Here is a 1,153,433-nt window from a genome sequence, read left to right on the forward strand (position 1 = left end):
GTTAAGTTCCATATCTTTAATAAGTTGAGCCTGATTAACCTTTGTATTCTTGATTACTTGAGCTTGATTTAACTGTATGTCTTTAACCATCTGAATCAATTCCTTAACAAGATGCTTATCATTGTCAACAATGATTTGACAACTTGTTTCTGCTTCTCCACTATCATGGATTTGTCTTGCAATGGTACAAGTGGATTCATTATGAGAATTGTCTTGAAATCTTTTGTTGATAGTTGAGTTCTTTACAAGATCACTTTCACTCTTTTTCATAGTACTAGGGGCACAAGGTGAGTCACCTTGTTTCATATATATATATATATATATATATATATATATATATATATATATATATATATATATATATATATATATATATATATATAGATTGTAAAGCATCTAAAAGAGATCCTTAAAAGCATCTATGATGTATTGTAAAGAAGCGAAAGAATCCTTAGGACAATTACGAAACCAATCCATAGCATCACCTTCTAAGGAAAAGTAAAAGAGACATATCTTGACATCTTCATGATTATATTGTGAAGGAAGACAATATCTGGTTATTATATCAGTAACCCTGAAGAGATCTTTCCAGTAGTGGTTGAATCACCACTTGAGAGCAAAGGCAATTTATGAATGGCCTCTTCTGGTATATCATGAAGAGTATCCATGATGACTTGCTTAAAGGGGGAAAGGGAACATCCAAATAGATGCTAGAGAGATAGATCTTTGCTTAAGAAAAAAAATCCACAAGAAGTGAGATTCTAGTAGAAATTCTTGTAAGAAATTAAAGAACTGGATTTGCCACTTGAGCATGAATTTAACGTTAAGATTCCAAAGGTAGAAACTGAAAGGTTAGTCGAGAGAAACAGATGGATATCAAGGAGGGTTTCTTGTCTGGGAGTAAATGGATGAATAAGTGGAGTTGACACCCAAACAAGAAATCAATCGAAATGTCCAAGTGCTAAAGGTGCAGATGAAAGGATTAGTGAGATGACAAAAGATATGGTGATGAAAATATGAAGAGATGAAATGGCGCTAGAAAATGTGGTGTTGATGGGACAAAAAATGATAAGAGATTGAAAAAATGAATGAGATGAATGTCGTAAAGCCAAGGTCCAATAAGTTGGTCCCCAGAAATGACGCTAAAAAATGTTGTTGCATAGAATGTCTAGGCACTAGGACAACCGCTTAGATTGGGGGCTGTCACCCTGATCCCTAATCTCTCTATTTACGTTGTCTTCCAACAATAGGCTAAGGGGGGTAGACCCTACGGAAATGGAATGAAGGAGAATTGGTTGGGAACCAACTAGTTCAGGAGACACAGTTAAGAAACCAAGTACTTGATTTAGATATAGCAGGACTTATAGGATTCGATTAGATTTATATGATTGATACCAGTGCCTTGTGGAGTCAACTATCTTGCTAAGAAATTTAGGATCAAGTACAGGATGAACAACTGTCGCCAAGGAAAATGTTATTATGATGAAAAGAGATGTAATACGTGATTAGAAAAGGGATGAGTGAGTAGTCTTCATGATCCAGGTGGATATTGGTGGACACCCGCCTATTCCATTTGGACCCCCATCATTGTTTCTTTAAATTTTTCAGTTTCCTTAATTGTAGCATAGTTTACTATTTTTGGCAGTTTTTTAGGTCGTGAACTTTTGGAGCCATTTTGAGGCCCTAAACGACTTTTTTTGGGAAAACCACTGGTGGCGAATACAAGTTTTTCGCTCAATATTCATTGTTAGCAGTTGTAATCCTAGGATAGATCTTTCTAACGAGGCACTGTTTGCGTCAAATGAATATCATATGCCAAAGTTACGACCCCGGGAAGTTGATGTACCACCTTACCCTAACAGGGCCCATAGTTTGGTGTTTCATCTCCTAGGGTTAGGTTTTTGGATGTTTAGGGTTTTCTATTCTTTCTCAATAATTAATAGGCCTTCAAGCCTCATTGTAACACAATTCAAAGGCATGTAGCCACCACATCTCTTCTCAGAGATAAGCTACCATCACTTGAGCTAGTATAATTTCCATTATGTTTGTAAGCATATTTTAGTATTTGATATTAATGAAATGAAGTTTTAGTTATGCTGCATCTATGTATTTATGGTTATATTTGTAATTTGTTGCATTCCTATTTAAATTTGGATCAGTGGTATCAGAGCGGTATGCTCTTTCTTTGTTTTTCTTTGCATGTCCCCAACGAGGTTTGGGTATAAGGAGATAGGGCTCGATCTGGTTGAACCTTTGCAAGATCAACCTCGCAAACCTTGACGGTCGCCCATGGGGGAAGAAAAGAAAGACAAGGGAGCATGACATCCTATCAAAATTTTGCTCGAGGAGGCCCTCGAGAAACAAAGGAATGTGATGATGGATAAATTTGCTCAGATCCTTCAACGGTTGCCCACCGACGATGCATCCACATCCAAAAACCACTCTAGAGGTGCCACTCCTTTTAAGGTACAAGTAAAATTTGACATTCCCATATTTGAGTGCCAAATATATGCAGACATCGTAGATAAATGGTTAAATCTGCTAGAAGGATATTTTTTTGTTCATGATTTTTCTAGTAGGGAAAATATTACTTTTTCTCTTCTTAAAGTTGCCCCAAACGTTAAGGACTGGTGGGAAATCTAGCATGAGCAGAAGCATGAAAGTGCACCCTCACTATTTTCAGCCGCACCCACTTGGAATTCGTTCTGAGATTCCATTAAGGAGTAGTATTACCATGTCGGGAGCCATGAGGATAAATACATAAAGTGAACCACGCTGCGGTAGGCAAGGGACCAAGACGTGCCAAAGTTTACCTATGTTTTTCATACCCTTCGCACGAAGTTAAGTATCAATGATTTTGAGAAACATTTTGTATTCAAGTACCGTGACTACCTACGTAGGTACATCCAGGATGAGATGGAGTTCCTTGACATCTCCTCACTCGGCACGATGTACCGATACACTGTCAAAATCAAGCAGAAGTTTAAATAGAAAAAGCGAAACTTTGGATCTGCAAATCCGAAGCAAGGGAAAGGTGCCCCTAAATCGTAGAACAAAGGACAAAGCTAAGGCAGGTCAGCCCAGGATAACCTGCCAAAGTCGCAAGAAAAGAACAACACTGCGAAGCTAAAGAAGGACACGAGAAAGTGGTGTGAGTTCCATAAGAGATCCACTTACAACACAAGTGAGTGTCGGGCCAAGCAGTCACTGGTGGCCGAGCTGAAGGCTTCTGAATTAGATGCATGTTTTGACTCTGAGTCAGAACCTGACAAGGGGAATGACAAAGGGAAGCAGATTATCGATGCGGAGCCCAACGCCACTGTTGCCACCATGAAGATCTAGAAGGAGGACCCTGAAGATCCAGAGGAGGAGGAGCGCCTCTTCCACTCCCACATGTGGGTAAAGGGTTTCCCTCTACAGTTCATTTTCGACAGCGGGAGCCAAAAGAACCTCATTTTAATAGAGGTCGCGAAGCGGTTGGGCTTACCAACCACAACACACCCACAACCATACACCATCGGTTGGATTCACTAGTGATGGGATCTTCGCGTCAGCCAATAGTGTCGCCTTCCATACAACATCAAGCCCTTCACGAATGAGGTATTATATGACGTTGATCCTCTTGATGTCTGTAATGTATTATTAGGCCAACCATACTTGTGGAAGCGACATGTTGTGTATGATTCAAGGCCTCACACTATTATTGTTACCTTGGGAAATAAGTTGTACAGGATCCCAGAGGTAGCACCGCCTACCACCATCTCTTTGTTTACTATAAAACAATGCAGTAAGCTCATTTCCAAAACCGGGAAATTTGTTTTCCTGATGATACGCCCTTAGGGAAAGAAGAATACAATGGCCACAACCTCCAAACAGGGCCCCCTTCGTACACCAACAACAGATGGACAAGGTCCTGGAGGAGTACGAGGACATCTTCACCTCCCCCGCAGGGGTGCCTCTGCACTGTCAGGTCAAGCACTCCATCGATCTGATCCCAGGTGCGTTGTTGCCCAATGGACCCATCTACTGGCGCTCTATTATGGAGAACGACGAAATCAAGAGGCAGATTCAGGAGCTGCTGCAGAAAGGTCACATCCGGCCGAGTTCATCACCCTGTGGGAGCCCGATCATGTTGGTATAGAAGAAGGATGGGACTTGGAGACTCTGTATTGACTATCAGGCATTGAACAAGATCACTGTCCAAAATACGTACCCGATCCCATGGATTGATGACCTTCTGGACCAACTCAAGGGGGAAAAATATTTCAACAAGATCAACTTGAAGTCTAGATATCACCAGGTACTGATCGAACCCTACGATGTGTGGAAGATTACCTTCAAAGCCAAGGAGGGCATTTTTGGGTGGCTAGTTATGCCTTTCGGGTTGATGAATGCTTCTGCAATCTTCATGAGGCTGATGGACGAAATCTTGAAGCCATTCACCAACTCATTTGTAGTGCTATACTTGGATGACATTGTGATCTTCATCAAGAGTTGGGAAGAGCACCTCCACCACATTCGAAATGTTCTCCAAAAACTATGGCAACACAAGCTGTGTGCCAATTTGGAGAAATGCACTTTTGGCATGACCCAGGTTCAGTATCTAGGATACATTATTGATGAACAGGGGATTCATGTGGATCTAGCCAAGATCCAAGTCATTCAAGATTAGCCAACTCCAACCACTCTAACAGAGCTCCGCAACTTTCCGGGTCTTGCCAATTTTTACCACAGGTTCATGTTGGGGTTCTCTCATATCACTTGGCCCTTGAGTCAAGTCACCAAGGGAGGAGTGAAAGAAAAATTATTTTGGTCTGAATCTCATCAGAAGGCGTTCATAGAGTTGAAACATCGCATATTCTCTGCACCAGTGCTCACATTACAAGACTTGCAACAATTATTTGAGATCGAGATAGATGCCTATGACTATGCTATTGGGGTAGTCCTTACTCAACAGGGGCATCTAGTGGCATTTCATAGTGAGACACTTTTAGACACAGTCTGGAAGTATCCCACTTATGATAAAGAGATGTATTCTATTGTGTAGGCCTGTTGATAATGGAAGAATTACATTTTGGGGAAGGAAACAGTCATCCACACAAACCACCGACCCCTGTAGTTCATACAGATGCAAGGGAAGTTGTAGAATGATTGCCATCAGAAGTGGTCCACATGCCTGTAAAAGTTCTATTTGAATATCAAGTACAAGAAGGGAAGCACCAACAATGTTGCAGACTTCGTCAGCCGACCCCCGATCATGGCGTTAACTGCCGTGCTCAAATCTTGCGGGCACTAGAATTTTGATTGGCCACTTCTCTACAAAAGTGACCCAGAATTCAGCCACACATAACAGACACTCTTGGAGGTTTAGCAAGTGCCATATTTTCACCTCCAGGATGCACTGTTATGCCACCTGGGACACCTTTGTGTTCCTTCAAGGGAGTGTGCTAAGATGATTTGGGAAGCGCACTATAGTCGGGTCATTGGACATTTTGGGGTTGAGAAAAGATTGGCTGTATTGCAGAAGTATTTCTACTGGCCGAATCTTCGACAAGATGTCGGGAAGTACATCAAATCCTGAATTGTCGATGCCATTTCCAAACTGACCATCAAGAAGCAAAGCCTCTATACTCCACTGCCTACCCCTAGTCGACCTTGGGAATCCATCTTCATGGATTACATGTCAGGCCTTCCTTCCACTAAGCATGGCAACGACTGTGTTTTTGTGGTCGTCGACAGATTCTCGAAGATGGCCATTATGGCAGCCTGCAAGAAGAATATCACGGCAGAAGCCACTACTAAACTCTTCTTTGAATGGATGTGGGTACACTTTGGGATCCCACAGTCTATCATCTTAGTTTGGGACAACAGGTTCCTCAGTACATTTTGGTCCAGTCTCTGGTCGATGCTGGATACCAAGCTCACTAAGTCCACAACTTTCCATCCCCAAACTGATGGCTAGACAGAGGTTGTCAACACGATGATCGTACACATTCTGCGCATATACAACTCAAAAAATCCACGCACATGGGATGAGAGCCTCCCTATGTCCAACATAGCTATAACTGGGCTCTCCACAACTCGACTGGCCAAAACCCTTTTCAAGTGGGCTTGGTATTCCAGCCACTATGTCCCATTGATGTGGCCATACCATTTGCAGCTACTCAGGTAGATTCGGCTCATGTCCAGCCTAAAGCCGACAAGACAAACAACTTCATTGAGTACATCCGCCAATAGGTCCATGACATCTTGGACAGAGCCAATTCTAAGTAAAATCAATGACATGATCAACATCGGATGCCACACAAGTTCCAGGTGGGCGTTAAAGTTTGGCTACATTTGCAAAAGGAGTGCCTCGCTGGGCCCCACCGCAAGCTTCACCTGCTCTGATATGGGCCATACAGCATCACCAAGGCAGTAGGGGACAATGCCTTCGAGCTCAGTATTCCACCATTCCTTGGTCTGCACTCTGTGTTCGATGTGGACTGCCTTCGGCTTTGGTTTCCACCATTGTTGGACACATCTGACATTGTAGAACAACTCACACCAACAAAGTTAAACCCAAACTACATGGAACAAGCCACGACTGATCAGATCATGGACACACAAATTAAGAACACCTGACAACAAAGAATCCAACTATATCAATTTGTTAAAGTAGGCCAACTCCTTCACTAGGGCAAGTGGCTCACCAGGGACCAAGTTTAGCAAAAGTTTCCTCATCTCATGGAGGAACTCAATGCAATGGGGACCATTGCTTCCTAAGGGGGAAGGGATAATCCAGGTGGATATTAGTGTCCACCCACCTATTCCACTTGGACCCCCACCATTGTTTCTTTCAGTTTTTTTGTTTCCTTAATTATATCACAATTTACTATTTTTGGCAGTTTTTCGGGTCCTGAACTTGAGGAGCCATTTTGAGGCCCTAAACGACATTTTTTGGGAAAATATCTAGCGGCTAATATAAGTTTTTAAGTTGGTATTCATTGTCAATAGTTGCAATCGTTGAATAGATCTTTCTAACGAGGTACCGTGTGCATCAAACATAGATCATATGCTAAAGTTACGACACCAGGAAGTTGATATACCACCTTACCCCCACCGGGCCCATAGTTTAGCGTTTCATCTCCTAGGGTTAGGTTTTTGGATGTTTAGTGTTTTCCATTGTTTTTCAATAATAAACAGGCCTTCAAGCCTCATTGTAACACATTTCAGAAGCATGTAGCCACCACATCTCTTCTCAGAGATAAGCTACCATCGCCCGAGCTAGTCTTATTTCCATTCTGTTTATAAGCATATTTCAGTATTTGATATTAATGAAATGAAGTGTTATTTCTGTTGTATACCTGTATTTATGGTTATATCTGTAATTTTTTGCGTTCCTGTTTAATCTGGATCACTTCAGGTAAGATCGTTTAAGACTCAAGTACTTAGTATTGATTAATTTTATGACAAGAGTACTGAAGGGAATAAAGAGACAATCTTATACAAGACACAGGTAAATATAATTACAAGGATAACGATGTAATATTGCAAGGAAATTGTAATGCCCACAAGGATTAATATGCCATAAGAAGTAGCAAATTAGAAAGAATAGGTGCAAATATTAATGCAATGCTTCAAATGACATGCAATCCTATCAAGATGCTTCAAAGAATATGAAACCACCTATGGACACCTAATCCTCAATGGATTGGTGTGGAATGTGAATAGCCACCAGAGTCCAAGAGACCACTTGGAATATGAATCCAAGGGTCACACCATGTACTATAAATGTATATCATGTCAATAATATATGGAATCTAAGGCTATAATTTCATATAGTTGTTTGCATTCCATGTGAGTTTAACATGGTATCAGAGCTGCAGGAGAATTCTGGCCCTGCTCTAATTTGCACCACTTGTTTTGTGGACTCTCTAAAAGTCAGTTTTGCCATCTTGCATGTCATAACTGCCACTACTATTCTTGCTGCACGCTGTCACCACTGCCCCTTGAAGGAACCGTTACAACCTTTCTGCGTATTGTTGTCACTGGTATATTCCTAACTATAACATTCAATTTTTTTCAGTTATGGCAGGCTAGTGTTGTAGTGTAAGGCACAAGGAAATCGCATTATTAATGGTTGTGGGAGACCGAACGTTACTTCTTTTGCTGCGACTGGACTGCTTTGGCACGTTCAGCTGCTCGTTCCGCATATCAACTTGATATTTGAAGATGTGAGGGCATAAGATACATTTGTACTGATCCAATCTGAATGGGCATAGAAAAAGCGAGCGCCCGAATAATATAATAGATTTCTGCTTGATTTGGTACAAAGAAATTCAAAACTCGAGGGATCTATTATCACGTTTAATATTCAATATAATTCTTGGTTCCCATATTTAGAGATACATCAACCGTTCATGGGATTGTAGTCAATTCACATTTACAAGTAACAGTGATCCTGGCACCTAGAAAAGTAATTCTCCTACTTGATAAGATCTGTGGGTGTTGCAATGACTTGATAATTTCATAATTATCTGTAAACAAATTAATCAAAAATAGGATTTTGGGAAAAGTGAAATTCCCAATGTCTAATGCTGATGTTGTCAAAGATCATAAAGTGGAGAAATATTTCGCAGATGAATTTGTCATCGTCCTTGCGGCAGAAGATCTTCCATTGAGTAGGCACTACTCTCGTGGGTGAGCACACCACAGGGAGCTCAATGCTCGAAGTTGATTAAAGTATTCCCCAGTGGCGAGAAAGCATCTTGCAGCTTGGCGAATGGTGAGTATTCAGTGAAGTTGGTGCAGTGTCTGTTGTCTCAAATTGTCTGCCTAGCGCACAAATCCCTCTAGGTTGGCGAGTTTTCCCATGGGGATGGCCATTTATTCCATGTAATTCCCGAGGTTTGAAGTTGAGGTTAGAGATCCAGATATTATGGTTTCTGATAGAGATTGTTGGAGAGTCTCCATTCCTTGTAGAAGAGCCTCTTTAGCTTGTTATGAAGACTGTTGTAAGTTACAAATGCCCACAAACTGCAGCTTTGTCAAGGGCTCCAGCTGAGGAACCAGGATCTTGAGAAATTTCGATGGATGGAATCTTCCCATCCACATGAAACACCACACTATAGGCATTTCCCACATCCCTCAAACCAGGTGGAACAAATCTGTCTTGGCTGCAATGTTCTTCAACTAGAATATTTCGTCATAGTGGTGTAGGCAGTTGTCTAGCAGCAGGTGTAGATCGTTGTCTCATATGTGGGCCTGCAATGTTGCTCTCAGCTCACACATTCGGCCATGATGTTCCTCTAGCCACCGTGAATATTCCATGTCATAAATAGCAGCACCTGGACTCAAGCTTGGGTGACCTTGATCAACAATGAATCCCGCCCCAAGGAAAACACCCTGTGTTCTTGCTCATTGAAGATCTTGCTCAAGCTGACTGAGCTTCATGCGGCTAGACTCTAACTGCTGGACATAAGCCTTCTTTCTCAGTATACTTTTCTTTGCTACTTCTCTATTTTGGGCAAGATGCCTCAATGTATTAGCATCGAGTGTCTTGGATGCAACCTCATGTTCAGAGCTGGATGTTGGGGCTCTGTGATATCAAACTGATGTTTTTTCCCTCATATCCAGGTTAGCTTGTCTCATGATTTGCATCATTTTTAATGTTGTTTCTTGAAAGCGGGATGTTGGATATCCATGATTATGGTTTGAGTAAAATGAGTTATGCTTGTCATCCCTTTATATAATGGAAAATGGTGTGATATTGTAGCTTATGGACTCAAAGCATCGATGATCCACAAGAGATATAATGTCATCAAAACCCTTAGTTTCCTTGTTTTGATGGGTTGATTTTGTATATATGAATTCTCTGCTTCTGAGTTGTTGCCATAGAAAAGTTAATCCTAATCGTTGCTCCAAAGCCTACCATCAAGGCTTCATATTGTGTGTAGAAGAAGATAGTGCATAATTGTTAGAGAAGACTTTGGTATATAGTGATACAATTGAAGCTCACAATCTTTATTTGCCACCTGTTAAGAAAAATGGCTAAGCTTGAAAGAATATTAGAGTTATTGAAAACTCTAATCAGGTCCACTGCTAATAGCACAGTCAAAATTAGTAAAGGGTCTCTTTTCGACATTCAAACCTGTATGCAAAATGCACATGAAAAGATAGAATTTCTGTAGCTTGAATCACAACAGTAGCAGGAAGAATTAAAGTAATGGAGTCATCATTCTGAACCTGTTTCTGTTCAGAACATTGAAATAAACTCCCATAAATAACAAGTCAATCATGTTAGAGTTGATTCAGATCCAGTGCAAAATGAAGCAACAATTGTACATGCAGATGCAGAAATTCAGCCTGCACTTTCCAAGTCGGTCATCAAACCTTGGGAAGAGATTGTCCATAATAAGCGCAGAACATGTCTTGGATATGATAAGGAGGTTTCCTTTCATATTCTGGATTACTCAAAGCCCATTCAGTTTTAGAGTGCTGGATGCCTTCATGACAATTCATCTTCAGCTGTTCCAAATTCCGCTCCTCTTCCATAGCAACAACAACAAATTGTTAAATGCCAACATTGTGACCGAGTTGGCCATGTGAAAGATCACTATTTTGATCTTCATCCGTGCAAGCATTGTGATCATCATACCCATTCTTCACACAGATGCTTCAAAAACAAACATCCTGCAAGAACAAATATTCATCTTGGATGGATCGCTTCTTGGCAATGGGCTTCAATGACCAAGAAGATATTTCTCTCATATAACAAGGTTTGTTCTCGAATATTAAAAAGTCTTGCAGCTGATATCTCTTCATCTTCTCACCTTTTATCTGACAAGGGGGGAAGAGATGGTCATCTACAAGCTTCAAAGCCACATCAAGCGAGCTTGAGCCCAACTCGCCATACCAGATTCAGAGTTGTTGCCAGAGACAAAGATGCCACTAACCATTCCTTCGGTTGATGATTAGCCTTAAACCATCTATGCGGGGTTGAGACATATCTTCAAAGAATTGGGGACACTTCCTCTAGCAGAAGACTTCAACTTCTTGCCAGTTTTGGAAGAGTTCCAGGAATTGCATTAAGCATTCTTGAGTTGGTGGTCATCCTTAAACCATCACAGGTTGAGACCTCCCTTTTCAGGTTGGGGTTCTTCCTTTTTTATGCAGGGTGAGACCTCCCATTCAAGGCTGAAGGTTTCCCTCTTCAAAACATCAGGAGCACTTCCTCTAGCAGAAGACCTCAACTTCATGCCAGATTTGGAAGAATTCCGGAAACTGCACCAAGTGTTCCAGTGTTGGTAGTCATCCTTAAACGACCCCCCTTATACCAACATTTCAGAGAGCACATTCAACCTAGTGCTACCATGCATTTTTGCACATTTTGTATTACAACTCTCTTCTTGGACTCATACATACCCCTTCGGTTTAGGGGGGGAATGTTGGACACCTAATCCTCTATGGGTTGGTGTGGAATGTTGGACACTTAATCCTCTATGGGTTGGTGTGGAATGTGAACAGCCATCGGAGTCCAAGAGACCACTTGAATATGAATCCAAGGGTCACACCACGTACTATAAATGTATATCATGTCGATAATATATGGAATCTAAAGCTTATCTTACATATAGTTGTTTGAATTCCATGTGAGTTTAAAACTTAGGCACATAGTTATATTGATTCAATGAAACATGTAAAGAATATTCATTTGAAACAAAGCGCTAGAGAGAATTTCCAATACAAATGTCTATAGAAATTGCTCTTTAAATCATTCCACTTATGATATATCTTTAGGAGGTCAATAGAGAAAATATGAATATGCACAAGAAAGATGGCAGTTGAGATTGCTAATTGGTGCTTAAGAGTTTCACTAGGAAAGAAAATTTGGTCAAGATGATTTATGTTAGATCAGATTTCTAGTGATTAATAGCAATAGACCAATAGAAAGGGTTTTTTAGAGAAACCCTTCTAGTGGAGTTTACAAATAAAAATTAAATACCCCTAAGTTAACAATGAGGGTAAAAATTCATAATAATTTTACAAATATTCTAGCATGAAAAATGTTCTCCAAAAAGTAAATTTCACTTTCCTCAAACCTCAAAATATCAATGGGAGAAAACTTTATAATGATTTTATAATAATTAAAATAATATTTTTTCTCCTAAAATGAAATTTGACTTTTCCAAAAAATTTAAGTCCAAAGTATATATGGAAGCATGCAAAAACATGTGGAGCTTAGAAAATAAAAAATTGAACTTGAACGTTGAAATCCCACTTATTAATTCTTCAAGGGTCAACTTTAGAAAACTTGGCTTAGTTATGGAGATCTCTCGCTTCACGAAATTTCTTGCAATCGAAGACGAAATCCAAAAAATCTCATGGTTTATGAGAAAATGGATTCAAAGGTTCACGACTGCCTCCAAAAACTCTCAGAAGATTTTATAAGCCATGGAAATGATAGATCTACTCATGGAATTACTTGCGGTTGAGAAGAAAATGCTCGGAAAAATTCAACAACCTTCAAAGAGAAATTGATCCTCCCTAAAAACAATTTGAAGAACGACCTCCAACAAAAAAAAGACAAGATTGATCTGCAGGTTTAATAACTCATGGATTTGCTTGCGTCAAAGAAAAAAGGGCTCATAAATGTTTGCAGCTAGCTCAAAGAAAAAATCGATTTCTCCTTGGAAATTTTATGAATGAAAGGCCCTTAGAAGGAAATAAATTTAAATCAAGGAGAAACCCTCAATTTATTACGACACTAGAAAGAGAAGCTTCCTACGACCCTCTTAATTTTTTTGTAAATAAATTTTAGACCTTAAAGGGTTTGCAGATTAGAGAAAGGAAACTCTAGGCTCTTGTACCAGAGGAAAATTCTTTTATAATAGCCCCTTTGGCCCTGGAGAAGAATAACACTCTAGAAACTTGCGGTTTTGAGGGAAGAAAACCTCAAACCTTTGCATTTACTTTCCAAAATTTGTGTGAGTTAGGACCTTAATCCCAAGTTCTGAAGTATCTTTCGATTTGATTGATTTCCTGTAATAAATGTCAGGGTATCATATGAAAGCTTCAGCCCAAGACAGAGAGGGCCCAAAAACCCTTATGACCCACCAAATAACCTCAACAATCTCCTGTGGTAAAGACCTGAATGTTGGGAAATTTAACACAATTTTCAAAGATTTAAACGATTCGATTTGGAACATTTGAATTTTTGTAGAACACTTCAAATCTCCTTGAGTTTCACTTCATCAACAAAACAAAAACTAACACCCTTTTATTTATGGAGATCACAAAGTTATTTACTAATATATACAAAAAAGTTATAAACATAAAAGATTAAATAATTATATATACAAAGTTTAACAAATATTTTCAAAATAATCTACAAATCTAAACTATGGGTATGAGGACACCTCCGCCCATAAATCAGATCGAGTAGCTCTAGAGATAGAAAACAGATCAATTAAAGCTCTATAGTTTATAATTTTTTTTTGGAGATAAATAATTTAAAAGAGGTAGTAGCTTAGAAACACTCGGTAGAAAAATATATCGTTAGATAAATCCTGAGGCTTCAATCAAGTAGGCTCTTCAAAAATTATTCTTTGAGAGTCGGTTGGTCCAATCGAGGAATATCCCCAAATTCTCAATTAAAATCTTAGAGATCTTCTCCAAACATAGATCAACCATCAAACCAAGTAGAGAAATAGAATAACAATAAAATTATGAAGAAATAGAGATACCTACTAATTCAATCAAAATTAAAAATGTTACCCTAGATCCAACAAACTGAATAAGATACTTGCATTCAGATTATTATAGAGAGCTATTGATTTGAGATTTTCAAATAATATTTGCAGAAATTAAAATGATGTTACCATGGATTCATGAAGAGGAACACCACCGCAAGTTGAAACCTCAAAGACTTTTTCATTTATTCTAGAAAATATACAAGAGAGCTTGAGAGCTTAGTACACGATTGAAAGATTGGATGAAGAATATACTGACACCGACCTCTAATTTATAGATAAATTCTCCAACGGCTAGTTCGTTTGATCCTCGTCAAAGTAATCTCGACCATTGAAAAAGATTTGATTATCTTTTAATTTTGTCCATCGAAATTATTTATTTTTTGAGGAATTTCGATTTTTTCATTTAATTCCTTTTTAATTAACTCAAAAATAATAATCTTGAGTTAATTACCTCAAAAAATTGACTTTGACTTAACTACCAAGGTCTGAGATTTCTTAAAATTTTCAATATTCCCTTGGCCGAGGACTTTTAAAAATTTAATTTTTTAAGACCCACGAATTTTGCCTTTGGAGAATTTAAATTTTTCTAGGACATAAAATTAATTAAATATCAAGCTTAGGATTTTTAATTTAATTTGGCGAGAAAAATTAATTAATTGACTTATGAGGGGATTAATTATTTTTCCAACCCTCTAATACTTAGCCATGGTGTCTAATTATGAGGGACCATGCACTAAATATTTTTTACATCAAGATTTTACATTTTAATACATGAAGGGGGAAAACCTGTTCATTATAGACCCTAAAAAAATATCCATTTCTGCGACACAAAATATAATCCAATAGACCAAGTGACTTGTAAAATAATCTAGCCAATTAGCTAGGATTATTCTCAAATCACTTTTACATAAACTCGATCTAAAACACTAGGACTTGCCTAAGATCTTAGCGACAAAATCCACTCTAGATTTGGGGTGAGAGTGGAGGGAAAAACTTTTCCAATCATTTGTTTCTAGAGACAGATGGATTAGTGAAAAAAAAACCCGCCTAGAATGGAGATCATCACCAAAACCATAGGTTTACCTAAGCTGTTACATATAGACGTGGACATACTGAGATTATTTACATTTTACATATGTAGAATGGGCTGACATATTCATAAAAATGTCGGCTGATGATGAATTCTAAATGGCACAGACACTCGAACATGATGAATCCCTTTTGCGAAAAAGGGGTGTACTGCTATATGGTCATTGACACAGTGTGGTTAACATCTGGCTCTACTTTGGGACACGTTGCTTCATTGGAGGAACGTGAGAATCCAGAATTTGCATCCAAGCAACACATAAGATTAAATAAGTAGCGTGCACCCAAAATTCATCATATAACATTAAACACATGAAAATAGAAGCTCTTTATTTATTAGTTATTCTACTAACATGAAAATATAAACTTAATCTAATTACAAAGTGAAAATACTGAAATAATAGGGTATAAGGTTAAAGATACAATACAAAGGATGCCTTGTGGCATTAGATGTGTTCAATATAGTGCATACTAAGAATTTTCTTGCTTTTAGGCAAATTTGTGGGTTGTTTTTCAGGTGTGCCATGTCCAACATTGCATACGGTAGGACTTTTTCTTATTCGAAAATCAAGCTTCTCACGACCATCAGATGCATCAAACTACTTCCATATTCTTCTTTTTCACTTCAGGCTTTTCTTTGTGGCAGGCTGTATCGCCGATGATGTGGAACATTTTTCTTAAGAACTTTTGGACGAAGTATTTAAGATATTTGTGACATGCCTCTCTTCATTCTGCATCTGTTCTGTGATAAATGATGGATCAATTTCACAAGTGTTATGAGTTATAACTTGATCCTTTTCAATTTCTTCTTTGATCATGTCATCCTCAGCTAAATCTTCATTAATGGGGTCAACCACTTTCTCAGGATATTCACAACAAGACAAGACCTACTTTAATGGATTGGGAGAGTTATGATCTGTTGAAAGCTCCTTGATTTTCTGCCATCTATCATCTGGATCAGATTGAAACTTCTATACTTGTGATTTCCTTTCTTCCAACCTCTTATGTATGGAACTCATTTCTCTGACATGCCTTACTATTAATTTTGCTTGATTAAGTTGAGTTTTCACGAATCTGTCTTGCAGAGTGATATGATTGGCTTCCATAGTTTTGATTTCCCAAGTGTGCTTTGCTTCCATTGCAATCATATGATTCTTAATAATGGACATCTGATTAGAATGATTAACTTCCATTATCTTTAATCTGTTTTCGATGGTATCCATTTCTTCCATATTTATAACACATGGTGCTTGTTTTTTTCTCTATAGCCAATAGTCTATTCTGAAGAGATATTTGACCAACTTCCATGTCCTTCATAATTTTATCATTCTCCGCTTTCATGCCCATGAAGCAATTTTTCATATAGTTTACCTATTTCTTATGATTTTGTTGCATGGTAGCTAACTGATTGTTGTGATCAAATCCCATGATGTCCATTTATTCATCATGTCTTTCTTCCATGGTAGTCATTTGATTGGAGTGGTTGAATTCCATGATCGTTATCTTTTCCTCTAAGGCTAATAACTTGTTCAGTATAGAATCAATTTTCTTGGCATGATCAGTAGTTAATTTAACTGTATGTCTTTAACAATTTGAATCAATTCCTTAACAAGATGCTTATCGTTGTCAACACTGATTTGACAACTTGTTTATGCTTCTTCACTATCATGGATTTGTCTTGCAATGGTACTAGTGGATTCATAATGAGAATTGTCTTGAAATATTCTGTTGATAGTTGAGTTCTTTACAAGATCACTTTCACTCTTTTGCATAGTACTAGGGGCACAAGGCGAGCCACCTTGTTTCATATATCTATCCTTAAAAGCATCGATGATATATTATAAAGAAGTGAAAGAATCCTTAGGACAATTACGAAACCAATTCATAGCATTACCTTCTAAAGAAAAGGCGAAGAGACGTATCTTGACATCTTCATGATTATATTATGAAGGAAGACAATATCTCGTTATTATATGAGTAACCTTGAAGAGATGCTTTCCAACAATGGCTGAATCACCACCCGAGAACAAATGCAATTTATGAATGGCGTCTTCCGCCATATCATGAAGAGTATCCATGATGACTTACTTAAAGGGGGGAAAGGGAACATCCAAATGGATGCTAGAGAGATAGATCTTTGATCAAGAAAATAAAAAAGCCCCACAAGAAGTGAGCTTCTAACAAAAATTCTTGTAAGAAATAAAAGAAATGGAGTTGCCACTTGAGAATGAATCTAGCATTAAGATGCCAAAGGCAGAAACTGAAAGGTCAGTCAAGGGAAACAAATCGATATAAGGGAGGGATTCTTGTCTAGGAGTACATGGATGAATAAGTGGAGTCGCCACCGAAACAAGAAATCAACCGAAATGTTTAGGTGCTAAAGCTACAGATGAAAGGATTAGTGAGATGACGAAAGATACGATAATGAAAAGATGAAGAGATGAAAATGTGGCGGTGATGGGACAAAAAATGATGAGAGATTGAAAAAATGAATGAGATGAATGTCGTAAATACCGCAACAATGTCTCAGATTGGGGTCTGTCACCCTAATCCCCAATCTCTCCATTTAATTTGTCTCCCAACAATATGCTAAGGTGGGTAGACCCTACGAAAATGGAATGAAGGAGACTAGTTGGGAACCAACCAGTTTGAGATACACAGTTAAACAACCAAGTACTTGATTAAGATTTAGCAAGACTTATAGGATTCAATTAGATTTATATGATTGATACTAGTGCCTTATGGAGTCAACTATCTTGCTAAGAAATTTAGGACCAAGTATATGATGAACAACTGTTGTTAAGGAAAATGTTTTTATGATGAAAAGAGATGCAAAATGTGACTAGCAAAGGGATGAGTGAGTAGTCTTGAGGTAAGATCGTTTAAGACTCAAGTACTTAGTATTGATTAATTTTATGACAAGAGTACTTAAGGGAATAAAGAGACAATCTTATACAAGACACAGGTAAATATAATTACGAGAATAACGATGTAATATTGCAAGGAAAATGTAATGCCCACAAGGATTAATATGCCACAAGAAGTAGAAAGTTAGAAAGATGAGGTGCAAATATTAATGCAATTCTTCAAATGACATACAATCCTACCAAGATGCTTCAAAGGATATCAAACCACCTATGATCACTATTACTTAGGCACAAGGTTATAATGATTCAATGAAACATGTAAAGAATATTCATTTGAAACAAAGCACTATAGAGAATTAACAATACAAATGTCTATAGAAAATTCTCTTTAAATCATTCCACTTATGATATATCATTAGGAGGTCAATAGAGAAAATATGAATAAGCACAAGAAAGATGGCAATTGAGATTGCTAATTGGTGCTTAAGAGTTTGACTAGGAAAGAAAATTCAGTCAAGATGATTTATGTTAGATTAGATTTCTAGTGATTAATAACAATAGACCAAGAGAAAGGGTTTAAAAAAAAAACTTCTAATGGGGTTTACAAATAAAAATTGAATACCCCTAAGTTAACAATGGGGGAAAAATTCATAATAATTTTACAAATATTCTAACATGAAAGATGTTCTCCAAAAAGTAAATTTCACTTTACTCAAACCTCAAAATATCAATGGGAGAAAACTTTATAATGATTTTACAATAATTAAATTAATAAAACTTTCTCCTAAAATGAAATTTGACTTTTCCAAGAAATTTAAGTCCAAAGCCTATGTGGAAGCATGCAAAAATAAATGTGGAGCTTAAAAAACAAAGATTAAACTTAAAAACTGAAATCCCACTTATTAATTCTTCAAGGGCCACATTATTAATTCTTCAAGGGTCAACTTTAGAAAATTTGGCTTAGTTATGGAGATCTCCCACTTCACGAAATTGCTTGCAATCAAAGACGAAATCCAAAAAATCTCACGGTTTATGAGAAAATGGCTTCAAAGGTTCACGACTGCCTCCAAAAACCCTTGGAAGATTTTAGAAGACACGAAAATGCCAGATCTACTCATATAATTACTCGTGGCAAAGAAGAAATGACCGGAAAAGGTCAACAACCTTCCAAGAAAAATCTATCCTACCTAAAAAAAATTGAAGAAGGACCTCGAGCAAAAAAAGACAAAGTCGATCTGCAGGTTTAGCAACTCATGGATTTTCTTACATCCAAGAAAAAAATGGCTCATAAATGTCTGTGACTAACTTAAAGAAAAAATCGATTTCTCCTTGGAAATTTTATGAATGAAAGGCTCTCAAATGGAAATAAGATTTAAATCGAGGAGAAACCCTCAATTTATTACGACACTGGAAAGAGAAGCTTCCTACGACCCTCTTAAATTTTGAATAAATAAATTTTAGACCTCAAAGGGTTTGCGGGTCAGAGAAAGGAAACTTGAGGCTCTCGGACTAGAGGAAAATTATTTATAATAGCCCCTTTGGCCCTGGGGAAGAATAACACTATAGGAACTTGCGTTTTGAGGGAAGAAAACCTCAAACCCTTGTGTTTACTTTCCAAAATTTGTGTGAGTTATGACCTTAATCCCAAGCTCTAAAGTATCTTTCAATTTGATTGATTTCCTGTAATAAATGCAAAGGTATCATAGGAGAGCTTCAGCCCAAGGAAGAAATAGCCCCAAAACCCTTATGACCCACAAAATAACCTCAAGCAACTCCCGCAATCAAGACCAGAATGCTGGGAAATTTAACACAATTTTCAAAGATTTAAAAGATCAGATTTGGAACATTTGAATTTTCGTAGAACACTTCAGATCTCCCCGAGTTTCACTTCATCAACAAAACAAAAACTAACACCCTTTTATTTATGGAGATCACAAAGGTATTCACTAATATATACAAAAAAGTTATAAACATAAAAGATTAAATATATATGTTTACAAAGTTTAACAAATATTTTCAAAATAATCTACAAATCTAATTTATAGATATGAGGACACCTCTACCCGTATATCGGATCGAGTAGCTCTAGAGATAGCAAATAGATCATTTAAATCTCTAAAAGTAAATTTATTATTATTATTATTATTTTTATTATTTTTTTGAGATAAATAATTTAGATGAGGTATTAGTGGAGAAACATCCCGCATAAAAATAGATCGTTAGATAAATCCTAAGGCTTCAATCAAGTAGGCTCTTCAAAAATTATGCTTTGAGAGTTGACTAGTCCTACTAAGGACTATCCTGAAACGCTCAATTAAAACCTTAGAGATCTTCTGCAAACACTAGATCAACCATCAAACCAAGTAGACAAATATAATAACAATAAAATTTTGAAGAAATATAGATACCTACTAATTCAATCAAAATTAAAAATGTTACGCTAGATCCAACAAACTGAATAAGATACTTGTATTTAGATTATTCTAAGAGAGCTATTGATTTGAGATTTTCAAATAATATTTGCAGAAAATAAAATGATTTTACCATAGATTCATGAAGAGGAACACCACCGCAAGTTGAAACCCCAAAGACTTTTGCATTTATTCCAGAAAATATACAAGAGGGCTTGAGAGCTTAGTACACGATTCAAAGATCAGATGAAAAATAGGCTGATACAGAGCTCTAATTTATAGATAAATTATCCAATGGCTAGTTCGCTTGATACCCCTCAAAGTAATCTCGACCGTTGAAAAAGATTTGATTATCTTTTAATCTCGTCTGTCGAAATTATTTATTCTTTGAGGAATTTTGATTTTTTCATTTAATTCCTTTTTAATTAACTCAAAAATAATAATTTTGAGTTAATTACCTCAAAAAATTGAGTTTGACTTAACTACCAAGGTCCAAGGGCCCAAGATTTCTTAAAATTTTCAATATTCCCTTGCCCCGAGACCTTTAAAATTTTATTTTTTTTAAGACCCATAAATTTTGCCTTTGGAGAATTTAAATTTACCTAGGACATAAAATAAATTAAATATATGGTTTAAGATTTTTAATCTAATTTGGCTAGAAAATTTAATTAATTGAGTTATGAGGGGATTGATTATTTTTCAAACCCTCTAATACTTAGCCATGGTGTCTAATTATGAGGGACCATGCACTAAATATTTTTTACATCAATATTTTACATTTTAATACATGAAGGGGAAACCCATTCGTTATAGACCCTAAAAAATACCTGTTTTTGTGACACAAAATAAAATCTAGTAGATCAAATGACTTGTAAAATAATCTAGCCAATTATCTAGGATAATTCTCAAATCACTTTTACATAGACTCGATCTAAAACACTAGGACTCGCCTAAGATCTTAGCGACAAAATCCACTCTAGCTTTGGGGTAAGAGTGGAGGGAAAAACTCCGTCTATCATTTATGTCTAGAGACACAGATGAATCAGTGAGACAAAAAACCTCCTAGAATGGAAATCGTCACCAAAACCACAGGTTTACCTAGGTTGTTACATACAGATGCGGTCATACTAAGATTATTTACATTTTATATATGCAGAATGGGTTGGAATGGGATGACATATTCATAAAATTGCCAGCTGATGATGAAGTTTGAAAGGCACGGACACTCGAACACGATGGATCCTTTTTGCGAAGAAAGGGGTGTACTGCTATGGGTTCATTGACACAAAGTGGTCAACATATTTTATTTGTTGTAATGCTTCTCCAATTTCATTTGACAGTTTAAATTTATGATATTCACTTAATTCCATGATTTCAGGACTTAAACTTGATGGTAGATTGTGTAGCGGATAACGTCAAAGGGCTCAAATGGATCCAATTTCACTGAAGCGACAAAACATGTAGCTTGTTGTGCTTTTAAAATGTAAAATGCACAAATGTATTGTAAGTAATATTTTTATTAATAATATGATAGTACAAGGATGATTGAATGTTACAATGGGGGCCCAGTTATATACCTAGGCAGGTGGCCCTTCATGACTGGACATGTCTTTTTAAAATATAACTATGATTATTTATTATTATTATTATTATTTTTTTGCATGATTTAATTTTATTTAAATTATATTCATAACATGCACTAGTATTGCATGACCCCCTTTATTTAGGTAGGCAGTCACCTCCTTAGATCATTTACATTATTAGTGAGGTTAAATATAACTACAAAGAGTACAAGACATGTCCAACAATCACCTCTTTCTTTCTCTAGCCTTATCCTAACATTGTTTCTTCTCACATTTTGACGTCACTAGTTTTACCTTAGCATTTTACGTCTCGTCTCTCACCTTTTCTAGTTCTCCTCTAGCATTTCCCCCTTCCATTGTTGATAGTATTGTCCTAACTTTGTTACCTCTCACCTCCTTCCTTCACTAGTTCTACCCTAGCATTGTGTCCTCTCACCTCTTTCTTTTGTTAAATCTTCTCTATCATTGCTAGCTCTATCTTTCTCTATATAAAACCCTAATATAAATCATATCCATATAAAAACCTCTTGCAATTTTATTTGTTAACAATAACTAGTAAATTTGTATTGATAAAATCTATGCAAATTCATGTAACAAAGATACAAGGAATGTTTGATTTATAGATTCAAAATAGAAATAGACAACAAAACAAAAAAGTCGCCCTCCCATCAAAATGATAAAAGGGAGAGATTGAATTCCAAGCTTTCCAAAACTAGATCTTCCTAAATCTTGAGTACAATAGTGGATTCTTATAAATTGCTTGCACAAAATGATACAAAATAGAGCATTATCAAGGACTGATCAAGATGCACTCCCCATTAAAACCAAGGGAGTCAAGAGTTTGTTGGGAACCAAATTTTCTCTCTTTGTGGTATTTTCTACCTTTTGTTAGTGGAGGGAAGTAGCATGAATTTTTCTTTAACATTTCTATAAAGGAAGGAGAGAAGGGGGCATTTTCATCCTCCTCTTTCTCCTTTTATTCCTCTAAATCTTCTTTTTCTAAAATTAGGACCTTATATTGCAAAATTTCTGGAGTTGCATTAATGGGGATAAAATCCTCTTTTGAAGGAGTTTGTGCTCTCTAAATGCATTTGCACTAATGTTGGCCTATCACAATTGAGCTTTACATGATATCCAAATTGATCCAAGCTTTTCTTATGAAAGTATTTTTTGACATGTTCCTATTTTTCTTCCATATGTGATTGCAGGGTTCCAAATCTATAATTGGAGGTGGTAGTGGGTCAATATTTGGAATTATTTTTAGATTTAGGCTTGATGGTAGGCCGAGACCCCCTTGGGGGATGTCTCTTTTTCTTTCTTGCAACTTGTTTGATTGAGCCTTGTTCATCATTTTTATGATAAGTTGGATTCAACTTAGAAAATGTCAAAGATTCTTTAACGTTTGGACTTTTTTTTTCAAAGTCCCCATACTCATGGAAAGAGTTACATTTGGAAGGAACCTACTTATAATTAGGAGATTGAAGGTGACTTTAGCCCTCCAACTTAAGATGAATCACCTTAGGTAGTCCCTCATCAAAATCCATTTCCACACATAATCACCCTTAGGCTTTTCATGGGTTATATAATTACCTAGGTTGTCTCTAATAACTTTAAAAGTGCCAACACCCTTGAAGAAAATGGGAGAGTGTGATAAACAATGGCAGCAGAGATCTCCATGTTAGGGTTAAATTTAAGGGTCTAATGGGAAAGGAAAATTGCCCAAGAATCCATGAAATAGGGACCAAATCTGACATGAGGTCCCTAGCTTCAGTGATTTTAAAAATAAATATATAAAAACCTTTTCCATAATAAGACATAGCAATGGAATCATGATCACCCTTATAGGTTTTATCCCCATACAATTAATTGCTGCAAATTTTCTCTCTTTGTGGTATTTTCTACCTCTTGTTAGTGGAGGGGAGTAGTGTGAATTTTTCTTCAAGATTTATACAAAGGAAGGTGAGAAGGGGACATTTTCACACTCCTTTTGCTCCTTTATGCCTCTAAATCTTCGTTCTCTAAAACTAGGACCTTATCTTGTAAAGTTTCCATAATTACATTTGTAGGGATTACATCCTCTTTTGAAGGAGGTATGTTGCCTAATTTCATTTGCATTGATGTTAGCCTTGTTGGGCCACTAATTTATCATTATTATTATCACTTCTTAACATCAACTTCATCAACTTCATCCATTTCTATTGTTCTATTTATCACAATTCTTCATATAATTCCATTTCATAATTATTTATGCTCTTGTAGATAAGTAATACTTGTCCTCCTTTAATTTTAATAAATTGATGATTAGTATGCATGATTTTACTAATGATGGTTTATTAATGAATTTGTTATAACATCACTCACGATTTTAGCCTCCAATATCTTTTTCAGATTGCAAATTCGATCTTCAACTCATAATCAAATATTCCAACTCAAAAATTCTTTGGGATAAAAAGTGACGGTTTTGCGTTGGACATTTTGGGCAAATGAATATGAATCTTGAAAATTCAAGACACAGGTTTTGTGTAGAACAAATCAAATTAGATTTCTAATCAGTAGTTTTCCAAAATTCATTCTGGATTGAGATAAAAGCAAGGTTCTTCGGAGGACATTTTCGCAGATTTTCTATTGTGACCATTTTCCAAATTGCTCCAACTGCAATACCAGATTTGACTTGTTCTAGCTAAATCATGATGGAAGGATCTCTCAGATCTCATCTTTCTTATTGAGATTTTGTAGTCAATCTAAATTGTAAGGGAAATAATTTTGTAATCGGTTTGCTCTAAATTTCCCTATGTTGTTTGTGTATTTAAAAGACGCGAACCAGAGAGAAAAAGGAGATAACACATATGGAGAAGATTAGATATTGAAGGATCTTCCTTTCGTGTGTAACAACAGAACTTCAGTTTGTAATATTTTTATGAATCAATAAGAGTAGAAACATATCGTTAAATCGGTGAAGTCTATAAATCTCAACCACGACCTTGATTAGAGTGGGCCCACTCTTCCAATCAGGTGTTGTTGGATATAATTCGTCTGGATATGTATGATTTTCAATTGTATCGTTAATGATTTATGATTGTTGTTTCATTTCTTTACTGCTTTAATATCTTGTTGTTATTTCAGAATTGTTGTTACTTTAGATTGCTGTTACTTAGAGTTGGTGTTATTTAATTTAGTGTTACTCAAATTTTAAAACCCTTGGGCCTTTTATTTCGTAATTTCTCAATACTGGGTAAGGGAACATGTGGCTTGCATAGACCTTGCACGATAAGTTTGAAATAACTAGACGAACCCCGAATTGAAAAATAAATGTAAGAGGGATTGAATCTATAAACCTATATTAAGGCCCCAACATTTTGGCGCTGAAGCGGGGAGGCTATCAAGGCGCAAAAGTACAACCAATATTGACCATAGGAACCACTCTCTTGTCTTGGTCAGGTGAGGCTTTGCACCAAACCTTTTCTAGGGCCTGAGCATTAGATTGCTTTGTTTGTTTTTCTTTGTCTTTTGTAGGAGCCACTCTCTCATCCAAGCATTAGATTGCTTTGATTATTTTAATTTTCTGCCTTTTAATTGATTGTAGGAACCACTCTCTCTCCTGGTTAGGTGAGGCTTTGCACCAAAATTTTTCTAGGACCCGAGCATTAGAATACTTTGATTGTTTTAATTTTCTACCTTTTAATTGATCGTAGGAACCACTCCCTTGTCCTGGTCAGGCGAGGCTTTGCACCAAACCTTTTCCAAGATCCGAGCATTAGATTGTTTCGATTGTTTTAATTCTCTGCCTTTTTTACTGTAAAAACCCACTCTCTTGTCTTGGTCAGGCGAGGTTTGAACCAACCCTTTCACTAGGACCTGAGCATTAGATTCGTTTTGGTCGTTTTGATTTAATTCCACGTCTCTTAGATTGTATGAATAGGGAAACAAAACCAAGGGGTAGAGGAAGGTACCCTCAAAACTCACAGGTAGAGGTCAAGGAAGGAAGGATCAACACAATCTGGGACCCAGTCGAGATCAATAAGAACTTCATGATATGAAAAACTATGGGAAATCAAGACTGTGTTGAAGATTGGTTTTGCTTTGTCATTTGCTTGCAACATCACTCTATGCTTCAACAATTCTTGGCACCATCCTTAACGAGGAAGTTGGTCTCTCATATCATAATATTTATTAACAAGCATTTTTCAAATTTGGGTACGTGCATACTTGAGTTCTTATTTCGAAAATGGATCCACTATAAATACTCTTGTATGTAAGCATATTTTATTTTTCAAGGTAGAGTATGTTGGTGTATAAAATAAAATAAATAAGGAGATAAATAAATAAATTTTTGTATATGTAAAAATAATTGTTTTTGTTGCAACACGTTGCGAAAATTAACATCGGTGATAATATATATATATATATATATATATATTTTTTTTTTTCGAGGAAAAGAATCCGTAATTTCCATTAATTTCAGAAAATTACATGTTGTAGATGCTAAGCGCATATGCAGAAGTGTGGGCAATGCCACTTACAATAACTATACTTCAAGAGAAGTATATAGAAAAGCCCTCAGATAGGGCAACAAGAAAAAAGGTTATGAAAACCCCAATCTAGTCTGCGGACAGACCAGGAGGATAGCCATACCCATTTACAAACAAAAACAACATAAAAGTAGAACAGCTCCAGAGGAATGTGAAGAAGATTCAAATGGCCGCCAAGACAAGGAGGAGAGGCACGAAATGAGGTAGAGAGCAACAAGATAGCCACTCCTCCCCCACCCCCTCAAAACTCTCCTCCTAATACCGAAGAAACCATAGGAAGATGCCACCCATATATCTCAGCAGCCCGCAGAAAAAAAAACCAGAGACAACCATATGAAGCGGCACGAAACGATGCAGAGATAGACTCCACAGCCCAGTTCCCTCAACACTCCAGATAACTGTAGAGGTAAGCTTGCATTCGACCAAAAAAAGGACCAAAAGCCTCAGCAGGGGAAACTATCAGGTCCCAGCTAGAATAGAGGCGATCCGGGGGCAGAGGCGGCTAGGGCAGCCACCTCGCCCCCAAGAAGAGAAAAACTAGAGATCAGAAGCACTCCACACCCGCGCCGCGGCTCAGTTCCAAGAACGCCAAAGACCAAAAACCTTGGTATAGTCCGCCAAAACAGAGTAGCGCGGAGAGGCGAGCAGTATCCGCCGAGAACCAGGAAGTAAAAACCCACGCCGCCGCCTCCCGACTTAATGCACGAAGAAAGTCCCCGGGAACTCTTCAGATGATCTCAGAAAGCAGGAAGTGCGGACCTCCAAACCTGGAACGTCAAAGCCGAAGTCGAGAAAAAGGAATAGAGCCGCGCTATGGAACAACGGTTCGGTTCAGCAGGAAGGAGAGAAGGCCGAAGATGGCCCCGCCCAAGGCAGAGCAGGAACCGCAGAGCAGAGGCGGCCCTGCCGCCGCAGGCGCAACAACGGCAGTAGGTCAAAAAACCCTATCTCCTCCGCAGGCAGAGCGCAAGCCGACCTTCATCATCTTTAAGATTTGTAAATACTAATATATATATATATATATATTTAATGTATGTAGATGTATTATTTTGAAAATAACATTTCTACAACACTCATATTCATTTTGATCAGCGTTTTGGAAAAACTGCTTGATTATCATATCTTATGGCTTATGGGCTTGATGAATTTTCTGGAAAAACAATTGGGACAATCACGTTTCGAGGGACCAAATGAGAATATTTTAAAAAATTGTTTCTATCCTAAGTATCTCTTTATTTATACTTTGTAATACAATTTGAATCACTCAATTTGGATTTGAAACGAAAACATTATGACCAAAACATTGATATGATGTCTAATAGGAAACTTAGGAATAAAGTTGGGAAAATCAGTTTTTGGAGGCCTAAATGACTATATTTTGCAAATCTATTTCTATGGTATATTCTCCTATGAATCTAGTTTACAATGAAATTTGAATCACTCGATTTCAATACCGTATGAGAAATTTATGACCAAAATACCGACTGCTTGTTGTAAATCAACATTCTTAAAACTTTGTTTTTTCCGGTTGTTCATTAGCGTATTTGACTCATCAATTATTCTTGTATTCAAAAAATGTTTCTATTGGAGATATATAAATGAATATAATTTAATCTAAAATTTGAATAAGTTCAATACGTCATAAAATGAAAAATTTATGCTTAAAATATCAACTGTTGGTCTAAGTTGGGAAATCGAAAATGACTCTATTATGCAGGTTGTTATAAGTAAATATGACATATCATATCATGGAATTTTTAAAACTTGTTCCCATTGGTTATATCTATTTGAATTAACTTTCATTTTTCTTTGGAATCATTCAAATCAGATGAAAAACAAAGGAGTTATGATTAAAACATTGTTGGTTAATATGTCAACCATTGCTCTCCAACAGGTGATAAATGATTTTTGCTTTATTTATCCTTGTGTGGATTTGTTTTATAGAGTAACTACTTGTTATATTTTTCATATGTTTTGGATTAGAGAGTCTGATCACCTCCCTTCTTCCATGATTTCATGTTTTATTGCAGGTAGATGCTTGTTTTTGCAGGTCTGACAAGAATAAAGGAGGTCAATTTATGGACAAGTGTTTCTTGAAGGAAATGATAATGAAATAAGAGAATTTCATCCAAGCATCTATTAATAAATCTGATATCATATGATTTTGAGTCTTTCTAGGTGCCATGATCTATAAAAAATTGGATCGTAAGAGCTTGTTGAAAAAATGTTCTCGCTATTGTCCACCAACACGAAGTAAACAACATGAAGACTTTTCATCACTTAACTGATTGTTGTTACTTAGAGTTGGTGTTATTTAATTTTTTTTAATTGATTTGTAGAACTCTTGGACCTTGCATTTTGTAATTGCCCAATACTGGGTAGGGAGCCTGTGGCCTGCATATACCTTGCACGATAACCTTGAAGTAAATAGACAGGCCCTGGATTGACAAATAAATGTAAGAGGGATTGAATCTATAAACCTATATTAAGACCCCAACATTTCCTTTTCCCTTTTCCTGCTGTTACTCTAGTCACAACGCCCTTTTTCCCTTTCCCCGCTGCTACTCCAGTCGCAATGCCCTTTTTTCTCTTTCCTTGCTGCTTCTCTAGTCGCAACGTCATTTTTCTCTTTCCCTGCTGCTACTCTACTCGCAACGCCTTTTTTTCCCTTTCCTTGCTGCTAATCCAGTCACAACACCCTTTTTTCCCTTTCCCTGCTGCTACTCGAGTCGCAACACCCTTTTTATCTTTCCCTGTTGCTACTCCAATTCCACCACCATTTTTTCCCTTTCCCTGTTGCTACTCTAGTCGGAGCGCCCCTTTTTCTCTTTCCCTTCTGCTACTCCAGTCACAATGCCCCTTTTCCCTTTCCTTGCTGCGACTCCAGTCGCAATGCCCTTGTTCCCTTTCCCCGCTACTACTCTAGCCACAACACCCTTTTTTTCCTTTCATTGTTGTTACTCTATTCACAATTCCCTTTTTTCCTTTCCTTGTTGCTACTCCAGTCGCAACACCCTTTTTCCCTTTCCTTGCTGCTACTCCAGTCACAACACCCTTTTTCCCTTTCCCTGTTGCTACTCTAGTCACAACGCCCTTTTTTCCCTTTCCTTGTTGTTACCTCTGTCACAGTTGTTGTTACCTCTATCACAACTACTATTACCTAAGTCACAGTTGTTGTTACCTCAGTCACAACTATTTTTATTGGCCAATTTTCACATTTGATTCAACACATGTAGGTCTTTCCGATTTTTTCCCCTCCTTGGTGAATGGGAAATACTTTTAATGTTCTAGGTCCTCTTTGACATAATGATTGGGTAGTCAATTTATCTTTGTTTATCTATAAACATAATCTTATTTTTAAGGAATAATTATGCAAAGATGATTTCATCATGCCAACTTTCAACTTTCCTAATTTGTCAAGTCCCCGATCTTATAAAATTTATGATGATGACCAAAAAATTGTACTTAAATATTTCTATCGCTATCTAATGAACTGTTTCTAAACACCAATCTTAACAAAGCAAAATATATTTATCAACAGTCATTTGAAGGTTATTAGTTTTTTAGAAGAAAAATTACCCAAGTTGAAAATAGTTACTACAAAACTTTTTACGCCATCCCTAGCTCTTAAGGAGTTGACCTGCCACCCCATCTATTAAGTAATCTTTTGTTCATTAACAATAACCATAGTTGAATTTTAAACATAAATAGTCAACTAGAGGATATGAGGTCTCATCATGAGTTGACCTACCATGATCATAGCTCCTAATAAAGTGACATTACCACTACTAGTCACCAAGTTAGGGTAATGGCCTTCGGTCGTAAAATTGAGGGACAAGAGGTCTCATCACGATCCGACTTGTTCACTTTTGTTAGCTCCCGTGAATGGCATTGTTATTATCTGGTTACCAATACAGAATAATGATCTTCAGTATACATCTAAGTAAATTGAAACGATTTTGTAACTATGAACTTATTTCTAATAGATGGGACACTTGCATCTCATTGGGTTAAAAAGGCATCCCTGTCGAGGCTATGGATGCCTACTGGAAACAGTGGCCATGCCTATGGTATAGAAGTTAATTCAATATTATGATCTAGTTGGTTACCATGTTTTCTCAAAACTAGTTATTGATAAAGCCTACTGTTGCATAAATAAGGTTTGCTAGAACTCATGGTTCATGGGGTAATATTTAATCATTTCTTAGATGATGATGGTTATGGTTTATATCTATTATTGAGTTATAAATATTCACTTTACATGTCAGGGATGAAACTTTTAGGATATTTGATATTTGACATTTTGTATAATCTAATCTATCATTCCTTTATTCTACAAGTTTTATATCTTTAATCAAAGATAATTGCCTTGCCCAATCAGCCTTCATTTATTCGTAGCTTAACAACACTACTATTATTTTTGGGTAGGATAAAGAGGCCTAATTTTTATTTTTAATCCTAGGTAATTGGTCAGACCTTGAGAAGCAAAGACTGAGATAACTAATTCTCACAATTTTTGTGCTCATAAAAACCAAAGCTTATGGGTCTAGGGAATGCATCTTTTTCTCATCATTTTACCCTATTTTATATTCCCTTTTTATCCATTATTATCTCATGACATTCATAACATGATTATGTCACTTTTATATATAATGAGGTAATTGAGGTGATGAATTACTGATTGAGGCTACTCATGAGATGTGTTATAGAAATCTTGATGATAGGGAAACTAATCAGTTTGGGGGAAGGAAACCCTGCTACACTTTCTGATTACTTTCTTTCAGCTTGCATGGCTTCCACCTTTCGCATCACTTTCAACATCAACTCAACCTACATCAGCTTCAACAAATATTAGTCCATACATGCCATTCCACATTTTTACGGAGGTAAAACTTGAGGTAAAATAACATAAGTTTTTGATTTATTAAAAGTTTAGGAGAATGTCATGAAAAACCACTAAGCGTTATTCACTCATATTTTTCAACCATTATTTTCCCTTCTTTACCACTTCCCATTTTTTTTCTTCAGAGACACAAAAGCTTTCAGTTTGGGTTAGTGTTACTTTCATTAATTTATCTTGACCATTCCATTAATATTCTTTATCATCCTTCAATCTCCTTATTCATTCTCAAAATCTCCCTTATTCCATGTTGTTATACACCAAGCGATAATTTAAAACAACGATTGTAGCAACCACCTCAATTTGTTTTCTAGTGTATTGCATGAGGACATGCAACATGTTGAGTTTGGGGGAGGAGTTTCTATGCATGATGGATGTTTTCTCATTTATTCCTCATTTAAGGCATACAATTTCACTTTTATACAGTGCATAAATTGATTTGCGTATATCTTTAAAACTATCAACTAGATTCTTGTGATTTTTGGACAACAAGAAGGTATCATTAAAATGAACAAACCCAAAAAATTTCAAGCTAAACTAGTTTGTAAGACTCTAGAAATCATGCACTGTCACCTACATCCATTCTTCTTATATCTCGAGATATGTGGATCATATAGCTTTGATTTTTGGAGTGGAGAGGTATTAATATAGTAGAAATCTTCCTGCAAAATTTCAGCAAGATCTGATTTGTAGTTTTTGAGAAAATGGTTAATGAAGTTTGTTGTTACTTGTATCATATTTTGCTACAACTTCATATACATATGGTTGAAAGTCAATGTGCAAATTGTTACAACTTCACCAACATTGCTAGAATTGAATAACTATTGTTTTAAAGAAGAATTTGGGGAAGAAACCTTTTGTTCCATCAATATCATGAGTTGGGGTGAGAATTTTGATTAATGTATTATAACTTGGTTGGTACAGAGGCATTGGGTTGCATGAGGACATGCAACATGTTCAGTTTGGGGGAGATGTTGGGCCACTAATTTATCATTATTTTTTTTTTTTTTTTACAATGTCGGATACTCATATATTAGAAAAACTTTCTGAAAAGAGAACTAGTACATAGTGAGGGAGAGTATGAGAACTGAGGCACAAAATCGGGTACGCAGACCCATTATCCTCGTAGCTTCTCTTAGTTGAACGCAATACAGAAAACAAGTGGCTATACTGCCTTACATAGGATCCTCCTAACCAAGCAAATTTGCAATGCATGAAATCAAGGGAAGTGTTGTGTGGCCGAGTCTTCCTTCCGGGCGCTGGCTCTGGTCGAAGTTTCTGCCTGTTGGCTCTCAGTGAGGGTGCGCAGATGATCTATAACCGCCTCCATGTGGATACAGCAGTCCTCTAAGTCTTCAATCTCCCTTTTTCTTATTTCCAGCTTCTTTCGTTTGGAATTCCTAACCGCATGGTAGTCCTCTGTTAATTCTTTCACCTGAGCTTTCAGACTGTTGATCATAATGGTATGTGCCATGCACATATTACATTCTTTGTTATTGAAGATGTTCCCCAACGGGTCTTTGTTCTTGGCCTGGTTGGAGGGCTGACCTTGCTGTCCCGCCATTGGAATGAGCTGAGGAATGAGAGCAGAGAGCGTGCTATTGAAGAGGGAACCTGAGACAGCTTTGGAGGGAGCGAGACCGCTGAGGAGCTGTGGCTTTAGGAGGAGACGAGAGGGCCTCGCAAACTTCGGGAGGGCACTGCTGTAGGAACAAAAACCACTGTTAATTAAAAACAGACTCGCATGAAACTGAAACTGTCTTACCCCGGGATCAAGACGGAAGAATAGAATCCTTGAAGAAGAGAGAGCTTCCGAACTGCACCACGAATTTGATAGGGCTGTTAAGGCTCGATCAATGACTGAAGAAGAGTTGTGGAGCTGTCCGCTATTTGTAGATGGAGGGAGGTCCCTAGCTCGGGTGGAGCGGGACTGAGAAAGCCCGAGGATAGGGAGAACACGGTCAAGGGCCATGATTACCCTTTTGTCCATCTGCGTACGAGAAGTATGGGCTTTACTGAGGATGCAGAGAGAGCCTGCCTTGGAGGGACGAGGGATCACGCGTGCTCTGAGGGCGATGATTGATTTTGAGGCCCGAGATCGAGAAGATCTGTCATTGAACCAGTTGATGCCGCTTTGAGATATTGAGGAAGATACGAAAAGATGGCCTGGGTGCCTGAAGTGACTTCTCCCTTGAGAAGGGACGGCGGGGGGCTTATGCTTACGGGATATCCCTGACATAGGTTGAATTATTCTCCCTAACCTGACCGAGACTCCTTCTGACCGCTTGATTTGCTTGCTGGTCTGCATCCTTATTGAAATTCCTGAGGATGTGTTTGAAAGTCACTTCTCCTATCGCTCTAACATTCTCCATGATTCGATTCTTGATGTTGTTGAGGGCCAATTGATTGAATTCTCTCCCTGTGTTCATGGCAGCGATTATTATAGCTGAATCTCCTAGGATGAGGAGGTTCTGAAGGCCGAGATTCTTTGAGATAAGAGTGCCCAAAAGGAGGCCATAGGCCTCTGCTTTGTTGTTGGACATTTGGCCTAATCCCCATTCAAAGGATACCATGGTGTTCCCCTGCGAGTCCTTTATGATCCCACCAGCCCCAGCTTGACCCGGGTTCTTTTTTGAGGCCCCATCGAAAAACAGGATAGGCCTTTTTTGGTTTCTTAACCAATTACTAATTTCCTCCTCGGTGCCACGAAGCTTCCAATTCTGGCTGCCCTTCCTTTCTCTGATACAAGCGCATGGGCTTGGATTAAGGTTGAATTTTCCCAGCCATTCCTTGAGCCTCTCATCCTCGACCTCCATGTCTTTCTGAGAAACCCCTATTGCTTCGAAAGACTCAGCAATGAGGGCAATTGATTTAGCCAAAATGCCTGTAATGGTAGGCTTTTCATTATTGAAAATGCACTTATTTCGAGCAATCCAGATTTGCCAACTCAGATTAGCAGGGATGCTGTTCCAAATCCTGTGCACTATGGGATTGCCTTTTTTGGGTTGATGGAGTCTTTTGTCCCAATTTTTATGGAAGGTCGAAATCTGAGGGGGAATGGCTTCTGAAGAGATTGTACCAGAGAGGAGATGCCAACAAGCTTTAGAAATCGGGCACTCAACGAAGAGATGAGTGATGGTTTCTTCTGCTAGCCTACACAAGCAACACATAGAGGGTCCCTGGATACCTCGCTTTCTGAGGTTCTCAGCAGTTAGGATTTTGCCATGGAGGAGAGTCCAATTGAATATTTTGACCTTGGGGAGGCATTCAGGGCACCAAGCAGCTTTGTACAGGGGCCAATTGTTTACCACTGAGATGTCCTGGAGGGCTTTGTAACCTTCTTTGACTGAGTAATTGCCTCCATTAGGGTCCCAAACGAACTTGTCTTCTTTCCCTCTGTTGGTGGGGGCTGAGCCACTGAGGGAGCTTTTGAGCTCGTCCCAATGCTTGGCTAAGTCCATGGGGAGATTGGGAAGGGTCCAACCAGCCCAGCAGTCGTGATCCCATAAAGAGATGTCGGAGAGAGAATTATAATTCGATTCAGCCATCCACCGTTGGAGGGGATACAGATGTCGAAGTGAATCTCTGGCTTTTGACCCCATAATTCTGTCTTTCCAGATGCTTATCTCACTGCCATTCCCAGGAGCTCTAGAGATGAAGGGTTTGCAAAGGGGTAGCGATTTCTTGATAAGATTCCAGGTTGGAGTGCCTTGTCTCTCTATAATGTTTTCTGATAGGATGTTGCTGTTTGGACCATTCAGGTATTTCTTCTTTATTATGGTAGTCCACCATGCTTCTTTTTCGTTTAGAATCCGCCAGATAAGTTTGAAGCCCAAAGCTAGATTTGCTAGCCTAGGAACCCTTATTCCTAGCCCTCCTTTTTCCACTGGAAGGATCACTTTATCCCACTTGACCAAACTGAACTTCTTAGTATTTTGCTTGCCTCCTTGCCACAGGAAGCTTCGGATTATTAACTCCAAGTGTTTATGGATGCTTGCCGGAGCTAGGGCAATAGCGAACTGATAGATGGGGAGAGAGGCGAGGATGGACTTGATTAGTATCGATCTACCTGCTAAGTTTAACCAGTGCACTCCCCAACTTTGCAATTTGCCTCTGAGTTTTTCGATGATCTTGATCCAGATCCCTGATTTGATTGTCTCTTTTGCCAGGGGGAGCCCCAGATACATGAAATGGGACCAATTTAACTGAGCTGGAATTTCCATGATGAGGGATATGCGCTGTATGATATGATTTGAGACGTTCCAGGCGTATAACATGCATTTATTATTGTTGAGTTTGCCACCAGAGGCAAGAAGGAAGAGATCCAAGACTTTTTTGAATCTCCTCGCCATTATGCAAGAGGCACCTCCTATGAGGAGGGTATCATCCGCAAACAGAGAATGGTTAATTCCTTTAGACCCTCTGACAATTTCAATCCCTGTAATTTCTTTTTTCCTCCTCAAATTTTCCAGCTTCGAGCTTAGAGCTTCCGCCATGAGAATGTAAAGAAAGGGAGAGAGCGGGCACCCTTGTCTCAGGCCCCTTGAGCTTTTGAAAGCTTTGCTGGGTCTTCCATTGATGAGGGGGGCTGTCCAATTGCCCGATATGCACTCCCGCACCCTGCTTATAAAGAGCTCGGATATGCCCATCTTTTTAAGGACGGCCTGAAGAAAGGAGTGGTTTACTCGATCGAAAGCATTGGCCATGTCCAACTTCATTATCATACCCTTTTCTTTCCTGGTGATACTGCTTTGGATAGCCTCTTGAATGAGAATTACATTGTCGGCAATTTGCCTCCTCGGGACAAAACCCCCTTGATTCTCAGAGATGAGAGAAGGGAGAATGGATTTGAGCCTGTTGGCAAGGATCTTAGTTATGATTTTGTAGGAGACATTACAGAGGGAGATAGGGCGAAAACGGTTAAAGGAGAGAGGGTTGGGTTCTTTGGGGATTAGAGCTAGGAAGGAGGATTTCATTCCACCGCCCATCTTGCCCTTTAGGAAGAAGTTTCTTACTGCTCTGATATAATCCTTTTTGATGATGTCCCAATGTGTCTTGTAGAAGTCCACAGTAAAACCATCAGGTCCCGGGGCCTTGTCTGAGGCCATGTTGCGGATTGTTTGCTCTATCTCTTCTACAGTAATCTCTTTGTCAAGCTCAGAGTTTTGATCATCTGAGATTTTGCGTTCCATCGTGTCAAGGATTTCCATGCCATCACTGCCTTGCTGGTCCGCGGTGAGGAGATCTTGGAAATGAGAGGACGCAGCCTCCATAATTTCCTTTTGCTCTTTTAATTCAACGCCATCCACTGTTATTTTGTCGATATTGTTACCAGCTCTCCTCATTTTCAGATTGTTATGAAAAAAGGAGGTGTTCCTATCTCCCGACTTGAGCCATAGACACCTTGACTTTTGCCTTTGTTCCTCTTCCTCTTTTCTGTTCAGCTTATACAGTTCCTTTTGGATTTCCATCTCTTTGATCTGCTCCTCTTCCGTGTCTTGTCTGCTATCTTTCTCTTGGTCCCACTGTGTGAGCTTAACTTGGAGTGCTGATTTAATTCTATTCTCTTCTATGGCCTTGGATTTGGCCCATTGTTTTATGGCCCCACGCAGGATCTTTATTTTGGATTCCCAGACGTAGTGCGGGGATCCTCTGATCTCTGTTGACCACTGCTTTTTTATCAGAGCTCGAAAATCTTCCTGGTTATCCCAAGCTCTGTTGTATCTGAATGGAAGCGGGCCCAAGTTTGCTCCTTTGTCCAATTTTAGTGCTACAGGCTTATGGTCTGAGAAGTATCCTTGGATGATGAGGCTTTTGATGCATGCAAATTTGGCCACTATTCTATCTTGGACCAAGATACGATCCAATCTTTCCTTGATGTTGTTTCGGCCTGCTCTCTTGTTGGACCAGGTAAAGCGCCCATTCTGAGGAGGGAAGTCCACTAGATTGTGATTTAGAATGATTTCTTCAAGGGCTTCCCTTGAGGAATCTGCCAAGAAGTTTCCCCCCATCTTTTCTTCAGCATTTCTTATTAGGTTCAGGTCCCCCCTAGGAAAATGCTTCGGCCTTGCGTCTCCTGGAGGTCTGCCGCAATTGACTTCCAGCAAGCATCCTTGTCCCGGAAGTGAGGAGGGGCGTAGACATTATAGATAGTGTAGTCTTCTGTCCTTGCTGTATTTTGGATATCTGAACGGATCCACCAGCTGCTTTGCCTTTGATTTATAAGGTTCCATTTTTGTTTGTCCCAGATGGTCCCTATACCACCTGAGGCGCCAGATGCGGTTACTGCAATTCCTTCATAGGTTCTGCTATTCTTTAGGAAGTTCTTAAAATCCTGCTCATTGATTTTGGTCTCCTGGAGGAGGAGGATGTCTGGGTGTTCTGAATTAAGAAGATCGCGGACTGCATTAACCTTGAGGGAGGAGCCCATCCCCCTACAGTTCCAAGAGACCAGATTCATCACTTATTTGTCTTGGTGTGGGAACCTCCTTTCTCTTTCCCTTTCTCTCCATTTCCTTTCGTCTTGTCCAGATAGGTGTCCATTGGTTGTTGAATCCCTGTGGTCATTTCTTTTGCTGCAGTCTCATCCCTTATCTCCTTATTTGATTTCCTTTCGACTTTTCTTGGGGGTTCTACAGATGTGTTGCTTTCCTTGGACTTGTTCCTGGTTAATATTCTCTCTACTGTGTGGGGGGGGGAGGTAGGCGAGGGGGAGGAAGGCGGGGGGGAGGCGGGGATAACAGGGGGGGCTCTCGGGGATGGGGGGGGGGAAGGAGGATCAACCTCGGATAGGGTTTCAAATTGGTTGGAGGATGAAGGAATAGTCGGGCCTGATTGAGAAGGGGGGAGGGGGGAGACTATAAGGTTTTTGTTGTTTCCGTGTGGGGGGTTGGGCCTCTTCTTTTTGACAGTTTCCCAGACTTCCTCTGCTGCTTCAGGGTTAGATTCAGAAACATTTGCATTTGCTTTACTACATCTATTGGCGAAATGTCCATACTCATGACATACCTTGCACTTGAAGGGAAGTTGTTCGTAATCAACTTGCTGAAGGTGCGTCCATTGGTCGACTCTGATCTTGATGGCTTCTGGTAGTCCCTTTCCTAGATTCACTTCTACACAAATTCTTGCGCATGCGTGCATGTTCTCCTTAGGCTCCGATCTGTCAATATACTTCCCTATTCCATTTCCAATTGCTTTCACTGACTCATCTCCCCAACAATGAAGGGGCAGGTGCGGGAGCCGGACCCAAACGGGAACAGCGTTGGGGACGTCCATCTCCGGGTCGAAGTCAGGGGTCCACCTGTTAAGGTAGAGGCCTCTTGTGTCCATAAAGTATGGACCATTCCTGAAGATTAGGTTTCGATCTTCCACTGATTCGAAGAGGAAAGTGAAGAACCCTCTTCCACAAAAGCGAATCGCAATCTTGCCTTGAACGATCGAGTTCCAGTTTCTTTCCACCCATCGCTGAACGGTGCGAGGGGAGGGCCATAAACCCGTGAACTGCCCGACTAAGCCTCTGTCGGCTAGAGCCACCGCCGCTCTCCTAGGAAGGGCAGGGGGGAGCGGGATTTCTGGGATCTCATCCATTTTTTTTACGAAGCGAGAAGTAACGGGCCTGATCCTTTCCGAAGAGTTCTCCTGGGTGAGGGAAGCGAAGGATTTCATTAGGTCATCCGGATCCGGTCCTGATGGGCCCGAGGCCGCCATGATCGGGGATCTTTAAAGGGCCAGAGCGACCTAGCAGCAGCGCTGCTAGGCGCAGAAGCGCAGTGGGACGAGGGCGGGATCAGGAGAGGCAGGGGGGGGGAAGAGAAGGGCAGAAAACACGGGGGAGAAGGGAAAAAGGGGAGAGCGAGCACGGAGGGCAGGAGGCCCGGCAGCAGAGAGCGCAGAGCCTCGCAGCGAGGCTTCCAGGCGCGGGGCAGCGGGATGGTCAGGAAACTGCCATGGCCAGCGCGCAGACCTCTCAGAGCTCGTGTATCAACCTTCTCCAGATCCACTAATTTATCATTATTATTATCACTTCTTAACATCCATTTAATCCATTTCTATTGTTCTATTTATCATAATTCATCATATAATTCCATTTCATAATTATTTATGCTCTTGTGGATAAGTAGTATTGTTCTCCTTTATTTTTAATAAATTGATGATTAATATGCATGATTTTACAAATGATGGTTTATTAGTGAATTTGTTATAACGCCACTCACGATTTTAGCCTCCAAGATCTCTTCGAGATTACAAATTTGTGTTGGAAATAATACTGAGAGGAGGGGGGGGGGGTGAATCAGTATTATCAAATCAATAACTTTTTCATTTCCATAATCAGATTCATATACGCTACTTCAGAAGGGAACTCGCGTGTACACGCAACTGTGTTTAATGCAACTAGCGTATATCCAACAAACTTATGATTCAGTTAATTCATCATATGTTGATCTTTAATCAGTGCATTAGAACTTCATTAACCATACAAACAGTACCCAGATGCAGTAAAAACATAATAGATCATCACACATAAGAAACACACATGAACGCCATGATATAAGGTGGAAATCCAATGTGGGACAAAAACCACCTGCTGCCGTCCTCCTTTAATATAAGAAAAACCTGTTTACAATCTTGTACTGGCGTAAACTCACACCAGTATGTAGGCACCCACCTGCAGAAGGCTACAACCTTCTCTCATTCTCCAGCTACTATTGGAAGGGAGCTACAACCCCTTGGCTCTTATACTAGCCGATATATTTACTAGTACGTAGGCGCCGACCTACAAAAGACTACCACCCTTTCTCTTTTTCCAGCTGCTACTGGAAGGGAGCTACAACCCCCTAGCTTTTGTACTGGCCGATATGTTTACCAGTATGTGGGCGCCAGCCTACTGAAGGTCCCAACCTTCACTCTTCCTCCAGGGACCACGTTTCATAAATTTTCACACTGGATACTCCTGGAACACAACACCATAATCTGAAGGCCACATTTCATCCAATTTTCATACTGGACCCATCAACAACATTGAAGCTCATAATCAATCACCACTGCAACACAACTATTGCATTAACCAATCAATCTCTGAATCACCCACAACTGAATCACTGAAGACCTGTCATCAAAACATAGTTACCAGAACACAGAGTAGAACCCAGAACTCTGCAACAACCACCAGAACCATCTGCAAATTCAGATATTATATTTCATAATGTATACGCTACTCTGATGAACCGAACCAGCGTGTATACGTGCTTTTACCAAAGCAAACCCGCATACAGATCTACAAATATTAACTCATAACTTTGCAGCTATTCCAGACATCAATCATACCCAGATCATAACATTTATAGAACAAACATGCGTCAGTAATTCAGATCTAGTCTATCAATGATCAAACCACATAATGATAATACATTCCAACCCTTAAGATCCCGATCCATCATTCATCATCATCCACATAGGTGCATCCTTAGTTCAGATCAAGCAAAGCATCACAAACCCATAACCTGCATACTGGATCTCTCACTTCATCAGATATTCAATACTTGCACACCTTGGCCTAATGATCTTCTCCTCCTTTTATAGTTTTAGGCCTTTCTCAATACCATGGTCCAAAACCACTTAGGACCAATACCTTGGACCAAATACCTGGGGTCAATACCTCAGACCAGATACCTTGGACCAATACCATGGACCAAATACCTCGGACCAAAACTTAGTTTTCCAACATGTACATGCCTTTCCTTCTGTGAAACTGCGTGTGTATGTTATACACTCCTTTTGGTCTGTTAACCCACGTGTATACGTTGCTTTTTCAAGGTGAACCTGCGTATACCTCTCTTTGATCATTAATTCTTTGCTATTGACCTACTGCACTATGATCTGTCATTTGAGTGAGTTGCCATCAAGGACAACACCTGTATCATAATGCAAACAATTTGATCTTCAGCTCATAATCAAATATTCCAACTCAAAAATTCATTGGGATAAAAAATTAACAGTTTTGCGTTGGACATTTCGGGTAAATGAAGATGAATCTTGAAAATTCGAGACACGGGTTTTGTGCAGAATGGACCAAATTAGTTTTCTAATGGATACTTTTCCAAAATTCGGTCTAGAATGAGATAAAATCAAGGTTCTTCGAAGGACATTTTCGTAGATTTTCTGTTTTGGCTGTTTTCCAAATTGCTCCAATTGCAATACCAGATTCGACTTGTTCTAGCTAAATCGTGATGGAAAGATATATCATATCTCATCTTTCTTATTGAGATTTTGTAATCAATCTAAATTGTAAGGGAAAACATTTTGTAATCAGTTCGTTGGAAATTTCCCTTTGTTGTGTGTGTATTTAAAAGACACATATTAGAGAGAAAAAGGAGATAACACATATAGAGCAGATCACATATTGAAGGATCTTTCTTTCATGTGTAACATCAAAACTTCAGATTGTAATATTTTTATGAATTAATATGAGTAACAACGTATCGTTAACTCGGTGTAGTCTATAACTCTCAGCGACAACCCTAATCGGAGAGTTGGGCCCACTCTTTCGATTAGGCATTGTTGGAAACAGTTCGTGTGGATAGATATGATTTTCAATTGTATCATTAATGCTTTATGATTGTTGTTTCATTTCTTTGTTGCTTTATTATCTTGCTATTATTTTAGAATTGTTGTTACTTCGGATTGCTGTTACTTAGAGTTGGTGTTATTTAATTTGTTGTTACTCGATTTGTAGAACTCTTGGACCCTGTATTTCGTAATTGCTCAATATTGGGTAGGGAACCTATGGCTTGCATAAACCTTGCACGATAACCTTGAAATAACTAGACAGACCTAGATTGACAAATAAATGTAAGAGGGACTGGATCTCTAAATCTGTATTAAGACCCCAACAAGCCTATCATTATTGAGATTTACATGAAACCTAGATAGATCCAAGCTTTTATTATGAAAGTCCTTTTGACATGTTCCTATTCTTCTTCCTTATGTGATTGCAGGGTTCCATATCTGTTATTGGAGGTGGTAGTGGGTCAATATTTGGGCTTCCTTTTAGATTGAGGCTTGATGGTAGGTCGAGACCCCCTTGGGGGATGTTTCTTTTTCTTTCATGCAACGTTTTTGACTGAGTCTCGTTCATCATTGATTTGAGAAGTTGCATTCAACTTAGAAAATGCCAAAGATTCTTTAACATTTGGACAATTTTTTGCAAAGTTCCCATACTCATGGAAAGAGTTACATTTAAAAAATACCTACTCACAATCAAGAGATTGAAGGTGACTTCAACCCTCCAAGTCAAGATGAATCACCTTAGGCAGTTCCCTCATCAAAACCCATTTCCACACATAATCAACCTTAGTCTTTGCATGAGTTATATAACAACCTAGATTGTCTCTAATAGTTTTAAAAGTGCCAATACACCAAAAGAAAATGGGAGGGTGTGATAGTTTGATCCAAACAAGGGAAAACAATATCTACATGTTAGGGTTAAATTTAAGGGTCCACAGGGAAAGAAACATTCCCCAAGGACCCATGAAATAGGGACAAAATCTGAAGATGAGTTCCCTAACTTCTTTGGTTTTAAAAATAAATATATAAAAACCATTTCCACAATAAAGCATAACAATATAATCATGATCACTCCTATAGGTTATATCTCTATACAACTCATTGTTGCAAATAGATTCTTAATAACACAAAAAATATGTAACGACACACACACATACACATTGATATAGATATTTTACCTTGGAAACCCAAATTGGGAAAACCAGAAATAATTTTCTTTTTTTAATTTTTTTTTTATGATACATACAAATATACATACAGACATATAGACATATGTATGTATGTATGTATGTATCATAAAGATTTAAAGAAAATGAAAATTATTTCTTGTTTTCCTGATTTGATAGATAAATCGAATTTCCATTTACCTTGGATTAGAATACCATATATGTGTGTGTGTGTGTGGGATTGATAAATCGACAATCCATTTACCCTGGATTAGAATACAACCATAGCTCCTTAACCCAAACTCCAAAACCATGGGAAAAATTGCCATGTGACACAAATCACTAAAAGTGAAAATCGTGTGCTGAAAACCACCAAAAACAAACAAAACCACTTCTTCTTTTTATTTTTTATTTATTTATTTTGTTTATTTATTTATTTATTTTTATTTTTATTTTTATTTTTATTTATTTATTTAGTTTTTATGGATGCTTCCCCTAAACCCTTACATATGAGGGCTTGCACTCCATTGTGAACTCCTTGAGAAGGGGGGGATTTTCCACCCTTGCGATCCCCACCAAACATGGGGGGTTAATGTTGTGATGCAGGCAAGTTACCTCTATAGACAAAGGCAAGCCCTCTAGCCCTAGAGTGGGTCTAGTCACATCAAAGACAATACCAAAGCAAATTTCCTTAGATAGTTGATGTCATGAAGGCCTACCTTCAAATCCTCGTTTGATAAAGTTCTCGTTATGTTGCTCCAACTCTCGTTCTTCTAATCACTTATGTACTTGAAAACAACATACAGAGAACAACAACAAACATAATAGAATACGACAAAAACAATCTACTTAAGGGTCAAGGAACTTCAAGCTATCAATATGCAATTTGACATAAGATATGGGAAATAAACCATTGATTTGTATTAATATGAACTGAAGTAAAACTTACAACCATGCCTTGATGTTGTAGGTCTCCTTGAAGGGTCTTGTCAACATGTCTCCGGAAGCATTCACTTATGAAGTGTCTCCCAAGAGGATGAATAACTCTCTCTCCTACCCAAAAGGAAAAATTATGATGCTAGGACACTCATACAATCAAGCCAACTCCACTCAAAACCATCCCAGGCTAAGTTACATAAGAGGCTACTTCCAAACTCTAAAAGCTACCAACTTCAAATTCCACTTGCCACTAATTCTTCACCACTAGCTTTAACTTAGCCATGAAGGAGATATTTATAAGAAGAGGAGCCTCCATAAGAGATGGGAGAAAGAGATTATCCCTTTGGGAGGTTGCACAAATGGCGGAACAACCATCCCAAAGGAGGGAGCTGAGCTCATCTGATCCAACAACCAACCCCAGGACCGCTCATTGATAATTTGTTAAAACAAACTCGCCAAAAGTAGATCGTCGTGAGTGAAACGTAGAGACATAGCGACGACGTCGCTAGGCTTAGTTCAATCTTGGCCATCTTCGCGGGTGGTATAATTGATCACCCGCGACGACCCAAAAACATAAGTAAAAAGGGTCTTCTCCAGGAGTAATGAACTGAGGTATTCTTCCTAAGATGACAAGGAAGACACTGACACATATTTTACGACATGACACAAAGAAAATGTCAATAACACGGACCGATAGTGTCTGGGATCAGGGAATGCAAGGTCGGTGACAAAATACTGTGTAACAAACGTCCCCCCTATGACTCCACTAGTGTGCCCAACACAACTTACAATGCGTGGAGGTACTTGTGCAAAGAATGTAACACATACCCAATAACCCCAATTCTTAGCAACCCATTTAGAGATAGAGTTGGTATTAGGCCAAAGGACCATAGAATTACATACTTATCCTTTATCCTTCAAAATACTGATATTTTGAGTTGACAAAGAGGAACCCAAGTCAAATTTGGGGATGATATCCATGCATTTGGAAACTCTACATTTTTCAAAGTTGATCTTGACACTTGAAGAAGATTTGGAGAACATATGAACCAAAAATGGGAGGGTCACCCTTTGAGAGGCTGATAAGAGGAATTCTCCAATAAAGGACAAAACCAAGTTGTGGGCACATGCAGAGTCAACCACGATAAGAAACCAATATTTTCTAAGGAAGAGAGCATGTAAGGACAAGGCTTAGACTAGATTTACGCTTATCTTGGATACAAGGATGAGGGAAGTGGAAAGGGAAAAACCCTAGCTATGGAGAACTATGCCCATTCTCTAAAACATATTTTATAAATCGAGTTTTGCAAAATGGTAGTAAGAGACCCACCTCTCGTAATTTTTTTTTTTTTTTTTTTTTTAACTGAAATGGTTGTGTTTTATTGAATATTCCAGGTTGGGCAAAGCCTAATCAACCAAATTACAATTCATGGGTTTTACATGAGCTCCTCTCCCGGTTAAGGGATGATTACCGTTTTCAAAGCACCTGCGTTTATGCTGATCATTCCACTTTGGTGAGTGCATCCTATGTTTGCCAATCTGTCCGCTTCCTTGTTTAGATCTCGTAAATTTTTCAATAAGCATGTAATTGTCATTTTTTTTCATTTTGTGTCCTAGACAAGCTCCATGTTACCCTAAAACCCCTTATTAACCCACAATTATTGGTTCACTACATTTCTATTGTTATATTGTTATGTAGGCTAGAACTTTTTATGTTACCCCTTCATTATAATTGTACCCTTTGTCTTGTATGTATATGTGTGTGTGTGTGTGTGTGTGTGTGTGTGTGTGTGTGTGTATATATAAGATCATCATATCTTCAATTGTATTGTATTCATTGTAAAAGGAGGTTCCACCCTTGAATTGGATTGCATTTCATCAAATTATTATCATTTTAAAGGTGTTGGTTCATAACATTTGGTTTTAGAGAATACAAACCTAGAGTGTTTCTTCAAATGAGTCATTATGGAATTTTTTCTATAATTTTTTTGTCTTTTTTTGTTTTTTGTTTTTTTTTTTTTTTTTTTTGTGGGAAGATTTAGATAGTGAAATCTTGAGATGATTAAGGAGATATATCGAAGTACATTTGATAAAAAATTTAGATTATGCTTTGCTACACTTTCAGAGATATACCCTATGGAAGTTAGGATTTCTGAATGGTACTAAAATCAATTTCAAATGAGTGATCTTGGAATTTTCACTATAATTTTGTTTTTGGGATACTTCAAATCATGAATTTTGAAGATATTGAAAATTTTGAAATACATATGGTTTTAGATTTTGGATCACTAAAACTTTGGAGATATACCTTGTGGAAGTTAGTGTTTGTGAATAGTCTAGAAAATAGTTTCAAATGAGTGATCTCAAAGTTTTGTTAGAATTTTCTCCCAAAGAAGTTTCAAATTATGAAATTTTTAGGGATCTAAGGAGACATACAAAGGTACAAATTGGATTTATCTCCATCTTAAAGAAGGTATCAGTGACAAGGTGCCAGACCAGACTGTTTTACCAGAGATAATAAAGAAGGTAAAATCATACTATAACTGGAAATAATCCTTGAAACAAGGATTAAACACGTGAAAAATCAAGCAATTACTAAGTACCTCATTAAATGGAAGATCTACTAGTGGATGAAGCCACATGCGAAGATGAGTGATTCATACAAGAATAATTGAAATTAGTCAAGTGTTGAGAACAAGATGTGTTTGAAGGGGAAGGGTATGCTAATCCCTAGATAAGCCCCATGCTAACCATAATACCCCTTATTAAGCCATATTATTAATCTCAAAGAGGGAAACCTACTTGAATAGATTAATGATGGAGTTAAGGAGCATATCCATAGTGAGTGAAGGTCCCCATAAGCCATGGTTGTTTACAATTTTTCATTCTTAGTGTGTAAAAATACAAAAAATATATGTATAGCTCAACCCCCTATATATTTGTATCCAGAGATTAATTAAAATTCCCATTAAATGTTGAAATTTGTGTAATTATTTCAATTTTGTGGCTTTGGTGTGGGCTCATTATTTTTTGATGTGCTCGAAAACTTTGTGCTATGGAAGAGGTTTTTCTTAACGTGTTGGGTATGATTATTAATTGTTGGATCATTGCATGATACGAACAACAATATTAGTTTGTAACACAATGTATGAGTGCTTGTTGGGAATTTTTCCTTTTCCCATGGGTCGTCCAAAACCATCTATTGTTTGTTGGGAAATTTTCCTTTACCCACATGGTGTCCACAACCATTTATTGCTTGTTGGTATTTTTTTCTTTCCAATAGGTCATCTACAAGATTTGGTAGATGGTTTCAGTGTCTAGGACAATGCCTTTCACTCCCATTTCATTCCCCTTAACCAGTGGGACATTTTTATATTAATACATGGGCACAAAATCTATTTTTACACTCACAACAACATTTTTTCAAACACAGTCCAAAAATATATTTTTGCACATAGCCAAATGGTTATTCCCTGTTTTATTGATTGTATTGTTACCTTTATATGATCAACAATCTATGAGTGAATAATTTTGAGGCGTATCGACATTTCTATAGCAAAGTATCGTTTTTTCTAACTTGGATTTGGACTATAGAGTGGAATATTTTTCTATTCAAAGTATTTTATACCATGATAGTTAATTTCCCCGTGAGATGGAACTCATAGCAGTTGTAGTAGAACATAGGAAAATGGGTTTCAAATAATGTCTCAATGTGTGTGATTTAATTTGATGGAACATATTCTAATATAACATTAAATGAAAAGGATATATTAATTTTTATTGTGCATTAAGAATCCATTTGGTGAATTGTGTATCTTAGTCACTTAATTATGGATGATCTAGTATTAGAGAATATTCGTTCGAGACCTTGAAGCAATTACCATGGGAAAGGGTTTGAAGAAGTAGAAGTTGGAAGAGTTGATATACTTCACAAATGGACCTAGGGATAAAGTTAGTCATGGAAAAATAGGGAAGATGAGCTGGAAAAAAAGTTTTCGAAGCATAGAGACTCCTTTACCATCACGATGAAAGAATTAGATAGGAGAAAATTATAGCTCTTATAGCTGGGGAAGACATTCATTGAGTTGGATAATTGGAAAGAGGATAGGTTTGCCAAAGTCAATGCTTAGCTATACTAGGATTTAGAAATGAATAGTCCTTGAAGAGGCTACAAGAAGTAGTCCAAGAAAGCAAGCAATACCCTTCCATTACCACTGGAAAGGCTAGTACCATGATGGAGACATGCCTGATAAATAACCTTCCAAGATCCTTCATTAATGGAACTTTTGTGACTTTGAAAAGAACACTAGAGTCTTTGAAAAGGAAAATAAACAAATGATTTCAACATTTAGATTTTTTCAAAATCTCATGGGACCAAGCAATCAAGATGGTAAGCATAATAACAAATTTAAAATCTATGACATAGTAGGGTCATAAGTTTAGCGATTATTGCCACTCTAGAAGTTTAAGCAACCCATGTAGGAACTATTACCAATACTACAAATTGCATGGACATTGGGAGGCCAAATTTTGGAGGCTTCACCTAAACGCCATCCCAAGAACCAAAGAAACAAAATGAAAGTTTGGAGAGTCAAGGTCAAGGGTAAAGAAGAGTTGCTTGCACTTGCATCCCAAGGAGCAATATTTGTCCAACATATGTCATCTCTATCCATTGTTGGAATTCCCAATATACTGGGTGGGGGGTGAATAAGTATAATGAAAATTATTACTTATTTAAATCCGGTCAAATATGATAAGACATAAAACTTAAAAATTTAATAGGTAACATAAGATATATGTGGAAACCCTTGTGGGAGAAAACTAGAAAAATTATTTATTGGAAAGCTCTTGGAGGCATCAACCTAATATTACATCAATTTATAGGCACCAACCTACTATCACGTAAATTTCTTCTACTACTTTATAGGTACCAACCTACTATCACATCAATTTGTTCTGCTATTTTGTAGGCCCCAACCTATAGGAGATGCCAATTTGATTTGCTACTTTATAAGAAACAACCTACATGAGACACCAATTCTCTCTGTTTCTTTATATCCACCAACCTACAAGAGACACTAATCCCCTTTGCTACTTTGTAGGCACCAACCTATAGGAGAAACATATCCCCTCTGTTTCTTTGTAGGAACCGACCTACACGAGACACCAATCCCCTTTGCTTCTTTGTAGACACCATCCTATAGGAGACACCAATCCCCTCCGATGTAAATATTTGTAGGCACCAACCTACTTACTTATTCACAATGTTCGCTAGTTGCTTTTTCTTTCAACATGTATTCTTACTTCTTATATCTTCACCAACTTCATTAGTTCCTTCTGCCTTTAGCGAGTCTATTCGTTGCTTCTTCATTCCCCAAGCATACTTCTCCCAAAACTTATTGCTTTTGGTTTCTTCTCAAGATTGAATTTGCACAACATGCCACATATCTAATTTTGGAAATATGGTTTTGAAATTTCTACCACAAATACCTAGTGATATCTTATCTATCTCATCCAAATTTCACAATATGAAACATCTCAGAAAGAAATGTATAGAAAACCTTTTGAAGTATGTTTCATGAGCATTAAGGAACATTGAATTAGTCAAATCATATATCTGAAATTATAGTGAACCAAGGTATATAATATAAACCATAAGTACATGAAGATATTCTATCTATATCCTCCAAGTTTCATGGTATGAAACATCTTGGAAAAAAAGTAGTAGCGAAAATTGGCAACTAACCTATTTGAACAAGATTTGAGGACCATTCAAGAAGCCTAACTTCCTTCGACTATATATCTAAAATTATAGTGAATCAAGGACCACAATTTGAAACAAACGTACATGAAGTTGTTCTATCTATATCCTCATAGTTTCACTGTCTAAAAAATCCTTTAAAAAAATAATAGTGAAAATTCCCAGCTGACCTATTTGAAGAATATTTCAGGAGCATTTAGGAAGCCTAACTTCTATAATGCTCCCTCCCACCCCCTTAGACTAATCTTAGTTGAATGGGAGGTGCTACCTTCAATTAACACAACTTCCATGATTTCATCATGGAAATGGGGATAAAAAATTTATCCTTCGCCAAAGTTAACATAATTCACTTTGCATTGGACCATCATGTTCAACTCATTGAAAGAATTTTGATGATATAAAATTTTCCTCATTCTGAATCTTGGTTTGAAAATTACGCTGGTTTAAATTTTGGGTCCTTTAGCCCTTATTGCATCTAGAAGGATCACTACATGTCAAGCAAGTGCCTATGTTGCCTACCACATCTCCCATGGAAACATGGTTCCTCCCATGTCATCACGCCTAACACTTTCATGCCACCACACTTTATCTCTTAGTTGTGTTATATTCTAGATTCCCGCAATGTGACACCAATATTTATGTTAAGTGATGGGGATTTTCCCATCCCATGCCTTCCATTAGTTCGTGGCTCTTCCACCTCGATGCACATCACTCTGACCATATGCGAAGTGATGAAAATATCTAGGTGAAGTAACAAAGGAAATCTTTGTTACACACCTTCTATTTACTTCTTAGGACTCACTATGAAATGGCACTAAACTTTCCTCTGTGGTCCTACGGTCCATGGTGACATGGCCCACTTCAACGTGATCCACCATGCCGTGATATATGGTAGCTCCATTCCATGTGGCACCACCATTCCCTGCCATGTGTCATCTAGGTGACACATCAGTTGACCCCCACATCATTCACCCTTATGACCTCTTGCTGATGTCATGCTGATTCCATGGTGACATCAGCAGATCATGTGGCACTTCTTGAGGGTGCCACCTCAAATTAGATTTGGGATCTCGCCAGGGTGCCTCATCTTTGTGCAAGGTATGACATTCCCATTTATGTGAAAAGAGGGATCTCTATCGCACCCTCTGTCACCAACGTCTGCGTCCCTAACGTGAGAGGAGATTCATTACAACTCTATAGCGCGATGACAATATTGGCGATGGGTGATAAGAATTTTCCTATTCTGTGACATTTCTCATCCATGCCCTTCCTCACTAAACAACCACTAGCATACTCGATGCAGCGCGACTGGAATATTTATGTTGAGTAACAAAAGCTTTCCCATTACGAGCTCCATTTGACGTAGTGCCTCCTTAGATCTTAACTCCTCCTTTCGGACTTGTCAAGATTTTCCAAGTTCGGATATAGGTCCCTTCCAAGTGAGCTCAGACATGAGGCCTTGAGGCCTTCAAGATCTGCATAGCCATTCTTGAAACACACAATGTAGCACCACAATATTAGATTGAGACTAGAAGCAAAACAATAGCCACTAGACATACAAAAATCTTCATGGTCTCTCTCATGCTATAGAGAACATCTTAACATCAAAGCTCGTTGGCTCTAAGGCATGGAGACCACTGCTCCATTATACACACAACTCATGATATTTACAACCATAAAGATAGTCCCATGGGAGGAATTAAAAAAAATTCACAACGTTATTCACTGGCCTTAACAACATTTAAACCACAACTGTTCAATTATTCATAAAACACTTATAATGGAAACACTCACACAACTGGTCCACTAGTCATATCATAATTGTGACATCTCCTAGTTAATAATTTTCCCATTGTAAATGAATTGTAATTAATTAAAGGGTTGAGAGAAAGGGGCACAAATTCCATATTGCTCGAGGAAGGAGATTGCTTGAGGAATGGGTTGTTTTAAATATTAGTCCTTGCTGGATGAGTGGTTTTAAATGGATGATTGAGCAATGAATTTATTTGGAAAAAATATGGACAGGCCCAAGTGTCCTTTAGCTCTAACAGTAAGTAAGAAGAGGACAAAATATTAAAGGAATTATGGGCTATGTTGTCCTAGGCAGTTGACTTGCGTGGAGGTGGGAAAAAGACATACAATTAGTATGTTTTGGGATTTCAATGCATACACAACAGGAAAAAAGAAAACACACTCTCTCTCAGGCTCTTGCATAGAGACTATGGAAGAAAGCACACTGGAAGTGGAGAAGACATTGGAAGACGCAGGGAAGTGTTGAGGGTGTTGGAAATCCGTCAACCAAGGGGGTTCCCTTCACATGAAGTCCCAACTAGACCTCACACCATTTGGAGTAGGAGGCCAAACTAGAAACATGGTAGGCTGTCATTTCCCGTAGGGATTCGCCTTGGCTACAATTATCAACATAAGAGGTTATACAACATTCTTTGGAACAGACAAGTAAGTTGACACTATGAGTCATAAGATTGTGATGTATACAAAGTACTTTCATGGTAGGGGGAGAGAGAGTTAACCTCTAGAAGAAAAGTAACAACACTATCCTAAAAGAGACACACAAGAGCATAAGAGGATCACAAGTTCATTTGCAAAGTAGTTCACAAGGCAACTGTGATCATAAAACCAAATACAACACACCTTCAACAAGATAAATACCAAATCTATCGAAATAGTTCAATTTTCGTAATACATGTGAGCAAAACATATACCACAAACATATAAAGAATAATATTACTACATTTACGATACATGCATGAAAATGTGCTGGCTCATCAAGCTTCATATATTAAGTGTAAATGCCAATATATACAAGTAAAATTCTGCCACACTAGCCCCAATAGTGGAAAAGAAAGTTACCACTTGCTTCTCCATAGAAAGATCTTCTCTCTTATGCCATTGCTAGATAAACCAAGGTTAATGTTCAAGTCCCCAAAGTTTTTTTTCTTGAGTTATGAGGGTGTTTTTATAACAAATGAGGTGACCCTTCACCTCCCATGTGACTCTTAACCTCCCTCATGACTCTTGAGTTTCTATAATGACTTTTTGAATTCTTACATGACCTTTGAGCTTCTACACGACTTTAGAATTCAATAGTGACTCTTCATATTCCATGTTGGACACTTGGTCTTCCACCCATTTTACATTACATAATTACATTTCAAAAATGACGTGGCAAGAAATTATGACACATGTGACTCTTGACAATGATGACATGGAAATTCATGATGATGCGACATTGCAAAGTTGCTCCTTTTGTTGTTTTATTTGCAGCTTCATGATGGGTCTTGCATGTTATTTGTATTCATCCTCCAAGGGGTTGATTGATATAGAGTCTTCATGCAATCATGATCTTTGATATTTTATTAGAAACTAGTGTCTCTTCATCTTCTCTTCAATGATTAGCGTTGTCTTTGCGGCTGCAAAGGTTTCTTCTTGCAGGGTCTCCTTCTTTATCTCCTTCATCATCATCTTGTCATAACATGTATGATACCTACAACTAAAGTCCACTCATGACAAGATGACATCAGTCTAATAAACCCCTAGTCTAACACGCTTCATGAAAACCATTAACTGAGATGGAACTGGGTGATAGGTTGAGATACAGGCTCAAGGATTACATAGTTGCATGGCTCAGGAGGTCAGGGGCTAGGACCGAGCCTTGAGAATGTGCAATGTGCAGTTATGGAGGGAGACTGATGAGTGGACTTTGAAGTTGTGCAACTCAAGTACTCATGGATACCACTTGATGAATGAGACCACAATGCGCAACAAGAGACTGGCTAAGAGGTAGGGTTGCGCAGTTTCGAAGCTTAAGGGGTTAGGGTTGAGCACTGAGACTATGCAGTGCACATTTTTGGAAGGCAAGAACTGCACATTGTGCAGTGCCAAGAGGAAAGGTTGAAGCTTGAGGACTGAGACTGCGCTGTATGTACTTCAGGTCGACTGACTGAGGCCAAGTTGCTCAGACGGTAACTTTTCCGAATTTGGCTAAGTGTGGGATCAATGAAGCCAAATTGAACAAGGAGAAGACTTGAGCATGATCACACACTTAGAAAAATTTATGATGCAACATTGATCACTTATGACACATGAGAAACATACTTCCCTCAATGCGACAACTTACCCAAGTGCGACACAGAAGGTACACTTTGCGACGACGGTGACAACACTTGTGTGACAATGCTTAAAACTTTGGGAATTAGTGTCATACATGTCTTTATGATAAGAATAAATCATTGACAGTAAGGTTACTCTTGAAACAAACCAAAACTACATTTATGCGATGTGTGATACTTTTCATGCCAAAATACGACATTTGTGATGACGCTTGCAAAACGCGAATGACATTGAAAGTGACACATGGTAGAGTGAAGATAACATGAAAGCGACACTTATTGAAGTGAAAAAAAGTGAAAGTGACAGTCATAAACATGAAAGCGACACTTGCAAAATTGAAGGTGCACAAAAGCGTAGTTGGAAAAAGTCACCGAAATAGAAGTACAATCACAACCAAAAGTGAGAGGCTGTCAATTGAAAGTGCACACTGATTGTCATCATGAGTTGAACATCACACAAACACGTCTTGATGGACTGTGATATGCCTATTCAAGATTTTGTATAGGAATGCACTCACGAACTTGTTACAGACTGAAAATGTGTATGCAAGTGACTTCGACACTCAAAAATCAAGAAAAAGACTTAAACACTTAGCATAACATTCATTAATCATGAAGTGAATAGATCATTAGATCCTTAGTAGGCTCCAAAATTCACTTGTAGGCAAAGTTTTGGAGGGTTTTGATTGCAGCATCAACAGGAAGGTTGTGATTAGAATTCCTAATCAATCAAGCTTTAGAGAGATAAAACCATCTAAATAACCCTCATATAGGCTTGCTGGGTGAATGCATTATAGAGAGCAGTGACTTGCCTGTAAAGTTGAGGAACCCACTGGAAGCTTATGGATTGATGAACCTACTATATTAGGAAGAGACACTTAGGTTCTTGTGAAGGTTGATGAACCACCTAGAGATGTGATCTCTTTACCCAAAAATAAATTATCCACCGATGAACCTTCCTTGATGTGTATTCTCTTCTCCTGAATGAGAGCTAAAAACTCTCTGTACTGTGGTATCCTAGCATGGATGTGATTGTTCCTAAAAAGATTGAATGAAAACATGTGTAACTGGTGGATGAAGGTAGTGTGGCCTTGTGGCATCCTGTTTCAGTTGTTCTGTTAGTTGAAATTCCTCATAAGCACTCCACCTCAAGCACTTGAATCTAGCTTGGGTATGACAACTACAAGTAACCATCACTGTAGCTTATCTTTGGTTGGGTGGAGAGTTAGAGTCCCACTCTCAGTTTCCAAATCTCTTACAAGATAAGTACACTCTTATGTTTTTCACTTGTGGTTATTGTTATGTCTCTAATATTTGGATCAAAGTAATGTTATGATGATGCAGAGGAGTATTGTGTATTGCATGAATGAAGAATTTTAATGTTTGTGTAAATATATTATGAAATAGTTTAGTCTTCGTGGATATTATGAGCTTGAAATGACTTAAGAATGTTAGAGCACGAAGAGATAGAAATATCTATTAATGAACAATTACTTACATTGACATGTTGGTATGTGTGTACACACACACACACACACATATGGTTAATGTGTTAATATTTGGCTCATGTTAATACTACGGAATGTGGATTCTTGTGCATAAATGCTCTTACATGTTTTCTTCTTGAAATGGTTTATTCCTCTAATTGTCTCGGGTCTGTGGAATTAGTCTATATGACCTATGTGTAAGACGTAGATAACCTCTGTTAAGTAAATAATTGATCACATGGAAATGATGAGGCAAGTGGGTCTTCGCTTATAAGTTGTAGTCTCAGGAGGATGGTATGTATACTTATGTATGCAAGTACACTCATATATGTTTTGCAGGCCAGAAGATGCCAATTTATTGCAATCTTAGGAGGGATAAAAATGGTTATGTATATGCATGCATATAATGGACATTGAGGAAGGCATCCCTTGAAAATCACTAGTTTCAAGTCCTTGCATATTTATGCGCATGGGCACCAAGCGGGGCTAGAGTCTTAGTGACATACAGGTTTGGGCACTAAGCCATGATAGGCCCTCGTGTAATTGAACCACCGTGACCGAGTTGTAAGGGTTGGAAGGGTTGCAATCATTCATATATTATTTAAGATATCAACCAGAAGATTAGGGCTTGGAAGAGCCAAGGAACTCATGCCTGATAGGCCAAGTGACCACACACGTCATCCTGTGAGATTTAGGTTGTCGATGATGAGAGTCCATGGCCGTTGGATGACCTTAGAGGTTCATCCCTAGAGGTTTCGAATGGAGCATAAAGCAGGAACTACCGAAATCAAGTTCTTGGGATGATGTAGTGAGGTGGGCCATTGCATGGACACATATGTCGACAAAGCAAAAGGCAAAATTCCTATATAATGAAAAAGACATGAACTAAAAGGCTTCAATGATCACGTGGGACCCAATCCACTTAGAGGGAATGATGTAGAATGATGTCATCTTAGTGTTTAGGATAGGTGACGTCACCCTATACCCCATTACCTAGAGATTATGAGTAGAACACAAGGTAGGACCCGCTAGGATCGATTTCCCGGGATGGCATGGTGTGTGGAGCCTATTTCCACTTAAATATACACCTAAGGTTAGCATGGAGAAAATACCTAGCTCCAATTGGTGTGCCTTGGGGGCAAGCTGTGATTTGGGGTTGTCACCCAATTTCTAACTCCTTTGTCTAGGTTCTCTCCTAGTTGAAGCCAATAGGGGTGGACCCTAAAAAAAACTAAGGCTTGATTAGTCTAAGATAAACAAGTTCTAGGAGTTAAATTGAATTACAAGGAACAATCCACCATTGACAAGATAAATCATATCATGAACTTCAAAGCATATAGATGATAACCATAAGCATTAATCATTAAACATCATACTCATTCATAAACCGTAGTAAAATGATGATAAGAAAATGAATAAGATACTTGACAAATAAAAGATATGGATAATGAGATTAGTGCCAAGAGTGTGCTTGATAGATGCTCAAAAGTAAAGTGTAAAATGATTTGAAGACAAAATGTACTTGAAATTGAAATAACAATTTCCCACAAGTTAACAATGCTTTGAAAAGTAAAGTGGAAATAAGTAGATAGATCAAGTACAAAATGCTAGAAAATAAATGTAATGGAGTGCTTCTTGGTTGATTTTAAAGTTATTAGGTTACCTCGTGAGTTAATGTTAATTTGAGAGGGTGTACCTAATCTAATGCGAAAATCATCCTCCAAAACCTTATCCAAGGTAATATAAGTATGGTGGCAAGGAAATCAAAGTGGAGAAGCTTAGCTTCATTGATTAGTATCCACCCAATTTCTCAAGTCAACAGACTCACAAGTAGATCCAACATTGGGCATGCCCAACATGACTTTGCAAGTCAAGTGTTTACCTTCTCATATCTTGGAAAAAAAGGAATGGATGAAGAGGGGCCCCATTAAACTATACAACCAACTATTCTAGAGGTAAGTTTTCCACTACTTCAAAATTGCATAAAGGTAAAAAGTGCTCAAAAAAAGTAAATGAGAGACTAAACTAAATTGCAATGGAAATGATATAGAACATGCAATGGATTAGTAAGCTAATGAATCAAATGAGAGAAATAATTAGCAATGAATCATGCAAATAGAAATTAGAACATTTGCAAGTGAATGAAATGAACTAGCATGAAAGTAAATACTTGCATGTAATGGAAATAAGATAAAAAAATATGAGAGCATTAACATGAAATAGGATTGCATGAAATGGAAATAAGAAAGATTATAATTACTTCCATCTTGCAAAATGGAAATGAAAGAAATGACCAAATCAAGCAAGCAAGAGAGATCCTTCTCTCAAAAGATAGGAGTGGGATACCATGGTGAAAATCCCCAAGCTCCTAAAGAAAATAATATTTTTATTATTCGTTTGAGTGTGCCCTCTTATAGAATGATGGACTAATTTTTGTGTTCGGAAGAGTTCACAATACTTCCTTGAAGGAAAACTACTCCTTCCCAAATTACAATGGAATGCTCAAGAGAAACTATTATATTGAAAAGTTACAAACAAGTTCTCTTTTGAGAGAGACTTGTATTCTTGAAGGAAATAAAATTTACAAGTTACAAATTCTCACAAAACTCGTGAGATATTTGAGGAAAGAAAGGTGAGAGAAAGGAGTTTGTTGCCTTGGAGATATTAAATATGAGAAGGCTCATCAATGTTGAACTTGGTTTCTTCTTCTCCTTCTCCAAAATGTCTCCAAAATTTCCAATCCGAGCTTTCCTTCAAGCTGTCCTATATGACAAAAAAAGAAAATGAGCAAGTTAAAGACTATAAATTGATAGAAATATTGAGCACATGCAATAGAAAGTATTGATCTAAATTCACTTAAACTACACTACTTTTCCCAAGGTAACTCACATAAGCTCCTCTTGGACAAAAATGGGACTATTGTACCCAAAACTTAGCCTTATTCACTAGATTTAACAATATAGCACAAGAGATAAATAAAAGATGTGATATTGGAAAGATGGAAGGGATAAAAAAGGGTTGAGAAAACCCCTTTGTGTTTTCTTCTTATAATTTGTCTTTGGAAAGTCCCAAAGTGCTGGATAGGAGTCCTTGAATCCTTGAGCTTGGACTTGGGTCCTTCAATCGAAAAGTTACCCAACTTCAAGCTTCCCAAAACCTGTGTCAAGAAAATGGCTACACACTTACAAGAGATTGTTAGCTGTTGATTTTCCATGACCTTGGGTCTATGATAGAATCTTAAAATCTCTGATGCTACCAAACCAAGAATCTCAACAATACTACTTTGCACAATGGAATATAAACATCAATAAATCACACATGCACAAAATATAGACAACTTTTTACATTTTTAAACCCAACTTCATTATATTAAACAACATATAATACGATAGTATAGGGCTCCTGTACCAGGGATAATGGCCCTCATACATCCACTAGTACAAGATACAAACTCGGGCTTGGTGTTAGTACATTGACAACCAATCTGCCCTCAAAAAGATACTTTGACCATCTGGCCGATGCAGTTGACACTCTCAGCTCCTCTCGGTCGTACCCTGTACCTGCCCGGTCGTTCGGATCCTGATCTGCAACTCCTGCCTCTATCAATGCTCCAAGTCCATATGAACACTGAATCTCGACTATCAATCTGCTCACTAGCTGTGCCTTAGTCCATTAAGGGAACAACACATCAAGACTCCTGTTGAGTTGTTCACAACAGAAATTGTGAACAACTGTCAACTGCCCATTGCTGCTCCTCAACTACTTAGGGACTTTAGCCCACTATGGTCTTCCTATGCTGCACCGATGAAGACCAACATAGGGCATGGAGGGCTACCATCTATCACTACAAGATGTCCATCTGCCACAATGAACAAGGGCTAGGAGGAATGCATATCATCTGATGTAGAAGTCCTTTTCCACACACACGTCCAGGGCTCCACAAATTGCTCCTGGTTGATCAGAACCTTGAGCTTAATAACTACCTCTCTTGCAACTACCTTTTTCCATCAAGGTGTTGCACACTGGGCTCCATCTTGGACACTATCACACTATCCTCTAGTAGACCATAAATGCCCAATCCACGTTCACACTTGGTCCACTCTCACACTGCCCTCCAACAGTCCACGAGTGACCAAGTCCATGCTGTAGCATATGCACCTAGTTAAGGCATCCCCACACCTAGGAGACCCTTACACATGGCTACCAAAAGAATTCTCCGCATAAGCCCTTTTCTCTGCAATAGAGGAGATAATGCACGAATCTAGGCTCCAAACTTCACTGTGAAACTTCCCATTGGTTAGGGCTTCTAACATGCCACGCTAGCCCTACCTCCATGGCTTCCACAGGCTGTAATAAGACAATCCAAATTTGGTCAAAGCAATGACCCAACATAAGGAAAAATCAACTCCAAGTCTGATGTACAACTGTTGTTCATGGACTAAGTTTTGGATCATTAGTTAGGGCTTCTCTTGTAGCCCACAACTGCCCACTAAACCAACCAAACTTGATTGTGACCTGAAACGTAGATTAAAAATGCATACTATGGATTCATCTCCGACTCTTAACTCCTCAAAAATCATCCACAAAAACCTCCAAACAAAACTCACCTTGTTTGCTACAGCTTCTCTCCCTTCATAATGCTAGACACTTGTTTCTTGAGAAGACTCATGTAGCTCCCTGTTTAGGGTTGTTTGTCCCTCACACAAGCCACTAAAGGCCTGTGGTCTAATCAATACAACATGGTTATCATTTCAGCCTGCTTTGGGGAGGAATCTCCTTGTTTTACTAGCCCAAGACAACCTTTTACTATGTGGCCTTCTTTAATCAACCCCTATGTTGTGATCTAGGCACTTATTTCCCTCAAACAAACCCATGCAGCCCTGCAACTAAGTGTGTAAGGCATACGACCTACCCACACCCCTCTCTGTGATTACGACCTGCCTGAACTAGAGGTTATCACTCTTTAATTATGCCACAATTAGCTCAGAACTTGGCTCTCCTTGCTTGGACCTCCTACAAGATAGATTAGGTCCCCAAATAGTCATGAAAAGAGCCTCTCCAAACCTTTCTCCCTTCACTGGTTCTCTTCCTAACAATGACCAAACAAAAGTATACTCCTCTCCCTTGAACGAGCTACTCCACTCTTTCTATGTTGCCTTTATTGCACCAATGGATGCCCTTTAAGGCTCTACATCACTCTCTATTTATACTAAAGAGAGGGGCTCCAAAACGTCATGATATAGGGGCTTCCACAACTTGTCACATGCCTAAAAATCCTTAGGCTGACCTTGACATACAAGTGCAAACCCATCATTAACCTTCAAAAATTCATATCTCCTTAATGAAAACTCGGAATCAGATGATTTTCATTGTGTTAGAATCGTCTCGCCGAGAGCTATCATCCTCATCCATCACATGTCGAAAACTCACCACGGTTTTGGTGATATGAAAATGGGGCACTTAGGCTTCTTGTCTATCTTACAAGAACCTCTCCCACTTCCAAAGCTTGAATATTCCCAAGTCTATTTGATTAACCAATACGGAATTAAGAAATGTTTGAAAATATGGGTGTATGCTTGTATTTGTTTTCAACTGATTACTTGCTTTAATTTCTGTTGTTATGCTGTAAATTAGTGTGCTGATATTGATGTATAAATACATATAACAGTAGAAAAAAATTGTAGAGATAATGCAGCAATAAAACACACACAGAGACAACGATTTAATTTGGAGTTCACCCACAACTCTTGGGCTACGTCTTCGTGAGCTCTAGTCAACTCAACTAGACTCTCTGGGATTATGGTATTAGTCTTTTTTACGAGCTCTCGGCCCAACTCCGACTGTTCTACACAAAAATAGTGGGTTCAGACACCATTTAATCCCCTGGCTCTTGAAGCTCTGGCTCTTGGAACTCGCTCTTTGGCTCTTGGTTCTGGCTCTTGGCTCTGACTCTGGCTCTTTGGCTCTGGTTTGGGCTCTTGGCTCTGACACTGGCTCTTGACTCTAGCTCTTTGGCTCTTGGTTCTGGCTCTTGGCTCTAACTCTGGTTCTTTGGCTTTGGTTCGGGCTATTGGCTTTGACTCTGGCTCTTTTGGCTTCTATCAAGTTACAGCTCTCTCTGGGCTTTTCACTTGAACTCCAAGTGACTCCCTTGGCTGTCTTTTGCTTCTGCGCTGCTATCTCAGCGCCGCCTGCTTGTGCTCAGCTTCAGTAACAGCTCCAACAGCACCCTCAGCAACCAACAATAACTCGACCACAGTCAAAAACTCAATAGCCCCTGTTATCTGTCATTCTGTGGCTTTTAAGCCAAATCGGCGTTGCCTATTCATTGTCCCTCTTGGGCTCCTTGTCTTCCTACCACAGTCCGTTCAAATCCCGTCTCTGAGCGTTAGCAATCATTGCTAAATGCCCTTAGGGATGAATGCCACCTATTTGGTAACAGAAGGGGCAATCAGTGCTTTGAATCCTTCAGAAACAACAAGTCCCCCCGCACCCCCCCACACGGAGGGGTGTACAATCTTCCTGGGGTATACATCTGGCTGAAACAAAGACCCCTAAATTAGGATGATAATCATGCTCCACACCCAACACCGACTACCTTCGCCGATTGCAATTGCTGATTGGATCTGGACCGTTAATCAGCCAGATCCGACAACCCCTGTTCAACCATTGTTTAAGCCTCCGATATCTCGATTTCATGGTTTTTCTTCATGTTTTCAACCTCCGATAGTGTTATCCGCCTTCTCCATAACTTCTCCTTTTTCAATGGTCTTTCCCTTTTGGGAGATTTGGAAGACTTAGAGGGTTTTTAGACCCATTATTCAAGGGATTTTGCCTCTTTTTCCTTTGAAAAAGGGCAGCTTCATTTTATGATAGCTTTCCCATCTAAAGTCCGTTTTTACCCATTTAAGTTGCGTTGGATTCAGAATGGAGGGATCCCTGCAATGAGACTATTTCTGAGAGCAGCCTGCGATTTTCATTTTCCTCTGATTTACAAAGGATTTGTGCCATTTGGCACCTTTTACCTCTTGCATGAAGTATTTTAGACTTAGAGGTTTATCCAGGATCCATTTTTGGATCATGCCTTCCCACTAAAAGAACTTTTGGTCTCCAAAAGACTGATATACTAATATGAACAGTAAATGAGAGTGACTCACCCTCTTCTTTCAGCCTCCCTACACTTGCCTTTGCATAGTGCCTCTGAACCAAAGTTTCTGACCACTTCCCTTCTCTGGATGGGCTGGTCTTCTTGGGAAGAACTGTCTTCCTCCTTGCCTTCCTGCAGAACTTCTACTAAAATGGTCATAGAAGGTAGTTTGAACTTCTTTTCCTTGATCATTGATCCAATGTGGCTCAACAAATGTGAAGTACATCTACTCCACAAAACTTTCATTTGTACCTGTTTGACAAGCTGCCAACAACAACTGTTAACAACAACAGGCATACATACAACAACTGGATGGACTAACTCATGCTTCAACAAAAGAAACAGATTTCACATCTTGTGAACACCTCCATGTCTTACATCTGCATACAAATGGTGGACTAGATAACAAGCCCAGAAAACATGCCTTTAAACAGATGACCCTTAACTCAAGCATGTAGAAAAAGACCATTAGGACTCTTTTTCAAAAGATGAAACACTTCATCATTATCTCCATTTGGAGACCAAGTTAACTTCTTTCAAGTCAACATGGAATCACATGCATATCAAAGCAATCAACCCTGCAAGCTAATTACACATACATGTTCAAAAAAAAGGAAATCATCAACATCACTGTGCTCATGCATCTCATGCTCATGCATGTATTTCATCCTTCAACTTTCACTTAAGAACACTGTACTTTCAAAGTTGTAATGAAATATAATGTAGATGCATCAATAGACATGCAATCTTAATCGGATAAGAACTCTAATTGTTCCTTACTAATCCCTTTCAAAGGTACTACCCTTGCTTGCACATCAGCATCAACATGTGAATCATTTTGAGACACATCATTCATGGAATCTTCACTTCCATTTATGCCATCTTCTCTTTCCACTTTCTTCAACTTTGGTGGAAGTATTGTTGGATTTAGTGTCCAACACTTTGCAGCAAGATGTCCTTGCTTATGGTAGTAAGTGCACTGCATGTGCATCCTATTGATAGCATGATTTGCCTTGTCTAATGGAACTTTGGCTGCTTGCTTCTTTTCCTTCTTCTGCTTCCTGTATGTGGTCATTCTCTTCCAACATCTAGAAACATCATGGTTATCCAAACCACAAAAGGAACATGCAACTCTTTCCCCATACTTATGTTGAAATTTATCATGCTTTACAAAATCAAAAGGAATATAATTAGAACCAGGTTTATACCTGCCTCTTTCACCTTTATTGCCTTCATGAGGAGGTGAAGCAAATGAAGAAGTGGCTCCCTTTGGAACACCATCAAACTCTTCAACGCTGTTAGAGTCTCCCCAACTCTCTGGTTCAAGTTTGTGCTTTTGAACACTTGCATCCTGCAATTGATGTTTCAAGCTATTGTATTCCTCTTGGATACAACCTTCACACTTCTGAGGTAGAGGACATGAAATGAAACTCCTTCTTGGGACTGTTTCAATGGCTTTCATGGCAGCTTTGGAATTCTCCCCATAAGGCTGTCCATAACCAAGACCCAAATATTTAGGCCTTTCCTCAACCATTATTGGTTCAAAAATACGTTGTGCATGCTTTCCCAAGCCCTTTCCTTCATAGCCCATCTTGGAAATTAGCTTGGAACCTATGCCTTTAGTATGTTTCTCAAAAGAACCAATACAAGCATTCTTAGAAGAATTTGAAGAAAAACTGGATGGCTTACCTCTTCTTCAAGCTGGTACTTGAGTAAGGCTTCTTAGGCAACAAAGAGTTGTGTTTCCAACTCATGCATCCTTTTCAGGTTCATATTTGCAATATGAAGTTGCCTCTCCATTTCCTGCAATTTGTCAACAAGCAACTACTTCTCTTCCTTCATGGAATTCAGTTGCTTTCTAAGCATGCTGCTTTTCCTTCCATCCTCATACATTTCTCTCACCATATCCATCATGGTGGACAATTCTTGCTTCATGTCTTCATCAAAGAGTCTCGTGAAGAGAGAAGAATTTGAGGACCCACTTGTAGAAGTTGTCATTATGCCAATGAACAAAAAAACTTCAACAAGATAAATAAAGAGCTTATTTAAGCAACCTCTTGCAACAAACCTCTTGTGCTTTGGATTGCCTTGAGGTCCTTGGGATAGAAGAATGCCTTCAACCCTTTTTCCTTCTTGTCCTTCCTGGACTGAGGTATCAACAACTTTCCCTTTACCTCTGCAAACTCAGAAAATAGTCAGTTTGCAAAACAAGCATACAATCAACCTCTTGTTGTTCAAACACCTTTCAGACAAGCAGTCTTTGCTTTGTCAATCAAGCATTCTGATATAACCTTCCTTGAAGGTGGGGTTAATCAATCTTAAGCTCCGATACCACCTGATCTAAAAATGGGGCACTTAGGATTCTTGTCTTACTTACAAGAACCTCTCCCACTTCCAAAGCTTGAATATTCCCAAGTCTATTTGATTAACCAATGCGGAATTAAGAAATGCTTGAAAATATGGGTGTATGCTTGTATTTGTTTTCAACTGATTACTTGCTTTAATTTCTGTTGTTATGCTGTAAATTAGTGCACTGATACTGATGTATAAATACATATAACAGTAAAAAAAATAGCAGAGATAATGCAACAATAAAACACACACAGAAACAACAATTTAATTTGGAGTTCACCCACAACTCTTGGGCTATGTCTCCGTGAGCTCTAGTCAACTCAACTAGACTCTCTGGGATTATGGTATTAGTCTTTTTTACAAGCTCTTGGCCGAACTCTTGCTGTTATACACAAAAACAGTGCATTCAGACACCTTTAATCCCCTGGCTCTTGGTTCTGGCTCTTGGCTCTGACTCTAGCTCTTTGGCTCTGGTTCAAGCTCTTGGCTCTGACTCTGGCTCTTGGCTTTGGCTCTTTGGCTCTTGGTTCTGGCTCTTGGCTCTGGCTCTTTGGCTCTCGGTTCTGGCTCTTGGCTCTAACTATGGCTCTTTGGCTCTTGGCTCTGACTCTGGCTCTTTGGCTTCTATCAAGTTACAACTCTCTCTGGGCTTTTCACTTGAACTCCAAGTGACTCCCTTGGCTATCTTTTGCTTCTGCGCTGCTGTCTCAGCGTTGCCTACTTGTGCTCAGCTTCAGTAACAACTCCAACAACACCCTCAACAACCAACAGCAACTCGGCCACCATTAACAACTTAGCGACCCCTGTTATCTTTCGTTTTGTGGCTTTTAAGCCAAATCGGCACTGCCTGTTCATCATCCCTCTCGGGCTCCCTGTCTTCCTGCCACAGTCTGTTCAAATCCCGTCTCTAAGCATTAAAAATCATTGCTAAATTCCCTCAGGGATGAATGCCACCTATTTGGTAACGGAAGGGGCAATCGGCGCTTTGAATCCTTCAGAAAAATTCGCTTTGTGTTAACACAGGAAACACTGCAAAACACGAGAAAATCCGTAGAAACACTGTTCCCCGGACTTGAAACATTCATAATCCCACTTTATAGCGCCATCGGTTCCGCTTGGGGATTGCTATCACATATCGCAATTGGCTTGCCCCTTTGTATTTTGTAATACATTAAAATTGTGAAAATACATATAAAACATGGAAAAACCCCACTTGTTGGACTTTTTCGGAACCCTTTCAGGTCCATAATATCGCATCGGGCTTAATTCCTTTGTATTTCGTTTAATCAACGAAAAATGAAAATATAAAGAAAATCATCGTTGACAGATCTCAAAATGTATTGAATCCGGTTTATATTGCCGTCGGGTCCGGCCAGTCGCATCGCATATTATATATATATATATATAACATATCCCTGCTCCATTGTGTTTGTCGATCGCGATCTGCTGATATCGGTGATTGCGGTGTCGCATCGGCCCGGTCCCATCGTGCTATGCTCCGACTGTCCCCCGATTGCCTTCGCCGATTGCGATTGCCGATCGGATCTGGACCGTTGATCAGCCACATCCGACGACCCCTGTTCAACCATTGTTTAAGCCTTTGACAGCTCGATTTCATGGTTTTTCTTCATGTTTTCAGCCTCCGATAGTGTTCTCCTTTTTCAGTGGTCTTGCCCTTTTGGGAGATTTGGAAGACTTAGAGGGTTTTTAGACCCATTATTTAAGGGATTTTGCCTCTTTTTCCTTTGAAAAAGAGCAACTTCATTTTATGATAGCTTTCCCATCTGAAGTCCATTTTCGCCCATTTAAGTTGCGTTGGATTCAGAATGGAGAGATCCCTGCAATGAGACTATTTCTGAGAGCAGCCTGCAATTTTCATTTTCCTCTGATATACAAAGGATTTGTGCCATTTGGCACCTTTCAACTCTTGCATGAAGTCTTTTAGACTTAGAGGTTTATCTAGGATCCATTTTTGGATCATTTGGCCCAAACATATATGGGTGAAAAACCCCAGGCTTGGGTTCTAAACCCAACAGCCTACTTGTGGTGGTTTGAACTCCAACCCTCGAACACTAGGGCTTGGAGTACCTCCCAAGCTACACAAAATTCAACATTAGAACCAAAGTACTAGCTTGTGCAATGGTATGAATGACCTAGTTGTTCAACCAAAAACAACTATACCTCTCCTATCAAGAGCACTTCACTAGCCAAAGATAATTGTAAACTACTTCACAAATATCTATCCAATAAACCGACAAATGATGATCAACAAATTACAAGCAAGATGTATAACTGAAAGCACAATAACCAATGGGAACAATTATACCTCAAGGAAACAAGGAGAACATCCACACTGAAGTTTTGAACCCCCAAATAATTTTTATTTATTGATAACAATAGATGGTACATAAAATTTGGTAGCATTTCACGAAGCCCAAAGCTTCCAACCATATCAAATGGGAGCCTAAAGGGTTACATATATAGGCATTTTGGAGCAAATCCCAGTGAATATATCGTAAAACAAATGGCAAGGAAGTGATGAGCCTAATGAGATCGAATTCTTCCAAGTGTAATCAAGCTGGTCCAAGTGTAAAATTCAAACAAGTCGAGGTACCCAAATATCCTTGCACTGCTGTAAGTGTCTCTGTTGGCTGGTGTGCATCATATCCTATTTTCCATGTGTGAAGGTAGTGGAGTGGAGGGTAGGAAATCTCCCACTCATCTCTCAATAAAAAACTCAAATGTGACACCTTGCAACAAGTGCCAACCAATGCTACGTATTATCTCTACTAGCTGGACCTATGCACTAGCTGTATCAATCTGTTGTGTGGACATGTGTAGAATGGAGAGGAGTGGGTGGATATAAATTCCACTAATTTCTCTTTTAACTTCTCTCAAGCTGCCCCTCAAATCTGCATTGATTTTTTGAAGAGATTTTGACTTGCTAGCAAGGCAAATCGACCCCTTGATTAGAAGTTAAATCATGGAACATGGACTGCTAATTCGACTTGCCTTAGGTGTCTACTCAATAATCATAAAACTACAATTTGAATGATATTTACTTTGAATTTCATTTTCCACCTTGTTTCCACTCTTTTTGACTCATGGAAATATTTAATTTTTCACCACTTATTTAATTTCTTCAAAATTTTAACCACTTTTTTCCAATAAGATAGGGAAAGTGGGTTATGAGGGTGTAGAAATGATTTTTTGACCCCCAAAATGTGTCCTAGAAAAATTTTTAGGTGGAGAGGATTAGTTTTCAGTACTCATACACCCCCAACATCTTTTGAAATCACTTATTTACATTTTACATAAGAATTAATTAAAAATCTCATCATGCAGGAAATTTTTAATTATTAAAAAATCCTACCTAGACCTAGTAAAATTCCACAACACTTTATAGGTGACCTATTATGGTAATATACATCGAATATAGATAATAGGATGGGCCCAAAGCCCCACCATCAAGCCACACTTCAATTTTAGGGGTATTTATGAGTGAAAAAACTTAGCTAGTTATTCGTTGTTAAAAACATGAATAATTAGATAAGTGAAAAAACACTCTAGAGTGGACTCACTTGATGAAAAGGTCTCAAGTTTCCTAGGCTTGTTACATATATTTTTTTAATCATGCTAGCAACCTTTTTACAATTCCCCACAGGGTTACAAAATCTGAGATATAGAATGTAGGGAGAGGAGAGAGAAAAGGTTAACATATCCCTATTTACTTCTGGAATTCTGAAAAAATTTGATGTGTACTTCATGTCTTGGGCTACGGAGTCTTCATAACATTTGATAAGTGCAATTTAGCTGTCAACAAAGCCCATTTGGTGGGGACAAACATCATGGGGCGAAAATGTGTTGCGCTTAAGTCAAGGAAGGGGCTGGATCATAATGCGAAGGTGGCACAACCATGTAGCCTTGAGGGAATGACCCCCCAAAATATCGATGAGGAGCATTTTTGGAACCTATTGGGGTTCTGAGCGGTGGGGTGACACGGCCACGAAGGGTGCACACCAACATACAATATATATATATATATATATATATATATATATGTTAAGTTATTGCTTGGGATTTTTAGGCCATCGAGTAGGGTCAATTCGTGAATTGGGTGTTAGTGGGTCAACAACTAAGGTATCATTGCCATGTGGCGGTGAGAGGTTGAGTAAGATAGCCATGTGAGCGCCACATGGTAGGTTGGTGAAGTGACACTAATCGAATGACTAGTCTTCGGATGGTCATATTTTTTGATCCGGTAATTGGATTGGAGTAAATTTTATATCATTGGAAAGGTATTGACGAGCAGAACACAAGGATGTTAACCAATTTAAGTTTTGAGATGGTGGAAAAAGGTAAAAAAAATTTAGACCCCATTTCCATGATGTGACTATAGGAGTTGGGAAAGTCTAATAACCACCTCCTTCTACCCTTGGTTATGGCCAAGGCCAGGGTCAGTAGGGGGTGTGTTACAATAATCAACATGAGCATATAAGTGAATAACCATTTAGGAGCACATCAACATTATAGGGATCATCAAGCCCCTCACAATTAGGATAATTATTCACAAGCCATTGCATTGCAATTTGGAACACACATAGATACAGATTCATCTTTACAATGTTGATACCAATTGCTACCAAATAAAAACAATCATTATTATCATTACATAAACATACACAAGTTACAAGTAAGAATATTATCTTAGTAACTAGATGTCTGGAAATTGATAGAAGGACTTCAATTCTCTTCCCAACCATAGGCCAATTGCACTATAGTCTTTCTTGCAGCTAATTACACTCGAGCCGGATTCAAAGCCTAAGGAGTAAAGTGCTCACGGAAAACTTCACCAGTCATTCACAACACATCAAAATCCAGAGTACAATGTGCCTCCACTTGATAATCATGATTCCAGCGAACATGATGTCTCCACCTAAACCACACTTTAGGGAGTCCAGAGCATGTGGTTCTCCACCAAATGAACCATCACAGGAGTCCATAGCTGAAAATACCTCCACCCACTTCACACTTTAGGATTCCAGAGTCCACAATGCCTCCACCTATCTCCTGCAGGAATCCAAAGCATACTATGTCTCCACCCGATAAGCTCCATGGGAGTCTAGAGATCGAAGTCTCCACACACTCAATCAACATGTTTAGGTATCTAGAGACGAATATCCACATGTTTGACAACAACTAGAAGTGTAGAGAACTAGTCTCCACCTAATCATACACCACACTCAGGAATCTAGATCACACCCCATCCTCCACATGAAAATTCAAACAAGAGTTTAGGGAGTTCAATCTCCACTTGCATTCCCCTTTTCATTCAAATGATTATGTTAGTTCTGTAATCTATACATGCTTAATGCATCATTCGTCTTCACACTCCATCCTAGAATGCTTGCCACTGAATGTTCTTCCTCTTGCATGTGTGGACCATCCTTAATGCGACTTCCTATGTGCTTGAGTGCCTAAGCACTTCCTCTTCTTCACCACTCACATTGTGGGTAGACAAATGCAACCATGCACGTTCTTGCTACCCAATCACTATCTGACTATGACGTCACTCTCCCAATTCATTTGTTATGCAACCACCCTGCTTTCTCCACCAATTCCCTCTATTTTTCCTTCTGCTCCTTCTCTTGTGTGTGGGATTCCTTAGCATGTTCCACATGACAGGGACAACATGGGCCTATCCTTTTCTCAGGTAGCCCATAAACCCTTCAATACCTGGGCCATCATATTTTCAAGGAGATAGGTGGGAAATTAAATGAGGTGGTCTTGGTTTTGGTTCAAAGCACCACACAAACAACTCCTCCTCCCAAGCTTTGAATCTTTGTCCTCTCTCTCTTTGTCTAGTTATCCTCATATTATCATAATTAATTACAATTACATGGAAATATTTACATGAGGGGGAAATAAAAAAAGGTTGTCACAAACCCCACCCCCTTCGAGGAACATCGTACTCTATGTTCTACAACCTAACACACACCATTTACATTGAGCTTTATATACACAAATCTGTTCATAATTACAATTATATTTACAACTACTTACTGAATAAACAAAAATGGGTAAGATACCCTCATCTAATTATCCATTTCCCAAATGGATTCATCTGGAACAAAGTGCTTCCACTAGTCTTGACTTACTTGATTACTCGATTTTAGAGTGAGATATGTCTATGATCCAAGATGCACATTGGATCTGGTTGGAATTATCCCTCCGATTCCACCTGTATCACATACCAATCAAAAACATGGTTAGCATCATGAACACACTTTTTAAGCAAAGGAATGTGGAAAACATCACGTGCCTTCACTTTGGGAGGTAAGGCCAATATGTAGCCTACTTACCCCACTCTTTTAATAATATGATATGGTCTACAAAATCTCGTTGCTAGCATTTCATAAGACCAATTCTTAGTGAACTCTTCCTTGGCTTGATGTTGATAAACATGTTCCCCCACTTGGAACTCCTTATACATCCTTTGCTTGTATGCATAACTCTTTTGTATATCCTAAGCTATCTTCAACCTTTGCCTAATAACAATTACTTCTTGCTCCTTTTTTTTCAACATATCAAGCCCAACATGTACCCTGTTCACTGGGTCATTCCAACTAATATGGGTATTGCACTTTTTAAAATACAGAACATAAAATGGACTCATCTTTACCGATTCCTTGTACCCATTATTATAAGAAAACTCCACCAAGGGTAGAAACCCTTCCCACGTCCTTGGATGATGCATGAAATACATTCTCTGCATGTCTTCCAACACTTTATTGATCCTTTCAGTCTATCCATCTATTTGAGGATGGCACGCTGTGCTGAAGTATAAATCTGTCTCAGGGCCAACAAATAGTGTCCTCCAAAACTTAGAGATGAATTTAGCATCCTTATCCGAGATGATATTCTTGGGTACACCATGCAATCTCACTAATTCTCTCAAGAAAATCTAAGCAATATCGCTTATCATATTAGTGGATCTAACAACTACAAAGTGATCCATCTTAATCAATTTGTCTAGCACCATCATGATGACATTATGTTGTCTATCTTCCCTTGATAGTCCAGTAATGAAGTCCATTGAAGTGACTTCACACTTCCATTCAGGAACGAGGATTGGCTATAGTAATCCCTGCTAGATGTCTACATTCCAATTTTACTTGTTATAACTCCAATCATTTAGCAATATACTCATCCATGTCCCTTTTCATACTTGGCTAATAATATAACTTATTCATAGATGTTATCATCTTTTGATAACCCGGATGACCATAAATAGTCTTTTATGAAACTCATCAGAAATGAGCTTCTTTAAGTCTCCCATATAAGGTATATACCACCTTCTTTGAACTTTAATAGTCCATCCTTCGTAAGGGAGTAGTTCTTGATCAATGCCCCTTCAGGGTCTTGCTACAAGCATTATTTGATTAAGTAATAATGCTCTTCTCACTATACCAACTCCTTAAAATTATCTTGGATGTTAACTTCACAAGATCTTACAATTGCCACATGAGCTACCAGTAGCCTCCTGTTGAGTGCATCGACTACTTTTTTCTCCTTGCCTTTGATGTACTTAATTTCAAAATTAAACTCACTAATCAAGGCTAACCATATTACTTTCCTAGAATTTAGCTTGGGCTAATCTAATAGGTACTCGAATCCTCCATGATCTGACATCAATACAAATTTTATTTTGAGGACTAATTCCTGCACATCTTCGGTGTATTGACTAATACTGCCAACTATAAATCATGGGTAAAATAATTATCCTCATGCTCATTCAACTTTCTAGACTCATAACAAATCACATTTCCTTCTTGCATGAGGATTCCATCGTGCCCTTCCTTGTAGGAATGTGTGCACACCACAAAGTCCTTCTTTGAATATGCTATCCTCAATATCAATGCATGTGTGAGAAAATATTTTAGTTGCTCAAAGATGGCTTCACATTCTGATGTCGACTGAAATTTAAATCCTTTTCGTTACAATGTTGTGAATGGATGCCTAATCTTTGATAAGTTGCAGATGAATCTCTGGTAATAAATTTCCAATCCCATGAAGGATGTAACTTTGGACACGTTTTGAGGAGTAGGCCATTCGATAATGGCTTTAATATTTTTTGGATCTACTACTACTCCTTCCATTGAGGCAATGTGTCCCAAATATTGCACTTAATATTGGAAGAATTTGCACTTGTTGAGTTTAGTGTAGAGCAGGTGTTCTGTCAGCAATTGCAAAAATACCACCCGGAGTTGCTCATGCCCCTCATTAGTTCTGCAATAGAGCAATATATCATCCACAAAGACTAACACAATTTTTTTCAAGTATGGGCTGAGGACATTGTTCATTAGACACATAAATGTCACTGGGGCATTGGTGAGCCCCAATGGTGCCACCATGAACTCATAATAACTGTATCTAGTCCTGAAGGCCATCTTATGGATGTCCTATTCTTTAATACACACTTGATGGTATCCATATCTTAGATCTGTCTTTAAGAAGACCATTGCTCATCTCAGCTGGTCAAATGGATTGTCAATCTGTGATAAGGGATACCTATTCTTATTGTAGCTTTGTTTAATTGCTTGTAGTTGATACATGAACTTAATTTTCCATCCTTCTTATTGAAAAATAACATCGGGGGTCCCCAAGGGTGATACATTGGGTATAATATCAATTATGGGAGTTCTGAGGTCTAAAATGGGCTTCCTAAGGAAATTATAAAATAATAGTGGAAATAATAAAATAAGATTAGATTACATCATCAAATTTTAGAGGGAAAAAAGAAAAAACTACTTTTTAAACTTATCTCTCGATGGGTTTACTCAAATTTCGAGCGACAACACTCTTTGGATGCATAATTTGATTCCTCATCCAAGGAGTACCCATGTTTCATACTTTTGATGGACCTTTCTACACGAAGAATGAGAAATACATGAAAAACGTGATTGTATTCATGTTTTTCATGTATTTCTCATTTTTCGTGTAGGAGGGTCCATAAAAAATATGCAACATGGGTACTACTTGGATGATGAACCAAATTTTGCATCCAGTGAGTACTCCCACTCAAAAAGTGACCAAAACGTTAGGGAGATAAGTTGAAAATAAGAGTTGAAAATGTAGTTTTATTATTTTTACTTTTTTACTCCAAAAATGGTGAATCGTCCCCCATGGTTGACATCATCATCTTGAATCCTATTGGTTCTTATAAAGTTTATTTTGGTTGTACATTTTTCTTAGGAGGCCCATTTTAGACTTCAAAATTCCCCTAATGAATCTTGGTCCAATAATTCTTGTAATTGTAGTTTGAGTTCTACCAACTCTGACATACTCATTCAATATGGAGCCTTGGATACTGGTGCTATTCTTGGTAGTAATTCAATCGAGAAGTCAATTTCTCTTCTCAGTAGCAGTCTTGGGATTTACTCAGGAAACACATCTACAAACTATTTCAACATTGGATGCTCTTCCCAGCTATTGTTGTTATTTTCAGAGTCACTGGTCACCTAGAGAATCAATAACTTACATCCCTTCCTACTACACCTCTTTAGATGTAGCGTAATTAATTGCTTAACTGTTACAAATTTTCTCTTTCCCTACAATGTCACCCTTTCTTCGCTATCATTGAGGCACTCAATCGACTTGCTATAGTAGTTAATCTTAGTTCTATGGGTCACTAACCAGTTCATCCCACATAGGACATCATACAAACCTATTGGCAATAGATTTAGATATGTAAAAGTGTGCATGACATCTATGATGATTGGGAATCACTTCACCACTTTCTCCACTCGTTTCTTAGTCCTGGTGGCTAGTTGAACCAACCAAGAAGTTTTGATGGTTGTGCTTTGAAACTCACATTTTTATGCAACTGATGGACTTGTGTAACTGAAATTTGATTCAGGGTCAATTAAAATCAATTTTTTTTGTTATTATTAACTGTACCTTCCATTTCGATCACAAAGGCTTGGCGATCGGCTTATCTATTGTCCAACGCAACATAGATCCATGACACACTTTGTGCCACACCCTTCATGGTCTCTGCCTCTTAGACATTGTATACTCTTGAAACATTCTTCTACTGTTGAGGACAATCTCTTTGTCGATGGTTCTCTCCACACATCCAACACTACATGGACCCTCCTTTGAACTCTTGGCTTCTTCACTTGCATGTTTGGTGAATCGATCCTTATCAACAATAACATTCTTCTACCAATGTCCATCCTTGACAGAAGTGGTAAACTTCACATTTCCTTTCACCGAATTTGGTCATTTCCCTTTAAAATTAGTTTTGCACTTTGTTTTCAAATCAAACCCGAACTCAGTTCTATGCTTTGATTGTTCATAGCAATACTTCAATTTCTTGATAGAATCCTCCAATGTTTTAGGATCATTGAAGTATATCCTATCCGTAAATTCCTAAGGCAGTCCACTAAGATATGTTTTAATCTTTTTCTTTTCATTCTTAATGTAAAGTAAGTATCTTCGGAGCTCCAAAAATATGGTTATATATTCATCAATTGATAGATTCTCGAGTTTTTGCTCGTAAAATTCTTTGGCCTTGTGGTTAGAATTTTGTTCAAATAGATACTTCTCCCTAAAGTACCTCTCAAATCTCCTCTAGGAAAACTCATCCTCTCTAATGCTTTTTATGTTCCTCAAATCTTCCCACTAGATATAGGATTTTACCTTTAGGCTAAAGATCACTACCCTTGCCTTCATGTTATCAAAGAAATCATGTACCTTAAATTACTTCTTCATCCCAAGTAGTCATGCCTATGCTTCCTCCGCCTTCTTCACCTATCCATCAAATGTAGGAGGCTTTTCCTTCTTAAATTCTTCTAGCATGAAGTCCCTTCCATTTCTTATTTGTTGGTTATAGATTTTAGCTGCAGTGCTAGACTATTGTTCATGTCTTCCTGACCTCCTTTCTGGAGTATTTAGTAGGGTTCCACCTCTCAATGTATCCTCACTTTCTTGCCTATGTCTCTTCCTATACTTACTGCCCTATGCACCATCATACCTCAACTCGTGCCTTTCAAGTTCTGATGGACTTTGCTTGCCTTTATCCTTTCCTAGGTTGTTTGCACCTAGATCATTCTACCTTTGCCTTTGCAAATTTGACAAAATCTACAATATGATGGAATTCACTTTGGCTTCCTTCTCTTGATCCACTAGAAGACTCTCATTGTCAACCCTGTAACTCAACTCACCTCTGACGCTTCTAATAGTGTCCATCCAGTTGGGGGAGTCTTCCTCTATTCTCTTTCCAACTGAAACTCTTCTTGACATTGGTGGCATTTATTAGGGTCGTGCCACACCATTCTGTCACTCGTTCCCCGTCTTTGTTTATGTGCTGCCATACATAGATAACTGTTATCCAATCCACAATACAAATAAAACACGTTCATTACTACTTTGGAAAATCTATCATAAGCATATGGATGTGAGGCTATCTGCAACATCGATTTCCAAATTAGTATGGTTGTCAAGAAACAATAATTGTATCAAAATCAATTACTTGCATACAACATGCAGTCCATCGTTAGATGATACAAGTAGCACACAATAAAAAAGAAACATAATTTCTATGCTCTGTAACAAAGTTCCCAATTTATCTCTAAAAGTCTAGTATTGAACATTTAGCTTTGATACCACTTTTTAATGCACCCTCCAACCCCCTTAGACTATTCATGGCTAAATGGGAGGTGTTACCTTCAATTAACCCAACTTACATTGTCTCATCATGGAAATGGGATTACAAAATTTCTCCTTCACGTTAACATAATTCAATTTGGTCTAGACCATCTTTAGCTCGTCGAGAGCTTTACGGTGATGCAAAAATTCCCAGAATTCGACTTCGGGATTGAACATTATGCCCATTTATAGTTTAGGTCCCTTAGCCCTTACTGCATCAACATGGATCATCACGTGGAAAGTAAGTGCCTACATGTTTTACTACATCTTGTGTGGCTAAAGTGGTTCCTCCCATATCATCACGTCTAGTGTTTTTATGCCACCACATTTTATCTCTTAGCTGTGTGCTCTGACACCAATGTTAAGGTCAAATGATGGGGACTTTTCATGTCCTGTGCCTTCCATCAGTCCATGACTCTACCACCTTGGCACACATCGTTCAGACCATCCACGATGCAATGATAATATCTTCATGAAGTAATGGAGAAAATCTCCATATGCACCTTTTGTTTACTTTGTGGAACCCACTATGAAATGGAACTACAACTTTCCTTTGTAGTTTGCGGTGACGTGGCCCACTTCCACGTGATCCACCATGTTGTGCTACATGGTAGCTCCATGTCATGTGGCACCACCATTCACTACCATGTGTCATCTAGGTGACATGTCAGTTGACCCCCATGTCATCCACCCTTACGAACTCTTACTGACATCATGCATATTCCATGGTGATGTCATTCGATCATGTGGCACTTCCTAAGGGTACAACCTCAACTTAGATTTTGGATTTCGCCATGGTCCTCGATCTCCATGCGAGGTAGTAAATTCTAGTTTATGGAGACAGAAGGATGTTTGTCACACCCTCCATATACATTGCCCTCGTCCTAACATGAGAGGAAATTCATTGCAACTGCGTGGTGCTACGACAATGTTGGAAACGAGTGATGGGAATTTTCTCGTTCCACAACCTCTATCATCCATGCCCTTCCCTGCCAACCAACCACTGGCATACTCGGTGCAACATGAAAAAAGTATTTATGGCAAGTAAAAAAGGCTTTCCCATTATGAGCTTCGTTTGACGTAGCACCTCTATAAATCTTTACTCTTCCTTTGGCACTTATGAAGATTTTCCCAACCCCAGATACAAGCCCATTCTAAGTGAGCCCAAACATGAGGTCTCGAGGCCTTCAAGGCCTACGTTTTCATTCTCGGCACACACAATGAAACACCACAATATTAGACTAAGACTAGAAGTAAAACAACAACCACCATCCATACCAAAATAGTGTCCTCCAAAACTTAGAGATGTATTTAGCATCCTTATCTGAGATGATATTCTTGGGTACACCATGCAATCTCACTATTCTAGAGCCCAAAAGACCTCCACTAGCTTCACACTTCAAGATTCTAGAGTCCACAGTTCCTCCACTTGTATCCCATAGAAAATTAGAGCACACTATGTCTCCACCTGATAGGCTCCATGGGAGTCCAATGATCTTGGTCTCCACTTGGTCAATCAACATGTTCAAGAATCCAGAGGCTGATCTCCACCTAGTTGAAAAAATCCATGAGTCCAGAGAACTAGTCTCCACTTGATCATACACCACACTTAGGAATCCAAAGTACACCCCATGCTCCACTTGTCAATTCACACAAGAGTCTAAAGAGCTTAGTCTCCTCTCGCGTTCCCTTTTTCCTTCGGATGCTTCAATTGGTTCTATAGTCTATACCTACTCAATGCATCATTCGTCTACACACTCCCTCCTATAATTCCCGCCACCGAATATTCTTCCTCTTTCTTGCATCAATCATCCTCAATGCCTTTTCCTCTATACTTGAGTTCTTGAGAACTTTCTCTTTTATCGACTCACATTGTAGGAAGATGAATGCAATCATGCATGTTCTTTCTACCCAACTACTATATGGCCATGCTATCACACTCCCAACACATTTATTACACAATCATCATGCCTTATCCACCACTCCCATCTATTCTTCCTTTCTCCCCTTCTCCTACATGTGGGCTTCCTCAACACGCCCCACAAGATAGGGACAACATGGGCCTGCCCTTTTCTTAGGAAACCTATACACCCTTCAATGCCTAGATCAAGAAGGGCATCATTTTTCAGGGAGATAGGTGGGAAATTAAATGAGGTGGCTTGAGTTTGGGTTCAAAGCACTGCACAAACAACTCCTCCCAAGATTTTAATTCATGTCCTCTTTATCTGTCCAGTCATATTCATATTATCACATTTAATTACAATTACATGGAAATATTTACATGAGGGGAAAATAAAAAAGGGTTGTCACAAGCACCACCCCCTTAGAGGAACACCCTCCTTGGTGTTCTACATCCGTACACACACCATTTATAATGTGCTTTATATACACAAATTTGTTCATAATTACAATTATATTTACAACTGCTCACTCAACAAATAAAAATGGGTATGAAACTGTCACCTAATTAGCCATTTCCCAAGTAGTTTCATCTGGTCCAAAGTGCTTCCCATTGCACCTTGACCTACTCAATTGCTCGATTTTGGAGCATGATCTGCCTTCAATCTAGGATGAAGATTGGCTCTGGTTGGAATTATCTGCTGTATTCCACCTGTATCACAAACTAATCAACAACATGATTAACACTATGAACACAATTTTTAAGAAAAGGAATGTGGAAACCATCACATGCCTTCACTATGGGAGGTAAGGCCAATATATAGGTTATTGGCTCCACTCTTTCAATAATCTAAAATGGTCCACAAAACTTGGGTGCTATCTTTGCACAAGATCCAGTTCTTAGAGAACTCTTCCTTGGTTTGATGCAGAGGTAAACATGTTCCCCCACTTGGAACTCCTTGTGCATCCTCTACTAGTCTGCATAGCTATTTTGTCTATCCTGAGCTATTTTCAACTATTGCCAAATAACAATTACTTCTTGCTCCATTTCATTCAACATATCAAGTCCAACATGTACCATGTTTACTAGATCATTCCAGATGATAGGGGTATTGCACTTTATACCATACAAAGCCTCAAACAGAGTCATCTTCAGTGATTCTTGGTACCCAATGTTATAGGAAAACTCCACCAAGGGTAGAAGTGGTTCCCGCCTCCTTGGTTAATACATGGCATACATTCTTAGAATGTCTTCCAACACTCTATTGATACTTTCAGCCTATCCATATGTCTGAAGATGGTATGCTGTTCTGAAGGCTAACTCTTTCCCAATATCAACAAACAATGCCCTCCAAAAATTAGAGGTGAATTTTGGGTCCCTATCTGAGATGATATTCTTGGGTACATCATGCAGTCTTACTATTTCTCTCATGAAAATATGAGCAATATCGCTTGCCTTATTAGTGTATTTAACAACTATAAAGTGAGCCACTTTGCTCATCTTTTCTACCAACACCATGATGGCATCATCCTGTCTAGTTGTCCACGGAAATCCAGTAATGAAGTCCACTGAAATGAATTGTCACTTCCATTCAGGAACAAGGATTGGTTGTAGCAATCCCGCTGGATGTCTACATTCCACTTTTACATATTGGCACTTCTAGCATTTAGCAATATACTCAGCCACTTCCTTTTTCATACTTGGCCAATAATATAACTTTTTCATATTTTTTTATCATTTTCTGATAACATGGATCAATAGAATATGTTATTTTATGAAACTCATCAGAAATGAGCTTCTTCAAGTCACCCATTCAAGGTATATACCACATTCCTTTGAACTTTAACATGCCATCCTCTATAAGGGATAAGTTATTTCTGAATTCCCATTCAGGCTGTTATTGCAAGTGTTATTTGATTGTTGATATCACTGATCTTGTTATCCACCTCCCTAATCTTCTCTTAGATGTTAGCTTCATAAGCGATTACAACTGCTACATGAGCTACCTATAGCCTCCTGCTGAGTGCATCAACTGCTTTGTTCTCCTTGCCTTTGATATACTTAATTTCAAAATTGAACTCATTGATCAAGGCTAACCATCTTTCCTACCGAAATTCAACTTGGGTTGATCAAACAAGTACCTCAATCTTCCATGATCTGACATCAATATAAATTTTCTGCCGGGGAGATAATTCCTCCACATATTTAGTGCATGGAATATTTTTGAACTCTAAATCATGAGTAACATAATTATGCTCATGCTCGTTCAACTTCCTGGATTCATAACAAACCACCTATCCTTATTGCATGAGGAATCCACCAAGCCCTTCCTTGCAGGAATCCATGCAAACCACAAAGTCCTTCACTGGATATGTTATCCTTAATATTGGCGCATGTGTGATCAAATATTTCAGTTGCTCAATGTTGGCTTCACATTTTGATGTCCACTAAAATTTAAATCCTTTTCTTTACAACACTGTGATTAGATGCCCAACTTGAAGCATCTAACTTGGGACACGCTTTGAGGAGTAGGCCACTCCATAATGGCTTTAATATTTTTTGGATCTACAACTACTCCTTCCCTTGAGACAACGTGTCCCAAATATTTCACTTGAGATTGGAAGAATTCACAATTGTTGAGTTTATCATAGAGCTTGTGCTCTCTCAACAATTAAAACACCACTACCAAGTGTTCCTCATGCTCCTCCTTGGTTTTCCTCATCCTCTGGGGGAGGAGGTTGGCGATCTGGAAGAGTCTTTCCAGATCTAAGATTGATCTCCTGGATCTCCACAGCATAGGTAGGGCATGAGGTCTCCCCAGTATATACCTGCTGAGCCTGTCTATTGTTGGGGTTCGGGTTCGGTTGAGCAGGCATCTGAGGTTGCCTAGGAGGAGCAAGAGGTAAAGGCTGAGGTTGAACTGGTGGTGGAGGCAAAATGGCAGGAGGAGTGTTGTATTGGGGCCTCCACCCCGACTGAGGAGCACTCCATTGAGGCTGCGACTGGGGATGTGAGTGATATGGATGAGAGGGAGGTTGAGTAGGATACTGAGGTGGATAAGACCATGGAGGAGGCATGGACCAAGAAGGATGAGCAGGGGGACCCCAGGAAGGCATAGGAGTCGATTGGTTGGGGTTGTAATAAGCTTGAGATGCCCCTTGCATCCCCTGCTGATAAGGTCTAGATCATTGAGGCCTCCATTGGTTGATGAAGTAGAGAGGTTCAGTGGGGGCTTCAGTCCCTTGGTACATGGCTTTAAATCCAGGTAAGGTTGGACACTGATTTGTTGGGTGGTCCTCCTCACAAACGAAACACACTTCAACCGAATGCAATGGACATTCGTTCTTAGGGTGTCTTCTGGTGCACCTAGGACAGAAGATAGCCAAGGCTCTCTCAGCTTCTTCTTTCTTCTGCTGGATCCTGAATGTGTCCAGCTGCATGGCAATGGTCTGTCTCACCTCACTCTTAAGATCTTCTAATTGGTTTGTAAACTCATGTTTGGAGAAAGGGACACCAGTGGAGAGGAGATTTCCTCTACCTCTTTTCCTAGCTGCCCTAGAATGATTTCGGAACACAGTCTTGATGTCCTCATAAGGCACTTGGTAAATGTCCCCCCCAGCTAACATGTGAAGGGTGTCTAAGAGATCTTCAGGGACTCCTCGGAGTAGAACCAACTTGAGGGATTCAGGGTCAAGTGTGCACCTGGCCCGTTTATAGCTAAGTTGGAACCTCTCCTCATAATCCTCTAAAGACTCATCATTCCCCATGGTCATTCGAAAGATCTCTCCCTTAGTTTCCTTGGACCTACAATAATCCCTATACTTGGTATTGAAGGCTTGCTGCATCTGAGCCCAAGTAGCTATGCTATTCCCAGGTAATCCCATGAACCAGCGTAGGGCTGCATCCTTAAGGGTGGAAGGGAAAAGCTTCAGCTTTTGCTCATCTTCAGTATAGTAATAGGTTCTACAAAGGACAGCAAACTCAAACAAGAAGGTATCAGGATCCTCAGTGGTCAGTCCATGGAAGTGAGGCAAAGCAGAGGGGCTAATGTTTTTCATTTTCATTTCCCCATTGGTCTCTCGGATGGGGAAAGCTCCTTCTATTCTCTCATCTTCTCTATTGTCAGCCATAGCTACAGATGGAGTGGTCTCTAACTCTTCTTCTTCTATAGGGTCTTGGTATATCTCAGGATGTTCACCTATAGGTTCCTCTGGGTCACTGTCACCAAAGAAGAGAGAAGGGTGACTCAGTGATGTGGTGGGGGTGTTTGGTAGGAATTTTCCTGATCTATCACGGTTCCTACGAGGCATGAAATGGAAAGGACTTTTCTTTCTTTTGTTTTGAGTGCTTTTGTTTTTTTTCTTTGGTACCTGCAAAACTGAAACAAAGTGATCTACAACTAACTATATTGCTCAAATGAAATTGCAAAATTGGAAAGCTAATCTAGGAAAGCAAGAAATATTAATCTAGGAAAGCAAGAAATATTAATCTAGGAAAGCAGGAAATGCTAATCTAGGAAAGCAAGAAATGCTAAGCTACTTTTGCAAAAAGGGAAATGAAGTAAACTACTGAGCAGAAGTAAGAGTATGGAAGTAGAAGAAAAGCAGCAATTACTAATACTCTGACGCTTCCCCGGCAACGGCTCCAAAAAGATGGTGAGCTCCAGTATTGTAGCAATAATGCTACAACTCCTGGGGCTTCCTGTCTCTCATTTTATCAACCCGGTAGTTCGTACAAACTTGGAAGCGACGGTGCTATATGCACAAGTACTAGCTCTTGTCGCAGCTGTCACTTGGTCAGCTGGCACAAGTCCGCTAGGGCTCAAGCCAACTTCTATAGGCTCTCAGAAGAAGCTTGCTAATTGATGGACGAAAGCTAATCTCAAAGGAAAGCTACTTTACTTGACAAAAATGAACTGAAAGCAAATCAAAGCATGTAAACCTAGGAAACCCTAATTTAACTAGTCTAACCTCTACAATGCAAGAAAGGTGAATGAAACTTCTACCACTGCTGCTGTTACCTCTAATAAGTGCAAATGCATGGATCTAAACTATTTGCATCATGGAAGATATGTTTTTGTATTTTTCCTTTAAGTGTGTGGAATGATTGTGATCTTGTGCTAACTAGGGTTTGGTTGTGCAGATGGGATGGAGAAGGAAGGAAAGCGTGGGATAGGTTGGGGAGGCTAAGAGAGGTCCCTAGGGATCCTTAGCATCCATCCACAGAGGTTCCTCGCATTCAGATGCTCAGCAACCGAGAGAGTGGCCTCCTACAGGATGGCTGTGGAGGATCCTACAGGATACTCTGTTTTCTACAGGATGTCTACAAATGGCTACAGGATGACCTACCGTGAGTGTTTGGAGTGATGGAGGAGTAATGGAATGGTAGGGGGAGATGTGTAAGGTAGGAATGAGGCTGGTGATGGCTGTAGAAGTGGAGGAATAGGATAGGGAGTGAATGTAATGAGTAGGTTGGAAGATAGAGGGCTAGGTCAATGAAAGGGCTAGAGAATGGAAGTACGTGAGGAGTGAAAGACTTTGGGAGATAACAGAGCGGAGCAGGGGTCGAAGATGTGGTTGCATGCGTGATCAAGATGGAGAATGAAGTAATGGAACGAGAGAGAGCAGTGTAAATGGAACAAATGCTTATGACTGTCACCTAACCAAAAATGCATCAACCTAAACTACTTGTGCTTGTAAATTCGATGAGCAGCAATCTAAACGTGAAAGAGAACGTGCATGAAGCTGTGGTAAGGAAGTGTGGTGCAGGTGTGAATCATGTAGAAGCAGCTAACTTAACGTGACTGTGTTGGCAGCAATCATGGAATAAAGAAATGCGTATTTTTGGTGGTTAATCATGGACTTCACTCCAATCCCAGATGAGACGGCAGTGAGCCTTAACAACCTTTTTGTTGGAGCTCCAGTGGACTATATCTATCCTCTGCTACACTAACCAACTGTAAACAAACTCACCATAAGCAAATCCTATCTAACTCATGAGAAAGACCAACTTAACAACCTGTAATTCGAATTGCATGTGCAAATGAAAACTCAAAGTGCTGAAAACGAAATGGAAACAACACTACAGCAGAGGGGACCTATGGCTCTCAGGTTGGGCCCTAACCTGAGAGCTATAGTCTCCTTAAGAAACTCAGAACTAGATCACAAACTGCCTTCTTTATTCATAACTGATATCATGCCAAATTGGCTTACAAAAAGGAACGAAAACTGAACTGTGCTCCCAAAATTACAATAGCAATACGAGAGTTTCAACAACCTATCTAAGGCTAAAGCCTTCATACTTATACAAAAACGATGATCCAACAAGTGTCCTACATTTTAGGAGCTCGGCTGTCCAACTAGAGTTTAACTGCTGATCCTGTAGGATGGTCATAATTGCTGTTCCTGTAGAGCAGTTTATAACTGTTGTTCCTGTAGAACAGCTGGCCGTTTTTTAAGCTCGGAGGGGAGATGGATTAGAGCTCGGAGTTCTTGATGGGAATCACGAGGGATGTCCCTAGAACCGTGGACATCCTCTCCCAAAACCCGCAGTGCCACCTCGTTGTCTCCTTAACTCCTTTTTCGTTGTCTTTTGCTCCCTTTTAATGCCAAAACCTGGAATCAAAATGCATTAGTCACGTAGAGAGAGTGCCTACCCTTCTTCCTACAAACAACATGAATAAACTAAGAAATGCATGCATAAGCAATAAAAAATGAATGGTTTGAGCAAGTAGAATAGGCCAAAATGAGCCCAAATTGTACCAAAATTGGGGCTCATCATCACCCCCCAGCTGAACCATTTGCTCATCCTTGAGCAACTTAGTCAAGATCCTCATCCTTCATGGCTTGCACTGCTCCCCTTACATCCCAAGCTTCTGTGGTGATGTCTTCTTGGTCGGTATGAAACCCTGCTGTGTTTTCTACTTTTTCCCATTGTGCCTGGTCATCCTTTTCTGTACTTCCTTCGACCAATCCTAGCAGCAATGGAGGGCTGAGTTTGAGGCCAATCCAGCTGGCCTGAAGTCTTTGCATGGATCTCTTGTAGAGGTCTACTCTTGCCGATGCTTCCCTCATTCTGGTCGGGGTATGGTACTCCCGGATCTTCAAACTATGTGCCAAGGCATGCCACCTACGTGCACAAGCCTGGGCAGCAGTTTCCCCCAATAATCTGTCCATGTCCTCAAAGTGGGCTATTGCTTGAGCTTGCTGGTCCATAAATTTCAAGGAAGCTGTAGGATCATTGGATAATTGCTGGCGGGCTGAGATGAGGGCAACCGGATCCTCAGGTTCTGCCCGAATGTACAGTGGCTCCCTCACTTCTCGGCTCATGACCGATTTTTCTTCAGCGGCCCTCTGATCCTCATGATTCAGCCACGAAGCAAACGCCATCAACTGTAGATCGCCCAAGGCGATATTGGGATCCCAAGAGACTTCGTTGGGCAAAACCAGATTGTGGATGTAGAATTCTGCTAGCTTGGCTTTGTCCTCTGCTGAGCTAGTACTGCATATTTCAGCGAATTGCTGTGGGTTATGGATCTGCTCAATACCTCTTTGTGCTAGTGTGTTTATCTGGAACTGTAGCCACTGATCCTTCAAGTATAACCCATAAGACTTTGCAGGATGTCTGCACTGCAGGGCCTCCATGGCCCAACTGGCCATGCAAGCCAATTGTGTTTCCTTTTGTTGCAGCTGTTCCTTTAAGGCCTGCACTTCAATTCTTATCTGCTGTTCTTCTTCCTGTAGAAGTGTCTTTGGCTCTTCAAGATTGGTGGTCAGCTCCTTCTTGCCTTCTTGTTAATTTGTGATGCCCTTGGAGGACGTTTCTGCCCCTGCCTTGAGTTCTTGTAGCTGCAACCTTAACTTCTGGTTTTCTTCCTGTAGAAGTGCCTGCTGGCAACTAGCCACATGTTTGGCCATGGTGAACTCGCTTCTGACTTCCCTGAGCTGATCTTGTAGAGGGCCTATGTCCCCCACCCCCTTTGATTTGGCAATTTGCATCCATGTATGGGAGCGAACTCTTTCTTTCTCTAATTCAAAGAATAGGGGTACAGTAAATTTTTGTGGGATGATCTTGCCCGCCTCCAAGAAGGTATAATATGAATTCAGATTGGGCAAAGGGCTAGGTTCGGGTATATGTTCTCTTGCTGTTTCTTCAGGTAGTTCTGCCTCATCTGCCCCTGGTGATGAGGGTCCTCTTTCTTCTCTTTGTTCGGTTTCCTGTAGTCGAGCCAAGGTATCCTGTAGGACGTTTTCAGCTTCCTGTAGCCTGGTTTTCTCGTCCAACAGGTCCACTCGGTCTTGCCATGTGCTCTTCTTCGGACTTCCCTTTTCGTAGGTAACTGTGACCTTTGAGGGGGATTTTTCTTTGGGAGAATCAGGGGTATCCTTAATGACAATTGGGCTGCTGGACTGCTTCTGTGGCTTCCCTGTTTTTATCTGAACACTTCTCCGTGCTTTGAAGTAGAGAGGGGGGTCCCTCTTCCTTTTTCCTTTTGGCTTAGGTGGCGTACTGAGGCTGGCTAATACAACCACTGCCTCTCGGGCTAAAACATCCACCTTCTGCTTCTCAGATTTTGGTTTTGCATGGCTTCCTGTAGAAGCCTGTTTTTGTACTTTTGTGCTTCCTGTAGAAGCTGTTATCGGGCTTCCTGTAGAAGCCTTGGTCTTTGCTTTTGGGCTTCCTGTAGAAGCCTTGGTCTCCTTTCCTGTCGTGGCAGACGTCTTTACATCTACTTGCTTTGCTGTAGGGGTTTGATCCTTTTGTTTGCTTGTGGGTGCTGAAGTGGTAATTGGGCTGACATGGCCTGCCCCAACTTTGTCTCTTCTGCTTTTTGACCGTATCTCTCTTGCTGACGGGATGGGGGAGTCAGCTTTTTCTTCAGCCTCCTTTTCTTCAGCCACCGCTTCCTTGTCTTCACTGCTGGAGGAGCCACTATCTTCGATCAACATTTTAATGTCCCCATCTCGTGTTAAATTCCTAAATGACTCCCAGGAGAGGGGAACTTTATACGAGTGTAGTGCATCCTCCACAAGCAATTTTATTAACCCATGATGGGCTATCTGATCAGGGATGCCCTGTCTTAGCTTTGTAGCACACTCCATTAGGGACTGCAGGAGATAATAAGGGATGCTTAGTTTTTGCTCTGCAGGAAGGTCAATTCCGTGCCTTAACTCAGTGAGGAGCCGGAAGTGATATGCATACACGATACTGAACCGGCCTTCACAAGTAATATATTTCATGATTTGCAAACTGACTTCGTTCCATGGTGGTGACAGGCTGGTCCTCCTCACCCCGTTTTTATCCTCAGAGAATTCTTCCTCAGGTGTGAAAAACTCCTTTTTTGCTTGCTGGCTCTGCTTCCGCTCTTCTTTATCCCACGACAGACCCATGGGAAGTTCCGTGACTCGACTTATGTGCTCTGGGGTGAGTTGGAGGCTGAGGCCTCGGAAGCTTACCGTGGCCAGTGTCAGGGATTTAGGCTTCAAGGCCTGCAAGAATTCCTCGGCTACTTCATCATCGTAGCCTTGTAGCTTATCACAAAAAGGCATCCATTGTGCTCTAGTGAAGAGCTCAACCACTGCCGGGTTTCTCCTTAATGTATTTGAATCAGTGGGCTCTCGCCTGATAAACCCACCAGGCATGACGAACACAGTGGTTTTGACCAAAGGCGGTAAATACAAAAGGAATTCGGTCTTATAGACAGAGCATGCAATGAATTCACAAAACCACAGTCTAATTATACTGCTATCCTGTAGAAGCGATAGTATGGGCACGACAATCCAATGTTTTTTTATGACCAGACTGTGAATAATGACCTTGCCACCTTTGAAAACCAATTGCGGAGGGAGTTTCAGGGTTACCTCTTTTCCACCACCTTTTTTTACGTGAAGACTTCACCTTCCTGTAGAGACTGCTTTCCTGTAGATACTGCTTCCTGTAGGACTGCGTTCCTGTAGAAACTATTCCTGTAGGAGCAGTGCGCAGACTTCGGGGGGAGCTATAGTTGAACAACGGTCGAGAGGTGCCTTACCAACGTTCAGGTAGCCGAGAGCTTGGCGTATCAACATGCAGAGGTAATCAGAGGAGCTACTCGAGTCTTGAAGTGAGGTTGATGGATATACACGCTTAATCGAGCCGATTAGATTTTGAATCGGCGCAGCTCGTGGCGCGGGGGGTGAGCTGTCCCCGCCGGACCGTTGGGTGACGTCACCCATCATCCGCCTGCACATTCGCTTGCTGCTGCATTCATTCCCACAGATCTGCCGCCGCCCTTTTCGGTTAAACTCGTTTCACGGTTGACCGGACTGATCTTCACGTGCGTGCTGCGTGTGTCCTTTGTTGTGGCTGCCACCTCATCATCCTACTATCCCTTCACTAGCCGATGTGGCCAGTCAACTGGCCTTACGGCCGCTCAACCATTCACCTTTATGCCATGCAAGACAAATCAAAGTAATATCCATGCGATTTGATGGAGAGAAGGATTAGAACACTTACCTGCGCGCGTCTGCATATGATTTTCAGGTTTTTGGACGACGGATCTACCTGCTGCATGTGGCTTACACAGTCCGGAGGCTCGTGGTCACGGGATGCTGGCGCTGTGGTGGACGTTCTGGTTGCATGCGCCCGCGTTTTGCTTGCAGATGGCTGGCCGATGAATGGCATCCACTCCTGCAGGTTTGACTGCTACAGGATTCCCGCGGGAGCCTTGCAACAGTCTCACCTCCTTGGGTGCATGCTGCATGCTGGCGGTGCTGGCTTCTCGATCACGATCCCAGCGCTTCTGATGCATAACGTGGATGTGGTATGGCTCTCGGTGCTTGGTTTTTCTTTGAAAGATGTTTTTTCACGAGAACTCATTGCTTTGTTGTGCTGCTGCAGGGATCTTGGTTGCATGGCGACGAGGATGGTGGAGCAAGATAATAGCAATGTTCAGGGGTACCATCAGTGGCATGCATGCATTCAATCCACTCCTCAGTCGCTAGATCTTCATTTGAAACACATTTCGGCCGTCGCAACCTTCTACAGGAAGTTTCCTGTAGAACACAGAGCTTCCTGTAGAAATTTTGCACTTTCCTGTAGAAGATCCGCGTCTTCCTGTAGGAAGACTGTCTGTTCCTGTAGAAAACTGTATCTTCCTGTAGAAGATCCAAATCATGATGAAAATTGCACATACCTTGAAAAACATTGTTATTCTTGGAGGAGGTGTTGATGACATCCTTTGATAGCATGATGAAGGCCCCTGGCTTGGAGTGGAGAGGCTTCTTCTCCTCCATAGAACATCTGCATGCAAAACTTTTATTGTGCTTATTGATTTTTCGTTTTTTTCTCTTTTTTTTTTTTTTTGAAAAGATAGCAGGGGCGCCCCAAAGAGGTTTTCACCCTTGCTACCTGCCCTGAGCGCCTCAAAGAGGTTTTCACTCAAGGATCTTTTTTAAACTTTCTTCTTTTTTTTTTGAAAGACAATAGGAGCGCCTCAATGAGGTTTTCACCCCTACTGCCTGCCTTGGGCGCCTCAGAGAGGTTTTCACCCAAGGATCTTTATTTTTTCTCTCTTTTTTTTTTTTTTTTTTTTTTTTTTTTTTTTTTTCTCTTCAGGGTATGCCCAAAGTGGAGGCATAACCCTTCTCTATGACCAAAACAGATTTTTCCATAGTGCTGATAAACTCTTGCCTTGAGGGAGGCTTCCTGTAGATCTTCAATCGGTGCCCATTGACAAGCATGGGAATGGCTTCCTCATCAATGGTTCGAATGAGGACAGATCCATTGTCATGGCACTGCTCCACTACATATGGTCCTAGCCATCTGGTTCTCAACTTCCCCTTGAAATCTTTGAATCTGGAGTCATACAACAAAGCCCAATCTCCCGGCTGAAATTGCTTGTCATGGAGATGTTGGTCATGCCACACCTTCCTCTGAAGTTGAACCACTTCTGAGTGAAGGAGGGCCTGCATGCGGTGCTCATCCAGCCCATTCAGCTGCAACAACCTTTCTTGCTGTGCATGGCTGAGATCTAAGTCCAGCTGAGCTACCATCCTCAAAGTGTTATACTCAAACTCAATGGACAGCAAAGCCTTCTTCCCATAGACCAGCTCATAAGGTGTGAAGCCGGTGGTGGTCTTCCAAGTGGTGTTGTAAGCCCAGGTGGCTTCAACCAGGCGATCTGCCCAGTCCTTTTTGCTGCTGCTCACCACTTTGGTCAAGATCCCCTCTAATGCTCTATTGGTGACCTCCACCTGCCCATTTGCTTGAGGATGATAGGGAGTGGAGGTTCTATGCTTGATCTTGTGATGAGCTAGAAGATCTTCAATCAAGTTGGATGTGAACTGGCTCCCCTGATCGGTCACCAGCTCTCTTGGGTAGCCAAACTTGTAGAAGATGTTCTCTCTCAAGAACTCGACCACCTTCTCTTCTGTTGCTGCTTTGATTGCTTTAGTCTCTGCCCACTTTGTCAAGTAGTCAGTACACACAATGATGTAGGATCTCTGCCTCGAAGAGGGATTGATTGGACCCACAAAGTCCATGCCCCACTTCTCAAATGGCTCAAGAGTCACTTGAGGTTGGAGAGGCATCTCATCCCTTTGGGTCGGTTTCCCCATTCTTTGGCATTGGTCACACTGGCTGACATATCTTCTGACATCTTGATGAAGTGTGGGCCAATAGAAGCCTGCCTGCAGAATCTTGAAGGCAGTTCTCTTTGCTGCAAAATGTCCTCCACAAGGCCCATCGTGACAGGTGAGGAGGATGTCAAAGACTTCCTCTTCCCTTACACAACGCCTTAAGATCTGATCAGGGCCAAGCTTGAACAGGTTGCCCCCGATCCAAGTGAATGAGACACTTTTTCTGATGATTTTGCTCTTCTCTTTTGAAGAGAGGTGCGGAGGGAACTGAGCTGAAACAAGGTAGTTTGCTATATCAGCAAACCATGGAGAGAGTACTGAGATAGCAAACAGATGCTCATCAGGCATCTGGTCATCCACCGTCCCATCTTCACTTGCAGACAAATCCAATCTAGATAAAAAGTCAGCAACAACATTCTCTCTACCTGGTTTATCAACAATGGTTAGATCAAACTGCTGCAATAAAAGTAACCATCTAATAATACGAGCATTCACATCTGGCTTATTCATCAAATATCTAATAGCAGCATGGTCAGTATGTACAAAAGTCTGGTAACCAGTAATGTAATGACGGAACTTGTTCAGTGCATGGACCACAGCTAAGAATTCCTTCTCGGTTACAGTGTAGTTCAGCTCGGCTTTGGACAAGTTTTTGCTAACGAAGTAAATGGCATATGGAAGTTTTTCCTCAACTTGTCCTAAGGCTGCACCTATGGTTTTGTTTGAGGCATCAGTGTGGATGTGGAAAGGTAGGGCCCAGTTTGGACCTCTCAGGATTGGTGCTGACACCAACTTGTCCTTTATCTCATTCAAACTCCTCTGACAATCGTCAGTCCACTTAAACTCCACATCTTTTGCCAACAGACCAAACAATGGTGAGGCTAACTTGCTGAAGTCCTTAATGAATCTCCGGTAGTATCCTGCTAATCCCAAGAAAATCCGGACATCCCTTACTTTTTGAGGAGGTGGAACCCTCTTGATGAGAGCAATTTTGTTGGGATCCACCTGCAATCCTTGGGAAGAAATAGTATGGCCTAGCACGGTCCCCTCAGTCATTAGGAATTCACATTTTTCAGGACTAAGGGACAAGTTCATCTCAGTGCACTTGGTTAGGACCTTTCCCAAGTTGGACAATGCTTCCTGGAAGTTGGCCCCATAAGGGGTAAAGTCATCCATGTATACTTCCACTGCATCATGGACCAACTCCGAGAAGATGCTCAAGACAGCTCTTTGAAAAGTAGCAGGAGCATTGCATAGCCCAAAGGGAAGGACTCGATAGGCAAAGGTACCCCAAGGACAGGTGAAGGTGGTCTTATCTTGGTCTTTCGGGCTGATTTAGATTTGATTGTACCCGCTAAACCCATCCAGGAAAGAGAAGAACTTCTTTCCTGCCAGTCCATCCAACACTTGATCTATGAAGGGTAGGGGGAAATGGTCTTTCTTGGTAGCTTTGTTCAGCTCACGGTAATCTACACAGATCCTCCACTTCCCATTCTTCTTGGGAACCAACACTAGAGGGGACACCCATTCACTATCTGAGATGGGGTAGATGAATCCGGCATCCAACATTTTTTGCAGCTCTTCCTTGACAATGTCCTTAAGGGCTGGATTCATTCTCCTCTGGGGTTGCCTAACTGGTTTGCAATCCTCTTTGATGTATATATGATGGGTACAGACCGAGGGATGGACTCCTTTCATCTCCTTATAGCTCCAAGCAAAAGCATCTAGGTGGCTGGCCAATAGGCTACACAACTCCTTCTCCTGGGAAGGAGATAGGGAGGAGCTGATCTTTAATGCTCTCTCAGGGCCAAACTCCACACTTTTGACTCTGGGAGTGACAGGGCCGGTTGTACAAAGGTCCACTGAGGTGCTAGCTTGGGCATCCTCCACCAATTTTTCTAAAGGTAGTGCACTGGTAGGTGGATTCTGGATCAAGTTCTCGATCAAATCATCCTCGGTTGGGGGATTTCTTCTATTGGTTTCTATGGTACATAGAGGTGCTGAATACACCTCGTCTTCTTCTCCTTCTTCCAACCAGAGTGGTAAATCATGCTCTAAAGAAGGTTGGGCAGGAGGGTATAGGACTAGCTGCTTGGACATGGGACCATTCTTGATGGTCATGTTTCCTGCCCGACAACTTATGTAAGCATCTGCAGTAGCTAACCAAGGCCTTCCCAAGATGAGAGGATATCCAGTAAGCTTGGCCTTTGGTTGCAGAACCAGGAAGTCTACAGGGTATTCCCAAGAATCAATAGAGACCAAGACATCCTCCACAATCCCTTCGGGAGTCACGGTGGAGCGGTCTGCTAATTGCAGTACTGTCGAGATCTTCCTCAAGGAACCCTGAAGATTGAGTTTAAGCATGGTATCTCTGGTCATCACATTGATGGCTGCCCCCAGATCAATTAAGGTGTGGGGGATAATGGTGCCATTGATGTGAACATCTACTACATGGCTTCCAGGATCTAGGTACTTTGGGCAGATGACTTGTCCTAGCATAAGGTCAGACAGTTGTCCTATGACATTGATAGTTGAGGCATCTTTCTTCCGTCTGCCTGGGTGTTTGAAACACTTCTCCTTAACCAGCTTGTTATATATAGGCACATCCTTGATGGCTTGGAGAAGTGGGATTTTTACACACAACTGCTTGAGCTCACCCAAAAGCTCATCTTCTTCGGGGTTAGGTTGTGTGGTGGCTGTTAGTCTCTCAGGAAAGGGTGGAATAGGCTTTGGTTCACTCTCTTGATGGTTTTCCTCATCCTCTGGGGGAGGAGGTTGGCGATCTGGAAGAGTCTTTCCAGATCTAAGATTGATCTCCTGGATCTCCACAGCATAGGTAGGGCATGAGGTCTCCCCAGTATATACCTGCTGAGCCTGTCTATTGTTGGGGTTCGGGTTCGGTTGAGCAGGCATCTGAGGTTGCCTAGGAGGAGCAGGAGGTAAAGGCTGAGGTTGAACTGGTGGTGGAGGCAAAATGGCAGGAGGAGTGTTGTATTGGGGCCTCCACCCCGACTGAGGAGCACTCCATTGAGGCTGCGACTGGGGATGTGAGTGATATGGATGAGAGGGAGGTTGAGTAGGATACTGAGGTGGATAAGACCATGGAGGAGGCATGGACCAAGAAGGATGAGCAGGGGGACCCCAGGAAGGCATAGGAGTCGATTGGTTGGGGTTGTAATAAGCTTGAGATGCCCCTTGCATCCCCTGCTGATAAGGTCTAGATCATTGAGGCCTCCGTTGGTTGATGAAGTAGAGAGGTTCAGTGGGGGCTTCAGTCCCTTGGTACATGGCTTTAAATCCAGGTAAGGTTGGACACTGATTTGTTGGGTGGTCCTCCTCACAAACGAAACACACTTCAACCGAATGCAATGGACATTCGTTCTTAGGGTGTCTTCTGGTGCACCTAGGACAGAAGATAGCCAAGGCTCTCTCAGCTTCTTCTTTCTTCTGCTGGATCCTGAATGTGTCCAGCTGCATGGCAATGGTCTGTCTCACCTCACTCTTAAGATCTTCTAATTGGTTTGTAAACTCATGTTTAGAGAAAGGGACACCAGTGGAGAGGAGATTTCCTCTACCTCTTTTCCTAGCTACCCTAGAATGATTTCGGAACACAGTCTTGATGTCCTCATAAGGCAGTTGGTAAATGTCCCCCCCAGCTAACATGTGAAGGGTGTCTAAGAGATCTTCAGGGACTCCTCGGAGTAGAACCAACTTGAGGGATTCAGGGTCAAGTGTGCACCTGGCCCGTTTATAGCTAAGTTGGAACCTCTCCTCATAATCCTCTAAAGACTCATCATTCCCCATGGTCATTCGAAAGATCTCTCCCTTAGTTTCCTTGGACCTACAATAATCCCTATACTTGGTATTGAAGGTTTGCTGCATCTGAGCCCAAGTAGCTATGCTATTCCCAGGTAATCCCATGAACCAGCGTAGGGCTGCATCCTTAAGGGTGGAAGGGAAAAGCTTCAGCTTTTGCTCATCTTCAGTATAGTCATAGGTTCTACAAAGGACAACAAACTCAAACAAGAAGGTATCAGGATCCTCAGTGGTCAGTCCATGGAAGTGAGGCAAAGCAGAGGGGCTAATGTTTTTCATTTTCATTTCCCCATTGGTCTCTCGGATTGGGAAAGCTCCTTCTATTCTCTCATCTTCTCTATTGTCAGCCATAGCTACAGATGGAGTGGTCTCTAACTCTTCTTCTTCTATAGGGTCTTGGTATATCTCAGGATGTTCACCTATAGGTTCCTCTGGGTCACTGTCACCAAAGAAGAGAGAAGGGTGACTCAGTGATGTGGTGGGGGTGTTTGGTAGGAATTTTCCTGATCTATCACGGTTCCTACGAGGCATGAAATGGAAAGGACTTTTCTTTCTTTTGTTTTGAGTGCTTTTGTTTTTTTTCTTTGGTACCTGCAAAACTGAAACAAAGTGATCTACAACTAACTATATTGCTCAAATGAAATTGCAAAATTGGAAAGCTAATCTAGGAAAGCAAGAAATATTAATCTAGGAAAGCAAGAAATATTAATCTAGGAAAGCAGGAAATGCTAATCTAGGAAAACAAGAAATGCTAAGCTACTTTTGCAAAAAGGGAAATGAAGTAAACTACTGAGCAGAAGTAAGAGTATGGAAGTAGAAGAAAAGCAACAATTACTAATACTCTGACGCTTCCCCGGCAACGGCGCCAAAAAGATGGTGAGCTCCAGTATTGTAGCAATAATGCTACAACTCCTGGGGCTTCCTGTCTCTCATTTTATCAACCCAGTAGTTCGTACAAACTTGGAAGCGACGGTGCTATATGCACAAGTACTAGCTCTTGTCGCAGCTGTCACTTGGTCAGCTGGCACAAGTCCGCTAGGGCTCAAGCCAACTTCTATAGGTTCTCAGAAGAAGCTTGCTAATTGATGGACGAAAGCTAATCTCAAAGGAAAGCTACTTTACTTGACAAAAATGAACTGAAAGCAAATCAAAGCATGTAAACCTAGGAAACCCTAATTTAACTAGTCTAACCTCTACAATGCAAGAAAGGTGAATGAAACTTCTACCAATGCTGCTGTTACCTCTAATAAGTGCAAATGCATGGATCTAAACTATTTGCATCATGGAAGATATGTTTTTGTATTTTTCCTTTAAGTGTGTGGAATGATTGTGATCTTGTGCTAACTAGGGTTTGGTTGTGCAGATGGGATGGAGAAGGAAGGAAAGCGTGGGATAGGTTGGGGAGGCTAAGAGAGGTCCCTAGGGATCCTTAGCATCCATCCACAGAGGTTCTTCGCATTCAGATGCTCAGCAACCGAGAGAGTGGCCTCCTACAGGATGGCTGTGGAGGATCCTACAAGATACTCTGTTTTCTACAGGATGTCTACAAATGGCTACAGGATGACCTACCGTGAGTGTTTGGAGTGATGGAGGAGTAATGGAATGGTAGGGGGAGATGTGTAAGGTAGGAATGAGGCTGGTGATGGCTGTAGAAGTGGAGGAATAGGATAGGGAGTGAATGTAAGGAGTAGGTTGGAAGATAGAGGGCTAGGTCAATGAAAGGGCTAGAGAATGGAAGTACGTGAGGAGTGAAAGACTTTGGGAGATAACAGAGCGGAGCAGGGGTCGAAGATGTGGTTGCATGCGTGATCAAGATGGAGAATGAAGTAATGGAATGAGAGAGAGCAGTGTAAATGGAACAAATGCTTATGACTGTCACTTAACCAAAAATGCATCAACCTAAACTACTTGTGTTTGTAAATTCGATGAGCAGCAATCTAAACGTGAAAGAGAACGTGCATGAAGCTGTGGTGCAGGTGTGAATCATGTAGAAGCAACTAACTTAACGTGACTGTGTTGGCAGCAATCATGGAATAAAGAAATGCGTATTTTTGGTGGTTAATCATGGACTTCACTCCAATCCCAGATGAGACGGCAGTGAGCCTTAACAACCTTTTTGTTGGAGCTCCAGTGGACTATATCTATCCTCTGCTACACTAACCAACTGTAAACAAACTCACCATAAGCAAATCCTATCTAACTCATGAGAAAGACCAACTTAACAACCTGTAATTCGAATTGCATGTGCAAATGAAAACTCAAAGTGCTGAAAACGAAATGGAAACAACACTACAGCAGAGGGGACCTATGGCTCTCAGGTTGGGCCCTAACCTGAGAGCTATAGTCTCCTTAAGAAACTCAGAACTAGATCACAAACTGCCTTCTTTATTCATAACTGATATCATGCCAAATTGGCTTACAAAAAGGAACGAAAACTGAACTGTGCTCCCAAAATTACAATAGCAATACGAGAGTTTCAACAACCTATCTAAGGCTAAAGCCTTCATACTTATACAAAAACGATGATCCAACAAGTGTCCTACATTTTAGGAGCTCGGCTGTCCAACTAGAGTTTAACTGCTGATCCTGTAGGATGGTCATAATTGCTGTTCCTGTAGAGCAGTTTATAACTGCTGTTCCTGTAGAACAGCTGGCCGTTTTTTAAGCTCGGAGGGGAGATGGATTAGAGCTCGGAGTTCTTGATGGGAATCACGAGGGATGTCCCTAGAACCGTGGACATCCTCTCCCAAAACCCGCAGTGCCACCTCGTTGTCTCCTTAACTCCTTTTTCGTTGTCTTTTGCTCCCTTTTAATGCCAAAACCTGGAATCAAAATGCATTAGTCACGTAGAGAGAGTGCCTACCCTTCTTCCTACAAACAACATGAATAAACTAAGAAATGCATGCATAAGCAATAAAAAATGAATGGTTTGAGCAAGTAGAATAGGCCAAAATGAGCCCAAATTGTACCAAAATTGGGGCTCATCATATATCACACACAAAGACCAACAAAAACTTGTCCAAGTTTGGGCTGAGAAAGTTGTTCATTAGGCACATGAATATCGTTGGGGAATTGGTGAGCCAAAATGGCACCACCACGAGCTCATAATGCCCATATCTAGTCCTGAAGGCCATCTTATGAATATCCTCTTCTTTAATATGCACATGATGGTATCTATATCTCGAGATATATATTTGAGAAAATTGTTTCTCCTCTCAGCTAATCAAATAGATCATTAATTCCATGGGGGCTTCACTCAATGAACCTCTGACATATCATGTGCGTTCATGGAAAACTAAACAATCCCCTTAATTTGACTACATAATGGAAAATACCTATAAAAATAATATTATTTAACCCCCTACCAATACAAACCCAATACACCTTCCCAATTTAAAAAACCCCTACTTTCACTAGATATTGTAGGTATCCATTTTTTCATTAACATTTTTTATACCCATTTATAGTTTTTCATTAGCTTTGAGCTGAATTTTTTTATACCTATCAATACAAAAACACTTTACCCCCTATTATATGCTCAATATATTATGATATTATTTCCTCAATATATATCCCCCAATATGAATGCACGTGGTATGGTATTACTCCCCTAGTGAAGCCCCCGTGATTCATTTATGGAAGGGGATACCTGTTCTTTATCATGGCCTTGTTTAACTTCCTGTATTTGATATAGTGCCTTAATATGCCATCCTTCTTCTTGATGAATAACACTGGGCCCCCCTGGGGTGATACGATGGGTCTATTATAATCTTAGTCAATAATTCTTTTAATTGTAGTTTGAGTTCTACTAGCTCCGACATACTCATTCAGTATGAAGCCTTGGATGTTGGTGCTAATCCTGGTAGTAATTGGATCTAGAAGTAAATTTCTATTCTTGGTGGCAGTCCTTGGATTTCCTCATGAAACACATTCACAAATTGTTTCAAGATAAGATGTTGTTCACAACTGTTGCTGCTATTTTTAGAGTTGTTTGTCACATGGATAATAAACTTACATCCCTTCTTGATGCACCTCTTTAGCTGTAGTGCAGTTACTTGCCTTACTGTTATAGGTTTTCTCTTTCCCTGCAACGTCACCCTTTCTCCTCTGTCATTGAGGCACTCTTAACTTACTGTAGTAGTCAATCTTGGTTCTCTGGGCCGCTAACCAATCCATCCCAACTAGGATGTCATACAAACCTAGTGGAAACATATTTAGATTTACAAAAGAGGGCATTCCATCTATGATGACTGGGCATGACTTCATCACATTATCCACTCATTTTTTAGTCTTGGTGGCTAGCTAAAACAACCAAGAACTTTTGTGGGTTGTGATATGAAACTCACATTTTTCTGCAACTAGTGGACTTATGTAACTGAAATTTGAGCTATGATAAATTAAAATAAAAAAAATTAATTATTGACCATACTTTCCATTTTGATCGCAAAGGATTGCTGATCGACCTATCTATGGTCCAACATGACATAGATCCGTGGCACACTTAGAACACATCCTTCATGATCTATTCCTCCTGCACATTGTATACTCTTGTACCATTCCGCTGTTGCTGAGGACAATCTCTCAGTGGATGGTTCTCTCCATGTGTCTAACAGTGCATGGGCCCTCCTTTGAACCTCATGGCTTCTTCTCTTGTAGGTTTGGTGAATTGGTACTTATCAACTGTAAAATTATTTTGTTGACATTTAACCTTGTAAAAAATGGAAAACTTCACATTTCCTTTCGTTGACTTTGGTCCTTTCCCTTTAAAATTAGGTTTTCCCTTTGTTTTCCAATCAGTCCTAAACTCAGGTTTGTGCTTTGATTGTTCATAACAATACCTCATTTTTTTTTATGGAATCTTCCAATTTTTTAGGCTCATTTAGATACCCTCGAAATTGTGGACCCCGTAGGTTAGTTCCGAACCTCAAGAATTGTTTGGGCGCTCTCCTTTGTTTGGGCCCGAAGTCATGAAATACCCCCAAACTCTAGCATGGACCCCAATCTTGTTTTAGCCTCTAGTCATGTTCGAGCCTTTGGCATATTCAACTTATTCAGTGTTTGAGACTTTAAGCGTATAAAGGACCTCTTAACTTATTAGATCCCAAATGCCCGAATAAACATGGAATCCATGTATTTATATAAAGCTTTATCCTTATCAACTTTGTAGTGCCTCTAGAAGAAATTTCTGACACAAAGAGTGAAGAGATAGATCTTAGTGTTTATGATGAAGATGATAGGTCTCAAATTTCCTTGTTTTGTCGATTAAAAATAAATGTGTTCTTTTGTGACACTAATGAAGATTGTATATATGTTGAATTTATTTTTTTGGGCTTAGGGGACAAGTGTCATGCTTGACTACACTCTTGATATGGTTCTTGACAATAATGTTTAGAGTAGGGATATAGATAATGAAGAGTAGAATGAAATGGTAGAGTCTACAACAAAATTAGTGTATGGGATGATACATTTTCTCTATATCTTGACAAGTAAAGGGCTGAATGAAATTTTTGAAAAATACAAGAGAGTCTTAAGAAGTTGATTCCAGAGTACACAAGGAGGAAATATTCAGATATCAACTTTTAGATATTGTTTCATATTGGTTATAGTGATATATTGATATCATTTTTGTCCTAAGCTTAAGGAGCTTAAGAATTTTTTATGGCTAGCAAGTGGTGTTCATAGATTGGGGTTCAGAAAGGAATTGGGCATTTTAATTTAATAAAATTTTGTATTACTTAGCTAATGTTTAAATTATTAATTAGTTAGGAGTCAGTTACAGACCTGTTACTAAATAATTATTCAAAGAAATGTGTAAAACAATGTTGAACCAAAGAGGAGGTTCAGAAGTTTTGGCTTGTCAACATTATTTTGTATCAGATAATCTATGAAATCTTTAAGAAATTTTCATTAAACAAGAAAGATTCTAGTTCTTGATATATTTGAAGATGTTTCTTTCTTCTATGGTTTGTGTTTTTTTTTGCATCACTGTGTTTGTTCTTAATAATACTTATAACTTGAGTGAGTTTTGTGCCTAGAAAAATGTATAAATCCATCTCTAGGCAAAGTTTCATTTGTGTAACTAATCACACCTGCTGTCTTATACCAATAAACTCAACACGTTCGTGGTTTTGATCATAAGTACAATTACATCCCTTTAAGCATAATTGTTTAAAGTGGTTATGCTCAAGTTCTAACTTCTTGAATTTAGAAATTTTCATGAAGTTGGTTCTCCCTCTAGTTTCATCTATCACTCCTTGAGTTTCAAGTTTATATATATTCAAGGAATAGCCTACTGGTTTTATAAAATAATTATTGATTTCAAGATTCATTGAACGAAAATCCTACTTTGTAGCAAATTCTATTAAAATAAAACTTAGATTCCTAGGCACTAATCTCCTCAACCAGGATTTGTCTCTAGGAGCTACATCAAATTGGCGTCGTTACAAGGGAACATAGTAAAAATATTATTCCCTGTGATAACTATCCATTATTCTTATTGGTAAACAAAGGAAGAAGTTAGTTGAATATCATTCACCTGGAGAACTCCACTAAGGAAAGCTGGCAGCACAAAGGAAAAATACTCGAAGTAACCTTGATACGTGGCAGATTCTAGTGTTGCAAAACCTTGAGAAGTTGTTTCACAAAAGGGTTTGGTGATAAAAGCAAAGTCCAAGTCCTAGTAACCCTAACAAGGATACTTTTGGTCAAGAAGTTGAAATTTCAATCAATCCTATAGAAGATCTAGAAGTCACTCTCAGAACTCCCCATTTTTTTGAAAAAAGGTATTCCCTTTGAGAAAGCTAATTTTTTGGAAAAACATGAGACCTTAGAAGATCCTTCCTTTAACTTTCCTCATTTTAATATTGAGTTTCAGGAAGACAAAGATACTTAAGTTGTCAAACCTTTGGTGACCCTTGTTATACCTACACAACTAGTTGTCACAGTAGTTGTAGATCCTCAAGTGATAAATACACAAAGACCTATTCATTCCCAACATAATCCAATGGTTGTCAATGCTACTATAGCATCTAGGTATGCACCCTTCCATTTACCTAAAATTTTGCATGATATGCCTTAGGGGTATCTTTAACACCTCCCTAGATTCAATGGAGAAGGAGAGATTACTGCAAAGCAACATCTTACAACATTCTTGGAATTCCTTGACAATATAAATGTGGAGGAGGAAGATGTTTACATGAGGTTGTTTATACAATCAATGGAAGGATAGGTAAAGCAATGGTTAAGGAAGCTTACTGTTGATTCAATTAATTCATGGGCTACTTTAGAGGATATTTTTCTTAAACAATGAGGGGAGAAGAAAGACTATTTATATTACTTGCTAGAATTTAATACTATTAAAAAGAAGAGCAGTGAAACAATTGCTGACTTTATCAAAATATTTAACAAAGAATACAATAAAATGCCAACTAAGATAAGACCTACGCAAATTGTATCCAAGGTTGCTTTTGCAGCAACATGTGAGCTTGATTTTTCACTAATGGTCAAAGAAAGAAATTCTGATACTTTAGCAAGGATGCAAAAAGATGTTATTGAAGTTGAATCAAATTTGGTAGCAATAGGTAAGTTGAAGACTGAAGCAGAATCAATAGAGGAAAATAAAATTAAAAAGGAGGCTAACACTTCAGGAGTAGTGATGGATTCTCAAGAGCAGAAGATGAAACAAATGGCTAGGATGATAAGTAATTTGACAAATAAGATGACTAGGATGGAATTGTATAATTCACCAAGACAAAATCAAGAACAAGGAAATATAAATCAAAATCAACCTAGGAGGCCTTTTAATCCCCAAATCATGTGGAGAGAAAGAAGAAATGCAAATGAACCAATTTAACTCCCTCTTATGATTGATGACGAGGATGAAGAAGATATAGAAGAGACTCAAAATTTTATGGAGGAGTTTGATTCATGTGAAGAAAATAACGCAGAGGAGTTCGAAGAGTTACAAACTCAAGAGTTCAATGTAAATTTTCAAAATATGAAGGATGATCTAACTTCATGCTGCCAAAGTATTTTCTGATTTTATAGAGGCTCAATTATAGACTAGATATAACCTCGGATCTAAGGACAAGCCAAATAAATGATATGATCATGGGGAAAATAAAAAAAGGTCATACTAAAGGTAAAGAGTCAGAAAGTGTAGTTGCATCCACTCCACAAAAGGCAAGTCCAATGCAACAAAATCAGTCCAACCAGTAGAATAAAGAATAGTAAGAACAAATAAAGGATGAGAGGGAATCCAACACTTTTAACTTGGACAAAGAGTTAGAAAAAGTGAAGATTCCTATCTCACTTAGCGAATTAGCTAAAAACCCAATTGACTAAAAACACATAGCTAAAGTGTTGCAATCTTTACAGATAAATATGCAACAAGATACTTTAAATTTGAATGGTGAAAAACATGTAGTGATGTTTAGACCACATATTTAAGATAAAAGTGTTGCAATGCCACCTTTCTATGTGAATCTTAACGTACATGCGTTTATGTTGCATAACTGTATGCCAGATTCTGGGGCCTCACATAATTTAGTGTTGAAAGCTGTAATAGAAGAGTTAGGTTTGCATATCACTTGACCTTATCAATACCTATACTCAGTTGGTTCAAAGAGAGTTAAGATATTTGAAAGAGGTCCAATTTGAAGAGGCTGCAAAGCCTAGACATCTAGCAATGGAGTTTGAGGAAGATGGAGAAATATTCCAACAATTAATATGACATTTCCCATTATTTAATTTGTTGCTCGAGACTTCACAGAAATCGTCCAACACTTCCTTAAATCTGGCAGTTGAAAATGAAGTTGCAGCCCCCAGCAACAAGGCGTCATCAGTGAAGAGGGCGTGGTTGATGTTTTTACCCCTCTTGCTATGATAAGCCCAACTATCTCTTGGTCTTATTGTTTCTTGTCTAAATAAAAGCTGAGGACAGAAGCCTGCAGCACAAAGAGGAGGGGTGAAAGGGGGCACCCCTGCCTTAGCCCTCTAGAGGCTTTGAAGAAATCTGTAGCCCTACCATTTACTAGGGGAGAAATCTAGGACTCCAAAATACAGGCCCGAATCCAGTTTATAAATTTTAGTCCAAAACCCATCTTGTGCAGAACATCCATCAAAAAACTATGTCTAACTTGATCAAATGCATTTGCTAGGTCGAGCTTGATGACCATACCTTTTTCTTTTCGATGCAGGCTGGAGTGGATCACCTCTTGGACCAAAATGAAGTTGTCCACTATCTGTCTGCCATGAATGAATCCTCCTTGGTTCTCTGGGATGATTTTGGGGAGAATGTTCCTCAATCTGTTCGCTATAACTTTGGTTATCACTTTGTATCCAATGTTGCATAAGGAGATCGGGAGGAATCCGTTGAAGGAGTTTGCTCCTTTTTCCTTGGGGATAAGAGCGAGGAATGCTAAATTTGTGCAGCCTCCAATTTTATGGCAATCTTGGGATTTTAGAATCATTTTAAGGAAATCCTTCTCCACAATCTGCCAACAGGTCTGGAGAAATCTGGCTATGAAACCGTCCGGTCCCGGGGCTTTGTCGGGGTCCATATCAAAGAGGGCGTCCCTGACTTCATTTTTGTTGATTTTAGCTTCTAACAGTTGATTCATTCTAGCAGTGATAAGGTGAGGAACTACATCTAGGAGTTTAGAACTATGACCAGTCTCCATTCCCTCACTATACAGATTTTTAAAATGATCAGAAGCTGCCTTTTTGATGTTGGTAAAATCCTTTAGGATGTAGTTCTCTTCTTTAATTTCAGAGATGGAGTTAGAGCATTTCCTGGCTTGAGCTTGCTTATGAAAAAAGGAGGAGTTTCTATCCCCAGCTTTGAGCCAAAGGCTCCTGGATTTAAGCCTCCAGAATTCTTCCTTGGCCAAGCAAGCCTTGTGTAATTTCTGCTGAAGCTGCATCTCCTTGTCCAGATCTTGTTTTGTGATTTCAGTTTCTTCTAGGTGAAGATGGTGCAGTTCTAAGGAGCTTTGGATTTTTTTCCTTTCAGTTGTAGGATTGGGCAAGGTCTTGGCCCAGATTTTCAGCATTTCTTTTACTCTTCTGAGTTTTTCTTCCCAAACAAAAAAGGGGGAACCCTTGACTGGGTCCTTCCAACAATCCCTAATCTTTTGCATGAAATCTGCCTCTTTGGTCAATAGGCGACTGAATCTGAAAGGGATAGGGCCCAGGTCCTTAGGAGCCAGCAGCTCAAGTTTGATGGGCTTGTGATCTGAAACACTATTGTGGAGGACGTGCATTCTAGTCTCTAGACCGAGAAGAAGAAAGGAGCTTTGAACAAGAAACCTATCTAGTCTTGCAGCTATATGACTAGGACCGACTCTCTTATTTGGCCAAGTGTACTTACCAGTAGAAGGCTTGATGTCTAGTAGGTCTCAGTCCTGCATGAGATCCTGCACCCATTCCCTTGCCGGATCCCTTACAATGCTGCCTCCTCTTTTTTCTGACGAGAGAAGGGTGAGATTAAGGTCTCCAGGGATGATGATATTTTCCAAATTCTCTAGGTCTACCAGCTTTTTTGTGGAGTCCCAACAAATATTTTTCTCCCCTGCATTATTAGGAACATACACATTGAATAGACAAATGATCTCCTTGGTAACTAGATGCTGCATATTTAAGAAAATCCAGTGGGTGTTCAAAGTCTCAAAGATTATTGAGAACTTGTTGGCATTCCAGAGTGATCCAAGCCCTCCCGAGGCTCCACAAGCAGAGATAGCTTGCGGTTCGCTTTGATTCCAAAATTTTTTACTTACTTGGAGGAAAGTTGTATCCTCCATTTTGGTCTCCTGGATGAGGAGGATATCCAGGGCTTCCAATCTTGTTAAGATTTTCATTTCTTCTTCCTTGGCTCTAGTGCCCATACCCCTACAATTCTAGGAGACGATCTTCATCATTTATTTTTGTTATGGTGAGCTCCCTTGGAGCCCTGAGGTTGATTCCTCGTCGTCTTCGGGGTTTTTGCCAATAGCTTCTCTAGAGTTGGTTGGCTGCCTTGAAGCTTGTCTTTGTAGGTTTCTTGCTCTCTTTTTTCCCTGGCAGACTTGCGTCCTCTTGTGGATCTTCTGGGAGAGGATTGAGAGTCTCCTATTTCTCCTTATTCTTCTGATTCCTCAGATTCTTGGACTTCCTCCCCCTCTTCTGAGATCTTCCCTTTGGATCTCTCTACTGCACTTCCATCTTTGATCGAGACGGAGGGGGAAGCTTTGGCGGGGGAAATTTCCTTTGGGATCTCAACCTCTTGGGAGGTCATGGTTTCAGATCTTAGGAGTTCGAATTTGTTCCCTTGTCCTTCCATGGTTGGTTGCTGAACTGGAGCCGTCTGAGGGGCTTTAACATTTGCATTTGTAGTCTTCTTGTGAGAAGTCTTGGTGCGCTTGACCTGGTTCCAACCTTCTTCTTTCCCTTTTTCTTCCGCCCCATTGGACGGACAACCTCTGGCAAAATGGCCGTAGACGTGGCATTTCCGACATTTGAAGGGTAGCTGCTCATAGTCGAGTTTTTGCACATGAGTCCAGGGACCTATGATGATTTTGATGGCTTCCGAAAGCCCCACCTCTAGATCTACCTCCACGCAGATTCTGGCGCAGTCGTACTGGTCTTTGTTGTTAGCTCGATCTATGAATTTGCCTAGATTGTTGCCTATGTGCTTCAGTGAATCCCAATTCCAACAGTGCACTGGGAGGTTGGGGAGTCTCACCCACACCGGGACCGTTGTGGGAACATCCACTGCTAGATCGAAGTCTGGCGTCCATTTATTCAGATACAATCCCCGAGGGCCCATGAAGTAAGGTCCATTTCGGAAAATCAGATCCTTGTCCTCTTTTGCAGTGAACTCAAATAGAAAGTAGCCTCTCCAGAGAAAGTATGAGGCTTCTCGTCATATTGTTCTGCCTTCTCTCTCTCTCTCTATTTTTTTTTTCCCATCAAGAGAGGTTTATATTTTGGTCAAGTTTATATATATATATATATATATATATATATATATATATATATAGAGAGAGAGAGAGAGAGAGAGAGAGAGATTTGTACTAAAAAAAGGGCAGAAATAGATGGTTTTTGTAGAAGTAATTAGGAGACCATTAAAAAAAAGTTTGTATTTGTGATTCGATTTTTTTTATTTATTAGAAGCACATTGTAATATTTCATTGTATGAAGGTTTATAAAATTATTATTTATGATATTTATGAGTGTGGAATTTGATTTAATGAGAAATTTGAGTGTAAATTAATAATTGATAAAGACTTAATTTGAATATTAAATTAAAAGAAAAAAAGATTGAGATCATATTTGATTACTTACATTGGAGGAGAAGTGAATAAACAAAAAACTAGTAATAATGATGTGGATTAGTTGGTTAAGTAAGATGGAGTGATTGAAATTTTGGATTCATGGTGAATATTGGTAGTTTGTTGGTTGACTTTTCTCTAAGGATGTAGCCTCTTGAAGAAGGAAATAATGGTAATGAAATCCTAACTATGAACATTAGGAAGAGGTCATACAATATGAAGTAACATTCGAGACTAATAATAGGCTAAATTTTCCAAGTTACATGTGCAAACTAGGTGTGGAAAATCATATTTGAGTGAATTAAGGTGGATTATGTACAAATTGATTGTTTTGAAATTAATGTAAGTCATGTGTATCTTAAAGAGGTTGTATTAAAAAATAACTATAGGAATTTCATTGTCACTAAGATCTTTATGTTTTCACTTCTTAAGAGGCACACCTTTTAGAGTGATGCATTATGGAAACTTAATGAAATATTGGAAGGTTGAAGTGTTTTTAGGTTTTTTTATATCCCAATGAGATGAGGACCAATCCACAACAAACTTTTCAAACTTATTTATGATGAAACTATGATAACCTACTAGGAATGATGTAATTTGGAAGTGAGAATTTAGTGATATAAATGAAAGGAGGTAATGTTTATCAATTATCATGTTTTCTTATCAAAGGGAAAATATTAGTACGATATACAATCCATAAAGAATTGAGAGTTTCATGTGGAAAATATTTAAAGTGGACGTGGAATGTATTTAAAGTGCCTATAGAATAAAATTCAAGATGTTATGACTTTGTTTCGAGGATATCTCCTCTTGAAAAGGGGAAAGAACATGATACAACATTGAAATAATAGTGCTTAGCATGGTGGAAAAATAAGTATAAGGAGATAAGGGTATTAAAAATTATTACAAGGAAGAAAAAGGAGGGGTTCTAAGATTGCTCCTTAATCTAAACAATATATGTTTAATAAAGTTATATAAGAAGGAATGACAATGGAGGAACTTACAAATTTATTATTAATGATAATGAGTGGTAGTCGCAGTGACCATGACCAAATTGGAATAATGAGATAAATAGATAATAGTACTGGATAGATACTTATGGGAATGAGTGGAAGTTTCACAAACAAGAGTAAGAAATCAACAATAAGTAATAAATTATCCTAGAATATGATGTAAGATTTTGCAATAGGCATTGATAACAGTTAATGAAGTTTAATGATCATGATAATTATGAAGTTCATTAGAGTTGTAGGAATTATGGTAACCTATGATTACATAATCCATGAATGTCTGCAAGACGGGAATAAAGAAGCTAAAAATAGAAATTGGGAAGATTTTGTGAGCATAAATTGGGAAAATGCCCTAACATTAAGGTATTGTTTTCATGGTAAGTCCAACATTAGTGATATTTTAGCATGGTGCTAATGTGAATAAAAACAATATGAAATTTTAAGATTGGAGTAGCTAATTAAAGTTCATATAGTTCTTAAGGTGCATAACATTAAAGTGTGAAGGGAACTGTGAAAATGTAATAATGTCTAGGGATAAATTATGGGGTCTATCTCAAGTGGAAAGTTCTCTTAAGGATATTGATGAGTGGATTGAACAACATGATTGGTAAGGGTCATAGTGATGACCTACAAAATTTAAAAGTGTCAAGATTGGAATTTGTGAATACTTGTAATTGGTGAGAAATGACAAGCGATAAACTAGGAAAATGTTTCAAGGATAACGATTGTTTAACTTATGGAAAAGGAAGTAAACTAGGTGGATTAATGAGAAAACATTGAGCATGAAGCATAAGAACATATGTTGTTGGAAATTCTATAATGATACTTCAAGAAGAATATGCACAAATTGACAAAAGAAGTGAGGTCAAGTGGTATTGAGATGAGAACTTGATGAGATAAGTAGGTCTTTTGAGGATGTATAATGATAATTACACAATGATGGATAAATTACTAGGGATCAACAAACCCTCATGCAAGTTGATTAAGCAAGATAACAAACTTAAACAAAGATGACCTAGTGTATGTGTGTCATTAAAAGGAACGGTACTAGAATGGAGAAGCAAAATATATATAGTGATCATGGAATTTTAACTTGATATTGATGATTTAAATGATTGTACTAACAGTAATATATTAACAATGAATTTCACTAAAATTTCCTTGGGGAAGGAAGAATATCTAACGAGAGATTAAGGCTCAAAATGATGAGGCTCATTTGGAAGTTCATGATGTACTTAAATGAGTATACCTACGGTGTAAATGGTAAACTTCCTAATAGAAAGAACAAGAAATGGTTATGACACAATACTAATAGTACTAATGAAATAACATAGATCCTAAAGGGTTGTTGAATAATCTTGATTCATAGTTAGTATTCATTGTTTATATAAGTAAATGAAATTAATTCATGACAAGAATGTTTAAAGCGTATTGTTGTTCTATATTGAGATGATTCTTATATTAATGAGGTTTCTTGATGTGATGGTATTTGGTAAATGGATATAGTTCTGATGAGAGGTTAATGATGTATATGTGGTGCTTATTTATTTATTTGTTATGATAATGATGTTGAATGCTCATGATGGATATGATATGCATAGAGATCATGATGTTATGATATGATGTATATTGACATGTGGTTCATTTATTATGTGATGTCATGATATATATTTGATGCAAATATGTTGATGTTATAACTTATGAGGGTATTTTATGATGTGAAGCATGTGGTAATCGCATGTAGATTTTACGACATGCAAGAGCATGTAGTTCTTTACTATTTAGAATGTTGTGATAACAATGATGTTATGTTATCAGGATGACATGCAAGAGTGGGCATATGGATTATTTTCTTTGATACTATGATTATAACTAATGCATTGGTTGCATGTTGAGGTGTGGTGATTGACAGGAACTCCACAAATGGGCCGAGAGGGCTGGTTTATTTGATGATCTCGTGGGAGCCCATACTTGCGAGGGAGAATATGTAACACCATATGGGTTGGGGATAAACTCAATCAACACTACATATGCCAGTGATTCCTTTGTTTTGTATAACTCTTGATGGATAGCTCTTGAGGGGCTATGGGACCATCTTGAGGTGGCCAAGTGCCTGATATTGGATTGGGATGCCGAAGTCTGGTGGGGGTGTAAGGAATTTGATGCCTGGGGCTGTGCACCTTAGTGAGTGTGGAGGGAGTGGGCTAGCCTTGTGAGATGCCTGAAGTCATTGAGTACTAGGACCAGATGCCTGCCTTGGGGTAGATGAGGTCTGAGCCGGGCATGAGCCTTGGGGCCAACCTTGGGCTATGGTACAAAGTGATGAGGCTTATGCTTGGTTCCGAAAGTGTGAAAAAGGATAAATATTCCTTGATATTTCCCAGGTGTTGTGGAAACGTTCTATGCTTGCTAGTTATACTAGTTCGACAGAGGGTGTAGGACAAACATGAAGTAATAAACAACTAAATAAAGTAAAATGTTAAATGGTTCAACTTAACTTTAGGACGAATTTTCTTAAATAGGGAGAGTATGTAATGTCCTCTAATAATAATAATAATAATAAAAGAAGAAATAAAGAAAATAAAATAAAATAAAAATACAAGTAAATAAATAATAAACAATAAATACAAGATAATAATGGTAAATAAATAATACACAATAAAGAAAATATAATAATAGTAAATAAATAATAAAGAAAATATAACAATAGTGAATAAATAATAAATAATAAATAATAAATAATAAATAATAAATAATAAATAATAAATAATGAAGAGAATATAATAATAATAAAGAAATAAATTAGTAAATAATAAATTAGAGTTCTAAATAAATATATATAAAAGTAAACTATAAAAATAGTAAAAATAAGTAAAGTTACAAAAAGTAAAAAGAAATAAAAAAGAAAGAGTTAAATTAAGAGAAATATTAAATTAAGTAAAACTTAAAATAAAGAAATAAAAGTTTCATGTTGACACATGGAATGTGTGCATGTGGACCCCTTTCCATTTTTTGGTCTATTTAATGGACGATGAGGAGGATGAGATTCATCCATTCCTTCATCTAGTCTCTAAGATGAGATTCATCAATTCCTTCATCTAGGAAGTAGTACTTTGATTGAGGGCTCAAGGGTGGCCAACTATAGAAAGTTTACGAGTAGCTGAGCCTACGGTTGGGTGGAGAGTTATCCCCAAAATTTTGTTGCAGTTAGCAGAATTCAAAGAGTATTCAACTCCAAAAGCATAAGTAAGGAATATCGTCAATACATGTAAGTCGTCTCTACTCGTGGTTTTTTTTGAAAATTCTATGTTAAATAGTTGAATAGTTGTGTGTTGATTATTAATCATATAATTTGATGTTATTTTTTGTATATTTTAAATCAAGGTTGTTACATCAACTACCAAATTTTAGCTCAGAAGCCCAACTGCACAAAGGCGCTGTGCATGCGAGTGAGACCTTCCAACCGCTCCCTTGAGCCTACTAGCCAGCGGTTGTGACTGAAAATTTCTTTTGGCGAGCTTGCAGTTGTGACCCAGAAACCCTATAACACGTGCGAGCCCTAAACCCTATATTTTCGGACCTGTGAAAACCTCTTTCATCAACCCAGCCTCAGACCTGTGCGAATCGAATGAAGAAGAGAAGAAGATGATGCTTGGTGATCTCCAAATGAGCTTGAGGTCACTTGTATTTATAGGCTTCCAAGGGGGACCAATTTCCTGTTAGGACCAACTTGTCCAAATGTGCACATGTGGATTTTTCTTTATAAGTACACTTTCCCTTGTCCAAATTGAGCTCTTCATTAGTCAAAATTAGTCCTCTCGAAAAGAGGAACCTAGTCCCATGGTTGGAATTGTCACTGAGCTGCCAAAAATTAATAAAGGGTAGGGTTTTATTGGCCCAAGCTGTTTGCAGAAGTGAATGCCAAAGTGAGAGCTTGCATAAAGTGTCATATGTTTATGGGAAAGAAAAAGTTCCTTCCGCTTCCTCTTATCATTGTGTTGATTGAAGCACCATTCATGCAATGGGGTTTAGACTTCATTGGCCAGGAGATCCATCCACCATCCAATGGGAAACATAGATGGATATTAACAACCCCCCACCAGTCAGTGTCTCTTTCTCTTAAGCGGGTGAGGGTGGTTCTTAGAGGGGGAGAGAAACTCCGGAAATAATCACCCCCACCCGGGCTAACAGCCAGCATTTGACCAGATCCTTCAATCCAACCAACCAATCTGGGCGGGTAAGGTCCTCTATAAGTAAGTGGGCTACTTACCAAGTGGGTGGAAGTAGTCCCGATCAGAGCAACCATAGAAGCTATTGTTATAACATTTGTTGGAGAAAACATATTATCAAGGTTTGGTTTTCCTAGAAAGTTGATCATTGATAATGCCCAAGCATTTAAATCCATAAATATTATAAAGTTTTATGAAAAATACAATATCGTATGAAGTCATTCCACATCATATTACCCCAAGTGGAATTGGCTTGTTGAATCCTCAAATACAAGCCTAGTGAGGATTATTAAAAAGGCGTTGGTAGAAAGTAAGAGGAATTGGGATTCCAAGTTGAAGTATGCACTATGGGCCAATAGAATTTCTACCAAAAAGTCCACTCGGAAATCTTCATTTAATTTGGTCTATGGCTCTAAGGTTGTTTATCTTAGTCAATTAGCATTGTCCATGGCTAAATTATTTCATGATTCATATGAGGCGCCTAATGAAATGATTCTAAGAATTAATTATTAAGTAGAATTGCAAGACGGAAGGCAAGCAATCAAAGAGAAGCTACAAAATTACCAAGAGAATATGAAACCAATTTTTGGTAGAAGGGCCAACCATAGGGATTTTTCTCCAAATGATTTGGTGTTGAGATGGGACAGTTGAAGAGTAGTCAAAGACAAACATGACAAGTTTGACAACTTTTGGTTTGGTCCATTCAAGGTTGTTGCAATCAAAGGGTACAATACTTTCCTTGTGAAAACTTTGGAGGGAGAACTTTTATAGTTTCCTGTAAATGGGAAATATGTAAAGAATTTCATTTAATATTGAAGAACATGATCACTCCATTATAAATATTGGTGTGATTTACATTTCTAGATGTTAGAGTTTTCTTATTTGCAAGTTGTTGTTGAGACTCCATAACCTGAGGTGAAGGTACATGTCTGCAATTCTTAGTGTCATGCAGAGAGACACTACCCCCAGTTGGAGCTGATGTTGTAATCTACAAATCATTTCCTTTATTGTTTCTTCTCTTTCTTTGTATACATAGTTTTGGCTTTAAAACTAATAAAGAAAATCATAAAACAAAAAAATATCAAAACTTTCAACTTTTGATTTTGTTTTTCATAAGGCGGTTGTGCGTTAAATCGGACCATTGTACACTTAGATAAGGACTGGGTAAGATTCATCAACAGATTGATAGGTTGCCTCTCGATGCAATGAGGTTTAATGTTAACATAGTTGGAAGTTCATAAAAAAGGTTAAGTCTGAATGAAGGCTGAAAGGCGCAAAGTTGTTATTTCCTTAAACCAACGTGAAATCAAAATTTTAAGTTAATTCGAAGTGGGCCCTGTTTGGGCATTTAGGTTGTTAGGGAGCACATGTTGAAAATTTTCCCGAACTCTCGAATACCTCTGAAGTTGTAGACCCTACAGGTGATTTTGGGACATTAAGAACTATTCATATCCTCTCCTTTGTTTGGGCTTTGATTAGTGAAATACCCCTAAACTTCGGCATGGACCCTAGTGTTGTTCAAGCCTCCAGTCATGTTTAGGCCTTCGGCGTATTCAACTTATTCGATGTTCAAAAATCTAACCATATAAAGGGCCTCTCAAATTATTAGATCTCGAGCACTCAAATAAATGTGGATTCCATGTATTTATATAAATCTTTATACTTGTCAACTTTGCAGAACCTCCAAAAGAAATTTCAGACATAAAGAGAGAATAGATAGATCTTAGTGTTTTTGAGGGAGATGACACATCTTAGATTTCCTGGTTTTGTTGATTAAAAGGAAATGAGGTCTTTTGTGAAACTGATGAAGATTATATATATGATGAATTTAATTTATGCCGGCTTATGGGATAAGTGCCGTGTTATGATTATGATCTCGATATGATTCTTGAAAATAATGCTTTAAGGATATAGATAGTGGAGTAGAATGAAATGGTAGTCTGCAACAAAATTATTGTATGGGTCGATACATCTTCACTATATATTGACAAGTAAAGGGTTGAATGCAATGCTCGAAAAATACAAGTCTTCTAAATTTGATTCTAGAGTACAAGAGGAAATATTATGATCTCAGTCTTTATATATTGTTGCATACTAGTTATAGTGATATATTGATATCCTTTTAATCCTAAGCTTGAGCCCGAGAATTTTTTAGGGCTCGTAAGTGGTGTTCATAGATTGGGGTTAGGAAAGGAAATGGGGCATTTTAATTTAATAAATTTTGTATTATTTAACTAATGTTTTAATGTTTTAGTTATTAATTAGTTAAGAGTCAATTGTAACTGAATCAATTTTTCAAATAAATGTATAAAACAATGCTAAACCAAAGAGAAGAGGTAAGAAGTTTTGGCTTGTCAACACTATTTTTGTTTCAACAAATCTATGACATTTTCATTAACCAAGAAAGATTATAGTTCTTGATATATTTGCAATGTTCCTTTCTTCTTTGGTTTATGTTTTTTGCATCACTTTGTTTGTTCTTAATAGTACTTAGAACTTGAGTGAGTTTTGTGCCTATAAAAACGTATAAAGTTGTCTTTGGACAAAGTTTCATTTGTGTAAGTAGTTAGAATTGTGCAATTAATCACACTTGCTTTCTTATACCTATAAACTCATTAAATTCATGGTTTTTATCATAAGTAATGTTATATCCCTTTAATCATAATTGTTTAAAGCGATTATGCTCAAGTTCTAACTTCTTGAATTCAAAAATACGTCGAAAGTTGGTTCCCCCTCTACTTTTGTCTATCACCCTTCAAGTTTTGAGTGTGTAGGTATTCAAGGAATAGCCTACTGGTTATAGAAAATAATTCTTGACTTCAAGATTCATTGAATGAAAAGCCCACTTCCTACCAAAATCTATTAAAATAAAACTTAGATGCTTGGGCACTAATCTCCTCAACCAGGAGTTGTCTCCAGGAGCTACACCACCTTCCAAGTTCCGTTGGACTATGCCTACCTTTATCCTTTCCTAGGTGGTTGGCACCTAGATTGTGTTGCTTTTGCCTTTGCAAATCTCGCAAGCTTTGCAATATGATTGTATTGACTTCTGCTTGCTTCTCTTGAGACGTCACAAGCCTCTTATTGCCAACCTTGTAACTTCTTAGCTCAACTCTGATGCTTCTAATGGTGTCCATCTAGTCAGGGGAGTCTTCCTTTATTCTCTTTTCAACTGATTCTTCTTCCTGACATTGGTGGAATTTATCGAGGCCATGCCACACCATTTTGCTGCCCATTCTCGGTGTCTTCTTATGTGCTATCTTACACACATAATTGTTAGCCAATCCATAATACAAGTAAAACATGTACATCACTAATTTGGAAAATCTATCATAAGCATATGTCTATGATGCTATTTGTAACACCAATTTCCAAATTACTATGGTTGTTAGGAAAAAATAATCGTATCAAATTCAATTACTTGCATATAACATGAAATCCATAGTAAGATGCTACAAGCAACACACAATAAACAAGCAACATAATTACTACGCTTTGTAATAGAGTTCCAACTTTATCTTCAGAAGTCTTGTATTGAACCTTCAACATTGATACCACTATGTAACTCTCCCTGCCACCCCCTTGGACGAATCCCGACAAGATGGGAGGTATTACCTTCAATTAACCCAACTTCCATTTTCTTATCATGGAAATGGCATTACAAAATTTTTCCTTCACCAAAGTTAACGAAATTCACTTTGGTCTGGACCATCATGTTCAACTCATCGAGAGCTTTCCAGTGATATAAATTTCCCTCAATCTTTCTCCTGGATTGAAAATTACGCTCGTTTAAAGTTTGGACCCCTTATCCCTTGTTGCATCAACAAGGATCACCACGTGGCAAGCAAGAGCCTACATGGCCTACCACATATCTCGTGGCCAACATGGTTCCTCCCACGTCATCACACCTAACACTTCCATGCCACCACACTTTATCCCTTAGTTGTGTTATGTTCCAGATCCCTGCGGTGTAATGCCAATGTTTATGTCAAGTGACAAGGACTTTCCCTGTCTCGTGCCTTTCATTAGTTTGCAAATATACCACCTCATCGCACATCTCTCTGACCATCCATGACGTGACAACAATATCTGCATGGAGTAATAGAGGAAATCTTCGTTATGCACCTTCTATTTACTCCACAAAACCTTCTATGAAATGACTACAACTTTTCTCCACAGTCCTACAGTTTGCGGTGATGTGGCCTGCTTCCACATGATCCCCTGTGCCATGTGGCACAATCATTCACTACCATCTAGGTGACACGTCAGTTGAACCCCACATCATCCACCCTTATGACCCCATGCTAACATCATGTTGATGCCATGGTGACATCATCTAATCACGTGGCACTTCCCGAGGGCGTGAGCTTAGATTATGGAACCTCCTAATGTCCCCGATCTCTGTGCAAGGGAGGAAATTCCCGGTTATGGACAAAGAATGATTTGTCGCACCCTCTATCTATAGTGCTCGCATCCCTAACATGAGAGGATATTCGTTACAACTTCGTGATGCAATGACAATATTGGCAACAAGTGACGGGAGTTTCCCGTTTCACGGCCTCTGTCAATTGCACTCTTCACTGCTAACCATCCATTGGCATATTCAGTGCAGTGTGACCATAATATTTATAACAAGTAATGGATACCATTTCCTACTGCTGGAGGATAATATGTAGAATTCACAAAGTGAAACTTTGGTTAGTATGAATCTTATTTGAAAAATTGATTTCATATGTTGATTTCATTTCAAATATGGTTTATATTTTCAAAATGGAGATTTTGAACAGATAATATCATAAAGAAAGGGAAGAGTAAACAAGTTTGGGGAAGTCAAAGACAAAAAAACCAACCTGGCCTTTTTCTCAAATACTTTGCATAGCATTAGGGTCAAGGATTGTCTAGAATGGATTGGAATTTACAAATATATGTTTAAATTCAATTTTGAAGATGAATCTAATGAGGATTTTGAAAATTTTGAAGATGTTCAGTAAGTTAGGCCTACACAAAATCATGGCCCATCCAAACATTCTTCCCTATTATGGTATGGTGCCACAAAATCTCTAAAATCAATGTGAGATATGTATTGCGAATTTGAAGTAAAAGAAGTACAACACATAGAAGATTAACCATCTTAATGATTGGGATAATGATAAATCCCACTTCACAAGCAAAATAATCCTTCTTCTCATGGAGTAAAATAAACTATAGAATATCCATTTAGAGACTTTGTTAAAGAAAAATAGGAAAAAAAATTCTTTTAGAAATCAATTATGAATGTCATAAAATGATTTTCTTTGATGAAGTAAAGGGTTTGGAAACCTAATCAAGACTTCACATTTTTATCAGTTTGAGTATAATTTTGAAGACCCGTGACTTTGAAATGTATAATTGAAACTTGTAAATTTCCATCAAGGTTTAAAGAAGGATCAAAGACTTGATGGTTGGAAAATGTATAATTCACCCTTGTATATTTTTATCAAGCGAATATTGGATTAAAGGTTGATCGCTTTTGCTTGGATCTCACACTGAAGAACTATTTCTTAAAATTATATACTAGTAAAAGCTAATTCATGATCAATTTTTCTTATGGTACATTCTTGTCAATTATTTTATCAACTTCTATTCATTTTGATATTGCTTGATAAAATATGATAATCTAGTTGTGAATTCGGTTGCAAGGATATGTTAGAATATCATTTTACGTGGAATTTCTTCTCATTCATGTTATTTGAACATCATTGTGATTTATGCTGAAAGATTAATGAATTTGTTCTTATTTTATAATAAAAAATTACATGTTAGATTAAGTTTAGATATAGGATTGCATTTGCATAAATTAAATAGTATGCATTTAGGATTGAGAAGAATTTCAATGAGAAAGTCTCATTTCCAGGAGCAATTTATTTGGTGGAAACCAAGTCCACACAACGATAGAAATTACTACACCAAACAAGAGCAAGTCTAATTGAGACTTTGCCACTAGGCGATTCTCCCTCTGTTCGCAGAGTAATTTTTTTTACTATTGACAAACTGTGATGCAAACTTGCTTAATGCTTGCATTATATACAACTATATTATGTAGAATATATTATATAATATAATGTTTTAATATAAAAATATGTAATTAGTATTGAATAAAATGTAAATCCATGCATATATTTCAACAATCATGTTTGAACATTTAATCCCTTGAACTATAATTCATCAATTTGAAAAGGTCCATCGATATTTTTCTTTATATAGGTTTGCAACAATTGTGGATCAATGACCACCAATATATTTATTTGTTATTTCCACTATATTTCCCCATGTCTTATCATGTTCAATAGTTATTTTCTAGGTTCAATTCCAAAATCCTACAATAATAATGTAATTTTTTTATAAGAGATGGGGATTAAAAAACATTGGAATAACACAATTGCTATATATCTAAGGTGGGGAAATGTCCATGCCCATGTGTTTCTATTTTATGCTAATAAGATAAAATGGAAGAGAAGGAGAATTCAATTTGGCGAGTGGCTAACCCTAGCTGCTCTGCCCCTACATCTTGCCTCTCCTCCCTTCCTGCTGTGACTTCCATCCTTTGCAGGCTCTGTTGCAAGTTTTGGCTACTGCTATGTTGATGCTTGGTTTGGTTTTGGTGGAGTTTTGAGGGGATGGAGCGTCTTGGCCTCTATCTTGTGCCTTTACCTGTTGGATTAGATGCCTTTTCATGGAATAGGTTTTCATGTGGTGGTTTTGTCTGTTTTGCGCCACACACAACTTATTCACATTGCCATTCCTTATGCTAAGGGCAACTACATAGTTCTCGCAGGGTTTCACGAGGGCTCTCACTGGGCATTGTGGCCTGGTTTTCTCCATTTTCTTTTGTTGCTGCAAAGTTTTTTCTTGTAGGGATCCCTAGTTCGTTGTTGCAGATTTATGAAGCCGAGCCGTTTTTTTGTGGCATCATCCACCTCTGTGAGGAGTTGAGGGGATGGGGTTTTCTCCCCATTTCGTGCCTTCTTTCACTAGATTTTCCACTACAAGGCCTCTGTGGGCTCTTACTGGGTTCGTGGCTTGTTTCATGGGGCAAGATTTGAATGCCCATTCTTCGTGGCCTCTCAGTGTGGGTCTCAGGCCCAACTCTGTTTACTTGTAGTCTTGCTATTTGTTGGCGGATTACAACACAATTTTATCTTTCTTTTTCACTCCATAGTTGGGACCTCGGAGGGCTTGCGCACCTCTTTTTTAGATTTGGTTTTTTTTTTTTTTTGTGGACTATGTGCTAGACTACTTGTCGACCCTGCGTGCCTTGAATTTTTATGAATTTCTTTGCTTGTGGCCAAGGGTTTTTTGATAAAATAGGGTTTATTTATGTGCACTTTCAATGCTAGGTGTTTTGGCTATGTAACAAACATGTAATAACTCAGATCGCATACACACTCAGTGTGTCTACAAAATGTAATTTTTATTTCTCGTTTAGATAATAAAATTATGGTTTTTTTTTTGGAAAAAAATAAAATAAAATGGAAAAAATTACAATAAGCTTAATTATTATTTATTTTACTTAATATATTGGTGTGGTCCAGTGGAGATGATTGACTAGTGACAACTAGAATATTCAATGAAAACTCTCCCAATGGATGCTAGGAAGCCATGTGCAAATCCACCATGAAAGTATATATAAATCCAAAGCAACATGACACATCATAATTAAACTTTGTGTATATGTAGGTTCAAAACTCTCTCGATGGATAAGATGCAGTGATGTACAAATATAGAGAAGCATGGCACTTCAAAATTAAAAGGTGTATTTCACATGTTTGATTTGATTGCCAAAATATATATCAGAAGGAAGGTCTGTTTTAAGGATGGAAAAATCTAAACAATGTTTGAAAACTCCAATATATGAGTTATTGCAAACAAGGACTACAAGAGTAACTCCTTTCAAAATGTCAACATTAAAATAAGTAAACTGATTGAATTTAAGTCTGTAAAATGACATTGAAATTTTAAGTACATGGACCAAAGAGTAGTGAAGAGCACAAAAATTAAGGGACCTTAGTATAGAATACCTAGTCGACAAATGTACTCTAGACTTAATACTCCTAAAATTCACCATTTACCAAAAATAGAAGTTGAACTAACAAAATTGCCTTATGGTAACAAAAAATGAATCTTGAGATCAAGCTTGAAACACCATTTTTCTCTATGACATCACAACAACCTAGAACATTATGGGACTAGTACTCTTTCCCTCTTAATTAGGAAACAAAATTGAAAAGAGGAAGGAAAATACCTCTTTTCTCCAACACACACTATGGGCTTTCTACAAACTGATTTCTTAACTTGAATAACAATGTTGTTTAACGATAGAAAATCTAATTGGTTTATTTATGAGCCAAATAAATCATAAAAGACTTCAAAAAATGGAAAAATGTGTCTATGCTGGATGTTTATGCTAGTGGTCATGGTTAATTGCTTGTGTCAAGTGTCAACAACTTTCCATACAAATCTTCAATCTTCAAAGCCTATCCCTTCTTAATAGTAGCAATGATAACCTTTCAATAGTTTTCATTTTATAGTCAAAAAGTTAACTACAGTCTAAAAACCTAGGATTTGTGAACTAGCAATCTTCAAGGATTTTTCTATGTCCAATGGTTTAGACGCAAGATGGGGGAATCTATTCCATGACATTTTTATTTTTCATTTTTCCTAAAAATGGTTTAGAATGCAACCAACCTCTTCATGTGGAAAGAAACCAGACAAAATGAGAAATTCCTTACCATATTTTGTGAAGAAAACTTCAATAAGGAAATGTATGTTTGAAACATTGCTCTCCCAAAATCTTTTCAATTTCAACTTTGCAATTCGCTAAATACATTTTTACACTCATTTTTTGCTATATAAATGTAAAATTGCTAAGAAGATAATATCTAACAAGATTTTTGTAACACATTTTTGATCCAACACCAAAACAACTACATAAACACTAGAGCATTGGCATTTTTGCAACATGAACACTAAATCATTGACATTTTTGCAACATGAATTCTAAAGCATTGGCATTTTTGCAATATATTTTTTCTTCAACATCAAAACTAGTTTAATCCTTTTCAAATTTCTAAAATTAGTGAAAAAAATAGACCTACATATTTTGTTTTGATTTAGCTTTATTGCTAATTGTAATAGCCAACTATCTAATATGAAAGTAACTACATTTAGAGTAATACTCATTCATTGCATTGATGAATTTTGTCATTTTCTCTTCATTTCACTCCACTAATTATTAATGTGTTGAGTGACATTCCAAGTGTAAATTTTTTGAATTTATATATACCTTTTCTAAGATCTTATATCAGCGCTATATGAATGTATGAGGCTATGCATGTATCTTGTTGCATTCACTCATAATTAATGGTGGACTTTATTTATACAAAAAATTAACAATGAAGTTAATAAGAAACGGAATAGAGTACAAAATTGCTCAGCGTTCCAACCAAACATCACAAAGAATAGCTTTGAAGTATCCAACCATATCAAACAGTTACTTCCTTCCTTCCACATACCCAATTCAGCAATATTAGTGATGTTATTGATTATTAAACAAACATCACAAATAATAACTTCCAAGTATCCAACCATATCAAATAGTTACTTTCTTTTTTCCTTCCACATACCCAATTCAACAATATTAATGACGATATTGATTATGTGAAGATAATAGTATATTATTATTTACTTTATCATTATGCATACTATTTAATGTGGACATTATATTTGAAAAGAATGCATAATTACAAATTGGCTACAATACATGATTGTTGCAAGTTAGAGGAAATACAATATTGCCAATATTTAAAAGTAATTGATATGGAACAACTCTCAAAATTAACATGTTGAACCATCTTAAAATTCTACATGTCAATTAGTGGCTGACTTTGTTCTTACATTGCACGCTTTCACTGTTATGAATAGGCCAAATACCTCGTGTTCATCCAATATATTGTTCATAGTTATAATTTTCATCTAACTAGTTCTCTTATTAAACTTTCCTTGGGAGCCAAGTATTATGTAGTTTTGTTGCTCATTCTAATAGTAAAATCCCATTGTTATATAAATGATTTTTCCATCCAAAATTGGGGTTACCCCTAGCCTAGGCAAAGCCTAGTTGTAGTGAGTTTGTCCATATTAATATTACTAGGCTTCTTACATGTATCTCACAACTTCTAAAGAAATAAAAACACACACTCACTAAAAAGATATGCAAGTAATAAAAAAACCTTGTTAAAATGTAGCATGTGGATTACATCAAACAATAATTTATAAGTCTTGTTTGAAGGATGTTTATGTCGATTGACTATCTGTTTTGGAATAGGGTTTCAAGAATATTAATTTAATTATCAATAATTATTAGGTGCATGGAAGGAATTTAACCTCCACATACTATCCATGGAATATTTTTAATATTTAGGAAGAGAGAATTAAGATGTATCTCGAAAGCAGTTATGTCCTTTTTGCTTTTCAATTAAAAAAAATGCTATGTCAATAGGTCTCAAATTCAGTTTCTATTAGACTTTTTTTTATGACATTGAACTCTTATTATGTTTTTCTTCTCACGAGGTTTTTTTCATATATATATATATATATATATTATTTCTTTTTATAATAGTAATAATAATTAATCATTATTATTATTTTTAATCTAATAATATAAAATAAATACCTACTATGAATTTATGAATTATGCCTATTGACATTTACCGGCCATTTAATTTATATGCCTATATTAATAAATAGACTCATCATAACTCAAACCCCAGAAAATTTTTGAACATTTTTGAATTCAACATATATTAACCTAACATTTAATGTGACCCTTCTAACATTTATTTGATTTTTTGTTTTAATTACTTAAACAAAATTTAGCAAATTAGCAATGCATTCTGATCCTCAATCTTCCTAGCAAGCTGGTTTCTTTTGTGCTTTTTCAAGCCACGCTTCTCCCACCACTATTTTTCCTTGGGGAGTCACCCACATCAAAATCCTTGAATTATATGATTTGTATTTTCAATTGTTTTAATCGCTTTGGGGGAAGAGATGAAGCCATAATTTAACCTTCCCACTTCTCATTCAGTATCTGATTTAGATATAAATGTCAATGTGATGCATTCAAAGACATCAGAGAAAGTTATGAGAACATGTAAGCATCAGTTTTTTGGCATTGTCTTTTCAGCGAGGGGATTGTTGGAAGGTTGGGTCAGCTTATCATCAATTTGAATAGGAAAAGGACTGAATTGCAAAGAGCGAAAAACAGGGAACTAATGGTCTCATAGACTATTTTTAGTCTCGTGGACCTTAAAATATCATTTCATTTCATAATTAAAAAACACTCGTTTTATGTAGATATTTAAGTACAACAAAAAGTTCGTTGAGGCCATGAGAACATATGGCTGTAAATTCTCGTATAATGATGAATGTTACATTTATGAACCTTTGGGGGCATGCATAAAGCACATCCCCTTACATTTGGTTCAGTTTTCTTTACACAGTCACTTTAGATCTTCCAGAGCTTCTTCTCTGCTTTACATTGGTGACATTACTTTACATATACTTGAGCAAATATTACATTTAATCGAAAGGGCTGAAGCCGAAAGAACAACTTGCATACGCAAAGGTAAATATAATATAAATTAATAAATCATTTCTGGAAGGGATCACGGGCAAAAACAACCTAGCAGTAAGGTGCTTGAGCTGGACTGAGGCATTTTCATATTCTGTATAACTATGCAGTGCTAGCAATCTACAAGACTAGCCAAATTGCAGTATGGAATCATAGGTTGGCAAACCTCAGGTCCCCAAGTGGAACTGTGTGGAGGGATTTGCTTACAACTGGGCTCCTGTATTGCAATTGCTAATATATTATTGGGGATAGTTACACAGTGGAGCTAAGTTGTCTTCTTGTCAATTTTGCATACTCCCCATCTTTTTGAAGAAGCTCATCATGGCTGCCCATCTGTACATGATACAACATCATTTTAGAACCAGTTCTCTCTCTTTTTCCATTGTCCATGTCAGTTTACTTAAAAATGTATACCACTGAAACGATAGACAAAGACAGTTTTATTATATTAAGCTATACAGTGTGGATCAGCGTGAGCAAAGCATCTTTACTCAATATTGACAAGGCATACTTCGAACAGTTTTATTATATTAAGCTATACAGTGTGGATCAGCTTGAGCAAAGCATCTTTACTCAATATTGACAAGGCATACTTCGAATGGTAATGATTTTGAGGCACGGAATATTTTGGATTATTCTTATAGCAATACCAGAACATGGACATGCGTTGTCAGAGGTTGCAAAAAATATAGAAAAGCATTCGCACTTCCTATTTGACAAACTCTAATATGATACTGCACAAGTTATATAACTATTTACTCCATATTGACAAGGCATATTTCGTATGAGAATGATTTGAGGCCTGAGGAGTATTTTAGACCATGCTCGTATCAGTCCCAGACAATACATGAATAAAAGTTAACTTAGAAAGAAATTAAATTCCAAGATCATCAATTATTGCTTTAATAAAGATCATTGGATGTACACATATTACAAGTATAATAAACACACAATTCGATATTGGGAAGTCCCAGCTTAGATGAAGAAAGCACATTATTCACTGGACAATGATATATTGTCTATGTTGCATGAGTTTCTGGAACGTGGGAATGTTGGGAACTTGGGTAAGGGTGTTGGGAACGGCTAGAGGTTTCCCCAAATTTTATAGGAAATGGCTAATCAGGGACGGCTAGAGGTTTCCCCAAATTTAATAGGAAACAGCTAATCGGGAACGGTAATATTATATAATAAAAAAAATAAAAAATATATAATAATCAAAATTAATATTAAATCAAAATATTCAAATATTAAAATCAATTTAAATATATAATATCTCTTATATATAAATATATTCTTGGGTGTCTCTCTTCCTAAGTCTCCCTTTTATATATATAAAATATTAAAATGTCAAGTTCATTATCAGTTCTCTCACACATGACCAATATTTGAAACAATCTCCCTTAAAAATACAAAGGAACAATTTTACCTATGTTTCTCTAGTTATTCTTATGAGAAAAAGTAAAGCGACTCTAATGGTTAAGCATTGATTGACACATACAATATGCACACAATCTTCTGCGATACATATACCTAAACAAAAAATAAATACTCATCAGCATGACCTCCTAGATATCGCCCTTACATTGAGGTATCACACGCTTCCTTAACCCATCAGGGGATTGCTCCAGTTTCTCAATTAAGGATATTGGTGTTAAGGATGTCTTTGGCCTTTCTTCCTGCGAAGGTTTCAACAAAGCCTCATGTTTTGTGGGCAGTTCAACATATTTGTCTACATGCTTTGTATTCCCCAACCCCAAGGAACGCGGGAACTCCAAAAAAAACAGTGTTCAAAGCTCCTGAAACTTTCCCAAGCTCCCATTGCAGCTCCCACAGAAAATGGAATGTTCCCATACAGTTCCAAAGCTTTCGAGAGTGCGGGAACCACTGAAACGGGTTTCCCACCTCTAGGGAGCGGTTCCTATGTAACATAGTATATTGTATACCCATTTATTATGAAGATATCAAGTATATATTTAAAAAAAACAATTTACAAAATAATTAAGAGAATTTAATAATTTATAATAAGAAATCAGAGCATTTTAATCATTTCGAAGTGCTACAAAAATGTATGATTTTTTTTATTCCAAAGAAACAAAGCATCCCACACTCCACACTCCAACTTGTAGGTAAGAGTAAGAAATTGTTCAAAGCTCAAGGCCATACAACAAGGCTTGAAGCCATTACAATAGTATATTGTATATGAGCTAGACATGTTACTAGCAGGAATTGAAATTGGGTGGGGAGAATAACAATCATTCCTCCCAACCATCCAAGATAAACTCAACTGAGACAAATGAATGAATTTGTGTCACAAATTAAAAAATTAGTGGAGGGCTAAAGAAATCAATAAAAACAACTTGCAAATGACAATGAGAAATGTTTATAGCTAAAAAAGATAATTCTTAGCTAAAAAATTGTACTTAGGAGTTCTTTGCACAAATCAAGGTATTAAAATATGAGAAACAATGCATTCAACGATAAGTTCAAAATCTCAAAAAAGAAAAGAAAAAAGACTTAAAAACTCTCACCTAAAAGATTTGGAAACAAATACTTGCACAAATCAAGAAGTTAAAAGATACAAAGAAGTAAGATTATAAATTAGAACAAGAGAATCAAGATATTAAAAATAAATTATTAGAAGAAGATGAAGAAGCTTTATGCCCAAGGAATTGTTACCACAAAATTTAGCAGCGTAGTGCAAAGCCTCACTAAGTACTCTAGGTCTAGGGAAACAATGAGTTCAGCAAACATTGTCACCTCAGTGGCCTTTATCCTATTGTTTCGTAGTTAAATACTATCCCCACAAGAAAGGCTGCCCCAACAAGACTTAGAGGTTAGATGACTAGGGATCTTAAGCCAAATAACTCTCCAATGAGCTTGCAAACTATACACCCTAGAATGGTTTTCAATTAAGAAGGGGTGAGAAAGAGACGATGAATTGGGGGAGACTACTGCAAAGACTTGAGAGGTCAAGAGGTCTATAGATATTCAAGTCAGTTTTCCCAACCACCACCATCAATATATGGATTATTGTTATAAGATAGGATTTCAAAAGACTGAAGATTCACAACATGCAAAACTTTACAACAACAATGGAAATAGTCTATGTAGGATATTATCAACAAAGGATCAAGGCTATTGAAATAGGGTAAATAAGGGATAGGTCAACACTATGTTTTTGATGGCTGAAAATGCACAAAACAACAAATAAGACTTAGACATCAGCCCTAAAATTGGGGGTGAGAAATGCATGAAATGATAGCTTTTGCTTTTTTATAAGTAATGAATGCAATACCAAACTTTAGGACAATAACAAGTACAATTTAGCTATAAAATGCAGATTTAACCAAACCTCAACACTAATTTACCATAAAATAGAGAAAAATGGAAAATTGAGTTGATAGACACACAATGATTAATGCCTTCAATCAATTGGTCAATGGGGTTAATAGGATGAAGATCAAAAGACTAAGGACTCTGCGTAGAGAGGGAGGAGAGAGAGTTCGCTTCATCTCCAAACCCTTGCGATTTTCTATTTTAAGAGATTTAAGATCAAATGATGCAATCTAGTTCTTTTGATGGGTACTTGATGACAAGTTTTGCATAATAAGAAACAAGAATTCATAAATAATATTGCAATTTTTAATATGGCACAAGATAAACCCTAATTTCCATTGAGAAATCTATAGGGCAATAGTTAGGATAATTTTTCTTTACTTGATAACTGCTTGTGATATCTTTTTACCTTTTCATACTTGTTAGCTTCTTCTCTTATTATTATGTTTGTTCTTATCATCAAATAGCTACCAAAACAAGAAGAACAATAGTACACAAGAACATAAGATATAGGCTGCAAGCCAGGGCCGAAACCTCTCCACCTGAGAGGAAAACCGTAAATATATTCTCTTCTTACAGATTCTTCAATTGACGAATTTCAATACCTCTAGGCCAAGACTAATACCCTTCCAAGACCAAGTCCAACCTCCTTGATGATGTGCTTCATTTTGTCCAAGTCAAACCCAGTCAACTCTCTTCCAACAGTGCAACTTTGACCCCAGCAACAGAATTTCGGCCTCTACTGCAGATCTGAAATTTTCGGCCCTTCCAGTAGCGACAACTTCCACACGTGAGCTTATTTAGGGCTTCCAAGGCTTCTTCAGACCTTCACTTGGCTTTTTCCTTCTTCTAGGGCTTGAGGATGACCTAATTCGACCTTCTTTCTGCTTCCTTTCCAAGATCGACCCTCCAGTAGAAAAACCCTAACCCAACAACATAAACCCTAGCTTCCTTTCTTCGCACGTGTGAAGAGAGAGAGAGAGAGAAAATAGCCCAAACACTTGATACTTGTCTTTCTCCTTCTTCATTAGCCTCTTTCTTCTTCTCCTTTGCTTGCTTGATGAGAGAATGAATTGTGTCTTTAGGAGGTTGAGTTTCCTCCTATATATAGGCTTTCAAGGTGGACGAAGATCCTCAAAATAAGCCGACTTCTTAGCTGGCAGGCTGACTTGGCCTTAAAGGGTATTTTGACACTTTTAATTACAAAAATAATTTTCTTTACAAGTTACAATGTGCCCAATGGGGTCTTCAACTTATGATAATGACTCTTTTGACTTCTTGACCTAGGAAAAACCCTAGAAGCACTCAATGGGTGCTTGACCTCTAAAATAAAAGACCTTGAGCATGAAACCCATGCTCCAAAAATAACAATAATAATTTTTCTTTCATTTTACAAAATACATGAATCAAAAGTACATTTCATATTTATGAAGATTGAACCTAGTTACACATTTTTCAACACTCCCTCTTGACTAGTGAGGTATTCATAAATGGTACATGGCCATTCTCAATTTGAAGAGATCTCATAAGAAGAGTTAGATTGGTAACCAATCTGTTTAGAATCATAACAACCAACATTGTCACATAGCAAGGCCTTGAATAACAACTCTATCTCGCCACAAGATCAGAGCACAATGTTAGCGAGACCAATGATTTATAGACACCATCATCATTGTCTTTCAAGGCACATACCCCACCCAGGTGTTCATAGAGTATGCCCTTCTTGGACTATTCTTTATTTAGATAACTAGTCCTCAAAGAATATCGGTCCTCGACTACTCTTATCTTGGATGCCCTACCTCATCCTCAAAGAGTATCAGATGCCAGATGTTTACCCAATCCTCCATTTTTCCTTCCCAAGTGAAGACAAGAATGATGTGTCTATCTCTCCCTCTCAACTAGGGAGGATATATCAACCAGACCAAGCTTGTCTCTCAAATATACAAGCACTTTATTATGAAGAGATTTTGTCAATATGTCAGCTACCTGCTCATTAGTGGAGATATACTATAGCTGCAACACACCATCTTGTACTGGCTTTCAAATGTAGTGATACTTGTTGTTTATATGATTCGTCTTTCCATGAAACACTGGGTCTTCACACAACCTTATACAACTGGTGTTGTCACAATGTATCACTGTATTGTCCATTGGTCCTTCAAATAAGTCGGATAGCAACTTCCTCAACCAGGCAACTTCTCTACTTACTTCAAAGGCTGCAATATATTCATCCTTAGCACTACTCAAAGCAACCGATTCTTGCTTCCTGATCATCTATGAGACCATGGAGGATCCCAAACTAAAACATCCTCTTGTAGTGCTTCTTCCATCCTGTTCATTTTCTCCCCAGTCAAAATCTGTATATTCAATCAAGTGGACATCATTCCTCCTTTCATATTTAAGGCAGTAGTGGATTGTACCTTGCAAGAATATCAAAATGTGCTTTGATGCTATCCAATGATCATGCTTTGGCTCAACTTGGAACTGTCTAAGAACATTTACCGCAAAACATATGTTTGGTCAAGTATTCACCAAGTACATTAGTGAGCCAATCAATTGTCTATACCTGGTCGGATCCACTGGGCTTGATTCAGAACTCCTTAGTCTTTTCAAGTTTGTGATCATCAGGGTTGTCATTGGTTTGCAATCCATCATGTCAAACCTCTTCAACATCTCGATCACATACTTCCCTTGACCTAGATAGATCTCATCATGTCCCTGCCAGACTTCTAGTCCCAAATAGTAGTGCATCAGCCCAAGATCCTTCATATCGAATTCTGTTGCTAGCTGCTTCTTGCATTCTTGGATTCAACCTTCTACACCTGTCAAGAGAAGATCATCCACATACAAAAGAATAATCACAGGCTCATCTTTCACAACCTTGATGTAGAGATTCAGATCAACAAAAAACTTTGTGAAGCCCAATCTTTGTAGGTATGCATCCATCCTAGCATACCATGCCCTTGGTGCTTGCTTAAGACCATATAATGCCTTCTTCAACCTGCAAACATATGCCTCTCTATCTTTGACTTCAAATCCCAAGGGTTGCTCTATATAGACTTCTTCATCAATTGTGCCATTCAGGAATGCAATCTTGACATCCATTTGATGTATATTCCATCCCATCGATGCTGCCAAAGAGACCAGTGAGCGTATAGTTGTATACCTTGCTGTTGGAGCAAATGTCTCTTCATAATTGATGCCTTCTTGTTGAGAGAAGCCCCTAGCCACAAATCTTGCCTTATACTTGTCAATACTTCCATCTGCTGCATGTTTTATCTTGTAAAGCCACTTGGAAGTTACCACAGACTTGTCTTCAGGCCTAGGTACGATCTCCCATACCCCATTCTTCATTATCGATTAATATTCTTCATTCATGGCATCTTTCCATTCTTAATGATTGAAAACTTCTTCAAAGGTGGATGGCTCTGCTTCTATTAACTTTGTCATATATGCTGCATACCCTGAATATCTTTTGGGCTTCTTGCTTTCTCTAAATGTGCCTTTAGCTGCTCCATGACCCTCTGCATCTAATAGAGTAGATTTCAACTAGTTAGGTCTCTTTCTAGTCTTAGGGATTACCACAGGTTGTATAGGTTCACTGGGACCTTCATCTTCATGATTTGATTCTTCTTCCTCCCTAGTAACTTCCTCTTCAAATACCGGAAGTTCTTCATCATCAAAGTCCATAGGGAGATCCTTTGATTTCTTGAATGCAATACTTTCATCAAATATCACATCTCGACTGACTTCTATTCGGTGTCCTTCTTTTATGTAGATCCTATAGGCCTTAGAAGAATTATTATAGGCAACAAATGTTCCATTCATGCCCGATGGATCCAACTTCTTTCTCTTGTCCTTTGGTATATGAATATAGATAGGACAATAAAAAATTCGGAGATGATCCATGCTTGGTTTCTTCCCAGTGAATGCGTCTTCAAGAATCATGTTATCCAGTGACCTGTGGGGACTTTGATTTTGTATGTATACAACTGTCTTCGTTGCTTCACCCCATAGAAATTTCGACAAATCTTGATCATGTAGCATCACTTTTACACTTTCTTCAATGGACCGATTCTTTTGTTCTACAACTCCATTTTGGTCGGGATTATATGGGAATATCAACTCCCTCTTAATCCTAGACTCCTTACAGAAGGCTATAATTTATTTTGATGTGTATTCTCCTCCATTATCAGACCTTAATATCTTGATTCTCCTTTCTATAAGGTTCTCTACTTCAACTTTTGATTCTTGAAATTTGATAAATACTTCATCCTTGGAGCCCGTTAAGTAAACCCAAGTTTCCCTTGAATGGTCATCTATGAATGTGACATAATATAGATGACCTCCAAGTGACGTTGGGGTCATAAGACCACAAACATCAGAATGAATAAGATCCAATATTTCTTTTGACCTTGAAGCACTCCTTCCAAATGGTCCCTTGGTGTTCTTAGCCAATGCATATCCCTTGCATACTCCTTCATGATCTTCTTTTAGTTTAGGGATGCCATTCACTATTGAATTTAGGGTCGGTAAGGTTTTGTAGTGAAGATGACCAAATCTTTTATGCCAAAGTTCACATGGGCTAACTTCAATGTGAACCAAAGATTGAGTGAGGGGAGTTATCAATTTGTAAAGTCTTCCTTCACGGATCCCACTCATTCTTGCATCTTCTATGCTTGAGTTTTTGCCCCATACTACAACCTTTCCATGAATGAAAGCAACTCTATCACCTTTGTCTTCTAGACATGAAATGGAAAGTAAATTCTTATGCCAGCCTGGAACAAATAAGATATTGTTGAGATGAATGTTTCCTCCATTCTCCAGCTCAAGTGAAGTTGATCCAATTCCTTTCACAGGTTAGCTTTTATTGTCACCAAGCTCTACGAAGTAAGAGGACTTTCCTTTTGATAATGTCTTTAATTGCTTGTGTTCACCAGTCATATGTCTTGATGCTCCACTATTGATCACCCAAATATTCTCATCTTGAAATGTGCCAGTGACTGCTGAGAATAGTCCTTCATTCTTTGTAGATGTCTTGGTCACTTCCTTAGAAGAAAATAGGAGATCCCTACTTCTTTGATGCCCTTCTTGAGTTGACTTGCCACCTTTGTACACTTCTTTAGGAACTTCTTTAGTGTGGTAGAGATCTTCATTATGCCCTTAGCCAACCTTAGCTATGATACCATGTTGAGAAATCTATAGGGCAATAGTTAGGAAAATTTCTCTTTACTTGATAACTGCTTGTGATATCTTTTTACCTTTTCTTACTTGTTAACATCTTCTTTTATTATTATGTTTGTTCTTATCATCAAACAGCTACCAAAACAAGAAGAACAATAGTACACAAGAACATAGGATATAGGCTACAAGCCAAAGCCAAAACTTCTCCACCTGAGAGGAAAACCCAGAAATCTCTTTTCTTATAGATTCTCCAATTGACGAATTCCAAGACCTCTATACCAAGACCAATACCCTCCCAAGACCAAGTCCAGCGTCCTTGATGATGTGCTTCCTTTTTTCCAAGTCAAACCTAGTCAATTCTCTCCAACAACACAACTTCGACCCCAACAACAAAATTTTGGCCTCTATTGCAGATCTGAAATTTTCGGCCCTTCCAGCAACAACTTCTACATGTGTGAACTTATTTAGGGCTTCCAAGGCTTCTTCAGACCTTCGCTTGACTTTTTCCTTCTTCTATGGATTGAGGATGACCTAATTTGACCTTCTTTCTACTTTCTTTCCAGGCTCTATCTTGCAGTAGCAAAACCCTAGCCCAACAACATAAACCCTAGCTTCCTTTCTTCATACGTGTGAAGAGAGAGAGAGAAAATAGCCCAAACACTTGATCCTTGTCATTCTTCACTAGCCTCTTTCTTCTTCTCCTTTGCTTGCGTGATGAGAGAATGAATTGTGTCTTTAGGAGGCCAAGTTTCCTCCTATATATAAGCTTCCAAGGTGGACGAAGATCCTCAAAATAGGCGGACTTGGTCTTGAAGGGTATTTTGACACTTTTAATTATAAAAATAATTTTTTTTACAAGTTACAATGTGCTCAAGGGGTCTTCAACTTATAACAATGGCTCTTTTGACTTCTTGACCTAGGACAAACCCTAGAAGCACTCAATGGGTGCTTGACCTCTAAAATAAAAGACCTTGAGCATGAAACCCATGCTCCAAAAATAACAATAATAATTTTTCTTTCATTTTACAATATACAAGAATCAAAAGTACATTTCATATTTATGAAGACCGAACCTAGTTAGATATTTTTCAACAATTTCAACAATTAATGCAAAATTGTTGAAATTAGGGTTGATCTTGTGCCATATTAAAAATTGCAATATGATTTATGAATTCATTCTTGTTTCTTAATATGCAAAACTTGTCATCAAATATCCATCTAAAGAACTCATGCAAAATAAATCCTAATCTCTCCATATTAGGGTATGTTTTGCATGAGTATCCTAATCTCTCCATGGATATGTCATCAAGTATCCATCTCTCCACGCAAAACATATCCTCCTCGAGAAAATTTGCTACCCTACTTTGCCATTGCGTCCTAGTGAAAGAGAGAGAACTAATGCACCCTCTTTGCAAGAGAAAGAATTGAGTGTGTGTAACAATGAATCCTCTAATTTGACTTCCCTCTACTTATATGAAGGTAACCAAGTCAAATTTGGAATGATTTACAAGTGAAATCCCTAAAACATGACTTCAAGTGTTCAATAAGGCTAACAAGTCACAAACCGACCTAGAGATAGCTTTTCATAATGCTAAAACATAATAAATGACTCTTTTATTTACACGTGGGAAAATTAGCTCTTCGACATGATGTCATCCTCCTAAAGTGAGCATTTCCATCAAGCAAAGTGCTAAAAAAGGTCCAAGAGTGCTCCTCACTCCAAGATCTCTCATCAATGTGAAAGGGTGCATCTCCAAGCAACAACTCCTCAACCAATATGTCATCATCACAAGGGCATACATCATAACCCTAGAGCTCGCATGGGTGATCTCGCAAGCCTAGGGCACGACATCATCATCAAGAATGTGTAGAAAATTTGGTGTAAGCTCAACTTGGTTTCAAGTTTTATGAAATCTCATCAAGTTTAATGCCCAATCCACATGCTTTATGCTGCAGCCATAAACATGAATATTTTTCAAACAAAAAACACGAGCCTACTCTACTTTTTCACTGAGAAAAATACAAGCAACCCACAAATTTGGCACAAGGAATTTATTGGTCAAATGACCCTAGAAAAACCCTGAAGGGAAAACTAGTGTGAGAGAGATTTTTATTTCTTATCAGAGAAATTTACAACATTAAATAACAACAATAATTTCTATTTATCTCCCTTGAAATTCGTGCATTGAATTTCCTTGGAGAATGTGCTAAGATGCTCCTTGAATTCCCTGGTTGATTGCCTCAGTTTTTGTGCTATCCACGCTTAGAAAATCATGCCAATTAATTCTCTGTCAATCCCTCGAATTTTGTGCACAAATCCATCGGAAATCACACTCAGAGTGCGTCGAAAATCATGCCCAACTCGCTTGAAAATTCGTGTAGCACTATACCTCGAATTCTATGTTGATTTTTTTGTGTAACAACGAGAGGTATTCCTGCATGCCAAAAGGCCTCCCAAGTAGGCAAAGGAAAAATATAAAAAGAAAAACTAAAATTATGTATTTTTGGGCTTCATGTAGGCCCCAAATGGTAAAGTTGGCCCCACCATGAATGGGTGTGACTTTTGGTCAAAAAGTCACCCATTTGACAAATATAAAAACACAAGTTGACATTCTCATTTGGACCAAATCGAATCACACACATTCTTCTATTTTCTGATGCACACGTGCGAAGTCAAGAGGAGGAGATTTGAAGTTTGACCAAGATAAAGAAGCTACCATTTGATTGAGTTTGACTTGCTCAGTTTGATCGAGAATCTGTTGTGCTTGACTGAATTTGACCGCAGAGAAAGGGGCAAATTTGACCATAGAAGAAGACTTTGACCCATAGATTTGGGCTGTCGTCAATCACAATTGACTGCAAACCCTTTGACCATAGGACTGAGCTGACCTCAGGCCAAAATTTTATATTGTTGACCAGAATTAATCAACACTAATTTCTTTTATTTTTGAAGGTTTGACCAACACTGAATAACTAGTATTTGACCAGGTTTGACTGGTAACTTGGATTTGTGGCATAGATTTCTAGAATTCTCTCGAAATTGTAAATATTGCTGAAGAACAATTTCTTCTTAGAAGAAAAGTTGTTGGGTTTTCCCAACGTAAATTTGTTGCCTTGATTGTGCTTGGCTGTTTCTTTATGATCCTATTGTTTTCATTGCATTACTGTTGATATTTTTTGTGTGAAATTGCTTAATGATATATGTGAGATAAAGCTAATTTGATTGGAAATCTTTGCAAGTAATTATCTGATCAGAAGATTAGTTTCTACAGTGCATTATTGAAGAAAATTCAACATAATATAAGAGCTTTGAGCAACCATTGAAGTCAACCTTAGAGACAAGAGTTCAAGCAACTTAATTGTTTTTTTGGGTTTCTTGCCTAAAATGACACCAAATCTGAGAGTTGAAGACAAGTTGGATGGTGCCATTAATTTTGGATCTTCGAATACTAGAATACTACTTATTTTGGAAGAGAATGAACTTTAGGATCATGTGGAGAAAGTCATTCCAAAGCCAAGGGAGTTGAAGACAAAGCCAAATATAAGAAGAATGAAGCTAAGGCCAAGAGAATTTTGGTAGATTCCATAAAAGATCACTTGATTCCTCATGTAGTTGGATTAAAGACTGCCAAGGCAATATATGATGCTTTGGTGAAATTGTATGCAAGCAACAATACCAACAAGAAGTTAGCCTTGAAAAATTGTCTCCATAATATCACAATGACTAAATCAGATTTTGTTGTGTCGTATCTTATGAATATCTCACAAATTAGAGATGAGCTTGTAGACATTCGAGACATGATTGTATTGTTTTTTCCACAACACTGTAGAATCTAGGTTAGGGTCTTAAAATCTTTGACACTACAATCCAAATGCCACAACAAACTTCTTTACATAGCAAAATATAAACAATGGTAAATCAATACGTGCACAAATATACAACTTTTTACAATTTTTCAATAACCCAACTTCATTATATTAACAAACTGTAATACAACTGTCTAGGGCTCCCATACCAGGGATCATGGCCCTCATACAATCACTGATACAAGGAATACAACTAGGGTTTGGTGTCAGTCCTTTGAAAACCAATCTACTCTGATCAATATACAATCTGACCTACTAGCTAATCTAGTGCACTTCAGAACTCCACTGGTCATACCTTGAACACATCTGCTCAATCCTTTGGCTCCCGATCTGCAGCAACACCACTCTGCCTTTATCAATAATCCTAATCCTTTAGGTCACTGAACACGGCTCCAATTTTCCCTCTAGCTGATCATTAGTCCATCAACAACCAACACATAGGGTCTTCTTGCGAGTTGTTCACAACTTTGTTTGTGAACAACACTAGACTGCCCACTGTTGCTCCTTAACTCCTTTGAGACTTCTTGCCCACTCGTTGCTTCATAGTCCTTCAACAACACAACTCTCAAGGACTTCTTCCCTCTATTTCCTTCCCATGCTACCTAATGAAGACAAACCTGGGGCATGGAGGGCTGCCACCTATCATTATCAAAAATCCTTCTTCAACAATAAACTTGGGCTAGTCAAACTGCTCCCTTGACCTCCGTTTGTCCTTCAAAGATCAATCCTGAGCATCCCTTCTTTTGCCCTTCTAATAATCCTCAAATTCCTTCTCAAGTGATTGTACTTGGTGCTTGGAGCAAGGCACTACCATCCACTAGCAAACAACATCAAACAAGGAGGGAAATTACCATATCTTGAGAATGAACATCTGTCCCAAAATCACTGGACTTGTGTATGTATTTGGCTAGCAACTTCTAACCTGGTTAGGGTTGCCTGTAGCCGCTGCTACAACCCACACATCTCGGCCTATGTTGCTCAGAAATCTTCGCTCTTCTATTGAAAATTCATAGCTAAGGGATTAATTTTCTCGAATAAAATCTCATTTCTAACTATTCTAGAGTGACTTTCTAAAAATAGAAATTCAAGTCTATCATTTCAAGCATGCCTTTCCAAAAATTGTAAATCACCTTGCTTCAATTGGTAATCAAGTATAGATGATGGAAAATCACTAAACTTATCCTTAATCATTCTTAATGGTTCAATTTTTACATAATCATCAATATTATTATTATTATCTTTATGTTACTATAATATTATTATCAAAATAGAAACACATGTCATCTTTCCTACTTGGCACTCAATCATGCCACTTTGCACCTCTCTCTCTTGATGGCACTCGTACCTCTCTCTCTCACTCAATGATTCGTTACTCTCTATTAATGGATTTGTTGCACTCCTCTTACACTCTTACATTAAAGACTCGTCATAAAATATTCCTCTTATGCACTCTTCAATGCATATGATACACTCTCTCCTTCAAAGCATGCGTACCTCTCTCTTTATGGAATGAGTTACAAGGCATGCATACTCCTCTCTTTATGGCATGAGTTACAAGATATTCGTACCCCTCTCTTTCTTTATGGCATGAGTTACAAGGCATTAGTACCTCTCTCCCTAAATTGGCATATGTTACTCTCCCTCAAGGCATGCAAGCTACTCCTCCTTTATGACTCAAACTCCTTGCTCCTATATATATGTGCCTCATATCTTCACTCTCACTTGTGCATTGTGAAAGGAGAATTCAAACTTGTAAAAAAGAGAGTTGGAGATACTAGAGAAGGATTGAGAGAGAAAAAGAGAGACTTGGAGAGTAAGAGAAGAAAGTGGGGAGCCAAAGTGATTCAGTGTTTGCATCAATTGTTGCTATCAGAGATCTTCTTGCCACAACTAGTTCAAATTTGGGTGAATTTCTTCATTCTCTTGAGTCTTGATCTCTCATTGTACTGTTTCCCTGCTGAACAATTGATTTCTAATAGAATAAGAATTTGGTTGGGTTTTTCCCTTGTGGATTTTGCCCTAGTCAATGAACCTAAATTCTCTGTGTCTCAACGAGTTCTTGGTTGTCTTCTATTTTGCATATGGTATATATGGTGTATGTTCTATCTACAATTGCTTAACTGATATTGCAACTGGAAGAAGTTTCATTTTAAGTAATTGTTTCAGCATAGAACATTAATTTTCAACATCTTCCACTCCTAGAAGACCCCTGCTCTTGCATTGTTCTTTAGCCTAACTCGGCCCCTGTTAGTAGCCCTCTTTTAGCCCTGCGACCTTCCTAAAACAGAGTTGCAATATCATAGAACCATGCAGACTTGTTTTGAGAGAGTATCCACCAAAACATACACCAAACTGTGCACATTTCCCTTCCTGACCCTCGACCTTCTTTCCTTCAGACTCGACCCTCAAAACAGTCACAAGAAGACGTCATCTTATGCTCCTCCACTTCGCTAGGGCTTCTTTTGACCTATGACCACTTCAAAGGTATCTCTTATGATGCTGTGCTCTTAGGATGTGAGGAATGAGGTCTCTCCTCACTCCTATTTATACTTTTTCTTAGCATGACGTCTAACCCTTCAAGAAGGGTCACTTTTACTAAGGCCAACATGGACTTGTAGACAGATTCACCCACACAAACATTCAAAAAGTAATATCTCAATTTCTACATGTCCTTTCTTGGTGCTTGAAGCTGCCCCTTGTTCCTCTAAGGGTGCTCTTTGTTGAAGAATCTAGGGCAATTAGTGATAATAGGATTCTTCTAGACTTGATAACAATTTGTGAAGCACTTTTTTTTTGTTTTTTTCAATTCTTCTTGTGAGCTTGATATTCTTCTTATTATTAGTGTATGTGTGTTTACTTCATCAAACTGCTACCAAAACACAAGAAACAAGAACACAAGATATTGGCTCTTTGCTAGGGAAAAACCTTTCTCTCTTAGAGAGGAAAACCCTTTCATAAATTTCTCTTATTGAAGCTTCTATTGATCAATGTCAAACTCTAGACCCTTGACAAGAATATCCTCCAAGCACAAGTCAAGCCCTTTGTTCTCATGTTTCCAGCACTTCGTCTTCCGGCACTTCGTTCTTCTTCCGGCAACTGATGATAATCCTTGTTATGCTAGCTCTAGAAGAGATACTTCTCCTTGGACCTTAGTGGAATCTTTCACATATGAGGAAACCTTACCTCTTGCCCAACCGAGCTCCTTCTTGAGATATAGTTGCAAACTTGATATGACAGCAGTGCAGCCCTATTTCTTCGCACGTGTGAGAGGATTCCTTATGTGATTGTCCTCTTCCTTCTTCGCTTGAGTGAGAGGCCTTATAGGCCTAGTTATCTAGCCCAAACAATGAGATATGGATGACTGCAGTAGAGGGCTGCTATGACAACAAAGAGATTCTCTATATCTTTGCACGTGTGGCTGTAGTAGGCCTTAGGACAATCCTCTAAGGCTCGGTATATTTGCTTCTTCCTTCGTTGCACTAGAGGCTCCTTTCAATGCTTCTTTTCCACCCTTAACTCGTCCTCTTATCTTGCTGATTTCAGAGGTGATTCCACTTGTCATTGGAGGAGTGGACAACCTCTATATATAGAGGTTTGTCCCTCCTTTAGGCCAACTTATCATTTTTTCACTTCGGATTTGCTTCTTTGGTGATGTCGTTTCTTGGAGGAGATTGTGACTTTGCTTGGAGGAATATCTTAGACTCTAATACATACTTATACATGGTGTAACATGCCCTTAAGGGTCTTCAACATTTCTTTTGACTCTTTGACTTTCCTATAGCACTTTGACATGTGCTAGACCTATCCAATGAGCAAGGAACTCATTGATATAAATCACAAAAATAATATTTCTTTTCTTTTATAAATACAAATATCAAAATTACATTTATGAAGACCAAGCCTAGTTACACTTTCTTCAACACTCTTCCATCCCCAAGTGTCATGTCATCAATTATCTTCTTGGTTTTGGCCCAACTCCTTGGGGTGCAAAACCCCCACGCTTGGGTTCTTAGCCCACAAGTCACTTTGTGATGCCAATTCCTCCACAACCCTGTCCCCTAGGGTATGGAGTACCTCCCAAACTACAAATCTCAACACATTGAAGATACAAAGCTTGTTTCAATTACTCTCAATGGATTTCCTCGCTCATGGGAGAGATTCATTAAGGAATCTGTGCATGATCAAAACTACTCACATTTGATGAGCTATGGACTGATTGTGTTAAAGAAGAGTCAATATTATCATCTAGAAACAACTCATAAACTCCACAGGAATGAAGAAACACAAGCCCTTGTAGCTCATACTAGAAAAGGAAAGGGAAGAAGGAACTTTGGAATTTGACAGAAAGAATTCAAGTAGAAGACATGCTCACACTAAAGATAATAAGAATGACATGTAAAAAATGAAGTGTTTCACTTGTCAAAATTTTGGATAGTATGCATCCAATTGGCCTGGAAGAAAAAGGATGGAAAAGGAGCATGCATCAACAACCAAAGTTGGAAATGATGATGATGAGCAGCCACTTCAGAAGAAGTCAAAAGAATTTTTCCTTTAGATTTGTCAAGAAATTGACAAATCCCTTCAATTCTCAATTGTTTCTTTTTTTTAATAAAATATAAGTACTTTTTCTCTCCCTTGATTATTATTTAGTCAACCTCTTGTCTTTTCATTTTTGTATGGCCTTGATATTTCTTTCTTACTTCCATTATGAATTTTCTTTTCCATGATCCCTCGAGTGAAGTTCACAGATTATCAACTCTATTGCAAAGACCGCCTATTGAAAATTGTGCAACTATGGTTGAAATTTCATCATCAAAATAATGAAGAAAAGTCGTATTTTTCACTTTGACCAAGTGATCCCAGTGAAGGACAAGTCGGCCTCAAGTGGAAAATGACCCCTCCTCAACCACATAAATAAGGCATTTGTTGACCCTAATTTGGTATCCAACACATCACACAATCGATCTAAAATTGCAGGACATCCACACATGTGAAGGAGCAGAGAGAGTTTTGTTATGATCAGTGTTGACTTTCTATTTTGGTCTGTGTTGACCAATGTTGACTTTCTTTAACTTGGGTTGTTCTTCTGCTGCTTCACTGGACTATTTTGGAGGCCAAATATTGTGTGCCATCTTTGACTATGGCTGACTGCATTATCATCTTTGTTTTTGGTCCATTGACTGAGGTTGACAACACTGTTTGATTAGTGTTTTACTATGGTATTTGACAAAAAATTGTAGGACTATTTTTGACCAAGTTTTGATTATTGAAGGAGACCGAAATTGCAAATTGACTTTGACTTGTTTGACGAAAGTTCTGTCCTCATTTCTAGCTTGTTGACCTACACGTTGAAAGCAGGGTTTGACTGTGATAGTTGACCGAGTTGCAGGAGCTTCCATAGGCCAAAATTCGACCTCTATCGCACATTGTAGGCCGCCTTGACTCAAAATTTACCTTTTTGACTCAAATTATTCTTTTTACATGATACAAAAAACCCGAGAAGGGTCTAATAAAAATGACAATGACTCTAATGACTCAAGGCAAAACCTAGAAGCCTTCAATGGAGACTTTGACCTAAGCATGAAACCCATGTTTTAATAAGTCATTTTCTTTAATAATAAATTTTCTTTTTGACAAGTACAATTATGAAGACCGAAGCTAGTTACATTCTTCAACACTCCCTCTTAACTAGGGAGGTATTCATAATTACATTTAAAAGAGTACATGGAAGATTTCAAAATGAAATGAACTACAAAGAGTTCTAGCACACTCAGTGCTATGGACTAGATTCTTGACCAGGGTAATCTATCCGAGTGGAACTAAGATGGAATAAAACTTTCAGCCAATGTAAGTACCATAAGGCTTACTTGCTAACCATCAACCCAGGGATCTACGTAAATATCCAAGACCAGAGCTCCAATACCAATGCGACCCTTCCTCTTCAGGATCTAAACATCAACACATAGGCTGGTCAGATGTCCTCACAAGCATCCACAAGTAGATGCTTCATCTCTCCCTATCAATCAAATCTGTAATATCAACTAACCCAAGCATGCTTCTTGTTGACCACTGGAGTGGCACCTGACGATTATATGAAGACTCCATGCCCAAGGATGATCCAAAGGACACTTGTACCATCAAATATCGTCACTCAACAAATTTTTTTAACTCTACTTCTATCTTCTCAACATCTTTCTTGTACCCAGATTCCACACCCTATAGGGAATTGTAATAAGTGATACTAGTAATGATGAGTTTTAAATTTGTAACAAGCCTAGGATGTTGGGACTCGATCAGAAAACGAGTACACCTTGGAGTGTTTTTTTATCTGGTTAATTATCCCTTTTTTTCAGAGGCGGATAATTTTCTGGGTTTTTTCACTCACTTTTTACCCCAAAGCCGGGTCATGGTTTGAAGGTTGAGCTCCTAACACATCTTAGTGTTTAGAGTCGATGTATATTACCATACTAGATCACACACAAAATTTCATGGAATTTGGTTCGGTCTAGGTAGTTATTTTTTAATTTTTTAGATTTCCCGCAAGTAAAAAATTGCAAATAAAATTGTATTTAAATTGTAATAAGTGTAGCCTAGAGAATTTGTATGGGGTATGGATAATCAAAATTACACCTCTCACCCTCAACTTTCTACTATGACACACTTTGAGGGGTTAATAATGTGTTTTGGACCCTCAAAACCCACTTTTCCTAAGTTTAGTGGGAAATCTGGCAATTAATTAAGTCAGAAATTAAATAAATGGAGAAAAATAAATATATACACATGCTAAATGTTGTGGAAATGAGGTGGAAAATTATGGGGGAGTTAAAGTGAAGTCTCAAGGTGATGTGGACTCCTAAAATCAAGGAAAGGATATGTGCTCAAATAAAATCGAATTTCTGGCATTAAATGAAAAAGCTGCTTGGAAATTCGAATTTGTGAAGTTAATGCACATTTGGGAGGATTTGGGAGAATATTTGGTGGAGATTTTTGTGGGAAATTGTCCCCACATAGGTTACCACCCATATACACTTGTCATTCCACCATAAAATTCGAATTTGGCACATAAGAGAAGAAAAAAATCATGTCCACTTGCTAGAATTTGATTTTTACACTTGGCATTGGAGCTCCATTCAACAAATTCGAATTTCTCTTTGGGATTGTCACCTCATGCCGCTTGTTTAATCACTTCTACATTAGGATTGGCTCCAATGCCATTTGTCATTGTCATTCTTCATTGGGATGTGCTCCCAACTCTCTATATAATAGAGTCATGGGCTCTCACATTGTATAAGATTGTTACTAGCTATTGTGCTTGCGGAAGCATTGCTACTTTGTACACTTTCGGAAATATCAATAAAGACTTTGGGGTTTCATTCATGAGATGTTCCTGCTTTTCGAGTGTGATGAATTCTGGAGCATTGGTATAATCCCTTTTACTCATGCTTTGATCTAATTTGCTTCCATATGCTCTTGTAGATTTGTTAATGTAGAGTTATTTTGCATTGACATTTGATTTAGAAGTATGCTCTAGGTATAGAATGCTCTAGTTGGTTTTAAATAAATCTCCAGAGTTTCTTATCATTGTTTATTGCTAAATCTATATGGAATTAATTCTTGATTGAAGTTTTGTAGAGGGAATATCTTGTTGGGATTACAAAATCAAGCGTGAGGGGAAGTCTTTGGAGAGACCAACCCACTCTTGATACATTCTTAAAGGAGCTCTCATTTGTTCTTTGAACCTTCATAGTCTTATCTTACAAAGTGGTTTTGCAGGGATTTTGGCACATAGCTTGTGCACAAGCCAAGAACTTCTAAATTTAAATCTCTTTTAAAAAAAACATTGTACTTCATTTCTTTCATTTGCTATCTAAGAGCTCGAAGATGGCTAACAAAGACGAGAGTTTACTCTCACTCTTTAGCTTAGCCTTTTGTAAATTATAATTGTACATATACATTTTATCTTGCTGATTTTTCCATTAATACTTAACTTATTTTGCAGCCATTGTTTGGATTGTTTGCTAACTCTTGTGTGGCAAATTTTGAAGAGCAACTTCCTACAACATCTAACAAGTGTTTGCAAGACCTTTGGCAAGTGTTGGGGGTTCAATTTCCAAGGATATAGTGAGCCAGGCTTATTTTGGCCAAGTCGAGTTCACTAGAGGTCTGCCCATTTTCCTCTCTAAGCCGTGAGCATTCGGAAGAAACTCACACCTTGTTTCCCTTGCATAAGTTTTGTGAGATCTTGTCACTACTTTTTCAAGAAAAGAGGTCTAGTGTCTAAGTTTCAAGCAATTATTGTGAGGACTCTCCTTGAAATATAGTTGAGAACTTTGAAGGGCCCTCTTCTCATTGTAATATTAATAAAAGATCTAACTTGCTTGTGGGAGCTTGGGATTTCTCCCATGGTATCCTATCTCCCCATTTAGAGGGAGGATTCTCTTGGGTAGATTGACATTTGCATGGTTTAAGGTTATGAGAGATTTTTCGGCGTAAATCTCTGTTTGTTAGGGGACCACTGATAGAATTGCGAGGATTCTTAAGAAGCATAATATCCCCTCGACCTTGAGATCCATTAACACCATTCATAAGTCCCTCAGATCAGTGTAGGATCCTATCGACCCTAAGGATATGAAAGGGGTATATATTATTCCTTGTTCCTGTGGGACCCCCTATATTGGTGAGACTGGTCGCTCCATTAATCAAAGGATTAGTGAGCATGTAGCTGACCTTAAGCATAGGAGAACCAAGTCTTCTGCTTTAGCAGAGCATGTGGAGAAAACCAATCATCATGTCTGTATCGAGGAGGCTAGTGTTATTGCTAGAGTTTTGTAATTCCATCACCGGAAATTTAGGGAAGCCCTTGAGATTGAAAGAAGGCCGAACAATCTCAATAGAGAGGATGGCTGGAAGATCAGTAGTTGCTGGGTCCCAGCCATCTCTTCCTAGTCGTTTTCTTCCTTTCTTCCCCGCCCTAGGTTTAGCTTGATTTCCCCTCATTTCCCATATCCTGTGGCCTTTATTCTTTGAGGTGTGGTAGTTTGAGGTATTTTAATAGCATGTTATGCTATTAATTTTAATAATTTTTAAAAAGAAAAATAATCTTGTAATTAATCTATGATAACATACTAATCTTAACCTGTAAATAAACATTAAAATATTAGTTCTAACCCTTAAATTGCTCTAATATTTATATATTTAATAACTAACTATTAGTTTTAATATATATTTATAAATATAAGTTTATAAGATAGTCCTTTTAACTTATATTTTAATAAGAATATAACTAACTAGTTATATATTACTCTAATATTTATATAATTAATAACTTTTATAACTAACTATTAATTACTCTATTATTTATATATGTGGTAACTTTTATAACTAACTATTAATTTAAATTAATTAATTAATTTATAATTATGAGTTTATAAAATAGTGCTTTTACTAAGAATATAACTAACTATCAATTTAATAATCAATTGAATTTATTTAATTAAATAGAGGTTATGCCCCTAATCCTGTCCAACTAGCCGTTTTCCTGGTCAAATTTAGCTGTTAGTCAATATAGCCGTTACCTGGTCAAGAAATATAACCGTTGGTTGTTCTGCTCTGACTATTTAATATGCATAGCTAGATCTGATTCTTCAACTTGTCCTGACGATGAACCACACTGGTTGGTTCGAAATGCGTCGACAAATGAAATATCATGTGATTTACACCGAAAAATCTCTCATAAACTTGATATGGATCACAAAAGCCTCAATTCAACTATGATTTAAGCTTTCATACCTCATTCACTTACATGCATGCTTTAATTGGGAATTAACACAACCTCACTATCACATTTCATTAAGTTAAAGTTTGTTACAATTTCATTTGAGCTTTGCATTTTCTTTCTCATTGTTGTTTGGAGCTACAAGCTTACACTTTACTTTGGGCAATTCATCCCTTACATGCAAGCATTTTATATTCTTAACAAACTTTGATTCGTTTCCATTTACCTTGGTAAATTGTTTCATGAGCACTTGAATACATGCTTCAATTTTATGGTACATTGTTATCTTGAATATTGGACCAAATTATTGTCATTGTCTATTTGAAACAAATTTCACTTTCAAGCAAATTACTTGTATCATTTTAATTCATTGATGAAACACATGCAACACTTGTAAGCTAATTTTATTCCTCCAATTGAAGTTATAATTGCAACTTATGTTGAACACTATTTCATTTTCAAGCATTGCAAATCAATCTCTTTGAAGCATTTGCATGTATCATTATTTTAATTTGGGGAATTAACACAATTTGCATTTCATCTAAGCATTTTAGTGTAGGAAGGCCCCAAGCCTCATTAAAATTTTACCTCCAACATAAGTTGGTTGAAGTAGACATCTTAGGGATCCTCTACTCCTCTATTGACTCCTCACTGTAAGATCCATATCATTGGATGAGGATGAAGTCGGAGGATTGAAGAGTTAAATTGTAATCTTGTTGTAGAGCTAATTAATAAAATTAACCAAGAGCACTTTCCATTACATTTACTTTACTTGTCTCTTGATGGTTTGAGTTTTCATATGCAAAGTTTATTCCAAAAGCAAATATCGTAATCATTTCAAACAAGCGTTTTCTTTTCCTGTTTCAAGTTTAATTGCATATTGATGTCTTGGTTTAGCACTTCCTTTCTTTTACATTTCCAAGTTAATTACTAATTTTTGGGCTTTGGTAAGATATGTTTCACATGTTTTGATTTATAAAGTTGATTATCTCAAAAGCATTTTGTATCTTACATATCTTGTGCTAAGAATTCTTATGTACATTTCAAGGTTACTTTGTTTTATCTTTTGAGAGCATTGCATTTTACTTTGAGCAAATATATCTTTAAATTGTTGAGAAAATTCCTTATAAGGCACTGGTTTTATGGTTTTTAATCATAGTAATGATTGGCATTGTTATTTCAAATTGCTCACTTCATATTTGCCCATAAATCCTTAAAAGTAATCCATTTTCACTATAACACTCTCCTAGAAACTCACATCTTTTAACTTTTCATTAGGGACCACCCCCCTTAGCTAACCTAGGAGATAGCTCAAATGGAGAGAGTCGGGATTAGTGTGATAGCCCCTTCTCTAAGTTCCCTGCCACCAACCACACCTTGTGGGGTTGAAGGCTTTTCTCATTGACTTGTAGGTAGGTGTAGGTAAAAGAATGTTCAATGAATTAATTTGGAATGAGCAAACAGCTCAATCATAATACAGAGATATTTACAATAATAGAAACATCAGGTTTCTATGTAGAATATAGAAACACTCAGTTTCATCAAAGAAACTGCTAAAAGAATATAAATAGCAACAGCTAAAAGGAATGAGCATTAAATGCTAAATAGGAATATTCTAATATATTCTAATACCCTCCCTTAATGCTCAATCTATTTACAACACCAATGGACCCTCTGAATTTTACAAATTTATCAGGACCAAGAGGCTTGGTGAAGATGTCGGCGGGCTGCTCTGTTGTGGGAACATATTGCAACTGAACTGAGCCATTTTCAACAAGCTGGCGAATGTAGTGACAATGAGTTTCCACATGCTTTGTTCGTTCATGAAAGATAGGATTCTTGGCAAGTTTGAGCACTCCCTGATTATCACAAAACAAAGAAGTAGGCCCTGTCTGAGAAACATGCATATCTGCCAGCATACGTCGAAGCCAAACTGCCTCACAGGATGCCTTAACTGCTCCCCGATACTCAGCTTCTGTTGAGGAGAGAGCCACTGCCTGTTGCTTCTTACTAGTCCAAGTAACAGCACCGGATCCTAGATTAAACACATACCTAGCTGTAGATTTACGGTCATCAACCGAACCGGCCCAGTCAGAATCAGTGTAACCACTGAGAATAGGATTGGAACTTCGAGTGTATAGGAGGCCATAATCAGAAGTGCCACGCACATATCGTAGCACACGCTTTGCTGCTTGCCAATGATCAGCTTTAGGAGCGGACATGAAGCGAGAAATGTAGCTTACTGCAAAACTGATGTCAGGTCTGGTAGCAGTAAGATAGATGAGACTGCCCACTAATTGTCTGAATAAAGTTTCATCCACAAGGGGAGAGGATGACTGAGCTGAAAGTTTGAGCCCTGGTTCCATAGGAGTCGTGGCCGGTTTGCAATCCTGCATTCTGAATCTGTCCACAAGATTTTTGGCATACTTGGACTGAGAGATAAAGATCTGATTTTCAGTCTGCCAAACTTCAACCCCCAGACAATAATGAAGAAGCCCCAAGTCTGTCATCTCAAAAGTTCTGCATAAATCTTGTATGATCCCATGGATCAAATGTGCAGAGCTGCCAGTAATGATAAGATCATCCACATAGACAACCACAAACAAGATATCATCACCAGTATGCTTGATGTACAGGTTTGCATCAGAAGGGCTCCGCTGAAAACCCTGATCTGTCAGGTACTGATCAATTTTCATGTACCAAGCCCGAGGAGCTTGTTTCAATCCATAGATTGCTTTAGCTAACCGACACACTTTCTGTTCTTGACCAGCAACCTTAAATCCTGGAGGCTGCGTCATGTAGACTTCTTCTTGGAGATCACCATTTAGGAAAGCACTTTTTACATCCATCTGATGAACTTTCCAATTGAACTGAGCTGCTAAGGCAAGAACAAGCCTTATGGTACTCATCTTGGCTGTAGGAGCAAAAGTCTCCTCATAGTCGATGCCTTCCTTCTGTGAAAATCCTCGAGCCACAAGCCGAGCTTTATACTTGTCTATGGTTCCATCAGCTTTGTATTTCACTTTATACACCCATTTGCAACCTATGGGCTTTTTGTCTGCAGGAAGATCAGAAAGTGTCCATGTGTGATTCTTCTGAAGACTCTGGAATTCGGCTTCCATAGCCTGTTCCCACTCAGATGTACCCTTAGCCTCTGAATAGGTTTGAGGCTCAAAAGTACTGTGCAGGTTAGCCATAAGAGCAAAATTGACTGTAGACTGTTGTCTGCTCTTATGTCTAGAAGTTCTGCCTTCAAGGAGCTCATCATCCCGGAGATCACCAATGGTTTTAGCCCACCATTTTGGTCGAAGAGTAGAAGAAGTAATAGCAGAAGTAGAGGAACCAATATCAGGAGGAGGTGGAGGAGACTCAAGAACAATAGGGGCCGCAAGAGGAGGGTTATTTTCTGGAGGAAGCTCAGATAGAGTATGATCAAATACTGATGCTACATCATCCCTCCCATCAGGTGGACCGACCGGAAGAAGAACACTGTGAGACTGATCCTCAGAACACTGCTTAGAAGAAGAAGACTGAAAAAATCCTCTGTCTTCATCAAATACTACATCCCGACTGAAGCTAAGACGACCAGTGGCTATATCTATCAGCCTATAGGCCTTGTGATGATCACTGTACCCTGTCATCATGAGTTTCTGGCTTTTGGAATCCAACTTAGATCGCTTAGCAGCTGGAATCCAAACATATGCAACTGAGCCAAAAACTTTGAGGTGACTGATCTTAGGCTTTCGGCCAGACCAAACCTCTTCAGGAGTCTTCCCTGTAACAGCCTGAGTGGGTGATCTGTTAAGAAGATAAACAACAGTAAATACAGCTTCAGCCCAGAATTTGTTTGGAACACTCCTGTGTTGTAGCATGGAACGAGCCATTTCAACAACCGTGCGATTGCGACGCTCGACAACACTGTTTTGCTGAGGAGTGTAAGGAGTGGTTAATTGACGTTTGATGCCATGGATATCACAGAGGTTGGCAAACGCTGAAGAACAAAATTCCCCCCCATTATCTGTCCTAAGGGTCATTATGTTACAACCAGATTCTTTCTCCACTAAAGTTTTAAACTTCTGAAAGGTACTAAGAACATCAGATTTATTTTTTAAAAAATATACCCACATCTTTCTACTGAAATCATCTACAATAAGTAAAAAATATTTGCAAGCAGTGATAGAAGCTGTATTCATAGGTCCGCAAATATCAGCATGAAGTAACTGAAGTACCTTAGATGCGCGCCAAGATTCTCCATTTTTGAATGAAGACCGATGTTGCTTTCCCGCTTGACAGGCGCTGCATACCCCCAACTGCTGAGTCTGAATATCAGGTAATCCAGACACAAGTCCCTCCCTAGAGAGCTGAGAGAGATACTGCATATTGAGATGCCCATATCGCTGATGCCATAGAGTGCTGATAAGAGAAATACGTGCTGCTAGAGCCACTTCTGAAGAGTCACCGGTGTCAAGTAGCCTATATAAACCATGATCTTCTAGGCCAACAGCAACTGTTAAACTAGACTCCCTGTCAATAATGGAGCACTTGTGGGTACTGAACACTACATCAAGTTGAGGCGAATTTCTCATAATCTGGCTGACAGATAGCAGATTAATTTCCATACCAGGAACATAGTATACATTCAGAAATATAAGTGTGCGCCCACCAGACTGAATTTGAACTGTACCTCTGCCAGCTACTGTGTACTTTTCACCTCCGCCAAATACCACGGAATCACTGAAAGGTGAGAAGTCAATAAACCAGTCACGCCTGTGAGAAAAATGACGTGATGCGCCAGAATCAATGTACCATGCAGAGGAAGGAACATGATCTGAAGACCTTTTAGCCATAAAGGCGTAAAAGGCAGACTCTGTCTGCTCGGAATGTTCTGCAACATTTGCTGTCTGATGTGGCCCGCCCTGTTTCCTCTGTTCAGAAGCAATCCTCTGCCGGCAATCTTTCTTCGTGTGACCGAACTTGTGACAGTAATTACACTGCACACTTTTCTTCCTAGCAGGATCAAAAGGCTGAGAGGAGCCTTTCTGCTGAAAGGACTGAGAGGACTGATATTTTGCAGAAAATGCATTTTCTGAGGACACTGATGAAGCACTACTACCAAACTGTTGTTTCCACCGATCCTGCTGCAGAAGTTTGGTACATAAATCTGGAAACTTCAGATCAACATTTGTGGTGGTAATGTTGAGCGTTTCAATGAAGTGTTCATAAGATTTCGGTAGACTCTTCAGAGTAATGACTACCATATCTTCTTCCTCCATGGTCCGACCAATGGCTTCGAGCTGATCTCGAATGTCTTTAATTTTGTTGAGATGTTCTTGTAAAGACATATGTTCATCCATCAAGATGGAGAACAACTGATTTTTGAGAAAAAAAGCTCTGCTTTTATCAGATGTCTCATGCAATTCTTTCAACTGTTGCCAGATTTCAGCAGCTGTCTTTCCAGAAGGGATCTGTGGTAACTGATCATCAGCGACAGAGAGCTTGAGAAGCATAACAGCCTCTCGATTTCGATCATCAAATTTATCTTGATCGGTCCCGGCTGTACCTGGACGAAGCTCTTTGCCCAAAATGAGTTGATCAAGACGCCTGTACTCAAAAATGGTCAACATTCTTTGTTTCCAAATGTTATAGTTGCTGCCATTAAAGCGTTGATTTCCTTCTAACATCAGATTGGTAAGTGTGGCCATTTTCACAAAGAGAATACAAAAGTATGACACACAAGAACAATGTAGCTGACTGCTTATGCTGGTGAAAAGAACAGACTTTCAGCTGTCTAAAACAATAGTAATACTGCTAATTCAGTTCTGAGAATACAGTTTTCCACAAGAGAATGCCGGTCTACCATAAGAGTATACTGATGCAATAAACAGATGTCACAGGTCTGAGTTTGTAATGAAGACTGTCAGGATCACAAGAAAAAAATTCCGCTGATTGGTAACACACTGCCGGCAACCAGAACCACAAATACAGCAAATACAAATGTTGAAAAATGGACCCACATGTGCTGTCTCAGTTTCACGCTTCTGCTGAATGGTAACCCACTGTCAGCAAACACCACGGATATATATATACGTCTCAGGTATCAAAATGGCCCACAGAAAAACGTCTCAGCTACCGGTCATATGCTTTGAAAATGGACCACGTGAGTTATCAAAACTGCACGTTCCGTCTCAGCTATTTTATATACGAATATATAAAAGCCACAGGTGAATATAACCACGCGTATGACAGAGAATATATCACGCGTATGAGTTTTATAAACACGGGTTACGTAAATCCTCGGACTCACGTTCCGTCTCAGCTATTACAATGAACCACGGGTTTTATAACACGCGTATGACAGAGAATATATCACGCGTATGAGTTTTATAATCACGGGTTACGTAAATCCTTGGACTCACGTTCCGTCTCAGCTATTACAATGAACCACGGGTTTCAGATCCACGGGTTTGACTTATAAATCCACGGTTTGACAGTGACAATATAACGGCGTTTGCAAAATACACAGGTTACAATGAACCACGGGTTTCAGATCTAGAGCCACGGGTTTCAAATGAATATCACGGGATTCAAAATGTATATCCACGGATACATAATCCACAAGTTGACAGCGTTTAACAGCAGTTAAAAAAAAAATTGACAGATGCTCGCAGATCGACTTTTCAAACCACAACTCCTATTTTCAAACAAACAAATGAGTTTTGAAAGGAGAACACCTGGATCACTAATGCTGAGAAATTCCACGGTGTGGTCGAGTAGCCGCCAGGTGAAGAGGAAGATAGCCGGATCCGCGATTCCAAGCAAAACTGACCAGCAAAAAAAATCCCGCTCCCATAAAAAACAGTCACCGCCACAAAGTTATTTCTTTAATAAAATGATCATGCAAGAGAAGAATCCATTTCTGTATCGAGATGGACGACTGTAAGCTTTTATCACAGCGAGCAAAGCCGAGGCTAAGACTCAGTGAAGGCTGCCTGGCTTACAGAGGGCTCGACCTTAGAAAGGACTCAAGAGATTACGATGCAAAGAGAATTACTGTTTCAAGAAGAATCTCTTAACCTTGCTCTGATACCATAAAAGAATGTTCAATGAATTAATTTGGAATGAGCAAACAGCTCAATCATAATACAGAGATATTTACAATAATAGAAACATCAGGTTTCTATGTAGAATATAGAAACACTCAGTTTCATCAAAGAAACTGCTAAAAGAATATAAATAGCAACAGCTAAAAGGAATGAGCATTAAATGCTAAATAGGAATATTCTAATATATTCTAATAGTAGGCGGCAGGGTCAACACTTCTAAAATACTCAAACTTCTTATTCGGAAGAGACTTTGTCAGCACATCAACTAACTATTCATCTGTCGGAATATACTGTAGCTTCACGACCCCGTCTTGTACCAAGCTCTTAATGTATTGGTACTTATTATTGATACGTTTTGTCCTTGCATGAAATACAGGGCCTTCAAACATCTTGATGCTGCTTTGATTATCACAACTTATCACTATAGGATCTAGAGGCTTTCCAAACAAATATGACAAGAGTTTTCTTAACCAAACAACTTCTTTTCCCATTTCACACGCAACAACATATTTTGCTTCAACACTACTTAACACAACATGATCTTGTTTTCTACTCATCCATGAAATCATTGCACATCCCAAACTAAAACATCCACCTGTAGTGCTTCTTCCATCAATCTCACTGGCACCCCAATCTGAATCTGTAAACCTATTAACTTCCTTACTATCGTACTTTAGGCAGTGATGTATTGTGCCACGTATATATCTCAAGATATGCTTGGCAGCTATCCAATGGTCATGACGAGGCTCCAACCGAAATTGACTGAGAACATTTACAACAAAACATATATCAGGGCTTGGATTTACTAGGTACATCAGAGAACCCACCAAGTTACGATAGCTAGTAGGATAGACGAGACTAGAGTAAGAGCTTTTTAACTTCTTGAGATTAGTGATCATGGGAGTAGTCATAGGCTTGGAATCCATCATACCGAATCTTTGCAATATCTCGATTATGTATTTACCTTGACCCAGATATATCTCTCTAGGTTTTTGCCAGACTTCCAAACCCAAGTAATAGTGCATGAGTCCCAAATATTTCATTTCGAATTCAACTTCTAACATTTTCTTACATTCTAGTATTATGTGCTCCACATTTGTAATAAACAAATCATCCACATATAGTAGTATAATGACTGGTTCATTGTTCACCACCTTGATGTAAAGGTTTGGACCTGCAGAACTTTTGATGAACCCAATTCTTAAGAGATATGCATCCATCCTTGCATACCATGCCCTAGGGGCTCGCTTCAAGCCATATAGGACTTTCTTAAGTCTGCAAACATGTGTGTCGTTGCTATTTATTTCAAAGCCTTCCGGCTATTCAATGTATTCTTCTTCATTGATGGTTCCAGTCATAAATGTTGTTTTCATGTCCATTTGATGGATATTCCATCCCATTGTAGTAGCGAGTGAAACCAAAGATCTTATAGTAGTATATTTTGTAGTAGGTGTGGGCAATATTGGCATTGATGTCAAGATTAAGCTAATTGATTAATGTCAGTGAGCACATTGGTGATAGTTTATGTTGAATGGAAAGTGTACATAAATGTTGAATGTTGAATATAAAACGCTCAAAGTGATGTGAAGTGCAAAGGCTATGCTACTTGATGAGAATGCTAAACATTGAGACACAAGCTGAAATACATATATTTGTTTGAACAGAAAATGTAGATAATCCAAATGTGATTTGTCACTTGTACTGAATGAACTGTTAGTTCAACTCTATTTTATATTACAAATAATTTTCAGAACTGAAAATGAAAAGACAAGCTTGTGAGCAGTTTTGGAAGTCCAAGAGACTATGCTTCATTTCATATTCCTCCAAAGAATACAAACAGCTAAGAGGGCTTGCTTATAAAACATACAATGTGGAATGAAATTGATAATCCTTTTTTTGAGTGGAAGTGGTCTGCATAGAGAAAGAATGAACAGTAGCAGAAGAGAAGAAGAGTGAAAAGAAGAAGTAGTTCAGCAAAAAACTTGACAATAGAATTGGATATGAGGTAACCAACATTTGTGACTTGAGAAATTTCTGTTCTTTTCTATGTTGCAGCTTGAAAAAGAACATGTTGTAGCATGTTGAGGTAGGAGCCTCCTGTGGGTTGTAGCTTGCAGAAAACTTGTGGGAGTTGGAGCTTCTTTTGAGGTAGGAGCCTCTTGTAGGTTGGAGCCTACAAAATCTGATGTAAAAAAGAGTAGCAGCTTGCCTTCACATCACTTTCAGCCTAAAGTTCGTGGTTTTCTCCCTTCGAGGTTTACACTTATATTTGGTGTCTTCATGTGTTTAATTCTTGCATGTTGTGTGAATGCTTTGAATTTTTGGTAAACAAATCTAAAAACCTCTCTCCTTGAAATCTGCAAAAGGAATTCAATAACTATTGAGCACAAACATAAATCATTACCTTCATAAGAAGAAGATTAAATTCAACAAAAATAAAGAGTTAAATAACTGGTTCAGCCCCCCCCCCCCCCCCCCCCCCTTCTCAGTGATTTCCCATATTAAATATCAATTGGTATCAGAGCTAATTCCTTTAGTAGCGATCTAACAACTGGAGGGAGGTCCTAAGTAAGTAAAATGACTAGTCAAGAAGGATTCTCAACAAATAAGGCTCCTCTATTTACTGGTATAAACTATGCCTTTTGGAAAGTAAGAATGAAAACATATTTAATGTCTCCACGAATAGAAGTCTGGTCTGTTGTGTTGATGGGGTATGAAAAACCAAAGGAAACAACTAGTGACAAAGATGCCAAACTGAACTTTATAGCTAATGCAAAAGCTATGAATGCACCTCTGAGTAGTCTATATGAGTCTGAATTTATCGAAGTAATGCATTGTGAGACAGCTAAAGATATTTGAGATAAATTAGAAAATATTCATGAAGGAGATAAAAAGGTGAAGATGGCCAAATTACGTGTATAGAACTCAATTTAAGACGCTAAAAATGAATGAAGATGAAGATATAGCTAAATTCTTTTTAAGAGTTGATGAAGTTGTAAATATCATGCTGGGTCTAGGTGAAACAATCAACAAAAGTGTAATAGTTCAAAAATTTTTGAGGTCATTACCTTCTAAATTCAATCCTAAGGTTTCAGCTATAGAAGAAACAACAAACTTTGATACCTTAAACAGAGATCAACTACGTGGCTCTTTGACAACATATGAGATGGTAATTCCAAAAGCGATGGCAACCAATAGGGCAGCAACTTTCAAGGCATATAAGCCCATAGAAGAGAAGGAGCAATCATGCTCAGATTCTGATGAAGAAGAAGAAGCAAAATTCGTCAGAAGGTTGAAGAAAGGCACAAGTATAAACTAAAAATTCCATTTAAGTGTTTTAATTGTGGAAGAGTGGGGCACTATGCATTAAAATACGCTTTTAAGAAAGAGGAAAATCAATTTAAAGGGAAAGAGAAGAACAAGTCTAACAAAATGCAGAAAGAGAAACAATTTAAAAAGAAAAATTTCTATGCTCAAGAAGATAGCAGTGGATCTGAAAGTTCTAATGAATCCTCTAGTGAAGATGGAACAAGTGAATTTATACTAATGGCCTTAGAAGAACTTAAAAATGATTGTCAGGAATATGGAAAAGAAGAGGAAGAACTCGAGGGGGAGTTAATCAATGCCCTAGATGAAATAGAAAGGCTTAAACTAAATAATAGAAAGCAAAAAGAGATCCTATTAAATATGTAAAGGAAGAATCAAATTCAGAAGACATTATCAAGTTGAAATTTGAACTTGAAAAAGTAAAGAAGGTGGAAGACATTTTATTGCAGCAGATAAAAGAGACAAACCAAGAGTGTGAAAGATTGGAGGAAGAGGTGGTATGTCTAAAGAAAAATCTAGAGAAAGCTCAAACTGAACTAAACATAAATATTCAACAGATAAAAAGATATGAAAAAACTAAAGAATAAAAAGTAGAAAGAGATCCTATTAAAATATGTAAAGGAAGAATCAAATTTAGAAGACATTATCAAGTTGAAAGTTGAACTTGAAGAAGCAAAGAAGGTGGAAGACATTTTATTGCAACAGATAAAAGAGAAAAACCAAGAGTGTGAAAGACTAGAGGAAGAGGTGGTATGTCTAAAGAAAAAGCTAGAGAAAGCTCAAACTGAACTAAACATAAATATTTAGTAGATAAAAGGATATGAAAAACTGGATGCGATATTGAATTCTCAGAGGTCTCTAGTCATAAAGATAGGGTTAGTTTATGAAGGAGAATCCAGTAAATCTAAGGCAGAGGATAAAAAGACAATCACCTTTGTAAAAGCTATTAGGAGAGAGGATGGCAACTCACATCAATCTAAGAATAAAAATTTGAGCAACACTTTAACATCAAGTGAACAACTGCAAAGGAACACTGTCGGTGTAGTACAAAAGGCAAAAGAAATGGACAATCAATACACAACCTATCAGAAACAACAATTCTTCAGAGTACAAGGTTATCAAATGTCAAGTTGGTTAGATTCGAAAACAACATCCACTACCAGGTACAAATATTTGTTTTATGGATATTGTTATTGTTGTAAAAATTTTGGACATAAAGCCATAAATTGTAGAGCTTATGTCAAAAGAATTGATTTTGGAAATTTTAAGATGAGAAAGAATGTATTCACAAACGTTAAAACAAATATGAATCTAAACAAAAATGCATTTGCTCCACTCCTTGATATCATTGAATGTTTCTATTGTCACAACTTTCGGCACAAGTCATATGAATGTAAGCTTAAAGACAATAGATTAACATCTTAGAATATGTATAAAACAATTGGATGTATGCAATGGAGAAAGAAGGCAGAAGAAAAGAAACATGACAAGTGTGACTTAGTTCTGTACGCTCAAGATCAAAATAATAAATGGTATGTGGATAGTGGTTTCTCTAGACATATGACAAGAGATCAAAACAAGTTTGCTTCCCTGAATGAAAATAAAACAGGAAATGTCACATTCACTAATGATGAAGCAGGAAGAATTAGAGGAAAGGGTACAGTCAATGTGAACAACAGAAGAGGAAAGGCTCAAGATGTTACTGTTTGTAGATGGTCTAAAACATAACTTGTTGAGTGTAAGTCAGATGTCTGACAAAGGATGTGATGTTCTTTTTAGAGCTTAAGACTGTGAAATCAGGGCAACATCTACAAAGAAGATTCTGGCTAAAAGAGTTTGAATTGAGAATAATATATATGTTGACAGAAGAGAATGAGGAATGCTACATCAACAAACAAGATGAATCCTAACTATGACATAGGAGATTGGGGCATCTCAACTTTGATCACATCATCAAACTTAGAAAGAAGAAAGCAGTTAGAGATCTACCAACAATAAAAAGGCCTCGAAACACTATCTGCAAGTCATTTCAAATGGGCAAACAAACATGAACATCATTCAAAGTCAAAGATAAACTATCAAGCAATAAGCCCTTGCAGCTAGTTCATATGGATCTATGCAAGCCTTCCAGAACAGAAGCACCAGGAGGAGAACAATATTTCATGCTGGTAATTGATGACTATTCAAGATTAACATGGGTGGCATTTCTCATAAATAAGTCAGAATCATTTGAGAAATTTAAAACATTTAAGGCATTGGCAGAAAATCAAACAAGGTGCAAGATAAAGTGCATAAGGTCAGACAAAGGAGGTGAATTTACATCAGATGAGTTTGCAGACCTATGTAATGAATTTGGGATAAAACAAAAATATACTATTGCAGACACACCACAACAGAATGGAGTCGCAGAGAGACAAAATAGGTATGTTCAGCAAATAGCCAGAGCCATGATGCAAGAAAGAAACATTGCTCAAACCTATTGGGAAGAAGCGGTGCATACAACAATACATATTCTCAATAAGGCACATCTTAGACCAAATTGTGATAAGACACCTTATGAACTGTGGCACGAGAAACCAATAACAATCAAACATTTTAAAGTATTTGGAAGTAAATATTATGTAAAAGATAATGATGAAAAGCTCGAAAAGTTTGATGTTTGATCTGATGAAGGAATATTTTTGGGATATTTGTCAAAACGTAAGGGATATAGGTGTTATAATAAAAGACTACATAAGATTGTGGAATGCATAGATGTAAAGGTTGATGAAGAGCTACCCAATAAGAACAAGAACACAAGTTTTATCAATCCTCCAAACCATCATCATCATATCAGTAAGGAGAATGAAGTACAAGATGAAGAATTAGACGATACTGAGACTCACCCAAAATGACCTTCAAGATACACTCAAAAGAATCACCCTGAAAATCAAATTATTGGAGATAAAATTGAAGGAGTACAAACAAGGAGGCAACTAGTAGAAAAATCTGAGCAAGTTCATATAGCCATGTTGTCACAAATAGAGCCAAAGAACTTTGAGGAGGCAAGTAAAGACAAAAGTTGGATAGATGCTATGAACGAGGAATTAGACCAAATTGAGAAGAACAAGACTTGGGAACTAACACCAAGACCTGTCGGAAAGAATATCATTGGCACAAAATGTGTATTCAAAAATAAGATGAATGAACAAGGTCAAGTTGTTAGAAACAAAGCCAAACTCATATGTAAGGGTTACTCACAAATAGAAGGACTTGATTATGAAGAGACCTTTGCACCAGTCACGAGATTGGAGGCAATTAGGATGTTTTTGGCCTTTGCATGCTACAATGATTTCAAGGTGTATCAAATGGACGTGAAATCTGCTTTCCTAAATGGTGATATTGAGAAAGAAGTCTATATGGAACAACCTGAAGTTTTTTCATTGATAGATAAGCCTAATTATGTCTGTAGGTTAAAAAAAGCACTGTATGGTCTTAAACAAGCACCATGGGCGTGGTACTCTAGACTGGACAAGTACCTTCAAAAACATGGGTTCAAGGGAGGAGGGGTTGATAGTAATCTATACATAAGGCTGATGGCTAAGTCACCTAACACGGGGATTCGAGATTCATAGGATATGGGGATTCGAGTGTCGGATTCGGACACGTTGACCCCCCGGAACATGACACATAGGATTCGTTGTATATTATTTTATGAATATATATATATTAAAAATTAGATATTTCTTACACAAATTCTCATTAATTATACAAATTCATTGATTTCAAACATAGATCTTCATCTAGATGTTAGTTTTACTGTTTACAAAGTAAGTTAGTAACATTATAGCATGCATAGTACATACAAAATTCAAATACATGTCACTGTCACATAAATCATAAATGATAAATCAATAAATCATAAATTCTAAATTCATAGCTGATAAATCATAATACCTATTCAATTCATCAATGATCCAATAAGAGAAAGACAAGATAGTAAGATAAAGTCACTGACAGCTGTAGTTTTCTCATTAAGTCATCAAATCAAAATGTGTTACATAGGTAGTGCAATGCCAATGGCAAATATAAATAGAACATATAAAACAACTACAGATATACAAGCCTCAAGGTAGTAGGTAGCCCATGACTCCTAAGTCATCAATCCTCATAGTCATCATCAGAATTAGCACCAATGTCCTCATCATCATAGTCACCATTGATCTCCTCTGCATCCTCCTCTTCCCTTGTATCTAGTCGCCTCTGCATCTGCTGGTGTGGAGGATGACCCCTCTACAATATCACCATCATCAAATCTAATAGGCTCTAGCACCAGATCATTGAGATCCATGTTGGCCAATGCCAACTCAACACTGCTGTCAGACCCATATCATAAGGAATGACATCCCACATCTTTGTCTTTCCCTTCAACCACTCTTCCCTCTGCCTGTAAATAAGACGAAGGTTGGTGTGCACATACACCATTGTCTCTGCCCTAGACTGCTCAAGCCTGCTCTTCTTCACACTATACAAATTCCCATATGTGCTCCAATTCCTCTCGCAACAAGAGGATGCAGTCACTTGAGAGAGGAGCCTCATGGCTAACTGCTGAAGAGGAGGGCTTGTTGCCCCATGATTTGCCCACCAAGAATAGGGCTTCTTATCCCCCTGTCTCTAATCACATCATATCTTCCAAATCGACCAGTGCCAGTGGAAAACTCTGCAAAGGCATCCTCCACCTCATCAAGCAATGCTCTATCCTGAAAAACCCGTCTGAATGCATCTTTCCTCCCTTGTGAGATTTCACCATCCATGTGAGGAGGGAATCTGCGGGAAGGTCCACCATTCAGCGACTTATGGCTATAGTATTTTGGGTTCAATGAGTGAGCCAAACAATGTAAAGGTGTGCAATTCTTGTCCTATCTACTCACAAGAATATCCTGTATAGTACCATAGAAGGCCTTTGGTGATGTCTCGTACTCGGGGCACTCACTCTGTAGAATAATGCTCCTCACAGACTCAATCATGGAATCCCATCCCTCATAAACCTCTCCTAGGATGGGCTTGTCTGTATCTACAAATCAAAGCAAAGAAATGATAGGGTCCATGATCTGAATAATTAGATCGACCCTCTCCCACCAAGCATCATCTAGCACTGCGTCCTTCACTCTTTTAGAGGCTACTTTATCTGTCTTTCTCCAAAAAGACCAAAACTCAGAAATAACCATGGCCCCAAGAACAGTCTTGACCTCCCTCAACCTCTTCAACATGATGAATGACGAGGCAAACCATGTATCAACAATCTTCAACAATGATAGATTGCTATACTCCTTGTAGATAGTGAGGGCATTTATATGATTTTGCACAAAGTTACGGATATGTCGTGCATCCTCGATAATGTTACCAATTCAAAGCACATCAGAAGCAATGGATTTCAGTGTTAAGTTCAATGAATGGACAATGTAAGGTGTCCAAAACACTTGTGGATATTTAGCTTCCACAATCATGCCAACAGCCTTGCAAACAAGTGCATTATTTGTAATGATTTGCACATAAGAATCAACACCTACATCTTCAATAACTTTAATAAATAACTCACCCATAAATTGTGCATCCTTGTATTTTCCAAGTGTATCCATTGCTTTCAAGAAAACTGGACCATTCAAGGAAGACACCATGAAGTTGATGAGTGGGTTTCATGCTGGATCTGTCTATCCATTAGAAACAATGCTAACCCTAGATGTTGGCCATGATGCTTTAATAGGCTCAAGCATTTTTTGGACCTCCTTTTTTGCCTTCGTCAACAATGTGGTTCTAAGCTTCTCTGAACCAGAAGGCACATATCATGATGGAGACCCGTGAGTTAGAGGTCGGCACATCTCAATAAACAGAGGTGAGCGTACAACATTAAAAGATATGAAGTTTTGATAGAAAAAGAAGGCAGTGGTGAGATCAAGCTCTCCCCGTTTCTCTTTTTGAGAAATTTTGTCCATTGGACCAAGTGATAATGCCTTTCTTTTTGCTGCTTGTCCCCCAATAGAACTCTTAAAGGGAAATTTGGTGGTGCCTTTTCTCAAAAATGGAAGGGGGTTATCATTCTTGGTTTTTCTTTATTTTGCAGCGACATTTGCCATACCAACAGTGAACTCTTTTTCCATTTCTTTCCTTTTTTGTAAAGGAACAAATTTACAAGCTCCAACTCCACAACCTGGTAAAGCCAACAAATGGCCTTTCACACGTTAATATGTGCTTGTGAAAAAACTGTGGCAAAAGTTGCATCTCCAATGCACATTGCCTCTTCCCTTCCCCTTGGTGCTTGGCCCATCCTCTCTTGTGACATATTTCCACAAGGGATATTTCTCAATGTTGTCTTTAGGAGGAAGTCTTCCCTCAACATTATTTGCAACAGACTCTGATGATATTGGGGGAGGAGGGGCATCTCCAATGGGGACATTCTTCCCCTTCCTTTGCCCCTACTTGTTGCCCTTGATTGAGCCATGAATTCTGTAAAAAATAAACAAAACATGCACAAATTTGTAAAATAAATGCATATACAAATTGCTATAATAGAAATGCAAAAAATAGAGATGAAATGCACTTACTTGATGCTTGAATCTCCTTGCCGAATGCTCCAAACCCTTAGCTCCTTGCCCACACCTCACTGTTTGCAAAGATGAATGAGAGAAATGGTAAACAATTAAAAGAACAACGTTGTTTTAAAGCCGCGGGTTTCACTTTTATGGGATTCGAATCCCAAAATTGGGACACGATGTGTCCTAACGAGACACAACCGGGATTCGATCGTGTCTCGTTAGGATACGTCGTGTTTCGTTTTTAGGATTCGAATCCCAACGAATCGTGTCTGATTCGTAGGATTCAGACACTTCATTTTTGGACGAATCCAGTTTCAAAGGCTGATGGAAATGAGTTACTAATTATAGTTGTGTACGTGGATGATATTATGTTTGGTAGCAATAAACATCATCTAGTAGAATGGTTTGTTGAAGAGATGAAGACCGAGTTCAAAATGTCTATGATTGGAGAACTTACCTTCTACCTAGGGCTCCAAATCCTACAAAACCCTGGAGGCATATTCATTTCTCAAGAGAAATATCTAAGAGATATGTTGAAAAGATTCCAAATGGAAGATTGTAAACCTGTTTCAACCCCCATGACTACGGGATGTAAACTATGTGCAGATGATGAATCACCTAATGTGGATCAAAAGCAATATAGATCTATTATAGGAAGTTTGTTATACCTAACAGCTTCTCGACCAGATATAATGTTGGTAGTCGGATTAGTAGCAAGGTATCAATCAACACCCAAACAAAGCCATTTGTTATTAACAAAAAGAATATTCAAGTACTTGAAGGGGACTACAGGCTATGGTCTATGGTATCCAAAAGGTAAGGATTTTACTTTGACAACATACACAAATGTAGATTGGGCGAGTTGTGTGGATGATAGAAAAAGTACAAGTGGTGGTGCATTCTACCTAGGAGAATCATTGGTGGCATGGAAAAGCAAAAAAAAACATTAGTTTCTCTATCTACTGCGGACGCTGAATACGTAGCAACTGCAGCCTGTTGCACAAAAGTATTGTGGATGAAACAAACACTACAAGACATAAAGGTAATTTTTAATTCACCTATATCTATCAAGTGCGGAAATACAAGTGCAATAAGCATTTCAAAAAATCCTGTGCTCCATTCAAACACTAAACATATTCCTATAAAGTACCACTTTCTTAGAGAACAAGTGGCTCAACAAATAGTGAAGATGGAGTACATACCCACAGGGAACAAATAGAAGACATATTTACAAAACCCCTTGCTAAAGAACCATTTGAATATCTGAGAAACAAGCTAGGGATAGTACCTATAAACTCTCTTCACTAATGTGACTTCAAAAGGAGAACCTAAAAGACTGCAAAGTCTATGAAATTGAGCATGATCTAAGGGGGGGATTATAGGAGCAAGAAGGAGTAATGAAGAGGAACACAAAGCTTATGGTCATGTCAAGAATTTGAAGCAGTTAAAGAAGCAAAAAGAACAAAATCATCATCAAAGTGGGAAATCTAGTCACGTTCTCTAGGAGCTATCAACATCAATCAGGTTCACCATTCAAAAGTCCATTCATCAATGATTTTCCCTTCATATGTATATATATCAGATGCATAAACATGTAAATAAATTTCTGTAAGTAGACACAGTACTAGTACTGCTAAGACAATTGGATATCTATTCAAATCATGTTGGAGGTTAAGCATAACTTATTGTATAATTGCGTCATCAATGTTCTCAAAATTATTCATTTTTCTGAATGCATCAATGTACATTTTAATGATCCTCGTTAAAAATCTGATGTATGAAAACTTGAGAGCCATCCAAATACAAACATAGAATCAAGAGCAAAGACATTTCCATCAAGTAGAGGAAGAAACTCTATATATTTGTATATTTGGTTTATATCTGCATTCATCATGAAGCATCATGAGATCTACATCCAAACCTTATTATTTGCAATCTCAAAGTGAAAAACTGCTATCTCAGCAACTAATCAAATATTGTACCAATTTCACTGCATCACTAGGATTTATCAAAATCCTTTCAGCACTATCATTATGAACACAAAGATTTGAATGCAAATGGTGAATGCCTGAGAAGGTAAGATGGATCTACTATCAAAAGAAGAAATCTCTCGAAGTGCTTCGACAACATTAAACTAAATATTTTTTTTGATGGAAATCCACATGCTCATAGGAACAATGCATCAAGATCTCATCTCTATGTCCAATAAAATCAGCAATATCAGCAGGTTCTCAACATCAGAATAACAAATTTCTTCCAGAAAAGGGAATATCATCAGGCAAAGGCTATTCTCAAAATTCTGATTTTTTTTTTTGGCACAATACTATGTGCATATCCTTGAAGCATATGAACAAGTCAATAAAAGCCACAGTTAATGAACCCATTTCAGAAAATACAGACTCTGAAAGAAAACCATTAAGCGTTTTCCAATAGAAATAAAGATCCAAATGCATTACTCTCTAGTTGCATTGAATACACAAAAGGACTTGGTGAAATTTGATAACCTTGAGTAATGCCATCTCTAATGGGTTCCGAAAAGCAATAATGTTGACATACATCTCAATGTCAATACAATTGGACAACCTGAAAAATATGAAAAAGACAAAGCAAGAAGAGACTTAATCAATCTAAAGAATGCATACTTGTATGCTCAGTGGAATTGGACAAGTTGAAATGGTAATAAATAAAACAAGTTGAGGACAGTGGAATGTAACGCATGAATAGGAGCAAGAGCATGAAGGATATGCGTTGAACAGTGTTGGTTTTACTCCACGATTAAATGTAGTAGCATGGATAGGGTGGATTCATCAGTTGGCAATAATAGTGAATGAATAGCTGGTTGAAGAGCATTACAAATTGTATGCAACACTGAGGTACATCCGCTGGGGTTAGCAGTGATAAGGAATAAGAATTTAATGTGCAACGACCATTAGCAGAATCAATTATACTCAAGCATTCTATTATTGGCTTGGAAATAGTGTTGGACGTTACAATCTCTGCGATTGAGAATAGTTGAAATAGTAAGACATCGACAACATATATTGATGCTACAGACAGACGTTACAAGTCTATGTTAAGACAAAGGGGCATTAGACCTACCAAATCAACTATTACATGGTATGCAAACTTTACATGTCAAGGAACGTTATATTCCAACCAAAAGATACGACAAGATTACCCAGAAAATGATGATAGACATTAAGTGTTGAAATTATGGTTCTGTGCCCTAATTTCATATTCATGCAAAAATGGCAGTGGTGGCAAATAACAATGCCATATCATTGAAGATTCGGTGTTGTGCGTTTTCAACCAAAAACGACATGCCCATCACCCCAGGGTTGCAGATGGCGAAGAAGATATGTTGATAAACAATGCATGTGCAATGGTTCGAAAAGAGCATTGGAATGATTTATGGGCCTCCACGCTGCTGAAATCCACTTTGGCCCCTCTTCATGTATCTCAAGTTCTTGTGAAACTAAGAGAAGAAGCCTCATTGGCTCTTAAGTTCTTCCTGTTGACCCTGCCTCCTACACCTACCTACAAGTCAGTGAGAAAAGCCTTCAACCCCACAAGGTGTGGTTGGTGGCAGGGAACTCAGAGAAGGGGCTGTCACACTAATCCCGACTCTCTCCATTTGAGCTATCTAGGTTAGCTAAGGGGGGTGGTCCCTAATGAATGGTTAAGTTAAAAGATGTGAGTTTCTAGGAGAGTGTTATAGTGAAAATGGATTACTTTTAAGGATTTATGGGCAAATATGAAGTGAGCAACTTGAAATAACAATGCCAATAATTAATATGATTAAAAACCATAAAACTAGTGCCTTATAAGGAATTTGCTCAACAATTTAAAGATATATTTGCTCAGAGTAAAATGCAGTGCTCTCAAAAGAGAAAACAAAGTAACCCTGAAATGTAAATAAGAATTGTTAGCACACGATATATAAAATACAAAATGCTTTTGAGATAATCAACTTTATAAATCAAAACATGTGAAACATATCTTGCCAAAACCCAAAAATTAGTAAGTAACTTGGAAATGTAAAAGAAAAGAAGTTTACACCAAGACATCAATAAGCAATTAGACTTGAAACATGAAAAGAAAACACTTGTTTGAAATGATTACAATACTTGCTTTTCGAATAGACTTTGAATATGAAAACTCAAACTATCAAGAGACAAGTAAAGTAAATGTAATGGAAAGTGCTCTTGGTTAATTTTATTAATTAGCTCTACAACAAGATTACAATTTAAGTCTTCAATCCTCAGATCGCACCCTCGCCCAATGATATGGATCTCACAGTGAGGAGTCAATAGAGGAGTAGAGGATCCCTAAGATGTCTACTTCAACCAACTTATGTTGGAGATAAGATATTAATGAGGCTTGGGGCCTTCCTACACTAAAATGCCTATATAAAATGCAAATTGTGCTAATTCCCCAAATTAAAATAATGATACATGCAAATGCTTCAAAGAGATTGATTTGCAATGCTTGAAAATGAAATAGTGTTCAACATAAGTTGCAATTATAACTTCAATTGGAGGAATAAAATTAGCTTACAAGTGTTGCATGTGTTTCATCAATGAATTAAAATGATACAAGTAATTTTCTTGAAAGTAAAATTTGTTTCAAATAGACAATGACAATAAATTGCTCCAATATTCAAGATAACAATGTACCATAAAATTGAAGCATGTATTCAAGTGCTCATGAAACAATTTACCAAGGTAAATGGAAACGAATCAAAGTTTGTTAAGAATATAAAATGCTTGCATGTAAAGGATGAATTGCCCAAAGTGAAGTGTAAGCTTGTAGCTCCAAGCAACAATGATGCAAAGTTCAAATGAAAATGTAACAAAATTTAACTTAATGAAATGTGATAGTGAGGTTGTGTTAATTCCCAATTAAAGCATGTATGCAAGTGAATGAAGTATTAAAGCTTAAACCATGCAAATGTCAATCCACGCAAGAGAAGCCTCCCTCTAAATGGGGAGATAAGTTACCATGGGAGAAATCCCAAGCTCTCACAAGCAAGTTAGATTTTTTATTAATATTACAATGAGAAGAGGGCCCTTCAAAGTTCTCAACTATATTTCAAGGACAGTCTTCACAATAATTGCTTGAAACATGGACATTAGACCTCTTTTCTTGAGAAAGTAGTGACAAGATCTCACAAAACTTATGCAAGGGAAACAAGGTGTGAGTTTCCTCCAAATGCCCATGGCTTAAAGAGGAAAATGGGCAGCCCTCTAGTGAACTCGACTTGGCCAAAAAAAGCCTCAAAAGGGCTCACGACATCCTTGGAAATCAAACCCCCAACACTTGCCAAAGGTCCTGCAAACACTTGTTGAATGTTGGGGGAAGTTGATCTTCAAAATATGCCCCACAAGAGTTAGCAAACAATAGTTGCAAAATAAGTTAAGTATTAATGGAAAAATCAGCAAGATAAAATGTATATGTACAATTATAATTTACAAAAGGCTAAGCTAAGCTAAAGAGAGAGAGAGAGAGTAAACTCTCGTCTTTGCTTAGTCATCTTCAAGCTCTTAGATAGGAAATGAAAGAAATGAAGTACAGTGTTTTTTTAATAGAGATTTAAATTTAGAAGTTCTTGGCTTGTGTACAAGCTATGTGTTGAAATCCCTGCAAAACCACTTTGTAAGATAAGACTATGAAGGTTCAAAGAACAAATGAGAGCTCTTTCATGAATGTACTAAGAGTGGGTTGGTCTCTCCAAAGACTTTCCCTCATGCTTGATTCTGTAATCCCAACAAGATGTTCCCTCTACAAAACTTCAATCAAGAATTAGTTCCATATAGATTTAGCAATAAACAATGATAAGAAACTCTAGAGATTTATTTAAAACCAACTAGACCATTCCATACCTAGAGCATACTTCTAAATCAAATGTCAATGCAAGATAGCTTTACATTAACAAATCTACAAGAGCATATGGAAGCAAATTAGATCAAAGCATTAGTAAAATGAATTATACCAATGCTCAACAATTCACCACACTCGAAAAGGAGGAACACCTCATGAATGAAACCCCAAAGTCTTTATTGATATTTTTGAAATTGTACAAGGTAGCAGTGCTTTCGCAAGCACAATAGCTAATAACAATATTATACAATGTGAGAGTCCATGGCTTTATTATATAGAGAGTTGGAAACAAATCCCAATGAAGAATGACAATGACAAATAGCATTGGAGCCAATCCCAATGTGGAAGTGATTAAACAAGTGGCATGAGGTGACAATCCCGAAGATAAATTCGAATTTGTTGAATGGAGCTCCAATGCTAAGTGTAAAAATCGAATTCTAGCAAGTGGACATCATTTTCTTCTTCCCTTATGTGCCAAATTCAAATTTTCTGGTGGAATGACAAGCGTATATGGGTGGTAACCCATGTGGGGACAATTTCCCACAAAATCTCCACCAAATATTCTCCCAAATGTGTGTTAACTTCACAAATTCGAATTTCCAAGCAGCTTTTCATTTAATGCCAGAAATTCGATTTTATTTGAGCACGTCCTTTTCTTGATTTTAGGAGTCCACATCACCTTGGGACTTCACTTGAACTCCCCCATAATTTTCCATCTCATTTCGACAACATTTAGCATGTGGATATTTATTTTTCTCCACTAGCTTAATTAATTGTTAGATTTCCCACTAAACTTAGGAAAAGTGGGTTTTGAGGATCCAAAACACATTATTAACCCCTCAAAGTGTGTTATAGTAGAAAGTTGAGGGTGAGAGGTGTAATTTTGATTACTCATACTCCATACAACTTCTTTAGATTACACTTATTACAATTTAAATACAATTTTATTTGCAATTTTTGACCTACGGGAAATCTAAAAAATTAAAAAATGACTACTTAGACCTAACCAAATTCCACGAAATTTTGTGTGATCTTGTATGGTAATATACATCGACTCTAGACACAAAGATGTGTCAGGGGCTCAACTTTCAAACTGTCACCCCGGCTTTGGGGTAAAATGTGAGTGAAAAAATTTAACAAATTATCCGCCTCTGAAAAGGAAGGGATAATTAACCAGATAAAAAAAACATTCCAAGGTGTACTTGTTTGCTGATTGAGTCCCAACATCCTAGGACTGTTACAGACTCAAAACTCATCATTACTAGTATCACTTATTACAATTCCCCGTAAGGTGTGGAATCTGGATACAAGAAAGATGATGAGAAGATAGAAGTAGAGTTAAAAAACTCTGTTGACTGACGATCTCTGATGGTACAAGTGTCCTCTGGATCATCTTTGGGCATGGAGTCTTCATGTAATCATCAGGTGCCACTCCAGTGGTCAGCACTTTCGATGGGCAAGCCAACAACAAGGTTTTTATCATACTACAGAGTCGCATTGCATGAATGCCCACATACTCTACAAGGGAAGAATGTATCATCATGCCCAAGAGATCCTCAAGAGTCTTGTGAGGGCACAAAAACGTGAACACTAGAGTCAAAATCTGTTTGACATGGTTAGGGAAACACAGAGGGCATGCAATTCGCCTTCCAAAGTGTTCGTTGCCCTTTCGAGAACTTACACCAAAGCTACGATGCTAGAAGAGGCCTCTGAGGTTTTTTTTTTTTTTTTTTTAATAGAATGAAGAAGTTTAGGATTGTTCCCATTGTTTATGCCTGTAAAATGCTTCTGCATAGTTCTTGGAAATCCAATCGTGGGGACTTAGCGAGGAAGTTCTCCGCAGACATGGCGGGCAAAGGGGTTCTTCCCAATTCTTTTACATACAATATTATGATTAATTTCACATGCAAAGAGAGGCATTTGCACTGTGCATGGAGCCTTTTCAATCAAATGAAAGAAATGGGCTGCCAACCAAACATTAAAATTAGGGTTCTATGCCCTAATTTCATATTCATGCAGAAATGACAGCGGTGGCAACGTTGAGTACAACGATAATGGATTATGTTTATGCAGAGAAGTTATGCCGTTGAAAGAGAAGCATGCCTGCTGTTGTGGAAATATAAATGGTTTACACAATGATTTGTGAAATTGTCTAAGCATTGGCACATACTATTTCGGTGGAGTAGCATTATCATTTTTTTTGCAGCGTTTTATTTTCGGTGGACCAACGTTATTTCAGAGCAGCGTTATCATTGGTATCAATGATATGATATCTTGGAGCAACCTTATTATTTCGTTGGAGATGTTATTTTGGAGACCAACATTACATATATATTTCGTTGGAGACCAACGCTATTTTGGAGCAGCCTTATTATTACATGCCAGTAAAGGAAATAGCACGTTGATATAGCTCCTTCTGATGCTTACAATCGAACCTGAGAACTACCTGTATTCTTCGACCTTGTGAACTGCCTTTGGTACTTCTACTTATTTTCCAATTGGTCCCTGCCAACGGCACTGTTTCCAGCACCAAGGGTTTTTTTCTCTAGACAACAAAGAGAAGACTACATTCTTTTTGTTCTCTTGACACGAACTTCAATGATTCACATAGAATTTAAATGTCATTTTTTTCCGCTTGGTTATATTTTCTTTGGTTTCAATTGCTCATCCAAAAGGTAAACATGGCACACTGTTTGCATTTATTTATGAGGTAATAGACTTATGCCACCATTGGACCGAGTTCAAGTCACCAATGTTCTTTAATAAATACCGCCACATAATTGTATGCCATGATTTCGATTGGTTATATTCTCTTTGAAAAGGTATGGAAACCCGAGTTCAAGTCACCAACGTTCTTTAATAAAATCCATGATTTCGTTGGTTATATTCACTTTGGAAAAGGTATGGAAACCAAAGTTCAAGTCACCAATGTTCTTTAATAAAAGCCACCACATATTGTATGCCATGGGGTTATATTCGCTTTGAAAGGTATGGAAACCTGAGTTCAAGTCACCAATGTTCTTTAATAAATGCCACCACATATTGTATATCATGATTTCATTGGTTAGATTCAATTTGGAAAAAGTATGGTTTCCAGCATTGTCGGCATACAACTCAAAACCATTTGTTGAGTAGATAAAGCATTTGGTGGATGATTTCTTGAAGAAATTTGCTGCAAAAGAAACTCGACCAGGTAAAAAGTGAGGAGAGGTTTCACACCTCCTGAAGCTGTCATTTGAGGAATTTGTTTGGCTTTCTTACAACACTTTTGAGATAGCTTGTTGCCTGCTTTTGTGGCTATCCAAAGTTGCACTAAAACCAAATTTCAAGTCTGATCAGAGAACGTTTCGGGCTTATTTTGCATATTGTTTTGAAGTAGGATTCCTTCATGACCTATCGGAGCAAAGCTGAAGGCTCAATTGTAGACCTGACTGGAAATTATAATAGGAGCAGACTAGTTGTGGAGATTTAAAGTTTCATTGGCGCTGCCCTTTGAACACTTCTGCAGACTTAAATATTTGTTAGAGTTTCTTTTTGAACACCTTTTAGACTCAAAACATTGTTGAAGACATCTCTGAATACACTTTTTAGAGCATTCCCTGAAGACATCTCTGGAGCCTTGAAATAAGATTGGAAACCACTGAAGCAGCCTCGTGAGACCAACCTGAAGCATATGTTAATTTTTTTTTTTGATTTTGTTTTTGTAGTCATTGGAGATCTTGGAGCAAGCCTTTAGCAAATACTTGTTGAAACTGATTGGAAAAACATGCTCTTAAAGACCCTTAAAGACTTATAAAAGCAACATTGTTGAAATCCTTATGATGTAGCCTTATAGAAGTTTACTTGAAGCTAAATTCGTTGAACCTGCTCATGGCAAAAACGTCTTTGAAAGGACTACTGTGTTACTCAGGCTTGAGACTCATTTGAAACAAATGACAATAGAATATTGGAATCTACATTATGATCTTTCTATGCTTGCAAAATATATAATTGAGGATGGTTACACAAAGTGTTCTCTCAATAGTGTTTGCAATATTTTACAGAGTGTTCTCACAAAAATATTTTGCACCACTGTTATAATGTTTATATGTCATATAGAGTAACATTCATTCAATATGGGGCTCTAATAAGCCATTTGCAGTGGCATTCATTCAATGATAGTGCCAACATTGTTTATGCAGAACAAGACATTGCAGGTTATAGATCATTAATGAAATGATGACAACTACACTTTGGACGCTTTTACAGGCTACAAGACATCTATAACCCCTTGCCATTGATGTCAAAGGGGGAGGTAAGCAAAGGTCATGGCCAGCGATGAGAAATAAGCAGAGGTTATGGCCAGCAAGGAGAAATATCTTTCAAGACAAAAGGAGGAGGACGAATGAGTTGCCATCAATGCCAAAGGGGGAGATTGTTAGCAATATTGGCATTGATGTCAGGATTAAGCTGATTGATTAATGTCGATAAATGTTATTGATGCCAGTAAGCACGTTGGTGATAATTTATGTTGAATGGAAAGTGTACATAAATGCTGAATGTTGAATATAAAAAGCTGAAAGTGATGTGAAGTGCAAAGGCTATGCTAATCAATGTGAAGGATAAACATTGAGACACAAGTTGAAATACATATTTTTGTTTCAACAGAAAATGTAGATAATCCAAATCTGATTTGTCTATTTGAATGAGTTGTTAGTTCAAATCTATATTACAAATAATTTTCAGAATTGAAAATGAAAAGACAAGCATGTGAAAAGTTTTGGAAGTCCAAAAGACTATGCTTCATTTCATATTCCTCCAAAGAATACAAACAACTAACAGGGTTTGCTTATAAAGCATACAATGTGGAATGAAATTGATGATCTTCTTTTTGATTGGAAGTGGTTTGCATCAGAGAAAGAATGAGAAGTAGTAAAAGAGAAGAAGAGTGAAAAGAAAAGCAGTTGAACAGAAAACTTGACAGCCGAATTGGATATGAGGTAACCAACATTTGTGACTTGAGAAATTTCTGTTATTTTCTATGTTGTAGCTTGAAAAAGAACATGTTGTAGCATGTTGAGGTAGGAGCCTCTTGTGGGTTGTAGCCTGCAGAAAACTTGTGGGAGTTGGAGCTTCTTTTGAGGTAAGAGCCTCTTGTAGGTTGGAGCCTACAAAAATTTGATGTAAAAAGGAGTAGCAGCTTGCCTTCACATCACTTTCAGCGTAAAGTTCGTGATTTTCTCCCTTCGGGGTTTCCACTTATATCTGGTGTCTTCATGTGTTTAATTCTTGCATGTTGTGTGAATGCTTTGAATTCTTGGTAAACAAATCTGCAAACCTCTCTCCTTGAAATCTGCAAAAGGAATTCAATAATTATTGAGCACAAACATAAATCATTAACTGCATAAGAAGAAGATTAAGTTGAGCAAAAATAAAGAATTAAATAGTGATTCACCCCGCCCCCCACCCCCTCTCAGTCATTTCCCATCTTAAATATCAGTAGGTGCAAAGGTTTCTTAATAGCCTATACCTTACTTTTGAGAGAAACCCCTTGCAAGGAATCTAGCTTTGTATTTGTCTATGCTTCCATCAACAACATGTTTGATTTTGTAAATCCATTTTGAGGTGACAACTGATTTGTCACTTGGCCTAGGAACGATTTCCCAAACTCCATTCTTCATGATGGATTGATATTCTTCTTGGATTGCCTTCTTCCATTCTTCTTGATGAGCAACTTCTTCAAATGTAGTTGGTTTAGATCTATCAATTTTGTCATATATGCTGCATATCCTGAATATCTCCTTGGTCTTTTTCTTTCTCTAAAAGTTCCTTTAGTAGCTCCATGTCCTTCAGCATCTTCAAGAGTAGATTTTAACCAATTTGGCCTCTTCTTGGTTTCAGGTATGATTGTAGGTTGAATATGCTCACTTGGTCCTTCTTCTTCTTCTTGGTTTGTAGTTGTATTGTCATGATGCTCTTCTTCTTCAGATAGTGGTATATCTTCGTCATCAAAATCAATTGGAATATCCTTGGATCTTTAGTAGGCATGATTATCATCGAATATACCATCCCTGCTCACTTCAATTTGTCTTCGTTTCTTGATGTAGATTCTATATGCTTTTGAAGAAACACTGTAGCCAACGAAGATCCCTTTAATACTTGTCGAATCTAATTTCTTTTGCTTGTCCTTTGGAACATGGATGTATGCGGGACACCCAAAGATTTAGAAATGGTCCACACATGGCTTCTTCCCTGTGAATGCTTCTTCAAGTGTCATATTCTCAAGGATTTTATGAGGACTTCTATTTTGTATATATACTACTGTCATTGCTGCTTCGCCCCATATAAACTTTGGTAGATCTTGATCAAATAGCATAGTTTGTATACATTCTTCAATTGCTTTATTTTTCCTTTCCGCAACTCCATTCTGCTCGAGATTGTAGGGAACAATGAGCTCCCTCTTAATTCTTGCTTCTTTACAATATGCAATTAGTTCTTTTGAAGTGTATTCCCCACCATTGTTAGATCTCAAGGTCTTTATCTTTCTTTTGGTTAAGGTCTCCACTTCATATCTAAACTCCTTAAACTTTTCAAATACTTCGTCCTTTGTGTTGAGAAGGTAGAGCCATGTCTTTCTAGAGTGATCATCAATGAAGGTCACATAATAAAGATGGCCTCCAAGAGATTTGTTAGACATAGGCCCACACACATCGAAATGAATGAGGTCTAATATTTCCTTAGACCTTGTATCACTGCTTGTAAAAGGCTTCCTTGTATTCTTTCCCAAAGCACATCCCTTACATACTCCTTCACGATCTTCCTTGATGTTGGGGATGCCATTTACCATTTGATTAAGAGAGGGAATGATCTTGTAATGTATATGCCCATATATTCTATGCCATAGTTTGATAGGATTGATCTCCATGTGAACTAGGGCTTGAGGAGATGGTGTTATAACTCTATATAGCCTTCCTTCACGTACTCCAATAACTTTTTCCTTGTCAATGCTTGAATCTTTTCCCCAAACCAAAACTTTACCATCTACAAAGGCAACCCTATCTCCTTTATCTTCTAAACAAGAAATTGAAAGTAAATTATTTTTCAAACCTAGAACATAGAGTATATTGTTGAGGTGTAGCTTTGCTCCATTTTCCAACTTCAGTGATGTAGATCCAAGGCCCTTGACTACATAACTGTTGTTGTCTCCTAGCTCCACTGCATGAGATGATGGTTCCTTTGATAGAGTATGAAGTTGTCCACTTTCTCCCATCATATGTCTTGATGCTCCACTATCAATGATCCATGCATTGTCATCATCAAGAGTACCTATAAGTGCAACCAAGAACCCTTCACTTTTGACTTTCTTAGATAAGTTGTAGATGATCCTTCCAATCCAGCTTCCTGCAATTCTTATAATATTGAATCCCATCTTCAAGTATCTTGTCATAGAGAAAGTAACCATTTCTTTCAAGCCAACAAAGTGATCTCCAACCTGTTTCGACCTTATCTCTTTTACCATTGTTGAGAAATCAATACTAGTAGGATTTAGGGTTTGATTCCTCTTTCTTGATAATTACTTGTGAATTATGTTGGCCTCTTTTACTTCTTAATTAGTTTATCTTTCATCAAGCAATTACCAAATTATATGTGTATGAAGATCACAAGAACAAGAGACATGAGACGTAGGCGCACAACTAGGGCAAAAACCAATCAAGAAGTCTTTCTTCAGTAGATTCAGTTCAAGATGAGACACTTCCAAACTTCTTAGACATAAACATAGACCTCCTCCAACCACCAAGTCAACCCTTCCCAACAATAAATGATCTTCACAAAATACTCCAAGTGACAACTCCCCATCAACAACTTCAGTTCAGAATTTCGGCCCCCCAGCAGTAGAACTTTGACCCCAACAACAAAATTTCAAACATGTAGTAAACACAGATTTTTGGCCCTAGCAACTGCCCAGAAACTTTGCACGTGTGAGATAGATAGCCCAAAAACTTCGATTTAGGTCTTCCCAAAAACTTTGACCTCTTCCAGCTACTTCGCACTTTTTTTTTGCTTCTCTTGCTTGAAGACGGAACTTGTTGAGTGAATGTTACAAATAGGTCGATTTGCCTCTCCTTATATAGTCTTTCTACTGGGTCGAATTGCCCTTATGTAGGCCGACTTGGGGTGGAGGTGACAAATTACTTTTTTGAATACAAAATTATTCTTTTTACATGATGCATGTTGTCATTCACTGCTTTATAAAGTTATCAGTTGCCCAAAGTGCAGAAAAAAATGAAGATTGAAGCCATTTCCCGAGACACAAGAGCTATCAAAGCTTAATCGGACCCTCTCCATTGCATAGTGCTTAGAAAGAGCTTTCCAACGATATATGGAAGTATGAAAATGGACCTCTGGATCATAAGATATGGCATGTTGAAGTTACCCATGAAAAGCCAGAAGACAAGGAGGAAAGGACCAAATACAAAGGCAAATTGCATATCGCAGGACCATGAGCCAATCGCAATCGCAAATAAGCGATCGATGAGTCCAAGCGACGTTGTTTATCGCATATCGGAGGTTAAGGGTAGTCCCGCATCCCGCAATATCGCTATATCGCAGTCCCGTGATCCCACAACATCACAACCCCACACACTCCAAAACCTTGCGTTATTGTCGATTTACGATATAATGTTAAATCATCGGGGATCGCTGAAAGGGCTTAACAAAGGAAATGCATGCAAAAACAGGGACAGGTGGGCCCTTTCTCTCTCCTCCATGTGGTGGTACGGTTTATTAGAGGTTGGGGGCCCTGGGCATAGTGAATCCTGCAATCCCACGATATCAACAATCGGCAGAGTAAAGGGGCTACCACTTTAAAAACCTTGCGATCTTGCCAATTTACGATACAATGTTAAATCGCTAGGGAGGGGCCGATTCTATTTAACAAAGGAATTCACGAAAAAACCAAGGCCGGGTGGGCCATTTTCTCTCTCCTCCAAGGGGCCACGTGGCGCAATCCAATTGGCCCGTATGTATGACATGGCAACTGACGTCATCAATGACATGGCAGTACAGAGGACACGTGGCATTCAAATTCAACATTTTCAGGGGTCCTATAGGGGCATTTCCAGGTGACGTGTCACCACTCACAGGGTGACACGTGGTAGTGATGACGTCACCCCCGGCAGATCGGTAATCGACGATTGCACACAACAAAGTCTCTCTTAAGTTATTGCGATATGCGGGGATCCTCCCGGACGCAATATATTACGTGATCTAGCCTATAAAGGCCCCGTGTACGAACAATCGGCCAGCGTGCGATTGCGGTATTCTCGGCAGGTCAACCCCGCTGATCGGTGATCGCGGGGTTCATGGGGAAATAACAATGGAAACCCTCTGAAAACACCAAAGTGCAGGATTTCATATAACAAAGTAAATAAGCCCCTGGACAGGAGCCTGAAGGCCTCAGCACTCGAGGACTCAGCACTTGGTTGTAGCCCTTGGTCATATGAAGGAAATAACAGAAAGGGGCTATACTAAAAGGGGCCTAAGAGGAAATCAAAACGCACCTGTTTCGTAATATTTAAGTGATAAAGGCCCACACCGAAGGACTTCTTGTTACATCATAAACGCATCCCCAGGTAGACCAAGAGCATGATATAGAGCTTTTAAAGACGGATGGGTCAGTAGCTCCAACATTGAATAAGAGTATGGTGTGATGGTGTACCAGTATGGGGGGCTCGAGAGCGCTTAATGATTTAGCATGGGGCTCCACTCGACTTCAGAGAAAGAACTAATCAGGTAATTAAGGCAGAATGGACGTGTTGACCACTCGAGTGGCACCTGATGATTATATGAAGACTCCACGCCCAAGGATGATCCAGAGGACAATTGTACCATCATATATCATCAGTCAACAAAGTTTTTTAACTCTACTTCTATCTTCTCATCATCTTTCCTGTACGCAGATTCCACACCCTGTGGGGAATTGTAATAAGTGATACTAGTAATGATGAGTTTTTGAGTCTGTAACCGGCCTAGGATGTTGGGATTCGATTAGCGAACAATTACACCTTGGAGTGTTTTTTTTATCTAGTTAATTATCCCTTCTTTTTCAGAGGCAGATAATTTTTTGGGTTTTTCACTCATGTTTTACCCCAAAGCCGAGGTGACGGTTGAGCCCCTAACACATCTTAGTGTCTAGAGAAAATGTATATTACCATACTAGATCACACAAAATTTTTTGTGGAATTTGGTTAGGTCTAGGTAGTCATTTTTTAATTTTTTAGATTTTCCACACTACAGAAATTGCTAATAAAATTGTATTTAAATTGTAATAGTTGTAGTCTAGAGAAGTTGTACGGGGTATGAGTAATCAAAATTACACCTCTCACCCTCAACTTTCTACTATGACACACTATGAAGAGTTAATAATGTGTTTTGGATCCTCAAAACCCATTTTTTCTAAGTTTAGTGAGAAATTTGACAATTAATTAAGCCAAAAATTAAATAAATGGAGAAAAATATATATCCACACATGCTAAATGTTGTGGAAAATTATGGGGGAGTTAAAGTGAAGTCCCAAAGTGATGTGGAATCCTAAAATCAAGGAAAAGACATGTGCTCAAAGAAAATCGAATTTCTGGCATTAAATGAGAACGCTGCTTACTTGGAAATTCGAATTTGTGAAGTTAATGCACATTTGGGAGGATTTGGGAGAATATTTGGTGGAGATTTTTGTGGGAAATTGTCCCCACATTGGTTACCACCCATATACACTTGTGATTCCATCGAATTTGGCACATAAGGGAAGAAGAAAATGATTTCCACTTGCCAGAATTCGATTTTTACACTTGACATTGGAGTTTCATTCAACAAATTCAAATTTCTCTTTGGGATTGTCACCTCATGCCACTTGTTTAATCACTTCTACATTGGGATTGGCTCCATTGTCGTTATTCATTGGGATTTGCTCCCAACTCTCTATATAATAGAGCCATGGGATCTCATATTGTATCTTTAATACGAGCTATTGTGCCTGAGGAGGTTCTGCGGGATTTTATTCACTACTTGCAATATAATACAACAGTCTTTGGGGTAAAGTGTGACAGTGTTCTCCTTGCATGTGTGGTAAATTCTTGACTTCTTGTTATGCTTTTATTTATTTCCTCATGTCATTATTTCTTTCATGCTAATTTTAAGTTATGTTAGTATGTAGCTATCTCATATTAGCATAAGAATTAATTATTTGCTTTAGGAAAAGAAATCTTCTAGTGTATAACAGATATATCTCAAGGAATTTTTTCCATTGCACTTATTTAAGTTCATGTCGATTTAATGATTTGTGGTGAAGTTTTGTAGATGAATCATTATTTGCTCAAGCTTTTCAAGCGTGAGGTGAAATTCTCGGATGAATCAACCCATTCTTGAAAAATATTCAAGGAGAACCCACATGTTTTGAATTCCAAAGTCTCATCTATATCTTATTTGTGTCTTGCAGGGATTCTTTCAAGTTTCTTAAAGCTTTTATTTCTTGCATCAAAATATCAAACTTGGAATTTTTATTTTTTACGAATTGTACAAGAGCTAAGTCATGACTAGTCAAAGAGGAAAGCTTGCTCATACTCTTTGGCCTGGCCTCTTGTAGATTATTTTTTCAACACACTTTATAGTTATCTTGAGCTAACATTTGTTGTTGTAAATTTTTTTCACCTGTTCTCTTGGAGCTACTTGTGGGATTCATCATCGGAAAATTACTTACAAGTTTGCATGTAGGACCTTGGCTCTTAGATTTAGTGATTACTTCCACCTTTAGGCCAGATTCATCTTGGATATGGCTGAGTTGTTCTTGAGGAAGGCCGAGTTCATTATGGCCATCTCTTGCTCTCTCTTGGCCGTAGCCGTAGATGAGGCTTATCTTCTCTTCTTCTTCTTCGGAAAATCTGCATTTTGTTGAGCCTTTGTGGGCCTCAAATTACATAAATTTTCAGCGAGGAAATGGTTTGATTTCAATTTGTTAAGATTTTCCTTGGATTTAAGAGAAGACTTCATTATCTTTTCCTTCTTGTAACAACTAATAAAATTTCCTATTTTGCGAGCGTGGGTTTTACCCATTGGTATCCCTATCTCTCCACCTTTTGGAGAGACTTGGCGGTCTGACTTTGTTGGTTTATTTCATTTTGCATGTATGCCATCTAATTGAGAAATTAACACAACATGCATCACACTTATTTTGCATGCACTTTAATTTTATTTATTACATGTTTTAAATCCATAACAAGTTCAGATTTTTTGCATGCAAGCACTTTTTACTTTATTTTATTTGGTTTGAACGTAGTTCCAAGTTTACTTATGCTTCACCATTAAGCACATTTTACATGCATCAAGTATTTGGACAAATTTTCTCCATAAAGTAATATTTTATTTCATGTCAAGCAAGTACATTTCAAGTAGAAGTTAATTCTCATTGTTTGGTTAATTTATTTACATGCCCCAAGCATCACTAAAACTTACCTCTAACTTAAGTTGGTTGAATAGACTTTTAGGGACCCTCTACCTCTATTGACTCCTCATTGTGAGATCTAAATATTTGGGCAAACATGAGGTATGAGGACTAAATTTCAATTGTAACTTTGCCTTAGCACTAATCAAATAAAATGAACCAAGAAAAACATCCCATCACATTTGCTTTGGTTTAAAGTCTCACATGCAAATCTTATTTCAAGAGGCACTTTGGATGCAATCATTGTAGTTTTTTTAAATTTTGCAACAAGTTTAATTTTCTTGTACTTGGAAATTGGCTCATATTTTGGTTTAATTGCATATTGTCATGAATGGTTGATTTCACTTTTAAGTACTATTATTTTGGGTTGCAAACTTAATTGCATCTTGGTCTAACAATTGAGTTCTTGTTATCATTTCATTCTCACAAGTAGATTTCTAATTGTATCTTTTTGAGCAAGATAGTTTCCATGCTTTGATTTGTAGACTTATTCATCTTGAAAGCATTTATAATATCTTGTGCTAAAAATTTAGTGTTTCACTTTTTAGGGTTATTTTGGCTTCCCATTTGAAAGCATTTTACTTCATTTTAAGCAAAATACAATTTCATTTTTTAAAGAGTAAATACTTGGAAGGCACTGGTTGTTTATATATTTCATGCTTATCTTATGATGGTTATTGCTCATATCAATTTTTGCTTATAAATCTTAGTGAAATAATCTGTTTAACTCTAACAATTCTCCTAGAAACTCACATCTTTTTAACTTAACTCTTCATTAGGGACCACCCCCCTTAGCTAACCTAGGAGATAGCTTAAACAGAGAGTCAGGATTAGTTTGACAGCCCCTTCTCTGAGTTCCCTGCAACCAACCACACCTTGTGGGGTTGAAGGCTTTTCTCACTGACTTGTAGGTAGGTGTAGGCGACAGGGTCAACAAGACAGAAACCGGCTGAGCAACAGAGGGATGCATACGACAGAGACATGGCTTGACCAAAGGCCACTAACATGAATAGCAGAAGGGACACTTCCTCTATCATCCTCCAGTTTTTTTTTAGTTCTGCAATTTCCGTTTATTTCCAGGAAGGGATCGAGTTCCAATTGTAATCATTTTGGGCAACATCGCCTTACATGGGCTCAGACAGCTAGTCTATTAGGACAGTTGGAGCTTTGGCTAAGACATTTTGTAACTGTAACCCAAGCTCCCCCTCTTCTTATAAATAGGGGAAAGAAACACTTATTCAATGTTTTGGAATTTCGCACCTGCAAGGTCTGAATTTTGAGATGCCACTTTTGGTTCTATTTGCTTATTCATGGGGGACTTGACTGATGTTGTGCTGAATGTTATGGACTGGTTATTTGGACCCTCTAAGTATTAATGAAACTTCCTTGGTGATTCCAAGCATGATCAATGTGCAACATGTTTCCTCTTGGTAAATCTCATTTCATTTGTGTTTTCCCATTTCTGAAATAGTGTAATGAAGTTGTTGGCTTCTCCCTGATTTATGGATTTATCTAGGCTACTAAATAGAGAACAGTACTTGAGTTATATTACAGATTTACTTGTGTTATTCAATAACCTACAATACCTGTAGTAATTGCAGATTTATTTGTGTTATTGGATTAACCTACAGTACTTGTGTGAGCCCAGATTTACTCATGCTATTTGGTGCTAATGATACCCATGTTATATCTGGCATGAAACCTTAATTAGAATACCGCTGTTTCTACCATTTCACCTCCTTCCTCTTACATATTTATGCTAGAACATGGCTGTTGAGGATTTTGTTTGTTTACAGCCCTATGCATCTATTTCCCTCCTTCCTCTCCTCCTTTCCACCATCACTACAACTTCAGTATTACGCTGTCTCATTGTTGCGTGTCGGCCACCAGAATAAGACATTTCTCTTTGAGATTGACCCGATATACCCCCTGCATTTGGATCCATGTGTTGGCTTGAGTCTACCTTAATGAAGGCCTATTGAACCAAGCCCCTTTTATTATCTTTTTATTACGTGACAATTGGAGTGCTGCAAAAACCCCCTCACAGATAATCTTCCATGCACTCATCTATTTAAGATGTCTTAGGCACTGATCTACAATCAACCCAAACGCTGTCCCTAGGAAGCATTCTTTGTCTCCCGACGTAGTTGTGCTCCGGCTGCCATTTGAAGCCACAACATCTTTCTGGTGCCGTTGCCAGGGAACGGATTAGAATATTTTTCCCTGGGTACGGCAAAATTTTACATTTCCTTTGCTAGGTGAGCAATGGAAGTGTGGGTTGAAGATCTCTCACCTTGACAACTCCACTGTCTCAGTTTTATGGTAAACATTCTAGTGACTCCACTGTCCATTTCTCCATTTGATCATCCTGGCTTTCAAGTAGCCTCATACTCGCTCTGATGCTAGAGCAACCAAAAACTTTCCCCACCTGTGAAACTGAGATCACTCATCTAGGAAGGTTTTCGAAATGGCCATTCCTGAATTCCTGGCCAACAAATTTGCCCCACTGAATTTTTCTTCTATTGCTGGTTATCCCAATCATGTCCCTTCGTTTCATGAATGGTATACCTATTTGCCTAGATTCAGTGGGAGCACAGATAGAAGGTCTGACCAACACCTCAAAGAATTTCATGAATGCATGGAACAACATGGTATTTTTCTTGAAGATGTACAAATGAAGTTGTTCATGTATTCTTTAGAGGAGGATGCTAGAGTCTGGTACAAAACAATACCTCATGGCAGCATATCTTCCTTAAGAAGTTTTCATACAACATTCATTCACTGTTACAAAGGACTATATCCACCGAATGCTCATTTTGAAGATTGCTGCACATATTTTAATGATGAAGACATTCCCGGGTTGATGACCCTGCTAAAGATGTTTGTGGAGCTCCACTCCAAGGAAACATCTACTTGCATCAAGAAGCATCACCCAATGATTAAGAGAGAAAAGAAGGAAACGTTATCGAGCTACAAATAAACCCTTAGAGGTTTGATTCGATCGATACTTCTTACGATGTATGACTCTGATGGAGAGTCAAGTGATGCAGAGCCACAACAATTCCAGTCATGGGAAGAGCCACAAGAAGAGGAGGCCTTCCAGGAGGTTAGTAAAGAAGCTCCAGTCTACAATGCACACCCTTCAGCTGGAGAACGAGATCAAGATCCTCCTCCAATTTACGGTTCCTATTCTTTAGAGGACGATGAGATGGCTGTGGATGTTCAGAAGGAGCTGTTTACCAGCAAGTGGGGAGCCTGCTCACAGTAGCAAATTTTTTAAGAAGGGCCCAAAGTTGAAGGACCAAGTAGTATCTACGATTATTTATCACAAAAAGATTCCTACTGGGAATTCTCAGGGGGCCCTCCAGTCTATGACTCTTACAACTCAGAAGCTGAAGACTCCACTGCAGATTTCCAAGAGGGTTAGCCCTTTGAAGAATGGGTAGCGAAAGATCAACAACAAGGTTTTCTTGAAAAATCTGAGGCTGAGGAGCTAAATAGTGTGTGTGGTTGCCCTGACCAAGAAGACATTGGTCAGCAGACTGTGTGAAAACCAGGCAACTGCAAGTTTTCCTTGTAAATTCCATGACATTGGTCAGCAGACTTTGTGTGAAAAAGAGGCAGCTGCAAGCTTTCCTTGTAAATTCCATGACCCTGTGGCTGAGTGCATGAGCCTATTCTTAAGCCAACAACAAAGGTTGCATCAACAACATGTATCAGGTTCTTTATTTGAAGACGTCTCATCATGCATGCTTGCTTTAATTAATTAATTTATTTCTTTTTTTTTAGCAATGTGAAGGCATAAGGCCCAGTACTCTAATGCTGGCCTGGCTCCATTGGAGGGTTGAACTCACTTAGGTGAATTGAGCACTGTGCATAAGTAGGAATGTATATGTTGTATTCACAGCTCACTCAGTGTCTTGAGGAGGGTCAGAGGTCCGGGATGCAGGATAGCAAGGAAGAAAATGCCATTTTCTAAGTCATGGAAGTCACCTGAGCTTGATGGAACCTTCCCCATTGTAGGGTGCTCGGAAAGAGCTTTCTGATGGTATCAAGAAATCCAGAAAAGGGTCCCTGGATCAAAAGTTACACTTAGTTGAACTATCCCTTTGAAAAAGGCCCTGAAAGCATGGAAAGGGTAAAAATGGCTAAGTGTTCAAATAAAATCGCAATTGGGCCTGGAGGAATTATCACATCACATGAAGACAAAGATATCAGCCTATCGGCAGGCCCGGGGGACATAGATCAATATCAGCATTGGCAGATCGTAGCACACATCCATATCACAATCCATGAAGTCCATGGGGTCCTGCCGTAAGGATTATGGCCGGAGGCGAAGGTCGATTGCGATATATCGCCCAAACTTGCCGAGGGAGGTGGATTTCTGAAATACAAAGAAAAGCACTGAAAAACAAGGCCTGGGCCGCTCCTTCTCTTTGTTCACGTGGCGCTCCATTAGTGATATCACAATCTTGGCCATCAACGAAACAAAGGGCTTCGGTTTAAAACTTATCGACGGTACCAGGGGTCAATTACGATATCGCATATCGCAATTGGCGATCGCAATATACCAAATACTAAAATAGGCGAGACAACAGAGAAGCGATGATTGCGATATGAGGGCACGAATGTGATAAATTATAAACTACAACCTATAAAAATTGCGGGTCCAGGAAATCAGCGGATAGGAGGATTTATTGCGATGTAAAGAAAAGCCCCTTGCACGTTTATTTGAAACCTCAAGAACTTTATAGATGGGTCATTGGTCTCCACCTGTGCTCCTATGCAGAAATTCATGAAAGGGGGCCTAAGACTTAAATAAGAAATCCTCGCCGATCTACCTGTTTTAAATGAATTAATCCCGCACCATAATGTGCTGATAAACGTTGAACAGAGCTTTGACAGATTGATGGGTTGGCAGCTGGGTGTTTTATGAGGAATAAGGGCGCTTTCAAAGAAAGATGGCTTGCAACACAATTGGTGCCGAAGTTAGCTTAAACTTGAAGTGACTATGTCGGCCCGTTTTCACATCAACCGCCTTAAATCACCCATTGCAGCACGACGTGGCCTACAAGAGTCTTTCGTAATAAAGGAATGTTTGATACCTCCTTCTCACTGGGATCCTTCTCTCTTCTCATTTACTCCAAAATTTTCAGATCGCGTTTAAGAGTTCGAAGAGGCAGCAAAGTTTGAGATGACACCCTTCCTCGGCTGACAGGGCAATCTGATCTGACAACAGAAGCCCTCGACCCATGAATGCTCCTGTAATAATCATTAATGCCTTTGATCCTCCCTTCCCTTATAAATAGGGGCTCTTGATACTGTAAAAGGGTTCGAAAATCTAGAGAGAAAAGGGAAAATTCTATAACTCTTGTGATAGCTTATGGATCTTTAGAATACCATAGATTGGTGGTGATTCCTCCTTTTGAACTTTGCAACTTGTTTGTCCTGTAAAGCTATTTGTCTGTTTGTTCCTCAATCCTCCTATTCATGCATTAGTAAACACTGTAATGTCTTTAAATTCTCCTGCAGATTCATTTGCATTTCTTTAAATGCACATGCCTGTGTGAGGGTTCGAAATTACATTTGCAACACTATATGATGCGAAGTCATCTTTCTTCTATTGTTTGTTCAACACTCCTTTTTTAACTCAGAAAGTAGATCAGCTTTATGGTTCCAGGCTCATGTTGTGTATGAATTTCTTGGTGTTGTAAGCTCTGTGATTCTGAGTTGCTTTCCTCGCTTTGTTTGTTGTCATTTACTTTAAAACAATTTGATATAACTATGAAGTTGTGAAGGGCAAGGCCTCCACTGTCTTATTTTATTTCTGAAATCTACTTCTGTGTATCAAAGCTTATATCATTGGCTTACATCTTTGGGAAGAAGAACCACTCTCTCGTGTTCATGTTTGAAGCAATAGGTGATGTCTCTTGTTATTCAAAAAGTCATTTGAGACACATTGATTTGGATGACCCTAGGCACTGGTCTTGTCAGCAATCCAAGGCTGTCTCTAGGGGGCTTTCTCTGTATTATGCTGCATATGCAGGTTTTAGCCACAACAACTTCTGGTGTCGTTGCCAGGGAACTTATTGAAGGATTTTTACCCTGCAACACGATAAGCTAAACACTCTCTAGGCAGGTGAATAGAGATGTTTTGATTGCATTCACTTCACCTTGGCGACTCCACTACAATCTACTCATTATTCATCATCCAAAGGCCTCACACTCGGTCAGGCACTTCTCAGAAGAAGGCCCCATTTGTATCTGACCCTGAGAAGCTAATTTCCAAGAGAAATTGGAAAGAGAAACCCCACTTGCCTGTGCTACAATCTCACCAGCCTTTGTAATTGCCCCTTCCATTTCTCAGTCTACTATTGTTCATCGCTCAGGGTTGGCTCCTAAGATCTTGACATACCCAATTTTCGGCCCATCTACTCAAAACCCTGTGGCCTTGACCCAAGTCCCTCAAGCAAATCCCCATCCTCCTCCCTTATTTCAGATGGTTGTCCCAGGCTTTTTGTTGAATAAGTATGCTCCTCTTGACTTACCATAGCCCCTGAATCCTTTGCCACAAGACTATTTGAAGTTGTTGCCAAGGTTCAATGGAGAAGATGAGAATACTGCTCAGAAACACCTTGAAGCTTTTTGTGCCTTTGTTGAGAATTTCAATGTTGAACAGCTGGATGTAGTACTCAGACTTTTTGTACAGTCTCTTGATGGAGAGGCCAGAAAGTGGTTTAAAACCTTACTAGATGCCTCCATCACTACTTGGGAGGAGCTTGAAACCTCATTTACACAAAAGTGGGGTGAAAAGAGAAATCACGAGTACCTCCTTACAAAGTTCAATGCTATCAGAAAGAAGCCAAAAGAAGACATATCTGAATTCAATAAGAGGTTCAACAAGCAATACAATAACTTGCCTGCTGAAATAAAGCCCCCTCCAGTTGCTGCTCGTGTGACTTACTTGGGAGCTCTCGAGCCTGACTTTGGATTTGTTTTGAGAGAAAGGAAGTCTCTTACTTTAGATCGACTTCAAGTCGATGCTCTCGAAGTGGAAGCCAATTTTGCCTCAGCTGGAAAGATGGGTGGAAAGCAGGAAATCACTATGAGCAGAAGAGGTAAAGAAGAAGCTTCTTCCTCAGGACAAGAAAGACAAGTATCAGGTTCAAAGCTGGAAGAGATGGATAAACTCATCAGGAGTTTGTCATAGAAGGTTGGAAAACTAGAAATCGAGAACAAAAATCTCTCCAAGTAGAACCCTCAAGGAAATAATCGGGGGTATAACCCACAATATAGGAGGCCTCCTTTACAGATGCTGCAAAGGGAGAGAAAAGAACATCCAGATCAAATCCCGCATCCTCTATATATAGAAGAGGATCCAGATGAACAATGGCCAGATACACAAGATATACAAGGGAACTTATATTCTGTTTTCCCTGAGGAGGAACAAGAAGATGTGGCTCACCAGGAGGCCGACCATAATGGAGAAACAAAAATAGAGGATGAAGACATGGATTATTATTACAAAAAGTTTGCCAACTTTATGCAAGCACAACTGCATCACAAGTATGATCTAAGGTCTTCCAAAAAGAGGTCCAGGGAAATAGAACAACAAGAAGCAAATGTTCCTCAGATTATTCCCTCATTGCCAGACAAAGGAAAGGGTAAATTGAACCTTGACCATGCCAGGATAAAAGTCCCTTTAAACAAGGAAAGAAATAGAGAAGAGGGACATGCAGCAAAGGGCATAAAAGTGTTGACGGTAATGAAGTTGAAGCAGCATCAAGGGGTATGGAAAGGACCCCATCTACATTTCATCTTCAAAGGGAGCTTGAAAAGGTGAAGATTGTTGTCCCACTCATTGAGCTTCTAAGACAGCCTACCTATAAAGCTTAGATTATCTGAATTCATGCATCCATCAGTCTCCTCACCCACTCATGATTCTTTAAATCTTCAGGAGGAGAGGCCAATGGTAGTTTTTGGGCCACATGTGGAAGAGCTTGATCCTTCTACAACGCCTTTCTATGTGACTGTTGGGGTCCATGATCTTCTTTTGCACTAGAAACAACTCATAAACTCCACATGTGGAAGAGCTTGATCCTTCTACAACGCCTTTCTATGTGACTGTTGGAGTTTATGAGTTGTTTTCCAACTCCACCATTGATCAAGAAGAAGAAGAAGAAGAACAAGGAGGTCAAGAAGCGACTCCATGGAAAGATGCAGTGGCTAGGCACAAATTCTTGCAGCTGAAAGGGAACACTATTACCCGTGGACTAGTTCCACTAGAAAGGCTCTTTACTAAGGACGACATAGCTGCTACACAAATGGTTTCTGAAACTGATGATCAAGTGTAGGATCATAACATTGGTTCAGAAGAGGAGCCCCAGATGATTAAGCTATCAAAAGGAATCCCGTTGCAGTACCAACAAAGGTATTTAGATCTCTTTAAAGCTTATAAAGATGTTTTTGCTTGGTCGTACGATGATTTGAAAGTTTTTGATACTAACATCATACATCATAAGATTCCTTTGAAAAGTGGGATGAAGCCCTGTAAGCAGAAGCTTAGACAAATAAATCCTCTCTTACTCCCCTCCATTGAAAGGGAGATAAAAAAGTTGTTGCAGGCAAAGATTATTATTCCTTTAAGATATTCACAGTGGGTAGCAAATCTAGTCCCTGTTCGAAAGAAGAATGGGGAGATACGGCTGTGTGTGGACTTCCGCAACCTGAACAGGGCATCTTTAAAAGACAATTACCCCTTGCCCAAGATGGACATCATACTGCAGAAAGTGGTCGGTTCAGCCCGAATGTCAATGATGGACGGGTTCTCCGGGTATAATCAAGTCGCAGTCCACCCCGAAGATCAGGAAAAGACGACTTTTACTACCCCATGGGGAACATTTATGTATGCGCGTATGCCATTTGGATTGATAAATGCAGGTGCCACGTTCCAGAGAGCCATGGACATTGCTTTTGTAGGGGAGAAGGACAAATTTGTGGTGGTATACCTTGACGATATTACAGTCTTCTCGAAAAATGAAGAGGATCACCTTTTACATTTAAAACTGACTTTCGAGAAGTGCAAAAGGTACGACCTCTCTCTAAATCCCAAGAAATCTCAATTCGCGCTAAGTGAAGGGAGGCTGCTAGGACATATCGTATCACGTGAGAGCGTGAAGATAAGCCCAAAAAGAGTTGAAGCCATAAGCCGCATTCCACTTCCCAGAAATAAAAAGGAAGTCCATGCTTTCTTAGGAAGAATATTTTTTTTGAGAAGATTCATCCCAAATTACGCAAAGATAGTCAAAGGCATCACAGATATGCTCAAGAAGGACAATGAGGTAAAGTGGAGTCCCATTCCCTGTGATTCGTTCAACAGGATTAATGTTAGGGTCCAACCCTAACCCCCTTGTTTATGTAATAAGGTCGAGTCATAGTTATAGTTAGTTAAAGAGTCAATAAAGCCCATATTAATAATTGTAAGTGGTTGACCCACATTTAAAGAAGGGACCACAATTAGTTGCAAATGGGCCATGGTATTAGATAGATGGTATTAATAAGAACCATGGTACTGACCCATGGTATTGCATGTATGAATCCTATATAAAGGATAGAGACTCTCCTTGAGGAGCGTCATGTCTTATTTTGTAATCAAGCCCAGCTCTATTGGAGGTTGCCCCCTCAAAGAGGCAAGTGAACATTGCTTTCCTTTCTGAATAATAAAACACATGCTGTTATTTCTTATTGTTCTGTGTTTTGGGTATATTTCTTCGCATATTTGGTATTTTGGTATCTTCTCGCAGGTCAAGAGCATAACAAGTGGTATCAGAGCACTTTCCAGGGCCGGTGGGATCTCCATTTTTAGTAGAATTTCTTTTTGGCTAGAGACGTGTTCCGACGTCTTTAAACCACGGGATCTGTCGTTGAGCGCATAAACCTGCAGATTTGGGGAGGCATGCACGCAGGAAATACAAGAGGTAGTCACGCTTGTTGGGCTCTCTTGTAACCTTTGTGGGTACCTCTTCGAGTAGTAGCCCATTAGACAAAACCGCGCACGGACTGTCTTCCAAGTACCCTCTGGGTATATCGGAAGCCCCCTAGACTCTCTTGAAACCTCGCCATAGATAAACCGTCGGCTGTCTTGCTGCTACAGTACACCGAGAACATCACTCGGGGAGATTATTTGCGTGTACGATAGGGTAGTCAAGTTGTACGGCTAAGGGTACTGTTGATCCTCCTCGGTTAGTGCCTTGAAAGATTGGGCCGAGTACTACTGTCGGACCCTTATGTATATTGCGATCTGCAACACCTGACACTCTTTGAGACCATAGTTCCCTTGTCTCTCTCTAGATCACGCATCATCAAATCTAGCAGATTGGGTTCTATCGCAACCGCAACAATCAGTTCTGCCATTCAGATCTATCAGATTTGCCATTCAGATCTATCAGATCCGCCAATTAGATCTATTAGATCCGCCATTCAGATCCAGCAGTTTGGGTTCTGTAGCAGTCGCAACAATCAGATCCGCCATTCAGATCTAGCAGCAGGGGTTCGATCACTGCCACATTCCTACTCATACTCTGCAGTTGAGGGTTTCACCAACAAATCTGACTATTTGTGTGGCTCTTATACCTGGGCGTGATTCTCGCAGGACATTGCGCAGAATTAAATTTTTCAGGAATCGGCTACTGCAGTATTCTTAAGCGAGGAGTAAAACTCCCAAGTCTGAGACCCTCCCGGGACGCTTATAGGAGACTTAGCCCATAAGAATCAGGTTGACAGGCTGAGCAAGGTGGTACCATTCACTTGTCAGCGTCAAAATTTCGGGTGGTCCCAATTTTTTTTTCACAGTAACGACAAGTGCATCGGATCTGTGCATGGTACAAACCAGAGCTCAAGCTATGGCCAATGAGAAGATAGACATCCTTGAACAAAAGTTGGAGTCATTCACGAAGCAGATCCAGACCTTAAATGACACAATCACAAAGGGCAAGTCAGGGGAACAATCGGAGGCATATGATTTTAATGAAAACCTTGAGGGCGAGTCTAGCCATTCTCTTCACTTCTATGGAAACCACCAACAGTCCCAGCCTCGACCACCCAAGCTGGACATGTATAAATTTGATGGCTCTCATCCGGCCATATGGCTAGCACAAATGGAACAATATTTCACATTGAATCACATCAGAGATGATGCGACTAAGCTAAGTGTGGGAAGCCTGTACTTGGACCAAGAAAGATGGCAATGGTGGCAGTGGCATAAACACTGCTATGCAATGCCAATGACTTGGCAGATATTCTCAAAAGCCCTTTCTAATCACTTTGACCATGAATCTAACTTTTTGGGTCATCTTACTAAGCTCCGACTGACAGGCACAGTGGAAGAATATATTAAAGCCTTTGAAGCATTAGCCTTCCGCACAGGAGGTCTAGCAGATGAATTCTACTTGGAATGTTTTGTCAGTGGTCTCAAAGACGCCATACAAGCCCATGTCCGACTGCAACACCCAGTCTCATGGCTGGCAGCTTGCAAGATAGCTCGTGAAGTAGAACGCACGTTAGCGACCTAGTCGACTCGTCCAAATTTCATAGCCAAGAGACGCCCCACCCAAGCTCTGAGCACTACCCAAATACTTAGGTTCAAAAGGTGTCACCAACAGAAATGGTGGAAAGAAGAAAGCAAGGATTGTGTTATTACTGTGATGAGAAACACTCCTCGGGGCATAAATGCAAGGAACCCAAATTCTTTCAAATTGATGCTATTGATCACAGTTCATCTGAGGAAGCCGGACCATTTGAGGGACCAGAGGAGAAAGATGAGGACAACCAACCAGACAATGAGCTCCCAGCTACACTTGAAGAACCAGTTATATCGCTTCATGCTTTGGCAGGAATTTCGTCTCCCCAAACTCTCAAAATCAGAGGTTTTATTAAGCATCGCCATGTAGTAGTCTTGATTGATAGTGGCAGTACGCATAACTTTATCCATCAAAGAGTTGTTGAAGCAGTGCATTGTTTTGTCAGAGCAGTCTCTAATTTCCAGGTCCAGATTACTAATGGGGGGACAATGAAATGTGAAGGCCGCTGTGAAAATGTCAAACCTCAAATGGGGGATTATCACCTGAAGACCCACATGTTTGCCATCAACATGGGTGGGTGTGACATTGTCTTGGGTGCTGAATGGCTCCGCACACTTGGCCCAATCACAATGGATTTCCAAGAGTTATATATGAGCTTTAAGCAGAATAACTACACACATACCCTTTGTGGACTCCAGGCAGGTGCTCCTTTTATCATCAACTCGCATAGGATGGAAAAATTGTTAAAAAAGGGCCACCATGGAGTTATAGCCCAATTTAATGCCATCCAGGCCTTCGAACCCACTTCCCTTCATATTCATCCTGAGATGCAATAGGTCTTAAACAACCATTTGCAGGTCTTTGACAAGCCTCATGAGCTTCCACCCTTGAGAGGGGAACATGATCATAGCATTACTTTGGTCCCAGGGGCACAACCACCAAATGTGCGCCCATATAGATATCCTTTCGCCCAAAAGAATGAAATTGAAAAAATCATCAAGGAACTCCTGGAAGCCGGTGTCATTTGTCCTAGCATTAGTCCTTATTCATCGCCTGTGGTCATGGTGCTCAAAAAAGATGGGGAATGGCGTATGTGTCCAGACTTCAGGGCCCTCAACAAGATGACGGTCAAAGATAAATTTCCCATCTCGGTTGTTGATGATTTGTTGGATGAACTAAATGGGGCTCAATTCTTTACTAAGCTCGACCTTCGCTCGGGCTATCATCAAATTTGCATGAAAGAAGTAGACATTCCAAAGACTGCTTCCCGAACTCATGAAGGCCATTATGAATTTATGGTCATGCCATTTGGTCTCTGTAATGCCCCATCCACTTTTCAGAGCCTCATGAATCCCCTGCTTAGAAAATTTGTCCTTGTTTTCTTTGATGACATCCTCATCTACAGCCTCACTTGAGAAAAACATCTTCTCCATGTAGATCTGCTCTTGCAACTGCTCCGGAAGCATAAATTATTTGTCAAATTGTCCAAGTGCTCTTTTGGCATGGAAGAAGTTGAGCATTTGGGCCACATTGCGGGGCGTGAAGGTGTCAGGGTGGATCCCAAAAAGATACAGGCAATGCAGGAATGGCCTCAACCAAAGACCTTGAAGAGCTTGAGAGGATTTTTGGGTCTCACCGGCTACTATCGCAAATTTGTCCGCAACTATGGTCGCATTGCTAGACCCCTCACTCACCTTTTCAAGAAAAATTCATTCCTCTGGAATGATGAAGCGCAACAGGCATTTATAGCTCTCAAACATGCCATGTATTCCACCCTCGTATTGGCACTACTCGACTTCACCAAATCTTTTGTGATTGAATGTGATGCTTCAGGTACGGGTATTGGCGCTGTCTTAATGCAGGAAGGTCAACCCTTGGCCTTCACTAGCTAACAACTAAGTGGGACAAATCTGGGACAATCTACATATGAGAAGGAGATGATGGCCATCTTACATGCAGTGGATGCCTGGCGACCATACTTATTGGGGCGGCGTTTCCAAATCTGCACAGACCATCAAAGCCTTAAATATTTTTTGGAGCAACGCCTATCCTCGCCACAACAAAATAAATGGTTAGCATATGATTATGAGATAATTTACAAAAAAGGGCGTGAAAATGTCGTAGCGATGCTTTATCACGCCAATTTGAGGAGGAAAGCACCCTACTAGCAATCTCTCTTCCCATTCCAGAGTGGATTGAAGAGGCTCGCAAGGAATGGTTTTCACATCCTTTGCTCTCCCAACTCATTAATAAATTGCAGGCAGATCCAAATTCCACAGCGGGCTACTCTTGGCAGGATGAGATTCTTCGCTACAAGGACAAAGTAGTGATATCACCAACATCCACCCTCAAAAGTCGCATTTTGGCAGAGTTGCACTCATCTCCCACTGCAGGCCATTCAGGCTTTCAGAAGACTTATGCTCGCACTTGACGTTCATTCTTTTGGACAGGCATGAAAAAGGACATTCTTACTTTTGTAGCTGAGTGTGATGTGTGTCAGCGCCACAAAGGAGAAACAGTCAAATCCCTAGGCACATTACAACCATTGCCCATCCCTACCTCAATCTGGACGGAGGTTTCTATGGATTTCATTACGGGTCTTTCGAAGTCAGGCAACAAGTCAGTCATCATGGTGGTTATGGACATACTTTCTAAGTATGCTCATTTTTGCGCCCTACCCCACCCTTTTACACGAGCTTTGGTGGCTCAATCTTTCATGGACCAGATCTTCAAATTGCATGGCATGCCCACTTCAATTGTGTCTGATCGTGACCCGATCTTCACCAGTAACTTTTGGCAGGAACTCTTCAAGCTACAAGGTACATTACAGCCATTGCCCATCCCTACCTCAATCTGGACGGAGGTTTCTATGGATTTCATTACGGGTCTTCCGAAGTCAGGCAACAAGTCAGTCATCATGGTGGTTGTGGACAGACTTTCTAAGTATGCTCATTTTTGCGCCCTACCCCACCCTTTTACACCAGCTTTGGTGGCTCAATCTTTCATGGACCAGATCTTCAAATTGCATGGCATGCCCACTTCCATTGTGTCTGATCGTGACTCGATCTTCACCAGTAACTTTTGGCAGGAACTCTTCAAGCTACAAGGTACCCAACTACAACTCAGTACTTCCTATCATCCCCAAACTGATGGTCAAACTGAAGCAATCAACAAATGTCTGGAGACCTACCTCAGGTGTTTCACTTTAGAAAAGCAACATCTATGGGTATAGTGGTTACCTCTAGCTGAATGGTGGTATAATACTAACTATCATGCCACCACCAAAATGACTCCATATGAAGCAGTTTATGGTCAACTCCCTCCTTCACCTACTTCTTATATCTAGGGATGCTCGAAGGTACAAGCAGTGGATCAACTCCTACAGAACCGTGCAACCATGCTGGCCCACCTCAAAGAGAATCTCCATTAAGCACAAAATTGCATGAAGCAACAGGCAGACCAACATCGTTTAGAGCGCAAATTTCAAGAAGGGGATCAAGTATTCTTGAGGCTGCAACCATATAAGCAAACATCACTCAAAGAAAAGGGTCGTCAGAAATTATCTCCAAAATTCTATGGACTGTATCAAATACTTTAGCGCAGCGGAGAAGCAGCCTACAAGCTAGCCTTGCCACCCACTGCAAAAATCCATCTCGTCTTCCATGTCTCATGCCAAGAAAGTGGTTGGGAACCATTGCAGAATTCAAACCAGTCTACTGGAATTGGATGAAGAAGGTTCAATCTGGCTCCAACCTGAACAGGTTTTTGACACGCGAGAACGGCACATGCGCGGCCGCACGATCAAGGAAGTCCTCGTCAAGTGGAAAGACACCTCTCCAGAAGATGCGACCTGGGAACCATCCACTGTTCTTCAGCAGTTTCTGCAGCTTTAGCCTTGAGAACAAGGCTACTTTTAAGGGGGAGGGCATGTTAGGGTCCAACCCTAACCCCCTTATTTATGTAATAAGGTTGAGTCATAGTTATAGTTAGTTAAAGACTCAATAAAGCCCATATTAATAATTGTAAGTGGTTGACCCGCATTTAAAGAAGGGACCACAGTTAGTTGCAAATGGGCCATGGTATTAGATAGATGGTATTAATAAGAACCATGGTACTGACCCATGGTATTGCATGTATGAATCCTATATAAAGGATAGAGACTCCCCTTGAAGAGCGTCATATCTTATTTTGTAATCGAGCCCAGCTCTATTGGAGGTTGCCCCCTCGAAGAGGCAAGTAAACATTGCTTTCCTTTCTGAATAATAAAACACATGCTGTTATTCCTTATTGTTCTGTGTTTTGGGTATATTTCTTCGCATATTTGGTATTCTGGTATCTTCTCGCAGGTCAAGAGCATAACAATTAAGGAAGCTCTAGCCAAAGCCCCAATGTTAGCTAGCCCAGATTATTCAACTCCTTTTTACATTTTCTCTTTTGCCTCTCCACTCACAATTGCAGCAGTACTATTACAGAAAATAAAACAGGTCATGAACAACTTGTTGCCTTTTTCAGCCAAGTACTGAGGGATGCCCAATTGAAATATAATATACAAGAGAAACAGGCTTATGCTTTGGTTAAAGTTTTAAAGGCCTTTCGCACTTATGTACTGCAGTCCAAGGTTACAACATTTGTTCCCACGACAACAATCAAAGACATTCTGGTGCAGGGGGACAATGAAGGGAAGAGGGGCAGATGGATAGCGAAAATACAGGAGTATGAGCTAGAAATAAAGCCCACCAAGCTCATTAAAGGACAAGGTCTGGCTCAAATCCTGTCTGAATCTAATTGCCAAGCACTTGGGATAAATTTAATTACAGAAAATAGCAAATCTAAAGAGCGCCAGAGAAACATTAGAACATCTGAACAAAAAATTTATGCCAAGTATGAGGGGTCTCAGTGATATAAAAATGTTGTCCACTACCTCTTGTTCTATGCCCATTGGGGCAGGATTCCTCTAAATATCGAAGCTTGAAATTACATGCTCAAAAATACATTATATCAAATGGCTTACTATATTGGAAGGACCCAGTGGGTGTATTGCTACTGGGTTTAGTGGAAACAAAGAGCAATAGGGTGATGGAGGAATTTCATAAAGTAGCCTGTGGGGGTACTATAGTTGGAAAACCACCGCACACAAAATCCTCAAGGTTGGATTTTACTGGCCTACATTGTTCAAGGATGTTTATAACAGAGTCAGGCGCTTCTAGAAATGCCAGATGTTTCCTGAAAAACATAAGTTTGCTCCTCTCCCCTTGATTCCTGTGCAGGTGGAGGAGCCCTTCAGACAGTGGGGCTTGGATTTTATAGGAGAGATCAACCCACCATCTAGTGGCCAACACAGGTGGATATTGACAGCCACTGATTACTTCACCAAGTGGGTTGAGGCCATTCCAGCTAGGAATGCTACAGATGCAGTGGTTATGAAGTTCATGGAAGAGAACATATTGTCCCGCTTTGGCTGCCCTTCCAAAATCATCACTGATAATGCCCAAGTCTTTAAGTCTGCCAAGTTCATTGCTTTCTGCAACAAATACAGTATCACTATCGGGCATTCCACCACATATTACCCTCAGGGTAATGGCTTGGCTGAATCCTCCAATAAAACAGTGGTGAGAATATTGAAGAAAATCATTGCTGAAAACAAAAGGAACTGGGATTCTCAGTTGAAATTTGCTTTATGGGCCAACAGGGTAACACCCAAGAGATCCACTGGGGTATCACCTTTTGAGTTGGTGTATGGTAAGGTCGCTGTTTTCCCTATACAATTAGCAATCCCTGTAGCAAAGCTGCTACAAGAAGTTAAGGAGGATCCAAGTGCACTAACAAGGAGAATAAATCAACTAGTGGAACTTTAGGAGAGCAGAGAGCAGGTGGAGGCCAGATTATCTGATTATCAAGAAAAGATGAAGTTGCTATTTGACAAGAAAGCTAAGGACAGATCTCTGCAACCAGGAGATTTAGTTCTCAAGTGCGATGTTAGGCGAGAAGACAAGGGCAAGCATGGGAAATTTGATCCATTATGGTTTGGTCCCTTCAGGATTGCGGAAGAAAGAGGGAACAATACCTTTCTACTGGAAAATTTAGATGGTGAATTGCTGAACTACCAGTAAAAGCTCAGTTCCTCAAGTTTTATTTTCAAAATTAAAATTATCTGCTCCACACTCATTGTAAATATCCAGTATGTTTACTACAAACTGTTGGGTTAAGTTTTTATTTAATTTGTAAAGAATTTTTGGCTTTTTGGAAGTATCTTTTGTTCTAGAAATGACTCCATGCCCAGAGGAGTAGTTCGTAGTGTGCAGGTTCTCAGCACCTTGCTGGCAAGGCACTGTCCCCAGATGGAGCCAATGTTGTATTCACAACTCACTTAGTGTCTTGATGAGGGTCAGAGATTCAGGATGCAGGATATCAGGGAAGAAAAGGCCATTTTCTGAGTCATGGAAGTCAGCTGAGCTTGATGGAACCTTCCCCATTGCAGGGTGCTTGGAAAGAGCTTTCCGGTGGTATCAAGACATCCAAAAAGGGTCCTTGGATCAAAAGTTACACTCAGTTGAACTATCCCTTTGAAAAAGGTCCTGAAAGCATGAAAAGGTTAAAAATAGCTAAGTGTTCAAATTAAATCGCAATCGGGCCTGCAGGAATTATTGCATCGCATGAAGACAAAGATATTGGCCTATCGGTAGGCCCAGGGGACATAGATCAATATCGGCATCGACGGATCGCAACACACCTCCATATCGCAATCGGCAAAGTCCAAGGGGTCCTCCCTTAAGGATTATCGACGGAGGCGAAGGCCGATTGCGATATATAGCCCAAACTTTCCCGGGGAGGGGGATTTCCGAAATACAAAGAAAAGCATTGCAAAACAAGGCCCGAGCCGCTTCTTCTCTCTCTTCACATGGCGCTTCATCAGGGATATCGCAATCTCGGCCATCAGTGAAACAAAGGGCTTTGGTTTAAGACTTATCGGCAATACCAGGGGCCGATTGTGATTTGCGATATCGCATATCGCAATTGGTGATCGCAATATACCAAAGATTAAAAGAGGCGAGACAACAGAGTAGCGCCAATTGCGATATGAGGGACATGATGCAATAAATTATAAACTACAACCTATAAAAATTTTGGGTCCGAGAAATTGGCCAATAGGAGGATTTATTGCGATGTAAAGAAAAGCCCCTCGCACATTTAATTGAAACCTCAAGCACTTTATAGATGGGTCCTTGGTCTCTGCCTGTGGTCCTATGCAGAAATTCATAAAAGGGGTTATCAAAGGGGGGCCTAAGACTTAAATAAGAAATCCTCGCCAATCTGCCTATTTTAAATGAATTAGTAGCGCGCCATAATGCGCTGATAAATGCTGAACAAAGCTTTGATAGATTGATGGGTCGGCAGCTAGGTGTTTTATGAGGAATAGGGGCGCTTTTAAAGAAAGACAACTTGCAACACAGTCGGCACCGAAGTTAGCTTAAACCTGAAGTGACTATGTCGGCACGTTTTCACATCAACCACCTTAAATCACCCATTTCAGCACGACGTGGCCTTCACAAGAGTCTTTCGCAATAAAGGAATGTTTGACGCCTCGTCCTTCTCATTGGGATCCTTCTCTCCGCTTATTTACTCCAAAATTTTCAGATTGTGCTTAAGAGTTCGAAGAGGCAACAAAGCTTGAGACGACACCTGTTAAAGTTTCTAAATTTACTTAGTTTAGAAACCCTTCATGCACTTTTACGATTTATTCCTACCTACTTGTTATTTTTCTTTAACAAGTTATTTAGAAATTAAATACTGAAAATAAACACCAGTGCATGCTCAACATATTACAGATCAACAACTAAAAGAAACAAGAACAAGCACACCACAGGACACCATTATTTTTGGACCAATGTCCCCAGAAAAACCCAATGCGGGAAAACCAGTGCAACTATCTTAGGGTTTTCTTATTAAGCAATATCAGAGTACAATCTAGGTGCCGAAACTGGCCTACCCAACAGAGAATTCCTTTAGCAGCTATACCTCACAGTTTGAGGTAAATCCCCTAGTTGAAACCTCGAACAATCCTTCCGGTAGCTCCTCAGCACAAAATTGCTCTTGCAACCCCAGTGTCTGCCCAATCTGGACTGCATCAACCCCTCTATCTCATGCTGGCCCTGTGTCAGCCTTTATAGTCCTGCGTCAGCTGCGCTGGCCCCTCTGGTGCTTTGCGCAACACTTGGCTGCCTCTATGTGGCCCTACGTGAGCCCTTGCTGGCTCTGCGTCACTCTCCTTGGTTGCTGCGTTGCTCTCTTGGCACACTCTCTGCCTTCTCTGTTTCTCTGTACTCAATACCCCTCAGCTACTCTCCCGATCATTGATTCTATCTCTCTTAGCAAACCCCGCTCTAGAGAATAAAATGACTGATCATCTGGTGTGTTCTCCAAGTGACCCTCAAGCCTCCTCTTATACTTTTCCTATTGACATTTCAATGACCGAGATTAAGTACCTAATCCATGGCTAAGATTAGATCTGGCTTGATCCATGTCTTTTGGACCATTCTAACATAGATTCATATTAATATTTTATTTTCCCTAAGTTTAGACTTGGGGACTCCATTAAAAATATTAATTATTTTAATATCTCCTAATCTGTTTAGAATTTGCCCAAACCCTTTCTGGGTATTAGAGATCTCATGTGCCCCAACCTCTCCACCAAATTTCGTGGCTAGAGCACATCCGATGCTGAAAGGGAAATCTAATCTGTCAACAAAAGCCCTTGGCCCATGGATGCTCCTGTAATAGTCATTAATGCTTTGATCCTGCCTTGCTTACAAATAGGCGGTCTTGATATTGTAAAAGGGTTCGAAAATCTAAAGAGAAAAGGGCCAATTCTATAACTCCTGTGATAGCTTATAGCTCTTCATAATACCATAGATTGGTGGTGATTCCTCCTTCTGAACTTTGCAACTTGATTGTCCTGTAAAATTATTTGTCTGTTTGTTCCTAAATCCTCCTATTCATGCATTAGTAAGCATTGTAATGTCTTTAAATTCTCCTGCAGATTCATTGCATTTCTTTAAATGCACATGCCTATGTGAGGGCTCGAAATTACATTCGCAACACTGTATGATGCGAAGTCATCTTTCTTCTATTGTCTGTTCAACACTCCTCTTTTAATTCAGAAAGTAGATCAGCTTTATGGTTCCAGGGTCATGCTATGTGTATGAATTTCTTGGTGTTGTAAGCTCTGTAATTCTGACTTGCTTTCCTCACTTTGTCCGTTGTCATTTACTTTAAAACAATTTGATTAAACTGTAGTTTTGAAGGGAAAGGCCTCCACTGCCTTGTTTTATTTCTGAAATCTACTTCTGTGTATCAAAGCTTATATCATTGGCTTAAATCTTTGGGAAGAGGAACTAGTCTCTCATGTTCATGTTTGAAACAATAGGTGATGTCTCTTGTTATTCAAAAAGTCATTTGAGACACATTGATCTGGATGACCCTAGGCACTGTTCTTGTCAGCAATCCAAGGCTGTCTCTAGGGGGCTTTCTTTGTATTATGCTGCATTTGTGCTGCATATGTAGGTTTTAGACACAACATTATATAAATAAGCTCACTAGCTGAGCATTAACTTTCCAGTTGGTAGGATTTATTTTTCTACATTGTAGATGGATGAGGAAAGCCCCATGGAGATTTTCTGGTTGCAAAGTTCCATTATATTTCTGACTCCATGCCAATGGTGAAGGATACTGGTCTGTAGGTTCTCAGCACCTTGCCAGCAAGGCACTCTCCCCAATTGGAGCCAATGTTGTCACTCATTGCTTTATAAAGTTATTAGTTGCCAGAGTGCGAAAAAGCAATGAAGGTTGAAGCCATTTCCCAAGCCACAAGAGTTATCAGAGCTTAATCAAACCCTCTCCATTGTGTAGTGCTCAGAAAGAGATTTCCAACGGTATATGGAAGTCCGAAAATGGACCTCTGGATCATAAGATATGGCATGTTGAAGTTACCCATGGAAAGCCAGAAGACAAGGAGGAAAGGACCAAATACAAAGGAAAATCGCATATCGCAGGACCATGAGCCAATCGCAATCGCAAATCGGCTGTCGACGGAGTTGTTCATCGCATATCTTAGGTCAGGGGCAGTCCCACATCCCGCAGGTCCTGCATACCACATCCTGCAATATCGCTATATCGCAATCTTGCAATCCCGCATCCGCAACATCGCAATCCCGCACACTCCAAAACCTTGTGTTATTGCCAATTTGTGATATGTTAAATCGCTGAGGATCGCCAAAAAGACTTAACAAAGGAAATGCATGCAAAAACAGGGACAAGCGGGCCCTTTCTCTCCCCTCCACGTGGCAGTACGATTTATCGGAGGTTGGGGGTCTCGAGCACAGTGAATCTCGCAATCTCGCGATATTGGCAATCAACGGAGTAAATGGGCTACCACTTTAAAAACCTTGCGATCTGCCGATTTGTGATACAGTGTTAAATCGCCGGGGAGGGGCTGATTCTATTTAACAAAGGAATTCACGAAAAAACCAAGGCCGGGTGGGCCATTGTCTCTCTCCTCCAAGGGGCCACATGGCACAATCCCATTGGCCCGTATGTATGACATGGCAACTGACGTCAACAATGACGTGGCAGTACAGAGGACATGTGGCATTCAAATTCAGCTTTTCAAGGGTCCTATAGGGGCATTTTCGGGTGACACGTGTCACCACTCACAAGATAACACTTGGCAGTGATGACATCACCCCCCACAAATTGGCAATCAGTGATCGCACACAACAAAGTCTTTTTTCCGCCCAAGTTCCCTTCAGGCTTGTGATTGCGATAAGCGGGGATTTTCCCGGACGCGATATATTATGCGATCTGTAAAGCCCTCGCGTCCGAACAGTCGGCCAACGCTGAGAAAGAAAGTAAAAGGGCCTTCCCCTCCTGCAGTGCGATTGCGATACTCCCGTGGGCCTGACACCGCGGGTCGGCGCTCGTGGGGTTCATGGGTAAATAACAGTGGCAACCCTCTGAAAACGTCGAAGTGCAGAATTTCATATAATAAAGGAAAGAAGCCCTTGAATAGGAGCCTGAAGGCCTTAGCGCTCGAGGACTCAACACTTGGTCATAGCGCTTGGTCATATGAAGGAAAGAGCAATGTTGTTAAAAGCGCGAGCGAGATTAAATCGGCACCGGGAATGAAGCGGAAAAAAGCGGAAAAAGCGGGAAAAAAGCGTTTGGTACAAAAATATTCATTTTTTTTCAATTTTTTTAATATCTAAACCATCTACAACATAAAATAAATACATTGACACATAAATATGATAAGAAAACTAATATATAAGATGTTTAATATCATTTCTAGCGCTAAAATCACACATAACATTGAATCATGTCGTGAATAGTAAGTCCTGAGTCCTGAGTCCTGAGTCCCAGCTCAACCTCAAAATATCAACAAAAAATATGATAATGTATCTCATCATGTCATAATGTCATAGACTCATATACAATAAAATGAAAGTCTAATCCTATTGATTTCCTCTGCCCCTCTTGTGAGAAAATGTCACAGCTTTCTCTTTCCCTCTAGATGTAGATGTTGGTGCCTGTGCTGGTGGAAATGGCAATGGAGTCTGACGTGCTCTAGAAGCTGAAGAACTAGAAGTATGAGCTACAGGAGGTAGACCACGTCCTCTACTGGTCCTAGTGGTAGCCCGGGTAGGCGGTGTCACCTCCTCCTCCTGCTCCTCCTCCTCCTCCACCTGCTCCTCCTCCTGCTCCTCCTCCTCCTCCACCTGCTCCTCCTCCTGCTCCTCCTCCCCCTCATCCTGCACTAACCAATCATCAGTAGAATCCATGAGAGGCCTCTCGGCCTCAACCCTCCATGCAGCAGTGGTGTCAATCCCATCCAATGAGATGGCATCCACATCAGGTGTCCTCTCAAGTTGCCTCACCCACAATCGAAGATTGTAGTAGACGTAGACCATGTCATTAAGTCGCTGGGACTCCAACCTGTACAAAGATCATGAAATAATAATTAATAAATCCAAATTTTCATTATAAATCGTGCTGCCACGGACCCCCGAGCTTTTTTACGAAAAAAGCGCGCTTTTTTCAAAAAAAGCGGCAAAAAAAATTTTAGGCGCTTTTTTCCCATAAAAAGCGCGATTAAATCGGCTTAGGGAAAAAAGCGCGCTTTTTTGAAAAAAGCGCGATTTAATCGCGCTTTTAACAACACCAAAAGGGGCCTAAGAGGAAATTAGAATGCACCTGTTTCGTAATATTTTAGTGATAAAGGCCTGCACCTAAAGGACTTCTTGTTATATCGTGAGCGCATCCCCAAGCAGACTAGGAGCATTATACAGAGCTTTTAAAGATGGATGGGTCGGCAACTCCAGCGTTGAATAAGAGTATGGTGCAGTGGTGTACCGGTATGGGGGGCTCGGGGGAGCTTAATAATTCAGCATGGGGCTCCACTCGACTTCAGAGAAAGAACAAATCAGGCAGTTAAGGCAGAATGGACAGAAACCGGCTGAGCAACAGAGGGATGCACACGATAGAGACGTGGCTTGACCAGAGGCCACTCACAGGGATAGCAAAAGGGACACTTCCTCCATCATCCTCTAATTTTCTTTTTAGTTTTGCAATTTCCATTTATTTCCAAGAAGGGATCGAATCCCAATTGTAATAGTTTTGGGCAACAACGCCTTACATAGGCCGAGACAACTAGTCTAGTAGGACAATTGGAGCTCTAGCTAAGACATTTTTGTAACTGTAACCCAAGCTCCCCCTCTTCTTATAAATAGGGGAAAGAAACACTTATTCAAGGTTCCGGAATTTCGCACCCGTAGGGTTTGAATTCTGAGATGCCACTTTTGGTTCTATTTGCTTATTCATGGGGGACTTGACTGATGTTGTGCTGAATGTTATGGACTAGTTATTTGGACCCTCTAAGTATTAATGAAACTTCCCTGGTGATTCCAAGTATGATCAATGTGCAACATGTTTCCTCTTGGTAAATCTCATTTCATTTGTGTTTTCCCATTTCTGAAATAGTGTAATGAAGCTGTTGGTTTCTCCCTGATTTATGGATTTATCTAGGCTGCTAAATAGAGAACAGTACCAGAGTTACATTACAAATTTACTTGTGTTATTCAATAGCCTACAATACTCATAGTAATTGCAGATTTATTTGTGTTTTGGGTTAACCTATGGTACCTGTGTGAGCCCAGATTTACTCATGCTATTTGGTGCTAATGATACCCATGTTATATCTAGCATGAAACCTTAATTAACATACTGTTGTTTCTACCATTTCACCTCCTTCCCTTTACACATTTCTGTTGGAACATGGTTGTTGAGGATTCTGTTTGTTTACAGCCCTATGCATCTATTTCCCTCCTTCCTCTCCTCCTTTCCACCATCATTGCAACTTCAGCATTAAGTTGTCCCATTGTTGTGTGTCGGCCACCAGAAGAAGACATTTCTCTTTGAGATTGCCCCGATATACCCCCTGCATTTGGATCCATGTGTTGGCTTGAGTCTACCTTAATGAAGGCCTATTGAACCAAGCCCCTTTTTTAATCTTTTTATTACGTGACAATTGGAGTGCTGCAAAAACCCCCTCACAGATAATCTTCCATGCACTCCTCTATTTAAGATGTCCTAGGCACTGGTCTACAATCAACCCATAGGCTGTCTCTAGGAAGCTTTCTCTGTCTCCCGAAGCACTTGTGCTTCAAGTGCCATTTGAAGCCACAACAATGCAAAAGCCCAAGAAGGGTATAATAAAAATGAAAATGAATCTAATGACTCAAGACAAAACCTAGAAGCCTTCAATGGAGGCTTTGACCTAGAAAAATTTGACCCAAGCATGAAACCCATACTTTAAAAAGTCATTTTCTTTAATAATAAATTTTCTTTTTGACAAGTACAATTATGAAAACTGAAGCTAGTTACATTCTTCAACACCATCTTGGAAGCAACCAAAGCCATGATTCATGATAGAAAACTTCCTATGTTTCTGTGGGAAGAAGCGACAAATACTACTATATATGTCCAAAATAGAAGTCCTCATCAAGCCTTGGGAGACAAGACTCCTAAAGAAGTATTTACAGGTGTGAAACCAGAAGTTGGAAATTTGAGAATCTTTTGCTACCTTGTCTACTTTCATGTACCAAAGGAGAAGAGGTCAAAGTTGGAAGCTTCAAGAAAGAAAGGTATGTTTGTTGGTTATTGTGAAAATTCTAAAGCTACAGGATATATGTGCTAGGTCAGAGGAAGATTGAGTTCCTCTTGGATGTGACCTTTGAAGATGTTGCCCTTTGAAAAGCAAGGGACTCTCCTATCCTTGCGAACACTGAGAGAAGGGATGATACTATGCATGTAGATATAGAGCCATCCATGCTCGAGCTTGACCTTCCAAATGAGCCTATGGCACCTTCAAATCCTTTGGATCCTCTTCCTTGTGACCCTCCCACGTGGAAGACCCTTGTGGCTTCGTGATACTTTACAGGATGTAGAGAGACATTTAGCCCCTAGAGGCACCTTCAGAGACAACAAACAACCTCACAAATATTAGGGACATACTGCATTAATGAGCGACATCATACAATATGAACCTTGCAACTTTGAAGAAGCAGCGAAGGAACAAGTTTGGAGAGATGCCATGGCCGAAGAATATCAGCCTATCATGAAAAATGATGTATGGGAGGTTGTTCCAAGACTTGAGGGGAAGTCTGTTGTAACTTCCAAGTAGATATAAAAAATCAAACATGCAACTAATGGTAGTGTTGTGAAGTTTTAAGCAAGGTTCATGGCTAGAGGATTCTCCCAGAAAGAGGGACAAGATTACGATGAGATATTTGCACCTATTGCTTGATACACTACCATCTGGTCCATTATTTCTCTTGCTGCTAATCAAGGTTGGAGTCTTCATTAGATGGATGTGAGATAACCTTTCTTCATGGCATACTCAAGCAAGAAGTGTACCTGGAGCAACCACAGGGCTTGAGCAACATGATAAGGAAACTCATGTTTGCAGATTGAAGAAAGCCCTCTATGGATTGAAGCAAGCCCCTAGGGCTTGGTATGCTTAGATCGATGGATACCTGATGAAGTTGGGATTCAATAGAAACAATGTCGATCCAAACCTCTACTTCAAGGTTGTCGAAGGTATGCCTTTGATTTTGGTTTTATATGTTGATGATTTGTTCATGACAGGAGCAGAGCCTTTGATCATCCATTGTAAGAGGGAGTTTGCCTCAGAATTTGAGATGAAAGATCTTGGTTTGATGCACTATTTCTTGGGCTTAGAGGTGTGGTAGAGACCTGGAGAGGATTTGCTTAGCCAAGGAAAAGATGTTGTCAAATTCTTGGACAGATTTGGAATGGTGGATTGCAAATCCCTGGCCATACCAATGAAGGCAAACTTCAGGAAATTATGTGGTGAAGCTATTGGACTAGATCCAGCAGATCCTTCTTTGTATCGACAATTGATTGGGGTTCTGATGTTTTTGGTCAACACAAGGACGGATATATGTTTTGCTATTAACACCTTGAGCTAGTTCATGGTGGAACCTTTGCATGCTCAGTGGGTGGCCACAAAGCATGTGTTGAGATATCTACATGGGAAGATCAATTATGGACTAGTATATGCCTCCGGTGATGATTTGAGATTGCATGGATATACAAATGCAGAATGGGTTGGGAGTATCACTGATATGAACAACACATCAAGGTGTTGTTTTAGTTTGGGATCTGCCATGATTTCCTTGATGAGCAGCAAGCATAAATTTGTTGCTCTCAATACGATTGAGGCAGATTATATTGCAACTAATATGGTTAGTTGTAAGGCAGTGTGGTTGCGGAAGCTCTTTGCAGAGTTGTTTGATAATGTGGCAGACACCACTGTCATATATAGTGACAATCAAAGCAAGATCAAACTTTTCGAGAATACAATATTCCATGACAAGTCGAAGCACATCAAGATCAAGTACCACTATCTCAGAGATATGGTACAAAGAGGAGTAGTGAGGCTCCAACACATCTCAATTAATGAGTAGGTTGCAAACATTCTCACCAAGCCTTTGCCAAAAGTGAAGTTCTTATTTTTCAGAGATCAGCTTGGAGTGCAGGAGAATGTATCTCTCCTTGAGAAAGAACATTGTTGAACAAGAACACTGAGCATATGCTCTTCCCCCAGTCTTTTGACTAGCCATGGACTTGGTGGGTGGGGGAGGCGAGGGGGGTGAATGAGCAACGAGGCTCTTGGGTGCGAGGGTACTCCTAGAAGCCATGGACTTGGCTAAGCACATACCCCGGTATGCATCCTACTCGCGAGTCGCAAGTCACCTTCGTGTCTTTATTGACCAAGGGCCATATTGAGATGGGGTTAAGTTTGCCGGGACTGCCACATATCTGGTTAGTGAGTGAGGAGATGTAGGTGCATGTGATCTTTACCAAAGTCGGACATGACTTCCATGGACTTGGTTAAGGTAAATTGATCTCCCTAAGTATTGGATGTAGGTGTTCTACTACTTGATCAATAAGGATCAAGCTGGGTGAGGGCCAGTCAGTGAACATAGGGTGTGTGTGATCTTTACCAAGGTCATTTATGAATGCTCTAGGCTTGGTTGTGGTAAATCGATCTTCCCTATTGATGTGGATCATTCTTCTTCTTCTATGGATTGTGTCATCATTGTTTAATTGAGATGAGATGAGACATTAGAGAAATTTTGAGGTAAAAAATGGGCCTCAAAACAGAAATGTACAACCAAAATTAACTTTATATGAACCAATAGGATTTAAGATGATGATGTCAACCATGGAGGATAATTCTCCGTTTTGGATTAAAAAATTAAAAATACTATTTTTTCCACTTGTATTTTCAACTTATCTCCCTAAAAATACTATTTTGGAAAGGAGCAGTTCGACAGTTGGCAGGAGGATTTTCAGGAGGGAAACTGAAACTCAGAGGGAGTCTAGAAGAGAACTTCCAAGAGGGAAGTCGAGACTCAGAGGGAGTATAGGAGAAGAGCAAAGATGGCAATGAACAGACTGAGGGATCAGGACAGGTTGGACGAGGCCTCCAACTTTGTCATCTGGAAGGCCAAGATCCTGTATGTTCTGGATAGGCATCACATCAAGGGCTTCACCTTGAGAACTGTGGCTATCCTAGTCGACCCAGTCAATAGTGAAAGGTATGAGGATGCAATGGCCAAAGCAAAGTGCATAATCCTTGATGGGGTCAAGGATCATGTAGTATAACATATTGCCGATAAGAACACGACAAAGGAGATGTGGGATACCTTGACAACATTGTATCAAGGCATTTTTGTGTAGAGGAAGATGCTACTGGAGAATCAGTTGCGGTCATATCAGATGCAGAAGGGGAAGCAGATAGATTTATACCTCAGTAGGTTGCAAGAGATTAGAGACCAACTTACTTCCATAGGGGCCACGCCGTATCAGGAGTTCATGGTGAGGACGGCCCTGAATGTAGTCTCCAAGGATTGGGAGACATTTGTCCAAAGCATTTTGGGCAGAGCTACTCTTCCAGGATGGGAAGAGATGTGGGCAGCTCTTCGCCAAGAAGAGATCAGACGACTGACCAAGGCAGGAAGTAGCAGCAAAGGAGGTCGAATCAAGAAAGAGGAGGAAGAGGATGCGGCTTTGGCATCTGCGTGACAACAGGGGAAGAGGAAGAAGGACATCTCCAAGGTGAAGTGCTTCCATTGTGGGGAGCTGGGTCATTATGCAACCCAGTGTCCCAGGAAGAAGAATAAGGGAGAGGCTTATGACTCCAAGGCAGCTCCAGCTAAGGCAGAGAAAGAAGTCGAGATAGATGACAACTGTGCCATGAGGGCTCATGCACCTCTAGAGAAGAGGTGGGGTGACATCGAGCTGTAGTCAGGAGGACTACAAAAGATGTGGGGTAGGATCCTTGAGGTACCCAAACTCTTGGATCATATTCGGCTATGGGAGCCCCAATAGATTGTAGCAGGATGACGAATGTTGGTAAAAGCAAGATGCGGATGGCACGATAGGGCAGTGCAAGAGTGCAGGTGTCTGTGGCAGCGCAGTGGGGGTTGCAGCAGTGTAAGAGGCACAAAGATGGTTACAACAGTGTAGAGAGGCACAAAGGTGGTTGCTACAGTGCGAGAGGCACAAAGGTGTTGCAGCAGCGCAAAGGCAGCAGAGGGAGCACATGATAGCAACAGGTGGAGCTTCAACATCAGGGGGGCTTCTAGCCTGACAAGGATGTCAGTAGTTGGGTAGATCAGTTACTGACATCTCAGTAACTGAGTTGCAGTGCAGCAGTAGCAGTGGTAGTGCTATGGGCAGCACGATGCAACATGATGAGAGAGAACTACAGTGCAGATGCAGTGTTGGGAGGAAGGACCAGCAACAACACAGATGCAGACGGAGTTGCAGTACAAATGTAGCAGTCGCCGTGGTAGAGCCATGGGCAGCAGTACAGGAGGCAACAATGCAGAGGATGTTGGGTAGCAGGCCAAGCATCAACACAGGTACCGGTGCCAGATGACCAGGGTGATGTTCAGTGGTGGAGCATTACTAGAGCACATTCCTCACTAAGAGGGAGTGTTGATTTGGGGTAGAATCAGATGTGCTTTAGCCATGAAATTTGGTGGAGAGGCTAAAGCACATGAGATCTCCAAGACCTAGAAATGGTTTGGGGAAATTCCACCAGGTTAGTGAGATATTAAAATAATTAATATTTTTTTATGGGTTCCTAAGTCTAAACTTAGGAAAATAAAAATATTAATGGGTATTAATATAAAACTGGGTGAGAATGTTCTAAAAGACATGGATCAAGCCAAATCTAATCTTAACGGTTGATTAGAGATTTAGTCTCGATCGTTGAAGACTCGACAAAAAAAAGTATAAGAGGAGGCTTGAGGGTCAGTTGGAGATACACCAAGATTGATCAGTCAGTTCGATTTTCTGGAGCGGGGTTTGCTGAGAGAAATCAAACAAGTGATTTGAGTTGCAGCGAGGGGTAGTAAGTACATAGCAAAGAGGCGGAGATAGTGCCAAAGGGCCAACGTAGTGATTGAGGAGGCTACGCAGAGCAAGCAAGAGCCAAATAGAAGGCCAGGGAGATTGCATAAAGGCTAGCAAGGCTTGCGTGGGTGACAAAAAAGGCTAGAGAGCTAACACAGAGAGGCAGAGGGCTCACGTAGGGGGTTCTAGAGCTACGCAAAGGCTAGCAGGGCTGACGCAGAGCCTTGGAGAAGTGCTGGAAGGATTTTCGTGGGGCAGACTTGCTGAATATCTGCTTCCAAAGAGAGTTATTATTGCCAAATAAAAATCTCTGTTGGGTGAGCAAGTTTGGCACCCTAGTTGTACTCAAGAAAACTGCTTAATAATAAAACCCTCAAAACTCCTGCACCGGTTTTCCCACATTGGGTTTTTCCGGGGATGATTGTCCAAAAATAATGGTGTCCGTTGTGTGTTTGTCTATTCTTTCAGTTGATGATCTGTAGATGGTTAAGATTGCATTTGTGTTTATTTTTAGTATTTATATGGTTAAATAACTTGTTAAGGAATAAACAAGTAGGTGAAATAAACCAGCTAACGCAGGAAGAATTCTAACGAGTTAGCCTTAGAAATTTCAACACTTGCAGATTCAGAGGGAGACTCTGCAACGGAAGAAGAGTGCATGGTTAGTGGTGAGCAAGGGTGCTCCTACAACTGCCAAGAAGGAATCGTGAAAAGAGTGGAAGGTGTTAAAGGATAAGAAGAAGAAGCAGGTTGCTTCTGGAAGTGACAGCGACACTTCTGAGAAGGGCGTAGGTCACCGCATAGGGATTGTTGCGATTGTGAGTGCCAAGAGTTGGGCAAGTGTTGCGAGCAATGATGATGAGGACAAGATACTTCCTAGCCTTCGAAGTACCTTCTTCGATAAGAGGGAGTGTTGATTTTTGTAGCTTGGGAGGTACTCCAAGCCCTAGGGTTCAGGGTTTGGAGGACAAAGCGCCACAAGGGTAGCTTGTGGGCTTGGAACCCAAGTGTGGGGTTTTGGCACCCATCGTGTCTTTGGGGAAAAACCATGATGGATTCATGACATGTGATGGATGAGGATGATAGTGCTTGTAAAGATGATTCCAATCCATCGAAAATCAACCAAATCCGAGTTATCGTTAGAGAGGTATGAATTTTTGAAGTTGACAAATTAATTTGGATGTCAAGTAGGCCGACTTGATATGTGTCACTTCAAGTGAGACATTGAGCCATTGTATGTGTATAAATACAAGGCGTATTGAGGTCATTTAGAGCATCCATTTTTGGGCAATACATCTCATAGAGAGCTCTGAAATTTCATGGAGGAAGCCACAACTAGATTAAGGAGGCCGAGGAGATTTTGGGACAGTGTGGTAAATCTGCCTAGACAACGTGGGAGAAGCCTGTGGTTGAAGGCCAAGTTGTTGTAGGTGCAGTGGATGTGTTTTGGGTTAAAACAAGGTTGTTTGGGCCGAGGAGATAAGGAGCAAGTCATTGTTGTTTTGGGGTTGTTTGGTGGAGTTTTGGAGGGGGCCGAAGGCCTACAACAGTTGTTGTGCTAGGCCGCAGGCCATAGCCAACAACTGGGCCGTCTCTAGGGCTGTGTTTGGGGTTAAACAAGGCAGACAAGGGCAACGTAGGAGTGGAGGCACCTTCCCTTGGTGAACCGCAACCTTAGAAGGCTTGCATTGTTGACTGTGTGTTGGGTGGAGGGCAGTGTGGTGTGCCCTAACCAGTGATGCAGTGACAGCAAGAGGACAACAACATTTTGGAGAGGTGTATTGGGTCAAGTGTGTGACCGGATTGGATTGTGATTGCGACAACTTGTTGGTGCCATGTGGATGACATTCCATGGTGGTGAAATGTCATCCTAGGAGCAAAATCAACAGTGATTGGATTGGGTGTCAAAGAGTTGATTGGAGGGCAGCGTGTTGATAGCCCAAAGTAGCACTAGATGAGCTATCTTGAAGGATGAAGAGCAGCTGAAGGTTGGGTGAAGGATGGTACTGAAGTGCAACACTTTGATGGACGAAAGTTGTTGATGGCATGGCAGATTGGAGCTCAAGAATTAGGCCTACCCAGAGAGCAGTTGATGAGCCCGTGTTCATTGTAGCAGACGTGACTTGCAACAGTGATAAGAGGCAGCCCTTTTGGAGTCTCAAAGTGTAGATGCCTTGATGGACTAAGGCACTACTAGTGAGCAGTACAGAAGCGAAGGAACGACAGGACGAGATACGACATAGAAGCTGCAACGAAGATTGTCATTGTATCTTGTAAACCATAGACTGTTGTATTACTCAGTTTGTTTAATATAACGAAGATTGGGATTGTACATATTGTACAATTTTGTTTAAAACTGTGTATATTGTGCATATGTGATTCACTGCTTTATATTTCCGCTGTGAAAAGTAGTTTATGGTTGAGATTCTTGGTTTGGTAGCGTCTGTGATTTTAAGACTCTAACCTAGTCCCAAGGTAATTGAAATTCAATATTCTTCACTAGAATGAGAGATGAGTGAATGTGTCTCAAGGAGGACGAGTTCCCTCCTATATTAGGCTCTTAAAGGTGGGTGTTGCTCTTCCTTTTACGCTGAGTTGCCAACTGCTAGGTCGACTTGGTCTTTGAGGGTATCTGGACACTTTTTAAGACAAAAATATTTTTCTTTACAAGTTACAATGTGCCCAATGGGGTCTTCAACTTATGACAATGACTCTTTTGACTTCTTGACCTAGGAAAAACCCTAGAAGCACTCAATGAGTGCTTGAATAAAAGACCTTGAGCATGAAACCCTTGCTCCAAAAATAATAATAACAATTTTTCTTTCATTTCACACTTTACAAGAATCAAAAGTATATTTCATCTATATGAAGACCGAACCTAGTTACACATTTTCCAACAATCCTTAACTATAGAGGTATTCATATATGGTACATGGACATTCTCAATCTGAAGGGGTCTCATAAGAAGAGTCGGATTGGTAACTCATCTGTAATAGCATCATACCAACCAACATTGTCACATAGCAAGGCTTTGACTAACAACTCTATCTCTCCACGAGATTAGAGCACAATGCTAGTGAGACCAATGATTTATAGACACCATCATCGTTATCTCTCAAAGTACATACTCCACTTAAGTGTTCACAGAGTATGAACTTCTTTGGACTATTCTTATCTTGGATAGCCAATCCTCAAAGAATATCGGTCCATGACTACACTCATCTTCGATGCCCTACCACATCCTCAGAGAGTATCGGATCTCAGATGTTTACCCAATCCTCCATTCTGTCTTCCCAAGTGAAGACAAGAATGATGTGCCTATCTGTCCCTCTCAACTAGAGAGGATATATCAACCAAACCAAGCTTGTCTCTCAAATACACAAGCTTCTTACTAGGAAGAGATTTTTTTCAATATGTCAGCGACGTGTTCATCAGTGGAGATACGTTGTAGTTGCAATACACCATCTTGCACTGGTTTCCAAATATAGTGATACTTGTTGTTGATATGCTTTGTCTTTCCATGAAATACTGGGTCTTCAGACAATCGTATACAATTGGTGTTATCACAATGTATCACTGTAGGGTCCATAGGTCCCGCAAATAGGCCGGATAACAACTTCCTTAACTAGATCGGTTCTCTTCTTACTTCATAGGTTGTAATATACTCAGCGTCAACACTACTCAAAGCAACTACATCTTGCTTTCTACTCATCCATGAGACCATGGAGGATCCCAAACTGAAACATCCTCCTATAGTGCTCCTCCCATCTTGCTCACTGCCTCCCCAGTCAGAATCTGTATATCCAATTAGTTGGATATCATTCCTTCTATCATACTTGAGGCAGTAGTGGATGGTTCCTCGTAGATATCTCAAAATATGTTTTGCTATAATCCAATGATCATGCTTTGGCTCCACTTGGAATTGACTGAGAACATTTATTGCAAAGCAAATGTCTGGTCGAATATTCACCAAGTACATCAATGAGCCAATCAATTGTCTATACTTGGAAGGATCTACCGGGCTCGATTCATAACTCCTTAGTCTTTTCAAGTTTGTGATTATCGGAGTTGTCATTGGTTTGCAATCCATCATGTTAAACCTCTTCAACATCTTGATCATATACTTTCCTTGACCCAGATAAATCTCATTACGTCCTTGCAAGACTTCTAGTCCCAAATAGTAACGCATCAGCCCTAAATCCTTCATGTCAAATTCTATTGCTAATTGCTTCTTACATTCTTCAATTTGACCTTCTACACCTTGTTGACCCTGCTGCCTACACCTACCTACAAGTCAGTGAGAAAAGCCATCAACCCCACAAGGTGTGGTTGGTAGCAGGGAAGTCAGAGAAGGGGCTGTCACACTAATCTTGACTCTCTCCATTTGAGCTATCTCCTAGGTTAGCTAAGGGGGGTGGTCCCTAATGAAAAGTTAAGTTAAAAGATGTGAGTTTTTAGAGAGAGGTTGAATAGACTTTCTCGTTGTGGAGCTCTTGCTAGTCTTGGGCAAGAGGCTATTTTTGATATTCATTTGCTTTTTCAAGAACAAGTAGAGCCTAGCATCATGAATGATCTTTTTGCTCCTTGTGACTTCACTAACATAAATGGCTATCCTCACAATATCCCTGACAAGGCTATTAAAAAGTTGCCTTCCTTTTAAGGTAACAATGCCATTAGTACTACATCAAATGTGAAAAACTTTAATGTTTGTACCTTTAAATGGTGTAACACTGCTAATTATGAGGATGTGAAGATGAGGCTTTTTGTTTTATCTTTAGAAGAGGATGCTCTTGATTGGCTCACTGAGCAACCTGCTAACTCATATAACTCTTTACAAGCCATTCTGACTACATTTTTAGATAAGTTTGGAGAGAAGAAGAAAAACAAGCATTTGATCAATGCCATTAGCAACATGAAGAAAAATGAGAATGAGACCATGGAGGAGTTTAACAAAAGATTCAATGAATTAGTAAAAAGCATGCCTGCTACTGTTAAACCTCCTGATGAATTTCTTTTATGTTCATATCTAGATGCTTTTGGGGTTGACACTGCCTATGAGTTGAGGAGGAAGGAGCCTACGAATCTAAGTGTAGCTCAATCTGAAGCCTTGAAGATAGAAAGGGCTAGAAAGCAATCAGGAAAATTTGAAATTCCTGGTTTCAATAAAGGGCCATCAAAATCAAATGATTCCAAAGGCAAGGCCAAGGAAGAGACTACACATGATCCTATTAAAGAATTAACTCAACTCATCAAGAGCATGGAAGCAAATCACATTAAATAAATGCAAACCATGCAAAATAGGTTGATGGCCATGGAGAGATCACAAGTGCAAAGATTCCAACCTAGGCCAAATGATAGATGGCAAAAGAATAAAGGCCCTCAACAGGAGCATAGGCCTCCAAATCCATTGGAATCCACCAACATGGTAGATCAGGTTCCCCCTTTTTGTAGGCCATGTAATCAGTGCCATGAAGAAGCCACATGCCCATATGTGAAGAGAATCATGGAAAGTGGCATGTTAGGAGATGAACATGTAGGGACAACTGGTCAAATCAATATATTCTCCATGGAGGATCAGATATACACCATTAAGAGAAATCAAGAGATTGACCATATGCCTAATAATCTTGGGGTTTACAATATGATTGCAAATTTTGACGAGGTCACTAAGATTTTTTGGGGAAAACCTACATCGTTGTAGAGACTCTTGCAAAATCTGAATTGAGTAGAGCCGCCACTTGAGCAAGAATCTAAAAGGAGGAACACCTCATCACACTCGAAAAGGAGGAACGCCTCATCACACTCGAAAAGGAGGAACACCTCATGAATGAAACCCCAAAGTCTTTATTGATATTTCTGAAAGTGTACAAGGCAACAGCGCTTCCGCAAGTACAATAGTTAGTAACAATCTTATACAATGTGAGAGCCCATGGCTCTATTATATAGAGAGTTGGGAGCAAATCCCAATGAAGAATGACAATGACAAATGGCATTGGAGCCAATCCCAATGTAGAAGTGATTAAACAAGTGGCATGAGGTGACAATCCCAAAGAGAAATTCGAATTTGTTGAATGGAGCTCCAATGCCAAGTGCAAAATCGAATTTTTGGCAAGTGGACATCATTTTCTTCTTCCCTTATGTGCCAAATTCGAATTTTATTGTGGAATGACAAGTGTATATGGGTGGTAACCCATGTGGGGACAATTTCCCACAAAAATCTCCACCAAATATTCTCCCAAATCCTCCCAAATGTGCATTAACTTCACAAATTCGAATTTCCAAGCAATTTTTTCATTTAATGCCAGAAATTCGATTTTATTTGAGCACATGTCCTTTCCTTGATTTTAGGAGTCCACATCACCTTGGGACTTCATTTTAACTCCCCCATAATTTTCCACCTCATTTCCACAACACTTAGCATGTGTGGATATTTATTTTTCTCCATTTATTTAATTTATGGCTTAAATAATTGCCAGATTTTCCACTAAACTTAGGAAAAGTGGGTTTTGAGGGTCCAAAACACATTATTAACCCCTCAAAGTGTGTCATAGTAGAAAGTTGAGGGTAAGAGGTGTAATTTTGATTACTCATACCCCATACAACTTCTCTAGACTACACTTATTACAATTTAAATACAATTTTATTTGCAATTTTAGATCTGCGGGAAATCTAAAAAATTAAAAAATGACTACCTAGACATAACCAAATTCCATGAAATTTTTTGTGTGATCTAGTATGGTAATATACATCAACTCTAGACACTAACATGTGTTAGGGGCTCAACCTTCAAACCGTCACCTTGGCTTTGGGGTAAAACGTGAGTGAAAAAACCCAGAAAATTATCTGCCTCTCAAAAAGAAGGGATACTTAACTAGATAAAAAAACACTCCAAGGTGTACCTATTTGCTGATCGAGTCCCAACATCTTAGGCCTGTTACAGACTCAAAACTCATCATTACTAGTATCACTTATTACAATTCCCTGTACGGTGTGGAATCTGAGTACAAGAAAGATGATGAGAAGATAGAAGTAGAGTTAAAAAACTCTGTTGACTGACGATATTTGATGGTACAAGTGTCCTCTGGATCATCCCTGGGCATGGAGTCTTCATGTAATCATTAGGTGCCACTCTAGTGGTCAACACACCTATCAAGAGAAGCTAATCTACATACAGAAGAATGATTACTGGTTCACCCTTCACAACCTTAACATAAAGGTTCAGATGATTACTGGTTCACCCTTCACAACCTTAACATAAAGGTTCAGATCAGTAGAACTCTTGTGAAGCCTAACCTCTAAAGGTATGCATCCATTCTAGCATACCATGCCCTTGGTGCTTGTTTGAGACCATATAATGCCTTCTTCAATCTGCAAACATACTCCTTTCTATCTTTAACTTTAAACCCCAAGGGTTGCTCTTATTGAAGGAAATGTAATTAGGTTAAGCCTTCATAAATGTAATTTTGATATTTGTACGTATTCAAGAAAAGAGAAATTATTTTTGTATTATTTGTCAATGACTTTCTTGCTCATTGAAAATAGGTCAAGCACATTTTGAAGTGCTTCTAGAGAGTCAAGTCAAAATGTAATTATGATAAGACCCTTTGAGAGCATACATCATGTATGACATCATACAAGGTCAAGGGAACACCTCGCATGGTCAAATCCTCTCCTAGTATCAACGTGGTCTCCAAGTAGCAAAGTGATGGGTTAAAAATGAAATATAATATAACTGTCAAGTCAGCCTAGAGGACAATCATGTCGGCCTAAAAAGGAGGGACAAAACTCGATTTATAGAGGTTATCCACTCATTTCAACGTGGAACATAAGCTCTAAAATCAGCAAGCAAGAGGAGATAAGAAGGACGAAGAAAAGCCAAGGTGAAGGGTCTGTTAAGGTAGCGAAGTAAGGAGGAAGGATAGCGAAGGTCAAGGGGACTGTCTAGAGGGTACAAATAGTCACACATGCAGAGGATGATCCTAAAGATGCTCTGCACAGATCCCCAGGAATTGCGTGATTTCGTCAAGTGAAACTCATAATCCTCCATGTGAAGTGCTAAGTGTAGAAGCAATTCGAGCTAATAGTGAGAGAAGGCCCCACGGACCTTAGTCTAAATATTTCATAGAATATCCCTTCAGTACATGAGTTCCTCTAATAAATTCGATTTTCCACATGTGCAATTGCTGCTTTATCTCTGGCAAATTAGATTTTATGAAATAATGGTATATTTATGGTGAGTTTGCTCAGTCATCTTCCACATGTCTATTGACTCAACTCTTTGACTTAGGATAATTTCCAAGCCATTTCCAAGTCATTCTGTCACATGGAATAATTTATTTCTCTCTATTATATTTAATTCTAGCCTAATTAAATGCCACAATTTCCACTAAACTTAGGAAATGTGGGTTTTGAGGGTCCAAAACACATTATGAACCCCTCAACGTGTGTCTTTGAGGGTGAGAGGTGTAATTTTTATCACTCATAACCCATACAACTTCTCTAGACTACAATTATTACAATTTAAATGCAATTTTATTTGCAATTTTTAACTTGCGGAAAATCTAAAAAATGAAAAAATGACCGCCTAAACCTAACCAAATTCCACGACTTTTTTTTTGTGTGATCTAGTATGTTAATATACATCGACTCTAGACACTAAAATGTGTTAGGGGCTCAACTTTCAAACTGTCACCCCGACTTTGGGGTAAAAAGCAAGTGAAAAAACCCAAAAAATTATCTACCTTTGAAAAAGAAGGGATAATTAACCAGATAAAAAACACTCCAAGGTGTATTCGTTTGTTGATCGCGTCCCAACATCCTAGGCTTGTTACAGACTTAAAACTCATAATTACTAGTATCACTTATTACAATTTCTCGCAAGGTGTGGAATCTGGGTACAAGAAAAATGAGGAGAAGATAGAAGTACAGTTAAAAAACTCTGTTGACTGATGATATCTGATGGTACAAGTGTCCTTTGGATCAACCTTGGGCATGGAGTCTTTCATATAATTATCAGGTGCCATCCCAGTGGTCAACATTTGGCTCCATATGGGGATGCATGCTAGATATGAAGTGATAGTGTGCAAGAACCTAGAATCTGCATCCACCGACAAAAGACATATATCAACAATATCCGTTCAAAATATCATCAAATGAAATAACGTACAGAAATGAAGAAATGGAAATTTATTCTACGAGCATAAATGACAATTTATTCATGAAATAAAACAAAAATGACAAGGAATAAGGTTAGAAATATGATACAAAAAGATGCTCTGTGGCATTAGATGTTTTCTTTGTAGAACAATTTGAGCAGTTGGTCGTTCACAGGTAACTCGAGTGGTTCTCCATCCAAAGTACTCAAATGGTAGGAATTCTGTCCAGCTGCTTCACTGATAATGTATGGTCCAAGCCACAAACTATCCAACATACCATGATTACCTGGCTTTTCATTCCCGCGATCCCATAGAAAAACCATATCATTGTTAGAAAACATTCTATTCCTATATGATTTGTCAAAATTTCTTTTTACCTTAGATTGATTTTTACAACAATGCTCAAAGGCTCTTCTTCTGGTTTCATCCAATTCTATAATTTGGTAAATCCTACATTGCACAACATCCTTGTTATATGTCAAACTTTGTAGCAATTGGTAAGTTGGTAGGCCTCAAATGCACAGGAAGGGTAACATCCAAGCCATAAACTAACTCAAAAGGACTCTTCCCAGTAGAACTTTTCTTTGTAATCCTATCATCCCACAAAGCATATTTAATTTTATCATCCCATGCCCGCTTGTTATCCCCTACTATCTTCTTGATTATGGTTATCAAATTCTTATTACTAGACTCTACTTAGCCATTATCCTGAGGATAGTAGTTTGATGAATGGGATAACACAATGCCATACTTAAAGCAATATGATGAGAATGCAACAGAGCTAAAAGCCTTGGCATTGTCGGTAGTAATCTTAGCAGAGACACCAAAACGAGTGATAATCTTATCTTCAAGAAAATCTATCACTACTTTGTCGGTGGCATGTTTGTAGGCATGATCTCTACGCATTTAGTAAAATAATCAATGGCAGTTATAATCCATGAGTAGCCATTACTCGAATTTTCATTAAATTTCCCTATAAAATCTAGCCCACATTGTTGAAAGGGAGCCTCCACAACCACACGCTGAAGATGCAAAGAAGCTAACTTCTGCTTTCCAGTGAATAGTTGACAAGCATGGCAACCTCTAACATACTTGTGCACATCAACAAAACTAGAAAGCCAAAAATAACCAGCTCTCAAGATTTTGTGGGTAGTAGTCTTCGCAACATAATGCCCTCCACAAAATCCTGAATGAAACTCAAATAGAAGCTTTTTGGTTTCAACTTCATCAACACACCTAAGTATTACCCCCTCCATATTTCTCCAACCCAGACCATCCTTCATAATGCAATACTTAGTTGCTCTAAGCCTTAATTCTCTTCTCTTATGGCCAACTATATGGTTAGGACATGAGAAATTTTGCAAATAATAAATAATGTCTTTATACCATTCAAGTTGAATCAATCTTTGAAATTCTGATGAAGCTAACTCCAAATCATTTTGACAAATCATTCCTATCGCTTTCTCATTCCCTTCAGTCAAGATTTTGGCCAATCCCTAGCCGTTCACAGGCTTGGTAGGTCTAATACCCAAATCATACTCTTGAATCTTCCAGACCTGCCTAGCTCAAGCTCCTAAGCAATCAACCTAGACTAAAATATCCTTTACAATAGAGTGGGGAACAAATACAATTATCCTAGAATACCCCACATAAAATCTGAATTGCTTAAGAGACTTGACTAAAGCATAAGCTTGCTTCTCCATTGTTCTATACTTCAACACAGACCCTTGAAGGGACCTACTCATAAAAGCAATAGGTTGCTCATTCCCTTCATTATTCTTTTGAGGCAACAACCCAACAATATTATCTTGAAATGCAAAAGAGAAAATCAAAAACTCCTTTGAACAATCAGGGCTTACTAGAACAAGTGCTTTGACAATAGAATCCTTTATTTCCTAAAAACCTTTTCTACCCTCATTTCCCCAAACAAACTTAACATCTTTCTTTAAGAGGGTTTGGATGGGCTTAACAATCTCAGCATAATTTGGAATGAACCTTCTAAGAAAATTAATCTTTCCTAAGAAGGATTGAAGGGTTTCAATATTATAAGGCAAAGGAATCTTTTGAATAGCCTCAATTCTTTTAGGGTCAATCTTGATCCCATCCTTTGAAATGATGTGACCAAGCAACTTCCCTTCAGTCACTCCAAAAATAGATTCAGCAGGCTTTAAGGATATTCCATACTCTCTACACCTATAAAAAATTTGCCTTTGGTGGCCTATATGGGAATTCCATTCTTAGAAAAAATAGTTAAATAATCTTGATAATCTCAACCAATTTCCCAATTAGACCCTCAAAAGCATAGTCCATAGCCCTTTGAAAAGTTGCTCTAGAATTTGTTCATCCAAAATGCATCCTCAAATATTCAAAAGTACCCCATGGTGTGGTGAATGTTGTCTTATGTCTATCCTCCTTCTTCACCAAGACGTGGTTGTATCCTGAAAATCCATCTAATACATCATTCTAGATCCTGTTACCTAGTGCAATAATGTTTCTATATTAGGTAAAGGGTAATTATCTTTTTTACAAGCTAAATTAAGATTTCGAAAATCTACACATAGCCTGATTGATCCATTCTTCTTCCTTACAATAACCAAGTTTGAACACCATGTGGAATGCCTAGTGTGAGCAATAATACTAGCTTGAAGCATCTTTTGCAATGCATTTTGCACCAAGGAGGCTAACTTAGGATTGAGCTGCCTAAGTTTCTGCCTAAAGGGTTTGGCATTTTCATCCTTAAGAAAGATAGTATGTTCCATAACATCTTCCCTATAACCTTTCAACTCATCAAATGAAAATGTTGGACACCTAATCCTAAAGGGTTAGTGTGGAATTCGAATGGACAAAAGCAGTCCAAGAGACCTTGGGATCTGAGTCCCAAGAGTCACGTATTGTACTATAAATGTGTATCTTATGTTAATAAAAAATGAACTCACATGCTTTATCTTTCCATTCTTTGCTGTCCATGTGTGTTTAACATGGTATCAGAGCCACTTGTTTTTCTGTGGCCTGTTATGTGCACGTCAGTCCTGCACCTCTGCTCATAATTCTGTGTCTGAGCTGCTCATACCTGAGCGTTGCCTCTGTCATGCGTTTCATTCTCTGCCCTGACACTGCGCCCTCTGCCCTGCTGAATGAGCGATTCTCTGAGCATATAGCGCTGCCACTGCTGTAGTCTATCGCCCTCTGTCCTGAGCGCCTCTGACATTATCTGCGCATCAGTTTTTCCTGAGCGTTCTCCTACTGTCCCTCTGAGCATGAATCTGAGAATTTTCGCTGGAAACGCTGCTTGAATAATAGTTTTCCCCATCGCACCTTCTTTCATTGTGGCCCAGCTGGAGAAGCCTGAAGCGTTGATGAATTCCTCTGAAGCCTGAAGCGTTAAAGTCTGGCACGCCCGGTGGGACACGAACCCACAATGGAGGCCCGTCTGCGTTCCTGTGGTATACAGTGGTCAACATTGGCGTTATCCTCTAATCGCCAGATTTGCAAACGTCTCAAAGCTAGGTAACATAAGGCCGTGTCTTAAGGAAGCGAATCTTGCGGCAGAATTTTATTGGAAAGCTCCCGTCAATCTGTGCAGGGGAGGTCTCCAGTCCGAATCAATTCGGTAGTCGATCCACTTTCAACGGCCTATTTACAGTGCTGCTAAATTGATTTCACCGGTAAATTTCTTCCTTCAATTGTATTAATTTTCCTAGCCATTGAAAATCCGTTAGGTTTTGAGCTCCGCATCCTGTTTGCTCTGGAGAAACGTTTTTCTTTAATTTCTGGCATCCAAACGATGTCTGGAATTCTTTGGATTTGAGTTACCTGGCGGGGAATGAGAACTTTCAAGGTATTGGCGTATTAAAGATCTTAAATTTCGGTTTCTTTGAAGTTTCATAACGAATTTAGCGGCGAGAAAGCGTGAATTTCAAAATTCCTTCAGAAAACTTCTACCGGTTGGAAACTATATACAGAAATTCGAGCAAGATCAAATTGAAATTCAGTTCATCGGCGGATTTGCCATCGGATGTTGAATCTTGAATTTATTTTATTTTCAATCACGTAACACTGCTAGATTTATCCTGACAAAGAATTCGGAACCAGCGGCGGAGGAGTCGACGTCGCCGGCACGGCCTTGACACTGTCGTACTGTTCAGCTCTTCCCGGAAAAGGGAGACAAAATAATAAAAGAAATTGCAGCCAGAACCCGTGAAGAGAGCATGGAAATCCAGTAACATGGTTGGTAAAGCTGAGATTTTGTGGAAATGGGTAGATAGATAAGGGTTCTGCAGATGGGTTCTCACCCTCACCGCTAAAGGTTTTGACCCACGACAGTACGCCGGTGAAAGCTAAATTTTTGTGTGCGTGTTTTGTTTCTGGGTCGAGGGGGAAGTCTGTCCAAGAATGGTTAATGAGCTGTAAGTATCTGGGCAAAACTCTTTTCCAAAACGACAAAATTCATGGAGAGTGGAGGAGAAGTGGAAGCGGTAGATCCATGTCCGTAGCCACTTTTTATATAAATTCTTTTTAATGTGGTGCGCTGTTGCAGAGAGGATGAGGGGGCATCATGTCCCATCGAGATAACAGGCGGGCCCTGTTTGAACCTGTTGGTGTTACACAATTTTTAATGCGTTTCTCTGCACTGCAATTGGCATTGAATGTGTGGGATGAGTTTGGGATTCTTTTAAGAAGGCAATTGATATGCGCGGTAAGCTCATTCATGTTGTTTGGCAAAACATAAAATGAAATGTTTGATATAGAAAGCATGGTGAACGAATTGAGATAGAGATTCAGAACAGTTTGAGTGAATGAATGCCCACACTTTTAAAACTTCAATCCTGCTGTTGTATTATTTTCTTTTCAGATCCATCTCTATTTCCACTCCACTCATTGCTGCGCAATCTTATCTTTATCTCTAGTGACCCATTCGTGTATTGTTCGGTAGAGTGGTTTGGGTTAAAATTTGGCTGCCATGTGAAGAGTTTTGTTGTTGACAGAGAAAACCTATTGATTTTGTAAATTTGAAGGGAAGGAAGAAGCTTTTGTTCTGCTTGGGCTAATTCTCAGAGAGAGATTTGCTGAACTTTTGCATCTAGATATATTTTTTCTGTTTAGTAAAGATATCAAGAAATGACTCAAATTACTGAAATATTAGAGTTCTTAAAAACTCTCATACATTCCTCAGATCATGATACAGTGAGAATAAGCAAAGTTTCTCTGGTTGATATTAGAACCTGTTTGTATAAAGTACAAGAAAAGATAGAGTTTTTGCAGCTTGAGACAAAACTACAGCAAGAAGAATTAAAACAAAGGAGTCATCATTCTGAACCTGGTTCTGTTCAGAACAATGAAGCAGACACCCATCAACAGTAAGTCAATAATGTTACTGTTCATTCAAATAAAGCAACAGTTGCACATGCACATGCAGAAGTTCAGTCTGCACTTCCCAAGCCCATCATCAGACCTTGGAAACAACTTGTCCACAACAAGCACAGAACTGGTCTTGGATATGACAAGGACTTGTCCTTTCATATTCCAGACTATGCCAAGCCCATTCAGTTTCAGAGTGCTGGTTTCATTTATGACAGTTCACCTGCTCCTCATGACAGCTCACCTCCAGCTGTTCCAGATTCTGCCCCTCTTCCACAGCAACAACAACAACAAAAACAACAGATCGTGAAATGCCAACACTGTGATCGAGTTGGCCATTTGAAAGATCACTGTTTTGATCTTCATCCATGTAAGCACTGTCATAAAACCACTCATTCTTCAAACAGATGCTTCAAAAACAAACAGCCTGCAAGAACAAAGATTCATCTTGGATGGATCGCTTCTTGGCAATGGGCATCAACAGCCAAGAAGATATTCCAAACACATATCAGAACTTGTTCCAAAATATTGAACATTCTTGCAGTTGAGTTTTCTCCATCTTCTCACCTTGTATCTGATAGGGGGGGAAATGATGGTCATCTACAAGCTTCAAAGTCACATCAAGCGAGCCTGAGCCACAACCTGCCACACCAGTTTCAGAGTTGTAGCCAGAGACAAAGATGCCTGAACATGCCTTCAGTTGGCAATCTGGGACACTTCCTCTAGCAGAAGACTCCAGCTTCTTGCCAGTTTTGGAAGAGTTCCAGGAATTACAGAGTTGTTGGTCATCCTTAAACCATCACAGATTAAGAACACTTCCTCTAGCAGAAGACTCCAGCTTCTTGCCAGTTTTGGAAGAGTTCCAGAGTTGTTGGTTATCCTTAAACCATCACAGGTTGAGACTTCCCTTTCAGGTTGAAGTTTTACCTTTTATGCGGGGTGAGACCTCCCTTTTATGGTTGAAGGTTTCCCTCTTTAAAACAATAGGATCACTTCCTCTAGCAGAAAACTTCAGTTTCTTGCCATTTTTGGAAGAGTTCCGGGAACTGCACTAAGCGTTCCAGTGTTGGTGGTCATCCTTAAACCACCGCCCTTTTTACCAACATTTCATAGAGCACATTCAGCCTAGTGCTGCCATGCATTCTTGCACATTTTGTATTACAGCTCTCTTCTTGGACTCATACATAACCCTTCGGATTAAGGGGGGGAATGTTGGACACCTAATCCTAAAGGGTTAGTGTGGAATTCGAATGGACAAAAGCAGTCCAAGAGACCTTGGGATCTGAATCCCAAGAGTCACGTATTGTACTATAAATGTGTATCTTATGTTAATAAAAAATGAACTCACATGCTTTATCTTTCCATTCTTTGCTGTCCATGTGTGTTTAACAGAAAACGCCAAAACATATCTATATTCATGAAGTAAATTTATCAAATTCTTCCTTTCTTACTCATTGGTACCCTTGCCTATTTTAATAATCTTTAGGTCATGAGGGTTACCAATATTCACTTCAAGTAATTCCCCTGGGTCAATTTTTTTATCATCTTTTCTCTTTGAAGCATCATGTCTGTCAAACACTTGCTCCAAGGCTACACGTTCTCTAGGAGTGGGATCCACCACATTACACTCCTCATAATCACATCCTTCCTCTTTGTAGCCAGCGTTAAATTCAAAAAATTCCTCCATGTTATTTAAAAAACAAATCACTTGGATTTCATCATTAAAGATTTGCCAATGCTCAAGATTATCAGGAATTGATGGCTTGAAGAGGCTGAAAGCTTGAGTCCATCTTATTCCCACCCGAATAGAATGCCCTAGTCAGGACTCTAGTTTGTGGCATTGTGGTGCCTAAATTGTTGAGAGACCAATGGATAGATTGCCCTGGTCAGGAATCTAGTCCATGGCATTGTGGTGCCTAAACTTCTTCATAGATGATGTGTTGAGATCTTCCATGTACCTCTTTGGTTATACGAAAATATGAATACCTCCCTACTTAAGAGGGAGTGTTGGAAAATGTAACTAAGTTTGGTCTTCATTATTGTACTTGAATCAAATGTAATATATTTGTCAAAAGAAAGTGAAAAAATAATTTTATTATTATTTTGTTTGACTTGTTAAAGCATGTGTTTCATGCTTGGGTCAAATGTATAGGTCAAGCCTCCATTGAAGGCTCTAGGTTATTGTCAAAGTCAAAATGAGAAGACTCCTCCATCCATCGAAGTCTCCTTGCTGTCCAAAGAACCCTCATCATGTTGGCTAACCTCAAAATAACTCATGTCGGCTCATAACAATGACACTGCTCTTCAAGATATCATGTTGGCGCCTTTATGGATAAACAACTATATATATAAGGGTGAGGATTTCCCACTACAACAACACAAAAGCTCACATAGAATCACAGAAGGACAAGTTCAGATGTCTTTGGAAAGAAGTTTAGTTATATCTAAAATGTAGCTTGGTCTATCTTTGAAATAAAAGTGCGGATATCTCTGAAAGTGAAGGTCGAATTGCCACAGGTACAATGCTATTACAATAAATCTATGCCACAACAGTGAAGAAGGATCATGGTTCAGTCTAAGTTTAAGGAATTTAGATAGGGTACGAGAATCACAGTTCAGTGCCTCAACAATTCAGAGATACCACAGTTCGGCACTTTAACATTTCGGTGATGTATCTCGGTGCTATCACATTGCTACCACAATACATGACACGATGTTATCTCAGTGATGAATTCACGGTCTGCTAATTTTTGGTATGTTCTATGCTTAAGAGCAATTTACTTCAATTTTCTTGTTAGCCCAATATCAATATCTAGTTTAGCAATTACATCAACATGATAATAAAATGCAGATAGAACATAAACATAAACAATAGAAGACAAGCCAAGACAAGAGGACACAAGATGTGGCACCAGCCAGGGACAAACCCCAATTTGGGGAAACCCTTGATCAATTCTTCTTATATTCTTCAATAGTTCAGCAGAGAGAGAGATAGTACAAATATACAAAACTGATATTTTATGACAACAACAGTAAGGCCTTGACCAGAGAAGTCAATGTTGGTCAAACAGGATAGAAATCTTCCTCTAAGTGGCTTGGTCAAACCCAACCAACATCGGTCTTCAACAATAAGCTCAATGCACCCAAAAACTACACAGCTGGTTCTGCTCCTAGGAAGATCCTTCAACTCCTCGAAAGATCATCCATATGGCACCAATAGGATGCTGAACCAAACATGGTCAAACCTTGACCCAATACATCTCCCAAAACGCCGTTGACATCTTACTGCACTTGCTATCACAACTCCATGAGTTTGGGCATCAACCTTCAACCCTCATTCTCCACACAGTGAACAATGTAGGCCTTCTAAGGCTGCGGTGTACCAAGGTGAGACTCCACCACTGCCACACTGCCCAAATCTGGGTTGTTTACCTTTAATGCAAACCTTAGAACAACCTTTGCTGCTGGCTATGGCCTACAGCCTAGCCCAACAGCAAGTTAGGCCTACGGTCCTCCACCAAACAGTACCCAATAACATCAACGAAACAATATTAGTCCTACAAGAACTCATCTTTGTTGTTAGCACTTTCTAGCACCCAAATGTATACATACTCTGCTCTGATCTTAGCCTATAGGGCATATCTCTTCAACGCATTACTTTACTTTATGACTGTGGCTTACCAACCTTGAAAACAGTCCTTAAGGCATGCCCTAGATAGCTTCTTTCAAGACATTGTCACCTATAGTAAACCGAATTTCTATGCTGTCCTTCCAGGCTTCTTTATGCTTATATTAAGGTTCCTTCTTTGTTGCGCATTAGGGCCTCTCTTCACTGCAGCTAGGGCTCTCCTTGACTGTGGCTTAGGGTCTATTCTTGACTGCAGCTAGATCTCTCTTTGACTGCGGCTAGGGTTCCTCTTCATGATTGCAGCCAGGGCTTCTCTGATCTTCCTTTCCACCACGTCCTCATTGTGAGAAGACAAACCCAAACCTGTCAAGAGAGAGATCATGAGATAATGTGCTCCTCAAATGACTTGAGGTCTCCTCTAAATGCAACGTTGAGGTTGAGCAGGGGGTAAAAGTGGTTGATTAGCTTGTTGGCCGACCTTGACAAATTGTCAATAATATGAATAAATTCATATCTCCATAAATACATGTCGGAATCGGATGATCTTTAGATCAATCCTACACCTCTCGAAGAGAGGAATCCAAGAAAAATATCAGTTTCTATAAACAAGGTGACCAACATGGAGTTTGGCCGTAGTTGCCAATTTTAACACTCCCTCACAACTAGGGAGCACTCCATCTGCTAATCCTTCTGTCAATCGGTACTATCTTTGCCATCAATGCACTGCTCTGCTGAACTATGAAGAAGAAGAAGTGATCGAGAATGTATCATACCATTCTATATTGACCCGAAGTCAGTTCCAGATAAGATAGAGTGTCTCATACCACTCTTACTGACCCGAAGTCAGTTCCAGATAAGATAGAGTGTGTCATACCACTCTTATTGACCCGAAGTCAGTTCCGATTTATCCCAGATCAATATCATCCTAGCATAGGGAGTACAGTAGTACACGATGTGTCCATCGGTAGTACTATGGTCCCTATCCTCATTTCCCTACTCATTGGTCATATGAGAGATACTTCCCATGAGTTCCTGACTGTATGGGTAGGATGTCTTAGTAGGAGAAGGACAAACCACTCATCCTGCCTACACGTCGCCATGGAGTATCATAGGGGAAGGCTGAACCACTCACCTTGAACACAACAAATCACTAGGGGAAGGCTGAACCACTCACCCTATGATTGTGTCTCAGCAAGAGAAGGATGAACCACTCATCTTGCCTAAATAGAAAACCATTAGGGGAAGGCTGAACCACTCACCCTATGGTTTCTCATTGCTCCAAGAAGTACCCCAAGCCCCTCGAAGCTTCTAGGGCTCAATATCCATATCATACAGGACCCTCAAAAGAGGGTCTCTCCACGACTCCAAGTCGTTCTTGGAAAGTCAAGAATTTGACCTTTCCCAAGGGCTTTGTCAGAATATGGGCGACCAGCTCATTAGTCCCAATGTGTTGGAGCCTTATTGCTCCTCGTTGTACCATATCTCGTATAAAGTGGTACCTGATGTCTATGTGCTTGGAGTGATCATGAAATACGAGATTCTTTGATAATCAGATCCCACTCTGGTTGTCACAGATGTAGGAATTTACAGGGTAAGTTCCTCAGAAAGAACACCAAAAGGACACCGCTCACAACCAGATCTCAAATCAATACACCAGTATTTTTGACGTGGTTAAAACCCTCAAAGTGCAAGGAGGGAAACAGTCCACGGCCTGTCCCAACGTGGGTACTACAGGCAATTTATTAATCAAAGAATGAAAATTTACATAAGCTTCTCTCATGCACGGATTACCCGAACAATGACCCTCCATGCGCTTTAAATAGAACTCATGGACCAATCGGGTGTCAAGCCACGGATCAAGTGTCGGTAATACCGAGGTGAGAGTGATCCGTCGGATCACTACATATCGTGACCGTCGGATTGTAAGTTACAAAATGTACAACGGTAAAGAAACACACTTTACCTAACTCTAACCTAACTCTATACTAGACCAAGTTGAACTTAACTATATCCTATGTGTCGGAATATCCTAACATCCCCCCTTAAGAACAACTTGGGATAGGATTGAAGGATTTACAAATATGACACAATAGGAGAAGGAAGGAGGCACTAGAGCCTATCCCCCCTTAGTGACAACTTCCTGAACTCCAAGCATATATCGAAGTTTAGTGAACTTCGCCTCTGTGAGAGCCTTTGTGAAGATGTCTGCAACCTGATCATCTGTTGGACAATATTGCACTTCAAGAACATGGTCATGAATGAGCTTTCTGATGAAGTGCATGTGTAGTTCAATGTGTTTGCTGCGCTGATGCTGGACTGGATCTTTGCATAGCTGAATGGCACTTTGATTATCACACCAAAGTGTGGTTGGATGCTGTTGCTCAAAGCCAAACTCTGATAGGATCTGACGAAGCCACAAGGCTTCCTTACAAGCTTCCACGGCACCACGATACTCTGCTTCTGCTGACGAAAGAGAAATGGCAGCCTGTTTCTTACAAGCCCATGTGATAGGTCCTGAACCAAGAGTGAAGACATAACCGGCAGTAGACTTCCGATCATCAGGGTCACCAGCCCAATCAGAATCAGTGAAACCAACTAACAGAGGAGCTGCTTTGGCACTGTAATGAATCCCAAACTGTACTGTACCTCGAACATAACGAAGTATTCTTTTAGCTGCTTTCCAATGACTTTCACGGGGGTTTTGCATAAAACGAGCAACAAGGCCAACAGCAAAGGAAAGATCAGGACGAGTATGGGTTAAATACAAGAGTTTTCCGACAAGTTGACGGTATAAGGTAGCATCAACTTCAGGAGAAGTACAAGAGACTGAAAGTTTGACTCCAGACTGAAAGGGAGAAGGGGCTGGCTTACAGTCTTCCATGTGAAAATGACGAAGAATATCACAAGCATACTTGGACTGGGAAAGGAAAATACCCTCCTGGGATTGCAAGACTTGAAGACCGAGAAAATAGTGTAAGTGTCCTAAGTCTGTCATTTCAAATTTCTTTTTAAGGCTGGACTTCACATGGTTTATAAGGTTGGGATCACTACCAGTAAGAATAAGATCATCAACATAAAGAACAAGGATGATAAGAGAGTTGCCCACTTTCTTGGTGTAGACAGTATTGTCAGAATGACACCTAGAAAAGCCAGATTCTAAAAGAAAGCTATCCATTTTGGCATACCAAGCCCGAGGAGCTTGCTTGAGGCCATAAAGGGATTTCTTAAGTCGACAAACAAGGCTGGAGTCTGTTTGTATGAAGCCAATGGGTTGTTCCATATAGATTTCTTCCTGCAAGTCCCCATGCAAGAAGGCAGATTTAACATCCATCTGATGGACTTCCCATTTTAAAGAGGCAGCAAGGGAAAGAACAAGGCGGATAGAGTTCATTTTGGCAACAGGGGAGAAGGTTTCAGTGTAGTCAATGCCTTCAACCTGTGAAAAGCCCTTAGCAACGAGACGAGCTTTATGTTTATCAACTTTCCCATCTGGTCCATACTTGGTTCTGTAAACCCATTTACATCTAACAAGTTTGCGTCCCTTTGGTAGAGGAACAAGATCCCATGTATCATTTGTCATCAATGAATGATATTCTTCATTCATAGCTGCTTCCCAATGTGGATGGCCTGAAGCTTCTGCAAAAGTGTCAGGATCATGATTTACTGGAGCTTGAGCCAGTAAAGAAGAGGCTCTTTCAAACTGAGAACGTGTACGTCGCTGATCTGTAGGATCACCGGCAAGATCACCTGCTGCATCCCGAGTAGCACGGACCCATCGTGGAAGTTGAGGATCCTGAGAAGGTGGGGGAGGATTGTCATCCTCGCTTTCATCATCTGAAGAAGAAATGTTTTCAAAAGTAGAAGAGATAGGAAGAGGTGGCACATCCGCCGGACTAGGCTCGCAGGCCGATTTATTTTCATCAAACTTTACATCTCTTCTAATGATAACATTTTTGGACTTAAATGGAATAAGTCTATAACCTTTTACATCTTCAGAATATCCAACAAAAGTACATTTCTCACTCTTAGGTTCTAAAGCTTTATGCTTTTCATCTGGAATATGGGCCCATGCTTCACTTCCAAACACACGAAAGTGACTTACATCTGGTTTAATGGAACTCCAAGCTTCTTCTGGAGTGATATTCTCTAGAACCTTAGTAGGAGTGCGATTGATTATATAATTTGCACAATTAATTGCTTCGGCCCAAAAACTAAGACTGAGTCCTTTAGATTGCAGCATACAATTAGCCATTTCCTTTAAGGTGCGATTTTTCCTTTCAGCTACACCATTTTGTTGTGGAGTGTATGGAACAGTATGTTGCATTTGAATTCCATTTTCGGTGCAAAAGTTGATGAATGTGTTTTTAACATATTCTCCACCATTATCAGTTCTTAGCTTAAGAATTTGATGTCCAGATTGTTTTTCAACAAAGGTTTTGAAGGCCAAAAAGGTGTTAAATACTTCGCTCTTGAGTTTTAAGAAGTATACCCAAGTGCGTCTGGAGAAATCATCAATGAAAGTTAAGAAGTACTTGCAGCCAGAGAATGAAGCAACAGGAAGAGGACCACATAAATCACTGTGCACAAGCTGTAAAGGGGCTGAGGCGTGCCAAGAGGCACGTTTGTCAAAACTGTCCCGATGATGTTTTCCGAGTACACATCCGGAACAAACACCATCTCTGCAAGATACCATAGGAAGACCTGTCACCATATTTTCTTTACATAGATGCTGAAGGGAGCGATAGTTTAAGTGACCAAATCGCTCATGCCAAAGTTTGCTCACTTCATCATTATGAGCAATAAATACTGAGGGAAGATTTGATGACCCAAAGTTGTGAAACTTATACAACCTTTTGGAATCATCAGCAAGACCAGTAGCTAGAATCTGTTTAGGATCTTTTAGATCCTTGATTACAACATCATGAGGTGAAAATTCAACAATTTTACCTTCACCTGAATGAGTTATCTGATAGACAGATAGAAGGTTGCAGGATAAGGTTGGAACACATAATACATCATTAAACTGACCATTGTCTAGATGAACAGTTCCAGTCCCTACAACATTAAGAGATCTATCATCACCAACATATATATTTTTGGTGTTACAATCATTTAAAGAAGAAAACATGGCTTGGTTTTTGGCCATGTGACAAGAGGCTCCAGAATCAATGAGCCACTCATGAGAATGAGAAGAAGAAGAAGATACATTTAATGCATAACCAGACTGAGATGATTGACAATGACATGCAGAAAGTGCCATTCCGGAAGTTGAAGTTGAAGTGGGCTCCACATGGATGTTATGTTTCTTCATTGCGGCTTCCAAGGCTTCCATCTTCTTAAAGCATTTAGATTCTAAGTGGCCATCTCGATTACAAAAGTTACAATGTCTATCAGTCTTCTTCCATTTGTTTTTATTGGTCTTATCATTTTGCTGAAATGATCTTTCATTTTGAGGCTGAGATGGTTTAGGACCATTCTTTTGAGGATATGACTTCTTAGGATTCTTTGAATTTGGTTGCTGCTGGGCGGCTAACGCTTTCGTGGAAGAGTTTCCAAGATTAAGAAGACCAAGGTGTAAGAGTTTTTCTTGTTCTCTTATTAAGGAATCACAAAAGGAGTCAAAGGAAGGGGCCTTGTAGTCTTTTCCTTGACAAATGAAAGCTTCTCTTGTAGAATGGAAAGTGGAAACAAATACAGAGTAGGCTGGTCCCAACTTAGTAAGGATGGAATAAATAAGGTTACCATCTTCTTTCTTAACTTTAACACCTTCCAAGAGATATCTAAGGGTCTTGAATTTGGACAAGAAATCTTCAATGCAAGAAAAATTATTAGGATCCAAAGTAAGCAGCTCATTTTCAAGTTGATGGGCTCTAATTTCATTTTTAATCCCAAAAACTTTAGCGAGTTTTTCTAATGCTTCATGAGGAGTCTCAAGGTTTGCAATGTGGAATCTAAGATCAGGAGAAATAGACATCCCTATCAAACCACGTGCTTGATCTTGTCTATTTTCCCATTTTGCAACCTTGTCTTCATCTTTTGGTTTCTTCTCTTGGTCTGTGGCTATTTTGAAGAGACCTTTACTTCTAAGTAAATCTTCCATGTAGGCTACCCATTGGAAGTAGTTAGTGCTGTCAAGAATGACTTGGCATGGACTTTCCATTTTAAAAAAAACTGAAGCTGAAGATGCTGAAAGTAAGTGTTCCAATGGATAGATCTCGAAAAAATAGGCGGTTTTAAAAAAAACGGCTCTGAAAAAGGCTTCCGGATGAAGAAGTTATGGCTTTTTGAAAAAAAATTGTTGACGTTGCCGGCAAAGTGCGCGAATGTGCGGGAATGAAAAAAAAATCCGCCCCCACAAAATGGAGACTTGAACCCAAGACCTCTGCTCTCTTAAAATAGCTTTGAACCAATTGATCTATACAAAAAATTTGAGAGAGAGAGAGAGAGAGAGAGAGGGGGGGGGGCCTTGGTTTGCGTGCTTGCCTTGAGAAAGCTCTTTTTCCCTACAAAACACAAAACACAAAACCCAACACGATATGCAAAGAAAAACGAACCTTGCGGCTCGAAGTTAGCTTTAGCCAAAAAACTAAAAATTTTAAAAAAAATCTCAAAGTTAGCTTTAGCCGAAAAACTAAATATTTTTTTCAATGTTTCTGATTTTCCGAGATCACACTAAGGTGCAAGGAAAAGAGCATACGCATGAGAAAAATCCTTCCTCTCTGTTTCTGATTTGCCCAGATCGCACAGAGTCGCAGGGCAAAGAGCATACGCAGAAATGAAAGGTATAGATCCGGTTAAAAAAAAGGCTAAATAAACTGAGACCGAAATAAGCAGAGAGAAAATAACAGTAAACTGCAAAAAAAAACTGTATACCTCCCGATCTGAAAAATGACGCAGCTAGGGCTATAGGAAACCTTTTCGCATGAAACGAAAGGGGTTCCTCACTGGAACAGATGCTCCGAACGCAACAGAGCAGTCCTCTCGGCCCGAAAGCAGTCAGAAACAATAGATCTAGGAAACGACAGCTGCATGCAGTTCTACCGGCTTCAGATTTGGATCACCAACGGACGCGGCCCTCAAATAGCTCTGATACCATGTAGGAATTTACAGGGTAAGTTCCTCAGAAAGAACACCAAAAGGACACCGCTCACAACCAGATCTCAAATCAATACACCAGTATTTTTGACGTGGTTAAAACCCTCAAAGTGCAAGGAGGGAAACAGTCCACGGCCTGTCCCAACGTGGGTACTACAGGCAATTTATTAATCAAAGAATGAAAATTTACATAAGCTTCTCTCATGCACGGATTACCCGAACAATGACCCTCCATGCGCTTTAAATAGAACTCATGGACCAATCGGGTGTCAAGCCACGGATCAAGTGTCGGTAATACCGAGGTGAGAGTGAACCGTCGGATCACTACATATCATGACCGTCGGATTGTAAGTTACAAAATGTACAACGGTAAAGAAACACACTTTACCTAACTCTAACCTAACTCTATACTAGACCAAGTTGAACTTAACTATATCCTATGTGTCGGAATATCCTAACAACAGAGGATCACAGTGGTATCCAGCACGTCTCCAAACAGCTCACTGAAGAGCTTCCTCAACCAGACAGCTTCACAGGAGGCTATACTCGCAGCTATGTATTCTGCCTCAGCAGTGCTCAGAGCAACCGACTTCTGCTTCCTGCTCATCCAGGGTATCAAAGCAGAACCCAAAGAGAAATAGCACCCAGAAGTGCTCTTGCGATCCACCACATTGCCTGCCTAATCAACATCAGAATAACCATGCAGCCTTACATGTCCGACAATGTATCTCAGTCCATGAGTGATTGTGCCCCGAAGATATCTCAGAAGATTCTTGGCACCAATCCAATGTGAGTGATGAGGCTCAACCATATATTGGCTCAACGTATTAACTGCAAAGCAAATATCTGGACGGGAGTTCACCAAGAACATCAGTACTCCTATGAGTTGACGATACTTAGAAGCATTTCGCAATTCGGGTCTGGCAGCATTATCGCATAACTTCTTGAAGTTAAGCTCCATCAGGGTAGTCACAGGCTTACAGTCCACCATTCCAGATCTTTCCAATATCTTCACAACATATTTTCCTTGAGATAGGAAAATTTCTCTTGGCTTTTGCCAGATCTCCAACCCTAGGAAGTAGTGCATCAGTCCTAGGTCCTTCATATGAAATTTGGAAGCCAACTCCCTCTTACATTTGTAAATGAGAGGGTTTGCACCTGTCAGAAAGAGGTCATGCACATAAAGCACCAGTATGAGAGGTCTATCATCTTCAACCTTAAAGTAAAGGTTCGGATCGACTTCACTTCTAGTGAATCCCAGCTTCATCAGATAGCTATCGACCCTCTCATACCAAGCTTGGGGTGCTTGCTTCAACCCATAGAGTGCTCTCTTTAACCTGCATATATGAGATTCCTAGTCATGAACTTCAAACCCTTGTCTATCAAATTAGAGAGAGCTTCCTTGTATCCAGTGAAGTGCCTTGTAGCACCACTATCAATAAGCCAATTCCCCAAAGTGTCCGGAGGAGAGGTAGAGTAGAGGGCCGATATAAGATAATACTCCTTTTGCTTACTGTTAACAACATTTGTTTCTTCATACCTGGAATTCCTTTCTTTTTTGGAGGGTCAACCATTTCCTTGATGTCTCGCATTCCTTTTTCCTTCTGGCATGAGCAGAGAAAGCAGTGGGGTTACCTCTATTAGAAGGCATTTCTTGCTCCATCATCTTGTCTCTTCTTGAATGCATCTCGACATCAATTCTTCAAATCCCGAAATTCGATCATTATTGAGAATAGTGGTTCTGCATATATACCACTCGGGTGGGAGTCCTCCAAGGGTAGTGATAGTAAGTTCCCTGTTAGGAATGACCTCTCCAATTGATAGAAGATCATTCTTGATCTCAACAATAGTTAAGAAGTAGGATTGAATATCCTCATCCTTGCCCTTCTTAATATCCTTCAACTTCTTTTTTGAGAAATAAAATTTGATTTACATCACTAACCTTGAACATACTGACCAACCTGTCGTAGATTTCCTTGGAGGTAGGCCACCAGACGCTTGTCAATGAAGCTTGTCAATGGAATCTCCGATAATCTTCTTCGCTTTGACTTCAGCCTTCTGGTACTTGTTCTTTGTAGTAGCCAGTGCATTTGAAGGAGGCTCAAGGATTTTACCCCTCACATAGTCCAACACTTCTTGTTTTTCCAATGTTAGATTAAGAGACATCTTCCATCCGTGATAATCAAACTTTTCACGGAGCTTGTCTTCAGCCGGGAAGTGGGATGAGGAACCCATTGAGCCTTTGTCCTTGTCCAACTGTCTTCGATGATTGCTCTTTCACTCTTGCTTGGGCTTTGTATTCACCTTAGCTATGAAACCATGTTAATTTTTGGTATGCTCTATGCTTAAGAGCAATTTACTTCAATTTTCTTGTTAGCCCAATATCAATATCTAGTTTAGCAATTACATCAACATGATAGTAAAATGCAGATAGAAAATAAACATAAACAGTAGAAGAAAAACCAAGACAAGAGGACATAAGATGTGGCACCAGTCAAGGACAAACCCCAATGTGGGGAAACCCTTGATCAATTCTTCTTATATTCTTCAATAGTTCAGCAGACAGAGAGATAGTACAAATATACAAAACTGATATTTTATGACAACAACAGTAAGGTCTTGACCAGAGAAGTCAATGCTGGTCAAACAAGATAGAAATCTTCCTCTAAGTGGCTTGGTCAAAAGCCAGCCAACATCAGTCTTCAACAGTAAGCTCAATGCACCCAAAAACTACACAGCTGGTTTTGCTCTTAGGAAGATCCTTCAACTCCTCGGACGATCATCCATATGGCACCAATAGGATGCTAAACCAACATGGTCAAACCTTGACCCAATACATCTTCCAAAACGTTGTTGAACTCTTTCTGCACTTGTTGTCACTGCCCCATGAATTTGGGCGTCAACCTTCAGCCCTCATTCTCCACAAAGTCAACAATGCAAGCCTTCTAAGCCTGCGGCGTACCAAGGTGAGACTCCACCACTGCCACGCTATCCAAATCTTGCTTCTTTACCCTTCAAGAAACCCTTAGAACAACCTTTGCTACTGGCAATGGCCTGCGGCCTAGCCCAGCAACAAGTTAGGCCTGCGGTCCTCCATCAAACAACACCCAACAACATCAACGCAACAATATTAGTCCTACAAGAACTCGTCTTTACTGTCAGCACTTTCTAGCACCCAACTGTATACATACATTGATCTGATCTTAGCCTACAGGGAAGATCTCTTCAATGCATTATTTTACTTTATGACTGTGGCTTACCAACCTTGCAAACAGTCCTTAAGGCATGCCCTAGATAGCTTCTTTCAACATGTTGTCACCTATAGCAAATCGAAATTCTACGTTGTCCTTCCAGGCTTCTTTATGCTTATATTAAGGTTCCTTCTTTGCTGTGGATTAGGGCCTCTCTTGACTGCGGCTAGGGCTCTTCTTGATTGCGGCTTAGGGGGTCTTCTTGACTGTGGATAAGAGCCTCTCTTGACTACAGCTAGATCTCTCTTTGACTGCGACTAGATCTCTCTTTTACTATGGCTAGGGCTCCTCTTCATGACTGTGGCTAGGGCTTTTCTGATCTTTCTTTCCACCACATCCTCCTTGTCAGAAGACAAACCCAAACATATGGAGAGAGAGATCACGAGATAATGTGCTCCTCAAATGACTTGATTAGCTCGCTGGCCGACCTTGAAAAATTGTCAATAATATGAATAAATTCATATCTCCATAAATACATGTTGGAATCGGATGATCTTTAGATCAATCCTACACCTCTCAAAGAAAGGAATCCAAGAAAAATATCAGTTGCCAAAAATAAGGTGACCCACATGGAGTTTGGCCATAGTTGTCAATTTTAACACGGTCTTCCATTGTTTTAGTGATATAATAGTGATAATAGTTCGGTGCCATTGCAAGGATCGAAGTGTGAAGAAGAATGACTGCTACTGGAACTATTGACTTGATGGATGGAGGAAGTCTTGAATCTATGTTGTAAGGGTCTTGGTCCTCTCATCTTGAATCTACTGAAGGAAGAATTTGTGACTGGGTTTTACCCTCGAGGGTTTTTTTCCTAGCAGCGTGCCTATATCTTGTATTCTCTTCTTTTGTTGTTTGGCATTAATCTTGATGATAAGAAAAGATAATTAAGAATTCTAATACTAATAATGAATACATCACAAGTTAATGTCATAGTAAGGGAAATCATTCCAACTCCCAACTCCTTGGATTTCCCAATAGTAACTGAGGACAAAAAGCCCATATTGAAGGTTGCATATGAACCCCTCACATTTGATTAAGGAAGATAAACTCTCAAGAAGAAATCTATAAATAAAGAAGAGTTGGAATCACTTTTTGATCATCAAATTGAATTATCTTTGTTTTCTTGAGCTGAGGTTCTGAGGGTTTTAATGTCCCTTCTTGATTTGTTTCGATGAGGTAATCCCAACCTAACTAGTCACCTGTTTTCCTTTGTTCTGGCACAACAAATTAGCTTGAAGCACTTTGTATCTATCCTGGAAGTAGCTCTCTAACTTATTAATCTAGTCAACAAGTTCTCTCTGAAAAACAATGAAGAGTTGGGGTCATCAGAGGTTCAATAAGGGAGAAATTGGGTTGCAATAGGCCCTTCCTAAGGCACCAAAGCCAAAGAGAAAAGGCCATTGACCAATTAAGTGTTTTTTCAAGAAGTGTTTGAGTTGCACTGAGGCACCAAAGTCAACTAGGGCCAACAAGCAACCCTTCTACAGTATGTCGGGTATGGTTTAAGGGCAGATGAAGGTTTATTGAGGAAAGCGAAGGCACCAAAAGAAGACAACAAGAGGTTAGCTTAAGTCTGAGGTTATTTATGGAGGTCGTGGCCTTGAACTCAACCCTCCTAGGGCTGCAGGTAACAACAACAGGGCAACCAAACCCTACAACAGTCATCTGCTCCATTTCAACACTCATTCTATAACTATTTCGTGGACAAGGAGTTGATCAGGCTACACTTCTAAGCTGTGGGTACCCTTAGGAAAGGAAGCCAGGCTCCTATTCTCTAAACTTGCAAATTATCTTCGGGACAATTGGACTCCTGTGCAGTAAGCCAAAATAACACACTGGACATTTGATTAATATAACTCACCCCTAACTTCTGCGATTTTGTTGAATAATCATAATTATTGTCAACAATATAGAACAATAATAGTTGTAGTGTGGTCAAAACTATATTGTGCATAATTGGTTCAATGTATTGATTGTTGAGAGCCCTAGTTTACTGAAGCATGATTGAAGAATTATATTACTCTTGAAGATCATTATATTTGTGCATTGCATAGAAGGCTGACCACTGTTATATGAATGAATACATGTGTTCTGTTGTTGAATTATTGGAAACCCTAGGGAAAAAAATCGCCTTGGGACATTTGTTATGCAACCAGCTCACAAAAAGATAAAAAAGATAAACCAACGACTTCAAAATTAGCCTCTTCAAGGGGGAAACCTCCTTTACATTACACAAATGAACAATTCTTGGATGATTCAAATGACAAAATCTCCCTTCTATATATAGGAGTCTAAGGAGTCACAATATAATCAAAGCCGACCTAACAATAATAATTTAAAGGCACAACAATAACAATAGTGGGCTTCTATGGGGCACAATAATAACAATATGGGGACAACATGAGTACAACAATAACAATAAGGGCTACAATGACAATAATAATGGGGGAATACACTAATATTATAGGGACCTAACATGCCCCTCTCCTTCAAAAAAGTGTTGTCCTCAACGCTTGAGTAGTTTTGGATGCTTCTGTATAAAATTCTCATCCTCCCATGTGGAATCTTCAGCGGGTAAGTTCTTCCACTTGATGAGATACTCTGAAATTGATCGATTTCGTAGTTGTCGAGTTCTTGTTTCTGTGACTGCTTCAGGTTCCAATATGATTTTTCCTTCCTTGTCAAGTTCTGGCAATATTGTTTGAACTGGGAGCTTGTCACCTATAACTTTCTTTAAGCATGAAACATGGAAAATTGAGTGCACTCAGAAAGATGCAGGAAGCTTCAATTTGTATGTCATAGTACCAATGATCCAAATGGATCCTAGAACACTCTCTAAGTTTTCATGAACTCTTAAAAAATCATGCCAAAGATTCAAAGTCTTATAAAGATCAAGCTATCGGAGGGAATCCTCAGACAGTTGCAATGGCGATCAGCGCGGATCAACGAGGGCCGTCGATCTAACGCGCAGAGCGGTGAACCATGGTAACACGCACTGACACCAACCAACAAATGCAGGGACAAGTTTAAAGAGCGGAGGTGGTTTCTGATATGCGATATGCGATTAGTCGCTGATCGCATATCGCAGGGCAAACCTCTCAGTGAAGAGAAGCCCCGAGCACCCGGACCCGAAATAATTATAAAACGCGGAAAATATTGTTTTGATTTTGTCGGAGCGGGATTCCACAAAACTGGCAGGTTATCGAATGGGCTTCGAGCGGTAAGCAGTTTCAACCGAGTTCTGCCCGATGCCATACATCAATTGCCACGCATCCCGAGGAAGAGAGAGAGAACCGCTCACATTGGACGGGTAAACATCATGCTACTTAGCCGCCCGATATGAATGATGATTGTAGGATCTGGGGCCTCCAGATCAACGACGGAGACGTGTTCCGATGGATGACTGGATTTGACAAGGTTATGAAGCGAGTTCACATAGGATTTGAAGTCCGACATGGATGATAAGTTGGCAAAAGGTCGTGTTTTGCAGGCATTCTTGGAGTTAACGGAAAAAACGGTCATTTCAAATATGTCCAAGAGAACTGACACTCATCCGTTATGAAATAGGTGGCCACCTCCCTGTGAAGTGTTATACAGTGACTGATTACAGAGGACAGAGGGATTCAAACAGACAGAGGCAGGGGAACCAGAAATGAACAGTCAGGAAGTAGATTGGCTTAAAAGCCACAAACTGACAGAGAGAGAAAAGGGGAGTTAAGAGCAATAAGCAGTAGGCAGTAAGCCGAAAGTAGAGAGAAGAAGCCGAGTTGACCTACAGAATCGAAGGCAGCATCGAGCCAAAGACAGAGAGTCTGTGTACTCCAGAGAAGGCTTGAGAGGTTCAAGCGCACTTCTCTGTAATGCCTATCATGTATGAGTCTCAGATTGGGCTCATACTACTGTGACCAATAGAGGTCAAGAGTCAGTAAGGAGAGTCTGTGTACTCCAGAGACTTGGGGAATCCAAGTACAGTCTTACTAATTTGTATCTGTTGTGTGAGACTCAAATTGAACTCACTGTTGTAAAAACTCTGCTTTGAAAACATAATAGAGAGGCCACAACTGAAGGCTGGACCAGGAGACGTAGCCCAGGAGTATTGGGTGAAATCCTTATTAAACTTATTATGTTTATATGTTTGCGTGTTATGTTTTCTTTAACTACTTCATTGCCTGTGTATTTCACAATCTTATTGATCCGTTGCATAAAATAACATAGGCACATCTATGCACATGAGTCTGTAATACCTTATTAATTGTCTTAGATCAAATTTCAAATCAAGTGGTATCAGAGCTTTAGGTTGCTAAGGTTAGACAAACTTGTGCTGGACTGTTTGTGAATGATAACTAGATCAAAGATTAAACTAGGAGGAGGAGAATTGGCTGAATTTAACTCAGAAATTGGTAGAGTCTATAGTAGGAGGAAAATGTCGGAAGAAATTCCCTTGGAATCAGACCCTCAGTTCATAGACAATTTCCTGAGTATGAGAGCCATGGTAGAGGAAATGTATAGAGAATCTAAGAATGGTCGAGGTGAAGATTCTTCAACTTCCCAGCATAACAAAGGAGCAAAAGAATCTCTCCTCAATGACCATTCTAAGGCAAAGGGAAAGAAGAAAAGCTTCCCACACCTCCTAATAGCCTGAAAATAAAAAGAAACCATCTTTGATCAAATTAGATGTTAAATTTGATTTGCCAATATATGATGGAGAGTTGAATGCAGAGAAGCTGGATAATTGGATTAGACAGATTGATGTGTATTGCAGGGTGCAGAGCATTGATTCAAACAGAAGTAAGATTCAGTTGGCCAGCCTCCGCCTTGGAGGAACTGCGTTGGTATGGTGGGAAGGTAGAACACAGGCTGACATGAAGAAGCATGGTAAAATCCTTTCTGTCTGGAGTGAATTTGTTTCTGCAATTAAAAAGCAATTCTATCCACTAGCTTATATGCAGCAAGCTATGATGAGTTGTCAAACTCTTCGCCAATTGAAGGGGAAAAGTGTACAAAGTTACACCCAAGAATTTAGAAAAAGAGCTTTGATTCTAGGAATTTCTTTAGACTTACCTAAAACTCTACTGAAGTATATAGGTGGTCTACACAGTTATTTAAAGCACACCATTCTCATGTTTAATCCTACTAGCATAGATGAGGTATTTGTTCAGGCTACACATTTAGAGGCTCGAGACAAGAATGTGAACCCAAAAGTTGGGGGATCATCAAAACCCACTGCAAGCAAGAACAAGGAAAAGAGAAAGCGGAAATGGAAAGAGAGGAAAACAAATGTTGTACAAAAGACCAAACCTTCATGCACTCACTGCAAGAAGGATGGGCATGATGATGAACACTGCTGGATTTTGCATCCGGCGCTGAAACCCAATAAATTCGATGGCAAAAATAAGAAAATTGTTGCAGCTATTCAGAAGGATTTGGGGTCAAACTCAGGGGATGAAACAACAATCACAACCATAGGTATAAAAGGTAAAAATTCTGAAGCATCTACTAGTAATTCTGCACAAACTATTGATAGTGAAGAAAATGAGAAAAGAAGACATGAGCTTTTTCATATTAGAGTTATTTCCAAGCATCAAAAGATTGATACTTTGTTTGATAGTGGCTCACAAGTAAACTTAATTTCTGAAGCAATTGTAAAGAAGCTGGGATTATTAACCACACTTCACAAGAAGCCCTATCCATTGGGTTGGGTATGTGATAAAGCAAAGCTACAAGTGACTAGACAATGTAAACTTAGGTTTTCTTTTGTGTCAGCATTTGTAGATGAGGTTGAGTTAGATATCATTCCCTTGGATATATGTGGAATTGTTTTAGGAAGTCCTTACTTGTATGATAGAAAAGCAATTTTCTATAGAGCTGAAAATAAGCATCAACTCGTTAAAGATGGAATTGAATACATTGTAAGAGCCCATAAACTCAAGAATAATTATACTTTCATAAACTTAGGGCAGATGAAAAGAATTGTAAATTCATGCAAACAATTTTTACTGATGGTTGTAAAGGAAAAGAAACCTGATAAAACCAATGTATTTGAAGGTTGTGATGCTAAACAACAAGATGATTTAGAAAAAGTTGTTTCAGAATATGGTATGCTATTTCAAAAACCTAAAGGTCTGCCACCCAAAAAGGAAATAGTACATGATATTAATTTGCAGCAAGATGCTCTATTGCCTAACATCGGAATGTACAGGTTTTCCGCTTTAAAGAATGCAGAAATCAAGAAGCAGATGTAGGCGCTGCTTGAGAAAAGGTTCGTAAGACCTAGCACATCACCATGTGGATCTCCAATTGTCTTAGTGAGAAAGAAAGATGGCTCATGGAGAATGTGCATTGATTACCAAGCACTGAATAAGATAACGATCAAAAATCGTTATCCCCTTCCTCGTATAGATGATCTATTAGATCATTTGAAAGAAGTTGTTTACTTTTCCAAGTTGGACTTGCATAGTGGCTACCATCAGGTCAGAGTTGCAGAGCAAGATGCATGGAAGACTGCTTTCAAAACAAAGCAGGGATTGTATGAGTGGTTGGTTATGCCTTTTGGCTTAACTAATGCTCTTGCTACTTTCATGAGAGTAATGAATGATGTACTCAGGCCTTTTATTGATGATTTTGTCATTGTATATCTAAATGACATTCATATATTTAGTAAAACATGGGAAGAGCATTTGAAGCATGTTAAGCAGACTCTAGATGTTTTGAAAAGAGAAAATATTTATGTTAAGCTATCAAAATGTCAATTTGGCAAAATATCTTTGAATTATTTGGGTCATATTGTAGGGCGTGGTGAATTGAAGATAGATCCCTCTAAGGTTGCAGTCATTGTAAACTGGCCTAAACCCAAATCAGCGACAGAGGTTAGAAGCTTCATAGGAGCAGCACAGTATTGGAGGAAGTTTTATTGCTAACTTTTTCTTGACTACAGCTCCCTTACATGCTTTAACAGGATTGAACAGGGTGTTTCAGTGGGGAGGCAAACAACAGAAAGCCTTCGACACCTTGAAAAAAAATATTAGTATAGCACCAATACTAGCACTGTTCGATCTTCAAAGACCATTTGAGATTGAAACAAATGCCAGTGACTATGCCATGGGAGCAGTGTTGATGCAGCACGGTAAACCCATATGTTATAATTCTGAGACATTTAATTCTGCAGTAGTTAATTATCCCACATATGATAAAGAATTGTATGCATTAGTACAAAGTGTGAAAAAGTGGAAACATTATCTAATGGGAAAAGAGACAGTTATACATACTGTCATCAACCACTTCAATATTTACACTCACAAACTAAGTTGCAGCAATCAAGACACTATAGGTGGATGGGTTTTCTACAACAGTTTCATCTTATTATCAGATATAAAAAGGGCATACACAATAAAGTTGTAGATATGTTGTCCAGACCAATCATAAATGCATCTACTATACTTAAGCATAACTCAGTATTGCATGAAAGCTACATTGAACAATATGCTCAAGATATAGATTTTAAAGATGTATATGCAACTTTAAGTCATGGCAAGCAAGTAGAAGAATTGGATTATCATGTTAAGGACTAACTCTTGTATCATTTTGGAAAGTTATGCATTCCTCAAACCGAAAGAGTAAAGATAATTCGAGAAGCACACACTTATCTAATATTAGGTCATTTTGGTGTAAGTAAAACAGTTGCACAGCTGCAAAGATTTTGTTATTGGCCAAAAATGAATGAAAGAGTTTCTAGATATGTAAGAGGGTGTACCTTGTGTGCTAAAAGCAAGCCCAACGATAGAAAACTAGGCTTGTACACTCCATTACTAATTCCTTCTCATCCTTGGGAAAGTGTTTCCATGGACTTTGTTGGGGCACTGCCTAAACCTAGAAAAGGTCATGACTATTTATATGTTATTGTAGATAGGTTAAGCAAAATGTGTATTTTAATACCCTGTAACAAACAGATTATAGCTGAACAAACAGCAAAGTTGTTCTTTTAGCATGTATGGGTTCATTTTGGATTACCCACTTCCATTGTATCTGATCGAGATTCCCGATTTGTTGGGAATGTTTGGTCAAGTCTGTGGGAATTGATGAACACCAGACTGAAGAAGAGCACAGCCTTTCATCCACAAACAGATGGCCAAACAGAGGTGTCAACATGATAGTGATCCAGTTGCTCAGAGGCTATTGCAACAAGCATCCCAAGCTTTGGGATGAACATTTGTGTTATGTGAAACATGCTTACAATCGGGCTAAATATTCTTCTACACAGAGATCTCCTTTTGAGACCTGTTTTGGTAACTTTCATACCAAGGTCTCCTTTGGATTTTGTCTTTGGTAAAGACATAGCGGTTGATGGGCACAGTGATGTGGACAAGACAACCAAGTTCATTGAACAAATCCAAGAGATTCATCAAGCAGTACAGGAACAACTGGAAAAGAGCCAAGCCAAGTACAAGGCAAGGCATGATAAGCATCGGACTGAGCATAGTTTCCAAGTTGGTGATCAAGTCTGGTTGTATATCAACAAAGACAGAATGCAAGGTGAAGGTAAGAAGCTGAAGCCAATAAGGTATGGGCCTTTCAGGATACTTGAGAAAATCGGTGAGAATGTTTTTCGCCTTGATTTTCCAGCTTACATGCACATCTATTCAGTAGTTAATGCAGAAAGTTTGAGACTGTTTGAACCTTCATTGATTGAAGACCCCGAAGAGCAGAGCCAGTTGCCTTCTATTGATGATTTGTTGCCTGAATATCTCAATGAATTGCAGGAAGATACAATTCTGGACAAGAAGGTGAGAACTACGCGCAGAGGGGATGTTGAGTACCTCAGGATTGGACTCAAGGGTTCAAAACCAAGCAGTGCAAGATGGATAGTAATTGGGCAAGCGAAAAATCTATATCCTCACTTGATTGATGCTTAAAGCCCAACTTTTGGTGGACCAAAAGATTTTTCAGTGGGAAGGCGTGATCCAAATGGATCCTCGAACACTCTCTAAGTTTTCATGAACTCTTAAAAAATCATGCCAACGATTCAAAGTCTTATAAAGATCAAGCTATCAGAGGGAATCCTCAAACAGTTGCAATGGCGATCAACACGGATCAACGAGGGTCGTCGATCTAACACGCAGAGCAGCGGACCATGGTAACACGCCGTGACACCAACCAGCAAATGCAGGGACAAATTTAAGCAGCGGAGGTAGTTTCCGATATGCAATATGCGATTAGTCGCTAATCGCATATCGCAGGGCAAACCTCTCAGTGAAGAGAATCCCCGAGCACCCGGACCTGAAATAATTATAAAATGCGGAAAATATTGTTTCAGTTCCATCGGAGCGGGATTCCACAAAACCGGCAGGATATCGGACAGGCTTCGAGCGGTAAGCGGTTTCAACTGAGTTCCGCCTGATGCCATACAACGATTGCCATGCATCCCGAGGAAGAGAGAGAGAACCGCTCACATCAGACGGGTAAACATCATGCTACTTAGCCGTCCAATATGAACGATGACTGTAGGGTCTGGGGCCTCCAAATCAACGACGGAGACGCGTTCCGATAGATGACCGGATTTGACAAGGTTATGAAGCGAGGTCACATAGGATTTGAAGTCCGACATGGACGATGCGTTGGCAGAAGGGTTGTGTTTTGCGGGCATTCTTGGAGTTAACAGAAAAACGATCGTTTCAAATATGTCCAACAGAACTAACACTCATCCGTTATGAAATAGGTGGCCACCTCCCTGTGAGGCGTTGTACAGTCACTGATTACGCAGGACAGAGGGATTCAAACAGACAAAGGCAGGGGAACCAGAAAGCTGGGAAGCGGAAACGAATAGTTAGGACGCAGATTGGCTTAAAAGCCACAAACTGATAGAGAGAGAAAAGGGGAGTTAAGAGTAGTAAGCAGTAGGCAGTAAGCCGAAAGCAGAGAGAAGACGCCAAGCTAACCTACAGAAGTGAAGGCAGCATCGAGCCAGAGATAGAGAGTCTGTGCACTCCAGAGAAGGCTTGAGAGGTTCAAGCACACTCCTCTGTAATGCCTCTCATGTATGAGTCTCAGATTGGGCTCATACTACTGTGACCAATAGAGGTCAAGAGTCAGTAAGGAGAGTTTGTGTACTCCAGAGACTTGGGGAATCCAAGTACAGTCTTACTGATTTGTGTCTGTTGTGTGAGACTCAAATTGAGCTCACTGTTGTAACAACTTTGCTTTGAAAACATAATTGAGAGAACATCACTGAAGGCTGGACCAGGAGATGTAGCCCAGGAGTATTGGGTGAACTCTTTATTAAACTTATTGTGTTTATATGTTTGCCTGTTATGTTTTCTTTAACTGCTTCATTGCCTGTGTATTTTGCAATCTTAACAAAGACACATCCATGCACATGAGTTTGTAATACCTTATTAATTGTCTTAGATCAAATTTTAGATCAACCAATCTTTTGCAATACCTTGTACGGACCATAATACGTTGGTGATAATTTATTATCCTTCTTAGCTTGCTTGAGGGACATTTGTTTGTATGGTTGTAGTTGTAGAAATACCCAATCACCTATACCAAAACTTATTTCGCTGCGACATTGATCTTCATGTTGTTTCATTCTATTTTGTGCCAAAGTGAGGTTATCCTTTAAGAGTTGAAGAACTTGTTGTTGATGCTCGATGTGATCTTCCACTGCTTGAACCTTAGAATTTTCCCTTAAAGATGATGCGATGGACGGTGGATGATATCTATAAAGTGCCATAAATGGGGTCATTTTTGCTGCAGTATGGAAGGAAGTGTTATACCACCATTCAACCAAAGGCAACCACTTGACCCATTGTGTTTGTTTATCAGTTACAAAGCAACGAAGATATCCTTCCAAACATTTGTTCACTATCTCAGTTTGCCCATCAAATTGAGGATGATAAGATGAGCTATGAGCTAACTGAGTACCCAAACAAGAAAATAATTCCGTCCAAAAATTTCCAGTGAAAATGGGATCTCTGTCGCTTACAATAATCTTTGGGTTTCCATGTAGCTTTTGTATTATTTCCATAAATGCAATAGCAATTGTAATGGCTTTAAATGGATGAGACAATGCACAAAAGTGTGCATACTTGGTAAGTCTATCAACCACCACCATGATGACACTCTTTCCTTTAGACTTGGGTAGACTTGTGATAAAATCTATTGAAACCTCCTCCCAACGTTGACTTGGAATGGATAAAGGTTGTAACAGACCCGGGGTCTTAATTGTTTCAACTTTATTTTGTTGGCAAACCAAACATTTTGCCACAAACTTTTAAATATCAGATTTAAGGCCATCCCAAAAAAATTCCTTCTTAACCTTGTGATAAGTTTTTAAAAATCCTGAGTGCCCTCCTAACGGAGGGAAGTGGAATTCGAGAAAAATCTTTTGTTTGAGTTGGGAATTCTTACATAGGTATAAGTGATCTTTGTACCATAACGAATAATTTTTCCAACTAAATGTGTCAGATGTACTGGGATCTTGCTGTAACTTTTGAATGAGTGCTCACACTTCTTCGTCATTCCTCCATTCATCCCTTGCTTCGTTTATCCAATCTGGTTGGATAATAGAAATGGCACAAAACAATGCTTCCACATCCTCATCCTTCCTTGAGAGTGCATCTGCGACAACATTTTGCTTCCCTTTTTTGTAGATAATTTTAAAGTCATAACCGAACATCTTTATGACCCATTTTTGTTGCTCTTCTGAAAATAATATTTGTTCTGAAAAGTATTTAGGATTATCATGATCCGTTTTTACCTTGAAGTCTCTTCCCATTAGGTAAGGTCGTCATTTCTTAAGTGCATGTAGTATTGCCAACATTTCCTTTTCATAAATATCTTTGTGTAAATAATTTCTTTTGATTGACGACTTTCAAAAGCAATGGGTCTTCCTTCTTGCATTAAAACAACACCAATTCCATTTCCCGAGGCATCACATTCCACAATAAAGGTTTTTGTGAAGCTTGGCGTAGCTAATACCAGTGCTTGACACATTGCTTCTTTAAGATGTTCAAAGGCCCTCGTTGCTTCTAGATTCCAAGAAAATGCATCTTTCTTTAGTAATGTTGTTCGAGGTGTTGTTCTTCTCCCATAATTCTTAACAAACTTGCGATGATACCCTTTCAACTTGAGAAATCCTCGCAGATGCTTTATGGATGTGGGAATTTTCCATTCCTTAATGGCTTTAATTTTTCTAGGGTCTACCTTAACACCTTCATGAGATACAATATGACCCAGATATTCCACCTCCTGTACTCCAAAGAAATATTTGGAGGTTTTTGCATATAATTGTTTCTCCTCCAATAGTTTCAGCACCCTGTCAACACGTTGAACATGATCCTTCCAAGACTTCTTGTAGATTACTATATCATCAAAAAATACTAACACAAATTTTCTAAGGGTTTGAAACTGGAATTTATCAAACCTTGAAATGTAGAAGGTGCATTGGTAAGGCCAAAAGGCATGACCAAGAATTCATAATGACCCCCATGAGTTCTAAATGTTGTTTTCGGAATGTCTTCAGTCTTCATCCTGATTTGATGATACCCTGAACGAAGATCCAACTCGGTGAAGTAAATTGCTCCATGTAATTCATCTATTAATTCATCAATGACTGGTGTTATAGCTCCAAATCTCACTCTTATGGTTTGTGATGCTGCACTTATGGCCTAGGGCAACCCCTCCTTCCAGACCTGGTCCAAAAATTTAAAAAACAGTGTTTTATTCCCTATACGCGACTTTGCCCTGTGTTAAACGCGTGTACACGCGGGTATGTCATACCCAACCCGCGTGTATCTATTAAAACACTTAAAAAAATATAATTTCCTCTTTTTCGGGCGGTGATCGCGGGTTTACCTGCTGGATCACCTGTTAGTGCCCGTGGCCCAACTGTTCCCAACCAACTCCTAACTAAAAAACTACTTTGGAGAGGGTATAAAAAGACATCAAAGGGAAGGCCAAGGGGAGAGAAAGGAGAGAAAGGAGAGCAAGATTATTATGCTGAGATTTTTCCCTTAGACCAGGTCTGAAGTCCTTGGTGCATTCTGCACTTCCCCCATTTTGCATAGGAAACCCTTGTTTCCATGTGTATTGGTGATCATTCATCCTTGACATCATCATTGAGTAAGACTTGGAAGGAGCTCTTGTTGGAGGCTGGAGGCTGGAACGAATCCGGGAGGAAGCTTGCTTGGAGCCTGCTGAAGGTGTTCAGGTGATATCTTTCCGATATATGTACTTTATTTGCCTTTATATATAAAGAAACACGTCTTTGTTCCCGAATAATCTTTCTTTATGCTTATGAGATTCTTGTGTTGAATTCTTATGAAAGTGGTTACTTAAAGATTTTTTATAACTAACTTTATAGCATAAAGATGATTTATACATAAACTTCTATACATGTACTGTTGTGTTCTTTGATTTGTTTGTCTTGCAGGTCAAAGAAAGAAGAAGGGAACTCCAAGAAGGGTTTGCACCCTAACGGTCTTCTCGAACGTAGGACCTTAGGTATGTACCCTAAACATTAGCATTTGCTTAAAAGTAAAATGATGGCTGTGTGTGTGTGTTTCTTTGAATAAGCAATTTTCAGTCTGGTAGAGTCTTAGCCCAAAGGACCCTAGGGGTACTTTCCCTTCAACCAGAATTGGCGACTCCGCTGGGGACAACACTCTTGTTGTTCCTAGTTTGGGTAGTCCTCAAGCCAATCAAGGCTCAGTCCCTCTGTTTGTTGGTTCTGACTGTCTGATATTTTCTTGAACTCCAAGCTTTTCCAGTTTTTCAGTTTGTGTTTTTTATTTTTCTTGAAAGACTTCATATACGCACTTTTTCTGGATTACAGAAGCGTATATACGCAAGTTGCACTAAGTAAACCTGCGTATACGCAGGTTTCCTTAGTTACAGTCGCGTATACACGCATTCTGCAAATAATTGCAGGCGCGTATATCACATAATTTTCAAGATTTATAATTTTTCTTTTGCTGAATGTCTGTCTGGTGGTTTGGGTCAGTTTAAAACAGTCAATTTCCAGTGACAGTTCTCTGTTTAACAGGGGGCATCTTGTTTCGAACTCTCTCTAGTTATAAGGAGTGCTAGTCTTGTTTTTCGTTGATTGCAAGCGTCATTGATTTTTGACACTCAAGATTTCTGTTTAAGAATCTTGATTGCTCTGTTTCGGCAGAGTGGGAAGATTGTCTTCAAATCTTTGTGTCCATTTTGTTTTCATGACATTTGTGTTTGCTTAACGAAATCATTTTTATGACCATTTACTCCTTTGTTTCAGGAAATTTGTTTGTTACCAGTTTCTTGAAACTTGTCTTTTGATATGTTGGACTTTCATTGCTGCTTTTGATTGTCAAAAGCGTTTTCGAACACATTTTATTTTTGTTGAGTTTTCATCATTTGAAAGGTGTCAATTCACAAAAGTGTTTGGTGGCTTGTTTATCAATCATTAGTGTCAGTATTTTTGAGAGTTTTCCTTTGAAAAAGACTTTTTGGTTTGATTGAAAGAAAATCTTTTGAAAGTTTTTGAGTTTCGCTTTCTTAAACTTGCTTCTCATTTGATTTCCTTTTTTGCGAAGTGAAAGTGCTTTGTTTTTTTTATCTTAGAACTTGTTTTTATTGTTTGGATGAAATGATTGGTAACACATCATCTTCTATCTAAGCATTTTAGTGGCAAGACAAAATTTGGTAAAGCAGCAACTTTCCTTCTTTGTTTGTTGAGTAGTCTTTAAATCTTGCATTCACATATAGTTGTTGCATTAGGATAGATTTGTATCCCTTTTTATGCATACATAGCTTTGTTAGCTTTTGTGAGTGTGGAGTCTGAAAAGAAAGCAAAAAACTTTGTTTTATTTTTCCTCTGAACCCTGTAGAGATTACTTTTCATCGAAAAACAAAAAGTGCATATGCAAGTAGTTAAGTTTTGTTTAACTTCTTTTGCGTCCTAAAAACACCACAAGTTTCACTTTCGTTACCTTTGACTTAAAGAACAGCCTAATAAAATCAAGCGCTTAATTAAAATCCACTAGAACTTTTTGTTTTAGTTATTACACCAACAAGTTTAGGATTTTAGGGCCTTGGATTAGGCGAGTGGAGAGTTAACTCTCCAAGGCCACACAAAACGTCAAACATAAGAGTCTGATTAAAGAGAGTAAATCCAATAGCGTTAGGAAGACCAGGAAAGCTCCGGATCTGGGAGTTAAGCACGAGGGTCTGTGAAGACAGGGAAGAGAGATACCCCCTCTCCTACTTGTCCGAACTTACCTCACGACTGTTCCGCCTGGCTTCTGCGACGAGTTGGTACCCATAGTTGCCTCTCCTAGGGATCTGCATAGGTGGCTGCGGAGGGGAATCCCGTGGCACCTGAGGTCGACGTTGTATCACTCTCGACAGTACTTCTGGAGGGCACCCTTGCGAAGCTTGGGGGCTTGCACCGGCGCAGGCTGTTGTTAGGAGGTCAGCGTAACTTCCTCTATTACCTTCGCTGATAGGACTGGGCCGTCATTATCCCAGACTATCTTCGGAAGGCCCCTGACTCTACTTTCTTGTATTTTGGTGTCCGGTCCTCACCACCCGGAGCGGAAATACTTGGAAGTTGTTTGACTGGCTGTTTCTTTAGGGACTTTATAGTGAGTGCTCTTTGCTCCTTGTATATAGTTGGCTTTAGGTATTTTTGTCTAGTCACGTTTGGACTTTGTGTTCTGAGTGACTGGCTTGCCACTCTACCGATCTTGAAAGGCTTTTGGTTGTTCTTTCAGAAGTTGTGGAGTTGCCTCCTCAAGGGCAAAGGTTTTGATTGCTTATCCATATTCTTTGAAGAGTTATTTCTATATTCCCGCAAGGGAAAGGGTCTTTGGATTACTTAGATATGGCTAATATTCCTGTGGAAACCAACCAAGGTACCCTTCCAAAAGGGGATCCTTGTGCTTTTCCTTTCTTTGGAAACGTTGGTACTCCCTTGATGGCCACTTTGAATATTCCTGGGTTGAATGTTGGACTACCCGTTTGGTTGTGGTCCACTCCAAATATTCCGAATGCTCTTGAAGCTCCTCAGTTGAATGCTTTATTTCAGGGGCATCACATGGGTGCTAATTGTTCATCTTCTTTCAAAGAGAAATCTGAGATTCCTTCTTCTCCTCCTTCTTGTCACAAGAAATCTAAAAAGAGGAGAAAAAGGAAGTCAAAGAAGAAGAATAATTCTATCCCTTCATCCTCAACCTCTGCGAGTCATGTTGGAGATGAGCCTTCAGCCACTGCAAGTCATGCTGGGGGCACAAGTCTAGTCACTGCAAGTCATACTAGCACTTCATCTTCAACCTCTGCGAGTCATGTTGGAGATGAGTCTTCAACCTCTGCGAGTCATGTTGGAGATGAGTCTTCAGCCGCTGCAAGTCATGCTGGGGACATGAGTCTAGTCACTGCGAGTCATACTAGCAAAGAGTCACCGACCTCTGCAAGTCATGTTCAGGACTCTCCGCAAACCACTGCTAGTTATGTTGGTGGGATGGAGGTTGATAAGAAACCTGGACGTAGAAGTTTTAAACCTAAGTTCCCTTGTAAGATATGCAAGGGAGACCATCTTACTCATTTATGCCCTGGAATTCCAGAGGTTCAAAGGATTTGGTCCGAGTCTGAAAGTACTTCTACTCCTAGATCTGATATGGTTTCTCATCAATCCCATCAACCATCGGTTGAAAATGTGGTAGAGTCAGTGCAATCGCTGGCCGATTACACTCCTCTTTTGGGGGGTGAAGTGCCTAACAAAAGAGTCTGTTTGATCTCTAGTACAGAGTCTTCTGGTTTAGGGGGCATTCCGGTTTCTTCGAATGTTCCCCCTCCAAGTTCTAAGAGTGTTTCCTTTGATTGGGATAGTCTTGTTGAGCCTCGTCTTCCTTCCGCTGTACCTTTTCAAATAAAGGTCAGAGTTAATTCCACAAATGTCTATCGATGTATGGTGGATGAAGGATCCTCTACAAGTATTATATCCTCTTTGACTTGGAAAGCTTTGGGTTCCCCAAAGTTGTTGACAGCTCAGAGTCAGTTGTTAGCCTATGATAGAAGGCCTGGTGAATCTATGGGTGTTCTTCCTCAATTGCCTATCACTTTAGGTGGGAAGACTGTCTTAATCGATATGATGGTGGTTGATAGCCCTTTAGACTTTAATATGCTACTTGGGCGTGATTATGTCTATGCTATGAATGCTGTGGTGTCTTCACTCTTTCGAGTAATGTGCTTTCCTCATAATGGGAATATTGTCACTGTTGATCAGCTTGCATCTGACAATCACCACCCCAATTCGACTTTACTGCAGAATGCCCCTTGGTTTGTTCCAAGTGTTCAAGTAGACTCTACCCCGCCACAGGTGAATTATGTGGCATTGAGTCCTCAATGTTCAATCGCTTCTAAGAAGGATCCTTTGACTTATTATTTTCCTTCTTGGGACTTGGTCCCGGCAGTTGACCGAGAGATTCTTCCTATAAGGACATGGGACCCTTTAATTCCCTCTTTTGATCCTTGTAGTTCTCATGATTTCTTAGAACTTGTTTTGCCTTCACAGGAGGAACTCTTTGAAGCCATGAGTTATGACTACCAAAGGAGCCCTTGGCCTGATCCCTGCAAAGGGGTTGTTCAGAAGAACTATTATGCGTAAGCCGCAAGGCTGCGTTGTTCCCTGTACCATATTGTATATATGAGGTACGCATTTTCAAGTTTTGTATCTTATAACACAAAGATTTTATATGGAGTTTATATGTGGGATGTATTAACTTCGTGTCTAGTGTTCCTATTTATGTTTACAGAACTTGGAAGATTTCTCCTTTGGAAGTTTATGGTTGGTCCGTTTTGACAGGTATTGGTTCTCAAAACTGGCATATAGGTTAGGTTTTTCCGCCTGCATTGTGCACTTATCAGTTTCCTTTACCATTTTGCCTTAAGATCGACCCCACCAAGTTATGGTGCGGAACCTTCTCATTGCGTAGAAGTATCATGACTTGTGTGGTAGAACCTACCTTATCATGGGTGCCCTAGTTAGTACCTTTTTGTCACTTGGCACTCATGCTGATTTTTCATCCCTAGGCTCGGGAGTCCTCTGTAGTCCCGCCATGACTTATGCGTTGAAGACTCATTCTTCTTTGCTTCTTCGCTTCGTTCTGGCCTTATACCCTAGAGGCTCCTATGTGTGTTGAGTTGTACTTCTGCATTGCATGTTGACCATTTGCACCTTTTGGCCTATAGCCGGCTTCACTTGGACTCGTGTTTAAGCCCACTTTTGACCATGACGTCTGCAAAAATCAACCTTGCATACCCTTGACCTCTGCAGCTTGACATACCCAGATCCGTGGAAGGGACATACCTCTGAGTGTCACTGACCAGTTTTTCACCTCCCTGCATTGAGCATAGGAACGTTCCTTTCCCAGGAACTAGATCATCTGTTTCACCGACACTCGTTCTTTCCACTGTACCATAGCATTCTTTTATTCTTTTTCCGGCTTATCAGAAAAAGACAAAAAAAATTACATATTCCAAAAAGAGCGGGAACAGGGACATTATTTCCATTTATTGTTGGCAGCTGGAGTCAGTCGTGTCGCCCTTGAACAAAGCACTCAAAACAAAGTCTCCTCCGCATGGGTGGGATTTAGTTTGACTTAGGCAAGCCATAACCTTGTTATCGAGTCAGTTCTCCCCCGATTGGTTATCTCTTCCAATCATATGGAGGGTTCGTTCGTGCCTCCTGCATGACGAACTTATACAGATTCATTATATGCTGCCACATAGTCACATTGAGTCGTGCTTTTGTTCAAGGGAAGTTAGCCTGAGTCGGCCTTTCTGCGGTGTCTCTTGACTCATTTTTCAGTCGTCCATCCCTGGTTGTCAGTGTCATGTCTATCATCACATCAGTTATATTGGTCCTTCACTCGTGCCGGTTTGAGAAGGTCCCCATTGACTTCTTGCTGGCGGGTCTTGTCCTTATCGACGACGACACATTGCTCTGAGGGCAGACCTAGAGACCGCACCCTGGCCCTATTTTCATTATTGATAGGTCACCTTGTGCTCAGCATCGATCAGTATCATGGGTCTTTGACTGAGTGGTTTCCCTTGTGTTCGACATCAGCATACATTATCACACATTGGGATTCGTGCAGTACCTTGGTTTCCATTTGACCCTATTGGTGGATACCTCGCCTCTGTGTCAGCTTTCATTATTGGTTGGTTCAGAGGGTTTCTGCCGTGCGCTAGCCACATCTTGTGTACGCCGGAAACGTACTTCGGTTGGGTTACTACATCTTTTTCGTCCGATTCCTTCCACATTATTGGCCTACGGGTTACACTCGCGCTAGATTGATGGAGGATGCCTTAATGCCTTCCTTCTAGCGGATCTTTCCCTATCGACTCCGACTCATTGCTCTGGGGCAAAGATCTAGAGTCCATTTGGCAGTACCTTGGGGTTTGCAGTCATTAGTGGCAGATTCCTCGCTATCGACAGTGGGAAACCATCATTGTCTCCTGATTGATAGATTCTTACAGGTGTTCGACTTCAGCTCATCTATTCACACTTGTTAGATTGTACTGGGTACCTTGACGCTCATTATCATTATCGGTGAGTAGTCTCGCGTTTGTTAACGGTATACATCAATGACCGGTAATCAAACGATTTCTCACATGGTCGACTTCAGATCATTTATTCCCATGGTGTAGAAATGTACCACGGCGGTCGGTGAAGACCTCAGGTTGTATCAGCATTCATTGGTTCACTTGACAGTTGCTCCTGCTGCTGCTAGTTGATACCACTCCACCTTATATGTTGCAGTCAGTCATGGCGACATTCTATATGCTGGCACCTGAGTTTGCAGTGTAGTACCATCCTATTCCATCATGTTCAGTTGGTACCTTATGGGATCAGTCTTTGATTTCAGTGATCCGTTGCATCTTTCAGCATCATTGACAGTTTTATATGTGATATTCAGACATGTACTTACTCATTATGATCAGATGATCCATTATGTATTTTACAGTCATTTATACTTGTATACTTAGTGGATCCGCTTGTACTTGATATGCGGACATGCTTTACTTTTCCTGAGCATGGGTATGCCCGCCTCAGACAGTGTTTCTTTCTGATCTCCTTTCGGTGGCTTGGCAGGCTGAATTCTGGTGAAGTCCTCCTCGGTTTTTCGGCAGAGTTCCTTTCCTTGTACTTACTTAATATATTTCGGCCATCATGTTCCCCTTCTGACCTCATACATTAGGGGGCATCTGTTATAGCTCCAAATCTCACTCTTATGGTTTGTGATGCTGCACTTATGGCCTAGGGCAACCCCTCCTTCCAGACCTGGTCCAAAAATTTAAAAAACGGTGTTTTATTCCCTATACGCGACTTTGCCCTGTGTTAAACGCGTGTACACGCGGGTATGTCATACCCAACCCGCGTGTATCTATTAAAACACTTAAAAAAATATAATTTCCTCTTTTTCGGGCGGTGATCGCGGGTTTACCTGCTGGATCACCTGTTAGTGCCCGTGGCCCAACTGTTCCCAACCAACTCCTAACTAAAAAACTACTTTGGAGAGGGTATAAAAAGACATCAAAGGGAAGGCCAAGGGGAGAGAAAGGAGAGAAAGGAGAGCAAGATTATTATGCTGAGATTTTTCCCTTAGACCAGGTCTGAAGTCCTTGGTGCATTCTGCACTTCCCCCATTTTGCATAGGAAACCCTTGTTTCCATGTGTATTGGTGATCATTCATCCTTGACATCATCATTGAGTAAGACTTGGAAGGAGCTCTTGTTGGAGGCTGGAGGCTGGAACGAATCCGGGAGGAAGCTTGCTTGGAGCCTGCTGAAGGTGTTCAGGTGATATCTTTCCGATATATGTACTTTATTTGCCTTTATATATAAAGAAACACGTCTTTGTTCCCGAATAATCTTTCTTTATGCTTATGAGATTCTTGTGTTGAATTCTTATGAAAGTGGTTACTTAAAGATTTTTTATAACTAACTTTATAGCATAAAGATGATTTATACATAAACTTCTATACATGTACTGTTGTGTTCTTTGATTTGTTTGTCTTGCAGGTCAAAGAAAGAAGAAGGGAACTCCAAGAAGGGTTTGCACCCTAACGGTCTTCTCGAACGTAGGACCTTAGGTATGTACCCTAAACATTAGCATTTGCTTAAAAGTAAAATGATGGCTGTGTGTGTGTGTTTCTTTGAATAAGCAATTTTCAGTCTGGTAGAGTCTTAGCCCAAAGGACCCTAGGGGTACTTTCCCTTCAACCAACTGGAATGGGAAATTTATCTTTAATAGTGAGCTTGTTGAGCTCCCTATAATCCAGACACATGCGCCATGATCCATCATTCTTGTGCAACAATACCACTGGAGCAGAGAAAGAACTTTGACTAGGTTGAATTATACTAGCCTCTAGCATTTTTGCAACCATACGTTCAATTTCACTCTTTTGGGCATATGGATATCTGTAAGGCTTGATGTTTGGAGGATCACTTCCTGGAATCAAATGAATAGCATGGCCATGATCACGAATAGGTGGGAGGCCTTTGGGAGTCTCAAATACCTTGGAATGATTGTCCAAGACTTTTTGGAAATCTCGAGAAATAGATGATTTCGATGTGGGAACCTCTAGTGAACATAATTGTGCAATTATGCCCTGTTGTTCTTTCTTTAGAAGCTTTGTCATGCCGTTAGAGTTGATTATCTTTCCCTCTTTCCCCGTGATCCCCTTAATTCAACTTCCTTTCCTTCCCAAAAAAAAAAATTCAAAAAAAGTTCTTGAAAAGTAAAATCTATTGTACCCAAAGATTGTAGCCATTCAACTCCTAGTACAACATCAATGCCACCCATTGGAATGGAAAGCATTGGACTATTCAATACATATTCTCCAATGGATAACTTGATATTATGGCACTTTCCAGAACAATTTATGGTTCTTCCATTTGCAACCATCACTTGACACTCTGGTGCTAGATATAGGAAGCAATTCAATCCCTTGGCTATCTTACAATGAATAAAATTATGGGTACTACTTGAAACAATCAACACTATTACCTTTTTCTTCTTTGATATGTCCTTCTATCTTGAGATTTTGAGGAGTCGTAATTCCTGCCAATGCATTACAACATATGGTTGGATTCATTTCTTCTTTCTCTTGGGTTGGTTCGTGGTGTATATCCTCTTCTTTTGACATCTCTTGTTCCTTTTCTTCCTCCTCTTCACAATCTATGTAAAATAATTTCTTCTCAGCACACTTATGACCATTAGTGTACTTGCTATCACAACTATAACAAAGCCCGTTTGCTCTTTTTCCTTCCAATTTTTGCGGTGTCAACCTTGTAGGTTGTGGAAGACTAGGGGCAACAACATTTCCATCTTTATAGTTGTGAGTGGTACGCTTGCTTGTTGCCATAATTTTGTTTTCAATTTTTCTTGCCAACCTGAATGTCTTTTCCAATGAATCAGGTTCCCAAAGGCGAACATCATGTTGGATGTTATCCTATAAGGTCCCTATGAACACATCAATCCTATGCTCTTTTGGAATATCATTTACCCTTATATTCAATTTTTGGAAGTCCTCAATTTGCTCCACCATTGAACCCTTTTGTTTGAAATTTATCAATTGACTAAAGAAGGTGTTGCTCTTTGTATCCTCATAATGTGCCATCATTTCCTTCGTAAAAATTGACCAAGTGTTAATTTTTTTATGAGAGCAAAGCCATCGATACCATACAAACTGATTGTGTTCCAAATACAAAGTTGCAATGTGTACCTTTTGTGTATTTTGCACATTATGGAAATCGAAATATTTCTCCATCTATAGTATCCATGTTATGGGATCCTTGCCATCAAACTTCCTCATATCGATCTTTGGAACATGGTGGGTGTTCGATCAAATGTTAGAGTCTATGAAATCATGATTAACATTTCTTTTATTCTCATCATGAGTTTCATCTAATACGTTTTCGCCATTATGAAGCATTTCTTGTAGCAACCTTTTCAAACCTCCCTTGAAACCTTCCATGTCTGGTTTTAAACCATTCTTAAAATCTTCCATATTATCTTTCATGTCAACCATATTAGCTTTCATGTCATCCATATTAGTTTTCATGCCATTCTTCAATCCTTCCATGTCTGATTTTAAGTTATTCTTCAAACCATCCATCTTAGCTTCCATTTCATTTTTGGTTACTCTTTGTGAGAGTGAAAATTGTTGCACTTGGTCTCGTAATTTTGATATATCATGTTGCATTTCTTCTTCTTCTTCACGCGTCATAGTAGAATTTTCGGGTTGCTTACTAGGTGTTTCCATTTTCTTTTTTCGGAGCATCAATTAATGAGTATTATGAATATGCCCTTTGAATCACTTCAAATTATTTTTTCAAACAAAATTTATGCAAATTTAAAAAAAATACACACATTTTTTTCTTTGTAGGATCTCGATATTGAATCTGTTGTATCTCTATAATGGCGGATCACCAAGGTTTGAAATTTTGTCATGTGGTAGCGCTCTAAGTCCTCTTTCCAACCCCACAATTCTGATCGAGATTGGATTCTCCAAGAAAGCGTTATGTCTAATCTCCCACAATGACCTGATTATAGACTGGTTCAGTAGAGCGAACTTGTACGAAGTGCCACGTGTCACTGTTTTGACCTTCAGACCTGAAACCTATATCCAACAAACTACAATTCGTCCGCTTTCTTTCACTTTTTACAAAATTTGAATCTAATGCTCAGAGAGAAAGTTATGACGCTTTTCCCAAGGTCACCTATTTGAGATGAAATCTGGGAGCCTGCAAAAACCCTAAAGTCTTTGGATCATATCTCCAAAAATATAGCAAGAAAAGCTCTGAAATTCGGACACCACATTCATCAAGATTTCGTCTCAAATGGGTTGTTTTTAACTTCTGAAGCTTCGTAGAAAAAACGTTATAGCGAAAATGCCACGAGGACCCGTTTGAAGGAGCGAAACCCTAGAATCCAAAGCTCTGATACCAAATGTTATGCAACCAATTCACAAAAAGATAGAAAATATAGATCAACGCCTTCAAAATCAGTCTCTTCGAGGAGGCAACCTCCTTTACATTACACAAATGAACAATTCTTGGATGATTCAAATGACAAAACCTCATCTCTATATATAGGAGTCTAAGCAGTCACAATATAATCAAAGCCGACATAACAATAATAATGTAAAGGCACAACAATAACAATAAGGGATACAATGACAATAATAATGGGTGAATACATTAGTATTATAGGGACCCAACAACATTACACCCTAACAACCATTGAGCAAAATTGGTTCAAATAATTCAAAAAAAAATGAACCACAAAGCAAAACCTAAGTGTTGTACCAAAAATAATTGAGGTTTAAAAATTCTAGTCTTGGTTGAAAGAAAGCCCGAGGAAAAGGACTTAGAGATCAAATTATCATAAATAAGTAAAATCAAATAATGACTACTAGTAAAAATATTTGTAGTAGCCTTTACAAACCTACAAGGTTTACTTGAAGTCCTTATAAATAGAATATGATAAGAGGCATCAATGATGCCGGAACTAGATGGTTGATGCTTTTGCCTAACCTCCTAATGTTGATTTATTTCATTTATATTTGTTCATTTTTCTTTTTCTTTTTCCTTTCAAGGAGATATTGTTGAAGGAAAGGTAACTAGGTTCGGTTTTCATTATGACGTTGAACGATAATTTTATGAAGAAAATTGTTATTCCTTGCATCATGGGTTTCATGAGCAAGATGTGTTTACCATAGATAAAATACTTCTTCTTGATGTCTTTAGGATTCTTATGTTTCATCATAAATATTATAAGAGTCATAAGGTCAAATATCAAAGAGAACGCTCCAAGATAAGTGTCACTATCTTCATGCAGAAACTCACTCTACAAACTACAGTATATCTCCTTGGAATGTCAGCTCAGATTTGAAAACTCTCCTGTCGGCTTGAAGCATTATCAATGACCTATATATATACATGGGTAATGAAGAATCAAGAGAGTGAAGTATTCAGATCACAAGTTTTTGAAGATACAAAGAAACATCTCGACATATATCTCAAATACACAGTGAAGGATAGAGCTTCGACATTTATCTCAGAAGCTCATAGCTCGAAGGACGAAGTCTCGACATACGCCACAAGAATGGAGTCTCGGTATGTATATAGTCTCGGCATATATATCTCAGGAATCTTGGTGTATATAGTCTCGGCATATATATCTCAGAAATCTCGGTGTATATAGTCTTGGAATATATATCTCAGAAGTCTTGCCTCGGCATATGTCTCAAAAGTCTTGGTGAAGCATCGAAGTATATCTCAGAGCCTCAGTATTTATCTCAGAGCATCGAAGAAGTTTCAGAACTACTCTCGATAGATATATTTCAGGGTCTCGGTTCAACTATATGTGAAAGGCTTTTCGAAAGCCTGTAAGAATACGAAGATACATAACGAGAGTATTCTCAGGGCACCCTTCGAAAGGACACTCACTGTAATGCATACACTATATGACTTATAGGACTGCGCATTGGTATACACAGTAACAAGCAGTGACATATCTAATCTCTGGTGTAATCAACAAAGGACTGTGACAAGTCGAGAAGAGAAAGTATCAAAGATAGTGACAAGACTGTAAAAGGCATAAGGAGAAGGAGAAAAGTGACGACAGTGAATCAAGCAATGCAAAAGTGTTAAAATTGGCAACTAGGGCCAAACTCCATGTGGGTCACCTTATTTATGGCAGTTGATATTTTTCTTGGATTCCTCTCATCGAGAGGTGTAGGATTGATCTAACGATAATCTGATTTCGACATGTATTCATGGAGATACGAATTTATTTGTATTCTTGACAATTTGTGAAGGTCGACCAACAAGCAAAACAATTTTGAGAAGATTCTTTGGCGAAAATCACATAGAGATATTTTTTTTGCCGAAGAATCTTCTCAAAATTGATATGGATCACATAAGCCTAAATTCAATAAGCAAAACAATGTTGTACACTCCCAGCTTATCCTCAACGTGGCATATAAAAGGAAGATAACTTGTGGCATAAACTCACTCATCTCAACACTCATAATTGATATGGATCACAGAAGCCTAAATTCAATAAGCAAAACAATGTTGTACACTCCCAGCTTATCCTCAACGTGGCATATAAAAGGAAGATAACTTGTGGCATAAACTCACTCATCTCAACACTCATTCTTCTCTCTCTCTCCTACGCATTAGAGGAGCCTCTCTCTCTCTCACACGTGTGGCTGAAAGGAGGACGTAGATCTAAATTAGGGCAGTGTTGACTTGGGTTGACCGTGGAGCATAAAGGCTAATTCTTGGCAGCGTTGACCAACGTAGGGTCTCCTTGACTGTGCTTTGAGTTGGGTAGGCTCTCCTAGGCAAGCCACATTTTTGGGTAGCTTCGTTGGCCTATTTTGACCACAGATTTGACCAACATTGATTGTTGAGGGTTGACCGCAGACCTGTACCTGCGTTGACTGTTGTTTGATAACTTTGACCTGTTAGGATTCCAAGAAACTCTCCTAGGTTGTAGCTCGGAGATGCCTGGTAACATATAAATTCAACTTATTGTTGCAAATGGATGAATGGAAGGAATGATGCTTGTCCAAGCCAGATAACCACTTCTACTTTGTTTCACTCCAGACATGCGTGAACACCCTCAGACTACAAGGCTTTAGACCACCAACTACTCACAGTTTAAGATTGGGTGAATATGGAGAATACTGACCACACCAGCAGATGCACAAGACCATGTGATGGCCGGCTGCAACCAGTAAAGAAGTCTGCAAATCTAATCTACTAATGCATAGACAGGATGACAGCTCTCTGGCACCAGATGAAGAGAAACCTGAATAACTCATTCAATGATACATACAAGATTTTAACACAGAGATAGGATGACAGCTACTCTAATGCTAAACATCAAGAGTTCAAGCATACAGCATATCAGGCACAACTTGGAAGAGAAGATAAATGGAAAGTGAGCAATTAACAGCAAAAGAAGCTTGTATTAGCTGAAAATGAAGACGAGACGCTGCAAGTGTCAAAATAGTTACAGTCTCCAGAAGTTGAACCTTACATTAAAGCATCAACCATCAACCTTGATTACATCTTGTTTCTGGGTATTTATAGATTTTACATTACAAAGGCACTTGGCTGTTTAGGTATGGAGGGGTCATAATTGACCACCAACTGCATTTAACTGCCTGATGGAGTCTCTGAACATGCTTGCTTGCTTCAGTGAGTGAATCTAATCCTTTCAGGTGCTGTGCTGTCCTCTTAGGTAGTTGGAGTGTTCGTATCAGCGTAGCTCCATAACTGGTAAATGCAGTTACAAGATCATGCTTGTACTTTCTCTCCCTTAGCCATACTGCCTGTTAAACATGGTTGTTGAGGCTTTACTGTGACTGGTACAGGCATGCTGGTCACCTCCCTTCGTCGGGCAAACAGACTAGTGGGGGACGTGGTGCATGGGCAAACAGACAGTCGGGATGATAAGGAAGGATGACTATCGGATCAGGAGAATAGACAACCGAGATGGCTTGACGGAGTCTGTCGGACAATGTGGGAGCGGGTTGATTTTGGGCCGTTAGATCTTAGGCGACCAGATCTAACGGTGATCAGGTGGTGAAGTTGCATGGGAGTTTAATGGGCGGGTGGTTAGGTTAGGCGGTAAACGGTATTGATCGCACCGCCTTCGGGCATAAAGTGGTAAAAGGACAGGGGCGTGTGATCCCACTTAGCGATCGACACATAGCGGCGGATGAGAGAGAGAAACCGCTCTCATCGCGCACTAACGTTTGATCAGGTTACGGGCGCGGGGAGAGCGAATGCCGTCGGATCGGGCGGAGATGGATCAGACGGTTGGGAAATGAGCGCGCAGGTTGCTTTATCGGGCACGATGGGAGCCGTTAGATTTGGCGGGGAAGATTAAAGGCGATGAGTTTATGAAGGCACAAAGTCGTATGGGTGCGGTTTTATGGGGGTTTGGGCTTTTGCGCTCAGGGCTTAAGATAAAAAGGATTTTGTAGTTTTTTAGAAGAAAAACAGAGGAAACGGAGATGAAGGGGGAATGAGCGGGGTAAAGGAAAAAGGCAAAAACGATCATTATGAGCTTCTTTTGAGCATAACCAAGCGGACCAAGCTTGTTTCCGACCTTAGAGAATCATCATTATATAGCAGAGCTAAGTTCTAACATGACCTTCATTTCAGACTATTTTGGGTTGCTTGTACTTGATGTTGGACGCAGAGTTGACTGAGGTTGACTTGAGGTTAATTCGAACCTATTTGACCAGCATTGACTTTGTTGGTTAGGGTTTTGTTGCAACTGTCATAAAATAACATATTTGTGTAACTGTACTATCTCTCTCTCTTTGCTAAATTATTGAAGAATATAAGAAGAATTGATCAAGGATTTCCCTGCATTGGGGTTTGTCCCTGGCGGGTGCCACATCTTGTGGATCTTGTCTTCTACTATTTACATTTATGTTATATCTGCATTTTACTATCATGATGATGTGATTGTTATTTTGGAAATTGATATTGGGCTAATAAGAAAATTTGAAGTAAATTGCTCTTAAGCATAGAACATATCATAATTTAACATGGAATTAGAGCTGAGGTGAAGACAAAGCCTAAGCAAGAGTGAAAGAGCAATCACCGAAGACAGTTGGAAAGGTCAAAAGGCTTCATGGGTTCCTCATCCCACTTCGCGGCCGAAGACAAGCTCCATGAAAAGTCCGACTATCACGGATGGAAGATGTCTCTTAATCTGACATTGGAAGAGCAAGAAGTGCTAGACTATCTGAGGGGTGAAATTCTGGAGCCTCCATCAAATGCACAGGTTGCTACAAAGAACAAGTACACAAAGGGTGAAGTCAAAGCGAAGAAGATTATCCGAGACTCAATTGACAAACGTCTGGTGGCAAGTTTTGTTCCTCAAAAATCAGTTGAAGGATATTAACAAGGGCAAGGACGAGGATATTCAATCCTACTTCTTAAGGAACACTGAGATCAAGAATGATCTTCTATCGATTGGAGAAGTCATTCCTTACAGGGATCTCACTATCACTACCCTTGGAGGGCTCCCATGAACGGTATATACTTAGAACCACTCTTCTCAACAATGATCGAATTCTGGGATTTCAAGAATTGATGTCGAGATGCATTCAAGAAGATACAAGGATGGTGGAGCAAGAAACGCCTTCAAGTAAAGGCAACCGCACTGCTTTCTCCTCTCATGCCAAAAGGAGAAATAATTATGGGTCTAAAGGTCATTTCAAAGGAAAGCCCAAATCGAAGGGTGGAAGGAAGGGAAGATGCTTCGTTTGCAATAAATTTAGCCACTATGCGAGGGAGTGTCCAAATAGAAAGGACACATCACATGATGATGATCAAAATAACTCCAGGGGAAACTCCAACAACAATCAAAGGAATGGTAGGTTAAGTGGCAAAGGAAAGAGGAATGCGGGAAATCAAGGAAATGGTGAATCCTCCAAGAAAGCAAGGAACTCCAGGTATGAATCAAATGTTGTTAACATTAAGCAAGATGAGTATTATCCGATATCGACCCTCTCCACTACCTCTCCTCTGGACTCATTGGGCAATTGGCTTATTGATAGTGGTGCTTCAAGGCACTTCACTAGTTACAAGGAAGGTCTTTCTAATCTGATAGAGGAGGAGACAAACTTGGAGATTATTCTTGGAGACAATTCCACCTATCTCGTAAAGGGAGTAGGGAATGTTACTCTTCAATTAAATCAGTGTAACATGATCCATTTGCAAGAAGTCTTATATGTACTTGATCTCAAGAAGAACCTGGTGTCCATTTCGGCAATGGAAGGCAAAGGCTACAAGGTAGCATTCATCGATGGCAAGGTACGTGTTTGGAAAGGGAATTTTAAAGAGGCTTTCACTCTTGGGTTCCGGGTTGACTCTTTATATCAAGTTGGAGGAAGTCTGTTGGGAGTCATGTCTTGCGATGCATCTCTACACTCTTAACTATGGCACTAGAGGTTTGTCCACCTTCATTATAAGGCTCTACCCAATGTGAGACAGATGGTGACAGGGATGCCCAAGTTCAAAGTAGAGCATGAAGGCGTATGTCCGGGATGTGCCACAGGAAAGCTCAAAAGGGGACCATTCCCCTCAACCCATAGCAAGACCTCCGACATTTTGCAGTTGGTTCACTCCGACATATCTAGTATGATGCCCATGAACTCTTTGGCAGGATATCTATGTTTACTATTATCTCACTTTTACAAATGATTATTCTCGCAAGACTGGGATATACTTCTTGAAAAAGAAGGATGAAGTATTCACCTGGTTCCATCACTTCAAAGCTTTGATCGAAAATCAAACCGAGAAGAGAATCAAGATTTTAAGGACTGATAATGGGACTGAGTATGAATCCAACGAGTTCCATGATTTTTGCAAAGAAGCTAGCATTAAGAGGGAGACCACACCACCATACACTCCTGAGCAGAATGGTGTGGCTGAAAGAAAGAATCGTACAATTGTGGAAGTTGTTCGTGCCATGCTCCATGATCAAAGGCTTCCAAAGTTTCTATGGGCCAAAGTTGTGAATACCGTCGTATATGTTCAAAACTGATGCCCTCATCAAGCATTGGATTCCAAGACTCCCGAAGAAATGTTCACTGGTAAGAAACCTGATGTATCTCATTTTAGAATTTTTGGAAGTACCGTATACTTTCATGCGCCGAAAGAGAAAAGAAGCAAATTGGGCGCATCTGGAAAGAAGGGAATCTTTGTGGGCTATAGCGAAAATTCTAAGGGCTATAGAATTTGTGGCTGGTCAAAGAGAAGTCAAAATAAGTCATGATGTCACCTTTGACGAAGATATGGCTCTTAGCAAGGTTGACAATCTTCCTATTCCAAGGAAAGATAAAGAAGCTGAGACCAGGAAGTTGGATGAAAAGGAAGATGAAATGATGCCGAATGTTGAAGAACCTATGGATCCTATTGATCCTCCTCACGAGCCCCCCTCTAGGAAGAGGCCCTCATGGCTTAGGGGGACTCTTAAAGATGCCGAGAGACATATTGCACCAAGAGGGACTTTTCGTGAAAGCAAGAAGCCGACTAGGTATCAAGGATACTTGACCATTATGAACACCATCATTCAAAACAAGCCTACATCGTTTGAAGCAGTCGTGAAGCATCAAGTATGGAAGGATGCTATGAATGAAGAATACGAGTCCATGATGAAGAATGATGTCTGGGATGTGGTTCCCAAACCCCAGGACAAAACAATTGTCACCTCAAAATGGCTTTACAAAATCAAGCATGGAGCTGATGGGAGTGCTGAAAAGTACAAGGCTCGCTTTGTTGCTTGAGGCTTCTCTCAAAAGTAAGGTGTGGATTATGATGAGATATTTGCACTTGTAGCCCGATACACCACCATCCGCTCGATCATAGCCCTTTTTGCTTCGCAAAGATGGAACCTACATTAGATGGATGTCAAGACTACATTCTTGCATGGTTCAATTAAAGAGGAAGTCTATGTGGAACAACCCGAGGGGTTTGAGATTCATAATCGGGAATATCATGTATGCAGGTTGAAGAAAGCTCTCTATGGGCTAAAGCAAGCACCCCGAGCTTGCTATGAGAGGATCGATAGCTATTTGATGAAGCTGGGATTCACTAGAAGTGAAGCCCATCCGAACCTTTACTTTAAGGTTGAAGATGATAAGCCTCTCATACTGGTGTTGTATGTTGATGACCTCTTTCTGATAGGTGCAGACTCTCTCATTCACAAATGTAAGAGGGAGTTGGCCTCTGAATTTGAGATGAAGGACCTAGGACTGATGCACTATTTCCTAGCGCTGGAGGTCTGGCAAAAGCTAGGAGAAATTTTCCTATCTCAAGGAAAATACATGGTGAAGATTTTGTCGAGATTTGGAATGGTATACTGCAAGCCCGTGACTACCCTGATGGAGCTTAACTTCAAGAAGTTATGCGGTAGTGCTGCCGGACCTGTATTGGGAAATGCTTCTGAGTATCGTCAACTCATAGGAGCATTGATGTTCTTGGTGAACTCCCGACTGGATATATGTTTTGCAGTAAACACATTGAGCCAATATATGGTTGAGCCTCATCACTCACATTGGATTGGTGCCAACAATCTTCTGAGATATCTTTAGGGCACAATCACTCATGGACTGAGATACACTGCCGGAGATGTGAGGCTGCATGGTTATTCCGACGCTGATTGGGCAGGCAGTGTGGTGGATCGAAAGAGCACTTTCGGGTGTTGTTTCTTTTTGGGTTCTTCTTTGATATCCTAGATGAGTAGGAAGCAGAAGTCGGTGGCGTTGAGCACCACTGAGGCCGAATACATTGCTGCGAGTATGGCCTCCTGTGAGGCTATCTGGTTGCGGAAGCTCTTTAGTGAGTTGTTTGGACATACGCTGGATACTACCGTGATCCTCTGCGACAATCGGAGTGGGATTTGTTTATCAGAGAATCCCGTATTTCATGATTGCTCCAAGCACATCGATATCAAGTACCACTTTATCTGGGATATGGTACAACGAGGAGCAATAAGGCTCCATCATATTGGGACTGATGAGTAAGTCGCCGACATTTTGACGAAGCCCTTGGGAAAGGTCAAATTATTGACTTTTCGAGAACGACTAGGAGTCGTGGAGAGACCCTCTTATGAGGGCCCTGTATCATATATACATTGAGCTCTGGGAGCTCCAGGGGGCTTGGGGTACTTCTTGGAGCGATGAGCAACCATAAGGTGAGTGGTTCAACCTTCCCTTTGTGGTTTGTTGTGTACAGGATGAGTGGTTCAGCCTTCCCCTGCGATACCCCGTGGCGACATGTAGGCAGGATGAGTGGTTCATCCTTCTCCTGCCAAGGCATCCTACCCATGCAGTCTGGGACTCATGGGAAGTACCTCTCGTCTGGCCAATGAGTAGGGAAATGAGGATAGGGACCATAGTAGTACTGATGGATGCATCGTGTAACTACTGTACTCCCTATGCTAGGATGATATTGATTTGGGATCAATTGGAACTGACTTCGGGTCAGTAAGAGTGGTATGAGACACTCTCTTTATTTGGAACTGATTTCGGATCAGTAAGAGTGGTATGACACACTCTCTTCATTGGGACTGACTTCAGGTCAGTAAGAGTGCTATTAGACACTCTCTTTTATCTGGGACTGACTTCAGGTTAGTAGAAGATGGTATGATACATTCTCGATCACTTCTTCTTCTTCATAGTTCAGCAGAGCAGAGCAAAGCAGTGCAAAGCAATGCATTGATGGCAGAGATAGTACCGACAGACAGATGGATTAGCAAATGGAGTTCTCCCTAGTTGAGAGGGAGTGTTAAAATTGGCAACTAGGGCCAAACTCCATGTGGGTCACCTTATTTATGGCAGCTGATATTTTTCTTGGATTCATCTCATCGAGAGGTGTAGGATTGATCTAACGATCATCCGATTCCGACATGTATTCATGGAGATATGAATTTATTTGTATTCTTGACAATTTGTCAAGGTCAGCGAACAAGCAAAACAATGTTTTACACCCCTAGCTTATCCTCAATGTGGCATATAAAAGGAAGAGACCTCGTGGCATAAACTCACTGATCTCAACACTCATTCTTCTCTCTCTCGCCTACACATTAGAGGAGCATCTTTCTCTCACATGTGTGGCTGAAAGGAGGACACAGATCTGAACTAGGGCAGCATTGACTTGGGTTGACCGTGGAGCAGAAAGGCTGATTCTTGGCAGCATTGACCAGCGTAGGGTCTCCTTGATTGCGGTTTGAGTTTGGCAGCGTCTCCTAGGCAAGCTGCATTTCTAGGCAGCTTCGTTGACCTGTTTTGACCACACATTTGACCAACGTTGACTGTTGAGGGTTGACCGTAGATCTATACCTGCATTGACTTCTGTTTGACCTTCATTTCAGACTGTTTTGGGTTGCCTGTACTTGTTGTTGGATGCCGAGTTGACTGAGGTTGACTTGAGGTAAATTCTGTCTTGTTTGACCAGCTTTGACTTTGCCAGTTATGGTTTTGTTGCAGCTGCCATAAAATTACAGATTTGTGTAATTGTACTCTCCCTTTCTCTCTCTGTTGAATTAGTGAAGAATATAAGAAGAATTGATCAAGGGTTTCCCTGCATTGGGGTTTGTCCCTAGCTGGTGCCACATTTTGTTTCTCTTGTCTTGGCTTGTCTTCCACTGTTTACATTTATGTTCTATCTGCATTTTACTATCATGCTGATGTGATTGCTATTCTAGAAATTGATATTGGGGTATTAAGAAAATTTGAAGTAAATTGCTCTTAAGCATAGAACATACCATAATTTAACAAGAAGTTAGTGACAAATATCTTGAAGGTAACTTTGAACCTACTTTATTAAGAGTCCTGGCATTCAACATCTAAATATCTATAAGAAGAGATTCAAGGGTTTTCCTCTCTAAGAGAGAGGTTTTGGCCCTGGCAGCGAGCCAACCTTTTGTGTTCTTGTTCCTTGTTTTTGGTAGCAATTTGATGAAGTAAACACACACTAATTATAAGAAGAAGAAGATCAATCTAATAAAGGGAAATTGCAAAAGCACTTCACAAGTTGTTATCAAGACTAGAAGAATCACTCTACACCTAGTTTGCTTTAGATTCTTCGACATGGGAATCCATCCTATACACATCCAAAATCAAACCATATAGATTCATGCTATGTCCATTACAAAAATGAATCCTTTAAGAACCAACAAATATCTTAGAAGTGTTGAGAAATCAAGGGCAGCTAGGTTAGGGTGATTTCTCTTTGATAATTGCTTGTGATGTTGTTTCTTTTACTTAACTTGATCTAATTGTAATAAGCTTCTTCTTTCACTTGATTATTATTGTGTTCTTATCATCAAACAACTACCAAACTATGAAGATCAATGAGACAAGAGGACACAAAATGTAGGCTGCTAGCCAGGGCCAAAACCTCTCCTCTCTTGAGAGGAAAACCCACAAGAATTCCTCTCTTCTTGTAAAATCTTCAAATGACAAATTCCAAGACCTAAAAAGTTAAGAACCTTGTCAAAGACCCCTCCAAGACTAAGTCAAACCTCTTCTTGATGAAGTTGCTTTTCACAAAGTCAACCCAAGTCAAACAGCTGCAACTTCTTCTTCGACCACAATTTTGGACCTACAATTTCTGACTGTGATTCTTGGCCTTCCTGCAGAAACCCAAGCTCACACGTGTGATTGGAATATGTTAAAATAGGTCTCTTTTCTCCTTCACTTAGGGTCTTCTTTTCTCCTTCGTAACTCAACCTTCAAACTCGCTCCTTATGATCCCAAATCTCGACTTCTTAAGATGACTACAATATTCTTTTATCTGCAACAGAATTTGCCCTAGTTCCTTCACACTTATGGGAGATTCAGCCCTAAAAAAGTCCTTTAATACTTCACTCTTTCTTCCTTAGTTTCTCCTCTTTCTCGCTGGCTATTAGGCTTCTTCTCTTGGTAATTGAACTTGCTTCCTGCTTCAATGTATGCATATCTCAAATGAGGTGATGGCACACTTATATATAGGCTTTCATGAGATTCAAACAGCCCTAAAGAGGCTGACTTGTCTTGGAGGGAGTCTTTTGACACCTTTTGACTTACATTAAAATTTCTTATAAGATACAAAGTGCTCAATGGGTCTTTTATATATGACAATCACTCAATTGATTTTGTTATGTAAAAAATTAGTTTATTTTAGGTTATTGTTTAATTTTAGGTTTAGTTAGATGAAAGGGCACGATCATAAGATCATGCCCTTTCCCAAAGGGTGCCCATGGCGGTATATAAGCCAGGCAACCCATTGTAAATCATCATCATCTGTCTATTCATTTATTAATAAAATATTTCTATATATATATTTCTGTTATCCAGAAGTTTTTACACTTCATCTGGTATCAGAGCTTGTTCGCTCCTCGGACTGGGTTGTTGTTCAACCCCGCTGCTGTACGTAATTCCGTAGTTGCTCCACCGTTTGGGAGCAGCCGCCCTCTTCTCCATCGTCGAACCCTTTCTCCATTCCCTCTTATCCACACCATCTGCAACTGCTCCAACAAGCCTTCCACGGCACGTCCCACCAATCCACTACCGTCAACCATCATTCGACCGACTGGTAACCCCTGTCGCAGCTGCCATAAACTCTGAACCATCTAATTTGTTCACCGCTCCAGCCAAACCCGTCGTTCCTATTCTCCACTTTCCGTCGTCCGTTCAATTGCCATCGTATCTTTCCGTCGTCCGTTCATCTGGTATCATTTTTCGCGCTTGTCCCGGTCTCCCTACCTCCTATCCCGCTAACCGCTGCCTCCAGTTCTCCGCTGTCGTGCCCCACCTCCATAAAACTGTCGGCCTTGCGATTTTCCAAAGCCGACCATCGCTTCTCTCTGCTGCTGTTCGATTATTGCCTGCGGTGATATATGCTTGGTCCAAGTAGAACGTGACGGTTCATCAACCAAACGTGACTAGACGTGACGGTTCTGTAATATATATATAATATAATTTACAATATAAATATATATATATATATATATATATATATATATTATAATATATATATAAAAGTTATATAACAATAATTTTAACGTAATCGTAAATTATATATATATATATTATATAATATAAATATATATAAGTTATATAATATATATTATAAATTTTATAACATATAACTTTAATTTTAATTTAGTTATAAGTTTTATATATATATATAAAAAGTTAATTTAATTAATTAAAAAGTTATATATATATATATATATATAGATATATATATATATAAGTTAATTTAATTATTAAAAGTTATATGTATAAAATTTATTTTAGATAATAAAAAAAAAATTATTATTAATTAAATTAAATTATTAAATTAATTTAATTTAATTATTTAAAAAAAAAAAAAGGGAAGGAAAAATATTTTAGCTGGCAAATAAATACACGCCTCCGCAAACCCGCTCAATGTCGACAATGACAATGGCGGATTTTCAAAAAAGGTTGTTGGATGCAGAGCAAAAGATAAATAACAACCACGACGAGGTCAGTAAAAGATTAAATGAAGTCGAGAGCAAGCTGGGGGAGCAAGCGGACAAAATCAAAAATCTTGAAGATACGACAAATCGAATAGAGATAAAAATGGAAAGTCAACATGTCCAAACAGAAGTAAACTTCAAAGAGGTCTTAACAATGCTAAAAGTTCTGTGTAAAAGGTCGAATTGTACGCCCGAACAACTACTGAAAGAAGGTGAAGAGAATCAAGAACACGTCTCGTCGGATTCAACTAAGTCCACAGACTCTCATGACAAGGTTGAATCCCCAAAAAAATCAGCGACACCCCACCAAGAAGCAAGTAACACAGTCTTTACAAACAAGCAACTATGGGATAACTTTACCAATCAACACCCTTTTTTCGCTCAACCAGTGGCAACATACCAGCGAAGGGCAAAAGTCGAGATGCCTAAATTCGATGGAAACGAAAAAAACAATGTTGCATGGATAAATAAAGCAGAAGAATACCTTGAGATATATGACATCACTGACGATGACGAAAAGCTCAGGCATGCATCCATGAAAATGGAGGGAGAAGCATATAACTGGTATATGGGGTGGAAAAAGACAACACATGTCATTAGCTGGAGGAAATTTAAAGATGCATTCTTCAAAAGATTCCAAGGTGTATAGGAAGAAGAGTTCTTTTCAAAACTCATCAAACTACGACAAAAAGGAAGTGTCAATGAATACACTCAAGGATGGGAGACCTTAGTAACACAAGTACCTGGGTTATCAGAATCTCGTCTAATTCAGTCATACATATCGGGACTCAAAACCCATTTACAAGCAGAACTTGAGATGCATGATATTACATCTATAGAAGAAGCAAGACGAAAAGCAAAAACAGCCGAAAAGAAATCCGAACCAATATTTTGGTCAACAGCGGAAAAAGCTTATGCAAGACGAAGGATACCCCAGTATGTGGACTCAAATAATACAAGATATGTTCCACCACATCGTCGTGAAGATGAAAAATTTAATGTGGAAATGCAAAGGATAAAAGAGGGTAAATGTAAACGTTGTGGTGAGAAGTGGGACCCTAAACATAGATGTGCTAAAGGAAAAGAACTAAAGAACCTATATAATTGTGAAGCAACCAATGATTCAAACAGTGAAGATTATGACATAGAAGAAACAGAAGACGCCCTAGAATTCTCACCAGAATTAGATGACGGAAGTACTACGCAAGTGTCATTATCAGCCATGACAGGTATATCACAACCTCAGACTTTAAAGTTAAAAGGACACATAAAGAAGAACAACATAGTGGTTCTCATCGACTCTGGAAGCACACACAATTTTCTAGATACGACTGTGGCCAAGAAACTCAATATCTTTTCATTTCCCTTACCAAACATGAAAGTGATGATAGCTAACGGTAAGAAGATTGAAAAGGTGGGAAAATGCCATAAGGTTAAATTGCATATTCAAGACTTCAGTTTAGAGTCTCCGTTTTTCACAGTACCGTTAGGAGGAGTAGATGTAGTCTTAGGTATCCAATGGCTACGAACTTTAGGTACTTATGCCGCCAACCATCAATTACAATTTATAAAATTCAAATGGGGAGGTCAGAAGTACAAACTACATGGATTCCAAGCACCAGAAAATCATGATGTATCATCATCTCAGATGATGAAGCTGAGTCGAAAAAGAGCACCTACTTATGCAGTACAATGTCATCAATTAGAAATGTTATCTGCAAATATGACCAGAGAAGAATCACCAGAGATACAAGATCTGATTCGGAAGCATGAAAAAGTATTTCAAGACCTACCTATGAAGATGCCGCCTAATAGGGAAATTGAGCATACAATAGAAGTCAAGGCAAGACCAGACCCTGTTAACATCAAGCCATACCGATATCCACATCACCAAAAAATGAAACTTGAGAGATTAATCCAAGACCTTTTAAAATGTGCGACCTTGGTCATCTTAGAATATCTGATCAAGTGGAAGGACTTACCCGAAGAAGACGCTTCCTGGGAGAATGAATCATTCTTCAACAACATCCGTCGTTACTTATGCTTTGACGACAAAGCATTCTTTCGAGAGGAAGGCAATGTTAAGTAAAAAATTAGTTTATTTTAGGTTATTGTTTAATTTTAGGTTTAGTTAGATGAAAGGGCACGATCATAAGATCATGCCCTTTCCCAAAGGGTGCCCATGGCGGTATATAAGCCAGGCAACCCATTGTAAATCATCATCATCTGTCTATTCATTTATTAATAAAATATTTCTATATATATATTTCTGTTATCCAGAAGTTTTTACACTTCAGATTTCTTGACTCTATGACAAACCCTAGAAGCACTCAATGGGTGCTTGATCTATAAATAAATTAACCTTGAGCATGAAACCCATGCTACAAAAATAATAATAATAATTTTTCTTTCTTTTTACAATATACAAGAATCAAAGAGTACAATTCATATTTACGAAGACCGAACTTAGTTACATACTTCAACAAGAAGGAATTGGATCCTAATAGGCTAATACATATCCAAGCATATAAAAGGAAGCAAGGATATGACAGAAGGATCTCGTAACATAGAAACAGAGAGCTTATATTCAACGCTGCATACAGGAATGCGATATCACACAAACATGCAAAAAGAACTGCCTTATACAAGATGTCAACGATTAGACAGGATAAATCTCTTGATTAAAATCTGCAGAAACAAATGTTAATTAGGAAGCACTAGGAAGGGCAATCTGACCTCCAGAATTTCCCCACTTTTCATCACTACAATCCTGTCTGCTGTGCATATTGTGGATAGCCTGCAAAACAATCCGATGCTATTTAGAGTTATGAAGATCAAACTGATGTATCTTGTAGAGTTTAAACATGTCCAAAAAACAAAATCAAAGACACAAAATGCATCCTATGAACTAACCTATGTGTAATAACAAGGACAGTGCATTTTCTCCTGCTATTGCTTCGCACAATTCTTTCAATTGCTTGCTGCAGAGAGTTCATATGCAATTTTGCACGTGAGCTTAAAGAAAATCTATATCAGGATATGCATTTGAACTAAAGACAAGAATAACATGTTAAATTGTGAGTATCCAAGTAAAGGAATATTCTATAATGGTAACTTACTAAGGATTATACCTTTACATAATTCTCACTTTCTGCATCTAGAGCACTAGTTGCTTCATCAAGGACTAAAATTGTGGGTTCCCTGAGAACTGCTCTAGCAATGGCAATACGCTGCTTCTGACCCCCACTAAGACGAGCATTATCAATAAGAGTTTTGTAACCATCTGGCAAGGACATTATGAACTCATGGGCATCCGCCTGTTTTGCAGCCCATTCTATGTCTCTTTGACCGAATTTCTTTACACAACCATAACTTATATTCGAAGCAATATCCATGTTGAAGAGACGTGGCTCCTGAAAGTAAATAGGTTAGATACTGTACAACCACTGGCTTTTCTTATATCATTTGTTGCCTGAAGTTTTTCATTAGAATATGTATCTGCACCTGGCTCACAACTCCAACTTTTGATCGGAACCACTTCACATCAAGCTCGTTCAGAGGAATACCATCAATCAAAATCTGCAAAGAGGGCTTACATCAACTGATTTGTAAAAAAAAGAAAAAGAAAATTGCAGCTATTTTGATGGTACAAATTCAAATGTAGCAGCTGTTTGTGCCTCCCCTCCACCTAAGAAAAACAGTCTACTAAGAAAGCTAGCAATGCTTTGCATGGCCATGTAACGAGGCAGAATGGAGCAATAGAAAAGTAAAGATTATACACATCGAATAAAATTCTGCTTCAACCAAAAAACCAAGATATTAACAACTGCTTTACTATATAGCAGTGTTGCACACATCGCGATTAAATCGCGATAAAATCGGAAAATCGCGATTTTTTGAATTTCCCGATTCAAAGCGCGATTTTTATCCAAAAAATCGCCAAATTTTTTTTATAGCGATTTTTTCCTTAAAAATCGCCAGAGGCGCGGGCAGCGGGGGTTTTATATGGAAATTCGATTTTTTGTTTATTCATTCAGCAGTCCGCCGCGGAGGAGAAGGAGAAGAAGGGAGGGAGAGGGTTGCCGTCGGTTGTGGGAGCGAATCGAAGCGATTTTAGGAGGAATCCAAGCCAAGATCGCCAATTTGTCCATAAACCAGGTATGTAGATTAATTTTTTTTTGTTTTGGTTCTATAAAAACTTTGTTTTTCATTGTTTTTAAAGAATTTTTGGAAATTTTTCATTGATTTGGGATGGGTTATTTGTTATGACTATGAGAACCAATTTTTGATTTTTATTTTCTCATTTTCTTTAAACATTGTTTATTTTTTTTGATTTTTCATTGTTTTTTGGGTTTAGAAATTGGGATTTTGGAAATAATTAGCTTGTAATTTTGCAAATGCTAAATTGTAATTTGTATTTACTATTATCATTTATGTAATCCTAAATTCCTATTTCCTAATCCTTATTTTTCCATAGGTTTGCAAATTCAAAATTCAAAAACAAACATGCCAAGGAAATTGGATCCTTTCTGGGAATATGGTGACCCTAAAACTCCGAATGATAGACAAAACTTGATTTGCAAGTTGTGTGGAAAGGAAATATTCGGGGGGGTGTACAGGTTGAAGTTCCACCTTGCACAAATCCCTGGACGTGATGTGGGGCCCTGTCTAAAGACAAATGCTGAAATTATCCAAAAAGCCATGAGAGCATTGGGAGAATTAGAGCACACTAGAGACGCCAAAGAAGAACTCAAAAGGCAACTAAGAAGGTCAGTTGAAGGAAGTGGGCCAAGTGGCACAGGTTCTACTGCAGCGTCAGTCAATCCGTTTGCTGCATCATCATATTTTGTTCCTCGAACCACACCTGGTTCACAACCAACTATCGGTTCAATGATGAAAAGAACTGAAAAAGAAAAAGCTGACAAGTTGATGACAAAATTTCTCCTCTGGAGTGATATTCCTTTCAGCATTATAAGGAATAATCCATTTTTCCAACCTACTCTTGATGCTGTTGCCAGTGTTGGCCCGGGGTACAAACTCCCTTCTCTTCATGATTTCAGAGGCCGGCTTCTTCAAGATGAAAAGCGTGACTGCACCCAAAGATTGGAGGATTTTAGGGCATCATGGGCACAAACAGGATGCACTGTTATGTCAGATGGTTGGACTGACCAAAAGGGGAGAACCCTTATAAACTTCTTGGTTAGTTGTCCCTTGGGGACTATGTTTATCAAATCTGTTGATGCAACTCATCAAATCAAAGATGCAAAAAATTTATGTGATTTGCTGGATGTGTTTATTTTGGAGGTGGGTGCAGAAAATGTTGTCCAAGTCATAACGGACAACGCTGCAAATTATGTTGCTGCTGGTAGAATGCTTATGGACAGGCATCCTACTTTATTTTGGACACCTTGTGCTGCCCATTGTATTGATTTGATGTTAGAGGACATAGGGAAAATTCCCTTTGTCAAAGAGGCTGTTGACTCATCAAAAACCATCACAAAATTTATTTACAATCACACATCTGTGCTTAGCTTGATGAGAAAATGTACCAACAACAAAGAGTTGGTGCGCCCCGCCATTACACGGTTTGCGACGAGTTTCATATCTCTTCAATCCCTCTTGAATTCTATGTGGGATTTGAAGAGAATGTTTGTTTCAGAGGAGTGGCGTTCTTCGCCAATGAGCCGCAAACCAGAAGGAGAGGCCGTCTGCAGACTTGTTTCATACCAAGAAGACTTCTGGGCGGGAGTGCAGGAGGTGTGCGCTGTCACTGAACCTTTGGTAAAGGTTCTTCGGTTGGTAGATGGTGAGAAGCCCGCAATGGGCTATTTGTATGAAGCCATGGATAGGGCCAAAGAAGCCATTCGGTCCTACTATGATGACAAGGGAGATGATGGGTTCCAGAGACAACTCCTTCTATGGAACGTCATTGATGAGCGATGGAACAACACACTCCATCGTCCCATTCATGCTGCTGGCCTTTTCCTGAACCCTGCATTTTCTTATGCATGTGGGTTTAATTTTGATGTTGAGGTCGTGGAAGGATTATTAACCTGTGTCCAGAAGATGGTGAGAACTCCAGAAGAACGTATGGAGGTCTCTAGACAAATTGAGCAATATAAGTTGTCAGCTGGCACATTTGGCTTTGAGATGGCTATCAATGATAGGACGGTTAAAATCCCAGGTATTTTTTAGTTTGTAGTATGTACTTTGTAACTTTGTTTCAAATTTCATTGTTTCTTCAAATTCCATTTTTTTCTTATGTTTATTTAAAATTTTCTTTGTAATTTTGTTGTAGACGCATGGTGGAAGATGTATGGTGGCAGAGTACCCCTTTTGCAAAATCTTGCCGTGCGCATCCTCAGCCAAACATGCAGCTCCTCGGGATGTGAGCGCAATTGGAGTGTATTTGAAAAAATACACAACAAGAAGCGCAATAGGTTAACACTTAAACATTTAAAATATTGCAAATTTCCAAATAAATTTTTGAATTCATTAAAGTTTTAAACAATATTTTTTTTATAATATTAATTATTAATTTATTATTTCATGAACTTTGTACAGGTTGGAGTCCCATAGACTTAATGACATGGTCTATGTCTACTACAATCTTCGATTGTGGGTGAAACAACTAGAGAAGACACCTGATACGGAAGCCATCTCATTGGATGGGATTGACACCACTGCTGAATGGAGGGTTGAGACCGAGAGGCCTCTCATGGATCCCACTGAGGATTGGTTAGTGCAGGATGAGGGGGAGGAGGAGGGGGAGGAGGAGGAGGAGCAGGAGCAGAAGCAGGAGCAGGAGCAGGAGCAGTTGGAGGAGCAGGAGGAGGAGGTGACACCGCCTACCCGGGCTACCACTACCACCAGTAGAGGACGTGGTCTCCGTCCACCTCAGCCTCCTGTAGCTGCTACTACTAGTTCTTCAGCTTCTAGAGCACGTCAGACTCCACTGCCATTTCCACCACCACAGGCACCAGCTTCTACATCTAGAGGGAAAGAGAAAGTTGTGCCATTTTCTCGCAAGAGGGGCAGAGGAAATCAATAGGATTAGACTTTCATTTTATTGTATATGACATTATGACATGATGAGATACATTATCATATTTTTTGTTGATATTTTGAGGCTGAGTTGGACTTGGGACTCAGGACTTACTATTCAGGACATGATTCAATGTTATGTGTGATTTTAGCGCTAGAAATGATATTAAACATCTTATATATTAGTTTTTTTATCATATTTATGTGTCAATGTATTTATTTTATGTTGTAGATGGTTTAGATATTAAAAAAATTGAAAAAAATTGAAAAAAAATGAATATTTTTGTGCCAAACGATTTTTTCCCGCTTTTTTCCGATTTTTTCCCGATTTTAACGATTTTTTCCGCTTTTTTCCCGGCGCCGATTAAATCCCGATCGCGATGTGTGCAACACTGCTATATAGTGCACTTGCTATAAATTAGAATTATAACTAGAAAGTAAAGAAGTCAATGCAGGAAATAGAGATTTCCTATTACCAATTTGTGTCATTTGCAATCCAAAATTGATAAAAATAGTTTACATTATTACCTGGTCCACATTTTTATGGCATGCCTTCTTTACAGAGATATTTAAAAAGGAAAGAAAATAAATTAAGTTCCTGAAGGTTAAAGAAAGAAAATAAATTAAGTTCCTGAAGGTTAAAGAGGCCCAGAATCTCCATTTGCTAGTACGCGCACTTCAGAAAAACACATAACCCAGTAAATCGTTTATACTTTTCTCCAGAGCCTGTTTAAGGATAGTGCATGCCACATTTATAGTTTGACACTTTTAGAGACCTAATGGAGAATCGGCATCATTAACTAATGCAATGAAAATGCAGCTGAAATATGGTCATTATCTAAGCTGGCACCATTTCAACTATCCATTGTTACCAAACTAAAAAGCCTATTCCATCCAGATGGTATCATGCACAAGAAAGATATTAAAAATCAATTAATCTTGCATGTGTATCTATAAAAAAGTGCAAGTAACGTGCGTCTGAAGTAGAGTTGGCTTTGTCAAGAGAATAGAATAGGATTGAATATATTAAGAAAATACACGACCCTTAACAAATATTTATTAATTATTATTATTCTGTATTTTGTAGATAACATATCACTATTGTGTGTGTGTGTGTGAAACAAGTTCGTAGAGATACTTTGATCTTTAACCAGTATAAAACTTACTTTTGTCAGCAATTAACATTAGATGAGGCTGAATATACATTCAAAGCTCCTTGTTACCCACCAACAAGTGGATAACCCTATAGGAGAAATTTTTTCCCCTATGGACGGCCAACCAGTCAGCGGCCCTGCATCTCCTCAGTACATGATGATATGCCATATTTGTCCACTATTGGCACCGGTCAGACACCTCTCACCATCCGACATTCCTCTTAAAGGAAGGTGGGTCACCATTCGGCAAGTACTTCAACCATCTTGCAATCATGTGCTTTTACTTCATATTTTAGGCATTCTAACATGGATTAAGGGGTGATCTGGATAATTGACCGATCTTGACTGTAAACCTGCTCTTTCACTTTACCAGGGACGTTAGTTTTGACCCTAGTCCCATGGGACCTCCAATGAGGCCTTAAGATTATAGGAGGGGCACTACTTCGGAAACTTGGATGGAAGTAGCGTGTCCATGGTGTTCCATGCTTACTAATTTTCACCATTCCCCAAATTTCATCTCCATTCTTTGGGCTTGTAGTCATTGGTTCATTGGGATTAGCACTCTCTTATCCTCATCCTTGAGTCTAGGCCAGAAACTTTGCCTTTGAGGTTGATGCAACTAAACGAACAATAAAAGCATAAAATGGCCACAATGAAACACAAGGAAAAGTTAAAATGCAAAATATGGGCAGGACATTAATTAGTGCATGGGAAAAAAGCCTAACTGAGCTCTATCCCCCTCATTAGCCATCACTCAGGTCTTGAACACTTGATGCTCCATTACATAAAGGAACCCTTGCATGTCGCAACCATGATGAGCGAGAAACCTACTCATCATTAAGGGGTAAATAAATGCTAAATCATCAAAAGCAACTTTGGACACCTAAGCTATGTTCCCAATTAAAGCATTGTCAAAAAGAAGTAAAAGGTGCACCTGAGGAGTGGAAAAAATAGGCTGAGGAAAGGGGTAACTCATGCCTCCACAAACACTCTCTCCTTACATCTATACATTCAGGATGATAGACCCCCTGTTAAGCTTGTAATAGTTTCAAAAAGTCTTCTAGATAGGCTTCGTGTCTTGGCATGTAGGAGATGATTTATTGCCTCTTTAGGTATTTGTGTTTTCTTCACTAAGTCCAACTTAGGAAAAGCAAAATAATTAAAGTCAATTAGTTAATGTGGATTATTAAGTCATTTTCTAAGGATAAATAATACAATTATTTAAGTGACAAAAATCATCTCAACCATTGATCTCTTAGATCTTCTGGAAGGGAGATTAGGGTTAGGGATTTAGATTTAATGAAGATTATAAATGAAAGATTAAGGGAGAGGTGAAGACATAGACAAAGAAGAGTGGCAACTACAACATTTTTGGGAAGGCAGTTTTCTCAAGAAGGAGAGAGCAAATTCTTAGGAGTGAGAGGCTTAGTTATACTAGAGAGGAGGAGGGAGAATATAGGGATAATTTTGGGAGTGTTTCTGAGAGGCCGATTTACTGGATATTGGAGAGGTTGAATTGTTGATCCAAGAAGGAGGTGCAGTTGCTGGGAAGGTTGATTTTCCAGGGCTGATTTGTGAGTGGGTAGAGGTTGAGCAAGGGCAAGGCACAGGGTCCAATTTGCTAGTGAGAGATGGGTTGATTTTCTTCGTGCTGAATTATTCAAGTGGGGTTGAGTTGCAAGTTCCCTTCACTATATTCTTCTTTGTGAATTTTTTCTGCGTCAAAACCTTGATTTTCTGGATTAATTAACAATGAAGAATTGTTGTGGATGTTTACGTATTGTAATGTGTGATTGATCTCTCTCTGATTTTATTTCCGATGCATATAAATTTCTAGATGTTAAAAATTAAAATACCAATGATTTTATTTTTCAACAACTCAGAATTTATTTGTTCAATAAAATAAAATGTTGGGAATAAATAATTATTGCAAGAAAATAAATTTGGGCTAGTATTAGTTGATTTAACACCTCCATTAGTTGTTTCCATGACCATGGCTCCTTGCCTTTAAGTACTTCCCCTCCATGGCCACCTTTATAACAAGCACCTATGGATTCAAGGGTTAACATAGGACATGTCACCTCCCCTTAGGGGCTAGAAACACGTAATAGGGTTGATCATCTAGCCATCCCTAACACAAGTAGGGAACACTTTTACAAAACTTGGTCTAGTTAGATATTTGAAGGTTCTTTTGGCTTGAAGTGTTATTATGCCCATAACAATTAAGCATGGACCACTAAGATGCACCTATGGTCATTGTCCATAATGATTGGTGACTTTCCCTTCAACTTGAGATGGTTTTTCCATGTGGTTCTTCATAGAGTAGTAGAAGCCTTTGAGGGCACACTGTATCTCTCCACTACAAAACATGCCAAAGTCGTTTTACATTTTCTATAAAGTATTGATGACCTTGTAGATGCAACATTGTCCCTCTAGAGCAGAGCATTGGGCACTTTGATAATTCTAATTGATGATAGACACCTCAGATCAACTGCAGATGCTGAAACGCTGAGCTCTTCTTGCTTGGTGTTGGATTTTCTTAATGTTGTACCCAACAAACCCAACATGCCCCTAGGCTACCCTTGACATTGTTTGATTCGAAGTCCATACGATGATGGTCATCCCCACAATGACAAGGGAGTGCTTGTACTTTCACTTGGAGCCCCAACACTAGAGATACATGATGCCATGTCACCCATCTATCCCTTGAGAGGGCGACGTAGGGCACTCAGAGCATGGTTTTAACACATGGAGGCAATTCAAGACACTTCTCGTTCCCTAGACAGAAATTCCCTTATGATATACACAAAATTAATAGCTATGCAAGGAAATTCGACAAAATAAAACCATAATACGATAGAAAATCAATCAAAGATACAAGTTACCTCATGCTCAAAGGCATAACAACATAAGACCAAGCATGTGATCATGAAAGTCTTCTTTTATTATTTCAATGAAAATTTACAACTGTTGAGAAATCTAGGGCATGAATAGTTAAAAGATTTCTTTGCTTAATAATTGCTTGTGATATACTTTTACTTCTTAGCTTATAGTCTTCTCTTCGTTATGTTATTATTGTGTTCTTTGTATCAAGACAATTACCAATATGCACAACAAAAGACAAGTGACACAATATGTAAGCTTGTCAGTAAGGGCCAAAACCTCTCACCTTTTGAGAGGAAAACCCGATCAAAATTCTTCTTCTAGATCTTCAATTGATGAGTACCAACACCATGACAAAGACCCTTGACTCTAGTATCCTCCCAAGAACCTTGTCACTAACCTTGATGCTCTGCCGCTTCCTTTCTCGGCTTTCTTCTTGATCTTGAATTGCTCTCCTCGGCTCCTTCTAGAGAAACTCGGTCTCTATCCTTCACACTGCTTCTTCTCGACTTCTTTTAGAGAAACTCGGTCTCTATGATCTCACTGGCTTCCTCTAGAGAATCTTGGTCTCTAGATCTCTATCTCGGTTACCCAGAACAAGTATCCCAAAAGAATCCTTCCTTCATTGCCCTAGAAGAAACCTCCTTCACTGCCCCAAAAGAAACCTCCTTTGCTTCCCTAGAAGAATCTCTTCTTCACACTTCTTCGCACTTCTCTTTGTAGCCTTCTTCTTCACACTTCTTCATCGAATGCTTGTCGAGTTTTCTTGCCTTCAAGTGAGCCTGAGCAAGGCTACTTATACACATCAACTCATGACCCTTAGGCTGACATGATGACAAGTAGTGAGGCTGACTTCTTCTAGCATGTTCTTCCATCGTTGTAGGCCGACTTGAAGAGGATAAGTGACAAGGGCTTGTTGGAATTTCTAAGTCTAACTGTTAGAAACCCTTCATGTACTTTTCTGATTTTATTTCTGCCTACTTGTTCTGATTAATTAACAGGTTATTTACCATGTAAATACTAAAAATAATTACAAGTACATGCTCAACACATTACAGAATCCAGATCATCAACCAAAGGAAACAAAACAAGCTCACAAGTGACATCGTTGTTTTTGGACCAATGTCCCTGAAAAAACCCAATGTGGGAAAATCTGTGCAGCTACCTGAGGGTTTTGATTATTAAGCAATTTTATAATACAATCTGGGTGCCAAAACCAGCTCACCCAACAGAGAATAATCTCGGCAGTAGTACCTCTCAGGGAGATAGATGTTTCGGCTGAAACCCCAGATAAACACTTCGACAACTCCCAGCTACAATCTTCCCCACGAAAACCCCAGCGTCAGCCTCTAGGGACTGCGTCAGCCCTTTCTGACCCAGCATCACCCTAGCTCACCCTGCGTCAGCCTCTGGAGGCACTGTGTCAGCCCTTAGAGCCTCTACGTCACCCATGTTGGCTCTCTGAGGCACTGCGCAACTCCTGGCTGGCTCTACTTGAGCCCTAGCTGGCTCTGCGTGAACCTCTGGCTGGCTCTGCATCCCTCTCTCTCATTTTCTGCACTGATCCTCCCGGTACTATCTCTGCCTCTCTGCTTCTGTATTCACTGCCCCTCAGCTGCAACTTTGATCACTCTTTCGACTTCCTTAGCAAACCCTGCCCCAGAAAATCAAAATCTTGATCAACTCAGTGTGTTCTCCAAGTGACCCTCAAGCCTCCTCTTATACTTTTCTCACTGACAATTCAACGACTGAGATTAAGTCCCTAATCAACGGCTAAGATTGCCTCTGGCTTGATCCATGACTTTTGGACCATTCTAACACAGTTTTATATTAATTCACATTAATATTTTATTTTCCCCAAGTTTAGACTTAGGGACTCCATTAAAAATATTAATTATTTTAATATCTCCCAAACTATTTGGAATCTGACCAAACCATTTCTAGGTATTGGAGATCTCATGTGCTTTAGCCTCTCCACCAATTTTCGTGGCTAGAGCACATCCAATGCTACCCCAAATCAACAGGGCTTGGAGGATACTTTACATAGACAAGATTGACCTTTTACAAAGTGTAACATGGCTTCATTACATGACAATGACTCTATCATTTTATGACTAGATGACAAATAATTCCTAAAGACTCTCAATGGGAGTCTTGGCTCAAAAATAAAATCTCTTGCTCAGGAAACCCATGAAGCAAGTAATACAATTTTTTTTTTTACATCACATTACATAAAATCATAAATACATGTCATTATGAAGACCAAACCTAGTTACACTTTTCAACACTCCCTCTTAACTAGGGAGGTATTTATAATGGTACTTGGACTTTCTCAATTTGAAGAATTTCTCATAAGAAGAATTCAAATTGGTAACTCATTTGTATAGCATCATATCAACCAACATTGTTACATAACAAGGCCTTGACTAACAACTCCATCTCTCCACAAGATCCGAGCTCAATTCTGGTGAGACCAACGATTTATAGACATTCTCATCATTGTCTCTCTCGGAACATCCCCTATGTGGGTACTCAAGGTTTGTTCCATGAGGACTATTCTTATCCTGGACTCCCTAGCCCTCAAAGAATATAGGTCCTCTACAAATACTCTCCTATTGGATGTCCTATCTCATCCTCAAAGAGTATCAGATGCCAAATGATTACCCAATCCTCCATTATGTCTTCCCAGGTGAAGACCAAAATGACGTGTCTATCTCTCCCTCTCATATAGGGAGGACATATTCCAATAAAGGAATGTACTCATTCCTACCAAAAAGCAATGTACCTAAGCTCCCTCTTGGCTTAGGAATTTCAAGTTTCTTCCAAGTAAGAAACTTCTTTTTAGGGTCTGTTGTCGCGCAAATTGACACGACAACGCTCAGACCGGGGGCTGTCACTCTGATCCCCGATCCCTCCGTTTAAGCCTGTCTCCCGCGGCTAAGGGGGGTAGTCCCTGTGGGATGATGAAGACCAACTGTCGACCAGTTGGTTGGGAGACACGAGATACGATATAAAAGCACGTGATGGATTTAATTAATGAAGCAGACCAGTGCCTTAAAAAATGATTACTTGTTAAATGATATAGAAACATGCACCATGAACAGCAATCATATTTCAACTTCGCATCTCGACTTGAAAAACTCAGATCTCAGCGTGAAAAATAATAATTCCCGAAAAATAACTGAATCTGACGAAGAAAAATTTTCAAAAATTTTTATTTATTATTATTTTATTTATTTTTATTTTTTTATTTTATAACAAAAGTTAAAAAATGAAATCTAAAAAAAAGAAAAAGAAACTAAACTATAAAATTAAATCTAAAATCTTTTTATTTTTTATATTTTTTTATTTTTATTTTTTATTTTAAAATAAAACTAAAAGAAATTATATCAAATCCTAAAAAATAACCTATATCTAAGATTATAATTTAACTAAATCAAACATAATTCTAAACCAACAAAACCTAAAATTGAAAATTAAAATCGAAATAAGACTTATTAAATCCTAAAATTTCAAAAGGCAAAACCTTTGCAAATCCTAAAAATTTAAGTAATCAAAACTTAATAAAAAAAATAAAAAAAACCTCTAAAGCCTAAGACGTAACTCATACAAACCAAAACAAAAATTTCGAAAATGGCTCAGCCCTAAACTAAAAACAAAGAAGCTACGTAACCCTTCAGATAATTCTTTCAAGAGAAAAACGCTTTGACTCAGCTGAAAACGATTGAGACTCAGTTCCGTTTGGCGTGAAAAAGAAAATTCGAAACCGCTTAGGGACTCACCTCAGTCATACGTTACCTGCTGCCCGCTGAAATAAAATTTCGATGCTCACGCAAATGCAGAATTGGAATACGACTGGCTCAACAAAAACGGCTTGCTGCAAAACGTGCAGGTGACAGCGGATTTCTGAGCTTGAGTTTGATGTAACAGTTTTGTTTGTCTGTACGCAGGTCAGTGTGGAGCGAATGGATGGATGGAGCAACCTGATCCGCTTATTACTTGGCTTGAAATCCTTGACGGGTAGCTAAATGCGGATTTGATACCAATGTCTGAGGAATTTCTGCAGCGTATACCTTGACGGCAGCCTACAGAACACCCTAGAAACAATACGCAGATTTTTTGAAAGACAATACGCAGAGGATCCGAAACATGCGGTGATTGTGGATCGATTCAAGGGTTTTCTGCCCAGTTGGATGACGTAATCTACTTCCCTCATGCGCTTATTCCATCCAAATCAAACAATTGCACTTAAATGCCACAACAGGCTTGCATCTCAGCTTTATGACAGCGTAAAGGAAAAAAAAGCTTAACGTGAAGGTGAATGAAAACGCTCACAAAGTCTGTAGGCTGACCCTCACACTGAAAGTCTGATTCAAGAATATACCAAGCAATGCGCGTATATGAGGTTCAGCCAGACTGCGTAGTATCGAAAGGCATGCAGTCCAGAGGCTTCTTGGATTTGCTGATCACAGTTTCATGTCATTGTCTCTGGCAACCTGAAAAGGACAAATTCACTGAAAACCACAATTAAAAAAATCTGTATATAAGCAAAATTTTAAAACCCTAAGACAGAAAATTTTGAAACCCTAAGACAGCTGATAATTTACAGATTTTGGCTCTTTAAAAGCCTGATTTAAACAATGGGCACAGAAATATTTCAGTGTATCAGATAATGCTTCAGAAATCTCTCATGTAAACCAGAAAAGAAATTTTAAATGATAAACCCAGGGCCAAAATCAGCTAGGCTCTGCACAGAAAAGCCTGTGGGAGTCGGCTGGTTCAGCCTAGAACTTCCCCAAACGCCCACCAATATTCTCTATCAACAGGTTTTCCTGCACATCTCAAGCAACCATCAGCACAGAGAGAAGGAAAACTGCTAGATCTCAGAAAATAATGGAGATACCTGCCATTATTTCAGAAACCCTAGCAGCCTTCAAACCCTAGCAGGTGAACAAGATACCTGTGCTCACACTACTCAAAAAAAACAAGCTATGATTAATGGCTGAAAACTGAAATAATGCAGAAAATTTTAAGATCTCACAGCAATTCCAGAGAGTAACACCAGCACAATTTGGACCCCAAAGTCTTCTTTTATTAACCAGAAAATCAGATTACACGAGAGCTTTTTCAGTATTGACTCACAGATCGAATGATCTGAAAATGACTTCTAGCACCCTATTTAAAGGAAATGCTCCAACGGCTAGTTCGATTGATCCATGTAAAAATGATCTCGACCGTTGATTAGGATCAAGACATCTCTTGATCTCATCCGTCGATTTATTCAATTAATTTTTTATTATTATTTTTAAAATTTTTAAATTATTTTTTATTATTATTTTTTGAATTTTTGAATTTTTATTATTTTATTTATTTATTTCATTTTTTTAAATTTTTAAATTTTTAATCTTTTATTATTATTCTTTATTAAATTTTTAAATGTTTATTATTTTATTTCATTTTTTAACTGGATCATCGAACTAAGCCATTGGAAACATCACCTAGGACCTAGGACTTAGGACTCACGAGGGGATTTAAAACATTTCTCAACCCTCAGGACACATTACATCATGATTTTTTACAATTTACATCTCAAAGGGATGAACCCACTTAACACAGACCCTCATAGAATACCAAGTTCTGCGACACAACTATAATCTAGCAGACTAACATATAAGACTCTCCCAAACTTTCTGATGACGAAATCCATCCCGGCTTTGGGGTCAGGTTTGAAGGAAAACTCTGCCGATCCGTGGATCGGTGAGACAAAAAACCTTCCGGGACGTAGATTATCAACAGAAAGTTAGGTCCACCTAGGCAAATTACATACATTGATTCATGTCTGCTTAGATTATTTACAATTCATATATGCAGACTGGGTTTACAAATTGAAATCCTCAAGCTGCTGATGACTGTAGGCTGGCACGGACACGTCGTTCAGGTGCTACCCCTTTCTGCCAAGAAAAGAGGGTGTACTGCATGGGAAGTTGACCAGTAGTGGTCAACATCTGGCTCTACTTGGGGACACGTTGCTGCTCTGTAGGAATGTGAGAATCCAGAATCTGCATCCATGCAACACACAACAAAATATAAGTAGCGTCCGTCCAAAATCATCATATACATTAAGCACAGGAAAGATAAAAGCTCTTCATTTATTAACTAACTAATAACATGAAAAGTAAATCTAATCCTAAAAACAGAAATGACATGCTGAAAAGAAAAGGAGTAGGGATAGAAATACAATACAGAAGATGCCCCATGGCATCAGATATCATCTCTGAAGAACAGCTTGAGCATTTGGCCGTTCACTGGTAGATCAAGTGGTTCGCCATCCAATCTGCTCAAGTAGAATGAGTTTGGCCCAGCTATATCTCTGATGATGTATGGTCCCAGCCACAAACTATCAAACTTCTTATGTTTTCCCGGCTTTTCATTTTTGCGATCCCAGAGTAAAACCATATCTCCAACCTGCAAAGATCTAGATCGAGAACATTTATCAAAGCTTTTCTTAATATTAGATTGATTTTTACATATAGCCTCAAAAGCTGTCCGACGAGCCTCATCTAATTCCACAATCTGATCTATCCTATTCTGAACAACATCTTTATTGGTGGAAAAATTTTGGAGAAGCTGATATGCTGGCAATTTTAGGTGCACAGGTAAGGTAACATCCAAGCCATAAACTAATTCAAAGGGAGATTTACCAGTAGACTTCTTCTTAGTAATTCTGTCTGCCCAGAAAGCATACTTGATTTTGCTGTCCCAAGACTTCTTGTTATCTCCTACTATCTTCTTGATAATGGTTATGAGATTTTTATTACTTGATTCAGCTAAACCATTACCCTGAGGATAGTAATTCGACGAATGAGATAAGACAATGCCATATTTGAAGCAAAAAGATGTAAACTCTGAAGAACTAAAAGCCTTGGCATTGTCTGTAGTGATCTTAGCGGGGACACCAAATCTAGAATGATGTTATTCTCAATGAAATCCATAATCACCTTTTCAGTGGCATTCTTAGCAGGAATGGCTTCGACCCATTTAGTGAAATAATCGGTAGCAGTTAAAATCCATGAGTAGCCATTGCTAGAATTTTCATGGAACTTCCCTATGAAGTCCAGACCCCAATGCTGAAAAGGTGCCTCTACGATAACAGGCTGTAGAGGAAGGGCAGCAAGCTTATGCTTCCCAGTGAACAGTTGACAGGCTTGACACGTTCTAACATACTTGTGCACATCAGAAAAAATCGAAGGCCAGTAATAGCCAGCTCTCAGGATTTTGTGGGCGGTAGTTCTAGCGGCATAATGACCACCACAAAATCCTGAATGAAAATCGGAGACTAATCTTTTGGACTCAACATCGTCAACACACCTAAGCACTATGCCCTCAGGATTTCTCCATCCAAGGCCATCCTTCATAAGGCAGTACTTAGTGGCTTTTAGTCTAAGAGCCCTTCTCTTATGAGCGACTAAATGGTTAGGACATGCAAGATTGGTTAAGTAGTAAATTATGTCCTTATACCATTCATGCTCAGCTAATCTTCTCAACTCTGGCGAAGATAGATCGTCAAGGCAGAACAAACCAAGAGTTTTTTCATTACTTTCAGTTAACATTTGAGCTAAACCTTGGCCTTTGATCAGCTTGGTGGGTCTAATTTCTAAATCATACTCCTGTATCTTAGTAACCCACCTAGCACGAGTCCCTAAGCAATCAGTTTGAGTCAATATGTCTTTAACCGCAGAATGTGGGACGAAAGCAATGATCTTAGAATAACCCACATAAGTTTTAAAATGCTTAAGAGACTTGACCAAGGCATAAGCCTGCTTTTCCATGGTATTGTACTTCAATTCGGAGTTTTAAAGTGCTCTACTCATGAAAGCAATAGGCTGCTCGTGACCATCTTTATTCTTTTGAAGCAAGACACCGGCAATGGTATCCTCAGAAGCAAAAGAAAAAATCATGAAATCTTTGGAATAATCAGGACTAACAAGGACAGGAGCTTTCGCAATAGCAGACTTGATTTCTTGGAAAGCCCTTTTGCCTTCTTCCTGCCAGACAAATTTCACATCTTTCTTCAGAAGACTTTGAATAGGCTTAGCTATTTCTGCATAATTCGGGATGAATCTTCTAATAAAATTTATCTTTCCAAGGAAAGACTGAAGGGACTTGAGGTTATGCGGGAGAGGAATCTTTTGAATTGCTTCAACTCGTTCAGGATCGACCTTGACTCCTTCCTTAGAAATGATATGACCCAGAAGTTTCCCTTCAGTTACCCCAAAGACAGATTTAGCCGGATTCAAAGAAATTCCATATTCTCTGCATCTATCAAAAACCTTCCTAAGATGATCTATATGGCTGATACCATCTTTAGAGAAAACAGTAAGATCGTCTTGGTAAATTTCGATGATTTTCCCGATTAACCCTTTGAAGGCATAATCCATGGCCCTCTGGAAAGTAGCCCCAGCGTTTGTCAACCCAAATGGCATTCTAATGTATTCAAAAGTGCCCCATGGTGTTGTGAATGTGGTCTTGTGTCGATCTTCCTTTTTAACCCAAACTTGATTGTACCCAGAAAAGCCATCTAGCAATGACATCATTCCAGACCCAGTTACTCTTTGCAACAAAGTTTCCATGTTTGGTAAAGGGTAATTATCCTTTTTGCATGCCAGATTAAGGTTTCTAAAATCGACACAAAGTCTTATTGAACCGTTCTTTTTCTAACAATCACCAAATTCGAACACCATGTCGAATGCCTAGTTTGAGCGATGATCCCTGCTGAAAGCATCTTAGCAAGCTCTTTCTGGACCAAGGGGGCTAATTTCGGATTAATTTGCCTAAGTTTCTGCCGAAAGGGTTTAGCATTCTCGTCCTTTAAAGGAATAGTATGCTCCATAACATCTTCCCTATAGCCTTTTAATTCATCATAGGAAAAAGCTAAAACATCTCTATACTCATGAAGTAAATCAGTTAACTTTTTCCTTTCCTCCAAACTAGTACCTTTACCAATTTTAACTATTTTCGGATTTTCAGAAGTACCAATGTTGATTTCGAGGTACTCGCCTGGGTCCATCTTGTTTTCTTCTCTGAGCTTCGTGGCATCATGCCGATCAAAATGTTGCTCCAAGGCAACCACATTTCTAGGAGTAGGATTTATGATATGTTCATGATTCAAAGATCCATCCTCCTGAGAAATTATGCGAAAATCCTCAAACTCATCTAAACTATTGAGAAAACGAACGACTTGTTTTTCATCATTAAAAACTTGCCAATGCTCTGAGTTGTCTGGAACAGATGGTCTGAATATTACTTCCATTTTAATTTTATCGTTAATTAACTCGTCAGACAACTGGAAAGTGGTAGCAGCTACGGCAAGCTCATCCGCCAAACTATTTTGTTCTCGAGGGATTGCTTCAAGGTTAAGGGCATCGAAGTGCTCCATAGTATCCCACACAGCATTTCGATAGTTTCTTAATCTCTGATTTCTACATGTGAATTTGTTTTTAAGTTGCATGATAACCAGATCGGAATCCCCCTTGATGCTAAGCAATTTAATCCTCAAAGCTTTGGCCAATTCAAGACCCAACAATATAGCTTCGTACTCAGCGACATTGTTGGTTGCTTCAAATTCTAAACGATAGGCAAACTTTAATATGTGACCAAGGGGAGATTTAAGCACTACTCCCGCACCCTTACCATGACTAGAGAACGCACCATCGAAGTACATATACCAGACTTCATCTTTAAGATTTTTTACCCTATCATCGGGAGGAATTATGAAATTAGACATGATAGAATAGTTCCCGATGTCAGATTGCTCCCTAATTATTTCGTTATGAGGCTTCTTAGGATTTTCAACATGAAATTTCCTTTCGGGTTCTCTATTCAGCCTAACAAAACCATCACCGCTAGGAGAAGGAATCATAGCATATGACCAATTCATCTGAATGCTTCCTCCCAGATTAGAGGCCCACTTTCTAGATAACAGCATACCCCAAGCATCAGGGACATCGACGACAACGATATCCATAACAACCATGATGTCCGGGTAAACTGAAAGGTGAACTTGTAAATCCTTGATTAAACCATGTACTTCGATTTTCTTGGAATCCATAGCACATATATTATAGTAGGGTCTAGAAACTCTTAAGTTAAGTTGTTCCATGACCCTTTTAGTCATAACACAAGCAGATGCGCCTGAATCCAACATGCAGTTATTCAATTTATACCCGTTGACTAATAAGGTGATAAAGAAGGGTTGATGATCTTTGTTATCAGCATCTACGCTTTGCAAATAAATAGGAGCATCATGATAGTCAACCTCGCGAATCTTCTGCTGAGAAGTGTTGACTTGAGGACCCTGAATTGCCTTTAGTAACTTGTCTCTTTGGGAAGGGATCTTAGCGATCTCAGATACGGGAACCCAAATTTTAGCATTATTAAACCAACTACCCAAATCGACATCTATTCCAGAGTTTATACCAGGGTTTAAAGTTCGAGGAGGAATTTGATTTCCGCTCTGATCTTTATCCCTTCTTTGGTATGTCAAACCCCTATCTCTAGCAATTTCTAAAATTTTCTCAGGAGAGGGTTTCTCACCATATAACCTGGCCAAAATGTCATCTTCGTTTTCAAGGTTATTTATACTAAAAGCAGATTGAGGGTTCACAACATCATAGCTCCTTTCCTTAACCTCTATCCAGTCATTCATGGGCACAGGAAACTTGCTCCCTACTACGTTTATTTGCTCACCTGTCCCAAGCATTCCATTATCCAAGAGTCTTCTGATAGTGGGACAAGAGGACTCTTCGTGAAAAGCATCGCAAGCACGACAGTAAGGAGGAGCATCATCTACCAGATTAGTAAGCGGGTTAGGGGGTCTCTGCTCACTAGATTGACCCCTTCTTTGCCAATTATTATTTCTGTTATTATTATTTCGAGGCTGAAAATTTTGCGATTGCGTTCTTTCCATCTGAATCAATCTATTCTGCAAAGTGTTTATCTCCTTATTATGATTGATTTCCATAGTTTCAATTTTTTGAAGCAATTTAAGAACAAGCTCACTTTCTGGCTCCTGGACTGCTTTTCCCTTAGGTTCCTTTAGTTTCGTAGCAGCCCTATCAAAACCTGGGATTTCAGATTTCCCAGAAGCTGCCTTGTCCTTTTCAAGCTCTATAGCTAAGGCTTGGCAATCTCGATAATCAGTGAGTTTAGCACGCCTTAACTCATAAGATGGTTCAGGACTGAAGGCATCAATGTAAAAATCTAGGAGAGTTTTATCTGTAGGTTTATAGTCTTGAGGTAATTCTCTAATAATACCATTAAACCTTCTATTAAATTCTTCAACAGTTTCATCCTCTCTCTTTTTTATCAGAGTAAGAGCTCTTACAAGATGTCTTCCCTCTTTCTTATCTCCATATCTTTCTCTAAATGAATTTATGATTGATTGTAAAGAGTTAAATGTATTTGGAGGTTTTTCTGTGAACCAGTCATAAGCATCACCTGCTAGAGTCAAGACAAAAAGAGACATCCTGACATCTTCATGATCAAAATCAGGAGATCTAGCATACTTAGCCATCCATATATTGAAATCTCGCAAGTGGGAATTAACAGTAATGGCATTGTCTCCATGAAAATTAGGCAATTTGTCTAACCCAACAGATGGAATAGCATTGGGAGATCCAGGAATGTTAGAAAAATCACAAGGGGCGTACAGACTCATGATGCTGCGCCTAACTTGACCTTTAAAGAGCAAATGGATATCGGAAAGGGCTTCTTGTCCAAGATTTGCAAGGAGTGTACGAGAAGCAAGTTTGTGTGATCGCACCCTGTAAACCTTTTCAGGATCAGGAGTGGGGTTGCACAGACTGCTTGGATGTCTTCTAGTGTACACTCTTGCAGATAATATAGGAAGTGGAGTCGCCACTTGAACAAGAAGTTAGACACAGAAAAGCTTGAAATGTAAGAACCAAGGACAGAAGAACTCTTTCCCCGGCAACGGCGCCAAAAAATGTTGTCGCGCAAATTGACACGACAACGCTCAGACCGGGGGCTGTCACTCTGATCCCCGATCCCTCCGTTTAAGCCTGTCTCCCGCGGCTAAGGGGGGTAGTCCCTGTGGGATGATGAAGACCAACTGTCGACCAGTTGGTTGGGAGACACGAGATACGATATAAAAGCACGTGATGGATTTAATTAATGAAGCAGACCAGTGCCTTAAAAAATGATTACTTGTTAAATGATATAGAAACATGCACCATGAACAGCAATCATATTTCAACTTCGCATCTCGACTTGAAAAACTCAGATCTCAGCGTGAAAAATAATAATTCCCGAAAAATAACTGAATCTGACGAAGAAAAATTTTCAAAAATTTTTATTTATTATTATTTTATTTATTTTTATTTTTTTATTTTATAACAAAAGTTAAAAAATGAAATCTAAAAAAAAGAAAAAGAAACTAAACTATAAAATTAAATCTAAAATCTTTTTATTTTTTATATTTTTTTATTTTTATTTTTTATTTTAAAATAAAACTAAAAGAAATTATATCAAATCCTAAAAAATAACCTATATCTAAGATTATAATTTAACTAAATCAAACATAATTCTAAACCAACAAAACCTAAAATTGAAAATTAAAATCGAAATAAGACTTATTAAATCCTAAAATTTCAAAAGGCAAAACCTTTGCAAATCCTAAAAATTTAAGTAATCAAAACTTAATTTAAAAGCACTAAAGCCTAAGACGTAACTCATACAAATTAAAATTTAACCAAAACAAAAATTTCGAAAATGGCTAAGCCCTAAACTAAAAAAAAAAAAGCTACGTGACCCTTCAGATAATTCTTTCAAGAGAAATACGCTTTGACTCAGCTGAAAACGATTGAGACTCAGTTCCGTCTGGCGTGAAAAAGAAAATTCGAAACCGTTTAGGGGCTCACCTCAGTCATACGTTACCTGCTGCCCGCTGAAATAAAATTTCGATGCTCACGCAAATGCAGAATTGGAATACGACTGGCTCAACAAAAACGGCTTGCTGCAAAACGTGCAGGTGACAGCGGATTTCTGAGCTTGAGTTTGATGTAACAGTTTTGTTTGTCTGTACGCAGGTCAGTGTGGAGCGAATCGATGGATGGAGCAACCTGGTCCGTTTATTACTTGGCTTGAAATCTTTGACGGGTAGCTAAATGCGGATTTGATACCAGTGTCTGAGGAATTTCTGCAGCGTATACCTTGACGGCAGCCTACAGAACACCCTGGAAACAATACGCAGATTTTCTGAAGACAATACGCAGAGGATCCGAAACGTGCGGTGATTGTGGATCGATTCAAGGGTTTTCTGCCCAGTTGGATGACGTTATCTATTTCCCTTATACGCTTATTCCATCCAAATCAAACAATTGCAATTAAATGCCACAACGAGCTTGCGTCTCAGCTTTATGACAGCGTAAAGGAAAAAAAAGCTTAACGTGAAGGTGAATGAAAACGCTCACAAAGTCTGTAGGCTGACCCTCACACTGAAAGTCTGATTCAAGAATATACCAAGCAATGCGCGTATATGAGGTTCAGCCAGACTGCGTAGTATCGAAAGGCATGCAGTCCAGAGGCTTCTTGGATTTGCTGATCACAGTTTCATGTCATTGTCTCTGGCAACCTGAAAAGGACAAATTCACTGAAAACCACAATTAAAAAAATCTGTATATAAGCAAAATTTTAAAACCCTAAGACAGAAAATTTTGAAACCCTAAGACAGCTGATAATTTACAGATTTTGGCTCTTTAAAAGCCTGATTTAAACAATGGGCACAGAAATATTTCAGTGTATCAGATAATGCTTCAGAAATCTCTCATGTAAACCAGAAAAGAAATTTTAAATGATAAACCCAGGGCCAAAATCAGCTAGGCTCTGCACAGAAAAGCCTGTGGGAGTCGGCTGGTTCAGCCTAGAACTTCCCCAAACGCCCACCAATATTCTCTATCAACAGGTTTTCCTGCACATCTCAAGCAACCATCAGCACAGAGAGAAGGAAAACTGCTAGATCTCAGAAAATAATGGAGATACCTGCCATTATTTCAGAAACCCTAGCAGCCTTCAAACCCTAGCAGGTGAACAAGATACCTGTGCTCACACTACTCAAAAAAAACAAGCTATGATTAATGGCTGAAAACTGAAATAATGCAGAAAATTTTAAGATCTCACAGCAATTCCAGAGAGTAACACCAGCACAATTTGGACCCCAAAGTCTTCTTTTATTAACCAGAAAATCAGATTACACGAGAGCTTTTTCAGTACTGACTCACAGATCGAATGATCTGAAAATGACTCCTAGCACCCTATTTAAAGGAAATGCTCCAACGGCTAGTTCGATTGATCCATGTAAAAATGATCTCGACCGTTGATGAGGATCAAGACATCTCTTGATCTCATCCGTCGATTTATTCAATTAATTTTTTATTATTATTTTTAAAATTTTAAAATTATTTTTTATTATTATTTTTTGAATTTTTGAATTTTTATTATTTTATTTATTTATTTCATTTTTTTAAATTTTTAAATTTTTAATCTTTTATTATTATTCTTTATTAAATTTTTAAATGTTTATTATTTTATTTCATTTTTTAACTGGATCATCGAACTAAGCCATTGGAAACATCACCTAGGACCTAGGACTTAGGACTCACGAGGGGATTTAAAACATTTCTCAACCCTCAGGACACATTACATCATGATTTTTTACAATTTACATCTCAAAGGGATGAACCCACTTAACACAGACCCTCATAGAATACCCAGTTCTGCGACACAACTATAATCTAGCAGACTAACATATAAGACTCTCCCAAACTTTCTGATGACGAAATCCATCCCGGCTTTGGGGTCAGGTTTGAAGGAAAACTCTGCCGATCCGTGGATCGGTGAGACAAAAAACCTTCCAGGACGTAGATTATCAACAGAAAGTTAGGTCCACCTAGGCAAATTACATACATTGATTCATGTCTGCTTAGATTATTTACAATTCATATATGCAGACTGGGTTTACAAATTGAAATCCTCAAGCTGCTGATGACTGTAGGCTGGCACGGACACGTCGTTCAGGTGCTACCCCTTTCTGCCAAGAAAAGAGGGTGTACTGCATGGGAAGTTGACCAGTAGTGGTCAACAGGGTCTACCAACTACTTGAAGAACTCTTTTCTTCCTTGATGCCATACATTTCTTTTTTCATGGAGTCTTCATCTTTTGGGACTTCTTCATAGGGCACAAACCATCCATTAATTTCATCCATGAGTTAGTCATGTCCTCATTTCATCATAAAGTGATTCATCAGATTTTCCATCTGGCTTTGCTTCATGTCATGCTACTTTCTTTCATGCCATATTTTCTAGAAGGATCTTACATCTTTCTATATGGTCCTCTTGGAAGTCATCCACAAATTTCCCTTGGGCAGTGCTACAGAAGCTCATCCAGATATTAATTAAAAAATACGAAATGAACACTTAAATTAAAATTACCTTTGTGATGGTCTTTCATCATGACATCTACCTATAGGTATCAACATCCTGCATGTATGTTGACACATCTCCTAAAGATATTCGTTGTCAAGGGTCTCCATCTTTTATTTTTCCGACTCCTATTAGAGTCTTCATATCTTTCTGCGATATATTCTAATCAACTCTTCTTGGTCTCAGATGTTGAATGACTTCTACTTTTGTTGCATATTTTCACGATCTCTCCATTCTTTTCTCACACTTCATTCTCAAGAGCTACAAGTCAGAGTTCCTTAATTGTAGTTAGCTCCTTCGTGATTTATATGAGAACATATTATGTTGATTTCATCTAGTGTGACTTATGCCTTTCCGCAATCTTTTAGAGTAGGAGATCCCTTCTTATTTTGATCATATTTCCCAAGACAGAAATAGTGATACATATTATCTGCAACCATATGACATAACTTTCATAATAATCTATGTAAGCAGACGTACCTCATCTTTCCTTTCGGTCATCCAAACTTCTTGTAGCAACTTCATTTGAACAAAATAACTTTATCCTTAAGACCTGCTTCTTCGTTATGTCATCATACCATCATCCCATGAGTTGGAATTCTTGATGAAACATTTGCTTCCTTTCTAGATTGATGAATCCTTTGATAAGGATTCCATCAAAGAAACTTGAGGATCTTTCATATCCTCACTCGATAGATGTTTCCTTAATGACTATTGTATGATGATCCTAATCGATGATGACCTCTACTTCTTTCTATAAGTATCCCTTGAGGTTTTAATGAGGTTTCCAAGAGCTCCTATTCTTTGTAATTACTAGAATTTATTCCAGAAATCCTTTCTGCTTCCCATGTCACGAGCTCTTACTTCTAATGCTTCTATCAGAATGCTATTTTCTAATCTGATGCATCCTATCTTATCTACATTCCCTCCTATCTATGAATTACAAGTGGAAAGTACCTTCTTAGTGAAGAAGATCATCTCAATCATAGTAGAGATCTTTTTGCTTCTTCCTTCTTAAGCTTCTTTGTCTCAAGTTCTTTCACTTCCTCAGTAATATGGGCTTCTTCCCTGTCCCTCTTACGTTTAGGACAATCTCTTCTATAACACCCAAATACCTAACAACCATAACATCTTTCCTTAGCTATGTTCTTTTTTTTTTGGAGGACCAAACTTTCCAAATTTCCCTTTTCTTTTTGTCACTAATTGATCCCTTCTATCGGATCTTTTGTTACTTTCTTCGTTCAACCTGTCTTATTTTTCCTTATAGAGAGACCATAATTTGATGAATGGGATAGCTTCCTCTTCCTTAGTAGATATGAGGTTACCTTGTTCATCAGTCAATGCATTTAGAATAATGTAGATCATTTCCTTATTAGATACAACCTCTCCTGGATCTTGCAATTGCCCTTTTATTTGAGATGCTTTTGAAAGACATGACGATGTCCCTTCATCCTTTGACACCTTCAATTTATATGGATCAGATCTAAGTGATATGATCTTTTCTATTGTGCCTTCAGAGAAAAGTTCTACCAATTTATCATATATTTCTTTAGATGTCTCCAACTCGGCTACATAGGGAATGAGAGAATCTAATATAGATTCCTTAAGAATCTTTTGAGCCTTGAGATTCCTTTCCATGTATTTAGATAATGCTTGTTTTTCAGATGGCTTGGAGACCTTCCCATGGACATGACCAATGACTTCATTCACTTCGAGGACTATGTCCATCCTTCTTTTCCATGCAAGGAAATTTGATATCCCAACCAACTTATGGTTCTCCTTGAAACATGAAGTCATTTTTACTAGATTAGATTATAGAAAGGTACTTACTTGTGAAGATAGAATCTTCAACTTGATGACTGTTGGAATTCCTAAGTCTAACCCGTTAGAAACCCTTCATGTACTTTCTGATTTATTTCTGCCTACTTGTTCTGATTAATTAACAAGTTATTTACAATTTAAATACTGAAAATAAATGCAAATACATGCTCAACACATTACAGATCATCAACTGAAGGAAACAAAACAAGCACACAAGTGACACCATTGTTTTTGGATCAATGTCCCCAGAAAAACCCAATGCGGGAAAACTAGTGCAGCTATCTAAGGGTTTTATTATTATGCAGTTTCTGAACACAATCTAGGTGCCAAAACCGACTCACCCAACATAGAATATTAATAATCTCGACAATGGTACCTCTCTTCTCGGAAGCAGATATTCCAGCTGAAACATCGGATAAACACTCCAACAACTCCCAGCTCCAATCTACCCCATGAAAACCCCAACGTCTGCCTCTAGGGATTGCGTCAGCCCAATAACCCTTGCGTCAACCTCTGGAGGCACTGCGTCAGCCCCTAGAGGCTCTGCGTCACCCACGGTGGCTCTTTGAGGCACTGCACAACTCCTGGCTGCCTTTGCGTGGGCCCTAGTTGGCTCTGTGTGGCCTCTGGCTGGCTCTGCGTCCCTCTCTCCCGGCTTCTGCGCTGATTCTCCCGGTACCCTCTCTACCTCTCTGCTTCTGTATTCATGCCCCTCAACTGCAACTTTGATCACTCTTTCGACTTCCTCAGCAAACCCTGCCCCAGAAAATCGAAATCTTGATCAACTCGATGCATTCTCCAAGTGACCCTCAAGCCTCCTCTTATACTTTTCTCATTGACAATTCAACGGCCGAGATTAAGTCCCTAATCAATGACTAAGATTAACTTTGGCTTGATCCATGACTTTTGGACCCTTCTAACACAAGTTTATATTAATTCACATTAATATTTTATTTTCCCTAAGTTTAGACTTAGGGACTCCATTAAAAATATTAATTATTTGAATATCTCTCAAACTCTTTAGAGTCTACCAAAACCATTTCTGGGTATTGGATATCTAATGTGCTTTAGCCTCTCCACCAATTTTCATGGCTAGAGCACATCCGATGCTACCCCAAATCAACACTCCCTCTTAGCGAGGACTATGCTCTAGTAATACTCCTCACTGAGCATCACCCTGATCATTCGGCATCGGTCCCTATGCTGATGCTAGGCTTGTTGCCCAAAATCCTGTGCACTGCTGCATCATGTACTGCTACCCATGGCCCTGCCACTACCACTACCACTGTTGCATCTATACGGCAGCGCCCTCTACATCTGTGTTGCTACCCATGGCCCTACCACTGCCACTGTTGCATCTACACTGCAACCCCTCTCATCATGTTGCATCGTGTTGCACATAGCACTGCCACTGCTAACTGCTGCACTACAACTCAGTTACTGAGAAGTAAATAACTGATCTCCCAACTTTGACATCTCCGTCAGGCTAGAAACACTCCCAATGTTGAAGCTCCCTCTGTTACTGACAAGTGCTCCCTCTCTGACCTCTGCGCTGCTGCATCAACTATGTGCATCTCGCATTGCTGCCTCACGTTGTCCTGGGACTCTTGCACTGTAGCTCCCTCTCTAGCTTCATCCGCGTCCGTCTCTACTGACATCCGCTAGTCCTGCTACTCCTCTTCGGGGTTCCCGTAGCAAGGTATAATCCAAGAGGTTGGGTACCTTGAGGATCTTGCCCCTCATCGCCTGTAGTCCGTCTGACTATAGCTCGATGTCTCCCCACTTCCGCTCAAGTGGCATGTGAGCACTCATGGCATAGTCATCATCTGTCTCCACTTCCTTCTTCACCCTTGCTGGCGCTGCCTTGGTCTCGGAAGCCTCTCCTTTGCTCTTCTTCCTCGGACACTGGCTCGCATAGTGACCCAGTTCCCCACAGTTGAAGCATTTGACCTTAGAGAGGTCCTTCTTCTTCCGTTTCTCCTACTTTCCCTCAGATGCTAGGGCAGCATCCTCCTCTTCCTCCTTCTTGATTCTGATCCCCTTGCTGCTGCTTCCTACCTTGCTTAGCCTTCTAATCTCTTCTTGGCGAAGAGCCGCCCACATTTCCTCCCAATTTGGAAGGGTCGCCCTGCCCAGTATGCTTTGGAAAAACACCTCCCAGTCTTCTGAGACTGCGTTCAGGGTTGTTCTCACCATCAATTCTTGATCCAGCGTGGCCCCTATGGAAGTCAGTTGATCCCGGATCTCCTTCAATCGACCGAGGAAGGTGTCGATTTGTTCTCCCTTCTGCATCTGGTATGACCACAGCTGATTTTCTAGTAGCATCTCCCTTTGCACGGAAGTATGTTGATACAACTTCTTTAGGGCCTCCCACATCTCATTTGTCGTATTCTTCTCGGCAATGTTTGGTACTACATGGTCCTTGACCCTGTCAAGGATGATGCTCTTAGCCCTCGCCATTGCGTCCTCGTACTTATCATTATTAGTCAAGTCAACTGGGACCGCTATTGTCCTCAACACGAAGAGCTTGAGACGGTTCCTGTCTAGAACATATAAGATTCTGGCCCTCCAGACTACGAAGTTTGAGGCTCCGTTCAGTCTGTCCTGGTCTCTTACCCGTTCACTGCTATCTTGTTGCTCCTCTACTTCCCTCCTGGAAGTTCTCGGCGTGACTCCCTCTGAGCCTCGATTTCCCTCCTAGAAACCCCTCTGCCAATGTCGAGATGCCCCCACTCTGATCCTTAGTGCAGTTGCACCACTGATCCAGATTTCTTGGATAGAAATCCTCGACAGCGACTCCCTCCTCCTTGGTCTTGCCCTGTTAGGTATTGTTCTGACTACAATACCCCACTAGCTTCACTCTGCAACTTACCCACAGTCTCCTAAGCAGTGTTGCACGAAGCGCCCCCCCCCCCCCCCGGTTCCAAGCCCCGAAGCGCGTCCCGTACGGAAGCGCCTAGGAAGCTTGGCCGGAAGCGCGCTTCCGAAATTCGAAAGCGCGCTTCCGAAATTTTTAGACGCTTCCTGGAAATTTGGAAGCGCTGGCGCTTCCGAAGCGCCGAAGCGCGCTTCGTACGGCGCTTCCCAGACGCTTCCAGAAAAGCTTCCGGAAAAGCATTTAGAAAATCGTTTTTTTTTTCAATTTTTTTTTAAATTTTAGGTGAGTTTGCTTGTTGAGGTTGGGTCCACCTTGGGTTAGGGTGACAAATGAAAGCAAAAAAAAATATAAATATAGCAGATGCTCCCTCATGGTAATGTTAAATTCTTAAAGTAAAAGTGACATTTTCCTTTATTTTTCATTTTCATCCTTTTACTTAAATTTTTAACATTACCATGAAATGACTCAGAATGTTTGAGAGTGGTTCCAGCCTCATTGGACTTCATATGGAGAAAATAGAATTTCATATCCTATTCAAAATTCAGCAGACTTAACAGTTTTCAGGTATTCAGGATCAATGGGATTGTGGCATTTCATTAGATTATATCAAGTATGAAGGTATGCGATTAGCATTTAATCAAGAGCACCAAGCCCTATATGTACCCTGGTGTTGGTGGTGTTAATTGTTGAACTCCTTTGTCACGCGGCACGCCCTTAGCAAAAAATTACCTTTCAATGAAGTCAAAATCATCGATCAAACATGTTAAGCTTTTTCTACCATATTTTAAGTCTTGAATTAGGTAGTTTGATCAAAATTGGGCAATGTTGACTAATATCCCTAGACAATCGAGGTAGAGGCAAAGGCTAGACAAGAGGAGAAGAATCTAGATTCTAGGTCATTAATGTACAATGGATGTTATATCTATCTTGATTTATGCAAAAATATGCATGTTTTCATGTCTTCTACAATTAATTTGGTATTTGGGATGTTTGTTTTGAGTATAAATGCAAAAAAATATAAAAAAAATATATATATATAGCAGACGCTTCCGCGGACGCTTCGCTTCCTAGATTTTTGGAAAATGACGCTTCGGCGTCCCCGCTTCCAAAAAACGCTTCCGCTTCGCTCCCGCTTCGTGCAACATTGCTCCTAAGAGCCAGTAAAATTGAAGGTTAGAGCTTCTAGGCTCTGCGCAATCCTGGCATCGACAAAATCCGCACCTCCTGGCCACGAGCGTCAATCCTTCCTGACTCAGAAAAATGACCGAGCACTGCGTAGGTCGAGTCTGCTACCCTCTGCCACTCTGCTGATCCTCTTCCCGGCTCAAACTTGATGACACAGACACTGCGTCACCCCTTCCTTGCTGCTTCTTTGCTAGGAACAACTTCTGTCACTCGGGACAATTGTTTTCTGCTCGGCTAATGTCCTCAGTTCTCCTGTGATCTACAACCACGCTCTGATACCATGTTGGAATTTCTAAGTCTAACCCGTTAGAAACCCTTCATGTACTTTTTGAGTTATTTCTGCCTAGTTATTATGATTAATTAACAAGTTATTTACCATATAAATACTAAAAATAAATACAAGTACATGCTCAACACATTATAGATCATCAACTCAAGGAAACAAAACAAGCACACAAGTGACACCGTTGCTTTTGGACCAATGTCCCCGAAAAACCCAATGCGGGAAAACCGGTGCAGCTATCCGAGTGTTTTATTATTATGCAGTTTCTGAATACAATCTGGGTGCCAAAACCGACTCACCCAACATAGAATAATCTCAGCAGTAGTACCTCTCTACTCGGAAGCAGATATTTCGGCTGAAACCCTAGATAAACACTCCGACAGCTCCTAGCTCCAATCTGCCCCACAAAAACCCCAACGTCTGCCTCTAAGGATTGCATCAGCCCAATAATCCCTGCGTCAACCTCTGGAGGCACTGCATCAGCCTCTAGAGCCTCTGCATCACCTACGCTGGCTCTTTGAGGCACTGCGCAGCTCCTGGCTACCTCTACGTGGGCCCTAGCTGGCTCTGCGTGGCCTCTGGCTTGCTTTGCGTCCCTCTCTCCCGACTTCTGTGTTGATTCTCCTTGTACCCTCTCTGCCTCTCTACTTCTATATTCACTGCCCTTCAGCTGCAACTTTGATCACTCTTTCGACTTCCTCAGCAAACCCTGCCCCAGAAAATCGAAATCTTGATCAACTCGGTGTGTTCTCCAAGTGACCCTAAAGCCTTCTCTTATACTTTTTTCGTTGACAATTCAACGACCGAGATTAAGTCCCTAATCAACAGCTAAGATTAACTTTGGCTTGATCCATGACTTTTGGACCCTTCTAACATAGTTTTATATTAATTCACATTAATATTTTATTTTCCCAAAGTTTAGACTTAGGGACTCCATTAAAAATAATAATTATTTTAATATCTCCCAAACCATTTAGAACCTGCCCAAACCCTTTCTGGGTATTGGAGATCGCATGTGCCTTAGCTTGTCCACCAATTTTTGTGGCTAGAGTACATCCGATTCTACCCCAAATCAACAGCTACCTCATGTATCATCTTCTTAGAGATGATATATGCTCTTTAGATAAGTCAAAGTGTTGACTTTTGTTGTAAATGTACTATCTCTCTCTCTCTCTCTGCTGAACTATTGAAGAACATATAAGAAGAATTGATCAAGGGTTTCTCCACATTGGAGTTTGTCCCTGGCTAGCGCCACATCTTGTGTCCTCTTGTCTTGGCTTGTCTTCTGCGATTTATGTTTATGTTCTATCTGAAAATAGCACAGATTGACGATTGGGGTTCCTCCATTCCTTGCAACAACAATACATCATGACTTATGGTGGCAAATCTAGTACCAATTCCTTGCTCACAGCGACAACTCTTACAGCAAACCTAGTGACTACAAGATCTGTAAGTGGCTCAATCCTTTGATGGCAACTCGATCCCCTTGACAACACACTTGATGATGACTTACTACTACCAACTTTTGATGGCACACTTGACAATTGCTTGCTAGTACAAACCAGACAAGATGTTAAACAACCCCAAACCCCTAACAATAGCTATAGATCCTCGACAATGGCTACTACTGAATCCTTCGAGCCTTCGACAATGGCTACCTAAGATTTATCCTTTGGGTACTTGTTATAATCCCTCAACAATACACCCCAATGTGATTTTCGACCAACAATTCTAAACCCCTAGCCACAAACTCCCTCGATGACATGTATTGGTGGATCCTTTGATCCTTCCTATAGCCCAAGCAAGAACTTAAACAACAACCCCAAAGCCTTGAAGGCAACTACAGATCCACAATGATGGCTCAAACAACAAATGATGACAATATCCAATGGTTTGAGTGCACTAAAAATAGAGCTCATAGAAGACTTGAAAGTTCTATTACAATTCCAACACACAACTAGAATTCCTACTACACCATTCCCTCCCTCTCGTATTTGACATTAGGTTAAGTCAAGGATGGGTCCCCCTTTATAGGTTTTGGAAGGGTTGGGCAGGAGAGCGGGGGAGGGGGGAAGGAATCTCGAATACCACTCTAAGGTCCTTGATGATGACCCATTTGTCAACGTTCTGCATTGTTGCAACCTGCTCTTTGGACCACTTGAGCATACCAAATCTATTCCCTGTACTACTTGACCTCTGTGACTTAAAATTTTTAGGAAACATTAACAAAAATAATCAAGTGACATCCAACCAACAAATTTTGTTTAACCGATTTAGGAATAAATTTGATAAGGCCAACAATAACAATCTTCCTCATGGCACCACTATGCAACACTCCCTAACACATGCAGATATGTTGGAACAACCAAATGCCACACGACTTTGTACAATACCATTAGAAGACGATTGGGACATGGAGATTTGTAATTCTTGAGTTCCCACGTGGCGACTTCCAACTTTTCCAACTTAAACACCCAAGAAACAAATAGCCTCTTAATAAGCACAACTTTTCAAGTGGCCATTTGCATAACAAGATAAGGAAATTCAAGGAAATGTTTCAAAAATATTTTCCAAGAATTTTTGTGTTGTTCAAAGTCTATAAACATTTCCTATATGGGAATGACCCTATGTCAGAGGCTACAGTTACATAATTACAAATGACGGTGGGCTAAATAATTGAGGAGAGAAGGGTCGATGACAGGTCACTGAAGTGATGGACACATCTCTTTGTTAAAAGTTGAATGCAGAAATTTAAAAAATTATTTGCAGAAACTTGAAAATTCTATGCAGAGTACTGAATTTTCTATGCTATTGCAATTACTTTGAATGCAAATTTCTTCTTCAAAACTTTCCAGATCAACAATTGTAGATTTAACATAAACTTAAGGATCATATGAAGACAACCAAGCACAAATATAAGACACAAAGAGTTCGGTCAAATGACCAAGGAAAAACCCACAAGGGGAAAACCCAAAAGATTCTTTTTCTATTAGATTTCTTCAATTGTTTAGCAGAGTACAGAGAGAGAAAATGAGAATGAATAAAGTCACCAATGCTTGATCAACTTGCAACTGAAGTGCTCTTTCTTTTTGCTTGAAAATCTCCTTCTCTTGATCAGATCTTGTCCTTCACACTTGTTCTAACTCTTCCCTTGCTCTTACTATTTACTTGCTCTCACACTTCTCTTGCACACACTCAACACTAGCTCTCCTTCTTCACAATGAACATGCTACTCTCAACTCTCACTTGCTCTTGCTTAAATAGATGAAAAAAGAGAGAAGTTACAAGATGAATTCATGCCTTGAGCCAATAATAGGAGAATCGAATTCTATGAGGGAGGAGTTACTTGAGGAGAAGTGTAACTCATCCCAAGAATAGAGAGAGGAACATTCGTCTTCAGAAGTTACAATTCGAATTAGGGAGAGAGATAATTACATATAAACATGAGAGAATATTTGGTGAGAGTTACAAATCGAATTGAATGGGGGAGTTACAAGTGCATTTAATAAGGAGTTACATTTTTTCCATACATTGAATTAGAGAGGGAGAGTTACAATCTCTTAAGTGTGGAGTTACTATTTTATTCCAAGAGAGAGGTTCGATTTTCCAAGTATGAGGTTCTAAATTTAATTTACTTATTCTATGAGAGAATTTGCTTTTATAATCCATTAAATGTGAATGACTTTAGACTATTTTATACATAATAATACCATAATAATAATAATAATATTAGTAAACATAAAAAATATTAATTCTTAACTTGTATAATCATGATTGATTTGATTTTAAAGTGGATTCCATATGTCGAGATTACTTTTGATCATTTAGACATGACTTTCTATTTTTGAAAAGTCACTTGCAAGTTGAGATGTGGTTTACTTTTTTTGGAAAGTCAGTTGCAAATTGAGATGTGGTTTACTACTTTAGAAAAGTCATATTAGAATTGTTAAAAATGAAATTTTATTATAGGTGCTTCAAACAAAACTGAAAGATATGATTTCTTCTAGGAGAAATTCATCCCTAAGTTGCCAAATTTTAGCACTCCCTCTCAGTTAGGGAGGAATTTCTTTTTGCATCAAAGATCTCTACTTCCTTTGATCTCTTTCAATAATCTCAATTCAACTCTGCACTATAACATTTGTAACAATGAAATTGCAATCTAAAGAAGAATCATCCACTTGACACAAATTTGGAAAGAAAACGATCATCACATGTCACATAGACAAGGATTACACTCAACCAATTTTCATCTCAAAAATTAAGTGATAGAACACATACATCACATAAACAAGACTCAAACAAGTCACACAGACAAGAATCAAACACAACCAAGTGTCAAGTGGTGGAACACTTGCATCCTAGACAAGTCACACAGACAAGTCTCACTACACCTATTGGCCAGATAGGTGGCTCTTCCCACGTCCCAGACTATGGGTTGGATGCATACTAAGGCCTACTCTTGTGGCACACACTCTACAAGAGATCCCTCATCCTCGGGAACTTTCCGATATCATTCCCTAATCCTGTGAGCTCTGATAGGGGGAAAGGCAGCTCAGTGTTCTCGATCAGCTATGACCACTTCCCGGAAGGGTCATGTTCATAAGTCCAAGTTGCTTTCTAAAAGCCAAGAACTTTCCTTTTGGTAAAAACTTGGTAAGAATGTCAGCTATCTGATCATCAATGGAGATGTGATGGAGCCTCACTGCTCCTCTGTGCACCATATCCTAGATATAGTGATACTTGATCTCAATATGCTTGGACTTGTCATTAATCATTGGACTTTCTGCATGACAAATCCCACTCTTATTGTCACAATATATAACTGTTGTGTTTAGAACTTGCTCAAATAATTCCCCAAAAATCTTTCTCATCCAAATTGTCCCATAGCTAGCCATGCTAGCAACAATGTACTCAACTTCAACTGTACTTAGTGCAACAGATTTCTGCTTTCTACTCATCCAAAAGATCATGGCAGATCCCAAGCTAAAGAAACACCTAGAAGTGTTCTTTCTATCAGCAAAGTTACCTGCTCAATCAACATCAGTATATCCATGAAGTCTTACATTTTAGCAGTATATTTCAATCCTAGATTGAGAGTTCCATGCAAGTATCTGAGTACATATTTTGCAGCGATCTAGTGGGCATGAAAGGGATCAATCACATGCTGACTTAAAGTGTTTACAACAAAGCATATGTGATTATCGCCGAAAACATGTCTCAAAAACAAAGCATATGTCAGGCCTAGTGTTTACCAAATACATCAAAGCACCAATGAGCTATCTATACTGTGTGGGATTTGCTAGACTACCTTAGCACCTAAGTCACCTGACACGGGGATTCGGGACACGTAGGATTCGAGATTCGTGGTGTCGGATTCGGACACGCTGACCCCCCGGAACAGGACACGTTAGGACACGTTATATATTATTTTATTTAAAAAAAAAAAAATATATATATATATATATATATATATATATATATATTTAAAAAATATACATATATATTAAAAATTAGATATTATCATATTTCTTATACAAATTTTAATTAATGATACAAATTTATTGATTTCAAACATAGATCTTCATCTATAGCTATTAGCATGCATAGTACATACAAAATTCAAATAAATGTCAGTGGTACTGGTCACATAAATGATAAATCCATTAAAAATTTAAATCATGATTCATAATTCATAACTGAAAGACAACTTACAACTACAAGATAGTAAGATAAACACACTGACAACTGTAGTTTTCTCATTAAGTCATCAAATCAAAATGTGTTACATAGGTAGTGTTAGTGCAATGCCAATGGCAAATAGAAATAGAAAATATAAAACTACAGGTATACAAGCCTCAAGGCATCAATCAGCATCAGAATCAGCATCACTGTCCCCATCATCATGGTCCCCACTGCTCTCCTCTACATCCTCCTACTCCACTGTATCCATAGTCGCCTCTGCATCTGCTGGTATGGAGGTTGACCCCTCTAAGTCATCAAATCTAACAGGCTCTAGCACTGGATCATTGAGATCCATGTTGGCCAATGCCAACTCAACAATGGTGTCCAGACCCATATCATCAGGAACAGTGTTACTTGGGAGCGGGAGCGAAAACAAGAGCGGGAGTGACATATTTAGAAGCTCTTGGTTTGGTGCTCTTCATTAAATGCGAGTTCCATACCGTAATACATGACAAAATTCAATGGGAACATTGCAATCCCCTAATCCTAAAATCCTGAAAAACTGATAAGTCTGCTGGATTTTGAATGAAATCTAAAATTCTACTTTCTCCATATGAAATCCAATGAGGCCGGAACCACTCTCAAACATCCTGAGTCATTTCATGGTAATGTTAAAAATTTAAGTAAAAGGATGAAAATGAAGATCAAGGAGAATGTCACTTTTACTTTAAGAATTTAACATTACCATGAATAGCATATCAATACTAGGGCCTAGACTTGATCATGAAGCTGCTAAAATGCTTTACTCCTTTCTCCAACAGCACAAATCACTCGCCAACAGCACAAATCACTTGCCAAATGACAATTTTAATGAGCAAACATGCCCTTTTCATTCCCGCGCTGAGCTTAGCGAGTCCTGGAAACCGGACACGTGTCCTAAAATCGCGACAGGCTTTTGAAAATCGCGACACGCCCTCGGACACTACGTGTTCGAAACGGGCACGACATGTCCGAAACGGACACGACGTGTCCTGTGATTTGGACACGAATCCGGACCGAATCGTGTCGGATTCACCGGATTCGGGATTCGCAGGGGGTTTAGGACAAATCCGGTGACTTAGCTTAGCACTCTTGGCCTCTGCGTCAACCTAGAACCCTCTGCGTCAGCCTACAGATGCTTTTTGTTGGCTCTTTGGCCCTTTGCGTCAGCCTACAGATGCTTTGTGTTGGCTCTCTAACCCACTGCGTCACCCACACAAGCCCTCTGGCCCTCTACATGGCTCTTGCTAGCTCTGCATAGCCTTCTCAGCCTTTGCGCTGGTCTTCCGAGACTATCTTTGCCTCTCTTCTATGCACTCACTGCCCCTTGCTGCAACTCTGATCACTGATTTGATTTTTCTCAGCAAACCCCGCTCTAGAAAATCGAACTGACTGGCCGACTTAGTGTATCCCCACTTTTCTCATCGACTCCCTCTGAGTCTCAATTTCCTTCCTAGAAATCCTCTCTTAGACTCCCACTAAGTCTCGATTTCCCTCCTGGAAATCCTTATGCCAACAGTCGAACCACACCTCTCCGATCTCCTTTGCTCCTGCAATACTGACCTGGATTTCTTGGCTAGAATTTCACCTAAGTAGCGACTCCCTCTACCTTGGTTCTGTCCCATTACGTACTGTTATGCTTCGACAGAAACAACACCCCACCAGCTTCACAATCCACAATCTGTCCACAACTTCCTAGGCCCCAGCAGTTGAAGAAACTGAGCCTCTTAGCTCTGCGCAATCCCGGCAAGGCTGATTCGCTCCTCTGGCCAACTACGTCACTCCTACCTGACTGAGTAGGATGACGTGGCTCCTCATGAGAATCTTTTGCCTTCCTCTACCTCTGCGTTGGCCCTCTCTCTGGCTTGAAATGATGACGCAAGCCCTCTGTGTCACTCCTTCTCTGCTGCTTTCTAGTTAGAAACAACTTCGGTCTCTCGGGACAATTGTTTTTGTTGCAAATTCTCTGATTTAGCTCGTGCCTTCAACTCTCCTCCGATCTGCAACCCTCTGATACCATGTTGAAATTTCTAGGTCTAACCCGTTAGAAATTTTCCTGAACTATCTAGTTTATTTCACCTACTTGTTTAATTACCAAACAAGTTATTTAACCATATAAACACTAAAATAAACACAAATGCAGTCTCAACCATCTACAGATCATCAACTAAAAGAAATAGACAAACACACAAGGGACACTGTTAGTTTTGGACAATCTTCCCCGGAAAAACCCAACTTGGGAAAACCAGTGCAGCAGTTATGAGGGTTTTATTATTAAAAACCTTTTCTTGAGTACAACTAGGTGCCAAACTGGCTCACCAGACAGAGAAATCAATCTAGCAGTAATACCTCTCCTCGGAAGACAACATTTAGCAAGTCTGCTCCACGAAAATCTTTCCAACGCCTCTCTGAGGCTTTGCGTCAACCCTCTTGGCCTCTGTGTCAGCCTACAGATGCTCTGCGCTGGCTCTCTAGCCCTCTGTGTCACCCATGCAAGCCCTCTGGTCCTCTGCGCAATCACTCTGGCCCTCTGCGTGGCTCCTGTAGCTCTGCGTAGCCTTCTCTGCCTTTGCGCTGGTCTTCTAGCACTTTCTCTGCCTCTCTGCTATGCACTCACCGCCCCTCGCTGCAACTCTAATCACTGGTTTGATTTCTCTCAGCAAACCCCGCTCTAGAAAATCAAACTGACTGATCAACTTGGTGTATCTCCAATTGACCCTCAAGCCTCCTCTTATACTTTTTCTGTTGAGTCTTCAACAGCCGAGATTATATCTCTAACCAACAGCTAAGATTAGATTTGGCTTGATCCATGTCACTTGGAACCTTCTCACCCAGTTTTATATTAATACCCATTAATAGTTAATTTTCCTAAGTTTAGACTTAGGAACCCATTAAAAATATTAATTATTTTAATATCTCTCTAACCGGGTGGAATTTCCCCAAACCATTTCTAGGTCTTGGAGATCTCACGTGTTTTAGCCTCTCCACCAATTTTCATGGCTAAAGCACATCCGATGCTACCCGAAATCAACACTAAATGTATTTTGCAGAAAATCGAATGTACTTTGCAGAAAACTGAATTTTCTATGTTATTGTAATTACTTAGAATGCAAATTTCTTCTTCACAACTTTTCAGATTAACAATTGTAGATAGAACATAAACTTAAGAATCATATGAAGACAACCAAGCACAAATATAAGACACAAAGAGTTAAATCCAATGACCAGGGCAAAACCCACAAGGGGAAACCCAAATGATTCTTCTTCTGTTAGATTTCTTCAATTGTTCAGCGAAGTACAAAGAGAGAGAGAAAATGAGAATGAATAAAGTCACCAATGCCTAATCAACTTGCAATTGAAGTACTCTTGCTCTTTGCTCGAAAATCGCCTTCTCTTGATCAGATCTTGTCTTTCACACTTGCTCTAACTCTTCTCTTGCTCTTACTCTTCACTTTCTCTCACACTTCTCTTGCACATACTCAACTCCTCCTTCACAATGAACATGCTACTCTCAAATCTCACTTGCTCTTGCTTAAATAGATGAGAAAAGAGAGTTGTTACAAAATGAATTCATGCCTTGAACCAATAATAAGAGAATCGAATTCCATGAGGGAGGAGTTACTTGAGGAGAAGTGTAACTCATCCCAAAAATAGAGAGAGGAACACTTGTCTTGAAGACTTACAGTTCGAATTAGGAAGAGAGATAATTACATGTAAACATGAGAGAATATTTGGTGAGAGTTACAAATCAAATTGAATGAGGGAGTTACAAGTGCATTTAATGAGTTACACTTTTTCCACACATTGAATTAGAGAGGGAGAGTTACATTCTCTTAAGTGTGGAGTTACTATTTTATTCCAAAAGAGAGGTTTGATTTTCCAAATTGAAGATTCTCAGTTTAATTTACTTATTCCATGAGAGAATTTGTTTTTATTAATCCATTAAAGGTGAATGACTTTAGACTATTTTATAAATAACAGTATCATAATAATAATAATACTAGTAAGCATAAAAATATTAATTCTTGACTTGTATAATCATGATTGATTTGATTTTAAAGTGGATTCCATATGTCGATATCATCCTTGATCATTTAGACATGACTTTCTATTTTTGGAAAGTCACTTCCAAATTGAGATGTGGCTTACTATTTTTGAAAAGTCATATTAAAATTGTTAGAAATGAAATTTTATTATAGGTGCTTCAAAAAGAACTGAAAGATATGATTTCTTCCAGGAGAAAAACATCCCCGAGCTGTCAAATTTTAACACTCTTGATATAAAACTTCATAAATTATTCACAAGGCACAATTTGACAGTGATCCATGAATATTTTTCAAACAAGCACGTGTATTAGTCAGTAAAACTGTCACTTCCTGTTTAGACTTATAGCTTTACAAATTTCAAATGCACCATATTTAAGAATGTTTCATCACAACAAGAGGAAAGCACATGTTTTACAGCTTTGAGGTGTGAAACTTCTTGATCTCACGAAACATGTAAACACAGTCTCTTACTCCTATTCAGTTGAGTGAGTGGAGGCTAGATTATATACCTGACCACTCGCTGCCTCATACAAGCGCAGAAGCAAGCCAAGAAGAGTGCTCTTGCCACTACCACTGAGACCAACCTGCACAGAGATATACACAAAAAACCAAATGTTAACAACTGTGTGCATATCCAACAACCAAATAAGTAAATATCTAGAACTGCAATTATTGGGAATAACTTTATACTAAAAACACAATATGGAACTTACCACAGCAACCAGCTCACCAGGACAAATTGATAAATTAATGTTTTGCAAGACAGGAACCTGAGAGAGTCAAATTAGTGAGGTTACATTATTCAAATATGAAAATGCAAAATGATTTATTCTTTTCAATATATTGGCAAAGAAAAGAAAAAGAAAAAACACAAAAAAACAACCAAAGGTTGATTAAAAGCATGAAAGATATAAAATAGGGACACTCATCCTAGGTTCTTACAAAACTCTTCTCAGTGGATTCAAGGAGTATATATTACAGCACAAAATTAACCAGGTTAACCTAAATTGATTTATGTTTGTGAGCTTTCACCACCTTCACTTCCAGAAAAGCTGATGAACATGGTACAATTGAATTCTAGAAGTAGATGTCAGCACTATCTTGAAATATGTCTTCAGCAAATAAAAAGGCATATGCTGTACACAGTACAAATGTGTTCAAGAAGATGTAGGAACTAACTTGAGATAGGCCTTTGTAAAACAGCAAAAGAATATCCATTAGGAAAGACTAGCATCTGTCAACATACCAAATGCTTAGGTATTTTCTTGAAATATGTTTTAATTTATCAGTTTCCGAAAATTCTAAGAACATATTTATCTTATTCTCCGACAAATTCCTTGGTGACTCTCTTCTTAATTTACACTCCAATGATGTCCAGCTGCAAGAAAGTTGGCCCCAACAAAATGTAGTCACAAAACTATTGAGGTATTCACTATTTTATAACCTGATGCATTTCAAGCATTTTTCTCCGATTGAGAGAAATTTCTTTGTGATCATAACCTTTTTACATATTAGTAACTATTTGTATCTTGTGGCAGCCAATGGCAGACAATTTTATAAATTATTAATGATCCTATGGAGTGGTCTTTTGTTTTCCTCAGATTAGGATGCTACTTACCTTTTTGTTCCCTCAAATATGCTTACCTTAATTGAGTAAAAATAAGTATAAAATTACCAGATTTTATATACAAAAATATAAGTCTAATACCTATATAATATGTAATACAGAAATTTATAAAGCATAAAAGCTAGTTATATCAATAGACACCTCTTCCAATGGACACATCCCTTCATGTGACTTATCCCCTTCAAATGCTATTTACACAATTCACCTTTTTATTGGATCACATCATCTTCTTCATATCAGTTAACTATTCTTCTCTCCTTGTGGAATTCGTGGGTTTGACCTATTTATTATGGATTCTCAGTTCATGAACCATTGGACTCATACAAAGCTGAGGTTGTGAACAAAATATAAAACCCTTGTTGTATTGTTTTGTTAAAATTGGCAACTAGGGCCAAACTCCATGTGGGTCATCTTATTTATGGCAGCTGATATTTTTCTTGGATCCCTCTCATCGAGAGGTCTGGGATTGATCTAAAGATCATCCGATTTCGATAAGTATTCATGGAGTTATGTATTTATTTGTGTTAATAGACAATTCGTCAAGGTCGGCCAGCAATCAAATAAACACCACATGTGCTCAACGTTTTAGTATAAAAGGAGATGACTTGAGAGTCATTTCACACACACTTCTCTCTTGATTTCTCTCCACTTGTCTTGGGTTTTAGTCTGAGAGAAATCTAGGAGGAAGTAGCCCTAAAAACGCAGGAGGGAAGGAGGCCTACAGGCTGCCCTCTACAAGCCCTAACGCAGTCCTAAGGAGAATGCCCTAACACAGTTCTAGGATGGAGAAATAATGCTATAGAGAAGGCCCTAAACGAGTTGTACCTAGCCGCAGTCAAAGAAGGATATAACATGCCCTAGCCTCCGCATTAGGAGGCTGGAACAACATGGAATAGGAGGATTGTTTTGGGATCCGAGTTGCCATAATGGAGGCCGAGTATGCCGTGTGCTAGGCCAAGCCCTTAAGGGCTAAACGATGTTATTTTAAGGCCTGTTTCTGGGTGAAGGAGGGCCGAGATCCCTTGCTGGAAGAGCTGCAATCATAGGACTGTTTTGAGGGCACTTTGGAGGGGTGCAAATCCATGGAAAGGCGGTCATAACCCTACACAGTCTTGCTGTAGGGTGCCGCTGTAACTTACAGACAGGTGGAAGGGTAGACATGGGCTAGGGCAGCCCAGAATTGAAGCAGCCACCCTCAGCACCTCAAAGAAGGGCAGTCGCATCTCTTGAGAGTATTTTTGGGCACAAAAAGAAGGTTGGTTAAGGACTGTTGTGTGCCCTAACCAGACCTAGTTTGTTGCAACCAAACTGACCTCAAAATAGTGAGCTAGTACATACATGTTGTTGAAGTTTCTAAGTCTACCAGTTAGAAACCCTCCATGCACTTTATCTGATTTATTCCTTCCTACTTGTTGTGTTACCTAACAAGTTATTTACAATGTAAATACTAAAAATAAACACTAGTGCATGCTCAACATATTACAGATCAACAACTGAAGGAAACAGAAACAATCACACCAAATGACACCGTTATTTTTGGACCAATGTCCTCAGAAAATCCCAATGTGGGAAAACCGGTGCACTATCTTAGGGTTTTCTTATTAAGCAATATCAGAATACAATCTGGGTGCCAAATTTGGCCTACCCAACAGAGAATTTCCTTGGCAGTAATACCTCTCAGTTTGAGACAAGTTTCCCGGCTGAAACCCCGGATAATCCTTCTGGCAGCTCCTCAGCTCCAATCTGCCCCAGAAACCCCAGCGTTTGCCTTTCTGGATAGCGTCAACTCCTCTCTGCCCAGCATTGGCCCTGCATCACCCTGAATGGGTCTACATTAGCTTTCTGGCCCTCTGCGTCAGCAACGCTGGCCTCTATGAAGCTCTGCGCAGCTACCGTCTACCTCTGCGTGGCCCTGCGTGAGCCCTGGCTACCACTGCATCACTCTCTCTGGCTCCTGTGTTGATCTCCAGGCACTATCTCTGCCTCTCTGTCTCTCTGTACTCAATGCCCCTCAGCTGCAACTCTGATCACTCATTCTATCTCTCTTAGCAAACCTCGCTCTAGAGAATAGAATGACTGATCACTGGTGTACTCTCCAAGTAACCCTCAAGCCTCCTCTTATACTTTTCTCGTTGACATATCAACGACCGAGATTAACTCCCTAATCAACGACTAAGATTAGATCTAGCTTGATCCATGTATTTTGGACCATTCTAACACAGTTTCATACTAATTCACATTAATATTTTAATTTCCCTAAGTTTAGACTTAGGAACTCCATTAAAATATTAATTATTTTAATATCTCCTGAACTGTTTAGAATCTACCCAAACCCTTCTGGGTATTTGAGATCTCATGTGCCCCAACCTCTCCACCAAATTTTGTGGCTAGAGCACATCCAATGCTACCCCAAATCAACACTCCCTCTTAGCGAGGACTGTACTCTAGCAATACTCCTCATTGAGTATTACTCTGATCATCTAGCATCGGTCCCTGTGTTGATGCTAGGCCTACTGCCCACCATCCTCTGCACTGTTATATCATGTACTGCTGCCCATGGTTCTACCACTGCCACTACTGCATCTATACGACAACTCTCTCTGCATCCATCTAGCTACTAGTCCTTTCTCCCAACACTGCATCCGCACTGCACCTCCTCTTATCATGTTGCATCGTGCTGCCCACTACTGCATTGAAACTCAGTGACTGAGAAGTAAGTAACTAATCTCCCAACTATGACCTCTCTGTTGGGCTAAACACCCTCCTGATGTTGAAGCTCCCTCTGTCGCTGACAACTACTCTCTCTCTAACCTCTGCGTTGTTGCAACAGCTCCCTGCATCTTGCACACCTCTCTGTGCCATCCTGCACTGGTGCAACACTCATGTGCCTTCGCATTGCTGCAGCCTGCTAGCCTCACATTGTCTCAGGACTCCTGCATTGTAGCTCTCTCTGTTGCTCCATCCGCATCCATCTCTACCCACAGCAGCCATTCCTGCTACTCCTCTTCAGGGCTCCCGTAGCAAGGTCTAATCCAAGAGGCTGAGTACCTCGAGGATCCTGCCCCTCATCGCCTGTAGTCTGCTTGACTACAGCTGGATGTCTCCCCACTTCCGCTCAAGTGGTGCGTGTGCACTCATGGCATAGTCATCGTCTGTCAACACTTCCTTCTTTGCCCTTGCTAGCGCTGCTTTAGTCTCGGAAGACTCTCCTTTACTCTTCTTCCTTGGACACTGAGCCGCATAATGACCTAGCTCCCCATAGTGGAAGCACTTGATCTTGGAGAGATTGTTGATTTTGGGTAGCATCGGATGTGCTCTAGCCACAAAATTTGGTGGAGAGGTTGGGGCACATGAGATCCCCAATACCCAGAAAGGGTTTGGGCAGATTCTAAACAGATCAGGAGATATTAAAATAGTTAATATTTTTAATGGAGTACCTAAATCTAAACTTACGGAAAATAAAATATTAATGTGTATTAATATGAATCTGTGTTAGACTTTCTAGGAAATAATAATGAAACCTTGAGAGACTGCGGAAAAACCCTAGCCGACGGAGCTCTGCAACTACAATGGTGGCCCTTTGTTATCATATTGTAGGGATGGCACTTCCTCTAGCTCGAAACAGCTCAGATGAAAGCATCCGCAGGTCGGCTGGCATCCCTTATCAACCGGTGAAGGAAGCAAAATTGGAAAGGGGTTCCATTCGGGTTTTACTTTCGAAAAAGGGGTACATATGTCACAACTTCAACTGCTATTTCCAGGACTAGATGGCCGAGCCAATGTCCATCTGCTATCCATTCTTGGGTGTGTGCCGCGAACTCTCTTGCAGCATTAGGACGGCGGGGAGAAGGATTGGTTTCCTGGCACACCAAGAGATGTCGTTGACGTTTTGCATCTTCCAGCCCGGCCAGAGAGATCTGCCGCCCCCAAGACGGTGCGAGTGTGGACAGGGGAAGAGGGGCCTACTGCGTCCTGGCTTACATCAAAACAGGGGAGCTCCCGCGCAGATGAATGGTGGCCGATTTCAGCGGACCAAATAAATTGTGAGGCAATGACAGGTTATTTAAAAGAGGACCCATACAAACCAGATCCGGAGAAATCATGGTGCGGACAAAATACAAAAAACAGGGGCGCATTGGGGAATACAGAGAAAATGCCCAATCCTACGGATCAAGGCTCCAAAAAGGATGTTTCAAATTGCATGGATAAAGAACAGATACAAATCTTTATCAGATTGTTAGGGGGTAGACATCACTGCATGCGGCTCAGGAAGGGGCTGAATATACAAGAGTTAAAAAAGGAAATCCAGAACCAACTAGGAACCCCCAAAAAATATCAAAATCTGATATATACAGGACGTAGTCTACAGGATCCCCATACACTTCAGGAATATGGTATCACAAATGATTCAACCATCATTCTAAATCTGAGACTGCGTGGCGGATGCAATGGAGACAACTCAAAAAATACAGGCTCCTTTCGTGATGCTGTCAAAGGAAAGGAAAAAATGCAGCAAAAATCAGCACCAGCACCAGAACTACCAGGCCCATATATTGTGGAACAAAAACTGGAATCCCCAATGCTACAAGTAACTCTGCCTGAGGTAACTGATCTACACACTGATCTATCCAAAAATGCTATCATTTGTAGATTTAATGGGTTCTGGCCAAAATCCGATGCTCTGCATCAATGGATTTTCTCCACATGGTCACCAAACTGTGAAATACACCTATGCTCAAAAGGTTTTTTCATAGTTAGATTTAACACAGAACAAGAACAAGATAGTATTATCAATCAGGGGCCTTGGTTTTGGGGCAATGCTAGCCTCTTCACCACCCCCTAGTTCGCTGATTTTGATGCAAATACTATTAAAATCTCATCAATGCCTATTTGGGTGAGGCTCCATAACCTCCCTCTTCATTTTTGCCATCACAAAGTTTTAAATTCCATTGGGAATACCTTGGGGAAATTCCTAAAAATAGATGAAGACAGAGTTAGCAGGGGAATCTTCACTTTTGCCAAAATATGCATAGAAGTGGAGTTGAGTTAGGGACTACCTAATCACATTACATTGAACTACAACAATACACTGAGAACTCAACCGCTTGACTATGAGAACACAACATTCAGATGCCGCAGATGGATGCAAACAGGGCACCTCCAATACACCTGCCCACTGGTTAGAAAGGACCCCAAGGGAAACAAGAAACAACAAAAAAAGCCCAAAGGATGGCAACATACCGACCTGATGGAAGAAGAGGAAGAAGAGAACATGCAGACAAAACCTACAGGGAACTAATCAGCACCTGACATACAATTGCGACAAAAACTCAGGAAGTAGATCCCCCAGATTCTCATATGGGACCAGACAATATACAACAAAAACAAGAACCTCTGTTGGAAGTAGGTGGCATCAAAAGAACACATGGATCTGAAGGATCAGAATCTGACAAAGAAATGCCTATGAACACAATGGAAAATCAGCTAGCCATTATTACACCCTCTCCCAACTCTGATGGTTGGCGAAGGGTGGAAAAGAAAAAGGGCAGAAAAGCATAGGCCAGCTTGATCTCATTATTTACTTTTATTGTACTTTTGTCTCATGTAATACATGGACAACCATCTGCATATGCTTTATAGCATCTACAAAATGTAATTTTTTCATATGAATAAAATTACAGCTTTTTCTTACGGGAAAAAAGAATCTGTGTTAGAGTGGTCCAAAAGACATGGATCAATCCAGATCTAATCTTAGCTGTTGATTAGGGACTTAATCTCAACCGTTGAGATGTCAATAGGAAAAGTATAAGAGGAGGCTTGAGGGTCACTTGGAAGAACACAAGAGTGATTAGTCGTTCTATTCTCTAGAGCGAGGTTTGCTAAGAGAGATAGAATCAGTGATCGAGAGAGCAGCTGAGGGGCATTGAGTACAGAGAAACAGAGAAGGTAGAGATTGTGCCAGGACAGCAGTACAGCAGCCAAGGAGAGGGATGCAGAGCCAGCAAGGGCTCACGCAGGGCCACGCAGAGGCAGCCAAGTGTTGCGCAGAGCACCAAAGAGGCCAGCGTGTCTGACGCAGAGGCCCAGAAAGCTGACACAAGCCAAGAAAGGCTGACACAGGGCCAGTGTGAGACAGAGAGGGGCTAACACAGTCCAGATTGGGCAGACGCTGGGGTGTAGAGCAGTTTTGTGCTGAGGAGGTGCTGGAAGGATTTTCAGGGGTTTCAGTCAGGAGATTTCTCTCAAACTGTGAGGTATAGCTGCTAAGAAAATTCTTTTTTGGGTAGGCTAGTTTCGACACCCAGATTGTACTTTGATATTGCTTAATAAGAAAGCCCTCAGATAGTTGCACCGGTTATCCCGCATTCGGTTTTTCCGGGGACATTGGTCCAAAAATAATGGTGTCATGTGGTGTGTTTGTTCCTGTTTCTTTTAGTTGTTGATCTGTAATATGTTGAGCATCCACTAGTGTTTATTTTCAGTATTTACTTTGTAAATAACTTGTTAAAGAAAAATACCAAGTAGGTAGGAATAAATCAGAAAAAGTGCATGAAGGGTTTCTAAACTAAGTAAACTTAGAAACTTCAATAGAGATCCTTCTTCAACCGCTTTTCCTTCTTTCCCTCAGATGCTAGGGCAACATCTTCTTCCTCCTGCTTGACTTTGATCCCCTTGCTGTTGCTACCCGTCTTCGGCTGCCGTCTGATCTCTTCTTGGCGAAGAGCAGCCCACATCTCATCCCAAGGTGGAAGTGTCCCTCTACCCAGTATAATCTGGACAAATACCTCCTAGTCTTCTGAGACTGCATTCAGGGTTGTCCTCACCATCAATTATTGATCTGACATGGCTTCTATACCAGTCAACTGATCTCGGATCTCATTCAGTCCTCCGAGGAAGGTGTCAATTGGTTCTCCCTTCTTCATCTGATACGACCTCAACTGATTCTCTAGTAACATTCTTCTCTGCACAGAAGTATGCTGGTACAATTTCTTGAGGGCCTCCCACATCTCATATGTCGTTTCCTTCTCGGTAATGTGTGGTACTACATGGTCCTTGACCCCATCAAGGATGATGCTCTTGGCCCTCGCCATTGCCTCCTCGTACTTGTCGTTATCATTTGGGTCGACTGGGATAGCTATAACCTTTAAGGCGAAGTTCTTGACACGATTTCTGTCAAGTACAGATAAGATTATGGCCTTCTAGACTGCGAAGTTCGACGCTCCGTCCAGTATGTCCTGGTCTCTTACTCCGTGTAGTGCCATGATGCTCTTCTACTTCACTCCTGGAAGTCCTCAATCTGACTCCCTCTGAGTCTCGATTTCCCTCTTGGAAATTCCTTTGTCGATGTCGAGATGCCTCCTACTCTTACCGTCTGTGCAACCGCACCACTGATCCAGGTTTCTCAGCTAAAAATCCTCGGTAGCAACTCCCTCTTCTTGGCCTTGCCCTGTCAGGTATTGTTCTGACTACAGTGCCTCACCAACTCCACTCTACAATGTTCCAACTGCCTTCTAAACCCCTGCACAATCCCGACACTTGCAACCCGGCCTCCTAAGCCAACTGCGTCAGCCCTCCTAACTTCTAAGTGGCTCTGCGTGAGGCTCCCTTTACCTTCCTTAGCCTCTGCACTACCTCTTCCTGTCTCACCCTTGATGATGCAGGCACTGCGTCACCCTTCCCTTGTTGCTTCTCTGCTAGAAACAACTTCTGTCACCTCAGGACAACTGTTTTCTGTTGCTATTGCTCCGCTCGGCTGATGTCCCCAATCCTCCTGTGATCTACAATCACCCTCTGATACCATGTTGAAGTTTCTAAGTCTACCAATTAGAAACCCTCCATGCACTTTATCTGATTTATTCCTACCTACTTGTTCTGTTACCTAATAAGCTATTTACAATGTAAATATTGAAAATAAACACTAGTGCATTCTCAATATATTACAGATCAACAACTTAAGGAAACATAAACAATCACACCAAATGACACCGTTATTTTTGGACCAATGTCCCCGGAAATACCCAATGTGGGAAAACTGGTGCAGCTATCTGAGGGTTTTCTTATTAAGCAATATCAGAGTACAATCTAGGTGCCAAATCTGGCCTACCCAATAGAGAATTTCCTTGGCAGTAATACCTCTCAGTTTGAGACAAATTTCTCAGCTGAAACCCCGGATAATCCTTCTGGCAGCTCCTCAGCTCCAAGCTACCCTAGAAACCCTAGCGTCTGCCTTTCTGAACTATGTCAGCCCCTCTTTGCCTAGCGTTAGCCCTGCGTCAGCCTTTTGGCCCTCTGTGTCAGCAACGCTGGCCTCTCTGAAGCTATGTGCAACAACCGACTACCTCTGCGTGAGTCCTGGTTGCTACTGCTTCACTCTCTCTGGCTCCTGCGCTGATCTCCAGGCACTATCTCTGCCTCTCTGTCTCTCTGAACTCAATGCCCCTCAACTGCAACTCCGATCATTGATTCTATCACTCTTAGCAAACCCCACTCTAGAGAATAGAATGACTAATCACTCTGGTGTACTCTCTAAGTGACCCTCAAGCATCCTCTTATACTTTTCTTGTTGACATATCAACGGCCGAGATTAAGTCCCTAATCAACGACTAAGATTAGATCTAGCTTGATCCATGTCTTTTGGACCATTCTAACACAGTTTCATACTAATTCAAATTAATATTTTAATTTCCCTAAGTTTAGACTTAGGGACTGCATTAAAATATTAATTCTTTTAATATCTCCTGAACTGTTTAGAATCTGCCCAAACCCTTTCTGAGTATTGGAGATCTCATGTGCCCCAACCTCTCCACCAAATTTCGTGGCTAGAGCACATCCGATGCTACCCCAAATCAACACATGTATGGTATGTTGGCAGCTAGATAAATGGGACAGCTAGGCATGGTGCTTGGTGCAGCAAATAGTGGGACAACTAACAATCATAGGAGCAACAATGCATAGCTACCATGGTGCAACAAAGGCACAATTGGGACAGCAGCTATGACATGGCAGCAAGGGCACAATTGGGATAGCAGCTATGACACAGCAACAAGGTACATCATGCCACATGGGACAACAACAAGCATGGAGCTGTAAGCACATTGGGAAAGCATGGCAAGCATGGTGCAGCAAGCACATGGGATAGCAGTGGCAAGCATGGTGCTGCAAGCACATGAGACATGTTGTATGACAACATGGTTCCGCATACCACATGGGACAGCAGTGTGGCAACATGATGCAGCAATGGCACATGGGTGCAGCGTGGTGTAGCACGGTGATGTGCATCATGATGATGAGGAGCAACACAATGATAGGTGCAGCATGGTGATGGAGTCACCTAGGAGAATCAGTTGAAGCAACATGTCTTGAACTGAGTTCAGCTACTGTGAAAATTCTATCACTGCAGCAACTAATTTATTTTTCCTACTTATTCCACAATAAGTTATTTATAAAATTACTTAAATAAACATTAAAATAAATATCATTGCAGATATCACACTGTAATACAGAAACAAACATTAACACATTGACACAGAGATTTTGGACAACAGTCCCCGGAAAAACCCAATGTGGGAAAACCGGTGCAGCAAGGGAGGATTTTGTTATTCAGCGATTCTTTTGTACAACAGGGTGCCAAACTAGCTTAAGCACAGAGAGAAATAATTCTCTAGCACTTCTCCCAATCCTAGCGTCATCCTGGTTGACCTCTGCGTCTTCTACACAGTCTTTTGTTGCCTCTGTGTCTGCCTCTCCTGCCTCAGCGTTGATCCCCAGTGGTTGATCCTGGCTTTGCTCTGTACTTGTTGCCTCCTGACTGCTCATCAGACCACTGGTTCAATTTCTCAGCTAACCCCGCTCTAGAAATTGAACTGACTGGTCTCCCTCAGTGTGTTCTCCAAGTGACCCTCAAGCCTCCTCTTATACTTTTCTTGTTGACAAATCAATGGCCGAGATTAAGTCCCTAATCAATGGCTAAGATTGGATCTAGCTTGATCCATGACTTTTGGACCATTCTAACACAGTTTTATATTAATTAAAACTAAGTTTAGACTTAGGGACTCTATTAAAAAAATTAATTATTTTAATATCTCCCAAACTGTTTAGAATCTGCTCAAACCCTTTCTGGGCATTGGAGATCTCATGTGCCTTAGCATCTCCTCCAACTTTCGTGGCTAGAGCACATCCGATGGTACCCCAAATCAACACTCCCTCTTAGTGAGGACTATGCTCTAGTAACACTCCTCGTTGAGTATCACCCTGATCATCCGGCATCGGTCCCTGTGCTGATGCTAAGCCTCCTTGCCCAACATCCTCTGCACTGCTGCCCATGGCTCTGTTATTGCCACTGCTGCATCTGTACAACAACTCCCTCTGCATCCGTGCTGTTGGTGGTCCTTTCCCCCAACACTGCATCCGCATTGCAACTCCCTCTACATCCTTGCAGTTATCACTCCCATTTCTGCTACTGAAACAAGTTCTTTACCATCCCCATCTTTTCCCTAAAGTAGTCAAATTTTGTCCTTCCAAGGGCCTTGGTGAGGATATCCGCCACCTGTTCTCTTGAAGGAGTGTAGCTCAACTGTACAGCTCCTCGTTGGACACAGTCCCTGACAAAGTGACACTGGATATCAATATGCTTCGACTTACCATGGAACACTAGATTCTCAGAGAGCTTGATGGAACTCTGATTATCACACATGATCCTGGTCACCTCCATATTCCTTCTGAATAGGTTCACAAGCAGTTTTCTAGGCCATATGGCCTCACACGAAGTTGTGCTTGCCGCCATATATTTTGCCTCAGATGAGCTCAGAGCCACAGACTTTTGTTTCCTACTGCACTAGGAGGTCATTCCTAATCCAATGTTGAAATAGTACCTAGAGGTACTTTTCCAATCCACTGAACTTCCTGCCCAATCTGCATCAGTAAATCCACTCAATCTGATATCTTTACTCTTGGTGTACAAGAGTCCATAATCGAATATTCCTTGTTAATACCTGAGAACATGTTTGGCTGCTGCCCAGTGCGCCCTCTTCGATTCCACCATGAATTGACTGAGGGTGATGAAAGAGTAGCCAATGTCTAGCCTGGTATTGACCAAATACATCAGGGACCCTATGAGCTGCCTGTATAGGGTGGAATCGACATCCTTGTCTTCTAATGCATCAATCTTCTTCCAGTTGGTGATCATTGGCGTAGCTATAGGTCTACAGTCCTCCATCTCGAATCTTTTCAGGAGTTCTGTAGCATACCTTCCTTGCCCAGGGAAGATTTCTCCCTTCTGCTACCAAACTTCCAACCCTAGGAAGTAGTGCATTCATCCTAAATCCTTCATATCGAATTATGTGGCTAGATTCTTCTTACAGTCCCCAATGAGTCTGGATGATCCTGTCAAAAAGAGATCATCCACATACAATACTAAGATTAGCGGTTCGTTCTCTACAACCAGATAGTAGAGATTCGGATCCGAGTCACTCTTGAGAAACCCCATCTTCTGCAAGTAGCCATCTATTCAACCATACCATGCTCTCAGTGTCTATTTCAACCCATACAAGGCTTTCTTCAATCTGTGTACATGAGACTTCTTCTCATGAGTTTCAAAGCCCCTCTAGTTGTTCAATGTATACCTCTTCTTCTATTACTCCGTTTAGAAATGTCGTTTTGACATCCATCTGATGGATCTCCCATCCCATCTGGGTTGCAAGAGATATCACGGTCCTAATAGATATATACCTGGCTACCAAGGCGAAGGTCTTCTCATAGTCAATCCCTTCCTTTTGAGCATACCCCTTAGCCACAAACCTGGCCTTATATTTCTCAACGATGTCGTCTGCAGCGTATTTGATCTTGTAGATCCATCTTGAACCTACCACTGATTTGTATTAAGGTCTTGGCACCACCTCCCAGACATCATTTACCATTATGGAGTTGTATTCCTCTACCATCGCATCTAGCCAAACCTGATGTTGAGCTGCCTCCTTGAAACTGGCAGGCTCTCCATCTTGAGCTACTAATGCCTGATATCTATCTGGTTGTTTTCGCTCCCTCTTATTGTTTCTTGGCGCACCGATGAAGTCCTCTGCATCTCGTAGAATCTGACAAAGTTCCCTACTAGTTCTTCCTCTGCCAGCAAGTGCTTCTGTTTGCTCCTCCTCCTCATCCTAAGAATCTTCCTGTCCTGAGGAAGAATTCTTTACTTCTATTGGTTGAAGAGGCTTAACCAATGGCTCCTCTTTTGACTGCTCCTCGGAAGGCATCTCGCAAGATCTTCTGAAAGCCCTGTCCTCCATGAACTTTACATCTTGTCGTACTACTACCTTCCTGCTCCCTGGAAGATAGATTCTGTATGCCTTAGCGTTCTCGCTATATCCTACCAGATATCCCTTTTCCGCAGTCTGATCCAGCTTCTTCCTCTTTTCTTCGAGTATGCGGCAATATGCTAGACTCCCAAATATCCTGAAATGACTAACTTCAGGTGTCTTTCCTGTGAAGACCTTCTCTGGAGTAATCTTGTCCACTTCCCGATGATGAGTCATGTTCTGAACATAGACTGTTGTGTTGCATGAGCCCACAGGAATTTTGGAATATCCTGATCATACATCATGGCCCTAGTTACTTCTATAATATTCCTATTCTTACTTTCTGCTACCCCATTCTGCTCCGGATTATATGGAGTTGTCCACTCTCTTTTGATGCCCTCCTTAGCGCAAAAATCAGTGAAGTCCTTATCGACATATTCTCCACCATTATCTGAGCACAAAACTTTTATTTTCTTCCCAGTCAGATTCTCCACTAGAGCCTTGAACTCCTTGAATTGACAAAAAAACTCATCCTTGGTTTTCAGAAAATAAATCCAAGTTTTCCTTGAGTGGTCATCAATGAAGATAAGGAAATCCTCGACACCACTAAGAGCTTTGACAGACATAGGTCCGCAGAGATCAGAGTGTACCAATCCTAGTACACTCTTGGCCCTGTGTTTGCTCCTAGGAAATGCTGCCTTGGCATACTTTCCTAGAACACATCCCCTGCATACATCATCTCGTTCCGTACTCAGATCCAGAACTCCTGTTACAATGCTCCTTCTCAGAGCTCCATGGTGCAAGTGACCCATTCTTCTGTGCCATAGTTCGTTCAAGTCCTTGTCTCCATGACTGCCTATTAGTGCCATTGGTGATTCCAGTTGCAATCTATACAACCGATTACTTTTGATCCTGATCTACACTTTATTTTTCCAGCTCGGGTGTTTGACGTATACCTTCTCCTTGATGAAGTAGACGTCATAGCCCTTGCCTTGTAGTTGCGACATGGAAAGTAAGTTCATCCCCAATCCTAGTACATGCAGTACATTTGCAGCACAAAACCGTTCTCCTGATTCTGTTTGAAAAATTATGGTAACCTTCCCTACTGGAGTAAACTTTGCCTTGTTCCCCATGGTGATCTGAAAGTTCATCTTCCCTTCTCTATATTCTAAGAAACATTCCCTGATTCCCATCATATGCCACAAAGCTCCACTGTCTATATACCATACTTCTGATGATGCAACACTAGTCATACACGCAACTTCTTTTTCCAACCTGGAAGCAAACATAGAGAAATCAAAATCTCTTTCTCTTGTGCAAATTGCAATCTTCTGAAAATTTGTGTCAATCCCCTGACGTGGATGCCTCTGCATCGTGGTCTCGACCCATAACTGATTTTCCCTTTCTGTCTCTGATTACTTGCTCTAATACCATGTGAAAATTCTATCACTACAGCAACTGATTTATTTTTCCTACTTATTGCAAAATAAGTTATTTATGAAATTACTTTAATAAACATTAAAATAAATACTGCTGCAGATATCACACAGTAATACAGAAACAAACATTAACACATTGACACAAATATTTTGGACAATCATCACTGGAAAAACCCAATGTGGGAAAACCGGTGCAGCAAGGGACGATTTTATTATTTAGCAATTCTTCTGTACAACAGGGTGCCAAATTAGCTTACCCATAGAGATAAATAATTCTCCAGCACTTCTACCAATCCCAGCGTCAGCTCGACTGACCTCTGTGTGGCTCTCAAACCCTCTACGTCAGCCCTGGGCCTCTCTACGTCACTCATGCAGACCCAACAAGTGATTACCCAGTCTTCTACTGCCTTTGCATCTCCCTGAAAAACCCTGCGTCTGCCTCTCCTACCTCAATGCTAATCTCCAGTGGCTGATCCCACCTCTCTGCTCTGTACTTGCCGCCTCCTAAATGCTTACCAGACCATTGGTTCAATTTCTCAGGTAACCCCGCTCTAGAAATTGAACTGGCTGCTCCCCTTCAGTGTGTTCTCCAAGTGACCCTCAAACCTCCTCTTATACTTTTCTCATTGACAAATCAATGGTCGAGATTAAGTCCCTAATCAACGGCTAAGATTAGAGCTGGCTTGATCCATGACTTTTGGACCATTCTAACACAGTTTTATATTAATACACATTAATATTTTATTTTCCCTAAGTTTAGACTTAGGGACTCCATTAAAAATATAAATTATTTTAATATCTCCCAAACTATTTAGAATCTGCCCAAACCCTTTTTGGGTATTGGAGATCGCATGTGCCTTAGCCTCTCCACCAATTTTCGTGGCTAGAGCACATCCGATTCTACCCCAAATCAATAGCTACCTCATGTATCATCTTCTTAGAGATGATCTATGCTCTTATTTAGATAAGTCAAAGTGTTGACTTTTGTTGTAAATGTACTATCTCTCTCTCTCTACTAAACTATTGAAGAACATATAAGAAGAATTGATCAAGGGTTTCCCCACATTGGAGTTTGTCCCTAGCTAGCGCCACATCTTGTGTCCTCTTGTCTTGGCTTGTCTTCTGCGATCTATGTTTATGTTCTATCTACAATTTACTATTATGCTGATGTGATTGCTAATCTAGAAAAGATATTGAGCTAACTGTGAAAATTGAAATAAATTGCTCTAAGCATAGAACCTACCTAAAAATAACATGGGATCAGAGCTGAGGTGAAGACAAAGCCCAAGCAAGAGTGAAAGAGCAATCACCAAAGACAGTTGGGAAAGGACAATAGAATCAGTGGATTCCTCATCCCTCTTCAAATTTACCAAGGGTGAAGTCGAAGCAGAGTATATTATCAGAATGGCATAGCGGAAGCTTATGATGGCCTACCTAAAGATCACTTCATTGGGGAGTCTGGATCTAAGGGTGGAAGGAAAGGCAGATGCCTTGGTTGTAATAAGTGCGACCATTATGCGAAAGAGTGTCCGAAAGGTAGGGACACATCACCTGATAATGATAACAATCATTCCAGGGACATCTTCAATGATCAGAGGAATGACCGTAATACGGGTCATCAAGGAAATGGTCGACTCTTCAAGAAAGCAAGGAACCCCAGGTATGAAGAATCAAATGTTGTTTTTGATAAGATAAATAAGTGTTATCTTGTATTGGCCCTCTCCTTCAGATTCTTTGGGAATATGGCTTATTGATTGTAGTGCTTCAAGGCACTTCATCGGATAGAAGGGTGCTCTCTCTAATTTGGTAGAGATGGAAACAATCGTGGGATTATACTTGGAGCCGATGCCACCTATCCTGGAAAGGGTGTAGGGAATGTTACCCCTCAATTGAATGAGGGTAACTCAATTCATTTACAAGAATCTATATATGTACCTAATCGCAAGAAGAACCTGGTGTCCATTTCGGCAATGGAAATCAAAGGTTTCATGGTGGCATTCATCGATGGAAAGGTATGTGTTTGAAAATAGAATTTTCAAAGATGCTTTTACTCATGGGTTCAGGGTTGGCAATTGTATTAAGTTGTAGGATGGTCCATTGGGGATCATATCTCATCTATAGCACCGAAGGTCTACTTTATGGAGCCCTACCCGATGTGAGTCAGATGGTGACAAGGATGCCTGAAATCAAGAAGAGCATGAAGGTACATGATTGAGATGTACCGAAGGAAAATCTTACAAGGGGACCATTCCCCTCATGTAGCAAGTCCACAGGTTTGAAACAACCCAAGGGGTTTGAGATTCATGATCGGGAATCTCATGTATGTAGGTGGAAGAAAGCCCTCTATGGCTTGAAGCAAAACACCCCGGGCTTAATATGAGAGGATTGATAGCTGTCTGATGAAGTTGAGATTCATTAAGAGTGAAGCCAATCCAAACCATTGCTCGAAGGTTGTGGATGATACACCTCTCATAACAGCACCTTCTGAGGACGACCTATTTTCTAACAGGTGCAGACCCTCTCATTTGCAAAAGTAAGAGGGAGTTGGATTCCAGATGTGGAATGGTAAACTGCAAGCCGGTGACTACCTCGATGGAGCTTAACTTTCAAAAGTTATGTGGTAGTGATGGCGGAACAAATTTGGGAAATGCCTCTGATTTTCATAAACTCATTCGCATTGATGTTCTTGGTGAACTTCTGTCCGGATATATGTTTTGCAGTTAGCATGTTGGGCTCATATATGGTTGAGCCTCACTGGATTGGTGCCAAGAATCTTCTAAGATATATTCAGGGCACTATCTTTCATGGATTGAGATACACTACTGGAAATGCATGATTATTCGAATGTTGATTGGGCAAGCAGTGTGGAGGATCGCAAGAGCACTTCTGAAAGTTGGTTCTCTTTGGATTCTACTTCGATATCATGGATGAGCAACACGCAGAAGCTGGTTGCTATAAGCACCGCTGAGAATGAATACATAGTTGCGAGTATGATCTCGTGTGAAGTTGCTTGGTTGAGGAAGCTCTTCAGCGAGCTGTTTGTACACATGATGGATACCACTGTGATCCTCTGTGTCAACCAAGACATCAGATACTACCTTATCTGGGATATGGTACGTCGATGAGTGAGGAGGCTCCATCGCATTGAGACTGATGTACAGGTCGCAGACATTCTATCAAAGCCCCGGGGAAAGGGCAAATTTGTGACTTTCCCGAACGACTTGGAGTCGTTGAGAGACCCTCTTATGAGGGTCCTGCATGTTACATGCATTGAGCTCTAGGAGCTCAGAGGGGCTTGGGGTACTTATTGGAGCAACAAGCGACCATAGGGCGACTCACCCTCCCCTAATGATGCGTTCTGTACAGGGTGAATGGATCAGCCTTCTCTTGTGATAGCCTGTGGCGACTTAGGGACAGGATGAGTGGTTCTCCTGTCGAGGCATCCTACCAATGCAATCTGGGACTCATGGGAAGTACCTCCCATCTGGCCAATGAGCAGGGAAATGGGGTTAGGGACCATAGTAGTAATATCGATGGACGCATCATTGTATCTATCGCACTCCTTATGCTAGGATGACCTCCATTGATCTGGGATCAATGCGACTGATCAGGGATCAGTATAAGTGGTTTGAGACACTCTCTTGTGATATCGATCTGGGATCAATAAAACTGACTTCGGGTCAGTAAGAGTGGTATGACACACTCTCTTCATATGGAACTGACTTTGGGTCAGAATAGAATGGTATGAGACATTCTCGATCAATTCTTCATCTTCATGGTTCAACAGAGCATAGTAGAGCAGAGCAAAGCAGTGCAGGGCACTGATGGCAAAGATAGTACAATCGTACAAATGGATCAGCGAATGGAGCTCTCCCTAGTTGAGAGGTAGTGTTAAAATTGGCAACTAGGGCCAAACTCCATGTGGGTCATCTTATTTATGGCAGTTGATATATTTCTTGGATCCCTCTTATCGAGAGGTGTAGGATTGATCTTAAGATCATCCGATTCCGATAAGTATTCATGGAGTTATGAATTTATTTGTGTTAATATACAATTCATCAAGGTCCGCCAGCAACCAAATAAACACCACATGTGCTCAACGTTTTAGTATAAAAAGAGATGACTTGAGAGTCATTTCACACACACTTCTCTCTTGATTTCTCTCCAATTGTTTTGGGTTTTAGTGTGAGAGAAATCTAGGAGGAAGTAGCCGTAAAAACGCAGGAGGGAAGAAGGCCTACACGCTACCCTCTACAAGCCCTAACGCAGTTCTAGGATGGAGAAATAATGATATAGAGGAGGCCCTAAACGAGTTGTACCTAGCCGCAGTCAAAGAGGGATATAACATGCCCTAACCTCCGCATTAGGAGGCTGGAACAACATGGAATAGGAGGACTGTTTTGGGGTCTGAGTTGCCCTAATGGAGGCCGAGTATGCAGTGTGCGAGGCCAAGCCCTTAAGGGCTAAACGTTGTTAGTTTAAGGCATGTTTCTGGGTGAAGGAGGGTCGAGTTCCCTTGCTAGAAGAGCCGCAATCATAGGACTGTTTTGAGGGCACTTTGGAGGGGTGCAGATCCATGGAAAGGCAGCCGCAACCCTACACAGTCTTGTTGTAGGGTGCCGCTGTAAATTACAGACAGGCCGAAGGGTAGACATGGGCTAGGGCAGCCCAGAATTGAAGCAGCCACCCTCGGCCCCTCAAAGAAGGGCAACCGCATTTCTTAAGAGTAATTTTGGGCACAAAAAGAAGGTTGGTTAAGGACTGTTGTGTGCACTAACCAGACCTAGTTTGCTACAACCAAACTGACCTTAAAACAATGAGCTAGTACATACATGTATGGTATGTTGGTAGCTAGATAAATGGGACAACTAGGCATGATGCTTGGTGCAGCAAACAGTGGGACAGCTATCAATCATAGGAGCAACAATGGATGGCTAGCATGGTGCAGCAAAGGCACAATTGGGACAGTAGCTATGACATGGCAGCGAAGGCACAATTGGGACAGCAGCTATGACACAGCAGCAAGGTACATAATGCCACATGGGACAGCAGCAAGCATGGAGTTGTAAGCACATTGGGAAAGCATGGCAAGCATGGTGCAGCAAGCACATGGGATAGCAGTGGCAAGCATGGTGCTGCAAGCACATGAGACATGTTGTATGACAACATGGTTCAGCATACCACATGGGACAGCAACGTGGCAACATGGTGCAGCAATGGCACATGGGTGCAGCATGGCGCAGCACGATGAGGTGCAGCATGATGATGAGGAGCAGCACAATGATAGGTGCAGCATGGTGATGGAGTCACCTGGGAGAATCAGTTGAAGCAACATGTCTTCAACTGAGTTCAACTACCTCATGTATCATCTTCTTAGAGATGATCTATGCTCTTATTTAGATAAGTCAAAGTGTTGACTTTTGCTGTAAATGCACTATCTCTCTCTCTCTCTCTCTCTCTCTCTCTCTGCTGAACTATTGAAGAACATATAAGAAGAATTGATCAAGGGTTTCCCCAAAGTGTTGACTTTTGTTGTAAATGCACTATCTCTCTCTCTCTCTCTCTCTCCCCGTTGAACTATTGAAGAACATATAAGAAGAATTGATCAAGGGTTCCCCACATTGGGGTTTGTCCCTGACTAAAGCCACATCTTGTGTCCTCTTGTCTTGGCTTGTCTTCTGCGATTTATGTTTATGTTTTATCTACAATTTACCATTACGCTGATGTGATTGCTAATCTGGAAAAGATATTGAGCTAACTATGAAAATTGAAATAAATTGCTCTAAGCATAGAACTTACCTAAAATTAACATATTTAATCCAACTTTACTTGAGACAAGGCGACTGAATGGTATGAAGCTAGGTCTCCTCATTGCTTAAATATTTGTGACTATAGTATTTAGGGACTTCTCAAACTCGACATCCAAATATTGCTACAAAGCAGGACTCTGAAAGTACAGGTACTAAGGAAAGGCATCATTTAGGTCCTGAATTTTTTTTTTGTCCCTGGTTTGCATCTGAGAATTCTTAGATTTGTGCAATGTGAGCTGATTGAGAAGGTAAGCTATATGGGAGAATGGTGAACGAATCACTCGTAGAAATTCATGTGCCCTAGAAAACAATTGAGATCAGAAGCACTCTTAGTGATAGGTAAATCTTCTAGAACTTTGAACTTATCTAGATTTGCTTGAATACTTAATGCATGAATGTTTTCTTCATTTTTTCCTATAACTTGTGTTGTCTGAAAAGGTCCACAATTATGCAAAATCCCCTGTAGAAATTCATGTGCCCTAGAAAACACTTGAGATCAGAAGCACTCTTAGTGATAGGTAAATCTTCCAGAACTTTGAACTTATCTAGATCTGTGTGAATACTTAATGCATGAATGTTTTCTTCATTTTTTCCTAAAGCTTGTGTTGTCTGAAAAGGTCCACAATTGTGTAGACATGCCCCAAGCGTTTGTATCATCTTCTGCAATAGATAAAGATATCATCCAACTAAATAACAACAGATTTTCCTAGCTAAGGACAAAAAATGTAGTTGATCATTCACATAAAAGTGATCGGGGCATTGGTGAGGCCAAAAGGCATGATCAACCAATCCTAGAGACAAATAGTTGTCTTAAATGCCATCTTCCACACTTTATTTGGCTCCATTCAGGCATGGTGATTACTAGAAGCCAAGTCAACCTTAGTGAAATACTTGGCTCCCTTGGGTTTATCAAGGCAATCATCAATCCTCAAAAGTGGGTAACAATTCCTAACCATTATCTTGTTGATAGACCCATACTCTACGCCAAGACTCCATTCTTCTCATTCCTTCTTTAAAACAATTAGCTACGGAGAGACACAAGATAAAGTAAAGGGTATGATCTTGCCTGTCGAGAAATCCTTTGGGTAGCATTAGGTTATTTGTTAACTTGATTTCTCTTTACATGACAATTATTTGTGATTATATATTTGCTTCTTTATTAATGTTTTTGTTCTCTTCATAAAGAAATTGCCAAAAATTATGAAAGATCACAAAACAAAGAACACGTGATGCAGGCACTCAGCCAAGGAAAACCCCATCTTCTAGGGGAAAACCCAAAAATTCTTCTCTTCTTAAAGAACCAAATCAAATGAGACAACCAAGACCCTTAGACCTTGTTCGAACTTGTTTCCTCATCTTCACCTTCTTCGAACTTGTTTCTTCATCTGAAATTGCAGATCGAATCTTGCTTAATGAGATGATCACAATAGGTCGAATTCATCACTAATATATAGGGTTTGAATCACCTTTATGAGGCCAACTCGCAATCTCTTGAGGCTGAATTGGTGGAGTAATACATAACCAATTTACATAAAACAATTTTTCTTTCTTTGACATAATAAGCCCAAGAAGGGTCTAGAACATAATGACAAGGACAATGACTCATGACTCAACCCTAGAAGCACTCAATGGTTGCTCTGACCTATCAACATTACCAAAGGAGGATAAAACCTATGCTTATAAAAATAAATTTTCTTTGATCTTTACAATAATTTTTCTTTTTCTTCTCTTTATAAATATATAAGAATGTCATTAGCTCGACAACAATTATGAAGACCAATACTAGTTACATTTTCAACACTCCCTCTTACCTAGGGAGGTATTCATAATTGTTCAACTGGTACAAGGATGACCTCAATTTCAAGAGTTCCAAGAGTACAACAACATATATAATGCTAGATACCATGAAGGCCAAAAACTGCCAAGGTATGAATCCAACAGGGACTAAGGTGCCATCAAAGCAACTTGCCACTATAAGTACTGTTGACCACTGGAGTAGCACCTGATAATTAAATGAAAGACTCCATGCCCAAGGACGATCCAGAGGACACTTGTAACATCAGATATCATCAGTCAACAGAGTTTTTAAACTCTACTATATTCTCATTGTCTTTCTTGTACCCAGATTCCGCACCCTGCGAAGAATTGTAATAAGTGATACTACTAATGATGAGTTTTTGAGTCTGTAACAGGCTTATGATGTTGGGAATCGATCAGCAAATGAGTATACCTTGTAGTGTTTTTTTATCTGGTTAATTATCCCTTCTTTTTCAAAGGCGGATAATTTTCTAGGTTTTTTTCACTCACTTTTTACCCCAAAACCGGGGTGATGGTTTGAAGGTTGAGGCTCTAACACATCTTAGTGTCTAGAGTCGATGTATATTACCATGCGAGATCACACAAAAAAATCGTGGAATTTGGTTAGGTCTAGGTAATCATTTTTTAAATTTTTAGATTTCCTGCAGGTGAAAAATTGCAAATAAAATTGTATTTAAACTGTAATAAGTGTAGTCTAGAGAAGTTGTATGGGGTATGAGTAATCAAAATTACACTTCTCACCTTCAGCTTTCTACTATGACACACTTTGAGGGGTTAATAATGTGTTTTGGACCCTCAAAACCCACTTTTCCTAGGTTTAGTGAAAAATCTGGCAATTAATTAAGCCAAAAATTAAATAAATGGAGAAAACTAAATATCCACACATGCTAAATGTTGTGGAAATGAGGTGGAAAATTATGGGGGAGTTAACATGAAGTCCCAAAGTGACGTGGACTCCTAAAATTAAGGAAAGGACATGTGCTCAAATAAAATCGAATTTATGGCATTAAAGGAAAAAACTACTTACTTCGAAATTCGAATTTGTGAAGTTAATGCACATTTGGGAGGATTTGGAAGAATATCTGGTGGAGATTTTTGTGGGAAATTGTCCCCACATGGGTTATCACCCATATACACTTCTCATTCCATCATAAAATCTGAATTTGGCACATAAGGGAAGAAGAAAATGATGTCCACTTGCCAAAATTCGATTTTTACACTTGGCATTAAAACTCCATTCAACAAATTCGAATTTCTCTTTGGGATTGTCACCTCATGCCACTTGTTTAATCACTTCTACATTGGGATTGGCTCCAATGCAATTTGTCATTGTCATTCTTCATTGGGATTTGCTCCCAACTCTCTATATAATAGAGCCATGGGCTCTCATATTGTATCATGTAATATGAGCTATTGTGCTTGAGGAGACTCTGCAAGATTGTATTCACTACTTGCAATATAATACAACAGTCTTTCGGGTAAAGCGTGATGGTGTTCTTCTCCTTGCATGTCGTAAATTCTTGACTTGTTGTTATGCTTCTATTTATTTCTTCATGTCATTTTTTCTTTCATGTTTGTTTCAAGTTATGTTAGTATGCAGTTATCTCATATTAGCATAAGAATTAATTATTTTCTTTAGGAAAAGAAATCTTCTAGTGGATAATAGAGGTATCTCTAGGAATTCTTTTCACTGCACTTATTTAATTTCATGTCGATTTAATGATTTGTGGTGAAGTTTTGTAGATGAATCATTATTTGGTCAAGATTTTCAAGTGTGGGGAAATTCTCGGAGGAATCAACCCATTCTTGAAAAATATTCAAGGAGAACCCACATGTTTTGAATTCCAAAGTCTCATCTATATCTTATTTGTCTTGCAGGGAGTCTTTCAAGTTTCTTAAAGCTTTTATTTCTTGCATCAAAATATCAAACATGGAAAAAAACAAAAAAAAAAAATTACATATTGTACTTCATTTACCAATATCAGGCTATTTCAAAGAGCTAAGTCATGGCTAGTCAAAGAGGAGAGCTTGTTCATACTCCTTGGCCTAGCCTCTTGTATATTATTTTTGTAACATACTTTGTTGTCATTTTGATCTAACATTTGAGTTATTTTTGTATCCTTTTGAGCAAGATAGTTTCCATGCTTTGATTTGTAGACTTATTCATCTTGAAAGCATTTATAATATCTTGTGCTAACAAGTTTTGTTTACATTTTAGGGTTACTTTGCTTTCTCTTTTGAGAGCATTACATTTTACTTTAAGCAAAATACAATTTCATTTCTTAAAGAGCAAATACTTGGAAGGCACTGGTTGTTTATCTATTTGATGCTCATATCAATTTTTTGCTGATAAATCTTAAAGAGATAATCCATTTAACTCTAACAATTCTCCTAGAAACTCACATCCTTTTTAAATTAACTTTTCATTAGGGACCACCCCCCTTAGCTAACCTAGGAGATAGCTCAAACGGAGAGAGTCAGAATTAGTGTGACAGCCCCTTCTCTGAGTTCCCTTCCACCAACCACACCTTGTGGGGTTGAAGGTTTTTCTCACCGACTTGTAGGTAGGTGTAGGCGACATGGTCAACAGGTACCATCAGGCTATAACCTTGGCATCAATCCAACCGGATATAGAAACCATCTAGGCCTCCATGCCAAGACACCAACCCTCACAGGGATCTAAGTATCGTCAAGGTCAAGATATCAATAATAAAATAGAGCTCCATATCATCAAGGCCAAGATACCCTCCCACACCAGGATTTTCTTATGTTAATAATTACATGTGTTATTTTTGTATTCTTATTATCTTCTTTATGTTCTTCTTTATCTTCTTTTCATCAAGCAGTCATTAAATCAAAACATGAAGATCAATGACACCAGATGTAAGCACTCAGCCAAGGCTAAAACCCCACTATAGGGGAAAACCCAGTCAAACTCTTCCATTAGTAAATCAAATTGAGATAGACCAAGACCCTAGACCCAAAAGACCTTCCTCCTCCACTAAGTCAACCTTCCAGGATGATTCAACAAACCCCAATAGTCTCTTTTTGTTTAGCAAAAATCCAGAATTTCGACCTCCAGCAACTTCAAAATTTTGGCCCAACTACAATCTAGAATTTTGACCTCCAACAACTTCTGAATTTCGGCCCTTCCAGCAACCCAACAACTTCGTACGTGTGAGACAAAGAGAGAGAAAATTCGACTTCTTATGCTTGACAAAGACTTCCTTCTCCTTCGCTAGAGTTTCCTTCCTCTTCCTTGAATTTCGCACCATTTTTTGCCTCGAACAACTGCAAATCGAACTTGATGAGTTGATGTTCCAAATGAGGTTGAATTGTTGCCTTTATATAGTGTTTGTGTGAGGTCGAATTCCCTTGATGAGGCCGACTTGGTGGAGGAAGCCTAAATGACTTATTTTAGATGAAAATAATTTTCTTTCTTGACTCAAGAAGCCCAAGAAGGATCTTTTACATTATGACATGGGCAAGGACACTTGACATGGGAAGGATTTAGAAGTTACACTCACAGTTAGATTAATACCCATTAATTATTTTAATTTCTTAAGTTTTATACATAGGGACCCACTAAAAATAATTAATTATTTTAATAAAACTGTATCTAGGAGGAATTTCCCAAAACGCTTTCTGGTTTCTTTGGAATACATGTGCCCAAGCTTCCCTGCAAAATTTGAGACTTAGAGCACATCTGATGCTACCAAAAATCAGCACTCCCTCTTAGCGAAGAATGTGCTCTAGCAATGCCTCCCACTGAAGCATCACCCTGACTTCATAACATCGTCCTCTGCGTTGCTCGTCTCTGACATGTTGTCCACCAACTATTGCGCTGCTGCTGCAACTATACTATTGTTGACACTGCCACTGTCAACACTGCATCCGTGCTACAACTCCCTCTGAATTTCTGCATTTGTGTTGCGACTGGCACTACCATTACCAACTGCCCCTGCACTGCAAACTGTTGCTTGTACTGCATCAACCACGGGAAAACATCCCAAATTACTGAACAAGTGTTCAACATAAATGCATCTTGATGCTGAAGATCTGACTGTTGCTAGTACCACGCTATCCTTTTGAAGGCACTATGTTGTTGTTGCTACTACACTATGCCTCCCTGCAGTGCTGCACTACGCTGCTTAGATTTGGTGTTCTAGCCACTGCATTTGTCGCTTCAACACTCCTCTGCACCAACTAACACTGATCCATCCGACTACTTCTAATCTGGGCTCCGTAGCAAGGAATTGATCCGAGAGGTGGGCTCCTCAAGGATCTTGCCCATTTGTAGCTCTTTCGAACTACAACTCTAAATTAGCCCACCTCCCTCTTGGAGGTATCTCGGCTGTCATGGCAAACTCGTCCTCCTCGATCTTCACGAGTGCAACCTTCAAATCGTTTCTCATCTTTGTCCTTCTTCCTGAGAGGACATTGTGTTGCGTAGTGACCCATTTCACCACACCTGAAGCATTTAATCTTCAGGACGTCCTTCTTCCACCTCCGCTACTCCTGTTGCCCCTTGGATACAAGGGTTGCATTCTCTTCCTCCTCCTTGGGCTTCGACCCACTGTTGCCGCTTCCGTCAAGCTTATACTTGACTAGATCTCTCCTCAGCTCTTCCTGCTTGAGAGTTGCCCACATACTATCCAAGTCTGGCAAAGCTACCCTGCCCAGGATGCTTTGGACAAAGACTTGCCACTCTTTTGAGAATGAGTTTAGGGCCAGTCTCACCATCTCGTAACCTTGAGGTGTAGACCCACAGCTGCTAAATCATCTCGGGTCTCCTAAAGCTTCGAAAGGAATAGATCTATGCACTCCCCCTTCCACATCTGCGCAGATCTCAGTTTATGCTCTAAGTACATCTTTCGCTGCTTGAAAGATCCTTGATACAGTGTTGCCAAGGCATCCCACATCTTCATAGAAGTCCCTCTACTAGCGACGTGACAAACCACGTGATCCTTTACTCCATCAAGGATCATCCTCTTGAGCTTCGCCATTTCTGCCTAGTACTTCTTCAGCGGATTTGGATCTGCAGGCACAGCGACCACACTGTCAACATAGGTCTTGAGAGAATGCTCATCTAGAAGGAGTGACATCCTTGCCTTCCAGATGACATAGTTGGATGCCCCATCCAACCTGTCCTGATCTCTCAGCCCACTAGTTGCCATCTCTACCACATAAATGTTGAATTGCTCCTCTCTACTTCTTACTGTTGTTGCTCAGCCAATAAGAAAACGGACTTCTTGGCGGGAAGTCTACTGAGGAAAAATTCCCTTGTGCTTCTCCTCTCTCCTCTGACAATGTTCTGCCCAACAAACTACCTGCAGAAAAACTGTGTCCCGCCAGCTCTTTCCTCACGCAAAAGCTCTGCGCTACTCCTTCTGGCACGACAAAATTTTGATTTTGAAGCCCTTCCTCTTTGTCGACTCACTCAGAGAGAGACTTCCCTCAAAAATTCAACCCTCTTGGCTTGGACTATGCAATCCCTCTGGGGATTCGAATTGTTGCCTCCTGTAGTTATTCGACCTCCTTCTCTGCTCAATGCTGGGTTCTCTAGCACTACTCTTCTTGTTTCACATGCAGGTCTGATACCATGTGAAAATTCCTAAACCCGAATCCCTACTGTATCAATTGATGACATTTCTCCTATTTGTTAAATTCCTTTAAACAAATTACTTGCAATTTCCTATGATAAATATCGAAACACATACACTGCAGCCTTCACTTAATTAATTTACATGCGGAAACAAGAGACTGAGCAAGAAAGAAAACACAACACAATAACACCATTATTTTTGGACAAATGTCCCCGGAAAAACCCAATGCGGGAAAACCAGTGCAGTAGATCTGAAGGTTTATTATTTTTAAGCAATAGCAAATTCTGAATACATCTCTAAATACCTCAATGGCTATTCAGTTACAGAGAGAGAAATACTAGCAAAAAGATTTGTCAGATTACCTCACACAATCACAGAGAAAAATCCCAACTGATCCAGTCACTGGATCAGGTGCCTCTAGCAAGCCCTACGTCAACCCCTCTAGGCACTGCATCAGCCTAGCCCACTGATTGATTTGTTGCCCGAAGTCACTACTCTTAGCCTCCATGTCTCACACCCCCGCTCCCGACTTCTGAAACTGACTCTGCTGCAAAATTTTGGACTCTCTCTCACCCTCTGCGTTGCCTATGCGTGCCTCTGCGTCACCCTCCACGTGAGAGTTGCTAGATCACTCTCTTCCTCTCTCTGTTGATGATTCTCCGGCTGAGAAAATATCTCTCTGGATGCTACAACAAATCTACTCGATCAAAATTTCCTCATGAGAACTTCTCACTTCAGAAATTTGATCTGTTGATCTCTCGGTGTGTTTTCCAAATGACCCTCAAGCCTCCTTAAATAATTTTCTATTTGACATTCAACAGCCCATATTAGAAGCTAATCAATGGCTAAGATCAGTTCTACTTGATCCTATTCTTCTAGAAGTTACACCCACAATTAGATTAATACCCATTAATTATTTTAATTTCCTAAGCTTATACTTAGGGACCCATTAAAAATAATTAATTATTTTAATAAAACTGTCTCCAGGTGGAATTCCCCAAAATGCTTTATGGGTTCTTTGGAATATATGTGCTCAAGCCTCCCTACAAAATTTGAGACTTAGAGCATATCCGATGCTACCAGAAATCAACAGCTTACATCTCTCCTTATAAACTAAATAAGTTATATATATATCCACCACTCCAAGCATGATTCAATCGTTCAACCTTTCATGTAGAGATCCTGCACAATCAAACCCCAATCAGTAATAAAACCTTCAAGTATATATACAAGTAAACACAAACCTTGAGGGTCCTCAAACATTCTGATGCTATTTATATCAAGTTATCCAAATACAACTGTCGGAACCTTTCTTCTTTCATTTCTTCAGTAGCACCAAATACAACCTCAATAGTTCTCAAATCTTTTGTTTGCAAATCCATCTATATTACTTTCATTCATTCTCCGATTTCATTCTTTCTTCAAGGAATTCATTATGACTATCATAATATGCCCTCCCTCTCAACTAGGGAGATGTAACCTTTGTTCTAACCATGCTCCCTCTCAGCTTAGGGAGAACAATAGCATCAGATATACTTCATTCTTTCTCATTTCATCAAGGTCATCTTGATCATTATCATTCTTATAGCTCCCTTCATCATTCTCATCATCATCTTCAACATCTTGAAAACTATGTACCTGCAAAACTTTAATAGCATGAAGTTAACCATATCAAGATCATGTCATTGCAATGGAAGCATCAAATACCTAAACCTGTTAGGTTCATATTCAGTAGGGTTACATTTTACATACTATACTTCAATATCTTGCTAGGGTTTTGTCATAAACCCTAGACTCCATCTTCGAGACACAAAGCCTTAGATAAAAATCAAATAACAATCCAATCATAGTACTATACATCTAAGGTTTCAATAATATGCTTTTAGAATTGTATGACAAACTCTACTAGGGTTTGTTAGAAACCCTAGATTTTATGATCAAAGCTAAATCATATCAATAATAATATCATCATGACGTAGAATATGAATCTCTACTAGGGTTTTATTCCAAACCCTAGATTTCACAAACTAAAACATGAGTATCAACAATTAAGTTAGCATACTCGAACATAAATATCTAGGATGCATTAGCATTTCACATCAATATCTACAAGGTAAACCCAAGACAAACATCAATACATCAAAGTTAGATATACAACAATTTTGACTAGACTAGTGTTTCGATCATACCGACGAATATACACCTAGGGTGTTATGAATATCATTCATATAAAAATAATAATGTAAATATAATAATATAATAATAATAAATAATACTTAACTAACTAATAGTTAGTTAGTTAGTAATGAAGAGGCGTGTCTTAGAGACATGACCATTTATGAAAGGGCACTTGCCTAGGGTATATAAACAGCCCTCACCCTCACTGTAGTCATCTCATCAATTCTTTTATATACTACTTAATATACACTTACTTCTCCAACAATGGATGTCTTTGTTTTCGAAGTATTTTGAAGCTTACTCCGCTGTGTATACGAACTTTGTTTGTTACATTGGTATTAGAGCATTCCTCTGAGTATACGAACATTTTTCGTTACATTGGTATCAGAGCCACGTCTGATCCCGACTTTTGGCCATCGACGCGTCGTCAATTTGGTTGCCATCAAAATTGAAGCATTTTGCTGCATAACTTTGGAGTTTCTCCATTCTAGTTCTGTCATTAGGCCTTTGGCCATTTAAAAAAAAAAGGAGAAAAAACAAAAAGAGGATAACTATAAATAAATAAAAGGACCAAAAAATCAAAAGTTATTTTACAAAAATATATATATATATATATATTTAAAAAGAAAATATTAAAAAAATAGAAAATTGAATACAAAAAGAAATTATATATAAAAAAAAACAAAAATATAACAACAACGTACCTATGGTTGAATGCCCGACCTAGCGCTATTGTCTAAAACATAATAGTCGTCGCAGCCCAACCTGCAACCACGATCCCACAACCACCGTAGCCACCATCCAGCGTTCTCAAGCTGCTCGATCCGTAGTCACTCCAGACACCACGATTGCCCTGATACAACACTGACGTTGTCCTCGCCATCTCAATGCACATTTACCGCTATCGTCACCATAGCCACCGCTATCAAGTCGCTCTTTCTGCGGTTGACTAGCTGATCATGTTGTGGTCTTCACCGATTAAACAAACACGTCGATTAGCAATCTAACTATATCACACTTGCTTCTGACCACCTCTTCCCTAGTCACTTGAATCACCGTAGTCGCTTCCTTCATGGCTGTCGTCTGCACCTAAATTTGCCTTCCACGTTTTTACCATTTAGCAACTCCATCCGCCCATTTCGCCAACATGCTAGCCTCCCTCCATCGCCAACCTTCCGCTATCCCTCTACACGTCATTGCAGTAGCTCCACCGCCAACAATTCCAAAGCCATCTGTTGTTCGTAGAAATCCGTATCATAAAAAAAAGCAATTCCCATTCGTACATGTTCTTTCAAACAAGTGATTCTAGATATTGACACAAGATTGACCACCAGTGGTTGCAAGAGAATCAAGGTAATTGAGAAGGAAGTCATTTCCAAGAATCGTGTTGTTTGGTATGGTCACTTAAATTTAATTAAGTGTTTATAAGAGTATTAGAAAACTTTTTTCCTTTCTAAAGTTAAAAAATATTCTTTGATTGTGTCATATGATACAAGAGTTGATTTCAAATATATATATATATATATGAGAGAATATTCAAAGTTAAAAAAATATATATTGAAAGGATTTTAAAAGGAAAAAGCAAGAAGAGTTAAGAGCGAAAAAAGATATTAAAAATAAAAATAAAGGGTAGTTTTGAAGGTTTTTTTAAGGACTTATTAGAGTTTGAAGGGGTAATAAGTTTGAAGTTTTATTAAAGGATTACTTGAGACCCTAATTTAACCTTGACTAAACAAAAGCAATAACTGACGCAAAAAGTCAAATTGGAGTCAACTAGTGAAGAGAAAAAAATGAAGCCTTATTCGAAAATGATGAAGGAAGAGAAGACGAGTTCCACACAACAATCACTATTTTGAACTAAATGTCCATTTTGTTTAAATGAAATTGGATATACTTATATTAAAAAAAATGCAATTTAGGATATCCAAGGTGTGGAAAGATTATTTAGTACCGAAGAGCATAACAGCAATGAAGAGATGCAAATAAAAGGATTAAAGGAAGAAATCACAAAACTTTTGCAAAAGAACGAAGCATCATAGAAGAAATATAAAGATCTCGAAGAACAGTTTCATGAAAAATTAACAGAAAGTAATGAAGAGATCTTGTGCCTAAGAGATCAAAATCAAAAATTACTTGAACAGATCAAAAAGTCCAAGATTAAGAAGCAAAAAAATAAAGCAAGAGAAAGAAAGTTCTAAGGAGAAATTCAGTGAGAATCTGTCGAAGAAGGAAGAAGAAAATTTGCGTTAAAAGACTCTGAATCAAACGTTAGTAGAACAAATAAAAAATAAAGAGAAGGATATTAAGGACAAAGTCGACAATTTGGAAAATGACGAACTTTCATGTCTAAGGAATGATAACCAAGCCCTATTTACGCAAATTAAGGAGCTTAAAAGTGACAAGCAGTCACTAAATGACAAGTTAGAACAACTTCAAGAAGAAGTATTGAAGTCTCCAGTCATTCTAGTCGAAGTTGAAGATAAAGAAATAAATATCAATCCAGTTAATATCACAACTCAAGAGGATGAAAAAACAAAAGAAGCTAAAACGTATTCAGAAGTTGCAGTTCAAACGATGGACATTCCAAATGATGATGCCAACTCAACAACAACAACACTTGAAGGAAATCAGAGAACTGCCACTAACATGATAAGGGAAAGTCCAACAAGAAGAACTCCTTATCGACATCCGAATCACAAGAGAAGAATTTCCAATCAATCTACATACCAGAATCACTCGGAACATAAACAACAAATTTATGTTCTCAAGGAAAACTGAAGTTTGTAGAATCTAGTGCTATGATAACAATCCATTACAAAATCCCAGTGATCGAAAGATTCCACAAAAGGTTAATCTAGGATGGTCCAATCCATTCTCAGTCCGATAATTGTGTTTATCACTCAAAGCATCATATCGTCTTGTATCAACGAAGATGAGAGTTCAAGACAAGAAGATATTCAAAATGGGAAAAAGAGATCAAGCCTTTCATCAGTAAGCCTTGAGGACAAAGCTTTTTGAAGAGGGGCAATGTTATGAATATAATTCATATAAAAATAATAATGTATTCAAAAAATATAATAATAATAAATAATACTTAATTAACTAATAGTTAGTTAGTAATGAAGAGGCATGTCTTAGAGACATCGGCATTTATGAAAGGGCAACGGCCTAGGGTATATAAGTAGGCCCTCACCGTCATTGTAATCATCTCATCAATTCTTTTATATACTACTTAATATACACTTACTTGTCCAACAATGGATGTCTTTGTCTTCGAAGTATTTTAAAGCTTACTCAGTTGTGTATATGAACTTTGTTCGTTACATTGGTATCAGAGCATTCCTCTGAGTATACGAACCTTGTTCGTTACATTGGTATCAGAGCATTCCTCTAGGTATACGAATCTTGTTCATTACATAAGGTTTCTTTCCTATCTTACTATAACTATTGCAAGGATTTTGTTCATAAACCCTAATTCACCAAACCCTAAAAATCTAGGGTTTCATTTATAACCTAAACATTAACAGCAGGCCCTAAAGAACTAGGATTTTACCATGACATTACCAAAACCCTAAACTTCAAAAGAATAATATTTCATCACATAGAAAAACACTAAGAAGACTAGGGTTCATAATCAACTTTGATATACCCTTATCAAGAGGCTAGGGTTTTACAGAGAACCCTAAACGTTAGGGTTTCACAAGAATGATCAAATGACAAGAGATAGTATAACGAGGGTAGATTCAATCTAATGATTAATCACCCAAACAAGAATCTTTAAGATCCAAAACCCTAGACATAAAGATGTTAGTAATGTAAAGCAAATTTCAAAAGAAGAATGATCATAACTTTTGTATCAAGAAAACCTTGCAACAAATCTTGTAGTATATGACATACCTTTAGTTGTTCTTTAACAAACCTTGTAGTACATCAATTCTTGAAAGGCTTCCTTTGCAACAAAGATTCTTTCATGACTCAAGTTTATCCTTTGAAGTTTCCTCCATAACCTTTGTGTATGCTACAAGCTTTCCTACCAAGAAAATATAAATAAGTTATGAGTATATAACAAAACAAGTCTCAAATTGAAGAAACCAAGCATGAAAGATAAAACAGAGAACAATATACTTATCTTTTGGTAAAATGGTGAAGGCTCCCCATTAATCCAATCTTTCTAAGGGATACCTACAACTTATCAAAACAACTTCAAGAATTTCTAATAGGACATATTAGATCTATGGATCCTAAAAATCAAAACATAAAACATTACAAAACTTAGAATAGTAGATTTAGAAGGATATGTGAGAGAAGACTTAATAGTGTAAGTCTTTGACTTCGGATTCTTCAGTCTTGTTCTTCTTATAGGTGGAGTTTCATCAACAACATTCACATGTTTTCTCTCTTCTTATTTCTTGGATCTTCAGGACAATGACTTTTGTAATGACCCATCTTATGACAATTATAACATTCAATCTTGGATAGGTCAACTTTTTTCCTTGGTCCATTGAACTTCTTGAATGTTTCCTTCTTCTTGTGATGAGTAGAGTAGGCATTTGAAGTGTTGTTTTCTTCATCCTTCTCCTTGTTGTTTACTGATGATATGCGGGCTTCTTCTTGATTGCATGCATTCCATATTTGTTCAAAGGTAGGTGTGTCTTTCCAACTGTTAATTCCTTATGCAAAAGAGATCCACGATTTCGGTAGACCTAGAAGTATAACAATTATGAGTTATTTCTCATGTACAATTTCATCTATGGCTTGGAGTTCATCTCCTATTCTAGATATCCTTATTAAACATGATGACACAGTATCATCCTTTGTCATCTTCATTGTTCTTAGTTCATTCTTGAGACTAGCTATCTGACCAATATTCTTTATGGTGAACAACTTGGAGAGGGCTTCATACATTTCTTAAGCGAAATCTATATTGGATATGTATGGGATTAGATTCTCTCACTCCATCTACTATGAGATTCATGGCCAAGATGTCAGTTTCCTTGAATTTCTCATTTCCTACATCATATGCAGGTTTCTCAACTTTTTCTTGAACAGGATCCAAAACTTTATGCTTAGCGAGGATAAGATTTATCCTCTTTTTCCATGCCCTGTAGTTCGGGGGTCCTTCTAGCTTGTTTTTTTCCTTTATAGTAGCTGACATAGTCTCCATCGATATCAGGCTTCTCTTCTTATCTCATCATTTTCCTTAATGACCTTCCTTTGTTCCTTTTTCTTCAATAGATTTCAAGCTGCCTTTTTCTTCTTTCTTCACCTTAGCTCTGAAACAATGTTAGAAAATCTAAAAGGCAGAAAGATTTTCTTAGGTTGATAATTACTTGTGTTATTCTTGTATTCTTATGTTAAAATTGGCAACTAGGGCCAAACTCCACATGGGTCATCTTATTTATGACAGCTCATATTTTTCTTGGATTCCTCTCTCCGAGAGATGTAGGATTGATCTAAAGATCATCTAATTCTGACATGTACAAATGAAGTTATGAATTTATTTTGATTATGGTCAAATTATCAAGGTCGGCTAGCAAACTTATGTAGGCTCAAAAGCCTAAGAGTCACATCTATTCATACTCAATGTTGCATATAAATAGAAGGTGACTTAGCCTCATTTGGACACACTCATCTTCACACCTCTCTCTCTCTCCTCATTGATTGGGTACGGATTTCTGGGCCTTTCTCTCTCCACACGTCCGAAATTTCACGAGCGAAAAATTTCAGGAGGCTGAAATTTTAGGAGAGCGAAATTTCAAGAAGCTGAAATTTCGGGAGACCGAATTTCTAGATAGTTTGACCAAGTGTTGACCAGCATGTATTGACCAATGTTGACTGCAGCTAGGGCTGACTGCAGGTGGGTTGTTTGACCATACTTTGACTGGGTTGAATTTCACTATTTTGAGGGTTGTTTTATCTTGTTGTTTGGAGGCTGAAGTTGACTAAAGTTGATCGATTTGCTGAGGGTCAAATCTGCCCTATTGACTAGTGTTGACATTTCTGGTTAGGGCTCTTTTGTTGTTATTATAAATTATCAGATTTGTAAATTGTACGATCTCTCTGCTGAACTATTGAAGACTAAAAGAAGATTTGATCAAGGGTTTTCCCACAATGGGGTTTAACCCTGGCTAGTGCCACATCTTATGTCCTCTTGTCTTGTCTTGTCTTCTACTGTTTATGTTTATGTTCTATCTGCGTTTTACTATCATGTTGATGTGATTGCTAAACTGGGCTAATAAAGAAATTGAAGTAAAATTGCTCTAAAGCATAGAACATACCATTGTTGCCTAAAATTAACATGGTATCAGAGTTGAGTTGAAGACAAAGCCCAAGCAAGAGTGAAAGAGCAATCACCAAAGACAGTTGGACAAGGACAAAAGGTTCAATGGGTTCCTCATCCTACTTCCTGGCTGAAGACAAGCTCCATGACAAATCTGACTATCATTGATGGAAGATGTCTCTTGATTTGACCTTGGAAGAAAAAGAAGTGATGGGCAATGTGGAGGGTAAAATCCCTGAACCTCCTTCAAATGCATCAGCTGCTGGGAAGACCAAGTACAATAGGGTTGAATTCAAAGCAACTAAAATTCTCAAGGATTCCATTGACAAGCATCTGGTGGCCTACATCTCCAAATTGAAGACCTCCAAAGAGATCTACGACAGGTTGGTCGACATGTTCAAGGTTAGTAATGCTAATCAATTTATATTTCTCAAGAATAAGTTGAAGGATGTTAACAAGGGCAATGACGAGAATATTCAATCCCATTTCTTCAGGATTACTGGCATCAAGAATGATCTACTCTCGATTGGAGAAGTCATTCCTGACGGGGAACTTACACTCACCACCCTTGGAGGACTCCGACCTGAGTGATATGTATAAGGAACCACCATCCTCAACAATGATCAAATTCCAGGGTTTGAAGAATTGATGGAGAGATGCATTAAAAAAGAAACAAGAATGGTGGAGCAAGAAATGCCTTCTAATAGAAGCAACCCCATTGCATTCTCCGCTTATGCCAAAAGGAGAAATAATGCAGGGTGTAAAGGTCATTTCCATGGAAATCCTAGATCTAGGGGAGGAAGGAAGGGCAGGTGCTTTGTTTGCAATAAGTTTGGCCACTATGCAAGGGAGTGTCCAAATAGAAGGGACACATCGCATGATGATGATCACAATCATTCTAGGGGCAACTTCAACAACAAAGATCAAAGGAATGGCAGGTCCAATGGAAAAGGAAAAAGGAATGCAGGACATCAACGAAATGGTTGACCCTCCAAGAAATCAAGGAACTCCAGGTATGAAGAATCAAATGTTGTTAACAATAAGCAAAAATAGTACTATCTTATATCGGCCCTCTCCACTGCCTCTCATCCAAACACTTTGGGAAATTGGTTGATTGATAGTGATGCCTCAAGGCACTTCACCGAATATAAAGAAGCCCTCTCTAGTCTGATAGAAAAGGAGACAAACATGGAGATCATCCTTGGAGACAATGCCACCTATCCCGTGAAGGGAGTAGGGAATGTTACCCTTCAATTGAATCAAGGTAACACTAATCATTTGCAAAAAGTACTCTATGTACCTGATCTCAAGAAGAACCTGGTGTCCATTTTAGCCATGGAGGAAAAAGGATTCAAGGTGGCATTCATCGATGGAAAGGTACGTGTTTGGAAAATAAATTTTAAAGATGCTTTTACTCTTGGGTTCAGGGTTGACACTTTGTATAGAGTTGGAGGAAATCCATTGGAAGCCATGTCTTGTGACACATCTCTACAATCTGAACTATGGCACCAAAGGTTTGCCCATCTTCATTATAAGGCCCTACCCGATGTGAGATAGATGGTGACAGGTATGCCCGAGTTCAAAGTAGAGCATGAAGATGTATGTTCGTGATGTGCCGAAGGAAAACTTACAAGGGGACCATTCCTCCCAAGTAATAGCAAAACCACAGATATATTGCAATTGATCCACTCCGACAAATCTGGTATGATGCCCGTAAACTCTTTGGGAGGATACTTATATTATCTCACCTTTACAGATGATTATTCTCGCAAGACCCAGATCTACTTCTTGAAGAAGAAGGATGAAGTGTTCACCTAGTTCCAACACTTCAAAGCCTTGATCGAAAACCAATCCAAGAAGAAAATCAAGATATTGAGGATTGATAATGGGACCGAGTACGAATCCAATGAATTCCAAGATTATTGCAGAGAAGCTGGCATTAACAAGGTGACTACAATGCCATACACTCCTAAGCAGAATGGTGTGACTGAAAGGAAGAATCGCTCTATTGTAGAAACAGTTTGTGCCATGCTTCATGATCAAGGCCTTCCGAAGTTCCTATGGGCTGAAGCTGCAAATACCATCGTGTATGTTCAAAATCGATGCCCTCGTCAAACATTGGACTCCAAGACTCCCGAAAAAATGTTCATTGGTAAGAAACTCAATGCCTCTCATTTTAGAATTTTTGGAAGTCTCGTATATTTTCATGTGCCAAAAGAAAAAATAAGCAAATTGGGTGCATCTGGGAAGAAAGGAATCTTTGTGGGCTATAGTGAAAATTCTAAGGGATATAGAATTTATGTGGCTTGTCAAAAGGAAGTTGAGATAAGTCATGATGTCACCTTCGACGAAGATATGGCCCTAAGGAAGATCAACAACCTTCTTATCCTAAGGAAGGAAAAAAAAGCTAACACCAAAAATCAGGGTGCAAAAGAAGACAAAACGATGCCTGATGTTGATGAACCTATGGATCCCATTGATCCTCCTCCTCATGAGCCCTCCTCCTCCAAAAGGAGACCCTCTTGGCTTAGGGAGACTCTCGAAGATGCCAAGAGACACATTGCACCAACGGGGACTTTCCGTGAAAGCAAGAAGCCGAACAGGTATCAAGGATATTTGACCGCCATGAGCACTATCATTCAAAATGAGCCTTCATCATTCGAAGAAGTCATGAAGCATCAAGTATGGAAGGATGCTATGAATGAAGAATACGAGTCAATTATGAAGAATGATGTCTGGGATGTGGTCCCTAGACCCCAGGACAAATCGATTGTCACCTCTAAGTGGCTCTACAAAATCAAGCATGGAGCTGATGGAAGTGCAGAAAAGTTCAAGGCTCGCTTTGTTGCTCAAGGCTTCTCTCAAAAGGAAGGTGTAGATTACGATGAGATATTTGCACCTGTTTCCTGATACACCACCATCCACTCGATCATAGCCCTCGCTGCCTCACAAGGATGGAACCTATATCAAATGGATGTCAAGACCGCTTTCTTGGATGGTTCAATCAAAGAGGAAGTCTATGTGGAACAACCTGAGGGGTTTGAGATTCATGATCGGGAATTTCACGTAAGCAGGTTGAAGAAAGCTCTCTATGGATTGAAGCAAGCACCTCGGGCTTCATATGAGAGGATCGATAGCTATCTGATGAAGCAGGGATTCACTAGAAGAGAAGCCGATTCGAACCTTTACTTTAAGGTTGAAAATGATAAACCTCTCATTCTTGTACTTTTTGTTGAATTTTCTAAGTCTATCAGTTAGAAAATTATTCTGTATTATGCTGGTTTATTTCTTCTACTTGCTTAAATTCGAACAAGTTATTTAATACATTTAAATACTGAAATAAACACAATACAGTCACAACATCTATAGATCATCAACTGAAAGAAAACAAGCACACAAGTGAAAACGTTATTTTTGGACAAATGCCCGCGGAAAAACCCAATCGGGAAAATCGGTGCAGCTATTCAAAGGGTTATATTATTATGCAGTCTATCTGAGTACAACTGGGTGCCTAACTGGCTCACTTGACAGAGAAAAATACAAGGCAGCAATACCTCTATATTCGAAAACAGGTATTCAGAAAACCTACCCCACGAAGCCCTCTCCGACACAACTAAAGCTCAGCACTAGCCCTTCTGGCTTCTGCGTCAGCCTTCTGCTGACCTGCTCAACCCTCTGAGGCACTACGTAGCCTTTGGGACCCTCTTCGTCACTCCAGCAGCCTCTCCGTGCATGACACAATCCCTCTGCGCTGTCTCTGTTGGGCTCTGTGTGGTCTGGACTGGCTACTGCTCTCACACTCTCTATTTCTGCATTGGTCTCCCAGTATTGTCTCTGCCTCGTACTCACTGCCCCTCGCTGTTGATCACTGATTCAACTTTTCTTAGCAACCTCGCTCTAGCAAAATGAATGACTGATCACTCTAGTGTATTCTCCAACTGACCCTCAAGCCTCTTCTTATACATTTCTCATTGGTCCATCAACGACCAAGATTAAATCTCTAATCAATAGCTAAGATTAGATTTGGCTTGATCCATGACTTTTGGAACCTTCTAACCTAGTTTTATATTAATACCCATCAATATTTTATTTTTCCTAAGTTTAGACTTAGGAACTCCATTAAAAATATTAATTATTTTAATCTCCCAAACCAGGGACAATTTGTCCGAACCATTTCTGGGTCTTGGAGATCTCATGTGCTTCAGCCTATCCACCAATTTTCATGGCTAGAGCACATTCGATGCTACCCTAAATCAACACTCCCTCTTAGCGAGGATTGTGCTCTAATAATATGTGAAAATTCTATTACTGCAACATTTGATTTAATTTGCCTAATTATTTTCAATAAGTTATTTATGAAATTCCTTCAATAAACATTAAAATAAATTCTGCTGCAGATATCACACCATAATACAAAAACAAACACATGCACAAGAATCAACACATCAACACAGATATTTTGGACAACAGTCCCCGGAAAAACCCAATGTGGGAAAACCAGTGCAGCAAGGGAGGATTTTATTATTCAACAATTCTTCAGTACAACCGGGTGCCAAACTGGCTTACCCAACAAAGAGAAAAATTCTCCAGCACTTCTCCCAGTCCCAGCGTCAGCCTGGCTGACCTCTGTGTAGCTCCCAGACACTCTGTGTCAGCCCCTGCTTGTCTGCGTCAGCCCTGGGCCTCTCTGTGTCACCCACGCAGGCCCTCTAGTGACTGCACAGTCTCCTGCTGCCTCAAAGTCTACCTGAAAGGCCCTCTATCTCCCTCTCCTGCCTCTGCGCTGGTCTTCTATAGCTGATCTTGACTCTGCTTCGTACTTGTTGCCTCCTGCTGCTCTCCAGACCACCAGTTCGAATTTCTCAGCTAACCCCACTCCAGAAATTGAACTCACTGGTCTCCCTTAGTGTGTTCTCCAACTGACCCTCAAGCCTCTTCACATACTTTTCTCATTGGTCCATCAACGACCAAGATTAAGTGCCTAATCAACAGCTAAGAATAGATCTGGCTTGATCCATGACTTTTGGACTTTTGGACCATTCTAACTTGGTTTTATATTAATTCTGGGTCTTGGAGATCTCATGTGCTTTAGCCTCTCCACCAATTTTTGTGGCTAGAGCACATCCGATGCTACCCCAAATCAACATATACTCCACACTGAGCATCACTCTGATTATCCGACACCGGTCCTTGTGTTGATGCTAAGCCTCCCCGCCAAACATCCTCTACACTGCTACATCTTGTATTTTTTCCAATGGCCCTAACACTGCCACTGCTACATCCATACGGCAGCACCCTCTGCATCCGTGTTGCTACTGGTCCATTCTCCCAGCACTGCATCTACACTGCATCCACTCTCATCATGTTGCATCGTGCTACTGCATACATCTACTGCACTGCAACTCAATTACTGAGAAGTAAGTAACTGATCCACCCAACTTCTGACATCCTTGTCAAGCTAGAAACACTCCCGATGTTGAAGCTCCCTCTGTCGCTAACAAGTGCTCCCTCTACTAACCTCAACGTTGCTACAACAACTACCTGCATCTCGCACCGTTGCACACCTCTCTGTGCCATCCTACACTGGTGCAACACTCTCGTGCCTCTCGCACTGTTGCAGTTTGCAAGCCTCGCATTGCCTGGGGACTCCTCACTGTAGCACTCTCTGCCGCTTCATCCACATCTGTTTCTACTGACATCCGTCAGTCTTGCTACTCCTCTTCGGGGCTCCCATACCAAGGTATAATCCAACAGGTTGGGTACCTCAAGGATCCTACGCCTCATCGCCTGTAGTCCTCATACTACAGCTCGATGTTTCTCCACTTCTTCTCAAGTGGCACAATCGTCATCCTCCTCGACTTCTTTCTGCCATCACTGGCACTGTCTTCGAGTCAGAAGCCTCTCCCTTACTCTTCTTCCTCGGACAGTGGTTCACAAAATGATCCAATTCCCCACAATGGAAGCACTTAACCTTGGAGAGGTCCTTCTTCTTCCTCTTTTCCTGCTTTCTCGCAGATGCTAGACCTGCATCCTCTTCTTCCTCCTTCTTGATAATAACCCCTTTGCCACTACTCCCCACCTTGGTCAGCCATCTGATCTCTTCTTAACAAAGAGCCGCCCAGAGTTCTTCCCAATCTGGAAGACTCGTCCTGTCCAGTGTGCTCTGGACAAATACCTCCCAATCCTCAGAAACTGTGTTAATTGTGGTCCTCACCATTAATTCCTCATCCGGCATGGCCCCTATGGAAGTTAGTTGGTCACAGATCTCCTTCAATCGATCGAGGAAGACATCTATTTGCTCTCCCTTATGCATCTGGTATGCCCTTAGCTGATTCTCCAAGAGCATCTTCCTCTGCACGGAAGTATGCTGGTACAATGTCTTCAAAGTGTCCCACATCTCTGTTCTCGTTTCCCTCTTGGCAATATGTGGTACCACGTGATGCTTGACCCCATCAAGGATGATGCACTTTGCCTTAGCCATTGCCTCCTCGTACCTATCATTTGCTACCGGGTCAACTGGGATAGCCATAGTTCTCAAGGCGAAGCCCTTGATGCAATGTCTGTCTAGCATGGACAAGATCCTGGCCTTCCAAACCACAAAGTTGGACACTCCATCCAATTTATCCTGATCTCTCAACCCATTCACAGCCATCTCTCTGCTCTTCTCTGTCGACTGCTCCGAGTCTCTCTACTTCTGGCTTAGAAGTTCTCGGTTTGACTCCTACTGAGTTTCTCTACTTCCTGTCTGGAAGTTCTCTTCTGGACTCCCTCTGAGTCCCAATTTCCCTTCTGGAAATCCTTCTTCCAAAGTCAAGTTGCCCCACTCTGATCGTTTGTGCAACTCCAACATTGATCCATATTCCTTGGCTAGAAATCTGTCTCGACAGTAACTCCCTCCACCTTGGTCTTGCCCTGATAGGTACTGTTCTGACCACAGTACCCCACCATCTTCGCTCCACAAACTACCCATAGCCTCCTATGTCCCAACAGCTAAAGGATTGAGCCACTTGGCTCTGCGCAATCCCAACACCGGCAAAACAGCTCCCTCAGCCAACTACGTTAGCCCACCCAGCCTCTGCATGAGCCTGTTTCTACCCTCCTCAGCTTCTGCGCTACCTCTCTCTGGCCCAGATTGATGACGCAATCCCTTTGCGTCACTCCTTCCTCTGTTGCTTTCTGCAAGGATCAACGTTGTCACTCGAGACAGCTGAATCTGCTGCTCTGCTAAGCTGATGCCTTCAGTTATCCTGTGATCTGCAACCACGCTCTGATACCATGTTGAATTTTCTAAGTCTCTCCATTAGAAAATTAATCTGTATTCTGCTGGTTTATTCTTTCTACTTGTTTAAATTCGAACAAGTTATTTAATACATTTAAATACCGAAATAAACACAATACATTCACAACATCTATAAATCATCAACTGAAAGAAAACAAGCACACAAGTGACACCGTTGTTTTTGGACAAATGTCCCCCAAAAACCCAATGCGGGAAAACTAGTGCATCTATTCAGAGGGTTATATTTTTATGCAGTCTATCTGAGTACAACTGGTTGCCTAATCGGTTCACCCGGCAGAGAAAAATACACGACAGCAATACCTCTATATTCGAAAATAGGTATTCAGAAAACTTGTCCCAGGAAACCCTCTCCGACACAACTGAAGCTCAATGTTGGCCCTTCTGGCCTCTACGTCAGCCTTCTGCTAACCTGTGTCAACCCCAGGACCCTCTGTGCAGCCCTCTGAGGCACTGCGCAGCCTCTGGGACCCTCTGTGTCACTCCAGCAGCCTCTACGTGAATGATTCAGTCCCTCTGGCCCTCTATGTTGTCTCTGATGGGCTTTGCGTAGTCTGGACTGGTTGCTGCTCTCGCTCTCTGCTTCTACGCTGGTCTCCCAGTATTGTCTCTGCCTCTCTGCCTCGTACTCACTGCCCCTCGTTGTTGATCACTGATTCAACTTTGCTTAGCAACCCGCTCTAGCAAAATGAATGACTGATCACTCTGATGTATTCTCCAGTTAACCCTCAAGCCTCTTCTTATACTTTTCTCGTTGGTCCATCAACGGCCGAGATTAAATTTCTAATCAACGGCTAAAGATTAGATTTGGCTTGTTCCATGACTTTTGGAACCTTCTAACCCTGTTTTATATTAATACCCATTAATATTTTATTTTTCCTAAGTTTAGACTTAGGAACTCCATTAAAAATATTAATTATTTTTATATCTCCTTAACCGGGTAGAATCTGCCCAAACCATATCTGGGCCTTGGAGATCTCGTGTGTTTTAGCCTCTCCACCAATTTCCATGGCTAGAGCACATCCGATGCTACCCCAAATCAACACTCCCTCTTAGCGAGGATTGTGCTCTAGTAATGCTCCACACTGAGCATCACTCAGATTATACGGCATCGGGACCTATGCTGATGCTAGGCCTCCTTGCCCAACATCCTCTGCACTGATGCATCCTGTACTGCTATCGATGGCCCTGCCACTGCCACTGTTGCACCCGTACGACAGCTCCCTCTGCAACTGTGTTGTTGCTGGTCCTTTCTCCCAACACTGCATCTGCACTGCAACCCCCTCTCATCATTATGCATCATGCTACTGCATACTGCTACTACACTGCAACTCGGTTACTAAGAAGTAAGTAACTGATCCCCCCAACTTCTGACATGCTTGTCAAGCTAGAAACACTCCCGATGTTGAAGCTCCCTCTGCAGCTAACAAGTGCTCCCTCTACTGACCTCAACGCTATTGCAACAACTCCCTGCATCTCACACCGTTGCACAACTCTCTGTGCCATCCTGCACTGGTGCAAGACTCTCGTGCCTCTCGCAGTGTTGCAGCTTGCTAGCCTCGCGTTGCCCGGGGACTCCTCACTGTAGCACTCTCTGTCACTTCATCTGCATATGTTTCTACTGACATCCGTCAGTCCTGCTACTCCTCTTCGGGGCTCCCGTAGCAAGGTATAATCCAAGAGGTTGGATACCTCAAGGATCCTACCCCTCATCGACTGCAGTCCTCCTGACTACAGCTCGATGTCTCCCCACTTCTTCTCAAGTGGCACATGAGCATTCATGGCACAATTGTCATCCTCCTCGACTTCTTTCTCCGCCTTTGCTGACACTGCCTTCGAGTCAAAAGCCTCTCCCTTACTCTTCTTCCTCGGACACTAGTTCGCAAAATGACCCAGTTCCCCATAATGGAAGCACTTGACCTTGGAGAGGTTCTTCTTCCTCTTCTCTTGCTTTCTCACAAATGTTAAACCCGTATCCTCTTCTTCCTCCTTCTTGATCCTGACCCCTTTGTCATTACTCCCCACCTTAGTCAGCCATCTGATCTCTTCTTGACGAAGGGCCGCCCACAGTTCTTCCCAATCGGAAAGACTCATCCTGCCCAGTATGCTCTGGACAAATACCTCCCAATCCTCGGAAACTACATCAAGCGTTGTCCTCACCATTAATTCCTCATCCGGCGTGGCCCCTATGGAAGTTAGTTGGTCACAAATCTCCTTCAATCGACCGAGGAAGACATCTATCTGCTCTCCCTTCTACATCTGGTATGCCCTTAGCTGATTCTCCAAAAGCATCTTCCTCTACATGGAAGTATGCTAGTACGATGTCTTCATATCGTCCGAAATCTCCTTTGTCATTTCCTTCTTGGAAATATTAGTACCACATGATCCTTGACCACATCAAGGATGACACACTTTGCCTTAGCCATTGCCTCCTCGTACCTATCATTTGCTAATGGGTCAACTGGGATAGCCATAGTTCTCAAGGCGAAGCCCTTGATGCGATGTTTGTCTAGCATGGACAAGATCCTGACCTTCCAGACCACAAAGTTGGACGCTCCGTCCAGCCTATCTTGATCTCTCAGCCCATTCACGGCCATCTCTCTACTCTTCTTTGTCGACTCCTCTGAATCTCTCTACTTCCCACCTAGAAGTTCTCGGTTTGACTCCTACCGAGTCTCTCTACTTCATGTCTGGAAGTTCTCTTCTAGACTCCCTCTGAGTCCCGATTTCCCTCTTGGAAATCCTTCTGCCAATGTCAAGTTGCCCCATTCCAATCGTTTGTCCAACTGCAACACTGATCCAGATTCCTTGGCTAGAAATCCGCCTCGGCAGCAACTCCCTCCACCTTGGTCTTGCCCTGATAGGGGTACTGTTCTGACCACATTACCCCACCAGCTTCGCTCCACAAACTACCCACAACCTCCTATGTCCCAGCGACTAAAGGATTGAGCCTCTTGGCTCTGCGCAATTCGGGCACTGGCAGAACAGCTCCCTCAGCCAACTGCATCAGCCCACCTAGCCTCTGCGTCAGCCTGTTTCTACCCTCCTCAGCCTTTGCGCTGCCTCTCTCTGGCCCAGATTGATGAGGCAGTCCCTCTACGTCACTTCTTCCTCTTTTGCTTTCTACAAGGATCAGCTTTGTCACTCGGGACAACTGAATCTGTTGCTCTGCTAAGTTGATGCCTTTAGTTATCCTGTGATCTGCAACCACACTCTGATACCATGTTGAATTTTCTAAGTCTATCCGTTAGAAAATTAATCTATATTCTGTTGGTTTATTTCTTCTACTTGTTTAAATTCGAACAAGTTATTTAATAATTTAAATACCAAAATAAACACAATACAATCACAACATCTACAAGTCATCAACTGAAAGAAAACAAGCAAACAAGTGACACCGTTATTTTTGGACAAATGTCCCCAGAAAAACCCAATGCGGGAAAACCAGTGTAGCTATTCAGAGGGTTATATTATTATGCAGTCTATCTGAGTACAATTGGGTGCCTAAACGACTCACTCGACAGAGAGAAATACACGGCAACAATACCTCTATATTCAGAAACAGGTATTTAGAAAACCTGTCCCACAAAACTCTCTCTGGCACAACTGAAGCTCAGAGCTGGCCCTTCTAGCCTCTGCCTCAACCTTCTACTGACCTGTGTCAACCCCAGGACCCTTTGCATTAGCGCTCTGAGCCACTGCACAACCTCTGGGACCCTCTGCGTCACTCCAGCAGCGTCTGCGTGGATGACACAGTCCCTCTAGCCCTTTGTGCTGTCTCTGTTGGGCTTTGCGTAGTCTAGACTGGCTACTGCTCTCGCTCTCTCTGCGTCTGCGCTGGTCTCCTAGTATTGTCTCTGCCTCTCCGCCTTGTACTCACCGCCCCTCGCTGCTAATCACTGATTCAAGTTTGCTTAGCAACCCTGCTCTAGCAAAATGAATGACTGATCACTCTGGTGTATTCTCCAACTGACCCTCAAGCCTCTTCTTATACTTTTCTCGTTGGTCCATCAACGACCGAGATTAAATCTCTAATGAACGGCTAAAAGATTAGATTGGCTTGATCAATGACTTTTAGAACCTTCTAACCCAGTTTTATATTAATACCCATTAATATTTTATTTTCCCTAAGTTTAGACTTAGGAACTCCATTAAATATATTAATTATTTTAATATCTCCCAAACCGAGTACAATTTGTCCAAACCATTTCTGGGTCTTGGAGATCTCATGTTCTTTAGCCTCTCCACCAATTTTCATGGCTAGTGCACATCCAATGCTACCCCAAATCAACACTTTATGTGGACGACCTCTTTCTGACAGGTGCAGACCCTCTCATTCACAAATGTAAGGAGGAGTTGGCTTATGAATTTGAGATGAAGGACCTAGGCCCGATGCACTATTTCCTAGGGTTGGAGGTCTGGGAAAAGCTAGGTGAAATTTTCCTCTCTCAAGGAAAATATGTTGTGAAGATGTTGGAAAGATTTGGGATGGTGCTGCTGGACCTGAATTGGGAAATGCTTATGAGTATCGTCAACTCATAGGAGCACTGATGTTCTTGGTGAAATCTCGTCCGAACATATGTTTTGCAGTTAACACATTGAGCCAATACATGGTTGATCCTCATCATATACATTGGATTTCTGCCAAGAATGTTCTGAGATATCTTTGGGGCACAATAACTCATGGACTAAGATACACTACCGGAAATGTGAGGTTGCATGGTTATTTTGACTTTGATTGGGCTGGCAGTGTGGTGGATCGCAAGAGCACTTTTGGATGTTGTTTTTTTTGGGTTTTGCCTTGATATCGTGCATGAGCAGGAAGCAAGAAGCAGAAATCGATTGCCTTGAGCACCGCCGAGACCAAATACATAGCTACTAGTATGGCCTCTTGTGAAGCTATCTGGTTGAGGAAGCTCTTTAGTGAGTTGTTTGGACATGTGCTGCCTACAACCGTGATCCTTTGCGACAACGATAGTGGGATCTGATTATCAGAGAATCTTGTGTTTCATGATTTCTCCAAGCATATAGATATCATGTACCACTTTATCTGGGATATGGTACAACGAGGAGCAATAAGGCTCCATCACAATGGAACTGATGAGCAAGTCGATGATATTGTGATAAAGCCCCTAGGGAAGGTCAAATTCTTGGCCTTCCAAGAACGACTTGGAGTCATGGAGAGACCCTCTTATGAGGGTTTTGTATGAGATGGACATTGAGCTCTAGGAACTCCGGAGGGCTTAGGGTACTTCTTGGAGTGATGAGCAACCATAGGGTGAGTGGTTCAGCCTTCCCCTAGTGGTTTGTTGTGTACCAGGTGAGTGGTTTAGCCTTTCCCTGCGATAACCCTTGGCGACATGTAGGCAGGATGAGTGGTTCATCCTTCTCCTTTTGAGACATCCTACCCATGCAGTCGAGGTCTCATGGGAAGTACCTCTCATCTGGCCAATGAGTAGGAAAATGAGGATAGTGACCATAGTACTACCGATGGACGCATCGTCTACTACCATACTCCCTATGCTAGGATGACCGATATTGATCTGGGATCAATTGGAACTGACTTCGGGTTAGTAAGAGTGGTATGAGACACTCTCTTTTCATTGGAACTGACTTTGGGTCAATAAGAGTGGTATGACACACTCTCCTTTGATTGGGACTGACTACGGGTCAGTAGAGAATGTTATGATGCATTCTTCATCACTTCTTCTTCTTCATAGTTCAGTAGAGCAGAGAAGTGCATTGATGGCAAAGATAGTACATATTGGCAAATGGATTAGCAGATGGAGTTCTCCTTAGTTGAGAGGGAGTGTTAAAATTGGCAACTAGGGCCAAACTCCACATGGGTCATCTTATTTATGATAGCTTATATTTTTCTAGAGTTCCTCTCTCCGAGAGGTGTAGGATTGATCTAAGGATCATCCGATTCTGACATGTACAAATGAAGTTATGAATTTATTTTGATTATGGTCCAATTGTCAAGGTTGGCCAGAAAACTTATGTAGGCTCAGAAGCCCAATAGTCATGTTTATTCATCCTCAACGTTGCATATAAATAGAAGGCAACTTAGCCTCATTTGGACACACTCATCTTCACACTTTGTTGATTTGGGGTGGCATCAGATGTGTTCTAACCATTAAAATTGGTGGAAAGGCTAAAGCACATGAGATCTCTAGGACCCAGAAATGGTTCGAGGAAATTCCACCCGGTTAGAGAGATATTAAAATAATTAATATTTTTAATGGGGTTCCTAAGTCTAAACTTAGGAAAATTAAAATATTAATGGGTATTAATATAACACTGGGTGAGAATGTTCTAAATGACATGGATCAAGCCAAATCTAATCTTAGTCGTTCATTAGAGACTTAATCTCGACCATTGAAGACTCAACAGGAAAAGTAAAAGAGGAGGCTTAAGGGTCAGTTGGAGATACACCAAGATTGATCAGTCAGTTTGATTTTCTGAAGCGAGGTTTGTTGAGAGAAATCGAACAAGTGATCTGAGTTGCAGCGAGGGGCAGTGAGTACATAGCAGAGAGGCAGAGATAGTGCCAGAGGACCAATGCAGTGATTGAGGAGGCTACGTAGAGCCAGCAGGAGCCATGTAGAAGGCCAGAGAGACTGCACAAAGGCTAGCGGGGCCGACGTGGGTGACGCAAAAGGCCAAATACATGACACAGAGAGGCAGAGGGCTGACGCAGGGGATTCCAAAGCAACGCAGAGGCTAGCGGGGCTGACTCAGAGCCTTCGAGAAGTGTTGAAAGGATTTTCGTGGGGCAGACTTGTGGAATATCTGCTTCCGAAGAGAGGTATTACTACCAGATAGAAATCTCTGTTGGGTGAGCCAGTTTGGCACCCTAGTTGTACTCGAGAAAGTTGATTAATAATAAAACCCTCAAAATTGTTGCACCGATTGTCCTGCATTGGGTTTTTCCGGGGACAATTATCCAAAAATAACGGTGTCCCTTGTGTGATTATCTATTCTTTCAATTGATGATCTGTAGATGGTTGAGACTGCATTTGTGTTTATTTTTAGTATTTATATGGTTAAATAACTTGTTAAGGAATAAACAAGTAGGTGAAATAAACCAGATAATGCAAGAAGAATTCCTAACGAGTTAGACTTAAAAATTTCAACATGGTATCAAAGCGTTGCGGATCACAAGAGAATTGAAGGCACTAGCTAAATCAGAAAATTTGTAGCAGAAACAATTGTCTAGAGAGACATTGTTGTTCCTAAGCAGAAGGCAGCAGAGAAGAAGTGATGCAAAGAGCCGTTGATTTGGGGTAGCATCGCATGTTCTCTAGCCGTGAAATTAGTGGAGAGGCTAAAGCACACGAGATCTCCAAGACCCAGAAATGATTTGGGCAGATTCTACCCGGTTAAGGAGGTATTAAAATAATTAATATTTTTAATGAATTTCCTAAGTCTAAACTTAGGAAAAATAAAATATTAATGGGTATTAATATAAAACTGGGTTAGAAGGTCATTGTTGCCCTGTTTGATCAGCTTTGATTTTGCTGGTTAGGGTTTAGTTGTTGCTGTCATAAAATTACAGAATTATGTAATTGTACTATCTCTCTCTCTCTGCTGAATTATTGAAGAATATAAGAAGAATTGATCAAGGGTTTCCCCGCATTGGGGTTTGTCCCTAGCTAGTGCCACATATTGTGTCTCTTGTCTTGGCTTGTCTTCCACTGTTTACATTTATGTTCTATCTGCACTTTACTATCATGTTGATGTGATTGCAGTTCTAAAAATTGATATTGGGCTAATAAGAAAACTTGAAGTAAATTGCTCTTAAGCATAAAACATACCATAATTTAACACTTGGTCTTGGAGTGGCAAATAGGTCAAGGATCTTGGTCTTGGTATTCGTCAATTAGAATCTCTATAAGAAGAATTTGTGTGGGTTTTCCTCTCAAAGAGTGAGAGGTTTTGGCCCTAGTTGACAGCCTACATTTTCTGTCGCTTGTCTATTTATGTTCATGCATTGGTAGTTGTTTGATAAAGAAGAACACTAATAACCTAAGTAAAAGAAGATCCTAATTTGAAGAAGTAAAAAGCACTCACAAGCAGTTACTAATTTAAAAAAGTCACTTAATACTTGATGCCATATATTTCTCAACATTCGACTCCTTTCCTTGATCCTTTAGCTCCCAATCTTCAGCTTCTTGACAGTTCTGAAATTTCGGTCTCGCTGCAGTCATAATGATGCCCTAATCTTTTCACACATGTGAAAGACTCAGCCCTTCAACAATGCCAAAACTTTGATTTTTTCTTCTCCTTTGTTCTCCTTCTCTTTGCTAGGTATTAGGATCCTTCTTCTTCCTTGATTGAAGTACTTCTTGCTTGAATGTCTCTCCCCTAATGAGGTCGATGGTCTTCTTATATATATAGATCGAACAACCCTTTCATGAGGCCAACTTGTCACTTTGTAGGCTGACTTATCCTTGTCTTGTAAGCCGACTTGTCTTGGAGGAACTTTGACACTTTTATGACTCAAATAAATTTCTTTTACATGATACAAAGTGCCCAATGGGGTCTTTCATGTATGACAATGACTCAATTGACTTCTTGACTCAATGACAAAACCTAGAATCACTCAATGGGTGCTCGACCTACAAATAAAATGACCTTGAGAATAAAACCCATGCTTCAAAATAATACTAATAATTTTCATTCTCTCTTTACATCATGTTGACCACTACGTGTCAACTTCCCAGCAGTACACCCCCTTTTCTTCGCAAAAAAGGGATAGCGCTTGATCGACATGTCTGTGCCATTCGACAGTCATCGACAGCTTGATCAATTTATGTTGTAAACCCAGTCTGCATATTGAATTGTAAATAATCTTAGCAGAGTTGAGTCATGTATGTAAATTGCCGAGGTGGACCTAATTTTCTAGTGATAATCTACGTTCCGGAAGGTTTTTTGTCTCACCGATCTATGATCGGCAGAGTTTTCCTTCAGCCTAACCCCAAATCCGGAATGGATTTTGTCATTAGAATCTTAGGAGAATCCTAGTGTGTTAATCTGCTAGATTATAGTTGTGTCGCAGAACTGGGTGGTTTATGAGGGTCTATGTCAAATGGGTTCTCTCCCTTGAGATGTAAAGTTGTAAAAGTCATGATGTAAAGTGTCTTGAGGGTTAGAAAATGTTTTAATCCCCTCATAAGTCCTAAGTCCTAGGTCCTAGGTGATTTTTCCAAAGGCTAAGTTCGAGGATCCATTTAAAAAATAAATTAAAAAATAATAAATTAAAAATAATAAACAATAAAATTTATAAAATAAATTAAAAATAAAAATTTAAATAAAAATAATAAAATAAAGTAAAAACCTAAAAATAATAAAATAATAATATTTTTGAGTAAATAAATGCAGAATTTCAATTTTTAATGCATTAAAAAAATTCGACGGATAAGATTAAGAGATGTCTTGATCCTCATCGACGGTCGAGATCATTTTGACATGGATCACTCGAACTAGCTGTTGGGAATTTTTGCTTTAAATAGGGTGCTAGGGATCATTTGAGATCAGATTTGATCTGAGAATCTGGTGCTAAAGAAAGCTCTCCTGTAGTCAGTTTTTGTGCAATAAAGAAGACTTTGGGGTTAAAAATCTTGCTGGTGTTACTCTTCTGAAAATGCTGTAAGATTGTTCTATTTTTCTGCATAATTTTATTTTCAGCCATTAATGATAGCTTAATGAAGATTGATCTAGGCACGGTATCTTGTCTGATCTTTGGGGTTTGAATGATAGTTTAGATTCTGAAATATAGTGGCAGGTATCTCCATTTGATCGGGGTTTCATTATTGTTTTCTCCTTCCATGTTGATGGTTGATTTTAAGTTGTGCAAGAAATCCCTTTTTTTAGATTAACGGGCATTAGGGGAAGTTCTCGGCTGAACTAGCCAACTCCTAGGTTGTGTTTTCTGAAAGAGCCCAGCCAGTTCTTGATCCCGGGCTTATCATTCGAAATATTTTTTATGAATGCATGCAGGGTTTTCTGAAGCGTTTTACATTAAAATTAAAATTATGAAAATATTTATGTGGCATAATGAGAAATCTGGCTGTTTTAGAGCTTGCAGCTTGTGAATATTGTAATTATTTAGTTAGGGTTTTCCGTTTCGTTTCTTGCATATATTATTTTTGGGTTTTCCGTTCTTTATTATTGCAGGCTGCAGGTGTGAAAAGAAATTTTTTTTTTGTGTGAAGCCAGATCTGGCCCCAGAAAATAGCCTTTGCAGGTGCAACGTTTTTGCAATCCAGGGTTTTAAATTTTTATTTGGAGAAAAGTCTGCAGGGATTTCATAAATAAATCTGAGACAATTTAATCTGGAATTTTTGGGGGTTTCATCGAGCTGCAATTTTCTTTGTTTCCCAGAATTATTTTCAGGTTAATTTTGCCTTGGGTTTTGTATTTCACGCAGCAGTCTCATTTCATCAACGTTGCTGCCATTTCTCCCGCTGTCCATTATCCATCTGCAAATGACAGCTTCATCATTCCAAGCGATTTCTCATCCCTATCCACACAAAATCCCTACATCCCCTCTCGCAGCTCTTCTCAGAACTTCGCAGTTGTCATCTCGCAGCCATTTTTTTCAACTGCGTGGCTACTCATTTTTTCTACCTTTCCGCTATCTCTTCCACGCTTATCTGCAGTCCCTCGTACGCTGGTTGATATCCTGCCTATGCTGCCTGCATCCTCATTCTGATACCTGCAAAACACACTGAAATCACGCAGTTAGCATTCCACTGCGTCCTCAGGCATCTACCTACGCACCTGTACTCACCATGTCCTTCTTCCTTTCGATTTTTTTTTCTTACGCTGCAGCCTTCCTAAACCTGCGCTCTGTTGTATCGCGTCATTCCTCCGCTTGCCCTCATCGAACCCGCACCATCACGCTGTTGTGTTCTCATCCGCTGTAGTCTTCTCCCCGTCCTTGTTCTACAGCTTGTCCAAATCCTCTCTGTCGTCGAACTTCCAACGAACCTGCAAAAGAAAACGACAACAGTACCCATTCGATTTTCATTTGACTAGGCGTTTGTCATTTTTACGATTAGGATTAAGATAAATACATTTCTCATCGATTTTTCATTCTCGTTTTCTTTTTTTAGTTAGGTTAAATGCATACATTTTTAGGTTCATGAATTTAGCTTAGGGTTTTCGTTCTAGAATTAGAATTAAATTTCATTTTGTATTATTTTAAATCCAATCAAAAAATCATAAATGTTTTAAAAAAATAAAAAGATTTTTGATTTGTTCTTTTCAGCTTAACTTTTAAAAAAAAATTAAGTTTAAATTTTTTTTGTTAGTTTAATTTAGATTAGACTTAGATTTTAAGTTTTGTTTCATTATAAAAAAAAAAATCATAAAAGGTTTCAATTTTTTATTTTTTGGTTTCATTTTTTTTTTAATTTTCAAAAAAAAAAAAAAAAAAAAAATATATATATATATATATATATATATATATATATAAATTAATTTTCATTTTCTTATTAGGTGTTAGATTAGAATTTAGATTTAATTTTTATTTTTGTCACAGTTTGGTTAAGTTTCATTTAGAACAAATAAAAAAATATATATATATAAAAATATAAAATATAAAAATAAAAAAATTTCATAAAACATAAAAAGTTCTTTTTTTTTATTAGACTCTAGTTTAGTTTAACATTTTGTTTAGGATTTGTTAGGTTTTAATTTCATTTAGATTTTAATTTAGTTTTATATTAGTTTTAAATTTAGTAAAAAAAAAAATTAAAAATTAAAAATTAAAAATAAAAAATTTTAGTCCTTAGTTTTTTACTTTTGATTTTATTTAGCTTAGAATTTAGATTAGATTTTAATTATTTCAAATTTTGTTTACTTTAGTTTTAGTCTAGATTTGAAATTTAAATTTTGTTTTAAAAATATAACAAAAAATTCAAAAAATAAAAAATAAAAAATAAAAAATTTAACTTTAAAAGGCATAAAGAGTTTCCTTTCCTTTAGTTTAGATTTTAGTATTTAGATTTTTGATTTAAAGTTTCTTTTAGTCTTTAGATTTATTTTACTTGAAAAACATAAAAATATTTTTGGAAATATTTTGCCAGATTCAGTCTTGGCTCAGGGATTTCTTAGGTTTCATCTTTTTTGCTGAGGCTAAAATTTTGATGTGGGAATTAATGTTTAAACATGCTTTAATGTTCATTTGAAGATTAACTACATGAATGTGATCTCTGGTTAGCTTTTTACGTGGTTGAAGCACTTTATCTTTCGAAATTTTAATTGCTGGAGTATCATTAAGTCATTAGCATTTATTGATTATCTCACATGTGGTTAAAGTTAATCTCTGTTGTTTGATGGTAAGACGATTGTTAATGAGTTCATATCTCTGCAGCGTTTGATAAATAATCGTTTAATCATTTATTCTATAAGGCATTGGTCTTTTAGCTTAGCAAAATCAATTTAGTGCTTGTTTCTTCGTGTCTCCCAACCCAACTGGTCCACAGTTGGTCTTCGTCATCTCATAGGGTCTACCCCCCTTAGCCGCGGGAGACAGGCTTAAACAGAGAAATCGGGGATCAGGGTGACAGCCCCCGGTCTGAGCGTTGTCGTGACAATCTCTGCGACAAATTTTTTGGCACCGTTGCCGGGGACAGAGTTTTTTTGTCCTTGGTTTATTCGACATTCATCTTCTCTTTTCTCATCATTCTCTCATCTTTCTCATCTCACATTTGAGTTGGCAGATTCAACATTTTTCGGCGTCATCTCATCTTTTACGCCATTCATTAGCCTGTCACACAGCCAACATTCTTTGGCATGTTTTGATCTTTTCATCACCTTATCTTTCGTCATATCAGCAACTTCTCTTCGATTCATTTCGGTGGCGACTCCATTCCATTTCTTTTATTTTTTCCCAGGCAAGAAGCCTTCCTCATATCTGCTTGTTGGTTGATTTTTTGGATCCTAAAATTAGATTCATTGTTCAAGTGGCGACTCCACTTCTTTCATCTCTAAATTTTCTTGAGCAAAAATCTCTTTCTATCATCCATTTGATCCCTTATTATTCATCATGGATTATTCATTTAAACCATGTCATTTTACTGATAATCTCCATGATTTTCCGAAAGAGGCCATTTCTAAATTATTTAAGTTCTCATGTGGTGATTCGGTCGCTGTTAAACAGCATTTAAACAGGTTTACTTGTGTAATGATCATATATTGTAGACTTCCTCAATATAATCATGAAGATGTCAAGATGCGTCTATTTGTCCATTCTTTAAAGGGTGATGCTTTGAACTGGTTTAATAGTTGTCCTGAAGATTCCTTCATTTCTTTGCAAGACATTGTCGATGCTTTTAAAGATAGATATGGTGATCCAGATAGCTCGCCTTGTGCCCCTAAAATTGTGCAACAAAATGAAAGTAATCTTGTAAAAGGTCCAGTTGTCCAAGACAATTCTTCATATCAGATTGTCTCCCCAATAGCTAGCAGATTGTTCCTGGTTTCGGTCAACTTCATAAAGAAAGTTTGAATAGACTCGTCTCGGCCCTTCTTCATATTCTTCAACTTGTTCTTGAGGAATAGCACTTGGTTCACATTGTTTACTCGGAACATAAGTATCAGTTTGTCATACATCTCCTTGGATGTGCCTAGTTCAGATATGTAGGCAACCAGACTCTTATTTATGGATTCCCTGATCAGCAGTTTTGCTCTGATTTCTCCCTTCTTATACTTGTGTTTAACAGCAGCTGAGGCATTTGATGGAGGTTCTTGAATCTTCCCTGTCACATGATCTAGGAGATCATGATCTTCTAATTTGAGATCTAATAACATCTTCCAGGCATGGAAGTCATCACTTTCAGTCAGCTTGTCATTCTCCCTGAATTCAAGCTTAGAGGAATCCATTTCCTTCGATGATGATTGCTATAGGTAGAGTTTGTCTTCACCTCAGCTCTGATACCATGTAAAGTTTTGTAGATGTTCTATGCTAAGAGCAATTTCACTTTTCTCACAGCAATCATACAAGTAGATAAGCAAAATGCAGATAGAACATATAAGCAGATCTTACAGAAGACAAATCAGAAACAAGAAAAATGTATGTGTTTGTTTCGGCGGTCAACAGGATGCTTCAACCAGCAAAGTCTCCTTTGGTCAGCCAGCCCAGCATGTGTCACAACAACCCTCCAACCAGTAGATGAGTCAACCCAAGTCAGTTCTACAAAAGTCAACGCTGTCCTGAAAAGTCAACGCAGGGGCAGCAAGCTAAAAGTCAACGCAGCAGCAAAACGGTCAACCCTTTGACCTCGATTTTTGTGCCAAGTAGTATGGCCTTCAAAAATCGAACCTCCCACAAGTTTTCAGCTTGTTTGGACCAAGCGTTGACCAAAGTCAACGCTGGTCAAACTTCTGCGAAACCCTAGCAGCAGAAAAATCCTCTTCGTCCTTCCCACGTGTGGCTGAAATTCGTCCTCCAGGTAGCTCGTACTTTTTAGGATGAGAGAGGAAGATGTGAGTTGTGTTGTGATCAAATTCTCTCCAACTTTTCCTGTATATATATATCCATCAATGAGGGTGTGTGACACATCTGTTGGGCATGTGAGCCTACATTACAAAACTGGCTGACCTTTGCACATATAATTTATTAAGAATAATAAATTCAAAATATAAGTTCTGCTCATCGGATTAAGACTATTTTTATATGGATTTTACACCTCTCAGAAAGAGGAATCCAACAAAAATATTAGCCTCTTAATCTGAGCATCAGAACATGGAGTTTGGACCTAGTTGTCCAAATTTAACAAGATCATAGTAGTGTTGACAATGAAAAGGAAGATCATAAGCAAATTATACAAGATCTATTGCTACTGGTAAGAAATATGGAGATAAATCAAACTAATTACGCCAATGATGTGAGAACTTTATGAACTCACCTGGAAAAACGTAATAGGGAGATGGAGATCATGCAAAATCAACATAGTAAGGAAATTGAAACCATGAAGATTAATCATGACACAGAAATTAGTTTTATGCAAAGCAAGATGTCAGGCTTAGAGGAAAATATGACGACCATGCAAGCAAATCATAAGAAAGAGATAAACTCTATGCAGCATTGCTTGATGACCATGGAAGAAGACCATGCCAGGGAAATCAGTGCTATAAGGGTTGAACACTCTAGTCAGATAGACGCCATTAAAATACAGTTTCAGAAATTTCAACAGCAATCGAAAGATGAAGGAAACCAGGAAAAATCAATAGATCAAAAGCCTTCTCATCCACTGCAACAAGCTCCATCTTACTATGAGGAGGTCATTGGTTTGATTGAAAGGTGGTTAATTGAAGGTGATCCAGATAGAATTAAAAATGATAAAGATCAGATGCAGGATAAAGAAAGACATGTCACGCATATCTTACATACTTCATCTGATAACTTTGAAGCAGAAAGTTCCATGTCATCAATGATGCAACCTGCCAAGAAGAAAAAGTGCAAAAGAAAGAGAATGAGAAGAAGATTTGATGCATCAGACAGCCGCGAGCAGCTTGATTTTCGGATAGGAAAAAGTCCTACCATATGTAGAATTGGACATGGCACATCCGACAAGCAGCCGACAGATTTGCCTGAAAGCAGGCAAATGCTCAGTATACACTATATTGAACATATCTGATGCCATTGGGCATCCCCTGTATTTCTAACCTTACTCCTTGTTTCAGCATTTCTATTTTAGGATTAAGATTCACCTTTCATGTTACTAGATAGTTAATAAATGAAGAGCTTATATTTTTCCTGTGCTTAACGTTATATGATGATTTTTTGGATGGACGCTACTTATGTTTTGTTGTGTGTTGCATGGGTGCAGATTCTGGATTCTCACATTCCTACAGTGCAGCAACGTGTCCCCAAGTGGAGCCAGATGTTGACCACTACGTGTCAACTTCCCAGCAGTACACCCCCTTTTCTTCGCAAAAAAGGGATAGCGCTTGATCGACATGTCCGTGCCATTCGACAGTCATCGACAGCTTGATCAATTTATGTTGTAAACCCAGTCTGCATATTGAATTGTAAATAATCTTAGCAGAGTTGAGTCATGTATGTAAATTGCCTAGGTGGACCTAATTTTCTAGTGATAATCTACGTTTCGGAAGGTTTTTTGTCTCACCGATCTATGATCGGCAGAGTTTTCCTTCAGCCTAACCCCAAAGCCGGAATGGATTTTGTCATTAGAATCTTAGGAGAATCCTAGTGTGTTAATCTGCTAGATTATAGTTGTGTCGCAGAACTGGGTGGTTTATGAGGGTCTATGTCAAATGGGTTCTCCCCCTTGAGATGTAAAGTTGTAAAAGTCATGATGTAAAGTGTCTTGAGGGTTAGAAAATGTTTTAATCCCCTCATAAGTCCTAAGTCCTAGGTCCTAGGTGATTTTTCCAAAGGCTAAGTTCGAGGATCCATTTAAAAAATAAATTAAAAATTAAAAAATTAAAAATTAAAAAATTAAAAATAATAAATAATAAAATTTATAAAATAAATTAAAAATAAAAATTTAAATAAAAATAATAAAATAAAGTAAAAACATAAAAATAATAAAATAATAATATTTTTGAGTAAATAAATGCAGAATTTCAATTTTTAATGCATTAAAAAAATTCGACGGATGAGATTAAGAGATGTCATGATCCTCATCGACAGTCGAGATCATTTTGACATGGATCACTCGAACTAGCTGTTGGGAATTTTTGTTTTAAATAGGGTGCTAGGGGTCATTTGAGATCAGATTTGATCTGAGAGTCTGGTGCTAAAGAAAGCTCTCTTGTAGTCAATTTTTGTGCAATAAAGAAGACTTTGGGGTTAAAAATCTTGTTGGTGTTACTCTTCTGAAAATGCTGTAAGATTGTTCTATTTTTCTGCATAATTTTATTTTCAACCATTAATGATAGCTTAATGAAGATTGATCTAGGCACAGGTATCTTGTCTGATCTTTGGGGTTTGAATGATAGTTTAGATTCTGAAATATAGTGGCAAGTATCTCCATTTGATCGGGGTTTCACTATTGTTTTCTCCTTCCATGTTGATGGTTGATTTTAAGTTGTGCAAGAAATCCCTTTTTTTAGATTACCAGGCGTTAGGGGAAGTTCTCGGTTGAACTAGCCAACTCCCGGGTTGTGTTTTCTGAAAGAGCCCAGCCAATTCTTGATCCCGGGCTTATCATTCGAAATATTTTTTATGAATGCATGCAGGGTTTTCTGAAGCGTTTTACATTAAAATTAAAAATCTGAAAATATTTATGTGGCATAACGAGAAATCTGGCTGTTTTAGAGCTTGTGAATATTATAATTATTTAGTTACGGTTTTCCGTTTCGTTTCTTGCATATATTATTTTTGGGTTTTATGTTCTTTATTATTGCAGGTTGCAGGTGTGAAAAGAATTTTTTTTTTTGTGTGAAGCCAGATCTGGCCCCAGAAAATAGCCTTTGCAGGTGCAACGTTTTTGCAATCCAGGGTTTTAAATTTTTATTTGGAGAAAAGTCTGCAGGGATTTCATAAATAAATCTGAGACAATTTAATCTGGAATTTTTGGGGGTTTCATCGAGCTGCAATTTTCTTTGTTGCCCAGAATTATTTTCAGGTTAATTTTGCCTTGGGTTTTGTATTTCACGCAGCAGTCTCATTTCATCAACGTTGCTGCCATTTCTCCCGCTGTCCATTATCCACCTGCAAACGACAGCTTCATCATTCCAAGCGATTTCTCATCCCTATCCACACAAAATCCCTGCATCCCCTCTCGCAGCTCTTCTCAGAACTTCGCAGTTGTCATCTTGCAGCCATTTTTTTCAACTGCGTGGCTACTCATTTTTTCTACCTTTCCGCTATCTCTTCCACGCTTATCCGCAGTCCCTCGTACGCTGGCTGATATCCTGCCTACGCTGCATGCATCCTCATTCTGATACCTGCAAAACACACTGAAATCACGCAGTTAGCATTCCACTGCGTCCTCAAGCATCTACCTACGCACCTGTACTCACCATCTCCTTCTTCCTTTCGATTTTTTTTTCTTACGTTGCAGCCTTCCTAAACCTGCGCGCTGCTGTATCTGCGTCATTCCTCCGCTTGCCCTCATCGAACCCGCACCATCACGCTGCTGTGTTCTCATCTGCTGTAGTCTTCTCCCCGTCCTTGTTCTGCAGCTTGTCCAAATCCTCTTTGCCGTCGAACTTCCAACGAAGCTGCAAAAGAAAACGACAACAGTACCCATTCGATTTTCATTTGACTAGGCGTTTGTCATTTTTACGATTAGGATTAAGATAAATACATTTCTCATCGATTTCTCATTCTCGTTTTCTTTTTTTGGTTAGGTTATATGCATACATTTTTAGGTTCATGAATTTAGCTTAGGGTTTCCGTTCTAGAATTAGAATTAAATTTCATTTTGTATTATTTTAAATCCAATCAAAAAATCATAAATGTTTTAAAAAAATAAAAAGATTTTTGATTTGTTCTTTTCAGCTTAACTTTAAAAAAAAAAAAAATTAAGTTTAATTTTTTTTTGTTAGTTTAATTTAGATTAGACTTAGATTTTAAGTTTTGTTTCATTAAAAAAAAAAATCATAAAAGGTTTCAGTTTTTAATTTTTTGGTTTCTTTTTTTTTTTTTTTCAAAAAAATATATATATATAAATTAATTAATTTTCATTTTCTTATTAGGTGTTAGATTAGAATTTAGATTTTATTTTTATTTTTGCCACAGTTTGGTTAAGTTTCATTTTAGAACAAATAAAAAAAAATATATAAAAATAAAAAAATTTCATAAAACATAAAAAGTTTTTTTTTTTTTATTAGACTCTAGTTTAGTTTAACATTTTGTTTAGGATTTGTTAGGTTTTATTTTCATTTAGATTTTAATTTAGTTTTATATTAGTTTTAAATTTAGTAAAATAAATAAATTAAATTAAATTAAAAATAAAAAAATTAAATTAAATTAAAAATAAAAAAATTCAGTGCTTAGTTTTTTACTTTTGATTTTATTTAGCTTAGAATTTAGGTTAGATTTTAATTATTTCAAATTTTGTTTACTTTAGTTTTAGTCTAGATTTGAAATTTAAATTTTGTTTTAAAAATATAACAATAAAAAATTCAAAAAAAAAAAAAAATTTAAACTTTAAAAGGCATAAAGAGTTTCCTTTCCTTTAGTTTAGATTTTAGTATTTAGATTTTTTATTTAAAGTTTCTTTTAGTCTTTAGATTTATTTTACTTGAAAAACATAAAAATATTTTTGGAAATATTTTGCTAGATTCAGTCTTGGCTCAGGGATTTCTTAGGTTTCATCTTTTCTGCTGAGGCTAAAATTTTGATGTGGGAATTAATGTTTAAACATGCTTTAATGTTCATTTGAATATTAACTACATGAATGTGATCTCTGGTTAGCTTTTTACGTGGTTGAAGCACTTTATCTTTCGAAGTTTTAATTGCTGGAGTATCATTAAGTCATTAGCATTTATTGATTATCTCGCATGTGGTTAAAGTTAATCTCTGTTGTTTGATGATAAGACGATTGTTAATGAGTTCATATCTCTACAGCGTTTGATAAATAATCATTTAATCATTTATTCTATAAGGCACTGGTCTTTTAGCTTAGCAAAATCAATTTAGTGCTTGTTTCTTCGTGTCTCCCAACCCAACTGGTCCACAGTTGGTCTTCATCATCTCATAGGGTCTACCCCCCTTAGCCGCGGGAGACGGGCTTAAACGGAGAAATCGGGGATCAGGGTGACAGCCCCCGGTCTGAGCATTGTCGTGACAATCTGTGCAACAACACATCAAATACATAAAAACATCATTACATTAGACATTATGAAGACGAAACCTAGTTACACATTTCAACAGTCCCTCTTAACTAGGGAGGTATTCATAATCCATATAAGGTACTTGGACATTCTCACATTGAGGAATTCTCATAAGAAGTGTCAAATTGGTAAGCCATCTCATAAGCTATTTATTCAGCTTATATCAATGCATCTCATCATATCAACCAATGTTGTCATATAGCAAGCCCCTTGACTAACATCTCTATCTCTCCACAGAATAGAGCACAATGTTGGGGAGAAAATGACTTATAGACACCATCATCATTGTCTTTGAAGGCACATACCCCATCTGGATGTTCACAAGGAATGTGCTTCTAGGACCATTCCCATCTTGGATTAGCACATCCTCATGGAATTTCCTCTTCAACTACTCTTACCTATTGGATGCCTTACCTCATCCTCAAAGAGTATCGGAATCAAACTCAGATGCTTACCCAATCCGCCATTCTTTCTTCATAACATGGAGACAGGAATGATGTTCATTCCTATAAAAGGAATATACCCAAGCTCCCTCTTAACAAGGGACATGTTATCAACAACAACTCTCTTCGCTGGAGATACAATCAGCTGCTTGTAGGGCTCCTTCTTCTGGCATCATGTCACGAACTTCAATGTCTTCATCATGGAGCCTTCTTCTTCTTTGTGGGGCATTGACCATCTTCTTCATCACTTCCCTTCAACGAAACATTATGTTGAACAAATAGTCATGTCATCCTTCTATTCATTGGGGAGTGATTTTCTAGTCCACATCTGGGTATCCTTCATAGTTCATACAACTACCTCTTCCAAGTCATCATTCTTCCAGGATCTTCGATCCAATCTCATGAGTGCTAGTTGTAGGTGACTTTCCACAACCTTCTTCCGGTAGCCTTATTTCAACCCAACCAGATGTTTTCTCAAAAATAAAAATGAACATCAAATCAACATTACCTCTTTATGATGGCCTTTCGGCATGACACTAGCTTCTTGCAACATCAACATCCCGCACATGCACGAATCCATCTCCAAGACATACACTACCAAGGTTTTTCTTTTTCCAACATATCAAGGTCTTCATGCCTTCTTCATGGAGATGTCAGATCTAATCCTTCTTGATATCAGATGTTGAACACTTATCTTTCTCACAAACTCTTCTTTAATATTGCTTCTTTAGGATCTTCTATATATAGTTCCTTCATTTTAGGAACCATAGTTGCTAACCTCCTCATATTCTCCATGAGGTCATATTATGTTGATTTCATCTTGTCAATGTGTAGAAGAGTTCAATGCATATTATTTTCATGCCTTGATGCAATATTCTAACGGAAGAGTTTCTTCTTCATGCTCATAAGATGGAGCATTCTAACCATTTAATCAGCAACCATATGACTCTATGTATCTATTACCAAATATATGCATACCTCTTCCTTCATGTGGTCATCTAGACTTCCTTCCAGCAACTTCCTTTCCTTACTTGAAGATGAAAATATGTCAAGTAACTTGACATGATGCATTCCTTCGTTACCATACCATCATTCTTATAAACAACGGATCCCACACAAGATGGAATGTAGACTATCATCAAGACACTTGCTTCTTCTAAGTAGAGGTGAACCTTTTAATGAATATTCCAATGGAGGATCTTGATGATCCTTATTTTGCAAAAGCTTCTTACTAATGATGATGATGTATGATGATCTCTTTATCTTTTATTCTGCTAGATGACTTCCTCCAACCATATAGACAGCTACGTCGGTGGTCCATTTATGCTTGCAATGAAGATGCCATGAGCTACTTCCTTTCTATCATGATGACTGTTATCCTTTCATGCCTCTATGATGATCTCATGTATCCTATCACACTTGTGATGCCTTCCATCACGACTGCTAACTTCTATGTGTTGAAATGAACTAAGTGAAAGAGGTTATCTCAGTCATAATAAAGATCTTTCAATTCCTCCTTCTTTGATTTCTTCTTTTCAGGTTCTTCTACTTTCTAGGTGATATGGGCTTCATTTCTCTCCTTTCTCTTCTTGTTGTCCTTCTTAAGTTTAGGACAATTTCTTTTGAAATGCCCATATTCATTACATTCATAGCATTGGATCTTTGACATATCAATTTTCTTGTGAAACTTCTTTTGAGGCTCAAATTTCCCAAATTTTCCTTTCTTCCTTGTCGATGCTACATATGCTTGTGTTGGTTCAGTTGATCCAACATCGTTCTTCACTTTTAATCTAGATTCTTCAATTTTGCATAATGACCACAGATCGCTAAATGGAGTGGTTTCCTTCTTCCCATAGATACTTGATACAAAATTCCCCCATTCATCAGGTAGTGCATTGATCACAATGGTGGTCATCTCTAGATCAAACATTACTTCTCAAAGTTCTTGTAGTTGGTCTCTAATTTCATATACCTTTATGAAATACGAAGCTATTCCTTCTTCCCTTGAGATTTTCATCTTGTATAGTTCAATTCTCAAAGATATGATTTCTCCTGCAATGCTCACAAAAAATAACTCCACTAATTCGTCATAGACCTCCTTTGTTGTCTTTAACTTTGCAATATAAGGGATGAGTGAATCCTTAATTGACTCTATGAGGATCCTTTGTGCCCTTATTTCCCCTTTCATGTATTTTTGATAGTGCTTGAGATTGTTCTTGAGATGGTTTGGTGATGGAGCCCTTTACATATTCAATAACTTCATTCTCCATGAAAATTAAATAATTTCTCTTCTTCCATTCAAGGTAGTTCGAGGTCCCAACCAATTTATTGTTCTCCTTGCATAATGAAGTCATTTGATTTGTAGATTGAGACATAAAATATAGAATACTTACCTGTCAAGTGAAGATGCTCCTTGAAGATGTTAACAATACTTACCTAATGAAGATGTCTTCTACTAGATTCTGAGAGATGTCTTTCCTCAAGTATGCTTGAAATGTGATCCTTTCTTCAATGAGAGGAAGATCACCTTGATTTCTTTGATGATGATGGCAATGCTTCTTCTTGCTTCCTTTGAATGTAGAAATGTAGAGTGTGGAGACTTCAAGTGTAGAATCCTTCTTTGATTGGAGGTAGGGTCTTTGAGGTCTTCTTCTTGTGATCATGTGATCCTTGTCCTTGTGATGTGATGGATGGTCCTTCTTGATGCCTTGACTATACTTGATGATATCCTTGTGCTCGACCCTTATGTGAACTTCTTCAATTGGATGATCTTCAAGTTGCCTCTTCATCTTGATGTTTTCACTTTAACTCTGATACCATGTTGAGAAATCTAGGGGCAGCTAGATTAGGTAATTTCTCGTACTTCTTTCAGATGTTCTTTTACTTAACTTGATGTTTTTGTTATTAGCTTCTTCTTTAACTTGATTATTAGTGTTTTCTATCATCAAACAACTACCAAACAGTGAAGATCAATGAGACAAGAGGACACAAAATGTAGGCTGCTAGCCAGGGCCAAAACCTCTCTTGAGAGGAAAACCCACAAGAATTCTTCTCTTCTATAGAATGTTTAGATGATGAATTCCAAGATCTAAGACTCAAAAACAAGACCCCTCCAAGACCAAGTCAAGTCTCCTTCTGATGATCTTTTCTTTACAAATTCAATGCCAGTCAAACTTACTTCCCAACTTCAATTTTCGGCCCTTCAGATTTCGGTCACTGCTTCAATACAACACTTTCCGGCCTTCCTATGGCTCCTGCAATTTCACACATGTGGGATGTCTTAGGGCAGAATTTGAATCGCTTTCTCCTTCACTTGAGGTGCTTCTACTTCCTTAGCAATTCAGCTCCTTTCCTTGATCCTTTAGCTCCCCAACTTTGGCTTCTTGACAGTTCTAAAATTTCGGTCTTGTTACAGTCACAGTGATGCCCTAATCTTTTCGCACATGTGAAAGGTTCAGCCCTAAAACAGTGCCAAAACTTTGATTTTTGCTTCTCCTTCATTCTCCTTCTCTTCGCTAGGTACTAGGCGCCTTCCTTGTTCGAACTGCTTCTTGCTTGAATGTGTCTCTCTATTCATGAGATCAATGGTCTTCTTATATATATAGGTCGAACATCCCTTTCATGAGGCCGACTTGTCACTTTGTAGGCTGACTTATCCTTCTCTTCTAAGTCGACTTGTCTTGGAGGGACTTCAATACCTTTATGACTCAAATAAATTTATTTTACATGATACAAAGTGCCCAATGGGATCTTTCATATATGACAATGACTCAATTGACTTCTTGACTCAATGACAAAACCTAGAAGCACTCAATGGACGCTTGACCTACAAATAAAATGACCTTGAGCATGAAACCGATGCTTCAAAAAAATAATAATTTTATTTCTCTCTTTACATCGAATACATAAAAACATGATTACATTAGACATTATGAAGACCGGACCTAGTTACACATTTCAATGAAAACAAGCCAAAAGTGAAACTGCTAGGGAAACCTGACAAGTAGCAAAGGTGGGCACTCCTTATGAGGACTTAAGGCTTCTAAAGAGATAATATTTTATTGGAGAAGTTGTTGAAGGAAAAGCTACAAAAGGAGATATATTGTCATTTGCCAAGGGCATGGTTGGACAATAGGATTTCCTTCCCCAGTACTTTGTTGAATGTCCTTTGAGAGAATTGGAAAAGGGCATTGGTTCAAGTTGAGGTTTCTCAACCTCTTCATTCTTTTCATGGATTATTAAGGTTTTGCAAGAATTGCCATTAATTTACATCTGGAACAATCTCTGCCAAAACAAAAGATTAGGGTTGAAGCTGTTAAACCTTCCCTAACCTTCAATGTAGAATTCAATTATTGAAGGATTTTGTTGCTGTAATGTCTATTGTTCAGAGAGCTTGTTGATGTCTTCTTTACCTATTGGTTACACGATATTGTTGGCTGTATTTTCATGGTTGTGACAATGCCTCTTTGTTTAAGGGTTCTCACTTTACTCTCGCATGTTCTGAACTCTGTTTTGGACTAATTATGGCACACCGATGACAGCTTAATTATGACTTCTCCATCATATTCAAATACCAATTGGATAGGCGCTAGTCTTTGTAGATTCTACCACCATCTTATTCTGAAAAAACATTTATTTCCTAGGGTATCCACCTTTGTGTCAAAAAAGAACCAGCCTAAAGAAAGAGAAAATATTGTGGAGATGGTCTTGGGCAATCTTCCTAACTGCCCCTACAGTGGCACTTTCTTAAAGGACTCTCTAACCTCTGAATTGCAAATTTGGGAAGTAACAATCAGCAAGAACATGACACCACATATTTTTAGCAAGATTACGCATCTCAAGTCACAACTAGCTTCCACGGATACTTCTTCCAGGTGAGAATTATTATGCAGTAGAAAAGAAATGACACTATGGTTATTTCTTCTTTATAGTCCAATAAACACACAGATAAAGCATTCATTAGAGGAAATCAAGACAGATTCACGCAAACCAAGAAGTGCCATCATATTGAAATAATCACAATAAAGAAAAGACAGTTCTATATGTGGGGAAAAATGGTTACAGGCTCGACTCATTTAGAATTAAGTGCAATGCTCTAATAATGAGTTGATATCAGAATCACACAGATCATGAAGTATGTTCAAACTAAATATTACCATCTAAAATAAAGGTACTGATTAACATAAAAGGGCAAGATAGATTATTGCATCTTTAGTAGCTAAATATGCGAACACTTTGGAAGCACCACAAAAATATGGCCTAAAAGACTAATAAAACTACAACAGATTGCAACAAGTCCCAGCAACTCAATTAATTTATTGCAAGCGCATCAGAGATCAAAATGTGTACCATGGGCCTTGAAGGGTAGTTGAAGGATATATTCACAAATTCAATGCGTCCCTCCAATTGCCGCAACTTCAAACCTGCATAGAGAAAAAACACTTGTACTTCAAAATGAACAAGAATAACAACTTTTTTCTGAAGATATTCCCTCTCCGTCATAAATCTGAAGACACTGTAAGAGGAAACATGCTCCTAGAAATATAAATATAATACAGATGCAATTCTTTATAATGTCTGCAAAGAGACTACATCCTAAGTAAAGATATAAAGTTTAAACTAATCCTCTTATATGAACTCCACAAAGAAATTCAGCAAATTTTCATCTGTAGAGCCTAATACTCAATTTCACAACACTAACCAATGGTTAGAAGATAAGAAGATCGCACAATTTTTAGTAGACACATCTACTGCTTTTTCTAGAAATAGTTGTATTGGATTCTAAATTTCTAAAACCTTCTGAAGATTTAACAAAATAAAAATGAAAAATAAACTCTAAGATGCAACTAGCAATGGGGCCTGAATGGCATCTTTTGAAAAAAGAATGAGGCCAGTGCAAGTCCAGGGAAAAGTTGGTAGAAAAGATACACCTCAGACCTAGCAGCAAAGCTGAAAGAACTCTATGTTATGCCCTGCAGACCCCAACCTGATGTTCCACCAAAAATCTGGAACGGGGGTGTTACCCCTCTTTCAGCAAGGGTACTCCAAAACTTGACCTCACCATATAAGCCCAAAGGATGTGCCCAATAGCCAGCCTTGTAAAGCTATGTGGGTGTGTGTTATCTTGTGAAAGTGACTCTTAGATCCCCATTGGTGTGTTGCGTACAGATTTTGGCATTTTTTATCACCTTGTTTTAACCCCTTTTATCATCAATTTTAGCTAAACTTCTTCCTTTTTACCCAATTCTGTGATGATAATGGTGTAAAATGGTTATAATAAAGGTAACCATCTTTCATAAAACAATATTCTCCTTTTATTTCATAAATATTAATTAGAAATGTTTATTAAGTTACTAATTTGTGAATCAGCAACTACAGGAATTCCTGTAATTATAGGACACCAGCAAAAGCAAAATTCCTGTAATCTGTCCAAGCTTTATGGGGTTCCACATCAGGCAATTTGATTCTGACACCTAGGATATGTTCAAAATATTTATCTAATGAAAAATTACCTATCTATCTCCTTCATAGCTGATTGCAACCCTCTAGTCAATAACTGGTCAACACAGCTAGTCTACTCAGCAATTCCCGCAATTAGTTCAGGAAATTATCATAATTTTCCACATCAGTTGGAATTTGAGCAACTGGAGCTAGAAATTTGTATGAGTCATGGAAGATCAAGAAGAGCTATAGCAGATCGCTATTTTTCCTTCGTAGATATTATATTTTTGCTTGAACATCTTAACTGACCCCATGTTTGGGTAAAGTCAGCTTTAGTTTAATAATTTTTGTATAAAAATAGATGAGCGAGGAAGAAACAGAGTTAGGCATGTATTTTTAGTTGTTATCTCTGAACAAGATTATTATTCTCTACTAAGTTTGTGAGCTACATTAATACAAGGAGGACTGCTCTGATATGGTGCATGATTTTCTTTAATTTCTGAGTATTTTCCTTGACGCCACATTCTAGGAGGGCCCACTAATATGTGTTGTAATGCTCTTTGTCATGTATTTTATCAGTTTTGTTATAGATATCTACGATGTGCATGCTTTTTTTTCCCTGTAATTATACAAATTCCTGTAATTTTTCTATAGTGATTCTGTAATTATACGAATTCCTGGAGAATTCTTGTAATTTTCCTATAGCATTTTAAATTTCCTATAATTAATACTTTGTTTTCCTGTAATAATATAGTTTTGGTGATAGAACGTAGGTAAAGGATAGGATTTAGCAGAAATTGATTATTGTTGTTTTTTAGAGTTATTATTAGAGTTAGTTAAAGTTAATAATGCTTAAAGTAATGATTAGAGTCATGATTGCAAGGATTTGAGTTTTGAATTTACACGTTGTTGTCGCACAGATTGTCTAGGCAGCGCGACAACGCTCAGACCGGGGGCTGTCACCCTGATCCCTGATCTCTCCGTTTAAGCCGTCTCCCGAGGCTAAGGGGGGTAGACCCTATGGAATAAAAGATGACCAACTGTGGACCAGTTGGTTGGGAAACACAGCAAGGCAACCTAGCACCTGATTGATTTTAGAAATTAATGTACCAGTGCCTTATGGAGTTAATGATTAAATGATTATTTATTATATGTTGCAGAAATATGAACCTTGTAAAACAATCATTTATCATCAAGCCATACAAGCTATTCAATAAACTCACAATGCTTTAATAATGATTCAGCAATTAAATTTATAAAGATTGAATTACATTAAACCACGAAATTTAAATGCTAACCAGCTCACGAAAAGATTCACCACTTTTCAATAGCTAATCTTTAAATAAACATTTAAGTGCATTTAACTATAGAAAAGTGGAACCACGAAAGACACCAAAAATGAGTTTTCAATTAGTCCTTTTCAAAAAAATCTAATTTTTATATATTTTTACATTTTTTTTAAATAAAACAAAACTAAACTAAGCAAAAATTAAAGTAAATGAAACCTAAAATTATTAACACTAAACTAAACTAAATGAAAAAGAAAATAAACTAAAACTAAAAAAAAAAAAAAAAAAACTAACTTTAAAAAAAAATCAAATATTAAACTAATCTAAACCTAAAATTTAATTCTAAAACTAAATAAAAGAAAACTAAAAATTTTCTATATGCCTTTTTCAATTTTTATTTTTTATGATTTTTGATATTGTTTAAAATCAAACTTTAAAAATTAAATCTAAATTTAAATCTAAATAAATCCTAAAAACTAACCCTTTTTAACTTTTTTCTTTTTTTTTAATTTTTTAATTTTATTTTTTATGAATGAAATAAAAAAAAAATAAAACAAAACTATTCTAAGCAGAAACTAAACTAAACTAAATCCTAAAAGAACTTTTTTATTTTTTTTTTATTTTAAAATTAAAAAATCAGAATAAAACTAAAATCTATTCTAAACTAAGACTTAGATTAATAAAATCAAAATTTAAATAAATAAATATATACAAAATCAAAAGTATACACAATACCTAACACATTAAAACGTAAAAATGTCTAAACTTAAAACCTAACAGGGAATCTAAAAAATGAAAATCGATTTTTTTTTTTTTTTTATAAAGATCATAATTTAAAATGAAAATAAAACTAAAATCTAAAACTAACAACAATCTAATTCTAGAAATTAAAATCTAAATTAAGAAAAAGCCTAACCTACAACTAAACAACGCATAAAAAAAAAAAAAGAACAGAAATTACACTACCATACGCATATCGAAATTTTTTTTTCTTGTTTTTTGCTGTTGTAATTTGCAGGTTGATGGCCGACTGCGCTATGGAAGATTGTTGCGCAGAGGCAAGGGCAAGGGACATAACGGCGCTGAGCTGACTGCGTGAAGGCAGCAGGTTTAGATGGAGGATGGGCGTGGGTATGATTGCAGTAAATGAGTAATACGCTGTGGAGAAAAGGATTGACGCAAGTTTAGTTTTGGACAGTAGCGAGGGCGCCACGGGGCTGAGGGAATGAGCTGAATGAAGCTGAGGCTTTGGCAGATGGATAACGCAGAGTTTTTGCAGGGATGGAAGCAAAGAAAGATGGAGAACGCTGGAGCAGATTGAGTGGCAGCATAAGGAAGAAAATGCAACAGAGAGAGAGTACTGCAAGTTTGATGGAGAGCTGAGAGAGAAACGACGGACAGATGGGCAAGAGGACAACAGGGTATGGACTGCGGGAGAGATGGAAGAATGCAGCTGCGTGAGGTGAAATGAAAGGCAGAGGAGCAGTGTAGAAAATAAATGGAGTAAGCTGCGTGAGTTTTGGAAGAATGCGTGGGAGCCAAGGGAGTTGTGTGGGGACTCTTTGCATGGAATGAGGACTTCAACGACAGCAAAGAAAGACTGTAGATGAGGACTTCGAAGATACGGCAGCGGGTTTGAGGAACCGTAGCGAGGGAGTGGGAATGAGGGTTTCGGAGGTGACTCCTGCAGATAGCTGAGAAGAAAAACGCAGAGGGACAAAACGCTGCCAATGGGAGAAAACTGCTTGGAGGTGAAGCAGCAATCCCACAATCCTTTTTTTTTTAATTTCAAAATTTTTCTATGAAATAAAAACCCTAAGCAACAGTGAAAAATGAAAACGCGGGTAGCAGACCCGTAGTCCAGAAACTTGATTGAAATTTTAAACCCTTCCTACTTCAGATTGCCTGATTGAAACCCCTGAAAATTTTTCAAAATCTGTACCTGCACCCTGCAAAAACCAAACACCCAGAAATAAAATGTGCAAGGAAGAAACCCTAAACCCTAACAAAAAAAACCAGCTAAATAATTACAGTAATTACAAATTAAAGGCTCTAAATAGCCAGATTTCTCGTTATGCCACAGAAATATTTTCAGAATTTTAAACTTAATGTGAGGTGCTTCAGAAAACCCTTTCATGCATCTGCAACACAATTTCTAATGATAAGCCCGGGATTAAAACAGGTTGGGCTCTTTCAGAAAACGCAATCCGGGAGTTGGTTGGTTCAGCCGAGAACTTCCCCTAACACCCGGTAAATTCAAAACTAAAGATATCCTGCACAACTTAAATCAACCATTAACATAGAGGGAGAAAACAACAGTGAAATTCAGATCAAACTGAGATGCCTGCCATTATACTTCAGAAATTAAACTATCATTCAAACCCTAGAGATCAGACAAGATACCTGTGCCTAGATCAATCTTCATCAAGCTATTATCAATGGCTGAAAATAAAATTATGCAGAAAAATAAAACATCTTACAGGATTTCAAGAAGAGTAACACTAGCAAGATTTCCAACCCCAAAGTCTTTCTTTATTGCACAGAAAATGATTACAAGAGAGCTTTCTTTAGCACTAGACTCTAAGATCGAATGATCTCAAATGACCCCTGACACCCTATAAAGGAAAAATTCCCAACGGCTAGTTCGAGTGATCTATGTAAACTAATCTCTACCGTCGATGAAGATCAAAATCTCTTTTAATCTCATCCGTCGAAATTTTAAATGCATTTTAATATATTAAAAAATTAAAATATTGCATTTATTTTCTCAAAATTTTGACTTATTATTATTTTATTATTTTATTTTATTTTTCAAAATTTTTTATTTCTTGTTTTTTTATTTATTTTTAAATTTTATTTTATTTTATTTTTTATTATTTTTATTGTTTTTTTTTTTTTTGGATCCTCAACTTAGCCTTTGGAAAAATCACCTAGGACGTAGGACTTATGGGGGGATTAAAACATTTTCTAACCCTCAAGGCACTTTACATCATGACTTTTACAATTTTACATCTCAAGGGAGAAAACCCATTTGACATAGACCACCTAGTTCTGCGACACAAATATAATCTAGCAGATCAAGCAATTTGTAATAAACTAACCAAATAATTAGGATTATTTCCAAATTACTTTTACATAGACTCCAAGTACACTAGGATTCCCCTAGGATTTTAATGACAAAATCCATTCTGGCTTTGGGGTTAGGCTGAAGGAAAACTCTGCCAATCATGGATCGATGAGACAAAAAACCTTCCAAAACGTAGATTATCACTAGAAAATTAGGTTTGCCTATGCAATTTACATACATGACTCAAATCTGCTAAGATTATTTACAATTTACACATGCAGACTAGATTTACAACATAACATGATCGGGTCGACGATGACTGTCGAATGGCACGAACACGTCGATCAAGCGCTATCCCTTTTGCGAAAAAAGGGTGTGTACTGCTATGGGTAGTTGACACGTAGTCGTCAACACCTGGCTCTACTTGGAGACACGTTGCTGCACTATAGGAATGTGAGAATCCAGAATCTACATCCACGCAACACACAACAAAACATAAGTAGCGTCCATCCAAAAATCATCATATAACATTAAGCACAGGAAAGATATAAGATCTTCATTTATTAACTATCTAGTAACATGAAAAGTAAATCTAATCCTAAAACATAAATGAAAATGTTGAAAAAAAAACAAGGAGTAGGGTTAGAAATACAAATGATGCCCCATGGCATCAGATGTGTTCAATAGTGTATACTGAGCATTTGCCTGCATTCAGGGAAATCTGTCTGTTGCTTATCGGATGTGCCATGTCCAATTCTGCATACGGTAGGACTTTTCCCTATCCGAAAATCAAGCTGCTTGCGGCCGTCTGATGCATCAAATCTTTTCTCATTTTCTTTTTCTTGCGCTTTTTCTTCATGGAAGGTTGTATCACTGATGACGTGGAACATTCTGCTTCAAAACCCTTAGATGAAGTATGTAAGATATGTGTGACATGTCTTTCTTCATTTTTCATCTGATCTTTATCGTTTTTAATTTTATCTGGATCACCTTCAATTAACCACTTTTCAATCGAACCAATGACCTCCTCATAATAAGATGGAGCTTGTTGCAACAAATAAGGAGGCTTTTGATCTGTCGATGTTTCCTGGTTTCTTTCATCCTCTGACCGCTGTTGAAATTTATGTACCTGTATTGTAATGGCATCTATCTGGCTAGAGTGTTCAACTTTCATAGTACTGATTTCCCTGGCATGGTCTTCTTCCATGGTCAATAACTTATTCTGAAGACATATCTGATTAGCTTCCATGGTCGTCATATTTTCCTCTAAGCCTGATAACTTGCTTTGCATAAAACTAATTTCCCTGTCATGATTAGTTTTCATGGTCTCAATTTCTTTAGCATGCTGACTTTGCATGTCGGTTACGTGATCAGAGTGTTTAATTTTCATGATTTCGATCTCCTTATCACGTTTTTCTAGGTGGGTGCATAAAGTTCTCATATCATTTGTGTAATTAGTTACAATTTTTTCTTGATTGATCCCCATATTTGCCGCATTAGTTCTTCTATAACTTGCTTCTGATTTTCCCTTTCATTGTCGACACTGATTTTATAATTTGTCCCTGCTTTTCCACTATCATGGATTTGATCTGCAATGGTACAGGTGGATGGCACATTCTGACATGAAGAAATATCTTGAAATCTTTCATCGACAGCTGGACCTTTTATAAGATTACTTTCATTTTATTGCAAAATTTTAAGGACACAAGGAGAGCAATCTAGATAACCATATCTATCTTTAAAAGCATTGAAAATGTCTTCTAAAGAAGTGAAAGAGTCCTCAAGACAATTATTAAACCAATTCAAAGAATCACCCTCTAAAGAAAGGACAAATAGACGCATTTTGACATCTTCATGATTATATTGAGGAAGTCTACAATACATGAACGTTATACGATAAAAACTCCATAAATGCCTTCTAACAGCGACTGAACCACCACCCGAGAACAAAGGTAATTTAGAAATGGCCACTTCCGGTAAATCATGGAGATGATCAATAAATGACATGGTTTAAACGAATAATCCATGATGGATAACGAGGGACCAAATGAATGATAGAAAGAGATCTCTGCTCAAGAAAATCAAGAGATGAAAGAAGTGGAGTCACCACTTGAACAATGAATCTGATTCTAGGATCAAAAGCAACAAACAAGCAGATATAAGAGAGGCTTCTTGTCTGGGAAAAATAAATGAAAAGAAATGGAGTCGCCACCCAAACAAGAAATGAACTGAAGAGTAGGTGCTGAAGGAACGATTAAACGATATGACCAAAGATAAGGCGATGAAAAGATCAAATGACGCCAAAGAATGTTGAATCTGCCAGCTCAAATGAAAAGATTCCAGATTCCAGATGAGAGAGAAGAATGAAGATGAATGTCATTGAAACACCAAGGACAAAAAAGCTCCTTCCCCGGCAACAGCGCCAAAAAAAGTTGTCGCACAGATTGTCTGGGCAGCGCGACAACGCTCAAACTAGGGGTTGTCACCCTGATCCCCGATCTCTCCGTTTAAGCCGTCTGCCGAGGCTAAGGGGGGTAGATCCTATGGAATAAAGGATGACCAACTATGGACCAGTTGGGTTGGGAGACACAACAAGGCAACCTAACACCTGATTGATTTTAGAAATTAATGTACCAGTGCCTTATGGAGTTAATGATTAAATGATTATTTATTATATGTTGCAGAAATATGAACCTTGTAAAACAATCATTTATCATCAAGCGATACAAGCTATTCAATAAACTCACAATGCTTTAATAATGATCCAGCAATTAAATTTATAAAAAATGAATTACATTAAACCACGAAATTTAAATGCTAACCAGCTCGCGAAAAGATTCACCAATTTTCAATAGTTAATCTTTAAATAAACATTTAAGTGCATTTAACTATAGAAAAGTGGAACCACGAAAGACATCAAAAATGAGTTTTCAATTAGTCTTTTTCAAAAAAAATTAATTTTTATATATTTTTATATTTTTTTTTAAATAAAACAAAACTAAACTAAGCAAAAACTAAAGTAAATGAAACCTAAAATTATTGACACTAAACTAAACTAAATGAAAAAGAAAGTAAACTAAAACTAAAAAAAAAAACTAACTTTAAAAAAATCAAATATTAAACTAATCTAAATCTAAAATTTAATTCTAAAACTAAATAAAAGAAAACTAAAAATTTTCTTTATGCCTTTTTCAATTTTTTATTTTTATGATTTTTTGATATTGTTTAAAATCAAACTTTAAAAATTAAATTTAAATAAATCCTAAAAACTAACCCTTTTTAACTTTTTTCCTTTTTTCTTTTCATTTTTTATTTTTATTTTTTATGAATGAAATAAAAATAATAAAACAAAACTATTCTAAGCAGAAACTAAACTAAACTAAATCCTAAAAGAACTTTTTTATTTTTTTTATTTTAAAATTAAAAAAAATCAGAATAAAACTAAAATCTGTTCTAAACTAAGCCTTAGGTTAATAAAATCAAAATTTAAATAAATAAATATATACAAAATCAAACATATTCACAATACCCAACACATTAAAACGTAAAAATGTCTAAACTTAAAACCTAACAGGTAATCTAAAAAATGAAAATCGATTTTTTATTTTTTTTATAAAGATCATAATTTAAAATGAAAATAAAACCAAAATCTAAAACTAACAACAATCTAATTCTAGAAATTAAAATCTAAATTAAGAAAAAGCCTAACCTACAACTAAACAACGCATATATAAATAAAAAAGAATAGAACTTAAGCTACCATACACATATCGAAAAATTTCTTTTTGTTTTTTGCTGTTGTAATTTGCAGGTTGATGGCCGACGGCGCTATGGAAGATTGTTGCGCAGAGGCAAGGGCAAGGGACATAACGACGCGGAGCTGACTGCGTGAAGGCAGCAGGTTTAGATGGGATGGGCGTGGGTATGATTGCAGTAAATGAGTAATACGCTGTGGAGAAAAGGATTGACGCAGGTTTAGTTTTGGACAGCAGCGAGGGAGCCACGGGACTAAGGGAATGCGCTGAATGAAGCTGAGGCTTTGGCAGATGGATAACGCAGAGTTTTTGCAAGGATGGCAGTGAAGAAAGGTGGAGAACGCTGGAGCAAATTGAGTGGCAGCATAAGGAAGAAAACACAGCAAAGAGAGAGTATTGCAGGTTTTATGGAGAGCTGAGAGAGAAACGACGGACAGATGGGCAAGACGGCAACAGGGTATGGACTGCGGGAGAGATGGAAGAATGCAGTTGTGTGAGGTGAAACGAAAGGCAAAGGGGCAGCGTAGAAAATAAATGGAGTAAGCTGCGTGAGTTTTGGAAGAATGCGTGGGAGCCAAGGGAGCTACATGGGGACTCTTTGAATGGAATGAGGACTTCAACAGCAACAAAGAAAGACTGCAGATGAGGACTTCAGAGATACGACAGCGGGTTTGAGGAGCCGTGGTGAGGGAGTGGAAATGAGGGTTTCGGAGGTGACTGTTGTGAATAGCTGAGAAGAAAAACACAGAGGGACAAAATGCTACCAGTGGCTGCCAGTGGGAGAAAACTGCTTGGAGGTGAAGCAGCAATCCCACAACCCTTTTTTTTTTAATTTCGAAAATTTTCTATGAAATGAAAACCCTAGGCAGCAGTGAAAAATGAAAACGCAGGTAGCAGACCCGTAGTCCAAAAACTTGATTGAAATTTTAAACCCTTCCTACTTCAGATTCCCTGATTGAAACCCCTGAAAATTTTTCAAAATTTGTACTTGCAACCTGCAAAAACCGAACACCCAGAAATAAAATGTGCAAGGAAGAAACCCTAAACCCTAACAAAAGAAAACCAGCTAAATAATTACAGTAATTACAAAGTAAAGGCTCTAAATAGCCAGATTTCTCGTTATGCCACAGAAATATTTTCATAATTTTAAACTTAATGTGAGGTGCTTCAGAAAACCCTTTCATGCATCTGCAATACAAATTCTAATGATAAGCCCGAGATTAAAACTAGTTGGGCTCTTTCAGAAAACGCAATCCGGGAGTTGGTTGGTTCAGCTGAGAACTTCCCCTAACACCCGATAAACTCAAAACTAAAGATATCCTGCACAGCGTAAATCAACCATTAGCATAGAGGGAGAAAACAACAGTGAAATTCAAATCAAATGGAAATACCTGCCATTATACTTTAGAAATTAAACTATCATTCAAACCCCAGAGATCAGACAAGATACCTGTGCCTAGATCAATCTACATTAAGCTATTATCAATGGCTGAAAATAAAATTATGCAGAAAAATAAAACATATTACAGCATTTCCAGAAGAGTAACACCTGCAAGATTTCCAACCCCAAAGTCTTTCTTTATTGCACAAAAAATGACTACAAGGGAGCTTTCTTTAGCACCAGACTCTAAGATCGAATGATCTCAAATGACCCCTGACACCCTATTTAAAGGAAAAATTCCCAATGGCTAGTTCAAGTGATCCATGTCAAACTAATCTCTACCGTCGATAAGGATCAAAATCTCTTTTAATCTCATCCGTTAAAATTTTAAATGCATTTTAATATATTAAAAAATTAAAATCTTGCATTTATTTTCTCAAAATTTTGACTTATTATTATTTTATTATTTTATTTTATTTTTCAAAAATTTTTATTTATTATTTTTTAATTTATTTTTAATTTTTATTTTATTTTATTTTTTATTTTTTTATTTTTTTATTTTATTATTTTTATTTTTATTTATATTTTTTATTATTTTTTTTATTTTTTATTTTTGGATCCTCGAACCTAGCCTTTGGAAAAAATCACCTAGGACCTAGGACTTATGAGGGGATTAAAACATTTTCTAACCCTCAAGACACTTTACATCATGATTTTTACAATTTTACATCTCAAGGGGGAAAACCCATTTGACATAGACCCTCATATACCACAAATATAATCTAGCAGATCCAACAATTTGTAATAACATAACCAAATAATTAGGATTATTTCCAAATTACTTTTACATAGACTCGAAGCACACTAGGATTCCCCTAAGATTCTAATGACAAAATCCATTCCGGCTTTGGGGTTAGGCTGAAGGAAAACTCTGTCGATCATGGATCGGTGAGACAAAAAACCTTCCGAAACGTAGATTATCACTAGAAAATTAGGTTTGCCTAGGCAATTTACATACATGACTCAGATCTGCTAAGATTATTTACAATTTACACATGCAGACTAGGTTTACAACATAACATGATCGGGTCGACGATGACTGTCGAATGGCACGGACATGTCGATCAAGCGCTATCCCTTTTGCGAAAAAAGGGGGTGTACTGCTATGGGTAGTTGACACGTAGTAGTCAACACACGTAATTGTCATTAGATTGGTGTCAATTTGCTTATCAGCCTCAAAACACTGATTTCTAACTGAATAGCTACAATTTCAGAAAGAGCATTTAGTGTGAAGGTGTAAAGCGTTTGTCTGAATCTGCAAGTTTATTTCAACAAAGCCAATAACTGGATTTAGAATTATGAAAACAATCTTAAGCTTGAATCAACTCTGAGATTTACATGTACTTGATTTGTGTTTTATTTTTACATAGGAAAACACCTATGTAGCCAGTTTGCACATATTGTGTTTCATGGCTTCACCTCATAGTTTACCTACCTTGGTTTGACAAACAAATGTTAAATCATTTATCCCACTTTATGACTTGACAGTGTGAATAGCCATGGCTATTCTTGACATTGTTTGTTTCATGATATGTCTTCCCCTATGGCATTGTTGCCTTGCCCCTTGTGGGCAGTAAAACCTTGCCTTGATGGATATTTTTATATCCTAGAAAGGTGTGCGGGTATCATGGAGTAAGCAATGTTAGGAATCATGGTTTGAGGGAACACTTGCGTCAATAAATCCATGTAAGTGTGATCACCAAAAGTACTTTTCCCTCACTCTATCCCTTCGATCCTAATGCACCCGCTTTGGTTCTTGCATCCTAATAGTCGCACATTTACCAATGTATTTTCACTCCAGAAGCATCGTGCAGGAGGTTTTGAGGCACATGAGGTGTCCATTTGATTCTCTATGCCCAAATGTGTTGAGAAATCCAGAGTGGCAGTTAAACAATTTCTCTTATCTTGACATTAACTTGTGATGTTTATTATTATTATTATTTGTTCTTTTCAAATTATATTTTCTTATCATCAAGACTAATGCCAAACAAATAAAAGAACACAAGATGTAGGCACACTGCTAGGGCAAAACCCCACTCTTTTGGGAAAACCCCGTCAAAATTCTTCCTTCAGTAGATTCCAGATGAGACGACCAAGACCCTTATACCCTAGACTATAGACTTCCTCCATTAAGTCATCCAAGATCCATGTCACTGTGTCTGCACTGAGACATCATCACCATCACGGCACCGAGATCTCCTCATTGTGATATCCCTAAGATCTAATTACTGCCATGACACCGAGATCTCATTTCTGTGGTGGCACCGATTCTTTCTCACTGTGATGACAGCGAAACTGAGAGACCTCCTTTCTATGATGATATTGAACCTTCTTGTTGTAGTGACAACGAATCCTTCTCACTGTAGTGACAACGAATCCTTCTCACTGTAGTGACACCGAAGCTGAGAGAGCTTCTTTATGTGATGATACAAACATGTATTGAAAAATATCTCCACTGTAATGAACTTCTTTTCTGAGATGATCCGAGCTTCTCCACTGAAATACCTATCTCTGAAATTGCCATCCGAACTTGTCTCTGTAATTTTATCCGAAATTCTGTGGTGGTATAATGCGAAAACCTCAACTTGGTATATATAGTGGTTCGTCCATCATAAATGAGCCGACATGACCATATGAATAGATGTGTCACTGTATAAGGCCAACAAGAATATACTGACTTGAAGATAACTTATATTTGGCCAACTTGAACAAGGTTACTTGAAGACTTTGATGAAGAGGCCGAGTTGATGACTTTGCTGATGAGGATGACTTGATGCAAGAGTATTTGACTAAACAGTAAATGACTTTGACAACAACCTAAAGCCTACAATGGAGGCTTGACCTATAATTTGTTGAAGAATCTAGGGCAGTTAGCATTAGTAAGATTCTTCTAGACTTGATAACAATTTATGAAGTGCTTTTACAATTTATCTTAGCTTGATTTTCTTCTTATCATTAGTGTGTGTGTTTTCTTCATCAAACTACTACCAAAAACAAAGAGACAATAACTCAAGAAGTTGGCATTTTGCCAGGGCCAAAACCTCTTCCTCTTGGACAGGAAAACCCGCATGTAAGTCTTCTTATAGAGATTCCAATTGACGAACACCAAGACCATGACACTTGACCTTCTATGCCACTCCAAGACCAAGACACCACTCTTCTTCCTTGTCACTGCTGAGATCATCATTATTGCTACTCCATTGAGACCATCACTGTTGCACCACTGAAGTCTTTATTGTTACTGTAACACCATTGCTCCGCCTTCATCGAGGTCTGCACCATTGCTGCTTCCTTTGACTTAGATCTTCATCTTGTGGCTATGTCTCTTTTAAGATTGAGATCATAGCTATGCTTGTGACTGTATCTTGAAGTATGTCAAGATAGTGTGTGCTTTACTGAGACCATAGATGAATTCTGGAGGTATGTCAAGACAGAGTGTTCTTTGATAGATATATATACTGAAACCTTTACTGTATTTCCTTACTACACCGAGATCTTCATGTGGTTGTTCACTATGCCGAAATTGTGATCATTAAGAGGCTTTACCCATAGGACTATTGTACTTATCGAAGTACTGAACCACTGCTCTTTGACTGAGGTCCTGAACCACTGTAATTTCCTCCAAGAATCCGAGTTCTGTGTGACTGTAATTCCCCAAAGTTTCAGATAGATCCGAGGTTACTGCTCCTCATCCAAAGTTATAATGCTAGTCCGAAGTTCTGTACTCAATATGCCATCCGAGATCCTGTAGTAGACTTCTGAAATCTCAGACAGGTCCAAGATTCTTTTTGTGCTTTTGCGGATACCCCAGCTAGGTATATATAGGTGTTATGTCTTCATTTTGAGCTGACATGTCCAGGTGAATCGTTGTCTTTTATATGAGTCGGAATGACATCAATATATATATATATATATATTTTGAGGTGGACATGATGTTCTCTTCATTGTTTTGCTTGCAGTCTTCTTCTTTGAAGGATGGTGCTTGTCTTGGAAGGCTACTTGACACTAGGTTGACCCATGTACATTACATAAATGCTCAAGAAGAGCTCTTTGACATGATTTTGATTCTGTCTTTCCTATACCTATGGAATGAGCAAGAAACTCATTCATGTAATTTATAGGAATAATATTTCTTTTTTCTTGACAAGTACAAAGATCAAAATTACATTGACAAATACCGAACCTAGCTACACTTTTCTTCAACATAATTGACCCAAGCATGAAACCCATGCTTTAACAAGTCAATTTAATAATAATAAGTATTATTATTTTCTTTATGCTTTTGACAAGTACATTACATGATGACTCAAATACATTCAATGAAGACTGAACCTAGTTACATTTTCCAACAAAATGAACCACTTGTTTTTTGAAGCAATCAAATCCTCTCCACAAAACTCTAGTTACAAAGTGGACTCAGTTTTGGGGCAAGTGGGCTTTCCATGTGGCAGAGCAAGCAACATAATTTGAAGTCGGTTGATGAAGTGGACAAGGAAGATGAGGCAAGAAGACAACTAGTACAAGTCAAATCAGCTCAATGCTCAAGTCAAATCAGCTCAATCCAAGCCCGTACACAACACTTGTGGCATGATGTCACTCTTTTGGGGTCATCTTGACAGAGTAAACAAAGAACAAGAGTTTAAGGTTGGAACATTGGAGTTTACGAGACAGATTTGGGACCCCTAAGGGCTAATTGTCAAGCTTAAAGTATAATTTACTACAAGAAAGAGATAATACTCTCTCAATCCAACTTGTCGTTAGCTTTCAAAGCAAAAAAGGCAGGCTGAAATCATCAAATAAGGCAGCAAGGGTCCTTCCAAGGTGAACGTTGAAGCAATTGACAAAGAAGAAAGCCCCCTAGGGCTAATGCCACCTAATCAAGGTCACAACAAGTGCAAATTTCAAAGCATATCAATGAATTAAGGTAGTCATTGAAGTGGTTTAGGATCAAAGAAAACAGGTTGAGTCCTCTTGAAGGAATGAGAAGCCTCATCAAGCAAAGTTAAGGAAGCATATTGATGAAGTAAGTCCCTCGAAGGAATCTCAAGGTCAAAGAAGTCAATTTCAAGCAAATTTCTCAAGCAAAGTCAACCCCAATCAACTAGTTGTTTGCAAAAGGAGAAGGTTGATTCCTCAAATGTGGGGGGGGGGAAGGATCAAATAAGCGAAGCAAGGCATGGAGAAGTATCACCCAAGTCAAGTAAAGGGCCTCCAAGTAAGGAAAGACGCAATCCAGGCAAAGATTACCAAAAAGAAAACAAAGATGACATCACCAAGCAACTCGGACCCTGGTCCCTAGCCCTAATGAATAGCCTTGACCTAGGTCATTTAGAGGTCAATTCTCAGCGAAATCAACTCATTGTGCCACCTAGAGGAAGCTAATTTTCTAAACAACACAACCATGGAACCACATGAACGTTTAGTTAATGGGAGTCAAAATGACCCTCTTGGGCCTCTTTGTTGTAACATGATTACCTCTTTTGGGGTTTGTCCAATGCAAAATTTGAAAATTAATTTTCTTGACTTAGCCTCCAAGCTTCTGTGGATAGCAAGTTACCTATTTTGTGGGAGACCAAGGAGAATATTTTGAAAAGTATAAACCTATAAATTTAGGCTTTCTCCTCCTTAGAAAATCATTGTAAACTTGTTGAGCTATCAAAAATGTGATTTTTTTTATGAGACAAAAGGGTGTACACGTGAATTCTCTTCTTTTGTTTAGCGGAGTCAAATAATTTTCAAAGTAAACCTTTGTACCAGCACAAAGTTACTCAAAGCCAAGGTAATTGATCCAAGAAGTTTTGGAGAAAAAAGTATGGGGTTTATCTCATATCTTCTTCTAATTCATTCAAGGTATTGTTGTTCTCTATTGGGACATGGTTCATTCTCCCCTCTAGAGGTAAATAAACTTATCTTCAATAATTGTTAGTTGCTTGCTTGGAAGATTCTCTTCTTGAAAGGCACTCCTAGTATACTTTTGCTTCCAATTCTTGTCTTGTTTGGATGCTAGGGTTGTATCCCTTGTGCTCCACCTAGCATTCCAAAACCCCAAACCTTGAGACGTCAAGTCAAGAAAGGACATAATTCCCCTTCCTTGACTCTTGTGGGAGAAGGATCATATCCTTATTCTAGCAATTTGCAATCACTTCATTCACAAAATTATAACTCAAATTTTTTTGTAATTTTTGTAAATTTGTAGTTAGCCCTAAATATAAAACGCCCCAAAAATGTTATATTTCAAAAAAATCAAAAAATACATATATATATTTATATATAGTGGATTTATCCATTTCATTATGGTTATAATGCATTTATCAGTTATATGTATTAAAAAATCACCACCAAAAATTGTGATTCAAGGAAGCCCTAGCCCTTAAAGATGTACGGTCTACCTTTATTTGCAATATATTGTTGTTCTAACCATATTTCCAAGTGTTTAAAGGCTATTTACAGATGATGGAAACAATCTACAGCAGTAGGAAATTATTTGAAGGCAAACCCTTGCCTTAGTATATGTGAAGATCAAGCTAAACCCTTTTTCACTAAAGATCGATTTTAGCCTCTTGAAGTGGCCCTATGCTTGTTGGCCTATTACATTCTCCAGAAACATTAAAGTTATAAATCTTAGCAACAAGCATTTTTGTTATCTTACAGCCATATAAAACATGTATAAAGGCTCTAATTAACATTCTATAGTGGTAGGAAGTGGTTGCAATTAATTTGTGGTACTTTAGGCTCATCTTTCAAGCATAACGAGTACTTTTCAATTGTTGATCTGCTTAATTAATTGGTTGTTACATTACAAATCAGATCAGATTATTGCTATCATAGAAACTTCTACCTCTTCCACCTATTTGAATTAGGCACCGGTCTACTAATTTGTCGGTTGAGTTTTTTGGTGTAGGGATAACTCATGTGGCTTTCCTTGAGAGTTGGCCTTGTTACCTACTCATATGACATGGCAAGGAACGAGGACTTCATTACCCAATGGAGGAGACACCCCTAAGAATTTTTGAAGATCGGAAATCAACAAGGCACCTATGCCCAATTTTTCTCTCCTCTCTCTACAAATATTGCAACCCCTCTGGGGAATTTTAATAAATGTCGTAGCATGATGAATTTTGTAATAGGCTTAAGCGACTTGGGACCAGGCCATTAAGTGAGTCCACTCTAGTGTGTTTTTTTCACTCGAACAATTATTTTTGCTCTTCAACGATAAATAATTAGTTAAGTTTTGTCACTCAATACCTCCAAAGTTGGAGTGCAAAATAATGATTGGGCTTCAGGGACGTCTTAATGCCTAATGTCGATTTATATTACCATGCTAGGTCATCTTCAGAGTCTCGCAAAATTTGACTAGGTCTTCATAGGATCCGCAGAACGAGATTTTAAATAATTTTCTATGTAAAGTTGCAACTAAGTGGATCTAGGATACATAGATGGCATGTGGGTACTCGAAATTCGTGCCCAAGACCCCAACATTATCCTAAGACCACCTTTAGGGGTCAAAAAATGACTATCCCCCCTTGAAAACCCACTTTATCTAATGTTAGTGGCAAAAAGACCCAAAAAATCAAAACAATTAAATAGGCAGTGATATATTTATTATTTTTCCAACTCAAAGGGAACAAGGAAAATGACACTGAATGTCTAGGTGAAGTAAAAGACTAAGTTAGACGGTGATTGGGCATCCACTTAAGGCCCACATGTCCAACTGCCAAATAAACAAAGTTAAGGAGGCAACACGTTATGTTCTGGAGACACCACAAATTGTTGAAGATTTAATTTGATTTAATTTGGATATTGGTTAAATGAAAGTGCAAGATAAAGTGAGTGACTGGGGAGTAGACCCCACCTCACTCCCCCTTTGTCTACACATAGTCATTACTAAAGGAAATATGCTCCATGTCCTTCTAATTTTCATTTAGTCAAATTAGTCTCCACAAAGCATAGATGTGAGTCAGCAGTTTTAGGAGGAGCTTAGATGGCAATTATCACATCAACTAACGAATCTAAAAGGTACAATACAAGAGCAGTACTGTTAGGTTACCTCTGCACGTTGGAGGGAGAGAGCCTAAGTTACCTAGACAAATAGTACATGTTGACCGGGCCAGTGAGACGAGGCGACATGAGTTGCGTAGGGCCCAACACACGCACGATGGACTTGCTACGTACTTAGGGACCCTTGCATTTGATCCCTCTCATGGGGTTGGGTGGCAAGAGGTATTGAGTTGGTACCTGATAGGGCTAACTAGGTTTTTGGATACATCCATGGTCGGGGGCATAGTTCAACAGGGGTCGTGGTTTGCCAGAGGGGCTCAAGGGTTGGATCATCGTTGGGATCCAGGTGGGACTCCCCATCACTCCATGGATTGGGTTAGTCATGGTATTAGCAGGATGGTGGATCCAGTGATTGGACTCACCCCCATTTTCATATTCCCATTAGAGTTCTGGATAGCACCAAATACAGGTTGGGATGACAAGGGAGTAGGAAAACTATGTGAGTTGTCTTGGCATGTTGGTCGTGCATGGGGTCATTAGATGATCAGCGTACCATGGCAGGAGGCTGTCAGAGGAGGTGGCATAAGCAGGCCACCGGATAGTTCCTTGTATAGAGGGAAGGATTTCCCATGGATATATGGGGCCCAGGGATTGTTGGAATTTCTAAGTCTAACTGTTAGAAACCCTTCATATACTTTTCTGATTTATTTCTACCTACTTGTTTTGATTAATTAACAAGTTATTTACCATGTAAATACTGAAAATAAATACAAGTACATGCTCAACACATTACAGATCATCAACTAAAGGAAACAAAACAAGCACACAAGTGACACCGTTGTTTTTGGACCAATGTCCCCGGAAAAACCCAATACAAGAAAACCGGTGCAGTTATCTAAGGGTTTTTATTATGCAGTTTCTGAATACAATCTGGGTGCCAAAACCAGGTCACCCAACAAAGAATAATCTCGGCAGTAGTACCTCTCTACTCGGAAGCAGGTATTCCAGCTGAAACCCCTGATAAACACTCTGACAACTCCCAGCTCCAATCTGCCCCACAAAAACCCAGCGTCAGCCTCTAGGGACTGCGTCAGCCCTTTCTGGCCCAGCATCACCCTAGCTCGCCCTGCGTCAACCTCTGGAGGCACTGTGTCAGCCTTTAGAGCCTTTGCGTCACCCACGCTGTCTCTCTAAGGCACCGCGCAGCTCCTGGCTGCCTCTACGTGAGCCCTGGTTGGCTCTGCATGAACCTCTGGCTGGCTCTACGTCCCTCTCTCTCGGCTTCTGCGCTAATCCTTCTGGTACTATCTTTGCCTCTCTGCTTCTGTACACATTGCCCCTCAGTTGCAACTCTGATCACTCTTTCGACTTCCTTAGCAAACCCTGCCCCAAAAAATCGAAATCTTGATCAACTCGGTCTATTCTCCAAGTGACCTTCAAGCCTCCTCTTATACTTTTCCCATTGACAATTCAACGGCCGAGATTAAGTCCCTAATCAATGACTAAGATTAATTCTGGCTTGATCCATGACTTTTGAACCATTCTAACACAGTTTTATATTAATACACATTAATATTTTATTTTCCCTAAGTTTAGACTTAGGGACTCCATTAAAAATATTAATTATTTTAATATCTCTCAAACTATTTAGAATCTTCCCAAACCACTTCCGGGTATTGGAGATCTCATGTGCCTTAGCCTTTCCACCAATTTTCGTGGCAAGAGCACATCCGATGCTACCCCAAATCAACAAGGGTCACCAAGGAGCAACACCATGCTGACACTCCCACAGGTACATAGGGAGATTCGCACGTCAGATCTCTCAGGGAGGATCAAGAAGGGAGATCCACTCATCCGAGGTTATGGAGATTAGAGAGTGGATACGATGATACTAACAAGATGCAGACTGATACTTACTGACTCAGTTTTAGACCATGGCATCCAGGGATGTATAGGGGCATGCAGCGATATGCAGAGGGGTACGGAGGTGCACAGTGGTGCGTAGTGGTGTGCAGGGTCGCACCAGGGTGTAGGAGGAGCGGTTCACATCGCAGTGCATTTCCTCATAGTGTGACGAACGCATCAATACAAGAGGGATACCAGATTATCCGAGGCAATGCGACAGCATGTAGCAGGGTCCAGTGATGCATAGAGATGTGCAACGAGGTGCAGTTGTATGCCAGGGGGCATGAGGATACATGGGTATATGTATTGAAGAATCTAGGGCAAAGTAGTTTAGTGTGATTCTTCGTTACTTGATAACAATTTGTGGGGTATTTTTACTTTTCTTGTTAGCTTAATCTTCTTATTCTTCTTATTAATGCATGTATGTGTACTTCATCAAACTACTACCAAAACATAAGAACAAGAACACAAGTTATTGGCTCTCCACCAGGGCCAAAACCTCTCTTCTCTTGAGGGGAAAATTCTTTAGTGAATTTCTCTTATTGAAGGTTCTATTGATCAATGCCAAACCCTAGAACCCTGACTTAGAATATCCTCCAAGAAAAATTCAAGTCCTCTCCTCCTTTCCACCTTCGCTAGAGAGATAGGCTCCTTCACTAGGCTTGGGAGTCCTTATAGGCTTGATTTCTCACCCAAACAATGATGTGACATGGATTGTTCACCAGTTACAGACTTGTCCTCTTCTTTTTCCGCACGTGTGACTATTTCTAGCCCTAGAAACAGTCCTCTTCTTCCTCGGCATTATTTCTTGCTCATTGTTTGTGAGGGTCTCTTCTTCGCTCTTAGAGGGAGGCCTTGTAGACCTTAATTTCAAACCCAAACAACACAAAAATATTGACTGCTTGTCCCTACTGTCATATCCGCAGATTTCTCCTTCTTCTCCTCGCACGTGTGACTGTTTCTAGCCCTAGAAACAATCCCCTACCTTTGATGGTCTTCCTTCCTACTTTGTTGCTCTTGTAGACCCTTTTTCTTTGGCTTCCTTTGTTCCTCTTCTCCTTCTTTCCTTTGCAGATATCAGAGTTGAATCAATGCGTTGTATTGGAGTGGGCAACCTCTATAAATAGAGGATTGTCCCTCCATTTAGTCTAACTAGAAGGTCGACTAGTCAACTGTTTGCACGCTGACTTGAAGAGTGGACTTCGGATGGTTCTTTAGGTGGTGTTGCATGCTTGAAGGAGCTTCTTGATGGTGCCTTATCATAGGAGGAGACTTGACTTTGCTTGGAGGTATTCTTTTGACTTTAATACATATTTATACAAGGTGTAACATGCCCTTAAGGCCTTCAACATTTCCTTTTGACTATTTGACTCACCTATAGCACTTAAACTAGTGTTGGACCTAATTCAATGAGCAAGAAACTCATTGACATATATTATAAAAATAATATTTCTTTTCTTGAATAAGTACAAATATCAAAAGTACATTTATGAAGACCAAACCTAATTACATTCCCTTCAACAGTATGCAGCAGCGTGCAGGGCTACACTGCAAACTGAGAGACTGCTGCTAGCAAGGAGGTTATTGACGAGAGAGTTAGGCATGCCATTGAGGGGGACATACCCAGGCTTGGAGAGCAATTTGGTCAAGGGGCCAGTCAGGAATGTCCACACGAGTTCTCGACCATACCCGCCAGAGCCCAGGCATCTCTCACTCATTGGCCTTGCAAACAGTTGAGGGGAGCCTTGTTGTGTCCGATGGAGGCCTACATTGTGGGTAATGAGACTTGGGAGACTTGCTTGAGACGACTCTATGAGATTCAATGCATCAGGGGCACGATAGGGATTCCTCAGTGGAGGAGCAGGGTCGGTACGCAAGTTGGCAGCTACGGGCTAGGAGATGAGATGATCTTATGCAGGGGTGGTATACCACTCATCTCTAAGCCCACACTTGGGGAGCTGATCATGGGGGAGACATGTGCCTCTACTTCAGTAGGGCTTGTTGGGATCCTGCATGAGCAGAGGATACCGTGTATAGCTGAGGCAGTTTTCCAATGGGTATCCGGGCTTCAGACATTGTATTGGCACATTACCGAGGGTGCAAATGGCAGACTTAGTGGTGATGATTGACTGGAGCAGGATAGATTTGCATACACTGAGTCGGTTGCAGGCATCAGACATTTGTCTATTAGCAACATTCAAGGATTAGTTGTATGGCACGTGGGGTTCCCAGTGGACATCAATACTACACAGTAGCAGGAGGCAAGAATTAGAAGTGATGGGCTTTCAATTTGGATTTGGATTTGGCTTTGATGAGATGCCCTGGCAGGATCATCTTCAGCAATATAGAGTTGTCCTCTATTGGGGTTGCGATAGAGGATTACAGGAGTGGATGGATCTACAGTAGCACAAGGGGCGTAGTCATGCCCAGACTGGCGCAATGCCTACACGTTGACCTCACTTTGAGATTAGCATGGGGCCATGGAGCTACAGGGCAAAGTAGTTGGGTCACAAACTTAGGTTCCCACTAGTGAAGGACATCCAGGTATTTTGTTGGGTCTCAGTTTGGCAGCAGGCATGATACCTCTCAGGGACTTCCCGAGATGGGATAACACTTCACATGGGTGGTCTTATGACCAGCGGGATGTGCTTGGCCCCCATAGATTCTACACAATCAGGTTCAAGGAGGGGAGGATATGGTATGAGTACTATGGGCAGTTGACCATGGTTAGAGTGGCGCAGTGTCGACATGGTGGTATCCTTTTGAGATTAGCATGGGACCCTAGTATTACAAGGCCTGGCAGTTCAGTCACATTTAGGGATGAACGGATCTCTACAAGGGGAGGTCATGTGGATCGTCAATTGGGGTTCAGTTCTATGGAGAGTATTTGGTCCCCTACAAATTCGCTGATGACACAGTGGCACATTTGGAACCCTAGTATTGTTTGCAGTGATAGCTGGGTCAGCAGGGAGAGAGAGCTTGTTGGCGGGGAGGACTGTAACGTCTCTAATATTTTTTTTCCATTTGAGGAGGTCAACGGAGATTTTGTGTGTCGTGCTAAGCATAGCACAATTTTTAAATTCAAGCATTGGAGGCAATTTTGATATGGGAGGCATGAGGACTTAGGAGAATAGGAGAAATTTCAGCCTTGGTGGAATATGTGGACCACAAAAAGGAGGCAATTTGACCATTGGAGATAATTCGCACTTGTGGAGGAAGAGAGAGAAAGAAAAGGTGTGCGAGTTAGTGGAAAATGGGATCCACCAAGAGAAAGAGGATCAGCGTCTATAAATAAGGCAAGGAGGCCCCCATTTGGTATCTTTTTACAATCTAACTTTTGAACACAAGTTTTCTTGAGTTGTTTAGCCAAGTAAACCAGTGTTGTTTCACACAAGGAAATCCCCAAGAGGGAATTCCACCTCTACCTTCGGTGAACTTCGAGTTTCACCCTAGGAGAGTATTTCAAAACTTAGTGGGGAGAGATTTGCTGGAGTTTGTGGGACACATTAGTTCTTGCTTCAGCTAGTTCGAACTTCCAGGAGGACGCAGGGACAGAAATAGAACCAGAGTTGAGGGAGTTTCAAGGGGAATTCTAACCAGCAAATTTAGGAGAAATTTCATTGAGGGTGGACCAGCATTTGTGGAGAATTTCGAGGCTGGAAATTGTTGCTCCTGAGAGAGCCCAACTCACCATTTTAGGGCCTGCACAGAAGTATCACTGGGCAGCATTTCTGGGGCTGAATTCATCTTATTTGTTGTTAAATTTAGGTATGTTCTATGCTAGAGCAATTTATTTCAATTTTCATAGTTAGCTCAATATCTTTTCCAGATTAGCAATCACATCAGCGTTAAAGTAAACTGCAGATAGAACATAAATACAAATCGCAGAAGACAAGCCAAGACAAGAGGACACAAGATGTGGCGCTAGCCAGGGACAAACCCCAATGTGGGGAAAACCTTGATCAATTCTTCTTATATGTTCTTCAATAGTTAAACACAGAGAGAGAGAGAGTACATTTACAACAAAAGTCAACACTTTGACTTTCTAGATAAGAGAATAGATCATCTCTAACAAGATGATACATGAGATCAGTTGAAGACATGTTTCTTCAACTGATTCTCCAAGGTGACTCCTTCACCTATCATTGTGCTGCATCTCGTCATCATGTTGCACCTCATCGTGCAGCACCATGTTGCACATGCTTGTTGTCCCATTGTGCCACTGCTGCACAATGTCATGGTTGTCCCGTTGTGCCACTGCTGCACTATGTCATGGCTGTCCCATTGTGCCACTGTTGCATAATGTCATGGTTGTCCTGTGTATCCACCATGAACCATTGCAACACTATGTACTTTTTGTCCTATGTATCCACCATGAAACATTGCAGCACTAAGTACTAGTTGTCCCATGTTGTACCATTATACCATTGTTGTCCCATTGTGCACTATATGCCATTGACCATTGTTGTCCCATTGTTGTACCATATTTCACCAAGTTGCCTTTGTTGTCCCATTGCTTATCATTGCAGAACCATGTAGCATTGTTGTCCCACTGCTGCACCATACTTCTTGCTATCCATACAGCTGCATGTCCATCATTACCATGTTGTCACTAGGGCTCTTCTCTTGTTGTGGTTAGGGTTGCCTTGCTGCATATAGATTAGGGCAGCATATAGGAGCAGGTATGGGCAGCGTATAGGAGCGGTTATGGGCAGCATATAGGAGTCTTTTTACTGCGGCCAGGGCATCCCCTTTTGCTGCATCTAAGGGCTATCTCAAACCCTTCCAAAACAGCGTATGGATTAGGGCATGACTATGTTTAGCTAGGGCTTGATATGACCTGTGTTTAGGGCATGATAGGACTGTGTTAGTCTATGAATAGACTGCGGCTAGGGCACCATGATTAGGGCTATTGAAGCTCCCTTAAACAGTGGACAGAGCTCCCTTTGAACTGCGGCCAAACCTTCACAAGACCTGTAGCTAGGGCATCCTTCTTTCGCTGCGTACAGGGTCTCCTTCTAGACCTACGTTTTTCCCTTAGAGATTCTTCTTTCCACTAAAACCCAAAACAAGTGGAGAAGAAGCAATCTCAAGAGAGTTGTGTGCTCAAATGACGTCCAAGGCACTTGTATTTATACCAAAATGTGGAGCACAAGTGGGGGCAGTTTAGTTGCTAGCCGACCTTGACGAATTGTCTTATAACAGAAATAAATTCATATCTCCATGAATACTTATCGGAATCGGATGATCTTTAAATCAATCCTACACCTCTCGATGAGAGGGATCCAACAAAAATATCAGTTGCCATAAATAAGATGACCCACATGGAGTTTGTCCCTACTTGCCAATTTAACATTTGTGTCACGTTTTAGAAGGAATTTCACTCACATTTTCCAGAGTAAATTCGTAGGGAAATCCTACAGCTAATTGAGAACGAATTGGTGACATATCCAGCAGTTTGAATTGTGGGGGACACAGAAACTATCCAGGAGGGCGTAGCACCAAATTTGGGAAATTCTAGGAGGTCGAAATTAGCCCAAATCATTTCTGTGTTTTGTTGGACTAGCCTCAAGGAGTCTGCTCCTAATTTTGCATAATTTTTGGAGTTTTAGTGCCCCAAAAAAGCAAGATTATTTAGCAGGGAGTTAGGAGGACTGTGTTTAAATTTTGCGTCTCGATTGGTCGGTAGAATTTGCCAAAACCATTTCTGGGTTTTTTTTGGTTTTATGTGGGGAGACTCCAGCAAAAACTGCAGCAATTTATGGGCACTTTTGAGGGGTCAAATACAGGGTTGTTTCCCGTTGCAGCAACAGTTTACACCAGGCAGAGCGCAATTTCTTCTAGGACCGTTTCCGACATTTGGAGCCATTGATTTCTCACCTTGGTTTGGCCTTGCTTGCTATAGCAAGCCCAGGTTTCTCTTATCATAATTATTGTACTCATAATTTATTATATTAATACAATGGCTCAGAGTGTTTACCCACATTTCAGTGTTTATTTATGTATGGTTGAGCATGCTTGAAATTTATAGTTGTAGCTAGTTCTTTTCTTTTGTTATCTATTGTATTTTTCCATTTGGAACACTACAACAAAGAGGGGAGAGGATCAAAGAAAATATAATTAGTCAAAGATGTTGTTTTTACCCTGGGAAGTGCTAGCCTTAGGGATAGTAGAGCAAGTTTTGGTCTCGGAGCTAGAGCTTGGCTTTTTTCCCAACTCCGTCGTCGGAATGTCTTCAAATTTGGAGGAAAACTAGAGGAAAGGCCAGCACAGGAGACCCTAGGAGATCGAATTTTTTTAGTGGCTAACTTTCCAGGAAATCGATGCCCTAGGATCCCCAATGTGGCTAGACTTGGGAGAAGGTGAAAGAATAAGAGTTTCGGTGACCAGTCTTGGTAGATCAATGTTTGTGTAAGATTTCTTGGTTCCCAGTCAAGGAGACCTCAAAATTACTTCACAAGCCCTCTTGGTCAAGTGAAAGCAATCTTGCAGCTTTTATACTTCAAATGCACAAGAGGAATGGCTTATCAAGGTCAAATTTTACCCCTAGGCGATCGCACTTACACTACATGGCCCATACATGGAGAGAATGTTATAATAGAGACTATTCCACAATATTAAGCAATAACTACGTGCAACAATTAGCCATGAAACAACCAAAATCCCAATCAAGCATAGATGACAAAACTAACAAGACTAACATCAAAATTTTGTACTTACATGCAGTAGAGTATATCCAACCATTCACAAACGACAAAAGAGAAGCTCCAAGAGAAGATAGACCAATAACCATACATCAAAATTATCCATAAAAGCTCCAATTCATCTTCCAGAAAAAGTGTGAAATTCTCTAAAGAGAGAGACAGATCCAATCCAAAGTGATGATGAGAAATGATCTCACCTCAGTTGTGTCTATACACATCTTAGGAGTTCGAATTAGCCTCCTTGGCCTACATAAGCCCCAATAATGTGCTAATAATACAACTTTTGGTGACAAGCCCACCAAACTAGCTCATAACTGAAAAAGTAAGCCTCTCAAGAGGTCAAATAATAAACTATGCATGTCGTAGGGCCCTCTAAGAGGCCTAATGCGGTCCATGGGTGCCATAATGAAGAGAAGGACCCTCAAAAGCAGTGGGCAATGGGGTGGCCCCTTGTAATAACCCGTGGTGCTCCAAATGACATCTGGGGGCACACAAGTGTCCTCATGGTCTCCAAACAAATCGAATATGCCTATAGGTTGCCTTCAAAGGCTAGGATGATGGTGTAGGTGATGCCACATCATCGTGGAAGTCCTGGATCATCTGCCAAGTGTATTGTTGATCTAGACTATCATTGATGTCAATATAGAAATATTTTGGATGTCAATAATGATGTGAAGCCAAGCAACACACATCCGTGAAGCAACAGGAGCAGTCAAAGAAGAGCTATCGAAGACTTCATCGGAAGCAGTTTATCGGAAGCCAAAGAGTAAGAAGAAGAGGTCATTGGAAGCCATCGAGAAGCAAAGAGGAACACATCGGCGAAGGAGCATAAAACAGTGTTATTGAAGGAGCTAAGAACCCAATCTAAGAAACAAACCGTGGAAACCCTTTAAAAGTACACAGCAGAGGAGCATTGCGGCGGAGGAAAATAACCGGAGTTATCGGAGAAATCATATCGGCAGTATATAATATCGGCGTTTTCTATTATATGCCACTGCTCAAAACCTGTCGATTGTGATATATGATATGCGGACCCGATGGTTCCATTGCGATACACCTTAATACAATATCGCATCTGTCGCAAATCGCAAACCATAAAGTTTATTATGTATTACCGCCCCAAATCCTCTAATTGCAATATGTGTATTGCGAACTCGACGTTCCATTACAATACTCCCTGATGAAACATCGCGTCTGCCACATCGTAAGGTATCGCAATGTCTCAAAAGTATGACACACCAAAATCTGCGATTACAATATCACTGCGGACCCGAAACAGGTTATGAATACACTGTTATGTTATATCGTGTCTGCCTCGTCGGGAGTCATATCACAAGTCTTAAGGGTTGACACGGCCAAACTGCCAATTGCGATAGTATTGTGGACCGTCGATTGTGACAAGGGCATGGACCCCAAACCCTAATTGCGATAGATCTGACAGACTACCGATTGCGAAGAAGCTGTGGACCCGACGGATTTATTAACTGTTGTTTGATACTATATCGCATCCGCTTTATCGGCATTAGGGCAATCGGCTATGTTATGAACATGCTTCTAAGAGACCTCCAAAATTTGTGATTGCGAGACTTTCATGAATTGTGATTGTGGGATTTCAAAAGATTGCGATTGCGATTAATAACATAGCATGTGGAACCTCCATGTGGGCCTTAGATGAATACTAAAAAGGGCATCTATGATATATTGTGTAGCAAGAGACCTCCGAAAGTTGCGATTGCGATTAGCGGTGACATGGCATGTGGGGATCGCCAGACTTCTATTATAATATGGTTATAGCCTCTTTGGTCTCTCTGTAAATAAACAAGTCGGCCTCCCTCCAATAAACATGTCTCTCAAGTCATTAGTGAAACTCGTATAAATACAAGTTAAAATGTTTCACTAAAGGCATCGATCGGGCATCAAAACAAAGTATAAGGAAAGTTCACAACTCGTGAACTTGAAGAAACAAAGGAAGCCGAAGGTCGAGAAGCTGAAGGTCGGGAAGACACAGAAGGTGCAGTAGAAGTCGAAGGCCAAGCGAACAAGGAAATTGAAGACAGAGCGGCAGGACAGTTTTTGACCTGTTTCATCTTGGAAGGATCGGACCCGAAGTGAAGCCATAGCACAGACAATGACCTATTGCAAAGACGACAAGGACGGGTTTTGGTAAAGAAGTCCTTGAAAGCAGAATAATACAAACAAACATTTCTTGACAATGTAAATCTATAGGGTCAGAGCCCTTGCGGTTGGTGCCTCAGAATTGGAAGGATTGGTGTCCTTGGAGTTGGTGCTCCAAAATTCAAGGTTGGTGCCTTGGTAAGATAGGGTCAAAGCCCTAGAGGTTGGAGCCTCATCAAAGTCCAAGTTGGTGCTTGGCAAAATTCATCAGATATTGTATTCAATATTTTTCTATATTTAATAAAATCATTTCTTTGATTAAAATTGTAAAGAATCTAAACTGGTAATAATAACAACTGAAAAGAAATATTGATTCACCCCCCTCTCAGTATTTCCAACAATTGTTATCAAAGCCAGCTTCTTCAGAATCAACCTAACACTGGAAGGTTTCTTAGTTACAATGAAGAATCAAGAAATGACAGCAGGAAGGCTTCCCTTGTTCAACGGTACTAATTTTGGTTTTTGGAAAGAGAAAATCTCTTACTACTTAATGTCCCTTGGACCTGAAGCTTGGAACGTTATTCTGAATGGGTACAATGCCCCTCCCACTCTTCCTACTGATCAAGATGAAAGGAAAGTGTACATTGCCAATGCCAAAGCTCTAAATTCCATTACCAATGGAATTATTGATTCTAAATTTACAAAAGTCTTGAATTGTGACTCGACCAAAGAAGTATGGGATAAACTGGTAAGCTTATATGATGGGGACTCCAAGGTTAACAAGGCAAAGCTTCAAACTCATATAAGGCAGTTCGGATGTCTAAAAATGGATGATGAAGAAGATATTGCATCATACTTCCTCCGAGTAGCTGAAGTAGTCAACTCTCTTCCTCCGAGTAGCTGAAGTAGTCAACTCTCTTAAAGGATTGGGAGAAAAGATTGAAGAAAGCACTGTTGTTCAAAAGGTCTTAAGATATCTCCCAAACAGATTTGACTCCAAAATAAGTGCTATATAAGAAATGAAGGAACTAGACACTCTCAAAATGGAGGAACTTCATGGAATCCTCATTGCCTATGAGATGAGAAAAGGAATCCCAAGTTCCAAAGATGCAGCATTCAAGGCCTCAAAATCAAAAAACGGAAAAGGATGGAAAACCAGCAATGATGACTTCGATGTTGAATCTGAATTGGCGGAATTTGTACGAAGACTAAAGAAAGGATCCAAGCTAAAAGGTAAGCATCCTCTTATTTGTTTCAACTGCGGAAGAATAGGTCATTACGCTGCAAAATGTCCTCATAAGCATGATGGTGATAATGAGGAAGGAAGGATATACAAAAAGAAAGGATTTACTAAGAAGAATTTCCTCTCTAAACAAGATGAATCTGATGAGGATGAATATGTGGTCATCAAGAAGAAATCATCCAAAGATATCTTCCATCACAAAGAAAGTAATGATGAATCAGATGAAGAGAATGACTATGCTGGAAGCAAGGAAGTACTATTTATGGCATTCACTGAAGATGATGAACCAAGACAGGAAAACGAAGAAGATACAAATGAATTACTGATAAGTACCATTGAAGAAAATGAGGAGTTACGAAATAAGTGTTAAAATTTGGGAACCAGAGGACAAGTGGTTCCCTAAGGCTTTGATCTTTGCCCTAGGGAAAAGTGTCCAAATTTATTTTTTACTTTTCTCCTAAAGTGACTTTATAAGCGGTAAAGTCAATTTAATTTAAAAGTGACTTTATAAGTGGTAAAGTTACATTCTCATTTAAAAGTGACTTTATAAGTGGTAAAGTTACATTCTAATTTAAAGGTGACTTTATTAAAGTGAATGAAGAATTATAAAGTGAAAAGGTGACTATGGAAATAAAAAACTAAGTGGGTCTTTATTTAAGTGGGTGAGTTAAAAAATAGAAAGTGAGAATTAAATGCACATTTATTCTCATCCCTAGATCTAAATGAATCTCAGCCATTAGATCTTAGGGTAACCCAAAAGGTCGTTTAGATCATTCATTCCTTCATGGGCATTTGAGAGAAAGAGAAGAGAGAGCAAGGAGAAAATTTCTGAGCAGTGAGGAAGTGAAGGAGAGCAGCAAGAAGACATTTCAGCGAATCTGGGCAGCAGCATTTATTGGCACGCATCCCATGGAGAAACCATACAGTAGGAGAAAGGCACAGAAATCGAGGAAGAGGGGCAGCAAGTTCTAGGCACATTTCTCAAGGCTGGCCGTACAGCATTTAATGTTGTTTTATTGCTGTAAAAATTTCTGTTTTGGCTGTTTGTTTATTGGCACAATTTTCGAGGCAGAGTTCAAGCACAAAAATCGAGACAAGTTGTAATTTGTGGTTGCTGGAAGTTTCACCGTGTATTTCAATTTCTCTGTAAAAGCATTTTCAAAAATAAAGAAGAGCTCTCAAACTAATTTTCCCCAAGAGTTGTAGGGGGTTTTTCCAAGGTCACATTGACCAAAAATCACTGTGTTATTTTCTGTGTGGCTGTCATAATTTTCTTGTGTTTCATTTTTGCAATTTCAACAATTGTACAATCTCTAAATTTGTGTTTTCAAAAAAATATTATCACTTCCAGATTATAGAATTTTTATTATGCTTCGATTTAAAACTAAATGCATGGAGTCATAAGGAAAACTGATAGTTGGAGTGAGGGTTGAAAATTCTTCAAGAAAGTTATCTCTATTAAAACGGACAAAGAGGAAGCTAAAAGAAGGGAGGACATTATATGTGAATGACATGAAGCTGAAATAGTATCTCTCAAAAAGGAAATGGAACAAATCAAAAGAATCTGGCAAAGTTCTCAAACACTTGATCACATTCTCAACACTCAGAAATCTCAAAGTGACAAGTCCGAGATTGGTTTTTCATCAAGTGCCAAGGATAATACAAGAAGTTATGCCGACATACTTTGCAGCAATTGAAAAGAAGGAAAATCATCTCATCAATGGCCCGACTCATATCCAAAGAATGAAGAGCGAGCAACTCCAAGGAAGAAGGTAAATCATGGCTATTATAATAGGTAGAAAACTATCTTTCTTGGACAGTGTTATTATTGTAAAAATTTTGGTCATCAAGCTAAACATTGCATGGCTCGTAAGAATGAAGCACCAAGATTGAAGAATCAGACAAACAAACCATGTAGTCTCAAAGGGCAAGGACAAATCAAGACTTTCAACTCGTTTGATCCTTTGGCCAAATTTGATCCAATTTGCTCATTACGTAATGATAAAGGACATAGCAAACAAAATTGCCCCCTCAAAAGTAGAGAAGCAAAAGATGAAAATCCCAATATGGATAAATGTGGTCTAGATTTATGTGCTCACAATGAGGAAAATCTTTGGTTTGTGGATAGTGGGTGCTCCAGACATATGATAGATGACAAAAAGAAGTTTGTCTTATTAAAAAAAAGGAAGGAAATGTATCCTTTGGGAGTGGGTCTACCAAAATTGTTGGAAAAGGAACCGTTACCCTTATTAATGGAAAAGGAAAGGCTCAAAACGCTTTGTTGGTAGATGGGCTCAAACAAAATCTCTTGAGTGTTAGCCAAATCTGTGATCAAGGACATAATGTTGTCTTCAGCACTAAAAATTGTGAAATAAGGAACTCTTCCTCAAGAGAACTTGTGGCGAAAGGAGTTAGAACATCAGATAACATCTACATTCTGAACAAAATTCAAAAAGATAAATGTTATCTAAGTCAAACAAGTGAAAGTTGGTTGTGGCATAAACGACTGGGGCATAAAAGTTTTGATAACTTGATCAATATCAACAAAATCAATGCAGTAAGGGACATTCCAAAGATGTCCAAATCAGATCAAGCTGTATGTGGCCCATGTCAACATGGCAAGCAAACTAGAACCAGCCACAAGACTAAGGAGTTCTCCACATCAAAACCTCTAGAGATCATTCATGCAGATTTATGTGGGCCAACCAGAACTCCAGCACTCTAAGGAGAAAGGTATTTTGCTTTATTTGTTGATGACTATACTAGAATGAAGTGGGTATATTTCATAAAATATAAATCTGAAGCATTTGAATGCTTTAAGAATCTTAAATCTCTTGTAGAAAATGAAAAGGATCCCAAAAGTAAATGTCTTAGAACAGAGAGAGGAGGAGAATTCACATCAAAAGAATTTGATGAATTCAGCAAAGAACATGGAATCGAAAGAGAGCTCTCTGCTGCTAGAACACCTAAGCAAAATGGGGTAGTTGAAAGAAAAAACCGAACTATTCAAGAAATGGCCAAAATTATGTTACTAGCAGCTAACATGCAACCAAAATTTTGGAAGGAAGTAGTCGAGACAACAGTTTATACCTTGAATTGAACTCAGCTAAGACTAAATAATGAGAAGATTCCTTATGAATTATGGAAAGGAAGACCTACTTCAGTAAACTACTTTAGGATTTTTGGAAACAAATGCTTCATAAAGATCAATGATGACTCACAAGGAAAATTTGATTCTCGGATTAATGAAGGAATATTTCTTGGGTATTCTACCAAAAGCAAAGCTTACAAGTGCTACAACAATCGACTACGGAAAATAGTGGAAAGTATTGATGTAAAGATTGATGAAGGGCTTCCAGAAAAGAAAATTGAAGATCATGAAATTTATCCCTTTATTGAAGAAAGCGAAGAAAAACCTGAAAAGGAAGAAAAAGATCAAGAAAAACAAAAACAAAAAGAACCATCTCAAACTCCTTCAAAAGTAAAATTCCTCCAAAAACATCACCCAAATGAGCAAATTATTGGCAACGTAGATGAAGCAATACAAACTCGAAGAAGGATGACACGTACACCAAAGAGAAATGATGTTGATCTCCTATCTATGATAGAACCAGAAACTTTTACTCAAGCAAGGATCCTCATTGAGTGGAAGCCATGGAAGAAGAAATGTGTCAAATCAAGAAAAATGAGACATGGGAGTTGGTACCTCGTCCAAAGGATAAAAACATAATTGGAACAAAGTGGGTGTTCAAAAACAAAATGAATGAAGATAGACAAATCATCAGAAATAAGGTAAAGGTTATTCACAAATTGAAGGAATCGATTTTGAAGAAACCTTTTCACTGGTAGCTCATATGGAAGCTATAAGGATGTTCTTGGCATTTGCGTGCTCAAAAGGATTCAAAGTCTATCAAATGGACGTAAAATCAGCATTTCTGAATAGGGAACTCAAGGAAGAAGTCTACATGGAGCAACCATAAGGTTTTGATCTAGCAAAAGAAAAAGACTTTGTTTGTAAGTTGAAAAGGGAATTATACAGTTTGAAACAAGCTCTTAGAGTGTGGTATGCAAGATTGGATCACTATCTACAATAACAAAACTTCAAAAGGTGGGTGCCAGGAAGTATTCTCAACATGAAGATGGCTGAGGATAAATTACTAATCACCCTTGTATATGTTGATGATGTGATTTTTGCTAGCAATAATGATTAAATGAGCCATGAGTTTGCTCAAAATATGTCAAAAGAATTCAAAATGTCAATGATTGGTGAGCTATCCTACTTCCTTGGACTACAAGTATCGCAAACCACAACAAAGATGTTTATCTCTCAAACAAAATATCTCAAAGATATGCTTAAAAGATATGGAATGGAAGAATGTGCACCTATGAGCACATTGATGACCACAAACTGCAAATTAAGCAAAGATGATGAATCCCCCCCGGTATATGCAACTCTTTACAGGTCAATAATTGGAGCTGTCTTATACTTAACTGCTACAAGGCCCGACATTATGCAAGCAGTGGGAATGGTGGGAAGATTTTAATCAGCTCCTAAGCAATCCCACATGTTGGCTGTGAAAAGAATTTTCAGATACTTGAAAGGAACCTCTAACTTTGGCCTTTGGTATCCCAAAAGCACAAATACTACAGTGACAGCTTATACCAATGCTGATTGGGCTGGAAGCATGCATGATCGTAAAAGCACCAACGGAAATGCATTTTTATGGGAGATTATCTAGTAGTTGGGCTCAGCAAAAAACAATCATCTATATCACTCTCTACAGCTGAAGCCGAATATGTAGCCGCAGCTAACTATTGTACACAAATACTATGGATGAAGGAAGCTTTGAAGGATGTCAACATAGAAACTAAAAAGCCAATCACCATCTATTGTGCACTGACAACACAAGTGCTATCAGTCTCAATAAAAATCCAGTGATGCACTCAAAGACCAAACATATACCAATCAAGTATCGCTTTCTCTGTGAACAGGTCGCTAAACAAAACATCAAGTTGGAATATATCAATACTACAAAACAGATTGCAGATATTTTCACCAAACCTCTTCCTCGAGAAGCATTTGAACATCTTCATCAAAAGATGGGGGTTATTGCTTTAGCATCACACTAAACCAATTCTTAAGATGCCACATGACAGGGGGAGCAGTTTTTCAAGCGAAGCAATTCGACAAGGGGAGTCCTTGTGCACTGTCAGGCCAGGCAGTAACTCTCCAAAGGCAGTAAAACTGATTCTTCTATTATTCCATAGGTAGGTTATTGTTATATACAATAGGAGTGATTGTTCAGTTCATCTCCCGATGACTGTTCACATTCCTAATTTATTTATTTACACAAATTCCCCCAATCATGAAGATTAGGTGTCAACATTCCCCCCCTTAATCTGAAGGGATGTTGGTGAGTCCAAGCATCATTCTGAATCGTTCAAGCTTTTCCTTTCAAAGTGCTTTGGTGAAGATGTCTGCAATTTGCTCATTTGTGGAACAATGACGAAGATGGATTGTTTTGGCCTCAACATGATGTCGAATCAGATGATATTTAGTATTGATATGCTTTGTTCGATCATGGAACTTTGGGTTCTTGGCCAACTTTATTGCAGAGGTGTTCTCAATCATGAGTGGAGTTGATTGTACTTGTTTTACCTGCAAACCTTCAATAATTTTCCTGAGTCACACAATTTCTTTCGTTGCTTTAGCTGCTGCCACGTATTCTGCTTCTGTTGTGGAATCTGCTGGAACTGATTGTTTGCGTGATCTCCAGGAGACAGCTCCTGATCCAAGACTCATAGCATATCCTGAAGTAGATACCCTAGTTTCTTTGTCTCCATCGAAGTCTGAATCAGAGTATCCAATCAAGCTGAAGTCGTCCACCTGTGTATACTTGATTCCAAGGTCTTGAGTTTCCTTCAAGTACCTTAGAACTCTTTTTTCAGCAGACCAATGTCCCTCACAAGGCTTTTGCATAAACCTGGAGAGGATTCCAACAGCAAATGAAATGTATGGTCTGGTAGTAGTGAGGTAGATGAGACTTCCTACAAGTTGTCTATACTTTGTTGCATCCTCAAATTCCTTTCCTTCAATAGATGTTAGCTTTAAGTTTTGTTCCATTGGAGTAGAAAGAGGATTGCACTCTGTCATGCCAAATCTCTTTAACAAATCCCCAATGTATTTCTTTTGAGAAAGAAATATGGATTTTGGATGTTGGGTTACTTCAATGCCAAAATAGTAATGAACATAGCCCAAATCAGTCATTTCAAAACTTTTCCCAATTCCTTCTTTATGGATGCAATGTAGCTTTCATTGTTCCCTGTCATTAAAAGATCATCTACATATACCACAAGATATACAATTGTTTTGCCAACTTTCTTGACAAATAAAGTTGCATCATCAAGATCAAAATGATTGAAGTTGAGTTTCAAAAGATGCTCAGTTAGTTTTTCATACCAGGCTCGCGGTGCTTGTTTGAGGCCATACAAGGACTTCACAAGTTTGCATACTTTATGTTCATGTCCTTTCACAGCAAATCCTTCAGGCTGGGACATAAAAACATTCTCTTTTAGATCTCCATTCAAGAAGGCAGTTTTTACATCCATTTGATGGACTTTCCAACCGTTCTAGCTGCTAGTGCAAAGAGTGTCCGGATGGTGGCCCATTTTGCTGTGGGGGCAAAAGTTTCCTCATAATCGACCCCTTCCTTCTCTGCAAAACCTTTTGCCACAAGCCTAGCTTTGTGCTTGTCAAGTGAGCCATCAGCTTTGTACTTGTTCTTGTAGACCCACTTGCAGCCTATTGGTTTGGTTCCAAATGGAGGATCAACCAGCTTCCAAGTGCCATTCTTTATGAGGGCATCATACTCCTTTTGCATCGCTTCTTTCCATTCATCATGAGAAGCAGCTTCTTTGAAGGAAGTTGGTTCAAAATCTGTAGACAAGTTCAATTCACAATCATAAGTAACATCCATATCAACAGGTGAATTAGAGTCATCTACATCACCTCCATTTTGTCGGTTTGAATTTCTGGTTCCTGTTTTTCCAATTTCATCAGGATGAACACTTTCAAGTGTCTTTGTCAGCCACTTTGGGGGACCTTTCTGAGATGGTCCAGGCTGCTCTGTTGATTGAGTTGGGACTGAATCAAGATTGAGTCTCCCAATTCTATCAATTACATCACTTAAAGCATCATCCATTGTTGGAGTTTCATTCGGGGGAGAGTGTTCTTCAGAAGAAGATTCCACATGTTGTTCTAGTATAGGAATCCCCCCTTCAAGATGTGGAATTTGATTATCAAATTCTTGAAATGATTTCGTTTTTGCGAATCTATCCAAGCGATCAAGTTGCCGCTCAACAACATTGTCAGATTTGGATGATTCAAGAAAAATTACATCTCTAGATACAACAAACTTTTTATTTACTTCATCATAGAGGCGGTATGCTTTAGATGTGTTTGAATACCCCAGGAAGATACACTTACGACTTCTAGCACCAAGTTTGTTTCTATGTACCTTTGGTATTAAAGCATAACAGGTGGAACCAAAGATCCTGAGATGTTTTACCAAAGGAACATGTCCATACCACAATTCATAAGGAGTCTTGTTTCTTATAGCACTAGATGGACATCTATTCTTTATATATGCAGCACATAGAACAGCATCAGCCCAAAACATTATCTTTACATTTTTGAAGAAAAGCATGGATCGTACCATATTCAAGATTGTTCTATTCATTCTCTCTGCTACACCATTCTGTTGGGGATTATAAGGCACAGTTGTTTGATGTTTGATCCCATGTTGGTGAAGATAGTGTTCAAATTCATTTGATGTATATTCTTTTCCATTATCAGTGCGTATAGACCCAATATGAGATTGTGCATCATTTTCAATCCATTTATGAAAATTCTTGAATGTTTGAAAAGCATCAGATTTGTTCTTCAATAAATAAACCCAACACATTCTGGTGTAATCATCAATAAATGTCATGATATATTTATTTCCATTTGCAGAAGGAACAGGCATTGGACCACATAAATCTGAATGAATGAGTTCAAGCTTCCTATGTGCTCTTGAATGTGAATCATGAAAAGACTGTTTGCTATGCTTTCCTAGAATGCAAGCATCACATTGCTTATGTTTTCTAGGAATTGTAGGCAAACCAGCAACACCATTTTTCTTCAATAAGCGGAGACTGTCATAATTTAAATGTCCAAATCTAGCATGCCATAATAAACTTGATGGAAGTGTACCTTCTTCATGATGAGAAATATATGAGAAATGTTGTGCATGAGCAGAGGTTCCTTGCAGTTTGAGAAGCCTTTCTTCTTCTATTCCCCTCATGACAAGTGAGTGGTCAGAAGCTTTTCTTACCTCAAGCTTGCCATCAAACATATGAATGGAGTGACCTTGCTGGCGGATGTGGACCAAGGACAGCAAGTTTCTCTTGAGCTGTGGGAGATATAGAACATGATCCAGAAGAAAGTCTGGAAGACCAGGCAGTTTAAGCCTGATTGTGCCAAGCCCTGATGGCTTGATTTTTGACTGATCTGCAAAGTATACTGCTCCATCAACATTGTCAGTGAAATCTTCAAAAAAATCTTTCCTATGAGTCATATGACAGGTTGCTCCTGAATCAAGCAACCAATCATTTTTCGAAGAAGCAAGTGAAGCATTAAACAAATCTTCATTTACTCCAATGTTACATTGTGCCTCAATATAGTGAGCGGATTCAGGTGCTTTACCTTTGTCTGTATCATCAGTTTTACCTTTCTATTGATTTCTTTTCTGCTCAATTTTGTCCCATGGTAGCTTGCATGTAGAAGCATCATGTGATCCATTTCGTTTGCAGCGAATGCAATGCAGATCTGCTTTTTCTCCTTGAGAATGTCTGCCCCCCCTGCCTCTGAAGTATCTTCCTCTTCCTCTTCGTCCACCTCTTCCTCTTGTAGAATCTTGAGCAGGATGCTTTTCTTTATGAGCAAGGCAAACAGTCTCTTCAGAAGATTCAGGGACTGTCTTCTTTCCAAAGGCTTTCTCTCTTTCAGCAAACTTTTTCACAAGAGAGTCAAAGGTTATATCTTTAAGATTTCCATTTGCTTGTAAAGACTCAAGATAATTGGAGTAGGTAGGATAGAGTGCCTTGAGAAAAGCAATAAGAGGGATATCCAGCTCAACCTTAGTGGATTTAATATCATGCATTATAGACTTTACTTCAGATGCAAGAGCAAGAGGATCATTATTTTTCAGTTCAAGAGTGAAGAGTTTAATCATGAGCTGAACAACTTCAAGTGCAGAATGTGAGTCATAGAGTTCTTTTAGCTTTTGTAAAGCTTCAAAGGCAGTTGAATAAGATGAAATATGGCGACTTACTTCTTCATTTACAGATGCTGCGATTAATGCATAGGCTTTGCTGTTCTTGTTTTCCCAAATGACGAGCTCTTTGTCAGATGTAGGCTGCACTGGGTCTTTGTCTTCTTCTCCGACACACACTCCTTTCCACAACTCATTGAAGATGAGGGTGTGTTTTATCATCCGGGACCTATGTCACATGGTTCGAGTTCGAATTCGAGTTCGACAACGATTAAGTTCGATTCGAATTCGAATTTTCCGATCATGTTCGAATGAGGTTCGGCATTAGGTTCGACTATACATATTTTTCAATATATATATATATATGACCTCGGTCTAATGGAGCAGGAATAACCTTGTATAATGGACGTTGCAAAGATTGAAGGATTAGACATTCTCGACACATCTGTTTTAGCATACAAATCTACCTAGACATATCACAATTGCACAGCGAGTGATCTCGACATACCTGTGAGGATCTCAGCTGAATGGAGTAGCAAAGATCTAGGACAAAGGCACAGTGTCAATGGATCTCGCATAGCAGTCTTGGCATCAAGGCCTTGGTGATACTCCTGTAGAAGTCTAGACTCTAGACAAAGAACAACAGTGATAGAACCTCCCTCTCGGCCTAATAAGGTTGATGTTAGACGTTGTCTCAATCACACATATATATATATATACTACAATTGTGGCACAATAACAAAGCCGCAGAAATGATCATTCTCGGAGGATACAATCCCTACATAACAAAGAGCCACATTAACCATTACAGTCTTGGAATAAATGAGACAGTAAGGACCTCAGTATAGTGAGGAATAGTATCTCATCTCGGTGGATCTATTTCTTAACAGTCAATGTATATATATATATATATATATATATATATATATATATATATATATATATATATATATATGTAATGGAAAGATCTTCGGATCCCTCACTATCTTTACATGATCTCACTGTCTCGGTGTAAGAAAGATCACAATGATCCTGCAGTCATGGAATACACACTCGCATGATCACAATCAACATGATGGTCTAGAGTACAGTGATGAAGGTAGGATAAAACAGCTATCATGGCTGTCATAATGAAGTTCTCAGTGCATCATTAAAAAAATCGAACCTTAAAAAATTCATTAAAATTAGCCTTCAGGTTCGTTGAGGTTCGTTCAGGTTCGTTGAGGTTCGTTTAGGTTCGAGTTCATTCAGGTTCGACTTGAGGTTCGATTTTCAGGTTCGGCGAACCTGAACGAATTTCAAATTTTTTTTTCAGCTTCGCCGAACTTCGAACCTGAACCTTCAGGTTCGCCGAACCCTGTGACATAGTCCGGGACCATTCAGGATAGTTCTCCTTGCCAGTGAGAACTATTCCTACCATAGAGATGATTGAATGCATTCTGTAAAAACACTTCTGCTGATAGAAAAATACTTCTAATGGCAAAAAGAATGTGCTTTTGTGAAAAAAAAACTTTTGCTGCTAAAAGAATGATTCTGATTCTGCTACGCCATTTATATTATTGACTATTGAAATGAATGTTGATAACATGCTACCACTGTAACATATATCACCACATGAACAATTTGAGCGCTTGTGTTAAATGCTGCCACTGTAATATATGAGCACTGCTATCACCGTACTATGTATCAGAGCGTATATGTGTCACATAAAAAATTTGAGCGCATATATCAGAGCGTATATGTGTCACATATATCAGAGCGCATATATCAGAGCGTATATGTGTCACATGCATATATCAGAGCGCATATATCAGAGCGTATATGTGTTACATATATCAGAGCGTATATGTGTCAAAATTTGAGCGCATATATCAGAGCGTATATGTGTCACATGCATATATCAGAGCGCATATATCAGAGTGTATATATATATATATATCACATGAAAATTTAAACGCTGCTTACTGTAACATATATCACCGAATCATCATAGCATCAAATCATCAAATCTGCATAACAAATCCCGCTCAACTCAACCGTAGCCCAGCGCTCTAGTTTAGAGCCAAGCCACAAAGGGAAGAGCCTTCCAAACGACTCTTCAAACCACCGTTCCAAAGCTGGCCGACAGAGGCATTCTCCAAAGTTCGAGCTTCAGTCTTTAGCCGCTCTGATATTCAGCAGTTTTTATTTGAAACAGGCTCCGGAGGGGACCTCAATACGCTCAGGCAAAGGCAGAAGAACAGGAGGTTTTCTGAGTATACTCTGGTGCTTAGACAACAGGCGCCTTTGGGTATTCAGCTCCCTTAAAACGATTACGAAGAAAAGGTGCCTGATTTTGTTGAAACCATGATCTTCAACGACACAAACGCTGTGATCACAACAGGCAGGTATGCTTCAAGAGAAGAGGCAACGCGCAAAGGGAATGTGATTAATGAGATTGGATGATGGTATGTCAGGCCTATGCAGGTCAGAGACAGGCATTATGGACAGGGCGCTGGCAGAGGCAGATTATTTAAGAACAGAAGGGAATAAGGCAGAGGCGTTAACCAACGGATGCAATTACACTAAAACCAGCAGGCAGATGCGTTATGGCAGAATATGGGACAGAGGAGTTACAAGGCACGCCAAAAAAAGGAACCTGGGACCTGTGCTCTGATACCATGTCAGGCCAGGGTAACTCCAGAATTGGCAGAAGAAAACTGATTGATTGATTTCATTAGGTAACTATTGTTTATATACAGGAATGTGACTGATCAGTTCATCTACTTGATGACTGTTCACATTCCGGGTACACCCAACCACTGAGGATTAGGTGTCAACCGTTGATCTCGTCGTAGACTGTACCTTATCTCTTCGCATGTGTCGTTGTAGCTGCTTAAGAAACAACCTCTTAAATTCATTGTTCTTCCGCCTTGCTCCGTTGCCCTACTAGACCTTTTTCCTCGGCTTGCTTCAACCTTCTTATCTCCTCTTTGCTTGCGGATTTCAGAGTTTGAGTTCCACGTTGAATGAGGAGTGGACAACCTCTATAAATAGAGGTTTGTCCCTCCTCTTTAGGCCGACTTACATTTTGCACTATAATTCAATTTTTACCCATCGTTTTGCTGCTTGGAGACCAAGTTGATTGTAGGAGAGGATTTGACCATGCTTGGAGGTGTTCCCTTGACCTTGTATGATGTCATACATGATGTAACATGCCCTCAAAGGGTCTTATCATAATTACATTTTGACTTTGACTCTCTAGAAGCACTTCAAAATGTGCTTGACCTATTTTCAATGAGCAAGAAACTCATTGACAAATAATACAAAAATAATTTCTCTTTTCTTGAATAAGTACAAATATCAAAATTACATTTATGAAGACCTAGCCTAGTTACATTTCCTTCAACATGTTCAATGTATACTTCCTCTTCTATCACCCCGTTCAAGAATGCTGTCTTGACATCCATTTGGTGAATCTCCCACCCCATCTGTGCTGCAAGGGATATCATGGTTCTAATAGAAGTATCCTTGGCTACTGGGGCGAAGGTTTCTTTGTAGTATATCCCTTCCTTCTGAGCATACCCCTTAGCCACAAACCTGGCTTTGTATTTCTCCACACTGCCGTTTACAACATATTTGACTTTGTAGATCCATCTCGAACCTACCAATGACCTGTCCTGGGGCCTAGGTACCACTTCCCAGACATCATTGACCATTGTAGAACTGTATTGCTCCACCATAGAATCTACCCATACTTGATGCTGAACGACCTCCTGAAAAATAGAAGGTTCTGCAACCTGAGCTACTAGTGCTTGGTATCTGTCTGGCTGTCTTTGCTCCATTTTATCATTCGTAGGTGCACCAATGAAGTCCTCTGCATCCCGTAGAATCTGTCGGAGTTCCCGACTCATTCTTCCACTGGTAGTGGTTACATCTATAAGCTCTTCCTCTTCCTGAGATTCCTCCTGTTTTGAAGCTTTGCCTTTAGAAGAATTGCTAGTACTAATTTCTACTAGTCGAAGTGGTTGGACCAACGAATCGTCTTTTGACTGCTCCTCGGAAGGCATTTCTCGGGATTTCCTGAAAGCTTTGTCTTCCATGAACTTTACATCGCGTCAAACTACTACCTTCCTACTCCCTGGAAGATAGACTCTATATGCCTTAGCATTCTCACTATATCCCACAAGACATCCTTTCTCAACAGTTTGATCTAATTTCTTTTTCTTTTCTTCAGGTATACAACAATACACCAAACTCCCAAATATTCTGAAATGACTGACTTCAGGTGTCTTCCTGGTGAAGACCTTTTCTGGAGTGATTTTGCCCAATGCCCAATGCCCTGTCATGCTGCATGCTTTTGCCCACAGGAATTTAGGCATATCCTGATCATACAACGTTGCCCTAGCTGCTTCCACAATAGTCCTGTTTTTCCTTTTTGCTACTCCATTCTGCTCCGGATTGTAGGGAGTTGTCCACTCTCTTTTGATGCCTTCCCTAGCGCAAAAATCGGTGAAGTCCTTGTCAACATACTCTCCACCATTTGTCTGAACGCAACACTTTTATCTTCTTTCCTCCCATATTCTCCACTAGAGCCTTGAACTCTTTGAATCGACTAAAAACCTCATCCTTGGTTTTTAGAAAGTAGATCCAAGCCTTCCTGGAATGGTCATTGATGAAGTTGTTGAAGTATTCGGCACCACTAAGAGCTTTTGTGGACATCGGTTCGCAGATGTCTGAGTGTATCAATCTTGGAACACTCTTAGCTCTATTGTTACTTCTGGAAAACACTGCTTTGGCATACTTGCCTAGAGCGCACCCTCTGCATACATCATCTCGTTCGGTACTTAGTTCTCGAACTCCTGATACTGTTTTCCTGAGAATTCTCAGAGCCCCATGGTCTAAGTGTCCCATCCTCCTGTGCCATAGTTCATTCAAATCTTTATCCTCATTGCTGCCTATCTCTGCCATTGGAGATTCTAGCTGTAATCTATACAACCTGTTACTTCTGATTCCAATATGGGTCTTCTTTTTCCAACTCGGGTGTTTGACATATACTTTCTCCTGAATGAAGAAAATGTCATAGCCCTTGTTTTGAAGTTGAGATACAGAGAGTAAGTTCATCCCCAATCCTGGCACATGTAGCACATTGGTTGCTTGAAGCCGCTCTCCTACTTCGGTTTGAAAGACTACGGTACCTCTTCCTACGGGGGTACACTTTGCCTTATTTCCCATGGTGATCTAAAAATTCATCCTTTCTTCCTGATAATCTGACAAACATTCTCGAATTCCTGTCATATTGCAGGAAGCTCCACTATCTATATACCAAACCTCAAAGGACGCAGAGCTTGCTAGGCAAGCGACTTCTTCTTCCAGTCTGGAAGCTAACATAGGGTAATCGTGATCCATGTCCCTTCTGCTATCTTCTGGAAATTTGCGTGAGTCCCTTTGAGTTGATGCCTCTGCATCATGCTCTTGACCTGTAGTTGATTCTTCTCTCCCGTTGCCAGATCTCTGCTTTGATACCATGTGAAAATTTCTAACCTGAAATTCTACTGCAGCTATTGATTTATTTCACCTACATATTCCTCACAATAAGTTATTTACGGAATCCCTTCAACAAATATTAAAATAAATTCTATTGCAGTTATCCCAAAATTACACAGAGAAAATACATACACAAGAACCAATCACATCAACACAGTGGTTTTTGGACAATTCTCCTCGGAAAAACCCAATGTGGGAAAATCGATGTAACAGATGAGGGTTTTATTAATCTTCAACAACAATCGCTTTTACAAGGAATGACTTTACGGAGAAACTAAGAGAAAAAACCTGAGACTTTCCCTTGGAAACTTTTTGACACCTTGGAGACCCTTCTCCCACTTCTGCGTCACTTTTGCGTCACTCTGCATGGCTCAGCATGGCTTTGCGTCCCTCTGCGTCAGCGTGCGTGAGCGTTGTGTCTCCCCTGGATTGCGTCTCCCTTTGCACTGTCTCTCAATGTCCCTGTGTCATCTCCTCTTCGGTCACTGAGTGCTGCAGATGCCCTCCTCTTCCTCCACCCGCAACTCTCCCTCTGAAATCAATCTCCTTTTCTTTGAGAATCTATTTTCCTTGAGATACTGAGTATCTACTGGTGTGTCTCCAAATGATCCTCAAGCCTTCTCTTATACTTTTCTTGTTGATGAGTCAATGACCGACATTAAGTCTTTAATCAACGACTAAGATTAAAACAAACTTGATCCTCGTCTCTTAGAAGCTTCTCACCCTTATCTTTATTAATACCCATTAATATTTTAATTTTCCTAAGTTTAGACTTAGGAACCCATTAAAAATATTAATTATTTTAATAACTCCTCATCTGGGTGGAATTTTTCCAAACAATTTCCAGGTCTTGGAGATCTCATGTGCCTTAGCCTCTCCACCAAATTTCAAGGCTAGAGCACATCCGATGCTACCAAAAATCAACACCAAAAGGGCATGACATCAACATTTATTGTTGAATTTTCTGCAATAGTACACAATAGACACTGATCTTCTAGTTTGATAGTTATTTTCCAGTGATTTCCAGTCACGTTATCTTATGTCATATATATCATTAAGCAATTATACAGAAAATTTCAACAGTAATGTAGTGAAAACAATAGAATCAAAAGAGACAACCATGTACAATAGAGACAACAAATTTACCTTGGGAAAACCCAACCTTTTGAATAACCCAACAACTTTTCTTCATAGAGAAATTGTTCTTAAACAACATTTTCAATTAAAAAATATTCTAGAAATTTGTGTCAAAATCCACATCCAAGATATCATTCAAACATGGTCAAAATTCTAGCTTAGTCAACATTGGTCAAACCCCAAAATAGTTACTTTTGGCCTGGTCAACCTATCTCCTACGGTCAACTTCGGACCTGTAGTTGACCTTTGCAGTCATCCTAGAGTTGTGATTGACTTTCCGTGGTCAAACTTGCAATCAAATTGTCCGTTACTGCGGTTAAACTTGGCCTCTTTTCTGCAGTCAAAGTCAGCCTGTAACTGTGGTCAAAGTGAACCATAAATCTAGGTGAAGTATAACCAGTTAATTTGATCAAACAATAGGTCAATGGTCAACTCTAGTCAAACTTCAGATATGGTCAAACTTGGTCAACTCGTCCTCTAATTTGCTTCTTTTTGCGGCTGCTTTAGAAGATATGTTGTTATTGTGTGAGGTTGAAATGAGGCAGTCTCTTTGTGTATTTTTAATTGTCAAATCAGTGGGTTTTGACCAAGAGTCACAGCCATTCATTTGTGGGGTTGACTTGACACTTTAGGGGCTACATGAAGCCCAAAAAATATAATAATTTTAATTTTAATTTTCATAATTTCCTAGGCCGACTTGAGAGGCATTTTGGCTTGTAGAAACACCTCTTGATGCTACAAGAAAAATCAACACTCCCTCTTAGCAAGGGAGGTATTCTTCTTGGTTGCAACATATTTCTCCTTTGTTGAAATTTCTCCTTCCTTAAGAAAAGTTCATGAGCTTGTCATGTTGATGCATGTCTATAAGATATCCCCATCTTGGAGTGGGCAATGTAACTGCTCATATGTACGTAGTATCCAAGGTTTTTGGCCAAATTCCTTTATGTTTTCTTAGAAAAATGTATCAAGCTCCTCTAATCATGGCCCAACCAAGTCCTCCTGGCTTCTTAGGAGAGAATTTGCCCTTCGACCATTCACTTTTCTGGTCAAAGTCCTTTATGACCTAGCCAAATCCTTTTGGCAGCCAAGTCTTTCTGGCTTCAAAGGAGAATTGCATCTATCTCCTTCAGTCGACCTAGCCAAGTCCTTCTGGCTTTTGAAGAGAATATTTGTCCAATCCTATAGTTTCCTTGGGTCATTCAACTCTTGGTCGACCTAGCCAAATCCTTCTAGCTTCAAAGATGAATGTATCCTATAATTGCCTCTCTAATTGCCTTGGGTCATTCACCTTTTTGGTCAAAGTCCTTTATGAGCTAGCTAAGTCCTTCTAGCTTTAAAGGTGAATGTATTCATCTCCCTTGGTCAAAGTCCTTTATGACCCAGCGAAAGTTTTTTATGTTTTCAGGAGATGATCTACCCAATCCTACAAATACCTCATCACTCCCTTCCACTGAGGGAGACATTCAACATTATACTAAGCTTGTTTTTGAAGTATGTCCACAATCTACTCATGTGTATATATACTGGAGCTCTACTGCTCTTCTTTGCATCATGTCTTGGATGAAGTGACATTTCAATGTCCTTCTGCGTTCTTGAAGCCAAATTGCTTCATGACTTGTGATATTCCTATAAAGACTCACTTCACCTCCTGAGATATATCTCAAACCACATCCAACTATATGACACAAGTACCACATGCTTTTGTTGTCATCTACTATACCTTCCTCAGCTCAACCATAAACTATTTCATGGTGTTCACTATGAAGCGAATATCTGGCTTGGTGTTAACCAGGTACATCATGAATCCAATCAACTTCATGTACATCACGGGTTTCACCAAATCTGAATCTCCAATCCCAAGGAATAATGTATCTACCGAAATCCTTTATTGCAGCCTTCGAGGTCAACTCCCTCGAACACTGAAGCAGGTCTACCTGTGGTAGTCTTCACTACTCCCTCTCTCACGAAAGCAAATCCTTTTGCCACTATTGCTCCCTTTGTCATGCAAGCAAGTCCTTCTGTTGTCGTTGCTTCCGTTATCACGGAAGCAAGTCCTTCTGTTGTAGCTACTCCCTTTATCATGTAAGCAAGTCTTTCTGGTATGGTTCCCTCAGGGAAGGCACATTGCTCCTAGAGACCTTCTATCTCTGAGCATCTAGTCTGACAATCTCAATCCCATGACATCCTCTTGGAAGGGTGCTCCTCCCACTTTTCCTGACTATCAACTAACTTGGAATTGGAAGCTCTTCCTATTGTTGGGCATGATCTTGGATGTTAATCTGCACAATTTCCTTCTTTCGAACACCAAACATTCTTAAGAATATTCCCATCTGCGATAGGAGCAAAAATCTTCTCATAGTCCACTCCCTCTTACTGGGAGAATCCTCTTGTCACAACCTTGCCTTGTACTTCCTGATGCGGCCATTTACTGCATGAATCATTGCCTTGGCAATCATGATGTACTTCCAAACCACATTTAGGAAAACATGGAAGAAACAAATATGACCAAGCAAAAAAATACAAAGACAAGAAACTGACCGAGGAATAAAATAATAATAGTAATGAAGGGAGAAAGATATGAATTACTTATCTTTTGATTAAATTGCTTAGAGTTGTATGGAGTTGTTGACTCCCTCTTGATCTTTGCCTCCTTGAAGAAATCAATGAAGACCATTTGCAATCTCACCAAGCTTGGATTCCTTGTCCTCTTCTGAGGTGGATGCTCATGCTTGTCCTCAACATTAGTTGTTGATGCATGTTGCTTTCCTTTTTCTGCATAAGAGCAGGGTTTCTTTATCCTGTGGATTCATCGAGTTATCTAGCCACACAAAGGGCTCAAACAAGCTAGCATCAATACCATGTCGTCCTCATTCTATTAAGGGATAAACCAAGCATGCATTGTTGAGATTTCTAACTTGGGAGGTACTCCAAACCCTAGGCTAGAGGGTTGTTTTGGAGTTGACATACAAGTATGGCTTGTGGGCTTAGAACCCAAGCCTTTAGGCTTTGCAACAAAGCATGTGCATGTGAAACCGTGATGAGGATTGATGATTTGGCACATGGAGATCGAAGGGCATCCTTAGAGGAGCAAGGAAGAATTCGAAGCACATGAAAAGGATGTGTCAAAGTGGAGATATGAATTTTTCTCTGTGGTTGTTGTAAAAATTTATCATTTCCCACCCCGATTTTCAGTTTCACCTTATTTCTCCAAAATAGTTAAATGCCCTTTCCCATATCCATACATTCAACAACTGAAAAATAAATTTTGTTGAAAACACAAATTTTGGAAAAATTACAGAATGCTGGAAAATGCAGAAATAAAACATACAAACAGCCATTTAACTCATTTAAACATAGTGATTTTTGGTCAAGGTGACCCTGGAAAAACCCCCTACAACTCTTGGGGAAAACCAGTTCGAAAGCTCCTTCTTATTTCTGGAAAATGCTTTTTACAGTAAGAGAAATATTCAGCAAAAAACAGCAAGCAAACTTTTACAACTTATCTCGTTTTTCGTGCCTCACAGCCAACTGGAAAACTTGCAAACAGCAAAACAGAACAGCAATACTGTTGTACGGCCTCCTCCAAATTTGCTGTATGGCCTCCCTGCTGTACGGCCTCCTTGAAAACTGTTGTACGGCCTCCTCAAAATTTGTTGTACGGCCTCCACAAAAACTGTTGTACGGCCTCCTTGAAAACAGTTGTACGACCTCCTCCAAATCTGCTGTACGACCTCCACAAAAATTGCTGTACGGATTTCTAGAAAATCGTGCCCAATATCTGCCTTTCACTGTGTGCTAACTCAGCTGTACGGACTTGCTAAAATGCTGCCTTGGAATGTGTGCCAAGCTGCTGCCTCCTTCTCCTCTCTGTCCAGAAATCTCCCTTGCTCTCTTGCTCTCCTTCTCTCAATCTGCTCATGAAAGAATGAAATGACCTTTTCCTTCTTTCCCTCTTTTAATCTAACCCTAAGTGACTTTTGGGGAATCCCTAAATCCAATGGCTGAAATATATTGAGATCTAGGGCTGAGATTAAATGCTCATTTAAATCTCACTTTCTATTTTTTAATTCACCCCACTTTAATAAAGACCCACTTAGTCATTTATTTCTAAAGTCACTTTTCCTTTCTAATTTTACATTGACTTTATTAAAGTCACTTTAAAATTAGATTTTAGTAACTTTATCACTTAAAGTCACTTTTAAATTAGATTTGACTTTATAAAAATTATAAAGTCACTTTAGGAGAATAATTAAATTCTTTTGGACACTTTTCCCTAGGCCAAAGATCAAAGCCTTAGGGAACCACCTGTCCTCCGGTACCAAATTTCAACACTCCCTCTTACCGAGGAAGGTGTTCCTCACCACACCCATCTTGTCTCGGAAGTAGTCATGCTTGCCCCGTGGTAAGGCTTTGGTAAGAATATCTGCAACCTGCTCATCAGTGGGAATATACTCAAGCTTCACAGCGCCCTTCTGAACACAGTCTCTGTTGAAATGATATTTGATCCCGATATGCTTTGACCTGTCATGAAATACTGGATTCTCTGTGAGTTTAATGCAACTATGATTATCACAGTAAATCACTGAAGATCTCAACGGCTCACCAAATAAGCCAAACAACATCTTGCGAAGCCAGATGGCCTCACAACTAGCTAGATTGGTTGCCATATACTCTGCTTCCGCTGAACTCAATGCTACTGACTGCTGCTTCCGGCTGAACCATGACATTACTGCCGAACCCAACCCAAAACAGCACCCTGAAGTGCTCTTCATATCAGAAGCATAACCTGCCCAATCATAATCAGTATAACCTGCCAATCTCACTCCATCCCCCTGCCTGTAGTCCAGACCATAATCCTCTGTCCCCTGCAAGTACCGCAAAATGTGTTTTGCAGCCACCTAGTGAACCTTCCTAGGCTCACACATAAACTGACTCATCGTGTTGACTGCAAAACAAATATCTGGTCTAGTGTCGACCAAATACATCAAGGACACAATCAGCTGCCTGTACAATGTGGGATCCACCAACTCGGAATCTGAAGCATGAAGCTTCTTCCAGTTGGTGATCATCGGTGTCGACATGGGTTTACAATCCTCCATGTGGAATCTGCCAAGGATGTCCACAATATACTTCCCCTGCCCCAGGAAGAAATGCGCCTCCTCCTGCCACACCTTCTAACCCAAAAAGTAATGCATCAAGCCGATGTCCTTCATCTCAAACTCCTCCGCAAGATCTCTCTTGCAGTGCTCTATGAGTCTCTCTGCACCTGTAATGACCAAGTCATCCATATACAGCACCAGAATTAGAGGCTCCTCACCTGTCACAATATAGTAAAGGTTCGGATCTGCCTCACTCTTTGTGAAACCCATCCCCTGCAAGTACATATCTATCCTGGAGTACCAAGCTCTGGGAGCTTGCTTCAGGCCATAAAGGGCCTTCTTCAATCTACACACATGGGACTCCTTCCCATGCACCTTGTTGTCGCACGGATTGACACGACAACACTCGGACCGGGGGCTGTCACTCTGATCCCCGATCCCTCCGTTTAAACCTGTTTCCCGCGGCTAAGGGGGGTAGTCCCTATGAGATGATGAGGCCAACTGTCGACCAGTTGGTTTGGGAAACACGAGATACGATATAAAAAAGGCTCGATGGATTTGGTTAATTTAGCAGACCAGTGCCTTGTGGAGTCAATGTTTAAATGATTAAGTACCAGATGCTGGCAGGGATATGATTTCATTAGGAGCAATCATTTATCATTTAACTTTTATCAAGTGAGAAAAAATGCTTAACGACTTAGTGATACTCCAGCAAATTTAGATTTTCGAAATATAAAGTGTTTTGCATGACCATGTAAAATAACGACAGGATGCCACATTCATGCAATTAATCATCAGCTGAAAAATTAAACAATAATTCCCACGTTAAAAAATTTCAATCTCAACATAAAAGATGAAACACAGGTGATTTCCGAGTCAAGATTTAAAATGGCAAAATATCCCATAATATTTTTTATGATTTTCGAGCAAAAAAATTTTAAACAAAATTTTCAGCTAAATGCCAATCCTAATTTTAAACAAAATTTTCAGCTAAATGCCAATCCTAAACATAAATTAAAATCTACGTTAAACAAATAAAATCTACTTAACCATTTTTTCTTTATATCATATTCTAAAAAAAAAAAAAATTTACAAAACAAATCTAATAAAAAACAAATCGAAAAACAAGACAAAACTATGAATGAACCCTAAATCTAAAACGCAACTGTAAAATGGTTATCAGGCATAAAAAGAGAAGAGCCGTAAGCAAATACGCTGCACGCTACCACATTTCCATCGAATCTGAATGCGGGACTTGACCCCTGAAGGAAAAACGACGAGCAAAAGGAAAACTTCACGAAAATGGCAAGGTGACAAGAGCGTAACTGGAAATCGAATTACCTGCTGTCGGCCTGGAATGAGACTGAAACCGAATGATACAAGATTACCTGCGGAAAGAGAACTAACCCGTTGCTCTTCGTTGGCGGAAAACCCTTCGACGGCCGACACAGAAAAACGCGAGTGTTTGCAGGTTTTAACGGTGGAGTTTCGGGCATACAGCAACCACGCCATATTGATTTACCAGATCATTTCGACCTCAGCGATAATCGCTTTCAGTGGATATCGAAAGCATGATGCAGAGGACTTTGACGTGGTGACTGTGGTTTCCAGTGAAACCGATGCTGCCGGCAGATGATTTTTACCTGAGCATTTCAATAGCCAACGCAGAAAAACGAAAAAGAGAACCAAAGCTACAGAACAAACCCCGAGCTTGAAATCGAAATGCAGCAGAGAAATTTCCGAAAGGTCTGAATGAGCATGGCATATCGAAAATATACCAGAAACGCAGGCGTATGCATATATTAAATCTGAATAAACGAATTACCTGAGCATTTCTGATTTTGGAACGAGCTCCTTACCTGGCTGCCGACGCATTTACGAGATCTATGCTAAAAGATAAATCCTTGGTGATTCGGATCCGCATCCACGCACTACGCAGCAAAGGATTTTGACGGTAGATAAATGCTGGGCAACTCTGTCTTGACAGCAACGTGCTTGGATTTGTTTTGCCTTTACTTTCGATGGAGAAATCTGAGTGAAAACTAAGTGCCTTCGCTGTCTCCTTCTTTCTTTTTCTTTTTATACAATATGCATAGTGGTATTGAGCCACGCTTATGGCCGTATACTATCTTCAAACAGCTGAGTGAGAGATTGAATGAGAAATCGGCCCGATAATGAGGATATGATGACAGAAAATCGCAGTAAAGGGACAGGATGTGGCTCAGAAAGAGACAGCTTGTGAAAAGATCTCAGAACTCGTCCAAAGCTTGGCAGTTTTGATGAGGAGCCTGCGATTTTAAGGACACAAAACCTTATACCTGAAAACACAAAAGAAAACAAAACCTTAATCTGAAATCTGTATATAAGCAAAATTTTGAAACCCTAGAGCAGCTAATTAATTTACAGATTTTTTGGCCCCTGAAATGCCAGATTTGACAATAATTGCAGTAATGTTTTCAATATATCAAAAATTTTGAACTTCACTGTGAACAGAAAGAAAATCTCCCAATGCAAAACAGAAAAGAAACTCTTAATGATTAACCCAGGGCCAAAATCAGCTGGGCTCTGCAAAGAAAAGCCTGTGGAAGTCGGCTGGTTCAGCCTAGAACTTCCCCAAACGCCCACGATTTCCTTCAGAAAGGTTGTCCTGCACATCTCAAGCAACCATCAGCAAAGAGAGAGAGAATGCTGCTAGATCTCAGGAAATAATGGAGATACCTGCCATTATCCCAGAAACCCTAGCAACACTCAAACCCTAGCAAGTGAACAAGATACTTGTGCTCACAATACTCTAAGAACAAGCTATAACTAATGGCTGAAAACATGAAATATGCGGAAAATTAAAGATCTCACAGCAATCCCAGAGAGTAACACCAGCACGATTTAGACCCCAAAGTCTTCTTTTATTAACCAGAAATCAGATTACAAGAGAGCTTTTTTCAGTCCAGAATCACAACTCGGATCCCTCTGAAATGACCCCTAGCACCCTATTTAAAGGAAATGATCCTAACGGCTAGTTCGAGTGATCCACGTAGAAATGATCTCGACCGTTGATGAGGATCAAGACATCTCTTGATCTCATCCGTCGATTTATTAACTTAATATTATTATTTTATTAGTTAGGTTTTTTGCTTCTTCTTCTTTTTTTTAATTTTTTATTGTTTTTTATTATTTTATTATTTTTATTCATTTTTTAATTCATTTTAAAATGGATCACTGAACTAAGCCGTTGGAAACATCACCTAGGACCTAGGACCTAGGACTCATGAGGGGATTTACCACATTTTCAACCCTCAAGACACATTTCATCATGATTTTTACAATTTACATCTCAAAGGGATGAACCCACTTAATACAGACCCTCATAGAACACCCAGTTCTGCGACACAACTATAATCTAGCAGATTAACATATAAGATTCTCCTAAAGTTCTGATGACGAAATCCATCCCGGCTTTGGGGTCAGGTTTGAAGGAAAACTCTGCCGATCGTAGATCGGTGAGACGAAAAACCTCCCGGGACGCAGATCATCATTAGAAAGTTAGGTCCACCTAGGCAACTTTACATACATGACTCTGATCTGCTTAGATTATTTACAACTTATACATGCAGACTGGGTTTACAACAAAAAATGATCAAGCTGCTGATGATGGCAGGATGGCACGGACATGCTGATTAGGTGCTGCTTCTTTCTGTCAAGAAAAACGGGGTGCACTGCATGGGTAGTTGACCAGTAGAGGTCAACATCTGGCTCTACTTGGGGACACGTTGCTGCTTGCAGGAATGTGAGAATCCAGAATCTGCATCCATACAACACAAAAATAAGTAGCGTCCATCCATAAATCAGCATATACATTAAGCACAGGAAAGAAAAAAAAGCTCTTCATTTATTAACTATCTAAAACAGAAATGAAAATGCGGAAAAAAACAAGGAGTAGGGTTAGAAATACGCTACAAAGGATGCCCTACGGCATCAGATGTGTTCAATATAGTGCATACTGAGCATTTGCCTGCTTTCAGGCAAATCTGTCGGCTGCTTGTCGGATGTGCCATGTCCAATTTTGCATATGTTAGGACTCCTTCCTATCCGAAAATCAAGCTGCTCACAGCCGTCTGATGTATCGAATCTTCGTCTCATCTTCTTTCTCTTACGGTTTTTCTTTCTGGCAGGTTGAATTACTGATGACCTGGTACTTTCTGTTTCAAAGCTATCAGATGAAGTATGTAAGATATGCATGATGTGTCTTTCTTCATCTTGCATCTGATCTCTATCATTCTTAAGTCTGTCTGGATTACCCTCAATCAACCGTCTTTCAATCGAATCAACAACCTCCCAATAATAAGATGAATCTTGTTGCAGCAAATGAGAAGGCTCCTGATCTGTTGATGTTTGCTGGTTTCTCTCGTCTTCCAATTGCTGAAACCTTTGAACTTGTATTCTAATGGCATCCATCTGACTAGAATGTTGTACCTTTATATCACTGATTTGTCTGGCATGGTGTTCTTGCATGTCTTTTATTACTTTAACATTCTTTTCCTTTATGTTCATCAAGCAATGTTGTATAAAATTTATTTCTTCTTTATGGTTCGCTTGCATGTCAGCCACTTGATTATTATGGTTGAACGTCATGATGGTCATTTCCTCATCCATGGTTAATAGCTTGTTTTGCATAGAGTCAATTTCCCTATCATGATCAGCTTTCATGGTCACCATATTTTCCTCTAAGATCGACAACCTGCTTTGCATGATTCTAATTTCTGTTTCATAATTAGTTTTTATGGCCTCAATTTCCTTAGCATGCTGGTTTTGCGTGACTTCAATCTCTCTATTACGTTTCTCCAGGTGAGTGCATAAAGTTTTCACATCATTGACATAATTAGTTTGATTGATTTCCATATTTCTTACCAGCATCATTAGATCTCGTATAATTTGCTTTTGCTCTTCTTTTTCATTGTCATTTGTCCCTGATTTTTCACTATCATGAACTTGATCTGCAATATTTTCGGTGGATGACACATTTTGACATGAAGAATCGTCCTGGGATCTTTCAGCTGGACCTCCTATCAAACTACTTACATTCTGTTGCACAATTTTAGAGGAAGAAGGCAAGCTGTTTGGATAACCATATCTATCTTCAAAAGCATTGATAATATCAGCCAAAGAAGAGAAAGAATCCTTAGGAAAATTGTTAAACCAATTCAAAGCATCATCTTCTAAAGAAAGGACAAATAGACGCATTTTGATATCACCATGATGAAACTGAGGGGGTCTGCAATATATGATCATGAAGCGGATAAACAAGTCAATATGCCTTTTAGCAGCGATTGGATCACCATCTGAAAAAATAGGCAATTCAGGAAGGGCCTCCTCCGGAAAATCATGGAGACGGTGAGTAAAACGACATGGTTTAAACGAATAATCCATGATGAACAATAAGGGATGATAGAACTAGATCTTTGCTCAAGAAAATCAAAAGATGAAAGAAGTGGAGTCGCCACTTGAACAACAAATCTGATTCTAAGATCCGAGAAGCAATCAACAAACAGATATGCGGTAGGCTTCTTGTCTGGGAAAAATGAGAAAAGTGGAGTCGCCACCCAAACAAGAAACAAAACCGAAGAGATGCTGCTGATATATGATGAAAAGATGCCAAAATATTGAATCTGCCAGCTCAAATGAGAGATGAGAAAGATGAGAAGATGAATGAAAAGTCGTTGAAACACCGAGAAAAAGTATCCCCGGCAACGGCGCCAAAAAATGTTGTCGCGCGGATTGGCACGACAACGCTCGGACCGGGGGCTGTCACTCTGATCCCCGATCCCTCCGTTTAAGCCTGTCTCCTGCGGCTAAGGGGGGTAGACCCTGTGAGGTGATGAGACCAACTGTCGACCAGTTGGTTGGGAGACACGAGATACGATAATAAAAAGCACTCGAAAGATTTGATTAATTTAACAGACCAGTGCCTTAAGAGATTATTATTAGATCGATTACTTATTAGATGATATAGAAACATGAACTGTGAACAGCAATCATTAATCATCAGCTAAATCCAAACGATATCCAGCGACTGAAAGATTCAAAAAAGATAAATGCTTTAAAACACCACGAGAATCCTAATCCAGATATCAATTTCGCATCTCGGCTCGAAAATTTAGCATCTCAGCATAAAACATATAACGCGAAAGCTCCTGAGACTTGCAAAAAAAAAATTTCACAAAAATTTTTAAAATTTTTTAAACCTTTTTCAATTTTTTTATTTTTTTATTTTTTTTATAAAAATGAAATCCTAAAAAAATAATTAAAAAAAATAAATAATTTAAAATCTATCCTAAAACAAACAATAAAACTCTAAATTTTTTTTATTTTATTTTATTTTATTTTATTTTTTTATTTTTCATAACAAAATCTAAAGATAAAAAATCTAAACTAAAAATTAAAATTTACAATCTATACTAAAGATTAAAATTTACAATCTAATTTAAACAAAATATTAAATCTAAACGAAAACTAAATATTAAAGTCTGTATTTAAACAAAAACATATAAAATTAAAAAAAAATTTAAATCTAAATCTAATAAAAATTAAACTAAACGATGAAATTAAAAAAACTACATGAAACAGAAACACGCTAACCTATGACCCAACTAAACTAGACGCATGGATATCAAAATTTGAAAAAAATCGAAAAAGACTAAACCCTAAAGATACGCATGTGACCATAGAAAAAACTCGACTTACCTGTTACGTAGACCGAATCCACTGAACGACGGCTACGGATCAAGGATGCCCCTGCTGCCGGCGTGAACGTCTGCGTGAGGAAACGAAGCTGAAACCGATTCTTTTCATGCCGCCCACAGGTCGAAATTTGTCCAGCTGCTCTTCTGTTACGTTAAGAATGATAAAAATGAGTTTTAATGTGCAGCTCAAATCGGACGCCGACAGAGATGAAGGAAGCTTGATGGATTTTGGCAGAATGCTGGGTATATACGCCGACAAGAAGTTTTCGATGGCAGCTGTGGGGAAAGGCTGCGGGTTTGCTGCTGCTCTCTCCAGCGGTGATTTACAAACGTATGGATACTCCTGTAGATGCCCTTTTCAAATGCGTCTGTGGCTTCTTCAATGCTGAATGCGCCTCAAACCGTCACGCTGCACGTTACAGCTCTCTTGTTCATGAACACTGAGCTTACGCAGCGAATGGAAATCGAGTCAAAATGTTGACAGAACGCATCCAAAACTGAAGCACAGATATCGTATTGAACCCCTGCGGATGGCCAGCGTTTGAAAATCCGAACAGTCGACGGTGTGGATGGAAACAATCGAAAATGCAAGAGGAGCTCGGAGTGAAACGGATCAACAAGCTTTGCAATCAAGTGTAACGATGGGTTCAATCGTTTGCAGGACCACGACTTCCAGCAAGTCGGAAAGCGGTGATTTATAACAAATACGTGGGCATTTTCGGTCGATTTCTGAGCCGTTGGTGTCGATTTGAGACTGTGTGTTTGCAGCGAGTGGAGCAGAGACAGGGCTGGAGCTGGTGGCTCAGCCGCATTTCACTTTCTATTCTATTTTATTTGCAGGTTTGTATGCAGAGAAATCATTGGATGTTCACAGCAGGACTTGTCGACAGCAACATATATTATCACCCATGCACGCAGCGTTTTGAAAACTGATTTTGCAGCTACGCTCTGACAGATAGTTTCTGAAAAACCCTGTAGCTGAAAACACAGAAATACAAAACCCTAGTGAAGACTAAAAAAAAAATGAAACCCTAAGACAGCTTAATAATTTTACAGATTGTGGCCCCTGAAATGCCAGATTTAACAATAATTGCAGAAATGTTTTCAATATGTCAGAAATTTTGAACTTCACTGTGAACAGAAAGAAAATCTCTCAATGTAAAACATAAAAGAAACTCCTAATGATTAACCCAGGGCACAATCAGCTGGGCTCTGCACAGAAGAGCCTGCGGGAGTTGGCTGGTTCAGCCGAGAACTTCCCCGAACGCCCACAAAATTTCCTTTAAAAAATGTTTTCAGCAATTCCGGAGAGTAACACCAGCCAGTTTGAACCCCAAAGTCTTTTTATTAACCAGAAAATCAGATTTACAAGAGAGCTTTTCAGTGCAGACTCACAGATCAGATGATCTGAAATGACCACCTAAGACCCTATATAAAGGAAATGATCCCAACGGCTAGTTTTGGGTGATCCATGTAGAACTGATCTCGACCGTTGATGAGGATCAAGACATCTCTTGATCTCATCCGTCGATTTATTAACTTAAAATATTATTATTTTATTAGTTAGGGTTTTTGCTTCATTTTTTAATTTTTTATTATTTTTTATTATTTTATTATTTTTATTCATTTTTTTTTTTTAATTTTTTAATTCATTTTAAGATGGATCATCAAACTGAGCCGTTGGAAACATCACCTAGGACCTAGGACCTAGGACTCATGAGGGGATTTACAACATTTCTCGACCCTCAGGACACATTACATCATGACTTTTACAAAATTACATCTTAAGGGACAAGCCCATTTAACACAGACCCTCACAAAACACCCAGTTCTGCGACACAACGATAATCTAGCAGATCAACACACTAGGATTCTCCTAAAGTTCTAATGACAAAATCAATCCCGGCTTTGGGGTCAGGTTTGAAGGAAAACTCTGCCGATCCGTGGATCGGTGAGACAAAAAACCTTCCGGGACATAGATTATCATAGAAAGTTAGGTCCACCTAGGCAATTTTACATACATGACTCCGATCTGCTTAGATTATTTACAATTTTTTCATGCAGACTGGGTTTACAACAAAAATGATAAAAATGTTGATGACTGTAGGCTGGCACGGACACGTCGCTCAGGAGCTGCCCCTTTCTGCCAAGCAAAGGGGGGAGTACTGCATGGGTAGTTGACCAGTAGTGGTCAACACACCTCAAAGCCCTGTGGCTGCTCAATGTACACCTCCTCCTGTATGAAGCCATTGAGAAATGCAGTCTTCACATCCATCTGGTGGATCTTCCAACCCATCTCTGTTACTATCAATATAATGGAGCGGATCGAAGTATATCAAGCCACGGTAGCGAAGGTCTCCTCATAATCAACTCCCTCTACCTGGGAGAACCCTCTAGCCACAAACCTCGCTTTGAATTTCTCAATGCTGCCATCTGCAGCATGCTTCACCTTGTAAAGCCATCTAGAAGTAACCACGGATTTGCCCTCAGGCCTCGGCACCACCTCCCAAACATCACTCTTCATGATAGAAGAATACTCCTCCTGCATGGCCTCTCTCCAGACCTGCTGGCTAGCTGCCTCCTCATAGCTAGAAGGCTCAGAGTCAAGGATGCTAGTAGCCATTGCCATATAGCTACAAAACCTCTCAGGTGGTTTACTCTCTCTGACCGGCCTCTTAGGCTCAGCAACAGATGTGGCATCTCTCAAGGTGTCCTGAAGCCACTTGGGCTTCCTCTTCCCTGAGCGTACTTCTTCCATTGGAGAATGAAACTCCTCCTCCTCATCATCATCAGGAGCCTGAACTCCTGACTGTCTGTCTGCTGTCATCCTGCCTGCACCTGAACCTGTAGAAGCTGAGGTACCGTGTGAACTGTCCATCAGTGGACTCCCTAGTGAACTGCTCTGCATGCTGCACGGAGCACCACCCCTCTGGCTCGACGAGCCACTGCTCACTGACGGACCTGACATCCTCATAGATGTACCTCCGGATCCTCCTGATCCTTGCCCACTGGATCCCTGCGACTGACTCAACTGCTGCTGAGGGTCTGGCTAATCCAGATACTCTAGCTCTCGTGACCTCATAAAGGCCCTGTCCTCCTCGAACTTCACATCCCACCTGACAACAACTTTCCTCTGTGCAGGAATGTAAATCCGAAAGGCCTTTGAGGTCTCACTGTAGCCCACAAAGATACCCTTCTCTGCGGTGGGCTCTAGTTTGGTCCTCTTCTCCTTGGGTATGTAGGAGTATGTAATGCACCCAAAGATACGAAGATGACCAATATCAGGCTTCTTCCCAGAAAAAGCCTCCTTCGGAGTCATGTGCCCAAAGGCACGATGTGGACTCTTGTTCTGCAAATAAACAGTTGTGTTGCAGGCCTCTGCCCACAAGAACAATGGCAACCCCTGATCATGTAACATGGCTTTGGCAGCCCCTCCGATGGATCTGTTCTTCCTCTCCGCAACCCCATTCTGCTGGGGGTTGTAAGGAACAGTGAACTCCCTCCTAATGCCTGCCTCCGCACAATAGGCAACAAACTCTCTAAGGGTGTACTCTCCCCCATTGTCCAACCTCAGGGACTTGATCTTCCGACTTGTCTGTGACTCCACAAGAGCTCTAAACTCCTGAAACCGCTTGAAGACCTCACTCTTGGTCTTCAAGAAATAAATCCAAGTCCTCCTGGACTGATCATCAATGAATAAAACATAGTACTCATATCCACTCAAGGAAACATGAGACATCCGACCGCTCACATTGGATTGAATCAAATCGAGTATCCCAGTCGCTCTGCTGTCACTGCTGGGAAAAGGGGATTTGGCAAACTTGCCCATCACACATCCTCTGCAAATATCAAAGTGATCAGTACTGAAATCTGGCACACCTGTAGTGATCTCCCGCAAGGTCCTCAAGGATCCATGATACATATGCCCCATCCTGTGGTGCCAAATCTCACACAGCTCAGAACTGCTAGCTTTGCTGTCGGTACTACTGCTCAATGCCAAAAGGGGCTGGAATGCAAACTTGTACACCTTTGCATGGCGTACACCTATCACTCTAGCTGAATCAGCTGGAGTGCCCCTGGGATACATCAACACCTGTCCTCCCCTGAACAGTACTTCATATCCTCTGTCCTCCAAAGCTGAGACGGATATGAGGTTCTTCCTCATCCGTGGCACATAAAGAACATCTGACACCTTCAAGGGAGGTTTGGACTCCCTCTGAAATGTCAGTGTCCCCACACCGACTGCTCTAACAACTCTGTCATCACCGAGTACTACCTCTATATTAGTGCCACTCTCTGAAAGCTCTGAGAAGTAGTCACAGATTCCTGTCATGTGACGTGAAGCCCCACTGTCCACATACCAGATACCCGAAGATGCTCCGCTAATCAAGGGAAAAGCATGCTCCCTCTGAACCTGTGTGGCAGGTGATCCTGCACTAGAGGACTTACATGCAGTGAACGCAAACTCCCGGTCAAAACGATCTGCAAAGTCCTCAACCTCTGTTGAAGCTGCCATGCTCTGGTTCTTCCCCTTCTTCTTCTTCTTCTCCGGACACACAACTGCATAGTGTCCCATCTTTTGACAATTCCAACACTTCACCTTGGAATAGTCCTTCTGTGTGTTACCCTGTTTACCTTTACCTTTGCCTTTGCCCCCACCATTTCTTGTGGAAGCCTGCTTCTTCCCTTTGCCTTTCTTGCCTCCTGCCAACAGTGCTACATCCTCATCCTGCTCAACTGGCTTGGCTGCCCCAAGCTGACCTTTCCTGATCTCTGTCTGAATGCAATCATCCCAAAACCTCTCCCATGTGGGAAGGGTCTCACGTGCACAAACCCCATCAACAAAGTTCATCCATGAACGGGGGAGGCCATTCACTGCAATCCGCACCAACTCAGTGGGTGGAATGACCTCTCCAACTGCTGCCAACTCATCTCTCACATTAGTAATCTTTGTGAGATATCCAGCTGCACTATCATTGCCCATCTTAATGGTCTTCAGCTTCTCGTTCAGGACCATTTTCCGTTTCTTATTGGTACTCTGGTAGAGATTGGACAATATTGTCCAGATCTCATGGGCATTTCTCTTTCCTCTCACATGAGGAATGCAATGGTCTTTGACTCCGTCTAGAATCAGTCTCTTACCCTTGTTGTTCTTTCTATTATAAGCAGCCAACTGAGTAGCATCAGTAGGCACAACAACAGGGTTCTGTGTGGTATGCACCATGATGTCCCAGACTTTTGCCTCCTCAAAGATGCTCTGCATTTTCTCCTTCCAAACGCTGTAATTGGAATGCCCATCCAACCTATCCTCCACCCTCAATCCCAATGACATCTTGCTGTCCTAAAACTGAAAAATAGCACCGCTGTAGTAAGGATAAAACTGTTGTTTGTGAAAAATCAGCTTGCTGGAATTTTCTGAGTGAAAATCCAGCAAGCTGTAATTGTTCTCCTTGCTGTCCCAAACTGCACTTCAGCACTCAAGCTCTGATACCATGTAAAAATTTCTCATTTACCACCCCGGTTTTCAGTTTCACCTTATTTCTCCAAAATAGTTAAATGCCCTTTCCCATATCCATACATTCAACAACTGAAAAATAAATTTTGCTGAAAACACAAATTCTGGAAAAATTACAGAATTCTGGAAAATGCTTTTTACGGTAAGAGAAATATTCAGCAAAAAAACAACAATCAAACTTTTACAACTTATCTCGTTTTTCGTGCCTCACAGCCAACTGGAAAACTTGCAAACAACAAAACAGAACAGCAATACTCCTGTACGGCCTCCTCCAAATCTGTTGTACGACCTCCTTGAAAACTGTTGTACAGCCTCAAATTTTGTTGTACGGCCTCCACAAAAACTGCTGTACGACCTCCTCCAAATCTGCTGTACGGCCTCCACAAAAACTGTTGTACGGATTTCTAGAAAATCATGCCCAATATCTGCCTTTCACTGTGTGCTAACTCAGCTGTACGGACTTGCTAAAATGCTGCCTTGGAATGTGTGCCAAGCTGCTGCCTCCTTCTCCTCTCTATCCAGAAATCTCCCTTGCTCTCTTGCTCTCCTTCTCTCAATCTGCTCATGAAAGAATGAAATGACCGTTTCCTCCTTTCCCTCCTTTAATCTAACCCTAAGTGACTTTTGGAGAATCCCTAAATCCAATGGCTGAAATAGATTGAGATCTATGGCTGAGATTAAATGCTCATTTAAATCTCACTTTCTATTTTTTAATTCACCCCACTTTAATAAAGACCCACTTAGTCATTTATTTCCAAAGTCACTTTTCCTTTCTAATTTTACATTGACTTTATTAAAGTCACTTTAAAATTAGACTTTAGTAACTTTATCACTTAGTCACTTTTAAATTAGATTTGACTTTATAAAAATTATAAAGTCAATTTAGGAGAAAAATTAAATTCTTTTGGACACTTTTCCGTAGGCCAAAGATCAAAGCCTTAGGGAACCACCTTTCCTCCGATACCAAATTTCAACAGTTGTAGGTTAATTTGGTAGCTAGAGCAGGCAACTTGAGTATTATGGTTGCCCAAATTAATGTTTGGTGACACCACATGGTTAGATATAAATTGGAGTGATGTGAGAGGCATTTCTACACATCCTAAGTGCATCTTGCATCAAGAATATCTTGGAGATCTGGATAGTGATTGAGGCAAGGATGCAAGGGCAAGGAGCACGAGCTTTTTGGAGAGGTTTATCTCTGTTTAGGTGCATGATTCCTTGTGAAAGAGAGCCGCGTGCCTGAGGCAACTCGTGTGAAGGCTAGAAGGATTGTTTGTGCAATTAATGTCTTGTTTTTGGGTGCGTCTTCCTTGCCAAATCAAGTAACAAATAAGAGGTAAGTAAGGGCTAGGTTTGTGCATGTTTTAGTAGTGTTTCATGTCTTTGTTCAAGCCGTAGGAAATGTTGAAGAATGTGTAACTAGGTTTGGTCTTCATTACTATGAAATGTACTCTTGTATACATAAAATTAAAAAGAAACTATTTTTATTATTATCAAGCTTGGGTTTCTTGCCCAAGGAATTTATTTTATAGGTCAAGCACTCATTAAAGTGATTCTAGGGTTTTTGTCCTAGGTATAGAAGTCATTGTCATATATGAAAGACCCATGGGCACGTTGGAAATTGTAAAGAAAATTTATTTTGTCTTTAAAATGTCAAAAATAACTCCAAGATCAAGTCAGCGTAAGAGTTGTCAAGTCGACCTACATGAAGAGTAATGTCCACCCTTGAAGAAGCCTATATATAAGAGGAACTCGTCCTCCATTTGGATCATTCATTCACTCATCTCTCATGCGAAGAAGGAAGCAGCAGAAGGACAAAGAAGGAAGTGCGAAGAAGAGAAGGACGAAGAAAGTCAAAGTGTTTGGGTCTCTCTACATTCTTTTGGGAATGCGAAGTTAGGGTTTCTGCGTTGGGGAAGTTTGAAGTTCAATTTTGGAAGCAAGAAGATCAAGAAGGCAAGCGAAGGTCTCTTAGGGCTTCCTACTAGCCCTAGAATCCATATCAAGGCAAGCGAAGTCAAGGGAAGAGCAGTTAGAGGGAGATCGAAGTCTCCTAGTGAAGAAGCAACAGTTGCAGCAGTTGCTGGGCAACAAAATTTCAGATTTACTTGGAGATTGAAGATTTTGCAGCTGGAGGAAGAAGAAGACTTGATATCTGAGGGTATTTGTCTGAGTCTAGGTCATGGTATTCATCAATTGAAAGATCTAAAAGATAAGAAGAGATTTTCAGGTTTCCCCTCAAGAGGAGGGGTTTTGGCCCTAGCTTGCAACCTATATATTGTCACTGTTCTTACTGTTTTGGTAGCTGTTTGATGTATTTCACATTGGAATAATAAAGATCAAAGCTAATAAGTAAAAAGGTAACACAAACAGTTATCAAGTGAAGATAATTGACATATACATTGCCCTATTGAATTCTCAACATGGTATCAGAGCTAAGCTTCTCTAAGGACATCATGAAGATCTCCTCTATAATGAAGAAGGTTATCAAAAGGATTGCAAGCCATCTCAAGAAAGGTATCAAAGATGTATGGAGTCTCATATTCTCTTCAAAGAAGGTATCACTCAAAGAAAAGGATGAAGGACTCTTTTCGGCTCTCTTCGGGGCATTCCAAGATGAAGATATCTGGGTGATTGATAGCAGTGCATCAAGACATATGACAGGTCACTCCCACCAATTGAAGAACTTGTCAAAAGGAAAATCTGCATACTCTCTGGAACTTGGAGACAACAAAAGCTATCGAGTGAAAGGCATTGGATCATCATATATAAAGCTTGAACATGGAAGCAATATCCACCTCAACAACATTCTATTCGTTCTAGGTTTGCACAAAAATCTACTTTCTATTTCAAGCTTAGAAGATGAAGGAGATAGAGTACCTTTCATTGATGGAAAAGTAGTTGTATGGGCTAAAGGCACAAGCATAGAACAAGCAAAAGTAATTGGCATTTTAGAAGGAAGGCTCTATGGATTAATATATTCTGTAAATCATGCCCTAGTCCACACTGAGATTAGTCCATGTGAACATTGGCACCGAAGGTTCGGTCATTTACATTTTAAGATTCTACCAACTCTAAATTCCATAGTAGATGGAATACCAAATCTAGAGGATGATCATGAAGGTGTCTGCAAAGGATGTGCATTAGGCAAGTATACCAAAAGACCATTTGAAAGCAGTGCTTCGTGGTCGAAAGAAATCTTGGATCTTATTCACTCTAATGTATGTGGCCCTATGAGTCCCAAATCACTTGCAGGTCATCTTCATTATGTCACATTCATAGATGATCATTCAAGAAAGACCTGGGTTTACTTAATGAAAACCAAAGATGAAGTATTTAAAAAATTTCAAGAATTCAAAGCAAAAGTGGAGAACCTTACAGAAAGGAGAATCAAGATCCTAAGATTTGATAATGGAGGAGAATATACATCCAAAGAGATTATAGCATTCTGTAAGGAATCTGGGATTAAGAGGGAGCTAATAGTTCCATATAATCCCAAACAAGTTGCAGAAAGAAAGAACTGATCCATTGAAGAAAGTGTAAAATCAATGTTACGCGATCAAGATCTATCGAAGTTTCTGTGGGGTGAGGCAACAAAGACAATAGTCTACATACAAAATCGATGTCCTCATAGATCTCTAGACAACAAGACTCCGGAAGAAGTGTTCACTGGGAAGAATCCATATGTAGATCATCTCCGAATCTTTGGGTGTCTTGTGTATATACATATACCTAAAGACAAAAGAAAGAAGTTGGATCCTTCCAGTGTGAAAGGTACATTTGTCAGATATAGTAACTCATCTAAAGCCTATAGAATCTACATGAAATATGGACATCACATTGAAGTCGGTGTTGATGTCATATTTGATGAAAGCATAATATTCAAGAAATCAAAAGAACTTTCTATAGATTTTGATGATGAAGAACTTCCTATATTTGAGGAAGAAGCTGACAAGGAAGAAGAAGGATCTCACCATGAGGAAGAAGGACCTAGTGAACCTGTTCAACCTGCAGTCATTCAAGAAACAAGGAAAAGACCTAACTGGTTGAAGTCTACACTAATTGATGCAAAAAGTCATGGGGCGGCTCAAGGATCATTTAGAGAAAGTAAAAAACCCAAGAGATATTCTGGGTATGTTGTATACATGATGGAGTTAATAGAAGCAGAACCAACAACATTTGAGGAGGCTATAAAACATCGAGAATGGAAAGATGCCATGAATGAAGAATATCAATCTATAATGAAGAATGGAGTCTGAGAGATCGTACCTAGGCTTGAAGACAAGTTCGTGGTTACTTCAAAATGGATCTATAAGATCAAGCATGCAGCCGATGGAAGTATAGATAAATATAAAGAAATATTTGTGGCCAAAGGTTTCTCTTGAGTCGAAGGCATCGAATATGAAGAAACATTTACTCCAACAACAAGATATACTACAATTCGATCATTAGTCTCTCTTGCAGCATCAATGGGATGGAACATCCACCAAATGGATGTCAATACTACATTTCTGAATGGCACAATAGATGAAGTCTATATAGAACAACCCTTGGGATTTGAAGCAAAGGACAGGAAGGCATATGTTCGCAGATTGAAAAAGGCACTATATGGCCTCAAGTAAGCACCAAAGGCATGATATGCTAAGATGGACGCGTAGTTACAAAGATTAGGCCTCACGAAAAGCTCTGCTGACTCAAACCTCTATATCAAGGTTGTAAATAATGAACCTATAATCATTCTTCTGTATGTAGATGATCTTCTCTTGACAGGTCTAGAAGGTAAAATTGAAGAATGTAAAAAGCAATTGGCAACAGAATTTGACATGAAGGACCTTGGGTTGATGCATTACTATTTGGGACTGGAAGTTTGGCAAGAACCTAATGAAGTCTACTTAGGTCAAGGAAAGTATGTGATCGAGATATTGAAGAAGTTCGACATGATGGACTGTAAACCAATGACCACTCCAATGATCACTAACTTGAAGAAACTAAGAAGTTCCGAATCAAGCCCTATGGATCCTTCCAAATATAGAAAACTCATTGGTTCACTAATGTATTTAGTGAATACCAGGCCAGACATATGTTTTGCAGTGAATGTACTCAGTCAGTTCCAAGTGGAGCTGAAGCATGATCATTGGATAGCAACAAAACATATTTTGAGATATCTACAAGGAACCATCAACTACTGCTTGAAGTATGATAGAAAGAATAATGTGCAACTAACTGGTTATACAGATTTCGATTGGGGAGGCAGTGAACAAGATGGAAGAAGCACTACGGGAGGATGTTTCAGCTTAGGATCCTCTATGGTCTCGTGGATGAGCAGAAAAAAAAACCCTGTTGCATTAAGTAGTGTTGTACAACATGCGAAGTCAGTAGGGAAGCAGTTTGGTTAAGAACCCTACACTGATACATTGTGATAACATCAGTTGTATTTGTTTGTCTGAGGACCCAGTGTTTCATGGGAAGACAAAGCATATTAACAAGTATCACTATATATGAGAGCTAGTACAAAATGGTGTGGTGCAACTATGGTATATCTCCATCGATGAGCAGATAGCTGACATATTGACGAAAGCATTTCCAAATAAGAAGCTTGTATACTTAAGGGACAAGCTTGGTTTGGTGGATTTGTCCTCTCTAATTGAGAGGGAGAGATAGACTCAACATTCTTGTCTTCACTTGGGAAGAATTTAAGAAAGAATGGAGGATTGGGTAACCATCTAGCATTCGATACTCTTTGAGAATGTGGTAGGACATTCAAGATAAGAGTAGTCGTGGACCGATATTCTTTGAGGATTAGCTACCCAAGATAAGAATAGTCTAATGGGAGGGCATACTATGTGAACATCCAGGTGGAGTATGTACCTTGCAGAGACAATGATGATGGTGTCTATACATCATTGGTCTCGCCAGTGTTGTGCTCTGATCTTGTGGAGAGATAGCGTTGTTAGTTAAGGCCTTGCTATGTGACAATGCTGGTTATTATGATGCTAGACAGATGGGTTACCGATCCAACTCTTCTTATGAGATCTCTTCAGATTGAGAATAACCATGTACCTCTTATGAATACCTCCCTAGTTAAGAGGGAGTGTTGAAGAATGTGTAACTAGGTTTAGTCTTCATTATTATGAAATGTACTCTTGTATATATAAAATGAAAAATAAATTATTTTTATTATTATCAAGCTTGGGTTTCTTGCCCAAGGAATTTATTTTATAGGTCAAGCACTCATTAAAGTGCTTCTAGGGTTTGTCCTAGGTATAGGAGTCATTGTCATATATGAAAGACCCTATGGGCACATTGTAAATTGTAAAAGAAAATTTATTTTTTCTTGAAAATGTCAAAAATACCTCCAAGATCAAGTTGGCCTAAGAGCTGTCAAGTCGGTCTACATGAAGAGTAATGTCCACCCTTGAAGAAGCCTATATATAAGAGGAACTCGTCCTCCATTTGGATCATTCATCTCTCATGCGAAAAAGGAAGCAACAGAAGGACGAAGAAAGTCGAAGTGTTTGGGTCTCTCTACATTTTTCTGGGAATGCGAAGTTAGGGTTTCCGTGCTGGGGAAGTCTGAAGTTCGATTTTGGAAGCAAGAAGATCAAGAAGGCAAGCAAAGGTGTCTTGGGTTTCCTACTAGCCCTAGAATCCATATCAAGGCAAGCGAAGTCAAGGGAAGAGCAGTTAGAGGGAGATCAAAGTCTCCTAGTGAAGAAGCAACCATTGTAGCAGTTGCTGGGCAGCAGAATTTTAGATTTATTAGGAGGTCAAAGATTTTGCAGCTAGAGGTGAAAGAAGACTTGATCTTGGAGGGTATTTGTCTGAGTCTATGTCATGGTATTCGTTAATTGAAAGATTTGAAAGATAAGAAGAGATGTTCGGGTTTTCCCCTCAAGAGGAGGGGTTTTGGCCTTGGCTTGCAACCTATATATTGTGTCACTGTTCTTACTATTTTGGCAGCTGTTTGATGTATTGCACATTGGAATAATAAAAATCAAAGCTAATAAGGAAAAAGGTAACACAAACAGTTATCAAGTTAAGAGAATTAACATATAGATTGCCCTACTGAATTCTCAACAGGAAAGGAGTTGCTACAACAATGAGTAGGAGGACTGTTCTGAGGGTTGTTAGGCCTAGTGAAGGTCTTCACTTCATGCCACAACTATTAGAGAAGAATGCGTTGGTGAATAGAGGTTTCTCCACAAGTCTGGGCATTTTTATCTTTGCTGTAGCAATTAGACTACTATATGGTGTTGTGAGGAGAATCCCTAGCCCCTACAACAGTGCATTGAAGGCTAGAAAGGCAGCGAAGAAGGTAGCAAGTTTGAGAAGGAGCACTCAATGAATTGAGTAGGGATTTAGGGCTGTTGGTGTGCCCTAACCAATGCTCTAGGAAGCACAAATCCCAAGACAAGGAGGCAACAATAATGTGTTGTAGATGTCTTCTTGTTCATGGTTGGATGCTAGTGGATGAGTGGTCATAGGAGAGGACATTGGTATTGGATGGTTGTGGTTTGTTGGAGGGTAGCATGAGAGTGGACCAAGTTGGTAGAGTTGGAGCAGCCTAAAGAACAACTTGTGGAGGATTGTAGAGGCTTGCTTCAAGCCTTAAGAAACAAGTCTCTTGAAGGACTAAGGGATTGTTAGAAGTGGCAGAAGAAGAGCTCAAAGGTTTGATTAGTCAAGAGTAGTTTGTAGCCCTAGACTTGCCTTGTGGAGAAGGACATCTATAGCAGAAGTTGGGCAATCCTCCATGCCCTAAGTTCATTGTTGGAGAAGGACATTCGATAATGACAGTGGGAATCCCTCTGGCCCTAAGTGTGTCTTCGTTGGGCAGTGTTACCCACCATTTTGTGGATAATATCCCTAGGAGAAATGTTTTCTCCAAGATGGTCCTCAACCGGCAGCCAACAACTCCTTGCAGCCATCAACTAGCTCATTGTGCCATTTCTCCGCCACTTGAGCCATCCATGTAGTCCCTCGCCCATCTGCCATGATCGTATGTTTGAAGGCGGGCCTCCCGAATCTAAAGGTATGCCTTGTCATTTTGAAATTAAGTATTGTAGTTTGCTTATCATGGACACTTCTGGGCTATGTCACACGGTTCGAGTTCGAGTTCGAGTTCGACAACGATTAAGTTCGATTCGAGTTCGAATTTTCCGATCAGGTTCGAATGAGGTTCGGCATTAGGTTCGACTATACATATTTTTCAATATATATATATATCTATATATGACAAAATAATAGAAAATTCAAAATCAATCCATAAACACATGAACACAAATTCTTATTAGTAAACATACATCAATAATGTAATCATTCTAACATCTAGTTAAATGTAAACATACACAATAGTAGTTTGCAAAAAGAAATGACATAATTTTCAGTCTTCAAAATTTAAATGAATGTCAAATACTAGTAATCTTTTAAAAAATCACATAATCAAAACATGATCAAAATTTAAACATACACATCATTGTAGGACATCTTCAAATTTCAAAATTTTAAACATCATCAAAGTCATAATATCATCAAAGTCATCAACACATGGAATTCCATCATTTGGCTCATCATCATCAATGCTAATATAATAAGGAAGTCATAAAGACCATTGCCAAATAGTTATAATCCATAAAATTGTTCTAGGAAATTCAAAAAACATAGATAGTCTATACTTATGGCCTACTAGACTCTAGTATGATCAAAAAGCTCTCAATCATCATGTGCATATGGCATAGTAAAGGCACTAGAATGGGGATCATCAAAGTCATCAATAGATGGAATTCCAACATTTGGATCATCTAGTGAATCACCATCACTGCTAATATCATCTTCTTCTGGCTCTAAATCAGCATCAAACCATGGCTCGTAGGAACTGGATGCATCTTTGGCCACACTACTCAAGGCCAACTTCAAATTACTGCGAACATAAACAAGGTCTTCCAACCTTGTAGACAATAATTTGTTTCTTTTCTTGGACTGGATATGGTTAAAGCTACTCCAGTTCCTTTCACAAGCAGAGGCACTTGATCCCTGGCTCAAAATACGAACTGCAAAACGTTGCAATTCAGGAGTCTCTGATCCATAAAACTGCCACCATCTCCCTGGAGGAATATTGGGCCTATCTTGTACTGCACTAGACCTTGCAAATATTCCCTCTTCCAACCTGTATGCTCGGAGCTGCTCTCTAATTCTCCTGCATTCTTCTTGATCAGGGACCAACCGTTCAACTGCATCATAAAGGCCATTCATGACTTCTGCATCATTTGTTCTTTCTATCCCAAAGAGTCTAGGATCCAAATAACAAGCTGCTGCATGTAAAGGACTATGCAACATCTTCCATATTTCATCAATCACCTCCCATATTGCAATGTACTCATTTTCCTCATTATTAAAAGATTTTGCAATGGCTTCTTTAGCACGATCCATGCCCTCATAAACAAAACCCATGGAAGGGGTATCACTATCAACCATGCGAAGCATATCAACAATTGGTTCACATACTTTTAAGACCTTCTCAGCATTGTCCCAAAAAGCAGTCCCTAAAATCACCTGTTCCAACTCCTTTCCTTTAGCTTCCTTTGAAAGATGAGACTTTTCCCACTCATTGTTGCAAAAAACACCTCTTATACTCCCTTTTTCTTCAACTAACCTTTTGATAGTAATATAATATGTGGCAAACCTGGTGTCACAAGGCCTGAGCAACTCTCTAGATGCATTATTCCTGTACAAGCTCAATGTGAGTTGATGGTTAAACATGAAGTGAGAAATTTGTTTCCCCCTCCGAACTGTCACATTAATCCATGGAAACTTTGCCAAGTCATGTAACAATAAGTCAAGACAATGGGCAGCACAAGGTGTCCAATATATTCTTCTGTATTTATCCATGACCATTTTTCCTGCTCCAACACAATTTGAAGCACTATCTGTTATAACCTGGACCACATTTTCTTCTCCAACCTCAAGAATAGCTTCCTCTAAAATCTTGAAAATAAATTCAGAGGTCTTCTTATTCCCTTATGCATCAACTACTTTCAAAAAAAGTACCCCTTTAGGGCAAGAAACCAACACATTAATAAGAGGTCTATGATTCATATCTGACCAGCCATCTGATAAAATTGTGCACCCTGTTTCCTTCCAAGAGTCTTTGATCTTCTGCAAATTGTTTGTAACTCTTTCTTTTGACCTCTTCAAAATAGTGGTCCTTATGGTCTCAGAACTAGGAGGGAGATATCCATTACCAAAACCTGCCATCATCTTACATGCGTTGATGAAGTAAGGGCTTCTTGCCACATTAAATGGAATTGCACATTCAAAAAACATATCACCTACAGCATCATCAACTGCTTGTTTCTGCATGGGCTTCCAAAGAGTATTTAATGTGGTTGTCCCACTTGATTTACTGATCTTTGACTGAGATGAACCCCCAACACCAACCGTGCTTGAAGAAAATGCAGAGAATGAATTGTAATTCATTGCAATTTCTGTTTGAACACGTTGTCTTTTGTTTTCATTCACTTTCTTAGCCTTTTGTATATTGTCATAATCTTTCTGAAGTGTCTCCTTGAGCTCTGCAGACACATTCTTGCAACCTTCAACGCCACCTCCTTTGCCATTAGTGACAGACAGTAAGTGGTCCATGACTCTAGTTAAAGATCCAAAAAATTCATTATTACATAACTTGCATTTCAAATGCCTCCCATGAGGCCCGTCCAATTTCTCCACATATTTCCATCCTTCTGCCGTTGACTTTGGAGGTGCCATGACAAATATGTCTGCATTTTTGTTGGCAATGGCATATTAAAATTCGAATTTAAATAAATGATAAAATAGTGAAATTCAATTTTCAAATACAAATAAAACTTGATATTTTGATGAGCATTCAAATCATGCATAACTTGTTCAAATTTCAGTTTTCCAATTTCTTCAAATCTTTCAAATTTAAATAACAGTAATTATCACTTCCTATTGTAATTATCACTTAACAGTAATTATAGGCTATAAGTTATAACTATAAGTTATAACATGTGTATTTAATGAATTTGAGGAGAAATAAATTGGTAGCAAGCTTTATTGAATTTCCATTAGAAAGTCAAAGCAGCCCAAACGACTGCAAAATGAAATAAAGTGGCATGTAAGGCTGAATTGTTGGCATAAATAGTTATAGAGGTTGATTCTCTTAAGTTTATTTAACAAAATGGTTGTAACCAAACTATGTGCAGCTTAACTGTATGTCTTCAAATTGTTTGACACAACAAATATTATGTAACATTTGTTTATGATTTTTCTTCATTTGACTAGGTTTGGTGGAGAACACTTTCCTTGCAAAGAAAGCATTTATAGCTTTTATCTATTGCTCAATTAGCTCCCTAACACTGATGGCATATCAATAGGACTGATTTATACTATGTAATGATATGCCCCAACAGATCCATATTCCTAGTTTCCTATGTGCAACAAAGGGAGAGCAAAGAGATGGCAGGACACTAATTTGTTGTGGAAGGAAAGTGGCAATGATATAGAGAGAGAAAGTGAGGGCACATGCATGCTTCCAATTTGCATATACCAGACTCATCCTTGTCCCAAATTTAGAACTATTGTTCAGATTTAGCATTCCAAATAGCTAGAGTTTGCTTTTATCAATTGTAATATGTAATATCCCCAAATAGGGATAATTAAAAAATATTAATATTTCCAAAACTAGGGCACAGAAAATTCTGAAAATTTATTGGTATATAAAAATTTCTACACTAAACCCAAATTTATATTCAAATCACAGATCTGGTTTTTCTGCTAAAAGAAGTAAATTTCTGAGTATTTATGAACTTAGAAAAAGTGCAGCAAATCCCTTTATTTCTACCCAAAAATTCCATAAAAGAAATACAATGACTTTCTCTTGATTTTTCTGAGTTAAAACAGAATTAAGCATGTAGATTTAAACACAAAGTACCTCACATTATTTTTTAAACCCTACTCATCCTCTTGAATGTTCAAAAAGATGAAGATTTCTTGTTGTAGTGGACACAAATCTGAACCTATACTCTGAATTTTATCTCCAAATCGGCCTCCAGCCTAATAAATAATTGCATCTCAAAAAAATAATGTGCTAATGTGTATTTAACTGTATGTCTTCAAATTGTTTGACACAACAAATATTATGTAACATTTGTTTATGATTTTTCTTCATTTGACCCACTCTGTTATCAACTTATCAGAGAAGAGTGCGACTAATTGGTGCTATAGATGCTTATTCAGAGGCAGATTTACTTTAGTGAAATCAGATTTGGAGGGGATTCCAGTATATTGGTTATCCTTAACCTACATCCCAAAAGGAATCCTGGAAAAGATTAGAAAAAATTGCTTTAGCTTTCTGTGGACAGGCTAGAGAGAGAGGGAAGGAATCCCTTTGATCAAACGGAAAAGACTAGCAAAGCAAAAAGAGAATGGGTGGTGGGGATTGAAGAACATACGTCTATTTGGGCAAGCTTTGGCAGCTAAAAGTTATGGAAATTGATGCCAATTGAAGGCCTGTAGGGAGAATAATGACAGAAAAATATATAGCACCTGGAACTTTAAAGGACCGGATTAGGAAAGGAAAGAAGGCTTTTGAAGGAGCTTCAGTGATCTGGAAAGCTTTGGTAAAAGCTTTTCCACTGCTAAGGAAATGATTAGTGTGGAAAATAGGAAGAGGAAACAGAGTAAGATTAGGAGAACATCCTTGGTTGGGATGCAAAGGTACCTGGTATATACAGTCTTACAGACTTTCAGATGGTATCTAAATAATCTCGAGATTCATAGTCTAGCAGATGTTGCTAATCCAAGGAACCCGAACGGTAACATATGGAACCATGAATGGAAGGCAGCAACATTATTAGATCTACAGGGGGAGATAGCAGAGGAATGGCATCACTGCATCAGTACATAATCACTCTAAAAGACTAAAACACAGTACTATACGATTAAAAGATGACGATGATGTGATCATGTGGTCAAAGAACAAAAGTTTAGGAAATTACACAGCTAGATTGGGTCCAGGCACTAGGAAATTAACCCTATCATTGAACCGACCTATGCTCAAGAACAAAAGTCAGCCTCCAAATAGGGACTTGGATTTTCGGTTGTCATACTCATTACAAAGAAACCTATTTATATACAGTCCAAGATTCATTTCCTCAACCATTACTTCAGTCAACAAGCACAAAAAACCTGTGATAAACTTTGTTCTCGGATCTGTGATAAAACAACATACCGTGCAAGTTGCAACTGCAAACTGGTGCCGGCCCGTAACCGTTCAAACTTCAGCGTCGAATGATGAATCTCGATGGCGCGTGCAGCACTGCAGCGTCGTGCCCCGGCCCGCAACTTCAAAGCTCAAACTCTCAGACTCAGACTTCCGCGTCTCAGACTCTCACCAACTCACAGACTACAGTCACCAGTCACTCACAAACGCAGCAAACCCGACAGACAGTGTGTGTCACTCACAAACGCAGCAAACCCGACAGACAGTGTGTGCCAAAAACAAAGGGCGCGACTGTTTATAAAGATTTATTTGGCGCGAAATTGGAAGCGGCCCACTGTTTTCTTCGAAAACCGTCCACGAAAACCGTCCAGGAAACCCGTCAGGAAAACCAGCGATTCTTCAAGTTCGTTAAGGTTCGTTAAGGTTCGTTCCGATTCGATAAGGTTCGTTAAGGTTCGGCAGGTTCGAGTTCGGGTTCGGGTTCGCCTTCGGGTTCGGCTTTCAGGTTCGCCGAACCTGAACGAACCTGAAATTTTTTTACAGGTTCGGGGAATTTCGAACCTGAAGGTTCAGGTTCGCCGAACCCTGTGACTTAGCTTCTGGGCATGGATTAATGGGGGGATTCGGCAGAAAGGATGGGCTAGGTCTGTGCTTCTGTCCCGTAGACCCCTTTTAGGAATTAACCTTGGATTCTAGTCCCGTGGGATCTCTTTTACTAATCATTTGGTTTCAGGGATGGTATTTCACGTGAAACCCCATATTTGGTTGTGTGGTCCCGCTCCTTTATCTGCTTATATTACCCTCTTTCCATTCATTATTACCCCATCCATCATTTCTCCCACCTGGGTCCACATTCCCCCATTGGGTCCACATAGGATTAGCTTGCCCCTTCCCCCTTGCCCACACCTTGGGTCATGACCTAGAATGAGGCCCAGAGGTTGATGCAAGTGAAAGAAAGTTAAAAGCATATGTGGCCACATTCAACAAGAAACGTACCACAAAATGCAAAAGATGCCGGGACAAAAACATCTTAGCACATGGGCAAAAGCCAACACATGAGCTCTAACCTATCATCATGGCCATCACCTTGGATACTACAAGTTCTATGAGCCTTCTTCATCATATCGGAACCCAAGATTATCCCAACCCTTGGTGGGTGATGAACCGCCCCATCTTAAAAGGGGGATTCCACTGCTATATCTTACACATCATGCTCTAATCCCTTGAGCCCTGAGCAGTTAATCAAAGAAAATCATAAAAGGCAAAAGGCATATAAAGAAGGGTGGAAAAGAAAGGTCAGGGCACCTCATGTACCACGATTGCTCCCTCCTACACATTATAAACCTAAAGTGTGGGCTTCCCTCTTATTAGCTACCCTTGTAGCCTAGCATGTGACCTAGGGCGGCCCCTTCTCATCCTCTACTTCATTCACCTATCTGTCATATGCCACCACCTTTTGACGGATGTACCTTGAATATATTGTCCTCTTTAGAGGTAGAAACCACCTAATAGGGTGCTTGGTTAACCCATTTTGAGTTTAGGAGACATTGGCATATCGTGAAGCCCATTATGGAAGGGCAAGCCATTATGAAGTCCCCACCTGTGGTCCATGATTAGGTACGCTCGTTTACTCGATTTCTCTAATGACTCATTGTACTGGAAGGCTAGGGGACGATTGGATCTTATGCAGGATTGCATATCGTTTGCATTTGGGGTTTGGTCAACCTATATGGGGTTCTAATCCTCAAGAGGGCTACATTGGCACATGTAGGGTGAGCGTTGAGAGCCATGTATCTCCACAACAGCAGATTGCACTCCATGGATCCCCACAGCCATTCAGAGATTTCTCGTGGTTCACTTATTGGACGAGGAGGATGCACTTGATCCATCATGCTATGCCCAACCGGCCCTTGATCTACACCATACATGTTGGAAATACTGAGAGGGGGGTGAATCAATATTTCTTTTCAATTGTTATTATTACCAGTTTAGATTATTTACAATTTTAATCAAATAGAAGATTTTATTAAATATAGAAAAAGATTGAATATAATATCTGATGAATTTTGCCAAGCACCAACTTGGACTTTGATGAGGCTCCAACCTCTAGGGCTCCGACCCTATCTTACCAAGGTACCAACCTTGAATTTAGGAGCACCAACTCCAAGGACACCAATCCTTCCAATTTTGAGGCACCAACCCCAACGGCTCCAAGTTTCCAACCCTATTGATTTACACTGTCAAGAAATGTTTGTTTGTATTATTTTGCTTTCAAGGGCTTCTTTACCAAAATCTGTCCTTGTAGTCTTTGCAACAGGTCGTTGTTTGTGCTACTTCGCTTGGCCTTCGACTTCTGCTGCACCTTCTGCGTCTTCTCGACCTCCGACTTCCTTTGTTTCTTCAAGTTCACGAGTTGTGAACTTTCCTTATACTTTGTTTTGATGCCCGATCGATGCTTTTAGTGAAACGTATACGAGTTTCACAAATGACTTGAGAGACACGTTTATTGGAGGGAGGCCGACTTGTTTTTTTACAGAGAGACCAGAGAGGCTATAACCATATTATAATAGAAGTCTAGCAGTCCCCACATGCCACGTGACTGCTAATCGCAATCGCAACTTTTAGAGGTCTCTTTCTACACAATATTTCGGAGAGGCTCTTTTTAATATTCATCCAAGGCCCACATGGAGGTTCCACATGCTATGTTATTAATCACAATCACAATCACAATCTTCCGAAATCCCGCAATCGTAATTCGTGAAAGTCCCGCAATTGCAAATTTTGGAGGTCCCTTACATGCATGCTCATAACATAGCTGATTGCCCTAATGCCAATAAATCAGATGCGATATAGTATCAAGCAACAGTTAATAAATCCGTTGGGTCCACAACTTCATTGCAATCAGCAGTCTGTTGGATCTATCGCAATCGGCAGTTTCGGGTCCATGCCCTTATCGCAATCAGTGGTTCGCAATACTTTCGCAATCGGCGGTTTCGCTGTGCCAACCCTTAAGACTTGTGATATGACTCTCGACGAGGCGGACACGATATAACGTAACGGTGTATTCATAACCTATTTCAGGTCCACAGTGATATTACAATCACAGATTTTGGTGTGTCATACTTTTAAGACTTTGCGATACCTTACGATGTGGTAGACGCGATGTTTCATTAGGGAGTATTGTAATGGTCCGGCGGGTCCGCAATACACATATCGCTTGGCGGATTTGGGGTGGTGATACATAATAAACTTTATGGTTTGCGATTATACGATGGATGCAATATTGTATTGAGGCGTATTGTAATGGAACGGCGGGTCCGCAATACACATATCACAATCGGAGGATTTGGGGCTGTAATACATAATCAACTTTATGGTTTGCGATTTGCGATGGATGTGATATTGTATTAAGGCGTATTGCAATGGAACCATCGGGTCCGCATATCATATATCGCAATCGGCGGGTTTTGAATAGTGGCATATAATAGAAAACGCCGATATTATATACTGCCGATATGATTTCTCCGATAACTCTATTTATGCTCCTCCGCTGTGTTACTTTTAAAGGGTTTCCACGGTTTGTTTCTTAGATTGGGTTCTTAGCTCCCCCGATAACTCTGTTTTATGCTGCTCTGCCAATGTGTTCCTCTTTGCTTCTCGTTGGCTTCCAATGACCTCTTCTTCTTACTCTTTGGCTTCATGATGGCTTTCGATAAACTGCTTCTGATGAACTTTTCCAATAGCTCTTCTTTGACTGCTCTTGTTGCTTCATGGATTTGCTCTGCTTGGCTTCACATCATTATTGACATCCAAAATATTGCCATATTGACATCAATGACAATCTAGATCAACAATCGCCCCCTTTGTCATTGGTGGCAATATTCTTCTTCTCTCCCCTTTTGACATCAATGGCAAAGGAGTGCATGTTGACACCTAATCTTCATGATTGGGGGAATTTGTGTAAATAAATAAATTAGGAATGTGAACAGTCATCAGGAGATGAACTGAACAATCACTCCTATTGTATATAACAATAACCTACCTATGGAATAATAGAAGAATCAGTGTTACTGCCTTTGGAGAGTTACTGCCTAGCCTAACATGGTATCAGAGCCAGCGTTTGTTCTTTGTAACTCCCTCCTGCATAGTCTGCTCATATTCTGCCCATGTTCTGCAGGATGACATGTCTGTCATATCCCTGCGAAATGTCATATCCCTGCGAAATCTCAGTCATTGTTCAATAATTTCGTTGTGTGTGAGTTCCATTTTGCTATGCGTTGTGAGTCTCAACCCAAGCCTGCGCCTGCTTGTTCTTCTGAATACAATAATCGCTCTCTGGCTGTCCTGACAGAGAACTGACCAGTCAGACCATGTCATAAATGTTTCAAGAGGGCGTTATTCCTCCATTGCATGAATTGCTTAATGCTACGCCTCCATTGATTATACTCTGCGGATTCTCACATCTCATCTGCGCCTCCATTGATTATTCTGTGTGGATCTTGCAGGTTTGAGTCTTGGCCACTGTTTGAGCTTTTTTTGTATCTTCGTTACCCGTATGCCTTGGTCTTCTTCGTTGATCGAACTCGGCATTTTTTTTTCTCTCTGGATTTGGTCGTAGCAATAAATCTGTGCTACTTGCGCGAACTGGAGCTCGATTTTCTTAGTCGAATGGTTAATGGTATCTCCGTCTGCGGAATGGTGTCTCGATTTTCTGAGTCGAATGGTTAATGGTGTATCCGTCTGCGGCATGGTGTCTCGATTTTCTGAGTCGAATGGTTAATGGTATCTCCGTCTGCGGAATGGTGTCTCGATTTTCTGAGTCGAATGGTTAATGGTGTCTCCGTCTGCGGAATGCATACACAGTAAAGTTATATTAAATGACTTCGCATTAACATTATTGTTCATCGTTGAAACTCTGTTCAGACGTATTGACATATGTCTGTGGGTCTGTAAATTTTTTTAACGGTCTTCAATGGTTGAATCTGGAACCTGATGTGCTGTTAGAGGATGCGAACCTGATGCGTTTTGTACCTGTGCCATGAGCACGAGAGTCGTTGCAGAATATATTTGAAACTCTGGATTAAATTTTTTAAAAGAAATGTGATGAATGAACCAGCGCCTATAGAATATTTGAGAATATTTGCTCGTTTGTCTATGAACCAGCGCTCTGCGGCTTTATTTTTGTGAACGAGGTCTCGGTTCCCCAGAGAAGAGTCCACAACAGCCACACAGTCACAAGGAGTCCAACAAAGTGTTGAAGAAGATCAATGCGCAGTTTTTTTAAAATCATTTGAATGGTAATGTTACCCTGCTGCGTTGTATAGTTAAAGCGTTGAAGTGATATGTAATATATAAATATATTACATTTTAAAACATTTGATACATAATATTTCAATGTAATGCTGGATGCTTTTATCAATCATTAGAGGGATTTGAAGAAAATATAGTGCATAAAGTTGTAGCGTAAGGAAGAGATTTGAAATCTTTTGAGAATGCCTTTTTGAGTGCAATTTCACTGTATATCAGCAGAAGTTTTTTTTTATCAGTAGAAGTATTTTTTACAGAATGCATTCAATCATCTCTATGGTAGGAATAGTTCTCATTAGCAAGGAGAACTATCCTGAATGGTCCCGGATGATAAAACACACCCTCATCTTCAATGAGTTGTGGAAAGGAGTGTGTGTCGGAGAAGCAGACAATGACCCAGTGCAGCCTACATCAGACAAAGAGCTCGTCATTTGGGAAAACAAGAACAACAAAGCCTATGCATTAATCGCAGCATCTGTAAATGAAGAGGTGAGTTGCCATATTTCATCATATTCAACTGCCTTTGAAGCTTTACAAAAGCTGAAAGAACTCTATGACTCACATTCTGCACTTGAAGTTGTTCAGCTCATGATTAAACTCTTCACTCTTGAACTGAAAAATAATGATCCTCTTGCTCTTGCATCTGAAGTAAAGTCTATAATGCATGATATCAAATCCACTAAGGTTGAGTTGGATATCCCTCTTATTGCTTTTCTCAAGGCACTCTATCCTACCTACTCCAATTATCTTGAGTCTTTACAAGCAAATGGAAATCTTAAAGATATAACCTTTGACTCTCTTGTGAAAAAGTTTGCTGAAAGAGAGAAAGCCTTTGGAAAGAAGACAACCCCTGAATCTTCTGAAGAGACTGTGTGCCTTGCTCATAAAGAAAAGCATCTTGCTGAAGATTCTACAAGAGGAAGAGGTGGACGAAGAGGAAGAGGAAGATACTTCAGAGGAACTTGCTGTCCTTGGTCCACATCCGCCAGCAAGGTCACTCCATTCATATGTTTGATGGCAAGCTTGAGGTAAGAAAAGCTTCTGACCACTCACTTGTCATGAGGGGAATAGAAGAAGAAAGGCTTCTCAAACTGCAAGGAACCTCTGCTCATGCACAACATTTCTCATATATTTCTCATCATGAAGAAGGTACACTTCCATCAAGTTTATTATGGCATGCTAGATTTGGACATTTAAATTATGACAGTCTCCGCTTATTGAAGAAAAATGGTGTTGCTGGTTTGCCTACAATTCCTAGAAAACATAAGCAATGTGATGCTTGCATTCTAGGAAAGCATAGCAAACAGTCTTTTCATGATTCACATTCAAGAGCACATAGGAAGCTTGAACTCATTCATTCAGATTTATGTGGTCCAATGCCTGTTCCTTCTGCAAATGGAAATAAATATATCATGACATTTATTGATGATTACACCAGAATGTGTTGGGTTTATTTATTGAAGAACAAATCTGATGCTTTTCAAACATTCAAGAATTTTCATAAATGGATTGAAAATGATGCACAATCTCATATTGGGTCTATACGCACTGATAATGGAAAAGAATATACATCAAATGAATTTGAACACTATCTTCACCAACATGGGATCAAACATCAAACAATTGTGCCTTATAATCCCCAACAGAATGGTGTAGCAGAGAGAATGAATAGAACAATCTTGAATATGGTACGATCCATGCTTTTCTTCAAAAATGTAAAGATAATGTTTTGGGCTGATGCTGTTCTATGTGCTGCATATATAAAGAATAGATGTCCATCTAGTGCTATAAGAAACAAGACTCCTTATGAATTGTGGTATGGACATGTTCCTTCGGTAAAACATCTCAGGATCTTTGGTTCCACCTGTTATGCTTTAATACCAAAGGTACATAGAAACAAACTTGGTGCTAGAAGTCATAAGTGTATCTTCTTGGGGTATTCAAACACATCTAAAGCATACCGCCTCTATGATGAAGTAAATAAAAAGTTTGTTGTATCTAGAGATGTCATTTTTCTCGAATCATCCAAATCTGACAATGTTGTTGAGCGGCAACTTGATCGCTTGGATAGATTCGCAAAAACAAAGTCATTTCAAGAATTTGATAATCAAATTCCACATCTTGAAGGGGGGATTCCTATACTAGAACAACATGTGGAATCTTCTTCTGAAGAACAATCTCCCCTGCATGAAACTCCAACAACGGATGATGCTTTAAGTGATGTAATTAATAGAATTGGGAGACTCAATCTTGATTTAGTCCCAACTCAATCAACAGAGCAGCCTGGACCATCTCAGAAAGGTCCCCCAAAGTGGCTGACAAAGACACTTGAAAGTGTTCATCCTGATGAAATTGGAAAAACAGGAACCAGAAATTCAAACCGACAAAATGGAGGTGATGTAGATGACTCTAATTCACCTGTTGATATGGATGTTACTTATGATTGTGAATTGAACTTGTCTACAGAGTTTGAACCAACTTCCTTCAAAGAAGCTGCGTCTCATGATGAATGGAAAGAAGCGATGCAAAAGGAGTATGATGCCCTCATAAAGAATGGCACTTGGAAGCTGGTTGATCCTCCATTTGGAACCAAACCAATTGGCTGCAAGTGGGTCTACAAGAACAAGTACAAAGCTGATGGCTCACTTGACAAGCACAAAGCTAGGCTTGTGGCAAAAGGTTTTGCACAGAAGGAAGGGGTCGATTATGAGGAAACTTTTGCCCCCACAGCAAAATGGGCCACCATCCGGACACTCTTTGCACTAGCTGCTCAGAACGGTTGGAAAGTCCATCAAATGGACGTAAAAACTGCATTCTTGAATGGAGATCTAAAAGAGAATGTTTTTATGTCCCAGCCTGAAGGATTTGCTGTGAAAGGACATGAACATAAAGTATGCAAACTTGTGAAGTCCTTGTATGGCCTCAAACAAGCACCACGAGCCTGGTATGAAAAACTAACTGAGCATCTTCTGAAACTCAACTTCAATCATTTTGATCTTGATGATGCAACTTTATTTGTCAAGAAAGTTGGCAAAACAGTTGTATATCTTGTGGTATATGTAGATGATCTTTTAATGACAGGGAACAATGAAAGCTATATTGCATCCATAAAGAAAGAATTAGGAAAAAGTTTTGAAATGACTGATTTGGGCTATGTTCATTACTATCTTGGCATTGAAGTAACCCAACATCCAAAATCCATATTTCTTTCTCAAAAGAAATACATTGGAGATTTGTTAAACAGATTTGGCATGACAGAGTGCAATCTTCTTTCTACTCCAATGGAACAAAACTTAAAGCTCACATCTATTGAAGGAAAGGAATTTGAGGATGCAACAAAGTATAGACAGCTTGTAGGAAGTCTCATCTACCTCACTACTACCAGACCAGACATTTCATTTGCTGTTGGAATCCTCTCCAGGTTTATGCAAAAGCCTTGTGAGGGACATTGGTCTGCTGCAAAAAGAGTTCTAAGGTACTTGAAGGGAACTCAAGACCTTGGAATCAAGTATACACAGGTGGACGACTTCAGCTTGATTGGATACTCTGATTCATACTTCGATGGAAACAAAGAAACTGGGGTATCTACTTCAGGATATGCTATGAGTCTTGGATCAGGAGCTGTCTCCTGGAGATCACGCAAACAATCAGTTCCAGCAGATTCCACAACAGAAGCAAAATACGTGGCAGCAGCTGAAGCAACGAAAGAAATTGTGTGGCTCAGGAAAATTCTTGAAAATTTGCAGGTAAAACAAGTACAATCAACTCCACTCATGATTGACAACACCTCTGCAATAAAGTTGGCCAAGAACCCAAAGTTCCATGATCGTACTAAGCACATCAATACTAAATATCATCTGATCCGACATCATGTTGAGGCCAAAACAATCCATCTCCGTCATTGTTCCACAAATGAGCAAATTGCAGACATCTTCACCAAAGCGCTTGGAAGAGAAAAGCTTGAAAGATTCAGAACGATGCTTGGACTCACCAACATCCCTTCAGATTAAGGGGGGGAATTGTTGACACCTAATCCTCAGCGGTTGGGTGTACCCGGAATGTGAACAGTCATCAAGTAGATGAACTGATCAGTCACATTCCTGTATATAAACAATAGTTACCTAATGAAATCAATCAATCAGTTTTCTTCTACCAATTCTGGAGTTACCCTGGCCTGACATCAACAATGAAGTTGCAGGGGTATATTCTTTCTTTGGGCCAATACACAAGGTCTATTAGGCCTTCCCATCCAGCGAAGAAGGAAGGAAACGAAATCGAAGAAAGGAGGACTGTTATAGGGTCTATGTCCACATGTGCGAAGATTCCTGAAGTAGACTATTGCAGATTTGACAATAGTTAAGAGCAGTGTTAGGGCCCTATAATTTTTATAGGATTGCTTGATTATAGCTGATCATTCTTATATTTCGTTGTAAAGAATATTCCATATTGTAAATTATTTTCAAAAAAGGTCAAAACCTTGAGAAAAAAAAAAATATGCTTGCAAGTCAAAATGCAGCATTAGAGAATAATTAAGTGTGTTTAGATTAAAATAATCACATCATTTAAATGTGATTAAATAAATTGTAATAAGGTGCATGATAGGATAAAGTGTTTTGTATATCTCTTATTTCACCTTTATCCTAAGTTCAAAAGAAAATACTAAGAGGCGCAAGCGGACAAAGTTCTTTGTCGTTTAATGGTTAATGTCCAACAGGTTGAAAACATCGGGATTTGATCCCGCACATGATCAACGGACCTCATCCGTTTTCGCCCCCCCCCCCCTTCATTCTTCCTTTCCTGTCGCGGGGGGTCTGAAGTGGGTGGTATTCAAACCCACACCCACTGCAACGTGTCAACACCACACGATTTCGCACCACCCTCGGCCGAAACCATTAACCGCGCCCCCCCCCCGAAAAGTGGTTTCTCCGCCAAGTAAAACCACTTCCCCTCATCCGCTTACCATGTCCCCACTTCATCACCTCCGCCTCTCCTATCCTGCCACGTATCCTCCGCCCATTACTCCCGCGACAACGGACACTGCCATGTCATCTCTCGCATCCACGTCATTCATCTGTCTCATGATCAGTTAAAACTATGCTTTTTCCTATACGTTGCATTGACTTCAAACACGGTTTCCAAACCAATGAGGACGAATTTTCAGAAACTGAAAGAGGTTTTCGCTGCCAACATCCTCCTGTACAAAAACCTCTCTCAGTTTTCTAACAACTATTAATGTTTGGGATATACAGATGAAGTTTTGAAGGCATATTTTCCAGAAATTTCCTATTTTAGTCACCTTTTTGCAGAAACTATTGTGGATAATCTTGGATGAATCTTGGGAAACTGGAGAAGGTTTTTGTTCCTCAGATAATCAACTACAAAAACCTCTCTCAGTTTTGTAACAGCTATTATGGTTTGGGATATTCGGATGAATCTTTGCAAGCGTGCCTTCCTGAATTTTCCTATTTGTCATACTTTTGCATAATAGATTGTGGCCAATCAGAGATGACTCTTGAGAAACTAGAGGAGGTTTGTGTTCCTAAGATGCCAAAGTACAATAACCTACTTCATATTTTATACAGCTATTACAGAATGAGAGATACATTTACATCTTTACAGCCTATTTTTCGGACTGTGCAAAGTCCTGTTTTAGACATCTTTTTGCAGAGAATATTGGGAACAGCTGGAGCTGAATTTTGGGAATCTGAGAGAGGTTTATCTCAAGAACATATTTATCTACAATAACCTCTCTCACTTTTTACAGAGCTATCTCAGATTGAGATATACAAAGGGATGACTAGACCCTATTTTGCAGAATTTCGGGAGGAAAATGCTCAAAGACAGTTAGCCACCTCATCAACTAAGAGTTGCAATCAAATTCGAATTTCTCTTCTTTGTCAACAGAAATCCATAATGATAGTGCCAAGTAGATACATTATTTTTGAATGTCCTACATTTCATTTCTATTTGTGTAAAACAGTTTAGGATATTTGTAAAAAGATCTTGAGATTTTTATCAAGATATTTTAGTTTAGAATTTGTATAAATACTTCATCATTTGAAGTAAGAAAGGGTTGGGGTTTGTATGAAGAAATCTATTGTCCAATGTAAAGCTGCTCATTGAGCTCAAATGGACTGATCAATAATCAAAAGACTCTTCACAGGATACTTGTGTTGCAATTTATTGGTGATGTTTTTCTTATTGTAACTATTGTTTCCATTGTTATTCTCTCTATGTTTATCATCTGAAATCTAATTGTAAAACAGGAGATGTGAAAAATAAGATATGTTGTTGAGCACCTTATTTGGACTGCATTTACAATCTGTATGTTTTCTTCTGAAGTCTGATTGAGAAATTCTTAAATGCTTTTCAATCACTACTGAATCACCTCTTTTCTCCATTCCATAATTCAATTTAAAGATCCAGTAATTGTAACTAGCTTGCCCTGTGATTACTCCTTTGAATTTTTGATGCAGCATCCAGCTTTATTTGACTCCATTGCCCAAAGGATTCCTCTTGATCTTCCAACCAAACCATTTTCAAAATCAAACTCTAAGCCCAATAACTAGCCTGAAATTCCCAGTAAACAAAGCTAAATCTCACATAGAGATCCCTCTCTAAGTTTAGGAGGGCTAGATCCTAAACTCGAAAGTGGTTTTGATGTTGCCTCCATGGTTTTTTCTTCAGCCTTGAAATTACGGAACACTAACAAGCAGCAGCATGAGAAGCCTCATTTGAATGTACATTTAGGTCTAAAAGGTATCCCAAGAAAAGCGAAGGAGGTTATCTATATAATGAAGTAAAGAAGCCCTAATGTTCTAGGGTTTCCTAACTTAGAAGACAAAGTATTGGAAGACAAAGTGCCTGAAGATGTGCCCGAAGTGACAATGCAGAAAGAGGAAGGATTTGACCTATGCTTGGAGGATATCCTAGTAAAGAGTCTAGGGTTTGGCAGTTGTTCAAATAAGAAGCTTCAATAAGAGAAATCTTACAAAGGGTTTTCCTCTCAAGAGTGGAGAGGGTTTGTCCCTGGCAGAGAGCCAAAATTGGTGTTCTTGTTATTTTGTTTTGGTAGCAGTTTGATGACACACACACATTAATAAGAAGAAGAAGATAAATTGTAAAAAGACATCACAAATTGTTATCAAGCAATGGACAATCACTTTACACTACTTTGCCATAGATTCTCTAACAGAACAACTAGAGTGTTTTCAGACACATGAGAATAAATCTCACGTATGCAGATTAAAGAAAGCCTTGTATGATGACACACACACATTAATAAGAAGAAGAAGATAAATTGTAAAAAGACATCACAAATTGTTATCAAGCAACGGAGAATCACTTTACACTACTTTGCCATAGATTCTCTAACAGAACAACTAGAGTGCTTTCAGACACATGAGAATAAATCTCACGTATGCAGATTAAAGAAAGCCTTGTATGAGCTTAAACAGGCACCTAGAGCATAGTACGGTCGAATTTATGGCTACTTGCAGAAGATGGGGTTCGTCAAGAGTAACGCAGATCCTAATCTCTACTATCTTGTCGTAGAGAATGAGCCTCTAATCCTGGTGTTATATGCGGATGATCTTTTCCTGACAGGAGCATCCAGGCTCATCAAACATTGCAAGAAGAACCTAGCCATAGAATTCGACATGAAGGATTTGGGACAAATGCATTATTTCCTGGGGTTGGAAGTTTGGCAGCAGAAGGGTGAGATCTTCCTTGGACAAGGGACATATGCTATATAGATCTTGAAGAGATTCAGGATGCGGGACTGTAGACCTATGGCTACTCCAATGATCACCAACTGGAAGAAGATTGATGCATCAGAAGACAAAGACGTTGATCACATCCTATACAGGCAGCTTATAGGGTCCCTGATGTATCTGGTCAATACCAAGACAGACATTTGTTACGCTATCAACACCCTTAGTCAGTTCATGGTGGAACCCAAGAAGGCACACTGGGCAGCAGCCAAACATTTTCTCAAATATATACCAGGAACAATCGAGCATGGACTATTGTACACCCAAGGCAATGACATCAGGCTAAGTGGGTTCACTGACGCAGATTGGGCTGGAAGTTCAGTAGATCGGAAAAGTACAACTGGGTATTGTTTTGACATTGGATCAGGAATGACCTCGTGGTGTAGTAGAAAACATAAATCCATGGCTCTAAGCTCAACTAGAGCAGAATATATGGTAGCACAGCTTTGTGCAGACCCTCTCATTCACAAACTTAAGAGGGAGTTGGATTATGAATTTGAGATGAATAACCTAAGATTGATGCACTACTTCCTATGGTAGGAAGTTTGGCAAAATCAAGGAAAATTTTTCCTATCTCTAGGAAAATATGTTGTGAAGATATTGGAAAGATTTGCCAGGACAAGGGTTTAGATCCTAGTGTTATTGGTCAGTCAAAGAAAATCATTGAAATATCATTGTAACATGGATCATTGTCCATGGTATGGGAGTCCACATTTTTATTTTCTTTTTGTCTCTATAAGGTGGCAAGGTGGTGCTAGGCAGGGGAATGAAGTCACCTTCAGGTTGGGGCTTGTAAACACTTCAGGGTGGTAGGGTGGTGCTAGGGTGAGTTGTGGCTCACTAAGGTGTTAGGGCGTCATTTCAGCTGAATGCTAATAAAATCAGGGCATTGGGGTGTCCTTCCAGTGGGAGCTAGAGAAGAAAGTTTTTCTAGATTTCTAGGAAGTTGTAGCTTTTTTTTCAATTGGGGCTACTATCTCTATCTTTCTGCAATGTTGTTTACTACTTTACTAAATAATTGTAATATTGTTGAAGATTAACTAATGCTTTGAAAAAGATTAATTAAGTGCTAATTGCTAAGAAATATTGATACACCCCCCCCCCCCTCTCCCCTCTCAGTATTTCCAACAATGTCAATCCCCATTTTCCATGTAGTGCCCCTCCTATAACCCTAAGGCCTTAAGGGAGGTCCCACTAGACTAGGGCTAAAGATTAACCCCCCTTAGTAAGGTGAGAGAACATATTTACAGTCAAGATTGGTCAATCTTCTAGATCACCCCTTTATCCATACTAAATGCCTAAAACAAACAAGTATAAGCACCCAATTGCAAAATGATCAAAGTACCTTTTGAATAAAAGCCTACTTTCATCCAAGAGGAAATGTCAGATGGTGAGAGGTATGTGACTAATGTAGATGGAAAAGGCACATGGGATATCATCATTGAACAGTGAGTATCAAGGGCTATTGGTGGGCTAACTGTCGAGCTGGTTGTCAAATGTAGGAGAAAATTCTCCTCCTATAGGGTTTTTGGTGGGTAACATGCATCTCTGGCAACTACTTCCAATGTGTACATGTATCCTCAACACCCTGTGCTTTTGGAAGCATATTGTTCATCACCAATAACCCAATAAACATTATAATTCCATAATTCTTTGAATCAGAAATATCATTCTCCATTCATTCTTCCATTCAACATTAGCGCTGCCCCAGCCTAGGCACTACCTAGCTTGGAAAAAAAGTATCATTTTCCAAGATAACCTTGGCTTCAACTACTTCAAGTTCTCCCTCATCATCAAGCTCTCTCATCCATCCATATTCAACAACTTTATTCGAATTTAGAAAACAAAATTAGCAAAAGAAAGATCCAAGCATTGTGAAAATTCTATCACTACAACATATAATTTACTTTTCCTACTTATTCTTCAATAAGCTATTTATGAAATTCCTTCAATAAACATTAAAATAAATTATGCTGCAGATTACACTGTAATACAGAAAAAAACACATGTACAAGAATAAACACATTGACACAGATATTTTGGACAACAGCCCCTGGAAAAACCCAATGTGGGAAAATCGGTGCATCAAGGGAGGATTTTATTATTCAGCAATTCTTCAGTACAACAAGGTGCCAAACTAGCTTACCCACAGAGAGAAAAATTCTCCAGCACTTCTCCCAGTCCCAGCATCAGCTTGGCTGACCTCTGCTTGGCTCCCAGACACTCTGCGTCAGCCCCTGCTTGACTGCATCAGCCCTAGGGCTCTCTGCGTCACCCACACAGGCCTTCTAGTGACTGCGCAGTCTCCTGTTGCCTCTGCGTCTACCTCTCCTGCCTCAGCACTGGTCTCCAGTGGTTGATCCGGTCTCTCTGTTCCGTACTTGCTGCCTCCTGACTACTCACCAGACCACTAGTTCGAATTTCTCAGCTAACCCCGCTCTAGAAATTGAACTAACTGGTCTCCCTCAGTGTGTCCTCCAAGTGACCCTCAAGCCTCCTCTTATACTTTTCTCGTTGACAAATCAACGGCCGAGATTAAGTCCCTAATCAACGGCTAAAATTAACTCTGGCTTGATCCATGACTTTTGGACCCTTCTAACACAGTTTTATATTAATTCACATTAATATTTTATTTTCCCTAAGTTTAGACTTAGGGACTCCATTAAAAATATTAATTATTTTAATATCTCCCAAACTATTTAGAATCTGCCCAAACCATTTCAGGGTATTGGAGATCTCATGTGCTTTAACCTCTCCACCAATTTTCGTGGCTAGAGCACATCCGATACAACCCCAAATCAACACTCCCTCTTAGTGAGGATTGTGCTCTAGTAATACTCCTCACTGAGTATCACCTTGATCATCCGACATCGGTCCTTGTGCTGATGCTAAGCCTCCCTGCCCAACATCCTCTGCACTGTTGCATCTTGTATTATTTCCCATGGCTCTGCTACTGCCACTGCTGCATCTGTATGACAACTCCCTTTGCATCTGCGCTGCTGCTAGTCCTTTCTCCCAACACTGCCTCCGCATTGTAACTCCCTCTGCATCCATGTTGTTATCTCTCCCATTTCTGCTACTAAAACGGATTCTTTACCATCCCCATCTTTTCCCTGAAGTAGTCAAACTTTGTCCTTCCAAGGGCCTTGGTGAGGATGTCCGCCACCTGTTCTCCTGTAGGAGTGTAGCTCAACTCTACAGCTCCTCGTTGGACACAGTCCCTGACAAAGTGACATCGGATATCAATCTGCTTCGACCTATCATGAAACACTTGATTCTCATAGAGCTTGATGCAACTCTAATTACCGCACATGATCCTGGTCGCCTCCATATTCCTTCTGAATAGGTTCGCAAGCAATTTTCTAAGCCATATGGTCTCACACGAAGTTGTGCTCGCCGACATATATTATGCCTCAGATGAGCTCAGGGCTACAGACTTTTGTTTCCTACTGCACCAGGAGGTCATTCCTAATCTAATGTTGAAACAGTACCCAGAGGTACTTTTCCGATCCACTGAACTTCCTGCCCAATCTACATCAGGAAATCCACTCAAACTGATATCCTTACCTTTGGTGTACAAGAGTCCATAATCGATTGTTCCCTGTAAATACCTGAGAACGTGTTTGGTTGCTGCCCAGTGTGCCCTCTTCGATTCCACCATGAACTGACTGAGGGTGTTGACAGCGTAGCAAATGTCTAACCTTTTATTGACCACATACATTAGGGACCCTATGAGCTGTGTGTATAGGGTGGCATCAACATCTTTGTCTTATGATGCATCAATCTTCTTCCAGGTCGTGATCATGGAGTAGCCATGGGTCTATAGTCCTCCATACCGAATCTTTTCAGGATTTCTGTAGCATACCTCCCTTGCCCAAGGAAGATTTCTCCCTTCTGCTGCCAAACTTCCAACCCTAGGGAGTAATGCATTTCGTCCCAAATCTTTCACATCGAATTATGTGGCTAGATTCTTCTTGCAATCCCCAATGAACCTGGATGATCCTGTCAAAAAGAGATCATCCACATACAATACTAAGATTAGCGGCTCGTTCTCTACAACCAAATAGTAGAGATTCGGATCCGCGTCACTCTTGACAAATCCCATCTTCTGCAAGTAGCCATCTATTCAACCATACCGTCCTCTAGGTGCCTGTTTCAGCCCATACAAGGCTTTCTTCAATCTGCATACATGAGACTTCTTCTCATGTGTCTCAAAGCCCTCTGGTTGTTCAATGTATACCTATTCTTCTATTACCTCGTTCAGAAAAGCCGTTTTGACATCTATTTGATGAATCTCCCATCCCATCGAGCTGCAAGAGATATCACAATCCTAATAGACGTATACCTGGTTACTGAGGCAAAGGTCTCCTCGTAGTCAATTCCTTCCTTTTGAGCATACCCCTTAGCCACAAACCTGACCTTGTATTTCTCAACACTGTTGTCTGCAGCGTATTTGATCTTGTAGATCCATCTCGAACCTACCACTGATCTGTCTTGAGGCCTTAGCACTACCTCCCAGACATCATTCACCATTATGGAGTTGTACTCCTCTACCATCGTGTCTAGCCAAACCTGATGTTGAGTTGCCTCCTTGAAACTGGAAGGCTCCCCATCCTGAGATACTAATGCCTGATATCTATCTGGTTGTTTTCGCTCCCTCTTATTATTTCTTGGCGCACCGATGAAGTCCTCTGCATCTCGCAGAATCTGACGAAGTTCCCTGCTAGTTCTTCCTCTGCCAACAGGTGCTTCTGTTAACTCCTCCTCATCCTGAGACTCTTCCTGACCCGAGGAAGAATTTTTTACTTCCGTTGGTTGAAGAGGCTTAACTAGCGGCTCCTCTTTTGACTGCTCCTCGGAAGGCATCTCACGAGATTTTCTGAAAGCCCTGTCCTCCATGAACTTTACATCTCGTCGAACTACTACCTTCCTACTCCCTAGAAGGTAGATTCTGTATGCCTTAGTGTTCTCGCTATATCCCACCACATATCCCTTTTCCACAGTTTGATCCAGCTTCTTCCTCTTTTCCTCTGGTATGCGGCAACATGCTAAACTCCCAAATATCCCGAAATGACTGACTTCAGGTGTCTTCCCTATTAAAACTTTCTCCCAAGTAATCTTGCCCAATGCCCGATGAGGAGTCCTATTCTGAACATAGACTATTGTGTTGCATGCTTGCGCCCACAAGAATTTCGGCATATCCTGATCATACATCATGGCCCTAGCTGCTTCTACAATAGTCAAGTTCTTTCTTTTTGCTACTCCATTCTGCACCGGATTGTAGGGAGCTATCCACTCTCTTCTGATGCCCTCCTTAGCGCAAAAATCAGTGAAGTCCTTATCGACATACTCTCCACCATTATCTGAGCACAAAACTTTTATTTTCTTCCCAGTCAGATTCTCCACCAGAGCCTTGAACTCTTTGAATCGACAAAAAACCTCGTCCTTGGTTTTCAGAAAATAAATCCAAGTTTTCCTTGAGTGGTCATCAGTGAGGGTAAGGAAATACTCGACACCACTAAGAGCTTTGACAGACATAGGTCCGCAGATATCTGAGTGTATCAATCCTAGTACACTCTTGGCCCTGTGTTTGCTCCTAAGAAATGTTGCCTTGGCATACTTTCCTAGAGTGCATCCTCTGCATACATCATCTCGTTCTGTACTCAGATCCGGAAGTCCTGTTACAGTTCTCCTGAGAATTCTCAGAGCTCCATGGTGCAAATGACCCATTCTTTTGTGTCATAGTTCATTCAAGTCCTTGTCCCCATGACTGCCTATTAGTGCCATTGGTGATTCTAGTTGTAATCTATACAACCTGTTACTTTTGATCCCGATCTGCACTTTCTTTTTTCAGCTCGGGTGTTTGACATATACCTTCTCCTTGATGAAGTAGACGTCATAGTGTTGATTTGGGTAGCATCAGATGTGCTCTAGCCGTGAAATTTGGTGGAGAGGCTAGGGCACATGAGATCTCCAATACCCAGAAAGGGTTTGGGCAGATTCTAAGCAGATTAGGGGATATTAAAATAATTAATATTTTTAATGGAGTCCCCAAGTCTAAACTTAGGGAAAATAAAATATTAATGTATATTAATATGAATCTGTGTTAGAGTGGTCCAAAAGACATGGATCAAGCCAGATCTAATCTTAGCCGTTGATTAGGGACATAATCTCGGCCGTTGAGATGTCAACAGGAAAAGTATAAGAGGAGGCTTGAGGGTCACTTGGAGAGTACACCAGAGTGATCAACCATTCTATTCTCTAGAGCGGAGTTTGCTAAGAGATATAGAATCAGTGATCGAGAGAGCAGCTGAGGCGCATCGAGTATAGAGAAACAGAGAAGGCAGAGATTGTGCCGGGAGAGCAGCGTAGCAGCGAATGAGAGTGACTCAGAGCCAAGAAGGGCTCACGCAGGGCCACGCAAAGGCAGCCAAGTGTTGTGCAGAGCACCAGAGAGGCCATTGTGTCTGACGCAGAGGCCTAGGAAGCTGACGCAGGGCCTCCTGGGGCTAACATAGGCCAAGAAAGGCTGACGCAAGGCCAGCGTGAGACAGAGGGGCTGACGTAGTCCAGATTGGGCAGACGCTGGGGTTGTAGAGCAGTCTTCCAAAAGGATTTTCCAGGGTTTCAGCCAGGAGATTTCTCTCAAACAGTGAGGTATAGCTGCTAAGGAAATTCTCTGTTGGGTAGACTAGTTTCGGCACCCAGATTGTACTATGATATTGCTTAATAAGAAAACCCTCAGATAGCTACATCAATTTTCCCGCATTAGGTTTCTCCGGGGACATTGGTCCAAAAATAATGGTGTCATGTGGTGTGTTTGTTTTTGTTTCTTTTAATTGTTGATCTGTAATATGTTGAGCATGCACTGGTGTTTATTTTCAGTATTTACTTTGTAAATAACTTGTTAAAGAAAAAAATAACAAGTAGGTAGGAATAAATCAGAAAAAGTGCATGAAGGGTTTCTAAGTAAGTGAACTTAGAGACTTCAACACATAGCCCTTGCCTTGAAGTTGTGACACGGAAAGTAAGTTCATCCCCAATCCTAGTACATGCAGCACATTTGAAGCACGGAACTGTTCTCCCAATTCTGTTTGAAAAACTATGGTACCCTTCCCTATTGGAGTACACTTTGCCTTGTTCCCCATGGTGATATGAAAGTTCATCTTCTCTTCTCGATATTCTGAGAAACATTCTCTAATTCCCGCCATATGCCACGAGGCTCCACTGTCTATATACCACACTTCTGATGATGTAGAACTAGTCATACAGGCCACTTCTTCTTCTAGCATAGAAGCCAACATAGAGAAATCGAAGTCTCTTTCTCTTGTGCAATCTTCTGAAAATTTGTGCGAGTCCCCTGACGTGGATGCCTCTGCATCGTGGTCTCGACCCATGACTGATTTTCCCTTCTTGTCTCTGATTACTCGCTCTGATACCATGTGAAAATTCTATCACTGCAACATCTAATTTACTTTTCCTACTTATTCTTCAATAAGTTATTTATGAAATTCCTTCAATAAACATTAAAATAAATTTTGTTGTAGATATCACACCGTAATACAGAAACAAACACATGTACAAGAATCAACACATTGACACAAATATTTTGGACAACAGTCCCCGGAAAAACCCAATATGGGAAAACCGGTGCAGCAAAGGAGGATTTTATTATTCAACAATTCTTCAGTACAACAAGGTGCCAAACAAGCTTAACCACATAGAGAAAAATTCTCCAGCACTTCTCCCAGCAGCGTCAACTTGGCTCACCTCTACGTGGCTCCCAAACACTCTGCGTCAGCCTTGGGCCTCTCTGCGTCACCCAAGCAGGCCCTCTAGTGTGCAGTCTCCTGCTGCCTCTGCGTCTGCCTCTCCTGCCTTAGCGCTGGTCTCTAGTGGCTGATCCCATCTCTCTATTTCGTACATGTTGCCTCCTGACTACTCACCAGACATCTAGTTCAAGTTTCTTAACTAATCCCGCTCTAGAAATTGAACTGACCGGTCTCCCTCAGTGTGTCCTCCAAGTGACCCTCAAGCCTCCTCTTATACTTTTCTCGTTGACAAATTAACGGCTGAGATTAAATCCCTAATCAACGGCTAAGATTAACTCTGGCTTGATCCATGACTTTTGGACCCTTCTAACAAAGGTTTTATATTAATTCACATTAATATTTCATTTTCCCTAAGTTTAGACTTAAGGACTCCATTAAAAATATTAATTATTTTAATATCTCCCAAATTGTTTAGAATCTGCCCAAACCATTTCTGGGTATTAGAGATCTCATGTGCTTTAGCCTCTCCACCAATTTTCATGGCTAGAGCACATCTGATGCCACCCCAAATCAACAAGCACCAAACTTCCAAATAAGATTCAACCTCAAATAAACTTACCTCGAATGTTTACCGCCACTATTACAGTCCAACATCAACAAATATTCAGATCAAACTCGCCACTTCTTGTTTGGAGTTTCTTAAGACCAACTCAGTGTAATGCCCTATACTCACGTGCTTTTAGTGTGTTTCTTTTGTGTTATTTTGTACTCACGTTATCCCACAATCACCACTCTATCTAGTGCATAAATGATCCAACGGAGATCTTTGCTTGTGGTCATTCATTGCTAAGTGCCATCATTTATTGTATCACTAGGTTATGTCTTAAGAGCTTGCCTAGTTGAGCTTATTTAAGGTGATCAATGGCAGCCTCGGCATTTATGTGGGCCTATAGCCCCCCAATTGGTGAAGGCAGTACACCTCATGGGTGAAGGCCCATAAGCATTCAGCCTGCCCTTTGGACGTATCTTTTTCATACACTTACATAAGCAACCTTTCACTAGCAATAAGATTTGAGTTACACTTGAGATGAGAATATGAACGCTAAGAACAATAAACAAACAGATGCTATGACAAAACTTAGAAGATGTATTTCCAATAAAAAGTGGAACTGAAGGGATAATAAATAGTCCAGACAATTAAGCAAGATGTTTTAATTCCTGATCACCTTGAGAAGTTACTTGCTTGCACAGAGGAAGTTCTATGAGCTCAAACACCTTTTCACTAGCTCCAATTGACTGCATTAACGAAGACCAATAATCCCCTACCCACCAAGCTGAGTGCATCACCCACTCAGAGTACATGATAAATTTTGTCAGCTGCTCTGCAGTTATATGGCCATCCATAACAAATCCTCCTCCTACAAGCAAAGCAACCACCTACAAAACCAGCCTTTAAAAAATAAGAACCCTATGCTAAGATTAATATAATATTGCGAAAAAAAGAAAAAGAAAACGAAAAATGTAATTTGCATGAAAACCAATACTGACTAAACATGAATACTTCCAAACTAAACAGAGAAGTTGAGACCATCAACAAATAACAACATTTTCTTAGACATTCTTCAAATTAATAACAGATTAATGATCATGAAATCTCCATAAGTGCAATATAATCTAGTTTTTTCTTCGGGTAAGGGAGTCCATCTTTATATTACATTACTGAGTAGAAGAGTATTAATTTTTGCAAGAGATTGTTGTTCTAGAGATATGCAAAAAGGAATAAAGTAAGACAGTCAGAATAATCATCAAAATAGTGGCTTCTAGTTCTTAGGAGAGATATCTTATTGTCTGATTATGGAGATCAATCAGAGATGCTTGCCCTCTTCTTCCGGTGGCAACAGGAATTACATTACTGCTACATTATTCTTAATGTACTTTGTACAGGACTCGGTTTAGACATTAAAAGCAGCACACCAAAAGCAATTCTTCTAATTTCTGTAGAAATTTCATGAATTGCGGTTTCTTTTGCAAATTCAGAAATTTCACCTCTTTAAAGCTATGTTATGGGATCCATCAGGCCCGGGGTTGGATCCGTGGATGCACGGACTGGATACAGATTCAGATTTAGATCCGCGGGGATCTGCCCAAGATCCGTCCATGAGAATGATGTCTGATAACCCACTAATTCAAACAATAATTTCAGCGTATACTATTTTCCGCATTTACATAGAGAGTTCACGATTGCTAAACACTGCAAGGATAGTCGGGGCGTGGAATTACAGTTGGTTGAGGAATTAGAGCAATCAGAAACACATAGAGAGATTTTGGGCCTGGAATTGACACTCCCTGTTCTTCGAAGACTTATCCATATTTGATGCTTAGCGGGAACCAAGAGAACGCGAAGGGATGACTGCTCTCACAATGATTGATTTCCTGCCCATTCATTCGCATTTCTGAAATGCTGCCAATGTAATAAATAAGGGCGAGTACCAACTGGAGCTATTGTTTATTCAGCAAGTCAGTTAATGAAATAGTTACAAGGATGGATTCCACTTTCTTGAATGTTCAAATCAAGGGCTGAATAACGTTACCTGCATAGGAATATGAGTTGCAGGGCAAGCAGTCTCAAGTTTGTGGGACACCCTAGCGATGCAAGCCCTATCCGAAGGAAGAACAAGACCATAGTGGAAGCAACAAAAGCAATGATCTATGATCAAGACTTACCTATGTTTTCGTGGGCAGAGGCCTTCAATACAATTGTTTATTTGCAAAACCAGAGTCCTCATAGAGTATTGGAGGACGAGACTCCTGAGGAGATATTTATAGGAGTGAGACCAAAGGTGAGACATTTGTGCATCATCGGCAATCTAGTTTATGTCCACATTCCTCCAGAGAAGTGCTAAATATTGGGCAATTATTGAGATGGGGGTGAATCAGTAATTGTATCTTGCCAATTATTTAGCTCAAATTAATTTCATTTTTCAAATATCTTCTTATGCAGCTAATGACTTGTGTATATGTTCAATTATTAATTGTTTCTTTTGCAGTTACCAGACAAAGACATTTGCATAAATACATATTCAGAATTCAAGTGGAACATTCAACAAGCAACAAACGAAAACACCAGATATAAGTGGAAACCCATAAAGGGAGAAAATCACCAATTTTTAGCTGAAAGTGACGTGAAGGCAAGCTCCTACTCCCCTATTACATCAATTTTTTTGTAGGCTCCAACCCACAAGAGGCTGCTACCTCAAGAAAGCTCCAACTCCCACAAAATTTTATGCAGACTACAACCCACAGGAGTCTCCTACCTCAACAGGCAACAACATGTTCTTTATCAAGCTACAACTTGAAAGGAGGGTAGTTACCTGATATTAATTTCTGCCCTTTGTTAATTTGGCAACTCAAGGATAAATGCCCTCTTTTGGACAACCTTCCTCATCAAGAGAGACCCCTCCTAGCCCTTGGACGAATTTAATTTGGTCAAGGAAAAATTAAATTTTTAAAGTGAAACCCACAAGTACAGAAAGGTACAAGTCACCCTGGGCAAGCTAATTTGGCCTCCTAAGAAGCATATAAATACACCATTTGTCACATTACTTTGGAATATCTCATCATCACACCTCTTCATCTCTTCGAGGTTCAACTATTTCTGAAATCGCAGGTTCCTTACACACGTGCGAAGAGGAGGGAGAGTCTTTTCTAATTGGCCAAATTCATCTTCTGTTTTTGGGACCTTGACCAGTGTTGACTTGGCTCATGTGACTTTGTTTGACTGGATTTTGATCTATTTTGGAAGGCCGAAATCAAAGGTTGTTTCACCAAACTTTTCTAGGTTGTTTGATCAGCATTGACCGCAGATCTGCAACTACAGTTTTAGCAGGTCAAAGTTTGACTTTGACCAGATTTGTTGGGAATGTTTTGGGACTGTTTTGATTGATCTTTCACTAGCATTCAAGGCCGCACTTTTTGACTATTGACTGAGCTGAATTGGAGGAGTTTTGACCATTGACCATTGACTTCTTAGGGCTACTACAGCTACTGTTGACCTTGACCAAAATTGCATATTTGACTTGTTGACCAGATTTGACTTTTGGACTCATCTCTTAGATATTGGTTAGTGGATTGTTGAACATTCAATGACAATCTAATAGAAGAATAAATTATAGGGTTTTCCCCGTTGTGGGTTTTTCCCTAGTCTTTGACCAAATATTGTGTCTCTTGTTATTGCTCTTGGTCGCCTTCTTTTGTGTATTGGATTCACTGTTCTATCTACAATTGCTCATTGTCATTGGAAGATTAAATTTATTTAAAAGTGCCTATTAATTGAAGAAAGAATTGGGCTAAGTGATTGTGATAGCATAGATCAGTTGAAAATTAACATGGTATCAAAGTTGAGGTGAAGACAAGCCCAAGGAGACAAGAAACAAAAGCAATCATCTTTGGAAAAACCATCTTTGAAAGAGGCTGAAGGAGTCTATTTGATTTGATCAAGATGTTTACCTCATACTTCAAGGATTCAGAGAAGTTGAATGACTCATCAAACTTTGTCACTTGGAAGATCATGTTGGAAGTAACCTTGGATGAAAATGATGTCTTGGAGAGTGTGAAAGGAAAGAATGTTTTTGCTGCTGTCAAGGCCAAGTACAAGAAAGGTGAGATAAAAACAAAAAAAATTATTATAGATTCTTTGAAAGATCATTTGCTTACTTACATTATTAAGTTAAAGAAGTCCAAGGATATCCATGACAAGCTAGTTGGGATGTATGAGGTCAACAATTTGAATCACATTCTTTCCTTGAAGAATCAACTTAAGGACATTAAGAGGAACAAAGGGGAAATTGTGCAATCATATGTCATGAGGATATCCCAACTTAGGGATCAATTGCAGACTGTTGGAGAACCTAAATCTGATAGACAGTCGGTGCTCATTACTCTTCAAGACCTTCCTCCTATTTGGGAAACTTTCATTACTGCTATAAGCAACAATGACAAATTTCCAACATTTGATTTGTTGGTTGCAAATGTACTCAAAAAGAAACCAAGATGGTCTCTGGAAGGAGTATTCAAAAGCATGAAGAAGGAGAGCGCTCTACATTCGTTGCTTGGGACAAAAAAGGGAAAGGAAAAAGAGGTCCATCTAATTCAAGGAAGCCTGCTCTAGCATCCAAGGACTCTAATAGAAAATCAAGAAGGGGCAGGAATATGTCAAAAATTGAATGTATACAATAACAGGTTTAATGATTGAAGAAGAGGTGATGATAGAATAAGAAGAGATGATAGAAGAAAAAGAAATGCTCCTAATGATCGTGATGAAGGCTATTGTCCTCAAAAGAGGTCAAGAAACACAAGGTATGGAAATAATGCAGCTACTACTCAATTTGAATATATTCTTATTTTTGCTCTTTCTAGTTCCTCTCCTCCAGATTCATGTGATGGTTGGTAGATAGTGGGGCTTCTAAACATTTCTCTGGGTACCGGGAAGTCCTCTTGAATAAGGTTGAGGGAGACTAATCTACAGATCATCCTTGGGGACAACTCTACTTACCCTGTGAAGAGTTTTGGTTTTGTTACATTTCATTTGGACTATGGGGAAATCGTTCTTCTTCATGATGTTATGTATGTTTCGGGGTTGAAGAAGAACCTTATATTTATATCTACCTTGGAAGACAAAGGAATGAAAGTTTCCTTCATAAAAGGAAATGTGCTCTCATGGCCTATGGAATCTCGCATGAGAGATGCATTCACCTTGGTATCTAGAATTGAAGGACTTTATAGAGTCAATGGAAGATCGTTGTGAGCATTGATACACGATAGCAATCATCAAAGTGAGCTATGGCACCGAAGGTTTGCTCATCTACATTATCAAGCCCTACCCAAAGTAAGGAGGATGGTGTCTGGAATCCCTGAAGTTCAATCTAAGCATGGTGGAGTATGTCCAATATGTGCCAATAGAAAGAAGTCAAGGGGACCATTCCCTTATAGCAAAAGCAGGACCAGTGACATTCTACAACTCATTCATTTTGACCTGTGGACCCATGCTGGTAAAATATCTAAGTGGCTATCTATATTACATAATCTTTGTGGATGACTTCTTCCGAAGGACGTGGATATTCTACCTAAAGAAAATAATATGTTCCAGCATTTCAAGGCATTGATAGAGAATCAAACTGGGAAAGGATCAAGGTCTTCAAGTCTAATAATGGTGGGGAATACATTTCTAATGAGTTCGTTGAATTTTGCAAGAAGGTTGGAATCATGAAAGAGACCATCATACCTTATAATCCCGAGCATAATGGTGTGGTTGAAAGAAAGAATAGATTCATCCTGGAAGTTACCCAAGCCATCCTGCATGATCAAAAGGTGCCAAAGTTCCTTTGGCGAGAAGCCACTAACGCTATGGTCTATGCTCAAAACAGGATTCCTGATCAAGCCCTAGGTGACAAGACTCCCAAAGAAGTGTTCATAGGTGTGAAGCCCGATGTTGGACATCTAAGGATATTTGGCTGCCATGTGTACTTTCATGTGCCAAAGGACAGAAGGAACAAGCTGGAAGCCACTGGGAAGAAAGGCATGTTTGTTGGGTGTTGTGATAATTTTAAATCTTTTAAAATATGTGTCTGGTAAAAGGAATATCGAGATTAGCAAGGATGTGACTTTCAATGAAGATGTTGCCCTTGGAAACGCAAGGGTTATTCCACCACCTCCTCCTATCGAAAAGAAGGATGATGACATGGACTTATTAGAAGGTCCTTCTATGCCCAAGTCGGAGAAAGATGTTGTTGATGTGCCCATGGAGACTATGGACCCCTTGGATCCTCCTCCATGTGATCCCTCTACTAGGAAGAGACCGCTTTGGGTTTTTGATACTTTACAAGATGTTGAAAGACAGCCTGCTGCCAAAGGAACCTTTAGAGAAAGCAAGAAGCATGTCAATACTCGGGTTATGTTATAGCCATGAGCACCTTCATTCAAGCTAAGCCTCCCACCTATGAAGAAGTAGTGAGAGAATAGGTTTGGAAGGATGTTATGGCCGAAGAATATGAGTCTATTATGAAGAATGATGTGTGCGACGTGGTTCCAAGGCCCAAAGGGAAGTTTGTTGTGACTTCTAAGTGGTTGTACAAGATCAAGCATGGATTTGATGGTAGTATTGAGAAATATAAGGCAAGGTTCATGGCTAGAGGTTTCTCTCAGAAAGAGGGAGAAGATTATGATGATATATTTGCGTCTGTGTCCCACTACACCACTATTAGATCTATTGTTTCCCTTGTTGCTAATCAAGGATGGACTCTTAACCAGATGGATATGAAGATTGCGTTTCTTCATGGCATACAATAGGAAGAATTATACATTGAGAAACTACACAGCTTTGAATTTCATGACAAGAAGACTCGTGTTTGTAGACTGAAGAAAGCATTATATGGATTAAAGCAAGCCCCCAAAGCCTAGTATGCCCGTATGGATACCTGGTGAAGCTTGGATTCACAAGAAGCAATGCTAAACAAAACCTCTAATTCAAAGTGGTCCAAGGTATGCCCCTCATTTTGGTTTCACATGTTGATGATTTATTCTTGACAGGTAGTGAGCCTTTGATGCTCAAGTGCAAGAGGGAGCTAACCTTTGAGTTCAAAATGAAAGACCTTAGATTGATGCATTACTTTCTGGGCCTAGATTTGTGGCAAAAGCCCAATGATATTTTCCCTTCTCAAGGAAAATATGATGTGAAATTATTGGAAAGATTTGGAATGGTAGAACGCAAATCTATGGCTACACCGATGGAGATGAATTTCAAGAATTTATGTGGAGATGTTGCAGGACCTGACTTGGACAATCCCTCTAAGTATTGACAGTTGATTGGTGCATTGATGTTCCTTGTGAACACCTGTTCAGACTTATGTTTTACAGTTATCACTTTGAGTCAATTCATTTATAAGCCTCTTCGTTCACATTGGGTTGCTACCAAGCATGTGTTGAGATATTTACATGGGACAATTAACCTTGGTCTGAGATATATTGTCGAAGATGTGAGGCTTCATAGGTACACTGATGTTGACTAGGCTAGAAATATTATCGACAAAAAAAGCACATCAGGGTGTTGTTTTATCTTGGGATCTACTATGATACCTTGGATGAGCAAGAAGCAGAAGTATGTTTCCATTAATACTGTCGAGGTTGAGTATATTGCTACCAACATGGCGAGTTGTGAGGTTGTATGGTTGAGAAATCTCTTTGGAGAGTTGTTTGAGCAAGTACTGAATACGACAGTGATATATTGCGATAACAAGAGTGGGATACAATTGGCAGAGAATCTCGTGTTTCATGACAAGTCCAAGCATATTGAGATCAAGTACCACTACATTCGAGATATGGTGTAGAGAGCAGCAGTGAGACTCCATCACATTTCTATTGATAAGCAGATAATAAGCATTCTTACTAAGGCTTTGCCAAAAGAGAAGTTCTTTGGTCTTCAATCTTAAAGTTTTAAGCTTTCAAAATTCAATATATAACATTTATCATCATTGATCACCAAAGTTGTACTTGTAAGCTAAGTGTAACGATTACAACAAATAATATCTAACATGAAATGAAATGTTATAAAATGAAATGAAATGAAACAACTTTCAACTTTCATGAAGCATCATATTCATAACTCATTACTAATGAGTTATAATTGCCAACTTCAAACTTAAATTGTCGTATATTGTTTAAAAAAATATCATAATAAATATGAAAGAGTCAATAGTTATAAAGGCTACTAGAAACTAGAAAAGAGAAGTAAATCTATTATCTATTTCTTATGCTTGGGCCTCTTGCCACCACGAGAAATGTCTAATTTTTTAGTCTTGTTGGAAAATCAGGATCTTTGTCATTAATATTACCCTCTAAGCATTAATACCCAGAGGTATCTTTGTCATTACCTCTGTATCTGTATAGGGATATTTGTCATTAATATCACCCTCTAAGCATTAACATAAGATAGAAAAAGCATAGCATGTCAAGTCAAGATTTTGTTTGAGCAATGCGTACATTTTTAAGAGGGTCATGATAGAGGAGTTCGACAACCAATGTCACTAACATCAAGGTACATAGAGGGATTGGTGCTCTTGATTAAATATGAGTTCCATACCCTAATACATGACAAAATTCAATGGAAACATTGCAATCCCCCAATCCTGAAATCCTGAAAAACTGATAAGTCTGCTAGATTTTGAATGAAATCTAAAATTCTACTTTCTCCATATGAAATCCAATGAGGCCGGAACCACTCTCAAACATCCTCAGTCATTTCATGGTAATGTTAAAAATTTAAGTAAAAAGATGAAAATGAAGAAGGAGAATGTCACTTTTACTTTAAGAATTTAACATTACCATGAATAGCATATCAATACTAGGGCCTAGACTTGATCATTAAGCTGCCCCACTCAAAAACGATTTGTTTCTTTCAAAAAAAATTGCATTTCGAACATTACTACAAAAAAAAATTGCAAAAAAGGCAAAATGCTCCCGAAAAGGTAGGGAGCGAAAAAAAAATTCAGGAGCGATTTTGGGAGCACACTCCCGACCCGCTCTCGAGTCGCTCCCGCCCGGAGCGCGGATTGGGAGCGGGATCAACGAGGGGGGGGGGGGGGGGCTCCCCCGCAACACTGGTTAATGGAATACTAAGGCACTGGTCTATAATCATTTATATCATGTGGATGTGTCTTGTTTTTAACATATTCATCTCAGTTAACCAATATTTGTCCTAAATTCATCAGGTTTTCCATCTTCAAGTCTCCTAGAGCCTGTGTTCCACAGGTTTCCCTCATCCATTTACCTTAGGGACTACCCCCCTTGACTTGTCTAGGAGAGAATCTAAACTGAGTGAGTAAGGTTTAGAGTGACGGCCCTTACTCTGAGCATTGTCGCGTTGCCTAGACACTTTGTGCAACAACAGGACTATTTTGACTGATCTTTCCCCATCATTCAAGGCTGCACTTTTTTACTGTTGACTGAGTTGAAATGGAGGAGTTTTGACCGTTGACTTGCTAGAGATGCTATAGTTGTTCTTGACTTTGACCATAATTGAAGATTTGACTTGTTGACCATATTTGATTTTTGGGCTCATCTCTTGGATATTGGTTAGTGGATTGTTAATTAAGTCAAAGATTTGACTTTAACACTTTATTGTTGAATTGGAACATTGTATCTCTCTGCTGAACATTTGATGACAATCTAATAAAAGAAGAATTTGAAAGGGTTTTCCCCGTTGTGGGTTTTTCCTTGGTAGTTGACCAAATCTTGTGTCCCTTGTTATTGCTCTTAGTTGTCTTCTATTGTGTATTGGATTTACTATTCTATCTACAATTGCTCATTGTCATTGGAAGATTAAATTTATTTAAAAGTGGTTGCTAATTGAAGAAAGAATTGGACTAAGTGATTCTACTAGCATAGAATGGTGGAAAATTAACAACCTCATGTTTGATGCTCATCTTTTATGCTTCTCTTCTTCAAGTTTGTTCCTCTTCAGCTACTTTTATCTTTTCCTCTTCACCAAGCCACTGCGTATGAACACTCTCATACAAGTTTCTCAACTCACCCAAAAAAAAAAACTCATTTCTCATTCAACAACACATCTTTTATAAGCATGACTTATTCACTGTTTGTATTTTTATGAAGGAATATGAAATGAGTTGTCTCTTGGTCTTCTAAGGTTGTTCACAATCTGCATCTTTATTTCCAAATCTGAAATTCAGCTCAAGAATTTTGTAATATAAAGAAGAGCTGAAATAATATAGGCCAACAACAATGTGTTGATTTGGGGTAGCATCGGATGTGCTCTAGCCACGAAAATTGGTGGAGAGGCTATGGCACATGAGATCTCCAATACCCAAAAATGGTTTGGGCAGATTCTAAACAGTTTGGGAGATGTTAAAATAATTAATATTTTTGATAGAGTTCCTAAGTCTAAACTTAGGGAAAATAAAATATTAATGTGAATTAATAGAAAACTGTGTTAGAATGGTCCAAAAGTCATGGATCAAGCCAGATCTAATCTTAGCAATTGATTAGGGACTTAATCTCGGCCATCGATTTGTCAACGAGAAAAGTATAAGAGGAGGCTTGAGGGTCACTTGGAGAACACACCAAGAGATCAAGATTTCGACTTTTTGGGGCTTGGTTTGCTGAGAAAGTTGAGAAAGTGATCAAAGTTGCAGCTGAGGGGCAGTGAATACAGAAGCATAGAGGCAGAGATAGCACCAGGAGGATCAGCGCAGTAGCTGGAGAGAGGGACGCAGAAGCAACCAAGGGTTCACGCAAAGCCAGCCAGGGCTCACGCAGAGCCAGCCAAGAGCTGCGCAATGCTTTAGAGGGTCAGCGTGGGTGACGCAGAGGGCCACAGGGCTGACGCAATGCCTCCAAAGGCTAACGCAGGCTAACCCGGAGTGACGCTCGGCTAGAGAGAGGCTGACGTTGGGGTTTCATGGAGCAGATTGGAGCTGTGGAGCTGTCGGAGTGTTTTTTCGGGGTTTCAACTGGAATATCTGCTTCCGAGTAGAGAGGTACTACTGCCGAGATTTTTCTCTGTTGGGTGAGTCGGATTTGGCACCCAGATTGTATTCTGAAACTGCTTAATAAATCAAACCCTCAGATAGCTGCACCAGTTTTCCCGCGTCGGATTTTTCCGAGGACATTAGTCCAAAAACAACAATGTTACTTGTGTGCTTGTTTCTATTTCCTTCAGTTGATGATCTGTAATGTGTTGAGACTGTACTTGTATTTATTTTCAGTATTTACATGGTAAATAACTTGTTAATTAACAAGACAAGTAGGAAGAAATAAATCAAAAAGTATAGGAAGGATTTCTAATAGTGAGAATTAGAAATTCCAACATGGTATCAAAGCGTGGTTTCAGATCACAGGAAAACTAAGGACATCAGTCGAGCATAGCAACAGCAGCAGAAAACAGTTGTCCCAAGTGACAGAAGTTGTTCCTAGCAGAGAAGCAGCAAGGAAGGGGTGACGCAATGCCTGCGTCATCAAGTTTGAGTCGGGAAGAGGATCAGCGCAGTGGCATAGGGGAGAAGACTCGACCTATGCAGTGCCCGGTCATCTTTCTCAGTCAGGAAGGATTGACGCTCATGGCTAGAAGGTGCGAATTTTTGCTGGTGTCAAGATTGTGCAGAGCCTAGAAGCTCTAACCTTCAGTTTGTTGGAGCTTAGGAGGTAGTAAGAAAGTTGCAGAGTGAAGCTGGTGGGGTACTATAGTCAGAACAGTACCTAACAGGGCAAGACCAAGCAGGAGGGAGTTGTTACCGAGGATTTCAAGCCAAGAAATCTGGATCAGTGGTGCAGCTGCACTAGCGATCAGAGTGGGGGCATCTCGACATTGGCAAAAGGGTTTCCAGAAGGGAAATCGAGGCTCAGAGGGAGTCAAACCAAAAACTTCCAAGAGGGAAGTAGAGGAGCAGCAAGATGGCAGTGAACAAGGTAAGAGACCAGGATAGATTGGACGGAGCCTCAAACTTCATAGTCTGGAAGGCCAGAATCCTATCCGTTCTAGACAGGAATCATGTCAAGCACTTCGCCTTGAGGACGATAGCTATCCCAGTTGACCCAGCTGATAACAAGTACAAGAAGGCAATGGTGAGGGCCAAGAGCATCATTCTTGACGGAGTCAAGGACCATGTAGTACCACATATTACCGAAAAGGAAACAGCAAATGAGATGTGGGAGGCCCTAACCAAGTTGTATCAGCATACTTTCATGCAGAGGGAGATGCACTTAGAAAATCGGTTGCAGTCATACCAGATGCAGAAGGGAGAACAGATCGACCCCTTCCTCGGTCGATTGAAGCAGATCCGGGATCAGCTGACTTCCATAGGAGCCACGCCGGATTCAAAATTAATGGTGAGAACAGCCCTGAACACAGTCTCAAAAGACTAGGAGGTGTTTGTCCAGAGCATACTAGGCAGGGCAACCCTTCTAGATTGGGAGGAAATGTGGGCGGCTCTTCGCCAAGAAGAGATCAAAAGGCTGAGCAAGGCGGGAAGCAGCGGCAAGGGGATTAGAATCAAGGAGGAGGAGGTGGATTCTTCCCTAGCATCTGAGCGAAAGCAGGAGAAATGGAGGAAGAAGGACCTCTCCAAGGTCAAATGCTTCCACTATGGGGAGCTGGGTCATTATGCGACCCAATGTCCAAGGAAGAAGAGCAAGGGAGAGGCCTCTGAGACCAAGGCTGCGCCAGCAAGGGCAGAGAAGGACGTGGAGACAGACGATGATTGTGTCGTGAGTGCACACACACCACTCGAACGGAAGTGGGGAGACATTGAGCTGTAGTTAGACAGACTACAAGCGATGAGGGGAAGGATCCTAGAGGTACCCAGCCTCTTGGATTTAGACCTTGCTACGGGAGCCCCGAAGAGGAGCAATAGTGTTGGCAGATTTCAATAGAGACGGATGCGGATGGAGCGACAGAGGGAGCCATAGTGCAGGATTCCCAGGACAGCGTGAGGCAGCAGTGCTTCTCAAGGTACCTAGCCTCTTAGATTAGACCTTGCTATGGGAGCCCCGAAGAGGAGCAACAGTGTTGGCGGATGTCAGTAGAGACGAATGCGGATGGAGCAATAAAGCGAGCTACAGTGCAGGATTCCTAGGACAGCGTGAGGCAGCAGTGCGAGAAGCACGGGAGTGTTGCACCAGTGCAAGATGGCATAGAGAGGTGAGCAACGGTGCAATATGCACAGAGTTGTTGCAGTAGAACAGAGGTCAAAGAGGGAGCATTTGTCAGTGACAGAGGGAGCTTCAGCATCAGGGATGTCTCTAGCCTGACAGAGATGTCAGAGTTGGGAGATCAGTTACTTACTTCTCAGTAACTAAGTTGCAGTGCAACAGTTAGCAGTGGTAGTGCTATGGGCAGCACGATGCAACATGATGATGAGAGGGGTTGCAATGCAGATGCAGCGTTGGCAGGGCCATGGGCAGCAGCACGTATGCAATGGGAGTTGCAGTACGGATGCAGTAGTGGCAGTGGCAGGGCCATGGGTAGCAATATAGGATGCAGCAATGCAAAGGATGTTGGCCAGCATGCCTAGCATCAACACAGGGACCGATGCCGGATGATCAGGGTGATACTCAGTAAGGAGTATTACTAGAGCACAGCCCTCGCTAAAAGGGAGTGTTGATTTGGGGTAGCATCGAATGTGCTCTAGCTACGAAAATTGGTGGAGAGGCTAAGGCACATGAGATCTCCAATACCCAGAAATGGGGGCAGATTCTAAACAGTTTGGGAGATATTAAAATAATTAATATTTTTAATGGAGTCCCTAAGTCTAAACTGAGGAGGCTTGAGGGTCACTTGGAAAACACACCAAGAGATCAAGGTTTCGACTTTCTGGGGCTTGGTTTGCTAAGAAAGTTGAGAGAGTGATCAGAGTTGCAGCTGAGGGGCAGTGAACACAGAAGCAGAGAGGCAGAGATAGATCCTAAGTAGAGAGGCACAGATAGCACCGAGAGGATCAGCGTAGTAGCCAGAGATAGGGACGCAGAAGCAGCAAAGGGTTCACGCAAAGGCAGCCAAGGCTCACGCAAAGGCAGCCAAGAGCTGCGCAGTGCTTCAGAGGGCCAAAGGGTTGAAGCAATGCCTCCAGAGGCTTACACAGGCTAAGCCAGAGTGACGTTGGGCTAATGTTGGGCCAAAGAGAGGCTGACATAGTCCCTAGAGGCTGACGCTAGGGTTTCATGGGGCAGATTGGAGCTGTGGAGCTGCCAGAGTATTTATCCGTGGTTTCAGCCAAAATATCTTCTTCCGAGTAGAGAGGTACCACTGCCAAGATTTTTCTCTGTTGGGTGAGCCGGATTTGGCACCCAGATTGTATTCTGAAACTGCTTAATAAATCAAACCCTCAGATAGTTGCACCGGTTTTCCTGCATTGGGTTTTTCCGGGGACATCAATGCAAAAACAATGGTGTCACTTGTGTGCTTGTTTCTATTTCCTTCAGTTGATGATCTGTAATGTGTTGAGCATACATTTGTATTTATTTCCAGTGTTTACATGGTAAATAACTTGTTAATTAACAGAACAAGTAGGTAGGAATAAATCAGTAAAGTGCATGAAGGGTTTCTAACGTGGCAGACTTAGAAATTCCAACACAATGATTGCAAAAGACAAATCTTGAAAACTTTTCAGATTTGTATTGACTACATTTTTAGTTCTATTTCATATTTGCAACAGCCACATGTTAATGCCTTTGAGGATTCTTCTATAATGTTTTTAGCATCAATAATATGAAGATTCATGAGTTTCACGAGTTATAATATACTATATTGTTGTACAAGTGATTCTCTTTAATAAAATAGATCCAATTTCCAACTTATGTCTCAAAATCTCATGTGCCATTTTTCATTTTGCTTTCAATAATGATCAGCCTTTGCACTTCACATCACTTATCAGTCTTTGCACTTCAAGCAATCTTACAACAATAGCAGTCTAGTAATCATCATAAATTAGCTTTAACGCAAGTAATCAATCAACACATTAAGCATCATGCATCTTTAGTGACATGACCATTTGACATCAATGCCAACATTGCCAGCGTTCTCCCCCTTTGGCATTGATGGCAACACAGTGTTCCTTCTCCTGTTTTTCCTAAAAAAATTATCCTCCATTCCATACCTCTGCTTACCTCCACCTTTGACATCAATGGCAAGGGGTTCACTGTGTTCTGTTGGACCTCAAGAATCCACAGGAAAAGTCCACACTAAGAAAGGTTGAATATAGCCCCTGCAATTAGCTTTCAAAATTGATCTGGTTTACAAGCTCTTGGCTAATCATAAAAACTTATGGCTCTATTAAACATTAAACATTGTTATTTGGTGCACTGGCATATTATTTTATAACAAATTTTTTTGTGTCGACCCACTTGGGCTCAAACCGTGGGGGTGTAGCTCCATCTGTATTTAAATATGCGTTGTAACTAAGTGTTATATCTGTAGTGCTTATAGCATATTGCCATGCAGTATAACCAAATACGGTATAACATATTGCCATGCCAAATCTCATAATTATATTTGCAATGCTTATAGCATATTGCCATGGGGTATAACTAAAGCCACTGAATAGTATATAATCGAAAGCCTTATAACCATGTGCAAAAGTCGATCATAAATATTAGTTGTGGGCAATGAATAGTATAACCAACGCCATAGTATGTGGTTATTAGGAATTTAGGATATAACCAACGCCATATTGTAAAAGTCGACCATTGTAATGTGGTTATCAATATTAGTATATAACCAATGCCATATTCTTGTCGGCATCGAACTTTGTATGTTCAAGCAAGAGGGCTTTCAATGTTTTCTCGTTTGCTCGAATCCCTATCACATTGTGCAAAAGAGCCAGGCAAACATACAAAGGCTCTCCAAGCAATTTTTATCTCTTTTCGACAAATCGACCCTTTTATCTAGCTATTTCTTGTTTTGTATGGCAATGGTTGCCTCTGCATACAGGTACGAAGGCCAGACATGTTGAACTTTGGCAGCTCAAGGAGAAATTCCTTCCTTCAGGAAGCCTTCTTCATCCGGAGAAGACCCTCCTAGCCATTGGAAGAATTTAATTTGGTCAATGAAAAATATTATTTTTGATCTGGAACCCACATGTACACAAAAGTACAAGTCGGCTTGGGCAAGGAAATTTGACCCCCTAAGAGTCTAAGACTCATATAAATACACATCATGTCACATCACTTGGAGGGCATCATCACACAACAAGTCATCTTCTCTCTCTTGATTTGATTGGTTCATACAGGTTTGAAATAGGAAATTCAAGCTCACACATGCGAAGGGAAGGCGGCGATTTCTGTTTTGTGCATTAAACTTTTGTGTGACAGCATTGACCAGCCTTTAACTACGTTTGACTTGGGTTCGTTTGACTTGAATTTATCTTTGTTTTGAAAGGCTGAATTGATTGGGCAAGAGACTAAATTTTTTTGGGCAAGTTGACCTACTTTGACCGCAGACTGTGGCTCAATTTGACTACAGATTTATGGAGGTTTGACCGCAGTCTTTATCTATCTTTTGACGAAGTCTTTGAAGGCTACTTTGACAAGGTTTGATGAAGGAAAGCAGGTCGGGTTCTTTGACTTGTTAACCGAACATTTTGGAAGTTGATTTGACTATTAACCAGGACTAGTTAGGGTTGTTACTACTGCTGTTGACTTCAACCAGAATTTGTGAATTTGATTTTTGACTAGAATTGACTCTTAGGGCTCATCTTTGATTGGATATTGAGTTGGTATTTGGGATAGTCGAGGCTTTGACCTTTGACACTTTGTTGATGAACTTGATCATTGTATCTCTTTGTTGAACATTTGATGACAATCTAATAGAAGAAGAATTTGGAAAAGGTTTTCTCCCTTGTGGGGGTTTTCCCTGTGTCTCTATTTCTTATTTTTTCACTATTCTATGTTATTACAATCACATGGCCCAAATTTTTCTTCAATTAGCAATCAAATTTAATAGCAATTGTAGATAGAACGGTAAACGCAATGTACAATATAAGACAATAAGGAGCAATAACAAGAGACACATGATTTGGTCAAAGACCAGAGAAAAACCCCACAAGGGGGAAAACCCTTTGAAATACTTGTTCTTATTATATTGCCATCAAATGTTCAGTAGAGAGATACAATGATTCAATTCATTAACAAAAAGAGTGAAAGTCAATCCTTTGAATATCCAATAGATCAACCAACCAATATCCAATAGATGAGCATCAAAGTCAAATTTGGTCAACAAGTCAAAGTCTACAATTCTGCCACAGTCCATAGAAGTCAAAGATGCCCTAACTAGTCCATAAGTCAACATGCAAACTCGATCAAAGGAGAGAGAAGAACCCTGCGGTCAACTTCATATTTTACAGGTCAAAGTGAACAGTCAACAATACTCAAAGTAGCCCAAAAAATCTTGGTTTCTCCACAAAAAAACTCGGCCTCAAAAGATCGAAATTTTGCAAGTCAAAGTGAGTCAAAATACCAAGTCAAACTTGGTCAATGGTTACCCAAACAGAAAGTCAATGCAGAATTTCAAAAGCAACCTTTATCCCTTCACACGTGTGAGCTCGGACCTCTCAATTGCAAAATTGAAAAAAACCAATCCAAAGAAGGGCGAGAAGAAGATGCTTGTGATGTGATGCTCCAAAGTGATGTAACATTAGGTCTATTTTATATGTGTTGGAGGAGACCCAATTTGACTTCTAAGCCAACCTGAATGTTTGTGTACATGTGGATTTTCACATTAAAAATATATTTATCCTTGACCAAATTAAATTATTCCAAGGACAAAGAGGGTCTTCTCTGGAAAAGGAAGGTTGTCCAGAGGAAGGAATTTGTCCCTAAGCTGCCAAATTAACACTCACTCTCAGCTAGGGAGAAATTTCCTACTGCATCATATGTCCCGTCTCAAATGTCTCATCATCATCAAGTCAAATGTCATCTCTTCTCATCTCTACTCATCTCCGTTCATTTGCTAAACACTTGCGAATCTAAAAGAAGAAGAATTTGACATCATAGGGGAGCTCAAGCTACCACCCTCTATCCAAAGATAATAGGCAGGATACTACTTACCATGGAAGGTAAGGATCACATCTATCCCATAGTTAGGACAATAGATCAAATAATAATGACAGTCTCGCAAAAATAATTTTATTGGTGGTAAAATGACCCTATTTAAGGATGGGATTGGCATAGGAGTGTAGAGGATTTTTTCCTCTTTCTAATGAGCTATTACACGCCCCCAAATTCCTTATCGTTGAAGAGAAATCAATTTTTGAAATCAGCATATGTCAAAAATTGTCAAATTGTCCAAGCCGACTTGAGTAGGCTCATAACCCTTGGCAAAGAGACGTGTCCCTTCAGAATATGGAAAAACCACTATAAATATAAACCTAAATTCGTCCATTCAAGCTCAAATTTTTCGGTGGAGACAAGACAAGAGGTAGAGAAGCAGTTGCAGCCTAGAAAAGCAAATAAGGCAAGTTTGTGGAATTGTTCTTGGGTTAAATAGTCTCCCACAGGTTCAGGCTAGAAGCAGAGAAGTTGTCATAGCTGTCGTGGTCGAAGTTGTCATAGTTGTCGTGGTCGAAGTTGTCGTAGTTGTCGTGGTTGAAGCTACCGTGGTCGAAGTTGTCATAGTTTTTGTGGTCAAAGTTGTCGTCGTTTCCGTGGTCAAAGCTGTCGTAGTTGCCGTAGCTGTCGTGGTCGAATTTGTCGTAGTTGTCATGGTTGAAGTGTTGATTTATTGGGATTGGAAAAATAGAGCTTGTTGAAATCTTCTCTTGAGAACAAAAAGGGCAGAGTTGGAGAACTTTGTGAAGCAACATATTGAATATTTGTGGAGATCATTGAAGACCATGATGCATTGAAGCCATAATGAGGTAACCTTGGAGATTTTGTTTGGGTGACAGGAAGAGCAGTGGCGATACCTTCTAAGAAGACAAGGTTGCCATTGATGACGTGAAATGGAGACTAAGGGAAGGCATCGTTGAAGATTGACAAGGCTTGTTGAGGAAAACAATGGGAGTCGTGAAGTATAACCAAATACATCTTGACAAAGTAATGTAAGGGTTGGAGCCTCGAAAAGACAAGGTTGGTTCCTTGGAGGATAGGGTTGGAGCCCTAGAGGATCGGAGTCCTCAAAAAACCAGGTTGGAGCCTAAACCAGATATAGGGTTGGAGCCCTTGAGGTTGGTGCCTCAAAATTGACAAGGTTGGAGCCTTCGAAATCCAAGTCGGTGCTTGGAAAATACAGGTTGGAGCCTGGGGGATTGAAGATCGATATCTTCATCTAGGGTTGGAGCCCTACATATATTGTACTTGATTTATTGTAAAGAAGAAATTAATAAAAGCATTTATTCTTATTGTTCATTTTGTGTTCTAAATACAAGTGATCTAATTGGTAAAAGTAACAATTGAAAACAAATCATGATTCAACCCCCCTCTCAGTATTTCCAACACAAATGTGCATAAATTATTCCCAAACACACTTTTACAAAGACTCGATATAACACTAGGACTCACCTAAGACCTTGTCAAGTGATTTCACCCTAGCTTTGGGATTTAAGCTGGAAGAAAAACTTTGCCGATTATCCGTGTTTAGAAACACACATAATTCGGTGAGGTTAACAAACTTTCTAGGATGAAATATGTTGTCAAAATCAAAGGGCTTACCAAGGTGTTGTTACATACATAGACAGACATACTAGCATCATTTACAATATAACTTGCAGAAATTGGGTTTATAATGACAAAATGTGTTGGCTGGTGACTTTGAACTTTGAAAAAATATCTTCATGTCTTTGCGTTCTGCTTCCTTGGATTTGTTGACAAAGTGTGGTCAACAAGACATACATATTCAGATTCTTCAAAGGCTGAAGAATTTTTGAGAAATTCTAATGATGCAAATATACATTGAGTTAGGCTTATCTTCAACATGTTTTGACTAGGTATGCCAATGTTAAACTAGATTATGTACATTTGAGAATGCTTATTTACATGTTATATATACATTTTTGTATAAAAAATTTGCATCAAAGAAAGAACCTCTAAATGATAAGCTTGATTGATGTTGTCTTTTCATAATGAAGATGGCTTGACATTGCAATTGTGGGATGGTCCTTTGTTCTTGTTGCTTCTTGACTACTTCATAATCTTGACACATGTTTATTGTTGCTCTTCTTTACTCCTTGTTGCTCCTGTAGAGTCCCCCCCTTAGATAGTGCATTCCATTTCATATTCTCCACAGTATTTGAGTCTCTTCTTTTGAAGTCAAACTAGTGAGAAGAGTGTGTAGGGATTATCCCTAATTTGCTCTTTAGATATTCAAATGATTCTCTAGTAAGTGGCTTAGTAAAAATATCGGTTATCTATTCTTTTGTTGGTATGTATTCCAACTTCATTGGTTTCTCAACCACTTGTTCATTGAGGAAGTGGTCCTTTATAGGGATATGTTTAGTCTTTGAATGAAGCATTGGAGTTTTTGAAATGCTTATTGTACTTGTATTGTCACACTTAATAGATATAGGTTCACTGAAAGCTACCTTCATATCTTGTAGAGTTTGTTTCATCCACAACACTTATGTGCAACAAGCAACAACTGCTATGTATTCGGCTTCCGTTGTAGATAGAGATACTGAGGATTGTTTTTTGCTTAACCATCCAACCAGTGATACTCCTAAGTAGAATGTGCCACCACTTGTACTTTTCCTATCATCCACAGAACTAGCTCAGTCTACATTTCATCCACAGAACTAGCTCAATGTGCATCTATGTAGGTTGTCAATGTAAATTTCATCCCTTTTGGGTACTGCTACCCACCATTTTGCGGGTGATATCCCTAGGAGAAAAAAATTCTCCAAGATGGTCCTTAACCGGCAATCAACAACCCCTTGCAGCCACCAACTAGCTTGTTGTGCCATTTCTCCACTACCTAAGCCATCCATGTGGTCCCTCACCCATCTGCGATGATTGTATGTTTGAAGGTGGGCCTTCCAAACCTAAAGGTATGCCTTGTCATTTGGTAATTGAGTATTGTAGTTTGCCTATCATGGACACTTTTGGGCATGGATTAATGGGGGGATTCGGCGGAAAGAGTGGGCTAGATCTGTGCTCTTGTCCCCTGGACCTCTTTTGGATGTTAACATTGGACCTTAGTCTCATGGGATTTCTTTTACTGACCTTTAAGCTTTAGAGAAGGTACTACACGGGAAACCCTGATTTCGGTTGTGTGGTCTCGCTCCCTCATACATATATATTACTCCCATTCATCATTTATCCCATCTGGGTCCACATAGGGTTAGCCTTCCTCTTCCCCTTGCCCACCCCTTGGGTCAGGCCTGAAATGATGCCCTGGAGGTTGATGCAGCTGAAAAGAAAAATAAAAGCATAATTGGCCAGATCCAACAAGAAAATGTACCACAAAATGCAAAAGATGGTCAAGACAAACACATTTAGCATGTGGGCAAAAGCCAATACAGGAGCTCTACCTCATTATCATGGCCATCACCCTGGTTCGTACAGGCCCTAGATGAGCATCCTTTATCATTTAGGAACCCATGATTCTCCCAACCCCTGGGGGGCATTGAACAACCCCACCTTAAAGGGGGTATCCACTGCTATATCTCACACATCATGCTCTTTATCAACCTGGGGTTTTGTACAAACTTAGAGGTGACAGTGATATATACACAGTAGATGCATCATTCTACTCATGCCACCCTCAACTGGGTCACTTGATCATTTGGGTTCCAAACCATTCCTCTACTGAACAGAAAGGAGTCTAACTACTAAAAGCAGAATGTGAATTCTAGTCCTAGAGCAGAGAAAGTAAATGCTTTTACACTCGGAAGATGAATGTTGTCAACGTGTAAATGCTATGAAAGGATATAATCTTATGCTAGGTTGCAGAAAGGGAACTATGCTAGCTTGTACTCAATCACCTAGCTATTAGGGTTGCTTGAAAACATCAGATTATTCTATCATTTCATAATTCAAAGGACCATGCATTGTCTACCTAATTCGCACTTGCAAAGTAAAGAAATTCTAATTGCTAAATTTGGACAAAAAGGAACTAATGCTATTAAATCTTGCAAGAAGGGAAAAGGAGTGAAAGGAATGGTCTAGGAGGCACTGCAGGTCATGGAGTCCAAGTTGAGGGGTGAAACTACTCTTAAATTAGTTTGGGCTATCTTTGCAGGTCAAAGCAGGGTCAAAACAGGCTACTACAGGATGTCCTGAAATGCTACAGTAAGTTGGCTGAGAGGATTTGGAGGGTAAAAATGGTGATATGAAGTGTTGGAAGGGTGTATGACAATTGTGGAAAGTGTGGGGAAGGTGATCTTCACCCTTGGCCAAGCCCAGTACTTCAAGAAGGTCGGGTTTGGCTAAGATGGCTTGCTCACGGTGACCTAAAAACAGAGGTTTAGAACATGGGTTGGCATGCATCAACAGAAGGTGGAGAAGACCTAAATGGAGCTGGTGGAAAGGTCCTTGCCTGCAGATCAACAATCCTGGCATAACACCTGCACTTATTACTTTTCATTTGCAAATTGTTTCATGTCAATATGGAAAAGATGAATTGAATTTGGAAAAGCTAATCTAACTGCTGCTAAGAACTTGATCTATGAACTGAAATATCTTCTAAGCTACAACAATCAGGAGAAGCAAAATGACAAGTGTAAATCTTTCCAAGAAATCATAAACAACTATCTAACTAATGCTAAAACTTGATCTATGCAATCAACAAGAAATCAAACTCTGTTTTTGGGCTGTGAGAGTGGGGTCCTCTAATCATGATCCCAGGAGGGAGATGAGATAGGGGTCATTATCACAAGTTTTTTGATGTATTTTACTCTATTGCATTGCAACAACTAATTTATCCTCTAAGCTAATGGAAGCATGAATAAACCAACAACTTAATCAATCTTTTAAGCTACAAGAGACATGAATAAATTGCAGCAACTAATCAACATTCTAGACTAAGAATATAGATACAAGAGAGGAACTTTTGTTGCTAGGGTTGGGCCCTAACCTAAGAGCTTCAGCCCTCTAAGTCAACTCAGTGCTGGATCAAAACAAAACTTCTCATTATCATTCAAAAAGTGGCAAATACATCATAACAATAATAGTCAAATGTGCTTCAGCTTAATGGCCTCTTGGCTACAATAAAACTTCGAATCCTAATGAGTCCCTTAGTTGGTTTATTTATACCAAAAAAAGAACTACCAACAGCACCCCAGAAAATAGGGATATTGCCTTCCTAACTTGAGAATAGGTGAATCTAACTCTTCCTTGACTTGCACTAGCTCGGCTACCAATGAACTCGGCCTACTTGGCTGCCAATGACACCAAATTGATGAGATAGAGTGGGGGATCTTTGACTGATTTGAGGAATTAAAGAGGTGGACCATCTCCTAGAATCTCTCTTGCTTGTCTACTCCAAGTTCCTGCACTCAAATCATCTCAAAATTGCTCCAATTCCTGCATTTAACACACATTAGGCCACATGACATAGTAACACATCTTTACTCTTCACACTAAGCATAATATAACAAAATTTTTAGATAAATGTGAGAAAAAGATAATTCAATAAGTTGGGGAATGGCACTGTGACCCATATAATATACCTATTGATGAGTCTCAACATCACCCCCCTACTGAAATTGTTGCTCGTCCTATGAGAAATCTAGTCATCTTTATCCATGTCCTTCATGGCCCTGGTGGCCTCTCTGACATCCCAAGCTACGGTAGATGGGGTCTCTTCTTCCTTCCTTCCCTCATGTAAACCCAACAGCAAAGGTGGACTGAGTTTAAGTCCAATCCAGTTAATCTTCAGTCTTTGCATTACCTTCTTGTACAGAGGTGTTCTATCCAATGCATTTCTCAATCTCTCAAGAGAGTGATACTCCCTGATCTGAAGACTGTGTGGCAAGGTATTCCATCTTCTCTGACATGCTTGTTGGCTCTCTGCCCCCAACAGTCTTAGAGTGTCCTCAAAATGGGAGATGGCCTGCTCTTGGGTGGCAAGGTATCTAGGTGCCAGCTTAGCATCATTGGAAATGATGTTGTGATTATTGATTATAGCCATGGAATTTATCTTCTTTGCCCTGATGTAGAGGGGTTCTTTTTCTTCTTTTATCAATACTCTCTTCACCTCCTCAGCCCTAGCCTCCTCATGACTCATCCAAGATGCAAGAGCCATCAGCTACAAGTCTCCCAACTTGGCATTGGGATCCCAAACATTCATGTCAGTTAAGGTGAGGTTCTGTAGGTAGAATTCAGCTAATTTGACTCTGTCTTCAGGGCTACTCTTATCACACAACTCAATGAACTGCTTGTAGTCCTAGAATGGCATGGTCCCATGTTGTGCTAATGCCTTAATCTGAAACTGCATCCATTGGTCTTTGAGGAAAAGTGCATAGGATTTGAATGGCAATCTACATTGAAGTGCCTCAATGGAGAGGCTTGCCATTGTGGCAAATTGGGTTTCCTTTTCTTGCAGTTTCTTCCTCAACCATGTGGTTTTTGCCTACAGCTGTGTTCTCATTGTGTACTCTCTATCCCTTAACTCACTCAACTCCTTTCCCATTTCTAGAGCTTTTCCTCCATAAGGCCCACATCTTCCACTTTCTTGGATTTGGCAATTTGCATCCATCTATGTGTCCTTCCTCTTTCTGCCTCAAGTTCAAAGAAGAGAGGGACTGCAAATTTCTATGGTATCACTCTACCTCCTTCAATGAACTTGTAATAGGAGCTCAAATTGGGTTGTGGACTAGGCTCCTGCAGCTCTGGAAAATCTCTCTCAAAGGTTCTTGGAGAAGTTGTCCCCTCCTGTAACTGTTGTGTTTCCTCTTTGCCCTATTTCTTCCCATTTTGCTCTTCCTGTAGCATTTTCTACTCTTCTTATAGCATGCTATGTGTTTCCTGTAGCAGGCCTTTCCCTTTTTGTTGGAGTGTGATAGGTGCCTTGGGCTGCTTAGAGGAGGTTGACCTGGTGATAGGCTTTCTTACATAGGTGATGGGAGTCTTTGAGATGGCTCCAGGAGATGTGACTTTCTCAACTTTCATCTCAATGGGCTCTAGCTCCTCTCTTTTACTTGGTGATTCCTCAATTATAATAGGGGTCTTTGTGGGAGTTTGAGGCTTCCCCTGTTTAATTCTAGTGATTTTCCTTATTTTGAAGTAGAGGGGAGTTTTCCTCTGCCTTTTCTTCTTAGGTTTGATTGGTGTGCTCAAGGTAGCTAGGACAACAGCTGCCTCCTTTTCAAGGTGCTCAAGAGATAGACTTCTCTGCTCTGGGGGTACCTCCTCTTCTCTAGGTGCAGTGGTTTTCTTTGGACTTGGTTCTTCCTGCTGCTCCTCCTCTTCTTCTTCCTATTGTTCTTCCTCCACCTCTTCCTTTTTCTGTGTTTCTTCCTCTGTTTTCTCTGCCTCTGTCTCTTCTTCCTCTTCTGCTTCTGCCTCTTCCTCCTCTTCTTCTTCTGCTTCTTCTTCTTCCTCTTCTCCTGCTGCTTCTTCTTCCTCTTCTCCTGCCTCTTCTCCTCCAAGTGCAAGGACCTAAGTGTCAAGGAAACTTTCTCCGTCCATATCTCTGAATGTGGACCAGAGGATAGGAACTCTTAAGTTATTCAAAGCATCTTACATTATTAATTTGATGAGGCCATGGTGTCCTAAGTGTTGTTGCTTGCCCTCTTTCACCTTCTGGCTCATGTCCATGATGGATTGTATGAGGAAATAAAGCACACTAAGTCTTTGGGCTATGGGAAATCTTGCTCGAAATCTCAGTTCATGGAGCAGTCTGAACTGGTAGCCATAGACTACACTCAATCTTCCTTCACAAGAGATGAACTTAATGATGTGGTAGGTCACCTCATCCCAAAGATAGGGGAGGCTCTCCCTTTTGACTCCATTTTTATCTTCAATTGGTTGTTCATCATTAGTGAAGAAATTCTTCTTAGAAAGGGCACCGTTGGACTCGTCTTCTTTTCTCCACTGGGCCCCTAGGGGAAGTGTCGTCACCCTGCTAATCAACTCAGGAGTAATGGTAATTGATAATCCTCTCACCAAAATGGTAGCATTGGTTCTCCCTTGAGGGTTTAGGGCCATGGCAAACTCATAAGTGATATCATCATCATATCCTTTTGGCAACTCAAAGAAACCTAACCAGTGATGCCTCCAAAAAATGTCTACTACAGGGGGATGAAGGTGAATTCTCTTAGCATCTGTAGGTTCTCTTCTATTGAATCCCCCTCCCATCTTCCTCTCTGTTTTTAATTAGGTGTAGGAGGGTTTTTTCTATGATAGCCCCAATTTGAACTCAAAAGGAACAGAGGGGTGGAACCTCTAATTGATGACAATTATGTGTATGTTTTGTATTTTATAGCAAAAAAACCTCTTTCAGTCCACAAGATGACTGTAATTACTAAGAGAGTACAACATGCTCCAGCATGCAAATCATGGACAGAAGAATGAGAGGGCCACTTACTTTTCGCTATCATGCCTGGTGTAATGACAATTGAAGGCCTTGGAGGCTTCCTGTAGCAATTTATGTGCTTCTTGTAGCCTCCTGCAATTCCCATAGTTGTTTCCTATAGCCTCTTGCAATTCCCATAGTTGTTTCCTATAGCCTCCTGCACTTCTTGTAGTTGTTTCCTGTAGGACTAACAGAGTAGGGTTCGACTCTCTCGATAGCTTCCCAAGCTCATCCCTACCTCAATGGATTTCGAAATGAGCGAACATGCAAGGGAGATCGAGCTTTATGCTATTTGTGGCTAGGGCTCGAAGCATTGTGATCGCTGGCAGTGGTACGATTTCTCCTCATTTGGACCATTGGCCCAGCTCGTGTGATCATTCTCTCGAGCCTCGTAATTAACACCCACTCCTTGATTATGACTTCCTTCTTAACTGATTTGACTGATGTGACACTCCTACGTTGCATGATGACTAATCGAACACTTTTTGTTCACTAGCTGAGAAACAAAGTCTTCCTTCGACATTCACACATTTTTCATTATTTTACACCTAGGGAGAAGCTTAGAGGTTACCATACCTATGCCTACCTCGTGCTCGATCGATGCATGCTAGAGTGATGGACCTCTTGTGCTGCTACTCAGGAAGTTATCTTGTTGTCGCTTCTTTTCCTATGTATACTTCCTGTGCTCCTGTGTATTTGATTGTTGATGTTGTTCATGTGTGTAGGTGCTTTGTTCATATCCTAGGTGTTGTTGCCGCTACTATGGAGTCCTACTTGGAATGGCAAGGTGCTCCAAGATGGTGGTACCATCCCCTCAATTGGGATGGGAAGAAGAATTAGGTTCTAGGTTTATCATAATAGTGGCACACGCTGCTACAGTAGATCCTGTAGCAACCCTTTTTTCTTCTTTTCCAAGGGCTTTTCTTCAGAGGAGTGGTGAGAAGGAGTGTAGGGGTTGAAGGATGAAGTTAGAGTCCTGGTAGGGTAGTGAAGGGTTGTGGAAACAAAAGAAATGTCCTCTGTGTTTCTTTTTGAAAAAAAAAAAATTGAATGAGACAAGGCTTAGGGTTGGCTTTAAGAAATGGTGATTTTTTGAATCAAGGATGCATGGAGGATGGGTGAGTGGTTGGATCAAGGTGTGAGGACTCTAGCCAGCCTTGGATAGGCCATGTTTCATGACTTTCTTATCGGAACCTCTTTCTTGTAGAATTTCAAGACATCATGTAGTGCTACAGGACCTTCCTATAGCAATTACAGGACATCCTTATGGAGTAGATGGAGGGAAAACTTGGAATGAAACTTGAGCATGTTGTCCCTAGAGCTTTGCAAAACTGCCATTGTCCTCAAAACCTGCAAAATGATAGAAACTATTAATGGATAGGTTGTAGATCCCTGTCATGGCATTCTTCTTTGCTTTTTCTTTCTTTTCTTTTTTTCCTTTTTTTAGGGACACACAGGCACACAAGCTGCCTCAAGGGAGGTTTTCAACTTGCTTGTCTACCCTGGGTGCCTCAAAGGAGGTTTTCACCCAGAGATCTTTATTTTTTCTCTTTTTTCCCACTCTTGGGCTGCCTCAAGGAGGTTTTCAACGCAAGAGTTGGCCTCAGATGCCTCATGGAGGTTTTCATCTAGGACTCTTGTTGACCACTACGTGTCAACTACCCATAGCAGTACACTTCCTTTTTTCGCAAAAGGGTAGCGCTTGATCGACGTGTCTGTGCCATTCGACTGTCATCATCAGCCCCATCATGTTATGTTGTAAACCCAGTCTGCATATGTATAAATTGTAAATAATCTTAGCAGATCTGTGTCATGTATGTATTTGCCTAAGTAAACCAAATCTTCTAATGATGATCTACGTTACGGAAGGTTTTTTGTCTCACCGACCCATGGTCGGCAGAGTTTTCCTTCAGCCTAACCCCAAAGCCGGAATGAATTTTGTCATTAGAATCTTAGGGGAATCCTGGTGTGCTAGGTCGCGTCTATGTAAAAGTAATTTGGAAATAATTCTAACCGTTTGGTTAGGTTATTACAAATTGCTTGATCTGCTAGATTATGTTTGTGTCGCATAACTGGGTAGTCCATGAGGGTCTTTGTCAAATGGGTTCTTCCCTTTGAGATGTAAAATTGTAAAAGTCATGATGTAAAGTGTCTTGAGGGTTAGAAAGTAATTAATCCCCTCATAGGTCCTAGGTCCTAGGTGTTTTTTCCAAAGGCTAAGTTCGAGGGTCCAAAAATATAAAATTAAAAAAATTAAAAAATTAAAATAATAATAAGTCAAAGTTTTGAGAAAATAAATGCAAAATTTTAATTTTTAATATATTAAAATGCATTTAAAATTTCAACGAATGAGATTAAAAAGGATTTTGATCCTCATTGACGATCGAGATTAGTTTGACATGGATCACTCGAACTAGCCGTTGGGAAATTTTCCTTTAAATAGGGTGTCAAGGGTCATTTGATTTATGGGATTTATGAGTCTTGTGCTAAAGAAAGCTCTCTTGTAGTCATTTTTCATATGCAATAAAGAAAAACTTTGGGGTTGAATCTTGTTGGTGTTACTCTTCTGGAAATGTTGTAAGATGTTTCATTTCTGTGCATGATTTTAATTTCAGCCATTGATAATAGCTTTATGAAGAGTGAGTTTAAACACAGGGATCTTGTTTAGTCGCTTGGGTTTGAATAGTAGTTAAATTTCTGAATATGATGGCAGGTATCTCCATTAGATCTGGATTTTAGTATCGTTTTATCTCTCTTTGTTAATGGTTGAAGTAAGTTGTGTAGGAAAATCTTGATTTCGAAGATCAACGAGCGTTTGGGGAAGTTCTTGGCTGAACCAGCGAACTCCCGAGAAGCACTTTCTAAGTTTTTGAAGAGCCCAACTAGTTTTGACCCTGGGCTTATCATTTGAATTTTTCTTGTGAATGCATCAAGGGTTTTCTTAAGCATCTCATAGTAAATTTAAAACTCTTAAAATATTTCTGTGGCATACTGACAAATCTGGCTATTTAGAGCCTTTAAGCTGTAAATATTGTAATTGTTTAACTAGTTTTAGAGTCTTAGTTTTGTTTCTTGTGCATTTTATTTCTGGGTTTTCAATTTTTGTTATTGCAGGTTGTAGATCGGAAGAAAACATTTTGTCTGAAGCCAGATCTAGGCCCTAGAGGGTAAGATCTGGCCTCAGGTTCAATTCTGGCAAGAATATTTACTTCATATCTGGAAGATTTTGCAAGGTTTTCATCAAGCAATCCGAAGCAGAAAGATTTAAGATTTTAATTAAGTTTTCTAAAAAATCATTTGTTCAAGGGTTTCTGAGCCACCGGTTTCAGTTTATCTGCTGCCCAGGCTACTGTACCTGCGTTTTTCGAAACCCCTCCAGGCGTCCCTCAAGCTGCAACACTGGCCATCAAATCCTTCATTCTCACGCTCCCCATTCATGCACAATCAGCGATCACCTGCAAGCAAAACCATCTACGCTTCCTAAAAGCTCAAACCCTCCCACGCTAGCAAAGATCTCTGCACTATCTACGCCCTTTGTTCCAGGTTCCTCCATCGAAACCCTGCAAAACTTCAACACAGCATCCATCCTACGCATCACCATTCTTTCGCTACTCTTCCCACATTCCTCACGCAGTCCTCATCCTCGTTTCCCTTACAGCTAAACCGTCCCCTCAACTCTCACTCAGTTCAATCCACGCTTCATACGCTGCCCGTGGCTGTCAATTTCCGCATCATTCCTCACTGAGCCTCCACACAGTGTTCTATTGTCCAGTTCACGCAAAAAAAAATTATTTGGGTTAAGCCACCACCCTTCACGCAGTCAGCTCCACCCTATGCCTGCGTTTTCTTAAATTTTTACGTTGTTGTATGCCCATCCGTTGGCCATTCCACCCTTTCCTTCACCTCGCAAATCATTCAACGCTGCATTGTTTCTCCTTTGCCGCAGCCATATTTCTCCAGCATCTTCGACCTGCGAAGAGAATCCACTATCCTTAAACCTCACGCAGGCTTCTATTCCCGCTACCCATTCACGCACAATTAGCCATCTCTACAGCTATCAACAGCTCCAACGCTGCCATCTCCATGCAGTCTTCAACGCTGCATAAAAACCGTCGATCCTTCTAACCTCCAGATCAACGTCCCAACTCCATCCTTTTCCTCACTGCTCCATCATCCCTGTCCGCAGCCCTATCTCCACGCTACCAACTCTCCTTTTGTCGTTGCCCAAACTCCATCCGCTGCAGTATTCTCCCTTGCCCTCCATCGAACCTCTCACGTGATTCCTCATCCGCCCTCTACGTGTTCTGCTCTAGTTCTCTAACCTCTGCATATTTCCTCCATTCCTTGTGGCCGCCGTCAAACTGCCTTTCGTTGCCCATTTAACCTGTAGCTACACAAATAAAATACGATTTCATTTTTTCCCTCTAACATTGGTAGATAGGATCAGTTATAATCAGTCGTATATTTAAAAAGTTCGATTTTATTTGACTTAGGTTTAGTTTCGATTTTTATTCATTTAGGATTTAGATTTAATAGACTGTCATTTTCGTTTTATATATATATATATATATAGATTGGGTGTTAGATTCTTCGGGGAATAAAAAAAAAAAAAAAATAGATTGGGTGTTAGATTTTTTATTTTTCTTTTCATTTCTTTTAGTTTTAGGATTAGTTCAGCTTAATTTTGACTTTTCAAATCAAAATTTTAAAAAATAAAAAAGTTAAAAAGGGTTAGTCTTTAGGTTATATTTAATCTAGATTTAAGTTTTAATTAGATTTAGATCTTTTTAAATAATAATAATAAATTAAAAAATCATAAAAAGGTTTTTAGTTTGATATTAGTTTAGAATTTAGTTTTTATTTCATGATTTTGATCATAAAATGAAGAATCATTAAAAAATAAAATATTTAACAAATTAAAAAATCTTGAAAGAAAAGTTTTTCGTAGTATTTGACATAGCTAAATGTGCTTAAATTTTTACATCTGAAGATTAGCTACTGAAAAGTGGTGAATCATTTTGTGAGTTCGTTAGCATTTAAAATTTCGTGGTTTCTTGAAAGTATCTGATCTTATGAAATTTATTTGCTAGAACATTGCGCATTTATTGAATATCTTGCATTTGGTAAAATTAATCATTGCTTAGGCTATTTGATGACAAATGATTGTTAGTCGTGGAATTACAAATCTCATATTTCTACAGTGGATGATAAACAATTATTTAATCATTAACTCCATCAGGCACTGATCTTAAGCATTCAAAAGCAAATTAATTTTTAAGTGTCGCTCAGCTTTAATCAAGCCCTTAATTGCCTTGTTGTGCCTACCAACCCAGCTGATTCCCAGTTGGCCTTCCTTTATCACGTAGGGTCTCCCCTCCTTAGCCTAGGGAGATGGCTTAAACGGAGAGATCGGGGATCAGGGTGACAACCCCCAGTCTGAGCGTTGTCGCGCTGCCTAGGCAATCTATGCGACAACATTTTTTGGCGTTGTTGCCGAGGATAGAGTCTTTTTTGTCCTTGGTCTTCTCGACATTCGACTCGTTTCTTTCCTCTCGTCCTTTCCTGTCCTTACCTCTCTCCTGTCAAGTTTTTCCATGTTATTTTCTCTGTCCGGGTGGCGACTCCACTTCATATATCCTCGACAAGAGTGTATACTAGAAGACATCCAAGTAGTTTGGTTAATGCTGCTCCTGATCCTGAAAGGGCTCTCAGAGTACGATTACACAAACTCTCTTCTCGTACACTTCTTGTTAACCTCGGACAAGAAGCCCTCTCTGATATCCGCTTGCTCTTTACCAGCCCGGTTGAGCAGGACATCATGGACATATTCGCCCAGTGTAACTTTGCTAACATTCAAGGTTATCCCAATGATATTCCTAAGCATGGGATGGATAAATTGCCTATCTTTTAGGGAGATAACGCAATTAATGCTAATTCACATCTGAAAGCTTTTAATTCATGGCTGGGTAAGTACACAAGGTTTGCTGATTTTAATCATGAAGATGTTAAAATGACCCTTTTTGTTCTAACCTTGGAGGGTGATGCTTTAGATTGGTTTACGGAAAAGCCTCAAAATTTGTTTGATTCCTTGCAATCGATTGTTAATGCCTTTAAGGAAAAGTATGGAGATAAGAGAGAAGGAAGACACCTCGTGAAAGCTATCAGCGTAATCAAAAAGAGAGAGAACGAAACTGCTGAAGAATTTAATAAAAGGTTTAATGATATTATTAAAGAATTACCTCAAGATTATAAACCTACCAACAAATCTCTTCGAGATTTTTATATTGACGCCTTTAGCCCTGAGCCTTCCTATGAGTTGAGACGTGCTAAACTTCCTGATTATAGGGATTGTCAAGCCTTAGCCGTAGAGCTTGAAAAGGACAAGGCAGCATCTAGGAACTCTGAGATCCCAGGTTTTGATAGGGCTGCTACGAAACTAAAAGAACCTAAAGGAAAAGCGGACCAAGAGCCTGATAGCGAGCTTGTTCAGAAATTGATCCAGAAGGTTGAAAGCATGGAAATTAATCAAGCAAAAATAACATCTAACCATGCTAAGGAGATAGTTACTTTGTAGAATAGGTTGGTCCAAATGTGAAGATCGCAAACGCAAAATTTCCATCCCAGAAATAATAATAATAATAGAAATAATAATTGGCAAAAGAAGGGTCAATCTAGCAAGCAGAGACCTCCTAATCCGCTTGAACATTCTAATTTGGTCGATGATGCTCCGCCTTACTATCGAGTTTGTGATGCTCTTCATGAAGAGGCTACTTGTCCCATCGTTAGAAGAATTTTGGCTAATGGAATGTTTGGGGTCGGTGATCAAATAAACGTAGTGGGTAAAGAGTTTAGTTTGTCTATGAACAACAGGATGGAAGTTAAGGAAAATAGTCGAGATGTTATGCATCCCTCATTAGCTTTTAGTATAAATAACCTTGAAAATGAAGATGACATTTTGGCTAAGTTGTATGGCGAAAAGCCCTCTCCAAAGCAAATAATGGAAATTGTTAGAGACAAAGGTCTAACTTATCAAAAAAGGGATAAAGATCAAAGCGGGAATCCAATTCCTCCTCGAACCTTTAACCTAGGTTTAAATTCTGGATTAGATGTCGATTTGGGAAGTTGGTTCAACAATGTGAAAATCTGGGTTCCTGTCTCTGAGATTGTAAAAATCCCTTCCCAAAGAGATAAATTACTAAAAGCTATTCAAAGTCCTCAAGCAAATGCTTCTCAACAAAACACCTCAGAGTTGATTATCACGATGCTCCCATATATTTGCAATGTTTAGATTCGGATAACAAAGATCACCAGCCTTTCTTTATCACCATGTTGGTTAATGGATATAAATTGAATAATTGCATGTTGGATTCTGGTGCATCTGCCTGTTTCATGACTAAGAGGGTTATGGAACAGCGTAATTTAAGAGTTTCTAGACCCTATTACAATATATGTGCCATGGATTCTAAGAAGATTGAAGTTCATGGTTTGATCAAAGATTTACAGGTTCATTTATCAGTCTACCCAGACATTATGGTTGTTACGGACATTGTTGTTGTTGATGTGCCTAATGCTTGGGGTATGCTTTTATCCAGAAAATGGGCCTCTGATCTAGGAGGAAGTATTCAGATGAATTGGTCGTACGCTATGATTCCTTCTCCGAGAGGTGATGGCTTTGTGAGACTTAATAGAGAGCCCGAGAGAAAATTCCATGTCGAAGATCTTAAGAGACCTCATAACGAGATAATTAAAGAACAATCTGACATTGAGAATTACGCTATCATGTCTAATTTCATAGTTCCTCCTGATAATAAGATTAGAGATCTCAATGATAAGGTTTGGTACATGTATTTTGATGGTGCATCGTCTAGGCATGGTAAAGGTGCAGGAATAGTGTTAAAATCTCCCTTGGTCATATTTTCAAGTTTGCCTATCGATTAGAATTTGAAGCAACCAACAATGTCGCTGAATATGAGGCTTTGTTGTTGGGTCTTGAGTTGGCAAAATATTTAAGAATTAAGTCGCTTAGCATCAAGGGAGATTCTGACTTAACTATCATGCAACTTAAAAATAAATTTACATGTAAAAATCAAAGGTTAAGGAATTATCGAAACTCTGTATGGGATACTATGGAACACTTTGATGCCCTTGACCTTGAGGCAATCCCAAGAGAGCATAATAGTTTGGCAAATGAACTTGTTGTCGCTGCTTCAACTTTGCAATTGTCTGATGAGCTAATTGAGGATAAGATTAAAATGGAAGTTATATTTAGACCCTCTGTTCCAGATAATTCAGAGCATTGGCAAGTCTTTAATGATGAAAAGCAAGCGATTGGTTTTCTTGATAATTTGGATGAATTTGAAAATTTTTGGATAAATTCTGAAGAGGATGGATCTGGTAATCATGAGCATATCATAAATCCTACTCCTAGGAATGTGATTGCTCTAGAACAACACTTTGATCGGTGTGATGCCACAAAGTTGAAAGAGGAAAATAAAATGGACCCAGGCGAATACCTCGAGATAAACATTGGTACTCCTGCAAACCCAAAAATTGTTAAAATTGGTAAAGGTACTAGTGTTGAAGAAAGAAAAAAGTTAATCAATTTACTTCATGAATATCGGGATGTTTTAGCATTTTCTTATGATGAATTGAAAGGCTATAGGGAAGATGTCATGGAACATACTATCCCCCTAAAAGATGAAAATGCTAAACCCTTTCACCAGAAGCTTAGGCAGATTAATCCTAAGTTAGCCCCTTTGGTTCAAAAAGAGCTTTCAAAGATGCTTGCAACAGGAATTATCGCTCAAACGAAACATTCAACATGGTGTTCCAACCTGGTGATTGTTAGGAAAAAGAATGGTACAATAAGGCTTTGTGTCGATTTTCGAAATCTTAATCTAGCATGTAAGAAGGGTAATTACCCTTTGCCAAACATGGAGACTCTGTTGCAAAGAGTAACTGGTTCAAGAATGATGTCATTGCTAGATGTTTTTTCTTGATATAATTAGGTATGGGTTAAAAAAGAGGATCGTCACAAAACCACATTCACCACACCATGGGGTGCTTTCGAATACATTAGAATGCCGTTTGGATTAACCAACGCTGGAGCTACATTTCAAAGGGCTATGGATTATGCCTTCAAGGGTTTAATTGGGAAATTTATCGAAATTTACCAAGATGATCTCACTGTTTTTTCTAAGGATGGTCTTAGTCATATAAGTCATCTTCGGCAAGTTTTTGATAGATGTAGAGAGTACGGGATTTCTTTAAATCCGGCTAGGTCTTTTTTGGAGTAACCGAAGGGAAATTACTTGGTCACATCATTTCTGAAGATGGAATCAAGATTGACCCTGAAAGAGTTGAGGCGATCCAAAAGATTCCTCTTCCCCATAATCTTAAGTCCCTTCAATCTTTTCTTGGGAAAACAAATTTTCTTAGAAGGTTTATTCCAAATTATGCAGAAGTGGCTAAGCCTATTCAAAGTCTTTTGAAGAAAGATGTAAAATTTGTTTGGCAAGAAGATGGCAAAAAGGCTTTTCAGGAAATCAAATGCGCTATTGCAAGAGCCCCTGTCTTAGTTAGTCCCGACTACTCTAAGGATTTCATGATTTTCTCTTTCGCTTCTGAAGATACCATTGCTGGTGTTTTATTACAGAAAAATAAAGATGGTCACGAGCAACCTATTGCTTTCATGAGTAGAGCGCTTCAAATATCTTAATTAAAGTACAATACCATGGAAAAGCAAGCCTATGCCTTAGTCAAATCTCTTAAGCATTTCAAGACTTATGTGGGTTATTCCCAAATCATTGCTTTTGTCCCACATTCTGCTGTTAAAGATATATTAACTCAAACCGATTGCTTAGGGACTCGCGCTAGGTGGGTTACTAAAATACAAGAATATGATTTAGATATCAAACCCACCAAGCTAGTCAAAGGCGAAGGCTTGGCTCAAATGTTGACCGAGGGTAATGAAAAGGCTCTTGGTTTGATTTGTCTTAATGATCTTTCTTCGCCTAAGTTGCAGAGATTAGGAGAGCATGAGTGGTACAAGGACATTATTTATTACTTGTTAAATCTTACATGTCCTTACCATTCAGTTGCTCATAAGAGAAGGGCTCTTAGATTAAAAGCCACTACATATTGCTTATGAAGGATGGCCTTGGATGGAGAAATCCTGAGGGCATAGTACTTAGGTGTGTTGATGAAATTGAGTCCAAGAAATTAGTTTTTGAGTTTTATTCAGGATTTTGTGGTAGTCATTACGCTGCTAGAACTACTGCCCACAAAATTCTGAGAGCTGGTTATTATTGGCCTTCAATTTTTCCTGATGTGCATAAGTTTGTTAAAAGTTCTCAAGCCTGTCAACTGTTCACTGGGAAACAGAAGCTTGCTGCCCTGCCCCTACAACCTGTCATTGTGGAGGCACCTTTTCAGCATTGGGGTCTGGACTTCATCTGGAAGTTCCATGAAAATTCTAGCAATGGCTACTCATGGATTTTGACTACTACTAATTATTTCACCAAAATGGGTTGAAGCCATTCCTGCTAAGAATGCCACTAAAAACGTTATTATGGATTTCATTGAAAATAATATCATTACTAGATTTGGTGTCCCTGCTAAGATCACTATTGATAATGCCAAGGCTTTTAGTTCCTCAGAGTTTTCGTCTTTCTGTTTCAAGTATGGCATTGTCTTATCTCATTCATCAAATTACTATCCTCAGGGTAATGGTCTGGCTAAATCAAGTAACAAGAATCTCATAACCACTATCAAGAAGATAGTAAGAGATAATAAGAGATCATGGGATAGCAAAATCAAGTAGCTTTATGGGCAGATAGGATCACTAAAAAGAAAGCTACTGGTAAAAGTCCCTTTGAATTGGTTTATGGCTTGGATGTAACCTTACCCGTGCACCTGAAATTACCAGCTTATCAGCTCCTTCAGCATTTTTCCACTAATAAAGATGTTGTTCAAAATAGAATAGATCTGATTGTGGAGTTAGATGAAGCTCGTAGGATAGCCTTTGATAATTTATGTAAAAATCAATCTAACATCAAGAAGCTTTGATAAATCATCTCGATCTAGATCTTTGCAGGTTGGAGACATGGTGCTTCTTTGGGATCGCAAGAATGAAAAACCAGGAAAACATAAGAAGTTCGACAGTTTGTGGCTGGGACAGTACATCATCCAAGATATTGCCGGACCAAACTCATTCCACTTGAGCAGATTGGATGGCAAACCACTTGATTTACCTGCAAATGGCCAAATGCTCAAGCTGTTCTTCAAAGATGATATCTGATGCCATGGGGCATCCTCTGTATTATATTTCTAACCCTACTCCTTGTTATTTCAGCATTTTATTTCTGTTTTAGGATTAGAATTGTTTTTCATGTTATTAGATAGTTAATAAATGAAGAGCTTATATCTTTCCTGTGCTTAACGTTATGTGATGATTTTTGGATGGACGCTACTTATGTTTTGTTGTGTCTTGCATGGATGCAAATTCTGGATTCTCACATTCCTAGAGTACAGCAACGTGTCCCCAAGTAGAGCCAGATGTTGACCACTACGTGTCAACTACCCATAGCAGTACACTCCCTTTTTTCGCAAAAGGGTAGCGCTTGATCGACGTGTCTGTGCCATTCGACTGTCATCATTAGCCCCATCATGTTATGTTGTAAACCCAGTCTGCATATGTATAAATTGTAAATAATCTTAACAAATCTGTATCATGTATGTATTTGCCTAGGTAAACCTAATCTTCTAGTGATGATCTACGTTCCGGAAGGTTTTTTGTCTCACTGACCCATGGTCTTCAGCCTAACCCCAAAGCCGGAATGAATTTTGTCATTAGAATCTTAGGGGAATCCTAGTGTGCTAGGTCGCGTCTATGTAAAAGTAATTTGGAAATAATTCTAACCGTTTGGTTAGGTTATTACAAATTGCTTAATCTGCTATATTATGTTTGTGTCACAGAACTGGGTAGTCCATAAGGGTCTTTGTCAAATGGGTTCTTCCCTTTGAGATGTAAAATTCTAAAAATCATGATGTAAAGTGTCTTGAGGGTTAGAAAGTAATTAATCCCCTCATAGGTCCTAGGTCCTAGGTGTTTTTTCCAAAGGCTAAGTTCGAGTGTCCAAAAATATAAAATTAAAAAAAAATAATAATAAATAATAATAAGTCAAAGTTTTGAGAAAATAAATGCAAAATTTTAATTTTTAATATATTAAAATGCATTTAAAATTTCGACGGATGAGATTAAAAGGGATTTTGATCCTCATCGACGGTCGAGATTAGTTTGACATGGATCACTCGAACTAGCCGTTGGGAAATTTTCCTTTAAATAGGGTGTCAAGGGTCATTTGTTTTATGGGATCTATGAGTCTTGTGCTAAAAAAAGCTCTCTTGTAGTCATTTTTCATATGCAATAAAGAAAGACTTTGGGGTTGAAATCTCGCTGGTGTTACTCTTCTGGAAATGCTGTAAGATGTTTCATTTCTGTCCGTGATTTTAATTTCATCCATTGATAATGGCTTTATCAAGAGTGATTTTAAACACAGGTATCTTGTTTAGTCACTAGGGTTTGAATGGTAGTTATATTTCTGAATATGATGGCAGGTATCTCCATTAATCTAGATTTTAGCATCGTTTTCTCCCTCCTTGTTAATGGTTGAAGTAAGTTGTGCAGGAAAATCTAGATTTCGAAGATCAACGGGCGTTTGGGGAAGTTCTCAGCTGAACAAGCTAACTCCCGAGAAGCACTTTTTGAAGAGCCCAGCTGGTTTTGACCCTATGCTTATCATTTGAATTTTTCTTGTGAATGCATGAGGGGTTTTCTGAAGCATCTCATAGTAAATTTAAAATTCTGAAAATATTTCTGTGGCATACTGACAAATCTGGCTATTTAGAGCCTTTAAGCTGTAAATATTGTAATTGTTTAACTGGTTTTAGGGTCTTAGTTTTGTTTCTTGTGCATTTTATTTCTGGGTTTTCAGTTTTTGTTATTGTAGGTTGCAGATCGGAAGAAAACATTTTGTCTAAAGCCAGATCTAGGCCCTAGAGGGTAAGATCTGGCCTCAGGTTCAGTTCTAGCAGGAATATTTACTTCATATCTGGAAGATTTTGCAAGGTTTTCATCAAGCAATCCGAAGCAGAAAGATTTAAGATTTTAATTAAGTTTTCTAAAAAATCATTTGTTCAAGGGTTTTTGAGCCACCGTTTTCAGTTTATCTGCTACACAGGCTGTTGTACCTGCGTTTTTTCGAAACCCCTCCAGGCGCCCCTCAAGTTGCAGCACTGGCCATCAAATCCTTCATCCTCACGCTGCCCATTCATGCGCAATCAGCCATCACCTGCAAGCAAAACCATCTACGCTGCCTAAAAGCTCAAACCCTCCCACGCTGGCAAAGATCTCTGCGCTATCTACGCCCTTTGTTCCAGTTTCCTCCATCGAAACCCTGCAAAACTTCAACGCGACATCCATCCTACCCATCACCATCCTTTCGCTGCTCTTCCCACATTCCTCACGCAGTCCTCATCCTCATTTCCCTTACAGCTAAATCGTCCCCTTAACTCTCACTCAGCTCAATCCATGCTTCATACGTTGCCCGTGGCTGTCAATTTCCGCGGCATTCCTCACTGAGCCTCCACACAGTGTTCTACTATCCAGTTCACACAAAAAAAAATTATTTGGGTTATGCCACCACCCTTCACGCAGTCAGCTCCATATTGTGCCTGCGCTTTCTTAAATTTTTACACTATTGTATGCCCATCCGTTGGCCATTCCACGCTTTCCTTCACTCCTCGTGAATCATTCAACGCTGCATTATTTCTCCTCGCCGCAGCCATATTTCTCCAGCGTCTTCGACCTGCAAAGAGAATCTGTTATCCTTAAACCTCAAGCAAGCTTCTATTCCCGTTGCCCATTCACGCACAGTTAGCCATCTCTACAGCTATCAACGGCTCCAACGCTGCCATCTCCATGCAGTGTTCAACGCTGCATAAAAACCATCAATCCTTCTAACCTCCAGATCAGCGTCCCATCTCTGTCCTTTTTCCTCACTGCTCCATCATCCCTGTCCGCAGCCCTATCTCCACGCTACCAGCTCTCCTTTTGTCGTTGCCCAAACTCCATCCGCTGCAGTATTCTCCCTTGCCCTCCATCGAACCCTCTCACGTGATTCCTCATCCGCCCTCTACGTGTTCTGCTCCAGTTCTCTAACCTCTGTGTATTTCCTCCATTCCTTGTGGCCGCCGTCAAACTACCTTTCGTTGCCCATTTAACCTGCAGCTACACAAATAAAATACGATTTCATTTTTTTCCTCTCTAACGTTGGTAGATAGGGTCAATTATAATCAGTCGTATATTTAAAAAGTTAGATTTTATTTGACTTAGGTTTAGTTTCGATTTTTATTCATTTAGGATCTAGATTTAATACACTGTCATTTTTGTTATATATATCTATATATATAGATTGGGTGTTAGTTTTTTTATTTTTCTTTTCATTTCTCTTAGTTTTAGGATTAGTTTAGCTTAATTTTAACTTTTCAAATCAAAATTTTAAAAAATAAAAAAAGTTAAAAAGGGTTAGTCTTTAGGTTATATTTAATCTAGATTTAAGTTTTGATTCGATTTAGATCTTTTTAAATAATAATAAAATAATAATAATAATAATAAAATTAAAAAATAATAAAAAAATCATAAAAAGGTTTTTAGTTTGATATTAGTTTAGAATTTAGTTTTTATTTCATGATTTTGATCATAAAATGAAAAATCATTAAAAAAAAATATTTAAAAAATTAAAAAATCTTGAAAGAAAAGTTTTTCGTGGTATTTGACATAGCTAAATGTGCTTAAATTTTTACATCTGAAGATTAGCTATTGAAAAGTGGTGAATCATTTTGTGAACTGGTTAGCATTTAAAATTTCGTGGTTTCTTGAAAGTATTTGATCTTATGAAATTTATTTGCTAGAACATTGCGCATTTATTGAATATCTTGAATTTGATAAAATTAATCACTGCTTGGGCTAGTTGATGACAAATGATTGTTAGTTGTGGAATTACAAATCTCATATTTCTGCAGCGGATGATAAACAATTATTTAATCATTAACTCCATAAGGCACTGATCTTAAGCATTCAAAAGCAAATTAATTTTTAAGTGTCGCTAAGCTTTAATCAAACCCTTAATTGCCTTTTTGTGCCTCCCAACCTAGCTGATTCCCAGTTGGTCTTCCTTTATTAGGTAGGGTCTCCCCCCTTAGCCTAGGGAGACGACTTAAACGGAGAGATCGGGGATCAGAGTGACAACCCTCGGTCTGAGCGTTGTCGTGCTGCCTAGGCAATCTATGTGACAACACCTCTTATTGTTTTTTTTTCTTTTTTTCTCTTTTTATTTTTATTTTCTCACAAACAAAAACAGTGTTTAGGGATGATGTGACTTGCAAGTTAGGACATTTCCATCCACATTCACCTCCTTGTTGATGGTGTTGATGAACTCTTCCTTGGACAGAGGCCTTTTGTAAACTTTCAATCTGTAGCCATTGACAAGCAAGGGAATCCCTTCCTCGTCAATGGTCCTGATCTGAACATCTCCATTGTCTTGGCATTTCTCTATCAGGTTTGCACCCAACCACCTTGTCATCAATTTTCCTTTGAAGTCCTTGAACCTCGAGTCATATAGTAGAGCCCATCTCCTTCTTGAAAGACCTTGTCCTTGATATTCCTATCATGCGAGACCTTCCTTTGCAATTGAATAACTTCAGTGTGTAGGAGGTCTTGCATTCTGAATTCATCCAAGCCATTTAACTGGAGCAGCCTCTCCTGTTGTGCCTTTGTAACATCTAAATCCAATTGTGCTTCCATTCTCAAGGTATTGTATTCAAACTCAATGGAGAGCAGAGCCTTCTTTCCATAGACTAATTCATAAGGGGTGAAACCAGTAGTTGTCTTCCAAGTTGTATTGTAGGCCCAAGTGGCCTCCACTAATCTGTCTGCCCAATCCTTTCTGTTGTTGCTCACAACCTTGGTGAGGATGCCTTCTAGTGCCCTATTGGTGACCTCTACTTGTCCATTGGCCTAAGGATGATAGGCAGTAGATTTTTTGTGCTTGATATGATGTTGCCTTAACAAATTCTCGATCAGATGTGATGTGAATTGAGCTCCCTGATCAGTGACTAGCTCTCTGGGGTACCCAAATTTGTAGAACACATTCTCCCTCAGGAACTCAGCCACTTTCTCCTCTGTTTCTACCTTGACAGCCTTTGTCTGAGCTCACTTTGTCAAATAATCAGTACATACAATTATGTACTTTTTATGCCCTGAGGGTGGATCAATTGGACCAATGAAATCCATGCCCCACTTGTAAAATGGCTCTAAAGCCACCTGAGGTTATAAGGGCATTTCATCCTTGGGAGTGGGTTTCCCCATCCTCTAGCACTGATCACATCAACTGGTGTATCTTCTTGCATCTTGGTGAAGAGTGGGGCAGTGGTAACCAGCTTGTATAACCTTGAAAGTTGTCCTCTTGGCAGCAAAGTGATCTCCACAAGGCCCATCATGACAGGCTAAGAGGATATCAAAGACCTCCTCTTCCCTGACACATCTCCTCAAGATTTGATATGGTCCCAACTTGAAGAGATTGCCCACAATCCAAGTGAAAGGGGCACTCTTTCTTACAATTTTTCTCCTCCCTGGATGACAGAATTAGAAGAAACTTTGCAGCAACTAGGTAGTTAGCTATGTCATCAAACCATGGAGGGAGAACTGAAATAGCAAATAAGTATTCATCTGGTAGTTGATCATCAACCATCCCTTCCTCACCTGCAGGCAAAGCGAGTCTAGACAAAAAATCCGCAGCTACATTTTCTTTACCTGCTTATCAATGATAGTTAAATCAAATTGTTGTAATAGAAGCAACCATCTAATAATTCTAGCATTCACATCAGGCTTGTTCATTAAGTACTTGATAGCTGTGTTGACCATTACGTGTCAACTACCCATAGCAGTACACCCCCTTTGTTTTCGCAAAAGGGATAGCGCTTAATCGACATGTTCGTGCCATTCAACAGTCATCGTCGACCTGATCATGTTATGTTGTAAACCCAGTCTGCATGTGTAAATTGTAAATAATCTTAGCAGATCTAAGTCATGTATGTAAATTTCCTAGGTAAATCTAATTTTCTAGTGATAAACTACGTTCCGGCAGGTTTTTTGTCTCACCGATCCATGATTGGCAGAGTTTTCCTTCAGCCTAACCCCAAAGCCGGAATGGATTTTGTCATTAGAATCTTAGGGGAATCCTAGTGTGCTTCGAGTCTATGAAAAAATTATTTGTAAATAATTCTAACTATTTGGTTAGGTTATTACAAGTTGCTTGATCTGCTAGATTATGTTTGTGTCGCAGAACTGGGTGGTTTATGAGGGTCTATGTCAAATGGGTTTCCCCCTTGAGATGTACAATTGTAAAAGTCATGATGTAAAGTGTCTTGAGGATTAGAAAATGTTTTAATCCCCTCATAAGTCCTAAGTCCTAGGTCCTAGTTGATTTTCCAAAGGCTAAGTTGGAGGATCCAAAAACAAAAATAAAAAATAAAAAAACAATAAAAATTAAAAGATTTAAATAATAAAAATTAAAATTAAAATGAAAAAATAGATAAAAATAATAATAAAATTAAAAAATTAAAAAAAATTTGAAAAAATAAAATAAAATAATAATAAGTCAAAGTTTTGAGTAAATAAATGCAGAATTTCAATTTTTTAATATATTAAAATGCATTTAAAAATTCAACAAATGAGATTAAAAGGGATTTTGGTCCTCATCGACGGTCGAGATTAGTTTGACATGGATCACTCGAACTAGTTGTTGGGAATTTTTTCCTTTAAATAGGGTGTTAGGGGTCATTTGAGATCATTGGATCTGAGAGTCTTGTGCTGAAGAAACCTCTCTTGTAAACTTTTTCTTGTGCAATAAAGAAATACTTTGGGGTTGAAATCTTGCTGGTGTTACTCTCCTGAAATGTTGTAAGCTGCTTTATTTTCTGCATAAATTTATTTTCAGCCATTAGTAATAGCTTGGTGAAGAGTGATGTTGAACACAGGTATCTTGTTTACTCACTAGGGTTTGAATGGTAATAAACTTTCTGAAAATAATGGCAGGTATCTCCATTAGATTTGGATTTTACTACTGTTTTTTCCCTCTTTATTGATAGTTGAAGTGAGCTGTGCAGGAAAATCTAGATTGTAAGGATCAACGGGCGTTTGGGGAAGTTCTTGGCTGAACCAGCCAACTCCTGAAAAGCATTCTCTTGAAGAGCCCAACCAGTTTCGATCCTGGGTTTATCATTTAAGTTTATCTTTTGAATGCATGAGAGGTTTTCTAAAGTATCTCATAGTAAATCTGAAATTCTAAAAATATTATTGTGGATTATTGACAAATCTGGCTGTTTAAGAGTCGAAAATCTGTGAATACTGTAATTATTTAGTTAAATTTTGGGTTATTTCCTTGCATATTTTGCCTCTGGTTTTTCTGTTTTTTGCAGGTTGCAGGAAGAGTTTCTTGTTGGAAGCCAGATCTAGGCCTTGGAGGGTAAGATTTGGCCTCACAACCAGTTTTTACAGGAGCACTGTTTGGCTGTCCAAGGGTTTCAACTTCTGTTACTTTCAGATCTGGAAGTCTTTTGAGAGGGTTTCATCAACAAAGCTGAAGATAAGTGGCTCAAATAATTTTATTAGGGTCTCTGGAAAGTATTTTCTTTAATTGCTGGTTGCCTGGTGGGATTTCGCAGTGCATTTCAAAATTTTGTTTAGGGCCCCAACCGTGCTGTCTATGCCCATTTTCCTTATCCGCAGCCATCCTCACCGCAGCAAATCGTTCCTCCCAACGCTGCTTATCTCATTCCTCCACGCTGCATCCTCTCAACGCCCCTCACGCTGACTGTTTACGTTTTTTTCTGCTTCCATTCCTGCCCTACGTCCTCTTCTCCTATCCACGCAGTCACTTCCTCGTTTTCCTGATCATCCTTACTCGCTGCCTTAGACCCCGAGCAGATATACGCACATTCTGAAACAATCATGCTGCAACGCACAGTTCAATATCCTCCACACGTGGTCTAGACCTCATTACATCCTTTCTTTGCTGTAACGCACTCCTTTTCCTCAGACGGCTATTCCTTTTCTTCTTACAGTCACATTCATGCTCTTCCCATCGTTGTTGCTGCATTCTTCGCCATCGTTGTGCGGCCTCATCTCCTCTTGAATTGCCCACGCTGTCTCCTCTTCCTCTCAGACGCGTTCTCTCGCCATCCCCGCACCTGCAAGCAACATTTAAAGCCCTCGATGTCTCCTTAGCTGCTCACGTCGACTCTCCTCCACGCAATCTCCTCCTTTTGTCGTCAAACTCCCAGGCCTGCGTAAATCAAAACATTTCATATATCTGATGCGTTTGGGTTTTAGGTTTAGAGTTAGATTTAGTTTATTTGTTTTGTTTGATTTTTTTTTTTTAAGTTACGCTTTAGTTTTAGCACTATATATTCAAAATGAGCCTTCATTGTTCAAATAAGTCGTGAAGCATCGAGTGTGGAAGGATGCTATGAATGAGGAATACGATTCCATCATGCACAACAATGTCTAGGATGTGGTCCCTAGACCCCAGGACAAAATAGTTGTCACCTCGAAGTGGCTTTACAAAATAAAGCATAGAGCTGATGGGAGTGCTGAAAAGTATAAGGCTCGCTTTGTCGCTCGTGGCTTCTCTCAAAAGGAAGGCATAGACTATGACGAGATATTTGCACCTGTTGCCTGATACACCACCATCCGCTAGATCATAGCTCTTGCTGCTTCGCAAGGATGGAACCTACATTAGATGGATGTCAAGACCGCGTTCTTGCATGGTTCGATCAAAGAGGAAGTCTATATGGAACAACCCGAGGGGTTTGAGATTCATAATCGAGAATCTCAAGTGTGCAGGTTGAAGAAAGCCCTCTATGGGCTGAAGCAAGCACCCCGAGCTTGGTATGAGAGGATCGATAGCTACTTGATGAAGCTGGGATTCACTAGGAGTGAAGTCGATCCAAACCTTTACTTTAAGGTTGAGGATGATAAGCCTCTCATACTGGTGTTGTATGTTGACGACCTCTTTCTAACAGGTGTTGACCCTCTCATTCACAAATGTAAGAGGGAGTTGGCTCTCAAATTTGAGATGAAGGACCTAGGACTGATGCGCATTTCCTAGGGCTGGAGGTCTGGCAGAAGCCAGGGGAGATTTTCCTATCTCAAGGAAAATATGTGGTGAAGTTAGGACTAGCCCGATGGAGCTTAACTTCAAGAAGTTATGCAGTAGTGTTGCCGAACCTGTTTTGGGAAATGCTACTGAGTATCGTTAACTCATAGGAGCATTGATCTTCTTGGTGAACTCCCGTCCGGATATATGTTTTGCAGTCAACACGTTGAGCCAATATATGGTTGAACCTCATCACTCACATTGGATTGGTGCCAAGAATCTTCTGAGGTATCTTCGGGGCACAATCACTCATGGGGTGAGATACACTGCTAGAGATGTGAGGCTACATGGATATACCGATGTTGATTGGGCAGGTGGTATGGGGGATCGCAAGAGCACTTCCAGGTGTTGTTTCTCTTTGGGTTCTGCCTCGATATCCTGGATGAGCAGGAAGCAGAAATCGGTGGCTTCGAGCACCGCTATGGCAGAATACATTGTTGCGAGTATGGCCTCCTATGATGTTGTCTGGTTGAGGAAGCTCTTCAGTGAGCTGTGTGGAATATGGACATACATTGGATACTACCGTGATCCTTTGCGACAACCAGAGTGGAATTCATTTATCCGAGAATCCTGTATTTCATGATCGCTCCAAGCATATCGATATCAGGTACCACTTTATCCGTGATATGGTACAGCGAGGAGCAATAAGGCTCCATTATATTGGTACAGATGAGCAGGTCGCCAACATTTTGACGGAGCCCCTGTATGATGCATGCATTGAGCTCTAGGAGCTCCGGGGGGCTTGGGGTACTTCTTGGAGCGCCTAGCGACCATAGGGCGACTCACCCTCCTTTAGTGGTGCACTGTGTACAGCGTGAATGGTTCAGCCCTCCCCTGTGATACCTCGTGGCGACTTGTAGGCAGGATGAATGGTTCATCCTTCTCCTGTCGAGGCATCCTACCCATGCAATCTGGGACTCATGGGAAGTACCTCTCATTTGGCCAATGAGTAGAGAAATGAGGAGAGGGACCATAGTAGTACCGACGGATGCATCGTGTATCTACCATACCCCCTATGCTAGGATGACCGACATTGATCTGGTATCAATTGGAACTGACATTGGGTCAGTGAGAGTGATATAGCTCACTCTCTTTTGGAACTGATCTGGGATCAGTAAGAGTGGTATGACACACTCTCTGGGACTGACTTTGGGTCAGTAAGAGCGCTATTGAGCACTCTCCTTTATCTGGCCCTGACTTCAGGTCAGTAAGAGCGCTATTGAGCACTCTCTTTTATCTGGGACTGACTTCGGGTCAGTAAGAGCGCTATTGAGCACTCTCTTTTATCTGGGACCGACTTCGGGTCAGTAGAGGATGGTATGATACATCCTTGATCATTTGTTCTTCTTCATAGTTCAACAGAGCAGAGCCAAGCAGTGCAGGGCAATGCATTTGATAGCAAAGATAGTACTGACAGTGAGATGGATTGGCAACTAGAGTTCTCCCTAGTTGAGAGGGAGTGTTAAAATTGGAAACTAGGGCCAAGCTCCATGTGGGTCATCTTATTTATGGCAGCTGATATTTTTCTTGGATTCCTCTTGTCGAGAGGTGTAGGATTGATCTAACAATCATCCAATTCCGACATGTATTTATGGAGATATGAATTTATTTGTATTTCTTGACAATTTGTCAAGGTCGGCCAGCAAGATAAAGTGTGCGGCACACCTCCAGCTCAACCTCAACGTTGCATGTAAAGGAAGGAGACATTGTGCCTCATTTCTCCATCATCTCAATACTCATCTTCTCTCTCCTTATCTTATTGGGCCAGCATAGGAGCAGTGTCTTTCACACATGCAGGAAGAAGGATGAAATTTCTGTTTAGGGCAGAGTTGACTGTTTCTAGGGAAGCGTTGACTTTCTGGGCTGCGTTGACCAAGGTGAAGGGCTGTTGAAGGATGCGTTGACCAAGGTATGTTGTTTGGGTGTTGCGTTAACCAGCATTGACTGGTTAGGGCTGACCGCAGGCTGCTGCTTTATTCACTGCTGTTTTGACCATTGACTGAGCGTTGTTTTGGGCTGCTGATGTTTGTTGTTGAAGACCGAGTTCTTCAAGGTTGACTAGAGGTCAAATCGAAGCTGTTTGACTAGCTTTGACTTTGCTGATTGCTGATATATTATTGCCGATATAAAAATATCAGATTTGTAATATTGTACCATCTCTCTCTCTGCTGAATTATTGAAGAATATAGAAGAATTGATCAAAGGGTTTCCCCACATTGGGTTTTGTCCCTGGCTAGCCGCCACATCTGGTGTCTCTTGTCTTGGCTTGTCTTCTGTCGATTTATTTATGTTCTATCAGCGTTTTACTTTATGTTAATGTGATTGCTAAACTGTGAAATTGACATTGGGCTAATAAGAAGAAATTGAAGTTAATTGCTCTAAGCATAGAACATACCATAACTTAACAAGAATCTTCTGGGGCAGCGAAGAAGGAATCTTCTGGGATAGCGAAGAAAGCAATCCTCTCGAATAGAAAAGTAGAGACCAAGTTTCTCTAGAAGACCTAGAAGCTGAGATTCTCTAGGGAAATAGTGAAGGTGCAGCATAGGAAATAGAGACCGAGTTTCTCTAGAAGAAGAAAAGGAAGTTAGGACAAGAAAGGACAAGGTTGGTGACAAGGTTCTTGAAGAGCATGCGAGATTCAAGGGTCAGTGTCATGGTCTTGGTACTTATCAATTGAAGATCTAGGAGAAGAATTTTATCGGGTTTTCCTCTCTAGAGATGACAGGTTTTGGCCCTTGCTGGAGAAGCCTATATTTTGTGTCTCTTGTCTTTATTTTGATAATTGTCTTGATGAAAAAGAACACTCTAATAAGCTAACAAAGTGAAAGATCATAAGTAAAAGAAGAACAAGCATATCACAAGCAATTATCAAGCAAAGAAATTGTTAACATTGAATGCCCTAGATTTCTCAACAAGTAATAAATCCATTTTTGAGCTTATTTTTCATATTTTTCATGGGTGTATTAAGCTTTATTGAGCATATCTGCATAAAGGCATAGTTGTAGCATACTATTTCCTACAGATTTTCACCTCTCGGGGTCGATTTTCCAAGAGAATATCATAAGAAAACCTTGTGCTAGCTTCAGATTTGATTTTACTAATTTTATCTTTAGTTTGAGACTAAATTAGTACTTTCCATCCATTTCAACTTTTACTTTTGCTGGAATAAATTTCTAGGTTTTGACCCCAAAACCTCAACAAGTGAACTTCCAGCTCGCTGGATATTCAATTTTGTTGCAGGTCCAAAGCTTAAAAGTGGTTTAAATTGACATTTCTTCTACTTTCTAGCCTCCCACACCTAGATCTTGGATCTAGACGTGTTTAGGCACTTTTGGGTGGTATTATAGGGGAATTTTCTTGTCATTTTCTGCATCTTTTGCGAAATTTGCATACTTACAGTCACAAAACAGCAAGTTGATTTACATAGCAAGCTCTCTAACCAAGGATTTGATCACAGAAATAATCATATATTTGGTTAGTATTTTTTCTGCACACTCAATTTGAATACTCATGATACATCTTGATTAGATTTGAGTGTTTTTCTCGCTGGTTTAGTATAATTTTCTGAAAATTCTAGACGTTGAACCAGCAGGGCCGCAATACATAACTCCTCCACTTCAGCTGTTTGACCCCATACAAGGCACTGGTCTTGTATTGGTTGGTTGAACCATTGAAGTCATCCAAGGGAAGCCTCCCATAGCCATTTCAAAGGTAGTTGGGCTAGAAGAATGTAGACCTGTAGACCTGGCCTGTGGTCACAGTTGGCCCTTCTCCTGTGTGTGTCAACTTAGTAGGTTGCAAGGATCTTCAGAAACCTTGCTAACGAGAGTGGTAACATATATTTAGCCAACCTAGTTTCGAGCTCTACTAGTCCCTACAAGGCAATCTGACGATCTATTATTTTTTTTATTTTTTTTGTGCGACAGTGAAGAAAATATCAAAATATTAATAGTTAAAGTAGGCTTTTATTCGAATTTTTCTTTTATATACTTGAACCTTGTCGCATTCACTTTGAAGAGTTAGATTCACCAATCTTTCCTACCTTATTTCCTATGCCATTTTTCCACTCTTATTGCTCCCTAAATTGCACCCACCCATCCCACGATGCCTATAGAAAATGTTGCTATCACTAAGATTAATGTATCATCCTTCTCGCTTCTTTCCTTAACCCCTTGTTATAGCAAAATCTAGCACCCTCATCTAATGTAATGTCCTAAGCATCAAGAGGCTAGTTTTCAGCACTCGGGAAGGCTACCCTATCTCGCCTCTACTTCTAGATTATGCTTCTCACATCCTTGTTCATTATGATGTCTTCCGAGAGGGGCGCACAGCCTTCTTACGAGAAAGGGGCGCACAGACGCACGTGTTCTGATATGGGTACACCAACTGAATATCTTCTGAGAGCGGGGCCCAATTGGACCCACACCAAAAGAGAGACAGCCAAGTTGTTGTCATATGTGATGTGATATCGATTTAGCCCGGACATTGACCACATTGACTCCTAGTTGGATGCTTGTAAGTTCTTATTTATGCTTCGATCTCTACCTCTTTTACTTTTGTCACTAATGCCATTGTTTCCACGAAAACCTTTAACTCCTTGTTTGGGCCTAGCACCCCTCATTTCAAATTGTTTTCTTTGGGGTTCCTACAATTTCCTTTCAAGCCCTATTTATCAAACTATTCACTGTCAGTAGCATTTAAATACTTCACAAGATGGAACAAAATACTCAACCCCAACAACTATCTCTTCATTCGCTAAGGGTTTCTAATGGGGGTGACTTCTTCACTTTGTTAACTAGGAGTTTCTCATGTGGTTGACTTCTTTGCTTCATTAGTTATGGGTTGGTTTACTTCTTAATTTCATTAGCTAATGGTTAATAAGAAGATGAAGGGTTAAATTCTTCGCTTCATTAGTCAAGGGTTGAAAAGATAAGATAATTTTATTAATGCCCAACAAATGACCACAAAGGTAGTTCAATGGGAGTGAAGAAGAGTACAATTAGTATGAATCCAATGTGGGAGTGCAAGTGTAGCTCCTAAAAAATGCCAAAAATAACATAAAGAAAGAAACAAGTTGTAGTGTTGTGCGACACGTATATAAAAGACCACGGAACAATACAAAATAATCAGTAGCCTACCAAGAAAGAATGAGTGACATAAGAAGATCTGGCAATGGAGCTAAAGATGTTAAGAACTCCCGAGTCTAATGGTCAATGGTGAGGGAGGTGAATTGGGCACTAGCTCACTGTCGAAGTCCCCTAGAATCGGTGGGTCCAACCATATGATCCTAGGAGGGATGCAAAGAGCAAGGAATACTCCTAGAATTCGAGGTCAAAAGAAAGAAACAATGAATAGATATTAGACTGCTCCTATGGAAGTGGGAGGAAATACTACAGGTTAGGGGTGCTCTGCTTTGTCTTGAACTAATCTCTGTAGTGCTTTGTGGACCTATGCACTGATGCATAGTTCAACATCATTGAACTAGTATTGATGGTATTCATCGATCCCCCAAAGGGAGATGTCGAGAAGAGACCCAAGATCTCACTCTTCTATTGTTCGATGCACCCTGAACTTTTGCCCATCACTTGCAATTGTGATCTGACAAATCCACATGAAAGAATGAGGTGATTGTCTTAGTTGTCCCAAGGCAGGGCATGGTGTGCAGGAACTACAATCTCTAGCTGAAGATCTCCCTAATGAAGAGGGCTAACCATTGTCGGTCCGCGTACCTGAGAAGGTAGAGAGTGGTATCAACTCTTCATCTCCTTATCAACCCTTAGCCAACGAAGTGGTGTGAAAAAAGGGTGAATATTTCCTGCCAATGAGGAATTGAAAGGCATTGTGTGTTGGTTGGCTAGGAAATTTAGGGTAAATAATTTCACTAAGGCTTTACAAGGTGATAGTAAACATTGCATTCTATTAAGGCTTTAAAATCCCTTCACATTTTAGGTAAGTACTTTATTCCAATAAGGACACAAAAGTCAATCATTCATCTCATAAACCTTAACTAACAAAGGATCAGGCAAAGTCAACCCCTCATATTTTTTGTTATTGGCCCTTAGCTAACAAAGAGTTGATAGGGTCAATCCTCTATGTATCCCCTTATAAACCCTTAGCTAATAATGTGAAGGAAATCCTCCATCTCCTTATCAACCCCTAGCCAGAGAACAGTTAGGCCTTCAATTATCTTTGAACTTTTGTCAAGTTGTGCTATATGTTATTTCATCCTCTTATTTTCACTCTACATTGTCTCCAATATTTCCTCCATGTTACTTGAAGGTTAGAGCTTGCTATTTTTCATTTTTTTTTAAAGCTCTTCCCTTGTTATCAACAAGGTCTTGGTTTGTTCTACCCATATAGATAGTTCCTCCAAGGGGCTACATACCAATCAGTGTGGTTGTTTAGTTGTCACGGATTCAAGGCACTCCTATTGGTACCTAGAATCATGTAACTTTTGTGAGTTTAGTGAGTTCTCCAAATCCATTGTGCTTATTAACATGGTTTGAACTTTGAAAGTACTTAGTGAATGAGAAATGGAATAATACCCCCGAGCTTCATCAATGAGAAATAGAAGATAAATAGATTGCAAACGTTATCAATGTAGGAGGACGAAGGAAGTCGCAAGAGAGAGAACACCCCAACAAACTCGAGAGACACAAAAGTTGTAAGGGTTATGGGTATAAGACCTCATGAATGCAGGGGCGAGAGTACCTCAACAGATATAGGAAACATAGAGGTCTTAGATGTGTGATGTCATGGGTGCAAATGGTCACCAATACTAGCAGGAGAAACCCCAACAAACACAAAAGATGCAGAAGGTTAGAGAGGTTAATGTGTAGGAGAGAAACACCCTAATAAACATGCAAGAGCACAAGTGTCTGAGAAAAAACAAAAGATAAACATGAAAAAAACCCTCCTAAATGCAAGGGACACAATAATGTTGAGAAAGAGATTGAGAGGTTTCGAGAAAGGTCAAGAGAGCCTACGTGAGGTTGAGAAAGTATGAGAGAGGAAAATCAATAGACACCACAAATGTAGGAGGTCAATAGAGAGGTTGAGAGGGTCTAAGAAAGGTCAATATATCTGCAAAGGATCTATTTGAGGTCAAAGGGGCCTAAGAACGAAACCTCAATATCAGAAGTTGAAACAAAGGCAAGCGGGGTTTGAAAAAGGTGTGGAGGCTCTAAGTGAGGTCTAGAGGGTCTCAAAGAGCAACCCCAACAAATGTCATAAACATAGACGAGCCAAAGAGAGATTATTGAGAAAAGCCATACCGTAAAGCCCAAGCTACAAATAAGAGTAATTAAGCCCTTATTACATGAAAGTATTATTTTACAATTATTGAAGTTTATGATACCATAAAAAACTAAGACATTCACATTACGATAAAATTACGACCTTGCAAACAAAATAACCCACGTACATAAAGTATAACTACATAATAAAGATGTTGTGTTTAGGTACCTAACATGCCCTCTCCTTCAAGAAGTGTTTTTCTCAAAGATGAAAGTCCAATAGCAGTGACCCAAGTTGAAAAATCTAGTGAAATAACCTATAAGATGCATTCCATGATAGAAGTCCAGCATATGTAGTACAGTAGCTCAAAAAAAACAAGGCAGTGTGTCTCTTGATCTAAAAAATGCATAAAAATGTCAAGATTTGAAAGTGTGATTTACCTATTGGCCTCTAGAATGGATCGCAATTTGAAGTTACAAAAGAAAGTATGTGTCCACTTTTCAATATTATTATTCCACGACAGTGCTTTTCAATTTATAATATTAAAGGATCTTTTTGAAAATGTGCACATTACTTCGCAATGCCACATACTTAATATCATTTCAAATAAGGTCATCGTGGCTCTTCTAGAAATAGAATCTCTTTGGAACTAAGCTTTATTTCACTAGTCAATATCATTGAAACATTTTGAAATCTATATCAACTTGTAGTGACGAGTAGCAATTTTCCATACAAATTTCAAAATGACATGCACACCCAACTTCTCTTACAAGCTCATATGCATACCATTCATACTCTTGACACTACCAAACAATATTAGGCAGTAATATCTAACGTGAAAAGTCGAGAACATCAGTATTAAAGCTATGAGCATGAAGGGATAACCTAACTTCAATAAAATGGATGCACTACCCTTGATGACCATGAAATCAAAAGATATCACCTTATTGTTATTTTGAAGACCCCTTCTGTCAATTTCAGCACGTTACAAAATCCAATGAAGACAGCCATAATACATATGTATATAGATGACATTAATCCTGGAGGTGTCAATCACCTTAATGGATAAACCCTCGTTAGGTAATTTTCATTGTTAATTTCATAAAGCATATGGTGGGTGGTTCCATGGCCATATTTGCTATCTCTAAATAATCGTTGAAAGAGTCAATACAGCATCAACTTCTCGGCAAAGAACAAGTTCCAAAATATGTAAAGAAAAATGTGTTTCAGCTTTAAAAAGTAGTATGCTTCAAACAACTTAATTACAGTACCTGATATCTCTTGAATTCCTCACAGGCATACAAAATCCTAGAAAGGGATTGAAAGCAAGTCACCACTGCAATGATTCCTAGCACAAGTTTAACATCTAGTCTTTACCTGAGCTCCGTGATAGAGAGTATTTGAGCTCCATTTCCAAAATCCACAAGCCACATTCTGGCGCAAATTAATGCCTTCTAGCTTCTTCAACCACTTTGAATATCTAACAAAACATTAAAAAATGTCGATTAAAAAAGATACCCTAGAGATTACTGGAAGCATGTCAACCTACTTATATGTTAAACACCTCCAAGTAAGGAAGTAAAGGAGAACAAGTAACCATTACCTTTCACATTCTTTTGCCTCTGTTCCAAAAGTCCGCACAACTCGTACCGAAGATAGTGCCTCTTGTGCCACCTTTTGTCACAAGAGAAAAAGGAAGAAGAGTTTTTGCCTCGACCATCAAAAGCTAATTAAGTATAAAATCTTCCAAAGAAACAGAAATTTCATGCATTTGTATTTGGAAGATTGTTATTATTGAAATTTATTTACTTCCTTACAAGATAAAACCTAGAAATAACAATTGAAAATGGACTAGAAGCAATATCACAACTGTCAAACCGACAGAGTTTCTAAAGAGCATATTTCCATCGTTACATCATTAGCTTCCGCCACAACTTCTTGGGAACATTTTGCAGCATTTCTTTGGTACCTACATCATGAATACAATCGTAGCTGAAATTTAATGGAAGCATTCAGCATAACCAAGATGATGTTAATACAATATTTACTTCATGTGTCATGGAGTTTGAGTCAGCAAGGCTATTAACATTGGTGATATTATCCATCATATAAACTACAAAAAATTTACCTATACTGTATTTCTTAAACACTTTTTCCTTTTAGAGGGATTTCAAGAATTCCATTATAAAACAAAATAATTTGACAGAAGCAAATCAACCTACATAGTGTGTAAATAAACCTAAACAACCATATAGAACAAATATAACAAGAGCAAGATTTAATCATAACGTGAATTGCATGCAATCAGATCTTCTAATCTAAGACTTGATCTTTCATTAATGCTACTGTTATCATTCATGCCCTGAATTATTACACAATATCCACTTTCGCGGTGTTTCAATAAGTGAACAGCACATCATTCTTACAATTCTCTATCACTTGGCACATCAGATATTTTACTATTTTCTCTTGAAAATGTTTGGTATTGATGTCAAAGGCTGCCCAAATGAAAGAGAAAGTCACATCGTCAAATAGCATATTTCAAGTCCTTTCCAATGGACCTCCTAACACTTCACGGTTGAGGAGAAATGGAATTTTGAATATATATATATCCTGTGATTTGCACAAGTTTTGCAAAAGTCTATTCAATTTCCTTGAAATTTTGCTTGCTGCTATGATGAACAATCTGAAGCTAGTTTTCTTTTCACCAAGAGACAGAATTTCTCAACAGTAAAAGCAGCGGAACTAAGCACAGAGTAAAGACGCAATAACACGAAACACAATAATTTTCTAGGGAACCCAACTGGGAAAACCCTTTGCTTGATTGAGAATTTTATTGATAGAAAAATGAGCAACATATCCCTTACAATGCAACTTGTTTCAATAGAAACCAATCTGGTTTTCTCTACTTGTACTAAGCTGAAACACCTGCAAGGCTCCGATCCCTACTTCCCTATTTCCTTGCGCAAATGTCAAGGAAATTCTCCTATAAATCTGCGCACAAACCTCTCTTGGTGCATTGATCCTCTCACAAGCTCACACACACAAACCTGTGCTCTCTATTGCTTTGTCTCACCAACTTGTGCTCACAAAAAAAAATGAATAACAATGTGCCTTTATCCTCCTTTTAAGCTTTTCAAATAGGCTAAATCTGGCAAAGTCTTTATTTTAGGAAATTGAACTGTTGGTCAAAGAGTTAACAAAGGCTACCAAGTTGTTGTAACTCGTCCTACCTTAATTTAGAAGTTAAGGCTCTCTTAGCTCGTCCTTCCCCAAATTAACTCGCACTAGAAGACAACAACTAAGCCTTCCATCTGCACTAGTCAAACCACTTCATGCACATGTCCTGACTTTTAGAAATTTTCCCTAAATTTTAGGAACTCGTCCTAAATTTTAGCAATTATCTCCTAACTTATAGGAAGTGGTTACTAACTAATAGGAACTTGTGCATGCTAATGAAAAATTATTTCTAGTCTCTTTGACTAAGGCACAAGTCAAAGAAGGACCTTTCTCGCTACTATTCTCAACACTCCCTCTTAGCGAGGAAGGTGCTTCTAGAAGAACCTCGTCCACCTAGATCTGTCTTGGATACTACCACATTTTCCGTTGTTGCAGCTGCTCCCTCTGAACTAGAAGACTTCCCTTCTTTCTTCTGCGAAACCTGATCTGAAGACCTGTTCTTTCCCACCATGCTCTATGAGTCTATCACCTCAACCATAAGTGCCATGTACCCCATGTACCTCTATGGCTGCTTCTTCTGGCTGAAGGTGGTACTGGAAGATTCAACCATCTTCTAATCTCCCTTAACCAAATCCTCTACCCACTTGGCTCAAACTCTCCCTATACTGGGGGCCTCTAATTGAATGGTTGCCTCTACTCGCCCTTGGCTATGGACCTCATCATCTTATTAGTCGGCCCAACTGCCAACTAGCCTAAACTCAAACTAAGATATTGGTTGAGGCTCCATCTTGAGAGCTTTGTCCTACTCTTGCTCAACTATCACTTCTCTCTTTTGAAAACTTTTTTCCATGCTGCTCAAGGTTGTGCCTTTCTCTACCTGCAACTTGTAGAGATTTTTCATCCTTACACCTATCTACTCTTTACATCCAGAGGCTAAGTGTTGGAGGTAAGCCTTACCTCTATTGAAGATGACATCATAACCCTGGTCCTCAAGGGAGGCTACCAAAACAAGATTTGCTTTAATCTTGGAACATAGAGGACATCTATAAGATGAAGAGGATTACCTGACTCCCTTTGAAAACTAACAGTGCCAACTCCACTAGCTGCATACAAGCCATCATCTCTAGATCAATTTGAAACTGCATGCCCTTCTTCTTCAAGTGGCTAAAATACTTCTTGTTCCCAATCATGTGGAAGGATGCTCGTTGAACACATCAAGCAGGGACTTTGCCTCCTCTTCTGCTGATCACTGCAACTTCTATTGCTTCAAAATGCTTGCATCTATAGCCTTCAAATTGCCCACTATCTGCTCTCCTGCTCCTTCAAAATCATCAGCTCTGAGGGTCTTCCAAGCTGCCCACTAACAATGTCCTTTGTTGCTCCAAAGGATCACGTTCTTAGGGTCTTTGTCAAACTGCCCTCTTATCACTGGTTTGCCCTCCTGCAACCCACTGAACTAGGGCACACGAATTTGCCTCCTAACAGCCCATTAGCTCCTCCAATGAGCACTGTACATGAGGTTTTTAACTCTGCCCACTTACAGACCTCCTACTTCACCAAGTCATTGTACCTAATGTTTACACAATCAACCCTCTAAACACCCTTTCAACTGCTTTGAAAGATTGCTTCTTAGGGCACAACAGAATCTGCCCACTAATAACAACAAGTCTGCCTACTTGCTCACTGTACTAGGGCTTGTTACACCAGCCCTCTTGATTGATCTTTTGACTACTTAAAAGCCAATCCTTAGGGCATCCAACCAACCCTCCATCAATCCTTTAACCCACTGTAAAGTGACTGAATTTTGGGTTGGCATGCACTGTTGTTCATCACCTATGAACAACCCTCCTCTTCCTGCTCCAAGTCAACCCTACACATTGTCACTCTCCTCATAGTTCTGCCCACTACAGAGATCTCTCTACTTAGGGTCACGACCCCTTCACCATACTCAGGACTAGGCCGCATTCAACAGAGATCTGGACAGTCCTTAGGGTTGCCATGCATCATAGGAAGAAGCCCTAACTAGGGCATATTAAATTGTTGTCCAAATCCTTCTGGACAGACCTATCCACCTTAGCATTCATCAACATAAAACAATACATGCATACCTTGCATCCTTCTTTGTTTTGTTCAATGCAGCCCTTGAGATTCTCGGCCCCTATACCAGCTTACTGCTCCATTACAACTCGGACCCTTATCTCTTGTGGCTGCCATAGTTCGGCCTTCCAACATAGTTTTGGGGTCACTAAAAGGTCTCGGCCTTAGGTATCTTCCTGCGCTGATGGTCAAGAAAATTTGGCCCTAAATTTTGTTCTGATACCAGACCTTGTGACCTCCTTTGTCCACAGAATTTAGGGCTCTTGTCCTCACTAAACTCCAGGAGATCATCATGCCAAAACACCGAATATCCAGCCCCAAACCAACATGCCAAATAGCTGCAGAACTTCAGCCAGCTCTCCTCCTTCGATCTGCACTAGAACTTGAGACAAAACCAGAACATAACACGTTCTCATCTCCTATCTAGCTCGATCTTCTAAGGTCTGCAGCTCCTAGGCTTATTTTCCTATGATGAATGCACTTGTGGATTGATTAATCAATCTTGGTGTTCGTCTTTATTCTGTTCCTTGCTCTGATACCATGTTAAATTTCCTTGAAATTCTGCTTGCTGCTATGATGAACAATCTGAAACTACTTTTCTTTTCACCAAGACACAAAATTTCTCAACAGTAAAAGCAACAGAATTAAACATAGAGATAAAGACACAATTACTGTAATAGGCTAGGGCAATTTGGTCTAGGGTTTACAGAAGTTTTTTTATTTTTCAGTACAGCAATCAAATTCAATATATTCTTTGAATAGTCAAATTGCCTTCCAATGATATAATGAACACTGTGTAATCAATAATATAAAATTTTGACAGGACATGCATTATTCAATAATCCAAAGATGTCGTATCAAGATGCCAAACCAACTCAATACACAAGTAGCTCAGTTTAGATTATACCTCAGCTCCACAAGACAGAAATGATCCAAATACTCATGTATAGATTCCTGAGCAACACAACCGGATGCCCTACCTGGTTCCTACAGCTAAAATAATTGTGGCTCCGATACCACTGTAAAGGGCTAGGGTAATTTTGCCCCAGGGCTTCTTGCAACACTAGGTATTATTCAACAATTTTTCTTAACAATTCACAAAGTAACAGCTTCAGTGCAAATAATATCTTTTGTACCCACAGTCAACAGTAAAGCAATTCACGAGACAGCACTTCAGAACAAAATATCTCCACAACCAACAGTATAACGAACAACACAACTTAGCCCAAAAAATTACAACCTCAATTGAGTTTAATAACCAGATAATCCAATCAAACTTGCAGTCTGCAGTTTCACAAGAATTTGATATTTTAACACATTCAGCTACACTATGTGATACAAATATGACTAGAATATTAGATTCTAAGTTTCTAACTATAGATCAGACATTGTTCTGCACTACTACTAATCTGACCAGGCTAGGAGTGAAGATGTGAGTGTTGAATTCTATTTTTGCTTGTCGGAACTCTTCAGACCATGCCCCTACCTTCAGTGAGGGTTTTTACCACCTCGATCTAGCCTCCCCTACTTGTCTCAATCCACAACGACCTCTTCTACACACTCTGTTCAGCTTCCATGATCTGTTTCCACCTACAGCGAGCATGTTAAGGTCCCACGTCCCACTTTTTGTTTTGTGTATGGCTCTAGACCAGTCTCGGCTCTTCTAGATATCCTCAGCAAAGTATGCTAGACTTATGTTACAGATTGCAAGGTTTTTCTCAGTTTCCAAACCTCCCGAATGACTCCAAGCTCCACTATAGGGATGACGTCTCCCACTCATACTCCCACCCACCTACCTTAACTCAGGGAGTCTAGGCACGAACTAAAGCTCACCTACCCTGATTCAGGGATGGTAGGGACCTATCTTCACTCACTCACCTATCCCCTTTCCTTCCCCTAACTCACCTGCCTTAACTCACCACCAGGTTATTCTACCTGGCCGGACCCGGGCTTCTACCTGTGCTTGACTGGTGCTCTCTGTTGGCTCCATCCGTCGAGGTTCTATCAGTTGTCCCTCCGTCCGTGGTACCGGACCACCCCTCTTATACATAAGACTGGCAATCAATCAAATAAATCCAGGCAGTTTGTCAGAATCCTAATCATCCTCCAACTACTTACTGACAAAGGTTGCAGAGCCTAGTGAATTGAAACATCGAGCAGCGGAGCCAGCATCCTTGCTAGTTCCAGATACAGCTCCAGGGCCAGTAGTTGATGAAAAAGGAGCATAGGCGGGTAAGCAGTTAAAGCAGCATTGGGAGTAAGCAGCAGCGTTCACATCTTTCCCTGAAGTCCATGCGCGGGTACTCTCTTTCATTTCATTCTCGATTCAAGCTTGACGGGAATAATACTCTACGACCACCAATTCATTAATCTTCAAATTGATCCATTTACTATCTATTATTTGATTGATGAATCCTTTATATTGTAAGGAATGAAAAGTCAAATGATTTGGCAATTTATCCCTCTGGAACAGATCTATATTCTTCTTAATGATAGCTCTCAATCTTTGTTGATCTCTTATAGTAATGAACGAGAGAAAGAAGATCTCCTCAATACTGCTTCTGAGAATTTGGAACAATTAGAGGATCCCAAGAATGAGACGATTTAGCATAGATCCGGAGATTCCCGAATAGGTTAACCTTTTTCACTGCTGCTGAATCCATGGGCAGGGAAGAGACAACCTGGTGAACTGAAACATCTTAGTAGCCAGAGGAATAGAAAGCAAAAGCATCTGTCAAACCCCCTTGACTTTGGTCTTCCCGAAAATCACCCTACCGAGACTCCTTATTCTGCCTCAAAACAGTATCAGATCCTACACAAATTTCGCTACCCTAATTGGAGGGTTTCTTGTGGCAAGAACAATAAGAACAAGAAAAAGCTTTGCTCCCTCCAGAAGGTTGTTCTGTGCCAGAGCAAGTGATCAAATAGAGTTTCGATGTCCCTCCAGAATTATATTCCTATGCCCAACCAAGAAGCCAGACCAACAAGTAATATTGTTGCTCCTTGAATAGAAAGAAACCCCTATGCTAGAACAAAGACAAGAAAAATAAAAGATAAAAAGGAGTTTTATCAACTAGGGTGGTGTTGACTATGCTGGACCTGCCAACATTCAGGGAATCTCCCCTGTATGAAGTCCCAACTAGACCTCACACCGTTTGGTGTAAGAGTCCCATCCGGTATGATGGCCCGGTTGCCATTATCTTAAAGACATGCCTTAGCTCTTACTTGTCAGCACATGAGAGTGGTATACTTAGTCTTCAAACAACGAGGTTTGTGTGCCTCGTGAGTGCTTACTGTAACTTGTGTCTAAGTTCTTTCACTGCAAAGGGAGAGGGTGAGAGTGAGTCTCAAGTTGAAAGGGAATAGTCCCAACTCTGTTAGAGACACACAACACAGAAGGACATACACAGCTTCCGGCGGAGTAGTCCACACGGATGCGGCAGTCACAAACACAAAGTGAACAGATAGCACGTACAACACCCAGCGGAATAGTCCACACGAGTGCAACGGTCGTTATAACAAGTTTACAAGAATGAATTTGTCGAGTGTCCAACAGAATAGTCCACACGGGCGAGACAGCATTATCAACTAATACAACACATTTCCAACAGCATATGCACTAAAACAACCGAAATAGTTCAATTGTCTTAATACCAATGTTCCACCAAGACTCTGGGACAGGGAGACGCACAAGGGGGACGCGTGGGAGTACCCTCAAATTTTAGGGAAATTTAGGGGGGACAGGGGGACGTCGGGGTATATAATTTTTTTAATATATATATATATATATATATTTTTCAAATTCATATTCAATAATGAAAGCATAAATACAATGATACATACATAATTGAATTAAGTAATGAAATACATTGATCCATACTCATCATCCTTACTAATACATAAATGATTCATCCGTAGACCACGAGATTCAATAATGAAATACTCTGATACATATTCATCATTCATTATTCACCATTCTAGAATCTACATTGATTTAAAAATTAAATTCATCATTCATCATTCTAGATTCTAAATTGATTTAAAATTAAAATTCATCATTCATCATTCTAGAATCTAATTAGTACTAAGCAAAATAGACTATAATAGATACTGAAATCTAAAGACTGGAATAGTATTTTGATATAACTAAACTCAAAAACAGTGGAGTGATGAGTCTAAAAGTCACTCTAAAGTACACAGAGGGCTTGGTGCTCTTGATTAAATACTAATTCCATACCCTTGTACATGACAAAATGCAATGGAAACATTGCAATCCATCGAATCCTGAATTCCTGAAAAATTGTTAAGTCTGTTGGATTTTGAGTGAGATCTAAAATTCTACTTTCTGCATATGAAATCCAAAGAGGTCGGAACCACTCTCAAACATCCTGAGTCATTTCATGGTAATGTTAAAAATTTAAGTAAAAGGATGAAAATGAAAGATAAAGGAGAATGTCACTTTTTCTTAAACATTACCATGAATTGCATAGCATTAGTAGGGCAATATGATCAAATACTAGGTTTCCCATATCATAAATCATTGTTTACAAGCAAATTTAAGGGGGACGCATAGCCCATTTTGAGGGGGGACGCCTGGGCATCCCCCTTTTGGGGAGTCGCGTCCCCCACACTGGGGAAACGTCCCCCCTTGCATCTCCCCACGTCTCCCCAAAAGGGGGACGTGGAGAAACGTTTCCCCAGACGTCCCGGGTGCGTGGGGTGCGAGGGGTGCGCGCACCCGACCCTGGGGGACGCGTCCCCGTGGAACATTGCTTAATACGGGTTAAAGCAACATGCATTAAAAGTGTCCAAGGAATAGTCTTACAAACAAATACAATACATGTGTGAAAACGTGTTGGCCTATTAACAGGGTTCTGAATTAAGCGAAAGTTCCAAGACACATCCATACACCATACATCACTAACCCCGATAGCGAGGCGTTGGAGCCACTGCTCGCTCCTCAAAGAAAAGACTGCAAACTCTCAAGTCTATGTGGGAGGAGCCAAACTGAAAAGTCTTTTGCATGTACAAATGAGGGGTATATATAGCCAAGAGTGAACTTGACCCTTATGACTCTTCAACTTCGTATGTGGGTCTCTTGGACTTCCACGTTACATTACATTGATTACAGCAATATGGCCCACAGTAGTGATGTGGCCGAGATGACTCATGACATGACTCGACATGACAGTGTTGGTATGTTCATGCTAATGGTGGTGTCCATGTCGAGCTACAGTGTTGCTGAATGATGAGTGTGCTCTTGGTGTATCATAGCTTCACCTCCGCATGGCAAGGTGTGCGGAGTCTTCGATGGTCTTGGTGTTCGCTTGATGTTGCATGTACATGTATCCCCTTCGCTAGTACTTGGCATGCTTCATGTGTTCATCCGTTTGCAAACAAGTCTCCTAGAACGTGCTCCTTGTTCATCTTGTTCATCGTCACGCCATGTCTCATTCATGTACTTACAATCACTCATGACAAGACGACATCAAATCCAAAAATCCCCTAGTCTACCATGATGCATCATCTTTCATTTTCGACTGCAGGTGACCCGGAGATAGGACAAGGTTCTGAAACTGCGCAAAGCACATTTTAGGCCGGGATGCGGGGCTCCGAGGCACTTGTCAAGAAAAATTGCGCAAAGGTCACTGGGTGACTGGGTTGAGCAGTCCGGAACAGCAATAATATTTTGCAGGATCTGGCTCAGCTGGGAGGCAAAACTGCGCAAATTTTCCCCGGAAGGCAATGCAGGCAACAGAGGACACTGGCAGTGAAAACTGCGCAGATTTTCAGGGGAGGCTGGGAGCAGGCTACGGGAGCTTGCTAGCCAAAATTGCGTAAAATTGGGAGATAGTCATGCGGGACATGTCTACGCAGTTTCCGGGCTGAGTGGGGTGTCAAGCAGCGGGTGGACAGTCCAAGAAAACTGCGCAATTTTCAGGGACAGTGCAGTGACAAGCAGCAGGTGCATGTCCCTCTTGTCTACGCAATTTCTTCAGTCAACAGAGGCAAGCATGCTGACAGCTTCTGCACAATTTTTGGGAGGAGTGAAGCCCGAGGTCACTGCCCGGTCAAACTCACCGGTCGACTAGGGGGAGGCTTGATGGATTGGCTTGCGATCAGCGCAGATTGAGATGGCTTCTTGGGCAACTTCTGCACTGTTCTAATTGACAGTTAGCCAGGTCGATTCCAGGATTGTGTAGTGCAGACTATCTGGGAGGTAGCCTCAATCTCTGCACAATTTTGAGCAACAATACTTGGTCACTGAGGGCTGAGACTGCGTAGTGCAACTCAGCGGAGGTACGTCTGATGGAGGGTGGTCCGGTCTACAGATCTTTGACAAAATGGTCAAGTGTGTGAGTGAGTGAACTTGTGTATGCATGACCTTGCAAACACACACTCAACATGACTTGACGACAAGACATCTCAAATCAACATGACAACATATGCTCAATCTGACTGACCAACGGGTGCGAGCAACAAGTGCGACACTTGAGATAGACCATTGAACGACCGCGACAACACTTGCGTGACATTGCATACAACTTCGTGTGTGAGTGCGACAGATGCTTACATAGTGAATACAACTTGTACACACGAAGACGGAACTTGAACATAGCCAAAACATGACTGCAAGCATGACATTGCAACCAACATGCTAAAAGACGATCAGTGAACGATCAAGCGAGGAGGGTGTAAAGACTCGACACGAGCTCATGGGATGAGCCCGAATGTTTGCAAACATCAAGGAAAAAAACCAAGGAAGGCTCTGAAATTGGATGCAGGCCAAAATTTTGGAGGGTGTTGCAGCCGCTACAACAGGTGGAATCTTTCACCACCGAAATTGATAGGCGAAACGGATCTTAAACCCTTCAGAGCCTCAGTCTCAAAAAAAACAGAGATAATGATCAAATCCAATGATGATTCAAATGAATCCAATCCTCTTGAATTTATAGATTTCTTCAAGGGGCTCTCCTTCCTTAATTGGTTGAGTAAACTTTACTCCAAGCCCCAACTTTGGGTTTCTTCGCCCAGCTGCCCCAAAACTTGCCCCATAGTGGGAATTTTAGGGTTTTTTCCCCTTTATGGAGGACTACAACCTATGAGGATTGACAGGCTACTTTGTCCCTTGAACAATGAATTTTTTGGGAACATTACAGTCCCCCATTCCTAACATTGCTTGTCCTCGAGCAAGGACAATTCTTGTTGTTGCCCGCTTGGTCCCCCTTCTTCAACTTGAAGCTTCTTTTCATCCTTTCTTTCAAAATCAAGCTTGTATTTATAACCATCCTTTCTTTCAGAATCAAGCTTGTCTTTATAACCATCAAACTCAACATCCTTTGTAGATTGTTTATCCAATCCTTGCTCAGTGCTTCCAGGATTTCCCTTGGTGGTGTTGATACCTTTCACACAAGCATCAATAGTCACAGCATTTGCATTTACTGCAAAGTCATATTTCACTTCATGGTATTTATCTTTGATATATTGCACCATTTCCAAGGCCTTCGCTCTTTCCTGGGTGTTGGATGATGTCCCATTGAATTAATATGCCTTAGACTCAGTATCAAGGACAAAAGCATCATCATGGTTCAATGGACTTCGTGCACAAGGTACTTGTTTTACTCTTACAACATGCCAGCCTTTACATACATAAAGGTGTGGCCCAAATTTTGCTATCTTGGGTTTAAATCTAGAAGCTACACGTTCCATGTACCACTGACCAATCTAAAATGATTGCTATTTTTTTGGTATCATCATGTTGACCAACCCAAATAAAGACCTTAGTATGTGTGGCTAAGACCATAATATCCTCTATTACCAAATCATCCTATGTGTAGTTAAAAACTTCAGAAACCAACAACATGCCATTCCCAAATATGCACGCATACAAATGAGGGTATTTGTTGGTTTCCTATGCTCTCCTCTGCGTTACGTAGTTTTGTTTCCTTCCCAATGTTGTTGGCTCTTTATTAGAAGCATTTCTATCTACATGCTTCATTCCTTTTAAATTCGTGCTTCTCAGCTTTTTGGTATTGTTTGTAGTCAAAACTTGTTCGGAAAGACAAGACCATATAGGCAGTCCCTTTTGTTGAATGTTTTTACCAATTTTGGGTTTCAACAGAGAATTTGAATTAGATAGGTCATTTACATTTTTTTGGGACACCTCGGATATTCTCACAAACCACTGGCCTTTTAATTTAGAAACTGAACCAAGAAGATTCTGATTTAAGTTGAAACTATCATCCTTTTGTGTTCTCTGTATTTCTGCATTTTGCAATGTATCCATCCGCGCAATATCATTCTTCACTGTAACTCTAATGTTCCCTAAGTTATCAATGACCCTGGGTGATGAATAATCCATGTTCTCATCTACAATAGCAGACACATTCCTCTTAACTGCAGTTGTATCCCCCATTCCATCATTACAACTTACTTGACACTGTAGAAATTTACGACTTGAGGTACACAATGGATGGACTTCCTTGTTACATTTTGAGACCAAGCTGGGACTAATCTTAGTCCTCAATGCATCGAGGTAATTGCCCAACATACACTGACTTTGAGAAAATGTCCCTTCCCTCACAGCTTTCAAAGAGTGTCCAGCTTAAGAAACTCAGTAATTCTGGCAACAAAGTGTTGCTGCTCCAATGTGCTAGATTTTTCATGTCAAGCAAAGAGTGACGTCCCAATTTGCAGTAGAAAGTAGTCGCAAGAATTTACAGACTGTCATTGAATTGACTTGAATTGCTTCACTATTGTGAAGCCCTTGTTGAGAAATCTAGGGATGTTAGATTAGGTAGGGATGTTAGATTAGGTGATTTCTCTTTTCTTTGATAATTGTTTGTGATGCATTTTTACTTAACTTGATTAGCTTCTTCTTTCACTTAGCTATTATTAGTGTTTTCTACCATCAAACAACTACCCAACAATAAAGATCAATATGACAAGAGGACACAAGATATAGGCTATCATCCATGGTCAAAACCTCCCCTCTTGAGAGGAAAACTCACAAGAACTCTTCTTTTCTTTTAGAACTTCAAATGACGAATTCCAAGACCTATGACCCTTGACCAAGACCCCTCCAAGACCAAGTCAAACCTCTCCTTGATGAGTTTTTCTTCCACAAAGTGAACTTCAGTCAAACTGGCCTTCCAGCAGCTGCTTGCTTCCTTTTAGACCTCAATTTTAGACCTATAATTTTGACTGTGATCCTCGGCCCTCCTGCAGCAACCCTAACTCGCACGTGTGACAAGAATATGGTGAAGACAGTCTCTTTTCTTCTTCGCTTGGACAACAGTTCCTTCTCCAACAATTCGACTTGTATTCTAGATAGATATTACTTCAAAACTTAGCTTCTTGGAGTGACTGCAATTTGGTCTCCCTGCAACAAAATGAAGCCCTAATCTTCCACACATGTGGAAGGAGCTGTAGCCCAGAAACTTCAAATTTCAGTATTCTTTCTTCTCTTTGTTCTTCGCTCCCTTCTTAGGTCTTCTTATCTTATCTCTTGATCGAACTTGATTGGTGTCTTCAAATGAGACCGAGTGCTACTTATTTATAGCCTTCTATTGTGGTTGAATAGCATTGTCTTGAAGCCGACTTGTCTCTTCTAGTATGCTGACATCTCTTTTTGAAGGTTGACTAGTCTTGGAGGAGGCCTTGTGACACTGACTTTACAATATATTTCTTTGACTTGATACAATATGCCCACAAGGGTATTTCATACATGACAATGACTTAATTGACTTCATGACTCTATGACAAATCACTCAATGGGTGTTTGACCTATAAAAATAAATTTTCCTTGAGCATGAAACCCATGCCTCAAGAATGACAATAAATTTATTTATCTCTTTACATCAAATATATAATATGATGATTACATAAGTCATTATGAAGATCAAACCTAGTCACACTTTTCAACACTCCCTCTTGACTAGGGAGGTATTCATAATCCATACATGGTACTTGGACATTCTCAAATTGAAGAATTATCATAAGAAGAGTCGGATTGGTAAGCCATCTCATAAACTATTAATTTTGTGTATCTTATTGCATCTCATCATACCAACCAACATTGTCACATAGCAACGCCTTAACTAACAGCTCTATCTCTCCACAAGATCAAAGCACAATGTTGGCAAGACAAATGACCGATAGACACCATCATCATTGTCTCTCAAGGCACATACCCCACCCGGGTGTTCAAAGGGTATGTCCTTTTAGGACAATTCTTGTCTTGGAATAACACATCCTCAAGGAATTTCCTCTTCGACTACTCTTGCCTATTGGATGCCCTACCACATCCTCAAAGAGTATCGGAATCAATCTCAGATGCTTACCCAATCCTCCATTCTTTCTTCATAACATGAAGACAAGAATGATGTGTCTATCTCTCCCTCTCAACTAGGGAGGATATACTCATTCCTATAAAAGGAATATACTCAAGCTCCCTCTTAACTAGGGACTTGCCCAAGCTCCCTCTCAACTAGGGACTTGTTTCCAACAACATCTCTCTTCTCTTTGGTGGAGATCATGGTACTATCAGCTTCTTGTAGAGCTCCTCCTTTCGATGTCATGAACTTCATCTTCTTCATTATGGAGCATTCATCTTATAGTTCTTCTTAGTAGGGCATCGTTCATCTATCTCTTTCTTTCAACGAACCATGGTATTGAACCCAATGTCATTCCATCCTTCTTTTCATCGGAAAGTTATCTTTTAGTCCACATCTGGCTTTTATTCATATAACTACCTCTTCCAAGTCATGTTTCTTTCAGGATCTTCCATCCCTTCCCATGAGTACTAGTTGTAGGTGAGATCTACAACTCTCTTTTGTTAGCCCTGTTTCAACCCAACCAGATGTTGTTCAAAAATCAAAGTTACCTTTTATGATGGCCTTTCATCATGACATCTGCAACATCAACATCCTGCACATTCATAAACACATCTCCAAGACTTTCAATGTCAAGGGTCTTCTTCCTTTATAGACTTTATCAAGGTCTTCATATCTTTCTTTATGGAGATGTCATAGCTAATTCTTCTAGTCATCGAATGTTGATTGTTTATCTTATCTTACGTGACAATAGTTGCATCTTTCACAAGCTCTTCTTCCTTTCTTCACATATTGCTTTCATGAGAATTTCTATATATAGTTCCTTCATCTTGTCATCCACCTCATATTCCATATGAGGACATATTATGTTGATTTCATCTTATCAATATGTGAACTAGTTCAAGGCATATACCTTCATGCATCTTTCTAAAGGAAGAGATCCTTCTTTTTCAATCATGCTCATGAGATAGAGCATTCAACCATGCTATCTGCAACTATATGATGACATGACTTAATCTATCAAATACATACATACCTCTTTTCCCTTATGGTCATCTAGACTTCCTTCAGCAACTCCCTTTTGAAAGTACTTCAACCATCTTGACATGTTGCACTCCTTTGTCACCATACCATCATCCTTCTAAACAATGGATTCCACACAAGGTGGAATGTTGATTATCAACGAGACATTTGCTTCTTTCAAGTAGAGGTGAACCTTCAAATGAAAATTCCAATGGAGGATCTTGATTATCCTCATCTTGCAAATGCTCCTTCCTAATGATGATGATGTATGATGATTTATTTTTATCTTTTATTATGCTAGCTGAATTTCTTCCAACCATATATAATACTACTTCAGTTGCCTTTACATGCTTTCAATGAGGATACCATGAGCTACTTTCTTTCTATCATAATGACTGCTACAATCATGTAGACCTCTACTTCAGCTATCCTTTCAACCTTCTATGATAATGTCATCTCTATTTCAATTCCAATTCATCTTGATGTTGGTGATGCTTCCTATCATGATTGCTAAAACTGAAAGAACCAAGCAAAGGAGATTATCTCAGTCATAGTAGAGATCTTTCACTTCCTCCTTTGATTTATTTTTTTCAGGTTCTTCCGCTTCTTCGATGGCATGGGCTTCATTTATTTCCCTTCTCTTCTTGTTGTCCTTCTTGAGTTTAGGACAATCTTTCTTGAAATGCCCATATTCCTGACATCCATAGCATTGGATCTTTGACATATCGTTTTTTCTTAGCACCAAACTTTCCTTTTCTCCTAGCCATGGTAGCGAATGTTTGAAATTGTTCATTTGATCCCACATCATTTTTTGCCTTTAACCTAGTTTCTTCAATCTTACATAATGACCAAAGTTCATTGAATGGGGTTTCCTTCTTTCCATAGATGCTTGATTGTTATGAATATAATTCATAACAATTAGCTAAATAAAATAAATATAAATATTAAATAATTAAATATTATTTGGGTTGATTAGTCATTAAATTAAGTGAAAAGGAATGTCTAAAAAGACATGCCCATTCACGAAAGGTCACCTGCTGAAGTATAAAAGCAGAGCTTCATTGTAACTTTCAAATCATCTTATACATTTTATATATATTAATAAATTATTATATTAAATACCTCTGTGTATTTTTTATATTAAAGCCTTCAAGCTATCAGTCCTTCGTGCTTCAACATAGTTTTTATGCTATAGTGGTATCAGAGCCATGGCACACGATATAATCATGCGGGCTTTTGAACGTAGTTCACCGCACAATGTGCCATTACGTTCACATTGTGATTACATTGAACAGTTTAGCATTCAAGAAGCATTTCAATGTTTAGAAAAATCATGTGCAGAAATTAAAGAATGTCCAAAGGAAATCAATAATAATGAAGATACTAGCGACAGTAAAGAAACAAAAAAAGATCAAAATAATGAAAATGAAGATGAAGTTGATATTGATGTGGATGAGAATGATGATTCAGATGTAGCGTTGGCTATAAAGAGAAATTTATTGCTTGAAGGACAGGATGGGGAAGATGTGTAGAACTTCAGAAGATAGACAAAGACCATGCAAAACTAGTGCAAATGAATTTCTCAATATTGAAGCAAGAAGCCACAGCCCCTTTTGAAGTGATCACAAAGGATGCAACACAAGGAAGCGAGACTATGGTGCCAATGATTGTGGCGAGCGCAACCAGTCTGCTAGACAAATGGACCGACTCAGTCGGTTCTGGTGAGAAAGAGATAGAGGTATTCAATAAATTCTGAAATCTGTCTGGTGATGTGATTGCCAGAACGGCTTTTTGCAGTAGCTATATGGAAGAAAAACACATCTTCAACTTGCAGACCAAGCAAGCACGTCTAGTTGTTGAAAGCTTTTGTAACTTCAATATTCCAGGTTACAGGTTTTTACCCACGAGAAGTAATTTGAAAGTTCGAAGGCTAGACCGAGAAATTCAGAGGGCACTAAGCGAGATAATCACAAATCGGCAGAAAAATATGAGTGTAGAAAAAATTGATGAGAACAGAGATCTCCTCAACTTGATATTGATGGCAGCCAAGAAGGGAAAAGGGAAAAAGCATCTGAGCATGTCTTTTCAAGAAATGATCGATGAATGCAAGACATTCTTCGTGGCTGGACATGAGACAACATCCATCTTAATGACATGGACTGTAATTCTGCTTGCGATGCACACAGATTGGCAAGATCTGGCAAGAGAGGAAGTGATCAGATTATGTAAGAATGAAGCTCCAAATGCCAAGAGTGGAGCAAATTCCTTTAGGATACGAGGCATTCGGATCCTAAAAGGTGAAGAGCAACCTCATGGGACCAGTTACACTAAGGGTGTAGGTGTAAACCTTCTTGTTCTTGAAGTTCCGATAGCTTTTGGTTCGTGGGATATGGATGGAGACTTGGTGTGGCTTCGCCTGTGCAATTTCGGTTCAATCAATTTTCCTGATACTATTTGACTGCAAAGATTAAGAGTTTTGAAACTACAGGGTCAAGGTGACGTAGAGCGGTTTTTCCGTAGATTTAATGAGCCACCTTGGCATTTGAGCGAGTTGAGTGTTGATGTAAGCGACACAGTTCCAAGTACCTCGAGCAGCCGCAGGGCCTTCGATGCAGTTGAACATTCCCATAAAAATATCTCAGATGGTGGTGCAGAGGAAGGCGAGGCAGCACCTTATTGTTTCCAGTTCCGTTTTCTTTAGTGGATAGGTACTAGCATGAAATTCCTGAATAAGATAGTGTTGAAAAATATCACATTTTTACAGTCACTGCCTATTGATTTTTTGGAACTTAAAAGCCTAAGACATTTAGATCTATCCGGCTCTATGTTGCGGGGGAGCGCCCCCCCCCCCCCCTCGAACTCGCTCCCAATCTGCACTCCGGGCGGGAGCAGGTGGGGAGCGCGCTCCCGATAAAAAAATTTGCGCTCCCTGCCATTTTCGGGAGCGCTGTCGAGAGTGTCACTCCCCGATCGCTCCCGAGCTTTAAAATTTCGCTCCGGGAGCAATCCGGCGGAAAAAAATCAAACTTACAACGAAAAAAAAAAATTTTAAAAATAAAATGAAATAAAATAATTGTTTTAAAAGCCCGATGGGCCTAAAAGAAATTCATTATCACTTCAATGAGTTGAGTTTCTTGGAGAGCAAGAGCAAAGGAGCGAGGAGCAAGGAGCAAGCCTGCAAATAGGTAAGTAACTTAGTAATTTAGTTAGTTTAGTTAGTTTAACTTAGTTAGGTAGTAATTTAGTTAGTTTAATTTAGTTTATTTAGTAAAAAAATCATGAATTTAAATTAAATTAATTAATTTAAATAAATTAAATTAATTTGCAGATTCAAAAACCTGCAAATATGAAACACCATGGACCTGGCTATATTTCTTGGCATTTTCCTCTTCTTGGTCCCTTTTATGGTTATTATGGTGCTGGAGAGTAGGAAACGGAGGGGCCAAAATGAAGAGGGGGATGAAGAAGCTGGAGAAAGTCGAATTGATGAAAACCCCGGTGAGGAGGAGCTGGAAGAGGGTGAACATGACTCTCAAAAGACTAAACAAGACCAAACCCCATTGTGGAAATATGTTAACAGGGCTGAAACAGGGAGAGGGGGTGGAACCACTAAATTTCATTGCCCCCATTGCAACAATGATTACACAGGTTCATACACCCGTGCCAGAAAACACCTCTGCGGGAAAAGGCCATGGGATGGAGACAAACAAATAGGAATCAAAACTTGTCCAGCGGTGTCAGCAATGGATAGAGCCAAATACATAAGGGAAGAGGAGGAAGCCCAATACAAATCAAAAAAATCAAGGGGTTTCTTTGAACCAAGCTCACAACCACAAGCACAAAGAACTCCTTCAGCATCCTCCCAAGGCAGTGGCTATGGAGGCACAGAGTCATCATCTTTAAGGCATAGAACCATATCAGATTTCCTTGATGAGGGGTGTAGGAATGATGTGGATTCAAAGGTTTACAGGTTTCTCTATGCATGTGGGATACCATTCAATGTTCTTCGCTCACCTTATTGGCACGAAATGGTTTCTGCCATAAATGATGCACCTAAAGGATACAAGAGACCTGGGTATGACAAGGCAAGAACCGTTGGACTTGATCATGAAAAAACAAAAATATCACATTCTTTGAATAGAATGACAAGTTCTTGGACTGACCATGGGGTGTCCATTGTACCTGATGGATGGACAAATGTAAAAGGCAAGCCATTGATAAATGTTCTTGCTGTGTCCGTTAGTGGTGCCATCTTTCTAGGTTTCTAACTGCACATGATTACTCAGACAAGTTCAGGACCGCCATCAACATTGTAGAAGCATTACTTGAAACAATTGACTGTATTGGGCCATACAATGTCATCCAAGTCATCACTAATAACGCTGCTAATTGTAAGGCAACGGGAGCAAATATTGAGGATAAATACCCCAACATATTTTGGTCTAGATCAATGTTACTTGGGAGCGGGAGCGGAACCGGGGAGCGGGAGCGGAAGCGGGAGCGGGAGCGACCATTTTCAGAAGCTCCCGGTTTGGGAGCGAATCCCGGAGCGATTTTTTAAAAATATATATATTTTTTATATTTTTTAATTTTTGATACATATATGTCAACAAAAACATGTAGAATGATGAATTAGATATAAAAAACATAAAAAAGCATAGATTGAACCATATAACAACAATCATCTAGAAGTTATAATCTTCATCAACCACGTCCGCAAGTTAGTAACATAGTAACATACAACCTATTGAGTCTCATGATTCATCAATCTTAAAGTTTCAAGCTTTCAAAATTCAATATATAACATTTATCATCATTGATCACCAAAGTTGTACTTGTAAGCTAAGTGTAACCATTACAACAAATAATATCTAACATGAAATGAAATGTTATAAAATGAAATGTTATAAAATGAAATGAAATGAAACAACTTTCAACTTTCATGAAGCATCATATTCATAATTCATTACTAATGAGTTATAATTGCCAACTTCAAACTTAAATTGTCATATATTGTTTAAAAAAATATCATAATAAATATGAAAGAGTCAATAGTTATAAAAGCTACTAGAAACTAGAAAAGAGAAGTAAATCTATTATCTATTTCTTATGCTTGGGCCTCTTGCCACCACGAGAAATGTCTAATTTTTTAGTCTTGTTGCAAAATCAGGATCTTTGTCATTAATATCACCCTCCAAGCATTAATATCCAGAGGTATCTTTGTCATTACCTTTGTATCTGTATAGGGATCTTTGTCATTAATATCACCCTCTAAGCATTAACATAAGATAGAAAAAGCATAGCATGTCAAGTCAAGATTTTGTTTGAGTGATGCGTACATTTTTAGAAGGGTCATGATAGAGGAGTTCGACAACCAATGTCACTAACATCAAGGTACATAGAGGGATTGGTACTCTTGATTAAATATGAGTTCCATACCCTAATACATGACAAAATTCAATGGAAACATTGCAATCCCCCAATCCTGAAATCCTGAAAAACTGATAAGTCTGCTGGATTTTGAATGAAATCTAAAATTCTACTTTCTCCATATGAAATCCAATGAGGACGAAACCACTCTCAAACATCCTGAGTCATTTCATGGTAATGTTAAAAATTTAAGTAAAAGGATGAAAATGAAAATTAAAGAAAATGTCACTTTTACTTTAAGAATTTAACATTACCATGAATAGCATATCAATACTAGGGCCTAGACTTGATCATTAAGTTGCCCCACTCAAAAACTATTTGTTTCTTTCAAAAAAAATTGCATTTCGAACATTACTACAAAAAAAAAATGCAAAAAAGGCAAAACGCTCCCGAAAAGGCAGGGAGCGAAATTTTTTTTAGGGAGCGATTTCGGGAGCGCGCTCCCGACCCGCTCCCGAGTCGCTCCCGCCCGGAGCGCGGATCGAGAGCGGGAGCGAGGGGGGGGGGCGCTCCCCCGCAACACTGGTCTGGATGTTTGGTTCACACATTGAACCTTCTGATGCTTGATGTTGTCAAGAACAAAAATGCACAATACCAATGGATTGGTGATTTGTACAAGAAAGGCAAACAAATGATAAAATTTATTACAAATCATAGTAATACCCATGGCCTTTTCCGCAATCACTCGAGATTGGAGTTGTTGAAGATCGCGAAGACCAGATTTGGTAGCTATTACCTCACCTTCAGGTGCCTTTTGAAGGTAAGAGAGTCATTGGCTAGCATGCTATCAAGTCCACATTGGCAGGTATTAAAGGAAAGGGCTATAAATGCAGCTGACAGGGAAGGTTTTGAACTGGTGAAGGAGGCCGCTCTTGATGGTCAGTTTTGGACAAGTGTGAGGCAAGTATTGGATTTCACCAAGCCCATTTATCACACGATTCGGTTTGCAGATACAGACAAACCAATGATTGGCGAGGTGTATGAGCAAATGGATACCATGTTGGGGCAAATGAAAGGTATTGTTCATAATAGAGATCCCAACTTGTACAAACTGATTCATGATTGTGTGTGTAAACGGTGGAATAGACTTAATCTTCCACTACATTGCTTGGCGTATATCCTTACGCCAAAATACTACTCTACATCTTGGTTGGGCCAACCTGCACCAGGGGGTGGGATTAGGACCAAACCCCATTTAGATCCAGAGGTAACTAGTGGATATTTGCAAGCATTAGAAAAGTTGATACCTAACAGGGAGGAATGTGCAGCAGTGCGCCTTGAAATAGGCAAATACTTCAGTGGCACTGGTTTGTATGGTAACTTCCATGCAATGGACGACAGAGATAGATTTGATTCTCTCACATGGTGGGAAACATATGGCGGCCAGGGACTTTTGCCAAAATTGGCAAAAAAAGTTCTTTCACAGGTTGTAAATACTTCTTCTGCAGAGAGGTGTTGGAGCACCTACAGCTACATACATAATGTGAAAAGAAACAGACTCAATGAAAACCGAGCAGAAAGCTTGGTTTATGTGCACTACAACTTGAGGTTGTTGAGTCATTACTGTGATCGGGCTTATGAGGATCCCACATAGAAAATTTGGGACAATCACCCAAAGGATGACAATTTGAAGGATGGCATTGTACATCTTGAAGAACTGGAAGAGGAACTTATAAGGGATGAAGATGAAGCAGCTGCAGCAGCCATGCCACCTCCACCTCCACCATCTAGTAGCAATGCTCCAGGTCCGAGTCTTGTTCCTTTGCTGTCGCCACCTCCATCTACACCCTCACGTGGAGGGCATGTGCCTTCTAGTTCTGGTCGTCGGTCTATGCAAGAGACTCCTAGAAGACCACCACGACCTGCTTATACTCCTGGAGACTCTCGTGGCAAGGGCCACATGTAGATTTACAGTTTACTTGTCTTTTCTAGTTTCTATTAGACTTTAGTTTTCATAACTGTTGAGTTTTGAGTCCTTGACTCTTGACTCTTGACTCTTTCATATCATAATGATATTTTTTGTAAACAATATATCACTGTGACAATGAAAATTTGAAGTTTGAAGTTGGCAATTATAACTCATTGGTAATGATTGTGAATTATGAATATGATGCTTCGTGAAAGACTAAAGTTGTTTCATTTCATTTCATTATTCATGTTTCATTTTATAACATTTCATTTCATGTTAACAGTTAGAAGTTAGGACTTAGAAATATCTAAGATATTACTTCTTGTAATGGTTAAACTTAGCTTGCAAGTACAACTTTGGTGATCAATGATGATAAATGTTATATATTGAATTTTCAATTTTGAAAGCTTGAAGTTGAAACTTTAAGATTGAATTTGATGAATCATGATTCACGAGACTCAATATGTTGCAGTTGTAATATGTATTTTACTAACTTGTGGACATGGTTGATGAAGATTATAATTTCTAGATGATTGATCATTGATGTGATATGGTTCAATGATCAATGATCAATCTATGTTTTTTATGTCTAATTCATCATTCTACATGTTTTTGTTGACATATATGTATCAAAAATTAAAAAATATAAAATATATATATATATTTTTAAAAAAACGCTCTGGGATTTGCTCCCAAACCGGGAGCTTCTGAAAATGGTCGCTCCTGCTCCCGTTTCCGATCCCGCTCCCCGCTTCCGCTCCCGCTCCGAAGTAACATAGATCCGGCTGCATTAATCTGACCAAACTACCAAATTCCTTCTCCAAATTAACGCACCTCCAATATCTAGCGTTGAGAGACTGCAACAATCTATCCATGCCAACTGATATTTTGGGAGAAATGTCCACACTTGAGTATGTGGACTTGGAAGGCTGTGCTCAATTGGTACATTTGCCAAGTGCAATGGCATATCAAAGGTCTTTAAGGTACCTAAATTTACTACGGACTAATTTGATGCAATTGCCCATGAAGTTGGAACTACTGGACATGTTAGAGCATCTAAGAATAGGGAGTTCACAGTTAAAAGAGTTGCAACATTACATTGGTGATTTGGGGCGTTTAGAAGAGTTGATTCTGATTGAATGCCACTCTCTAAAGCACATCTTAACAGAGGAAATTTCAGGGCCAAATATCAAAGTTTTGGTTATAGAGGATTCTCCAGTAGCGAACTTCATTGTTGAGAATCGGGACACCATGGATGTTGGCTTTCGTGGTTTAAGAGATTTTACTTTGAAGAAAATATCCATATCCGAGATATCCATTCCTGAAGGCTTTTATTGCAGTCTCGAAACTCTTGATCTCTCAGAAAATTTTCGGCTAATGCAGATAAATGTGTTGCCGTCCAGATTAGTAAGACTAAGCTTGCAAAGCTGCCTGAGGTTGAAGACAGTGACAAATATTTCAAATCTGTTTAATCTTAAATTTCTCAACATCAATGGATGTGTTGCGCTGGAAACCTTGAATGTTGAAGGTCTGACGTCATTGGAAGAAATAAAAGCGGAGGCTTGTTGGATGCTGAAGAGGATAAAAGGCTTGAGTCAGCTGGAATGGTTGAATTGTCTCCACATTTCAAGTAACAATGGACTTATTTGGAATGACATTTCCCATTTTCTGGCATCACATGAAAATCTGTCAGCTGCCATCTTTAGTGCAAAAGCAGACGATAAATCGATATCCAATGACCAAGAAGTACGTTATATCATGGGGAAGTTTAAGATCAAAATGGTTGATATTGCCTTTGATACACGTACAACTGGGTGGCATATGAAGATAGAGAATTTCCATTCACATAGTGCCATATTGTTGTGCTTTCTCAGCCCCCATCTGCCTCTTGCTAGAGCTGCCTCTCTTAGAGTAAGATTTAAAGCAAGTAATTATGATGGCACAGATCAGGAGTACACAACCCTCCGTTACAGAGGTGAAAGAAGTCTTCATGTATTTATCTGGACTGACGAGTCTAGTTTGTTTAAAGATTACAAAGGTTACAGAGACATCGATGTATATTGCTCCGATGACTCTGGTGCCCATTCAACAACCCATCGGGGAAAGAATGCGTCGGAATTGGATGTAGGGTGTGTAAAAATGGGATGGTGCTATCCTTGTTGTTGCGATGGTTGGGAGATGGATCTTCATCTCACTTGTGCTTTGGAAAATCAATCTCCCTGGCAACATGTAGACGACTTGGATAACGAGACTAACACCGAAACGGATAGCTGACGACCCATCCACCCATACATTCAGTTTAAAATGCTATTGTCGTCTCCCATCAAACGCCACGTCCCCAGGTCGAAAAACACGACGTCAAGTATACCGCTCAATAAAGACGTTCAGTTAATATACTGTGTATATAGTAAATTAAGGATATGGGAAAAAGGATTATATAAGGCATTTTCAACGAATTATTTACACTGGAAGGCTTTGCACCTGTTTATGATAAAATCTATTAAGGAGCCACGTAATTGAAAGCCCTCGATTACGATTACAAGAGTCGTACATTTCACCTCTGTCACTTATCCACGCGGCAATATATGACTCGAGATCCTTATTCGTCCTTGAATCAAACGGAAACATCTATTTATCACGGGGATTGACACTATTTCAGAAAACATCCTCGACCTCTATGGTAAGATGGTAAAAAGTAAGATTCCCAAAAAAAAATTATTAGAAGTTAACAACAACAACAAAAAATAATTAGAGTTTAAAAAATAATAATAATTAGAGTTAAACAAAAAAAAAATTAGAGTTTAGATAACAAAAAAAAAAAATTAATAGAGTTACAAAAAAAAATTTGTAAGAGCTATTAATAAAAAAATTAAAAAAAAAAGAGTTAAAAAAAAAAAATATATATATATATATATATATCTAAAAAAAAAATCCAAGGAAATAGTACTGATAAGCTACCTGATGAATCAATGACCAAGTTGTATACATCGACAGCAACTGAGTGAAGAAAACCCCAGTATTAAAGCTTTGATGACAAAGCTTCCGAAGGGAGAGGCTATGTTATGAATATAATTCATAACAATTAGCTAAATAAAATAAATATAAATATTAAATAATTAAATATTATTTGGGTTGATTAGTCATTAAATTGAATGAAAAGGCATGTCTAAAAAAACATGCCCATTCACGAAAGGTCACCTGCTGAAGTATAAAAGCAGAGCTTCATTGTAACTTTCAAATCATCTTATACATTTTATATATATTAATAAATTATTATATTAAATACCTCTGTGTATTTTTTATATTAAAGCCTTCAAGCTATCAGTGCTTCGTACTTCAGCATAGCTTTTATGCTACATTGATACAAAGTTGCCCCATTCATCAAGTAGTGCATTGAGCACAACGGTGGTCATTTCTTTGTCGGACATTATTTCCCCTAACTCTTGTAGTTGGTCTCTTATTTGTGACACCCTCATAAGATATGAGGCTATCCCTTCTTCCTTTGATACCTTCATCTTGTATAGCTCGATTCTCAAAGATATAACTTCTCCTGCAGTGCTTACGAAGAACAATTCTACTAGCTTATCATAGATTTCTTTTGAATTCTCCAACTTTGCTACATAAGGGATGAGGGAATCCTTGATTGATTCTATAAGGATTCTTTGAGCCCTTATTTCCCCTTTCATATATTTTGATAGAGCTTGAGCTTCTTCTTGTGATGGTTTGGTGATTGAACCCTTAACATGTCCAATAACTTCATTCTCTATGAGGATCAAATTTGTCCTCTTCTTCCATGCAAGGAAATTTGATGACCCAACCAATTTGTTGCTCTCCTTGCAAAATGAAGTCATTTTGATAGTAGATTCAGACATAAATATAAAGGTACTTACTTGTCAAGTGAAGATGCTTCTTTGATGATGATATCTTCAACTTGATGCCTTTCTTGATTTTGATGATAGTTGATGATGATTGCTTCCTTGAAGATGACAATACTTCTTCTTCTAGAGATGCCCTTCTTCAAATATACTTGAGATGTGATTCTTTCCTCAAAAAGATGGAGACCACCTTGATTCCTTTGATAATGATGGCAATGCTTCTTCTTGCTTCCTTGGGATGTAGAAATGTAGAATATGGAGACTTCAAGATGCTTCAAATGTGTAGTCATCCTTTCTTTGAGTGGAGGTAGGGTCCTTCAGGTCATCTTCTTCTTGTGATGATGTGATCCTTTGAGATGAGAAGTCCTCTTTGATGTTCCTTAGTTCCTTCCTTCAAGATGATGTGTGGATGATCTCCTTGTGCTTCGGCCCTTATGTATCCTTCTTCAATTGATGATATTCAAACTGCCTCTTCTTGTATTGTCACCTTAGCTCTGATACCATGTTGAGAAATCTAGGGTAATTAGATTAGGTGATTTCTCTTTTCTTTGATAACTGTTTGTGATGTATTTTACCTAATTGATTAGCTTCTTCTTTCACTTAGTTATTATTAGTGTTTTCTACCATCAAATAGCTACCAAACAATGAAGATCAATACAACAAGAGGACACAAGATGTAGGCTATCAGCGAGGGCCAAAACCTCTCCTCTAGAGAGGAAAACCCACAAGAACTCCTCTTCTTATAGAACTTCAAATGATGAATTCCAAGACCTATGACCCTTGACTAAGACCCCTCCAAGACCAAGTCAAACCTCTCCTTGATGAGTTTTTCTTCCACAAAGTCAACTTCAGTCAAATTGGCCTTCCAACAGTTGCTTGCTTCCTTTTCAACCTAAATTTTAGAGCTGTATTTTTTACTGTGATTCTCGGCCCTCCTTTAGCAACCCTAACTCGCAAGTGTGATAGGAATATGGTGAAGATGGTCTCTTTTCTTCTTCGCTTGGACAACAGTTCCTTCTCCAACAATTCAGCTTGTATTCTAGATAGATATTACTTCAAAACTTAGCTTCTTGGAGTGACTGCAATTCGGTCTACCTGCAACAAAATGAAGCCCTAATCTTTCGCACGTGTGGAAGGAATTGTAGCCCAGAAACTTCAGATTTTGGTATTCTTTCTTCTCTTTGTTCTTCACTCCCTTCTTAGGTCTTCTTATCTTATCTTTTGATCAAACTTGATTGGTGTCTTCAAATTAGGCCGAGTGCTACTTATTTATAGCCTTCTATGGTGGTCGAATAGCCCTATCTTGAAGTCGACCTGTCCCTTCTAGTAGGTCGACGTCTCTTTTGAAGGTTGACTTGTCTTGGACGAGGTCTTGTGACACTTTGACTTTACAATACATTTCTTTGACATGATACAGTATGCCCACAAGGGTCTTTCATACATAACAATGACTTAATTGACTTCATGACTTTATGACAAACCTAGAAGCACTCAATGGGTGCTCGACCTATAAAAATAAATTTTCCTTGAGCATGAAACCCATGCCTCAAGAATTACAATAAATTTATTTTTCTCTTTACATCAAATACATAAAATCATGATTACATATGTCATTATGAAGATCAAACCTAGTTACACTTTTCAACAGCCCTGTACCACAAACTTGAATGTGGGGCAATCCCATCCCCACTGTATGTCTCATCATTAATGCCTTTCTCAGCAATGTATTTTTTGTAGCCAGTACTTAATCCACCCTTTAAAATGGCCATGCTAGAGAATAATCCAGTAAATTGAGGTGGCTTTTTCCCTTCTAGAATAAGTCCTTATACAGAGCTCCGTTTCAGAGAGTTAGCAATTGTATTTGTTAGACGAACAACTACTGCTTTATCCTCCTAGTTACTTTGCTTCCCAATATCCTTTTTAGGAACTGGGGCTTTAAAAACATTCTTGACCCTCCAAACTTCAAGTTCCCCCCATGCAATCTCTCATCTAGGTCTATAAGAGTTCTCATGAACCCATCATTTGGATGTGCACGATGGTGAACTTGCTTGAGTTGATTCCATGCTTCCAAAAGAGTTTGATGCTTGTATAACATGAGTTATGCAAGGACAGTTGTTGCACTGCGACTTTTTCCTTCAAAGTAGTGAACAAGAATCTTCCCACTCTTGTTGTTTTCAATTTTCTCGAAGTTAGGAGCATCTTCAAAAAGGGAATTGATGTTTGCATTATCAGTATCATATATTGAAAATAAATTGTACTCAAAGAGTTCTGGATATTGTGCTTCTGATTGACCAAGTTCATTTGGGCAGAGGCACAAGATGTGAGTAATTCCAAGATATTGCAATGAGTTAACAGATCTGGCAACCAAAGCTCCACCAACAAACATAGAGTTTGTAACAGATGAGGGGTGCTCTATGTTGGTAGCCTGAGAGATTAAAGCCATCCTCTCAAGAAGGTGTTCGAACCTTACCTTTAACTCATAGATGTCCACCACAATATGGTTAATTTCTCCCTCACATAAGCCCATATTAAAACCATTTTCTTGACAGTACTTAACTGCTTCCGCTCTAAGAGACTCATTCCATTCTTCCAATTCCTTATTTATTTTGCCATCCATTGTTGCATTCTTATTGAAGTCCTTCAATTTTAAAGTTAGGCGCATGTTGTGAAGAGGATCTCCATTGCCCCTAGATTGTCTATCATGGGAGTTGTCTCAGGTCATTGGTGACATTGTTTCTAGCAAGTTGTCTTTTAAAGGAGATTTCAGTGATGGTTTTCTTGAGGGATCTTGAGGACTAGAACCCTCGTTCAATGAAGCATCTTCGGTTTCTGCACTAGCTGCAGGAGTCATAAATTCTTTATACAGAGCTTGTGACTGACAACTACTTTGAAATGATGGAGTTGAACAGGATTCCATAGCCTTGGAATCTTCCTTCTTATCATCACTTTATGGTATAAGTCTTGTGGATTTCTTACCCTTCTCAACAATCGATTTGTCTTCAAGCTCCTTAGCGTCAATCTGCCATTTCATTCCATCATCATTATCACTAGTTTCCATACTATGGTTGTCATGGCTCCCTTGAAGCGGAGGATCATCCTTACTGGGAGATTCCTTCTTCTTAGGGGAATATAGCCACGTCCATGCTTTTGTCTTTCCTGCAGTTTCCCTTGTACTTTGATTTTCATGCTTTGGCTCATCATTGATAACACTTTTTTTGTTTTTCTTGCCACTATTCCAAATTTCGTCCCAAATTTTCTTTCTTATATGTTGGGGTATTTTGTTATATTCTTCTAGTCTTTTCTACCATTCTTGCAACTTGTTGATATTTTTTGTTCGTTGTTCTTCCCTCTTCTTCAGAGTTTCTGCTTGTTGTTCTTCTAGCTTTCTCCAAGATTCCGCATACCTGAGCCAAAAATTAGCTTCTAGCGATTCCATTTTTAAATAATCAAATTGCCTTCCAATTATATAATGAACAGTGTGTAATCAAGATTCAATAACATAAAATTTTGGCAGGACAAGCGTTATTCAATAATCAAAAGATGTCATCAAGATGCCAAACCAACTCAATACATAAGTAGCTCAACTTAGGTTATACTTTAGCTCTGCAAGACAAAAATGATCCAGATACTCATGTATGGATTCCTGAGCGACATGACCAGATGCCATACCTGGTTTCTACAGCTAAAATAACTATGGCTCTAATGCCACTAATCCAAAAACCCGTGCACTACATCTTCTTCTAGAGAAAGAACAAATAGCTTAATTTTGATATCCTTATGATTGTAGGCAGCTCTAGCAGTATGCTTCACTAAGAAGGTTGTGAATGCTTTGAGATGAGCTTCAACACTAATTGAATTATTCCCCTGGAAAGTAGGCATCTTATCCAAACCGGACTTTGGGAGATCATGAGGTTGACCTTGAATGTTGCCAAAGTTGCAAGGAGTAAACAGGTCCATGATGTCTTGCCCGACGGGGTCAAGGAAAAGCAGATGGATATCAAGGAGGGCTTCTTGTCCAAGAAAAAATAAATGTTTACTAGAATGTAATTTGTTTAACTGAGCTATTAGAGCCTTTTTAGGATCAAGATCAGGGTTAACCAAGCTACCAAGATTTTTTCTAGTATACGCTCTTGTGAATGGATGAATAAGTGGAGTCGCCACCCAAACAGGAAACTAACCCAAATGTCCAAGTGCTAGAAAGAGTTGTGATAGTGAAGATGAAAAGATGAGTGAAACCAAGGATGAAAAGATTATACCCCGGTGCCAGAAAATGTTGTGATGATACCGGGTCAAGGAAAGGTGATTATGAAATGTCATTAAGCCAAGGGCCAAAAGATTGTTCCCCGACAACGACGCCAGAAAATGTTGTCGCTCAAATTGTACACCAGAATGCGACAACACTCAGGGTAGGGGTTGTCACTCTAATCCCTGCCCTCTCCATTTAAGTTGTCTCCTAACTGCAGACTAAGGGGGGTAGTCCCTATGGATAAGAATGATAGACACTTGTTGGGAACCAACAAGTGAAGGAGACACAACTGAATGGCATAGCAACTTGGATGGAATTTAGAGGCAAGTATGATTATCAAGCACATTATTTGCTCAATTAGGATTAGATTTCCAATTACGAAATGAAGAGTCGTTACAGTGTGCAAGTTCTATCCTATATGAAATGCAAAACTTAAAGCTATGTGAGATGCAAGCTCTTGGTTATTTTTAATTATATGCCTAATCTAGATTTATCCATCTTCTCAATTCTTTTGGAACTAGTCTCGAACGCAAGTTGTAGAGAGAAGTCCAAAGGAAGGAGGCTAAGGCCTCATTAATGATACCTTCAGTGGAGTTCTAACCACCTAGGTGCCTTTGTTCCTACAAGGGATTACCCACAAGAGAATTGCAAGGTCACCTGTGAATGAGGGTCTAGAGTCCTCAAATTGTTTGGGGAACGTGTTCCTATCTTCTTACAACCAAGCTTATGCTTGGAGGTGTATTTTATAGATGTCCAATTCTAACTTAGAATGAAATGCAAGATATGAGTGGTAGCTTCAATGAGATTATTTAGAGAATTAAGTACTCCAACTTGAAATCAAAATGCTCACAATGATATTCAACACAAGATAACAAAATGAAGCACTTTAGAGCAATTTAGCAATTATCTCAATGAAGCAACATGAAACTAGAAATTCCAATGAGACAAGATTAGCAATTCCAATTATTAACAAGATTAACTCAAGAACAAATTTTAGAGCACTTTATCACAATGAAATAAGGCTAGCAATTTCAAATACTCAAGATGCTTATTAGATGTTCTCAATGTATTACTTATGTCCAAATTTGATTAGCAATTAGGCACAAGAAACAACTTTATATCACAATGATGAGAACAACATCTATTTGCCACTTAGATCATGAATCAATTAGGCATAGAATAATAGAGATAAGCACAATGAGAGATGAGATTACTAACAATGATATGAAGTCCACCAGTGTATCTAATTAACAAAGGATGCCAAAGGAAAACAATGCAATGATGCAAGATGCAATAGACAAGTTAATGCAAGACTTATATGGTCAATTCACCAATGGATCTCCCACAATGTCATCACTTTAAAAATGAACCAGACTTGAGTAAATCAGATCAGCAAGCTATACTTGTGAAGCAGTCCCAAAAAATGAAAAGAAACAATAGAGATTAAGCCCTTAAGAGATAAATGTCACTTCTTATAGTTATTAGGCTTATTTAGAATTGTCTCAGGGCTGTTTTAGAGTGATTATTACTTGATTATGCCACCGCCATAGATTAGCTTCAGACCTGATGTGTTATGCAGCAAGTGAAAGTGGAGATAAAGAATGAGATCAAACCCTCAAGGCCTCTAGACCTTTGTCCAACAGCTGATTTAGCTAGTCAAGGCACCAATGAGGCTAGTTTTGGCCTTGAATGCACTTTGTAAGCTTCCCAACACCTGCAACCACAAATGTAAGTCTGAAATATGATGGACCAGCCACCAAAAACCCCATGGCCAAGCTAGAGAAAGCCTTCCAACGCTGCAGCTAGGGAAAAATGGCAAAGTTTAGCCACAAATAAGTGAGGAATGGCCCTTGAAACTTGGTGATCAGCCCTCCAAAGACCTGCAACACAAATGTATTAGCTTCAAAACCCCAAGAGATGATGAATCAGTCCTCTTAGAGCTAGCGGCTAGGGCTAGAAGCCCCTCTAATGCTAGCGGTCAGGCTAAAGAGTGGCCTTAGGGCTAGCGGCTAGGCCTCCAAGGGCTAAAATGATGTGGCAAATGAACTTTTGGCCCTTGAAACCCTTCTTTAATGGATGAGAAGCCTGCAGATGCAAAACCAAGATTAGTCCACTAGATGACAAAAATACAATGAGAAATCACTACAAACCCTTGCCAAAAATTGTTTCAGCCCTGCAAAACAAAAAATTAGCCCTATAAATCACTTGTAAAGAGAGGAATAGGCCACTTTACGGTTGCGGCTAGGCCTTAGAGGCCTAATTAGGGTCGCGATGATGAGCCCCATAAATGGGTAATTATATGGGCTCATTTTACCTCTTAATTCAACTTAATCCACCATTCTCATTAGTTTATTGCATGTTTTTTATCATATTTATGCTAATAGAGTGAATTGGGTTAGTCATTATGCCAAAAAGTCTAATGTGTGCTTTATGCAGATTTTTGGTCAATTTTGAGACAAAATCAAAGGTTTAATGAGCATTTGGCAGCCAAATTCGTGGAAGAACAAGGGAGAGGATTTGTAGGAGGGTGTCCCCTTCATTTATGAGCCCTTACCTCAAATTCTCCATCAAAAACTCGGAGCACAAAGCCAAGGGGCAGCCAAGCAAGTCAAGTAGGACTGTTATCTTCAATTCCAGGAAGTCGAGTTCCTTGATTTTAAGAGGACTGTTGGAAGTCCCTATTTGTATAAATAAGAAGGCTTAGGGCCTCAGTTTTATAGTCATATTTTAGTTAGATTTTAGCCAATTGATAGTCTATTTTTGCACTTTAGTGCAGCGCTGTATCAGCACATTTTCGAGTTCTTCTTACAGAAAGTTTTTGTGATGTAACTATTATTTTTTGATCAATGAAGATGAATCCCGCTTTGCATCAGCTCTGAGCTTTCTTAGGAGGCTGTAGCTCTTGTGGTTAGGCCCAACCCAAGTGTCCAATACCTCCTTTGTGTACTTTTATGTGTTTTTCTTGCATTCATAGAATAATTTATGTTACTTAGGTTAAAATCTTGCTTTGTTACTTAGGTTGTTTTTGATGACTAAGATAGTTGTTCTTGCTTCAGGTTGATTTGACAGTTTGGTAACAGAAAAGATCCACGAAAAGACTATCAAGCAGTCCTTGATCTCATTTCTCCCTCCTTGGGACCATGAACTGAGACCAAAGCACACTTGCTACTACAAAAACACTGTTTTTGCCTTCCAATGCAATTGCTAGTGTTAGATTTTAAGTTGGAAAAGTTGATATCAATTGTGTTTTCATGTTTAGATCTGTTCTTGCTTAGTTTCCATAACTTTCTTGCATGATTTCCTGTTTATAAACTTTTGTTCATCATGTTTCTGGTTTCTAGGTCAGAATTAGGTCAAATAGATAAATCTCTGTTTTTTAGTCTTTGCTTGAATCAGTTTTGGAAAGTAGTGTGCAGAACACCTGCAAGACACTCCTACCTATCCTTCCTCCATCATACAACCTGCTCCAGTCCTTCGCTCAAAATTTTCTTCACTCATTCGCCACACTTTCTCAAACAGCCCTAATTTCTACGTTTTTGTGCAAAATCGCTTCCTTCATCCTTGAACAGATTCAACCATCTTCATCACTCCTAAGCTTCATCTACCATATCCTAGACCCCTTAACATCCTTATACATCCTTCATTCCCACTTTCCCACCGTTTTTCCACCATCAACCCTCTAAAAACCACTTTCGGCCTGTTCCAGTAGAACTTCCTATAGAATTTCCTGTAGATCCCCTGCAGCCTCTTGTAGAAGGTCATGCGAGCAATTTTTCAAGATCTGAGCGCGGTGGAAATCTCCAGAAGGATGCTAGGGACCCCTTAGGTCCTCTTCTCACCTTCCCAACCTCCTGCAAACGCCCACTCCATTTCCTTTCGCCAATAAACCTCTGCACAGTCAAAAATAGTTAAAACACATGCATAATAATTCTGCATAAAATTACTCAAAAATACAAAAAGATGATTTTTCCATATTTTCCTTCAGAAGTAGCTTAAACACATGCATTTTACCTTTTCAAGAGTCAATGGCATCCATTTCAGCAGCTTTCATCTCTTTTCTTGCACAAGTAGGGTTAGTTGGTAAAACTAGGGTTTGCTAGGGTTTGCATTTCCTTTCAGCTTTCATCTTCTTTCTGCAAGTAGACTAGCCTCTTTTGAGTTAGCTTTCGTCCATCACAGTTAAAAGCTTCTTCTAAGAACTCATAGAAGTTGGCTTAAGCTCCTAGCGAACTTGTGCCAGCTGATCAAGTGACAGCCTGCAGTGAGAGCTAGTACTTGTGCATATAGCACCGTCGCTTCCAAGTTTGTTACGAACTACCGGGTTGATAAAAATAAAGTAGGGAGTCCCAGGAGTTGCAGCATCATTGCTGCAATACTGGAGCTCACCATATTTTTGGCGTCGTTGTCGGGGAAGCATCAGTGTATCTATGATTACTGCGTTTCTTCTATTTTCTACTGCAACCTTCTGCTAAGTAGTTTATTTCAGCAAGAGTAGAGTAGCTGTTTCATTTCAATTCCGCAATTTCATTTCTGCAAAAGTAGATTAGGCATTTCCTGCTTTCATTTCAATTCCGCAATTTCATTCCTGCAAAAGTAGATTAGACATTTACTGCTTTCATTTCAATTCCGCAATTTCATTCCTGCAAAAATAGATTAGACATTTCCTGCTTTCATTTCAATTCCGCAATTTCATTTCAGCAAGCATAGATTAGCTATTTCCTGCTTTCATTTCAAATTCTGCAATTTCATTTCAGCAAAATAGATTAGTCCTTTCCTGCTTTCATTTCAATTCTGCATTTTCATTTCAGCAAGATAGATTTTAGTTAGTTGCAGTTCAATCTATTTCAGTTTTGCAAGTACAAGCAGAGAAAAAAAAACAAAAATCAACCAAAAAGATTTCCTTTCATGCCTTGTAGGAGTAGAGATAATTCAGAAAAATGTTTGCACAACACCCCCACTGCTTCACACAGCCAACCTTCTCTCTTCTTCGATGGTTGTGATTAAGAAGAACCCTTAGGTGGACAGCAAGACATATTTGAAGAACCTCTAGGGGAGAAGAAAAAGAAAACATTCCTCTAGAGCAAATGGCTGAAAACGAAAATGTTGGGAGCAGTACCTTTTCTTTCAACTCATCCATTGAAGGTGAAATTGGAAACATGTGGGAAGATTTCAAGAACGCGATAAGACAAACTATTGCCATGCAAATGGATACCTTGTGGATCCAAAGGAAGCAAGAGGAAGCCGAGAAGGCTTTGGCCATCTTTTGTCCCAGGTGCACTAGAAAGCATCCTAGGAACGAATGTCCATTGCACTCCATAGAAATGTGTTTTGTCTGTGAAGAAGACCATCCTACGAATCAGTGCCCTTCCTTGCCTGGAATTAAAGTTGCATATCAGAAGGCCAAAGGCACCACTGAACCACTTTATTTTATGAACCAAAGGAGGCCACATGGACCCAGACCTTACCAGCAGGGAATGCAAGGGACATCCCAGACTTATTCCAACCCCTATCAAGCCACTTCCATGTCTTTTTTGGGTCCCTCTGCTCATCCTTCCTAGTCCACACCCCCTCCTTAGTCGTATCTATCTCAATATCATGCTCAACTAGCTACTCATCCATTTCACCCCTATGCTCAGCCACAGCCTCAGTGGAATGCACCTCATCAGGGGTGGAGGCCCCAGTACAACTCTCCTCCCGCTCCTTTGCCTCCACCACCTGCTCAACTGCAACCATTACCTCTTGCTCCACCAAGGCAACCCCAAATACCTGCTCAACCAAACCCGAACCCAAATAACAAGCAGGCTCAGCAAGTATATAGTGGGAAACCACCTGCCCAACCACAACCCCATCCACATCCATCTCAAATATACACCCCCACTCAACTTCCCGTCCCACCATTTCCAAACCCGCACATTGAAGTAGCTCAACCAAATTACAATGCTGAGGTACAACATTTCCAAACAACTCCTCTTGAGCTCAATGATATTCACCATAGCTCAGGAAGAGTATTGCAAAAAAGAGATTATATTGAAAGCATTGAAGGACCACATCCAGCAAAAGAAGATTCAAAAGAGGAGATCAAAGGACCATGGGCTGCACTTGATGAAGAGAAGACATCAAAATCAGAGATTGAGAGAGCTCCCTCATGGTTACCATCAAATCCTCCATGTATTCAAGAGAAAAATCAGCAAAAAGAGGAAGATATGAAGGTCATGATAGAAGAAGACATGAAGAATGATCCAGATCAACAAAAGGACCAAGGACACCACAGTGATATTGAGATATGGTTCCAGACGATCACCAAGTTGCAGCAGTACTCTCTTCCTCAACTATGCTTGATCCTTTCAAAGTCAAATCATTTGGTCTTTGAAATTCGAATACCTGTCAAAGCATACATTTCAAGCCTCCACATCATTTTGTCTATCATCTCGATGTGCACATGGCTCCATTGGAAGTATTCTTATAACTGAAAATGATTTTGTTTTTCAAGTAGGGTAGGGTAGAGGAAAAAAGAAAAAATGGAAAATAAAATAAAAATAAAAATCTAAGGTGAAAACCTCCTCGGAGGCGCCTCAGATTGGCTCATTGATTGAAAACCTCCATGAGGCGGTTAATGGGTTAGAAAGAAGAGAAAAGAAAAAGAGCATAAAATCCCTGGGTGAAAACCTCCCTTGGAGGCGCCCAGGGCAGGCAATTAGGGTGAAAACCTCCTTGAGGCGCCCTAGTTGTTTTCAAAAAAAAAAAAAAGAGAAAAAGAAAAAAGAAAAATGAATTTCCAGTTGTATTGTAGGTCTGCAAGAGAACTTTAGGAAGCAGCAGCAGGTGCCAAGAAAGCTCTGAAACCAATAACAGCACCTATCCTACCTTCCCTCACCCTTCTCCATCATTCTTGACATCCTTTCCACCTCACTGTGCTTCTTTTCTGAAAATTGTGTTTTCTACAGGAGGATCCTGTAGAAATTACAGAGAGCTAGAAATGGACTTCAAAAGCAGTTTGAGGAACAGGGAAGCTTCATAAAGCGTTCATAAATCCTCCTGCAGTCTTCCAACCGCTCTTCCATCATTTCCATGCCTGCATCACACCCCAAGCTAATTTTTCTTACTGTCCAAAAAACTGCAGAATGCTCTGATACAAAAATACATAAAGCAGAAATTTGTTTTTTCCCTAACTTGAAAACCGTGCATTCATTTAAAAAAAATTTACATGGGGAGTTGTATAGGGATGATGGCAACATGCCCAAGCAATTTCAACCAATTCCAATGCACGGTTTCCAAGAAATCAGCCTCCATCACCTTCAGCCATTTTTGCATTTTCTCCATATCCGTGCATCCCTTTAAAAACTTGTTTCATGGGGAGATGCATATGGGTGATTGTAGCCTGCCCAAGCAATTTCAGCGAATTCCAGTGCACAATTTCCAAGAAATTGACCTCTGTCACCTTCAGCCATTTTCAGTTTTTCTCAAAATCCGTGCATCCATTGACCACAATTTTTCTATGGGAGGTGCATAATGATGATAGAAACATAATCAAAAAATTTCAGGTCAATCCAGTCTATCGTTTGGGAGCTATGTACAAAACAAGTCGCTGTCCTGCAAAAATCTGGCATCAGCAGCATGAGGGTGAAAATCTGAAGGTTGAAATAGACTCCTACAGCTTAGATCCAACCAGAGGATACCTGCACAAGAAAAATAGCCACACATCAGACAGCAAAAAGCATATAGCAGAAGGGATACAGGCATGCAGCAATTGAATATGAGCATGCAACAGCAAAAGAACCAAGCAGCACGCACATTTCGACTTACAGGTAAGTGTCTAAACCAGTTCCTCTATTTGCATCTGTATGATTCGAAACTTCATAAATGAATGAAATGGTTGGATTAAGCCAGAAAGGTGGATAGTTAACTGGACACCCTCAGTTGGTTCGATTGCACTCATCCGGAGATCACACAGCACACGTGTATAGTCAACTCACGGGAAATTTAAAAAACAGGTAGTGGCAGATGTTTTGAACTCCAGCGCAACTGATGTCAAGTGATTAACAGGCAGAAAACATGAAGTTTCATAGTAGCACTGCAATGGGGACCAACGGTCTGCATGGGGCCAACGTAAACTTGGCCAGCTCACCCTCCATCACCGGAAGTCTCCATAAACAGCCGTAAGAACTCATCTTTGAAATACTCTCACCACCTTTGTTTCCATTTTACCATCGTCCCCGCAGCTGCAGCAAGCTCTATACCACCTCCATAGCAGTGAACCAGTTGTTCTCTGCCATTTTTCAAAACCCTCCTGCTTATCGGGTTCTACAGGAACGGCAAACACAGTCTACAGGAGCAGGAACACTGTCTACAGGAAGGGCAGAGAGCAGCCCTGCAGCCGGAAAATTCGAGATTTTTGTCAAAATTCGAGCTTGGAACGAGGTAGGCTCGGGGAAACCTCTCTGCATATGACCTATTTGTATAAGGTGGTGCATTAAAAACATAGTATTGGGTTGAAAGGAAGGAGAATGAAGCTTAAAAGTTTGCCTGCATATCTTCTCTGAGTTCTACACAGTTCTCTGTTTTTTTCCTCTGCAGTCGAAGTCTGTCTTCTTCTTTCTCACATTCTTCTGAAAAGAGAGATGCAATCATAGAAACTAAGCATGTGTGAAAAAAAATATGAATTTGCAAGACTGTCCACTCTCTGAAAGAAAATCACTGTGTTATTTGTTCTCTGTTCTATCAAAAAATTGATTTCTTTTCAAAAAATGAGAAGCAAATTCAAGTTGGAAACAGTTTGAAGAGAGGAAAAATTGCAAATTGTTGTTGTGGAAAAACACGAAAAAATTCCAGGAGCAGTAACAAGTTCTACAGGAGCAGTGACAGGTTCTACAGGAGCACCTACAGCCAGTTCTACAGGAGGGGCAGTGAGCTGTTTTTTTTTTTTTTTGAATAAAACACGGGTTTTTGCAAAATTTCTAACTTCAGGAGGTAGGTTCCATGCATACCCACCTTGATTATCAATATGTGGAAGGAATGATATCATTTTAAGGAAGGATTAAACCTGAAAAAGAAGAGTAATTGCATTCAAAATTTCTGCCTGTTTCTTAAAAAAGAAGAAAACAAACAGTTTTATCTATTGCATGTTTCTGCAAAAGAAGTGATGCAATTTTAGGGAAGAATTAAGCCTGAAGAAGGGAGAAATTGCATTAAAAAAGGTCTGCCTGTTTCTTAGAAAAAAACACAGTTTTCCCCTGTTTTCTTGTTTTCTTCAAAATTCTTGTCTCCATCCCTACATTTGGTGTTCAGAAGGGGTATAAGCACAATGACAGAAGGATTCATAGACTCCAGCATTAAGTTTAAGGCAGGGAGTCCAGATCAGCTGGCTCACCGTGGGTTAATTAAAATTTTAGTGGAAGAAGCCCTCCATACATTCACACTCCCTATAGCATGGGAAGTCTTCAAAAACATGACAGCAGAAGATGACATAAAAGCCCTCACCTATGATATCAGTCCTTCTGACAGTGAGGAAGAAGAGCAGAAAGGGGGAGAAGATGAAGCAACTGATGACTCAGCAGGACAAGAAAAGGAGAAGGAAGAAACTAAAATAGAAGAGGAAAAGGATGAAGAGACAGAACAGGAAGAAACAAAGCAAACAGAGAAAGAAAAAGAGACAGAAGGAGGAGAAAAAGAGGAAGCAGAGGCAAAACCAAGGAAAGGGTCCCCTGAGACTCTGGAAAGAGAGGCAGCAGTTGGTCTCACTGCCCTGAGCACACCAATTAAGCCAAAAGAAAAGAGAAAAAGGCAGGCCTCCATGTATTTCAAGGCCAGGAAAAGCACAAGAATTCAAACAAGCAGAATAGGAGGAGCAGTGGAAGGACATGGAAAAGAAGGCAGAATTTTATGGCACACATGAGTAGACCACATCAGAAGCTTGGGATGATAGGGAGGCCACCAAGGCCATCAAAGATGAAGAGATAGATTAGTTGCTCAGAGGATGAGCAACACCTTCAGTAGGGGGGTGATGATGAGCCCTAGAAATGGGTAATTATATGGGCTCATTTTACCTCTTAATTCGACTTAATCCACCATTCTCATTAGTTTATTGCATGTTTTTGATCATATTTATGCTAATAGAGTGAATTGGGTTAGTCATTATGCCAAAAAGTCTAATGTGTGCTTTATGCAGATTTTTGGTCAATTTTGAGACAAAATCAAAGGTTTAATGAGCATTTGGCAGCCAAATTCGTGGAAGAACAAGGGAGAGGATTTGTAGGAGGGTGTCCCCTTCATTTATGAGCCCTTACCTCGAATTCTCCATCAAAAACTCAGAGCACAAAGCCAAGGGGCAGCCAAGCAAGTCAAGTAGGACTGCTGTTATCTTCAGTTCCAGGAAGCCGAGTTCCTTGATTTTAGGAGGACTGTAGAAGTCCCCATTTGTATAAATAAGAAGGCTTAGGGCCTCAGTTTTGTTAATCAAATTTTAGTTATATTTTAGCCAATTGATAGTCTATTTTCGCACTTTAGTGCAGCCCTGTATCAGCACATTTTCGAGTTCTTCTTGCAGACAGTTTTTGTGATGTAACTATTATTTTTTGATCAATGAAGATGAATCCCGCTTTGCACCAGCTCTGAGCTTTCTTAGGAGGCTGTAGCTCTTGGGGTTGGGCCCAACCCAAGTGCCCAGTACCTCCTTTGTGTACTTTTATGTGTTTTTCTTGCATTCATAGAATAATTTCTGTTATTTAGGTTAAAATCTTGCTTTGTTACTTAGGTTGTTTTTTATGATTAAGATAGTTGTTCTTGCTTCAGGTTGATTTGACAGTTTGGTAACAGAAAAGATCCATGAAAAGGCTATCAAGCAGTCCTTGATCTCATTTCTCCCTCCTTGGGACCATGAACTGAGACCAAGGCACACTTGCTGCCACAAAAACATTGTTTTTGCCTTCCAATGCAATTGCTAGTGTTAGATTTTAAGTTGGAAAAGTTGATATCAGTTGTGTTTTCATGTTTAGATCTGTTCTTGCTTAGTTTCCATAGCTTTCTTACATGATTTCCTATCTATAAACTTTTGTTCATCATGTTTCGGTTTCTAGGTCAAAATAGATAAATCTCTGTTTTTTAATCTTTGGTTGAATCAGTTTTGGAAAGTAGTGTGCAGAACACCTGTAAAACACTCCTACCTATCCTTCCTCCATCATACAACCTGCTCCAGTCCTTCGCTCAAGATTTTCTTCACTCATTCGCAACACTTTCTCAAACAACCCTAATTTCTACGTTTTTGTGCAAAATCGCTTCTTTCATCCTTGAATAGATCCAACCATCTTCATCACTCCTGAGCTTCATCTACCAGATTCTAGACCCCTTAACATCCTTATCCATCCTTCATTCCCACTTTCCCACCATTTTTCCACCATCAACCCTCTAAAAACCACTTTCGGCCTGTTCCTGTAGAACTTCCTGTAGAATTTCCTGTAGATCCCCTGCAGCCTCCTGTAGAAGTTCACGCGAGCGATTTTTCGAGATCTGAGCGCGGTGGAAATCTCCAAAAGGATGCTAGGGACCCCTTAGGTCCTCTTCTCACCTTCCCAACCTCCTGCAAATGCCCACTCCATTTCCTTTCGCCAATAACCTCTGCACAGTCAAAAATAGTTAAAACCCATGCATAATAAATTATAATTCTGCATAAAATTACTCAAAAATACAAAAAGATGATTTTTCCATATTTTCCTTCAGAAGTAGCTTAAACCCATGCATTTTACCTTTTCAAGAGTCAATGGCATCCATTTCAATAGCTTTCATCTCTTTTCTTGCACAAGTAGGGTTAGTCGGTAAAACTAGGGTTTGCATTTCCTTTCAGCTTTCATCTTCTTTCTGCAAGTAGACTAGCCTTTTTTGAGTTAGCTTTCGTCCATCATAGTTAAAAGCTTCTTCTAAGAACTCATAGAAGTTGGCTTAAGCTCCTAGCGAACTTGTGCCCACTGATTAAATGACAGCCTGCAGTAAGAGCTAGTACTTGTGCATATAGCACCATCGCTTCCAAGTTTGTTACGAACTACCGGGTTGATAAAAGTAAAATAGGGAGTCCCAAGAGTTGCAACATCATTGCTGCAATACTGGAACTCACCATGCAGCCTGCCAAGAAAGGCTAGATGTTGCGTAAATGGGCCTTGGCTCTTGTAGATATTGGTCTCCAGACCCTAGATCAACCCTCAAAAGGTGAACGACTTGCTTCTTTGGGCTGGACGACTCCTCTTCAGGCTGAATACTGCTCCAAACCCTAGCCATCTAGGCTAGGTGAGGGTTCAAACCTTCATACTCGAGTTTGTCTTCAAAAATTTAGCCCTTTGGCACCTGCAAGATGAATAAATAGAGCCCAAGACACAAGATCTAGAAGAATCTAAAATAAAACCCCAAAATTATTATTTACAAATGATAAAATAATTTACAAGGGTTAGAAATAATTTACAAATTATCTACAATAACTTACAAAAGAATATAGGCTCTACTTAGCAAATAATTCATTAATAGCCCAAGAATAAATTTTGCAAGATAATTTGATGGAAATAATTTTGATTTTAATGCACAAACCCAAACTCTGCAAAATAGATTCGTTAGATAAGCTTACGGCCCAAATAAACAACAATCACTTTGAAGTCCATGTACTTGGGTCATACCCAAGGGCTGAATATATGAAGATCTCTACACATAAGATAGATTATTAGTTCTAGAGGGGATTGATTCACACAAGAAGTCTAGAGACCTAGAGATGCCTACTAGATCTACTAGGTTCAATGTGCTTACTCTAACCCAATAACTAAAGCAAAATACCTATGCTAATAGATAATACAACCATTGGCTATGGAACAATAATCTTCAGTTAAACAATTAGAGCATTAAACTTAATTCAACACATACCATGAATCATCAAGCGAGAATACACCTTGAATTGAAACCCCAAAGTCTTTATTAATGCAGAAATTCCAGCAGAGCTTAGCTCAATACAAAAGAATTTCAACACCATTAAAGTTACAATGAGGAGTTTGAAAGCTTCCTTATATAGAAAAAATGAGAGGGATCAACCCCTCCAAGTGGAAAAACGGCTAGTTGCATTGATCCATGGCTTGATCCTAGAAAAAAAAATTGAACCCTTGATTAGCTGGCACAAATCTCCAAAATAATTTGACCTTCCTTGTTCATTGTGCTGGAGGGGTCAAACTTTGACTTCTGGACCATGGAGGACCCTCAAAAAATAGAATTATCATTACTTGTGCAAAATAATTCTCTGCTTGGTCCAAAAAATTGATTTGCTAGGAAAATAGTCTTTTTTGTCCCAACAAATTTCTGGACTAGGTCCTTCTGCCTTGGAAATGAGGCATTTTATCTTTGACTTGAATTTTTCCTTTGAAAATAGCCTCAAATAATTTTTTGATGATTTTTCCACTTGGAGGGTAATTAATTTTCCCTTCATTTTATTTTTTGGATAATTTCTGGCTAATTTTATTTTTATTTTTGCCAGAAATTAAAATTAAAAAGACTCAAGAGGGGATTAATTATTTTTCCACCCTCTAAGTGCATCTAAAAATATTTTGGTAATGGTGTTCTAATTATGAGGAACCATTCACCAAAAATATTCCTAGATAACATTTTACATCAAAATATTACAATATCAACCGTCAGAAGGGGAAATACACATAGACAGACTCGAGACTCAACCAAATTTTGCGACAAGACATATGGTCTAGTATGAAAAATACATAGACTCGATAAACACTAGGGCTCACCTAAGACCTCATCAATGAGCTCCACCCTAGCTTTGGGGTATATCTAGGAGGAAAACACTGTCAATTATCAGTGTTTAAAAACACATATAATTTGGTGAGATTAAAAAAATCCCTAAAGTGAAACCCTTCGAGAAGAAACATAGACTTGCCTAGGTGTTGTTACATGGCTTAATAGTCATACTAAAATCATTTTTACAATAAACTTGCATAGTTTGGGATTACAATGATGAAATTGGCGAAAACAAAAATTGTTTGCTAGTATATACCCTACTTCCTGGACTGTTGACATGTACATGGTCAACACTCCAGTGATGAATCTGATACAAGAATGGTTCGACTAGTCAAAAAAATAAAGAAGATCTAGATTCAAAGGTAAGTTACCTCTCATTTGTTTTAATTGTGGTAAGATAGGACATTTTGCTGCTAAGTGTCCTTTTAGGGAAGAAAATGATGATGAGAAAGAACCCAAAAAAGGCCTTCACAGGAAAATCTTCGTAAAAGAAAAATATCTACTCCAAAGAAGATAATGATTTTTCTAAAGAAGAATATGACATGTACGGATTCCATACAGACTGTACTGATATAATTTTTTCAAAAAAAAAAATCTCGTAAACTTCTCTCGAACAGCATGCAACTCACAGCATTCAATGATGTTCACACTGTACCTTCTGTTGTCTTCTATGCCTCGATTTTCGTGCCCAGCTTTGCCTAGAAATCACTTCTTCAGCTTGCTGCAACAAATTTCTCCTTCAAAACTTTTCTCCAGCTCTCAGCGTCCTCTCTCCAATTTGCTCATGAATAATGAATGTCGTCTCTCTTTTCTTTTCCCCCTTTTGTTTCCCTAAATGACTTTTGGGCAACCCTAAGATCTAATGGCTCATATTCATTTAGATCAAGGGATGAGAATAAATGTGCATTTAATTCTCAGTTTCTATTTTTTAACTCACCCATTAAATAAAGTACCCACATTGTACTGTATGTCTAAAGTCACTTTTCACTTTATAATTTAACATTGACTTTACCACTTATAAAGACACACTTAGGAAAATACTTATTTTGGACACTTTTCCCTAAGTAGAGACTAACCCATGGGAAACCACTTGTCCAAGGCACATTAAAAATCAACACTCCCACTTACCGAGGAAAGTGTTTCTCACCACACCCATCTTGTCCCTGAAATGGACATACTTGCCTCTTGGCAAGGACTTCGTGAGAACATCAGCCACCTCCTTATTTATTGATATATACTCCAACTTCACTGCCCCCTTCTGAACATAGTCCCTGATGAAATGATATATGATGTCAATGTGTTTTGACCTGTCATGAAACAATGGATTCTCCGTGAGTTTAATGCAACTCTGATTATCACAATGAATAACCATCGATCTCAACTCCTAATCAAATAGGCCATACAACAACTTGCAAAGCCAAATGGCCTCACAACTACCTTGGCTAGCAGCCATATACTCAGCCTCAGAAGAGCTCAAAGCAACTTACTTTAGCTTTCGACTGAACCACGACACAACTATCGAACCCAATCTGAAGCAACACCCTAAAGTGATTTTCCTGTCAGAAGCACAGCCTGCCCAATTTGCATCTGTGTAACCTTCCAACCTCACTCCATCTCCCCGCCTATAGTCCAGACCGTAATCAACAATCCCCTGCACGTAACGTAGAATGTGCTTTGCAACTACCTAGTGCACCCTCCTAGGCTCAACCATGAACTGGCTAAGTGTGTTCACTGCAAAGCATATATCTGGCCTAGCATTGACCATATACATCATGGACACAATAAACTGCCTATACAATGTGGGATCCACCAAACTAGAATCTGAAGCATGAAGCTTCTTAGAGTTGGTGATCATAGGTGTAGACATGGGTCTACAGTCTGCCATGTGAAATTTGCTCAACACAAACACAGCGCACTGCCCCTGCCCCAGAAAGATATGCCCCTCCTCCTGCCACACCTCAAGCCCCAAAAAGTAATGCATCAGCGCAATGTCCTTCTTCTCGAACTCCATAGCAAGATCCTCCTTGCAACCACTAATCAATCTCAGTAATGAACAAGTCATCAACATACAGCACAAGAATGAGCGAATCATCCCCTACAACAATGTAGTATAGGTTTGTATCTACATCACTCTTTGTGAAACCCATCTGCTGCAAGTAAGTATCAATCCTCGAATACCAAGCTCTTAGGGCTTGCTTAAGTCCGTAGAGTGCTCGCCTTAACCGACATACATGGGTCTCCCACCCAAGTACCTCAAAGCCTTGTGGTTGCTCAACATAGACCTCCTCCTCTATAACTCCGTTCAGAAATGTGGTCTTCACATCCATCTGATGGATCTGCCAACCCATTTCTGCAACAATAGAAATAAGGGACCGGATAGAAGTGTACCGAGCTACGGGAGCGAAGGTCTCATCATAGTCAACTCTCTCTATCTATGAGAACCCTCTAGCCACAAACCTCGCCTTGAATTTCTCAATGCTGCCATCCGTAGCATGCTTGATCTTGTGGAGCCACCTGGAAGTCACAATTGACTTGTCCTCAGGCCTAGACACCACTTCCCAGACATTGTTCTTAATGATAGAGGCATACTCCTCCCCCATAGCCTCTCTCCATATCTCCTAGCTGGCAGCCTCCTCATAGCTAGTAGGCTCTTCCCTAAAGAAGCTTCCCCATAGGGAACCTCATCCTTTGCCCCCTAGTCTGGTGAACCTAAAGGTCTGCCAACTGACCCTGGTGTGCCTGTACCAGCACCTGTCCTCGAAGAACCTATACTGGCACCTGTGCTTGTGTCAGCTGAAGTGCCATGTGAACTCTGTACCAGTGGACTCCCTAAAGAAGTGCTCGGTGAACTCGCCACTGGTGCCCCAAATGTCACTGACACTGAAGTACCTCCTGTACCAGTCGATCCAGAACCCTGAGGTCCTGCTCCCTATACCTAACCTCCCTGCTGAGGAGAAGTTTGTGACTCTCTCATCATACTCTCGTGATCTCCAATAGGCCCTCTCCTCCTCGAACTTCACATCCCTCCTAATCACCACTCTCTGTTTAGAAGGAATGAAGATCCGATAGGCCTTTGAAGTCTCGCTGTAACCCATAAAGATACCCTTCTCTGCCATGGGTTCTAGCTTCGTCCTCTACTCCTTGGGGATATAAGAATATGTGAGACATCCAAAGATACGAAGATGTCCCACATGAGGCTTCTCTCCAGTGAAAGCCTCCTCCAGAGTCATATTCCCCAATACTCTGTGAGGACTCTGTTCTAAAGATAAACAGCAGTATTGCAGGCCTCAGCCCACAAAAACAAAGGCAACCCCTGATCATGAATCATCGCTCTAGCAGCCCCAACAATAGCTCTGTTCTTCCTTTCAAACACCCCATTCTGCTGGGGGTTGTAAGGAACCGTGAACTCTCTCCTAATGCCCTCCTGTGCACAGAAGTTAGAAAACCCACCATCGGTGTACTCACCACCATTGTCTAACCTCAAGACCTGAATCTTCCTACCTGTCTGCTTTTCCACAAGAGCTTTGAACTCTTTAAAGCGACTAAAGACCTCACCCTTGGTCTTCAAGAAATATATCCAAGTCCTCCTAGAGTAGTCATCAATGAATATAACATAATACTCATAAGCACCCAAAGACACGAGACATATGACCACTAATATCAGTATGAATCAAGTCTAGTATACCTGTAGATCTGTTGTCGCTCGCTGGGAACGGTAACTTGGTGTACTTTGCCAAAGCACGCCCTCTGCAGACCCCATAATGCTCGACACTAAAATCAGGAAACTCCAGTAGTGATCTCCCTCAGTACTCTCAAAGCTCCATGATGCATATGCGCCATCCTCCGATGCCATAACTCACACAAGTCTCTATTGTTGATGGTACTAGTGTGAGTGTTACCAAATGTGCTACTCACCAATGCTCCTGCAGACTGAAAACTGAACCTGTATAGTTTCCCAGAGTGGACTCCAATAACTTTGGCTGAAGTGATGGAAGCTCCCTTGGGATGCATCAATACCTGCCCTCCTGAGAAAGTGACGTCAAACCGCTTCTCCTCCATAGCAAACACTGAAATCAAGTTCTTCTTCATCCCCGGAACATACAAAACATCCATGACCTTCAAAGGAGGCAAAGACTCCCTCTCAAAGGTCATAGTCCCCACACCAACAACTCTCACAGTGCGGTCATCTCCTAGTACAATCTCAATATCAAGTGCCCTCTTTGTAAGCTCTGAAAAGAACTCTCGTGCACCTGTCATATGGCGAGAAGCCCCACTGCCTATGTACCACACATTGGATGATGTACTCCTACTAGATGTAGAATTAGTAAATGCAAAGTCCTGGTCAAACTGTGAAGCAAACCGCTCCACCTCTGCTGAAGCTGCAGTACCCTTCTTCCCCTTGTTCTTCCTCTCAGGACAGGTAGCAGCATAGTGTCCCATCTTCTGACATGCCCAAAATTTGACTTTGGACATATCTGTATATTTCTTCTTCTTCTTCTCCTTTCCATTAGCCCCATCTGATGAGCCCCTTTCTTGGCCTTCCCTTTGTTCTTCCCCCTGGCTGTCAAGGCTACAACCTCCTCATCTGCTATCTTCCTTCCACCACTGCCAGTCTTCTATATCTCATGCTGCACACAACCATCTCAGAATCTGCCCCAATTGGGAAGATTCTCCCTAGAGGTAACAACATCTCCAAAGACCCTGCCAAGATAATGAACTTCACTTTCAGCCTTTGTCATCCTGATGTTCTTCAATTGTTCTTTGAGTACCATCTTCCTGCTCTCACTAGTACTCTGATAAAGAGTGGTTAGAGTTGTTCACATATGATATGCATATGTGTTTCCTCTCACCTGAGGAACCCATGGGAAACCACTTGTCCAAGGAACATTAAAAATCAATAGTCTTTTCCATGAGGTAGAGGAATCACCAGGAAGTGGATCAATAAGATCCGTCAGTCCATCAACATTGGGCATAGGCTCATCCATCGGAGGTTCGTCTCATTTTTTGGCAACAACATCATCGTCCTTCCTTGAGATGGGGAGATCTTTGGCTTTCCCGAGGGCAGTGTCTTCATCAAAGGTAACATCTCGGCTTACTTCCACATCTCTTTGACCAGGTACATAGATTCTATATGCCTTTGAATTTTCACTGTAGCCAACAAATATACCTTTCTTCCCAAAAGCTTCCAATTTATTCCTTTTCTCTTTAGGCACATGAAAGTATACAGGACATCCAAAGATTCTAAAATGAGAAACGTCAGGTTTCTTACCAGTGAAGACTTCCTCGGGTGTCTTGAAATCCAAAGCTTGATGCGGGCTCCTATTTTGAACATATATGGCAGTGTTGGCAGCTTCTCCCCATAAGAATTTTGGTAGACCTTTATCATAGATCATGGCACGGGTGGCTTCCATGATTATTCAATTCTTCCTTTCAGCAACGTCATTCTGCTCAGGAGTGTATGAAACAGTTTTCTCCCTCTTAATGCCAACCTCTCTGCAAAAGTCATTGAATTCATTTGATTCATATTTGGTTCCATTGTCGGTCATCAACGTCTTGATCTTCTTCCCTGTTTGATTCTCCACCAGTGCTTTGAAAGAACGAAACCATTTGAACACTCCATCCTTCCTCTACAAGAAATAAATCCGTGTTTTGCATGAGAAGTCACCAGATAGGTCAAAATGGATCAATTAAAGAATATCAATTGTCTTGCTTTCACCAGAAGGGAATGGTCCCTTTGTATGTTTCCCAGTTGCACATCCCTGACAGACTCCTCCATGGTTCATATTGAATTCAAGCATCCATGTGACCATCTTCCTTACCCCAAGTAAGGCTTTGTAATGTAAGTGGGCAAATCTTCGGTGCCATAATTTACATTGAAGAGAAGTATCACTCACCAAAGCTCCCAAAGGGTATCCACCAACTTGATAGAGACCATCAACCCTAAATCCAAGAGTAAATGCATTTAGGGTTTTTATGCCAAATATGTACCTCTCCATCAATGAATGCTACCTTGAAGCCTTTGTCTTCCATCGCAAAAATAGACACTAGGTTCTTCTTCAAATCGGGCATGTTGACCCTGCCGCCTACACCTACCTACAAGTCAGTGAGAAAAGCCTTCAACCCAGGGTTGCGAGGGAGCGCCCCCCCCCCCGCGCTCCCGCTCCCAATTCGCGCTCCGAGCCGGAGCGTTTAGTCTTTTTTGCAATAATGTTCCAAATGCAATTTGTTTTCAAATAAACAAATAAGTTTTGAGTGGGGCAACTTAATGATCAAGCCTATGGCCCTAGTATTGATATGCGATTCACGGTAATGTTAAATTCTTAAAGTAAAAGTGACATTCTTTTTAATCTTCATTTTCATCCTTTTACTTAAATTTTTAACATTACCATGAAATGACTCGGGATGTTTGAGAGTGGTTCCGACCTCATTGGATTTCATATGGAGAAAGTAGAATTTTAGATTTCATTCAAAATCCAGCAGACTTATCAGTTTTTAAGGATTTCAGGATTGGGGGATTGCAATGCTTCCATTGAATTCTGTCATGTATTAGGCTATGGAACTCGTATTTAATCAAGAGCACCAATCCCTCTATGCACCTTGATGTTAGTGACATTGGTTGTCGAACTCCTCTATCATGACCCTCCTAAAAATGTACGCATCACTCAAACAAAATCTTGACTTGACATGCTATGCTTTTTCTATCTTATGTTAATGCTTAGAGGGTGATATTCATGACAAAGATCCCTATACAGATACAGAGGTAATGACAAAGATACCTCTACATATTAATGTTTAGAGGGTGATATTAATGACAAAGATCCTGATTTTCCAACAAGACTAAAAAATTAGACATTTCTCGTGGTGTCGAAAGGCCCAAACATAAGCAACAGATAATAGATTTACTTGTCTTTTCTAGTTTCTAATAGTTTTTATAACTATTGACACTTTCATATTTATTATGATATTTTTCTAAACAATATATGCCAACTTAAGTTTGAAGTTGGCAATTATAACTCATTAGTAATGAATTATGAATATGATGCTTCATGAAAGTTGAAAGTTGTTTCATTTCATTTCATTTTATAACATTTCATTTCATGTTAGGTATTTTTTGTTGTAATGGTTACACTTAGCTTACAAGTACAACTTTGGTGATCAATGATGATAAATGCTATATATTGAATTTTGAAAGCTTGAAACTTTAAGATTGATGAATCATGAGACTCAATATGTTGTATGTTACTATGTTACTAACTTGTGGACATGGTTGATGAAGATTATAACTTCTAGATGATTGTTGTCATATGGTTCAATCTATGTTTTTGTTTATGCTTTTTATATTTAATTCATCATTCTACATGTTTTTGTTGACATATATGTATCAAAATATAAAATATATATATATATATATATAAAAAAAACGCTCTGGGATTTGCTCCCAAACCGGGAGCTTTTGAAAATGTCGCTCCCGCAACCATTTTCGCTCCCGCTTCCAAATAACACTGCTTCAACCCCACAAGGTGTGGTTGGTGGCAGGGAATTCAGAGAAGGGGTTGTCAAACTAATCCTAACTCTCTCCGTTTAAGCTATCTCCTAGGTTAACTAAGGGGAGTGGTCCCTAATGAAAAGTTAAGTTAAAAAGAGATGTGAGTTTCTAGGAGAATTGTTAGAGTTAAATAGATTATTTCTTTAAGATTTATAAGCAAAAAAACTGATATGAGCAATAACCATCATAAAATAAGCATGGAATACATAAACAACCAGTGCCTTTCAAGTATTTTCTCTTTAAGAAATGAAATTGTATGTTGCTTAAAACAAAAGTAGAATGCTTCAAAAATTGAGAGCAAAACAATCTTGAATTGGAGACAAAAATGACATGAAATAGTCAAAATGATAATCTACAATTAGTGTACAAGAACTAGATCAAGACATGCAAGTAGCACTACATACTTGTCTAGTTAAAACAATGCTCTATGTAGCAAATAAAATCCTTGAAAGCACAAGATATTGATCAAGAAAAATATTTAGTTTAAACTTATGTGATCTTAGTAGGCTAGAGGAAAGGAAACTCCCTCTTTCAAAATCGTTTGATGAAATCCTTGAGGCAAACCGATTGGGTCCTTCTATTCTTGATCTTGGGAGTTAGTTCATCTATTGGAGAGCTACCCCACGCCCAAGTAAATCCTCAACCAAATCTAAAGATCTTTACACAGTTGGAAAAAGATGTCAGCAATCATAAGGGATTAAATTATACAATGGAGGAGAAGGCTAGAGATTTCACCAAAAATCTTCTAGTGCTCCTCTTCTTAAGAGTATTTCTCTAACCCAAAATCCATACAAGATAGCTTGCATACATTAATCCAAACAAGTGGCAAAATAATAACTAGCACAATCCAACATACATGTAGAATGTAAAGCACAACAATTGAAATAACATCACTTCAAGAAATGGAAGGAGAACACCAACGCAATAGTACCCCAAAGTCTCTTTTATTATATGAAAAATGAATACAAAATCCAGTGGAGTCTCTGCAAGCCCAACAGCTCGTTCTAAAGATCAAATGAGAGCTCAAGTCTCCTATAAATCAGAAAATGGGAGATGATCCCAAGGAAAATTCCAATGACAAGTGAAGATGGATTGACAATCCCAATGTAGAAAATCAAATCACAAGTGGCAAGATAAATGGTTGTAGGTGGCAACCTTGACTCCTTGACTATCCATCGAATATCTTCAAATCTGTTGTGCATATTTATTAACTGTTGATGAGTGTGAGAGATGCTTGCCAAGTACGTATATGAGTGAGTGTGAGAGATGCTTGCCAAGTACGTATATGAGTGAAGTAAATAAGAGACAAACTCCCAACGAATTTTCAACAATAAACCATGCATATGACACCTCACAAAATGTGCCATAAAACTGATCCTCAAGTGTTGCGTAAGCTGTTGTAGAAGATCTGCATATCCTCTTCTAACCTCTGTCTGCGTTGATTTTGTGTACAGTTGGACGTGTGTAGGTATATACTTCAAGTAAACTCCACATTAATTTGCTCATTAAACTGATCCATATCTGCATTGATTTTTCCATGCTGGCAGCATACTTATGACAGTTGTGTTGACTATTCATTGGTTGATCTGCTATGTAAAATGCGTGGCTGCCAGGTTTGATCTGCGTGTGGGCTGCCAACAATTCTGCGTACAAGTGGATGGACGGGTCAAGAAATGGGGAGACACACTCCCATAATATCCTCAATCAAATATTCCAAATAGTGTGTTGATCCTTTGTGACCTGCGTGGAGATATCTCTGTCCAGCGTGGAGGTAGCTTCTTTGGCTGCGTGGTCTTTTATTTGGCATGTGCATAATTCATTTTTGTTTGAGTTATACGTATTCAAAATAGGAAGAGAAGTGGGTCCCCTCCCCATTCATTTACTTTAACTTTACACTTTAATACATACCATTAAATAAAAAATGAACTTTAACCATACGTATGAACTCAACGTTGGCCCATTTGACTTGCTTGGCACTTTGACTTTCTGTTGTACCTTATGTGGTGGGCCCCACATTGTTGCTACATCACCCTTGACTCTCCACATAATTTCCATGTCAAAATTTGACTTATTTTGACTTTGGAAAAATTTATAAATTTTTCCAATTATTCATTTTTTTAATTTTTTCCTCATTTTTGCTACTGTCATTTGAAAAATCGGCTTTTGAGGGACTATAAGTCATTTTTTGACCCCCAAAGTGGGTCCTAGGATAATGTTGGGCCTCTGAAGATGAATTTCGAGTAGTCACATGCCCCAGACATTTCCTAAGGCCACTTATTTATACCATTACATAGAAAATAATTAAAAAATCTCGTTTTGCGAGAAATTTTTAATTATTAAAAAATCCTACTTAGACCTAGCCAAATTCCACGAAATTTTTTGTGTGATCTAGTATGGTAATATACATCGACTCTAGACACTAAGATGTGTTAGGGGCTCAACCTTCAAACCGTCACCCCGGTTTTGGGATAAAAAGTGAGTGAAAAACCCAGAAAATTAACCAGATAAAATAAACACTACAAGGTGTACTCGTTTGTTGATTGAGTACAAACATCCTAGGTCTGTTACCAATGTTGCAGCAACCATCCCCCCCCCCAAGGATCGAAAGGCAGATCCGCGTCCCGTACAAATCCGCCTCTGATCCTTTGGTGGAACCGTGGATCGGAAAATCGGATCCGCGGATCGTCTTTTTTTTGCGGTTCCTGCAAAAATGGATTCGTGGGGCCCTGATCCGCAGCTCCTATTGCCCAATCTGCGGTTCCTATTTCCCGATCCGTGGATCCAAAAAGGATCGGGTGCGGATCTTTGGAGGTTCGGGCGTGTATCCACCGCGGATCACGAGCAGATCCAAGAGAAGGTGGACGGTTCCACAGGGCTTTTTTTGTTTTTGGAAATTTCGAACTGTTCTGTGAGGAACTACACTTTCCGAATACTCCCAAGGCGCTCCCTAATGGTAATGTTAAATTCTTAAAGTAAAAGTGACATTCTCCTTTATCTTTCATTTCCATCCTTTTACTTAAATTTTTAATATTACCATGAAATGACTCAAGATGTTTGAGAGTGGTTCCAATCTCATCGGACTTCATATGGAGAAAATAGAATTTCATATCCCGTTCAAAATTCAGCAGAGTTAACAGTTTTCAGGATCAATGGGATTGTGGTGTTTCATTGGATTATATCATTTATGAGGGCATGTGATTGGCATTTAATCAAGAGCAACAAGCCCTATATGTACCCCCCCCTAGTGTTGGTGTTATTGATTGTTGAACTCCTTTGTCATGGCCTTAACAATTATGTACCCTTCACTCAAGTCAAAATCATTGATTAGGCATGTTAAGCTTTCTTTACCATATTATAAGGCTTGGATTAAGCTGTTTGATCAAAATTAGGCAATGTTGACTAAAATCCCTATAGAATTGAAGTAGAGGCAAAGGCTAGACAAGAGAAGAGGAATCTAGATTATAGATGGTTGATGCTGGAATAATTAATCATTGATGTACAATGGCTGCCATATCTATCTTGATTTATGTAAAAATATGCATTTTTCATGTCTTCTACAACTAATTTGGTATTTTGGATGTTTTTTAAAATATAAATGCAAAAAATATATATATATATATATAGTAGACGCTTCGCTTCCTATATTTTTGGAAAATGACGCTTCCGCGTCCCCACTTCCAAAAAACATCTCCGTTTTGTCCCCGCTTCGTGCAACATTGTCTGTTACAAACTCAAAAATTCATCATTACTAGTATCACTTGAGGCTCCACTATCAATCAACCAATGATCCAAAGTATCCAGAGGAGAGGTAGTAGATAGAGCAAAAACAAAATAGAAGTTAGAACTCATCTTGTTTTTCTACAACATTACTTTCATCATACCTGCCATTTCTTATCCTTTTGGGAGGTCGACCATTTCCATCTCGAGCAGCAAGAGCATTCCTCTTTCCTTTGTTGTTAAACCTATTGTTCCTTTGATTGTCATTGCTTTTGTAATTGTTGTTGTTGTTGTTGTCATCATCCCTTGGAGTATTCTTCTTGTGAGGGCACTCTCTAGCATAGTGGTCATACCTGTTACAATTGTAGCATCTTCCTTTGCCTCTTCCTTTGAATTCATTCTTAGAGGACTAACCCTGTCTCCTTGGACCAGTATCATTCTTCTTCTTTGCATGAGCAAAAATAAGATAGAAGTTAGAACTCATGTTGTTTTTCTACAACATTACTTTCATCATACCTGGCATTTCTTATCCTTTTGGGAGGTCGACCATTTCCATCTCGAGCAGCAGGAGCATTCCTCTTTCCTTTGTTGTTATACCTATTGTTCCTTTGATTGTCATTGCTTTTGTAATTGTTGTTGTTGTTGTCATCATCCCTTGGAGTATTCTTCTTGTGAGGGCACTCTCTAACATAGTGGTCATACCTGTTACAATTGTAACATCTTCCTTTGCCTCTTCCTTTGAATTCATTCTTAGAGGATTAACCCTGTCTCCTTGTACCAGTATCATTCTTCTTCTTTGCATGAGCAGAGAAAGCAAGTAGGTTCATTTCCATTTTTGGATTCATCTCTCTCCATCATCCTTGTCTCCTTTTGAGTGCATCGAGCCAATAACTCATCGAAACCAGGTTTCCTGTCATTGTTGAGAATGGTAGTGACAAATACATCCCATGGTCTTGGAAGACCTCCAAGAGCAATGACAATGAGCTCCCTATCAGAAATAACTTCTCCAATAGATAACAAGTCATTCTTGATTTGAGTTATTCTCATGAAGGAGGATTGGATAGACTCCCTTTTATTCATCTCAATATCTTTCAACTTGTTTTTGAGAAAAATGATTTGATTTGCATTGTTCACTTTGAACATCTCAACCAGCTTATCATACATTTCTTTCGAAGTTCCCAAATCAGAAATATAGGCAATTAAATGCTTTTTGAATGGAGTCAATCAAAATTTTATTTGCTTTGACCTCACCCTTTCTATACTTCGTTCTAGCAGCAATAGGTGCATTCGAAGGAGGCTCCACCACTTTCCCTTGCACATAGTCCAATACTTCATGCTCTTCCAAAGTCAGGTCCAAAGTCATCTTCCATGCATGATAGTCAGATTTGTCATTGAGCTTGTCCTCAGTGTTGAAGTAAGATGTAGAGGCCATGGAGACTTGTCAACTATTCTTTGTCCAATAGATATCTTAGTGATTGTTTTATCTCTCTTGCTTGGGCTTGTCCTCACCTGGGCTCTGATACCATGTTAATTTTAGATAACAATGGTATGTTCTATGCTTGCAACAATTACTTCAATGTCTTTTTATTAGCCCAATGATAATTTCCACTTAATTTCCAATAGCAATCACATAAACCATTAATTCACATTGACAATAACTGTAGATAGAACATAAACAATAAAATGCAAAAGACAAGCCAAGACAAGAGAACATTAATATTTGGCTAATGCTAGGAAAAAAACCCCAAGATGGGGAAAACCCTTGATCAATTCTTATTATAAATATCAAATGTTCAACAAAGAGAGTACAATAGAACAAAGTCAAAGTCAAAATTGACTTGCCAAATCACTGTGCAATACAGCCCTGTCAAAACAGCAGTATTCTGCTTCCAGTCAACAGCAATCAAACCAACCCTAACCAAAAAGTCAACAACAGTCAAAGTCTGGTCAAACTTCTTCAAAACAGCTCGGTCAAAGGAGAGAGGAACTCGACCTCTCTTGCTAGTCAAAGTCAGCCCAAAACAGTCAACAAATCTGCAGTCAAAGTTGGTCAACATAAAAATCCACCCTGCAGTCAAAAAGGCATGTGGTCAATGCAGGTCAAAGTGCCCAGAAATTCTCAGTTTCTGTGCCAAATAAGGAGGCCTGCCCAAACAGAAAGATGCCCAAAAGATCGAACTAAAGTTCTACCCAGAAAGTCAAAGTCAACATTGGTCAATGTTGGGCAAAGTTGCAGACAACTTCAAATTTTCAGCCTCCTGAAATTCGTCTTCCTTTCTACCACACGTGTGAAAAGAACAACTGCCCTATGAGGTGTACGAACCAATCAGATGAGGATAGAGAAGAATGTGTTGTGTGATGATGATGCCAAATGAGGGTGGAGATCTCCCTTATTTATATGAATCAATGAGGATAAAAAACAGTGTTGCGAAAATCGTGATAATATCGAAAAATCGTGATAATGTCAAAAAATCGCAGTTTTTTGAAATGGTGATATTATCGCCCGATTATTACGTGAATTCTTTTCGCAAAAAACCACGAAATAGTCGTGATAACTTGAAATTATTGCGATTGTTACGAAAAAGCGTGAAATTTTGGGAAAAAAATCTTCAATTTTTTTTTGCCGATTTTTTGATGAGAAGGAGGAGGAGCAACAAAAGGAGGAGGAGGTGACACAACCTACCCAAGCTACCCCTGTCACCAGTAGAGGACGTGGTCTACCTCCTGTAGCTCCTAGTTCTTCAGCTTCTAGAGCACAGCAGAGTCCACTGCCAACTCCACCAGCATCTACATCTAGAGGGAAAGTTATTGCATTTTCTCGCAAGAGGGGTGTATGAAATCAGTGGTATTAGTTATTTGGATCATTTCATTGTATATGACATTATGACTCATGATATGAGATACATTATTATATTTTTTGTTGATATTTTGAGGCTGAGTTGAGACTCAAGAGTCGGGACTGACTATTTAGGGCATGATTCAGTGTTATGTGTGATGTAGCACTAAAAATGATATTACACATCTTATATAGTAGTTCTTTTATCATATGTATGTGTAGATGTATTTATTTTATGTTGTATATGCTTTAAATATTAAAAAAAATTGAAAAAAATGAATATTTTTGTATTTTACGATTTTTTCCGATTTTTTCCCTCGCCGATATTATCCCGATAAAGACAATTACTACAACATTGATCAAAAGTCATGTCTGTTGGACTTCATGAGCCTACATGATGATGAGGCCGACCTTGACAATTTGCACATGAGTGGGTTTCACTTCAAAAACATATTTCCCCTTGTCCAAATTTGGTGATCTTTAGGTCAATTTTGGTCCTCTTGAAAAGAGGAATTCAATGCAATAATTATTTCCATCAAATGAGCTGTCGAAAGTGGAATTTGTCCCTAGTTGCCAACTTTAACACTCTCCCTCTCTCTCTTTTCTAGCTCGCGTGTGTTCACAAATTTTCTGGGCAACCTCTGTTGCAGAAAGCCAAGTTTTTGAAGAAGCTACAGAAAACCAAGTTTCTGAAGAAGTCGCAAAAGCCACAGAAAGTCGAGTTTCTGAAGAAGCCACAAAAGCTGTCAAAAGCCGAAATTCTGAAGAAGCCACAAAAGCTGCCAAAAGTCGAGTTTCTAAAGAAGACCAAATTTTTGGGCAGATCAGTAAAGCAAATTGTTGGATCAGATTGGGAGACGTGACTTGGATGGGAAGACCAAGTTTGACCATAGGTCTAGGTGTGTCTCTTGTTGAAGAATTTCTGTATTGAAAAGGGTTGCTAGGTTTTTCCCCTTTGTGGGTTTTCCCAAGGTAAATCTTGTCTCTCTTTTGTGCATTGAGATCTCTACTATTCCACTGTTCTTTATGGTTGAATTTCTGAGATATAATTGTTGAATGATATACTGGAATAAGTTAAAAAAAGATCTACATCAAAAGTAATTATCATAATTTCAGAAATATTGTGCTAACCCTAATTGCACTAAAAAAATCAACACAATTCAACAGCATTATAATTTACCAGCCATCATCTTGACCTATTACTGGTGACAGCATGTCTAGTCAGTCCAGAGAGACTCACTTTATCATATTTTATAGCAGAGATATCATCAATTTTTTATTCCACAGAGAATTATCGTTCAGACAGGCAGCAGTATGCTTTTTGGCAGATAAGATTATTTTGTTAATGACCAGTAAATGACCACTCCATGATGATCCTCCGTTGAATTTTTCCAAACACGAGATTTTCTAATAGGTAGATCTGGACAACAAGGAATGCTGGTAGAAATGATGCCCTAAGGAACAGTGGCAAGACCATTGGAAAAATTGAACAGCCAGGAATGCAGATCAAAAAGCTAAACCATAGGGCAATAAAAAATGAGGCAAGAAGGACGGACTTGTGGAAATATTGAACAGGTGGGAATGCTAGTCCAAGAGCTAGATCATAAGGCAATAAAAAATGAGGCAAGCAGGATGGACATAGTCCATTATGCAACGATGAAGACATTGAACACACCTTTATTTTAATTATTTATTTAAATATGTTTTTTGTTTTCTTTATAAAAGTAAAATATGTAACAAAGGGAGTTGTGAAGGCATAGACACAGCCGAAAAACTGGAGTGCAGCAAACAAAGACAGTTTAGTGTGTGAACAATGAGAAAAAGTGAGGCAATGTCACAGAAAAATCGGCAATGAAAGACCATTGAGATCATGGGGCAAGGTCAAATGGACAGAAATATTGTCAATGGGATCTGAATGTTCAGGCTTAGAAAGGGGCCTTGATATAACTCATAGTGAACCTTACGGTTGCTACGAGTCCATTTAAACAGCTTAGATACAAGTCATAACCTTTTTATCCATAAAAGAAAAATATCTCTTGAAAATATATATATATAATGAGCTATGAATGAATGATTCACACAATATATTGAAAATTTGAAGGGGGTGGTTGTAATATATACAACAACAGGTGCCATTACACTAGTCACAACCTATAGTCTTATCCCTAAGATATTAACAATAATTATTGCTATTAGTTAGTTAATTATTCTTCATCTGATTCATAGGACAAACACATCCTTGAGAATAAGAACTTTGGCAGGATGCAAACATTCACAAACTTGGGTGAAAATGGCTCTAGCAGTTTGTTGAGTCTGAGAAATAACTTGAGGGTCATGGTTCAGTCTTCTGGGTAATGGGTGCAACCGTGCAGGTGAAAGGAAGTCAGCCCTACAGTTTCAACCTCTAACAGAAGCTCTTCTCAGCTCATTTTCTGATGTGTTTCAGGAGCAAGATATCTGTTGTTCCTTTCTGTAAATGGTGGTCAGCTATACAGACTCTGTTCTTTGGCGGAAACTCTATTGTGAGGTCATTCAGCGGCAGCTTAGTTTGTTCCTTGATCTCCCAGTGCTCCACTCAAGCTTTCAGTTTGCAGACTTGGTTCTGATGAGGGCGGCAGGAACTGTGGCTACTCTGCTCAGCAGTGGCCCTACTCTGATTACTCTGCTTGGATTGCAGCGACGGGACACATGGCATTTCCTCCATGCTTTGTTCAATGGCAGGTATTCATGCCAGTGACATTTTGAGGAAGGATGACAATGGGCTCCAAGGCATCTGCAATAAATCCTAGCACGAGGCAGGGTGTCCTAGGGTTTCAGTTCACATCTGCAACCCTAATGTCTGGCTAGTTTGGGGCTAGGGCTTCTCTTCCTGAAGTCAGTTTCTTGGCAAAGTATCGACTCAAGGTGTGCAATTATGGCAGCACTCATTTGCTGCAGAGCTGTACGGACTCTGCATCATCAGTGTAGTTCAAACGTGTGGGTTGTGAGGCGTTTTTTGCATAGTTTTCTTTTCAAGTGAGAAGTACTATTCCTATTAATAGTCATCACTAGTTTACCTTGTTGGTATCATCATTTATTAAAACTGTCATCATGGACAGTTAATCTGTATATGCTATAATATATGATGTTTCAGGCTGTGAAGCTGTACATAAGTACACCTTTTGGAAATGATATGAGTAGAATATTTTCACTTGCTAAGAAAATAAAAAATTAAAATTAAAAAACATTCTGGCAGATAAGAGATAAATTTAGACAGAAAATGTTCAAGTAGAATAATTACCACATGAAAAACTTCTACAGAATGTACGCAATTACATTATAATTTTAAAATTGATATGTAAGACTAATATTGTGAGTGAAAATTGATAGAAATGGAAAACAGGCATCTTCCAAAAAGAATCAGTTAGCCAAAGATAGATGATTTCCCTGTTTGTCATTCATCAACACCCCCTTTCCTGAAGAATGGATTTTGGCAATCAGAAATTGACCTCTCAAAATTGTCATTATTATTATAAATCCCTCATACAAAACAACTGTGAACTCAAAGAAATTAAATAATATTTGAATTCAAAGACTTACCGGCTATATAACAACATGATTGTCGACATCAAAGAGCATAATAGTACTGTAGTTAGAGCAAGTCGCCATGACAGCATCACCAAATATAACAATGCACCTGTTCCCTAGAATTGTAATCATGAAATTTCACTGAACTCTGATTATAAAAAGCACCTCTGATACCACTTACGAAGACAAACAACTACCACCATAGATAAATCTCACCTGAAGTCCATTACGGAAGATCATATTAAAATCGTTCCCAATAACACCAGAAACCTGCTGGCAATCTGATCCTAACCTGCTGGTCAATACACCAACTGTCTCTATGTCGAAAAATGCAATATCCTGCACAACAAGGCAAAGAAAAATGTTGCAAAAGATTCAACCATATATATTCCTACTCTGAACTAAACTAACAAAAAGCAACAAATGACCAAAAAATAGCTATCCACAAACCAAAGAAGTGAAATTTATAATATCCTTCAGGAGACAAGCAAAATTCAGACCACATAAGCATGTCAAATTTAATTTCAAACTCAGACATTTTAAATATCAAGAATAGAGGTGCCAGGCTGTGAACTACTTGAAATTTTAGAAAAATAAACAAAACCATATAAAACCTGACTAAGAATAGTTGAAAACAATTTTTCCCGCATACGCCGCACCTGAAAGGATATATGCAACAATCATTCAATAAAATGTTATGTAGTATATATATGGGACATTCCACTTGCAGTAAGACTTTCAATAACTAATCTAAAAAAGGTTGTTTTCAGACAGCACAGAAACATCTACCCAAAACTACATTACAGTGAATGTTCTTTTATTATAAGGAAAGAAAAACTCAACACCTCCATGACATATATACAACATTTGGTTAGAAGAACAGTAGCTTTAACTGTAACAATGATCAAGTAAACACTAATACCAGCTCACCAGAATTTGATTGACAATGCCAAAACAGCAACTGCGTATGCCACTGGTGCACATATGAAAACCAAGCTATCAACATTCCAACAAAGTTTCCATGTAGAATGATGAACCCAATGCATGTAAGCAAAACAAACACATCAAACTTCCAACTAAGTTTCCAGTGTAGAATGATGAATCCAAATGCATGTTGCAACATAAACAGTACAGTTTTGATTTCAAAAGCTATTCTACATATCTTTGAGATTTGAATCAGGACAACCTGAATATTCCAAATGAGCAACACATCAAAACCAAGAGCTTTGCATTTCTGTAGAAATGCACTTTTGATTGACTTTGTGCGGAGAATACAGTTGCTGCAACAAAATGAGGTATCGAAATTTCTGAAATCTGCACAATAACAAATTATCAGCATGAGGGTCTCAAAATTATAGGATAGAGGAACATGTGCCTTTTTCCTACTTTTTGTTGACTTGACAACTTGGATTAATAGACAGATATACTAAAAATGAAAATCTCGCTATAGTGAAACATATGCTCTATCTATGCCATTCTTTTACCATCAGAAAACTAGGACAGGGCTTATCTAGTGTAACAATACTTGTGCACAAGCTCTAATGTAGGTCTCTCGGGGAGATGTCAAGACTCAAAACAATCTCTGTGCCTGATTTAACAGAATACTAAATAGTCTAATCAAAAATCAACCATCTGCTTCAAATGTTTCTGTTATAACCTATAGGTGACTGCTACAGCTTCTGTCAGTGACTTCAAAGGCTGCTTTGTGAAGCATCTGAGAACTCATGCCTAGTATATCAATGAAAGGTGCATGGTTGTGTCTTGTGACAGAGCTTCCTACCAACAATAGTAGGAGGTAGCAGAATTGGGAAACATAGTAATTCTCTACAAAAAGCCTGGATGAGCACAAGGGAAACCTGTGTTTCAGCTAAGAAATATTAAAAAACTTTTTGTCCACCTTCATGACAAAACGAAAGAATCCACCCAAAGAAGGCAAGTTCTAGAAGCATGTGCAGGTGGACAACTACATGCCCCCCAAGACTCAAGTCACCTTTTAAAACTCAAAAATTCGTAATGAGCATTTCTTTTTTTGGAAAATGCATCTTATATTTCATTGCTGAGCCAAAATGAATACATCAAGAATCATACATTATTGAGCCAAACTGTCGTTGTACAGAGCAAGCAGAGCCAGCTTATCTGCTTGGCTCCAATCTCAAGCAACTCTACATTTTTTCTGGAAATGCCAATTCTGGCTGAAATCTATGCCATCAACTTTCAATTTGAAAGCTGTGATCTCACCCAGATCAAAGAGTGTAACATTCACATTAAAAGTTCCATGACATCAAGAAAGTTGAATACACACTTTTTGTACATCAAGAAGACTCGGGAGGTCAGAGAGAGATCAGTTGAGCAAATTCAGAGCATAGAAGAGGAATTGAGGTTGAGAAGCAGGCAAAAGTACAGCCTGTAGAGTCGTATGGATAGGGTTGAACAGTGTTGTACAGAAGTTCAGGCAATGCTGCAACCAGATTCTTAGTTGTCCACCAGGCAGATTTATCTCAGTAAGTGCAGATCTGATTATTTGTGTATACCATCTAGCTGTTTGACAGCTTGTGGAGGTTTCCTTGTACGTTTGGAATGTTTAAATGAAGAGATGATTTGAAGGAAAAATTATCTGTGTATTAAGTTTATGCTTTCGGTGTTCATTTTCCAATCATGTGTGTGATTGTTGCATGTTCACAAATATTTATTCCTATGATTAAATAAGTCCAGATCTAATTTAATTTTATTTAATTAAGAGAAACATAGGACAGCAGTCCCCTAGGGCTTGAGAATTTACAGAGATGAGCATTTGTGGATAACTCTCCTCTTCCAATGCCCACAGATTGATATGATGACTTTGAAGACAAATTAGGTCTGTCACTGACGCCTAGGAAAAACGTTTCTGTCAGGCAGAAAAAGAAAAGTAGCATGGTGCTCTCCCCATTGCAGTTGGGTAAGAAAGTTAAATACAACAAATCCGTTGAGATGTTGTTTCTAAAAAAACCCAGCATGACCATAATTAATACAAAGTCAAGAAGATCGAACTTGTTGGAGGGATAAAGAAATGAGGACACTGTGGAAGAATCTATAGCCATTGGTTCTCCTCCTCCGTTAGCTAGGAAAAAAATTGGAAAGATAATCCTATGTTTCTTGACTTGGGCGGTGAGAACACCCAAGATGGGCAACATAAAGTGAATGGGAACAGTAGAGAATTTTGGTCTCACGAATGTTGAATATGATGAATCCCTTAATCTTCTCAATCTCACTCCATGCATTTGAAGTAGGCATTTCAAAACCAAAGGTTGGTGCAATTTACATCAAGAATGAATGGATATAACACTCTTCCAAATCTTCAGCAAAACCAAACAATTCCAATCAGCATCCCACAAATGGTTCAAAATTTTGTAAAATCTCATGCATTTTCTCTAAAATGTGTTTCCCACCAATCTAGTAGTGTACAATGCTGCTTTTGCATGTATAATGAAGCACCATTAACATATGCAAATTCCAATTCAGATTCAGTGGGATTCACAGAAACATATATATATATATATATATATATATATATGAAAAATCCAATGCAAGAATAAATAAATAACAGAAGTATATATCACACTACTATGAAAAAAGAAACATACTAATGGTTCAAAATTTTGTAAAATCTCATGCATTTTCTCTAAAATGATAAGGCCTATAATATAGTCCCTAACATAATTTATTGCAATTTGTGTCAATTGGGTCTAGCTTGAGCAGCTGAGAGAAGTGTTATCCTCCCTAGTCCTTACCCAGGTTCAATTCTCACAAGTGACATGTTGATCCCTTAATGAGCATATTGTTATCAAAAACTTCAAGCTTCTACAAAATCCAGTTTACCTTGGTACCATCCCTGGAATGAAGGGAAGTGCACAGTGGGTTTCCCTAGGAAATGCATTGTGCAGAAAAAAGTTATTGCAATTTGTATTTGCAAATGCCTGTGACAGTTTATATTTGCAGTTTCAAAGGAGCAATGTGAATTTTTAGCTGGAATGATATTTTTTCGATGTGCTAGATTTTGTTAGGGTTCAAGAGAAATAAATATAACAATCAAGAGATACACATTCAAACCATGTACACCATGATTATCTGGAAAACCTCAATTGGGGAAAAACCAACCAACAATAGATCTATTATTGTCCTTGGCTAAAACACAGCCAAGCCGGCCAACAACCTGAGCTTTCACCGCTCAACCATGGCTACCTACAATGGAGAATACACAAGCCTTTTAAGGGCTTCAACTACATGTAATACCATGGGCTCAATACCATGAGTCACCAATACTAGGTGCCCAAAACCACAACTGTTAACCATAACTGTTGACATAACCTCAACTCCACCATAGGGTCAAGTTTATCTAACAATCCCCCCTTTAAACTTGACTTTGGGTTTTCCTTGGCCAAATCTAGCCAAATCTGCCAAGTGAGCCAGCCACCACTCACCTCCAGGCCCTACCCAGTCAATGTTAGGGTATTTGATAATCTCACAAGCTGTCCTAGTTCAACATGCTTCATCATACCACCACATGCATCCCCATATCACCCAAGCAGACATTCAGACTTTACCAGTGATTTACTGGGGTACGCATGCCTTACCAGGTCTTACAGTCGTATACCCATTTACATGAAAATTTCCATTTTATTTTTATTTTGTTGCTATCTTGACCCACACACAACTTGAACTGCTGCAAGTTTAACCATGCATTTCACCCTGTAAGACTCCTATCCCACTATTTAACCCTTCTCTTGTAACTGAATTTTTATTTAAAATTTCTGTTACTATTTCAGAATAGAAATTTTTCTTTAACCATAAAAGCCCTTCAACAAATTTCTCTAAAAAAAAAAGAATTACCCGACTTTCTTGATTTTTTTAATTTCCAAAAAATATTCCCAGGGCTTGCATTTTCTTCTTGCTCCTCATCGAACGAGGCCTTGGCAAAGCCTTCAGACTTCATTTTCTTCTTTCTCCTCATCGAACCATCACTCAACGGGCATCGAACGAGGCCTTGGCAAAGCCTTCAGACTTCATTTTCTTCTTTCTCCTCATCGAACCATCACTCAACGGACATCGCTGGTTTGTGCAACGAGCTATTGCTTCAACCAGCGCCACCACTTCGTGGATGGGAACATTTCGAACAACTATCCAAGGCCCTTGCCAACCAGAGCTTTGATACCACTTGTTAGGGTTCAAGAGAAATAAATATAACAATCAAGAAATACACATTCAAACCATGTACACCATGATTATCTGGAAAACCCCAATTGGGGAAAAACCAACCAACAATAGATCTATTATTGTCCTTGGCTAAAACACAGCCAAGCCAGCCAACAACCTGAGCTTTCACCGCTCAACCATGGCTACCTACAATGGAGAATACACAAGCCTTTTAAGGGCTTCAACTACATGTAATACCATGGGCTCAATACCATGAGTCACCAATACTAAGTACCCAAAACCACAACTGTTAACCATAACTGTTGACATAACCTCAACTCCACCATAGGGTCAAGTTTATCTAACAGATTTCTCTATGAATTGAATCCAAATTTTGGGGAATATGGCCAAATTGAATTCCTCTCCCAAATTCCATATGGAAAGAGGCCTGATTCAACCGAATTCTAATAAATCATAATATGCAATGAAGATCCTTCTCATTTGATCTTTCAAAAGTAGATGTTGCGAAGTGTGATCATGAAAAGATGTGCCAACATGAATTGATTTGTTGGTTTTGAGGTGGATACCCAGATGTAGAGATATTCAAAGCTGGATTAAATAATTTTGGGAACACTGGAGCTAGAAAATTGATTCTATTGACAACACACAGGGGAAAGGCTAACTTCAAAATACTCTGTTGAATATAGGTAACAGTTTTTATCTGGTTCTAAGTCATTGTAAAGGGCCAGGGACTGCTAAGCAAGCCAAAGTTTTGAGAGTTTCAAATCAAAATATGTCAAACAGTATTTGAGATATCAAGCAGCGTGCAAACTCCTTTACTCGTAATGACCTTACCTATTTTATGAAGTCAAAGAGAGGATCCAATAATGACTGTGAGGCCCTGTCATGCTGATCGACACGTAACTTTGAACATACAGTATTAACAAATATCTTGCCTTTTACCTACCACCAAAAGAATTGAAACATTGTACTGCTTGGAAAACATTATTCAAAGCAAAACAGGCAGATTCCCGCAGCCTTGCACGCTTTCAAAATGAAGAACAGGGGCAGCACATCTCAACCTGACCTCGGCTTTTAAAATTTAAACTTTATTAACCAGGTCATGTTGCCTAGTTCCAATTTCCTATTATCATTAACCATATTTTTTAACCAAAAAGATATGGTTCCATTTTAATTAATAATATAATAATATAACACCAAATTGATGTACAACATCCCTATATTTGCCGGACAAGAAACCCCCTCTGAGGGGTAATTTGACGGCTCAGTCCATCAGTCTATTAAGGTGTACATCCCCTGGCCCCTCATATATTTGAACACGTACATCCCCTGGCCCCTCATATATTTGAACACGTGACCTCCGGGAAGGGAACACATCTTCTTAATCAACGGCATTTAAAAATAAGGTGCTGTCAACCACGTGTTGGTGCAAGCTGAGAATTGTTATAGCCCTCACCAAGCTGAAGTCTATCCAGTGACATGTTTTCCTTGTGCTTGTTGATCGGCAACATCTAGGAAAAATTAAAAATTAAAAAAGCCGACGCAAACTGTCTAACCAAATGCCGCTAAATCCAAAACAAAATTCCCTAGTTCAAGAGTGGAGCGTTAACAATGGTTACCATAGATTATGTCTGGTGGTGTCACACTCTCGTGTGCTTGGGGTCTACATATAAACTGAGGCATCGCATGAAGCTTACGAATTTAGCTGCCAAAAGAATCCTCTTAGGGTTGTTGTGAGCTTCGAACTGCGGTCTGTTATAAGGTCTGTTCCTGAGATATTTTATCGAAATTCGCAAGATCTGTATGCTTCCGAGTGTACTCCACTTGCATGATATATATGCATTTTATCGAAATTCAGAATATTTAAGTATGCATTTTCATGTATGGCATAATTTACTCCAAAAGAATCCATTTACAATCGAGCTACAGTTGAAATGAATTAAACAAGGAATCTTGTGATTATTAAAACCACAAACATGCGAAATCGCGGCTGAGTGGACGTGAATTTAAAAACTCACAGCTGCCATCAGTAGAGTAGAAAATGCAGCAAATAATACGATCTTATCGGAAGCTATAAGCGTCCATATTCGCCGCAGTGCAGTTATCAAAGTGACGCCCCGGCTGTCATCTTCAACAGCGTCTCCTACTTTCCACCAGCTTCCACCTGGTAAAAATGACAGAACCACAGCGAATTCCCTGCTCAATTGCTGGAAAAACCCGCTCGTAAAGTCTTCTTGAAGAGCTCCATTGCTTCCGTCGGCTTCGAGCGCTGCGATTTCGCCGTTGATTCCCGCTCCGGCATTAGCCCGGGCAACCGCGAATTTAGGGTTATTAGACAAAATTGGCTTTCTGCGAAAGGAGCAGCTGGAATGCTCGAGTAAATTGCTTCGCAATGGAAACCTTGTGTTGGGAGATATTAGTAACGAAAGATGAACGGAGCGGCGTTGGCTTCTATAGCAGAGCTTCAATGTTAAAGGTCGCCATGAAAACAATCCTGCATGAATTGTTTCCATGGAGATGGATTACCTGAGACGTCTCAGTGGGTTTTTCAGGGTAATAGGCGAAGGGTATAGATGTGTGTGGGGCGATTCGGTGATTCACAGTGACTTTTGATTTCGTATTAGACCGGGAAAAGTTTTTCAGTTTATATGTACCATATGTGGACGCCCAGGCCGGCCTCAAATAATTGAATGTGTGACAGGGGAAAATGGACAATTGCTAAATGTCCTAACGAGATATTTTCATCCAATAGTGCAACGTCGATTCTGGGCGGATTTAGATGCTTTTTGTGTGTGGGAGGTTGTCCCTGTTTTATTTAACATAGCCTGTAGGTTAAATTATCCATTATCCTAATGGAAGAAAACGTGCTTTTTTATAATCTATCTATTTTGCTTCAAATAAAGTTCTATTTCATCCATAAAGATAACAACATATCAAACTAGTTCAGTTTACTAAGTATTTATGAGAGTTCAGTTTCCCCAAACTATATTAGAGAACCGAGAAGCATGTGGATTTATCCAAATTCAATTTTTCAAAAATTAAATAAATGCGTGGATGAAATTAAATTTAAAAATAAGTGGTTAAAGTTACATTTGCAAACAAGTGTTATATAGTAGCGAGTTTTGCTGCTTAATTTAAATATAGTTAAATAGATTAAAAATATTGAATTCAAGTTAGTGTTAAAGTTTAGAATTCAATCAATTTAGATTTTACTGATTGGTAAAATTTTGATCTATACAATTAAAGAGCAAGTTGTACCTGATTTCAATGTGAGTTCAAACATAGCTTTAAAAAACTATAATTTGTTCGCCCTAGCAAGAAGATTTTGTTTTGGTGTATGTGGGCAACTTTTGCATACTTATTTCCGCACCTTGGGATTGTTTTTCCAACCCTTGAGCCAAGAAATGGAGACATGGCAAGCTGAGGTCAATTGGGGATCAGGGTTCCAACTTCCATTATTACGTTTACGATACCTCCAATGCTTCATGGACTAAAAAAAACTTTCCCAGTTTTCCATATGGTAACATATCATTGTTAAAGAAGCATAGATAACATCATAGAACAAAAAAAATACTATTTAAAAATTAGTTGACTTGAAAGAATTCCATTATATAAAATTTGCATTCTCTAACTCAAATATGCATTAGGTTATCCCAAAACCAAATAAAGACAATCTAACTCTTGATTTATTCTTCTATGCCATCATTACCCATTACACTCTTATGGGAGAGGAAGTAAATAATTAATGTTATGAATTCAAAAAAATATCTAATTTTCATGTATTAAAGTTAGTGCAGCTTCAAATTTAAAAAATCTAATAGTTTAAATGGATTAATTCTTTTAAATAAAATAAGAGAAAAATAACACTTTACAAATTTACATAAAATTAAAAACAGAAAACCTACACACTTATCATAATTAAAAAGAAAAGTCCACTCATACTAACAAAATAAAGTGAACGCTCTTTTTTCTTGCATATTGGTGGTGCCTAAAAGGATCGAATTTTCTAATAAAGTGAACGCTCTTTTTTCTTGCATATTGGTGGTGCCTAAAAGGATCGAATTTTCTAATAAAGTGAACGCTCTTTTTTCTTGCATATTGGTGGTGCCTAAAAGGATCGAATTTTCTTCCCGTGATGATCGCATGTACTTCTCAGTTGGCACGCACGCTAGAAAAGTACCCAATTTCATTGACTTTGACGACACCAAAGATTTAGATGGCGATAGTGGCACAAAACTAACAGCCACAAAACTATAGCCCATACGTGGTACAGGTTCTCACTGGTACAGTCCGTCTCCCGAGGAGGAAGAATACATTTTAATAATGAAATCAAATGAAAATAATGTAATATATGACCTCTCATTTCTTGTCATTTACAGTTTCCGACTCGTAAAGTCTAGGCGAGTCCTATTTCAAATCCTATTGAAACATAAATGCAGTCTGACATGCTAGGAGTATAGCAGTTTCTTTGCATTTATATTTCCTTTAAAGTTGACTTTGGTATTTTAGCAGCAAAGAAACTGCTATTTCCCTTGCATGTTAGAAGCATTTATGTTTCAATGGGGTCTGAAATAGGAACTGCCGTAAAGTCTATGGCAAGAGGAAGAGTACACTTTAACAATGATTACACAATAAGAGGAAAAAGTTTGCATCCAATGAAATGCCAGATAAATACAATAAAATATTTAAAAATAATAATTTGAATTGCTTTTATAATGTTTACTTTAGAGATGGAAAAGATTAATTTTTAGTCCACTCTACAACTAATTAGAAGTCAAAGGCATATCAAATGTGTTATACTGCCGGAGACAGGATAATAAGAGTGAATAATTAAGCCTATGTGAAGTTGAGTTTTTTTTAATATTTTTTATTATAAACTCAGTTTTTTTTAATATAAATAATAGTTGAGGTTAAGTATAAGTGTTTTCTAGAAAAATAGATGAATAATTAAGATTAGTTTTGGTTGGTTTTTTAATAGTTTTTCCACTCTATTAACTTTCATTGATATTTTCTTCTACCCTTTTTAAACTTGAGTGGGCCTAATGGTTAAAAGCATGTGTTTCCTCCTAAGAGGTCATTGGTTCAAAACCAGAGGGGGGTAAAATATGTATGCCTTCGTAGACTTATCAGTCAAATCCCTACGCTGAAGTGGGTCCCTTGTCCCACAAAAAAGGGGGTCTCATACGCAAATTTGGTTAAAATTGGATAATAATAATAATTTTCTTTAGTATGTCCACTCACCCCACTCTCATAATGGGTGGAGATGTTAGAAAAAACTCATTATAAGTGTAGGTGTGGGGGGGGATATTATAGAAAACTTATGGTGAGGGGACATATTAGGGACAACTTATAATGAGAGTGAGGATGGGGTGTAGGGAGATATTAAGGAAACTCGTGGTGAGGGAGATATTAAGAACAACTTATTATGAAGTTGGGGGATATAAAGGAAAACTCACCCCAGCTAGCTTATTAGATTTCTCTTAATGATGAGGTGGAGGAAAATATTAGGCAAAACTAATAAGCTCCCCCAACCGCCACTAGTTGGTGGAGATATTGGGGACAACTAATTATGAGGGTGGGGGTGCATGAAGATTTTAGGGAAAACTAATCTATAAGAGTGGTGGTGAGGGGAGATATTATAGAAAACTCACCTCACCCAACTTATTAGTTTTCCCTAATATCTTCCTCGGGAAAAGTTATTATGAGTATGAAGGGGTTGATTTTCCCTAATATCTCGTTCCACCCTCACCTTCACTAACTTATTAATTTTCCCTAATGCCACCCCCTAAAAAAAAAAAATCTCCCCATACCTTCACTCTCACCCTTATAATAAGTTTTCTCTAATATGTTTCTTACACCCTCATTGATTATTATTTTTAACAATTCTAATGATATAAAGTTTATGGTATATTAGGATATATATTATTCTTTGGATAACTCTAATAATATAAAAAAAAAAGTCATATTTAGTTAAACAACTCTAATAGTGTTGTTTTTTAAAGTTGTCAAATTAATTTGGCTCAATTGGTTGGGAAAAATGTTATTGTCGTCCCACCTAAGTTTAATTCTCGCATGTAACATGTTGAGTTTATAATGAGTGTTTCTTGTAATAGCTTTGAGCTTTATTATTTAAGAAATCCCTCGAGGATTATTGTGTTTTTGATTGGTAAATTTACTATCTTGTTAATGTTATCTTAATTTTGTTCTTGTTATTTGAATGTACAAATCATGTCATATGAACAATTTTGGCACTGTACCACATGAAAAAGTTAAGATCATTGTGTTCTATTTATTTGGCATTTTTATGCATGTAGTGAACTTGGATGAAAAAATTGAAAAGAGAATGTTGTATGAAATCATGGTTCAAACAAGGCCCTTGTGAGCTTATGCATCCCATAAATTAGAAAATTTGGGCAAGATAAGAACCATAGACTCACAATGTGTTTTACATACAACCAAACTGTTTTGAGGACTAGTTAATCTTTATGACAAAATGGTAGGATTTAAGGTGACAAACAAACAACCTAAGAATGAGCTTGGATTAATATCTATGAAACCATACTCGGATGATGTCGACGCCCTTAAAAACAACAAGTTATCAAGGGTTCTATGTGATATGCACAATAATGTATCTCACAACCTCATAACTGTAACTACAAATGCTAAAGTTATTGAGTTTCTTTTGATGTTTTGACTATCTTGAGCTTTTTGTTTGGCTGTTATCTAATGTTGTAGTCTATCTGTTAGACATCTTGGAGGTTTTTCTAGCCTATTTTATGGTCTAATTTTCCCAAAATCTAGTAGGAATTTGTTGGATCACATGTTTGAGTTGTGAACTCTCAACATTCCAAGTGCCCCAAGAGTTTTTTAAAGTGTTAAATTGATATATGCAGTCAAAAACCTAGTTTAAACAATAAAAACCAAGATTTGACGAAAAAGTTTGTCACCATATTCCGGCGAAAAACTTCAAAATGTTTATTAGTTAGACAACACCCTATTTATTAAAACATCATTTTAATAGCATTCCTTGTTTATGCAAGTAGCAGAGAACCAAATGCAACTGATCTATTATACAAACTTGAAGGTGATAGGAAAATTTGCAAGTAAAATTTTATGTCTTTTAGGCAATGGATCACTTTGCAAAATCACATAAAATAATGGTTTTAAAACTTAGTTAACAACATAAAAAAGAGAGACAAATATACCATATACAAAAACACAAGATAGCAAAATGATAAAGGAGTTCACCCCTCCTGGGCTACATCTCTTGGTCCAGGTTCCAATGTTGGGCCTCTTTCATTAACTGTTCAAATTTGTGTTTACATGGATTTACAATGCTCAAAATGTAAAAATAATGTCTCCAATGGCTCTAGAACAGTCAAAAACCCCAAGATGGGCTCTTGTTGGGCTCAGTTTGGCCAAAAGTTGAAGAATTTATGCTTTAGAGAATTTTTTTATGCTAACTACTCTACAAACTGGATTCCTCTGCTAATTGTTATACAAATTTTTCCATTCGAGGGACCACCGAGTGCCATTTTCACCCAACGTTGGTGACATTCATGTCAGTTTTGGTGCAATTTTTTTGTTCGTTTAAATGCCCAATGACGCCTTCGGGCGAAAAACTAGGGCCACATGGGGCCATGCGCCCGAGGGCTGGGGCTAACCGCCTGCCCCCATCGGCATAACCCCTAGTCTTTTGGCCACGGTTCCACTACGTCATGAAACTCAGGGTTGGCCCCCAATTCTTTGCACCCGTCGCCAAGCTCTACCCTACCTCTACCTTCGGTTGTATGGCACTTGGTTAGACCTTGGGTTGGGGCTAAGCCCCGAGCCCTTGGTCACTCCGCCCACGATCTCATGGATTGTGTATTGACCAAGGGCCAGGGGCTTAGCCCTGGCCCCTTCCCCAAACCTTTAATCGCCAAAAATTTAAATACATATTCATTGTTATAGCTATTAAGAACCACCCAACAGTCTATTGGTAAGGCATTTGAGTTGTGTGCATGAGGTCCTGCGTTCGATCCTCCCCGATGGAAGTTCGGCCTTAACAAAATTTTGCACAATGTCAGGGTGCCACGAGGCAGCCCATGACTAGTCCACGTGACACCCATCCATTAGTCCACTTAAAATTTCCAACAACCAATCAAATCCATCAATTCCTCAATGAATCTGGTGAAGCCATTTCGTATCATGCTATTGGCCCTAGGTACAGTTAGCTTGTCCAACCAGCCTGCCCAGTCATCATACGGACTGCACAGTCAGGAGTCTTGCACCCAACCTGCAAAAATTTTACTTGTTTGGGAAAACAATTAGAACCCGATATCAGGAGAATACGATATCAGTTTTGAGTAATTCAAGTTGTGTTGGATTTAGATCGGTGAGCTCTACGCTTTGGCACCAATTTAAAACACTTTTGAACACTTTGAATTTTGAGCACTTTACTGATCCCTTGGATCACTCCTCCCCACTAGAAGCTTTTGGACCTCCAAAATACTATTTTTAGTTAACAAACAAATGAGGGTACAGTTCCCTCACCCTTCCAATCTCAATCCATTTGGCTTTGCTTGGATTTGTACCTTTAATCCCACATGAAGGTACTCCACATTCCCTCTTCTTGAAGTTCTTGTTTTTTCTATCAAGGATAGTATCTTGTTGTAATTCTTCAAGAAATTCAGGAGAGAAATCTTCTATTGAAGGAATCTGAACATTCTCTCCTTGATATTCAATCAAAGGAGGCTCATATAATCTCAAATTCTCAACATTAACAACTGCATACATTTTCATATATGGAGGAAAACCCAACTGGAAGGCATTATTACCAATCTTTTCTAAAATCTTAAAAGGTCCATACCTGATTGGTTTCAGTTTTTTACCTTCTTCTTGAAGCCTCTCTTTGCCAATGTAAAGCCAAATTTAATCTCCAACCTAAAAATTGTGCTCAACAAGATGCTTATCATGCCTTATCTTCTACTTGGCTTGACTCTTTCCAACTGTTCTTGAACCATCCGATACACCAATTGAACTTGTTTAATGAATCGTTTGGCCTTATCAATGTCATTATGTCCATCAATAATAACATCTTTCCCAAAGATAAAATCTAAAGGAGATTTTGGTAAGAATCCAAAGCATGCCTCAAATAGAGATGTTTGATTCGATGAATGCTTGTTCCTGTTGTAAGCATGCTTAATGTAGTGTAAGTGTCCATCCCAAAGCTTAGGATGTTTGCTGCAATAACCATGAAGAAGATGTACTACCATTTTGTTCACCACTTTTGTCTGACCATCGGTTTGTGGATGGAATGCAGTGCCCTTTTTCAACTCGGTGTCCATGAGTCCTCATAAGCTTGACCATTTCCCGACAAATCGAGAATATTGATAAAAAATAATAGATCTGGGCAACCCAAAATGCACCCATACATGTGTGCATTATGTTCAATTGTAACCTACTTCTTATAATGATCTGGATCTTGGGAGGAGGCCCCCAAGATCTAAAAGATTGAAATGGATCTTGGGAGGAGAGACCCCCAAGATCTGAAAACTTGCAATGGATCTTAGGGGAAAGGACCCCAAGATCTGAAAACTTGAATTGCCAGAAGAAAAATAGGAGAATGCCCAATAAACAAAACCACAAAGAAACTTTTTATTAAAACCCACTGATTTGGATTTAAACATGAATGCAACAAAATACAGAGGTAACCATAAAGAGAGTTATGCAGCGGAAATACTTCATTTCATTAATGGAAAATACTGAAATATGCTTACAACTAGAAATGGAAATAAACCAACTAGGGCGATGGTAGCTTATCTCTGAGAAGAGATGTGGTGGCTACATGCCTCTGAACTGTAAAGGCTACATTGTGGCAGACAATCTGTCATTTTACAAAATGTGACTTGTTACTTATAGTATTTTTCCATTACAATACCACGGGTCAATTCCACTGGTGAATGAATACCATGGGTGGATTTTACAATACCACGGGCAGATGCCATTTACAATACCATGGGTAAATTCCATGGGTCGATGAATAATATGGGTGGATGAGTACCATGGGTTGATGCCATTTTCCATTCGGATCATTCCTCCCTCCTTAAGAAGCAATGGTCCCCATTGCGTAAAGTTCCCTCCTACGAAGCCTTAGTTGAATATGACGAGCCACTGAAGATAAGGGTTTTATGTGGTTAACCCAAAACCCTGATAAACGAAGATCCGATGATAGAGATACCCTGTAATGCTTGTGACCAACTGTGATTCTGACAGTGTGCGGCCTAGCAAATGGACTTCGATGACAAGGATTTTATGCGGTTGACCCATAACCATGATGTTGGTTGCTGATGAAGTAGCAGGTGTCTACATAGCCTGGGGTGGGAGGGCACATCTCCAAATAACCCAAGCCGAATGCTGCTATGTTGAAACTGATGAATGTGAAGTAGGTGCCTACTAAAGTGGGGTGGGAGGGCACGTCTCCAATGGAAACCCACTCCGAATGCTGCTCCAAAATTAAAATGGACATAACTCGGCCAATATAACTCAGAATATTTATTATAACCTGTTTTTAGAAGCAGAAGGATCATTTTTCATCTTCCCATAAGTTGGAAATCTTTATCTGGACACTCTGAGATCTCATATTCGCGCTGCAACAGTTCCGCTGTCACAAAAATTCTGATAAAATAGCTGATTTTAAATCAGCGATATCTCCCACATCCGAACTCTAATTCAACCCTTTTTTTTTTGAAATTGGGTGATTTTCCGAGAGGAATCCAAATCTGGTATTTGTTTTTGTAAATTTTGTACCAAATGTTTCAGATCTGATCTGCAAAGTCGCCGCCCAAAAAATTCCTGCAAAAAAATTGAGACTGAAATATGCATGAAACCCTCATTCCCATGGAATCGTAACCTGCTCCGATACCACTGATCCGGATCTTGGGAGGAGGCCCCCAATATCTAAAAGATTGAAATGGATCTTGGGAGGAGAGACCCCCAAGATATGAAAACTTGCAATGGATCTTGGGGGAAAGGACCCCAAGATCTGAAAACTTGAATTGCCAGAAGAAAAATAGGAGAATGCCCAATAAACAAAACCACAAAGAAACTTTTTATTAAAACCCACTGATTTGGATTTAAACATGAATGCAACAAAATACAGAGGTAACCATAAAGAGAGTTATGCAGCGGAAATACTTCATTTCATTAATGGAAAATACTGAAATATGCTTACAACTAGAAATGGAAATAAACCAACTAGGGCGATGGTAGCTTATCTCTGAGAAGAGATGTGATGGCTACATGCCTCTGAACTGTAAAGGCTACATTGTGGCGGACAATCTGTCATTTTACAAAATGTGACTTGTTACTTATAGTATTTTTCCATTACAATACCACGGGTCAATTCCATGGGTGAATGAATACCATGGGTGGATTTTACAATACCACGGGCAGATGCCATTTACAATACCATGGGTAAATTCCATGGGTCGATGAATAATATGGGTGGATGAGTACCATGGGTTGATGCCATTTTCCATTCGGATCATACAAGGCATCAAAATACACATTTTGTTGAAATGATCCACCACAACATAAAGATAATCATGATTTTTCCTAGACATAGGTAGCCCTCCTACAAATTCCATAGAATCACTTTCCTAAGGACGGGAAGGAACTGGAAGTGGAGTATATAATCCTAACTTTCTATAGCTAGGCTTATTAGTAGCACATAAAAAACATCCTCTTACATATTGTGACACACTTTCATTCATACGAGGCCAATAACAATACCTCAATAATTGTGCCACCATCTTGCACACACCAAAATGGACAGTGATAAGAGAAGTATGCACTTCCCTTATGATGTTGACTCTTTCACCTTGTGGAATGCATAGCTTGCCAAGATGATACAACAATTTATCTTGAACATAGTAATTTAATTCCTCTACTCAGTTTCCTTAACACAAAATTGCATATACGTCTTTAAAATCTTCATCTAAAGCATATTGTTCAACATAGCTCTCATGCATGATAGAATTATGCTTAAGAATAACTAATGCACTAACAATTGGTCTAGATATCATATCAAAAACTTTGTTGTAGATACCTTTCTTATACCTTATCACCAAGTGGAATTGTTGCAAGAAACCCATCCGTCTGAAATGTCTCGCTTGTTGTAGCTTGGTTTGTGATTGCAAGTATTGCAATGGTTGTGTTAGAGTCGGTCTAGTAGCCCTCCATCAGCGATCAAAACTCTTTGCATTTGCATAAGTAGGTGTCTCATCAGTGTCATTTTTGCATTCCATTAGGCATGCCATAACCCTGATGGAGGAGCTGGTGCCTTTGTCCCCCTCTTGGCATTGCTGGATCAAGGTTGTTTCAGTCCTTAGACTCTTTCAAGCTTACTTGTCTTGTCTTGAAGTTAAATTCTAGGTCTAGGGTTTTGGTCAAGATTGTCTTCAAGGTCATGTCTCTGAAAGGTCAATAAGTGCCCAGCAAGCCAGAGGGATGATTTTCAAAGTATTTCTTCGAAAGATTCTATCTTGTACAGTTAAATTTCACCTTGGATTTAAAAACCCTGTTTTTAAAGCCAAGGTCATTTTTCAAAATTTTGTAAAAAATGGTAAAATTTCAAAAGGCTTCAAAGGATAGCATGTAACCCTGGCTCCCTTGCCAAGATCCCTCGGATGTTATCCCTGCAAAAAGTATCGAGCAAAAGCATCAAATTAGTCAATTTCAGGATAAAAGGAAACCAAAAACATCAAGTTTATAAAGTGTCAAAGAAAAACATTATAAAGTGGGTTTGGGCATGAAATTAATTCAAATCAAGGTTATAAAAGCCCAATCTCCCTCCATCGAGCCTCATTGTGCATCTAAGTCACTTACAAGAGAGATTGGGCGAGAGATTGGACGAAGTTTTTGAGCTGGACAGGCGTGCGACCCGTCAGAGGCGTGCGACCCGTTGAGCGCCCTCCGACAGTGCAAATTTATAATGGGCGCGACCCGTCAGTGGCGCGCGACCCGTTGGGTGAGGCGCGCGACCCGTCAGCGCCCTCCTTATAAAACCGCCTGCAAATTTCACCAAGGAGCCACAAAATCGCCGGATTGTGTGAGGTAGGCCCTCCATCATAAAAAATTATTGCTTGTTACAGTTCAAGAAGGTCATGATTATATTTGTAAAGGTCTCCATTTGCAAGTAGAAGTCTCTATTATGCTTTGGCTTGAAGTTGTAAAAATTGCTAGGGTTTATTATGCTTATTTGAGGTATCCCATTGTTCTCATTTTTTCCACCTCCCATTACATTTTCCTTGTCATTTTATGTAAATTTCCCTTCCAAATTTGTTAAAGAGCCCTAAACCCTACCCTTCTTCCCAAGAAATCAAAAGAAAAATTAAACCCTATCCCTTCCTCCCATATCATTATTGTAAATAAATTTGGAAAATAATGTATATGCAATAATCCTTTCCCTAAACTCCTTGTTTCATTATTATTCCCAGTTTCCCTTTAAAATATCCCTTCCCTAACATTTCCCTTGTGCTCCTTGTCCCCTTGAAACAACATTTTAATCAGCAGTTTGCAAAGCAGAAATAGCAGTACATTTCAGCCACTTTGCTCCTAAAACAATGTCAGAAACCGAAACCAATTATGAGCAAAGTGATGACCATGCATCAGCTTCAGAGTTTGAGGAACAAAGGAGGCCTCACAAGGGTGGAAAGGGCGGTCATCATAGGAGAGAGGAGCCCACCTCTTTGACCGATTTGCAGGCTTGTCCAATGGTAGTATCATGCTTCCGTTATATGTCTTGCTATGAGTTTTGTGAGAGGATCTCTCGGATTCAGCATCACAGGGAGTTGACTCGCTTATTTGTTTTGCATTTGCATGATGGACATGTGAACCTTGCCGGGGTGGATTTTACATTGACACCCGAGATGATTGCTCAAGCCACAGGGATACCTAATGTCGGAGAGGTGTGGAATAAGCGCAAGATGTTGGACAGTGTTCAGTTTGAGCCTTTCGTTAGACCCGCATTCATGAGACACTTGATAGGTGTGTTTCCCTTCAGATTTCTCAAGAGTGAGTATCCTCCCATGATGAGGCTTATCATGCTCTATTTTACCTGTGAGGGTAGATTTTCACAGGTATATTCGTATCATATTCGCCTATTGATGCATTTCACATGGGTACAGATGATGAACATCCCTGTTTTCTTCTGCCAAAACATTGAGAGGATGGTGCCCGTGATGCAGCGGAAGAGCCCGGCACAGCAGTATAGGAGCCTCTACCATTATGGTTTGATTCAGCTTGTGGTCATACATCAGTTGGCTCAGCAGGGCATCTCATTGGAGGAGTTCATCTCTCGTGAGTTCTTTACAGCACCACCACCACAACCGGAGATTGTTCATGAGGAAGGAGGACCATCACAGCAGCATGATATCCCTGAGACCAGATATGTCAGCTCTCCTCCATTGGTCACTTATCAGAGAGACCAAAGGGCCTTATTTGCAGCAGTTAGGCGAGTACTTTCTCCACAACAGGTGGAAGGGGTCTCGCCTTCTTCATCAGCACCACGAGTGTTATCTCCACACCAGGTGGAAGGGGCCTCGTCTCTGACAGCAGCACAGGTATCAGAAAGGGGCAAACAACCCAGGATTGATGAGGGGCCATCAGGTGTTCTAGATATAGAGCTTGTTGATCTCAATGTCAGTTCTCCTAGCCAAGAGTCAAAGGAGATCATTCAGCACCTTAGAGCTGAAAATGATGCATTGCAGAGGAGATTAGAGGGGGCACAATGGACAATCTCATATCTAGAGCAGCGCAACAAACAGTTGGAGGATGAGCAAGCTCTTGATGAGTTGTGGAGGATTCGTGGAGACCACATCTTGAATAGAAGAAGACCCGGTGATCTATTGCCCGCTGAGGGAGAGTCCATGCTTATCCAGCTCAATGCTCACTTGGAGAGGTTGTTGGCTAAGGCCAACCAAGATAAGAAATTGTTGAGAAACATGAAGAACCATTATTGGGCGCGGATGCACGTGTGCAAGGCGAAGATGAAGGTGCTTCAAAGGCGGTTGGCCAAAGCACAAAAAAGGAGAAAAAGGCCCGATCCCCTCCACATCTTGGCCGAGGCTTCCTTGAAGGAGCAAGGCACTAAATAGCTCAGTCACAGCATAAATCCCAAGAAATTTTGAGCGTTTTGGGTCAATTTTGGTTTTTTCAGGCAATTTACAGGTTTTGCCCTTTTAACGAGTCTCACCCCCCGCGCGACCCTATTGGCAACTCTATTTTGCAAAAACTTGGCACTTCCATATTTTTCATGAAAAGTTACACATGCTCATCCATTGCCAAGAGATTTTATGAAGTTTTGGGCCTCCATAAAGTCAAAAAACAAACAAAAAATGACTTTCTGCGACATTTTTGAGACACAGAAAGCAGTCTTGGGAGATTTCAATTTTGGAGGGCCAAATGATAACAAAATTCAGAAATTCCAGTTGGGTTGGAAAGTAGACTCACAGACCTTTCCAACAAGCCTACTCTTGCCTCATTTGGATACCTGAAAGTGCCCCAAAAGTGCTCACAAAAGCGCGCGACCTGTCAGGCAAATTGCTCAGGATTTCAGCCTACAGCTCAGCAAAACGCAGTTTTGACTGTGTTTGACTGTTTGGAGTTGATTTTTATCCTTCTTGTTGTAAATGATGTAAATTTATGACACTTTTACACTTATGTATCTCTTATGGAAGATTCATTCATGAGATAGGTGAAAATTAAATGAATGAATTGGTTTCCTAGTTTATAGAGGCAAGTTGTTTTGACTGCCTAGTTTTCAGTGCTTAGTTTAGAATTGGTTGAAACAGCTCCTAGGATAGTGAGCTCGACCCCTAGAGGCAGGGAAAGATGTTAGATGATCTATATTATGTACTCTCTTGCTTATTTTCATGGTTGGACTCTTGAGGGAGAAGCTCTTATTGTATTATTCACTATTTCTCTGCAAATTTTGGCAAAGGAAGACCAGGGTTTTGCAGTCCTTTTTGGGATTCTTGTGGTCACATGTATTGATGGTGTGTTTTTCTTTGTACTTGTAAGTGTGTTATGTGAACCATTTCCTTACTTTTCCTTCTGCAAATTAGGCAAATGAAGTGTTAAAGTAGAATTCATGACTGTCATGCTCTGCTTTTAAGTTTGCTTGATATCAATGTTTTCAACTGTTTAAGGGGAATTCAAGGTTATTGCTTGCTCTCCTTAACTCCTCATCAGTCATTCTCATCCATCCATCTCTATCAAAGGTATCAATATTGTTTCCTACCTCGCCCCAAAGAACTCCCTGCGAAAACTGTGTCCAATCCCCGCACCCGAAATTGCCATTCCCCAATTTTCCACCAAAACTTTAAAAATCCCAAATTAAACCTCTTGATCAGTTTACTAGCCTAAAATCAGTGTTTCCCTATTGGTCATTGCTGAGTCTTGAAAATGTCATTCATTTCCATTACACTTTCACTATTATGTCCATTATATCACCTCCATTTCACTACTATGTCACCACATTCATCCCACTTTCATTATCATTGGGCCACCTTTATGTTTTTCCAATATTTGTTATTTCTAAGCCTTTTAAGTGAATTTGTGGTTAAACATTAGAAAATAATGTGCATATGCTTATACCTAACAAATGGGTTGAGATTGTTGACATGTGTAGGTTGAAAGGAGGCTTCTAGAAGACCCTTATGTGGCACTCTAAGGCCAAATTCGAATTTGGTTGGAAAGAATCATGGGATCATGAGGATATGTGTCACATCTCCTAATTGTATTGTAACTCTAAAAAGACATGTGTCTTATTAGTTCCTATTTTGATTAGGACTCTAGAGGTAGAGGGAGAGATTCATGGACTATCATTAATGAGATGGCTCTCATCTTTTTGTATAAATAGGAGATCTCTCTCCTTCATTTATTAGTCTTTTTAGTCTATTTTAGCTTAAGCTTGTTTTGTAGTTCTTCCTTGATGGCTTTTGAAAGCTTTGGAGAACTTTGTTGTACTTTGTACTTTTGAAGAAATTGAATAAAGCTTTGATGTTCTCAACATGGAAGGAGATGTGAAGTAGATGTCATGGAGCATATTAGGATGTAAGGTAGAGTAGATTTCATTTTGTAAATATTGCTTTGTAGAATGTAAGGTAGATTAGATTTTTCATTCATGCAATTTTAATTCATGCAAGTGTGTTCAATTTTGCTTTGATTTCATAACTAGTGGCATGTGTGATCATCTTGTCTATGTTGCTGACCTTTATTTTTCTGTAGTTTGATTTTCATTAGTATCATTTCTTTAACTTGCACTTTACTTTTTGCTCTTAGATATCAAGTTGTTCATCTATTGATGGTTCTTTTTCCATAATCAAATAACTTTATTTGAGCCAAAATATCACTTAGTACAGCTTGGTTTAGTTTGCTTTAAGACTCACATTGCTGACTTGTTCATAACTGTTCTCACATGATAAATCTAGCTGAAAGGCAAAAAGGTTAAGTAAAGGTTAAAGTAGTGTGATTTGTCTCCTTTATGTAGTGTCACTTAGATTTCACATTGCTTAGATTAAGTTGAAGAGTTAAAATAGTGTGAGATAGTTGTTCTCACTTTTAATTGAATTTAATATAGATTTCATTTTCATTTTAAATCAGCAGCAGAGATACTGGGCCGATGTCATTAGTTCTTTATTTGATGTCTTTATTTTCCTTTAAGCATTTGATTTCATAGGTGGTAGAGGGCCCCTGCCTTGTATAGTTGTCATTTTATTTTTGCATTTTATTTCACCATGTATATTAGCTGTACATAAATTGCTTTCAAGTTGATTGTAGATTAGTGATGCACATAGCCTTTTAATGAACTAATGACGTGATAGAATCATCTTGTCCTTTTGCTGAAGCAGCAAGGATACTGGGTCTCGTAGTCATTCTCTCATTATTTGATTATTGCATTTTATTTCGATTGAACTAGTTGTATATTTACACTTTTGTTTAAATACTAACTCCATCAATAACATGTTTTAAGTTGCATTAAACACTTTAGAAAAGCAACAAGAACAAAACCCCAAAAACAACATAAACTATAAAACGACGAAGTAAGAGAAAGGTTAACTAAGCACATATGGTGCACCACACTTCATCAGTTTACGATACCCGGATTGATAATTTATGTAGAGCAATTTAAGACATTAAATTGACTAGACATTTTGGCGTCGTTGCCGGGGAAGTGTAATTAGGAGACCTTATTTCTTACATCTGAAAAAAAATTAACAATTCTTGAGTATGCTCTCCTCCTGCACTTTGTGTGATCTAGAGGAACAGAAAAAGGATTGTTAAGTGAAAAAAGAAAAAATAATAATTCTTGAGTATGCTCTCCTCTTGCACTTTGTGTGATCTGGAGGATCAGAAAAAGAATTGTCAAGAAAAAATAGGAGACAAAATAAACTTCATCACTTCAATTGATTCAAGAAAAAAAAAAAAGAAAAAAAAAAGAGACAAAATAAACTTCATTTCATTTCCATTTTCAATCCATGCCATCCATTTCATCAATAAAAGTTATTTCCCCATGATCATTTCCATTAAGATTGCCTAACTATCTCTATTTAGCTAAGTGGTTGCTGTGCCAAGTTTCCGCAGCTGACACTGGTTTCCGCAGCTGTAATCAGTTTCCGCAGCCACCACTCTGTTTTTCATATTTACAGTCAAGATGTTAGTGCAATAAAATGAAAATGCAGGTATGACTAAGCAATACAAAAATTCAAAATTTCATAGAAAAAATGCATATAGAAGTGAGTTTATATCATAAGGATGGTTGGTATACATGCAACAAGATGTGGCACTTGCAAGTTTTTCTTTGGCTGTGCTGTACTTCACAGTCTTAAGTTTTGGTACCTTGATGACAGCAGCCTTAGAATGGAGAGGTATTCCAACCTAAGTGTTGGGCCTTGCCCGTGCAGTAAGTGTGATCATTGGCATATGTGCAACACTCTTGTACCCCATAGTTCATGCTCGTATTTATTCAGTTCGCACGGGGCTTTGGTCCATTTGGATTCAGTGGTGGATTTTGTTGCCATGTGTGGTTTCAATTTGGGTTCAAAACTCTCTTCAATCATGCATGGACTTGCTGGGTTATGTCATGGGAATGATTTTCTCAGACCCTAAGGACTTTGGAGTGTTAACACTTGCCTCCTTCCTATCAGTTTCATGTGCAGCGCTTCTCTATTCTCTTCATACATATCGTATATAATTGATGATGATTTTGAGCTTCTTGTAATTTTTGAACCTGTGTAATACACATGCAGAACAGTAGATCAAACAAGAAAAATGAATACAGCAATAAAAACATCAATTCAAAAAGAATGCAGAACAGAGAATTGTTAACTCAGAAAAACGTAAACAACAGAAAAACGTCAAACTTCAAACGTTCGATTTGACCAAACAGAGACGAATTTAGAAAAACTAAAACATGGGTTTTTTTTCCAGGTGGGCTAATTAGATAACCCAGAAACCGTTTGAAGAAATTTGTGGCGGTATGGGAGATATCTTCAGTTCTTTGGAGCCTCTTTTTTGCCGCCGCGTGAAAAAAACTGGATTTGAATTGATTATGTCAGGCCAGGGTAACTCCAGAATGAGCGGAAGAAAGAACTGATATATTATTCATTAGCTAACTATTATTTATATACATACATATGACGGATCAGTTCATCTTCTTGATGACTGTCCAGTTCACCCATCCGTTTCGGATTAGGTGTCAACATTCCCCCCCTTAATCTGAAGGGATGTTGGTGAGTCCAAGCATCGTTCTGAATCTTTCAAGCTTTTCTCTTCCAAGCGCTTTGGTGAAGATGTCTGCAATTTGCTCGTTTGTGGAACAATGACGGAGATGGATTGTTTTGGCCTCAACATGATGTCGGATCAGATGATATTTAGTATTGATGTGCTTAGTACGATCATGGAACTTTGGGTTCTTGGCCAACTTTATTGCAGAGGTGTTATCAATCATGAGTGGAGTTGATTGTATTTGTTTTACCTGCAAGTCTTCAAGAATTTTCCTGAGCCACACAATTTCTTTCGTTGCTTCAGCTGCTGCCACATATTTTGCTTCTGTTGTGGAATCTGCTGGTACTGATTGTTTGTGTGATCTCCAGGAGACAGCTCCTGATCCAAGACTCATAGCATATCCTGAAGTAGATACCCCAGTTTCTTTGTCTCCATCGAAGTCTGAATCAGAGTATCCAATCAAGTTGAAGTCGTCCACCTGTGTATACTTGATTCCAAGTTCTTGAGTTCCCTTCAAGTACCTTAGAACTCTTTTTGCAGCAGACCAATGTCCCTCACAAGGCTTTTGCATAAACCTGGAGAGGATTCCAACAACAAATGAAATGTCTGGTCTGGTAGTAGTGAGGTAGATGAGACTTCCTACAAGCTGTCTATACTTTGTTGCATCCTCAAATTCCTTTCCTTCAATAGATGTGAGCTTCAAGTTTTGTTCCATTGGAGTAGAAAGAGGATTGCACTCTGTCATGCCAAATCTGTTTAACAAATCTCCAATGTATTTCTTTTGAGAAAGAAATATGGACTTTGGATGTTGGGTTACTTCAATGCCAAGATAGTAATGAACATAGCCCAAATCAGTCATTTCAAAAAAAATTCCTAATTCTTTCTTTATGGATGCAATATAGCTTTCATTGTTCCCTGTCATTAAAAGATCATCTACATATACCACAAGATATACAACTGTTTTGCCAACTTTCTTGACAAATAAAGTTGCATCATCAAGATCAAAATGATTGAAGTTGAGTTTCAAAAGATGCTCAGTTAGTTTTTCATACCAGGCTCGTGGTGCTTGTTTGAGGCCATACAAGGACTTCACAAGTTTGCATACTTTATGTTCATATCCTTTCACAGCAAATCCTTCAGGCTGGGACATAAAAACATTCTCTTTTAGATCTCCATTCATGAATGCAGTTTTTACGTCCATTTGATGGACTTTCCAACCGTTCTGAGCAGCTAGTGCAAAGAGTGTCCGGATGGTGGCTCATTTTGCTGTGGGGGCAAAAGTTTCCTCATAATCGACCCCTTCCTTCTGTGCAAAACCTTTTGCCACAAGCCTAGCATTGTGCTTGTCAAGTGAGCCATCAGCTTTGTACTTGTTCTTGTAGACCCACTTGCAGCCAATTGGTTTGGTTCCAAATTGAGGATCAACCAGCTTCCAAGTGCCATTCTTTATGAGGGCATCATACTCCTTCTGCATCGCTTCTTTCCATTCATCATGAGAAGCAGCTTCTTTGAAGGAAGTTGGTTCAAAATATGTAGACAAGTTCAATTCACAATCATAAGTAACATCCATATCAACAGGTGAATTAGAGTTATCTACATCACCTCCATCTTGTCGGTTTGTATTTCTGGTTCCTGTTTTTCCAATTTCATCAGGATGAACACTTTCAAGTGTCTTTGTCAGCCACTTTGGGGGACCTTTCTGAGATGGTCCAGGCTGCTCTGTTGATTGAGTTGGGTCTGAATCAAGATTGAGTCTCCCAATTCTATCAATTACATCACTTAAAGCATCATCCTTTGTTGGAGTGTCATGCAGGGGAGATTGTTCTTCAGAAGAAGAAGATTCCACATGTTGATCTAGTATAGGAATCCCCCCTTCAAGATGTGGAATCTGATTATCAAACTCTTGAAATGATTTCGGTTTTGTGAATCTATCCAAGCGATCAAGTTGCCGCTAAACAACACTTTCAGATTTGGATGATTCAAGAAAAATGACATCTCTAGATAAAACAAACTTTTTATTTACTTCATCATAGAGGCGGTATGCTTTAGATGTGTTTGAAAACCCCAGGAAGATACACTTACGACTTCTAGCACCAAGTTTGTTTCTATGTACCTTTGGTATTAAAGCATAACAGGTGGAACCAAAGATCCTGAGATGTTTTACCGAAGGAACATGTCCATACCACAATTCATAAGGAGTTTTGTTTCTTATAGCACTAGATGGACATCTATTCTTTATATATGCAGCACATAGAACAGCATCAGCCCAAAACATTATCTTTACATTTTTGAAGAAAAGCATGGATCGTACCATATTCAAAATTGTTCTGTTCATTCTTTCAGCTACACCATTCTGTTGAGGATTATAAGGCACACTTGTTTGACGTTTGATCCCATGTTGGTGAAGATAGTTTTCAAATTCATTTGATGTATATTCTTTTCCATTATCAGTGCGAATAGACCCAATATGAGATTGTGCATCATTTTCAATCCACTTATGAAAATTCTTGAATGTTTGAAAAGCATCAGATTTGTTCTTCAATAAATAAACCCAACACATTCTGGTGTAATCATCAATAAATGTCATGATATATTTATTTCCATTTGCAGAAGGAACAGGCATTGGACCACATAAATCTGAATGAATGAGTTCAAGCTTCCTATGTGCTCTTGAATGTGAATCATGAAAAGACTGTTTGCTATGCTTTCCTAGAATGCAAGCATCACATTGCTTATGTTTTCTAGGAATTGTAGGCAAACCAGCAACACCATTTTTCTTTAATAAGCGGAGACTGTCATAGTTTAAATGTCCAAATCTAGTATGCCATAATAAACTTGATGGAAGTGTACCTTCTTCATAATGAGAAATATATGAGAAATGTTGTGCATGAGCAGAGGTTCCTTGCAGTTTAAGAAGTCTTTCTTCTTCTATACCCCTCATGACAAGTGAGTGGTCAGATGCCTTTCTTACCTCAAGCTTGCCATCAAACATATGAATGGAGTGACCTTGCTGGCGGATGTGGACCAGGGACAGCAAGTTTCTCTTGAGCTGTGGGAGATATAGAACATGGTCCAAAAGAAAGTCTGGAAGACCAGGCAGTTTAAGCCTCATTGTGCCAAGCCCTGATGGCTTGATTTTTGACTGATCTGCAAAGTATACTGCTCCATCAACATTGTCAGTGAAATCTTCAAAAAAATCTTTCCTATGAGTCATATGACAGGTTGCTCCTGAATCAAGCAACCAGTCATTTTTCGAAGAAGCAAGTGAAGCATTAAACAAGTCTTCATTTACTCCAATGTTACATTGTGCCTCAATATAGTGAGCGGATTCAGGTGCTTTACCTTTGTCTGTGTCATCAGTTTTACCTTTCTGCTGATTTCTTCTCTGCTCAATCTTGTCCCATGGTAGCTTGCATGTAGAAGCATCATGTGATCCATTTCGTTTGCAGCGAATGCAATGTAAGTCTGCCTTTTCTTCTTGAGGGTGTCTGCCCCCCCTGCCTCTGAAATATCTTCTTCTTTCTCTTGAATGCATACTGTAACAAAATTATTTCTACTGATAGAAAATCCTTACGTTACAGCCTTCAAATCCCTCTAATATTTGTTAAAAAACATCAGTATTTCATTGTACATATCACTGCAATACTACTATGTTTTGAAAAATGACGCTCAAGAGATCACTTCAATATATTACTTCAATACATATCAATATATCACTTCAATATGGATGTTATCGTCTTCTGCACTTCAGGAATCTGAGTGGTTGAGAATCAATTTGAAAGAATGCGCAAGGGATATATCACTTCAATATATGTATCAATGCAAACCGCATAAGAGATATATTAATATATATATTACTTCAATATATATATTAATGCAAAACTATTATGAAAGCAGCACAACGCGTTTTAATCTTCACTGTTTTAGCAGATTGCAGAGACAGTATGCATTTCCTCCTCTTGCGCCAATGATACCATTCACCATATAGTATTTTCACACCTCTGCATTGACCAGACTTTTTTTTTTTTTAAAAAGAGACAAAATATTATTCAGTCCAACTTCTTGCAATACTAGGTTCGACCATCGCCGATAGACACCGTTCTCAGGGAAAGTGGCGTTATCTGCTTGAAAGAAGTCATGGATGCTAACACCATAGATGATAATGATGGTCACCAGTACTGTGTGCAATGTGCATCTACATCATTTGTCTTGAAACTATTCATTATAGTCTCTTCTTTGAGCGTAATGACTACCTCACTAAGAAATATGATCCATTATCCGTTCGGCTCTGCAAAAACAATGTGGCAGGCCAGCGTAACAAAATAACTATAAATTAAAATGGTGTATAAAATGTAAATCTCAATATCGCTTGTTCAGGTCTCACCCCAACCATTACTGTCTCGAGCATCCAAGAGCACCCGTTTGGTAAGCGAGCTCCACATTTACCAGCGCATCCCCACCGTTTTCTGGAATGCACCCCACGGACCGAAGCATCAGCTATCAAAACACGCCATGACAGAGACCATCCATCGATAACCTTTCCATCGTTTCACAGGAATCCATTTGTCCACACAAATCTTGTGGAACACATGACGGCAGGGCAGTGGAGCCAAAGTTCACACTCCGCGGTCTCAACTTCAAAGGTCTTCGGTTCAAGTTCGGGCGGCGCCACCAAACTTTGGTCCGGCTCACGATGAGGTACCGACAATCGGTTCGATAGGTGGTGGTTTTCCCTGAAGGCCTGCACCAGTATGACGGTTTAAGCAATTTTGCAGAGTTTAGGGTTGTTAACTATAAACTCTATCGATGGCGGAAACTCTCAAGGTCTCACCGTGCTTCTCTTACAGTTTGCACAATTACATTGGCCGTCATAAGTATAGTAGCGGGAGGAGCAAGGAAGCTTTTCGAGGCAGACGGAAGAGAGAGACTCGACGAACAGCCAAAAGACTCAGGTATAACCGATACATTCATGGAGGGACAACGTTGGCAGTGTCAGGTATTCATGCGCAGAGAGGGGCAGCGTTGACAGTGTCAGGCAAACGTTTATAAAAACAATGCGCAGTCTCTGGCAGTCAGAGAGCGCAATACCGCCTTGAATGAAAACGCTTATAGTGCAGTCAGGCCAGGCAGAGCCAGAGCCAGGGAATCAATGTCAGAGTAGCGCTCAGGACTGAGCAGCTCTCAGGACAGCAGGAGTTACAACTATTTCTGGGACCTGTGCTCTGATACCATGTCAGGCCAGGGTAACTCCAGAATGAGCGGAAGAAAGAACTGATATATTATTCATTAGCTAACTATTATTTATATACATACATATGACGGATCAGTTCATCTTCTTGATGACTGTCCAGTTCACCCATCCGTTTCGGATTAGGTGTCAACAGATTAACTGATAGTTTGAATGCGTGATTCAATTCCGCGTGCCTGAGGAAAGGAATTCTAATTGGGAATCAACTGCATGCTGGCATCTAAAACCCGATTACACGCCTTCCATCTTATTAAACTCAAACCTGTTTAGAGACGTATTCCAATTGAACACGACTCTCTGTCATTAAATCCCATGAAGTCGCTGCCACCCATCTGTACATGTTTCGTTACTGTCGGTTAAATGTTGGGAGAAAATCATGTTTGAAGAACTCAGGGAAATGAAGGATCCCCTGCTTAAGGATAATACCCTGCAGGCCTTGACATCTCTGCGCTTGGCTCTTAAACATGCTGTGGAGACCCTCAAGTTTGGCCACGAGAGCAGCAAGCTGTTCATGGTTCTAGAAAGAAAGCAAGTTGCAGGCAAATTTCACAGTGTAACTACTCAGTTGGAGCAGGCTTTAAGTGAATTTGCTTATGAAGAACTTGGATTGTCAGATGAAGTTCAAGAACAGGTTGAACTTGTACATGCCCAATTCAAAAGAGCTAAAGGAAGAGCTGACACACCTGATTGGAAATCGAGAAATATCTAAGTACCGTCTTGTCTCAGAGGAGTGATAGAGATGTTGACCAATTAGTATTAAGAGGATTAGCATAAAAGTTACAACTGGGAATAGGAAAGACAATGTTTATACGCATGCATTTGTATCTTCTTGTGAACTTGTTTACCATTCTCACATGCATTTGTATCTTCTTGTGAATTCATCTTGGCTGCTCATCCTCTGTTTCCGCTTACAGTTCTTGAACACCCCCGTATCCATCTTCCATTTTCAGCCATTGTTCTTCCATCAACCTTACAACATAACTGTCTTACCTCTGTTAAACCCTCACAGGCAAACAAATTTTAAACAGAGTAAAGGATGGGTCGGTTATTAAGGATAGAACCGGAAGGGCCAAATGGTTATAGGTTGTTCATCAACTATAAATTCATCAATAAAACTGTTTTGCTCCATTCACAGAGTTCCTACATGCAGACAATGAAAATATTTTTTTTTTTTCAAAATTGATGATCGATTGTTTTAACCACTTTCCGCAGCCAGCCCAACTTTCCGCAGCTAGCCCAACTTTCCGCAACTGTTTTGTTAAACTCTAGGTTGCAGGTGTCATCAAGCAAAACAAGCCACATGGGTAGCTAGGGGAATGTCAGTACATGGATGGTGTCCTATTCATTCGGTCGAATTTGATGAAAAAGACCCCGTCAAAGAGAAGTCAAATTGTGTGTTATCACTGAGTCGCCACACTGAGTCACTGCATGTCAAGAAAAAATAATAATTTTGAATCAATGAAATGAATAAGTTATTTGCTCACTTTTCTGAAGGTATTGATTAATTTTGGACTGATAATGAAAGATGAATGGCTAACTTTGTATTCAAGATTTTTAGCTACAGAACCGTGCACATTCCGTAGCTAAAGTCCAATTCCGCAGCTGTTCTCCAATTCCGCAGCCAGAAAAAAACCTCATTGTTCAAATCAGCCTAACTTTTTCATACAAAATCAGATTTTGATGATTTAAGTACCATTGGAAAGATCTCAACAAGATCTACACAATGAAAAATACATCATTTGAGTTTGAAATGGCAAATAATGATATAAATTGCTGAAAAGAAGCAACATCAACTTGAGGCACTAATTCCAAAGCAAGTATAAATTCTTTTGATTTTTCCTTTGAGAACTTGTTTCATTAATACAAATTCTTAGTTTTGTGTGTAAATATCATAACTAGAGAGATTGATCACCTCTCTCCTTTGATAATCTTACATTCCATTGCAGAAGAAGTATTAGTTTTTTTTCAGGTTTCAAGAGGAAGGACAAATGACTACAAGAGAATGGTGTGTCTGTAAGAGACCAATTTGTTTCATAAGAGGATGGTCAGCAACAAAGAGGAAATATGTTGATGCAAAATCAGATCCAAACACTTGAAAAACTTTCAGATACTATTGTCTCCATCATATCCATCCATCACATCCATACCTCATCTCATTTTCCTCCATATTTTCCATTTTCATTCACATACACTTTCCATCTCTTTTTGTCCATTCATAACCCACAAATAAAAGCAAGAGGCTCATTCATATGCTTATTGCCCATTTCCATTTCTGCTCTCCATTACCATTTTCCATTTTTTGTCATTTTCATTCAGCAAATAAGCCCTGCTTCAATGCAAATTATTGAGTCCATAGTCCTTTGAGTCTAAATTCTTTGTAAAAACACCTTGAGGCTTGCATGCCTTAATGGCAAGTCCTCATGCTGACAAACAATGGGAATACATTAATGTCCCTTGTTCGTTAGATCTTCTAGGTGACTCGACATCAGCAAATTCATTCGTACCTAGCAAGATGTGTTTGGGCATCTTGACTCTCATTGTCATCAATGGTGAGAGTTCTCGTGTTGACTAGTGGCATCCATTAATGGCCACTAAGCCAACAATTTCCTACTATGTTCGACATCAGAACATCTTTTCACATAGTAGGAATTGTGCCAATGAGTTTTGAAGACATGAAGACTATTATTTTCAGCATTTTGGAGCAGATTCAGCAAGTTTTAGTAGAAGCAATAAAAAGTCATCTTATATCTCTATCCATGAGTCCTCTTGTTCAGCCACTTGAAGAAGAATATGATCAGAAATTTTCAGCCACTACACATACAACTCATCCATTCCAAAGGGTAAGTGAAGGTACGTCATTTTTCTAACTTTTGACCATAAAATTCCATAAAAAACTAGAATGATAATTGTTGGAAAAAACATTTCTCTTCCTCATTTCATAAAAATTGCCAATACCATCAGTTGGGGGGTGGGGAATACATTCATATTCATATATTGCGATGTCCATATCATATTCAAGAGCCCACATACTTCCAACATATATTAATTATTACATTGCTATTATGAGCATACAATGGCTTTTGAAAAAGTGCTTAAAGGATAAATTGGATACAAACAAAATCATGGTTGTCACACAAGAACCAACCATCATGTAATCCAATAAAGATATACTTTGCAACAATAATCAAAATATCATTATGCAAAGTTCAAAGATCAAAATAGAAGGCAACAAAGAAAAAAAATGGTTGTAACACAAGAACCAACCATGTTGCAGTTCAAGTAAAACACTTTGCAGAAATATGAAGTTATCAAATGATATCATGCAAAGTTAAGCCAACGCTCAAAGATCAAAAGAGTTAATGTAATATATATTGCATGAGGACATGCAATAGCTTCAGTTGGGGGGTATGTTGAGTCTTTAAAATGTCATTCATTTCCATTACACTTTCACTATTATGTCCATTATATCACCTCCATTTCACTACTATGTCACCACCTTCATCCCACTTTCATTATCATTGGGCCACCTTTATGTTTTTCCAATATTTGTTATTTCTAAGCCTTTTAAGTGAATTTGTGGTTAAACATTAGAAAATAATGTGCATATGCTTATACCTAACAAATGGGTTGAGATTGTTGACATGTGTAGGTTGAAAGGAGGCTTCTAGAAGACCCTTATGTGGCACTCTAAGGCCAAATTCGAATTTGGTTGGAAAGAATCATGGGATCATGAGGATATGTGTCACATCTCCTAATTGTATTGTAACTCTAAAAAGACATGTGTCTTATCAGTTCCTATTTTGATTAGGACTCTAGAGGTAGAGGGAGAGATTCATGGACTATCATTAATGAGATGACTCTCATCTTTTTGTATAAATAGGAGATCTCTCTCCTTCATTTGTTAGTCTTTTTAGTCTATTTTAGCTTAAGCTTGTTTTGTAGTTCTTCCTTGATGGCTTTTGAAAGCTTTGGAGAACTTTGTTGTACTTTGTACTTTTGAAGAAATTGAATAAAGCTTTGATGTTCTCAACATGGAAGGAGATGTGAAGTAGATGTCATGGAGCATATTAGGATGTAAGGTAGAGTAGATTTCATTTTGTAAATATTGCTTTGTAGAATGTAAGGTAGATTAGATTTTTCATTCATGCAATTTTAATTCATGCAAGTGTGTTCAATTTTGCTTTGATTTCATAACTAGTGGCATGTGTGATCATCTTGTCTATGTTGCTGACCTTTATTTTTCTGCAGTTTGATTTTCATTAGTATCATTTCTTTAACTTGCACTTTACTTTCTGCTCTTAGATATCAAGTTGTTCATCTATTGATGGTTCTTTTTCCATAATCAAATAACTTTATTGGAGCCAAAATATCACTTAGTACAGCTTGGTTTAGTTTGCTTTAAGACTCACATTGCTGACTTGTTCATAACTGTTCTCACATGATAAATCTAGCTGAAAGGCAAAAAGGTTAAGTAAAGGTTAAAGTAGTGTGATTTGTCTCCTTTATGTAGTGTCACTTAGATTTCACATTGCTTAGATTAAGTTGAAGAGTTAAAATAGTGTGAGATAGTTGTTCTCACTTTTAATTGAATTTAATATAGATTTCATTTTTATTTTAAATCAGCAGCAGAGATACTGGGCCGATGTCATTAGTCCTTTATTTGATGTCTTTATTTTCCTTTAAGCATTTGATTTCATAGGTGGTAGAGGACCCCTGCCTTGTATAGTTGTCATTTTATTTTTGCATTTTATTTCACCATGTATATTAGCTGTACATAAATTGCTTTCAAGTTGATTGTAGATTAGTGATGCACATAGCCTTTTAATGAACTAATGACGTGATAGAATCATCTTGTCCTTTTGCTGGAGCAGCAAGGATACTGGGTCTCATAGTCATTCTCTTATTATTTGATTATTGCATTTTATTTCGATTGAACTAGTTGTATATTTACACTTTTGTTTAAATACTAACTCCATCAATAACATGTTTTAAGTTGCATTAAACACTTTAGAAAAGCAACAAGAACAAAACCCCAAAAACAACATAAACTATAAAATGACGAAGTAAGAGAAAGGTTAACTAAGCACATATGGTGCACCACACTTCATCAGTTTACGATACCCGGATTGATAATTTATGTAGAGCAATTTAAGACATTAAATTGACTAGACAGTCATCTTGCCCATTGAAGATCTTTACTGAGATAGACCGGAGAGAGCGCTCTCCTGCCCCGTAGGGCTAGCTACGAGGCTAAGTGGTTTGATGTTGCCTTGGAGTTTACCTTTCTCAGCCTGAGGTGAAATTTCAAGCGCTAACATATTGGCGACCATACTAGGGAGAACAAACTTGTTTGTGGATTGATGTGTTTGTTTCATAAGTCTTAGAGGGAGCCTGAAGTTATGCCAGGTAGCCTTCGAAACGCTTTTGCTTTGCATTAGCGGAAGTAGATAAACGCTGCTTCAGTCAATCTCCGTGAGCTTGTGAAAACAACACTTCGATTGCATTTTACCCCAGCACATGTATCAAGTTCAGATCTGATTGTTGATAGTGGACAACGATCAGACACTGACAAGGCTAAAATCATTCACTGGCGACTCCTTCACTGAAAACTCCAGAGACCAATGCTTCATGGTGACTTCACTGCAGAGAGATTAGTAGCTTTGAGCTTTTCAAGATGGATCGGATTGCAAGAAGATACGCTCCCCTGAGCCGAGATCACATCCCTGGTTTTCCAAATAAAATTCCGAAGGTAGATTGGTCAAGGAATTTGCCTACATTTAATGATGATGGTACGAAGGATGTTGCTTTACATCTAGTTAGATTTCATATGCATATTTGCAAGTTGAAGGTGGATTTTCCTGAAGATTGCTTGATGAAGATATTCTTGGCCACTCTGGAAGGTGAAGCCCAATCCTGGTATGAAAGTTTGCCGCCTGCTTGTATTTACTGTTTAAAGGATTTTCATGCTATGTTCATTGAACGATATAAGGACTCTTTTCCATCATTAAATTTAGTTCAAGACTGTTGCAAGCATGCTTATAGTTTTATTGAAAGCCTTGAGGAATATTATGAAGATGATAATTTTATGGATGTTGAGATTATGGAGGCTCTGTATGAGAATCCATTTCAGCAGCACACAGAAAACTTAGAGGATACCCATCAAGATGATCAGGAAATTTTGCAGCAGAATCAAGATCAGCAGGCTGAAGATTTCCATATGGTTGAAAATGAGGAAAGAGCAAATGTTGTTTCAGATCTGTCCATAGAAGAAGACAGCATGCAGGTAACGTAGGAAAGTAATGTTCCAATCTCAGAAAGTGATGATGATAAATCAGATCGGGAGATAAATTGTGATGAGGCAAAACATGTTGTTCCGGATCTCATAAAAGAGAGTTGTATTGTCGCGGCTGCCTCAAATGAAGAAAATGGAGTAGCAGACCTAAATGCTCTCATCTCACCAGCACTAGATCTTCATGAGGAGGTAGTTCATTGCCTCTGTGAAAAATAAGACAAGATCTTCGTTCAAGTAAGTGAAAAGGTTTCTCTGGATGAATCTATGATAGCTGATAGAAATGTTAGTGTTGGGTTTCACGAAACATCTGAAATTTATTTTCTCATGATTGATTAATGTAATGAGAATCTGGCTATCATATCATATGAGGATGACTTACCATATATTCAAACTACAAAAGATCAGACCATTCAGGATTCCATTTCAGATTCTTCCTCATATGTCTCATGTGTTGAAATGATTTTACAAGAGGAGATCTGCTCATCTACCTGTTCAGAATTTTTTGAGGCCCAGGAACATACTCTTTCTGAAGCACATGAGGAAGGCAGATCAGAAATTGAAGCAAAGGATACCTTGTTCTTTCAGCAGGAGGTGGCAATGTCAAGTCTTCATGTTTTTCAGGATCCAATGGCAGATTTGTTGCAGTCAACAGTGAAGGTGATTATTGCAGTATTCAGTGATGAAGGAGAATATGGTCAACTATGTTTTTGGATGCCCAGTGATAGGTTTGTACTGTTGACCAGAAGATCTGATCAGGAGAATCAATCAAGAAGGCATCTGCTTGATTGGTTGCATTGGAATTTTGATATAGTTTGATGTATATTGTCTTGTAAGAAACACAGGTGGTTGTCATCATGATTTCATATCTTGATGGACTGCTGCCCTTCAATAAGCTTTGTAAGTTGTTGTTTTTGTTAAGTCAGTCATGAGTCATTTAAGAGTCAGTTTTCAGTCATGTTGGTTTCATAATTGTGTTGGCTTGAGTCAAGTTTCAGTCAATAAATGTCTCAAAGTTTTATGTCGTTTGTCAAAATATTGACTCCATTGCCCAATGATGATAAAGCACTGGTCTGCTCTCCCAGAGGTCTAAGGTTCTTGGTACCTCCAAGGAGCTATCATCCCCATTAGAGCCAATGTTAGAGTCGGTCTAGTATCCCTCCATCAGCGATCAAAACTCTTTGCATTTGCATAAGTAGGTGTCTCATCAGTGTCATTTTTGCATTCCATTAGGCATGCCATAACCCTGATGGAGGAGCTGGTGCCTTTGTCCCCCTCTTGGCATTGCTGGATCAAGGTTGTTTAAGTCCTTAGACTCTTTCAAGCTTACTTGTCTTGTCTTGAAGTTAAATTCTAGGTCTAGGGTTTTGGTCAAGATTGTCTTCAAGGTCATGTCTCTGAAAGGTCAATAAGTGCCCAGCAAGCCAGAGGGATGATTTTCAAAGTATTTCTTCGAAAGATTCTATCTTGTACAGTTAAATTTCACCTTGGATTTAAAAAACCTGTTTTTAAAGCCAAGGTCATTTTTCAAAATTTTGTAAAAAATGGTAAAATTTCAAAAGGCTTCAAAGGACAGCATGTAACCCTGGCTCCCTTGCCAAGATCCCTCAGATGTTATCCCTGCAAAAAGTATCGAGCAAAAGCATCAAATTAGTCAATTTTAGGATAAAAGGAAACCAAAAACATCAAGTTTATAAAGTGTCAAAGAAAAACATTATAAAGTGGGTTTGGGCATGAAATTAATTCAAATCAAGGTTATAAAAGCCCAATCTCCCTCCATCGAGCCTCATTGTGCATCTAAGTCACTTGCAAGAGAGATTGGGCGAGAGATTGGACGAAGTTTTTGAGCTGGACAGGCGCGCGACCCGTTAGACCAGGCGCGCGACCCGTTGAGCGCCCTCCGACAGTGCAAATTTATAACGGGCGCGACCCGTCAGTGGCGCGCGACCCGTTGGGTGAGGCGCGCGACCCGTCAGCGCCCTCCTTATAAAACCGCCTGCAAATTTCACCAAGGAGCCACAAAATCGCCGGATTGTGTGAGGTAGGCCCTCCATCATAAAAAATTATTGCTTGTTACAGTTCAAGAAGGTCATGATTATATTTGTAAAGGTCTCCATTTGCAAGTAGAAGTCTCTATTATGCTTTGGCTTGAAGTTGTAAAAATTGCTAGGGTTTATTATGTTGTTTTGAGGTATCCCATTATTCTCATTTTTTCCACCTCCCATTACATTTTCCTTATCATTTTATGTAAATTTCCCTTCCAAATTTGTTAAAGAGCCCTAAACCCTACCCTTCTTCCCAAGAAATCAAAAGAAAAATTAAACCCTAGCCCTTCCTCCCATATCATTATTGTAAATAAATTTGCAAAATAATGTATATGCAATAATCCTTTCCCTAAACTCCCTGTTTCATTATTATTCCCAGTTTCCCTTTAAAATATCCCTTCCCTAACATTTCCCTTGTGCTCCTTGTCCCCTTGAAACAACATTTTAATCAGCAGTTTGCAAAGCAGAAATAGCAGTACATTTCAGCCACTTTGCTCCTAAAACAATGTCAGAAACCGAAACCAATTATGAGCAAAGTGATGACCATGCATCAGCTTCAGAGTTTGAGGAAGAGAGGAGGCCTCACAAGGGTGGAAAGGGCGGTCATCATAGGAGAGAGGAGCCCACCTCTTTGACCGATTTGCAGGCTTGTCCAATGGCAGTATCATGCTTCCGTTATATGTCTTGCTATGAGTTTTGCGAGAGGATCTCTCGGATTCAGCATCACAGGGAGTTGGCTCACTTATTTGTTTTGCATTTGCATGATGGACATGTGAACCTTGCCGGGGTGGATTTTACATTGACACCCGAGATGATTGCTCAAGCCACAGGGATACCTAATGTCGGAGAGGTGTGGAATAAGCGCAAGATGTTGGACAGTGCTCAGTTTGAGCCTTTCGTTAGACCCGCATTCATGAGACACTTGACAGGTGTGTTTCCCTTCAGATTTCTCAGGAGTGAGTATGCTCCCATGATGAGGCTTATCATGCTCTATTTTACCTATGAGGGCAGATTTTCACAGGTATATTCGTACCATATTCGCCTATTGATGCATTTCACACGGGTACGGATGATGAACATCCCTGTTTTCTTCTGCCAAAACATTGAGAGGATGGTGCCCGTGATGCAGCGGAAGAGCCCAGCACAGCAGTATAGGAGCCTCTACCATTATGGTTTGATTCAGCTTGTGGTCTTACATCAGTTGGCTCAGCAGGGCATCTCATGGGAGGAGTTCATCTCTCGTGAGTTCTTTACAGCACCACCACCACATCCGGAGATTGTTCATGAGGAAGGAGGACCATCATAGCAGCATGATATCCCTGAGACCAGATATGTCAGCTCTCCTCCATTGGTCACTTATCAGAGAGGCCAAAGGGCCTTATTTGCAGCAGCTAGGCGAGTACTTTCTCCACAGCAGGTGGAAGGGGTCTCGCCTTCTTCATCAGCACCACGAGTGTTATCTCCACACCAGGTGGAAGGGGCCTCGTCTCCGACAGCAGCACAGGTATCAGAGAGGGGCAAACAGCCCAGGATTGATGAGGGGCCATCAGGTGTTCCAGATATAGAGCTTGTTGAACTCAATGTCAGTTCTCCTAGCCAAGAGTCAAAGGAGATCATTCAGCACCTTAGAGCTGAAAATGATGCATTGCAGAAGAGATTAGAGGGGTGACAATGGACAATTGCATATCTAGAGCAGCGCAACAAACAGTTGGAGGATGAGCAAGCTCTTGATGAGTTGTGGAGGATTCGTGGAGACCGCATCTTGAATAGAAGAAGACCCGGTGATCTATTGCCTGCTGAGCGAGATTCCATGCTTATCCGGCTCAATGCTCACTTGGAGAGGCTGTTGGCTAAGGCCAACCAAGATAAGAAATTGTTGAGAAACATGAAGAACCATTATTGGGTGCGGATGCACGTGTGCAAGGCGAAGATGAAGGTGCTTCAAAGGCGGTTGGCCAAAGCACAAAAAAGGAGAAAAAGGCCCAATCCCCTCCACATCTTGGTTGAGGCTTCCTTGAAGGAGCAAGGCACTAAATAGCTCAGTCACAGCACAAATCCCAAGAAATTTTGAGCGTTTTGGGTCAATTTTGGTTTTTTCAGGCAATTTACAGGTTTTGCCCTTTTAACGGGTCTCACCCCCCGCGCGACCCTTTCACTTGGCAACTCTATTTTACAAAAACTTGGCATTTCCAGATTTGTCATGAAAAGTTACACATGCTCATCCATTGCCAAGAGATTTTATGAAGTTTTGGGCCTCCATAAAGTCAAAAAACAAGCAAAAAATGACTTTCTGCCACATTTTTGAGACACAGAAAGCAGTCTTGGGAGATTGCAATTTTGGAGGGGCAAATGATAACCAAATTCAGAAATTCCAGTTGGGTTGGAAAGTAGACTCACAAACCTTTACAACAAGCCTACTCTTGCCTCATTTGGGAACCTGAAAGTGCCCCAAAAGTGCTCTCAAAGGCGCGCGACCCGTCAGGCAAATTGCTCAGGATTTCAGCCTACAGCTCAACAAAACGTAGTTTTGACTGTGTTTGACTTTTTGGAGTTGATTTTTATCCTTCTTGTTGTAAATGATGTAAATTTATGACACTTTTACACTTATGTATCTCTTCTGGAAGATTCATTCATGAGATAGGTGAAAATTAAATGAATGAATTGGTTTCCTAGTTTATAGAGGCAAGTTGTTTTGACTGCCTAGTTTTCAGTGCTTAGTTTAGAATTGGTTGAAACAGCTCCTAGGATAGTGAGCTCGACCCCTAGAGGCAGGGAAAGATGTTAGATGATCTATATTATGTACTCTCTTGCTCATTTTCATGGTTGGACTCTTGAGGGAGAAGCTCTTATTGTATTATTCACTATATCTCTGCAATTTTTGGCAAAGGAAGACCAGGGTTTTGCAGTCCTTTTTGGGATTCTTGTGGTCACATGTATTGATGGTGTGTTTCTCTTTGTACTTGTAAGTGTGTTATGTGAACCATTTCCTTACTTTTCCTTCTGCAAATTAGGCAAATGAAGTGTTAAAGTAGAATTCATGACTGTCATGCTCTGCTTTTAAGTTTGCTTGATATCAATGTTTTCAACTGTTTAAGGGGAATTAAAGGTTATTGCTTGCTCTCCTTAACTCCTCATCAGTCATTCTCATCCATCCATCTCTATCAAAGGCATCAATACTGTTTCCTACCTCGCCCCAAAGAACTCCCTGCGAAAACTGTGTCCAATCCCCGCACCCGAAATTGCCATTCCCCAATTTTCCACCAAAACTTTAAAAATCCCAAATTAAACCTCTTGATCAGTTTACTAGCCTAAAATCAGTGTTTCCCTATTGGTCATCTCGCCCATTGAAGATCTTTACTGAGATAGACCGGAGAGAGCCCTCTCCTGCCCCGTAGGGCTAGCTACGAGGCTAAGTGGTTTGATGTTGCCTTGGAGTTTACCTTTCTCAGCCTGAGGTGAAATTTCAAGCGCTAACAGGTTGATGATCAATGTGAATGATAGTTTCCTTTCCCATCAAACAATGCTTCCATTTTTTCACACTTTGCACACAATTCTTTATCATATGTTGGATAGTTAACTACTGCACCATTAAAAGTTTTAGAATGGTAACAAATGGGCTTACCATGTTGCATCAAGACCACTCCCATAACATAGTCACTTACATCGGTTTGTACCTCAAATGGCTGTCTTAAATCAGGAAGTGCAAGAACTGGTGTTGTACTGATTCTTTCTTTCAATGCATCGAAGGCTTTCTACTACTTGCCTCCCCACTAAAAACCTTGTTTCACTTTTTTCAAGGCATGTAATGGAGTTGCAATTGATGAGAAGTTAGAAATAAACTTTCTCCAATATTGGGTTGCTCCCAAAAAGCTTCTAACCTTTGTTACATTACTGACCTTTGAGAGATCTATCTTCATTTCACCCCCTCCAACAATATGACCCAAATATACTAACAATTTTTTTCCAAATTCACATTTAGACATCTTTAAAAACAACTTTTCTTTCTTTAAGACATCTAAGACTTGATTAGCATGCTCTTCACAGTCCATTCAAGATGATTTCCATAGCCTTGAGTGTTAGGGGAGCTTTACTAGTCTTGCTGAAAATCAATATGTCATCTAAGTAGACTATCACAAAGTCATCAAGAAAAGGTCTTAATACATCATTCATAACTCTCATGAATGTTGCAGGAGCATTACAAAGCCCAAATGGCATAACCAACCATTCAAACAAACCTTGCTTTGTTTTGAAAGTTGTCTTCCACATTTCTCCTTCAACAATCCTAATCTGATGATAGCCACTTCTCAAGTCCAACTTAGTGAAATAAACAACATCTTTCAATTGATCAAGTAAATCATCAATTCGAGGAAGAGGGTAACGATTCTTTACCGTGATCTTGTTCAAGGCTCTGAAATCCACACACATGCGCCATGTACCATCTTTCTTTGGTACTAAAACAATTGGAGACCCGCATGGCAATGTGCTTGGTTTGATGACCCCTTTATCAAGCAACTCTTGGATTTGTTTCTTGATTTCTACATTCTCCATGACTGACATCCTGTACATGCCAATGTTTGGAAGAGGACAATCTTGCTGCAATTGGATCTCATGTTGGATTCCTCTTTTAGGAGGCAATCCTTCAAGTTCCTGAAACATCTTATCATAGGTGTTAACAACCTCAATGAAATCATGTTTTAATCTTGTATCGCATCCTTGGAAGGCATCATTTTCAACATTCTCTTTGGGTTTGATCATCAAGAGTACAAAATTCTTACTAGCATTAACAAGCGGCTTCATTTGTCTAGCATTCACAAGTGATAAATTCAACTTCTTGCTATGTTCTCTAACAATGTACTCAATCCCATTTTTAAACAAATGATATTTGTGCTCATGGTGATGAAAGATGGTGTTATGACACCAACTCACAAAAATATAGAAAAGATAGATAAACGCCTTAGAAATAAGCCTCTTCGAGGGGGAAACCTCCTTTACATTACACAAATGAACAATTCTTAGATGATTCAAATGACAAAACCTCCTTTCTATATATAGGAGTTTAAGGGGTCACAATATAACCAAATCCGACCTAACAATAATAATATAAAGGCACAAAAATAATAATAGTGGGATTCTATGGGGCACAATAATAACAATATGGGGACAATAGGGGCACAACAATAACAATAAGGGATACAACGACAATAGTAATGGGGGAATCACTAGTATTATAGGGACCTAACATGCCCCTCTCCTTCAAAAAAGTGTTGTCCTCAATGCTTGAGTAGTTCTAGATGCTTCTGTATAAAATTCTCATCCTCCCATATGGAATCTTCAACAGGTAAGTTCTTCCACTTGATGAGATACTCTAAAATTGATCAATTTTGTAGCTGTCGACTTCTTGTTTCTTTGACTGCTTCAGGTTCCAATATGACTTTTCCTTCCTCATCAAGTTCTGGCAATATTGTTTGAACTGGAAGCTTATCACCTATAACCTTCTTTAAGCATGAAACATGGAAAACTAGGTGCACTCGGGAAGCTGCAGGAAGCTCCAATTTGTATGCCATAGTACCTATCTTTTGCAACACCTTGTACGGACCATAATACTTTGGTGATAATTTATTATCCTTCTTAGCTTTCTTGAGGGACATTTGTTTATATAGTTGTAGCCGTAGGAATACCCAATCACCTACATTAAAACTTCTTTCGCTGCGATGTTCATCTACCTGCTATTTCATTCTATTTTGCGCCAAGGTGAGGTTATCCTTTAAGAGTTGGAGAACTTGTTGTTGATGCTCGATGTGATCTTCCACTACTTGAACCTTAGATTTTTCTCTTAAATATGATGTAATGGATGGTGGATGATATCCATAAAGTGCCATAAATGTGGTCATTTTGGTTGCAGTATGGAAGCAGGTGTTATACCACCATTCAGCCAGAGGCAACCATCTGACCCATTGTGTCTGTTTATCATATATAAAGCAATGAAGATATCCTTCCAAACATTTGTTTACTATCTTAGTTTTCCCATTAGATTGAGGATGATAAGATGAGCTATGAGCTAACTGAGTACCAAGACAAGAAAATAATTTTGTCCAAAAATTTCCAGTGAAAATGGGATCTCTGTTGCTTACAATAATCTTTAGGTTTCCATGTAGCTTTTGAATTGTTTCCATAAATGCAGTAGAAACTGTACTCGCTTTAAATGGATGAGATAATGCACAAAAGTGTGCATACTTGGTAAGTTTGTCAAATACCACCATGATAACACTCTTTCCTTCGGACTTGGGTAAACCTGTGATAAAATCCATTGAAACCTCCTCCCAACGTTGGCTTGGAATGGATAAAGGTTGTAATAGTCCTGGGGTCTTAATTGTTTCAACTTTATTTTGTTGGCAAACCAAACATTCCGGCACAAACTTTTGAATATTCAAAATAAGGCCATCCCAAAAAAAATCCTTCTTAACCCTATGGTAGGTCTTTAGAAATCCTAAGTGCCCTCCTAAGGGAGAGGTGTGCAATTTCCTAAGAATCTTTTGTTTGAGTTGGGAATTCTTACATAGGTATAACCGATCCTTGTACCATAACGAATCATTTTTCCAGCTAAATATATCAGATGTATTGGGATCTTGTTATATCTTTTGAATGAGTGCCCACACTTCCTCGTCATTCTTCCATTCATCCCTTGCTTCGTTAATCCAATTTGGTTGGATAATAGAAATGGCACAAAGAAATGCTTCCACGTCCTCATCCTTTCTTGAGAGTGCATCTGCCACAACATTTTGCTTCCCTTTTTTTGTAGATGATTTCAAAGTCATAACCCAACATCTTTGTGACCCATTTTTTTTGCTCTTCTGAAGATAATCTTTGTTCTAAAAAGTATTTAAGACTATCATGATATGTTTTTACCTTGAAGTGTCTTCCCATTAGGTAGGGTCGCCATTTCTTAAGTGCATGTAGTATTGCCAACATTTCCTTCTCATAAATAGCTTTGTGTAAATACTTTCCTTTGATTGGACGACTTTCGAAAGCAATGGGTCTTTCTTCCTGCATTAAAACAGCACCAATCCCATTTCATGAGGCATCACATTCCACAATAAAGGTTTTTATGAAGTCCGGTGTAGCTAAGACTGGTGCTTGGCACATTGCCTCTTTAAGATGTTCAAAGGCCTTCGTTGCTTCTGGAGTCCATGAAAATGCATTTTTCTTCAATAATGTTGTTAGAGGTGTTGCTATTCTCCCATAATTCTTAACAAACTTGCGATAATACCCTATCAACCCGAGAAATCCTCGTAGATGCTTTATGGATGTGGGGATTTTCCATTCCTTAATAGTTTTAATTTTTCTAGGGTCTACCTTAACACCTTCATGAGATACAATATGACCTAGATATTCCACCTCTTGTACTCCAAAGAAACATTTGGAGATTTTGCATATAATTGTTTCTCCTCCAATAGTTTGAGCACCATGCCAACATGTTGGACATGATCCTTCCAAAACTTGCTATAAATTAGTATATCATCAAAAAATACTAACACAAATTTAGAAGGTGCGTTAGTAAGGCCAAAAGGCACGACCAAAAATTCATAATGACCCTCATGAGTTCTAAATGTTGTTTTTGGAATGTCTTCAGTCTTCATTCTTATTTGATGATATCCTAAACGAAGATCCAACTTGGTGAAGTAAATTGATCCCTGCAATTCATCCAATAATCCATCAATGACGGGAATGGGAAATTTATCTTTAATAGTGAGCTTGTTGAGCTCCCTATAATTTGGACACATGCGCCATGATCCATCCTTCTTGTGAACAATTACTAATCGAGCAGAGAAAGAACTTTGACTAGGTTGAATTATACTAGCCTCTAGCATTTCTACAACCATATGTTCAATTTCACTCTTTTGGAGATAGGGATATCTGTAAGGCCTGATGTTTGGAGGAACACTTCCTGAAATCAAATTAATAGCATGATCTTGATCACGAATAGGTGGGAGGCCTTTCGGAGTCTCAAATACCTTGGAATGATTGTCCAAGACTTTTTGGAGATTTGGAGAAATGGATGATTTCGATGTGGGAACCTCTAGTGAACATAATTATGCAATTATCCCTCGTTGTTCCTTCTTTAGAAGCTTTGTCATTCCGTTAGAGTTGATTATCTTTCCCGGTTTCCTTGCGATACCCCTTAATTCAACTTCCTTTCCTTCTGAAGAGAATTTCATGAAAAGTTCTTGAAAATTAAAAGCTATTGTACCCAAGGATTGTAGCCATTAGACTCCTAGTACAACATCAACACCACCCATTGGAATGGAAAGAATTGGGCTATTCAATACATATTCTCCCATGGATAGCTTGATATTATGGCACTTTCCTGAGCAATTTATGGTTCCTCCACTTGCAACCATCACTTGACACGTTGGTGCTGGATATAGGAAGCAATTCAATTCCTTGGTTATCTTACAATGAATAAAATTATGGGTACTTTCCGAATCAATCAACACTATTACCTTTTTCTTCTTGATATGCCCTTCTATCTTGATAGTTTGAGGAGTGGTAATTCCAACCAATGCATTACAAGAAATGGTCGGATTCGTTTCTTCTTTTTCTACGGTTTGTTCCTGGTGTATATCCTCTTCTTGTGACATTTCTTGTTCCTTTTCTTCCTCCTCTTCACAATCTACGTAAAATAATTTATTCTCGGCACACTTATGACTTTTAGTGTATTTGCTATCACAACTGTAACAAAACCCTTTTTCTCTTTTTTCTTCCAATTGTTATGGTGTCAACCTTGTAGGTTGTGGATGGCTAGGGGCAACAACACTTCCATCTTTATGATTGCGAGTGGTAGGCTTCCTTGTTGCCATAATTTTGCTTTCCATTTTTCTAGCCAACCGAAATGCCTTCTCTAATGAATCTGGTTCCCAAAAGCGAACCTCATGTTGGATGTTATCTTTTAAAGTCCCTATGAACACATCAATCCTATGCTCCTCTGGAATATCTTTTACCCTTATATTCAATTTTTGGAAGTCATCAATGTGCTCCATCATTGAACCCTTTTGTTTGAGATTTATCAATTGGCTAAAAAAAGTGTTGCTTTTTGTGTCCTCATAATGTGCTATCATTTCATCCATAAAATAGCCCAAGTGACAATTTGTTTACAAGAGCAAAGCCATTGATGCCATACAAACTAATTTGGTTCCAAATATAAAGTTGTAATGCGTACCTTTTGTGTTTTTTACACATTATGGAGATCGAAAAATTGCCCCATCTGTAGTATTCATGTTCCGGGATCTTTGCCATCAAACTTCCTCATATCGATCTTTGGAACATGGTGGTTTTTCGATCCAACATTAGACTCTATGAAATCATGATTAACATTTATTTAGTTCTCATCATGTGTTTCCTTTACTACCCTTTCGCTATTAGTAAGTATTTATTGTAGAAACTTTGTCAAATCTATCTTCAAATCTTCCATGCCTTTCTTTAAATCATCCATCTTAGCTTCCACGCTATCCATCTTAGCTTCCACGCCGTCCATCTTAGCTTCCACGTCATTCATCTTAGCTTCTATCCCTTTCTTTAAACCATCCATCTTAGCTTCCACGCCATACATCTTAGCTTCTACGTCTTTCTTTAAACCATCCATCTTAGCTTTTGTTACTTTTTGTGAGAGTGAAATTTGTTGCACTTGGTCTCGTAATTATGATACATCATGTTGCATTTCTTCCTCTTTTTCATGAGTCATGCTAGAGCTTTTAGGTTGCTTGCTAGGTGTTTCCATTTTCTTTCTTCAGGGCATCAATTACCGATAATAATGCTTCACTATGCCCTTTGAATTCCTTCAAACTAATTTTTCAAACCAAGCTTATGCAAAAATTAAAAAAAAAAAAAAAACTACACACATTTTTTCACTTTGTAGAAGCTCGATATTGAATCTGATGTATCTTTGTAATTTTGGATCTCCAAGATCTGAAATTTTTTCCTGCAGTAACCCTCTGAGTAATCTTTATAACCCTGCAAGTCTGATCAAGATTGGATTCTCCAATGAAGAGTTATGCCAAATCTCCCACGATGCCCTGAGTATAGACTGGTCCAGTAGAGCGAACTTGTACGACATGTCGCGGGTCATTGTTTCAACCTTAGGTTCTGAAAATGATGCCCAAAAAACTACAGTCCATCCTTTTTCTGTAACTTCTTACAAAAATTCAATCTGATGCTAAGAGCAAAAGTTATTACGATTTTCCCAAGGTCATCTGTTTGGAATGTAATTCGGGGATCTGCAAAAAACTAACTTCCTCAGATTATATCTCCGAAAAGATAGCGACATAGATTTGAAATTCAAGTTCGAGGTTTAAACTGATTCTGTCTCAAATGGTTTTTTTTTTAGCTTCTGAAACTTTGTAGCAAAAAATTTATAGCGAAAATGCCACGATGACCTGTTTGGAGCAGCGAAACCCTAGAATCCAAAACTCTGATACCAAATGTTGTGACACCAACTCACAAAAAGATAGAAAATATAGATAAACACCTTATAAATAAGCCTCTACGAGGGGCAACCTCCTTTACATTACAAAAATGAACAATTCTTAGATGATTCAAATGACAAAACCTCCTTTCTATATATAAGAGTCTAAGGGGTCACAATATAACCAAAGCCGACCTAACAATAATAATATAAAGGCACAAAAATAACAATAGTGGGATTCTATGGGGCACAATAATAACAATATGGGGACAATAGGGGCACAAAAATAACAATAAGGGATACAATGACAATAGTAATGAGGGAATCACTAGTATTACAGGGACCTAGCAGATGGCTCTCCTATCATATAGATATGAGCTTCCCAAAACAATACCACAAATATAAAGTAGAATTACATTGAGTTCTACCTCATCTATAAAGTTTGTAGTGATGGTAAATTTCAGTTTACATCTTTTTGTCATGCAATTTTGCATTGTCACATATCCATCCTAAAGGATAAGGTTTAGGATGAGGAATGGTTTCCAAGTTTAATTTCTTAACAATATCTTTTGAAATAAGGTTTGCTTGTGATCCACTATCAAACAAAGTATCTATCTTGGTATGTTTTGAAATGAATCTAATGTGGAAAAGCTTTATTCTTTCTTTTTCATGTTGAGTTTCATTGAGGTTACTAGAAGAACTAGTACTTGCAATAGAGTCCTTACCTTTAAATCTCATGGTTGTGATCTTTGTTTCATCCCTAGAATCAGATCCTAAATCATGTTGTGTAGTTGTAGCAGTCTTTTGTTTCCCTTTGTTGTTAAACTTTTTGGGTCTCATCTCAGGATGAAGTTTCCAATAGTGGTATTCATCATGGCCTTCTTTTGAACAATGTTTACATGTGAGTTTTTCTCCCTCCTTCTTAACTAAAGCATTCTTCTTCCCTTTGCCTTTGAATTCCCCCTTTCCTTTGTCTCCACTATTGAATGGCTTATTGATACCCTCTTGGGGAACATTCTTCCCTCTTGCTTCTAAATGAGTTGCTTATACACAAACTTCATCTAACTTTGTAGGGTTAAACATGAGAATTGTGTGTCTCAAATAACTATGTAAACCTCCAATATATTTTAGTAGAGTGTCTTGAGAGGATAAATCTATAACCAAAATCAAAGCTATTTTCCTAAATTCTTGAGTTTATCTTTGCACACTTTGACCCTTAGCTTACCTAAAGTTTTGACAATCCATTATAGCTTTTTGCATGTATGCTAATGGATAAAATTGTCTTCTTATTGCAACAAAAAATCATTCCAAGAGGATTAAACCTTACCACTTTTTGTCATGTCCTCTTGAGTTTTAGCCTCCCACCAAATGAGTGCTACACTTTCCAACCTAAGTGAAGCAAGTTGAATTTTGGTTGCATCATCCTTGATTCTTTATATCCTGCAATACACTTCAATCTGACGAACCCAATTATCTAATTCTTAGCATTTACCTCTCCATTGTACATAATCAATTCAAACTTTATGTCAAGCTTTAACAAATGAGTTTTACCATGTCCCTTTGGAGAATGTGGAGTTGTTTGTGATAGGGTAGAAGTAGAAGAAGATGGATATGAGGATGGAGGAGAAGGTGGCGGTCTGTCACCATCCCCTCCATTCCCTTTTGAAGGTTTGTCTCCATTTCCTTTTGGAAGTTTTGAGCTCTCTCCTTGCAACCTTGAGTTCCTCTCCTCATAAAGAACTTTCACCATTTCAGACATTTCAAAGAAAGATTTTCTGAAAGTTATCTCATCTTCAAACATCCCTTCATGACCTTCTTCATGTGCCATGACTGGTGAAGCTTAAGATATGTGTGTTCTCCTTGAAACAATTTGAGATCTTGGCTCCACAATCTCTCCTTCTCCTCTTTTGAGCTTCAACCTTGTAAGCATCATAAAACACTTGCAAACAAAATCAAACCTTCAAAATAACCTTGAGCTCTGATACCAAACTGATATGTTATACAAACTTGAAGGTGATAGGAAAATTTGCAAGTAAAATTTTATGTCTTTTAGGCAATGGATCACTTTGCAAAATCACATAAAATAATGGTTTTAAAACTCATTTAACAACATAAAAATATATAGACAAATATACCATATATAGAAACACAAGACAACAAAATGATAAAGTTCACCCCTCCTAGGCTACATCTCTTGGTCTAGCTTCCAATGTTGGGCCTCTTTCATTAAGTTCTCAAATTTGTGTTTACGTGGATTTAAAATGCTTGGAATGTAAAAATAATGTCTCCAATGGCTCCAAAACAATAAAAAAACCCCAAGTTGGGCTCTTTTTTGTCTGAATTTGGCAAAAAACTGAAGAAGTTGTGTTCTAACGAAGTGTTTCTGCTAACAGCTTTACAAACTCGACTCCTTTGCTAATTGTTCTACGAATTCTACCATTCCAAGGAATGCCGAGCACCATTTTTGCCCTGCGCCGACGAGATTCCTGCCAGTTTGGGTGCAATTTGTTGGTTCGTTTAAATTCCCAATGATGCCTTTTGGAGGAAAACTAGGGCCATGCGCCCAGGGGTTGCGACTAACTGCTCGCCCCAGTCAGCATAGCCTCCAGTCTTTCAGCCACGGTTCTGTTGCGTCATGAAACCCAGGGTTGGCCCCCAATTCTTCGCATCTATCGCCAAGCTCCGCCCTGCCTCCACCATTGGTTGCATGGCTCTTGGTTAGACCTTGGGTTGGGGCTAAGCCTCGAACCCTTGGTCGCTTTGCCTGCAGTCTAATGGGTTGTGTAGTTATTAGGGGCTTAGTCCCAACCCCTTCCCCAAACCTTTAATCGCTGAAAAATTAAATACATATTCACTATTATAGCTATTAAGAACCACCCAACAGTTTATTGGTAAGGCGCTTGACTTGTCTGCATGAGGTCCTGCGTTCAATCCTCCCCGATGGCAGTTCATCCTTAATTTTTTTTTGCACAGTACCGAGGTGTCACGTGGAAGCCCAGGATTGGGCCACGTGGCACCCATCTATTGGTCCACTTAAAAATTCCAACAACTAATCAAATCCCTCAATCCCTGAGCGTGGCACCTGGTATAGGGTTTGCAATGTTCATGTACACACATATTCTTGCATACGAGGTATATCTTCCTCTTTTAGTTGATTCCGCTATCTTTACGAAACTGCCTATGGTGTTCCCTATTCCTTCAAGAATCTCTAGGTCCCAGAAATCCATAGGTAGTCCAAACAGTCTAACCCATACAGGTGCTGCTAGGAATTTTTCTTTGTCCGGGTTGTAGCATTCCTCCCAATACCTCATAAATAAACCTGCATTGTTATGGAAATATGGTCCGTTTTCAAAAACTTTCTCTTTGTCTTGCAGGTTTGAGAAGATTACTGTAAAGAATCTGCGTGCGCCCAGCTTCAGTTCAATGTGGCCGTGTGGCTGCCATTTCTGCTGGATCCATCTTGTCAGTTCTTTTTCTGAGGGCCAAACTCCGATGAACTTGCAGATCAATGCATGGTCCTTCATATAGCTTCTATACCTTTCCAGTTTGTTCATCGGAATGACAAACCTCGGTTTCTCCGCTGCGCAGGGCAGACATCTTCCTTTGCTTCCTGCTTGCCAGCGTGCTCCCAGGACTGGTCCCGGTGTCCTTTGTTCAGCCTCCACTTTGTTGTTGCTTGTTCCTTCTCCCACTGTCGCGTCCCTGTAGGAGGGGATCTCTCCCCTCCTAGTCTCCTCTGCCATTTCTGAGCCGCCTGTTCACTTTTTTTCGTGCCTGTCCGCTTGTTTTCGAGGTATTCCACGCCACCTACCTCATGGGCGCAGGGTCATTAGGGTTGTAGAGCTCCAAGAATCCCTCATCGTTTTCTACCCTCATTTTAATGTTTTAAAGTTTGTATAGAACTTTGGCTAAAGTGAAAGAATGAAAATAATCCAACATATATTAATACATGATCGACACACTATGATCACAATATACTAGCTTCTACAAATATAATAAGAATGATTATGGAAATTATTACTACCACATTCTTTTTTTATGCTTATTTGGAAAAAAATTATTAGGAAAATAAATGAGACACTAGATGTCTCTATCTAAAGTTGCACGAGCCACATGCATTAGTTAATTGATGATATATATCAATATTCTAGACATATTTTATTATTCTATAGTGAAAAATTATTTATAGATTTGAGTGGTGTCATAAATTAGATGATTTTATAAAGTTTACATAGTTAATATTTTATGTTCATGTGCTATCAAATTAGCATTCAGAGTTGAGATTGGATTTGATTATGGCTTGCATATGATTTTTTTTTAGGGATGCATAAGTATGGAACTAGTATACATGGAATATGAGCATCATACCATTGAATTGTGATAAATTTTTAAGTATAAATTCACATGGAAACCCTTCGGTACTTCCTTGCATTTCATGGATGTTAGCATGCTTGATTGGTAAGAACAAAAAGAGAGGTATGTGAGCCAACTTGGGGGATCAACCCCGAGATCTGTTGCATGATACTCGAAGCACCCAACCACTTGAGCTAGCCCATTGGGTTATTGGCTTCTAAAAATGTCGGGCTAAATATTTACACTATTAATTCCCAACATCAAATTGTCAAGAAAAGGTAGTCATAGACTTAGAGGTGCAAGCACAGGAAATGCAGGACTGGAGCATCGTCTAGCCTCTTCCAAAGTAGGCGACAATATGAGCAAAGTAAAACAAACTGCAGGAAATTACCACTAAGGATTCATGACTGGGACACATAAATAACTTGTGTTATAAAGGCTCAAATCACAGTCTTTCATGTGAGATGAATCGTGAGTAGCTTACTTTAGTTATTTTGTCCTTCAATGGATTCTTGCAATGGTTAGCTAATCTATGAGAAAACCAAATTAAACTAAATAAACAAATTGCAGGAAATGTTTGATATCACAAGAGTTTTCACTTAATGGCACATGTAGGTGAGTGGTGAGATCTCTTGTCTTAACCTTTCATGTTCTTTAAAATAGAAAACAATAATTCTAACATACAACTCGAGAAATAGAGTTTGCAAAGAAATATATGATACTAAATGCATGCAAACAGAGCAAATAATAAATTTAAATTAAAAATATAATGAGCAACATATTACCAACTTTGAGGGGCCCTCCCCAGCTGGCAACTGCTACTAGAGGCACTTCAAATGAACTCCAAGGATGCACCACAAATTTGGAATCAATCACCTTCCATATATTGAAAATAATGCTCAAATTACAACAATGAAGTCATAACTCTCTTCCTCCTCCATTACAAAAGAATGATCATAATAACTAAAATCTCCCTTCTCACAACCCTATGAGGCTTATTTATACATGAAATCCATCGAGAAATGGATAAAATTGAATTCCCTTGACTTAGACTTTGGTTAAAACCAATTTTACAATTTTTAGAATGAAATCTCAAAAATTTGGGTTTTTATGCAGAAATTACAAATTTGGGTCAAAGACCCTTCGATACCTCTCTATCCTTTGCGAATTTTTAGAAACCATTTATGGGCTTTGTAGTTAGCTATGTTTTCTCGAAACCCATTTGGCCATTTGGAAATATCTTTTTCCATTTGCACGCAAATCAAGGCAGAAGTTGGCAGTTTGAGATTTTTACTATTTCTTTTGCATAAATATTCCCCCTGATCTGGAGGTCCACACGTGCAGGCTAGGCAAATTCTAACACAAGTTTCTGCATGTTGACATCATTCCCAACAAAACCCATGTCCCCGATTTTCTTCTAGAAACTTCCAAAATTTTGACTTTAATTCAGTACCGAATGAGCACAGTCTCATACCGAATGAGCACAGTCTCATACCGGATGAGCACAGAGCACGGAGCACAAAAATAGGTACCGAATGAGCACAAAACATAGAAATAGGTACCGGATGAGCACAGTTTTGTAATTAAACCATCATCAGCAAAACTATTGTATAATCATCATTTTAATCACTAAAATTATGGAAAAATATGTATTGACCACATAGGATGAATAACAAGAGATAATGGAGGTTTATGGTGTAATTTGGGATATATTATTGACGAAATGCAGGGAGAAGGTTGTAATTATGAGTGTATTTATATAGCAAAAAATATGACAAAACTAGAGCCCAACAATAGGGTAGCTTAGCCTCACTTGAAGACACAATTCAGTCAAGGCAATATGAACCAAGAAAAGGTGTGAATATCACAAGAGAGAAGCCTCATCACCAAGTGAAGGAAAGAGGAAGACAACCGAGCCATTTTTCTGATATGTTTTGGGTTGATTCACTCCACACGTGTGAAGAATTTATGTTGTCCAAACTGCAGAAGGAGCTGAGGTATTACAGTCACACTTGAAGGTCAAATCAAGGAGAAGATTAAGGTGTATCTCAAGTCGAGTTGACAAAGAAGAAACCTCCAACTAGAGCAAAGAGAATCAAGGTTCTAAAGTTGGTCAATCACACATGCTAGGGTTTCTGAGGGAGGGTTAAGAACTGCAAGATTGATATAAGGGACTGAAATCTGAAGGATAGTTGAGTTAGTGGGTGAAGGAAGAATTTTGACCATCATTGTCTCAAGGAAGAAGAAGTTGAATCTAGAAGGCTTGTGACTTGGTCTTGGAGAGGTTGTTGTGTCAAGGGTCTTGGTCTTGGTCTTGGTTTTCGTCAATTGAAGTATCTATAAGAATAAGAATTTGTTTGGGTTTTTCTCTCAAGTTGGAGAGATTTTGGCCCTGGCCGATCGCCTACATTTTGTGTCTGTTGTCTCTTTATTGTTTATGCTTTGGTAACTGTTTGATGAAGAATAACATTATAATAAGATAAGCAAAGAGAAGATCCTAATCTAAAGAAGTAAAATACATTCACAAGCAGTTATCATATGAAAGAAATCTCCTAATCCTAATGCCCTAGATTTCTCAACAACCATCTCCCTCCTTATCTCCTCTCTCACATTCTATCCCCCCTCCTTTTGTGTGTCTCCCTCTCTTTTTCCCTCCCCTCCCTCTCTCTCTCCTCTCCTTCTCTCTCTCTTCCCTCCTCTCCTATCTCACTCACTCCCCATCTCTCCCCTGTCACTCACTCTTTTTCTCCACCTCTAATCTCTCTATGTCTTTGTTCTTCCCTCTCTCTCCCCCTCTGACCCCATCTCTCTCTCCCTCTCCTTCTCTCTCTCTTCCTTCCTCTCTCTCCCTTCCTCTCCTGACCCCCTCTCTCTCCTCTCTCTTTTCCTTCCTCTCTCTCCCTTTCTCTCCTAACCCCCTATCTCTCTCTCCCCCATCTCTCTTTTTTTACCCTCCAACTTTGTCAATATCTCCCTCCCTCTCTACCCCATCTATTTCTATGTCACCCTCTCTCTCTCTCTTCTTTTTCTCTCATTTTCTCTATCCTCTCCTTCTCTTTGTCTTCCCTCCTCTTCTCTCTCCCTCTCTCTCTACCCATTTATCTCTATGTTTTTGTTCTTCCCTCCCTCTTTCTCCCTCCCTTTGTCCTCTCCCTCCCCTCCTCTCTCTCTTCGTCCATCTCTCTCCCTCTCTCTTACACCTCCATCTCTCTCTGTGCTCCCCATCACTCTCTCTCTCTCTGTTGTCCAGCTCTATCACTATCATCATTTGTCTCTCCCTCTCCTCGCCCTCTCTCTCTCTATCAATGTGATGGAGAATATTCACTTTATGCAATCAATGTTATATGTAATGTCTAAAATATTTTACATTTTAATTTTTCATTGTGAAATGAGTTATGGTTTTTCCGCATGTGATATTAATAAGCCATGGTATTGGCCTATAGTATTGTAACAAAATCAATTTACAAGTAAATAGTATCCATGGTAAAGTGGGGGTGTATATCCATGGTTGAGAAACTTGTTATATTGTAAGTTTATTCTAAGTATTAAGTTTTCTGTGTTTATTAATTAAATTTAAATATGGTTATGGAATCATTACAATTGAATGTTGATCACTATTGGTTTATCATCAAGCAATGATAAACCATCCAAAAATAAAATACTAAAAAATAACTTATATTCAATTGAGTAGCATATCTACCATCAATTATTTCCACCAGAATTTAATCAAGTCTTTGAATAAAAAATGGATAGCAATAAAATGTAAAAAAATATACTTACATGAAGTCGCTTCCCACAATTATGTATGATTCTTTCAACACTTCGATAGGAGAAAAACTATAAATGTGTAGACCTACTAGTGGTTACTAGCCACCAAAACTTATGCAAGTTCTTCTGCTTGAGCAAGCAATTTATTTGTCCACTTCGCATCTTCATTTATTAGTTACTTCCAAAGAAAAACTATAGGATGATTTTTCAATCAACCATAATTAATTTGGCATTGATAAATGTAACTTATAATTATATATGCAATTTTCCCTAAAGCATAGTTTCTAACTTAAGTTGGAGGGGCTAATTCCCCTGCAAAACATAATTACAATATAAACAATTGAATTTTATTGTTTTTTAACTTTTAACTTTTTATTATTAATTGAGCCAATATTTAAATGTTTACACTACAACATCTCCACCATACTCTATTATTAAAAAAAATGAGACGACATATAAATGTTAAATGTTTGTAAAATGTTATTCATTTACACCTACGCATATACCCCTATTTTGGATTGTAGAACGCCTCTTGGCACAATAAATGTATACTAACAAAAAAAATGATACATTTTCATAAATTTATACTAGATTCACGTAAAATTGTGAGAAATGTAAATTAAAGCTAGAAAATCAAAATTCTCCGGTGGAAATGTAGATGTAAACTAATTGGTTTGTATTGGGCATGATAAATTAGGGGGTTTCAACTTTTGGGATAAATTAGGAGTTTTGGTTAGGCCTTGAAATTAACAATGTTAGATTTTGGATGAGATGTAAACCAAATGGTTTTTATAGGGCTTGATAATTTAGGGGTTTCAAATTTTGGGATACAATACGAGTTTCAAATTTTGGTTAGGCCTTGAAATAAAACAATGTTAGATTTTGGGTAGCTCAGAAGCAGAGTTAAATTTAACAGGCCTCCTACCCATCAAGGAATTTTTTTATGACGGTTTTATTTTTAAATTGCTTTTCATATGTGTTACACAGTAATTTGTCACCATCCCTGTTACTCCTCTTGTCGTACCTTGGAGGACCCATCCTGGGAGTTATAAGAAGTGACAAAGGCTAAAAACACTTGCATTATGTTCCCCTGAGTATGTACTCCATGTTCCCTAAAGACACCTTCTGCAGATCATCCCTAAAAAGTGTTATTTTTCCATTGGCGCAAGCCCACAATATCTTACCCGCGCCAATGATGGAGATCCTCAAAAGGGGGCGCGACCATTGGCGCTCTGTCTTAGAGCAACGGTTGCGCCAACCAAATTTAGTCGTGCTTTTTGCCTTAATGCACGTCCGACTGTTGTTTCCTTCATTACATGGAGCTTTTCTGAGGATAAAAAATCAGTCTTTTGTCGAGCTTTATCCATCTTTATGGCTTTTGCTAATCCGCGAAAGGTGTCCAGGTTCATTGCATCCTCCTCCCTTCTCCATCTATATAAGCTTGTCATTATGCATTGGACAAGCTAGAGTGTTGATGTTAGTGTTATGCTAGTGATTTGGTGATTGAGTTATAGTAGTGATGATTATTAGTCATGGAGTGTTAGATGTTGAGTTCTTGGAGGAATGCTAATGAGTGCTAGAGAGGTTATGCTGCCGGAGAGGAGATGCATGTCAAGACACATATAGTTACTCACCCAGCCAGGAGAAGGGTCGACGTCAGAACAATGGTTGTAACTTTTCCTGTTTATTAATTGATGAGCGACTGCTATTATAGTTCCAATCTCATTATCTGTCATGGTGATATGTTGATTTATTTCCTTTCTGACTGAAATATAGTTATGCCTTGGCAGTTTCTATGTTGGTATCTGTCTCTTCCTTTGCATGTGCAGGTGTTCGTTTATGATCTGTTGGAGCAAGGGAGCGAGGATATCAACTCTGTTTCAATCATAGCGTTGGACTCCAGGTTAGTCTTCTTGATTCACCCTTGATGCATAACTAGGAACTTGCGTAGCAGCGTGGTTTGTTTGTGGCTAGTTCTGTGATAGGCTAGTGGGATCGCCTCTGTCCGCAGAGGGGATTTACCTTACCAACAAATTGGCGACTCCGCTAGGGAGTAACTCTTTGATTTCTGTCTTGCATGTTAATTTTCTTCTGCTTGCTTGAGTGCATGAGCTTCCTGAGTCAGCTTTGAGTTGATTCTTTACTGTTTGACCCATCTGAGCACTGTCAACCCGACCTGAGGTCATATCTTTTATCTTTTTAGTTGGCAAGCTTAATTGGCGCGGTTATTTCTCTGACAGTCGCGCCAGTTGGCGCACGTTGCTCAAAAGCAACTCGCGCCAATTCTGTGGTAGCGCAAGTTGCAGGCTGACAGTCGCGCCAGCTCTGTAAATTTTGCCTGTGTGTGGGTGGAAAGCTCATTCAGTCTCTTTATATATCTTTTTCAGCCTCTGGAATTGTGTTGAACCTCTGCTTGACTGGTCTTAGCCTGTATCCCTCAGCTGTGTGCTTATTTCCAGTGACTTTGCATGTCTAGCCTTCTGTGGGAAGTTTCGGTCTCTTGATTATCCAGTCAGCTTGTTGATTGTGTTCTGCACTTATTCAGTGATTTGTTAAAGCTTGATCTTCTATACTCTGAATACTTCACTTCTAGCTTCTTTGGATTTCACTAGTCTTTGTGTTTTTCCTTGCTTGCATGGTTCATTTTGTGTTTTAGAATTGGTTCTATTTTATTGACTGAACTTGGATTGTGCATATCTCTTAGAATTTGTTTACATGCATCATGCCATCTTAAAGGAAAGAAAAACAAAAAATCTCTTGCATCATAGTAGTTAGCATTTATTGTTATTTGTTGCTATTAAAAAGAAAAAGACAAAATTTCGTTTCTTGTTATTAGCTGCATTAGGATCTTTATTGAAGTGATCGTTTTGTTTGTGAAAAAGATCTCAACCCTCTTGTAGATAGAATTCATCGAATCAAATGATTTAATTTCGGCATATAGTTTGCATGTAAAAAGCTTTCGAGATATCACATACGGTAGGACCAAAAAACTGAAACATAATCAAAGATAAACTTTAAAATGAACCAAATGAACATAACAACGCATTGGAACATAACGCAAACACTCTAGAGGTCTAGGTTAGAGACGTGTTCCGGCGTCTTTAAACCTGGTAGTTTATCGTCGAGTGGTTGGGTGATTCCTCCACGGTGAAACGATAGGTACCAATACGGACTGTGCTCCCACGTACCGTCGAGTATATATTGGGAGACCCCTATAGGAATAAAGCCTTTATCCATAGGAAGTCGTGTCAGCCGCCCTACGATTCGCAATGCAGTGAACACAGCATTCACGAAGATCGACCACCCGTACCCTAAAAAGTATTCTGTGGTTTTGCGAAAAGTTTGGCACACCCTCTACCTAGAATTCCAGAGTAGTCACTTTTGATCCTTTTCGGACTCCTTAAACGAAAAGGTGCCTGTGAGCGTCTTGTCACTTCGTGCTCATTAAATATTTGAAGGAGACTAGAGTCATCTTTTACCCTTTTCTCGACTCTTAAAAAATGAAAAGGTTAAGTTCAGTGTCTTAAAATTTATTGGCCACAATAACATTTACCCAATTAGATTTTGTTTGCGTTAGCTTGAGTAGGGTTATTTCTCGTTCAATGGCAGCCTTCCCGGCGCCCACCGGCCAAGGTGTTCCCCCTGATGGAAACCCTAGTCCGTTTCCTGCTATTGGAAATGTCGGTGTTCAGTATATCGCAACTTTGTCTTTGCCTGGGTTAACCATCGGTTTGCCTGTATGGTTGTTTTCAAACTCGGTGGTCTCGAGTGTGATAACTTCTGCTCCGAATGAACCCACCTCCCAGGTAATACCCACTTCGAATGTTACTTCCGAGGTCAATGCCGTCCAAACCACCACGGCAGACAAAGCCTCGAAAATAAAGAAGAAAGGGAAACCGAAGAATAAGCCAGATCAACCCAAGCAGGAAGCCCCTAACCCTCCGCCCGAGGATGGTGCCAAACGCAAACCCAAGTATCCTTGTCTTATCTGTGATGAGGATCACTATACAAAGGACTGCCCCAGGCGGTCCGAAGTTAGTCGTTTGTCACTCCCGGGAAAAGAACCCTTTCCCTCACAGCAAACTCAAAAAACTCAAATGGTGGCTGACCCATCTCAGCCTCCCTCTTCCTTTGGTTCTCAAGTGTTTAAACGATACCCATCAATATCAGTACTCGAACAAAAGATTACCCGCCATCTACCGGGAAGGAGCCTGAGATACCCTCTAGTGCTCCTCCGTTCAGTTCTGCTCCACCACCATCTTCTCCACCCGAACAACGTCATGCTGATTCCAAGGTGGACCCTTGCCTACTGCTGCGTCCTCATCTTCTACTTCACCTGGTGAACCTCTGGATTCAACTAACCAGGTGGCTAAGAAGAAAAAGAAGAAGAAGACAAAGAAGAAGAAGACCCCTAAACCAGAGGTTAAAGGTATAACCCAAGTCGAGCCACCTTGTGCTCCTCCGCGGAAGGTCAAATTTCCTTGTAAGTTGTGCAAGGAAGACCACCTTCTCCGCGATTGTCGTGGCATTCCCAGGGTTTTAGAAGTATGGTCTCATGATCCGAACCGCCCTGCATTGTCCTCTATAGATCATGGCGATGTTACCTTATCACCTGGAAATGTTAAGGGAAAAGAGAAGATTCGAATCCCTTGTAAACTTTGTGAAGGCAATCATCCCCTTCACCTTTGTCCATTCATGGATAGAGCCACTATTGTATTGGAAAGTCTTACAGCTCCCTCAACCCAACTTCCTACTGGTTATCAACGTCTTTCTGCAATTGCAGAACGTTCCCCTGCTGACAAAGAAATCAACCAAGATTCCTCTCTTGTCCAGCCTCCTCTTCCTGAATCTGGCATAGTGTCCTGGGGGCATTGGGTCCTGACTTCCGAGATGTTGACCTCCCACCGGGAGAGGCACTCTTGGAAGCCCCGACTTCCTGTTCATTATGATGAAGGTCGGGTGGAGCATAGTTCGTGTTCGTTTTCCTATGTCAAGCTCCTTAAAAAATGAAACTAGGTCTGTCGGAGCATAGTTCGTTTTCCTATGTCAAGCTCCTTAAAAAATGAAACTAGATCTGTCGGAGCATAGTTCACTGTCCTATGTCAAGCTGAAACAAGGGTTATGAGGATAGTTCTTTTACTGTGTCAACCTCATTAAAAAATGAAACAACTCCCTTTCCCAAATCGAGTCTTTTGAATAAGATCTCGTAAAATACAAGTCGAGTCTTTCATCGATCTCGAGAGTGAACCTTCATTCCATCCACTTTGTTGAATGCAATGAAGCTTGGGGGGCATGTACCTCGATTTGCGTTATTATGCTTGCGAACTTATAACAAGGCCAAGATCCGAATCCATTCTCCATGGTTCTTGTCACCTGATGTGTTGCCTTTCTCCTGCTTCCTAAGGAATATGCCACTTGGTTGTTTCAAGCCGATGAGTGGTTTTATTAGCCAGCCTCTTAACCTTTACATGTTTCGAGCAAGTTCCACCATTACCGGAACCAGTCGCTACCCCTTATACCACTCGTTCCTTCAGGACGAGTCGCCTTTACGCTCTTTTCTGACTCGTAAAATATGAAAAGATTGCCGAGTATTTTTCCCTTTTTGACTCGTTAAAGAAAATAAAAATGGAGGTCCGCTTTCAACTCTTTTCTGACCATTTAAAGAGGAAAAGATTGCTGAGTCGCTCCTCTTGACTCGTTAAATGGTGATAAGGGGCGGTCGTTTTAAGTTCTTTTTGTCGACCGTTAAAACATAAAAAGATTACCGGGTTTTTGTCGTTTCAAACTCGTTAGTGGTTACGAAACGACGTGGTTTTGACCGCTTTTTTACTTTTTCAGGTCGAAGTCACTAATCATGAAAAGTACTCCTCGATCGTAATGATCGGGCGGTTCTTTCGGGTATTATTTTATACTTTTTCGGGCCCGAGAGACACAACTTTACGAAAAAGGACATCCCTGGAGTTTCCTTTTCTGCTGTCTTTTCAAACTCTCTAAACATGAAAAGACGCCGAGTCCTTCCTTTGTCAGACTCGTTAAAACTTAATGACATCGGATTTTGTCACAACACAAGCATATGCTATCCCCATCAAGCTTGTTAAAAATAACTGGGGTACTCGCCAGAAATGGCGGGGGGGAAAGAAAATTTTTGAACCATAATTATTACCATAACGACAGTATGTCGCTCTTGAACATGGCACTTTTGCTTTCGTGTCCGGGGTGGGGATATTTCATCTCATATCTTTCACTTGCTTCCATGGACTTGGGTACCCTATTTGACCTCTCATTCACTCATTGCCTCGTCATCATGACCTTTGATACATTGATGTCAAATACTGCCAATTCCGTAAATGTGCCGCCGATATGTTCAAGAGAAGTCGACCTCTGCAAAACAACCTCCCTCTGATAGTTCGCACAATCTTGATTCACAACTTCATCTCTCTGTCTCGTGTCGATGATGTGGGAAACATTATGGCCCACCTTCGATCAAGGTCACTCCCTGTCGACTTCAACTCATTATCCAGGGAATTGATCTAGAGACTCCCTTCCGGTGCCTTGGAGCCTGCATGCCTCAATGGCAGGTTCTTCGTGTTCGACGTGAGGTTTTCATCATTGGCCTCCGATCGAATGATTCTACGGGTGTTCGACTTCAGCTCATTGATTCACACACCGTAGATTGTACCTATAGTACCTTGAGGGCCATTGTCATTATTGGTGGTACCTCTCGCGTCTGTTAACAGTTCCCACCATTGACTGGTAATCAGACGATGTTCATGCATGTTCGACTTCAGCTCATAAATTCACATGCTTGAACTTGTACTCTTGTTCGAGTCGAGATGGAGCGCAAGACCCTGGATTGTGTCTGTTGTAATCCAGGCGTGATTCTTGGTACTTGACTCATTCACTGGATGGCTGCGACCATACCTGAGTCAGTTCATTGATCCTAACCAGATGGCTGCGTCCATACTATGGATCTAGATTATTTATGTACTCTCTTATGGATGGCTGCGACCATACCATGTACATCATGTAATTGAACTATCAGTCATGTCTCTTAATACAGCTCCTCGGCGGCAGTAACTATATGTGCTCTTGTGTGCTCTTATGAGTGTGTTCTTGTAAAGCATTTCACCCCTCTCCACCTCTCGGACTTCATGCTTTAGGGGGCATCTGTTACACAGTAATTTGTCACCATCCCTGTTACTCCTCTTGTCGTACCTTGGAGGACCCATCTCGGGAGTTATAAGAAGTGACAAAGTCTAAAAACACTTGCATTATGTTCCCCTGAGTATGTACTCCATGTTCCCTGAAGACACCTTCTGCAGATCATCCCTAAAAAGTGCTATTTTTCCATTGGCGCAAGTCCACAGTATCTTACCCGCGCCAATGATGGAGATCCTCAAAAGGGGGCGCGACCATTGGCGCTCTGTCTTAGAGCAACGGTCGCGCCAACCAAATTTAGTCGTGCTTTTTGCCTTAATGCACGTCCGACTGTTGTTTCCTTCATTGCATGGAGCTTTTATGAGGATAAAAAATCAGTCTTTTGTCGAGCTTTATCCATCTTTATGGCTTTTGCTAATCCGCGAAAGGTGTCCAGGTTCATTGCATCCTCCTCCCTTCTCCATCTATTAAAGCTTGTCATTATGCATTGGACAAGAGAGAGTGTTGGTGTTAGTGTTATGCTAGTGATTTGGTGATTGAGTTATAGTAGTGATGATTATTGGTCATGGAGTGTTAGATGTTGAGTGCTTGGAGGAATGCTAGTGAGTGCTAGAGAGGTTATGCTGCCGAAGAGGAGATGCATGTCAAGACACATATAGTTATTCGCCCAGCCAGGAGAAGGGTCGACGTCAGAACAATGGTTGTAACTTTTCCTGTTTATTAATTGATGAGCGACTGCTATTATAGTTCCAATCTCATTATCTGTCATGGTGATATGTTGATTTATTTCCTTTCTGACTGAAATATAGTTGTGCCTTGGTAGTTTCTATGTTGGTATCTGTCTCTTCCTTTGCATGTGCAGGTGTTCGTTTATGATCTGTTGGAGCAAGGGAGCGAGGATATCAGCTCTGATTCAATCATAGCGTTGGACTCCAGGTTAGTCTTCTTGATTCACCCTTGATGCATAACTAGGAACTTGCGTAGCAGCGTGGTTTGTTTGTGGCTAGTTCTGTGATAGGCTAGTGGGATCGCCTCTGTCTGCAGAGGTTACCCAAGGTGCTTTAGACTTCAATCTTCTCCTTGGCCGTGACTATGTTTATGCCATGGGGGCCCTTGTCTCTTCACTTTTCCATGTGGTTTGCTTTCCACACGATGGAAAAATTGTGACTATCGATCAATTATCGTTCGTTCGTCCACGGGTCCCTCCTGCGTAGTCGTCATCCCCTCCTGGTTGTCATCCACCAGTTGCATCTGCCCCACCGCAGGTCAACTACGTAGCCACCTATCCCATGCCTGTATCCAGCGATGCCGCCGTCATGCATATTGTCCTGGGGGCATTGGGTCCTGACTTCCGAGATGTTGACCTCCCACCGGGAGAGGCACTCTTGGAAGCCCCGACTTCCTGTTCATTATGATGAAGTTCGGGTGGAGCATAGTTCGTTTTCCTATGTCAAGCTCCTTAAAAAATGAAACTAGGTCTGTCGGAGCATAGTTCCTTTTCCTATGTCAAGCTCCTTAAAAAATGAAACTAGATCTGTTGGAGCACAGTTCCTTGTCTTGTGTCAAGCTCGCTAAAAAATGAAACAAGGAGTCCGAAGCATAGTTCCTTGTCTTGTGTCAAGCTCGTTAAAAAATGAAACAAGGGTTATGAGGATAGTTCTTTTACTGTGTCAACCTCATTAAAAAATGAAACACCTCCCTTTCCAAATCGAGTCTTTTGATAGATCTTGAGAGTGAAGCTTCATTCCATCCACTCCGTGAATGCCATGAAGCTTGGGGGGCATGTACCTCGATTTGTATGATCATGCTGGGGGCATGCAACAAAATTTTTAACAAGCAAAGTTCTCCATGGTTCAAGCTTGTGTAAAAATGAACCCATTTACATCCCGTGATTGCCTTTTATCCGCTAAAATTCTGCTCGATGAGCCTTGGTTGTTTCCTTCCATCGCCACCATCTTTTTGGCCGATCATATGCTTTCACTTGGTTGTTTCTCCTTTCCTGAGGAACCGCAGCGATGAGTGACCTTATTAGCCAGCCTCTTAACCTTTACGTGTTTTAAGTAAAGTTCCACCATTACCGGAACCAGTTGCTATCCCTTATACCACTCGTTCCTTCAGGACGAGTCGCCTTTACGCTCTTTTCTGACTCGTAAAATATGAAAAGATTGCCGAGTATTTTTCCCTTTTTGACTCGTTAAAGAAAATAAAAATGGAGGTCCGCTTTTAGCTCTTTTCTGACCATTTAAAGAGGAAAAGATTGCCGAGTCCCTCCTCTTGACTCGTTAAATGGTGATAAGGGGCGGTCGTTTTAAGTTCTTTTTGTCGACCATTAAAACATAAAAAGATTACCGAGTTTTTGTCGTTTCAAACTCGTTAGTGGTTACGAAACGACGTGGTTTTGACCGCTTTTTTACTTTTTCAGGTCAAAGTCACTAATCATGAAAAGTACTCCTCGATTGTAATGATCGGGCGGTTCTTTCGGGTATTGTTTTATACTTTTTCGGGCCCGAGAGACACAACTTTACGAAAAAGGACATCCCTGGAGTTTACTTTTCTGCTGTCTTTTCAAACTCTCTAAACATGAAAACGCTGAGTTCTTCCTTTGTCAGACTCGTTAAAACTTAATGACATCGGATTTTATCACAATACAAGCATATGCTATCCCCATCAAGCTTGTTAAAAATAACTGGGGTACTCGCCAGGAATGGCGGGGGGAAAAGAAAGTTTTGAACCATAATTATTACCGCAAAGGCAGTATGTCGCTCTTGAACATGGCACTTTTTGTTTTTGTGTCCAGGGTGGGGATATTTCATCTCATATCTTTCACTTGCTTCCATGGATTTGGGTACCCTATTTGACCTCTCATTCACTCATTGCCTCGTCATCATGACCTTTGATACCTTGATGTCAAATACTGCCAATTCCGTTAATGTGCCGCCGATATGTTCAAGAGAAGTTGACCTCTGAAAAAACAAGCTCCTTCTGATAGTTCGCACAATCTTGATTCACAACTTCATCTCTCTGTCTCGTGTCGATGATGTGGGAAACATTATGGCCCACCTTCGATCAAGGTCACTCCCTGTCGACTTCAACTCATTATCCAGGGAATTGATCTAGAGACTCCTTTCCGGTGCCTTGGAGCCTGCATGCCTCAATGGCAGGTTCTTCGTGTTCGACGTGAGGTTTTCATCATTGGCCTCCGATCGAATGATTCTACGGGTGTTCGACTTCAGCTCATTGATTCACACGCCGTAGATTGTACCTATAGTACCTTGAGGGCCATTGTCATTATTGGTGGTACCTCTCGCGTCTGTTAGCAGTTTCCATTATTGACTGGTAATCAGGCGATGTTCATGCATGTTCGACTTCAGCTCATATATTCACATGCTTGGACCTGTACTCTTGTTCGGGTCGAGATGGAGCGCAAGACCCTGGATTGTGTCTGTTGTAATCCAGGCGTGATTCTTGATACTTGACTCATTCACTGGATGGCTGCGACCATACCTGAGTCAAATCATTGATCCTAACCAGATGGTTGCGTCCATACTATGGATCCAGATTATTTATGTACTCTCTTATGGATGGCTGCGACCATACCATGTACATCATGTAATTGAACTATCAGTCATGTCTCTTAATACAGCTCCTCGCCGGCAGTAACTATATGTGCTCTTGTGTGCTCTTATGAGTGTGTTCTTGTAAAGCATTTCACCCCTCTCCACCTCTCGGACTTCATGCTTTAGGGGGCATCTGTTACACAGTAATTTGTCACCATCCCTGTTACTCCTCTTGTCGTACCTTGGAGGACCCATCCCGGGAGTTATAAGAAGTGACAAAGGCTAAAAACACTTGCATTATGTTCCCCTGAGTATGTACTCCATGTTCCCTAAAGACACCTTCTGCAGATCATCCCTAAAAAGTGCTATTTTTCCATTGGCGCAAGCCCACAATATCTTACCCGCGCCAATGATGGAGATCCTCAAAAGGGGGCGCGACCATTGGCGCTCTGTCTTAGAGCAACGGTCGCGCCAACCAAATTTAGTCGTGCTTTTTGCCTTAATGCACGTCCGACTGTTGTTTCCTTCATTACATGGAGCTTTTCTGAGGATAAAAAATCAGTCTTTTGTCGAGCTTTATCCATCTTTATGGCTTTTGCTAATCCGCGAAAGGTGTCCAGGTTCATTGCATCCTCCTCCCTTCTCCATCTATATAAGCTTGTCATTATGCATTGGACAAGCTAGAGTGTTGATGTTAGTGTTATGCTAGTGATTTGGTGATTGAGTTATAGTAGTGATGATTATTGGTCATGGAGTGTTAGATGTTGAGTTCTTAGAGGAATGCTAATGAGTGCTAGAGAGGTTATGTTGCCGGAGAGGAGATGCATGTCAAGACACATATAGTTACTCACCCAGCCAGGAGAAGGGTCGACGTCAGAACAATGGTTGTAACTTTTCCTGTTTATTAATTGATGAGCGACTGCTATTATAGTCCCAATCTCATTATCTGTCATGGTGATATGTTGATTTATTTCCTTTCTGACTGAAATATAGCTGTGCCTTGGTAGTTTCTATGTTGGTATCTGTCTCTTCCTTTGCATGTGCAGGTGTTTGTTTATGATCTGTTGGAGCAAGGGAGCGAGGATATCAACTCTGCTTCAATCATAGCGTTGGACTCCAGGTTAGTCTTCTTGATTCACCCTTGATGCATAACTACGAACTTGCGTAGCAGCGTGGTTTGTTTGTGGCTAGTTCTGTGATAGGCTAGTGGGATCGCCTCTGTCCGCAGAGGGGATTTACCTTACCAACAATATGACTTTTAACATTTACTTTTACTTTGACTTTTTGGCTTTTGTCAACATTTGATTACTAGAATTCGACGAGTAAAAATACATTTTATGTTATCTAAAATGCATTTTTCAATATGTAAATGGATTCAACATCATCAAGAACCCCCAACGCACCCATATTTTAAAATTTTGTTAGCTCAACACTGGGGTTTCAAGAATTTTGGCCAGATTTTAATTAGATTTGGTTGGAAAACATCACTGGAAAATATGTTAAAATGTTTAATATTTAGCCTATTGTCATTCGTAATAATCAAAATCATGTTAGTTCAATCATTTAATCTTTCCTATGCAAATTATATTCATAATTACTCACATGAAAATAGTGAATGTAGATATTGTTGCAACTAAATTAAACAATAAAATTTAATTTAACATAAATTGAAATACACATACCATGTTTCCCATTTAAGTCACTTAAATGTCAATTTCATTAAAAGAACAATATTTCTGAAATAAGTTTCAAACAAAAAACATAATGTACATGAACTATGTAAATACTTCAAAAAGTACATTCAATATCATCATGTAAATGAATTAAATTTTGGATAGCTTCACCAAAAGAGGTCATTGTCAAAACACAACACCATTCCACCAATTTAGATGTCATATACCCTATCCCATTCCAGCCCAGCAAGGCATCCAATACAACTAACGATAATTTTGTTCTTCGAACATCATTTATTATGTTTTGTCTTGAGAATCTTATTCACCTACAATTGTACTTACTCGGGGAGCGCCCTCTCCACTTTCTTCCGGTATCACGATCAGAGATGCCTGGCCCTCTTTATCAGGGAGATACTTGGCCCCTCCCGTCAAATGATAGTTCGAATCTCGCAGGGTGCTTCAATGGAGATCTTGAAAGAGCGAGTGTTCTCCACCCACTGCCTTCGGCTTGAGAAGTCATTTATAAGCCATTGGATATCTAAGCCAAGTCGTTCAGTCAAGATTCTTCATTCAAGTGGTATAGGTAGAAGGCAGATGCTAGGTCTTCAGGAGATAACTATGAGGTTCAGGGATTTATGTGAAAGGTTTATGCAAGAATAGTAAGTATTGTCTGTCATAACTTTGACATGTTAGGAAAATTTGTAAGAAACCATGTAACATAAAAAATCCTCCAAGCATATTTCATGGATGATCCTGCATAGTTAACACAAAGGGTATCAACCAATGAATGCAACTCTTTCAAACATGCTTCAAAATCAAATGATGTTTTGTTTTTTTCACATCCACAACAAGCATGTTGTAAGTGTTGAAAAAGCTTTTCGAGCCAACGTCTTGAATTTTGTTCTCTGCCATGAACATCCTCTAAATAATGTAAAGTGTTAAACAACCTTGTTGAGTTGAAAAATGCAAGATTAGGGAATTTTCAACAAATGGATGCAACTTTTTCAAAGGGACTTCAAAATCAAATGTTGTTTTGTTTTCTTCACTTTCGCAATAAAAATGTTGTAAATGTTGAAAATGTTTTTCGCCGGATGCGAAATTGAGGTTTTCTCACGGATATTCTAGCGGGAGTTGAGGCGATCAGCAGAGAATGCTAGAGGTATGTAACGATTCCTAAATTTTGGGGCTCAGGGTTTTCTTTTTCTCGCGTCTCTGTGTGGAAAGGAGGGTTGGGGCATATTTGCGGTAGTAGGATGTATAATGTTGGGGATGGGATTTGAAAAGAGGGCGCTATAATTCTTCTGAATTAATTTCGGTGGAATATTGAGAAGGGTATTTGATGTATTTCGTGAATTAGAAAATAGGGTATTCGTTAGTGTAGAAATGACTACGCATTATGAAGAAAACGGGAGGGTATCATGAGCTTGTCATATATTGACACAGCGTAGGCAGTTTTGATTCTTTGTTTTCTCGTGCTTTTTGTTTTGAAGAAGCATTTCAGATCGTATGAGTGGTTGTTCTTGTTTTATTTACTGGTTTTTTCTTGTGTCCACAGATCGATTTGTTTTCCCTAGCTCCTATTTGACAAATATTCATTCTTCATGTCCTCTGTGGTCGAGAAACCCCAGAGACCTTGGCTATGGATTCATTAAGAAGGAAGCGAAAAGGAGCAGCAATAGATCTTGCCATTTTGGAACAGAGAGCTCGTCTATGTGATGATGGTGCATCTTCCACATCATTGGCCACACACCTTTCTTTCCAACAGCAGAGGAAGCGGAGGAAAGAAAAGATGAGGGACGAAGAATTGGGTTCCCGGCATCTGCATCCTACAGCAGCTGCTACTGCTCCTCCTCCAAGAAGGGGTTGTTTACCTAATTCACCAGGACGAGGGTTAAAGAGAAAGGTTGGCTGCATTGATCATGCTACTCGGACTGGCAGGAAGCGGAAGCTTGAAACTGATTATTCTTTAGGCCTAGAATTGGGACGAGGCAAATTTGGTCTGGTAAGAATATGCAAGAGCAAGGCTACTGGAGAAGAGCTGGCCTGCAAGACTCTGCCCAAAAAGACTGAAGAAAACGTGCATAAGGAAGTTGAGATTATGCAGCATCTTTCAGGCCATCCCAGTGTTGTCACACTCCAAGCCGTGTATGAAGATGCAGAATCTTTGCATCTTGTGATGGAATTATGCTCTGGTGGATGCCTGATCGATGAGATGTCTAGGAATGGATGCTACTCTCAGCACCAGGCTGCTAAATTGATCAAAGAATTAATAATGTTCATTAAGTACTGCCATGAGAATTCATGGCAGTACCACTACTCTCCTGAAGTTTCATGAAATTTTGAACTTTGACATGGAATGTTGAGTCAATTCACACGGCTCTATAATTGTTCAACAAATTGAATAGTTGGTTCTTTTTACTGCAATGTTTCTGTATTTTCTCACGTAATTGGTCTAATACTGCAGACTAAGCTGTAACAATGTTGTATGCACACCACAATTTGGGAATGAATTAGTGTTTTGGACATCAATCTAAATTGTTCTTCAAATATATTCTCAAATTTTAGATCTGTTATATGATCAAAACAAATCTAATTTTATTTATGGTGTTCATATTTAAGAAAGAAGCTCTTGGGTTCATAACATCTTGACGTGCAGTTTTATGAACCTGTTGCTTTTGAACCAAGTCAACCTGAAACGTGCATTCTTAGTTATTCTAATGCTTCAATTATGAACTTGTTGAGGGCCCTGAAATCGGGTCAACAACAAGGGGGATACCCACCCGGTCGGGAACCTGGTTGGCGGCTCCTTGCCCGTTTGGTGTAGCGGGTCCGACTGGGGATAACGGGACCAGCTTCCCGATCTAAGAGGTGTGTGTGTGTGTGTAGGGTTTGATTATGCTGTTTCTTTGAGAACTTTTGAGAGCTAATTTAAATCTAACTCATGATTTGACTATAAGCTGCTGAAATCTAATGAAAACAACATGTGCAATCTACGCTAACCCGGGGTATATCTTTTCCATCATGCGATCTAAAAAGATTTCGTATAATAACTGGTAATGAAGATTATTCAGCTACTATAAGAATATAAACCATTCTGCATAAGAAGTTAAACAGGACAGTTGTGGACTGCATATCGCATGATAAATCATTCATATGTCAAGCATGAACAAATGACTCCATTGTACAAAAGTGCCAAATGGCAACCACACATTTATACATTAACATATAAACAACATCAGCTGTATATCACTCTAAGCAAATAAGTAGAAATTCATCAAGAGATAAAAGTACCATTTATGACTAATTTTTACTCACAAACTTCAAGCAATAATGATTTACTTCTACCTACTTCTAACACCTACTAAGAGTACAGAAATGCAACATCAGTATCAGACATTAAGATGCAAATATCAATAAATCCGATCCTTCCATTCATCAAAACCTCCTCTGAGGTGCAGAAGTGCATGTTCCGAGGACAAGTTTTTGACAAATTTCTGGACCCTTCTCCAATGCAATGAGAAGGGTTAAAATACTATGTCTTATTCCTAATAATAGTATTATTACAAAATTAAGGATTCGGTTTTCAAACGACCGTCCTTTTTCTAATATAACTAAAACAAAAAGAAACAACATTCTAAATAAAACTACTTGTGGACTTGGTCTTTGAAGTTGCATGTTTCTAACATAGGCTTGAGAAGAGTCGGCTGGCTAATTTCCGTTCTGAGCTGGGCTGCGAAAACGACATCTATAAGAGCTGGCGCTACCTTCTCGGCTGCGTTCATGATACACTTTACCGTCATCCATTGGCTATGTGGTTTAACCAGGTACATCTAGTAACTTTCCCAATTCAGTCTAGCCAGTGCTTGGATAGCTTTCCCTTTTTCCTGTGCCTTTTGCCTCCATTCTGTCTCCAGTTGCAACTTGTTTGGTAGGTATCCCGGGGTGGTCTCTGAAATCAAATTGGCCCTGTGTAAATTTTCATTTACACAGTCGATAAGAATACTTGCCTGTGTCGCTGCTGCCTCTGCTGCTTGCTCTGCCTGCGTGATCTGCTCGTCCCATTTATTAAAGAGCATTTCTTTATGATTTTCATTAATTCTAGGTGCTCCTACTCTTTTTCCCTTCTCATCATCTTGCCAAGTCAGATACTCTGTCACTCTCTTGTCGTTCTGATCATATTCGCTTCGCAATTCCACCGCCTGACTGGTGATTTTGTCGCTTAGCTCACAGAAGTGCCTCCACTATGATATTTTACGCCCCAATTCTTCTTGTTGCTGCAGTAGTTGATCGTTCAAGCCGATGGACTCTGAAATAAACTCTGCAAGCTTAGGTTCATCTCTGTGCATTTCTTGCTCCGCCTGCAGTTGTTTTTCTTTTTCTTCAAGACTCTTTTGGTAGCCTATTTGCATCTGTTGGAAGTCTTCTTGGAGCTTTTCGAGCTGTCTGGAAGCTTCATTGTTTGCGTTGGCTTGCTGTAACTGTTGTTGTAGCAGTTGTATGTGATTTTCTCGTTCCTTTAAGAGCTGCTGAACTTCAGAGGCCTTGTCAATAGTTGCAGAAGCATACGCTCCTGCAATTTGAGACAGCTTCGTAAGATTTTCTGTAGGATTATTACTTGGGTCTTTCCACAAGACGTCTAAATGTTCAGCGTCTTGAGACAGTGCATTTTCGAGCTTTCTTTTCTTTCTTTGTCTTCTCACAACTGCTTTGTGCTGGGGACTGTAGAACACATCTAGTGGGGGAATTTCTTCTACGTTAAGTAGAAGTTCTGAGGATGGAGTGATGGAGAGATCTTCTGCTTCTGTGGTAACGCTGACTATGGTTGGAGCAACTTCTTGCACCTCCTGCGTATCGTTCATGGGCGTCTTTGGGACTTGCCCTTCGAGGTTGATTAATTCATTAAAGGACTCCCACTCTTTATCTAGCTCTGCGGTGAGAGGAGCTTCGATAACCGGAGGGGGAACATCCCTTGGTGGCAAGGTGATAACTTGTTGCTGAAACATTACACTGGACCGAGCTGTATCTTTGACTACTTCTTCGTTAATTCTTTTGTCATGCACAGATTCTTCAGGATGTTCGGAACCTTCTCGCGCGGCGTTGGACTTAGATTTGGAAGTGCTGGAGTTCTCGCTGAGGCTGATGCTCGGAGTTGGCTCTCTAGTAGGTATTCGTAGCCTTTCTAGTGGAATGCTGGCCAGCCTTCTATCTCTATATGATGTGAATTTCTGGAGTTCACCTGGAGATAACCTTGACTGAGCTTCTCGCAAAACCTCTTTGAGTGAGCTCTTACCCTGAAAGAGATCGTCAAACAAATATTTGTGTCCGATGAACACTCTTATCTTGACGTTCGTAGTAAACTCTTGGGCAACTTTATTTGGGTCGAATGGCCTCATTGGGAACTTATATAATTGAAGGCACGTCACGTTTTCCACCTCATCAAAAGCGTGTCCTGCATCGAATAAAGAGAAGGCCCCACAATTGACGGGAAATTGAGGCCAAATGGCCTTTTTCTTATCTTTTAATTCTTTGGTTAAGCCGCCTTCAGAGCAGGTTTGATAAGCGATTTCTCGAGCCAAAAGCTTGTCTGGGACATACAAGGGTAGGACATGTGGAGGAACAGTGCTTCCATAAACTCGAATGTAAGTAAACCATTCTTCCCCAAACCATCTTGCGATGGAGATGATGTCGGTCACGGCTTCGGGAGAGCACCTTGGGGGGTCCTTACCATATATCATTCTATATATGGGCAATATAAGCCCATGGCAAATCTGGTAAAAATGAGGGGCAAACTGGGAATCCCACAAGACTTTGTGATAGACGTGAATAGGCAACGGGTCTTGGGTAGTCCATTTCCATCCCATAATGGGGAAATTAGATACAAGGCAAACAGAATCCATAACATAGGCAGCCAAATAGAAAGGAGGATAGACCCTTTGAGAAAAGGATCTTTTGGACTTGTAACTAACCACAACCGTATATAGAGTATCGGAAAGAATTTTAGCCCAATCTACTAAATCGGCATTTGTGGCAGCGTCAATTAATGGCAGCCACTCAGATGAAAACTTGTTGATATCGGGCATACCAAACAACCTACACAGCATGGCTGCAGCAAAACAATATGGAGAAGTAAGGGAACCAGTGCTATACATACCTTTCTTATCCTTCTTTAACGGCTCATCTCTTCTAGACCATTCTTTAGTGGTGTCCGATAGATCTGGGTTCTCCATTGCGAACTTCCTAAGAAATTCTGCATTATAGGTCGCTTGCGGTTCGGGCAGATGGTACATTAGCTTCAGATCTTGGGCGGCGAAAGATCCCACGAGCCCATGTCCCTGAATCTTGAATTGTCTGTTGTTTAATTCTACATCATCCAGAATCCACTTGACCATATCTGTGTATGGTAGAATCTTAGGCCTTGCCGCTATTCTGTGAAGGAATGAACATGCTAGGTCTTCTAGGGTTGCTTCAGAGGAGCGTGGTGCACCTGCAACGGCAGTCACTTTCATTATTCTCGGCTTCTCCTCTTCTAATAGCCTGTACATGCCTTCCCATGTGGAGATTCCTGCATCTCGGTTGCAGGCTGTATCTGTGTATAGGGGCGCCATCTCCTTGGTCTTCTCTCTTGCTTCGGAGCTCTGAGCCTTGTTCTTCTTTCCCATTTTTACTTTGTGTTTCTTTCTGAGTCGTCTTTGCACTTTGTTCCTGCAGATTACAAGTGAAATGGAATGTCCGATCAGAAAGGTGATGGGAGAGTTTTAAATGCAAGAGATAAATCAATTACGCCATCTTACGTGAAGCAAATATCCAACAAGGCACGCGTCTTTAATCCTCTTAATGACTGACAACCAATTTACTTACTAACATTAAAAGCGCATGATTTCAGGTCAGGTAATGGTAAGTGGCTTTTCCTTCGAAAGGCGCGCCCGAAGGATTCGTACTAAGGTGATTTTATGATTTGCTGACGTACCTTCGCATGTCGCATGATCGCAATATCGCAGATCGCAAAACCTAGTGCTTGCCAAATCTCGTCTCGCTTGTTTATGCGATCTGCGATCGCAATATCGCAGATCGGCGAATTTCTTGGCTTTTCGTTATGGACATCAGTATGGTGCGATGCGATGTCGTTATTAATTATGGGAGTGGCGCGTATTTTGATTTTTAGAAGAGTAACGGAGATGTTTCCTATCTTTTTGCATACGCGACTTTAAAAGACCTGTCGTCTTCCATAGAAAAATATCTAAGATGCCTTTTCTAAATTATGATTTGTAACTTCAAAAAAAGAAAGTCTAGCTTTTCTTAAAATTTTTATCTAAGGGTCCCCATACATTTGGTATCATGATTTGATACTAAATAAAAAAGGGGGGGGGGGGGGGGTTGTTGTTGGCCACAACAATTGGCGATTCACTTGGGAGAACCAGTTATCTCTGTTATTTCTATTGACGCTTTTTAAAAACTTCTGAAAAATTTAAAAATTTGAACTTTATTATAAAAAGATAAGACAAATGAGACTTCAAACTGCCTATGATGTTTCGTTTCAAACTCTTTCCGTTTCAATTATTTGTACACCCAGTTCGTCTTTGCATCTAAATCAGCTGTTACTCGGTCTTTGTAAAACATAAAATAAAGTCTTCTCTGTTTATCAGTCCTTTAGTATGCTCCTTAGTCGCAGGTAGAGCCTCTGCTGCCAGCAGGCATCCATAGCCTCGACAGGGTTACCTTTTAACCAGCAATGATCCTTTATCCTGCTTGAGGTTACTCGCAACATTCCAGAGAAAAATCCTTTTTACACACTTTTCCTTTTTTAATTCTCTAAAGAACAATGTCTTGGTTTGGTGGCCAAATTATGACACAGTCATTCACTTGATTTATACTTTTGCTGAACAAGCCGGCTCGTGATGAGACCTCTTGTCTTTTGATTGCAACAATCTTAAGTCGTTTCCCTGTTTTGATAGACAGTTTTGGCAAAGTCAGCAAGTTATAATATCTGTGATCATGATAAGTCGGCTCGTGATGAGACCTCTTATTCTTTGAGATATAGTGTTTTTCTTGGGTTGTTTCTCTGAATGCTGTAGTTTCCTTTTAGCAGGGAGGAAGTCATTGTTTTTCCTTAAGAAAGTTCTGGACGACAATGATAGGGCGATAAAGGCTGTTTTGACAGAGAATACTTATCTTAAGATTGATACCTTTCATTGTGCTGACCTAAAACAAATCCTATACTGAGATAGCTTTCTTTAAAATTTTGGAGTTTGAAACTATCATCATATATGGGTTGAAGTTCTAATGATAATAAAGATCAAATTTTCTTAAAAGATTCGTTGTTGATAGTAGCAGAAGTTCCAATTTTTAAACAGAGAAAAGGTACCTTCAGTAAATGTCAAATGTCATTGAACCAGAACAAACATTATTATGGAGGAAATTAAAAAGGAATGATAGGCAAATATTTTCTGAGGTTATGAAGAGAATATGTATAGCTTTGCCTATCAGTTATTAAAAACAAAAACCTAACTAAACTACTCCTACTCCTACTCCTATTCTAACCATATACAGGAAATAACTATGTGAAATGATATTTCCAATGGAACCATCTATTCATTTTTATCCCTAGCCAAATGAATCTTCCAAGCATTAATAAAAAGAAACGAATTTTTCTTGGATCGTAATTGTTGGCTAAGAAATAAAAACACAGAACCTCAATTGGAATTCTGGCTGATTTTCTTTTCTTATGCAAAGTTGTTTCCAACTGGGTACCTATTGGATCATAAAAATCAGAATGAATTTCAGTTGTGAATTGATGATGTCGCAATAGGAAGGATAACAAGTCAAATGGTGGACAAGATTTTTTTATTTCAATGACTTGTAACTTTTTATCTGTTAATTTTGAGTTTTTTGTGATTTTGTTCGAGAAGAAAATTCCCATATGTAAGTCGCTAAAACATAATCTATCAAAAGTTTGAAGATTTGAAAAGAAATCCGATTTTGTACATAATGGGTTTGAGTGAGAAAGGAATGATTGGGAATTTATGCAAATAGTGTTACAGCACGACTGGGTTTTACTTGTAACATCTTGTTTTTCACAAAAACTGGCCAGGTTTTGTGAATAGGGAACTAGGTCATGATTACAAACAGGGATGGAGCTTTCCTCATGATACGAATCATAGATCGGGGTATTACCTGGGATAGTAAAATCATTTAAGTGATATTTTACTTCGAGATGAGGGTGGACCGACATGATTTCTGTTTTAAGATGTCCTTTATCCTCTGGCCCTAGTTGAGTTATCTGAGAAAACTCAACAACATTATCATTGTCAAAGTAACTATCACAAAAGACTCTACAGATTTCCCTAGGTTCCTCCTTTTCATTGTATGTTTTCTGACAAGGGAGTTCAGGCAATCCCTTTTTATCCTTGATCGAAAGCTGTGTTAATGCAATCTCTTTAACTTGAAAACCTAATGATGAGTCATCTAAATAACCCTCTGTAGTTTTTGAGATATCTTGAATATTAAGAGGGGAAAGGTTGTCATCACTAAAAACATCAGGATAAAGAGAAAAATGTAAATCTGGAACAATGCATTTAAAAACATCATAAAAGAAACTTTGTTCATCAGATCCATCACAAATGTCGGGCTTTAGATCATACCTTTTTGCGCTGATACTTTTTGAAAGGGAAACATTTGATTGATCTAACCTTGGCATCTGCATTCGTTGACTTGAAATGATATTGTCAGAGTCATCTTCTTTTTCCAAGGTAATTTTGCTTTTAGCATCTTCATCTCTCTTTTCTGGTAGTAGAGCATGCATGACTCCCAGGCTTTGTAGATTTTCTTCATTATGGATGCTTTGTGTATTTAACTTGGAATGATCATTCATATTAGAAGAAAAGCTAACAAAGGTAGAATTAATTTCTGATTGGTCAGACACAGGAGGTGGGAAATACTCATCGTAATCTGAAGATTCTTCGTCTGTGAGCTCATTTTCAAGATCATACTGTAGGCATTTAAGATGAAATCGCATATTGAAATCCCTTACGGGTTCATCTTTTTCTCTAAGATAATCAATTTCATCATATACCTGGTCGTAATCATAACAATCAAATTCCAAGATGAAAATCTTAACGAACTGGTCCCAGCTGTGAATTGATGCAACTGGGAGGGTTCTGCACCATTTTGTAGCTTCTGCTGTGAAGGTAAGAGTAAAAATCCTGCACAAAACGCCTTCATCAATCTTCTGAGTATCAGAAGTTGAAACTTTTTGTATGAACTGAAGGGCGTGATTGAATGCGGAAGAGTTTTTCTTACCATTGAACTTTACCTGAGACAATAGCCTTACCACGTCCGGTGGAATGTTGGAAGAGGTATGAACATAGATGCAACTCCAAATAGGAACTTCATGAGTAGTCATCCTGTTTCAAGATTTATAATTCAAAAACATTCCAACAGGTATTATGCTCAGGCCCTCCTTCTAGCGCCAAATATGTTGAGGGCCCTGAAATCGGGTCAACAACAAGGGGGATACCCACCCGGTCGGGAACCTGGTTGGCGGCTCCTTGCCCGTTTGGTGTAGCGGGTCCGACTGGGGATAACGGGACCAGCTTCCCGATCTAAGGGGTGTGTGTGTGTGTAGGGTTTGATTATGCTGTTTCTTTGAGAACTTTTGAGAGCTAATTTAAATCTAACTCATGATTTGACTATAAGCTGCTGAAATCTAATGAAAACAACATGTGCAATCTACGCTAACCCGGGGTATATCTTTTCCATCATGCGATCTAAAAAGATTTCATATAATAACTGGTAATGAAGATTATTCAGCTACTATAAGAATATAAACCATTTAAGATAAACCATTCTGCATAAGAAGTTAAACAGGACAGTTGTGGACTGCATATCGCATGATAAATCATTCATATGTCAAGCATGAACAAATGACTCCATTGTACAAAAGTGCCAAATGGTAACCACACATTTATACATTAACATATAAATAACATCAGCTGTATATCACTCTAAGCAAATAAGTAGAAATTCATCAAGAGATAAAAGTACCATTTATGACTGATTTTTACTCACAAACTTCAAGCAATAATGATTTACTTCTACTTACTTCTAACACCTACTAAGAGTACAGAAATGCAACATCAGTAGCAGACATTAAGATGCAAATATCAATAAATCCGATCCTTCCATTCATCAAAACCTCCTCTGAGGTGCAGAAGTGCATGTTCTGAGGACAAGTTTTTGACAAATTTCTGGACCCTTCTCCAATGCAATGAGAAGGGTTAAAATACTATGTCCTAATCCTAATAATAGTATTATTACAAAATTAAGGATTCGGTTTTCAAACGACCGTCCTTTTTCTAATATAACTAAAACAAAAAGAAACAACATTCTAAATAAAACTACTTGTGGACTTGGTCTTTGAAGTTGCATGTTTCTAACATAGGCTTGAGAAGAGTCGGCTGGCTAATTTCCGTTCTGAGCTGGGCTGCGAAAACGACATCTATAAGAGCTGGCGCTACCTTCTCGGCTGCGTTCATGATACACTTTACCGTCATCCATTGGCTATGTGGTTTAACCAGGTACATCCAGTAACTTTCCCAATTCAGTCTAGCCAGTGCTTGGATAGCTTTCCCTTTTGCCTGTGCCTTTTGCCTCCATTCTGTCTCCAGTTGCAACTTGTTTGGTAGGTATCCCGGGGTGGTCTCTGAAATCAAATTGGCCCTGTGTAAATTTTCATTTACACAGTCGATAAGAATACTTGCCTGTGTCGCTGCTGCCTCTGCTGCTTGCTCTGCCTGCGTGATCTGCTCGTCCCATTTATTAAAGAGCATTTCTTTATGATTTTCATTAATTCTAGGTGCTCCTGCTCTTTTTCCCTTCTCATCGTCTTGCCAAGTCAGATACTCTGTCACTCTCTTGTCGTTCTGATCATATTCGCTTCGCAATTCCACCACCTGACTGGTGATTTTGTCGCTTAGCTCACAGAAGTGCCTCCACTGTGATATTTTACGCCCCAATTCTTCTTGTTGCTGCAGTAGTTGCTCGTTCAAGCCGATGGACTCTGAAATAAACTCTGCAAGCTTAGGTTCATCTCTGTGCATTTCTTGCTCCGCCTGCAGTTGTTTTTCTTTTTCTTCAAGACTCTTTTGGTAGCCTATTTGCATCTGTTGGAAGTCTTCTTGGAGCTTTTCGAGCTGTCTGGAAGCTTCATTGTTTGCGTTGGCTTGCTGTAACTGTTGTTGTAGCAGTTGTATGTGATTTTCTCGTTCCTTTAAGAGCTGCTGAACTTCAGAGGCCTTGTCAATAGTTGCAGAAGCATACGCTCCTGCAATTTGAGACAGCTTCGTAAGATTTTCTGTAGGATTATTACTTGGGTCTTTCCACAAGACGTCTAAATGTTCAGCGTCTTGAGACAGTGCATTTTCGAGCTTTCTTTTCTTTCTTTGTCTTCTCACAACTGCTTTGTGCTGGGGACTGTAGAACACATCTAGTGGGGGAATTTCTTCTACGTTAAGTAGAAGTTCTGAGGATGGAGTGATGGAGAGATCTTCTGCTTCTGTGGTAACGCTGACTATGGTTGGAGCAACTTCTTGCACCTCCTGTGTATCGTTCACGGGCGTCTTTGGGACTTGCCCTTCGAGGTTGATTAATTCATTGAAGGACTCCCACTCTTTATCTAGCTCTGCTGTGAGAGGAGCTTCGATAACCGGAGGGGGAACATCTCTTGGTGGCGAGGTGATAACTTGTTGCTGAAACATTACACTGGACCGAGCTGTATCTTTGACTGCTTCTTCGTTAATTCTTTTGTCATGCACAGATTCTTCAGGATGTTCGGAACCTTCTCGCGCGGCGTTGGACTTAGATTTGGAAGTGCTGGAGTTCTCGCTGAGGCTGATGCTCGGAGTTGGCTCTCTAGTAGGTATTCGTAGCCTTTCTAGTGGAATGCTGGCCAGCCTTCTATCTCTATATGATGTGAATTTCTGGAGTTCACCTGGAGATAACCTTGACTGAGCTTCTCGCAAAATCTCTTTGAGTGAGCTCTTACCCTGAAAGAGATCGTCAAACAAATCTTTGTGTCCGAAGAACACTCTTATCTTGACGTTCGTAGTAAACTCTTGGGCAACTTTATTTGGGTCGAATGGCCTCATTGGGAACTTATATAATTGAAGGCACGTCACGTTTTCCACCTCATCAAAAGCGTGTCCTGCATCGAATAAAGAGAAGGCCCCACAATTGACGGGAAATTGAGGCCAAATGGCCTTTTTCTTATCTTTTAATTCTTTGGTTAAGCCGCCTTCAGAGCAGGTTTGATAAGCGATTTCTCGAGCCAAAAGCTTGTCTGGGACATACAAGGGTAGGACATGTGGAGGAACAGTGCTTCCATAAACTCGAATGTAAGTAAACCATTCTTCCCCAAACCATCTTGCGATGGAGATGATGTCGGTCTCGGCTTCGGGAGAGCACCTTGGGGGGTCCTTACCATATATCATTCTATATATGGGCAATATAAGCCCATGGCAAATCTGGTAAAAATGAGGGGCAAACTGGGAATCCCACAAGACTTTGTGATAGACGTGAATAGGCAACGGGTCTTGGGTAGTCCATTTCCATCCCATAATGGGGAAATTAGATACAAGGCAAACAGAATCCATAACATAGGCAGCCAAATAGAAAGGAGGATAGACCCTTTGAGAAAAGGATCTTTTGGACCTGTAACTAACCACAACCGTATATAGAGTATCGGAAAGAATTTTAGCCCAATCTACTAAATCGGCATTTGTGGCAGCGTCAATTAATGGCAGCCACTCAGATGAAAACTTGTTGATATCGGGCATACCAAACAACCTACACAGCATGGCTGCAGCAAAACAATATGGAGAAGTAAGGGAACCAGTGCTGTACATACCTTTCTTATCCTTCTTTAACGGCTCATCTCTTCTAGACCATTCTTTAGTGGTGTCCGATAGATCTGGGTTCTCCATTGCGAACTTCCTAAGAAATTCTGCATTATAGGTCGCTTGCGGTTCGGGCAGATGGTACATTAGCTTCAGATCTTGGGCGGCGAAAGATCCCACGAGCCCATGTCCCTGAATCTTGAATTGTCTGTTGTTTAATTCTGCATCATCCAGAATCCACTTGACCATATCTGTGTATGGTAGAATCTTAGGCCTTGCCGCTATTCTGTGAAGGAATGAACATGCTAGGTCTTCTAGGGTTGCTTCAGAGGAGCGTGGTGCACCTGCAACGGCAGTCACTTTCATTATTCTCGGCTTCTCCTCTTCTAATAGCCTGTACATGCCTTCCCATGTGGAGATTCCTGCATCTCGGTTGCAGGCTGTATCTGTGTATAGGGGCGCCATCTCCTTGGTCTTCTCTCTTGCTTCGGAGCTCTGAGCCTTGTTCTTCTTTCCCATTTTTACTTTGTGTTTCTTTCTGAGTCGTCTTTGCACTTTGTTCCTGCAGATTACAAGTGAAATGGAATGTCCGATCAGAAAGGTGATGGGAGAGTTTTAAATGCAAGAGATAAATCAATTACGCCACCTTACGTGAAGCAAATATCCAACAAGGCACGCGTCTTTAATCCTCTTAATGACTGACAACCAATTTACTTACTAACATTAAAAGCGCATGATTTCAGGTCAGGTAATGGTAAGTGGCTTTTCCTTTGAAAGGCGCGCCCGAAGGATTCGTACTAAGGTGATTTTATGATTTGCTGACGTACCTTCGCATGTCGCACGATCGCAATATCGCAGATCGCAAAACCTAGTGCTTGCCAAATCTCGTCTGGCTTGTTTATGCGATCTAGCGATCGCAATATCGCAGATCGGCGAATTTCTTGGCTTTTCGTTATGGACATCAGTATGGTGCGATGCGATGTCGTTATTAATCATGAGGGTGGCGCGTATTTTGATTTTTAGAAGAGTAACGGAGATGTTTCCTATCTTTTTGCATACGCGACTTTAAAAGACCTATCGTCTTCCATAGAAAAATATCTAAGATGCCTTTTCTAAATTATGATTTGTAACTTCAAAAAAGAAAGTCTAGCTTTTCTTAAAATTTTTATCTAAGGGTCCCCATTCATTTGGTATCATGATTTGATACTAAATAAAAAAGGGGGGGGGGGGGTTGTTGCTGGCCACAACAATTGGCGATTCACTTGGGAGAACCAGTTATCTCTGTTATTTCTATTGACGCTTTTTAAAAACTTCTGAAAAATTTAAAAATTTGAACTTTATTATAAAAAGATAAGACAAATGAGACTTCAAACTGCCTATGATGTTTCGTTTCAAACTCTTTCCGTTTCAATTATTTGTACACCCAGTTCGTCTTTGCATCTAAATCAGCTGTTACTTGGTCTTTGTAAAACATAAAATAAAGTCTTCTCTGTTTATCAGTCCTTTAGTATGCTCCTTAGTCGCAGGTAGAGCCTCTGCTGCCAGCAGGCGTCCATAGCCTCGACAGGGTTACCTTTTAACCAGCAATGATCCTTTATCCTGCTTGAGGTTACTCGCAACATTCCAGAGAAAAATCCTTTTTACACACTTTTCCTTTTTTAATTCTCTAAAGAACAATGTCTTGGTTTGGTGGCCAAATTATGACACAGTCATTCACTTGATTTACACTTTTGCTGAACAAGCCGGCTCGTGATGAGACCTCTTGTCTTTTGATTGCAACAATCTTAAGTCGTTGCCCTGTTTTGATAGACAGTATTGGCAAAGTCAGCAAGTTATAATATCTGTGATCATGATAAGTCGGCTCGTGATGAGACCTCTTATTCTTTGAGATATAGTGTTTTTCTTGGGTTGTTTCTCTGAATGCTGTAATTTCCTTTTAGCAGGGAGGAAGTCATTGTTTTTCCTTAAGAAAGTTCTGGACGACAATGATAGGGCGATAAAGGCTGTTTTGACAGAGAATACTTATCTTAAGATTGATACCTTTCATTGTGCTGACCTAAAACAAATCCTATACTGAGATAGCTTTCTTTAAAATTTTGGAGTTTGAAACTATCATCATATATGGGTTGAAGTTCTAATGATAATAAAGATCAAATTTTCTTAAAAGATTCGTTGTTGATAGTAGCAGAAGTTCCAAATTTTAAACAGAGACAAGGTATCTTCAGTAAATGTCAAATGTCATTGAACCAGAACAAACATTATTATGGAGGAAATTAAAAAGGAATGATAGGCAAATATTTTCTGAGGTTATGAAGAGAATATGTATAGCTTTGCCTATCAGTTATTAAAAACAAAAACCTAACTAAACTACTCCTACTCCTACTCCTATTCTAACCATATACAGGAAATAACTATGTGAAATGATATTTCCAATGGAACCATCTATTCATTTTTATCCCTAGCCGAATGAATCTTCCAAGCATTAATAAAAAGAATCGAATTTTTCTTGGATCGTAATTGTTGGCTAAGAAATAAAAACACAGAACCTCAATTGGAATTCTGGCTGATTTTCTTTTCTTATGCAAAGTTGTTTCCAACTGGGTACCTATTGGATCATAAAAATCAGAATGAATTTCAGTTGTGAATTGATGATGTCGCAATAGGAAGGATAACAAGTCAAATTGTGGACAAGATTTTTTTATTTCAATGACTTGTAACTTTTTATCTGTTAATTTTGAGTTTTTTGTGATTTTGTTCGAGAAGAAAATTCTCATATGTAAGTCGCTAAAACATAATCTATCAAAAGTTTGAAGATTTGAAAAGAAATCCGATTTTGTACATAATGAGTTTGAGTGAGAAAGGAATGATTGGGAATTTATACAAATAGTGTTACAGCACGACTGGGTTTTACTTGTAACATCTTGTTTTTCACAAAAACTGGCCAGGTTTTGTGAATAGGGAACTAGGTCATGATTACAAACAGGGATGGAGCTTTCCTCATGATACGAATCATAGATCGGGGTATTACCTGGGATAGTAAAATCATTTAAGTGATCTTCTACTTCGAGATGAGGGTGGACTGACATGATTTCTGTTTTAAGATGTCCTTTATCCTCTGACCCTAGTTGAGTTATCTGAGAAAACTCAACAACATTATCATTGTCAAAGTAACTATCACAAAAGACTCTACAGATTTCCCTAGGTTCCTCCTTTTCATTGTATGTTTTCTGACAAGGGAGTTCAGGCAATCCCTTTTTATCCTTGATCGAAAGCTGTGTTAATGCAATCTCTTTAACTTGAAAACCTAATGATGAGTCATTTAAATAACCCTCTGTAGTTTTTGAGATATCTTGAATATTAAGAGGGGAAAGGTTGTCATCACTAAAAACATCAGGATAAAGAGAAAAATGTAAATCTGGAACAATGCATTTAAAAACATCATAAAAGAAACTTTGTTCATCAGATCCATCACAAATGTCGGGCTTTAGATCATACCTTTTTGCGCTGATACTTTTTGAAAGAGAAACATTTGATTGATCTAACCTTGGCATCTGCATTCGTTGACTTGAAATGATATTGTCAGAGTCATCTTCTGTTTCCAAGGTAATTTTGCTTTTAGCATCTTCATCTCTCTTTTCTGGTAGTAGAGCATGCATGACTCCCAGGCTTTGTAGATTTTCTTCATTATGGATGCTTTGTGTATTTAACTTGGAATGATCATTCATATTAGAAGAAAAGCTAACAAAGGTAGAATTAATTTCTGATTGGTCAGACACAGGAGGTAGGAAATACTCATCGTAATCTGAAGATTCTTCGTCTGTGAGCTCATTTTCGAGATCATACTGTAGGCATTTAAGATGAAATCGCATATTGAAATCCCTTACGGGTTCATCTTGTTCTCTAAGATAATCAATTTCATCATATACCTGGTCGTAATCATAACAATCAAATTCCAAGATGAAAATCTTAACGAACTGGTCCCAGCTGTGAATTGATGCAACTGGGAGGGTTCTGCACCATTTTGTAGCTTCTGCTGTGAAGGTAAGAGTAAAAATCCTGCACAAAACGCCTTCATCAATCTTCTGAGTATCAGAAGTTGAAACTTTTTGTATGAACTGAAGGGCGTGATTGAATGCGGAAGAGTTTTTCTTACCATTGAACTTTACCTGAGACAATAGCCTTACCACGTCCGGTGGAATGTTGGAAGAGGTATGAACATAGATGCAACTCCAAATAGGAACTTCATGAGTAGTCATCCTGTTTCAAGATTTATAATTCAAAAACATTCCAACAGGTATTATGCTCAGGCCCTCCTTCTAGCGCCAAATATGTTGAGGGCCCTGAAATCGGGTCAGCAACAAGGGGGATACCCACCCGAACCTGGTTGGCGGCTCCTTGCCCGTTTGGTGTAGCGGGTCCGACTGGGGATAACGGGACCAGCTTCCCGATCTAAGAGGTGTGTGTGTGTGTAGGGTTTGATTATGCTGTTTCTTTGAGAACTTTTGAGAGCTAATTTAAATCTAACTCATGATTTGACTATAAGCTGCTGAAATCTAATGAAAACAACATGTGCAATCTACGCTAACCCGGGGTATATCTTTTCCATCATGCGATCTAAAAAGATTTCATATAATAACTGGTAATGAAGATTATTCAGCTACTATAAGAATATAAACCATTTAAGATAAACCATTCTGCATAAGAAGTTAAACAGGACAGTTGTGGACTGCATATCGCATGATAAATCATTCATATGTCAAGCATGAACAAATGACTCCATTGTACAAAAGTGCCAAATGGTAACCACACATTTATACATTAACATATAAATAACATCAGCTGTATATCACTCTAAGCAAATAAGTAGAAATTCATCAAGAGATAAAAGTACCATTTATGACTGATTTTTACTCACAAACTTCAAGCAATAATGATTTACTTCTACTTACTTCTAACACCTACTAAGAGTACAGAAATGCAACATCAGTAGCAGACATTAAGATGCAAATATCAATAAATCCGATCCTTCCATTCATCAAAACCTCCTCTGAGGTGCAGAAGTGCATGTTCTGAGGACAAGTTTTTGACAAATTTCTGGACCCTTCTCCAATGCAATGAGAAGGGTTAAAATACTATGTCCTAATCCTAATAATAGTATTATTACAAAATTAAGGATTCGGTTTTCAAACGACCGTCCTTTTTCTAATATAACTAAAACAAAAAGAAACAACATTCTAAATAAAACTACTTGTGGACTTGGTCTTTGAAGTTGCATGTTTCTAACATAGGCTTGAGAAGAGTCGGCTGGCTAATTTCCGTTCTGAGCTGGGCTGCGAAAACGACATCTATAAGAGCTGGCGCTACCTTCTCGGCTGCGTTCATGATACACTTTACCGTCATCCATTGGCTATGTGGTTTAACCAGGTACATCCAGTAACTTTCCCAATTCAGTCTAGCCAGTGCTTGGATAGCTTTCCCTTTTGCCTGTGCCTTTTGCCTCCATTCTGTCTCCAGTTGCAACTTGTTTGGTAGGTATCCCGGGGTGGTCTCTGAAATCAAATTGGCCCTGTGTAAATTTTCATTTACACAGTCGATAAGAATACTTGCCTGTGTCGCTGCTGCCTCTGCTGCTTGCTCTGCCTGCGTGATCTGCTCGTCCCATTTATTAAAGAGCATTTCTTTATGATTTTCATTAATTCTAGGTGCTCCTGCTCTTTTTCCCTTCTCATCGTCTTGCCAAGTCAGATACTCTGTCACTCTCTTGTCGTTCTGATCATATTCGCTTCGCAATTCCACCACCTGACTGGTGATTTTGTCGCTTAGCTCACAGAAGTGCCTCCACTGTGATATTTTACGCCCCAATTCTTCTTGTTGCTGCAGTAGTTGCTCGTTCAAGCCGATGGACTCTGAAATAAACTCTGCAAGCTTAGGTTCATCTCTGTGCATTTCTTGCTCCGCCTGCAGTTGTTTTTCTTTTTCTTCAAGACTCTTTTGGTAGCCTATTTGCATCTGTTGGAAGTCTTCTTGGAGCTTTTCGAGCTGTCTGGAAGCTTCATTGTTTGCGTTGGCTTGCTGTAACTGTTGTTGTAGCAGTTGTATGTGATTTTCTCGTTCCTTTAAGAGCTGCTGAACTTCAGAGGCCTTGTCAATAGTTGCAGAAGCATACGCTCCTGCAATTTGAGACAGCTTCGTAAGATTTTCTGTAGGATTATTACTTGGGTCTTTCCACAAGACGTCTAAATGTTCAGCGTCTTGAGACAGTGCATTTTCGAGCTTTCTTTTCTTTCTTTGTCTTCTCACAACTGCTTTGTGCTGGGGACTGTAGAACACATCTAGTGGGGGAATTTCTTCTACGTTAAGTAGAAGTTCTGAGGATGGAGTGATGGAGAGATCTTCTGCTTCTGTGGTAACGCTGACTATGGTTGGAGCAACTTCTTGCACCTCCTGTGTATCGTTCACGGGCGTCTTTGGGACTTGCCCTTCGAGGTTGATTAATTCATTGAAGGACTCCCACTCTTTATCTAGCTCTGCTGTGAGAGGAGCTTCGATAACCGGAGGGGGAACATCTCTTGGTGGCGAGGTGATAACTTGTTGCTGAAACATTACACTGGACCGAGCTGTATCTTTGACTGCTTCTTCGTTAATTCTTTTGTCATGCACAGATTCTTCAGGATGTTCGGAACCTTCTCGCGCGGCGTTGGACTTAGATTTGGAAGTGCTGGAGTTCTCGCTGAGGCTGATGCTCGGAGTTGGCTCTCTAGTAGGTATTCGTAGCCTTTCTAGTGGAATGCTGGCCAGCCTTCTATCTCTATATGATGTGAATTTCTGGAGTTCACCTGGAGATAACCTTGACTGAGCTTCTCGCAAAATCTCTTTGAGTGAGCTCTTACCCTGAAAGAGATCGTCAAACAAATCTTTGTGTCCGAAGAACACTCTTATCTTGACGTTCGTAGTAAACTCTTGGGCAACTTTATTTGGGTCGAATGGCCTCATTGGGAACTTATATAATTGAAGGCACGTCACGTTTTCCACCTCATCAAAAGCGTGTCCTGCATCGAATAAAGAGAAGGCCCCACAATTGACGGGAAATTGAGGCCAAATGGCCTTTTTCTTATCTTTTAATTCTTTGGTTAAGCCGCCTTCAGAGCAGGTTTGATAAGCGATTTCTCGAGCCAAAAGCTTGTCTGGGACATACAAGGGTAGGACATGTGGAGGAACAGTGCTTCCATAAACTCGAATGTAAGTAAACCATTCTTCCCCAAACCATCTTGCGATGGAGATGATGTCGGTCTCGGCTTCGGGAGAGCACCTTGGGGGGTCCTTACCATATATCATTCTATATATGGGCAATATAAGCCCATGGCAAATCTGGTAAAAATGAGGGGCAAACTGGGAATCCCACAAGACTTTGTGATAGACGTGAATAGGCAACGGGTCTTGGGTAGTCCATTTCCATCCCATAATGGGGAAATTAGATACAAGGCAAACAGAATCCATAACATAGGCAGCCAAATAGAAAGGAGGATAGACCCTTTGAGAAAAGGATCTTTTGGACCTGTAACTAACCACAGCCGTATATAGAGTATCGGAAAGAATTTTAGCCCAATCTACTAAATCGGCATTTGTGGCAGCGTCAATTAATGGCAGCCACTCAGATGAAAACTTGTTGATATCGGGCATACCAAACAACCTACACAGCATGGCTGCAGCAAAACAATATGGAGAAGTAAGGGAACCAGTGCTGTACATACCTTTCTTATCCTTCTTTAACGGCTCATCTCTTCTAGACCATTCTTTAGTGGTGTCCGATAGATCTGGGTTCTCCATTGCGAACTTCCTAAGAAATTCTGCATTATAGGTCGCTTGCGGTTCGGGCAGATGGTACATTAGCTTCAGATCTTGGGCGGCGAAAGATCCCACGAGCCCATGTCCCTGAATCTTGAATTGTCTGTTGTTTAATTCTGCATCATCCAGAATCCACTTGACCATATCTGTGTATGGTAGAATCTTAGGCCTTGCCGCTATTCTGTGAAGGAATGAACATGCTAGGTCTTCTAGGGTTGCTTCAGAGGAGCGTGGTGCACCTGCAACGGCAGTCACTTTCATTATTCTCGGCTTCTCCTCTTCTAATAGCCTGTACATGCCTTCCCATGTGGAGATTCCTGCATCTCGGTTGCAGGCTGTATCTGTGTATAGGGGCGCCATCTCCTTGGTCTTCTCTCTTGCTTCGGAGCTCTGAGCCTTGTTCTTCTTTCCCATTTTTACTTTGTGTTTCTTTCTGAGTCGTCTTTGCACTTTGTTCCTGCAGATTACAAGTGAAATGGAATGTCCGATCAGAAAGGTGATGGGAGAGTTTTAAATGCAAGAGATAAATCAATTACGCCACCTTACGTGAAGCAAATATCCAACAAGGCACGCGTCTTTAATCCTCTTAATGACTGACAACCAATTTACTTACTAACATTAAAAGCGCATGATTTCAGGTCAGGTAATGGTAAGTGGCTTTTCCTTTGAAAGGCGCGCCCGAAGGATTCGTACTAAGGTGATTTTATGATTTGCTGACGTACCTTCGCATGTCGCACGATCGCAATATCGCAGATCGCAAAACCTAGTGCTTGCCAAATCTCGTCTGGCTTGTTTCTGCGATCTAGCGATCGCAATATCGCAGATCGGCGAATTTCTTGGCTTTTCGTTATGGACATCAGTATGGTGCGATGCGATGTCGTTATTAATCATGAGGGTGGCGCGTATTTTGATTTTAGAAGAGTAACGGAGATGTTTCCTATCTTTTTGCATACGCGACTTTAAAAGACCTATCGTCTTCCATAGAAAAATATCTAAGATGCCTTTTCTAAATTATGATTTGTAACTTCAAAAAAGAAAGTCTAGCTTTTCTTAAAATTTTATCTAAGGGTCCCCATTCATTTGGTATCATGATTTGATACTAAATAAAAAAAGGGGGGGGGGGGGGGGTTTTGTTGGCCACAACAATTGGCGATTCACTTGGGAGAACCAGTTATCTCTGTTATTTCTATTGACGCTTTTTAAAAACTTCTGAAAAATTTAAAAATTTGAACTTTATTATAAAAAGATAAGACAAATGAGACTTCAAACTGCCTATGATGTTTCGTTTCAAACTCTTTCCGTTTCAATTATTTGTACACCCAGTTCGTCTTTGCATCTAAATCAGCTGTTACTCGGTCTTTGTAAAACATAAAATAAAGTCTTCTCTGTTTATCAGTCCTTTAGTATGCTCCTTAGTCGCAGGTAGAGCCTCTGCTGCCAGCAGGCATCCATAGCCTCGACAGGGTTACCTTTTAACCAGCAATGATCCTTTATCCTGCTTGAGGTTACTCGCAACATTCCAGAGAAAAATCCTTTTTACACACTTTTCCTTTTTTAATTCTCTAAAGAACAATGTCTTGGTTTGGTGGCCAAATTATGACACAGTCATTCACTTGATTTATACTTTTGCTGAACAAGCCGGCTCGTGATGAGACCTCTTGTCTTTTGATTGCAACAATCTTAAGTCGTTTCCCTGTTTTGATAGACAGTTTTGGCAAAGTCAGCAAGTTATAATATCTGTGATCATGATAAGTCGGCTCGTGATGAGACCTCTTATTCTTTGAGATATAGTGTTTTTCTTGGGTTGTTTCTCTGAATGCTGTAGTTTCCTTTTAGCAGGGAGGAAGTCATCGTTTTTCCTTAAGAAAGTTCTGGACGACAATGATAGGGCGATAAAGGCTGTTTTGACAGAGAATACTTATCTTAAGATTGATACCTTTCATTGTGCTGACCTAAAACAAATCCTATACTGAGATAGCTTTCTTTAAAATTTTGGAGTTTGAAACTATCATCATATATGGGTTGAAGTTCTAATGATAATAAAGATCAAATTTTCTTAAAAGATTCGTTGTTGATAGTAGCAGAAGTTCCAATTTTTAAACAGAGAAAAGGTACCTTCAGTAAATGTCAAATGTCATTGAACCAGAACAAACATTATTATGGAGGAAATTAAAAAGGAATGATAGGCAAATATTTTCTGAGGTTATGAAGAGAATATGTATAGCTTTGCCTATCAGTTATTAAAAACAAAAACCTAACTAAACTACTCCTACTCCTACTCCTATTCTAACCATATACAGGAAATAACTATGTGAAATGATATTTCCAATGGAACCATCTATTCATTTTTATCCCTAGCCAAATGAATCTTCCAAGCATTAATAAAAAGAAACGAATTTTTCTTGGATCGTAATTGTTGGCTAAGAAATAAAAACACAGAACCTCAATTGGAATTCTGGCTGATTTTCTTTTCTTATGCAAAGTTGTTTCCAACTGGGTACCTATTGGATCATAAAAATCAGAATGAATTTCAGTTGTGAATTGATGATGTCGCAATAGGAAGGATAACAAGTCAAATGGTGGACAAGATTTTTTTATTTCAATGACTTGTAACTTTTTATCTGTTAATTTTGAGAGTTTTTGTGATTTTGTTCGAGAAGAAAATTCCATATGTAAGTCGCTAAAACATAATCTATCAAAAGTTTGAAGATTTGAAAAGAAATCCGATTTTGTACATAATGGGTTTGAGTGAGAAAGGAAATGATTGGGAATTTATGCAAATAGTGTTACAGCACGACTGGGTTTTTACTTGTAACATCTTGTTTTTCACAAAAACTGGCCAGGTTTTGTGAATAGGGAACTAGGTCATGATTACAAACAGGGATGGAGCTTTCCTCATGATACGAATCATAGATCGGGGTATTACCTGGGATAGTAAAATCATTTAAGTGATTTTTACTTCGAGATGAGGTGGATCGACATGATTTCTGTTTTAGATGTCCTTTATCCTCTGGACCTAGTTGAGTTATCTGAGAAAACTCAACAACATTATCATTGTCAAAGTAACTATCACAAAAGACTCTACAGATTTCCCTAGGTTCCTCCTTTTCATTGTATGTTTTCTGACAAGGGAGTTCAGGCAATCCCTTTTTATCCTTGATCGAAAGCTGTGTTAATGCAATCTCTTTAACTTGAAAACCTAATGATGAGTCATCTAAATAACCCTCTGTAGCTTTTGAGATATCTTCTCATGTGCATTTCTTGCTCCAGCCTGCAGTTGTTTTTCTTTTTCTTCAAGACTCTTTTGGTAGCCTATTTGCATCTGTTGGAGTCTTCTTGGAGCTTTTCGAGCTGTCTGGAAGCTTCATTGATTGCGTTGGCTTGCTGTAACTGTTGTTGTAGCAGTTGTATGTGATTTTCTCGTTCCTTTAAGAGCTGCTGAACTTCAGAGGCCTTGTCAATAGTTGCAGAAGCATACGCTCCTGCAATTTGAGACAGCTTCGTAAGATTTTCTGTAGGATTATTACTTGGGTCTTTCCACAAGACGTCTAAATGTTCAGCGTCTTGAGACAGTGCATTTTCGAGCTTTCTTTTCTTTCTTTGTCTTCTCACTACTGCTTTGTGCTGGGGACTGTAGAACACATCTAGTGGGGGAATTTCTTCTACGTTAAGTAGAAGTTCTGAGGATGGAGTGATGGAGAGATCTTCTGCTTCTGTGGTAACGCTGACTATGGTTGGAGCAACTTCTTGCACCTCCTGCGTATCGTTCACGGGCGTCTTTGGGACTTGCCCTTCGAGGTTGATTAATTCATTAAAGGACTCCCACTCTTTATCTAGCTCTGCGGTGAGAGGAGCTTCGATAACCGGAGGGGGAACATCCCTTGGTGGCGAGGTGATAACTTGTTGCTGAAACATTACACTGGACCGAGCTGTATCTTTGACTGCTTCTTCGTTAATTCTTTTGTCATGCACAGATTCTTCAGGATGTTCGGAACCTTCTCGCGCGGCGTTGGACTTAGATTTGGAAGTGCTGGAGTTCTCGCTGAGGCTGATGCTCGGAGTTGGCTCTCTAGTAGGTATTCGTAGCCTTTCTAGTGGAATGCTGGCCAGCCTTCTATCTCTATATGATGTGAATTTCTGGAGTTCACCTGGAGATAACCTTGACTGAGCTTCTCGCAAAACCTCTTTGAGTGAGCTCTTACCCTGAAAGAGATCGTCAAACAAATATTTGTGTCCGATGAACACTCTTATCTTGACGTTCGTAGTAAACTCTTGGGCAACTTTATTTGGGTCGAATGGCCTCATTGGGAACTTATATAATTGAAGGCACGTCACGTTTTCCACCTCATCAAAAGCGTGTCCTGCATCGAATAAAGAGAAGGCCCCACAATTGACGGGAAATTGAGGCCAAATGGCCTTTTTCTTATCTTTTAATTCTTTGGTTAAGCCGCCTTCAGAGCAGGTTTGATAAGCGATTTCTCGAGCCAAAAGCTTGTCTGGGACATACAAGGGTAGGACATGTGGAGGAACAGTGCTTCCATAAACTCGAATGTAAGTAAACCATTCTTCCCCAAACCATCTTGCGATGGAGATGATGTCGGTCACGGCTTCGGGAGAGCACCTTGGGGGTCCTTACCATATATCATTCTATATATGGGCAATATAAGCCCATGGCAAATCTGGTAAAAATGAGGGGCAAACTGGGAATCCCACAAGACTTTGTGATAGACGTGAATAGGCAACGGGTCTTGGGTAGTCCATTTCCATCCCATAATGGGGAAATTAGATACAAGGCAAACAGAATCCATAACATAGGCAGCCAAATAGAAAGGAGGATAGACCCTGTGAGAAAAGGATATTTTGGACTTGTAACTAACCACAACCGTATATAGAGTATCGGAAAGAATTTTAGCCCAATCTACTAAATCGGCATTTGTGGCAGCGTCAATTAATGGCAGCCACTCAGATGAAAACTTGTTGATATCGGGCATACCAAACAACCTACACAGCATGGCTGCAGCAAAACAATATGGAGAAGTAAGGGAACCAGTGCTATACATACCTTTCTTATCCTTCTTTAACGGCTCATCTCTTCTAGACCATTCTTTAGTGGTGTCCGATAGATCTGGGTTCTCCATTGCGAACTTCCTAAGAAATTCTGCATTATAGGTCGCTTGCGGTTCGGGCAGATGGTACATTAGCTTCAGATCTTGGGCGGCGAAAGATCCCACGAGCCCATGTCCCTGAATCTTGAATTGTCTGTTGTTTAATTCTACATCATCCAGAATCCACTTGACCATATCTGTGTATGGTAGAATCTTAGGCCTTGCCGCTATTCTGTGAAGGAATGAACATGCTAGGTCTTCTAGGGTTGCTTCAGAGGAGCGTGGTGCACCTGCAACGGCAGTCACTTTCATTATTCTCGGCTTCTCCTCTTCTAATAGCCTGTACATGCCTTCCCATGTGGAGATTCCTGCATCTCGGTTGCAGGCTGTATCTGTGTATAGGGGCGCCATCTCCTTGGTCTTCTCTCTTGCTTCGGAGCTCTGAGCCTTGTTCTTCTTTCCCATTTTTACTTTGTGTTTCTTTCTGAGTCGTCTTTGCACTTTGTTCCTGCAGATTACAAGTGAAATGGAATGTCCGATCAGAAAGGTGATGGGAGAGTTTTAAATGCAAGAGATAAATCAATTACGCCATCTTACGTGAAGCAAATATCCAACAAGGCACGCGTCTTTAATCCTCTTAATGACTGACAACCAATTTACTTACTAACATTAAAAGCGCATGATTTCAGGTCAGGTAATGGTAAGTGGCTTTTCCTTCGAAAGGCGCGCCCGAAGGATTCGTACTAAGGTGATTTTATGATTTGCTGACGTACCTTTGCATGTCGCATGATCGCAATATCGCAGATCGCAAAACCTAGTGCTTGCCAAATCTCGTCTCGCTTGTTTATGCGATATGCGATCTAGCGATCGCAATATCGCAGATCGGCGAATTTCTTGGCTTTTCGTTATGGACATCAGTATGGTGCAATGCGATGTCGTTATTAATTATGAGGGTGGCGCGTATTTTGATTTTTAGAAGAGTAACGGAGATGTTTCCTATCTTTTTGCATACGCGACTTTAAAAGACCTGTCGTCTTCCATAGAAAAATATCTAAGATGCATTTTCTAAATTATGATTTGTAACTTCAAAAAAAAGAAAGTCTAGCTTTTCTTAAAAAATTTATCTGTGGGTCCCTATTCATTTGGTATCATGATTTGATACTAAATAAAAAAGGGTGGGGTTGTTGCTGGCCACAACAGAACTCTGTTACCAACTGGATGCTTGTGTGAATTTATTATCTTTCCATCATGGATCTGCATATCATATCTTTGTTTAGAAGGACATAATGAATCACTTCTAGAGGCTATAGTTTCTTTTTTCTCCTTATACACAAATAAACCCTTACATCCATACCAACCAATACATTATGCATCCTCTTCATACTCTATAACCTTCAATGCTTACATAAATGCAACTGTTTGTAGTTTTATAAAGTACACAAATAAAAAATATATCCATACTGACCAATACATTTTGTCTCCTTTACATAAGAAATCATGGTGTTGTCCATGCTTTTGATGCCTTCCTCCTGTCATTTGTGTTGTAGATGATCCATCCTCTTGTCAATTAATGACTTGAACCACTTACTTGACATTGCTTCATTGTGCACTATGACATTTTTATCTAAATTCTTCGAAAAATGAGGAACTGATCTGATTCATCTTAATGCAAAAATTTATAAGATTTGACAAACACCTGTTCAACATTGAAATTGATGATAGCATTCCATGTTATTAATTACCAATGTGTCTAATATTTTGACCCACATCTATGTAGACTTATATCATAAAACTTTATAATCATGATTATTTAGGGACTGCATTAAGACCAGACCTTAAATGGAAGATAACACTCACCTTTTGCATGAATGTTGAACATTCCGAAGTGCTACTCATGGGCAATTTTCTTTCCATAGGTAGGCATTTGATGTGAAAAAAACATTCCCTTAGTGAGCAATGAATTGACATTGATTAAATTGACTCGCTAGTTTACTTTCTTGTAGAGATATCACAAAATTGGTAATATTGTAAGACATGAATTAACCAAGTTAAACAAGAAGGAACACAAATGTTGGTCAATTTATTAGTTTAAATCCTACACACTTAATTACCAATTTCGGGGTGAAGACTTGTAGGATACAAGCACTGTATATGCAGAGTTTAGGTCATTAATGGCTTTCTAACTTATTCTACAAACCAATGACAAAAAACAATTTGAGAACAAATGCGACAAACACTTGTTCACTAGAAATAAACTCAAAGAAACAATTTTGTCAGGGATGGTGTTTCACTCAGCGTTAATTATGAGTGTTGCTATCTCATTTACAAATGGAGCCCCTAATTCAAATTTTCAACGAGGCCTAGCAAACTATAGTTATTGTAAAAAAAAGGAACATTTGTTCAAAGGATTTAAATCCAAAGAATGGTTGTTCATTGTAAACAAGTAATTGTAGATGCAAGGGATAAGGAATCAATTAGATATATGATCACCACGACATCAATGTATAATAGATAAGCACAAATAATAGATAAGCTAGGTTATCATGGCGTCATGAGCTGGCCCTTTATCATATGATAAGTATATTTATCATAAGTATAAGTATATTTAAGACTATCAACTTATTGCAGTCACAACTATGCTTTCTTGATTTATCCTCCCAACCATGAGACTTGCCTTCAGTGTGAGGACCATAACTCTCCAGACTATATATATATATATTTTTTTTAACAGCAAATACAACCAGAAAAGAAACGCATTGAAATTCAAATTTATTTAGCACACACATTCCTGCCACTCATTTCAAGAAACATATCATAACATTTCATACTTTTAACTAAGATCAATAGTAATGAAATACATATGTACCGTTCACCAGAAGGCGAGACTCCACTTGCTCTGTTGTTGCTGGTATTCCCTTGTAGCTGGTCACCTCCGCGAGTGAATGATGACGCACTTGAACCGAATGCGAAGACCCACCGGTTAACCTCCCAGCCTACTCCTTGGGTACTCTTCTTCCCCGCGGACCCCCGAGCTGCAATGGGGTTGTACAATGGAGACAAGCACTAGCTAGTAGAGGAGAGCACACCTTGGCTCAAGAGTCCCCTCTCTAAATCCTCTACCTCACCAAACTCACTATAGCTTCGTAATCACTGCTCTCACAACATCTCATCCATCCAACAATAGCGTTCCCCAAAAAGTCATTTCTTCCATGGCTTGCCCCTTCTTTTATAGGAGTCCTCATAGGTGACACTTGTCATGTCATGCATAATTAATTATTTTTTTATAATTCAATAGCTTGATTATTCACCCACCCATGTGTCATTCTCACATCAAGGGTCTCCCAAAATTATTTACTTAAATTTTTATTTAAAACTAATATTTTCCTCACCTCAACAAGTTTCCTATTTCTTCTCCTAGTTGTCTCTTTATTCCCCCCTTTTATTCCTTAATTTGTGTTCATTACTTGAAGTCAATTAATGAGTCAAGATTTTATCCCCAATCTACTCCCTAATTTAACTCAGGTTATCTCCTAGATGGATATTCTTATGTTGGTTGTTGACACATGGAACTTTTCTACATTTCTCTAAATTTAATTTATTATTCTCATTTTAATTCACCTTCCCCTTTTCTTAATTAGGTTTAAATTAGTTTAGGATTAATCTTTATCCTTACCATTATGTTTGTCTTTCCCCTTTTTCCTAATTAAACCACATAATCTTCCTAGTATTTTCCAAAATGGGAAGGGTAGAGTTTTTAAGGTACTCTATTTTAATTCTTCCTATGATCCTCCTTATTCCAAGTTTTATTTTTGATTTAATTACATTGGTTTCTAATCATCATTTACCCTTGATGTAAATTTACCTAGTTTTCATTCCTTGCTTATATTTATTTATTATTATTTATTTTTAATGATTCCAAGGATGCCAAGCTTTGGTTGTGCCCTTCAAGAACTTCCCTAGAAGTTCCAAGGGTGCCACACCTAATAGCTTATTTGTGATGTCAAGGGTGCCAGTTTGGTTGTGCCCTTCAAGAACTTCCCTAGAAGTTCCAAGGGTGCCACACCTAATAGTTTATTTGTGATGTCAAGGGTGCCAGTTTGGTTGTGCCCTTCAAGAACTTCCCTAGAAGTTCCAAGGGTGCCACACCTAATAGTTTATTTGTGATGCCAAGGGTGCCAAGTTGGTCGTGCCCTTCAAGAAATTCCCCTGAAGTTCCAAGGGTGCCACACCTCTTGCCCTTCAAGCATCCAGTGATTACGAGGGGAAAATATAGTGCAACGTCATAGACCACTATCATCTCTTATGTTGCCTGCTATAGTGAGACTAATGGTGTCGGGGATCAAGGAATCCGCCTTGATGCGCGCCCCCCGGTAAAGTCCTCATGAGCGACCCAACTTTGGAACCTGCCCTCATGGCATTGTGATCTTCAAGGCGAAGGTGCTTCAACCCTTCCAACCCAAGTCACGGTGGGAGTGCTAGTGGGTGGGATCAGGGACTCTGTCCCACCCCTCCCATGTAGTTCCATCGACTTGTACAACCCCATCACCCATATGTGAGTCATTCGGTCAAGCAACTAATCTGTGCCTGCAACCATTAATATATCATCAGAATATAGTTAAACATATATGGTAGATTCTAAGATCGACTTAGACTTTCAAAGATAAAATAATATGAATTTTTGTCAAACCAGGTGTCATCAACTCGTCATATGCGAGTGCCTCTGATGGTTCCCTGCCATACTCAATAATCATCAGTAACACGGTTTCTCAATGTTAGTCAATTATCATAATAGCATCATTAACAATTCCTGGTCATTCACATCATTGTCCATTGTAAGTCTGAACTAAAGGAAGTAGATAACATAGGGGACACATCCCTCATGGCTATCATCAATAATCATCAATGGAGACATACATATTCATTAAGCTATCAACATCGTAACATCGTAGAAATATACCTATCCATAAAATTTATCCTCGTTATGCTTTTAGTAGAGCGCATACATATTCTTTACTACCCTCATCATAATTTCAAATAGAGACCAACTTAACTATTTAATATTGCAATCATCAGAATACTGATAGATAAGATACATAACCATTCATGCTACCATAATATCAATGGAAAGCATTCATAACATCACAACCATGAATATCTCAATCGCTAATAATAGTGTCATGGGTCCAGATCCTCAATATGAGGTCCTCGAAGAATAGAGTGTCTAAGATAATGTCGTATTAGGGTCAGGAGACTAGAGTGGGCACTACATTCAGGTCCAAACCTCCCCTCGAGCTTTTGCTCTTAGCACAGATGCTTTCTCACAACTTAATTTGTCACAACATCTATAGCTATTTGGTCTTCACCAGACTTAGCTCTCTATCTGACCTTTCAGCACGGTCCACTTCCCCTTTCTTCCTCTCAGTTCTCTCAAGTACTCTGATCACTTCTTGGGAATTCATAAATAGGTAAGTGGTTAGGGTTAGGTAATTACCTTTCCCTAACTTCTTGATATGAAAAGAATTACAAGATTTGTTATCATTCAACATTTGTTTCCATTCATAATTAACAAAATTCTAATACATAATTCAAATGTTTATAATAATAATAAAAATCCAGTCTTTGTTTTTACTGCGGTAAATAAAATAATTACAGTTTTCCTTGGGACATCACAAATGTTCATAAAAAAATACAAGAATTATAAATTTATTTATTTTTATTTACTTTATCTTTTTCTAAATTTGTTATAAAATTATGTTACTTCATTTGGATATATGGAAATGTTTTGTTTATGGGTGAGAGTGAGAATGAAGGCTTTTTATATATCTTTCATATCGCATTGCATTATCAATTAACTGAGTAAGCACGTTGACATAATTAAAACTAACCAAATATATTATTCATTATTATTTTTTATTATAGTATATTTTGTATTTTTTTAGAGAATATTTTATTTATATTTTAAAAGGGATACGTGTCAATTTGAGGTTGACCATAGGCCCTCATGTGATTCATTGTTGTTTATAATGCACTTTTAAATGCATAAATTTGAGGTTGACCACCAGCCCTCATGTGATTCATTGTTGTTTATAACGCATTTTTAAATACATAAATGGATTTCCCACCCTAAATTTTCTATTAATATGAATTGATTACCATCATTTAATAAAACACATTAAAATCAGTAAAAGACCATTAATCAAAATTATATGATCGTAAAAGAAGATTTAATTGAATTCAATAATTGAGATCACTTGAAATTATTTTATCTCTATTTTTGTCTTGTATTACCTCATCTTTAGCTTCTTATTTTTGGTAAATTACTCTTTTTTTTACAAATCAAAATCAGCATACATTTATATTCAAACTTATTTAGTGAGTACTACATTGCATACAAAAATGAGTGTTGTATTAAATAAGTATAAGTTACTTATTTAATGGGTAAAATAGAGACCTTAAAGTAGAACTCAACATTTATATTGCTTAGATTTTAATCTCTGTATCAACTATTTGTAATCCTATGATTAATGAATACCACCTATTAAGTAGGTCTCATTAATAAAAATAACTCTTTTACATTGAATAATTATTCACTATTTATCTGATAAAATAAATTAAGAGAAAATAAAACTTTAACTTCTTAATTCTAATCTCTTTATGATTTATTAAATAAAATAAAATACAAATTAAATAAAACTCATTTTTTTATCTAATAAATAAAATACAATTAAAAATAAAACTTTAATGTTTATAGAATTTTCTAATAAATAAAATACAATTAAAAATAAACCTTTAATATTTAGAGAATTTTATGTTAAGTAATTTGTTCACTTAAAACTTTAATATTTATAGAAATTTATCTGAAGTAATTTGTTCAGTGTTTTACGTGAAAAAAGCAAAATATTTAAGAAGCGTACTCTGCAAAGAATTTAGATAGCTTCAGCGAAAATCACATAGAGATAATTTTTGTCTACGCGTTTCGAACCAACCAGTGTGGTTCATGACAAGTTGAATGAGCAGATCTTGCTATGCATTATAAATAGATCGAGCAGAATATCCAGGTAACGGCTAGATTTGACCAGGGAATGGCTAGTTAGACCAAAATATTTAATTAATTATTTATTTTTATTTAAATTAGTTAATTCGGTTATTATAGACAATTTTATAAATATATAGTAAAATCAGTGAGTTAATAAATTATAAAATAATCGAGTAATTAAAAATAAATATAAGTTAATTATAGTTCAAATAAAATATCAGATGAAGGGAGATTTAAATCTTAAAATAAATTAATTATAAATCAACGAGTTTATATATATACTATTTAGTTGTAAAAGTTGAAAATAGAATAGTTAATTCTATATATAAATAAAAAATAAGTTTCATAATCAAAGTCAAAGAATAACCATATAAAAATATTTACTTAATAAACTATTCTTATTTGAATGCGGAAGAAAGAAGTTCCTGGAAATCTCCTCTTAACTCCGATTACAGTATTGTCACTGACCGAATAAGTTCCTGGAAATCTCCTGGCAACTGCACGGGTAAGCAAGAAGTTCCTGGAAATTTTCTCGGAACTGTGGTTCCAACACTGCCATTGACAAGGGCGGGTATATAAATTCAAACTCCGAATTTGAATATTTCTGGGCGGGTTTTCAAATTCAGGCAAACGAGACCGGATCTCGAGGCGTTCGGCGTACATTGTATTGTAGAGCATATGCGGCGGTAAATAGGCGGAGGCAGATTAGGTACAGTATGACAACAAACATTATTTATGGGCAGTATCATGTATGCTATGGCCATGAGCTATGGTCATGGAGCAGTCACCGGAAATAATTTGGTCGCGTTATTTTTTGCCGACAAACAGCAGAGACGGGAGTCCCCATGCATAATGATCCGCAGATGCAAAGGTGTACTTCACACTGACCCTGCAGAGAAAAAAGTACTCTTAAAGACTAATAAAGGCCCTATAGCATGGGATTTATTGGTTATAGGGCCTTTATTGATTCCCATGGAATTGCCAAGAGTTCAATACTAATTCTGAGAAAAGATCGCATTAATGAAGAGGGTTGGTATACTTACAAGCCTACTGGAGGAATGGCCTGGCCTGGTTTCCGGCGGCCGCCCGAAAAATCATCCGGCTCTGGCTGCCGGCAATCCCTCTACCCTCCGCCACCCTCCCTGGCAATCCTGACATTCCCTGACAGAAAATCCGATCGTAGTTGGAAATTTTAACATCCCCTGACAGATCGCAGCCGTGGAAGTGTTATTGCCAATTCGAATTCGAATTGAGGAATGGCGATCGGAGTAATGCTCACGCACCTTCCTCCACGACTAGGCGCCTCCCGCTCTGCAATTCCTCCGCTCTGCAGCTCGCCACCCAGGTACAATTCGGTGACACCTCCGACTCTGTTAATTGAAATTCCCTTCAATGCGAAATTGAAATTCCCTGTAATGTAAAATCATCAGGTTCTGGTTGCTGGTTGTTGTTATTTTCATTGTAAAACCCGCGAAATCGAAATTCCCTGTAATGTAAAATCATCAGGTTCACGGAGCAACTAATGTTAACAATATTTCAGATTTTTGCGGGGTGTTCGGTGACGGCATTGGCAATGCTATTTGGAGCCGAGCCGAACGAGTATTTCTATTGCGAATTTGGTGGTCCGAAAGTGGCTCGTCAAACATCGAGGGTTATCAAATTGTATCGGTCATTGTAGTTCTGCGACCCGGAATTATGCACTTGCCGGATGCAAAATTGAGGTTTTCTCACGGATATTCTAGCGGGAGTTGAGGCGATCAGCAGAGATTGCCAGAGGTATGTAACGATTCCCAAATTTTGGGGCTCAGGTTTTCTTTTTCTCGCGTCTCGCGTCTCTGTGTGGAAAGGAGGGTTGGGGCATATTTGTGGTAGTAGGATGTATATTGTTGGGGATGGGATTTGAAAAGAGGGCGCTATAATTCTTCTGGATTAATTTCGGTGGAATATTGAGAAGGGTATTTGATGTATTTCGTGAATTAGAAACTAGGGTATTCGTTAGTGTAGACTACGCATTATGAAGAAAACATGAAGAAAACAGGGGTATCATGAACTTGTCATATATTGACACAGCGTAGGCAGTTTTGATTCTTTGTTTTCTCGTGCTTTTTGTTTTGAAGAAGCATTTCAGATCGTATGAGTGGTTGTTCTTGTTTTATTTATTGGTTTTTTCTTGTGTCCACAGATCGATTTGTTTTCCTTAGCTCCTATTTGACAAATAATCATTCTTCGTGTCCTCTGTGGTCAAGAAACCCCAAAGACCTTGGCCATGGATTCATTAAGAAGGCAGCGAAAAGAAGTAGCAATAGATCTTGCCATTTTGGAACATAGAGCTCGTCTATGTGATTATGGTGCATCTTCCACATCATTGGCCACACACCTTTCTTTCCAACAGCAGAGGAAGCAGAGGAAAGAAAAGATGAGGGACGAAGAATTGGGTTCCCAGCATCTGCATCCTACAACAGCTGCTACTGCTCCTCCTCCAAGAAGGGGTTGTTTACCTAATTCACCAGTACAAGCCTGAGAATATTCTTCGAACTAGTACAGGACAACTGAAGCTAGCTAAGTTTGGCTTGTCCATGCGGGTTGCAAAAGGTATTTATTTATGAGGTTCATTGTAATTAACCCCGTCTCTCATTTTAGTAAACACATAATTTTATGACATCCAGACAAGGGCATTATTATCATTATTAAATAACCATGGATTTATGTTGACTTATAGTTCATTAACATCACTTGTATTTATTCTAACAGGACAAAACTTATCAGGTGTTGTGGGAAGCCCTGCGTATGTTGCTCCTGAAGTTTTGGCAGGGACCTATTCAAAAAAGGTTGATGTGTGGGCTGCTGGTGTCCTCCTGCATGCACTGTTGATAGGTGTATTACCATTTCGTGGGGAATCTGTTGAAGCCATATTTGAGGCAATAAAACAAGTCCAATTGGATTTTCATTCTGAAAAATGGCAGTCTATCTCAGGACTAGCAAAGGATTTGTTATCAAGGATGCTTTCCAGGGATGCTGGAAAGAGACTTTCTCCAGAAGAAGTTTTGAGTAAGTAAAACTATTGTACTACCAAGAATTACATATTTTGTATGCGGTGTCTTGTATTTTTTGCTAAGATGCAATTATGCACATATGAATTTTATGATCATATCTTTTGTTGCTGCTGCAGGCCACCCTTGGATCATGTTTTACACATAATCTAATATAAAGGTGCGATCAAGCAGTTCAAAAAGGAAAAAACATACCTATCCTGTCAAGGATGAATGGTCAGAATCCCTGCCTTCACTATCTCCACGTACAAGGGAGAGGAGAGCACAGTTCATAAATTCAATTCTGACAGAGCATGGAGAAGATGAATCTTTGTCTGGGGATTTGCTCTCACGTCCAAAGCAACCAGAGTATGATATCCAAGCAGCAGGGAAATATGACCTTGTAGATGCTCTTGCATCTGCTATCTCCAGGATAAGATTATCAGAACCCAAAAGGAGCAGATTGTGTACCACTACATATCTTATTCCACAGCAGTGTTCATCTAATCTAAAAAGCAGCTTGTGTACAACATTTTGAAAATCATGCTGACTGTTACTGACCGGCAGTGCTCATTAATTACTGATTTTACGGCCCAAAATACTTTGACATTTCAAGAATGACTGATAACATGAGTCATGCCATACACTGACTGAAGTAAGCATTGCGGCAACTGCATTTTGAAGATTAAAATTGATCTGAACATGAAATGACTCCATTGTTTGTGCCAGCCTAATTTGCAACTTCCTATGGTGATCAGCAATTCTAATATCATTTTATGTACAACTTCTAAAAGATTAGTGCAACTTCCTATGGTGATCAGCAATTCTAATATCATTTTATGTATAGCTTCTAAAAGATTAGTTTGACTATCTGTATATATTGGGCTTCCCAATGAAGATGGAAAATGCAAGATATTAGAATTGCATTTTGTATAAAGCATAACAATATCTTCTATAGCAATTTTTGGTGAAATACTGTTATTTCAAACTAAATTGCTCTTGTTTGTGTTTTAAGTCCTCGTTTGAGGTAAACGATAGTACACTCTATGACGTGCATTGAGCATTTTAGCAAATTTGGAGGAAAAAAGAATTGCTTAGGACCAGAAAATTAATAGAATCAAAGTCATTAATGAGACATCTGTCAATTTTCATGATACATCTAAGCTTTTGACATTTCTGTGTTGCCTTGCAATTGGAAATCATTGCAAAGTTCAAACAGTTTAATATCAAACAGTTTAATATCTTATCCCTTGCATCTACAATTACTTGTTTACAATGAACAACCATTCTTTGGATTTAAATCCTTTGAACAAATGTTCCTTTTTTTATAATAACTATAGTTTGCTAGGCCTCGTTGAAAATTTGAACTAGGGGCTCCATTTGTAAATGAGATAGCAACACTCATAATTAACGCTGAGTGAAACACCATCCCTGACAAAATTGTTTCTTTGAGTTCATGTCCAGTGAACAAGTGTTTGTCGCATTTGTTGTCAATTCATTGCTCACTAAGGGAATGTTTTTTTCACATCAAATGCCTACCTATGGAAAGAAAATTGCCCATGAGTAGCATTTCGGAATGTTCAACATTCATGCAAAAGATGAGTGTTATCTGGGGATTTGCTCTCACGTCCAAAGCAACCAGGGTATGATATCCAAGCAGCAGGGAAATATGACATTGTAGATGCTCTTGCATCTGCTATCTCCAGGATAAGATTATCGGAACCCAAAAGGAGCAGGTTGTGTACCACTACATATCTTGTTCCACAGTAGTGTTCATCTAATCTAAAAAGCAGCTTGTGTACAACATTTTGAAAAACATGCTGACTGTTACTGACTGGCAGTGCTCATTAATTACTGATTTTACGGCCCAAAATACTTTGACATTTCAAGAGTGACTGCTAACATGAGTCATGCCATACACTGACTGAAGTAAGCGTTGCGGCAGCTGCATTTTGAAGATTAAAACTGATCTGAACATGAAATGACTCCATTGTTTGTGCCAGCCTAATTTGCAACTTCCTATGGTGATCAGCAATTCTAATATCATTTTATGTACAACTTCTAAAAGATTAGTTTGACTATCTGTATATATTGGGCTTCCCAATGAAGATGGAAAATGCAAGATATTAGAATTGCATTTTGTATAAAGCATAACAATATCTTCTATAACAATGTTTGGTGAAACACTGTTATTTCAAATTAAATTTCTCTTGTTTGTGTTTTAAGTCCTCGTTTGAGGTAAACGATAGTACACTCTATGACGTGCATTGAGCATTTTAGCAAATTTCGAGGAAAAAAGAATTGTTCAGGACCAGATAATTAATAGAATCAAAGTCATTAATGAGACATCTGTCAATTTTCATGATACATCTAAGCTTTTGACATTTCTATGTTGCCTTGCAATTGGAAATCATTGCAAAGTTCAAACAATTTAATATCTTATCCCTTGCATCTACAATTACTTGTTTACAATGAACAACCATTCTTTGGATTTAAATCCTTTGAACAAATGTTCCTTTTTTTTATAATAACTATAGTTTGCTAGGCCTCGTTGAAAATTTGAACTAGGGGCTCCATTTGTAAATGAGATAGCAACACTCATAATTAACGCTGAGTGAAACACCATCCCTGACAAAATTGTTTCTTTGAGTTCATGTCCAGTGAACAAGTGTTTGTCGCATTTGTTCTCAAATTGTTTTTTGTCATTGGTTTGTAGCATAAGTTAGAAAGCCACTAATGCCCTAAACTCTGCATATACAATGCTTGTATCCTACAAGTCTACACCCCGAAATTGGTAATTAAGCGTGTAGGATTTAAACCAATAAATTGACCACATTTGGGTTCCTTGTTGTTTAACTTGGTTAATTCATGTCTTACATTATTACCAAATTTGTGATATCTCTACAGGAAAGTAAACTAGCGAGTCAATTTAATCAATGTCAATTCATTGCTCACTAAGGGAATGTTTTTTTCACATCAAATGCCTACCTATGGAAAGAAAATTGCCCATGAGTAGCTTTTCGGAATGTTCAACATTCATGCAAAAGATGAGTGTTATCTTCCATTTAAGGTCTGGTCTTAATGCAATCCCTAAGTAATCATTATTATAAAGTTTTTATGATATAAATCTACATAGATGTGGGTCAAAATATTAGACACATTGGTAATTAATAACATGGAATGCTATCATTAATTTCAATGCTGAACAGGGGTTTGTCGAATCTTATAAATTTTTGCATTAAGATGAATCACATTAGTTCCTCATTTTCCGAAGAAGTTAGATAAAAATGTCATAGTGCACAATGAAGCAGTGTCAAGTTAGTGGTTCAAGTCATTAATTGATGTCAAGAGGATGGATCATCTATAGCACAAATGACAGGAGGAAGGCATCAAAAGCATGGACAACACCATGATTTCTTATGTAAAGGAGACGGAATGTGTTGGTTGGTATGGATATATTTTTTATTTGTGTACTTTATAAAACTACAAACTTGTATTTATGTAAGCATTGAAGGTTATAGAGTATGGAGAGGATGCATAATGTATTGGTTGGTATGGATGTAAGGGTTTATTTGTGTACAAGGAGAAAAAAGAAACTATAGCCTCTAGAAGTGATTCATTATGTCCATCTAAACAAAGATATGATATGCAGATCCATGATGGAAAGATTATAAATTCACACAAGCATCCAATGTATCAAACATTGACACTTGAATATGCAATACCAAGTTTTCAAGTGGTATCAGACCTGGGCATGGGCAAGTTTGTAATCTTCTTCAAAAATACCAATTCAAGGTTCAATTCCAAATAAGGGGTTTGATTTGTGTCTTGTTTGCTTCATGTTTTTAGAACTCATGGAAAAGGTGGTTGTGCAGTTGGTAACAGAGTTCATAATTGAAGCATTAGAATAACTAAGAATGCACGTTTCAGGTTGACTTGGTTCAAAAGCAACAGGGTCAGAAAACTGCACATCAAGATGCTATGAACCCAAGAGCTTCTTTCTTAAATATGAACACCGTAAATAAAATTAGATTTGTTTTGATCATATAACAGATCTAACATTTGAGAATATATTTGAAGAACAATTTAGATTGATGTCCAAAACACTCATTCATTCCCAAATTGTGGTGTGTATATAGCATTGTTACAGCGTAATCTGCAGTATTAGACCAATTACGTGAGAAAATACAGAAACATTGCAGTAAAAAGAACCAACAATTCAATTTGTTGAACAATTACAAAGCCATGTGAATTAACTCGACATTCCATGTCAAAGTTCAAAATTTCATGAAACTTCAGGAGAGTAGTGGCATATAATTGATCTTTTACTTTTGCATTGATGAGGGCTCAAACATTCCTGAGTGCTCATTAGGCACCCATATTTTTAATATTGCACCAATGTAGGCTCAAACTTTCCTCAAATTTTGCAAGCACCCATGTTCTCAATGTACCTAGAGCCTTCTGAAACAACCCAACATTCCATGTCAAAGCACAAAGTTTCATGAACTTTAAGAGAACAGATTATGTCCATGAACAGATTATGAAAAAGGTATTTTTATAACAACATAACAATGGGAAAACATAAATATACTTATCATATGATAAAGGGCCACCTCACGACACCATGATAACCTAGCTTATCTATTCTTTGTGCTTATCTATTATACATTGATGTCGTGGTGATCATATATCTCATTGATTTCTTATCCCTTGCATCTACAATTACTTGTTTACAATGAACAACCATTCTTTGGATTTAAATCCTTTGAACAAATGTTCCTTTTTTTTTTATATAATAACTATAGTTTGCTAGGTCTCGTTGAAAATTTGAACTAGGGGCTCCATTTGTAAATGAGATAGCAACACTCATAATTAATGCTGAGTGAAACACCATCCCTGACAAAATTGTTTCTTTGAGTTCATGTCCAGTGAACAAGTGTTTGTCGCATTTGTTCTCAAATTGTTTTTTGTCATTGGTTTGTAGCATAAGTTAGAAAGCCACTAATGCCCTAAACTCTGCATATACAGTGCTTGTATCCTGCAAGTCTACACCCCGAAATTGGTAATTAAGTGTGTAGGATTTAAACCAATAAATTGACCAACATTTGTGTTCCTTGTTGTTTAACTTGGTTAATTCATGTCTTACAATATTACCAATTTTGTGATATCTCTACAAGAAAGTAAACTAGCGAGTCAATTTAATCAATGTCAATTCATTGCTCACTAAGGGAATGTTTTTTTCACATCAAATGCCTACCTATGGAAAGAAAATTGCCCATGAGTAGCACTTCGGAATGTTCAACATTCATGCAAAAGATGAGTGTTATCTTCCATTTAAGGTCTGGTCTTAATGCAGTCCCTAAATAATCATGATTATAAAGTTTTTATGATATAAATCTACATAGATGTGGGTCAAAATATTAGACACATTGGTAATTAATAACATGGAATGCTATCATCAATTTCAATGCTGAACAAGGGTTTGTCGAATCTTATAAATTTTTGCATTAAGATGAATCACATCAGTTCCTCATTTTCCGAAGAAGTTAGATAAAAATGTCATAGTGCACAATGAAGCAGTGTCAAGTAAGTGGTTCAAGTCATTAATTGACAAGAGGATGGATCATCTACAGCACAAATGACAGGAGGAAGGCATCAAAAGCATGGACAGCACCATGATTTCTTATGTAAAGGAGACAGAATGTGTTGGTCAGTATGGATATATTTTTTATTTGTGTACTTTATAAAACTACAAACTTGTATTTATGTAAGCATTGAAGGTTATAGAGTATGGAGAGGATGCATAATGTATTGGTTGGTATGGATGTAAGGGTTTATTTGTGTACAAGGAGAAAAAAGAAACTATAGCCTCTAGAAGTGATTCATTATGTCCTTCTAAACAAAGATATGATATGCAGATCCATGATGGAAAGATAATAAATTCACACAAGCATCCAGTTGGTAACAGAGTTCATAATTGAAGCATTAGAATAACTAAGAATGTACGTTTCAGGTTGACTTGGTTCAAAAGCAACAGGTTCAGAAAATTGCACGTCAAGATGCTATGAACCCAAGAGCTTCTTTCTTAAATATGAACACCGTAAATAAAATTAGATTTGTTTTGATCATATAACAGATCTAACATTTGAGAATATATTTGAAGAACAATTTAGATTGATGTCCAAAACACTAATTCATTCCCAAATTGTGGTGTGTATACAACATTGTTACAGCTTAGTCTGCAGTATTAGACCAATTATGTGAGAAAATACAGAAACATTGCAGTAAAAAGAACCAACAATTCAATTTGTTGAACAATTACAGAGCCATGTGAATTAACTCGACATTCCATGTCAAAGTTCAAAATTTCATGAAACTTCAGGAGAGTAGTGGCATATAATTGATCTTTTACTTTTGCATTGATGAGGGCTCAAACATTCCTCAGTGCTCATCAGGCACCCATATTTTTAATATTGCACTGATGAAGGCTCAAACTTTCCTCAAATTTTGCAGGCACCCATGTTCTCAATGTACCTAGAGCCTTCTGAAACAACCCAACATTCCATGTCAAAGCACAAAGTTTCATGAACTTTAAGAGAACAGATTATGTCCATGAACAGATTATGAAAAAGGTATTTTTATATTTATCATATGATAAAGGGCCAACTGACGACGCCATGATAACCTAGCTTATCTATTCTTTGTGCTTATCTATTATACATTGATGTCGTGGTGATCATATATCTCATTGATTTCTTATCCCTTGCATCTACAATTACTTGTTTACAATGAACAACCATTCTTTGGATTTAAATCCTTTGCACAAATGTTCCTTTTTTTTTTATAATAACTATAGTTTGCTAGGCCTCGTTGAAAATTTGAACTAGGGGCTCTATTTGTAAATGAGATAGCAACACTCATAATTAACGCTGAGTGAAACACCATCCCTGACAAAATTGTTTCTTTGAGTTCATGTCCAGTGAACAAGTGTTCATCGCATTTGTTCTCAAATTGTTTTTTGTCATTGGTTTGTAGCATAAGTTAGAAAGCCACTAATGCCCTAAACTCTGCATATACAATGCTTGTATCCGACAAGTCTACACCCCGAAATTGGTAATTAAGTGTGTAGGATTTAAACCAATAAATTGACCAACATTTGTGTTCCTTCTTGTTTAACTTGGTTAATTCATGTCTTACAATATTACCAATTTTGTGATATCTCTACAAGAAAGTAAACTAGCGAGTCAATTTAATCAATGTCAATTCATTGCTCACTACGGGAATGTTTTTTTCACATCAAATGCCTACCTATGGAAAGAAAATTGCCCATGAGTAGCACTTCGAAATGTTCAACATTCATGCAAAAGATGTGTTATCTTCCATTTAAGGTCTGGTCTTAATGCAATCCCTAAATAATCATGATTATAAAGTTTTTATGATATAAATCTACATAGATGTGGGTCAAAATATTGGACACATTGGTAATTAATAACATGGAATGCTATAATCAATTTCAATGCTGAACAGGGGTTTGTCAAATCTTATAAATTTTTGCATTAAGATGAATCACATCGGTTCCTCATTTTCCGAAGAAGTTAGATAAAAATGTCATAGTGCACAATGAAGCAGTGTCAAGTAAGTGGTTCAAGTCATTAATTGACAAGAGGATGGATCATCTACAACACAAATGACAGGACGAAGGCATCAAAAGCATGGACAGCACCATGATTTCTTATGTAAAGGAGACATAATGTGTTGGTTGGTATGGATATATTTTTTAACTAGAATATCCGTGAGAAAACCTCAATTTCGCATCCGGCAAGTGCATAATTACGGGTCGCAGAACTACAATGACCGATACAATTTGATAACCCTTGATGTTTGACGAGCCACTTTCGGAGCACCAAATTCGCAATAGAAATACTCGTTCGGCTCGACTCCAAATAGCATTGCCAATGTCGTCACCAAACACCCCGCAAAAATCTGAAATATTGTTAACATTAGTTGCTCGGTGAACCTGATGATTTTACATTACAGGGAATTTCGATTTCGCGGGTTTTACAATGAAAATAACAACAACCAGCAACCAGAACCTGATGATTTTATATTACAGGGAATTTCGATTTCGCATTGAAGGGAGTTTCAATTAACAAAGTCGGAGGTGTCACTGAATTGTACCTAGGTGGCGAGCTGCAGCGCGGGAGGTGCCGACTCGTGGAGGAAGGTGCGTGAGCATTACTCCGATTACCATTCCTCAATTCGAATTCGAAATGGCAATAACACTTCCGCGGCTGCAATTCCAGACCGGATCCGATCTGTTAGGGGATGTCAGAATTTCCAGCTGCGAACGAATTTTCTGTCAGTGAATGTCAGGATTGCCAGGGAGGGTGGCGGAGGGCGGAGGGATTGTCGGCGGCCGGAGCCGGATGATTTTCCGGGCGGCCAACGGAAACCGGGCCATTCCTCCGCCTAGGTAGACTACTTCGTTTTTATTGGGACTTTTAGACTTTCTGGTTGCAGAATCCGGCGGAAAAGTTTGAGGTGAAATCTTGATTTTTGTTATTTAAACTTATTTTTTTACTGTATATATGGATTTATCACCCTCAAAAACCCCTAGAGCACTTCGATTGTGCAGAAGTTACGCATCAAACTTTTGATTTCAATAAATTCCTATCTGATTTTATAGAAATTAAACCAAAAAACCCCACCGAAAAAACTTCCAAAAAAATCTCACTAAAAAAACTTAATGCCTAATGCATTATTTTGTCGAAATTCATAATTCCATTCCTCGTTATACACCAATCATCGGTTACATGGCCTAAGTGGTATTTGGGGTTTTGGCATCGATGGTGGATCTTATAAATAACTAAACGGTAAGGGGAGAATTTCGAGATTTAGGGTTAGGGTTACGATTAGGGTTTGGGTAGGGTTGCAGGTGAAATGATAAGGTTAGCGTTGAAGATAGGCGGGGTGCCCCTTCTATTTATGGTGATTGGCATCGCAGTGATAAAATACAGTTTCAGCTTCGTCTGTGTGTTTGTCAGTTATTGTAAATGGGTTTGTTAATGTTGATAAAAGAAAGGCCTGTTTCTCAAAACATCCGCAGTGGCCGCCTGAGGGCTTTTGCCTCTCCGGGCTTGAGAGCCGTTGTTGCTTTTAAACCTTCCTTGGATGTCTAAGAGCCCTTTCTTTTCTTATTAGGTTAGCTTTAGGATTAGGGTTAGGGTAGGGTAGGTTTGCAGGTGAAATTACAGGGTTAGGGTTGAAGAGTCGCGGTGTGGCCCTTGTATTTATAGTGATTGGTGTCGTGGTGTTAAGATATGGTTTCGTATTCCTCTGTGTGTTTTTAACAAATTGTTAATGGCGTGGTCAATGATGATAAAAGAAAGGCCTGTTTCTCATAACATTCGCAGTGGCCGCCTGAGGGCTTTCGCCTCGCCGGGCTTGAGAGCCGTTGCTGCTTTTAAACCTTCCTTGGATGTCTGAGACCCCTTTCTTTCTCATTAGGGTTAGCGTTAGGATGAGGGTTAGGGTAGGGTTGCAGGTGAAATGATAGGGTTTGGGTTGAAGAGTGGCGATGTGGCCCTTCTATTTAAAGTGATTGGTATCCGGTGTTTAGATATAGTTTCATCTTGTTTTTCACAAATTGTTAATGGCGTGGTCAATGATGATAAAAGAAAGGCCTGTTTCTCATAACATTCGCAGTGGCCACCTGAGGGCTTTCGCCTCGCCGGGCTTGAGAGCCGTTGCTGCTTTTAAACCTTCCTTGGATGTCTGAGACCCCTTCTTTCTCAACAGATTACTGTTACAATTTTGTTGCATCAGCATTAGATGCAAGAAATGCCTGTATTTTAGGTTGTGCTTTATGTGCCAATTTCCCTTGACTTTCGCAGTGGCCGCCTGAGGGCATTCTTTTCGCCGGGCTTCAGAGCCATCGCTATTTTCAACCCTCCTCTGAGATGCCTCTTTTAATATTTCTCTTATTGCAATTTTTAACTTTCTGTAGGTCATGCAAGAATTACGTGCATTTTGTTTTTTAGTTGTGTCTGGATTGTGCTTTTGAGATGCTTATTGTTGAAGGTTTGGAATGAAATGTATGGGCGGTTTGGATGATGTGCATGATGACAGAAATTCGGATTCCCACTGATGTACTGTGATTTCACAACCATCTACTTCTGACACATCATTCAACGGGATCTGGCTTTAGTGTGATTTTGACTATTAAGTTTGCAATGTTTTCTCTTATGCAGCCGGGGGTTAATTGCCTGCGGATATTGTCTTTGTTTTTACTTATTTTCACAGTTTATTGTTTTTTTTTTCACTTATTTTTACAGTTTATAGTCGCTCAATTTGGAGGGCATGTAATCGGGCGGGCTTTTGAAATATTTGATTCTGTTTTTTTCCGAAAGATGCTTGCTACTTTAAATGCTCTCTCAATTTAAGAGACCAAGGAACATATCGCCCAATATATTAGCAAGTGGAATTTATTGTTGTTGTTTTAACATTATATTTTAGTTATTTGGGATGGATCCATTAATTTCCGTAATTACAGTCTAATCATAATGATGCAATTTGAAATATTTGATTGTCTGCTTTTTTCTGAAAGATGCTTACTGCTTTCTATGCTTTCTCTCAATTTAAGGGACCAAGGAACAGATCGCCCTGTATATTAGCAAGTGGAATTAATTGTTGTTGGTTTAACATTATATTTTTAGTTATTTGGGATGGATCAATTAATTTCTGTAATTAAAGTCTAATCATAATGATGCAATTGGTATTGAGATTAAACCCTAACACTAATAAGATTGGTGTCGTTTTTCTTAATTTCTCTCGCCTATGGTAGAAAGTGCGTGTGTACGTTATATGTGCCTTTTAGTCAGCTAACCCGTGTGTGTACATGGCTTGGTCGATAGGGAACTTGCGTATACATCTCTTTCTTCATTCTGTAAGTCAAAGTGAGTTGCCATCAAGCACAACACCAATGTCATAGTGCCAACTCTATGTTATAATGCCAACATGAATTGATTGTAGATGTCCTCCCTCATGATTGTGTTTAGCTCTTGTCTAGTAGGTAAAAGGTGACCATGAGTGTCTAAGGAATATGGGAAAGGAGGGAGACAATCCAATTGAATTCCCACACTCTAAGAAGTTTGAAACTCCTATAAACCAACCTTTGGCCCGTCGTGACAGAGTAGAATGGGAAATAGTCTGAGAAGAGCAATACTCCAAGTAAGGATATCGGTCCCTACTCTTTATCGAGTCTGCCAAGCCTCAATTTGCACCTAATGATGTGGTCGAGAAGAAGAATCTCGACTCTCTCAATTGAAACCCAATGCGACTTAAGTAATGATGGTCCCCAAATCTTCGATCCATATAGAACAGTGCGACTTAAGTAAAGATGGGCCCCAAATCTCTGATCCATATAGAACAGTGGGATAGATTAAGGTGCCCATGAGGCTCATCTTGGACGGGATGTCTTGGAAGTGATGTCGAAAGCATTGTCTCTCGAGAAGGGCTGATGCAAGAGCATGTGACTTGGAGGGAAAAATCTTCAAACTTATTCCAAAAAAATCTACAGGCAAAGGAGTGGGGTTTTTTAGCCATTAATTTCCATGGTTTCTTTGTTTAAGATAAGGATATAATTCAAGAACAAAATCATGTTGTAATAATCGCTTATGGATAAGCTGTAGTGAGCTTTATGGATAATTGCTTTAATTGATCTATGTAATTGGCATGTTTTTGTAAAGGATAAGGACCGAGAGGGCTTTATCTATCATTTTAAAAAGGAAATAACGAGACTTCTCTGAGGAGTCGATCCCGGGAGGAATTATGATCTTCGAAAAACTCTCTCTGTGCATTAGAATTAACGGTTCTTTGTTCACTGGTATTTTGCATGTGTATTTGGTTGCGATTCTTTTCTTTTGAACCTTGTTAATGGTGATTCGGCATTGTTTTCTCTATTAATACTTGATTTAAGTTGGTTCGTATTGTTTTTCCCTTATATCGGCACGCTTGTTTCCCTTATAAGCGTAGTTGAGTTCCGCAAGTGGAAACTCTGTTTACATAGGAAACTCGTGAAAAGACTTAATCTGAATGAAGTTTTGGGCCTAAAATCTTATAAAATTTGGCTCATACCCGTATTGGGTTTGAACCGTTATCACATCGCAGAACCACTAGTGGAACGGGAAAGGCCTTTGGAGCCGTCGAAGTCCGAAACTGCGATTAGATACAACTTTCTTGTCGACGTCTACAGGATGAAAGTTCCACCTTAGAGCATTTACACATAAGAAACTTGAGTGTGTATCCGAATCAAGTGGAATATATAAGGGGATCCTCCAATTTCGAAGAGAAAGTAAGATCACAAAACATAAAAATTGCCTTCATCATATACTATATAACATAATGTGAGCTTGATAGAGACAATATATATGTATGTTGAAATAACTGTGATAGTGTTAATTAATCGTAGGGATAAAGTTGGAGAAGCTAAGCAAACCTTCATTGTTTTCCCACTGGCCTGTAACTAATGCTAGTGCTCCTTTTGAAATCAAATATGCTTCCTAGTTCTTGCCCCTATAAACACGAGAGAAAGTAATATGTAAGAATTTCCTTGACTTGGTTTGTATACTTTGGAATAGTGGAAGGAGTGTGTGATATTTCATCTGAGTCTTTGCATTCATCCAATTGATCACATTGAAAGAGTCACCATATATGCTTATTTGCCTGATGTTTAAGAAAAATGTTAGATGTAGAAGAAGCTTTAAAGCAAACAATTCCACATAATTGTTTGTAGTAGGGTCCACACAACATGAGAAAGAGTACTAATGTTGATCATATAGATAAAAAATACCCACGACCTCTCCAAGTGAGGGGGAGGAGGTTGCAGTGCCATAAAAAAATGCCCAAGGCTTATCATTTTGGATGAGAGTGACAAAGTGGTGAGTTCTAGAAGGGATTTGTAGCTTATTTGGCAAGGACTACATTATGTCTAAGCTATTGCATACGACTCTAAGATATGAATTTCCTTGGCAAAACCATAGGTTGTAAAAACTTGGAGCCCAAAAACTACTAATGGTAAAGTGACTATTTTACCTCAATTTTATTTTAATATTTATTTTATTTTATTTTTAATTTAATTTAATTTTTATTTTTATGTAAATTGACCAAGTCAAAATCTTTACATAATAGGATATGACAGGATATTATAACATCTCTTCCATAGTGGGCTCGCGAGTACTTTTTGGGGGCCTCACATAATACCAACCTAGACTCATCTTAACTCCAGATCTATGAAGTGCCTATAGGGATGAAATCTCTCAAGGTGCAAACCTCTTTTTTGAGTGTAAAACTCGAGGAAATGTTTGCACCTCAAGAGATTTGATCATTTTCGATGCTTGATAGATCCGAAATTAAGAAGTATCTAAGTTAAATTTAATTATTAATAATTATAATTATTAACTTTATTATTATACTTGTCCACGCAATCTTGGATAGAGGGTGATTGAGTGCTCTGTTAAGGCACTCCTTGATGTGAAGTCACTAATTCAATTCCCTGCCTAGATTGGGGGTGATATATTGGACATGATGAAGATGTAGTCCTACCAAACTTAACAAAAAAAAACTTTATTATTATACTTATGGCATGTATGGTATTAAGCATTCAATTTTGCTTTGACTGCATATTAGTTTGTCTTTGCCCGCTTATCCATAGTTTAAGAGAGACATAATTTACCTCATAGAAACACATGAACATGAAGGGTGTAAGACACCTTTGTTTGAAGTATATTGGAAGATGGTAGTGTGGAACAAGGCAGCAGGGAATGGCAAAGGGCACGGGGGAATCATGGTTTTAGTAAGGGAAAAAGAAGGTCGTCTTACTCAGTTAGAAAAAGAAGACTCAAATAAACAATTCATTTGGTTTAAAATATTAGAAAAATAGAAACCACATCAGAATTGCAACATGATATTTTGCGCCAAAGATTTCAAAAATCTACAAAGGTAGAGGGCTTGACCACAAAGATCCATTTGCAGCTTTAAAAGCGAATATTGCAACATATTCGCAGCTAGGTGAAGTTCTTATAGTGGGTGATTTCAATGCTAGGACTGCAAGTGAGCAAGCTAGCATTCTTTGTTGTAAAGATGATTGTGACCTTATTTGGCTTACAGAAGAAAGTAATCATCAGAGGGAAAGAATTTCAGAGGACAAGCGCTGCAATCTCTTTGGTGAATAATTGCTTACTCTATGTGGGGCCTTTGATTTAGTCATTTGTAATGGCTTGACTAGATGGGCAAAGTCTGATAATTTCACTTGCAATACTTACAATGGAGCAAGTGTGGTAGATTATGTAATTTGCTCGCACGGTTTGTGTGAGAAAATGGAAGAAGTTTTGGTTGGAGATCAGTTGTGGGATTTGAAATCAGATCACAAGCCAATTTATTTATGTTTCTCTTGGATTGGAGAAAAACAATTAGAGTTAAAAATTCAGCATGTCCAACAAAATCCCCCACAAGGCAGAATTCTTTTGACGACAAAAAATTGTAATACTTTCAAAATGACGCTAAAGAGGCTCTTTGAGAAGGAGAAAATTACAATTCATAGCGTTCATAGTCATGAATTAACACATTTAATTCAATGCACACTTGCAAAGTCCAAAAGAATAAAAATTAAGAAGTCTGAAACAAATTGCTTTCCGGTTAATGCTTGGTTTGTTAAGGAATGCGAAAAGGCAAGGAGAATGTGGAAAGAGTCAAACAAGGATAACATAAATCTCAAATCGTACAAACAGTTACTAAGCAAGAAAAAGACTAATTTCATGGTTTCAAGGAGGGAAGAACTAATCTTTCTTGGGAAAAATAATCCCAAATTATTTTGGAAGGAGCTCCAACCGAAAAAGATACAAATTGGAAATAATATACAACTTCTAAATGGTTTGACTATGCAAGACAATTCTATGAGCAGGTTCCCAAGGTTGACCTTCCCCCCTTGGTCAACATTGATACTGAACTCTTCACGGTACAAGAGGTAGAGATGGGTATGAAGAAGTTGGGTGTTGGAAAAGCAAAAGACTTAGCTGAACTCCAAGCAAAATATCTAAAGTGGGGCTCAAAGATTCTTGCACCGCACATTACAAAAATCTTCAACAACATCATACAACAAGGGCTCTCCACAGATTGGTCAACTAGTCTGGCAATACCTCTTTTCAAGAGCGGTGATGTCAATAATCCCTCCAATTATAGGACCATCATGATAAACCCTTTGTTTTGGAAGCATGCTAGAAAACAAAATTAGCAAGTGGGCAAAAGAAAGAGATAAGCGTGCTAAAGGGCAAGCAGGTTTTAGACCTAAACATTCCACAATTGATCATTGCATAACTTTAAGGCACATCATTGAAAAAGTTCGGGAGAAAAAGGAAGAAGTATTTTGTTGCTTTGTTGATTTAGTAAAAGTGTTTGACTCGGTTCTCAGGGATAAACTTTGGCAGAGAATGGAGGAACTTGGGGTTCCTAAACATTTGAAAGCAGCGGTGCATAGGTTGTATGGAGATGTGAAAGTCAAAATTAGAACTTCAACACGCAGTTTTGAAAGTTTTAGAAGTGACATCGGGGTCAGGCAAGGCTGCCCACTATCTCCTACCCTTTTTGGTTTATATATTGACAAGCTTGATGAGTGGTTAAATTCGCAAGGGGGTGATGGTAACTATTCTTCTTTTGTCTGTTTGGGAAACGATGCACGATGCTTACTTACGTTGATACGCAATTCGAAGAGCTGGGCTAAAGGCCCTGTTGACCGATCCACCCACCCGGTACACGACCTCCCCCGGGAAAAGGCGAACCAAGATCTATTACGTTGTTCTGGTTCGATTTCGGATTGATCTCCTCTGCGGTTCGTGCCGTTGTAAAGTCGATCAGGCTAACGAGGCTAAATGGGTTGTTTCAGAAGAATAATGTATAATTCAGTCCTACTGGCCCCACCTGGTTATACAGTCTTAAGAGCAATAATGAATAAGTAAGCCAACATGCTTTGAAAGTGATTACTCACGTAATATTAGCTAGACCTGGAACAGCTCCTGGGTATGTAACTACTGCTGGGTAAGGAACTGCTATGACTGGGTCGTAAGGAACTACTACTAGTGGGCCAGGAACTGCCGCTCGTGCTGCTACTTAGTATGAATCACTTCATGGAGAAATGATCACATGGGCTTATTTTATTATACCAAACTTTTCCTGATGCCCTCCTCTAAAACAGATATAGCCCTGGGTGGTAGAGGTGTGGGACCCGAGTAACCAAGAGACAAGTACGCTTCCTGCTGCTGGTTCATCTTGCCACTAACAGCACCAGGCCATGTTGCATTATATAAGTGAATATGAAACAATGAGAGAAGAAACTACCAGCATGTAGTACCGACATCTCCTCTTGGATTACACTAATTGACACGAACTAGAGCTTCATGCACCGACTAAAGCTTCCCTGACTATACTTCCTTTTCATGCACTGACAGGAGCTTCGTTGTATCTGAGCCAAGTATTCCAACCGATGATCCCAGCTGATGATCCCCCATGAGCGTAGTATTCCAAGAGCCCAGGGAAGCAAATCCCGGTAGCTAAGCTGATTAGCCCGTAATAAAATAGATTTCTGTGCCCCGATAAAAAAAAAAAGAATATCTGACCCGATCACAAATTGTTTTTATTGGACAAACATGGCGAATCGAGTGAAAGCCTATTGAACTGGACTAGCTTCAGTGCATTAAGCTGCATGGACTGCCTATGAACTGTAGAGAGTGAAAGAGAGAGTGAAGGCCATACAGTAAATCCTACTAGAGAGAATCTAGCTTCAGTCTTAGTAACTTGCCCTAAGGTATTAGAGAGAGACTGCCTTAATTAAGGTCTTGCTTACGGTAATAGCTCTACGGTACGGTAAATAGACTTAAGGTCTTGCCTCCGCTTCCGTATTAAGCTCTAAAGACTTCCAAAGGTCCACTTTAGAATGCCTTAAGCCTACGCCCAGGTCACTTAGCCCGTAGATACTTGCTAGAGACTTACCATAGCCTCCTCAGTCCCCTCTGGCCGCACCTTCCCGGCCAGCCAACTCAGAATACTAACCAGCATCGCTCAATCATTCACTATTGAGTATCAGTTCCTTGCGTAGCGTCCTACCCCTGAAGATGTTTTGTTAGTTGTGTCTGTTGTAGTAGCGCCCCACATCGAAAGTGCAATCAATTTGCTCACAATCAATTAAGCTGCATGGACTGCCTATGAACTGTAGAGAGTGAAAGAGAGAGTGAAGGCCATACAGTAAATCCTACTAGAGAGAATCTAGCTTCAGTCTTAGTAACTTGCCCTAAGGTATTAGAGAGAGACTGCCTTAATTAAGGTCTTGCTTACGGTAATAGCTCTACGGTACGGTAAATAGACTTAAGGTCTTGCCTCCGCTTCCGTATTAAGCTCTAAAGACTTCCAAAGGTCCACTTTAGAATGCCTTAAGCCTACGCCCAGGTCACTTAGCCCGTAGATACTTGCTAGAGACTTACCATAGCCTCCTCAGTCCCCTCTGGCCGCACCTTCCCGGCCAGCCAACTCAGAATACTAACCAGCATCGCTCAATCATTCACTATTGAGTATCAGTTCCTTGCGTAGCGTCCTACCCCTGAAGATGTTTTGTTAGTTGTGTCTGTTGTAGTAGCGCCCCACATCGAAAGTGCAATCAATTTGCTCACAATCAATGCCTTTCGCGTCGACATGTCTGTTGTTTAGCCAGCTTAGAGAAATGAAATATTTCTTTATATATGTTGCGGTAGTTTGAAATGAGATGTAGAATTTCAGGATGAAATAACTAGAATTGGTAACTAGAGATATTGTAAATCAATCTCATTATATATGTAATTACGCTGACGCATCGAACGTACTCCCATAGTACTGCTACCTCCGCTGCTTGATCATTCACTGGCTCTGGATCAGAGACACGGCCAATCAAATAAAATGCAACTGATGTTCGATCTCGATCAATTGGTTCCTCAGCTGAAACCACCGGAGCTCCCGGCTCTGCCACCTATGTATATGCTTGCTTTGATGCTTAAATTCCAATGAGGTGATGCTTATGATTTGATAGCTCATATAGGTGTCATTATAAATAGTAAGGCCTTTATGGTTTCTGGTAGCGGGCAGAGTAGCCTTTCCTTGCTGCTGATTAAGAATATGGTGAATCAACTGCTTCGGGGTCAACAAATGGATCTGGGACTTATGAATTTATATATGAATTTCGCGCAGTAAGGAGCCTTTGCCTTCCCTATTGCCTATGCCTTTCCCACTTATCCTGTTCCCACCTTTTTATCTATCTTTGCTTCTGGCATTGTAACAGGCTCTAGCTCTCGAATCGAAACATCTGCCTCCATCCCTGCTGCGGGTAATTACCCTTAAACTATTGGCTCTCAATCTGGCTCCCCTTAAATTATTGGCGGCTCCGTTGGCTTCTTTGCTTATTTCCCCACCACCTCCGGCCACAAGGGATCGTCTTCTAGCTTTTCGGAGTTGATGCTGTTCATCCGCGGCTTCCTCGTAAGGTTAGTAGAGGTTTTAGTCCTCTCCCCGGTCAGTTGAGTGACTATATACGTAGAATGTGCATCTAGCTCGGGTTCCATGGATCCAATGGAGGCTTGGTTCGTAAACCTGAGAGCTATCCTAGGAGTCCTCACTACGGGTATTTAGAGGTACGCTGAGCTATATACATTTTTTCTAGTAGGTCCGGTCCATAGTCTGACAACAGTAGGCTTTCCAGTCGAGCAGCGGGGTCTTATGCACTGGGTTTGGCTGTACTGGGTATTCTCGCTTCACTTCTGGCTGGAGTTGGGTTGGTGGAAGTTGCCTCGGTTGGACTTAATGTTTCAAGGTAAGCGGTCTTTACGTTACGTAAGTGAATCCCCCTCCTAGCATTAGAAGCAAAGGAACCACCAGCATTTGACCTAATTGACCGAATCCCAGCTTCCCCATAAGCAGTTCGAGAGCCAGCAACACTTTACTATCTTGCCCCAGCCTTAAGGGGAAGGATAAGCACTCTTCCAAAAGATAAGGGAGGGAGAATAGCTCCAAAAAGCCTTTAAGGGGCAGTGGAGTCACTATCCTTCCAAAAACCTTAAGGATGCGTAAGCAGGCACGACTGTTAAGGAGAAGACCTTTAGGTGCTCGACTGTTAAGGATGCGTAAGCAGGCTCGACTGTTAAGGAGAAGACCTTTAGGTGCTCGACTGTTAAGGATGCGTAAGCAGGCTCGACTGTTATGTAGAAATTTCTCATTTCCCACCCCGGTTTTCAGTTTCTCCTTATTTCTCCCATATAGTTAAATGCCCTTTCCCATAACCATACATTCAACAAGCTGGAAAAAATAAATATTGCTGAAAACACAAATTCTGGAAATTTTACAGAATGCTGGAAATTGCAGAAATAAAAATCAGCAGCAATAAACAGCCATTAAAACACATTTAAACACTGAGATTTTTGGTCAATGTGACCCTGGAAAAACCCCCTACAACTCTTGGGGAAAACCAGTTTGAGAGCTCTTCTTTATTTCTGGAAAATGCCTTTTTACAGTGAAAGATATGTTCAGCAAAAATCAACAAACAGACTTTTACAACTTATCTCAGCCTTGCTGATACACCACTGCTGATACTCTGCAGCTGTTGCTGTTACACCGCGGTTGTTGTTGTTACACCGCGGCTGTTGCTATTACACCGCGGCTGTTGCTGTTACTCCGCTTTCAGCTGCTGAAACTCCGCTTTCAGCTTTGCTGTTACACCGCTTTCAGCTTTGCTGTTACTCCGCTTTCAGCTTTGCCGTTACACCGCTTTCAGCTTTGCTGTTACTCCGCTTTCAGCTTTGCTGTTACTCCGCTTTCAGCTTTGCTGTTACTCCGCTTTCAGCTTTGTTGTTACACCGCTTTCAGCGTTGCTGTTACTCCGCTTTTAGCTTTGTTGTTATTCCGCTTTCAGCTTTGCTGTTACACCGCTTTCAGCTTTGCTGTTACTCTGCTTTCAGCTGCTGAAACTCCGCTCTCAGCTGCTGAAACTCCGCTCCTCACTGTCCAGAAATCTCCCTTGCTCTCTTGCTCTCCTTCTCTCAATCTGCTCATGAAAGAATTAATGATCTTTTCCTCCTTTTCCTCCCTTAACCCAACCCTAAGTGACTTTTGGGTGATCCCTAAATCCAATGGCTGAAATAGATTTAGATCAATGACTGAGATTAAATGCTCATTTAAATCTCACTTTCTATTTTTTAGTTCACCCCACTTTAATAAAGACCCACTTAGTCATTTATTTCCAAAGTCACTTTTCCTTTCTAATTTTTCATTGACTTTATAAAAGTCACTTTAAAATTAGACTTAGTAACTTTATCACTTAAAGTCACTTTTAAATTAGATTTAACTTTATAAAAATTATAAAGTTACTTTAGGAGAAAAATTAAATTCTTTTGGACACTTTTCCCTAAACCAAAGATCAAAGCCTAAGGGAACCACCTGTCCTCCGGTACCAAATTTCAACATGTTAAGGAGAGGACCTTTAGGTACTCGACCATAAGCCCCCCACCCAATAAGTAAACCCAAGAGGGAGAGAGATAATAAATCAAAGCGTAACTACATATATAATATATACACAGGCTCGCTTGGGAGGTCCCCGAGCAAGACTGAGATAGGAGGACCTTTAAGACGGTTACCCCTATCCCTTTTCCGGTATCAACAACCCCTTCCCTTTTCTATACCTTACCTTCTGTGTTTCCTAAATACCTACCCACCTTCCGACTTCCTTCGACCTTTTCTGCTTCGCTCGACTAATCCGACCCACCTTACCTGATTGGGGGGGCCAGCCAGCCAACTAACCTACCTATTTAGGAACCACCTTCCCACTTAGAACTTTCATGTAATCTTTAGTTCTTTATCATCCATTCATAGTTCTGTACCAATAATCATCAAACTACCATGCTTTCGCTAGTAACATATTAGTACATGCACTGATATGGCACAAGATGATTAGTTCTATCATTCATTATAGGATGATAAATAGAAATCAATTTCATTAGTAACCTAACATCATGATAGGCAAATCCACTAACTAACTAATATGATTATCATTCGGATTTAGTAACCTCAGTCCATAATGACAGGACCTCAATCCAATCAGTTCCATCGTGCATGATAAACAGGAAGCTCAGCTAATTAGACAGGCAGGGTTCGTTCCGTTCCATCATTACAGGCAAAGGAGAATCTATCTCATCTATGATATAGCAGAGATAAGGTTTGGGCTCAGTTTGTTAGTTCCATTTAGTCTTTTATATCAGTTAGTTCCGTTTAGTCCATCTCTATCCTCCTTTCTGCATTAACATTTCTCTATTTTGCCCGCCCATTTCTAAACACAGATTCAATTTACCTTTTTTAAGTAACATAGGCATAGGCACATTCACCCGTTTCATTAGTTGATCTAGCAGCATACGCAACATAAGAAGTCAAGGTGGTGGCACCTTGCTCAATTCCATACCTTACGACATCTCTTCATGTTTGAGAACCAGTACCTCGCCCAGATGAAGCAGATTGAGTTCCAGTTTGAGTTAAGGAAGGGGTGTGCCTCCATCTCTCTCGCTACATGACTTGCCTAGAGCAGTCGAAGCCTAGAGCAGAACTTGCCTCATGAAAGGATGTGAGTGCGTATAACTACTTGCCTTATGACATTCTCTTTTTTCAGGAAGGCGTAGCCCATACCATACCATCGCATATCACTCCTCCAGCAACATAGCACAACTTAGGGCTTGTTTCCTATCCAACCCTAGAGCAATACTATAGAACTCGATGCCATTCTATCTCTTTAACCATTAGGTGCTCCGCGCCCTGCATGGTCACTCTGGAGTCTATTTTAGGCCTTCCTATCATTTATTACCCGATGTGTATATTCAGGCATCCGGCAACTCCATGCATGAGTTACTAATTAGGTTTTTCTCTTTTTTCAGGAAGGCGTAGCCCATCGCATCGCTATAACTACATAGCACCGCTATAGGGTATGATTCCCTCACACCCTAGATAAATGCTATAGCACTGCTCTGGCAACATCGCTTTCATTACAGTTATCTATCCCAGCGTAGCCTCTCCATAACTGCTCTAGAAGTGTCCCAACCTAATAGCAGTAATTCGGGATTTACGCGTACACATGAGGTCTCCACTTGCCTATTAATAAGAAAAAGGAAACCAAGTTCACCCAAAGGTCTGGATTCAGTTTGTGTTCGACTAGTGAAGTTGAAAAAAGAAAGTCGTTCTCAATCCGCGGGTCTTAATTCGCCCAGTCTTTTCAACCCGCCATGACTTCCTCTATTTGACCAAGGATCTCTATCCAACGTTTATCCTAGGCTGCTCTTTCCACTACTCTACCTAGCCTGGAAAACGACCTCGATATAGTTTCTTTCTTGGATAGAACAAAGGATAGGGTGAGGGATTTATCGCTCATCCATCATATGGATGAGGGTGAGCCTGTCGAACTCTCGACCTATGGGAGAGGTAACGTGCGAGGAGCGGCCCGGTAGGGTGAGCCTGCTTGCGCATCATGACTAGAAGAAATGCATAATGACATATGCCCATAACAGCATTTTCTGCTAAAGCGTAATGACATATATAATGAATGTCACTATCTCTGGTCTCGAAGTCACCTCTAAGTCATGAAATATCAGGTTGGAAAAACTACAATGACATATCTAATTCATGACTGGATTCAAGAGCGTAATGACATATCTCATATATGCATTATCTGCTAAGGCATAATGACATATCTCATTCATGACCAATATAAGTACGCCTATAAGAAAGCGTAATAACATGTATAAGAAATCGTAATGACATATATAATTCATGACCAGCAGCCACTCCTCGGCGATAGCCTCTTTTCTTTCCTCAATCCCACCCATTATAGACAAAGAGAGATAGAGATAGAACATGCCGATGCCTTAAATAAAAAACCCATTCTGATCGGAACAAAAGATCTAGTAAATAGAAGGGATGGGTTCTCGGTCCCTTTCGTCTAGTGGTTAGGACATCGTCTCCTCATGTCAAAGACAGGGGTTCGATTTCCGTAGGGGATAGGTAGGTACTCATTCCCGGTCTCATTGTTGAGTGACAGGCTGAGAAGCACACGCACCTATATGCATATCCATATATCATATCGAGACATCCATAGATGGGTAGAAGAGATCTATTTATATCCATATATGCATATATCTACATATATCTACATATATCCACACCCATATCCATATATCGATATGGATACAGATATAGATCCATACATAGATACAGATATGGATCTCCATCTTACTTACGCGACTTAATACTGGCTAGCTTGGTGGGGGGCTTAAAATGCCCACGGTAAACTATATGGGAATTGGGTACGGGTATGTACAGAGCGTGGAGCCATCCTGCCTGATGGGTGCGCGCTTTCAATACGTTACGCCTTCTCTTCAACGCGTTCTTGGTTGGGATGAAACTGACCCTGCCCACGAGGGGGAGATCCGACTGACCCTACTAAGAAAGAGGAGACTCAGGATGCGGGGCCTGCGGCAGAGCCACAACACGGGAAAACGAACAACGAGATCATTGATAGGTATAACTGGCTCGTGGCCTGTTGAACGACTACAACTAGTTGTAACGAGAACCTGAGATCGCTGATTAAGGGGCGATCTATAAGGAGCTGCTATGTACACTTGGGTGGGCCATAAGAGCCCCCATTGTCAAGATGTATGTATGTATGGAAAGGACCTGAGCGCTCATCCTGGCTCGCTCCGGCCGGTACCTATAGATATAGGGGGGATAACGAGATGGATCGGATTCCTAAGGGATCATTGACCATGGGACCAGCCGAATCGACGTCCCTGCCTCCCGGTGAACAACTGTTGTCAACGAAGCGACCTGTACATTCCGTGAAAATGAGAAAGGATTATGGGGGACCTGGTCCTCTAGTCCTGCAGGCAGAAGGAAGGCCGCGAGAGGAAGGAGTGGATACTAGGAAACATATCCCATTATGTAAGGGGACAAAGGTTTCCATCCGTGCAAAACCAGCAAATAGCGTATATCTTATCTAAGAGTATAGTAGTTTCCCAAACCGATAGAGATAACGGGAAAGGAAGGAGGAAGAACCGCGAGGTTATCCCTTCCCCTACCCCCCGACTAGTATAACCTTGCGGAATCACCTGAACCCAGGCCTTCCTACAGTAACTTAGTGCTGTGCCGCGCTAATTTAGCCCAAGCCAAAGATGAAAAATATATCCGAATCCCTTCCTATTCCTTCTTCCACATGTTCAATCTTTTTCCAGCGGTTTTCCCAGAGATCTTTCCCATTAACGCCACTCTAATTCTGCTCATTCATGGAGTTGTATTTAGTACCTCTAAGAAATATGATTATCCACCGTCAGCAAGTAATGTGGGTTGGCTTGGATTACCCAGTGTTGTGCGCCTAGGAGGGTTTCAACCCGTCTCGACCAAAGAGAGAGGAGGGCAGCACGCTTCGAAATGCGAAGGTTTCAAGTCTTTATCGCCCGGAATAGCTCCCTCACCTAATGCATGCGCGGGTTCGGACCGCAGGGAACCGTAGCATGGGGGTACTATCATCGTTTTGCCGCCGCAAGGCTGGCTAATCGCAACAGGGGCGAGGTAGCTCCCCTCAGGATGTTCCGGAAGGCGCATGAGTCCGAACGCTATTATTAATGTGCGACCGACCCGGGGCCGGATTAGTACCTGTGATTAACAGGTTCGGCGTGGGCTGGAAAGAAACGGCGGCAGCGGCGAGTAAACGACCGAACGTGCTGCAACCTAGGGATCACCGGGCTACTCTTTCGCTCTATAGGGATCGGGGCGAGAAGTGGGGCATAGCACAATTTGGGAGGGAGGAGGGTTTGGTTCGCCCGCCAGCCAGGGTGACTGATCCTGCCGTAGTGTACTCCTATTGCACCAGCAACCGATGCTTGTCGAGCATACGACGATGCGTGAATAGCCTTATTCTTTTCTTTTTTTATCGAATATTGAATCGAGGGAGGAAAGGGCGGTAGATGGATTTGCGATGTCCTACGCCGCGCGTCCCCGCCGAACCCGTGCTGCGCCGCGGAAAGGGCATCGGAAGATGGGCGAATCAGGAGAATGCCATACCAACCAATATGGGTTTCAATACTGGGTCATATCGTATGATACAACTAAATGGAACCAAGCAGCCGAGGAACTAACTGGATAGGACCTTCCTTATAGATCGAGCACAGGATAGGCAAGAGATCCTGTGAGTTATGGGGAATATATGCTCCAGGATCTGCCGAACAGCTGACCCCCTGCCCTGACCCGTACAGTGGTTTTGGGTCTCGTGGGCTTCTGCGCTATTATCCTGGGTGGGCATACATAATAGCGCATATTAGTATTAGGCTCAATATGCATGCGCAACGAGGCGAGGAAGGAATAGGCAGGCACCACTCTGGATCCAAGTGGATGCTACGCTACGCCTGACCCGCTGAGTGAGCGATCTATGGTGATTCTGGACGCACGCACCGGAGCCTCACCTATATGGGATATCCAAAAGGCCTCCACGGGAGAAATAGAAGGTGGTTTTTCCAGAGTTTAGATCTGATCGATTCCTCCATCTGGCTGCTTTCTCTCGTAAAGCCAAAGACGCCCCCCGTTCATTGAGGACAAGGTACAACTGTTGGTAATTCCTACCTATAGGTAGGTAGGTAGGGGCGAACTCGAAGGCGTCTGGACATGATCGAATAACCTAGATCCGGGCTGGGATAGTGGCATATGCCATATACTCCTGCTGGGGGGCATCGAATGCCCATCAGTTCCGAAAAGGTTCGCTCATGCGCATCCTACCTACCTACGGCTAGTTCGCGCAAATCTGAATGAGTTATCACGGACGAGCCACATGCAGGGAAACTCGCATGTGTGGTTCTGGCCGCCTTCGGTATCTAATAACCATGCTTTTGCTCGCCGCTGGCGCACCTCTCCTTGCCCTCCTATTTGTCGAGCAAGGGAATAACCTAACTATCGCCCATTTTTTCCGGAATCATTTTTTGAGGAAAGACGATTCTACATATTTTTGCCAAATCTTTCTATTATTAAGTACGGCTGGTACCATCCTGATGTGTTTCGATTATTTCGAACAATTGTTATAAGGTTTCTTTTGTATGTAGATGACCTTATTTTGATTGCTAAATCGGCTCTTGGTTTGCAAGAGCACTTACTATCCCTTGAGCATTTTTGTAGAAGTGTGGGGATGCAAGTCAATATCAACAAAACGAAAGTAGTGGTCTTCTCTAAGAAAAGAAAACATAACCAGCATAAGTTCTACTTTGAAGGTAACATTCTAGAAGAAGTTGCGGATTACAAATACCTCGGGATTGACTTCAACAAAAATCTAAGCTGGAATAGTTGTAGAAATAAAAGAACTTTGTGGGGTTGGAAAGCATTTTATGCTTTTCAAAATAAGTGTAGAGAGGCAGAGTTATGGAACTGGAAGACCACTCAAACTCTTTTTGGGCTTCTAGTGATTCCGGTGATTCTCTATGGTTGTGAACTGTGGGCTAGTAGTACCTCCGACATGCAGTGGAGACAAATTGAGAAAATTCAGAAGCTTTTGATTACAAACAAATTTAAGATTAAAAGTGCAGTTCCTTATGATATCTTGTTAGGTGAAACAGGGATTGCTCCTATTGAAGCAATTGCTATGGTGCGAGTCATAAGGTATTTAAAAAAATTTGAGCAAATGGAAGAGGGTAGATGGTGTAAGGTTGTCTTTAAAGATAGATTGTGCAAGAGCAAAAAACTTGGATGCAACAAAATAACAAATGGTTTAGTAAATGGGGTATTTTCTTGAACGCGTGTCCCATAAACAACGAAGAGATAAAAGTCTTTTGTTATGGAAAAGTTTCACAAACGTACTTGGGATAAGGAGCTAAGAAGAAAGAAAAATTACTATATTGAAGTGTTTAATCCCACTCATAATCATCAACCAAAAGCATACACAGAGGCAAATATCTCTTGGAGAGCCAAAATTCTTATTACTCAGTTAAGGACTAATTCTCATCAGTTCCGTTGTGTAACAGGGCGCTGGAAAAGGCCAAAGGAAATGTGGGAGGAAAGGGTATGCATTTTTTGTTCTTCCGAAAAAGTGGAAACAAATAAACATTTCATTTTAAAATGTGAGGCCTTCAAAGACAATAGGGAAAGTTATGCAGATATGCTGGTAGCTAGCTCTTGGGATAATCTATTTAGCGAGGGGTTTTTCGAGAAGCTGGGAGCATTTATTGTGAAGCTTCACAGAAAAAGGGTCGAATACATCACGCAGATGAAGAAACAACCTGTCCCATAGGCTATCTTTAGCCTCGTGGACATTAAAATAATTTCTTTCTTTCTTTCTTCCAATTTTTGTTTTTTTTTATTATTTAAATTTATTTATTTGTAAGATGATCGGTTGAAGTCTTACCATGAGCTATTTAGTAACTTCTATTTCTATTAGTTATTGAATTTTTGTTTTTGGTTTTATTTAACTTTTTGATTTATTTTCTTTTTTTTCCTATTATTTCAATTTTCATAAATTATAGTTTTTATGTTAAATGTTTTCAATTTAAGATGACTTATTATTATATTAAAAAATATTTTGATAATTTTAATTTTAAAAAATTGTATATATTAATAAAAAAAACACATATAAAAATAAAATAAACATATAAATTAAAGTGTATATATGTTAATATAAACAATATTAGTTAATTATATTTCTAAACTTTTGGTGATGACGTTCAACAATAAAATATTTTATTAATTGTTTTATTTTTTGATGAAATTTTTGTCTTTACACGCCAATCATGGGTGTGCTCCAATGATGTTTTAAAAAGGAGTTGTTTTTAGTGGGAATTCTTGGTTCCATTAATCGGTTCACACCAATTATGGGTGTGCTCTAATGATGTTTTAAAAATGAGTTGTTTTTATTGGGACTTTTAGACTTTCTGGGATCTGGCGGAAAAGTTTGAGGTGAAATCTTGATTGTTTGTTATTTACACTGATTTTTTACTATGTATATGGATTTATCACCCTCAAAAACCTCTAGCAGAAGTTATGCATCAAACTTGTGATTTCAATAAATTCCTATCTGATTTTAGAGAAATTAAATAAAAAAAACCCACCGAAAAAACTTCCTAAAAATTCTTACTAAAAACGACTTAATGCCTAATAGATTATTTTATCGAAATTCATAATTCCATTCCTACCAATCATCGTTACGCTCCCCATGTAACACATGGCCTAAGTGGTATTTGGGGTTTTGGCATCGATGGCGGATCTTATAAAAAACTAAACGGTAAGGGGAGAATTTTGAGATTTAGGGTTAGGGTTACGATTAGGGTTTGGGTAGGGTTGCAGGTGAAATGATAAGGTTAGCGTTAAAGATAGGCGGGGTGCCCCTTCTATTTATAGTGATTGGCACCGCAGTGATAAAATACAGTTTCAGCTTCGTATGTGTGTTGGTCAGTTATTGTAAATGGGGTTGTTAATGTTGATAAAAGAAAGGCCTGTTTCACAAAACATCCGCAGTGGCCGCCTGAGGGCTTTTGCCTCTCCGGGCTTGAGAGCCGTTGTTGCTTTTAAACTTTCCTTGGATGTCTAAGAGCCCTTTCTTTTCTTATTAGGTTAGCTTTAGGATTAGGGTTAGGGTAGGGTGGGTTTGCAGGTGAAATTACAGGGTTAGGGTTGAAGAGTCGCGGTGTGGCCCTTGTATTTATAGTGATTGGTGTCGTGGTGTTAAGATATAGTTTCGTCTTCCTCTGTGTGTTTTTTACAAATTGTTAATGGCGTGGTCAATGATGATAAAAGAAAGGCCTGTTTCTCATAACATTCGCAGTGGCCGCCTGAGGGCTTTCGCCTCGCCGGGTTTGAGAGCCGTTGCTGCTTTTAAACCTTCCTTGGATGTCTGAGACCCCTTTCTTTCTCATTAGGGTTAGCGTTAGGATGAGGGTTAGGGTAGGGTTGCAGGTGAAATGATAGGGTTTGGGTTGAAGAGTGGCGATGTGGCCCTTCTATTTAAAGTGATTGGTATCCGGTGTTTAGATATAGTTTCATCTTGTTTTTCACAAATTGTTAATGGGGTGGTCAATGATGATAAAAGAAAGGCCTGTTTCTCATAACATTCGCAGTGGCCGCCTGAGGGCTTTCGCCTCGCCGGGCTTGAGAGCCGTTGCTGCTTTTAAACCTTCCTTGGATGTCTGAGACCCCTTCTTTCTCAACAGATTACTGTTACAATTTTGTTGCATCAGCATTAGATGCAAGAAATGCCTGTATTTTAGGTTGTGCTTTATGTGCCAATTTCCCTAGACTTTCGCAGTGGCCGCCTGAGGGCATTCTTTTCGCAGGGCCTCAGAGCCATCGCTATTTTCAACCCTCCTCTGAGATATCTCTTTTTATATATCTCTTATTGCAATTTTTAACCTTCTGTAGGTCATGCAAGAATTACGTGCATTTTGTTTTTTAGTTGTGTCTGGATTGTGCTTTTGGAATGAAATGTATGGGCGGTTTGGATGATGTGCATGATGACAGAAATTCGGATTCCCACTGATGTACTGTGATTTCACAACCAGCTACTTCTGACACATCATTCAACGGGATCTGGCTTTAATGTGATTTTGACTATTAAGTTTGCAATATTTTCTCTTATGCAGCCGGGGGTTAATTGCCTGCGGATATATCTTTGCGAATGTTGTCTTTGTTTTTACTTATTTTCACAGTTTATTGTCTTTTTTTTTTCACTTATTTTTACAGTTTATAGTCGCTCAATTTGGAGGGCATTGTAAACGGGTGGGCCTTCGAAATATTTGATTCTGTTTTTTTTTCTGAAAGATGCTTGCTGCTTTAAATGCTTTCTCTCAATTTAATAGACCAAGGAACATATCGCCCAATATATTAGCAAGTGGAATTTATTTGGGATGGATCTATTAATTTCCGTAATTATAGTCTAATCATAATGATGCAATTTGAAATATTTGATTGTTTGCTTTTTTCTGAAAGATGCTTACTGCTTTCAATGCTTTCTCTCAATTTAAGAGTGTCTGCTTTTTTCTGAAAGATGCTTACTGCTTTCAATGCTTTCTCTCAATTTAAGAGACCAAGGAACTGATCGCCCTGGAATTAATTGTTGTTGGTTTAAGATTATATTTTTAGTTATTCGGGATGGATCAATTAATTTCCGTAATTAAAGTCTAATCATAATGATGCAATTGTCATTGAGATTAAACCTAACACTAATAAGACTGCCGTTGGTGTCGTTTCTGTTAATTTCTCTCATCTATGTTACGGGTCGGCCTGTATTAGGTCTAATCCGTGGCGATTTGTGGTGTCGTGGGTAGTTCAGAAGAAATGAAACAATGCTCAGATCAGGGGTTAAATTTGACAGGCTCCCTATCCAGGTTGTTAAATTTGACTGACCCTTGTCTATTATTAGGTATTTTGTGATGGTGTTATTTTTCGTTCACTCTTGATATTAATTTTTTTATCTTGTTTAATATTTTACGTATAAAATTATATTCAATGGAAATTTATTATTTACTATTTCTGAAAACTTATCAATTTTTCTTTTAGAAATGTATTGCTGATTAGATATATTTGCTGATTATTTTTTTTCGGCATTTTATCATAAAGTGGGTAAGTAAAGATTATTAAGCTTTTCAACTTTATGTTACTTGAAATGTATACGTTATCAAGAATTCCCAGGACATCATATTTTTTTTTGTTGTGTTACTTGAAATGTATATAGAATTCCGAGACGCCCATTACTTGAAAAAGATTTAATACACAATCCGGAATCCGTCAATCACCTGTATTTTTAATATCTGTTAGCGCAGCATTTGGGGTTTCAAAGAATTTAGTCTTATCATTGGAAATTAGGATAAATGGTTTAATATTTAGCCATAATTATTCATAATAACTGAATTTATAATAAATATTTTTAAATTTATAATTTGTTTTTTAAATTTATAATAATTTTAAAATCTGTTGGCTCCAGCATTGGGGGTTTCAAAGAACTTTAGCCAACATTACTGAAAATTTGAATAAATAGTTTAATGTTTAGCTTTAATTATTCATAATAATTAAAGTTATAATAATTAAAAAATATAAAATATAAAATCTGTTAGCTAACATTGGGATTTCAAAGAATTTTAGCCAACATCATTGGAAATTGGAAATTAGAATAAATAGTTTAATATTTAGTTATAATTATTTTTAATTTTAGTTTAAATAGTTTTTTTTTCATCAAATTATACATTTTCAACAATATTAACAACTAAAGAGAAATTATTTGCCATGAAAAGTGATATAAATTTTGATTATATTTTGAAAAAATTGAAATTTTGACCATATTTGAAAAAATCTGGCAGAGGCTTTTGCGAATCCACAAAATTCATCATTGCACCATTACACCTAATTAGAAATTATGTTTTTTTGCCATGAAAAGTGATATAAATTTTGATTATATTTTGAAAAAATTGAAATTTTGACCATATTTGAAAAAATCTGGCTGAGGCTTTTGCGAATCCAATAAAAGCTGTCAAAATTCACCATTGCACCATGAATGCGGTCAGAATTCACCATTAAATTACCATTAAATTATGCTTTTTTTGCCATGAAAAGTGATATAAATTCTGATTATATTTTGAAAAAATTGAAATTTTGACCATATTTGAAAAAATCTGGCAGAGGCTTTTGCGAATCCAATAAAAGCTGTCAAAATTCACCATTGCACCATGAATGCGGTCAGAATTCACCATTAAATTATGCTTTTTTGCCATGAAAAGTGATATAAATTCTGATTATATTTTGAAAAAATTGAAATTTTGACCATATTTGAAAAAATCTGGCAGAGTTGCGAATCCATTAAAAGCTGTCAAAATTCACCATTGCACCATGAATGCGAATCCAAAAACATGACTCAATTAAATTACCAGATATTACCAGATATTTAAAAATTATGTCTTTTTTGTTCTATAAGTTATGGAAATTTTATTATGATCATATTTTGAAAAAATCTGGTTGAGGTTTTTACAACTTCAAGTAAAAGCTGTTAAAATTTCACCATCACACCATTAAAAACATGATTCAAATACTGCATTTACAAGATTTTTTGAAAATTTTCTGCCCAAATTTATTTGACTGTCATAAATTACTCCAATTAAATTAAGTAATGAAATACTTAAATATTGAAATACACTATATTTTTCACTTAAATTTATTAAAACAACACTTAATTAAATAAGACTATTAAGTTCTTGAACAAATATTGAAATACACCGTATCTTTCATTGAAGTTTATTAAAACAGCACTTATGAAATATGAATTCTGTAAACTTTCAGAAAATACATTCAATATCTGCACTCACAACAACTAGATTAAAATTAAACAATAAACTACGTTACATATATTGAAATACGTACCATATTTTTCATTTAAGTTCGTTAAAATAACTAAATTAAATTAGACAATAAAGTATTTTACAGATTGAAATTCACACCATATTTTTCTTTTAAGGTCATTAAAACAACACAATATTTGTGAAAGTGTATTGTGCATTTGTATCGTGCATGAACTATGTAATTTTTCATAAAATATATTCAATATTTTAAAATCAAAAGCTTCATTTAAGACATTTATTTTTGAAATTTTTTAGCATCTTGAAAATTTTTGTTAGGGATATTTCCTAATCAGTGTTAGGAAAATTTGTATGCAACTTTATAACGTGAAAAGTCCTTGAACTAGAATTTTGTTCTCTACCAAGAACTTTGTAATGGGATAGTGTTAGACAACGTTGTTGAGTTGAACATAAATGTTTTGCGTTATTTGTTTTTCACTTTGTTATTCCTTACCATTTTTTAGAAAACTAAGTTTAAATGCATCTAAAATTTAAGTAGATAACATGTGCCATTTGCAAAAGTTTTATTTTTTATAAAAATCAAAATTTTAAAGTGTTTATCGTGATATTCATAGGTGTTTTTAAATATGTGACATCAACGTACTATTTTTAGAGTTTCTTGTTAACTTGTTTAATTTATATATTATGTTTTTAAATATATACAAACAAAAATTAATTAAAAATATATTTGCTTTATCACATCAATGGTATTTATTTTTATTTTTCGACCATGTTAATATAGAGACATTTGTTTAATCTATATTATATTTTTAAATATATAGAAACAAAAATGTATTAAAAATATATTTGCTTTACCACATCAATGGTATTTATTTTTATTTTTCGACCATGTTAATAGAGGGGCATTTAAAAATCTAGATAAATAAGATATTTCAACATACATACTCTAAATATATTCATAAACGTATTTTTTTTAAAAAGAGTTTCTTGTTCAACTTGTTTAATTCAGAAGTTAGTAAACAAAATTGTACTGAAAATATATTTCTTGTTTGATCATATCAAGAGTATTTTTATTTTTTCACAATGTTAATATGGAAACATTTAAAAATATATTTGTTTTATCATATCAAGAGTTTTTATTTTTATTTTTCACAATGTTAATATTGAAGATTTAAAAATTTAGATAAATAATATCTGCCATTTGCTAATGTGATTCTTTTTAAAGCGTAATATTTATGATATTTATGGATTATTAAAAAATATGGGATCAACAATTTTTTTTTAATATGGAGGCATATTTATAAAAAGGTTTCCCCTTGATCAACTCTATGGATTTGAAAAACTTTGGAAGTTTGAAGTTTTGCATAAGTGTTTGGAAAACACTATTTTTTTAATTAAATTTTTGCATTCAAGAATATATTTTATTTATTAAATTTTCAACAAACAATAAATTATGTATTTTTTTAAAATATATGGTGGTTAGAGTTTCACGATGAATGAATATTTATAAGATTAGGTACATTGATCTTTAAGAAACATTTATGAGGTTAGGTACATTGAGCTTTAAAAAAGTAATAAAATTGTTTTTATTCCATGAATTTTTTTTTCATTTTTTTTGAAAGATTGTTTGCTTCTATCTAAGTGTTTGATTGCATTATCGATTGCACTATAAGTTGTTATTTTTTCCATCACACATATTTAAGAACTTTAAAGTTTTTGAAATTTAAGGCTTCATTTCTTTGAGTTTAAAAACATGACATAAATCACAGATGTTTTTCTAAATTATGATATGTTTTTCGACCACTTATTGCTCATGATTATTTATTTATTTATTTTATTTTCATTTTTCAAGTGCTATATTTTTTCCTCTTGAAATTTGTCATAAATTTTTCATTCTGCCCCAAGATATTTAAGAATCTTAACTTACAACACTAAAAAAAAATGAAAGTACAAAGAGAGTTTTGTGAGCAATGGAAAATCAAGTATAATTGTTTTAGAGAGACAACATAAAGGAAAATGATTAAGAAATGCATATATTGGGAAGCAAATAAAACAATGGGGATATGGGCAATTGACACTAGTTATTTTACTTTGTACCATGATTTTATTGTTGTTTATGTTAGTTCAAACATCTATAAACTTTTACAGACTAAGTGGATAGGTGGAAATGAGAAGAAAATGAACTTTGTTATAGAACACTTGCATGCATTGATGATATGAACAAATAAATAGTTATCACTATTATGAAATTAGTATATTGGATAGTGCAAGAGGATCTATCGCTTTCAAAATATGAATTTCTTTGCTTGTTATTAATATTTTTACAAACATCAAATATTCCAAAAATAAAGACTATATAATTCATATACAAATCACATAACCACAAAAAAGTTTTGTTTTTGCAATATCTCGATATTTTGAAGAGATATATGTTTCAAAAATGATAAATAGTTTTTTGTTTTTGCTATATCTCGATATTTTGAAGAGATACATATTTCAAAAACGATAAATAGTTTTTTTTAATTGAAAACGGGGGATTTTACCCAATTCTTGCCGACTTTCAGGATCCCAAATTGGACTAATATCCGTGGATAAGGATTTAGTCATTATTTCCTTCGTATCATGACCACAAAAAATATCTAGAAGATGATCCTCCATACTCAGAGCGAATGAGTTATAAACTAGATCAGCTATTTGATTAGTACCTTCGTAACCCAGGAAGGGTCGATATCCCAAGGAAAATTTTTGGATATGAGTTGGGGCGGAAATAACTCCACAGGGAATTTCAAGACGTTTACCAATATGACGTTCCATTTGAGTACCAAATATTGCAGAGGGTTACACGCGAGAGATAATATCTCCTACTTCAGCATGATCATCTGTGATGATTATCTCATCACAAAAATCTTTAATTTGTTCTTTGAACCATTTTGCATCATGTTTACAATAAGTTTACACGCGAGAGATAATATCTCCTACTTCAGCATGATCATCTGTGATGATTATCTCATCACAAAAATCTTTAATTTGTTCTTTGAACCATTTTGCATCATGTTTACAATAAGTACCTGTACAACTCACACGAATTCCCATCTCTCTAGCAAGTATCTTAGTGATTGAAGCAGCATGAGTTGCATCACCAAAAACCACTGTTTCTTTCCCCGTAAAATTCTGACAATCGATAGATCTTGAGAACCAAGCAGCTTGGGAAACGAATCGAGTTTGTCCATCGATATAGGATTCGTAATCAACCCTTTTGCTCGATAAAATAGGAGCCGCGGTCTCGAGAGATTTCTTTATCTGTCGGATGCACTCGGCCATATCTACAGCTCCCATAGGAGTTGTAGATACATAAGGCATTCCAAATTCCTTATTCAAATACATCGTTGTCATTAAGCCCACTTCACGATAAGGAATTAAATTGAACTGAGCTTTCAGTAAATTTTTCGGATCCTCTACAGATCCTCCTTCAGGAATTATTTGATTAATTCTGATGTCCAGACGTTAGAATTATTTGATTAATTCTGATCTTTTAATAAACGTCTCAACAAGAAAGTATAAATTGTAAATTAGAGAAATATTTTGTGGTTTATACTATATTTTAAATTCAAAAGGATTAGTCTCTAATTTATGTCATGTTTTTAAAGTGTTTGATTCCACTATAAGTTATTTTTTTTCCATCACAAATATTTAAAAACTTTAAAATTTTTGAAAGAGGCTTCATTTTTTTACGAGTTTAAAAACATAACATAAATCACAAATGTTTTTTTAAATTATGATATGTTTTTCAAATCAATGAAAAATGGTTTATTTTTTAAATTTGTAGCGCTCTTTAAGATAGTGAGATATAACAAAAATTGATTTTTGTAACTATGTGATTTGTTTATATGATATGAATTCTTTATTTTCTCACATATTTGGTGTTTGTAAGGACTTTGTAAATAGAAAAGAGATTCATATTTTGAGAGTGGTGGATCTTCTTCACGATCCAATATGCTAATTTCATAGTAATGATTATTTTTTTGTTCTTATTGTTAATGCATGTGATATGTTTTGTAATAAGTTTTGTTTTTATTTATTTACACATATAACTTGCTTGTGAAAGTTTATGGATGCTTGAACTAGCATGAACAACTATAGAATTATGTTGCAAAGTATACCAACTAATGTCAATTCTGCATAGCCTTGTTGCCTTGTGTGTTTCACAATATATGCATTTCAAAATTGTTTTCTTTATGTTTAGTCTCCTTCAACCACTTATTGCTCACAATTTTTATTTTATTTTATTTTCATTTTTAAAGTGCTATGTTTTTTCCTCTTGAAGTTTGTTATAAATTCTTCATTATGCCCCAAGATATCTAAGAATCTTGTAATGAAGAATTTCAAGGGGAGAACTTAACACTAAAATAATAAAAAATTGAAAATACAAAGAGAGTTTTGTGAGCAATGGAAAAGCCAGTATAATTGTTTTAGAGAGACAACATAGAGGAGAAATGATTATGAAATGCATATACTTTGAAACAAATAAAACAATGGGGCTATGGGCAATTGACACTAGTTGTTTTACTTTGTACCATGATTCTATTGTTGTTTATGCTAGTTCAAACATCTATAAACTTTCACAGACAAAATGGATATGTGGAAATGAGAAGAAAATTAATTTTGTTACAGAACATTTGCATGCATTGACGATATGAACAAATAAATAGTCATGACTATTATGAAATTAATATATTGGATAGTGTAAGAAGATTTATCGTTTTCAAAATATGAATTTCTTTGCTTGTTTTTTATATTTTTACAAACATCAAATATCCTGAAAATAAAGACTATACTTCATATACAAATCACATAGCCACAAAAAGATTTTTTGCTATATCTCGATATTTTGAAGAATTGCATATTTCAAAAATGAAAAATAGTTTTTTTTTTTTTAATTATGAAAGTATAAATTGTAATTTAGAGAAATATTTTCTGGTTTATTTCATGTTTTAAATTCAAAAGGATTAGTCTCTAATTTATGTCATGTTTGATTGCCTTATAAGTTATTTTTTTTAGTTTAAAAACACGACATAAATCATGGATGTTTATTTAAATTATGATATGTTTCTCTAATCAATGAAAAAATAGTTTATTTTTTAAATTCGTAGGTCTTTATTGAGATATAACAAAAATTTATTTTTATAATTATGTGATTTGTTTATATGATATAAAGTTTTTATTTTTTTACAATGAAAAAATAGTTTATTTTTTAAATTCGTACCTCTTTAAGATATTGAGATATAACAAAAATTTATTTTTGTAATTATGTGATTTGTTTATATGATATAAAGTCTTTATTTTTTTACATATTTGGTGTTTGTAAGAACGTTGCAAATAAAAAAGAGATTCATATTTCGAGAACGGTGGATCTTTTTGCACAATCGAATACATTAATTTCATAGTAATGATTATTTTTTTGTTCTTATTGTTAATGCATGTGATATGTTGTGAAAGTTTATGGATGCTTGAACTAGCATGAACAACTATAGAATCATGTTGCAAAGTATACCAACCAATGTCAATTCTCCATAGCCTTGTTGCCTTGTGCGTTTCACAATATATGTATTTCAAAATTGTTATTTTTTCATGTTTTGTCTCTTTCAACCACTTATTGTTCACGTTTTTTTTTAGTTGTTTATTGTGTTTGTTAAAAGTGCTACATTTTTTCCCTTGTTGCCTTGTGCGTTTCACAATATATGTATTTCAAAATTGTTATTTTTTCATGTTTTGTCTCTTTCAACCACTTATTGTTCACGTTTTTTTTTTTTGGTTGTTTATTGTGTTTATTAAAAGTGCTACATTTTTTCCTCTTGAAATTTGTCATACATTCTTCATTATGCCCCTAGATATCTAAGAATCTTCAACGGGAGAACTTAACACAAAAAATAAAAAATAGAAAGTACAAAGAGGGTTTTGTGAGCAGTGGAAAATCAAATATAATTGTTATAGAGAGACAACATGAAGAAAAAATGATTATGAAATGCATATATTGTGAAACAAATAAAACAATGGGGCTATGCGCAATTGACACTAGTTGTTTTACTTTGTACTATGATTTTATTGTTGTTTATGCTAGTTCAAACATTTATAAACTTTCACAGGCAAGTGGATATGTGGAAATGAGAAGAAAACAAACTCTGTTACAAAACACTTACATGCATTAACGATATGAACAAATAAATAGTCATCACTATTATGAAATTAGTATATTAGTATATTGGATAGTGCAAGAGGATCTATTGCTTTCAAAATATGATTTTCTTCGCTTGTTTTTAATATTTTTACAAACATCAAATATCCAAAAAATAAAGACTATACTTCATATACAAATCACATAGCCACAAAAAAGTTTTTTTTTTGGGCTATATCTCGATATTTTGAAGAGCTACATATTTCAAAAATGTTAAATAGCTTTTTTTTAATTGATGTTACATGAAAGTATAAATTGTAATTTAGAGAAATATTTTGTGGTTTATGCCATGTTTTAAATTGAAAATGATTAGTCTCTAATTTCATAGTTTTTAAAATTCATAAATGTTTGTGATGGAAGAGAGAGAACAACTCATGATGCAATCAAACATTTGATGGAATCAAATGACTTTTTAAAAGAATTGTTGACAAGAGTTTCACAAATGGTGTTTTTCCAATGGTTGATAATGAAAATGGTTTATTATTTTTTGAAAAAAATGTAACTATCTTGTAAGGGTTCATTGCGTTGTGCTCATCGTGAAACTTCAACTATGTCAGATGCTTCAGAAAGAATACTTGAATTATTGTTTGTTGATAAATTAACAAATAAGATATATTCTTAGGTGTAAAATTCTATGAACATATATAGTTAACTTATTTCTCTATAAGAACTTATGCAATTTAAACTCTCCAAATCCATGGAGTTAGATGACTTTCAAGGGGACAAGTCATTGAGCAACTTATGGAAAAATGTCTCTCATATTAATATGGTGGAAAAATGAAAGCAAAAACCCATGATATGATAAGACAATGGATTTTTCAGTACAATTTTGTTTATATATGCTTGCAGAAATAATGGAATTAAACAAGTTGAATAAGAAATTCCAAGAAGAGTATGTTGATGTCACTTCTTTAAGGACAACCATAGATGTCACTTTAAAAAGATGGTTTTTAAGAAGTGACACATTTGTAGGTGGCACATGTTATTTATCTAAATGTTTATATGTCTTTAAATTTGACTTTTTAGAAGCTTTTTAGAAATTTGTGATAAGAAGAGACTTTTTCACAGACATGAATAATGTTTTGTAGCAATTCCACATGCATATGGTGATTGTGTTGATATAGAAAAATAATCATGAAGACCTTGTATTGAAGATTCAATAGAGAGTTGCAAACAAATTGCAAAATATTATGTTTAATTTCTTGTAGAGAGTTTGAACTGAAGATTCCTTGATTTTGCATTTTTCAACTCAACAAGGTTGTTTAGCCCTTGCCATTATTTAAAGGAGGTTCATGGAAGATAAAGAAATTAAAAGTGTTGGCTCCCCAGGCTATGAATTAATATGTATATATATATTCAGCCGGATGTATACCTCAGGAATACTGTACAATCCTCCACACATGGGGTGGGGGGGGACTTGTCCCCCTCGCGAGGGTTCGGGGGGGGGGGGCATCCTCCTCAGCTGGGGGGGTCCGAGGGCCAGCGGGGGTAGTGCCCCCGAAGCTAAAAAATAGATGTAAATTTTTCTTCTAAAATGCTATAATTTCGTAGTCAATTTGAGCCGTTCATTAGGCGGATGATCTGACTGTAGAAGTTGTGTTTAATTTAGTGTTTTTTCCCCTAGAAGGCAACCCCTCGCTATATATGAGGGAATTGTATTGCGACTGTGTATATGTGTATTATGAGCAAGAAAGAGAGGAGATTGTGTGAGAGCAAAGAGGAAATTACATCAGATCTGCGGTAGGTTGTATCTCCTCATTTTGCTGGATAATATAAAAGGAAGGAAGGAATGGTTGTTTCTCCATGGACGTAGCCCAAATTGGGTGAACCACGTACATCTATATGTCTCTCTAGTTTTATGCATTTTCTGTGTTTGTGGTTCTGCAATATTTTATGTGTCCATTTGTCTACAATATATAATTTTCTAACAATTGCTATCAGAGCCAAAGGTCGCATAATTCCGGGTCGCAGAACTACAACGGCCGATACAATTTGATAACCCTCTATGTTTGACGAGCCACTTTCGGACCACCAAATTCGCAATAAAAATACTCGTTCGGCTCGGCTCCAAATAGCATTGCCAATGCCGTCGTCGAACACCTTGCAAAAATCTGAAATATTGTTAACATTAGTTGCTCCGTGAACCTGATGATTTTACATTACAGGGAATTTTGATTTCGCGGGTTTTACAATGAAAATGACAGCAACCAGTAACCAGAACCTGATAATTTTACATCACAGGGAATTTCGATTTCGCATTGAAGGGAATTTCAATTAACAGAGTCGAAGGTGTCACCAAATTGTACCTGGGTGACAAGCTGAAGAGCAGAGGAATTGTAGAGCGGGAGGCGCCGAGTCGTGGAGGAAGGTGCATGAGCATTACTCCGATCGCCATTCCTCAATTCGAATTCGAAATGGTAATAACACTTTCGTCGCTGTAATTCCAGATCGGTCCGATCTGTCAGGGGATGTCAGAATTTCCAGCTGCGATCAGATTTTCTGTCAGGGAATGTCAGGATTTCCAGGGAGGGTGGCGGAGAAGGAGGGTGGCGGAGGGCGGAGGGATTGCCGGCGGCCGGAGCTGGATGATTTTCCGGGCGGCCGCTGGAAACTGGGCCATTCCTCCGCCTAGGTAGACTACTCCAATAAAAACAACTCATTTTTAAAACATCATTTGAGCACACCCATAATTGGTGTGAAACGATTAATGGAACCAAGAATTCCCACTAAAAACAACTCCTTTTTAAAACATCATTCAAGCACACCCATGATTGGTGTGTAAAGACAAAAATTTCATCAAAAAATAAAACAATTAATAAAATATTTTATTGTTGAACGTCATCACCAAAAGTTTAGAAATATAATTAACTAATATTGTTTATATTAACATATATACACTTTAATTTATATGTTTATTTTATTTTTATATGTGTTTATTTTATTTTTATATGTGTTTATTTTATTATTTTTTTTTAGACAAATTTCGGTTGCTATATTATGATCTGAAAAAGAAAAGAGAGGCAATTCGCCATACATACAATGTTTCCTGAACATCATGGATCCAAGGAATTTCAAAACGGGTCCCTCCCTTGATCCTTGTTCTAATATTCTTGCCTCTAAGGCTTCTTATACTACTATAAATCCTTACATATTGCAAACACCAAAGTTTACAGCTACAAAACATATTTAATCTATCTCTATATGACTAATCTTCCTAGCTGTGGACTCTTCTGGGTATGGTTTTGGCTCATTATGTTTTGCACTGGAGGTAGAAGGGGCTTCCTTGAGCTTTTTGTCCATCATGAACTTGAGAACAGTTATCGATTATTCGGCGTGGCTGCACCGGTTGGCCAATTTGCTGAACTACTCATGTAGAGAATGAACTCTGTGCAAGAACAGATTGATTTCTGCCTGATACTTCTCATTGAGAACTCTGTACTGATCTTCCATTCTTGTTTCCAAACTTCGGACTTGGTCTTCCAATGCACACTGTTGCGCTCTCAGCTCCTCAAACTCTGCCTGAAGGTCTCTGCAGTGGAAGCAGTCCTCTGAGCGGTCCATTATCACTGAGTGTTTCCTGTCTGTGGTGTCGACCTCTATAACGCAGAACCTCTGAACTCTCTGGCCTCTCCGCTTACTGCAGGTTGCAACCACAGCTCTCGCAGGGTTGTTACGATGCTGCTGAGCGCTAAGACATCTACCTTGGGCTGATTGGAGGCAGACGGGAGCGTTAAAAGCCTGTTGCCTGTATAACCTCCCTTTCTTAATGTTTTGAGGAGTTCTGCTACCTGGAGTATATATAGAGTCCATTTGCATGCTGTGCAGGCGGGAAGATGCCCATCCGCGTTTCATGGTAATCCCCGGAATGGTCAAATGCAAATCTTTAACCGCAAATGGGATCATTCTGCAAGGACGATTTTCTCCTGGATTTCTCTTGATTCCCATGCATTGAAGCGATATCCTGATCTCGTTTCTGATCCAAATCCTGCCTATCTTACCTGTTCTGTTGTCGACACTGACTGCTTGACTGATGTCACTGATTCTGTCAGCTGGGGTACATCTGCTGTTGACTGAATGTTGTAGGTTCATGGTAAGGGTTGAAAAGAGACAGTATTATTACAACTCAGGCTGCCCTTGGAACGCTCGCATGCCCTGCTGGCATGCTTATCGGCCTCCTTGTTCAATCCACGTAGGATGTGGTAATACTCGACTTCTTCCATTGAGGCATGAAGGATCTGATTCCGGTGGTTTATCTGCTGAAGAAGAATATTTGGCGTGCTCTGTCTCTGCGCCATAAGCCTGATAATTATTGCGGAGTCCCCGAACACCACTGCCTTCCTTATCCCTAACTTTAGCAGCTGTATGAGCCCCTGATACAGTGCTAATCCCTCTTATCTGTTGTTGGAGATCTCTCCCAGCCCCCATTCGAAGTGAAGAATGCTCTCTCCATTTGCATTGCAAATTAGTCCCCCTGCACCTGCTTGGCCCGGGTTCGATTTAGAAGCACCATAAAAAAAAAAGATAGAACTTGTTACAATTCCTCAACCAATTCGAAAATCCCTCATCCTTTAACCTCATTTTCCATGCACTATTCTTTTCTTTCATTTGTGTCCTTCCTTTGTTTGTTTCCTGAGCGCTAGCAATGTTCTCAAAAACATAGCTGATCAAATTTCTCTCTTCCATGCTATAATTTGTTGCCTCGATCTTGCCTCTGGTGTGATTTGTGACTGTCTCTAACGCTAACATTTTAGCCTTGTGGCATATTATCCTGGTGTTGCAGCCTTTCTCCTGGAAGACCTTTCCATTTCTTGCCAACCATATGCGCCATAAAAGGGTTAGAGGAATGGTGTTCCATACCCTTTGCGCCAATTTACTCCTTTTCTCTTTCCATGGACAATTCTTTCTCCATTTGTGAATCGTTTCTGCAATAGTTGCCTGAGGCTCCCAGGGAGCTTCCCCTATTGAGGCCATCTTCCTCCAACATTCACCAGCCACCGGACATTCTATAAACAGGTGCTGGATTGTTTCCTCTGATCGGCAGCAGTTTGGGCATCTGGATGGCCCCATTATGCCTCTTTTCTTTAGATTTTCCGCTGTTAGCGTTTTTCCTTTCAGGAGAAGCCAAATGAAAAACTTGACTTTAGGGGGTGCTTCTGCTCTCCATACAAGTTTCCATTGGTTCCATATTTCCTGTTGGAGGATGCTATCACAAAGAAATTGATGTCCAGCTTTAACCGTGTATTGAGTTCCAGTTGGGTCCCAGCGATATCCATCATGTTTGCCTTCTTGAACCGGGGCTTTGCTGTGAAGGAGATTCTTTAGGGCAGTGAGGCTAGTGTCTAGCTCTCTGGGGTGGTCCGGGAATTTCCAACCTGTCCATGCTTGAGAGTGACTGTCCCATTGAGATATTTGAGCCAAGTGCATTATCCCTTTGCCATTGAGCCAGTTTATGGCAGGGATTGCCTCCATCTTTGTTCCAATGGGATGCTGTCCTAAAATTCTGTCTGTGGAGAAGTTGATGCTGCTCCCCCCTCCTGGGACCTTTGAGATATTCTGAGACATAAAGGTAATGGCCTTCTTGCAGAGTTGCCAAATTTTTGTACTATCTCTGTTAGGTATATTAGTCTCCAGGAGTTGCTGCCTTGTGCAGTTCAGATATTTTACTTCTAAAATCTTCTTCCACCACGCTGTAGGCCCTGTGATCATCCTCCATACTATTTTAGCTCCAAGTGCTAAGTTTAGCAATTTTGGCGATCTGATGCCTAGTCCTCCTTTTTCCTGAGATTGGATTATGTTCTTCCAGCTTACAAGATTGAATTTTTTCTTATCCGTTTTCCCTCCTTGCCAAAGGAAATGCCGGAGGGCTCTCTCCATTTTCCGATGAAATACAACAGGAGCTTGATATAAGGAAAAACGATATATGGGAAGAGAAGCTATACCTGATTTTAGAAGAACTAGTCGTCCTGTTGGATTCAGCCACATGGTGCCCCATTGCTGAACTTTTCTCTTTATTTTATCAAGAATTTCGTTCCAGGTATCAGTTTTCAGCGGTCCCATACTTACTAGCATCCCTAAATAGGAGAAGTGATTTCAGACTAGTTTGCAAGAGACTCCAAATATACTTGCAATGTTATGGATGGTATGATTTGGTGTATTTCAACCATAGATACAGCTTTTTATCTGATTGACCTTCCCACCTGAGTAATCCATGAATTGATCCAAAATCTTCTTAAAGCGCCTTGCTATAGTGGTGGAAGCTCCTCCTAATAAGAGAGTATCGTCTGCAAATTGAGAATGATTGATGTTCTTTGTTCCTTGCTCAATCTTGATGCCAGTGATTAGGCCTATTCTCCGGTTGTAATCCAAGGTTTGACTGAATGCTTCAGCCATAAGGATAAACAAGTAAGGAGATAGGGGGCAGCCTTGTCTGAGGCCACGAGAAGATTGGAAGGCAGCACACGGTCTCCCATTAATCAAAGGGGAGATCCAGGGGTCCGTTATACAAGCTTTGATCATTGTGATGAAGGAGGGATCAAACCCCATTTTATGAAGAACAACAAACAGGAAGGAATGCCTTACCCTATCAAAAGCATTGGCAAGATCCAGCTTTAAGACAAACCCTTTCTCTTTTCTGCTTAAGCTTGAGTGGATGGCCTCTTGCACAAGAAGGATAGAGTCAGTGATGTGCCTATTAGGGAGAAAGCCCCCTTGATTCTCGGAGATCAGGGATGGGAGGTGAGGTTTGAGCCTGGATGCTAGAATTTTTGAAATTATTTTATATGCTGAGTTGCATAAAGATATTGGCCGAAATCTTGAAAAAGTGGAAGGTCGATTCTCTTTTGGAATTAAGGCCAGATAGGTGGAGTTGGTAAATCCCCCCATTTTGCCTTTTTTTAAAACCCAACGAATCATCTTTAAGAGATCTTTTTTAATCATATGCCAATATTCTCTGTAAAAGCTAATGGAAAACCCATCAGGTCCTGGAGCTTTATCTGGGTGTAAGCTCCAAATTGCTGCTTGGATTTCTTCTTCTTCTACTTCTTTTCTGAGACTGCTGTTCATTTCTTGTGTGACTCCTTTAGACAGATGTTGTAGCATGCTTGAATAATCCTCCGCAGCTTTATCCTCAGTCAGAAGATTATTAAAGTGCTTGGTAGCTGCTTCCTTTATAGAGTCCTGAGTATTGTGACGGTTCCCTTCATTATCCATTATTGTACTCACTGTATTTCTGACCTTTCGAACCGTGGCCTGCTTGTGGAAATAAGATGTGTTTTTGTCTCCCTCCTGCAACCAGAGTTGCCTTGATTTCAGTCTCCATTTTGTTTCTTCATCCCTAATAGTTTGACTCAGCTGTGAGTATAATCTAGTTTCTTGCTCTTTAGCTTGCTGAGTTAGCCCAAGAACTTCGATTCTTTGCTGCACTTCCTCTAGTTCTTGCTTAATTTTCTTTTTATTCATCTCGGGCTCTTGATAATTGTTCTTTGCCCAATTCTTTAAAGCCTGTCTTACTCTCTTCAATTTTGTCTCCCAAATAAAAGTTGGTGAACCTTCTACATGTTGAACCCAAGCCTGCCGCACCACATCTTTTGCTGCTGAGGAACGATTCCAAATGGAGCAGTATTTGAAGGGTATGGGTCCTAGCTGACATTGGCTATGAAGAGTAAGCGTTATTGGGTAGTGATCAGAGGCAGAGACATTGAGAGTGTTTGAATGGCTTGTAGAGAAGGTGGACAGATATGCTATACTTATAAGGAACCTATCAAGTCGTTCCATGATATTGCCGGCACCAATTCTTCTGTTACTCCAGGTGTACCTACGGTTTTTGGGTCTGATATCAACAAGGTCGTGCTCCTGCATGATGGCCTCAAGTCGACTTCTGAATGGATCAGGGGTGAAATTTCCTCCTCTTTTTTCGTTAGCGTGCATCACCAGATTTAAATCTCCTGCTATAATGAGATTATTGTTCTGCTCTTCCTCTATACTTGCTTCCAATGTGTTCCAACACATTTCTTTCTCTCTGTACTGATTCAGAGCATATATGTTGTAAACTGTTACCTTTGAGCTACCTGTTTTGCTTTCTAATTTGACTCGAATCCAGTTCTGGTGTACGCTGGTGGAGTCACAGATCCATTTATTGCTATTCCACATAGTTAATATACCGCCTGAGGCTCCTCTTGCTTCGCTTGCACATCCATTGAAATGCTTTTGCTGGCTTATTACTCTACTCATTTCTGATTGATCTTGCTTTGTTTCTTGAATAAGAACAATTTCAGGATTTTCACTGTGAACTAAGTCCTTGAGGGCAACTAGCTTGGAGGGGTGCCCTAAGCCCCTACTATTCCAAGATAGTATTTTCATCATGATTTACTGGTTACATGGAGAGGTGCTCGCCTCTCATTGCCTTTGTTACTATTTTCTTTTTCCAGGTGTCCAAGAATGAAGGACTCTATTGGAGTTTGGGTGCCCAGGGCTATGTCTTTCTGAGCACTTTCATCCCTCTGTTGCTTGGCCGATTTCCTGCCAGGCCCTGGCTTTTTAGGGACATCACTGGATGCTCCATGATCCTTTGAAGAGCTCCTGGTAATCCTTGAAGGGGGGGCGGGGGGATCAGGAGAGGGCTGGATGATGAGAGGAGGAGAAAGATGTGTGGAAGGGAAATCAGGCCCGGATTCTGCCTCAGAGAGGGTCGCGAAGGGATTAGAGGATGGAGGGATAGGAGGATCTGGAATCAGAGGAGGGGAGGTAGGCTGCTGAAGGGGAGGTTGCTGAGAGGAGGAAGGTTGCTGATGGGAAGGTTGCTGATGGGGAGGATGCTGATGGGAAGTACCAGGGGCATCAGGATCCATAGTTTTGAGGGGAGGAGATGATTTTTTCCTTTTTACAGTTTCCCATTGCCCATCCTGCTCATCAGATTCTACATTAACTATTTTAGTGCATCTATTTGCAAAGTGTCCATATTCATGGCATACCTTGCATTTGAAGGGTATCTGCTCGTAATCCAACTGCTGAATATGGCACCAATCATCAACTTTCAATTTGATCGCTTCCGGCAGTCCTCGGCCCAGATCGACTTCAACACAAATCCGCGCACACGCCTGCATGTTGTCTTTAGGTTCACTGCGATCTATGTATTTCCCAACCGCATTTCCTATTGCTTTGACCGAGTCATCCCCCCAGCAGTGAAGGGGAAGATGCGGCAGTCTAACCCAAACTGGAACCGCATTTGGTATATCAAGTTCTGGATCAAAATCCGGGGTCCATTTATTAAGGTAGAGACCCCTGGAGTCCATAAAGTAAGGCCCATTTCTGAATATTAGATCTTTGTCCTCTTTGGTTTCAAAATGAAAAGTAAAATATCCTCTGCCACAGAATCTGATGGATATTTTACCCTGGATCTTGTCCGACCAGTTTCTCTCGACCCATCTTTGCACTGTTCTGGGTGATGGCCACAGTCCTGTAAATTGCCCGATTAACCCTTTTTCCGCTAGGGAAATGGCTGCCATGCGTGGAATGGTAGGTGGCAGTTGAACTTCCTGTAATACATCAAGCTTCTTCACAAACTTTGTTGCTGTTGGTCTAGGTCTTTGCGGAGGGAGTGACTTTACCAGATTGGAGAAGGCTCTTTGCAGCTCCGGATCCCCACCGGGTGGATCCGGAGGATCCATGATGAAGCTCGTTCAGGCGTCCCAGGCCGAGGCTCGATCGCGGGTTGCTCGCGCGCGCAGCAGCAGCAACGAGGGTTGTGTTTATTTTATTATTAATACATACAATTTTTTAAAATTAAAATTATCAAAATATTTTTTAATATAATAATAAGTCATCTTAATTTGAAAACACTTAACATAAAAACTATAATTTATGAAAATTGAAATAATAGGAAAAAAGAAAATAAATCAAAAAGTTAAATAAAACCAAAAACAAAAATTCAATAACTAATAGAAATAGAAGTTACTAAACAGCTCATGGTAAGACTTCAACCAATCATCTTACAAATAAATAAATTTAAATAATAATAAAAAAACAAAAATTGGAAGAAAGAAAGAAAGAAATTATTTTAATGTCCACGAGGCTAAAGATAGCCTATGGGACAGATTGCTTCTTCATCTTCTTGATGTATTCAGCCCTTTTTCTGTGAAGCTTCACAATAAATGCTCCCAGCTTCTCGAAAAACCCCTCGCTAAATAGATTATCCCAAGAGCTAGCTACCAGCATATCTACATAACTTTCCCTGTTATCTTTGAAGGCCTCACATTCTAAAATGAAATGTTTATCTGTTTCCACTTTTTCGGAAGAACAAAAAATGCATTCCCTTTCCTCCCACACTTCCTTTGGCCTTTTCCAGCGCCCTGTTTCACAACGGAGCTGGTGAGAACTAGTCCTTAACTGAGTAATAAGAATTTTGGCTCTCCAAGAGATATTTGCCTCTATGTATGCTTTTGGTGATGATTATGAGTGGGATTAAACACTTCAATATAGTAATTTTTCTTTCTTCCTAGCTCCTTATCCCAAGTATGTTTGTGAAACTTTTCCATAACAAAAGCTTTTATCTCTTTGCTATTTATGGGACACGCGTTCAAGCAAATACCCCATTTACTAAACCATTTGTTATTTTGCTGCATCCAAGTTTTTTTGCTCTTGCACAATCTATCTTTAAAGACAACCTTACGCCATCTACCCTCTTCCATTTGCTCAATTTTTTTTAAATACCTTATGACTCGCACCATAGCAATTGCTTCAATAGGAGCAATCCCTGTTTCACCTAACAAGATATCATAAGGAACTGCACTTTTAATCTTAAATTTGTTTGTAATCAAATGCTTCTGAATTTTCTCAATTTGTCTCCACTGCATGTCAGAGGTACTGCTAGCCCACAGTTCACAACCATAGAGAATCACCAGAATCACTAGAAGCCCAAAAAGAGTTTGAGTGGTCTTCCAGTCCCATAACTCTGCCTCTCTACACCTATTTTGAAAAGCATAAAATGCTTTCCAACCCCCCAAAGTTCTTTTCTTTCTACAACTATTCTAGCTTAGATTTTTGTTGAAGTCAATCCCGAGGTATTTGTAATCCGCAACTTCTTCTAGAATGTTGCCTTCAAAGTAGAACTTATGCTGGTTATGTTTTCTTTTCTTAGAGAAGACCACTACTTTCGTTTTGTTGATATTGACTTGCATCCCCACACTTCTACAAAAATTTTCAAGGGATAGTAAGTGCTCTTGCAAACCAAGAGCCGATTTAGCAATCAGAACAAGGTCATCTACATACAAAAGAAGCCTTATAACAAACTTGCACAAATAGATACCATCACCCCCTTGCGAATTTAATCACTCCTCAAGCTTGTCAATATATAAACCAAAAAGGGTAGGAGATAGTGGGCAACCTTGCCTAACCCCGATGTCGCTTCTAAAAATTTCAGAAATGCCTGTTGAAGTTCTAATTTTGACTTTCACATCTTCATACAACCTATGCACAGTTACTCTCAAATGTTTAGGAACCCCAAGTTCCCCCATTCTCTGCCAAAGTTTATCCCTAGGAACCGAGGCAAATGCTTTTCTGAAATCAACAAAGCAACACAAGACTTCTTCCTTTTTCTCCCAAACTTTTTCAATGACGTGCCTTAAAGTTATGCAATGATCAAATTGTGGAATGTTTAGGTCTAAAACCTGCTTGTCCTTTAGCACGCTTATCTCTTTCTTCTGCCCACTTGCTAATTTTGTTTTCTAGCATGCTTCCAAATAGCTTTTCAAACAAAGGGTTTATCATGATGGTCCTATAATTGGAGGGATAATTGACGTCACCGCTATTGAAAAGAGGTATTGCCAAACTAGTTGACCAATCTGTGGGGAGCCCTTGTTGTACGATGTTGTTGAAGATTTTTGTAATGTGAGGTGCAAGAATCTTTGAACCCCACTTTAGATATTCTGCTTGGAGTTCAGCTAAGTCTTTTACTTTTCCAACACCTAACTTCTTGATACCCATCTCTACCTCTTGTACCGTGAAGAGTTCAGTATCAGTGTTGACCAAGGGGGGAGGGTCAACCTTGGGAACCTGCTCATAGAGTTGTCTTGCATAGTCAAACCATTTAGAAGTTGTATATTATTTCCAATCTGTATCTTTTTCGGTTGAATCTCCTTCCAAAATAATTTGGGATTATTTTTCCCAAGGAAGATTAGTTCTTCCCTCCTTGAAACCACGAAATTAGTCTTTTTCTTGCTTAATAACTTCTTGTACAATTTGAGCTTTATGTTATCCTTGTTTGACTCTTTCCACATTCTCCTTGCCTTTTTGCATTCCTTATCAAACCAAGCATTAACCGGAAAGCAATTTGTTTCAGACTTCTTAATTTTTGTTCTTTTGGACTTTGCAAGTGTGCATTGAATTAAATGTGTTAATTCATGACTATGAAGGTTGTGAATTGTAATTTTCTCCTTCTCAAAGAGCCTCTTTAGCGTCATTTTGAAGGTATTACAATTTTCTGGCGTCAAAAGAATTCTGCCCTATGGGAGATTTTGTTGGACATGCTGAATTTTTAACTTTAATTGTTTTTCTCCAATCCAAGAGAAACATAAATAAATTGGCTTGTGATCTGATTTCAAATCCCACAGCTGATCTCCAACCAAATTTTTTTCCATTTTCTCACACAAACCGTGCGAGCAAATTACATAATCTACCACACTTTCTCCATTGTAAGTATTGCAAGTGAAATTACCGGACTTTGCCCATCTAGTCAAGCCATTACAAATGACTAAATCAAAGGCCCCACATAGAATAAGCAATTAGTCACCAAAGAGATTGCAGCCCTTGTCCTCTGAAATTCTTTCCCACTGATGATTACTTTCTTCTGTAAGCCAAATAGGGTCACAATCATTTTCACAACAAAGAATGCTAGCTTGCTCACTTGCAGTCCTAGCATTGAAATCACCCACTATAAGGACTTCACGTAGCTGCGAATATGTTGCAATATTCACTTTTAAAGCTGCAAATGGATCTTTGTGGTCAAGCCCTCTACCTTTGTAGATTTTTGAAACCTTTGGCGCAAAATATCATGCTGCAATTCTGATGTGGTTTCCATTTTTTGATATTTTAAACCAAATGAATTTCTTATTTGAGTCTTATTTTTCTAACTGAATAAGACGACCTTCTTTTTCCCTTACTAAAACCATGATTCCCCTGTGCCCTTTGCCATTCCCTGCTACCTTGTTCCACACTGCCATCTTCCAGTATGCTTCAAACAAAGGTGTCTTACACCCTTCATGCTCATGTTTTTCTATGAGGCAAATTATGTCTCTATTAAACTATGGATAAGCGGGCAAAGAAAAACTAATATGCAGTCAAAGCAAAATTGAATGCTTAATACCGTACCTGCCATAAGTATAATAATAAAGTTTTTTTTTGTAAGTTTGGTAGGACTACATCTTCATCATGTCCAATATATCACCCCCGATCTAGGCAGGGAATTGAACTAGAGACTTCACATCAAGGAGTGCCTTAACAGAGCACTCAATCACCCTCTATCCAAGACCGCGTGGACAAGTATAATAACAAAGTTAATAATTATAATTATTAATAGTTAAATTTAACTTAGATACTTCTTAATTTCAGATCTATCAAGCACCGAAAAGGATCAAATCTCTTGAGGTGCAAACATTTCCTCGAGTTTTACACTCAAAAAAGAGTTTTGCACCTTGAGAGATTTGATCCCTATAGGCACTTGATAGATCTGGAGTTAATATGGGTCTAGGTTGGTATTATGTGAGGCCCCCAAAGCAGCCCACTATGGAAGAGATGTTGTAATATCCTGTCATATCCTATTATGTAAACATTTTGACTCGGTCAATTTACATAAAAAAAAAATTTAAATTAAATTAAAAATAAAATAAAATAAATAATTAAAATAAAATTGAGGTAAAATAGTCACTTTACCATTGGTAGTTTTTGGGCTCCAAGTTTTTACAACCTATGGTTTTGCCAAGGAAATTCATATCTTAGAGTCGTATGCAATAGCTTAGACATATTGTACTCCTTGCCAAATAAGCTACAAATCCCTTCTAGAACTCACCACTTTGTCACTCTCATCCAAAATGATAAGCCTTGGGCATTTTTTTATGGCACTGCAACCTCCTCCCCCTCACTTGGAGAGGTCATGGATATTTTTTTATCTATATGATCAACATTAGTACTCTTTCTCATGTTGTGTGGACCCTACTACAAACAACTATGTGGAATTGTTTTCTTTAAAGCTTCTTCTACATCTAACATTTTTCATAAACATCAGGCAAATAAGCATATATGGTGACTCTTTCAATGTGATTAATTGGATGAATGTAAAGACTCAGATGAATTATCACACACTCCTTCCACTATTCCAAAGTATACAAACCAAGTCAAGGAAATTCTTACATATTACTTTCTCTCGTGTTTATAGGGATAAGAACTAGGAATCATATTTGATTTCAAAAGGAGCACTGGCATTAGTTATAGGCCAGTCGGAAGACAATGAAGGTTTGCTCAACTTCTCCAGCTTTATCCCTGCGATTAATTAACACAATCACAGTTATTTCAACATACATATATATATATATTGTCTCTATCAAGCTCACATTATGTTATATAGTATATGATGAAGGCAATTTTTATGTTTTGTGATCTTACTTTCTCTTCGAAATTGGAGGATCCCCTTATATATTCCACTTGATTCGGATACACACTTAGGTTTCTTATGTATAAATGCTCTAAGGTGGAACTTTCATCCTGTGGACATCGACAAGAAAGTTGTATCTAATCGGCATGTATAAGGGATCACTCATATGTTGTTGTTTTGTTTTTTTTCTTTTTTCTTCTTCTTCTGAAAGGTAGATATATTTTTTCCTTTTTTGACTGATAAAAGTAATAACTATCAATTTCCCCTAAAGGTGCAAAGGAACACCGAAGGAATAAAAGATTTGGGAAGATCATCTCACCATGAAAAGAGGCCATTGTTGAATTTATGCGCACTAAGGGTTGGCAAACACCCCAGTGGAAGTTCCATGAGGCAAGCCCACTTCTTACAACCTATGCATGAGCACAAAGTGTTGAAAGACCTTGCCCTAGGTGTGTCACGCTTGGTTATCTATCTTTTCTCCATCACTTAGTGACGCCTACGCTGGATTTTTGTCAAGGTGCGATATCAATCTCCGTCGAGTCCAAGAGGTGAGTTACTCATTCCCCGCGGTGCAAAATGGTTCCTCCTATGAGATTCTACTAAACTAGTCAACACTACTTTAGGGTTATGGTAGTCAAGCATGATGCGAACAAGATTTTACCATTCTTAGTGCTACACAACAAATATTTTTTTGACATTTCACACCATATCCCCTTCACCTATTAGGCTTAAAAGCTTAAAGGTAGTCACGATGTGTACTACATAATAAATAACTTTTAATTTTATCTCCCCTAAAGGTTGATCTTGCCCCATAAACAAATGGTACAATGATGAATGCAAGACTCTACATCAAGAACTTCGATATGCTTTCACCCACTCTCAACCCTTCTACTCCGACCCAAAGCTTCTTATCGTCATCTCCTTCGTCACAAGAAATGACTCTTTGTCTGCCATAGAAGACAAGAAATTTCTTCTCTCCTTTCCCACTCCCCTAAACAATTATGGCTTACCATCCTTCCCCGGTGCTACCCTCTTCCACTTGACCTCGATCCTACATGTTCTCTCTCACTTCCAACCTTTATGATATTCCCAGACAAGCCCAAATTCATGTTACCTCCCCACCCTCTTCCTGTTATCTATTCTCAGACAGAGATATTAGAGAGGCCATTTACGTGATGAACAATAGCAAAGCAACCAATGAGGAAGGCTACCAAGCAGAGTTCTTTAAGCACGACTTCCATGCTTTGGTTAGCTACTTGGCTGATCTCTTCAACCATGTAGTCCGTGAAGGTTTTCCACCAACATGGGCACACCACATCATCCATCCGGTCCACAAATCAGGTTCTAGCTCAAATCCCAATAACTACAGAACGATCATGGTGGGTCACAGGTTCTCGAAGTTGTATGTTATTGTTCTACATAGGAAGCTCTCCAGTGACCTTGAGCAGAGACAACTCTGATCTAGGGAACAAGCAGGTTTTCGACCGGATCACCAAAGCATTGACCACATCTTCACCCTTCGCGCCGTGATTGAGGAGCCACGACACCACTCTTCGAAATTCTACTGATGTTTCATAGATTTTCAGAAATATTTTGACTCTATTCCGAGGGAGACCTTGCTCCAGAGACTCAAATATATTGGCATCTCTACAACCGTATTGATCGTTATTATGCGCCTATACGAGTCCATTCTTGGTCGTGTTCACGCAACCCATGGGATGTCCGATTTCATTCGAAGCACTATTGGGGTTAAACAGGGTTGTCCACTGTCCCCTACCTTGTTTGGGATCTATATTGATGAGTTGAAAGAATTTCTACACGAGCATATCCAGGACACCGATGGCTGCCTTCTTCACCATGTTTTGATATCTATTCTACTCTTTGTTGATGACGTGGTCCTCCTCTCCTCATCCCCAGAAGGATTACAGAGGAAATTGGATGCCTTAGCTCTGTTTTGTGACCATCGATAGTTGATGGTCAACATTGGTAAAACCAAGGTTATGATCTTCAATGGGGTGAAGAAAACCGAAAACCTTCACTTTCTATTCAGAGGGGAGGAGATTGAGATCACCATCACGTATACTTACTTGGGGGTGCAATTCTCAGGTCCCCACTTCAGTTTGCGACCTGCGCTTCAGCCTTGGATCAACAAAGGATATGGATCCTTAGCCCTTGATGGCCTGGGTGCAGGCGATATAGACAATCTACCAAATCTGGCTACAAGTTCTTCAATCTCGGGCTGAATTCCACTTTCTGGTTCAACAGGTGTATGAGTCATCTACTGTTAGACTGACAGCTTCATGAGTTTTTCCCATTTGATCACCCCAACCCTGTTATCGGCACAAATCATCCTATAGGCCTGTTTTCCTCCTTCAAACTATAATTCCATAGGAATTATACAAATACTCTATCGTTGCTTTAAAATGAGGAAACTACATTTTAAATGCAAAATACATAGTTGGCGGGCTTCTGTTCCAAAGGAACGGAATAAAACTATCGATGCTTTTAAAACCACTATAGTGTTAATTCCAAAGAATTACACTATCGGTGCAAGATAACACTATCAGAAATACTACTGGCCTTTCAATATTCTTTCCCCCGATGCAATAACACGTAGTGTTATCGGAAATTGCATTCGGCGATTCCAATGTCCCAAATGCTAGGCTCCTTCCGCTCCGATCTTGTGATGCGATAAGCCTTGCGAACCCAACAACTTATCCACCCTGCTCTATAGCATTTCGGGTTCGAGCTATCGGAGTTTCGGACTTCAGCGGTTCCAAAGGTCCTTCCCGCTCCAATTATGGTTCTGCGATGCGATAACGGTTTAGACCCGATACGGGTATGAGCCAGATTTTATAATATTTTAGGTCTAGAACTTCATTCAGATTAAGTCTTTTCATGGGTTTCCTGTGTAAACAGAATTTCCGCTTGCGGAACTCAACAATGCTTATAAGGGAAACAAGCAAGCCGATATAAGGGAAAAAAATATGAACTAGCTTAAATTAAGTATTAATAGAGAAAACAATTCCGAATCACAATTAACAAGGTTCAGAAGAAAAGAATCGCAACCAAATACACATGCAAAATACCAGTTAACAAGGAACCGTTAGTTCAAATGCACAGAGAGAGTTCTTTGAAGATCACAATGCCTCCCGGGATTGACTCCTTAGAGAAGTCTCGTTATTTCCTTTTTAAAATGATAGATAAATCCCTCTCGGTCCTTATCCTTTACAAAAGCATGGCAATTACATAGATCGATTAAAGAAAATATCCATAAAGCTTACTACAACTTATCCATAAGCGATTATTACAACATGATCTTATTCTTGAATTCTATCCTTATCCTAAACTAGGAAAGCATGGAAATTGATGGCTAAAGGACCCCACTCCTTTGCCTGTAGATTTTTTTTGTTTTTTGGAATAAATTTGAAATTTTTTCCCTCCAAGTCACATGCTCCCGCATCAGACTCCTGAGGACAAAACTCTTCATGGGCTCCTATCCATGAGCTCATCTAAAGAACTACCCAGTTTCTGTAGCATGTCTTCTGTAACCCAAGTAGCTTCAGCGGTTGGTTGATCCTTCCATTTTACCAAATACTGAAAGTACTCTCGTCCCCTTGTCTTCTTAAACACCTTCTTGTTCAGAATTCTTTCTGGATGCAACTCCTTTTCTGTGGGTAACTGTTTTACCCAGTCAATCTCTTGGGTCTCTTGATCCTTTTCTGTATCATTTGCAGTTTCACCTTCATACTTGTACAGGTCAGCAACATTGAAAATTGGTGATATTCCAACATCAGGGGGTAATTCAATCTCGTAGGCATTTGCAAAAAAATTCCTCAATACTCTGCACGATCCAATTTTCTTGAACTTCAATTTGTTATCCTCCCTCTTTGGAAACCTCTCCTTTCTGAGGTGTGCTAAAACCAAATCTCCAACTTCAAAGTTCACCTCTCTTCTTCTCATATCTACTCTAGTTTTGTACTTAATGTTGCTATCTTGCAGCTGTTGTTTCACTTGTTCATGTATTGCTTGCATTTTTGAAGCAAAATTTTCACCCTTTGCACTTCTCATCTCTTATTTTCCCAAGTTTCTTAATTCAAATACTCCTCTTGGATGCATCCCATAAACAATATGGAATGGAATCTGTCATGTACTCCTATTAGGTGAGTCATTATATGCATATTCAGCTTGTGCCAACACTTGATCCCACTGTTTTGGACGTTCTGCAGTAAGACTTCTTAAAAGATTGCCCAAACTCCTGTTCACAACTTCAGTTTGTCCATCAGTTTGTGGATGATATGCAGAAATGAAACTTAGTTTAGTTCCCAATTTCTTCCATAGTGTCCTTCAGAAATGTCCAACAAATTTGGAATCCCTGTCTGAGACAATACTCTTAGGCAACCCATGCAATCTTACAACCTCCTTAAAAAACAAATTAGCAATGTGAGAAGCATCACTAGTTTTATAACATGGAATAAAGTGTGCCATTTTTGAAAATCTGTCTACTACAACAAAAATTGAATTATTACCTCTTTGAGTCTTTGGTAAGCCCAAAACAAAATCCATACTTACCATATCCCAAGGCCTATCTGGAATTGGTAATGGAACATACAAACCTGTGTTTTGGCTTCTTCCCTTTGCATATTGACAGACTTTGCAAGTTTTCACATACTTCTCCACTTTAGATTTCATTTTCGGCCAAAAATAAATTTTGCTTCACTGCTCATAAGTCTTCTCTACACCAAAATGTCTTGCAAGTCCTCCACTATATTTCTCTTTGATTAAGTTCTCCCTCATAGAACAGTTTGGTATGCACAACTGATTTTTCTTAAATAACCGTCCATCTTGTAAGAAGTAATCCAACCATTTACTCCTATCCACCAAAACAGGATTTTTACAAGCTTCAAATGCCTCTTTAAAATCTGGATCTATTTCATACAATTCTTTAAGAAAATCAAAACCCAACACTTGGATTTGATTCTCTTGAAATAATACATTCCTCCTACTTAAGGTATCTGCAACTTTGTTTGATTGGCCATTTGTATGCTTCAAGACAAAATGGAAACCTTGAAGATACTCTACCCATTTGCATGCTTCTGGTTAAGCTTTGGCTGCTGCATAATATACTGTAGTGCATGGTTATCTGAATAAAGTATGAACTCTTTTGACATTAGATAATGCCTCCATTTCTTTAATGGTTGCACAATTGCATAGAACTCCTTATCATAAGAAGAATACTTCTTCTTTGAATCATTCAGCTTCTCACTAAAATAAGCTATAGGTCTGTCTTCTTGACTTAATACACTTCCAATGGCTTCTCCACTGGCATCACACTTCACTTGGAAAGGTTTGCTAAAATTAGGTAGAACCAAAATAGGCTTTTCAGTGATCTTCTTCAATAGTTGGAAATTCTTTTCTGCTTCAACAGTCCATCTAAATCGTTGTTTATCCTTCTTTATGGTCTCAATAATAGGTGCATTGATCTTACTAAAATTCTTTATAAATTTTCTGTAAAAACTAGCAAGACCATGAAAAATTCTTACCTCAAAAACACTTTTAGGTGAAGGCCACTCCATGATTGCCTTAATCTTCTCTGGATCCATCTTCAATCCTTCAACAAAAATAACAAAACCCAAGTACACTACCTCTTCTTTCCTGAATTAACACTTCTTCAAATTCAACAATAATTTCTCCTGTTGTAGCCTTTGTAAGACATAATTCAGATGTCTCATGTGCTCCTCCTTAGACCTGCTGTAAACTAATATATCGTCAAGATATACTATTAGAAATTTACCAATGAACTCTTTAAGAACTTCATTCATGAGTCTCATAGACGTACTTGGTGCATTTGAAAACCCAAAAGGCATTACTCTCCACTCATACAATCCCTCGTTTGTCTTAAAAGCGGTTTTCCACTCATCCCCTTCTCTTATCGTTATCTGATGATACCCACTTTTAAGATCTAGTTTTCAAAAATACTTTGCTCCACTCAAGCAATCCATTAAATCTTCAATTCTAGGTAAAGGAAATCTATACCTGATTGTGATTTTATTGATGGCTCTTGAATCTGTACACATTCTCTAGCCTCCATCTTTTTTTGGACTCAACACTATTGGTACTGCACAAGGACTCAAGCTTTCTCTGATTAGCCCTTTATCAAGCAATTCTTGCACCTGCTTCCTAACCTCTTCATTTTCTGTAGGAGTCATTCTGTAAGCTGCTTTGTTAGGTAGACTTGCTCCAGGAATCAAATCTATATGATGGCTAATTCTTCTAATGGGTGGTAACTCATTAGGAAAATCATCAACAATAATATCACAATATTTCTCCAACATTTCTTGAATTTCAATCGGTAAATCAGAAACTTTAGTAGAAGTCATTATTACCTTGGGCTTGCAAATTATAGCAAAATTTACCTCATTCTCTTCAATCTGCTTCAAGTATTCCTTTCCTCCTAGTAACAGAGTTTTTGGATCAGTCTTCTTTCCTAGTGCATCTTCTTCTTGCAGAGGGAGCAACATATGATTTACACCATCCTTTCCAAACTTGTAGGTGTTTCTTTTCCCATCATGCATGGCTCCTCTGTCATATTGCCAAGGTCTTCCAAGCAATATGTGACACACATCCATTGGCATCACATCACATACAATTTTATCTTTATACTTGCCCAACTGAAACTCCACTTCACATTGTTCATTTACTAACAGTTGATGTCCCTTTTGTAACCATGACACCTTGTAAGGTGTTGGATGTTTCATTGTCTTCAGCTTCAATTTCTCCACCACTTCTGTAGAGACCAAATTATCAGTGTTGCCACTATCAATGATCATCTGACAGCATTTCCCTTGAACCTTACACATTGTTCTGAACAAAGTCTTTCTTTGTGATGGTTCAACTATCTCCTTTGTTGGCTTGAGCAAAACTTTATTAACTACCAAAGATTCTCCTCTCTCTGGTATTTTCTTCTTCTGTCACTGCTGCTGCTGTTGCTTCCCCCGCCTCGTGAGCAACAATTGTATTCCTCTAATTTGTTTCTGCGTTCTCTGGGCACTCAAAAGCTCTGTGTCCCAATTTGTTACATCTGTAACATCTTATTTCTCTTCCTCTTCCTCTGCCTCCTCTTCCTCTAGAAAAAATCCCTCTACCTCTTGCATCACCTCCTGTGGGTGCATGCTGGGTTGAGCTGCTGCTAGCTCCATCTTTAGGTGTTGTAGATCTTCCCCTGCCACCTTAACTTCCCCTTCATCGGAAAGTACCTCTCCCTCTGGCAGACTGCTTCCTCATGAGTTTTTCTTCAGCTTTCAGTGCCATCTGATAAGCTTCTTCCACTTTTTTAGGAGACAGTATACTTATCTCATCTTGAATGTCCATCCTAAGACCATTCACATATCTAGCCACCTTCTCATCTGTATCCTGAGTTTCTCCAGCTCTTATGCTTACCTTGTAGAATTCCTTTGTGTATTCTTTCACTGTCATAGATCTCTGTCTAAGATTCTGCATCTGTCTGAGCAAGGTTTGTTGACAATTACTTGTTAGAAACTTACCTCTTAGCTTTGCTACCATCCTACTCCAATTTTTGATTGGTTGCTTGCCAAGTCTCTTCCTTTCTACCTGCACACCATCTGCCAAAGCGCTGCATGGCCTTTTAGCTTGGTGACAGCAAACATTACTTTCTTCTCATCTTCTATTTCTTCATAGTCGAAGAATTTCTCCATGCCATTAATCCAGTCTATCAATTCTTCCGGATTCAGTCCTCCTTCATATATTGAAACCTCAGTCTTTGGCCTAGCTGTGGATCTCAACACTGAATGGAAGAATCTCATCTCAGGAGTAACTGCTAGAGCTTCCTCCTCTGCAGCTTCAACCTCAAGCTCACTAACATCTCCATCATCTATATTTCTTCATATTGTTAATGCATCAAATCTAGCTTGCATCTGTTGCACAACTTCCATTACTTCAACATTTGCAACAGGCTGTCCTCTTCCACCACGTCCTCGTCCTCTTCCTACTCTGAAAGCCATATTAACTTTCCTTCTCCTGCTTCTAAGATTCAATTCAGTGTCAGTTGGTTTCTCTGATACCACTAAAGGTGGCCTGGGTGCAGGCGATATGGACAAGCGGCCGAAACCTGATATAATTTCTTCAATCTCGAGCTGAATTCCTCTTTCTAGTTCAACAGTTGTATCAGTCATCTACTGTTAGATTGAAATCTTCATGAGTTTTTTTCCTTTTGATCACCCAACCTTATTATCGGCACAAATCATCCCATAGGTTTGTTTTCCTCCTTCAGACTATAACTCCTTAGGAATTATAAAAATACTCTATCGTTGCTTTAAAATGAGGAAACTGTGTTTTAAATGCAAAATACACAGTCAGCGGGCTTCTGTTCCAAAGGAACGGAATAACACTATCGGTGCTTTTAAAACCACTATAGTGTTAATTCCAAAGAATTACACTATTGGCGGTACTACCGGCCTTTCAATATTCTTTCCCCCGATGCGATAACACGTAGTGTTATCGAAAATCGCAATCGGAAATTCCAATGTCCCAAACGCTAGTCTCCTTCTGCTCTGATCTTGCGATGCGATAAGCCTTGCGGACCCGACAACTTATCCACCCTGCTCTATAGCATTTCAGGTCCGAGCTATAGGAGTTTCGGACTTCGGCGGTTCCAAAGGCCCTTCCCACTCCACTTGTGGTTCTGCGATGTGATAACGGTTCAGACCCGATACAGGTATGAGTCAGATTTTATAAGATTTTAGGTCCAGAACTTCATTCGGATTAAGTCTTTTCACGGGTTTCTTGTGTAAACATAGTTTCCGCTTGCGGAACTCAACTATGCTTATAAGGGAAACAAGCGTGCAGATATAAGGGAAAAACAATACGAACCAAATTAAATCAAGTATCAATAGAGAAAACAATGCTGAATCACCATTAACAAGGTTCAGAAGAAAAGAATCGCAACCAAATACACATGCAAAATACCAGTTAACAGGGAACCATTAGTTCAAATGCACAGAGAGAGTTCTTCGAAGATCACAATGCCTCCCGGGATCGACTCCTCAGAGAAGTCTCGTTATTTCCTTTTTAAAATGATAGATAAAGCCCTCTCGGTCCTTATCCTTTACAAAAGCATGCCAATTACATAGATCGATTAAAGCAATTATCCATAAAGCTTACTACAGCTTATCCATAAGCGATTATTACAACATGATCTTGTTCTTGAATTCTATCCTTATCCTAAACTAGGAAAGCATGGAAATTGATGACTAAAGGACCCCACTCCTTTGCATGTAGATTTTTTTGGTTTTTTGGAATAAGTTTGAAGATTTTTCCCTCCAAGTCACATGCTCCTGCATCAACCGTTCTCGAGAGACAGTGCTTTTGACATCACTTCCAGGACATCTCGTCCAAGATGAGCCTCATGGACACCTTAATCTATCCCACTGTTCTATATGGATCAGAGATTTGGGGACCATCTTTACTTGAGTCGGACTGGGTTTCAATTGAGAGAGTCTAGATTCTTCTTCTCCGCCACATCATTAGGTGCAAATTGACAGTGTCGCAGCACATCATCCTTGTAGAGTTTTGAGCTCAGCCCTTTCAGCTTGAGAAGGTCTTCAGATTGGTTTCATTCTTGCATTGCGTCCAAGGCTTGGCAGACTCGATAAAGAGTAGGGACCGATATCCTTACTTGGAATATTGCTCTTCTGAGACTATTTCCCATTCTACTCCCTCAGGGCGAGCCAGATGTTGGTTTACAAGAGTTTCAAACCTCTTAGAGTCAATGGGATTTCAATTGGATTGTCTCCCTTCTTTCTGATATTCCTTAGACGCTCCTGGTCACCTTTTACCTACTAGACAGGAGCTAAACAAGATCATCAGGGAGGACATCTACAGGCAATTCGTGTTGGCAATATGACACAGATTTGGCAGTATGACATAGGTGTTGTCCTTGATGGAAACTCACTCAGATGACAGATCACAACTCTGACTTACAGAATGAAGAAAGAGAAGTATACACAGGTTCCCTATTGACCAAGCCGCGTATACACGCGGGTTAGCTGACCAAAAGGCCTGTATAACGTACACACGCACTTTCATAGAAGGAAAGGTGCGTACATGTTGGAAAACTAAGTTTTGGTCTGTGGTATTTAGTCCATGGTATTGGTCCAAGGCATCTGGTCTGAAGTGTTGACCCCAGGTATTTGGTCCAAGGTATTGGTCCTAAGTGGTTTTGGTCCATGGTATTGAGCAAGGTCTAAGACTATAAAAGGAGGAGAAGATCATTAGGCAAAAGTACTCAATAAATTGAATATCTGACGAAGAGCAAGATCTAATATACAGGCTACTGGGTTGTGATGCATAGCTGGATCTGAACCAAGGATGAACCTTAGCGCTTGAAGAAAGAAAAGATCTAATAATGGGTCAAGATCTTAAGGCTTTAAGTGAAGTATCTTTAAGTGATTTTGATCATTTATTTGTATAACTGGCGCATGTTGTAGTCTATAAATATGATGATCTGCGTATAACTAAAGTATGAAATTGTTGTGAAGTTTAAATCATCATTTACAGATCTATACGCAGGTTCACTTTAGAAAAGGCGCGTATACACGCTGGTTTTGCATATCAAAACAATGTATACATATTAAATTTGATTTGCAGATCTGTACGCAGGTTCGCCTTGAGAAAAGTGCGTATACATGCAGGTTCGACAAAAGGAAGTAGCGTATATCTCACAAAATATATGTTAGCTACTTCTGTTTGCTGTTGCAGTGTTCTGGATTTTGGTTACTGTATTCTGGTTACAACAATCTGAAGATCTGATTGAAGAGTTGTCAAAGTGATTGGTTGATTCAGTTTTGGTTGGTGCAAAAGGAGATTGGTTGATGCAGATGATTGAATGATGCTATTGATGGATCCAGTCTGAAAATTTATGAAACGTGGTCCCTGGAAGAAAAGAGAAGGTTGGAGCCTTCTGTAGGCTGGCACCTACGTGCTAGTAAACATATAAGCTAGTACAAGAGCTAGGGGGTTGTAGCTCCCTTCCAAGAGAAGCTGGAGAATGAGAGAAGGTTGTAGCCTTCTATAGGTAGAAGCCTGCGTACTGGTATAAGACTGCACCAGTACAAAAATTTTAAAAAGAAGTTTCTAATTTAAAAAGAAGATAGAGACGATTGCAGTAGGTGGTTTTCACCCACATTAGGTTTCCACCTTATATCTTGTGTTCTTGTGTGTGACTGTCTGCTCTGTTTTTACTACACCTGGTTATTGTTTATATGTTTCTGATGCATTGATTAAAGATCAACATATGAAGAATTAACTGAATCTTATGTCTGAAGGATATACGCTAGTTGCCTTAAACACAGTTGCATATACATGCAAGTTTCATTAATTGAAGTAGCGTATATGAATCTGATTATGGAAATGAAAAATAATTGACTTGCTAATACTGATTCACCCCCCCCCCCCCCCAGTATTATTTCCAACAATTGGAATCATAGCAGGTACTGCAGAAGAATCTTGATTGCTTGAAGGAAGATCCATCATCATGAGTAACCACGAAAAAGAGGGGTCCATCAGACCACCAATCTTTGATGGAAGCAACTTCGTTTATTGGAAGGTAAGAACCACAACCTATCTTCAATCTCTTGGAACAGATGTTTGGGAAATCGTGGAAGGAGGATATACATTTCCATCGGCAATTCCTACAGATGCGGCAGGTAAAAAGCAATATGAAACCAATGCCAAGGTTATCAATACATTATTGGGGAGTCTATCACAATCAGAATTTGTCAAAGTTATGCAGCTCAAATCTGCCAAAGAAATATGGGACAAGATCGTTCTAAGCTATGAAGGAGACACTTAGGTAAAACGTGCAAAACTGCAATCTCTCAGAATTCAATATGAAACTCTCAAAATGAATAATGATGAAAGTATAGCTAGTTACTTCTTACGTATAGATGAGATTGTTAATTGTATGAAGAATTTGGGTGAAGAGATAAAAGAAGTCACTTTAGTTGAAAAGGTTTTAAGATCCTTGTCTACTAAGTTTGAATCAAAAGTATCTGCCATAGAAGAAAAGCATGATCTTCAGACTATTACTATGACACAGCTGCACGGAATCTTAACTGCTTTCGAAATGAGAAAAGGAGGTCCATCAGATATGAGAGAAGTTGCATTCAAAGCTTTAGGAAGAGAAGGACTCAATTGAATCAGGACATATTTCAGAAGGAGAGTAAGAAGCAAACTTTGTCAAAAACCTTCAACGGGGTTCCGGAAGATTCCGAGGTAAACTACCTTTCAAATGTTTTGCTTGTGGAAGAGTCGGTCATTATGCTGCCAAATGTCCTCATAAAGATAAGCTTGATAAAGGTAAAGAACCAACAAAATGGAATAGAAAACAAAGTGTAAGTAAGAAAAGCTACTATACACATGAAGTTAGCAATGGTTTATCTAATAGTGATGAAGATGAAAATAGTAATGACTATAGACTTTTGATGGATTTTGAAAAGGCTAATTTCTTGGATGCTTTAGATGAAGATGATCTTTATGAAGAAATCTCTAAACTCAAAATTTGTTTATAAGAAAAGAGTATGATTATAGATACTTTAACATTCCAACTTGCTGAAAGAGAAAAACACAATGAAAAACTGGAATGTGAAATTGTGGGTCTAAGAAAGGATATTGAGAAAACAAAAGCTCTCAATCTTAGATTTGCTAAAGGATCAGAAACATTAAATGAAATTATCAAAGTACAACATTCTCCTATGATAAAGACAGGTCTTGGATATACTGAAGAAGCATCTCAAGCACAGAAGCCGTATACCTCCACTAAAATCTATCTTGATGCAACAAAGAGCAGTGAACAGGTTGACAATCGTCAACAAAGGCATAAAGCAGATCACTAGGTAGATCAGGCTCAATTTTCTTCAAGGATGAATAGAAGCTACAACAAACCTCAAGTAAATCATACTCAATCTGCTTCAAGAATGGATATCAATAGAAATTACAATCACTAGGTCAGTAGATTCGATAATCGCAGGAAATTCTTTAATGGCCAATGTTTTTCATGTCATAACTTTGGACACAAAGTTGCTCAATGTGTTTCTTACAAGACCATCATGACGAGAGAAGCACGAAATCAAAGGAATGTGACAGGGATCATGAAACGGACCTACAATAACTTTTCTCTTCTTGAAAATGAGATAGAATGCTCTATCTGCAACAATTTTGGTCATGAAGAATATGAATGCAGGAGTAAATTTCGGCAAACATCTCAGAAGGAGAAAACTTCATTAAGTCCAAAAATATGGAAAGAAAAAAGAACCGCAACCAGAAAGATGTGGTATAGCCTTATATGCAGAAGGACAAGAAAATCAATGGTACATCGGCAGTGGATGCTCAAAACACATGATAGGTGACAAAGAAAAACTTCAGTCATATAATGCCTTAGAAAAGGAAAAGAAGGTCTCATTTGGAAATGACACTCCTACTATCATAAAAGGTAAAGGCTCTGTTCTCTTAAAAGAAAAAGTTAAAGATGGAAATGTTATGTATGTTGATGGTCTAAAGCATAAACTATTAAGTGTAAGTCAAATGTGTGATCAAGGAAATGAAGTAGTATTTCAATCAAATGGATGTGTTGTTCGTGAGCTTGATACAGGTGAAACCGTGATCAAATGTATAAGAACTCAAAATAACTTATACGTACTCAAGGGAGGACAACAACAGTGCTATCTAAGCAAAAATGATGAACATTGGCTATGGCACAGAAGATTGGGGCATATAAGCTTTCCTCAAATAAGGAAAGCATGCAAATTCCAGGTTGTTTATGATCTTCCTGATATTCGCATTCCAGAGAATACAATATGCAAATCATGTCAAATTGGTAAGCAAACCAGGGCTCACTTCCCTGAAAAGGAAGGATCAGCTAGTAAGCCTCTTGAACTTGTTCATACTGATTTATGTGGACCATCAAGGAAAAAGTCACCTCATGGAGAAGAATACTTTATATTGTTCATTGATGATTTTTCCAGAATGTGTTGGATAAGACTTCTAAAGCATAAAGATGAAGCATTTGAAAAATTCAAAGCCTTCAAAGCTTTGGTTGAGAATTAATCAGATCATAAAATCAAAATCCTCAGATCTGATCGAGGAGGGGAATTTTCCTCAGATGAATTCTTTGACTTTTGTGAAGAACATGGAATAAAAAGGGAATTCTCCACTGTAAGGACTCCTCAGCAAAATGGAGTGGTAGAAAGGATGAACAGAACTGTTCAACAAATGGCTCGTGCTATGCTAGATGAGTCTGGATCTCCTGTAACCTTCTAGGGTGAAGCTGCATTTGTTGTCGTCACTATTCTCAACAAAACAAATGTTCGGGTAAACAACGCTCAAACTCCTCATGAACTTTGGTATGGTAAGACTCCTACTGTCAAATACTTCAAAGTCTTTGGAATCAAATGTTACATCAAAAGGACTAATGAAAAACTTGGTAAGTTTGAACCCAGAGCAGATGAAGGTATTCTCCTTGGTTACTCTTCCCGAAGTAAAGGATATAAATTTTATAATAAAATACCTGGGAAAATGATTGAAAGTATTGATGTTGTAGTTGATGAAGCATGCAAAAATCCAAAGCAAATAAAAACCGAAGATCATGAAGAAGATGAGGATTATCCTTCCACATCAAATCAGACTAATTCTGAAGAAGAAACCAATGAAGCACCAGAAAAAGAGATAACGGTAGAAGAAAAGACCCCGTCTAGGTATGTTCAGAAAAATCATCCAGAGACTCAAATTTTGGGACAAAAAGAGGCAGGTGTGCAAACAAGAAGAACTATTTCAGAAGCTTCAAGCTATCCTCCACTGAACCTCAAAATGTAAGTGAAGCATGCAAAGATGAATGTTGGGTCAAAACCATGAATGAAGAACTTGAGCAAATTGAAAACAATAATACTTGGGAATTAGTTCCTAGACCTCATGATAAGAATATCATAGGAACTAAATGGATATTCAAAAATAAGCTAAATGAAAATAGAGAAGTTATTAGAAACAAGGCCAGACTTGTTTGTAAAGGATATGCTCAACAAGAAGGTATATATTTTGAAGAGACTTTTGCACCTGTTGCTAGACTTGAAGCTATTAGAATGTTACTTGCCCTGTCTAGTTTTCAGAAATTCAAAGTATACCAAATGGATGTAAAATCTGCCTTTCTTAATGGAGACTTAGAAGAAGAAGTCTATATTGAGCAACCAGACGAATTCATTCTTGGAAATGATGCAAAACTTGTATGCAGACTCAGAAAAGCTATCTATGGTCTAAAACAAGCTCCAAGGGCGAGGTCTTACCGTCTTGAAAATATCTCCATCAACAAGGTTTTTCAAAAGGGTCAGCTGATAGCAATCTATATACAAAGATTGACAATAATAAATTGCTAATACTTGTTGTGTATGTTGAGGATATCATTTTTGGTAGCAATGAAGAAGCCATGAGTTAGAATTTTGCTTTGGTAATGCAGCAAGAATTTGAAATGTCCCTATTTGGTGAGCTTACATATTTTCTTGGTCTACAAGTTCAACATCATAAAGATGGTATTTTTCTGTCACAAACCAAATATCTCAAATAGATCTTGAAAAAGTATGGCATGGAAGATTCTAAACCAGTATGTACCCCAATGGTAACAAGACGTAGTCTCAGCTCAAATGATGAATCAACAGCGATACATCAACCAACCTATAAATCCATGATTGGTAGTTTGCTTTATCTAACAGGTACCCGACCAGACATCATGCATGTAGTGGGAATAGTTGGCAGATTCCAAGCAAATCCAAAGGAATCACACCTTCAAGCAGTAAAAAGGATTTTCAAATATCTTCAAGGAACACATAATTTTGATTTATGGTATCGTAGAGATACAGATCTTACACTTCATGCATATATAGATGCAGATTGGGCAGGAAGCGTTGATGACAGAGAAAGAACTAGTGTTGGTGCATTCTATATGGGTTCCAGATTAGTGTCTTGGTTCAGCAAGAAACAAAGTTCCATTGCATTATCTACAGCTGAAGCAAAATATGTGGCTGTTGCATCTTGCTACACACAACTCCTTTGGATGATGAAAACATTGCAAGACATTCAGATCACATGTACTCCACCCATCTCCATTCTATGTGATAATACAAGTGCCATCAGTATTTCAAAGAATTGTCATGCATTCCAAGACCAAGCACATACCGATCAAATATCATTTTCTACATGAACAAGTGCTTGAACAAAAGGTCAAATTGGAGTATGTTCCCTCCAAAGAACAAGTTGTTGATATATTCACCAAACCACTGCCCAGAGAGACATTTGAATATCTCATACAGAAGCTGGGAGTAGTTGATGTATCATCATGCTGTTAAAACTTATCTGTTTAAGAGAAAAGTGGTTATACGCGGGTTTCATGAAGCGTAGTTGCGTACATACGCTGGCTTCTGTGGATACAATAGCGTATATGTTGATTTGAAGAAAAGCAGTAGAGCAGACTCAGGATGAAAGGAGTCTGATATGGGTCTAACAGTGATCATCTGGCATAGGTTCAGGGGGAGCATATACTTATAATAATGCATTGTTGGCATTATCTTAGAAGATCTTGGTATGAATTCACACAGTTGTTTTGGATTCAGGTGGAACAGGTTCAAGGGGAGAACATGGTTGCTGGTTTGGATGCTGATTGACAGATGCTGCTAGTTGTTGATGATTATCATGGTCTTGTTTCAGATATTTGGTCTCTGTTATATATGTCATGTATATCTTTTAATATAAAGGTCATGAAACAACCTATTTTGTTACCCCACTATGCATGGGATGGGTAATGTAATGTTCTTTCTTTTTGAGATGTAACAATTGGTATATCCCCACTTGGTTGGGAGATGGATGTATGTATGAGTCATTGGTGATAGGAAGGTCATTTATGATGTATGTATAGAGTCATGTTCTTCTTTTAGAACATATTTTTATTTTTAGGGGGAGCATGGAGCTCAATCAACACACTTCAACATATCAGAGAATACAGCATGAACTCGGGGGGAGTATAACCCTTTGCCCTTGATGACAAACGGGGAGAGTGACTTGGGGTTGCCATCAAGTCCAAAGGGGGAGATTGCTGGCATTATGACACAAATTTGGCACTATGACATAGGTGTTGTCCTTGATGCCAACTCACTCAGATGACAGATCACAACTTTGACTTACAGAATGAAGAAAAAGAAGTATATGCAGGCTCCCTATTGACCAAGCTGCGTATACACGCAGGTTAGCTGACCAAAAGGCGCGTATAACGTACACACACACTTTCACAGAAGGAAAAGCGCGTACATGTTGGAAAACTAAGTTTTGGTCCATGGTATTTTGATCCATGGTATTGGTCCAAGGTATCTGGCCGAAGTGTTGACCCTAGGTATTTGGTCCAAGGTATTGGTCCTAAGTGGTTTTGGTCCATGGTATTGAGCAAGGCCTACGAATATAAAAGGAGGAGAAGATCATTAGGCAAAAGTACTCAAGAAATTGAATATTTGATGAAGAGAAAGATCTAATATACAGGCTACTAGGTTGTGATGCATAGTTGGATCTGAACCAAGCATGAACCTTAGCGCTTGAATAAAGAAAAGATCTAATAATGGGTCAAGATCTTAAGGCTTGAAGTGAAGTATCTTTATGTGATTTTGATCATTTATCTGTATAACTGGCGCATGTTGTAGTCTGTAAATATGATGATCTGGGTATAACTAAAGTATGAAATTGTTGTGAAGTTTAAATCATCATTTACAGATCTGTACACAAGTTCACTTTAGAAAAGGCGTGTATACATGCTAGTTCTGCATATCAAAACAATTTATACATCTTAAATTTGATTTGTAGATTTGTATGCAGGTTCGCCTTGAGAAAAGTGTGTATACACGTAGGTTCGACAAAAGGAAGTAGCGTATATCTCACAAAATATATGTTAGCTACTTATGTTTGTTGTTGCAGTGTTCTGGGTTCTGGTTAGTGTATTTTGGTTACTATATTCTAGTTACAACATTCTGAAGATCTGATTAAAGGGTTGTCAAAGTGATTAGTTGATTCAGTTTTGGTTGGTGCAAAAGGAGATTGGTTGATGCAGATGATTGAATGATGCTATTGATGGATCCAGTCTGAAAAATTTATGAAATGTGGTCCTTGGAAGAAAAGGGAAGGTTGGAGCCTTTTGTAGGTCAGCACCTACGTGTTAGTAAACATATCAGCTAGTACAAGAGCTAGGGGGTTGTAGCTCCCTTCCAGGAGAAGTTGGAGAACAAGAGAAGGTTGTAGCCTTCTACAAGTAGAAGCCTGCGTACTGGTATAAGACTGCACTAGTACAAAAATTGTAAAAAGAAGTTTCTAATTTAAAAAGAAGATAGAGATGATTGCAGTAGGTGGTTTTCACCCACATTGGGTTTCCACCTTATATCTTGTGTTCTTGTGTGTGACTGTCTGCTTTGTTTTTACTGCACATGGTTACTGTTTATATGTTTATGATGCACTGATTAAAGATCAACATATGAAAAATTAACTGAATCTTAAGTTTGCAGGATATACGCTAGTTGCCTTAAACATAGTTGCATATACATGCAAGTTTCATTAACTGAAGTAGCGTATATGAATCTGATTATGGAAATGAAAAATAATTGACTTGATAATACTGATTCACCCCCCCTCTCAGTATTATTTCCAACAGTTCATCCAGGTCACCTGGGTCAATCCTCCAAGAGGGTTGCGCCCAAAGATGGCCTTCTATGCTGAGCAATTCTTGGAGTTGAGAGAAGGGCTCATTGTTCGACCCCAGTATACGTTTCACCACTCGATGCATGCTCTTCATATTCCTCTAGGCCAGTTCAGAGTAGGTTCTCATAGACTTCGGGTAGAGACAGACCACCAGGTGGATAGACTAGACAGAATTTTCCAGGTATGTCATTTACAGGAAGTGGAGACAGAGGTGCACTTCATCCTTGGATGCCCTGTCTACTACGAAATCAGAGGAAGGTTTCATTGCTTGTTCAGAGATTCTTGGACCCTCGCCACTTTTTTTAGGTACTCCGATCAGAGTTATTTGGCCCTATATATGCAAGAGGCTCTTAGGTTCCGAGCGCATATCCTTCAGCCTTCCCAATGATTAGGTGTCAACATTCCCCCCCCCCTTAATTTGAAGGGATGTTGGCGAGTCCAAGTATCATTCTGAATCTTTCAAACTTTTCTCTCCTAAGCGCTTTGGTGAAGATGTATGTAATCATCTCATTTATGGAACAATGGCATAGATGGATTGTCTTGGCCTCAACATGATGTCAAATTAGATTGTATTGTGTATTGATGTGTTTTGTTCGATCATGGGACTTTAGGTTCTTGGCCAACTTTATTACAGAAGTGTTGGCAATCATGAGTGGAGTTGAATGCACTTGTTTCACCTACAAATATTCTAGAATTTTCCTCAGCCACACAATTTCCTTTGTTGCTTCAGTTGCTGCCACATATTTTTTCTCTGTTGTGGAATCTGTTACCTCTAGGAGACAGCTCTTGATCCAAGATTCATAGCATAACCTGAAGTAGATACCCCAATTTATTTATCTCCATTGAAGTCTGAATCAGAGTATCCAATCAAGCTGAAGTCGCCCCACCTGTGTATACTTATGTCCAAAGCCTTGAGTTCCCTTCAAGTACTTTAGAACTCTTTTTGCAGCAGACCAATGTCCCTCACAAGGCTTTTCCATAAACCTAGAGATGATTCCAACAGCAAATGAAATGTCTGGTCTGGTAGTATTCAGGTAGTTGAGACTTCCTACAAGTTTTCTATACTTTGTTGCATCCTCAAATTCTTTTCCTTTAGTGGATGTGAGCTTTAAGTTATGTTCCATTGGAGTAGTAAAAGGATTGCACTCAACCATGCCAAACTTGTTCAACAAATCTCCAATGTACTTCTTCTGAGAGAGGAATATAAACTTCAGATGTTGAGTTACTTCAATACCAAGATAGTAGTGAACATGCCTCAAGTATGTCATTTCAAAACCTTTTCTCAATTCCTTCTTTATGGACACAACATAGCTCTCATTGTTCCATGTCATCAAAATATCATCTACATACACCACAAGATATACAATTGTTTTGCCAACTTTCTTGACAAACAAAGTTGCATCATCAAGATCATCATGTTTGAAGTTGAGTTTCAGAAGATGCTTTGTTAACTTCTCATACCAAGATCGCGGTGCTTGCTTGAGGCCATACAAGGATTTCACAAGTTTGCGTAGGTTATGTTCTTGGCCCTTCACAACAAATCCTTTTCGATGGGACATAAAACCATTCTCTTTCATATCTCCATTCAAGAAAGAAATTTTTACATCCATTTGATGGACTTCCCAACCGTTCTGAGTTGCCAAGGTAAAGAGTGTTCGGATGGTAGCCCATTTTGCTGTGGCGGAAAAAGTTTCCTCATAGTCGACCCCTTCTTTTTGTGCAAAACCTTTTGCCACAAGCCTGGCTTTGTGCTTGTCAAGTGGGCCATCAACGTTATACTTGTTCTTAAAGACCCACTTGTAGCCTATTGGTTTGGTTCCCAATGGAGGATCAACCAGCTTCCAAGTGCCATTATTTATCAAGGCATCATACTCTTTCTGCATCTCTTCTTTCCATTCATCCTGAGAAGCAACTTCTTTGAACGAAGTTGGTTCAAAATCTATAGACAAATTCAGTTCACAATCATAAGAAACATCCATATCAACATGTGAATCATAATCGTCTACATCACCTCCATTTTTCCTTGTTGAATTTCTTATTCCTGTCTTTCCAACCTCATTAGGATGAACACTTTCAAGTGTCTTTGCCGACCATTTTGGAGGACTTTTTTGAGATGGCCCAGGTTTCTCAGTTGACTGAGTTTGGACTGAATCTAGATTGAGTCTCCCAATTATGTTAATAACATCACTCAAAGCGTCATCAGTGGTTGGAGCTTCATGTGGGGGAGAGAGTGCTTCAGAAGAAGATTCCACATATTGATCTAGTATAGGAATCCCCCCTTCAAGATGTGGAATCTCATTATCAAATTATTGGAAATACTTTGCATGTTTGAATCTATCCAAGCGATCAAGTTGTCGTTCAACAACATTGTCAGCCTTGGAATATTCAAGAAATATCACATCTCTAGACACTACAATCTTTTTATTAACATCATCATAGAGACAATATGTTTTGGAGGTATTTGAATACGCTAAGAAGGTACACTTACGGCTCCTTGCACCGAGTTTGTTTCTTTGTTCCTTAGGTATCAAGACATAATAGGTGTAACCAAATATCCTGAGATGCGTTACCGAAGGAATGTGGTCATACCACATTTCATAAGGAGTCTTGTTTCTAATAACATTATATGGACACCTATTCTTTATATACACAACATATAGAACTGCATCAATATAGAACATCGATTTTACATTCTTGAAAAACATCATGGAACATACCATATCTGAGATTGTCCTATTCATTCTTTTGGCTACTTTGTTATGTTGGGGATTATAAGGCACATTTGTTTGATGTTTGATCCCATGTTGGCGAAGATAGTTTTCAAATTCATTTGAAGTGTATTCTTTTCCATTATCAGTGCAAATAGAGCCAATATGATATTGTGCATCGTTTTCAATCCATGCATGAAAGTTCTTGAATGTTTGGAAAACATCAGATTTTTCTTCAATAAATAAACCCAACACGTTCTCGTTTAGTCATCAATACATGTCATCATATATTTATTTCCATTTGCAAAAGGAACATGCATTAGGCCACATAAGTCTGAATGAATAAGTTCAAGTTTTCTATGTGTTATGGAATGTGAATCATGAAAATACTGTCTGTTGTGCTTTCCTACGATACAAGCATCACATTGCTTAAGTTTCCTAGGAATTATAGGCAAACCAATATCACCACTTTTCTTCAACATACGAAGGTTGTCATAATTCAAGTGTCCAAATATAGCATGCCATAAAAGACTTGATGGAAATGTACCTTCATCATAATGGGAACTGTATGAGAAGTTTTGTGCACGAGCAGAGGTACCTTGCAACTTCATAAGCCTTTCTTCTTCTATCCCCGTCATGACGAGTGAGTGAACTGATGCTTTTCTGACCTCAACCTTGCCATCAAATATATGAATGGAGTGTCCTTGCTGGCGGATGTGAACCAAAGGCAGGAAGTTTCCCCTCAGCTTCGAGAGGTATAGAACATCATGTAGAAGAAAGTTTGGAAGACCAAGCAATTTGAGCCTGATGTTGCCAAGCCCTGATGGCTTGAGTTTTGACTTATCTGCAAAGTATACTGCTCCATCAACAATGTCAGTAAAATCTTCAAAAAAAATCTCTCCTAAAAGTCATTTGGCAAGTTGCTGATGAATCAAGCAACCAATCATATTTCCAAGAAACAAGTGAAGCATTAAACAAGTCTTCAGTTACTCCAATATTACAATGTGCCACAACATACTAAGCGGATTTGGGTGCTTTACCTTTCCCTTTGTCATTTGTTTTACATTTGGCTTCATTTCTTTCTTGCTCAATTTTGTCTTAAGGAAAATTACATCTGGATGCATCATTTCCATCTTTATTGCAACCTATGGAATGAAGATCAAACTTTTCTCCTTGGAACTATCTGCCCCCCTGCCTCTAAAATTCTTTCTTCCTCTACCTCTTCAGCTCCACCTAATTCCAGTGCTAAAGACCAAGCACGTGTGACTTCGTCAAATTCCTACGTTGAGGTTCTTGAAAGTGGTTTCTATTTTTAGTTATTATGTTGTTATTGTGGTAGAATTTCATGCATTTTTGCATGGTTATGACTGGTATTCAGAAGGTGGCCAATAGATCTAGTTTCCCTTGTGGCATATTAAGGCCACCTTCTTTGTGTTGAAATTTGTAACTAGGTTTGGTCTTCTTTATGATGTAATTGTAATCATGACCTTGTATATTCTTTATAAAGAAAGAAAAATAAATTATATCTATTTTGAAGTATGTTTTTCATACTCAAGTTAAAGTCAAAAGCTTGTTCTTCGTGCTTTTAGGTCTTTATAGGATAGAGAATAATATTGGTCTTGTGTCATAGTCCCATTTGGATTCATTGTAATGAATTTTTTTATTTTTATTTTTTGTCAAGACAAATCCATGGATAAGCCCAAGACCAAGTCGAACCAAGGATCAGATCAAGTCGACCTAAAAGGAGGGAATTCAACCCTCATGAAAGGCTATATAAAGGAGAGCGGTTTGACTCATTTAGTACATGTACTCAAGCTAGTTTGATCTGTAATAGTGAAGAAGGAAGTGAGTAGTTGGAGGGACAAAGAAGAAGATAGGAGCCAAAATTTGTCAAAAGATAATCTTCTGTTGTTTCATTTTAGGTTTTGTGAAGTTTCCAGCTGCAGGGGGTCAAAGTTCTATTGCGCAGGGCCAAAATTATGTGAAGTAGTTGCAGGGGGTCGAAGTTGCAACATTAAAGAAGCAATATCGAAGTTCTAGAATTTGTCTCAAGGAAGATCTTGTTGGGGGATGGCTTGGGATTGGAGGGTTTGTTGGCTTTGGTCTTTGGATCTTGGAAGTCTCTTTTGTAAGCATATTCTAAAGAAGAAGAGAAGCATTTTCTGGGTTTTCCCCTTAGAGGGGTTTTGCCCTGGCTTGGAGGCAATATCTTGTGTACTTTGTCTTGTTGTGATCTTCATTGTTTTGGTAATTTCTTGATAAACAAAGATATAATAAAGTAATTAAAGACCAATACATATCACAAGTAATTATCAAGTTAAGGAAAATCATCTGTAAATACATAAGTATCTTGATTTTCTAACATGGGATCAATCAGCTAAGGTGCAAGAAGGAGACTGAAGATCACATCTTTGTTGGCCCTATGGAAAGGGTTATAAGGAATGGTTTCAAGGTTCTTGGAAATCTCACTACATCTATCAAGAAACATCTATTGAAGATCATCTTCAAGCTCGCAAAGGAAGAAGCAGATGGAAGTTTGTTCTCCGCTTTATCCGACACATTCAAGGACAAGAATGTATGGGTTATTGATAGTGGTGCCCTCAAACATATGACAGGAGGATGTCGTGATGCCCAAACCATATCTAAGGGAAACTCATATCATTCAATCGAACTTGGAGGCAACAAGAGCTATCCAGTGAGAGGCATTGGATCTATATCATTGGAGCTCTTGAGTCAAGTGGAAGCATTCACCTCAACAACATCTTATATGTTCTAGGTTCGAAGAAAAACTTACTTTCTACTTATTGTCTAGAGAAAAAATATGATAGAATTGCTTTTGTTGATCGCAAGGTTTTGGTTTGGGGTAAGGGCTCAAGTATTGATAATGCTAGGGTAATTGGGATTCATGAGGGGACATTGTATCAACTCTTTACACCTCTATCTAAAGCCCTAGTCCACTTGGAAGTGAGTCCTTCTGAACTATGGCATAGAAGGTATGGAAACCTTCATTTTAATATTTTTCCATCTCTAATTCAAATGGTCAATGACATCCTTGAATTGAGGAAGAACATGAAGGGACCTACAAGGGATGTGCTTTAGGAAAAAACGTAAAGAAATCATTTGCAAGTATTGACACTAGGTCTAAGGAAAATTTAGATCTCATACATTCACATGTATGTGGACCTATGGCAATCAAGGTTTTCTCTCCAAAACCACCCATTATAAAACATTGAAATGGGTGAAAATGTTCATATAAACATAGGATTCCAACACTGTTTTTGCGTATGTGAATTGTGTGCATGTGTATTAAATACAAACTCTAGTAGCAACTTGGTGAAAAAATCACATTCAGTAAAAGCACTAATAGAAACTTGGTAATAAATCATGGTAGTATTTGATCAATGACTACTACAACATAATCATTCAAAGATATGTTTACATTTATGGACCATGAATCCATTCACCTTGATGGGAAAATTGTAATATTTTCATAACTTGATGTGAATATTTACATTACCAACAAAGGGAAAAATAGTCCATGGAAAAACTAGACACTAGATTTGTGATATTGCAAGAGGGAGATTTCAATCTCTATATGAAATTACTTGATCACTCTTGGAAGAAATGCAATGATCCCTTAGTTGACATTGATTTCTTCTACCTCAATGAGCATATAAACATTTATCTTCCTTTTGCAAGCATTTGTTATGACTTCTAAATGAAGAGGTTCACATTGAAATTTTGGGAAAAGGGGTATTGTGTGGTAAGAGAGCGATTTTATATTAGGGTCCTAGCCTCCCTAACCCCTAATAGATAGAATAATATATTATTATGTTAGAAAGGCTATCATTAGTAAAAATGTGTCGGTAGTAGCATGAACGTAATTATTGTAAGAGGGCTTACTAGAAGTTTCCATTTACTAGAAAATTCCTCCTCTAGAATGTTGTAGGAGGATAGGAAGTAGTATATATAGATGTAGAAGCATTGTAAAATATGTCTTGGAGAATTATTGTAACTAAGCTTTGCTCTATTATAGGTTTCCCTCCCAAAGAGGCAAGTGATCATATTGCTTAGAATAAAAAGGTATCTTATTTCGGCTATTATTATCATTGTACTCGCTATATTGATTACTTTCTACTAATATTTATGTGTAACATTCTATCCTATGTTGAATGTTTTGAGAACCGTGTTGAATGTAATGATAGATATCAGGATGTTATTTTCTTTTATGCTCTGAATATTTCTATTAGGTACACTACAAGTGGTACCAAAGCACTTTCTTCGACCCTTTTTTCAAAAAAAAAAAAAAAAACTAGAGACATGTTGGGTGTCTATAAAAAACCATAGTTATCTATTGTTAAGTGGGTAAAGCTATGGTTGGGAAAGAGTACATATAAGAACTACATGCGGTTACACTTGATTGGAAACCCTTGTAACCCCTGCAAGTACCCCTTCAAGTAGTATTGCATCAACCAACACCTATACATGGAATGTCACATCCATGTGCCCTCAAGTATGCCATAAGTCCTATAGGTATCCTGATACCAACTCTAGATCATCACTTGATTGCTTGGCTGCTATAGTGGCACTAAGTATAGCAGTTGAGAATATACTCTTGTGTATAAAGGTAATTAGGTAGTACATCTAAGGGTACGATTGGTCCTCCTTAGTTAGAGCCCTGAGATATTGGTGGAAGTACTATTGTTGGAACCTATTGATATGTGTTGAAGTATGGAATTGTTTTTTTTTACGATCCTTTTTGCCCTCTTATTTCACCTTATTATCACCATTTTGTAGCAAACTCAGCATGTTCAAGGTCAAGTTCAACTCCTAAAAAGGTATTCATCATCCATAATTATAATCTTTTCTTCTTAATGAATTATAATGAAAATATTCTTACAATGACATAATTACAAACATTATGCAGTTAATATTGGTTTCCGCCGCAATATTCATTGTTAGAAAGGTTGCATCACTTGAAATAAGGGATGAAGACTACCTGGAGATGAAAATTGTCGACCGTATGGATAACCACCTATCAACACAACTTGGAAGTCTCTGAGGATTGAGAGATATAGAAGTCAAACTCAGAGTCAAACTTTGAAAACGACGTACAACGATCAAGCGGAGGAATAAAACAATATCGAGCGAGCGAGATTGAAGACTGTTCATCTTTCAGATTTTGGATCAAGATGAATCTCCTATGACTTTCTCTTTCAGTAGCAAGTCATAAAGAGATTCAGTTTTAAATCGAATATATGTCATAGATGTCAAAACAACACATGTCATGTAGGCATAAATATCTCAAAATTGTTTTATAAAGTTTGTATAAAAGTTGTAAGCCGAGACCTGAGACATAAGTTTCAAATATTGAAGTTTATATTTTTTCTACTATGAAGACCGATATACTCTATTTCAATTTAACATAAGTTACTTTTCTCAATGCATGTGTGAATATTTTGTGATTACTAATTGACCTGCACTCACAGGAGGGCCCCCTGTCGAGCTGTGAGGTTTTGTTTTTAGTTTTTTTTTGCATTGCTTATCCTTACTATCCTAGTTTTGTTTCAGAATTTGTTTCCATTATAGTTGCATTTCTAACAATTCTCATTTTGATTGCAAAGTACTCATAAACAAAAAAGCATTAAAAAGATTTCAATTATTGAATGCATCTTCTTTCCAACACTTAATCATTTTGTAGCTTAAATCAATTTCTTACTTGTTGATGAAACACTCTTTAGAGGATAAATACGCACACAAGTAATCATTCTCAAGTTGTAAAGATTTTCATTTCATTTTCCACAAGTAGATCCTTTTATGGAAATTTCTCTTTCATGCAATTAATCTAGAATTTATTTGCTGCAATTTAGTATAAGAGTTTCCTTCTGCAAGTTAGTGTAGAATGATTTGAATTCTACAAAATAGAATTAGATCGTTTCTTTCTTGAAATTTGTTTTTTAAGCATTTTCCTTTCATACAATTAGAAGAAAGCTTTGAATTCTGCAACTTAAGATAGATTTTCAATTTCTGCAAAGAAGTGGATTTCAATTCGGTTAATTAGGATTTAATATAACTTTAGATTGAAAGAAGATGTGCGTACTTACTCTCCAATTTGTGTCCATGCTTAGAACTAGTTTCATTTCTAGAATCAATTAATTCCCAAGAACAATCCTAGCATATATAGTGAACATGCATTTCACAAGTACACGAATCTTGGTTGAAAATTAATGAAGTAAATTAAGAACAATTAATTCACCAAACATTTTGGTGCTATTGTCAAGGAAGTTTTTATGGGATTCCATTCTTGCATATCATTTTTAGGAGTTTTTAATTTTAATAAATTGAAAAATGAAAATAATAAAAAACATTTATGCATAGAGAAAGGGATTCTAGGGGTAGATTTGTAAGTAGAGGTAGAAGTTCAATTCCAACATCACCACTCACTCCACCTAGACCTCGTAGTGCCACACCATCCAACCATACTTGCATCCCATCATTGGCAGGTAAACATAGAATTCTTGAGGTGCATAGATCTAAAATCCAACCTAGAGATTCACCAACTTCCTCTATCGAAGTTGTAGTTGAAGAACCTACATCCCCAATAAAAGGAGTAATTTTCCTCTCTTCAACATGAGAACAACTTCTAGGATAAGAACTAGATGTTCCTAGAGAAGAAGAAGAAGAATAAACTTATTTTAACATACCATTAGTAGAGGAACCAAAAGAAGAGCTAGATAACCCTATTATAGAACCTTATATTAGCTCTAAAGAATCTACGATGGCAGGGGAAGGAGAAGAAGAAGTACATAATGTAAATGATGAACATAGGATTTGAGGTGGAAGAGGCAGAGGAGGAAATAAAGGAGGAGGTGGAGGTTGAGGTGGTAGAGGTGGTAGGGGAGAACCAAATCCTTATGGATTTCCCATCTTTGATGAAGACACCACAATCACAATGAAGAACATCTCACCCTCCATACTCCCTAATTTCCATGGTTTAAGAAATGAGGACCCTAAAACATTTCTTTTTGAGTTTGAATGTCTATGTAGAACCTATGACTACTTACTTAATCCTCAAAAGTTGAAATTGTTTCCAACAACTCTTAAAGATGGAGCACTTAAATGGTTTATGGGATTAGGAACACATACAATTAGAACATGGGATGAAATGAAAAATGTGTTCTTAGAAAAATACAAGGATTATTGTATGCCCCATAACCTTAAGGATGAAGTCTTTAAGATGATGCAAAAAGAGGATGAAAGCCTTGAAGATATAGTAGAAAGATTTGCTTACAACATCAAAAGAGCTAAGATGTATAATTTGGATGAGAAAACACTAAAATATCTTTTTTTTAAATCCATCAAAGATGAATTTATTGATCTTCTTAATTTAATTGGCAAGGAAGATGTTTCACAACTTTCATTTGGAGAAATCTGTGATTTATATAAACATATCTCAAAAGGTAAGGCTAGAACTGGAAAAAATCCGAGAGATCCTGTGATGTCTAGAATTAATAAATCTGCAACTGGAACAATAAGTAGAGTTGAAATAGGAAATTTTCTTGATAATTTCAAAACAAATATCCTAGGGAGTCTTAGTGAACAACTAGATACCCTTAAGATACAAAACAAGCAAAAAGTCGAGAATGTTTCATTATCTATTTTTTGTCCCAAGTGTAGGAAGAAACATGCCTTAAGAGAATGTCCCCTTGATAGTATAGAAATTTGTGTCATATGTGCTGAAAATCATAACACAAAGGAATGCCCTTCAATACCTAGTCTTAAAGTTGTTTTTCAAGATGAAGTTGGAACAAGCCAAGTTGAATCTCTTTGTTTTATTGCTAAAAGACCATGGCAAAATCAACAATCAAATATGACTCAAGGTTTCAATACTCAATCATATGTACAACCAAAAATAATTTGGACTGCACCCATGCCATGGCAACCTTGGCCTCCACAATCTCAAAATCCATCTTGGGCTCAAGGTAGGCAAAATCCTTTCCTCGATTTCAACAACCATATCCTTCTTTTCCACCACAATATTATCCTCCTCAACCAACTCAACTTTCTCAATTTCAAAATCCAAATCAACAACTTTCATTACCATTTCCTTAGAAACTAATCAACTATATGCCCAACCACTTCGAAATCCAAACAATAAAAATCAACGAGCTATATATATGTTGAATGACAAAATTTTCAAGCTTGTATGATTACCCCATTAGGTCTAAATAAAGTTCAACTTAGATCTGGTATGGTTTTGCCAAAAAAGTCACCAACAACTGCCATCCAAAAATCTAAAGGGGATGAAGTTCATGAGAAAGATGTAAATCTTGATCAAGAAAACATTCCTCTAAAGGAAGATGTTCCTATACTATCAAAGGATGAGAAAATAAAGTAATCTCCTACGGTTCCTCTAGTAGAACAACCTTTTGTTTCTTTGCAAGATCTACTTTTTCCCGGAAGGCTCAAAATTGATAAAGGAATAGAAAGGAAAATTGTTTTACGAGATTATGATATGCTACATGAACTTAAGAATGTTTGCATTAAAATTCCTTTATTAAAATCTATAAAGGAAATACCAATATTTTCAAAAACTATTAAGGAACAATGCATTAGAAAACCAAAAAAAAAAAAAGATATTAAAAAGATTCAATTGGTAGGAAAAATTGATGATACCATCAGATGGGAAAACCTATTGTTCAAAAATAGCTAGATCTTGGTAGTCCCATTGTGGAAATTCATATAAATGGTGTTGAGATTCCAAACACTTTAATTGATCTAGGAGCAACCATTTACATCATGAGTAAGCAAACATTGGAGCAACTTAAGGTTCCTAATCTTCAATATACTCCTACATTATTACAATTAGCAGATAGATCTATTATCAAACCAAATGAAGCATTAGAAGTGTTATAGGCCATTTTGTCACATCTGACCAGTGAGCCTCCTGATGGGATCAATCAACATCCTATTCCCCCTTGTCACCATCTTGCCCAAAGCCCTAAGCATATACCTTTCATTTCCCATAGTTTGAGCCCTAAATTGCTTCATCTGAGCCCGTTTGAGGACCAATGCTCCCTGTAAGCCTAATGGGTGTGTTCACTAGCAGGTTGCTCCACTATGGACTGCGTTGGTCACTAGCAGGTTTCTCCCCTTTGCACCTGCGTTGGTTCTAGAAATCCAAGAGAATGATCGGGATTCCAAAAGCTTCATCTTCTGGGAGTTTCCAGAAATTGTTACAACTACCTACCTTGGATAAAACATTCAGATCCTATCCATCCCTACGTTGGATTTTTCACCACTTATCCTTTGATCCTATCCCTCCATCAAAGGTGGATCTCTTACCCTAGATTGGTAATTGGATAAGAAATCCTAACTTTCCATACTTCTCTATATATTCCCGCCTTCTATGTGGTTGGGGGTTGGGTTTTGGAGAGTGATTTTGCCCTTACGTTGTTGTAGTGAGTGGTCATCATTCCATGCATTTAGGGTGATTGGAGGTGCATATTATGACAAGGAAAATACAAGTAAACAACTTGGAGGATCTCTTCTACAAGAGCAACTACTACTTATGGTTGTAATCTCCTTCCATTTATAGTAATGCAATGAATTAATTGTTTTCCTATATGTGACATTCGTTCACTTATTTCAATACCATGTTTATCTATTGAATGAAACTTACTTAGATGATATTTCATAGATCTCGTAGTTTCTTGGCTTGTCTTACCTGACTATGCGGGTTCTAATTTTGGCAACCAGAGCTGGGATTGGAGCTTCCAAGCTGAAGTAGGAGTGAAGCGTGCAAAGGATTCTAGGTAGGCCTCACTCCATCATCTATTTACTTTAAGGAAAAACATTGTGTTCCTTGTCTCTCTGTTGTTCTAGGTTAGCCATCGACCTAGGGGAGATACTTTTGTCCACAATCGTAAATCCCATATAACAAGAAGAAGTGTTTGTTTCTCTAGATTCTTGGGAATATCCTATAGATTTCATGATTTTAACCCCCAAGAATAATTTAGGAGGCCATCCATTGATCCTTGGTAGACCTTGGCTAGCTACAGTTGATGCATTCATAAGTTGTAGATCTAGTGATATGTATATCTCTGATGGAAATTACAGTAATAATTTTACATTGTATCTTCGTGCAAACAATAACTAAAGTAGAAAGTGAGATTTGGATAAATGATGAAAATGAAGACTTTAATGATTTACAACTAGTTTGTACTCCTTCACAATTATATGAAGAAAATCAATTGATAAATTTAATGAATAATAATGATTCTTCTTCATATTATGAGCAAGATCAAAGTTTTAAGGAAAAATGCAATATTGAATATTTATCATCTCACCAAATGGCTTTACATTCTTGTTACAGATGCATTTGGGCACATCACTCCCAACATTCAGAAAAGTACTATTAGGGCTCATCAAACCCTAATCCAGTTGCTACATGCCCTAGAGAAGTCATCACTTTGAATGCCTCCTTCCCTGAAAGTTTCCTGGCCTGAAGCCCTCCAGAAATGCCTTCTTGAGGGACTAGCGCAACCTTGGTCAGGGGTAAATACACTTCAGTGCAGGTAGACCCATGTAAGGGTGCATTTCAGTGCACTTAGGCCCACTTTGACCTGTGTTGGGTGAGATTGAGTGAATTCTTTATAGGGTTTTGGGAATATTCTTATCTTCTGGATCATTCTAGAAGATTCCCACACTTATCATCTCCTATGAGCTTGAAATTGGATAGGGAATGAGTTAAGTAAACTCCTATCCTATCATCCCTTCCTCCATGGAAACTAACTCTAATTTTGGAAGGCCATTCAATACCCTCATTTATGACGAAACCACCTCCATTTTCTTATAAATTGAGCACTCATCTAAGTGATCAAGGGCTGGACTTTGAGAATTTGTAAGGAGATACTGTTGGTGTGAGGTTTGAGATTGTAAGCAAGTATTGTTATGCTGTTGGAGTGTTGTGCTTATGGTGTGATGAAGGATGGAACTCAAGCTGGATGAGTGACATGGGATCGGACTTCTTGGTTGTAACTCTTCCTTCTACTTAATAAAGATGTTTACACCTTTTCCCATATTCTTATCTTTATGTATGAAGATTATATGTGTAAATGATTTCGATTCCATTTGCTTATAATAGACAGATCTCTTGCTTTGATTGGTTTTTGTCCTCTGTTTATGATTGCAGGTACTTGTCAAGCAGATTAAGTTCGAGAAGGAGCGACGGGAGCCATACAAAGGAGACAAAGGGAAAGCGAAAGATAACAAGTAGGTCCTTTGTCTTATTTATCTTCTATAGAAAAAGGATAAACACTTTAAATCTGTTGTTCTAGGTGTAGCTACACACCTAGGGAAATTGTATTTATCCATAGATGCAAAATTCCACATAACAAACTAGCGACCCCGCTGGGGAACGATCATCGTTCCGGGTAGTTTACCTTCATCCTAGTACACCCTAGTAGACTTTAATTGCTTCCATTGATCTTGTTTCAGCCTTTTTGAAGTGTTTTTTGGTAAAAATTGTGCTTGAAAGCCCCTAGGATGGCCTCTCTGGCACCAGCGCAAGCTTGTTCAGGACACAAAGCGCTGCAGAGCACCCTTGGCTTGAGGACAGTGCTTTGAAGCGCATTGTCTCCCATTCAGGGCTGTGCTAATCCTCCTTAGGTAAAAAATCCCACCTTTGACTTGATTTTTCCCAAATTTCCTTTTGTTTTTGCTTATTGAAAGATCAATGATTGTTGTACTTCTAAAATAAGTTTGTGTTTCCTTTCCTAACCCTACTTTGGCCTTGATTGTTTAGTGTTTCTTAAATTATTTCTTTATCACTATCAATTCATTGTCAAAGTTAGTTTATAGTCGATTAATCTTTGTTCAAAAGAAAGTGTCGTAAAAGTCTTCGTTCATGCAAAAATATTGATTGATTGTATGTGCATTAGTTTCCTTTTGTTCATTTCAACATTAAGGAAACTGGAAAGAAAAACTTGCATCGTGCATTGAAAAGAGTGTGTGTGCTCATAGGAATAGTTTAGGGAAATTACATTAGATGTGCTCTTTGTTCTTTGATTAAAAGAATCTGATTGCTCTATCCCTACTATCTAAGGTTTTCATTGTTCAAATTGAATGAAAATAATGCTTATCATATTAGTTGCATTCTAGGAATTTCAAAGACATCGCGTGGTGAACCTTGAAAGGCAAATTCTTAATCAAGATCAACTTAAAATTAGTCTCAATTAAGCTAATGGAGCATTGTCACCTAACGCAAAACATTTAGAGGTTATAGGTTAGAGACGTGTTCCGGCGTCGTATAACATAGCAGTTGTCGCTAACTTGTCTGTGATACATTTCGAGTATGATACCTCATTCCACGTACGTGAGTATATCATATCTCATCCACGTACCTTCGGGTATATAGGGTGGTGTTACAGTACGTAAAGTATAAAGGAATTCTCTCACTGTGCGGTTTCGCATTAGACGGCACTAACACGGATTGGGCCTCCACGTACTTTCGGGTATATATGGGAGGACTACATTAGGTTTCTATCCATCCTTAGGTAATCGAGTCGGTCGCCTTGTAAACTGTGATACACAGAACACAACATTCGGGGAGATTCCCTAGCCGTACTTCTCGATTCGCCGGGAGGTATTCTGCAGTTCATAGTTGCTTGGTAATCCTTTTGCCAAGGTTATCCCTCTTTTGTTTTGTTATGTTATTTTGATGAAAATCAATTAATTGATCGTGGATAACATCCTCCACGTCACTCCTTAGTTGATCTTAGGTTGAGATATATGGAAACAACTTTGGAGTCCACCAATCAAGGAATTCCCTTTGACGGGAATCCTAGTCCTTTTACTCCTTTTGGAAATATTGGTGCTCCTTATATGGCTACATTGTCCCTTCCGGGATTTACCATTGCCTTTCCAGTATGGTTGTTTTCAATCTCCTTGGTTCAAAATGTCGTGATTTCTCCGCAATCGAGTATTCCTCCAACTGGACAAAATCAACCTCCAGTTGATCCTAAAGTTGACCCTTTGCCTTCTTCCTCGGTTTTCCTTCCTCCACTTCTTCCTCTTCGCCCCGTGAAAGTATTGACACTAGTAACCAAGTGGCTAAGAAGAAGAAGAAAGGGAAGAAGAAGAAGAAGAAGAAAATTCAGTAGGGGGCAACCAAGCAACCATTGCTTCGAATGCAACTTCTGATGAGAAACCGTCTGATAAGCCTCACAAACTTCGATATCCTTGCAAACTTTGTACAGGAAACCATATTCTTCGAAATTGTTATGGTATTCCTCAGATGTTGGAAGAACGATCTTCTCATTCACATCATCTTGTGCCATCAACTTCTCGAGATCATGCTGGTGACACACCATCAACTAGTGGTAGTAAAGTTCATAGAAATAAGGGTAAAGTTAAGTTTCCCTATAGGTTATGCGAAGGGAATCATCCCATTCACCTTTTTCCCTATCTAGATGAAGCCAAAAAAAGTGTTCGATAACTGTCCTACTTCATCACAGCAACTTCCATCTGGTTACAAGAGACTCTCCCTTAATCCTTCACTAGTTGATAAAGTGACTGAACCAAATCAATCGTCAGCCAAACCCACTATCTCTTAATGTGAATCCCATGAGTCTATACCTGACCAATCACAGGTCGAGGAAACAGTTGAGCTTTCACCTTCAGTTAATCGTACCTTTCCCGTAGAGAGTGAGTATGATACCACTCAGGTTCTTTTCGTTTCTTCAGATTCTAATGAGCTTGGATGAAACCCTCCTGTTCCATCAAGACAAGAGGAAAATCCTCCCGTTCTCGTAACTCTAGGGGGTAATACTTCCGTTTCTACGGTACCGCCTCCAAGTAGTCTGGTCAATTCCTTTGATTGGAATCAATTGACAGGATGTCGTCTTCCTTCTTATGTGACTTTCCAGATCATAGTACAGGTTTGTAATATGATTGTACCCGACATTATTATAGATGAAGGTGCATCTGTGAGTACCCTTTCCTCCACTGCTTGGCAAGCGCTCTGTTCACCGCCACTTGTGCCTGTTACCCAGAATCTGTTGGCTTTTAACAGAGGAACCAGTCAACCATTATGGATCCTTCCTTAGTTGCCTATTACTTTGGGAGGAAAAATTGTTTATCTCAATGTGATGGTAGTCCTAGGCCCTTTAGATTACAATTTACTTCTTGGGCGCGACTATGTTTATGAAATGGGAGCTATTGTTTCAACACTCTTTCGAGTTATGTGTTTCCTGCATGAAGGCAAAATTGTCACCGTTGACCAACTTTCATTTCCCAGTCCAAATATGGCTTCCAATCAACCATCTTCCCTAAATGGTCCTTTTGTACCAATGGTATCTTCCCCGCCATGGGTCAATTATGTGGCAACCCGTTCCATGCCTACATCAACTGACGATCAATTCCGTGATGTTGTACATTATGTACTGGGGGCATTGGAACCAAATCTCGGATTCCTTGTTATGGATCCCTTCCAGAGCATTGTTCTCCCATCTGATGAGAACCTCTTGGAAGTCATGACCTCTTATGGGTCGTGAACAAGGAATAGGAGCATAGTTCCTTGTCTTGTGTCAAGCTCGTTAAAAAATGAAACAAGGAATATGAGCATAGTTCCTTGTCTTGTGTCAAGCTCGTTAAAAATGAAACAAGGAATATGAAGGTAGTTCCTGGTCTTGTGTCAACCTCGTTAAAAAATGAAACAAAGGGTATGAGGATAGTTCCTTGTCTTGTGTCAAGCTCGTTAAAAAATGAAACAAGGAATCAAAGCATAATTCCTTGTCTTGTGTCAAGCTCGTTAAAAAAATGAAACAAAGAATCTGAGTAGAGTTCCTTGTCTTGTGTCAAGCACAATAAAAAATGAAACAAGGTCCCCTGAAGCAAAGTTCTAATTCGAGTCTTTGATTAAATCTTGTAAAATCCCAGTCAAGTCTTTCACTTGATCTCGTAAATGGACCTTCATTCCATCCACCTCATAGCCACGATAGTCTACTTACAAGAATGCAATGAAGCTTGGGGGGCATTCACCTAGAACCGAGTCATCATGTTGGGGGCATGTAAACTAATCTCAAGCATAGTTTTTTGTTTCAAGCTTGTGTAAAAATGAAACTGAATCCAAGCATAGTTTTTCGTTTCAAGCTTGTGTAAAAATGAACTTGAATCCAGGCATAGATTTTTGTTTCAAGCTTGTGTAAAAATGAAACTGAATCCAAGCATAGTTTTTCATTTCAAGCTTGTGTAAACATGAAACTGAATCCAAGCATAGTTCCCTATGGTTCAAGCTTGTGTAAACATGAAACTGAATCCAAGCATAGTTCCATATGGTTCAAGCTTGTGTATAAATGAACCCATTTCCATTTTAACCCTCGTGATTGCCATTCTATCATCCCACCATATCTTTGGCCGATCATACACTTTCACTTGTTTGTTTTACCCTTTTTGAGAAACAGTTGCAATGAGTGGTCTTATTAGCCAGCCTCTTCACATAAATCAACATGTTTTGAGAAGTTCCAACATCACCGGAACTAGTTGCTATCCTAGACACCTCTTGTTCCTCAAAGTGGAGTCCTCTTTAAGGTCTTTTCAAACTCTCAAATATGAAAATATTGTCGAGCGCTTGTACTTTTCAGCTCGTTAACGGATTGGAAACGACATCTACTTAGTATAAGTTTAACCCTTTTCTGGACTGAGATAGATTATTTATGAAAAAGGAATATGTTGATCGAAAATGGTCAATAGGTTCTCTCTTGTATTGTTTTAATCTTTTTCGGACTTGAGAGACAAACTTATGGAAAACAACTTGTGGATTTTTCTTTTTGCCCCTTGCAAACTCTTTAAACATGAAAAGGACAGAGTTATCATTGTCATTAAACTCGTTAAAACATCAAATAGCAACAAACTTGTCCATCATGACAAGACCGAGTTTCACCTTTGCTAGACTTGTTAAAACATCACATAGCGATGGATTCACCCAAAGGGTGGAATTATACAACAAGCATATGTTATCCTCCTCAAGATTGATTAAAAAATAAAGAGGTACTAGTCAGCAATGACTAGGGAAAATGGAAAAGGGGTAAACCACTTTATGGTAGCAGGCCGCTCTTGAACATGACACTTTCACTCCATCACTTTTGTTTTGGGTCAATGCTGTCAATTCATTCAGACTATTTGGGTTGGGCTATCTACTTGATGGTTATCATACCTATGGTCTATCACACCATCCATTACTTTGGTTTTGGTTCAATGCTTCCAATTCATTTAGTGTCGCCGATATGTTCAAGAGAAGTCACTCAGTAAAATTCATCCTTTGCAATATTCATAAACCTTCATTTTCATGACCGCCATTCCTGAACCTTGTGTCGTCAGTCACATTCCGTCTCCAAAAATCATTACACTTGTTTTGTGTCGTTGATGTGGGATACATCAAGGCCCTCCTGCGATGAGTCGCTTCTTGTCGACATCAGCACATTATCCAAGAAGTTGACTTAGAAACACCCTTTCAATACCTTGGGGATTGCATACATTAATGGCAAGTTTCTCGTTTCAGGTGACAGGTTGACATCACTGGCCTTCGTCCGAAAGACTTTGTATGGTGTTCGACATCAAAACATCTATTCACACCATGCAGAATGTACTCCAGTACCTTGAGGATCATTATCATTATCAATGAACAGAGACATCATTGGCAAGTAATCAGACGGTGTCTTCCTATGTTCGACTTTAGATCACATATTCACATGGTTAGACTCATAATTGAGCGAACAATTGAACGAGATAGAAGACTCTAGATCTAGTTTCATCCATCCGGGCTGCGATTTCAGGAAAGTACTAAATCATCTGTACAATGGATTTACACAGATGGTCATCCTATCATGGGTCTATATCTGTAGATGACTATCTATGTACATGTAATGAAAAGTTTATATGTTGAGCATGGGTATGCCTTCCCTCAGCGATTCATGAAAAATCCAAAATATCATGATATTATGTATTGTAATTGATGCAGGTCACCATCTACTTCAGAACCTCCTCATCACATCGTAAAGCATATCACTCGACATTATCATTTTCGACTTCATGCTTTAGGGGGAAGTTGTTACAGATCCATTTGGGCACATCACTCCCAACATTCAGATCAATACTATTAGGGCTCATCAAACCCTAATCCAGTTGCTACATGCCCTAGACAAGTCATCACTTTGAATGCCTCCTTCCCTGAAAGTTTCCTGGCCTGAATCCCTCCAGAAATGCCTCCTTGAGGGACCAGCGCAGCCTTGGTCAAGGGTAAATGCGCTTCAGTGCATGTAGGCCCATGTAAGGGTGCATTTCAGTGCACTTAGGCCCACTTTGACCTGCGTTGGGTGAGATTGAGTGAATTCTTCATAGGGTTCTAGGAATATTCTTATCTTCTGGAGCATTCTAGAAGATTCCCACACTTATCATCTCCTATGAGCTCGAAATTGGATAGGGAATGAGTTAAGTAACCTCCTATCCTCTCATCCCTTCCTCCATGGAAACTAACTCTAAGTTTGGAATGCCATTCAATACCCTCATTTATGACGAAACCACCTCCATTTTCCTATAAATTGAGCACTCGTCTAAGTGATCAAGGGCTGGACTTTGAGAATTTGTAAGGAGATATTGGTGGTGTGAGGTTTGAGATTGTAAGCAAGTATTGTTATGCTGTCGAAGTGTTGTGCTTATGGTGTGATGAAGGATGGAACTCAAGCTGGATGAGTGACATGGAATCAGACTTCTTGGTTGTAACTCTTCCTTCTACTTAATAAAGTTGTTTACACCTTTTCCCATATTCTTGTCTTTATTTATGATGATTATATGTGTAAATGCTTTTGATTCCATTTATTTATAATAGATAGATCTCTTGTTTTGATTGGTTTTTGTCCTCTATTTATGATTGCAAGTACTTGTCGAGTGGATTAAATTTGAGAAGGAGCGACGGGAGCCATACAAAGGAGACAAAGGGAAAGCGAAAGATAACAAGTAGGTCCCTTGTCTTATTTATCTTCTATAGAAAAAGGATAAACACTTTAAATCTATTGTTCTAGGGGTAGCTACACTTAGGAAAATTGTATTCATCCGTAGATGCAAAATCCCACATAACAACTCTATGGAAAAATTTGGCAATTATTAAGTAGAATTTTTTTGAGATAAAACATTGATCATTGACAATAATTTGGAAGAATTTCAAAAGAGAAAATTGTTACAGATGCTGCAAAAACACTCTTCTTCTTATGCATGGGAGTACACTGACATGGAAGGGATTGATCCTAAAACTTGTATGCATCATATTTATATTCAAGTAAATGCAAAACTTGTTAGACAAACTCAAAGAAGAATGAATCCTAATATGAGAGAAATTGTTAAGGAGGAGATACAAAAATTACTTAATGTGAATTTCATCTATCCAATATCAGATAGTCAATGGGTGCCACCTTTAGTGATTGTTCCTAAGAAAAATGGAAAATGGAGAGTGTGCATTGACTATAGGGAATTAATCAAAGCTACTTTAAAAGATCATTTTCCATTACCTTTTATAGATCAAGTATTAGATACCTTAACAAGAAAGAAGTATTTTTCATTTTTAGATGGTTTTAGTGGATAGAACCAAATCCAGTTAGCACTAAAATATCAAGATAAAACTATTTTTCATGTCCATTGGGAACATATACCTATATAATTCTTCCCTTTGGATTATGTAATGCACTTGCCACATTTCAAAGAGTAGCCTTAGGTATTTTTTTTTTTGATCTAATTCACGATTATGTGGAAGTATACATGGATGATTTTGTTGTATATGGTGATACTTTTGAAGAAGCTATGGAAAATTTGGAAAATTTTCTTGTTATATGTAAAGAGGTAAACCTTTCATTAAGCCATGATAAAAATTTTATGTCGATGTTCAATGAAGGGATTGTTTTAGGCCACCATATTTCGAGTGATGGAATTAAACTGGATATATCCAAAGTAGAAATAATTTCCAAAATTTCAATTCGTGTTTGTTAAAGAGATGTTAGAAGTTTTCTTGGATTTACTGGATATTATAGGAGATTCATAGAAAATTTCACAAAAATAAACTCTCCACTTTTAAAACTCCTTACAAAAGATTTTGAATTTGCTTGGAATTATGACTATCAGAAAGCATTTGAGACATTGAAACAAAATATTACTGAAGCACCAATTTTAAGAGGACCTAATTGGGCTCTTCCTTTCCATATTTCTACTAATGCTTCAGATACAATTCTAGAAGTTGTCTTGGGAAAAAAATATTTAACTCCTTATGCCATCTACTATACAAGTAAAATTTGGCTCCCGCAGAGTTAAATTACACTATAACAGAAAAAGGGTTTTTAGTTGTTGTTCATGCCATTAATAAATTTCGTCATTACATTACTGGTTATGAAACTTTCATTTGTACAAATCATTATACCATTAAATATCTAATGAAAAAAACAATCACTAATGGTAGAATTACAAGATGGTTGCGATTACTACAAGAATTCAACATTACTATTCTTGATAGACCAGGAAAATAAAATACAGTTGTTGAATTTATTTCTAGAATGCAGAATAATAATGAGCATGTTCCTATAAAAGATAACTTTACCGATGAATATCTTTTTGCAGTATCTACTAAAACACCTTGGTTTGCAGATATTACTAATTATTTGGCTTAAGGAAAGTTACCTCCACGACGATCAACTAGAGGAAAGCAAAAAGTGATCAAAACCAATGCACCTTATTCATGGATAAATGGTGAATTGTACAAAAAAGGATCTGGTTTGATTATCTGAAGACGTGTACGAGAAGATAAAGTACCTGAAATCTTGAAATCTTGCCATGATGAGCCATGTGGAGGACAGTTTGTCGATAAAAGAATTACTTACAAAATCCTTCTTTTGGGATATTATTTTCCATCCATTTTCAAGGATGCCAAAGAATATGTTAAAATATGTGATAGTTGTCAAAGAATGGGGAAGCCCATTCCATCAGATGAAATGCCTCTACAACCACAGGTACTTGTAGAACCCTTTGAAAAATGGGCTCTAGATTTTGTTGGACCAATAAATCCTCCATCTAAACATAAAAGGTACATACTTGTTTGCACAGATTATGTTACAAAATGGGTAGAAGCTAAACCTCTTTTATTTGCAACTGAAAATGATGTAGTTGCCTTTCTTTTTTAGGATATCTTTACTCGTCGTGGTGTTCCAAGAGAAATTGTAACAGATCAAGTTACCCAATTCATATCAAATTTGGTGCAAAATATCATGGAGCAGTACAAAATCAAGCATCAGAAGTCTACTCCATATCATCCACAAGCCAATGGACAAGTTTAGATTTTCAAAACACCCTCTTTCTTGTCCCTATTTCTTTTTGTCCTTATTTTTCTTTTAAGGTGCCAAGCTATATTCATTAGGATATTTTCACTGATCTTCGGAAACAACAATAAAGAGTCTTCTCCTAATCAAATAAAGAAAATCCGAGAATAAAAAGCAGAAACAAATTCCTATCATTCTGCAGTCGATCTTCAATTTTGCAACCAAATTCAAATTCTACAGAAAAGGAATATCAAGGAACACAGGAAAAAGGGTATGTAATAATGTTCAAATTATATTTCATATAAGAGCTTAGGTTTTTATGCATTGATGATTATATTAACAAGTTGAAGACCTTATATATTTTCCATCACATTCATAACCGTTATACCATATCTCCACATCATTGCATCGTTGGTCACATCAAGTTCGATTGGAATTTAAAAAACGACATTGGTCCTCTGAATTTAGATATGGGAAATTGTGAAGTACAATCTGGACGCAACACAACCTCTCCCATCAATGCCTTACTTCATTGTCATTTAACCTTGTGTCATATCCATTCCACTCATTCCTAATTCACATTTCGTTCATTCCCTCTTTAAAAAAATGCCATTATCTCAGTCAAAAGAAATAATCAATATCGAAACTTCTCCTCACGATGGGAATTCTTATTCGTTCTGAGCCAAATGGAGTAAAATTTCTCCACGCATATCCAAGGGTTAAAGGCCAATTGCAACAAGTGGGATGGCTCCAGTTTTTCAAAAAATTCAATGGGTATGAATCATAAGTTACCAAAGTCTTTTCTCGAGCATTTGATGGAGTGGAAGCAGAGATTGGAGACATAAAGCTCATCCTCACAAAATCCATTATGGTAAAAGCAACATGACTACCAAGGAATGAAGAAAGTTGGTTAGTAGAAGAACTAAAGAGAACGAATAGGTTCATTTCCTCAGAGAACCAAGTATGGATTTATCCATTTTCAAAAAGGGTATTTCAGTTATTACATTAAAAGGAAAATGGAGAAATCTCTTGCTCGTTATTAAAAAATTTGTAACATGTGAAGGAAGATTTGGGACAATGTTTTTCTACCATGCCAAACTTATGATGCATTTTATTGATGGAAATGAGATTAATTTTCCTTACTTTCTGCTTCAAAGTTTAAAGAAAATGGAATTTAGCATACAAAGAGAGTCCAAGTCCATTGATAACTCTCTTTACCATCATGGACTCATCAAGATTCTTGTAGAAACACATTTAGAAGCTAAAGGAGATAGTTGGCAAGATTTCTTAGTGAGAAACCATTTTGTAGAAGCTCCAGAGGAAGAAACAAATAGTAGGGTTAAAAGAAGTTGAAGAAAGTCAAACCCTAACCTTGAAAAAGAGAAAATTGAAGAAGAAATTCAAGAGAAGAATGTAATTGAAACACCAGGAGATCCATTTGAAGATGATATCACAATATCCCAGTGTTCGAGAAAATTAAACAGAAAAATGACAAACAAGACCTTAGAAGAAAGAAAGCTAGCCTGAGCCAAAAATTACCCGAGGAAAAGAGAAAGAAAGGGATAATAAAACAAAAAGGCAGGACTTTAGGAGTTCAGAAATAAAAAAGGAGAAGAAAAAGGATTTAAAAAATGTCAAGTACTCAGCCACTGAAGATGATCGATCTATAAGAAGAAGGGTATAATATGCCACCTCACACAGTCAGTCCAACAAGACAAACTCCAGAAATTGATCTAGTATAGCAAGAGATTTATGACTATGTGGAATCTCTAAAGAAAGAGCATAACAAAAGGCAAATTTTTCTTAGTATGAAGTGGGTGAAACTTCAGCAACAAAACAAGAACACATAATTGAAGAAAATCTAAAGCAAGACATATATGAGCTGGAGGTTCTTAACAAATACTTAATTCAGGAAAGGGAAGCAACAAAAGTTCAAAATGAGATACTCAAAACCCAAAATGATAATATACTTCTACACCTCTATCATTGGTATAAGAAAAATAATAAACTTAAGGTTCAAAACAAGTTTCTCAAGAACAAAATCAAAGGACTACAGAGCAGAATTCTGACAAAGAAACCAAGGACCACTTTCGGCATTAATAAGAAGAAAGCAAGCACTAGTCTGGATGTGCTTGCTTAGGCTTCAAAGATCATTCACTAAAATGGAAAAGAAGAGACAATTTTGAATTTTTTGTGCATGAGGACATGTAAAACCTTTGGTGTGGGGGAATGTTGAAGCCTAGAATTGTTTCCTTTTTACTATCCTTTTTCCCTCTTATTTCACCTTCTTATCACCATTTTTTAGAAAACTAAGAATGTTCAAAGTCAAGTTCAACTTTCAACAAGGTATTCATCATCCATAATTAGAATCTCTACTTCTTAATGAATTATAATGAAAATATTCTTACAATGACAGAATTATAGACATTTTGCAGTTAATATTGGTTTTCGTAGCAATATTCATTGTTAGACAATTTGCAACACTTCAAATAAGGGATGAAGGCTACCTGGAGATGAAAATTTTCCACCATATGGATAACCACCTATCAACACAACTTGGAAATCTACAAGGATTAAGAGATCTAGAAGTCAAACTCTGAAAATGACGTGTAGCGATCAAGTGTAGGAATAGAACAATATCAAGCGAGCGAGATTGAAAACCTGTTCAACTATTAGATTTTGGATCAAGATGAATCTCCTATGACTTTCTCTTTTAGTAGCATGTCATAAATAGATTCAGTTTTAAATCGAATCTATCTCATAGATGTCAAAAAAACACATGTCGAGTAGGCATAAATCTCTCAAAATTGTTTTATGAAATTTGTATAAAGTTTGTAAACCGAGACCTGAGACATAAGTTTCGAATATTGAAGTTTATAGTTATTTTACTGTGAAGACCAATATACTCTGTTTCAGTTTAATATAAGTTACTTTTCTCAATGCGTGCATGAAGATTTTGCGATTACTAGCTGACCTGCACTCACGAGAGAGCCCCTTGTCAAGCTGTGAGATTTTGTTTTAGTTTTTTTTTGCATTTATTATCATTTCATTTTCCACAAGTAGATCCTTTTATGACAATTTCTCTTTCATGCAATTAATTTAGGATTTCTTTGCTGCAATTTAGTATAAGAGTTTCCTTCTGCAAGTTAGTGTAGAATTCTTTGAATTCTGCAAAATAGAATTAGATCATTTCTTTCTTGAAATTTGACTTTTCAGCATTTTCCTTTCATACAATTAGAAGAAAGTTTTGAATTCTGCAACTTAAGATAGATTTTCAATTTCTGCAAAGAAGTGGATTTCAATTCGGTTAATTAGGATTTAATATAACTTTAGATTGAAAGAACATGTGTGTAATTACTCTCCAATTTGTGTCCATGCTTAGAACTAGTTTCATTTCTATAATCAATTAATTCACAAGAAGAATCCTAGCATATATAGTGCACATACATTTCACAAGTACATGAATCCTAGTTGACAATTAATGAAGTAAATTAAGAACAATTAATTCACCAAACAATATGTTAAGCAATTATAACACATTGAAAATATTATCCATAGGATCCTTCAAGCCATGATCCTTGTTGTTTCGGTTCCTAGAAAGTCAATTTTTGCATCTTGACTGTGAAATTACTACACATTAGTTAATATTTAAAATTAGGCATATATTAATGCATTTAAGAGAGTAGAGTCTCCTTCAGGTTAGATCCTAAGAATACTTTAGGGAAGTAGCGTGGTTCTAGGGTAGGTTAGATCCATTATAGGGCATTGAAGCATCATCCTGGTTGCAGCTGGTAAATAGTACATTGGAGCATCCTTCAGGTTGGAACCTGTAAACTAGGGCATTGGAGTGTCCTTCAAGTTGTAACTGGTGAACTAGGGCATTGGAGAATCCTTCAGGTTGGATCCCGTAAACTAGGGGATTGGAGCCTCCTTCAGTTGGAGCTGAAAATATTGATGTAAAATTTATTGACGACAAATATTAAGAAGCATTCGGTGGTTTTTTCTCCCGAAAGGGTTTCCACCAAAATATATGTTCTCTACACTCTTGATGTTTATGCATAGTCGAATGGTGTTGTTTACTATTCATATGATGTTGATTTATGATGATCTAATGTTAATGATAATTAATGCTTTGTGAATTTAAAAATATACTAATTGAAGAGAAATATTGATTCACCCCTTTGCAGTATTTCAAACACAATCTTTGTCTTCTTAACTTGTATCTGTATGTCGAAGGGTTTGGTATTTTCGTTCTCTTCTTGGTATTGAAGGCTACTCGAATTCACCTCCTTTAACACCAATGTAAAGATGTTCTTCTCATCCACGTATGAGCTACTTTCAACCTGGTTTCTCAAATTAGTGTCCATGAGATTCTTCTTCTTTGCATATTTCTTTTTTTTCCTGGTTAAACTATGATACAATTTCTAGCACTTCTCCTCTGTATGACCAACAATGTTATAGTGATTGTTTGGATCTTTACACTAGTATCATGTGTTTGGTTTCTTATTTTCTTTCCCCTTTTCCACTTCTTCTTCCCCTCCTTAGAAGCATATTGGTGCTCCTTCTGCTTCAACCCACCTGAATTCCCTTTCTTCTGGCTTATGTTCTCCAAGTATTGTTCCTATACACAAGTCCCGTCCACTAATTTCAGTTTGAACAACATCAATTGCTTCCAAAAATGGCTATGCAGACCCCCCATTATACTTGAGGAGTATGTCTAGGTTCTTGGGGAGATACCTAGTATTATGGTCATCTTTCTTAGCTGTGTGGTGTACTCCTATACACTTTACCCCTTCTTCTGCATGAAGTAATGCCACTAGATCCATTAGCCCTCTGCATACCTAATAGTGTAAATTCGTGACTTTATGATGGTTTTTAAATCCTCCAACTTAGTCATTGGAGGATATCCATCCAATATCAAGGTCTCTATGTGGCTTTCCCACTAGGTTAGGTCATGGCCCTCTCATTTCAGTTGAGCAAGCCAAATCTTTTTTTCTTCCTATATATGATGAACATTGAAACAAACTTCTAATAGTTACAACCAATGATTTAGCTTCAGAGCAAAAATCTCACCTTGATATGTCTTCATGTTGACCTTCGCTTCCATTTTGGATAGGGATTGTGAATGGGTCATCTTTCTTTGACTCCTTTGTTTCTTCTCAATCTCTTAATCTCCACTCTGATCGTACATTTTCATTAGAGCCCCCATATTCTCTGAATAGGCCGAGATTACTAGTAAGTACATCCATGAGGAGGCTCTCATTATGGTTTACATATGCAACTTGTGCTTCTAGCCATGTAAACATGTCCTCTAGATCTTGAGGGTTATTCACATAGTCATCGACTATGACTAGGGTTTTTTTACTTCTAGCTTAACCGAAATAACAAAAGAAACTTTACTTTGATACTAATATGGTCCATAAATTTTTGTGTATATCCCATTAGATAATTCATCACAAAAAAGCTCTGATGAAATTATGCTTAAAATTCTAAATTTACCCTATGAGGGTTTATTTCTCCTTAGATTTATAAATATGTAAATTATTATTTATTGCATATGCAAAGAAATTATAATTATGCAAAAAATAGAGAACAACAAAATAAAACTCACAATCCATAAATTAACACAAGATATAACCTGGGAAACTCTTTCGAGAGAAATTCCAGCTAGAATGTAGGTTGATTTGCTCTCTTTCTCTAAATGGAAAAATGGATGTATGTACAAATAAGTGAGGCTTGTGGCCCGTGGGGTAATATAGTGCATAAATCCTCCTTGTTTTCTCTATCCCTATCTCTCTCGGCTACTTTTCTTGTATATGGAACAAAATGCACTCTAATAGAATGGAATCGCTCTTCCTCCTAGTGGTCTGGTTATAACACAACCTGATAGCCTAACAGTGGTTAAGTTTAACTCCTTCAACTCTTAACTAGAGTTACAGAATGGAATTTAATAGAGAATTAACAATCATGCTCACGTGGCTAGACATTATTTAATGAATAAAGGGGGCTAGTGTGGCATCCTCTCAAATTATGATGACCAAAATAGGAAGGTCAACTTCCAAGTGGCATAACTTCTACATATAGACTCTGATTGAGGTGACTCTTGCACTTTTGGAAAAAACTCTATGGTGCACACTTAAGTGAAAAATAATTATGCCCAAAAAATGTCATTAAATGTCTCAAATTTCTCCCAAAATGTTTCAAACCAATTTGCAAAATTGGGACCTGCCAGTAAAAATGGTCTTTTGAGCTTATTTATCGAACTTTTCCACTTTGAAAGGATTGAGATGGATGACAAATAATATAATGATCCAATCCAGATCACACATTAGCATTATTACTTTCAAAAATATGTAGATGTGGGTATGTAAACAAGTAACAAAGGCTTCAAAAACTTCTTATTTGTTAATTATGAATATCTTCAAGAGAGAAGATTCTTGCTTTTGAGAATGTTGTTTCAATGGTTCCCCCTTTTCTCTCAAAGGGGGGAATCCATTTGATAAAAACTTTACATAGGTCACAAGGATTAGAGTTTGAACATTGTCAATAAACAATCTCAAGGAAATTATAGGTACATGAACTATTGAGGATATAAAAGAAAACATGGTAACTACCAAGTCCAAATAATAGGACATAAATGTGCTAGCATTCGACTAGTTTGGACTAGAAATAAAACTCTACAAAATGTAGAGCTTTGATTTTGAAAACGCAATTCATACCCCTTCCTTTCGAGCGATGTTTGTAATACATTCAAAGGCAAATGTCACAAGTAGGTGTAAAGGAGAATTACAAGGTGTGGGTAGTAAGATAGCAATTACTCCTGCAATGGGAAAAAGGGAACATTCAATTGATTAGAAATGAGGTTTTCATAAGTGGAAGAAATCTCTCTTATTATACCTGTAGAAAAAATTAGGACAAATGTGTGCATGTAATCCTTGATTAGTCCATTTCTTTAAGTTTCATGGGGAATCTAGAGGCCATGTGGCATGAGAATGGTGGCCAGGATAACTTCTTGTGATTTAGTTGGAATTATGAATGAAAGGAGTCTGTTTTACCCTAAAAATATATGCACACTTAAAAGTATTCGATTGGGGCCTCTTGTTGTGGTTCTATATGATGATTCAATCATAGGTTGTGAAATTCCATGCATCTAGGGTTGTTTGGTGCGTGTGAGGAGGAAAGACTAGTGACAAAGAAATTGTAAAGATAAAAAGGGGGAAATCTTGTTTTATAACCCAAAAAAACCCTTTTTTGCACACTTTTATTATCAATTTTTTGAAAATATCACATCAAGTGTCAAATCATCATGTCTCATGCAAACAAAACTGGTTGGGATGTGATCAAGAGGAAGGTTCCATATTGAGGAAAGTTTTGGAGGATGTGATATGGCATAGCAATAGAAGATTTTCTAAGGTGTAATGAGGAAAAAAATGTCATGGTGCTTAAAAACTTGGTGAGATGTGATATGTCACATGCGATTTTTTTTAGGTTTGACAAACACAGTGTGCCATAGGGAAATATGTTTCTCATGTCACATGAGAAATAATCTTCAAGTGTGATAAGTCACAAAAGATTAAAACATTAAGGGTATAACAAAGAAAAGTTGTTGGTTTTTTTTTTAAGTTTCCTTTGGTCGAGATGAAATTCAAGTTTGGAGCATTGTGTGGCACCCAAAACTGACTTTCATGTAACACGTTGTGACAAAAGGAAGTTTTGAACAGTGCAAGAAGGGGTTTTTTCAGAAGTTGTGAAGACTATAGGAAGACAATAAAGACTAAGGAAAAATATTAAAGTAATCATTTAGAAATTAGTGAGGTTTGGGCACAATAAACAAGACTAACTTCATGAAGAATTTCTAAGTGATTATTCCAAAGAAAATTCCATGGAGGCTCAATTCAAAATGAAAGGTGAGGCCCTAGTTTACCTTTGTATCCACAAGATGCAAAAAAAAAAAAAAAAAATACTATGGGAGTTTTTGCTAGTTCAACATGGTGGCAATGCTTATGTAGCACCACACACACTCGAAAGGACAAGATATTAAACCATGTTGCCCTATTTGAAGGTCACAAGCCCATGCTGCCTTCTCGTGAGGCCATGGCCAAATTAGAAGAAGAAAAGGACAATGAAAACAAGCTAGATTTTTTTGTGGAAAATCTAGTAGGCCTTGTTAACAATACTTAGATCTAAGACAATTCTTGTGGTTATCATCTACTATTTGGCAACAAAATCAAGCTAGTGAAACAACATTGATTAGAGGTTCTATAAATTAGATGTCTTCTGCTTAGGTTTCTTACACTCACTCTTCCCTTAATGAACCAAAAATGCACCATAACTCTCTTACAACTATTAGTGGTCATCACCTCTGCTCATACAAAATCCTAAGCATGACATAGTTTATTGATCGATAGAATTAGCATCTTTGGTGGCATCTAATCGCTATGAAACATATGAGGACAAGATAAGATAATATGATTATATTAATGTCTGATGAATGACCACAAAAGTATGTCATTGGGACTAGGGAATACAAGAAGTATGACTACAATATCGGGATGAAAGGTAGCTCCTAGAAAAATGTTGAAATGAATATCTAATATCGTGAGGGTGGTTAAATGTGCCTACTATGTGTGCGAACTGGAATTTGAAAAGACACATCTATATTATATTTTATTCATTTGATTCCACCCATTTATCTCATTTTATATTAGTTAGAATTGAAGGAAATGAATGCCTCCACTTTGTTGATGTCAGACATTGCTTGTGCATGATACACAAGAACATAGATTTTCATGGTTGAAAGCAACATTGGGCGTCAGTAATATTCTACCAAAGTAACAAATATTCTCTAGTCGTATCTTCAAGAATATAGAAATTTTGTTTTGTCAATGATTCTTCTCCAGAATTCATCTCTGGTCAAAGCTCACCATAACAAATATGATCTAACTAGGTAGATATCAAACATCTCCTTATGTTGTTTTTTCATACAACATGATTGCCATGTGTAAGACAAAGGAAGGATGTTGAATTTGTTATGTCCAAATGATATGTAATGTCATATTCACTATGGCATATTTAGTAAATTCCACAAAAGCACATGGATCTTAGAAATCACTCCAAGTTATTTTCCATTGGTGATTTATAGATTGACTTTTAATTGACCTAGACTTAGCTAAATTCACTCATACAAATTGACCTTCCTCTTCCTAGAATGAACATAGCATAAAGTAATGGACTCGACCATTAAGGTTAATGCCTAAGTTAAAATTTTGTCATACTATTAAAAATTAATTAGCACAAAGAAATTTAGAAATAGATAAGAAAACATTTCTATTTCCAACTAAAATAGGAGTGAAATATTAAGTTGACGAATATTGAAATTTGAATAATAAAAACTAGAGAGATAATGGAAGTTACCAATTCATTCATTTTCGAAATAGTAGCCTCTACTTTGGCTTTTGACAAGAAAGAAGCACATATAAACCCTCGTGATCTTCCTATTTCATAATTTTGGACAACGTTTGCACCCAACACATTTACTTTTCATTTGAATGCCTCTATGAGAGCTTGTGAGTTTACACTCCATGCAAGATTACCAACACACACCTTATGTGGATTGTTAACATAGCCACCAAAATTAGAGGTTGACCTTGTGGGGCACCTCCCATTTGGTACTTAGGAACTCTATAAATTTGACCCTCAAACTACGCTTACCTATTTCCCACATTGATAAAAGGCTAACCAACTCAATTTTCTTACAAAACTGTTAATATGAACTCTTTAAAAATAGAAATATCCTCACATTATTTCCTTGTTTTTCGTTGTAGTTTTCAAGAACACATTAGTTATGTCTCTATCAATCCAAGTCAATTTGGTTAGCTTTCTTTTATTATCCAATCTAAGAAAAATATGACAAAAAATTATCTAGAACATTAGTTAAAAATTCATACCAATTATGTGGAAAATAGGAATTAGAAAATAATGCTTGAATTGATCCCTGAATGAAATGTTGAAACAAGTAGACAACTTTTAAGAATGAATACATTCCCTTACTTATAACCCCATTAATTTTTTTAGTAGTTACTTTAACCTTTTTAATGATGGTCATTGTAACAAATGCAAATCCTTTACTTCACCTAATAGATCTAATGTAAATTACTTGCATTTAATAGGCATTTTTCAGTATATGGTTTAAATGTCCAATGAAATATATTAATTACTTGGAATAAAAACACAAGAAACCCTAGAGTACTTCCCACGTTTTGTGGATGGTAGACCATCAACCCTAATTATGGGGCCTTCCCCCAAGGGAATCGAAGATATTCAAACCCATTATCAACAACAACTAGCAACAATATCAAAGAACTTCATGTTTGGCCCCATAACACTTGAGCTAGCCCTTGTGGTTATATATATATATATATATATATATATATAAGAAAAAAATTGATTACATTCATGAGATATGAATATACATAATATGGACTTGAAGAGGATTGTTCGTGGCTTTTTAAAGCCCATCATAAAAATGTTATCAAAATTTAATTTGATTCAAAACTTCACAATATAAAAAACTAAAATAAATATCTCTTCAACTTCTCAAAACTCCACTTTTCCTTTAGATTCATGGAAAATTGTAATAAACTTTGAAATGAGAACTTTTTTTTTTCTAAGTAAGGCTAATTCTATTACTGGAAAAAAATATTGTACACTGAGGCCGTAGCCTTTGCAAATCCATGCCTAAGAGTTGGCAAAATCAGTAGAAGATAGAGTCCAGACTGCCCAAAAAGGGAAACTAGTCCAAATCAAAAAACGAGTGCATAGTTAACTTGCTGCCCACGCAGGGGAAACCAGCAATTGCGCATAATTGTTTAGCAATTTTTCCAAAAAATGAACCGAAACTATCCAGGGAACCTGAAACTATTAGATTTTCCTAAACCCCATTAACAAGTCTAAAAAACAACATAATTCCAGTGAAAAAACCTGTAAAGAAGCAAACATGTGGCAAGCATAGGGCAGACCAAGTGGCGAACACGTGTCTAGCAGAATGGCTGACTAGGGGCGATGTGGAGGCGACAGGTGTTCCTCCACAATGAAGCACCTGTATTCCTCCATGTCGACAGCTGCCTGGTGGAATGCTTCCGTGTCTTCATGTTGCTGCGCCAGTTGTTCTTCCTCAACGTAGCAGCTGTAAGGATCCACCTCTTCGTCAACTTTCTGGTCTGATTCCTTCTCTGGTTGTCCCGTGCCCTGCTCAGTATGCCGCATCCGAGTGCCTTGGGTGCTCGTCTGAGCCATGTCCAAAGTTGTGATGTTGTAGCTGCCACCAACAGTGATCGGCTCCTTAACTATACTATCTTGCCCTGCACCCGCCACTGTCTATCCCGCAATTGCACCTGCCACTATCTGTCCCGCAATTGCACCTGTGACTGTCTTTCCTACAATTGCAGAGTCCGTCTCGTGAAAGCTAATGGAGAAGGTGTTTATAATGAGAGGCATGTTCATGGAATAAAGGAAGGTGAATTGGGCGGTCTGGAGATTCGATTGAGGATTTGAGGGAGATGCCCTGGTGGGCGAAGCAGTAATTGAAGGGCTACCGCTGAGAGGCAAGGCAGGGGGCGTCGGGTGGTGGCTGTGAGGTTGAGAGCGGCCTCTGCCTCTGCCACTGCATGTGTTTGGGTAGCCCCCTGTAACCAAGGAAGGTGGTGGACGAGCCAGGCTGCCCCTGTTTCCGCCCCGTCGACTGCGCATGCGGTGACGAATTCTCGTCATGTTGGCTACAGAAATTTGGGAATTTATTCCTGAGTTGGGTTCAGGGTAAAGCAGAGGTTCAGGGAGATTATCGTGCGGCTCTGAGAAGGGACCGGCTACAGAGGTTGAAGGGAAAATGTAATGGCAGTCCAAGCTCTGGGAGAAGTGAATTCCGGGGCCGAATTCAATACAGCAGAGGAGATGGCAGCACCTTCCAGTGGAAGTGTGATGGCTTGGAGCAGCAGCAGCTTGAGGACAGCAGCTTTGCAGCGGCAGAGGATGGTGAACTGGTTCAGTGGAAATAGCATCGTCGATATTCATTTTCGCGCGGAGCCAAGGTTGGTGGTTGCAGTCCTGTTGGAGACGGCGTCCCCTTAAGTGCCATTTATGGCTATGATTAATTGCTTGCTTAGACCAGTGTGCTAGATTACGGAAGGCCATGTGGTTTGGCCACATGCCATTCCGTTCTGTCGCCACTGCTTTATTCCCTCTGAGCACCCGCATCTGGGATGAAATGAGAACTTTTATATCATATGCTAAAAAGTAATTTGCTCTAAGTGATTAACGGTCCATGAGCTGGAAATAAAAAGTCAAAGGAAAAAATACCCATAGATTCATGCTCAACTCCTTCCATGAGCCTAAATATGTCGAAATACCCAATAAGAATAGATAGAGCTTCCTTGAAGATCTCATCTACCTCAACATTAAGTTCCTTAAAAATATCACTAAAGGACAAAACTTGGAAAAGATATTGATTTTTTTATATTAAATTTAACTGAAAAACCTCAAGCATATAATTAATTACACGTCCATCAATCTTGTTGACATCAATGCCCAACTCAACTGACTGAATCCCCATGGTTGACATCAATGCCAACACCATGTTGTCAACAATATCCCCCTTTTGCATTGATGGCAACCTTTAGCCATGTCACCAGCCTGATCTTCTGTACTGATTCACAATCTTCTCTAACCATTCGGTCTTCACTCTCTGCTAGTGATTGTGTCACTCGCCTCCTTTGACACCAACGACAAGGGGTGGTCTAATATTCACTGGAACACCATGCTAATACCAATATGCAAGGCTAATAAATATTGGTTACTAATCAAATTAGATCAACTGCCAACACTTGCAAAATAATCATTAGGAACCAATGAAATTGCTACCAACATGCAACCAAACTTCTCTGTCAACATTGTGCTCTTCTCTTTTGCTGAACATACTCCCCATGAAAATGTTTTAGGTTTGCAAATGGATCTTCATGTTGTTGTTCATCGACATTCTTTGTTGCCTATGCCTCCTTACCATAAGCAAGAGGCTACTCATCATGAACCAAGAACTCCATTCACGTCATGGCCAAATGATACACAATGAGTAATAGGGATTCATAGTGCATATTACATGGTTATAACAATGATATCCAAGCCCACACATGACTGAAGCATAACTCTCCTCTTTAATGCACAAGGACTCATGACTCTCTTTACCATTACCTCTAGAATAAACTTATTCTTCAAATGCATGGCTGAACTAAAAACCATTCAACCACCATGGCATTGATATGCAAGTGCACATGGGGCTTACACCAATGACTCCAAGAGCATATATATCGATGATCTTGACTCACATCTCTTTGCATCAATGACCACTCAACCAACAATTCAAAGATGATAATGATATGCAATGTGAGTACGTAAATTATGTTAATTTTTCTTAGGGCTATATTGTTCTTTGCTTTGATAATTGCATTTCTTCATTTACACATTAAATTCACTCCATAAAATCATAACATTATTCATATTTACATCATTATTCAGCAACATATGCAACTATGTATAAAGAACAATATTATCATCATCAATGCAGCAGAACATAAAGGAACAATAGAAGAAAAACATTCACACATAGAGACACTATGATTGGTCGGAAACTAGGGAAAAACCCACTATGGGGAAAATCCTTTCAAATTCTTTTTCTTATTAGAATGTCATTGAATGATTTAGCATAGAGATTACAATGATCCATATCTTCATCCATACAACTATCCAACAAAAATCAACTAAACAATATCCATGAGATGAGCCCAACCATGCTCATACTCAAAAACCCTTATTCAGAACCCTGTAAAGAACTATCGTTGTCTGCGGTCAACTGTTGAACACTGGGAGCTTTCAGTTGCTCCCTTGAGCCTGCAAGCCAACAACCAGTTGAATCTGTCCTTTGGTAAGCTAGCGACCAGTGAAATCTGTCCTTTGGTAAGCCTACGACTGAGAAACAAAACCCTAGAAAAATACGCATGAGCTTTGGACCCTGCAATTTCACCTTTGAGCGAACCCATTTCTCCGCGAACCTGCCTCAAACTTGTGTGAGCCAAAAACAAGAAAGAGAATAGAATAATGATCCATGATGATGTCCAAATGAGGTAGGGGTCACTTGTATTTATAGCCTTCCAAGGGTCTCCAATTTGCTTTAGGACCAACCTGATCAAATATGCACGTGGGCTCACAATTCAAAAATATACTTTCCCTCTTCTAAATATGATGATCTTTAGGTCGATTTTGGTCCTCTCGAAAACAAAAATTAAATGCAATCAACATCTTTATAAAATGAGTTGTCCAAAGTGGAATTTGTCCCTAGTTTCCAATTTTAACAATTTAATCACGATATAAGGTTGTAACAACAATACCAACAACCTATATATGGCTTCAACAAGACTCAAAACTCTCTCCAATGCATGTCTAGATCAAGTGACTACCATATGCATACCTATCACCAACAAATGGACATTAATGACTATGCCAAGACTTATGATTCTTCCAACTATGACCCAATGATGACAACAATAATGACACAAGGCTAGATCTTGCACAAGCATGTGCTTATATGGATGATACAGGTCTTCCTTCCAATGCATGCAAGAAATAACTCATATTATGGTTACTCAACCATGTCAACAAATGAATGTCATAACAAGTACAAGAAGGTTGATTTTCATGTCTTTCCACCCATAATCACAACATATGCAACTTCTACAAGAAATGAGTGATAAACAACATCAACATAACATGCAAGCCTTGAAACCTTAAATGCAAGCACAACTCTTCTCGAGTTGATAATACCTCCAATAGGCAGACTGATCTTGTAGATTTGGTTATACATGAGGCTCATGAACATACCACGTTGTTGTTGCTACTTATCTGCATCAATTGATTATATATTGTCAGGCACTCCCCCTACAGCTATGTAGGCCTCTCATGTACTTCTGCAGTCATGCTTGTGAATGGATTTGTCAAGTAACAATGGACTGTAGTGGGGGCTGATCTCTCCTACTAGGAATATGAAGAGGACGATATTGTCATTGATCTCTTGTTTTTGCTCACTCTTTCCTTCTACACGTGTTGAAAAAATGTAGCAAGAAAGGCTTAATTTGACTTCAGCCTTAGTCAAATTGAGTAAATCAAATTTCCACATCAGCATGATAAGTTAGACGCAGTTAACTAGTGTTATATGACTTCTGTCACTCAGTGTACTCAGTAAATTCAAGTTAGAGAACTTGGGGTTTAGTTAAGCATGTGTGATTGCTAAATTTTAGTAATCCAGTTCAATGATTTTCAGTTGTATTCAATTAACTGACCTCTAACTATTGTTAGAGTCAGTTGAAGGTCATTTGTGTGGTGGGACAACAATCTAACTTAGAGATTTATTAGTTAACTGATCAATCAACCTAAAATAGCTAGTGCATGTAAAGAATTTGAGTTCGTCAACTGAAGTGGGGATGACAAGGCAATGTAACAAGCAATTGTAAACTAGTTTGAGTGTACAGGTGATGCATACAATCAGAAGATCAATCATTGGGAATTGCACAATCAATTAGAGGAAATTTCCTAAAAAATAGGGGATAATTTCCTCAAGAATTATGCAAGGAAATAGGAGCCTTGGCGAGCTAATATTTGGCTAAAAGTTGGCCAGACTCTGTCATTGAACAGGAGAACAATTATTCTTTTGCAAGTTGAGCTCAAAGTTACAGCTAGCAATTATAATAGTTTCTCGATTCCACTGATTAATGCAAAGAGGCTTGAGGGGTTTTTCCCTTTTGGGTTCCCCTAGAAATCACTGTGTATTTGTGGTTTTGCTTGATGCATGTTGTTCTAAATTCTGAATTTTATTCCACAGATCAATAGAGTAAAATTGTGTCTCATGATTTTTAGCTAGAATTCTTGAATAGTTACAATTTATACCAAATTTCTACATGGTTTCAGAGCCCTGAATTCACATTAGAACCAGTATTTCGAACTTGTCTCTCAAGAATTTCGATTTTGCAGACTTCTTGCAACAGTTTTTTCTTTAGGATTAGGAGGATGCCTTTCAACGGAATGAGATTGGAGTATGCCCTGGAGGGTAGCTCAAATTTCATAGCCTAGAAGGATCGAATGGAAGCAGTGCTCGATGACAATGTTGTGTTAGAATATGTTAAAATTGACATTGCAAAACCTCCATAGTATGATGCACAAAAACTAGCCCAATGGAAGAAGGATGTTGCAAAGGCTAGGAGAATTCTTTTGGAAGGTATGAGGGACCATGTGGTCTCAAATCTCCATGCCAAAGAGACACCATTTTCAATGTGGAAGGCACTAACTCAGTTATTCGAAAATAGCAATGACCATAGAAAATTGGCCCTGAAAGACAAACTTCGAAACATTAAGATGCAGAGGAATGATACTATTATGTAGTGTCTCACCAGATTTACACAAGTTCGGGGTGACCTTGGAGGGGTTGGTGTGACTGTTGCAAAAGATGACCTAGTGAGCCTAACTCTTCTAGGCCTTCCAAAATCTTGGCACAACTACCAAGACTCTATGAATGGAAGGGAAAAATTACCAAATTGGTAAAGTTTGTGGTCTGATTTGGTTCAAAAAAAGTTCAAGAGAAATAGCTGGGATGGAACTTCATCTAAAGCACAGGATGAAGAAAGTTTTGCCTTGGTTGGAAAAGGGAAGAAGAACCAGAGCAATCCTGAATCCAGCCAAAATAATGGTAAGAAGAAAGACATGAGCAAGATAAAATGCTTCCACTGCCACAAATTCGGGCATTATGCAACAAAATTTATGCACAAAAAGTATAACAAGAAGGCTTCAGGAGCGGTAGGTAAAGCACTAGCTTCACAGTTTGAATTAGACTTCAGTATAATAACATGCATGGCCAACACTATTATGGAGAGTGTGTGCTACCTTGATTTTGGTGTCTCGTTCCATATGACAGGATGCAAAGAGTTTTTCAGTACACTGGCGGAGAAGGATCTCCAGATGCATATCGAAATTGGGGATAATGGGAGGTACAATGCTACAAGAATTGGTATTGTCACCTTTGAGAGGGAGAAACCCTCTCCTCTTTTCCTCAAATATGTTATGTTTGTACCCGGATTAACGGAATGATTTAACCAAAAAAAAAAAAACCTTTCCTTTGTAGTAGTTTTGGAGGATCGTGGCTATGATGTAATTTTCAATAAAGGAAAAGCATTTCCGAGACACATAGCTACCGGGCAGGTGAAGCAGATTGGGATTCGAGTGAAAAACCTATACAAACTAGAGGTGGGAAATTGCACTGCATTGAGCAACAAGGTTGATAAAGTGTCAAGTAGAGATGTTGGTGAACTTTGGCACAAGAGATTGGGTCATCTACACCATGGTGCCTTAAAGATCATGCAACAAATTACCACTGGCCTCCCTAAAGGCTCCCTTGACCAGCAGGATGTTTGCAAGGGTTGCACATTGGGGAAATATGTTAAATCCACTTTCCATGATCGTGAGAGCAGAGTAGATGCAATCTTGGAGCAAGTCCACTCTAATGTTTGTGGACCCTTTTCTATAGCCTCCACAGCAAGACATAAGTACTATGTTATTTTTATTGATGATTTTTCTAGAAAATGTTGGATCTTCTTCATGCGGAAGAAAGATGAATTTTTCTCCAAGTTTGTTGAATTCAAGGCACTGGTGGAGAAGGAGATTGGGAAGAAGGTGAAGGCTCTCAAGAGCGACAGTGGAGGTGATTTTTTTTCGCATGCCTTCAAATATTTGTGTGAAATAAGACATTTGAAGAGAGTTGACACCCCATAACCCACAACAAAATGGGGTAGCTGAGAGGAAAAACATGAGCATAGTTGGAGCAGCAAGGGCCATGTTGCATGATCAGGAGCTACCATTGCATCTATGGGCAGAAGCATGCAACACCGTAGTCTACTTGTAGAACTAGAGTCCTCATAGGATTCTTTGGCATGATCACATCAGAGGAAGCTTTCTCTGGGAGAAATCCTAATGTCTCTCATTTCAGAATTTTTGGAGCTTCAGTTTATTTTTGTGTCTCCAAGGATTCGAGGAAGAAACTTAAGCCTACAACATAGTTGGGAGATTTTGTAGGATACATCAAAACTCCACACATTTACTGGGTGTATCTTCCTTCACTGAGGATGATAGTTGTGAGGAGAGATGTAAAGTTTGATGAGGACAAGGCTATGAGATGCTCTTTGGAATGAGTGTTGAGTATCCCACAAAAACAGGAGCTTCTAGCTCCAAAGGAGGAGCTTCAGAAAGGTGTGGAGCAACCACATGCAAAGAAGCAAACAAGAGGCAGAGTGGAGGCACCCATTCAACCTGAATCTTCCAGAGAGGGGAGAAAGAGAACCAGAGATGTTGATAGATTGTTACATGATGCAAGGAAGAATGTGGGAGCCCCCACATCACAGTGCAAGAAGAGGAGGTCAGCTGATAGGTACATTGGGTACAAGGCTCTCCTGACAGAGCTCAATGAGATAGAGCCTTCATTTGAGGAAGCAGTTGCTCAACCAGTTTTGGTTGATGCCATGGTGGAAGAATACGAATTCATCATAAATAACAGTGTATGGGAGGTGGTGTCGACGCCAAAAAGGAAATTAGTGGTTGGTTGAAGATGGATCTACAAAGTAAAGCATGTAACAGATGGGAGCATCAAGAAGTACAAGCCCAGATTTGTGTCCAAAGGATTCTCTCACGTAGAGGGAGTGGACTATGAGGAAATGTTTGCACTAGTTGCAAGGTATTTCTCAATCAGATCCATTCTAGGATTGGCTACACAGATCGGGTGGAAAACCCACCAAATTGATGTGAAGACCACATTTCTCAATGGTGTTGTTGAGGAGGAAATTTACATAGAGCAACCATGGATTTGAGACATATGATCGAGAGTCGCATGTGTGCAAACTCAAGAGAGCATTGTATGGTCTCAAATAGGCGCCCCGAGCATGGGTACACTTGGATCGATAGTTATCTCAAAGGATTGAACTTCATTAAAAGTGAAGCAAATGCGAATCTCTATCACATTGTGGTAGATGGTAAGGTGTTTATTTTTGTTTTGTATGTCAATGATTTAATATTGACAAGTTATGAGCAGTGGATCCACTCTTGCAAAGAGGATCTTGCAAGGGATTTTGAGATGAAAGATATGGGCCTCATGCATTACTTCCTCAGGTTGGAAGTATGGGAAGGTGATGGTGAATTGTTTGTGTCTCAAGGCAAGTACGCTACCGAGATACTTCAGAGATTTCACATGGAGAATTGTAAGCCCGTGGACACACCTATAGCTACAAACTGGAGGAAGGAGAATGTTGCTTCAAGTGAAGAGGTTGATGCTACCATTTACAGGCGGCTAGTGGGTTCATTGACGTATCTTGTGATCACACGACCCGACATGTGCTATGTAGTCAATCAACGTAGACAAGTTATGGTGAGGCCTACCAAATTATATTTTAAGGCAACAAAGCATATGTTACAGTACTTCAGAGGCACTACACGGTATGGTTTATGGTACAAACGAACAAAGGGAGTGAAGCTGCAAGGCTTCACCGATGCAGATTGGGCAAGGAGTCTATTTGACAGGAAAAGTACATCAAGTTTTATCTCCAATGTTGGGTCCGCAACTATTTCCAAGTTTAGCAAAATGCAAAGGTTTGTGGCACTCAGCTCAGCAAAGGCTGAATACATGGTTGCAAGTCAAGTAGCGTGTGAAGCAATCTAAATGAGAAAAATACTTGTGGGACTATTCAGTCAAGAGATGGATCCAACATTGATATATTGTGATAATCATAGTTGCATTAAGCTCTCTGAGAATCTGATATTTCATTACAAGTCCAAGCACATTGATATATGGTATCATCATTTGCGGGACTGTGTAGAGGAGAATTATATTGCTACAGTGCATTCCAACTGAGAAGCAAGATGTTGACATCTTGACAAAGGCATTATCAAGAGGTAAATTTGAATTCCATAAGTTCAAGATAGTGGTGGTGGAAAATCTCTTTGTTGCTAAGAGGGAGTGTTGAAAAAATGTAGCAAGAAAGGCTCAATTTGACTTTAGCCTTAGTCAAATTGAGTAAATTGAATTTCCACATCAAAATGACAACTTGGAAGAAGTTAAATAGTGTGACATGGCTTGTGTCACTTAGTTTACTCAGTAAATTCGAATTAGAGGACTTGGAGTTTAGTTAAGCATGTGTTATTGCTAAATTTTGTAATCTAGTTCAATTATTTTCAGTTGTATTCAATTAACTGACCTTTAACTATTGTTAGAGTCAGTCTAACTCAAAGATTTGTTAGTTAATTGATCAAACATCCTAAAATAGATAGTGCATGTAGAGAATTTGAGTTCCCTAGCTGAAGTGGAGATGACAAGGCAGTGTAACACGCAGTTGTAAACTAGTTTGAGTGTACAAGTGTTGCATGCAGCCATATGATCAATCATTGGGAATTACACAATCAATTGGAGGAAAATCCCTAAAAAATAGGGGCTAATTTTCTCAAGAATTGCGCGAGGAAATAGAAGCCTTAATGAATTGATATTTGGCTAAAAGTTGGCCATAATCTATCATTGAGCTAGGAATTGTAATAGTTTCTCAATTCAACCGATTAATGCAAAAGAGACTTGAGGGGTTTTCCCCAGTTGGGTTCCCCTACAAATCACTTTGTATTTGTGGTTTTGATTATGGCATGTCTATGCATGTTGTTCTAAATTGTGAATTTAATTTTGCAAATCAGTAGAGTAGAATTGTCTTATGATTTTCAGTTAGAATTCTTGAGCAGTGGTAATTTCTATCAAATTTCTTCAACACATACACAATGTACAGGGTTCTAATTCCTTTGGAAACCACTCTTTAACTTCTTTTTCTTGAAGTAACATCCTTTGGAATTGAAGATCACTTCCTTGCCTCCATCTACCATCTGACCCACGCTCAAGATATTGTGCTTCAACCCCTCAACTAGTAGCACATCAGTTGCATTGGTCTTCTCATCACCAAAACTACCATTTCATTTACCCAACACCTTAGCAAGAGTATTGCTTCCAAGAATTCCATGGTCATCTTTTGATCTGTAAACTATTATGGATATTCCACTAGAGAATTCGTAACAACATATCTGATAAACTTACACTTAAAAATCGAAAATCTAATGTATACATGGGAATTAAAATTAGGACTAGAATCTATCATTGAACAAGAGAACAATTATTTTTTTACAGGTTGTGCTCAGAGTTGGAGCTAGGAATTGTAATAGTTTCTCAATTCAACTGATTAATGCAAAAGAGGCTTGAGGGGTTTTCCCAGTTGGGTTCCCCTAGAAATCACTTTGTATTTGTGGTTTTGTTTATGGCATGTCTATGCATGTTGTTCTAAATTGTGAATTTAATTTCGCAGATCAGTAGAGTAGAATTGTGTCTCATGATTTTCAGTTAGAATTCTTGAGCAGTTGCAATTTCTATCAAATTTCTTCAACACGTACACAATGTACAGGGTTCTAATTCCTTTGGAAACCACTCTTTAACTTCATTTTCTTGATGCAATATCCTTTGGAGTTGAAGATCACTTCCTTGCCTCCATCTACCATCTGACCCACGCTCAAGATATTGTTCTTCAACCCCTCAACTAGTAGCACATCAATTGCATTGGTCTTCTCATCACCAAAATTACCATTTCATTTACCCAACACCTTAGTAAGAGTATTGCTTCTAAGAATTCCATGGCCATCTTTTGATTTGTAAACTATTGTGGATATTCCACTAGAGAATTCGTCACAACAGATCTGATAAAATTATACTTAAAAATCCAAAATCTAATTTATACATGGGAATTAAAATTATGCAGAAAATAGAGAAGGGTGAAAAAAAGCTCACACACATTTGACACAAGATATGACCTCGGAAACCCTTTCGGGAGAAAAACCCCACTGCAAGGTGAAGTTGTTCCGCTCTCTTTCTTTGAATGGAATATGGTTGCAAGTACAAAGAAGTATGGCCTATGCCCCGTGGACTACTACAGTGCACAAATCATTTATGTATGTTCTATCTCTTAGCCCTCTTGGCTACTTTTTGTTTAGTTATGGAACAAATGCACTCGAAAGAAATGAATCCCTTTTCCTCTTAGTGGTCCGGTTATAACATAGTCTAATAGCCTACTAGTGGTTATGTTTGACTCCCTCAACTGAATCCCTTTTCCTCTTAGTGGTCCGGTTATAACATAGTCTAATAACCTACTAGTGGTTATGTTTGACTCCCCCAACGCTTAACGAGAGTTACAATATAGACTTTTCTAGAGTCTCTTCATCATAATCACGTGGTTAAACACTATTGCATGAATTATGGGGGTTGATGTGGCATCCTCTCGAATTACAGTGGTAAAAACATGAAGGTCAACTTTTGAGTGACATAACTTTCGCACTCAGACTCTAATTGACGTGATTCTTGCATCACTGGAAAGGCCTTCGTGTATAGAATAGAAAAAAAGGTACAACACTAAATTAGAAAATTTTTACCTCCAAGATAATGTTGTTTGTTGCCTCAAAACGCTCTTGAAAGGTTTCAAAACCCAATTTTCCAATCTGGGTCTCGCCGATAAAAAAAAGGTCCTACGAACTTATTCCTCCACTTTTTCCACTCTAAAAGCGTCGAGATGGGTGACAAAAAATATAATGATCCAATTCAGATCACACCTCCCATTTTGGAAAGCTTTTGGTCCCAAAAAGATTCTACTGAATGAGGTGAGCAAAATTTTCCTCCACCTCTCAGGGGTACCATTTAACTTTGCTTGGAAGTTATCGTTTCAACTCAATTTGCCAATGGTCATGTTATCTTGTAGCTTTTGACCTCTTCCTGCAAAATAATATCTTCTGTCAACTTTTCCTGAGCATCTGGTGTCAAATCCTCCACAAAATGTAAGACTTGTTCCTCTTCCTAATCTAGCATGGAAAAATCAGAGTTTCAGATTCTCTACATTCACAATTGAGTAAATATGCATATATGGTGGTAAATTGAGTGGATAGACATTATCACCCACATTTTCCAGTGTCTCAAAGGAATCATACCAAAGAGCCTTGATTTTCTTACCAAACTCTTGTAGCCTCTCCTTATGCAATTGTAGCAATACTTTGTCTCCTACCTTGAATGATTTCTCTATTCTATGTTGATCATGCCTAGCCTTATATTTCCCTTGTGACATTACAATGTCTCTTTTACCTATATATGGATATGTCTAACCTTCTCTATAAAAGAATTAGCCCACAAGGTGTCTCTTGTAAGATCTTCCATCACTCCTCTATGTTGACCATGTGCAATATCCATAGGGAAAGGCGGAAAATATCCAAAACAAGTTTCAAATGGGAGCTTTCATGTAAAAGTGTGCAATGTTCTATTGTAAGAATGTTGTATACATACCAAATTTTCAACCCGGGTCTTTGGATGCTTTTGGTTGTAGCCCCTCAGAAGTTAGACCAATGCTTTTGGTTGTAGCCCCTCAGAAGTTAGACCAAAGTTTTGTTGCCTACTTTTGTCTACCCATCTAATTGTGGATCTCCTCAACTTTGTGTCCATCTTCTCCCACAATGTAGTCCATACTGCATTGAGAAATTGTGTGTCCCTGTCTAAAATGATGCTCGAGAAATTTTGTGTCCCTGTCTGAAATGATGCTCCTTGGTATCCCAAAGTGCACTCAGACATGTCCAAAGAACAGGTTGGTGTCGCTAACCTTTAGGAACATAATTTATCCCAAAGTGTAAAACAACCCATCCTCGAGATGGTAGTCAATGGTACTATTATCATCATGCAAAATGATCAAGTCCAAATGTTAAAAAGACATTACATCTTGTCATAGCCTAACAAGGCCAAAATTTTCCCTTAAAAACTATGGAAATTTTCACAATTTTTTTGGAAATTTGCGCTACATCTATCAAATTTAAAGAATTTGGGTGCCCTAAGGGGTTCTTGATGGTGCTAAAATCATTTCCACCAACAAGAAAAGGATTCAAACACTCCAAAGATTGGATTTCTTAAAAAAAAATATCAATAAACAACACCTTACATCTCTAATACATCTCTATGTTAAAGCGGGCAAGAGCAACAATTTAAAAAGAAAAATAATACCATGTGAAAAATCAAGTTAAAAATACCATAAGTTATAAAAATTATCAATTTTATTATCTTTTTTTTTTATTTTTTTCAATATATTTTAACAAGTCAAAATCCTAAACCATATAAGTTATTACATCATCTATTACATCATCTACGTATTACACAAGATAAATCATCTCTATTATATTAAAAAACATTTAAACATTTCTACCCTAATAAATACAATTTTTTAGAATTCTTTAAATTACACATATTAACTAATGTATAAAGATAGAAAACCATATCCTCCCCTTAGAAAAGGAGAGAGTGTAACTCTTTGAATCGTAATTTATCATAAAACTATAAATAACCACGAGTGAAATGATTGTCAACAAAGGGGACTTGCCCAACAAATATATAAAACATGTAAAAGGAGTAGAGTAATGGTGATGTAAACCGGTAAAGCTTATGATTAAAATTTAGGTATAGAAGCAGCAAATTTTTTCCCAGCAAGGCGATATAAACCTATAAAGCTCAGAAGCACCAATTTTTTTCACAACAAGGCCTTACAACTTAGTAACTATGTTAAACTTAAGAACTATTTTTTTTTACAGCAAGGCCTTACAACTTAGGAACTATGTTATTTTCAGCAACTTTATTGGGATGGAAATTTAAAATCGACGGATAAATGGAAGTAAGCAACACATGAGGAAAATATTTCAAATATGCAAAATTAATGCGTTTGACAAGGGCATCACTTCCCTCGTCACATCTAAGAACAATAAACATAGAATCTAGGAAATATGTAATAATAAATAAGAAATATCTAAAGAGGAAATCGTTTAAGCTATATGGAATCTACGTAAAGTCTTTTTCTTTTTTTCCGAGAGAAAATCAGAATAGTTATATTAAGAAAATATAGAGGTCAAAATACATATCATATCTGTGTGAAAACAGCAAGAAGACAAAGCTACTGTTCCATTAGAGCGTACTGATGAGGCAGCATATATACATAGTCACTGATTTTATAGAGAAAAGCCAGTGTGAAACATTGAGCTCCGCCTAGAGCAAAAGAGCGCAGCACATAGGCATGTTAAAAAACCATGAACCAAAAAACACAATTGTCGCTACAAGACAGAAACAGATCATCCAAAAAAGATTGAGAGAGTCAGTCCAGTAAGAAAAAACATCAGCATTGAAGAGAAAGTGCCGAAATATGCTGTATATGAAAAAACAGAGCTGGATTGGAGATTAATCTGCAGGAGGCAGATTGCCCATGATTTGGATCAGGATAGAATCAAGGGCCCGTCTGGAGTTCTGAAAAATGCATTCATTCCTCCATTTCCAAAGGTACCAGCAAGTAAGGATAAACAATGTGCGCCAGGAGGGGATCTGAGCGCACCACCAGTTGAAGCCTTTGGGCTCAAATGGTTTCACAAATCATTTCTTTAATCTTGTTGGCCACAATACATGTCGAATGTTTAATTGCTCAAATTGCACTTGTCAAATTCAGAGGGAGATCAACTCCATTCTGGTCTCTCATCAAGAAAGTCAAATTAAGATGGGGATCAACTCCATTCTTGTCTCCCATCAAAGAAAGTCAAATTAAGAGGGGATCAACGCCAATAATGTCTCTCATCAGAAAAGTCAAATTAAGAGGGGATCAACTCCAATAATGTCTCTCATCAGAAAAGTCAAATTAAGAGGATCAACTCTCCCTTTTTTTTCTTTTTTTTTGGTCTCTTGTCAGAAAATAGAGAAGTGAATAAAAAATAAAGAAATCAGAAAATAGAGAAGTGAATAAAAAATAAAGAAATCACAAGATAACGAGGTTTTAAATTTTGGAAAACAATAGAAATTTTTACGAATGAGGTTTTAAATTTGCAAAAAAAAAAAAAAAACTAACAGAAAATTTGGAAAATTTGAGTTACAATGTAAATTTTTGGCAGAAATTTGGATGAAGTGAATAAAAAAAAAGAGATCACAATATAACAAGGTTTTAAATTTGTTTAGAAAACAATGGAAAAGCTAACAGAAAATTTGGAAAATTTGAGTTACAATGTAAATTTTTGGCAGAAATTTGGATGAAGTGAATAAAAAAAAGAGATCACAATATGAAGTGAATAAAAAAAAGAGATCACAATATAACAAGGCTTTAAATTTGTTTGAAAAACAATGGAAATTTTAAAGAGGTTTTAAATTTGTAGGGAAAACAATAAAAATTTCATAAAAATATATATATAAGTAAACAGAAATTTTGGAAAATTTGAGTTTGGAAAATTTGAGTTAAGATGGAAATTCCTATCAGAAATTTTGAAAAATCAAGATTATATCTATAAAGTTTTAAGATTTTAGAAGATTTGAGATATTTTTTATTTTTTTGGGGACAAAAATTTGGAAAATCTGGGTTACACATTTAGGCTACAATAGAAATTCATAACCAAAATTTTATGAAATCAAAATTATAACTATAAAATTTTAAGATTTTAGATAAAATGAGATTGAAATTTACACTGCAATAAGAATTCCTGGAATTGCTGGCCATGAGATTGAAATTTACACTGCAATAAGAATTCCTGGAATTGCTGGCCAAAATTTTGAGAAATCAAGATTATAACTATAAAGTTTTAACAATTTAGATACCATGACATTAAAATTTTGATTTCAAAATTTTGAGAAATCAAGATTATAACTATAAAGTTTTAACAATTTAGATAGCATGACATTAAAATTTTGATTTCAAAATTTTGAGAAATCAAGATTATAACTATAAGTTTTAACAATTTAGATACCATGAGATTAAAATTTGAGAAATCAAGATTATAACTTTACAAGGTTTTAGATAGATGAGATTGAAATTTTGAAAAATCAAAAGTTTATATAAGATTTTAAATACCATGAAATTGAAATTTTGAAAAATCAAGATTAGTCTATAAAATTTGAGATACCATAAGAATTTTTTCGACGGGTGAAAGAAAATTGAGAAAGAAATTCCACGCAGAAATTTTGAAAAATCAAGATTATAAGTATAAAGTTTTAAGATTTTAGATACATGAGATTTTTTAAGATTTTAGATACCATGAGTTCTTTTATGGTGGGGAAAATTTAGCTGGTTTCCAGTTAGTTTTTGCCGCAACGCCGAAATCATTCTCACTTCTGTCTCCAAGGTCTATAACCCATTTCCTTCTATTTTAAGAATCTGTTTTTGTTGTGACACTCGCTATTTACATCCTTGCTTTTGCGCTTTGCTTTATTCTGTTTGCTTGGCCTGGTAGTGACATAGCGTGGCCTTCGAAGTGTGAACCTAGCCCTCAATGGCCAGTGGATCAAGTTATTGACATCTATTTAATGACAGCCAACTCCTTCCTGAGCTCTCTGTTCCTAAAAACAGACAACGAACACTTCAAAGAGGAGTATACATTTTCTTCTTGAGAACCACTTGCTGTTTGCCTGTGGATCAAGTTGAGTTAATTTATGACAGCCAGCTCCTCCTGAGTTGTCTCTGTTCTATCCATCTTCTCGAGAACAACTTGCTGTTTTTGTTGAACCTCTAGGCAACTGGCGATCATGTCTCGCATGCACCATTTACCATTCATCGCTCTCTTAAGGCGAGCAATGGGATGACAGTTGCCATCAGGGGACCCAGGCCAACATTAGGAGCACAGTTACCATCTGGACCTCTTTACCCCATTTCCTACACCCCCTTGCAGACATCTTCAGAGACACCCTCGAAGATATTGCCGAGTCTTAACTTTTCAGACAGTGGCTCCAGTCTTCGATCCCTACAGCTGGCACATCAACGAAATCCCCGAATGCACCAGTTCTTTCGAAATCCACTCATACCACACAGGTCTTATAATGCTGCCCATTCTGAGCCATCTTCCAAGACTTATACCTCTACAGCCTAATAATCTCTCAAACAGAACAGTAGTCAAGATTCTGAAATGTATCGTCTAAAAACTCCTCAAACCAGAAATCGCCACAGATTGGACTTCACATAGGGTGACCAGTACGATAGGCGAGAGCAATGCACAGATGTAAAACCAACGGCAGCTTTATTAGGGTTAGGGTTTTATCTCAGGGATCACCTGCCCATTAGGTTTAGACTTTTATTACGGAAAAGTCATCAATCCTAAATAACTAAAAAATAGTGTTACTTACCTAAAGCAACAATTAATCTCGCTTGCTAAATCTGGAGCGACCTGTTCCTCGGTTAAATTCAGAGAAAGCAATGAAAGGATATGCCCGTTGACAATGCCCTCCCAATTGAAAGCGTATAACCTGTGAAAATAATCAAAAAAACAAGAAACAATATTCGCACAAGATATGCGCACACAATTAGAACCAGCTCCATAAAAGAGAACTCAGAAAACTTAACAGTTAAAATCACATATAAGCCATAGCCAGTTACGATGTGTCAGAAGTAGCTGGTTGTGAAATCACATTGCACATCAGTGGAAATCCGGATTTCTGTCGTCATCCACATCATCCACGCTGCCCATACATTTCACTCCAAACCTTCAACAATAAGCATCTCAGAGAAAGGCAATCCAGACACAGAAAAACCGAAATGAACAGAATTCCAACATGAGATACTGACAAGTTAAAAAGTTGCAAAAAAAAATTGAACTAGAAAATAGGGACCTCAAACATCCAAAGGTTGAAAACATCAAAAGGCTCTCAAGCACGACAAAAAACCAAAGCCCTCAGGCAGCCACTGCGAATGTTAAGTGAAACGGCACATAAAGCAAAACCTAAATACAGGCAGTTCTTGCATCTAATGCGGAACAACAAAATTGTTAAAATAATCGGATGAGAAAGCAGTGGTCTCAGACATCCAAGGAAGGTTTAAAAGCAGCAATGGCTCTCAAGCCCGGCGAGGCGAAAGCCCTCAGGCGGCCACTGCGGATGTCTTGAGAAACAGGCCTTTCTTTTATCATCATTGACCACGCCATTGACAATTAGAGACAAACACACAGAGGAACATGAAACTATATCTCATTGGCAGATACCAAGCACCATATAAATAGAAGGGGCACACCGCCTCTCTTCAACCCTAACCCTATCATTTCACCTGCAACCCTACCCTAACCCTTACCCTAATGAGAAAGAAGGGGTCTCAGACATCCAAGGAAGGTTTAAAAGCAGCAACGGCTCTCAAGCCCGGCAAGGCGAAAGCCCTCAGGCGGCCACTGCGGATATTTTGAGAAACAGGCCTTTCTTTTAACATCATCGACAACCCCATTTTACAATATGTGACAAACACACAGACTAAAACTGTATCTTATTACTGCGAATCGATACCAATCACTACAGAAAGAAGAGGTACAGGCGAACGAAGCTGAAACTGTATCTTATTACTGCGAATCTATACCAATCACTACAAAAAGAAGAGGTACAGGCGAACGAAGCTGAAACTGTATCTTATTACTACGATACCAATCGCTATAAAAAGAAGGGTCACGGCGCCTCTCTTCAAACCCTAACCCTACCATAACGCTAACCCTAACTCATTTACCCTAACTCTAAATGAGTGGTTTTAAGTGTTATTTTTTGGAAAGTTTTCTAATTTATTTTTCATTTTAATTTGTTCAAAATCTTGTTGGATTTATTGCTATATTAATTGAAATCACAAATTTGAAAGATGAATTTTTCACAATCAAAGTACCCAAGAGTTTTGGAGGGCACTAAATCATATATATATAGTGAAAAAATCGGTTTAAACAAAGCAAATCAAGATTTCACCACAAAAAAATTGCCAAATTCCTACTAAAAATTCATCGAAAACTCTAAAAAATCTCATTAGTGACAATTCCAATCTCTAAATTCTCCCCTTACCGTTTTAGTTTCTGATAAAATCCCAAATAATTCTCCCCTTACCGTTTTAGTTTCTGATAAAATCCCAAATACGGGCACGCTAGTGTAACCATGATTGGTGTGGAAAGATGAATATAATCATTAATTTCACCATAATAATCGGCAACGCATTTTCGAAATGAGTCGTCTACGGACGCAGAGGAATTGCTCGAACGGTCAAAAGTGGTTGGAATCCGGGAAAAAAAAATTCCAAAAATCTTGCAGTGTTTGAATCATGTTTTTGATGGTGGAAATGGATTCAGCACCATCAAAAACCTTTGAGGCACCCAAAATATTGATGTTTGACAACTTTAACTTGGATTTAGAAAAAAAAACCCTGGCATATTTTATCAAAATATCGCTGGAATTTCCATGATTTTCAAGGCAAACAAGCAATGTGGTTAGACTATGGCTTTTCAAAACATCATTCAAGCGCAACCATGATTGGTATGGAACGATGAATTGAACCATGAATTTTGTTGAAATTTACATATTTTGAAAACATTTTATTTTATTTTTTTCCTTATTTTTTAATAAATCATTATAACATATAAACTTTAATATATCATTAATTTTATGTTATTTTTTAATTGTATATATTCTATCATCATTTCCAAATATAATATGATGTTAGGTCACTTCTAAGTATAGTAAGAAGTGCTCTCCAACTTAATGTGTAAGAGATATTGTAATGTCTTGTCATGTAAATATTTTGACTCAATAAAAATTAAAATTAAATCGAGGAAAATACTCCTCCCAATGGGGTGACTCCCAAGAGAAATAGAAGAATAGGAGGTTATGCCCGCCACCTTGGATCGGAGGGGAGAGTTAATTCTCGGGGTGATGTGGTCGCCCCCTTACATGCACAACGCATGTGGCTTTACTACTCTTAACGAAAGGATGCCTCACAAAGACTCGAAGTTGGTGGGGGGAGGTTTTTGGGTGTTGACACATATAGGGTGGTATCGATTTGTTTCCTTATTTCAGGAGAGAAAATAGGGGGTAACTTTAAGCGAAGGAGATTGGACAAGCACTAGTTATGGTTCAGAGGACCGCTTTTGATGGCAATCATCGCAAGAGGCACTGGGGTTTATGTACTATGGGTTGCATGAAGGTTTGAGCGATGGAAGTTGTTGCGGACGAGTGTGGAAGACGTAGACAGAGAGGAGAGTGTTAAGCTCCCCTACATGGGTGTTCTCGTAAGCTACGACGCAACTATGTCGAGTTGGAGCGAGTCACTTCTCGAGTATGTAATGAATGGTTATCTCTGCATCTTGGTTGGGAACCTCTCAATATTCATGTTCGCTCTAAATTTTGTTTGGTACATATCGAGAAAGGTTTTTCATTAGGGGAATTTTGAGGTCTCAAATGGGCCTCCTAAGAAAAATGTACAACCAAAATAAACTTTATAAGAACCAATAAGATTCAATATGATGATGTCAACCATAGGGGATGATTCACCATTTTTTGAGTAAAAAAATAAAAAGATTAAAAAATAATAAAATAATAAAACTATATTTTCAACTTATCTCCCTAAATTCTTACTCAAATTTCGAGCAGGGGTACTTATTGGATGTAAAATTTAATTCCTCATCGAGGGAGTACCCATGTTGGATACTTTTTATGGACCCTGCTACACAAAAAATGAGAAATACATCGAAAAACCTGATTACAATCACGTTTTCCATGTATTTCTCATTTTTTGTAGTAGAGTCCATCAAAAGTATGCAACATGGGTACTCCTTGGACGAGGAATCAAATTTCGCATCCAACGAGTGTTTCCGCTCGAAATTTGAGTAAACTCATAGTGAGATAAGTTGAAAATACAAGTTGAAAAAATAGTTTTTTCTTTTTTCTCTCTAAAATTTGATGATGTAATCTAATCTTATTTTATTATTTCCACTATTATTTTATAATTTCCTTAGGAGACCCGTTTTAGACCTCAAAAATACCCTAATTGAAGGGCATTAAGATTCACTCTAATTTTCTCATACGCTCAAGTGGCTTTCAGTGGCATTGTTCTAATGATGTTTCTAGCATAATTGGTATTTAATGCCATTGTTATTGGTATTTCACTAGTTGTGGGCACTTGAAATAGGCTAATTACCCTTCTTATCCTCACATTCTTCTACTTGTTTTGGGACCATTGTTAGAAGAGAGTATGCACTTGCGGGATCTTAATAATAGCGACCCTCTAGGACTGTCTCTAGGAGTTGACATTGTGTGGAGAATTATTGTAGGGGTAGATATCTATCCCAGATTTGGCCCTACCCTCCTTCTAGCTCGAATTGGTTCTTAGTTGGTCAACTGTTAGTTTGGGTCTTTAAGCAGTGCAAGCCTGGAGTCCACATTCCATATAACCTGGTATAATATATTGAGAGCCAAAACCACAAGGTCGTGTGTTATTGGTTGAAGATGCAATGACAATGCATGCGCAACAAGCATGGAGGAGGAGGTCGCAGCTTCCAAGGCCATAATAAAGCTCAACGGTAGGCCTAGGAAGTTGTTGATACTTTCTAAGCAGCAATTTCCCCTGACATTCAAGAGGAAATCCACAATTTGGAGTCTTATGTTATCCATGATAAACAAGTGTTTTCTAAGTCTAAAATTCTTGAAGATGTTGCCACTTGGATTCTTGACCCAAGCATACCTAGGTACAAAGGAAGCATTATTATGGAGCCTTGACCTTGTATTGGAAGATGAATACCCTGCTTGGCAGGATTTTCATGGATAAGCAAGCATAAAGGTATAACATTTTTTCTAATTTGGAGGATTTCAAAAGGGCACAACGCAATTAGAATTTTTACTTAGACAAGATTGAGGAGAGGTTTACACACATTTAGCTACATTTCCAGTGTGGATTAACTTCACATGTTCCTCGTGGCACAAGTGCTAGAGATCCAACTATAATCACCTCTTCAGATACTTGAGTTGCATGTTTATCTCTAGTTTTGTTTTTGTGGTACTTTCATAGGTAGTGCAGTTATGCTAAAAATATTGATACTCGAGTTTGAGACTAATTATTTTATATGTAGGTGGTTAAAAATATATGGTTTACATTGGCCAAATTCAGACCACCTACCTGGTGACAGATGAGATGATGATGCTTGATGGATGTATAAGGTTTACTTGATAGTTTGAGGAAATACAACTTAAACATACAAAAAAAATGAGGTAAAATGCTCAGTTTACCATTAGTGGTTTTTGGGCTCCAAGTTTTGACAACCCATGGTTTTGCCAATTATACTCTTCTGTAAGAATTATTATTATTATTATATGTTAATTGAGGTTGTCTCAGGTGGTTGGGAGGAAAGAATGAAATCCTACCCACCCAAGTTCAATTCTTGCAAGTGACATGATGGATGTTAATAGTATAGATAGTATATTTATATTCCTCACACCTCAAGATATTTTAAAAATAATAATAATAATAAAAATAAATTTGAGGTAAAATAGTGGTTTTGACAATATGTGGTTTTGCCAATGGTTTTCATCCCTCTCGACGTCTGGTAGATCTAGAGTTAAGATGGATCTAGGTTGGTGCTTGGTAGATCTGGAGTTAAGATGGATCTAGGTTGGTTTATGGAAGAGATGTTGTAATGTCATGTTCTGTTGTGTAAACATTTTGACTCAATTAAATTACATAAAAATTAAATTAAATTAATATAATATAATAATTCTTTGACTTTGAGAGATTCTTCCTCAGAAATGCTTGGTTGTTGAACACTTGTAGAAGGTTGATCTAAGATTCTACCTGATCTGAGTTGTACTTCATTGAGAGGAACAACCATATAGGTAGGAAATGGTTGACCTTCCATCATGTAAGCATTTTGAGGGTTCCTATTATTTGGATTTGGTAATGGCTGAGAGGGAAGTTGATTTGATTTCTGCTGGAATTGAAGCGATAGTTGAGAATTTTGATTTTGTGGAGGAGGTTGTTGTTGTTGAGGGTATGGCAATGATAGTTGTTGACCTTGATTTGGAAGTTGTGGAGCCTGCTGATTCTGAAATGATGGAGGATATTGATAGAATTGAGCAAATCTCCCATAATGATTTTGCATGCTTTGCATCCATGCTTGAAAAGCATTTTGAGGTTGAGGCCAAGGTTGTTGCCAAGGATTCCAATTTGGTTGGGATTGAGAATTCATAGAGTTGTTAAACCCTTGATTCTGTTGTCCTTGCCAAGGTCTCCTTGCAATAAAACAGAGAGATTCAAGTGTATCTGGATCCTCTTGAAAGACTGCTTTGAGGCCAGGTATTGAAGGACAATCCTTAGTCTCATGAGTTTTTGAGCAAATTACACATGTTTCTACAATGTGTGTGTCCAAGGGACATTCCCTTAAAGCATGTTTCTTTCTACATTTCGGGCAAAAAATGGCCAAAGCCTCAGCTTCTGCTTTTTGTTTATTGTGAATCTTAAGGGTATCTAGTTGTTCACTAAGACTCCCTAAGATGTCAGTTTTGAATTCATCAAGCATATTGCCGATTTCAGCCCTACTTCCTGATCCTGTTGCAGATTTATTTGCTCTAAGGAGAGAAGGATCTCTAGGCCCTTTTTGAGTTTTTGATTTGCCTCTTGAGAGATGGATACAAAGTTCTGCTATATCATTGAGTGAAAGTTGAGAAATATCCCCTTTCCCCATCATGTTTAAGATATCTATCCATTCATCCCTAATGGCTTTTAATAAGAGGGCTTTTAAGGTCTCTTCATCCAAGCTACTCATTTTTGCTCTTTTCAAGTTATATTGAAATCTTTCAAGTAAATCTTCTAAGCTCTCATCTTCTCTTTGTATCATTTTAAAAACCTCGTCCTTGTGATTAGTAGGCATACAATAGTCCAAATACCTATCCAAAAATGTATGTTTCATTTCATCCCAAGACCTAATGGATTGAGTGAGTAACCCCATGAACCATTTCAAGGCTTGATCCTTCAGTGTTGAAGGGAACAATTTGAGTTTCTGAGAATCATCCAGGTAGTCATAAGTTCGACACACCACTTCAAACTCAAATAAAAATGTTTCAGGGTCCTCAGTTCTTAACCCATGGAAATTTGGGAGGACAGATGGTGATATGTTTTTCATAGTGGCTCGGGAATCCTCATTAACAATGGGAAACCCAAATGAATTATCCCCATCTCTATTTCCTCCTCCAAGGGAACCTCTACCTCCATTATTGTTATTGTTGTTTCCTCCTCCTCCTCCTCTACCTCTACCTCTACCACCTCCTTCTTCCTCTGCCATGATGGTTCTCCTCGGGATTTCAAAATCTTCTGGTTCCTCTACAAAAGGTGAATGAGAAGAGATTTCTCCTTCTTCTTCAGATGATTCCACTTCCTCAATTACAATTGGTCTTTCTGTAGGAGAAAGAGAAGAGTCTCTTCCTGGTTCAAATTCAATAGAAGGTGTAGGAGAGTCAACTCTTGGCTCTTGAATTCCAGGAATTCTAGGACTAGGAGTGTCGGTTGGAGATAAGGGAGGTGTCTCTTGTCTATCCCTTAAAGCAGATGGACTTGTAAAAATTGAACTTCGAGCTCTAGCTAAAAACCTTCCCCTAGAATCTCTAGCTCTATGCATGTCATTTTTTATTTTTCTTCAAGTCAAGTTAATAGTTCTTTTTCTGATCTTCCAGTTCACTCTAGGTGCAAGAAGAGAGCATACTCAAGAAACTACCAAATCAATAACTTTCTCTTTTCTGATCCTCCAGATCACCTTGAAGTGCAAGAGGAGAGCATACTTTGATAGGTTATCAACTTCTTTCCTTGAAATTTTTATGTTTTTTTTTTTTTTTTTTTTTTTTCTCTAAGAATATGGCTACTTAATTTCACTTCCCCGGCAACGGCGCCAAAATGTTTAGTCAATTTAGTGTTTCTAAATTGATGTCATTAATTGTCAACCCGGGGCTCGTAAGCTGATGAAGTGAAGGTGTACTATATGTACTTGAGCAACCTCTTAGATCTTTTTGTCGTTTGGGGGTGTTGTTTGTGGTCAATTTATCTTCCTAAGATGAAATGGAGTTTTTATAAACAGATGAGTGAGTGTGTGTGTAAGGTGATTTCTAGATGAGTGAGTGTGTGTTACAGGTGATTTCTAACTACCTTCTAAACTGCAAAGAAAAAGCTTAAAAGAAATAAATAACTTTAAATGAACTGAAAGCAAAGAACCACTTTCTAATGGCACTAGACACCATTCATGCTGCTGCAAATAAAAGGTAAGAAAATCACTTTAAAAACCAATGATAATATTTATCTCTTCCTAACTCTCTGCTTCCAACATATGGTACTATGTAAAACACGATTAGGAAGTAGTTAGAGATGAGTTTAAAAAGTGATCAAAAATGAGAAAAATCTACTTTAAAGACTAGTTATAATGTTCAGCTCTTCCTAACTCTCTGCTTCCAACATATGGTACTATGTAAAGCACAATTAGAAAGTAGTTAAAGATTAGTCTAAAAAGTACTCAAAGCCAGCTGTAATTTATTAGTATTCTGATCTCTAAAAGATGAACAATTTATGATAAAGAGACCATCAATATGTTAGCAGACAACTTTGAGAAACTAAACTAGAAATCAGCTACGAAAATAAAGTAAAGGCAGCAACTTTGAATCTGTCAACTGAAAATACCATCAGATATAAAGCAAATACACAAAGACAAAAACAATCCCGGGTTAAAAACCTGCAAAAGAACAATACTGATCAGTTTAAAATAAAGGCTGGAAATGAAATGACATGAAATCAAATGGTATGCTATTATACATGATAAAAGAAATAAAGATTGCTGAAAGCATGAAAATGAAATCAAACACTATGTACACGGGCTGTCATAGATGGGGGCCCTCCATCCACGCAACCAACTTAGAAGATCAGCTACGAAAAGGTGAACAGAACAGTCTTCTTTTATAAAAACAGCATGTCAAAAATACAGTGAAAAGTGATGTAGGAACAGCTTTCTTAAAACAGAGTTTTTATACAAAATCAGCGCAGCAATTACAATAATCCAAAAGCTAATCTACAAGCGTTGGCACACGCTTATTTATAAGCACAGAGGCAACTACTCTCTGCGTGAACTAAGCAACTACAGCTTAACCTATTAACTACGCAGCAACACGCAGTCATAGCTAATTAACTTGTGCAGCAAACACGTAGGTAACCCCGTGCACTTTTGAGGGAAACGGTCATCATGGGAGACAAATCTATGCTTGGATCCTGTCTTTAGCTGTCCTCGTGGCATGGAAGAGGTGCCAGCTACAGTTCCGTGTCCCAACTGCTCACGGCTCCTGTGCCACCGTTCAGAACTTGACCGTTTGACCGAGGGAATACCTGTGTTGACCAAGGGCATTCGTGACTGGTTTGGCTCAACCAATAGCATACAATCCATGTGTACATCCAACCCAACATGCCCATGTGGCTCGTTCCTTGAGAAGACACGTGGAGCATATCAAACAACAAAAAGGCTGCGGAATCTCTGAACAGCTGCGGAATTGCTGAACAGCTGCGGAACTGCTGAACAGCTGCGGAAACTCTGTTTATATGTCAAAAATCTAAACCAACAGTAAAACATAAGCAAAGTTAACTAATTATGCTTAGAGACATCAAATGTAATGATCTGGGCGGAAAATAGAGCAAAAGAGAGGGATAAGTGAAGAAAAGCTGTAGGTAATGATGGATAATCAAGTGTAAGTTAGAGGCTCTACATAGATCTGGAGCTAAGATGGATCTAGGTTGGTTTTTGTGCGAAAGGCGCTCTTGAGCCCAATATGGAAGAGATGTTGTAATGTCATGTTCTGTTGTGTAAACATTTTGACTCAATTAAATTACATAAAAATTAAATTAAATTAAATTAATAAAAATAATAATTAATATAAAGGTTTTGACAATATGTGGTTTTGCCAATGGTTTTCATCCCTCTCGGCGCTTGGTAGATCTGGAGTTAAGATGGATCTAGGTTGGTTGAATCCGGGTTTTGACAATATGTGGTTTTGCTAATGGTTTGCATCCCTCTCGGTGCTTGGTAGATCTGGAGTTAAGATGGATCTAGGTTGGTTTTTGTGCAAAAGGCGCTCTTGAGACCAATATGGAAGAGATGTTGTAATGTCATGTTCTCTTGTGTAAACATTTTGACTCAATTAAAATTACATAAAAATTAATAAAAATAATAATTAATATAAAATTGAGGTAAAATAGTCAATTTACCGTTGGCAGTTTTTGAGCTCCACGTTTTACAAATCATTGTTTTCCCAATAGTATTCTTATGTAAGAAAATTTTTGGTAGTTCCAAAATTAAGATGGATCTAGACTAAATTTAAAATATACAAGAAATACTTGAAAACTTAAATGTTAAAATAAATCTTGATATATAATAAAAATAGAATATGATTTCTTCATTGTTGACATATTAAATGATGTTGTAATACATGTATATGTTACATGGAAGAGACTTTTATCATTAAAACACTTTATAATTAATGTTAATTTTTTTATTAATATTAATCAATCATAAAATATGAAAAGAAGAGTTTATTAAAATTTATTATATTAAAAGATATTATAGAAAATTATGTTAACATTTATCATAATAACACATTTACAATAATGTAAAATTGAATGGATAATTATTACATATAATTAATAACATTAAATTCTAATTTATTGGGCTTGGAGTATGCCCTAAAACTGCTTCTGCTTGGCTAAGAGCTTGTCTTCAGCAGGGTATTCTAGGTGGCGTAGTTTTCCTTGAATAAAGGTGATGAGTCAACCTGCATTCACGTTTAGCAACCAGAGATGGTTGTCCTCACTGTTGTTTTGACAACTGAGTTATGATAGGTTTTGCCACCTGTGACAAAAAAACATTAAATTTATAAGTAAAGAGATTATATTTTTTTTCTTTTGATCATAGTGAATTATTAATTCATTAAAGTAATGTGGATAACATTTATGATCAAATTTGCTACCACTATAACATCAATAGTATATTAGGTAGGCCACAAGCAAGATATACGAATAATTTATGACTTAGCAAGAGTTAAGATGTTCCAAATCCACTCGACTTAGCAAGAGACAAGATGTTCCAACCCCTTTGGAGTAGCCTCTATCCCAAGGGACAACGACTCTTTGACTCTTATCACAACAAACCAACATGTTTCTCTACGAAAATTCAATCTAGGTGGAGAGGTTAACAAATCGTTTTCCCAACCACTCAGACTAAACCCACCAAATTATATATTAAACAATATATATAAGTTTGAAAGGTTAAGTTAATTGTTTGAACCAATTAATCGAGAGATGTCGTCAATGGAAAAGCCATGTGTAACATGTTCAAATCCAATGGATTCTTAAGGGTTGCCAAATATTATTATGGACAATAGTTAAACCACCTTCCATTTGGATATTTCAAAGAAGAGAGAAGGTCTTGTGATGTTTGCCTTGAAAAATATAAACAAGATATGTGAATGTTGTATTAGTCTTTATCAACTCTATATCTATTGTATCTATAGAAAGATCAAAAGAATATTATGATGCAAACATATCATTGCTTCAAAAAAAAAAAAGATATTTATAAATGATTTTAATTCCTAAAAGGTGAGGAAGAGGATTAGGCTCTCATGCAATAATGTTGTTGGCAAAAACCCATGAATCAGAGGATGCAGGGAAGTAGCGGTGACTGTTGAACAATGGTTGAAGGTTATGGTTTCTGTGTTTCTAGGTGGCCTACCCTCACCTATACTTCGAGTGAATTAGAGGGGTGGGGCTAATATTTTTGGATTTCATTCCATTGCTTCTCTTAAGGTGGTGTATTCTTTGGCGAGTGAAGGTTTATTTTTGTCCTCACTATTATTTCTGCTTTGTTGGGGTTTTTAGTCAGCTCTCAGTGTTCCTCACGAGGATCTGGTAGTGTGTTGATATGGCAGTGTTTGAGTGGAGAAACATGGCAAACCAAGAGATGGTGGATTATGTCTCGGTGATCCCATTATGGGGACCTATTTTTGTCCGTTCATGTTGTTGTGGTCCCTATAGGGATGGAACTAGCTCTTTCATTAATGTTTCAGGAATATTTAGTGTTCTTGGACAAAAGCCTAACCCTCCAGATCTAGTAGCGGATCTAGAAACAACAGACAAAGTAATCTTAACCTTTTATATAATCAACAGATAAAACAAGAGAGAAGAGAAACCTACTTGTAGTTTTCGCTAGCTCCTTGTCTCCCTTGACCGATTTTGCTACTCCTTCCCGTACTTAAGCCACTTGGAAAGTACCTGCACAATCACAGAAACAAAAACCAATCAAAGCATAATGATCTATTGCTTATAAATAACATGGAATCGAAAACATGATATACATATGAAAGCATTAACATGTAACACAAGCATAAGGAAAAAGTCTTGAAAACTTTATTGATAAGAGGAAAGATTACAACCCATATGAGCTGGATCCAGTGTCATCCTTCCAATTCAATCCTTCATCACCTCATGAAAAACAAGACATTCCAACACTATCACAATACTGCACTCAATTCTAATCTCATATCACCAGCATCTCCTTACAACTCAATATTTTTCAGCCCCTGACCTCTTAGATGAGTGATCTATTTATAGGTGAGTGAAGAAGGTTATGCCATCAATGGTGATGATGAATGCCTTTCTAATTATAGAAATCAGTTCCATAGAAGAAGGGATAGGGGATTGATGTTTCCTAATTCCCTTTCTCATCCAAAAGCGAACTCAAAGGTGTAGGTGGCATTTGAGAAACTTCTAGAGGCTTCCAATGGATAAGGAATCTTCAAGGAACTTTGCTCAAATTCTCTTAGCCAGGCCAAAGAGGGACCAAGTGTGCTGCATAGCACCCTGACAGTGTATGGTTTGCATTTCAGCGCACCCTAATGAAGGCCTACCTGCGTTGATCTTCTTAGAGGTAGTTTTTGGATGTTTTCAGTGATGGAACTTCTTGGGAAGTAAGGTATTTTGATGACTAACTTCTTTAGGGCATGTAACAATTGCACTAGGGGTTGATGAGCCCTAATATCATCAATCTGTAAGTTGGGGTTGATGTGCCCAAATTGATCTATAACAGTTGCCCCCTAAAGCATGAAGTCGTAAATATCTATGTCGGGTGAAATGCTTTATCACGAGGAGAGGAGGTTTCGAACGGAAGGTGACCTGCATCAATTATAATACATATATCATGATTTTTTTTTTATTTTTCTCATGAACTAGCTGAGGGAGGCATACCCATGCTCAACTTATAAACTTTCATTACATATACAAATATAGTCGTTTACAGATATAGACCCATGAATGGTTGACCATAAATGTAAGGCCATTGTACATTTGATTTAGTACTCCTGAAAATATCGCAGCCCGAATGGATGAAACTAGATCCGGGGTCTTCAATCTCGTCCAATCTTTCGCTCAAGTACAAATCTAACCATGTGAACAGATGTTCTGAAGTCGAACATGGAAAGACATCGTCTGATTACCAACCAATGATGTAAGTCGTTAACAGACGCGAGAGGAATCACCGATAATGATAATGACCCTCAAGGTACTACAGTACATTTCGCATGGTGTGAATAAATGATTTGATGTCGAACACCATACAAAGTCTTTCGGTCAAAGGTCATTGATGTCAACCTATCGCCGGAAGCGAGAATCCTGCCATTGATGTATGCAAGCTTCAAGGTACTGAAGGGGTGTTTCTAAGTTAACTTCTTGGATGATGTGTTGATGTCGACAAGAAGCAACTTGTCGCAGGAGGGCCTTGATGTATCCCACATCTACGACATGAAACGAGGTAAATGATTTTGGAGATGAGAATCGACTGACAACACAAGGTTCAGGAATGGCGGTCATGAAAATGAAGGTTTACGGTATTGCAAAGGATGAAGTTTGAACTGAATGACTTCTCTTGAACATATCGGTGACACTAAGATGAATTGGTAGCGTTGACCCAAAACAAAGTAATGGATGGTATGATAGACCAACAGTGTGATAACCATCAAGCTAAATGACCCAACCCACATAGTCACGGTGATGAGGTGAAAGTGTCATGTTCAAGAGCGACTCGCTACCATAAAGTTTTCTCGACTTTTTCCCATTTTCCCCAGTCATTGCTGACCAATACCTCTTTATTTTTTATCAAGCTTGAGGAGGATAACATATGCTTGTTGTATAATTCACCCTTAGGGCGAACCCATCGCTATTTGATGCTTTAACGAGTCTACCGAAGGTGAAACTCAGTCTTGTCTAGATGGACAAGTTTGTCACTATTTGATGTTTTTAACAAGTTTAACGACAAAGACATCTCTATCATTTTCATGTTTAGAGAGTTTGAAAAGGGACGAAAGGAAAACTCCACAAGTTCTTTTTCGTAAAATAATCTCTCAAGTCCTGAAAAAGCATAAAATAATACAAGAGAGATGTCGTTTCCAATCCTTTAACGAGCTGGAATAGTCAAGCGCTCGATGATCTTTTCATATTTAGAGAGTCTGAAAAGAGTTTAAAGAGGACTCTATGGGGGTTTCTTTTCGTTTTTAGCAAAGCTCAAAAAAGAAACAAAAGTTTGCTTTGTGGTCAAGATGTTCAATTTACACTTAAGCACGTCAAATTCTACTTTCATCTATTAAACCTGCTCAAAACTCCATCAAAGAGTATTAAAAATACATGTTCATGGATAAAATGAATAAAAATCAATGTTTACTCGATTAATGTGCAAGAAATAAACATAAAAACAAGTTTTGTAATTCAATTTTTACCATTTCACTTTTACCCTTTATTTTTGGTGCTCTAGAGCAGTTTTTTACCTCAAAGCTCACTAGCTGATTGGGGAGGATTCAGTGGACCATTTCTCGTGCCGTCCAGACCAGGTAAGAGCTATCCCTGTTCTCTTCCATTTCATTCCATTTATTTTCAATTTTGAGCAAAAAAATTTGGTTTTTGAGGCCCCTAGGGTTTCATTTTGCGCTCTCTAGATCAGTGCACCCTTTCTATATCGAAAGGTGCGCTACATTGCATACACCTAGAAGGCAGTATGCATTGCAGCACATTGTCTCTAATGGAGGGGTGTGATGGGCACAAAAACCAAATTTTGACAGTTGTTTTCTCCCAAATTTTCAACTGTTTTTTGCAAAAATTGGATCCTAATTTGTCTAATGGTTGCATTTTAGACATTCATCGGATCAAAATGGTCATTATATGGAGAGAACGAGAGCATGAAGAACAAGACATGATTGCCCTAAACAATCAGGGAATAGTTGATGCCTTAAGGAATTGTGGGTTGCTGAAGTATTTTCGATTATCCAGCATGCGGCAACAAATTGAGCTTTTGCAATACCTTGTTCGTTCTTGGGATCCTACCGATCAGGTTTTTCACATTAGGGGCAAAGTGATCCCCTTTACCATCGAGGATATTTACTTTCTGACGGGACTATCGAGGCGGGGTGCCCCCATCTCATTATCAGGATTTACCAGAGGAGGTGAATCAGTGAGAGATTATATACGACAGTTCTGTCGGGAAGGAGCTCAACCTAGCAGAGACAGAAAGATCAATATCAAGGATGTTGATGATTTACCGTTGAGAACAATCCTTTTTACCCTCGCCAAACTGGTTGGCAGCGCAACTTTACATTTGGCAAATAGGTCATATATGCAGTATGCTTTAGAGTGCTTGGAGCCAAAGGTATTCAACTGGTGTGAGGCAATTCTTTCATTCGTGAAAGAACAACTGACCAAGGTAAAGAATGGGAAGACAAAAAAAATTGGTTATGGGTCTATCTTGGTTTCTTTTGCCTTGGAGAGAATCCCACTCATGCAGCCACAACACATCTCACTGGGAGTACCTAGACCTAGAGACCCACAGATGCAGAGGTGGGTTGATCTTATGGCTAGGCATGCTGGCCAGTCATTGATCTCATTTACCTCTGCTTTCTTTGAGTGGTTTGACCATCAGGAGATGGCCTTCGCAGAATATCCATATTCAGGGATGGATTTCCGTGGTGATCCAGATCTGGTGTTACCGGTTGGAGCGCAATGGAGTGCTATTGGTAAATTAATTGACCAGAGTGTTTTTGTTTTAAAGTTTCTACTTTTTTGTGTTTTTTTATTATTGCCAAGACTAAACAAATATTTCTTATATGTATGCAGATGTTGGATTTGTTCAACCTGTGGGACATCGACAAGAGGCAGGTGCACCAGTACAGAGAGCTGTTGGGAGAGCAGTTCTCTGAGACTTGGATTTAGCAAAGACACTGGCCCAACTACAGGATCACATAGAGGGTCTGGCCCTCAGCATTCCAGATGTCCGGATTGAGGAGTTACCTATGCGATTGCAACGCCATACCATTGGCGTGCCGAGTCGTTGGATGAGACTCCTACGCATGATAGCACATGTTGTGACCTATTATCATGAGCAACACTAGTTTACTTGGATATTTTTTGCATACATTTTTGAGTTTTTTGGGTCGGATGACCGAATTTTGTCTTCGACACAAACTATTTGTAAAAACTTATATACAACTATCTATTTGACTTTCAGAGTTTTATTATGGTTAAGTGATGCAATCCTGTTCAAACGATGATGTGAATTGAAAATGTTTACCTTACATATGTTGCAAATGTTTATTTAACACAGTTCGCTAGAGAGTCAGTTAATGTGTTTAGATTTATGGGAATATGTTGATATTGAATAAATTCAAAATACCTTTCCAAAATACAAACTCTAAGGAACATGCGATAAATTGCTGAGTTTTGGACGGAATAGATGCTAGTAAGCTGTAGTACAACAAGTTGTGAGTCTAGTCTAATGATGATTCGGTGTATGCCCAATGAAATGGCATCAGAGAGGAGTTCAATCAACGCGCTATACTCAGCGATATTGTTTGTTGATCGTCCAATACATATCCCTCTAAAACTCACTAACTCGCCACTTGGAGCGAAGATGGCCCATGCTGCAGAAGATAAATTTTGTGTACTACGACTAGCTCCATCGGCATACCCAACAAATGGTTCCGAAAAGTTTGACATCTGCAACAAATGCGAAGTGGATTACCTTACCAAATAAAAACTCTAAAAGAAACTTACACACACAAATGCAATCAAAGCATATATACAGTGAGTCTTACTACACTTAACTAAGCATAGTAACGTTTAAGGTACAACCTGTTTCAGGGCTACGACAACGGAATCCCATCATAGTCCACCAACTCGTAAGCACCTTTCGTCAACACACGTTTAACAATGTAAGGGCCCATCCACAGTGGTTCAAATTTTCCCGCTCCAAGTTTATCAGAATCCTAATCATAAAGCAAGACCAGGTCACCTTCTAAGAAGACACGAGGCTTAACATTTTTATCATATTGAGCCTTGATGTGTTTTTTATGCGCCTCGTTAGCCACTGCAGCATCACGACGAGTTTCATCCAAATGGATTAACTCCAAGAAACACGCTTCTTCTTCAAAAGTGTCAGGTAGCAAGTCAATCGCGAGTTTGAGAGACGAGATTTCACATTGGATTGGTAAGACTGCTTCCAGACCATACACCAACTGAAAAGGCGTAAATCTGGTCGCATTTCTCATAGAGGTTCGATATGCCCACAAATCTGAGTATAGGATTAAATGCCAATTCCTTTTATGGACTCCAATAATTCTTTGCGCTTAAGGACTTTGTTGATAGCCTCAACTTTTCCATTAGCTTGAGGGTAATATGGAGTAGAATTATCATGTGACAGTCCTAATTTGGCAGTTAATTCGACCATCATGTGATTGCGAAAATGCGACCCATAATATGTAACTATATCTTGTAGCACACCAAACCTGGCAGCCACATGGTTGAAAAAAAACAGAGTAGCCGTTTCGCCACTGTTGTTCAATATTGGCATCACCTCGGACCATTTTGTAAAATAGTCAACAACGACTATAATATACCTATGCCCCTCGGCCAAGGTGGGGTTACATGTCATAAAATCAATGCCCCATTTTACGAATGGGCCAACAACAATGACTAGATGCAGTGGTGTAGGTGGTAATCTGGTTTTACGGTCAAATATCTGGCAAGCATGGCAACTTCTGACAACAAGAATGCAATCTTTGAATATGGTTCGCCAGAAGTAACCGACACGTAGAATTTTTTGTGCAATTTCGTAACCAGATAAATGCCCCCCACAAGCACCTGAATGACACTCATTCAAAGCTTTTTCGACCTCCTCATGAGTAAGGCACCTACGTAAGATCGTATCAACACCACAACGATAAAGTGTATCACCAATGATCATATAATCTTTGGCTTGGTATCAAGTATGTCATTGTTCAGAGAGAGAAATATTAGGCCGAAAAGCTTGGGTCTGGAGATAGATCAGTATATCTCCATACCATGGATCACTTGACGAGATCAGAAACAGAGACTCATCCAAGATTGATGTTTCTGATGTTAAATCATTGGAGGATGAGGGAAGATCACAAAGTAACTCGACAAAGACAAGAGATTTCTTTGATTTAGATTTGACAAATTCCAAATCGAACTCCTACAAGATAACTTTCCATTTAGAATATTTGCCCCCCAGCAATTGATGTGACAAAATGTATGTCATAGGGTTGCAATTTGATACAATGTTAGTTTTGCGAAGGAGGATGTAATGACGAAATATTTGCACAGCTTGAATGGCTACCAAGGCTAACTTTTAGACATATGAATATTTACTTTCTATATCGTTAAGGTTACGACTCAAATAATAAATAGGATGTTCAGTTCCATTTTCTTCTTGAACTAAAACCATACCAATGGTTGTATCTGCAGTGGCGAGATACAAGTAAAAATATTTTTGATAGTTTGGGGCATACATTAATGATGCTCTAATCAAGGAATCTTTGAGAGCATCGAAAGAAGCTTGCGCAACTTGGTCCCAATGTAAGGGTACCCCTTTCTTCAATAGACGTGTATAACCTTTAGCTAATTCAGCATAGTTTGGGATGAACCTCCTCAGAAAGTTTGCCTTCCCTTGAAGTCTCTGTATCTGTAACTAGTTTGAAGGTAGAGGCAAATCAAAGATTGCATGAACCTTAATGGGATTGAGTCGAATTCCATCTTTTGAAACTACAAATCCAAGCAATTGACTAGAGCCAACACAAAACACAAATTTATGTGGATTGAGTCTTATCTTGTAGTGTTGACATCGTAAAAATATTGCTCTCAAATGTTGCAGGTGATCAGTCAGTTTTCACGAATAAGCAGGCAAATCATCAAGATAAGGTTGAACAATGTGCTTGATGTCATAGAAGGCATAATTCATCACCCTCTGAAATGTAGCCCCTGCATTCTTCAAACCAAAAGGTAGCTTTCGATAAGTGAATGTGCCCCATGGACATATAAAATCGGTTTTTGATTGGTCCTGTGGGCAGATATTGATTTGATTGTAGCCAGAAAATCCATCCATGACTGAAAAGATTTCACATCCAGCACATTCATCAATAATCTGGTCGATAAAGGGTGTAGGATAATTGTCCTTAGGACATGCTTGGTTTACATCCCTATAATTGACGCACACTCAAACTGTCCCTTGTTTTTTCATCATTGGAACAATATTAGATACCCAATCAGTAAGAGGTACAGGGAAAATGAAGCCAGCACTCAAAAGTTTTTCAACCTCTGCTTTAATTGCAATGACTTTCTTAGGATGAACAGGTTGAAGCTGTTGTCGTACTAGTTTGACGTCATGGTACATTTTAATCTCATGTTCAACAATACTTGAGTCAATGCCCGACATCTCCTCATAAGACCATGTGAAGATATCTCGAAATTCGCGAAAAAGAGCACAGTAAGTATCAAGTTCCGATGAAAAACAAGATTTGCCGACATGAATGTTTTCTACAATGTTAGGCTTGGTCGAAATGTTTATAGAAATTGTTTCTTCTATGTTGGACAAATTACACTCAAAATCTACAGTATTTACAGAGTTTGACAAAAAATCAACGATCGATGGGTGATTTAGTTCATTTGAATAATCTTCATTGTCATTTCAAAGGTGGGAACAATGATGATAATCCTCCCACTGTCTCTCCTATCATCATTGATGTGACGATTCCTTCATCCGTAGAATGTATACGTGAAAAAGGATCTGAAGAGGTACCATATTCTAATGATCTATCTACCCATACAATTGTTGAGTGTGGATTAGGGTTTTCCGCACAAAACCGAAAAATTGATTGCTATGAGGACTCAATGGGGCTTAGTGGCAATGCCTCGCTATGACCATCAGTTTCAAAGTAGTTGGAAATCTTCATAAAATCAAATGATGTAGAAGAAATGATGTTGCAAGTCTCCACTCAGGCCACTTCTGCCAAACCAGATGGTGACGGAAGGGTAAAAGTGCCCATCAGGGAAGGATCTTTAAGGAGACCTACTCCAACATTTTGAAGTGATGGTGGGTTTCCGTGTATCAATGGAATGCTTCACGTAGCCTATGAACTATTGGTAAAGAAGGCTAGCTAATCAATGACTGTGATTCTACCCTTGAAAGGGAATGCAATTGCACGAAAGTACGTGGAAACGATAGTAGCCATAGCATATACCCAAGGCCTTCCTAGTAAAATGTTGTAATCGAGGAGTCTGTCAACTACCTCAACGTCAACAGTTACTGTCTTGCCCCCTAGTTCAATTTGCAGGTTACTCAAAATCCCATATGGAGTATATGTTCTTCCATCAAAGGCTTTTAACGTAGTTGGTGATCGTGACAATGGCAGTGAACCAAGTGTTTTCTAGCAACTCATGGACATAATGCAAGTAGATGCCCCCTCATCAATAATAGTTCGGTGAACATTTTTATTGAGAGCTTTTACTTATATTAGGAAAGTTAATTGCGTCGGTAACTGTGGTGAATATCCCGCATGGTTAAAAACCACAAGATTTGAATCCGTAGGATCTATTCCACCTATTACTAACAATAAAGCTTGTTTATGGGAGGGACAGTTTTGCAACACCTCGAGTGTCGACATAGCGGAAGGTGATTGAGCCAAATCTTCCACTATATTATAGTTTTGAGCTACTCGAGCACGAGGATTGAATGTTGATTTGTGCACAACTCCCTTAGGTGGCTTTATCGTCAATTCAGGTACAATTGGTGGAACAACTTTAGGTGAAGTCGAGGTCGAAGTACTAGGTTGATCAGTGGCCTAATTATTCGACAACGACGGATTCCCATAATCTTTGTTTCTTGTTGACACCAAAACATTGTTTTGTGGATTTGTGATGGATAACATAAGTACTTGGGATGTGGAAGCATTGTTAGTTGCAACCAAATGTGTCTCCGAGGTAGGAAACGGATCTGTCAACACTGCTAATGTGGTTGAAGTCTTTAAAAGTTTAGAGACTTCAAAGCGATGTGGACAATCTCTTGTATAATGCTCGTCATTACATATCAGACATGGATAACGAGGTTTCCTAGCCGCGGTAGGGGATTCAGATGATTTTTCTAGAGTGGAATTTTCCTGTTTCTTTTTGTTATTCTTCCCCTTTTTCTTACCTCCTGGTTGCTTTGGATTTTTGCCTTTGTCAGATGACACGACATTAATCTCAAAGGCATGAGTGTTTTCTGATGCATTTGCAGCTTGATTGGAAATGGAAAGAGTTTGACCAGATGGTCTTCCTGTTGCCTGTGTGCTTGAAGAACCGATCACACCGTTGCCGGCATGAGAGTCCTTATTTGATTGTGGAGGTGGTGGAACAGTGTAAGCTGGTCTAGGTGCATTGGGAATTTTGTCATAGAGCATGTTGGATTGTGTGTAAATCAAATCCAAGTATTGGGCATGAGCAATAACTTGCTCTTCTGTGACAACTCCACCTTTTTCCACATCCTCAGTGATTGATGGCAACAAGGACTTTATGAACCACTCAGCTAAAAGCTGATCGGGAACGTATGTCTTGACCATTCAACGACGACGCCACCACTCATGAATATGGTCTGATATATGGGTGGAGGTAGTCTGTTGAAAGTTGTTCAAGAGTTCCGTTCCAGTTTCATATCTAATAGGTAACTGGAAGTGAGTCAAAAGGGTAGTGGCTAAAGTGGTGAAGTTATCGAAAGAAGCTCTCAGTAATTCAATGTACCATTTAGCAGCTGGACCAATAAGTGTTCTTTGGAAAAGATGAAGTCTGATCGAATCATCATTCAAAGTGTTGGATGAACACTATAAATGAAAGATCATAACATGATTCGATGGGTCTTCTCTAGGATTTCCGTTAAACTTTGGAATATCATATGGTAACTTATGCAAAATTACCAGCCACCAAGGTGCATATGCGATTGGATCATTGGTGAGCCGGTTTAAATCTGGTAATTCTAAAGTTGCTACGAATGACAACTGTCGATTCAAGTCAGGTTGAGCATACCCAGGATATGATGGAATTTCCTGTGCAATAGGTCTTTGCATACCAGCATAGGGCATCTGCATTTGGTAACCTTGATATGGTTGTTGAACAAAACCAGTATAAGGTGGTTGTTGATAACTAGATTGAAATTGTGGTTGTCCATAACATGCAAAGCCTTATTGTCCATGTCCTTGGTAAGCTTGATATTGACCAAAACTAGGTTGAGCTTGTGAACCAAGTCCAAACTGAGGTTGGAACTGTTGGAATTGGGATTGTTGGAATTGTGACAACCACGGTTGTTGAGACAACTATTGTTGCCCAGCAATGAAAGGTTGACCACATTGTGAATCAATTATACCAGTGTAAGCCTGGGTTAATCTAAATAAAGGTATACTAACCTGAGGTTGTTGCTGAGCTCCAGAAACAAGTGGCTGTTGTATAACAACTTGAGAAACTTGAACCTCTTGACTTGAAACTTGTGATTGCAAGGAAGAAGGATCAGTTTGTACTGGTTGAGATACAACAGTTTGAGCTTGTCACTGTGGCACAATAGTAACAACAGGTCTAGTAGGAATATTTGACACAGTTTGCATTGGTTGTGTTGGATACATAAGCCTTGGTTGAGTTGGCATTGCTAGTCGCCATTTACAAACTCTAATTCCAGGTTGACTTGAATATTGTGGGAAATTACCATATGGTTGTCCCCCGGAATAAGGAGGATACGACGAATAAGAATATTTCTCTCCATATGGTGGCAATCCAGTATTTAATGGATACGCAGATCTTTGTTGACTAGATTGCCCAGTTTGATACCGATGTGCAGGATCAAACTGTTGAGTTCCCATTAGAGAAGAACCAAATAGAATTCCGGTTGAGGACATGGGTGATGACCATGGTGCAAAAGCAACCCCTGAGTGGGTTCCAGACAATGATTGGTAACCAACCGGGACGGACGATTCACCATACAGGTGCGACTCAGGTGTGGTCGAAAACATCGAAGGAGTTACAACAGAAGATTTTGCTGCAGCTACATCAAATGATACAATACTTGATGTTGAAGGTTGTTCAGCCATAGTTAACTGGCCCAAAAGTTGTCTTAAAGATTCAACAGGTACTTGAAAGGTAGCAGGATCAGATGAAGCAAAGTAATCAAGAGTAGTAGGATAAAGATTAAGCCCAGTTCCAAAGTGAAACGGGGTTCCAGGTGTGGAATCTTCTACTAATTCCTCCTCTATGGCAATCAAATATGGTGGAAGAACTTGACCGTCAGGTCTGTAAAAGATTTCTGGTGTTGATGAAAGAGTAGTTTCAACAATGACTGATGGGGTAACAACTTCTAAATGTTGAAATTCAAAGTCTAGATGTTCAGGTAAATGAACAACGGTTTCAAAGGGAGGTTCTTGAGAAACTTCAGGTTCAGATGTAACTTCTATTGGAACTGGGATAGATTCTGGACCAACTCATGGTTGAGTTGTTTCAAGTTCAGAAGCACTTTCTTGTTGAACAATTTCAAGTTGAGTATCAACTTATTGTTGGACAACCTCAGTTACTGTTACACTAGGATCAGTGCTAATGTCCTCAGGTAATTGTGAAACTTCTTCTTTAGGAATGGATGTACCAGAAATAGTTGGAGTAACTGGAGTCTCTGTAGCTACTGAAACAAATGTTTCAGGTAACCCAGATGAAGAACTAGGAGTTCTTGATGTACTAGACTCAGTTAAACAAGACCGCTTTGTCCGAATTGGTGTTGCTTCGGGAGGCAAAGGCGGTTGGCTCACTGTTCTCCGCGAACGACGGGGTTTGGGTTGATTTTCCTCCACGATTGCTGATTAATTTTATCAACTTAAAATCAACTAAGGAATGAGGATGTTATTCGTGGTCAATTAATTTTTACGACACTGGAACACAACTTTGCTTTTTCATTTTTAAAGAGTCGAGAAAAAATAAAAGATGACTCTAGTCGCCTTCGATTTTTAATGAGCTTGAAAGGACAAGTGCTCAGATGATCCTTTTACTTTTAAAGAGTTGAAAAGGAACGAAAGTGACTACTCTGGAGATTCTAGACAAGAGGGTTTACCAGACAAATCACAAAACTGCAATATACACCTTGGTGATAAATGAAAGAGAAATGACCAAGGACTTTACGTACGGCAGTCAATCTTCCCGAATGTTGTGTTTGGTGTGTTGCGATTGGTAAGGCGGCAGACTCGGCTTCCTAGGGATAAAGGATTTCAACCTATTGGGGTCTCCCAATATATACTCGACGGTATAGGGAGCACAAGTCTGTACTAGCACTTATCGAATCAGAGAGGAGGAATCACCCAACCTTCAGTGAAAATGACAGCCACTAGGTTTAAAGACGCTGGAACACGTCTCTAGCCTAGACCTCTATATGTTTTTCGTTAAGTTCCAATGCGTTTTTAGATAAATTGATGTTAATTTTAAGTTGATCTTGCTTAGAAATTTTCCTTTCAAGTTCACCATGTGATGTATTATGAAATTCCTAAAATGCAACTAGAATGAGAAGCACTCTTTCCGTTTAGTTTCAACAATGAAAATCCTAGCTATGAGGGATAGAGCATACAAGTACTTTTTGAACAAGAAACAAAGAGCACAAACTAATGCAATTCCCTAAACCATTCCTTTTAAACACACAAACTCAAGCTCTAAAATGCAAATTGCATGTATTTCTTTTTAGTTTCTCTTAATGTGAATGATGCAATAAGAAAAACTAATGCACAAACGATTCAGAACTCTTTTCATAAAAAGTGACGATTTGTGACAATTTCTTTTAACAGGGAAAGGAAGACTGTATGACACTTTCGATTTTAAAGAAATGAAGATTTTCGACACTTTAAATGAAAATACAAACCAAATGCACAAATAAATCAATTGATTATTTATGAAGGAAGACTTTACGACACTTCAATTTTCGAAGAAAATGACAATTTTACGACACTTTTCTATCGACAAAACAATCGATCAAAACTACCTTTCGATAGTGGATTGCAAATGATAAAACAAATACATAAAAACATCCAACAATCCAGTCTAAGTAGGGCCAAATTAAGGAGATGAAAACTAATTTCAGAGACAAAGTATCATTGACATTCAGCAACTCATTCAAATAGGAGAAAATTGGCAAAAATTTTCAGTTCCTAGATGGGAAACTGACCCTAAAGGGATCAGTGCAGGCTACAGGTAGAGACAGTGCGCTAAATCGCTCTGTACCTATGTGGGAAGTGCACTACAGTGCAGGCAGCAGTTAGAGACAGTGCGCTGATGACAGTGAGCAATTTTGTCACAGTTTCGACTCAATTTTCAATGAAAGAGGATTGAAATCAATGAACGACCACAAGTATAGTATGTAGAAATGTATTAAGAGGCTGATAAGCTACTAAGAAGGATAATCTTATCCCCAGCGGAGTCGCCAATTTGTTTCGGGAATATTTAGTGTTCTTGGACAAATGCCTAACCCTCTAGATCTAGTAGCAGATCTAGAAACAACAGACAAAGTAATCTTAACCTTTTCTATAATCAACAGATAAAACAAGAGAGAAGAGAAACCTACTTGTAGTTTTTGCTAGCTCCTTGTCTCCCTTGACCGATTTTGCTGCTCCTTCCCGTACTTAAGCCACTTGGAAAGTACCTGCACAATCACAGAAACAAAAACCAATCAAAGAATAATGATCTATTGCTTATAAATAACATGGAATTGAAAACATGATATACATATGAAAGCATTAACATGTAACACAAGCATAAGGAAAAAGTCTTGAAAACTTTATTGATAAGAGGAAAGATTACAACCCATATGAGCTCGATCCAGTGTCATCCTTCCAATTCAATCCTTCATCACCTCATGAAAAGCAAGACACTCCAACACTATCACAATACTTGCACTCAATTCTAATCTCATATCACCAACATCTCCTTACAACTCAATATTTTTCAGCCCCTGACCTCTTAGATGAGTGATCTATTTATAGGTGAGTGAAGGAGGTTATGCCATCAATGGTGATGATGAATGCCTTTCTAAATTTAGAAATCAGTTCCATAGAAGAAGGGATAGGGGATTGATGTTTCCTAATTCCCTTTCTCATCCAAAAGTGAACTCAAAGGTGTAGGTGGCATTTGAGAAACTTCTAGAGGCTTCCAATGGATAAGGAATCTTCAAACCCTCACGGAACTTTGCTCAAATTCGCTCAGCGCAGGCCAAAGAGGGACCAAGTGCGCTGCATAGCACCCTGATAGTGTATGGTTTGCATTTCAGCGCACCCTAATGAAGGCCTACTTGCGCTGATCTTCTTAGAGGTAGTTTTTGGATGTCTTCAGTGATGGAACTTCTTGGGAAGTAAGGTATTCTGATGACTAACTTCTTTAGGGCATGTAACAACTACACTAGGGGTTGATGAACCCTAATATCATCGATCTATAAGTTGGGGTTGATGTGCCCAAATTGATCTATAACAATTAGGAATGTTGAAAAGGGGATTATTTTCTTTGGAGGTTTCTCTTGGTCAGTGGATTGCCTACCTTCTATGGTTTCACAACCCTCTTCTGTCAGGTGTCCAGATTTCTTGTCGACGATTACACAGGTAAAAAAATTTACAACTCCTGTGATTTTTACTCATGTCATTGGTGATGGTGGTTTCCCTCCTATGGTCACACCCTCTTCCTTCACTAGGTTGTTAAGATTTTCCGGGTCCTTTTTGACGGGATATCCGGATGCAAGGCTCCATTTTCCATTTGTTAGCAGTGGGGTTTCATCATATCTAGTTTCCTCTTCCAGTGGGGATTTACCAGTGGTGTTAGATGCATTTTTTAATGCACCCATAAAAGTTGTGCCTCTTCTTTTTATGGGTGTCATTCTTCCTAATTTCCATAGTTTCATGAGGGCCCAAATCTCGTTGATGATGGTTATAGCTCAACAGCTCCAGAGTTAAAGTTGGAAATCCCTAGTCCTTGAGATTTTGGTGAAGGGGAAAACCCTCCAAATAAGAAAAAGAAACATAGTGTTTTAAAAAGTGATAAACTTTTGGCTCCATATAATCTGTAACAACCCCTAGTTGAATTCACATGTAAAAATATAAGACCAAGGTCATGGGACACGTATTCCAAGCTAAATGGTGGGCAGAAAATCCTAGTGGGTGTCACTTTCAATTTATTATGGCTAAGGAAATTAGCAAAGGCAATGGTAAAGGCTTTGGAAAGGCAAGGAGACATTAATTGGCATTTTATTTATGGAAAAAAGAAACTTAAGAGAAAAGGAAGGTGAAAGGTCACAGGTTGCATGTGAGGAGGAAAATGAAGGAAAAATAATGGAAATTGAAGAAAATAGAGGCCTCATTGATAAAAATTCTTATGAGGATCAGTTCATGGCTTTGGACCATTAGGATTTTGTAAGTTATATCTTGGAGCTCTCTATTCTAGTATCTCTCTCATACTCTTGCACACTTAGAGTTTTCTTGGAGCACTCTTGGAGGAGTGTGGCATACTTGCGATTTGGAGCAAGAAGGAAAAGGAAAAAGGAGGAAAGCGCAAGGGGACAACGAGATCAGCAACTACAACTGGATTGCTTTGCAGGTACCAAATTGCATGTATGATTTTGTTGCTAGTTTTGGCATGCATGCGGTTTCTTGGTTATGATCTGTCATTGGCATGAAGGATTGCCTAGATTAAAAGTGATTTTTCCTAGCCTTGTCATTTCCTAGATAGCCATGGTGTTGTGGTTTTATCTTTGTTTCCTGGTTTCTCATGTTCCTTATGGTTGTGGGTTGAGTTACTAGTTCCTGGAGCCTTGGTTGGACAAGCGCTCTCGAAGCCCTATAACATCTTGGGTTGAGTTACTAGTCCTGAAAGCCTTGGTTGGACAAACGCTCAGGAGCCCTTAGTGGGTTGAGTTACTAGTCCTAGAAGCCTTGATTGCACCAACGCTCTAGAGCTCAGCGGCCATTGTGGGTTGAGTTAGTAGTCCTAGAAGTTGGGTTGGAACAAATGCTTTGGAGCCTTCGGCAACTTGGATGGAGACCAATATGGTGATGGTTAGTGATGTCCAACCGTGAGGTGGAATCAATGGTTGAGGGTTGAGATGGTTTGGCCTCTAGAAGCCCTGGTTTGGTTTTGTTTTGGTTATTCCATGAGATCCCACATTCATGCTTGGAATATGACACGGGGGTGACTAGCTAAAAAAAAAAAAAAGAGGAGATTTGATTCAGCCTAGTCTATGCTCTATGCTTGGGTGGTATCTGGAAGTCCCTGACTTGGTTGTCATTTTCATATGGTAATAATAGATATTTTCTATTGTGATCTGTTAGCATATGTATTGATTATGATGGTGACATTATGACTAAGTTGACATGGTTTATATGTTGGTTATTAGATGGCTATATGTTGGTTATATGATGTATATTGTTTATGGCTCTTAAGATGATCCGTAGATTGCCGTGGATATTCCACTGGACAATTTGTCACAATAGATCTAATAATATTATATTAAAAATATGAGATTCTAAACTATTACAATTTTATTAAACTTTAAGATCTGTAGAGAACAACAAAATAAGCTCACACACACACGCACACATAAGACACAAGATATGCTCTCTGGGAAACCCTTTCATGAGAAAACCCAGCTGGAAGGTGAGGCCGCTTCACTCTTTCTCTGTCTGGAAATATAGTTGTAGGTACAAAGAAGTAATGCATGTGGTATGTGGGATGCTACAATGCACATATCATCTCTGTGTACTCTACCTCCTATCTCTCCTAGCTATCTTTGCTCAGCTATGGAACAATATGCTCTTGAAAGAATGGAATGCATCTTCCTCCTAGTGGCTCGATTATAACACAACCTGATAGCCTACTTGTGGTTGATTTTGACTACATCAAATATCAACTAGAGTTACAATATAGAGTCTTCCAGGATATTTTACATCATAATCACATTTCTAGCCCCTTTTCCATGAATAATGGGGGTTGACACGACATCCTCCTGAATTATAGGTGTGAAAACAGGAAGGTCAACTTTTGAGTGGCATAACTTTTGCATACAGACTCTGATTGACGTGATTCTTGTGTTGTTGGAAATATATTTGTGTGTAGAATAGCATGAAATGGTGCACGCTATAGCAACAAATTTTTACCCCCAAAAAACGTCGTTTGATGCCTCAAAACGTTCCCAGAAGGTTTCAGAACCTGTTTTGCCCAATTGGGTCCCGTTAGTAAAAATGGTCCCCTTAGTTGATTCCTCCACTTCGTCCACTCCAAATAGAGATGGATGACAAACAATATAATGATCCAATATGGATCACACCTCCCCATTTTGGGAGGCTTTTGGTCCCCAAAATCTTCTACTGAATGAGGTGAGGAAATTTTTCCTCCACCTTCTCTCTGGTGTACCATTTAGCTTTGCCTGGAAGTTGTTCCTTCAATCCAATATACCAAAGTTCATGATGCCCTTGTCTTGTAGTTTTGGACGTCTTCTACAAAATTGTATCTTTTGTCAACTCTGTTGAGAATCCTGTGACAAACCCTCCACAGAAGGTAGCACATGTTCCTCTTCCCAATCTAGCATGGAAGGCTCATAGAGTTTCAAAATTATCTACACTCATAACTGAGTAATGTGCATATATGGTGGTAAAGTGAGTTGACAGGCATTATCACCCACCTTTTTCCATTATCTCAAAGGGACCATACCTCATAGCCTTGATTTTCTTACCAGGCCCCTATAGCCTCTCTTTGTTCAGTTGTAACCATACTTTGTCTCCCACCTTGAATGACTTCCATGTTCTGTGTTGATCATGCGTCGCCTTATACTTCTCCTGTGACTTCTACAGTGTTTCTTGTACCTGTAGATTGATATGCATGATCTTCTATATAAAATTTTCAGCCCTTAAAGTGTATTCTGTAAGATCTTCCCTCACTCCTCATTATTGCCCATATGCAATATCTAAAGGTGAAGGTGGAAAATATCCAAAACAAATCTCAAATGGGGAATTCCCTATAGAAGTGTGGACTGCTCTATTGTAAGAGTGTTGTATATAAACCAGATTTTCATCCCAGGTATTTGGATGCTTCTGGTTGTATCCCCTTAGAAGTTGCACCAAATTCTTGTTGACTACTTCTATTTGCCCATCTGTCTGTGGATGGAATGATGTATATCTCTTCAACTTTGTGTCCATCTTCTCCCACAATGTAGTCTAGAATGCACTGAGAAATATTGTATCCTTGTCTAAAATTATGCTCCTTGGTATCCCAAAGTGCACCCAAACCTGTCCAAAGAATAATTTTGTTGCTTCTTGCCTGTTGATGGTCTTTTTACAGGGCATCAAAACACGCATCTTGTTGAAACTGTCAACTACCACGAACAGGTAGTCATTTCCCTTGCTAGTTGTCGATAAACCTCCCACAAATTCCATGGAAATTCTTTGCCAAGGATGAGTAGGTACATGTAAGGGATGATATAGACCCTATTTCCTGTTGCTAGGATTTTTGGTACAACAAAGCATGCATCCTCTTATGAACCTAGCTACATGCTCTTGCATCTTGGGCCAATACACATACCTCTGCAAGTTAGCCACTGTCTTCCCTACACCAAAGTGCCATACAACCTTGGAGGTGTGAGCCTCTTTGATCAATTGCAAACACTCACCTTTAGGAACACATAGCTTATCTAGCATGTACACTAACCCATATTGAAGATGGTAGTCAACAATGTTGTCACCATCGTGCACATGACTCTCATTCTGCAACTGCTTATACACCTCCTTGAAGTCCTCATATTTTGAATATGCCTCTCTATATGCATCATGGGTGAATGACTCCATATGCATAAGAGTCCCCAAAGATGTAATATTTGATGTGGGTGGCCTTGATAGCATGTCGAACAACTTGTTTTTGTCTCCCTTCTTATACTTGATAACCAAATGAAACTATTGTAAAAACTCGATCCACTTGTAATGTATGGTCTGTTGTAGCTTACTTTGGGTCTATAAGAACTATAATAGTTTGTGATCTGTGTGGATTACTGCCTCCTTTCCCATGAGATAGTGCTTCCACTTCTTAATAGCTTGCACCATGGCATAGAGCTCCTTGTCATAGGTAGGGTAGTTAAGAACTGCCCCATGAAATAATTCATAATGGTAACATACAGGCCTTCCTCCTTGCATCAAGACAACTCCCATATCATACCCACTCGCATCTATCTCCAATTTAAAGGGTCATTGCAAGTTTGGTAATGCCATAACTGGTGCTTGGTTGATCTTCTTTTTTAGCTCTTCGAAAGCCCTTTGCTAACCTTTTCTCAACTGGAAACTCTTGCCACTTGTCGTTATGGCATCAAGCGGTGTTGCTACTGTTGAAAATGAGGCTATGAACTTCCTCAGGTATTGTGTTGACCCAATAAAACTCTTGACTTCAGAAACATTAGTAAGAACCAACCATTTCATGACGGCCTCCATCTTGGAAGGATATATCTTCATTTCTCCTCCACCAATCACATACCCCAGATACACCAAAGATTGTTGCACAAACTCACACTTCTTGAGATTTGCTAACAATTGGTGCTTCTTCAATGTTTTCAGCACTTGCATGAAATGTGACATATGCTCCTCCCAGGTAACATTATATACCAGTATATCATTCAAATAGACAATAACAAATGAATCTATAAAATGGCGCAAAATACCATTCATTAATCTCATAAATGTATATGGTGCATTACATAAGCCAAATGGCATGACTAACCACTCTTACAAACCTTGTCTGGTTTTGAAGGCGGTCTTCAATGTATCTTCTTCTTTGACTCGAACCTGGTGATATCCAGACTTCAAATCCAACTTGGTGAAGCACTTTGGTTGCTGCAACTGACCTAGCAGATCATTTATCCTAGGCAGGGGGTATCGGTTCTTGAGCATGATTTTGTTCAACGCCCTGTAATCTATACACATCTGCAAAGTCCCATCTTTCTTCGACACAATAATGATGGGTGACCCACAAGGTGATGTACTTGGTCAAATGGCACCTTGTTCCAGTAGTTGTTGCAACTGTTTCTTCGCCTCACTTCCTTCTATAGAAGATTGCCTATACAACCCAATATTTGGCAATGGGGAGTCTAGCAATAGTTGGATCTCACGCTCCACTTCTCTCTTAGGTGGTAACCCTTTAAGCTCTCAGAACACATCCTTGTATTGCTATAACAACTCTTCCAATTGTTGTTTCAGTCTCTTATTACACCCCTCCAGGGATGCCTTGCCTCTTATTGACTCTTCTGCAGACTGACTTTCTCTTGAAAACAATAAAACATACTTCTTACTGGAAATGATCAATTTCTTGGCATGGATGGCACTTACCAGTGAGATTTTCGACTTGCCTTTGTGCATGTTAATGATGAACGATTTTCCATCATTGATGATTTGATACTGGTTGGCTCTCCTCATGAATATTGCATCACACATGTACATGTATGGACTCCCAAACACAACTCCACATACATCAAGGGGAACCGCATCTAGGTCTACTTCATCAATAAAATCAGCGCTGATAGAAAATCTAATTTTACATTGTTTTGTTACCTTAAACTTTACATCCTTATTTACACATCCGAATGAATATGGGTTTGGATGATCACGAACTTCCAACCCCGACTTCTTGACCAGCTCTGCTGCAATGAGATTCTCTTGCGATCCTGAGTCAAATATAACATCAATCTTTGTCTTCTTGACATGTATCTTTATATGGAAGATTTTGATAATTTATTTCTCTTTCCGTTGCTAAAGGCTATGTAGATTCACCTCCTTCTGTATTGACGTACATGCGATTTTCTCATCCACATCTGAGCTACTTTCAACTTGGTTTCTCAAATCAGTGGCCATGAGATTCTTCTTCTTGTTATATTTCTTCTTGTTATTTAGGTTTATCTTTGGATGCAACTTCCAACGCTTCTCCTTTGTATGGCCATCAATGTTGCAGTGGTTCTAGTGGTTGCTAGGATCTTTGCATGGGTGTGTTGTGGTTGTCGTATTTTTATCTTTTCCCCATTTTTGCTTCTTCTTCCCCTCCTTAGAAGCATCTTGTTGCTCCTTCTGCTTCGATCCACTTGATTTTGCTATCTTCAGACCTATGTTTTCTAGGTACCATGCCTGTACACAAGCCTCATCCACCGGTTTGAGCTTGGAAAGAATCACTTGCTCACTCAAATGGTAGTGCGGACCCCCCAAATACTTGAGGAGTGCATCTAGGTTCTTTGGAGAGATACCCAACATTATAGCCATCTTTTTGAATTATGTGGTGTACTCTTACATGCTTTGGCCCGACTTTTGCCTAAAGTAATGCCATTGGATTCATTGGTCCTCCATGTACTTGATGGGATAAAAATGTGACTTAATGAGGGTTTTGAAATCCTCCCACTTAGTCACTGGAGGTTCTCCCACCAACCTCAGGGTTTCCATGTGGCTCTCCCACTAAGTCAGTGCACAGCCTTCTAATTTCAGTCGCATGAATGAGATCTGTTTCTCTTCCTCGATATGATGGACGTTGAAATAAACTTCCAATTGTTGCAACCAATGGTTCAACTTCAAAGCGTCAATCTCATCATGGTACGAATTGACATTGACTTTTGCTTTCATTTTAAGCAGGGATTGATTCATGACACTCGAATTGGGTTGATCTTTTTCGGGTTGTTTCTACGGCTGGTTCTCTGTGTCTTCTCGATCTCTCGATCGTCCTTTTGATTTATCCTCTACATTTGAGCCCCCATTTTCTCCAAATATCCCCAACTTATTGCTTAGGGCGGCCATGAGGAGGTTTATATTGCGGTTTATATCTGTGACTTGTTGTTCAAGCCACGAAAACCTCACCTCTTCAGGATCACGAGGTTTGTTTATAGATTCATCGACCATGATTAGGGTTTTACGATTTTTTACCTCACCAACTTAGATCCCATGAAAATATCCACCAATACCCAAAGAAACCTGCTCTGATACCAAATGATCCGTAAACTGTTGTGGATATTCCACTGGATAGTTCGTCACAATGGATCTAATAATATTATATTTAAAATATGAGATTCTACACTATTATAGTTTTATTTAAACTTTAAGATCTGTAAACTTAACTGTAATTGGTGCATGCATGTGAATATAAAATATGTAGAAAAGTATAAAATGACAAAATATCTCACACACACACACTTAAGACACAAGATATGCTCTTTGGGAAACCCGTTTGGGAGAAAACCCAGCTGGAAGGTGAGTTCACTTCGCTCTCTTTCTCTGTTTGCAAATATGGATGCAGGTACAAAGAAGTAATGTATGTGGCCCATGGGATACTACAGTGCACAAATCCTCTCTGTGTGCCCTACCTCCTATCTCCCTTGGCTATCTTTTCTCAGCTATGGAACAAAATGCTCTCGAAAGAATGGAATGCCTCTTCTTCCCAGTGGCCCAGTTATAACAGAACCCGATATCCTACTAGTGGCTAATTTTGACTACATTAACTCTTAACTAGAGTTACAATATAGAATATTCTAAAATCTTTTACATCATAATCACATGGCTAGCCCCTTTTCCATGAATAATGAGGGTTGATGCGACATCCTCCCGAAATATAGGTATGAACAAGAAGGTCAACTTCTGAGTGGCATAACTTTTGCATATGGACTCTGATTGACGCGCTTCTTGCCCTGTTGGAAAGATCTATGTGTGTAGAATAACATGAAATGGTGTGCACCAAAGAGAAAAAAAATACCCCCAAAAAACTGTTGGAAATACTGAGAGGGGGGGTGAATCAGTATTCCTTTTCAATTGTCATTTTTACCAGTTAAATCATTTATATTTAGAACACAAAATGAACAATAGGAATAAATGATTTTATTAATATAATATTTATAGTAAATCAGATACAATATATATAAGGCTCCAACATGTTGCTAAGCACCAACTTGGTTTTTTTCGAGGCTCCAACCTCTAGGGCATCAACCCTATCTTCTCAAGGCAGCAACCTTGTGTTTAGGAGCACCAACTCCAAGAACACCAATCCTTCCAATTCTGAGGCACCAACCCCAAGGGCTCCGACCCTATCTTGTCAAGGCACCAACCTTGGATTTAGGAGCATCAACTCCAAGGACACCAATCCTTCCAATTCTGAGGCACCAACCCTAAGGGCTTCGACCCTATCTTGTCAAGGCACTAACATTGGATTTAGGAGTACCAACTCCAAGGACACCAATCCTTCCAATTCTGAGGCACCAACCCCAAGGGCTCCGACCCTATCCTGTTTTGCTTTGTCACGAAATGTTTTGATTGTATTACACTGCTCTCAAAATCTTCTTCACTGTGTTCTGTCAATCTACAGCTTCACTGCTACATCAATGACAACCTGTCTTCATATGAAGGAGTCTTCACAATTCTTCATATTGCCCAAACAGAGTCTGCAAAGTTACCTCATGATGATTTCAAATAGCCATCATGATCTACAATAGTCTTCACACAACTTCAATGTGTCTACAATGAACTGCACTAAGCTCTGCACAAAAACAACTCTCTGTTTCAAGCCTCTGTTCTCACTATCACGGTAAATGCTTCAGGAGTGACTGCTTCAGGAGTGACTTCTTTAGAGGAGTGACTGTCGCAGTTTCATATTGTGCATTCAATTAAAAACAACCCTGTTCATACTCAGATAATCTTCTTAGATCCGCAGAGCGTCCTTTTGAACTGTTATCTCAATCATTGTCAAACACAGGTCCAAGCTTTTCAATAAATAACCCAGTCAACAGAATGTTCGACCTTCGACTTCCTTCTTTTGCTGGACCTTTCGGCTTCCTTCTTTGCTCGCTCGACCTTCAGCTTCCTTCTTCTTCCGCTGGACCTTTCGGCTTCCTTCTTCGCTCGCTCAACCTTCGGCTTCCACTTTTGTTTGCTCGACCTTTGGCTTCCTTTTTCGCTCGCTCAACCTTTTGACTTCTCGATCTTCAACTTCCTCTGTCTCTTCAAGTTCACGAGTTGTGAACTGTTACTTCTTCTCTCTGTTAGATGCCCGAGATCAATTACCTGAAGTGAAGCATTTCAACTTGTATATATGTGAGTTTTGCCAATAACCAAAAGACACGTTCATTGGGAGGAGAGGCCGACTTATGAGTTCGCATATTAAAATTATATCGAAGAGTCTTTCATCCATAGACTTGATTATTCACGAAAACCATATAAGAGAGGCTATACCCACAGGGAGGTCCCACATGCCACGTCACTACCTCAATCACAATCGCAACTTTCGGAGGTCTTTTACAAGTCGTGCCCATAACATGGCCGATGGCCAATTGCCCCTACTGGATGCGATATTATATTAAACTATTTTGATAAACTTGTTGGGTCCACCACTTTATCGCAATCGTAATTTCATAAGACTCCCGCAATTGTGACTTTATGAAAATCCACATTAATAGAGGTTCCCACACGTCATGGCTTTAATCCCGCAATCGCAACTTCATGAGGATCCCGCAATTGAAACATTCAATATCACTGATATTCACACGTAGCAAATGTGATATTTAATAAATCGTTTTTAATAAGTTCGTCGGGTCCACACCTCTATCGCAATCAGCGGTTTGACATCCTTTGAAACTTGCGATTACTACGGATGCGATATTTTATTAAGTCATGCTATAATGGTGCAGCGGGTCCACAATGCTATCCCAGTCGGCGGTTCGGGGGTTTATCGCAATCGACGGTCCAGGGTGACAACCCTTTGTGATTTGTGTAACTTCCCCGATATCTGGACGCGATACTACATAAAGGTATGTTCTAATGGAGCTATCGGGTCTGCGTATTATATCACAATCTATGGTTTGTGGGACTTCGACTGGCACAGATTAAAACGGCCTTAACCCCCGTAGTTGACTGTGATCTAAGAGTTGAATATGAGATCGACGGCTAGGATTGAGTGTGGGACTTTAGCCACGATCAAGGAAATCCGTACTTTCCTACCCCCGCAGTTGCTAATCACCGTCGATCTAACAGATCTGTCGATCTGATGATCCAGATCTATTCCTTCGCCATTTTTCTTCCACAAGCACCTGGGTTTGATCTCCACCGTTCATTTCTTGACTCCATTATATTGCAATCGAGGGTTTGAGCAGTGTTTACATAACTTAATATAATAGAACCACCAACAACGCGACAATATAATTTCTCTGATGAAGCGTCGATATCTTAACTTCTCCCTATAAACTGCTTCCGATAAATTGCTTCTCTTCTCTTGTTGGCTTTCAATGACTTCTTCCTCTTACTTTTTGGCTTTCCTCTGCTTCCAATAGCTTTCCTCCTTGGTTCCACTATTCCATTATGTCTATATTCAATCCTTGGATCCTCAATGAGAAGTATTAAGATCAATGGGCATTAATAGGCAACCTCATGTATTAAAGAATTTTCCATCACAAACACTGCTATATTGACATCAATGACAACCTAGATTAACAAAAACATCATTTGATGCCTCAAAACACTCCTGGAAGGTTTCAAATCCCATTTTTCCAAACTAGGTCCCACCGGTAAAAACGGTCCCGAGCTGATTCCTCCAATTTTTCCACTCCAAATGCATCGAGATGGATGACAAACAATATAATGTTCCAATCTGGTTCTTGAAATTTTTGATGTATATGTGATTGGTTATTGAATGCATGACCTAATAGATGTTATTGCAGCTAATATGAGAGGGCATTAGACCTTCTAATATGAGAGGGCATTAGACCTTCTTGACAATTCTTAGATAAATATGAGATCCCCATGTTCATATGTGTATTTATGACCTGTAGATTTCATGTTCATCATGTGTTTGACGAAATGTCTATCATGGTTAGGCTTGGTTAGGTCAAGTCATTGATCAAGTCTGTATTAGAGGCTTTGTCTTGGTGTCTTTTATTGTCTTGGAGAATCTCATCAAGTTCTGGGCAGTGGTCTGGAGATTAGCCCTGAAAATGTGGCTCAAATCTTGTGGTAGCAGGCACATAACTAACTAAAAAGACTGTAGTCGCACCCTTGCAGTGGTTGTGCATGCTACTGGAGGCCTACACTCACATGGATGTAGGCTTTTGTATGTGACTGGGAGTCCAGATCAGTGAAAAGAACTCAAGGTTTGGACACCTGGACTGGTGATTTAGCCCTTGGGGGTCCTGTAGCACCTGAGGAAGGTCAGTAAGGTTTCGTTTTGTCGATTCCACTTCCTTAAGATTATCTAGGAGGTTGAATCATATCATAGTAACTCTTCATCACATATTATCCCTGGTGGACTGATTAGCTTGGGTGAGTGTGGGAGGAGGGTGTTGCAGAGTGGTATCAGAGCAAGGTTGCACTCCCTTTGGGTAATATCTGATACCACAAAGTGGTATCAAAGCATGGTTCAACTCTTGGACTAGATGGGCAGAATGTGGTTGTCATACATGCGTGAAAAATGTATGATGTATATGTGATTGGTTATCGAATGCATGACCTAGTAGATGCTATTACAGCTAATATGAGATGGCATTAGACCTTCTTGACAATTCTTAGATAAGTATGAGACCCCCATGTTCATATGTGTATTTATGACCTGTAGATTTCATGTTCATCATGTGTTTGACGAAATGTCTATCATGGTTAGGCTTGGTTAGGTCAAGTCATTGATCAAGTTTTGTATTAGAGGCTTTGTCTTGGTGTCATTTATTGCCTTGGAGAGTCTCATCAAGTTTTGGGCAGTGGTCTGGACATTAGCCCTGAAAAAGTGGCTCAAATCTTGTGGTAGCAGGCACATAACTAACTCAAAAAGACTGTAGTCACACCCTTGTAATGGTTGTGCATGCTACTGGAGGCCTACAGTCACATGGATGTAGGCTTTTGTATGCGACTCGGAGTCCAGATCAGTGAAAAGAACTCAAGGTTTGGACACCTGGACTGGTGATTTAGCGCTTGGGGGTCCTATAGCACCTGAGGAAGGTCAGTAAGGTTTTGTTTTAGTAGAGTTTAGGCTTCTATGATCCATATCAAGTTTACAAAAGATTTTCGGCGAAGATCACATGAAACATCATTTATCGACGCGTTTCGAACCAACCAGTGTGGTTCATCGTCAGGACAAGTTGAAGAAACAGATCTAGCTTAGCAAGTTAAATAGACCGAGCAGAGCCTCCAACGACTAAAAAGACCAACAACTACTTTTGTTTTGTCAATTCAATTTCCTTAAGATTATCTAGGAGGTTGAATCATATCATAGTAACTCTTCATCACATATTATCCCCGGTGGACCGGTTAGCTTGGGTGAGTGTGGGAGGAGGGTGTTGCAGAGTGGTATCAGAGCAAGGTTGCGCTCCTTTGGGTAATATCTGATACCACAAAGTGGTATCAAAGCATGGTTCAACTCTTGGACTGGATGGGCGGAATGTGGTTGCCATACATGCGTGAAAAATGTATATGTTCTTATTATGTATGTGTGGTGGTAGTCATTCTTACAGTTGTGTTTCCATGTAGGAGTGGATGATGTTGTTGTTGGGATGTGTTTGTCATGAATGCATGTTGGTTGTATATGCATTTGTTATGCATGCATTGTCATGGTTATGGTTATGCATACATGGTAGGTCAGACATGCATCATGGTGGTCATTGTGTAGTTTATGTCATCATGATGCTGTTGGTTGTTATGATGCTAATGTGTTGGTTGAGATAGAGCAGGAGATGGAGATCATCAAAGCGAGGTTGCAACACTGGGCCTCAGGGTAAGAGAAAATTGTCGTATAGGTTTGTATGGTGGGTATGAAGGTATATTGGTTAGTGGTTTTTGTACGCATTAGGGTTATGTACATGTTTGTCAGTCTATGGTTGTTGCGATTACATGTATGATAGATGTTAGTTAATCAGTGTGATCATATGTACATGAGTCGGTCAGTCATGAAGGATGGTAACTTTTTGTTTTATGCATTGTGGTCATCTACATGATGAGTATGTTCATTGCCACTGAGATCTTTATGTTATATGTAACATGCTAATTTGGATTGACCTATGCATATGGTTAGGGTTATGAAATTCAAGTGTGAGTCGACATTTTTGTGATATTGTGTTGTATTAATATATACTGATTGTGCATATGTGATTGTTATGCATGATTGGCAATTTTTTATGAGTTTATGATGTGAACATGTTAGCTAGTTATTGTTATGGATATGATGACCATATTTATGTTTGAGTTGATGTGTTGTGAAGTTATGTCGTGTTAATCTAGATTGATTGTGTAGATAAGATAGCCTCCCCTAAGATACATTAAGGTATGAGTTTTCTTATGTCGTCTATTTGGTGTTTGAATGTTTGATTATGTCGTCTATTTGGTGTTTGAGTGTTTGGTGTTTGTTATGTCGTCTATTTGGTGTTTGAGTGTTTGGTGTCTATTATGTCGTCTATATGTTGTTTGAATGTTTGATTAATTACATGATATGAGTACGTGTCTATAAGATTGCATGAATAAATGATCTTGTTTTAAGATGATCGTGCTAACATAATATGTGTTGAGACAATAGATATGTACTTGAGTGCAAATGGGTGATAGTTTAGTATTAAGATTAATGACTATGAGTTGACTATTGATTTTGGCATGATCGTTAGTCTTGGTAAAAGATAATTAATAGACATTTTATCTTGATCCTGGAACGCATGGTTGACATGTGTGAACAATTGCGGGGAAACATGCTTGGTATTAACGTGACAAGGTAACAATTGATTTGTTTATATAACTAATAGCTGGGTGATGTGATAATACATAATAAGACTCAATTGCAACAAGGTAAAAGGTAAAAGGTAAAATAAAGGAATTGGGTGAGAATTCCTTTGACTATGTTTGGAAACCACAATTCCAAACGAATGAGTGCTTTGCATACATGAAGTCTTCTTAACCTTGATTTCGTCTTACATTGTGTGGATATGTGCTATATTCATGAACATGTGTTTGGTAGGTATATTAGCTAGTTTCTAGTTATAGCTAGATCTGTCAAGGGAATTGGAGTCCCTTGAGAGATGATACATGTATGTGTTCTTTCACAAGGCAACATGCTTGACACATCAAGGTAAGCTAACTGATATATTGTTATGTTTATTTATACATTGACAGTTGTGTGTTTATGGCAATGTGATGTAGGGGATTTAATGGAAAAAAGGACTGCCATGAAATCTTGAAGAAGGCTCGGGTTGAGATTTCCCTTCGAAGCATTGGGAACCCATGGTGAATTGAGTCATGGTGTTTGTTGCTAGTTTTGTGCTTTCAGCCTTTTGTGATTTGTTTTTGCTTGATTTTCAGTTTTGTTTATGTCTAGTGTATGGCCATACCATTTTGTTTATGGTGTCGTATTGTTATTGCTTTTCATGGCTTTATTATTGTTTTCTTGTATTCTTACCTTTTTATGTTTCGAGGGTCTTGGGAATTGGTTGGGAAAAGAGGAAAGTTAATGGATCTCGGGGAAATTTGAATGAAGTCCAATAGGTAATGTAAGACCAGATGAAGCTCAATGCATGTATAAGGGTAGTTGAAGACAAGAGTATGACAACTAATTGGATTGGTTGGGTCCATTGAGGTAAATGGATGGCGGTAAGACAATCATGAGAAAGGTAATCAGGAAAGGTAAAGTAAATAGATTTGAGGTGTTAGATGCCTTGGCTAAGTTGGGAACTATTGTTCTCAATATTGTGCATGTTGTGCAGGGATAAAGGGGGTTCTCTTAACCTTGACCTTATGATATCTGGTAATTATGTTGTGATCATGATTATGTTGATGTATCTATATGTATACATGTATGTATGTATGTCATTGTCTGACAGGGTCATCATAGATCATGATTGTTTTATGCTAATGTTTATATGTATGTATGTCATTGTCTGACAGGGTCGTCAGGGATCATGCTTGTGGAGGAATGATTTCTTATGCAGGTGAATGGCATGAAGAGGTTCCTGGTCTTATGAGGAATCGAGTGGGAAGAGTAGCCCTGACAAATCTATGAGGTCAGTATCATGTGGATATGAATTGATATTATGTGATTATACTATGTATATGTTATGGCAGGTAATGTTGAGGGGTACATCAGCGGAATGAAAGTAGTGTGATCTGCAACATGCTAGGGCAAACATGGATGGTGGAAAGACACTAGAAGCAAGGTTGTCTGGTAGAGACTGTGTAGTCTCTTGATGTGCAGTACTACTATTGTGTATATGTTGCATATATTGTACATGTGATGTTGTATACATGTGGTGTTATGTATATATGTTGTTGTGTACATGTCGTTTATGCAGTTCTATGTAAAAATGGTGTTGTGCGCATGTTGGATATGTGGCGTTGTCTACAAATGGTGTTGTGCGCATGTTGGATATGAGGTGTTGTGTACATATGGTACTTTGTGCATGTTGCATATGTCGTGTTGTGTACATATGGCATTGTGTGCATGTTGTATATGTGGTGCTATGTACATGTGGTGTTGTGTGCATGTGGTGTTGTGTACATGTAGTACATGGGGTGTTATGTGTAGGTGGTGTTGTGTACATGTGGTGTTGTTTACACGTTATGCAGGTGGCACTATGTATATGTGGTATTGTGTACACGTCGTACATGTTGTGTTGTGCACATGTGGTGTTGTGTTGTTGCGTTATGAGAATAGTGTAGCCATTGTATCGTGACATGTGTATTCATTGTGTTGTACTCTGTGTACATATATGTATTGTGTTGTATGCAAGGTGTAGGTGTATGTATTGTATGGTGTTGTACACTGGGTGTAGGTGTATGTGTTTTGATGTATATTGTGTGTATGTGTATTCAATTGAAGAGGAGAGAAGGCACTAGGTGCTTTTCAGGTGTGGAAACCAATCTGGTGTGTGTATGAAAAGGACAAAGGACAAAAGTAGAAGCAAAGGATTGATTGAAGGATAAGTATCAATATTTTATTTTAGTTTTGGTTATGCATGTGGTTTATGATTTTGACTTATGATGGTTACATGTGATCTATAATTTTGATTTATGATGATTTCATGCAGTTCATGATTTTGATCTATGATGGTTGTGTTTTGAGCTAACTGGATGTGATATGTCTATTATACATGATGATTTGGTCAAGAGTTGGTTTGGATTTTTGTGACATGAAGTGCACATAAGTGCAAGTGTACCTTATTGACGTGCCACAAATGAGGTACGATTTGGACTTATTTCAATTCATTTTGAATCTAATGGGAATTATGTGCTTGGTACAGGAAAGCATGGAAATGCCTGGACTGGGTGGTTGAAACCGACTGCAAGAATTAGCAGTGTCAGTGAAAGGAATTGGAATAGGTAGCAATATGCTGGTAAAGCACTTTGAGAGCAGGGCCATTGTGGGACATTGGTACCCAATAGTGTCCATTGATTTCCATGAGCATGCTATGATCGGTATGATGGTTTTGAGGTAGGGATATACCTTGTTTTTTGGACCTTCCGATGCAAGGAAACCTTGCCAAGGAAGGGGTCATCTGAGGGACTGTGTAGTAGAGAAGGGGATGCCCGTGGAACTTGGAAGGTGTGTGACTGCATGGAAGGGGCTGACCAAATTTCCCAAGGGATTGTGTAGCAGAGAAGGGAAGGTCAGGGATGGACTTGTTTGGTCATTAGCATTGCCAGATAGAATCAGATCCACATTGGGAGTGTGCCCTTAAACAATGAGACGATAACTATGCACCGAGAGGACAAGTGGAGCAGGATTGTAGTGCTTGACATTTGATGTAGCTTTGACTTTGGTAGTGGATTCTAGATTTCCTGAGAAGGAGGTGAATCCTGGTATTACTTTGAGGGTGGAGGTGTGAGCCTTTGGATTCCCTTGTTACTAATACAAGCATCGTATCGTTTTATTTTTTGGTTGAGTAAATGTGCATATGTGTATGTGTATATTAGTCTAAATAATTTATCGATTTGTCTTTATAAATCTCCATAGTCAGTATGTTTATTTGATGTTTGAAGCAAATGTGCATGAGTGTATGTGGTTGCTATTGTAAATATTGTAATGAGTTGTGTTATAAAGCTCTAGTAAACGGTATGTTTGTCATGTTTTCAGCAGTGGTCATTATAAATACTACAACGAGTTATGTTATAAAGCTCCATGGGTAGTATGTTTTGGTCTCCAGCGGTCTTGCTAGTTGTAGGTGTCATTGAACACTAAGGATGGTGTTCCCCTAAGGGGGAGGGTTCTGTAATAGCCCCTGGTTGAATTTCCATGTAAAAATATAAGACCAAGGTCATGGGACACGTATTCCAAGCTAAATGGTGGGCAAAGCATCCTAGTGGGTGTCACTTTCAGTTTATTATGGCTAAGGAAATTGGCAAGAAGGAAATGACACAGGCTTTGGAAAGGCCAAGAGACATTAATTGGCATTTTATTTATGGAAATAAAACAATTTAGGATAAAATGAAGGTGAAAAGTCATATGTTGCATATGAGGAGGAAAATGAAGCAAAGATAATGGAAATTGAAGAAAATAGAGGCCTAATTGATAAAAAGGCTTATGAGGATTAGTTCATGACTTTTGTCAGTTTTAACTTGGATCTCTCTATTCTATTATCTCTCTCATACTCTTGCACACTTGGATTTTTCTTAGAGCACTCTTGGAGAAGTGCGGCATGCTTAGGATTTGGAGCAAGGAGGCAAAGGAAAAAGTAGGAAAGCACAAGGGGACAATAGGATCAACAAATACAACTAGCTTGCTTTGCAGGTACCAAATTGCATGTATTATTCCTTGCTATTTTTGCCATGCATGGCACATGCATGTGGTTTCTTGGTTACGATATGTCATTGGTATGGAGGATTTCCTAGATTGATAGTGGTTTTGCCTAGCCTTGCCATTTCCTGGATAGTCATGGTGTTGTGGGTTTATCTTTGTTTTATGGTTGGTGCTCATCTTCCATATGGTTGTGGATTGAGTTACCAGTTCCTGGAACCTTGGTTGGACAAACGCTATGGAAGCCTTGTAACAACTTGGGTTGAGTTACTAGTCCTAGAAGCCTTGGTTGGACAAATGCTCTGGAGCCCGGTGGCCGCTGTAAGTTGAGTTACTAGTCCTGGAAGTCGGGTTGGAACAAACACTTTGGAGCCCTAGACAACTTGGAGGGAGACCGATCTAGTGATGGTTAGTGATGTCCGACCGTGAGGTGGAATCACTGGTTGAGGGTTGAGGTGGTTTGGCCTCTGGAAGCTCTGGTTTGGTTTTGTTTTAGTTATTCCATGTAATCCCACATTCAGGCTTGGAATATGGCACATGGGTGACTAGCTAAAAGGAAGATTTGGTTCAGCCCAGTCTATGGTCTGGTGGTATGTGGAACTTCCTATCTTGGTTGACATTTTCATATGTTAATAAGAGGTATTTTCTATTGTGATCTACGAGCATATGTATTTATTATGATGGTGACATTATGGATGAGTTGCCATGGTTTATATGTTGGTTTATATGATGGTTATTAGCTGGTTATATGTTGGATATATGATGTTTACTGTTTATGGCTCTTGAAATGTATGACGCATATGGGATTAGTTATCGAATGCATGACCTAATAGATGTTATTGCAACTAATATGAGAGGTAATTAGACCTTCTTGATGATTCTAAGATAAGTATGAGACCCCTATGTTCAGATGTGTATTTATGACTTGTAGATTTCATGTTCATCATGTGTTTGACGGAATGTCTGTCATGGTCAAGCTTCGTTAGGTCAATTAATTGATCAAGTTTTGTGTTAGAGGCTTTGTCTTGGTGTCATTTATTGTCTTGGAAAGTCTCATCAAGTTATGGGCAGTGGTCTGGAGACTAGCTCTGAAAAAGTGGCTCAAATATTGTGGTAGTATGCACAAAACTTGCTGAAAAATACTGCAGTCATCAGGGAAAATTTTAAGAACCACCCTAAATTTATATGTATAATAAATGGGCGAATCCCCATGATAGATAGGAAAAAAGGGAGATGATTTTATCAATAATATAATATGTGTATATAATTTTTTTGGCGAATCTCTCACCAGATTATATTATCTTGTAAAGTCATGGCGAATCTTTCATTGAATTATAAAATCTTGGAAGATCTTGAAAAATCTTTCACTGAATAATAAAACATTGTGAAGTCTTGGCAAATGTTTTGTTAAAGTATGAAACCATATATGATAATAGGAAAAAAAAATCATTAAACTGTAATATACTAACATACATGTTTGGAAAAAAGAAACATAATTTTCTCTTACTACAAACAATGTCGCAAGTTTCAGTGGTTGTGTCTGTCAAGGTTCTTATTCTACACTCTTTCATATCCTTCTATTAATTTTGATAATATTCCACAAAAAAGTTCTTGTAGGTGTTGATCTTGACCACCAGTTCTGTCAAGGTAGGAGAGATTAATCTTTTCTCTACCACTTTTGTTGTTATGAAACTAGCTCACAAAAAGATAGAAAAGATAGATCAATGCCTTAGAATTCAACCTCTTCAAGGGGGCAACCTCCTTTACATTACAAAAATGAAAAATTCTTGCATGATACAAACTAAAAAACCTCCTTTCTATATATAGGAGTCTAAGGGGTCACAATGTAACCAAGCCAACCTAACAATAATAATATAAAGGCACAAAAACAACAATAGTGCGATTCTATGGGGCACAATAATAACAATAAGGGATATAATGACAATAGTAATGGGGGAATCACTAGTATTATAGGGACCTAACATGCCCCTCTCCTTCAAAAAAGTGTTGTCCTCAACGCTTGAGTAGTTCTGTATGCTTCTGTATAAAATTCTCATCCTCCCATGTGTAATCTCCAATGGGTAAGTTCTTCCACTTGATGAGATACTCTGAAATTGATCGATTTCATAGCTGTCGAGTTCTTGTTTCTTTGACTGCTTCAGGTTCCAATATGATTTTTCCTTCCTCATCAAGTTCTGGCAATATTGTTTGAACTGGAATCTTGTCACCTATAACCTTCTTTAAGCATGAAACATGGGAAACTGGGTGCACTCGGGAAGTTGCAGGAAGATCCTATTTGTATGCCATAGTACCTATCTTTTGCAACACCTTGTAAACACCACCATACTTTGGTGATAATTTATTATCCTTCTTAGCTTGCTTGAGGGACATTTGTTTATATGGTTGTAGCCGTAGGAATACCCAATCACCTACATCAAAACTTCTTTCATTGCGATGTTGATCTGCCTGTTGTTTCATTCTATTCTGCACCAAGGTGAGGTTATCCTTTAAGAGTTGGAGAACTTGTTGCTGATGCTCGATGTGATCTTCCACTACTTGAACCTTAGAATTTTCTCTTAAATATGATGTGATGGATGGTGGATGATATCCATAAAGTGCCATAAATGGGGTTATTTTTGTTGTAGTATGGAAGGAAGTGTTATACCACCATTCAGACAGAGGCAACCATTTGACCCATTGTGTTTGTTTATCAGATACAAAGAAACAAAGATATCCATCCAAACATTTGTTTACTATCTCAGTTTGCCCATCAAATTGAGGATGATAAGATGAGCTGTGAGTTAACTAAGTACCAAGAAAAGAAAACAATTCTGTCCAAAAATTTCTAGTGAAAATGGGATCTCTGTCGCTTATAATGATCTTTGGGTTTCCATGTAGCTTTTGAATTGTTTCCATAAATGTAGTAGAAAATTTACTCGCTTTAAATGGATGAGATAATGCACAAAAGTGTGCATACTTGGTAAGTCTATCAAACGCCCATACAGGATTATGGTAGAGTGATGAGGCACTAGGTGTGCCTAAAACTAAGTGCCCCAAAGACACATAGTTGGGTGGCAAGCTGGCGGGAATACCTTCCAAAAAAGGGAAACCCTCAGGAGGAAACCACAATTTCAATTCCCCCCCTCAATAGTGTGTGGAGTAGAAACTTCGAACTCATTCAAAGATGTGACTGGGGCATCGCCTTCGGGTTCCATGTTTGAAAACAAACGACGACGAATGACCGAATGTGTACTGGGGTATAGTTCCAAAGGAACACCCAGCTAGTCATACAAACTATAAGGACGCTGTGGCGATATCTCAACAACGTCAAACAGAGGGTTCGGAGGATAGATAACCAGTCCAAGCTTACCGTCAATGGTCGGTGAGTTCTCTGGAGTTCGAACGAGATTGTCCAGAGATTTCGGGCCAAGATCAGTAGGTGACCCTTTATCGAAAGTAGGTGGAGGACAAGATGACAACAGTGGAACACTCAAAACAATTACGAGTTCAACATTTTGGTCCTCGAGTGACTCTGATAACTCAGGAAACGACTCCTCAGACAATCTTTCAGACAGAGGAGAGGAAGAGGAATTTGGTGAACCAGATGGTTTAACCACGTTGAGCTTGTCTTAGTTGACAGAACAAAATAACTTCAAGGATTTAAAATGTCCTTTTAATGGAACTCACGATTTGGTCAAAAAGACTAACAGGATGTTTTTGGATCGTGGGCAATCAATTATTAAGACGCATAAAAGATTGATGTTCTTTCATTTTTTAAGAGTCGAGAAAGAAACAAAGATGACTCTATCGCTTTCTATTGGAAACGAGCCCAAAAGGACAAGTGCTCGAATGATCTTTTAAATTTAATGAGTCAAAAAGATCAAACGACTGCTCTGAATGATCTAGGTAAACATGATTACCAAGCAACCGTGAACTGCAGAATACCTCTTGGCGAACCAAGAAGTATGAGCAGGAAATCTCCTCGAATTCTGTGTTCGGTGTATCACGTTCACAAGGCGTCCGACTCGGCTTCCTAAGGATAAAAGGATTGCAGCCTAGTGGGGTCTCCCGTTATATACTTGATGGTATGGGGAGCACAAATCTGTACTAGCGCTGTCTAATGCCAAAGCTAACGACAACTGCTAGGTTTAAAGATGTCGGAACACGTCTCTAACCTAGACCTTCTAGATATGATTGTTAATGTTGAATGCGCCTTAGGTTAATTGAATTCAATTTAGAGCTGATCTTGAGTTAAGTTTCAGCTTTCAGGTCTTAGCGATGCTACTCGAAAAACCTCAAATGCAACTAATGAGACAAGAACCTTTCAATTCGATGAAATGCCTACACTAGAGAGGGTAGAAACTACTCAATCAAATGCAAATGATCAAGCAACTGAAAATGAAATGATCTTTCACTACCTTACTTTTTCCAAAAAATAAACTAATGAAAAATGCATTCCAATTCCTAATTTCCTGACAAGCACTTATCTATCAGTCCTTTCAGAACGAAAAATTCTCTTCCTTTTTCAAATGCTAATGCAATTCTAGTCTTTAAAAAGATGCAAATTATCATAACATAATGATGCAACAAGCTAGAATTTCATACTTCCTCATGAAATAACGAAACAAAATTGTGGCATACAATCTTTCAATGAAAAAGTTTTCAAGACAAGGAGCTCTTCAAGCAGATGAAAACATGAAAAGAGAAGTTCATTCATATCAATGAAACACCGACTTTACCAAACACAAGGCCAACAATGTAATCTATGCCGGAAAGAGACGTTCAAGCTAGTAAACGAAACTTTTTTCAAACTTGTGCAAAAAGAGGTCAAAGTCATAAAAGGACCAAAAAACAAATGCAAGGAGTAAACACACCTACAACCTGACTTAGTGAGTTCACAAACTACTGAATGGGCGACCAACTAGATGCCCTAGTGTCGCTGGCCACTCAATGACTCAATCAATCAAATAGGAAGATGACAAGCCAACAAGCAAGCAAAACCAAATGAAAAGTAGCTTTCTAATCAGGGAGAAAACAGTCCAAAAGGCTCACGAGGTCAAAAACACAAGAGCAGAACACACTGGCCAAGATTGGGGTCGAGCCCTAATCTTCACTTACAGGCATCGATGCGACTGCCTAACTGAAAACAAGTGCCAGAGGCTAGTCAGCGCGATTGTTTCTCAGCAATTCACACTGGTCTGTGCGACTGTCAACGGATTAAGTGCGTTGGTCGAGGTAACTATAGTAAGGAAAAATAAAATAAAAAATCAAAACAGGGACCATATCTGCTACTATGAATTTTAGACTTAGGCCAGTAAGCAGGAGAAAAGAAATAGAACCAAAGGGAAAACGCGAAACTAGAAAAGTCCTTGCGAAATCATGAAATCCAAAACAAACAAAAGGATTGGGATCCCTAGTATGGTCGCCAATTTGTGGTGAAGTAAAATTATAAGTGCGGACACAAACGAATTCCTCTAGCCCGATAATGGGTCTAGCCACAACAAATACATTCCATGAAAGATTTCCTTAAGTTAGAATCAATCAAGAGGGCCTACCTCTTGGTCGCTTATCTTGCTTGATGATGTCCTCGCTTGCTCGCTCCAGCAATCTCTCGCTTCCTTATTCAAGCTCCTGTAACAAGTAAATGACAACAACATACAAACATAACAATAGACAAATTGCAATTCAACCTACTTAACAAGTCAAGAAACATTAAGACATGGATCTGTAATATTAAAAAACATGTAGGAAATCAATCGATAGTTGCATATATTAATATCAAACAGAGATTACAACCATTCGTCTTGACGTTGCAGTTTTCCTCTAACAAGACCAGGTTCCCACACACTTCTGCTAACATTCCATGATGGCTTCAAACAACAATAGTTTTAAAGCTATTCCCTTTAGGCTTCACTCCAAACCAAAACACACTTCTCCCTCACACAACTAGATAGCTACAACTAGTAATAGCTTGCTTGTCTACTCCAAGATAGCATCAACACTTTGCAATTATAACACTCACACTCAGCCAAAACTATTAACTGTGACTAGTTTGTGTTTGGGAAGAAGGGAGGTTTATATAGGAAATATGGATGGGAGATGGATCCTCTTCTCATGGGAGAAGGACTTATCCCTTGAGGTAGTTCCATCATTATAGGGGAAAAGAGCCCAAACTATCATTCTCGACCCCATCCGGCCAAACCATTTACCATACTTCCGTTACGGAGCTTCTAGAGCTGGAAGCTTTGGCTCTAATTTAAAAAACTTTCTATAACAGGATTGGCGTGATTGGAACACATCTCAGTCGCTTTGATCGGCGCAAGGATTAGTGCTAATCTCTGCACATCGGCGTGGGGGAGACAAAGGCCATTAGTGCGAGTCTTGTAAACTGGGCAAAACAGAAGTTTTAGGGGAAATGGTGCAAAAGGGAAATGATTCGCTCATGAAGAGGGACATAATGTGAGTTTCTTCATGAAGGCAAAGCATGCGGGGTTCACTTTAGAGGTCCTCTAGGATCAAGGAATGGGGAGTACAGGGACAGTGACAAAATGTTGTGTAACACACCTGATAGGAGAGGTAGTGGTTATGGGTTCTATTCTAGTTTTGGTTCAAATAAACATCACAGTCATCATCGTTATCATTATTATAGGAGGAATGAGAGGGGGTACTTTCCAGATGAGTTCAAGAAATCAAAGCCTCCTACATTTGATGGAGAGTTGAAGAAACCAAAAGATGTGGAAGAATGGTTGTGAATAAGTTCTTTGAGTTACATGATTATATAGAGAACATGAAAGTCGAGATAGTTATTTTCATTCTTAAGGGAAAGCAAATATTTGGTGGGAAGATGTGAAGCGTGTTAGAGGCATCAGGACAGAGGAGTTGAGTTGGAATGAGTTCAAACGACTCTTCAAGAAGAAGTACTTATCAGAGAGATATTATGATGGCAAGGTTAAGGAGTTCTATGAGCTAAAGATGGGGACTATGACAAATGAAGAGTACACGATGAAGTTTTTGGAGATGTTGAGGTATGTGCCTTACCTCAAGTATGAGAAGATGAAGGTTCAAAGATTCATTAGTGGAATTCCTTTAGCATTCAAGGATCATATTGAGTATGATGAGCATCGGTCGTTGGAGGAAGTCATTGGGAAATTGAAGCATTATTATGAGAAAGAATAATCCTAAGCGTGATTGGAAAGGTAAGGACAAGACCAAAGGAAAATGGCCTTCGAAGTGGGAAAGACCTCAGGATGTAGGTGAGAAAGAAAATGTGGCTCCTTACAAGAAGTTTAGTGCAGTAGAGAAGGGACATGGATCTCATCTTAGAGGGCATCAAAATAAAGGTAGTGGCAGAGAACCGTTGTAGTGTTGGATTTGTGGAAAAGATCATTGCAAGAAGGATTTTCCATTAAACTAGGGTGACATACCGCATACTTATAGTGCTCAAGAGGCGCAAATAGTTGGGTATGTTTGACAAATAATTCCTTATATCTATGAAACATTTGATAACAAACAAGCAGTTCACCAAGAATCCATTATTGAGATGGAAGGTAAGCTCTATGATTGAGTTGTTTCCATTTTAATTGATCCTAGATCTAATTATAGTTATGTTAATCCTAACCTGGTGGAAAAGTGTGGCTTAAGTAAAGAAGTGTACGAAAAGTCTTGGTTGGTGCAATTAGATATAAGGACCAAGAAGAGAGTTCATAATTGAGTGAGAGCTTGTGCATTTGAGATGGTACCAAGAGCAATACCTACATCAACACATTTAAATGTGCTTCCATTGGTTCATATAACATGCTTTTGGGCATGGATTGTTTGTACCTTCACATGACTAAGGTCGATTGCTACGAGAACGCTATTGAGTGCTTGGATGATGATGGAGAGAAGAGAATCTTGAAGGGAAAGAAGAAACCTACATCGGTGAGAATGGTTACAACTATGCAAGCTAAGCATAGTTACATGAAAGGGTGTGTATTATTTGCTATTCATGTTTCTAGTGACAAAGGAAAGTCTGTTGAGGATGGTGAAGTCTTGAAGAGGTATCCTATTTTACATCAATTTCAGGATGTATAAGATTCACCTGCACTCTCCTACTGAGAGCATCTGCAACCCTGTTCTCCTTTCCCTTGATGTACTTGATCTCGAAATCAAACTCACTGAGAGTAGCCAACCATTTAGCTTTCCTGGCATTCAAATTAGGTTGGTAAAACACGTACCTCATCCCACTGTGGATCTTGTAGATAGGACAACATGATTATAGGTACCAACAATTGAGGCATAGGTTACAGTAGTAGGGTGAAGGTAATATGGATGAGGAGTATCAGATGGCTTGGTTAGTTTCAAGAAAATTGTTTATGTACTAGACAACAATGAGCTCAAGAAGCTTATCTTGAGGGAGTTTCATGTCAAGCCATATTTAGGTCACCCGAGATCGTAAGACATTAATAGTTGTTAAGAAGTTCTACCATTGGTCGAACTTGAAGAAAGAGGTGGTTGAGTTTGTTGTTGTATGTTTGGATTATCGACAACTAAAAGCATAGTGTAAGCATCCAATTGGTTTATTAAAGGCGATTACAATTATTGTGTGGAAATGGGAGGCCATTTCCATGGAATTCATTACAGGTTTTACGAGGACATCGAAGCAAAATGATTCCATCATGGTTGTGGTTGACAGGTTAAGTAAGGCAACTCACTTCATTACAGTTAAGTCTACTAATTCAATTAGTGAGGTAGCTCAAATTTTCATCAGGGATATAGTGAGGTTGCATGGTGTTCCTAAGAAGATCATATCAGATAAAGATGCCAAGTTCATTTCCAGGTTTTGGAAAGATTTGTTTGCATGTTTGGGGACAGAGTTGGCTTTCAGTACAACTTATCATTTGTAGACATATGGACAGACAGAGAGGGTCAACAAGATTCTTGAGGACATGTTGAGGATGTATTTCATGTATCATCAGTGGAGACGGGAGGAGTATCTTCCACTGGTGTTATCACCAAAAAATTGATCATCTAGCCTAATTTACTAGATGGATCGAAGTACAGCATGTAAAGCTAATTTTACCATAGTAAAATTGCTTTCACTGTGAGAAATTACTTAATAAACCACCCTTTTAAATAATTTATAGTTAAACCCATGAAGAACAATTAAATAAATAACTATTTATTTGATTTTCTTCTAGGAATAATTAATTATTATTCCTTGTCAAATTTGACCCAATCATGAAAAATAAATAGATAAATCATTATTTATTTTATTTTTCTCTAAGAATAATTAATTAATCACTAATTAATTATTATTCTTTGTCAAATTTAACTAAATCCCTTAGGAATAATTAAATAAATCCTTATTTATTTATTATTCTTTAACTAATTCCTTGAGATGATAAATAAATCATTTATTTATTTATTATTTATAAATAAATGTTTAAATACTTTTTCCCTCCTAACCAAATATAATAAAATATTCCCAAGTGGTTATTCCAAGAATGAGATCAATAATATTCTATTATTGCTCATTATTCAAGGATAACTCAATATTTTGTTATAAATAGAAGGGTTTTACATTCATTATTCACTTTTGATTACTTTCATTGTTGCACTCATTGTTGTAACTCTGGTTATTTTCATTGTCGCGCGCCATATTTTTGTTGGGTTTACACATTATAGAGGAGAGAGACTCTACACACGCTGAAGACGTTTGAGGATAGCCAAGAACCCATCCCATAGAAGGGGACTGGTAACATTTATATGTTCTCTTCACAGGTGTTATAATAAAATTATTCTTTACATATATGGTTTCCATTGGATGATTGGAGTTATTACTCTTTCTTTTTGTTGTTTAACTATGATTGTGGCATAGATCTGGACTTTGGCAGGTTTTGTTTCTATCAGTTGTTGCAGATCTACAATGTTTAGCAACCATTTATATTGTTGAGATTGTTTGTCATCCACAATCTTAAGTGGGTTCTTTTCGTACATCATTGAGAAGAAAACACTACAACAAAATTGGCGACTCCACTGGGGAATAATTCTGATTCAAAAACTTGGGTCTCCAATACAAAAATTGGCGACTCTGCTGGGTTTTATACTTTAGATCCGAAAACTTGTGTGACCTTTGGTTTTCAGCTTAGGGTTTCTTATTTTTTCAATTCTCTTAATGTTTCCTAGTTTTTTAACCCTAGATCTAATAAATTTCTGACTTCCGCAAGATTTCTGGTCATTTTTGCAGGTCACAAGAACCAGCCGCGATAACGATGACACTTTTTTTTTTCCCTGATATTTGCCGACCGAGATCCACGGAATAGAAATCGCAGTTTTTAGCCCAAAAAGTGTGATCTGGGCTTTATAACGCACCTTTCAGCCCAAAAAGTGCAATTCCTACAAAGAAACAGGTCAGTACCTGTGATTTTTGGGTTTTAGGGTTTTTCTCAGATCTGTTTTTAGGTTTTGCAGAGAGTTGTCTGCTAGGTGTCTGACCTCTGTCTCATCCTGCTTAGGCGTTGATCCACTCTGTTTTACTCGTTGAAGTCAAATTGAGCCTCCCCTAGAGCTTCTAGTACACTTTCACCTTTCTAGGAGGAGTTTAGCCGAGTGAGTAGTCTGAGTTTCTCAGCCACATTTTCCATATTTGTATCTTTTTGTTTCAGATCTGTCAAGATAGGTTGTTACCATCCATAGTGTCACATTTCCACTTGTTTGGTCATTTTTCTTAAGGTCCCATTGGTTTCCCTAGGTGTTTCACCCATCTCCCTATCTTTTTGCAGCGATCTTCCCTCTAGTTTTTTGTTGTTGCTGCACCACTTTCCAGCAGCTTAGTGTCACTTGATCCTAGTCACATCGACATTTAGATATCTTGACTGTTTTAGTGTATTTCCCATCGGTTTAGCCACCAAGCAGTACAATGTTTGAAAACCCAGTTTGGGTGGGGTTTAGTTAATTGTTTTGCTGTTCATTTTTTGTTATTTATTTCAGTTTATTTTCAACAAGCTTTTTTCTTTTTTACAAACACGATCTGGGCTTAATCAATTAATACATTTGCACACACAAGCACACCTTAAGCGAAGGGTGCTTGGTTTACACCACCAAGCCAAGACTTAACATAATAAATTTATCTCCTCGCATCAAGACAAAGATATATTGCTAATCTCCCTTCACCATTTCCGTGTTCCATGTGTCCTATCATCATTGCGCCACCAAGGCATGTGTCACAGAGACTATTAGGCCTTCACCCCTAGTTTCTGCTTGGGCGTATTACTCCTCCCCGTCAGATTTGAGTTCATAGCCCTCCGAGTCCCCATACCGACTCTTCTCCTGGTTCTTCTGATTCCTCATCTGATTCCGAGCCTCCTTCACCACATATCATCACCATGTCTGGACCCACAGCTGGTGCAGGAACCCAACCTGGTGTTGGCTCTGGTTCTATACCGGTGGTCGCATCACGCAGAACAGTCTCAAGAACCGTTCCGACAACCCCCATGCTCCCCTTTATGGCTGGGTTAAGTCTACTAGATCTTAACCAGTTGATAAACGACCCCATACACCATGATGCTGGTTGGCCCTCTATGCCGACTAAGCTTCCCTCAGACATCCCAAAGTTTAAAGGTATTGCTGGAGAGGATCCTACCAACCATGTTCGATCCTTCCACATGTGGTGTTCGTCCAAATCCATAACCAATGACTCCATCTGTCTTCGGCTCTTCAAACGCACGCTCACTTGAGATGCTGCAAAATTGTATGTAGACCAGCCCTCCGTATCTCATTCCATTTTCGTGATGCTTGCTAAAGTGTTCCTTTCATATTTCCAGTTACCTCTCCGGTATGACACTGGTACAGAGCTATTGACCACATTCCGTCAGTCCTCCGCCACTCGCCTTTCTGACCATGTTCAAGAGTGGCGTCAAAGGAGGAGCACATGTCGTGCCTCGCCTTTCGAAGACTGTGTCTATCTAGATTGGTTTCTTAAGAGCCTTTTATCCCCCATTGGGAAAGATGTTGCATCCCATTTTCCTCAGACTGAGGAAGAAGCTCTCCAGACCGCTTTGAGATATGATATGATTTATGCACAATCCGGTTATGTCTATATCGTCATTCCAAACCTCCCTCGTCCTGGAAGTGCCAATGCACTGGGGGAATCTCATGCCGTTGACGGTATCGTTGGATCCCTTTCACACTCTTCGCCATATAATCAGCAAAGTTATGGCTACCTGCTGGGGGGCACCAGTTCCTCCAACACTTATGCCCCCCTTGCTAGCAACATGTTTCCAGGACCCCAACCTGTCTACCAAACTGTTTCTCCTCCTTATGCACAGCCTAATGCTCCAACCCCTCAAGCATTAGTGCCGCAACCCATCTCCCCCAACCTTCTGGTCCCAATGACTACCATATCCTTATGATGAAATTTGATGAGGTTAACCCCTCCAATATCAACCTACAAACTCGGTCGCGTCTATATGAAAAGCCCTCCACTTTGTCTACCAGGTCCAAAACCAAAGTATCGTTGAGCCTCTTACGACACCAAATGGTCCTTTACAGATTCCTCAACCTAAAGTTAAGGCCATTCCCAAAATCCCAAAGGGACCACTACGTCGTAATGCGGCTTCTAACATAGTTGCCCATACATACAATATAGCAGACGACTTGGTGTAATCACCTGCCGCCATGTCGACACTGGAAGTCCTCCAGTCATGCCCTTCCCAAAAGAAAGCTCTACTAACTGCCTTGGGTGCAGTGGATCCTTCCAACGATTGTTTTATTGTCTTCTTGGTTGATACATCATAGCACCCCCCATTGCCTTCATCTATTGCTTTCCAGATACTAGTTAGAGTCTGTAATGCCATCATCTCTAGATGCATTATTAACGAAGGTGCATCCACCTGTGTGATGTCCGCTGCTGTTTGGAAACAGATTAAGTCACCTGAGTTGTCCCCCTCCACCATCACTTTGCATGCTTGGGATGGACACCCCTCCTAGCCCCTTGGCATGTAACGCAATTGTCTAGTGACCCTTGCGGGCAAGACTGTCCATGTCGATATCGAAGTCATCGATGCCCCTTTGGATTACAACATTATCTTAGGTCGTAATTACACATATGCCATGTCAGTTGTCGCGTCTGCGGTGTTCTGCAATATGTTCTTCCCCCATGAAGGGAAGATCGTTACCATTGATCAGTTGACTTGCTACGCGCTGAAATCCATGACCTCCCTCGAGTCCATTATCTCGTCGACGTCCGACAACTAGTCTTCAACTCCTTGCACCAATGTCTCACCCAGAGTCTATAAGGATTCCTAATTGTTGGGTGTTTTCCCTGGTCCTCCCCCTCCCATTTCTGAACCTACTTCCGTGAGTGTTTGCATGTTACAAGCGTCACAAGCTACTCATAAGCAATCCGATACATCTGATCAACAACCAGATCCTCAGCACCCGGTTGTTTCTCTTCCAGCTGAACCCTCTGGACCCACTCCCCCGAGACCTCCTCCATTCGTGGGTCTCCTATGTTCCCACCAGGAACTGTTCCGCCAAGACTCAACCATCCAGGAGCTATTCTGCCGAGACATTATCCTTCTAGCCAGATACCTTTCTTATTCCCCCTTTCAGAATTTTTTATGTACCTATCATGGCTTCGTTGGTCCTTCCTAACATGACTCTGGGGATCCCAGTATGGTACATTGATCCCCCTGCAAACATTCCGCCTGGTAACCCAAGACCATATCACGCTTTGACCCCGGTTTAACTGGTCTCCATGACCCCTGCCAATGCTTCAGTTCCATTACAACCTCAACAAGAACCAACTCCTGTTGCGAAGGCATCTGGCTAGAGGGGCAAAGCCAAAAGGAAATATTTGAGAGACAAGGCTCCCCAAGCTCCTCCAGCCCCTAAGGCCCCAAAGCTGACACCCTCGTGCGCTTTGTGTCAAGTTGTTGGGCACGCCACCAACAATTTTCCTGATCTTCCTCAACTTAAATCTTTGGTTCATGAAGCATTCCCTGAGTCGAATATCCCAGAAGTCCATGTTAACTTACTGGTCCCACCTAAGAAATTCAAAATGCTTCGCACAAACAAACCTTGTTCCCTATGTGATCTTCATGGTCACTATTCCCATTGTTGCCCTCGTTTCAATGAATTTCACAATTGCCTTGGGGCGATTCATGAATACAAGGCCACTTGTAGTGGAGCCTCTACTCCTCTACTTGTGGATTCTGGTACCACTAGTCAACCAAAACAGGGAGACTCTGGCCCTACTATTGTGATCCCTCCCCCCGATGTCGAGATGACGGACACCACAGGCCCCATTCTTTACCTGTTGTCATCCTTGAGTTCCTCACAGGCAAACCTTTCTGAGGTTTATGCACGCATTTCTATTGAACCTTCTTCGAAAGAATCATAGGTCTCAACATCAGTAGATCCTCTATCTACTAGCCCGTCGTCTACCATTCAAGATGATGCATATGTGAACTTTATTTCTCAGGTTGATGCACCAAGTAATGCCACCGCATCATGTAGTCAGTCTTCCTCCCGTCCGCCATCTCTCAGCCTAATAAGGACACCATGGAAGTTATGTCTACCCCTGATTACCTCCACCCTTAAGTAAGGGGTCATTTATTCAGAGGATTTTGAAGGCCATTTCCTTCCTAATTCTCCCAATGCGCTCTACCTCAAGAAATTTTGCTCATAGCACATCCCTTTGATTTGTGTGTCTTTATTTCTACCATGAAGTTAGGTAGATTGCATCATCTCATCCGTTGCCTTTTGCACCTTTCAGATGGATCCCTCATCCACATCGTATATCGGTCATGTCGACAGTGCGAGTCGCTTCTCCCGGAATCTAGCCTCAGCAACCTGGGCCATTTTTACCCCCTTGCATACGTTATTCCTTTCAAATGGCGTGTGTATTGGATCTGCCACCAATATCAGGCCGAATATGATGCAGTGATAAGTTTTTTAGTCGATGCCCTTGCTCATCGCATCCTTAATCTTCATGTTCGTTTAGATTCCTTGCTACTTGTCATGCAATTGAATGGTGTGTATCATGTGCATAACCAAGTCCTATCTAGAAAATATCTACGAGTTAAGCTATTGGTACGTGAATTTGAAACCATTACGTTGATTCGTGTGCCTAGAGCCCAAAATCACTATGTAGATAACATCGCAAACAACATTCTAGATTGGCATTTATCACATGTATACCACTGAAGATAACCATAAACAAAACAAATGGCGAACCATCATCGTCATATAAAAATGCATAATCATATTATGTATCATACAAGTGTTTGGATTCCACCACTCTAAATACATTTGGTATGCCCATAGCATACTAGGGGGGCACATAGGCCCTATATCATCCTCTGGAGGATCTCGTGCCAAGCTGAGCCGAGATGCTTGAATCCCTTTTCCGAGCACTCGACACACAATGGCGCTCCACAAACTCCTCATGCTAGGGGGCATAATTCCCGCCTTTGCATACCAGATCAGCATCCCATGCTTGGGGGCATGATGGTTTTCCCCTGGTCATCTTCTCAATTAAGTCTTGGCCTAGATCCTACTAGATCTAGGTATGGTCTATTATCCTCCTATTCCTTGGATATTCCATCCTACCGACCTCTCCGGTGAGCCATATGCACATAGCATATCGTAGAAGTTTGATACCATATATTCAAATATTCTACTCTATGTCCATGTAGTCCCCATGTTTGACTTCTTGGGCGAGGATGACTCTAGACCACCTCTATTAGTTCATTCTCGTTTTCCTCTTCCCTTATTTCTTCACCAGGAACCATCGTTCCAAGAAGCATTAAGGCCATCTTTAGACAAGTAAGGCCACTTACCTGAAAGTTGTAGATCCTGATTTTGATGGTCGGTTTGTTCAATACTATCTCCATAAGATTTAGGGTCTTCTCCTCCTCTCAAATTGGAGGGAACACGCCCTTTTATAGGAAAACCCACAATTTTTCTATCGCCCGTTGCAACTAGACCATAGCTCAGTTTAATGAACTATTAGCACCGTTGGAAAGCTCTCACTAAGCTCTAAAATGGGCCTTCCTCAGTTTTTGATGATTCAACACTTCACCTGGAAACCATTTTTCCAGGAAGGTCGCTTCGCCATCTCTCAAAATCGAATTTAGTCATAAAGCAACACTTCAGTCATACTGTCCCCATCCCCTCCAGAGTTGAGTCAGTTGTTTTCAAGTCAACCATGCACTTTATGCTCTGACAAGGGTAGTCGTAGGTTTCTCCCTTAGTCCATTTTCCCCATTATCCATGGTGTCAGTCCATAAGTCACATTAATATTTTCCCTCTTGCTTCAGTTGAGGATCCTCATTACCTCATTTATCGCGGGCCCTATTCTGTCGACATCAACTCATTTATTCCAGAAGAACGGCCTAGAGGGAGGTGTATCTCGGTTCCAGCTTCTATTCTTGTTCGGCGCCTTGGATTGAGCAGAGGGTCTCATTATTTCCCTTTGACTTGGTCGTTTCATGTTTGTGATCCATAAACTTGATGGTCCAATGATGCAACAGATTGTACCAGTGATTCCCGGGTGTGTTTGAGATGTTTCAGACCTCATGAGACGGTGGCCCTTTAGGTAGCCCCCCACATGCCCAGATGCATATCTACTATGCTACATCCTCAGATGTAGTTCCGCAGAGTTGATGGGTTCGGTTCCTACCAATCGTAGTGTTAATAGCATGCACGTCTCCTCTAGATGGTCCATTCAGTTTTATAGAGCCTTTCCTTGTTCAGTAGGGCTTCTCCGGTTGTTCTACCCTCCCTCCCACCTATTTTTTTGAGGGAAGGGGCTTTGTATCTCATGTACTCAGATATTATTGTATTCAGTACTGGCTCATGTTTTTACCAGGTGCATTATGTATATGGGATACATTGTATTATTTTCTGGCTTTGTTATGCCAGCATGTCATGTACCATTCAGCATGTACGTCATTCCTCAGTTTTATATTTCTGGGCGAACCATTATTTGTGTACTAAGTTATCTCGACGGGTATGGGTATGCCTCACTCGCCTCATTGAGGTCCGATACCACAACATAAAAGGATACTTGCATTAGTCTCGCCCCCTCTATCCCTATCCTCTTTCAATTCAGCTTCATTGGTCTCTCTCTCTCTCTCTCTCCTTGACTCCCCTGTGTTGTCTAAGTGATTGTGTCTTTACAACGTACTTCAGTCATATGTTTTTCTCCTAACACTCGTACGTTGGGGGGCAATCTGTTATCACCAAAAAAATGATCATCTAGCCTAATTTACTAGATGGATCGAAGTACACCATGTAAAGCGAATTTTACCATAGTAAAATTGCTTTCACTGTGAGAAATTACTTAATAAACCACCTTTCTTAAGTAATTTATAATTAAACCCATGAATAACAATTAAATAAATAACTATTTATTTGATTTTCTTCTAGGAATAATTAATTAAACCATTGTTTTATTATTAATCCTTGTCAAATTTGACCCAATCATGAAAAATAAACAGATAAATCATTATTTATTTTATTTTTCTCTAAGAATAATTAATTGATCACTAATTATTTATTATTCTTTGTCAAATTTGACTAAATCCCCTAGGAATAATTAAATAAATTCTTATTTATTTATTATTCCTTAACTAATTCCTTGAGATGATAAATAAATCATTTATTTATTTTTTTCCGAGAGAAAATCACAATGTAAATTATATTAAGAAAATATAATAAGCTGTAACATGAGGGGCCATAACATACCAGCTGAAAATACTGTTCCTGATGACAATGAAGGCGCTGCCTTTGAGCCTACAATGAGAAGGAAACTGAAACCAAAAGAGGTCACAGATCATAACAAAAAATTTATTTATTTATTATTTCTAAATATAAGTTTAAATATTTTTCCCCTCCTAACCAAATATAATAAAATATTCCAAGTGGTTATTCCAAGAATATGATCAATAATATTTTATTATTGCTTATTATTCGAGGATAACTCAATATTTTGTTATAAATAGAAGGGTTTTACATTCATTACTCACTTTTGATTATTTTCATTGTTGTAACTCTAGTTATTTTCATTGTCACACACCATATTTTTGCTGAGTTTACACATTATAGAGGAGAGAGACTCTACACAAGCTGAAGATGTTTGAGGATAGCCAATAATCCATCCCATAGAGGGGGACTGGTAACATTTATCTGTTCTCTTCACAAGTGTTATAATAAAATGATTCTTTATATATCTGTTTCCATTGGATGATTGGAGTTATTACCATTTCTTTTTGTTGTTTAACTATGATTGTGGCATAGATCCGAACTTTGGCAGGTTTTGTTTCTATCAGTTGCTACATATCTATAATGTTTAGCAGTCATTTATATTGTTGAGATTGTTTGTCATCCACAATCTTAAGTGGGTTCTTTTTGTACATCATTGAGAATAGAACACTACAACAACTGGTAGAGTTTGCATATAATAATGGATATCATGATTCCTTGAAGCTGAGTCCATTTGAGGTTCTTTACGGGCGGCATTACAATACTCCCATAAACTGGAGTGATTCAATGAACAAGGTATTGATTGGACTAGATATGTTGGCAAAGATGGAATATGAAATGAAGGTTATTAGAAGGAATTTAAAGGTAGTACAAGACATGAAGAAGAGTTATGCAGATCAACACAACGAATTTAAGGAGTTTTAGGTTAGGGAGCATGTATACTTGCACATCAACCCCAAGAGGAGCTCCTTGAGGATTGGATCATGTGCTAAGTTGGCACCTCGGTATTACGGGCCTTTTGAGATCCTTGAGAGCATTAGACCAATGGCATACTGACTTTCACTGCCTCTGATAGTGAAAGTCCATGATGTTTTCCATGTTTTATTGCTTAAGATATTTGTGCAGAATGTTGAACATGTGATTGACTGGTTTTTATTGCAGGTGGAGCCAAAGGGAGAATTCCAGCCAAAACCATAATGCATATTCGAGTGGAAACAACTCATGCTTTGGAACCGAGCAATAGAGAAGGTTAAAGTGTAGTGGAAGCACTTTGGGCCTAATGAAGCTACATGTGAGATGGTTAATCATATGAGGGATTTGTATCCTTCATTATTTGTTGGTTCAAGAAAATGAGTATATATGTATATGGTTGTAGATATAGCCATGAGTTGTGTTATAAAGCTCTAATAAATAATATGATTGTCATATTTGTCATGTTGGTCATGGTTTGCAACAGTTGTCATTGTAAATACTATTCGAGTTGTATTATAAAGCTCCATAGGTGGTATGTTTTGTTTCAACGGTTTGTTAGTTATATGTGTCATAGAACACCGAGGATAGTGTTCCCCCTAAGGGGAGGGGCTTGTAACATCCCTAGGTTAAAATTTCATGTAATAAAGGTAAAATAAGACCAAGGTCATGAGCCATGTATTCTAAGATGAATGTTGGGAAAAGCACTATAGTGGGCATCACTTTCAGTATATTTATGGCTATGAAAATTGGTAAAGGAATTGGCAAAGGAAAATAGGGATTAATTGGAAATTATTTATGAAAATAAAGGAAAATAGGAGAAAAGGAAGGCAAAGAGACATAGATTTGCATGCTAGGGAAATTGGAGGAAAAATTAAGGAAAATGAAGAAAAAATGAGACATCAATAATAAAAAAGGATTCAAAGAACCAATTCATAGTTTTTGTTAGTTCGGTTTTGGAATTAGTTTGTGAGAGAGAGAGAGGGAGAGAGAGAGCACCAAGAGGAGAAAGAAAGCAAGCATGCAAGCAAAGGAAGTAGAAATAAAATCAAATGACAAGCAAGGATAAGGTTGGATTGACAACTTCAGTAGGGAGATTTTGCAAGTGATAAGTTACATGTGTGATTTCCTAGCTGAGGTGTGAATGCATGGTACATGCATTTTCTTATTTGGTTCATTTGTTGTCATTGGCATGGGTTTTTCCAGGTTTGATAGTGGTTTTATCCTTTCGTTTCCATTTCCTAGATAGCTATGGTGTGATGGGATTCATTCTTGAGCTTTGGATTATCTAAAGTTTTTGGAACCAAGTGAGGTGGTATGAGGAAAATTCCCAAGGGTTATGAGTGGATATGGTTTTCTCCAGGAATCCCTCGATAGGTGGATGTAGATAGGAAAATTCCTCAAGGTATGGCGAAGAAATTATGACGCATCCAAGCCTGTTTTGGTTTTGTGATCTCTTGACCAATTTTGGTGAGATCGTGGTAGTTTGACAGTGGAGGTGGTTTAACCTCTGGATTCAATTGGATTTTTATGTCTTGGTTTATCCCATGAGATCCCACATTCATGCTTGGAATATGACACATGAGTGATTGGCTGAAAGAAATATTTGGTTCAGTTCAATCTATGGTTAGGTGGTACTTGGAAGTCCCTGACTTGGTTGGCTTTTGCATAAGTTAATAAGAGTTATTTTTATATTGTACTTAATGAACATTTGTACCTCTTATTATGTTGTTTTGATGGTTGTTCTGTCATGGTTAATAACTTGGTTATATGTTGGTTAAAAGCATGATTTAAGATGTGCTCTAACTATGGCTCTTATTATGATTTGATAATTTAATGTTGATGAATGCATGGACTAACTAGTGTGGTTGCATCTACTTGAGAGGGAATTAGACCTCCTCAGTGATTTTCAGACGAAGTTCAAAGATTTATACTCAGATATGCATTCATGACCTATAGCTTACATGTTTACCATATGTTTGACGAAATGTATAGTGTGTTCTAGTCAGTCTAGGACAAATTTTGGCTTCAAGTTTGAATGATCAACATTGTCGTTATGATAAATATGATTCTGGAAAGTTACATGAAGTTATGGGCAATGGTCCGAAGACTGGCCTAGAAAAGTGGCTTAGATCTTGGGACCGCGAGCATAGAACTGAGGATCTGAGGTTATAACCGCATGGAGCAAGGCTTATGAGTGTGGTTGGAGGCTCAAAACCGTGTGTTGGTAGTTTCAAGGGTACACTTATAGGTGTAGGTCAGAGAAAAAGGGTTCCAACTCAGATTGGTCACCTAGGATGGTTGTTCAACCTCTGAGTGGTCTGTGGTTCCTGATGAAGGTCAGTAAGTCTCAGTTGTAGGCCCCACTTCCTTAACTAGAACTAGGAGGTCGGGTCATGTTATTGTGGCAAGTCAGTTCACACTTACCCAGGAGGGCTTGTAAAATGGGTAAATGTGGGGTGGTGTGTTACATAAAGCAACTGCTATGCATTCATTCTTAATTATTCTTATGCTCACAGATCTTAAATATTCAAGCTATTTTAGAAAAGAGGATAATGAATGTCTATCATAATTTGTTTACAATTTTAATTTTTTCAGTGGAGCCATGCCAACCTTTTTGTCAAAATAACTTGTTCTTAAAAACCTATTTTTTTCTTAAATCCTCTATAGAAAAAGGGATTAATTTTGCAAACCACCCAATGGTAGTATATATAAATCTGCTGAACAATATAACTAGTGTCGGTCTTCATAATGTAATAAAATGTAAATTTTATCATTGACATATTTATAATATTCATTATTATTATTATTATTTTATTTTTGGGCAAAGCATGTTCTTCATGCTTATAGAGTCAAGAGTCAAAGATAATTTATTATGAGTCAAAAGAAATGTATTTGAGTCAAGTCCCATTTGGAATTTTTGTAAAGAAAATAAAGATAATTTTATTTTTGAGTCAAAGAGTCAACACAAGACCAAGTCGGCCCTGTGGTAGCTATTCGACCCTCCTGGACATCTATATATACAAGTCAACTTGACTTCTTGGAAGCTCATTCATTCACCATCACATCATACATCGATTTTTGTGCCTAATCAAGAAGAAAGAGTCGAAGTCAAAGGAGAGAGAAGGAAGTCAAAAGAGAGAGAAAATCAGAGTTTTCTGCCCTAATTCTATTTACGCGTGCAAGATTTTTGTTACTTTATGAGGTTATTACAAGGCTGAAATTCGACCTCCACTGTAAATTCGAAATTTCTATGATTTTGACTAGATTTCAGAGAATTTGACCAATGTTGACTTTTGTTGGCTTTGACTTGTTAGAGGTGAGTTGGTGGATGGTTGACTTAAGATCTTTATGGTATTATTGGTCTTGGTCTTGGGTCTTAGATATCTCATTTTAATATGATTCTATAAGAGAAGGATTTTTTGAGTTTTCCCCCTTGTGGGGTTTTGCCCTGATTTGGAGCCTAATTTCTAGTGTTCTTTGTTCCTTTGTGATCTTCATGTTTTGTACATTTGCATAATTACTTGATGAAGAGGATAATATAAGTAATAAGAAGCCAACACACATTCACAAGTAATTATCAAGGTAAGAGAAATCAACTGTTATCTTCTAACACTTCGTTTCTCAACGAAATCAACCATCCTGTGAATAATTAATGCATTATTTTATTAGGTTAATATGACATGTTTTATGCTCCATAGGAAAATTAAAACTCAACGCATCACATCTTTACATTTTTGCAATTGTATTTTAAAAAAATAAGTAAAAAAAATTATCATTTCAGAACTTCAGGAGTCTCATATATGAGCACAACATGTTGTCATGGTAACATGATTAAGCCTTAAACCTCCCATTGCATGTATCACATTTCATTTAATGCTACACACAACTTTTTAATTCGCCCATATCTAGAAGTCCCCTTCCTGTCTAGTGACACTATCTAAGATTTTAGAGCAATCAATTCTCAGACATTTGTTACAATCCCTAGTTCTCAAAGATTTATTGGGCAGGATATTGAATGACTCTGATATAAAAATCCCCTTCGTGTCTGTACATGATCTAGGGTTTTGGAGCATTCAATTCTCAGGTGTTTGTTACAATCCCTAGTTCCCAGGGTTTTACTGGGAAAGATAATGAATGGCTATGATATCTAAACATGTTAGAATGTATATGATGTAACGATTATTTTGGAAACACTCATGCTCTTCCTGTAGACATTAGGATAAATTTCTAGCAATCTTCCCTCCCTGCTTGAGTTGGGCAATTTACAAGTCAAATATGTTGTCAATCCCAAATATCGTAGATTTTCTGAACATGCGTGTTTGTTTAAAAATGTGGTAAAACTCATAGGAGGAATCTCTTGCAATACATAGAGATTCAATCATGTGAAATTTGAGCTATCACTGAAATTTGGCACCCAATTACTGACATCTATTCTAAATCTAATAGGCATTCATTTGGTGTTTATATGTACATATATAGAAAACAAGCAGATAAAAGTTCTGGATTCAAACATGTCTAGTCGAGTCCTTCATAGTTCCCTTGGCTCTGCCTAGATAATTTAATGCCATAAGATGAAAATCTTCACAAAAAGGAACAAAGCCATAGAGAAGACGAGACCGCTCCATCAATCCATGGAAGAGACGATAGTGAACCCCAATAATACTTCTACTGGACTCATAGGATAGTGACGGTTGGAACAAAAGTAAGCACTAAAAAACCACCAAATAAATGAAATTGTCATATGCCACACCAACTTTGAATCTTGCTTAGAGGTTTCCAAAAGGCTCCACAAATAATAATATATGCAGATTGCATATCACCATTAAAAGCAGAGATGCATTCATGGATGTCAATCCAAATTGAGTGCATTAGTTAGCTACATCATCGTAATTATGTCGTGAATGAAGATTGTGTCATTCCCAACCATTGTAACATACACTTGTAGAGATTCATGACTATCGATATAACTTGAATGCAATCAGTACCTACATCACCATAATTATGTTGTGAATGGATAACCATTATCAATGCCATAACATAACATACACCTACAAATCTTTTGACATATTTTCTTGGAACATTAATGTGGAAACATTAATATTCATCACCCTAATTAGGCTATCAATGGATAGGTAAAAGGATAGGGGTACTGACACTGCCGAGTGTCCTTGCAAAGATTTATTGTCAATACCACTGACAACTCCGAACAACATACTCACGTCACCTCACTGCCCCATTTTGAGCACAAAATTCTAACCTCACGCCACGACTAAGACATCAAATAATAATAATCATAATTAAAATGTAGAAAAGTGTTCTTTTTAAAAAATCCATAAAAAATACCTATACCTAATGTCAACCTTAGCAACCCAAAAAATTTCAGTAATATACGGTCAAAAAATAATACGTCCAAATGGATGCTATATGTCTCTAGAAATACACACAATAACCCAAATTCCCCTTCAGAAGTCAGCCATTACAAACCTGAAAATATACCCAAATGCCCCTCCATAGAACCACCATCTAGACACATTCTAACCCAAAGAATAGAACCGCAGGCGAAAGAAAAAGGGAAGCTTACCCCATTTCAACTCCATACCTCGGAAGAACAGGTCATGTGACGCATGTGACTGGGCACGAAATAACAATTGTGCTATCCCTTCAACGATTGAGATCCATCGCTAATGGACAACACAATCGGTAGCCCCCCTCTACGAGGTTCGGGGCAGTGCCCCGGGGATTTTTTTTTTAGACCCTATATTAGGTGGGCGGACCTACCTATGGTTTTGTGCATGGTTTTTGCACATGGTTTTGGGCATGATGGTTTTCTGCCCATGATATTTTGTAGATATGGTAAGGGAACTACGATTATGTTCTAATCCAAGGTTAATGGATTGGGATTTATGGATGCTTCAACATGTAATGTACTGTAACATTGAAAGGAATATAATGAAAAATCAAATTGGTAGTCCCGATTTTGGGATCCAGGGGAAATCTCTGTGTATATATGTTTTATGTTTTATGCTCTCGCCATTGTTTATTTTCCGTTTTTTAGAATTTGTATGTAGGTAATTTTTGTATGGTGTTAAAAACCACACCTTCTTCGTACCAAAACAAGTTTGGGTTACCACATTCTATCGAGTTGGTAGGAGTGGACTCTAACCGTTGGATCGATTTAGTAGAACCCACATCGAAACTATGAACGCAGACCCCCCTGATGATGTCACAAGGAGTAGGGGGTCCACTATTAAATCTAAGCCCTCAAACCTGTTAACTTCCCTCCACCATCAGATCGTTTAGGGGTCAACAACTATTACCCACACCAAACATATCGTAATGTTTATATCGAAGGGTCAACATCGTAAGGTTCATCTCCCAAATGCTTATACATTGCCAAAAAAAAAAAATTAAGGATGTTAAATCCAAAATCCAACATATATTTTTGAAAATTTGAGTTTAAGTTGTGTAATTTGTAAAATTTGAGTGCCCCAACGGGTTTTTCAGGGTGCTAAATCCAGTTATGCATTCAAAAATGCATTTTAAACGACAAAAAATCACATTCTTTCTTGAATTGTTTTTCTAAATTCTAGTGAAAAAGTCTATTTCGTCTACAAGTTAGAGTACGCCGTAATAATAATATATGTTTCATCTTAATAAATATTAAAATAATAGATTGTAAATTTGGCTTGCTTCTAACCAGTAGTAAAGTTGATAAAGAGATGGAAGTTGGAATTAAATCATGAGCACATGAAGGACATATCATGGATTTTATGATGACAACACACTTGAAGACCATAAACATATCATCTCAACCTGTAATCATATCTGACTTTATTAATGTGCATTAAGAACCTTATCTTGAACTCCATCAACGACGAGGACAACATAACTCTTTACAACAAAACATTGGTAAATATACCCTGTACTTGGTGATACAAACAATTGCGTCACCCCATTGCTCCATGTAGGGTTCAAATGGCGAGGGTGGTGTTTCTTTTGAGCCATCCAATAAGACTTTGAGAAAAATATTATTTAAAAAAAGAAGTAAAAAATTCTTTATATCTAAAGTTAACTTAACACCATTTACAGGGTTTTGGATAGATGGTGATCGGATGTATTGTTAAGACACTCTTTGATGTGAAGTTACCGGTTCAATTCCCTACCCCGATCAGGGTGATATACTGGACATGATGAAGATATAGTCCTGCGAACTTTACAAAAAAAATTAACACAGAAAAAAATATTCAACTCAGTACGGTCAAAATAATACCTCCAAATAAATACTATATGTCCCAAAAACATAATAAAATTTAATTCAAATATAAAGTTTCAAATCATAATTTTGATTAATTTATTTATTATTCAAAATATAATTTTTATAATCTAGATTAATAATATATGATTAATCTTAATAAATATTGAATCAATAGATTGTAAATTCGGCTTGCTCCTATCCATTAATAAGGTTGATAAAGATGGAAGTTTGAATTAAATCATGACCGCGTGAATGTAATCATATCCGACTTTATTAATATGCATTAAAAACCTTATTTTGAACTTCATCAACGACGGGGACAACGAAATTTTATACAACAAAACATTAGTAAATATTTTGTTAAACATACCCTGTACTTGGTGATACGAACAGTTACATCACCCCCACTGCCCCATGTAGGGCTCAAATGACGAAGGTGACATTTCTTCTGAGCCACCTAATAAGATTTGAGAAAAATACTATTTATATATTAAAAAAAAAATCTCTATACCTAAAATTAACACCAACAAAAAAAACTCAACTCAGAACGGTCAAAGGAATACCTCCAAATAAGTGCTATACATCCCAAAAACATAATAAAATTTAATTTCAAATGTGGATGTTCAAATTATAATTTTGATTAATTTATTTATTATTCAAAATATATTTTTTATAATCTAAATTAATTTCAAAAACTTTAAATCATACTTTTCAATGGTTAACGTTATTGTTTTATTATAAATTTGAGAAAAAAAGTAATTAACAAATATCTTTCCAAAAAATTATTTAAAAATTTTAGCCATACTTTCAATTAATGTTATAATTTTATTAGAAATTTGAGAAAAAAGTAATTACAAAAATCGTCCCTTAAAAAAACATTTAAATGTGGGATATTTTAGTTAGCATTTTTCTTTAGAAAGAAAAGCTGAATTGTATAATATTGAGTCTGTATAATAAAACAATCATACAAATTATAAAAACATAGGACATATAACCCATAGGATGAGTCTACAGAGCAGATAGCCAAGACACAAGACATCTCCAGCACCAGCTGGGATCAAAAAACAGAGAGAGATATAGACATAACAGATCTAACAGATGCCAGGATAGATCATAAAAGAGATAGGACAAAAAAATGGCACAGAAGAACCAAAATAGAGAAGTCAAAATCCTGGGATACAAAAGTCCTGAATGATATAGGACTCCCTGCCATCATAAATCTTTAAGGACCAAGCACCGAATTCCATAAGAAGACCCTCCTTTGATAGATAATCCGCCCTCTGATTCCGAGCTCTAAAGATATGCTGAATTGTAGACCCCCTCATAAGACTCCAAAAAAACATAATCCGATCCATCCATACAACGAGGTGAGGGCATCTGACAAAACTTTTACCATTGACGTGATCGACCATTGTTTTGGAGTCCCCATAGATAGAAATGGCATGAATGTCAAGAAAGTTACAGAAGGCGAGAAGACCCGCAAGGGCCTTTGCCTCTGCCAAGCTATTTGTTCCCTCACGCGCATTCCAAGAGAGATTATATTGAAGATTCTCGTCCAGTAGTATGAACACCCCAGCTCCGCAAGTGTTTTGTTGGGATGCGCCATCGAAGAAGGCCCTCGGGGTCCTGAGCGGAGGAGCCACCTGCACATTTCTATTGATAGCATTCGATTTTGGAAAATTTTTGGGGATAGATTCATAAATGAGAATTATGCGTTGTAAAATATCCTTCAGAGGCTCCTTTGCATCGTTGAAAAGTTTATTATTCTTCCATCTCCAGGCACACCATAGAACAATTAAAATGATTGATCTCCATGATTCTCTTTGCCGGCTCCACCATGCAAAAACGGCTTGAGAAGAAGCATGAGAAACAAGAGGGAAGCCATAAAGACTTGCCAAGACCTGCCATATTTTCAAGAGAGAGTTGCATTGGAAGAACATGTGAAAGTTTGTTTCCTCTTCTGATTCGCACATAAGGCACCTACTCGGCCCATGCCACTGCCTTTTCATCAAATTCTCCCAGGATAAATTTTTATTATAAAACACCAGCCATGAAAAATATATAAATTTGGGAGAGCATCCCGATTTCCAAAATGCTATTGGAAACGTGGAGGAGTGCATAGGCTTCAGACTAATCATATCAGCATAAATATCCTTTACACATACCTGAAAATTTGCAATTGGCAGATTCCATACCAGATAATCCTGTGGGCTGGATCGGAGGAAACCACAGCTTCTCAGAATATTCCTGACAGGGATCCAAAGGCATTTCAAAGACTCCGATAAACCAAGATCATCAGCCGTTTTCCAGATAGGAAGAGGGCCTTGCCAGCCCGCGATCAACTTATCCCACGTGAAAATACCTTTACAATGAAGGAAAAATAAGATCCTTTCAGGAATAGAAATGCACTCACGCCCGCTCATGATGGGATCTATTCCGATAAGAATTCTACTGCCAGATTGAAAACACCATTTCAGATTCTTTAAGAAATATTGTTCCAATTTGCGAAAGCTGAGCCATATGGCAGAGCCATATTTTGCTCCAATCCTCCCCAAACGAAACCAATATTCCAAGCCTTTACCTCGCATGTATTTCATTTTGATGGTTTTGCTCCATGGTCCCTCACCGAAAATGCCCCTCCACAAAGATCTGCACAGGAGCGCCTTTCCAAAGGTCCTCAAGTCCAATAAACCCCACCCACCTGCAATCTTCGGTCTAGAAATCTTATCCAAAGTAGTGAGATGATATCTTCCTTGAGCTGAGTTGCCGCCCCAAATAAAATTCGCAGTGATCTTGTTCATTTTCTGAACGATGCTTGCCGGGAGGAAAAAGATATGAGCCCAATAAACAACAAGTTGCGAGAGAACTGCCCGAGTTAGGATGATTCTTCCAGCCAGAGATAAACATTTATATTCCCAAGCGGAAATCTTTTTATAATACCTGTCAATAAGCCATTTCCAATCATCTTTTGAGTAACCCTTTGCCTTAAGATGAAAACCAAGATATTTGACTCCATCCTTGATTGACCTCGAGCCAACTCCAAACAAAGCCGAAATCCATTCCACTATTTCCATATTGGCGTCATTGTGATAGAGAATGGATTTGGATTTGTTAATTTGAAGACCGGTGGCTCGTTGAAACCTATATAAAATTTCATTTAGGCAAGTCCACGTAACCCTGCACAACATTGCAAAAATAAGCACATCATCAACAAATAAATTGTGCGATATGAAGTTGTTCCTGCATATCCTCACAGGCTTGCACGTATTCTCTGAGACAACCTTATTGATGTGAAGGCTCAAAGAGTTCATCGCCAGAATGAACAACAGCGGCGATAGAGGGCATCCTTGACGCAACCCCATTTCTGCTGAGAAGAAAGGGGTCGGGATTCCGTTAATAATGACAGCATAATTCACGTTCTCAATACAAGCCATGATCCAATTTATGACCTTCGATTTCAAACCAATCTTTGCTAACAAACATCTGATAAAACCCCAGTCTAAACAGTCATAAGCTCTTTGTAAATCAATTTTTAAAATAGCTGCTTCAGATCGATTTGAGAGCATGGAGAACAGGCTTTCCTGGGTGATGGCGACTGCATCCATTATATTTCTCCCCTTTAGAAAAGCATGCTGATCCTTAGATAAGAAACTGGCTAATGTCGCTTTGATCCTTTCTGCTAAAATTTTTGTGATAATCTTGAAAGTTATGTTGCACAAAGAGATCGGCCTAAAATCCTTAAAAGAGTCCGCCTCCAATTTCTTTGGGATGAGAGCTATCAGCGTGGATGAAGTAATGTGGTGAATGCTGCCCGAAATTCTTGTTGCTTCAACCATCCTTAAAAGATCAAGTTTGATGATGTCGAAAAAGTGTAAGAAGAATTCTATTGTCCAGCCGTCCGGGCCTGGGCATTTATCCTTCTTAAAAGCCTTCATAACTCCATAGAGTTCCTCCTCTGTTATGGCCTGGAACAGAACTTCATTTTCTTCATCATTAAACATTTGGGGGAACAGATCAATACCCCATAGAATATCCTGAAAGCTGCTATACTCCCTTCTTTTATATTGGTCTTTAAAATGTCTCACTGCCTCCTTTGAGATTTCTTGTTGAGAGAAAAGAAAACCTTCCTGCCCATTACTAATTTTCCATATAGTGTTCCTCTCCCGTCTGGCACTTGCATACCTGTGAAAGAATTTGGTGTTCCTATCACCATCTTTGAGCCATAACGCCCTGCTCTTGAGCCTCCATGAGGCCTCCTCCTCCTTTAAAAAATGCTGCTTTTTTCTTTCCAATTCATTTAATCGGCATCTCATGCTGAAAGAGACCGAATTGGCTTTCAAAAACTTAGAGATATCATCCATTTCCTTTTGGATTTCATTAAGAGCCAGTCTGTCCGCTTGTCTTTTATTATATTGCCATGCCTTTACCACTTTTCTCATAGAAGACATTTTATCTCTAAAAGTCATGAAAGGAGGAAACGAGCAATTAGCAGATAGTTCCTGCCAGGCTTTAGTTATTTCTTCGTTGAAAGCCGGGTCCTCTAGGCATGTTCTATTGAATTTAAAGGGATACCCATACTTGAACCCCTTTTCCCTCCAGCTGAGGGAAATTGGTTTATGATCGGAGATGAAAGCATTTTCAATGGTCGAGAAAGGCATGCCCATTTTATCAATGATGCTGATATGAATGATAAACCTGTCTATCCTTTTTGCAATGTAGGCCCCTTCAACTCTTCCATTATCCCACGTAGGCATCATTTTGGATGGAGCAACATCTACAAGGTTCCTGTGGAGAAATTCGAACTTGATTCGGTCTGAGAGTGGATCATACTTCCTGCACTTTCCCCAACGTTCTTCCGAACTTAGAGTGATATTCATATCACCTGCAATCATTAATGAATCAATGTCAAAGATCCCTGAATCAAAAAATTTATCCCAGAAAAGAGACCTGTTCTTATAAGGAGCATAGATATTCAAGATATTGATGGGACAAGGATATCCCCTAATAACCGCAGAGATGAGGATTCCTGCAAAACATTTATAGGCTTTAGCTTTTATCCAGGAAGGATCCCACATAACCGCTAAACCACCCGAAAGTCCCTTGGCTTCTGAGGCAGCCATGAACCATGAGGGAAACATTTTTCTGAAGTATGAAATGGACTCTTGTTTGCTGTGCATAGTTTCCTGTACAAGAATGATTTTTGGCTTGGCGGAAAGGAAAAGATCTTTGAGCGCCAAAAATTTGAGGTTTGCTCCCAGACCTCGGATATTCATCGATATGATAAAAGTCATGGGGGAGGATTACCAGCCGCGCTAGCTCTAAGAGGCTGTTTATCAGACATGTCGAAGATGGGGACATCCACAAGAGACAAATTCCTTATACCACCATCAGCATCTTTAGTCCTCCCACGATAGTGTCTGCTCCCACCATTGTTTTTCTTCCTAACAGTTATATTCTTTGCGGAGTTCGGGCTGATGAGCGGGGGTGAAGAAAAACGAGGCTTATGGATGGTTAAGGGCTCCAACTCGAGAGATTTCTTGTTGAGAAGGAAATCTAGGTCGCTGTCATATAAATTTGCAGGAGATGAGGTCGGAGAATTTAAAGGGGTGGCCGATATCATTGGTTCTTTGCCTTTTTTGGAGGAGAGGTGGGATTCAAACAAATATGCGGAGGATGAGGTCGGAGAATTTAATGGGATGGCAGACACCATCTGCTTTTTGCCCTTTTCGGAGGAGTGATGGGGTTTATCGGGAGTAGGCGAAGACGATGAGATATGGATGGTCTGTGAACCCACTTTAAAGTTCGTAGGTTTTGGAACCGACGGGGGAGGAGGAATTGCTTTTCCATTAGAAGGTTCCGGCGGAGGGTGGCACAAAAAAGATTGTAACTCTTTGTCGGCATTAAAATCAGATATAGACATAAAATCCGGCTTGGAGGATACCGGCTTGGAACCAATGCACAGAGAGCGGTCTTGTGAGTAAAACTGAGGAGATAGGTTGGAATCAATTTCCAGGTTCTTGTCCCGCGCAGCCTCCAGATCAGTCGGAGTCCAACTGGCAGAAGGAGATAGCTTCTCTTTTACAGAGGACAGAGGGGATGCCACCCTGGACTTATCACGAAAAACCCTTCTTCTGAAAGTCGGGCGTCGAGGACAGTTCTTTATGAGATGTCCAGTCTTGTGGCAAGCGGAACACCTGAAGGGGATTCCCCAGAAATCAAGCCTTTGCTTTATTTTTAAATCCCTCCAGGCGATCTCTATATGATCAGGAAATCCGCCCCTGTAGGCCTTTTCAATAAGAATCCATGCAATGCGTTTATCTTTTTCCCCCAGACACCATGGATCAACGTAAACAAATCTCCCAATAGAATTACCTATCTCTGTTAAAGTCTCCCTGGACCAGAACTCCAGGGGCAGATTTGGGAGCTTGACCCAGATTAAATTGTTTGAGGGAGTATTTTTCAAAGGGTTATATCCTATATACCATCTGTGAAGTACAAGGAAGCTTCTTCCATATACCCAAGGGAGATTCTGGATGACCTCAACATCACCCGCATTTAAAAAATGAAAGCAGAACCATTCCTTCATGAGCTTTGATACAATGGGGAAGTATCCAATCAGCGGCTTCCACTGTGCCTCCAACCATTTTCTCATCGCAGAATCGTCCATTTCTGTGAAATGCCATCTGCCCACCAAGGCAAGGTCCTGGAGACTATCTATCCGTTCGGAGAGGTGGATACTGTCCAATTTTAATGCCGCAGGCGGAGGGGTGGTTTTAACAGGGATTCGGGCATTGTTATATCTTTTCGCTTCTTCATACAAGACTTTATGGGACCGGGCTCTGTCCTTGTCATCCACATGCTTTGTTGATTGAAAGACCACGTCATCCAACGTGGATTGCCACCCTCCCTCAATCTTGGCACCACCCCAGACCTTCTCAGCCTGAATGGTAGCACGTATCATGGCCTCCGTGGCCGATACATCAGACCCTCCCTCCATGCGTCACCAGCTCACTGACAGAGGATTTAGTCCAAAAAAGATTATCAAATCTGGACTTTTAACCCGGAAATAAATGAACATCAGTCCGGCCTCAAAGGGAGAAGCCCGGAAAAGGATGGCCAACTGGAGGGGATAAGACCCTTCTGACAGAAGCTTGGCAAAAACGGAGACTCGGATGGGAATGTTTTAAATGGCTCAGATATAGAAAAACCTCCTTTCCAAGGATAATAACTAGGATATGGATTGCCAAATCAGGTTTTAGTACCAACAATAAATGATCATCTGATATAGCCCTGAATATAATACCTGGATTGAATAAAGCTGGAGAAATGATAGAGACACATCTGTCAGAGGACACGCTGATCAAGGATTGGCTCGGGAAAAAAAATGGACAGCTGTCCAAGGGCATTAACTAAGAAAATACCTGCATTAATTAGGCAAGGAGAGGAGGAAAAACGGTCAAGGACCCATATCTAAAAGCCTTTTGAAAATAAAACCGGAAATGGCAAAAACCACGGTCCCGTAAAAACTGGTCCCCATAAGTGGTTTTCGGAGCACGAGCAGTGGCGATGGATAGAGAACTGAAACCTACACGAGGGCAAAGGCAGCATGCAGACCCTATCCAGCTTTCACCCAAGGCAAACTATGAAGACTTCTGAAAAAAGGAATTTAACTAGAAGAGGAGTCTTGGCAGATTATACAACAATAGTAAATTTCGAATATGCACCACCAGGCTCCTATTTTAATTCAAAAATCTGAACAGGGTTTATAGAAAACTATAGACTGCTTTAATTTGTGTAATAACCGAAACATGCTGATAACCCCAGACTTTTAAACATGCATTTTAAAAATCACTTACATTTAAGTCATCTTAATGAAGCGATGTTTATACCCCTTGTTTTGCATTCAATAAGATTATGGAGAAAATAAATGTCCTTTGTTAAAATTTAGAGATAAGGAATAAGTTGGATGAGAAATTGTAAAATGTTAATATACAGCTTATTATTATTATTAAAATTGTGATTATGTTAAAATTTTATGGAGCATCGATCGAAAAAAATAAAAATAAAAAGTGGAATTTTATTAATTATAAAAAAAATGTGTGAAATTTAATTGAATTTGACAATATGTGGGATAGTTTAATTTGGTTCTCATTTTTAACTTTTTCCCCGAAATTTGAACTTGCAATTTCATAAACTAAACCTTACACAATCAATTAATCTACACCTTACATATTTTAATTAAAATTTATTATATTATTGATATATTTCGACCTAACGTATTTTAATTAAAATTTATTATATCATTTATGTATTTTAACCAAAAACAATTATATTATTATTTTTTTTATTTAATTAAAAATATTAAAAAAAATCCAAAAACTTTTTGCCTTTCTCATTGAGCATAATTAATCACGCAATATTTTTTGGAGCGCAATTTGCATAAAATTCTTCTCCCATGAAATGAGATGCAGATTCCAAAGTATCTGTCTCACATTTCAAAATGCCTCCACCACAAGCTGATGGGAAATAACCGTTCCCCACTGCTGAACACGTTACCATGCAAATAAGTTGATGTGGATGAAGCACAAAGGCTTTGCATCATACTCCTGTCAGACCGCGACGACGCTGAGTATTTTCCTAGCGTTTCATCTTAACTTAGGTTTTTGTCATTGTCTCATGGATCCCCTGCAGCCGAGGGTTCTTGAGCGGCTCAGGCCGAGAATTGTGAAGATTCTGGGAATGAGAATGGAGGTTGGTATTTTTTTTTTCTCTCTTTAAATATTTTGCATCTTTTTAAATAATATATGGTATTGGCTGCCCACAATTCAAGTGCCTACTGAAGTCTGTTTTAAGTTTGCCCACAATTCAAGTGCCTACTGAAGTCTGTTTTAAGTTTGCCCACAATTCAAGTGCCTACTGAAGTCTGTTTTAAGTTTCGATATTTCGTCATGGTTGGAATTGATGAATTCTATTTGTCTTCTGTTCAATATTGATGAACTGTATTTGTCTTTTGTTAAATTGTAATTGTTTTCTGTTCAATATTTTAATTGCAGGGTTTTCTAGATTTTAGATTTTAGGTTTAAGCAACTTTTGGAGGATTTTCCTGATTTTAGATTTTAGGCTCTGTTCAATATTTTAATTGCAGGGTTTTCCTGATTTTAGATTTTAAGCTTAATCAACTTTTTTGAGGATTTTGCTGATTTTAGATTTAAGCCCAGCGACTTTTGCAAGATTTTCTTATTTTTAGATTTCAGGCTTGAGCAACTTTTTCTCATGGACTGTGCGAACTAGTACATTTCAAGAACGAGCTGTTTAACCCTAGAAACGAAATCTTAATAATCCAACTCGTTATTTTTTGTTGTTGTTGTTGTTTAATTTCTACAATTAGACTCCCAAATCTACAGTTGAAATATTGGAAAGTTGTCTCAAAACAATGCATTCATTTCCAGTTTGTCTCAAAACAGGACTTATTGTTCCTTGCCCATACTTTTAAAATTACCAGATATATTAGATATATTATGTGCAGAATAGGCCTATAAAGCATGCCCTTACGACCGCTTTACGCCATATAGAAATTAAAATTTGAAGCTAGGTCAACTTCACCAGTCTATTAACATTATCAGACCAGAGGCACAAAACTCACATAGACAAACTTTTCGAAAATTTTAAAACAGAGAATAAAACAGAGCACAGGTGTGCACGAGGGTGGTTCTTCTTTGGAAGCACATTTGCTGGCCTTCACCTCCGGAGGGTGGGTTGTGGTGGAGGTGAAGGTGTGCAATTTTTCCACCGGGTGGTTGGGGAGAGGGCCTCAAGGTGTGCTCCATGCTCCTCCTCGATAATGACAATCATGGCCATAGGTTCTTGCTTGGCAAGGATGCAGTGATATCCTCCATTGGGTGTCGACAGCTTTCGTTGCACCATAAAAATCCCAAGACCTTTGTGCTGATTAGGTGCTCACAAATACAGAGCTCCTCTTACCAACATAATGGTTTGTTGTGTGATGGATAAGCATAATGGTTTGTTGCTGGATGAATATGTTTGCTCGCTTGGTCATCCCCTTCTATGTGGGACGTTGTGTGGGTGCATGCATGTGAATAACGATGAACAATAGACGGGAACAATAGTTCGGTACGCGTTGTTTACCTCTCCACTTCGTCACTTCTTCACTTCGGTGCTAAGGTATGGCGTTGTGGTGGGTACAGGTACGATACTTTTCAAAGCAGGGGACGGGGTTATGGTTATGAACTTATGACACTTTTTAAGGAAAACATTAACCATTGACCATCATACAGTCTGTGGCAGCACTTTTGGAAAAAGTAAAAGGAAAATGTTGCTGTCAGAGTCCCTTTTAACAAAGGTGCGTGGAGGCACTACCAGAGACTGCATGGTGGTTAATGTTTCCCTCATGGGGTATGCCCCATCAAAGGGTACTGTTTAGTGTGAAGTTGTTAACACTCATTTTCCCCATGCAAAATTAATATGGGCCAAGTTTTGCAATCAGAGAGTTGAAAGCGCCTCATTGAGTTGTCTCTTTACGTGGTGGTTAAAGTTTGCCTCATTGAATTGTCTCTCTACCAGAGACTGCGTGGTGGTGAATGTTTGCCTGGTTAAGTTTCACAATTAAAAGTTCAAAGCTAGTATTGGGCTAAGTTTCGCAATCAAAAGTTGGAAGCGCCTCATTGAATTGACTCTTGATTCAGCCTTACTTTCAAATTCTCTCTCTTTGTATACGATATTATGGTACAATCGATGATTTGAGCAGATATCCCATACGATACTAAATATAACTGCATGTATAATTGCAGCATTGTCGAAGGATTGACCTTCCCATAAAACGCAACTCTTGACTCAGTTAGAGAAACTGAGAGAAAGTAAGAGTGAGAAGGCACGAGTAAGAGGAGGCATGCGTGCTCTGTAGTTAGAGAGTTTCAATGCCCTCCCCTCTATGTGATAAAACACGTTTTTTTCTTCCTGAAGATGAGGCCCATCTCTTATAAAATAATACCTATAATTCTTAGATCAGAGACCTTATCCCTTATCTTGCCGCCTATATGTATTTATATAGCTGCTCTGGCTGGCCTTTCAGGCGAGGTATATGATGGTTATATTTACAGTCTATGTCAAGGTTTGTCGAACTTTAACCTCGAGGTTCGAATTTTGGCGAACCTTGAAAATTTTTTAAGGTTCGGAAAACCTCATCGAACGTCATAGTTGTTGACCAATTCCATAGATCAAAACTCATAACTTCAAGTCGCAACTCAAGCTTGTAATTTATCCTTACAGTTTCCATGTCGGTGATAGCATTTTTGATGTTTACTGATGTTGATTTCTTACTATTTTATCCTATAATTCATTTTAAATTAATATATATATATATATATATATATATATATATATATAGACGAACCTAATGGTGAACCTCATCAAAAAAATTCGAACTCAAACCGAACCTAATCATTGCCGAACCCGAACTCGAACCCGAACCATGTGACATTGTTTACAGTGAACAGGGAACATGACCAATACTATGCTGCGCAGGGTCTGGTCTTAATGCTAGTGCTACTGCTTGCACTCTGTTTGTTTTCACCTTAGGGCAGTGCCCAGTGCCCAACTTCAGGATTAGGCTGATTTTCATTTGGCTTGCTGATAAGCATAATCAAGGAAATGCGCTCTGTTTATGCTTGACAATCAAACGGACCTGATATACTTACTTTTGGAGCATGGATTGCCACTGCTTTTGTGGTACATCAGTGATATGTGAAGGGTTTCTTTTGCAGATCTTCATGACTATTTTGCATTCAGGACGCTGCCTGCTTTTGGTTGGTACCATGACTTTATAGAGACAGCAGCCGGGTGCCTTTATCTGAAAAGATACATTCAGCCTGTACTAGCACTTTGGGTACCCTTTCGAGGGAGATAACCAGCAAGATAAGTTAAATTTTTGCAGACATTGAATTTGCTGTTTTGATGACAGTGAGGGTGCTCTCTGTTGATTGCAATCTGACTGCGGTGCTGCTATAAGAAATATGATTTACCTGCTTTTGTACTAAAAAGACCAGCAGATGAGGACACTCACTTGTCTCTGATTTTAGATTATGCATATGGTTTATTCTCAGTAAGGGAGACACTCTTTCCAAGAAAAAATCACCAGCAGAAAGAGGATGCAGTTTTTGAGCCTGTCTCAGATATTTGAAATATGTCTATCATGATGGCTCAATATTTGAGCCTAATCTGGGTGCAGCCCTAGGGACTGTTCTTAGATCCTGTCTCATTCTAAATGTAAAAAATTGCTGCTTTGAGAACAGTGAGGGTGCTATCTGTTGATTTACATCTGACTGGGGCACTGCTATAAGAAATATGATTTACCTGCCTTTGTACTAAAAGACCAACAGATGAGGACACTCACTTGTCTCTGATTTTGGATTATGCATATGGTTTATTCTCAGCAAGGGAGACACTCTTTCCAAGAAAAAAATCACCAGCAGAAAGAGGATGCAATTTTTGAGCCTGTTTCAGATATTTGAACTGTCTACCATGAGGGTGCAATATTTGAGCCTAATCTGGGTGGAGCTCTAGGGACTGTTCTTAGACCCTGTCGCATTCTAAATGTAACAGAAGATAACAACCAACTTAAGGGACAATTCTTTTATTGCAGTGTAATGGAGGGTTATTCTTAATTTCTTAGTGACACCTGCATTTATTCATGGCAGCATGAAGACATTGCTTTTTGAGGACTTATACTACCATGTTGGTGCCTATCCTTTGGTCTATTTTAGTATGTGAAAAGCTGCAATCAAATCATGATAAGGGCATCACCTTATAGAACCAAATCAACATAATTGATGTGACATTTTTAGCCAAGGATGAGCGTGCACCACTTGAGGGGAGTTACATCTAGGTTGAGGAGGAGGGAGTTGCACAAGGGCACTTACCCTTCGTCTATTCTTACCTTCCTCACCAAGTCTATTTCGATAGATGTTCAATGTACCCTCCTATTGAAAATTACTTCCAAACCACCCTCTTAGGGTGCTTTGATGTTGCTTGGATGATCTCTCCTCCTCATATTTGTTGGTTCAAACTTGTTCTTATAATTCTTCCATTAAATATGTGATCATCCAGCCATACATCATCCATGAGGTCTGTCACATGACTTTACCATGACATATTAACTCTTATGCCTTATGCCTCACCTTGGACGTTGTGTACACTTGTAGATGGTATTTCATGCATGATCTTTTCAATTGATGTGCGATGATTTCATGTGGGTTTCTTGCTGACGTGGTGTGATGGTTTCTTGACTAGTCGTTAAAGTGATAAACTTTGAGTATGATCTAACAACACATCTTTGTTAGAAATCCACACAACCTAGGTCTGGTCTATGCCTTTAGCTAGGAAACATAAACACATTGGAAATGCCTAACTTTAAACAATTTTGCACAACAAAATATACCAGCAATCAGATCAAGGATAGTACACAACATTTTATGCCCCAAACTTGTTTCTTACAATTCCATTAATAAGAATACACACAAGACTCTTGTACCAAGAATCATGGCCCTTTACAATCCCTTTACAATGCCTAATATACAAGGTCAATCCTTTGACCAAATCCGAGGGCCGAGGCCAATTCCTTTAGGCTCTCATCTGCCCAAATAAAAAACACCTAGATAACAAATCAACTTACTTGGCTAGCCTGATGTCCTTTGCAGTCAACCTCCTGAAGCCTTCTATCAACACTGGCCTGCTCCTTTAGGCCCTTTGCCACCTTCATCTGTTGTTCCTTATATTGTTGCGACAACCTCTCCTTGCCTTTGGCTACCTTGTGTAGGCCTCGACCTACCCCCTTTTCTTAGCGTGCTACCACAATAACCCTCGACCTTTGCTAGACAACCATTTTCCTCCTTTGTCTGACTGCTAGGGTTGGTCTACTTTGTTGTAACACTGCCTGCACACCCTTAAATTATTATGGGATTATGGGGTATGCTAATGATGTTTTAACTTAAATTTCTCAATGTTTAACAATGCATAGGGCCATAAAAATACCTTTTTCTAAGAACATGCGGAAATAGATATTAATGTAACCATCGTGCTTGACTTAGTGAGAGTTTTTCGATGATGTGAAACTAATCATTGATCTGAAATTTGGATTGAAAACATCACTTGAAGAACAATTTGTTCTTATTAATGCGGGCCATATTAACCCTATCATTCCACATGATTCCTACATGGCTTCTCTTTTTAATTTTGGTCATTCTATGGGTCTTTTACCGCAAAATCTAGCAGGCCTTTGAGATGGAAACCCTACAAGACGAAAGGTAGACAAAGTGCCAATAATGGAGTAGAGGCCCAATGTCACTTTAACCAAAACCCCCTGCGCTTTACAAACTTTCACCGATGGGAGGAGTTGCGGTAGTAGGGAGATCACTTAAAATAGATGTGCTAGGTACAAGCCACAAAGTGATCAAGCAAGAGCTCATTCAAGAGAGGCACAATAAATGTACAAGGCTTCAAAGAAACAAATCACTCTCAAAGAAAAGCCCTAGAAAGGAAGGCTCGAGACCTAGGGATTTGAGGTTTTTGATGGTAATAGGTATTCACAAGGTCAATGCCCAAGGGAAAGGATTTCTTACAATGATATTCAGCTAATCCAAGGCTCATGCAACCCTCAAGAAAATCCTCAAGTTGACGGAGAAGAAAATAGGGTTTCCCTCTTAGAGCAAGACCTAGGGCAAGATATTTTATGGATGAAATTTGAGTGGATGCCCATGAAATTGATAGGTAAGGTAGCTTAGACCTATCTCTTGATGTTTAGGCTCTCAAATCCCCAAAAATCCTCTTCCCTAAAATTTCGCCCCAAGCCCTAGGTTTTCGTGTTAGCCTTAAAAGGACCGAATTTAAGGAGAGAAATTTATGGAGAAAGTTTAAGGGTGATCACCAAATGATTGGACCAATGCCTTCTTATATGGGTATATGGAGTCAAGGATGTATAAGATAAGCCAAATTTGTTTCCAAGGAGGCCAAAAATTGATGCCCTAGTTATTGATTTCCAACAATTACCCACTTCTAAGGAAAATGGAGTTTGATGGAGAGTTATAAGAATTCCACCACTAGGAACATTCATTACATGTTGTACAATGAGTAACATATGCACTTCTCAACTGGATAGCCTTTAAATTTTTTTTCAACAAAATAGGGCATAACAAGCATAATCTAGAAGCTAACAATTCCATATATTAGACAATTCAAAATAATAATCTTTAGCAATAGGCACTTACAAGATAACATGTAGTATATCCATCCATTCACCAAAGAAATAGCTCCAAAGACAATCCAAAATAGCTTCTAAATATCAAAATGCATTCCAAGAATCTCTAATTCACTCACAAGAAGCAAGTGCGAATCTTCTAAGAGGTCCGAATTTCACAAGTTTGATGATGAGAGAGATCAAATGAGGTCTCCCTAATATATATGTGTCTAATGATCTCTAATTTTATCCTAAAATCCCCTCAAGTCATAAAATAATGGGCAAGTACTAAGTGAGGTTAAATGTAAAATTATAACAATCAACCCATAAAGAAGCATAAATGCCCACGTCATGCATGTGTAGGCCTCTTGGAGGCATGCGTTGGGCTCCTCTAATGCCAAACTGAGTGAAGAGGGCTCCAAAAATCATACTCTAGGGGTTGGCCCCTACATCTCCATGCAAATCATTGTGTGGATCGTAGTTTTGTGTTTGGGGCACAAAATGGGTCTCATGGGTCTCTTGGTGATAGAATACCCTGATTCTACTCCAACGTTGAGGGCTTTGAGGCTGGTGTTAGCTCTCCCATGTCTCAAGAGGTGAGACAAACCTCATATGGGCCTCAAATCAACTGCCAAACCATGTGATCAGTGCTAAGATGACTTGGGCACATTGGTCCAATTGCATCATCTCATGAATAATATGGGGCAAAGTACGAATTGTTGGGGGTGCTGTAGGTGCCCATGCAATGGAATGATGATTTGCAAGTGGTAGGTGTCCCATGGCTCTCAATGTTTTACCTGTAGGGTGTCATAATGCTCCTCTAGGGGACTTGGGCCCCAGTTAAGTCGCCCAACACATGATGAAAGCCACCTACCAATCACACACAATGCCCAGTGTTGCAACTTCACCGTTAGGTCATCTATGTGGACCAAGCTTATTACTCAAGGGAAAATTGACAATTCATACATAGCTTCCCTTCCAAATTTGGGGCTTTGATCACGTAATAGTGTTACCTCCCTAGGTAGGAGTGGCTAATAGACAACCCTATTACGTGTTTCCAATCCCCAAGGGGAAGACATGTTCTAGGTACATCCTTCAATCAATAGGTGTCATATGAATAATAATGGAACATATGCCATGGTCAAAGGCCTAGCAATGATGAGGAAATCAACATTTCTAGCATAGAGATGTGAGGAGGGAGCAATTGTGGATGCATGAGTTACTTGACCTTTGTTTTTCCACCCCTCTTATTGCCTTTTGCCTTTTATTTTTTATTTTTTTTGTTTCACTGCTCGAAGCTCTAGGAAATGAGAGCATGCTGTGACTGATGTGTAGCAGTGGATACCCCCTTAGTGATGGGGCAGTTTATCACCCACTAGGGATTGGGACGTGCAAGGGTTCTTTTTATGATGATGGGCCAAAATTGGCCCTAGCAACTAGGTGATGGCCATAATTTTAAGGGGTAGAGCTCATGCTTGGCTCTTGTCCACATGCTAATATTAATCTCTTGACCATATTTTGCATTTTACAATTTTCTTTCCTTTTGTTTCTTGCTTGTGGCCATGATATGCTTCTTTACTTTTCTTTTGGATGCATCAACCTCTGGGGCAATGTTTCTAGGCTCAACCTAGATATGTGGACTAGGGGAGGGGGTGTGCTAGAACCCAGTGGACCCAAAGAGGGGAGATGGAGTATAGGGCTCGTAGTGTACGGAGGGAAGTGATAACTGTTGGGAAAATGTGACCACACTATCTCAATCGGGTTTTCCCAAATAGTGCCAGGTCCCATTGGACTAGGATTGAATATTAACTCCCCCATTTAAGGTGAGGGAACAAAGCCACGTTCAAAAACCTTCCTTCTTCCAAGCCACCCAATAATCCATGCTAAATGCCCAAATGAAAAACACGCATAAACCTTCCTTCTTCCAAGCCACCCAATAATCCATGCTAAATGCCCAAATGAAAAACACGCATAAGCACTTGATTGCACAAAGAATAACGTACCTTTTGGATCAGATTGCTCACCTTCTAACATATGCTCTTAACAAATAGGTGAGGAAACATATGGATGATGTAGGTGGCAGAGATAAATTGGCACACCACATGGGCTACAAGGTGGCTGACAGGGGCTGCTAGCCACTGGTTGGATGAGATGAACAAGAGAAAAGTTTCTCCTAGGGGTCACCCACTTTTGGTGGGTAACAAGGTCAATGGTCATACTATATGAGACTCATTGAGGTTATATATATATATATAAACCATGTCATATATTTGTATGTACATAGACAACCTATATCATATACCAATGTGCATAATTAAACATGTTGTGGGAATTAAATTCCTATGATATATATATGTTAAATTTTCTTAGCGCTATATTGTTCTTTGCTTTAGATAATTTCATTTTAATATTTTCAACATTTGTATATTGTATTCACCCCATTATATCATAACTTCATTAACAATTATATAGAAAGAACAATGACATCAACATTGCAGCAGAACATAAAGGAACAACAAAAGAAAAGCAGGATAGAGACACCGCGATTTAGTCAGAGACCAGGGCAAAGCCCTACAAGGGGGAAACCTTGGAATTCAATTCTCCTTCTTCTATTAGATATTCATCAATTGTTCAGCTGAGATACAAAGTACATCCATAGAGAGTTACATCATAACATCAGGCCTGCTAGGCCAAACCAAGTTAGTTCACAACTTTGTTTGTGAACTAAATGAAGCTAATCCAAGAGAGTTGTTAACATATTTGCCTTATCTGACATGGAGGCACTGTTATCACTGAATCATTGCAATACTGTCATCATTGAATCATACTGTCATCATGGAGTTATGTCACTATAAGAACAAGACTATTGATAAATTAGATCACTGCTAGGTCATACTGATAAGATCACTGTCCTATAAGAAAGTTGTGTCAGCCAATAGGGTCTCTCCATATATATTTGAATCAAGATTACAGTCCTTATTAGGGTTTCTCTTCAGGGTCACTGGAGACAAGATCTCAACATGTATCTCAGAAATAAAATGAGCCATATAAGATGATGCCATTGAGCGAATACTACTGGACAAACCATAGAGCGGCGAGGCCACACATATATACATTTAAGATAGAATATCGATACCATTCATACTGTCGGTCAACTAAATTGCAGAGAAATAATGCCATACATATTGTGTATTGATGCCAATTAAATTGCAGAGAACAAATCCATACATATTGTGTATTGAGGCTAATCAAATCATAGAGAACAAAGCCATACATACTATGTGTATTGACGCTAATAAAATTGCAAAGAACAAATCCATACATGTTAGAAAATCAGAAAGGCATAAATATTTTCTTATATAGATAATTACTTGTGATTCTTTTATCTTTATGTTCTTTTATCTTTTAGTTGATCAAGCAGTTACCAAGACAATAATGCAAGGACAACAGATGTAGGCAGACAGCCAGGGCAAAACCCCTATCAAGGGGAAAACCTAGTCATCAACAATTCTTCCTTCAATAGTTCCTCTAGATAATCTAAGACTTTAGACCCAAACAAAGACTCCCTCCACACTAAGTCAACCCTCAATCCTTCTTGCAAATGACAATCCTTCCAAAGCAACTTTGACCTGGCAGCATCAACAACAACTTCGACCCAGTGGCAACTATGACCCATCAGATGTAGCAGCAACAACTTCGACCAAACTTGGAAGACTTCAATCTCCCTTGGTACAAATCAGAACAGAGTGAGATTTGTCCCAAAATTTCAATCTTGTTGTCTACTATCTCCTTCCAGAAACTCGCACTCCTTTCTAGCCCTTCTTCTAGCCCTTTCTCAACTTCACAATTTTCCAGCTTCCAACTTCAGAAATCGAACTATATGAGAGAGAATGAGATGCTCCAAAATGAATTAAAAGTCGAGGTCGAATTACTTGTCTTGAGGCCTACTTGGCGTGGAGGAGAATAAATTCATTTTTGACTCAAAAATAATTCCTTTTACATGATTCGAAAGACCAATAAGGGTCTCTTTAAATGTACAATGACTCTAATGACTCAGAATAAATCTTAGAAGTCCGTCCTCAATGGGGACTTTGACAAAAAACATGATGACCCAAGCATGAAACCCATGCTTTAATAAGTCATAGAAATAATATTTTCTTCATTATTTTGGTAAGTACATCTCAAATATATTTATGAACACTGAACCTAGTTACAAATTTCAACACTCCCTCGTAACTAGGGAGGTATTCATTAGTACAAGTACAAGGAAGATCTCATAACACATGAATCATGAAGAATTTTAGGCACCGCAATGCCATGGACTAGATTCCTGTTAATTTTAGATAACAATGGTATGTTCTATGCTTTAGCATAATTTACTTCAATGTTCCTTTAGCAACCCAATGACAATTTCCAATCATATCTTGTAGAAATCACATTAACTTAAATACATTGATAGTAAATGTAGATAGAACATAAAAACATGTGCAAAAGACAAGCCAAGAGAAGAGGACACAAGATATGGCGGATGCCAGGGACAAACCCCAATGTGGGGAAACCCTTTGATCAAATCTTCTTATTATTCTTCAATAGTTCAATAGAGAGAGAGAGTACAAATATCATAATTATATGCCCAAAACAGTCCTGTCAAATCAACAGTCAACAACAGTCAACTGCAGCCCTAACCAGAAATTCAACAATGGTCAAAGCAGCTCCAAAACATTCTCCAAGCAACTCGGTCAACAGTAAAAGAATTCGGCCCTCCAAGAGGGTCAAAGTCAACCCAAAAACAGTTCGCTCAACCTGGAAAAATGTTGTAATTTCTGCGGTCAAAGGTCAAAGTCAACGCTGAAGTCAAACCAGTCAAACTGTCCCAATCACCTCGAAAACCATGCCAATCAATGCGGCCTTTAGAAAATGAAATTCTTCCCACAAGAACAAAGTCAACGCAAGTCAAAGTCACCCAAGTCAATGTTGTCCTGTTTCCTGAAATTTTCGGCCTCCAAAACAATGTTGAAATCTGTCCTCCTTTCCCACGTGTGAAGTAGGGAAGCCTCCAAGCTGTACGAACCAATCAAGAGAGGAGAGAGAGAGATATGTGATGAGATGAGTGATGTCCAAATGAGAGAGAGGTCACTCCTATTTATACACTTTGTCGAGGGTGAAGAGACACATCCTTTGGGCTTCATGAGCGCCTACATTTTACTGAGGCCGACCTTGACAATTTGTGCATGAGAAAGAATAAATTCAAAATTCCATTTTTGCTTCTCAAAATGAGATGATCTTTATATCAAAATTGGACCTCTGGAAAAGAGGAATCCAATGCTATAATCATCTCCATCATATGAGTTGTCCTAAGGTGGAATTTGGCACTAGTTGAGAATTCCACGTGCCAATCCAACTGTCATCATGCCATACTGTACCATCCCCGTCATCACTGCCCTGCTCTGTTGAACCATGAAGTAATAATGAAGAAGAAGTGATCGAGAGTGTCATAAGATCATACCACTCTCTACTGACTAAAGTTAGTCCTTGATCCCAGATCAAGTTGTTGAACACCATGCATCCTAGTCATAGGGAGTACGACAGTACATGATGCTCTCATCGGTAATATGGTCCCTAACCATATTTTCCCAACTCATTGGCTAGATGAGAGGTACTTCGCATGAGTCCCGGACTCTTTGGGTAGGATGTGTGCTGGGGCATCAACAGGAGAAGGTGAACCACTCATCCTATGCATATGTCAATCGTAGGGGAAGGTGAACCACTCACCCTACACACATGTCAACCATAGTGGGGTATCATAGGGGAAGGTGAATCACTGACCTTGTATCCAACGCACCACTAGGGGAAGGTGAACCACTCACCCTTTGGTCGCTCATAGCTCCAAGAAGTACCTCGAGCCCCCAGGAGCCTCCCAGAGCTCTGTGTCCAACTCATATGGGACCCTCATAGGAGGGTCGTTCCACGATTCCAAGTCTCTCTCAGAAGGTTAAGAATTAGGCCTTCTTCAAAGGCTTCGTGAGAATGTCTGTGACCTACTCATATATTCTAATGTGTTGGAGCCTTATTGCGCCCTAGTGTACCATATCCCGAATAAAGTGGTACTTGATATCAATGTGCTTGGAGTGGTCTTGGAACACTGGATTCTTTGATAGGAGAATCCCACTTTGGTTGTCGCAGAAGATCACAGTGGTATTGAGCACATGCTCAAATAGCTCACTGAAGAGCTTCCTCAACCAAACAACTTCACAACAGGCCATACTCGCAGCAATGTATTCGGCCTCGACAGTGCTTAGTGCAACTGATTTCTGCTTCCTGCTCATTCAAGATATTGAAGGAGACGCCAAAGAGAAGCAACACCCAGACGTACTCTTACGATCCACCACACTGCCAATCCAGTCAGCGTCTTGAATATCCATGTAGCCTCAAGTTCCCAACAATGTATCTCAAACCATAGTGGATTGTGCCCCGGAGATATCTCAAGAGATTCTTAGCAACAATCCAATGAATGTGATGAGGCTCGACCATAAACTGAATCAACGTGTTTACAACGAAGCATATCTCAAGACGAGAGTTGACCAAGAACATCAGGGTCCCCACAGGTAGATGATACTCAGTAGGGTTTGCTAATCCAGGCCCAAAAACACTTCCACATAGCTTCTTAAAGTTGAGTTCCATCAGAGTAGTCACAGACTTGCAATCCACCATCCCACATCTCTCAAGTAACTTCACAATGTATTTTCCTTGAGAAAGGAAAATCTCACCTGGCTTTTGCTAGACCTCCAACCCTAGGAAGTAATGCATCAATCCTAGGTTTGTCATCTCAACTTTGGAAGCCAACTCCCTTTTGCATTGATGAATGAGAGGGTCATCACTTATCAGAAAGAGATCATCCACATAAAGGACCAGAATGAGAGGTCTGTCCTTTTCAACCTTGAAGTATAGGTTCGGGTCAGCGTCACTCCTTGTAAATCCCAGCTTCATAAGATAGCTATCGATCCTCTCATACCAAGCCCTCAGGGCTTGCTTCAACCCATAGAGGGCTTTCTTTAACCTTCATACATGTGTCTCACGATATTGAACCTCGAACCCCTCGGGTTGTTCCACATATACTTCCTCCTTAAGCGAACCATGCAAGAAGGCAATTTTGACATCCATCTGTTGTAGGTTCCATCCTTGCGAAGAAGCGAGGGTTATAATCGAATGGATGGTAGCATGTCAGGAAACCGGTGCAAATATCTCATCGTAGTCTACTCCTTCCTTTTGAGAGAAGCCTCGAGCAACAAATTTGGCCTTGAACTTTTCAACACTCCCATCAGCTCCATGTTTGATCTTGTATAGCCATTTTGAAGTGACCATAGACTTGTCCTTGGGTCTAGGAACCACATCCCATACACCATTCTTCATGGTCGACTAATTCTCCTTGTTCATCGAATCCTTCATGATCGACTCATTCTCCTCGTTCATCGAATCCTTCCAAACTTGTTGCTTCAAGGCTTCTTTGAATGTGCAAGGCTCAGATTGTACAATGGTACTCATGGCAGCTAAGTACCCTTGGTACCTATTCGGCTTCTTGCTTTCACGAAATGTCCCCCTCGGTGCAATATGTTTCTCAACATCTTCAAGAGTATCTTTGAGCCACAAAGGTCTTTTTCTTAAAGTCGAGGGCTCACTAGGAGGTGGATCAATGGGATCCATCGGGCATCAGTTCATCAGACAGAGGTTCATCCTGCTTTTCCGCATCAGCATCATCATTGTCCTTCCTAGTGATATGAAGATCTTGAATCTTTCTAAGAGCAGAATCTTCATCGAAAGTGACATCATGACTTAATTCCACTTCCCTTTGACGAGGCACATAGATTCTTTATGCCTTCGAAGTTTCATTGTAGCCCAGAAATGTTCCTTTCTTCCTAGATGCATCTAGTTTGATTCTTTTCTCTTTCGGCACATGAAAATATATGGGACAACCAAACATTATAAAATGATAAACATTAGGTTTCTTACTGGTGAATACTTCTTCGGGTGTCTTGAAGTCCGAAGCTTGATGTGGGCATCTATTTTAAACATACACAATGATGTTGGCAGCTTCTCCCCATAAGAACTTCGGAAGACCTTGATCATGTAGCATAGCACGGGTGGCTTCTATGATAGTACGATTCTTCCTTTCAGCAACACCATTTTGTTCAGGAGTATATGCAGTAGTGGTCTCCCTCTTAATGCCAACTTCTCTACAATAGTCTTTGAATTCATTTGACTCATATTCGGTCCCATTATCGGTCCTCAATATTTTGATCTTTTTCCTGTTTGATTCTCGACCAAGGCTTTGAAAGAGAGGAACCATTTGAATACTTCATCCTTCTTCTTTAAGAAATAGATCCATGTTTTGCGAGAGAAGTCATCGACAAAAATAACATAGTACAAATATCCACCCAATGATGTCATAGGCAACATACCTGATAGATCAAAATGGACCAATTGAAGAATATCTGTGGTTTGAGTTTCACTTGAGGAGAATGGTCCCCTTGTATGTTTTCCAACGTCACATCTTTGACAAACCTTCATAATTCAAGTTTAATTCAGGCATAGCTGTGACCATATTCCTTACATCAGGTAAGACTTTGAAATGAAGGTGAGCAAATCTCTGGTGCCATAATCGGATTGAAGAGAAGTATCACAAGTCATTGTTCCCAACAAACTTCCTCCAACCTGATAGAGACCTTCAACCTTGAATCTAAGAGTGAATGTAGTGCAAAAGTCAGCGACAACGCAAAAGATTAAGGGGGTCAGAGATTAGTAGCAGTCAAATTCCAACATTCATGGTATTATGTTGAACACAATTAAGTTTAGTAATTTTGGATGTTTTTCGGTTGCTTCTCTCAGCAACTGAGTCGCAGTACGAATGCAATGTTAGCAGTGGCAGTGCTAGCAGCATAGTAGATGCAACATTTGAGTGGGAGCTGTAGTATAGATGAAGTAGTGGCAGTGGAAATGCCATGGGCAGCAGTACAGTTGCAACATCAACACAGTGTTGGTGGCAGCAACAGTGCGGAAAGGAGGCGCTTCAAAGACAGAGCAACATGCAGTTGGACATTGTTGCTAGAGCACTTTCCTTGCTAAGAGGGAGTGTTATTTTTTGGTAGCATCGAATGTTCTCTAGCCATGAAAATTGGTGGAGAGGCTAAGGCACATGAGTTCTAAAGAACCCAAAAACCATTTGGTGAAAATCCACCCGGATTGTATTTTATTAAAATAATTAACATTTTTAATGGGGTTCCTAAGTCTAAACTTACGAAAACTAAAATATTAATGGGTATTAATCAAAATATGGGTGAGAATGATCGAGAAGGCGGATCAAGTCAAGTTTTAATCTTAGCCATTGATTAGAGGCTTAATCTTGGCCATTGAAGTCTCAACGAGAAAAATATAAGGAGGAGGCTTGGGGTTCATTTTAGACACACACAGAGAGAACGAATTGATATCGAGTTCGATTTCTGGGGCTAGGAAGCTGAGAAATTTGAACTGAGTGATCAATTGTAGCAGAGGCGAGGGATAATTTGGGAGTACTGACAAAGAGGCGGAGAGAAGCTAGTGGAGGTAGCGCAGTAGCTAGAAGGATTGACACTAGTCCAATCTAGATCCACGCAGCCCTGACGCAAAGCCAGAAGGGATAGCGCAGAAGTTGAAACTGCCCTCACGCAAAAAGCCAAAACTGTCGGGACAACCAGGAAGATTGATGCAGTAGGCAGAAAAGACAATGCAGTGCTGACGTAGACCCTGAAAGGCTGATGCAGGGCCAGTGTAGAGGTAGCCGAGGTTAGCCAGTTTTGCTGCCGGATTAGCCAGAATCTGTCCAGTGAAGTGAGCTAAAACTCACTCAGTTTTTCCACCATTGTATTTTCTCTGTCACTGGCTTTTCGGGAGGACAACCAACATTTGTATTCAAAATTACTGCTTAATAATAAAAAAACCCTCAGAGCTGCTGCACTAGTTTTCCCGCATTGGGTTTTTCCGGGGACTATTTTGTCAAAAAATAACTGTGTCCTATGTATCTTGTTATTTTCTCAGTTTTTTGTTTCATGTAATCAAATATTGAAGTAGTGTAGGCTGCAGAAGTAATTTTCTTCAGTATTCAGAGAATAACTTGATAATGTATATTAAAATCAAGTAGGAGAAGTAAATTCAATTTTTGTTGCAGTAGGGGTTCCTTGGACTAGGAATTTTCACACATCTCACCACACCTGAAGCACTTGATCTTTTAAACGTCTTTTTTCCTCCTGCGCTGCTCCTGCTGCCCCTTTGATGTCAGGGCCACGTCCTCCTCTTCCTTCACGACCTTCATCCCACGGCTGCTACTTCCACTGATTGTGGCCTTCACCAAATCACGCCTCATCTCCTCCTGCTACAGATTAACCCATAAATGTTCCCAATTTGGCAGGTGTTCTCTGCCTAGGATGCTATGGACAAACACTTGCCAATCTTCAGAAAAGCTATTCAGTGCTAATCGAACAAACTCTGTAGGTTGGGTCCCTGACCCTACTGAAGCCAGTTGATCCTAGAATTCCTGACGCCCCTTAAGGAAGGAGTTTATTCGCTCCCCTTTCTACATCCTTGTGCATCTCAACTTCTCTTCTAAGTACATCTTCTGCTACTCAGAAGATCCTTCATATAGCATGGCTAAGGCTTCCCATAGCTGTCAGGCAATATCCTTGCCGGCTATATGGGACACTACATGATCTCGAACCTTGTTGAGAATGATCCTCTTAGTCTTCGCCATCTCAGCCTTGTACTTCTTGAGTGGATCTGCATTGACGGGCACAACTACCACACTATTGACATACATCTTGAGATCATGCTCATCTAGAAGCTAGAAAATCTTGGCCTTCTAAATCACATAGTTGGAGGCTGCGTCCAACTAATCTTGATCTCTCAATCCTGTTGATGTCATCTCTCCAGAAAAAGTCGAACTGCTCCCTCTTCTTCTCCGCATAGCTGCTGCCCAACTATTCGTACTCCCTTCTGGACTGAGAAATCTCGCTCATAGCTACTGCGGCTTTGCTAGAAAAATTCAGATTTCTTTGCTGGAAGTCCTCTAAGGAAGAAAATCCCTCAGTATGTGCTATTCTCTCCCTCTGACGCTATTCTGCCAACAATTGCTGCAAAATATCTGCGTCTCGGCTGAAGATCTACGCTGCAAGGAAACATCTCTACTCCCTTCTGCCTCTGGAAAGCTTCGATCTGGAGAATCGAATTTCTTTGTCGACTCACTCAGAGAAATTGATCTCACTCAAAACTGCAACCTCTTTGGCCCAAAGACTGTGCTGCCTTCTGGGGTTTTGAATCGCTGCCTCTGCAGTAATTTCGAACTCCCTCTTCCTTTTTGATATGAGCTCTCCTGCTCACAGTTTGTGCTCTGATACCATGTGAAAAATCGGTTACCCGATTTCTACTACAACAAACTGATTATATTTCAGCGAGTTGTTAAATTACTTGAACAAGTTACTTGCAGTTTTCTACGGCAAATATTGAAATACATACACTACAGCCTAAACACCATAAAATACTGTGGAAAACTAAATACTACACTAGAGAGAAATAAACACACATCAACACAGTGGTTTTTGGACAATTTCCCCTGAAAACCGAACTTGGGAAAACCGGTGCAACAGTTGAGGGTTTTAATTACTATGCAGTAGTAAATATGAGTACAAATCATTGGATGCCCAAACTGGCTATCCGATACAGAGAAATACTGGCAAAAAGTTAGTGAGAAGAATCTCACAATGATAGGGGAGATCCGACTTTGATTAGGGCTTGTTGACTGGCCCCACGCTGCCTCTGCGCAACATCTGTGTCAACCCTACGCAGATTTGCATCACACTTGTTGGGATTTGTGTCAATCCCTCTGCTGACCTCTCGTTGTCTGGAAATTCGACCTCCTAGCCCTCCGGTCTCACACCCCAGCTTCTGGCACTGAATCTCGTCTCTCCCAGCTGGAATTCAAACTCCCTCTGAAGCTTTGCTCTGCTCTACCTCTACGTGGCACTGCGCTGCCTCACAAAAACTGCTCTCTGCCTTCTCTTCCTTGCACTCTTCGGATCTAGAAAACTTCCTCTGGTCTACTATACCTGCCCCTCTCTCATTGCTTCGACTTTACTGAATCTCACAATGATACGGGAGATCTGACTTTGATTAGGGGCTTGCTGACTGGCCCCACGCTGCCTCTTCGCACCTTATGTGTCAACCATACGCAGATTTGCTATTCGATACAGAGAAATACTGGAAAAAAGTTAGTGAGAAGAATCTCACAATGATATGGGAGATCCGACTCTGATTAGGGGCTTGCTGACTGGCCCCATGCTGCCTCTGCGTAGCTTCTGTGTCAACCCTACGCAGATTTGCGTCACACTTGTTGGGCTTTGTGTCAATCCCTCTGCTGACGTCCTGCTATCTGGAAATTCGACCTCCTGGCCCTTCGGTCTCACACCCCGGCTTCTGGCACTGAATCCTGTCTCTCCTAACTGGAATTCGAACTCCCTCTGAAGCTCTGCTCTACCTCTACGTGGCACTGCGCTGACTCACAAAAACTGCTCTCTGCCTTCTCTTCTGCACTCTACGGATCTGGAAAACTTCCTCTGGTCTACTATACCTGCCCCTCTCTCACTGCTTCGACTTTACTGAATCAATTCTGACAACTCACAACTACTACTTAGGAAATTGATTCTTTAGTGAAATCGAACTGCTCAAGTGTGTTTCTCCAACCACATCGAACTCCTTATAATCTCTTGTTGGAGCTCCAATTTCCATAATTAAAACATAATCGATGGCTAAGATTAACTTGGAGTTGATCATTGTCTTCTTCTAGAAGATTCACACCTGATTTAATTAGTACCCTTTAATTAACCAGATTTCCTAAATTTAGACTTAGGGAACCATTTAAAAAAGTTAATTATTTTAATTAAATCATCTTTAGGTGTAATTTCCAGAAATGATTTCTGCATTTTGGAGAATGCATGTGTCTTAGCCTCTCTGCAAAGTTTCAAGGCTAGAGCACATCTGATGCTACAAAAATAAACACCCCTTTGGTCTTGTGATCACAACCTTTCTTAGTTTTGTACCTCATTCATTTCACTTTTTGACCACAAGGATTTGTTTTAGGGTTCTTATCATTATTTTAATACCACTATGGGTGGAAAGAGACAATTTCTTCAAGGAAACATCATCATTATTTATGTGGTATATGTCACTTTCAAACTCTACATTGGTCCTTTCCCTTAATCTTTCATTTTCTCTAGTTGTTTTAGGGCTAAAATGTTGTCAAGCAATTTGAAGGTCTAAAAAGTTCAACTTGCATATGTTCATCAATTTTCTTTTGTTGAGTAGTGTTACCACAAAATCTAGTAGTGTAGTGCAAAGCCTCACTAGGCACTCTAGGTCTAGGAAAACAATGGGATCAACTACCACTGTGACCTTAGGGAAAATGTGGCTTTTGTCCTGATATTTTGTGGTTGGATACTATCCCCAAAAGGGAGGATTCCACAACAAGACTTAGAGGTTAGATGACTAAGGTATCTTAAGCCAGATGGCTGTCTAAGAAGCTTCTTAATTTAAGCACCCTAGAAAGGTATTTAATAAAGGCTTAGAGTGAGAGAGAGAGAGAGAGAGATGGATCATAAGGTCTTTGATAAAGGCTTGAGGTGAGAGAGCGATATGGATCGAAGGAAACTATGGCCAAGCTTAGGAGGCCAAGGTAATTTCTATAGATTTTCAAGTAATTTTTCCCACTAGCAACCATTGATTTATGGATTACAGTTATAAAATAGCTTTTAGGATAATACAACTTTTGAAGCATGAAAAACTTACAACAACAAATTTAAAATAGCCTATTAGTGAGGTCATCAACAAAAGGTCGAAGACTATTGAGGGGTAAGCAAGATGAAGGTTAATGCAAGGAATCTAATGGCTGAAAATGCACAAAACAACAAACAAACCCTAGACGTCATCCCCAAAATTAGGGGTGAAAAATGCATGGAACAATAGATTTTGCATTTTTAAATTTAATAGACGCAATGCTAAATTTTAAAGTGATGACATATAGGTGAAATTAAGCTATAAAATGCAGATTTTGCCAAACCCTAACACTAGGTTACCATAAAATGAAAAAAATGGAAAATTTAATTTGATTGACACAGAAGGATTTCAGTCAATTGGGCACATGGAGTCAAGTGGAAGAAGGAAGAGGACCTTGGATGGAGGGGGACAGAAGTATTTGAGTGTGTGTGACAATGTTTCACTCAATTCGACTCTCCTCTATTTATAAGAGGGTAACCAAGTCAAATTGGGTTAATGTACAAGTAAAATTGCTTAAAATATGACTTTAAGTGTTCACAAGATTAATAGGTCACAAGATGACCTATAAGATAGTTCTCATAATGATAAAACATAACATAATGCCTACCTTTTCTCCACATGTGTGGAGAAATCTCTCCAAGATTGATATCAACCTCATAAATTGAGCATCTCCATCAAGTATTGTGCCAAGAAGGGTCCAAGAGTGCTCCTCACTCCAAGTCATCTAATCAATATTAAAGGGTGCATCTCAAGGCCACAAATTCTCATCCATACTTTATCATCAAGAAGCCCCATGTCATCACTCTAAGGCATGCAAGGGTGACCTTAGGGCATGACATCATCATTAAGCCCCATGTCATCAGTCTACGGCAGGCGATGGTGACGTTGCAACCCTAGGGCATGTCATTGTCATTAAGGAGTGTACCAACCCTCCAAAATAATCTCAAGTCATCATCATCATCATCATGGCCCTTGAACTAGGCAAAAAGGAGGTGCAAGGCTAGATTGGGGGCATCCTGGGTCCTCTAGGTTACATCATCACTTTTAGCAGCATCCTAGCTTATGCGCGAAATGTTTTATATCTTGGAGGTGTTGAAGGTGTCAAACATTAGTGTGAGGCTTCCTCAATGGCCATGCTCATCTTTGTGGGGCAATGTTGAAGTTGCACGATCATAAGTGCTCTCATGCTAGGATAGATATCTTCTTCAAGGGTCTAGAGAAGTGTCAAACCATCCCTCAAGGGATATCAAATGTGCTTGGGAATAAACATCTGAGACATACCCTCATGATTAAGTGAGATCAACATCATTAGGTAAAGAAACCATAAAAGTGTCATAGTGGACCATATCTAATGCTAGAGGCACAAAAGCACTTCACACAAGCCTTGTCTTCAAATGTCTTTCTAGCTAATGATTTCTAAACAAGTTACCAGACTTGTCTTTGCGATGGCAATGCAAAGGCCCCATTAGGTGCTTCCAACCCTAAGGGGAAGTACAGTTCCTAGGTTGACACGTAAATCCAAAAGTGCATGTGATAAAGGTGATCATGGAAGGGGATTGACTTTAAGGAAGATGTCATTATCTTGGTAGCAACTGAATGAGGTCCAACATCTTGAGTGTAATGATGTGGAGGGAGCAATTATGGGCCCTGAGATACCCCTTTCCTCTGCCCATTTTTACCACCCCTCTAGTGTGCCTTTTACTTCAAAGATTTTATTTTTCTTTCTTTCAATGATTTTATTTTTCTTTCTTGCATAACTTGGGTAACTAGCTTGCTTGATGCATTTTGATACCCCTTAAAGATGTAGCAGTTTATCGCTCATCGGGTCGAGGATATTCATAAGTTCCTTTTATTTAGATGGAGCATGATATACCAGGAACTGAGTGGGGGCTATTGAGGTGGTAGAGCTCAGGCTAGGCTTTTGTCCATGCACTATATAGTATTAACTATCCTAGCCATCTTTTGCATTTTACATCTTCATTTATTTGTGGCGGTAAATGCTTTTATCTTTATTTTATCTGCATCAACCTCTTAAGGTCAAAGTTTCCTAGCCCTTACTCAAAGATGAGGATAAAGTATAAACAACAACAGTGACAAATTACAACCAACCCGAAGAATGGAGGTGGGTAAAAGGGATAGATGGAAAGTGATAAGTATGGTTTACATTCGGCGCGCTATGTCAATTAGTGACTCCTATTTGTGCCCCTTTTGGATAGTGGATGGAATGAAAATGCCTCAAGGAAGGTCACAATGGACTACAGGGGCAAGGGATAACCACCCAGGTGGAGTGTGGAAATAAGGATACGATCAAGGGTGGTCAATCATCCAATTCAACTTGTGATTCATACTAGAATGCCCTTAACATTAAATGAAAGCACATGATTACAGAAATGGTTAGTGTACCTTATAGTAGATTATCCACCTTCCTTCAAGAAGTGTGCTAGATGGAAGAAAGCACTCACAGGAGCATATGTGGAGAGCTATGAGGTGTAGCTATCTATGGATCATCATAGGGATGCTCGCTGGCAAGCTAATCAAATAGGAGTAAATTTTCTATTAGGGGTAACAAGTAGCCTCATCAATCTTTTATTCAGAAGCGGAAATGGAGATAGATAAGTTTGGGGAGTAATCTTTTAATGGTATGATCGAATTATTATTGAATTTGTGGATGCATGATGATTCCATAATTCTCTACCAATACTAGATACCTGATTTAAAGGTTCTGTAAAGTCATCTACATTGTATTTCACAACATATTCTCTATATAGGATAAACGATTTTCCATCAAAGGTATGGATAGTTAGGCATAGTGGCATATGACATCCGTTTGCAAATTCCCTCCGAAGTTGGCAGATCACTTTTTAGCAATGTTGCACGACTCGTACTAGTATAAGACTTGTCTAGCTATTGACTTAGAGATTCGTATAAGACTCAGGAACGACCCGTATAAGACTCGTATAAAACTCGACAAAATACAAAAAAAACTTAAAAAATATGATTTCAGAAAACAAAAAAATTAAGAAGAATATGAATTTTTGAGCGGGTCCACGGGTCTTATGCGGGTCACATGCGGGTCTTCACAGGTTCAATATGAGTAGACGGGTTCTATGCGGGTTTGGATGAGTACGGGTAGAAACTGCGGGTCCTATGCGAGTGACTCGTCTCACTATAGAACCCGTCAAGACCCGCGGGTCTTATAAGAGTCGTGCTACACTGCTTTTTACATAAGAGAAAACCCTAAACATTGGGAACATCTATAACAACAACATCCATTAGCATAGATATGTGATTGCAAATAACAAGATAGACCTTTAAATTCTTGATGAGACCGTGATCTTTGATGGATTTTGAGTCAAAACCACACACATTTCTATAAGGCCTTGTAATTTGTGATTCTATTGGTTCATGATATTTAAAGGCATCACATTAGTGGAAGCACCATAATCAACCATAAAATTATGAAAAGTAAATTGTTCACAGCTAATGCGAGGAAAAACGCTACATGCTCTCCATTCTCTTGATTATAGGCATCACAATAGCGGAAGCACCATAATCAAGCATACAATTATGAAAAGTAAATTGTTCACAACTAATATGAGGAAAAAAGGTGTATGCTCTCCATTCTTTTGATCATAGTGCATATTTTGTTGTATAACAAGAGGGTCCTGAAGTTCCTTATCAAAGTTAAACTATTTCTTCACTCGGTCTCTTTGAGAATTACATAAGCATTTACTTTAGCAAGAACATTACCTAATCCACATTTAATGCAACATCATCATCTTTTGAGTTGGTATAGGATTAGGGTCAACATCCTTAGGTAAGGAGGCTCACGTCCATCCTTTTGTTGGAGCATCCATATTGCTTGGTAGAGAGTTCTCAGGAAGCTTAATCCTCCTTGTATATTGCTATCCTTTACTAAACTTGTCCCTTGTTTCTACAACATTTATGTCCATATTAAGGGGTATTAACACATCCCTAACAAATTCCTCATGTTGTTGTTTAGTAACATGGTAAGTTTTATTAGGCAACACAGAGGGGACATGGGTTATTGATCAGGTGCAAGTGTTTAGAGTTGTAGAGCTAGTGTTTACGTGATTTGTAGCAAATGTAATTTTTCCTTTATTCTATAGAGAAATATGTGATTATTGCTGCAATATTCAACTTTTTGTTTAAATTTTCAAAACTTCGTTTCATGTAGATCTAGTCAACTTCAATTGTTGTTCTGATCCATCTCATGAGATGTGTCGGCATTGTTACTCCTGCCGCCTACACCTACATACAGGTTAGTGAGAAAAGCCTTCAACCCCACAAGGTGTGATTGGTGGTAGGGAACTCAAAGAAGGGGTTGTCCCACTGTTCCCGACTCTCTTCGTCTATAAGCTATCTCCTAGGTTAGCTAAGGGGGGTGGTCTCTAATGAAAAGTTAAGTTAAAAGTGATATGAGGTTTTAGGAGAGTGTTATAGTAAAAATTGATTGCTTTTAATGATCTTCGAGAAAAATATGATATGAGCAATAACAATGAAAATCATTAACATGAGGAAACCATAAAACTAGTGCGTTATAAAGAATTTGCCCAACAAAATAAAATATACATTTGCTCAAAATAAAGATGGAATGCTTCAAATAATGAAAGCAAAATAACCCTTACATGCAAACAAAAGATGTTAGCACAAGATATTTGTAAGATATAAAATCAATTCATGAATCAAAACATATCTTGAATCAGAACATATCTTGTCAAAACTCAACAATTAGAAAATTTACTCAAAAAAGAAAAGTAAAATAGGAGATGCTAAATGCTAAATCAAAATGTCAATATGGAATTAGACTTGAGCATGAAATAAAAACACTTATTATCAATTTGAAGAATCACAGTTTCCAATAGTTTCTAATAAATGAGAATGCTCCAATAGTTTCCATGACATATAACATAAATTGACCAAGTAGTGAAGCATGTACTTGAAGAAATTATGAAACAATTAAAACTTGCCAAAATATGAAGTGTTTACACATGAAATATATTTTCTCAAGTTTACAAATTTGAAGGTTATGCATGTGAGAATTTAAATACAAGATTTAGAGAAAATTGCATGTGGAGTGAAATGTGTTAATTTTAAGTATGCACAAAATGAAATTAAGTGCTCGAAAGCTCAAAAAAACTAGAAGCAAAATTAGTCCATCAAACCATAAGAAACTCCCTCCTCAAATGAGGAAGGGGGATGCCATGGGAAAAATCCCAAGCTCCCTCAAAACAAAAATTTTATTTTATTAGAAAATGAGGCCCTCTTATAGAAATGAGGGGCTTGGGAAGAGCTTACAATATGCACTTTAAACTTACTCTTTCCCAAAGTTACAAGTGTAAGATTTTAAAGATTTACTTGTGAGATGTTACAAAGTAAAGGCCTAAACCCTTGAGGTGAATAATGGTTACAATTCCTCAAAAGAATGAGGCTTTAGAAGAAGAGGTGAAGTGATAAGAAGGAGGTACTTGGACTTGAGGTTCCAAATGGAAAAGGGTTCCTTAGCTTATGCTTCAACTCTCTTTCTTCAAACTTGAATTGCCTCCAAGAACACCTATAGGCAAGCAAGCAAAAGAGTTAGCATGCAAAAGAAATAGTGCCGAAATATGTAAGAGGAAATCACATGCATGAGAAGGAAAAAGCTAAAAACCCAATGCAAGTATAAAATACACTTTATATTACAATTTTTTTCACTAAGATCAGCTTGGAAGAACTGATTTAGTGAGTGAGAGTTAGGATTTAAATCCAAAAACTTAGCCTCAAATGCTAGATAAAATAAATATGTGCACAAATGAGAGAATAAAATATATGATTTTTTTAGATAGTGCAAAGGGCTCATGATGCCCCTTTTAAATAAATCTCTTGATGCCTTATGAGATTGTTGACTTGAACAACTTGTGGGATCTTTGATATCCTTAGAGGTGACTATTCCCATCGAAGAAGTCTTCACACTCCAATAGACTTGGCAACCTATATTTTGAACACACAAATGTCTGCAGACAAATTGTTAGTGCAAAAGAGACTTGGCATATAGAGGCCAAATTGAGCTTGTCATTCAACCGAAAATAACAAGCTACAACAAGAGAACAAAATATACCAAGCCCAAAGGAGATTTGAGATCACTGCAAATATAAAACCAACTAGATAGCAATGTAAAATCAAATGAATAACAACATCAAATGAAACAGGTATACCTCATCAACCAAAGAATGCACCATAAGAGAAGCTAGTAATCCCAAAGACTTTCATTTTATTTAGCTCAATAACAATTTCGGCATAGTAATAATAAGTACAAGCTTCAAAACCCATGCTCAACAATGAGAGCTGGGTTACATTTATAAGAATCTGAGAGAAAATTCCAATGTAGAAGTGATCAAACAAGTGGCATGATATGACAATTCTAAAGGAAAATTTGAATTTGTTGAATGAAGCTCCAATGCTAATTGGCAAGTGGACAGTGTTTTCTTCTTCCCTCATGTGCTAAATTCGAATTTCCTCTTAGCTGCTGCCATCTGTGATGAATGGTGGGTAAAATGAGGAGAAAATTGCTTGAAATCCTCATCAAATATGTGACAAATCCCAGTTGTGATGACACCACAACAAACCAAACCCAATCTGCCCTGCGTAGAAGCTGCCAGAACTGCTGTGCATGTAGATGATAGCTGCTGTGCGTAGACGCTGAGGAAAAGGGTCCGCCTACAAGTGTAATATGGTAGTTATTTTGTGGATACATATCTCCATAATATTCTCCATGAAATATTAACTTAATCTTTGTAACCATATGTTGATTTCCTCTTGCTGTAGCGTGGATTTTTCTTTTAGCATGTGCCTATTTCCTTTAATAACCATGTGTAGAAGAGGAGAGTGAGGTGGGGTCCATTCCCCACTCACTTACTTTATCATTAGACTTTAACATACCCAAATTGAATTTAATTTAAGTCTTCAGCAATTCGTAGCATTTCATGAACTCAACGTTGGACCTTTGTTGACTGCCCTTGACTTGGCACTTGGCATTTTGACTTTGACTTGTACCTTATGTGGTGGGCCCACATTGTTGCCACATCACCTTTGATTTTCATTGAATTTGCCATGTCAAAATTTGACTTATTTTGACTTTGGAAAATTTTCTAAAATTTTCCAATTGTTTATTTTTTTGAATTTTTTCCTCATTTTTCTACTGACATTAGAAAAAATTGGCTTTTGAGGGACTATAAGTCATTTTTACCCTCAAAGTGGGTCATAGGATGATGTTGGGCATATGAGGATGAATTTAGAGTAGTCATATGCCCTAGACATTTCCGAAGACCACTTATTTACATAATTACATAGAAATTAATTAAAAAAATTTCATTTTGTTGGAAATTTTTAATTATTAAAAAATCCTACTAAGACCTAGCCAAATTCCACGGAATTTTTTGTGTGATCTAGTATGTGGTAATATACATCGACTCTAGACACTAAGATACATTAAGGGCTCAACCTTCAAACCGTCACCTCGGCTTTGGGGTAAAAAGTGAGTGAAAAAACTTAGAAAATTATCTGTCTCTAAAAAAGAAGGGATAAATTAACCAGATAAAAAAACATTCCAAGGTATACTCGTTTGCTGATCAAGTCCCAACTTCCTAGGCCTTTTACAGATTGAAAACTCATCATTACTATTATCACTTGTTATAATTCCCCGCAGGCTTTGGAATCTGGGTACAAGAAAGATGATGAAAAATAGAAGTAGAGTTTAAAAACTTTGTTGACTGATGATATCTGATAGTACAAATGTTTTTTTGATCATCCTTGGGCATGGAGTCTTCATATAATCACCAGGTTTCACTCCAGTGGTCAATATTTGGCTTCATATGGGGATGCATGCTAGATGTGAAATGATAGTGTGCAATGATTGCACATTTCACATCTAGCATGCATCCCCATATGAAGCCAAATATTATTGCACACTATCATTTCACATCTAGCATGCATCCCCATATGAAGCCAAATATTGACCACTGGAGTGAAACCTGGTGATTATATGAAGACTCCATGCCCAAGGATGATCCAAAGAACATTATCATTTCACATCTAGCATGCATCCCCATATGAAGCCAAATATTGACCACTGGAGTGAAACCTGGTGATTATATGAAGACTCCATGCCCAAGGATGATCCAAAGAACATTTGTACTATCAGATATCATCAGTCAACAAAGTTTTTAAACTCTACTTCTATTTCTCATCATCTTTCTTGTACCAAGATTCCACATTCTGCGGGGAATTGTAATAAGTGATACTAGTAATGATGAGTTTTGAGTTTGTAACAAGCCTAGGATGTTAGGACTTGGTTAGCAAACAAGTACACTTTGGAGTGTTTTATTTATTTGGTTAATTATCCATTCTTTTGTAGAGGTAGATAATTTTCCAGGTTTTTTCACTCACTTTTTACCCCAAAGCCGGGGTGACGGTTTGAAGGTTGAGCCCCTAACATATATTAGCATTTAGAGCCGATGTATATTACCATACTAGATCACACAAAAATTTTCGTGAAATTTGTCTAAGTCTAAGTAGGGTTTGTTAATAATTAAAAATTTGCCACAAAACGAGATTTTTTAATTAAATTGAGGGTAATGATGTAATAAGTGGCTTTTGGAAATGTCTTGGGTGTATAACTACTTTAAATTCATCCTTAGAGTCCTAGCATTATTTTAGGACTCACTTTGAGGGTCAAAAAATGACTTATAGTCCTTCAAAAGCCAATTTTTCTAATATCAGTGGCAAAAATTCAAAAAAATGAATAATTGGAAAAATTTAGAAATTTTCCCAAAGTCAAAATAATTCAAATTTTGACATGGAAGATTTTTTTAAAATCAAAGGTAATGTGCCAACCATGTGGGCCGACCACATAAGGTATAAGTCAAATTCTAAATGCCAAATCAAAGGTAGTCAATAAAGGTCCAACATTGAAATGTTACGAATTGTTGAAGATTTAAATTAAATTTAATTTGGGTATGTTAAAGTCTAATGATAAAGTAAGTGAATGGGGAATGAACCCCACCTCACTTTCCTCTTCTACGCGTTGTTATTGAAGGAAATAGACACATGTTGAAAAAAAATCAGCGTATGGTTACAAAGATTGGGTTAATATTAACCAAAGATTGGGTTAATATTAACCAAAGATTGGGTTAATATTTCATGGAGAATATTATGGAGATATGTGTCCACAAAATACCTACCATATTACACTTGTACGCAGGCCTTTTTCCTCAGCATCTACGCACAACAACTCTCATCTACACGCACAACAGTTTGGTAGCTTCTACGTAGGGAAGATTGGGTTTGGTTTGCTGTGGTGTCATCACAACAGGGATTTGTGACATATTTGATGAGGATTTCATGCAATTTGCTCCTCATTTCACCCACCATTCATTACACATGGCAACAGCTAAGAGGAAATTCGAATTTGGCACATGAGGGAAGAAGAAAACACTGTCCACTTGCCAGAAATCAATTTTTACACTTGGCATTGGAGCTCCATTCAACAAATTCGAATTTCTCTTTGGGATTGTCACCTCATGCCACTTGTTTGATCACTTCTACATTGGGATTTTCTCCCAGGTTCTTATAAATGTAACCCAACTCTCATTGTTGAGCATGGTTTTTGAAGCTTGTGCTTATTGTTACTATGCCGAAATTGTTATTGAGCTAAATAAAGTGAAAGTCTTTGGGGTTACTAGCTTCTCTTGTGGTGCATTCTTTGGTTGATGAGGTATACCTGTTTCATTTGATGTTGTTATTCATTTGATTTTAAATTGTTATCTATTTGGTTTTTTGTGCATTTGCCTGACGGCATTATTGTCTAGGGGGGAGATTTGCAGTTATCTCAAATCTCCTTTGGACTTGGTATATTTTGTGCTCTTGTTGTAGATTGTTATTTTCGGTTGAGTGACAAGCTCAACTTGGCCTTTATATTCCAAGTCTCTTTTGCACTAACAATTGGTTTGCAAGTATTTGTGTGTTCAAAAGACAAGTTGCCAAGTCTATTGGAGTGTGAGGATTTCTTCAGTGGGAATAGTCACCTCCAAGGATATTAAAGATTTCACAAGTTGTTCAAACCAATAATCTCATAAGACATCAAGAGATTTATTTAAAATGGGGTTTCATGAGCCTTTTGTTTTTTTTCCATCTCTAAAAAAATCATATATTTCCTTCTCTCATTTGTGCACATATTGATTTTTTTTAGCATTTGAGGATAAATTGTTGGATTTAAATCCTAACTCTCACTCATTAAATCAACTCTTTTAAGTTGATCTTAATGAGAGAATTTGTAATATAAAATGCATTTTATACTTGCATTGGGTTTCTAACTCTTTCCTTCTCATGCATGTGATTTCCTCTCACATATTTCAACACTATTTCTTTTGCATGCTAACTTTTTTTGCTTACTTGCATATAGGTGTTCTTAGAGGCAATTCAAGTTTGAAAAAAAGGAGCTGAAGCATAAGATAAGGAACCATTTTTTTTTTGGAACCTCAAGTCCAAATACCTCTTTCTTATCACTTCACCTTTTCTTCTAAAACCTCGTTTTTTTGAGGAATTGTAACCATTATTCACTTCAAGTGTTTAGGCCTTTACTTTGTAATCTCTTACAAATAAATTTTTAAAATATTACATTTGTAACTTTGGGAAAGAGTAAGTTTAAAATGCATATTGTAAGTTCTTCCCAAGCCCCTCATTTTTATAAGAGGGCCTCATTTTTTAATAAAATAAACTTTTTTCTGAGGGAGTTTGAGATTTTTTCCATGGCATCCCCTTCCTCATTTGAAGATGGAATTTTTATGGTTTGATTGATTTTTTGCTTCTAGTTTTCTTAACTTCTAAGCACTTAATTTCATGCTTAAGAATTAACTCATTCCAATCCACATGCATAAGCTTCAATTTGTAAATTTTGAGTAAATTTTATCTTATGTGCAAACATTCAACATTGTGGCAAGCTGTGATTATTCCTTCAAGTACATGCTTCAATTTTTTATTATACACATTGGTAACTTTTGAAGCAATTCTACTAGAACAAATCGTAGCTTTAAAACAATCTAGTTCATTTGCTTATTTTCCATGCAAGCACATATGAGTTCATTTACATGCTAAATTCTCAAAGTTTTACAAGCTATCTCATTTTCATTTATGAAGCATGTGCATGTAAGTATATTTTAATTGGAAAATTAACAAAATATGCACTCTCATCTAGGCATTTTAGTATAGGAAGGCTTCCAAGAAAGTTCTTCTATCTGGTACGAAGTAAGGTAAAAGTGTTGTGACTTTGCAGTTATGAAGGTGTCTTGTTCTCTTGTAGGAACGAAGGCACACGCTGACTCGTAAGACTTAGGGGGCAGGTTATCATTAATGACATCTCTGTGCCCTCTCCCCCTCTTTTTTACAGTCACTCCAATTTTTACTCTTTGGTAAGAATTCAAGAGGAGGACCTTTCACTTAGATTAAGCATTTTAGATTAAAAATAACCAAGACTAATTGCATTCATATCTAGTACAAGTGCATCTCATGCTAATCCATCTTATGGTTTTACTTGCAATTGTCCATTCTATTTGTCATTTTTAAATATTTTATGTTGACAAACATTGCTTCATTTTCTTTTTTGCAAGTAGAACACTAATTGCTTTTCCTTTTGCAAGATATCTCTATATGCTTTGTTTTAGGCATTGATTATATTTTGAAAGCATTTTATATTCATTTTCCTTTTTGCAAGTAAAACACTAATTGCTTCTCCTTTTGCAAGATATCTCTATATTATTTGATTTAGGCATTGATTATATTTTGAAAGCATTTTATATTTTGTATCAATTATCATGCTAATAGTTTTGTTTCCATTTTAGGATTTATTTGCTTTCATTGTTGGAAGCATTCTATTTTTTTTTTGAGCAAATGTATCTTTCATTCATGTCGAGCAATTTATCTTAAGGCACTGGTTTTATCATGTTAATGATTTTATTTGCTCATATCATATTTTGCTCATAATTCTTAAAAGTAATCCACTTTCACTTTAACACCTCTCCTAGAACTTCACATTTTTTTAACTTAGTTTTCCATTTAAGGAACACCCCCCATAGCTAACCTAGGAGATAGCTTAAACAAAGAGAGAAGACATTTTGTGTGACAACCCCTTCTCTTAGTTCCATGCCACCAACCACACCTTGTGGGGTTGAAGGCTTTTCTCATTGACTTGTAGGTAGGTGTAGGCGGCAGGGTCAACAGGGGCTTCTGAAATTTTTGGACAAAAGCTATATTGTATTCAGATATGAGGTTTTGGTAGGGGTTTAGTCATGTTTAGATTTATTTGAAGGTTTTGATATCCATGAGTGCAAATTTGTTGATGTTGATATTTCAACTAGCAACTTTTTGAGAGACAAGTTGCTAAATACGAATCTTTTTTTAAATTGTCAACCTAGGATCTATTTGCTCGAATCAAGTCTCCTCTTCTTCTCACAATGGGAGTTGGCCTTCTTGATGTCAAGTCTGGCAAGTCTGGCAGGAATAAACCACATCTTAGAAGGTAAGGGGTTGTTTCTAAATTTTTTCAGATAGAAACAAAGTTTATTGAAAAGCAACATGAACTACAAACATAAATCCTATTCAGTGTCACCAACTAATACTATATAGAGTTTGCAAAGGCTAGTGTAACTACATATTCTAAACTGAATTAAAAGTGAATACCAAGGTTGCTAATATGGATTATAAAACGACTAAACAAAACTTGATTAGGAAAGTATTAAGAAATCATAGATTCATGTGGAATCAAGTCTCTCATATAAAATTCAAAGGAATCTTTGAATACATCTCCTTATAGTATGAAAGCTCTCTTATTATCTACAAAAGGATCGTAGATTATGGCATCTTCTTTATTACCCCCGTTAAATATAAATGTAGTGTATAACTCTCAATATTTATAATAGTCAACAAAACCCTATCGTTTTGCTGCTAGTTGCATCAATACAATAGACCTTTACATTTAAAGAAAGTGGAAGCTGTATACAAGCAGTAATGAAAATGATGAGAAATAACATGAGTAGACATCAACATGAACTAAAAGCAACAAATAATAACAATGTCAAGAAACTAACAATTTACAAATTGAGCATGTGGAGTGAGCTCGAAAGACTTCTCTAAAGACTTATTTTATAACATCTGTGACCTCTTATTTATAATGTTGTTGGGTTTGGCGATTAATAAGCACCTGGCTATAGAGAATTAAATGCTCTCCATGCCTGGATGCGTGCTGTTGGATCAAAAGTAGCCTTTGATCCAACAATGCACACCCTGGCATGCGGGGCATTTAATGCTCTGTAACTGGGTGCTGATTGATGCCCGTTGGCTTTTATTTAAGTGTACTCGAAGATTCTAGTTGTTATAGGTTATAACCAATTTTTTGGTGCGTACTCCAAGATTATTGTTCTTTTGTTACTTCATTGTTCTTTTTATTGATGTCATCAATTCGACCATAGTTTGTCATCACATTTTAACCTAGAGCACCTCTCAACAAAATGATCACAAATGGTTAAATTATAGCTCCATTTTGTGTGACTCAAAAAGCAGCTAAACTAGATTAAAAAAGATACTGAACTCTATGGGTTTTATGACTTGAATAATCCATTGGAGTTTCTAATAATGATATGATAAAGACTTTATGGCTCTAGTATCCCTTAACTTTTTGGTCTTTCCTAGCCTCTGTTTTTTTTACTCCAACGACAAAAACAAGACCATCAAACATGAACAAAAATCATTTCCATTGAATCAGCACACTTTTTTAATCAATCAAGATTCCATGATGGGCAGTTGGGGGTCATCGCCATCGTGAGAACGTGGATACCTAATAAACAAGGTGTTCACAGTTAGTTCTTCATCTCAAATTAGAAATCATATGTATAATATGTTTATTTTCATTCAGTGTTGGATGAAAGGAAGCATTTATTAGCGGATGTTTCCTTATGTTATATGTGAGGATAAAGAAAAAGTTCTGCTTTGCACAATTTTATTCACTTGATTTTGTGTTCATTGACTATGATATCATTCCCTACAAAGGGTTTCATAGATTTCACATAAACACTAGGCAAGATGAAATGCCATTATTGGGCAAGTTCTTTTCACTGATTTTGAATCCGTGTAGGCCAATGTTCAAATATAACTCCTTGCTTATTTGGGATCCATGTTCTCACAATGGGTTGGGAATTCCAATTTCACATTCAGCATTTAAGAATTTATAATAGTCATCATTAAATTCATTAATTTCACATTGAACATTTAATAATTAATAATAATCATCATTAAATTCATTGTAAATTTCTTTGATACATGGCCTTGCCTCCCCTGAACATTCCAAATCACTCTTGTAACTTTCCAAATCACCCTCGTCAAAAGAATTCAACAAAGATGTGGTAAATCTTGAGTTTGATTTCTCTTTATGATGGCACACAAAGTTGGATCACATGTTTTTAATGTTTACTCCTGTTCTGAGTGAATTTATTTAATCCTTCTAAGGCTGATTTGGAAAGTGGCCTAAGTCATTTAGACTATTATGCCTCAGACTATGATTGATAAACTATGGGGACCTCTCAAATCACAAATCTGGTTGAACGTGGATGCTAAAAACTTTTGATGTTACTCTTCATTCCTAAGTTGCATCATCTCAAATAAATTGTCATTGCAGGCATCTCGAATCATGTTGAGAAAGTGGATACCTAAAAATCTTCTTGTTACAGTGAAGTCTCACGTTACACCATCTCAAAATCAAAATCATATATGTTTGCGCAACCTTAAATTGACTAGAAAACGTACCATTATGGTTTGTTTTTTTCTTTATAATTAAAGATTGATGGTTTTTTATTTTATTTTTGTTTCTTTATACCTAAAGGTGACGTAAGATTATTTAATGCAACTCTATTTCCTTAATTTCAGATTCATTGATTATCATCTCGTTTAAGTGCATCTATTTTCTCCCATGGTTACAACTAATAGAAAACCGCATGATTAAACGACAATTAGCCTTATTATAGTTTGTGCGTGTGTATTTGGAGCAAGTGACGGGCAGTGCTCAAACTTAAATCCTTGATTATTAAGGACCCATGCTCTCAAAGTGGATTCGGACGTCTATCTTAACTACTAATGAATTTATGATCATCTAATTTTGTTGTTTAGAAATTCTCTTCTATATAATTTTGTCGTTTAGAACTTATCTTCTAGAGTTCTATACAACTAATCACAGTAAATAGTTCATCCTTCTGAAAAGGATGCAACAATTCTGTGTAGAGTGTGAACAATAAAATCCTATTAATCTGCCTGTGTGTTTTGAAGACATTTTAGGCATTACAGAGAGACATATGTACACTGATTGGTCTTACATGTGTAATCTACCCGTGTTTGCAAGACATTTCAGGTATACATTGATTGTCTTGTATGTGTAATCTACCTGTGTTTGTAAGACATTTCAGGTCTTGCACACACGATATACATTGATTGTCTTATATGTGTAAGGTGAGGACTGTTTTTTAAGACATGCATATGGGTTATTCATATTTCATCATGCATGTCCTTCTATGAGTATTTTTTTGAATGTATTTGTTGCCGATGACTTGGAAAATGCCTCTATTCACTAGGATCGTTCATGTTTATCATAAGTCCACACATTGTTAATGTGATCTTCTCAAGCCATGGTAAGATCGGATATAGTTATCGAGATTGGTGTTATGAATTTACGATCATTATAATTTTGTTGTTTAGAACTTCTCTTTTATATAATTTTGTTTTTTAGAATTTCATCACAGTAAGTAGTTAACCCTGCGAAAAGCATGAAACAAGATGAATGATAAAATCTCATTAATTTACCTTTATGTTTTGAAGACGTTTCAGGCCTTACACACACATATACATTGATTGTCTTATATGTGTAATCTTCGTGTGTTTGTAAGACATTTCAAGCCGTACACACGTATATACATTGATTGTTTTATATGTGTAAGGTGAGGTCTCTTTTTAAGGCATGCATAGGTTAGGGTAGAGGTAGGTTATCGAGATTGCATCATTTCGGTCCTCCTATGAATAAATTCATTAAATGTTTGTGGTGATGATGATTTGGAAAGTGCCTCTGTTTACTAGGATTGTTGTGAGATAAACCATAAACAGACAAATCGTGATTATTAGAAGTTCATAAAATGTTGAAGTGGTCTTCTCAAGCCATGGTAAGATCTTGATATGGTTATCAAGCTTGGTGTTACAGTTTGCATTTTGAGATTCATTGTTTTGAAATCAAAGTCATAAATGCCTATTCTTTCATAATTTGGGACCAAAATAAGTATGTCATATTGGCCTTTTATCTTTCATGGACAAGAAAACAACCAATAAATTTTTTACTTAATTTAGGGAGGGTGATTTGGAAGTGCCCCAAATCATCTATATTGATGAGGCTTAAACCATAAGCTATAAGTTTTTATAAAAGCAAATTTTAAGTGGTCTCTGTCTACCTTGGATGCCAAGGTGAGAATGACGGATACCTAACGAGTTGGTGTTACACTTAAATCGTGAGTGTCTCTATTACAAAATAGAAATCCTGTAAGTTTATCTATAGGTGAGGTGGAACCAAAACATATATATTTAGAGTCTTGACAAAGAAAAAACTTATATTATGGACAAGTCCAGACGGTAGACCTTTTGGATTCTGGGTAGTTATCGTTGGAGATGGTATTTAGTGATGTAGTTGTTGGTGAAATTGCAATTTTCCATTATTCAAATTGTAGTTTTGAATCCATAAATCGATCCAACACTTTGAAAAACCTCTAATCCACCCAGATTGCACAATCTTAAAACCCCTAATCCACCTAGATTGCACAATCTTAGCAACCGATATCTGCAATTTCAACATTTCTTTTAAGTTTCTAGTTGGATTTTGGGCAAAATTAATTGGAAAATGTAACAAAAAAGATTCAGAAAGTTAAATGTTTAGCTATAAGATATCCTATTTTTCATCCACAAAGCCAAAACAAGTATAAATCTACGTGGGTTTTTTGTTTTCCTCTTTTATAAAGTAAAGAGGAAGAGAATCCAACTATTGTTTTATTCATCAGTTTCACTATCCTTATGCTGTAGTATTGTTTTATTCACCAGTTTCACTAATCCTGTACTATACTTGATCTGATCAATTTGATTTATTTTAAATAAATTCAGGTTTTGTAAATTAGCTAAGCTAACACTTTCAATGTATGGATCTGATTAATTTGATTTATTTTAAATAAATTCAGGTATTTTAAATTAGCTAGGCTAACACTTTTGAATGTATTTCCATGTTTATGAGGATCCCATTTTGGAGGACAGCATGAATTGCATATAAATTTTTGAATTCAGGTTTTGTAAATTAGCTAAGCTAACACTTTCAATGTATGGATCTGATTAATTTGATTTATTTTAAATAAATTCAGGTATTTTAAATTAGCTAGGCTAACACTTTTGAATGTATTTCCATGTTTATGAGGATCCCATTTTGGAGGACAGCATGAATTGCATATAAATTTTTGATAGCCAAAGTATATCCACTTACATTTTGCATATAGAAATCCTTGTGATCCATCACTCTTTGAATTACACCAGTCTTCATCAAAGTGAGATGAATGATAAAGGTCCATGATCCACCTTGATGAACAACATTCATACATATGCAGTGAGTTAGATACATTTTTCCCATGTTCCTCTAAAAGGCACATAGAGGTGTACTAATGAGTTTTTTACCTATATATGAAATATAATGGTCCACATGAACCTCCCTCACTTTCCTTAGTGAGAATTTGGATTTGACTTACATTTTAGTCTATATGAAGATAATGTAATATTTTCAAATATTGCTTTATGGGATTTGTTGACACCTAATCATAGGGATTGGGTGAACAACTGTAATTAGTCTAAATAAATAATAGAGAAAATGAAGAGTCATTGGGAGATGAACTGAACAGTCACTCCCTCTTCAATATAATAATGAACAACCTGAATGAATAATACGATTACATTTGAGGAGTTACCGTCTGGGCTGACATGGTATCAGAGCCAATGCCATTTTTGGCTTCTTTCTCTGCTTTGTAACTCCTCTCTGGCAACTATTGCCCCTCTCTGGCAACTGCTACAGACATTCGGCTAGTTATGTGAGGCAACTGCTCCACAAGCACAGTTGAGGTATCACTCTCTTGGTTTCATAGTGTTAAACACGGGTGCGATGAATGAAATTCTCTTATGACTGTGTATCGGTGTTCTGGACCCTAATTGGGTATTTTTCTCTGTTCATACATTTTATTTATAAATCACAGTCAATTAGTGTTAAGCGTTAATACTGAGTTTAAGCGCTAAACCTTTTCTTAAGAGTCTTCATTAAAATATGAATTAAGCATGTGGGTAGTATTCGGCAATTGGTAAGCGGTATCTCACGCGCCCTAAAGGCTGGAAATGGTATTGTATTTCTAAATTTCACGCGATTAACCTTAGCGGGCGACACGTAGCACGAGAAAACCACTTTTCTCACGCGCTCTCGACTTGTTATGCATCGTGCAAGATTTCACGCGAGATTACGTGATAGCTGTTGGATCAAGCGGGATTGATTGACGGTGGAGATTGGCCAAGCTAGTTGGCGAGCGAGTGATGCGATAGCCGTTCGATTAGACGGGTCAGATCTGACGGTGATCGCGTCGGAAGATGCATGTGAGTTAATTTAAATTTCGGATGCGATAAGGTTATGAAATCAGGTTTTAATTCCTTTTGGTTCCGTTATGAGATTGCACGACAGCTGTTCGATTGCACGGGTCACATCGACGGTGGAGATCGTCTGGGTTAGTTGGTGAGCGGACGACGCGATATCGGTTGGATCTGGAGAAGTGAGATCAACGGCGTGCATTGAAGCGATTGATAAAAGGAGAAGTCAACGAGGGACCAACAGTGGTTGGTCAGATAAGTGGGACCCTCATGGGGAAAATCTACGTACAAAACCGGATTTAAGCGTAGTTGATTAGTTACAAAGTTAACTAGTAGTTGAATTACAGACTACCACCTTATTTTCGTCAACCTCGTGTGTCATTTTTTTACCAGCAGAAGAGCGATTTTTTTACAATGCACTTATTGATATGATATCTATTGTGGGAGTGGACTACCACCTTATTTTCGTCGACCTCGTGTGTCATTTTTTTACCAGCAGAAGAGCGATTTTTTTACAATGCACTCATTGATATCTATTGTGGGAGTGGTTTTCACCGGGAAGGAGAACTATCCAGAATGGTCGCGGAAAATCAAACACACTCTCATTTATAATGAGCTGTGGAAAGGAGTGTGTGTTGGAGATGGAGACAAAGAGCTAGAACAACCTACCTCAGACAAGAAATTCGCCATTTGGGAAAATAAGAACAGCAAGGCTTATGCATTGATTGCAACATCAGTAAATGAAGAGGCGAGTCACCATATTTCGCCATTTTCAAATGATTTCAAAGCCTTACAAAAATTGAACTAACTCTATGACTTACTCTGCACTTGAAGTTTTTCAATTCATGATTAAATTGTTCACCCTTGAATTACAAAATGATGATCTTCTTGCTCTTGCATCAGAAGTAAAATCTATTATGCATGATACCAAAGTCACTAATGTTGAACTGGACATTCCTCTGATATCTTTTCTCAAGGCACTTTATCCCACTTACTCAAATTATCTTGAGTCATTGCAAGCAAATGGAAACCTCAAAGGTATTACCTTTCACTCCCTTGTGAAAAAAATTGCTGAAAGAGAGTTTTTGGGAAGAAGACAACTCCTCAGTGTTCTGAAGAGGCTGTGTGCCTTGCACATAGAGAGAAGAATCTTGTGTGCCTTGCACATAGAGAGAAGAATCTTGTGTGCCTTGCACATAGAGAGAAGAATCTTGCTCAAGATTCTTCAAGAGGAAGAGGTGGTCGAAGAGGAAGAGGAAGAAATTTCAGAGGCAGGGGGGCAGAGACTCTCAAGGAGAAAATTCAAATTTGCACTGCATACGCTACAAAAGAGATGGATCACATGATGCATCCACATGCAAGTTGCCTTGGGACATAATTGAGCATGAAAGAAACCAACTCAAAGGTAAAACTAATGACAAAGAGAAAGGTAAAGCACCTGAATCCACTCATTATGTTGTGGCACACTATAATATTGGAGTAAATGAAGATTAATTTAATGCTTCACTTGCTTCTTGGAAAAATGATTGGTTGCTTGATTCAGGAGCAACTTGTCACATGACTTTTAGAAGATATTTTTTTGAAGAATTTTCTGACAATGTTGATGGAGCAGTATACTTTGCAGACAAATCAAAACTCAAGCCATCAGGGCTTGGTACAATTAGGGTTAAATTCCCTGGTGATCCAGACTTTCTTCTGCATCATGTTCTATATCTCCCACAACTGAGGAGAAACTTGATGTCCTTGGTCCACATCCGCCAGCAAGGATACTCCATTCATATGTTTGATGGCAAGCTTGAGGTGAGAAAAACATCAAATCACTCACTTGTCATGACGGGGATAGAAGAAGAAAGGCTTCTCAAGCTGCAGGGTACCTCTGCTCGTGCACAAAATTTCTCATACAATTCTCATTATGAAGAAGGTACATTTCCATCAAGTTTATTATGGCATGCTAGATTTGGACACTTGAACTATGACAACCTTCGCTTGTTGAAGAAAAATGGTGTTACTGGTTTGCCTACAATTCCTAGGAAACTTAAGCAATGTGATGCTTGCATTCTAGGAAAGCATAGCAAACAGTCTTTTCATGATTCACATTCCAGAGCACATAGAAAACTTGAATTCATTCATTCAGATTTATGTGGTCCAATGCCTGTTCCTTCTGCAAATGGAAATAAATATATGATGACATTTATTGATGACTACATTAGAATGTGTTGGGTTTATTTATTGAAAAACAAATCTGGTGCTTTTCAAACATTCAAGAACTTTCATACATGGATTGAAAATGATGCACAATCTCATATTGGATCTATTTGCACTGATAATGGAAAAGAGTACACTTCAAATGAATTTGAAAACTATCTTCGCCAACATGGGATCAAACATCAAACAACTGTGCGTTATAATCCCCAAGAGAACAGAGTAGTTGAAAGAATGAATAGGACAATCTTAAATATGGTGCGCTCCATGATGTTTTTCAAAAATGTAAAAATGATGTTTTGGGTTGATGCAGTTCTATGTGCTGTATATATAAAGAATAGATGTCCATCTAATGCTATTAGAAACAAGACTCCTTATGAAATGTGGTATGGGCACATTCCTTCGGTAAAGCATCTTAGGGTCTTTGGTTCCACATGTTATGCCTTGATACCAAAGGTACATAGAAACAAACTTGGTGCAAGAAGTCGTAAGTGTATCTTCCTGGGGTATTCAAACACCTCCAAAGCATATCGTCTCTATGATGAAGTCAATAAAAAGTTTGTTGTATCTAGAGATGTAATCTTTCTTGAATCATCCAAAACTGACAATGTTGTTGAGCGGCAACTTGATCACTTGGATAGATTCACAAATGCAAAATCATTTCAAGAATTTGATAATCAGATTCCACATCTTGAAGGGGGGATTCCTATACTAGATCAACCTGTGGAATCTTCTTCTGAAGCACTCTCTCCCCCGTATGAAACTCCAACAACGGATGATACTTTGAGTGATGTGATTGACAAAATTGGGAGACTCAATCTTGATTCAGTCCCAACTCAATCATTGGAGCAACCTAGACCATCTCAGAAAAGTCCCCCAAAGTAGCTGACAAAGACAATTGAAATTGTTCATCCTGATGAGGTTGGAAAGACAGGAACTAGAAATTCAACCCGACAAAATGGAGGTGATGTAGATGACTCTGATTCACCTGTTTATATGGATGTTTCTTATGAGTGTGAATTGAATTTGTCTACAGTTTTTGAACCAACCTCCTTCAAAGAAGCTGCTTCTCATGATGAATGGAAAGAAGCAATGCAAAAGGAGTATGATGCCTTGATAAAGAATGGCACTTGGAAGCTGGTTGATCCTCCATTGGGAACCAAACCAATTGGCTGCAAGTGGGTCTACAAGAATAAGTATAAAGCTGATGGCTCACTTGACAAGCACAAAGCTAGGCTTGTGGCAAAAGGTTTTGCAGAGAAGGAAGTGGTCGATTATGAGGAGACTTTTGCCCCCACAACAAAATGGGCTACCATCCGGACACTCTTTGCCCTAGCAGCTCAGAACGGTTGGAAAGTCCATCAAATGGATGTAAAAACTGCTTTCTTGAATGGAGATCTAAAAGAGAATGTTTTATGTCCCAGCCTGAAGGATTTGCTGTAAAAGGACATGAACATAAAGTATGCAAACTTGTGAAATCCTTGTATGGCCTCAAACAAGCACCGCGAGCCTGGTATGAAAAACTAATTGAGAATCTTCTGAAACTCAATTTCAAACATTATGATCTTGATGATGCAACTTTGTTTGTCAAGAAGGTTGGAAAAACAGTTGTATATCTTGTGGTATATGTAGATGATCTTTTGATGACAGGGAACAATGAGAGCTACATTGCATCCATAAAGAAGGAATTGAGGAAAGGTTTTGAAATGACTGATTTGGGCTATGTTCATTACTATCTTGGTATTGAAGTAACTCAACATCCGAAGTCCATATTCCTTTCTCAAAAGAAGTACATTAGAGATCTGTTGAACAGGTTTGGCATGACTGAATGCAATCCTCTGACTACTCCAATGGAACAAAACTTAAAGCTCACATCCATTGAAGGGAAGAATTTGAGGATGCAACAAAGTATAAACAACTTGTAGGAAGTCTCAACTACCTAACTACTACTAGACCAGACATTTCGTTTGTTGTTGGAATCCTCTCTAGGTTTATGCAAAAGCGTTGTGAGGGACATTGGTCTGCTGCAAAAGGAGTTCTAAAGTACTTGAAGGGAACTCAAGACTTTGGAATCAAGTATACACAGGTGGGCGACTTCAGCTTGATTGGATACTCTGATTCAGACTTTGATGGAGACAAAGAAATTGAGGTATCTACTTTGGGTTATGCTTTGAGTCTTGGATCAAGAGTTGTCTCCTAGAGATCACACAAACAATCAGTTCCAGTAGATTCCACAACAGAGGCAAAATATGTGGTAGCAATTGAGGCAACAAAAGAAATTGTGTGGTTCAGGAAAATTCTGGAAGATTTGTAGGTAAAACAAGTACAATTGACTCCACTCATGATTGACAATATCTCGACAATAAAGTTGCCCAGGGACCCAAAGTTCCATGATCGAACGAAGCACATCAATACAAAGTATCATCTCATTCGACATCATGTTGAGGCCAAAACAATCCATCTTCGCCATTGTTCCACTAATGAGCAGATTGCAAACATCTTCACCAAAGCGCTTGGAAGAGAAAAGCTTGAAAGATTCAGAACGATGCTTGGACTTGTTGACCCTGCCGCCTACACCTACCTAAAAGTCAGTGAGAAAAGCCTTCAACCCCACAAGGTGTGGTTGGTGGCAGGGAACTTAGAGAAGGGGCTGTCACACTAATCTCGACTCTCTCCGTTTGAGCTATCTCCTAGGTTAGCGAAGGGGGGTGGTTCCTAATGAAAAGTTAAGTTAGAAAAGATGTGAGTTTCTAGGAGAATTGTTAGAGTTAAATAGATTATTTATTTAAGATATGAAATACATAAACAACCAGTGTCTTCAAAGTATTGCTCTTTAAGAAATGAAATTGTTTTTTTTGCTTAGAATGAAGTGAAATGCTTTCAAATGAAAGCCCAAATAACCTCGGACTTGGGTTTCCAAATGGAAAAGGGTTACTTAGCTTATGCTTTAGTTTTATTTCTTCAAACTTGAATTGCCTCCAAGAACACTCTTAAATAAATCTCTTGATGTCTTATGAGATTGTTGGCTTGAACAACATGTGGGATCTTTGATATCCTTGGAGGTGACTATTCCAACCGAAGAAGTCCTCACACTCCAATCGAGTTGGCAACCTATCCTTTGAACACAAAAATCCCTGCAAACCAATTGTTAGTGCAAAAGAGACTTGGCATATAGAGACCAAGTTGAGCTTGTCATTCAACCGAAAATAACAAGCTACAACAAGAGCTCAAAATATACCAAGCCCAAAGGAGATTTGAGATAGTTGCAAATCTCTCCTCCCTAGACAATAATGCCTTCAGGCAAATGCACAAAAAAAAACAACTAGATAGCAATGTATAATCAAATGAATAATAACATCAAATGACACAGGGATACCTCATCAACCAAAGAATGCACCACAAGAGAAGCTAGTAACCCCAAAGACTTTTATTTATTTATATGAAAGATGAATACAAAATCCAGCAGAGTCTCCGCAAGCCCAACAACTCGTTCTATCCATCAAATGAGAGCTCAAGACTCGTATAAATAAGAAAATGGGAGATGATCCCAAGGAAAATTCCAATGACAAGTGGAGATGGATTGACAATCCCAATGTAGAAAATCAAATCACAAGTGGCAAGATGACTGGCTGTAGGTGGAAAACTTGATTCCTTGACTGTCCATCGAATATCCTCAAATCTGCTGTGTGTTTGGCTGCCTCTAAACTGCTGTTGACACCTCAAACAGTCAAGCCAACCAACTGCTGTGTAAGCTGTTATGAAGATCTGCGTGTAGCTGTTATGGTGATTGTGTATTGACTGTTGTTAACTGTGCGTATAGGTTGGCTTCATTTGCTGCGGGTTCCCTTATGCTGGCTGCTTGGTACATGTGTACAGTTCGGTGGAGATATGTCCTTGATTTCATGCATTTAAATGATCTTTCCAAATCTGCGTTGAGATGCCTTGCTGTAGCGTTGATCTTTGACCGCCAACGTGCACCTAATTTGCCCATACGTGGACCTGTCTCCTTGATTGCCAGCGTAAATATCCTCTTAAAAATCTGTTGTGTAATATCATGAACCTAAAACTGCCTATAATTGCTGCGTACAAGCTGAACTGAACTGCTATTGGCTGATTTGCGTGGAGCTGGAGTGGCTGCATTGACACTTTGACTGGCGTGAATATTCCTTTGTTGTAGCTGTACGTGGAGATATCTTTTATCATGTGCCTTTTATCAAACTAATGCGTAGGCTATAGTTATGTAGGGTCCCTCCAACTTCTTTTAACTTTTTCACCTTAGCCTTTAATTAACATTTGATTTAGATGGTGCAAAGTTGTGTGTAGTGTGGAGCGAAGAGTGTTTCCACACATTTTTCTTGAAAATTAACCAAGTCAAGGATGATATGAGGGTAAGAAAACTGGAGCTCTGAACCCTAACCATGGCGGAACCCTAGGGTTACCGTTTTTACAGATTTGAGTTTTTCTGCTAACAACGAGCTTCATGCGGACATGGTAGCAGTTTTATCCACGCGGGTCTGACCGCGGCTTTGTTTTTTATTGGTTTCTGCCCTCTACAGTCGAGCCTGTCGGTGGATTTTTATTTGACGGTTGTGTGGTTTTGCCCGTTGTTTTTGGCCTCATCCCCGTCCTAACACTACAACCTGCCTCCCCTTGGTCACAAGGTGGTCAGGTATCATTATCGGCTAAAATGGTGGAAGAAGACCTCGTGGATTACGAGGAGGACCCCATGCCAGAGCAGGAGATCTGGGCGCACCAATCTGCACCGGATGAGGGCCCCTGGCAGAATAAACTGGGTCGGACGACAGCTGCTGTACAGTCGAAGTTACACTCGCCCATTTCCGGCAAGCGCCAGCACCCCGCTGTCAACGTTGCGGACCTTCCCGGCTTGGAATGTCCTCCCCTCTCTCCGGCCACTCTGAATCTTCTCGGTTCCTGTCTTCATGCTTCTCCCACCTTCGACTCCCCTTTACCAAATCTCTCGCAGCATCCCCCTCCTCCATCCTCACAACACTCCTTGCCTATGCACCCTCCCTCCATCTCCCTGGCACAGGCAGGCCCATCCAACCCCCGCGACCTGCACAATCCTACTTCCACCCGGGCTCGTGCAGTCTCAAGCCGCATTCCCCGATTCGTTCTGGCTGTTTCAGCTCTCCTATTCCTAACCCTCGGCCTACTCATTCAGCGCAGCATAGCTCCTCAGAACCGTGCCAGAACCTCCTCAAAGATTACCCTACGGGTAAGCGCTCGGATAAGCTGAAAAAGGGCCGGTGTCTTAGAGCAGTGGACACTGATATCAACCTGACCTTTGGAGAAGACGTTCAAATGGCAGATGCTATGGACACGGCGAGGAAAGTTCTTGTTGGCCGTGTTAGAGGTAGGAACTACACGGTGGAGAGACTGCGACAATGGACAGTGGAGATATGGGGTTCCCTGCTGAAAGAACTTCCTGTAATAAGGGTGTTGGCCAGAGGATGGTTTGCCCTCCGCTTTCATAGGGAGGAATATACGGATTGGATTTTATCGCGATACTGGCATATTGAGCTCGCACCAGTTTTGTTGAAGCGATGGGATCCTCTTTTCGATCCAGAGCGTGAACAGCTCGGAGCTGGACCTATCTGGGTCAGACTATCGGGATTACCTATGCAATTTTGGACCCCTCAGGTGTTCAAACGCATTGGAGATGCACTGGGGACTTACCTTGAGTATGATAAGTCCTTCGAAAAAACAGGAATCATGACTATGGCAAGGATCTTGGTACACCTTGACACCAGGGCTGGCCTTGAGGAAAAAATTACTCTTCACAGGAGGCACTTCTCACGCAAACAACTTTTAGACTATGAAGGAGTCCCATTTCGCTGCAGGAGGTGCCACAAAGTGGGTCACCTATACAAGGATTGTCCTCTGCACTCCACGGTGACCACGGAAAACTCGAAGGGGATAAAGCAACAGTACTCTGAAGAACAGAATAAGGGAGAACAGATACAAGGAGAGACACCATCCGAAGCTGCGGAGGGCTCTACAAAAAAGGCTGGAAACTGGCGAAAAGCTCCGTCCTCACCTCCTCGGACTCGCTCCAAATCAGCAGCGGAGGTGACTTCATAGCCGGGTAATGAGTCTTTACCCATATCCTCTGCTCTTTTTACAGATGTTATGTTAAAAGCTCTGCATACATCTTTGCATCCCCCCTCATCTGCTCATTGTTCTATTCCTTCCATCCCCTGTTCCTTAACTCCTCCCCCGCCCATTTTCTCCACCACTCCTACTTCCCACAGGGAACTTTCCACCCCCCCTTCTCATACTTCCTCCCCTTCTGGGCAGGGATCCCATCCATACAACCTCTGACCCAGATTTCGTCCTAAATCCCCGCTTCTGGGATTGGGTCTCTCCCCAGGAAAGACCAAGCTACATAAACCTGCCAGAGGGCACCCATCCAAACTCAAATTTGCCATCAAGTCAGCGGTGGCAGATGTAGCGAGGGGCCGTCAATTCACCATTGAGAGGGCGCTTAGAGCATGTGAGCCCACTGCCCATGTTTCCCCATGATTTGGCTCTCCTACAACTGCAGGGGATTAGCCAACCCCAAAAAGAGATTGGCTCTCAAAAGGCTGTTAAAAGATTCATATTGTGACATCCTCTTCCTCCAGGAAACCCTTGGCACCACTGACAACATTACCAGAACCCTACACTCTATTCTCCCGGGCTGGATATTCTAGGGCATGGATGCAATTGGCATTAATCCAAAAACAGTCAAGCATATATCCACTTGGGGCGGCATGGGTTTTATTGGGATGGACATATTTGTAGGAGAGCTGGGCCTTCAGCTAAAAGTGATCAACATCTACGCCCCTAATCAAAACAGATTGGATTTTTGGCACAATTTGTTGGAGCATAATCTTGTTTCAAACACCACCATTATTGGAGGGGATCTAAACTTTTCTTTGGGCATGGAAGAATCCTGGGGACATCATGCACAAATTGACCCTATTTCCGATCAGATGAGTACTCTACTGGATACCTGCAAATTGGTTGATGTTCCTATGAACAAGAAACTGCCCACCTGGCATAATAGGCGGACGGGAGAGGCTGCCCTGGGTCGCAGATTGGACCGGTTCTTGATCCATGAAGATCTCATCCGTTACATCCCTCTATATCGACAATGGGTGGGTTCTGGGGGATCATCAGATCATCTTCCCATTTATCTCCAAATCACCAGCCCATCAAAAAAGCCGCGCTCCCCCTACAAATTTTTCACTGGACACCTAAAAGATCCTGACTACATCAACCTGGTGACTGAATTCTGGAGAGCACAACCACCTCTGAGGGAACAGAGGTTAGCTGCAGATTTCTGTATTCGGTTAAATAAACTCAGGACATTGATAGAGGAGTGGTCAAAGAGGAAGAAGTTGAGAGATGAACAACATCTTGTTGACATTGAATTACAAATTGCACAGCTAACGGATGAACAGGGGCTAGGCTTCTCATCGGAGGAGACCAAAATACATCTGGTTATGCTGGAGAACCAAAAGAATAAGATACTACTGGAAAAGGAAGAACAATGGAGATTGAAAAGTAGAGCCACCTGGCTTCAAGCGGGAGATAGTAATACAAAATTCTTCCACAATTTTGCTAATGGAAGAAAGGCTACCAACACTATCTGGCAGATGTCCTGTGAGCCAGATGGTTGGGCCTCTACTCACCCACAATTAGCCAGATTGGGGATTACACATTTCAAAAGACAATTTATAGCTCCGGCAGCCATCAACCTCCCGGATATCATAAACTTGGCTGGCCACTTTCCAAGGTTTGTGGAACAGGATGCAGCAGAGGATCTCACCCAACCGGTCACCATGGAGGAATTGGAAGGAACTCTTAAGTGGTTCAAGAAAGACAAGAGCCCTGGTCCGGATGGCTGGCCGGTGGAGTTCTATTTGGCTTTCCTGGAGTTACTGGGACGGGATCTACTTGCAGTCATTGAAGAAAGCAGAACTACTAGACACATCCATCCCCCCATTAACTTCACCTACTTGGCCCTGATTCCAAAGACAGATTCGCCAACCTCTTTTAATGACTTTAGGCCTATATCCCTTTGCAACTGTCTGTACAAAATCATCTCTAAAATCATCACCAACCGCATCAAGCCTATTTTATCTAACCACATCTCTCAGGAGCAATTTGCTTTCCTCCACCATAGACATATTCAGGATGCCATAGGTACAGCCCAGGAAGCCCTCCACTCCATCAAACTCAAAAATCTTAAGGGTCTCACTCTTAAAATTGACCTGTCAAAGGCCTTTGACAAAGTGAATTGGCTGTACATCAAGATGATTATCACCCACTTGGGATTTCCCCCTGCTCTCATCAACTGGATTATGGGTTGTATCTCCTCTGTTTCCTTTGCTATTCTCATTAATGGTTCAGCATCGCCCATCTTCAATATTAACAGAGGGATAAGGCAGGGATGCCCTTTATCTCCACTTCTTTTCTTATTAGTCATGGAAGGGTTGAGCAGACTCATAGCTACAGAAAAAAGAAGGGGAGGCCTTCAAGGTCTAAAAATTATGGAACAATACTACCTGACACATCTACTTTTTGTAGATGACATATTGATATTCCTGAATGGGAGTGTCCGGGACACGACTTCATTGAATGAGATCCTGATACTTTTCTGCAGAGCCACGAGAATGGAGATCAACAGAGAAAAATCCACCATCTCTCTATCTGAATGCACCCTACAGGAATCTCAGTTAGCCACTCAAAATTTTCCCTTTCAAGCAACTGATTTGATGGGGGGATTGAAATATTTGGGCTTCAGACTTAAACCAGATGGTTATAAGATTGCTAACTGGACCTGGCTCATCACCAAAGTGGAGAAGAGAATAAACTGCTGGTGTCATAGATTCCTCTCTAGAGCAAGCCGACTTACTCTTATCAAATCAGTCCTTGAAGCCACCCCGGTATACTGGATGTCACTTGCCTGGATTCCTAGAGGGATTCTTCATAGAATTCAACAAATCTGTAGTAAATTCCTCTAGAACGGAAGAAAGGAGGGCAAACCTTTTGCCTGGGTAAAATGGACCAAAATTGCTACTCCTAAGAAGTGGGGAGGCTGGGGCCTTAAATTACTTCTGGCTTTTGCTCAAGCTTTGGCAGCCAAACAGAGCTGGCTTTTACTTAAACAAAATAGTCTTTGGGCTGAGGTAATTCTACATAAATACATCTGGCCGTTGACTATCATAGATTGGATTAGAAGCCCAACTTGGAACAGGAAGGGCATATCGGTGATTTGGAGAGCCATACTAAATTCTATTACTATCATCAAGGATGGCTTACTATGGAAAATTGGCAATGGTGCCTCTGTCCGTATTGGCATCGATCCTTGGACAGGCAGTGGTAACTCCTATCTACTACCAGTTGGACTGATACAACACCTAAACAACAGGGGCATAAAGTTTCTGGAACAGATTGGAGATCAGCAAAATACTACATTCCATACACAAGCCTGGCTGACTGATCCTCGCTGGCACATACCAAATGAATGGAGTCGGTTAGGCACCCAGTTGTACTCAGATATACTATATAATAATATAACCCTCTAAATAGTTTTATCGGTTTTCCCACATTTGGGTTTTTCCGGGGACATTTGTCCAAAAATAACGGTGTCACTTGTGTGCTTGTTTTCTTTCATTTGATGATCTGTAGATGTTGTGATTGTATTGTGTTTATTTTAGTATTTAAATATTTTAAATAACTTGTTCGAAGTTAAACAAGTAGAAGAAATAAACCAACATAATACAAATTAATTTTCTAACGGATAGACTTAGAAAATTCAACAGTTGGAAGTGAGGTTTGAATTTCTAGGATACTGACACATATTTCTAGGTAAAACAACACACATTCCATGGAAATAGGTAGAGGTTCTAACACATCGTTCGAGGGGATGATAGAGAGTCTCGGTGTGATTTTCGAGGAGCTGGGGAAAAAGCTTGGCGCGATTTTCAAAGGAAGTTTGAGGATGCAATCACTGGTTGTCTGGCATGAAAATAGATGAAATTGCATATGTTTGAAGCACTCATTTCAAGGCAGGGTTTGCAAGTTCGAAGCACAAATCTCGGTGGGTTGAAAGAATTGTTAGTGGCAAAAAAAATTGAAGATTTAGAAGTATGGTTTTGACACGCTTTTTTGAGTATAGGAGAGCCAACTATGGGTCAAATTTCAAGGCAGTCAAAAGTCCAGAACAATGGCACACTTTTCCATATCTGTGGCTTGAGTTTCTAGGAGCAACAGGGAGAGACAAATACCCTAAGTTGTGATTTAATGATGTATAAAAAATTCTTTGACATAAGGAAATAAAATCTCCCTCAAACTGGTTTTCCCCTTATGGGTTTTTACAAGGTCTGTGTTTGACTAAAAATAAGTGTCTCCAATTTTATGTGTGTGCTTGTTAAATGCTTCTTATCAGTTGAAAAGTGAAAGTAGTGGTAGTCTAGTAGTGTTTTAATTTCAATTTGTATTTCAAGTTTAAATATGCAATGAACTATGGCGTTGGGCATTAAACTGATATGCAAAACGAACTAAAACCAGAGGAGTTACAACAAACCTTAAATTTTCTACATGATATCAGTGGACTTGTGAACCTTAATTGATAACCAGAGAAACCAACAAGCACAAAATTATCTATATACCAAATATCTTTCTTTGCGACTTTGGTTGTGAGGGAGGTGTTTGTTTAGTTTTTAGTGTTGAGACTCGAGAGGTTGTGTTGGTTGAGAAGGTTAGATGGCTACTAGTTTGACGCTGGAGGAATAGGTTGAGTGGGGCTGAAAATTTTGGTCCCTGGAAGGAGAGGATAGTCTTATTGCTCGAGCAGTTTGAGCTTTGGGATATTGTCGAGTGCAGTACAAGCACCTACTGATCCGGTTCAGTTGTCAGAATTCAACAAGCGTAATGTCAAGGATAAGAGGATCCTTCTAGATGCATTTAAAGACCACCTTATACCTCATGGGTTAGGGAATAAGTTTGCCTACCTATGAGATGTGGGAGTCCTTGATTACACTTTACCAAAGCACCAATGAGAATAGAAACTAAGAAACACCAAGATGACCAAGACTGACACAATGACCTCATACCTTACCAAGATCACACAGGTGAGAGATGAATTGGCGGTAGCGGGAGACGTTATTCTTGAGGACCAGTTGGTCAGGACGACTTTGGGTGGTTTTCCCAAACAGTGGGATGGATTCATAGATGGCATTGTTACCGGAGAGCATTTTCGTGGTTAGAGAAAGATGGGATGATTTCATCTTTTGAGGAAACTAGGAGGAGTGCCAAGAATGGCCAACCAGTGTGGTGGGGTAGATGGGGAGGAAAATGTTACCGTCACAACCAAGGGAAAGAAGAAGGCCAAGAAGGGGTCTTCTAGTGAGGCCAAGAAGTAGAAGGGAAAGTAGAAGATGGAGAAGGAAATGAGCAAAGTGAGATGTTTTTCTTGTCAGAAGATGGGTCATTATGCCTTTCAGTGTACACATAAGAAGGGGAAGAAAACGAGCATTGCAACTTCATTCGAGGTGGATGAGTTTTCCAAAAAGTTTTATACAAAGTTTGCTTTAGTGGTGAGTTTAGCCACTAGTGTTACAACCTGTAGCATTTGGTTTGTTGACAATGGAGATTCCTGCTATATGACTGGAGTGATAGAGTAATTTATGAGTCTTACAAAGGATGATATAGGCTTGGAGGTGGTGCTCGGAGATAACTCTGAGGTCAGAGCTATAAGTGTGGGGACTTTATCCTTTTAGAGGGAGTCATTGCCTCCCTTGAAAGTGATAGATGTCTTATATGTTCCAAGGCTAAAGAAGAACTTTATTGCAGATTCCAGTATTGGGGATAAGGGGTATGTAGTGGTGGGTATGTAGTGGTGTTTTAGGATCGACAAGTGCTTATATATCCCAGCGGATCTAATATCACTTATGCTAGAGTGATTGGAGTATGTCAGGGGAGACTTCACAGGCTTATGTTTCAGTGTACCAGAGCCTTAGTGGCGCAGACCAACAATAGTGTGTTGTGTGAGTTATGGCATAGGAGGATGGCCTACTTGCACCATGGAGCATTCAGGATGCTGAGGGAGATGGTTACAAGTTTACCATAGTTTAGTACCGAGTATCATGATGTGTGAAGGGCTGTTTTGGGAAAGTACACCAAGACACATTTCCCGAGCAGTGACAACAGGGTAGCAGGTATCCTTGAGTTGATTCACTCTGATGTGTGTGGTCCTATGTCTTTTGTATTATTGAGTGAATTTTCATACTATGTGACTTTCATTTATGACTACTCTAGGAAGATATGGATTTTCTTTATGAAGACCAAGGATCAGGTCTTCAAAAGGAGAGAGTAGATAGTGCCATTATCCCCCAATAGAATGGGATTGAAGAGAGGAAGAATAGAGCCATATTGGGGCCAGTGCGAGCCATGTTGCATGATCAAAGGTTACCTTTCATTTTATGGGCTGAGGCCTTGTAGCACTGTAGTGTATTTGCAGAACATGATTCCACAGAGTATTCGGGAGTAAGATTCCCGAGGATGCTTTTTCTAGGAAGAAGCCTGAGATTGGGTACTTGGGGATTTTTGGGTGCCTTACTTATTCACATGTCCTTGAGGTGAAGACGATAAAGTTGGAACCCACCACAGAGAAGGGTATTCTTATGGGTTATAGTGAGGCCTGCAAGGCCTATTAGATATATATTCCTTCCAAGAGGAAAGTTTTCCTAAGGCGGGATGTGATGTTTGAGGAGGAGGAGGCCTTGAGGAGGTCTCGGGAGGATGATCAGGTAGAGAAGTGTTAGCTTTTGGTAGCATTGGACAAGTGTTCTTGTCTCTAATTATGTCTAAGAGACTAAGGAACACGAGATCTCCAAAACCCAAAAAAGGTTTCATAAGATAAGATTACAAAACATCTTAATTAAATTAATTGATCAATAATTAAAAAATGCCTAAGTCTAAGGAAAATTGATTAATTAATAAGAATTAATTAATGATGACCAAGAATGCTCTAGAGATTCACACAAATCGAGTCTAAGATGATCTTAGCCATCAATGAGGATCTAATCATGGTCGTTGAATCTCCCACGAGATATTATAAGAGCAAGTCGATGGGTTGGAGATAGACACAATTGTCATGAGAAAGAGAGCTAGGCAGATCGAGCTACCCAGTGCGCAGAGATTCAACGAGGGAAAAGTTTGAGCTAGAGGGAGAGCATCGGAGTGAGGGAGCAACACAGAGACTTATGGAGGAATTTCCCAGTAGTTTTCTAGTGCAAGAGAGGCAAGAAAAGGGAGGCCGAAATTATTCTATAGAGAGGTCGAATAGCTAGTGCGAACAACCAAAAACCTTAGTGCAAGTGCCCTAAAGTGGGTCGTTTCATTCGTTGGAGGCCGGGAGATCACTTGAAAGGCAGAGCAACTCATTTCCAGAGGTAGAGGGAGGTTGGACGATTTAGTTAGTTCTAAGTAGCAGGAACACGAATTTCCTAGGCTAGTAGTGTGAGTTCTAGGCAAGATGAGTTGCCGAGGAGAGAGAAAGAGAAGGCCAGAGGGAGAAAATTCTCTCCCAGAGATTTTGCTAGATATGTTTTGGAGGATTGCAAGTGAGGCATCCAGATTATTGTACTCTCCATTTTTGCTGCATAATAATAAAATAAGCCCTCATCTACTACACTGGTTTTCCCTTCGGGGTTTTTTCAGGGACGTTAGTCCAAAAATTATTGTGTCGATTTTTTATGTGTGCGCATCTATTTCTTAGTTCCAGATTTTGTTTCGACTGCGTATTTTTGTGCTGAACATTACAATTATGAGTTATTCATTAATTGCCGCAAACAATTATACTACTAATAGTTAGGAGAATAATATCCAGTAATTGCAATCAAGGAATTTTCACATGGTATCAAAGCGCTGAGATCAGATCATAAGCTTAGAGGCTAAAGATTAAAAGATCGTGCAGTTTCAGAGGGAGATTTGAAGCACATGTTTTAGGTCTGTGAAGGCCAGCCAAGCAGTGCAAATTTTTGGGCAGGAAATCAATTTCTAGTAGCAGAATGCAGGAAAAGTTTGATTTTCCCAACTCCAAATTCCAACAGGTAGTGGAGTTTCCGGATAGAGGGTTTCAGTGAGCAGATCAATTAATTTGCTGAGCAGATATGGGCGCAAAATTTTTGCAGCAAGGGTTTCAGTTGCAGATCTGTGTAGGGACAGGAAGAGAAAAGCACATTGAAGGAGATTTCTAGTTTTATTAGAGGGTTTTAGGTTTCCAGTTTTTGGGAGGAGATCCCTAATTTATAGGAGGCCATTTTGCTAGCTAGTGCAAACTTCAGGAGCAGCAATATATGTGCTAGTTTTCGGAGGACTTCCAGAAGGTAGAGTGAGTCACCCAGTTGAAGTAGTAGGCAGTGCGACTACTGATGAAGGACATATGGAGGCAAGCAGTAGTAGATCGCACATTTCCTGAGGAAGTGTGAGTAGCATAAACAGGTCCACAAGAAAGAGAGGAGATTTCAATCATTTCCTAGTTTTTGAGTTTTTGCAAAGATGGCCACAACAGGTCTCAGAGATAAGGATAGATTTTAAGGAGCCTCAAATTTTGGCATTTGAAAAGCCATAATGCAATTCCTATTGGACGAGCATGTATTGAAGGAGTTCATGACATGTCATGGTTGAACCAATAGATCCACAACAACTAGCTACCTTCAAGAAAGAGATGGCCAAGACAAAGTGGATGGTCTTAGATGGAGTCTGAGATCATATCGTCCTGCATATCTCTGAGAAGGAAAAAACAAAGGACATGTGGGATGTCATTGTGAAGCTATACCAAGATCCATTGGAAGAATCATAAAATGATTCTCAAGGAGAAGCTGAGGACCACAAAGATGCAGAAGGGTGAAGGTGTGACTCCCTATCTGTTAATTTTCCATTGTTCTATGTTGTTAAAATCACTTAAGCCCAATTCTTTTCTTCAATTAGCAATCACTTTCAAATCTACTTAATCTTCCAATAACAAATAGCAATTGTAGATAGAACAATAAATGCAATGAACATTAGTAGACAATCAAGAGCAATAAGAGACCACGATTTGGTAAAAAACTAGGGGAAAACCCCATAGGGGGGAAAACCCTTTCAAATTCTTATTCTTCTTCTTTTTAGTTTGTCATAAAATGTTAAGTAGAGAGATACAATGATTCAATTCATCAACAAAAGAGTCAAAAGCAATTCTTTGACTATCCAAGAGATCAACCAATCAATATCCAATAGATGGGCTTCAAGGTCACATCTGGTCAACAAGTCAAATTTTTGTAATTTTGTCAAAGTCAACAACAGTGAAAGAATCTAACCAGTCCTGAAGTCAATAGTCAAACTCCTCCTAAAGATCTCAGTCAATAGTCAAAATACTTGGACTTCCTTGTTGGTGAAACCTCGGTCAAAACAATCCCAAACAACTCAATCAAACTTGGTCAAAAGAGAGAAAGGTCCACGGTCAAACTGCAGTCAAAGCCTGCGGTCAACATAAGTCAAACTACCTAGAAAATATCGATCTTTGTCCTAAAGAATGGGACCTCCAAAAAAGATCCAAAACTGAAATCAAACCAAGTCAAAGTATGCCTAAACACCAAAAAGTGAACACTGGTCAAATACAAATTTCGACGCTTCTGAAATTTTCTCTCCTACTTGCACGTGTGAAAGAAGAATTGCAATTTTAGACTTGTACGAACCTCCAAGAGAAGAAGAAGACGTGTGAGATGTGTGTCCAAATGAGGTTGAATTGACTTGTATTTATATGTGATTGTGGAAACCTAATTTGTCCATTAGGCCAACCTATACTTTTGTGCACACGAGGGTTTGCACATTAAAAATATATATTTTCCTTGACCAAATTAAATTCTTCAAAGGGAAAAGAGGGTCTTCTTCGGATGAGGAAGGTTGTCCAAAGGAGGGAAATTTTTCCGTAAGCTGCCAAATTAACACTCTTTCTCAGCTAGGGAGAAATTTCGGACCGCATCATATGTCCTATTTCAAATTTCTCGTCATCATCATGTCAGATGTCGTCTCTGTTCATCTCTCCTCATCTGTTGAATACTCTCGAATCTAAAAGAAGAAGAATTTGACATCATAGGGAGCTCAAGCTATCCAAAGACAATAAGCAGGATATAACTTACCATGGAGGGTAAGGATCACAACTATCTTATTGTCGGGACAATAGGCAGGATACTACTTACCGTGAGGTAAGGATCACAACTATCCTATTGTCTGCTGATCTTCCCAACTTGACTCTAAAGAGTCGGTGGTAGAACTCCTGAATCCAATACCTTGGGAGGAGATACATACTTACCATGAGTGGTAAGGCTCAGACAAAACCCAGGGAACTTGGGGGAGATACACACTTACCATGAAAGGTAAAGATCAGACACACCCAAGTCTCCTCACACATTGGCCAGATGGGTGGCAATCTCAACAAGCCAAGCTTGTGGGTAGGATACATATTGGGGTATAGTCGGTAGGGGAGATACACATTGACCATGAGGTAAAGATCAGACACAAGCCTAAAATGACAATAGGGGAGATACACACTTACTGTGAGGTAAGGATCAAACACACCTATTGTCCCCGAGTTCCCTCAACCCTAGGAGCTCTCTGGCTCGATTCCTTACCCCAGGAGCTCAGACAAGGGAGAAGAAAATAACTTAAGTGTCCTCGATCAACCGACAACCTTACCCGGGAGGGTCACATCCCTTAATCCAAGCAACTCTCTGAAGACCAAGAACTTCCCTTTCACCGAAGCCTTGGTGAGTATGTTTGCTATCTTCTCATTAATCGAAATATGATGGAGTCTCACCATTGCTCTTTGCACCATGTCTCGTATGTAGTGATACTTGATCTTGATATGCTTGGACTTGTCATGTAATATGGGATTCTCTGCCAATCAAATTCCACTTTTGTTGTCGCAATATATCACCATCATATCTAGTACTTGCTCAAACAACATCTTATATGCTATGCAAATCCTAAATATTAGGTGTAGTGCAGAATCTTGGTTGATTTTAAGTTAGATGCCTATTCTAAGTGCAACCTTCCTCTTAACTATTTTGGAACTAGTCTCTAGAGTAGGTTGTGGGATAGAAGCCAATGGGAAGCAAGCAGAGGTTTGATTAAAGATACCTCTTTGTGTTCTAGTCACCTGATGCCTTCAGCGTTGCGAAGACTGTGCAACAACGACTGCAAGGTCACCGTGTTAACCACTAAAGGGGCGCTAGGCTCCTCAATCTAGATGATAAAGGGTGGCCCTAAATGTCTATCAACCAAGCTTATTCTTGGTGGTAAGTTATTAGATGCAAGACTAGCTTAGGATGCTTAATGCAAAATTATGAGTGAGTGCTTCTTGATGTGAGATCTCTAAAGATTCCTTTAAGTACTTGTTTATTGTTTGAGTTATGCCCACAAGTACTTTATCAATGGTAAGTAAAAAACAATCTCATCAACAAGACCAACAAGATACTATAAATACCTGTTACTCCTACCTCCTACACCTACCTACAGGTTAGTGTGAAAAGATTTCAATCCCACAAGGGTTGGTTGGTGGCAGGGAATTGAGAGAAGGGGCTGTCACACTGTTCCCAACTCGACTCTCTCTGTCTAAGCTATCTCCTAGGTTAGCTAAGGGGGGGTGGTCCCTAATGAAAAGTTAAGTTAAAAGTGATATGAGGTTCTATGAGAGTGTTATAGTGAAAATAGATTATTTTTAATGATCTATGAGCAAAATATGATATGAAGAATAATAATGAAAATTATTAACGTGAGTAAACCATAAAACTAGTGCCTTATAAAGAATTTGCTTAACAAAATAAAAGATACATTTTGATCAAAGTAACTATTCTTAAAGATAATGAAATCTTTTGGGACCCAATCCCCTAAAGAGCCATGTTTTACTGCATATTATTGAAATAGTTTGTTTGTATTTTTAAGCATGGGAAATCAGCAACAAAAGTCCACTATATAAAATGTAAAAAGAGGAGCCTGATAAGCGTAGGCGCTATGTTCATCTTGCTGGAGAGACATGCAAAAATCTGCCTCTCTTTTTGTAACCGAATTTGTGGCTCTTTGCCAATCTGTTAATGAAATCCCATAACCGTTCTTGTAAAAAAAAAGAAAAAAAAAAGATGGAATGCTTCCAATAATGAAAGCAAAGTAACCCTTAAATGCAAACAAAAGATGTTAGCACAAGATATTTGTAAAATATAAAAGCAATTCATGAATCAAAACATATCTCACCAAAACTCAACAATTAGAAAATTTACTTTGAAAAAAGTAAAATAGGAGATGCTAAATGCTAAATCAAGATGTCAATGTGGAATTAGACTGAGCATGAAATGAAAACACTTATTACCAATTTGAAGAATCACAATACTTGTTTTGAAATGTTTCTTGAAAATAAACTTTGCAATATAACAACTCAAAACATCAAGAGACAAGTAAAGTAAATGTGATGGAAAGTGCTCTTAGTTAATTTGATTAACTATCTCTACAACAACATTACAATTTGAATTCTTCAATCCTTAGACCTCACCCTCGTCCAAAGTTATGGGTCTCATAGTGAGGAGTCCGTAGAGGAGTAGAGGGTCCCTAAGATATCTACTTCAACCAACTTATGTTGGAGTTAAAATTTTAGTGAGGCTTGGGGCATCGTTATACTAAAATGCCTAGATCAATTGCAAATTGTGTTAATTCCCCAATAAAAATAATGCTATATGCAAATGCTTCAAAGAGAAATAAGATAGCTGCAAAAATTGAACTAGAATGTAAATGAGCTCATAGCTGTTTGTACCATTAAATGGAAAATAAAGTGTAGTGAAGGATGTACTAAAGAAATTATGAAACAATTAAAACTTGCCAATGTATGAAGTGTTTACACATGAGATAAGATTTTCTCATGTTTACAAGCTTGAAGCTTATGCACGTGAGAATTTAAATACAAGATTAGGAAAAATTGCATGTGGAGTGAAATGTGTTAATTTTAAGCATGCACTAAATGAAATTAAATGCTAGAAATCTAAGAAAAACTAGAAGCAAAATTAGTCCGTCCACAATAATTCCTCCTCTAAGTGAGGAAGAGGGATGCCATGGGAAAAATCCCAGGCTCCCTCACACATTTTTTTATTATCTTTTATTAGTGCTTGAAATGGATAAAAATGCCTCTAAGAGGGTTGCCCACAATATAAGAGAGATCCTTACAAAGATAAATTTACCAAAGCTAGACTCTCTCCCAAAAAACATAACAAGAAGCTTAAAGATGGAAAAACTCTTCAAAAGAGATTTACAAGGCTCAAAAGTCCCACGACCTAGATGAGTTTGCAACTCTCCCTCAAATGCTTACGACCTCCCTAGAAATTAGTCCTTGAATAGCGTGAGGGGGTCCTACATACACACGAGTGAGTAGTTTCCAATGCTTCTCCTCAAGCTCCTTTCTGCCGAATGCTCAAGCATGTGAGGGGGTCCTACATACACACGAGTGAGTAGTTTCTCAATGCTTCTCCTCAAGCTCCTTTCTACTGAATGCTCAAGCATATGGGTTGCAAAACAAAACCAATTGTCAGTGTGAAACTAGGAAATGAAACCAAAACTAAACTACAATTTAATATACAAAATACTAGCTCGAGTAAATGGGAGTGAACCCCCATACTTGCCTAGCTTTGGAAATGACTCTTGAATAGTAGATATAATTTTGAAAGAGCTAGAATAAAAAAAATTTAAAATTTAAATGGATGATCAAGTAGCTATAGAGTAAGAAAAATCCCCCTTTCTCTTCGTTGGATGGAAGACTTGGAGTGAAAAAATGGTTGAGTCTTGGATCGCTTTGACTCTAGGAGTGAGTGTTGAAAAATGAAGGGTAATTATGTATATTAGGATTCTTCTCTACTTGATAACAATTTGTGAAGCACTTTTACAATTATCTTAGCTTGATATTCTTCTTATTGTTAGTGTGTGTGTTTCATCAAACTGCTACCAAAACCATAAAGACAAGAACACAGATGTTGGCTCTCTGCCAGGGCTAAAACCTCTCTCTCTTATAGAGGAAAACCCTTTGGTAAGTTTCTCTTATTGAAGCTTCTTATTGATCAATTCCAAACCCTAGACCCTTGACTAGGATGTCCTCCAAGCACAAGTCAAGTCCTTCCTCCTTTCTGCACTTTGTTCTCCGACACTTAGTCTTCCTTCTTCTGGCACTTTTCTCCCCAGCACTTTGACCTTCTTCTTCATTCCTTGTCTAGAGATATACCTTGCTTATGTGAGCTTCTAGATGAGATGTTCCTTCTTCAATTCTTGGTGATATCCTTTTCTTATTGAGACATCCTTTTCTTGCTTCAATGAAATACTTCTTGAGATATATATGCAAACTGATATGATTGTACAACAACATTGAATTCTCGCATGTGTGATAGGTTAGCTTGTAGTTTAGGCTCTTTTTATCTTCACTTGAGAGAGGGACTTCTTCACTTGAGTGAGAGGTCTTGTAGGCCTAATATCTAGCCCAAACAAAGATGGATACTTGACTGTTATGTTACTGTTGTTATACCCGCATACAGTCCTCCTTTTTCTTCGCACATGTGACTGTTTCTAGCCCTAGAAATAGTCCATAACTTCGTTCTTCTTCACTTCTTCTTCGCTGCATATAAGACCCTTAGACTTTCCTTTTTGGTACCCTTTACTCGTCCTCTATCTCTCTGATTTCAGAGATGATGATCTTCTTCGTTGAGGAGGTCTAATGGCTCCTTATATAGGAGTCTGCTTCCTTCTTTTGAGCCGACTTGAGGCTGAGTTGTCTATTTCTTCACCATTTTGCTGCTTGAAGGCTTTCGTTGCAAGGAGATGACTTTGACTTTGCTTGGAGGTATTCCTTTTGACTCTAATACAATTATATACATGGTGTAACATGCCCTTAAGGTCTTTTGACTCCTTGAATCACCTATAGCACTTAACATGTGCTAGACCTATTTTCAATGAGCAAGAAACTCATTGACATATATTATAAAAATAATATTTCTTTTCTTGAATAAGTATAAATATGAAAAGTACATTTATGAAGACCAAACCTAGTTACATTTCCTTCAACAATTCCAATCAACTAGGGAGGTATTCATACAACATTACAAGGTGTTTGGCTATGTTTCAATCTTGAAAATTCACATGAGAGAAACCAGAATTGCAATCCATCTGTTATAGCTTCATAATAACCAACATTGTTTCCAAAACAAGGCCTTGAGTGACAACTCTATCTCTCAATATATCAGAGCACAATGTTGGTGAGACCAATGACTTAGAGACACCTTAGTCATTGTCTCTCAGGGTACATACTCACCCGGGTGTTCACTGAGTATGATCTTTTACGATTATTCTTATCTTGGGTTCCAAGCCCTCAAAGAATATCAGTCCTCTTTCCTACTCTTGTCTTGGATGCTCTACACATGCTCAAAGAGTATCAGATGCCAGATGACTACCCAATCCTCCCATTCTTTCTTCCCAAGTGAAGACAAGAATGTTGTGTCTATCTCTTCCTCTCAATTGAGGAAGAAATGCCCAAGTATCCTATGACAAGGTACTTGTCCAAGTTCCTCTGTAATTGGGAACTTGTTATAACTCCCTCTTAGCTAGGGACTTGTCCATTCATCAACAACTTCTTCTTCGTGGGTCCTCTAGCTGCTTGATCTCCTTCCTTCCTTTGATGTCATGAAGTCTTTGGTCGAACTTCTTCTTAATAGGGCACCATCCATTGATCACTTTCCTTCCTGGTTTGTCATGTCATTGCTTGCTTCGTGGAAAGTGGCCTTCTTGTCATATATCAGGTTCTCTTGTCATCTGGTCATTCTTAGTCATCTCGTCTACGCTTCGGACCACTCTTCACATGGATGCTTCTTTGTACTTGCTTGTTCCCATGCTTTGATCTAGTAGCCCTTCATGACTTCATCCTGATATTGTTTCAACATTAAATGGTGCTTTTTTTGGATGGCTTCTTCATCATGACATATTTGTAGAGTAGAATCAATTATCTGCACCTTTCATATGTCCAAGGCCTTCATAGGCGTCAAGGGTCCTTTGATCTTTTTCTTCCTTTGTCAGAGTTGTCATGCCTTCTTTTGGGAGATGTCTTCAAAGTATCTTGTCAGATAGTGATTCTTGGTGATCATGGTTTTCTTCACATGCTTGATCTCTTTCTTCATTTGCTTCTTCTTGGATAGATTGGTCAACCACTTTTTGCTCCTTGTGAGAGCACTTCTTCATTGCTTGCTTCTAGGACTAGTCAACATTTCTTCTTTACTTGCTTCTTAGTCAACAATCTTATACTCCTGATGTGAGTATTTTCTTTTGTTGGCTTTCATTGCATTGTAGTACATGCCCTTGAGCATGTCATTGGTGAAAGAGATTCTTTCCTACTTGAACATGTTGTAGAACTATTCCAATGATTCAATAATATACAAATGATAACTGAGTAAAATTTGATACATACATACCTCGTTTTGATTCTCCTTTGATCATCTTAACTTCATTTGGTTGTCCTTGGTGTGGCCCTTCTTGCTTCATCTTAGCTTGCCTGCATATCATCATTTTCTTGAATCCCATGAATGGGATTCCCAATGAGACATCTGCTTTTGTTTATGAATCTTCTTTTGAAGATTCCATCATAGGATCTTGAAGACCCTTACCTTGCAAATGTTTCTTTCCTTTTGATGAAGGAGGCCTTCTAAGATTCTTAATCATGATCAATTTTCTTTCACTATGGATGATGTCCTATTCTATGTATACTCCTACATGAATATCTTGAGCTATTTCTACCATGCTCCCATATTCCAGAAGATATTTATAACCATGCATTTTGTTCTCATTTATAAATGCTCTTTCTACATGAGTATATTAGAACTCTATGTACTTCATGCTTCTAGATTCTATAATATGTTTCAAGCCATGCAATTTTATTCTATTCCTATAAGCTCCTATCCTACTCAAATCATTGAAAGAAGACTTTAAGTAAAGAGTTTGACTGAGTCATAATAGAGATTCGGAGGATCTTCCTTCTTTTTCTTTTCTTCTTCTTTCACCTCTTGAGTCATTTGAGCTTCTTCCCTCTTTCTATTGTTGTTTTTGTCCTTCTTTAGTTTAGGACAATTCCTTTTGTAATGTCCATATTATTGACATCCATAGCATTGGATTTTGGACATATCTTTGTTGTTTTCTCTCCGTGGACCAAATTTGCCAAATTTTCCCTTTCTCTTGGCCGTGGACCAAATTTGCCAAATTTTTCCTTTCTCTTAGCCATGGTAGTAAATGCTTGCTCCTTTGATCCCACGTCTTCCTTTTCTTTAAGTCTTGTTTCCTCTATCTTGCATAGAGACCAAATTTCACTTAGTGGTGTGGAGTCCTTCTTTGCATATATGCTTGATGTGAAGTTTCCCCAATCCTCAGGTAGAGCATTGAGTACTACAGTTGTCATGACTTCCCCTAGCTCTTGAATTTGATCCCTCATCTTAGAGATCTTCATGAAGTAGGGAGCTATTCCTTCCTTTGATATCTTCATCTTGTACAACTCATTTTGAAGAGATATCACTTCTTCAGCTGTGCTTACCGAGAATAACTCTACTAGTTTATCATAGATTTCTTTTGATGTTTCAAGTTTGGAGACATAAGGAATGAGAGAGTCTTTGATGGATTCTATTAGAATCCTTTGAGCTCTTGTCTCATCCTTATTGTACTTGGCTAAGGCTTGAGTTTGTTCCTTAGCAAGAATAGTAACATTCCCTTTGATGTGTTCTAGGAGTTCATTCTCCTTGAGAAGTAAATCAATCCTCTTCTTCCATGCAAGAAAGTTATTGGTACCTACCAATTTATTGCTTTCCTTGCAAAAAGACATTGATGTATATTCAGAAGGGGACATATACTTGATAGATTTTGACATGTAGTAGACTTCCTTTATCCTTGAAGACTTGTTGGCTTGCCTTCCTTAGATCTTGATGTTCTTCAAGTTGCTTTCTCCAAGTGGACTTTACTTGATGATGAGAGTTGCTTGATGACTAGTAGCTTGATGTAGGTCCTGCTTTGATTTTCTCTTCTTATAGGTGCCTTTGTGTATGGTTCTTCTTCTTGCTTTGTTGTCTTCCTTGATGAATGTTAGATGGTAGACCTTCTTGTCCTTTGATGTGATTGAGACTTCTTGGCTTGATGCTTCAACTTTTGTAGATGTTCTTCCTTGATGAGTGTTCTTGAGATGCCCTTTCCTTGATGTGTCACCTCAAGGAAACCTCTCTCTCTTAGAGAGGAAAACCCTTTGGTAAGTTCCTCTTATTGAAGCTTCTTATTGATCAATGCCAAACCCTAGACCCTTGATTAGGATGTCATCCAAGCACAAATCAAGTCCTTCCTCCTTTCTGCAGTTTGTTCTCCGACACTTAGTTTCCCTTCTTTCGGCACTTTGCTCCCCAACACTTTGAACGTCTTCTTCGTTCCTTGTCTAGAGATAGACTTTGCTTATGTGAGCTTCTAGATGAGATGTTCCTTCTTCAATTCTTGGTGATATTCTTTGATTATGGAGATACCATTTTCTTGCTTCAACGAAATACTTCTTGAGATATATATGCAAACTGATATGACTGTACAACAACCCTGAATTCTTGCACGTGTGATAGGTTAGCTTGTAGTTTATGCTCTTTTTATCTTCGCTTGAGAGAGGGGCTTCTTTGCTTGAGTGAGAGGCCTTGTAGGCTTAAGATCTAGCCCAAACAAAGATGGATACTTTACTCTTATGTTACTGCTGTTATACCCGCATACATTCTTCTTTTTTCTTCGTACGTATGACTGTTTCTAGCCCTAGAAACAGTCCAAAACTTGGCTCTACTTCCCTTCTTCTTTGCTGCATTTGGAGACCCTTCAAATTTCCTTCTTGGTACCCTTTAATTGTCCTCTATCTCACTGATTTCAGAGATGATGATCTTCTTCATTGAGGAGGTCTAATGGCTCCTTATATAGGAGTTTGTTTCCTTCTTTTGGGCTGACTTGTCTATTTCTTCACCATTTTGCTACTTGAAGGCTTTTGTTGCAAGGAGATGACTTTGACTTTGCTTGGAGGTATTCCTTTTGACTCTAATACAATTATATACATGGTGTAATATGCCCTTAAGGTCTTCAACATTTTCTTTCGACTCCTTGACTCACCTATAGAACTTAACATGTGCTAGACCTATTTCAATGAGCAAGAAACTCATTGACATATATTATAAAAATAATATTTCTTTTATTGAATAAGTACAAATACCAAAAGTACATTTATGAAGACCGAACCTAGTTACATTTGCTTCAACATTGAGTCGATCCAATTGAGATTTCTCCCACTTGGATTCCTGCACACAATACAAAAGATTTTTCCTACACACTTGAACAAGTATTAGTTTGGATAAGGATTAGAACAATATAATGAATAAGATAATCCAAACATTCCTCCTTAAATGAGTTGACAAACTTTTTCCTAGAATACTATAAATCAAAGATATGTGCAAGATAGTTTGCACACATCAATCCAAACAGGATGGCAAGTATAAACTAAGATTAATTCAATATGTAAAAGAAATTAAACACAATAGCAATAGCATGAAAGAACATCACCTCATAATGCCAAAAGAACACCAGCCAAATAGCCCCAAAGTCTTGATTATATTAAGAAAAATATGTAAGTACAAAATGCCAGAGTTTCCTTAAGCCCAATAACTCATAACATAATACAATATGAGAGCCCATAGTCTCATTATATAGAGAATTGGGATCAAATACCAATGGAAAATGATCATGACAAATGGAATTGGAGCCAATCTCAAGGTAGAGAGAGCCAAGCTCTAATTGGAGATAAGAGAGCCACCAAAGCAAAATTGAATTCCCTGTGTGTCACCATGAACTCCAACAAGAGAAATCAAATTCTCTATGTGGCACAATAGTAAATTGAAGTGTGAACCAAGACAAGTAGTTGACTCAGTCCAAAACCAAACTCTATCCATGTGATGCCATCACTGTAGATGATCCCAATGAGGAATAATGTAGATCCTCCAAGAGAATGTGTGGTCCCCTCAAGAGAAACTCAAATCCAAAACTGAAGTGCTGAGTGTAGATGAAGTGGAGTGTAAGTGAAACAAACTCCCATGAAATCCTCCACAAAAATCCACTCAAATATTCCTCCGTGCATTAACTCCTCCAGGAAATTCGATTTTTCCGCATTTGTAAGTGCTACATTAACTCTGAGAAATTCGATTTCTTTGAGATAATGGTGTATTTATGATGCAATGTGCTCAATCATCATCCACATGTCCTTTGACTCAATATTTTGAATTGGGATAATTTCCGAATAATTTCCATGTCATTCTGCCACATAGAATAACTTATTTTTCGCTATCTAATTTAATTCTAGCCTAATTAATTGGCAAATTTTCCATTAAACATAGGAAAAGTGGGTTTTGAAGGTCTAGAACACAGTATTAACCCATCGAAGTGTGTCATAGTAGAAATTTGAGGGTGATGTGTAATTTTTATTACTCATACCCCATACAACTTCTCTAGACAACACTTATTACATTTCAATTACAAATTTTATTGCAATTTATGCATTGCGAAAAATCTAAAAAATTAAAAAATGACTACTTAGACGTACCCAAATTCCACGATTTTTTTTGTGTGATCTAGTATGGTAATATACATCGACTCTAGACACGAAGGTGCATTAGGGAATCAAACTTCAAACCATCACCCTGACTTTGGGGTAAATTTGAGTGAAAAAACCTAGAATATTATTTGTCGCTAAAAAAAGAAGGAATAATTAACCAAGTAAAAAAACACTCCAAGGTGTAATCGCTTGTTGATCGAGTCCCCAACACCCTAGGCTTGTTATAGACTCAAAATTCATCATTAATAGCATCACTTATTACAATTCCCCGTAGGGTGTGGAATTTGGGTACAAGAAATGATGATGAAAAATAGAAGTAGAGTTTAAAAACTCTAGTAGTATGATGATATTTGATGGTACAAGTGTCCCTTGGTACATCCTTGTGCATGGAGTCTTCATATAATCATCAGGTGCCACTCCAGTGGTCAACATTTGGCTCCATATGGGGATGCATGCTAGACATGAAGTGATAGTGTGCAAGAACTTGGAATTGGCATCCATCGAAAAAAGACATATATCAACAATATCCATTCAAAATATCATAAAATGAAATCAAGTATAGAAATGAAGAAATGGAAATGTATTCTAAGAGAATAAATGAAAAATTTATTCATGAAATAAAACTAATCAAACAAAAATAACATGTGATAAGGTTAGAAATATGATACAAAAATGTGCCCCATGGCATCAGATGTCTTCGGTGAAATCCATCTTGAGAACCTGCTTACTCACAGACAAATCCATAGGTTCTTTCTTTGATGTGCCTTGTCCAATTCTGACTATATTGGGATTATGAATCACCCCAATGTTGACCTGTTTGTGGCCATCAAATATTCCAAACCTCTTCCTTTTCTTTTTTCGACTATTGATTTGTTGGGGCTTGATCATGCTCAAAACTGGTGATTCATTTTTTATATATTTTTTCTTTTTTCGCTTTTTTCTTTTCTTCTTGGTTGCGATCGTGATGATGATGCAATTACTGTCAATCCTATTGCCTTGTTTTGAAAATGCTCTGATTGAAGATTTGAAGTACCCCAACCTTTTGAGCTATGCCTAATCTCTTCGATTTGAATCTATTCTGTTAGGGGGGAAGAAAATTTGTAAACATTGCATCACTTCCTGTCTGGCATGATCTATAGATAATCTCATTGTTTGGTTTCCTTGGATCCTCAACATGATATCTTTTCTCTAACTCCTGATCAAGTTTGACAAATGTATTATCATGCCTGGGGATGGTGGCATATGACAAGTCCATTTGACGGCTACCACCTAAATCTGATGCCGATTTGCTTGATAGGAGCATTCCCCATGAATCAGGGACATCTATCACAACAATATCCACAGTCATTATTCTATCTGGGTACACAACTCAAAAAACCTGTAAATATTTGATTATCCCACACACTTCAATTCTTTTAGAATCCATTGAACATATGTTGTGATAGGGCCTAGATACCCTTAAATTCAATTGCTCCATGCCTTTCTTGGTCATAACATTTGATGAAGCCCATGAATCAAGCATGCAGTTGTGTAAAAGACAATCATTCACTATCAAAAAAACATAAAATGGTAAACGATATTTGTTCCCCAAATAACAATTCATACTTTTCAATACAATTTCTTCATCCTCTGGTTCATCATTAGGCTTTTATTCCCTTTGAGTAACTCTAATGACACTTATTAACTTTTCCCTTTGAGATAGTATCTTTAAAAGTTCTTTTACTGGGATAGAAACCTCTGCATTATTCACCCAATTGCCTAAGTCAAAATTTAATTCTAAAGTAGGAGGAAAAAATTTTCTGTGATTATTTCGGCCTTGAATATCCCTTCTTTGATAAGTAATCCCTTTTTGTTTTGCCATAACAAGAATTTGTCTAGATGTAGGCTTTTCCCCAAAAATCTTAGTGACTTTGTCAAAATTTGCAATCATATTGTCAACCCCAATATTATTAGGCCTATTGTCAATCTCTTTTTTTTCTTTCAATGGTGTATATTTGATCTTCCATGGAGAACATATTGGTTTGACCACTTGTTCCTACATGCTCATCTCCAAACATGCTACCTTCCATAATTCTCTTTACATATGGGCATGTGGCCTCTTCATGGAACTCGTTACATGGCCTACAAAAAGGGGAATTTAATATACCATGTTGGTGGATTCCAATGGATTTGGAGGCCTATAATCTCGTGGAGGGGCTTTATTCTTTTGTCATCTATCATTTTTCCTAGGCTGGAATCTTTGCACTTGTGATCTTTCCATGGAAACCAACCTATTTATCAAAGGCTCGCATTTCTTTAGCGTGATTTGCTTCCATGCTCTTGATGAGTTGAGTTATTTCTTTAATAGGATCATGTGTAGTCTCTTCCTTGGCCTTGCCTTTGGAATCATTAGATTTTGATGGCCCTCTATTGAAACCAAGAATTTCAGATTTCCCTGATTGCTTTTTAGCCCTTTCCATCTTCAGTGCCTCAGTTTGAGCTATACGCAAAGTTGCAGGCTCTTTCCTCCTCAACTCATAAGCAGTGTCAACACAAAAAGCCTCCAAATATGAGGATAAGAGAAATTCATCAGGAGATTAATAGTAGTAGGCATTTTTTTTACCAATTCATTGAACCTCTTGTTAAACTCCTCCATGGTTTCATTCTCATTTTTCTTCATGTTGTTAATGGCACTGATCAAGTGACTATTTTCTCTCTTCTCTCCAAATTTTCCTATGAAAGCAGTAATGATTGCTTGTAAAGAGTCATTCAGTAAACCAATTAAGAGCATCCTCTTCCAAAGAGAGAATAAAAAGTCTCATCTTAACATCCTCATAGTTAGCAATGTTACACCACTTAAAAATGAAAGCAGGAAAGTTCTTTACATGTGATACGACATTAATGGCAATATTACCTTTGAAAGAAGGAAATCTTTCAATAGCCTTATCAGGTATATTGTGAGGATATCCATTTATGCTTGTAAAATTACAAGGAGAAAAAAGATCATTCATGATGCTAGAATCTACTTGTTCTTGAAAAAACAAATGAATATAAAAAATAGCCTCCTCTTGCCCAAGACTAGCAAGAGCTCTAATATGAGAAAGCCTATTTAACCTCTCTTTAAAAACCCTTTCAACACTAGGAGAGGGGCTGAATAGACCACTTGATAGCCCCTAGACCACTTGAATTTATCCTAGTAGAGGTTCTTGCAAAATTTGGATTGAGTGGAGTGGCCACTTGAGCAAGAATCCAAATCTAAAGTTCCAATATGCTAAAACCAAAAGTTAGTCGATCTCCCAGAAACAAGAAAGCTTGTCCCCGACAACGACACTAAAAAAGTTACTCCTGCTGCCTACACCTACCTACAGGTTAGTGAGAAAAGCCTTCAACCCCACAAGGTGTGGTTGGTGGCAGGGAACTCAGAGAAGGGGTTGTCACACTGCTCTAGACTCTCTCCATCTAAACTATGTTCTCGGTTAGCTAAGGGGGGTGGTCTCTAATGAAAAGTTAAGTTAAAATTGATATGAGGTTAAGTTAAAACTGATATGAGGTTCTAGGAGAGTGTTATAGTGAAAAGTGAAAATTGATTACTTTTGATGATTTATTTGCAAAATATGATATGAACAATAACAATTAAAATCATTAACGTGAGGAAACCATAAAACCAATGCCTTATAAAGAATTTGCTCAACAAAATAAAAGATACATTTCACTCAAAGTAAAGATTGAGTGCTTCCAATAATGAAAGCAAATAACCTTGAAATGCAAACAAACCTTGAAACGCAAACAAAAGATATTAGCACAAGATATTTGTAAGATATAAAATCAATTCATGAATCAAAACATATCTTGCCAAAACTCAACAATTAGAAAATGTACTTCGAAAAAAAGTAAAATAGGAGATGCTAAATTCTAAATCAAGATGTCAATATGGAATTAGACTTGCATGAAATGAAAGCACTTATTACCAATTTGAAGCATCACAATACTTTCTTTGAAAATAAACTTTGTAATATAACAACTCAAAACAAAGAGACAAGTACAGTAAATGTGATGGAAAGTTCTCTTAGTTAATTTTATTAACTATATCTACAACAAGATTGCAATTTGAATTCTTCAATCCTTAGACCTCACCCTCGCACAAATATTTGGGTCTCACAATGAGGAGTCCATAGAGGAGTAGAGGGTCCCTGAGATGTCTACTTCAACCAACTTATGTCGGAGGTAAAATTTTAGTGAGACTTGGGGCCTTCTTATACTAAAATGCCTAGAGGAAATGCAAATTATGTTAATTCCCTAATTAAAATAATGCTATATGCAAATGCTTCAAAGTGAAAAATTATGTTAATTCCTTAATTAAAATAATGCTATATTCAAATGCTTCAAAGTGAAATAAAATAGCTGCAAAATTTTTTGGGTCTCATAGTGAGGAGTCCATAGAGGAGTAGAGGGTCCCTGAGATGTCTACTTCAACCAACTTATGTCGGAGGTAAAATTTTAGTGAGACTTGGAGCTTTCCTATACTAAAATGCCTAGAGGAAATGCAAATTATGTTAATTCCCTAATTAAAATAATGCTATATGCAAATGCTTCAAAGTGAAAAATTATTTTAATTCCTTAATTAAAATAATGCTATATGCAAATGCTTCAAAGTGAAAAATTATTTTAATTCCTTAATTAAAATAATGCTATATGCAAATGCTTCAAAGTGAAATAAAATAGTTGCAAAATTTGAGAGCTTCAAAGTGAAAAATTATGTTAATTCCCTAATTAAAATAATGCTATATGCAAATGCTTCAAAGTGAAATAAAATAGTTGCAAAATTTGAGAGACTAGAGTGTAAATGAGCTCATATGTGTTTGCACATGGAAAATAGACAAGTAAAATGGAATAGATTTCTTTTAACTTACAATCGTTTCAAATAAATGATAATGCTCTAATAGTTTCCATGACATATGACATAAATTGACCAAATAGTGAAGTATGTACTTGAAGAAATTATGAAACAATTAAAACTTGTCCATGTATGAAGTGTTTACACATGAAATAATATTTGCTCAAGTTTACAATGTTGAAACTTATGCATGTGACAATTTAAATACAATATTAGGAAAAATTGCATGTGGAGTGAAATATGTTAATTTTAAGCATGTACAAAATGAAATTAAGTTTTAGAAAGCTAAGAAAAACTAGAGGCAAAAATAGTTCAGTCACAAGAATACTTTATTTAAGTGAGGAAGGGGGATGCCATGGGAAAAATCTCAAGTTCCGTCAAATGAAATTTTTAACTTTTATTAGCGTTTGAAATGGGTGAAAATGCCAAAAAGAGGCATGCTCACAATATGAGAGATATCCTTACAAAGATAGAAATTTACCCAAGTTCCCAAGTTCCGTCAAATCCCAAGTTCCGTCAAATGAAATTTTTAACTTTTATTAGCGTTTGAAATGGGTGAAAATGCCAAAAAGAGGCATGCTCACAATATGAGAGATATCCTTACAAAGATAGAAATTTACCAAAGCTAGACTCTCTCCCAAAAATTATAACAACAAGCTTGAAGATGTAAAAACTCTCCAAAAGAGATTTGCAAGGCTCAAAATGTTAGTTTTTGTAGCATCGGATGTGTTCTGGCCACGAAACTTTGTGGAGATGCTAGAATGAATGAGTTCTCCAAAACCCATAAATCGTTTCTGGAAATTCCACCAAGAAGTGTCTCAATTAGATTATTAACCAATATTTAATTATTTTCCAAGTCTAAACTTAGGAAATATGGTTAATTAATCAGTATAAATTGAGATGTGGTGAGAATCAGTGTTGCAAAAATCGCGATTTCCAAATTTCACCGATAAAATCACGCGATAATTACAAGTTTTCTTTTTCGGCCATTTTTTGGAAAAAATTGCGATTTTTTGAAATAACCATGATCTTTTGGAAAAAATCGCAATTCGATTTGAAAAAATCATGGGCCACGGGGACAACGTGTTTATAAGACCAAAAACATGATTTTTGGAAAATCATTTGCACAGATAGTAGCAGCGACGGGGTTTTGGAGTGACCTAGCAAAGAAAGCTTGGTCGTTTGGGAGCTGAATCAGTTGATTGGAGGAGAAAAACAGATTGAGAGCTAAGGAGGAGACGAATTTTCTCCATCAAACCGGTATGGGCACCAAAATTTTGTGTTTTGTAACTTTGTTTTGGTTTTTTTTTTAATGTTTTTGGTTGGGTTTGGAATTTTAATAACCCATTGTTTATTAAAATAATTCAATGGGTTATCAAATATTTTTGAATTGATTTGAATCTTGATGGGGTTTTTGATTTTGATTTTGTTTGTTAAAAACTTAAATTGTCAAAAATTCCATGTGTTTTTGTCATGTTACTCATGTATGTAATGTTTTTTTAGTTTTTGTAAATTGTAAGTTTTTAACTTGTAATCCTTATTTTTCCATAGGTTCACCATTCAAGTTCAAAGTTCAAAGTCAAACTTCATCTTCCAAATTTAAAATTCAAGAATCCAGAGTTCAACCAAGTTACAAACATGCCAAGGAAATTGGACTCTCTGTGGGAATTTGGTGAACCTGATGGAGGGTTTGATAAAATAAACTTGTCTTGCAAGTTGTGTGGGCAACATATGTCAGGGGGGTTTACAGATTGAAGTATCACCTTGCACAAATCCCTAGATTTGATGTAGGGCCTTGCACAAATACAAATCCTGAAATCATCCGAAAAGCCATGAGATCATTGGAAAATTTAGAGCACAATAGAGAGGCCAAAGCAGAAATGAAGAAGCAACTAACAAAGGCTGTGTTAGGCTCAGGTGAACAAGGAAGTGGCATTGGTTCTACTTCAGCATCAATATCTACAACCAACCTGGTAGCTACCTCATCATTTTTTGTTCCTAGAACCACACCAGGTTCACAACCATCTATCACTTCAATGCTTAAAGAAACAAAGAAAGAAGAAGCTGACAAGCTGTTGGCCAATTTTTTTTCCTTTGGAGTGATATTCCTTTCAGCGTTGCAAGGAATAATCCATTTTTCCAGCCTGCTGTTGATGCTATTGCAACTGTTGGCCCAGGGTACAAAATCCCTTCTTATGATGATTTTAGAGGCCGGATTCTTCAAAATGAAAAGGTTGACTGCACCAAAAGATTGGAGGAGTTTAGGGCATCATGGGCACAAACAGGATGCACTGTGATGTCAGATGGTTGGACCGACCAAAAGGGGAGAACCCTTATAAACTTCTTGGTTAGTTGTCCCAAGGGGACTATGTTTATGAAATCTGTTGATGCATCTTCACATATCAAAGATGCAAAAACTTTATGTGATTTGCTGGATGTGTTTATTTTGGAGGTGGGTGCAGAACATGTTGTCCAAGTCATAACAGACAATGCTGCAAATTATGTTGCTGCTGGCAAGATGCTTATGGAGAGGCATCCTACTTTATTTTGGACACCTTGTGCTGCACATTGTATTGATTTGATGTTGGAGGACATAGGGAAAATTTCCTTTGTCAAAGATATTGTTGAGTCATCAAAAAGCATTACAAAATTTATATATAATCATATATCTGTGCTTAGCTTGATGAGAAAATTCATCAACAACAAAGAGTTGGTGCGCCCCGCCATTACACGGTTTGCCATGAGTTTCATATCTCTTTAATGCCTCTTGAATTCTATGTGGGATGTGAAGAGAATGTTTCTTTTAGAGGAGTGGCGTGCTTTGACAATGAGCCGCAAACCAGAGAGAGAGGCCATATGCAGACTAGTTTCATACCAGGAAGACTTCTGGGCGGGCGTGCAGGAGGTGTGCATTGTTATTGAACCTTGGGTAAAGGTTCTTCGTTTAGTTGACGGTGAGAAGCTTGCAACAGGCTATTTGTATGAGGCCATGGACAGGGCAAAAGAATCCATTCGGGCCTACTATGATGATAAGGGAGATGAGGGGTTTCAGAGACAACTCCTCCTATGGGAAGTGATTGATGAACGATAGAACAACACACTCCATTGTCCCATTCATGCTGCAGGGATCTACCTGAACCCCGCATTTTCTTACCCATGTGCTGAGATCATGGATGGATTCTTAACCTGTGTTCAGAGGATGGTGTGATCTCCAGCAGAACGTACAAAAATCTCCAAAGAAATTGAGACATACAGGATGGCAGGTGGCACATTTGGCTTTGACATGGCTGTGACTGATAAGACGACTAAAATGCCAGGTATTTTTTAGTTTGTTTCAAATTTCATTGTCTCTTCAAGTTCATAACTTCATACTTTGCTTCAACTTTCAAATTTCATTTTTTTCTTATGTTTATTTAAAATTTTATTTGTAATTTTGTTGTAGATGCATGGTGGAGAATGTATGGTGCTAGGGTACCCCTTTTGCAAAAGCTTGCCATTCGAATCCTCAGCCAAACATGTAGCTCCTCAGGATGCGAGCGCAACTAGAGTGTATTTGAAAAAATACACAACAAGAAGCGCAACAGGTTAACACTTAAAATATTGCAAATTTTCAAATAATTTTTTGAATTCATTAAACAATATTTTTTTTTTATAATTATTATTTCATGATCTTTGTACAGGTTGGAGTCCCAGCGACTTAATGACATGGTCTACGTCTACTACAATCTTCGATTGTGGGTGAGGCAACTTGAGAGGATACTTGATATGGAGGCCATCTCATTGGATGGGATTGACACCACTGCTGCATGGAGGGTCGAGGCCGAGAGGCCTCTCATGGAGTCTACTGATTATTGGTTAGAGCAGGAGGTAGTGGAGGGGGAGGAGGAGGAGGAGGAGGAGGAGGAGGCGGACCAATATGAGGAGGAGGTGACACCACCTACCCGGGCTACCCCTGCCACTAGTAGAGGACGTGGTATATCTCCTATAGCTCCTAGTTCTTCAGCTTCTAGAGCATAGCAGAGTCCACTGCCAACTGCACCCGCATCTACATCTAGAGGGAAAGGGAAAGCTATTGCATTTTCTTGCAAGAGGGGCAGAGGAAATCAGCAGTATTAGACTTTAGTTATTTGGTTCATTTTATTGTATATGACGTTATGACTCATGTGATACATTATTATATTTTTTGTTGATATTTTGAGGTTGAGTTGGGAGTCATGAGTCAAGACTTACTATTCAAGACATGATTCACTGTTATGTGTGATGTAGCACTAGAAATGATATTAAACATTTTATATATTAGTTCTTTTATCATATTTATGTGTCAATGTATTTATTTTATGTTGTAGATGCTTTAGATATTAAAAAAATTGAAAAAAATGAATATTTGTGTATGTTACGATTTTTTTCCCAATTTTTACTGATTTTTTTCCCGATTTTTACGATTTTTTCCCCTCGCCGATAATATCCCGATAACGATTACTGCAACATTGGTGAGAATCATCTAGAAACTTACACAGATTGACAAGGAATTAATTTGGGCCATCGATTATGTTTTAATCTTGGTTGTTGGTGCTCCAATAAAAGATTATAAGAAGTCGATGGGTAGATGGAGAATGCACCTTTGTAGAGACTCAGTTGCACAGACAAATCGATTTTCTCAGTGGATGAAGTTCAGTAAGAGAAGATAGGGCCAGAGGGTGAGTTGCATGGGAGAGAAAGAGGGCATCAACAGTAGTCTAGAGTGCAGGATAAATTCTGGAAGGGCCAGCGTGAGAGAGGACGTAGTTCATCAGGGCACTGCATAGAGGATGACACAGTAAGACTAGCGTAAGGGCAGAGGGTCCGTTTCAGGGTTATAGAATCGCTGTGGAGAGTGATAAATTTATTGCTAAATTTCTCGCAGTGTTTCTTTCTCTATTTTTGCTGTCTTGCACATGAATTACTGCTGAAGAATAATAAAGAAATCCTCATCTGCTGCACCGATTTTCCCACATTGGGTTTTTCCAAGGACGACTGTTCAAAAATCATTGTGTTAATGTGCTTATATGTGTGCTAGCATTTCTCTAATTTTCCTTGCATTTATTTTTCTGCATTATTTAATTTGTGAAGGTTGCAGTGTATTTATTTCAATATTTGCCGTAAGAAACTGCAAATAATTTGTTTAATCTATTTAACAAATAGAAGAGATAATATCAGTTGCTGCAGTAGGATTCCAGTCTTCAGAATTTTCACATGGTATCGAAGCACAGATCATAAGCCAGAGAGCTCAGTAGCAGAAGGAGGAGGAATTTTGAATCTTTGCATAAGCAGCAGTTCGAAACCCTCAAGAGGCAGCGCAGTTCCTTGGCCAGGAGGGTCAGTTTTTGAGGAAAATTTATTTATTTGAGAGAGTTGACAGAGAATAAATTTTTTGAGATCGAAGATTACCAGAGGCAGAGGGAGTTGTAGCAGTTTCCTTGCAGAGCAGATTTGTAGCTAGGATGCAGCGTTTTGTAGCAGCAAAATCAACCTTGAGAAGGAAAGGAGAAATAACATAGAAAAGTCATGGATAGAATTAGAAATTAGGAAGCCTTAGAATTTTCTTCCAGATTCGAAGATGAATTTGCGTGCTTGTCAGGTTCAGTATCATCTGGTATCTGGTATATTGATAGTGGAGCTTCAGCTCATATGGCGGGAGTTAGAGAATATTTGTCTAGCTATTAGGAGGAGCAGATGGACTTCCATATCACTATGGGGAACAAAACCAAATGTACCCCGGTAGGGAGAGGCACCATAGAGTTTCAAACTGAAACAGGAACCAACACCAGTGCTACTAATGCACTAAATGTGCCAAGATTGGCTATGAATCTAATTTCAGTGTCCCAGTTGCAGGACAAGGGGTACGATGTACACTTTGTGGGGAAGAAAGTGTATGTCAAACACTCTAGCTGGAAGAAGGTGAGGCAAATTAGAGCTAGAAGCAACAGGTTATACAAGATTCTCCAATGGCACTGATAGGCAAGGACAATAGCAGCGATATGGAGTTGAATGAACTATGGCATGGGAGGATGGGACATTTACACCATGGAGCACTTAGGATGCTTAGAGAAACTGTAACGGGTGTTCCATTCTCAATACTGAGCACAACGACATTTGTAGAGGCTGTGTACTTGGGAAGTACGTTAAGGCAACATTTCCCATAAGTAATAGCAAAGCAAAAGGCGTTTTGGGATTGATACACTCAGATGTTTGCAGTCATATGTCCACCAAAACTCTTAGTGGAAGTGAATATTTTGTCACTTTTATTGATGACCATTCCAGGAATACCTGGATTTATTTTCAAAAAACCAAAGATGAGGTCTTTGATCGGTTCAGAGAGTTCAAGGTACTCGTAGAGAACACGACAGGGAAAAAGATCCAGGTGCTGCATTCAAATAATGGTGGAGAACACACTGATAAAGACTTCACAAGTTTTTGTGCGCAAGAGGGCATTAAAAGAGAATGGATAGCTCCATAAAACCCCCAACATAACGGAGTAGCGGAGCGGAAGAACAAAACAATAGTTGGGGCTGCAAAGACTATGTTATATGACCAGGATTTGTCTAGATTTCTATGGGCCGAGGCATGTAACATGACAATGTACATTTAGAACAGAACACCTCATAGAGCACTGGGGAAGAAAATGCTAGAAGGAGTCTTCACAGGGAAGAAGCCTGAAATAAGTCATTTGAGGATCTTTGGGAGCGTGGCTTACTGTCACATCCCAGATGAAAAACAAAGTAAGTTAGGTCAAACTACAGAGAAGGGGTTCCTCGTAGGATATAGCAAAACCTCAAAGGCATATAGAATCTACATTCCTAGCAGTAGGAAGATTGTAGTAAGGTGAGATGTGAATCTCATGGAAGACAGATTATAGAAAATATCAAGAGATGCATACAGGGGATCAGTAAGAAAAAGTTCCATTAGTTCAGCAGCAGGGACAACAAGTTGGACAAGCAGGAGGACAGTCGCAGGGATCAAGTACAATGACTAGTACTAGAATCTCCTTAGGAGTAGGAGATCCAGAAAGTTCTCAGCAGACGAAGCAACAAGAATAAGAGGAGGAATTGACTGAACCTCCCACCACCAGTGGTAGAGCCAGTAGGGAAGTGCGCCAGAACTTAAGAGACATAGAGGAGTTTGTCGAAGCTCCCAGGATAGACAAAAGAGAGCGCAGGCAGCCTGACAAATATGAAGCCTTTTTATCTTAGGTTGCAGAGCCTTCCAATTTTCAAGAAGTCACACAACATCGGGTGTGGGTGGATTCCATGGAAGAAGAATACAACTCTATAATGACAAATGATGTTTGGGAGGTAGTGCCTCGTCCAAAAGACAAATCAATTGTAGGCTCTAGATGGATCTACAAGATCAAGTACGCTGCAGATGGCAGTGTGGAGAAGTACAAGGCTAGATTCGTGGCAAAGGGGTATGCACAGAAGGAAGGAATAGACTATGAGGAGACCTTCACCCCAGTTTCCAGATATACCTCTATCAGATCTGTCATATCCCTAACAGCACAAATGGGATGGGAAATTCACCAGATGGACATCAAGACAACATTCTTGAATGGGGTGATAGAAGAAGAGGTATACATAGAGTAGCCTGAAGGCTTTGAAACTCATGAGAAGTGCACTCATGTATGCAGATTGAAGAAAGCCCTATATGGGCTCAAGCAGGCACCCAAGGTGTGGTATGGTCATATTGATAGTTACTTGTAGCAATTGGGATTCATCAAGAGTGATGCAGATCCCAATCTCTACTATCTGATGGTGGAGAATGAGCCTCTCATTATGGTTTTATATGTAGATGATCTGTTTTTGACAAGATTGTTGGGGCTCATAAAGAACAACAAAAGGAACCTTGCAGCGAAATTCGACATGAAGGATATGGGGTTGATACACTATTTTCTAGGATTGGAAGTATGGTAGAAGAATAGGGAGATCTTCTTTGGGAAAGACAGATATGCTACATAAATTTTGAAGAGATTCAGAATGCAAGATTGCAGACCCATGGTAACACCAATGATTACCAACTGGAAGAAGATAGATACATCAAGGGACAAGGAAGTAGACCCCACTCTGTACAGATAGCTAATTGGGTCTCTCATGTATTTGGTCAACACTAGGCCAAACATTTGCTTCGCTGTCAATACCCTTAGCCAGTTCATGATGGAACCAAAGAAGGTACATTGGGCAACAACTAGGCACATTCTTAGGTATGTGCGTGGAACAGTTGGGCTCAAGTTGAAATATACTCGAGGAGATGACGTCAGATTAAGCGGATTCACAAACGCAGATTGGGCAAGTAGTTCAGTGGACAGGAAAAGTACCTCCAGGTACTGCTTTAGCGTTGGATTAGGGATGGTCTCTTGGTGCAGCAGGAAGAAAAAATCAGTAGCACTGAGCTCAGTAGAAGCAGAATATATGGCAGGCAGCATGGCTATGTGCGAATCCATATGGCTTAGGAAATTGCTAGTGAGTTTGTTCAGGAAGAAAATGGGAGCGACCAATGTTTACTGTGATAATCAAAGTTGTATAAAACTCTTTGAGAATCCAGTATTTCATGATAGGTCGAAGCACATTGATATCAGATGTCATTTCATCAGATATTGTGTTCAACGTGGGGCAGTCCAACTGCAGTATGTCCTTATAGGCTATCAGGCAGCAGACATACTCACAAAAGCTCTAGGGAGAGCTAAGTTCATCCAGTTCAGAGAACATATACGTATGGTGGAGAACCCATTTCAATAGCAGAAACTGATGGATTCTCAACAACATCAGTTGAGAGTTGCAGTGTAGATGCAATAGTTGACAACAGTTCAGCAGGGTCAGTAGTAGTAGTTGAGAGCGAGTTGTAGTGTAGATGCAATAGTTGACAACAGTCTAGCAGGGTCAACAGCAACACAAATGCAACACATATAAGGGTTGTGCAGTAGTTGGTGGGCAGTAGTAGCCAGACATCAACAGCGTGACAGGATATGATGTAGATATAGGGTGTTGCTATAAGGGGTAGCAACACTAGAACACATTCCTCGCTAAGAGGAAGTGTTAGTTTTTGTAGCATCGGATGTGTTCTGGCCATGAAACTTTGTGGAGAGGCTAGAATGACCGAGTTCTCCAAAACCCAGAAATCGTTTCTGGAAATTCCACCCATAAGTGTCTCAATTAGATTATTAACCAATTTTTAATTATTTCCTAAGTCTAAACTTAGGGAATATGGTTAATTAATCAGTGTTAATTGAGATGTGATGAGAATCATCTAGAAACTCACACGGATCGACAGGGAATTAATCTGGGCCATCGATTATGTTTTAATCTTGGTCGTTGGTGCTCCAACAGAAGATTATAAGAAGAAGTTGATGAGTAGATGGAGAATGCACCAGTGCAGATATACAGTTGCATAGGTAGATCGATTTTCTCTGTGGCTGAAGTTTAATAAGAGAAGATAGAGCTAGAGGTGAGTTGCAGGGGAAAGAGAGAGGGCATCAGCAGTAGTCCGAGAGTGCAGGATAAATTCTGGAAGGGCCAGCGTGAGAGGACGCAGTTCATTAGGGAATTGCGCAGAGGATGACACAATGAGACCAGCGTAAGGGCAAAGGGTCTGTTTCAGGGTTAGAGAATTGTTGTGGAGAGTGAGAAATTTATTGCTAAATTTCTCTCAGTGTTTCTTTCTCTATTTTTGCTGTCTGATATCTTGTACATGAATTACTGCTAAAGAATAATAAATAAATCCTCATCTGCTGCACCGGTTTTCCCGCATTGGGTTTTTCTGAGGACGATTGTTCAAAAATCACTATGCTAATGTGATTATATGTGTGCTAGCATTTCTCTAATTTTCCTTGCATTTATTTTTCTGCAGTATTTAATTGGTGAAGGTTGCAATGTATTTATTTTGACATTTGTCGTAAGAAACTGCAAATAATTTGTTTAATTTATTTAACAAGTAGAAGAGATAATATCAGTTGCTGCAGTAGGATTCCAGTCTTCAAAATTTTCACACAAAAGGCCCACAACCTAGATGATTTTGCAACTCTCCCTCAAATGCTCACGACCTCTCTAGAAATCAGTCTTTGAATAGCGTGAGGGGGTCCTGTATACACACGAGTGAGTAGTTTCCCAATGCTTCTCTTCAAGTTCCTTGTTGCCCAATGCTCAAGCCTATGGGATACAAAACAAATCCATTTGTCAGTGTGAAACTAGGAAAAATAAACCAAAACTAAACTACAATTTAATATACAAAATACTAGCTCAAATAAATGGGAGTGAACCCCCATACTTGTCTAGCTTTGGAAATGACTCTTGAATAGCATATATAATTTTGAAAGAGCTACAATCAAAGAAGTGTTTTAAATTTAAATGGATGATCAAATAGCTATAGAGTAAGAAAACTCCCTATTTCTCTTCGTTGGATGGAAGACTTGGATTGAAAAAATGGCCGAGTTTTGAATCGCTTTGACTTTAGGAGTGAGTTGATCTAATTGAGATTTCTCCCACTTCCAGATAGATTCCCGCACATAATACAAAAGATATTTCTTACACACTTGAACAAGTATTAGTTTGCAAAAGGATTAGAGCAATTTAATGAATAAGATAAACCAAAAATTCCTCCTAAAATGAATTGGCAAGCTTATTCCTAAAATACTACTCTAAATCAATGATATGTGCAAGATAGCTTGCACACATCAATCCAAGCAAGATGAAAAGTATCAGTAATATCAATTCAATATGTAATAGCAATTAAAAACAATAGTAATAGAATGAAAAGACATCACTTCATAACGCCAAGAGAACACCAACCAAATAGCCCCAAAGTCTTTATTATATTAAGAAAAATATGCAAGTACAAAATGACAGAGTTTCTTCAAGACTAATAGCTCATAACATGATACAATATGAGATCCCATAGCCTCATTATATAGAGAGTTGGGAGCAAATCCCAATGAATAATGGTCATGATAAGTGGCATTGGAGCCAATCCCTAGGTAGAGAGACCCAAGCTCTAAGTGGACATGAGAGAGCCACCAAAGAGAAATCGAATTCCCTGTGAGTAACCATGAACTCCGCCAAGAGAAATCGAATTCTCTATGTGGCACAATAGTAAATTGAAGTGTGAACCAAGACAAGCAGTTGACTCAAGTCCAAAACCAAACTCTATCCATGTGATGTCACCACTGTAGATGACCCCAATGAGGAATAGTGTAGAGCCTCCAAGAGAATGCATGGTCCCCTCAGGAGAAAATCGAATCCCAAACTGAAGTGTTGAGTGTAGATGAAGTGGAGTGTAAGTGAGACAAACTCCCAGGGAATCCTCCCCAAAATCCCAGTCAAATATTGCTATGTGCATTAACTCCTCCACGAAATTTGATTTTTCTACATGTGCAAGTGCTGCATTAACTCTAGGAAATTCGATTTCTTTGAGATAATGGAGTATCTATGATGCAGTGTGCTCAATCATCATCCACATGTCCTTTGGCTCAATATTTTGACTTGGGATAATTTCCAAGTCATTTCCATGTTATTCTATGACATGGAATAATTTATTTATCTTTATTTTATTTAATTCTAGGTTAAGTAATTGCCACATTTTCTATTAAACATAAGAAAAGTGTATTTTGAGGGTCTAGAACACATTATGAACCCCTCAAAGTGTGTCATAGTAGAAATTTGAGCGCAAGAGGTGTAATTTTTATTTCTCATACTCCATACAACTTCTCTAGACAACACTTGTTACATTTCAATTACAATTTTTATTGCAATTTCCGCACTGTGAAAAATCTAAAAAATTAAAAAATGACTGCCTAGAGCTAGCCAAATTCCATGAATTTTTTGTGTGATCTAATATGTTAACATACATCGACTCTAGACACTAATATGTATTAGGGGCTGAACCTTCAAACCATTGCCCCAACTTTGGGGTAAATTTGAGTGAAAAAACCTAGAAAATTATTCGACGCTAAAAAAGCAGGAATAATTAACCAAATAAAAAAACACTTCAAAGTGTACTCGCTTGCTGATAGAGTCCGCAACTCATAGGCCTGTTACAGACTCAAAACTTGTCATTACTAGCATCACTTATTACAATTCCCTGTATGATGTGGAATCTGGGTACAAGAAAAGATGACGAGAAATAGATGTAGAGTTTAAAAACTCTAGTAGTATGATGATATTTGATGGTACAAGTGTCCCCATGGCATTAGATGTCTTCGGTGAAATCCATATTGAGAACCTGCTTACTCACAGGCAAATCCATAGGTTTTTTCTTTGATGTGCCTTATCCAATTCTAACTATTTCGGGACTACGACTCGCCCCAATATTAACCTGTTTGTGGCCATCAAACATACCAAACCTCTTCCTTTTCTTTTTTCGAATATTGATTTGTTGAGGCTTGATCATGCTCAAAACTGGTGATGACGATGTAATTACTGTCAATCCTAATGCCTTGTTTTGAAAATGCTCTGATTGAAGATTTGAAGTACCCTAGCGTTTTGAGGTATGCCTAATCTATTCATTTTGAATGTTCTGTTGTGGGGGACGGGGAGAAAATTTGTCAACACTGCATCACTTCTCGTCTAGCATGATCTATAGATAATCTCATTGTTAGGTTACCTTGGATCCTCAACATGATATCTTTTCTCTAACTCCTAATCAAGTTTGGCAAATGTATTATCAAGCATGGGGATGGTGGCATATGACAATTCCATTTGAAGGCTACCCACCTAAATCTGATGCCCATTTTCTTGATAGGATCTTTCCCCATGAATCGGGAACATTTATCACAACAATATCCATAGTCATTATTTTGTTTGGGTATGCAGCTAGGAAAACCTGTAAATATTTAATTATCCCACACACTTCAATTCTTTTAGAATCCATTGAATATATGTTGTGATACGGCCTAGATACCCTTAAATTCAGTTTCTCCATGGCTTTATTGGTCATAACATTTGATGAAGCCCTTGAATCAAGCATGCAATTATGTAAAAGACGATCATTCACTATCAAAGAAACATAAAATGGTAAATGATCTTTGTTCCCCACATAACAATTCATACTTTTCAATACAATTTCTTCATGTTCTGGTTCATCAATATTTTCTTCCATTTGAGTAACTTCAATGGAACTTAGTAATTTCCGCTTGAGATGGTAACATTAAAAGTTCTTTCACTGGGATAGAAACCTTTGCATTATTCACCCAATTGCCTAAGTCAAAATTTAATTCTGAAGTAGGAGGAAATTTTTTTTAGTGATTATTTTGGTCTTGAATATCCCTTCTCTGATAAGTCATCCCTTTGTGCTTTGCCATAGCAAGAATCTGTCCAGATTCTTGCAATCATATTGTCAACCCCAAGATTATTAGGCTTATGGTCAATCTCTTGATTTATTTTAATGGTGTATATTTGATCTTCCATGGAGAGCATATTGATTTGACCAACTTGTTCCTACATGGTCATCTCCTAACATGCTACCTTCCATAATTCTCTTTACATATGGGCATGTGGCCTCTTCATGGAACTCATTACATGGCTTAAAAAAAGGGGGAATTTGATCTACCATTATGGTGGATTCCAATGGATTTGGAGGCCTATAATCTTGTGGAGGGCCTTTATTCTTTTGCCATCTATCATTTTGCCTAGGTTGGGATATTTGCACTTGTGACCTTTCCATGGCCACCAACCTATTTTTCATGGCTTGCATTTCTTTAGTGTGACTTGCTTCGATGCTCTTGATGAGTTGAGTTAATTCTTTAATAGGATCATGTGTAGTTTCTTCCTTGGCCTTGCCTTTGGAATCATTAGATGTTGATGGCCCTCTATTGAAACGAGGAATTTCAGATTTCCTTGATTGATTTCTATCCCTTTCCATCTTCAAGGCCTCAGTGTGAGCTGTACCCAAAGTTGCATGCTCTTTCCTCCTCAACTCTCAAACAATGTCAACACAAAAAACCTCCAAATACGAGCATAAGAGAAATTCATCAGGAGGTTTAATAGTTGTAGGCATGGTTTTTACAAATGCATTGGATCTCTTGTTAAACTCCTCCATGGTTTCATTCTCATTTTTCTTCATGTAGCTAATGGCACTGATCAAGTGACTATTTTCTCTCTTCTCTCCAATTTTTCCTATGAAAGAAGTAATGATTGCTTGTAAAGAGTCATAAGAGTTAACATGTTTCCCTGTGAACCTTTCAAGAGCATCCTCTTCCAAAGAGAGAACAAAAAATCTCGTCTTAACATCCTCATAGTTAGCAACGTTACACCAATTAAAAATGTGAACATTAAAGTTCTTTACATGTGATGCAACATTAATGGTATTCTTTCCTGGGAAAGAAGGAAACCTTTCAATAGCCTTATCAGGGATATTGTGAGGATAGCCATATATTTTAGTAAAATTACAAGGAGAAAAAAGATCATTCATGATGCTAGGCTCTACTTCTTCTTGAAAAAACAAATGAATATCAGGGATAGCCTCTTGCCCAAGATCAGCAAGAGCTCTACTATGAGAAGCCTATTTAAACTCTCTTTAAAAATCCATTCGGGATCAGGATAGGGGATAACTAGACCACTTGAATTTATCCTAGTAGAGGCTCTTGCAAAATTTGGATTGAGTGGAGTCGTCACTTGAGTAAGAATCTAAATCTAAAGTTTCAATATGCTAATACCAAAACTTAGTCGATTTCCCAAGTACAAGAAAGCTTGTCCTCGAAAAAGGCGCCAAAAATGTGACTCGCCGCCTACACCTACCTAAAGGTTAGTGAGAAAAACCTTCAACCCCACAAGGTGTGGTTGGTGGCAGGGAACTCAGAGAAGGTGTTGTCACATTGTTCATGACTCTCTCCATCTAAGCTATCTCCTAGGTTAGCTAAAGGGGGTGGTCCTTAATGAAAAGTTAAGTTAAATGTGATATGAGGTTCTAGGAGAGTGTTATAGTTAAAATGGATTACTCTAAATGATCTATGGCAAAATATGATATGAGAAATAACAATGAAAATCATTAACGTGAGGAAACCATAAAACCGGTGCCTTATAAAGAATTTGCTCAACAAAATAAAATATACATTTTGCTTAAAGTAAAGATGGAATGCTTCCAATAATGAAAGAAAAGTAACCCTAAAATGCAAACAAAAGATGTTACACAAGATATTTGTAAGATATTGAATCAATTCATGAATCAAAACATATCTTGACAAAACTCAACAATTAGAAAATTTACTTTAAAAGAAAGAAAGTAAAATAGGAGATGTTAAATGCTAGATCAAAATTTCAATATGGAATTAGATTTGAGCATGAAATGAAAGAACTTATTACCAATTTGAAGAATCATAATACTTGCTTTGAAATGTTTTTTGAAAATAAACTTCGCAATATAAAAAATCAAAACATCAAGAGACAAGTAAAGTAAATGTGATGGAAAGTGCTCTTAGTTAATTTTATTAACTACCTCTACAACAAGATTGCAATTGAATTCTTCAATCTTCAGACTTCACCTTCGCCCAAATATTTGGGTCTTAGAGTGAGGAGTCCATAGAGTAGAAGGTCCCTAAGATGTCTACTCCAACCAAGTTATGTTGGAGGTAACATTTTAGTGAGGCTTGGGGCCTTCCCATACTAAAATGCCTAAATGAAGTGAAAATTGTGTTAATTCACCAATTAAAATAATGCTACATGCAAATGCTTCAAAGAGAAATAAGATAGTTGCAAAACTTGAGAGACTAGAATGTAAATGAGCTCATATGTGTTTGGCCCATTAAATGGAAAATATGCAAGTAAAATGGAATAAATTACTTTAAGCTACAATTGTTTCCAATAAATGATAATGCTCCAATATTTTCCATGACATATAACATAAATTGACCAAGTAATGAAGCATGTACTTGAATAAATTACGAAACAATTAAACCTTGCCAACGTATGAAGTGTTTACACATGAGATAAGATTTTCTCAAGTTTACAAGCTTGAAGATTATGCATGTGAGAATTTAAATACAAAATTAGGAAAAATTGCATGTGGAGTGAAGTGCGTTAATTTTAAGCATGCACAAAATGAAATTAATTGCTAGAAAACTAAGTAAAACTAGAAGCAAAATTAGTCCACCCACAAGAATCCCTCTTCTAAGTAAGAAAGGGGGATGCCATGTGTTACACAAAATATTGTCACCATGACTATTTGCAGTCAGTATGGGTCTATCATCACTCATACTGTCCTCCTAAGCAAGTCTCAAACCTCAGCTCTTCATGTCAAGCTTTGAAAATGAGAGAAAGACCTTAAAAATCAATAAACCTCTGGTTCCGCACTTTCTCTCACTATTGCCTGTGGTCCCGCACCCCCTGTTCATGTTACCTGCGGACCTGCCCGCTCTGTCTCTAAAGGAGTGGGTGCGGACCCCTGTGAAAGTCAAAAAGGCGCAAGTTTATTCTAAAAAACTCACTTTGGGTTAATTCTAGATGATTCTAGAAGGAATTTGACGTGGATGGTTCGCTCTTAGGTGGTTCATGCATCCCAAAAGAGAAGGAGCTAATCCTTTGATGAGAGGAGCTATCCCTTTGAAGGAGGGTTTTATCCCTTTGAAGGTGGACCTACTAACTTCCCTCCATTGCACTATAAATTAAGGCATTGGGCTGGTTGCTAGAGAGGTTAGAGGCTAAACATTTTTGAGGGTAAATGCTGGTGGAATTGAGACTTCCTAGTTAAGCTTGAGAGGAGAGATCACATACCTTTTGGCTTCATTGGGAAGAGAGTGAAACTTGTCAAAGTAGAGGAGACTTCTTGTTGGACCCTGGGAGGAGCTTGTACAGCATCAAGGCACAAGTTGTAAAGTTCTTCTTTGATTTGAATTAATACAATCAGATTCATTTTTCTCAACAAATTGTCTTATGTGATTTGTTTCATGAATTCCTTGATCATCATGATAAGTATGCTTTATTATATTGGCTTTTCAGGCGCTATTTAATTTGTGTGCTTGTTTGTGTTTGCAGATTCGCTACAAGGGAGCTCATTTGGATCAAAGGAGCGAGGCTTCCACAAACTTGCATTGGACCCAAAGTAGGCCTAAAACACTTGTTTGCCTTTGTTTATAAATTGCATATTTAGAGAAAGATAGAGTTTGATTGGCTTGCTTGCCACTAGATATCATTAGATACTAGGGAGGTCGGTCTTGTCCGCAAGAATGACTCATTCCGTGTGACACCATGAGAAAAATCTCCAACTCTCTCAAACAATTTTTTTTGTATCTTTTATTAGTGCTTGAAATGGGTAAAAATTCCGACAAGAGGGTTTCCCATAATATGAGAGAGATCCTTATAAAGATAGGAATTTACCAAAGCTAGACTCTCTCCCAAAAAAATATAACAACAAGCTTTAATATTGAAAAACCCTCCAAAAGATATTTACAAGGCTCAAAAGGCCCACGAACTAGATGAATTTGTAGCTCTCCCTCAAATGCTTATGAACTTCCTAGAAATTAGTCCTTGAATATCGTGAGGGTGTCCTGCATACACACGAGTGAATAGTTTTCCAATGCTTCTTCTCAAACTCTTTGCTGCCCAATGGTCAAGCCTATGGGCTACAAAACAAAACCAGTCCTTGAATATCGTGAGGGTGTCCTGCATACACACGAGTGAATAGTTTTCCAATGCTTATTCTCAAACTCTTTGCTGCCCAATGGTCAAGCCTATGGGTTACAAAACAAAACCAATTGTCAGTGTGAAACTAGGAAAAATAAACCAAAACTAAACTACAATTTAATATACAAAATGCTAGCTCAAGTAAATGGGAGTGAACCCCCATACTTGCCTAGCTTTGGAAATGACTCAAATGACTCTTGAATAGCAGATATAATTTTGGAAATGACTATTGAATAGCTAATATAATTTTGAAAGAGCTAGAATCAAAGAAGTATTTTAAATTTAAATGGATGATCAAGTAGCTATAGAGTAAGAAAACTCCCTCTTGCTCCTTGTTGGATGGAAGACTTGGGAGTGAAATGGATCGTTTTGACTCTAGGAATGAGTTGATCTAATTGAGAGTTCTCCCACTTCCAAATGGATTTCTGCACATAATACAAAAAATCTTTCCTACACAAATAGGATTAGAGCAATATAACAAATAATATAAACCAAACATTCCTCGTAAAATAACTTGGCAAGATTATTCTTACAATATTACTCTAAATCAATGATATGTGCAAGATAGCTTGCACAAATCAATCCAAACAGGATGACAAGTATAAACTAATATCAATTCAATATGCAAAATAAATTAAACACAATAGCAATAACATGAAAGGACATCACCTCATAACGCCAAGAGAACACCAGCCAAATAGCCCCAAAGTCTTGATTATATTAATAAAAGTATGCAAGTAAAAAATGACAGAGTTTCCTCAAACTCAATAACTCATAACACGATACAATATGAGAGCTCATAGCTTCATTATATAGAGTGTTGGGAGAAAATCCCAATGAAAAATGATAATGACAAATGGCATTGGAGCCAATCCCAAGGTAGAGAGAGCCAAGCTCTAAGTGGAGATGAGAGAGCCACCAAAGCAAAAAAGCAAAATTGAATTCCATGTGTGTCACCATGATCTCCTCCAAGAGAAATCAAATTATCTATGTGGCACAATAGTAAACTGAAGTGTGAACCAAGGCAAGTAGTTGATTCAAGTCCAAGACCAAACTCTATCCATGTGATGCCACCACTATAGATGATCCCAATGAGTAATAACGTAGATCCTCCAAGAGAATGCGTGGTCCCCTCAAGAGAAACTCGAATCCCAAATTGAAGTGCTGAGTGTAGATGAAAGAAATTCAATTTTTGCACATGTGCAAGTGACGCATTATCTCTGGAAAATTCCATTTCTTTGAGATAATGTTGTATTTATGATGCAGTGTGCTTAGTCATCATCCACATTTCCCTTGACTCAATATTTTAACTTGGGATAATTTACAAGTCATTTCCATGTCATTCTGTCACATGGAATAATTTATTTCTCTCTATTTTTTTAATTCTGGTCTAATTAATTGCCACATTTTTCGTTAAACATAGGAAAAGCGGGCTTCGAGGGTCTAGAACACATTATTAACCCCTCAAAGTGTGTTATAGTAGAAATTTGAGGGTGAGAGGTGTAATTTTTATTACTCATACCCCATACAACTTCTCTAGACAACACTTATTACATTTCAATTACAATTTTTATTGCAATTTCCGCACTGCGGAAAATCTAAAAAATTAAAAAATGACTACCTAGATCTACCAAATTCCACAATTTTTTTTGTGTGATATAGTATGGTAATATACATCGACTCTAGACAGTAAGATGCATTAGACGTACAACCTTCAAACCGTCACCCCGACTTTGGGGTAAATTTGAGTGAAAAAACCTAGAAAATTATTCGCTACTAAAAAGTCAGGAATAATTAACTAAGTAAAAAAAACAATCTAAGGTGTATTCGTTTGTTGATCGAGTCCCCAACACCCTAAGCTTGTTACATACTCAAAACTCGTCATTATTAACATCACTTATTACAATTCCTTGTAGTGTGTGGAATCTAGGTACAAGAAAAGATGATGATAAATAGAAGTACAATTTAAAAAATTTGGTAGTCTGATGATATCTGATGGTACAAGTGTCTCTGAGTACCTCCTTGGGCATGGAGTCTTCATATAATCATCAGGTGCCACTCGAGTGGTCAAAAATACCCACAAAATGCAATCACTTAAATGTAAGAAAGATGCTCAATGATTCTCCAACATAGAGAGTTTACAATGGATATCCACTTGCAATATGAACTATAAATGACAATTAGAGCACTTAATCCACTTATAACAATTAACCAATGATATTAGATGCCAATGATGATTTACTTAGAACAACAAGACAAATACCAATATTACTTAACTCTAATTGTCAAGAGATAAATATTCAATTAGAATTGAAGACTTCAAACAAAAAACACCTAAGAGTTTGTTGACGGTGCTGGACCCATCAACAAGTCAGGGTATCTCCCTAGTAAGAAGTCCCAACTAGACCTCAGACCGTTTGGAGTAGGAGTCCCGACAATGGGTAGTATGGTATCGCCTTGACTGCGGTTGTGCGCAGAGGTAAGTAAGATGTCCTTGTTGGAAGTAAGGGTGTGACCTTGTGGCGAGTCAAGGAAGGTGCATGAAAAGATCTAACACATGGAAGGGGAGAAGAGTGCGCCCCTTAAAAGCCTATATTAGCACACAACTTGAAAGGGAACACACGAGATGACAAACATCACGAGATGGAAAGCAGGATAGATGACGATGGAAAGTGATGATTTATACCAACAACATGCTTCGATAAGATTCATACAAACACATACGAAATAGTCTATACATACATGCGTAAATTACATCTACATACATCGTTAGAGTAACCAGGATAGTCGAACTACAATAAAAATATATGCATGAAACGTGTTGCCTCTCTTATATTAAAAGAGTGAAAGATCCTATCATACATACAACCAAAATGTTACAGTCACTGCCGCTTGCTCCTCCAAAGAGATGTACTCACTCTGCACTGTGGAGAAGCTAAGGCTTGTTACAATACACTCCAATATTTCTCTAAGTTATACCTATTAGAATCTTGGCTCCCAAAATCCTTTACAATGAGTTATGAGGTTCTATATATAGAGAAGGGTGGGGTGACCCTGGACATTCTCCTTTGAGACTCTTCAACTACCCTCATGACTTTATTTTACACATGACTGTTTACATTCTACTATTGACACTTGGTCTTTCACTCTACAACATGTTTACAATACAATATGCACATGTACCCATGTGAGACAAAAATGGGCTTGAGTAAGCCATACAAGACACCACTAAGACTCGGGCAGCTGTGGGAAGACTAAGTCGGTGACATCCTCTTGGTGATCAATGGTAGCAAACTGATGCCAAGCTTGACAGTTTGTTATGGTGTTTGCGTACTCAGTGGTGACATCCTTCTGAAAGCGAACTCTTACCTCTGTTGCATCCGGGTACACTGATTTGGCACCTCTGTCCAACTCATTAGATAGCATGTGCATCATGGTCTTGAGTGCAGCCGGACCAGCGACATACTGATGCATAGTGTCTGCGCTGGTGGCTATGCGCATCAACTGCTCGAAGTACATGTCTAGCTCCAGAAGGAAGCTGGTGATGAGCTGTGGGAGTTCCTCACAGTTCTGAATCTGACTCCAGATGCGTGCCTTCAACTACACTGCCTTTGGCTTCATCATCTTTAGCAAGTACAACGGGGCTCCCTTGTACCTCATTCTCCATATATGCATGTGATTGACAATAGTGTGTAAGTTTGTTAAGATGCGTGCTCTCCTCGCACATTGTTGCTGCCAACCGTTAAGATGGACGACTGACTTATGCACTATGAAGAACCTGAAGTACAACTTCCGCATGACTGTCTCGAGAGACGATACTTCATCAAGTATCTCTTTCTTCAACTTTGTTTTAGCGGGTGTTGTAGCTTGCTCTTCTCCCTTCTTGGTAGCTTGTAACTCCTTAGCCATGCGCTCATTCTCAGCTATCAAGAATCTCACACTTGCGCTGGTGGCTTCGGCATATGCCTTTGTAGCACCAGCCAATGCAACTCGATGTCTGCGCACATCGGACACGATCACTCATTCTTGAAAATGCGTAGGAGATACATGGACATCCAGAGTGGGCACTCTACGCGAATGCACAACTCTGTGTTGTGACTTGTTGAAGGATATGTTGTGCACATTAGCTTTTGAATTTCCCTCAAGGATTTCAGTGTCTCCTTGATCGCTTGGGACTTGCTTTGTTCCTAGATCTGGTGAAGCCGGTGGAGTGACCTCTTGGTATTTGGGCATGAGGTACGTATCCTGATCTTTCTCTGGTAGAACGCATCCTTGTTCATCTGTTCCAACATATGTTCAATCTCCTGAGAAAATTCTTGCTCCTGCGACTGCTCACCCTGTTTTCTATCTGCCAACAATTTTGATGAATCCATAACCTGTATTGGTGCAGTTTCATCAATGTGAGCATGTTGCGCCTCCTGTTGTTCCTGTTCCTGCTGCGCTTCCTTCTCTCTTCTGCGCATCTCTTTTTCTTCCCTTAGTTGTTTCTTCAACTCCTATAACTTCTTCTCTGCATCCTCTAGTTTTTGCTTCTCCCTTTGTCTTTGTGCAATCCTTTTGTTGCGCTGTCGTGTCTTTGCCTCAATATCCAAAGCTACTCTTAACACAAGTGGATCTGCTTTGAACTTGCAACTTTTCTCCATCTCTACGCTGTTGACAACCTTCCTCTTGCCTTTGTCATGCACAGGTCTATTGCCCTCTGCTGCTGCTGATGTTGTTGCTCTCTGAGATGCTACTGCCTTGTGTGCTGCTACCCACTCTACAACCACTCTGACTGGTTCATTGAACCTTGAGGAGTTGTAGCAGTATCTCCATGGGTCTCCCTCAGGCCAATGACATGCCCCGTGGATCCACAGATGATATATTCTCGTACAATGTTCCTCCAGTAAGCGATGCGGGTCATATGGATTGAAACTTCTGGTGCGGAAGGTGAACCTATTGAATTCCTTCGTCTCGGCCTCAACATGCTTGAGATTCTGGATCTCATACAACCCAACCCGCAAAGGAAGAGCGTGCCAAGGTGCCTTCTTCTTCCTGTGTGGTCTCACTGACAACCCTATCGAGATGTGGTGTGCAACTTGTTGCAAGACCAACTTATCGATGGAAAACTTCGGTAACACATGAGGAGCCTTCTTCGCACTGTACATCCTGATGAAGGTGCCAAGGGGTGAGGCATACCAATCTGCTACGTTAACCAATGCCTCCATCGCTACTTGTGACATGCAAGGTGGATCCCACCCAAAGATCATCTTGTACACCGGGGTGACGAAGAGGTCTTGTTAAAATTGGCAACTAGGGCCAAACTCCATGTGGGTCATCTTATTTATGGCAGCTGATATTTTTATTGGATCCCTCTCATCGAGAGGTGTAGGATTGATCTAAAGATCATTTGATTCCGACAAGTATTCATGGAGTTATGAAATTATTTGTGTTATAAGACAAATTGTCAAGTCGGCCAACAACTTGTGTAGGCTCAGAAGCCCAAGAGTCATGTCTATTTATCATCTACATTTTATTATAAATAGAAGAGGACTTGAAGTCATTTTGACACACTCTTCATGTGATCTCCTCCTCTCCACGTCTTTGGGTTTTTGGTGAAGGAGAGAGACACTAAGAGTACGCTGGGATAAGTAGCTGATGCCCTAGCTGCAGTAGCTGATGCCCTAGCCGTAGTAGATGATTCCCTAGCCGCAGTAAGGATGATCCCCTATACACTGTCTCAAGAGGCTCTATCCACAGATGAAAGGAGGGCTAATATGGTTCCTAAATGAAGGCTTGAATCCGATGTCTATTGACCCTATACGCAGCAAGAAAGAGACTCGTTATCTGCAGTCATAAAGAGGCATAGCTGCAGTTGGAGGGAGCCCTACCACAGGTCCTATTACGCAGCAAAATAAGGTCTTCATACAACCCTATATCTGCAGTTAAATACGCTGCACAAAGGAGGGCTAAACGCAGTCAAAAGAGACCTCATCTATCCGCTGTTGAGGAGCCCTAATCCGCCACACTGAAGAAGATTTATACGCAGTCTAAGGAAGACCTATATGCTACTTGAAGAAGCTTCAAACTCTGTCAAGGAAAGGTCTTAGAGCTATTGTTATGTGCAGCCCTTATTCCGCAACTAGAAGATCTTATACGTATAATGAAGTAACAAAAGTATAGCGTTGCAGCATGATGAAGCAACAGGAAGTTATAACAGTAGAATGATGGGCATGTTAGTAAAGGGCAGCATGATGATGAATGATGCAGCATGATGGGCATATTAGCAAGGAGTAGCATGATGATGGGAATAGATGGGAGCAGCTCAGTGACTAGGTGCAGCACAGTGACGGGTGCAACATGAGTACAAGCTGCAACACTATGTTAGGTGAAGTCGTCACCTTGGAGAATCAGTTGAAGCAGAATGTCTTCAACTGATCTCATGTATCATCATTATAGGAGATGATCTATGCTCATATCTAGATAAGTCAAAGTGTTGACTTCTGTTGTAAATGTACTATCTCTCTCTCTCTGCTGAAATTTGAAGAACATAAAAGAAGAATTGATCAAGGGTTTCCCCACATTGGGGTTTGTCCTTAGCTGACGCCACATCTTGTGTCCTCTTGTCTTGGCTTGTCTTTTGCAATTTATATTTATGTTCTATTTGCTGTTTACTTTAATGTTGATGTGATTGCTAATCTGGAAAAGATATTGAGCCAATTGTGAAAATTGAAAGAAATTGCTCTAGCATAGAACATACCTAAACTTAACATGGTTTCAGAGGTGAGGTGAAGACAATGTCCAAGCAAGAGTGAAAGATTAATCACTGAAGACAGTTGGTAAAGGACAAAATGATCAGTGGATTCCTCATCCCTCTTCTAATTCACCAAGGGTGAAGTCGAAGCAGAGGAAATTATCAGAATGGCGCAGCGGAATATGGCCCACCTAAAGATCACTTCATTGGAAGACCAGATCTCAAGGTGGAAGGAAAGACAGATAACTAGTTCGACCATTATGCGAAGGAGTTTCTGAATGGAAGGGACACATCACTTGATGATAACAACTGACAGGTAATGCAGGTCACCAAGGAAATGGTCGACTCTTCAATGAAAGCAAGAAATCCCAGGTATGAAGAATCAAATGTTGTTTTTGATAAGATAAAGAAGAATTATCTTGCATTGGCCCTCTCCTTCAGATTCTTTGGGAATCTGGCTTATTGATTGTAGTGCTTCAAGGCACTTCATCGGATAGATGGGTGCACTCTCTAATTTGGTAGAGATGGAAACAATCGTGGGATTATACTTGGAGCCGATGCCACCTATCCCGGAAAGGGTGTAGGGAATGTTATCCTTCAATTGAATAAGGGTAACTCGATTCATTTACAGAATCTCTTTTATGTACCTGATTGCAAGAAGAACCTGGTGTCCATTTCAGCAATGGAAGTCAAAGGTTTCAGGGTGGCACTCATCGATGGAAAGGTCCACAGGTTTGGAACAACCCGAGGGGTTTGAGATTCATGATCGGGAATCTCATGTATACAGGTGGAAGACAACCCTCTATGGCTTGAAGCAAAACACCCCGGGCATAGTATGAGAGGATTGATAGCTGTCTGATGAAGCTGAGATTCACTAGGAGTGAAACCGATACAAACCATTACTCAAAGGTTGTGGATGATAGACCTCTCATACCGGCACCTTATGAGGACGATCTATTTTTGACAGGTGCAGACCCTCTCATTTGCAGAAGTAAGAGGGAGTTGGATTCCGGATGTCGAATGATAAACTGCAAGCTTGTGACTACCTCGAGGATCTTAACTTTCAGAAGTTATATGGTAGTGATGTCGGACCAGATTTGGGAAATGCCTCTGAGTTTCATAAACTCATTCGCGTTGATGTTCTTGGTGAACTTCCGTCCGGACATATGTTTTGCAGTTAGCATGGTGAGCTCATATTTGGTTGAGCCTCTCTGGATTGGTGCCAAGAATCTTCTGAGATATCTTCGGGGCACAATCTCTCATGGATTGAGATACACTACCGGAAATATGAACACTGCATGATTATTCGAATGCTGACTGGGCAGGCAGTATGGAGGATCACTAGAGCACTTCCCAGTGTTGGTTCTCTTTGGATTTTGCTTCAATATCATGGATGAGCAGGAAGCAGAAGTCGGTTGTTATAAGCACCATCGAGACTGGATACATAACTACGAGTATGATCTCGTATGAAGCTGCCTGGTTGAGGAAGCTCTTCAGTGAGCTGTTTGTACACATGATGAATACCACTGTGATTCTCTGTGACAACCAGAGGTAGGATTCGATTATTGAGGAATCCCGTATTCGATGATTGCTCCAGCAGATAGACATCAGATACTACCTTATCTGGGATATGGTAAGTCAATGAGCAAGGAAGCTCCATCGCTGTGAGATGATGTACAGGTTGCTACACTTTGTCAAAGCCCCGGGGGAAAGATCAAATCTGTGATTTTCCCGAACGACTTGGAGTCGTTGAGAGACCCTTGTAAAAGGGTCCTGCATGTTGCATACATTGAGCTCTGGGAGCTCTGGGGGCTTGGGGTACTTACTGGAGCAACATACGACCACAGGATGACTCACCATCCCCTGTTGGTGCACTTGGTACAGGGTAAAAGGTTCAACCTTCCCCTGTGACACCGCGTGGCGACTATGGAACAGGATGATTAGTTCTCTTGTGGGCCTGGATGATGTGTTCTCCATGGCGATTGTGGACAGGATGATTCGCTCTCCTATGGACAGGATGATTCGCTATCCTGTGGACAAGATGATTCGCTCTCTTGTGGGACAGGATGATTCGCTTTCCTGTGGACAGGATGATTCGCTCTCCTGTGGACAAGATGATTCACTCTCTTGTGGCACAAGATGATTCATGCTCCTGTGAACAGGATGATTAGTTCTCTTGTTGAGGCATCCTACCCATGTTGTTTGGGACTCATGGGAAGTACCTCTCATCTGATTAATGAGCAGGGAAATGAGGATAGGGACCATAGTAGTACCGATGGACGCATCGTTGTATCTACCGTACTCCCTATGCTAGGATGTCCTTCATTGATTTGGGATCAATACATCGAGATTTAAGGCGAGGTCTACACCTTCTTATCTGTGGATTCTTTACTCAAAATTCAGAGAGGAGAGTAATGCGTAGTTCTGTGTCTCTCTTGCGGATCTCTGAGATATGATCCACCTTTACTGCGGCTCCTTAACCCACTGATCTGCGGCTCCTCTCCTATGCGAAATTTCTGAGGTAATTACGAGTTCTGTCTCTTGTAACCTTAACCACTTCTATTCATTGCAACAAAGATATTACTTAGATCAACCGAGGTGCTAGAAATGAGTCTTCCCACTATGGTATACTTTGAAGTCTTTACATGTCATAATCACGCGAGGTTAGCACTATTGTAGGATATCATAGATCCTCTTTGCCATAGGAATACTAACTCTGACCCCTTTCACGGAAATGAGTACCACCAATGAGGAGAGAATTATCACTGTGATAATTACCGCATTTGTTAAGGCCTTCTGAGATTTGTGCCAACTGAGATCTTCCTTCTGCCGATCCATACTTGCTAATTGTTACATGAGGGAGTTGATCTTCTTTACACCCTTTGTTGAACCTACCCTCTGATACCATGTTGAGAAACTAAGGGCAATACAATTGATCTATTTCTCTTTACTATGATAACGGCTTGAGATATTATTTTCCTTCAGATTTGATAGATATTATTATTACCATGTATTGTTATCATCAATCAGCTATCAAAACAAGAAAATCAACCATGCAGAAGTACACAGGATATTCGCACCATGCCAAGGAAAAAACCTCTCCAAAACTTGAGAGGAAAAACCCTTGAACTCTTCCTTATAGAATCTTTATTGAGAAGTTACATGACCCAGAAAATGCCTTCAGCATCAAATGACAATACCTCAAAAATGTGTACCCAATCACCCTTGATCAATTCTACAATGAATCATCATGACAGTATGCACCAAAACAGTTCGGATAGGCTCTCCTAGCCTCGATCTATCCTTGCTTCACATGTAGATGTCTCATATGTTGTCAAAGTTACGAATAAGGCTTATCTTCAAGGTTTTCACAAGGTAATTATATTAATTGTCACCACAGCAAAGGAGGAGGCCTGAGATTTCAAAATGTATGTTTGTATGTGGATGAAGTTAGGGCTCTCCTAGCCCTACGATACCCTCGCACTTTCCAACAATAGTCTCCTTGTCTTGATTGTGGCCAAAACTGCCCTTCAAACCCTTTGCACAATTAGGTAATGCAGGACCATAACCCTGATCTGTATGTCGTAATGAGGAGCAGGCTCGGTGGTGATTTCGCATTAGGGGACAGACTTCCTCATGTGTTGCGGCTACCTTCCCTTTCCTCGACCTTAAGACTGTTGCCCTTCAACGTGAGAGATCAGACTTGAATTGCCTTTTGGAGAAGCCACACTTAGCCTATAAATAGGCTTTTGCTCTCATCTTATTGAGCCAAAATGAGCCTAGATTAGGCTGACATTTCCTTTGATTAATTAGCTGAGCCAACGTGAATCCATAGCCTTTGAGCAGTTTTCTTGAGTAAATCTGTGGGTACACATTTGAGTATTTCTTTGATGATCTAGAAGGACTTACATTTATTACATTTATAAATAATACATGGCTGTCTTCACTTATAAGTTATTACATGACTTGTCTTGAGCCCCTTTAATTAGAGAAAAATAATTATTTTAATAAAAAAATACATTAATACATAATTTGACATAATGAAGACCGAACCTAGTTACACTATTTTCAACATGCTCGGACATGATGGAAATCCTTGTGCGAAAAAGTGTATAACTATGGGGTAGTTGACATGGAGTGGTCAACAAGATGAATGAGACAAAACAAGGCCATACTTAAATCAAGAAGATGAAAACTCTAGAGAACTAAAAGCCTTCGCATTGTCAATTGTAATTTTAGCCGGGACACCAAATAGAGTAATGATTTAATTTTCAATGAAATCCATAACAACCTTTTCAGTGGCATTCTTAGCACCATATAGAGTAATGATTTGATTTTCAATGAAATCCATAACAAACTTTTCAGTGGCATTCTTAGCAGGAACGACTTCCACCCAATTAGTAAAATAATCAGTAGCAGTTAAGATCCATGAGTAGCCATTGCTAGAATTTTCATGAAATTTCCCAATGAAATCTAGACCCAAATGTTGAAAAGGTGTTTCATCAACAACAGGTTGTAAGGGCGGGGTAGCTAACTTTTTCTTTCCGGTGAATAGTTGACAGGCTTGGAAGCTTCTAACAAATATATGCACATTAGAAAACACAGAAGGCCATTAATTACCAGCTCTCATAATTTTATGGGAAATAGTCTTTGCAGCGTAATGACCACCACAAAATCCTGAATGAAACTCAGAAATAAGCTTCTTAGATTCAACTACGTCAACACACCTAACTATTATTCCTTCAGAATTTCGTCATCCAAAGCCATCCTTCAAGATGCAATACTTAGTTGCTTTCGACCTTAGAGCTCTTCTATTATGAGCAACTAAATGATTAGGACATGTGATATTGTACAAATAATAAATAATATCCTTGTACCATTCAAGCTCTCATAATTTCTGAAGCTCAGGTGAAGTTGAACTTTGAAAAATTAGTCCTAAAGCCTTTTCATTTCCCTCGGTTAACATTTGAGCCAATCCTTGACCTTTAACAAGCTTAGTGGGTCATATCTCTAAGTCATGCTCTTGAATCTTTGTGACCCACCTAGCTCGAGTCCCTAAGAAATCAATTTGAGTTAATATATCTTTAATAGCTGAATGTGGCACAAAAGCTATAACTTTAGAATATCCCACATATGTCCTGAAATTCTTAAGAGTCTTAATCAAGGAATAAGCTTGCTTTTCCGTGGTACTATAATTTAATTCAGAGTTCTGAAGTGATTTACTCATAAATGCAATCAGTTGCTCATGACCTTCCTTATCTTTTTGAAGTAATACACCAGCTATTGTATCTTTTGAAGCAAAAGAAAAAATCATGAACTCCTTGGAATAATCAGGGCTAGCTAAAACAAGAATTTTGGTGATAGAATCGTTTATTTTAAAAAACCATTTTTCATTCATCTTTCCATACAAATTTTGCATTCTTCTTCAAAAGACTTTGAATAGGTTTAGCAATTTATACATAGCTTTGAATGAATCTCCTAAGAAAGTTTATCTTTCCTAGGAATGACTGAAGGGATCTAAGATTATGATGTAAGGGGATTTTTTGAATAGCCTCAACTCTTTCAGGGTCAATTTTGATCCCATCCTTATAAATGACGTGACCAAGTAATTTACCTTCAGTTACTCCAAAAACATATTTAGCAGGATTCAAGGAGATTCCAAACTCTACACTTCTTGAAAATTTTCCTGAGATGATTTATATGACTAATACTATCCTTAGAAAAAATTGTGAGATCATCTTGATATATCTCAATGATTTTACCAATTAAACCCTTGAAATCATAGTCCATAGCCTGCTGAAAGGTGGCTCCAACATTAGTTAATCCAAAAGGCATTCTCATATATTCAAATGTTCCCCATGGTGTGATGAAGGTTGTCTTATGACGATCTTCTTTCTTTACTTAGGCTTGATTGTAACCAGAAAAACCATCTAGCAATGACATCATTCCTAAACTCGTTACTCTTTGCAGCAAGGTTTCCATGTTGGGAAAAGGGTAATTATCATTTTTACATGCTAGATTAAAGTTTCTAAAGTCTACACAAAGTCTGATTGATTCATTTTAATTCCTAACAATCACCAAATTCAAACACCATGATGAATGCCTAGATGCATCTTTTGAAGTTCCTTTTGCACCAAGGGGACTAACATGGGATTTATCTGCCAAAGCTTTTAACGAAAGGGTTTAGCATTTTCATCTTTTAAAGGGATAGTGTGTTCCATAACATCTTCCCTATAACCCTTCAACTCATCATAGGAAAACGCTAAAATGTCTCTATATTCATGAAGTAAACCAATTAACTTCTTCCTTTCTTCCTCATTAGTACCCTTTCCAATTTTAATGATCTTGGGATCACTAGAGGTACCAATATTTACTTCAATGAATTCCCTCGTCTCTATCTTATTTTCTTCTTTCCTCTTTATGGCATCTTTCTTATCAAAGAGTTGCTCAAAAGCTACAATATTCCTGGAAGTAGGATTTGTCATATCTTCATGATTATCAGATCCCTCTTGCTTACAACTAACCTTAAAATCTTCAAATTCATCCAAATTATTAAGAAAGCGAATCACATGTCTTTCATCATCGAAGACTTGCCAATGCTCCATATTATTAGGTACGAAAGGCCTAAAGAAAATTTTCATTTTAACCTTATCTTTTACCATATCATCAGACATCTGTAAAGTGGATGCAACAACTGCAAGTTGACCAGCCTGACTATTATCTTCTCTAGGGAGAGTCTCAATACTAATATCATCAAATAGCTGCATAGTGTCCCATACTACATTTTGATATTTTCTCAATCTTTTATTTTTACAAGAAAATTTATTCTTAATGAGCATAATGACAAGATATGAATCTCCCTTGATACTAAGTAATTTAACTTTTAAATCCTTTTCCAGTTCAAGACCTAACAACAAGGCTTCATATTCAGCCACATAGTTAATAGTTTCAAACTCCAATCTATAGGCAAATTTGAAAATATGACCAAGGGGAGATTTCAATACTATTCCAACACCTTTACCATGCTGGGAAAATGCACCATCAAAATTCATATACCATACTTTACTCTTTAAATCACTAATTGTTTCATCAACCTTAAAATCTGATGGAACTATGGAATTAGACAGAATAGCATAATTTCCAAGGTCAAGCTTGTCCATGATAATCTCATTATGGGGGATCTTGGGGTCCTCCACCTGGAATATTCTTTTAGGCTCTCTATTAATTCTAACAAATTCATTACCTCTAGGAGAAGGAATCGTAGCATATGACCAATTCATATGAATACTACCTCTTAGATCAGGGGCCTAGTTTCTAGATAACAACATACCCCAAGCATCCGACACATCAACTACAACTATGTCATCACAATCATTATGTCAAGGTAAACCAATAAGTGTATCTAAAAATCCTTAATTAACCCATGAAATTCAATCTTCTTAGAATCCATGGCACATATGTTGTAGTAAGTTCTAGAAATCCTCAAACTGAGTTGGTCCATGACCTTTTTATCATAACACAAGTAGAAGCACCAGAGCCCAACATGCAACTATACAATCGGAAACAATTAACGAGTAAAGTAATGAAGAATGGTTGATGATCTTTGTTATCCTGATCCATACTTTGCAAATATACGGGGGCATCCTGATAGATAGCTTCAGGAGACCTCTCTCGAGAAACATTAATATGAGGAGCTTCAATGGCATTCAATAGTTTATTCTTCTAAGAGGGAATCTTTAATATCTTGGTGATAGGAACCTAGATTTTTGCATTATTCAACCATCCTCGCATATCAATATTCAATCTAGAACTAGAACTCATACCGGGGCTAGAATTTCAAGGGGTAATCTGATTATCAGTTTGCTCTTTATTCTTTTGCTGATAAGTTAATCCTCTATCTTTTGCAATCTCCAAGAATTGCTTCGGAAAAGGATTTTCAAAAAATAGTTCAACCATCAAATTTTTTTCTTCACTAAAGTTATTGACACTATAAGAAGATGTAAGAGTCTTGACATCACGACTATTTTCCATAACTTCAATCAAATCTTTCATAGACAAGTGATACTCCTCACCGACAATATTTATCTGATTACTTGTCCCCGTCATTCCATTATCCGTGATTCTCTTCAGAGTGGGGCAAGTAGCATCTTCATGAAGGGCATCACAAGCTCTACAATAAGGAGAAGCTTCATCCACAAGATTGTCAGATTCAATTGGATTTGGTGGTCTTTGATTGTTAGATGGGCCTTTCCACTACCATGCATTATTATTATTATTCCTTGGTTGGACACTTTATGATTGTGATCCTTCCATTTGAACCAACCTAGTCCGCATAGCTCTCATGTTCAAACTTCATATATATAATTAATTGTGTCAATTCTTTAATAGGGTCCTTATCAGCTTCCTTAATTTCTTTTCCTTTAGATTCTTGTGATCTACTTGGACACCTATCAGAACCCGAAATTTCAGACTTCCCAGAGCCTTTTCTACATTTCTCCATGTCTTTAGCCAAAGTTTGGGCAGCCGCCAAATCAATGGGATTAGAGTGCCATAACTCATAAGACGTATTAGTCAGAAATGCATTGATATGATAGGGTCCTTATCAACTTCCTTAATTTCTTTTCCTTTAGATTCCTGTGATTTACTTGGACCCCTATCAAAACCCAAAATTTCAGACTTCCTAGAGGCTTTTCTACATTTCTCCATGTCTTTAGCCAAAGTCTAGGCAGCCGCCAAATCATTAGGATTAGAGTGCCACAACTCATAAGACTTATCAGTTGAAAAGGCATTGATATAATGCACCAATTGAGACTTCGCAGGAGGCTTATAATCTTAAGACAAATCCCTCAACATGTCATTAAAACTTTTGTTAAATTCTTCAATTGTTTCATTTTCATTATTTTTAATGGTATTAATGACATATATCAAATATCTTTCTTCTTTCTTATACCCATATCTACTCTTAAAAGCGGTGATAATAGACTACAGAGAATCAAGCATATTAGCTGGAAAATCACGGAACCAATCCATAGCATCTTCTTCCAATGAAAGGAAGAAGAACCTCATCTTCACATCCTTATAATTAGCATTAACACACCACTTACTCACACAAAGCTCAAACTTATTAATGTGGTCATTGGCACTAATCGCATTATTGCCTTGGAAAGAAGGCAACTTATCGATGACTTTCTCGAGAATATCATGAGGCTAGCCCTAAATGTTAGCAAAACTACAAGGGCAAAACACGTTATTCATGATGAATTGTTCAACGGGATCAGGGAAAAGAAAATGGAGATCAAGGAGAGATTCTTCTTCAAGATTGGCAAGAAGTATATGAGAAGCAAACATTCTTAATTGCACTCTATAAACCTTTTCAGGATTGAGAGTAGGATCAACAAAAAGGAAAGGATTAGACACCTTCTAGTAGAGATTCTTGCAAGAAATGAATTGAGTGTAGCCGCCACTTAACAAGAATCTAACTTTGAAAATCCAATAAATAAAAAACCGAGATTTAGTTCAAAACCGAAATTTAACGATAGTTTTGGATGAAACGCAGAAACTCCAAGAACAAGAAACTTATCCCTGACAATGGCGCTGAAAAAAGATGTTGACCACATTTTGTCAACACCACCAACCATCATCTAACATTGTATCCTTGACTTTTTTGAGACCGGTTGATTTCTCTTTCTCCAAAAGACCAAAACTTTAAGATAACCATGGCCCCAAGAGTATTCTCGACCTCTATCAACTTCTTAAGTGTGATAAATGAGGCAACAAACCGCATATTGGCAATATTCAACAATGATAGATGTGTGTACTCTTTGTAGATTGTGAGGGAATTGATATGATTTTGTACAAAATGGAAAATATGGTGTGCATCCTCAATAAGATTTATGATCAATTCCATATCCGAAGCAATGAATTCAAGTGTTAAATTCAAAGAATGGACAATGCTAAGTGTCCAAAATATTTGTGGATATTTTGCTTCCACAATCATGCCAACAACCTTGCAAACAAGTGCATTGTCCATAATTATTTGCACAAAAGAATCAACACCTACATCTCCAATAACTTTAATGAACAACTCACCGATATATTGTGCATCCTTTTATTTTCCAATAGCATCCACTTCTTTCAGGGAGATTGGTCCATTCAAGAAGACACCATAAAGTTGATTAGTTGATGGCATGTTGCATCTATCTATCGATCAGAAACAATACTAACCCCAAATGATGGCCATGTTGATTTAAGGCTCTAGCATTGAATCCACCTCCTCCTTTGCCTTAACCAACAATGTGATTCTAGGCTTCTCTAAACCAAGAGGCAAATACCCTACTGGAGCCCCTTGAGCTAGAGAACAACACATCTCAATAAATAAAGGTGATTGTGCAACACTAAATGAGATGAAGTTGAGATAGAAAATAAAATAAAATAAAACAAATGGTATCATCACTCTCTTCGCACCTCCCTTGTTGAAATATATTGTAAATTGGACCGAGTTGCCCTCCTTTTTGTTGCTTGAATTGCACTCCCGCTGAAACTCCCAAATGGATAATTGGTTTTCCTCAAGAATGGAAGAGCATCTTCATTCTTGGTTTTCTTAAATGATGTGGCCACCATTGCCACATCAATATTGGTGTCTTTTTCTAGTTCTTTTCACTTGGATGCATTCACTCCTGAACATGATCCAAGTCGACAAGATGCGCCCAACAAATTCCTTTCACTTGGAATTAGGTGATCTTGAATCGATGGTTGCAAAAACTACATGTCCAAAGACTATTGCCTCCTCCCTTTAAATTTCTCTATAGCCCTTGATGTCTTGTAACATACTTCCACAAGTGATATTTCTATTCTTGAGCCTACTACCTTCCTAAAGGAATGTTTTCTATTGTTGCGGTGCTATTTCCAACAAATGGAACACTTGTAGACCTTGATGAAGTTGAAGAAGGGGAGACTTACTAGTGGGGGAATTCCTCCCCTTCTATTTTCCTTTTGCATCTACCCTTGATTGTTTTGATATGAAGAAAAAATACACTGTTGTAAAAAAAAATGTTGTAGAAAAAATAAAAAAAATAGATGGTAAATCCACTTACCAACACATTGAATCTCCTCTAAAACTCATTTCTCTCCCTTCCTCACACTCCAAATACACCAACAGCTCCAAAACAACCAACGAATGAGGGAAAAATCAATGCAAAATAAGTTATAAAGCGCACAAAGGGCTCTTTATGGGGGATGTGCGGCATGATATTGTGACATGAACTTGGCCCATGTTGAACATGAATTTTGACTTGTGCCCTGCACCCAAGACATGAGACAAACTTGTGTCTGGCATGTGTTATGGTGGTCTCATCGGTCCTATCATGATGAAGTCGACCTACATTAGGGCAATTTGACCCATAGAAGAGGCTATATATAGAGAGGCAATTCGATCCATTTGCATCACTCACTCAACAAGTTCGATACACAAGAGAGGCAGAAAAAGTGCGAAGTTGCTAGAGAAGGAAGAAGATTGCAAGGGAAGACAAAATCGAAGTTTTGGGCTATTTTTCTCTCACACGTGCGAAGTTACTGGGCTATTGTTGGGGTCAAAATTCTGAATTCTACTGCAGGTCGAAGTTCTGTTGCTGGGGTCGAAGTTTTGTTGCTGGGAGGCCGAAATTTTGTTGTTGCAAGGTCGAAGCTGCTACTAGAAGACTATCACTTGGAGAAGAAGGAAGGGTTGACTTGGTGATTGGGGGAAGTCTGTGTCTAGGTCAAAGAGTCTTGGACTATCTCATCTTGTCTTTGAATCTACTGAAGGAAGAGTTCTGACTGGGTTTTCCCCTCATAGGGGTTTTTCCCTGGTTGTCCGCCTACATCTTGTGTCTCTTGTTCTTGTGATCTTCATATACACATAAATTGGTAATTTTTTGATGAAACATAATATAATAAATAAGTAAAAGAAGCCAACATAATTCACAAGTAATTATCAAGAAGAAGAAATCAAACCCTAATTATTACTAGCATTGATTTCTCAACACTCTTAGCCTAGCAACAACCTTTCAAGGCTTGTTGTGAAGCCTTTTTGGCCTCTAGGCCTTAGCCACATGCCTATCTAGGCCTTTAGCCCTAACCGCAGGCCTATTAGGCCTTGTTGCCCCATCTTCCAGCCCTCTTCCTTGCCTCATCCTCCCTCATTTAATCTCGGTGGTAAACATTTGATTTCTGAACTAAATATTGGTGTGTTTTGCAGAAATATTTGGCACAAATTTTGGTGTTTGCAGGTGTTCCAATTGGAAAAATTTGGGCAAGGTTGGCAAGCTTCTTCTAGGCCTAGGGCCACTGATTTTCCATTCTCTAACCCTATTGTCTCACTGTTTTCCTACAACGAGAATATCATTCATAACAGTGGTAAAAGACACATTAAATCGCCATAAAATCAACCAACATATTGTCTATTGCATTGATAAATTAATTGGATAAGTTGGCAATCATAATTTGGCTTGATTTCATAAGAATAGGCGACTGTCATTTCTCCATCATAAGTTTGATATAACAGTGGTGTTTACATCATAAAAGGACTAATCAGCTCATAATTTCATATTGGAAAAATTGATTTGGCATTTGGGTTCTTCTTTCGCTTATTCGACAAACATATGCATTTCATTTAACACCTAAAGGAGCTATAGAACTCAAGTAATCTTACCGTTGTCCTAGTTTTCATTGAATATATCATAAGTGACATTATCATCTCCTCACTGTTTGCATTGAAAGGAAGTAATAAGTTTAATGTCTCTTGGCATTTGGTTCACTTTTTTCACAAGTAACTTACTGTTGTTATAAATTTCTCTTGCTTGGATCACATTGGATTACAAATTACATAGGTGTTTTCATTGCTTCATGCTCTCATAAGTTCATTATGGAAAATTTTTGCTTCATTGATTAATGTGCTAGCATCTAACATTTGTTCTTTTGTGAAGTTACATCATCTTAATTTTGCATATTAACTCACTCCCTAAAGCATATAAGTTTTGGTTGCCTAATAAATCTAAGAGCTCATTGGATATTGGTATCTAATCGTATTTGCCTTTTCTAATCAAAAGAACCTTGGTGAGTAGTGCTTTCATTATTAATATCTAAGTGTGAATGACAATCTCACATTGGTATTAAGACTCTTTTGTAGAGGCTACAACCATCCTCCAAAATTTTTCCTTAGCTTCGTTTTGGAGCCTCCCTACAAACCATCCTTATCAACATGTCTTGCACTACCCAAGTACTTAGCTTTCAGTTGAATTTCTTTGGCTTATCATCTTGTGTTCGCTAACCTGTTTTCCTTTCACCCGCAAGCTGACCTCTCGAGACTTGGTCTTCAACTGCTTCTTGTGTTGACTTGGAGAATTGCGTAGAACTGGTGGGCAACCAACCATGCTCTCCACAATTGTGCAGAGTATCCTAGCAGCCAGTTGCTCTCCAAAATTACGCAGAGCATGCAAAATGTCTTCCCCTTGAGAATTGCGCAGAGCACCCATCACTAGGCTTGCTCTCAAAATTTTCGCAATTCTAGCTAACAGCCTTGGCTTCAGTCCAGAAATTGTGCAGAGCTTGAGGGGTAGCCAAAGCCACTCAGCCTAGAAACTGGGCAGAATTCATCCCGAGGCTTGTTCTCCGTTGCATGTGCTCACAAGTTGACCGGTTCCCTCCAGGACTGTGCAATCTTGCCTAGCATGCATGGGCAACTTTTTCCCAAAAAGCAAAAAAGCATCCCTAGATTTTAAGGATCTATTTTTAGTAGTTGGGGCTTACATGCAAAAGTCGTTTTAGAAACCTCTAGCCAAGTGTCGCTTTTTCCTAGATTTGTGGCACGCGCATCATAAGCCTCGATCTTGTCAAAACTGTTTATTCGTAGCTTCAAATCTCATTCTTCACTTTGATCTTGGAGCTCTGGCATTCCCAACGCATCTAGGAACATTCAACACACTTATCACGGGTTTTTCCGGGTAAGTCCGCTTTTCATGTCTTTTGCTGCTTTTCTGTCGCTTTTTGTATTTTGGTTTATGTGTGTGTTGTTTTCTTGGTTTTATTCAACGTTTGCTGTCGTTTTAATGCATGTTAGCTTGTAGAAGCATTGTTTCAAGTTTTCCATTGCATCTCCTTCTTATCGCATGCACGACATTGTTTCTACATCGACGGTCGCCATTGCGGCGACTCGCTTCACACACTTCGTTGTCTTTCCATTTTACTGAATCTCGCACTTACTGATTGCATGCAAGTTCATTCACTCATGTTTGCACCCAGTTTCACACATGCATTCAGTCCTTATTGTTTTCAGTCGCCCGTCGGTGGGTCGGAGCTGCCTTGGCCCGAACCTTGCCTTGCCCAGCTTGCACTACACATTTCTAGGATGGAAGGCTTCGCCTTGCTCCCAGAAATTGCATAAAGCTTGCCTCACACTGGCCTCCTAGGCTGTGCTCTGCGCAATTCTGAGAGGCAGTTTCTCAGTTGGCCCTGGAATTATGCAATGCAATTTTCGCAGGTTGCAGTCATGTTGACTGAAACTGCGCATTGCGTAGTTCCAGTCCTCAACAGTCCTTAGCAGGCCAAACTAGACTGTGCTCTGCACAGTTTCAGCATTCATTCAACTCACTGGCAGTCTGGACTGTGCTCTGTGCAATTGTAGCAATCGGTCTCCCAGGCTCCCAGTGAAAATTGCGCAAATTTCCTAGTCAGTCACCCAAGTGTGTTACATGTTAGTCCTCAAGTTTCTTTTGGTTTTCAACTGACAGTTTGCTTGCCATGAGTGTTGCTCTGTCTCCAGGTATCACAGGTTTTCATCAGTCTCTCAGCAGTACAAGTACAATGGCTTCCAAGAGAGCAGGGTCAAAGGACACCATTGAGAGGGAAACTGGAGATGTGGTCGAGCAAGTGTCTATGAGCTTGCCTATCTATGAAGGCACTAAAATGTTCAAAGACAAGGAGATCAAGATCAAATGGCAGGACATCAATGACATCTTTTCAGGCACATTTGAGGAGAATCTGGAGGACTGCAAAGTCTATGTCAACATACACAAGTCTGGCTTGTACCGGGTTGCATGTAGGTATCCCGCATTTCCATGGGCGAACATGATCCACAAGATTGTCTCGCATAATGATCGAGAGACAATGGTGTTGAGAAGTACCACTGGAACAGAACTTGCTACCTTTAAGGAAGAGAAATTTCAGGAGATGTATCACTTTCCGCAGCCGGTGATCATAATGGATGCACCCTTCACCAATCCGAGTAGCAGTGCAAACTCAAGCGACATCTTGAAGAGCTTAGTGAGAGAGTCATCTAAGTTTAGGACAACACCCAACTAAGTATAAAAGACAAAGATACTACGGGAGGCTTATCAGTTCTTGGTCATCTTCGCATGTCGCTTATACAGCTAAGAGAGTACATAAACCTTCCCGCAGAGTTAGGTGATTGTGTTGGATCAACTGGCGAACGAAGGAAGACCTTTCAATTGGTCTGACATGTTGTCTGTCTAGCCGAAGGGACAAGTAACAGATGCCCGACATCTACCCAAGGGTCAGCAAGCAAATCTTTTCATGTCCGCCTACATTCTTGATGCAATATGTGCCCATCAACAATTCCCTGGCTTGGGTTGGGCATGGACACCTTCAAAAACCTCTGTGCACTGCTATTGCAGGTTGTTCTCCGAGTGTAGCTTCCGTGGATTTATACTACAACTATCAAACCTCTTCATCACCCCAGTGTACAAGATGATCTTTGAGTGGGATCCACCTTAGATTGTCAAAGGCAGCGATGGAGGCATTAGTTAACATAGCAGATTGGTATGCCTCACCCCATGGCACCTCGAGGTTGTCAGCAAGACTGCACATGAATAAGAAGGCACCTTGGCCTGCTCTTCTTTTGCGAATCGGGTTGTATGACATCCCGAATCTCAAGCATGTTAAGGCTGAGATGGAGGAATTCAAGAGCTTCACCTTCAGCACCAAAAGTTTCAATCCATATGACCCGCATCACTTAGTGGAGGACCACTGTGAGAGTGTATCATTCGTGGATCCACGAAGCGTGTCATTGGCATGAGGAAGACCCATAGAGATATTGCTACAAATCCTCAAGGCTCAATGAACCAGTCAGAGTGGTTAGCGACGCACAAGGAAACAACATCTCAGAGAGCAACAAAATTAGCATACCTGCGCATGACAAAGGCAAGAGGAAGGTTGCCGACAGCGCAGAGGTGGAGCAAAGCTACAAGTTCAAAGCAGATCCACTTGTGTTAAGAGTAGCTTTGGAGATTGAGAAAAGACGCGACAACACAACAGAAGGATTGCGCAAAGACAGAGGGAGAAGCAGAAACTAGAGGATGTAGAGAATAAGTTGCAGGATTTGAAGTAACAACTAAGGGAAGAACAAGAGCTGCGCAAAATAGAGAAGGAAGCGCAACAGGAACAGGAACATCATGAGGCGCAACATGCACACAATGATGAAATTGCGCTTGTAGAAATTTCTCATTTCCCACCCCGGTTTTCAGTTTCTCCTTATTTCTCCCATATAGTTAAATGCCCTTTCCCATAACCATACATTTAACAAGCTGGAAAAAATAAATTTGCCGAAAACACAAATTTTTGAAAGTTTACAGAATGCTGGAAATTGCAGAAATAAAAATCAGCAGTAATAAACAGCCATTAAAACAGATTTAAACACTGAGATTTTTGGTCAATGTGACCCTGGAAAAACCCCCTACAACTCTTGGGGAAAACCAGTTTGAGAGCTCTTCTTTATTTCTGGAAAATGCCTTTTTACAGTAAGAGAAATATTCAGCAAAAATCAGCAAGCAAACTTTTACAACTTATCTTAGCCTTGCTGAAACTCAGCCTTGCTGAAACTTCGCCCTGCTGAAACTCCGCTCTGCTGAAACTTCGCTCTGCTGAAACTCCGCTCTGCTGAAACTCCGCTGCTCACTGTCCAGAAATCTCCCTTGCTCTCTTGCTCTCCTTCTCTCAATCTGCTCATGAAAAAATTAATGACCTTTTCCTCCTGTAATCTAACCCCAAATGACTTTTGGGTGATCCAAGTGACTTTTGGGTGATCCCTAAATCCAATGGCTGAAATAGATTGAGATCTAAGGCTGAGATTAAATGCTCATTTAAATCTCACTTTTTATTTTTTAATTCACCCCACTTTAATAAAGACCCACTTAGTCATTTATTTCCAAAGTCACTTTTCCTTTCTAATTTTTCATTGACTTTATAAAAGTCACTTTAAAATTAGACTTAGTAACTTTATCACTTAAAGTCACTTTTAAATTAGATTTAACTTTATAAAATTATAAAGTCACTTTAGGAGAAAAATTATTGGACACTTTTCCCTAGGCCAAAGATCAAAGCCTAAGGGAACCACCTGTCGTCCGGTACCAAATTTCAACACTCCCTCTTACCGAGGAAGGTGTTCCTCACCACACCCATCTTGTCTCTGGAGTAGACATGCTTTCCTCGTGGTAAGGCTTTGGTAAGAATATCTGCAACCTGCTCATCAGTGGAAATATACTCAAGCTTCACAGCTCCCTTCTGAACATAGTCTCTGATGAAATGATATCTGATCCCGATATGCTTTGACCTGTCATGAAATATTGGATTCTCCATGAGTTTAATGCAACTCTGATTATCACAGTAAATCACTGAAGGTCTCAACGGCTGACCAAATAAGCCAAACAACATCTTTCGAAGCCAGATAGCCTCACAACTAGCTAGATTGGCTGCCATTTACTTTGCTTCCGCTGAACTCAGTGCTACTGAATGCTGCTTCCGGCTGAACCATGACACTACTGCTGAACCCAACCCAAAACAACACCGTGAAGTGCTCTTCCTATCAGAAGCACAACCTGCCCAATCAGAATCAGTGTATCCTGCCAATCTCACTCCATCTCCCTACCTGTAGTCCAGACCATAATCCACTGTCCCCTGCAAGTACCGCAAAATGTGTTTTGCAGCCACCCAGTGAACCTTCCTAGGCTCACACATAAACTGACTCATCGTGTTGACTGCAAAACAGATATCTGGTCTAGTGTTGACCAAATACATCAAGGAACCAATCAGCTGCCTGTACAATGTGGGATCCACCAACTCGGAATCCGAAGCATGAAGCTTCTTCCAGTTGGTGATCATCGGTGTCGACATGGGTCTACAATCCTCCATGTGGAATCTGCTAAGGATGTCCACAATATACTTCCCCTGCCCCAGGAAGAAATGCCCCTCCTCCTGCCACACCTCCAAGCCCAAAAAGTAATGCATCAAGCCGATGTCCTTCATCTCAAACTCCGTCGCAAGATCTCTCTTGCAGTGCTCTATGAGTCTCTCTGCACCTGTAATGACCAAGTCATTACAGCACCAGAATGAGAGGCTCCTCATCAATCACAATAAAGTAAAGGTTCGGATCTACCTCACTCTTTGTGAAACCCATCCCCTGCAAATATGTATCTATCCTGGAGTACCAAGCTCTGGGAGCTTGCTTCAGGCCATAAAGGGCCTTCTTTAGTCTGCACACATGGGACTCCTTCCCATGCACCTCAAAGCCCTGTGGCTGCTCAATGTACACCTCCTCTTGTATGAAGCCGTTAAGAAATGCGGTCTTCACATCCATCTGGTGGATCTTCCAACCCATCTCTGCTGCTATTGATATAATGGAGCGGATCGAAGTATATCGAGCCACAAGAGCGAAGGTCTCCTCATAATCAACTCCCTCTACCTGGGAGAACCCTCTAGCCACAAACCTTGCTTTGAATTTCTCAATGCTTCCATCTGCAGCACGCTTTACCTTGTAAAGCCATCTGGAAGTAACCACGGATTTGACCTCAGGCCTCGGCACCACCTCCCAAACATCATTCTTCATGATAGAAGAATACTCCTCCTGCATGGCCTCTGTCCAGACCTGCTGGCTAGCTGCCTCCTCATAGCTAGAAGGCTCAGAGTCAAGGATGCTGGTAACCATCGCCATATAGCTACAAAACCTCTCAGGTGGTCTACTCTCTTTGACCAGCCTCTTCGGCTCAGCAACAGATGAGGCATCTCTCAAGGTGTCCTGAAGCCACTTGGGCTTCCTCTTCCCTGAGCGCACTTCTCCCACCGGAGAATGAAACTCCTCCTCCTCATCATCATCAAGAGCCTGAACTCCTGACTGTCTGTCTGTTGTCCTCCTGCGTGCACCTGAACCTGTAGAAGCTGAGGTACCGTGTGAACTGTCCATCAGTGGACTCCCTAGTGAACTGCTCTGTGAACTGCTCTGTATGCTGCCCAGAGCACCACCCCTCTGGCTCGGTGAGCCACTGCTCATTGACGGACCTGACATCCTCATAGATGTACCTCCTGATCCTCCTGATCCCTGCCCACTGGATCCCTGCGACTGACTCAACTGTTGCTGAGGGTCTGGCTGATCCAGATACTCTAACTCCCATGACCTCCTAAAGGCCCTGTCCTCCTCGAACTTCACATCTCGTCTGACAACAACTCTCCTCTGTGCAGGAATGTAAATCCGAAAGGCCTTTGAGGTCTCACTGTAGCCCACAAAGATACCCTTCTCTGCGGTGGGCTCTAGTTTGGTCCTCTTCTCCTTGGGTATATAGGAGTATGTAATGCATCCAAAGATATGAAGATGACCAATATCAGGCTTCTTCCCAGAGAAAGCCTCCTCCGGAGTCATGTGCCCCAAGGCACGATGCGGACTCCTGTTCTGCAAGTAAACAGTTGTGTTGCAGGCCTCTACCCACAAGAACAATGGCAACCCCTGATCATGTAACATGGCTTTGGCAGCCCCTATGATGGATCTGTGCTTCCTCTCTGCAACCCCGTTCTACTGGGGGTTGTAAGGAACAATGAACTCCCTCCTAATGCCTGCCTCCGCACAATAGTCAACAAACTCTCCAAGTGTGTACTCTCCTCCATTGTTCGACCTCAGGGACTTGATCTTTCGACCTGTCTGTGTCTCCACAAGAGCTCTGAACTCCTAAAACCGCTTCAAGACCTCACTCTTGGTCTTCAAAAAATAAATCCAGGTCCTCCTGGAGTGATCATCAATGAATAAAACATAGTACTCATATCCACTCAAGGAAACATGAGACATCCGACCGCTCACATCGGAATGAATCAAATCAAGTATCCCAGTCGCTCTGCTGTCATTGCTGGGAAAAGGGGATTTGGCAAACTTGCCTTCGCACAACCTCTGCAAGTATCAAAGTGATCAGTACTGAAATCTGGCACACCTGTAGTGATCTCCCGGAATATCCTCAAGGCTCCATGATACATATGTCCCATCCAGCAGTGCCAAATCTCACACAGCTCAGAACTGCTAGCTCTGCTGTTGGTACTACTGCTCAATGCCAAAAGGGGCTGGAATGCAAACTTGTACACCTTTGCATGGTGTACACCTATCACTCTAGTTGAATCAGCTGGAGTGCCCCTGGGATACATCAACACTTATCCTCCCCTGAACAATACCTCGTATCCTCAGTCCTCCAAAGCTGAGACGGATATGAGGTTCTTCCTCATCCCTGGCACATAAAGAACATCTGACACTTTCAAGGGAGGTTTGCACTTCCTCTGAAATGTCAGTGTCCCCACCCCGACTGCTCTAACAACTCTGTCATCACCGAGTACTACCTCTATATCAGTGCCACTCTCTGAAAGCTCTGAGAAGTACTCACGGACTCCTGTCATGTGACGTGAAGCCACACTGTCCACATACCAGATACCTGAAGATGCTCCGCTAATCGAGGGAAAAGCATGCTCCCTCTGAACCTGTGTGGCAGGTGATCCTGCACTAGAGGACTCACATGAAGTGAACGCAAACTCCCGGTCAAAACGACCTGCAAAGTCCTCAATCTCTGCTGAAGTTGCCACGTCCTGGTTCTTCTCCTTCTTCTTCTTCTTCTTCGGACACACAACTGCATAGTGTCCCATCTTTTGACAATTCCAACACTTCACCTTGGAATAGTCCTTCTGTGTGTTCCCCTGTTTACCTTTACCTTTGCCTTTGCCCCCACCACTGCTTGTGGAAGCCTGCTTCTTCCCTTTGCCTTTCTTGCCTCCTGCCACCAGTGCTACATCCTCATCCTGCTCAACTGGCTTGGCTGCCCCAAGCTGACCTTTCCTGATCTCTGTCTGAATGCAATCATCCCAAAACCTCTCCCATGTGGGAAGGGTCTCACGTGCACAAACCCCATCAGCAAAGTTCAACCATGAACGGGGGAGGCCATTCACTGCAATCTGCACCAACTCAGTGGGTGGAATGGCCTCTCCAATCGCTGCCAACTCATCTCTCACATTAGTAATCTTTGTGAGATATCCAGTTGCACTATCATTACCCATCTTAATGTTCTTCAGCTTCTCCTTCAGGACCATCTTCCGGTTCTCATTGGTACTCTGGTAGAGATTGGACAATGTTGTCCACATCTCATGGGCATTGCTCTTTCCTCTCACATGAGGAATGCAATGGTCTTTGATTCCGTCTAGAATCAACCTCTTACCCTTGTTGTTCTTTTTATTATAAGCTGTCAACTGAGTAGCATCAGTAAGCACAACAACAGGGTTCTGTGTGGTATGCACCATGATATCCCAGACTTCTGCCTCCTCAAAGATACTCTGCATTCTCTCCTTCCAAACGCTGTAATTTGTATGCCCATCCAGCCTATCCTCCACCCTCAATCCCAATGACATCCTGCTGTCCTAAAACTGAAAAATAGCACTATTGTAGTAAAGATAAAACTGTTGTTTATGAAAAAAATCATCTTGCTGGAATTTTCTGAGTGAAAAATCAGCAGCTGTAATTTTTCCTTTTGCTGTCCCAAACTATCCTTCAGCACTCAAGCTCTGATACCATGTAGTTCCTCATTTCCCACCTCGGTTTTCAGTTTCTCCTTATTTCTCCCATATAGTTAAATGCCCTTTCCCATAACCATACATTTGACAAGCTGGAAAAAATAAATTTGCTGAAAACACAAATTCTGGAAATTTTACAGAATGCTGGAAATTGCAGAAATAAAAATCAGCAATAATAAACAGCCATTAAAACACATTTAAACACTGAGATTTTTGGTCAATGTGACCCTGGAAAAACCCCTTGCAACTCTTGGGGAAAACCAGTTTGAGAGCTCTTCTTTATTTCTGGAAAATGCCTTTTTACAGTAAGAGAAATATTCAGCAAAAATCAACAAGAAAACTTTTACAACTTATCTCAGCCTTGCTGAAACTCAGACTTGCTGAAACTCCGCCTTGCTGAAACTCCGCCCTGCTGAAACTTCGTTGTATAGACTTGCTGAAACTCCGCTTTGCTGAAACTCCGCTTTGCTGAAACTCCGCTGCTGAAACTCCACTCTGCTGAAACTCCGCTCTGTTGAAACTCCTCTGCTGAAACTCCGCAGCTCACTGTCCAGAAATCTCCCTTGCTCTCTTGTGCTCCTTCTCTCAATCTGCTCATGAAAGAATTAATGTCCTTTTCCTCCTTTAATCTAACTCCAAATGACTTTTGGGTGATCCAAGTGACTTTTGGGTGATCCCTAAATCCAATGGCTGTAATAGATTGAGATCTAAGGCTGAGATTAAATGTTCATTTAAATCTCACTTTTTATTTTTTAATTCACCCCACTTTTTTTTTTTTTCTAGTTTAAGACTAACCTAAGTACCCACGGGGATTTGAACCGGTGACCTATCGCAAGGAGTGCCTTAACAGCGCACCCATTCACCGTCAATCCAAAGCCCCGTGGGCAATTCACCCCACTTTAATAAAGACCCACTTAGTCATTTATTTCCAAAGTCACTTTGCCTTTCTAATTTTTCATTGACTTTATAAAAGTCACTTTAAAATTAGACTTAGTAACTTTATCACTTAAAGTCACTTTTAAATTAGATTTAACTTTATAAAATTATAAATTCACTTTAGGAGAAAAATTAAATTCTTTTGGACACTTTTCCCTAGGCCAAAGATCAAAGCCTAAGGGAACCACTTGTCCTCCGGTACCAAATTTCAACAGCACCAATACAAGTTATGGATTCATCAGAACTGCTGGCAGATAGCAAACAGGGTGAGCAGTCACAGGCGCAGGACTTTGCTCAGGAGATTGAACAGATGGACACAGATGTGGTTCAGAGAGAGTAATATTAGGATACGGACCTCATGCCCAAAGACTAAGAGGTCACTCCACCAGCTACACCAGATCCGAGAGCATAGCAAGTCCCAAGCGATCAAGGAGACACTGAAATCCTTGAGGACAATCCGGAAGCAGATGTGCACAACATATCCTTTGACAAGTCACAACACAGAGTTGTGTAGTCGCGCAGAGTGCCCACTCCGGATGTCCATGTATCTCTTACACATTTTCAAGAATGAGTGATCGTGTCCGATGTGCGCAGACATCCAACTGCATTGGCCGATGCTACAAAGGCATATGTCGAAGCCACCAACTCAAGTGTGAGATTCTTGATAGCTGAGAATGAGCGCATGGCTAAGGAGTTACAAGCGACCAAGCAGGGAGAAGAGAAAGCTACAACATCCGCCAGAGAAGAGTTGAAGAAAGAGATACTTGATGAAGTATCATCTCTCGAGACAGTCATGCGGAAGTTGTACTTCAAGTTTTTCAACCTGCATAAGTCAGTTGTCCATATTAACGGTTGGCAGCAACGCTGTGCGAGGAGAGCACGCATCTTGACAGATATACACATTGTTTTCGATCACATGCAGATATGGACAATGAGGTACAAGGGAGCCCCATTGTACTTGCCAAAGATGATGAAGACAAAGGCAGTGGAGCTGAAGACACACATTCGGAGTCAGATTCAGAACTATGAGGAACTCCCACAGCTCATCACGAGCTTACAGGTTTCACATCCACGAGTGTTCAAAAGCATGGATGTCATTGTGCGCATGCATGCGATCCCATCCATTAGCACACTCACTGAGGCGAAAACAAGGAACCTTGTCTGACTGGAGCTAGACATGTACTTCGAGCAGTTGATGTGCATAGCCACTAGCGCAAACACTATACACCAGTATGTCGTTGGTCTAGCTGCACTCAAGACCATGATGCGCATGCTATCTGACGAGTTGGACAGAGGTGCCAAATCAATGTACCCGAATGCAACGGAGGCAAGAGTTCGCTTTCAGAAGGATGTCACCACTAAGTACGTAGACACCATAACAGAGTACCAAGCTTGGCATCAATTCGCTACCATCAGTCACCAAGAGGATGTCGACAGGTTAGTCTTCCTACAACTGTCTTAGTCTTAGTGATGTCTTGTATGACTTACTCAAGCCCATTTTTGTCTCACATGGGTACATGTGCAGATTGTATTGTAAACATGTTGTAAAGTGAAAGACCAAGTGTCAATAGTAGAATGTGAACAGTCATGTGTAAGTTGAAGAGTCATGAGGGTAGTTGAAGAGTCACAAAGGGGAATGTCAAGGGTCACCCCACCCTTTGCGATATATAGAACATCATAACTCATTTTAAAGACTTTTGGGATCCAAACTTCTGATAGGTATAACTTAGAGAAAGCTTGGAGTGTATTGTAATGAGCCTTGGCTTCTCCACAATGTAGAGCGAGTACATCTGTTTGGAGGAGCAGGCGGCAGTGACTTTAACGTTCCGCTATCAGGGCCAGTGGTTGTTATCGTGGTATGTATCATTGGATCTTTCACTCTTTTAATACAAGAAAGCCAGCACGTTTCATGCATATATTGTTATTGTAGTTCGGCTATCCTGGTTACCCTAACAATGTATGTAGTTGTAATTTACGTATGTATGTATGGACTATACTGTATGTGTTTGTATGAATCTTATCGAAGCATGTTGTTGGTATAACTCATCACTTTGGATCGTCAACTATTCTGCTTTCCATCTCGTGATGTCTTTCAGCTCGTGTGTTCCCTTTCAAGCTGCGTGTTATCACAGGCTTTTAAAGGGTGCACTCTTCTCCCCTTCTGTGTGTTAGAGCCTTTCATGCACCTTCCTTGACTCACCGCAAGGTCACACCCTTGCTTCCAACAAGGACATCTTACTTACCTCTGCGTGCAATCGCAGTCAAGGTGATACCATACTATCCACTGCTGGGACTCCTACTCCAAACGGTCTGAGGTCTAGTTGGGACTTCTTACCGGGGAGATCCCCTGACATGCTAAGTTACCAGGATTTGGATACGGATACGGATCCGGATCCGGATCCGCTAGTTTTTTGAAAATCTAAGATCCGGATACGGCAATGATACATCACGTACAATATATATATATATATATATATATATTATTTTTATTTTTATTTTTTTTTTCCACTGGAAAACGATTTTTCATTGATTGGAAAAAATTACATGTTGTAGATGCGGTTAGCATATGCTGTTATGTTCTTCCACTACACATGTGGGTAGCTATAGCTTCTATTACATACAAAAATATCAAAAATGCATCCTATAGGATGTTCTGTATCGTCATATATATATGTTGCCACGCAGGGCTATCAGTTGTTTTCTTTTTCAGCTATATACAAAAATGTTCCAAAAATAAATATCAGATCATAAACATTTTCATGGGCTGGCAGCCCTGTGATACTGTGCATCTATATACGGACGGTGGTAGTACTGGTATGCATTGGCGCCTCGCTGCTCCTGTATCATCCACTCACCTCTGGGAAGTGCCGTGGCCTCCTTGGATAGTTGGTCGGCACTGTTGTTGTGTTCCCTGTAGATATGATTGCAAGAGATATCATTAAATTGTGCCTTCAATAAATTTATTTCATCCAATATGCTGCTGAGTGTGTGAGTGTGACATGCAGTATTATTATTGAACCAATCTATGATAATCTTTGAATCCCCATATATGCTCAGATGCATGCAATTGTGACTCAAAGCAAAATGTAGAAGATGGCGGAGGGTGATGAGCTCGGCGAAATTGTTTGAACCAGCTCCCAATCCCAGCTTAGCTTTGAAGTAATGCTGTTCAGATTTGTATAGTAGAAAGCCCCCCCCGCAACCTTGCTGTTGGGCAGCGCCATCGAAAAAAGCCCATGGGCTGTTTTGGTTGATGTGGGGAGGGTCATGAGGACGACGGGTCTTCTGCTGCACAGGCTCCGGAATTTCATTAAAGACAGCTATGATCTTTGCAGTGAGTTGAGGCCAGAGTACCGTTTTATCCTCAAAGGTCAAACGGTTCCGAGCCAGCCAGAGGTACCAACAGATGATGATGGGCAGGCTTTGCAATTTTGAGTTTCTGTGTTGTTGGTACCAATTTTCCCAGATTAGATTTATGTCATCTCCTTCCCATCGGCCTGAGTATCGAATATCAGAGGAAATGGAATGCCAAATGTGAGTCAGTACAGGGCATTGCAGAAAGAGGTGTACACATGATTCAGCTGCCTGTTTACATAATATACACCAGGATGGTCCATGGACCGCGCGTCTCATGAGGTAATCACCCGTGGGGATTACACCCTTTAGAATGCACCAAAAAAATAATTTCTGTCTGGGAGGCGCCGTTAGTTTCCAAATGGAATTCCACCAGAAAGATATGTGGTCCGGGATCTTGTGTGAGATGAGGGAGAGGTACCCATCTTTTGGGGTGTAGATACCGTGCTTGGAAGGATACCATATAAGTTCGTCGGAGCCCTGTTTGATTCTAATGTGTGCTTCAGATAGAGCACTGGTATATGACATCCAATCTTGGTGCCATTGAGGAGGTATGTTGATCTGGTCAACAGATTTCCACCGCTGTTCAAAGATGGAGGTATTCTGATGATCAACAATATCGGCAATGTGAGTGATCCCTTGCGAGTGTAGGAACCGGATGAGAGCATCTGGTAATATGTGCCTGCCCCCGCTATCATTCCAAGGATCCAGTCCGACCCTGACCTGAGCACCATCATTTATTCTCCATATCAGGTTTTCTCTGATAAGTGGTAAAGCATGAAGAAGTGCTTTCCAGACAGAGGATATCCCAGCTTTGGGCCAAGTCGGAAGTCGGATCCAATCCATAAGCTGTAGAGGCCATATGTATTTATGATAAACCATGTGAGTCCACAGATTTTCCCCAGAGATAAGGGTCCATCCCATCTTTGCAGCCAGAGCCTGAGCGAAAGAAGGGAGATCCTTGAGCCCCCATCCCCCCCATTTCTTGGGGATGGCAATCCTCTTCCATCCGATCCAAGCAAATATTCGCTTCTCTTTTGCCCCATTCCATAGGTACCTATTACAGGTTTGCTGTAATCGAGATAAAATGCTGCGAGGTATCCAGGCCAATGCCATCCAGAAAACCGGGGTAGCTTCCAACACTGCTTTGATCAGGACCAGCCTACCCGCACGAGAAAGATATCGATGGCTCCAAATATTAAGTCTCTTTTCCAATTTGGCCACTAGCCAAATCCAGTCAGCTATTTTGGGGCAAATAGGCTTGATCCAGAATCCCAAGTATTTGAGGCCCTGATCCAGGGGATGTAAGCTGTAGGGAAATAGCTGGAGAGCCATTTGCGATTCATTTACAGCGGTTCTGGCTAGAATGATAGATGACTTTGAATGATTGGCCTGTATCCCTGTGGCAGACGAGAAGAGAGTGATAATATTTGAGAAAGAGCGAGAGTCCCGGATGCTGCCATCTAAGAATATCATGACATCATCTACAAATAGAAGGTGTGTGAGGTACCAGTCATCTGATATCTTGAGGCCACAGAAGTCTCCATTTCTCTTGGCAGATTCAATAAGGCGACTGAGGCTGTCCATGACAATGAGGAAGAGAAGGGGAGACAGAGGGCACCCCTGCCTGAGACCACGTTCAGAGTGGAAGAAAGGTGTTGCTGATCCATTAATCAACACACTGAAAGAAGGGGTTGTAATACATGCCATGATCCATGTGATAAAATGGTGGGGGAAGCCCAGATGAATGAGGAGCATTTTGATGTATAGCCAGCTTACCCGATCGAAGGCTTTTGCAAGATCAATTTTTAAGATGATGGCCTTATGGTGTTTTGTCCAGATGGAGTGGAAGGCCTCCTGTGCAACCCCAATAGCTTCATGAATCTGGCGGTGTTCCAGGAATGCAAATTGTTGAGGGGCAATGTGGCGAGACAGAATGGGACGAATGCGATTGGCAATGATTTTTGAGATGATTTTGTAGAGAACATTGCAGAGAGAGATGGGGCGATATTCATCAAAAGAGGAGGGCGAGTCAGATTTGGGAATCAGGGCAATGAAAGTGGAGTTGATGGCATTGTACATGGTTCCCGACATTCTGCATTCCTCTACTACCCGAAGGAGGTCCAATTTGATCATCTCATAAAAGGCAATGTAGAATTCGATGGTCCATCCATCTGGACCTGGGCTGCGCTCCTTTTTAAACCATTTGATGGTGGCCTCAAGTTCTTCTGGGGTCACCGGATCAAAAAGACTCTCAGCTTCATCTTCATTTACAAACCTAGGGAAATGTCCAGCAATGTTGATGATATCTGCAATGTTGGAACCCAGGGGTTGCTTATATAGGTTCCTGAAATGGGCTGTACCCATCTGTGAGAGCTTATTGAAAGAGTCAGCCACTCCACCTTCGGGCATAGGGAGATTCCAAATAGTATTACTGACTTTTCTGCCTTTTGCATAATTGTGAAAAAAGCGAGTGTTGTCATCTCCGGCCTTAAGCCAGGTGGCCCTACTGCGCAATCGAGTAGATTCTTCCCTCTCTTTGAGGATTTTTTGCTTCTGATTTTCCAACTCTACTAAGTGGGATTTATCTGCCTCCGATATGAAACCCAATCCTCTTTCATCGGTGAGAGAGGTGAGCTCATCTTCAATGTGTTTGAGAGCTGCTACCTCCTGCCTGTATTTGTTCCTAGCCCATTCGATCGAGAGCTCCTTGAGCTGCAATAGATTCGTGCAGAAGCCCTTAGCCAAGGAGTCAGCTCGATCAATCGGGTGTGATGGCCAAAATTCCGTAACAAGTCGGATGTAGGATGGGTCCTGAAGCCATCCATGGTTGAATTTGAAAGGCGCCTTTGGTTTTTTATTTGGACCGATTATTTCCAGATAGATAGGATGGTGGTCTGATATACCTCCATTCCCCACCCATTGCCTGTAGAGGTGTAGTCTTTGAAGCAGAGATCCTTTCATCAAAAATCTGTCTAGTCTACGAGCTAGGGCAGCATCACCGATCCTTCTGTTCCTCCAGGTGGGTAGGGGTTTAATCATAGGGACATCGCTCAAGTCATTTCGATCCAATAGATCAGTCATGTAAGCGGATATGGGATCAATTTGTGCAGAGGCTCCCCATGATTCACCATAGCCCAGAGAAAAATTTAGGTCCCCCCCGATGATTAAATGATCGACAGATAGGATGGATAAGCCCAGAAGGTTATTCCAGAAGGCTTCACGCTGGTGGCATGGCCCGTATATGTTTATAGCCCTGAGAGTGATGCCCAAGTCTGCAGAGAAAAGATCGAGCCCCAGAAAGCCAGGTCCCCCCCAAGTACCTAGGGCTTTAATGGTAACAGGATTGTATCCAATCGCTAAACCACCTGATCGACCAGAGGAGTCCATGGCCGAGAACTGCCAACCGGGGAAGATAGAAGATAGTGAGGCCTCTATGGAGTCCACAGGTCCAAGGGTTTCTTGGAGAAAAATAATGTCGACAGGAGAGGATTCATACAATCTCTTGAGGGCTAGTTTCTTTGAGGCACTAGCCAGGCCTCTGCAATTGAAGGAGAGACACTTCATGGGGGAAGATGTCCAGGGGTGTTCTTCGCTCTAAGTACCCCATCAATAGTGGATTGTCTCCCGGTGGCTACCTCTGCCCCCGCTCTCCGGATAGCCTTAGTGAGATCAGATTTTCTCCCTCGCGAGGGCAGGGAGGACGGACCAGGTGTAATTATACCCAACCCAATGTGTGAAGATTGAAGACCCTGTGAATGAGGGCGAGGCCGCAGGAAATAAGGGTGATTTGCGCCCCTGGGAGATGAGAGGGAAGATGTAGGGGATGAAGGTGGTAGGGTGGTGGTGACCACAGGGGCAATGACGGAGGATGAAGGCATCGAACAGAAAGCAGCAGATAATGAAGGAGATGATAATGGAGATGAAGACAAATTTGACAATGTAGGAAAAAGAGAGTTACCCGGTATGCCTGCAGATGCCGCTGCTGAGGCCGCCCGAGATCTAGTGACCGGAGCAGTTGCACGTCCATGCGAAACACCCTGAGCCTGTGGAGCAGTATCATTGGGGGTGCTCGTGGTCGGGACATGTTGTGCAGCCGGAGAGATTGATCTCGGAGTGGGGATGGAGGAAACAGGAGCGTCTGCACATCTCTGGTTGAGCGGGCAGTCCTTGAAGACGTGCCCCACCCTGTGGCAACGACGGCATCTGAAGGGAACGCCTTCGTAATCTAAGATCTGAACACGAGTGTATCTTCCCCAATGGAGAGTGATTTTTTCCTCTAGACCTTCGCGAGTGTCTAGGTGCACCAGGATTCGGGCGAGCGTTCTGTTCCTAGACTCCACAAAGGTGCGATCATGATCGAGGTATGTGCCCAAAGCATTTCCAATGCGGATGAATACCTCTTCGTTCCAGTATTGCAGGGGAAGACCCGACAATCGAACCCATAAAGGCCCAGCTCCAATCTGTTCACGTTCCGGATCGAACAGGGGACTCCATCGCTTAAGCAACACCGGCGCCATCTCAATATGCCAGAATTTGGCCAGAACCAGATCCGTATAATTTTCTTTTGCGAAATGTAGAGCAAACCAGCCGCGGGGGAGAACCTGAACTTCAGGAAGTTCTATCAGAATCCCACCCCAAATCTCCTTTACCCATTGTGTTAACCGGGTCGCAGAGTAGGCTCGCCCCGGACGTGACCCACCAAAATAGTATTGGCCATGATTGCCGCCTCTGCTATGGCCGTAGTCTCACCAAACCAGATAGAGATGTCCTTTGTTGTAGATTTGACACACTTTGTTCTCTTTTTTCCAGATCGCGGCGTCGAAGGGTGATGAACCAAGGGATCCGAGAGGAAGTCTGGCGGATTTGTCCTCGAATAAGCTACTTTGACATCTGGGGTTTCAAAACACCCCGAGGGAGAATGTAGGAGCGCAGAGAAACCAGACGAAGAAGGAGGGGGCTGGCTTGAGGAGGGTGGAGCTGGGATGGAGGATGACAGGGGACGCGATTCGAAGGGCGGTGATGGAGGGATCACAGATGATAAAAAGCGAAGGGTTCCCGGAGATAAAGGGGGAAGATCCAGTCCGGCCGATTCAGAGAGAACCGCACCTTCTGGCGTGCCCGAGGGGGGGGGACCGGGATAGATACCGCAGGGGAGGGGTGCGATCCAGGGAGCAGAGGGTCCGGAGCAGCAAACGATGATGCGGGAGGAGGGCGATCGAAAATGACCTGAGACGGGTGCGGGTCTTCGGAGTAATCGACTTCCTCTTCCGTGTCCATAACCTCATTAACCGACTCCATGGTGAAAAAGACAGCGACAGTTGTGACCTGAAAAAACGGGCCCGGACGGCAGGTTCGAAACGTAGGCTGTAGGGAGTCTGCAGGCTGAGGAGATAGGGTTCAGGATGCCCTAACCGAAACCCTCGCGGTTAACAGCAGAGCACGCCGGCATCCTTCCTCCCTTCCGTTACACCTATATATATATATATATATATATATATATATATATATATATAAAATTTTAAAAAACATCTTAGAGCTAAAAAAATCAAATACTCCATGAAACCATCAAACACTTTTAGAACATTGAATGATAAATATGAAGATTGAATGATAAATGCTATTTAGATCCATTTGATGATCTGTAAATGTATTTAAATTTAAATAGCATTGCACCCTAAATACATTAAATTGTAAATACATTAAAATTTAAATAGTCAAATATTAATATAAATTACTAAATATTGTAAATATTATAAATTATAATGATTTAAATTTATATTTGACATTTGTACATAATATATATTATATGTTATATATTACATAATTTATATTTGACATTTGTAATTAAATTTATATTTGTACATAATATATATTATATATCACAAAAAATGAATATTAAACATTTGTACATAATATATATTATCCTATGCATAAAATTAAATTAAATACACAGTCTACACTACACTATATCACAAAAAATGAATATTAAAAATTTAAATACAACCCGGCGACTGTGTGCTGCCTGACTGCCTGACTGTGTGCGGGCGTGAACAGTGTCAGTGCTGAGTGTCACTGTGCTGCGTGCAGGGGGGCCAGCAGCGTGAACAGAAGTGCTGCGGTGCTGCGTGCAGAGGGGCCAGCAGCGTGAGCAGAGGTGCTGCGTGCTGACTTTTCGGCGACCATTTCACTGTTTCCGGCAGCCACCAGCGGGATCCGTATCCTGGGAAAATTTGCCGATTCCAAAAACTGTATTTTATAAAATACGTATTTTAGCCGTATTTTTGGTGTATCGTATCCGGATCCGGTTCAGATCCGTGGATCCGACAATATTCCACTTGCCTCTGCCGGATTCGGTAACTTAGCTGACATGTTGTTAGGTCCAGCACCGTCAACATTTCTGGCACTAAAAGGAGGGCCAGATAACAAGTTGAGTCCTCACATCCTGTTTTGAATCTTTGCACATCTATCATGGATATTGTTATAGTTAACCCTTCGCAGTGTTTGTCCAACGGACATCCCTTTGAAGTCAAGAGGGAGTTATTTGATGACTTGTCAAAACTCACATATGATGGTGAAGGAAAAGTGGCCTAATCTGAGCACTTAGATGAATTCCATGCATTCATGGAGAATGTGGAAGGTTTTAATGAAATAGAGGTTTGTATGCTGCTCGCACACATGCTTCGCGAACACCCATTGATATGGTACCATGCGCTGCCTCCTAATTGCGTGCACTCATTCAAGCAATTTAGTGATCTAATCGAATCTGTTTTTCACCATTTTGATCTTGAATCACTTGATAAGAAAATGTTAAAACAACGGAAGGCCCCACATGAATCTCTAATGGATTTTTGGCAACGCTTTTGTCTACTCTCTTTTGAAGCTCCAAAAAGTTAGATGAAATTCCAATATCTTTGGGACATATATGAGTATGCCTGTGTCAAATCGCTCTGTCCACAAAGGAAGAAAAATCTCAAACCCCGCTCAACATACTTCAGTGATGGAGTTGCACAATCACAAGCGGATACAGTCGCTCTCACAGGTGACTGTCCACCTTCCTCTCATCAAACAGCTCCACCCCCGCAGAGTGATGTGGGAGAGTGTGCACACAAGTCTATTCAACTGTCACATCTTTCCACCCTCACTATTTTTAATTTCTGCGCAGATTTGGTTGGGAAGCCCATGGGTTTTCGAGATCCCTCTTTCGCCTCTAAAATAAATAAGTGCCTATGCACAATTCTTGAAAAAATGAAAGAAATAAAAATATGAAAATTTAAAAAAAATGAATAAGGCGAAAGAAGAGAAAGGCTTCCTGTGTAGAGAGGTGATGCAAGTAACTTCGTCGAGGTATTGACCAGGCTCGCTAGCAGTGGAGCGATGCTTGTGTTCCTGCGTGACTCCACTGGGGTACTATCTAAGTCTGCTGGCAACGGAGCAACACCAGAGATGATACTTAAATTCTGACAATCATATTACTTGTGCACCAATATAACCCTCATCCCCAATCGAAACAACTAAGTTAACTTGGCTTGGAATGTGTGTTGACCAATCAAGAGCATGGCAGGTGCTACATCTTTCAATCAAGCTAGTGTGGAAACCACGATGATCAAAGAATCAAACAATACTTCCAGAGGAGTTAGACTTGCTTTTCAAGAAATAAGGTCCATTCAGAGAGTTGGAGTTCTACCAGTGTGTCGCCAATGATCCTCCAAAAAATTTCCTTAGCTTCGTTTTAGAGCCTCCCTGTCTTGCACTTCCCAGGTACTTATTCTTTCAGTTGAATTTCTTTGGCTTATCAACTTGTGTTTGCTAACCTGTTTGCCTTTCACCTGCAAGCTGACCTCTCAAGACTTGGTCTTCAACTAGTTCTTGTGCTGACTTGGAGAATTGCGCAGAACTGGTGGGCAACCATCCTTGGTCTCCGAAATTGCGTAGAGTATCCTGGCAGCTAGCTGCTCTCCAAAATCACGCAGAGCATGTAGACTACCTTCCCCTTGAAAATTGCATAGCGCAGTCCATCACTGGGCTTGCTCTGAGAATTTGCGCAGAGCTTGAGGGGCATCCAAAGCCACTCAGCCCAGAAACTGTGCAAAAGTCATCATGAGGCTTGTTGTCCATTGCATGTGCTCACAAGATGATCGGTTCGCTCCAGGATTGTGCAATCTTGCCTTGCATGCATGGGCAGCTTTTTCACGAAAAAATTAAAAAGAAAAAAGCATCCCTAGATTTTAGGGATCTATTTTTAGCAGATGGGGGTTACATGCAAAATCCATTTTAGAAACCTCCCGCCCAGTGTCACTTTTTCCTAGATTCGTGGCATGCGCGTCATAAGCCATGATCTTGTCAAAAATATTTATTCAATGCTTCAGAGATCATTCTTCACTTCGATCTTAGAGCTCTGGCATTCCCAACGCATCTAGGAACATTTGGCACACTTATCACAACTTTTTCCAGGAAGTTTGCTTTTCATGTCTTTTGCTGCTTTTCTATCGCTTTTTGTATTTCAGTTTGGTGAGTGTTGTTTGCTTGGTTTTATTGAATGCTTGTTGTCGATTTAATGCACGTTATCTTGTAGAAGCATTGTTTCAAGTTTTCCATTGCATCTCATTGTTGTCGCATGCATGACACTATTTCTGCACCGACTGTCGCCATTGCGACTACTTGCTTCAAACACTTTGTTGTCTTTTCATTTTAGTGAATATTGCACTTACTGATTGCATGCATGTTCATTCACTCATGTCTGCACCTAATTTCTCACATGCATTCAGTCCTTACTATTTTCAGTTGCCCGTCAGTAGGTCTGCGCTGCCTTGGCCCAGACCTTGCCTTGCCCGGCTTGCACTACACATTTCTAGGATGGAAGGCTTTTCCTTACTCCCATAAATTGCACAAAGCTTCCCTCACACTGGCCTCCCAAGATGTACTCTGCGCAATTATGAGAGGCAGTGCCTCCTTTGGCCCCGGAATTGCGCAATGCAATTTTCCCGGGTTACGGTCACGCTGAATGAAACTGTGCATTGCGCAGTTCCAGTCCTCAGCAGGCCAAGATGGACTATGCTCTGCACAGTTTTGGTAGTCAGTCAACTCATTGGAAGTCTGGACTGTGCTCTGCGCAGTTTTGGCAGTCAGTCTCCCAACCTCCCAATGAAAATTGCGCAAATTTCCCAATCAGTCACCCAGGTGTGTTACATGTCATTCCTCAAGTTAATTTTGGTTTTCAACTGACAGTTTGTTTGCCATGAGTGTTGCTCTGTCTCCAGGTATCACAAGTGTTCATCAATCTCTCAACAGTATAGGTATAATGGCTTCCAAGCAAGCAGGGTTAAAGGACACCATTGAGAGTGCAACTGGAGATGTGGTCGAGCAAGTGTCTATGAGCTTGCCTATCTATGAAGACACTAAGTTGTTCATAGACAAGGAGATCAAGATCAAATGGAAAGCCATCAATGACATCTTTTCAGGCATATTTGAGGAGAATCTGGAGGACCGCAGAGTCTATGTCAACATACATAAGTCTGGCTTGTACCATGTTGCATGCAGGTATCCCGCATTTCCATGCACGGACATGATCCACTCGATTGTCTCGCATAACGATCCAGAGAAAATGGTGTTGAGCAGTGTCAGTGGAATGGAACTTGCTACCTTCAGGGTAGAGAACTTTCAAGAGATGTATCACTTTCCACAGTCGGTGATCACAATGGATGCACCCTTCACCAATCCCAGCAGTAGTGCAAACTCAAGAGACATCTTGAAGAGTTGGGTAAGAGAGTCGTGGACAACACCCAACCAAGTATACAAGACAAAGATACTACGAAAGGCTTATCATTTCTTGGTCATCTTCACATGCCACTAATACATTCAAGAGAGTACATAAACCTTCCCGCATAGTTGGGTAATTGTATTGGATCAGCTGGAAAACGAAGGAAGACCTTTCAATTGGTCCGACATGCTGGATCTCTAGCTGAAGGGACAAGTAAAAGATACCCGACATCCACCTAAGGGTCAGCAAGCAAAAATTTTCATGTGTGCATATATTCTTGATGCAATATGTGCCCGTCATCAGTTCCTTGGCTTGGGTTGGGCATGGACACCTTTAGAAACCTCTATGCACACCTATTGTAGGTTGTTCTCTGAGTGCAGCTTCCGTGGAGTTATACTTCAGCTATCAGACATGTTAAGTTTAGGTATGTTCTATGCTAGAGCAATTTCTTTCAATTTTCACAGTTGGCTCAATATCTTTTCCAGATTAGCAATCACATCAGCATTAAAGTAAACATCAAATAGAACAAAAATATAAATTGCAGAAGACAAGCCAACACAAGAGGACACAAGATGTGGCGCTAGCCAGGGACAAACCCCAATGTGGGGAAACCCTTGATCAATTCTTCTTTTATGTTCTTCAAAGTTCAGCAGAGAGAGAGATAATACATTTACAATAGAAGTCAACGCTTTGACTTATCTAGATATGAGCATAGATCATTTCCTATAATGATGATACATGAGATCAGTTGAAGACATTCTGCTTCAACTGATTCTCCAAGGTGACGACTTCACCTAACATAGTGTTGCAGCTTGTACTCATGTTGCACCCGTCACTGTGTTGCACTTAGTCACTAAGCTGCTCCCATCATCATGCTGCTCCTTGCTAATATGCCCATCATGCTGCATCATTCATCATCATGCTGCCCTTTACTAACATGCCCATCACACTGTTGTTATAACTTCTTGTTGCTTCATCATCCGGCAACACTATACTTTTGTTTCTTCATTATACAACCATATGCACATCAACCTTAGCTGCTTGCTATGGCTTGCAGCCTAGCAAAGCAGCAAGGCTATAGTTCCAGAATCCTCCAAGCAGTCCCAAACTAAACAATCCTTCTTTTGTCATGCTGTCACCTACAACAATCCGAATTCATACATTGTCCTTTCTGACCTCTTTATATTGTGGCTCAGCTTCCTTGCAAACAGTCCTATCATGCCCAAACAGTCCTATAATAGGCCACGCTGTCACCTACAACAATGTGACATTATGACACCTGTTTAAATGATTGTAACAGGTCTCTTAGAGCTGCGTATAGGATCTTCTAGTTGCGGAATAAGGGCTGACATAACAGTAGCTCTAAGACCTTTCCTTGACAGCGTTTGAAGCTTCATCAGGCAGCATATAGGTCTTCCTTAGACTACGTATAAATCTTCTTCAGTGTGGCGAATTAGGGCTCCTTAACAGCAAATAGATGAGGTCTCTTTTGACTGCGATTAGCCCTCCTTTGTGCAGCGTATTTAACTGCGGATATAGGGTTGTATGAAGACCTCCTTTTGCTACGTAATAGGACCTGTGGCAGGGCTCCTTCCAACTGCGGCTATGCCTCATTGTGGCTGTGGATAACGAGTCTCTTTCCTGCTGCGTATAGGGTCAATAGACAGCGGATTCAAGCCTTCATTTAGGAACCATATTAGCCCTCCTTTCATCTGTGGATAGAGCCTCTTGAGACAGCGTATAGGGGATCATCCTTACTGCGGCTAGGGCAACATCTGCTATGGCTAGGGCATCAGCTACTGCGGCTAGGGCATTATGTTAAAATTGGAAACTAGGGCCAAACTCCATGTGGATCAGCTTATTTATGGCAGCTAATATTTTTATTGGATCCCTCTCGTCAAGAGGTGTAGGATCGATCCAAATATCATCAAATTCCGATAAGTATCTATGGAGATATGAATTTATTTCGATTATGTAATTATTATCAAGCCGACCAGCTCTTACGTAGGATCAAGAAGGCCAAACGTCATGTCTATTCAACCTCTATGTTTTTAGTATAAATATAAGAGAATTTGATGTCATTTAGAAACACTCTCAAGGTGATCTCCTCTCCACATCTTGGGTTTTTGGAGAAGGAGAATCACTAAGAATACGCTGGTCTAGAAGCAGCCCTAGCAGCAAATGATGCCCTAATTCTATGCAGGAAGATGATTCGTTGTTCATCTCTATACGTTGTTCAGGAAATGATACATGGTGAAACCCTAGCACAGCAAGGAAATAACGCAGTCATGGAAATGCATATATATGTTGTTATGAATAACGCAACTATGGCAATGGAGATACGCTATATGGATCGCAGTCATATATATTATGGGACACAATGATGTATGGAACGCTCATGGTATATACGATGGGCAGTCATATGCTGACTATGTATACGCAGGACATGAATGCCGCAGTCAAAGGGTGAAGGCAGCGGTCAAGGTGAAAGCGTGGTTTAAGAGATAGCATGGGCATCAATGCAGTTAGGCAACGTGGTTTAAAAGATACGTGGAACGCATCAACAGATAGCGTGGTTTAAAGAAATACGTGGAACGCATCAATGCTGGCCATACGCATAGCTGTACGCAGGCTATGATACAACGCTGCAATATATTTATATATGCAGGCAAACAACGCAGAGATATATATATACGATGGCATCATATATATACACAGCAATAGAGAAGATATTTACACGCTCAACTTTCACACTCAGGCAACATATATACATACACACAATCAATATATATACATGTAGTCAATTTATATACACGCACAATACGTAGATATTCGTGGGCAGTAGGGAATCAAAACCGTAGACATGTTACTTTGATACTCTGTCTACATAACTACAGTCAAGATCTGGTGAGAACAAATCCCGATGGATCTATAGATATCACTAAGTCATGATCTCTTATAAAGAGGTTTGAAATGAAAAGGGATTACTGTAGATGACAGCATGATTGTGTAGTTTGAGACTGCATGGAGGATTTCGGAACTATAGCCTCACTTATTTGCTAGGCTGCAAGCCATAGCAAGCAGCTAAGGCTGATATCAACAAAGGCAAATTGTTGTAGCACGATGAAGCAACGAGAAGGCAAAGGCAGGGGCAGCACTATGAGAACATGTGCATGGGCAGCACAATGATACATGGAGCAGAGGCAACGGCATGATGATGATGCACATTAGTTTGAGCAGCATGATGATGGATAAGATCATGGACATGGGCAGCATGATGATAATCATGATTAGTATAGAATGGTGCAATATGCAGTGGTGCAACTAGAGGACCAGATGCAGCACGATGATAGGTGAAGGAGTCACCTTGGAGAATCAGTTGAAGCAAAATGTCTTCAACTGATCTCATCGTTATAAGAGATGATCTATGCTCAGATCTAGATAAGTCAAAGTGTTGACTTCTGTTGTAAATGTACTATCTCTCTCTCTCTCTTTCTTTGCTGAACTTTGAAGAACATGAAGGAAGAATTGATCAAGGGTTTCCCCACATTGTGGGGTTTGTCCCTGGCTAGCGCCACATCTTGTGTCCTCTTGTCTTGGCGTGTCTTCTACGATTTATATTTATGTTTTATCTGCAGTTTATCTTAATGCTGATGTGATTGCTAACTGTGAAAATTTAAATAAATTGCTCTAGCATAGAACATACCCAAATTAACATGGGATCAGAGCTGAGGTGAAGACAATTCCCAAGCAAGAGTGAAAGAGCAATCACCAAAGATAGTTGGGACAAGAAAAAAGGATCAATGGGTTCGTCATAATTCACCCAGGGTGAAGTCGAAGCAGAGAATGGCGTAGCGAAAGTTTCTGATGGCCCATCTAAAGATCACTTCATTGGGAAGTTCGGATCTAAGGGTGGAAGGAAAGGTAGATGTCTTGGTTATATGTTCGGCCCTTATGCGAAGGAGTGTCCGAATGGCAGAGATGCAAGTCATCTAGGACACGACCGACTCTTCAAGGAAGCAAGGAACCCCAGGAATGGAAGTCGAAAGTTTTTAAGGTGGCATTCGTCGATGGAAAGGTACGTGTTTGAAAATAGAATTTTCAAAAATGCTTTTGAGTTCAGGGTTGCATTAAGTTACAGGAAGTTCACTGGGGACCATGTCCATTGACACATAGCACCGGAGGTCTGTGAGTCAGATGGTGACAGGGAAGCCTGAATTCAAAAAGAGCATGAAGGTACATGTCTGAGATGTACCGAAGGAAAATCTTATAAGGGGACCATCCCCCTCATGCCACAGGTCCACAGGTTTGGAACAACCTGAGGAGTTTGATTCATGATCAGGAATCTCATGCATGCAGGTGATAGAAAGCCCTCTATGGCTTGAAGCAAGACACCCCGGGCATAGTATGAGAGGATCAACAGCTGTCTGATGAAGCTGAGATTCACTAGGAGTGAAATCGATCCAAACCATCTGAAGGTTGTGGATGACAGACCTCTCATACCGGCACCTATGTCTGATAGGTGCAGACCCTCTCATTTGTAGAAGACAGAGGGAGTTGGATTCCGAATGTGGAAAGATAAATTGCAAGCCTGTGACTACCTTGAGGATCTTAACTTTCAAGAAGTTATATGGTAGTAATGTCGGACCAGATTTGGGAAATGCCTCTGAGTTTCATAAACTCATTCGCGTTGATGTTCTTAGAGAACCTCCGTCCGGACATATGCGCTATAGTTAGCATGGTGAGCTCATATTTGGTTGAGCCTCACTAGATTGGTGCCAAGAATCTTCTGAGATGTCTTCAGGGCACAATCTCTCATGGATTGAGATACACTGTTGGAAATATGAAATTGCATGATTATTCGAATGCTGATTGGGCAAGCAGTGTGGAGGATCACTGGAGCACTTCTTAGTGCTGTTTCTCTTTGGATTCTGCTTTGATATCATGGATGAGCAGGAAGCAAAAGTCGGTTGTTATAAGCACCGCCGAGACCAGATACATATCTACGAGTATGATCTCGTATGAAGCTGCCTGGTTGGGGAAGCTCTTCAGTGAGCTGTTTGTACACATGATGAATACCACTGTGATTCTCTGTAACAACCAGAGGTGGGACTCGATTATTGAGGAATCCCGTATTCGACGATTGCTCCAGTAGATAGACATCAGATACTACCTTATCTAGGATATGGTAAGTCGATGAGCAAGGAGGCTCCATCGCACTGAGATGATGTACAGGTCGCTAAAGCCCCGGGGGAAAGATCAAATCTGTGATTTTCCCGAACGACTTGGAGTCGTCAAGAGACCCTTGTACAAGGGTCCTGCATGTTGCATACATTGAGCTCTGGGAGCTCTGTGGGCTTGCGGTTCTTATTGGATCGACATATGACCACAGGATGACTCACTATCCCCTGGTGGTGTGCATGTACACCCCGTGGTGATTATGTAGCAGGATGATTGGTTCTCTTGTGAGGTCTGGATGATGTGTTATCCATGATGATTATGTAGCAGGATGATTGGTTCTCCTGTGAGGTCTGGATGATGTGTTCTCCATGACGATTATGCAGCAAGATGATTAGTTCTCCTATGAGGCTTGGATGATGTGTTCTCCATGGCGTTTGTGTAGCAGGATGATTAGTTCTCCTGTGAGGACGGGATTGATTAATTTCTCATGTCGAGGCATCCTACCCATGCAGTCTGGGACTCATGAGAAGTACCTCTCATCTGATCAATGAGAAGGGAAATGAAGTTAGGGACCATAGTAGTACCGATGGACGCATCGATGTATCTACCGTACTTCCCACACTAGAATGACCTTCATTGATCTGGGATCAATGATACTGGTTTGGGACCAGTGGTAGGAGTTGTACCTACTATGACACTGACTTTTGGTCGGTTGAGACTGGTCTGGGACCAGTGGTACATACTCCGAGATTGACTTCGTGTCAGTGCAGGACTGGTCTGGGACCAGTGAGAGTGTGGTACATACTATGACGCTGACTTCGGGTTGTTTGAGACTAGTCTGGGACCAGTAGTACACTCTCTGAGCCTGCGATACTGGTCTGGGACCAGTGGTAGGAGTTGTACCTACTATGATACTGACTTCAGATCGGTTGAGACTGGTCTGGGACCAGTGGTACATACTCTGAGACTGACTTTGAGTCAGTGGATTGGTCTGGGACCAGTGGTAGAAGTGGTACCCACTATGACACTGATTTTGGGTCGGTGGAGACTGGTCTGGGACCAGTGGTACGCACTCTGAGACTGACTTTGGGTCAGTGGAGAATGGTATGAGACATTCTCGATCAATTCTTCTTCTTCATAGTTCAACAGAGCTAAGTTGAGCAGAGCTAGAGCCAGCAGAGCAGAGCTGAGCAAAGCTAGCAGAACCAGCAAAGCTGAGCAGAGCTGGGCAGAGCAATGCAGGGCACTGATGGCAGAGATAGTACAGTCGGACTTATGGATCAGCAAATGGAGTTCTCCCTAGTTGAGAGGGAGTGTTAAAATTGGCAACTAGGGCCAAACTCCATGTGGGTCAGCTTATTTATGGAAGCTAATATTTTTATTGGATCCCTCTCGTCAAGAGGTGTAGGATCGATCCAAAGGTCATCCGATTCCGATAAGTATTTATGGAGATATGAATTTATTTCGATTATGTAATTATTATCAAGCCAACCAGCGCTTACGTAGGCTCAAGAAGCCCAAATGTCATGTCTATTCAACCTGTATATTTTTAGTATAAATATAAGAGGATTTGATGTCATTTAGAAACACTCTCAAGGTGATCTCCTCTCCACGTCTTGGGTTTTTGGAGAAGGAGAATCACTAAGAATACGTTGGTCTAGAAGCAGCCCTAGCAGAAAATGATGCCCTAATTCTACGCAGCAAGATGATCCGTTCTTCATCTCTATACACTGTTTAGGAAATGATACATGGTGAAACCCTATCACAGCAAGGAAATAACGCAGTCATGGAAATGCATATATATGCTGTTATGAATAACGCAGCTATGGCAATGGAGATACGCTATATGGATCGCAGCCATATAGAACAGTCATATATATTATGGGACGCAATGATGTATGGAACACTCATGGTATATACGCTGGGCAGTCATACGCTGACTATGTATACGCAGGACATGAAGGCCGCAGTCAAAGGGTGAAGGCAGCAGTCAAGGTGAAAGCGTGGTTTAAGAGATAGCGTGGGCATCAACGCAGTCAGGCAGCGTGGTTTAAAAAATACGTAGAACGCATCAACAGATAGCATGGTTTAAAGAAATACGTGGAACGCATAAATGTTGGCCATACGCATAGCTATACGCAGGCTATGATACAATGCTGCAATATATTTATATATGCAGGGAATCAACGTAGAGATATATATACACGATGGCATCATATATATACACAGCAATAGAGAAGATATTTATACACTCGGCTTTCACACTCAAGCAACATATATACATGCACGCAGTCAATATATATACACGTAGTCAATTTATATACACGCACAATACGCAGATATTCGTGGGCAGTAGGGAATCAGAACCACAGGCATGTTACTTTGATACTCTGTCTACATAACTACAATCAAGATTTGGTGAGAACAAATCCCGATGGATCTGTAGATATCACTAAGTCACGATCTCTTATAAAGAGGTTTGAAATGAAAATGGATTACTGTAGATGACATCATGGTTGTGTAGTTTGAGACTGCATGGAAGATTTCAGAACTATAGCCTAGCTGCTTTGCTAGGCTGCAAGCCATAGCAAGCAACTGAGGCTGATATCAACAAAAGCAAATTGTTACAGCATGATGAAACAACGAGAAGGCAAAGGCAGCAGCATAATGGGCAGCACTATGAGATCATGTGCATGGGCAGCACAATGATACATGGAGTAGAGGCAGCAACATGATGATGATGCACATTAGTTTGAGCAGCATGATGATGGATAAGATCATGGACATGGGTAGCATGATGATAATCATGATTAGTATAGCATGGTGCAGTATGCAGTGGTGCAACTAGAGGACCAGATGCAACACAATGATAGGTGAAGGAGTCACCTTGGAGAATCAGTTGAAGCAAAATGTCTTCAATTGATCTCATCGTTATAGGAGATGATCTATGCTCAGATCTAGATAAGTCAAAGTGTTGACTTCTGTTGTAAATGTACTATCTCTCTCTCTCTTTCTCTGTTGAACTTTGAAGAACATAAATGAATAATTGATCAAGGATTTCCCCACATTGTGGGGTTTGTCCCTGGCTAGCGCCACATCTTGTGTCCTCTTGTCTTGGCGTGTCTTCTGCGATTTATATTTATGTTCTATCTGCAGTTTATCTTAATGCTTGTGATTGCTAACTGTGAAAATTTAAATAAATTGCTCTAGCATAGAACATACCCAAATTAACACATTAGCTACTTATCCCAGTGTACTCTTAGTGTCTCTCTTCTTCACCAAAAACCCAAAGACGTGGAGAGGAGGAGATCACATGAAGAGTGTGTCAAAATGACTTCAAGTCCTCTTCTACTTATACTAAAACGTAGATGATGAATAGACATGACTCTTGGGCTTCTGAGCCCACACAAGTTGCTAGCCGACTTGACAATTTGTCTTATAACACAAATAAATTCATAACTCCATGAATACTTATCGGAATCAGATGATCTTTAGATCAATCCTACACCTCTCGATGAGAGGGATCTAATAAAAATATTAGTTGCCATAAGTAAGATGACCCACATGGAGTTTGGCCCTAGTTGCCAATTTTAACACTCCCTCTCAACTAGGGAGAACTCCATCCGTTGATCCATATGTCCAACTGTACATCTCTGCCATCAGTGCCCTGCACTGCTCTGCTCTGCCTTGCCCAGCTCTACTCGGTTCTGCTCAGCTCTACTAGTTCTGCTTAGTCATGAAGAAGAAGAATTGATCGAGAATGTCTCATACCATTCTCCACTGATCCGAAGTCAGTCTCATAGTGTGTACCACTGGTCCCAGACCAGTCCTATACCGACTCGAAGTCAATGTCATAGTGGGTACCACTCTCACTGGTCCCAGACCAATATCAATATGAGGAGCAGGAGAGATTTCGTATGGGTGTTGTAGATCGGATTGCTCTCTGCTAATTCAGATGGTATAGATCTAGTCTTTGGATGGATCAAGGAGCAGTAGTCATGGTTACAAAACAGTAAAGGCTCTCGCTCATACCTCTGCAGTCTCAGCATGATCACCATAAGGTAAGTCTTAGAAGTTATCAGTGTGAAGGGTTCATCTCTAGTCATCTCCGCATTTTGTAGCCTTCGCATAATGATGGTGATATCTCTGTAAATATAAGGAGACTTAACAGTGACAAGAGTCACAGTTTCAACATAATGTGAAACAGTGGTAAGAGCGACTGTCTCGGCATGATAAGGAAAGGTAATAAGGATCATTACAGTCTCAGAATTCACCCTCGACATGATCTTAGTTAGAGGACAGTGATGGAGGTATGATGAAACATTTATCATGATGACTATCATAATGGAGTAGAGATCTCATTCTCGGCATACCTAGTAAATATCGGATGGATGAAGCAGAGAGGACTACGAATGAGGACACAACATTTGCATGAAGTCTGGGCTAATAGTCTTGGCATATTCATAAGTGTATATGTGCATACCCTTAGTTATGCTTACAGTCTCGACATATTCCCTTGGTATACGATATTAAGGTACAATGATGATCCTAGTGCTTATGGAAACATGATGAATTAGTCATCATGATGATTGTCACAGTGAAAATCTCAACAGACCTCGTTGATCTAATGAAGAAGCAACAGTAAAGATATCGGTGCAATAAAGGTACAACAATGATGATCTGGGTGAAGGATCAACAAGGATGATTACGGTCATGGTGCAGTAGTGACCTAATTTAAATGCTGGAAAACGTACTCTTTGAAATGCAGTAAAGAAGGTCATCTTCATAAGATCTCAATTGGGAGATCTGAGAAAGATGGATAAGTTGTGGACAAAAGTGCTGAAGGTTAAAAGACTAAAGCATGAGAAGGGAAGTTTGGTCCTCAAACCAGACAGTTTTCAGTGCTATGGGAAGATTATGGAAAGGAGCTCATATCACCGGAAGGAAAGAGGAAGTAATAGACCTCTACTATGAGTGAGATGGTGTCCCTCACAAAAGGGTCCTATCACAAGCTCCAAATCTCCTGTAGATATGTTCATGATGATAAGATGCATCGTGGCATCATGAAAACAAGAGCTCGTAATCATGAAGGACAAAATCCATGTCAGTCGAGCATGAAGGACATAGCTCTTGGGAATCTCATTGGACACTAAAGGAAAGGACAAGAAGTCAAAGGAAACATTTGCCAGATGGGGATCTACAAGACCTTGAAGATTCTCTGATGAAAACCTCAGCGGAGGATCCCCTAGTTAGGAAAGGCAGCGAGTGTTTCATCAGGAAATCCAACCTTTGGAATTCATGAGATGATGGTCCAATGACATGAGAAATGAAGCAGACCAGGGGATTGAAGATGTTTTCAATCAAGGAAGCTGCTAGAAGCAGCGAAGGTAAAACAAGGTGTATGCTTATGTTTATACTTAATATTGTAATGTCATGATGTATGGTTGTAGGTGAAATAGATCAAGCTGATCAAAAGGAAATAGATCTCCTCCTCTGAAAGGATGCGGAAAGACATAAATTTAACTAGATGAAATCAACATAATATGTCCTCATATGAAGTATGAGGTAGTTGACTGAAGAACTCTGAGAGATCCTAGAAATGAAAGACATGAGGATGAAAGAGATTGCGAGACATGTAACCATGACGAAGGTAGTCAACATCCAGAGGATCAGGAAGACTTGACCAAGAAACCTCCTGGAATGATGAGTAGACTTTGATGTAAGTCTAAAAAGATGAGGACCCTTGACAACAGATATCATTGGGAGATGTGTCAACATAGGTGCAGGATGATTGATTCCTACAAGAAGATGTCACTGAAAGAAGGCCATCACCAAAAGGTAATATGTCATTTGTTTTTGGTGTCTGACCTCTTGGAAAAGTATGGGTATGTGTGCAGGATCATGGAAAGGAGAGTTGTGAAGGATGTCACAAGTTACAACTATGTACCTTGTGATCCAGAGTAATCACTGTTAAAAAATGAAGACAGATGAACTTATGAATGAAGCTCCAGATGTAAATCCAAGGAGGACACTTTCCGGGAAAGAAGGAATGACATGATGAAGGAAAGTGATGGATGGTTGAACCCTACATGTGAAGAAATTGATGACATCAAGATCTTGAATCATCAGTCAACTAGAAGACCCTATAAAGCACTGATGATAGAGTCCCTGGGTAAGAGGGAGCTCTGGGAAGTTCCTATGAGTAAAGGAACTCGAGCAAGTTTCTGAGTGAAGAGAAACTTGGAACTCGTGCCTGGTTAAGAGGGAGAGTTAGACACGACATTCTTGTCTTCAGTTTGGAAGAAAGAATGGAGGATTGAGTTATCATCTGGCATCCGACACTCTTTGAGGATGAGGTAGGGCATCCAAGACAAGAGTGGGCAGGAGGACTGATATTCTTGAGGGCTGGGAACCCAAGATAAGAATAGTCTTAGTAGGGCATACTCAGAGAACACCCGGGTCAGTGTGATCCTAAGAGAGACAATGATGATGCGTGTCTATCAGTCATTGGTCTCGCCAACATTGTGTGCTTTGATCTATTTGAGAGATAGAGTTGTTAGTCAAGGCCTTGCTATATGGAAACAATGTTGGTTGAAATGATGCTATAACAAATGGATAACTAATTCGACTCTTTACTTATAAGAAATCTTGTATTGAGAATGTCCATGTACCATGTGTAAATGAATACCTCCCTAGTTAAGAGGGAGTGTTGAAAATCGTGTAACTAGGTTCAGCCTTCATTATGTCAAATTATGCATTAATGTATTTTTGTATTAAAATAATTATTTTTCTCTAATCAAAGGGGCTCAAGATAAGTCATATAATAAGTGAAGACATCCATGTATTATTTATAAATGTAATGAATGTAAGTCCTTCTAGATCATCAAAGAAATACTCAAATGTGTACCCACAGATTTACTCAAGAAAACCACTCAGAGGCTATGGATTCATGTCGGCTCAGCGAATTAATCAAAGGAAATATCGACCTAATCTAGGCTCACGTCGACTCAATAAGATGAGAGGGAAAGCCTACTTATAGGCTAAGTGTGGCTTCTCCAAAAGGCAAATCAAGTCTGATCTCTCACGTTGAAGGGAAGCGGTCTTAAGGTCGAGGAAAGGGAAGGTAGCCGTAGCACATGAGGAAGTCTGTCCCCTCGTGCGAAGTGACCACCGAACCTGCTCCTCATTACGTCATATAGATCAGGGTTAGGTTCTTGCATTATCTAACTGTGGGAAGGGTTTGAAGGGCAGTTCTGGTTGTAATCAAGACAAGGAGACCAATGTTGGAAAGTGCAAGGGTAACATATGGCTAGGAGAGCCCTAACTTCATCCACATACATACATACGTTTTGAAATCTCGAGCCTCTTCCTTCACTGTGGTGATATTCAACATAATTACCTTGTGAAAGCCTTGAAGATAAGCCCTATTCGTAACTTTGACAACATATGAGACATCTACATGTGAAGCAAGGATAGATCGAGGCTAGGAGAGCCTATCCGAACTGTTTTGGTGCAGAATGTCATGATGATCCATTGCAGAATTGATCAAGCATGATTGGGTACACATTTTTGAGGTATTGTCATTTGATGTTGAAGGCATTTTCTGGGTCATGTAACTTCTCAATAAAGATTCTATAAGAAAGAGTTCAAGGGTTTTTCCTCTCAAGTTTTGTAGAGGTTTTTGCCTTGTGGCATGGTGCCAATATCCTGTGTACTTGTGCATGGTTGATTTTTTTGTTTTGATAGTTGATTGATGATAATACTACATGGTAATAATAATATCTATCAAATCTGAAGGAAAATAATATCTCAAGCAGTGATCATAGTAAAGAGAAATAGATCAATTGTATTGCCCTTATTTTCTCAGCAGAGCACTCAGATGATCCACAGATTCATCATTATCAGCGATATGTACACTGGAATTTTGTGAACCCATTTTGCATTTTGTAATGTAAATGTTCCTAGTAAGAAAAATGTATGTAACAACTTAGGTAAATTTATTTTTCTGATTCATGTGTGTTTCTAAACACGAATGATTGACAGAGTTTTTCCCTCCAACCTCACCCAAAGCTAGGGTGGATTTTTTCATCGAGATCTTAAATGAGTCATAGTGTTATTTATCGAGTCTCTGTAAAAGTGATTTGGGAATAATTCTAACTATTTGGTTAGATTATTTTATTACAAGTCACTTAGTCTACTAGATCATATTTTGTGTCGCAGAAATGGGTAAATGTTGAGGGTTTATAACGAACGGGTGTTCCCCCTTCATGGGTTAGAAATGTAATATTTCATGTAAATAATATTTTAGCTATAATGCTAAAGTATTATAGGGTTGGAAAAATTAATAATCCTCTCATGAGTCAATTAATTAAAATTTCTGGCTAAAATAAATTAAAATACTAAAGCCAGAAATTTAATTAATTTAGGTCCTAGGAAAAATTAAATTTTTTAACATTTAAAATTCGTGGGTTTTAAAGTTTTTAATTTTTGGAGGTCCCCGACCAAAGGAATATTGAAAATTTCAAGATATTTTGGACCCTTGGGCCATAGTAGTTAAGTCAAAGTCAATTTTTTGAGGCAATTAACTCAAAATAATCATTTTTGAGTTAATTAAAAAAAAATTAAAAGCGAAATTCGAATTTCTTCAAAATGTAACTTTGTTTCAATGGTGATGATTAAAAGATCATTTGATCTTCATCAACAGTTGAGATTGCTTTGACGGGGATCAAGCCAACTAGCCATTGGAGAATTTATCTATAAATTAGAGGTCTCTCTCCATTATTTGGATCCGATTTTTTGAATCGTGTACTTGCTCTAATTGCTCTAAGAAAACTCTTGTAACTTTTTTTCTGGTTAATAAAACACAAAGACTTTGGGGTTTCAGACCGTGGTGTTCCTATTTCATATTTATGTGGTAATATTTTTCTTAATACTCTGCTGCTTTTATTTGTATTTACTAGATAATAGCCTTTGATGATTGATCTATGTACATGTATCTTGCACATATTTCTGGGGATTTTAAATATCATTTTGATTTGATAGAAGTAGCAGGTATCTCTATTTATTGATGATTTTATGATAATTTTGAATCTTTATTAATCTAACAAGCAGATCTAATTGTGCAGTGCAGAAGTTATCATTCAAGATTTGGGTGTTTGGGCTTGTGCCTCTTTAAATTTCAAGTTCATTTATAAATTTGTGCAAAATTGTTTAGATTTGGCTAATAGAGGGCTTTGATCTGTAGATCTACTAGATATGTAGAATATTATTGTAGATATCAAATTTTTTATTTCATTGGGGTTTTGGGTATTTCATATTTTTGTATATACATGTTTTGGGGTTTGCTGTCTTTTGTTTTTGCATGGACATATTTGAAGATTGCAGACGATTTTTGTGGATTCTGGAGACAGATATAAGCCCCGGAGGGCATCTCCATTTTGTTTGCAGGTTTAAGAGAAATTTCCAGAGGATTGTGGGCAATTTTTTTTTAAGGGCCTAGAGGCCCTGTGCTGGCCATCTCTAGCTCCTTCTCGACCTCCTTTCTTCTCCTCTTGACCTGCTCCCCTCCTCTCAGCTTGCTCTCGGCCTCCCTTATCCCTCCAACTTCTTGGCCTCCCAACTTATCTCCCTTTCTCTCCCTCATCTCTCAGCCTCCATTCCCTTTCCCTTCCTCCCTTTCACCCTCGGCCCTCACTTCTCCCTCACAGAAGCCACTTCTTCCCCTCAGCCACTTCACTCCATCCTCTCCCTCACCCCTCCTCACTCTATCCTCTCCCTCGCTGCCTTATGACCTCCTCCCTCTCGACCCTCATTCTCAACCTTCCCTTTCAATCGTATGTCCTCCCTTCTCCCCTCTTCTCGGCCTTCCCTCTCTTCATTCTCGGCCTCCTTTCAGCTCCATCTCTCAGCCTCAAGGCATCCCACCCTCAAGCCTCCACTCCTTCACCAAAAGTTTCTCACTAATTTTTCCTAAAAAATACCAAAAAAAAATTAACAAAAATTTTCCAATTTTTTTTTTTTTTTACCAAGTTGAAGATCTTCAGTGATTTGGGCAGCTTGTCTCCAAGTGTCTTCAAGCCCCTAAGGGTTGATTGGTGCACATCCTCTAAACCCTTACCTCATTTGTTTGATCTGATCGAAAGAAAGACTAATATTGGCATATAATCTCAGTTAATTAAGGCTTGAAAACAAATTTAGTTTGCAGTCTTTTATTGCAATACATTTAAGAAATAGAAGTTATCTTTAGTAACCTTCTTCATGCTAATTGATAAATTTCTGTATACTATTTCTTTGCTTTTTAGTAATTTATTTTTGAGTTCTATTCATCAAATGCATCACTAGATTTGAAATAGTTAAACTCAAAAATTTCTAAATTATTAGTTAGCAGTTTGTTATGTGAAGTTTCTGCTTTTATACATAGAAAAAAATCTGAATATTGCATGGTAATGGGGCCCATGGTTTAAAATATATTGCTGGAATTGACATTTGTTTTAAGAGAAAATTACTAGATTGATATTTCATTGAATGTAATCTGAGTTTAAACACTTAGTTTAATTTGTGAAGTACATTTGTTTTTACATGCTCATGCAAGTAAGACTAATCTAATTTTACTTATGCATCTAATGATCTCTGATTGAGTACTTCATGCAAATGGATTTCTGAATATTAAGTGTTTTATTTCCAGCATTTTACATTGGTTTCCTATTGTACATTTTTCTGAGCCTTAAGTTAAAAAACATTCCCAAGACATATTTCAGAAATAATTTTAGGCCCTCCTCCTTTCACGATTACATTATTTCACTTTGCATTTGCATACTAAGATAGTTCTTGCACATTAGAATTTTACTTCCAAGCATAAGCTTGGTCGATAGAAACATTAAGGGATCAAACTTATAACAAACATGTTAACTAAAATTGATCAAGTCCCTGCATTTCACATAGCTTTAAGTTTTGCATTTGCATATAAGATAGTCGAATCATTCAGCAACAGTTTCCCATCCTTTACTTGGACTTTATCTCCTTCGCCAGATAATTGACTCCATCAGGCATGTGTATCATTTTCCTCAAATCAAATCGAATCCTTTAAAAGTTTTGTGCAATCTAAACGAGTATTGAATGCTTAATTATGTCTCCCAGATTGGTTGGTTCCCAACCGATTTTCCCTCATTCCATTTTCATAGGGGCTACCTCTCTCAGTCTGCTATTGGGAGACAACTTGGGAGACAACTCAAACAGAGGGATTGGGGATCAGTGTGACAACCCTCGATCTGAGACGTTGTCGCGGTGCCTAGACATTTTGTGCGACAACACATCTAACTATTATCCTCAGGGTAATGGTCTTGCTGAATCAAGTAATAAAAATATTATAACCATTATCAAGAAGATAGTTGGAGACAATAAGAGGGCTTGGGATAGCAAGATCAAGTATGCACTGCAGGGAAATAGGATTAACAAGAAGAAGACTACTAGAAAAAGTCCCTTTGAATTATTTTATGTCTTGGATATAACTTTACCTGTGCACCTTAGATGCCATCTTGCCAACTTCTTCAATATTTTACTAATGAAAAAGATGTTGTTCAATATGATCAAATGGTAGAATTGGATGAAACTAGTAGGAACGCTTTTGATAGCATGTGTAAAAGTCAATCTAATGTTAAGAAAAGTTTTGATAAATCTTCTCGAGCTCGATCTTTGCAGATTGAAGATATGGTATTACTTTGGGATCGCATGAATGAGAGGCCTGGAAGTCATGGAAAGTTCGATTGCTTGTGATTGGGACCTTATATCGTCAACGCAATTTCCAGAACAAATTCATTCCACTTGAGCACATTGGATGGTGAACCACTTGACTTACTTGTAAATGGCTAGATGCTCAAATTGTTCTACAAAGATGACATTTGATGCCATGGAGCATCCTCTATATTGTATTTCTAACCTTACTCCTTTTCATTTATGTTACTGGATCAAGTTTCATTTTAGTATTTCCATTTCACGTCGATAGATTAGATTTCATTTCTCTATTATTAGAATATAAGTCTTCTATTCTAGTGCTTGATATTATATGATGATTATGATTTGTATATGAATGGATATGTATTTGATCTACTTTGGTTTTTGAATGCAGATTCTGGATTCTCACATTCCTTCATTGAAGCAATGTGTCTCCAAGTAGAGTTAAATGTTGACCACATTTTGTCAATTGTCCAAGAAGGGTAAAAGTCAGTGGACAAACTTTTTTCAAAGATTAGTGTCATCATTCAACATTAATTTTGTCATTGTAAACCCTAATTCTGCAAGTTTATTGTAAATGATGCTAGTATGATCGTTTAATTATGTAACAACACCTAGGTAAGCCTCTGATTTTGACAAAGGATTTTATCTTAGGAAGTTTTTTAACCTCACCGAATTATGTGTGTTTCTAAATATGGATGATCGGCAAAGTTTTTCTTCCATCTTAAACCCCAAAGTTAGGATGGAATTCTTTGACAAGGTTTTAGGTGAGTCCTGGTGTTATATCGAGTCTTTTGTAAAAGTGTGTTTGGGAATAATTTAAGCAGATTTGGCTAAATTATATTACTACAAACACACTTGATCTATACTAGATTTTGCAGAATTGGGTAAATTATTAAGGGTCTATCTAAAGGTGTTTTCTCCTTTCAAGGATAGAATTAATTGTAATATCTTGATGTAAAAATATTTTGGTGCATGGTCCCTCATATTTAGACACCATGGCTTAAAATATTTGAGGGTGGAAAAAGTTATTAATCCCCTCTGGTGTCAATTAATTAATTTTTCTAGCTAAATTAAATTGAAATCCTAAGCTAGAAAATGAATATGAATTAATTTTGAGTCAAAAAATAAAGAAAATAAAATTCTCTCCAAGTGGAAAAACAAATTTGGAGAAAGTGGTCATTCCCAAGGAAGAATTAATTTGACAAATCCAATTCCAAGGTAGAAAAAACACAAGAAATTCTGTGGGGCCAGTCAAAAAAACTATTTTTTCTAGGTCTAGTTAGTTAAAGAAATAAAATTCGTGGGTCCAAAAGAAGTCAAATTTTCAGTTGTTATTATTCAAGATCAAGTAAAAAATTTGCAACCGGGTTTACTTTTGATGGTGTTCCTCTTTATTTTCTTGTGGTATTGTTTTCTGGATCATGTGCTTAATACTCCATTGAATAAATTTTAGAAAGTGGTTTCTTGTGGTATTGTTTTCTGGATCACGTGATTAATAATCTATTGAATAAATTTTAGAAAGTGGTCATTCCCAAGGAAGAATTAATTTGACAAATCCAATTCCAAGGTAGAAAAATCACAAGAATTCTTTGGGGCCAGAAAAAAATAATTTTTTTCAAAAAAATTATTTTTTCTAGGTCTAGTTAGTTAAAGAAATAAAATTCGTGGGTCCAAAAGAAGTCAAATTTCTAGTTGTTATTATTCAAGATCAAGTAAAAAAATTGCAACTTCTTGTACCTAGCCTTTTTCCAATTGGGGGGATCTAGATCTCTCTATTTTCTATATAAGGAAACTATTTGCTCCTCATTTGTCACCGGAATTTTGTAATCAAGCTTTGAGTCAAGATCTCAATAAAGATTTGGGGTTTACTCTTGATGGTGTTCCTCTTTATTTTCTTGTGGTATTGTTTTCTGGATTATGTGCTTAATACTCTACTGAATAAATTTTATAGATTATTATTTCTCTAGCCATTTGTTGGATCAACTATTTACACAGGTATGTTGTATAGATTATTATCTCTCTAGCCATTTGTTGGATCAACTATTTACACATGTATGTTGTATTAGTTGATTGTTTTTAGCAAAACATTTTAATTTGATCTATCTAGTAGGTATCTCTGGATTTTGAAGGTTATTATTTTATCTATGCCTCTATTGATGCAATAATTTGATTTTAAGTGTGTAGAGATTTCAGGTATTCAGATCTTGGACGTCAGGGGAAGTTTTTGGCTAGACCAACCCACTATCAAGTCAAGAATGTTGTATTAGTTGATGGTTTTTAGCAAAACATTTTAATTTGATCTATCTAGTAGGTATCTCTGGATTTTGAAGGTTATTATTTTATCTATGCCTCTATTGATGCAATAATTTGATTTTAAGTGTGTAGAGATTTCAGGTATTCAGATCTTGGACGTCAGGGGAAGTTTTTGGCTAGACCAACCCACTATCAAGTCAAGAAAAACTCAAGAGCCCATTTGATTAAATTTCATGATTTATCTAACGATTTGATTTGCAGATATTTCGGCATTGCCCACCGTAATTTTTTTTTTTCTATTTAAATTTATTTGTGCATAAACGAATAGATCTACTTATAAGAGCCATAAACCATTGTGAATATTGTAGATTATTTTGTAAATAGTTTCAAATCTAACCCTTGTATGTTATGTTATGAATAAAATATATACAAATAATATAAATAATAATAATAATGAATAATAATTAATGAGTAATGAATAGGCATGTCTCTAAAGACATGACCTTTTGTGAAGAGGTATTTGCCTACGTATATACGCAGGTCCTCACCCTCATTGTAATCATATCATCAATCCTTTTATATAATATTTGGTTACAATTACTTGCCTACAATGGTTGTTTTAGTCTTCGAAGTATTTTGAAGATTGTTTTGTACAGTTGTTTTAGTCTTCGAAGTATTTTGAAGATTGTTTTGAAGTACAAACTTTGTTAGTTACATTGTACATATATCTTTTTTCATTTTTTGTATATAGTTGTTTGGGGTTTGTTTGATATTTTGCAGATCTAAAAGAGAAATTTTCTTCTAGAGGGTTTTAGCCCTCACCTAGCCTAAACGACTAGGGTTTGGGCTCCATTTTGATCACAAAGGGCTGAACAACTAGGGTTTTGGTTCTATTTTCATCACAAAGGGCTGGCCGTCTAGCACTCATGTTTCTTGCTTCAAGGTTGCAACCTCTTGAGGGATAGATCCACTATATCAAGTCTTCCATCCTTCAACACACATCATTTTTTGAAGACCGCAGGCCCTAAGAGGATTAATTCACTGCAATTTAGAACTTTTGCTAAGGATTTATCATTTAAAAATTTGCAGAGATTTTTTTGAGGCTTGTTTTCATCAATTCCTTGCTAAAGGCTAACTCGTTTCTTGTTGCAGGCTCATTGAAATTTTTTGCGGGGCTGAAATCTGGTTACAAGGCCCCTTTTGGGTAGCCGCAGGGGCTATTGACCCCTTTTTCACCTGGCCTTAGGCTTTGAGGCATCATAAATATTAAATACCCTCGCCACAACCCTTTTGAGGCTGATCTCCTTGGCCGCAAATTGATTTAAGGTCTTTTCTTGATGCATTTGGTGACTCGTTGTGTTGCAGGCCTAATCTGCCTGTAATTAGTAAGGGTTCGAGACTTATCTGTGGTATTTTACAGGCCTAGAAACACTGTTTTCAAGGGTCTCAGGGTTTGTTTCCATTGCAAGATTATACAAGCATTAACCTTTTTATATCTGATGCATAAAAAAATCTTTCAAAAGTGCTAGCGAATTTTTGTGAAGATTTTTGACCCTGATCATTCAGAGTTTCACCATAAAATATTTTTATTGAAATTAACATCATTTTTTGGTCTTCTTTGAAAAAGACCCAATATCCTCTGATCTGAAGCACACATTAATTTAAGGCGTTAAAGGGCTTGAAAACATTTGAAATTTGTCACATGAATTCTCATAATTTTTTAGGGCCTTTTCCTTGCTAGTCCATAAGTCTCAAGGGACTGAAAATTTGTTGCTATTATCATTAACTGACCCTTATTATTTTTGCAGAGATATTACATCAGTTTCGTGAGGGTTTGTCTTTCTATTTCGCAGAGGTTTCAGTGATTTGCTTTTGTGTAGAGAGCTAACAGCCTAACACTTGTCTTTGCAGGAAAAGTAGTCATTAAAAGAGGGTTGGAACCATTCGTTCAAGGCCCAGGAAAGGCCTTCTTTTACCCCTGGTCCTTCATTGTGTTTTTTTGACCTCAACGCAAGCGTATTAAGGCTTACATATATCCCTGCAGTGAGTTTAAGGGACTATGGTCCTTCATTGTGTTTTTTTGACCTTAACGCAAGCCTATTAAGGCTTACATATACCCCTGCAGTGAGTTTAAGGGACTGATAAAATTCCTCGCTGATCTGAAGTAGTTTCAAAGGGTTTCAATCATCACTCATCGCAGGGATATCAAAGATTAACTAACTAAATTCTCTTTATAATCACTCGGACCAGCTAACATAATTTAGGAGGTTTTCATAATAAAATTCAACAAATAAGGGCTTGAAAGTAATCATAACTCATCACATATAATTAACAAAATTTTAACAATATTTTCCACCCTTTTCTCTTGCTAGGTTGTGGCTATTATATGACTGATCTGACTTGGCAGTAGGTTTTTCAAGATCTGGTGCAACTTATTTATCACTAAGGTATACTGCTAATTTGCTGACGTATTTATCTTTGCATTTAATTGCTTGAGGAATAGTAGATTTGTTTATCATTTTTGCCATTTCCAAGGCATTGGGAGGAGGCTTTCCTTGTTTCTCTTCTTATTAGACACCAACCTTATTTGTTTGCAGAAATTGACCAAATTTTGGAGGGGTTTCTATCATAATTGTCAAGTTTTGAAGTTGGGTCTACATTGTAATTTCTTGGAGGAAAACTGCTGGCCTATTGCATTTTTCCACTAAAAAAAAGTCGCCTGGCACTCTAATCACTGGTACAAGGTGATGGGCTAGCTTTAATTATACTGCAGGACCCTTTGTCACTGGATTTCAAGCTCCTCTTGCAGCAAGGACCTGACATTCTCATCTTCTATTGCATTTGAAGATCTTGCTTCTTAGGGCAAGAAATTTCTTGGTGTCATCATCTTGTTGGAAGGCTAAAGTCGTTCATAGTTTGATCCTTGAAACAATTTTGAACTATCTTAAGTGGATCTTTTGATAGTTTGATCCTTCAAACAATTTTGAACTATCTTAAGTGGATCTTTTGATAGTTTGATCCTTGAAACAAATTTGAACTATCTTAAGTGGATCTTTTGAGAGGATCTGTATTTGAAAGGTTATCATATTGTAGGAAGTTACCTGAAGAAGAGCCTTTCTCCTCTGTCTAGAGGGCATCTTCTGCTGTAATTCTCATTAATAAAAGATAAATTTTTCTCTTGGAGAGCTTCGGACCTAGATCCCTTGGCATCCTCCATCTCCTTATTTCGAAAGGAGTACTAACATAATAACTCACTTCAGCCTACTAACTTGCTCTTTTGCATTTCCATTCTAACTCTATTTCCTAGCATCCTACATTCTAGTTCTTTAAATTGCATTTCTAACTTGCATTTGTACTTGATCTGAGTGCCTTTGAGTATCTTGTCTCTTAAAGAATAAGTAGTAGTTTCATTTATAGCTTGTTAGCAATCTCATTTGCCATCTTTCAGCCTACTAACTTGCTCTTTTGCATTTGCATTCTATCTCTATTTCATAGCATCCTACATTCTAGTTCTTTAAATTGCATTTCTAACTTGCATTTGTACTTGATCTGAGTGCCTTTGAGTATCTTTTGTCTCTTAAAGAATAAGTAGTAGTTTCAGTTATAGCTTGTTAGCAATCTCATTTGCCATCTTATAAGGTGTGACATTTCTGTAAATTCTTACTTGTTCAACTATCTAATAAGTAAGAACTAATAATCACACTATTTTCTAATAAGGCATTTGTGGTTTTGCTCTAACATCTAACATCATTGTTTCATTGAGTTGTTTTGGAACATTGTCATAAGCTAGTAATCTTGTTCTTTTGAAGTACATCTCATTGTGATTATAAGAATATTGGAAAATTTTCATTTGGAAGCACCTTGACACTAGTATCTCTCATTAAAGCATTGATATCTCATTTTTGCATTTTGTATCTCATTTGCATCCTTAAAATTTACCTTCAAGCCTAAGTTTGGTTTAAAGAAAATTAGGAATACCTTTCTTTTGTAGCTTGTGAAGGATACACCCTCTTTAGTGGTTAATGTTACCGCTCAAACTAGCAGGGGTCCTATAAGGGGATCCTTGAAGGGATACTACTAGGCTAAGGGAAACAAATGGAGCAATAGCCCATTGTCACCTCGACTAAGGCTCCCTTCTCTTTACGAACTTTCACCGATGGGAGGAGACCTGTTATGATGAGGATCACTAAATGGATAGACCAATGATAGGGTGAGGGGTGATCCTAGAAGCCTATTCACAAATGAGGCTCAAATATGTCGCTTGCTTTGGAGACAAGGTTTAAAGCTCTCAAGGAAGGGCTTAAGGGGAATTTCAAGGTTTAGGTTTAGGGTATGTATCTTATAATGGAGGTTCCTAGGCCTTGAAATTCTTGTGAAAGCTTGGATTCCTAGTGATCCTTGAAGAATTAACCTTGATAGTGCATGGGACCACACAGGACCAAGTGGACCCGAGGTTAGGTCAAGGGGATAGGATTTAGATACAAATGATATACTTGACCTAATTAGGGAGGGGAAAGGGATCAAGGAATGATTTTTCAATGAAAGTCAATGCGAGGATCCTAGTGAGGTTTCTAGCCTAAGGGAAACAAAGGGTAAGAATTGGTCTTCGAGCTAGGGCTTGCGATATCTCAAGATCCCACTTTCATAATATCATGAAATTTGTAGTGCTTCTTGAGGAAACACCAGTGCAGTTGTGTACCAAAAATCAAAGTATTTGGATGGCTAGATTGTGAGATATTGGATGCCTTAGGTGACCTATGGGGCTAGAACAAGAAAGAAGAGGAGACGGTGAAGAAAAATAGCTTTTAGGTTGATCACTTATGGTAGAACAGTGCCTAATCCTTTGGGGATATTGGCGTCAAGAATGATTATGGATTCGGATTGAATTTTCTTAGTTAGGGAGGCCTTAAAGGTAGCTTCACTTAGCACTAGGGCAAAGGAGAGCAGCTTCAAAGACTTTATACTTTGTTTTGAAAAATAGATGGCTTATCAAGAACAATTTCAACAATGAAACATCCCTAGGAACATTCACTCATCGTACATCACCCATACATGAAACATGACTATATGGAAACAAAATTCCCACAACTTTGCAATAATGGATGCAACAAATTAGCCCTAGTATAGCGAAATCCCAACAACAATGTATGTGACAAAAATAGAAAAAGGATAGAATTAAAGTTGCACTTACATGTTTAGAGTATATCCAACCATAAAAATTTTGCCAATCAAGAAGCTCCCAGACAAGAGAAAATTATCCAAACATCAAAATTCATTCCATGCTCCAAAATTTCGTCCTTCAAGAAGGATAACGAAGTTCTGACAAGAGATACAAGTCTAACCAAGTGATGATGCTAAAATTAATTCACATCACTTGTATTTATAAACTTCTAATGAGTTTTATTTAGCTAATTAGGCCCACATTAGCCCCTACAATAAAATAATGTGCAAAATGACTAACTTTTGGTGACAAGCTTACCAAACTAGCTCGCTCATAAACAAAAGAATAAGCCTCTAAAGAGGTCGAATAATGAATAGTGGATGTTGTTTGGCCTTGGAGGAGGCCTAATGGAGTCCATATGTGCCATAATGTGTAGTTGAACTCCCAAAAGCAGTGCACAAGGGGTTGGCCCCTTGTAATAACCTGTGGTGCTCCAAATGACATGTGGGGGCACACAAGTGTCCTCATGGGTCTCTAAACAAGTCGAAGATGGTTGTAGCTTGCCTGCAAGGGCTAAGATGATGGTGTAGGTGATGCGACATCATCGTGAGAGTCCTTAATCATCTTCCAAGTGTATGGTGCAACTTTGGAGCTAGTTGGACATGATGGATTAGGTGCATCTTCCTCGTCCAATAAGTGAACCACGAGCAATATCTAAATGGTTGTGGGGATCCATGGAGTGTTGTCTGCTATTGTGGAGGCCCATGGCTCTCTACACACACCCTACATGTGCCAATGTATCCCTTTGGAGTCAGGACCCTGTATAGGGATACCAAACTCAAATGGAAATCACCTGCAATTTTGCATAAGATCCAGTGCGTCCTCGTACCTTCTAGCACACCAAGTCATTAAATAAATCAAGTAAAAGAGTTTATAAACCATGGATAACAAGTGAGCACTTCATAATGGCATGCCCTTCCATAGTGGGCTTTGGCATGTGCTAATGTCTCCCAACTCCAAATAAGGTTAATCAAGCATCCTATTAGGTGGTTTCTACCTCTAAAGGGGGTGGTATGTTCGTGGTACATTCTTCAAATGGTGGTGGCATGTGGCATAATGATGGGATGGAGTAGGGAATGAAAGAGGAAAACTTGGATCACATGCCATGGTACAAGGGTAACTAATAAAATGGAAGTCCACACTTGGGTAAATAATGTGTAGGAGGGAGAAATTGTGGTGCATGAGTTACCTCAACCTTGATTTTTCCACCCTTCTTCGTATATCTTTCTCCTTTTTATGATTTTCTTTGGTTAACTGCTCGGGGGTCTATGTAATGAGAGCATGATGTGTAAAGTATAGCAATGGATGCCCCCTTATAGGGCAGGGCAGTTCATCGACCACCGGGGGTTGCAACAATCATGGGTTCCTGAATCATAAAGGAGGCTTATCAAAGGCCATGTAGGAACCAGGGCGATGGCCATGGAATGGGGTAGAGCTTATGTCATGGCTTTTTCCCACATGCTAAATGGTTTTGTCCCTACCATCTTTTGCATTTTGCGGTACATTTTTCTGTTGAATGTGGCCAAATATGCTTTTATATTTCTTTTTAGCTACATCAACCTCTGGGGCATCATTCCAGGCTTGACCCAAGGTGTGGACAAGGGGAAGGAGTGAGCTACCCTATGTGGACCCAATGGAGGAATGTGGACCTAGGTGGGAGAAATGATGAATGGGGTTATAATGAGTGGAAAGAGGGTAATATAAGCGGATAAGGGAGCGGGACCACGCAACCAAAATCGAGGTTTTTCCATGAAATAGCATTCCTAAAGCCAAATGGTCATTAAAAGAGATCCCATGGGACTAGAATCCAAGGTTAATATCCAAAAAGGGGTCTATGGGACAGGAGCACAGACCTAGCCCATTCTTTCTGCTAAATCTCCCTATTAATCCATGCCTAAAAGTGTTTGTGATAAGAAAACTACAATACTCAATTACCAGATGTCAAGGCATACCTTTAATTTCGGGAGGCCCACCTTCAAACATACGATCATGGCAAATGGGCGAGGGACCACATGGTTGACTCAGGGGGCGGAGAAGTGGCATAATGAGCTAGCTGGTCGCTGTAAGGGGTTGCTGACCGAGGACCATCTTGTAGAAAAATTTTCTTCTAGGAATATCACCCACAAAATGGTGGGTAACAGTTAACATGGTGACCTTGCAGTTGTCAAAGCCACAATCTTTGTAGCGTCGGAGACATCGGGTTTGTAGTCGTCAAAGCCACAGTGTCTACAATAACAGAGATATTGGGTGGTTAGAACTCAAGGGGAGGGATCGTTAATCAAGCTATATCTTGCTTCCCCCTAGTTTCTCTCCACAAATTACTCTAGAGACTACCCTCAGAACAACTAGGAAGAAGGATTCATGTTAGCTTAGTTTTGCATTTCATCCTTCTAATTTTTCATCTCTTGTCGCATAACTATCATTGTGGGCATTATATTTTCTTTGCAATATTGTATTTTGGTCTTGTACTCATATTTTAATCATATCACTCATTGTGTATTTACATTGTCATTTTTACCTTGAGCATTTTCTTGAAAGTACAAGGTATTTCTATTGTACAAGTTATCATTGTCTATTTACATTGTCATTTTTACCTTGAGCATTTTCTTGAAAGTACAAGCTATTTCTATTGTACAAGTTATTTTTATCTGCTCATATTTGATATTGTGCCATCTCTAAGTCTTCTCGCAACATTGTTGATATTGTAACTTGAACATCTATTTACTTGCAAGTCTCTAAATTTCCATTGAGAATTGTATAGGCATTGGGCTGTTACATTTATATCTTGTATCTTCCTTATTGATCCCAATTGCATTTATCTTAATATACATTGTTCATAAACCATCACACTTGCTTTAATTAATAATCAAGTTACACTAATAATAATTGCCTTGCCCTTAATCTCTTAGACTTCTTGTTCCAACAAGTTTTCCTTCATTATCATCCTTAGGGACTACCCCCCTTGAATTAGCTAGGAGAGAGTTTAAACAGAGTGAATAGGGATTTAGAGTGACAACCCCTGTTCTGAGCATTGTGCCTTAGGTGTACGCTTCAGGTGACAATAGGTGGGAGAGGGTAGATCATACTATTAAGATCATGGACCTTGTGATTGCTTTGTTGCAATTTGTAGATATAGACCAACCCATCCTATGAGAGGTTTATGAGGGGTGGGATTCCATGATTAAGTCTGTGAGGAACATTCTTTTCAGAATGAGTGTCAAACATCAGTAAAGACATTTTTCACCATTATATAGTATCTTCTTGTCAACAGGTGGGACAAGAATTGCACACCTTTGCATTACTTTGCTTACTCATTGAATCCCAAATACTACAATGAGTGGATCAATGGTGGGCCTTCATGTAGATTCCCTCCTCACATTGATGCTAATATTTCATATGGGAGGAATGATGCATGTGTGTGTATATATATATATATATATATATATATAATTTTATAAAGCATCACTTGATGACGTGGAGGATGTCGTTCGAGAGTTTTTCACTGGCATTGGGAAATTTGGAGGCTATGATGTGATTAGAGAGGGGGGCTAAGAAGGAATATGCTTGGTGGTAAACTCATAGGGCAACATGCCCTCCTCTACAATAATTAGCCATGAGACTCCTCTCTCAAGTTATTTCATCCTCTTTGTTGCAAGAGGAATTGGAGTACATATGTGAATCTGTATAGTTTAAAGAAGAGCATGCTTGAGAAATCTATGGAAAATACAATGATGTATGTGCACACCAACCATCATGTTATTATAGGTAGATGGAGGAGTGGTTGAAGGGAAAGACAAGGTCGTGGGATGTGTTTTTTTGATGATATGGGTTTAGACAACAATGTTGAGTTGTCATTGGTCAACTTAGATCATAATGAAATAGTGCTAGAGCCTCACTTTTGATGATGGTGATCCTCTTGAGGGGTCATCCTCCACACCAACAAATGCAGACATTAGATCAGATACAAAGGAGGATGGAGGAGGGAGCAGTGATGGTAGTGACGTTGATTTTGATGACATGGGGGAATACTAATACTCATGACTCCTGATCTATGAGATTCTTCCTTCTTGATCTATTGTTCCAGTATCTACCCTATTTTTGTATTTTCCATTGGCATTCCCACTTGTTATTGATGCATGGTCCCTAATGTCCCGACATCCTTGTTAGATGAGTACACACATGGTAAGGACCTATTCTCACCTTAGCCTAAGCCATCGCTATTTAGGTCCAACTCCCCATAAACAGGCAAGGGAATAAATATACCCCAACAACTCCAGTTCATGTTCAGTGCCTAATGTGGAGTCAATGGGAAGTGTTCTTAATATGTATGTTGTCCTGTGTAAAAACAATGGTAAAACAACACTGATTTCTAATAGAAAATGTTAGCAGTCAAAATAACTCAAAGGTATGGTGAATGACCTATGAATTTTGGTCTGTTAAATTTATCCTAACCAAATATGAAGTTATTTATCAGTTTTGAACCCTGTTAAGGTGTTATAATTGAAAATAAATTTGTTGTTCAGTGTGACAAATTGTAAAGTGTGCATAAAGTACAGGTAAAACAATTTATTTTATTTTTATCAGTCATGTGTCGAAACACCTCTAGGGAGTTGTCCTAAAGTGTGTAATGCCTAGTGATTATAGAGGCTTTGGGGCCTACCCTCTATTAAATTTTGACTGAAAATGCAATTTCCCGCTAGCAATTTCATGGTTATGTTTATTTACCTAGAAATTTTACAGAAATTTATTTAATGATTTTAACAGTTGGAAATGAAAGAAACTCAACTCTAATGTAAGAAACATGACTATAAATGAATATAGAGATGAAAGTATCAAATTTTACAATAAAGTCCCGACTTGTAAGCCTGAAGAACCTATTTCTAGTGGTTGGCAAATGTAGGTCCAGTCAAGAAAGCCCTTATAACCTGTAGATATGCAACCAAAAGGCTAGATTTTTTTTTTTTTTAATTTTTTTTTTTAATTTACAGTAGAACCAAAAGGCTAGATATTAGTGTAAAATGGAGAAAATAGAAACTTTATAAAAATGGGGGTTAGATCTGAAAATTTTGCTACTTTTCCCCCAATAAATAACTTGTTGAAAATTGGTGTGTAAATAAAAACTAGCAAGCAAATATTTTCCTAACTACATAAAATAAAAAAAGATTTTTTGATTTTTTGATTTTTTGTTTGTTAATTATACCTGTACCTTTGGAGTCTCATCTCTTACAGGAGTGTGAAGTAGATGTCCCTGTAAGTCACTATGCCCTTTTCTTGTAAAGGAAGTGGCTTGGTCCTTTTGGAAATTATCCCCGTTGTTACTCAATTCATTCTGCAAACTTTCAATGCTCCTTAGGAGTGGCCTCCTTTTGTGGCGTCTCCAACTTCTGTCCTTTGTGTGCAACAAAATACAAAACCTTTAAAGTAGATTGACTCACCTGCAAAAAAAAGAAGCAAACAAGTGGGAATGACCTAGTTTCTTGCTTCTGCATAGTGTATTAGCTCCTCAATGGCAGAGAACGTTAGCCTTGGGATATAAGTTACTTGCTAGATGAAGTGATATTTTATCTATGCCTGATCAAATAGCCTTGAAAGTAGCTTTTGAAGCCACATTGCCTCTTGACTTGCAACACTAGATGCAATATAATCTATCTTTGTTGTATTGAGTGTGATTGAAGTGTGCTGCTTGCTAAACCAGGATATCATAGTCGATACTAAGATGAAGTAGCACCCTAAGGTGCTCTTTTTTGTCCTCTGTACTCCCTGCCAAATCTAAATCAATATATCCTTGCAACCTCACTTTGTCACTTGAGATATATTTCAAATGACATCCCATTGTACCACGTAGGTACATGCTTCGCAGCAACCCAATGTACATGCATCGGCTCAACCATAAACTTGGCATAGGGTGCTCACCACAAAGCAAATATCTCGCTTGGTGTTAACCATGTTCATCAAGGATCCAATCGCTGCTTGTACATCATGGGATCCTTCAAATTTGAATATGAAGCGAAATCACTCAATTACTTTAGATTAGAAACCATATGTGTAGCCATGGACTTGCAATGCATCATACCTGTTGTCGCCCAAATTGTACAGGAAAGATATGACAACACTCAGGACAGGGGTTGTCACTTTGATCCACGCCCTCTTTGTTCTAGCTATCTCCCTATAGCAAGCTATGGGGAGTAGTCCCCATGAAATGTGAAGATGGAATGACTCGTCGACAACAGACAAGTTTGGGAGACACAATTGAATGACCTAGAAACTTGGTTAATTTAGCAAGTTTAAAGATTAGATTAGATTATCTTGAAAGACCAGTGCCTTGATGGAGTCAAATACTTGCTTTTGACAAATTATTTACCAAGTAACAACATCAACAGTTGTTGCCTTAGGATGCTTCACTATCCTAAATGAGATGAAAATCTTGAAATCTAAGTGAGATGCATAATATTGGTTTATTTTAACATATATACCTACTTAGGTAAATCCTTCCTCTCAACTATTTTGAAGCTAGTCTCTAGAGTAGGTTGTGAGAGTGAAACATAGGGGAAGATAACTGAGGCTATATTAACGATACTTTTCATGGGGTTCTAACCACTCAATGCCTACAACTTTCCAGAGACTGTGGCTTTGACGATTCCAAGGTCGCCTTCTTAACCACTAAAGAGGGTCTAGGCTTCACAAGTTGGGTGAAAAAGGTGGTCCTATCCTTCTATAAACCAAGATTATGCTTGGAAGTTAATTAATTAGTGCAAAACTAGTCCTAAAATGCAAGTGCACAATATTAGACATTATTCTTAAGGTGAGTACTTTAATGATATCTCAATTTTGAACAATGAAGTACTTAACAATAAATAACAACGATCTTCACCAAAAGAGAAAGTGCCCAAAATAAACTGTGTCAGAAAATGCTTCCAATATTACTAATAGACAATCACTTATGAAATAAACAATTAAATTAATGAGATCAATGCTCCCTTCAATAATTAAATAAGGATCTTTATGCATAATTAACAAATATTCAAAATTATAACAATGGAACGCCAATATGCCAAATAGATACACAAGAGAAATTAGATTCCCCTTATCACAATTATGATTAGACTTGATTAAGTGCTTTAAGAGTGTCTTAGATTAACAAGATTCCAAATCCACAATGTTGAAGAAAGTGTAGCTAGGTTTGGTCTTCATAATGACATTGTAATTATGATTTTTGTAAACAAGAAAATGAATTTATTATTATGCTTGCGTCATGGGTTTCATGAGCAAGAATTTTTATGTATAGATGGCTTCCTTTGATATCCTTAGGATTTATCTTTAAAGGTCAAAGAGTCAATGTCATGTATGAAGAACCCTTCTTGGGCATGTATCAAATGTATTTGAGTCATAAACATTGTCAAATAGCCCTCCAACGACAAGCACACAATCCTCTTCTTATGTCGGCCTCTAAATGCACAAAGGAACTCATGTCGGCTCATATATTGAAGACACAACAGTTCACTATCTCATGTCAGCTTATTATGGAAGACTAACTACTATGGATACCCAGCTAGGGTTTGCGCAAAAGAAGAGGTACAAAACTCAGATCCTCTGAAATTTCGGATGAGTACAATGGTTCTATATTTTGGATAGATCAACCTCTCTGTGTTTTTCGGATGGGTACCCCAGAAGTAAAGTTTCGACATCCTCACAATCATCATGATCATTGTCTCGACATACTAGACAGTCTCAATATATCTATAATGATAAGTATCTCGGTGCAAGAAGAGAACACTCTGTCTCAGCATACTGCTAGATGTAGTCATGATCTCGGTATATTTGTGATGAGGAGATCTCACAGTGACACACTATGTCTTGGCATACCTCTAGATGCAGTCATGATCTCAGCATAGATTAAATTATGATCTCGGTATAGATATAACCATGACCCCGATGGAGATATAATTACAAGATGAAGATCCTCGTGAAGGTGTAGCTATGGTGTAGCAATAATGATCTCGTTGTTATGATGAATACCTCGGTAAAGGTTCATTAATGATGACCTCAGTGAAGTAGCATTGTTGATGATGATCTTAGCAGTGACAAAGAAGAGGATTGGTGTCTTGGCCTTGGAGTGGCCTAATATGTCAAGGGTCATGGTCTTGGTATTCATCAATTGAAATCTCTATAAGAAGAATTTTGTGCGGGTTTTCCTCTCAAAGAGTGAGAGGTTTTGGGCCCTGGAAGAAAGCCAATATGTTGTGTTCTTGTCTCTTTTGTTTTTGGTAACTATTTGAGGAATTGAGAATACACACTCTAATAATAACAAGCAAAGATTGTGCTAATAAGAAAAGTTAAAAATACCTCACAAATAGTTATCATCGTGAGAAGAATCTTATTAACTTAATTGCCCTAGATTCTTCAACGTGGTATTAGAGCTAAGGTGTTGAAGTTAAAGAAAGGGAAACAAATAGACATTCAAGGATCAAGTTTCAAGAAGGGCATCAAAGCAAGTTGAAGGGATTTGTGTTTCAAAACCTACATCAAAGATTGAAGGATCAGTGTACAACAACAAGGGATTTTGTCTTTATAATCAGGGAGACAGTCTACAATAACAAGACAATTTAGTCCTACAGTAAGATTGATTTGGATCATTATCTGAAGTTCTCGGATAGTTTACCTTAGGCTCATATTTAGTCTCTCTTCTAAAATCTTCAGATGGTGATTACATACCTACAATTCGGGTATGATCACATTCTCCCACAGTTTGATAACTTATACTTAATCTTAGTCAAAATGAAGTCTCGATGTTAGTCAAAAGAAGAGAAGACAGTTTTCGGTGCTAATTCAGTCTCTCTATTCAGTGTTAAAATAACCACAATGCTAGCCACAAATTTGGTGTCATTACAATCTCTGTCATACCACAGTGATCTTAATAACTTATAGTCTGGAGTAGTTTCAGTGCTTGGTGCTGGACAGTGCAAGAAGGTCTCAAAGGAGATATTTGAAAAGGGATTTCAGTTTTTCATGCTAGGCAACTCAAGCAAGGATCTACAATAAAATCACATCAACTCGAAGATCACCGAGAGGAGGCATCAATGCATCTTCAACATGACCAAGGTGAAGATTCTATCTTCTCTTACCAAGTAATTATCTTACATTCTATAGTAGTTTGGTTAAATGACTTCGCATTTGCAAGGAGATCTATAAACTAGTTGGGTCATCGAAATTACTTGCATAAGAAAGGAGGATAGATATAGTCCCCGAAAGAGAAGTCATTGAAAGGTCTCTTGAGGTCAAGCATTGTTTGGAAGCATGGAAAAGGATCAAGGGACTCATAGTATTCTTATGACATCAGTCAAAGGTCCTCTCATCCCTATGTAGTAGGAAAAGAGACATCAAGAGATATATGAAATTCTAGAAGATACATTTTCTGAAAATGCATTAAAGAAGGTCATATCTCTTAGACCTGATTTACACAAAATTGAAGGTATCAAAGAATGAAGGATATCTTCATAATATCTCAATTGGTAGATCTGAGAAAGATGATAAGAAGATAATCATCTTTGTTCTTAAATGCACTCACTGATGGGCAAGGTGACAAGTGTCCTTGGAACAAGAAATTTACCTCATTTAACAACTTTTGGTATCTATGCAAGATGGAAAAAGGACAAGTTGTGGGCAAAAGTGTTAAAGGCTAAAGGACTCAAACATTTGCAGAAAAGAAAAGGAAGTTTGGTCCTTAAACAAGACAGAAAAGTGCTATGGAAATATTATGAAAAGAAAGCTCATATCGCCGGAAAATGGAGGAAGCTGAAGAAAAGGGCCAAGGAAAGAGGGAGTAACAGATCTCTACTATGATTGAGATGGAATCCCTCACAAGAGAGTCTTATCATAAGATCCTCAATATTTTGATATGACCATGATAACAAGATGCATCGTGCCATCATGGAAGCATTAGAAACAAGAGATCGTGACATCACCATGGGAATCATGAAGGACAAAATCCATGGCAGTCAAACATGAAGGATATAGCTCTTGGGAACCTCATTGGAAATTGAAGAAGTCTTCCAGGACAAGGCTCATCATACATCAAGTCAAAAAGGAAACATATACCAGATGGGGATATACAAGATCCTCAAGATTTTCTAATGGAATCCTCATCAGAGGGTTCACTAATCTAGAGAGGAAGCAAGTGTTTCATCAGGAACTCTAACTTGTGGAATTCATGGATGATGTTATGATGACATAAGAGAAGAAGCAGATCAAGGGGTTGAAGACACTTCAATCAAGGAAGTTTTTGAAAGAAGGCTAGATGACCTAAAGGTAAAATGAGGTATGTATGCTTGTATTTAATATTATAAAGTCATGTCGTATGCTTGCAGGTAACACGGATCACTGCTTCTATGTTGAGAAGCATGATCAAGAGAAAAATGATCTCCTCCTCTAAAAGGATGCAGGAAGGCATAAGTCACACTAGATAAAATCAACATAATATGTCCTCATATGAAGTATGAGGTGGTTGACTACAATTAAAGAAACTCTGATTGAAGGCTCCTAGGAATGGAATGTGTGAGGAAGGGAGAGATCGTGAGATATTCAACCATGATAAAGGCAATCAACATCCAAAAGACCAAGAAGATTTGACTAGGAAATATCGGAAAGATATGAAGACTCTGATGAAAGTCTGAAAAAGATGAAGACCCTTGAAAATGGATATCTTTGGGAGATGTGTCAACATGTATGTAGGATGCTGATACCTACATGAAGATGTCATGATGAAGAGCCATCTTGTAAGGTGTTATTTGATTTAATGTTATGTTTTCATTTCTTGAACAATATCTAGATGAGGTGATGTAGGGCTACTGGAACAAGAGTTGTAAGTACAAGTACAACTAGCATTCATGTGGTGGATGAAATTTCCTAAAAGAAACATGATGAGGAAGAAGTAGCCATATGACGAAGGTTCTAGATATTTATCAAGAAGGCCGCTTTCCATGAAGAAATGAATGACATGATGAACTAGGAAGGAAGTGATGGATGGCTAATGCCCTATAAGGAAGAAGCTCAACTAAAGTTCATGACATCAAGGAAGGAAATTGATCAAGCAGCAGAAGGACCCAAGAAGAATAAATTGTTGATGAAAAGGAGAGTCCGTAGTTAAGAGGGAGCTCTGACAAGTCCCTAATTGAGAGGGAGCTTGGGCAAGTTCCCAGTCAGAGGGAACTTGGGTACACTCCTTTATAGGAATGGGCATATCCTCCCTAGTTAAGAGGGAGAGATAGACACAACATTCTTGCATTCTTGTCTCTTTTGTTTTTGGTAACTATTTGATGAATTGAGAAGACACACTCTAATAATAATAAACAAAGATTGTGCTAATAAGAAAAGTTAAAAATACCTCACAAATAGTTATCACTGTGAGAAGAATCTTAGATCTTAGGCTTTTGTGATCCATATTGTAAGCAAGAATGTCTTTTGGATTAATCACATCATTATTATTTGGTCGACGTTTCGAACCAACTAATGTGGTTCATCCTTAGGACAAAGGTGAAAAAATCCATTGATCCTAAAGAATAAATAGCAAGGATGCATCAGAGTCCAGAATTAGCCGTTAGGAATTAGTTATTTAATTAATAAAATAATATTTATTAATTTTTAATTAAAGACTAGCTGTTATAAACTAGCCGTTATTTGTTTATATAAATAGAAATTATTTATTAATAATATTAAATTATTATTTATATATTATCTATGAAATTATAATAACAAATTTATTCATAAAAAGATTATAGTTAATAAAATCATAAACATATTCTTATTAATTAATGAATTAACCTATCATAAATAAATCAATAACTAAATAAATAATAATAATGTATAAATATAATATTTAATAATTTCTAGTTATAGAACTCAAAATTAGCCTTTTAATTGTTTGTACATATATGAAATTATTCATTAATAATAATAAACTATTATTTATATATTATTTATGAATTTATAATAACATATTTATAAATAAAAACATAAGGGGTCAAAAACAAAAAGAATGAAGGAAAGGGAGGGCTGGGGACGAGGTAATAATGGGGGGAAATCATGAATGATATAGCCGGCTCTTACTCAATTTCCACCCATCATCCCTATTGAGATTGATTGTATGCTTCTCAATCTCAATCGCCTCTCTTAGCTTCCTATGGTGGAAGTGATCAACCTTGGAAATTACCTTCGCATCCTCAATGCAAACATGGTGCTTATATTTCTCTGCATGCTCCGCAAGAGCTGATGAGCGTGATTGGTTATGCCTGATGTTTGTTGCATGCTCTTGGATTCTCTGTTTAATAGAGTGGTTGGTTTCCCCAATGTAGGGAATCCCATAGGAACATGAGATCGAGTAGACCCATTTCATGTCTTTAGGGTCTATAGGGTCTTTAATGGATTTGAAAGAATCTTATTAACTTAATTGCCCTAGATTCTTCAACACACAAGAGATATTTATTTCCACAATATCAATGAAGAGTAATGAGACTAGAGCATTAATCCACATTGTATTCTTATAGCAATTAGCCAATTTCATCAAACAATTATCAATTCGATTAGAGCGCTTGTGTTTGTTAATGCAATTAGAGATATGCTTATGCAAAAGTGCAAAGATGCAATGAAATGCAAGATGGGGTAGTCAAGACAACAATGATTGCAGCAATAAGAAAGACACCAAATTCCACTAGAAAAGAATTATTCAAGATGCAAAAGATGCAAGAGACAATAGCCAAGTGAAATTTGAGGATTATCAGTCACTTTTAACTCCACTCTAATATTTATATTAGACCTTATGCAATATATATCAAACCTCATTACTAGGACAACCTTCAAGAAATGATAAGTAATGCAAACCTACATGATGTCAATGCTTTACCAATGATAAAATATGTTGCAAATTGATTATTATGCCATTATTACGTGATTTTATCTCTATTGTAGGTGTTTTTATATCACTGTAGCAAACATATCAGATCTGGAAATTAGCCCATAGTTCACAAAAATTCACATATATGCATTCAATTTGACTTCAAAATTAATTCTTAATGCCCTAGGTGATTTATTAGTGAATTTAGGTTTATCTTAAATGTGCTTAGGCCTTGAACACATTGTTGTCGTAAAATACTTTAGAATTATAAACGAACACAGTGATGGAAAAAGGAATTAGAGAGCAAACCAAGAGGCCTAATGGCCTTGTAGGAGTTTAGAGCCTCTTCTAGTACATTTGAGCGCTTGCAACCATAATGTTAGCTCTAAAATCATTGCAAAACAAATTGTTAGAGATGAAACACTAATGCAAACTCAATCAATGACTGAAAAATGACCAAATAAGGGTTAGAAGGATAGGCTAGGGCTAGAAGAGGGCTAAGAGGCTAAGGAAGGGCTGAATGAGGGGAAGGAAAGCCTTAGAAGGTCACGACGAAGGGATATAAGCCAACAAGGGTTGACTTCAAGCCCTAAACGACCGACATAGGGCAAGGGAAGGCCCTAAAAGGGCCAGCAGCTAAGCAAAAGGCCCTTTAGGGCCTGCAACAAGGGGTTAAAGGGAGGCCGAGAGGGCTGAAGGCCCTCTAGGTGCCATGACAAGGGTAGAGGAGGAGGGTCGAGGGCCAAACAAGGCAGCCCAAGGCTGCGACTAGGCTGAAAGGGGAGGCCGAGGGCTAGAGAAGCCCTCTAAAGCCCACAGATAGAGCAGAGAAGGAGGATGGCTAGGCCTAAGGGTCTAAATTTTTTTCGAAACCCTTGCAATTACACAAAAATGTTAATGATCACTTCAAAATGTTGAACGAATTCCCTTCTTTAGTTGGATTTTGAGTTTTGGAAGTTGGGGAGGCTAGAAATTACCCTCAAGGGCCTAGATCAGCCTTCCTTGCTTGGATGAGTAGCCCATAAAATTTTGCTGCTTCAAACCTTTGAGCTATCACTTGCACAAATGAATAAACGAATTCCAAACCCAAAATATATATAAAAAATTATAAAACCTAAAATACCCAAGTGTTACAAAATAACAAGGGTTAGAAAAATAATTTATAATATATTTACAAAATAATTTTACAAGTTCTCATTAGCATATTAATTCTTTTTAGCATAAGATCAAATAATAATTTTGAAAATAATTTTTAAATAAATGACATTGGATGAATAATTTCAAAAGATAGATTGGCCAAAACCCTTCTGCCAAATTAATTACCACAACGAAATCTTTCAGAGCCCAAACAAGGTCGTCTCTTCCCCATCGTCTGTGAACTTGGAGCCCAAGGGTTAGTGTACCTGTAAATCTCTATAATTTTCTTAAGATAAAATTATTAGATCACCTATGATAGCTTGTACCAATAAAATGTCCTTATCACTGACAAATGAAATAACAATTTATACAAAAATTATTCAGCAAAATATAGGATAACACATAGCTAACACATACCACTGATCAGCAGAAGAAGAACACTATGAACTGAACCCCAAAATCTTTCTATTATGATAAAAAAATGTTCCTAGCAGAAGATCAACTCAATACTAGCGTTGCAAATTATTTCTCATCCAGAGATCATATCATTTCATGCAAATAGAAGCTCAATAACTTTTTTATATAGAGAAACCCCTCCAAGTGGAAACTAACGGCTAGTTGGCTTGATCCTCGTCAAAATAATCTCGGCTGTTGAAAATAACTTGATCATGTTTTTTTTTGTAAGTCGAAATTTCTATTAATCATAAGGAATATACATGGATATCAAAAAGCATGTAGTCTGACCCCGACCAGGGTTGTTGACCAATGTGTTGACCAAACAACATACAAAAAGAAAAATTGCCAGCTGAGAGGTCTAACATTCCAGAAAACTAACAAAACAAGGAATACACTAGTGAACTCAGATGTGATGGAAGCAGGGTTGTCCGGCCACCTGGGGGAGCTAGCAGACGATACATGCAGTTGGCATGGTTCTTGAAGTGAGCGAACCTGATTTCAAGCTTTTCCACCTTTTCAGTTAGCAGATTCTAGTCGTGCCAAACTATTACCACTCTCTTGCGAACATGGCACTGAAAGTATTGGAGTTGCTCGAATTTTGCCATGACAAACTTGTATTCCTCTCTGCAAGCTTGATCATGGGCGGAAATAGAGTGAAGCAGCTCAAGAATTGTCGAGAAGGGACCTGTCCTCCTGGAAGACATCCTACCTATGGAACCAGAGTGACCTTAGCTAAAGCAACCCCTTGTTGTTGAGCCCTGGAGATGCCCATGCCTACGACCGCCCACACCTATGTTATGACTTAGCTGCGAGACCGTTTGTCGGTGACTGCCTGCCCTAGAGGCCTCGCACGAGCTGCAACTGTGAAAATTCCTAGTCCAACCATGCCAACTGCAGACGATACATGCAGTTGGCATGGTTCTTGAAGTGAGCGAGCTTGATTTCAAGCTTTTCCACCTTTTCAGTTAGTAGATTCTAGTTGTGCCAAACTACTACCACTCTCTCGCGAACATGGCATTGAAAGTGCAAGCCCCGGAAGTGATGATTGATGCTATGTGATTCGTTCTCCACATTTCACTAGTTTCAATCCCACTTCTTCACCCCTGTGAGCATCACTCGATGCAATGAGTGCTAAGTGAACTATTCAAAAATCATGAGAAATTAGTCAGTTACGACTACCTCTCATGGAAATGGTCATACGTTTGAATGACTTACTTAACGCAGTTGAATCCCAAAAATGATATCTAATATAATGCACTGCGTAAATCCCCCATACTTAAATTCAAAAAGAGTCAAGGGATCTCTACTTGAATGGTTCATGAGGCACAATACTTGCTAAGGTTTTGCAAATGGGGTAGCAAGCTAAGTGGGCTTGATTGTGGGGAAAACTCCACAGTTAAGCGCGCTTGAGCCAGAGGAGTTCTGGGATGGGTGACCTCCTGGGAAGTCCTGGTTACCGGGTGCAAGCCCCGGAAGTGATGATTGATGCTATGTGATTCGTTCTCCACATTTCACTAGTTTCAATCCCACTTCTTCACCCCTGTGAGCATCACCCGATGCAATGAGTGCTAAGTGAACTATTCAAAAATCATGAGAAATTAGTCAGTTACGACTACCTCTCATGGAAATGGTCATACGTTTGAATGACTTACTTAACGCAGTTGAATCCCAAAAATGATATCTAATATAATGCACTGCGTAAATCCCCCATACTTAAAGTATTGGAGTTGTTCGAATTTCGCCATGACAACCTCGTATTCCTCTCTGCGAGCTTGATCGTGGGCAGAAATAGAGTGAAGAAGCTCAAGAATTGTCGAGGAGGGACCTGTCCTCTTGGAAGACGTCCTACCTGTGGAACCAGAGCGACCTTAGCTAAAGCAGCCCCGCGTTGTTGAGCCCTGGAGATGCCCATGCCTACCACCGTCCACACCTACGTTATGACTTAGCTGCGAGACCATTTTTCGGTGACCGCCCGCCCTAGAGGCCACAGATGAGCTGCAACTGTGAAAATTCCTAGTCCAAGGAACCCCTACTGCCGCAAAAAATGAATTTACTTCTCCTCTTTGATTTTAATATACATTATCAAGTTATTTTCTGAATACTAAAGCAAATTACTTCTGCATCCTACACTACTTTAAATTTGATTACATGAAACAGAAAACTGAGCAAAGAACAAGATATATAGGACATAGTTATTTTTGGACAAAATAGTCCCCAAAAAAACCTAATGCGGGAAAACCGGTGCAGCAGCTCCGAGAGTTTTCTATTATTAAGAAGTAATTCTGAATACAAATATTGGATGCCCTCACGACAATCTAGTGACGGAGAAAATACAATGGTGGAAAATTGAGTGAGTTTTACCTCACTTCACTTGGCAGATTCCGGCTGATTCGACAACAAAACTGGCTAACCCCAACTACCTTTGTGTTGGCCCTGCGTAGGCCCTGCATCAACCTTACAGGCTCTGTTTTAGCTCTGCAATGTCTCTTCTGCCTTCTGCGTCAACCATCCCTATTGTTCCGATAGTTCCCCGACAGTTCCAGCTTTCTACGTCAGGGCGACTACTGCTTCTGCACTAGCCCTTCTGGCTCTGCATTAGGCTTGGGTGGGCCCAGATTGGCCCAACGTTGGTCCTTCTAGCTGCTGCGCTGCCTCCACTAGCTTCTCTCTGCCTCTCTGTCAGTACTCCCGAACTATCTCCGCCCCTCTGTTGCAGAATGATCACTCAGTTCGAATTCTCAGCTTCCTAGCCCTAGAAATCGAACTGCAGATCAATTTGTTCTTTCCGTGTGTGTTTCTGAATGAACCCCAAGCCTCCTTATACTTTTCTCATTGAGACTTCAATGGCCGAGATTAAGTCTCTAATGAACGGCTAAGATTAAATTTTGACTTGATCTGCCTTATAGATCATTCTCACCCATTTTTTGATTAATACCCATTAATAATTTAATTTTCCTAAGTTTAGACTTAGGAACCCCATTAAAAGTATTAATTATTTTAATAAAATACAGTCCGGGTGGAATATCACCAAACGGTTTCTGGGTTCTTTAGAACTCATGTGCCTTAGCCTCTCCACCAATTTTCATGGCTAGAGCACATCGATGCTACCAAAAACTAACACTCCCTCTTAGTGAGGAAAGTGCTCTAACAACAATGTCCAACTGCATGCTCCTCTATTATTGAAGCATCTCCTTTCCGCATTGTTGCTGCCACCAACACTGTATTGTTGCTGCTACTATACTGCTGCCCATGACACTGCCACTACCATTTTTGTATCTGTACTATAGCTCCCTCTCAAATGTTGCATTTGCGATGCTGCTAGCACTGCCACTGTTAACACTGCATTTGTACTGCAACTCAGTTGCTGAGAGAAGCAACTGAAAAACATCCAAAATTATTGGACTTAATTGTGTTCAGCATAATACCATGAATGTTGGAATCTGACTGCTACTAGTCTCTAACCCTCTGAGTCTTCTGTGATGTTGCTGACTTCTGCTTGTGCCATCTACACTGCCGCCAACCTTGCTTTGCGCTGATCAGTCTCTGGTCTCTGGCTACTACCTCTGTGTCTCCAAACAATCCATTGTATCATTTGACACTAAGTCCATCTCGCTACTGTTGAATCTTGGGCTCCCGTAGCAAGGAGTTGATCCAAGAGGTGGGTTCCTCAAGGATCTTGCCCACATGTAGTCCTCCCGACTACAGTTCTATATCACCCCATTTCCCTCCTGGAGATGCGTGGGCACTCATGGCAAACTCATCTTCGTCAATTTTTGCTGGAGCAACCTTGGGATCATGTTTCTCATCCTTATCCTTTTGCTTCAAAGGACATTGGGATGCAAAGTGGCCCATCTCGCCACATCTGAAACATTTCACCTTCGAAATGTCCTTCTTCCGCTTCTGCTTCTGCTTGTCCCTTTGATGCTAGAGCTACGTTCTCCTCCTCCTCCTTGATCTCCGTGCCACTTCAATTGCTTCCATTGAGGTTGACCTTAACCAAGTCACTCCTTAATTCTTCTTATTGAAGGGCTGCCCACATCTCCTCCCATGAAGGTAGTCTTTTCCTACCCAATATACTTTGGACGAAGACTTGCCATTCATCTGAGACTCCATTCAGGGCCGTCCTTACCATCGTGGTAGACTAAGGAGTAGACCCCACTATACCAAGCTGGTTTGTGGTGTCTAGAAGACATTGAAGATAGGAGTTAACCCCTTCTCCCTTTTGCATCAATGTCCGCAACAACTTTTGTTCTAAGTACATCTTCTGCTGTTCAGAAGAACTTCATACAACGAAGACAAAGCTTCCCACATTTATCGGGTTATATCTTTGCCTTGCAAGTGTGAGACCACATGATCTCAAACTTCATCGAGTATGAACCTCTTCGCCTTTCCTTGCTCGACCTTGTACTTCTTCTTTTGATCATTGTCCGCGAGAACAGTCACAACACTCTTGACGTAAGCTTCGAGATCGTACTCCTCCAGAACAACTAAGATTCTAGTCTTCCATATGACATAGTTGGAAGCTCCTTCCAACCTGTCCTGATCTCTGAGCCCATGTGATGACATCTCACCCAAACTGTTGAATTGACTCCTCTAGTCACTGCGTAGTACTGGTCTGCTGCCTGGCAAGTGAAAAATTCGAATTTTTGGCGAGAAAAGTCCTCTGAGGAGAAAATTCCCCTTCTATGTGTCCTCACTCTTTTCTGACGGATTTCTGCCCTGACAGAAACTGTGCCCTTCAAGCACTGCGATGAGGCTCTGCATCACTCCCTCTACCTCTGCAAGCTCACGAATCGAAAATTGTACCTCTTTGTCAACTCTCTCAGAGAGAGAACTCCTAAGAATCACTACTTTCTTGGCAAGGATTGCGCAATCCATTCAAGGGGATTCGGATTGTTGCCAAATGCAGCTATTGGCCTCTCTGCTCAGCGCTGGATCTGCCCTTCCTGTTTCAAAATCAATGCTTTGATACCATGTGAAAATTCCTAGTCCATAGAACCCCTACTACAGTAAAAATTGAATTTACTTCTCCTACTTGATTTTAATATACATTATCAAGTTATTTTCTGAATAATAAGGCAAATTGCTTCTGCAGCTTACACTACTTTAAATTTGATTACATGGAACAAAAAACTAAGCAAAGAACAAGATACATAGGACACAACGATTTTTGGACAAAATGGTCCTCGGAAAAACCTAATGTGGGAAAATCGGTGCAGCAACTCTGAGGGTTTTCTATTATAAAGTAGTAATTCTGAATACTAATGTTGGATGCCCTCCTGACAATCCAGTTAAAGAGAAAATACAATGGCAGAAAACTGAGTGCGTTTTACCTCACTTCACCCGGCAGATTCCGGCTGATTTGGCAACAAAAATGGCTAATGTCGGCTACCTCTGCGCTGGCCCTGTGTAGGCCCTACCCCGCGTCAACCTTACAGACTCTGCTTCAACTTTGCTTTGTCTCTTCTGCCTTCTGCGTCAACCTTCTCGGATGTTTCGGCAGTTCCGGCTTTTTGCGTGAGGGCAACCACTGCTTTTGTGCTGGCCCTTCTGGCTCCGCGTCAGGGTTGCGTGGGCCCAACGTTAGTCCTTCTAGCTGATGCCCTACCTCCACTAGCGTTTCTTCGCCTCTCTGTCAGTACTCACGAACTATCCCTGCCCCTCTGTCGCAGAATGATCACTCAGTTTGAATTCTCAGCTTCCTAGCCCCAGAAATCGAACTCCAAATCAATTCATTCTCTTCGTGTGTGTTTCTGAATGAACCCCAAGCCTCCATATAATTTTCTCGTTGAGACTTCAACGCTCCAGATTAAGTCTCTAATCAATGGCTAAGACTAAATTTTGACTTGATCTGCCTTCTAGATCATTCTCACCCATATTTTGATTAATACCCATTAATACTATAAGTTTCCTAAGTTTAGACTTTGGAACCCCATTAAAAATATTAATTATTTTAATAAAATACAATTCGGGTGGAATTTCACCAAATGGTTTTTGGGTTCTTTATAACTCGTGTGCCTTAGCCTCTCCACCAATTTTCATGGCTAGAGCACATCTGATGCTACCAAAAACAACAACGACCCCCACTGGCACCACGACCCCCGCGACCAGAGCCTATCTCTCCCGACTGGAGCTACCTTCCTGAACAACAACAACATCACCCGGATCCCCAACGAGAGGGGAAGCACCTAGAAATTAGGCATGAGGAGCGGGTAGAGGGCTTCATTGTGGAGCACCAAAGGGACATGCAGAACTGGAGAGGAGGGACTCCTCCAGATATACCACTAGCCACCCAGAACCAACCGAGACCAGCTACGAACTAGAGAGAAAAGTAGAACCAACACCAAGAGCCCCGCCACCCTGAGTGTGCCACCCAAGGGATATCAACCACGCAGAACCAACCAAGACCAGCCGCAGACCAGAGATAAAGAGGAACGAACGCCATCAACCTTGCCACCTTGAATTCGCCGCCCAAGAATAGCTAAACCGGGCCATAGAGGATAGAAGCCCATGGGTTGGAAGTCGAGCAGAAAGAGGCAGATGCCTGAGATGAGATTAAAGGGAAATAGAAAGCCAACACCCAAGATGAAGCAAAGCAGTGAGGGGAAAGCTAAAACCAAAGTCCCTAGTAAACAAGAGGCAGAATGCAAGAAAGCCCAGAGACCATCGACACCCTAAAGCCAGAGTCACCACCCCAAGAACAACAAAGCCTCTGGCATGCCCATAATTATAAAGATAAGAAGCATATATTCGACACCAGTCAGTCTAGAAACTTCCCTAAAGTGACAAGCTTGAAAGATGCAGGAGGAGAGGGAAATTAAGAAGGGGGCCAGCCAAAACCAACGAAGGAGTGTCCACCAGTGAGTCTTGAAGAAGGAAAGTTTCTTGGGAGGCTAGAATGAGTGAGAAGGCGATGGTTGAGGTAGGCCTGTGGCGGACCGAACATACCACCACCCTAGAGCAGACGTCGAGGAGGATAACTTGATCATGTTTTAATCTCCACTATCAATTTTTATTTTGAGGAAAAAATGGATTTTTTTCTTAAAAACCACTTTTAATTGATTCAAAAATTAAAATTTTGGATTAATTTCCTCAAAAAATTGAATTTGACTTAACCACCATGGTCTAAAGGCTCAAATTTTCTTAAAATATCCATTTTTCTCTTGGTGGAAGACCTCTAAAAATTGACTTCTCTTTGACCCACGAATTTTGTGATTATTTTCCACTTGGAGAGAAATTAATTTCTCTATAATTATTTTTTGACTCAAAATTAATTAATTTTCTAGCTTAGGATTTTAATTTAATTTAGCGAGAAAAATTGATTAATTGACTCTATTTAGCCATGGTTTCTCATTGCAAGGGATGCACTAAAATATTTTTTACATCAAAATAATTACACTTTTACATATAGACCCTTAATAATTTACCCAATTCTGCTACACAATATCATTTAGTATGAAACCAAGTGTGCGTGTAATAAAATAATTTAGCCATGATGTCTGACTGCAATGGACCATGCACTAAAATTATTCCCAAACACACTTTTACTAGACTCTATATAACACTATGACTCACTTAAGATCTTGTCAATGAATTCCATCCTAGCTTTGGGGTTATAGCGGGAAGAAAAACTCCACTGATTAGGTGTGTTTGCAAACATACATAATTCGGGGAGGTTAAAAAACTTCCTAGGATGAAACCCTTTGCCAAAATCAAAGGCTTACCTAGGTGTTGTTACATAATTAAATGGTCATACTAGCATCATTTACAATAAAACTTGCAAAAATTGGGTTTACAATGATATGATCATGCTGGCTGATGACTTTGATCTTTGAAAAATTTTCCTCCACTTCTTTGTACTCTGCTTCTTTGGATTGTTGACAAAGTGTGGCCAAAAATACCAAATCTCCTCAAATTATGAACAATGTACTTTCTCTGTTCGAGGAAGATTTCTGACACACCTTTAGTCCCAAGAAATATTACATCAGACCAAGATCCTTCATCTCAACTCTGAGGCCAACTCCCTCTAACACTAGATTCTCTTGTGGTAATCCTAGCTATTCCCTTTGCCACAAAAGAAAATCCCTCTATTGCTGCTACTCCCTCTGTAAATGAAGCATACTCTGCTGTCTGACATGGTCCTCTCATAGAAGACATACAACTTCTAGAGACCTCCTATCTCTGAGCACCTTGTCTGATAATCTCAACCCATGACATCCTCTTGGTAAGTGCTCCTTCCACTTTGCCTTACTGTTTATTCCATGGGAACTGGAAAATCTTTCAGTCATCTGGTACATTTCTTGAAGTCTTAACAAACTGTATAATTCTCCCTCTTGAACACTAACCATTTGGAAACTGGAACAAAAGTCTCCTTGTAGTCCATTCCATCTTTTTGGGAGAATTCTCTTGCCACAAACTTTACTTTGTACTTCCCGATGTTTCCCTCTATTGAATGAATCATTGTTGTCATTGTCTCCACAATGTACTTGTTCTTCCTTTCTGCGAACCTCTTCCAAGAGGCCATGGAAGAAAAATCATAACAAATAAATTATTTTGGTATCTAAAGAATACTAAATAAAAAGAACAAGACGCTAACCAAAAAATCAAAAAGAGAGAAAAAAAAAGATATGATTGGAAATACTTATCTCTTGATCAAGGAAGAAATTGTCGAGGGATTTAGGGAATTGTCAACTCCCTCTTGATCCTTTCCTCCTTGCAGAAAAACCACTAAAGTTTTTGGAAGTATAGACTCCTCCATTATCTGACCTCAAAACTTTGATCTTCTTCCTTGTTAAGTTCTCTACCTGAGCCTTGAACTCCTAGAATTTGTTGAAGACCTCACCCTAGGCCTTTGAAAAAGTCATCAATGGTATCTCCACTGGCTATAAACTCATCTCTAATCTGGGAGGCTCTAGACAACAAAATTTGATAGACATCATGACATTACATAGTTGATGCCTCAAGGTTAACCTCTGATTAGTGTCGTTACTCTCAAACAATCGTACTAGAGCATACTATACGTCCTTAGTAGTCTTCAATGCAACATTATGAGGAATTAGGTGGTCCTACCTATTGGAAATATTGGGGGGAAGGGGTGAATCAATATTTCTTAGCAATTAACACTTAATTAATCTTTTCAGAGCATTAGTTAATTTTCAGCAATATTATAACTATTCAGTAAAGAAGTAAACAACAATGCAGAAAGATAGATACAGTAGGCACAAGATTTTTTGGTGGAAAACCCCCTCTGGGTCAAAAACTACCAAACGATTTTCTAATAAATTCTTTAATCTTCAATTCCAAGTAAAAAGAAAGCTACAAGTTCCTAGAATTCTAGAAAAACATTCTTCTCCAGCTCCCACTGGAAGGATGCCCCAATGCCCTAGTTTCAATCAACTGAAAAGATGCCCCAACACCCTAGCGAGCCACAACTCGCCCTAGCACCACCCTACCACTCCGAAGTGTTTACAAGCCCCAACCTGAAGGTAACTTCATTCACCTGCCTAGCACTTCCCTACCACCCTATAAAGACAAAAATAAATAAAAGAATTGTGGATTTCTGTACCAGGGACAAAGATCCACGTTACCATGGATATTCAATGATTTTTCTTTGACTCACCAACAATAATTCGAGAACCTAAACCCTTGTCTAGAGACCCTACCCAAGAATCAGAGACCCTTGTACTCAAAATGACTTCCACAAATCTCTGTTCAGATATGTCTTTACAAAATGACAATGTGAATTTTTTGAAGTGCTGATGATAATTTCTTGAGAAGATTGTTTGCCTATAGTGATATCCTTGCTTTGTCCTTGATGTTCCTACACTGTACTTCGCTGCTTGTTCCTGTATTGTACTTCACTATAACATCAAAATATAAGAAGTATCTCAATAATACACGCTTCAAATTTTTAGAAATTGTTCTTTTGTTTACCAGTTAGCTCCGGTTAGCTGCTCCTTGAGGCTGCATTCGACCCACTACAGACAGATATGCCGGCCGGCCTGCGAATGCTTGAATTGGCACATTATAGTCTTACTAGAATAGGGGTCAAATATATCAATAGCAGTCCTCATATCGAGATATCCGCTGATAGGAGGGTCGAGAACTTGCAGATACAGATCAATATGTAGATCATCCAGGTGCAAATCCAATCCTAGATCGAGAACGAGTAGACAATTGTAGGTAGTTCGAGCATCCCTTCCATTTCGAGAGCTAGAAGCAGGAGAGCTTGTTGTTTACCCATAAGCAGCAGTGACAGGTCCAGCATCAGTCGTATACCCCATAAGATTCTCAGTTTAGCAGAGTTTATACAGATCTAAAACGGTATAGTCTGTATGTATCACATGTCCTATCTCGTACTCATTAGTTTCAGTATAGACCCGTATTGTCTGACATGCTTCTACTTATGTGAATCTAGGAGGCTATTCTCTCGCCTACCATCCTTTCCCTCGCCTGTATATAGGTAGCCTTTCCCTCGCATAGGTTTCCCTCGCATAGGTAATAGGTAGCCTTTCCCTCGCCTACGCTATTGATTGACTGCATAAAGTAAGGTGCCTCCCCTGGACCCCTAGAGCTCACCGGGACCATGGGAAAACCTTTTCTAGGCATATTTTCTGGTTTATTTTGCTTGGATTATGGTAAGGATTTATTGGAACCATAAATTTGAGATGTGTAACTTGCATGCCTCAAGGGTTATTAAAAGTGCTAAATCCATTTATGCATTCAAAAACATATTTTAAACAATGAAAAATAACAATTTCACCACAAATTATGTTGCTAGATTCTAGCCAAAAAAGTCGAATAGTTGGACCTCGCCAAAATTAATACTTGCATTAACATATTAAATAATTTTTTTGCTCATAAATTTATAAATCAAATGTGGAATTATAAATGTTGATTGATAACCACCACACAAATGTTGTATGATTAGTGTGTATCTCTTCATGGTGTCCCCATTAAGTATTAATGTATGCATGCTAATGCATCAACTCGTCGCATCAACCATACCATGCAAAGGCCCAATAATCAGAATGGACCTCCATATGGTGACTCCATGAAGTACCAATGAGGCGCGAATGCATGAATGATGTTGCATCAACTCACTGCATCAATCTTGGCTTCTGGCAATGTGGATCTTCGGTGGAGTCAATGAGTTATGGTGTCAATCACACTGTGCATTAATGACAACCAACTCCTCCATAGGGTTCACCCAAATCAAAATCTATCGTGTAGAGATTTGGTGGTAGTTTTTCGTCCACCACAATGTGACAATATGCTTGTAAATTAATTTGAATGTTATGGATGTTAATTCAAAGAATACCACCAAATTAATCCAATTACCACTTAATGGGCAATTCAAATTGAGAGTCAATAGTGAATGCATTGTGTTTTTCTAGTTGTAGAGTTATTTTAACATAGATAGATCTTTGTTCTAAACATAACATATAACACAGATATATCTTTGTGTTTCCTCAAATGAAGGCAATTTATAATCACCATGTAAAGGCCCAATGATGTGCTAAATCCATTTATGCATTCACAACCATATTTTAAACATTGAAAAATAACTATTTCACCACAAATTATGTTGTTAGATTCTAGCCAAGAAAGTCGAATAGTTAGACCTCACCAAAATTAATACTTCCATTAACATATTAAATAATTTTTTTGTTCATAAAGTTTGTAAAACCAAATGTGGAATTGGAATTATAAATGTTGATTGATAACCACCACGGAAAAGTTGTATGATTAGTGTGTATCTCTTCATGCTGACCCCATTAAGTATTAATGTATGCATGCTAATGCATCAACTCATCGCATCAACCATACCATGCAAAGGCCCAATAATTAGTATGGACCTCCATATGGTGACTCCATGAAGTACCAATGAGGTGCCAATGCATGCATGATGATCCATCATCTCACTGCATCAATCTTGGCTTCTGGCAATGTGGATCTCCGGTGGAGTCAATGGGTTATGGTGTCAATCACACTGCGCATTAATGACAACCAACTCCTCCATAAGGTTCACCCAAATCAAAATGTATCGTTCAGAGATTTGGTGGTAGTTCTTCGTCCACCACAATGTGACAATATGCATCAAAATGTATCGTTCAGAGATTTGGCGGTAGTCTTTCGTCCACCACAATGTGACAATATGCTTGTAAATTAATCTGACTGTTATGGATGTTAATACAAAGAATACCACCAAATTAATCCAATTACCACTTAATGGGCAATTCAAATTGAGAGTCAATAGTGAATGCATTGTGTTTTCCTAGTTGTAAAGTTATTTTAACATAAATAAATATGTGTTCTAAACATAACATATAACATAGATATATCTTTGTGTTTCCTCAAATGAAGGCGATTGATAATCACCATGTAAATGCCCAATGATGTGCTAAATCCATTTATGCATTCAGAAACATATTTTAAACAATGAAAAATAACAATTTCACCACAAATTATGTTGCTAGATTCTAGCCAAAAAAGTCGAATAGTTAGATCTCACTAAAATTAATACTTGCATTAACATATTAAATAATTTTTTTGTTCATAAAATTTGTAAAACTAGATGTGGAATGATCCAATATCTTTTGCTAATAGATGTATTAAAGAATTACATGCATAAATTGTAGCTTAAACATAGAAATTTAATGTGCACATGAGAGAAAAGGGGAAACACATAAAGCATGAAAGAAGACAACAAAATTTGATAATGGAGTTTATTCGACTTGGACTACGTTTCTGGGCCCTACTCGATCAATGGGGAGGCCTTCATTCATTAAGTGGCATGAGAAAGAAAAGTAAAAACATCAGTTACAAAAAAAGAGTCTTATACCTCCATACTGAAAAATGGTTGAAAAATGCAGAACTCTGATGGAGAAACGGACAACACCATTGCGTTCGTGGCGTTGAGAAGTGCTGGAACCATATAAAATTTGTCAAAATCTGACAAAGTGAAAATCTAGCTCTCCTGCAAAAATCTGCCTTGAACTGCATGCGCTCCCTCCTCTCCTCGAGCGCACTGATGAACTGCGTTCAAATAAAACTATGGTGATGGATTTCTCAAGAATTTTGTTGTGGCGCAGTTGGTTTGAGATCTGGTTATTATGGAGGAGGTCAGGCGATCAAACCCTGCCTCCTTTTTTACATAACAATTTCTTTAAATAAAAAATAGATTGGGCTGGGCCCGCCTTGGGTGGCCTGCCCACCTTACCTACCTCCTCTCCGATGGCCCGCATTCCTTTTTAATAGGCGGAGGTGGCTGGGTTTGCGCCCCAAGGGCCGACCTGTGTTTACTGCAATGGTTCATTTTTGAAAAGGGCCGACCCAACCAAACTCCACGCTTTTAGTTTGGTGGTTCCATGGGAGGGGCCGGGGGTAGTGGCACGCTCATCCACTAAACATTGCTTGAAGCAGTTTGGGGTGGCGGGGTTGGTGGCCCGCCACCCTTTTTTATAATTTTTTTTGTTAAATAAAACAACCCGACCCTTTTTGAAAATTCGGATTTTGAGTAAAGGAGTCGTTTTAACCAGGCAAAAATTTCACCCGGAATCTGGCTGGAGTTAGCTGGATTCCGTCTGCCGGAAAAGTCCAAATTGTGTCTTCATTAGTCCTGCCCAGTCAGCAAAAGTCAACCGAAATTTGACTGCCTCTATCTCCTTCATCCGGACTCGGATTGGAGTGTCGTTCACACCATTGGAATCAAGGCGATGAGCACTTCGATCTGATGTCAAGTTAATCATCTTTCTACCACCTTTGAGCCTTTTCCATGCCACTGGTGTCTGGAGATCCACCTAGATCAATCCTCCCCATTGAGGAGATTTTGGACTGCCAAAAGCTTTATCAGTCAATTGGAAAGTGAGGGAATTGTTCCCTCACTCTTTCCTTTTCCATCCATTTCGCCTTGCTAGGGTGCATCCCCTTGAAACCAACTCGAAGGTATTCCACATCTCCTCGTTGTGAAGTCCTAGTTCTTCTGTCAAGGATGATATCTTTAGGTAACTCATCGAGATATTCTGGTGCAAAGTCGTCAACTGTAAGAACTGTGCCCACCTCTTCGGTGTCCATAATCAATGGTGGCTCATACAGCTTTAAGTTTTCCACATTCACTATGGAGTACATTTGCATATATGTCGGCAAATCGAGACGAAAGACATTGTTTCCAATCTTTTCCAAGATGGTGAATGGACCATACTGGATTGGTCACAACTTCTTCCCTTCTCCCTTCATCCTTTCCTTGTTGATGTGGAACCACACTTTGTCGCCCACTTGAAATTGATGGTCGACTCGATGTTTGTCATGTTGAGCCTTGTACCAGGCTTGACTTTTCTCCAATTGCTCGTGTACTGCTTGGTGAATCAACTGGATCCGCTGAATGAATTGTTGCGCTTTGTCCCTGTCATCACGTCCACTGGAGTCATCTTCCCTTCCAAAGACCATATCAAAAGGGTCTCTTGGCAGGTGGCCAAAACATGTCTCAAATGGTGAACGATGCGTAGATGATTGCACTGCTCGGTTGTAGGAATGTTGCACATATGGAAGATGCTCATCCTATAACTTAGGATGTTTCCCACAATAGCGTCGCAACAAGTGTACCACGGTGCGGTTGACAACCTCTGTCTTCTTGTCATTCTGTGGATGGAATGTCGTGCTTCTTTTCAACTTGGTGTCCATCATCTTCCACAAGTTGGTCCAAAACTCTTCGAGAAAGCGAGAGTCCCGAGAGTCCCGATCTGATACAATTGATGTGGGCAACCCAAAATGGACCCAAACATGCTGAAATAAAAGATAAGCAGTTTGCTCTATAGTGATCTGCGTTTTACAAGGCATTAAAATACACATCTTACTAAAACGGTCAACAACGACATACAAATAGTCGTGACTTTTTCTAGACAAAGGAAAACCTCCTACAAAATCCATCGACACACTTTCCCATGGACAACTCAGAATAAGGAGTGGTGTGTAGAGCCCGAGTTTTCTATTAGAGGGCTTTGAAACAGAACACATCACACATCCCTTTACATAACGAGTCACAATGTTCTTCATATGAGGCCAAAAACAAAATCTTTGTACATGACACAAAGTCTTTTCAACACCAAAATGACCAGACACAAGGGAGGTGTGGGCTTGTCGGATTACATGTACCCTTTCTCCTGTGGGTATGCACAATTTATCAAGGTGATACAACAGTTTCCCCTGCAAGTGATAGTTTTCTACCTGTGAACCATGTGTTAGTTTTGCATAAATCTCCATAAAGTCATCATCGTTAGCATATTGTTCAACATAACTTTCAAAAGATAACGAAGCATTATGCAAAATAACAGAAGAAGAAATAGGAGGGCGAGATAGCATATTGGCCACTTTGTTGCTAGTGCCCTTCTTATAATTTATTACCAGATGAAACTGCTGAAGAAAACTCATCCACCTGAAATGACGAGATTGCTGCAACTTGGTTTGTGACTGAAGATACTGCAAGGGCTGATGATTCGTATGGATGATGGTCTCCTTGCCGATTAGGTAGTGTTTCCACTTTTTCACACTCTGGACCAAGGCATATAACTCCTTGTCATAGGTGGGATAGTTTATCACAGCCTGAGAGAAATTATCTAAATGGTAACATATCAGCTTCTTTTGTTGCATCAGTACAACTCCCATGGCATATCCGCTGGCGTCTATCTTGATCTTGAATGGCTATTGGAGATCTGGTAAGGCCAAGACTGGTGCGGTGCTGATCTTTTCTTTCAATGTTTCGAAGGACTTCTGTTGCTTTCCTCCCCATTGAAAGACTTTCTTTACACTTGTCAATGCGTGTAAAGGTGCTGCAATAATAGAGAAATTGGCAATAAATCTCCTCCAATACTGTATTGCACCCAAAAAGCTGCGAACCTCGGTTACACTAGTAGGCTTAGGCAAATTTACAATTTCTTCAACTTTAGAAGGATCAATTTTTAGCTGACCATGACCAAGAATATGACCTAGGTAAACCAAAGAGGTTTTCCCAAACTCACACTTTGACAATTTTACATAGAGTTTTTCTTTTGTCAATACATCAAGCACTTTCTTCACATGGCATACATGTTCATTCCAACTTTTACTAAAGACAAGAATATCATCTAGATATACAAGAAAAAATTCAGCAATGAAAGGCCTAAAGAGATCATTCATGACCCTCATGAAAGTGGCTGGAGCATTGCAAAGTCCGAATGTCATCACCATCCATTCGAACAACCGCTGTTTGGTCTTGAAGGCGGTTTTCCACACATCCTGCTTTGCAATTCAGACCTGGTGATAACCACTATGCAAATCCAATTTGGTTAAATAAATAACATTCTTTAATTGATCTAGTAAGTCATCAATGCGGGGAAGAGGCTAATGATTTTTCACCGTGATTTTGTTTAGTGCTCGATAATCCACACACATCCTTCATGTGCCATCTTTCTTTGGCACTAAGACAATCAGTGAGCCGCATGGAGAAGTGCTCGGTTTGATGACCCCTTGGTTCAATAGTTCCTGCACCCACACCTGCCTTTTGATCTCCTCCATCTCAATGGTCAAAATCCTGTACATGCCAATATTTGGTAAAGGAGCGTCATGCTGCAAATGGATCTCATGTTGGATTTCCCTCTTCGGATGTAATCCCCTTGTTTCCTGAAACATCTCATCATAGTTAGAAATTAATTTACATAATTCCTTTTTTATGCACATGATCACAACCCTGAAAAGCATCAGATAATTCTGCATCTTTCCCCCTTACAACTATAAGCATGCAACCCTTACTGGAATTCACCAACCTCTCCATTTGTCCTACACTTACAAGGTTGGCATTACTTTTAGTTTGATGAGCCCTTACAATATATTCTACCCATATTTTGTGATTTGTTTTTTTTTTCATGACGGAAGAAGATTGCCTTTCTATCATATAGATATGGACTCCCTAACACCATGCCACAGATATCCAATGGTATCACATCAAGTTTTACCTCATCCACTAACCTAGAAGCGATCACAAATTTAACCTTGCACTGTTTAGTTACATTCAGTTTTGCTTTATCATGTATCCATCCAAGTTGGTAAGGTTTTGGATGTGGTTTGATTTCCAAGCCTAGATTCTTTACCAAGGACTCTGAAATTAAGTTTGCTTGGGATCCGGTATCAAATAGAGTTTCCACTTTTGTATGATTTATGATAACTCTAATATGAAATAGCTCGATTCTCTTTCGTTCATTAGGAAGAGACTCATCTATTGAACTAGTGCCTTCATGTGATTTAGAATTAACATGAGGTGTAAGAGTACCTTTTGTTCCTACTGCTGTGATCAATGCTTCATCTCCCGAATCAGATACAAGGTCTTGTTGCACAACTGCCACTGTCTTCTGCTTTCCTTTTCCTCCATACTTCTTTGGCCTCTTTTCCGGGTACAGTTTCCAACAATGATCGTTGTCATGACCTTTCTTTCTGCAGTGAGTGCAATAAGGTCTTTCTCCTTCATCTTTCTTGGTTGATGCCGTCCTCTTCTCCTTTCCTTTCCCTTTCACTTTGGGTTTGCTATTTGGAGGTTTGAAAGGTGGTTTCTTGAAATGATCATCTCTTTCATTTTTGCCCCGGTTCTCAAGATGAATGGCCTTTACACTGGCCGAGTCAATAGTAGTTGGTTCAAACAATAATTATGAATGTCTAAGGTAACTATGTAATGATCCAATAGACTTAGTTACTGCTTCAGGTGAGTCAAGTGCAATGCCCAAATTAAGTGCCTGTTTTCTAAATTCCTCTGTAAAGCTTTGAACATCCTGACCTCTGCCTTGCCTTAAGTATTGCCAATCCATTAAGGCTTTTTGTTTATAACCCAAGGGATAAAATTGTTCCTTTAATGCAGAAATGAAACTAGGCCATGAGGAAAGAAGGTTACCCACACTCTTACTACTTCACAATTTTCTCTCCCACCAGACGAGAGTGGTGTTATTCAGCCGAAGAGAGGCCAACTAAATCTTTGCCTCATCCTCTTCGATCTGTTGAATCCTGCAGTAGATTTCAATCTTCCTAATCCAGTTGTTAAGCTTTTTTGCATGGGAAGATCAAATTTGACATCCAATTTAAAGGAAGGTTTATTAGATGCATCCCTTGAATTTCTATGATGATGGTGATGAGAGGAAGAAGAACTTTCACTCGTGGAAGGAGAAGGAGGGGGTTCTTCTCCACCATTTCCATAAACTGAAACTTGTTCTTCTAGATTTCTCTCTTCTGCTTTCTCCAGCCTTGAAAGCAACTGACCTACATTTTCTGCCATTGTATAGAAGGTTTTGTGGAAATTGCACTCCTCTTCATGACGAGCCTCTTCATCCACCATGTTTCTCTTTCAATGTGTATGCCTTGCTTCGGGATCAAAAGACTTTAGTTTCCCTTGGCCTTTTCGAAGCCTGTTTCTTGTTAGCATGCAAACATGCAATTCACATCTAAAAAGACCTGCTCTGATACCACATGATCGAAGATCTTTTGCTTATAGATGTATTCAAGAATTACATGCATAAATTGTAGCTTAAACATAGAAATTTAATGCGCACATGAGAGAAGAGGAGAAACACATAAAGCATGAAAGAAGACAACAAAACTTGATAACGGAGTTCGTCCGAATTGGACTATGTCTTCGGGCCCTGCTCGATCAATGGGGAGACCTTCATTCATTAAGTGGCATGAGAAAGAAGAGTACAAGCATCAGTTACAAAAAAGGAGTCTTATACCTCCATACTGAAAAATGGTCGAAAAATGTAGAACTCTGATGGAGAAATAGATAGCGCCATTGCATTCGTGGTGTCGAGAAGTGCTAAAACCATATAAAATTTGTCAAAATCTGACAAAGTGAAAATCCGGCCCTTCTGCAAAAATCTGCCTCGAACTGTGTGCACTCCCTCCTCTGCCTGGGGTGCACTGGTGAAATGCGTTCAAATAAAACTATGGTGACGGATTTCTCAAGAATTCTGTTGTGGCGCAGTTGGTTTGAGATCCGGTTATTATGGAGGAGGTCAGGTGGTCAAACCCTGCCTCCTCCTTTTTTACATAACAATTTCTTTAAATAAAAAAATAGGTTGGGCTAGGCCTGCCCACCTTACCTACCTCCTCTCCAACGACCCACATTCCTTTTTAATAGGCAGAGGTGGTTGGGTCCGCGCCCCAAGGGCCAACCTGTGTTTATTGCAACGGTTCATTTTTGAATGGGTTGGGTCCGTGCCCCAAGGGTTGGCCCACCCAAACTCTGCGTTTGGTGGTTCCGTGGGAGGGGCCGGGGGTAGTGGCCCACCCCTCCACTAAACATTGCTTGATGCAGTTTGGGGTGGCGGGGTTGGTGGCCTGCCACCCTTTTTTTTATAATTTTTTTTGTTAAATAAAACACCCTAGCCCTTTTTGAAAATTCGGATTTTGACCAAAGGAGTTGTTTTAACTAGGTGGCAATTTCGCCTAGAATCTGGCCAGAGTTAGCTGGATCCCGTCAGCTGGAAAAGTCCAAATTGTGTCTTCATTAGTCCTGCCCAGTCAACAATAGTCAACTGAACTTTGATTGCCTCTATCTCCTTCATCCGGACTCGGATTGGAGTGTCGTTCACACCGTTGGAATCAGGGTGACGAGCACCTCGATCTGATGTCAAGTTAATAGTCTTTTTGCCACTTTGAATTTTGAGCATTTTCCATGCCACTGGTGTCTGGAGATCCACCTGGATCATGGAATTATAAATGTTGATTGATAACCACCACGCAAAAGTTGTATGATTAGTGTGGATCATGGAATTATAAATGTTGATTTATAACCACCACGCAAAAGTTGTATGATTAGTGTGTATCTCTTCATGGTGTCCCCATTAAGTATTAATGTATGCATGCTAATGCATCAACTCGTCGCATCAACCATACCATGCAAAGGCCCAATAATTAGTATGGACCTCCATATGGTGACTCCATGAAGTACCAATGAGGTGCCAATGCATGCATGATAATACATCAACTCACCGCATCAATCTTGTCTTCTAACCATGCGGATCTCCAGTGGAGTCAATGGGTTATGGTGTCTCTCACATTGTGCATTAATGACAATCAACTCCTCCATAGGGTTCACCCAAATCAAAATCTATCGTGTAGAGATTTGGTGGTAGTTTGTCGTCCACCACAATGTGACAATATGCTTGTAAATTAATCTCACTATTATGGATGTTAATTCAAAGAATACCACCAAATTAATCCAATTACTACTTAATAGGCAATTCAAATTGAGAGGCAACAGTGAATGCATTATGTTTTCCTAGTTGTAGAGTTATTTTAACATAGATAGATATTTTTTCTAAACATAACATATAACATAGATATATCTTTGTGTTTCCTCAAATGAAGGTGATTGATAATCACCATGTGAATGCCCAATGATGTGCTAAATCCATTTATTCATTCAGAAACATATTTTAAACAATGAAAAATAACAATTTCACCACAAATTATGTTGCTAGATTCTAGCCAAAAAAGTCAAATAGTTAGACCTCGCCAAAATTAATACTTGCATTAACATATTAAATAATTTTTTTGTTCATAAAGTTTGTAAAATGAGATGTGGAATTATAAATGTTGATTGATAACCACCATGCAAAAGTTGTATGATTAGTGTGTATCTCTTCATGGTGTCCCCATTAAGTATTAATGTATGCATGCTAATGCATCAACTCGTCCCATCAACCATACCATGTAAAGTCCCAAGGACCTCCATACGGTGACTCCATGAAATACAAATGAGGTGCTAACGCATGCATGATGATGAATCAACTCACCACATCAATCTTGGATTCTGGCAATGTGGATCGCCAGTGGAGTCAATGAGTTATGGTGTCAATTATTGTGCATTAATGACAACCAACTCCTCCATAGGGTTCACCCAAAGCAAAATCTATTGTGCAGAGATTTGGTGGTAGTTTTTCGTCCACCACAATGTGACAATATGCTTGTAAATTAATCTGACTGTTATGGATGTTAATTCAAAGAATACCACCAAATTAATCCAATTACCACTTAATGGGCAATTCAAATTGAGAGTCAACATTGAATGCATTATGGTTTACTAGTTGTAAAGTTATTTTAACATAGACATATCTTCGTTCTAAACATAACATATAACATAGATATATCTTTGTGTTTCCTCAAATGAAGGCAATTGATAGTCACCATGTAAAGGCCCAATGATTGATGTGGACTTCTAGATGGTGTCCTCATGGAGTATTAATGCATGCATGATGTGGTGGCAGGGTTGATGTAGTGGCTAGGTTGATGTGTATATTAATTATCATCATGTATTGGTATTTAATGGGGACACCAACCACACCACTAGATCATGCATTCATTGGTACTTCATGGGGATACCAGGTGGAATTTCACGCTAATCATTGGATCTTTGCATGGTGGTTATCGATCGTCATGATGGTCATGTATGCATTGGTACTTCATGGGGACACCATGTGGGAGTTCACATAACCATTGGATCTTTCCATGGTGGTTAACGATCATCATGATAGACTACTGCCAAATCTTTGTGCAATCTATTTTTATTAGGGTAAACTCTGAGGAGCTAGTTGTCATTAATGTCCATTCCCATCTTGTTGTAATTCATAAGAGCTATTGGAAATCCACGTCGTCAAAAAGCAAGGTTGATGTAGAAAATTGATGCAATCATGATATCTGTATTGCTACTTCATAGGGACACCATGCAAAGGTCCACACTAATCATTGGACCTATGCATGGTCGTTATCGATTGCTTAAATGACATGCTTGATTTAAGTGTGGTAACCCTTGTCTATTAAATATCATTAAGTATCAAATTGGAAGGTTGGCAACCGATATCATATCGTCTCATTACATGTTGTGACTTGAAATAAAGAGGGTTGATTATTGTCATTTAACATAGTTTTGGCTTATCAAATTCCACCTATTAACTCATCAAAGCTAACGACTCGCAGAGAGCAATCTTCATTTAATAGTATTCTCCAAAGGAATATGTAGAGATAAATGTTAGAGAAACATGGAAATATGAACATACATGTGTTACCATATTCACACATACAACAAATACACATGGTGGTTACAAGCTACATTTTTAAAATTGCTACAACAATCTCTTTGCCACCCTTTGTCATCTTTTTCCTCCATGTGCAACCAAAAATCGTTGGGTATTATTCACCAGCGTACGAATCCATATATACACCTACCCATCCATGGTCCTCTCATGTATCTTACTTTTTGTATTCACATACTACACTAGCTATAGTTACTATAAGATTCTATTCCTGCCTATATATAATTCTTTCCAGTGCAATTGAGCAAGGACACATTCTATATATCATTGGATCAGAGATCATAAGAGGACATCTGAACTATGTTTTTTTCAACCAAAACAACATAGAAGCCAACTGCATAGGCACAGAAATACAATGCATGCATATCATATGTGGATGATAAAGAGCTATGGTTCTTTGAGCTTAAGAACATTTTTTTTTTCTAGGGGTTTTCATGAGGTCTCATGTTAGACAATTCATTTTTTTTAGATTGTGTCAGATAGTTGGGAGTGACGAAACATGTTAATTTTGAGTCTCTTATGTTTGCTAGATGATGGATTTTTATCGCTATTTCATGTTCCCATAGCGTGCCTTTTACTCTTCTCGCAACAGGACTATGTGGCGACATAATTCTTGATGACGATATTGCACCTAAATGATCTGACTGTGAAAACAAATTCATACAATTACATTTAATTAAATTGTGTACTAATTTTTTTTATTTAGTTTCTTCACAAAATTTAGCGATATGGTGTTCATGTCACACATTCAACCAATTAGTGTAACAAACATAGTTTGTACTCACAAATTAAATACTCCAAAACACTCAGAATATGAAGATGTCTATTGAGGATAGAAGTAATATATATAAAATGTATAAACAAGAATACGATATTGTTACAAATGAGGGCTTTCTTATATACTTAGGTGGGTGCCCTTTTACCAACGGTAATGTCTTTAGAGATCCGTCTCTTCAATATACTAATCATTATTAGTAATAATTATTAATTATTTATACTCATAACATTGCCTTTCCCTTTAGAAAAGCTTTCCTCAAAGCTTATTGTTGAAAATGTGTGTTTTTAGTTTCTTTGTTTTGGTAGTCTATTAGCACCCTTCAAACCTTTTTGAGTTGTCATTTTCAATGATACAAGATGATAGGATCATTTGAGTGATAAATAGAATTGTTGAACTGGGAGGGGATCTGACCATCCTAAATCAATCTTTTGTGGAATCTTGTGGTTATTGGATACTTCAGATGATTTTTTATTATAACACAAAATTGTGGCGACATCGATATTCTTTGGAACATAAGGTCACTTGTCTCCTGTTTGAGTGATATGGATTTGTAGATTGGTTGAGATGTCTACTTTTATGATTTGTGTAGTGCCCCACTCTAGTTGACTGACAATGATATGAGATTAACATTTATTTAGCCCTAAGACTCACACTTTATTATTTGAGGACCTCAGGTTGAGGATCCAAACACATGACTCTATTATTATTGGTTGTGATATTAGTGGTTGTGATGTTTATGTATGATCTCCATTGATATTATGATGAAGATAGCATTAATGGTTATGCATGTTCTCTATTGATATTATGATGATTGTGGCATAAATGGTTATGTTTGTTATCTAATTGATGTTATGATGTTATGATGTTGATAGTTTTGATGAATATGTATGCTTCCATTGATGTTATGATGATGATAGCCATGATGGATGTGTCCCCTATGTTACCTACTTGCATTAGTTCTGGGTCACAATGAACAATGATGTGAATGACCAAGTGATGGGAATAATTCTATTCTGACAATGACTAACACTGAGAAACCTTGTTATTGATTATTATTGAGTATGGCAGGAAACCACCAGAGGCACTCGCACATGACGAGTTGACGACCCCTGGTTTGATGAAAATTTATATTATTTTATCTTTGAAATTCTAAGTCGATTTTGAAACCTGCTATATATGTTTATCTATATTCTGATGATATGTTAATGGTTGCAGGTACATATTAGTTGCTTGGCCGAATGACTCACATATGGGTGATGGGGTTGTACAAGTGGATGGAACTACATGGGAGGGGTGGGACAGTGTCCGTGATCTCTCCCACTAGCATTCTCGCCGTGACTTGGGCTGGAAGGGTTGAAACACCTTCGCCTTGAAGATCACGATGCCATGAGGGAAGGTCCCCAAGTTGGGTCGCTCATGAGGATTTTACCGGGGGGCGCGCATCAAGGCGGATTCCTTGATCCCCGACACCATTAGTCTCACTATAGCAGGCAACATAAGAGATGATAGCGGTCTATGATGTTGCACCTATACTTTCCCCTCGTAGTCACTGAATGCTTGAAGGGCAAGTGGCGTGGCACCCTTGGAACTTCAAGGGAATTTCTTGAAGGGCACGACCAACTTGGCACCCTTGGCATCACAAATAAAATGTTAGGCGTGGCACCCTTGGAACTTCAAGGGAATTTCTTGAAGGGCACGACCAACTTTGCACCCTTGGCATCACAAATAAATTGTTAGGCGTGGCACCCTTGGAGCTTCAAGGGAAGTTCTTGAAGGGCACAACCCAAACTTGGCACCTTGGAATCATTAAAAATAAATAAATTAATAAATATAATCAAGAAATGAAAACTAGGTAAATTTACATCAAGGGTAAATGATGTTAGAAACCGAGGTAATTAAATCAAGAATAAAACTTGGGTTAAGAGGATCATGGGAAGAAATACAATATTTTATCTTAAAAACTCTACCCTCCCCATGTTGGAAAATATTAGGTAGATTATGTAGTTTAATTAGGTAAAAGGGGAAAGAGGGACATAATTTTAAGGATAAAGATTAATCTTAAACTAATTAAGCCTAATTAAGAGAAGAGGAAGGTGAATTAAAATAAGAATAATAAATTAAATTTAGAGAAATGTAGAGAACCTCCATGTGGCAACAATCAACATAAGAATATCCATCTAAGAGATAACTTGAGTTAAATTAGGGGGGTAGGTAGGGGATCAAATCTTGACTCATTAATTGACTTTAGTAATGAACCCAAATTAAGGAATAAAAAGGGGGATAAAGAGGCAACTAGGAGAAGAAATAGGAATCTTGTTGAGGTGAGGAAAATATTAGTTTTAAATTAAAATTTAAGTAAATAATTTTGGGAGACCCTTGATGAGAGAGTGACACTTGGGTGGGTGAATAATCAAGCTATTGAATTATAAAAAATAACTAATTATGCATGACATGCCAAGTGTCACCTATGAGGACTCCTATAAAAGAAGGGGCAAGCCATGAGAGAAGGGACTTTTTGGGAACCCTATTGTTGGATGGATGAGATGATGTCAAAGCAGTGATTACGATCCTATAGTGAGTTTGGTGAGGTAGAGGATTTTAGAGAGGGGAGTCTTGAGCCAAGGAGTGCTCTCCTCTACCAGTTATTGCAATTCTCCATTGTACAACCCCATTGCAGCTCGGGGGTCCGCGGGGAAGAAGAGTACCCAAGGAGTAGGTTGGGAGGTTAACCGGTGGGTCATCGCATTCGGATCAAGTACATCGCCATTCATTCGCGGAGGTGACCGACAACAAGGGAATACTAGCAACAACAAAGCAAACAGAGTCTCGTCTTCTGGTGAATGGTACATATGTGTTGCAATACTATTTTGGTTTTAGTTAAATGTATGTAAATGTTATGATATGTTTCCTGAAATGAATTCCCAATGTGTTTCTCTTTTGGTTGTATTTTGCTGTGATTTAAAAAAAATGTATATAGTCTGGATGTGGTCCTTACACTTGAGTATACAACTGGTCCTTACACTTGGTATCATAGCAAGTTCGACTTCTAGGACCTATGGACCCTTCTTTTGGCTTCCCTCTCAAATTGTTTCTTTAATTTCCCTCCTCTTGCATAGTCTAATTATTTTAAGCTCAAAAGCCCCCTCTTTGGACTTTTATTTAAAAAAAAAAAAATTACATTATGTGCACGCTCCTTCCAACAACAATCTGGTCAAGTTTTAAGCCCCTTCACACTTCCATCGGTTTGCCTAGAGAAGGACATCCATACTTGACTGTCTTAGAATGGACCATCGACTGACCACCATGTTTCATTATGGGGCCAGGCTTTCTTCGCTAAATGAATCAAAATTGAGATCATGTCACTTAATGATTTTACACCAACCTACATTACATGCCTAGTCGGTGCGTCGTGATTGGATGATTTTTATATGGTAAAACCCAAGCCAAGCAAAAAAAATAAAAAAATAGAAGAGTCATCCACACTCTTGCTCCACTTTGATTGGGTATGCCATGATTCTTTTTTTTCCTGGGTTGTTGGGTTAGATCGAGGCTTTGGGTCATATTATGTAAGCTTATCCAAGGCAAAAATATTCCCATTATGTTAAAACATCATCACACGGAAGACCCTGGTGGGTCTTGTAAATCTGCTGCTCCTGAGATTACAGAATCAACCGATAAATCACCGACTGGATCAACATCTGAAACTATTGTTGTAGGCTATGATGGCTCAACTTAGATGGCCCCTGTATAAAGAATAATATTTAATATACATTCTGACCTTGCCACAACCACTGAAAATATAATAAATAGAAGTCCAAACGTATAGAATAAACCAACATCAGAATTAAAAAAAAAAAATGTATCAGTTGCAGACAAATTATAACTTTGTTTTGACAAGATGGACGGGTATTCTAATCTTGAATCTCGCATGATACTTCATATCAAAATGATCGCCTATTGAACTTACATAACAAATAAATAACACACGAGATTATTATGACCTTTAATGGCAAACAAAGCTCTTGTGAAGCCCTACATTCCAAGACTCCATGAGCGAAATCTGAAATTTCTGTAAAAATTTCTGTTTTCCCACCCCGGTTTTCAGTTTCTCCTTATTTCTCCCATGTAGTTAAATGCCCATTCCCATAACCATACATTTAACAGACTGAAAAAAATAAATATTGCTGAAAACACAAATTCTGGAAATTTTTCAGAATGCTGGAAATTGCAGAATTAAAAATCAGCAATTAAAAACAACCATTAAAACACTGATATTTTTTGTCAACTTGACCCTGGAAAAACCCCCTACAACTCTTGGGGAAAACCAGTTTGAGAGCTCTTCTTTATTTCTGAAAATTGTCTTTTTACAGTGAGAATTATTCAGCAAAAAATCAGCAAGCAAATTTACAACTTATCTCCTTTCCCGTGCCTCACAGCAATCTGGAAATTACAGCAAACAGGACAACAATAAATGCTGTACGACCTCCGTTTTGTGTGCAGAAAAATCAGCAAACTGCTCCTCGATTTTTGTGCAAAAATCTGCCTTTCACTATGTGCTGAATCAGCTGTACAAATCTGCTCAACTACTGCCTTGGAATGTGTGCCAAGCTGCTGTCTCCTTCTCCTCCCTGCTCAGAAATCTCTCTTGCTCTCTTGCTCTCCTTCTCCTAATCTGCTCATGAAAGAATGAATGACCTTTTCCTCCTTTTCCTCCTTTAATATAGCTCCAAGTGACTTTTGGGTGATCCAAGTGACTTTTGGGTGATCTCTAAATCCAATGGCTGAAATAGATTTAGATCAATGGTTGAGATTAAATGCTCATTTAAATCTCACTTTCTATTTTTTAATTCACCCCACTTTAATAAAGACCCACTTAGTCATTTATTTCCAAAGTCACTTTTCATTTCTAATTTTTCATTGACTTTATAAAAGTCACTTTAAAATTAGACTTAATAACTTTATCACTTAAAGTCACTTTTAAATTAGATTTAACTTTATAAAATTATAAAGTCACTTTAGGAGAAAAATTAAATTCTTTTGGACACTTTTCCCTAGGCCAAAGATCAAAGCCTAAGGGAACCACCTGTCCTCCGGTACCAAATTTCAACACTCCCTCTTACCGAGGAAGGTGTTCCTCACCACACCCATCTTGTCTCTGAAGTAGACATGCTTGCCCCGTGGTAAGGCTTTGGTAAGGATATCTGCAACCTGCTCATCAGTGGAAATATACTCAAGCTTCACAGCTCCCTTCTGAACATAGTCTCTGATGAAATGATATCTGATCCCGATATGCTTTGTCCTGTCATGAAATAATGGATTCTCCGTGAGTTTAATGCAACTCTGATTATCACAGTAAATCACTGAAGGTCTCAACGGCTGACCAAATAAGCCAAACAACATCTTGCGAAGCCAGATGGCCTCACAACTAGCTAGACTGGCTGCCATATACTCTGCTTCCGCTGAACTCAGTGCTACTGACTGCTGCTTCCGGCTGAACCATGACACTACTGCTGAACCCAACCCAAAACAACACCCTGAAGTGCTCTTCCTATCAGAAGCACAACCTGCCCAATCAGAATCAGTGTATCCTGCCAATCTCACTCCATCTCCCTGCCTGTAGTCCAGACCATAATCCACTGTCCCCTGCAAGTACCGCAAAATGTGTTTTGCAGCCACCCAGTGAACCTTCCTAGGCTCACACATAAACTGACTCATCGTGTTGACTGCAAAACAGATATCTGGTCTAGTGTTGACCAAATACATCAAGGAACCAATCAGCTGCCTGTACAATGTGGGATCCACCAACTCGGAATCCGAAGCATGAAGCTTCTTCCAGTTGGTGATCATCGGTGTCGACATGGGTCTACAATCCTCCATGTGGAATCTGCTAAGGATGTCCACAATATACTTCCCCTGCCCCAGGAAGAAATGCCCCTCCTCCTGCCACACCTCCAAACCCAAAAAGTAATGCATCAAGCCGATGTCCTTCATCTCAAACTCCGCCGCAAGATCTCTCTTGCAGTGCTCTATGAGTCTCTCTGCACCTGTAATGATCAAGTCATCCACATACAGCACCAGAGTGAGAGGCTCCTCACCAATCACAATAAAGTAAAGGTTCGGATCTGCCTCACTCTTTGTGAAACCCATCCCCTGCAAGTATGCATCTATCCTGGAGTACCAAGCTCTGGGAGCTTGCTTCAGGCCATAAAGGGCCTTCTTCAATCTGCACACATGGGACTCCTTCCCATGCACCTCAAAGCCCTGTGGCTGCTCAATGTACACCTCCTCCTGTATGAAGCCATTGAGAAATGCGGTCTTCACATCCATCTGGTGGATCTTCCAACCCATCTCTGCTGCTATCGATATAATGGAGCGGATCGAAGTATATCGAGCCACGGGAGCGAAGGTCTCCTCATAATCAACTCCCTCTACCTGGGAGAACCGTCTAGCCACAAACCTCGCTTTGAATTTCTCAATGCTGCCATCTGCAGCATGCTTTACCTTGTAAAGCCATCTGGAAGTAACCACGGATTTGCCCTCAGGCCTCGACACCACCTCCCAAACATCATTCTTCATGATAGAAGAATACTCCTCCTGCATGGCCTCTCTCCAGACCTGCTGGCTAGCTGCCTCCTCATAGCTAGAAGGCTCAGAGTCAAGGATGCTGGTAACCATCGCCATATAACTACAAAACCTCTCAGGTGGTCTACTCTCTCTGACCGGCCTCTTCGGCTCAGCAACAGATGTGGCATCTCTCAAGGTGTCCTGAAGCCACTTGGGCTTCCTCTTCCCTGAACGCACTTCTTCCACCGGAGAATGAAACTCCTCCTCCTCATCATCATCAGTAGCCTGAACTCCTGACTGTCTGTCTGCTGTCCTCCTGCCTGCACCTGAACCTGTAGAAGCTGAGGTACCGTGTGAACTGTCCATCAGTGGACTCCCTAGTGAACTGCTCTGTGAACTGCTCTGCATGCTGCCCGGAGCACCACCTCTCTGGCTCGGCGAGCCACTGCTCACTGATGGACCTGACATCCTCATAGATGTACCTCCGGATCCTCCTGATCCCTGCCCACTGGATCCTTGCGACTGACTCAACTGCTGCTGAGGGTCTGGCTGATCCAGATACTCTAACTCCCGTGACCTCCTAAAGGCCCTGTCCTCCTCAAACTTCACATCCCGTCTGACAACAACTCTCCTCTGTGCAGGAATGTAAATCCGAAAGGCCTTTGAGGTCTCACTGTAGCCCACAAAGATACCCTTCTCTGCGGTGGGCTCTAGTTTGGTCCTCTTCTCCTTGGGTATATAGGAGTATGTAATGCATCCAAATATATGAAGATGACCAAGATCAGGCTTCTTCCCAGAGAAAGCCTCCTCCGGAGTCATGTGCCCCAAGGCACGATGCGGACTCCTGTTCTGCAAGTAAACAGCTGTGTTGCAGGCCTCTGCCCACAAGAACAATGGCAACCCCTGATCATGTAACATAGCTTTGGCAGCCTCTATGATGGATCTGTTCTTCCTCTCCGCAACCCCGTTCTGCTGGGGGTTGTAAGGAACAGTGAACTCCCTCCTAATGCCTGCCTCCGCACAATAGTCAACAAACTCTCCAAGGGTGTACTCTCCTCCATTGTCCGACCTCAAGGACTTGATCTTTCGGCCTGTCTGTGTCTCCACAAGAGCTCTGAACTCCTGAACCGCTTGAAGACCTCACTCTTGGTCTTCAAGAAATAAATCCAGGTCCTCCTGGAGTGATCATCAATGAATAAAACATAGTACTCATACCCACTCAAGGAAACATGAGACATCCGACCGCTCACATCGGAATGAATCAAATCAAGTATCCCCGTCGCTCTGCTGTCACTGCTGGGAAAATGGGATTTGGTAAATTTTCCCATCGCACAACCTCTGCAAGTATCAAAGTGATCAGTACTGAAATCTGGCACACCTGTAGTGATCTCCCGCAATGTCCTCAAGGCTCCATGATACATATGTCCCATCCTGCGGTGCCAAATCTCACACAGCTCAGAACTGCTAGCTCTGCTGTCGGTACTACTGCTCAATGCCAAAAGGGGCTGAAATGCAAACTTGTACACCTTTGCATGGCGTACACCTATCACTCTAGCTGAATCAGCTGGAGCGTCCCTGGGATACATCAACACCTGTCCTCCCCTGAACAGTACCTCATATCCTCTGTCCTCCAAAGCTGAGACGGATATGAGGTTCTTCCTCATCCCAGGCACATAAAGAACCTCTGACACCTTCAAGGGAGGTTTGGACTCCCTCTGAAATGTCACTGTCCCCACCCCGACTGCTCTAACAACTCTGTCATCACCGAGTACTACCTCAATAACAGTGCCACTCTCTGAAAGCTCTGAGAAGTACTCCCAGACTCCTGTCATGTGACGTGAAGCCCCATTGTCCACATACCAGATACCTGAAGATGCTCCGCTAATCGAGGGAAAAGCATGCTCCCTCTGAACCTGTGTGGCAGGTGATCCTGTACTAGAGGACTCACACGTAGTGAACGCAAACTCTCGGTCAAAACGACCAGCAAAGTCCTCAATCTCTGCTGAAGCTGCCACGTCCTGGTTCTTCCCCTTCTTCTTCTTCTTCTTCTTCTCCAGACACACAACTGCATAATGTCCCATCTTTTGACAATTCCAACACTTCACCTTGGAATAGTCCTTCTGTGAGTTACCCTGTTTACCTTTACCTTTGCCTTTGCCCCCACCATTGCTTGTGGAAGCCTGCTTCTTCCCTTTGCCTTTCTTGCCTCCTGCCACCAGTGCTACGTCCTCATTCTGCTCAACTGGCTTGGCTGCCCCAAGCTGTCCTTTCCTGATCTCTGTCTGAATACAATCATCCCAAAACCTCTCCCATGTGGGAAGGGTCTGACGTGCACAAACCCCATCAGCAAAGTTCAACCATGAACGGGGGAGGCCATTCACTGCACTACGCACCAACTCAGTGGATGGAATGGCCTCTCCAATCGCTGCCAACTCATCTCTCACATTGGTAATCTTTGTGAGATATCCAGCTGCACTATCATTCCCCATCTTAATGTTCTTCAGCTTCTCCTTCAGGACCATCTTCCGGTTCTCATTGGTACTCTGGTAGAGATTGGACAATGCTGTCCACATCTCACGGGCATTGCTCTTTCCTCTCACATGAGGAATGCAATGGTCTTTGATTCCGTCTAGAATCAGCCTCTTACCCTTATTGTTCTTCTTTTTATACTCAGCCAACTGAGTAACATCAGTGGGCACAACAATAGGGTTCTGTGCGGTATGCACCATGATATCCCAGACTTCTGCCTCCTCAAAGATACTCTGCATTCTCTCCTTCCAAACGCTGTAATTTATATGCCCATCCAGCCTATCCTCCACCCTCAATCCCAATGACATCTTGCTGTCCTAAAACTGAAAAATAGCACTGCTGTAGTAAAGATAAAACTGTTGTTTATGAAAAAATCAGCTTGCTGGAATTTTCTGAGTGAAAAATCAGCAACTGTAATTTTTCCTTTTGCTGTCCCAAACTGCCCTTCAGCACTCAAGCTCTGATACCATGTAAAAATTTCTGTTTTCCCACCCCGGTTTTTAGTTTCTCCTTATTTCTCCCATGTAGTTAAATGCCCATTCCCATAACCATACATTTAACAGACTGAAAAAAATAAATATTGCTGAAAACACAAATTCTGGAAATTTTTCAGAATGCTGGAAATTGCAGAATTAAAAATCAGCAATTAAAAACAGCCATTAAAACACATTAAAACACTGATATTTTTTGTCAACTTGACCCTGGAAAAACCCCCTACAACTCTTGGGGAAAACCAGTTTGAGAGCTCTTCTTTATTTCTGAAAATTGTCTTTTTACAGTGAGAATTATTCAGCAAAAAATCAGCAAGCAAATTTACAACTTATCTCCTTTCCCGTGCCTCACAGCAATCTGGAAATTACAGCAAACAGGACAACAATAAATGCTGTACGACCTCCGTTTTGTGTGCAGAAAAATCAGCAAACTGCTCCTCGATTTTTGTGCAAAAATCTGCCTTTCACTATGTGCTGAATCAGCTGTACAAATCTGCTCAACTGCTGCCTTGGAATGTGTGCCAAGCTGCTGTCTCCTTCTCCTCCCTGCTCAGAAATATCTCTTGCTCTCCTTCTCCCAATCTGCTCATGAAAGAATGAATGACCTTTTCCTCCTTTAATATAACTCCAAGTGACTTTTGGGTGATCTCTAAATCCAATGGCTGAAATAGATTTAGATCAATGGTTGAGATTAAATGCTCATTTAAATCTCACTTTCTATTTTTTAATTCACCCCACTTTAATAAAGACCCACTTAGTCATTTATTTCCAAAGTCACTTTTCCTTTCTAATTTTTCATTGACTTTATAAAAGTCACTTTAAAATTAGACTTAATAACTTTATCACTTAAAGTCACTTTTAAATTAGATTTAACTTTATAAAATTATAAAGTCACTTTAGGAGAAAAATTAAATTCTTTTGGACACTTTTCCCTAGGCCAAAGATCAAAGCCTAAGGGAACCACCTGTCCTCCGGTATCAAATTTCAACAATTTCCTTATGTGCGGAACCATTTCCCGTCGCTCTGATATCTACAATTTCTTTGGATCGTTATGAAGAAATTTAGTACTGTCGAAATGGGCTTCGTAATACAAGAGATGCCCATGGCTATTGTGCCGACGATGGTATGAAACGATAATAGTCTCTACGCTTGCTCTCAGCATGATTAAACTGCAAAACAAAACTTTGATAACCAACTGACAATTACAAAAAACAAATAGGAGCGAAGCAATCGACGCAATGTGAGATTAAACAACTCAAGACTTATTTACATGTGGCTTGCCACTATCCGTGGAGCTAAAAATAGTTGACTCGAGGAGAATCTCCCATTCCGGGCAAGCGGAACGGAATGAAGCAGCTTTGCTCAGAAGCGTTGAGCAACTCATGGCCGGGGGTCAAAAAGCCCGAGGAGTGCGAATTCGTTACGCAAGCTCTCATGAGCTTGTCTAACTCTTCTGATCCCGCAATACTAATAGGATAGGAAAATCTTTCTATATTACATAAAGGCTAAGACCTTACCAGCATAGCATATTATATAATATAATAAGATTAATTCGACCATACTTAAAGAAAGTGACATGTGGGTTCGTTGATCTGCAAACTAATTTATCCAAAATAACCATTTATAAGACACGTAACTAATGATTTATTCATGAGAAGATTCTTAGTTTAAGGTGCTAATATAAATGGATTTGGCGAGAAGATATGTCTGGTTTACTGTGTTTTTGATTGGCCTTAATTTCTATAATAATAAAACAAATCTTTACCTAATCTCAATAAAGCATATTTTTATTTATTCCATAATGAGTCCTTAAAGTTCAATTATTTTCTGAATATCCTAGTCATAAGGGCGAAAAAAAAAAAAATTATCTCAAAAGAATCATACATGTAGTAATGCTAGACGTCTTCCAAAGTGGTTTGATTAATTTATATTATTTATAGTGATTTAGAATAATGTAGTTTATATTTAAATGTTAGACGTTGTCCAAGTAGTATGATTAAGTGATTTAGTGATCTAGAATATATATATATATATATATATATATATATATAGATTTAGAATATTTCAGTATGATATTTTAATTGAAGTTGTAATGAAAGTTTGATGTTATGTTTGCTCAAATGGTATGATTAATTAAGACATGTATATTGATTTAGTATATTGTATATTTCATTAGTTAGTATGTACGATGATGTTATTATAAAGATAATAAATACCAGAAACTCATAACTCGTGTAACTGTAAATAATGAATTTTCTACACTTCAGAGGGAAGAATTTAATTATGATCAACTAAATATATGAAGACAGTGACGAAAAACTGAAAGAATGTTGCTAACTGGTGGAAACGGATCTCGGATCTCATGTTGTCAACCGCAATGATCCCTTATTGAGATACGGTCTCAGATAACTGCAAATATTCTCATGGAAATCCTCGCGATCTCCTCATGGAAATCCCTGTTAAACAGGTAGCAAAACGAATTTTCTCATCTGGCATTGAAACACCAAGTAAATTGGCTTTACCCTCCATATCGTCAGTATTATGCTCTTTAAATTTGAATCCAACCAAACTCTTTGTTCTTAATTAACTCGTAGATACTCACAATGCATCCGTTTTTCTTGGGATAGCCCAAATCTTCGATAACCGACAGGTAGATTAGCTAATCAGAGAGAATTTCTGGAGTCAGTATGCCACATGAGAAATAGTATCGGTGTGAAATATATATATATATATATATGAGAGAGAGTTGGGGAGTTTCATTTTCTCCTTATCGGATCGATGACGTGGCATAGATATTCGTGACAATTAATTTTATCCCGAACTCAATAACAAGAGACACGACTTAGTCACGTCCCAAATGTTTATAAGTTGTCACTACTTCAATGACTGGGTGCAATAGCTTTCCTATATTGTTAAACATATGATAGTCATATAGCATTCACCATTACTATCATTCATGGAAGGGAGCAAAGCATTTGGAATTTCTTTCAGCTCAATCAATGAGCAATTGTTGCCTGTAGCATAAATAAATGCAGAATCTTTGTACATAGCACAAAGAAGTCGGAATACAGAGTTGACTCAGGGGCATTATGAAATGAATGAAACAAAATATTAAAATATTCAGACATTCAACCTCGTTAAAAATAAAATAAAATGGAAAGCATCAGTAGTATTTACTCACTCACTTGATCACCCAGCTTGAATACAACATAGGGATCACTGCTATTCTGGTCCCGAATCACAAAATTACTCCCTTTTACCACGCAAACTTTCAGAAGACCCAATATCGTCCCTAATATCTCCATTTCTCACTCTTTGCATTCGAATACAAATACCGGCTCGTCAAAACCATACGTCCATTGCATTTCATTAGTTATGTAATTATAAATCAAACCCACCCAGAAATCCTGAAATTCTCTAACAAACAGACAGGTCTACAGATCTGTAGCTCTCGTTGTTGTTAAGCAGAAGCATGAGAATGAATGACGATCACTACTGAGAAGGACACTATTTAAATAAGTTTTAATATTTATGGAAAGGCAACCTTATTTTGTAGTTTGCTATTTGTTTATTAAAATAGAATATTCATGGGGATTTATATAGAATATTTGATAGAATTATAGGCTATGAAGTATGGATATAAACTAACAAAATTATTGTATTCACGTGTGACAACTCAAAGTTTCAACTAAATATTGTTTTTAATTATTAAAATAATGTAATTGAAAGTTTCAAGTTATTATAGCTGGTTTTGGTAAAAGAAGAAAGTAAGTTCTTATATTGAATAAAAATATTCTTTTAACCATTGGAATTAAATTAAATTCACATCTTATAAATTTTATGAAACTTATTTATTTTAAAATATTTTTTTTACATTCATTAATTTCATTCTAAAAGCCATTCCAAATTGTGGAAATTTCTTCTTCCACACATTTCTCTTCTTTTGAAAAATTTGGATAGGCTTGCAAGTCAATTTGATTCTGTAATCATAAGGTCTCAAACTTCTCTCACCCGTGTTCTTTCGCTACATTTGGAGAACGACTCATAAGAATAGGGTTGAAAAGAAAAAAAAAGAAAAAAAGAAAAAGAAAAAGAAAAAAAATTGCATAAATAATGGTGGGCCATAACAATCGATAAATACGCTTCTTTACCTGAATGTAAATAATAGCTCTTGCACTATTATAGTCATTTAGGCTTCTTGGTTGTGCTAGTTTAACATTGTGAGAACCATTACATTATTTTCATTATTTAATTATTTTTCCATATAAATAATGGAATTTATTATTATATATGATTTCATTATTAATACTTGTTCTTAGATATCTTATATACCAAAGTATAACATTGTGTCATATCATACACTTTTAGCTATATAAGCACTTATATATTATATCATTAATGTAAGCCCAAATTAATTATTGCTTCGAATTGGTATCCCTATCATACATGCATGTAATATAATAATTACCCTATTCTAGTGGTATGTTATATAACACAATATTTACCTATGCTTAGTATTAATATTAGGGTTTTTGGTACTTCCATTATTAAAATCATAAAACATTAGAAACTTACTCTCTCTCTCTTTTTACTAATGACAATCTCAGTTTATGTTATGATAATGCTACCAACCACCTCTACCATTTACATGACATAATGTAGTCTAAGCCTACTATGCTAAGTAGATTGAATGTATTCTTTTGATTAAATCTTATAGGAATATTTGAAATTGATAGGTGAATTATATAATCAAGAACCTATAAATACATAAATTGTTCCTTTGGAAGTATATTACCGAGCTCCAAAGATAGAACAAGAAATTCATTTGGACTGAAAAATGTGAAGAGATATTCCACAGGTTAAAGGTGCTATTAACGACAACAACAATTTTGAAGGTGCTGGATATGGAATAAGAAATTTTTGGTTTGTACTGATGCCTCCAAGGAAGGGCTGGGTTGTGTATCGATGCAAGAAGGAAGAGTAATAGCTTATGCATCACGGAAACTTAGAACCCACGAAGAAAACTACGCAACCCATGATTTAGAAATGGCAGCAATTGTTTATGCACTAAAGATTTGGAGACACTTCCTTCCAGGAAGAAAGTTTGATCTTAGGACTGACCATTGTGGGCTACAACACATATTCACTCAAGATCACTTAAATGCAAGAAAAAGACGATGGACTGAGCTAATTAGTGAATATGATTTTGATATCACTTACATCAAAGGAACGGTAAATAGGGTGGTTGATGCTTTAAGTAGGAGGCCGCAGATATTTTCAGTGATTCCCTTAAAGACAAATTGAGGGAGAAACTACTTGAATTACAATTTAAAGACACCTGGTACCAGGAGGTTAGCAAAAGTTTGAGGGAGGATGAAATGAGGGTCCAAAAATATGAAGAATACACCCTTGATAAAGATGGGCTACTATGATTTTGGGGAAGGATATATGTACCACCGAATGAAGATATACACCAGTTAGTCTTGAATGAAGCACATCACTCAGTATAGATGGCACACCCTGGTGTTAAGAAGATGAGTGCGGACCTGAAACCACTCTTCTTTTGGAAAGGGATGAAGAAGGACATCGTAAACTTGGTAGCAAGATACTTAGAGTGTCAACGATGTAAAAGTTGAACACAGACATCCAGCAGGATTATTGCAACCCCATGAGATACCAAAATCTAAATGGGAAGTTATAAAATGGACTTCATTGTGGGACTACCAATGACCTCAAGAAGACATGATTCCATATTTGTAGTGGTGGACATGTTGACCAAGAGCGCCCATTTCATACTAGTTAAGACTACATATAAGGCACCGGAAATAGGCAGAGTTTTTATTGATGAGATTATGAGATTGCATGGAGTGCCTAGGAAGATCATATCTGATAGGGGAGCAGTGTTTACAGGAAGGTTTTGGACTAGTTTCCAAGAAGCCTTGGGAACCCAGTTGAACTTCAGCACTGCTTATCACCCTGAGACAGATGGGCAGACAGAAAGGACTAATCAAATCCTCGAAGACATGCTTCAGATGTATGTGATGAACCAAAAAAAGAGATGGGAGGAGTTCTTACCCCTCGTGGAATTTTCTTACAATAATAGTTATCAGAGTTCCATCAAGATGGCGCCATTTGAGTTCTTATACGGAAGACCTTGCAGAACACCTCTTAGTTGGGACTGACTAGAGGACCGAGTATTAATAGGACCAGAAGTAGTGCAAGATATGGAAGAACAAATGACTATTATTAGGGAGAGGCTAAAGGAAGTGCAAGATTGACAAAAGAGCTATGTTGATGCTCATCGGGTAGACCAAAGTTATGAATTGGGAGATAGGTGTTCCTGAGAGTAAGGCCCCAAAATAAGCTCTATAAGAATTTGGAATGGGAGAAAAATTGTCTCCACGGTTTGTGGGACCTTTTGAAATCTTAGAAAGGAAAGGGTTGGTAGCATATAGATTTGCCTTACCTCCATCTTTAGCACGTATGCATGATGTGTTTCATATTTATGTTTTGCGTCATTATATTTCAGATCCTTCGCATGTTATTGAATTTGGTCATTTGCAGGTTTCGGTCAAGGGAACAGTAATGGCCAAACCAGTTCGCATACTGGACCAGCGAACTTTGCAGATTAGATGATGGTTAGTGGACCAAGTTAAGGTCCAGTGGGACAATTATAGTCCTAGTTTAGCTACTTGGGAGGACACCGAGGAGATGTGTCACCATTTTCCTTACCTATTCCAAGGACTTCGAGACGAAGTCTATTATTAAGAGGGGGTGTATGTAGTGCCCCACTCTAGTTGACTAACAATGATATGAGATTAACATTTATTTAGCCCTAAGGCCCACACTTTATTATTTGAGGACCTCAGGTTGAGGATCCAGACACATGACTCTATTATTATTGGTTGTGATATTAGTGGTTGTGATGTTTATGTATGATCTCCATTGATATTATGATGAAGATAGCATTAATGGTTATGCATGTTCTCTATTGATATTATGATGATTGTGGCATAAATGGTTATGTTTGTTATCTATTTGATGTTATGATGTTGATAGCTTTGATGAATATGTATGCTTCCATTGATGTTATGATGATGATAGCCATGATGGATGTGTCCCCTATGTTACCTACTTGCATTAGTTCTGGTTCACAATGAACAATGATGTGAATGACCAGGTGATGGTAATAATGCTATTATGACAATGACTAACACTGAGAAACCTTGTTACTGATTATTATTGAGTATGGCAGGAAACCACCAGAGGCACTCGCACATGATGAGTTGACGACACCTGGTTTGATGAAAATTTATATTATTTTATCTTTGAAATTCTAAGTCGATTTTGAAACCTGCTATATATGTTTATCTATATTCTGATGATATGTTAATGGTTGCAGGCACAGATTAGTTGCTTGGCCGAATGACTCACATATGGGTGATGGGGTTGTACAAGTGGATGGAACTACATGGGAGGGGTGGGACAATGTCCCTGATCTCACCCACTAGCACTCCCGTCGTGACTTGGGCTGGAAGGGTTGAAACACCTTCGCCTTGAAGATCACGATGCCATGAGGGCAGGTCCCCAAGTTGGGTCTTTCATGAGGATTTTACCGAGGGGCGCGCATCAAGGCAGATTCCTTGATCCCCGACACCATTAGTCTCACTATAGCAGGCAACATAAGAGATGATAGCGGTCTATGATGTTGCACCTATACTTTCCCCTCTCAGTCACTGAATGCTTGAAGGGCAAGTGGCGTGGCACCCTTGGAACTTCAAGGGAATTTCTTGAAGGGCACGACCAACTCGGCACCCTTGGCATCACAAATAAAATGTTAGGCATGGCACCCTTGGAACTTCAAGGGAATTTCTTGAAGGGCACGACCAACTTTGCACCCTTGGCATCACAAATAAATTGTTAGGTGTGGCACCCTTGGAGCTTCAAGGGAAGTTCTTGAAGGGCACGACCCAAACTTGGCACCTTGGAATCATTAAAAATAAATAAATTAATAAATATAATCAAGAAATGAAAACTAGGTAAATTTACATCAAGGGTAAATGATGTTAGAAACCGAGGTAATTAAATCAAGAATAAAACTTGGGTTAAGAGGATCATAGGAAGAAATAAAATATTTTATCTTAAAAACTCTACCCTCCTCATGTTGGAAAATATTAGGTAGATTATGTAGTTTAATTAGGTAAAAGGGGAAAGAGGGACATAATTTTAAGGATAAAGATTAATCTTAAACTATTAAAACCTAATTAAGAGAAGAGGAAGGTGAATTAAAATAAGAATAATAAATTAAATTTAGAGAAATATAGAGAACCTCCATGTGGCAACAACCAACATAAGAATATCCATCTAAGAGATAACTTGAGTTAAATTAGGGGGTAGATAGGGGATCAAATCTTGACTCATTAATTGACTTTAGTAATGAACCCAAATTAAGGAATAAAAAGGGGGATAAAGAGGCAACTAGGAGAAGAAATAGGAATCTTGTTGAGGTGAGGAAAATATTAGCTTTAAATTAAAATTTAAGTAAATAATTTTGGGAGACCCTTGATGAGAGAGTGACACTTGGGTGGGTGAATAATCAAGCTATTGAATTATAAAAAATAACTAATTATGCATGACATGCCAAGTGTCACCTATGAGGACTCCTATAAAAGAAGGGGCAAGCCATGAGAGAAGGGACTTTTTGGGAACCCTCCAAGCCATGAGGCTGGAGGTTAACCGGTGGGTCATCTCATTCGGCTCAAGTACATCGCCATTCATTCGTGGAGGTGACCGACAACAAGGGAATACTAGCAACAACAAAGCAAACATAGTCTCGTCTTCTAGTGAATGGTACATATGTGTTGCAATACTATTTTGGTTTTAGTTAAATGTATGTAAATGTTATGATATGTTTCCTGAAATGAATTCCCAATGTGTTTCTCTTTTGGTTGTATTTTGCTGTGATTTAAAAAAAAATGTATATAGTCTGGATGTGGTCCTTACACTTGAGTATACAACTGGTCCTTACAATTTGGGTGTCTATAAGGAATTCTTGTGATCTGATTTCCTCTTATCATATTTGTGGTGATTTCTTGGTTTACTTGAAGTATGTGATTTCCTCCATGTACGGAAGTTATTTGGCTAATTGCCAGATTTTCACTTGAAATTTTTGTTGTTTGAACCACAACATCTAAATATGTTTTTACTTAAACTGGGATGTCATCTTTTTGCATTATGCTATTGACTGGATCGATATTTGTTATTTTTTCTTCAATTTGGACTGTTACGATTGAAGACTTAGACACTTCTTTCGTGATAAGTTGTTTTTATTGTGTTTCAATGATTTTTTTATCATTTTTAAGTTTATTAATTTGCTTTAGTAATTTCTCACGGTGGTCCTTGAGGCGAGTAACTTCTTCGTTTTTGTCTTTGTAATCTTTTCAACTTCTTTATGCATATTTTGCATTGAATTCTGGTTTTCTTGAAGAATTACTTTTGAGATATATTTTACGTCTTCTGGTGTTATAGAATATGGCTTCAATGTAACATTTTGTAGCATTATTTTTAGTTTTTATTTTTTGTAGGGAAATGTCAAAAACTTATTCTGCATATTTAGGATGAAGGACTCCAGTGATTCCATAGATTATATCACCAACGCCATAAAATAAAGTCTTAATGGTGAATTGTGAGACAAAAATATAGTCTCCAATACTTGGTTGTAGATTGCTCATGTCATATTGTGTTTTATTCATCGAATCCATCATTTCAATTATATTCAAATCAGAAATCACTAATTGGTTAATACATTTAATACTACCATAATTATCATCTTGATTATGATCAATAGATATTATAATATCCTTTTCCGCAAATGATCCTTTGATTTAAAAAAAATCTATTAACACTTTTTTGGAAGATTTTTTAAATAAGCCATTAACACTTTACTATAAGTTTTACAAAAGAACTTGCGATCTTCCATCACTGATCTCCATTTTGCACTTGTTGATAATTTCGTCAAACAATATTTGTTAATAAAACTTACATATTCTTCATGTGAGTAACCACTTTTATCAAAATGTAATAAAGTCCCTTCTAATATGAGTATACAAAAATGTTTGATTACCCTTTTTACACTATATCATGGAGTATAACAATATATTCCCCTTGTTTTTCTAAATAGCTTTCGTTATCTTGTAACTTCCGAAGTTTACCGAAGTTTATGCTTAGTAAACTGGTCTTATTTTATTGAATAATTCATTTTTCTCTTATTTCTCTTGCATCCACTTTTATTAAATACCCTTTTCATAATAATATATTCTCCTCGTTGTTTTTCGTTATCTTGTAACTTCCCAAGTTTTTATAAGTAAACACTTTTTATGAATGGTCTTATTTTATTAAATAATTTTTCTTTTCTTTTATTTCTCATGCATCCACTTTTATTAAATACCTTTGTCATAATAATATATTCTCCTCGTTGTTTTTCGTTATCTTGTAACTTCCCAAGTTTATATTAGGTAAACACTTTATGAATTGTCTTATTTTATTAAATAATTTTTCTTTTCTTTTATTTCTCATGCATCCACTTTTATTAAATACCCGATTGTAAAATATTCAATCACAATACTTTGTATTTTTTTCCTTTAATTACTTATTTTTGAACGATGTCCTATATAAAGATCATAATCTCCTATAAATACCTATTTAAGGGTTTTATATTTTATCATTATCATTATATAATACTTTCATAAACTTTAATTAAGGTATAATTATCATTATATAATACTCTCATTAACTTTACTTAAAGTCCCTTAAGAAAATAAATATTCCCTTTGACTTTATTCGAATTAAGCTCATTTTGACATTTCTCTTTATGATCATGGCTCTACACAAGTCATCGTTAGTTTCACTGATGGGACACCTTTCATAATAGTTGGTAGAAAAGTAATTTTCTTTTAAATTCAACGAGCAATGTTGTGGCCAAGACAATAGTGTGGGTTGTGATCGCTGGAATGGCGACGATAGTCGTACAAAATCAACAGGAGAATCAAGTCTTGTAGCGTTTGAGACACAACGTGTTGTGGCAGTATTTGGTGTCCCTGGTTGTGGAGTGTTGCAGTCCAGTTGGGGCAATGCTTGGGTGTCAGTGGAAAGGTGTGTCCTCTCATCGTTTTTTTGGGTTTTTTTAATTATTTTTTTATATAATTTTTTGTTTTTTATTTTTTTGTTTATATATATAAACTATTTATTTATTTTCTCTTCTTTTTTATTTTTTTAATGGCCAAAAGATGTTAAAATTTCTAAATAGAAATCTTACTGCAGTGATTAATATTATTTATTCTACTTGTTATCTCAGAAATAAGTTATTCACAATATTCTTATGACAAATATCGAAATATATTCTACTTCAGCCTTCACAATTAAAACATTGCAGAAAGTAAATGTAAGGAAAAATACTGGCACAAATACAATCACAATGGCACAATTATTTTTGGACAATCGTCCTTGAAAAAACCCAATGTGGGAAAATCGGTGCAGCAGATGACAGATGAGGGTTTTATTATACTTCAGCAAGTTTTCATGTACAAATTACAACCAACAAAATAGGAATGAGAAATTTTACAGACACTTTTTGACCAATTTCTACCCCAGGTAAAACACTTCTTCTTCCTCGGAATCCTTCTAATCCTCTCTGTGTCAAACTTCTCTGCCCGGCTCATCATGAAGCTGCCCACGTAGGCTCCGCGTCAATCTACCTCTGCGCTGCCTTTTTTTGTGTCACCTTGTTCCTGCTCTGCGTCTTGCTGCCTTGCACTCTCTGAATATGTTGATGCCCTCTCTTCCTTTCTCACCTACAACTCTCCCTCTGATTCGATTTTCTCTTGCCGAACTTCGACTGGTGAGAAAATCGATCTTACTCAGGTAACTGAATATCTGCCTCTAGTGTATTCTCCAAGTGTCCATCAAGTCTCCTCTTATAATCCTCTCGTTGATCAATCAATGACCCATATTAGATTATAATCAATGGTTATGATCATTTGACTTGATCTCTGCCTTCTTCTAGAAGTTTCACCCACAGTTACACTAATACCCATTATTTAATTTAATTTCCTAAGTTTATATTTAGGGTCCCATTAAAAATAATTAATTATTTTAATAAAACTCTATCCGGGTGGAATTTCCAAAACCAATTCCTAGGTATTGGAGAATGCGTGTGTCTAAGCCTTCCTGTAAATTTTGAGGCCTAGTGCACATCCGATGCTACCCCAAATGAACACTCCCTCTTAACGAGGAATGTGCTCTAACAATATACTCCTACTGCATACTGCTCTGACTCTGAAGCATCGTCCTCTGCATTTTTGATGACTGACATGTTGTCCACCAACTACTGCGCTGCTGCTGTAACTGTACTGCTGCTGACACTGTCACTGCCAACATTGCATCCATACTACAACTCCCTCTGAATGTTTGCATTTGTACTGCTGCTGACATTGCCAACTATTCCTGCATTGCAAACTACTGCTCCTACTGAAACGAATTTTCTGCCATACCCATATTGTCACGCCCCTACACCTATGGTAGTCTTTCAACCGCTTATAGCGAGGTGCGGCACCACCGAACACTTTCTTTTCACCAATACTTATGTTCGTGGACTACGCCTAACATTCCACTTTTCCTACTTAGTTTGTGTTTCGCAACCAAGTATTATTAATGTGTTCCTTTATACCAATGAATACCCATACACATTCATTATCAACAACATTATACAAGAGAAATGCACAACAATATAAAGGGAGGGGCAACTCCCTGCAATATGAGTTTGCCCAAATCAATATATTATACAATCTTCACTTTTACAATGTATAAGTTAAATCTTGGGAAACCCCAAATTTACACTTAGTCAATTTTCACAACTTCGGCAAACTCGATGGCCCAGCTCGTCGACACCTCCGCACAGTCGCCGCACGACTCACCAACCGTTCGTTCCCCTCGTCGCACAATCGTGTTGTTTGCCCAACTTGGGCGCACCTCCAAGTCGCCACACATGGGCGCCTCTGCTCGAGGCACTCCTTCGTTCACAAACCAACACACCAACAAGCCTTTGTGCACACTTGCATGATGGGCGGGCGCTCACCCGAGTCACCAAGACACCCACGCCAAGCCGTCGCACAAATTGGGCACCACACGTTCACCGTGCACGCCTTGCCCAACCACCGGGCGCATCTTCGCCCGCACCTTCGTCCAACACCAAGTGCGACCTTCTCTCACCGTGCGCTTACCCAAGAACCGGCGCATGAGATGTGCGCCTCCACCTTCTTGTCTTGTGCACTAGAATCTGCGCACTATCTCCAAGAGCAGGCCGACCACCCAACCTTGTGCGCACACCCCTTAACCATGTTCAAGTGCCCAACACATGAGTCGGCCCGCCCTCCATCGTCGTCGGCCTCCAAGTGTATTGCTCCACGCTCAAACCGGTGTATAAGTGTCATCGCATATCCATTATCGCATGTCTTCGTCGCAAGTTATGTCGCATGCCTGTCGCAGCTCCATCGCACAACCTTCGTGCGGCCCAACTCGCCTCTCGCCCGCGCGCGCGCCCGGCTCGCCCGACGCCCAACCGCGCTGCACAACCGAGGACGTTACATCCTCCTCCACCTGAAATCGTTGTCGTCCTCGACAACATATCATCCTGGTAGCCATCCACCAAGATCATCAATATCCATGATGTCAACTCCTCCACATACTGCAAACATCTCTGCATCATATGTAGAACCATCGTCTCCACCATGTCTCGCCTCGGCAACCATCTGTCACCAAGATCACCATACCAAGGTATACACCTCATCGGTATGTCATACATCAGAGATCATCTCAATCCATGATCATCGATCACCCTGTCACAATCTCCACATGCTGCTCTCCATCGTGGAAGGCTGGCCCCTCCATCCAAGCTACATGCTCACTGCAACATATCGTGTCGACCTCCTCATGTGTCATCATGTGAACTACTGCCATGATACTCCAACAAATGCTAACACATCTCTGTACACTGACGTCCCCCATGACTGAACTAGTTGGGTAGCTAATCCAACTGTCACGCTCAAACCATGAGAATGCACATCCTCATGCCACCATCAGTTGTTCCTCAAAACATCCTGTCACATCCTCAACTCGATCAAGAATCCATCTCCATACAAGTGTAAGCCATGCTCAGGTCCATGAAGTAGTCTTCATCTCATCTGCAACATGCTGTCCATGATGTTTGGTGTGAATGTGCTGCATGAAATCAACCACATCTATCCCAACATCATCCATATGTGTATCTCCTCCATATGAAGAGATCATCTCGTTAAACTCCAACTCTTGATGAGCCACATCCAGGTCCATGAAGCAACCTCCATCATGTCTGCAATTTGCCATCCCTCAAGTCTGTCATAGAAACAAGTATACACCTGTCTCATCGATCCATATGCTGCCCATGATCATAGATCAATCAGCTCCCATGTCGAAAGGTGGTTGAGTCTCAGCCCAACCCATCACCAAGACATCATCATCATCGTAACTCCATCACTCCAAAGTGTCTCATATCGATCCTCCACATCAAGTCACTCTTTCAAGCCACACCCATGCATGTACTTGAAAGTATGCACCTGCATCAAAGTCTCTGACCTCAGCTCCTCAATGTATCAGATCCTCCAAGTCCACCATATATGAAGTCTCCCTAGAAGTCACAACAATCTCATGTCATCATGAGCTCCATAAGTCATCCCCAACCAACATCTTAGCAAGCATACAAGTCTCGGCCCAAAGGTCTCTGCAAGATGCCTCAACTCTCCATGTAGTAGGAATGCTCCATAGTCTGCTCACAACTCCATCCAAGTCCATGGCCTTGTTGTACATAAGTGCACAACCTCTCCATCGGCTCATAAGCAAAACATCTCCATGTCACATCAACAAATCCATTTGCACAACATCCCTGCCTTGGCACTCCTCATTGGATGCCCATAAGTGACACCTCTACAAGTTCTCCTACTCAATGTCCCTGCATAAGACTGCCATGCTCCATGTCTCCAACCCGATGTCCATGACTAAGTTGCCCATGTAGTCCAACCAAGTAGACCCATCACAACAATCGGTCATCCTTATCCAAGTCTGCAATCTTCGGTCTAGTGAACTCAGTCACCCAACCATATCATCATCATCACGAGTCCCTTCCATCATAGTTCCCCCACTAAAGGTTCCACCAAGACTTGCTCTTGGTCTTGGCCATGAGAATTCCACTCAAGCAACTCAAGTGTGTGCCCTTCAACCTGTCCATGAGTCATGCCGGGCACTTAGCCAATTTTGCATGTGGCTAAAGCATGATCCAATCCTCCGCAATGATCATCATGTTCCTCCCTTGTCACGGGCCTTTGTACCTTCTACCATAAGGTCACAAACAACCCCAACAAGTCCTGCAACAATCAACAATCCTTGCTTCTCCATACAAGGTCTCATCATAGACATCCATGGTAAGATGCTCCCTTGCATTGGCAAACTGGCTTTGCCCTTCCCTGCATACGGTCCATCTACCAAATGCTCAAGTGAAACACAAGTATCAACAATACTTACATCATCATCATGAGGCTCCTCCATGTGAGTATCCTCATCCATCCATGTCTGCAAACTGCACGATCCTGGTCCAACTTGATCAATCTCAAGTTCATCCTCCATCGTTGTCACGTCTGCAACATCCTCAATCATCACGGCTTCCTCTTCCTTGTCAACACAATCTGCAACTTCATCTTGCTCCATTGTCCAACCAAGTTGAAGAAGTTCGTCTTCAACATTTCTTTCCAAGACTTCAAGTTCCTTTCGAATCCGGGGATTCTCTTCTTTCATCCGCTTCAACCTGTATAAGGTAAGCAAGAGCTTCCCTTCGCATTCTTCCAAACCTGCCATGCCTTGTTGTTCAGCTTGGCCCAAGCACTAAGCTTCACCCCTGCTAAACCTGTTTTACCATTGACCAGCTTCAACAAGTTTCCTGCAACTATGAACTAGCCCTTGTTCCACTTGTATGTGAAACCAGCTTCCTTCACCTGCAAGTACCTGCTTCCACTGTCACTTCGTCACGAGCAACCTTGCTCACCAGCTCCAACCAAGCTCTGATACCAACTGTCACGCCCCTACACCTGCGGTAGTCTTTCAACCGCTTATAGCGAGGTGCGGCACCACTGAACACTTTCTTTTCACCAATACTTATGTTCGTGGACTACACCTAACATTCCACTTTTCCTACTTAGTTTGTGTTTCGCAACCAAGTATTATTAATGTGTTCCTTTATACCAATGAATACCCATACACATTCATTATCAACAACATTATACAAGAGAAATGCACAATAGTATAAAGGGAGGGGCAACTCCTTGCAATATGAGTCTTCCTGAATCAATATATTATACAATCTTCACTTTTACAATGTACAAGTTAAATCTTGGGAAACCACAAATTTACACTTAGTCAATTTTCACAACTTCGGCAAACTCGGTTGCCCAGCTCGTCGGCACCTCCGCACAGTCGCCGCACAACTCACCAACCCTTCGTTCACCTCGTCGCACAATCGTGTTGTTTGCCCAACTTGGGCGCGCCTCCAAGTCGCCACACATGGGCGCCTCTGCCCGAGACACTCCTCCGTTCACAAACCAACACACCAACAAGCCTTCGTGCACACTTGCACGATGGGCGGGCGCTCACCCGAGTCGCCAAGACACCCACGCCAAGCCGTCGCACAAATCGGGCGCCACACGTTCACCGTGCACGCCTTGCCCAACCACTGGGCGCACCTTCGCCCGCACCTTCGCCCAACACCAAGTGCGACCTTCCCTCACCTTGCGCTCACCCAAGAACCGACGCATGAGATGTGCGCCTCCACCTTCTTGTCTTGCGCACTAGAATCTGCGCACTATCTCCAAGAGCGAAGATGTATGATCGAATGACTTGCGATGGTTCAAATGCCTCCCAACGTGCAGCAATATATACCCATCGCAATGTGTGTGGGTGGGGCTGCCCAGCCGACCACCCAACCTTGTGCGCACACCCCTTAACCATGTTCAAGCGCCTAACACATGAGTCGGCCCGCCCTCCATCGTCGTCGACCTCCAAGTGTATTGCTCCATGTGAACCGGTGTATAAGTGTCATCGCATATCCATTATCGCATGTCTTCGTCGCAAGTTATGTCGTGTGCCTGTCGCAGCTCCATCGCACAACCTTTGTGCGCCCAACTCGCCTCTCGCCCGCGTGCTCGCCCGGCGCCCAACCGCGCTGCACAACCGAGGCGTTAGACACATGCTCTCTGAACGGATTGAACTTAGCTCTCCCGAGAGCCTTTGTGAGCATATCGACCGCCTACTCTCCTGTGGGGACATACTATAGTTGTACTGCCCCACGTTGAACACAGTCTCTGATAAAGTGACAACAAATATCTATATGTTTCGATCGATCATGAAATACTAGATTCTTAGAGAGTTTATCACAGTAGATCTTGGTCACTTCCATTCTTTTTCTGAATAAACTCACAAGCAATTTTTTGAGCCATATGGCTTCGCACATAGCTGTGCTGGCTGCCATATATTCTACTTCTGCTGAGCTCAGTGCTATTGATTTCTTCTTCTTGATGCACCAAGATATAATCCCTGATCCAATAGTGAAGCAATACCGTGAGGTAGTTTTTCGGTCTACTACATTACCTACCCAATCTGCATCAGTGAACCCATTCAAACTGACGTCCTCCCCTCGGGAGTACTTCAACCCATATCTGATTATTCCGCATACATACCTAAGAATGTGTTTAGTTGCTGCCCAATGTACCCTTTTTGGTTCCACCATGAACTGACTAAGAGTGTTAAACAAATGTCTGGCCTAGTGTTGATCAAATACATAAGTGACCCAATGAGCTTCTTGTACAAGGTGGGATCTACTTCCTTATCTTCTGATGCATCTATTTTCTTCCAATTGGTGATCATGGGAGTATCCATGGGTCGACAATCCTGCATTCTGAATCTCTTCAGAATTTCTATAGTGTACCTTCCTTGTCTTAAGGAAGATCTCCCCATTCTTCTGCCAAAATTGCAACCCCAGAAAATAATGCATCAATCCCAGGTCCTTCATGTCGAATTCAGCTTCAAGATTCTTCTTGCAATCCTGGATGACCCAGTTAGGAACATGTCATCTACATACAATACTAGAATAAGTGGTTCATTCTCTACCAACAAATAGAAGAGATTGGGATCAACATCACTCTTGAAAAATCTGAACTGCTGCAAGTAACTATCAATCTGACCATACCATGCTCTGGGTGTCTGCTTGAGCCCGCAGGGCTTTCTTTAACTTGCAAACATGAGTTCTCTTCTCATGAGTTTCGAAGCCTTCGGGTTGTTCTATATACACCTCTTCTAGCACTCCGTTCAAGAATGTTGTCTTGACATCTATCTGGTGAATCTCCCATCCCATTTGAGTTGCTAGGGATATAACAGATCTGATAGAGGTGTATCGAGCAACTGGATGTTGTAAGAGCTACAATCACCCTCCAAAATTTTGCCTTAGCTTCGTTTTGGAGCCTCCCTACCAACCATCCTTAGCAGCATGTCTTGCACTGTCCAAGTACCATTGCTTCAGTTGAGTTTCAGTGGCTTACCAGCTTATGCTTGTCAGCGTGTTTGCCTCCCACCCGTAGGCTGACATTCCTGAACTTGGTCATTTTCTAGTTGTTATGCTCACCTGGAAAATTGTGCAAATCTGGAGGGGAACCAACCTTCCTCTCCAAAATTGCGCAATCCATCTAGGCTGCGTGATGTTCCAACAATGCGTAGAAAAGACATGCGACCTTCCCTCTGGAAATTGCACAATGCAGCCCATAAATGGGCTTGCTCTAAAAAATTGCGCAATTTTGGCTGACAACCAGGGTTTCAGTCCATATATTGCACAGAGCCTGAGGAACAACCAGACTTGCTCAGCCCAGAAACTATGCAAAAGTCATTCCAAGGCTTTCAGTCTGTTGCATGTGCTCCCAAGTTGACCGATTCCCTTCAGGACTGAGCAACCTTGATTTGCATGCATGGACTGCTTTTCTTGAAAAAGCAAAAAGGAAAAAAAAAGTAAAAAAGCATCCCTATATTTTAGGAGTCCATTTTTAGAAGCTGGAGGTCACATGCAAAAGCCAATTTAGAAACCTTTTGTGTCGCTTTTCCTAGATTTGTGGTATGCGCGTCATAACCTTGATCTTATCAAAACTATTTATTCGATGCTTCAGAGATCATTCCTCACATTGATCTTGGAGCTCTAACATCCCACATCGCATCTAGGAGCATTTGGCACATTCAACTCAACTTTTTTCGGGTAAGTCCGCTTTTCATGTCTTTTGCTTCTTTTCTGTCACTTTTTGTATTTCGGTTTGTGTGAGTGTTGTTCGCTTGGTTTCAATGAACACTTACTGTTGCTTTAACGCATGCTAGCTTGTAGAAGCACTGTTTCAATTTTCCATTGCATCTCATTGATGTCGCATGCATGACACTGTTTTTGCACTTACGGTTGTTGTTACGGCAACTCACTTCACACACTTACTTGTTTTCCTATTTTCCCGAATCTTGCACTCATTGTTTGCATGCATGATCATTCACTCTTGTCTGCACTCAACCTCACCATGCATTCAACCTTTTCATGTTTTCAGTTGCCCGTTAGCGGGTCTGGGCTGCCTTGGCCCAGACCTTGCCTTGCCCGGCTTACACTGCATAAAGGGTGAAGGCTCTTCCTTCCTCCCAAAAATTGCGCAGAGCTAGCTGTTGGGAGCGGGATCCACCAAGGGCAGTTTTGGGGTTAAAAGCCCATGTTTAAGTCAATTTAAGTAATATTATTGTAAAGACTCCGCATTTTGTGGTTGCGGAGCGTGAATGTGTTATGTGTCATAAAGGGTAGTTTGCCTTTAGTTTTGTAAAGTAAAGTCGGTTGTAAGAGATCTACCCATGGTCTGTGGGCCATGGGATTGTATAAAAAGAGCTAAGCTCTAAGTAGTTTAAAATGAGACAGACAATGATGGATGATGTACGAGATTCATAGCTTTAGAGAAAGAAGTCTAAGTCTTGGGTTGTAGTGTAGGTAAAAGCTGTGCAGTTGAGTGCGCAGAGGCCTAGGGTAGAAGTCTGCAATTGAGTGTGCGGACCCCTACAGCTGTGTGCGCAGGGCGGACAGAGTTTGTAACCACTTGGATGATATTAATAAAGAGAGATATTCTGCAATTTCTGTGTCTTTGTTCTGTTGATGCATCTTGATATGTTATGTATGAATTTTCTTTATTATACTTATATGGTGCGCGAATGAATGTAATTACATTGAATAACTGAACGCATATACGAATATCTGTTTATGCGGGGATTACTATAACTCTTTGATAAGATAAGCAAGGAATTTAAATTAATTGGGGAATATGTACATGGCAGTGTGAAAGTAGCTGAGTAGCAGGCTCGGGCTACGCGAAGGACGATCGTATCCTTTCGCGGAGGTATTGAAGAACGGAACGTAGGGTTTGTCTTGCAAGCCCTAGAGCGAAGCAACTTGCGCAAAGGTAGGGATAGAGGGAATTAAGTGACATCACGACCATCTTAGGGTGCAGAAACTTGGTTCCAGCATCCCCCCATACTGCTTTTGGTTAGACTTCAGTCTGCGCTCCGTGGGATGATGCCAAAAGAGCCAGTAGTGTAGGGATTTTTTTGGCTAATTAATGTTAAACCTGGGTCAGGCCCCCTTAAGCCAACAAATTGTTCCATTGCCGAGAGGATAGGAGAAAGACCACCTTCACAACTGAGTGGGGTTGTTTTCAATACACTGTAATGCCGTTTGGATTGAAGAATGCACCTATAATATTTTCGCGCGTGGTGGTTGCGGCATTCAAGGAATTTATTCATAAGTTCCTCGAGGTATATTTTGATGACTAGGATGTATTTGGGCTGGTTAAGCGCCATGTAGCAAGCTTGCGCTTGATGTTGGATACCTGTCGAAGATACCAGATCGCACTCAATCTCAAGAAGTTTCTGTTTTGTGTTACTTTTGGGAACCTATTAAGGCATGTGGTTTGCAGACAAGGACCGATGGTAGATCCTGTGAAGATCGCGGTGATACTGAACTTAGAAGTGCCAAGGAGTGTGAAATAGCTGTGCGCTACTCTGGGACATATGGGATATTCTAGAAAGTTTATCAAAAGCTATGCCCAGATCACCGCACCTATGGAAAAATTGTTAAAGAAGGATGTCACATTCTGCTGGAATGATGGCTGTAAGAAGAGCTTGGATATATTGAAAGAAAAGATGGTTACCATGCCGATTCTAGTCTTCCCGGACTGGAAGAAAGAGTTTCATATACATGTCGACGTGTCATGTATAGCACTGGGGGCAGTACTAACACAGGATGGCGGAGAGGGCTTGGACCATCCTATCGCATTCACAAGCTGCAAATTATCCAAAACAGAGAAGAACTATTCTACCACTGAGCGCGAGGGGCTAGCTATGGTGTATGTGCTCCAGAAGTATAGGCACTACTTGTTAGGAGGCCATTTTAAGATGTATACGGATCACTCTGCGTTGAAGTACCTGGTCAATAAGCCTGTGTTGGGGGGGCGAATCTGCAGATGGCTCTTATTATTCCAGGAGTACGATTTTGAAGTTGTTGTGAAGCCTAGATGATTGAACACGGGACCAGACCATCTATTGCGCATTGAAATAGGGGAGGAACCTACTAACTTGGAAGAAGGATTGCCTGATGCGCAACTATTTGCAGTACGTGTTGCAGATGGTCATTTTGAGGATATAATACACTTCCTAACAACAGGAACTGCACCAGAAGGATACTTTGTCCAGTAAAAGAAGGAATTAGTGGTGCGCGCGACAAATTTTTCTATCATTGCTGGGCATTTGTATAAAATGGGTATTGATGAGATATTGCGATGATATGTACCTGAGTTCGAGATGAGCAACATCCTCGTGGACACTCATGGGGGTGTCGCGGGAGGACATTATGCAGGGAGAGCAACCCCGCAGAAGATTCTATGTGCAAGGTTGTGGTGGCCAACCCTTCATTAGGATTCTAAAGCATATTGCAAGGCGTGTGATGTATGTCAAAGAACGGGCAGGGCATCGCAAAGGGATGAAATGCCTTTGAATCCAAAAATGACGTTGCAACCCTTCGAGAAGTGGGTGATAGATTTTGTAGGACCCATTCAGCCACAAGGGAAGACTGGAGCAAGGTACATTATCACTGTGACAGAGTATTTGACTCGTTGGGTAGAAGCGCAGCCGGTGAAGGATTGCACGGGCGTGACTGCCGCGAAGTTCCTATTTGAGCATGTATTGATGCGATTTGGATGCCCGAAGATCTTGATGAGTGATCGTGGTACGCACTTCCTGAATGAGACGATCAGCGCGCTGATGGAGGAATTTCAGGTATATCACCAGAAGAGCACACCTTATCACCCACAGGCTAACGGGACAGTGGAGGCATTCAACAAAGTGCTTGAAAACGCGCTGACCAAGGTTTGCAATGCTTAGCGAAGTGATTGGGACCTACGCATACCTGCAGTATTGTGGGCTTATCGAACGACATGCAAGAAATTGACGGGACAAACCCCTTTTAGGCTTGTCTATGGTGTGGAAGTTGTAATTCCTATGGAATACATCGTGCCTAGTCTACGCATAGCAGCGCTCATAGGTATGACGGATCGCGGAGCCTTAGAAGACAGGCTCGCGTAGCTGGATGAGCTTGAAGAAGAAAGATTTTTGGCTGGATTTCACCAGCAGGTCCAAAAGCAGTGCGAAAAGGCATGGCATGATCGACACATCAAGCTGCACACATTTAAGGTAAATGACCTGGTTTTGTTATATGATAGTAAGTTTGATAAATTTCTAGCGAAATTTAGGATGCACTGGATAGGGCCTTATGTTATTAAGGAAATTACTAATGGAGGAGCAATACAGCTGGTCAAGTTAAATGGAGAACCCTTCCTAGGAAAGGTGAATGGTAGTTGCTTGAAGCCATACACCGGCGGTTCAGCCATGTGACTAAATGAAAGTAGCATAGTCTTAGCGCTCTAGGTAGCTGAAATGAGGCACAAGACTATAAACTACATTGCTCGGGTTGGAGAGATGCGCGACTGGAAGATGGTGCAGAGTGAGGACATCGGTGACACAGTCTGAGATGTCACCGCCGAGGCCCTGCAGCAATTCGAAAAGTAGCATCAGATCATCCAAGGGGCCATCCAGATAGGACTGCAGGAGTTGCAAACCCGCGCGTCGCAAGTTGGTATGGTGTCTACCAGCTTGGCTATAGATACATCAGAGGCTGCCGATATGCTATGCATGAAGGCTTCCAGTGCGTTAGTGCTACCAGATGGAGCATTGACAACAAAAAATGAGGCTGACAGGCTGATGAGCCTAGGTATTGCAACAATAATGCTACAACTCCCAGGGCTACCAACTTTACTTATAAACTCAGGGTTCGTACAAACTTGGAGGTGACAGTGCTATATGCACAAGTAGAAGTGGAGGTCCTGCCTGTTGTCAATGTTTATAGAGTAAGAAGAAGCTCTAATTTTTTGATGGAAGGAGAGAAAACCTTATTCTAAGAGAGAGCTACTTCTACTGCAGTAAATGAAGAAAACAAAATGAAATGCTAAACTTACACCATAACTTAAATCAATCAAACAGCTATGCTAAGCAGAGTTGCTAATTTAACATTAACCTAATGCTAATTATCTATGTTGTAGAAGTAAAAACATTAAAACTAGACTAAGGGGTAACAAAGAAACTTAGGCTAAATAGGGTTTCAGGTGGAAAAAGTGATCGAAGGTCAAAATTAGTGAAAGGAGGATGTGAGGGAGCAACAGCGCATAAGAACCGTTGGATCAGTCGGGTGAAAGGTAATGAACGGCGAAGATTTGATCGCAGGAGGTTATGTAGGTAGATGGACGAACAGGGTTACTAACGGGATGGATGGTTAAGATCTTATTGCGAAGGTTTTAAGTGAAGGGATGGACGAACAAGGGAGTAAAGCATATGAACGACAGAAATCATGTCGCGAGGGATTAGATGAGTAAGGGAACAAAGGAGATGATTCGCTGAGATTTAATCGCGCTGGTGAGGTCAAGAGATGGATGGGCGAGGCTAATAGGGGCGATGAATGGCTAAGATCTTATCCTGCGAGTGAAGGCCAGAGATGGATGACGGAGATTATTTTGTGGGCAAAAGAAACGTGTGGAAATGGTGGAGTGGGTTTAGAGGGCGGTAAGTTGTATTTCATGTGCCCTCAAAGCTATAAGTTGTTTTCTAAAATTTCACGCGATTAGCCTAACTGGGCGACACGTAGCACGAAGAAACCACTTTTCTCATGTGCTCTCGGGCAGACAACAGTCGGACAAATCCATGCAATATCGCACGATGGCCATCAGATCAGGCGGGACTGATCAACGGTGGAGATCGGCCAAGCTAGTTAGTGATCGGGTGAAGCGACAGCCGTTAGATTAGACAAGGTAGATTGACGGTGGGGGTTTAAAGCATCTAAAGTGATCGGGTGAAGCGACAACCATCGGATTAGGCAAGGCAGATCGACGGTGGGGACTTAAAGTTCATAAAGTGAATGGTGGACTCCATGCGAGGCGGAAGTTGAAGAAAATAGTGAATCGGACGGTGATTGTGAAGGTTTGTTGGTGATCAGACGACGAGGAAGCGATGGAGGGGGAATGTGCTGGAGGCGGTTTCAAAGGAAAATGACAGAGAAAACCAGTGCGGGTAAACAACTAACTGCACTTAAACAATGAAATCCATAGCCCATGTGAGAACTAGAGATTGTGTTTTTGGGGTTGCTGGAGGGTCTCTGCCTTAAGTCATGGTCCTAGAGGGAGGAGATGGGGCCGAGACACCTGCGCACAACCTGATAGTAATATTTTCGTCTAATTAACCTATGAATTATAAACACAACTGAAAGTAAACTACAACAAATGCACCTACCGAAACAGATGAACAAAAACATGAAGCTATTCAAACAAATGAATAGAACCAAAAACTTCTTGAGCAAATGAATCAACAAACCATGAAACTACTTAAACAAATAAACATAACAAAACTCTATGATAGCATAACAGTACAATAAATAGGAGCTGTGGTTGCTTGGGTCAGGCTCTAACCCAAGAGCTTCAACCCTCAAAGTTTAACTCAGAGCTGGCTTAAACAGAAGTCATATTTATTACAGAAACCAGGGATTACAGAGCAAATTCACAAGTCTTTGCAATTCAGAAATAAAACAGAGTTTTACAAATGAAGTCCCAATCCTAGTGAGGTCCTAAGCCTCTCTATTTATACATATGAAGTCTCCAACAACTTCCTTCCAAATTAGGGTGGTTTGGCTCCCAACTCAAAATAAACTGTTTTATGTCCTTTTCACTTGCTTGGCTGTCTTTTAGTCCTCATGATGTGGCTGTTTGCACTCCGAGCTGATGGAGGAATATTCGAATGGAGGGGTAGTAGATGAGGAGGATTAACCTCCTATAATTCCTCTACCTTGTCCCATTCGAGTCTTGACCAAGGTCTTTGCTATAGTTCTTTGCTTTTATCCTTTATTCCTGCATTATATGCACATTAGACCACAAAGTCAAATATCCAACTCTAACTCATTTCATAAAAAAAATATAATCAAAAGTATGCAATAAGTTGTGAGAATAGTTGGTTTGACTAAGCTAGGAGGTGAATTAAGGCCAATTAAGGCCCATATAATTACTCAATAATGAGGCTCATCATCACCCCCTACTGAAAGTGTTGCTCATCCTCTAAGCAACTTAGTGGCTCTGGTAGCCTCTCTGACATCCCATGCTTCTGTTGTGGTCTCTTCTTCTTGTTCATAGAAGCCTGCTTTCCTTTCTGCTTCTTCCCACTGCCTCTTTTCCTCTTCTTCTTTTCTCTGATCTTCAAACTGTGTGGCAGTGTGTTCCATTTTAGCAGGCATGTATATTATCATCTCTTAGCAGCTTAAATATATCCTCAAAATGTGAAATTTCTTGCCCTTGGGCAGCAAGATATCTAAGTGCCAGCTGAGGATCATTTGCAATTAGATTATGGGTGTTGAGTAGGGCCATGGGATTTGATTGTTTAGCTCTGATGAAAAGAGGTTCATTTTCTCTCTGGCCAATATTCTTTCATCTCTGTAGCCCTTGACTTCTCATGGTTTATCCATGATGCCAAAGCCATTAATTGTAGATCTCCTAGCTCTGCATTAGGATCCCAAATATTCATTGCTGTGAGGGCCATGTCATGCAAGTAAAACTCAGCCATTTTGGCCCTATCCTCTAGTGCACTTTGATCACAAAGATCGATAAACTGTCTGCAGTCCTGAAATGGCATGGTGCTCCTTTTTGCTAGTGTTTTAATCTGAAATTGCAGCTATTGTTCTCTGAGGTAAAGAGCATAGGATTTAGCTGGCATCCTACACTGGATGGCCTCCAAGGAGAGGCTGGCCATACATGCTAGCTGGTTTTCCTTTTCCTGCAACTGTCCTCTTTGTTTTTCTTATCTTCTTCCTTTTGTTGTTCTTTCGCATCTCCATCAGTTTCTTCCTTTGTTTCCTCCTCTTGTTTCAACATCATCTTCCTTGTCTTCTTTTAGCATGTTCCTCTGTATTAGTTTCTTCTTCACCCATCTCATCCCCATCTAGCTCTGTATCTTCTTCTTCTTGTTTTGCCTCCTCCTCACTGACAGAAGGACTAACATCATAGGTGAGGGTTTTGATTTCATCTTCTGCTGGTAAGTTTCTGAAGACTGACCATGTTATGGGGATCCTGAGGCTTTGGAGGGCATCCTTAATGAGGATCCTGATCAATCCATGGTGAACCAACTGCTGGGAATTTCCTTCCTTTACTTTTCTACTGGAGTTTATGAGTGTGGCATCAAGAAATAGGGTATGCTGAGTCTTTGGTGAACTGGTGTTTCTACCCCAAATCTTAATTCTTCAAGCATTCTCAAATGGTTGCCATAACAACACTGTATCTATGGACTCTTGCATTTCCTTTTGAATTATTAAGGAATTTCCTTTTTGCCACCTTTTCACTTATAAACCAACTACCTATTAACCTTTATAGCTTTTGATCAAATGATGCATATGAGTGAGTGAGTAGGATACTTACTTGTGGCATTGATGCCATGTTGCAATTGTCAAAGATCAGAGGTGTTGCTGATGTTCATTCTTCTTCCTCCTCTGTTGTTTGCTAATGGTTTATTATCTTTTGCAGGTGTCTGTGACTGAAGATCTAATGTTATTGCTGCTATTGTGGAGCTCTTGGATTTGATGATGCTGATGCTGTGGAGCTCTTGGATTTGACGCTGTTGCTGCTGTGGAGCTCCTGGATTACCACTTGGAAATGTTTGGTGTCTTCCTTAGAATTCTTGATCATGTTGCTGGATGATGCTGTAATGAATGGACAGAGGGAGTAGGAGTGTATGTGGATGCAGGGATGATGGTAATGGTTGAGGTGATTCTGTTAGAAAACACAATCTTCACCTGAATGGAAGCAATGAAGTGAAAAAACAATAGAATTGATGGAGGGATGCATTGGTAAGCAGTGGAGGAGATGAAATATATGTGACGCAGGGTTCCCTTTGGATCTTCTCTTTGCTCCCTAGTTGTATTTCTCACCCACTTGCACATAACAATTTTTTTCTTCTTATATATATATATATATATATATATATTTAAACAAAACACCTAGGCTGCCTCATAGAGGCTTTCACCCTAGATATCTGCCTTGGGCACCTCAAGGAAGGTTTTAACCCAGGGATATTCTTATTCTTTTCGTTTTTCTCATCCTTGGGCTGCCTCATGAGGTTTTCAACCCAATGATGGGACTTAAGCGCATAGAGGTTTTCACCTGAATCCTTATTCTTTTTCCTTTTTCAATAACCGGATGAGGGAGGAGCTGGAACTTGCTCCACCATCATCATTGTCTTATTAATGTTGTCAATGAACTCTTGTCTTGATAAAGGCCTCTTGTACATTTTCAATCTGTGTCCATTAACTAGCAATGGAATGGATTCTTCATCAATAGTTTTGATTTGCACTGAACCATTGTCATGGCATCTTTCCACCACATAAGGTCCGAGCCATCTTGTCCTTAGCTTGTCCTTGAAATCTTTAAACCTGGAATCATATAACAATGACCAATGCCCTTCTTGAAATTGCTTCTCCTTGATGTGCTTGTCATGCCAGATCTTCCTCTAAAGCTGAACTATCTCTGTATGTAGGAGGGCCTGCATTCTGAATTCATCCAAGCCATTCAAATGTAATAACCTTTCTTTCTGTGCATGACTGAGATCTAAATCTAGTTGGGTTGCCATCCTCAATGTGTTATATTCAAATTCAATAGACAACACAACCTTTTTACCATAGACCATCTCATAGGGTGTAAATCCAGTGGTGGTCTTCCATGTTGTATTATAGGCCTAGGTGGCCTCAACTAGTCTCTTTGCCCAGTCCTTTCTGCTACTGCTTACTACTGGTTAAGATGTTCTCCAGTGCCCTATTGGTCACCTCCACTTGCCCATTATCTTATGGATGATAAGGAGTGGAGGTCCTATGTTTGATTTTGTGATGGCTGAGCAATGCTTCAATCATGTTGGAGGTAAACTGGTTGCCTTGGTCTGTGACTAGCTCTTTAGGGTACCCAAATTTGTAGAATATATTCTCCCTTCAGAACTCAACCACCTTCTCTTCTGTTGTTGCCTTAATTTCCTTGGTTTCAGCCGACTTAGTCAAATAATTAGTGCAAACAATGATGTGTTGTTTTTGATTTGAAGGGGGGTTAATAGGCCCAATGAAGTCCATGCCCCACTTGTCAAATGGCTCGAAAGTCACTTGAGGTTGTAGGGGAATTTCATCTCTTGGAGTAGGCTTTTCCATCCTCTGGCATCGATCACACTGACTAATGTAATTCTTCACATCCCGATGAAGAGTAGGCCAATAATAGCGTGCTTGCAACACTTTGAATGTTGTCCTCTTTGCTGCAAAATGACTTCCACAAGGCCCATCATGATAGGTCAAAAGGATGCAAAGACTTCCTCTTCCCTTATACATCTTCTCAAGATTTGATCTGGGCCAAGTTTGAACAGATTGCTCCCAATGCAGGGGAACAGGGCACTTTTCCTGATTATCTTGCTCTTTTCTCTGGAGGGCAGGTTTGGTGGGAACTGTGCTGATACCAAATAGTTTGCTATATCAACAAACCATGGGGAGAGTACTAAGATAGCAAACAAATGCTCGTCTGGTAACTGATCATCCACCATTCCTTCTTCACCTGCAGGTAGATTCATCCTAGATAGAAAGTCAGCAACAACATTCTCCTTACCAGGCTTATCAACAATAGTTAGATCAAACTGCTGCAATAAAAGTAACCATCTTATGATTCTAGCATTTACATATGGTTTGTTCATTAAATATTTAATTGCAGCATGATCAGTATGCACAAATGTTTGATAGCCTATAATATAATGCCTAAACTTGTTCAATGAATGCACAACAGCCAAGAGTTCTTTTTCGGTCACAATATAATTTAACTCAACCTTTGACAGGTTTTTACTGGTAAAATAGATGGCATAAGGCAATTTCTCCTCTACCTAACCTAAGGCTGCTCCTATGGCTTTATGTGAGGCATCAACATGGATATGAAAAGGGAGGGCCCAATTTGGGCCTCTTAGGATTGGTGCAGTGATTAATTTACCCTTTAGAATGTCTAGGGCCTCTTGACAACTTTCTGACCATATAAATTCAAAATCTTTGGCCAACAATCCGAACAAAGGAGAGGCCAATTTGCTGAAGTCCTTTATGAACCTTCTGTAGTATCCAGCTAACCCTAAGAAACTCCTAACATCTCTCTGCTTTTGTGGAGGTGGGACCCTTTGGATGATGGATATTTTGTTTAGGTCCACCTGCAGTCCTCGCTGAGATATGGAATGACCTAGCAGAGTCCCTTCAGTCATTAAGAATTCACATTTTTCTGGACTGAGAGATAGGTTCATTTCAATGCATTTGCATAATACTTTGCCTAGGTTAGTTAGGGCCTCTTGAAAATCACAGCCGTAAGGTGTAAAATCATCCATATAGATCTCTACAACATCATGTACTAACTCAACAAAAATACTCAAGACTGCTCTCTAGAAAGTGGCAGGAGCATTGCATAAGCCAAAAGGAAGGACCCTATAGGCAAAAGTACCCCAAGGATAGGTGAATGTGGTTTTATCCTGGTCTTCTAGGCAGATTTGGATTTGGTTGTACCCACTGAATCCATCTAGGAAAGAAAAGAACTTCTTCCCTGCTAGGCCATCTAACACTTGGTCAATGAAGGGTAGGGGAAAATGATCCTTCTTTGTGGCTTTTTTCAACTCCCTATAGTCGACACAAATCCTCCACTTACCATTCTTCTTGGGAACTAACACTAAAGGAGAGACCCACTCACTGTCAGAGATAGGGTAAATGAACCCTGCATCTAACAGTTTTTGCAATTCTTCTTTGATGATGTCTTTAAGGGCTGGATTCATTCTCCTTTGTGGTTGCCTGACTGGCTTGCAACCTTCCTTGATGTATATGTGGTGAGTACACACTGAGGGGTGTACTCATTTCATTTCCTTATAGCTCCAAGCGAAGGCTTCTAGGTTCTCTTGCAACAGTTTCCATAGTTGTTCCTCTTCTAAAGTAGAAAGAGATGGATTAATCTTCAAGGTTTTCCATAGGCCAAATTCTATGGTTTTGACTCGGAGTGGATTGGAATTGTCCAAGCATAAGTCAATTTGATGATTGTTCAATGTTTCTTTTACTTCTTCTTCTAAGGGTAATGAAATAGGAGTTGGCTTTTGGAGTAGGTGTTCAATTAAATCATCCTAATCTTGTTGTCCTCCTCCTATGATTGCTTTCAAGGTATAAAGTTGGGAAGAATAATCCTCACCTTCTTCCTCCTCTTCTAACCATACAGGTAAATCATGCTCAAGAGAAGGTTGAGCAGGAGGGTATAGGACTAATTGTTTGGACGTATGCCCATTATTGATGGTCATATTCCTAGCTATGCAACTAATGTAAGCATCAGTTGTGGCTAACCATGGCCTCCAAGGATGAGAGGGTAACCAATAAGCTTAGCCTTAGGCTGGAGAACTAGGAAATCTGCAAGGTATTCCCAGGAATCAATGGAGACCATCACATCCTCCACAATTCCCTCAGGGGTGACTGTGGAATGGTCTACAAGTTGCAGCACTGTTGTGGTCTTTCTCAATGACCCTTGGAGGTTGAGTTTGAGCATGGTGTCCTTAGTCATCACATTAATGGAAGCCCCAAGATCAATCAGAGTGTGTGGGACAATGGTGCCATTGATGTGCACATCTACTACAGGGCTTCCAGGGTCCAAATATTTTGGACATATTACTTGCCCCAACATTAAGTCAGACAACTGCGCAATGAAATTAATGGTAGGGGCATCCCTTTTTCTTCTTCTTGGATGCTTGAAGCACTTCTCCTTAATTAATTTATTGTAAATAGGCACATCTTTGATTGCTTGGAGAAGGGGGATATTTACACATAAATTTTTCAATTCTCCTAGAAGTTCAGTTTCTTCTGGGGTAGGCTGGAGTGGTTGGGTTAATCTTTGAGGAAAGGGTGGATTTACTTTAAGGTTGCTTTCCTCTCTTTCTTCCTCAACCTCCCTATGTGGAGAAGGAGGTTGGTTGTTTGGGAGAATTCTCCTAGATCTTAGGTTGATCTCCTGGATTTCTACAACATAAGTTGGGTATGATGTCTCTCCACTGTATGCTTGGGTTCAGATTTGGTTGGGTAGGCATCTGGGGTTGCTTAGGTGGAGCAGAGTGCAGGAGTTGTGGTTGGTTAGGTGGTGGAGGCAATAGGGTTGGAACATTGTTAAATTGGGGCCTCCACCCTTGGGGTGGGGTATTCCACTGATGTTGTGGCTGAACATAAGGTTGAAATGATTGGTTGGCTGGTTGGGATTGATATTGAGATGCATAGGACCAAGGAAGGGGTGTAGACCAAGAAGGATGAGCGGGGGGTCCCCAAGAAAGTATCGCTATGGCTTGATATGGGTTGTAGTATGCATGGGATGGCCCTTGCATACCCTGTTGGTATGGTCTAGGCCTAGGAGGTCCCCTTTGGTTGATGTAGCAAAGCTGCTTAGTGACCCCTTCAACTCCTTGATATACAACTTTGAGTCCAGGTAAAGAAGGGCACTTGTTTGTGGAGTGGTTTTCTTCACAGACTGAGCAAATCTGAATACAGTTTAATGGACATTCGTTCCTAGGATGCCTCCTAGTGCATCTAGGACAAAAAATGGCCAAGGCTCTCTCTGCTTCCTCTTGCTTCCTTTTGATGTTCATGGTGTCCAATTGCAAGGCAAGGGTTTGCATCATGTCACTTTTGAAATCTTCCAGCATATTTCCAATTTCACCTTTGATGGATAAGTTAGAGGATGATGTACTGGCCATAGGTTGACTACCCCTACCCTTTTTCCTGGCTATCCTAGAATGGTTTCTAAAGACAGTCTTAATGTCCTCATAGGGTAATTGGTAGACATCTCCTCCTGCTATCATATGTAAGGTATCTAGAAGATCTTCCCTTACTCCTCTAAGCAAGACCAACTTTAGTGACTCAGGGTCAAGTGTGCACCTGGCCCTTTTGTAACTAAGCTGGAATCTTTCTTCATAGTCTTCTAGGTATTCATCATGGCCTATGGTCATCTTGAAAATATCTTCTTTAGTGTCTTTTTACCTACAGTAGTCCCTATATTTGTTGTTAAAATTTTGCTGCATCTTAGCCCAAGTTGTGATGCTATCTCCAGGTAAACCCATGAACCAACGCAACGCTGCATCCTTGAGGGTAGATGGGAATAGTTTTAACTTTTTCTCATCATTTGTATAGTCATAGGTTCGGCATATAACAACAAATTCAAATAGGAAAGTGTCAGGGTCCTTTATGGTCAGGCCATGGAAATGAGGTAGAGCAAAGGGGCTTATATTCTTCATCTTAGTGTCCCCATTGGTTTCCCTGATGGGGAAGGCACTCTCAATTCTCTCTCTATCTCTCCTGTCATTTTGGTTTCTAGCCATTGGTTCAGTAGGAATGGGTTCTTCCTCTTCTTCTTCTTTTGTAGGTTCCTCAAATAGGTAAGTTTTCTCACCTAAAGGGTCTTCCAATTCACCATCACTGAAGAAGAGAGAAGGTTGCCTATTGGATGCAGTGGGGGTATTTGACAAGAATTTTCTTGAATTGTCCCTAATACTACAAGGCATGAAAGGAAAATGTTTTTGGGTTGGTTTTTGTAAGATTTTGTTAAAGCTAGAAAGTACTTGCAAAATGGAAAGGAAAGTAGATAATGATAACTGAAAGAAATAAAGAAACTAGATTACTTT

The 1,153,433-nt window shown here is 39.1% G+C and overlaps 1 protein-coding gene, 1 long non-coding RNA gene, 9 other non-coding genes and 2 pseudogenes across 15 annotated transcripts; 8 read left to right on the top strand and 5 right to left on the bottom strand.

Annotated features, from left to right (window-relative positions):
• Positions 1-8,670: 8,670 nt before the first annotated feature.
• On the bottom strand, positions 8,671-28,834 carry LOC149183308 (transcription factor TGA2.2 pseudogene; annotated as a pseudogene).
• Positions 28,835-123,585: 94,751 nt separating this feature from the next.
• ABCB26 (transporter associated with antigen processing protein 1) lies at positions 123,586-614,008 on the bottom strand. 3 transcript variants are annotated; one of them, XR_016257177.1, is made up of 19 exons: positions 613,335-614,006; positions 607,313-607,440; positions 607,057-607,099; positions 606,741-606,785; positions 606,343-606,465; positions 606,139-606,242; positions 544,511-544,565; positions 544,200-544,270; positions 543,974-544,076; positions 489,298-489,508; positions 390,044-390,117; positions 320,796-320,852; positions 320,592-320,666; positions 281,075-281,149; positions 280,702-280,983; positions 280,484-280,551; positions 280,307-280,367; positions 220,996-221,108; positions 123,586-124,247 (listed from the first exon to the last, which is right to left on the bottom strand). XR_016257177.1 is itself a non-coding variant. In XM_089417098.1 (18 exons), the coding sequence occupies exons 1-18, from the start codon at positions 613,827-613,829 to the stop codon at positions 124,167-124,169; spliced, it is 2,151 nt and encodes a 716-aa protein (XP_089273224.1). In that variant the 5' UTR covers positions 613,830-614,004; the 3' UTR covers positions 123,586-124,166. The 3 variants fall into 3 exon arrangements, 1 of the variants encoding a protein (XP_089273224.1); XM_089417098.1 differs by lacking the exon at positions 220,996-221,108 and having other exon boundaries at positions 613,335-614,004; XR_016257178.1 differs by lacking the exon at positions 220,996-221,108 and having other exon boundaries at positions 124,228-124,247; positions 280,484-280,585; positions 613,335-614,008.
• A 63,226-nt stretch (positions 614,009-677,234) lies between these two features.
• On the top strand, positions 677,235-713,096 carry LOC149183310 (serine/threonine-protein kinase PEPKR2-like; annotated as a pseudogene). Its single transcript, XR_016257693.1, has 5 exons — positions 677,235-677,946; positions 678,896-678,926; positions 712,031-712,106; positions 712,266-712,562; positions 712,684-713,096. The product of XR_016257693.1 is annotated as a serine/threonine-protein kinase PEPKR2-like (transcript).
• Positions 713,097-721,910: 8,814 nt separating this feature from the next.
• On the top strand, positions 721,911-722,033 carry LOC149183311 (small nucleolar RNA SNORD14). The gene has a single exon (XR_016257846.1). It is a non-coding gene; the product is annotated as a small nucleolar RNA SNORD14 (small nucleolar RNA).
• Positions 722,034-722,202: 169 nt separating this feature from the next.
• On the top strand, positions 722,203-722,325 carry LOC149183312 (small nucleolar RNA SNORD14). Its single transcript, XR_016257844.1, has one exon. It is a non-coding gene; the product is annotated as a small nucleolar RNA SNORD14 (small nucleolar RNA).
• Positions 722,326-722,655: 330 nt separating this feature from the next.
• Positions 722,656-722,727, top strand: LOC149183313 (small nucleolar RNA R12). The gene has a single exon (XR_016257898.1). It is a non-coding gene; the product is annotated as a small nucleolar RNA R12 (small nucleolar RNA).
• An 18,661-nt stretch (positions 722,728-741,388) lies between these two features.
• LOC149183314 (small nucleolar RNA SNORD14) lies at positions 741,389-741,511 on the top strand. The gene has a single exon (XR_016257848.1). It is a non-coding gene; the product is annotated as a small nucleolar RNA SNORD14 (small nucleolar RNA).
• Positions 741,512-741,680: 169 nt separating this feature from the next.
• Positions 741,681-741,803, top strand: LOC149183315 (small nucleolar RNA SNORD14). The gene has a single exon (XR_016257847.1). It is a non-coding gene; the product is annotated as a small nucleolar RNA SNORD14 (small nucleolar RNA).
• A 307-nt stretch (positions 741,804-742,110) lies between these two features.
• On the top strand, positions 742,111-742,182 carry LOC149183316 (small nucleolar RNA R12). The gene has a single exon (XR_016257889.1). It is a non-coding gene; the product is annotated as a small nucleolar RNA R12 (small nucleolar RNA).
• A 94,056-nt stretch (positions 742,183-836,238) lies between these two features.
• LOC149183317 (small nucleolar RNA R12) lies at positions 836,239-836,312 on the bottom strand. Its single transcript, XR_016257878.1, has one exon. It is a non-coding gene; the product is annotated as a small nucleolar RNA R12 (small nucleolar RNA).
• A 339-nt stretch (positions 836,313-836,651) lies between these two features.
• Positions 836,652-836,774, bottom strand: LOC149183318 (small nucleolar RNA SNORD14). The gene has a single exon (XR_016257849.1). It is a non-coding gene; the product is annotated as a small nucleolar RNA SNORD14 (small nucleolar RNA).
• A 167-nt stretch (positions 836,775-836,941) lies between these two features.
• On the bottom strand, positions 836,942-837,064 carry LOC149183319 (small nucleolar RNA SNORD14). Its single transcript, XR_016257854.1, has one exon. It is a non-coding gene; the product is annotated as a small nucleolar RNA SNORD14 (small nucleolar RNA).
• Positions 837,065-915,190: 78,126 nt separating this feature from the next.
• On the top strand, positions 915,191-1,066,221 carry LOC149183320 (uncharacterized). Of its 2 annotated transcripts, XR_016257695.1 has the most exons (4): positions 915,191-915,480; positions 1,005,354-1,005,420; positions 1,065,518-1,065,656; positions 1,065,945-1,066,221. It is a non-coding gene; the product is annotated as an uncharacterized LOC149183320 (long non-coding RNA). The 2 variants fall into 2 exon arrangements; XR_016257696.1 differs by lacking the exon at positions 1,005,354-1,005,420 and having other exon boundaries at positions 915,196-915,480.
• The last annotated feature ends 87,212 nt before the right edge of the window (positions 1,066,222-1,153,433 follow it).

The sequence above is a fragment of the Pinus tabuliformis genome, chromosome 3_2 (genome assembly GCF_031772625.1).
Source record: "Pinus tabuliformis cultivar Carrire ecotype Pingquan chromosome 3_2, CPIR1, whole genome shotgun sequence".
Classification (NCBI taxonomy): Eukaryota; Viridiplantae; Streptophyta; class Pinopsida; order Pinales; family Pinaceae; genus Pinus; species Pinus tabuliformis.

What these genes read in the sequence shown, in the direction of transcription:
- ABCB26 (XM_089417098.1), bottom strand. Translation starts at nt 613,829, where the DNA reads ATGGAAACAATTCATGCAGGATTGTTTTCATGGCGACCTTTAACATTG. An exon ending in CTGGTGAGCTGGTTGCTGTG is followed by an intron (nt 320,667 to 320,795) that starts GTAAGTTCCATA and finishes ATCTCTGTGCAG; the next exon opens with GTTGGTCTCAGTGGTAGTGG. An exon ending in ATGAGGCAGCGAGTGGTCAG is followed by an intron (nt 281,150 to 320,591) that starts GTATATAATCTA and finishes CCCTCTTTGCAG; the next exon opens with ATTTTGATTGATGGTATTCC.